This window comes from Falco rusticolus, chromosome 4 (genome assembly GCF_015220075.1).
Source record: "Falco rusticolus isolate bFalRus1 chromosome 4, bFalRus1.pri, whole genome shotgun sequence".
Lineage (NCBI taxonomy): Eukaryota > Metazoa > Chordata > Aves > Falconiformes > Falconidae > Falco > Falco rusticolus.
The window spans coordinates 69,071,772-70,225,204 of record NC_051190.1 but is presented as its reverse complement, the minus strand read 5'-3'; the positions used below and the strand labels follow the sequence as shown (position 1 = coordinate 70,225,204).

The 1,153,433-nt window shown below is 40.7% G+C and overlaps 10 protein-coding genes across 45 annotated transcripts; 7 read left to right on the top strand and 3 right to left on the bottom strand.

Moving 5' to 3' along the window:
* Positions 1-37,136: 37,136 nt before the first annotated feature.
* ARMC3 (armadillo repeat containing 3) lies at positions 37,137-85,468 on the top strand. Its single transcript, XM_037387317.1, is given in 17 exon segments — positions 37,137-37,184; positions 42,465-42,582; positions 43,997-44,122; positions 45,875-45,943; positions 46,266-46,441; positions 47,733-47,927; positions 48,732-48,915; positions 54,180-54,332; positions 54,457-54,562; positions 68,441-68,690; positions 69,859-69,995; positions 73,324-73,492; positions 74,375-74,484; positions 75,564-75,653; positions 80,861-81,058; positions 83,531-83,693; positions 85,147-85,468. Coding segments are annotated over 17 exon segments (2,502 nt in total). The 3' UTR covers positions 85,357-85,468.
* Positions 85,469-97,835: 12,367 nt separating this feature from the next.
* MSRB2 (methionine sulfoxide reductase B2) lies at positions 97,836-104,930 on the top strand. Its single transcript, XM_037383833.1, is given in 5 exon segments — positions 97,836-97,929; positions 97,932-97,999; positions 98,981-99,057; positions 103,010-103,157; positions 104,823-104,930. Coding segments are annotated over 5 exon segments (495 nt in total).
* A 24,994-nt stretch (positions 104,931-129,924) lies between these two features.
* Positions 129,925-131,031, top strand: PTF1A (pancreas associated transcription factor 1a). Its single transcript, XM_037386318.1, has 2 exons — positions 129,925-130,653; positions 130,746-131,031. The coding sequence occupies exons 1-2, from the start codon at positions 130,029-130,031 to the stop codon at positions 130,946-130,948; spliced, it is 828 nt and encodes a 275-aa protein (XP_037242215.1). The 5' UTR covers positions 129,925-130,028; the 3' UTR covers positions 130,949-131,031.
* Positions 131,032-205,994: 74,963 nt separating this feature from the next.
* On the top strand, positions 205,995-208,809 carry OTUD1 (OTU deubiquitinase 1). The gene has a single exon (XM_037386250.1). It carries the CDS (start codon positions 206,271-206,273, stop codon positions 207,585-207,587), a length of 1,317 nt encoding a protein of 438 aa, XP_037242147.1. The 5' UTR covers positions 205,995-206,270; the 3' UTR covers positions 207,588-208,809.
* Positions 208,810-284,986: 76,177 nt separating this feature from the next.
* Positions 284,987-651,037, top strand: KIAA1217 (KIAA1217 ortholog). Of its 14 annotated transcripts, XM_037384151.1 has the most exons (22): positions 284,987-285,168; positions 301,534-301,648; positions 473,787-474,073; positions 552,936-553,131; positions 570,277-570,475; positions 575,819-575,912; positions 599,631-600,463; positions 607,699-607,803; positions 608,244-608,296; positions 615,614-615,774; positions 622,466-622,641; positions 629,333-629,463; positions 629,704-629,851; positions 631,507-632,008; positions 632,740-632,920; positions 638,680-638,834; positions 639,446-639,592; positions 642,944-643,063; positions 646,240-646,317; positions 646,433-648,121; positions 648,589-648,711; positions 649,418-651,037. In XM_037384151.1, the coding sequence occupies exons 2-22, from the start codon at positions 301,585-301,587 to the stop codon at positions 649,907-649,909; spliced, it is 5,934 nt and encodes a 1,977-aa protein (XP_037240048.1). In that variant the 5' UTR covers positions 284,987-285,168; positions 301,534-301,584; the 3' UTR covers positions 649,910-651,037. The 14 variants fall into 14 exon arrangements, 12 of the variants coding, with proteins under 12 accessions (XP_037240048.1, XP_037240052.1, XP_037240054.1 ...); XM_037384155.1 differs by lacking the exons at positions 284,987-285,168; positions 301,534-301,648 and adding an exon at positions 448,713-448,821; XR_005103749.1 differs by lacking the exons at positions 284,987-285,168; positions 301,534-301,648 and adding an exon at positions 468,495-468,731 and having other exon boundaries at positions 646,433-648,116; positions 649,724-649,832.
* Positions 651,038-656,551: 5,514 nt separating this feature from the next.
* Positions 656,552-775,495, bottom strand: ARHGAP21 (Rho GTPase activating protein 21). Of its 7 annotated transcripts, none has more exons than XM_037384899.1 (25): positions 773,694-774,142; positions 724,149-724,331; positions 718,364-718,388; positions 706,833-706,925; positions 702,825-702,903; positions 696,343-696,397; positions 687,180-687,209; positions 683,730-685,680; positions 672,333-672,491; positions 672,070-672,172; positions 671,944-671,980; positions 671,340-671,465; positions 670,253-670,537; positions 669,109-669,173; positions 668,878-669,026; positions 667,200-667,342; positions 666,949-667,104; positions 666,763-666,841; positions 666,200-666,273; positions 666,024-666,113; positions 663,932-664,057; positions 663,691-663,732; positions 663,251-663,356; positions 661,447-661,478; positions 656,552-659,115 (listed from the first exon to the last, which is right to left on the bottom strand). In XM_037384899.1, the coding sequence occupies exons 1-25, from the start codon at positions 773,778-773,780 to the stop codon at positions 657,382-657,384; spliced, it is 6,009 nt and encodes a 2,002-aa protein (XP_037240796.1). In that variant the 5' UTR covers positions 773,781-774,142; the 3' UTR covers positions 656,552-657,381. The 7 variants fall into 7 exon arrangements, with proteins under 7 accessions (XP_037240796.1, XP_037240790.1, XP_037240791.1 ...); XM_037384894.1 differs by lacking the exon at positions 687,180-687,209 and adding an exon at positions 775,406-775,495 and having other exon boundaries at positions 657,382-659,115; positions 773,694-774,008; XM_037384896.1 differs by lacking the exon at positions 687,180-687,209 and adding an exon at positions 775,244-775,344 and having other exon boundaries at positions 657,382-659,115; positions 773,694-774,008.
* Positions 775,496-805,754: 30,259 nt separating this feature from the next.
* On the bottom strand, positions 805,755-853,600 carry PRTFDC1 (phosphoribosyl transferase domain containing 1). Of its 6 annotated transcripts, none has more exons than XM_037385516.1 (9): positions 853,536-853,597; positions 849,396-849,502; positions 846,238-846,421; positions 825,416-825,481; positions 811,697-811,714; positions 810,209-810,291; positions 809,745-809,791; positions 807,678-807,754; positions 805,755-807,059 (listed from the first exon to the last, which is right to left on the bottom strand). In XM_037385516.1, the coding sequence occupies exons 1-9, from the start codon at positions 853,593-853,595 to the stop codon at positions 807,012-807,014; spliced, it is 690 nt and encodes a 229-aa protein (XP_037241413.1). In that variant the 5' UTR covers positions 853,596-853,597; the 3' UTR covers positions 805,755-807,011. The 6 variants fall into 6 exon arrangements, with proteins under 6 accessions (XP_037241413.1, XP_037241414.1, XP_037241418.1 ...); XM_037385517.1 differs by lacking the exon at positions 853,536-853,597 and adding an exon at positions 852,090-852,173; XM_037385521.1 differs by lacking the exon at positions 807,678-807,754 and having other exon boundaries at positions 853,536-853,600.
* A 5,202-nt stretch (positions 853,601-858,802) lies between these two features.
* On the bottom strand, positions 858,803-876,206 carry ENKUR (enkurin, TRPC channel interacting protein). The gene is made up of 5 exons (XM_037383997.1): positions 876,105-876,206; positions 872,622-872,767; positions 869,259-869,485; positions 867,516-867,662; positions 858,803-863,373 (listed from the first exon to the last, which is right to left on the bottom strand). Exons 1-5 carry the CDS (start codon positions 876,179-876,181, stop codon positions 863,200-863,202), a joined length of 771 nt encoding a protein of 256 aa, XP_037239894.1. The 5' UTR covers positions 876,182-876,206; the 3' UTR covers positions 858,803-863,199.
* Positions 876,207-876,454: 248 nt separating this feature from the next.
* On the top strand, positions 876,455-898,551 carry THNSL1 (threonine synthase like 1). 11 transcript variants are annotated; one of them, XM_037383993.1, is made up of 5 exons: positions 876,455-876,564; positions 879,858-879,949; positions 880,378-883,754; positions 884,501-895,356; positions 896,542-898,551. In XM_037383993.1, exon 3 carries the CDS (start codon positions 880,437-880,439, stop codon positions 882,657-882,659), a length of 2,223 nt encoding a protein of 740 aa, XP_037239890.1. In that variant the 5' UTR covers positions 876,455-876,564; positions 879,858-879,949; positions 880,378-880,436; the 3' UTR covers positions 882,660-883,754; positions 884,501-895,356; positions 896,542-898,551. The 11 variants fall into 11 exon arrangements, with proteins under 11 accessions (XP_037239890.1, XP_037239888.1, XP_037239892.1 ...); XM_037383991.1 differs by having other exon boundaries at positions 880,375-883,754; XM_037383995.1 differs by having other exon boundaries at positions 876,461-876,564; positions 879,858-879,945.
* Positions 898,552-942,668: 44,117 nt separating this feature from the next.
* Positions 942,669-1,152,707, top strand: GPR158 (G protein-coupled receptor 158). 2 transcript variants are annotated; one of them, XM_037386259.1, is made up of 12 exons: positions 942,669-944,138; positions 958,884-958,989; positions 1,031,968-1,032,070; positions 1,039,661-1,039,878; positions 1,063,680-1,063,748; positions 1,094,628-1,094,737; positions 1,127,170-1,127,408; positions 1,139,889-1,140,027; positions 1,144,029-1,144,134; positions 1,146,059-1,146,205; positions 1,146,961-1,147,783; positions 1,147,910-1,152,707. In XM_037386259.1, exons 1-12 carry the CDS (start codon positions 943,267-943,269, stop codon positions 1,148,413-1,148,415), a joined length of 3,438 nt encoding a protein of 1,145 aa, XP_037242156.1. In that variant the 5' UTR covers positions 942,669-943,266; the 3' UTR covers positions 1,148,416-1,152,707. The 2 variants fall into 2 exon arrangements, with proteins under 2 accessions (XP_037242156.1, XP_037242155.1); XM_037386258.1 differs by having other exon boundaries at positions 1,146,961-1,152,707.
* Positions 1,152,708-1,153,433: the final 726 nt, after the last annotated feature.

Below are 1,153,433 nucleotides of genomic sequence, written 5' to 3'. Positions count from 1 at the left end.
ATGTCACTACAATGAGTTGCTGTCACTCATTCTTTCTCTTGTTATAGCATGGCTAACGTTGACATTACAAGACATTACATCTATGCTCTTGAATATGTTCATTCAGATATACCTATTTTCTTTTTTCCTTTGGAAGTCTTGGAAGCTACATATATCACTATTATATTCTAAAGAAATGCATGCTTTCAATAACTCAAAGAAACTTGGTATCTCTTCAGCAGTTCCCTCAAGCTCGCTCTTTCCTTCCTTCCTCCTTTCTCTCTTTCTCTTTCTTTCTCATTCTTTCTTTCTTTCTCGTTCTTTTTCTTTCTTTTTCTCTTTCTTTCTTTCCTTCTTTCTCTTTATTTTTTTCTTTCTTTTTTTCTTTTTCTTTCTCTTTCTATATCTTTCTTTTATTCTTTCTATCTCTTTATCTTTCTTTCATTCATTCTTAATTTCTTTATCTTTCTTTTTCTTTCTTTCTTATTTTTCTTTCATTCTTTTTGTCTTTCTCTCTCCCTTTCTTTCATTCTTCCTTTCTTTCCCTTTCTTTTTCTTTCTTTCTTTCTTAATTTCTTTCTATCCCTTTCTTTTTCTTTCCTTCTTTCTTTTTCTTTCTTTCTGTCTTTTTCTTTTTTCTTTTTTCTGTTTCTTTTTTCTTTCTCTTTCTTTATTTCTCTTTCTTTTCTTTTTCATTCTTTCTTCCTTCCTTTCTTTTCATTCTTTCTTTTTTGTTTCTTTCTTTTGTTCCTTCTTTATTTCTTATCTTTCTTTATTTCTTGTTCTTTTTCTTTCTTTCATTCCTTCCTTTTAATTCTCTTTCTTTCTTTCTTCCTTCCTTTTTCTTTCTTAATTTCTTTCTGTCTCTTTTGTTCTCTATTATTCTTTCTTTTTCTTTCTTTCCTTCTTTCTTTTTTCTTTCTTTCTTTTTCTTTCTTTTCTTTCTTTCTTTCTTTTTCTTTCTTTCCTTTTTACTTTATCTTCTTTCTTTCTTTCCTTCTTTGTTTCTCTTTCTTTCTCTATATTCTTTCTTTCTTTCTTTTTTCTTTCTTTCCTTGTCTTTCTTTCTCTTTTCTTTCTCTTTTTTCTTTCTTTCTTTCTTTTTTCTTTTTTCTGTCTTTCTTCCTTTCTTTTTTCTTTCTCTCTCTTTCTTTCTCTTTCTCTTTTTTCTTTTTCTTTGTTTCATTTTCTTTATCTTTCTTTCTCTTTCTTACTTTCTATCTCTTTCTTATTTTTTCTTTCTATTTATTTTTTCTTTCTTTTTCTTTCTTTCTTTCTTTCTTTTCTTTCATTCTTTCTTTCTTTCTATTTTATGTCTTTTGTTCTTTTTCCTTCATTCTCTTTTTCTTTCTTTTTTCTTTTTCTTTCTTTCTTTTTTATTCTTTCTTTCTTTTTTATTCTTTCTTTTTCTTTCATTCTCTTTCTGTCTTTTCCTTTCTTTCTTTCTCTTTATTTATGTCTTTCTTTTTATTTCTTTCTTTTTCTTTATTTCTTTTTTTCCTTTCTTTTTCTTTCTATCTCTTTCTTTCCTTTTTTCTTTTTCTTTCTTTCTTTTACTTTCATTCTTTCTTCATCTTTCTTTCTCTATATTTTTCTTCCACTTTCTTTCATTCTTCCTTTCTTTATTACTTTCATTCTTTTTTCTTTCTTTCCTTCTTTCTTTTTCTTTCTTTCTTTCTTTCTTTCCTTCTTTTTTCTCTTTCTTCCTCTCTCTTTCTTCCTTTCATTCTTTCTCTCTTTCCATCTTTTATTCTCTTTCTTCATTTCTTTTTCTTTCTTTCTTTCTTTCTTTCTTCCCTTCTTTCCTTCTTTTTTCTTTCTTTATCTTTCTTTGGGTTTTCTTTCTTTCTTTCCTTCTTTCTTTCTTTTCTTCCTTCTTTTTTTCTCTTTCTTTTTTCTGTCTTTTCTTTCTTTCTTTTTCTTTCTGTCTTTGGTTTTCTTTCCTTTTTCTTTTTTAATTTCTTTCTCATTCTATTGTTTTCTTTCATTTTCTTTCTTTCTCTTTTCTTTCTTTCTTTCTTTCTTCCTTTTTTCCTGTCTTTCTCTCTTTCTGTATTTATTTGTTTGTTTGTTTGTTTTCTGTCTTTCTTTCCCTTTCTATTACTTCCTTTCTTTCTCTTTCTTTCTCTTTCTTTTTCTTCATTTCTTTTTTCTTTCTTTCTATCTTTCTTTTTCCTTCTTTCTTTCTTTCTTTCTTTTTCTTTTCTTCTTTGTCTTTTTTCTTTCTTTCTTTCTCTTCCTCCCTTTCTTTCATTTTTTTCTCTTTATTTATTTCATTTTCTTTCTTTCTTTCTCTGTCTTTCTTATTCCTTCTTTCTCTTTTTTCTTTCTTTTCTCTCTTTTCTTTCTTTCTTTCATTTTCTTCTTTTTCTCTTTCATTCTCCTTCTTTCTCTTTCATTCTTTCTGTCTTTTTCTTTCTTTCTTTCTTTCTTTCTTTCTTTCTCTCCTTCCTTCTTTCCTTCTTTTTTTGCTTCTTTCCTTCCTTCTTTCTTTCTTTTCAATTTGGTTGTAATAGTCTAAAAGCTTCTTGTTTTTTTCTTAGAGCCCATTGAATCTATAATCTCTATAATAGCAAAGAACAGAGAGATTTTAATCTCAGAAGAGGGTTTTCTTCAACTCAGAAGAGTTGTCTTTATCTGAACTAGTCATCTGGACTCTTTTCTAAGCACTGAACATCTAGTCATCACATTCTAGAGCTGGACAGGTGGACCATGCCCTGAAAGTGTCTGCTTACTCTCAGCTGAATATAAAAGAAAGTTAGGATGACTTGGTCTGACAGAGCTCTCTTGCTGTTGCCATTCAAAATTAGGGGAGATGAACCTCTCCCACAGCTCCTATCTGTATATGAGCTATAGCAGAGCCACTGGAAACTGTCAGCTCTGACTATGGAGAAAGATCAGCCTGCTAAAAAAAACCACACACATGGGGAAAGATTTGTTTCTGATGAGGCAACCTAGAAACAGTAACGCTATCAGGCATGTGGCATTTGGTTCCTATTACAGAGAACAGTAAGGCCCGGTCAATGTTACAACCAAGAGAAATTAATTTCCTTACAGGAAGTGTACTGGCTATCTTTTTAATTGCTTCTGTTTCAAATTCTTTCATTTTATGACTTTGAAAAGATGCACTCGTTTTTATACTTCAGTGGGTGATTATGCAGCTATCTAGACTCAACTAGAGTGTTAACTAGAGTGTTTTTTTTCAAGGGGAAAAAAACCTCCAAACCTCACACTATTTTGGCAAAGTTTAGTTCGTATTTCCTATTGTTGTTCTAAAGAATAGTCTATACTGGAACAGAATTTTTCACCCTCAACCCAATTTGCATGATTATACTAGAATGCAGCTGCTTTTATGTAACCATCCTCATCCTTCTTGTACCTAAGTTTGCCCCAAAAGTGCAGTAGCTGCCTCAACCAACCAGATACAACCAGAGAGAAAAGAAGTCCTTGGGTAAAGCGAAGAGACTCAGAAATCTTTATGACTTGGAATGTCATTTATAGGGCTGAGTGGAATTTTCTGAATATGCTGTTTTGCCATGATATATTTATTAGTTTAAAAAAAAATGAAAATTGTTTTTCAGGAACATTTGTACCACTTTGGACAAGAATGAAATGTCTGACTAAAACTACCTGGCCTTCTCCCAGGAAGCCAATAGTCTACTAGTCACAGCTCTCTGGTGTGTTGTAGGAAACTGCAGTCCAAATCTGCACTCTGCCCACTGCTGACCAACACCTGTGTTGGAGTCATACCTCTCTTGTGATTGCCCCATCATCTGGTTTAATGGCTATAGAGGAAAGGGTCTCTTGTTCTCTACTGTTGTAGTCATTCCATTTTATATAAATAGTTAATTAGTCATTGAAATAGAGACTTAAGCCTTGACTCCCACATGTCAGGTGAACACTTTAGCAATCAGGGTACATACCGAGCCAGTCTCTGACCCAATGAATATTTCACTGGTAGAACTGCTCCAACAGAAGAAGGGAACACAAGAACAAGAGAGAGGTAGAAAAGCTGCTCATTAGTTGAATACTATCTACCCTCAGACCAGAAAAATGACAACTTTTTATAAAAAATATAATATGAAATTAAAGACTGCCCACAAGGTATATATACATAGAAGGAAGAGGTCTGGGTAAATTCAGTTTAAGCCTAGCTTTGAAAGATTGGCAATGTAAATTACAGAGTATTTAGATTTTAAATTTTTAATGACACAAATTTAGATAAGTAATCTGTAAAGACAGAAGACTCTCCAGTTTCTTATTGAGACATTCAGCAGACCAGTAGAGGGTGATTAAATTTAGATCTACTCCAAAGACACCTGCTATTTAAATTAGTGGAGTAATCTGCAGTCATAAGTTGTCTCTGCGTGGACTAACAGCAGAGTGGAATAGGGTGGGACACACACCTTTGTATGAATGCCGTTGATTTTTATTGGCAGTGACTAAAGAAGACTTAAAAATCTTACATTCTTTTCCAGTCTCTGAAAAGGAAGCGTCATTTAATTTGAATGGCTTCTTTTTCCTATTGTTCCCAGAGCTGAACTCTTCTGCTGTCCCTTCAGTCTGTTCTTACTCAGTCCTTTTCTCCACTTCTCATTGCCCATCACCATCTCATACTTCTCTACAAGTCACTGCTCTACAAGATTCTAAAACTCTTACCCCTGGAAATCCCCATGTCATTGGTTTAGATTGCCAGTCTCCCATTTGCCTGTTGCTCTTGTTTTTTTCTTTTTTGTCCATGCTCTCCACGTAATTTTCTGCCTCATTATCTTTGTCCACTGATGGGATAGAAGCTTGGGAAACCACATAAGCACAGGGCAAGCTTGCAGTCAGCCTACAAGTTTCCCAGTAAAATACTCTCAGCTCAGTACTTCTCAGCCTAGAATTCCATGTGCCTTCTTATTTATTGGGTACCAATGGATTTCACATAAGACAGGATCAGCTTCAGGATCAGCCTCACCTCTTCCAAAGGGTAGAACATCATAAGGAAAGTTCAGCTTTGTCCCTGTGTCCTCAGGTTGGAAAGAAAACACTCCCTTACTTTGTGGAGGTAGCTCTTGTGAACTCTTGGCAATCTGGGAGCTGTCAGACACTTGAGCATGCTAGGGAAAGCAAAATCTTCACATTTTTTAGTTTCAATATGCAAATTTCTTTACTGAGCATGAAAAATCTGTGATTTTATAAGAATTTACAAGTCTTACAAGAAGGAGAAATTGACTGGCTGAATCATTTTTTCCATACAAGATGGGCAATTTCAGCCCAAATTGCTGGACATGCACAAAGCTAAAAGTAACTAGGGAAAAAAAAATCTATAACAGAAAGTATCAGCTGACCCTGATAACGGTGCTGCTCTTTGCCCTGCCTCTCAATCATCTGCTGTCCCATAGGGCACAACACTTGTAGCACAATGAATTAGTTATCTCTATGTTTGCATCCAACCAGGTATTTGAAATGTTGTATAGCTGTTTGCTATAGACAAAACCAACATTGTACCACCGTACTAGGAACCCAGATTACTCTACTTCCTTCACTTTACACAAAGTGTTGGATGCATGCAATAGCTTGACTTTCTCCTGTGATCTCTCTTCTTTCTGCTCTAGTCACTCAAAGCTCAGGAAGGATGTAACTCCTTTTCAGTGGGGACTTAAGGCTCTTGCACCAAGCCCCATCCTTCAACTCATGATGTAGGAGGCACATTCAAGTCTTAGATCTGTTCATAGCAGTTTTCCATCCTGGCCACTTCAGTTGGTGTTTCATGGATGGGATGCTACACCTAACTCTGTGTTCCTACAAAGCATCATCTGTGGAGGCTGAGGCTAATATGGAACCAGCCTTGAAACAAAGGATCTTCAGTAGATCCAGCAGTTCTCATCATTACCCTGCTCTGCATCAGGAGACACTTCATGTAGTGACAGTCTAGTCCATTTATTAGAAATGTAAACACAGACAGGGTATGCTTGTGTTTATGCTGATGTCATGAAGCAGAATAATATATTCATCCTGAAAAAATGATCACAGCTAATAACTGATACATTTGGGGGGGGGTGTGTGGAAATTTCAGTAATGGTTTTCATCACAAATTTTGCAACTCTATTTTCCCGGCTTTCTGAAGAGCTTTTTCTAACATGTTCTCATCCCTCACATCCCTACAACAGCTCAATTAATCTTTTTGTAAAGCCTTATAATTTCAAGCAAAGTCTGTTTCCACAAGTATACCCTGTATTACCATTTATTGCAACCTGCATATCAAAGCCATGCAGCTAGCTAGAATACTGTACTTGCTTTTAGCCCTCTTCCCATACACACAATTGCATGTGGAGAAGCAGTAATTTATAGACACAATGGATTTTTGTCTATTTCTACAGAAGCCTATACAGCTAGCTAGTAAACTGAAAGCTTTACACTATGTATTACTTGTTGAAATTAATCACTCTGGCAGTCTTTCAGATGTATATTTATTACAATGGAAAATCAAAATATATTAAATTACTACCTTGCAGTCTGTAGTCTGATAATACTTTATTTGGTTTAAAAAAATAAATAACACCACACTAAAGACTAAGCCAAATTCACCCAATAGCTCAGTGGGTCTCAACTTCAGACTTACAATCGGCGGTGTTCTACCGAGGGAGAATATGGCCCACACCTTTAGTGTTGTTCGATATTAGCAGTTAGCTAATACAGTATTCCATATGAAAGGATATCGCTTACAGTAATACAAATATGCTGGGTTAAAAAAAAAAGAGAAATGGTGATGCAAGCAAGTTAGCAGAGGTTAGTAAAAATATGAAGCAGAACATTTGTTCTTCAGATTTGGACAGTGACAGCTTACCACATTTGTGAATAATTCCTTACAGTGTTTTATCGCTTTCTGCCCCAGAAGCTAAATTAGTTTTACAACTATTAATTGAATTGTCTAACTTCACTACACACTGGGAGACAGAAAGGATTATTAACTCCACTTTACAGATAAGGAAACTGAGACAGGGAGAAGAAACGATTAGCTGGAGGTCACAAAGGGAATCAGAGACAGATAAATCCCAGATCTCTCCATCCAGTACGTTAAGCGCTGAACATTGTTCCTTCTCCACACAAACAGCCATCAGAAATGAGACACACTAAAAAAAAAAAACAATTAAAGCAACATTTCATCAAAGACAAAAGCTTCTGAAATTCATCCTATGCTGGTGAACCCAAACGTTGTTCTCTTTTGTCTCTGACACATTGTTTTAAGTGCACATTATCCATCCTTGCTTCCTGCACCACTAGGCCAGCATGTGCAGCACATGCACTCATGTCACTCCTGTAGCCGTCCTGTAAATATCTGCCCTACCTACGTACTATACACTGCTTTGTATGCATGTAGTCACCGTTTCTGTTGTAATAAGTACAAAAGCTGATCATTCCTTAGCAGTAATCGTACATGAAGTATATGTCTGCTTCTCCAAAGGGACCCATCTTTACATTATACAGATGTAGGATGTTTTTTTCTTTTAAGAAGTTAAGGGGTAAGTTCATAAATAAATTGTGCACAGGGTTTAATTCTCTGAGAGGATGGAAGAGGGTTAACAATAAGTCAAATACCTTATACTTCTGAGATTTGTTTGGCCTGACCTCATGCATACTCCTAGGATGTCTAGGAAAGCTCTAGTATACTCACCTTGCACAGCACATTTACAATTTCAGCTATCACCACTCTGAATAAAGTATTTGATTAAACTGATTAAAGTGGTGTTTATTAGCTTGAGTTGGTTAAACACTTGCCACAGTGTATCAATCAACAGATTAGAATTTTCTTTATTTTATTTTAAGCCTACATGTTTTTGTTATAATTACCTTAGTACTTACTGTCTAATTATTACCTTAGTACTACTATCTATTCCTGAATTTCTGTAAATCAACAGACATGCTGCCATTAATTTCCACAGGAAAAACACCAGGATCTCTATGAAAACATTTTATAAAGCACTGTATGTGAGTAAGTCAGTCTCTATAAGATTACAGTTTTAAAGCAACTTTAGGTTCTGGCTTTAGCGTTTCTCTGTGTACTTTTGTCTCCACTTAATACTTGGTCCATTTCTAACAGAGTGAATGAAGTCTTGTGACTTTAGTTTAATCGGGCATATCTACACTACTAAAGGAAACAGAATTATTACATAGCAAACATTAGAGCCAAAGTGCAGATTTATATAAAACAAAATGCTTCAAGAGGTAGCATTAAGTACTCAAAAAATCTTGTTTGAGCTACATTTTCATTGTTAAAAACACTTCTTAAGTTCTTTTGTGCAAGTGTGTAAAAGAAAGAGCTTCTAAATGACAGCACAGATCAAAAATCAATGTATTTCTAAAATGGTTCTTAATGACTGCTAATTCAGGGTAGAATTAGCCTTCATAATTTTTCAAAGTTAAGTGAACAGTATGTTTGTCTGGATTGGTTTCAGTGGAATCACTGGGACAGTGATTCAGTGGACTCTAAAGACAGATTTTATTAGCAGTACTTGAAGTCTAAAGCTTTAGAAAAACCAATCTCGAATAAAAAAATGCAATTAGATAACATTAGAAAGACTTACTAATCATTACTGACTGCAGCTGTTGTCTCTGCCCATTATTTTCTATAATTATACGTAGTTTTCTACTGGATAGTCTTCATGTCTCTTACAAGGCCTAGAACATGAATGCATTCAAATTTACCTACAGCATTCCTCAGCTGAAAGTTACAATGTGTTAACTTTTAATATTTGGTCTAGATACAGAAGAAGTATTAATTTTGCTTATGAGGTGAATACTCCTCTTATTTACTTATAATTGCTCTTGGGGCCACTTATATTTTGTTGGAACAAACTGCAATGTGTAAAGAATGGTAGATGAATATTTGAAAAATAGCCAAAGTGAGTTTAGTTTATAAGAAGACTTTTTAAGGGTATCTAAGAAACAGAATTTATAATGAAAGTCTTTTGTCTTCTCAATGACAGCTACAACAGCCTTTCTTAAACTCAAATCCACATGTTTAGAGTACAGCTGTAGGCAATTAAATGTCTGTGACCTCCCATGAGCTGTTGAAGAACTTTGAAAATTACTCTTTACCTAATCGCAGCTGTGTAGTCAAAAAAACCCAACAACCCAACCAGAAAAAAAAAACAACAAAAACAAACAAACAAACAAACAACCCCCCACTCCACAAACCAATCCCAAAACTCTGGAATGAAGCACTTCCCTTCCACGAGGCACTGCCTCCGATCTTCCAGGCTGAAAGGGGGGAGACTGGCCCAGGAGCCCGGGAAAGTTTCTCCACCAGTGGTATTCTACAGAGGGCAAATTTGCTTGGTATATGATCTCATTAAATGCCTAGGGCTGTGTAAGGGTACTGGATTGTCATGTCTGCACACAGATTAATTTTCAAACCCATGTCCAGAAATTCTTCTCATTCTCGTCTTTGCCTCCTGGGTCCCAGCGTAGAGGCTTGGTCTGCTTCAGCTCCATTTTAGATGCCAAGAAGAATGGAATGTTCTGCCACAAAATCAAGGCTACAGCTGTATACTAGTGTTGTGTTTTGAGGCAATGCAAATCTCAACAGTCCTCATTTACTGCACATTGGTGCAGTCTGCAGAACAGTGCTTATACTAAGTGGATTTCCTTTCAGAGAAAGCTAACCTGATAGCTGTGGTCCATATGACCGCCAATTGCACTTCAGTCCCTAATGGGGACATATAAGCCTGTAACAGTGCTTGCTGCTTCAGGGTACATCTACATTACTGCTAGGCCATTCATATCACAAGTGTGCATTTGAAGCAGATCTCCTGGCTGACACACGCTGATTCATACTGCAGAGGGGTCTCAGAGAGCCTAAACTGGATTCCCTGTAGGTGAAACTAAACTGGAAAATGTACTCCAAGAATTTCTCCTTACTGTGCTGCAGCTACTAATGGACATTTAGTGCTTAAGACCAGATGAGATTTAATATGAAGTAAACCCTCTGAAACACATATAATGTGGTCTTCAGCACCATCTACTTCACTCTGCAGGCCTGCTTTTCTTGCAGCACACTACTTGCTAACTTAAACAGAGACTTAGATAGCTTCAGACCATGTGTGACAATGACTTCGGTGTTCCAGTGGATCAAATTAAAACTCCTCCAAAGTAAAACCCCTGAACTGCACATAATGCAGATGTACAGGCCTCAGTATTGTTTACTTCATTAACTGTCCCTTATCATCGCACTAAATTACTTGCTAATGTGGACATAGCAGAGTACTCGTTGCCATTAGCCAGTGGCCTCTGATGCTAAGTCATGCTAACCAGAGAACAGATATTTCAGCCCTTTTTAAAAAATATATGCAGTTTTATCACAATTTTTATACCTGAACACTTATGTTCATCTTTCTGTTGCTTTAACTCTATGGCATTACTGAGATGAGGCTGCAATCAGGGAGAAGTGGGAGGCGTGCCACCATGGAGACTCTGAAATGGGCTGAGAAGAGCTGTCGGTTTTCATAGCTCTGCTCGATTAAGACTTAAATTCCATCATACAGCTTTTACTGATGGTTTATTTAAATCCTGCAAATGCAGTTTTATTTTATTAATGTGCACTATATCCGATTAAATTTTGTGTATTTTTTCTTATCTCTGTATATCACCTAGCATTAAAAGTAGTCACTGGAATATAAATAAACACATAAGTGAACTCAAATCCACCATAATTCTGCTGGTCTGATTCTGATTTCATGCTAGCATCAATCAGAACTAAAACAACTGAAAAAAATCAGAGCCATATACTTCCAGAGTTTGTACTAGTGCACTTGATAGATAGTATCAGAAGGTCATTCTCTAACAGCATAGCAACTTCTGCTGTTGCAGATTGTAAATACTAAAGTAAAGAGGAAATCCCAACAGAGCCTAAAATTAATCTGATGCAAAGCCCAAGACATATCCTCCATGGTCCTTGTCAAAAGGGAACATGAAAGATTTGACCAAGTGTTATTGGTCAGAATTTAAAAAGTGGAAATGAAGGTTTCCACATATCTCTGATTCCTGCCTTGTGACTTCATTCTGCAATAGAATTAACCTACAAAAGAAAATAAATTGTGGCAGGACTACAGACACAGATTGAGGCTGCTTTAGATTAAGTTCTCTGTATACATGATGGATCTGTACCATCTGTTTTGTATTGAAAAAGAATAATATTTTAAGGCACATTTATTACACTACATTAAGAATCCTAAGAGCTCACATGCTCCTTTAAAATATATATTGAAATTAAAGACAAAGCCCTACAGTGTAAACTGAGAGTTCTCAGCATCTTTCAAGAGACATTCAACAATTTCATGATACCATTATAAATGAAAAACAAACCTAATATACATGACTTTTGCCTGCATCCTGTAAAAATAATCACCATTACTTATACTGTGCTCCTCACATATTTTACATGCATATCCTGAAGTTAAAAAGAACAAACTTCAGTCATAATATTCACTGATACATTTCTGTTATGCAACTATATGGAGAACTTTATAAAAACAAAGTATTTGTTTCTTTCTAGTTGTGGATGGACCTACTGAATTTTCATATACTAGACTCAGATAACCTGAATTTAAAATACATACAGCTTTTTATTTATGCATTGTATAAGAAATTCATGCACTTTTTTTTGTTGGGGTTCTATAACTTTTTTCTTATTACTCTGATGTCATAATATCCTTGCATTGTATGCCTCACTGAATTAATTTTTGGGGGATTTTCTTAGGAAAGAAAAAAAAGATGAACAATTACATATTATCCTTCAGCACTGCCATTAACAGTTTCCTTCATACAATTTAGGCTACTCACCCATGCTAGGAGAACTCTCAGTTGTCTGTTTAAATGAGTTATCCACATCATGACAGATAGAAAAGGGCCCTAATGGGATCTGGGATTTTGTAATGGTTCTTAGAAACCGGAGTTACAAAGACCATTTCTCTGCAGACTCCCTGTTCTTTGGCTCTGAATATCAGTGCAGCAGCAATGCTAATGCCATACCAGGATGCACTAGCAGCAGCATAGCTGGCTGGCTGACCAAAGTGAGCAGCCCCCTCTATTTGACGCTCATGTCCAGTTTTGGCAACCCCAGTACAAGAAAGACATGGGCATACTGAACCAAGTCCTGCAGACAGTGACCCCAGGATGTTTAAGGGACTAGAAACATAACATGCAAGGAGACCCTGAGGTATCTGGATTTGTTTAGCCTGGAAAAGAGATGGCTAAGTGTGAATGCAGTTGCTGCTTTGAACTGCCTAACTGGGCTTACAGAAAGGATGAAGCCAGATTCTTCTCAGAGTTGCACAGGAAAAGGAAAAGAGATAACAATCAGGTTGCAACAAAGGAAATTCTGACTGGGCACAGAAGAAAAATCCTCTGTGAAGGTACTTAAGAATAGGAACAGGTTGCCCAGAAAGGGTAGGAATCCATCCTTGAAGATACTCAGAATTCAGCTGGACTGCCCACTGCAACTTGAAAGTTGGTCCTGCTTTGAGCAAGGGACTGGATTTGATGACCTCAGAAGTCCTTTCCAACTACATTCTAAGCCTATGTGCATGGGGTACTATTCCTACCACTGTAATACTTCCAATATCTAGCTTTTCTGCATCTATACACTAAATCTGTCATCTAGAGCCTCATAATCTTGCATCCTGATTAATTCAAAACTGCTGTTTTCAGGCCATCTGTTATACATATCCCCCCCTCAACTGAGTATATACAAAATACAGTGGCTATGATATTCCCTGACCACAATTCTGATGTTACTGCCTTTTTGCATCTCATTGCAGCACTGCTCATCTTCCCCCACAGCACAGCAGATTTGCTTGCCCATTTGTCAAATTCTGCCACCAGGATCTGCCTGCACTGGCAGATCTACATGGCAATTCACATGCCGTGACCAGTCCTTCTGAACTGGTGCATAAATGCCTTCCAGCCTCCCACATTCTCCCACAGAGAGTTCAATTATTGTGATTTTTTTTTAAGAAGCTACCAGATGATGCATAACTAGAAGGATCATGGTGTTTGTCAGTCTCTTTCTTTAACATGACTATGTATTCTACATATTTCCTAAGATTTCTAATCTGGTATATCTTGAATTTCTGAACAGAGCTCAGAAACTACCTACCTTTAATGAAATAATTACAGCAGTTTTTCAAAGTTGCCTAGCAAGGGTAAATGTTCCATTTCCAGAAACACCAGTGAGAGTTAGGTGAGCCCTATTGCAGCATATTTATCCTGCCTAGGTGTTTTTCAAAGTCCCACCAGGCAGAAATCTACACATTTAGCTAAGCAAGTCTTGAAAATTTGGTTGTTAACAAGACATGAGAACAGTAGCAACAATAAAAACACTGCAAAGGATCATAATCAATCTTTAAGTTGTTTTTCAGTCCAGTGTTCTTTAGGGGTTTGGGCGATTGTGTATTTGGAGAGGACTGTAGGATGTTGTGCTCTACGTAGATACATAAATGTGAAATTTAAAGTCTATTGCAAATGTTTGGTTCACATAGCCACCTGGCGATGCCATTTGAGATGTCCTAGCTTCCTGTGTAGCCCCCATGACCTCTAGCTGGGCACTGTAAAAAAAAAGAACCAATCATATGCTGCATTTGGCAGCTACCTGAGGATGTCTGAGATCCTCTAGGATGTATGAAAAACTATGGATTACCTTTATGTGCAGGCAATTAAATTGGAGCCCCTAGTCTTTAGGTTTGTACATAGTTTGTAAAACAAGAAAATTGTAAGAAATCCAAAGGAACCAAAGAAAAAATAAATCATCATCATTTATTCAGTTTCAAATGTTAGGTGAAACAGTACTTGGCACACCAGAGTGGAAAGGGCTTCCAGTGTTAGTGAGTCCAGTCCCTGCCATCATTGGCACAACCTATAATCCTCTCCAAAAACACAAGTTTTGTCTTTGAGTACATATCACCTACTGCTCTTCCAACTAACAGCAAAATGTGTTAAACAGTTATAACCCATAGATATATGTGCTAGACATATGGAGCATGTTCCACTGGAAAGATCTACTTTTTGATTGTTTGTCATGCTCTTTTGATTTGTTTGGAGTGTTTTTAGACAATGATTTTAAAGAATTCTATCAGTCAAGCTGGATATCAAGCTGCAAGTTATGGGATACTTGTCTTCAACTATCTGTCCACAACTTTGTTAGAGAAAGTGGAAGCATTTACTAGACAACAAATCTGTATTTTTCGTGTCTTCAGAATAAAAACTACAAATAATGACATGTCCTTTTGCACTGCTTCTGTTCATTTTGGACTGACAATCGGCTGTCTAAAACCTGACACTTGACTTATTTTATCCCAAATAAAAAGAAAATAAATAAATTCAGGACTGATACATCAACACAGAAAAAAATATCCTAATTTTCAAAGTGGTCTGACAAACAATAGCTCCAGTAAGGGAAGATTAGTAATATAACTAATGAATTAGCTTTGTACTGGACTCTCTGCATAATGGGAAGTTAGAAACATTTATGGCTGGACTGCAAACTACACTGTCAACAGGACTCAACAAACACACTGACTGGAACTGAGATGTGGATTTGTTTCTCATTTCAAAGGAAGTGAGCACTGGTCACTTCCTATGTCTTTGGTCATTTTTTGCTTGAAACTCTTTACTGGAAAGTTCAAAATTATGTAGAGGAGGAGTAATATGAATACAAACTTGATGTTTGGAAAAAATGAATGTAGTATTTATCAAAATAATAGAAAGTCTTGCCCACCAGATGACTACAAGGTGCTAGACCATAAATAACTGTATAACTCTGTATGAATATAACCATTGGCAAAATCTTAAATAAGACTGTCTATATCAGTCAAAACATTTGCATACTGAACTCACCAGAATACCCTCAAATGCATCCACATAACCATTGTTCAGCACTATATATTAATCACAGCTTGAACTTAACAGCTATGACCAGCTTCATAAAAGCACACTGACATAAAAGTTTAACCCATGATTGTACTTATAGTAAAAGATTTTTTTCTGGGTTTAGACCACTTGCTATAACAGTCTCTATCTTTTTTTGGAATATTCTTACTATATCCTCTCCTTCCTTAGTAAAAAATTTGAAAATTTCCAATGGTGTTCAACTTGTTTTCTTGCTGTATGTTGCTTCTGTGTAAGCACAGTGTGATTATAGCCTCCTATCTTTTTCATCTGAAAGATGTGAGAGATTGTAGAAGATGCCAGTCTGTGGCAATCACATCCACTGCGTCACTGAATTTAGACTTCAGACCTGCCAAGTATTTCACACTGCTTACAGGGTTCATGCAGTTTGCTCCTGCCTGGCATTCTCTTGCAGCTGGGGATCCAACACCAACACACACATTTATTCAGCATTGACATAGATCCTTTGATTTGGTGCATGAGCTCATGGAGCAGGAATGAAGCTGTCGCAAGTCCACACCATGCTAACTAAATGAGGCCTCTGCTCGTAAAGGTCCTGCTAGGGGTTATACTCTGGATTCAGCCTAGTTCCCCAGCTCTATGTTAGCCCATCACTCAGTGCTTCCTCTGTCCCCTGGCCTAACACAGCATTCTCACAGGTACTGAAATAAACGGGATCTGAAAGCACTGATATCTGATACCATACAATGCACAGAACTTGCAGTTTATTATAAAGCAGACAGTGCCATAAATCCCTCTGTATTATATTTAGTAATGGTATCATTTCTGTCATTCAGGAAAGTGATCTTGATAGTTTTGTAAAACCCCATGGCTTTGAATAAATCACTTCCATAGTGAAGTATTTGACTGATGAGATGCTAACTGTCCTACAGCGAGAAAATTATTCAGGCTGGGAAGATGACAGGTTCAGAGCGCGAAAAACAATAAGCCATAGAGAAGCTGGAAAGAACAACATGTACAAAAGACCAAAAGGCAATTGTCAGTATCCCTGAGTAATGACCATAACAACAGGTGCTAAAACATACAATACAACTATATAGTACTACCCAATATCTAAACTGCAGAAAGCTCAATAGCCAAGTGAAACCCTTTATAAGCAAAAGAGTCTCATTAGCACAATGAAAGAGACAAATAAAAATGGCTAGGTTTTGTTTGCAATACCCATTACAGCTGCCTGCAATGTGAAAGAGCTTCCTGTTTTCTATTTCCATTTGATCTCCCTATGCTATAGCAAATATAATTGTTGCCAAGTGTAAAAATAAGTAGAATCTTTAGTTAGAATTGTCTATGGCCTTGAAATTGTTGTAATTTATTTACTTGTCTTTCTTTCCAACAATATCCCTGTCTTACCAAGTACAATATATAATTATTTCAATTCTTGCTCATGAAGATGTTTATCCTTTCTTATCTAGATTGCCTGTCATGTCTTGTTATAATTTACAGAAATCTGAAAGATGCTGTTCTGATAAACCTGTCAGAATAATGACAGAAATTCATAGAGTTAATCATTGCGATAGGGTTTCTATATTATTCTGAGAAAGATAGAACTGAATATTATTCATAACACTCTAAATGTAATTTATATGAATATATAAATCCTTACCAGCAGTTTCCATTTTTTAATAATCTTCAAACCTTATCAGATATTAATTGCTAATAAGCATGATTCATTATGACTTACTGTGCACAGATTTACTGTTTGTGACAGTGAAGTAAGCAAACTTCATGGAGTTTTCATGGCATGGAGTATTCCTGAAAATGAAAAAAAAAAAAAAAAAGTTTTAGTTATCTATAGGACTGCCAAATATGAAATAATACTTGTTCTAAAGAATGTCAGTATGTCTGTGTTTGTCTTCAGTACCTACATTACTCTGAGCCTTTTTTTGGTGTATATTTACCAACACTTTACAGAAGACAATAGAGGAACTCTATTGTAACACTATGTAGCAGAGCCAAGCTAGCTAGAGATAAGAAGTGGTATCAAGCTGTCATTTGGGGAAATGTTGCATCCAGATACTTCAGGTCCAGCCAGGGACACCTGAAGGGAGATTTATCTTCTCCCATATAATTGCTAATGACTTCAATGTTGAATTCAAGAGTTCTGAGAACAGAAAACATAAACCTCAGAGAATGATTTTTTGTTTGAAAGGCACATGAGCTTTAATCCTAAGCATATGTCCCTGCCTCCTGCACAAATATAGGAAAATCTAACAGAATAAGCAACACCATCCTTTGATTTATTTCTCTGACTGCTCATACTTCAGCTTTGTCATCAAGCAATCCATTTCAGCCTTCTCTGAGCACCTCACATCTATTTTTTGCTGTTTCGCATTGCATATCTGCTTACTGCTACTGCCTCCTGAGTCTCATACAAAGAGATTTAGGCATGAACAGTTAATGGCAAAGGCCTTTGAAAATTATAGAGCTAATTTTTTTAAATTGTTTTTGTCTAGTTGATAGCTTGCAGCACCAAACCAAACAGAATCATTAAATGGTTCAGTGACTAAGATCAAAGACAGACACCTGTGAGCAAAATCCTCTATTAGCCTTTCACTGTCCAAAGTAATTGTTGCTAATTGAACAAGTTTGTTTAGTTCTAATATAGCTCAAGAGACCATATCCTGAGCTGCTGGAAATAGATCTGGTTCTGCTGAAGTCAGCTCTGCTAATCTATAGCAACTGAGGAACTGTCAAAAGGAGAGAAACAGTTAACCCATTGCTTAACTGCATGGGCTGCGTGACAGCTATTGCAGCAGAAAGGCATGTCTCAAAGCTTGGGCCGATCAAGAAAAAAAATTACCACAGTAGTCATTTCCTAATTTTATGTGAGAAGCTATTAAATACACACTTTGATACCAGTCGACTCAAAGACATCCAATAGAATTTGAGGAAGGTAGAAATTAAAATATGCTGGAAGGTTTGCAAGCAGACAACAGCCATAGTTTTCTAAATGCTTTCAAAATCTGGCCTTCCTTTGCAAGAGAGAAAGCTTCTCTACTCCCTACACAACCACAATCAACCAGGAAGCAACAAAAAACAGGGCTAGTATATGGATTTAAATGCTTGGACAGTAAATAATTACAAATCCAGCACCTCTCCAAATCAGGCATCTTTATAAAAAGAACTCAGAATAAAGTGTGGGTCTATCTGCCACATCTTAATTTGTGGCACAGTGAATGGAAGAAAAACAACAAAAAACCGAACCAATCATCAAAATGACTTCCTGTAAGGGCAAATTCGATAGAACTGTAAGATACAGGTCTGTTACACACATCACACCAGCCTGATTATCAACAGTAAAATTATATACATGCAATGCTTTCTGAGGTAGCAGTGTACATTAAAAATGAAAGAATGTAATTTAGAAGGGAGAAATTAAAAATTATTGCAATCAAAAATGCAAATATTATGTATTTCAGAATCAGTGCTGGCTCCTTCACTCAGCTAAGTTAGGAGAGCCTACAAATAACTCCTGTAAAACCCCACCTTACCCTGTTTCTCTATCTGGTGCTTCATGTGGTCCTGTTTTACTAGGGCTTGCAGCAGTTCACAGCTACAATGAAATGCCAGTGCAACACTGAACTGCCATGCAGATCATCAAGTAAATCCAAGCATTTAAAAGACTCTATATTATCAAGACTGATGCAGATACTGTCTGTAGACAGGTAACATTGGTGCAACTACACAGATGTATCATGCACAGAACAGCACGCTGCATCATGGGTGCCAGGACAGCCAAATTCCGCCAAGTCCCCTTGCTAACTCCAGTGCAATTTACTTACAATACTTATTTTACTATTATTGTTGTTGTTGCTTATCACTTAGTTTCTGTCTTTTTGCTTGAGCTATTCTTTCTCCAACCATTATCTTTAGCCCTTATTACCTTGCAGTTACATTGTTTAAAAAAACAGATCTATAAATCACTGAAGAAGCTGACACGTAATAAAGAGGGCTTGTGAAAACTCACTGGTGCAAGTGCATGGGCATGAAAGATGCCATACATTCAGCACACATGTAAGAAGTCACCACGTCCCTTTCTTTTTGGAAGCAAGAGACTTTCCAAAACCAAGACACACTAAGAGCCATTGCCCAATATACAGGGCACAGCTAGATCCTTCCAACAACTGAGCTACATACATACCAGGCGCTGGGACCTAGATGTAGGTGCCAATACTAGGGATTATTGCATGGAGAAATGGATTGAGGATCCAAAGAAGGTACAGAAAGTAGTTGGTAAAACAACATGTAGCAAGCAGTCATGTAGCCCAGGGATGAACAGCTCTTGGGAGGGGGCTGTCTGTAGGGAGGCTTGGCGTTATGAGCAAAGAAACTTCTGCTGTTGTGGAAAGAGGAACTAAACTCACAAGATTTTACAAGTGTGTGTCTATTTTGATTCCATATTACAGAATTTGAATACTAACCAATGACACATGTCACAAGGAAGACAATATAGAAAATATACGAACAATATACAAACCAGCAGTATTTAAACACTGACTAGTAATTCTACATGGCTATGACAGCACCTTTAACTTCAGGGTAACCACAATGGAAAAGGAGACCAGACAACCTGGCCTAAAAATAGCTTTTTGGTACAGAATTGTTCATTTGTTGGTGGCTTCCTGGATTGGTTAATGAAGATATGAGGTGCATACTATGGACATATATATACAATTGCTATGTTTATCTTTTTAGTTCATCTCAGATAACTTGCAAGACTTTACAGTCTTACACTGAGATGCAGTGCTCTGATACTGTGTCATGTGCCACAACACATTTTCTACAAAAGTGATCTATTGAGAGTACATCATGTAAAGAAATCATTTTAAATGATCACCAAAACACAGAGGCATGCACTTAGTAAGTAACTTTTCAGATTCTGCTTTATGTTACAGTAAAAGAATGCTGCACAACACCAGTCTCCCAAGAATAAAAGTCCTGGGAATTGGTACAGGACCAAACCTCAATAGCTTAAACCAGAAACCAGAGCAAAATTTAGTGAGCCATCCTCACCCAGTGTTCTTCCTAAGCCACCAAGCCACTGGGTACCTGTTTCTTTTAAACCTTCTGATAAAGAAAGAACATTTCAGCTTAAAACATTAAAGTCCAGGATTGAGATGTAACTTTCCATATTTTTAAAGTTATTGAAAACTGAACACTGGCTTGAGTATGTGTCCCAGGTCAGGGACTAAAACCAATGAACTCTCCAGCTTGCATCCTTCCCCTTCTCACCCCTGTTTTGGTTTCTGCAAGACAGTCCCTGAATCTGAATGGTGAAAAGATCAAGATTCTGAGGTACCACAAAGACAGCCCTCATTCTGTCTAGGAACAGTCATTTGTGTGTCTACCTAATTACAAGGAAGGTAACCAAAATGCAAACTTATGCTCTAAAAGCTTTTTTCAATACCATTACCCTCTGCACTGGAAACCACACCCTCAGGTCACAGACTTTCCAAACTCATTGGGAGGTTTTTGCCGTGTTCATATTATCTATCAATGAACCATGTAAGGCAACTGAACTCAAATTATTGCTGTGCTGGACAACAGTGATTTTGCAAAACCACACAGTATTTAGCCCTATTCCGATTAGCAACAGGTGCATTAGTATATATCTATTCAGAAATCAAAACTGGGCAAACACAAAAAGTATACTTCTTCGAGAGTCAAAGGGAGTGCAAGATCCAGCAACCCCTAACTGAACACAGGAAAACCAGAAGGCAAAGGAGGGGTGTGTTGCAGAACATGTTTCTTAGCATCTTATTCAGCATCCTAAACTAAACACAACTCTGAAAGAATTCTGTGCAGATGCCTACCAAACACTCCTAAACACACTCTGCCGAGCACCTAAAATGACTGGGCTCATCACCAATTTCTTAACATCCAGAAATAGGTAACATTTTGATAGGCTGACAGTATGTCAATGTAATGTTCAACACAAATCATGTCAAAACAAGAAATTACTACTAATCAAGCTAGGATATGTGTGAAATTAAAAATAATTTCAAGTTAAAACAGCAGTCTCATTCATTGCCATGCAGTTTCAAGGTCACTGACCTAAAGCACAGCTCGTCTTGCTTTTTCTGCTCCTCTTCCACTTTGTCTAGCTTTTATAGGAGCAAAAATATAAGAAGAGTATGCCTGATAGATATAGATCTACATCTAGATCTAATTCAAGCTGTGAATTACACTATTCTAACAATAAGGCCTGGCACCACAAACAGACTTTGGAGACAGCAGTGCTGGCATCTTTCAAATTACCCACAGGCTCATTAAGCGTTTGGCCAGCAAGATGCTGGATTCTCATGTCTGGTCTGAGTAGCAAAAACACTCCAAAACAAGTATTTCCTTAAAAATTAGTAGACTTTGGGAACAAATAGATCTCTGATTTTTACAGAAATTCTCCTAATTAATAAACTGTGAGGGAGAAAGAGAAGAAAACAGTTTGAAGATACTTAGGTATCCCTAAATACATGTATCTGACTTAAAAACATTTCCATAATAACAAGCTATTTACATACTCTCACAACTTAACATCAGAAAGCACAACAGAGAGGTACCCCAGCTAAGATTAAGGAATATAATAAATTATATTTAAAAGCAATGTATAGACTGATATTTTAAACAACTTTCAAATACAATTTCTCATCTCTGAACCCATTTTCTAGTCATAAAAGGGCATTTTCATTTAAAAGAAAAAAAAATCAGAGTTATAAAGGGACTTTCATCCAAACTAGCATCTTTCTCAGGCAAATTTATTTGCATTACTTGTGTGCATAACTTCAAACTTAAAAATGTTTGTTTCTTTTCTGATTTCCAGGTGAAAAAAAAAATCCCTACATGGAGGATTTCTTCTCTCTCTCTCAGCTGCAAACCTATTTTGCCTCAAGTTTTTTAAATGCTACACAGTAAGCAAAAGGAAAACGAAACCATAATTCTGTACTCTGTACTGTTTTCTGAGTTGAGAGTTATGTAAATTATGTACATTAATGAAGAGGAACTGAAGAAAAGTGAAAAAATTGCTCAATTTCCCCTCTGACCCAGAAAGAAACATTGGGAGGGAAAGAAAAGGGCCAAAATCTTAAATTCTGAGGATTCTAAATTTGTAATTGAGAGAACAAAGACTTTGACCAAGAAAAATTTCCCATTTTAATGCCCCAGTATTGAAACAATTAAAAATATTCATTAAATTATCTTCTATTTTTTGTGACTCTAGCCTTCAAATCCAAGATAAGAACGGAGTTGTCATTCCTTGTTGAAACACAGCCTTTGGCAAGGCTTCAGAGGATCGGTGCTGTTATAAGAATAGAAACAATACAGCACAATTTGTCCTGAGAACACTACAGAATGTTTCATCTTTGAAGACTGAAGCTGTAAACTGAAATTTGGGCAAGAAAAATCAGTTTTTTTAAACACAATCTCTGTATTACTTCATCAGCACAAGAAATTATGGCCTCTGAGAACACCCAATATCAAACTTAGCATGTCCATGATGACACTTATAGTACCCCAGAGAATTGATTCAGTTAAACCTTAAAAAGTATCTATGTCTTAGGAAAAACAAGTGATGTTTTAAAATGTATTTGCTACAAAACTGTGAAAATATTTAGGCAGAATTATCTGATTTGTGTTAGATGTGAGGTCAAAAAGATGATTTCTTCAGTTATTCCTTCCTTCAGTCTTTCACTACAGTAATTCCTTAACATCTCTGATAACATCTACAGTTTTCAAAAAACACTGTAGATAAAACCCACACTTGTTTATGTTCATTTATGTTAGCTGACTGTGGTCACTACTGTTTTTTAAAACCAGAAAATGTGATAGCCATGGTGACTAAAAACAGTCTCATTTTCTGGGGATACGTATGCCCTAACAAACAAGTGTGCCACCTATTGATGTACTAGATACCACTTAAGCATACCCTTCCTAATTTTGTAATGCTTATACTTTCCAGCAACAGTATTTAAGGACTTTAATGAACCTCAGTCCAAAACATTGTGTATGACAAGGACTTCAGAAGGTGCTGGTTTCATAGGCAGAAATTCAAGTATAGAAATACAAAAGTATTTGGTCATTCCAGTTAAACAACCAAATTGTTTTCATTTTATTATGTATTTTTTTCAGGATTATACAGGAAGTCTATCATCTCAACTCCTGGCTTAAAACTTTTACTGCTGAACTGCTTGTCCTATTCTGAGTGTCTCTGAAGATATTAAGTACATATACACACATGAACTGATGTTACATACGTTACATACCACTACCAGCAGTCAGAGATCTAGGCTGTAGGTCTAGATACAAGCTGTGGCTGCAAGTCATCAGTTTCCAAATGATAGTGCTATGCAATTTGCCATTTACAAACTATGATTAATACATTTGCTAAAATAAATCATCCATTAATTTAGTTTTAATATTGTATAGAAGAACAACTGACTAGAGAATACAACTACACTGGGAGAGCATTTTTCAATATTCCCACACCATACACTTGGTGCAGGCAGGGTGCCTGTGAAAAATGAAGACTTACAAATCTTACTTGCAAGCTAAAAGAATGAAAGGCTTGTTCTTTGTTTTGATTTCTTTTTTTTTTCTCCCCCTAGAGAAAGAGGTCCATTTACATTGATATTGAGTATTTTAATGTGTGAAGTAATATAGCAAACTGAAATGCCAAGATGATACGTTGTAAATTCATCACTCCCTAAGCCAGCTGCTTCTTGTCAGAAAAGGAAAGTCCCTTTTAAGTGTCTTTTCAGACTGATATAAAACAAGTTATATGACAAGACTGTTTGTACTGTATGTCATCAGGTATTTCTTAAAGCATAAATTATGATTGATTTTTTTCTTAAATGGAAAAAAGAATTATTTCAGACAAGCAATCCAGCAAATAGTAATTCCACTTCTGACGTTTCAGGAAATGAGAAATTACTCCCCCAGTGGTGCTTTCAGTAACACTAGAAAGATAATTTCAAACACCTCAGCATGCAAATTTCCAACACTTAAATTCAACAAATACTTTGATTTAGCAGTAGCTTATGCATTTAAGTCCCTTTTGAAATTAAATATTTAAAATGTTGTTCCACAATATTCTTTCAAGTACATTTTTAATCCATACTTGATTTATTTCTGTAGAAGCCTTAATTTAATCAAATTGACAGGATGTTTGGCCCTATTCCTTCATAGGAAAGCAGACAAATTCTTGAAGAAGTAAAGATCATGAAGAAGTGTGCAAAGCAGATGACTTGCCTCTACTAAGCTACAGCAAAATTTTTTTCTTTCTTCTCTGCCACTGTGAGGTGCTCCTAACTGTTGTAAGCATGACAGATCAGTTGGCCAGACTTCATGGAGCGTTGGTCAGTCATAAACTGCCCTTAAACGTTCGGTGTGATTTCTCCTGTCTGCTGAGATACCGGTCAGTATGGTTCTTGACTTGTCATGGCAGTTGTTTTCCAGTGAAGGTGATCATAAATCTCTGTAAATTTTCTATGGGAGTGCTGATGTTGAAAGTGGAATGAGACATCCTCACACGTGTAGCTTGATTATATCTAAAAATGACCCACCAGCTCTTCTATTATGATGGTACGCATCTATTATGGTAGTGTAAGGCCAGGATCTGTTTGTGCTATGATCTCAACAGATTGGTACGGCTTATAAAAATAGAACTGCATTTATCCTTGAAGAGCAACATTATTAGAAATCTGGGGAGAAGCAATGAGATTTGTGATTAAAAGGAATCACGGGAGAGAGTTGATAGCAGCTGTAATTTCTTTACCTATTACTACCTGACTTTGAAGCCCCAAAATGATCGTATTTGCTTGTTTCCTGTTACTTCTGCAGTTGCCGATAGCAATTTCAAGCTAGAAAATGTTACTTGATTCCAGAATTTGGCTTAGTATTCCTTCCAAAATATCCCTGGCTGGCAAAAAATAATACAACAATGAATTAATATTCTGAGAATAGCACATTATCTGTACAGCATGGCTTTCTTAATCATCAAACCAGAGCTGATGATAGAAATGAGATAACTCTTTCGGCCCTCTGGCAAAACCCTGTGCTGATGTCTCACCAGTGGGGCCTCAATAGGTGATGCTCTGGCAGAGATCTGCCTGCACCTTGCTCTAAGTCGCTAACTTTTATCTGTTCCTCTCAAGAACAGATGGCTTTTCCAACTTTTTTCATGATTGCACTGAAAATCGATAGTGAAACAGGAACAAGAGAAAAAAAGACCACAAAAGGCAGGCGTGAACATGGCAGCTTTCATAGACTGAGTGTACATTTTTATTAATTTTCAGAAATTGTATTCTTTGGGTGAGAAAGTAGCCTTTTCCTTTAATTTTGAGACAGACTGATTTATTTTTTCATCACTGCCCCAGCTCATCGCTATTAATGACTTAATGCTTCCCTCAAAGATGTGTTACCAGCACTTTGGAGTCGGGATAAATTGTGACAAAATGGATTAATGCATGTGTCATGGTGAAATCACTCCCCGGGGCTCTGGAGATCCATATTAAACGAACACGCCTGAAGCCACTGCCCAGGGACAACTGGGAAACGGGAGAAGAGGCGCTGGGAATAGCGGCGGCGGTGGCCGCAAGCTCCCCTCAGGCGCGCCCAGCCCGCCCCACCTTCCCGCCCCACTTTCCCGCCCGCTCCCCCGCGCGGCGGCCCGCGCATGCGCCGCAGGTGTCGCCTAGCAACTGGCGAAACACCGGTGCGGGCCGCTGCTGCGTGATCGCCCCCGGGCGGCGCGTCGTGCCCGGGCGCGGCGGGTGAGTGGGGGCTGCTCCCGGCCCGCCTCTCTAGGGTGGGTGGCGGCAGGTCTGGCGCGGGCGGTGGGTCGGTGTCTCCGCGGAGAGCAGCAGCGGCGCCTGAGGAGAGGGGCACGTAAGGGGGCAGGTAGCGCGAGGGCCGGGGGCTTGGGCGCTGACAGCTCCAAGCAAGCAGAAATAATCCGTTTTGTGTCGGTGGCGAGCCGCCGGTGGGAGCCCTGGCGGCGCGGGCGCGGCAGGCGGCCGGCGGGGCCGGCGCGGCGCTGGGCGGGCGGGGCCGCTGCCCTCGGGGGCTGCCCAGCTGCGCGCCCCGCCGCACGGCGCGCTCGGCGCCTCAGCGCTGCGCGGCGAGCTGAGAGCCGCCTGGCTGCAGCCTTTCGAAAGTCACGAGTCAAAGTTAAAAAAGAATCGTTCTTTCTCATTGGTATTATTATTATTAAAGGCGTACGCTGACATCTCCTCCAACCACAACCAAAAAAACCTAAAAACTTACTCTCTGCTCGGTAATGGCACCCACACCTTTAAGAACAGCAGTGACAGTTGCAAGATTTATAATAAATTTTTAAGATTTAGTAACAGCTGAAGTGTATCAGAAAGAACATAAATAACATTTAAAACCAGGCAGAGCAAATCCTGCACCTGGGGGCTCCTGACAGTATTTCCTACTGGAAACTGGGAGTTCAGGGATTGGCGTCAGCAAAGGAACTGAAAGGCACGGGTGGGCTTTTTCAGCAGAGGGTGACTGTGACCAGTACTTCCAGATGTGAACTGGGAAGCAAGGAACTGCAGTGGACCTGCCCTAAGGAAACTTATATGGTAGAGGAAAATAATTTTATTTAAAAATTTGGATATGTAATATGAACAAAGAAAACAGTGCACTTACAGATAAGATACATAGAATTTATGTGTGACAGTAACCTGAAAGGTATGAGACCTAAAATTGTATGGATAATAGATAAGGAAAAAAAAATTATTGATGTTTCAAAGGTTTGGGGGCATCTGCAGACAGGAATTTCAAACCAAAGCATGGATTTGATGACAGAGGAGTATTATCTGTAGAACAGAACTCTCATAATCTTACTGCTAATCTGAAGTTATCATCTATATAAGGTAGTCTGATACTGTATTATTTTAACCTATGCAAGATAAACACATCTGCTTTCTGTTGTTCCTTGACTGTGAGCAAGCTCACTTTCTCACCTCTGTTGAAAGTGAATGGAAGCAACATTTTTTATTTCCCTTCATTTTTGTGATATTTATCATGTTGCCATTTTCAGATTATCTGATGTTCTGCTAACACCACAATGAATGCCAACATGGGTTTATACATCCTATAGTTCCTACTTCGGTTTGCAAACCTCCTACCTGTATTTGTCGTAAACTGTAACAAATTTAATCTTTTTTTTTTTTTTAAGCTGTTAATATATTAAATGCTGGTAAATGAACAGTTAAAATTAAATGACAGGGCTACCCTTGCAGTTTGGCGTAATAATAAAAGTCATGTACATAATAGTAGCATAGCTGAGGTATTTCCAATGTTGACAAAGGAGTATGAGTACAATTTTAAACAAGACAGAGGCTTTATCTGGGATGCTGTGTTCAGCTCAGGTCATCCGTGTTTTCAAGAGGTTGACTTAAGAGTTTATGAGGATGATGTGGGAAGAATCACTTTCTTTGAGGAAATTAGAAGAGTTCTTTAACAAAATTAAATCTGAGGTGGGATATGTTTTTTATTTTCAAATAGAGGAGGGCCCTGAAGATGATCAGAGGACTAAAGTGCCTCACCTATGAAGACAGGCTGGGAGATTTGGGGTTGTTAAGCCTGGAGCAGAGAAGACTCCAGGGAGACCTTATAGGAGCCTTCCAGTACCTGAATGGGGCCTACAAGAAAGCTGGAGAGGGACTTTTTACAAGGGCATGTAGTGATAGGAGAAGGGAGAATGGTTTTAAACGGAAAGAGGGTAGATTTAGTTTCGATATAAGGAAGAAATACTTCCCTGTGAGAGTGGTGAGGCACTGGAACAGGTTGCCCAGAGAAGCTGTGGATGCCCCACCCCTGGCAGTGTTCAAGGCCAGGCAGGATGGCGCTTTGAAACACCTGGTGTAGTGGAAGGTGTCCCTGCCATGGCAGGGGGTTGAACTATAATGACCTTTAAAGGTCCCTTCCAACCCAAACTATTCTATGATTCTAATTGTATTCTGATTCTATATATGTAACTATATATATAGTGTATATATAGTATACTATATAGTATGTCTAGAACATAGTAAATATATAGTATATAGTATAAATATTTAGTATAAATAATGTTTTAATACACGCCGGCAAAGAAACTAATTGACAAATGGCTGAACATGACACAAATACAGCAAACTTGTCATGAATAAATGCAGACTAAATTTAAATTAAAAAAGGTCCTTGGGTGTCTGAGCATTTGACTTGTGGAACAGCTTTTTTAACAAGAGAAGTGGGAACAAAATACCTAACAGTTTTTAAGGTACAGCGTGAGAGGTATCAGATGGGATTAATATGATGCGGTGGCTGTGATGGGGCAGGGGAATAAGTTTGATCAGAATGTCCCTTTCACCCAGTGTCCCTGTGAAGCTAGCAGAAGGAAGCATTCATTTTAAGACATGTAGATGGCACAGCTGGCTAAAAAAAGGCATGTATTTAATTTTTTACTAGTCTTTAAAATGTCTGTCTTCCTAAGGCAGACCATCTTTGACTTCTGTATGAGAAGTGTCCTGCTATTATTGCTCATGCAGTGGTTGTGTAACTACTGTCTCTCATTTGGTTTAGATTAAGTCAATTTTTCTTTAGTTTCTTTCTTATGGGATGAGGGATTTCACTATGTGTCTCAGTGAGACATTTAAAATCACAGACATAATTTCTAAAACTCTCCTTTCATTCAGGTTGTCATAGCTTAGATTCTCCAAGGATAGATCCTAGGTCTGATGTTATTTAATATGTTCATTATAATTTGGAAATGAGCAATAACATAGAGAAATCAAAATTTTCTAGTGAGATAAAGTAATTTATGTTACAACTAAAGAAGACTGCTAGAAACTTCCGAGAGCTCTTCTGCAGTTAGGTGAACTGGTAGCAGTGTGACAGATAAAATTCATTGTTGATGAAACCAATGTAATTTAGACTGTCGGGACTATGTGGAACAATATACTCTTCAACAATGAACTTAAATTAATTGTGATCAACTGAGAAAATTACCTGCTCACCATATGTGGATAGTGTAGTGAAGATCTTCACTGAGGAAATTGGGTAAAAATTAATACCCAAAAAGTTATAATGTCACTGGAATAAATCAGTAGTGTTCTAGAACTGATTATGGTATTTCAGGTTAGGGTCATCATGTCTGAGAAAGATTTAACAGTCACAGAGGGACTCTGAGACAAGAAACATATATGTCTGGAAAAGCTATACAGTAAAAATAATTAAGGCAGCTTAGAAAGGTGATAAATCAAAATGTACAGGGAGTTATAAAAGAAAGCCTAAAAGATCAAGTCAGGGCATCTTTTAACTGAAGTTGTAGTACAAGAACAAGGGGATATTGTGTTGAATTGAATAACACATTTAAACTGTTTACATATTTTTAAAATCTAAAGAGTAGGTCCTTATACAGTACACTTGACAATTGGATGGGTGCCATAGCGTGTCAAACTAAGAATGAAGAGTAAAAGGATTAAGCATTTATGTGGACAATAAAAATAGCTACTATTGTTAGGAAGAACATAAAAACTTCAGGAGATCTAAACCTTTGTACTTTAGGGAAATAAAAAACCTGTAACAGATGAAGGAAATCTGACTTTTGGGATTGGTTTCATGCATTTATCAGAAGCATTTGGCTCTTACCATTCTGGAGGTGGGATACTGATCTGCCATGGAAGACTGTTCTTACTCACTGAAGGAGGATTTTTGTGCTGAGGCCTCATTAATTCTGTGATTTGGAAAGAATGCTATCGTGTTCCGTAATTCCCATTACTTCTTTTTACTGACGTTCATACATCATATTTTACACTGTACAAATTGGAAAATACATTCTGTCCCTACAGCTTAGGATCTTAACACAACCGAAACACTCCTGACAGTATACCTCTTACTTAGCTGTACCAAGCTGTTCAGCTTCAGAAAACGGTGAAGTATGGTCCTTGGGCAGTATGAAAAAAGGTGCTGTTATCAATCAGAGGATGTACATGAGTCAAAATTTTATTGCCAATCTTGCCTATTTTCACAGCATCAGGTTGTGGAATCAAATACCTGAGAATCCTGGCTTTTGTTAAAAATCTAAGCATCTATCCTTGTGCTTTTGAAAGTAACAGATGAATGTCAATGTGATATCAGAATGCAAATAAAAAGTATCAACGTATGTTGAGTTCTGAGATTTTAAATGAATATTTGTATTATTTTTTAGCTTACCTAAAATCCCCACCTTTTTTCTCTCATAGCTATTTCCTCAGCCTGGCATCTAACTACAAACTCATTTTGGTTTTAAGGGTTTGCTTGCAGAGTCCTCCACTCTGCGTCTCTCAGTATTTTTTTTTAGTGAATCTTTTGTTTTGTGCATTGTATAATTTACAAACACATAGATGGTTGGAAAAAATGTAATCTTTAAATGAACTGTCAGAATGATCAGAATGTATTTGAAGGGGGGTGTACAGGGGGATGGACTTTGCCCAGCTGAATTAAAATAGAAAATGTTATCTTTTATCTAGGAACAGGTTCTAGTTAAGTTTGGTTAGTTAACATCTGTTGCACTGTAGCTAATTCTTGACTTAATCCTAATCATTTTTTGCCTAATACACATGGGCATAGATAAAACAGTGGGCAGGTTCAAAGATCTTGACTTAATTGGTCTCTTATATAATGTATTATTTTCATACAGCATATATCTTCAGCAACTGAATATTAAATTGGACCTGGTACCTCTTTTTAACTCTCTTCTGTGAAGCCAAGTTTTTTATAATGTACTAATGCTTGCAGTGGCATTACAACACTGGGCAAGGGGAGTCTGTTAATCCGTATTTAAGGAGTAGGACAGAAGAAACACAGAAGAATCATCTGGGAGAAGGAAAGAAGGGAGTTTCAAAATTATTCTATGTTGCTCTCTTAATTATTAAAAAGGTACCTGTACCTGTGATGATGAGGAGGATATTTAGACCGGCATACAAAGGGCATACTAGTTTAGGGACTCAAGAAAGCAGTAAGATTTAGTAAGACTACCATTGCTGTGATTATAATTTTAGTATCTTCCTTTTGATTGCATTGGAAGGTAGCAGAACTAGAGTGTCCATACAGAAATTAATTGATGTAATCAATGCAGATGACCAGTTTATAGGAAATTTTCATTGTTATCACAGAAAATGTATTTTAATTTCTGTGAGACAAGAAGAAGCATCGAGACTTCACTTAACCTAGGTAGACTAAATTGAGATTACGTAATTATCACTTGGAAGGCAAAAAGAATCTCACTTGTGCATTGTTTTCAGGAAGAACCTACAAATCATGGCCAGGTTGTAGTAACAGAGCTTCAAAGTATCTTAAAGCATGGGACAATTAATTCGCAAGTGGATTGTGTAATAAATACCTGGTTAGAAGCTATTCTTAAATCCTTCTCTTTGTGTTGCTTTTCCATAGGACTAATTGCTCTCAGAAGAGACCTTTGATTCCTTGACTAAGAGGTAAGTTCCACAGCTGGCTGTGTCTTTGACTTATTCTTTGTCTCCTGCTTTGCTAGCATTCAGTATGTGCAGGGTCTTAGGTTGTGTCAAATATTTAATGTTTTAGAAAACAGAAAATGCAAATGGAACAATTAATGTTTTCTAAATGCATTGCCCAGCATAAAACCACAAAATATTATGGTCTTTACATGTATGCAACAGGACTCTGATAGTACAGATATATACTCCATACTGTAAAGGTTTCAGTATTTTGAACAGAAAAACCACCATAAGACTTTCCTCATATTTCAAAGTATGCTTTATAGACCTTTTTTTTGTTAAAGCTCACTTGCTATCCATCATCTGGTATTTAAAAAAAAAAAAAAGAAAGAAAAATTAGAGTGACTAGAAATAAGTGGTTATCTCAGATTTGCAGTCCAAGAGAAACGTTTCACACCAAGCAGAGATTCCCAGACCAAGACAATAAAATGAAGTACAGGGATCATGGCCATCATTATCTTACAATCTAGTACTTGGAGTCTCTCCTCTTGTCAGGCATCTGCAACAACTCTAAAAAACTAGGTAATATTTCCTGATTATATTTGATGTGGCAGAGATGCCAGTTCATGATATAATAGCCAGGAGGTTAAGAGGGTTCCACTTTTCAACTAAAAAGTCCACATTTGTGACCTTCCTCAAAATCATTTTCTACTTATGGGTAAAATGTTCTAGTCACGGAGATGTTACTGGAGATGGGCCTATTCCTTCAGCAGCTTTTAAAAAGAAAAGGTGGCTGTGTTTTGTCATGCCTAGTTCTGCTAATGCTCTGTCTACTGTGATAGTATCTGCCAGGCCTAGCATGTGGCTTCATGTGGAGAAACAGGGTAATAAGTTTATCTCACTAAATTTAGATGTCAATGTAAATGTCAATACATGAGCTAGCAACTCTAGGCTCTGTTTTTGGTCTGAGGAAAAAGTATTTATTTTTAAGGTGCAATTCAATTTTAGATAACCTACTTTAGGATTAATCTGCCTTAAGACCTATTGAATACATTGACTAGATCTCCACTGATTATCAGGTAGAGTGACTAACTTAAGTACTGATGCCTAATTAGTTTAGTGGATACTGCTCATAGTTTCTGGGTACTGGTTTAACTTAAGATACTCACAGTGGGATAGTTCTGGTCCTATGGGAAAGCTGGAGGCCCTAATGAAGTTCAGGGTGAAACAGTGGTGTCTGCTGAGCTTTGGCACCAAGAATAGTCAGAGCTGAGGGTGTGTGTTGGGGATCGTAGTTTTGGAATAAGGATTTAGTTAGACGTAATGACTGTCCTGCTGGCTGAGAGACAACACCTGATGAGAACACTGCACTGGAACAGGGTAGGAGCAAAGCAAAGCAGGCTGCCCACCACTGAAGGCAATAAATTTCAGGTGGAGGACAGGAAGTAGCATAGAAACTACTTCATATGATAACTTCATAGATTACTTCACTGTGCATGGACTACATCTGTTATGTCAGTGTCCTTTATTACCTCTAGTTCTACATGATTTAAAACAATCAACCCTTTAATCTCAAAAAATATATGTGGAAAAAGTATGCCTCTATGATTATAGAAACCTACAGTACATCAAGTAGAGAATATTGCTCAAATGAGAATATTCTTTATTTTGCCTTTAAGATTTAGAATGATAGTATTATAGAATTATTTATGTTGGAAAAGACCTTTGAGATCATTGAGTCCAACAACATAACACTGTCAAGTCCACAACAAAATCACGTCCCTAAACACCACATCTGCATGTCTGTCATGGTTTAACCCTGGCTGGTGACCAAGCTCCATGCAGCCGCTCACTCACTCCCCTCGCAGTGGGATGGGGGAGAGTACCAGAAGAGTGAAAGTGAGAAAACCTGTGGGTTGAGATAAAGACACTTTAATAGATAAAGCAAAAACTGTGCACACAAGCAAAGCAAAACAAGGAATTCATTCAGTACTTCCCATGGGCAGGCAGGTGTTCAGCCATCTCCAGGAAAGCCAAGCTCCATCGTGCATAATGGTTACTTGGGAAGACAAATGCCATAATGCCAAATGTCCTCCCCCCTTCCTCCTTCTTCCCCCAGCTTATATATACTCCACATGACATTGCATGGTATGGAATATTGCTTTAGCTAGTTTGGGTCACCTGCCCTGGCTGTGTCCCCTCCCAGTTTCCCATGCCCCTCCAGCCCTCTCACTGGCAGGGCCCAAGGAACTTAAAGGTCCTTGACTTTGTATAAACATCACCCAGCAACAACCTAAAACATCAGTGTTCTATCAACATTGTTCTCACACCAAATCCAAAACACAGCACTGCACCAGGTACTAAGAAGAAAATTAACCCTATCCCAGATGAAACCAGGACATCTTAAATACCTCCAGGGGTGGTGACTCAACCACTTCCCTGGGGCAGCCTGTTCCAATGCTGGATAACCCTTTCAGTGAAGAACTGTTTCCTAATATCCAATCTAAACCTCCCCTGGCACAACTTGAGGCTGTTTCCTCTTGTCCTGTCACTTGTTACTTTGGAGAAAAGACCAACACTCACCTGTCTACAACCTCCTCTAAGGTAGCTGTAGAGATCAATAAGGCTTCCCCTGAGCCTCCTTTTCTCCAGGCTAAACAACCCCCATTCCCTCAGCTGTTCCTGTTAAGTCTTGTGGTCTAGAACCTTCACCAGTTTCGTTGTTCTCCTTTGGACACACTTCAGCACCTCAATGTCTGCCTTGTAGTGAGGGGCCCAAAACTGAACACGGTATTTGAGGTGCGATCTCACCAGTGCAGAGCACAGGGGGACAATCACTTCCCTGGCCCTGCTGGCCACACTGCTTTGGATACAAGCCAGGCTGCTGTTGGCCTTCTTGGCCACCTGGGCACACTGCTGGCTCATGTTCAGCCGGCTGTTGACCAGCTGCCCCAGGTCTTCCACTGCCCAGCAGCTTCCCAGCCACCCTTCCCCAGCCCGTAGCGCTGCGTGGGGCTCTTGTGTCCCCAGTGCAGGACCCGGCACTTCTCCCTGTTGAACCTCCTACAACCGGCCTCGGCCATGGGCCCGGCCTGCCCAGACCCCCCTGCAGAGCCTCCTGCCCGCCAGCAGATCAGCGCTCCCCCCGCTTGGTGCCCTCTGCACACTGGCTGAGGGGGCACTCGATCCCCTCGCCCAGATCATGGATGAAGAGATTAAACAGGACTGGCCCCAGGACTGAGCCCTGGGGGACACCACTTGTGACCGGCCACCAACGGCGTTTGACTCCGTTCACCACCGCTCCTTGGGCCCGGCCAGCCAGCCAGGTTTCACCCAGTGCAGAGCACGCATATCCAAGCCCTGAGCAGCCAGTTTCTCCAGTAATTATTTAATTTAATTAATTACACTTAATTACTAGTGAAAAGAGTTTTAGTTTTTAAAAGAGGTTTTTCAGGTAAGATACACCCAGCATTTAATCACATTTAAAAAATCTAAATCCTGCTAGTTTTTTTCTGAATTCTAAATATTTAGAATAGTAAACTGAGAATCAAAGATAAGCATACTGTAAACCTACTGAGAAAAGGCAACATGCAGCTATCATGGAGAGAAAGGTATTTGAATAAGAAGTTCTTTCATGGGTCAGTGGCCTTTCAATACCTGTACACATTGATTGTCTGAAAATCAAAATTTAATGCAGAAGACACATTTTTAATTATCAGTAAGCCAAAGAATTCCATGTGCATCATTGCTTCGAGTCAGAGGATGACTGTTGAATGCAGAGCGCTTTATGGGAACAAAGCTAAGAGCAACATTTGATGGCAGAATGCATTGAAATCCAGAATAATAACTGCAGCAAAGAAACAGACTGAGGGGTGTAATCCACAATAATTGGCCAGTTCTGTGTGCTTGTTGCTACAGATCATACTGCTTTTTTAATATTACCAAGGAACCAAATATTTCTGAAGATGTAGAAGAATGTGTGTCTTGAAAATATTCTCAGAAGTTGGATGTAATTGTACAGTGTGAAGAAATTTTTACAGTTAAAGGCTTTAGTTATTCACAGTTTTGGAATATGTATAATTATTTGAATCTATGAACATTAATTTTACAACATTATAAATACTTCTACATGAATTAACTTCTTAAAATAGTTTGGTTTAAACCTAAACTCATTCAAAATTAAAATTGCTTTTTATTACTTTAGCTTAGTTTATATTTGAAATTAATTGAGCTGAACTGAATATTTCTAAATAAATGTTCATATGTCCATATCAGGATTTAACACAGTTTTAATAACCAGTATTTCCTGGTCCTTGTAAATCTGATTCTTGTATGTGTGCATGATGCTTACTTTCTACAGTGACTGCATAAATCAGAAGGTAGTATGTCCATCATTTTTGTTGAATATACTATTAGTAATTTGTCCTTATGCTTTCTTTATATAAGTTACTCTGTCTCAAGCCAAAGCTGCACTTTCTGAAATACTGAATTCTGGGGGGTGTGTGTGTTTTCATGTGCGTGTGTATATATGCACAAGGGTAAAGCAGATGGGAGGTGAAGAATCTTTGATTGTATGGGTCTTCATCTCAAAACTATAATGAGTGACCTGCTTACGAAAATTTATATTTCAGATCCATTTTTAGAATGTGCATATGAACTGGTTTCACTACTGCCGCCTTACAGTTCAAGAAGCCAGTATAGGAACAATACCTAAAAAAAATTCAGAGGATTCAATAAGAGCTCCAGATTTTTGTTGAACACAACAAACAATAGCCTTGACTTTTGTAACCAGCCAGGCTGCAGCTCATACTGCACCAGAAAAACCTCTTATACCACAGGCAGTCTGGCTGAGGTTTAATGTGTGGTTTCCTTTTGAGAACTAATGGAGGAGTTTCTAATGGGTACTAACAGTGCACATTTCACTTTTACATAGTGTTAAAACAAACCTAAGTTTGGCATAACTTGGGTTATGTTCTAGACATAGGTAGTGCTAGTGGGTTATGTTGCTCTTTACTTTTGCCTGTAGCTGTAGAGTGGAAGGCTCTGCTGAAGTTTTGCAAGCTACATGAAATTAGGTCCACATGAGGTATTACATCCGTATGTTTCAGAAGCTACTATAGATGCAGCGGAGATGGTCTTCCTGGTTCATGTGCACATGTGCTAATAAAAAAAAGCAGAAGGTGTAAGTTGTACTTTGTGTAAATAGGTATAACTTTTTTAAACCAGTGAAATTTGTGCTGTGCAGAACTGCTTAATACCTGCAGACCTGATTTTTGTCTTCTGTGAAATATGAACAGAGAATTCAAATTGAAATTTGAACTGCATTTTGAAGGCAGACCTTATTTGTACATTCTGCAGTTGTGTAGAATGTTTGCCAACATAGAAGGTGTAGACAGAGAGAAATACGCTAATAGGACTTTCAAGTTCATACATGATTTATAGATGCAGATAAAACTAAATTAAAGCAAGAATTGTGTATTTGTACCACATTACAGCTTGAGCCTGTCACATCTCAGATCTTTCTTTTTAGTTATGTGTTTTGTTAACAGCTGTATTTTACCAAATGTGTTCAAGTGTTAGAAAGTTTGTTTTGTTTATAAGGGACAACTTTCTGCATAGAAATTAGTATGTCAAAGAGATCTTCAAATGGATCAGGTGGGTCAAATGAATGAGAAGGTCTGTCTTGCAAGCTTTCCTAAATCCCTGGTAAAATGATTCCTATAAAACAGGAGTGAGTTTGTCTGCTTTTATTTTTTGTTTTTTGTTTTTAGAATGGGTAAAAAAGTAAAGAAGGAAGTAGAGCCTCCACCCAAGGATGTGGTAAGTTTATAAACTGCTATGTGCTATAAAATAAACATTACACAATTATAGCCCAAGCTCTGCCATCCTTACATAGTTTCTTACTCTCCCAGCTTACCCATGTTATTCTAAAAATGTATTTTAAAGATGATTCTGTTTCTGCTTTTCTTGGACAGCATACAAACCAGAGTAACTGGGCATGTATAGTTCTTTGTGGAGGTTGTTGTCTTTGGCAGGCTTTGCAAGTAGTAATGTATGAAACAATCCAGGCCTCTTTTTATTTGAAGAACAGTATTAGCTTTCCATTTGTAAAAATCAAAAGAGAAAGGAGAAGAGTGACCTGAAATTTGCCTGTCTTTTCAACTGTGCAGACATTCCCTTTCTTTAAGGATGGAAGCATTAAGATCCTAGATGGATCTGCAGAGGTTTTTACTGAATACAAAATTTTACAGGTATTTTGAATGACAATACTACATCTTCTGGATCTTATGCAAAGAGATACAGTTGTTACCAGAAAAACCTGAACTGCTGCTGTCATTGGAAGTGCTACAGTGACAAGTACAAGAACTGAAGCTAAATGTGAAATAATGGTAGTAATGTGACTTTTTTTTCAAAAGATGGAGATTAAGGGTCTGACACTAGCACACTTTTCAAGAGCGTAAATAAATTCAAAAGGTATAAGGAGACTCCCCAGAAGATAAAAGTTCAAAATATAGGTATTTTTAAAGTTGAATTGGTTTATTCAGAAAGAAGTAGAGGAAGTAAGACAGAAACATTGAAAAGGGTATAATATAAATTCTGTGTCAGATAATAACTAAATTAATGAAAATCAGGACCTCAATGAGTCCCACAGAGGAGCATGAAACTAAATCCAGTTCAGTACACTGTTTTAAAAAAGCAGTGGGTTTGTCTGTAAAGAGTGATAGTGCTGCAAGAGCTTTTTCAAAGGTCACAGAAAAATTGATCAGCAAAAACTACCTCACAATTTCAATATTAAATACGCATAAATAATTTTGACTAAGATAGTAACATCCAATAGCCGTGATGTCGCTGAGGCATAGCAATTGATATCAGGTTTTGCCCAACTCTTCTGTGGAAACATGAATATTACAAATGTAATTCATAAGTGCCAGTCAATAATAAATGCTTATGAAAGGCGACTTGACATAAAACTTCAGTGTGAGAGGGTAAGAGAGGATAAATTGATCTAAAGCCATTTCTATATGGGATAACCTAGAAAATCAGGAGGTGACACAAAGATCTATGTGGATAGGAGTAATTAAAACAGGCCTGAATAATTAAAACTTAAATATCTTTGCAGTATAAAAAAAAAAAATTAAAAGGCATGACAGTAGACGCAAGGCATACAGTTACTTGCGGTATTTAATATGTACCCTTTGTACTAGGGAAATGGAGGGTAGAAAATTTCATTTTCAAAAAGAAATACATCCATAATGACAGAAAGTTTGTCTTCTGTGCTGTGCTAAGTGGTAGAAATAGTTACTGAAAAAAACTGCATGGATGAATATGATAGTTATGGGGAGACTCAATACTGCTTGTGTAAAGGAAAGTTCAATCTCTAAAATCTGTTTGAATCCTTTAAAGGAGTCAGTGAGCACGTGCATAATGGTGATTGGGCTGATACAGTTATTTAGCTTTTTCAAAAGTTTTTAGACCAGGCTCTTCAGTCACGTAAACACTAAGAGGTAAAAAGGAACTCCTCTCCTGGCGATAGTGTTTATAAAATAGAAAGCAAAGGTGAGAAAATAAATTACTGTTCAGGTGTCATAATGGAGACAGGTTTCAAGTGGAATGTCATGGGGTGTTCTGCAACCTGTGTCATCCAGTCTATCAGAATTAATGTGGATTCTTTCATGAAAATGGCAGCCTGTTACTAAGTAGGCAAAAAGGAATAAATATATTTCAAATTCCAGGAATAAAAGGCAAAACACCATGTCACTATCAAATGCATTATACATGCACATGATGAATACCATTAACAGTTCTGGTGTTTCCATCTCAAAAAAAGGTACAGTTGAAAAGTACTAAGAAAGGCAACAAGAATAAACACAGTGTCTTCTATATTAGGAAAGATCAAAGGGAATAGGTTTCTTCATCCCCAAAAGGAAATGTCTGTGAAGAGGAATATCATAGAAACTTATAAAATGATGAATACAAAGAGAAGGCAAATGGGTGTAATTTATTTTGCTGTTTCTTATGGTGAACAAACTGTGGAGGACAAAATTATCAGGTTGTAAAACAAAGAAAAGGCACAACTCTTTATATGACCATTAAATTGTGATACTGGTGCCTCAGAATATTAATGGTGGCTAAAAAATTTACTGGCTTCAAAGATTACTTACCAAATTAACTGGAAGGAAATTTTTCTTGGACCTTTTGAACACAGAGATAAAATCACTGACTCAAGGTTGCAGAGTGCTTCAGTCTGGGAGGAAATATAAGCAAATTCTAATAGTCTGCTTGCCCACACCTGTTACTGGCCTTTGCAAGAGAGCGAATGCTGGGCTAGATGGGTCTTTGGTCTGACTGGAAACATATTTCATATTATCTTCAATTTCAGGATAAATTGATGTAAACCAAAACCAAAACCCCAAATACTCTACAGTTTCTAATGGCTTTGAAGTCAAAGGTACACAAAAATAATGAACAAAGACATACAGAAGTTTATGAATTGTAGCTTTCTCTTTCATTTAACTTGGCTTTTTCTTAATACAGACCAAATGTTGGAAATGTTGTTGCTTATAAACCAGGTAAATTTCTGTGTTTAATTCAAGGTTGTTTGTAACTTCAGAGGTATTATTCTAGCATGTAACCTGTCCTGTATGTGCCATTAAGGGAAGAGTCTGCAATGATGTATGAAGATTTAGGCACAAGTCTTGATTTTTTGGAAAAAAAAAAAAAAAAAAAGAGGGGGGACTCTAGCTATGCTGGCATTGTGATAAGCAAAAGTCATATCCAGTTCTGTGATGGTTTTGATAGTTTTGATGAACAGTGTTACTTCCCAGCAAATCACTGACTTTTTCAGGCCTCTGACTTGTTAAACATTATCTTAAACATTGATTTCAGTGACTCTTCTTACAGTGCTTTCAACACGAAGCTACTTCTAATAGGAAAGTGCCTATTGAATATTTCAGACAGTAGTAGTGAATGTAATGTCTATACAAAAGGGTAGAGATTAGACCAATTTCACTCTGCTCATTTGCCAACCCATCATTAAATCCTAGGAATTATCGCTGAATTGTAGTTTATAGGATTACTTGTGAACATGAGACACAACGAAAATGGAGCAATGTAATAGTGTCTTTGATATTAGGTCAATGTAAATAAATAACTGATATTTTAAAACTCTTATTTCATATTTCATTTCTTATTACGCTTTATCTGAGATCAATCTTTGTGTTTGTTTATCTCTGGAGGATGAACAGCTTTCGCTAAAAATTATGGTGTTATCCCATCACCAAGTGTTTGGCCAGACTCAGGAGATAATGTCTGTGCTTAAATTGTAGCACTTTCCTGGAGGATCATGTTCTGTCCGTGCAAGGACACAAATCTACAGAAGTAGAGAAGTATGAAGGTGGCTAAAGGGACAATTCTTTATATGCTTCTCATATGGGTAGAATGAATGAATTTTTTTGCCTCCTTACAATCCAAAAATTAAATTCCCATAAAGAATTCCATCATTTTAGGCCCATCATTAAGATGTAACTTGGACCACTGTGCCACTATTTGATTTAATTCTTGTTGCTGAGTCATTGTTAAGCAAAATGACTTATGGTACAGTAACCTGATTATAATGTCTTTAAAAAGGAGCTTGGTTCCATGGCTTGTCCCACACCTCCAACTTGTCACAGCAAACATGAAGTTGGACAGTGTCTTCAAGTTTTCAGACCTGCTTGAAGCTAGGGAGACCAGTTAAGCACATTAGCCAGCCAGCCTCTTAACTGTTAGTGAAACTTAGATCTTGATCTTGCAGACTGTTAAATTGTGTGATATGCCTCGTGGAAGATGATGGAATTACTTAGATTTAAAAACCTACCAAAAAATTAATCTAGAAGTCTGGGTACTAGATCATATTTTGCCTTATTTTTTAAGAAGTCAGAGAAGGAGGAAGGAAAAAAGCCTCCTTTTTGTTCATTTTCCTTCTGGCACACTCATAATTTTTTTGAAGATTTGCTCCAAATAATTTCCTTGCTCGACAACTGACACTTGTATGTATCTTCATGCCCTTATTGTTCAGCAACATGTGTCTCTGATGTAGCTATTAGCAGGTTTTTAACTGAAGTAAAACAAATAATGACATTTTAAAATATATACAGTATAAATATACATTGTAATAATATTTTTAAATAATTTGTACTGCTATCTTAAGTTATTAATCTGTTGTATTTTAAAGATAAATACATTGATATTGAGAGACTGCATGACTCCAGTATCTAGTAGTTTCTGTGTATAACACAGATACTCTATAGACCTAAAGTGTGAGGACAGAAGACAGTTTTTCCATATTAAAAAATTATTTAAAATCCAAATAAGCTTAAAACTTTTTAATGGATAGAATTTTCAGAAATCCTTGAGTTTTGTTAAAGAATGAAAGGCTTTTTTAGAAGATTCCCTTGCTTAAGTGGTGTTAGCCCTAAAGAGTCTATTAAGAGGGTGAAAACTGCCAGATTTTTTGGAAAATTTCCTTCTCTGTGAGAAAGGTCAGAAATGGAAATGAACAGTTTGTATAATTTCTAACTGGATACTTCAGCTAGTACAAGATCATGGTGAGCTAGTGAACTGAATGGATGAAGGCACAGGAAGGGTCTTTTTATAATTTTTTTAAGCAACCACAAAGTGTTAATGCCACAGAGTAACCAAATCCTCTTCTTTGGGCAACACCTAAGTTCATAGACTCTGCACAGCTGCTTAAGGGAAACTTCTCATGTTTGGTTCTGAAGCTGCAGGATGCTCTTCCATGTGTAACAGAATTATATCGTTTGTTGCCTTGAAGACTTCCTAGATGTACAGGGAAGCGTTAAAAGTTTTCCCAAAATCTTCATATGAGATGAAATCATGATTACATTTGGAAGTCAATTATTCTTTCTTATTTTTCAACAATGTCTCAAATTGTTATTAAAAACTTAGTATCTCCAAGTAAATAAGAACTTATGTTAGTATTTCTGATTCAGTGTAGATCTCAAACTAGATTATTTTTTTAATGAAATGTGGGAGTCTACTGCAGCACACAGGAAGACTCAGTATAAATCAAACTATTCCTTCTTTTTTTTTTGTTTGTAGTTTGATCCTTTATTGATTGAAAGCAAAACAGCAGCAACAGTTGTGCTGATGCTTAGTTCTCCTGAGAACGAAGTTTTGGCCAAAGCATGTGATGCTCTGTATAAATTTGCATCAAAAGGTTAGTCTTTTTGCAATGAACTGCTTAGATTTTGAAAGTGGTTCACAAACTTTTAATTTCCTAGCACTGAAATCTTCATTTAATCTCAAAGGTTTTGGGGGTTTTCTGAAATATCTATCGAACCTGTATTTGCAGTTGTAAAGAACTCCTGTAGTTTGCATGAAGGAAACTCCGATAATTTTGTTGTGGGATTTTACACTCTCTCTCTAACAGCTTGGTTTAAATATAACCTAGATCTGTTCTGTTATAAGCAACATACCTGCATCTGGGAAAGAGATTATTTTTTTTGTATTACAGATCTGAAAGATGTTTTGGTTCAGCTTGATGTGGCAAGCTTGGCAGAGGGCATGCAACCAAATCTTGAGTATGTGAAGAGAGAATTTGGACTGTTGGGAGACAGCTATGAACCGCACACCATAAACTCTTGTTGGCTCCTGCCCTGCTGTTCACACTAAAATGTGACACACTTCAAAGGACAGATATTTAATTTTTCTGGATCTACTAAATGAATACTACTTTAAATTGTTAATGCAGATATTCCTGCAATCTTCCAGAATACTAGTCTGTAGCTTTGCAGTGTGTCACAGGAGGAGTTATTTTCACTTTGCAGTTAATTTATTTCTTGAATTTTGCTAGTAAATTAAACCCCATTCTTCAATAAAAAAAAGTTCTTGTATTTTAATTGTTCTGGCCTGAGAATGAGCATCATTCCACAATTTCTTCTCACATTGCTCACTTGTAGCCAGAAAGAATAGGCATGGTTCATTAGAAAATTAATTATAAAGCTGTTGTGGGAAGTAAGAATAGGAGTAGGTTTTGGATTTTGTTTCTTGGATTTGGGGTGGTTTTTGAGTGAGCAGGAACAGAAGGCTGTAATTGTACAAAATGCTTCTGTTCTTTGCATGTCCAGAGCCTATTCAGCTACAAAGTGCTCCATTCTCAGGTGACAGAAATCTCCTCTGGGACTTAATGATCCTGGTAGTTGCTTCAGTTGAGGAGTAGTGGAGATCCACAGAATGAATTAGCTGTTATTTTGAGGAAGATGAAATTGGGAGGCAAGAAAAGAGGAAAATAAAATTAGGTTCTTAATGATACCATTCACATGTACTTTGCTAAATAGAAAGCTGTCCTTTGTTCTACCACTGCAGTCTCCCAACAAATTAGTTGGGTGTCCAACAGACAAAAGCATCCTTTGCTTTACAATTGTGAATTAATCCTAGGTACTATTAATCCTTGATGTTATTTGACACATGTTTATTTGGAGTGTAGATTACACAATCTCCCCAGGTCCTGTCCAGGCCTTTTTTCTATTATTCTACAGTCTGATAAAAGATCGGTAGCTGGTTTACTTTGTTACATTAAAACTGTGAGCTTATTGCATTTTTGTATAACTTTTAACCTAATTACTCTTCAGGTGATGAAAACAAAGTGACACTTCTTGGTCTTGGAGCAGTGGAACCTCTGTATAAACTCATCTCACATGAAGATCCAATTGTACGCAGAAATGCCATCATGGTATTTGGCATCATGGCTTCTAATCGTAAGAGTCTCCATTTTAAAATATTTTTCAGTGTGTATGAGTGTCATCATCAAAACAATACGTTGCCCATGTGAAAAAGTCTTACATTAACAGCCTAGAATAAAGGAACAAATTGAACTAGAGTGAACTCCAATCATTTTGAAAAAAAAATTACAAGAGAAGTTTTTTCCAACCCGTATTTTTGTTTTCACAGGGCCAAAGTGAAATAGTTTAATACTGGGGTTATGTCTGTCAGGGAAAGCCTGACTACATAAGATGCCCACCAATGTGGATATGACACAGTCTTCTCTTTCACAAAAGTTGGAAGAGAGGATAAAGTAGTATTTATCATCTACAGAAAATGCTGTGGTTAAATATCAGTTGTTACTTCAGGCATTAGTGTAACTACAATGATAAGGGAGAAAATGTGTTAAATTTATAGAGCTAACTCAAGTATTGATGGCAGAAAAAGCTGAACTGTCAAGCATGGGCATGCATATTTGCCCATCTTCTTTCACAGGTCAGTGCTGCTGTAAATATTTTGTTATCTGTATGTGAGCTAGTGAAATTCAAGTAGTCTTGAATATGTCTCAGAGACATTGCATTCACCGCAAGGTAGTAAATCTGCTGTAGCCATACCATTATTAAATGATTAAACCACAGTATATGCAGATTTTCTTGTACCTTTTTATAAGGTGAGAATGGATGTATTACATCCATGCTGGGTGGCTCTTTGCCAGATGATCAAGCTGCAGTGAGTGCTAGGTAGACATACCTGAAGATGATGATGTAAGGTTGAGTTTCAGTGGCTGTTATTTTTACATTGCTTTATAAACCTACATCTAATTAATATAATCAATAAGGTCTTACTTTGGTAGATGTTGTACCCAATTGTTTTCCATGGTGGTATCCTAACCACTATTTAAGTCTTTTCATCAGCTGCTATCTGCTTTTCATGTTGTGCTGGACCTCATGATCTTTACCTTACTTTCAACTCAGCACTAGCACATAGTCATTCCCTTCAGACCTTGGTTTCCAACGCTGCTGCACAAACATGGATTTGAATGGCTGAAAATCTTCCATTTTTATTCACATCTTAATTGTTTTTTTCTTTAAAAGTAAATGCAACTCATACTTTTTTTCTTACGTTTCAACACTGTAATGTGTTGATCATAACATTGCCCTGTAAAATCACATGTAGTCTGTCCCAAAGGATGTTTTTTGGTTATTCAGTGGTTGTGGTTTTGCTAGTTTGCCATTGACAACAATAAAAACCCATTCTGCAAGTCTTTACTGTGATTTCAATAAGACCTATGAAATTCATGTTTTCGGTTTGCAGTGTGGGCTGTGTTACCATGAAATTAGAAAGTGACAGCTTGAAAATTAAATAATGGAAGGATTGCTTTTAGTTTGATAGTTTTAACCACAGATAATTTTAAGTATTGGGATATGACTTCTTTGACAACTAAAACTGTGCAATATTTAGTCAGAACCTGCTAGATGCAAATATTTTGAATGAAGTTTCAATAGAGTATTGAGGAACTTCATATATATCAAATGTCAGAGATATTGTCTGATACTTGAAAATCTCCTCTGTGTTTTCTGGGCCCATTATGATCTTGGTATAACTTCAGTTATGTGTTATTCCCAGTCAGATCGTTTTGTCACTCAGGGAGTAACCATAAGGGCATTTGCCTTGGAGCAGAATCTGTTTCTTTACTCAGCCAAGAATGCCAAATGAAAGGCTTCATATTTGTGTTTATTTCATTGTAGATGATGTCAAGAAGTTACTGAGGGAACTGGATGTCACAAGTTCACTTATATCACAGCTGGCACCAGAAGGTAGCTTGCAGTATTCATTCCTTGTGCAAAAATACACTCAGAAGTAATTATGATTGCCATTTGATCAGACAATAACGTCTTCCTTGCAACTTATGATTGGTCATACTATGTGTTAAATAGGTAATTGCTTTTATAGGAGTAGCCCTGTTACTCACTGAGTAGTGTTTTATGTCGTACAGATGGAGCAACATGATTATGGCAATGTTAGATATGATTAACAGCTATTGTTTATTGACTTTAAATAATATTGTGAACCACTCAGTTAGTGAACATACACTGTGCTGAATCAAATTTGATCAAAATATTTTTTTTTTCCCCACAGAAGATGTAGTTATCCATGAATTTGCTACTCTCTGTCTAGCACATATGGCTGTTGAATATACTACTAAAGTGCAAATATTTGAGCAAGGTGGATTAGAACCACTTATCAGACTGCTAGGTAGCCCTGATCCTGACGTTAAGAAGAATTCAGTTGAATGTATCTATCTCCTGGTGCAGGTAAAGTTTGTTGTTGTTTTAAATTAGAGGCGGATAAGCACTTCCCCCCACCCCCACCCCTTTAGGGTTAATAATTATGAAATATTTAGTTCCATTACTCCCCAGTGTTTATCAATGTATTTGAAAACATGACACCAAAGTCCCTGTTACAGTAGTTATGAATATAGATGATTTGGCTATGATTCTGTTGAACTTAATGCAATTATCCATGCTATACAGCAATGTGAGATCAGAATCAGATTCAGATTTTTTTTAATTAATATGAATTTGTTTTCTTAGCTGGAAATTGTTAATCTCTGTAATGAGAGTTATAACCTGTCTATCCAAAAGCTTGAAATAATCCTGTAAATTAAAGAACTAACAATTGCGTTGTGCCTTGTTATAGCCAGCAAGTCCATAGCCACAATTTTGAACATCTTTTTAATGAAAGGTGAATGCTGTCAACAGCTACTTTCCATGCTGGGAGGAACAGATTTGTTATTGGCTACTTTCACACTCAGCACTAATGTCATCCATATGCTGCTTAGCAAAAGAATGGTGCATTTGTATGGCAGTTCTCTTCCGTGGCTTAAGCGAATCAATTCAATAATGAATTCAGTTTATAACTCTATCTCTTTTGGGGCATCAGAGCATGTCTATTCAGAATCACATTTTACTCTTTCTCCTTTTTTACTATCTCACTGTCTTTGTTGCAGGGTATATCTGGATAACTGCACCTGGTGCTTGCTTATATTGATAAGGATAATTGCATGCTGCACATGTGCAATAAGCTATTTAAAAGCAAATTGTAATTTATTTAATTTTTTCTATTTTAATATAATCTACTACTGTCTTTTTATTAAGCTGCATACCCACTGTTTAAAGTTGAAATTTTAACTAAAACAAAAAGATATAACCAGGCAACTACAGCAGAGTGCAAAATCTATTTTCCCCCCACTAAGGTAAATAAAAATGATGAAACTAAATTTGAAAAACTTTCTTGAAGAAACATGTATGTTGATACAAAAAAGGGAAAACTAAGAGTATACAAGCTTCCTTAGACGGGACTAGATTCTGTAGTGTGTACTTCGGTCATGCAAAAAAAATTGGAATTTAAGGTTGGTGGGGCTTGATTATATTAAATATGATTCTTAGCTGAAAAGAAAGAAATCTTCAGAACTGGAAGCTCTGGGGTATTGACTTATTTTCTGTGTTTGAAATCAGATTTTTAGTGTTCTTTCTGCAAAGTCAGGAATTGATGTACTGTTACATTCTCTATCACTAACATTCTTTGTTGAATATTTTACTGCAGGATTTTCAAAGCCATGCTGCAGTTCGTGCACTGAATGTAATTCCACCCTTGCTGGAACTACTGAAATCTGAATACCCAGTTATTCAGTTGTTAGCCCTTAAAACCTTAGAAGTAATTAGCAAAGACAGAGAAACCAGGATAATGCTCGGAGAAAATAAAGGATTAGATTGTCTTCTGAGGATACTGGAAACCAATGTACAGTTTACTTGCCTTAAAAGTTTTTTGTTCTTGCTGCTAATGTTTGTATGACTAATGAGAAATAATACTTGTGTTGTGGAAGAATGATAAAAGAAGAAAGAGCTCCTTACTTGGAGCTAACTGTGATAGAAATAGGATAAGCTAGAATACCTAACTTAATAAGAAAGGGAGCAAAGAGATTCACCAGAATGTTTATATTTGGTTTATTGCTTTATTGCTATTAGTAATACTAGTTTGCATTTACTGTCCATTTCTCAGTATTGTAAATATCAGAAAAATTCACCATATAGCTTTTTATATGATGTTTTCTCAACATTTTCTATTATATGCTGAAATCAGGTGCTGGTTCCTACTTTGAACACAGATTTTTTTTTTCTGAATTGTCTTTGATATCAATGGACTTAAATATAATTTCCTACCTTGGAAATTTCATTGTTTATGTCATTATGAGTCTCATTTTAGTGCTTCATGAGTTCAGATGACACCATAGGAAATATAATGTGTGGAGGATTCTGTGAAGTTTCTGAAATTTTAAGATGACAGGTCCTTTCTGAATACCTGCCTAACCCACTTTGATGTAAATGAGAAACTTTCTGGGTTTTTACTGTTTTTGATAAATTGTGTGGCATCCTAACGTATATCAAAGAAATTATACAAAAAATATGAGTATGAAAGTATGTACCTTGCAGTATGAATAAACTGTCCAGATGAAAGTTATGACAATCATCTGACAAAGTTAAAAGACAAAGATATTTTAATCATGATTTTAAGGTTTTTTGTTTGGGGGTTTTTCCTTATTAGGAATTCAGTGATCTACATGCGGAAGCTCTTGCTGTGTTGGGAAATTACCTTGAAGATGTGCATGCTCTGCAACTGATTCAGCAGACAGGAGGCCTTAAAAAGCTACTTTCATTTATAGGAGTCTCTACTGTCCCCGATATTCAGAAGAATGCAGCAAAGGCAATTACCAAAGCAGCTTATGACTGTATGTGACTTTATAAAAATCCATGCACATGTATTTGTTAATGAAGTAAATTTTCATCCAGGATGAGGCCATCTTACCCAGTTGAGGGTAGTACTTGTGCTGAGGAACACAATAGCAAGAATGAGTTTACAGTGATGAATCTTGCCAATCAGAGCAGCAGTTCTATGCTAGGCTATATATGTATATGAACATGTTTAGATTTTGCCTCAATTTGTTTTCAAATATAATATATTCTTGCAAAATGCTGTCCTCAAAATAGAAAATGGAGCTCTAAAAATATGATCTTTATCTTTCTTTTAATGATGCCAGGTAACTGCCATCTAAACCCACCTTCATATACTATTTCTCATCACTATTAGTTAAGACCTAATTGCAAGCTTACTTCCTTTTGCATACAACTGCTTGTCTAAACGTCAGGCAGTTTCAAATACAAGTTCCTTCAACAGGGGCATGAAAAAAAGCCTTTCAGATGGCTTGCAGATTAATATTCCCAGTGGAGTTAAATAGTTTCGTTGTCATATTTATATAATTATTCATCCTATAGTTCTTTTTTATACACTTTTCTTTAATTCATGAAAGAATTCTGAATTGGACAGAACATGCTCATCATTTTTGCCCACAAGGATGCTCTTTAAATAAATTACATCTGAAATGCCTTCCTTGCATTGGCTTCTGAGTTGCAACATATGCCTAGTAGGTAGTGCTGTGTAACAAAACGCAATATAAGAAGTAACATTCTTCTGTCTACAGAAGATTTTAATTCTGTCAAGGGATTTTGATGACAGTAACTATGACGGTACAGCTTAAATACTTCATTCATATTTTTATAATCTTGTTGTTGAATTATGCCTTTAATTTATTTGTATTTTACAAATATGTTATCTAATTTAACACATGGCTAAAATAATCTCTCCTTTCTACAGTATTTCAGACCTCCTTTCTTCTCTTCCCCACCCTATCTTTCCAATTCTTTTCTCACCTAGCTTAGTTTGACGTCCTGAATATTTGTAATTATTTGGGTTGCAAATGATACATGAAAAGAGTGGAGTCTACCTTTCCTAGTATTCTGTGGATTTCTGTGTGCTTTTATCTTGATTTATTGGAAGCTTTGCACGCCACTGAAAAATTTTTTCATTAATGTTTAAATATCAAAGATAGGAAGGGACCTTCTTATGCCAGATTTTTCTTTGTGTATTTTCCTGTATTGTTATTTTATTATGCTACTTAGGACTGTCAGTATCATTTTTATAGTCCTGTGACAGGCTTATAAGTAGTATGCTAAGCAGATTTATATTTACTCCTACTACTTCCTACTGCATCTTACTCCTTTTTCATATATATTTTCAAATAAGCATAGCCGCCTTTTCCTCTTTCACACCTTTTTCAGTTTTTGTGGCCTAATATTTTAGCAGCTGTTAGTAGAAGCATGTCTGAACACAACATTTTTAAAGCACAGTGGCAAGAACTGCACATAATATATTACAGTACTGCCTATGATCTTATATCATGGGATGTTACCGTCAGTGAAGATGCATCTTCTTGTCATACTCCTTTACAAATGGAGTCAATGTGGTTTCATTATAAAGGTTTGCTCTCTTCTTCAGGCTATGACAGTTGGTATGGATGCAGCAAGCTGGGAAAATAGATCAAAAGAAGATTTAAATTATTTGCTTCCAAGCTGCAGAATTTGGTAACAAACAGTTAGACAAAAGGGAACATGTACTGGTGCAGTGAAAAACACAGTCCAGTAAACTTGCTGCTCAACATGGCTCCCAGAAGTATTAAATTTATTTCAAATATATAGAGCTACTGGTCTAAAGTCAGCCTTCCAGTGGGAAGACAAGTGGCATTGAGGCCATTATAAGAAATAGTCCAAGTGCAAAAAGAAAACAAATATTTTCAGTTCTTGTCTGTTTGGATTCTGGTTGTAAATTTACTAAACAGCCTATCCAAACTGCAACACTAATGTATACTATATAATACTTGCATTGATGTAAATCTAATATAATACAACACAGCTCCAGATTCTTTTTTGACTTTTTCATTAAATTGGCAATAGCCATACAGTAGCCCACATTCTTCATGTTTGATAATTGTGGTTGCAGTTTACCAACATGTCCCACATACTTGAGGAAAAAAATACTGCTTTTCACTGAAATGAAAAACTTAGTTCTGCTATGATAGAACATGTACTCAGCTGTTTTTTTAATCCTGGAAGTTGAGTATACAACAGTGTCTGGTTTTGAATTATGGTTGAAGGATGGAATCTACTTTTGTTTTTTTCCTGATAGATGTGATCATAGCAAACAGTTTTGTTTTATGTTCCTTTCAACCCTTTGGAAAGGGACTCCTGTATCTTTTTGGTTTTGTTGTGACAATACAGATGTATCACTTAAAAGCTATTCTCAATATCAGTATAAATTACATGGTGTAAACACTATATTCAATTTTAAATAGCACCTTTAGGATGCTGCTCTGTTTTAAGTAAATTAATATTGATCAAATTTCTATACATAATCATTATCCCTTTGCCCCTGAAGATTTTTTTTCTGCAACATAATTTTGAATGTAATGTATTAATTTATCACTGGTTTTATTTTGTATGTTCAGAATTGCAGTGGTGAATTTACTGTAATTCTCTCCTTGCCCAGCAAATAATGCAGTCATTTCCAAATGCAAAATACAATTTAATGCTATAAATTATTGAATATCTGTGAGTAGATTATCTGGACAGTTGATTAAGTAGAGCCTGACTTTCCCCTGACAATGCCAGACACACCAGCAGCAACAAAATCCTATGGAGTGTGCATGGAGAAAGTGATGATCATGCTCACTTGAGTCTGGCCTCACTGTGCCAAACTTCTGGTTTGAATCTTCCCACTATTTACATGTATCTAGGTGCAAATCCTTTCTAAAAGGAGCATGCGTAGCCAGATTAACATATGCTTTTTCATAATACAGGTTTGTATTCATCTGGGTTATCTCAACTCACAATCAGTGAGAGGTCATGGTACTATTTAATACTAACTTTTTTTCATTTCATATTGGTATAAATAATTCCATAAGGTGATGACAGTGAGCTGAATAGTTAATCAGTAGAAGTCTGATCATGATTTGGGGTAAGGGGAAGTAGGAAAATATATTGAAAAACAAAGGTTGGCTCGTGATGGGGTCAATGCATGAAAAGCTGGACAGAAGTGTTGGTACTCCAGACCCGCTTAGTTGGGTATGCCTAAGTATTTTACTTCATGTTAAATCAATGTATTGAAATTACTTAGGGGTCAAGAAATTTGTCACAATAAATATGATGTTGGCACTGACGTGAGAAGTGCTTAAGTACAAAGGATGCTTTTCATTTCTACATTCTTTTCTATACTAAAGGAAATAGAAGAAACATCATAGAGAGGTGATCTGCAGAAAATATTCATCCCTTACATAGAATTGGCACCTGGATCTTAAAATATTAATAATTTTCACCTGTCTAGCTAGCTAAATATAGGTGCATACTCTTTACTGTAAATTCAAATCTAAAATCTGTTTTTCCACATTACTGAAAAATGCTTTATTCTGTTTAAAATTTTTTAAATCACTGTTTTCACTCATTCAAATTAATTACATTATTATTATTATTATTATTTCATAGAGGTAAAAATTATGTTTAAAATCAAACACCTATAATCATAACTGCCTTCAGAAGCAAGAATAATTTTTAAGGAAATTTGTATAGTTGTAAGTAATTTGCTGTACAAGAACCAAATTACTGATGCATGAAGAACCTCTAGAGATCGTTATTGGGGATTATGGACTACTTTGGCAAGCAACAGGCCAGCAGCATACTTGATGACTTGTCAAAACGGTCTGTAATCCCATTTAAGGCCTTCTCCTGAGAGCTGGCCTGATACACATCAAAGTTGTGGCCAAGGTTCTGCAGACGCTTAAAATCCTCTCTGTTTTATTTGTTGCATCTTTTGCTTTGTGATTTCAGTTGCATATTTCTGATGATTCTAAAAATACTTAAAACTGAGCTACAGAGGGGAAAACAGCTAGCCATCTCACATAGGTGCATTGAGTCATTTCTGCTGTAACTAGATTTTCAATCAAACTTTCTTTTCATTGGCTTTGTGGACTTCTATTTGTTTACTTCTACTCACTATGGATTCACGGATTCAGTTTTGTTTAAAAGAATACTTACAATTTTTTTCTTTCCTTTTTAAACTTTTTATTCGTCGGACAACAGTCCAAATAAGGGAATGATCCCTCAAAATGTTAGTAAACACTGGTAGAATTTCCAAATGTGTTCAAGTCCTACTACTTCTCAGTTCCTGAATATCTTTGATACATTGGAAAATTTTACCATATAGATATAACTTACAGAATGTAATGAGTCTGCTTTAAATTGTGCATATGGTTAAATGTTTATTGACCCTCATAATGGTAGAGCTGTGCTGTCCAGTGCTTCTGGCTGAGAAAGTTTCACTTGGGGCTCTTTCTAAACAAACACCTGCACTTCTGATCTCATCCATTTTGAGATGAGTGAGTTGATTAGTATAATTGTTAGATGTCTGTAGACACTTTGAGATGCTCTGTGTTGTTACCTGTGTAGAGGAAGGGAATATTTATGTCCTTCCTTAGCTGCTGCCAATCATTGTAATATAGGTCAGCAGTAAGCCCTGCATCAGCAGGCTAAACTACAAAATTGAAATGCTTTGCAAAGTGTCCATTAATGAAGAACCACAAGGCATGCAGAATTTAAAATTCAGTTTTTAACACCCCTTGCCTGTTTTTTGTCTGTTGTAGTGTATTAATTGGTAGTCCACGAAGTTTGAATGTACATTTACTAGTACATTCTTCAATTTTATGCATTTGGACTTTGTTAGCATAAACCAAAGTTTTGACCAAAGTCCTGAGTAAATATGATCTGTTTAATTGGAAAAGCTGTTTTCATCAAGCCTGTATGCATTCTGCAGCCTTAAGTCTTATAAAGAACAAACTGTGCATTCTGTTGGGTTACATGTGTTTAAAGCTGTATTTAATAGTCACCTTTTGGGTTGGATTCAGAGTTCACTGAAGTCTAATTGGTTTTGGGTCAGGTCCTTTGTGTACATTTCTTAATTGCTGGTGCCTCTGTTACTAAACTGTTTCCATTTTCACGGTATCAAAAGCAAGTGTTATGTTAGAATCAACTATATGAAATTAAAATCACATCCTTTCACTGATTTGGAAAATGAACGCAGATTAATACTATTGTTCTTTTTCATTTAAAGCTGAAAATAGAAAAATCTTAAATGAGGAAGAGGTTGAGAAGTATCTCATAAACCTTTTGGAAACTGATAATGATGAAGTGAAAGTTGCTGCTTCCCAAGCAATTTCTGCCATGTGTGAGAATTTAGCTAGCAAACATGCATTTGGACTCCAGGGTAAGTAAGGTGGGAAGGGATGAACTGAGAATCTGTGCTTTTGCTTTAATAAGGAGCATATTATACTTTTGCAGACTGCCATGGTTTGTTTAAAGGTTTATGTATACAACTGTTTCTTTCAAAGGGATTCCCCAGCTAGTACAGTTGCTAAGCAGTGACAATGAAGAGGTAAAAGAAGCTGCAGTGACAGCATTAGCTAATTTGACAGCAGCCAGTCCTAGGAATGCAAGGTGAGTCTGCAATAATTAAATTATTATTTAAAACACTAATCTGAACACAAGTGATAATATTTCGATTTTTAAAGAATGCCTCATCTTGTCCTTATCCTGCAAGGCAGGTCTATTTGAATTTGACTGTAAGGCACTTTTTGGTTCTTATGAGTCATCTGGAATAGGTTGGTTCTCATCAGTGTTACAAGAGTTACACTACCTGTACTATCATTTGCTTTATCAAGGAAAGGTATGAAGCAGATGTAATGAAAGCAGAGATAAAAATCATGTTTTGAAGAGAACATATGAAGAAAATATGTCTTGTAATCTAAGGCATTAAATGTAGGATATTTTTTGAAAATTCAATATCACTAAGGTATCCTTTAAAATGTGATGGTTCATGCAACTTTGTTGACAGATGTAAACCCAGTCTTTGAGGGAGATGGCACTCAGATATTCTGAATATTGGCATTGTCTTTCTTTTTTTACTGTTTCCCAAGTAATAGAGAATGCTCATAGTTCATTCTCTAAAGGAAATGTAATTTCAGTATCCAAAATAACTAACAAAGGATGGCTAGTTGACTATAAGTTCCAAAATAATTGTATCAACTAAATTCTACTGTCAGTTGAAGAGTTCTGTTACCCCAGCTCTATTAAAAGTTCTGTTCAGGGAAAAGAAACAGAGCAGTCTGACGTATATGAGCAATCACATGTAACTAACAAACCATAAAATAAAATTCCTTAAAAGTTTCCTGGAATATACTTAAGGAAGTTGTAATCCATTCACAGGCATTCTTTGAAGTGAAAAAGTAAAATAACTCACCAAATAAATTATTTGTTTCAATTTATTGATTCAGCTCTATAGTCACCAGTATTCACTTAATGTTACCAGATGGAGCCATAATTTGACACAAGAGAATAATACTCTGTTCTCAGATTCACGTAGTAGACTTTTTTTGCCTGATATTCTGCTCTCCTCATGTGCATGACTCTTCAGTTGGTGTCAGTGGGAGTCATACACACATAAAAAGAGCACAGTACTGGAGTCTAGGGGTCAAACTTTCAGGTCTGCTACAGCTGTTTCTCGTAGCGCAGCCCTTTGAGGTTTCACATTGTGAAAAGGGAATCTCTGGAGAGTTTTGAGTTGGTATAGCAGCTTATGCCAATTCATTCAGTTTCTTTTGCCAAGGAGATAGTCAGGACATTGTTTAGCTCAACTGCTAGAACAATTCTCTGAGACCTCAGGCAGGGAAATAGCTGTCTCTGTTCTTCTGCATTATAATGAAGTCCGTATTTGTTTCTTGCTGGGCAGAGTCAGGAAATTGTAAAGGTGGCTTACATATACTTCTCTCTCTTTGCAATCCAGCTCCAAGTACAATATGGAAGCACCAGATAATCTAATCACAAGTCTTCTGTGAAAATCAGGAAGCAATAATTTACATTAAATATGTATATTGGATGAATGCCATGTGACTATATAATTACTTCAAAGCTTCATTTCTAAATCAAAACCATTAATAAGTCATAGAAGGGTCCAAGTGTGACTAGGATCCATAAATGAATATATAGAGTTGAACCCTCAGCTGGTACAAATTGGTATAGTTCCAGCTCACTGACTGAGTGTCTGGCCCGTATTTATTTTACATTCACATAATAGGAAAAAAAATAGTTTGCAGAAAATGCATTCCAGATTGAGTTACCATAATCATATTTCGTTCTGGAATATTTTGTGTGTTGTCTTGTAAACCACTGAAAATAAATGTACATATAATGAAGATGCTGATATACTTTTATAATAATGTGACTTTGCTGTGTAATTATGTTGACAATATTCTGGTCCCAATTGAGACTAATGAGAGTAGTGCCCTTTTATTGGTTATATATTAGATTCTTCTTATAAACCCTCTGAGAATATTAAATCATAAAGCTAGTAGTAGCAGGTAGACCTTATGTGGCAAGAACAAAATGGCTACAGTAAAGGGGAAGACTGTTTACTGTAAATGTTTTCACTTTTTACCAGCCAGCCAAAAATTCAATCTTGTTGAATTCATGTGCTCTGCCATATTTCATTTCATGAGCATTTTTGCATGTATTATATTGACTGAAGGATGCGTACCTTGCCTTTTCATTTCGTACAGTATATATTACAGAATTTTTTCTGGAGATTTTTCATTGTTCTAGGAATATTTGGTCAAGAAGTGTTGTCTGCTTTTCATATAACTTGGAAAGAAATGCAAGTTAAAATAAATTGTGTAATTAAGGCTCCCACAATAGCTATATAAGGATGAAGTCTTCCACTGATTAATAACACAAGAACAGCATAGGCAATGGGCAATACTGCCCCCACTAATGTATATTAACCTTGACCTTTAGGTGCTTCCCCACAGCAATGAAAGGCTACTTCTATACCCCTACCCAATCAATCCTTTGTTTCTCAACTGAGACAGCTAATAAAGGTGTCAAATATGGTGGAGGTTTTGTAATTAGAACACCTGTTCACGATGAACAGGACAGAGACCAGCTTGTCGTTTCACACAAGTCCCCAAGAAACCACAATTTGGCAAAAATAAATAAATTAATGAATGACTGTGGCCCCTGTAGTATTTTAACCAAAGATCTAGAGCAGAAGAGAACATGAGTCCCATACAAATGGTTTGAGACAAAATGGATTTTCAATATGATCTCTACTAGAACACATAAAAATTACTATAAATAACTTCTAAAATATTTCAGCATTTAAGTTTTTGCTGCAGAGCTGATGATGTGTCGTGCTTCAGTAGCACACAGAAAAAAGTACGGTGTTAGTTTACAGATTGACACTCTCAGATGATGCTTTTATCATGATTTTATAGTAAAGTAATGACAGAATTTTAATGCTGATGTGTAAATTCATTTGATAAATTCATTTTAAACTTGTTAGTAATTAGGCTAAATAAACATAAAATTGCAAAGCATAGTGCAGTTTAAAATCCGATGTACTTATTCTAACATACGATAAAGAACTTACTTTGTTATGTTACTAGCTCTGAGTCCATCCTTGATCTATGTGTCGGAACTTGTTTCTGCGGTCTACTTCTGGGAAGAAGAGAATTACGTTCAGCTGGGTATTTGCATCCACTTCACTTTTTTTAATCCAGAACACTAACTTGCTTTATTGAAAATGGTATCCGGTTATTTGGATAGCAGAATGACATTTTAAAGAATCTATGAAATCTGTCTATTTTTGATGTGTCCAAGCACAGGGAAATGTAGACACTTCAATAATGTACCTTATGCACAAATTGAGAAATTACACACAACCAAAGAAACAGCAGTGCCATCTATTGGACAGAAAATTAAATTATTCCGGGCTATACAGCTAACTCCAGAAGAAATGTTTTACTTCAGCCGCTGCCAATTTTCTCCCATTTAAAGTATAATAAATTATTTTGGCTTTTCATGTAGTTTGGATAAGCTAATCTAGTGCGGCCACACCTCGAATACTGTGTTAGAAAGACACTGAGGTGCTGGAGCGTGTCCAGAGAAGGGCAACAAAACCCGTGAAGGGTCTGGAGCACAACTCTGTGAGGAGCAGCTGAGGGAACAGGGATTGTTTAGCCTGGAGAAGAGGAGGCTCGGGGGGGACCTTATCATTCTACAACGACCTGAAAGGAGGTTGTAGTGAGGTGGGTGTCGGTCTTTTCTCCCAGTAACAACAAGTGTTAGGACAAGATGAATTGGCCTCAAGTTGTGCCAGGGGAGGTTTAGATGGCTATTAGGAAAAAATTGTTCAATGAAAGGGTTGTCAGGTGATGGAACAGGCTGCTCAGGGAAGCAGTTGAGTCACCATCCCTGGAGGTATTTAAAAGAAGTGTAGATGTGGTGGGTGTTTAGGAGCACGGTTTAGTGGTGGACTTGGCAGTGTTAGATTGGTGGTTGGACTTGGTGATCTTAAAGGTCTTTTCCAACCTAAACGATTCTATGATTCTATGATATTAGTTAGAAGTAACACATACAAATAAGATCTTAAGTGTACCAGTTAGACATTAATTTGACCAGCTCTTTTCTTCAGTGTTGTCATAGCACAAATGCTGTTTCTAATAAGTATCTTCATAAATTTGGCAACGTCTGAATTCTGGGCACCTAACAGAGTTACTGCTAAAGAAAAATATATGCTACGAAAGTTAGAGCTTTGTACTGGACATGAAAACGAATTAACAGTCTCAGTAATATTTGTTTTAAATTGTTTATTTAAAGTGCAAAATTTATAGCATTCAGTTAGAGTTTGATCTGAGGGAAGAAGGAAAGGGATGTTTTTTGTTCAGCTCTTCTAAGGGCTGCAGGAAATTGTGGTACATGACAGGCTTATGATCCGGCAGAATATTTCTCCTGGGGTTTATGATTAGTGTCATGTTACATGTTTCTAAGTATTATATCTGGATTCAAGATAGTGAAGTATCTTCCCCAAAATTGCCAAATCAGCAAGCATGATGTTATTTAGTTTTCTAATTCTTTAATTCTTCACAGGAATTGGTGGACCTATTTACGTTGGCAAAATTATGTCCGTAGAGGCAGTTACAGGCATTATCACAGCATCTGAATTTATGCTCGCTCAAATATATCAGGATTTCCAGGATTTAGGAGTAGGTTTGGGTTAGGAAGATAGATTGGGAACTTGTTGGTTATGGGCAGTGCCCAGTGAGGAGAAAGTGAGTTGTTCCCTTGACTTCAGTGGCTGTGGAATCTATTCCAAACTGAAACTCATATACTGATCTAATGACCCAAAATACATCCTCGGTCTACTCCGTGTGGGTGGTGCTCAGCTGTAGTGAGAGTCTCTCACCTTCTTAAAAGGAGATTTTCAGCATCCACAACAGATTTTTATTGGTTTTAAGATGGGTATCCAGTTTTCTTACAGTTAAAATTTTGTTATTATCGTTAGGAAGTAATGATTATTACCATTAGGTAGTAATATCACTAGGTGGTAATCTTCTGTATTAGAAAATGGGAAACTTAGTCATAACGTTTCCCTTTCAAGACTGTAGGTGGAACCTAATTCACATAAATGGATCAATATTACATAAGATAATACATTTGCATGAATATATGTGTTAATTTATGAGGACAGGAGCAAACATTTCTAGTACATGAGAGCTACATTTAAGAACAGAAATAGGTAATAATCCATTGTATAGTTGTTGTCTTTTTTTATGGTTTAATAGTTCTACTTTATAATATAAGTTTGTGTTTCTGAAGGAGAAAATCAACAATAGAGTGCCACTAGCTGTATTGTGTAAAGGTAGTATGTTTTAATACTGACCCCTAGTGACAAAATTACATTTTTCAGCTGCTGTTGCTGCAAGGTAAAGGGATTTTGTTGGGGTTTGTTGGTTGTGTTATCTTTCACATTAGCACCCATTCAGCTGAGTCCTACACAAATACCAACAATTAACTCATGCCATGAACAGATTCCTGTTTTGACTTTCACTTACTGTATATCCATAGTGTGATCGGTGCTTTCTAAAGAAAATAAAAAGAAAACAGTCATTACCCAGGAACTCACAAGCTTTTCCTTACAAGTTGCACATTGACTTCCATTGAAAACTGCAAAATGTTTTATGGTAAATTGCTCCCTTGGCAGAAAAGCTGCATCAAGGCCTAATGCTGGGATGTCATTCAGAAATGAATTCCCACTATGACTTTAAAGTCACATCAGGTGACTTGTGCACAACCCATGAACAGTACCCTAAATCATGCCCTGGTGGCAGGTGCAAAGTGTTTCCCTTAGCCAGCTCCTGGTTTTCTCTCTTAGATTTGGGAAGGTGTGGCTGTATGGGAAAGTCCCTCTATAGACTCAGACACTGTACCTGCATTCTGTTCCCAGTACGGCTCTTTCACAAAAAAAAAATAAAAATCATTATGCATTTTCCTGTTTGTTTGTTTTTTAACTGTGTTGCCTGTCGGGTTATATTGAAGACAGAGACCACTATAGAGCATTCATCTCTATCTAACACAAATCTCATGTCACAGCATCCTAAAGTGCATGAGAGCCTAAGTATATGCAAAATAGTTTCAGACAGAAAACACTTCTAAATTGGGATAATGGTAACTATATAGAAGTTCTACCCATTATAGATATAGCAGAATCTTTTGGGCTGTTTGTACTCTGCTGCCTTCAAAGCCTTGGCAGTATGATCACTATTTATCTTAGCTGTGGAAGGCTGGAATTGCACTCAGACCCTGTGTGTTGTCACTTGTAACTTCCCATGGTAGATTTCTGTGGGATCAGGTGAAACTTTCTTCTTCCTGGCTGGAGACTCCTAAGCCTGGGAGAGAAAACTGTGTTTTATGTAGTGGCACAACTGCAATGATTTTTTCGGAGTGTGTAACCCTATGATGAGATTCAGTGATATGCACTAAGATGAGTTGTACTTTTTATGAATTAAAAGTGGCAAGACTTATTTTATGTTTGAGTAAGTTTCAGACAACTGTATTGGTGCTTTTACATGCGTATTTTCTTTGTAGAGTATTTCTAAACTAAATGCAAATTATTTAAGTATAAGTTTTAATTTCAGTATAGTGTGAAGTTACTTATTTTAAGTGTATATAAGGGAATTGCAAGTTCATGGCTGATCATGCAAAATTAATTCTACGCTGCTGTGAAGTTAACCTGTGCACTGACTGTGGCATGTTGTCTAATTTGACTGTCATGCACACAAGGGTGTAAAAATAAGCTTTCACAAGTAATTTTAATCCTTTTTACAATCTCAGTAATTTTATCTTAACATAGTAGTAGATGTGTACTTCCTTAGAGATTTAATTTTAAGAGAGGAAACTAAAAGTCTAAGTTTCTGTACTCTGAATCAGCCTAAGAGCTTGAGCCTTTAGCAAGGCAAAACAGATTGCTGCCATTGTCCAGAAAAGACTTATCCAGAAATGAAAGATGGGGCCAGGTTTCACAGTCCGAGTACGGTGTAGGGAGACTTCCTTGGCACAGCTTTCTTGTCCTTCCTCAGCTGGTGCTTGGAGTGGTGAACAGCCACTGCCGCCTCAGTCCCTGTTTTCAGATGAGCAGTTGTGAGGACCCTGCTTTGGCTTTTTCTTTCTTTCCCTTACATCTCCACGAAGGCTGCTCTGGCAACTCCTGAATGTTCCCTGGTACTTTGCTTTTGTAACAATGTGGATTCCAGACTCTCAACATTTGTGCTGAGTTACAGATTTTCGCATGCACTACCTCTTGGATCAGAAAGAAGGGAGAGGGATAGTGTCTTTTTCAGTGCTTACCCTGGCTGAAGCTACATGGGATATTTCAGAGGCAAAAAAGCTTTCTATTGCCTCTGAATTTCAAGCCTTTCTCATAATAGTGGAAGTGTCAGAAATTCTTAATAAAGGTTGCAAATAATATTATAATTGAAAGGCTCAGATGTCATGAATAGACAGTTCATTACCAATGCCCCTGGAATATTTTAAAGTTTTAGAACTCAGATCTGTGTAACTTTGTCAGATGAATTCAATAACAAACATAAGAAGATCTCTGTGTATGAGTCAGGTGTTACAGTCTCTGCTAACCCAGACAGTTTACGGTTTTATTGCTTCTGTACAGTGAGGTTTGTTGAGTTTTGGTTTTGTGATGTTTTAACAAGATACTTGTCATTAAAAAATGGAATAGAGGGGTTCAGTTCCTGAAATGAAAAAATAATACAGTTTGTTGATATCATCAGTATTTTTGTGTTAGCACAAAGGGGGCCCCAAACTGTTGAGCAATCTCTTGTGCTAGATTCCCTTACTCAGAATAAACCTATTGACATTAATTTCCCTTGTATAGTGAAGAAAACAGAAGTAATACTAGCCTTTAAATAAAATATAAGAGTCTATATACAAGTCAATTGCTTTTGAAAATAATTAACCCACAAATTGAAATTTTTGGTAGATACAGAAGACATTTATTGAATGTGATTATTCTGGTGGCATAACAAGGCAAATGAAGAATACTAATAAATTTAAGGGATAAAAAGGAAGCTATTTCCTGAGGTTTTTCAAACTTCTGGTTATGATATTCCTTCCGTCAGAAATTGTATAATAGAGCTGGATCAAAAATGCTTTGTGTGAAAAAGAAGTCATGCGATTTAACACAGATAGAGTTGATTTTAAAAAATGTGTGTTTAATTAGATGCATAATTCTTATGCATAATTTACATGCAATTATGTATGAAAATGAGATATGCACAGGCATAAATGGCTAGCTAAGCACCTCACACACAATCACGGTAATTTTGCACAGAAATTAAACATGCAGTTGCAAATACATTTGGAAAATGAAGTCCATAAGGAGTGCAATGGCCTTTGTGAGGAGGAAAATTTTGAATTTTTTTCTGAGTCAAAACTGTGTTAAATCCTCAGTTGGAATGGGGGAAGTAAACAGCATAGAAGTGAATAAAAATATAATTTAATATAAACCAGTTTATGTTCAGTTGTGGTAGAAGAAGCAAAACCAAACATACTTTACCATTTTATGAAGTGTCAATCTCACTAATGTAAATTAAGCATAATCCAGAGTAAACAGTGGTGTGAAGCTGTACCACTGCTCTTCTCCTCTATCTCCCCTCCATGGAAGATTGCTTAGAGGTTTGGGGGGCAGTCTCAGCGGTTTCTGTCAGCTCTTTGGAGACTGATAGTTGCTTTCTCCATTAGGCTAGACCTTCTCTTCAGAAGGACAGGCTAGCTGAACCATTTCCTATTCACCAAGTAAATAATCCATTATCTTTCTTGCCATGGCTAGGAGTCTTGATTGGTGACAACTGTTATACTTGATGTGATGTCAACAAAGAGGTGGTTCTTGCCTCAGAGAGCTTATAATCCTAAAAAATAAAATTTTAAAAAGCACAGAGTTTTGGTCCAGTTTTTACTGGTGATTGTTTCCAGAACACACCACCAATATCTGAGCTTTCCTATTGCACCCCAGACAACTGAAGCAACAAAATATTCAGTTCAGTAAAATTCATATGCATCTCCAAACTTACTGTTTAAAAACATTTGTGTTGCAAAAAATTTTTGGTAATGATTTTATTGCCAACTTTAATTTCTTTTTGCAGTAAAAAAAGTAAAGAAAACATTTGTTTTTCGCAAACTCTCACTGTTTATTCTTTGAGTCTTGAGTGATCTTTTAGAGAATTTTCAAGAAAATAACTTGTTATAATGTATATTTAATAATTTAAATTAAGTATTATTATTTGACCTTTTAATGTTTGCCTTTCCAATGACACTTGAGAAATAATATTTTAGCTGTTCTTGAATGCAGTAATTTGAATTCAGTTGTAATCAGAATTTTAGTGTTTCACTATGGGGCATGGTTAAGGTCTTTAGGGTCCCTGAACCATGTATACGCTGGTTAAAATAAACACCTAACCCTGTTAGGTTAGGCACTCTAATGATCATAACCATGCGCTTATAGATCATAACATTTAAATTATTTTAACTTTGAGTTCTGATTTCTCCACTTGTCTGGTTTTTCTTGTTTGTGTCTTTGTTTGTAGTTCAGCTTCCATTTCTCAAAAAAACATGATGATATTGCAAATGCAACATCCTTTTTTTTTCTGCTTGCCATTGTTCTCTTTCCTTTTCCCTAGTCTTTTCTCTCCATGATTAGGGAATTTGATGTATTTTGAATCTTTACATGACACAGAGGAAAAAAGCTGTGGATTTATATCATTTACTCCTTTTCCACATCAAAAGGGGTATACTTTTTTCAGCTAAACCAAGGCTCCCTTCTTCCTTGAGGTTGTAGTCCTGTAGTAGGAGCACTGATGAAGTGCACCATCTCAGAAGGATGTGTCTGGAGCAGAGTGTGTTCTGGAGGCAGGGAGAGAGGCTACGCTGATATGCATTAGGCAGAGACAGTACTGGTGGAAGCTTCTTCTTCTGACTTACAAAACTACACAGTGTATGTCTCTGCCCAAGATAGAAGGGAATGAGGACCTCTGTACTTAGCTCTAAATGTGGTAGTATTTCAGCACCTTAAAAACTTAAGCACGTTAATTCTTTCTGTTCCCTTCTGAGGTCAGGCCTTGCTGTCTCTTCAGCAGCTGGGGCTCCGTGGCCAGGCTGACAGTGCTGGTGTTGTGTTCTGCAGCAGGCTGTGGGGTAGGAGTGGGTTGAACTATGGATTCCCCATTCTTCCTTCTTCCCTCATAACCTCTTCTGTACACACCTCTGTTCCCAGGACATAGCGTTGCCCTCAGGTGTCCACTCTTAAAATCTTACCCTCAAAGGTGGTGGTTACCTTCAACTGTCATTACCTGCTGTTGTCACTTCTAACATAAATTATTTTTGCCTTGTGATCCATTGTGCTACTCTACTCATGAAACTGTGATTCAAAATGAATCTGCGTAGTAGTAGAATGCAGGATTGAAATAAATATGTATGATCTTCTAAATCAGTGGTTCTCAACCTTTTTGAAGTTGAGTGGCACTTGAGAAAATTGGCTGTGCTCTATACCTCGCTGAGGTCAGCTCTGAACACATGAGGAGCTGTCACCTTGCTCCTTTGTTAAGTACTTGTGTACTTGCTGGCTTTATGGAAATTACAGTAAATCTGCTTATAGTGTGATTGGCTACCTCATTCAGTTACGTGTATCATCCTGGAATCAGTCTGTTGGGGACTATATGTTTATTTGGATTTCCTATGGGAGAATACATGTATTATTGGGTGTAGTATAGGAATAGTAAGTCCTATACGTACTGCAGAAGTATTGGATTTACTGCACCTGTGAGATGCAGTGATGCATTTCATGAGTAGTGGATCTGTCCCATAAATCCTGGAATTTCTGTGTATCTATTGTACGGGAAAAACTGTTTGATGTTGGTTTGGGGTTTTTTCCTGGGTAAGGTATGTGTGTATGCTGTGTAATGCTGTAAATCTAATAGCTTATGGACATGCATTTCTGTGCATGGCTCTGTGTGTGTGTATGGTGAGTCTCTCCCACACTTCACCAGCAGGTACATCATGTCATTGTTACACGTGCCATGAATGTGATGTTTTCTGGTAAACCTGTGATACATGTGGTGTATAGCTGATCCTTACATGTGCAATCAACATGTTCAGGATTTCTACATATACAGTAGCCTGAATAGAGCTACAGCACTCCTGATGCTGGAAATCTGGATAAAATTTTCATGGGGAAGAGAAGACAATATTAACCAGAGAACCTAGAAATACGGTGGCCTTACCTAAGTAAAAAAAAACAACAAACCAAACAACAAAATAAAATAAAAGAAAAGAAAAAAACAAACGGAATAGGAAAAACACAACAAAAACCCAAACAAAACATTTTCAGTCCTTCTTTATCTGGTCAAGGGAGAGAAGGGGAAGGAGGACACCCAGATAAGGTTAAATCCAGCTAATTTAAGTCAGTCTGAGGAGTGCAGTGCAAGACATCTGAAAACATGGAATTTGCTTCTGAACAGCAACTGAAGTGCTTGCATTAAAGTTACTGATGCTCCAGGAGGATTAATTAGCCAACACCAAACTGGCCTTATACCTTTATGCTGCATGCAAGCTAATAATCCTAGTCCCCTTTTGTCCCGGGATAGCTACCTTTTCCCTGGTTTTCCAAACTGGTAAATACTGCCTGCCTGCTAGCCTTCCTTACACCCATGCTCCAGTACTACCTGTGAGCTGCCATCACCTTGTAGCTATGGCAGGGATCAAACTAACAAACCCTGTTAGCCTCTGCTGATTCATTCCAGGTATGCTCAGGAGTATCTGCATCCATTTCTCTGAAAATCTGGTTTGTACATGCTTGCACTAAAATGAGTTCTTAGTAAGATCTACATCATGTTGCCCTTGTAATGGGATTACGTGGCACACACTGGCATGTATTCTGCTTTCTGTCCTGTTTGCATAAGAGCATGACTATCAGCATGCCTGAGATTTTTTAGTTTTTATCAATGCCTTGACAGTCTTTGATAGCATAACTCTTTCTTGTATATGTAATACTTCTAAACTTGTGTTTATTTTGTAACTGTGGAAGTTACCGAAAGGTTAGTTAGATTTTGGTAAGACACTGTTACAGTAAAAGTGAGATTTTCACATCCAGATTTCACTTATTAATATGTTGAGAGAAATTTAGCAAAACTTACAAAAATGTACACTCTTCAAGTGCTTAGATATGCTTGTATAGAGGTGGGAGGGTTTGGTATGTTTTTGATACAGACAAAATGTACTAAAAGAGGGTATAAAAAGCAGTTGCAAGGAAAATTCAAATTGCCATCTGCGCATTTCCATTGCTAACAATATTGCCAACTTTTGTTTAACAAACAGATGATCCCAATGTAAAATTACTAAGAGCAGATAGTGAATTGGACATATGCCTCAAATCATTCGATCAAATTTTATATACAAACTCAGAAGGAAGACAATTCAATTTTTATAGTGTTCTGGTTTATAATGACATTGGAGAAAATCCCACTGAAATGAATGTAAGATGGTATAGACAAGTTCCTGTGCTTAGTAGAAAGCAAATTTTTGGCAAGAAGGTCAACAAAAACCTCAAGATATGGAATATCTTATGGCATTTGAAGAATGTAAACTACATTTGTATCAGTAGTCTCTTTTGCCTATGGCAAAGAAGCCAAAGAACCCATAATGATGTGGTAGCCCAGAAACATAAGCCTTTTCAGATTTGTTAGAGCACAATAGTTTCCCCTCAGCCAGGCCAGGTTCTCTTTTCAGGGTTTGCATGAGTTGTAGTCAAAAGTTCACCATCATTACAGACCATGTCACTAGCTGCTTTCGAATATATTCTTTACCCCAGATACTAAATACAAAGTTGACTTTTTTTTCTCTTAAAAGGCATTATTCTGGTGAGTGCCAGAAGCAGAACAGCAATGTTAAGATTAAGTGCTCATAGGCCAGTTCCTTCTGCTGTGACTGAGATGTAGGCCCATGTGACTTAGCAGTTTTGCAGCATGTCAGATTTAAGTCATTTGCAAATGTGTCCTCTAACAGTGCAGCTGCCTGCGCGTTCTGCTGTCTCCTGCCTGAAGCTGCTATTTCCATAGTAGTGCCTCTCCCGCTGTTTGGGTTTTTTTGGCTGGTCTCTAACTTAAATTTCTGGAAGTATTTTTTAAAAAATCCCAACAATCTTCCCCAATTTTAATTGCAAACAGGTTGTTTTGCACATCTAGCTTAGAACTTGGCCACACTAGTGTTTGTCCCAGCACTGCTGAGAGGCAGCACCCTTCAGCCACAGCTGCAATGTCATCTAGGAGCCGAGGGAATATTTAAACTGGATCTGCTGTCGGTAGACTAGTTGATGTGGATCCATAGTCATAGCCAGCCCTGAAATCTGTGCTGTTGTACTCCTGCTGTCTAAATCTGCTTGTATAAAGCCAGCTCAATAATTTCGACATTGCACTGAATGCACCATGTGCAACTACTTTATAAGAATGGCAGAAGCTCAGTGTGCCATGTTTATGCCACCTAGGTATCTGGTCACAGAAATCTGCAGAGACAGTACAAAGAACAACAAGGTAATACTCTGTGCACTACAATCCTCATTAGAAGTAGTGCTAGAATGATTATGGGGAGAGGTGATAAGAGTCTGCAGAGGCATTTGCCTGGACCTAAAGATACAGAAATCCAGCATCTTTGAAAAGATGCAAGATTTAATTCACTTGTTCAAAACCTCAGAAAGAATCCATGTCCTAGTAAGTTAAAGAATCCAAAAGTTGGTGACTTGGTTTGTCTGCTTATGTTGTGACTCTTGAACTTCACACCAAGTCATATATAAATGACATACAGATATATATATAAAAAATCTTGAGATGTAATATAATACTAATTTACTTGGTAAATACAGCACATTAAGAAGAAAAAATGGTCCTAAAATAACAGAATTTTTTTCCTTCTTCATTTTGCTAGGGCTGTTGCTGAGGCTGAAGGAATTAAGCCATTGGTAAATACCTTGAATGCTCAGAGAGATGGAGCCATTGCTAATGCTGCTACAGTGCTAACAAATCTGGCCATGCAAGAGCCATTCCGCATAAATATCCAGAGCCATGGTATTATGAGTGTGCTTGCAGAACCATTGCGCTCAACCAGCAGCCAAGTGCAAAGCAAAGCAGCATTCACTGTGGCTGCATTTGGTTGTGATGCTGATGCAAGAACTGAGGTAACACTACTCTTTCAGGCTGTGGTTATTTATAATATTTCTAGATCCTCAGGTTGGTGTTATACTTAGCTAGAATATTTGTATTTTGCGTCTGTCCTCAAAGTCCTGGGCTTTCTAGATAGTAACTAATTTTTCACTTTCATCATAGGCTTGTTCAGCTGAATTTAGCTCAGTATGTCGTGAGAACTTGGAAAAGGTTTTCTTTAATTTGTATTTTTTTGCACCACATTAATGTTTTACAGCTTTTCAGTGGCTTCAGTGTGTTTTAACCAGTGCTATGTCTTAATCCACCTGTTTATGAGCATTAAACATGGAGGGTTTTTTTCAGTTGCAACTGTTGGCTGAACTTTGAAGATGAGAAGTTCTGTCCTCTTTACTCTCCCTCAGTGTTGTTCTGTTTCCCATTTTCAAGTCCTGAACAGCAATTTCTGACCTTCCTTAATAAGATACTGGATATGCATGGAATTCAGACAAGACCCAAAATATAATTAAACCCTTGATCAGTGGCATCCAGCAAGTTGAACTTTTTGCTGTTTATCAATGGTCATACTATTTTCTGTTCATAAATAATGATGATGCTATGTGCATTCATAGATCATAAGTTGGGGTTTTCTCATGGGTCAAGGCTGTTAATTAGGACATGAATAAGGGGCATAGATAATTAATCTACCTCTTTCAGTGTCCTTAAAATGTCTTTCTCCTCAAAAATCCAAATAAGCGATATTTCCTCCAGCGTGTATAGCAAAGATACTGTAGCACACAAGAGAATAGGATGTTAATAAGATTGTCATACATACAATACAATAAAAATTCAAATATATTGTGATGTAAATTAGTTGCTAGGAGGCAACAGAACACAGAAAAAGCTGTGTAAGTCTCCATGGCAGTCTTGGGTTGCATAGTCTCTTCATTTTCCACACCATAATCTAGTAACTGAGAAGCAAGGCAAGAGCCAGAAGGGATGTGTGCCATGTACCGCTCTGAATCTCACCTCAGCTGCAGCCTATGCAGAGTTCACAGAAGCACAGAATTCCGTAACTGGCCTTTCTACCAGCCCAGCATAGCTTGTCCACAAGGTTTAAATGTTTTGAAAGGTGAATTTCACAGGCTGTTTTTGCTGGCATAGACAAAATATGTAAGTGGCAATGTCTTCATTTTTTTTTTGTAGTTAAGAAATGCAGGTGGACTGAGACCACTCGTTGAATTGCTGTGTTCCAAGAATGAAGAAGTCAGAAGAAATGCGTGTTGGGCTGTTATGGTCTGTGCAAGTGATGAACTAACCGCTGGTGAACTATGCAGGCTAGAGTGAGTAGAAATAGTATCAAGGGGCAGAGAGAAGATTTTGATGTGAGAACTCTTATTAAGTTGATCTTTACATATTTATAGCAGAATAATAAAGTTAAGCTATACCTTTTGATAAGCAGAAACTAATTTTGCACCACAGATGTTACAGATGAAATGGTATTGATTTTAAGTAACAGAAATGTTGAGAAAAAATGTAGGCCTGAAGAGAGGTGACTGGAATTATAAAAATGTTTATTTATTAGCCTGAATTAGGCTTTATATTGAAGCTGTGCTTATATCATTCAAAACTGGGACTATAGTGCCCCATACATATGAAACTGAAAATAAGGTTTCAGGCTAGGTTCAATAATACAGTAAATTGTACCTATTACAAACAGGCTAAACTTCATTTACAAGCTCTGGTTAACTGCAGGTGTGCTCGTGTCAAGTAAAAGAGATTCTATTTTATTCCTTCTTAGAAACTCCAAGTTTCACGCATTAATATCTGAATTACAAAAGCTGGTTTAGGTTGTAAGAAGGGCTCCTTATCCAGGGTGACTTTTTGTAGGCATTGTTAAATGAAAATATATGTAATTGCCCGGCTCCCTCTGCTGGACATTTCTCTGATTACTGCACAGGTACTTCAGATCCATTTATGAGGGGGTTCTGCGGAGTAAGAATCTCAGAAACTTAGGTCAGGAAAGAACCTCAAAGATGATGTTATCCATCTGCCCACTGTAAGACTGGATCATGTGCGCTGACATATTTTCACTTGTGTAGTGTAAATACCAATTCTGAGGGGAAAACAACTTTCCAAAGTAACCTGCTCCCATGCTGGAGAATCCTTTCAGCAAATCAGTCCAACTACATGTTGTCCTACTTTTGGTGGGATCAAATAACTGCTTTTTTATAGCAATTTGAGTTTAACTTAAGGAATTCTCTCACGTTCTGTGTCCTACTCAGTTTCCTTTCCGTGACAAAGTAATTACTTAAACTTATTTTTGTTTTGAAATCTTGTATCATTTTGTCACACATCTCTGAATTTCTCTCATTTATTTATGCCATTTTGAAGTGCTGCCTCCCAGCCTGGATGTGGTACTTCAGCTGAGGTCATATCACCATCAAATAAAGCTCAGTAATTATTGTCTATATCTTGCACATGGCACTGTCCTTATTTAATCCCTTCTTTGTGACAGTATCAGAGTAGGACTCTTAATTTATGTGTCCTTCCAGTTTGACAGCATATTATTGATAATAATGTATTAAGCACAGTGTTTCAACCAGTAAGGCACTACACTAATTCATATTATTTTCATGTAGTTCATATTTCCCTGACTTGCTCATGAGTATTCAAGTAGGAATATGTGAAAAGACTTATTATAGTCAAAACATATCTCAGAGTCAACTCGTATCTCACATTTACTTCTTCTGCATGTACATTAAGTCAGTTATCCTATCACAGAAAGGATTTACGTTATTTATTCCTGACACATACATAATGGCTCTTATCTCTTGTTGCTTGCAAGCCGATTGTTTAATAATTTGATGTGGTGTTCTTTGGACACTGAAATTTGGCTGAATGATCTCTATTATAATTTCCTTTTTCTTTGTTTTTCAAATCTAGATACTGTCTTTGCCCTTCTCCACTCTTCTGGCACCTAACCTGTCCTCCTTGAATTTTCAAATACAGTTACAAATAGTTTGGAGGTTCTTTTTGCCAATTCATAGAGTAGTATGAGGTAAGTGTCCTCAGGGACTGATATGTCTCCTCAAACTTATTCTAGACATATTAAGCCTACTGGTTTTACCTCTTCGTTAATATTACTGCCAGGCATCTGCTTGCAACCTTTTTATGAAAACTGAAGCAAAAAAGGCATCAGACACTTCAGTCTTTTCCGTGCCATCTGTTACGAGTTTTCTTCCCACATTGAGTAACAGGCCTACATTTTCTTCTCTGACTTGCAGCATATGAAACAGTTATTTTTGTTTTGGTCCCTGAATAGTTGTGTCTCACTTTGCCTGTGGGTCTTCTGGGTTTGTCCCTTAGTTTTTGTTTTCTGTTGGAAGTGTGTTTCCATTCCTGTATGAGTCCTTTTTCTGGGGTTTTTGCGTTTTCACAGAATTTTTGATGTGGCTGTATTTGTCTGGTTTTGGCTTATCTTTCCTCCATGTGAGGGTGATGTGCCATTGTGCCTGTAGTGTCACCTGTTTTAGACACTGCTGCACACATTAGCCTTCCCTTGTTCATTTTTCCCTTTAAAATTCTTCCCTGCATTACTTGCTGGTTACGTGACTTTCCTACAGTATGCTGTATGACAAAGAGCCTGTACTGCTCTTCTGCTGTTTTCTCCCATTGCTTTCTTCTAAAAGAGAAGGTTGTCATTTGCCTTGCCTGAAAAACTTACTCTTTGGAATTCATCTAACGTACCTTCAGGTGTCTATGTTGTAAATGTCCACAGCTGAGACTCCCAGAGTAGTTCACAAAGGGAAATGGGCAGTCTAAATGTGGAGTTCGTTTTTATATGTATATATATATATATAAAAAATATGAAATTGGTTCCTTAGGATGTGAAAAATGCCTGTCTATATGTACACACACACACATCACCCTCTTTTTTTCCTCTTTCTTCTATCCGAAAACAGTTCCAAAACCACAGTATGCTATGTTCTCCTGATTCAGCTTCCTTTGTCTTCTTAGTGAACTTTGCCTAAGTTTTCCAGGTCAGAAGTTATTGGTGTGTGGGTTTCAGCACCAGAAACAGCTTAAGAAATTTATTCCTGTCCTCCCATGTCCCCGCGACTATTTTTTTCTACCCCATGCTGCAAAAAATCCTGCCATCCTGGTGGTGCTGTGTTTCTGTGCTCATCCATCTTTAGCAAATCTCTGCCAGCTGCAGCTGCCCCAAACACAGCACCGGAAGGGTTCACACATTCTATAATGCAAAACTGGAATCTGCAAGTTGCATTGCAAGTTCCAGAGAGAGAAAGAGAGGTTCCCTGAACTGTATCATATGGTCAACTCATTATTCTTTTTACTCTAAATTTACATCCTTCTTTTTCTCAGGTTCTGTGTGGTTCTGATAAAAGGTTGTGGCATCCTGTCCACATTTCTTTATGTAACAGTTTAACTGCCTAAAGGAATTGCTTTTGCTTTTGAGCACTGCAAGACATTTTCCTCTCCTAGAGAAAGAATTCTGTGCAGCACAGCCAGCTCCTTGCTGGCCCAGTGGGGACAAGGCTGACAATGAATCTGCCTTGACCTTGGTAAGCTGAAAACTGACTCTGAACTGTATAATAACAATTAATTGGTGTGTATTGATGAACTAGCCTTTGTATTTTGTTTTAACAGTGCTTTAGACATCCTAGAAGAAATTAATCTATCAACAGGGCGCAAAAATAACTTTAGTGAAGCTGCTCTGGAAAAGCTACTTGACAACAATCTTTCCCGAAAATACAGCCAGATGGGATATTTATCATCAAGTAATATCATTACTGATGGATTCTATGACTGTGGTCAGGTAAGCTACTTTTAATAAGTTACTTTACTTAGAAAGAGTAAAATTATTTTCTGGATTTAGAAAAAGTAAATGTACTTTAGCAAAAGCCAGAATCTGGATATATAAAATACTTTGTTTTCTTCTGAAGTTTCCCAGCTTTTGTACTAATTTCTTTTGATTGTCTTTCTTCATGGAGGAAATCTCATCATCCTCATGCTGTTCCCCAGTTGTGATCTTCTTCACAATCCTATGTAAGCTGGCAGACCTAGTTCCTTTCCAGATCCTTTCTCAGACCTTAGTTCTTCTGCTCTCTCTCCCTGCAGTGTACTTAATACTAACCTGACACTGAATGACCTATGAACTTCTTGTTTGGGGGTTTTTTCACACAAAGTAAAGACTTCATATTTTCACCTTGGTCATGACTCTCACAAAGCAGTGTTTATATATAAAGACTGACTCCAGGTTCACTTGCTAGTGCTGTATTCAGGTCAGATCTGAGAAGGACTTTTCAAAATGCCAAAATTAATTAGAAGTACCAGTCTTTTTGAAAATCACTGAAATACCTGCTTCTCAAGCACTTGGCTGCTTTTGAAAATTCCATCCTAAATTGTAAAGACTTCAGAAGCAGGAACATTTCCTTATTCTAGAACTGTTTGGAATGACATAGTAACAATAAGTACAAGTTGAAATATTTATAAACCATCTTTTCTAAGAAAATTCATGAAGAAAATGGAAATGTAGAAGAAAACATTTTCATATATTTTAATTGCTTTATTAGTTCTTATGTAAATCTGTTAAAGATTAGGAATTTTAAATTAATCTTTAGATACCTTTTAAATATATTTTTTCTCTTAATCTTTAATTGAACAGAATGCCTTATCTTCTATGCTAATTTTCTTGTAGATAAAACCTGGAGAAAAATTTTTATCTTTGGAGCAACTGAGTATGCAAGAGCTTACTGACCGTCGGGCCGTAATCTTCATTAATGCTAAACCACAAGAAGAGTGAGTCATGTTTGATCACTAGCATTTATTGCAATAGCTCATCTTTTCCATCATTTCCACTGTTTCCAGTACAAAATACATTGTATAGATATATGTACACATACATAAAATAGAGAGATCTATTTTAATCCCAGCACAGTGCTTCATGTCCTAGAAGGCAAGAGATTTGTATTTTATAAAACAAGAATTTGGAAAGTAACTTTTTTTTCCCCTCTAGATAGAAAGCATTTATTCAGTTGAATTGCTTTTTTTCACTTAGCTGTTAAGAGTCATTCATCTAACACCCTTTGATTCCTCATGGTGGGACATCCAGTGTTTTATTAGTGGTAACAAAGCTTGTCATCTGCGATAATATGTCATCTGAGCTGAATGTCAACATGTGACAATGAAACCTGTGATTTGATGGTCTTCCTGTACAGACAAATGCATGGAATTCTAAGCACAACATCTAAAGAGGCAGGACAAAGCCAAGCATCAAGATTTCAGGCTTGATAAAGAACCTGTGTCCGTTTCTTCTCTGTTTAAGTTGAAGCCAGCCTAACAAATCATCTTAGATTTGAATGCAGGAAGTTGGTATTGGACTTGTTTAACTGGGAGTCATTTCCTGTAAACAGTCTCACAGATCAAAGAATGCTCTACCAATATTTTGCAAGTCCAAAACCTTCTTCTCTGTCAACACGTCACATATTTGGTTTACTGTATCATTAGCTTCCCTTTTAAGCTGGTGTATGACACCATAAATATGTCCGAGAATATCAATGACAAATTAAAGTTCCATGCTCTTTGTTGATCCTTAGAGTTGTCTTTAACTATCAGGTTTTCTTTGACTTTGATACAGCTTCCTGCTGTTGCACCTTGGCAGCAGTCTTACTCTGCAGTTACTTTTGTGTCCATCATTTGGTATTCCATACTTAATTTTTGATATCTGAATCAATATCTGATTTATTAGTGGTTTAGTTATTTCTTCCACTTACATACTTCCTATGAATATATTTACCATCCTTTAAAATCAGAACTCCATTTTCATAGCCTAACATGCAAATACTAACTCTGCAGATAACATACAAAAATATCTTGTTCCATTTCAGCCTTGAAGTAGAGAAGGCACAAGATTCATCTTATGAGCAGGCTATCTTGTCACCTTCTATTTCAAGAAAAGGCAGTAGAGAAAAAGCAAGGTATGGGTTTAAGATTTACTAGTTGTCAACGTTCTGTTATTGGTGTATCATTAGAAATAGAATTCTGATTGAAAATAGTGATAGTTTCCAAACAGAGTACAAATACTCAAATACAGTGTTAAATGTTTTCAGAGTCTTTCTTTAACCTCCTAATTGCATTAACCTTCTTTTGTCTATCTTAGTAATTATTTGTCCTCCCTCCCCATGCTGTATTTGAACATCTCCCAGGTATTTGGCTGTTTTTCCTTTCAGTATCCCTTGGAGGCAGTGAAATGCTGATACTTTACAGCTTGACAACCAAGTCACAGGGAAATAAGGGTAGAAGTTCTTTCTCAATTTAGAACCTAGACCCACAAAAAGTTCCTACACTGCCTACATGCATCCTTATTTCTAGATTAAATTTCTTCCAGTGAAATTCTACAGATGACTAAAATCTGAGAAGAGTGTTCTCAGAACTGTCCCAGTTTTGACAGCAACAAGCCTAAAAATGCCTCACTCTTGCAGGATTCCCTCTCACCCATACAATACACTAGGTACAGTCCTGCAGTCCTTTCTGTGGAACTGATCTGGTGGGCATGTCTGCTCATACCAAATAGGTCAGAATCTCTCACACTGTAGTGGGAAATTAATTTCCTTCTTTTACAGAAAGAGGATTTGAGCCTGTCCCTCCCACCTGCAGATAGCTGATCGCAAGATACTTGGGGTTTAGCAGTCTCCTCCTGGTTTGTTGTAGCTGTTCACTAACAATGAGGTGTAATGAACAAAGCTTCAGCTGTTAGGGCACTTACCTGAGAGAGTAGAGACCAAAGTTCTAGTCCTTGTCTTGATGACTTTTAATATAAAATACTTAACCCTTTGTGGAAAAAAACTGAAACATGGTCTCCCAACTGTGCATCCTGTAAAACAACAGCACAATCATGACCACAATGGTTCCCTTCAGAGAACGCAGGTGTACATGCCTAATTCCAGGGAAATGTTCAGGATTCCAAAACTGACCCAAATAGAGCCTCCTTGCCATCAATGGGATGGAATCTAATCCTTGATAGGAACGTGATGTAACCTACAACTCTTCTTGGCTTTTCTGTTAGCTAACTTAGTGAGCTGACCATTTATCATGCTGGTTTCTATGAGTCCCAGTCCTGACTTCTGATGTTTCTTGGTTTATGATATAGGGAGCCTTGGCCATGCCTCAGGGCTATGAATTCTAGTCAGTGGTGGGCATTACAAAGTGCTAAGTGCTGCTGCAGGGTTAGAAAAAAAATGGAGAGATGGCGTGTCTCTTGTAGGAACTGAAGTACTATGTTTGCAGTTTTTAGCTTGGAGCTCATACCTGACCTGTGATATGCTACTGTCTGTACAGGCATTTTATTGATAGAGATAATGGTTGATTTCTTAGACTGCTTATATATTTCTGTGCATGTATGTATCTGTGCTTGAGAGATGAAATCTGCAGTAAGAAAGTTAAGAGACAATTGGAACCTCCTTTATGATCTCAGTAGTTCAATAGTATCTCCAATGGAGGAAAAGCAGGAGTTATCTGGACAATAGTATTCAGTCAGCAAAAGCAGCACTAGAGAAAAAGGCTTAAGATACTATACTTTGAATTATATGTGTATCTGTGTGTTTAGAGCTGACATACAAATTGTTGACAGATAACAGCTACTGACTGTGAAGGCTAAGGTTCTGACTTATATGAGGACCAAAATCATGAGATTAGTCTATGCAAAAGTTACTGACTTACAAGGCAGACATTTACATTTGACAAGTTATTTGGACTGCAAGCACTCCTGGAATTCAGTTTAAATCATTTCATAGTAAATACCTGAAATGGGTCATATGAATTGCATTATGGAAGGTTCTTGTTTCAGGATGCAAAAGAATAAATACTGCATCTTGAGTGTCTTACCAGGACTGTTCTAGGTTCTGCTCATTTAGCAGGTCCTCCTGATAACCCAGCGTGCTGGGGTCATGACCCACCGAGCATATGCCAGTCTGCTCAAAGGGAGCAGGAGGCAAGGGGAGGTGCTAAGCCCCAGTTACGTTTGCTCTGCACCAGTGGGGGATCCTTCATCTCAGAAGATGCTCTAGCCATAGACCGTTTTGTGTAGTTGAGACCTGTTCTGACAAGAAAATATGTTTGTTTATTACAGTGTGATATGACAATACCCTTGGATAGTTGCTTTTTAATGTAATTTATGTCAATTACACAGTAAATGACTGCTCTGTTAGCAATCGTAACTCTTTCAGAAAGCAAAATATTTTCTTTAGGAAAAAGCAAATACCTGGTTCAGTTTCCCATAGTATACTTGCAGGGATACAAAAACTTCTTTCTTCAGGTATGAAATAATTGCTTTTGAATGTCATGATCAAGTTGTATGATTTATAACCCCATTGTCATTCATTTTGAATCCATACTTCATACATCATTATTATTATTAATTTTGTGAGATATATGGGAGTTACTTGAAGGTCAGTAGCTGACTCCAAGTCTCAAACATGCTTAGACTTTTTCCTACATATTTTTTTCCTTTGATCATACGTTTCTGTTCATCATTATTTTACAAAGTACTACTGAACATAGTTTAATGCCATTGTTTTGAAAAAGTGGTACTACTTTATATAAACCGTAGTTGAAGGCTAAGAGAAAGGGCAGTTGTAATTGTCTGCTGGAAGTGTTTGAATCAGATGTAGAGGAAGTGCCTAGTTTATAGTTTGACATACATTTGCATAGAGAGATAGCAACATCTTTACCCAAACAGTTGCATATCTGATATACACATTGACTGGGCTAAAAGATATTTAATGTAGACTGATAAATGTGCATTTATTCTGTGCTATGTTGCAGCACAGCATTTAAGGAAATACTTCACAATACTCACTTGCTCCTTTTCTAAAAACAAGCAAGGCATTAAGCTATGCAAAAAAGGAAAGAAAGTAGCTGTCATGGCTGTCTTTTGGTGGTAGGATATTGCATTGGCTGCCTTCATCCTCAAACTAACTCTCTGGTGACCCATTGGCCTTTTGTACTGAAGTTGCAACAGGAATCAGAAACATCTTGGGAGAGCATTAACTGGCCTGAGTTCTCCTTTGCAATATTCTTCTGCATTCGCAGCAAGTATGTCTGAGGAGCAGTAAGACAGCTTCGGGAAAGGGGAGTAATTTTTTTCTGCTGTCATAATTCCCACTGGTAAAATGAGGATAAAAAAAAGAGGACAGGAAAAAGACAGTGGTCTATTGTAATAGTTGCTGGTTATTTTGTAGCACTGAGCTATAAGAAAGCCCCTCCCATGGTTCCTTACGAGGAAAGTATTAGACAGGTATGATGACCTGAAGAGTTGAGGATTAAGGTAGAGACAGGTGTGGAAGACAACCTTAAAGCAGCCATTCCACTGAAGACCAGAACATAGCCATACCTGAGAGAAGTAAGCAACAGCAAAAAAAACAAACCAATTACTGTTCAAACCCATCCCTCTCAAGTGTTTGCTTTGTGAAAATTGGAAAGTAGGAGAATAAAAGTGATTCAAGAGTCATTTCAGTAGATAGGAATAGGGAACAAATTCTCCTGCTATAGCACTGTGACTTAGCAGTGCACTTTTCATAGGGAAAAGAAAGTACTGGGAGGATGAAAGTGAAGAGCAGGGAAAAAGGAGAGAAAATGGTCAAGGAACAAGAATTATACCATTTGTAAGAGTTGTTGCTTTGAAAACCTGCTAAGTCAGACACCAGAGAGGTGGCAATAATGCAGGGGGGTTTTAACAGGGTATTCTTACCCATAATGTCTAAGTATAAATGGAGAAGTGAGGTGCTGTTTAATCTAGCATTATACAGTTCCCTGGCTATAGTTAGATAGAGTCAGATTAGATAAAGAAAATTGTTTGTCTGCCTTTCTCAAGTATAAGCATAATTAATAATGAGAACAGTTTATTTAAGAGGGTGGTGAATTTTCTATAATTTTAAGATTAAATCTTAATTGGTTATCCTTCTAAATTAATGTGCTTTATGAAACATATGAAAAGGGCTTTTTATGAAAATGGTAAATCTCAAAAGGTAAAAGAAAATTTTGCAAAGTATTCTGAAGACAAATTGCTTGAATTAAACTACTGATAATGATATATGCCCTTCTGCTTTGTCTAATGCCTTCCCTCTTAAGAGTGCTGTTCATTGTAAAAATTTTAAGAATAATTTGAAGAACATACAATAATGATAGTTGGCCCTGGAGCCATGTACTCTAGTGGTCCATTATTTCTATTATTTTTTTCTTCCAAGAATGCCCAGAAGTATTATGGGTTTAAAAAAAATAAGCCAGAACTGTTAAACAAAGGAAAGTAAGTCATATTTCACAGTAGAATTATTCAAGACCTATGCTGAAAAAAAATACAATGCTTACAAAACACAAGTTCCATCTGCTCCCACAATTGAAAAGTCCTAAACTGTCTGATTGCATAGATCTTAATGATACCTTTGGTAAGATACTGATTTTATGGTTGCTACATACCTTGTGAAATGCACAGTGTTCCATCTAAGCAAAAGAAGCATTTAATTTATATTTCTGCTAGGTGCTTATGATGCCTCTTCAGGATCATAGTCATCTTTCAAATCCTGAACATTAGTGAAATATGTAGCATGTACTATGAAAAAAAGTCAGCAAAAACACAAACGTCTTATAAATTCTTCATCCGACAAGCCATGTTGCAGTTTGCATAATGCTTGAAGCACATGGACTTGCAACTGCAGAGTCTACTGCTTGGTGTGTCCTGGCAAGATTTCAGCCATGCTCTTGATACCATTTGTTTCTTTATTTTAAGTCCAGATTTCTATCAAGTAGAAACTCATTGGAGTTCATGATTTTTAGTTTATATCCATATGGAGCCAAACTATAACTGTTTACAAATGTTTTCTGTATGTATATAGGTAAGTGTTTTCTCCCCCAGATAATCCATATATGGGAAAGGCATATCAGAGTCATAGACAAAAACAAAATTAGAATTTAAAGCAATATTAATGTGGAACTATTGACAGTTGGTTTCTAGCCATCTCCTAAAGGCATGTTCCACAAGTCTTCTTGTCAGCTTTGTAGATTTTGGAGTATTGATTATCAAGAGAAAAGATTTCTCCTACCTCCCCTCCAAATCCATTTGTCTAAAATATCCTCTTGAACTTTCGAGATTACAGTATTCTGAATAAGTGTCTGTTGTTTTCTATGTAAGGAAAAGTAAGGGGAAAAAAGAAGAGGAAAAATCAAAAGAAGTTATTCAGATTACACCTAAAGTCCAGGATGAAATAAAACTAGAAAATTCACAATGGCTACCACCACCTGACTTCATTTTACTGGATTACATTAATAATGCTTCCAAGATAATTCTACCACTAACTACCACCCGGGAACAGGTTGTGGCTCTTGCACAGTGAGTATCAAATTATATTTCCTTAAATAACGCAGATAAGTTGAATTGGTAAAATAACCGTTTTCTCACCCAACAACAACTTTTCCAAATTTGTTATTTTTCCCCATCCTTAATTGGAATCCAGATCAGCTTTTGTCCAGAACTTTGACATGATTTCAGATTTTAAGCTTGTTGTTTCTAATTTTGGTGGAATTAGTTTAACTTTTTTTAAAATATTTTTAATAAATATCACTTGCAACAGAAGGGTATAAATTTCTCATCTTGGAAATACTCGTATGGACAATTTCAGGTTTTTTTCACATCTATATACCTATGCTGATCCTTTCCAATGAACACATCAGCTGCATATGGCATCTATATCATCACAGGGCAGGAGAGACCCAGGTGTCACAGAGCCTGAGTGCCCAAGCTAAAACCCTAACCTCATAGTTGAGACTGTTGCAACTTACAGGTACCATGACTGTTCTTTCTCTTACAGTCTTTCTTGCCTTGGAAGCCTTTCTTGACTTGGAAACTCCACAGGACAGGAACTGTCTTGTATTTTGTTTTCCTAAGAGCCAAAAGCATGAGACATTTTTCTAATGTAGTTTATAGATGCTACTGTAATTAACATCCTGATGATTTAATAGTGCCAGGATATTGCAATGGTGCATGTACAGACTATTGTTATCAATGTGTGATTCATTAGTTACACTGACTACTCAGCCTGGGCACCAATCACTGTCACCTCCAAGCAGTGTGCCTGCTTTCATCTTCTCCTTAGTTTAACCTTTACTATCTTAGCAGTTTCCTTGCTGCCTCCTGAAAGTGGAGAGTTTGCCATCAGATCCCACTGAGACTCACAAAATTTGTTTTTTTCTACTCTCATTTTTAATGAAGTGGTTTAATGTGATATGCGGAATGACTTTTCTGTTGACTGCAAAATTTGAGAGGACAGATACTCATCCTTAACTATCCAGCTGTGTATAAATCATGCTGTCTTCCTCAAGGTGAAATCCATAAAATGCTCTTTCAAAACCGCTCTTCAAACACACCCGTGAAATACTTGCAGACACACAGCACAGCAAAACAATCATGGGAAATTTAAGTAGAATGTTTGCTGTGAAGATTTTTATGTTTATGTTGCATTCCATGCAGCTGCCTGAATAGATGTGTTGAATAGGGAGGAGGAGGCAGCAGCAGCAGCCTGGCAGCTCGAGGCTGTGCTCGCTGGGGAGGGAGCCAGGGCAGGAGTGCTGGCTGTCGCCTTTTAAACCAATGTGGCACACCTTTGTGCGTAGCCAGGAGTGGTGTGCACGTAGGCTCAAGAAGGCCAGCTCTCCTTCCTGAGGGCTGGCTGTAGGCACAAGCAGCACAAGTGACTGCTGAGAGCCCCCACTTTGTCAGGTTCACCCAGTAATTCCCAACTTCAAGACACCATGTCTAGCCTGCTCAGTGATAACTCCCTGTGCCCACGCTGGTGCAACCAGTACCTCCTTCGGGCTAGGCTTGAGAGCTAAGGCTGCTGAGGTTGCCGTGCGTGTACTTGTGCAGACAGAACCTGTTCACAGTCGCTGCAGAGGTGGTCACACGGATTTTAGCTCCCTGTGTGAAGCAGTAGCTTGTGATTCCCATGTCTGCTCTGCAACACCTTGTCCGGAGTGAGAGCCTTCAGTAACACTTGTGCCTGTGGCTGAGGGCGCTGTGACAAACAAAGGTCTTTACGTACAGGGACCACGCACAGGGGAGGTGAAGGGGGGTGTACGACGAGGTAGGGACTTACAGAACAGGGCTTCATCCTGTGTGTGCAGAGTCACCCAAGGACATGCTTTTGGTAGTGTTTGCACAGACTGTGCGTTCTGATCTTCTGTTTCCGTGACTGAGCCATTCTTCTTTTCTTTTTAATGCATAAATACGCACCTCTCAGCCCTCAAATACTAGCTTCAATGTAAGAAAGCACATGCAGAAGCTGAAGTACCCTTTATGGATATAGGTGCTTTCTTATGCTGGGATCATTACCTATGGCTTTATTTTTGTCATACATATTCTCATGCCTTTATTACTATTTCAGACAAATGGTAAGGCTGGCGGTTGTGATACATGGCTCACATAATCTGTTAGCTGTAAAGATGAACACTAGCTTCTTAACTACTTCCTCAGTAGTTACACTGTTACTGATGATTTTCTCTGAGGACTTTGTGTCTGTACTAGACCTCTCCAGAATCTCTGCTTACAGCTGTTGCACCTTAGTTTAAGTCTGTGACAAATGTGAATGACCTGAGTTATGGTTATCTGTACTTAACGGTGAGTGTATTTAAAATACCAGTTACTGAATATACACCAGTTACAGAAAAAATAAAGCAAACATAGCAAAAGTATTAAAGACCTATATGTCATTCACTTATTGCTTGGTATACATTTCATTTTGTTACATTTTGTGATAAATATAAGAGGAATTATAGAGGCAATTGATCCTGGTATACACTGGAACAGGCTTGTTGCAGACAAGATGGGTGGCCCAATTGAAAGAGACAAACTACATGATTTCAGCTGGGAACTTCACATAAGTGAAATAGAATTTGAACTGAAATGCAATGTTGTGCCTATTGGGAAAGTCAAAAAAGGGACCTTCTACCACAGAGCTTTACTTTTCAAGGTATGTTAACATTTATTTTACAACATAACATACTGATTTTAAATGGATATTATAAACTAAAGTATACTTGCATCAGTATTATGTGATATTTATAGCCATGTAAAATCTTTTGTATACACTTAGAAGTCATTTTTCACCGGCAAAGTTGATTTCCCAGTGAATGAAAGCCAGAATATTTCTGTAAACATTCTTGTTGTCATTAAATTGTCTTAAGTGATATCAGCAGAATACTTGATAAATGGCAAAAAGCCAAAATATTTGATTGGGAGTCAAAACATTTTACATTTTCTGTAAACTGTAAAGTATTGAATTATGCGGCTTCCTTTTTTTTTTCCATGCTACAAATGTAAACTTGTTGGGATGATTTTTGTTTGGTATCTATCCAGTATTCTGTGATAGTATATACCAGCTTTTATAGTCTAGTGTCTTAGACTGGGAAAGTTCATTTCTTTTGTCTTCATGTGAAGAGGCGCTCCTGCAGCCTGCTTATCTGTCCCATCCCTTTTCCTTGACTGTTGGGTCGCTGGACTTTTCTCCTTCTTGGATGGAAAGGAAAAGAGAAGCAAGGGCCTAGCACATTAAGCGGGAAGGACCTAGGAAAGTTCCCAACATACTTTGTGGAGATTTGAGGGCACGAATTAATTGTGCTGAAGCAGCACTGATGTTTGTTTATCCTCCACTGTCCTCGGAAACCTTTGTAGGGACAGGTAATCTCTTACAGCCACAGCAATCCAAGCAATGGATATCCTTGTCCATTTGTAACAAGTTAAAAATCTTTCAGGATTTCATTGCTTCACAGCAGATGCATTTTGAGAAAGCATTTTGTAGCTGGAAATCATTATAGGTCTGTCAGTGATAGTGCAGCACAGAGGAAAGGCAGGTGTTTCATCTAGCAGATGCTTGCCTTGCATTTCATTGCTTCCCACATTCGCAGGGCTGAAAAGCAAGGAGTGTACTTTGGAGTGAAGCAGCAGTCCTAGGTTTACACTGATAAAAATGTTATATTTTTACACTTAATATTTCATACTAGCTATATACGTGCAGTGTACCTACACCTCATTGCTTGAATAGACAATTCTTCAAAGTGTTATTCAGAAAGAAGTCTTCCAACTAGAAAAAAGCATTGCTAGGTACTGTGTGTGTTACACTTCATTTGAGATCTGAAGGACTGGCTGATAAACAAATGTATCAGTGTCTGGAAAGAGTTGAAGTGAGTATTTTTCATGTTGTGCATAGAAGATGGTAGAAATAACGTTTAAAAGCCTACACTTTCTAAGCAGAACCAACAATAAAGATACGCAGTGTGGAACACGTAGAGATTTACAAAGTCTGTTTCAAGAAAGCTTTTGGCCTTTCAGGTATTTTTTTCTTTTTAAGCATATTTTGGCCCTGATGTATATCACAGAAGCTACATGTATTCACTGTGATTAACTCCTTTTTCTTTCCTTTTTAGGTGATAGCAGACAGAATTGGCATTGGATGTAGTTTAGTTCGTGGCAAGTATAACAGAGCTTGGAATGAAGTTAAATTGGTTGATGACTCCCCTCAAGGAATAGCTGGGCTTTTGCTTCCTCCTCACGAGTATATTGTAGATCTAATGTTTGCACCAGGCTTTTTAATAAAACAGGGAAATGCAGAGGCAGATCAGTACAAAAATATTTAATCATCTTGACAAATTTCACCAAAATAACGATTCTAAAGATGTTTGCAGTGCTATATTTATGAAACATAAGGGGTTTGAGGTTGAGCTATCAAAAAGAAACATATCTGGTATCTTGTCCTAAACATTTAATCAAACATATTTTAGTATCCAGCTTCAATGATTAGAAATTTTGTTTGGGTTTTGGTACTATTTTAAGACTAAACTGTAAAACTACAGATTAAAATTTGGTAAATCAAGAACATTTGGTATGTGTTAACATTTTAATGCTTATTACATAGGTTTAAATTATTTCCAAAATACAGTATATTCTTTTTTTTCCCTTATGTTCTTTCAACTCCTATGTACATTTATAAGAATTACATGTCCATGAAGCAAGAAAATGTGACATCTGGTGAAATAACAAGTCACCAAAAGCAACTGGGCAATTTTTTAGAGTGAAATAACCCATGAACTGAGAATTAGAAGAACTAAGATAACAGTATACTTTCAGCCTCTGTAGAAAACATCCCATTTATATTTCTTGGAACTTGGCAGAGTTAATAATTGCAGATAATAACATACTCTGGATGAAAGTAAATACTGTTTGTCCTGGCACAGGGAAGACAGATGATTGATAAGTTATTGCTTGCAATCTCCATTTATATTCTTTCTTTTTCACGTGAAGATAAAGTGGACTCTGAGAAGGGCAGCAGTTTTAGACAGGGAATTTTTTTTCTTGCAGCCTTGGGTAACGTGGTGTTGCCGAAGTGTGGTGGTGCATCTAAGAGAGGTGAAATACTGACTACAACACTCTAGTAAACATTTTCTGGTGAAACTGTCAAGAATGTGCTGGAGTATTTCAGGGAGCACCAGTATCAAATGAGTTTACTGTGGAAAACTGAGGGAAAACTCCTGTGCAGAAGTTAGGCCAATGCAGACAACATTGTGCGAAACTGAATTTCAGAAGACCAGAAAGCCAACAACAAGGCATTTACTTTCTGGCCACCAAAAATGTGATTAAAAAAATTGGCTTCCGTGTTCTTTCAGTTTTTTAATGCTTGTATAAGCACAGTCACTTGTATAGTTCGCTTTAGTTTGAGGAGATTTATATCTGTTGTGTTCATTACTGCTTATGAGCATGATCCCACCACTCCCCCTCCTTCCTCCTCTGACATGCAGCATGATTTTCTGGTAGCCCTTTGGGGAACATTTTATCTTTCTGTTGTAAATTTAATTATATGGCCTCATGTTCATTTTTTTACCTAATGTTCAGCAGTACTCTAGACATCAGAATGAGAAAGAACTCTGGAAACACAAAATACATGATATGCTAGCAGAACTGAGCGGGAGGTGAGAATGTGTTTCTTAGCACTGCTGTGTCGCTGGCTGGGGACTGATGAAAAGTCATATGCTGTCACTGACAGGCATGACTGGGTATAGACACCTGCAACTTTGAAAGTGTGGTAAAGGGAAGCAAAACAAGAATTAATTTCATACTAGCTATCATTTTGTGTACTTTTCCTACATTGGAATTTCTTTATTTTGTATTGGAACCGTAATGTTAAAGTGTGACTTGTTCTGTTTGAGGTGGTCTTGGGGAAAAAAAAAAAATGTCTGTTGTTTCCAATAAAAGCAAATATATAGAAAAAGACAAACATCTATGTTTATAAAAATAAAAATGGGGAAACTTCTAGTCTAGACATATAAGCTTGCTTTACATAAAAGGATTAGCTAAAGAAATTTTTAAAAAATACTACACAACCTTGTATAATGCAGAAATTGATGATCCAGAAGTGTTGGATGATGGATGTTTTATGTCTCCCAATTTTTAATTTTGTATTAGCTGAGTTCTGTCACTTCAAAATTGTAATGAACTTGGGTCTTAGAAATAAGATCTAGGTAGAATATAAACACTTAAATCCCAAATTGTGACTTTGAAAACTGCAATTAAGTTGTCAAGTAAGTCAAGAGATGCCACGCTTTTTTATTTGATGCTTCCCAGGGACCTGTAGCTGCGCCCATGCCCTGGTGAAGAATTCCCCCAGCCTTGGCAAGAGCAGCCCAGCTCACACTCACTCCAGATCTGAATTGGAAAATAAATTGTTCAGAGGTTTCTGCAGGGCTGAGCTCGGTGTATATTCCCAGGACATGCCCAGCATACACCATTCGGCTTGGGCCATGCCTGAGTGAAGTGATCACCTACCTTCTTTTAAGGAGCAGGTGTGGAAGAGCCTCATATTTCCTTTTATAAGTTCATTTCCTTCTGCATAGTTCAATAGGGAGATCAGTCAGCCAGGACATAGAGGGAGTCAGGCTTGATGCCTTCCTAAGCGTGAACAAAACAGTCTGAGCTACCTAATGGCCAGGATATATTCTAGTCACTAAGCACTTACAACCACCTGCTGGCACAGCTGGAAAGCAAACCCTCTACCACTACAGCTGTGCCAAGGTGTCTCCTCTCCCCCCAGGCAGCTGCACCTCTCCCCAGGCAGCACAGAGGGGAACGACCAAAGGACTCTGCTCCAGCATTTGGCCACGGGCTTTGCAATACGGCTGTGTGGACTTGAATGATTTTTTCACACTCTTTACTAGTACAGTTATTACAGCAGAAATTTGCAGGTAAATTAACAGCTCTTTAGCCCTCTTAATGAGCTAATTATTTTTCTATTATACAAACAGCAGTTCCAACACTGAAAGGTATCAGAAATATTGGAATATCCACCCTTCCTTGTCCACTATCACCCGGGCAGAATTTAGAGCTCAGGTACTGGTAGAGTATGTGCAGAAATGACAGAAACACAGAGGGAGGGACATGCACACATGTCTATACTTTGACCTATAAAAATGTAGGACATGGAAGAAATTACTGTATTGGAGACACAATGAACGAGTAAAAGCTTTTCTCGCATTAAGGAGTGAGCTTATTTGCATGCTAATGAACCAGGTAGTTCTTCCAGCTCATTGATGTTTCACTGACACGCTGAGATGCCATCTACAGAAACCATAATTGAAACCAGTTTTTGCTGGAAGTGGGATAAATGTTGGGCAAAATATAGCAGGAGGAGAAAAGCAACCATGTTAAAGTAGGCAGCAGATCCTGTCGCTCATGTAGCCCTTGGCCCAGGCTATACCCACCTATGCAGATACTGTTTGCAACTGGCTGTCCTTGTTCTAGTCCTACCTTGCAAGTGAGCACAGCAGAGGGTTTCTTTGACCCTGTCTTTCAGCAGTTCTAACGCTTCGTTTGTGCAAGATCGCCTTGCCTATTTTAGAATAAGAGACAAAAAGGGCTCTTCAGCAAAAGACTCTTCTAGAAAGGGCAGTGCCATTAAGTGTTGTGTGGAAGTCTACCTGTGAGCAAACCTCTTCCAGTCTACTTAAAGCTTTAGAGCTGTTCAGTGCTGCTTCTCACTCCCTCATCCATGCTGCACAAAACTTCAAAAAGTGACAAACGCTTCCATGGACTCCACAGTGTGAAACTTCTTTCCCTGTTGTGATGCCAGCATTGTGCAAGTTTGCTTTAAAACATGGTGCTAAGTTCTTGTGGAACAGAAACTGCTCCAAAACCAGTTCACCCTTCTGTTGCAAGAAAGGCTGAGCTGACTACCCAACCAGACACCTCAGTGCATGCTGGTCCCGCATCTAAATTATGGCTTGTAGACTTACTGCTCCCTGTTTCTTTGTTATTGCTCTCTCTTGCTGCTTCCGGATGTCCCTAGGTTGTCTTACTGTTTCTGATATTCACCTCTTGTGTTTTCTAACCTACATCCTGTCACGGTTTAACCCTGTTCAGCAACTAAACCCCGCGCAGCCGCTCGCTCACTTCCCCCATGGTGGGATGTGGGAGAGAACTGGAAGAGAAAAAGTGAGAAAACTCGTGGGTTGAGATAAAGACGGTTTAATATGTAAAGCAAAAGCCACACGTGCAAGCAAAGCAAAACAAGGAATTCATTCACCATTTCCCATGGGCAGGCAGGGGTTCAGCCTTCTCCAGGAAAGCAAGGCTACATCACGCATAGCCACTACTTAGGAAAACACTCCATCACTCTGAACACCCCCCTCTTCCTTCTTTTTTCCAAGCTGTACATGCTGAGCATGACACCATATGGCATGGAATGTCCCTCTGGTCAGCTGGGGTCAGCTGTCCCGGCTGTGCCCCCTCCCAGCCCCCTGTGCCCCCCCAGCCCACTCGCTGCGGGGGGACGGGGCAGGGGCAGAGAAGCCCTTGGGGCTGTGTGAGCACTGCTCAGTGGTAGCTAAAACTTCTCTGTGTTATCAGCACTGTTTTCAGCACAAATCCAAAACACAGCCCCGTACCAGCTGCTATGAAGGAAATGAACTCAATCCCAACCAAGATCAGCACACATCTTTCTACAGATGAGCAGTGCTTCCTAGTTATAAGAAGGACTTGAAAAAAACCCAGGCCATAGCATGTTTTTAATTCCTTTTTTATATACACTTTTATATATATATTTTTATATATATATTCCTTTAATATACACTTCTCTAAACAAGATGCTTTTAGTCACAGAGTTTGAAAGAAGATTCCTTAAAGGCCAGGTATCAAAAAGATACTCAGGAGTCAAAAGGCTTTTCAAAACATCGAGTCATTGGTTTTAATTGACATTAGGGAACAAATTATGAAAAGGTGGAGGTCTGTTCAGTGTCCCAAGATGTAAGAGATTTTGGTAGTGGTATCTAATTCCCAAAGTTGGAAAATTAGAGTATTCTCTGACAAACGGCACTCTCAAGACACAATTGTAGTTCATACAGAATAATCACATGCTGTGAGTGCTGATTTCTTTACGATATTCTTGCTGTAGAGTTCTAATGTGAGTTTAATCCTAGATCGCCCGTTGGTAATGGGAGCTGCAGTACCCAAGAAAGGGCTAGATGACTAAAGGCTGGCCCTTAGGTATAAATATATTTAAAAAAAAGTCAAGGGCCATAAGACCAAACATTGGATGAGCTTAGAGCTATTCAGGTATTAAATTTCTTCAGGAATTCCCGATGACAAAACATCTAAGTATCAGGAATTAACAGGGACTGGGGCTTTGCAGCACTGGGCCAGACGTTATGTTGGGTCTATCTCAGCAGTTTCTGTAAGCCAAGCACTGTGTAGTAGCACGGGGTATGCTTCTAAAATACAACTAACATGAAATGCAGGGTGAGTTCAGGATGCAGTGCTACACGTGCCAAGGAGCACACTGCTCCGCTGGCCAGGGTGCCTTCTTCAGAGCAAAACCTCTGGTCAGAAATCTGCGGGTATTTACACAGGGATTATAGTCTGCAGCTTTTGTTACTGTGGGATAGAGGAGGGATAAGAAACGGGCCACCACCAATTTAGTGTGCTGTTGCCACTTGCTGTGTATTTGCTGACCACAGAAATACAGTAGTAAACAGGAGCACAGATTTCGGTCAGGTCTGTGCTGGGTTTTGGTACTGAAATGCCACTGAACATCAGGTATGCTGGGAAGGTGTCTTTGCTTGCCACTGGAAAATTAAAACATGCTAACAAACATGCTAGCAATACCTGCTCTACCAGTATTTTTCCCTGCGAGATGAATGGCAGTATGCTGTGGAAACGAGGTCTCTGTAAAACCTAGAGCCTGCTCTGATCCTTTCTACCCTCTTCCTACATAGCAAATACAGACCAAAACATTCATAGCAGCAGCATCAACTCAGTACACTCTGTCTTTTAAAAGGCTCCTAACCTAAAGTTCCCGTAGAGGTAGTAGTCCTTGCAGATCTAGTCAGTCCTTATATCACGTGAAGCTGGAGTAGGAGTTTTTGCTCAGCCCAGAGTTGCTCAGTTGGGCCTTGGAAAGGAAACTCCAACTCCTGTTCCTGTGGGAGTGGGGTGTGCTGGCCAGACTGCCACCGGGCGCTCCACTTCCATGAAATGGAAAACCAGCTCATGCCTTGAGAACAGAATGCTAGTTTTTCCAACAGATAACTTGGGAGCATGCTGGAGACCAAGGATCATAGCCAAATCTTGAAGTACTGCTAAAGAATGAGTTTAAGACAGGCAAGTCATGCTAGGCAAAGCAGAACTGCACACTGTACACCTGCAACTCCCTCAGGCAATTTTTGGAATTAGAGTGGTCTCTTGCACTGCTTCCATCTTACTACGTGTTTCTTATTTTTCAAATAACATATGCATCTGAGAAAATCACAATCTGGTTTTAGATAACTGAGGGGGGGACACACCTAAAAAGCCTCCAAAAACCCAGATGCCAGATTTATTTTGAGATGTTTCCCCCCACTTCACTATTCACCTACTTTACCACCAGTCCTGCTCATTACTCTGTAATTCTTACCTGACTGAAATTAAGAAGCAAGTACAGCCTCCTTCTCCGGCCACAAGGCAGGTATCTCTTGCAGGGAGCTGGCCATGTGTTCGGGTGCCCCATCACACTCCCCTGTGAGCTGGATCACAGCTTTGGGGCTGCTGAAAGCTCCACTGAAGCTGCTGCAGACCCAGCGCACAAAGCCTCACAGCAGGAAGAGGTGCTGCTGGCAGGAGGATGTAGCCCATAAAAAATACAGAGGACCAAGACAGTACTTCTTGGCCCCTTAAGGTAACTTGTTCAACTGCATCCATTTTTTAGTATAAGGTTTCCAGAGGACAGACACTGCCAGGAGTCCTTACCCACAGAACACAAGTGAATCAGAACTTGAACTCTCAGCTAACCCATTCCCGCTGCTGGTGGCTCAGGCACTGGCAGTACAAAAGAACGTAAGGTCATTCATAAGAAGCAAGGCATGCACACTCAGCCCCCCAGTTTCTGCCCATCTCCTAAACTAAGAGCACTGCCGTGAAGATGAGTTACTGGCACAAAACCAGTGGGCGACTCTACCAGACATGCCTGCATCACAGCAAAAGTGCGATGGAGGAAATGCAGAGTTTGGGGGGCATTTTTAAGGAGCGTGATTTTGTGCTTTCCCTGATCAGAAAGTGCATTAAAAATAAACCTACTGGGGCTCATCTAAGAGAGAAGGAAAGAAAGTTCATAACTGCACTTACACGAATGGCAAATTTAAAATTACATCTAAGATGAATGAGCGGGAATAAAACCTGTTCTGGTGAGCCCTACTTCTCAGGAATTCCTGTTTGCTGGGAAAGTGGCAAACTCTGTTATCAGTCTATTGAAGGGAGAGCAATTTACCCCAATCAGAGTGTGAAGCATGACATACCCTACTCTTAAATCATTTATATTTTACTTTTTTATGATACAATCGTGAATTAGCTTTTTCTGCATTTGTAATTAGAGGATAGAACAGATGGTCAGGGCTTAGTTCAGCGTGATAAATCCATTAAGATAACCTACAGAAAGCTGCTGCTATGGCAATTGCTGCCAAATATCTGTCCATTCAATGCTTTGTTCAGGCTTTGGGTACTGGGTGGAAGAAGAACCATCCCAGTTCTTCACTACCTTGAGGTACAAGAGATCAGAAATCACACACAAGTTTGGGGAACCTATTACTACTGTCTATGTGGCTCAAGCAACGTGGGTAGTACGATATAAGGGGCGCACGGGGCAGTCCAGGGAAGTAGCCTGGAGTTGTGGCTTCCCAATAGCTGCCCCTGCAGATGCACTCACTCCATCCCAGAGCGTGTGTCTACTTTTCAGAGTGGATGGAATTTAGCTGAACAGGTGGCCTGATTGCAGAGTAGATTTTTCTTTCAAGGAGTGACTGCAAAATATCCATTTCGCTTTGAGTTCATGTCTTCACTCATTTTGCAAGAAATTTCTCAAAGCATGTAGAATCCTAGAATAATTTCTGCTGGACAGGACCTGTGGAGGACATTTGGTCTAATCCAACTCAAAGCATTTGTCTCAGTGGACCAAACCTGCAAGTCCCTTCCAACTGGAACTATTCTATTCTATTCTATTTCTATTCTATTCAAACTCCAGCAGAAGGCTCCTGCTTAAGCTAGTCCACAAATATGACCTATTTTTTTCTAAAAACAGAGGTCAAAATAATTAGGTACCCTATAGCTTATCCTATAGCAAAGAGAGAGATTAAACTGTAAAGCAAATAAGGCAAGAAGTTGTGTGTTCATTATTTCTGATTATGTCTTTGACCTGAATCACATCAGGCCACTCCATGAATGAAACTCGGCAGAATCTGTGGGTCAGCTTCAGGGAGGTTCAGATCTGCGTTCAGTCGTTCTGTGCCTCTGGAAACCAGCAATACCCTTTTCCAAGATGCTCTGGCACTTCTGATACTAATAATTTTTGCTGAAATCCCTTTCATCATTGGAATTCAGCCCTAGAGCATTACTGCATATCTTTGGATAGCATTTCCATGTGGAAACAGTATCTCCATATACCAGCAGCTCAGAGTTTCATCACATCTGAGTGACTAGAAACTAGCTGTGGAGTTGTGTCAAGTCTGTTAGAGGAGAGGGAAGACTGTGCTGAGGAAGGATGTGGAGTTCCTGCAATCATCTCCTACAAAAGCAGTGAAGATTTCTGTGGGGAAAATGAAGCCCACCACAGATACAACCTACCCACCAAAGTGCTCATGTTGGTCCCCTTTTTTTTGTTCTCCAGGGACCTGGGCACACAGTACCACTACATATGACAGGTCCAAGCCAAATTCTTGTACGCTGAGCTCCCATATGTTTCAACAGGAACAACCCATAGGAGGGGACATACATTAGGTATGACAAAATGAGCAGAGGAATGCTGATGGCATACAGATGCATATAAAATAAAAACAGCACTATTTCTCTTTTCTTCCGTATGTAGTAATGGCAAGGGGCTTTGCTAACAAAAGCTGCTTAAGCAGAGGTTTGAATTTGAACAGGGCTCATTTGATTTCTGCTTCCTGGCTGACTGCTCAGTATCTGCCAGCGTAGGCATTATGTGATGCTCTGCTTGTCCCCAAAGCTGTCAGTCAAGACAGAGCCTGGGCTGGGAAATGGTTAGAGCCCAAATAAATATTAGCAGGATAGTCTGGACCGTGACTGCTTCCCTCCTACTCTCGCCTTCACCCGCCTACACACATGCTGCTGCTGCCACCTCGGCGCAAAGTAACACTACAGGAGGAGCTGAGGAGCTTCTCCCCCATCTACACACATCTAATAAGACATTGCGCTTTTGATGATTGACCCTTCCCTGGATGCAGCTTGTGCATGTGCTGGAGTCAGGTGACATTTTTAACAATAAACCCACTGAATTACAATTCAGGAAGAATTTTCTTGGAAATTTACATAGTGTAGCTAGGGGAGACTTTTAACTGCTTCCCTTTGTGCATAAGGGAGAAAAAAAGGAGGAAAATTAAGTAACAGCCTAATTGGCTTTTATAACAGTCTATGGGGAGAAATGCAGGCCAGTTCTCTGCCTAGCTACGAAGCTTGGTATGTGCTGTAACCATGGGAGGCAATATTACAGGCATGACAGGACAATGATTTGGTTTTTCAGCACTGAAGAGCTGAAAAATGAAATACCTCCAGCTGGGGTGGTTGTTTTCCGCTTGAGGAAGACCTGTCACGCCGGTTTGGAGGATTGCAGGACAGGCTTCTGTTGGAGGGAAAAATGGAGGTGGAGATCTCCTCAAGTGGAGATCATGACCATTGGGATGAATGGGATCTGTCTCTTCCACCACAGCACTCATTTTAATCAAGGAGCAGCTTGCAATAAACCGGATAACAGAGAGGATGACAAGGCTAGGGCTGATGAGCCTAACGCCTTCTGCTCCTTCTGCTCCCCTGGGTGCATGTCCCAGGCACCTTCTCCCCTTCTCCAGAGCTGGAGGAAGGTGCCACAGCAATGGGCATGTGTTGGTTCAGTTCCCGCTGCCTTTAAACTGCTGCATTTTGGGATAGCATCAGTAACAGGGAGCTGCAAGGAAGACATCGACAGTTCATATTTTATTAAGTTTTGTCTTTAAAAAAAGCCGCAGTTAAATCAATGTCAATTACATTAAAACATGCAAGCTTCAGGACTAATCACTTCCTCTCACCCTCCTTCATTTCCCAGATACTTCAGGGAGAACTCCATTGATTACCTGTCCTCAGCAGCAAACGCTGCCTGAGATCAAGGCCAGGAACAGGAGGGAAATGCCTCTCTTCCACGGTTGAGCCAGAGACAGCGGCAGTGAGCCCCAAGAGTGACACCATCATCTGCCACCACTTTGCAGCCCTAAACCATTTGCCAGAACTGGGGGAGTGTCAAATCAGGTCTCTCCTCTCCAAAGGCTCATTAATATGTTCCAATTCCCTCCTAAACTGTGACTAAATGATTGATATAAAATGCCATAGGGGTAAGCTAGAAGGGGTTTGGAAAGATCTTTGATCTTCACTTCCCAAAATGGCTGAACATGGGGAAATCTTGTCCTTCTGCCCACAGCACAGACATTGCCCTCTGCCAGCACCGAAAGCCCCCACAAAGCCCTCTCCTCCCTGTCCAGCAGCACTGCTCTCCTACCATCCTGAATCATCGTCCTGAGGACTCACAGGTATCGTATCTCCAGGATTTTTATCAAGGTACTCTGGCTTCACTCCACCGTGTCTTATTATATAGGACAAAGCCATTAATCAGCTGTGTGCCCCCCCCTCCCCTGCTGCCGCAGACAGCAAAGGCAATCATCTATGAGCCTTGCTGCTATCTGTCTTTCGGTGCACAGCTTCGTGAATCCGAGCAGAGGATTTGATTACAGCCATGGTACCAATCATACCTTGTGTTGGATGTCCTCAGCTGCCATTGAACTCACCCTTAGACACGAGGATGGTTCAATAAGAGTGTGTATATACAGGACTGATCACACAACACTGTTTTTTAGCATTAATTTTAAAATTAAGCGAGAAGAATTAGACTAAACAGAATCATTTTGTGTTAAACACCATTATTAGTTTTGTTGTCTGATGCACTCAAAACAGTTCCTTCCACATTGTTGCGTAAAGATGAACTAACTAATTCCAAATCAGAAATGGAGCTACTGGGAAACAAGCAGACAACAGCATTAAGGCTTAACCTGGCAAAGTAACTTGTGTTTAGGTCTACCTTTTAAGGGCAGGAGGCCAAACTTAAAACACGTGTCCTATTACAGGTATATTTGTAGGCCAAGCCAAAGCAGCTGTGACTGCAAATCACACCGTGTAAACAGGCAGCCACTTAGCTAGCAGGTTGCCTTTGCAATTACTCAATCAATACAACTAAGAGCAATGCCTACAGCATGCCTTTAGAAGAGCAAGAGTGCTTTTGCATGCAGATCGTTCTCCTTAAAAACAGCCTGTAATGGCTGCAGGCAAATGCCTCGACAGGATCTTGTCATATTTACAGCTGCAGCCATCGTTCAGTTTTTAAGCCGATCCCTCTTTGCTTCTCGGTAAGAAGTGATTGAAACCTTTCCTGCTAATGCTGCATCTCTGTGTTAATCAGGTGCTTTGCTAAAGTGCAATTATTTAGGCTGAATGCATACATTGGATGTGCAACCTGGTGGGGTGGGACTGGGGGAGACGCCAGCTGCGGCCCCCCCAGTCCCACCCCACCGATACGGCAGTTTGCCTGCTCCAGAGGATGCTCAGGAGCTGCCTCCTCCTCTGCTCCCCACCGTGGAGTAGCCATGGCTGCACCCACGCTGCCCACAGCAGCACATGTATCCCCCCACCCAGAGCATGAGGAGAGGGGGGCAGGGGGAGGGCAGGAGGGCATCCCCATCCCCAGTGTCCTCTAGCCAGTTGGAAAGGGCTATGTCAGCCCGCTGTAGGTATTGCTCTTGAACTAGCAGGCTAAACTATAGTTTTTGGGGTTAAACTGTAATTTTCAAATTCCTTTTTTTTTTCCTTTTCCCCAATATCACCACTGCATTGCAAGAGATGAATCCATTCCCCACCTCGGACTTTTTGGTTAGGAAGGAATTAAGCTATTTTACTCATCTTTTTTTCAGCCGATCTATTAATTAATATTAATATATACCACCATAAATGTTCTGCATGGTGCGTACTGACCCGTAAGAAGCGCTGCTGGGGCTTTGCACCATGACAGGTGACTTCTGCTCTCTTGTATGTCCCTCAATGAACTACGGCCTCAGTTCTCTTGGGCTGTTGGTGTTGCTTTCTCTCAGTAACCCTGCTTAGCACCGCGCTTCCCTGAGGCCCTGTGGAAGTCACTAGTCTTTAATAGCCCACAAATGAGCATTACTTCTGGTTTCTGAAAGTTTCCAAGAGGCAACCTGCCAAACCTTTCAGTGATACCCAGGGACGAGGCAGGAGCACCAGCAGTTATTCCAAGCCAGAACAGAGGGCTGTCCTGGGAGAGCGGATGGTACCTTGGGTTGTAGGTGCCTGTTTCCACTCAGAGCCTTCCCAAGTGGTGTGCTGGAGCTGTTCTCCGTATGTAGCACGCGGAATGGAAAGCAGATGCAAAGTCCTGCACTTGCCCCTGCTCTTATGTCCCTGAACACTCCTCCTGTGCTCTGTCCATACCCATAGAAACTTCAGGAGAATTGAGGTCATAATGGAAAGCATCAACAGAGTCTAAGTTAAAATGGTGTTAAAAATAACACAGATTGTTTTTCTATACCTAACAGAAGACAGGAGCTCTCTGACTAAACAAGCTGAAGCAACTGTTGCTATAAACTGGGAAAAAAACTTACTCCAGAGCAATTTTATGTTACAAGAGAAAAAGAAACTGAACCGCTAAGCAAAAGTGCTAATGCTGCCCAAGACTAAGCTACCTGCTCTGCCTGCTGGGCAGAGGAAAACCTGCTCTGGGGAGCTGTCAGCACGCAGTTGCTTCAAAGGTTTTCCCCTGCCTTCTTGTGGATGAAAGTTAGACTCAACACACTGAACTGCATGGATTGTGTTCTGACCCAGACTGATTTGCATATGAAAAAACTATCTGCATTCTTTTTTATTATTTTTTTTTATTATTTCCCCTGGAATACTTTACTGCCAGCTCAGCCTTCTGTGTGGCAGTAGTGGAAGCCCCTATCCAGAGAAGAAGATCATTTTTTTGTCCTGTAGTCTCCTTTTTTTGACCGTATGTAGATTATCCATGGAAATCTCATACACAGCACTCCATTCAGGAGCTGAGTTGTCCCTTTCGTGCCAGATCATCCACCCACCTTGTCCCTGCACTTTGCTTCCTTCTTTGATGGAGGCCACATAGCGTTGTGGGTGGAATGCCAGCATCCTTAGCCCAGAGCCAGGGCTTTGGCACGCACGGAGCATGTACTATGGGATTAAGTGATGGGAACTGTGCCCAAATCCTTATATGTAAAATAAGAATCCCAATTCCAGACCATGCAGGGAGGAGGAGAGTCTCTCTGTAGAGCCACTTTGAAGTTGTGGCACTCCATAGCGGAGCCCCAGTCTTTGGGATCCTCCACATTTCACAAGTGCCTTGGAGGTCACGACTCCAGCCCTGGTACCTGGATGATTTATGCATCTGCCTGGTCTCAAAGTTTCTGGGGGCAGTAGGTAGTCTTCACTATTAATCCAAAAGCATCCTCCCCTTCATTTCTTTAGGCTGCTAATGTTTGTTCTTCAAAGCCCCCCTGTGAAGCCTTCTTTTTATGGTTTTTCTCCTGGTTTGAATCTGATTCCTACATGCTTGTTCCAGATGGTGAGCTTTTAAAGACCTGCATTATTAACTTCTCTTTTTTTTTTTTTCCCTTCCTTTTTTAAAAGCCATTTAGTGGGATCTATCTGAATAACACGGAATCAGGAATATACTGCTGTGTGTGCTTCAGTGCCCCACTGTTTAGGTAACATCCTTTAGATTTCACAGCATCCTTAAAAGGTCCTAACTGTGGCAGCAGGAGGGGCAGCGTCTCTTCGTGAGAGGAATGGAAAGGGAAGGTCAGAAGAACAATCCTTTGGTGCTAGAGTGCTATGTATAAGATTCCCAGGACACCTGTGGTGATACAGGTTCATGGTTTGCCCTTTTCTTGAGCGTATGAGGGTCTCCAGTGGCCAGCAAACAGTAGTTGCTATGTTAAGGTCTGCCTCTTTTTCCTGCCACACACACTGTCATTTTTGGTTGACAATAATTAAGAGGTCCCTAAGCCACAAGCTGCCACAGAATACATGTATTTGTACATGAGTATCGCCGTATGTTTGCTCTGTTCTTGCGCCCTTCCAGTCACCTTCTGCCACGCATGCTCCTGGGCTGGAGAGACCTTTGGTCTGCCTTAGTCTAGCGGCTGGTATGTTCTTAGTGCTGGGTCCCTCCTACTGGAGGCAAGAGCTCCTCTTCACCCCCACCCCCTTCTTGTTCCCTAAATTAAATTCCACAATTTTTGTCTTTTTCGTTACATCTACTTTTTAAAACCTGGCTGCAAATGACTGTGCTATTAACCTCTGTGCTTTTTACAATACTATATATTTTGCAACTTCATTAAAGTCTAAGTAAAAGGAAACAGAGTGCCTCAGAGTAGGATGTGCAGAGGGTGTTCTGTTCTCTGTAACTGAACCAGAAAAGACAGTTCCTCATATTTTTGATCTAGAAAACAGCCTTTATTTATTCCCAACTGAGAGTTCAATGGAATACAGCTAACATGCCCATTTTTATGAAGACTTTAAAGGATGCATCACAGATCAGAACTTCAACGTGGGAAGCTGAGAAACAAGAGAGCTGGATAGTAAGAAGGGGCGGGGAAGTGTAACGGCTGTTAAAAATAAACCTAAACTAAGCAATTAAATGGTAAAATTGGAGGCTGATAACTGTGAACAGTTTTCCTTTGGCCAAGTATAGAAAACTATTGTTAGGCAAATGAACGTTGGCGTAAATGCATCTTTTTCTGTAGAGGTTTGCTAATAAAGACATTTAAATAAATTTATTTCAGAAGCTAATGTAGCATTGCAGAATGATCCGAAGACAAATACAAAACCTAAAAATACATCTGGAAAATTCAGATAAATCAGAGAATTTTTAAATTGCTAAGCTATGGGAGAGTTCCTTAAAATGTTCCTTTACTTCAGGCATCCTTTATATCAGACAATAGATATTGACAGGCCAACATGAAGAGAGATGAGCACTGGAGGCAATTGCTTCTGCTGCTAAACTAATAACAAAACAACAATATAACCAGTCATGCTGGTTTTTGCAGTAGCCAGCTCTCAGACAATATAGGTACTTTTGTTTAAAGCATAAAATAATGCTCGGTCTTACAGACTAACACAGGGAAATACAGAAAAAAAACCTTTTAAGAAAATTGAAAATGATTCAGTGTTCAAAATGGCCTGAAAATATATTTTTCATGAATGCATTGCATTGTGGAGGACACTAAAAATGAGAGGAAAATATGGTATTTGGTAAGAAACTTCATTCATCATGTTTATTTCCTAGTGCATTAAAAATGTCCTTTCTTTCTCAAATGCATTAGATTATTAGCTACAGGTAAACATGAAGCATTTCCTCCTTTCTTTCAAAGTATATGTGTTTGTATACATTTATACCAGAATTTATTACCTTCTGCTACCAAATATTAATTTGAAAGAGATGGAAATATGTGGAACAAACCCCTAACCTTTATAGATAGCAAATTGTGGTGCTTTAATGAAATCTCAAACCTTCAGCGAACCATAAACCTACAGCTGAGATTCATACAGCAAAAAGCACTTTTTAGAATTATCTGGATTACATCCAGGACGACTGAAATAGGGATCAAAGTAAATGACATGTGCTGGAGGAATGGTGTGTCGAAGGCTAATCTAACGCATATGTTTAGGGAAAGTCCATTTATCCATAAGTTAAGTGGTGAAATACTTCAAAGGACTAATATGATCTTGAACAGCAATATTTTTGGGTACTAAAATGTTTCTATTAGGGAATCCAAGTGATATTACTGTTAGTAAAACCACACAGAGACCATTTCTGTTGAGAGTTAGTTTAACAGCTCAAAAGATTAATCCTTTAGCAGTGGAAAACATCTACAATAAACTTAAGTATTTTGAGCAGCATGTACAGGATGGAGTCAGTCAGGGTCAGATGCAAAACCCACACAGCATTAAAGACCTTCCTTTACAGGGTTTCAGAGAGGATCCTCATATCTATGTAGGAATAAGCAGAAGGATCCCTGTGTCAAAAAAAATGAAGAGTTCTGACTGAGAAGTTTTTAAAATAAAAAAGAAAGAGCACGAGTATGTCAGGGAAACTCAGAAGTCATGCATGGACATGTACAGACACGAACATTTGTGTTCCCTAAGGTTATTCTTCGGGATTCTGTGGCTGGTAGGCACAGTGTTCGCGTGGTTTTGTAACAGGGAAGGCAGGGAGCCCTCTTTGACTGGAAGTAAATAGGCCTGGAGCCCTAAATACCTGCTTGTACAAACGCTGAGTCTGCAAACTGCATTTGCTTTGGTGCAGCCTGCTTCTGCGCTGTGTCCTATTTTTCCCCAGTTTTACAGAGGGGAGGAGGTAGGAGAGCATTTCTCATGGATCTTTGTGGACTGATCTAAAGGACTGAACAACAGCCCACCCAGAAATGAGCCTTTGGTCATTCTGTGTTTACAAATTCTCTCTTATTTCCACAGTTGCCTTGCTCAAGCCCTGTACAGTTAATTATAACATGCATGCTGAAGCATGCACTGTTCTTTGGGTTGGATTTTTTTAAGCCTTTTGCCCAGCTCGTTTGCCTTGCCTTTCTAAAAGGCACTGCAAGTAAGTTTTTTCAGACTTTTCTTAGCTGTCTTAATATCCCACCAAAATATACATGATATATATTAAATATTTTGCTTTAAATTATGTATGGACTAATCTTAATCACAGAAAGGCTGCTGCTGGTGTTGCTGTCTCCATCAACCACTAGATGCCAGTAAGAGCATTGGGTTTGTGAAAATGGGATGAAACGTGGGAAATCAGGAGGAAATGGTTGCGGTGGGTCTCCAGACCACTTATCCTAGTAGAGCATGAGTCTGTCTTCATTTCTCACTCTAACTCACACTAGGTCAGAAAAGTACCCATATCTATCAAAGCTTGCACAACTTTAAGTAGGAGGGATTACCTCGTTTCTGTATGCTAAATCCCAAAATTTTTTCTAATCTTATTTTCAAATATGCTCTAGGGTTTAACATGCTGCTAAACAGAACTGGTAATCGTGGATGTTAACAGGAGGCACCCACAAGCTGACATTCTGTCGTACTGTTTCTGATGTCTGCAATTATCTATTGGGAAAAAATAGATCTTTGTGCTGCGAGGATTTGTCATTGGTTGATTGATGGTTTGAGCAAGGCTCTATTTGATTTTCCAAACCGGTTTAATGGCTGACTGCAAGCTGAAGCCATCATCAGGCATAAGCCTGGTCCAGTGAGCCAAGCCAGCCATTTTCCATACTTCATTTCTTCTTGTAAACTTTGCTGTCTGAGGCTGTGCTGTATTGGGCCAGGTTTCAAACTGCAACTTAGCAGGGGTAATTCAGCTAAACAATGTGCTCGGTTGTTTGAAAACCCCTTTTTCAAGCTTTAAAAAATGCCAACCTGTCAGTGAAATAGAAACGGTGAGGCAAATGCTTCTGTTGTGGGCTGATCAAGAATTTCCTTCGGGGAAGAGCTTCCAGCACAGTTTGATGCCAGTGAGAAAACTTCTACTGTGCCAGATATTATTAATAGTAGTACAAGACAGGGATGGGGGGGAAATGCTGATGTTCTTAATAAAACCAGGCTTTTTTTGTAACATCTCTGTTGTTAATTAGCAAGAAGATCTGTTTTCCACTATAGCTCAGAAAAGAAGTATAATTCTGGGACTGGATGGTCATCATTTTCAGAGGCTCATTGTACTTGTGACAGAGATGAAAGCAACACCAATATCATGAGCCGACCAGATAACTCATTGGGATCAACTAGAACTGAAGTAGTCTGCAAACAGGTATGTTTATTTTGGAGGTGATACCCAAAGACCCAAATCCTAACAAGTAAGTTTTCTCTGTGCCCATGAATGAACCTACCTAAATGCAGCAGTGAGAATTAGGGTGTCACTGGAACCATTCTGTCTCACCCAGCATGGACCACATGAGTAGAGTCTGAAGTATCACAGAGGCAGTCCCTTTGGGGTGAAGAAAATTATGTGACATGCGAGGATAGTTGTGTAAGTATAGGCAAGGGCTGGACTTCAGACCGAAAATTTATTCAGAGGACCTCAGGTGAACTGCAGGATGTGACAACTGACAGTAGAAGGGATTGAGATTCAGTCCACGCATTTGCCCCATCACAGGGGCAGTTCTTCCTCATTCAGTCGTGCAAAATGTGCTGAAGCTGTTCTTAAAATATGCAGTGGTGGAGACACCACAGCCTTACTGCCTAATGACCTGTAACCTTCATGCCTTCCTGCTGTTGGTTAGACACTGGGGAAAGCAATGTTTGCTTTGCAGCCATTGAAGCTCATTAGTATTTGACCTGCATGGCAGTGGTTGTGCCCCACACTTTCACAGCTGTCTTCTGCAGGTTCTCTTCCTTCACAGAAGCCACCTTTCTGTTTTGGGTAGCTATTTTGACTCCCTCAGTCATCTCTTTTCTAGATTAAAAAGGCCAGTTCCTTCAGCTGTTTCTTTTTGTGTCATGGTTTTTGTGCACTGATTGTCTTGTTGCTCTATTTTACACTCCTTCCAATTGATCCTTTTCCTTCTTGAAGTACAGTGCAAAGCTGGACATAGTGCTGCAGCTGGGCCTAGCATCAGAGACTAGAGGCTTTTTAGATGCATTATAGATACTGTTCCCGTCCTTACATCTTTACCTTTCCACAGCCTATGACCCGTATTTGTTTGGGGACCTGCTGTAATATCCAAGTCCTTTTCTAAAGAACTGCCACCCCTAACCATTTCTTCCCTACCCTAAATCTGTGCTGTTTATTACTTCTATTAAGGTATAAAAGTATGCAACTGAGTTTAATGAATTGTGTCTTAAGCTTTTTTGTGGGTGTCTGTTTCTCCAGACTCTTAAGATTGCTAATACTGTCCTTCAGTGTGCTTGCAGCCACTTCTAGCAGAACTAGGTATTATCTGCAAACACAACAAGCGTTCACTACAGTCCATTATCATGGCAGGGTTCATGTTTGCCGCGATATCCAGCAATCACCTTTCAAAACCCCAGCTAAAGACAACCTTCCAATTTTGTAATGAACCACTGATAGCTATTGAGTCTAATTTTTTTGCCCCCCCATCAGCAATTTGGGGGGGGGGGGGAATCCTCAGCTGACCTGTGAGAAAGGCCTACAGTGACCGTCTCAATTAACTTGAAATTTTCGTTATATATTGAGATGTCTAGACCCTCCCATTTATTTCCTGTACCTTCTAGCACTAGTACCTTTTGACTTTGTCTTCTGCAATCTCCTTATTTGGGGGCAGATATTCACCCAGAGGTGGTTATTCCAGGATGTATTTCTAGTTTCTCCCCAGGAGTCCCTGTGTCACACCACCACACAACTCAACAGTGAATTCATCATACAAGTTTCCTAATTCAGGATAACACAGTAGGTACCAGCATAATCTTGGTCCATAATTGCAACGGTAGTAATGGCACATAATTTCTGTTGCAGTGTGATGCCCATCTAGGCCATGTGTTTGATGATGGTCCCGCACCTTCTGGGCAGAGGTTCCGTATCAACAGTGTTTCATTAATCTTCAGACTAGGCTCTGGCCAGTGAGAAATGGATCACTGGCTTACAGAACATCCTTTCACTGCTCGTACAACAGGCTTGCAAAAAACTCTCACACTTTTGCTACAGAACTCAAATGTTAGTACTCATGCCATTGCAGCTTTGCTTTCCAGCTATTATGAGTGTTGATAAAATACATATTTTTGTGGTAACTCTTTGGCAGTCAGCCTTTTCATGGTTAGCGTGATATAAGTGTTCATCTATTGGGTTTTTAATTTTAAAAAAATACAATAAATCTATGCAATATTTCACATTCATAACTATCGTCATTAGCTGTACTGAGGCTGCTGAAATGAAGTGCTCTCCTGAATGTGACTTTGCCTATGCTGAACAGTAGTTGTGGCACCCAGGAATACAGATGTACATGACTGATCATGCCAGAGCTTTCACTTCTGTAAAATCATCATATCCTTCTAAAGGGAAGCAAAAATAATATGAATCTCCAAATAAAGGGGGGGGGGGGGGGGGGCATCCCCTGATGTGAGAGACCTTTAGCCAAGACAAGTGACTTTTCTGTGAATCCATAAAAGCAAAGTCCTGAAGGAGGGCCTATTTAAAACTATTCCAAGCAAGAGAACTAGTGGAAATATGAAGTCTTTCTTTTAAATCAGTTACTTTGGTTCCGTGTCCAATAGCAAGGATGAAGTAGGATTTACTCTACAAACTTCCTCTGAAAGAAATAGTATGATAATATTGTAACAATCTGTGTAATGTCTCCAGAATTCTGTTATCACTTGTGTATTTCAGAATCTGGAAATAAAAAATGAATGTGAAATTTACTGTATTGGGGGGGTGGGAGGTGTGGAATCAGCATCAAAAAACATGTTCAGTAAAGTCATGCTTTCACTGAAAACAGGCTTGGTCTGTTCTTCCTTGTACAAGTTTGTAAGTAGTTCTGTATTTTCCCAAGCATTGTCACCATTGCTTGCTGTAGCAGGAAAATAAATCGTATATTTGCTAAACTGAGCTTTCCTGCTTTCAGATTTTTTTCCAAAGAAAGTAATCTCTGAGTCAGAACATCAGCTTCACTAAACTGGCTGGGTTTAAATGCTTCCCTGCTGAGAGTTACTAGGCAACATCTCATTTGGCTTTACCTATAACAGGCTGTTTCCATTCTCCCCACTTTGGTTGCCTCAGTAATAAAAAGGATGTGTTCGTTTACTAGCATAGTCTTAAAACTGTTTAATGTCTTCGGAAAATGGACTTCTATTGCACTGAATTTACTTTTGCTCCCTCTGTCTTGGAGCTCTGAAGTTTTTCATTCTCCTGTACTTTCTACGGAGAATTCTGCAATCGTCTAACTTTAAAAAATACCATATGAAGACAGTGTTCACTACAGCCAAGTTAAACCAGAATGGCACAAAGGCCACCAGAGATGTGAAACAGCACAAATGAAGCAGACACTTGCTGCTACTGGTTTTATCTGGTGTTGTAGATGGCGACGGTCACACTGTCTTCAGAGGTGTCAGTAAACGGCAGCAGCATGCTGCCTGCTGTGCCTGTGTTGCATCATGCTCTGCCTGGCATATATGCCCTTGCACCACCTACTGCTATCGCCTGCCAGCTCTGACCAGGAGGCACGTGCTCAGCCTGCTCAGAGCTCTAACCACAAGTCTTCACAGGTCATACAGAAATCACCATCCTCACATGCTCCGAATCCCCTATCCTGATACACTTTCATTCACTGTTCGGGGTTTTTTTTTTCTTAAAATCTATCACACACCTACAGGAAAGGGGGCTGGACCCTCACAGGTATTCTTCAGTCAGGCAGCCCTCTCCATCTCCTCACCTTTCCCATCAGGAGAGGGTTGTCTCAGAAAGGAGCATGACTAGGTGTCCCCAGCTGGGCTCCTGTGTTCAGCCAGGTGCTAGTGAAGAAGCCAGCACCTACCTAAGTATGAGGACTTTTAGCTAGGATACCAAATCAAAATGCTCCTCATTTCTGCAAATCTCAGCAAGTAGGAAGAGAACTGGCAAAATACCTGCTCCTTACCTTGTCGCAGCACTCTGCAAACTATCAAGCCACAACAATGTCTTTCACCACCTCATACCAGCACACTTTTCATACAGTCCCTCTACTACCTTCTCCTTGTCTCATCCAGGGCACGCTCTCTCTTCTCTTGTCTCTTCCTCAGCTGCTCTCTCTTCATTGGCTCTCAACCACTCAACAGAACCAGGCACACCTGCACCTCATCTACATCAGCCAACTCGCCACCTTTGAAGCCAACCCACAGTTGGCTAACCTATTCCTCTACACTTCCCCCCCCCCTTTTTTTAACATTTCATACCTTATGTTTTTAACAATCATTACAACCTTTTTACAAATAAATTTTTCATACAGTCCTCTATAACTCCTCTACGTTACCTGTCCCCACAGATCAAATACCAGGTCTCGCTGACACCGTCTACAGATCAGACCGAATGCCATGCAAACAAAACAGACCATGGAGCTGACAAAACAAGTGTCCACACACAGATTTGTGTGCAAACCACATTCAGTTTAGTACGTCGTATGTACATGGTTGGTGGAGACCAGCTCTTGGTCAACTGGCAAGTTGGTAACTATTACTGACAGAGGAAGCTTGCCTGAGCAGACAGTGTATTTGTTTTACACCTGTAAACATCACTGTATACAAATGGACATTTAGGCTAAGCAACAGCTGGTGCCTCCTCACTTATGCAGCAGGATGACCTGAAGAAAGAGCCTGGTAAGGCCCCAGTTCGGCTTGCGCAGTGTTAATTACAGATATGTAATCATATGAACACACTCATAACTTCAAGGACAGCACCTGGCCTGACTACAGCAATATGTCACCAAGCAAACGGCATAAAGCACCACTCTGCTGTCCTGGAGAACCCAGACACCCAGTTAAGCAATCTTGTTCTGGTTATTCAAATGAAAATGGGGAAAAGAGGAAGGTTTGGCTTTCGCCATGTGTGTAAAATCAGAGTAATGGCACATCACCTTTCAGCGTGGCTGAAGTTTGGAGTAGCATACTGAGAGGTATTTGACTATCCTGCCCCTTAACAATTCTTTGTAAATCTAAAAGTGTTCAGGTGTCTGTGTATACCCACGTGTATGTATCAGTAGGTGAAAAGGGGAAATAGTTTTGTTTTGCAAGTATGACCAATAATCAACTTGGAATATTTTATCACTCCCAGCCCTCCCCACTGTGGGTAGTTTGCACTTCTTCTATTAAAAATACAAATGAATGATGCAGGATTGAGCAGAGAAAAGGGAGTGGGGTAGGTATGGGAGGACTGAGTGGACAAAATGGGTATGAGCTTCTTGAATTAGTTCTTCTGATGGTTGGTTGTTTTGGTTTTTTAGCAATGTTTGACTCTTACTTTCTCTGCTGTATCAGATAGTGGCTGGAACTGGTTGCACAGCAGTCTCGAGTAGTGTGGTGGGGATAAGGCAGAAGTCTCTTAACCGATCCATCTTCTTATAACATTATCACTCGTGAAAAATTATATGGATCAAATGGGTTAAAACGGCCTATTTGACAGCCTTCTTTTCTATTGTTCGTCTTACAGTGCAAGATCGGGGGGAAGGACCATGTTCATTTGGGAATAAATTAATTATCTCTTGAGCTAAGCTAGCTTTTTATCCTCTATATATCAGCTCAGACAGCTATTTTTCACTTTTAAGATCCATCACAGCTTGATCCCACCTTGTGTTTTGTCTCAGACACTCCGATGGTACTGGCCTGTGCTCTGCTAGTAATGTCTGCCTGTGTAAATGTAAGGTCACATTTTCATCAAATACATTTCTGCTTTATCTTGGCCCACAAAAATCAATGAGGAGATCGTCTAAGACTCTGCAAGGCTGCTTAGTTACCCTGCCTCCTCCTGGCCTCACATCGCTCAGTATGCACGTAGAGCAAGAGCTATCTGGTGTACTCTGACAGTTACGCCTGCCGTAATGACACCACTGTTACCTTGTGTTTCATGCATCTGCCAGGGGAATCCATGTGACATTTCTCATCATGTATTTGAGCTTACCACCCATGATGATGCATTTACATGAACTAATTTTATGTCTAAAAACACAGCTGTTGACATTTATGGTGTCATCCCCACATGATGTAAACTACTGGACATTCAGCACCTCTGACCATAAGTTCTTTGGGGCAGGAAACATCATTATCTTCTGTGTCTATGCTACCATCCACACCAGGAGAGATCCCAGCTAAAGGCCCAAAGTGTTATAAGGTCAAGAATAATAAAGTCCAATAATAATGGAAGACACTGTTAAAGAGTATCATAGGCTACAAGAATTTCCTCATGTATCTGCACTGACTTTGTTCCACCATAGGGAATAAAAAGCAGTTGCTTCTCTGAGCTGAATATACTGTGCCAAGCAACTACAGATTTATGTTCTATCCTTCACATCTGAGAAGTTTTTCAACACTGTTATTTCATTAGTTAGTTTCAATGATGATTCTTTTTATCCTATTGTGTTTTTAAATAACCTTTTCATAAACCCTAATTGAGGTTTCTATAGAATTCTTAAGAGATTTTAACATCTTAAATAAACTATTTAAAGATTTCCTTAGTCTTTTTAGCATCTCTACAAGGCAAGTAATTATTCTCAATTTTACTGAGGGAAGACTTGATGAGAAGAATTTAATTGACTTGCTCAAGACTACAAATTAAATTTGCAGCAAAGCCAGAATTAGATTGTGCATGGCTCCTAACAATGTCCAGATCTTCAGACCTTGCTTTTTCTAAAACTTATTTTGGTACTCGATTGTTTGCAGGGGTGAATTATTGAAAGAAAGAAGGTAAAATTAACATGTGCTTTTCCAGCTACGGTATTAAAACCAAAACTAAGCCAACTAGGGCAACTTTGGCACATAGAGAGCAACACTTGACCTCTTTCTCAGAGCAAAGGTGATACGGGCTTGGTTAGGAATTAGCCCACTGTATTCTCTGGCTGCGCTATGTATTGCCACACAGTCTAAAATGAACCGACATTCTTCATGTTCCAGGATAGCTTTAGGTAGAAATGACAGAAGACAGCTTGCTGCCAGTAACTTCTTTGCTTGGGAGGCAGCATGGGTTTTTTGTAAGCGCAGAGAGAAGATAGGAAAGAAGGAGCAGGTTACTCTTATATTACTAGCAGCTTCACACTCCTTTCACCAGAAATCATAATGCCCATTATTTTAGCCATGCATCCACAGAACTGTAGCGATGCTCTTTTCTGTTGCGCCACACTGCAAATCAGTTGGATTCTCTTTTAAACTTGTTGAAAACCTAGTCTTGACTCCAGTCAGAACAAGGAAGGAAGAAGGGAGACTTTTCCCTGAGCAAAAATAGGATTTTGCCATCCCAGAACATCTCCAGCATGAGGTTGAATCAGGAGGCAGGCTGCGTGAGAAGGAACTGAAAAAGTCTCACTTCGGGTTTGTTTTTTTTCTGATTGGTGAGGACTTAGCTTAGTACTCCTAAGTATTTTCTGATCTTCAGTCTTGGTCCTACTGTGTAGAAGAAATTAGTCCTGTCATCACACAACTGAACTGCCTCCTCTTCCATTCACTCCACAACTTCTCCATTTCTCGCACTGGGCAGGGAAATGTTTTAAACCATGCTCCTGTGCCTGTCCCACCTCCTGCTACACCCAAGCGATGAGCTGTGGTAACACTACCCTCTCAGCATGTCATATAATGCTCAGCATCCCATCAGCCTCGTGGATTTCACAGCTTTTTACATTCAAGCCTCTGAGGTAGTGGTGAGCTACATGTCACAGAATAGGAAGCTGAGGGACAGCTGTGGGAAGTGACTCGCCCACAGTCCCCCGGGGCAGGGCAGAGAAATCTGATTACAGAAAGGGTTCTCGAAAGCTCTCCAAGTGTGAGCTGCTGCCAAAATTCACAGAGGCAAAGTAGTTTAAAAGCAAAGCCCTTTATTGAAGAAGTGCCCAGAATTTTTCAAGACTAAAAGAATTTGTCTCAAGGCAGGTGTGCCCATGGGGACTGGTTTTAGTAGCACTGCGGAATGTGTGTGGAAAGGATTGGCATCTTGCCATGGGGCAGAAGAAAGAGAAATTCATGCCCATTATTGCACTCCTTTTTACTGTCTTATCTTTTGTTAGTTTGGGGTTTTTTTCTTTGCTCTGTGGTATCCCTCCTCTCTCCTTCGCAGAAATCCTTTTGTAAAATCCCCTGGGTTCTGGCTTTCTTGACTGCACTCACTCTCACCTTGTGCCTGAACTCTCCCAGTTCCATACCCTCAGTCTGCTTCCCTTGGTGCCAGCGAGATATCAAACACACAGTCCTGCGCCCACATCTGAGTCAGCAGCAACCTGAACATGCTGAAGGTGACTGGGGGGATCTGGCCTGCAGGCTCTGGGGAGGCTGGCAGAGAGCACATCAGCTGTGCTCATCCAGCTCACCTCCTTTGCACACACAGTTTGACAGCATTTACAAAGTAACTTCCAGAAAAACTTGTCAGGGACAGAGGAGCTGCCACAGAAATCAGGAAAAAGAAAATAAGAGTCATCAAAGATGCTCAAGTAGCCTGCTTAGTTCTGGAAACAGAAACTGTGCTGACCTGCCACATCACTGATGCATGGGAAGCAGAAATGTGGACCACAGCCAGGTCATCTTTGCTCAGGTGTCATTTTTAGAAGCTCAGAAGATGGATACAGACATTTTATGATAGGAGGAAGGAACAAGAAAGAATAGCAAAGTATTTTGCACAACTGTTAGGAAGGAGGCAAAGGCAACACAGAGGAAGGTGCTGAAGTCAGAGAGACTACAAGAATGAGTGTTTTCCTTCCAGAAGGAGTCAGCACTGAAGGATGAGGACACAGCTGGTGGACTGAAAGCACATACATGATGCCAGCTAAAGAGCTAGTTGTGAGCTCTCAGGAATGAGGGAGCTGAGATCAGTGCTCCATGGCGCAACAGTCTCTTGCAGACAGTTCTGACAGAGCCATGGGACGCCTATGCATTTTCTTGGATTACTGAAGGAGAAAGCCTTGTGAAGGGCTAGGATCTGAGCAGAGCTAAAAGCAGGTGCTCATGTTTGGGAAGTTCAGGAGATTGACCTGTTAATGAGAATACCAGGTGCAAAATGAACCCTCACACATTCACTGCCCCAGGAATGACCCTATCCCCAATCCAGAAAATGTTCCCTCCCTATTTCAGGCTTTACATTACCTCTTAGTCCTGGGCCTCTCCTGAATGCACTTGGGTATTCACACTTGGGTCCATTATGAGCAAAGGTCATTAAACCTTGTCATGTACTATATGTCTAGCTGGAGTTTCCTCAGGCCCCCAGAGACAGAAAAAAAGGGCCTCCATAGCACTTCTCTTTGGCAATAGCCCAAACAGCCTCTGCCTCTGGGCTTGGTCTGTAAGAAGGGCATTTTCCAAAACTGGATCACATGTAACTTTCTATGACCTTGTAGCCTTCACTTTACTTTTATGAATGAATCTCTATTAAAAGCAGGGGGTAAATGTTTTTCCTTTGTCCCTCTTTCAGTTTACAAATTTGTCTTCTCCTATAGCCAGCTGTTAAAAGATTGGTTCTGCCCCTGCTTTCACCTTTCCTGTTTTATCAGCTGAGACGTCAAACTGAGGGCCTGACCACTTGATGTTAAAGATCCATGGCTCTTTTTGTAAGGCAGTGGCCTGGACAACTCTAGACTCTAAATACAGCCTTGTCTTACAGTTTGAGTTAGCCACTCACACCCTAAATTGCAAGGCGTCATTCCTTGAGCAATGAACAGCTTCTCTGTCCTAATTCAGCAGCGACAGCACTTAAGCAATAGGTGAAAGAAACTCCATATTTCTGACGTTTGACATCCATGGATGAAAAGGGCCATCTGTAGAAATGCTTATGATGGCTTATTATTTTGGTCTGTTGCTATTCTTATTTCTACTAGCCCTGTGCCAATTCATCTTCTTTTCTGCAAGATTTCACCTTCTTGCTCTATACCTGCCTCAAGAATAGGCAGAAACTTCCAACAAAAAAACATTGCTCAAAACAGAAATAGCAAACGAACGGCTGCAAAGAGACACAGTAAAACTGCTCCACTCTGCCCATGCCGTAGTACTTAACTAAGCTCATTAAGCACCTCTCCACAGATAACCACAGCAGATCAGAGGTGTTCAGCTGTGCTTGTGATGACTTCCCAGCCTGTGGCAACCATAGCAATGGCTTCAGGGACCTACCTGTTATCATAACCGTTCTTCTGGCTGGAGAAGAACAAACGAGACTGTTTGTTGGGACCATGGAGTGGGGGAAGCTTGTGTGTTTTGAGGAGATGTGATGCAGACAGGATGATGAGGTTGGGCTACTCCACAGTAGGAAGACCTCACGGAGTGAGGTGTGGTATAGGGAGTAGGTGGGAATATGAAGTGGAAGATGCAGCATGAAGGGGGTGACATTCTGTCTGAGCAAGGTATCCTGCTCTGTGGAGGTATGGCATATGGTTGGGTGGTTTTGGACAGGGATGGACAGTGACTACTCAGACTCACCTCAGAATACTTTTTTTTTTATTATTTACTTGAATATTCCAGAATATTTTGACAATTTTCCCTCAGAACATGAAGCGGCTGAAATGGCTGCCTTGCAGTGACCTCTAGAGTATGTTTGCTTTCAAACCTGCTGCAACCTTAGATCACCTAGAAAAAACAGCTTCTCCCAAAACAGATTATATAGACCCACTTTCTCTTCTAAGACTGGATTGTGCCATTGCCAGTCTCAAAGTGTTTCTCCACATAATGCCTCAGGTAGGGCACGTATGGAGAAAAGAGGCTTGTTATCTCCAGTTTGCTAGTGCATCAAAGGAAGTTGCAGATGCTCTGTATGGATCTGATCCAATGCTCTTTGAAGTCAGTGAAAACCCTTCCCTCGACCTCTTATTCAGTTCCCCTCTCTCAGTAGCTCTTTATGCAAATCGTAGTCTATTTTGTGTGTCTCTCCAACAAAATCAACATGTTTCTCCCAGGCATATCCCTTTGTGGAAACTGATAGCAAACCTTTCAAAATTCTTCTCGTTCTCTTTTTCTGATGAAGCGTGACTTGAAAGCAGATAAGCACTACCCAAAGCAGGGGAAGAAGCAAGCCATGACCCTACAGACCTATGGAAGTACCAATTACTGACAGCTATTATCACTCTGACTGCAGTGGGTCTGCTTACCTGGGTAACAGCCAGGAGAAATGGGCCTCAGATAGGGACCTGCTGAAAATCAGACACAATGCAAATGAATGCAGGCCACTTGACAGCAGAAGGTTGTCAGGAAGCCAAAGTGGAAAAAGCTGGCCAAGCCTAAAATGAAATCGACCACATTTGCAAAAATAAGTAAATAAATAAAATCATGGATGGAAGTATAGTGTACAGAAGTCCTAGAAAGCTCAGGATGAAACTGTTTAAAAATGACACTGAAATACACAGCAGAGGCTACAACTAAAAAAATGGGCAGCCCTACTCATGATGACTGGGGTGCAATCTTACCGCTTTGTGCCTTTTAAGATGGCCCTTACGTACGCATGTGCCAACAGCCTCCGCTCTTAACAATTAAAAATCCAGGATATGGATTAAAGCGATAGCAGGTGGCAATCTAATTGCTATCAATCTTCTATCTGAACCTCTCATTTGTCATATAAACTCACCAACAGCTGGCTCTCAACCCTGGTTATCCTCACAGCTATTATACAAGGTTCAAAGGAGGTATGGATGTTGGGTCCTCACCCGCCTGCGGCCAAGGGGAGCAGAGGGGTGCACAGGTGCCGTGCTCTGCAGCAGCAAGATGAAGGGAGCACTGGATAGCCCCCCTTTTCGTTCTTTTCACAGGAGTTGTTCATGGCGGGACTCAACATTCACTATCTGGTACCAGCTTCAGCCTCCACACTGAAACAATATGGGCCGAAGAACTTCCACCTGCCTGGGCCGCAGCCAGGAACCCACAAGCCACTGAGGCAGCAGCACAGCAAATGGGAAGTGCCGTTATTAGCGAGAACTAGCAAGAAAGGAAATTTCCACCGTTTTCAGGGCTGTTTTAGTCATATCGCAATGTTTCAGGCACTGCCGCGCCTTGGCGAGCCCGGTTTTTCGGTGGGGGGGTTAGCCTGCGCCGGTGTGCTGCGCTGTGGAACGGCGGGGAATGGCCACGGCAGCGGCCGGCCAGCACCGATGGGTGTCCCCCGGCGGCCCGGTGTGCCCGCCCGCCGCCTGCCCGCCCAGCGCCGCGCCGGGGCCGCCCGCCAAGCCCCCCCGCCGGGCGCCCGGCGGCAGCGGCAGCGCCATCCCAGGGCCGCCCCTGCCGCGCCGTTCCGCGCGGCGTCACAAGATGGCGGCAGAGCTCCGAGGCCGGGCCCGCGCGGTGCGCGCCGGCTTCTCCCGTGAGGAATCACCAAAACTGGCAGGAGCTGGGGAGCTGGAAAAAGGTGGAATTGTTGCGTTGTGAGTTTTGGGGATGCCTGTGTTCATGTTCAGCAGAATCTCGGTCGATTTTGGCAGGCAGGTACACCGTAGTTTCCTTATGAACAGGTCACGCTTCAGCCCAGGGGTGCGAGGTCTAGGCACGCATTTACTTCTATCCTTGAACGGTCTCTGTGGCGTTGGCCTCCGGAGTTAAAACGGGGAGACCGGCCGTGCCATCTGTGTCTTCTCTGCAGGCGTTTGGGTGGGAGACAGTAACGTGTGGCTTGAAGAGGGGCAAAGCTTGGGAAAGGAGGGAGAAGGGGGAACAAAAGCCAGTGACTCCAGGCTCCCGGAGCTGAGGTGTCAAGGGCAGAGGCGAGTCTCGGGCAGGGGAGGGAGGGAATGAGGCACTCACGGAGGTGAGCAGCTTCAGCAGGAAACGGGGGTTAGTGAGGGAAGAGACTGGGGTCACATCGTCTCTGAGGATGCACTAGAGTGTATAACCCGGGTGCCTTTGTGGCTCAAGCTATCGTTGCTAACATGACACTTCAAAGCAATGGGAATATGTTCCCCAAGTAAACTCAATTTATGTCTGATAGCAGGAAGGACCTGGTGACGCTACAGCCAAAAGTATACCTTAAAATGTATTCTTGCCCCTCAATTGCTATTCCTGAACAATTGTGGACTCCAAGAATCCACAACATAGGGAGGCAGCATCTCTGCCCTCTAAAGAAAGGACAATCCAGTGTGTGAAAAACCAGGCAGAAGCCCTGGGAATGAAGGAGCTGAGCCGTGAAGACCCGCAGAGGATTTGCAATGAATGTTGGCATGGCATAAAGAGGGCAATGAATTCACACGCATTCCCCTAAGCCTTTGTGTGCCAGTGCGCAGAGCCAGCTCTCACTGCCCAGCCCCACAGCCGTAATTAAGGGATTCCCACTTGGCATGAACAGGTGCAGCCCCACCCAAACAACAAGGCTGCAGACAAAAGATTACAAATAAGGGATAAATCCCTCTACTGTACATTGCAGTGGTGATCAGGGACAGGTGGCCTAGGGTAATTCGGGTTCAGTCCTCATGCTGGGGTGGGAAACTGCAGCAACTCATTTGGATCTGAACTATTACATGATAACTCCTTGTGGGCTCTGTTGATGGGGAGGCTGATGGAGACATGGATTTAATCAAATAGACTGTAAGCTACTGGCAGTGGAATTACTCCTACAAATTTCTGACAGCTTGAAAATAAAGGCACAGATGAGGGAGAAGCTGCTTTCTCCAGCTGCCCCTTCCTCACCAGGACTATATGTCATTCATTCGTTCAGCTATAATTGATCGTAAAGATCTTGTACATCAGATGAGCATGAATGTATGCATGCAGTGGATTTACAGTGCTCATGTACGTTTGGGGTGCGCTATATCCAGAAGAGGTCTTGAACGTTCGGTAACAAAAATGAAGCAGTTGTCATCTGGTGTGATCTTTGATGTTTTCTTAATTTACCGTATTTGTTGTTGCGTGAGACATGTCCTGCCATCAGTGTCCTGCCTGTACATCTAGAGGAAGGTCTTAACACAGCTGAGGGCTGTGGGCAGTTCAGCTGAATTTCCAATATTGCAATCTGTACTTCATGGTGCATCAAAACCTTCTGCCTTGGGTGCATGTGGCTCTGTTAGCACAGATTAGAGTGCCTTGCAAGCTTTTCATGTGGTTATCCTCATAACACCTGAGAGTGAGTGAAGGGCTATTTTCTGCACTTAATAGTTAAGTCTGAGTTATACAACCCTGGATTCCTCTCAATCAACAAAAACACCAAGGCTACGGTTTAATCAGTGCAGGTTCTCTTGGTAATTGTTAAAGAGCTGTAAGCATGTAAAGAGGGCACTACAGATTTCAGGAAGCTTTGGAATAATTAGCTTCCTGCATTGGGTATCTTCAGTAGTGCTGAAAATCAGCCAGAATAAGCATGGGCCAGTCTGGGAGCAAGGCACTTCGGTACTTCAAAACTCTTGCTAGACATTTAAACCATTTAAATGTCAGAATGCCTTGAAAAACATGTAGCTGCCTAGATATTAGTCCTGTAACTTGAAACTAAAAATTTTTGGTTCCTTCTGCTGCCAATGAAACAGGAGTGGCATCTTCAAAGGCCAGCAGACTCCATCTTACGAAAGCTCTCCCGAGGGTGGTTTGTTAGACCCATCTTTTCCCCTTGATTATTAATAAACAGCTTATACCTAGGAGTGCAGTTACTTTAACATAGATATAGGTGCTCTCTTTTGTTCTAGATGCTCTCAGGTATCCCTTTCCCTCATGAATGGCCTGCGTGGAAGCTCTAGCAGAGCTTCCAGAAAGGTGCAGCTCTCCTGTGGGTCCTGTGTCATATCTGCAAGCCCCAGGAAATGTCTTGGGTGCTATATAGTACTTAACATGATACTAGACCATATGTGTCATACTCCTGCGTGGAAGAAATTGAATCCCTCTCCTAATTAATGTCTTATAGCTTTTGACTGGCTGAAGTTCAAGGCAATGATAACTTACACACTAAGCAACTTGCTTGAGGACATAGATGCCAGAGACATGTGTTTACAAGCCCCAAAAAGAGAAAAGAAGAGGATCCTGGGAAGTATAAATCCATCAGCGTAACCATGATAATGAGAGTCAATTATTAATCAATTTGTAAGCACGTTAAGTGATAAGAAGGCAGTAGAACTCAACATGGATTAATCAAGAACATACCACTTCAAATTAATTCAGTGTCCTTATTTGAAGGACTAACTAGCCAAGTGTGTAAAGAGATAGATGTGATATATATTGACTTTGTTAGCGTCAAAAGCATTACCCTTCTTATAAACAAAACTGTAATGAGATCTAAATGAAATTGGTATTAGAATGAGCACCTAATGTTTGAATCTTACCAAAGCACTCATCTGTGATTCACTGTCAAAGCTGGATGTGCCAGGTGGGGTCCTGCAGGCATCTGTTGTGGCCCCAACGTTTTCAACAATAAACAGGCTACTGGAAAAAAGTACCTCATTCACGTCCTGAGAGCACTGGCTGGGAGAGCCTGGGAGAGGTTGATTTGGAGAGCAGGATCAGGACTCACATTGATCTTCACAGATTGGAGAGCTTGCCTGAAATCAATAAGTTGCACTGTAATAAAGACAAGCACAAAATGCAGTCTTGGGGCAAAAGACAGATCACATGCTTGGTTTGTGAAATGAGGAGTAACTGATAAGGCAGCAATAGTGCAGGCATGGATCAATTGGCTGTTGTGAACCATGCATGAGGTAAAGTGGGATAAAACCTATGCAGAAAAACAAATGTCATTTGGGGATATATTAACAGCAGTGATTTGGGTAAAACAGTGAGGTAATTATTCTGCTCTACTTGGCACTGGTGAGGCTTAGCCTAAGTACAGTGTCCGGTTTTGGACACTATACTTGAAGAAAAGCTACAGGGAAATTAGCAGCAAGCAGCTAAAAATGTTAAGATATTTAAAAAGCGTGCACTGAAGGGATATGGATTTGCTTAGTCTTGGTAAGAGGTCATTGAGAGGAGACATGAAAACAATCCTTATTGTGAGAAAGGTTCTTGCAGAGCAGAATGAACAGTGTTCTCCCATGCCTACTGAAAGGTGAGCATAGAAGAGCTACCAGACCAGGTGAAACAGTACTTTTCATGTGTGGACACTTTCCAAAGAAAATGCAGCATCTCCTTGTGTAGACGGTTTTCATGTCCCTGACTTGGTTAATAATTCACCACAAAGATAAAAGCCTCAGGGCTAAATGGATACAGAGATGTGGTTTTGCAATGCCTAAGTTATAGGTGCTGGGCACCCAGCCCCAAGGCTCCTGGTATGGTGAGAGGCAGATGATGAACAAAGAATGCAAGAGGGAGCCAGCAGGCTCAGTGGGCAGCCAGCAAAAGTAAGGTGTCTACCTCTGGGCTGGAGGAAAACCTAACTGCACTTGGAAGTGGGGGGGGGAGACCTCCAGTGGAAATCCTTTCCTGGAACTGAAAACCATGGCAGGTCAGCTCTTCCTAGTTAAAAATCATCAAGATAGTTTTCACATCATATTACAGACAACACTACTCAGCAAAACACCAACCATGTAGGATGTCTGCTCAGGAGAGGCACTTGTGGGGTTAGATGATAGCTGAGGAGAGATTCTTGAGGAACGTGGACCCCTAAGGTGCTTCTAAGTCTCTGGTTTTACTTGCATCTCTAAGTCTTGCACTGCTGTCCAAGACAGGAATCATTAATTTAAAACTCAGCTCTACTAAATAGTATCTAATAATTTTAATAATACAACTTGCTGCTTGGATTATAAAAGCCATTAGACAAATTCATGGAAGAGAAAGAGAGAAGTTTATCAAGAGCTCTTAGACACACAGAAACAGTCTCTGGCAAAAGAAGTCCCTAAGCTCATACCACTGGCACAGGTGGATAAAGGAACTGGATGAACCCATGCCATGGCCCAGAATAGTTTTTCTCTTTGCTTTTATGGACTCAACAGAAAATTTTCGTGAATGGTTTTAGAACACAAGAAGGACACTACTAACAACACCTTACAATCACAGAGCAGGAAGAGCATCCCAGCATGGAGGAGGCTTGAAAAATCATCAGGAGGAAGCCTAGAACTGTGAGTACCAGCGTGGCAAAGAAGGAATGAAATCCAGTGTTAAGAGGTCACACGTTTGGGATGTAGGGTAAGAACGTGTGCTATGGTTGTGGTCACAGTATTCCTTGCCAGATAGTGGAGGAAAAAGACCTTGGGGCACTAGTTAATGACAAAGGAACAGGGCCATGAAAAGGGTAAATACAACCCTTGCAGTACCAAGTGAGGGGTTTTGGCAGAAAGGCAAATGCTGGTGGGAGCTGTGAGGACTCTGCTGGATGGCTGCGTGCAGTTAAGGTTCTGGACTCATATGGAGAAAAGGGCAGGAAAGGTGATTTGGGTGATAGGCAGGGAGTCTAATCCTGAGCTTGCTTTGCTTGCCTTGGGAAAATGAGAGCTGGGAAGGAACATGGTGGCTGTACATAAACCTAAGGGAAAATCCCGTGGACACCTTTCATGGGCAGAAGAGATCAAGGGATGGGGTTAGAAAACAGGAGTCTCTAACCCACAAAAAGGAGCATTGACTGGAAGACTTTATGTAATCTAGAACTGGATGTATTTATGGAAGAGATGATGTAACATGGTTGTTTACTGGAATGAAAAAGTGCCCTGTTGTGTCCATTGGGACAGAACTCTCAGTCGTTGGAAGTCGTCAGGAATAAAAACCCTAAAACCAAGTCACAGCTCCTCCTGCCAGCCGGTGTTAGGGAGCCTTATTACCCCTTTTAAAGCTGTACAGTGTGTCACTAGCACTGTATCACAAGTCATCTGCTTTGCTTTGTTTCAGCTAACCCTTCTGCAGTTATGGTGACGGTCACATACGATTTTTCAAATGAGCGATCATCTGGATCAGCGCAGAGTGTCGTCAGGACCTGGTCTCAAGGAACCATTCCCCCCTCACCGTGAGTGATTTTGTGTCTTGGAAAACAAGGGACCCCTCCTCAAACGTGCTGCTTTCCTCCGGCGGCCTTGGCCACCAGTCCCCCACGGGGGAGCGGGGAGGGACACCCCGCGGCCGGTACCGCGGCGGGCGGGCGGCGCTGAGCAGGGCTCGCCGGGAACACCCCGCGGGGTGCCGGGGAACCCCGGGGGAGCCAGCCTCTGCTCCCAGGCTGCCCGCGCCTGCTGAGGCGGTCACAGCCCGTGCAGGAGCCTGTTCGCCGCGGGTGCCGGTTGTGTTTCTTGCCGTTTCATTCCGCTGCGATGCCCTAATGGAGTCACTGCGCCCGCCCCATCCAGCAAAACCAGCGCCCACCCGGCATCCCCCACCCCGCACCGTGGCGGCCTTTCCCTCCAGCCGCCCCTCGCCCCGGGCCTGGCCGGGCAGCCCGGCTGGCCCCGCGGCAGGGCACGGCCCGCCCCCCTCGCACCTGAACCACTCCCGCAGGAGAAGCCGAGCGGCAGCCGCGGCCCTGCCGCCGAGCCTTGAACTCGGCCATGTCCGTTGATTTAAATTATATTAGCTTTGAGCCCTTCTATTGTCGGGCCAATTTAGAAGCTGATGAAACAGTAAATTGTTGGTGGAAACGTAGGCAGCTTTGTGCTTTGCCAAGCAGGTGCCTGGCGGTTTCAGTCAAGGATTGGTAAATTTACAAGAGTGCAGTGGACGTGCCCTCCCCGGGCTATTGTGAAATTCAGGGGCGAACAAAGGAGAACGTGAATATTCACACAGCCGCCTTTCAGCGTGTGGCATTGCTCCGCAATGTTTAAAGCGCTGCGCTTTTTTTTTTCTTTTTTTTTTTTTTGTTTAGGGGAAAAAAACCACCAACAACACACACCCCCCAGTCAGAAAGTACCTGTTTGCGTTTTAAAGCACATGGAAATCATCCGTGAGCAACCATATAATTTGATTTGCTAAGCAATCTGCGAGGCGATTGCACATCATTTATAACGTTCATTGAGCATTTTGCTTAATTGTGTCTCTTTTTGTAAAGGAAGCACAGCCCCCTCCCGGCTGCGGCCGGCACAAGTGGCCAGATTCCCATGGACGCGCAGACAACCGCCGGCCTTGCGCGGGGTTTTTCCCAAGCGGAGCCGTCCCCACACGCACGTCTGGGGGGGGCGAGATAAGGGCTCAGGTACGAGCTCCCTGTCTGAACCCCCTAGCTCGCAACCCGCCGCTTCGGCAGGTGCTGCCCGGCCAGGCTGGCGGGTACCCGGCTTTCCTCTCGACGGGGCGGTGCGTCCCCCGGGCGGCGAGCCCCGGGCTCCGCAGGTGCGGGACAGGCCCGGCGGCGGGATAGGGCTGCTTCCCTTTGCCAGCCCCAGGCCCGGGAGAGGCGCTCAGGGCGGGAGACCTGAAAGGGGCACCAGAAGGGGAGGAAAGGCCTTTGATGCGCGACCTAGCTGGAGCCGCGTGTCCCGTCCCGTCCCCCCAAGGTGTTGTGCCGTAGCTGTTCCCGCCTCCGCACGCCGCGCAACGAGCGCGCAGGCCGGCAGCGGGACCGGGAGGCCGCGGGGCGCCTCGGGGCGGGGAGGCACCGGCCGGCGGAGCCGCGTTTAGCGGGACTGGGGCGAACTCCTCGCAGGCGGTGGTCGGCGCAGCTCAGGCCCCTCCATGGAGCGGGAGGCGAAGCTTGGCGGGCACGGGGCTGGGGCTGGGGCTGGCGGCCCCTCCGCTCCGCGGAGAGCGCGCCGGCGGAGGGAAGCCGCCCGCACCTTTTGCCGGCCGCGGCCGCCCAGCCGCACCATATAATTTGATTTTCCCCCGTGCCCGCAGATCGATTGCAGCTCATTTGTTACATTCAGCGGCTCCTCGGGGCGGGGGAGGGGGGAGAAGGGCGGGCCGGGGGAGCCGGCGGCACAAGTGTTGGGATTCCCATGGGCTGTGCCTGCTCTCCAGCTTGCCGCGCTGGCACCCCGGCCCGAGCGGCCGACAGAGGGGGGTTTGTAGACACGGTGACCTCCGCGATCTCGGTTTGAAAGAGCCTGAAAGGAGGCTGTTTATGGTGCATTACCAGCCCAGCGCCCAGGTACCAGCTCGGAGGGGAGGGCGCGCAGCCGGGCCGACCCCGGCTGCAGGTGCCTCCTCCTCTGCCGGGCGTGCGAGGGCCCGGGGCCGCCCCGCCGCCTTTGTGGGGCCGCCGCCCCGCCGCGCCGCGCTCGCCCCGGTAGCGACGCCGAGGGGGGAGCGCTTCTCCCCGCCTTACTGATGGGCCTCACGTGGCGGCGGGGGAAGGGGCGGGCTCGCCGTGGCCGAGTGGCAGCGGCCGACGCCGATCCGCCCGCAACTCCCGGGGCCAGTCCCTGCTTCGAGGAGCTGCAGACCTGCCCGGTGTCAGGGGTGCGGTGTGATGCCCTGACGCCCCAGCGAGGCGTGCGGGTCTCCTTCCCTCGCCTTCAGAGCAGGAAAGTTGTATGAAAGTTTATTACCAGGAAACACACAATTCCACAAAATTGCACTGAGCACAGCTTAGTTTAAATTATGCTTTCAGTGGTAAAGAGACTGGAGGAGATGTGGTATTTTTCAATTAAATTAAGTGCCCTTTCAAATCAGGAATTGACGTAGGGTCTAGGGGGGTTTAATCCTTTCCTGATAAAATATCAGCTGCATAGGTTTTTGGGCCAACTCCGGTTCAGCCTTTCAAAAGCCCCCTGCTTCCTTTCCGCATCAAACATTGCATGTCCAAAAGAGTGCAGCACGCCGAAGCAATCCCAGCGGGTTAGCTGGTGGGTTTTAGAGACTTGAAGGAAAAAATGGCCATACTCGGTATTTGCCTCAATGTGATTTTCTGGACTCTTGTTTGGTTAAACACTGACAGTGTGGAGAATGTTGGGTAGTGCCTGCGTAGAGGAAGGGGGAACTCTCACGGCTTGTCTTTCCATGCCTGTGGTTTCATGGCATTGGATCAGCGATAGGAGTTAGGAAAAACATGCAGGTAACATGTAAGTAAGAGATGGATTTTAGGCCTGGATAGGAACTAAACAGGCCTGTGGACCTCGGGGGTCCTGGGGTTTTACTTTAGCTTTAGCTAACAGGCTTCGTTATTCTGGAGTATCACATGAGTTTCCAGCCTAAATGATTCTATGATTCTATGTGTTTGGAGCTACTTCCAAAGACACTGGACTGGGCTGGAAAGGTGGAGTGCAAAGCTCACCCCTGTCACCTGCAGCTCCTCTTCACCTCGGACCCTGCTGCTGCTCGCTTAAGTCCACCTTTTATCCATTTTCCGTCTCCCAACTGTTCAGGGCAAAACGTGGCAGAAAGTAGATGCCAGGGCACGTACGCATGGGAGGCGTTGGAGGTGGCAGCCGGGGATGCTCGGGGGCAGCGAGGCGGGGGACCCGGCTGCCTCTTCCCGCTGGGGGCGAGCGCGGGGCCGCGCTTCCCACGCAGCATCCCCGGGGGCCTCCGCGGGCGTGGAGAGGCAAAGAGGACGAGCGCTGCTGCTTCTGACCGCGGGGCTCGTACCCTGCGTGGGTGTCTTGAGGGAGCCGCTCGCCGCTCCGCCGCCGCTAAGACAGCCAGGAGCGTGGGTTTGCGGACGAAAAAGGTGTTTGTGGGAGGCGGGACAGATCCCTAGGAGGTGCGAAGCCCGCGGGGGCCCGATCCCTTGGGCATGGGCCGCCATGCTGAGCGCCGCCAGCGCTGGGGCACTCAGCCGAGGTTGTCCTGCGCTCCATGCAGAGCATCGGCGGGTGTTGTCTGCGCTTTGCAGCCCCGTCGGGGCGACGGGCTGCTCCCTGCTGCCCGGCCCTGCTGCGGCCCCGGGAGACCCCGAGATGAAACCTGTGAACGGGAAGGGATGGGCGCCGGTGAGCCAGGTGCTCTTCTTGCCTTAGAGAAGTAGAGCCGCTGTGGATTCCCAGCTGTGGTGCGCAGCCCCTCGCCCACGGAGGAGGTCTTTACCGCCTTCCCGAGCCAGGGTCGGGCCCCATCCCTCGCTGAAGGCTTGGTCTTCTCGGGCCGGCGGGTGTACAGCGCCGAGCGGGGTACCCCGGCAGAGGCAGGGCCGGAGGACCTGGCAAGCTCCGGGTGCCCTCGGTGCGGGATGCGCGCCCTCTTCGTGTTCCCCCGGCGGGGGGCGCTGCATGGGCCCACGGAGGGTCGGGAGTGGGGGCTGGTGGGTCAGACCCTGCATGCAGCTCTGCCCTGGCCTCGTGTCCTGCCCCATCTTGGAACCTTTAGCGACTCCACGTCCTCGTGAAAGTGGCTGCTAGCTGTGCTTGTATGCTCATTGACTCTGGAGGGAAGGCGGAGTGCCCCTTGGGGTACCCCCACTGGTTCCTGCCCTCCGGGATGTGAAATAACGAAGTGTCAGGCGCCGGTCATACATTTTCTTTACTGGAGAGTAGTGCGGGGAGGTGTCGTTCCCGTGAGCACGCCGCGGGAAGGGGAGCCGGGTGAGACAGTCGGGCAGGACAAATACTGAAAGAAGAGCGTTTACGACGCAGGCGGTGCTGGCCCAGGTGCGTTCCGTGGCCCGGGCTGCACAGTTACAGGTTCCTGGTTTTCGCAAGTTTCCTTTTCGTAACATCTTAGGCAACCCGAGAGGATCCTTCCCGCGCCTCAGGCGGTTCCTTCGGGCACGGTCCGTACTCATTTCTCAAAGGCAGATGTACAAACATGAAATCATTGGTCTTTAAAGCCACCGTTGCCGCAGGGGCGAGGGCTGAGCTCGGCACAGTAAGGGAATCGCTTCTGCCCCTGAGCTGCGCGTCGGACGGGGCACCGAGCGCCGGGGATCTATAGGGACAGATGTTTCATTGCCTTCGCACCCCAGCGCACACGCGGAGCGCTAGCTGTGCCCGGCGAGGGAGAGAAGGGCTGTACGAGACCGTTCCACCTCCCCTGGGGCGGTGTTCGCAAACTTTCCAACGATCTGCTAGGTCTGAACGGTTTCAAGCCAGGGTCCGAGTGCCCAGACAGTTTGGAAACAGTAGGCACCCAGAACGTCCCTCTGCTTCCCCAGCAGCGCGCTCCCATCATCGAGAACTGCCGGGCAGCCGCGGGAAGACCCACAGCCCCGACGGTGTCGCGAAATGCCCGTCGGTCCTGACGGAACTGCCTCGTGGGGACGGACAGACCGGACAGACTCACTTCCCAGACCACCTGTCTGAGTTTTGTGGCCCGCTGGTGTCGTGCCACCCGCACAGTGTGATATTCACTGCCCAGCGCTGTAGGGCTCACCCTGGCTGTGCGGTCCCAACGTGTGCCGGAGCAAAGCGGGCACCGCCAGCTCAGGGGAACAGGGAAAGAATCTGGGCATGGGCTGGGCTCCCCCTGCCTCTCTGGGCACGTATTGTTCTTAGATCAGCAGTGGAGCTCCTGCTTCTCCCGCTTCATCATCCCCTAAAGCCTTCAGACTTGGCCGTCGGGAAGATGCTTCACCACCACGTTAACCTGGCGCCTGTCTCGCTCCCAGGGACAGAGACAGACCGTGGTCAAAATGCTGCGCTGGCACAAGGCTAGTGGCAGAGGCTTTGGGGAAAAAGAGCCTGTTTCGGGGGAGAGGGTGGGGGTGTGCGTGGGGTTGCCCCCCCTCTGGATCTGGCGGCGCTTGGTCTGTCTGACCTAGGGGAAGTGCTGCCAGGCGGGCCGTGGGTCAGCGTAGGAGTGTGTGTGTGTCTCAAGTGGGTGCGGTGGTGACAGGGACCACTCGACACGGTTTGCTCATCGACTTTGAACTCCCCGGCTCCAAGCAAAGTGTGGCAGGAGCAAGGACTCGCCATTCCTTGCATAATGACTCCTTGGGCATGCAGGAAAGGAACAGAGCCAGCTCAGTAGCCAGGAAATCTCCCTGAAATCACCTCGGTGTTGTTAGGACTTAGGGTTTTGCTTTCTTTTTCTGGGTGTTTCGGAGTAGGAGTGACATGGATCCGAGCGGATGTCATGTGCCAGATTTATACTTGTGCTTCTAGATGCGATGCCTTCACCCGTAGCGTTCGTTCCCCGGCTGCATTCATTGCGCGTAAGGCCATACCGGCCAGGGAGGCAGGAGCTGGCTCATTTGCTCTCGGGAACTGGGATTCTCCAGCCGCAGGCGTGGCCCGGCGTCCCCGGTGCGCCCGGCCGCGGTGCGTGGGACGGTGCTGGGGAAAGATGGACACGCGTCCAGCTGAGCCAGCGGGGACAAGAGAGACCGCGGGTAGAGCTCCTGTCCCCCGGGACCTGCACAGGACTGGGGTGCTACGGGTTGCGGGTGACATAGAACAGGGGCGCGGGGACCGCGCCTCGGCTGAGCAGCGCGACTGCGGGACCGGCTGTGGCTGAGCGGGCGGCTCCTGGCGCCATGGGGATGCGGGAGCAGTCGTGGGCTGCCCTGGGCTACCCAGCCCCTCCAGCCCCGGCAACAGCCTCGGGGGCCGGGCACGGCGGGTCCCTGCCCTCCCACCAGCGCCTCACGCCCGGCTGCCCCGGCACAGCCATTTATCTACCCTCCCAGCGCCGGGGAGCTCCAAGGGGCGGACAAGTGATGCTCGCGGTGTAAAGGGGAAGCGCGCCCCCCCGGGGCGGGGAAGGGGAAGCAGCGCGGTTCCCGTGCGGTGCCGAAGCTAGCTGTTCGCTCTCCCAGGTGGGTCCCTCGGGTCGGCGGGGCAGGGTTGCTCAGGAGGAGCGGTCCGGCGGCGAGCGATGCATCTGCCAAGCTGCGGCTCCGCGCCCTGTGCCGCTCGGAGCGGTCCCCACCGAGCCCCGCTGGAAGTGCTGGGAGTGCTGCTGGCAGCGAGCTGGGTGTGAGCCAGCTGCGTGCCCTGGCCGGACAGGATGCCAGCAGCGTCTCTGGGCTGCATGAACACGATCGCGGCCCAGGAGACCGAGGGAAGGGATGATCCCCCGCCCTAGGCACTCCTGAGACCGTATCGAAGTACAGCGGCCGGTGTTGGGACAGCCGGTACAGGAAACACTCTCACGAGGGGCGGAGGGCCAAGGAGGCAGCGGAGGCTGCACGGGGCGGAAAGGCTGCAGGAGCGGGGCTGGCTCAGCCGGGGGCAGAGGCGGTGTCGGGGGCACCTCACAGCACTGCGGGGCTGGGCATCCAGAAGCCCGGCTCTCGGCAGCGGTGTATGGTGCGAGGTTGAGGGACAGTGAGCGTGAATGGAAACAGGAGTCCGGGCGCACGGAGAACCTTTTCCACTGTGAGAAACAGGAGAGGTTCAAACTTTATATCCGTAAGGTATCAACACTTCCTTTAACCGCGAGGTGGCTGAAGTAGCACAGGTTGCCCTGGGAGATTGCGCAGGCTCCATCCATGGAGGTTTTCAGCACCAGACCGGCTAAAACCCTGAGCAACCTGGCTCGGCCTCGCAGCTGCCCGGGCTGCGAGCAGGAGGTGGCACTGGAGCCTTCCTCTGGTCTCTCCCAGCCCGGGTTCTCGCTCCCACTCAGTGGGCAGCACAGCAGGGCCCGCGGGGGTCCCGGCCACGCACGCTGGGCACGGACGTGCTGCGGAGCCCTACGCGGAGGGGAGTGGGAGAGGGGCCTGCGCCGTCTCTCCAGCCGCGGGCAGCCGGGCCGGGCTCTCCCAGCGCGGCGGAGAGTACCGGGCGGTGGTGCCCGCAGCAGGGAGCCGCAGCTGCTGGAGGTCCTCGGCTATCCCGGTCGGCGAACGCTCCCCTGGCCCGCAGCCCCCGCCTCGTCCCCTCATCCCAGTTCTTCCGATCCCGAGGTCCCCGGTCCCTCTCCACGGCTGGGCGTGAACGGGGAGCCGCTTGGCCGTCACATCACCCCTTGGTGCAGAGACTCCCTCAGTTTCCCCGTCGCGGGACGGTGGCAGCGGTCCCCCAGCCACGCGCGGGCGCATTCCTGGCTTCGCGCGAAGGTTTCCTCCTTCCCTTTCTCGTTTTTTCGCGTGGTCCGTCCGCAGGCAGGGCTTTCCAAGGAGCGGTTCTTGCAAAGCTCTTTGTTCCCTCCCGTGACTCACAAGTTTCCCTGCCGTTATCACAGCGTTGTCAGCGGCTTTGAAGTCGAGTCATTTATTTCCCGGAGCTGGCCCTGTCTTGCTGTGCTGATAGAGCGGGGTACGTTTCCATTCGGGGTTTGATCTCTGCCCATGCTGGTGGCACACTGTAAAGTCACTTTCGATAAACCCCGATAGACTCTGCCGGACAAACTGTTGCAGCGCTAATGACAGAGATAATCCTCCCCTAATCTGCCGAGTAATCCATCTCACCCCAGTGAGAATTTTTAAGGCTTTAATCAGTGAGAGTCAGTTAGGGAATTATTAACAGAGCCTCCGCCGAGCGAGCTCGTCCTGAGAGGGCACTGGGAGTGGGAAAAGGAAAAACGCAACAGGGCCCGATGCGGTCGAAATCGACGCACGGCCGGGCGCGAGGAGCTGATGTGATTTATTTTGACGTTACGGTAGAGTTCTCTTCGTTTGTAAATGCCGCAAGAAGCCCCGCGCCACTGATCCACCCGATGCCCGCTCCGACAGCGGCTCTGCCGGCGGCGGGGGCTGGCGGGCCCGAGGGAAGTGCTGGGGGGAAGATCCGCGGGGGTGAGCCCTCCCGAGGCCCGGAGGGAGGCTAAGCCGGTCGCTGCGAGCGCGCGTTTCGGCCAGCGACATGTGGGGAGAAGTGCCGAGGCGGCCCGGGGCCGCTCGCCCGACGTGCGGGGAGCGCCGCTCCGAGCGGCTCCCCGGGCTCCGGGCCCGTCCCTGGAGGGCGAGGCCGGGCGGGGCCGGGCGGGGGGCACTGCTGGGGCCCGCCCGCTCCCCCGCCCCACACCCCCCCCCGCCTCGGTCCCCGCCGCGGCGCCGCCCCTCGGCCGGCGGGAGCTCCGCGGTGTCCCCCCGACGGGGGAACCCGGCCCCCCTCGCCCGCCCCCCCCCCCCGGCGTGCGCTGATTGGCTGGCGGCGGCGGTCAGCGGCACGCGCCCAGGGATGTCGTTATAAGACTCCTCGCGTGCCGGCCCGCCGCGCCAGCCGGCTCCGGCCTCCTCCCCGGAGAGCGGCGGCAGCGGCCCGGCCTCCCGGCCACCCAGGGGCGGGGAGGGCAGGGCAGGGGCGGGGGCCCCGCCGCCGCCGGGGCGGCTCGGCGAGCGGGCCGGCGGGAGCGGCTGCAGGCGTGTCCCGGTGGGGCTGCCCCCCCGCCCCGTCCCGTCTCGTCCTGTCCCGTCCCGTCCCGTCCCGTCCCCGCCGGGGCCGGACGCAGCATGGAGACGGTGCTGCTGGAGCACTTCCCCGGGGGGCTGGACTCCTTCTCCTCGCCCCCCTACTTCGACGAGGAGGACTTCTTCCCTGAGCCGCCCCCGCGGGACGCGCTGGCCGCCGACGGGCTGCTGGAGCCCGACGTGGACTTCCTCAGCCGGCAGCTTCAGGAGTACTACCGCGACGGCGGCGACCCCGAGAGCGGCTACCGCTGCCCGGCGCCGGCCGCCACCTTCCCGCCGTCGCCCGCCTCGCCCGGCTTCGCCTACGAGTGCTGCGGAGCGGCGGGCGCGGCGCTGCTGTCCCCCGGGGGGCGGCTCCAGGCGCTGGGCTCGGCCAAGCGGCGGCGGCGGGTGCGCTCCGAGGCGGAGCTGCAGCAGCTCCGGCAGGCGGCCAACGTGCGGGAGCGGCGGCGGATGCAGTCCATCAACGACGCCTTCGAGGGGCTGCGCTCGCACATCCCCACCCTGCCCTACGAGAAGCGGCTCTCCAAGGTGGACACGCTGCGCCTGGCCATCGGCTACATCAACTTCCTCAGTGAACTGGTGCAGTCCGACCTGCCGCTGCGCAGCGCCAGCAGCGAAAGCCCCAGCCAGCCCAAGAAAATAATCATCTGTCACCGCGGTACAAGTAAGTGGTGGCCCGGCCCGGCCCGGCTCCGCGGTCCGCAGGAATGCCGGCCCCAGCAATAACCCCCTGGCTTTCTCCCCCCTTTCCCCCAGGATCTCCCTCCCCGAGCGACCCCGACTACGGACTCCCCCCTCTGGCCGGTCACTCGCTGTCGTGGACTGATGAAAAGCAACTCAAGGAACAAAACATCATCCGGACAGCCAAAGTGTGGACCCCCGAGGACCCGCGGAAGGTGAACAACAAACCCTCCCTCAACGACATCGAGAACGAGCCCCCCTTCGACTTCGTGGCGTGAGGCGCCGCGCGGGTGGCCCCCGCCCCCGCCCCGCCCTGTACATGCTGTATGTAGAGACCTATATTGTAAATGTAATTTAAGATTCAGACTCTAAGGGCAATCAACTTTATTTATCTATTTATTACGGAGTAGTGATAATGAGGTAGAATCGTCTGTTTTGAATATATAATTTATATAATTTATCCTGATTTTTTTAAGATATGCAATAGGTTTATTCCACCAGCACCTTGGGGAGGGGGCGGGGGAAATGCCAGAACCTGTGAAAATAATTTATTGCCGCACGTGGACTCTTCCTGTGTTTGTTAATAATAAACCCGGATTGTACCTTGTGGAGCGGTGCATTTGTGGGGAGCTGCTTCCGAGAGCCTACGGCATCCCGAGGAAGCCCTGCAGTACCGCGCGGGCCGGTGCCCGGGCGGCGGGGTGAGCCCCGGGGCCGTGCAGCCGGGATCTCGCCCCAGCCAGCCCCCTCCGCCCAGCCGCCCGCCCCGCAGCCCCGCCGCCGCCTCGGGCTGCTCTTATACAGCCGGGGGGGACGACGGACGGACAACGGGACGGGACGAGGACGGGCGGGGGGACACTCTCCCCTTCTCTCCACCCCTTTTGACGTCCTCTCCTGAAGTGCTTCCAACTGATGTCTTTGTCTATCTCTAGGAGGTCCCCTCCTTTCAGTGCCTGTGCTCCGCTTGTGGCTTCCAGCTGAAAGACCCGAATCCCCAAACACCAGCCTTGCGAGGGTGGGGGGGTGTCCTCGCCGTTGCCCCCCGGCCCCGCCGCCACCGGGATGGGCGCGCTACCCGGAGTCGGACAAAGCTGTCCCCAAAAGTGCTGGGGAGGGGGAGCCAGACTGGGGGCCGGGCAGGCTTGCCCCCTGCGGGTGCGTGGCCCCGCGCCTGCCCCCCGCCGGCTGCGCCAGCCTTCCGCGGGCCGCGCCCCGGCCGCGCCTGGGAAACAGCCCCCGCAGCCCTCGCCCTGGGGATGCTGCCGGGGAGGCGGGGGGGGGGGCGGGAAAGGGCGGGGTGTGTGGAAAAGCCATCGTGCAACTGGTGGCAGAGTCGCTCTGGCAGCCCCAGCTCAGCGTGCCCGGCTGCTGGGGGAGGCGGCTGGGCTGCACCTGCCCGGGGGCGAGGGGAGGGGGCGGCCGGGCCTGGGGGCTGCAAGTGCTACCGGCGAGGGCGGGGGGGAGGGGGGCGGCCCAGGGCTGGGGCGGGGGGCTCGCCCCGGCGGCGCAGGTGCTGATTTTCCCGTGGCACCCGCGGCTCATCCCCGACGGCTCGGCCCCCGGGAGAGCCCCAGATGCCCGGCCCGGCTCACGGCCGGAGCAGAGCTGTCCCCGCGCGGTGCCCAAGCGGATGGGAACGGCCCGGGTGAGCCAAGGTATAATTATTACTCATCATATACTGTACATCTCTCCCTCTCTCTCATTTTTTTTTTTTCAAAGCTGCCGCGAAGTGGGAGCAATATGTTGCATGCATGCTAATTGCATTAACCTAGTTAGACACATTTAGTTCCCTAGCGCGGATGGCATGGATCTATTCCAATAGCAATTAGAGGAGCTACTTACCCACATAAACACGCCGAGGCTGAGTCGGGGAGGGGAGCGGGGAGGGGGGGGGCTTTGCTTATTTATTCGTTTATTTTTCGAGCGAGCCCCCACTGCCGGCAGGGCTGGTCGGCTGCAAGCCTCGCCCCGTCCAGCGGCGGGCGGGAGGCGGGCGGCACCGGTGTCATTGAACTTAAACAGGGCTCTTTGAGCAAGAAAAAGAGCCGACCTATAATTCGATCTTGTCCTGTATTAGGACCTCATTAAACACAGAAAGTCGCTTTTGCACAAATGCTTCCATCAGGCATGTAATCTCATTACACTCATTAGAAAGTCAAATGTTAGTCGGACTTCAGCTTAATTATAAGTTATGGAAGTGTTGTACCGTTTCCTTCTGTGCATAGCCCCGTCCGTCTCAATTGGCTTTGGCGATGCGGTCCCCCACAATTAAAACACTACAATCATTGTTATATGGCACCTTTTCTTTGCCGTGCCACTTTTTTTGTGATTCAATGCTTCAACACATCCTTTAGTATGGTGCAGATGAAGCGGAAGAGCCGGCCTTCGCATGTAAAACACCAGGGTCTCTATCTTGTCACTCTCCCGTCTTGACTTGGCAAGTCCCTTTAAACGCAATCTTCAAAGAGACTGACAGCTCCTTTTGACTGACTCATCATCCATTCACCCCAGCGCCGCGCCTCTGCGACAAAATCCCGCCGCACAGGGCAGGAGGGAAGTGCCTGTGCAGATCCCGCGGCCCGGAGGGACCCGGCGGGACCCGGCGGCTCCCGCAAGCCCGGCTCGCAGCTTCTGCGGCAGTCCTGGGGGGTTTGCTGGCGGGCAAAACGGCTGGGCGCGGTAGGCCCGCAGCCCGCATTCCTCCCCGCGGCCGCAAGCGGGGGGATCACGGGGATCGCTGTATCTCCCCGCGCTGACCCCCGGCGCGCCCCGGGCAGCGGCGCCCCGCCGCCCCCGTGTCCCGGCCCCGCTCCCGGAACCCCGGCCGTCCGCCTGCCACCCCGCATCGGCTCCCGCGGGGGCCGCTCCTCCGCAGCCGCAGTGCCCCGACGGCTCCGCGGGGGGACGGGGAGGCCCGCCCAAACCCCGGCCCGGCCTGCTCCCCCCACCCCCGCCCCGCATCCTCGCGGGGGCCGGGGGCTGCAAAGTGAGGCACGAGAGAACAAAAGGGAGGGAGATCCCACGTCCCGCTTGGGGGCTGTGGGGGATGTTAGAGGCACTTGCAGGCAGCTCGCTTCCCGCAGGCTGCTGGGGGGGAGGTGCGGGCTCTGGGTGTGCGGGCTTATGCTGTCCTCCAGGGACCAGCGTCATTCGTGATGCTCCAGGTGAAAAGACAATTTAATTGTCCGAAACCAACAATCTCCCATTAAAACATAAACCAACCCAAACGGAAAACAAAAACCCAAACAAAAACCCCAAGGGCAACAAACTCCCCCCCGCCCCCCCCCCCCCCCCCCCCCAAGATCAAAAGACCGGAGGCATCAGCCCGCTGGCCGGCGCAGCCAGCGAGGGCTGGGAAGGCGTGCGTGACTCCTGTGCAGCGCGGTGCGCAGGCAGGGGCTGCCGCGGGCACTGTGAACCCGTCCCGCCGCGGTTCCCAGGGCCGCTCATCTGCCGCAGCCGGGCGAGCGCCCTGCGAGGCGCGGGGCGTGAAGCCTCCCCAGCCCGGGATCTCATCCCTCTTTCATTCACGCATCTCTCGCTGGCACCGAGTACCAGCTGCGAGGTCGAATAAACACCAGTTGAGTGTCCCCTGGTAAACCTCCCGCTTTCCAAAGCATCCCGCAGCCGGTGGGAATGGTCCTAAATAACTCCACAACAAACCGCGCTGCCGAGACCTGGAAGCGTGGGCGGGAGGCGATTCCCACGACGGGGCCGGGGTCTGGCCAACAGGTGCTCGGGTTTGGCGGAGGGCGCCGGGGGAGCCCGGGGAGGCAGAGCCTCCGCTGCCAGAAAGCAGCCTGCTCCGGCGCCTCCAGCTTTACATGGCGTGGAAGCCGCAAACAATCGCAATGATATCTTTATTGCTAGGTTCATGTCCTGGGCTATAACATATCAATCCCTGTCGTGGTTCTCTCGGATGCACCTGGTATTTCAAACTTGTTCTTTTTGTGCTTCTGGGTCCTGGACTGCAGCTGCCTAAAGCGAGCAAAGAGAGAGGCCCTTACAATGTGTCCAAGACGTGTTGGCATGGTTTGCTTGTCTTTAATGTACCATTAACTATTGTCTTTACACAATATGGGAACTGTAAAGCATGACATGTGTTATAATAAAACACATTTTCAACGATACACTTGGACTGGGCGCTGGGATGCAAGCAAACAAACAGGCCCAAATCTTGTTTTGTCTCCCTCGCTAAGCCTACTGGCAATTAAACTTAAGACCACTGCTTTCCCCTGATCAGCCAATTAAATTTTATGTCTCCTAATTTTTCACATAGAAAAAAAGTCTCGGTGCCGGCCCCTAAAGACATTGATTTTCTTGCTATCACCTGGCGCTCAGACCTTAGTTCCATTTATCAAGAAGGGAAACGTCAGGCGTTACATAAAGTGACTCTGTTACCATAAGGCTCTCACCATCCTGCCCTATTGTTTTCCCTTGTTAATAACTCATTACCAGGATTTAACAAATCAACCATTACATATGTTTTGTGTCTCCATATTTTGATCCGTACGATTAAGCAGATGTTACGATTGAAAATTGAAAAGTCCAAGGCTACTCTCGTCTGAAAGAAAGAGGGCAGCCTCAAACAACGAGCTAACAATGAGATTCAGAAGATCTTCAGAAAAACATTTACGACCAATAAACAGACTCCAACCTGCTCCATTTCAACCATTGTGCGCCTTGGGGGAATAATTAAGTTGAATAGGAAGAGGTCCGCGGGGTTTTCAATGCCAAGCCCACAGGTGCGGGGTGGCACGATGAATGATCCGCCTGATTTTTGCCAGGCTCAAGGGCCCTTCTCCTGGCCGGGCGCGCAGATACGAAATATTGTCATTTCTTTTAATTCACGGCGTTACTCTCAGGGCGAACAAAGGGGCGGGGGATGAATGGCTCCGGCTGCAGGCGAGGCGCGCCCGGCCGCCGCTGGCCTCGCCGGAGACCGCCCGGCGGGGACGAGTGCGCCGCCGCCGCCGCGCCCGGGGGCCGCCCCGGCGGGCACGGAGGGGTGCCCGGCCCCCCCCCGCCGCCGCCCGACCCCCCGCGCGGCCCCGCGCCCGCGCGCGCCTCGGCCCCGCACCGCCCCCGCGCCCCGCGCCGCCGAGCGCCTCGCCGCGGGGCCGGACCCCGCGCGGGCGCGCGTGCGCCCCGCCGCTCCCCGCCGCCCCCCGCGCCGCCGCTGCAGCCGGGAGGGGGCGGACGGGGCGGCCCCGCGCCGGGGGTGGCTCCCGGCCGCCGCCCCCGCCCCCGCCCCGCCGCCGTCGGGGCCCCGGCGAGCGACAGCGGGCGGCGGCGGCGGGGCTCTCCCGCCCTCCGACCCGCGTTGCGCATGGAGGTCTCCAAGAGGGGGCCCGGCTGTCGGGCGCCCCCGGGGACCAGGGCGGTGCCGCCCCTGCGCGGCGGCCGCGCCGTGGGCGGCCCCGGGGGGGGCCCCGCGAGGAGCCGCCGCTCCGCGCCGCCGGGCCCCGTCTGGCGGCGGCCCTGCCGGGAGGAGCGGGGCTCCCCCCGGGCGGCCCCTGGGGCGGCGGCGCCGGCGCCGGAGGCAGCGCTCGGCTGCCCGGCCGCGACCACGGCGCCCGCCCGAGCGGCGCGGGGCTGGCGAGCGGGAGAGCCCCGGGGACGCGCCCGCCCCCCTGCCCACCCCGGCGCCCTCGCCCCCGCCCGGTTCCCCGGCCCGGCGCGGACCCCCGCTTTCCCTGGGCACCTGCTCCGCGCAACCCGCCACGCCCGGCGGCTTGGAGAGGGCAGGGGAGGCCCAGCCCCGCCGCGCCCGTCCCGCTCCGGGCGCCCCGCGGGGCGGCGGCGGGAGGCTCCGGCCGCGCTGCCCGGCCCTGCCCCGCCCGGGCCAGCCGGGCCACGGCCGCCCCGGTCCCCCCGACCCTCGCCGCCCCGGGATGCCCGGCTGGAGCGGCGCGGCCGGAGCCCCGCGGGCCCGAGCCGGGTGAGGGGACTGCCCGCTCCCCGAGGAGAGGCACTGCGGCGGGGTTGCACGGACGGGCGCGTGCCGCCGCCCCCGCCCCGCGCCCCGACGGGGTCCCGAGCCCTGCGCCGCTGCGCGGCGCGGTGAGCAGGCCGGGCGGAGGGGAGCCCTCGGCGGCGGAGCTCAGCACCCGCTGGGCGGGCGGGGGCGGCTTCACATTCAGGGAGATGTCTCCGCCGGGCGCCCTGACGGCTGCCCTACCCCCGGAGCGCACCGGGGGCCGGGGCCGGTTCGGAGCGGCCGCTCGCCGCCCCAACCTCCCGCGCTCCGGCCCCGGGGAGAAGGATGTCCCGGGCGAGAGCCGCCGTCCGTCCCCGGTGTGGACGGCCCCTCCGCGGATGGCGGGCGGGGACGCTCCCCGGGTGAAAACGGGCACCCCCGACCGCGCCGGCCCCCACTCGGGCGAGGCCACGGGGACCTGCCCCTCGCCGCCGGAGCAGGGAGCGGCCCGAGGCGAGACGGGGCGGGCGGGGAGTGCCCGTGCGGGTCTCGGCACTGCTTGGGCAGCCCCGCCGCCGGTGTCTTCGCGCCGACGGAGGTTTGGGAAGAGGGTGAAAGCACGGAGCCCTCGGGACGTGTCAGGAACCTTCGTGCCCGCCGACATGGGGAGCGGCCGCGGGTGCGCCCCGACGGCGCGGCTGGCGGGGCCGAGGATGCGCGGAGCGTCGTGGGCCCCCCTCGGCGGAGCGCAGTCTGCGACACTGACCTTCCTGCGGGGGGGACGGGGACGCGCCTTTCACGGAATTAGCCGCACAGGCGTCTCGCTATGACTTTTGTTCCCCACCACCGCCCGGAGACACCGCGCCCGCTCCGCCGCCAGCCCGTCCCGTCCCGTCCCCGACGGCTCTCCCCGTGCCCTGCCCCGACAATGCCGCGAAATGCATCACTGTCACCGGGCGCGGGTGACAGATGAGGCGAAGGCGCGGAGAACTCGCCAAGGTCAAGTTGAAGATGCCGGTGGCAGCGTGGCCGCCGCCAGCACAAGGCCCGGCGCGGGGCCCTGGCGGGGACCCTCCCCGACGTTATATTTTTACCTCTCCCCCTTCCCCTTTTCCCCTCGGCTTTGCCAGGCGTTTCTGCGGGGGCCTGCGGAGGCCGGGGCGCGGCCCGAGGGAACGGGGCGCTCCGCGGTGCTGCGCGGGGGGGCGCGGAGTGCCGGAGCTGCGGGCCCTGGGGGAGGGCGCTGGGCCGGGCCGGGCCGGGCCGGGGAGCTCCGTGCGCGGACACACGCGCGGTCGCCGGCTTCAAATAAATTGCAGAGCGCTCCGGGCTGGGTTCTACCCCGCGCTCAGCTAAAGTTTTCCAAACGGAGTCTGATTAAACAAACACTTCGCCCTTCTTCTGCTCCCGCTCTCCCTCGCTCTGTGATGATTGATATTTTTTATTCAGCCAACTTTTATTTACCTTGCAAAAATGTTGGGGACAAATGTGATAAATTACAGATATGCAAATTTCTTTGAATGGTGTTGTAAGTGTGTCTCGCTGGAGCTGAATAAGTCCTTGCAAGTCGGTCTGCGCGCACTCAGGACCCCAGGGAGCTGATCAAAGCACCCTTTCTCTTTCATCCCCAGTATTCTCCTCCAAACTATTTCGATACAATATGTTTCCATGATGCACTTAATGTGCTAGGGACACAGAACTCATTACAACCTAGCTAGTTCTGCCGACCCCTTTGTTCAGAGGCATAAAGTTAAAAAAAAAGGAGGGGCGGAGGGGGGGAGCGCTGCTAGTTGCCAGCTTTCTGAAATGTTAAAGCATGCGTCATTTTTCACCAGGTCTCGTCTTGATATCCTCAAAAGACAAACTATGAAACCGGCCTCAGCCCTTTCTGGCATTAATTACACTGCTGTCCAGCCGATCTGTTTTTCCTATTATATGCATTTCTCAGCAGGGATTTTTTTTTTTTTTTTGCAAGACTAATGCAGCTGCAAGTCGAAGTATGAATGCGTTTTATCGGTATAGAAAAAAATCAGTGGAAAGGCTGAAAAAGATGTCAAAGTCTATGCTGACGGGTTTTTTTGGTTGCCCCGTATTTGAGTCGGTGGCTTTGGAAAAGAGTTTTGGATCGCTCTGTTACGTTAATTGGTTTTGCCTCGAATTATCAGCTTCTTAAACGAGACAAATCTCAGCCAGAGGCTGCTGAAAGCAGGTTACATGCTTACTGAATGCCGATGCGCGCAACAAATCTTTTCTTGCTGGGGAAACGCTTGCAAGTGTTTGGGGAAATAGCTGGAAATTAGCAGCCCCGGGTTCAGGGCGATCCGTTTCAAACCCACTGCGATGTGGCGGCTGTTTGGGGAAGTGACTCCAGCGGGATGACAGTAAGAAATAAACTCTATTTCAGCGGATGGCGCGTTTGTTTACGGGGTTGATTGGTTGACGGAAATGGCTGGCAGCCAGTTCTGGGAAAGATTCCAGACCTGACTCCGATTAACCCTCTCTGGTGAAACTCTGCTGGAAACCAACTCACCAGCAATTGCCATTAATCTACTTACTAATTAAGCCAATTCATTTCTAAAGGAGAAAAATTCCTTTCTTTGGCCAAACTGATGGGAGGAAATTTGAAAGAAGCGCCAAACTGTGTAACTGTAATTCAGCCAAGGACTGCTAAAACAAGGTGTTGATATATAGCTGGAGATTTAAAACAAGTTTCTAGGGCAACAATCCTTTGGAGACGGTGGTATATAGTGCATAGTAGATGAAGCTCGAATAATGGTGGACTGCAGTGTGCAATTGTACGGACATTGGTTGGAACCAGGACTGCTTTTCCCAATTAAGCCGCTCAAGGCTTTTAGTCCTAATAATTTATCTGCCCCGTTTAAACGTTTTAGCCTTGGGCGACAGCTACAACGAGCATCTCTGCCCGGACCCAGTGAGCACAGTTGTGGAAATAGCGTCGAACTTTTGTCCGACGGTGGCCGCGACACCCCAGCTCCCCTCGCTGCCGGATGCGGGTCAGTCCAAGAGGACACAGGGACACACGCTGCCCTCGCGGCCCCTGCGCCTGCGAGGACCTGCCCGGGGTCCCCGCGGCAGCGCTGCGCCCCGGCGGGGCCGCTCCGCAGGCTCTCAGTGGGGCGGGGGCATATTTTTTTGAGGTGTCATCTTTAGACCAGCAATGTTTAGCTTCTAAACACGCGGTCTAGGCCGGGGAGGCGAGTCCCTGGGAGACCCGAGGACGCGGAAAGCCGGCCCGGAGGGCAGGGTGCTGTTTTCAGGGCAAGCCGCCACCTCTGTCGCTGCCGGAGGCAGGGCACCTGCTAGGTGAGGGAGAGAGGTGACGGGGAGGGGGCTTCGCCCTCTGTCCCGGCACCTGCAGGAGGAGGAGCTGCCCCGGGCCGCTCGCCCCGTCCTCCGGCCCCGCCGCCAGCGTCCCTGCCCGCCCCCGTCCTCGGGGCCCGGCACCAGCCCCGCCAAGGGCACCCGCCGGCGGGGGCAGACCCGGGGCACCTTCGCCCCTCGCTTGTCCCACTCAAACGCCCCCACCCGTGCCCCTCCGCTCTTCCCTCCCCAGAGCCTTTCTCCATCCCGCACCGCTCCCAGAGCAGCCCCGTCGGGGCCGGAGCGCTTTGTGCCGTCGGTGGTGCCACCGGTGACCGGCAGCGCCGGCGCTCCCGAGGCAGCGCCGAGGGGTGTGGGGCCGGTGGCAGGCACAGAGCGGGGCAGAGGCAGGGAAGGGACCGCCCGGTGCCCAGTCGCCGGCCGCAGCGGTCGGCCGGACCGCGCCGCCCGCGCCCGGGCTCGGTGGATGAAGGGCGCAGCCCCCCCGGGTAAATGGCGTGCGAGAGACGACAAATTCAAGGGCACATAGCTCAAAAAAAGTGGAACCGTTCCCTCGTGTTTCGTTGGGTTTTTTTTTTTTTTTCTTTTGGGGGTTTGGTTGGGCCTTTTTTTTTTTTTTTTTTGGTGCACGGCGGCGGAGGACAATTGCAAGAGTAACAAATTAAGCGTTCAGTGAATCCGTCTCCGGACAAGGCGGCAGTGGTCAAAGCGCTCGGCGGGAGGTGGGAGGATGCTGAGCCCTGGACATGAACAAACCACCCTCCCGGGAAGCAGCAGCCTCGTGTCATTTCACTAAAATGACGAGATCTCGTGAAATACACGGTACCCCAAACGCTGACAGCAGAACTATGAACACAGCTTGGAGAGGAACGGGGACACGATTCCTCCGGCAGCTGATGGCAAAACGTAGTACGTGGCTATAGGTAGCGCGGTACGCGTTCGGATCTCAAGCAAACACCCAACTTCTTCATTTAAGTCTCTCTCTGAGATCATAAAAAATAGGATGCGATATCCTAAAAAGACTAATGACATTTCACAGGTAATGCAATTTAGAAAGAAACACTTCCATGTTTTCTTTTCCAACAATGTGCATTTTTGTAAACTGCTATAAATTGCAATTCAAAAGCCCTGATCTCGCCATCCCCAATCATTTTTTATACTGATCAAATGAATGCAGATACTCCCATTTGGGAGGGGCGACATGACATTTCACTTGGCAGTTCTAAACAGGTCACGGACCTTTCACAGACCCTAAGGCAGTGGGAGGGAGCTCTTTACGAAACCGTGTAACCAAATCAAACCAATGGTTACCCCTTTTCAATACCATTGGAATGGTTTGCACAATGCTATTCACATAGCAGCAGAGAAACTGAAAGGATGGTCATCCAATGGAAATTTCTTTTCTTTTGTTTAAACTTGCAGAGCTAAAAAAAACCCCCTAGAAAACAATTACTTTTTGTATGACAAAAAGATAAACACTTCTACGTACAGCCGTACGTGTACACCACGGCCCTCGGCGCGCCTAGATGTTTATACACATATAGGCACACATCTGTGTGTGTGGATGTACATTTATTGGAGATGTTGCTTTGTTTGAAACCATAGGCACAAAGACACAACATGGCTGCCCTGGAGATGACCTATTGCTTTCAAGTTGCTTGAACACATCAGAATTTCTATTGTTGAGGTTGATTAATTGAAACTGATAAGTTACCATGAATAAAGATTGTTTTTCTGTTTAATGTGGTGGGCCTGATTTGGTAAATGCTTCATTCATGTAGCCTTGCAGTGCAGCATATGGGCAAGATTCATTCAGTATCGCAAACATATACAATTTATTATGCTTGTATGGTCACAACCAAAAGGCCTTTCTATTTTAATGACAAAGTTTGAATGAAAAATTCCATTTAAAGAGTCACTAACATTAAACGCGGGTTTGTAATTTATTCGTGTTGCCGGCTGCCGGGAAATCGAGCGCCTTGGAAAAGCGGCGGCGCGGCGGGCCGAGGGCAGCAGCCGTGCTGCGGGGCCGAGCGGCCGCCTCGGCGGGCCCCGGCCGCCCCACGCGCGACAAGGACGCCCCGCCGCCCCCGCGTGTCACACGCCGCCGGTAAACTTATGGCCGCGTAGCTCCCGCTCCCCCGGCCTGAGCTCGACGGGGCGGATGGTGAGCAGCCGCGGTCTCCAGCGCCTCTCCGGGCAAAGCCGCCCACGGGCCCAAGGACGCCGCTGCCCGAGGCGGGAGGTGGCACACCCGGCGTGCCCGCCCGGCTCTGCCCGCGCCGCCGGCGGAGCCGCACCCCGGGAGCAGCGGTGCCCTCCCGGCGCCCTCCCCCGCCGCGCTGCCCGCGCCCCGCTTGCGCTCGGGGGCCGGAGCCACGCCGCGGCACGCGTGGGCGGCCGGGGGGCTCGCCGGGTCCCTGCCGCAGCCCCTCGGAGCGCAGCCGGGAGCCGGCGACGGCAGGGCGGGCGGCGGGGAGGCCCGGCGGGGTGCCCGCGGCCGCCCGGTGCCTCCCGCGGGTCCGCGGACGCCAGGGGACGCGGGTGGCCGCTCTGGCCCCGGGCGCCACCGCGGAGGTGGCTGCTCGTAAAGGGTGCGGGAGAAGCAGAAGGGTTCGTGGTCCCCGTCCAGGCTGGAGCAGGGGGTTGTGCTGGCGCTCAGGGGTGAGGTTACGCGCCGCTGCGGCCAGGGGAGTTTTGCCTCAGCACCTCTAAGCCCAGCCTCGCTCCTTCCCCGCCTCTCGCTGGGTAATCGCTGTTCTCAGTACAGACAGCTCCCAACCTTGACCTCACTGCTTCTCACAAAGCCCGTCTCATTTTCTGCATCCTCTTAAAGTCAAGCAGCTCAAAGCAACAACACAGCCTCACCCAACAGGGGAAAAAAGATGAAACTTGAGATGAAGGTGTGATGAAGGCCTGTCAGGAGCTACTGTGGGGCAAACCAGTACACTGCGGCCTGTGTGGGGAGGGTCTGAGCCTGTTCTTGCCTCTTTGATGGGATTTGTAAAACAACGTTTAACAAAATCAGTGTATTTGACTGTCAAAGTAGAGTTTATGCACCATCACAAATAAGTAATTAAGTATGGGGCTGAAATTCATGAAAAATCCCTTGAAAGAGCTCTTTCAAGCATTTTTTCTAAAAAAATATGACCTCTTAACCTCTTCTTCCTCGATTGACAGAAAAATTTGAAACAGAAACAATGTAATCTATCAAAATAAGTTGTGTTACTTCTGTAAATCAGATATTTATGTTTGAGCTTTCTCTTACTGACAAGCTGTAAAGGCTCACTGTTATTCCAAGGTTTTATCTCTGAGATTCTTGTCTTTTCTGCTCATTAAGAGTCTGTCTACAGATTACAAAGTCAATAGATGCAAACAGCGGACTGTGAGAAAACTCTCCCTGAGTACATAAAAATCAACAGCAGTGGACGCTATACAATGGAAAGCATAGATGTTTTTAGGTGCTCGGCTTTATCATCTTTAAACAAGGAAGAGAGTAAATATTGTGGCAAAGCTTCACCTTCCAGCGTTGCACACTTCCTTTTGCTGTTCCTAAAGGTGGATCTCTAGGCATCATCATTTCTTAATGGCAGATTGAAGTTTAAGTGAAATACAGTTTACAAGTGTTTCGAGTTTTCTACTCATACCTGCAGCGCTAACTACCAGCCCTCCTACCGGGCGGTGCACCTGGACGGGATGACTTTACAGCTACTTTTGCGGATTATCCTGTAGAGGGATGGATGACTGAACTCCGCGGAGCTCTTACACTTCATGGGGAGTCTGGGGGATTCCGGGCCCTGGACAGGTTCCTTCAGTCGCTGAGAGGTGCCTCTAGGTGCAGATTTTCAGTATTTCGTGCCCTAGTAGCCCAAGTTACTATATGCTTATTTTTTTAATGCTGCAATTTGTACACTCCCAATATTCCTCCGTGATCGCACGTTGAAGTGAGACTAAAATAAAAAACAACAACCATCAAACAAACAAAACAAAAACAAACAGGCAAAACTCTCGGCTTCAACTCAACTCACCGAGAGGGCTCTGGGGTACGAGCGGGCTGAGTGCTTTCACACCCCGCACACATCTAAGTCACGCTCCTCTAAATACCTGCGGGCGGTGGTTTGGACCATCTTTAAAACCTGGCAAAAAATAATTTCCCGAAACGTTCCTGTGGACACCAGCAGGTCTGTGGCGGGGAGTTACTCCAGAAGAATCTGACGCCTGCCCCGGCGCGGCGGCTACTGGCCACGGGGACCGGGCACTCGCCCACACGCCTTCAGCGCCGCCCGCCGCCAAGCAGCGGCGAGCGGGGTCCAGGCTTGGGCAGCACATCTACCCATCCCCGGCACGTAAGCAGGGAAAGGCAGCCAAAGCCCAGGAACAGCCTCCCGCTGCCCACGACCGGGCGGCCCTTGCCCGAACCGCTGCCGCGGGCAGCTTGGCGCCGGCACGGGCCGGGCCCGCTCCCGCTCCCGCCCCCGGGCCGGGGACACCGGCGCGGCTCCCGCAGCGGGCTGCCGCCGCACGGCAAGGCCGGGAGCACCAGGCCGCGGCTCCCCGGGCTGCAGCCCGTACCCACCCGGGGCCGGCCGTGCCCCTGGGGCGCGGAGCGTGTCCGCGGTGCCGCAGGGCGGCGGGCGGGGGCCGGGCCTGCGTGGGAGCTGCGGGCGCCCCTTTCCCCGCGGGGCTGGTGCTCGGTCCGACGCTACGAGCGATCGTTTGCAGAGGAAGCGCCCAGCCGGGCTCAGCCGGGCTTTTGAAGGCTCACCTAGGTACATTCTACGTTTACACTAACCCATCGCTCCCTTATTGTACAGAACGCACGCTACAAGAGCACGTAAATGTCAGACCTAAGCGGAACCAACACGTTCTCGTTCCTCCCCAGCCGCATGGTAGACCTGGCAGCTGCCCCGCCAGGCCGGGTCACTCGGCGCGGAGGACGGCGGAGGACGGCAGGCGGCCGCCGGGCGGGTGTGTAACTGTCCGCGCCGGGCCGCTGCCGCCGGCCGCTCCGCTGGCTCTGCCGACCGAACGCTCCCCGGCCACACACCGCGTGTTATGGACACTGCCCCCCGCCCGGCTGTGCGGTGCGTTTCCTCTTCCCGCACACCACCACGCGCTCGCCGCCCGCAAACCGAGAGCAGCCGCCGCTGCCGCCGAGCGCATCGTCACACGTGGGTATGTGTGCCCGGCGAGGCTGCCCTTGCAGCTCACACCTGCAACTACTTTACAAGAATAGCACAGAATTCAAAAAGCTCTATTTGAAAAAAGAAAAGGCTACAGGTAAGTTGGGGGCAGGTGCTGATCTGGAACCTGTCTAGGATAAAGAGGTTTAATATGTCCCCATAGCATTTATAAAATACTTCGTTTTGCAGGACGTTAAAATATATTTTTCTCTTTTATTTTTAAAAAGGGTTGACATTAGACGTCAGAAAATTTAAATAACAACATATTTGTATAGAAATAAATAATCTATATTGAAGCTAATAAAGTGACAATTCTTTTTACTACAGATTCCATTGTACTATTAAACTTGTATGCAGAGTCAGACAATCGGGGGAAGTGATGCAGCGCTTGAATCCCAGATCCAGGAACTTCATGAACAGATAAAGGAAACAGTTCACTTCCTAAAATTTACTTCATTGAGATTATCATACATTACTAGGCCCCTGTGTTTTCATGTCTTTAAGTAATTACTTGTTTTGTTAAATGTCAACGAACTTATTCACAGAAAAAACCTATGCATTAGAGCACTGTGTCATTTTCTTCTTTTAAGAACAATTACCCTAGCTGAAAAAGATCCAAACAATTAACTCACCTGAGATTTACCACAACTAATTCTACCTTAGTATATGCAATTCACTGGATTTATCCACATATGTGTGGATGCAACCAACAGATGATTTCACTGAGGCTTTGATGTGGAGCACTAAAACTGTTCTTACTTCCATACTGTTTGCCAGAGTCACCAAAGCAATGCATTTCACCATTTTAGAAAAGAAATTAACATTCACTTTACTAAGTGAAAGTTTATGAACTGCTGTCAATAATCTTTCCACAAGTTGTCAGCTTGCAATAAAATTGATCAAGGATATTTTAAATAGGAATCATATACCTGAAGCACTTTCTGTTTACATCAGTATTGAGGGCTTCAGTATCCTGAAAAGAAATTCTAGCTTGTTATCCTTGACATAAACCTGATATTCTAAAAATCGATTACATTTATACCCTGTAGATATTTCTTTCTTGAACTGGGGTAGCAGTGTTCCAAGTATATTTCCTTGGAAAGCTTGAACATACTATTTTCAGTTTGGAACTTACCAGTTTTCCTCCCTGAACATCTGATCAGATGATTTGAAGCAAATCAAGTAAACTCCTTCTATTATTGAAAGAGTAAATCCTTGCCCAGTTTTGGACAGACTATCTACTGTGTTTAATAGTTTAAAAATATTATTTCAATAACCCCTATTTTCTGACTGGTACTTACTTATTGCTGTTACTGTAGAGATACAAACCCAAGAACTCAAGAGTGGAATGTAGGGAAGCCCTTTCCTCATCCTCGGCTCACAGTTATAAGCTCTGGGAAAGTACATTCTGCTTGGCTTTTTCTGGAAAAGTCTTCAGAGGACTGAGAAGGTGAGGTAGGAGGGCAGGTTGGACCGTAGGGACCTGCATATGCACATGGAAGAAATTAATCTGAAGACAAACAGTTACTGATAACTTTCTTCTTTAGGTGTGTGCTTATGTATATCTGTTCACATGGTTTGTGACTCCAAGCACTGAACCTCCTAAAACTCCATATATCTAGAGAAAGCTCATGCAATCAATATTGAATAAGGACTCTGGAACCGTCCTCCAATGTGCAGCACTGTGTATCAATAATTCAGCAATAACATAGGTGGAAATGGGATGTTCTGCAAAGAAGCCGCTTACACCACTTGAAATCTAACTGTACGTACTGCAACAGCCTAAATGTTCAAAATCTTCAAGAAAGCCTGTGGCAAAAATCCCATGAGAGATGAAAGGCAAGTGTATCTTGCAATTAAAGCTAGGTAGATCAATACTTAAAGTTGGGAAGAGGTAATAGTTTTTTTTTCTTCTTTAAAAACTCTTAATTTTTTTAGTACCTTTTGTGTCTTGTTCATTCCACCAGTGGCAGCATCCATGGCAAGAGAGTGTGTAGGGGTACAAAACAGAAAATGTTATGACCAAATAGACTGGGCGTCTTCTAATAATTCATTCAGATATGGAAGCACAGATGAGGTTTGTTACTACAGAATATTCCACACAGAATTTAACCGTTGTCAAGAAGATACTTTCCAGAGCAGAAGAGTAATTGAAAACATCAAGGATTCCTTCAGAATATCCCATATTCTCTTTGAGGGGAATCTATAGGGCAGACATCACCCAGCAGTATGGGTCTGTACCTGGAATGACAATATATAGCATGGTAATTAGAACAATTATTTCTGTATAGCTTCAATTATGCATGCAGACAATACACTCTACAATCTAATCAACTATTAATGAGAAAGATATCAAGCTCTATGCAGAAGACAAAACATCACATTGGAGGAGTCTTCTGTTGAGTCACAGTTTCGATATACTTCACATAACCAATGAATTTATTCCATGTTTCAATCATTTTAAAGCATCAGGGTTAGTATTGTTTTAAAGTAAATTAATCAAGAATTTTGTTTCTAATAATTTTCTCTAGTTCAGGGAGTATTTTCCTTTTGGTAAAATTGATGCTGCAGTGAATACTTGTTTGCTAACCAATGCCGCCTGCACCCCCTTCTTTGTTTCAGAAGTGCTGAAAACAAAAAAACCCAGTGCAACATCAAAGAAAATGAGTCCCTGGAGTGGCATGTAGAAACTCAGTTTGTCAGACCTTGGAAGCATTTTCCAGTAAAAGAATTCAGGTTACAGGAACATTTCCTACTACTGCTTAGTGAAAAACAGTTTGCTTTTTAAAACCAAGAAATCAGAGTATATTAACATGTAGACTGCTATGATGCCAGAGGTGGGTCCTATGAACAGCGGGATCAAGTCATCCTCTTCCCCAGCTGGACACCTTGTGTACTCCACAAAGTTACAAAAGTAACCTGAACTCTTTAACTTTGAACCTTGGTACACATAACATCTAAAATAGCTTAGGGCAGGCATTTACAAGGTATCTATGAATGCTACAAATAGCTTCATATAATATAAACACTGAGCATCATCAGAACAGGATGAGCAGACAAGCTGGTCTTGTTAAGGCAACAGTTGCTTAAGTATGTCAGAAATCGGAGTATTTTCCTTTGTGCTCCATGTTGCCTCACTGAAGCTAGCAACAATTCCTTTAAACCATCAGCAAAAGCTGATAACCTTGTTGCTGAAAGTGTGGTTTCTTTCTACTTCAACAGACTCAATTCAGCTGATCTTCCACTATTTAAAAAAAAAAATTAAATTTTGTTCTTCATTCAGCCAATATTCAGTAAGAATGGTAGGTTTGAAGAATAAAAACAAATCAATATAACTATTCTGTAAGCTGAAATGTGCTTGTGTTTTGTTAAAAGAGAATGGAGATGAATTTCCCATGAATTCTTGATCACATTGAAATGCAATCACATTTATGCTTTGCTATGCTTTGTTTGAAGCCCCATAGCTTCCTTCTTCCCCTGAGACTTTGGTAAGCAAAAGATTGCGAAGACTGTTAAATAATGTTTTGCACTTAGGTATGTGATGGAGTCATAGATTGCACTTGGAAAATCAATCACAGGCTCTCTTATGCCTGGTTTTCCTCTGTTCACCATCAGTGAAAAACTCAGGAGGAAATTACTGTAGTGGTAGAAAGAAGGCAGCAGCCAGTCAAGAAACTCTCCAGACTAGTCCCAAAAAGACTAGTCTCAAAACTACAGTTTGCTGTGCATATTAGAGGTTGAAGAAAGGAGAAAAGGAAGGCAGACAGTTCTCTAGAAGTCCTTTCGCATAGATGAACTGTCTTTTTTTTTTGTTGAGAAAAAAATGATACAGCATTTGGCTCAAATTCCCAGAAACACTGGCAATCACCAAGAAATGTTAGTAACAGTGCCTAGTTGGAGAAATTCCTGCTCGGTAGGTATCTGCAAGGCTTATTATGTATTTGTTAGACAGTCTTTGTAGAGTAAAGGAAATCAGTGTGAAACCTCCAGTCACTGAAGCAATCAGACTTTTATCTGCATATCAAGAACAGAAACCACTTCATTTGCAATGAGTCATAAATACTCAAACATCCCAACCATTCCTACCTACGTAGTCACAATAAAATGTTCTCTTAGAGGCTGCCTCCTGCCTCCAAGCCTTCTGAGTCCTTGTCTTGAATAACTGAATCGAGACAACCATACTTTAACTTAGAATTTGGAAACAAAGAACTCTTTTCCTTGCTCCACACAGACTCTTTGGCTTGAAATCTGGGTCAGATAAAAGTCACCAACAGCATGAATGCTACCACATGTAATAGATTCAAGTCCATTTGAATGTAACCACCTCTGCTCTCTTTAATTTAATTTCTTTCTTGGCCTTCTGCATGGGGAACAATTTTACAGACTGACACTGAAATCATGCTCCAAAACCATACAGAGCTAACTTGGCTCTCTGGTCATAGCCTCAGCAAACAGCTGACCAGAAGAAAAAAAAATGATTAATCAGAACGGTAAAGTGCTGTGATGTACAATGTATTATCTCTTTCTTTGTGGTTGTCCTTATCACTACTATTTTTCAATCACAGCACAGCCAACGCTAGCTGTAAACCAGCAAAGATGACTATGTTTCCAGGATCATGAGTGTCCCAGGGACTGAGCCTTGTCAGAACAAACACCGTACCCATGCTGCCTCTAAGTCATTCCAAAATAAAAGTAGCTTTTACATACAGAATCAGAAACAGGACTGGAGAAGAGCTACAGAAGCAGAACACAAGGAGTAGAGCAATGCCCAAGGTAGATGCTTGCATTGGTTAAAGTATACCGCAAGGCCAAAGAGAAATGTTTAAATTATATATTCGTGCATTTAGAGATACAAATGTAGAAAACGTAGCAATTCCCTACATTTATAAAGTCAGTCAGAAATACATATGTGAAGAACTACAAACCATTTCAGAGTGCATACCTGGTTTTAGCCCTAAGAATACACTGGGCTAAAAGGGTGCTACCCAAATGCTTGATATTAAGCACATGTTTTTAAACATCTTGCTGGAGAAGGAATCACAAGGCTTAAGTAAAGAAACTGTGATGTCGTATGTCAAAACAAAATCCCCACTAACCAACATTCTAAGAGACATCGCAAACAGTGTTTTGCTTAATGGTTATTATGCTTTTTATTTTTTAATAGCAGAGATATTGAAAACAAGAGAGGTTAGTATTACAGTTTTGATGCATTACTGTTGAAGTATGGTTTTGATACCCACCCTATAGCACACGTAGAGGCAGAGGTTAATAAAGTTCTTATAATGTTCTTCAAATACATAATTTCATGGTGTATTGAAATGGAATTAAGTTAATCTGTGATTTCTCATAGAGCGAGATGACAGTACCTCAAAACCTTATAAAATCTTACAAGAAAGAGAGAGCTGGAGAAATATGATCATGTTCAACTATACACTAAGCACTAAGAAGAAAAGACTTAAATAGCAGAGTAGGTTACTCTGCATCACAAATTTCAGACTCACCATCTTCAATCACTGTCCATTTTTGTTGCATTTGGAACTCTAAGGAAATAATCTTCGTCTTCTTTCTGGTCTTCTGTACACTGGGAATACATTGGGGGCTAGAGGAGAAATATTTTCTTATCAAGGTTGATTAGAAGCTATTGGTTGACTAAATAACTAGAAAGCCAAGTTACAGTTAAGTTCATCTGAATTCCAGGAAAAAGAAATAAAATTAAAACTGTTCTTAGAACAAAGAAACATTATGAAATACAGAAATGAGATTTATATAAACAATTCTAATGCTTAGCTTAGTAATGTGTGCTTGAAGAAAACCCCAAGAGATATTTTAGCTACCAGCATTTAAGCCAAATATAATATGGCCTTAATTCTTGAGAGACTATTTTAGGACCTGACTCAATTTTAATTAAAATAAGCATAAATATTTCTACTGAGTTTTGAGAACTGGAGTTGTTTCATACATGCCCTTTTTGCAGGACAGGACATAATGAATGTAATATTTGCATGCATATTTACATATATATATATATATAAAAGATATATATTTCAGACAAATATACACAGACAAGTCAGGATTTGTGTATTTATCTATATCTATACTTACTTGTATTTCTGACCAGCAATTTGTTACAACATGAATAAGGCACATTTCTACCATCTTGCTTAATAAACTAGTTTTATTCATTTCCATAATTTAAAGAAGGTCATGTAATCATGGGTACAGTGAATTTGACTTCTGTTAGAAACAGACACACTAGTGTACTATGTAGACTATTAATACCCGTAATTCTAAGCACTTAAGCATCTAATATTCCTTTTAAATATTTCCACAGTTTTAAAGAATTGCTAAGAGATTTTCATGTTCTCTTCTGAGAGAAGCATCTGAAAGTCAATTAATCCTTTGTTATTTTGCAGAGACTTGTTTAGAAAATTGAGAAGAGACACTTCAGGATGCTTTTCACTGAAAATTGTGCTTTATTATCTTTATGCGAGTTGATGGTTAAAATGGAAAACGCATTATTTTTGTAACCTTGGTGTCTTTTCCGTAATTACTTGTAGCAACCTGAACAGTATCTTACTCTTCATTAGCCTTTACTTAAATGTAATTTTTTCCTCACATGAATATCTTCTGGCACTACACTGGCCCCTGGATCCCTGTTATTTTCTGGCATAAATAGTTGTATCACATAGGCTTTTATGTTCGTCTTGCATTAGATATCAGCATTTCAAATAATAATCCCAGTTGAGTGACATGTATTTATTTCTCTTAAAGATTCTACCTGTGTTCACAAACTGGGTATAGAATTCTCCATCACCTGAAGTAATCTGATAATTTATCTGTGGAGGTTGAGGTATTAGGCCTAAAAGGTAACAAGACAAATTAAGCCCTTACCAGTTAGGCAACTGGAGGTGTTCATAGCTTTAGAAACCCACTCATTTCTTATTTAAGTCATTTTGGTAATCCCATTTATTTTAGAACTGGATGAATAAGGCTTATGCTGGCCTTGCTAACCACTGAGATGATACTACTCCAGTTCATATGCTTAGAATTAGGTGGTTAGAATTGCAGACACCTAATTTGATTTTTTTTTTTTTTGTATTGCAGCTGGCTTTAAAACTGAAGCTGGCATGCTTTTCACGAATACTTGTTATTACATGCATTTGAAAACAAACAACTCAGAAAATTTGAATATATTAAAGATTTAAAAAATAAACAATAATATAAAATGCATGTAAATAATCATGATTCACATTGTAGAGAAATGGGAAATTCCATATATGTCTGCAGCAAGTCACTGTCCGATGTCAAGAAACTCCCATTGAAATGGGAGTTCCCAATCTTCCATTATGCAAATGAGAAATGTTGACTCTTGACTATATAAAAGTCTTACCCTATGCTTCACAGAATTGTCAAAAATATTATCATTATTAAGTACAGAACATAATTAAATATTTATGTTTAGAAAAAAATGTTACATACTAAAGTTGAATGCAAATATAACCCATCTCTGAATCCCTTCATACCTCTTGTATCATTTTCAATACAAACAGGACAAGCCACCTGTAATAGGCTAATTACATACTAAACACATTTCAAGAAAGTGTAGCTTAAGACATATAAGCTGATAAGTGAGAAACCAACATTAATAAAATATTTTAAAAAGGATATAACATTTTGCCTAATTGAATATGGAATTGTCATCACTGTATAATCATTCCTAAATCAGGGGGATATGTTTTAACTTGACCATATCTGAATTGTACATCTTTTACATTGAGAGTTGAATATATTTGCAACAAAATTTGATATATGGTTTCAATCAGGAAAAAAAAAATCAATGGAAGACACCATTTTAATGCAAATCTATGTTTGAACATTTATTATGCTAGTGATGGTAAACTCAAAATGTTTTCAATTTGGCAAGCTCCTTTCTTGTTCATTCTCCCTGGAATTCTTACTATGCTGTCAGAACAGCACAAAATGCGACAAAACACAACTCTATATGAAGGAAATAAATGCAATTTTTCTGTTTAAGATCAACTGCTATGCAACAAATGTATTTTAAACATTTATATCTCCCAATTACGTTTTGCCAAAATAATTTTCTTAAATCCCTCCAAGCACAGTGTAGCGTGTGTCTAACTGAACAGAGACAGAGACAATATGAAGTTGCGCTAACCCATGCCCATCCAAAGGATTGTCTGAAGACATTTCTGAAATCTAGAGCATTTAAATTAAATCCCAAAGGACTTCTGAGTTATTATGGAGCCCTCTCCCCTGATCCAGGAAGTAAGCAGGCTGTGCTAGTCCTGTACCTAGACTAGACTGTATCTTCCCCTGTTTAACTTCCCAGGAAAAAAGGACCCTAATTTCACTCTTGCCTGCTGTACCCACTTGCATAAGAGACAGATGACTTTTTTGTGGTGGCTCTCCCTGCCATGTTAGGACTTAAAATTTGAGTAGCCCACAGAGCGAGTAATACACCAGACCTCATAGTTCCTGATCTCTCTGTCAGGTGGCTACAAGGGGCGACCTACAGTCCAAGTCTGAATTCACAAACTGGCTGAAAAAGTTATCGTTATGGTTCACTCATATTCTGCAGATGGACACTATGTTTACCTAGCGAAGGCACAATGTATGTGCTATATGTATCCACAGATTATGTACACAAGATTGTACTGCATGTGTCCGAGCATATCTGACTTTGACAATCTGCCTCTGTTGGACTTATATTTCATAATTTTTACTATCATATGGCATGAGCTGGCTTCTATGTCTTGTTGTATTAAAAAGGGTTCTTTCAATAGAAACGAAGCATTAAATGAAATAAACCAGTTGTCTTCACTTACTGTCTCACTGAGAGATGTACATTTAAGTGCTAGTAACTGGTGTTGCAGTTTTTTTCTAAGAAGCATCTCATCCTTAATTGCATGCAGAAAAATTGATTGAAAGATTTTAACATTGTTAACCTACATTAACCTGTTCTTAAGAATTAAAATACATAATTAAAAACATACTGAAATGGAATTTCAATTTACATCAAAATAACTATAATGAAGCACACATTTGATTGATATTCACTTGAGAGTTGTAAATATAAGAGACTCTTAAATATAGATGGAGCGTATTAGTTCTGGGTAGCCTCAGCCTATCTCATATGATCATTAATCAGTCGAATTCAAGTTCAGAGCACTGCCACCATCATTATCCACCATCAGTGGCTAATCTTAGGAGACACTCCCATTTAAAACAACATTGAAGGCTGGTAAAAAACATTGAAGGTAAAAAACCACTGCAGCGGAATTCCTCTTATTTAAGAAATCTATCAGTCTATGAATTATTACCCATTGCTCTGTCCAATTAATACATGCATTCATTAAAATTTTGAAAATGAGAAACTTACCTGATTTCACCAGTAATGAATGTGAGGTTTGTCTTTTTTCTCTCCTCACTAAATTCACTAATCTTTGCCTCTTCTCTGACATATTTTCTACAAACTCCTGTGTATTTCCTGTGCATGTAATTTCTATAGGGTATTAGGTACTAGAAGCCTTAAATTCTGTTAATTCTACAGTCCAAAGAGTTCCTTGGGAGTTTATATTAGGGATGCAATGATAAAATTCATTTTAGCAATGAACACCAAGCATATTTGTGAATATGACATCTCTTTTGATTTATGAATATATGTTACATTGTTTAGGAAAAAACCAGATACAGCGTAACAGAGCAAGAATTAACAAATATACTCCAGTTTTAATCTGATTCCATACTACTGAAAATATTGTGATAAACACAAATACAAATAGCAGAAAACAAAAATAAAAGACCAGATTACACCAGAAAAATATAAATAGATGTGTTGATAGTTTGCATTTCTTTAACATACATCTATAGCTGTGTCATAAATAAATAATTTTACACAAGTACCTCAAAGACCGTGATACAGAAGATGGTTAAGATATTGCAATCAATACTCTCCAGTACAACTTCAAAATAGCATTATAAAAAAATGTACTTTTTTTATCTTTTTCAGGCCTCAGGGGAAATAATTAAGCAAACACTATCAGCAAAATTAGGACAAATAACCAGTATGCATTCAGCAATCCATGGGACATATATGCATTAAAATGCCATTAATATATTACATTACATGTATAAGTAAAGTAACAGACCTTATGCAGCAGAAAAACCAGAGGAGTAGAATACACACTTTGAATTTAAAATACCATCCTTTTCCTGCCTGCAAATTTACTGTAACTTTAAGCACAGAGTGCTGATATTTTATCTAATCAATGAAAATTGCTACCTAATTTCTCAAGGCCCAGTTCAAGAGGTAATTTGAACAGCTGTAAAATTTTTCTTCTTTCTTTACAAAGAAAGGTATTACACTGCAGAAAAAAGATCTTTTTAATGAAGGGAATCAAAAAACCTTGAAAAAGATGAAAATTATTGTATCATGTGATAATTCTTCTGAAATAAAAATATGTAATTTGGATTATTTGCCCTTGAATTTGTGAAGAGTGGTAAGTGGCAGTGAAATATAGTCTCTTCTGCTTCATAATCTCCACAGAGTTCAGCTCCAGTTCATTAACAACTAAAAGACTGACAGTCGTGGTTGGTCCTATGTGATTCAGATCATTGATATATATGAAGATTTTAAAGTAAAAAAACCCTTGTATCATAAAGAAGATCTTCATGAAACCCATTTTACATTAACTATCATCTTTCATGGCAATTACAGCAGAATGGATAATGTTATCAGCAATCTTGGAGTACTGGGCTCTGTCTGCAACTGGTTACAAAACCAGAACTTCATGGGCATTTTAGCTACAAACAGTAAATTAAGAAAGATGTAAAGGAAAACTTAAATGGATTTAATTGTTATGAAAAATGAAAGAGAACTGGCATTAGAAGTACTAACTAAACAGATTTACATTCAATATTCTGCAGATATTTTTCAAGTACTTCATTCACCAGGCCGCACAGTCTTTGATGATTTCATGACACATAGAAAGTATTTTGGCCACAAGAGGGCTCACATATTTTATAGTTATTTTTTAAAAATATGAGTATAATAAACAGGCAAAATTCAAGGCAAATATGCGCTGCCCAAATACTCACCTGTTGTTAGTAAATAATTTCCGTGGTTCTTTAATAAACTATCTGAAAAAAATGAAGTAAAAATAAGGATGTTCCCCTAGTCTATTTATATCTCACCATTAATTGGCTTTTCATCAAAATGAATCTGTTTCTATGATGTTACAATGACTAGCGATGTAGAAAATTACAAATTAATCTCTTATTTAAACAAATAATTTTAATGGTCTCTGTTAAAAAAACCCTCCAGTACTTACCTATTCAGGCAATACAGTGTGTACTCATTAAAGTAGACCTGGCAAGAATAATAGAACTTTATTTTTCTACAGAGACTTGCATTATTACTAAAGGCACTGATAATGCTGTCATTATATTATCAACGTAGTGTATTCTCACCATTTTCAGATGAGAAGATAACTTGGGGCCTATTTCAATGAATACTATATTTAATGAGAAACTATCCACTGACCTTAGAAATACTGTATCAGACTAAACAAGCATGAAGTACAATACAGAGCGTTTGTGGTGCAATGAATGTACCTTCATTGCAGTTCACCAGTTGTAGGACAGGAATTACTGACTGCATTTCCACACCTTTGATGAGTGTTGAGGAGATTAAAAAGTGCAGGAAAAAAACTGTCTGAAATACAGCAGAATGTGAAGTTAGTGGGAAATTTTGTTCCTTAAAATTTGGTATCAGTCCAGATGAATTTGACATAATCTTGAGATATGGGGGGGGGTGGTGGGAAGCTTGAAAAGAACGAAATACAGTGTTTACATGATTACATAGGTTCCTTCAGGACTCCATAAATTTGAAGTTAAAGTTTGTCTGATTCATCCCTACAACAGTAGCAAAGATATCACCAAGAACTATTAAAGTCATTTGGCATCTGCCAGGAGGGATCTTCTATTCTGCCATTCCAGGCAACACGCACATGCAAACTACCTCTGGCAATAAACCCTACAGCTTCCACATCTTGTTCCAGACCTTTCAGACTCATTTTCATAGTAGTTCTCAGGTTCATAGTTGGGACTCTGACAACAACATAGTAGGGAAGCTCTGACAGCCCTTGTTAGAATGGAGGCTAACAAGGTTTTCCACCCTATTTGCGTGCTGTGGAGTTCAGTCTTAGTACATCATGTTTCTTCAGACAATGAAGATGCTGAGTGCACTATGTAAGATATGCACTACCAAAATGTTTTGCTGCAAGGAGAAAATCATAGACCTAAGATGTGTTGCACAACTTGCCGTCCACACTGACGTCCAGGGCAGACTGGTTGCATTCATACTGGGCCAGGCTGGATCCTGTGGGGCATGTGTGGATTTTAGATATTCTTAGTCTGTATTTTTCTACCTAAAATAGCCCAGGGCTATGTCATGGCCTATGAGAGAGTTGTTTTTATAGCATGGTGCCAAACACATGTTGCATGTTCTGAGATGTGGCCTGATGTTATGTGGGTATGCCATCTCCTCTGTACTGCCTACAGGAAACAAACTAGCACCAGAACTGCTCTAGGGTTTTGTCTAGAGGAACTGTTTTCTCTATTCCAGAATATGAGTGAAGCAACAGGGACACTCTGGGGCTCGTAAGAGAACCAAGACCCAAAGACAAATGTGAGTATTTACACCATTACAAATTGTTAGTATAGATGTAGTTCCTGGCACATCTGGCTGGCTAAGTGCTACTTGCCCAAGAAACAGCATAAGGCTTTTTCAATGGGCGAGATTTATACTAGGACCAGCTTTAGGCCAGCCAAGAGAACTAATAGCTTTACAAGTTTTTCAATCTCAGTCATGGCAAATCAGAAAGATGTGTCCCAAATCTGTGCTGGAGCTGTGTGACCTAGAAGCACTACAGTTCTGAGTCAGTCTCTATGACTCTCAGCAGAGCTCCATGGGAGCCTCCACGTTCTTTTGCTAGAAATTCTTTGCGTTTGATGATTACAGGGAATTTGTGGGTTTCAACACAGCATTTTCCAGCCAAAGTGTTTCAGAATATAGAGAAGAAAGATGAAGATTTTAGGGAGGATGGATAGAGCAGAGAAGAAAACTGGCTGAGTAAAAGAGTATGGACAAAGGAGAACTGTCATCACATGAGGAACAGAAGAAAGCACTGTCGTTCTGAGACAGAGAAAGTGTAGTGACAGAAAATGGTGAAGTATGAAACAAGGGAGATGAAAACGAATTCTGGGAAAGAGAGGCACTGGGAAAGAAGACAAACAGGTTTAAACCCCCATGTATTAACAGCTTAAAATCTCATTCCAGACTGCCATAAACAAGACATTAAAGAAAATGTAGTCTAACAGCACACAAGTTTTAAGAACTCTGAGTACTATTAACACAATTGTACAAAATTACCTGTCTGAAGTGTTTATCACTGCTACAAACACATTCAGTATATTATTCAGTCTATTAATATCTAATGCCAATTTCTTAAATCTAGCTGTTACATCCTTAAATGCTAATGACTAGGTAACTGAAAAATGTATATCGCTACCTTAATTTTCACAAATGTAATTTTCAAAATTTATAGGTCTAAGTGTTTTATCAATGCAGTCAGTTCAGTAATACTAAACTGTTCTGTAAATCTGGAATTTCTTTTCCCCTATTGTATTACTTTGCTCGGCTTCTTTTCTAAGATAGAAAAAAAAACGTGTAAAGAGAAGATGTTAAATCAGCACAGAGGCTTCTTAAGTCTTCAAAGCCACATCTTAAAAAATTGGCCAGTACCTTTCTGTGGTTTGCCTTTCCTGACCTTTATGTTTCTCCAGTTTCTCAGTTTCAGCAGTCAGGGTTCTTTCAGCAGCTTGCTGCTCAGGTACTACATATGTTATCTGAAACTAAGCAAAACACTGTTTATTTCCTTCATCAACTATGCAAAAACAAATACAAAGTTTTGCTCATACATACTGCTGTTCTTGGAACAAGTTTCCCTGTTTGGGGCTGTTAGCTATTTCCAATATCCTGTTAAAAACTGTAAGGTTTTGTAACCCAAGCCAGTAGTTTGAAGTTGGATAATTTTTTTTTCTCTGTTTCTAAGGGTTGCAACAGTTAGGCAACATTTTGGCAATTAAAAAAAAAAAAAGTACTGTGGATAATTAAATGAAATCTTATCATATGTATATGTGTCTGAACTTCATCTTAGTGCCATTGCCTTAAATGGATGAGGACTCAAGACCTACCATTACAAATTCCCCATGGCAAAACCAGTAGTTTGTGGAAAGTATATGGTCAAGTGATTAGAACAAAGAATTGAACTCCTGAGTCAGACCTAACTCTGATTTTCATGATTATGTCTATACTTGGGGTCCAGGAATGCTTCCTAATCTTTGCTTTTGTGCAGGTGCCCTGCCCCAAATCAGTCCCATGTCAAGTGTAATGCTAGGAAAATCCAGGTACACAGACTAGAAGGGAGCTGTGGCACATTTCCAGTCTGCCTGATCAGATGGAAGTACCTATCCAGGTGCTTACAGAGCATCCATGCCATACAACTTGGACTCAGCCTGTGTGACTTCAGAACCTCGCTTTCCTCTCTGGGAAGCTGATTCCTATTTCTCTCAGGAGAAATGTAATGAGAAATTCTGTAAGGTCCTGGGATAAAGCTGCTACATAAATAGCTAGTACTACCATTACTTTAGCAACTAAAATGTTAAAGATGCAGTAGTTCTGTGAGATCCATAGACTTTAAAAACTCCTGTATATAAACATATATAAAATATATACCCAAATGTATTAGCTTGTGATTATTAAAAAGGCACCTTGTCAGTAAGTTCTGATTTTTAAGATATTTCTGTTTTGTAAGATGTTCCTTTTCCACTTCTTTTTTCTCCTCAGTCATTACTGTTTCAGTCTCACTTTGCATTGGCAGATTGGTCATTGTAACTTCTTTTTCTTCTACTTGCAGTGCTGAAAATTGAAAAATAAAGTCTAATGAGCACACAAACTGGTTTTAGTTTCCTGTAATGTTTTTATCATTCAGGAAAAGAGAGCATCATTGACCAGGCATGCTGTATCAGAAATCTGAAAGAAACTAAACAACCTCAAACCTTCCATTCTCTCTCTGCACAGATTCATATATGCTACTTTTCCAACTGTAAATTATATTCCACAAAGAAAATCTGAAAAAATCCAAAGCTGAGATTCTTATTCAGTTCTCTCCCTAGTCCTTCTGCTTCTTCACACCTCACACAAATACATATTTCCTCTTCCAAGAGACATTTCATCCCTGTTACATTTCCACAGCTTTTCACACACACACACTGGACATGAACCTGGTAAATCAAATACGTTATCCACCCATCTGTTTGAACAGAAATTCCAAGTTTTTCGTAGTGTTTTGTATTGAACCCTAGCCCTATCCAGATCATGTCCTCATTTTGTTTTTTCAGCTGTAGATACATTCCACTTTCTCTCACACACACATGCTGGTAGTTATGTGGCTAGTTCAGAGGTGTAAACACCAGAGTTAAAGAAGAGATAGTATTGCAGACACATTGCAGTATCCGGCCTTTTTAGATAAAGAAAAGTAATTTTATCTACCTACTATGAAAGCTGCAAATGAAATTCACTGTAAATATTAATTACTACTGAATGACTGCAAAACCAGTCACATGGTCAAATTCTCCTTACACACATGGATTTTATATAGATATGTAGATTTCAGTGACAATATACCTGGGTAAGCGGAGAGTTTATAAAAGCAGAATCAGGCCCATTGCAGCTATACACAGAATGGGCTAGATCTCAAGCCATGGGATAATGGCAAAGAACAAAGCAGCTCTAAAGCCAGAACATTTGATTCGCAGCTGCTTGAAATATAAGCATAATAGGGCTTCTGTAACCCTTACTGGTACCCTCATTGACTGCTGGGACATGGCAGGGTAGAAAAGACCATGTCTACAGACTTGCCACAATTAGAAGATCCCCAGCTCTTGGGATGGTCCTGTAAGGAATCAGTGGTATTTCCAAACTGCTGTTCAGTATGGCAGTCCAAAAGAAATGAATGACAGTTGCACTTGTGCTTCCTGTAACATTTGCTGTGAAAAGATGGTGAAACCCTCCCACTTTAAAACTAATGCTAAGGGCAGATAATTTCTAGGCATCAACCGTATCAGTTTTAAATATATAAATTCTCTCCATTATATTTTTTCAGCTCACTCCTTTTCCTCACTGCAAATCATTACCATGTTTTTGATTCGATTGCTTTAGTCCCTTCTGTGTTTTGATATTCTTTCTACTGTGTTTTTATTTACTCCTCTGAAGTCTTTGTCATCACATGTATCTCTCAAAACTATGCTCTTCCTGGATGAAAAGAATGTGGAGATGTGGAAAGCAACCATCAACTGGATTAAAATTCAACTTTTGAAGATCCGTGAGACTTCTGCCCCTTTTCAAAAGCACCTCCAGCTGATTGAAGCCTGTTGTTAATACAGGAGGAGTCTTGATCAATATCTTGATCAGAAAAGTCCATGCTATTTAAACTGCATTTCATATCCTTCAGCTTTAAAACCTCGTAAGATTTTATTCAGTTTTTAATACAAAACTGATAGGAAACACTATACACTAATGTAATAACCATCAGTGCGTTAGTGCATTGAAATTTTTGCTTTTCAGCAGTTGGAAATGTATAATTCTGAGTATTTATTCCTGTTACTCATTCAACTAACTGCAGAATGATGCTCTAAAGTTTGCACCCTCTTTAAGCCGACTGAGGCTAATGAAACAAGTTTCTGCCTGCTCTTGATCAATCCAATGAAACCTGGGTGAAGGGCCTAGAAATTATTGCTTTCTTCCTTCCATTCAATTTAAGTTCTTATGTGCCTTTGATTTTTTACGTTACTGTTGTTCAGAGTAGGACACCAGGGCACCCCATAGCCATAAGCCTATTGAATATTCTCCACTGTGAGCTTCAGCTTTCAACAACTACCCTTGGTACATATGCATGGTCTTCGGACTGCCTCAGCACAGGACCATCTGTCATGATTGCATGGTGCCCCTCCACAACTGGGTCGGATCCTTGCCTGAGGGCATTAGGTTCCAGACAATGCTGGTTTAGATGAACAGTTTGGTTAACACTACAAGGGCCATCTGTTCTACAGGAAATCCTTTCTCTGTGTCATTAATGAAGTGTTCCCAGCACATAACTATATATTTGTCTCCTTATATACACTTTGATGTAATAGGAATTATGACAGCATGTTATTTGCAAATGAATAGTTCGTAAAAATGCCAAATTTCATTGCATAAGTTTGCTTGATACACCTCAGTACAGATGAACACTAACCACATATGTGGCAGAGGAAGTAATTGCTTAGCTAGTGTTTCAGCATGGTTACAGCACCTCAGTACCTCAGGCAATGTAAAGGAACTGAAACTCGCCTTGATTTAAACCTTGCAAATAAACTCTGTTGCTTCCTGGAAAGCAATATATGAGTCCTATTGAACAGGATTCCAAAATTTAAATTTGGTAAGGAATTTGACCTCTGTAGTATAAGATAGGATGCCGTGTATCAGCATGGTGATTATAGAATTACATTTCAGGGAAGACCTTTAATATATTTCAGATACGTAATCAAACACATAATTAATTTTTAGCAAATTAAGCATGTCTAGAATCTAATAACTAAAGTTTTTCGTGTTCACTAAGATCTTCATCCATTGTTCAAACACACTTAGCTTTCAGACACTGTAGCTGTAACTTACTGATTAGGAAAGAGCATTCTGCAACTAATCTTTTGGTAACGTCTCCCTGTCCTGCCAATCTCATTTTCATATTATGAGGTGAAAGTTAGAAATACAACACATCCTACTTATCTCAGTACAAAAAGCTACTTATAGCTATATTACTAACAATATTATTACTACATGTCAAAATATGATTAGATTTCACCCTCAACAAGACTCCTGGTTGCCTAAAAGGTTCTAAAACTAAACACTGTTGGCTGAACAGCCACCAAGGCCTGGAGATGGATGAAGATACAATGGCTTTATAGACTTGCTCAGAGGGCTTGGTAGGTTTTCGCTTATGCCTAATGTAGAAGAGTGTTGTAAATATCAGACACAGTGACCTGTCTGGGAATCTTCCATTTTGGGGAATTTCAGGAATACTCTTTCCTCTGTCCAGAAATTACAATTACTTGAGCCATTTAAAAAAAAATCTAGAACCTTAAGATTTACGTGCTAGCCAAAAGTTACTGTCCTCTTTTTTGGATATAGTCATAGCTTCCACTACTTAAAATATAAGGGGTATCAAAACGGTTTTATAAATATCAGTTCAGATCATATAGAAAATTCACTCATTTTAGTCTACTTAAGCTCAGAAATATTTGGCAAACTTGAATGAGCCTCAACAGTATTAATAGGAGAGGTTTCAACCCTAATAAATTTTTTCCCCATTAATTATGATATTATTATAAAGTTTTGTGATAATAACAAGTAAATCTTGAAAAAGAAATACTAAGGAAGAAAACCATTCAGTGTGTACTAAATATTAGGAGTTAAAGGATGAATTTAGGCAAGTTAGAAAACAGAACGAAAACAAGAAATTGAACTAGAGACATGCGGCTATGAAACAGACTTTGGGGAACTGTGGCAATCTTATTACCTGTGACACTATTTTTGCTATTCTATTGTACCCTTCCCATCATGATATTACTTGGATATGAATTATTTGCTCTAAGTGAAGAAAAGAATAAAAACCACTCAATAAAAAAAACCTCGCCATTGAAAGGACTAGCTAGAATGGTCTAACACACTTTTCCATCTCTAGTCTCCTATTCATGTAATAAACACTATTTCTTATTGCATATATACCCAGTTTTATCAACAGTGCAGTATGCAGTCATCAGCTACCACTGAAACAGAGTATAAACAGATATCCTATTATTTTCAAAACCTTAATCTATAACAAAATGGATTTTCCAGTGTAAATATAATCCCTATTTAGATACATAAAAATTTCTAGAGATGAATGCAGGTGTCCTGCTCCATTTACAAAACAAAATTACACAACCAAACCTGCTGCAGTACAAACACTGAGTAAAATATCAGCTAACACCATATGTGTACTTAATAGTAATTTAATAGTAATTGAAAACTAGTTGAACTTTATTGAACGTGCTGTTGTGTGCTCCTTCAAACCTGCATCCAAAAATTAAAAAACCTATACAGCAGAACCTTCCAATACCATTTAGTGTTTTACTCATTAACAGTAGATTGTATCTTGAAAGCACTTCAGGCCATGCAGTCGCAGGGTTTCTGAGAGGCACCCCCCCCCCCCAGGACCGTAGAGCTATGGGCAGGATTGCTAGGTGAGGCTTGCAGGATCAATACACTACTGATCAGTATCAATACAAATCCATACAGCTCTAATAAATTAATTTTTAATTCACCAGGTTAAAATCCTATTATCTTTGATGTGTCTTAAAGCACAACAGCAATTAAAAAAGGCTGTAGGCCCTAGAAAGGACAACAGTATGAATACTAGTAACATACCAAAACTATGGTTATTATGGATGAGATATTCTTAAAAATTCAGCTAACAAGGAAAAAACCAGATTGTGAAATAGCAGCAGTAAACTGGTCAAAACCAGTATACAGCCAAGGATAATGGAAGACAGAACAGGAGAATCAGGTATTAAAGGAACACAGAAAAATGTAAGCTGTGTTTCAAACTCCTCAAAACATTTCTAACGCAAGAACTAGGCCAGGTAATTTTAAAGGTGAAACTATATTCAAGGGCTCCTTCAGTTCCTCAAGTATATTCAGACAGGTACAGACTTGGTCAATGGATAGTGGATTTTTGATATACTTATAACAGGAAAATTCACAAAATACTAGAAAAAGCAACAGGAAAAAAGAATTTGCAAACACAAAGATTATACCTAATAGAGTTCTGGAAAACCTGAAATTCTTATTTTATCAAATTCTACTAGAACAAAAGAGGAGATCTAAAGATCTGTCCTTAAAAGGACAGAAAAAAAGTTTTGGAGGTAGCGTGGAGGCTGATTTTCTGTTGAAATTTTACGTTGCTACTGAGACTGAAATTTTATGTTGTCGCTGCTGAGATTTTACTGTATCATTAAAGCATTAGGGCAAGTAGACATCTGGGCAAATGTCAAAGCAGTAGTTAAATGATACTGAATCCCTTAAATATTAAATTCTTGATTAAAGAATATTCCTCTATGCCTATAACATTTTTGTGCCATAAGTCTAATAACAAATAGATAATTACTAACTGTATACTAATTTTTTGTTTCAGTAAAAGCAAATACCACTTTTAAACATCACACATATTTCAACTAACCTAGATGTGCTCCAGTTCAGTTTATCTCAGCATATGGCTTGTTCTCACCACATGCCATAGATTTCCAAATCTAACTATGATTAATAGGATATGTCAAATAACTGTTGAAGGAAATCCAGCTTCAAAAAGTGAGGCTGATTAACATATTGATTTAGACATTAACTTCTAAGCACTGACTTTTTTTTTTTCTCCTATTATTTGAAGTTTTAGGAAGATCAGGGATATCAGCAGTGCTTTACTCAAAAAAAGGCATTGTGAAACCTAAATTCAATCTAACCTTAAGGATAATACAACAATTAAAAAAATCCTTTGTTCTTATAATGGTTCACTACATTTATTCAGCTATTAGAATAAAAATATTCTGCAAAAGTTAAAGAATCCACAAATATGTATCTCTCTCTACATTTTCGAGGCAATTACTTTCTAAAACTATTAAAATGTAATTCATAGCAGAAGAGAAATCCAGTTTAACTGTCCTCACACCTTTGGTAAATGACAGGATGTAATAGTAAGTACAGATGACAAATTACATTTTTATTTGGTTATATCACATTCAGAAAACTTATACTATAGTGAGGTTTTAAATAGTTCAAATAACTAATGGAAATTGGTTATAGATTCTTAATTGCTAATCATTCTTATGAAGGAAGAAAGAGCAATTTTTAAAGGCAAACTTTCAAATGCTATTAAAATGTTAAAGCTTTTTTCCTTATTACTCTCACATGTTCTTTACTTAAAGGATTCCAAAGTTGGCAACTGTACAGAAGGACTTACAAGAGTAAATCTTTGGAAAGGAAGGATGACTTCTGTAAAGCAGACCACGCTGTCTCTCCATAAATCAAAGAAGCATTGTTGATCATTCAGGATGAAAAAAGGAAAGCATAAATGGAGAGTTACTCCCTAGACATTAAGAATAACACAAAGACATAAAAATTTCTTACAAAATCAGTTAGGCCACTGGCACTGGAATCCCTTCCCATGGCATTTTAAATGAAGCTAAAATTTCATGAAGGACAAATGAAGGCCTTGAGTGAACTGCTTTGTGGAGTTAGTACATTTACTTGACCATGGGCATATTTTAAAGTGTTTGGGAGATAGATTACTTCTGAAAATTACACTAAGCACTAAAACCACTTAAAAACTTAGTTATGTAGTCATGTATACTTCATTTGCAGACTGTTCTCTATTCCAAAAAACATTTCTTGAGATTTCAACGATTTCTTAATATCCTGAGTACTGACAGCTACAATGTAGTAAGATCACTTTATATATATATTTATGTTTGTCAGATTCCCTTCAGCTGTATATATTTATAATGCATACATTATTGTTCCTTGAAGGCTGGGACAAGTTAAGTGCATACATTCACAAGAATAAGCAACCCTACCTCGTATCAGGTATAAAACCATAGAGGAACTAGAGGATCTCCATGAGAGGTATCTTAGTAATTTCTCAAGAGCCTCCTAGCACCACTTAGGATCCACACACGATTTTCCTGAGAGTTACTAACTCAGATGCCAGCTTTACCCAAATGCCCTAGCAGCATTATAAATTCTGCTTCTATTTCCACAGTCCCTTCAGGATCACATCCTACTTAGTTAATCTTGATGAAGTACAGGAAATATTTTTTACATGTGGATGAACATGATTCTCAGCTTAAGCTTCAGAAAGAAAAGTCTATTCAATACCTGAGCTACCTTTTTTTAAAACTTGCTGTGTGAAGACACTGTTGTAGCACAGTAAGTTGCTGGTCTTCTGCAATACTATGGCCTGTGCATAAGGTAGAATTTGTGCTGCTTTTGGTCTTGAATTATGCCAAATGGTTTTCTGTCTCTGTGATTCATGTAATGTATTTTTTTGGCAAAGCACTGCTGCCTGTGGGAAAAACAAGGATTTGAGGTCTAGTGTTCAAATGTTTTTCAGTATTTTTAGCTATGTATGGGGTAAAATGGTAATAAAGGGATTTATTTCTTCAACCAGACTCAGCCAAACAAACCCAGAGTTATGCTTACTCATAATTACAGCTGTCAGATATGATGCCCTGTGATCTGCCATGCTCATTCTCTCTAGATTAAAGGGCAAGGAACAGTGAGTACATGTTTCAGTTCAAAGGGATAGTGAGTAGAAGATAAGGACCTAGTATAGTAGTGATGTTACTTAACTCCATATAGATTAAATGGAAAAAAAGACTACAAGTGTATAGTTGTAATGAAAGTAGACTTATTAGTGCAGTGTAAGGGAAGTATTTCATTACTCAGTTAAAGCACAAATGTAGGTTTAAGAGAAACCAGTGGAAAAAGAGAAAAACTAGTCTAAGACAAATAAAATAGAGGTATAACACAAGCAGAGCACTTTCCAATACTAGCTAATAAAATCTATATTTTACTTGGAAAATAAAGTTAATTGCATGTTTTTTTCTGTGCCACACCTAGGACACTTTGCACTTTCGTCTTGGTTTCTTCTCTCTTCTGCTGCTGCTAAAAGGAACCACCAAGAGATACGAACAAAACTATAGGCATAAACTTTTGGAAAAAGTCTAATATTAATGAACATTATAGTTTATTGAAAAATTGTATCAAAATGAGAAATGAAGAATTCATCTGTGGATGGTATATTCAAAAGGCACATGACTTTTTCCAGATTTAAAGCTAATTGTATTAGCACTTTGATCTGTGACAGTGAAAAACAGTTCACCATCTGGGGACATAGTAACTAGAAAGAGAAATACTTACACTTTTTCTTCAAAACCTCTGTTGAATATAAGCTGGGACTGTCAAAAACAATAGAAAGTGACAGCAGCTCCTTGGCTTGCACAGAGTTGTAACAAAGCCAGTCATTTCTGTGTTACTGCTCAGCATTGCTCACAAATTTGTACTACTCAAATGACAGGAAAGCAACAATATTGTTTACAGACAATGAAATGAAACTGAATGTTGATAGAATCATTAAAGATGATAAAAGGGGAAAATGTAATGAATTTTTTCCCCTAAGATTTGTTCCAGGATTTCACTATTGATTCAGTTTTGAGTACTTTGCTACTTGATTCTGCTTTGTAATTGTTTATTTTCATCTAACATTGTTACATTTTCCAGGATTTAAACCACTAGGAAATGTCACTTTATATCACTAACATTTTTATTTATTGTCAAAATAAATAAATCAAAATATGCAAATTGTATGGTAACAGAAAATATTACATGTATGTAATAATCTTCACAAAATCCTTTAAAAAACTTGTTAAAACTCGAAGATCTTTTGAGAGCTTAAATGTTCAATTCCAATCATATGTCATGACATTTATATTTTCAGATTCAACCTTACTTACAAGTTACTTTTTGCATTCGGTGTTCATTCCTCTTTCTCTTGAGCACTATGTACTCTGAGAGTGTTTTTATTCTCTTGCTTGTCCATCTTTCATTTCCACATTTGTATGCACTCAGAGTACCAACAAGAAGTCTCGGTGAGCAAAGCATTTAAGTTCTCACTGAATCTACTCCTTCCTTGATGTTTCCCCAAGGATAAGCATTCTATTTTCAATGTTATTTCCCATGCAGTGTGCACATTACTACTCTGACTTACCTGAATTAAACGCATTACTGCTGTGCATTACATTCCTTTGTGCTTAATAGTGATTTGTTTGAAAATATGCAATGAAAAGATGAGGCCATAAAACGTTGCATGTTAACTAATATTGGGTATTGCAGAGTAGTCAAGGTATCTTCATCACATTTCACAATTAGTTGTGATGCATGCTCTCTGTGTGTCGGGGCACTTAAAGACCTTAGAACCAACCTCCCAAATATGTTCTAGATGTTTGACAACAGTGTGCTTGATTTTAGAATTAGGAGGAGAGGGAAGAGGGAGGCCAAATCTCACTCAACAGCCTTTGCAAAGATTGGACTCCCATGTACTCATTTGTTTTGAACTCAGACTATTACTACATCCGTGCAAAGAAAGGTTCCCAATTCATCCACAAAGATCTACTTAGATGAAGCATTTCTAGGTAAAAACCAGAACTAACTCTGGAATAATAATAAAAAGAAGTAACATGTCCAATAATTAATATTTATTTAAAAAAAAAAATATTTTGAAAACTTATTTTTCTCCTGAAATAATAAAAGCTCTCTAATGTCTTTTGTAATGTCTGTCTAATGTATTTTTAATATACATTAAGGATATATCAAAATTGACTACTTAAGCTTTGATGTTAAATGTCCCACTGGGATTTTTAGAACTATCACAACTCAATTTGTGACTTAAAATGATTTTTCTAGGTGCCTCAGCTATGATCCAGAAGGCAATCTGAGCTGTTTTCATGTTACATATCAGTTCAGAAACAGACTACAAAGCTGAATCAAGCTTCAGTTATATCATCTCACAATAATGCCTTCAAAAGCTTTGGTAAATATACAAATCAGACTGTGTAATTTTTAATGTTAGCTGGGATTCTCTGCTGGCACATTCTTATCCCAAAAGATTTTTCTTGAAAGAGCAAAGTCTATTCCCTGGCCTAAATTTAGACCATCAAATTTTAAAATCTTTTATTTATAATTTCCTAGTTCCAATACAATCTTGCTTACATATTCAGGTTACATAAATTTTCTTAAAATGTGATGAGAATTATAAACCATTTTCATTATGAAGGTGCTTCTTACAATTTATTTAATAGGCAACTTGTTTGTTTTTTGTTTGTTTTTTTTTTTAACCTTCACAAACTGATTTGAAAGACCTACTCTGCAACATTATATTTTGGTTTTTTCTCTAATTTTCAAAAAATGCAGTCCTATAGTACTTAGCCAGACTCACTGAAACTGAAAACTGAGTAAGTACTGCGGGACTGGCCCCCTGTTAAAAAGGCCCAAGGCACATGGTGCTGAGATTAACAAAACAAAGTAAAGCAGCTATGACTTGGCACAAAGTTTGACAAGCTGCAGAAAAGCAAATGTTTAAATAACTGAAGTGGTACTGATTTTCTATTCACAACCTTTTCTCTTCTAAACAGTATCATATTCTTTTCCAGCACATTTAGATTGCAAGTCAAGCTGTGTTTTATTTTTTATTATAATAAACCCAGTCAGTTTACTGTAACAAAGACATACTAGTGGTGATCAGTGTGAAAGCCAGTCCGAAATCAGGCTAGGAAAAAAAAAAAAAAAAGTCAAATGGTAAAATAAAGGACCAGCCGTCTGGAAAGTTCCTGGATCATGTAAAAAGAAAATAAAAGGCAGTGTTCTTATGAGACTAATGCAGAATACAAAAATATTTTAAGACAAAACTCGGCATCATCGCCTATGACATTTGTAAACAGCAGCAGCAAATCCTTTCAAATAATGTTGCATTTATTAAATATTTTCCAAGTCCTTCTAAAAAAAATAGTAGTGTTTTCTTAAAAAAATATTTCTAGTAGCATTGTTTACATCTGTTCCTCTCAAAATACAGTAAGAACAAAATTAAACTGTACTGTATTTTTACTATCTTTTTTCACATGTAAATAAACTTCCCTACTTAAAAAATAAGTTTACTCAATCTATGGGCTATTAAAAGTTTTTTGCATATTTTATTAGATTTGCAGTAAATGATGGTTTGCAAAAAATAATGTATGCATAAATATCTTACCAGATTTTTATCTAATAGTCTTTCATTTTCAAGTTCTGCCTTCATTTGTTCTTGCATTTCAATCAACTCAAATATAAACATGTTAGAATTAATGTTGGATTTCATATCACAAACAGGCATAATTCTCTAAAAATCCTTTCTAATGACAGTCTCCCTGATCAACAGACTACATGTAGATGTATGCATATTTTTGTATTATAACTGCTAACAGATAGACATCTTCACTTTGAGCTAGATAATTCCTTGTGGTTTTTAATAACGTCACAAGAGTCACACATGCAAAGTTCTTTTGACAAGCAAAGTTGAGTGTGATGTCACAGGAGGCAGGCATTTTTCTTCCATTAGAAACAGAAACTTCAGTGACCTAAACTCTCAGGAAAATGGATATTTGTGGAAAGTTGTTACAGTCAAACAGCAGTTGCAGTTCGGAACCATAGAAGCAATGCCACTGTTCTCTTGTAAATTTGTAGAAAGAAGTGCAGACATCTATATTATCTGCAGCAAGTTCTAATGTATCCTTGTGAGGTAAATATTGTCAGGCAAATTACACATCTAGTCTCACCGAGGACAAAGGATCATGCCTAAAGAGCAATTTAAGCAGAATTTCTTTATGAATTCTTGAGAAGTTCCAGAATCAAACTCCCTTAAACAGTTACATTGCATGGCAAAGCTTCCTTGATTCTAATGGGTTTGAGCTGTCTGGGACTTCTGTCAGAGCTACTGTCACTAGGGAGTTGAAAGTTAAACATCTATATTTCTCAGTGTCACCAGGAGCAGAGTTTGTTACTTACCAAATTTGCATTTTGAACATATTTTAAACCAGACAATGCTGAGTACAACACTGACATTAATTTTCTTTCATAAAAATGGAGAAATGCTTCCCTTCAGCATAATAACCTAGAAGCTAGAATGCTCAGCCACAAATCAGGGCAGCCGACATTGTATGCCGCTGGGAGTTTTATGGGGCTTGATTACAATATCCGAAGTCATGGAAAAGTAGCCTAACTACTCCTCTATGATGAGAATAAGCCACCAGTTCTGTTCAAGCTGTGCCATTGGACACAAAGAATATGAAATTCATGAGACTAGATACAGAATACTCATGCATGAGCTTGATGACATACCAAAGCTGTGACTGCATGAGAAAGGGACAACCTTGTGTTTTGACTTGCTAGTTCATTTATGCATTTTACATTAGACCATGAATTTCAAGAAAACAGTATACAAAACATGCCTCCCCCACCCACCCCTAAATCCAAGCAAAAATACTCAGCAAAAATCTGAAGAATGAGAACAAACTATAGAAACGTCCCTTCCTCTATGCTGAGCATCCTAACATGCAGCCTAGAAATTATGGCTCTTCTATGCTTGTTCTCCCTGTATCCAGCTTTAAAGAGAGTATTTTCCCACCAGAACACAGTGTAAACTAGCAATTAAATCATTGGTATATGGAGCTACAGGTTTGAAGGTCCTCAAGTTCAGAGATCAGAACCCTGGGAAATTGTTCCAGTCCTTATGAAAAACTCAGTCCTTGTCATCCCTTATGATGCTTTGAGAGAAATTAGAGAGAACACAGGTAGTGCACAGCTTGGCTGCCTGGGCACAGGAGGAAGATCCAGACTCCAAGTACCACCTACAAGAAACCAATCTGATTTCTAGTTAGTCCATGTAAGAGACAGTGCTTTCAACATGTTTCATCATCATTTACTACTGACTGTGGCCGCTTTGAATCCCATTTTTAAGTGTTAACTTTTCTTTATTCAGTGTATGTTAGGTACTGGTGTCTGTATCAACTTTGTGAACTCCACTTCTGGAGTGAAATGTCCAACTGCTGGGCACTACAGCAGTGTGTGCTTTCATGCCCAGCTCCTCTTTGTAAAGATCAAAGCTTTTTAACCACAGAATTTAAGAACAGAACATCTTTCAATGGGATGGAAGGGGGTGGGGGGTGGAGGAAGAAAATAAATGTATTTTTTTAGAATAGTAGTTTTTCTTTCAGGAATGGAAATACAATTAGACTCATTATCAGAATTAGTATGAGAAGAGGAGTGCTCCAAAGATTTCTCACAGCACTTCTGTCCTACAATTTAGCTCACCTGACAGACTGCAGTGACTGTGAAGGGTTACCTATACAGGTAGCTGTACTGGAGACAGTTTGGCAGGAAGGGGCATGATCCAAATTAACACAAATGTAGCACTTCCAAATCACGTGAGAGGCATACAGAAACAGAAAAGAGTTCCTATGCTGATGCTCAAATCCACTGACTGAGGTCGTACCTATGGGCAGATACTAGATGTAAGACAACGTCCTCCATTATATCGAGATGAAGGGAAGGAAAGGAAAATATAGAGTAAGTTTCAGGAAGATTTTCTTGTGAGTGAAAAGATCAAAAAAATGTACCATTAAAAATACTCTTTCAACTTTGCAAATGAACTAAGAAGAAACGTTCAGTACAGGAACAGATGACTGGCCCTTTCTTTCCAGCATAATGAGACTTCAAACTTAAGTGGGATTCCTGAGCATTGCCAAACCTAGATAGAAAAAGAGAAAAACTAACAGAAGACACATACCTTCTTTGATAGACTACTGCATTAGACAGGCCAATTAATATTCCACTTCTGCTTTTGGATTTCATGTACTGAATCCTAACGAACCTACCCTTTCAATGCTACTGTAAAGATAAGTAGGTATCACGATTTTCGGAGTGGGAAACTTGGTCATAGAAGAGAGATTCATCTAAGGTCACACGGAAACGCAATGAAAGGGATGATTTGAGAAATCCAGTGCCTCAGATCCCACAAAAAATATATATACTTTTTTAAAATATGAATTTGCATGAGAATTTAGTAATTATGGAATAGCTTATAGAAGCATCACTATCACTTCCCTTATATTTCTCCACAAATAAGGGAGTTACCTACAAAACATTTTGGAAATAGGTCACAGAAGGAATGCTTGTTATAGGAAGTTCTGTGTCTATTTCTTAATTTTCAGAATGAGAACTATACGCTGTAGAAAAAAGTCACTTGAGAACTATCACAAGATAGGAAGCCCACTGGAAAGACACCTAGATGTTACCCTGGGAAAACACTGAGGGCTGTCAACCTTTTATTGAGATAATATATTAGTTAACAAACATTGGTGTTGAAGAGTTTTTTTAAGAAGTTGACTTTTATATCTTGTTCAGCTATTGTTTTGCTCTGATAGCATATAAATAATAATTCACATACACTAACAGCTCTACCCAGGAATAGTGGAATGTTTAATAAGTCACAGGTTACAAAAAATAACCATTTTATTTTCTGAAGTTATTAGCTATTCACCTATACAAATCTTTCCCTGCCTTCAGAAGCTTAATGAATGTGTTACTTTTTTTATTAAAGTATTCAATCATTTTACTGTAGTTTACCAAGGTTCAGAATTTTCACTGTGTTTTAACAACATTATGAAATATGACAGGATGAGAAAATCAAAATCACTATATTCATTAAAGGAATACCAATCCATTGTTACTCTACAGTGAGTTATACTACCATAAACCAAAATGTAACATAATTCAAGTTAAAGTAAGTTTTCTAACATTATTTGGACTATACACTTCCATCATTACTGTTCTGCCCAGCGTGTAGTTTACAGAAGTAAAAATTACCGTACCTTTTGAACAGTTGCTCATCTGTGTCCATTTTTGATTGCATTCTTTGAACTTGCTTATCTAAAAACAAGAGGGGAAAGAGAAAACCCATGAAATTATGTGCCTACATTAATGTATTCAAAATGTTTGCTTCAGCTCAGTCTCTAAACCCAGCGGAATGCACCAGGGATGAGAGTCCTGGCAGAACTGTGACCTTCACCACCGCCCTTGACATTCACAGCCTTCTTCCTGCTGTTCAAGCCGGCTGGTCAGATAGAGATGAAGAAGTAAGTTCAAGAGCCAAGTGTGACCGAGTGCCCACAGCTTTTCATTAATACTAATTCTGGACATCCTTGCTGTTAGTCACAGCCAATACAAAGTGTTTTAGCAGGTGGTTCTTTATTGCTCATACAAAACTACCAAAGATAAGAAACACCATTGAATCAGATGATAAACAGGAATCAGGAATACTGTCTGTGTCAAATTCATCTCGCCACTGTTAAAGGTGATACTGGGTCTAATCTATATGGACACAACAAGGCTCAATAGCCAAATTCTACTGTATTGCCATAGTTGCTAGTCCTCCATTAAATATTTCACGCTGGCAATATATGAGAAGTAAGCTGCAGGTAAAGACTGTACATTGTACTTAACACAACCCCCCTCTCCTTTTAAGAACTGTAATAAAGCAAAGGTATTAAAACTAGCGATGGCTTGTTTGAGAGAAACTGATCCCATTAGAAACTTCCACAGAAACACAAAACTAACTACAGGAAGAAATGCACATTCAGATATTTTGCAGAAGCTCAAAAACTACTAGAGAGAGAGAGTAGGTTTTAATACGGTTCCTTTAAGATAAAATAGTAGATCATAATTTAAAAATACAGCCATCTACATATGACACTTTTCTATTTCAGTAACTTTACAGTATGTATCTGTCACAAAATATGAACCCTAGCCACATTGTTAGGCAATATTAGAAGTCTCAAAAGCCACAGCAAATATTCCTTTGTCATAATTTAAAATTATGTAAATATATGCATTAAAATTATAATAAATATGTATTCATTTCTCTACAAATACATACAAAATTAGCATTCAATACCAGAAAAATACAACAGTCCAGAAATAAGTCACCATCCTTCTGAAGCGTGTTAACAATTCCAAGTGACATTTCTTCCATGCCACATTTAAACGAATCATCTTGATCTAACATCAGTTTAAAGCTTTACCTAATAAATAGTTTCTTTTTTCAGAGTGTTTCAGAGCATTTTCGAGACGCGAAATCTCATTGTGCAGTTTAAAAACCTCTTCTTTGAAATCCTCATTCTCTTTTTCAAACATTTTTTTTTTTCATGGTCATCATCTTCAAAGACAACCTGAAAGATTGCTATGCCTTGAATTTATAAGTAAGGAATCGGGGATTTAAATATGCTGCACTGGTATAATATTATACAACACAGTATCATATAATTTCTGAATTCTATTACAGAGTCATAATATGAATAGAAAAAAGTCGAGACTCTAAATAGGTCCCTGCTAGAAGAAAGGCTGCAGTACATTATATACAAAGACCATAACACATGGGGACATTTTATTGACAGGAATAATGCATATCATACTGTTTGTGTGCCCTCATCATTCAGGTCAATTTATTATGGAGGCTGTGTCCAGGAAGGCAGCTGGGGCCTATCCACCCACACTTCCCCCCGTGTTTATGAAGTGCTGTCCGTAACTAGGCAGGCAGGAGAGACTGTGGACAGGCAACACCAGGGGGTTGCAAAGTGCATGGCTAAGGAGGGGGGCTTGTTGCCTTTGTGCCATTTCTCAGTGACAGTGCTGCCAGTGTCATGAGGAGCACATCACATGTCAAAGCGGTGAAGTTTTCAGGCTGGGAGCCGCATGGAGTCCATCAGGCCTTCTGATATCAACACAGTTGGTTTTCTACTTGGTGTCGGAGCCACCCAGAGGCAATTCATATTCTGAACATTAACATGGCTTTGCATGCCTGTCACACATAGACCGTGCAGGGGTTTAATGCTATTGAAGACTACGGTTTAAATCTCTATGCAAACAGTGATTACCTTGTAAGAAGGTTTCAGGATAACATGCAACAAAAGACTTTAAAGTTATAGTTTTAGTAAAGCAAACTCATTTACATTTTTATTATGCGTGTCCTTTGTTTAAATCTTGCCACGTCCATTATGGAAAAGACTTCTTATGCAACTGAAGCTTATTGGGACAGCTACTCTTTTTTTCTTGTTGGTTTCAAAGCTATTGAAAACATTTGAATATATTGTCTTATGGCTGTCTAGATTTTACTGCCACATATTTCTTTTAAAATTATAGAAAAGCTTTCAGAGCTGGCACAGATCTTTATAGTAATACCAGAATATTAAGTAACTCCCCAAACCATTTAAAATATTAACACAAAAGAGAAGATTCAGACAGCAGTTTCTTTGCTTACTAAAGAAAATTTAGGATATTATTTGCTTTGCTTAGAAAAAACATGAACTTTTTTTAAAAAAATGCTTCAAAATAAAAACGTTCAAGAGCTTCAAAAATAAAATTCCATGGTTTTCAAATGGCATGTAAACTTAAAGTATAATGTAATGATGGGTAAAATTTAGTCCATAACTATTTGCTTTCCTCAAAAAAGACGTTTGTGATCTTCAATTTACCAGAACAAGTTATCAATGTGCATAAAATTTTGGCCACAACGTTTTCACTGATTTGATAAGAAATCATGTAAATAAAATCCCAAGTGCTCTGGAAAGTAATCATATTAGTTTGTGGTTCCTCTTCCTTTACTGGAGAAACAGTAGCAGTTTACATAAAGAGCAAGTATGATTAACAAAAATGTTACTTTTAATAATGGAAATTTTTAATAAATTCTAATAACATCCTTCAATAGTATTTCATTTTAAACATTCTTTATGCAGTAACAGATTTAAAATTAATATTCTGAGATAATTATTAGAGTGCATGCTGTTACTGAAAACTTGTTACCAAGTCCTGTGAACAGAGGAGCACACTCTAGGGAAAAAGTAGTGTTAAGACAACAGTGTATGCAATATTTAAGTAATTAGCTAACACTCCGCTCTGGCAGTGGTCAACTCTAAACCACTGCAAAACAAACTCAGAATTTCTAAAGACCTTTTAAGTAACTGTTTCAGCTCTTAATAGGCTTAAGTATTTGTTCCTTTGCTCTGGCTGCATTTGAGCATCAACAGCTGATGCACAAAGAAGAACTTTTACATAAAATAAAAAGAGTTTAATTAATCCTGTGGCTAAGTTTTAAATGGTATCTCAAAAACAAGTGTCATCATAACCTTTTAGTGTGCTAAGGAAAGGATATAAAAAACCACAAAAGACATTTTTTTCCACAAACTTGTGCTTTGCACATTACTTAGCTAACCTTTAGCTCTAGCTCCACCATCTGCCCAAACCAGGAACTGCAAGTAATTAACTATTCAGTCTCCTGCTGCAATGAGGACACTCATTAGCAAAATGAACAAAGGGACAATTTTCTGTAGCTACAGTCATCTGTTACACTTTGAGTGGCAGGTTTTGTAGCAGTGTTCTCTCTACCATCTGCCCACAGCGGCAGCGTTTGGCTTGCTTAAACTAGGGAACTTTTAAGCTGTAAGAAAAAAGGGTTAGAGGTTGGAAGGCGATAATAACACGGCTTATATAGGAGGCTTCAATATTTCTCACCTCTTCTGTTTTATTGCCTTCATTCTAACAGTTTTATTACTTTAAGTAAAAAATATGCACATTTTAATTTTAATAAATTCTATTATGTATTTGCTAAGGTTATGTATTGTAGACTTACAATTACTTTTCTAATAATACTAGACAGATATACATACATAATTTTGGAATATAGCAAACTTCAACTAGATTCATCCAGCTATACTCATAGTATTCTAGCCAAATAGGTAAAGGTGAGAGAATATAGCTATTTATTATGCAGATGAGAAGCATGCATTTCTGTTTGGTACCCTGCAGTATTTAATATACACTCAAAATAATCAATTGGCCTTTTGAATAACAGCTATGATTTTGCACTCTTACTGCAAAGAAATATGATGCCTATTACTGATGCTCTCCTATGACATGAAAGAAGAAAATATCTGAGCATGTTCTAGTTATAATTATAAACTGAAGTTACTGTTGTTGATTTATTGGCAATTTGCCTTGAAAACAAATCCACTCAAAAATCTGTCCCCCAAATTACTATGCACCTTTCAATTTCTAAGCTGTACTTTAGGTATTTACAGTCCCCATTATGTGCACCACAAGAGGGTGCAATTGTACAAGCTGTCATAAAAACAGCTCATTTACAAATACGAGTTTTTAGCTGAAAGGGAAATTATAATTTTGATATTTGTATTTATTGTTATTATCCATAATGTTACATTTGTTTGTTTGTAATTTTCATTCTTCCACAGTTTGTATCTGTACATTTCAAAGAAATGCAGTTTAAGGCTGAACATGGGAACCTCTAGTATGGCCACTGGTTGAATACAAGTATTTACTTCTCAGTCAACCACTGTTACTACACCCGTAACCTTCAATTCAGCTAATGCATATAGGGTTTCCAGGCCTCAAGATTTCAGGAGATCAAGATGCCATCAATCCTTTGACAATATGTTCTAATCACCAATCATTCTCATAGTGGTTTGATACTGTAGCTGCTGTATTTGATTTTGTCATCTATGGAGGTCTTTAAAATGTAACAAAATGTAGACACCAGCCAGGCAGGGACTGGCAAGTTGCTACTGGCCCAAATAGCTCCATTTACCTTTCAAGGCATGTCAGAGCCAGAAAAAAGATTAAAGACAGCATAGCTTTTGGAGGAAAAATAGGCATTTAATTGCAAATTCTGTGCCAGCAGAAAACAGCGAATGTTTGTTTCTGTTTTGTATAAAGGCAGAATTCTGGGAGAAGCAGCTGATCATGACAAACTTTTACTGTATGGATCAGCTAAAGATTGCATAGATACTGAAGTAGTCCTTGAAGTGCAGTGTGAGGATGAAGGGTTAGCAGCCAGTTTAACACTAATTTTTTATTGCAACCAACCTTCTCTACTTTCCCCTTTTTCATCCATTCACAAACATGTATGGGGCAAAGATGAATTAGAGGAGTCTTGTGAATTGTTGTTGAAATGCTTCTTGTGACCTGGAGAGATGCTAAAGTTTTCGTGTACAGTACTTCTTAAAAGAATGCTGTATAGATCCCAAACCCTAGGCAAATAACCCTAAGCCCTCTCCTTGGCAAGGTATCCAGTTTCTGTAATCAAGTTATCTCAAACTATTTGGTAAACAGATTTAAGCTGTGTTTTTCAATTTAGAGTATTGCCTCTTAAAAATGTTTGGACACTTTCTTGTTCACTTCCCTAACTGTGCAGGCTAGCACTAGTACTCACAAGATTCCAGAGGTTAAGTCTAATAATTGAAGGATTCCATCAACCCTTTAAAAAACTGTTGCAAACTATGAGTCTGTGTTCAGTTGCCAGTGTACTCCAACACTCTACCCACCCCCATCCCCACTCCTTTTTTTTTTTCCTAGACACTGAAGCTAGCTTCCCATTCTAGGTATGAGCTGCATTCCTTGCTTCTAGCGGTATAACTAAGAATTTCTTTCAATAGACCCAGTGCATGACAGGTTGTGACAACTGCCATGTACTTCATTACTTACCTATCACTCTGTGTTGCCTACAAGTTTAATCAGCAGTATCTTACATTAATTCCAGGTCACTGGTGAATAATGTGGAACCTTTATTAATTATTACAGAACTTTACTAAACAAAGAACCAAACAAGACCTAAACAATGTTGATTTCTCATTTACAGGTATTTTTTTAAATCTTTCATTGTTGAACAGGAGCTTTGTCCAAAGAAAATGTCTTTATCTGGTTCATAAATTATACAAACTGCAAGACCTGGACAGCATCCCATCTTACCGGAGTTAAAAGGACAAATGGCAATAGCAGATATTTATCCTACAAGCTCCATAGTCTACATAATGTAACTTTGACTGAAGTTCTTGAAGTGAACACTTCACTGCTGTGCCTCCTGGTTTTGCCCTGTAGGCAAAAAGCCTACCTCTACCCAAGGTCTACAACTACAGACTTTTAGGAGCTTCCAACCCCTTTAGTGGAAGATCACAATGCTAATTTTAAGGCATGACATAACTTACCATAGCAAAATAAATACTGCATTTTAAACAGTGCTACTAAATCAAACACCTTGCAAAAGTCTTGTCTTCACAGGTACCATTCAACTAGTATTCTACTGAAATAATGAAATCAGCTTTGTTGGAAAAGATCTATTCTGTATAAAACTTTTAGTGCCATTAGGAAAACCCATATTAAGTTTTCCATTATGTTAACATATCTAACACAAACAGGGCAGCAGCCTCTGGGGTATCCCGGGATCTAAGCTATCTTGGTTTCCTCATCTAAAAATATGTACTCTGTAAACTTGTAAAATCTTTTCTGGAGGTTAATAAATCAGAAAGTATTTATTAACCTGGGATACAAGCACCTTGTTTTACCTCCTCCTATATACAGGACATTCTTTTTTAAATTCCCCCCAAGATTCTCACATCATTAACGATTCTATAATTTTTACCTAAGAGTAAGCTCATACAATTGCAGCCGCTTCCTCTGCTCCCAATACAATAAGATTATTTTGTTTCTAATGGTGCCATTTATAGTTCCTGCCTTGATACACTGTCTATTTTATACCCTTCAAACTCTTCTAATTATATTAATAGCTATATTTTTTCCACATTTGTTGTATGTTGCTTTAATTTTTGTCATTTGCTAATGTCATCCTGCCATGGAACTAAACCAGAACTTTAATAAAAGCTGTTGTCCTTCTTCATTATGAGACTATGGCTTTTTGATCACATAATACTGTTTTCTTAGAGATTTCAGCATTTTTGTTTGTATTATTGTGTTCAGATTGTAAGCCTTGATCAGTTTTCCTCACCAATGTAAATCAAGCTTTTGAAATATTGCATGTATGTGTATAAAAAACCAGCAGCACACACAAATGTGTTCATATACTTACGGCACAAGCCACTAACTTATCTTTAACCTTGGGCTCACCTTGAGTACTGTGTGCTGTTTTGGGGCCCACAGTTTAAGACTCGAACGCATCCAGAGGAAGGCAATAAAGCTGGTGGAAGGGCTGGAAGGAATATCCTGTGAGGAATGGTTAAGGACTGTGGTTTGCCTAGCTTGGAGAAAAGGAGGCTGAGGGGAGACCTCATTGCTCTCTACAGCTTCCTGTGGAGGGGAGGTGGAGAGGGAGGTACTGAGCTCTTCTCCTTGGCATCCTGCGATAGGATGCATGGGAACAGTTCAAAGCTGCACCAGGGGAGGTTCAGACTGGACGTTAGGAAGCATTTCTTTACTGATAGGGTGGTTAAACGCTGGGACAAGCTTTCTAGAGAGGAGGTTGATGCTCCAAGCCTGACAGCATCTAAGAGGCATTTGGACAATCCCTTAATAACATGCTTTAACTTTTGGTCAGCACTGAAGTGGTCAGGCAGTTGGACTAGATGATCACTGTAGGTCCCTTCCAACTGAAAACTACTCTATTCTATTCTCTTCTATCAATTCCTTAGAAAACTATTATCAGCAATAAATAAGAAGGCTGAAAGCAGCATTTAGCTATGCTAATTTAACGAGTTTTGATAGAAACTCTAATTTCCTAAACCTATTTCAGGAAGAAAAAAATTCTAACATTACCACCTGTCTCTTCACATGACATGAAGAAGTGCTTCAAGAGTTACTCATCCTCTTCTCCAGCTTGCTGCTTGTAATAGAACCTGACCTGTGAATTACACTAGCACAAGTTCAGGATAACAAAAGTCTTAATGTACACTTACCAACAATTTCAAAACCAAATTGTTCTCTGATATTGAATACCATTCCTATAATTTTTAATTTTTTTAAACTACTTCATCTTTTCTCTAAAGCTGTTTTAGCCAAAGATTTCAACTTTACAGGTACAGGTCTACCATATTTCAGCATGTCCCTTACAACACATTTCTTGATGGGAATATGACTATGCTATCAATTTGTTAATAAGTTAAGATTGATTGACTTTATTTGATTGATTATTTGATTTTATAGAATTATTTTATAGAATAGAAATATAGAAGGATAAAAATATATTTTGGGGAAACTTATAATTGCTCAGTAAAAGCTGCTATGAGACCCTCTGTACATCCTGTACCAAGGCCAGAAGAATGGGCTGGAATCATTGTTGAAACTTAGGTAATAATTTAGGGTTTGAAAGGTTTCTTTGTATCTGACCAGTCTTCTGTATGTAGAAAGTGTATTGAGATGTCAGAATATGAGATTAATGGGAACTGGGGAGAGTCAACTGGAACAGCTTGTAGTTGCCTGCCAAGAAACCGTGAACTTTAGTAAAAGGTAATTCCGGCAGGGGGAGATCGCGACCACCGACTCATATACCACCTACCCAAATCGTACCCCAGACCCATTTCTAGACCTTTCTAAGCTCTACTGCGCAGAATTGGATATGGGAGGAGAATATTAATGATTCATGGGAAATATTGTGATTATGCATGAATACTTAATGAATATGTATGAATAAGTTTTATATATGGTATCTGATTTTAAGCTTGGTGTGCGTTGATCGTGAGAGGACTCGCTCACGCACCCAGCTGTCAATAAAGAAGTGTCTGCTTATCTACATCACATTGGTGTCGATAAGTTTTTCATTCCGAGATTTCGGTAACACCTATGGCCATATCTCCTCCCTCTTACTTAAATCCTATAATTAGTACAGTCGGTTAACATTTTGTTTTTCTCAACATTCTCTGTCATTTCAAACTAGTGTCATTTGCTTGTAACATAAAAAGCTGGAATACTATTTAGCTTCTCAGTTTGTTATTAATGAGAATCTACAAGTATGATTTTTTTTTTCAAGGCAGAACTCAATTTTTTAGATACAATGCATGCATATATATCAGTATACTGTATCTGGCTCCAGAGTGACCACCAGGTGATAGTTTGGGTGTCTTTACAGTGGGTTTCAAAGCCGCTACAGTGGGTATACACATGCCATTTGGTCAAGAGGCAGAGTCCAAAATATGTATCAAAATCCCTGATGATGCACTAAAGAATTCTGCATTACAGCACTAAAATCTACAGCCACTTCAACTTGTACCCCTAAAAGCTGCAAGACAGTTTAAGTACTGCTGCCAAACTATTTTGAACCCTAATAGCAACAAAATGTTTAACATCTAATTTTCAGTGGAAGTTACAAATGTTTCTTCACAAGCTGCTTTCTGATCCAGCTAGGTGTTCTGAAAGTAATCCCACCAACTCAGAACTTTAAAAGATAGTGAGGAGGTGATTCTGTACCCTTAGAATTCCACAGCCTATTATGATAATGACAAACCTTGTTCACATATAGCCGCCTCCTCTTTTGGGGAAGAAATCTGAGTGATAAAGAATACAATTACAACCTTAGTATATTCACATGGGAGCCTGGACTCAAGCCCCCATTACAGAGAACATTTAAATATACATATTTTCATAAAGTAAAACAGCCTCCCTGGGACTTACTCAAATGAAGCAAAAAAGAAATAAGCCATATCACTGTTGACTGTTGTAGCTAACAGGCTGTTGCAAGATGGAATTACTATCACTTCCTTCCTACGTAGGAATGACTGACCTGGCTTAACGATGCAGTTCTGGAGCAGGTTGCATAGCTGTGAGTTCCAACTGGGGAGAAACAGCTAGTTTTGTCTGAGGGTACATCTAATGCTAGCATAGTTAGATGGCATTTTCAGATGTCATTAGTACTACACATCTCAATGATGCGTAGAGAGCAGAGATGAAAAAGCAATCCAGTATCAGGCTTGGCTAGAACCTCTTTAGAGCCTGTGACTGCTTTTTATCAGCCTAAAGCATATGTGAAGTTTGAAAAAGCATTACAGATTTCTTACGCTTCAGTGAACTGCTGACGAATACAGTTAATTTGGGTAGAAGAAGGATATGTTTATATTTCAGAAGAGATACAAAGATGATATATGGACATATGCGACTGAATTATGTTTCCCATTTGAAGACTACAGACTGAATAAGTAGGAGAGTTCTTAGCCATTATAACTACTCTGTTTGGGTGAGGAAAAAGATTCATAACTGAAAAGGGCTTCTTGTGTCTATTAATGGCCGTACCCAAGTACCTGTCATATTCCATGAACTTCTATTGCAGGAGTTAAGAAAAATAAAAAGAAAGAGGGATTTTGTATTTAATTTTTATATTTTAAGTTAAGATAATCTTCAGTGCATACTCAAAATGCTGATTTAAATGATTAACACCACAATTCTGAGGAAAAAAAGAAAATATTTATTTTAGGAGTAATTTAGAGAGAGTAGGAATGAAGAGAAGCATGAGAAGATGCAATGTACGTACTTTTCTAAGTAGCAGTAGAAACGAGGTGGACCTTCCTGAAACTAAGATGTTAATACATGGAATGAGAATAGTATTGAGAGTAATATTTTATAAAAGTTTTAGAAAACTTTTTGAGTTTATTTTTTGGGATGTTTCTGTTAAGTTTTTACAAAAATATTTTATAAAATATTTTAATTTTACTGAAAAAGAAAGATCAAAAAAGGTAGTACAACTGCCAACTCGCCAGCTCTTGGCCAGATTATCACTGGTATAAATTTGTGTGACATTAATAGAGTACTATAAATTATTCCAGTCAAAATACTTAAAATAGCAAAGGATAATCCCAAATTGCATTCCAGTACCTTCCCAACCTAATGCTTCCTATCAAAATAAATGCACTAGAAATACACTACATTAAATATGTTTAAAGCTTTCCACATTTGAGTAATGAGTTTATGATCTTTTACAAAAACATACCATTTTAGTCCTTCTTTTTTTTTTCTGTCTTCCTGCAATTTTTTCTCCAGATCTTCAACTTTGGACTCTGCCTCATGCAGCTAGTTACGTAAAAGCTTCAGAAGTTTTTCTGGTAAACATGTTGTGTCTTCTCCATTTATGTTGTAATACTTCTATTACAAGAAAAGATTCTTCAGTGAGACTCTTGCATAAACTCCATAACCCTTTTTGAAAGCTACAGAATATTTTTTTGTAATTTGGACACATCATAATGCATATTTTACATTAAAAAGTTCTGTTCCAGTATCAAAAATAGAATTTTACTGTATCTGACATTTCAAATGCTTAAACAAAAGGTGTATTCTATCTCATACATAATCTATAACACTAGAGAATTCAAACACACAACAAAGAAAAAGGAAATGTGGAAAAAATTTCCATATCCTATGTATTTCAAAACTTTCGAAGAAAGTATTTAAAAATGTAAGATATAAAATAAGGAGAAAATACAGCATAAGTGGAGAATAAACAAACTATTAAAACATTAACTGCCTTACTGGTATTTATTTGTGCACCTTCTTGATCGCACAAGCAAAGTGTTTAATCGCATTAAAAGATAAAAGAAGAGCACCTACAACGATGATTTACTTGTCATGTAGTAAAAAAATAAAAATAAGACTTTCAAAGAAAAGTATGTGCAGTCTCCCAGTATACAGAAATGTCTCTCAAAGGTGGCGGACTGCCAACAGCTGGCCAGTAGGAAACACTAAGCTCAAAAGTGTGTTTGAGCTCTTCCTTCAGGAGCACCTAGATACCTAGTTCAAATTTCCAAGGTTAGATGATTAAATATTGGTTAACTTCTTTAAAATATTAGTATTAGCAGGAAATACTCTCTGTTGTATAATACATTAACATTTGTAGCACTTGCTGACGAAGTGAAAGAAGTAGGGTTCAATTATTCCTCAGGCACAGTGGAGTCAAACTCAGTTCTCCTTTCCCAGAGCACCCCACCTACTTTACCAGAGCTATACACAGGCCTGGGATGGGGCCAATTTCAACCTGGTTGCTGAATCTGGACCAGAAGAATCCAAAAGTAATGCAAGATCTTCCAATGACAAAGCAAAGCAAAGGGAACCTGACTCCTACAAACCCCTGGTGAGAACACTGCTACCATATGCTCCATGGAATTCATAGGCATTTTTTACCATGGAGTAATTACATGAGCTGGATTTGGGAAAGAAAACTTACCACACACAAAATTAAGTTTGCATTATTCTAGATGGTCTGTGCAGAAGTGCTTGACCACATGTAGACATTCACGTTTTAGCTAGTAACACTTTGCTTTTTTAATAGTCTGTAGAGATTTGGTACATTCAGATGAGTCCAGAGGACAACTCAATTCACCCTTAAGTAGGTATCTAAAATAGATCTGATGAACTGTGTTCTAAAAAATACCCATTTCTCTGCCTTGACTATCAAGAAAGCAAGGTCAGCACAGCTGCATCATAAACATGTGTACAGCAGTGATTAAATGCTACAGGAGATAAACGCCACTCTCTTAATTTTTCTCAGAAGTGACTAGCTCCCAAAAAGGAGTGTTTCAGTATCTAATTTTAAAAGGGAACACAGTTCTTCTTCAAAGAGTCTATATAATCTACAGTGCTTTTAAAATCAACTCTGTTTAAACCATTAAAGTAATTGCTAGGAAGATTCCATAATTCTCATGGGAAAATCCCTGTTTTACACTTGGGTTTGGAGCACAATTTCTTTCTTCAAGTGATGGTGCTACATACATTATTCAGGAATAAAGAAGAACAAATGTATAAAACTAACTTTTTTCACTCTCTGTAAAGTCTTAATAAATCTTGTAGCTACTTTCTTTACAGAGGCTACCCTTTCCTTCAGTGCTAAAACCTAGCTTTTGCCTTCTAATTGCCCACTTTAAGCTATGCAGCATTCTTGAAATGCGTATCATCTTCTGTTACTTGCTCAGTGTTTTCAGCATTCTGATTTCCTCTCACATCTTTTTAAAATTCCTCAGCCTCACAGTTCCTCACATCTTTTCTGTGAACTTTTCTCCTTTGCTTCACATTTCTCTATCCTATTCTCTGAAACATCCACATGATTAATGCTGGTTTGAACTCATTCACAAGTGCACCTGTTCTCCTGTCCCTTCACATGTCTAGGAGATCATTCATTCTGTGGAAACGCATTCTTTTCTCCTTCCAGGGTTCTCTATGATTTTTTATATACTGTATTATACATCAGATGATGTTAATACACTGTACACACTTCCCACTATATATCTCCACTTGACTGTGCTATGTATAAACAACAGTAGAATAATTATAACTAAATATTTTTACCCATCACATTCTCCACAAAGTAAGTGAAGCTTTTTATTATTCTTTTTAATACTGAATTTGTTTTGCCAGGAAGTACAAAATTGCATGCTCCATTTGAATGTGGGGGAAGAAAGATGAAATTTAAGTTCCATGCTTTCTAATTCGGATTATTTTTACTGTTCCAATTACATCCCGAAATCTGTTAATTAGGAACATTTGTAGCACAGTCCCTAGGGGGCAGCAGAAAGCCACCTGGAGTGCCCACCATTGATCATCATTCTGTATTTGGTAACCTGAGTTCAATTACTGAACTTATCAAGACATTTTCATTTTTAATTGAACTAAACAGCATTTTATGTGACTACTATGTTTCTGCCTCCTAACAGACCCAATCACAGACTGTCCATTAAAGCAAGTTCCCTTCTTTTGCTGCAAATTAAAAAAAGTTCATCCCTTCATTTGATTTGACTACCCTCAGTAAGACAGAAAAGTAAGCACTGACTGCTTATTTGGGTCTAATCCTATGCTGCTTGAGTATTTTGTGGTCAAATGTTTTTCACTTGTCAGGAAATTAAAAACTGTGATTTTTGCTTCATCCCACTGGTATCTACTAACATACCTCATTCATATTGTAGTAACTATGATGTCACTAATCTAAAACTATACTCAAGTATGTTAAACTGCATAAGGGGGGAAACAATACCTTAAAAACAATTATATTTTTGTGTTAATTATTTTGTTTCTATTCAATATAGTTTAAATGCTTCGTCTTCATGAAAAATTCAAATACAAAGCTATTCTCTGTAATTAGTTTATAACATGTTAATACGCAGACCAGCAGTCTACTACCACATTAATGATTAAAACCCACCTCAATGCTCTGCAAACAGCCCATGCATCACAACTGTTACTTGTAGCTCTGTTGATTTTGGACCTCTTTCTGCAATGGAACTTCTAACACATTGCTGACAACTTTCATGTGCAATAAAAGGACAGGAGCAATTACAAAACCAAATCAAACCAAACAACTCTTATATAATATAATTCTTTTTCATTTAAGAAAATTAAATGCTATCCAAGCTCTTGGACTTAAAACCAATTATAAGCTCATGTTATTTTTCTATCTTTTTTTTTTCTGCATTGACTTTTTTATTATGTTTTTTTAATGTTCATATCAGAAGCTTGAAAACGACTGAGGCTTTATACATATTTCTCCCTTGTAGTGAGTGCTCACTAGTTGTAACATGATTGCCTAGGAGTGTTAATGCTGGCATGGGCTGTGAGTTACTGCCTAAAGATCACTGGCTCTATATTTGCAAAGAAACACATGGGAAAAGAACTGTAAATAATTTATACACACCAGAAGTGTGCTATGTTTCTTGCTTATTAAAATATTGTCATAAAGTATTTTACTAGAAATAACCACATTTCAATTCAAGTTTTCCTAGATATGGTTGTTAATATGCCAAGTACAATGTAATCCATGTTCTGTTAATTGCAAGTTTGCAAAGACACCTTGGATATGCGCTTTTAAATCTATATTAGCACTTTAAAAAACGTTCTTACTTTCAATACTTTTGTGGATTACTTTTCATTAAGTAAAATATTGTATTACTCTGCAGAAAGAGGGTATGTGAACGAGAACTGGAATCTAGTGAAGATTAACATGTAAGTGAATAGCAATTTTTCTGTTTACCTACTTGTGTAAAAACTCAATGTCTGTCAGTCGATCATTTACATGTTTACAAAGATTTGAAGCCTGCTCTTCAATTTTTTCTTCATATGGTGCTTGAATGATGCTTTCGTAGATGAACAAATCTTGCTGGAGGGAGTGAATGAGCTAAAAATTGAAATCTTAGTATTACTTATTTTCATACACAAAGTAAGCTAGTAAAAATAAAAGCTTTTTCTTTTTAGACTTTTTCACTATTTTTAGTGGACTTCAGACGATTCCACTACTTTGTTCAAGATGCTGATAGCTAGATTCATTCATCTAAACACAAGCATCTAATGCATTTCTATGCCCTATGGTATCCTCTTTGGTCTTACAACAGCCACTTGGTCACGGGTCATGAAACTGTCAGAACTCACAGTTTCACATCCATACTTTGGACATCTTAAGATGTCAGCAGGAATTTCCATCTGCAGAGTAAAACACCTAAATTTAGGTGTCTACATAAGAACTAGATAAGTTCTGTTACAAGCAATGAAGTCAATAGAACTTGACTCAGTTGCTCATGCACACATGAGTAGTGTTTATTTACTGTTTATTTAGTGCCACAAGAAATGTGGTATGAAAGACATCTTATGCAGGACTGGCATATGTGACCCAGGGCTAAAGGAAACCTGTCCCTCTCTGAAACCAGAGACAGGGCAAGTAGCATATTTTTAGATATTTCAAATGACAACACAGACAGATCTGCACTAACTATATGGGAAGTTTAGATGACCTGCTCAGACAAAGATACCCCCATGAGACACCTACAATGTAGGTTTCTTAATCTGTGAGCTGATTCTCACCCCAAATAACAAGTTAGACTATTAAATAAGGAGAGCCTTCTATGACGAAAACATGAAATATTGCACCATAATGTTCTCTGATGAAATTTACAAGTAATTATATGAAGAAAATGGTAATTACATCTGCAGAACAAAATTATAAAAATGTGCCAAAATAAACATATATTGCCATGTCAGAAGTATCAATGATATCCTTGTAATGTTTCTTGTAAGCACTACTCCATTGTATCACTCCTGTGGATATATAAATTTAAAACTGACATTAAGACAACTGCAACTCATGAAATGGAAGATCTGGATATACAATATTAAGCGTTTTACTTGTCCCAGGCAAGGAAAGCATCTGTTAACTAAAAACTCCCCCTCCAAACCTTCGGTACTGCAATTTTTAAAGACATTTTGATTCAGTATTTGATGGACAGAGAATATTTATGTAGGAAAGATATTTAGCTTTCTCAAAAAATAACTAATTTAGGAACATTAAAGTATCTGCCAGACAGGAACTAGTCCAATTCTGCAAAGGAGACCCATACACGTGTATCAACACAGGTATCAAAATGTAAGCCCAGAAAACTTGTTTATAAATCCTAATTCAACAGTCTGTAAAGTATTATATGGTAAAAAGCATAAAAATGTCTCTATTTTAGCAAGAACTGAGAGAGGAATTGTTAAAGGAAATGCATTCTGCTTGCCAGTGGCTCAGATGAGCAAAATACTCTGAAGTCTTTCAGTGGTGTGAAGTACAATGAGATATTGCTTCCAAAAATAGTACCAAATGCATTTATTTTTAGTTCTATATATACCATCTAAGGACTAAAAAGGAAAGCTTTTTTTTTCTAGGAAATTCACCTTTTTGTGCACATAATTATTTTATATTCTAAAGCACCTTCCTTTGTAATTTCTTACATAGTAAAGGGACAGATAGAAACGCATTTTGACAGAACATATTTCCCTCTGCAGGTCTCTAGAGGCACCCGTCTTCCATCAGTAATTGATAAGGCATTTATGTTAAACAGACAGCACTGTGCCTCTTTATGTACTGCACACTCCCTCCCAAGTTTAAACATCAAATTTCAGTGAGGTGCTGCTTAAAATACACATATAATTGTACAAAAGTAGATAATCTGATTTGGATCCTCTTTCTAATTTTGCTTTTATATGTGATTTGCAGAAGCACTGCACTGTTTAATCTCCTTAATCTGATGTGTGACATCTCCTTAGCTAGACTCATAACTGATATCAGGTAAGTATCAATGGAACTGACAGGCCCAGATTTATTTCCAGACTCTTAGCCACTATTAGATAGGTTTAAACCCTCGGAATTTTCACTTATTATTTTTTGTACATTAAACAATGTTAATCTCTACGTAATTTTCTCTGATTCAGATAGCCAAGTAATCCAGTCTCTAATTCATCTATCAATAGTTGTACATTATTCTATTTTGAAAACAGAAATTATATAATTTAGTTGAAATAGGTATATGAAGACAGAAGAAAAGCCAAAACAGATCCCTTAAGAATTACACAAAACAGACATGACAGCGACAAAAGCACATGTTCTACAGCTTGAGGAAGACTCTGTTATGATACTTTTCTAATTTACCTCGATTAAAGCTTGTATAACAATAGCTAGCTCCTTTAATTCTGCTATTTCTTCGAAATCTAGTTGCATAGCATGATCTGTGCTGTAATGCCCTATTTTTAAGTAATCCGAAATGCGGTCTACAAATCCTGACAGAATTGAAATAAACACTTGCAATATTACAGTACTTGCATTAATCAAGTTAATCAATCTTCTGTAATTATGGAAATTCAGAGGCAAAGTGCCTATCTATTTTTTAATCATTTTACTTGTCTGACTTTTTAAAGATAGATGGGAGTTTAAAAGCATGTAATAAACACTTGTTCCTGTTTGTTTCATGAAGACAAGTTTTTTTATTCAAATAACAAAAGTTAAGAAACACTAAACATTGTACTAAAGAACATAAAAGAAAACACTAAAGAAAAGAATGTCTTTTGTCAGTAAATAGATTACTTCCAGCGTTCTGCACAGAAATATATCAGTCCAGGAGTTCTAGATTTGGTTAGGAGCTGGGTTTTCTGTCTCACTGACTATTTGGATACTATTAACATAGTCTAAAAGACACTCAACATTGTTACATTTTTAATAAAAAATCAGAACATTGAATCACTAAAAGCACATTTTTACTTTGTCAAAATTCTTTTCTGTTAGAAATGGATGGCATCAGAAAATTCTTGCCCCAGTCTACCTAATAAACAGGTCATCCTAACTGGGCAAAGAAGTTTAAAATTTTAATAGCATTCAATCGGAGCTGCTCCAAAGAAAGGCCAATAGAGCTGGGGTTGTGCAGCCTGGAGGAGAAGGCTCTGGGGAGACTTTATTGCATCCTTTCAGTACTTTAAAGGGGGCTTGTAAGAAAGATGGGAACAGACTTCTTAATAGGGCCTGTTGCAATAGAACGAGGGGCAATGGTTTTAAAATAAAATAAGGCAGATTTAGACCAGATATAAGGAAGATATTCTTTACAAAGAAGGTGGAACACTGGAACAGGTTGCCCAGAGAGGTGGTAGATGCCCCATCCCTAGAAACATTCAAGCCAGCTTGGACGGGGCTCTGAGCAACCTGATCTAGTTGAAGATGTCCCTGCTTGACACAGGGGGGTTGGTGACCTTTAAGGTTCCTTCCAACCCAAACTATTCCATGATTCTGTGTGTGAAACTCCTCACTGACGCAGTTGTGATCCCAGCTGTAACGCTGCCCTCTAAGACGCACAGCACAACCAACTCTGAATTACCATGGGCTATGTTAACCTTAATTTAGTGCACAAATAGATTACTTACAATCAAAAGTACAAGTAGATTCTTCCAACACAGAAGAGAGAAGTGTATACAAGATAAAGCCTTGCTCTTGTCAGTCTCTGGAACAGCAGCAAAATACAGCGAATGTTGTTAAATAGGTAAGACAGGTATTTAGGTGAAAGTTGCATGTATAATTGTGGAGTGGCTGGAAGACAACCGACATATTATGAGCAATCCAGACCGAGTGGCCTCATTGTAACAGTAGGCTGCAGCTGTTGCGAAGGACATATGCAAGGCCAAGAGAGACAAAGAAACTGTGTACTGGCAGAGAGATAAGAAAGTTGGACTATTAAGGAAGAGCATACATGGGAAAGAGATAAAGGAGTTGGACTGAAAAATAAGAAAATAGAATGTAGGCGAGGAGCATGGATACCACACTGTGACCAATCATAAGTGCAGGAGAGTGAATAGACAAGCAGCTTTAGCCTATTAGCAATCTAGAAGCAATGTGTGTGCTTTGTGCTAGTGTATAAACTGCTGTGCATCCCTTAATAAAGTGGCACTAACTTGATCACATTGGTCGTGTAAGTTGTGTCTGAGGCTTCTGTGTCATATAATCCCTCCAGGAGCATTACCAAGAGCAAAATTTAGGTGCGTTCGGTTTCATGCTCGAAAGACCCGTGAAACGGGGCCGTTAACGACGCCTGGTATCACCCGAGACCGATCGGGAACCGTCCTCCAGCTGTAAAACTGCAGCTTCACCCTCCTGCAGTTGTACAGCCAGGCGGGGTCTCCACAGAAAGCAACCGTGCCCATACCAGCCCGGGCTCTGACAGCAACCCGCCTCCGCCGAGGGGTGCCTGCGGCGCCGCGGGACGCCGGGCCAGGCCCCGGGCCCCGGGCCCCGAGCCCCCCGCCCGCCGCACCTCAGCGCCCCGCCACCGCCCCTCACCGGCGCTCGGGCTCCGGCTCCTCCAGGCAGCGCCAGCAGCTCCAGCGCCTGCGGGGCCAGGCGGGAGGCCCGGGGCCGCGGGCCGGCAGCCCTCCCTGGCGGGACGCTCACGGCCGGCCGGGCCCGCCCTCCGCCGCGGCGGGACACCGCCCGCGCAGCCATGGCAACGCGCAAGCCCTGCACGCGGCGCCGGCCGGAGCAGCGAGAGGCGACACTTCCGGCCGCGGCGACAGGAAGTGACGCGTGACGCCGGGGCCGGGGTGCGGTACCGCCCGCCACGCCGCGCCTTCTCCGGCGGGGGCGGCGCCTCAGCCCTCCCGCCCCTGCCTGCCCGCGGGACGGAACCGCCGCCGGCCCCGCCGCCAGGCCCCGCTCTTCCGCGGCCCGCAGCGGCGCTGCTGCCGGCAGCAGTTGCTGAGAGGCCGCCCGCCCCGGGGGCATGCCCCGCTGTCCGGTTCAGCCTCGGAAACTCGCCCTTGGGGAGCAGACTGCAGCGTCCCAGGGGCCGGCAGGCAGAACGCTTTTCACAGATTGCTATGTGCTGCCAGGCAGCTGTTACTCCACAAAGAATCTCACTCACTTCTCAATGCTTTTCTCGTGCAACGCGCATTAATCTACTACAGTAACCCCTTCCCCACCTCCAGCCAACTTCCTCACTGTTACAAGGATCCGGCTAACTCAAGCCTATTAAGGCTAGAAGTGCTGATAAGTTGAAAATGCCTGTGGTTAGGTACTCACTGGAGGTTAATTATCTGAGGAGGGTTCGTGGGCTCCAGGTAAATTTTGAGTGCAAGAAAGGTTTTCCCCACACTATGGCATGTTTCAGAGAATATTGCATAGAATGAGGCACCCAAATGCAATGATTCCCACCACACATTGACCATCCTGACCTTCATCCACCTCTCCCTTATCCAGTCTGTTTGAAAACAGAAGTGAGGAGTTCAGATGGGCTGTTGAAGCTACACGAGAATTAAGAAGAATGTGGAGGAAACACAGAATAGCATTTTAGGTGCTGGAGGTAGAAGAAGAGATCTGAGGCAAGTTGATGACTGCAGGCCAGAAGAAGGTGATGTCAGACATAAGTATAAGCCATTATGAGTGGCAGGCATGTTTGCTTTCATTGTAATAACAAACTTAGGCTTTGACATTCCAGTTTTCACATGGTTAGGAGGCAACAGGGTGATATCCAAAAGCTAAGCATAATTTTCTTATAACTGCCCCTTGATAGAAGTCCATCAGAGAGTCTGAACTAGCTGGAAAACCTGTAAAGTTATGATTCTGTCTTTGAATACGCTACTTGATGTGTAGTGCTCTTTCAGCTCAATAGTTATTAGCATTTACACTAAAAATCACTTCAGTGTTGCTTGAACTCAGCTTCCAGCTAGATAGATGGCAAGCATTTAATATCAAACATCACATCAACACGGCACAACTCTATAAATATAGAAGCAAAATAATGTCTTATCTAATACAAACTGTCGGGAGTTTTAAACAGGATGATTGCTTCTAATGGAATTGAATTTTGCTAGGATTGACACCTGTGTCTGTTCAATGTGATACATAATTTTTATGAACCAGGTTACAGACTCAGTTTCCTTTATCCAAAAAGAGTAAAAGACCATTTGCAATATTTGGAGTGATTAGCATGGGTAAAACCATTTCAACTTTTGTGAATCCACAGAAGTGTCAGGGATTCATGTGGCTTACAGAAAAAAGCGGGCCTTTATTTTCAAGAATGAAAGAATTTTTATTAATTGAACCTTTTCTGCATGCTTTAGGTGCTCTCTCTCATTTCATCCAAAGAAGAAATGAGGAAAGCGATACAAACTGCCAAGATAAAATTAAATGCCTGATTTGTTTTCTTCCTTGAGCTCAAGCTGAAAAAGGGATAAAACAGCTATCTCTCTATATTAGTGAAAAGTAATTGGTAAGAAGTTTAAGAAGTTAGATATACTGCAGGAGATAAGTCATCAAGACATTCACAAATATTACCTAAAAGACTATAAAAAGGGAGATTTCATTATTAAGTCACATGTGCTGAGTAATAGTTTAAACTGATACTTGTAACTCAGGTATTCTTTTCAGATATTTTCTTTTGGTTAGAAAAATGGTAAGGGTAATTGAGTGAAAGGCAGAAATTGGCATAAACACACCATTTGTAAAACCTGTCTTTTACATCACCTTCCAACAATGATAATGTAGAGAAGAGTGCATTTTGTTTTGGGAAAAGGTATAATTTGCCATTGGAAACAGAGAAAAAGTTTATGAACATTGGCTGTAGTGTGATGTGGCAAAAACTGCCAAAAAATTGCATCAAAATTTTTATGACATGTAGGGATCAGATTACAGAAGACGACTCATTTTCTTAACCCCATATATTGCTTTGATACATATGAAAGAAGCAAGCTGTATGCATTAGAGAATCTGATCAGAAGATTCACATTTATTTATAAACACCAGAAAACACTGAAAAAATCAACACTTTGTTTATGATATATGTAATTCTGTGTCGGTTGTTTTCTTATTTTTGATTACAGTCTGGTCATAACTATTCTAACTACTATCTTTATGTTAAGTAGCTCCATGCTTCACACCCTAATTACCTACTGCAGTCATAATAACCTTGTTTATTTAGAAATGTCTTTACTGTGTAGCCTGGGCAAGGCCAGCTATTGATTCTTTTGAGATAATAATAAAAAGTTACTTGTTTATAGTTTTCATTTACCAAATTCCCTGAAATGGATTTTATGATTTTTAATTCAGTTAGGAGCTGCTGAAAATGGATTTGGAATAGTTTGGGTGCCACATCTTACAGAATAGTATTTATGTCGTGATAGAATACTGGTTTTAACTCTGCAAAATTAGTTTAGTTGTAATCTTTGAAAACAAGATCCTACTTGCCTCTGACTGGTGTCCTGTCTGTCCAGGAGCATCGCTGTTTTGCTGGCCAGGGCTTCTGCTTTTCATGCGAGGAAGTGTGGCACCACAAGCAACCACAAGGAAGAGACTGGGCTTCTGCATAAGCATGTCCTTCTCACCAGGGGTTCCCATTCAGCTTAGATGAACTTGACCACTAAGGAACTGATGTTTACATTTGCACATAACATCTTTTAAAAACAAGATACCCTTTTATTGCTTAATCAAACCACAGTACTGAGGGTCCATTAAGTTGGAATGGAACAACAAAGCTTCTGTGGCTGTTGTGATGTGTCTCTTCATCTCTTTGGCCTGAAATGTTCCGTTTCAGGGACAGGACAGAATGGGCAACACACAATAAGGCTCTTCCTTTCCAGCTCTCTCAGGTTTTTGCTTCATATTCTAATTGTGATCATTTTACACATTCAGTCGCCTTTGACAAAAGTCATCAAGAGTTAATGTTGGCTCACTAACTTCTGACCAGGTCTCCAAGGTAACCAGATTCATGTACTAACAGTTGTTTCTTCTTACAACCCAGAATCTCTTAGTCCTGTATTTCAGAGAAACAATTTTCTAAGTTAGAGTGGGTCACAATACAAGTATGACAATCATATCCCTACACATTTCCTATTTTTCCTCATTATCTGAGCCATGTTTGTTGACCTAAGAGTAATACAATGTATCTATTTTATTCTCACTGGCTTTGTTGGAAAAAGTGAACAGATCTTTGGGCATATAGATCCTTCTGCAAGTCTGATAAAGCAGCTGCAAACTTCATAAGAGAGTTGCTCTTTGTTTAAACTACATTAATTCCTTGGACAATTTGGAGGAAGAAAAAAGTGTAACCACATTTTCAGAAGAGAGCTGTATTTGCAGGGAGGGAAAATGACAGATTATAAAACCCAAGGAAAGAGAGATACATGGAACAAAGAAGTAGGACAAGACTTGAATGCATATTAAGATCAAAGTCTTTAACTAGCTGTTGCCCTACTGTTATCATTAAACTATAATAGTCCTCACATTCATAGGCCATCCTGATTTCACAATGCTGCTGCTACTATTTTGTTACTAGGATCCTTTCATAAAATTACTTGCAATTATGTCATATCTGAAAGCCAAGGCTGTGAGTCAAGACTAAATTTATTCATTGTCAGTTTGTATCCATTTCTTTTTGGCCAACACTGTCCTTTAACTTAACAAGCTCTTCTCACTGGCTAGCATTTCATCTGTGCTGTATTTACAGAGTTCCCTTCTCAACCTTCCTTAGCTAATGCAAGCCAAGAACAGTTAGTCTTCTCTTGTTAGACAGTCACCGGTGCCCTGATCATTTTAATTCCCCTTTGCTCATGTTCCAGCCAAAATTCAACATCCCTAAGCAACGTTGACCAGAAATGCATATGTATGCCAAATGAAGCCTCACAAGTCCTTTCTACAAGAGATGCTTATTTATTTTGGATATGTTCTCACCTGCTGTGTTCTAGGATCCTTTTTGTCCTTTTGAAAGCTGCATCATATCAGAAACTGCAGTGGTTCTCCAGTTGAATAGCATGTGTGGGTCCTTCTCCTGTCCTGATGGTCTCCCACAGATGAGATTCTGCTAATAACAGAAATACTGACCTGCCACCAGGTGGATGCTCTTTCATTTTGCACTGCTGAATTTCATTTAGTCACATAACCAGTTCTTCCTCTAGTCTTCAAAAGTTTCCCATATGATGCTTCAAAAATCCTCTTTCTTGTAAAAATCCTGCTCAGCTACTGTGAAAATCAGTAGCGCATTAAGTGCTGGTGTAATTAATGAAAATACTAAAGTCGGTCCCAAGATGGGTATTTGAAGAACTCCACTAGCAAGTTTCTTTCAGTGCAACTATTGCTTTAAATTATCTTCAGTTGTCTCTCCTCTAGCCACGCCGATTGCCACCTTTTATTTCCTGTTCTAATCCCTATCTTCATTGGTTTGGTAATGCCTTGGACTATGCAGTGTCAGAAACTTCATTTACATACAGCAAGAGGAGGGATACTAAATTTCCTATAGTTACTTTCTATGAAATTCAGATAGACATGAACAAAAACCTCTGTTCAGTTGAAGGGCCCTGGTCTGATACTGTAACCTGATTCTAGTTAGCATTCCGAGTCTCAATTACTAATTAATGCTTAATTTGCATAAAATTGTGCTTCCATATAAATCACAACTTGAAGAGTATTTATATTTCCATGTAAAGATAATGTAACTCTCACAACTAGTGATTCTTTGTAACAATTGTAATGTTTCGATTACACTGGAATGAGTACTGAAACTCTCAAATTACTAAAATATGATTTAAAAATTTCTATATATGCTCACTCAAAGCATCAGGAACACTACTTTGTATTTCAGGCTAACTAAACTGAGTTAAGATTTTGTTCTAATTGGAGTTTTCGATATAAATCCACTAACTGTAGTGTAGCTGTTTCTGACTTCTTCCAGTGAAAATTACTTCAGATTTGGGATCATTGTTATAAATGCTCTTTTAAATTATCTCTTGCTGTATTAGAACTTGGAAAATGTCAAATCAGAAAAACAATTCTGTATTGTAGATTTAGCTGTGGAAAACTAGGTTAGAAATATTTTAATTATTTGCACAGAGTAGGACATCAGTCAGGATGAATTGATGTCATCTCTGCTCTCTAATGGCTCTACCTGCATTATTTTTTCTTGTTAGACAGTGGAGTTACATAGTTGTGATCTGACCTTGCCCTAACAGTTAGCTCTGTGCTACACAGATGGAAGCAGAGCAGGTTTTTAATTGTGGTGAGGTAAATTGTCTCCCTACATTTCATCAGGGCTAGGACATGACTTGCTGAGCTGGTTACGTAGTACGTAACCACAGCCCTTTCTCACAGGAAGGACTCAGCAGTGGAACAACAAAGCTGGTTAATGGAATTATGTGCTATTCCATGACTCTCAAAGCATGAATGATGAAATGTGGTTTTCTGTGACACTGACTTCTCTGTGTGAAGTGGTGATTCCTCCTTTTACTGCTTACTGATGGCAGAAGGGTGGGGAAAGGTGTGCATTGCAAGGTTGTGGAGAACAGAGGAGATGACACTTCCCATTGAATCAGTCTGTTCCAAAGCCTTTCTGTTGTGAGGCCACACGTAGAAGTGCTGGCTACTTTCTGTCTCACTGCAGTATTTTTTCACTTCAAGAGTAGGCAATATTGCACCTTCTTTTCTACCACAGTTATTTTATGCTTACAGTTTTTATCAAGATTAATCTATTAATAATATTTCCTGTAATTGTGAGTGGTGATTTCCTGCTTCTGGTATTTCTGTATTGCCCACTTTCCCTACCTCCTTCACAGTCTGTCCTCGTCCGAACCCTTTTCTGCTCTTGGTATTAGCCAAAATATCTACTTTCCACAACCCTAAATTTGCCATTAACCAACATGAAAGGGAGAGAAAGTGACTATTTAATTTCCTATAACTGATAACAAAATATAGACATTACAAACACTTTTATATCTTGTAAGGTTTATTAAAATAGGGAAGATAACCCTTTCTAAATGTCATATACATTATAAGACTTGTTTATAGCACATTATTACCACTAGTTTTTTTCAGAGGAAACAGCATTTCGATCCCCTTTTTTTCCCCTGGTTGCACCTTAAGGTTCTATGCACAATGACCACCACAAATGCAGTCTACACTTCTGAGTAGAAATGAGAGACTTGACCTGCGTCACTGCTCACATTTAGAGACTCACTTACCAAGTGGGATACCACCCGACACCTTGAGATATGAGCAAATATCTATATTTATCACTAGCAGCCCTTTTTCCACAAACTCTTGCCACATGATGTCACAGTGTGGGTTACATCTCTAATGACTGGTGCACCCATACAGCGAGTAAGATTTTAATAAGATTTTAACATGACAGTGTAGCAGAAGCTGCAGAACAAAAATGTGAGGCAAAGCTCTCTGACACAGCCCTTGTTTTATGCAGCATATTCACACCTCAGAAGTAAGTGTGGATACACTTACTCTCCTTTTTGTGTTGCTGGTACACTCAGAGCTGCACAAATTAGGTAGTCTAGTTAATACCAACACTTAAGCCATCACAAAGCAGCTGACATCAGGAGAAGAAAAAAGAGACTGGGAGTGGGGAAGAATTGTTCCTTTTGGCAGTGGTGGTTGGCTGACAGGTCAGTTGGCTCCTGACATCTTTACAGGTTCGTGAACTATACCCTGAAGAAGTTATCTATAACTTGGTAATTTTATTAAAGAAATTATATGATATGATGTGATCACCTGCAGGCAACAGAGAGTAAAACTGATGATACAGGAAGTTCCTTTTAGTTCCAGCTTATGTGTATTTCTTCCCTGTATTGGAAGATCCTTGATACATATTTCTATTTTCTATTTTTTATTTTTGTCCTTGATACACCACTTCAAATTATTAATAAAATTTAAACATTTCATTTTCCAATTATCTACAAAGATCTATTAATTCATTAAATACTTCAGCCAGAAACATCTTTGGCTGAAGCGCTGTTATGCTGGCATAAAAAAAAAGGCAGTGGAAATGCTTATTCAGTGTCATTCAATACATCATTTAAGCTAACTTCTCCCTTCTTTGCTAACAAATATTCCTGGTGATGTAATTAATTTGTTCCTTCTATGTCAATCATTTATCTACTACACATTAAAGTTAAAAGTAGTTCCACTCTCAGGCATCTAGTTTTACGTCAGTGAATACCACTGTTGTTCCACAGCTGTTTCTCTGATCATGGTTTGCCTTCTAAACAATCTAAACAATTCCTGGAATGTGCAGTGTAACCAGTGATAACAGTCACGTCAGGGGAAACTTTAACCACAGAAGATGTTTATGCTTTATTACTACACAGATTGTTTCCAGATCTATTCTGTATTAACCTATAATGAGTGAACCAGAAGCCAGGAACATTAACCTGTGGAAGACAGTGAAAGGCTTCTCTATACTGTGTTCTCCTTGCTTTCCAAACCCCTCTACTGCCTGTGAGGCCACAACATGCATGCAAAAGTAACAGAAGTGGCAAATGCAGGAATATTCTGGAACCAATCAATCTATGTGTTGTGTTTTATCTGCGCCACACTGAGGCAAAGTTTAGCTTTTCCCTGGAATCAACAGCAGCTCTATATGCAGCTCAGGGAAACAGCAAACCCCCATCTTCCGGTAGCAAAAGGCCCTAAAGGCACAAGCACATGCCCCTGGCTTTTACAGATACCCTTGCAATGAAGACATTCAAATTCTTCCTTGATTTTTTTTTTTTCCACAAGAACTGGATTCATAGTGCTTGTCCATTGCTCTCTGGAGTAGGCCATGGTTTAGGACATTGCTGTTAAAACCAGATGGCAGACATCTAAGAAAATGACCTTTTAGGTTAGTGCTGATTTCTGGTAACTCCTAGTACGAAAGCTGAAAACTCGCCATGAGATGCTTGTGCTGCAGCAGTTCAATGGGATTTTTGTCATTAATTGTCCAGAGAGACTGGATTCCCCCCAGGCCAAGTGCGTGTGACTAACTCGGGATGCTCACTTACGGAAAATGTTGGTTACGTTACATTGTCAGTATTTAATAACACCACAGGTAAAACACACCAGGGTGAGCTTCTCTTTCCATCTGCTTCATATGGGAGGTAATAAATATGTTAATAGTAATATACTATTAACACTAAGACAGTGGTATAAATGTTTGTTGTCTCTCAGTTACCTAGTAACAGATTTTGTTACCTAGTAACAGATTTTGATTGTATTTTAACCTTATTAGCAATCCTCCTGTGTGCATTTTAACTGAAAATATAGGAAAAACATTGTATCTATTTATAAATGAAAACAGAATACAAGAACAAAATATCTGCTACCATTATGAAAAACTTGGGCATATTTAGCATGTATTTCAGGATACTCTTCGGATTTTTGTTCAGAGATAAACAAGTGTTTTGTCCAGAATATGCTATAGTAGAGAATCAGAATACTAACATGATGGCAATTCGGGTGCACAAAATAAATCTGTTTCTTTCCTTAAATGAAGCACCACAAGCATTGTACCTCATTATAGCTAACAATCAGAATTAAACAGCTGCCCATCTGTTAATGTACCACTGTTCCAAATAACCTATGGTTTTGGAGAGGCAGAACAGTCATTAGTGGGAGCTGCTATAATATCCTAGAAGAAAGAAAATTGCAGTACTGAGTATTCAAAATGCAGCACTCACTTATGACAAAGTGCTCTTAGTCTGCTGGATCCATTTACTATTCTCTTAACAGAAAGAGCTGCCTCTCCCCCACCCCCCTTTTACCAGACTATTTAAGACTCTGAACCCACCATCCTGTAGTCAGCTCTGGCATTTACTAGCAGAGAGAGAAATTCACTATGTAAAACCACAGAGATACCCTTTTAAAACTAAAAAATAGTAGGTAGAAGGGCTAGTGAGCGTGAAGTAGTGTACATCTTTATTGTAATAACAATGAACAAACCCACAATGAACAGCTATTAGCACATTTAAAACCCCCTAGGACGGGGCAAACTTTCAGAGATTTTACATTAAATTAACGATGAATATACTACAACATATTTTAACTTGGAAATATACCTTGTCAAGTTTTTACTAAGAAATAAAACTAGACAGGAATCTTTCCTCTGCTCCAAGCCTTCATTTCAAGGAAAGAAGATTTCAATTTACCACTATTTGATCAATATATATTCCTCTCTAAGCAATGATTAGTCCAGAAATAGACTCACTGACTGATCTCACAAGCTATATTTAAAACAAAGTTCTGAACATTCTGAAATACTCGAGTCACTCTGTAATTTCAGAGCAGTTGTAATACCTTATTCCCCTGTTACAGGCTGCCAGAAATGCTCCTGGCTGATGCCCATCACCACTTGTTCTAAAGATACCAACTTTCTCACTGTAGCAGGTAAGTCAGGACATTTGGGCTTTGATTCATATCTGATACACCTTTTACATTTAAGTTTTGAGGGCAATAATTTTGGATATATATTGACTTTGTAAATTTTTATTAAGAGGTTCCCAATAATGCATGGAATTAGCAGCCATGTTTTATACAGAATAAAAAAGGTAGACATGAAAACTTTTCTCATTAATATCCAGTTTCTAGCCTGAAGGATTTCAGCATCTTCAACTTGCAAGTTAGCTGAAGGGATCGGAACATGTTTTCTGGGTAAAAAGAATGAAATTCTGTATTGTGTTGCTGGTAGCCCTGGAATCAGCTGCAATTGAAGGCTGGAAATAGACCCCTGGGCATGGATCCAAAAGACAACCAAGGCTCCAAAGAAACAATTATTTTTGACGTTGCAGTCTGTTGCAGGTGTCTCTTAGTTCTGTCTTTTTAATTAACGTAAATTAAGCAAGGAAAAGAAAATTTTTGGAATATTAAAATCAAGGGGGTTTGTTCAGTTGGTTTTTTAAAGTGCTGCAATCTGTTCAGAATACTATAGCTTTTCTGAAGATATTTTGAGACTGTGGGATGGAATCCAGCAAATTTTTAAAACATCACTTTGAAATTACATATGTTGATACCTTTTTTTTTCCATTTTGGTAGGAATGAAAGGTTGTGTTAACATTTAATCATAGTGTAAACTGGTGTTTCTTGGTCAGCATGCCTGTCAAAACATAATCAAATCCAGTGTGTACAGATAACATCATTATTCATGGTCAAAGGGTTAGATACAACTTTATTTATAACACAGCTAAGGCTAAAAGATATGGCTTAATGTTAAGACACTACAGGCATTAATAAACCAATTAACAATGATCTTTATGAGACCTATATTTTAAATCTGGTCTCTCCTGTTATTATATGATTATTTATAATGTACTTCTTATGTATGCATGCACTACATTTTCCGAAGTAGGATGGCAGGTGGACAAATAGCAGCTTGTGCCAGTGACTGTCAGAAAACTAATGAATATTATTCCTACCCCAGCTGCAAATTATGAATCACAACACTGATTATATGTAGGCAGAAGTATCGTTTCTTTTCAGCAATAACATGGATACAACGTAACATCAGTCAGCTGCAGGCAGAACATCCCCAATAATTTGTACTCGATGGTCAAGTCTAAAAATCAAACCGCTTGGCTGACCAACTGTCGCGAGATACGGCTTTCACTGCTTTCTGTGGCAAGCCCCAGGCCGGCCCCGGGAACACCCAACGCAGCGCTCCCCTCCCTGAAGGTTCTGCACCACTTCCCGTTATCAAACGCTTTCACAGCCGCATATTAGAGGTTTGGCACCGCCAGCCCGGCACGGGACACCGGCATTTCCCCCGAAACGCTCCTCAGGCCCAGGACCCCGCTTCCCTCAGCCTCCCCGCGCCGCTCCCCCGGCACCGCCGGCCAGGCAGCGGGCTGAGGCAGACCACGGAAGCCGGCCCCCAACGCGAGAGGCCAGGCGAGGCGAGGCGAGGCCAGGCCAGGCCAAGCCAGCCCAGCCCGGGCCGGGCCGAGCCCACCGCACACCGCTCGGCCCTGCCCGGGGACAGGGGAGAGGACGCCCTCAGGCCCAGACCCCCAGGGCACAGAGCAGCGCTCCCACCTCCCTCCCCCCAGCCGCCACTAGGGTGCCGCTAGGGTGCCACTAGCCCCGCCCCTCCCCGCCACATCCCCTTCCGCCTGAAGGCGGGGCGCGCGGCCAAGCCCCGCCCTCCCACGCATTCCAACGTGCCTTGGCCCTGAAGTAAACACGGGCGCGGCCCCGCCCCCGGGCCCGGCCTCCAGCAGCTTCCAGAAAGGCCTGAGCGGCGCGCCGCGCGGGCCCGCGGGGGGGCCGGGCCGGGGCAGGCGGCGGCGGGGCCGCGCGGAGCTGGTGGCGCAGTCGGAATTGCCGGTGCCGCGGGGCCCGGCCGGCAGCGGGACGAGGGGCGGGGCGGCGCGGGGTGATGCCCTTGTTTATTTTTACCCGGGCGGCTCACGCTCTCCGGCAGCCCCAGCGCGGCCCCCGCCGCAGCTCCCCGCCCCGGCTCCGACGGCGCCGCCTATAAAGCGCCGCCCGCGGGGAGCCGAGGATGCAGCTCTACAGCTCCGTGATCACCCACTACCCAGCGGGCGGGACGGCCGCTGCAGCTGCCGCGGCCTCGCCGAGCGCCGCCGGTGTCTTCAAGGTCTCTCTGTCGCCGGGACCCCCTTCCGCGGAGGCACCGAGCACCGCCGACGCCGCGGGCCCGAGCTCCGCCGCCGAGAGCTCCGCCAAGGACGGCTTCATTCCCGGAGGGGGAAGCAGCAGCAGCAGCGCCGCCGCCATGCCCGCCTTCTCCTCCTGCCTGGAGGTGATGCCGAGCGGCCCCGCCGCGGGCCCAGGCAGCCGGCCGGCGGGCGGCCCGCAGTACAGCTCCTGCGCGCAGGTCACCGTCAGCCGGCGGCGACCGCTGGAGCGGATCGTGCCCATCCGCATCGTGCAGCGAGCCGAGGCGCCCGCCGAGCTGGTGCCGGCCTCGCCGCGCAGCCGCGCCTGGCTGGAGGGCATCCTGGAGAGCATGCGGCAGGCCGGGGGGGACGAGGCCGCCGCCCTGCCGCCGCCCGCCGAGGAGCCCAGCAACCGCAGCCTGCGCCTCAGCGAGCACTGCCAGGCGCTGCAGGCGGCGGCCGCCGGCACCCAGCCCGGGCTGCTCCCCGGCTGTCGCCCTGCGGAGAGGAGCGGCAGCCAGGCGCTGCCCGCCGCCGGCCCCCCGCCCGCGGAGGAGGAGGACGGAGCGGGCCCCGAGCAGCGCCGGGAGGCGGGCGGGCGGCCGGAGCGCAGCGAGAAGCTGGCGCTGTACCTGGCCGAGGTGGAGAAGCAGGACAAGTACCTGCGGCAGAAGGGCCGGTTCCGCTTCCACATCATCCCCGACGGGAACTGCCTCTACCGCGCTGTCTGCAAGGCGGTGTACGGGGACCAGGGGCTGCACAGCGAGCTCCGCGAGCAGACTGTGCACTACATCGCCGACCACCTGGACCACTTCAACCCCATCATCGAGGGTGATGTGGGAGAGTTCCTCATCGGCGCCGCCCAGGACGGGGCCTGGGCCGGCTACCCGGAGCTGCTGGCCATGGGGCAGATGCTGAACGTGAACATCCACCTCACCACGGGCGGCCGGCCTGAGAGCCCCACCGTTTCCACCATGGTTCACTACCTGGGGCCCGAGGACCCCACAAGGCCCAGTATCTGGCTGAGCTGGCTTAGCAACGGGCACTATGATGCCGTGCTGGACCGCGTGTGCCCCAACCCCGAGTACGAGGCGTGGTGCAGACAGACTCAGGTACAGCGCAGACGGGATGAGGAGCTGGCTAAGTCCATGGCGGTGTCCTTGTCCAAGATGTACATCGAGCAGAATGCCTGCTCGTGAGACCACCTGGGCTGCAGGCTGGGAGTTTTGCTGCAGGGACTGAGACAGACGGAAGGTGTGCTGGCTGTGATGGTGATGCCTTAATCCTTAATGAAGCAGCAGCAGCAGCACCCCAGACAGAGAAGGACACTAGATTTTGGGGGATAGATACAAACGTGTTTGTAATATTTTGTTGTAAAAACTTAGCCTCGGATTATTTGCAAGCAGATGCTCCATCTATGTGTCTCCCCTCCCCACTGGCTCTGTTTTCTATAAGAATGTATTTTTTTGCACAATATTTTTAAACTGTTACCTCCATCTTCTACATCTTGCATTGGTATCTGGCTTTCAGCTGTACAGCCAAAAACATTTGTAAACAGTTTTTGTAAATAAGGCTTATGATGTAACAGCTATTTTTGGCTGTGTTTTTTTTACCCATAAACCTTATATTTCTACAAAGTGAAGTTGATGTCAAACTGACCCTCCCTAATTTGATGAAAGCATTGTGGGTATTTTCTTGCAAAACTAAAACAATGGTTTTTGTAAAAGTGCAGCAAAGTATGAACAGACTGCTTTTCAGAACAGTTGCTTTCTCTGCCTGGAGCACAGAACAGGTCCTTTGAGCCAGTTGGAATGCAGCTACACATGAACAGTACAGGGAGCAATTGACTCTTCTGTATTTAATTACTGTTTTGAGTAAACTGGCCTCTTGTTGACTGGTTGGCTTGCCCTCTGCTCCATTTATATTATTTATCTGTAATAACAGAACATTAACTTGCAATAGAATGTTGTGACTGGATAATAGTCTCCTGCTTTGGCAATAATTGCCTTGGCTGCACCTCAGTGTTTGTGTTCTTGTTTCTGGGGTTATGGTGTCTTTTGTGTAAGCCCTGCTTCTTTTTTGGCACTGGTTTTGCACCAACGAATCATTATCTGATCACAACATTTTATTCACTTGATGTTATTTTCTAATCAAGCAATCAGGAATGGTATTCCACATTGTGGTTTAAAAGAATAAAAGTATTTAAACTGAGGTTTGTATGGTTTGCTGGGTCAAACATTTAAATGTTTCCAATCCAAATTCTCTCTTCTACTTTCTGATTAACTTGTTAGATATATTTATTAAGTAATGCAGTTTGTACTTTTTTATTTTGTAATATATTGTGATTTTGGAATTTATACTGTTATTTGTATAATAGGACTATTCACAGCTAAAATGGAATGAATAAAGTCTATAATTTTATTTGTGCTCTTTCTTGTCCACCCTTTGCATTCCTGGTGTGGTGAGGAACTGTGAGTGAATTCCCAGGACCCTTTATTTAGCCTCTCTGCCTTGGTTTACCCAATTAAGAGGCAGGAAGAAGAGGCATGGTACTTCACAAGTGTGACTTTGGTAACTGGGAATCTCCACTCTGCAGCCAGTCCCAAACTTGTTTTACATTTGTGCTGTCACCAGAGCTACCTCGGCAACCCTCTTTTTATTACTAGAATAGAGATAATGTCACAAGGAAATACAGCTTTTTGCTCCCCTTACAAGATGGAAATGCCTTGCAAGTTGTTAAACAGTACTCTGCATGTGTGTGGGCATGCATGTATTTACAAAACTACCCCTAATCTCACTAGGTCATCCTTCAATGACATAAGGGTACTGGGTTAAAGTTGGGGTTAAAAATGAACTAAATAGCTGAAATGGAGCAGTCTTAATTGAGCACACTTGTAATGAAGAGCTGCAGAATTTATTGTGTGTATATTTAATACTGGTTTATGTGATGCAGAGAGTAGATTTAATTAAGTTTATTATGTTATTTCCAAAATACTTGTAAATGCGGGCTATGCACATGATCATGCTTTCCCCTTCATTTAAAGGTCAAATAATACTGGGAAAGACCAGTCTTGCCAGTCCACCTGTTGCTTAACTTTACTGAATCTCTGGAAAGCTGAGTTCTGAGGTGAGAGCAAGGCAGAGATGCAGACATGGGTGTGTTTGTGAGGAACAGAGATAGCTGGTGACGAGAACAGCTGCTCAGGTCGTAAGCACAGAAATATTAATACAGCATCACTAAATATCAGTGATGTGCTCGACTGATTAAAAATGTTGTATCCAGACTGCTGAGGTTTCAGGTTAGACATGATGGATTAATTCAAAGTTGTCAATATCTCAAACTTTTAACTTTTAGGTCTTCTAAAATTAACATTTTCAGCTGTCTCATGAATTGTGCTTACAAATTTTGTGTCTTGTGGCACAAACCTTAGAAACACTCATAGGGTAAGCTAAGCAAAGAAGGATTGAAATAAAGTGTTCACTCTGTAAGATATAATTTATATTAAAATATCAACAAAAAAGTAGTTTTAAAAATGAACAGTGCAGAACCCTGGGATATGTTCTCACAGGATTCCTTAGCAATTCTGATGCTACTGCATGAGTCACAGGGGCATGCAGGTAACGTTAAGGAATTTGAAAAAACTAGGTTACTTGTTGAACTAGTTTGCAAAGACATTGAGGATGTATTGCTGAAGCGTGTAACGAGGCAATTGTTTTTGCAGCTTGCATTACACAGTGTTTATTCTAAAATGAAATGACAAAAATGGCACGTCAGATGTTTCAGGCACGTGGAAAGTGAAAACTTTTTTTACAGCTCTGGTGGTTAAAGTTCATCTGAGATTTAAGTTCAGATGCAAGCTAGTGGTGTCTTGCTTGAGTAACAGTAGAGGCTGTTTTATGCGGTGATCCCAATGTGGACAAAGCTTTACCAAACTGCTTGTAACATTGTTACTTGCCACCAGCAAAAGCACTAGTAGATAGTTGCAAGTTTTCACTTACTGTTCCCTGTTCAACAATTCCAGTAACAAGGGAAGGACAAATGTTGTCCTTGCGCATTATTTCAGTACCCAAATATTTTAACCTTGGCTAATCACTTGCATAACCCAGCTAATCCTTAGACCTGTCTGGGGACTTTGGTCAACAGACTTTATTATTGTCAACAGGCAATAAGTGAGAAGGGGAGCTTGATTTTCCGTGTTTGGTTGTATGGTCCTTTAAGTCAGGTAGAAAACGCTTTAATTCTTAACTGAGTGAATGTGAACTGGAGTCTGCGGGACCATAAGCTTTGCAATACCATCTTTGCTTGTATTTTATAATACAATTGTGAATTAGTTGACAGGTTGGATGCTTCATTTCAGGAGTTTCTTAGGTTGCCCAGACTATGACATTCTGTCACTAAATGTGCAATGGATATGTTAGAATTTTCAGGTGTATTGAACAGACTCTGTTATACGAGTCAAGGTTTGCAAGAACCAAGTTGGTTTGTATGTACAATGAATGCATCCCAAAATAAGGGTGGTGGGAAACTGGGAAAGGGAAGATTTCTGTAAGTGTTGTTGTTTTGTTGTTGATGACTCTTTGTGCTTAGTAACTTAATTAGTCGCATAAAAGTTGCCTAATGCCAGCTTACTGGGTTTATGTCTCCTTGTGCTTGGCTGGTATATTACGTGTGTACAAGATAAAGGTTACATTAATGTCACTTGTAAATAAAAGTGTATTTCAGTACTCCTTGTACATGTACAAAACCACATGCATCCAAATATTTTTTCTGGCTGCTTTTGCTTTTATTGTGTTGTAATTAGTTGATAGGATTTTTGAGGGTAAAATTCTAATTTTGGTTTAGTGGTTTGTCAGTGTGCACATACAGGGCTTCTGAATCCACGCAAAAAATGATGACGGGTATCTTACAACAGGGACAAATACCTGACATTAACCATTTTTTGCTTATTTTTTGCTTATACTCTTTCATACATATTTAGCAGTTTATTGATATCCATTGATAAGTGTTCCTAAGATGTTGGTGCAAAATAAAAAAAACATCAGCTTTGGTTTTAAAAAGATTGTTACATTTCTGAGTGGCGTGGTTGTATGAAAGTGCGCAGCATGCAGAAAGGTTGTGAGTAATGGTCTGAAAGGACAACAGCTCTGCTAAATGCAAATCTGTGGTCATCAGGACTTTTTTAAAGAAGCAGAAAAATTTTAACTTTGAACTTTTTACTAATATACAGGCTGATTTATGACATGTGCACATGCATTTTAGTTGAAAAGAAGTGGCTTTGATATTTCCTGTTCAATTTTAGTTTATAATCTGTCTTTTTTAAAAGCAAGTTTATAGTATTAATGGATAGAAAGATATAGCAATGCAGTACTATATTGTACTTCAGTCATATTTTTCTGGAGTTAGTATTTAAAATCCTTTTAATACTAGGAAACCTATCCATGGTGTTCAGACTGCAAGTTGATAGAAATAAAACACTGGTAATTTCCAGGATTCTGTTGCACGAGTGATTATTATTCCATCTCCTCATACATTTGTCCTAGTTACTGAATAAAATCAGGCTTCTCTGGAGAAGATGTGAGCATGCAGTTGTAGTGTCGTGATGCACATACACACGTAGAACTGATCTTTCCTGTGTGATCTTAAATTTGGCATTTCCTGCCTGTTTAGTGTGTCTTTTTAAACCATTGTGCTTTTAATGCGTATTTTATTTCCTACAGTTTTTTTACTGGAAGTTGTAGAAAACAAACTGTTATGTCCTTCCTACAAGGCATGGTTAATACTGTTTGAACCCTCAGCACTGTAGCACAGTTAAGCTGTGTGAAGGGCGGCATCTGCAGTGAAGAAGGCTTGTAGGAGGGGAGGGTAGCTGGGAGGAAGGCTGGAGCCGGGAGATGGTTGTAAAGGAGCCTGGGTCATCTTCTATCCTTTTATCTCCCATGTTCACCCACATCCCAAGCATGGGGAGATCCCAGCTCGATGTGATGGGCAGTGGGCCTGTGCTGCTGGGCCAGGGCCAGCATGCATCAGGCTCACTGTGGTTGCTCATAGGTGCTTAGCTGCGAAGTTCTTATCCTGCCAAGCTGCTGGGGGGTGGCAAATGAAAGAAGGGATGCAACACTATCTCAGAAAACACTGAACAAAATTTCACAGGCGAAGACACTGCATTTTTTATTGCCTGTGAACTTTTGTTGCTAAGTATCAATGAGCTAAAGTGTGGTTGAACATCAAAATGGTTTGCAAGGACCAATATAATTTTAAAAATTACAGAAAGCACGTTAGCAGCTTTTTGTGACTCCACTAATGCTTGAGATACCTTTTTAAAAATTAATCCATAGTTTAGTTATCTAGACCACATTATTTTCACAGGTACAAGGATCCAGCATTTTTCCTTCATAAAACTTTTTTTTGCTGAGTATAAAACTTCATTTTTCAGCTATTCAACTAACTAACATTTCTGGGAAAGAAAACGCATGGTTTCAGATCTCTGGGTGGGATTTGGAACTTAGTAAGCTGTGTCAATTTAACCTAATATGGCTAAAAGCAATACTTCTTCCCATTGCTGATGCTGTACTCAAGTTTAGATGGCTGCTTTCAGAAATAACATGATCTTTGGAACTCCAGCTGAGCTTCTGTTGATATTTTTTCAGAGAGAGCCTGTCGTCTAAATGTACTCCTTTTGTAAATACAGTACATTTTATATCTAAATTGCCTGTCTTCCATATGACTTAAAGACTGAGCTTTGACTAAGCAATTAAGCAATTAACTAATGTGTTTATATGACTTGTTTGCTTTCCTACCAAACTTCAGCTCCACTGGATTAGGTTACCCACAGGGACTGACCTTGCCTTTTGTGTCTTAAGGTAGGAGTGATGACAAAATTATTGTCTCATTAATTATTGACACAATTCCTATTACTCCTGCAAAACCCTATCTTCAATCTTTTAATTTCATTTAAATTTTTGTTGATTGTCAATTATTTACCCGTTCAAGTTCAACCTTGGGAACTAGTTGTGCTGTAAACCAAAACCTAATTAAATAAGACATTTGAATCAGTTTAGGAGTTGACAGCTGTTTTGCTGCTTATGTATAATTGAGGGAAAGGTGGTACCCAAAATGAAGAGGTTGTGAAAGGACTTGTTTTGCTCTGAAAGATGGTTATATCAGCTTATAGATCAGCATTGTGACTGCTGATCTAAAAGCTTTCCTGTGCTTGCATTTATTATTTCTTTATAAAGAAATAATGTTATCTTACAACATATTACATTTTTGCCAAACTGAGAGTGGAGGCCACAAGAGACTAACACTGGTAGATTAAAAAAGAAAGTAATGTTTTGCTATTAGTACCCAGGAAATAATGACTTTTTTCATTTATTTCCCACCATGTCTAGTATCCAGTGAAAGAAATATTTGGCTTTAGGTTAGGAATGTTTGTACATGTGGCCTGCATCCTTCCTGAACCTGTAAGTTGAATATATGTAGAATAACACCTTTTACTTCAGATTTATGCTTATAAAAGTGATGAATAGGAAGCTTCCTTGGCTAAACAACTCTTTTCTGCACTGTAGAGCATTTAGCACAACAAAGCTGCAATCCCACTGGGACTTTGATGAGAAGCAGTATTACTAACAGCACAGCCTTTGCAGGTATCTGAAAACCTCATATATATTTTTTTTTTTTTGGCATGCAGCTTATCTTACTTATTAGGAAGTAAATATTTATGGATGCTTTCTCAATTAGGTAGCTGTCCTTTTGTATATACTCACAATAATTTATGTAAAACATTTATGTGAATGTGATTCCTAGTAGATTTCCATTTTTCAGCTAGTATTTTACAGCAGTTGCCCTGAAGAGCTCCTGTAACATCTGAAATTGCTAGAAATGGTATCAAACAGTAAAAAATGTAGTTATTTGGTTATGTATTTGATAGCATTTGTATAGTCACTCTCCTCTCCTTGTAGAAGAGTTTTATATAAGTCTGGCCAGAGGCAAACGTGTTGCAAAATGGACAAACAGGACAAATCTGGCCTCTGTTAGGTAAATTAAAGAATCTTTTAATGAGAAATTGTGGAAAACTTGACCAAATATCTTATTGCAAAGGGGACTGTTGGGATACCCTAGTACATATGCTCTTCAAAACACTTCATTGTCACACTGAAATTATTTCAACAAAATCCCAAAAGAACATCATCTTTTACAACAAAATGTTGCCTAAAATGACTGGACAGGATTGCAGTGTTTCTCTAACTGTTCTATCCTGTATGGCATTGTCACAACAAATTTCCTGCTATATTTGCTTCCAGGAGTCCTTCAGATTGTCAGTTAAGTGATAATTAACACATAGGATAACATTTTTCTTTAAACTTGGCAGGCTTGGTGTGTGGAAGTGAGGGGGCAATATGATTCCTGAACTGACTAGCGCTCATCTGCCCATTCATTAGCTTTCTCCAGCTAGCACCACAGCACATTAACTGCTGCCCAAAAGCTCAGTGACATTTAGGTTTATATGCCTATCACAACAGCCTCTGTAATTTCAATTAAGAAACTTGGCAGAGATGCATGGCTAGACCAGAACACCGCCTAACTGATGCAGGTTATATGCCACATTGGGTATTAGTTGTATGCTAACACTTGGAAGTTGTAATGTCTACCTGAAATACACTTCGGCTGCATGGAGGAATCACCAGGCAGTTACAGCATTTGTCTGTGCAGCTGTGTCTTGGGTGATGTCTGATTCCTTTGGGCAGGTTTGACCCAGGTTGTCTGGCCAAGCTGCTGTCCCTTGGAGAAACCAGGCATGTGCCCCCCAGGAGCTGGTGTCCGAGCCCAGCATCTGCTGGCTCAGTGGCTGGGATGGGACAGCTTGGAGAAGGAGCGGGGTCAGAGAGCCCTGAGCTCAGTGGGTCAACACCACTCCTTGAATTCCCCTTTGAAACTGCTGATTCCTGTGGTATTACTTAGTGAGTAAATAGCAATAGAGTAAATAGCAGAGAAAATCTGTTTTTTATTGTTACCTGGAAGCACACATGATATATTGCAGTAGACCCATCCCCACGTGACAAAGAAATGGCTCCAGGTAGGCTGTATTTGTAAGCAACCATGGCATCCATCGTTCCTGAGACGTGAACCTTGGCAGTGGCCTCAGCCTTAACATCTACAGGAAATCATTCTGCCAACTTGGCCTCTAGCCTGTGAGACCAAGTAGGTGGTAGTACATGCTCTACTTCAGTCAAGGGATTGAGTTAATCTTTGCTAAGACTTTTGGTGCTTCCTCAAGCCTTTGAGCTTTATCTCAGTGCTCTCTGGATTGAGCTTTAGCCAGCCAGCAGCTATATAAAATCTCTTTCGGTCACTTGATATTGATAGAGGAGGTAGACAAGAAGCAGGTACTGTCACAGTGTAGGGAAACTTGTGCTCCAGCATCTCTCATTGGTTCTCCTAACAGTGACCTGTATCACTCCTGTCTTGTATGAAGTGTAAGGAAGAAGAAATGATAACACCACTGGAACACGGAATCAGTTGTCTCTCACTACTCACTTAAGATCTCTCAGACAAGAAACTTCAAACCTGTGCCAAGCCAGTTATACTTACTTTTTTCCCTATGAACTATAAATATATATCACTAGGAGTTTATAGCTAGCCATGGAGCCATTTTACAGCTCTGAAAATACTGCAGACATTTGGTCACATGGAGATATTTAGTGGGATGCAATTAGATTTTCTACCAAGTTCAACCCTGGATCCAGATCTATCTGCTGCTCAGGTATTTGTTTCAGTCTGTTTACTACCACCATTATGTATTTGATCCCCCCTAAAATTTAAGAGTTTATTCCCATAGCATATGGAGGAAATATTGCGGATTTCCAGTGACAGTGAATACTATCAAAGCTAGAAAGGAGGGGAGAATAGCACCTTATTGTAGGGAATGTTCCATGACTGCTTAAAACCAAGAAAACAGCTCCCTGAAATCAATTCTTGACATGGACCTTTTAACTTCCAGTCTTCTTTTTCTTTAAGTGAAGTTGTGACATGAAGCCGGATCTTGTGTATAGATCCCTTTTCTGTGCAGATATCTGTAGTGATAGTGGATGAGGAAGGGAAAACACAAGAAAATAAACAGACAAAAATGTTTGCACATGCACTAAAAAGATTAGGAATGGATTTCTATCCTCTCACTACTAAAAAGACTAACACTTGGAAAAAAATCATTTCAGACTGAAAGCCTTCTTTAGAGACCCTTTTTCTTGCTAAACAGTCCTTACACTGAGTGCATGTTTATGCATTTGCTAAATGCTCTGAAGAGAGTGTCAGGACTATGCCGACAAGAACGGCCGTGACGGGTCTGTCCTTGAGGTCACAGCGTAGCGTGCAGGGAAGGCTTGCTTTTCCAGGGCCTGCCCTGTGGGCTTTGCACCTCCCTTATAACTTTGCCTTCATTTCCTTGGCACAAAAAATGCTTTTCACATTTTTTTGCAAAACATTACTGTTTCCAAGCCAGAAATTAAATATGAGTAGAAATCTTGGGAGTCAAATATATTTTAGAAATTTTACATCTGATAAGATTTGATTTATGCGTTGTTTTCAATTTCACAAGCTTTATGGTGTAATTCAAGCACACAGTTGTGAAAAGTAAGTTTGTAAGGAAGTCTTAATTCCACCTTTACAGACTTTTGAAGTAAGTGTTCACAGCTGTCTTAAGTTTGATAAATTGTAAGGGAATTCTGAATGGGAAATATTATGTGAATAGGGTGTTACAAAATCTGTCATTTCTTGTTCTTATGTCCTTCATTGTAGATTTCCAGATTTAATTTCTTAGGGGGAAAACAAGACTTGAGAATGGAGCTTATCTGGGCTCTTTCCTGCTGTGCTGATGGGCCAGCTTGTTCCAGCAGAACCCTGAACCTTGTCACCTGCCTGAAAGAAAAGCCTTTGCCTCTAGTTTTTGCAGACAGGGAATTAAATGCAGAGTCTGTTTACACAAATACTTGAAAGAAGATCTTTGAAGGGGAGAATGTAATAGCCATGGCTCTACAGAGGTTAGCATCATCACCTGTACAGTATTTGAAACGCCATTTCCTGACTTCCTTCTTCCATGCTACCCAGTGAGATGAAGAAAGAAAATTACTCTGCTAGTCTTTTTGGGGCATGGTAGGTCTGCACTGCAAAACAGTGCCGGGTGGAGATGCCTGTTGAGCTCAGCAGAGGCAGTAGCATCGCAATGGCAGCACGGTGCTCGTTAGGTAGGAGGAAAAAGCAGGTCTTTGTAGGAGGGTAGTAGGATCCGGAGCCACATGATTGTTTTGCTGTCTCTCCTGGTGCACACACAGGGTTCTGGGCACTCTGGTGAGGTTCAGCATCAACACTCTAGGTCAGCCTTAAGGTATTCAACTCTGTGGACTAGATTTCAAGGTATTTTAAATTTCTGCAGAGCTGCCATGCAACAATCTTGTAATACCAAGCTGCAATAATTCTATGAGGAGTATGTAGCCCAAGGAGAGTGTTGAAGATACTGTATTACAGACATAAAACTTCCACATATAACAAAATTGCCATTTAAGAGGAAGCTGTGGTGACTATAAGCAGGAAAATGGCATAGCAGTTATAAATAACATAAACCACTTCTCAGCAGTTCTTGTGGAGAGAGAATTACATGACAACAGCTCATTTCCAACCTCAAGCTAATATGACTTAGCTGCTTTGCTAGTCCTTGGGACTTCAAGGTCTGGATTGCCACCTCTCAACCCTTCTTGGACCATGCTTATAAGTGCTACGCTACAGCTGCATAGCTCAGAAGGGTGGCTTAGAATAATGAGATGTCCTACAGTCATATTTCTGTGAAACATTTAAACTTTGTTCTGTTTTTTCTGAAGGTTTAGGAGGAAGTTGCCTGTTCCTATATCAGTCCCAAATCTGTTTTCTAAAGATCAAAACGCAGCCCCCGATGCACATGCAAAATAAATTTCTTTGCTCCGGCTATTTGAAAAATATGGTTTTTGCTCCCCATCATCCCAGGCAGGTCTATCTATCCCACCAGTTTGTATTCCCATCTCTGTCTCCTGCATTACCTTCAACTTTGCTCTTACCCTCTCAGTCCCTTCTCCCTCTCCTTCTGCTAACCTATCACCGTCCTCTGATCCCAATGCCTCTGCCCTCTCCCTTGCAGCATGCATCACCCACAGTGGTGATGACCACTTTTCACAGCATCTATCCTAGTAACATTGGATCTAACCCCCCTGACCCACAGAGTGGCAGCTGTTTTTTGAGAGAGCAAAGCAACACTGCTTGTATTAACAGCAACCCCTGTTTTTACTGGTGATATCCTAACAGGAACTAATTCTCTTATTAATGATGGGATCTAGTGGCCCTTTGGAACAAGGCAGTCTTCCTCTTGTTTTCCTGAGGAGGTTAAAGAAATCGCAAGTTTGAATGCAACCACAAGCCTTTGCAGCCCTGCAAATCTCGGAGCTGCTGGCAGCAAGGCTGTTGTGGAGGGCAGGGAGTGGGGCAGAGTGGAGGAGCGGCTGGGGCCAGGGCTGGTTCTGCACAGGCCCTGGCAAAGCTCAGCTCTGTCCTGATCCAGGGACCAGGAGGCTTAGGCAGCAGCAGAATGGTCTGAAGACCATTCTTATTGTGGAACCTGCATTTTCTAAAACTCTTTAGTTCTAAATAACTTCATTTCATTGCATAGTAGCTGGTAACTGCCAAGAACTGTAACAGAGGCTATTTTACCATGGCACTTTGCTCCGCTTGTATTGCCAGAGGGAGCAGAGCTGTAGACATTGCAGACAAATCAGCCCACTGAGAAGGCCACCAGCTACCCCGATGGACCAGATCCCACAGCCTGGTCTGAAAGCAGGCGAGTGAGGCAGCCGAGAGAGCAGAGTGGTTGGTCAGCTTGCTCATCCCTTAGCTATCGCTCCCGGGAAACAAGCGGTCTGACAGGCTATGGTACCTCCCCACCATTTGAAAACATGGTGTTCTGTGAAGTCCATATTACTTTACGGTTTTGAAAAGCTGTGTTAGCTGCAAATTCTTCTGTGTTTGGGCCATCTTGTATTCTACACAGCACCCTATAAAACTGTCACCCTGACTGGGAACTGTAAGTCAAAATCCCTGTGGCAGCACAGCTTTACCCACAGCTTCATCAGTGGCTGTGGCTGTGACAGTTGTGCAGCTGCTCTTGCTCAATTTCTGCATATCAGAGATGCAAGGAACAACTTTCTCACAGCATTAGCACGCCATGATCTACAACTAACAGGCTTTAAGCAGCAGAAAGTACAATAGAGCTGCTATGAGTCATGGTAAATTTGATACATGCACTTTTTTCCCCCCTTATTTTTCTCTGCTTGTAAATTGCTAATTCATGATAGATGTGATTTAAATATTTGACATTTCTGGTTTTCCATTTTGTTAGGCTCCTTTCGCTGTTTTCCTTTAGACTGTAACCCTTTTCTGGCAAACGTGCTTTGCATTTGTTTTTGAGTAGGTACACGTGCATATGTCTATTTATATACTAAAATATAACATTTATTCTCAACATTTTGGTAGGAGAGAAATATAGCATTTACTCCTGCATCTGTAAGTGTTTGCAGATTAAACAGAAACTTACACAACAGATCCAGTTATTAACAGCTCTGCTAAAAACAGTCTTCATAAAAAACAAAAGAAGTATCTTATGTTCAACATTATTATGTTATGTTGTAATTTAATTATGTTATAACAATTAAAATCGGTTTCTGAGGGTAACATTGTAATGCTAGTCTTTCCTTTAAACACAATGATGTCTCTGACAAAATTTCAGTTTAAAAAGAATATCTACATTTCATATAGCTATCATTAAAAACACATTTATTTCAGTGACATTCACAACTTTCAAAGTGAGAGTCTCACCATCCATTTCTCTGCATGTACAGCCCTGGTAGGACCAGTAATGCTGTTTGTACTTTGGCCAAGGCAGAAGACTGTGCCAGCTCTTTGATTAATAGTAATTTGCAAAATAAGTTCCCTTCTCTCAGGCTATTTCATATCACTAATTCGTTTTAATTTGCTCTATGAAAGATTTTATCTCTATCCCAAGTATGATTAGGGATAGAAACACGCTTACAAAGCTTTTTGTCCCTAAATTTATGTGTTGTTTATTGTAGTATCTCTTCAATGCCTTTAAAAAACATAAGATTAAAAATCTCAGGATGTTATTTTGCACTGACAGATGAGATTGACTCTTTTTTGTCTTGCATAACTGGATGAACAGTTTTGTAGGAAAATAACATTACCATCATATGTTCTTCTCTCAAGCAGTAGGAACATAAATAATCTTCAACAGAAATGCCTTTAAAAATAGAAAGGGAGAAGTGTGTTGTGCTGTGTACCTTTGGCTTTCGGTTCTACCACTACAGATACATATTGAAAGGCTGCGATGCTGTGCTATTTTAACCCTGCAGAAAAATTGATCCCCTGTAAATAAGTGTCATGCATATGACTGTGTATCATTGTAATAATAAGTTGTGCTTACTTTTCCAATGTTCAGAACTCTTGTTCCTTGCAGTGCTGAACGTGTAAATAAATGAATCAGACACCTAAATAATGGGAATGAGAGTAATAGTGATGTTGTTCGTGATGTGTCTCATGTTTCATTACCCTTTGCTGTTCATCGCAGGTTTTAGTCAAGCAGAAGTCTAGCTCAGTTGTAAAAGCCAGTGTGAGCTAAGTGTGCTTTTGGCTAAACTTCATTACCTTCCTTCTTCATTGCTTGCAGTAAGCACACCAGAAAAGTTCACCAATCTTGAAAAGAGACACCATCTTAATTTGTTACACATGTCACTACACACAGATGCTTATGATGGAGGAATTCTGTAGCTGCATAAAGAGATTAACAGCTTACATTACAGTTTGAAGTGAGCATTATTAGAGGATTAGAAACCTCTCTTAACGACTAAGATTAAAAGCACTAGCAATCTAAGGTGTTACACTGCTTGATTTGCAAAGATATTGGTAGTGTGGGTGTGCACTTTCTAACCATACACATAGATGTGGTTTTGTTGATGTGGAAAGTGTTATTGGTGCCAGAATCCTAAACACACCCAGAACACTTATTATAAACACACCAAGAACTCCTACTGTTGCTGATAGGGAGAGGATCAAAGTTTAGGTTTACAACACACAGAAAAAATCCCACTGATGTGGTGAACTGTTTTTAAGTACAATGTTTATTTCAACAACAACAGGAATCTACATGGAAAATGTTTTAAAGTTATTTTCAATTGTATGTTAATTAAAGAATGCAATAGACTTACTGAACAGTGTGTTTTTAATACTGTATGTATTCTTCTTAAAGGCCATGATTTTTTTAAAAGCTATATGAAAATGCTTCTTGTAATGTTTGTAAAGTAAAAATTACATCGTAATGTAAGGCTTGTCATGTTTTCAAACTTCTTATTTGTATAGTTAAGACCAAGGAACTCCATTCCTCTCCTGATGGGCAAATGTGTATGGATAATGGCAGTTGTTGTGGCAGTGCATGCAAAAGTTATTGCAACAGGAATCACTCTGAAGAAACCTAACCAGTTTGCAGTGTAAAGCTGGGCCCTTGCACCCAGGTGAGTGGTATATGAGCTCAACATTTTCAATAATCAGTTCTACAATGTAAAAAAGTTTTTACCCCATAACAACACCTCCCTGAAACGATTGCATTTTTCAGAGCTATGGTTTCAATACAAAACTGCACCCCTAACAATTCTATGCTCTTGGTAGCTTGGAACCTGTTCAGAAAAATATAAGGTTTATTACCTATATCAGAAATAAATAATTTCCGGAATTTTTCCCTGTCTTTCCAAGAATTGCCCCTTCAGCTTCCAACATGTCTGTGTCACTTAACTTGCCATTAGGAAAAAAGAATTACCTGCACTGGATGAGTCCAGACTATGCCTCAGCAAAAAAAAAAAAAGTAGCACACTTCTATGGTTGTGACAGTCAGGATCCTACATCTGCATTTTGTAAAATAAGAATAGAGGAATAGCAGAATAAGAATATAGGGATAACAGAATAAGAATACAGGAGCAGCTGTATTGATTCAGAGTGAGGGGTCAGCCGCTCCTGGTATTGTCTCTTCTGTAGCAGCTAAAAGCAGACACCTGGAGGAGGACTAAGAACAAGCTGAGCAATGTGATATTTCCCCCTAAAATTTGCCCTACACCTGCCTAAGCACAGCTAAGGTGGGTGTCTGTTGGGTTGGTCTGTTTGGTAACCCCGTCTCTTGTAAGCATGTGTACCCCAAGCAATGGGCAATCTCCCATGAGGTTGCTTGCACCTCCAGCTCCCTTTGACCATGCAGGGTACCCTTTGCGTGTCTCCTGTCTCACACCATGCACCACATGGCCTCAGGAACGCTGCATGGGTGCAGCTGAACCCAGCTCCCTGTCACCAGCACTTCACACTATCAGGCATTGCCTTCCTGGACCTCCCAGGCCTGATCAAGAAAACCTGTTAAAAAGATGAAGCTGAACCTGCAGAAAAGCAACTACAGCTGTCAATGTAAACAGAGAAAAAGGCTTTCATTCAGGTTCCACAGGTGATAAATGACCCATCACCCTTGTGTCACTGTAGGAGTTAAACATGTCACCACCTGGCCTTGCCAACACTGTCCTAGAGACTGCAGTTACCTTTTCTTTCAGATCATTAGCCTACCTGACTAAACTCAGAGGAATTTGTTCAGCTTGTATTTAGCTGTGGATATCACTGCTCTGTCTGAGGAGAGGCTCGCATGGCTGCAAGCTTTTCCCCCCTCTGTATCAGTTGGTCTGTGGGAGATTTTCTCCTTCCCACCAACTCGCCCTTTCTCATTGTGCCCTTGGACATTCATCGTAGTAACAACTACTGCCAAGGCAATGGCTGACAAGGGAGTGGAATTGTTTGAATTACTGCTCGCTCTTGGTTTTATTTTTAGGTTGTATTTAGTGTCAGTAGCAAAGTCTGCAGCTTTACTAGCACTGAATCCCAAGCGGAAGTCAAGGCTGTAAGGTTGGGATAACTGGGTAAGTAGGCCAATAAGTAATTACGATAAGAAGGTTAGGATAATTAGTAGCAGCAATAAATGGCCGAAGTTATCCCACTTGAGTTCTCCATTCTACATTTTGTCAGTGATCCTTTTCTTAGGACTAATTATGAGAAATAGCAATAACTTGTTAAACCTGTTGCAATCACTGAAGTTAAAGTTAAATGACAGTGATGGGGAGGGATAACTGTTGTTTGATGTAAAAAAGATAATGTAACTGGTATCAGTAAAGTGGAATATTTTACATTGAGTTATACAGTAGATGGACATTAATGAGCAGTCCAAACCCGATGCAAACAGAAAGATAAGAAAGGTTTAATCAGCAACACATTCAAAGTGACACAAAGAGAACACATCACAGCTGCATATTCTGCTTTCTTGCTATTGCTGAGGTTTTCTTTTCCTGTCTGCATTATTCTAGAAATTAAAGTCAGAAGTAAAGGCTATATCCTTGTCCCAGAGATTCATGTCTGAAGAACTTGTAGCCTGAATTACAGTCTCGTAGCCTGCCAGCTTTTGTTTTCATCTATGTTCATACAAGTCACTAAGCAAGGATTATACTGTAACATTTTCTTTAAAGATAAGGAAAATAGTGATTACTGAGTGTGTTACTACATACATGTTTTTCTGAATATGCTTTAACAAGTTCACTTGCAGCAGGGAAGAGAGGACCAGAGGAGAGAATATTATTGTAACGTGCCCCTCAGCATCTCCTGACTTTGCAGAAGTGCACAATTTTTTTCCCAAAATGAAACAACCAGCTTCTGAGATGGGTCTAAATTTAAAGTTTGCAGACTGGAGGAGGAACTGAGAAATTTTCCTTGATGAAAGGGAAAGTATTGGTGACAAACTGGTGACATGGCACTTCCTCATACTTCACTCTTTGGTCCCCTTGTGATACAGTCATAGTCAAGGCTTGGGGAAGTCCACTTTCTTCCTAACATATTCTTAGTTCTGTTTATTTAAAATACTTTCTTTTTTTCTTGTGATATATTCTGCACAAGAATATATCACTTTATAGGTGCTGGGGATGTGTTGAAGCTTTCAGGAACTGAACAGTACACTTTCTGCAGTTCTTTGTGGAACTTCTGACAGGGCAGGGTAACACTCTGCTGATCCAGCTGCATTACTTGGATTGTGGAGGGCCCCCCGCATTTTTATCTTCCTCTCTCCAAAACTATCTAGTTATGGAAGGTGCATTTCTACATCTGATCTCATTAACATCCACTGGGGTTTCCTTGAACCATAAATGTTGTTGGGCTTCAACTTGAAAACTGAATCTGCATATGCTAGTTTGATTTCAGTAAACATTGTTTGTTGGGGTTTTTTTTCTTCTTCTTTTCATAAAACAGAAACTGCAGGATACATCCAGTTCTCAGAGGGATAATATTTCCAAGAAAAAATTATTCAAACCACAGGTCTTCCTGAATACCTTTTATTTTGCAAGTGTATCTTTCTCTTTGAGAAGACAAATACAAACTCTGCAGGGATATTAGACCTGCCAGAGTAGGAGTAGGCCTGATCTGAATGGTGCATGTCTATATGGGAACAGTTTTCCATAATTTCAGTTTAGCTACAGTCAGGGTTCATCAAGACCTGCAGGGAAGTGTATATGTATGCCTAAACATGACCTCAAATAAATTGGTGGTTTGCATGCCTATACATACTATGTATAGTAATAACATCGGCACTCCTGACAAAGATTGTGTTAGGCACTGTATAAACAGATAACAAAGCCAGTCTGTGCTTTACAGAGCGAGCACAAATGCAAAACAAGTTGTTGCAGATGGATAAAGTAAGCCAGATGATTTTTCTGTGTTCTGAGAAGATTAGAATAATGAAATGAATAGTTCAGTCAAAGAACCAGCCTGCTGCTTGGGGATGCGCTTTATAGCTGATGTTGTGGTATCCACACTGTTGAAAACAAAGCCTGTAAGTAATATGTATCATAAGATGTTTATCCAGGATAATAGCACATATGTGTCCATGCATACACACATATATATGCACACTCATGCACAAATACTCAGGTGCTTATCATAGGTCAAAATATATCACTGACAGTAATTACAAGTTCAGAAATAGCATGACATTTCTTCAACTTAATAGACCCATAAGCAAAGTGAAATACAAGCTTCATATGATCTTTCCTTTTGCCAGATCTCATATTTTTCTGAAGTTTCATCTTAAAAATTCTTCATGTCTTCTGCTTTGTCATGAATCAAAAGGTATCCTGCGTGACTAGTTAAGGAGTGATTCACCTGAATTTTTCATGCCTTGTGGACTACAAAGGATTCAGCAGTGAAATATATTTTACTCAGCTAACCCTTACTCTGAGGTTCATTAAGAGGCTGGTGGGTTTCCAACAGGGCTTGTAAGTTTGCAACATGAACTTGAATTGTGCATCCATAAGGTGTCTCGGCACTTCAGTCTCCCTTGTGCTGTCCTTGCTTCAAAAGCTGGGGTTAGGACCTTTGGCTTCTCTGCTGAAAGCTTCTCTTATGTTCCCATTTAGAACTTTTTGAGAAAAAAAAACATTTTTAAAGAAAGTGTTGAGAAAAACCTCTACATTTTTTTAAAGGAAGCTTTTTCTTCCTTTAAACAAAAAAAGGTAAAGAATACTAAATGAAATTACGTGTTAAATGCTGCCACTCCTTTGTGTAAATAATAAGAAGCTTGGTGGTCATCCTGAACAGCCTAGATGAGGTTTCCAAAATTATTTGAGTCTGCTAGGGAGGAAAGGTAATTAATAATCCTAAGTACTGGTGCTATTGCTTGGACAGACTCTGCTTCTTGCTGGGTGGCTCTGCATATCACTATGGAAATAAACTGTTATAACGGGAGTCTTGTGTACTGTTTGGATGACTCCTCTCTCAGAGACTTGTAATCTTTCAGTAGTGGGATGCTTCACTAACACAAGAGAAGCACACAAGGCAAATCAGCCAGTTTGGAAAGCAGACTCATTTAGTTTGTCACACTTTTGTTTTCAAAAGGTGTTTTTAAAATCTTCAACTTTGAATGGAGAAATGACAACCAGCAGCTGTAATTCTTCCCTAATCTAGTGTGAACTTCATATTTTCCAAGTTGTCCTTGAGCCTGATTCTGCCGACTGTCCCAGTGCCAGCAATACTTTGTTCCATGTACCCACTACATACTTTTGCAGTTCAAAGTCATTATTGTGTGGCTTTGAAAAGTTCAGACAATGGCTGTACGTATTTTAAGCTTCCCTTCCTTGGCTGATTCTTCCTGCATATGCAGATAAGTTCCTGTATGTCACTGAAGGAAGAGATGTTTGAGTATTTGATGGATAGCTGTTAGAAAATTAAATAGCAGAAGCAGTGGTACCGTGGTGGCAGTGGTACTGCAGGGGCAGTGGTAAATAGTTCAAACAGAAGGGAAATGTTGGCTGAAACCCAAACAGTAGGAAAAAGTCTAGACAAACCTGTGTACAAACAAATCTTCTGTGTACAATACTCTTGTGTTACAAGCAGTGCTCGTTTCTGTGAATGCTTTTTCTCTCACTTCTTTGTTATTTTCTTTCCTGTGTTCAGGCTTGCCTTTCCTGCCGTAGCCCACCCCATTGCTGGCCGGAGTGGCTGTGCTCGTGGCCAGGCAGCCCGGAGCGTGGCTCTGCCTGCTGTGCTGGCGGTGGTGCTCCCTGTGTGGCAGCTCCTGGCTGTGCTGTAGCTGCTGTCCGAGCTCCATGGGGCAAATAGTGACCTGGAAGCAAACTGTAGGGATGGATGAGTTGTCAGGAACCCTTGGGAGCTGCCCTGTAACCACCCAGAGGTCCAGGTCCGGGCTTCTACTGAGGCTGGCAAAAAGGGGGGTGCTGCAAACACCGCAAGTGCGATGCCTGGAAGAGCTGCAGAAGCACAACCATGGTGGGTCCAGGAAAGGCAGCGGGAAAGAAGAATGGGATTCTCCAGGTCCAGTGCTCAGTGTAGTCATTTGAATCCTATTGTACGTTGACCTGGGTGACCGTGGAGAGTGGGGACCAGTTAGGAGGGGTAGCTGGGGATGGTATTCCCTTGCTTGGCTGCCCCAAGTCCCGGCATACGGACAGTCAATCTGAGCACTGTAGCTGAGGTGGGCAAGAAAAAAGAAAGATGAGTAGCAGAAAAACCAGGGGAAAAAATACCCTCCTTTTGCTGCTCTCTTCTGATTCCATGATTGATGTTGCCTCTGGGAAACCCGTGACTGACTGAAGCCGTGTGTTGGGCTGAGCAGATCAACCACAGTCAGTGGCTGGGCACTGTGCAATGGAAGTGTAATAGTGACTGCTTTGTGAATTAAACTTGCTTCTTAGAAAGTTTTTTCTTAATGTTGCCAGCGAGAGAGAGAGAGACACACACACACACACACACACACACACATGCACGCACACGCGCGCACACACAGACACACACAAAAGCGCAGCAACCTGGACCTAAGCTAACCACAAAAAAATAATAATTTCTTTATTTTCTTTATTGTGCTTACATATCAAGGGAGGCTAATCCTGATGGGACAGGTGAGGTTTTGGCATGTCAGTTCTATTTAGAGAACTCTGAATTGAAGCCTGTGCATGTTTGCAGACTGAACAAGAATGAAATACTAATCTGGTAATAAAGCCTCTTATTCTAATGTGTACACAAGAGTCATAGTAAAGGTCTGATTACAGAAGGTAGAAGTGTTAAAATAACGTATGATTTAAAATAAAGAAATAGGTTGTTGTATTTACTGGATTTTGCACAGGGAACAGAAAGTACACGAAGCGTATTGTGTGTGAATCTTAATTCGATGGAGGATGATTTCAGGCTGTGCTCTTCAACATGGCCAAGTGTATTTCAACATTTGTGGCATTGCTAACTACCAAAGTTATGATTTGGAGTTTAAAGTTGATGAGTATAAGAAAGAGTTTAAAAAGTACATCATAAAAGATCACATCCATGCAAAATATTTTAATAATCAACAACGTTGTGAGAGGAAAATAATATGTATGACAACTTAATGTGATTTTTGTAACCCAATTACATTTTTAAAGTTTGCATAATGCAGTGAGAGCTCTGCAATCTGCCTCTGCTCAAAAGGTTGCTCAACTCATTATCATCACCATTTCTTCAGTAATAACAATAAAACATTTGTCTTTTATGTACAAAGTGCTGGTAAAAATTGTTGCTGCTACCAAGTGTATATGGAAATGAGATTAGTTTGTTTTTATGTGGTTATGGGCAAATATAAACAAAAATTTTAAACCATAAATGTCAGTATTAACCTTTAGCTTGAAGGTCTCTCTCAGCCTGGAGGGAATGTTGAATAGAAGAGAAAGAAAATTGAAGTAGAATAGAAATTCTTAATAAAATGTCATCTTTAATGTAATAATATTATAATTTAAGACACTAGCAAAGCCATACAAATAAGTTGATATTAACATTAAAGGTCTCTCAAACTTCGCTGCTTAAACAAAAGGCCATTGCAGACACACAGAAGGACTGCATAATGAATTAACATTAAGAAAACTAAGGTCAGTGTCTCAGATTCAGCCAGCCGCTTTCTCCCTTGAAACAAAACCACTCAATAAGCACGAGAACCAAAATAAATCAGGAAACAGAGAACTCAAATTAAGGAAGATATAAGAGGAAACATTTTTTTTTCCACAAAGAAACAACTCCATCTGCAAAAGAAGGCAAACTGTTACACTGCCAGCCTTATTAGCTGTCCATCAGTGCATTATCATCATGCTTAAGAATCCTGCCTCCTAGAATCATTCAGCTACCACAGAGACTTTATTTCCGGACATTCTTAAGCTGTATGAATCATTAAGCATCGTATTTAAAATCCACAAAATAAAAAAATTACTATTTGAGTTAATTTTTTAATGGAACAGTCAAGGCCTATTAAAGTTATGAGCTCTTAGGGTAATGTAAAATACTCTTTAATAAGCCGCAGCACATTGTGACTCCCTGTTTCATCTGTATTACTTAATGGTCTTAGGTCTTGCTACCATTAGGCTAAATTGAACAAATGATTGGAAACTTTGTTAATTGGGAGGAAAGGGGGAAATGACAATCATTAATCATTAATGATTTTATCTTTCATATTTTCCTTTACAAAAGCATTAGCAGAGTGTACTGGACACTAAGTATCTTTTAATTAGAGAGATAAAGCCATAGCATCATGTTGAAAGAGAGGTGTTTTACCTTGACTTTTGTGAACTTAAGAGTAACAGGGCGTTAAGACAATTTGTGTTAGGAGGACCCTTCTAAAGCTAATATTCTTAAGGCTTTCAGCTGTTCAGCAGTTGTCATGTGTGAACTACTTGCACCAAATTTAATACCAGCTTGCTTGAGATGAAGAAGTTAGCATTAAATGCAAAAATACTACAATGTTTATAAAACATAATCAGTTACCCTTCTTGCAAAAAAGCAGCTTCACTGTGTTTCCTCAACTGATTAAATACATGAGGCTTCCCAGGTTCCTGTAGTAGCTTTAGCTCACAGCAGATGGTAGAAAAAATGGAGGTTGTAACAGAGGTTCAGGAAGGGGAGATTTTGCAACACAACTGATACTGCAAGCACTGCTGTGTATAGTGTTGCATGCACACCAAAGTATTATCAGGATCTGGTTATAGTGATAAAAATCCATCCCCAGTCAATGTCCTGTCTTTTATTGCCTCTCCCAGCAGTGGAGCTGTGCTCTGCCAAACTACGTGCAGAGAATGGCTGCTGTAGAAAGCAGAACAAAGCATTCAGTAGGAAATGAATGATGGAAAATAAATTTCTTCTTGTTCTTAATGATTATTCATTCTTGAGTGCCTTGATTTGGCAGCCTGCCTACTCGTTGTTATTCCACAAGAATGCTGCGTGCTCTGCTCTGTGGGATGGGACAGGGCAGGATGGGGTGGGATGGGTGTTGGAATGGACTTTCTCATCCAGGAGTGCTGGATGCTGTTTTTTCTGCTCCCTCTGATGGCAGCTGCTTTCTACTGCCCACCGCTGTGAGAAGGCAACTTGTGACGTCCAGCTAGACGTCCTGTGGTAGGCTGTCACATTACTTGTGTGATCAGTCATTTAATTTTCCTTGTTTCATATTTCAGCAATGAGACAATGCTAGAAAACTTGTACAGTAATCACCACCTGAATATTTAGACTTCAAGACAGTGGTTCAAACACCTTTCCATTCCAGGAGATGGATCCTCAAATGATAAATGTTCAAATACATGTTTTTATTCATGGTCACTTCCCTGAGAAATGTGCAGTTTGCATGTCTTTCTCAAGAAGTACTGAGCCTGAGAATCAAGTTTAATGTTGTTTTTAATAGAAAGGTCAGTGATGGCTGGCTGTATTTCAGAAATTCCTATGAGAAAGGACTCAGCTTGTCTCTCGACAGAGCTGCAGATGAGCAATGATCCAAGCACAAGAGAGGTCAGTTCAGCTGCCCACGGGGATCAAGATGGCTCAGATAGTAACAGGGATTTGTGAAAAAAAATGAGCTGTGGCTTTCTACAGATCAGTCAGCTAGGCCTGCTGTCTGTGGAGAAAAAAGAACATTATTCAGAGTCTGAGGTTTGGCTGTGGATTTTCTTTAATGGTCATCATTCTTCAGCTACTCTTGAGCACCGGCTGCTGCACTGCTGCTTCATCCATACCTCGATCTCTGCAAGCACTCTTTCTGTCCATCTCTGCTTCACCTGTTGGTCACCAGCAAACTGAATGCCCTCAGCTTAGATTTGGTTTCAGTTCACTCTGAATTTGCTGTGATACTGTTTATAAATTTTCTTTTCCAAATACCCTCAGCTCAGTCCACCTTTTCAGTTGAGGAGTATTTTTATTCCACTTTTTGATTACCTCCACTTATTAGAGGTCTTTTCCCAGCATTTCCTAGTTTTTCCTTTGGGGAACAGGCATCATATTGCCTCATCCCAGAAGGAAGGTATCAGATAGGTGGGAATCTCCTCCTGGGAGGAGGTCTTTGATATATTTTGTTCAGATTAATCCCGTCAACCTCCCACCTTCCCTGCTGTTGCAATATCCTGTTTTGGATTCTAGGCATTAAAGGAACATTAGTTTCAAGTGTTTTGTTCCCAGAAAGGTTTAGATGAACACAAGGGCATGCAAGGTTATGACCTTGCATGTGGTCCTGACAGGAACTGCTAGCTGAAGATGCTAAACTTGCATGGGGAGAGCAGGAACCCAGTGGGTGTTTAGAGAAAAATCTTTCCAGGGGAAAATTGGCTCTTGGAGGGTAAGCAAGTGTTAATAAACTCATCTTTTTGTGGATTACTTTCTGTTCTCCCTTCTCATTTCCCCACCTCTGAAGAAATTTTCTTTCTCTGATTCAGTGGTCATGCAATGCTGTAGGGCAGTGGAAGATAAATCTATTGTGCATTGAAAAGTAGCTAATATTGTATGCCAGCCAGGGAGGTGTTCTGTAGCGTTGGTTTGTCCTATTTGATTTGACCCAGGGACACTTCAGTCAATCAAGCAGTGCATTATCATTTCAAGCTGAGGGAGGGATACACTATTAATCTAAGTGAGCTGCAGTCAGTCTTGACAGGCAGGGGACAAATCCCTAATCAATCTTTTAATCACCCACCTGGGGTGATTTGAATGAAGTCAATTAAGGGATCTTTCATCAGCAGAAAAAGCTGTACTCAGCTGGCTGAGGAAACATATGTAAGTTCTCCTTTGTGCAGATGTCTTTAGAATAAAACTCTGTGGGTGTTTCTTCCCTCATTTATTTAGTGGGGAGTAAGCTGGATGAGAAAGGAAAGGCAAGTGCAGGATCACTGTATAAAGTTTCTAAATAATATAATCACAAATATGTATTTGCAATATAAAGTTTCAAAATAATATAGTCACAACTACATATTTGGAATGAATTTCCTCATTCTCCAGAAGTGTTACCAATATTCCAGAAAATGCCAAACTGTAAAGGAACATAAAAATGGAATATTTATTTTCATTAACCAACTCTATACAGCATTGTGGTCAAATAATTGGGTGAGGTGTTGAAAGGACTTTTGCTATTGTAGATAGTGAAAAAATATATTTTACAGAGATTGACTTTTATAACTTCCTTTTTCTCTCTTGGCTTTTCTGATATAATTTGTTACTAATATTTTGTATTCAAAACTCCTGCCAGAGCTAGTGAAGCACAGGGTGTCCAGAGAAAGCAGAACTTGGCTGCAATTTATAAGCAGAGATATGTTATTTTAACTTGTTGGGATATGCCTTTAAGTTTTGAGCACAAGGTGATTCTTTTCCATTGAATCTTGAATTGTGTGATTTGTTTACTGAGAATTAATATTTACAGATCTTTGAACATGTGACCTATTGTGCAACTGATTTGGTTCTGGAAAAGGTAGGGCCACAGTGTTGTAATCTGTAGTGTTTGTCGTTCCTGTAGTCGTACAGATTTGAAGTTCAAAAGCAGCTTAATCTTAAAACCACCTGACAGTCTACCCACATCATGACTGTGAAAGTGTGATTAAAACTAAAAAATACCTTCTCAGAGCATCCCTAGTGGAGCCTCTATTAGTGAGAGAATAAAATTGCTGAGGAAATTTTCAGGATAAACATGTTAAAACAACTCACCTGTTGTGGTTGCTAGACTTCTTACTTGGTCTTGTTTTAGGAGCTTTGTTAGGCAATTTGAGCTCTTCATTCTTGTTTTAAATATGTCCAGGATTAAACATCTGTCACTTGTACATTGGGAGAGATCAAACCTCTTCAATTCTGTGATAGTGGTTTTTTTCTTCCCCAGCAGAGTCATTTTAGCACTGCATTAGGGACTTAGCGGTAAAGGTTGAGCTGACACTTAAATCATAAACCTTTATTTTTCTCTCTACTTAGATCTTAAATTGAAAAAAATCACCAGCTCCTGGTAATGTTGTCTCCCAGAAGTCTTGAGATAAATTTCAAAAGAAACAAATAAAATCTACTTGAGAGGGACCTGAGGGAGGTGCAGGATTGCAGTGACATTTTCTGTAATCTGCTTTGGCATGCTTTTGGTACTGTCTTGTGTGAGCATCTAAACCCACTTCCTTTCTGAGTTGCAGTTGTCATTGCAAACTGAAGCCCAGAATCATGGGGACACTTTGAGAACCTGACTTGGACACCTGAAAATGAATCACATTGCAGCTGATGTGTGTCAAGCCTGTTGAATGTGAGCCACCTTTACACATCTGGGAAAAAAGAAACAGACCTCTTCTATACAATTGCACCTACATACTTGCTTTTGTGGTGGTTGCTCTGGTCTGAATATGTGAATTTTGGAATAAGAGGTGTAATTTGCTGGTTGCTGCGCATGGTTAGTGGGGTATTAGCTGCTGTTTCAGGTATTGTTTTCCAAAGGAAGGCAGGACCCAGCATACAGGATTTGACTCTGCTTCTGTTGAAACCATAGGAGAAGACAGAGACCACCATGAAGGACAGCTCAGAAATCCCCCACAACTAACAACACACCACAAAGCCCATGGGAGCCATTAGCTGCATGGAGGAAAGGTCAATTAAGGCTTATAAAGGCAAAGTCATTTTTCAGTTCTGGCTTAGCTGTTTCTGCTGTCACTGATTTCAGACAAATTACTTCATAGTTGCACCAAAGTAGGAAGAAAACCAGGAGTTTGCACAGGGGTTCCCATATGCAGGATTTATTGACCTGGAGGAGCCCCAAAGCCAGTGTGTCTCCTCACTCAGGACCACTTTCAGCACAAAGGCTCCCTGAGTGTCCTCAAGCTGTTGGTGTGCCCTCTGCACTCCCTGCAGGGACACGTACCCCATGCCTGGGGGCGGGATGGTGGATCAAAGAGCTGGGCTCCTTTTGCTGTGCCCTGGGTGGATAATGTTCCCAGGCTGCTCTGTAGCAGTGTGACACAAAGCAGAGCAGCCCCAACCTGTCTTTGAGCCTGAACTCAGGTTAGGTCAAAAGCATGTCTTGCAGCATGCAAGTGTCTTGCAGCACCTGTGAATATCTATATGCCCCAGCATGTCCCAGCATCCCACTGAACGGAGATCCCAGTGTGCACTGTCCCTCTGCAAGGTCTGGATTTCCACAGGAAGGTGATGGAACCCTTGGGCCAAAGGGGACCTGAGTTACACCTCACCCCCTTCCCACTGCAGTCTTCTGGGACGTCAGGGCATGGGAGCTCAGATATAGCCACAGCCCCTCACTCCCTCCAGACTCGGGAGATAAAAATCATATTTTAACTTTCACAGGCGTGGTTCTTACAGTCAGAACCCCAACAGGCAAAACCTACATGCTGTAGGGTGTTGCCACCCTCTGTTTGTACAACAGCTCAGATGGCAGCTGCCTTCATGCAGGTTGGGAGAAGAATCACGGGAGCAAAACAGCCTGATTAAACCTTTCTTCTCTTCCAGTCCACAGCAAGTTTTTGAATCCTGAGGAGATGATAATTAATGCAGCTCTTTAAATAGCTATTTGAGAAAAGCAATCCAGGTTGCGTGTAGTAGACACAACTTTAATAAGTATATGGAAACAGATTACTCTTAGAAGGAGGTTAAATTTCATTCTTAATTACAAATGTCTGTCTTTTATATAACAATTTTTAATTACAATTCCTTGAAGAATGAATATTCCATAAGGTTGGATAACAAGGCTATGCCTAATTTATGTCATTTAGATGCAAATGATTACTCTGGTGTGTAAGTACCCAAAATCAAGTGAAAGGTAGGCAGATGATGAGGGCATGAATGAGCAATATGAAAAAAAAATAAGTTTTTGATTAGGGTAAAAGTTTACAGGGTTTTGCTCCTCAAAGCCCTTTCTCATGCTAGTCCATTGACTTTACTAGGATGCTCTCACAAGAGCCCACGTCGCTGGGAACATTCCCATGAGAAAATGGGGTTTCAAATTAGTGTAGCTTTTCTATTCTTAAACAACAAAAATCTGAGATGATATGTGCAGCTGACCTAGGATTTTTGGAAAGCAGAATTGCAATAAACCAGTAAGATGCTACATAGGAAACCAAAAGATTAAATAAACCAGGAAAATCTGTGTCAGCAGCACGTAGACTGCTTCAGAACAGTATTTTAGAAACATGGAGTAAATGTATACCACTACCAGAGAAGATTGTTTAAAGGACTGAAAGGAAAAAAAAAAGTTGGCTTGGTCAAACATCAAGGCAATGGAATCTACTAAATGACATCAAAGGCATCTTCTAAAATGTGGAAGTATTATCTGAACAAGGAAAACAGGAAAGAGAAATTGTAGCAAGTAGAGTGTCACACTGCAATAAAAGTAGGGCAGTGAGGATTTAGAGGCACAACCTTGTGAAGGTGTGAAAGCTGATATAAAACCTTCTTGAAAAACATCAAAGGAGGAAGCTGACCAGAAAGTCAACTGGGCCAATAAATGGTGAAGGTGTGGAAAAGGCACCCTGTGAAGACAGGATCTTGCAGCAGAGCTAAAGGATGTGTTTCTTTTAGTGCTGGTTACAGGAGAGACCAGTGAGGCTCCCACTGGAGTCATTCTTTGCGGAAGATGAGACTGAGAAACTCTGATTAGAATAAACCAGTAAACTGAACCTAACCAGTTCCCAGGACCAGAACAAATTCAGGCAGGAGCTTCAGGTGTATTCTGCTGTGAAAGTATGGAAGCACAGCTGTCCAGTTTGAGTTACTGCTTAAAGGACATAACGACAAAAAAATGGAGGGCTGTAAATGGGACACCGGTCTTTAAAAAAGGGATAGAGGAATAATCTGAAAAATTATGGACTAAGAAGGCTGACATCCGTAACAAAGGCATCTCCAGAAGCTATTGAAAAGGTAGTGGGAGATCGAAGGAGCAGCTTTCCCACTTGTAAGGAGGCTCTTCCCATGGATCCTTGTTTTCATTAATGGCCCAAGACAACAAAACAAGGACCTGATAGCAAAGACACCTCTAAGCACGGGGACATCGGGGCAGCTAGAGTGAAGTGCTTCCCTCTCTCTCACAGATGTTATGCAGCTGGCCTGGGCCAGCTTTGCTACTGTCTCCTCATGCTGCTGGTAAGAAGTTTCATGGATGTAGTTTTAATGTATGCTGATGGGGGCTCTGGGCCTCAGCTCACACTGCTGTGCCCCCCCCCCCCCCCATTTCGCACTGCACCACACCCAGGAGAGAGGACGGCAGGTGTGGTGCAGTGCGGAGCAGCATGGAGGGCTCCTGCATGGCTTTCAGAAGGACTCTGAAGAGGTGAATAATGAAATGGGCGGCAGTAATGCAGATGATAAACCAGAGTATTTTCTCAGAATAGTCTGATCTGAAGTTAGCCGAGCAGATTAGCACACCGATTAATGAAATGGCGCATGGAATTCAATGTCAATAATTATAAGGTAATGCATACAAGAAAATGCTCATACCTCTAAGTATAAACATAGTCAGCAAGGGATTTAGTTCCCTAGTACCACTCAGAAAAGAGGCTTAAGAATTAAAGTGGATAGTTTTCTGAAGGCATCAGTTCAATGGTTGTCAAGAGTCAAAGGCAGATTGAATCAGACAAACTTTTAGGGAAGGGACTCACAACAAACAAGAGCATAAGATTGTGCTCCAGTGCAAAACTGGGATGTATCTGCACTCGAGGGCTGTGGTTGAGGCTCCAGGACCAGGAGTTCCTGTCTGCAAAACCGGAGCGGGGATAATGCCAACCCAGGAGGAGGGTGCTTGGCTGCCTGTAGGGAACAACTTGGAGATTTGGTTTTACATGTATGTCTTTGGGCCTTCATATCAAATACTGGATATGTGGCTGATTTCTAACACTGTTAAAATCTGTGGAGCTGATATGTCTGAGGCTCTGTCACAGGAGAAACATGTATGCAGAGTCCCATGACCAGTTTAAACGTAGGTGCTGTTATAAGGAGGGAATACAGAGATAGTCCCCCTCTTGTAGATCAACAGCCCAGTTACACACTCAAACCATGGCCAAGCCTTTTACATGCAATTGCTGCTGAGACCTGGGAAAGTGGCTTTTTGGGGAAACCTTCTCTCCACAGCACATGGTCTTTTGACCTCAGCATGGGATGAGACTTTTTTTGATGTTTCTCTTGCCTTGGGGAGGGAGGGAGGGAGGACAAAGCAGTCTGTCCAGCATGTGCTCATTTCCTCCTCCCATCAGGGTCACAGTCCTGAGCTGTTTGACCTCTGTCAAGAGGGATTAGCTGGGCTACCAAATCCAAGTTAGCAGTGACATTCAAGCGTTTCTTTCACAGACTTCCTGCAGCAAAATTGTATGCTCATTTTATTCTGCTGCTGAGTGCATGCATCTTTCTGTATCTCTCTTTGTATAAATATAATGGGCTTTGCAGGGAACATTTCTCTAATTGCTGTTGCACAGAATACAGACAAATTACACTAAGTCTGTGCTGTATACTTGATATAATATAATGCCATTTTTTTTTTTTATTTTGGCTAGATTATTTTCCTTAATCTAGAGGTTGACTGACTGTGCTTAATTTTTGTATTAGTATCAGTGGTAACCTCTTGCAGAGACATAATAAATAGAGAAATATTAAATTGCTAATAGTCCAAATGGATTAGCTAGGTGAATATAATGTAAAATTGCTGCAATAAGGTAATTCTGTGTGGTGTCTTACATTGTGCTGTTTTACCATTAATGGTCTGCTGTCTGATACTGTGATTGGTACAGAAATAGAACGCTAAGTTATGTTCTGCTGGACAAACATTTACATATTAAAAATGAACACCCCAAACTCTATTACAAGTAAATATATAGCCTATTTTCTCTACTGATAATGAAACAGGCAGTGTCATCGGTTAGTTTGTCCTTTTCTCAGTACTTTAAAATTGTTGCTCATGTTACGCTGCAGCAGGTTTGAATTTTGCAAGCCAGGGACTTTTGTTGAGCCCTTCATCTTCAAAAAGTGCCCTTGAGCTGAGCTTTCAGCTAATCTGTTGAAACCCAGCTTCGATTACATTTTGAGGGATTAGGAGCTGTTTGTGATGTCTGTGGGCACAGCACCAGGCTGTAGCAAGGGTGTAAGTGTGCTGCTGTCTCTGCTCACTGAGGTAGCTGTGTTTTGTGGGCTTTAAATTTGTATAAAAGCTGAAAGGGGTGCAGACCTTTGCTATCCTGCCAAAGTGAGCAGACATGCTCACAGGAGTAAGGACTGCACAGCCTGACTTACCAGCTTTGCACAAACGAGATTCAGTGATGAGACACTTCCATCCATTAGATCATTATTTATTAATATCACCTTGCTGCTAAATTATAAGCAAGAACATATTTATTCTCCATAAAAATGCTAATAAATTCCTCTTGCGCTAATGTAAACACCAGGCAGAAAGCTTTATGTTCCACAGTGACACTTAACATATCAAGGTAACTGCTTTACTGCAGTGTGTTATCTACACTCTGAGCAATCAGGTTTGCCCTGTACTTGTCACTTACTCAGCATTTTGCTATGCTGAATGAACAGGATGTCACTGAAAAACTTGGGAACCTTTAGTGTTTTAAAAGACTTTAGATGGAGGAGCTTAAACTCACCTCTGTATGTTTTCGTATCTGTTCTCGTTTTTTGCCCTGGAGCACCAACATTCATACTTTATTTACAGATCTCAACAGGCTTTGCCTTGTCAAATATTTTGAATTCCATAATGAGGTGTGTAATGTCTCTTACATAAGCTCTGCTTCGTGCTCTCCTAGGAAGCCTTGCCTTTGTGCTTAAATGGATTTGCCTGTGGTCACTTCAATCATTTTGCTTTTTACTGAGAAATTAAAAAAAATGACATTTGGTTTCTCTTCTCCCACCATGTCCTAACTCTGCTGTCGTCGTCCCCCCCCCCCCCCAAAAAAAAACCAAACCCAAACACCTAACCCAAACAAACCACGACCAACCCCCAAACATCAAAACACCCAAGCAATCACTGCTTCAGATCATCGGTCTGGTTCTTGGGAACTAATATCAGAGATTCCTGTTTTGATAGCAAATATTGTAATGAGGACAGGAAGTATATATCCAAAAATGGACTGTGAGCAAATCACATCTCTTAAGTTGTCAGCCAGGCACTAAATAACGATAACTCTCTCTGTTACTCTATTGATGAGAGTTTGAGGTCAGAAAGGACCTTTTTGAACGGCAGGTCTGAACAGCTGTAGGGCTGTGCCAGAGGCCACAGAATGTTACTTGGTAGCAGCAAGCCTGTACCTTCTCACGGATGCAGGGCCTTTCCCAAAGTTTTCCAACATCAGTGTAAAGGCTCTGGGTGGTGGTGGCTCCCCTTGCAGGCAGCTGGTGTGTGCGAGGGGCAGGGGCTGTGGGCTGGGGGAACGGCACGCGCGGGCTCCATGGCTGGTGTTCAGGCCACCTGTGTGGCACGTGTGTGCTGCAGCCAGCGGGTCTGCCTGATAGGTTTTTCAGCCCACAAATATGGCATTTTTGGCTTTCCCGAAGTAGTTTTCCGTTCAAGCCTTGTCAATATGAAATAGTATTGAAATATATGATCTCAGAAGATGTTGAAATCATGTGCAAATGTGCAAAACTGGTACTACTGAGAGGAAGAGTCACATTCCAAGATGCAAGTGGGCTGAGTTAAAAGTGGATGAATGTCTCCAGCACAAAATGGGTGCACTTATTTGTCTTGGATGAAATCTTCCTTAACACTGTGATACAAGCTGAGCAGTTTCTATGTATGGACTGGCTCTCCATTTCATGTTTTATGAGTTTCCTCCCAGGAAAAGCTGCTCTGGTTGGTTTATTAATGTCTTGTCAGAAAAACAATTGGGAGGATATTAATCTGAAGCTCAAATACCATGTCAATTAGCAGGCAGGGCTTTTGTACTGTGGAGTTCAGAATGTACTTGGCAGAAAAAATGCGAAGAAAACTTTTAGTAATGAGAGCGCCTTAAAGCAGTAGATACAGGCACTTCAGCCTCTTTTCTAAATACGGTCTTAAAATAGTTTGCACCAGATGCCATCGATGAATGACACTTTGTTAATCTCATGTTTTAGATGAAAATATTAGAACAGAACTTCACTTTCATCGGATATTTTGATGACATATTTTGGAGACAGAAACAAATGAGAAGTTGGTTCTATTTTAAAATACAGAGGCAAATGAAGAGAAAGGTCACTCCTGAAAGCTGACAATAGTTAGATGCACCATTTTAAAAGCCCCACCGTGAGTGTGGAACATATTGGTAGTAATATACTGTGGGAGAGTCCTGTTTTATTGGCGGGCAAAAAATCATAACTTCTTCATGCGGTCATCAGTAGCATCCATATGAAGTCATTTTCTTTCAGCACAATGGGATAAAACAGTGCACTTGGGAAACTGTGATGGGGGTTGAAATCCAGGGATGATGGACATGTGTGTCAGGTCCGTCTCACCTGGTGACTTGGCTCTTGCTGCTGGGAGGAAACAACTGAGCCTTGGCAGCTCTTCTGGCAATATGTGCCACATTTGGGGGAAGTGCTTCCATTTTTAGGCTCAGTTTCTAAATGTTTCAATCCATTAGAAGAAGCTGGCTTTGATGCAGTTGCATTAAGGTCTGAACTAACAGTGCCAGAAAACTTTTTCAACCACTTATGCTGGGTAGTGTAGGCATAAAACGCTAGTAAATAGAAATTGCAGTGTGTCACATTCATTTTGTACATGCACATAGCTACCCTAGCTTCAAGGCAGGAGACAACTAAGACATGAATTTCTTAGCTAGAAAAAACAGCCACACCTGCATGAGATTTTAAACCATGGTCCAACTGGCCATGTGTGTACTGCTTTATCAGATTGCTGCCTGGGGACAGACCCAGGAAGGCGTCCCAAGCTGGAGTTCACATGCACATTTCAGACCGTTACGATACTCTCCAAATGCCCCAGCTGTGTCCCCACAAAGCAGCACTGAGTGTCCTTGGGATCTCCTATCCTGCAGTGCTTTCGGCTCTATCAGCAGGAGAAATGCTTTCTATGTGACCTACCATGTAGCTGTAACTAAGTGTCCCTGCTTGCCTCTGTTCATGATTGCCAGCAGCAAAAGCAAGGAAAGAGCCTTTCTTTTGCTTGCCTGGATCTCTGGATTCCCAGCTGGTCCCACTGCTTCCCCAGAGCTTGCCCAAGTTTGAAGCAAGTAAAGCGCCACTGGCTGAGCCCCCACCGGGTTCCCTGGGGCCAGGACAGGCAGCAACCCATGCTTTCCTTCTTGCTGTGCTTGTCTTAGGCTCAGTCTTTCCTTAGTTACAGCAGAGGTCCCCAACACCCACACTTGGCAGCACAGCCCCCTTGGGAGATGGGGAAGAAGAGACCCTTCCTGCATGTGTGTTGCAACTGGATTTTTACAGCTCCTTCATGGAACTGAGTCATGAGAGACAATGTGTGTTGCCAAGTGATAATACTTTGGGCAGGACTCAGCCTGGGACACTGAAATTACTCATCTAATGGATGTGTAGATGAGATTTCTAAGCTCGCATTATAGATGGTGAAGAGACAGTCCACACATCTCAGGGGAGGTATGTTCAGCAAAGATGGCGGGGTCTGAAGACCGAGTCTGCTCACAGTGAGAGGCTCTATTCAGTTGTCCTCTTAATAATAGTGATAACTAGTAATTCAGAGATGCCCAAGGCTATCTTAGGCATCTAGGTGGGGCTTGCAGATGTAATACAGGACCTACAGGAGACCTTAGGTCCTCTGGAACAGCAGCTGGAGGCCAGCCAGAAAACTCCGGCACACCTTAATGGTACTGGACACCAATGCTTTGGCAACTGAGTCAAGGCTTGGATCACTACTGACTACAATAGGAACTGAGATGCCCAGCTCACAAATAAAGGTTGGCAATTAGGTGCTTAAATTTAGATACCTCAATCTCAAGCTGAATCCCACTTTGTTTTTGGCAGGAACCAAAACCCATTTTTGCACTCTGAATAAATTTACATCTGTAACACATACGAAACACAGATCAAAGACAGTTGCTCATGGCAAGCTTCCAAACCAGCATCCCCTTGGCACCTCTCTCCTCTGGCTTTAGGAATGGCCAAGCCATGGGGATGCAACCCTTTTCCTTCCCAGCCTCCTTGGAAACTGAAGCAAAGACAGTATAAGAGATGAGCAGCCTCAAGAGAAATCTCTCTAGATTTGACTCTTCACAAAGCATTTTTAATTAGCTGTGTCCCTGTAGAGCAGTATTTGGGCATGAACATCATCAGATCATCAAGGAAGGGCACCCTGCACTGCCCTTCCTTCAAAGAAGTGCAGGAGAGAGCCTGGCTGAGGGCAATGCTTGCTCAGTTGACTCACATGGAGCAAGTAACCTCTGCCACCTCCTTTCCCCACAGGTGGGTGACCAACAGGTACTTTCCACCCTTGCCCTTAGTTTTTGGCTGGGGGCATCTGACAGACCTGGCCTCTGCCCACCATGCCAGCATAGGGCTGCGGGAGGACATTCATGCTGCTTCTGAAAGCTCAGAGTGTTGAAGAGGCAGGTCCTCCCATCACTCCAGGGAAGACACGGGCTCTGGCAATGGTCAGCACCGGGCACAAACCTCCCAGTGAGGCTCTGCCATGAGATTTACCTACGAGGCAGGAACTTCTGCTTCCCTTATGTTGTGGCCTTTTAATGGCCATGTGGTCACTGTTGGCCATGGCTAATAATGTATATTAATAATAATGTATTTCACATTCCTTGTAGATTCTATTTATGCACTTGTTAAAAAAAAGAAATTACTATAGTTGCACTGAATTATCTGGGTATAAAATGTGTTGGTACGGAGGACAAGCTCATTCAGTGAACTGTCAAGCTGTACGTGACATTGCCAGTGAAACCAACGCAATGTTATGTTTGTCATAATTGTTTGATAACTCCAGTGTTTGATCCTCTGACAGAAGAACCTGCGTTTGTTATTGCTTATATTCGTTCTTATTATCACAAGAGACATTCAGATCCATATCTTATATACAGCAAACACTGAACCTACCAGATCTGTTTGGGCAAACCCCCTCCTTCTTAACAACATACCAGCTCAGTGTACCCCTCCCTACTCCTACTTACCCATTACCTTCTCAGCAAACAACTGGTTGCCTTGCCAGTCCAGAATGTGGTTGGTTGCAAGGAAGACAACAAACACTGTTGAGAAATGTTTGAGTATTACCTGCTGGACCTGAAGAGCGTTGTGTTTTAGCGATACAAGCTACTATCAAAGAGAAATGCACAGATATGCTTTTGTTCAAGCATTCATTAACAGAAATAGTAGTTCAGAAAATGAAACAATTTGATAAAATTGAGACTGTAAGCAAGAAGGAACTGAAGGTGGCACTGTAGGAACAGATATTCCACTTTTTAGAAAACAGATGGTAAGTGCCTGCTTGCTCTTTCTCTTTGCAACAAGGTGAAAAAAAAAAAAAAAGAGAAGCTTATCAGACACCAGCCATATTTTCCCATACCTTTTCCTCACTTTTTGCTAGTGAATATATATTCCTCTCCCTTGCTCAGAGTGGGAGGGCTCTGAGGAGCGCACCAGGCACTTGGTGTCCTTTCCCGCAGAACAGACGCACTGCACGCCCCGCAGCGCGCAGGCTGCACCGCAGGCAGGGCACCCAGCTGAATGTGGGGAACCACAGCAAGTTTGATGCCAGACTGAGGAGCCATCAGCTACCATACTCTTCTTTCCCAGATGCGTCAGGCCTATGGCAGGATATTTACTTTCCACAGTTCTACCCCTAACGCTCGCTAGAAGGGCACAAGGAGAGGCTTGTCAGAAGCACATCTAAACCAACCAGTCTTTACACAAAAGGCTGAGGGTTACGGCTCACCCCTGCAACTCTTAATTCCAGTCAAGCCTTCAAACTCTCTTTGCCTAAACTAATCATCCTTTTCTTTGCCCCTTTGTTCCTACTCTGCTGTAGGTGGCAGCCGTGCCGGGCTGCAGACAGGAGGGCTTTCCAAGGGCAGCCCCTTCATCCTGTGAGAAATCGTGGCTGTGTTGCAGAGGTTTATGGTTTCAGAAACTATATCCTAGAGCTCCAGAAGTGCCCAGCACCCGCTCTGGGGGCAGACAGCAAAGACAAAATCCTGAATGGCTGCACAACCTGCATAACCGATTTGACCACAGAGTAAATGCTTGGGTTTGAAAATATTACAGGTCAGACGCACTCATCTCAGAAGAAAGCTTGTGGATTGTAACCAGCATCTACATCTACCATAGTGCTGTTTCATAGTACTCAACAGTTTTTAAGACCAAGATCTGCCTTCCCGCTCAGCCACAAGAACCAGACTCCTGTGTTAGGAAGCAGCCAGTGACCTGGGCCGGGAGTCAGCTCCAGTGGTGAGAGCACAGACGTGGGTTTTAATTTCATTTGGATTTGATGCAGCTAGTGGATATTTTTGCTTTGTTTTGGACTTGTTTTGGCTTCTCTGAAGGTTCAGCCTTTTCTGGTCACAACTCTGCTCCTATTGATCTGCAAAATAATGTGGGTTTTGTTTTCTTTTTTTTTTATGAGAGGGACAAAATCATTTATCACTGTAGGCCTAAGAAGACACAGAGGGCTTGGAAAATCAGGAAAGGAACTTTGAAGTGGACTCTGTGGCAGGAGTAGAGTGCAGAGCAGTGCACCAGTGCACTGTGCGTTGAAATGAGACACACCTTCAAGCAGCGGTAGCTCTAACACAAGTTAGCTGGTGGACATCCAAAAAGTTTAGCAAACTTGTGCATGTGCACACATGCGTATAACACAATGGAATCTCAAGACAACAATATTGTACATTATACATGTATTCAGCATACATTATTTGTTACCAAGATACTACTGAAAAGATGAGAGCTTTCGTATGCATACGCTGGAAACCAAAAAACACAGCTGTTGTGCGGGGGATGTATGATTCTCCTGTGTGCCCCATTTGTGTTGAGCCCAGGATGCTCCATGCCTGTCTCTGTGGACCTGGGAACAGCCAGTGACATCCCCACCAAGGACTGTTGCAAGGTTTCACAAATGCATGAGAATACTGTAACTTCTGCTGCTGAGCAGGGTGTTGTACTTGGAGCCATCTAGGGTGTCTTTGGGCAGAAGCTTTGTTCCAGGACCAAGGGTATGTGAGCGTGCCATGCATCTCAGCCAGGAGGTGAAGCTGTCATGTGCCATGATGACAACTCAGGTAGAAAGCAGAGTGTTATCCCCAAAGGGGAACTTGCAAGGCACTTTGGAAGATTCTGAAGGTGCATCTGGTTTAACAGACTGATGCCTCCAACTGAGGGGTCTGTTGTGAGGGAGGGGTGTTACTCTGCATACTTCCTTCATGTCGGCATTGCTGCTCTCTGAAGGCCTTCCTCTATAGGAAGGAAAAGGCAGGCTTCTTCCATCACGTTAGTAGGAGAACCAGGAGCTTTCTCCTTCCAAGGCCCGAGGTATGATGGTGTGTGCTCCAGGGAGCTCCCCTTGTCCAAGGAAACATCCAGGTGATGTACTGCAGCCTGACACAGATTTTGGGGCCCTCAGCTTCATCTCTGCTTCTGACACCACAGCGCCCTAGGTCTGAGTGTGCCTGGTCAACGATGAAAGACAATCAAAACAAGCACATGCTGTATATTTGTAGAGATGCCAAGGAAGACTATGTAGGTGGGAATCTGGTATCAGCCTGGATATTGTCCTCTGGGACACTTCTCTCTATCAGTAATTCTCAGTTATAGCCGTGATGAGCACATGTGGATCCCAAAATCTTTGTCAGTGAGCTACCACATGAGCCCATGTTTGCTGTCCAGGTGTATTTTAGCTGCCCAGATTATAGCCTCTGTGAAAGTGTTCACATGGGAAATGTGAGGACCACTGTGAGGAGGGACCCATTGTGGCTCATACTCCATCTTGTGTCGTGTAAGAAATGGGAGATTTGCATACAACACTTCGGGCATTTGAATTATGAGAAAACAGAAATCCTTTTTATGTCTCTCTTTTGCTCTGTCTGACACACTCCTGTTTAACAAGTCCCATCATCCTCAACAGGAAGCAATTCATATGTCAGTGATAGGATAAAGGCTGGCTGTAAGGTAACAGGTAACATAATCTGCCTCTTGAAGTTCTAGAGAAACAGTCCTTTCTATTTATTTTACTTGACCTGGAAAGAGCAAAGTGCTGTTAAGCCAGTAGGTTTGACTGATTGCAGATATATATCTATACCCAGGAGCCTTGCCTACCAGTAAGTTACTTTCAAGTAAGGATGGCTTTTATTTGCAAGCTTTGTCCTTAATCTAAAGCAATGTGTAATAGAAAGTTAGACCTCAAGTCATAAGCTGCTAACAGTTACAAATAAAGGTAATCTCTGTGAAACAAAACAAGTTACTTGTTCAGATGATTTGTTAAAATAAATTAAAATATAATGTGGTGCTAAGGCTGCTCTTTAGATGCTTTTGAACATTCTCCATTGGTCTCTGTCAGCTGGTGACTTCACTCAGTAGCAATTGATTTTAGGAAGGAGAAAAACACAAATTATTCATTTGGATGTTGCTCTCCCACACATTCACAAGCAACATCTGTCTTTAAGAGCTATAATGTGTCTGAGGCTATGACAGCTCTGCTTTCTCAGGGGAGTGTTTACCACTAACCTGGGGAGCTTGACAATTTATAGAAAATTTTGCAGTATGACAATTATGAGAGAACGCTTACTAGTCTTTAAATCCTGTGTGTTTATTCTGATCATAGATTGAGCAGTGGTGTATTACGCCCTTTGATTTTGAGCCACCTAGTGGTAACATAAATGGGATACGTTTTCTGTGCTTAAGAGTTGTCAGCTATGTACAATTTAATGGGACTAACCAAAGTGAACTGAAACCTCAATGTTTTGTCTTTTTTGCTAAAGAACACTTTGTTTTGGTTAGAAAATGTCAATGTTACCTAATAACAAGGAGCTAAATCATTACTTCAGATCGATCCTGTCAATGGGCTGCTCCAGGACTCTGCTGAGACTGTTTCAAGCCACTTTTCCCTCTGGGAGCCTTTCTGTCCACCGTCCGACTCACCAGGTATTCAAATGATGCTTGGCAGATGTGATGACAGGGTGCACCCAATGCCTCCCTCACCTCACTCCCTGTGCCTTTTCCACCGGTGACCCAGGTCTGCATGGAGAGCCAGGCAGCCTTGGGCTGTATGGCTTTGTGGCTCTCAGGCAGAGGTGGTTTGAGAGTATTGCCCAAAATACCTTTGTGTTGGGGTCAGCAGTGTGAATGGAACCCCCTGCCTCTGATCCTGGGCTTTGCCATGTGCCCTCAGTGCTTGTAGCTAGCTTTCATTCCCCAGAACATTTTTATCTAGTGTATTCTAATATAAAAATCTGATCTTAAAAATAGTATTTTCCAGAATTGAGCAATTTATCTAAATATTATACCATATAACTGAACTAGAATTAGCAGGGAGCATTATATACTCATATATCCATGACAGAGCTGCATTTTCCAGGTCTGTTGTCTGGATGATAATCAATCACATGTCCCTTTTGCACTCGGAGAACCAAAGTTAATTACAGACCTGCCCAGTGGTCTATGAGATACACTCAGCACCTCAGATATACTGTAGCTAATTTTAGGGTTTTCTAAATGGGAACTGTAGATCAAAGTATCTTTCATTTTGCCTGTGTTCTCATGTAATGGTCTCAAGAGCATCTAGATCACTAAATCCTTATTGCTAATCTTGCAGGTTAAAACCCAGTCACCTTTCTTTTCTGTGCTGAATTCTTAAAGCCTGTCTAGTCATTGGCTATTCCCTGATGCCAACATTGCATACATTTTCTTTTATGTTCATATATCTCTCAGTTCCCTGAATATAACTTCCAGATGCTCAGACTATGTAGCACTCCAACCCCCCCCTAAACAACACATTTTATATTCTTGGCTGGATTACCAAAATACGCTTTCAGAGCAATCATAAAAAATAAGCAAAATAGTTCATCCTCTGTTTTTAACATACAGTCTAGAAAAGCAGAGCTCTTCTTTAAAGAGGAGAAAAACCTTTGAATATTATGTCTTTAGTCCTTCCTGAAGGTTAAGATGTTCAAATGATTCCCAGAGCATTAGCAAGGAGAATATACCTTGCCTTCAATTACAGACTTCCCTACCCATTTAGCATTTGTAATTTCTGTGTGATACCTCGATCTTCTGGTATGTCACATTTCTATTTATTTTTCTTCTAAATAGGGCACCGGAAGCAGTGGGCCTTTTAAGCGGAAAGATAGTTACAGGCGGAGTACGGAGAGAGGTGCTTGTTAATTCTTGTTAATTCTGAAAACATGTAGAAAGGATTATAAGAATTTCTTGTGAAGCAGGAAAGGAAGGAAATGTCAGCTGGGACAGGGAAACCACAGGAACAGCTCAGATGGGAAAAGAAATTCAGCCAGATGTTTGTTATCATGTTGAGTGCAATGAAACCAAACATCAGGTTGAGGATGAGCCTGGCCAAGGAGAGGGATTTTCTCTCTTCTGCTGAAGGGCCGGATCCAGAAAAAGATGTGTCTTTTCCAGATTACCGCCTGTGTGGTCTGAAATAAAGCTCAGTGCTCACTGTGCTTTTCCAAGGTCGGAGCAGGACAGCTGGGCTCCAGCTGCCTGCACAGCCAGCAGGCAGTGACGGAGGGAGGTCTGGGGACCACTGCTGGCAGTGCCACCCCCTCCAGCGAGGTGTGCCCTCCTCAGACACCCCTCTGAATGCCCAAGGGAGAGCAGCCGGGCAGCCACTGCGGCCCCTAGATGAGCAGTGCTGTGCCTGGGGGCTGCAGCGCACGACTCCGAGCAGGAGTCTTTCTCCTGACCTCTGCTGCTCCCAGGAGCTTTCCAGCTTTGCAGGGATGATGAGGGAGATGGGGAGAGGTGGGCACGGGAATTGACACCCTGGCTGCTCCCCTGAAGGGGTGGTGTAAACCAGCCCCTCTTCCAGTTCTTATGGAAGAGCTGAGTGTGAAATAGCAAACCCCAGATCACTGGCAGTTAGATCCAGAGAGGGATTTAGGAATGTCATTCAGACGAAAACCCTAAGAATAATCAGGCTCTGCAAGTGACTGAGGAGGACAAGCTCCATCGATTTTCTGTGCTTGTAAGACAAGGCGGCAGTTCTTTAAAACCTGACTTTATCTTTTGCCAGGGTTTGTTGGCTCAGAGGAGACGGGAATTCCTCAACACACCCCTGGGGCAGGCAACGGGATGGAAACATCACTGCCTCCCTGGATGGGAGGTTTTGGAGTCACAGCCATCCCAGGTCTTGTGGCAGAGCAATGGCAGTGGTGGTTCCACCTGGCACAGCTTTGGGGTAAACTCTACCTTGTTCTGACTAAAGAACGTGGGGAGTGTCTGTGTAGAGAAGTGTGCAGTGAACTTGGGCAGGCAGTTATGGATGCAGAGAAGGAAGATAGATCTAGGAGTTTGCCACCTGGCCTCTTTACACACCATGGAGGTGCATGCACGAGAGCCTGAGCCACGACATTTGCTGGGGACCTCCTGGTTTCTCTTTTAGGGCGTTTCAGCAGAGAAGGGCTGGCAGGTTTTTTAGGTAAGCCCTGCCTGATAGAAGTATACTGAAACCACTGGGGCTTTACACCCCTCCTCCAGCCACCTCCTTCCTCCCAGCTGTCCAGGTGTCCCCTGCTGCTCTGCACTGGAGGCAGCAGCGTGAGCTGGTGCACAGACTGGCATGGGTGCTGGGTGAGTCCTGGGCTGGCAGTGGGCAAGGAGATCCATGTGGTACCCATGCTGCTACTGCCACCAGGTCCTAAGAAAACTGTCTGAGCTGCACTCCTTGCCTTTCCATGGCTACAGGGAGAGCCGTAGCCATGGTTTTGCGTGGCACCTTGCTGCGGGGCATGCCTTTGGCTCACAGTAGGCAGCTGAGTGGCACCAAGTTTAACAGGCAAAGCTAGAAAGGGGCAATAGCTGGAATATCAGTCAGAAGTGTGAGACTGGGTCTTCCTGTTCAAGAAAACTGTGTGCTGATAGAAACAACGTAGCAGAAGATGGCTTACTTGAGGCAAAGCCATCAAATTGCTGTATCTGCCGGTCCACGCAGATCTGCCTGTAGTTCAGCTGTGTTAGTCCGCAGCCGAGCCTGACCTGTGGCAGAGTTGCTACTGCTGTGCAGCCTGGTAAGGGTGGACGGGTCCTGGACTCGTGCTGGTACCTGTGTAGTGCACCACCCCCGGCTTTGTCAGCTTTGTCATTTCAGGTGTCCTTCTACCCCATATGCATTTGCAGGGCACAGAAAGGTCACTTTCAACAGACTCATGAAGTTTGTCATGCAGGATGCATGCTCAAACCTTTTAGATGCAGCACAACTGCTGGACTGTATCCACCAAGTGACTTCTATTTGGTCATGAATAGAGCTGTACAGACCCTCCAAATGTGTCTAGGCAAGGAATAAAGTTTATATTCCCATGAAAGACTAACACAGACTCATAGGTAGGTATGTATGTATTTATCAATCAAAAAATCACAGTGACACTTCAGATGACATTGTATCACTGGGAGCTCATGTTCAATCAGTTATACACAATGTCCCCTGCAGGGCAATTATTTTCCAGAGAATTTTAATGCATAATACAGGCCACCTTTTTTTACTTCTATTTGTATAATTTTGCTTCGGTCATATTCAGCATGTGTGCTGCCTGAACCATCTGCTTTATAAATCGATCCACCTTGCTCACTCTGCATTACTGACCTGTCCCCTTTCTTTATTCCTCACCAATTTCTCTCAGCAGCAGGATAAACTTTACATTTTCTTCCCAGAGATGATAGTGTACAGCAGCTTTGCAACAAGAGGGAAGGAGCAGCCATGCCAGCCTGTCAGAGCCCTGTTTATTAACTGCAGCAGCCAAAAGCCCCCGTAGCTGTAGAAAGGCTGCCTGGCCTTCCCAGCGCTGTGTCAGCAGTAACGCCCACTGTAACCCGTCTCTCACAACTTTACTTTCCCTGCAAAACATTGATAACGATGCTTCAGTTCACGGTCACATTCCCAGCAAAGTGATTAAGCTTAAAAAAAAAAAAAAAAAGGAAGCCCAATTATTTAAAGAAGGATTGATTTCATAAAGGGAGTTCACACTTTTCTGAATTGCAACTGAAGAACAAAGAGAAAGAAACAAAATAATGTGCAGCTAGTTAAGAAATAGCTTTCAGACTTCATTTGGTTGGGAAATGTTTTAATGTTGCTAGTCATGGTTAGACAATAGGGGCATGACCTGAACATCCTAGGAAAATACCAGCTGCTCTGAAAGAAAAAAATTACAAACATATGGTGAAACCCATAACATGAGGCCTTTAACTTGACAAATTTCACATAAGTTAATTTTGGTGGTAATGTAGTTTCTTAGTTTCTTCCTGGAACGTTTATTTCTTTGCACACTGTTTTTCTAAGTGAGTTACATCCAGGCTTTTCCACTGGGATTCACTGTCTCTGGGGAATGTAATTCAGTTTAATGGGGCTCAGAGTGGTCTCCAAATATGCTGCTCCAACTGTGTCTTGAACGGCACAGTTGTGTCTTTCTCCAAGCTCCCCCTCCCACTCCTCACTGCCTCAGTTTCCAGCCTACAACAAAATCTTACTCCCTTTCTGAAGGGTCTTCCTCCTACCTTAAACATTTTTTAGACTGTTTCCTTCTCAATTATATGTTTATTTCCCTTAAATCAGCCGCCTTCTCCGTTCTCCAGGCAGATGTCTTGAGTCAGCTTTGACTTGGTGTGCTTTTCTCTCAGTTCTGTCTGATGGGATGTGAGTTGCTGTACTGAGACCTGCACCAGCTGCTGCTGTGCTGAAAACTTTTGATCATGGCCACATCACCATGTAACTTAACCATTGCATTTTTCATTTCTGGTTCTCCTAAGTCTTTGGTGTCTAAGGTCTGAGGTTTCTGGGATGCTGCAGCCAGGCTCCTCTTGGTCCTTGAACAATCCTGCTTCCAGCATTGTGAGTGGCTGTCAGTGCATTATTTTGCTTAATATATTACATTAGGTAATTTTGTGTGTCCTTCGTATTTTCTACTGTAGATTAGTGGCTATGTCTGTTGTAGACAGGTCCTGCTCCACAGCACTGTGGTACAGCCTGTGCGACATTAGCCACCAAGTGTTTATTGTATTGGGAACTAAAAGCTGGATTTATGCTGCACTGTTAGAGGTGATACTGTTCCCTCCTGGTTTGGAGGACTTTTATTGCTCTGCTTCTTGTGATCTGTCCTAGCTGAAGTCGCTCCTAGCCTAGCTGGTCCATCAGCACAGGCAATCCCCTTCTTCTGGGAACAAAACCTGCCTCTTTGCTACTGTCCCTGCCTGTAAATTGCACATGGTCACCTGCATGAGAAAATGCATAGCTTTGTAAGTTTGATAACGCAGTTCTTTACATATCTGCCCAGCATTTGTCCTCTGCATAAGGACATGTTGACTGCCTTTTGATATTTTCAAGTCAATCATTGAGATACTGAGTCCATCTATAACTACAATTTTGTTTGGCTTTTCTCCTTTGAAAATTTCGTGGATACTCTATATTCCTTTCCTGCCAAACACATTATTAAGTTACAGAAAAATAAGACAGAAATTGGAGGTCTATGCATAAGAAAGATGGCATAGATCTGTATATAGAATGCCAGTATAAAAGAAAGAGCAGAAGTTCAGAGTAGAAGTTTCTCCCTTGCAGTTTCCTTTATATTATAGTCCAAAGCTGAGGCCAGGAGAGAAATTAACACAAGAAACATGGGATGGATAGGAAAGCAGGTGGGAAAGGCAATGACATGAGAAGCACTGGTCAAGATGAGGCTGGACGGTGACTCTTCCTCTCTTCTGGCCTGCACAGGCCCTGAGATCTGCATGTGATGGGGAAGAGAGATGGCAGCCAGCCCCAGAAGCTGGGATCTGACACTAACACCAGGCTCTCATGGGCCTCTGGGGCTTCCGAACGAAAACAAGAAGTTTAGCAAGCGTCTACCATAAACCTCACTTAATCTCAAACTATTTCTTTCAGCATATGGAGTGCATTAAAAGAGTATAAAACCATTCTCAACGGAGGTTTACTGTGTATTATACAAAAATTGAATTGTCGTAATAGCAACTGCAGCCGACTACCACCTCTAAAGATGTGGCATAAATCTGAGTTTTAGTGCCCCATATAGTAAACACTTAGTGGGTAACATTGCACAGTCTGCACAAACAATGCTATGGAGCAGAGCTTCTCTGCTAAAACAAACACGTTGCCAATGATATACATTAGCAAATAGGAAGACCACACAAAATTACCAAAATTATATATTAAACAAAGCAGACCACTATTAGACATACAAATCTAAGTTGTTGTGAGATGTTTCAGCTATAGCAGCATCATAAAATGATCTTAATAGCCTGTACAGTCATTTGGCTTGATTTAAAAATACACATTCCTTTGACATATATAGGAGTGGTGGACTGTTACAGTAATTACCTTAATCTGGCAATTGCCATAAATAATTCTCCTTTTCAAGGGTTTGAAGATGTTCCAAATAGTGACTCTACTTTGTTCTTACTGTAGCCTTTTTCTAGTTCTACAAGTCAATTATTCAGAATTTAAATGTGTCTAATGAATCTGCTATATAAATTGTATGCAATTGTATATAAATTATTAACTGCTGCTAGAAAGAGGAGAAACAGAAAAAAATGAAGACAACATACAATTGTGGTCATGTCTCATATAATATCTAAGCGTACATTTTGCTGATTTTCCAAATTTGATGTCATTTTCCCACATTAAAAGGAGACCGAGATATCCTGATTCTTCTTGTATTGGACTGTGATAGAGTTAATTTTCTTCACAGTAGCTGGTACGGGGCTGTGCTTTGGATCTGTGCTGAGAGCAGCGCTGATAACGCGGGGCTGTTCTCGTTCCTGCCGAGCAGGGCTTGCGCAGCCCCAAGGGCTTTTCTGCCTCTCACCCCCCACCAGCGAGCGGGCTGGGGGGGCACAGGGGGCTGGGAGGGGGCACAGCCGGGACAGCTGACCCCAGCTGACCGGAGGGACATTCCGTACCACATGGCATCATGCTCAGCATGTAAAGCTGGGGGAAGGAGAAGGAAGGTGGGACATGCGGCACTATGGCATTTGTTTGCCCAAGTAACTGTTACACATGATGGAGCCCGGCTTTTCTGGAGAAGGCTGAACCCCTGCCTGTCCATGGGAAACGGTGAACAAATTCCTTGTTTTGCTTTGCTTGCACATGTGGCTTTCACTTTACTTATTAAACTGTCTTTATCTCAACCTATGAGTTTTCTCACTTTTACTCTTCTGATTCTCTCCCCCGTCCCACCAGGAGGGAGTGAGCGAGCGGCTGCACGGGGCTTAGCTGCTGGCCAGGGTTAAACCATGACAGCAATATGTTTTTAACTTGTGATTTCTGCTGGAAATATACATAAAATCAAACATTCAGGTTTCTTTAAATTAACAAGTAAAGATAAACAGAGAAAAAGATTTTTCTTAGAAGTCTGATCAATGAAAAGAGAAAATATCACTGAATGCTAAGAAGAAAAATGTCGACACACACAATCAATCTTTTTTAATCCAGCAACAACTAAAAATTTCATTAATAGAATAATGAGGTAAAATAAATAAAAAATGTCACAGGGAAGAAATGCTTTAATATGAGGAAGAATCTTGCAATTTCATATCTGCAATACTAGAAACACTCCACTGTGTATGTATGTAGTGATTCTGTAGACTATGAAAACAGTGACTCCTCTGTCATTTATGATCCATAAACTGTAAAGTGAAGTCTTTCTCATTTCTCAGATGACGAGTCATATTCACTGTTTCAGTATTTCAACATCTGAGGTTGTGACCCACTGAAAAAATGTGGAGGAACATTATGAGGACTTGGCTTATGAGGAGGTACCTGAATAAATGAATGAATGAATGAATGAATGGATGAATTTGGAGTTCACACAAATGAATGAGGATCTTCTGAGCGTGGACCTAAGTCATGGGTAGGAGGACCCAACCTACAAAGATAAAAGTGAACATCATAATTACTACAAAGATTTGAGCCAATATTAGAAATAATAGAAGACATTATAACAAATAATCCATTTACTGCTCTGAGGATGACACCGTTCTGGATCTATATGATAAGTTCTTGCATGCTAATACCTGTAAGAAGTTTCTGACAATGCTCAATCGGAACTAGCTTCTGGGAGCTTAAGTAGACTGGGCAAATATCAGTAAAATTAACCAGTGGAATTTATTCTCTTCTGAAACTTACTATACATTGAAAATAAACCATAATAATAATAATAAAATCCCCACTAAGCAAGAGGAATGGGGAATAGGAAGTTGACTGCAATGTCTTATAAAAGCTGTGTCTGAACTCTTCAACCAGATGTGCCCGGGATGGTTCCTGGGGAAGAGGGCAGTTGCCGTGAAATAGCCCATGTCTCTGCCAAATCCCCCCAGGCCTTGGGGTAAGGTGTCCCACCTGACCTATCTGACAGGAACCAAAGCTGTGCTAACTCCCAAAACGTGTCTAGGGATGGTTTGAGAGAGCAGGAGCTGGCACAGGCCAGCCTTGAGCTGGAGGAAACTCTGACAGCTCCAGTGCCTGGGAATGCTCCCTTGAACTGTTTAACTTCCTGATACTGACATAACGAGAGAGACAGTCCTAAAATAATAGCTGACTATGTGTGTGTATGAGAACTGTAACGAAATCTTGATGTCCAACATTTTTATCATATTTCTAAGTAAATCCTGCTGTCATTCCCTTGAACCACAGTCACCAAGGGCCTGGTCCTACAGATGGGGAGGATGAAGCTCTCAAGAGCAATTAAGCGAGCAGGTATTTGCAGTAATCAAAAAGTGTCAGCAGGATTAATAGCCAGGCACCTCTGCTCACCATGCCAGCACGCTGGCATTGATAAGTCCACTCCTGATCGTGCTAGTACCTATTGTCCCCAGGGACAAGATGTCCGTAGCAAACCAGTGACACACAGACAGCTCAGAGCTGCTGCGTGTCTCCTGCCGAGGCTGCCCGGAGCCCCTGCGCTGCCCGCAGCCCACCCGCCCAGCCCTGCTCCTGCCCACCCTCAGCTCATCCCACCGCTGCTGCAGCGCTCCTGGCGCCAGTCTGGGCAGCCAGTTGCATCTCCGATCACCCACCCTCTGCCTCTGCAGCTGGTTCCTGCTCTCCTGAACTCCCCATTACCCCTCCCTCACCAATTAGTCACGTCCTTCCTCCACGGTGCTTTTTGCCACAGACCAGTTTTCCCTCTGGCTCAGCCCCAGCCCCTTTGGGCAGCCAGTACACTTTTTGCCTTCAGTGTCGAGCCTCAGCCTTTCCAGGATCCTCGTTCCTCCCTTCTTCCTCTGGCCTTCGAGTCATCTCTGCTCCGGCACTGAGAAGCAGGAGAGCCCAGAACACCCATGAAAACCAAATCTGCCTTGGCTGGGTGTGCTGGGGGCTGTGACTCATGCTGAGGCACAGTGCCTTCCCAGTTGCCGAAGCAGCTTGAGTAAGACCAAAGAAAAAGAAATTCTTGGAAACTGTGCTGAGAAAATAAAAGTCTCCACCCAGCAAGAACAAACTGCATTCCACCCCCCACCCCCACCCCCCGCCCAGGAATTTAACAACTGGCAAAATCCAGGCAGATTTATCACAGGCAGAAAAAGTGAGACTCAGAAGCAGGAAAGAGCTGTTGTGTCAAAACACGGTAGCGCCAGATTTGTCTCTTCTGCTGCCAGAAGTTTTAACACTGGTAAAACAACAGATTTCTCCAAGTCTTGTTCCCTGAAATGATAGAAACATTTAGGCAGTAACACTCAAAACAGACAGCCCCAGTAACAAATACAGCCTGAAGCAAAAACCCAGCATAGAAATGTTTTTTAACTGCACGGACACACTTCCGGAAGAAACTGAGAAAAAGCGTATATCGAACTGCCAACCCCACCTGGCATATAAAAACATTCTCATAATGTAGGTTATATGAATTGCCAGATCCAATCCGGTTTGATACTGAGTGGGTTATCTGGTTCAACACTACATTTGAAACATTTATACAAACGTTGGATACTCAATAAAATTCTGTCACTTTTTTTAGCTGATTCTCCCATACCAATGCTGTAACATAGCCTAAAGCAATTGAAATGATTGACTAGCAAAATGTGCTAATAACTTTGATTAGCTTCATTTATTTGCATATAATTATTTGCTAATTTCTCTGCAGTAATTAGGACTGTGGCACATTGCTGACATGACTTTTTTAAATAAGAATGCTTTTAGTAATACTCAAACCTGTTTGTGATTCCAAGTGATGTTTTCGATAAAGAAAAATCACCTTCAGGAAAGATATTTCTGACACAAATATGTACTTCTAGATTTCAAGCAATCATTACAGAGAGGTTTTGCTATGAATGTAGATATTCAAAATCCAGAACACATTTCTCTTGAGGTTATATCTCAGTCAGGATAGATCACTGTTGCCAGTAAGGTAGGAGCTGTTGCCCAGGAAATACAGAAATGATCCAAAGTTCTCCACTCAAAGCCCCAAATAGGTTGGAAGAAAATACTGGCAGACAGTAATGCACTGCTGTATTTCCCCAATAAATGTATTTCAATTTGCTGCTCCACCTGTGGCATTTAAGTAAATTTACTGAGGTTAGTAAATTACTTACTAATTATGCATGTTGCATTTTGGTCAGCAATTCTCCCCGCCAAATCTTTGGTCCTTTTTGGGTGCTACTTATGATCATGCTACTCTAGTGAAAGTATTTAAATGATCTTTTTCTCTTTTGCCATCTTAAATTGCATCTATACTGTGCACTACTGGGTAATAGGCACTGAAATCTTTTTTATAGAGCTAGTCTGGATATTAGCGTCTTATCTCTCATTAACATCAGGTTAGCGTACAATTCAGAACCTGGTTTTGTGCCTATGTCCCTTCGAGACAGAAGAATAAAAGTCAAGGACAAAAAACCTGTTCTGAAAATCATGATTGGGCAAATGTAAACTTTTCTGAATGCTTTGCCAGCCACCTGACAATTTTAAATAGAAGACAGTGAGCAGGTGAAGAAAGCAATCAAAGTCAGCATTAATGCTGCTGCCTAAACAGTTTAGCTGTCTTTGCTCCATTTCTTCCACAGCTATTGCTGACTGTGACTACAGATAAGTTGAACAAGGATGGAGGTCACCAAAACAAGAAATGCCTTAATAATTAAGGGCTCAATATGTTTCACAAATGCACCTTCTTCTGTGTCTGCTGCCAAACAGCTGTGGGTCTGTGATATCTTGTAAAAATAAATTAAGGAACCTGAAAGGCTCTGCTCGTAATCTAAATGTGGAACTGGTGATGCAGAATGAGGATGAAACTACTAATTACTCTCCCCAAGCCCATACTTGCAACATAATCAAATCTGTCCACTGGGGCAATCTGCACTTAATCAATTGAAGTGTGATACAACCTTGCACTTCATGATAACGTGAAGCTAGAACTAAAAAAAGCCCTGTCATTGTTATAAGTGTATTTCCAAGGCACTGAATTATCAGGCTTTGCTCTCCAAAACAAGCCCCTTGACTTTTAATTACCTGCAGTAATGCTGCAAATGTTTGTTAAGGTCTGTGCATAGCTTACAGCTGAGCTTGCCTATGTCAGCAAGTCCTTCCTCTGCTGTCCTGGGACTGGTTTGCTGTTGGGATACCTTCTTTCAGCATGCTTCTCTGTTGTTAAAATGTGAAGTACTCTGCTTGTTTTAATGCAAATGATGACTTACCAAGTAGGGAAATGAAGCATGTTACTTTTTCCACATTGCTGTATCTTAAAGCCTGAAGAAAAGGCTAATCCTGGAAGAGAAAATATTTTTTTTCCTTTTGTAACTGAGACTATTCTGATAGCCAAAAACAAATGTATAATATCAGCAGCCATTTAAATGCTGTGTCTGGACAGATTGCAAAATTTTTTTGGATATGTATTCAGATCTCAGGGGAGCTCCTCTGCCTGTCTCATCAGTTGCTGGTGGTTTGAGAGGCAGGCTTTTCCTCAAAGATTCACTTGTCCTTCAGTTGTGGGGAAGTGAAATAGCATCTGCCTGGGGTTTTTTATGACTTCTACTTCCAGATGAAATGGAAATACAAGGACATGAAAAAGAGAGAAAGGTCTCAGCTTTCTGAATCTGTAACACTTTGGTTAGGAAATTCAGTGAAGGGTCAGTGTCACCTCTTGTTTATTCAGATGTGTGTATGCTGCCCTCATAACTGGTACTCCTACTCCATGCCCATTTCCATATTCCTTTCTAATCAGCATTTGAAACAGTCAAAATATTGGCAGAAAACACTTTGCTTTTGTTTGCCATTTCATTTTAAAAATTATTTAAGTCCCAAACTTAGATTTGGAAATGCTAAGCAAAGAAAAAAATAATTCATAACAATGCTCTATTCTGAAATTCCCAAAACAGAGTTTAAGGATCATTCCTCTCCCTAAAGAGGCTGATAAAGTGGCTGTTTGTTCTGTTCAAAGATTGAAAAGAGAGATCAGACTGGGGCTGCAGGAGGTTGCCTGTGTATGGAAAGTCTCCTGGCCTAATGCTTACAAGTTCCCATCACTCAGGACAGCTGTGGTGTCACCAGCTTGCTTCCCTTTGCTGGGTGCCTGATTTTTCTCCATTTTTGCTCTGGACACCACCCACTGTGGACATGGCTGTTGTCTTGACAAGCTGCAAAGAACAACTTACTTGCGTGTTACTGGCATTTCATCACTCTGAGGGATTCTTCAATACATATTTGTGTTGGTTCTTCATACTGCATCTTTAGTTACACACCTTGGGTTCTGAAGAGAGGAGAGAGGAGCTAATCCGGTACTGTCAGTGGTGGAGAAATGAGGGCTCTGGCAAGAGGAGCAGCTCGGATTGAACCGGCTGTATTTTGCAGAAGGCAAAGTGCGCTGGATGAGTCCTCATCTGCTGTTCCAGGCAGGTAATTACTTGCACCTGTGTAAAGCCAGGGCACAAGCCCCAGTTCTCCCGCTGTACTGTGTCCTGCTCCACATGAACGTACATTACCGCATAAAATGCAAGAGGGAGCATTTGGCCTAATGACTGTGTTTCTGCTGAAAACAAAATCTGTCAAGTGATAAAGACAAAACACTGTACTGAAAAACCTTCACATTTTCTGTGTCAGTTCATTGTGAAGTCTGTCTCATAACGGAAGGAAGGCCACCAGTACGCCACTGCAGAAATGAGCAAACTACGTCAGCCAAGTCCAACACAGCCTGTGCTCTCAGAAAAATATTCTACCAGTAAGCAAAATGTGAACACAAAGACATGACACAAAAAAACTTTTCTCCCTCCTATTTTGTCCTATCACCTTCTGTCAATCTTCAGACAAGCGAAACAATCTTTGCAATCTTTAAAAAAGAATATGATTCCTTGTGTGCTTCCTCCCATTGATCAGGAGGATATTAGAGGAGGTCAGCTGGCTCCTTGACTTTTTGTCAGCAAAAAAAGAACATCAGAATTACAAAAATGTCCATACTCAATCAAGTGTTCATTAGCATTCTGGGGAGTCAGTTCAATTAAAGAAAACTCATATTTTGTCTGCCTCACTAGAGAAATGTGGACTAAAATTGGAATGTAAATGTGGCTGTATTTTATAATGATTTAATGTGACAATCTTCCTATTTGCAAATGGCCCAGCAAAGGGTCACAGTTTAACATCAATTCATAGAGTAAAACGCAAGTGCAAAAACATGTCAGAACAATTTTCAGGATGTTTTTCAATTATCTAGCAAAGGACACATGGAGATTTCTTATATTATTTCATTTTCCTGTGAGACTTTATGTGCTGCCAGTTCTGAACCACTAGTTGTTTGAACTCTTAAATTCCTGTTTGGGAAGTTTGCTAAAATGCTAGCAAGAAGCTCTAGCGAAGTTCCCCTTCATTTCCAAACCACTCCAGTTTCTTCCCACTGATGGGATAAATGGGCTGAGTGTTTTCAGCTGCATCTCAGATAAAGCTAACCAAAATCAGGCCCTTAAGGCTTTGATTTTCAGAGTGCTTGACACCGTAACTGAAGGTAAAGGAGCTGCTGGGGCACTGCATCCCTGAAAACTTGAAACAACACTGTCTTTCTGATGAGGATGGTCCTTGGGTTGTCAAACCTGCCTGGAGAAGGGAACAAGGTAGGATGACTTGGCACATACTGCTTAGAGCAGGTTTATGCTTTAATTCTGTCTGGAATTTGGCTGATCACAATTGAATGGGCTGTACACCCCCCCTGTGCAGTCAGGGTTAAGAAGGTGCTCTAGATACCCAGTGAATAGATAGAGAGGCTCTGCCCCCGTGGGGAGGTCAGGTGGTGGGGAGGTGCCTGGCAGCTGGCCAGTAGCAGCCTGGTTGCTGGCGTTCCCGTTCCCCCTTGCTTGGGGATGGGCTCCTGCGTGCACATGTGTGCGTGTACTGGGCTCCTGTGTGCACAGGGGTCCTGACCTTGTGGCACTGCACATCTCCCAGCCAGGCCCTGCATGCCCACCTATAAGGAAAGCAGCACCTGCTCCATCATGCACCATGCAGGAAGCAACAGAAGCAAAGCAAAGCCAAGGATGTTTTGTAGCTCTTAATTTTGTCTCTGGAAAGACATCGAGAAGTGGTATTCCTGAGGTCTCTTTTTGTTGTTGTTTTGCTTTTAAACCCCTCTAGATTACCCTGTCTTTATCAACCCCCAGGACAACGTGTATGGAGTTTTTTGCCAAGTTCCAATGTAGCCTGGTCTATTTAACAGCAAGATCTTGAAACTCTGTTTTTCAAAGAGCTGAGAACTTTTTTCTGTAGCTGAACATCACACAGAGTGGTGCCAAACGTGTCTCTCGGTCATGTCTGTTACTATGAGACCACTACAAAATCTCAGGCTTCCTGTACCTCTGCCATTGATGTGCCTATTCATAGACACTTTGTTTCTCCCACCTAGGGTTCCAGGAAAGGACCAGGACTCACTGGCATCAATGCCAGCAATTACTACCACCCAGTATCACTGAAGTCAGTGGTAGCAAAGCTGGGTTCAAACTCTGAGCTCCATAACTGGCAGTCTGTGGTTACTGCAAAGTGACAAACCAAGACTTAAACCGCCACCTTAGTATTTGATGTAGATAAAACCAAGGAGTATTGTGACTAAGACGAACATCGTTTGCATTTAAATCAGTATGCCAGGGTCAACACAACTGGCTGTCTTCAGCTGTCATGAAGGCTTGAGGACATGCTATGGTTAGACCTCGTGTTGAAGCACTGCTCCTCTTGTCAATTTGTTCACTTATTTCTTTCATAGCTGATCTTGCAGCTTTCAAGTGCGAAACTTCAAGGTGTCACTGAAAAAATATCATCATTTTCATAGTCCAATGGGGCTCTGTGCTCAGTATGTGTCAGTATGTCCCGAACCAAATAGATTTATTTTATTAGAATAAAACCCAGAAGTTTTTTATTAGCTGTCAGTCTTAGAAGCTGGAGTGTATTGATTAAGCACATGATAAAGTCTAAGCCTGTGCAGCCAAAATATTCATTCAATCTATTATCTTCTCTCTGATAGCAACCAACTGTTCACTGGGATGAGTACAAAGCCAGGGAAGCCATAAAACCCTTCCCCAGCATAATGTTGCAGCTTCTGGTGACCCACGGTTCCTGGGCTACACATTTTTCTTCATATTTAATCTTAGTCTTAATATTTAATAGAGCTGGATGGATTTTTTTTTTTCTTGCCTTGATTTGATTAATCACTGTCTGAAGCCATGGAAACTCTGGTGAAAGCCTATGGGGAGACTTTTCACAGCTGTCTGTGTGTTTTATTTCTGCTCTTTGTTTTGAATTTGCCATCTTCCAACTTCCTTTGATACTTTCTGGTTCTTGCATTAGAAAACACAATGAACACAACTTCCTTTGATACTTTCTGGTTCTTGCATTAGAAAACACAATGAACACAAGGCCCTTATTTATGTTCCCTATATGCTTGTGGTTTCATAGACCTTTCTTATAGCCTTGTTCAGTTACCTCTTTTCAGACTGAAAAAGCTTAAAGCCTAATTATTTAATCATTTCTGATGCAGAAGCCATTTGATACCTCTGCCATTCTGGTATTCCACCTCTGAACCCTTTTTTTCAGACCTGCTATATGCTTTGGGGATGGGTGGACCAGAACTGCCCGCTGTATTCAAGGTGAGGGTGCCCCAAATCTGTGCAGTGTGTGATGACATTCTTTTCCTTGTCTTTTCCTTTCCTAATAACTCCTAACACTCAATTCACTTTTTTATTACTCCTGAGCATTGAGCTGACACTTTCATATACTGCCTATTATATTTCCAAGATCTTATTCCTGAATGATAATGCTAATTCAAAGACTGCCACTGTGTATGTAAAGTTAGGATTGTTTTTCTCATGCATGCTACTTTACATTTATCTACTTTGAATTTCATCTGCCACTTAATCATCCAGTCTGCTTCCTGCAGTTCTCTCTCTCTCTTTTTTCTTTTTTAATGATTACACTAAAGAAACTCTTATCAACAGAAAACATTGCCATCTTACTATTGACCTCCTTTTCCAGGTAATTTAGAAGTGTGTAGGACAGGGCAGACCTATCACATACCCCAATAAGACTCTATTGGTACTGCCCCAGCATTGAGAAAATTGGTTGTTTATTCCTACCCCTCATTTCCTAAACCTTAACTCTTTATTTATCCCTGAAAGGAATCCCTTTCCTACCCTGTGGTAGCACAGGTTTTGAAGTTTTTGGTGAAGGATGTTGTCAAACACTTTTCAGGAATCCTGACAGATTAAATCTCAATTATTATGTGCAGGATGGGGTGGGAATTGCTCGTTCACTGGATCTTCTTGTACATGAACTAGGGGACATTGAAGGATGCTGCCAGAAGGCATACTTAGAACAAAACCAGCAAAGTGAATCTTCATGCAATGTGTAGTTAAGTTTCAAAATTCATTGCCACATGTAACGTGGATAGTATTTGTGGATTCGAGGGACAGACTGGGCCAGTTCACAGGTGACAAATCCATTGGAGGTTACTAAATGCATAGAAACAAAGGCTGCCTAAAGGAGTCCATGAAACTCAAAATGCTTGGAAGCCCTGTACTCATGAGGAGCATTCTGTACATCTGCCCTGGTCATCTTCGCTTTCCCAGGCATTCACTTTTGGAGACAGGTTTCTTAGCAAACCCAGCACAGCCATTCTTTTGCTTTTTTGTGCACATGTTTTTAATTGGATCTCTTCTTGGATGCCTTCAAAGAGCTCTGCCTGGTTTGCAAGGCGTGACTCCCCTTTTTGAAAGCTGCTTCTCCAGGGTACTACACTTTCCCAGTATCTGCTAATTTAGTTCCTACCAATTCCTCCAATACAGTTGTCAAACTAGTAAGTGCTACAGCTCCTAGACTGTAGCTCTCCAGATACACCTTGCAACTGCTAAAAATCTGTCATCACATTTGCCATCCTCCATTCCTGCAGTGCAATGGCAGCTCTAAATGCCTTGCAGCTTTCTTTAGTAGGTCAGCTTTTAAATCATCCGGGCCTGACAATTTGTTACCTTAATTTTGACAATTTCTTCTATAGATTCTTCTAATGAACTCTCTCTAAAATAGTTCTTCTGATGTATCACCTCTGATGTATGAAGAAGGGTTCCAGCCCAGAAATTTCCCTAAATGCCTTCAAGGCTGCAAAAAATCATTTAATTTTCCTCCTTTGCTTTATCTTCTCTGAGAATTCCTTTTGTATTTTGATCAATTAATAGGCCTACAAACTCTATAGCTTCCTGCTCCTGACGTGTTTGAAGAAATGATTAATTATGAGGTTTTTATGCCTTCTGAAAACTGTTCTTCAAACTCTTTTTTACTGGCCTGAAACCAGGAACAAGGGAAGTTTTGCTGAAGGCATTCATTTTGATTTTTTTTTTTGTATTTGTACTTCAGCAAAGAAAGGAAAATTCTTATTGATTTTCATAATCATGCACATATATGGATTTGTAACTGCATATAATTTTACACCAAATTTTTTCCTCTTTTGGCCCTATATATATATTTATTCCAGCAGTTACATACTGTTACCTGCTGTTTTCTGTAACAACATTTTTACATTTTCTCTAACACATCAGTATACACCAAATAACTAGATACCTTTTTTCCTTGTGATTGTGCCAAGTTGCTTCTGGATGGAAAGTGGATTTCAATTTAAATTGCACAAAAGCAGTATTTTAGTGTTCTCTTTCTTTAGCCAAATAAACTGTTCTGATGCCTTTCCATTCATTTGCTTATGCCTGGCTGATTTGCAGCTCACTTTATGCTTAAGCCAGTTGGTTGCTCCATTGTTCTTCTGCAGACACTTTTCCACCCCTGTATTGGCTTCTATCTGCTATTTGCTGTTGAACCTTATGTACTTCTGGTTTGGTACTTGCCCAGTCCCCGGTCAGTATGACTATTTCTGGTCATTAGTATCTCCTTTTTTTGTTCATGTGTTTGTATTTTTGTAAATTTGCCACTCCGTTCAACTTTTGATATAGAGGACGTTGTGAATTAAGATAATTTCTTGACTCTTGTTCTGTCTAAGGATCATGTTGTGGTTGGGCTTCTGTTCTGCCTGCTGATGGCAATAGTTCTGTGTTGTTGTAGAGCTTCACCTTTGTACATGTTGCTTCCTGCCTTACCTGAAATGTTTATATTCCCAGAAACTTTCCCTGTTCATACCTTTATTTCTGCTAATTTCTTGTTATTCACAATGTAAGTAAGTTTCCCAGAATTCCATATTTGCTTTTGGTTATTCGCAGTCATTGAAATATTGCCAAAGTTGGCTTTACTGTTAAAGGATGTTGTCTTCCCTATTACTCCAGGCTTGGGAGGTTTATCTGTATGTGCACAGAAACTGGGAGGAGGGTTAAGTCGGTAGCAAAACATGGGTCTTCATGCTTCAGTGAAGGAACTTCACCTTTCAGTGCCATGAATGTCACAGTGCCCTCTGCCCAGGGCTGCCTTACAGGCCTGTCCATGGGCAGCCCATAAACCTCTGGCAATAGCACATAAACTTGTTACTTTTCACTCCTGTTGCACTCCTTTTTTTACTCCTGATTTTCTCCTGGCTGCCAGCATCTGCCCCCTCACTACAGGACTACCACTTCTAGCTAATTCTAACTCTTTTGAGATACATGTTCCATGAAGTGTCTCGTAAATTTCTATTATTGGAGATCTTGTGCATTTCCAGGATTCTTAATGACATACATTTTTGTGAAGTATATGATTTCCCTTCTCTGAAACCTGTTTGCTCTTAACTACTTGCCTGTGTCTGATTTCATTCACCATAATATCACCTGCATTAACACTTTCTGGCACTGACACTAACAAATACTCTTTTTCTTGTCTTTCAGATTGCCATTCTTTTGGCAGTTTGACAGTAAAACCAGCTTTGACATTAGCAGAAGTAAGGTACCTGGCCTGTTGGGCACATCTAAAATTTTCACCATAATTCTGTAGTTTTAGTTGCCTAAATGTATCTAAGACTTTGGCCCCTACATTTTTCGAATTAGTGAATTCCATATCCTCCCATCTGGTTTTATTTACTTCATTAGAAGGAGAAAACACTAAGCCATTTTTTTTTTCTTAAAAGCAAATGCATCTAATGTAAATAATGAAGTACAGTTTAAATACTTACCTACATTTTCAATTAAGCAATTATGTATTTGCCAATAAAAACCTCAAAACAACTGTGTTAGAAATTAAGCATGGATCTGAGTGTCAGAATGAGATTTCTAACTTTTTTATAGCCACTGGCTGTTGGGATTCTGTTGAACTTCAAGGTTCTTGAGTCAAGATGTTTCTAAAAATAAATTTGGAGAAGTTTAGGGGCGTGCTTTGAAATGTGTGACAAGAGAATGCACTGAAGAAACATTAGTTATACTGCCTTTACTCCTTCCCTTCCACTGCCCGTGGATGTGCTACGCAGAGCTCAGGAGACCTGTGCTTCTATAAAATGACAGGGGGGGATACTGCCCATACAACAGTTCAAGCATTGTTCTGTATGGTCTGAGAATCTCTGCTGGTTGCCTCTTAAGGCTAAGCATGTTTGCTCCTTTGCCTTTGTAACTGGCTATGGAGGAGTGGTTTTGCTTTGCTCAATTGGTAAGCTTAGCGGTGCCTATGCCTGGCAGTAAAAAACTCCCACAATAAACAAAACCTGTTTGAAGGAACTAGCTTTAGTGCTTATCCATTGAGTGTTGATTCAAAAACAAACCAAACTGGTGTAAAACACAATCACCACCTCTGCAAGGCAGACGTTTCAAGGTCAGTCGCTTATCTGAAGCAGGAGAGTGCTGTTGAGCTCCATCTCTCAGAGATGCAGCCCACTTTCATCTTGGCTTGTTGTCCAGCCCCTCTTCTAGTGCTCCTTTCCCCTTTGGAAATCTTTCGCTTGCTCCTAGAGTGCCAACTGTCGGAGCAGCTCAGTCTCAGCTGGGAGACATCTCCTCCTGCCAAGACCCCGCTCAGCATAATGTTTTCTGACAGGGGGAAGCTGCTTGTGACTCCCTCCAGACTTAGCCATGCTGTTCTGCTCATCTGCATAGAGCATCCCATGCAGTCATTTTCAGATTATTAGTTAGCTATTCCTACAGCATGATCATTCTTGGACTGTGGATGAGCTTTCTTTTATTGCTTTGTTCTTCACTGTGTGTGATGCAGCCTGAAAGGTCCAGGGTCCCGTTCACCTGGGATTCGTACAAATCTTTAATGAGAGGCAGTTCCCTGCTATGCAGTTTACCATCTGCAAATGTCTTATGATATACGATGAAAACCAATCTACAGAGTATAAGCAAAAGGATTTAATTGAATGTCATATCTGCAAACGCCAAAGGGCAAAATCCTGGCCTCATGGAAGTCACTGGACAAGCTCCCGTTGGCTTCATCAGCGCCAGGCTTTTACCAAGAGTCTTTGCTGTGCAGGCATTTGTATTCTGTTCATGTTGACCTATTTCAGGTTGAAATTCTGTTTAGCACTGCTCGCTAAGCCATAGGGTTTGCTGGTAAACCTTAACATGTTTCACCAATGCAAGCTGACAAGGGCACGACATCATTAGCCAAGTTTCACATCCTGCTGACCTTGCCATCATGGCTTAATCTGCTGGGGTCTGTCATCCCTAATGGTTTGGTCTGACAGTGCTTCACTGCACTTGTTGTGTATTCACCTGCTGCAGTCTGTTAAGAAAATGTGGATATGCAGGTGGTGTTCTATGTATCCTAAGACATATGAATTATAACAGAGTTTAATGATACTTTAGGTAGTTTGCTGGACTAGCATATTGGCAGTTCTGCTTTGTCTTGTTTTCTGGTATTTGAATTACAGATTTTCAAAGCCTGGTATTATGTGAATTGTGGCACACTGAAATAAGCAGGTTGTGAGAAAACTTGGTATTTCCACTCAGAGGGTGATTTATTATATTTGCACATCTATTGTGTTTGTCTTTCAAATTTTCACACTGTTTTATAGGCATCATTACCCTGATATTTAATTTTAATAGACAGAAACAATGTTTCACACTGACAGGTTTGACCAGAAACCATTGTCTTCACTGGTTCAGCCCCCCTATGCCAGGAGAAGGAAGAGTGAGTGCCACATTTCCAGTATAGAGCTGAAGTATTGCAGGACTGCTCTGCAGATGAAGCTCCAAGCAGCTTACCTTCCACTAGGAAAAACAGGAGCAAGTACCATAAATTCCAGAGCATCATGTGTACTCTTCTCTACATCCCATAAAAAGTTAAAAACAAACCAAACCAACCAACCAAAGAAAACCAGAAAAGAGAAGGATCAGCACCACCTAAACTAAATGATTTGGGCAGCTGGGGGAAAAGAGGGAACATATGGATCTGTACCTCAGGTACTTTGATTTGAAACATCTCTCCACATTCCAAGGTTACCCCCTCTAGTCCTACCCAACAAGCTACATCGTGGGAAGGAGAGTGAGCATTTTACTGCATAAAAGAAGAACTAAGCTTTACAGCTATTTTGCTGAACGTAAATTTATTCCATTAAGAAATTGTCTGTGTGTGGGAGTTACGGCAGAATAAATTTTGGGGGTGAATTTAAAGTGCAACATCCAGTCTGTACTTGCTCCTAGTGTGGATTAAGTTAAACACACAGAGACACTTTCACTATGGATTAAGAATGTCCGCCTGAAGAGTTAGTATGCAATAACTATTCCAAGCTATTTCCACAGGTAGACAAGCCTAAACATCTGATAAATAGGCCTATTACTTTTTCTCTTAACCAATTAAGTACTTATTTTAGAAGGATAAAATGAATTATCACATAACTATTTCACTTCAATATGTCTTACTTAGTACCTTAATGTCAGAAAAGGCAAACTACTGTCCACAGGTTGGAAAGAAAGGTATTAGTGTTTTGCATATACAAGCTTAGAGATGTCTCTTGACCTTATTATCTTTTGGGTGAGGGTTATGATGCATTGTTGTTTTTTCAACACTTCACATTTATTTCACAAAATAAATCACATAATGGACTGTCATAATAGCCCCAGTAGCATGACAGGAAAAAAGAATTGGTAGAGCTACACTTCAGTGCACAGTGAAATAGCTAACAATTTGTTAAATATCCCATGAGTGGATTAAATAGGCATATGATCAGTTATGCGGCTGCCAAGCCACAGCAGGAACCAATTAGAATTCACCAAAAATAATGTAGATGAAAACTGATGAATCTATCAAAACCTAATTAAATTTATGGAAAAAAGCAAACATCTCATTGACAGATGATACAACCAACAGGTTTCTCTGTAAACAGCCTGCAAAGGATGGCTGCTGAAAGCAGCACTGTGCAGTTTAATCCCGTTTGGAGAGCACTGGGTCCTTTCACGTTTAATCTTCCTGTACCAGTTTTGGGTAAATTGGTCCCATAGAAGGGAGTCAGTCACACATGAAGTCATCCAGCAACTTTTAACTATTGTTAATTATTTCATGGCCTGTCTTACGTGAAACACATAAGAGTCTGGGGAGAAGGGATCTGAACGGAGAAGAGAAATGCTGTAGACTGGGAGCTCTTTAAGGATCTGATTTTTTAATCAGGAACTAGAAAAGCTGGGGAATACAGTTGTTGGAGGTAGAGCTCTTTAATCTGGAGGCATATTCTACAGTATAATTTGGGGGCAGGGTATTGTTTTTATTGGGTATTAAGTCAGCAAACGGTGAAGCAAGCCCATGGGGGAACGAGCACGGAGATACCGGTAACAAACCCCAGGAGGCATCAAGGCAAGATGCCCCTAAGTCAGAGCTTTCAGCTCCAGTAAATAGACCGGCTGTCTTCAGAACAGAAAGACGTGGACTTGAATGGTTATTCGCATTGAAACCCTGCAATGAATTTGCCAGGAACAGGGCTGCTGATCATCTTACCCCAGCAATGTCAGGACAGATATTTCTAAAATGTCCCTTACGCTCCAATTTTTTCTCAGATTCCTGCACTGTTCATTCTCCCACTAAACTGTTGTACATTGTGGACTCTAACCTGAGGTTTCTTTTAACTTCAGTTTTCCTAGTGCACTGATGCTTTTGTGCCGTATGTGTTTTGTATGACTAATCAATACAACAAAGATACAGCTGAATATTACTTACGATGTGGATCCCTCCCTCCCCCCCCTCCAGTATTCAGAAGTAAAGCTTTCAGCTGCCAACAGAAGAAAGGTGATATACGCTTCTCCTCTGTACCTGTGCTTCTTTTTGGTGGCCACCTGGGAAAGTGCTAGGACAATGTCTGATTCATCTCTCTTGAAACTGGGAAGTTAGCAATGGCTTTCCTTTTTTCTTTTCCCCAAATTGAAGACAAGTGACCTTAATACAGGTAATATTTTTCCAACCCGAAGAGTCTGAATATTTACAGGCTAGGTATCTAAAAATATCAAAATACAGAAGTGTTTATGTTCTGTCATCACTGCTTTAATATTAACGTTAGCCAGATTCTTGTGTTACATAAAGATGTCTGAATTACCTTGTATAAAATATTCTTACAGTCTAAGGAGACATTTTAAAATAAGCCTGTCTTAATGCATAGATTCATGATACAAAGATCTGTTTACTTTCTTTGAAAAGAAGCAGTCACATGCCTCATTTTTCTGATGTTTCTCTCTTAATATTTAAGTTATTCTTTGAAATGAGGCAAAACTAGAATTGGACTGTAAGATCTGAAGTAATTTAGGTTTTTGAATTAACTTTAATTAAAGTTTAAAAAAAGAAAAAAAGAAAAGGCAAATGGGGAAAATCCCCAACTGCAGATAGGAATCAGGATGGTTTATTCAATCCACTGTTCTGTTTCTTCTAACTAGGAGCTACCTTCCCGATATGAGCACTGGGCTGTGTGATGAGGTCTCAGCACGAACCAGAGGAGTTTCCCTGAGGCTGGTGGCTGTAGGTCAGAGTGAGATGATGCATTTGCTACTGCCACATTTAGCTGTTTGGTTTTTTTTTTTGGGGGTGGGGAGTGGGGGATGGAGTTTTTTTTGGGTGTCTGTGGGTTTGTTGGTTTTTTTTGAGGGGGTAGGTGGGTTTTTTTTGGGCAGAGGGGTGTTTGTTTGGGGGTGGGGAGGGGCAAAAAGCAGGAGAAGCAGCCCACAGGGCCCTGAGGAGGCACCAAAGGACACGTTGTGGCTTTGGGCACAGTACTTGCTGTTGGTGGCTTCTGTGGTGCTCTGGGGGAGGAGGAGATTTTGAGCATGCCTACCCCGGGCAGCACCATGTGTGTCAGCACAGTGGGCTACAAAAATGACACACTGGGTCATACAAACAGATGATATCCTATGCAGCTTCTCACCATGCTTAAATAGCTGTGTGTGAGCTTCCTGTGGAAACTACCCAGCAGACAAGCTGTGAATGTGTAACACTTTCTCAGCACTTAACAATACACCACCTCAGAGCCAAGGAGGATTGCCAGTTTTCCTCCTTGTTCAGACCAGTCCCAAACCATAAATAAGCACCTTACACTGCTGCGAGAAGCACCTCAAGGACCAGGACAAATTGGCTTTTGCTCAGGACATGACAAAATGCAGGAGCACAATCCCTCACTAGTAGTTTCTGACTGGTCAATTTTTTTAGGAGGGCTGGGTAGCCAAGGCTAACAGAAGCATCAGAGATCCTCTGAAAATGGAGCTGTTTGCTCCTGCACCTGACACCCCAAGTTCCTCCTGACTAATCATAGCATCTGTCCAACTCTGTCCAGACGTAAAGGATAGCCTACTTCTCTGTAACAAGGGATTAGATAAAGATTTGATGTGATTATTTTACAGCGCCAAGCTAATTGCTAATGCCTTGTTTTCCTTGATGTATTTTGAATTTCTGAATATATGAAACAGAAATGTCAGACATTTGCATTATTACAACTCAACTGGACCTTAAAATATTTTTTTCACATAAATATGAACTTATAGGACGCTACTAAAAATATGTCGTTTCCAAATCCAAGGGTTAAATTCCATGCTTTGCTCCTAAAGAGTGTGGCTTAGAAGGACTGTAAGAAAACCCTTCTAGACCCCTCTGAAACATTTGAAACCTTTCCTGCTGGGGCTGGTGTGGGGAGGTGAATAAGGGCTAAGGCAGCAACTGAAATATGTTTGTGTCTTGTGGTAGATTTCATATAAGATGCTGCCAATGTGTCTTACATTTATCTCTGGCCAAAATTGTTAATAGTTCTTGAAGACTTTGCAGTTTATCTTGTTAATGTAACCCTCCTATTTTTTAGTATCAGCAAAGTGGATCTCAAAGCAACAACACTACATGCTAATAATATTCAGCTGATGCTTATTAAAAAACATATAGCTTTGTTATCTATTTGCAAAAATAAGCAGGACCAGCTTGGTTACACGCACAAATGTTAATATAGAAAATTTCAAGAAGTCTCCTTGATAGAGGCACTGCATGGTAAGGTATAAGAATGTAATACAGGGCATCTTTAAATGAGATGGAAATTGTTTATTTTTGAAAATTGCTGGATTATACTCCTGATAGGGAGCTTGATTCGTACCCAATAACATCAATAAAACTATAGTCATTGGCTTTGTTGGAAGCACGCTCAAACATTATTTGTTGCTGGTTTTACATCTGCGAATAATTTTGGACTTAATTTTCAAATGTACTAAGCACACTCCCATAAACCATTGATTTCAAGTAACGCTTTGGGTGCTTGGCACTTCAAAAAATGAGGCTTTGTTATCTACACATTCAGTCAAATTGATAATCCACATTGGAAATAATGGACTAAGCAAACAGAATCTGCAAATAAATTGGAAACACTGAACTAGTGTGTCTCCTGATGGCTGTGGAGAGGTGCCTTATCTAACCAGTCTGATCCATTTTTTCACCTTCTCTGACAATGGGCTTCCAGGCGTAGGCTGCCCTGCACAGCAGGAGACTTCTGCTAATGCACTTTATGTCACCCAAAAATATACTCAGTGCTTGAAACAAGCATTATTAATAAACACCGGCACATCTCAGGGGTGGTATTCATCTTAGCATTATCCTTGTATAAATCTTTTTACTCTTTGTGTGATACATTTTCATGATATTAACATTTTTATATGGCTGAAAAGAGAAGAAAATCCCTGAATTTCACTCTGTGAACTCAAATCCTAAAGTGGCCAGTGCAGAAACTGCATAAAATCGGATAATCTAATTACAGAAAGAACTAGATGGGTAACCGAGTTGGCAAAGACACTCAGCTTTTACGTAATTGGCTCAAATACGTTCCAAGTCAGCAGGGTCAGCAAGGCTTTACTGCCTGAAAGTTGCTTTGCAAAACCTGTGAAATAAACTGCTCATCTGTCACGTTAGGGACGTTGCCCACTGCAGGAAAAATACCAACGTGTGTAATGATGGCTGGTATCATGGAAAAACTGTCAGGATTAAAACCAGAGGCAGCCAAATGAGAAATGGGGTTTCAGGTACTTTAAAGGAGCCTAAAAGATCTGGTGTCAAATGATGATTGGCCTCACTACCCTAACGGAACAACCAGTATTTGGACACCTCTATAGAGAGCAATAAACACGTTTTGTTGATTTATATATATAAAAAAATAATATTTCAGCAAAAACGTGTGCATTTTTAATGAACTCTAGATTGGAATAAATATTCCTTATTTTTAATGTTATAGACTGAAGTTCCAAAACCAGCATCTCCAAATATTGCTGAATAATGTCCTAAACCAAACTTTGGGTAAACAATTTCTGTAAGAGCTTTAAATTCTGTATTTTAAAATATGAATAAATCTATTGGTATAATAATAAATGGAGAAATTAGATGGAGGCTTAATAAGGAAAGCTGAAAAGACATGAAGTGTAGAGTAAAGCCATATTTATTTTTCCTGGTTGTTCTGGTATATTAAGCTACAGAGCAGAGAAAAGCTAAGCCCATACTATATCAATAAAGGTTAAATAGAGACAAGTTACCAAGTAACAACAGAGAATAAGTGAGTAAAAGGGATGGAACCTGGCAAAATACAGCAACATGTGTCTTCAAGTTAAAATGAAAGCAAAGCTTTCACGTATGTATAATTTCCCAAAATAGTCTACAATGGTAAAGAGTTTGTCATTGTCTATGTGTAATGTTGGGACAAAAGTTACTTAGAAATGGGTTTTGATTTTCAGAAGTGCATGCAGTGGAGATGTACAACTTTTCAATTTCTTATTGTTGCTTTGCTCTTACTGTACAGAGAAAGGAAGCAAAATCCTTTGAATATTGAATATGCAGCTATAAGTCTTTCTGCAGGCCATTTGGCATCCTTGCAGCTGCGAGGGAATCACATGGAGACCCAGGTAAGTCTGGCTGAAACAGACTGCTCAGCAGGGACTTTGGGACTTCTCCATTTGAGCGCTCCTAAGCTACAGGATCATTTTCCCTCTCGTTTTTGCTGTTGCTGTCCCACACACAGGGATGGGGAAAGTTCAGGTTGGATTTCACTTTGTTGTGTGTCCCATAGAGTAAGAAATAACATTCCTGGGTCCACTGCTTCCCAATGATACAAGGGTGGCCAGGGCTTTAGTTTCCACCAAAATGTGTGATGATGGTAATGAAGAACTGAAGGTATCCTATCGCCTGTAGCAATTACAGCTTTTGTATTGAAGCTTTTACATCAGCGATATCTATTAGGCACAGATCGTTTTAACAGCAGTTATCACCTATATGTAGCCATTGCTTTCCTGTTTCTTACCTGCCTCATATGTTTAACAAAAGCTGTCCATATTTATAAAAGTTCCTGCTGAGAAAGTCCTGCTTAGCCATGACGTGAATAACAACCTCAGACCTGAGTCTGTGCTTGGAACAAATGTTTTCCTTAGTGGAAGTTCTCCTCAGACTAGGTAGCGGATAAGCAATAGAATTCGGACAGATAGGGGTTTTTTTCGGTTTTCTGTAAGAACATCACCTCCTGTTGTGTTATTTTTTTTCTTCCTTCAACAGTAGAAAATATATTTTTAGGGGAAAAGTCACTGAGAGCATCCAAGTAATCTAGCAGGTCACAAAATTCTGAAGAAATGCAGTATTTGCATGATTTTTAGTAGTCCCGTAGGAATGTTTGACTGAATTTGCGATGCACGGTATAGCAACGAATATGTCTGTGTCTGGAAAAGATTTTTAAACGACAGAGTGCTACCCTAGACAACATCAAGGTGAGTTTGCAATCAAAACAGGGGACAGCGCAGTGAATTTTATCCTTTGCAAGATATTCTGTAAGCCAACAGAACATAAACAAGCAGACAAACAGTTATGTCTCTCTCCTTTGTATTAAGCTATGTAGTACCTCTTGGAAGGCCCTGCAGCAAAGGATGATTGATGCACGTAACAGTGAATTTCATCCTGCACCTGGAGGACACGAGCAATTGCTGTGCCTTTGCTCTTCATTTTGTGCAGCACACTGTACTCTTTGCTTCATGCTTTTCAAGTCCTTGAGCATAATCAAAATAGTGCAGGCTGTCTGTAATCCTGAAGTAAAGCAGACAATTTAGAAAATGTTTTCGCATATCCTTTCTTAGCTGATTTTTTCTTTGACCTCAGATTAGTTTGTTTTTTCCTTTAGGCAGCCAACATATTCACATCTAAAAACAAAGACTATACAGCTAAAGTCAGCCCCTTCAACAGGTATAAGAAAGACGGCCCATATTGTCAGACTGAGAAAGATGCTTGACTGGATGGCATAATTTAAAAAAAAGTCTCATTTGCCTGTAATAAAATATTAATTCAATATTTTGCATTAGCTGTTCTTATTTCCCTGTGTGCAGCATTCTTTCATAAAGTTCTGCTATGTTCTTATAACTCTACAGACCTAAGAGGAAAAATATGCCTTCGCAAACTTCTTGCTAATGGAATATTGAAATTACCAGTCAGTCATCTTAAAACCACTGAGTTACAGCACTTTCCTGTTTTCTAAAAACACTGTTTACTCTTTTCCAAATGGCTTTATCTTCTTGTTACATTTTCCATCTTAGCCTGCTCTCCTGTAAAAATAAATAAATAAGTAAAACAATGTGTTGTGGCCAAAGTTTGGGTTTGCATTAGCTGCCTCTGAGAAGCCTGCACAAAGTTTCTATAGTACCAGCACTCGGGTGATATCATTATAATTTCAGTAGGGTTGAGATCGTTGGTGCTTAAAGCTAGGTCACAGTATTATTTATTTATCCATGGCAATTGCTGAATGGCAAAATAAATAAGGTGAGGATTAAAAAGCAGGAAAAAGCTTGTGTGTCATCAGTTTGCCTTGAGAAACCTCATAACCTCTACAGTTTAAAAAGAGCGTGGCATGTATGCAGCGTTTCCATGAAACCTTGTGTGCACAGGGGGGCTATCCCAGATGGCTAAAGTCTTGGCAAAATAATTTGATTTGCCAGGTGACATGGGAGCCATGGCAAGGTAGCCTGGGCATATGAAACTGCTGGAGTTTCTGGTGGTGGGAAAGATTTCTTTTTGTTCCCCCTATCACAGTGTGCTGCTGCAGCTTTCAGCTGGAGGAAGTGTTTTATCTGGGTCCTGATACAACTTTTATTGTGCAGTAAGTTTTAGAGTGGATAGTCTAAATGGTGGGAAACATGGCCTTTGCTGCAAGTTTACAACTGGTTTGTTGGCTGCCTTCTGATTTCAAATGGTATGTTGTTGGGCAGGGATGGTGACCAGACATGCCAGTGCAGTTCTCCAGGCAACAGTACATGTTGCATTTACTGACTTCTGGGGATGAAAAAGTCTAAGAACCAGTATAAACCGCAGACCAATACAATAGAGTATGGTTATTGGAGTGCAAGCCCTGCCTGTGAAGTGTTTCCGCTTTAGCTCCAGGCGTGAACACAATTTAAGAGACATTTTCTGCTTAGAACCTTCTGAGCTACTTCAACATGTAACTATTTGTTTTGGAAGTCTAATCTACATTCTTTTTTTTAGCTTTGAATCATTTCATCACTGTCACCGTTCAAAAGAAAGCATATCATCTTGGCTTTGTGTGTGAATTATGTAGAAACATAGGTTTAGTACTTATTTCCTAATCACATACGCAGTCTTGACATACTTAATTTCTCTCTTTAGCCTTTTGGAAATAACAATCCCTATACACCAAGCAGGTATTGTCAGTATTCATAAACTATTCTGAAATGTTCATCAATAGTTCATCACAGAATATATAAAATTAAGCTCATACCATTAGCCACTTTTACAGGAGTATATTTTTTGGAAGCTCAAAGTGTTGGTTCCATGATTTCGTGTTTCTGTGATGGCTCTGCATCTTCAGATGTTTGCTACACAGAGCATTAGCTCAGTTACTTGAAATATAAAACAGAATACTCTATAAATCTAGAAAGAAATTTATAAACCCATCATTTTATGCCTGATGTGTCTGTAATAGGTTTCTGTAAGTCAAAAAAGACACCACCAGCTTTAGCATTTTATCACAGGTGCTTCTGTTTTGATGGGAAGTGCTGATCATAATGTCAGAACAATCACATTGGATGAGACCAAAGGCCCGCTCCACTCCACATACTGTCTCTAATGGTTACCAGTGCCAGATAACTATGAAGAAAGTAAATATAAGCAAAAATGTAACCAATTCCTGTCAGTTTAGGGACTTCTGTGCCAAACATTACGCCCACAGCGCTATATTCAACAGCCCTCCTTGGATGTTGGTTGTAAAAACTAATTGATTTTTAAAAATATTTGTATTTTAGGCTGTCTGACATTGTCTTACTGAGTGCCTCCATCTCTTTATTTTAAACTTGAAGCTGGATAATTTCAATTGGTGAACTACAGATCTTGAATTATGAGGGAGAGCAAATAAAGATTTCTTATTTTCTATCTCCATATTGCCCATGATTTTAATACTTTGGTGATATCCTGCCAGTTGTCTCTCTTCCAGACTGGAGACTTCTGGTTGTCATAGTTTCTGTTTGCAAGGAAATTGTTCTATTTCCAGTCAGAAGTCCTGCCAAAGGCATAATTCTCTGTGAGATCCCTGTAGGATCGCTGTAGGGTCATTATTACAACTCAGGCTCTACTAGGTATCAAAGCGTGTGAAGAACCATCTACAAATTTACTCAGCACCTCTAAAATCAAACCATTAAAACCAAAACAGTTAAAAGTGATTTTAGCTTCCTACCAAAAGTCACTTATGGTTAAAAACCCATGGCTAAAAGACATGGCTCTTTCCAGAGGGAAACCAGACAACGTAAGTATGGATTCACATGTTAGGTAGTTCTGGAACTTTTCTTAAACCCTATTGTAGAAGTGAGGAGCGGGTAAGTTTCCTTTTTTTGCATTGTCCTCTATAACCTTGTTTTATATTGAGTCTTTAGCTGTTCTTCCTTCCTTGGCAACAGGTATATAAACAAGAAACACGTAAACCAAACGTATATAAATGACAGACATGTCAACCAAGCGTACATGCACCCTTTCCTTTCAGCCTGGCATCTTGCCTAACCTGCAGAACAGTTCCTTGTCTGTTGCTGCTGCAAAACCATGACTGGCAACGCTTCGGCAGCACCTAACAAGTCTACGGGCCAACAGTTGCTAGTGAAAACAAGGATACATCATTTGTCCCCATCTTCCGACTTTTGCCAGGAAGATGGGCAACTAGGAGCTTTCAACAGCCTACAAAAATTTTTGGTTGATTGTCCAATGTATTCCCCTTATTATTCTTCTCAATTACACATGAACTTCTACTGAAGCCAGCAGCAGAACGCCTGACTTAGCTGGGAAGACTGCTGAGGATATTTGGCTTGCCTTCCTGTTAACGCTATGTGTCATTGTTAATTTCCATTTTATTGAAATGTTATGACTTTCAGCATTTTAATGTAATTTCAGTGGGCAAAGTCCAGTACAGAGTTCAAGCTAAAAGGTCATTTTTATAAGAGCTTTTATTTTCTAATATATTATTCAATATATTTTATTCAAAACCAGAAGATTCCAAGGTCATGAAGCATCAGAAGCCTCTTCTTCTTCAGCAATGCATAGAAAACATGCAAGTAAATTAAACCGTGTAGTGAATGAAACTGAATTGTGATCAAGGGCAGAAAGTGGCCTTGCCCCACTTCAGTGCCAACGTGGGTAGGGTCGTCAGTTTGTTCTCTTTTGGCTAAAGCAAAACCAAAAGAATACTTGGGGTGGGGGAAGGCAAAAAGAAGTTTCAGTTCTTCGAGGGATCCAAAAAGCCCATTTGGTGTTGAAACGAAATACTTAGGGGCTTTTCCCAGCAGAAGCAGAGACAAATGCATATCTGAAATTAGGTTCACAGGGGCAAACCACGAGTCTGTGGCAAACACCCACATTGGAGATATTGATGATAATGGCACTAGAGCTGGTGATCCTCCCCTGGCCCCCCAGCCTGGACTCTCAGCTGACATGTAGAACCCTTTGCTTACAAACCCAGACCTGGGCACTTGCCACAGACTTGACTTTGTGTTTTCCAGCAGTTCACATAGCTGCCCTGGGAAGTGACAGTGTTCCAGGACACCTCATAACTCAGGGAAAAGCTACCATGGGAAACGCTGCAGCACTGGAGACAAGTTTGCTGGATCCCACCTGTCTTGTCCTGGGTGTGAACACTCAAGGAGTTGATTTGCATAGGAATTTGATTATTTTTGAGACCTCTCTCCTGTTTAAAACATCATTGAAATTGGCTGAGTGCTCTGCTACATTCTCTTACAAAACCCTGCGATAGTCTTTGATAAACAGAAGTGTTTTGTGTTTATTTTCTTAATTTGTCTAAAAAACTCTTTTTTCCCCTGCTGCTTGTAGTTTCAAGAAGAATTATGTGCTCCAAGACCGGTGAGAATGTTGCCAGGATGAGACAGTGTCTTGCGGTATTCCTTTCTTTCTAAATGCAGAAAGTTATGAAGGACGTTTTTTCTGCAGAGCTCCCTGAATTAAATCCAGAAAAATATAAATAAAGTCTAAAGATCAGTCCATAAGAAATAAATGAAAATAAGTGCATGCTATAACCATGGAAAATGTAAAAGATCAAATTAAATCCTCATTGATGTGGATGCCAGGTTGTGCTGCAAGGGGGATGAATTTGGCTCAGAAGCCAAACTGCAAGTTCGCAGCCTCCCTGGGGATTTGGTTCTGTTGCAGTAGCTCTGTGTTGCCGTGAATGGTGTTTTCTGGGAACTCTGCCGTCCCTAAGTAATTCTGCAGCAGCACAATCCTATATTTAATCAATTCAGGTATCTTGAAATGCTTCTTCTCCCAGCATGAACGTCACTGCACAGACCTAGAAATCAAGCAAATGTACTTGGTCGCCGTTCACGTAAGTCAGCTATTCCTTTGTAGAAGAACAGAAGGTGGGGCACAGATGCAAGAAAGAATGAAAATATTGTGCCAGACTTTTCTTCCCTTTTGTTACGGGATAAAACTTCGGGGAAGATTTTTGTTTTGGTTTGGTTTTTTAATACTCCCCATCTCGGAAGAGACTCTTGGAAGACAAGAGGGATTATTTAGGCATGTTGTGTTCAGGCTGAACAGTTTTAGAGGTAATGGTAACTTAAAGCAACCTCATGTTTGTCTCAGGAAGACAATAGAGCAATAAAATCAGTGAACGCAGAAGTTTTATGGATATAACATCTACAAAAACACCCTTCATTTCTCATGGTGCGATTTGGAATGAGAGCTTTCTTGTAAATGGGATACTTAGTGAAGCACAACACACTCTCACAAGAACACTATCGCAATACCAATTATTTTTTAAAAAGTAAATCTTTGTCTTAGTATGGAGTATCTCCAGCTGATTCAACAGTTTGCTTACTGCTTTCCACTTGTGAATACAGGTGTATCAGTGCCTTGCTGGTTGTAACCATTACAGAAGCTGTATATTAACAGCCACCAGATATCAAATAAATAACTTTACATGAAGACAATGTTGAAAAGGGATTCCTTTTGAAAAATCCCACTGAACAGGGAATACTGAATAGGGTGCTTTTAGCATCTCCAAGACCCTTATTCTGCCTGCAGGAAAAAATATGTTTACTTCAGCAGAAGTACATGAAAAATTAGTGCTTGTCAACAGGTGGAAATGCAGTATTTTCATGTAAGGTATTACTTCACAAGAATTCAGTGAAGACCAGGCATATACTTTCTTAAGATCATCTTAAGTTGATCAATAATGGGTTTGAATTAACCAGGCAAGGTTAATTAACCCAGACAAGGATTTCTTCAGTGCAGTTTCCACCAGTGTAAAAAATATTGTCGCAAGTACATGTTTACAAGGCTGCGGGCTGTAATGTGCTTGTTAGGCCAACAGACAGGGTGCCTTGGTCCTGTACTAAATCTTATGGACATCACTGGGATTTTCCTGGAAGATGAAATAATTTTCCCTGTACAGATCACTGTGTAAGACTGGGACCTGCAGTCCTCCCACTCGTCAAGGCTCGGGGAGCATCCTGTGAGACAGCAGGAGACACTCTGCGGGTGTCAGTGAGAGCAGAAATCACCCAGGACCTCTGTGGGTGCTGTGAAGCAGTACCTCCACAGCAGCATCTCTTCCTGCAGCACGTGGCAGTGTATAGATGGGTGCTTGCAGGGCAGCAGCTCCCTTTCAGCCCCTCGCAGCTTCCTTCTTTCCTTTTTGGAAAGAAATGACAGAGATTTGGTCTCAGCTGGACTGAATAGCTTCCTTTGAAAATGCTGCAGTAGATCATTTCAGCTATTTTTGAATGAAAACATCTGAAACATCGCTAAATGCAAAGGCATTTTTATTTCCTGGTTTATTATAATGATACTGTTAATATTATGATTGCATCCATTACAGAAGTTTCCTTTAAAGCCTCCCCAGTTTGGACTAATCACTGTTTTGTTAGCTGTATAAAAGCACACTCTACTGTAGGAACCTATAGCCCAAGAGGCATTACAAGTAATGGTAATAAACAAGTCCTTAAGATTACTTCAAGTGACAAATTCAAAGCTGGCAAAATGTAGTTAATATTATGATCACGAACTAAAGTACCGTTATTGTAGGTACTGTATTTTACATAAGGGCATATAGGGCATAAAGGTACTTTTATTTCTGGCATGTAAAGCCAAATGCCATTCAAAAATTATTCCTTTCACAAGTATCTTCAGCGGAGGGGCAATAATTTGTGCTAATGCTTGGGAAACCCAATCTGAATGCATTAATTTTGTGGTTTAGCAAGAAATGGGCAGTGTTAGCAAAAGCAAAACTCCATCAAAATAGCCTGACTTCAGGACACCAACAGGAAATTGTAATGAGTATCTTTTGCTGCTAGTGCTTAGTGCTGTTGAGGAGAAGCACAAAACCTCGATAGATTCATGCACCGTAACGACAAACAGTCTTACTAAAAACACAGTTTGTGCGTTTGATTTTCAGGACTGTGATCAGTTCATCATTTAAGGCAATGCTTGGCATTGCTGGAGCTGTTGTATGGGCTGCTGAATCAGAGACACTGGCTCTGCAGCCAGAGCTGTTAGACCTATTTCATGGTCTTGGGCAAATTATTTCACCTTTCTATACTTCTGTTTCCCCTGCCATCTCTTGCCTGTCTTACCTGCTTAGTCTGGACTGCAAATCTCCTAGACAGGCATTCTCTCTCTCTGTGTATGTCCAGCGGAAAGCCCAACTGAGTCTCAGTTCACCTGCAGCCCCTATGCATTGCTACGGTACAAATACAAATACTCATCACCAGCAGAAGTGCAGCCTATCATACTTAGCAAAGACAAAGTCCTGGTAATAAGATTTCCTTCTAAAGCATCTACTCCAAAATCTCATGAGATGGGCAAAATGCCAATTAGTTATTTACTTACATTAGCAAGCATGAAGTTTGGAAGACTATACATTAATGATGTTGCAGCTCTAGCTCATGTCTAAGTGGTATTGTTCAGCTTCATAGAGGCCATTTCCCCCCCAGCATGCTATGCAGACAAGCTACATGCTTCATGACAGAGAGGTCAGGCTCAGACTGTCCGCTTCCCAGACAGAAGTGTGTGCTTGTTGGGAGCAGGAGATGCAGAAAAGCAGAAACCAAAACCATGTTATCAGCTGATTCCATTTCGAAGATCAACTGCAAAATAAAACCACCATCCTCTATCAAAATAAACCAAGGCAACCTCGTGCCTTTGTAATCGGGGTTTCTAAATGCTGCCTGTTTTGAACTTTCTTGCTCTTACTAAAATTTCTCAGATAAGCAAGGTTTACAAAGATGGCAGCTGTTGCAGGAGGTATTGCAAGCTTGGGGAGCTCCTCTCAATGTGGTGCTATGCCACTCAGCATCGAGTCATTTTTGTAAGGGGGAAAAACAACAAGATTAATCTAGTGTATTTCATTTGTACACATTTTTTATGCTTGAGAGACCCTGATGTTTTTGGGTTTTTTTTAAACATGTATGCAGTTGTAGAAAGTTTCTATCATTTCTTATCCTCATTTTCTAGATGGGTGACAGAGTTAACTGCATCCAAGATTAGCTTCTTATTTCAGGGCTCTGTGCATGTTCGGATTTTTGCTCATGATCTTTTTCACAGCTCAACTGGAGCATAAAAGCCCAGTTTGTCCGAACAGGTCTACTAATGCAATGCTGCCACAGAAGATGATGGTCACCTCCCCGCTGATGGATGTACTCCGATGGAAACCACTCAAGCCAGCAGACACTCGGGTGCCCTTAGATAGGAGGAAGGTTTCGGGGGTGCCGGGCCGCTGCCCTGGGGCGAGCCGCTGGCCGGGGACCCCTCCCGCTGCGGAGCCACCCGGGCACTGCGTGCGCGAGGTAAAATGCAGCACGTGTAGGGCTGGTTTGGAGGTCTGAGTCACAGGAGCGACACGAATAAAGTGCTCAGCTTGATGCGGCTATTAGGATGCCTAATAAATATTTATAGCCCCTCACCGGGGAGGTGATTGACAGCACGGGGGCAATCCCCACCCAGCAGCTGCAGGCAAGCAGCCGCCTCGGGGAAAGGGTCCCCGGAGGGGTGCGCGCTGCCTCCGCACTCGCGGAGGGGCGTGGGACAGCCCTGGGCACCCCAGAGGTCCTGCCTTCCCGCCCCGGGTAGGGCTCGCCCCGTCCCCCGCCGGGACGAGCGGCCGCTGGGCTGCGCGGCGGGGCCCGCCCCGCCGGCCCGGCTCCCCCCGTGGGGCGGGGAGGGCGCTGCCGCAGTGACTGCAGTCCCGCGGAGAGCTGCGGAGCCGCCCGCCCCGCCGCAGCCGGGCTGCCTGCAGGTGAACTGAAAGTCGTCGGGCAGAGGGAGGCGGCGGCGGCGGAGGAAGCGTGCAGCCCGCCCTGCGCGCCGCAGCCCGCGGAGGCTCCGCGCCGCCCCCGGCTCTCGGCGGCGGCTGCACCCCGGCGCTGCGCAGCGCTCCGCGCAAGTGAGTGGCACCCGAAGTTTGCCTTCCCGGGGGGGGGGGTGACCTTGGGGCGGCTGCGCCGTGGGCAGGTGGGGCTGAGCAGGGCGGGGGCCGGGCCCGTGGGGCTGCGCCCCCCTCCCGACGGCGCTGCCCGGGCCGCCAGCGAAGTTGGGGAGGCGACGGGCCGGGCGGCGCGGCCGCGGCGGGGAGCGCGGCGGGGAGCGCGGCGGGGAGCGCGGCGGGGAGCGCGGCGGGGAGCGCGGCGGGGAGCGCGGCGGGCCGGGCTGGTTCGGCCGCGCCGCATCGCTTGGCTGGGCTGGCCGGCCCCGTGCGTGCCTCTGCTTGTCTTCCGCTTGTGAGTAAACTTACACGTATGTCAAACTTAGAAGTTACTTATTGGTAGGCATGGAGTACCACAAAAATTACTTTTCCTCCAGAAATATGAAGGGGAGGGGGCGTGGATATTGTGTGCGTTGACTGTAGTCAGAAGCTTTCCGCAACAGAATTACTGTGCTCTTTGGAGGGGAACAGCACCCCCCCGCCACCCCCCCAGCCCTTAAGAACCTGCCGTTTGAGCCCTGCGGCCGAAAGCGTAGCTCCCCAGGGACCTCAGGTGCAGGGTCCCGAAGCCTGGACCCCCTGCCCTGCTCGCAGGGACCCGTGAGGGTGGAAGATGCTCAGTGGGATGTTTTGTGTGTGTCTTTTTTTTTTTTTTTTTCTTCCGTGTGTTTGCCCTGAGGTATGATGTGCTGTCAGCTGAGGGCCAACTTCTGCTGCTGCTTCTGGAGTTAAAGCAAAACTATTGTTAACTTCCAGAATAGCAGAATTTGGCTTGTTGGTGTTTGGCAAAGTTCAGCCCCTGCATTGGTGAGCATGGGGATGTAAATTTCTCAGAACATTTAAATGTCATCTTTAGTGGTGGTTGGCTGGGTGTTTTTTTGTCTTTTTTTTTTCTTTTTTTGTGTGCGCTGCGGTTTAAAGTCAGTCATTCTTAATTTGCTTTCATTTCTTGTTCTTTTTCTCTCCTGATACGTTCAAAATACTTGTGTGGAGCTCTGCAGATGAGCGTTACGTACTGCCCAGGGAAATCACCCGCAGACTGTTTGCGTGTCTTGGGTTACTCAGGCTGCATGGACAGTAGCTTTTTCTTATTGTAAAAGCATAGTTAGGCTATTAGACAAAGCAGTGCCTAATATCAAATATTAAGATGTAATTTTGTAGACTTTTAGTAAACTGACTTTCTGCAAGTTAGAGGAAAATCAAAACCAATTTATTTTTTTCTTCTGACCTTGTGAACTGTGTGAAGCAAAGCGCAGCGAGTATGCAGTGCGTAGAAGTCTGTATCACCTAACAATGATGTTTTTACACAGTGACCAAGCTAGAAGGTCTCTGACTATATATAACCAGGGCTTGCTTTCTTAACTGTATGTTTACCAAGAAATAAAACCTAATCTTGAATTCCTTTGAAAGCACCCAAACTAATGCATGTGGGAAGTTCTGTGCACTTAGCTGGTCTTGCTGTATGTACGGTGTCCAGGGTGCAGCGTTGATAGTGCACAACTCTTTCTGCAGCCAGAAACTTCCTCTGACTTCGTACTGTGTGTACCTGGAGCTCTGACTGATGTGCACAGGCCCAAAGATTTTTATACAATGTCATAGTTCAGGCCTGCGGGTTTTAGAGAACCTTTATCCACAGATCACTGCAAAATTAGAGGTTTAGTACTTAGTATTTTTAATGCTTCTGTGCCTGGAACTATACTGGTTTTTCCTGTATGGCAGATGAACTACTGTTTTGACAATTTGTTATAGTTTAGACCGGCTGTGTTTTCTGAAGCATTCAATGTACAACAATAAAACTACTGCATTTAGTTATTTTTTTTTTCCCCTGGAATATGCTTCCCCCCTCCTCTGTAGAAGCACTGCCTTTGTATTCCTATTCATCATGGGTTTTGTGTGGGTTTTTTGTTTGTTTTTGTTTGTTTTTGGCTTTTTTTTTTGAACAGATAGATGTTCTGAATAGCTAACTTGCTGCCTACCCGCTTATGCTATTTGAAATTGCAATCTCCTGTTTATTGCTTTGTGATAAATTACTGTTATTTAACTCGTATAACTGTGCTGTTACTCCATACATGTAGCTTTGGGCTTCGGCTATAGGAAGAGGTGGGAAATGTTAGCTTGCCTTTTTTCTGACATTTTCCTAAGGAAGCCAGTGCTCTGGTATGGCAGAATTATTTCTTGGGAGAATAAATTCATTCCTCTACGCTGAAGGTTAAAGCTTGGCAGCTCTCTAGTGTGGAGTCTTGTGTAATAGCTGCTGTCTGGGCAGTGGTTTTGTTGGGGCGCAGATGACGTCTAGGCTGCTGTTGGTAATAGTTTGGATTTTGTAAGGTTGCCCTTAATTGAACAGCTCTCTTGTGTTTGACATTTACTGTGACCTCTTGCTGTAAGCAAAGGGAGACAGTTAATGATTTTGAAGCTTGTCTTTCACTCAGAGTTGAAAATGAGATGTTTAGTTCTAGTTCCTGTTCTCTCAGCCATGGTTGAAATTTCACTTTTTTGGTTATCCTATTGCATCCCTATTACACTTAGGATTTTTATATACATCCGGAAAAATTTATGCATGTACTGAGAACCTAGGTACTTAAAGGTTGTTTTGTAGATACAGAAATCTTAAAGATAACAATTATAAAAATAAGCAAGTCTTATGTTGATTAATCAGTTACTGTTTGCAGAGGACTGATAGAAGTTAGAAGCAGTGAAGAAAATGAGGAGAAAGTAGACTATAGGTGGCAAATATGGGACTAAGAAAAAGGACAACACTGAAGCAAGAAGCAGAGGACACAAAGCAAGCTGAAAGGGAGGGAAATGAAGAAAGCTGGGAAAGTGGGGTGGAACTAATGTTAGCTGACAGGGAAAGAGGTAGAATGTGGACTTTCTTTTTCTATTTGATCCGTCACTTACATCCAGTTGTAATGAGTTAACAATCTGATGGAGGATGAAAGGTTATTTTTACTTACCACTCCTTGTGCTGAATCTGTGTTTGGCACTGTTGTGGTAGGCAGAATCTCAAGCCTGTAGAGAGGAACTGTATTGCAGACCCAGCTAGTTATCTTAGTCCGCTTCTGATAACTGATTAATCAGTTTTGTGTACTACCTCAGTACTGGGCTTTTCTGCTCAAGCGGTCCATGTGACTGGTTTGTCATGATACCTGTACGTGTTTGCACCCCAGCAATGGTACCAAAACTGGCAACTTGCGCATTCGAAGGATGGTTGATGGTAACTGCTTTCCCTCATAAATAGCCTGGCTGGAATGCAAATTGCTGACCTGGGGTGAAGGTCTTTCCAGTCCATTGCAATTACTTGGGCCTTTGGACCTCTTCCAAAACAGTGCTTTTCAACTAGGCATTGCTGATTCTTTAATTCTGCAAAAAATAAATTGCTTTTCCTTGAATGTGTTGTGCAGTGGTGCAAAGGGATTTTCTTCTGTCATACCAAACATCTAAATCCTCCTGACTGAAAGAAATGAGGTCCTTGGTCTTGATCCAGTGAAGACGTGCACATAATGCTTGACATGAAGTTTATCTGTAAGTCTCTCTAGATTTGTATTTGTAGATTTGGATTCATTAAAGATGTCTGGGAACTTGTATACATGGTTTATATATGCAAGACTGCTCCTATTTTTTTTTTCTTGACACAGTTGAATAATAGTGTTTCTTCCATTTTTCGTCTAATAGAAGCTGGAATTGGCTATATTCTTGAATGCCTCAGAGTTCATTAAATAATGGGATGATAGTTTTCCAAGCCAGCATGAAATGAAGTAACTATAAACATGTACATAAAAATCAAGAAAAACACTGAGGTATTTGTTGCTAACGCTGAGGTATGCTGCTGGATCTTGGCGTAGTAATGTTATTTGTGCCAGGGTGATGGGTCATGCCAGGAACAGTAACAGGTTCTGTGGCAGGGACAGAATGGATTGGGGCAGTGCAGTGCTCCCTCCAGAAATATCCCTTGATGGATGGTAAAGTTCATGTTTTTTTGATTAAGAGGATATTAAAATGATCAGTTGTTAGCTCTTTTGTTCCAGTTTCCTTGGGTGGGGGAAGTGGAACAAACCCTCTTTTAGCTCCCATTGGAAACCTCTCAGGAAACCCTTGTCTGATTCATTGGAGTATCTCCAAATCACTTGATACGGTGTTTGAGTTTGTGCAGTTTAATGGTAAGTCTGTAAAATCTTGTGGACCCTGGGTGGTTTTTTAGTACAGTGTAGCTTTTGTATTTGTTACTGTATAGCTCCTTTCCTTGTTATCTCTTCCTTCTTCCTGGTAGCATTCTGCATCTTTTTACTTCAGGCCCCAAACTGCCTCTTTCTGAAGTGCAATTTGTATGTTGCCTTTTTTCTTTTTATGCAGTAGAGGCTAAAATCAGTTTGTAGATCTTACGAGGTGCAGGGGAAGCTGTTACTTTTCTATGTCCCTTTTTAGAGCATGGTGAGATGTGAAATGGTGCCTATGTGCAAGTCAGTAGGGATTTGGTTGAGAGCACCATGGGATGGTTGAGGTTGGCAGGCATCTCTGGAGGTAATCTTGTTCGGCCTCCCTGTTCAAGCAGGATCACCTGGAGCTGGTTGTCCAGGTGGCTTCTGAACATCTCCAAGGATGGAGACTCCAGAGGCTCTCTGGGCACCTTGTGCCAATGCTCAGTCAGTACTGCTAAAAAAGATATGAGTTTCTTTGATGTGGAATTGTAGTGGAGTCCTTACAACTTTTGTGACTGGGGATGAATATTATGAAGGATGAAATTTAAACTAACAAAACCCACCACAACAAAAAACTTGTGGTGCTGCTCAGACTCACAAGAGTTGGCATTTTACTCTTCAGCTTGCCTACCTGGTGCTTCCCTTTCATTCAGTCTCTCATGATCTGTATCCCAAAGGAGGATTTCAGTGTTTCTTGTGCTCATGCTCGTTTCCTTCGTAAGGATGGAGCAGGAAGCCCTGCTTGCACTACTGGCTAAAGGACCCCTTAACTCTGGAAGAACGCAATTTAGTCTTGTCAGATTTAGGAGTTATGGACAACATGTGTCCCAACATACATACGTGTGATGCTAGGGCTCACCCAGCTCACGCTGGTGTGTGCTTCATCTTGCTGTTCCCACATTTGGATATGCAGTTCAAACAGACCTCTCCCTAGCTGGAGTCCCAAGTCTCACAGGAGATTTTCTGGGGAGCAAACACAATATGTATTTATTTATTAATTTGCAGTTTGTGATGTGTTCTTAGAATTTAAAAAAAATGTTACAGGTTGTGAAATGTGTCACTGCATGACTAACATTGCAACATTACTCTTTACTTTCCTTAGAATTCACTGAAACTATATTGCATAAATCCAGTCTTGCTGCATAACTAGGGTGTAACGTACATCATCATATGCATGACTGCTTATAATTAGACATTTACTAATTGTGCATAGCTTTCAACCTAGGAAGGTTCTTAAAAGTGAAATGTAGCAGTATTAACTTTTTCTTACAATTGGCTTACTAGTTCCTGTTTAAACCAACTTTTTCTTGCAGTATTGCATAAAATAGAATAATAGAAGATGCTCTACAAGCATGTCAGAGTTCAGCATTATGTTGTTGGATATTGGGATGCCAATGGGGGAAAGCTACAGGGTTCTCCTGGGGTCACATAGAACAGAACATGGACGGTAAGACAGTTAAAACTGCGCATTGCTTTAGTAATGATGAGTCCTACCTTGGAAACTGCATTCTGTTTGGCAAGAGGTCTAAATTATGTGCTTAGGAAATATCTTCTATCTTTTATTGCTATGACTTTGTATGGAGGTTACTTGGAAGTGTTTGCTGGAAAAAGTTTTGTGGAATTATTTGTCTTAATTTTTAAATCCTTAAGGATGGATTATACGTGTTTGTCATTTAGTCATAGAGTATGCAATTAGTACTTTGGCTGAACACTTATTATGCATTTAGCACAGAAATGCTTTCCATTGTAACATTTATTCTAATAAACCACATTTTAGTATGGATAATTCCCTTTTAACATAATTGGAATATGGAGCTAATACTTAGACATCTTCAGTTCTGAGACTGATGGGATAGTTGTAGTATGCTACCGCAATATCAGCGAAGCAGAATTGGAAATAAATGTGAAGGAGTTGTGTATTATAAGTATAACTGTAAGATTTTTGTACTCCATCCAGTCCTGTTTCTAGCAGTCTCATATGTGGTGGCATAGTCATTATAAAGGCTTTAATTGGCTAAAAGCTTGCCAGCTTGCATTTGCCAACTATGCTGATTTCATGGCCAAACTTTTCAAGAGCATGTAGTAATCTGCAGTTGGCTGAGAACAGCGGATATAAATAGATGATATGGTGCTGAATTACAATTGATTATTGAAATTCAGCTAGTATGTACTAGATAGCCATAAAAAGGCAACTTTGTTTCCCTAATATGGGACTTCAAGTGAATGCAGTGTCTCTCTCTCTTCTTTTTTTTTTTGGGGGGTTGGTTTTTTTTTTTATTTAGCAAAGTTAATGTTTATCATAAAATCTAGCTCATAGTTTTGTGACTTTTTGCAAACACAAATCTTTTTCTGTTCTTAAAAAGAAAAGAGTTGTGGTCTATCATCTGGTTGGTTTCCAGTAGAAACAGTTCATTATTTTATTTTAGGGTTAGGCAAAAGTTGGATGAAGACTGTATTTTATACATAAATTGCTTTTCAAGCATCTTGCTTCAGAAATCATGTTGGAGAACCGCAGTATCTAGCTGATAGCCCTTTCAGAATTATTTGCATTGCCTCCTCCCAGTAATAAAGAATATTCTGGAACTTTAAAAATGGTAAACCACAAAGTCTTATTAATTGAATCAGTTTTTGCTAATCTGTGTTTTGCTCCATAATAGCGCCTTCCAGAGATTAGAATAACATTGAGATCCAATTGCATGACATGTTGTGGCATGTATTGTAAGGAATCATGGGATAAATCAGGCTGGAAGGGACCTCAGAAGATCTCTAGAGCAGCCCCCTGCTCACAGCAGGGGCAGCTGTGGTATCAGACCAGGTTGCTCAGAGCTTGATCTGGTCACGTCTTGAAAAAATGTAAGGATTGAGCCTGCGCAGCCTCTCAGGGCAAGCTGTGCTGCTCCTTGACTCTCCTCACAGGGAAAATAGCTTTATGGGGTGCATGTTTCTCCAGCCTGCATGATTGGTGTGTGCTTCTGCATTAGATCTTACCTTCATTGTGTTGCCTAACAGGAGGTTTTACAGTTTGATTTTGGAAGAAGAGAGTCAGTTCCCTGATGTAGGGTTTGACCTATGTGCTTGGGCTGTTTCTTATGCATGCAGAGAAGTTGGGTGCCTCAGAATCCAAGCTAAAAAGCTAAAACCCACTTCCTGGGGCAGGAGGTGCTGAGAGTAAGGAAATGCTGCATATGGGTTATGTTTGATACCTAAGCTCCATGGAGACAGGCTGTCGGAGGCAATGCCAAGTATTGGGTGTGCAAGAAGTCCAAAGTCTAGCATTTGCAAAGCAGTACGTGAGGCTGAGATGATGACCTAGTTCCTGAAGCTTTGTGGCTGTGTTGTGCAGCTAGAAAAGCCAACATTTAGTTGTTGACTTACCTCTGCTCCTTTGAAACTTGGGAACTGATTATGAATAGTTTGGGTAATTTTTAGGTCAAAGACAAGCAGGTTAGTTGGAAGTACTTTCAGTAGTGTTTCAAGTTACTTTGTACGTTGCTGCCTTTCAAACTAGCAGTTCTTCTGTAGTAGGTGTCATGTGAATGGTGATCTTGAGCACCTAGTTCCCACTTCCAGCATCACTTGGCATGAAAATGGGAAAGATGCTCAGCAATGCCTCAGTCTAGGTAGATTTAAACCTGCATCTCCTAACCTAGTATCTTAAGTTGCTGAGGGCTATTTATGTGTCTTCTGTTGAAACTCTGCAGCTGGATGGACAAACTTCAACATTCATGGGGGCAGGAAACTATAAAGCTATTTCCAGTTTTTAGTGAGATGATGATGATGAGGAACAGGGGCCGATTGAGCACTGATACCACTGAGCTAGTGCTCACCATTTGGAGATGCAGTCTCTCAGGCTTTATCAGTGCTGCTGTGAAGTTTCTCACTGCTGCTGTATTCACTAATGGCATTAATGATGGATACATCAGCTGTCGGCGTGCTAATAAGCATCATTAACTGTCCTCAAAGCAGCTAAATGACACAGCTGTTGAAAAGGCAGGGGTTGCACGCAGCCTCGTGTCTGAGCTCCTCTCTCAGCTCTAATGGATGGAGCTCACAGAGGGAAAACTTGGGGGCAAAAACTTGGAGGCAGATGAGACTGTGTGAGATTCTTCCTTTTGATGTTTGCCTTAATGTTAACAGAGCACCAGTGTGCACTAGAGTTGTTTGACTGGCGTATTGTTTCGGTGTTTCTGATGTTAGTGTTGAATTGCAATATGATACCTAAAAGTTTCCAAACTATGCAGTAGGCACATTAATTCTCTTTTAACTTGTTTTAACTTTAAAAAGTGTATACCTAACATGAGAAATGTTTCTTCTGTGTCTACCTGACAAAGGTGTCTTCCTTGGTTACTTGTAGGTGCAGATTTACTGGTATGTTAACTCATATTTTACTGGCTTCAAGGTGCTGTCTTGTTAATGCTAAATGTTACCATTTTTCTTGTTAAACTAACTGCCTCTGGTAGGTATTAAGTTCCTATTACTGTACTTTTGTAATTTCATAATGCAAGTCTTATAACCAATTCTTTTATGGGATTCTCTTTATGGTCTCTGGCACAGAACTTGGTCTGTAGATTGCTCAGTAAAGACCAGACCTCTGAATGCTTTATATCATTCACAATAAATTAGACTGTTCACTAGGATCCAGCAGAGCAATTAACTGCTGAGTTGTTTTTTTTTTTTCTTCTAGGAAGGAGCAAACTCTGCTCATGTTTTTGGGAGGGTTGAGAAGCGGCACACTTCTGCTGGGTGGCTGCCGTTGCAGGGCGGTGGGGGCTGGGGGTCTGTGGGGTGGGCGGGAGGTCGGCATCGCTGCCCCTTCCTAGACATGGGGTGCGTGGGGTGGGCGGCTGCCGAGGCCTCGGCCATGGGGGGCTCTGCCCCAGGGGTGGCGGCAAGGGGCTGTGCCCCGTGCCCGGCTGCGCCCCTTGCCACCCTCGGCTGAGCGCACAAGATGGGACTTGTCCTTGGCAGGACATCTGCGCCGTAGCGCTGTCGCTTGTGGGGCCCTGGGGTCAATGCCATTGTATGTGTCCAGCAGAGCTGCAGAGGTTCGGTGGGGCGCTGTGTGCAGGGCAAGAACAAGGGTCCCTTTCTTATGCAGGCTGCGGGCATGGAGCAGGCTTCTGGAGTTGCTGGCAACTTTTCACGAACGATGAAGTTTTACTTTTTTCTTACTAGCTTTGTTTTTATGGCTCACATTTTAAAAATTCTGAACAAATATCTGTAAAGGGCACTGAGGAAGCTGAAAATTATTAAGATTTAAATATATGAAGTATGGTGATGTAAATATTTAAAATCTAATAACATTTTAAAAAATAAAATATTTTTAAAAAAATCTCATTTATTCTTTCCCTCCTTTGGTAGATTGTTCTAGTTGGAGGCAATCCTGAATGGGGTTCTGTTGCTCACCCCCGCAAAGGGAACTCCCATTTTCTGCAAGTGTTTAACTGCTTGTCTGCTCTGTCTTACACAAGAGGAATTCAGTAAAGGTGTTCTTTATCCCAAAGAATTTCAAAGAACAGCAGAGATCTAAACCGTCTAAATTTATAATAGCTTTATGGCTTTTCTGTTTGCTGAAAACAGTTCTTTTCTTGACTAGATTTCTGATTTCAAGGCACCTAGCTAAGTGCAGATGTTCTTGTGCACAGCAACTGATGTACCACTTGTGTACGTGTGTGTGTACGCGACTTACCCATCTGCCTGGGGTGTTAAGTCCCTGGGCTTACACCTGAAGTGGTGTCAAGGGTGCAGAGATGTGTAAGGAACAGCATTTGGATGCTTTCACGTATCCCAAATGGAAGCTGTTCTGCTTTACTCTTCCATTTGCTGGAATTAATTTCAAGTGGAAAGTATGTTAAGAGCAACTTCTGTTTACAGAAGCACGCATCATTGCTGAAGAGACCTGGAAGCATTTTAATCTGCCTGTTGATTTCTCGTGTTTCTATTCCTCTGCCTTTGCTCTGTTGCTGCTGTGTCTGTTTCTGCAGTTTTCTCATTATGTTCCTCCCGTTTGTCCCAGGAAGAGTCCTTGAGCTGTTCCTGCCTGCCTGGGTAGCGTACGGCATGCCCTGTGTTTTGTTCTGCAGCTGTTGGCATCATCTCTGCTTGGCCCACGGATGGGAGGGAAAATGGGCTCTTCCCAGCTTACATTGTGCTATGCAGTTCCATTAGTTACATATCATATAGCATAATGCGGCATAACTTGCCCCTCAGCAGAGTCCCCTTCTCTCAGGGCAGTTCTTGGACCTGCCTCTTGTATGTGCAGTGGCAGATTTTTGCATCATTTGCCCCTTGTGTGAATTCTTGTACTTCAGGGAAGGGGAAGCAAAGAGGGAAAAATACACTTTAGTTTTTCTTTTTCTTTTCTCCTGCTTATTGTGGTGGTGAGTAATCTTCTCCAGATCCCAAATATTAAAACAAAAGCCTGCATCTGGCCCAGACCAAAATCCCGTTCTGGTGCTGGGAAGAGCAGGGTGGGAGGTGATAGCTGGGGCACATGGGTGTTTGGTGAGCACCCTGACTGCAACTTGGTGGGGATATGCTGGCCTCTCCACCTGGCTGCCACACTCAAACCCTTGCACTTTCCAGGGCTTTGCACTGAGAATGGTGTTTCCTTTGGGGAGCCTTAATCTGAGTCTTAAAAATGCATGTGAGCTAATGGGGCAGGAGAGTGAAAAGCAAAATGTGTGAAGGCATTGCAGAGCCATGGAAGAACTGGGCAGCTCATGTTTTCTGAGGTGCACGAAAAAGCTTTAACATTTAGAATTTAATTTTCTTTGATAATCTCCTTATTCACCATTAAATTAGTCTTCAGGTATTCTAACCTGTGTTGTTCATCACCTTTCTTTGCTTTCCGCATCGTGTCATTTAGGAGCAGACTGTGCTGCCCAGTCACAGGAGTATCTTGAGAAGGAGCTGGCTTCTGCCTCTTCTGAAAAGCAAAATCCTGAAATACATTAGTGTTTTTAATGCAAATTTTAAAATAGCTGGACTTTTATTTTTCTTTTGCTTTTTTTTTTTAATATACCTAAATCTCAACATTTTGACCGCAGATTCTCTTATTTGAAATCAATTTTCTGATTTCTGTCTACCTGTTTGTTGGCTATATCAGGAAGTGCTACAATCTAAACAACTGAAGTTAAGAGGTCTGTCTTCTACCAAAAGACTGGTGTTTCGGGTAGGAGACACACAGCATTAAAAAACACAGTTTGATAAATATTTGAGGGGAACAAGCTTCTAGACCTTTTTGAAGGTGAGTGTCTTAGAGGGGAATCAGTTATAGAATGAAAGAGTAATAGGAAGTATATATTACAAATTAAAAAATGTGGGCATATATTTTTTTCCTAAATGAAAAGTTTAATTATAAAAATTACCATGGAGATTCAGAATACAGCATTTTACTCCATTTCATTGAGGTTTATAATTTGTAGTCTTGAAGTTCCAGCACAAGAAGCCATGTCATATAAGAATTTGAATTGTTAAGAAATATTTTCGTCCAGTGGAAAAATCTTCAAATACAAATTATATATTCAGTGTATGTCCTAAATAGAACATGAAAAGGTTCTAAGATGATATCTTAAGAGACAGTAGTCTTCCAGATCACACTCCTTTTTCTGTAGGTAAAGAGATAATTTATGGCTTGTTGATATTAAAGGGATTTGTGGTAATCGGTGTTCCTCACATAAAAGAATGTATAAGCAACATCAACTAATAATGCAGGTCTTTGATTGTCATCTGTAGCTTTACTTTAAACATTATGAGCATTGCTATTTAGCCAGTCTGGGATTAAATTAAATCTCTGAGCTAATTTAAAAACAAACAAACAACACCACCACCCCCCCCCCACCACCCCCCCCCCAACAAAAATCTAGAAGAACTGTGGACTGAACGTAAGTTTGGCAGTACAATGTTTTCTTGTCATATGGTATTTAGAAAGCTGAGTTTTCCCAAAGTTGAATCTTTGCATGGTATCGTGTTCCTTTGAAAACTTATTAGGAATGTAAATTAGGTGCATTGCTCAATTTTGCACAAGGGGCTCACCGGAAAAGTAATTCTCAAACCTAGTAGAGTTAGTCTGAAATACTGGGGGTGGTAGACATGTGGCTGGATTTTTTTTTTCTTTTTTCTTTTGCTATTCAGGATCTGTTATTTAAAAATTCACTCTGTAATAAATTCTCCAAATCAGACCTATAAATGTTGTTGGTTGAGCTTGTAATCCTTCACTTCAGTATTTCATTATTACATTTCTCTTTTTTTTTTTCTTCAATTTCAGAAGCACTGTCTCTGCAAAGACAGGATTCCATGATAATTTATAAACAGAATGTGTGTGTGTGTATATATATGTTTGTAAATGTGTGTGTATATGTATGTATGTAAAATTGAGCTATATGGGTACATATTTCATTTTGTATTTTTATACAAATATATTGACGCTTCAAAAAATTCTTTTGGATTAACAGTCTTATTCATTCAAAGAGTGCAGTTATAAAATGGACAAATATTTTGATGGTCCAGAAACTTTTATTTTTAGGAACTAAATTAAGAATAGTGAGGCTGTAAGAAAGAACTGAACAATCCCTCCATCCTCAGCTCTCTCTGCTTCGGTCCCCTTGAATCTCCTTCGAAAGAGAGCTTGCTGCCTGCAGCACCTTCCTAGCCGAAAGTTAACCGCTTCTTCCTTATTGTGGGTGGTGAGAGATCTTGGTGAGGTCATTTGGGGAGCAAGTCAAGATCCCTGAAGTTGGTTTGTGGAAGACTGCTTGAGCTCCCACCACTGGGGATTGAAGGGTACCCTCAGAATCCCTCTGCCCGAGAGCATAGAGGTGGTTCTGTTCATGTCGTATGTGACTTCTCTGCTTTAAAGTTGAAACTGAGTTCATGTTTATTTCTTTGAAAGTTTCATATTTAAAAATGAAGAGTAATTACCTGTAGTGGCACACTAAATAAACTGCTTTTTTCCTCTTCAGAAACACTTTACCCCTGGAGTATTCAGCAGCGGCAGTGTAAGTCAGTTGCTGTGTTCAGATAATATGATTTCTTTCCTGGCCCTGCTTTCTTGCTGAACTTTTATCTTGCTAAAATGAATATTTTACGATTAAGAACACTTGGTCACATCTGGTACTTCTTGAAAATGGTTGCTTTTCCAAGAATAGCATGCAAACACAAAATCGGAATCGTAAGCAGATGTTTGCTAATATGGCCATAGATAACCTTTCAGCTTCATGCTTAATTTTCATAAATAACCATCTGTAAAGAATGCAGATTAATGGAGAACAGAGATAATCTCTGTCAGTGTTAATATGTTAACTTTACTGTGTTGCTGATGTTGTACTTGTTACTATAAAATAGCATTATTTATTGTATAAAATTGTCAACTGCTGTTTTCAGAAAAGTGACATTTTGTCTTTGCTTTTTTACAACCTGGAAATGCTTGCCTTTTTTTTAAAGAACACAAGGTGACTACCTGGGTCAATGAGATTGCTAATTATGGCTTAATTCTTCCACCCATCTACATGTTGTTTGTCAGAGTGCTGCAGAATGGAGGGAATTTCTGGCTTTTTGTTTGTCTTTGCATTTTCAGTGAGCTTGGCATGGCTTTCGCAGCAGAGCTGGTAAAAGTAGGCATTGGCTCCCTTGACTGCTGACTTCAAAGCAGCACATTTAAGCTTATTTAAAATAAATACAAATAAATCTGTTCATAAGGCAGGCCAGTATCCTTTGGTTCTCTTCTTACATTATTCCCTTTTAAAATTATATTTAATAGTTTTGGATAGTTCAGCTTACAGATGTAGGTGACAGTGGTTTTCCTTCACTGAAAGGTCTGCTGGTCACCACTGGAGCGGGAGGCAAAGGAGTAAGCTGTGCTGCCCACTGCCTGTTCCCTTCTGGAAGGGTCCTTGTCATGGTGGGGCCTCAATTAGTGGCAGAACGTAGTCAGATGCCGTCACAGGGAAGGCATGACATGGGACAATGTCAGAAGTGTCCCTTAAACAGTAGGAGCCATGGTGCCTGGATGCTGTAAGCAGGAGGCAACTGCTACCTGTGTTCTGCTGAGGCACCTGGTATGTCGTGTCTTTAGTGCAGCTCTTGATGGTGGGTTGGGAGTTCAGGATGGGGGTAACTACTTGTGCATCTGAAAAATAAGTGTCGGCAGAGGCAAGTTTGGAAAGCAATGTGAATTACCAAATCTGCTTGCCCAAAGGATGAACCTTGTAAAGGAGAGGTGTGAAGCACATTGGTGTGGTGCTGCCTGGGCCGTGCCACCAGCTGGATCCTGGACTTTTTAGTTTAGAAGCTTTGGAACCTCTCACTTGATAAGAATATTGACATTCCTCAGAAACAGAGCTGCACATGAGCATAGAAACTACCTCTCAGCTTCCAAATTTGTAGATGATGTAAAAAACTGTTTTGGGAAAAATAACACAGAGCTGAGAATTCATTAGTGTTGCTCGCATTATAGTTGAAATACCTTCAAAGAGAAGCTAACAATTAAAATAAGTTCAGAAGCAGAGGAACCTTGCAGGCATTAGAGAAGGGGTGGGTAGAGGCTTATGTGCTAACAAAATATCCCCAGCTAGAATATTATTTTACATCCCCTGTTCTCTAGTTAGTTCCCTTGGTAATTTACAATTGAAAAATAAAATTTACAATTATAGCTGATTAGATATTATGAGTTTTCAACAAAGCATGTTTGTGTTCTGTATGCAATTATTACAGAGTTGCTGGGCACAACTTGGTAGTTGAATTTGCGTTATCTTTTGTGTTCAAGCAATTTAGCCTCTTCTGTTTTGTATGAAGAATGAACTGTGTTGTCCTCAAACTACAGCAGTTTTTGGGTAAATGATATTTTATATGATTTTTTAAAAACCAGTTATTCTTTTCCAGCTTTATAATGAAAAATAACCTAATTTAGTCAAGTATAGTCTATACAAAATATTTTGATTATGCCAGTGGTGATTGCGTAGACTGCATTCAGGTTTAAATAAGCAGTGTTGCTCTTCTCCATTTGGAAGACATAAACCCAGCAACACTTTCTGGCTCCTCTTCCTTCTGCTGGTTCACTTACCTGTATGTGTTCAAGTTCAGCCCTTTTAAACATAGATGTGAACCTGTGGTGGTTCTTAATGGATTGTCTGGGCTTGTTCTGAAAAATGCTACTTGTGCATCTTGATGTGGATGTTGGAGGCAATAATAAAGCATCTTTCCAGCGTGGCGCTCTTTCGCTGGGAAACTGAAGCAAGGAGAGGCAGAGGCACTGAGATTCTGCCTTTTGCTTTCTGTTTGGGTAGTTTGAGACTCACTAATGCAGCTACTGGGTTTCAGATGTGACCAGAGATTCCCTGCTGTTAAGCAGTGTTCCTAAAACTACTTTTGCTTTGAAGTTTTGAGAGAGCATAAGCTGCAATCATCAACCTACCAGACTTTGTGAGTATGGACTGTTGGTCTTAAGCTTAGGAAATATCACTTAAATCACTGTCAGATGCAAGTTAAAGAGCAAATTGCATAATTATATCTCAGCCTTCTGGTAGATTCACATTAATTGGTGTACTTTGAATAATGCTTATTGTTTTAAGGTATTATCACCTTGGACCTAAATCACATCAGTTGCATAATCTTTAAACTCATTATTCTTGAATGATGGTAAATAATGTTACTGTTCTTCTAAACTTTCTTGCTTCTAGGTATAACATTTTATTTGAAATGACTAAAAGTAACTTGCCCGTTTCCGGGATTCATTCATTTGTTTTGGTGAAACAAAGCTGATAGTATTACAAATGCAGAGAGCTCACAATTTCTTCAGGCATGTATCAACTCTGCCTTGTGATGAGACAATAAAGGGTAGCTGATACTTCAAAATTCGGATCGTCTGTTTGCTAACAACTCTGCAGGGGATTGCTGCTGGGTTAAAAACGTTTGGTTTTGAGATCAGGGGGTTATTTTCTGGTGTGTATAGCTGTTAAATTGCTCATACTTCCAGCTTTAATTGCATTTTAACAAACAATGTTTGGTTAGTCAACGTTGATGTGTTTTGCAGGGTTTTCAGCTGTGGTGATGCCACAGCTGTGTGTGCTGCCGGTTTCAAAAGCGGCTTCGGCACATTCACTCTTGACTCACTTTTTTTCTGTTTTAGGTTTCCCGAAGCCACAGCTTGCTGGCAGCCACTGTGCTGGGATGCCCCGGCATGCCTCATGGCAGAGCTACCCGGCCGCCCCGCTGGAGCGTGGCGCTCCCCTGTAGGGAGCTGGGTAAGTGTGAAAGCTCGTCCCTGGTGTAGAAAACACTGCCTGCATCTCTCCTGTGTTCGGACACAGTGGTATCTGTGACAAACCTGGCGATATGGGTTGTTTTGATCGGCCCCTTCTAGTGCATCTTACCGTGCTTTCCTGGCTTCATGTACATCGGAAGAAGGTCTGCTAGCTAGTGATGGATGCATGTGTGGCTTTTTTTATTTCTGATGTGCTTGGGAGACAGCTTCCTCTGGAGAGGTGGTTTTGTGTTTGGTAGATGGGGAGGATATAGAGGCAGAGTTAATAGGGGTTGAAAATGTTTCCTAAGATGTGAGTTGTCCCTTCATTGTCCCCCCCCTTTTTTTTTCATATACAAAAGGTAAACGTTGGGGCAGGGAAGATAGGTTAGAGGAGGTGCATCTGAAACATCCTCCAGCTCCCCTCTTTTAAAAATAACGTTTCTTGAAGACTGTTGTGGTTTTCCTGGGTTTTCTGCCATGAACTGTGTTGATTTGTTTCACACACTGTGAGCCCCATCACATCTTCCATGTACTGCTAAAATTTGTTAGGGGATGTTACCTGCTATAAATAATTACTCTCTATGTGGTACTCCGGTTGAATCATTTCCCTTCTGCAAAACTAAGGTGTAGTGGGTAGCTGGGACCTCCTGTCTGACCCTCTAAGAAAGGCATTTGGCTGTGTTTAGTGTCTGAATTGGAACAGGGTCGTTTTTATGATTTTATCAGCGTATAGATCAGTATGTCTGCTAGGGAGCCTTGCTGAGCCACAGCAAATGTGGCTTACAGTTCTCATCTTTGGGCATAAATCTAGGTATTTACGTGTCCAGTGGTTGTGGGTTTATGGATGGTTATCAGCTGTTAGACACAATTGTGGACTTCCAGACCTGGATCCTTATCCTGATAGTCCTGACAAGGAGTCCCAAGGGTCTAAGGGGAGTCTCTAGGAATTAATCCAGCTGTGCTGTGTGTCCAAGGGGGAGGACGATTAAACTACCGATTGGCATCTGAGAGTTTGCTTTAACTGCATGTATGGGCAGGAAGGAGAGATATATTCAAAATGAAGAAATATTAAATATGGTTTTGTATAACAAAACCCAGTGCAGCTGAATCCTCTTGAACAGTCTGGAGCCTGAATACAGCAGGCAGAGCTGAGAAGAAATTAACCTGTTTTATGTAGATAATACAGGCCAATGCTGGGATGGTTCCTCAGATTTTTGGTTTAGGAAGCTTGTAGATTACTGATGGACTGTTGCCCTTTGGATTTAGTTTAGACTCTGACAAGAATTTATTTTGATTCTCTGAATTCCCTGAGGCCAAATACTTGCTTTTTTGGTCTACCACTGTAGCTGCTTTACTAAGTGCCAGCACATTTATGCAGTGATTGTCATCTATTGTCAGTGTCTGAATTAATGGGGGGAGATGCTGCTGGTTTTGAAAAATAGTCTGATTCTTGGGAAGGGATCTTTTGAAGTCATGCTATTAACCAGTTATTTTCCATCTTGTCCTGTCATCTTGTTTGGAAGAATATGATTGAGAGGGAGAGGCTTTTCTGCCTAGAAGCCCATGAATTCAGAGGGCAGTCTGTTGAGCCTGCCCTGCTTTCCCCTGGAATGGAGACTGCATGGGCGAGGAGTCTGTCTGCACGATCAGGGCTAATAACTTACTTTGTTGAACTGGACCACTTTGGTAGATCTTGATAACTCAGACTGAGGCTGGTTGTTGTGGTGCCAGAGGGGTGGTGCGCTGGGGCAGCTCCTTCGGGAGGACCTGCAGCAGTGGCGGGTGATGGCTGTTGCTGTGAAGCGGCGTGAATTGCTGTGCTGCAATGTGAATTGCTGTGCCACCCGTGTTGAAGTGAAGCAGCTTGTGAAATCATTGTCAGCAGAGCACCACCAATATGCTGGTAACAGTCACTTTAACTTCTGGTCATGTCCTGTTCAGGGAATAACCATGTTGAGGGCCACGTTTGTGCTCTGTGCCCCTGGAGGGATTGCGCTCTTACTTGCCTCTTCGGTAGGTGGTGGCAGCAACCCCTGCTCTTCTCATCTTGAGTTCTGATTGATGGAGTTGCCTTGTCACTGGGTTTTATGAGACTAAACTATCATCATTATCTCAAGTGCTTGAAGCTGTTTCTCTTCATCATGCTTTGCCCTTGTTATTGGCTGCCTTTAGATAGACTGTTTAAATTCACCTTACTGCTATTGCTGTGGTTGTGAGGGCCAGGTGCAGAGTCTATGCAAGACATCTTCCTTGAATCTGAAGTACTACTATTTTTTTTAAGTAGGTTTAGTACTCACAGGTGACCTCCCATTTGGATTTTTGCTATTAACTCAAGCTGGGAGACAGTAAAGCTTTGAAGTGGAGTGTGGGAAGGTGGTGTCTTAGTCTTTCCCTCTAAATCTGATTAATGCCACTCCAACCTTTAGTATCTCCTTTAAACACATCTTTTCCAGATTTTTTTAAATGCTTTCCACAGTTGATTGTTCGGTTCATTTATTTTATTTAGAATAGTGTGGGTTTAATTCAGTAGAAATTTGCCTTATGATTGTTTTTAATGGTGCTGTTACGTGTGAGCACTTTCCAGCGGTAGATTTTTTTTTTGGGGGTGTGAGGTGTGTGTCGGTTGATTCGCATCCAGCCAAGACTGGCATTCATGGCAGGTTGATTCTTGATTATACGAATAAGTGGTTTTTAGCTAGTTCGGCTATACCAAACAAAAGGAATCTGTTAGGCAGCCTGATCTCACAATGGAAACAGTTATGTGGCTGGGGCACTGCAGCATACAGTTTGAAGTTCAGTTTGAAGTTTCCCAGTGCTAAGCTGGAGTTTTGCTGCAGCCCACTACGGTGATTTTTAGGAAAAGAAGCCACTGCAGTAGCTGGGTGGCTGGGGGTGAAGGCTGTTGAGCAGCTCAAGTTTTGTCAACTTGGCACTGCTCTACCTCTCCATCTGCCACGCTGCTTCCAGGCTTGTATTTGGAGAATCCTGTAAAAATGAGGAAGTTAAAGGGAATCTTGTGATTGTTTTTTGCTATTTATTGCTGTTACCCTTGCTGCTGGGGATATTCACTACATGTATTTGGCTAGCTGCACTAAATGCTCATCACTTACCAAACCTGCATGTTCAGAAGGTGTTATTGCTTTCACTGCTGTTTTTCAGATTTATTGTTTTTTCCTGGGGACGATGGGGAATGTGTGTGTGTTACTGGGTCACATCATATTTTTCACTTCACGTTTTCCTTCTGAGTCCTTATCGCTGCATACATATTCATGTTGGGTGTTTGTTTTGCAAGTGCCCAACTTGGAAATGGGCTTTCCTTGACAGTGTACATAAGGCACTTGCACCCTGCCTTTCTTATGCCAGTGTGCAAAGCATACCTGATACATAATTTTCACTTTCTCTTAGTCATTTGAATGAGGCAGAGTTCTTTTAATTTACAGATTCTGCCTTTGCCAGTGTGTTGCTCTCGGGACTGTTTTCTCTCCATGATCTTTTGTGTGTGTCTGGGGTGTGTGGTTTCTGCATTTCTTTTCTGCTTTCACCTTCCTTTGGATGTTAATCAAGAGGGAACATCCTAGTTGTATGGCACCCCTCTATCAGCCCATCCCTCCTTTTTATTAATTTTTTTTTTCTTTCTGGGATGACTGTAACCTTTGCCCATCCTGTCATGGGATACTTATATTGCAGATATTCTCGTGAGGTGATTGTACTGCATGGGAGGAAACTGCATGCTGAGGAAATGCTCAGTTTTCTGACCTTTTAAGCTCTACCCTGTTTCTTAAAACATTAATAGAAAAGTATTTGTATGTGCAAACTTGGTCAGTCTGGATTCCTTCACAGACCTGGCAAGTGAAGAGACTTGGCACTGAGAGTATTTCCCGATCTCTGCAGCCATTTGTAAATATATATATATATATTTATGTGATTTTTTTTTTTAAAGATAAAATCTGCAAAATTATTCTTCTGAAGACTGCAAGATCCTGAGAGATGCAGATGGTCTTTAACAAGAGTACCGCAAGACCCCTTAATACCTTCTTCTGTCCTCCAAGATGTAGTTCTCAGGAGCTCCTGGATCCTGACATGCTGGACACAGCTGTGATGAAGAGTCCCCATATTCTTCCTTATTTTTTCCATGCTGGAACATGGAAAGTATTTTCTACTTACTGTAGCCTCCATTCTGTAGCCCTTAGCACTGCCCTGGTACGTTTTTTGGTGAGAACACAAAGATGTCTATTGTAATTGGAGACATAAATGTGTCTGGTCTCCGAGATGATAGTTCTACACCCTCTTCCCCAAGCTGTGGAAATGCTGTGTCTTCTACTGAAATCCCAGTAAGGAAGCTGTCTACCATTGTATTGTCCTGAGAGGCTGGGCTCCACACTAGCAAAGTCTCTTCGTTCTCCCTTGAAGCTCCCTCCCAGTTTTCTGTCAGCATACCAGCTTCTTTCTGGGTTTTCTGTTTGTTTTGGGGTTTTGGTGTTGGGTTTTTTTTGTTTTGGTGCGTTGGTTTTTTTGGTGGTTTTTTTTTTTTTTTTTACTCCTAAGATTTTCACCTGCCTCTGGGCTGAAATATTTCTGCAGCTTTTGGGCTTTTAGGAGGGCCCAGGGACCTGCTATGAAGCTGCTAATGGGTTTCCCATTGCTGGCAACAGCTTGGGAGAGATCAGCAGCATCGCTTCACCTCTGCTGATCACTGGGAGTTTCTGCCATGAACTGAGCTGTTGCTAAGGGATTTAGAGATTATTTGGCCTTTGAGTGTTGGGGGCGAGCAATTATATTAAACTTTTTTCTTTAAAATGTCTGGCGAGGTGCAAGGGCTGGAATGCTGTGCTGTTGGTGCCACTTGGGTGCAGGAGAGCATGTGGTGGAGCAGAGTGATGCACAGGCAGGCAACATGTTTTAAAAGGCAGCAGGTATCAGTCAGCCACCACTGTGAGTGTTTTCTTTTAAAACTAACCTTTGGCATATCCCAGCATTCAAAAAGAGGAAAAAAAAGATTCAGTGCTGGAATTTTGATGATGAGACATAATGTGGGGAAAATATTATAGCAGTGAAGTTTGTCAGTGCTGTTCAAATACTTTTCTCTGTACCACTTGTACTGCTATCTTAAATAAATTGTTCCTGTGGTATATATCATGGCTACTTTGGATTCAGTATGACATTAGGAGAAATGTCTTCAATACAGGGATTCTGTCTGGCCTAATTTTTTTTTTTTTTTTTTGTTAGATTAATCAAGGTTTAAAAAGAATGTGTGAAATCTGGTCATTGCTCCAGAATACAACAAAGTGCATGTGAACAATCATCATGGCTGTGCTAGAAAATTCTTGTGTAGATAAAACATGCTTTCTTGGGTTTAGTATGGGTTGGGTTTTTTTTTAGTGTTGTTTTAAAAAGAAAACACCAAAAAACCACTAACATCCCAAATCAGGTAGTTTTAGAAGGCTTGGCAGCATCTAGACTGTACTGATTATGAGGAGCAGATTATTTTATTTGCTCCGAGGAGAATGTGGTTAGTAGGGACTTTGTCTTGAAAATTACTTTTTTAACACGATGAAAAATGCCTCAGTTATGTGTCACTCTTCCCTGACTGTTATTTGTGATCTTTCATTCCTTTTATTAGTAAATGAGAGGGAAAAACGTGAATAACATCAGGAAATAGATGAAGGCACACTAAACAGTAGTATGAGAACAGTAAGTTAAGCATCTGCTTTTGGTTTTTCTGGGAAATCAAGAAGGAACTGGAACAAAAAACCAGTTAGATTTTTTTTTTCCCCCTTGGATTACACTTCTATCTGCTGTCAGGCTTCCCTCTACTCCTTAGAGTTTCTTTCCTCTTCTCCCCCCCCTTTTCTTGAAACAGTTACTCCATTGACATCAAGACTGAAGCCTGCAAAGGCTCCATAGTGACTGAATAATAATAAAGAGCAGAGGTTCCAAATGTTTTGATCTGGGCTTAGTTTTTCTGTTGCATTTGTGCCTGATTTGAGACATGGATGTGACCCTTCCCAGCAGCACGCACCTGCGAGGCTGTCACGCCGGCTGCAGGCGCATGGTGAAGCTGGTGCCTGCAGCTGTACAGGCAGCACTTACTCTTAAGAAATTAATATAAACATGACATGTAGTGAAATATTTTCACAGGTGGAATGGGTCTGTGGCATAATGTAAGGATGTAAACTATAGGATTGTTTAGCCTTTTGCTCAGTCATTTGTTCTTTGGCTCTCCTCCATCCCCTGTTTGCACACAGCTTAGGTCTCCTGTTATAGCGGAGTAGTCGATGTGGGGCTTTTCAGCTGCTTGAAGCGTTCCCTAATCCAAACACGCATCCTGTTTTGGGGGCTACGTTCATGACTGGCAGGGGCTCATGGTTAATCCCAGTCCCTGACCGTGTGGCAGTAAGTAAAGCAGTGCTAAGGGCAATGTAGCAATGTGTAGAAGAATGAAGCTGGGTTAATTAACATTGATAATATACAGCGGTGGGTTGGCCGATGTAGATAAGGTGTAGGTGTGGCTGGTTAAATTAAGTGGTTGAGAGCCAATGAAGAGAGAGCAGCTGAGGAAGAAGCAAGGGAAGAGAGAATACATGCTCTGGATGAGGTGAGACGAGGAGAAGGCAGCAGAGGGGCTGTATGAAGAGTGTGCTGGTATGAGATGGTAAAAGACCTTGTTGCAGCTGGATAGTTTGGAGAGTGCTGCAACAGCAGTGTTTGGAGCCAGGGTGCAAACCTGATACAGCTGCGGTCAGCGATGGGGGACCCCCAAATCCCACTAGTCTCAGTGACGCACTTCCCGATGCCTCCCTTCTCCTGGGGTATGTAGTGGGGTGCTTGTGGCTAGTGGATGTATCGTTTATGGCTTGTGGATCAAGGCTTGGCAGCATGCTATTAGCGGGGACTCTTACAATGTTTCAGTGGTATCATGGAGGTTTATTTACTATTCCAAGCTTGTCACTCCAAATGGGTATTAAATATGAAATAAAAATAGAAAGGTTTTTAAAGCACGAAAGAATTTAAGCAAAACCCATAAATCTGCCTACCAACTTCTGAAGTTTTATTCCTTAAGTATTAAGGGCTAGAAATCTATTGTTTTTTTCATGAACTTTTTGTAAGTAAGTGTGGGTCTTCTGCAAACACCAGACTTCAAGAACTAAGACTCTGAAAGGGCCAGATGATATTGTGAGACTCTGGGGGAAAAAATATGACGCTTATAACACTGTAGATAGCCCCCTTAAAGTACTCCCTCTGCTTCCATATCTCTTTATTCTGGGACATGAAAGAGAAATCTGAGCCAATACAGGATTACAGAACTAGGTTACAAACCTGGAGCTAGACTATTTGTAGTTAAAGCATCAGAAAGTTATTTTATATGCTTATTTTGGTTTAAAAATTTCATGCATTTGGAAAACTCTTTCTCCCCCCATGAGAGTTCTTTCTTTCAAGTAATTAAAGCAAGACTATAAGCAGCAGAGACAATGAAATATAAAAATTCATTGCTGGTTACAAGAATTTGAACCTCATCCATCTGTCATCAAAAAAAAAAAAAGCAGCCTTTCAAAAAGCAGATGGTCTTGTAACTAAAACAAATCTGGATTCTGGCATACAGGGTGAGAAATGTGCCTTGTGAGAACAGGGGAAACACTGCACTGGGAACTGTTCATCCTGGTGGAGTGCTCTAGTTGTGAATACCTCTGCTAATGCTATCACACATGACAGCAATCATCAGAGGTCAAAACTAGTAACTTCAATTCTATCTGCAGGCTCCCAAGAAATGAGTATTATTTCTGGAGCACAGCTTTTATGTGCTTTTTCTGAAAGGTGCCATCTCCTAATAGGTATTTATGAGCATTTTGTGGATATTATTAACGAGGGGTTCTGCATAGGAAAGATTTAATCCTAAAGTGGAGATCATGGATTAGCACTGCAAGAACCTCATTCAAAATAAAACTCTGTATTTGTAGCACTATGCTTATGCGCAATCATTTGCTCTTATGGGTACAGTCTAGCAAGATTCTTAAATTAACAACCTGATTAATAAATAATGCCACCTCTCCATCATTTAATGATACTTTAGGCAAAGGCAATAGCAACCCCCCCCCCCCCCCAAAACTACCTTGCTAGAAGTTTTTTTCTGCCTATTAACTCTTCTGTGTGTTTCATGTAGGTGAAGTTGTAGCTGTATGACTTTATTCAGGACTCATTCTCTCTAGAAATCCCCAAGTCATTGAATCAGCTTCGTTAGATTCATTTGCTGCAATAGATAAGTAAAAGTGCTGCTTGCATGCTTGCCACAGGTACTGTAATCTGTGGCTGATAATTGAAATTCCTAGAGGCTGTGTGTACTTCTTACATGTGGCTTGGACCTGAGTAGCCCAGCACATTATTAAAAACGTTTTTATAGTGACTGACTGTTCACTTGAAATCACATCGAGCCTTCTCTCAGACAGCAGAAATGCTCTCTGTAGTTATTCTAGCCTCTCCATCTAGAGCTATCAGCCTTTTCAATAGTACGTAGTGGGAAATTCTTGAATGCAGTTGAAAAATATAGTAGCTAGCTCAGACACATCCTCATTTACAGTAGGAAGATCATTACGTACTTCAAGTCCAATCTTAGGTCTGTCTTACGTTTCAAAACAGATTAGAAATCTGAAATGTTTCGAGAACTGCACAATTGTTACCTCCTTATGTCCCCAAAAGCAGGAAGATGATTGTGAACAGGAAGGTCATTAGCATCACATGGAGTCTTCCCAGTGGGAGCCTCTTTTCTGCTGTGGAGTACTGGTTTGTGCTGTTGGCTGAGGCAGAAAGGAAGGGTTGCTATGTGTAGTCCTTTGAGATGGGTTTTATGCCCAAAGTGGCAGCACTCACCATGCAAATACAAGAAGAGCAAAACAAAAAATATTTTGCAATGATTGGAGATTATGTGGTTTGGTTTAAGTGAGTCGTCTTCCTTCACCACTGCAGTTACATTGGTACTTTTCTTTGTGTTGTTCTGTCTCCTGCGTGGATGCAACATGAATGAAAAAAAACCCCAACTTTGCTAGTCATGGCAAACGGCTTTAAAACAGTCCCCAGGGAAAGGAATATAACTGGCCAACCTGGTAACTCTGTCTTCTGTCTCTTTAGACCAGAAGATGGGAAACCTTGAAATAGTGCTGTGTGTGTAGGGAGGGTTCTTCCAGAGCCCATCAATCTTTTTAATTTTATCCAAGATCCTCAGAATAGTAAGAACTCTTGCAGTCTTGATCCTCATGCATATCCAACGTTACATCTTATGTGAATCTTAAAGTATGTGAGCTTTTAGTCTCACTAAAATATATGAATAAAAGATGTAAATGTTGGTGTGGGCTTTTGTTCTGAAGCACTGGTGATACTGTTCCACAACTATTGTATTGATGTGCTTTAAAAATATTTCCTTTTAATGCATGTAATTACAGTTCACTGACCCACAGACTGAAAGTCCGAGAATGTCATTAGCTTGATAAGTAAAATACTAGAGGGAAGAAGTTCAATTTCAAATCCACTCTCTGCCCTGCTCACAGCACAATTTGAACCTTGGTTTCTCACCTTGGAGAGGTTTGTGTAGAGCTGGGCTGGAGGGTCTTCCTTGACGCTGCACCATACCGAAGGTGTGTCCTTTGGCATCAGTAACTGCTCTGTTCCAGAAGCTAGGTTGGACTGCTGGGGCACTGCCTGGGACAAGAGGCCTTCCTGTCCCATCCCTGGTCTTAGCAGGGTGTCTGCATCCTAATGCAGAGCCCCAAAGGTGAGGGGGAAGGTGGAGTCCCTATCCAGGAGCATTCTGTACCGGAGCCTGTGGCATTGTTGTGCCCCCAGTACAGGACCCAGCACTTCTCCCTGCTGAACCTCCTACAACTGGCCTCGGCCCATGGGTTCAACCTGCCCAGACCCCCCTGCAGAGCCTCCTGCCCCCCAGCAGATCAACACTCCCTCATCTTGGTTTATACATGTATATGTTAGATAACTCAGATTTGCTTATTGTCTGTTTTACTACTTTAATATTACATTTGTTTAAATGTTTAGTGTTAGTTAAGATGGATCTTTTTCCTCTTTGGGATGCTTGTACATGTTGAGCTGCTGTGCCGCTTCTTGTAGCGATTCTTTGCTGCTTTGTAGTGGGCAGAAGAGTTGCAGCTGCCCAGGTTACCGCTGCAACACTCAGTTGTGTGACAAAGGCATACTAGGTTTTGTTGAGGACCAGATAATCGGAGAAGCTTGTCTTCTGCCAGGATAGAGCAGCATCCTCCATCTCCTTTGGCTTTGCTGCTAGGACGTCACCGCTGCTGGCTGTGGGAGGGCTGTAGGGTGTGAGGGCAGTGAGCCCCGTAAGGCTGCTGCGGGATGCAGGGGTCAGCCCCAGACAGGCGTTGTAACGCTGGCGTGGCCCCTCTTCCTGGATGCGGACCCTTATCCTTTAGTCACGTCCTTGGCACTCTGCGACAGTGCTTATGCCGAGCAGTGAAGCTACTGAATTCAGAACATGTGGCTGCTGTGATCTGAAAATCACCTCTCCGTCAATCCAGTGTGCCAGTATAAACGTTGCTGTAAGAAGCTATTTTATTTCCATACAACTCTGGGAGTGCCTTTAGAGTGTGTTTCAGTGTTGTATTTTGTGGTCAGTGAGAATGTATTGTGTTTATCAAAACTTATTTATTCAGATCTGCTAATGGATTCGAGAAGAAAATTAATTTTGAAATTCTGTGCCTGTCTTAGACTGATTTATCAACAAGTTTGAATCCAGCTCCCTGTCTGTAGTTGTTCACGCTGCTCAAAGGTGCCTTTGTCAGGCTGTTGATGCAGTAATTTCTTAAAAATATTAGTGGAGAAACTGGGTTTGAAGGGAAGATCAGGCTTATAGTCTTGAGACAGGAGTAGTGAAGGAAGGAATGAAGTAGAAATTCACAGGCATTTTCGCTATCATAAATTTCAGTGAAGTTCTTGAAGGAAAATGAGTTCTAGGTCATGTTTAGAGGGGCAGGGGGGTTCCTCCTTTTTTTAAGAGGAGGAGATTGAAACCTTTTGAAGATCTGTAAAAAGGAATCAGTAAAAGCAGGATGTCCGAGAACCACAGCTCCCGAAGGACCCCATCTCTCATTCTAATTTCTCCATGACATACATTATATTTAAGATCTTTCTGTGTTAAGGGGTCTTTGATGCATCCAAGAGAAATTTTTAGCTGCTAAGTAAATAATACAGAATGTAGTGCTGTTTAGAAATTTTACATCTCTAATATATTTTATAAGGACACCCTTATAGTAAGTATTCAGTGTAAGTTAAATTATGGATTGGGAAATCAGATCCTGCATTAGCAAGCCAAAATTCTGCAAGCTCACGCTTGGCTAAGCCCCAGCCTTTCATGCAAAAGGCAGTTGAAATGGGAGAAAACAAAAGCTGTGGCTGTCTTACAGCAATGGATTAAAATTATCCCACACTGGTGTGGGGAGCAGTGTGGCCATGAGGGAAAGGGTGAATAACTTCAGCTGACTTTAATTTGCCAGAAGCCATCCTGCCCTCTCCTTTAATATTAGCTGTTGGAGAGCTGTGATTAAGTGTTCTCCTTCCTGATACCAGCTCGCTGAAAAGTGGCTGACAGGTGGAAACAGCAGCCAAGCTGCTGCATGTTTTAGAAGGTGTTTGCTGATGCACAGGCATCCCTTGTCAGTACTGCTGATAAGCTCTAATGCAAACTGCCACCCAGAATTTCTTTGGCATCCCAGTGAACAGCCAGATGAATTGTGCTATGCACAATGTGCTAATTGCCACAAATTGGCTACACTTGGATGGGAATGACAGGGTGACTGTGTATGGTGGGGTTTTTTTATAATCTAGTTCTTGTATATAAAGCTTGTACCATTTTTGTTCTAAGAACAGGCATTTAGACCTTTCTGGTACATTGGCAGCAAAGGGAGTTTTCATTAACCTCAGAAATACTGTGGATTAACTACAATACTATATTCAAAGCAATTTTATTTAAAACTAATTGCAAAGTATAAGAAAATGTTCTGGATTACAATACAAGGACCTTTTATATTGTTGAAGTGTTTTTTAAATATTATAGCAAATATTTAATTTTCCCATCAAAGACCTTGTAAAATTATAAGTACCTTCTGTATAGCCAAAAAAGAGCTGGCTTCCAAAAGCTCACAACAGTGTCCCTTTGCATCCCCTCAGAGATGGGTAGGATATCTTCTCATCCTTCTTCTCAGTGGGCAGTGTGTATTGTTTTTTCGTTTTCTACCCTCCCCTGTCCACACGAAAGTATTTATTTAACTGTTAGAACAGTGCAAGCCCACAAGATGGGGGTATAAGGTATCATATACAGAAATGGGGAGGAGAGTGAGTGTATGTGTTCCCTACATGAAGGTATTTAGGAGAACTAAGTCCTGTTGAAGGGGCGAGCTGGGTCACTGTTGAGCTATCTTTAGCAGTGGATGGAGATGCTGTGGTTTCCCTAATGCAGAGGTTGCCCCTGTGGTACCTTCTACATGGTGGTGGTATTGGTGTGGTACCACCCAGCAGCTGCTACCAGGAGTGATGGCAGCGACCCATCAGACTTTGACAACATTCACCTTTAGGCTGCAGGGCAGCTGCTTCTGAACCTATCTTTTCACAGTCTGGACCATAAGGCATGTCTAACACTGTCCAGAGAGGCAGGAATGGAGAAAGGAGACTTGGTTGCTGCTCCTGTACAGCATATAAGCATCCTGGCACAAAACAGGCTGCTTCTGCTTGTCCCAAACTAAGGACACATAAGAAGTGCAGGTTCATGCTAGTATCTGCCTGTCCTTTCCCAGCCAATTTATGATGTTGATCCTAGGACTGTGCCGGGTACACTCATTTCTTTTTGAAATACAAAGCTGTTACCTTTCTGCCTTGCTCCAGCCGCAATTTGGAAAGAAGGACGAGGGAGGTACATAGGTACGGGAGTTGTGAATACAGATGTGATGGCAAGAACATTTCATGGTATTATTCTTTGCTATAGTATATCAAATAATGAAGTGCTCGGTAGTCGTAACACCACCTATCACTGTGCTGGAGGAACTGGCAAAGACTGAGAGAAGAATCCATATTAAGAGAGAACAGTATGTAGGCATTTGGTTTCTGTCCAAGCACCCCAGTAAATGAGGAGAGTGAATAAATAGCAGGGAGAAGTTCCTGTATAGACTTTTAGTCAAATTGGGCTGAATTGCCTTGTCAGTTGGAGGAAAGTGAACAGAGAGGGCAGGAAGTTTGGAGGGATTTGAACAGCACCTAAGGCAGGAAACAGAGAAAGATGTTTAGAGACTGAAAGCTTTGGGTTGGTTGTTTGGTGTTTTTTTTTTTAAAATTTATTGTTATCTTTTATATTCCTCATGGTAATATCCTGGATTGCTCTTTCATCCAGCAGAAGTGATGGTTTCCACTGTAATACTGTGTGAAGCGTGAGATAAATGAGAAAACAGTCTGAAGGAAAGAGTATGTTTATTCTGATTAAGAAAATCAGTGGACTGATTGCCATTCAAATTCCTGAAGCAGAGCTGCATGCACTGCTTATGTACTTTTTTTTTAAAAAAAACCCAACCTTTTTTTAAAAGAATGTATTAAATGTCAGGAAATAATTGTTATATAATCCTTGAAGAATCATGCTCTTTAGAGTTATTTAACTTTTTAGATTTCATCTGTTTTAAATCGCAATGAAACCTTACGTGAATGCATGAAAGTACTTCCACAGGTATCACTGGCTTTCTTATTTATTTAGTGTTTGTTTTTTTTTTTTTTTCTTAATGCAGACTTCCCTTTTTTGGTTTTTGACTTTGGGGTTCAACATAAATAACACACAGATATCAGAGATGCACTCTTAGAATAAACCTGTTTATCAGCTTTCTTGGCTGCTTGATTCTGAATTAACCCTCTGTGGCCTTTTTTTGCAAACACTGCTGAGATGGCTCTGCCAGGTCAGTAGCTGTGGCCCTCCTTTCATGAGCAGTGGGTTGCTCTGTGGGCTGCCATCTGAGCCCCTGCGCATCCTCCTGTTATGATGGACCACGGAGAGAACTGAACCGCTTATGTTTCCACAGTGTGCTTATATCCCTCCCAGCTCTGTGCTTGGTGCCTGTGAGTGGATCTTATGCATGTGGATTTAGCTGCCCAAGTCGGGATTTAATGCAACTGAGATACTGTTGGCCAAATATATTTGAGTTGGGGTTCTAGCTGGGATTTTTTTTCCCTCAGCAGTTACAGAAGTTCCCCTCAGCAGCAGAGGAGATGCTCTGGGGGGCAGTCAAAGCTTGGAGGTTGGTACAGAGAGATCTGGTTTGGGGAAGATGCGGCATTTTTTACTCACACGGTCATAATATTTGGATATTAGAGGGAATTTGCTTCTCCCCTCCAAATTAGGTATCTTGGTCCATGTGGTATCCAAGAGCCGGTATCTTGGTCATGTGCTGGGTCTCTGGTCATAGCTTGTCAGTTCTCCATCGTGTTACAGCATCAGTGCCATCTGTGTACTACAGGCATTTCACCTGTAGGACAAATATTTTCTGACATGTCTTAAAGAGTCATTGGGCTTGAAGTGGGATTGAGGGAGAAATGTAATGTTTCATGAAATGTGGGTGATGGGACTAGATGATTGAATAGTCCCTTCTGCCCTTAACCCCTATGAAATAGTAGAGCTGTTTCACTGAGGGCTTGACTGAGGACTGATTTAGCACCATGCCCCACAGAAGGATATGGCATGCTTCGGAGGCATTTTCCAGGCTAACCAGAAAGATGGAATAATTACCAGTTGCACAAATCATTAGAGGCCTTCTGTGGTATTCAGAGAATACTAAAATAGATGGAATAAAATGGGTCTTGTCCTTTTGTAGCTGCTGAAAGATTGCCAGGAGACTTCCTGAAATAAAACATAACACCACCACCACCCCCCCGCCCCCCCCCGCATCCGTCTTTTCTGCAGCTTTAACTTGTAGATTTATGTTGTCAAAGCTGTACATCACTTTTCCTTTTTGATGAGATTATTTGCTGCTGTTACAATATATCTATATATTTTTAAAGATTTTGGAGGCTTCCAAATTTTTGTACTTTGATCAGATGCCAGAAATTATTAATGATAACTTGCTGCTACTTTACTGTAAAACTAACAAATGCAGGAAGTAATAAATTTTACGTCTGAAATGTCACATTAGCTGGTTAAATTTCACATTAGCAATGAAGTGCATGTTCATTGCAGTGTCCTTCAGAGTGCAGTACAGAGTAAACTGCTTCAAAGCAAAACCAGTATGAAGCGAGGCTTTAGCGTAAGGGGACCCTTCTCCCTTCCTTCTAATGTACGGGGTGATGGTGTGTTCTGGGTGTCTGGTGGGAGCTGCAAACTCCTGTCCTAATGGTTCTCACATAAAGCCAGTACTGCTTCCTCAGTTGCAGTGCAGGCACAAAAATTCAGGTTTAGGTTATGTAGCCTCCTGTCAGACAGTATTTAAGTTTGGTAATTAACAGTGGTTTAAAACACTTTTTCTCTCAGTGCTGTTTCAGACACAATTTTGCAAGGCCATTTCAATATTTTGATGGTTTTCTTTCAAAAGATTACATTCATGTCTCTTTTTAAAAAAAGATCTTCTGAATGGAGGCCTCTGTGCAATAATATTTACATCTTAAACTGTACAAAAATTTCTACTTCCCCATTAAAGGAAAGGAGAAAGTGCAGATCACTAGAAAGAAGGACTGATTCTATAGGCTTGCTTTATCCTGACGTGAGTTTGCAGAAATTGAATAGCTGCATCAGCCAAAACCAGTTTTTAGTGGAACTGAAGACTCTCTGTCTGCAGGAGTTTGGTTGTTTGGGTTTTTTTTTACTTCCTAATGTTCTGCATCTTGCATTGTTTAAATGAAGTCAACCACAAATTTTGCAGGCCTTCTGTTTTCCTGGCTTTGTTCTGTCTGTCTTTTTAAATTTTTCCTTTTCCTACTGATCTCCTGTGCTGTTCCCAGATGCAACAGAAAGGACTTGTCTTCCTGCTCTTCTGCTGGTTACTGTAACTTGAAGCAAGAGCTGGCCCATTGCATGGGACCCATGGAGGGAGAGGTGGTGGTGAAGTGCTGCATGGAACAGTAACGACTCTGCAAAGGAGCGTGATATCACCTGCAGGTGGCTGCTGGGAATGGCTGTGATGGGGATCTTGAAATGCTTTGTTTGATTATTTTTTTTGTTAACTATTGAGATTTTATCCAGTTGCCTTGTGTTGCTATCTGCAGCTTCGTCTCCAAGTCTTGTGATTGTGGGACATGCAGCCTTAGCTCTTCAAATGCCAGTAATCCCTTTCTTTTGTCATTATTGCAGAAAAACATGAAGATGTGAACCATGAAGGGTGAAATCTCTAAGATCAAAAAATAAAAACCGTCTGAATTTCCTTCTGTAATAACCGTGAATCATCTTTTTCTTGGGTCATGATTTTTTCCCAATGCTTAGGGTTTGGAGCACTGTTCAAAGTCAGTGAACAGCATAAATGTGCTGTGGTGTCTGCTTATTTTGTGACTTGGAAACCTGACTCCTTTAATTTTCAGTGAATAAATAGGTTTATGTAATGAAACTGCATAATGGGAGCTTTTTTCCCACTTGATGGGAAACCATTTTTGTTCCGTCTTGTTGTAGCTGTGACTCTAGCAGAGTCTCAAATGTACATTTTGTATTAGATTTATGATTCTACTTTTAAATTATCTAGTTCAGGTACTCTAAAATAATGTAAGTAGAAAATAGGACGTGTATCAAGTGTATTATTATGCAAAGGATAAAGTAATCTTCTGTGCCATACATCAGCTTTGTAGTCTTGCACCCTACACACGCCAAATCTCAAAGTAAATATTATGAGGTCTGGTCATAATTTTGTTCACATTCTCAAAATGTGTCTGCAGTTTGAACTTTATGCATTCTGAAATGATATTTTTCCAAAGACAGTTTCACTTACAAGCTCTCTAACATGATAAAGACAGGCCTAGTATAAGTTTTGAGAGAAACAAGGTGAAGTGAATTGTTGAAAATTGCTCTGGAAATTACTGTAAATACAATGTAAATGTTACGCAATTCTTGGAACTTTCAATGATCCTGGTCAGCAGATTATCTTTTGATAAAAAGTATCTACTACACTAAACCTGTTTTAAACCCACCAATTTTTTAAAAAAGTGTAGTTTATGTAAAACTATCAGTCTTGTAAATTACTTCTTGTTGCCTAATCTCTCCTTAACTTAGGTACTATGAAGTGCAAGTAATAAGAAGCATGGCTGTATGTCACAGTTAAAGGGCTCTGCTGTTGGTGTGTGTACCCGAGTGAAATGGGAGAGCATTTACCAGTGTTGTCCCTTTCCTCCCTTTTTTTAAATGCATTGATGGGGGGCACATGTAGCACATGATCTGTCTCGCTGGGGCATGAACTAACTTCTGGTTAGCCAAATTCCACGCTGATACGCAATGACAGGAGTTCATCATTAGATCTGTCGGTCTTCTTACCCAGAGCTGATCTTGACCTGATTTCTCTGTGCAATCAATTCATATAAAACCAGATGCCAACAATCTGTATTAACTGTGAATTAAATTCTTATCAAAATGGATTGCCCCAGTTTGTGGTGAAACAAGCAGCCCATGTCTCTTGTTCCAAAAAATGCACCATCTGGCTGATAAAGCTGATTATCCAGAAGTGTTACTAAAAATGTCTGCGTGTCTACACAGAGGAGCAAATAAATTTGCCTTAGGAAGAAAAAAATTTCCTGCTGTTACTTCTGAAAGTTATGCTGATTGATATGGTGATTTGTTGTCCCAGAATGCCTGAAGATGAGGAATTGGTGGGGGGCAGGGGGAGGTTGTTTATGGGATGGGATTTCTTCTCCTGCGGGTACGAGAAGGGCTGTGTTCTGAACCTTGTGTGTGCGCTGTACTTCTAGTCCTCTTGCATTCCAGCAATGCTAACTTTTATAACCATAAAACATAATTATCCCTAAGACATGTATGATACTGTTGTGGGAGCAATTCTGAAGCAAAATGACTATAATATAGTTGAATGAGGAACTCAGATGGTTTCTCTTAAAATTGCAGGGCAGATCATGTTCAAAAAAGAATTAAATATTAAATGAGGGGGAAATACACTGGAGCAGAGCCCAGATTCTAAAAGTAAATGGTTGAAGACTATAACCTGGTTTCCTCAATGAGTATTAATCCAAATTGTGTATAGCAGATATGGTGCTGAGTAATAGTAGTTAAGCTAAGGATCAAGAGTCTAATTTCCTTCGCTTCTTTCTAGGAAATACAAGACCTAGTGTTGCATAGCAACAGTCAAAGGTATAGCAGTATTTGCACTTGAAAATGTTTAGTGCTTTGGGAAGCATTGGATGGCTGATGAGATAGGTGGTGAGGAAATGGTATTATTCTCTCTTAGGGTGCTGGTTTAAATTCAGTCTTGATTGTAGTAGCTGAAGATCATTAAGATCTGAATAAGTAGCTAGAGGTCTGCAAAATGAGTGATTGGTCTCAGTCCAGTTTTCAGAGCACCCATATTCACATTTCAAAAACTGTTCCTGTAATTGGCAATGCTGGTGTGCTCTGAAGGCAAAACAGATACGAATAGCTGCGGAGGCAGCCACAGAGCTCCCTGCTTCACAACACTTCTGCCCCATCTTACCGGGCTCCCTGCTCTGGTCGTGTGGCCAAAGGAATTTCTGCTCCTCCTAGCTTATGACTTTTCCCTACGGCTGTGTGGTAAACTTGAAACCACATTCTTTAAATTGCATAGGATTCTGGTATTTTCTTTGCATTTTGTGTTAACTAAGTGTTTTGAATAGAAGATGCTGGCTAGGACTTTTTCAGTCTTCTGAGATCCTTCTAAATTATTTGACATTGAAATTCTTCAGAATCAAATGTGACTTCCCATTAAAGGTAAGAGTGTTCCAGAAATCCACAATCTCTGTGACACCAGTTTTCAGAAGATCTGGGTTATTCTTGCCTGGCACACCTGGAAAGTAGTTGGTCTGAAAACCGGGAGAGCATAAGCAGCAGCAGAGGAGTATAGCTGCTGAAACCACATGACAAGAATTTGGAGTGCCTTAAATGCAGTTTGGTGGTGCTGTTCCTACATTAGCTGTTTATTGCTCAAAATTTAGCAGCCCTTTGTCAGAACAGCTTGTCAGATGCTCAGGAATCGCCTGAGTGCATGCTGTAGCTGGGCTAAGGGTTGTCTGTGCTAGAGTATGAGCAAAAGGCATAAAAACTGGCATCTAACAGCACAGGACAGTCATAAGACTAGTTGCTAGATTTTTTGTGAGCATCTAGTTTTACCTTATTTTACTAGTATTTAATATGCTTTAAAGGATGGGTGTGTAGTAGAAGATCTCCAGGGTAAATCCAGTTTAGCAGAGAAGCGTGGAAGGGTTTGAGGATGTTCTTTACCACATGCAAGTTTCACTCAGTGCTGGTGCTAACTCTTCGTTTTCTTAATTGCCTAAGGTAAGCTTGGTAATGATCTCCATAAGCACATTTATAACGAGAGAGGTCCAGATTTAAGATCTACTGATTTTTAAATAATCACCTAAGAAAATATCCTGTCATTGACTCTAGTTCATTGCTTTAATATAGGAGACCTCAGGACATACCTAAATTAAATGAATGACGGATTTTCAGAACATCTTAAACTATTTTTTCTGTAAAAATGCATCTTTGATTCTTACTACAATTTTTTTAAATTACTGTAATTTCTTGATAAAAAAGGTCTATAACTATTCTATTTCTGTTGCTTTTCCTAAAGGTGAGAAATTATGCCTATGGGATTTGACTGTTAGGGTAGTAGCAGGGGTGAGGGAAGATGTTTATTAGTGAGGTTACTCGTATTAGCCAAGTAAAGAAAGGAAAACCCAACCCACTGGACACTGGTCATGAGGCTAATTCTTGTGTAATAGGGAGTTTTGAAGGTCTGTGGTAGAAAGCTATTCACCATTCTTGAGCTTACCTGTAGTACCTGAACACTATGCCAGCATGTTCAGAAGGTCAGAGGTTTCTGCCTGCTTGTATGTGAAGGGGAAAGGTAACATTCCTAACACAAATCTGGGAATATAGCAGCAGATCCAAAATAGTTTGGAGACTGCACCACCTTGAATATAGTCTCATGAATTTTCCTTATTTTCTCTAGGTACTGCACAAACCATGTGCTTGTGCAGATGTGTTATCTACCTGTTAATTTTAAAATATGTGGATTTAAAATTACATAGAGCAGAAAAGTTCATTTTTCTATCAATAACCTGAGGTTATTTTAAAAGATAGTCCCCTTTTTTTTTTTTTCCTCGTAAGAGCCCAATGGCACTTCTTAAAATCATTTCTTCCCTGAATATTTTATTTTTCTCACATTTTAAAATCATGCAGCAGGCACACATGAAACGTGTTTTGCTGGCAGTGCATGAGAGATTAATGTGGGGCTGGGACAGATGGACTGTGAATGGAAGCAGGTGGTGTCCATAGTTTTTCTTCCTTCCTAAGGAATTCTGCAACAGCCTGTTTTAAAATACGTGAATGATTGTGAACTTACTAATATTTTATGGTACTTGGAACCTAAACAACTTACCATGTATTCTTAAGTATGTTATTTTTTCCAGAGCTTCTACTGTGGTTGTTTTGGTGTTTGGGTTTTTTTTTTCCTTTGGACTGTAAAACTTTTTATGGTGCACTGTTTTAAATATGCTTTGTCCGCCTATTAAATGCGAGACAAGGCAATTTTCAGCTGTGATTTTTAAGAGGGAAGTGATGCCTAAAAAAGAATTTTATAAAATGTTGGAAATGATTTCCCATCCAAAATGTGTGCTTTTTCTTGTGAAGGAAATCTGAGCTTAATCCAAGAGATTGTGGAATTTCTATTACTTTAGTGACACTTGTATCCCCATCAACATGGTTAATTGTGATCTGCTTTTAAATCTCAGGATCTGGTTCAGTTTTCCTTTTTATTTCAGGACCATTCATATAAAAATTGGAAGCTGAAAGGAATGTACCTTATATGTACAGTTAGGGTCAGCATCAGCATGTAAATGCTGAAGGGAGCACCTCTTACTACATGTCGGTGTTTTTGTTTAAAATGTATTAACCTCTGTGATGAGAATTCTGCATCTCCCCTATATTTGGAAAACTAGTCATGTTTACATATATTCCTAAATACAGTTTTGATTTAAGTACTTATTTTAGGTACCTTTGGGCCTGACTTCTAAGTAAACTAGATCCAAAAAGAGACTGAATATTCTGTGTGCCAGTATAGTATCTTGTATACAAAGCAGGTAAGTTGGTGCACAAATCACTTCGTTGTTTTTAACCTTGGCTGAAGAAATTTGGTAGTGCTTCATGACATTTACAATAAAAACTGTTAGACGTGTTTGCAACAACCTGAGGAGATTCATAAAGCGCTTTGTTTCTTGGCTGCTACTGTACTTCAGTTGTGTTTTCATGAAGTACCCTAACTTTGAATTAAGTTTTGAAGGAAGCTATTTGGAGCTAGCATTTTTAGGTTTCATGTGTTTTCACCTTTTTCAATCAGTTTTGTAGCAGAAGTAGTTCTTGTTTGCCCAGTGTATACCAGGTATTATTTCATGCCTTATATATATATGCACACACATATATATACTTAATTTAACTTTCTATATATAAATGTAACTCAAGCTCTGTTATTTGTAAGGAGAATTTGGTTGTGCATCAATGTATCTGTAGGTGGCTTTCTCATATGGGACTAGTGCTTAAATATCTAACTCTAGGTCTTCTGAGTTTACAGAGTGAAAGGAAGATATTTTCACTGAAATGAGCTACTTCTAAAAGCTAAACAATCCCCTGCTTCTTAGTGCATTAAGCCTATTTGTGAGCTTTAGCACAGAAATAATATTTTTCTTTTTTTTCTACATTCTAAAAAAATAGGTAAAAAGTGATGATAGCTATCCCTTTCTAATTTTGCATGAGTTTTCATATGATTCTATCACAGAAAAGAAAAAAGCTATTATTTTTGCTTTGAAATATGTGCTCATGTTGTTTTTGAAAAATTAAATGCACATATATCAGATGAAAATTACATTTAATCTATTTGGTATTGCAGAAGACTCATATCAATGAATTCCTACTCAGAAAGCTTGTAAGATAAAATATGGTTTTCTTGGTACAATGGTATGTACATATGGTACAAATATGGTACAATTTCTATTAGCAGTCAGCTTAAGAACACACACACCCCTGCCCCCCCCCCCCAAAAAAAAAAAAACCCAACCCAACCCAAAAACCCACCCAAACAACCAAAACAAACCACCAAAACCCTCAAAACCCTAAACTTCAAACAACCAAAACCACCAGGAATTTGTATGTACTTTTGTTGATCTCTAGCTCGTTATACAGATTATTAACAAGATCTTAATGAAAGATAAGACACATAAAGACCTTGCTAAGCAGTGGCCAGTATTTTAGGGCCCAGCACTGCAAAAGCAGAAGGATGCTTTGGTATACCACATTTCCATTGTGAATTAAAGAGTGTGTGGGACAGAGGGAAGTTTTAAATGTTGTGCATATGAAGTAATCTGTACAAAACACACTAATGAAGGCATTATAACATATTCTGAAAGGTTCTTGACTTGATACATCTCTTGATGCTTCATATCATTAGATATATCGAAATGGCTGAAGTGCGGATTATTGAAAGGCTTTGCATGAGAGAGATTTAGGACCCAAAATACACACTCATGAGCTCTTGGTTGTGTTTCTCAGCATAGGTCTACCTGCCTTCTTGAGGTGTCTGCCACCAATTCAGTGACTGTGGGGTTTGTGTGTACGTACATACGTACACAAGGTTGTTAATATGAAGGTTTATCTAGGATTATGCTTCTAAGAACATCTTCCTCAAAATGAGCTGGGAGTTTTCAGCACTATGCTGTATGTGATTTTTGGTCTTGCCCTTCTGTAAAGGAGCACAGAAAGAGGGAAGATTGAGAAAAGAAACCTCACTTTGAAGTCTATAGGATCGTACAGTTGGTTCTGTCAGTTCTCCGGGGGTGCAAAAGTGGGTAAAGTAGCATGTGAGGCTACTAAAAAGTGGTCTGGATTCCTACTGCCCTCCAACAGCTGGGTCGTGCTCTTTCTCCAGTGCTGCAGAGGCTGGAGATGGCATTTTGAATCTGCACAATAAAAAATTTGTGTATGAACCAAACTTGTTTCCAAAGCCCTGCCTGGATCTGTGCTTATCAAAGCATGGTGCCACCTGCAGCCTGGGCTCCTGGGGCTGGTTCTGCTTTTGGGACGGGGTTCCCTGAATGCAAATGGGAGGGGGTTGTTGGTAAGTTGGAGTCCTTTAAGCATTACAGGGAGCTTACAGAAACATGCAAAGCCTTTGAGGAGCTTTCAGGGCTCTGTCCTGTGAAACCCAAGGGAATTGGTTCTCCCTGTGAATTGTTGCGACATCACACTGGCAGCGTCTCCACCGACGGGGGATTTACTTTACTACCAGGGCTTGATGTTACGTGGGACTTGGCAGGCAATGGTCAGTGCACACCAGAAAGCTGAAAAATCCTCAGCACAAAATCCTGAGGCAAGTGGCAGGCAGGGTGTCAAACTGAGGGATTGAACCATAAAAAGAAGCGAGTAGGTGCCTGTTTCCAAACAGCAGTGCCGTATAAATGGCAGCTCACGGGGGAGTCTGTGAGTGCAAGGATAAAGGGCTGTGGGTGTAAAAACTGGCAGACAGAGAGAAACAGAAGTATGTTGAAACTGTGTAGAGGAAGGAGCATCCTGCTCGTGGGAAGGTGATGGGAAGGGTTGGAACCAACAGGAGGAGGTGGTGGTGAGGGTGGACAGGCCCTCATGGGTCCAGGCATGCTGCAGTTCTTTGTGTGTGTGTGCTGACATTTACAGGCCGCACACCTGATCTTGTGATGTTTATATTTCCTCTAATCCTGCCCTTCAGCATTCAATTCTTCATCCCTCGGCTCTGGGCTGTGCCTCTATGGCTTCTTGCTATAGCTTTCCTTCTGGTTGTGGTTGGCTGCAAAGCAGTGCTCCAGCTGGGTCGCCCTGGCTGAGGTACTCCGCTTAACTTGCGCTAATATCCTCTCCTCATCAGTTTTCTGCTTGGCATAGTGCTTGCCCTCTCCCCAAGCGTGACTGCAGAGATGCTGATTTGGGGCAGATTTTCTGCCTGACCCCTCCTGGTTTTCAAAAAAACAAACAAACAAAAACAACAAAAAAAAAACCAAAAAAAAGAAAAAATGGGAAAAAAATTGTTGGCAAAATGATGTCACAGTTTTGAAGTGAATTCCTGTCTCTGTAGACATCAGAACAAGGCTGTTGGGTGAGTGTAGACAGGGCTCATCCCAGCTGCTGAAGAGGTGGGGCAGAGGCCGATGACTTTTTTCATTGCTCTGACCTCCGCAGTCACTGGCTGACTTCAAATGGATATTTTGTTACCAGATGTTGCAAATAATTAACTGTCTGTAACAAACTACTTGTGGGATTCATAGGAGCATCTACTTTATTTAAGAGCACTGCAAGTGCAGGAGCGGGTATGGCAATGGCAGAGGGGAAAGCATCATCCAGGGTGCTGCTAATGAGTCAAATGAAACAGTTAGCTAGCTCCTTACATTGATCAAAAACTTCCATCATTGTGTACCTCTGTGAGACTTCCTTTGTTTATACTTCAGTTTGCATTTTGGTGAACAACTGACCATATCACACAACCTGAGAAAATTAGAAACCTTTAGCACCCTCTTCAGATGCTTTAAAGAAAGTTGATAAAAGCTTTTGGAGATGGGTCTTGTGGAAGCATAGTCCAGCCAAGCATGAGGTGCCGTAGGGTGGGGAAATCGTTCCATCCCAAACAAAGGATTTAATTTTCCAGGCATAAAAAGAACAAGCTTGAATTTGGAACGACGTAGATCAGTTGGCATGGTTATACTTAGTTTGCTGATGTCAGTACTGGAATTCAAAGCCAGTGGAATTATGTGCATGGATATGTGTCTACAATGTTCAGTTCTGTTTAGAGATGGGTTGAAAAGGCTTCCTGGAGAAAAAAGGAACCTGGATTCTCTAAAGTAGAGGTGCTTAAATGGCTTGTTGGGGGAAGGAGGGTCCTGTGGGTGACTTTCTTATTTTTGTTTTGTTTTTACAATGGGAGACCCATGGTGGAGGTGAAGCTCAGGGCTGTGTTTGGTGGGACCGCTGACAGTCATGGGTGTGAGAGGCAGAATACCAGGGCAGTCTCAGCTGGCAGCTCTGGAGCAGCTGTCTGTGTCAGCTGTGCAGGGTGAACAGAGCTGGTTATATACATGTTCAGCAATGTCCTGAGAAGCACTGGACTGTGCCCTAAATTGGGTAATAGTTCCATGGATTAAGGCGAAGGATGAACCATTTCAAATGAGATTTGGCACTAAGTAATGTCTTTCAGATGCGGCAGCACAGTAGCTCTTAATTTGCAGATGAAGGGCCAGCTACTCTTTCCAGTCTGAAGGTGAGTTTCTGCTGACAGGCTGCCATTGTGATCACAGAAGAAACCGCTTAATTTACTAACTCGGAAATGTCTGCCTGGTGCTGGAGTTTTGTCTTTTCCTGTTTCTTTAATCCTTTGAGTAGCAGAGTCGACTGCCTTGATGTGTTCAAGTGTGGTGCACATCCTACAGCTGGAGGGCCAAGGCACCACTGATAATTTTTTCCATCACTTCACATGCAGAACAATTGCTTTCCTTCAGGTTGTTGTTTGCCTGTGACTTGAAAATCATTAAAACTCTCATTTAGAACCTTAATGGCTTTCAGTTCGTCCTAGTATACATGCTGCCTTTTTGAATGGACTGTATTACGTGCACTGAGTGCTTTTTAATATTTTTTTTCCCCCAGATATTTTGAGCACTGTTTCTTCCTCCCTTCAGAGCTATGTGCTATGCACGCGGCTCTAGCACTTGATCTTTTTCTGACATTCAGTAATTTTTAATGCAGTAGTACTTTTACTAAGTACTGAGTACTAAGTTCTCAGCCATTGCAATTCCTTGTTTCAGTCAAACTAGGACCACTTCTGTCACTGTTGCAAATATGTGTGTGTGCACTCTCCCTCTTTTTTTTTAATAAGGCGAATGCATTATTTTAATGAACTTTGCTTTCCTCCATAGTAGTTTGATGAGATAAAATGTATTTTAACTCGTCCACGGTCATATTTTATCTTACTTGAAACTGCTGTTTCTAATAACTGTAGAATCATATGAAGAGTCATTGAAAACTTTACTAAACATTTGTATTTATGCTGCTGAAAAGTTTTTTTTAGTGGATGTTTCACTTTAGTCTCTTTCTGTGAATAGAGAAACACATTTGTGACACTGGTTTTCCGTGCTACTGAAAATAAATATGACTGGTTACTGCCTTCCATTTAGATCTACTTTCCATAGGTCTAAACCATTAATTAATTTTAGTTGTTATTCTAGGAGGGAATATCATAAATTTAAAATTACTTGGAACATTTCTGTGAGGTTTTTTGTTCCTTTTTCCCTTTGTAACATTTCTGGGGAACTTTAAAATGTTAGGGCAAACACCCTGTCACAGCATTTTTCCAGTATAAAGTCTGGAATTTATATGGCAGGTTGACCCTGGCTGGATGCCAGGTGCCCACCAAAGCCACTCTTGTCACTGCCCTCTTCAGCTGGGCAGGGGAGAGAAAATATGACAGAAGGTTTGTGGGTTGAGATAAGAACAGGGAGTGATCACTCACCGGCTACCATCGCAGGCAAAGCAGACCCGACTTGGAGAAATTATTTTGATTTATTACCAATCAAATCAGAGTAATGAGAAATAAAACCTAAATCTTAAAACACCTTCCCCACACCCCTGCTTTCTTCCTAGGCTCAGCTTCACTCCTGATTTCTCTACGTACTCCTGCTGAGCAGCACAGGGGGATGAGAAATGGGTGTTACTGTCAGTCCATCACACGCTGTCTCTGCTGCTCCTTCCCCCTCAGGGGGAGGGCTCCTCACACTCCTTCCCTGCTCCAGCATGGCATCTCTGCCATGGGATGCAGCCCTCTATGGACTTCTCCAACATGAGTCCTTCCCACGTGCTGCTGTTCTTCACTGACTGCTCCAGCGTGGGTCCTTCCTCAGGGTCACAAGTCCTGCCAGCAAACCTGCTCCAGCATGGGCTCCTGTCTCCATGGGTCCCCAGGTCCTGCCAGGCGCTGGCTCCAGCACAGGCTTCCCATGGGGTCACAGCCTTCTTCAGGCATCCCCCTGCTCTGGCGTGGGGTCCTCCATGGGCTGCAGGTGGGGATCTGCCCCACCATGAACCTCCCTGGGCTGAAGGCACAGCTGCCTCACCGTGGGCTTCACCAGGGGCTGCCGGGGAATCTGCTCCGGCACCTGGAGCTGCTGTTCTCACTCCTCTCCTCCAGCTGCTGTTTTGCAGCATTTTTCCCCTCCCCCCCTTCTTAAATACATTATCCCAGAGGCTCTACCACCGTTGCTGATGAGCTTGGCCATGGCCAGCAGTGGGTCCATCTTGGAGCCAGCTGGCATTTGGTCTACTGGACACAGGGGGAGGCTTCTAGGAGCTTCTCGCTGAAGCCACCCCTGTAGCCCCCATTACCAAAACCTTGCAATTCAAACCAAATAAATTTAAAAAAAATAAATAGAACTGTGACAGCTTAATTAATGAGAGACAATAAATAACATCTTTTTTTTTATCCCGGGAATGTTGATCAGGTTTTATTTTTTTTTTAATTGATACTTGTTATTATCTGGCCTGTCCTGTAGGCTCCTGTTCATGAAGCTGCATCACCAGGAAACGGCAGGACATTTGTACATGCTGATGGTAATTTCCAAAGGAGTGTAAATTGGAAACCACTCAACTGTTACCAGCTTAAGTCTGTCTGGCATGTGGCTTGTGGAGTTTCAGAGATACAAGTGCTGGGAGGGTACAGATAAGTTTGGAGCTTAATTTTAAAATAAATATTCTGTGTCAACTGAAGTGCTTGTCTTTTAGCCTGGTGTAAAAGGGAGAATTTGGTTATAAGGAATTATTGGTACTGGCACTTGAATGAGTTCAGTATTTAAATTAGAATTTTTGGGGTGTTACTGTTTGTTCAGTATCCTTGAACAGATCCCTTGCAAGAGCTAGGAAGCAGAAGCAATGTTGACTAGGATTCATTTCTGCATATAATATCCTTCTGCATTCACTGAAGGAAATCCAGTGGAGACAGTCTGTTTTTATAAGTAAATTTTATTTGTGTATTCATTTTTGTAAATTTATTCACAGACTGATTTTTGTAAATTAAGGACACTTTGAAATGTCTGTGCAGGTAAATTGCTATCCATTAAATTGTGATTTATTTTTTTTCCCCATACTGTTTTCCCATGCAGTGTATGTTTTCCTGTGTATGATGAAAATACCTTTGTTCCAGGTGGCATGTTCCACCATAGATTACAGCACAATAACTTCTTCCAAGCACAGGTTGCAACCTTGTGCCTGCTGTCCTCCACACATGGATCTTCTCCGAGGAAAGTTGTTTTAGAAGTGTGGCTCTGTGATTTTGCTGGTGGATGTTGATGGGGCAGAGGGGGGAAACACAGACTTCTAGTACTATGAAGAAAACTTCTACAGTGTCCTCCAGTTGCGTAGGTGAGTAGAGAATCAGCTGTAACCCTCCTTTCATTATTAGGGAAACAATAAGCAAACTGAGTAACATCCTGCCATGGAGTAATTCAGTCTGACTCCTTACAAAAATTGAGGTACTTTATTAACAGTTCGGGTTTGGGTCTAAGTATGTAGGTTTTGTGTCAGCGTTAACCTGTTAACAACAGTTAATTACTTACAATGTTTTCTGTAACCTTACAAGATGTAGGTAGTGCTATGTAATTTAGTTGTCATAATTGTGTTAAATTTCTTGACATTATCTGTCATAAGACTTTGCAGCAAGCAGCGACATAAGTAGCATTTTGCTAATGAACTTTTGAACCTTTGCTAAGACGTGTGAAAAATCCTTAAAAGGTAGAAATAGGAGCATGATAGGAAAGCAACCCACAAATAAGAACAGTAAATTCAAAGTATGAATTCTAGCAAATGTCTGAAGAAGGCACCCTGAGAATGAGAAGTGTAAATATTACTATTTTTTAAAAGAAGATTAACACTACTTGGAACATGAATAGTTGATAAATATGCAAGAGACCCATGGCAAAGTTGGTGAGATGCCTGTATAATGGGCCATAAAAACTGAGCTTTGAACTGGTGGGAACTTGAGAATATTGTTTGGATAATATCTTTAGCTGTTGATCCATGTTAAGAAGGATTAATTTGATTTTATCTATAATAAAAACTGAAGTAGTAAATCCTGGGCAGCCTTTATTTGCTCAGGAGGAAGAGGTAGGGTTGGGGGAGCCACCTGCAACATGTCCTAGTGAAGAAGAGGAGACCTCTCTTATAATTGTAGCTCTTTAAATAGTTGTCTCTGCACAGAGAGTTAATTTCTTCTCTCTTTCCCTAACGCTTTAAACTCTATTTGTACTTACTTTCATAGCATGTCCTGTTGTATGCATGTGAGTGCCTGAACTGCAGGGGTGCCAGTTTTGTTCTCAGGTGGCTCTGCATGGTGTGGATGTGTCCTGGTGATGGAGTGCGTTCCACACTTCTGAAGAGTAACTGTGAAGGAGACCTCTTTCACCTGTAGTCAGTAGCAAGACTTCCATGATGACTTGCTGGGTGTTATGAGAAATTTTTGAAGGAAATAGTGGATTTTCATTTTACTCTGGCTTGTCCCTGCTGGGAGCCCATTCCTGGCTCCTGGGCTGGTAGTGGAGAATGGGGGCTCCCCTCAATGTGCAGCCACTGTTGTGCAAAGCCATGTTTCTTTGTTATGGTGAGTACAACCCAGAGTGAGAGAAACTAACTTGCATCATACATGAGAGAGTTTTTAGACCATTTAATTGTTTTCATGGTTAACAGAATCTCTCTATTGGTCTAACAGAATTTCTCTATTGGTCTACCAGAAATAAGCATCTCACACCATAGTGGTGTTGTAGAAGATCATATATAGGACCTCAGAAATGTCATTGTTCTAAGGTAATGGGAAAAGCTTGAAGTGTCAAGCAGTTTAAAAACCGTCAGCTGAAATACTGTTCAGAGGTGAAGGAGAAATTTGGTTGTTGAAATCAGCTCAGGGGAATCACTGGTCTGTGTGTCTTGGATATAGTTTGTAATAGTTATGTGCACCTTTATAGTAGCAGTTATGCACAGAAGCAGAGTTTCTTATTTCTTGCTCTTTTGGCTACCCCCTGCCTGATGCATGGCTTTTTTAATGACTCACGTTGTTCTCTCCCATCCCATGTTGTGTTTTTCTTACTGCAGTGCTTTGTTACCTAACCCATCAGAATTGATGGAAATACAATGAAGGGGCCAGCAAACGGAAGGCTGCAGGGAGGCGCATGGTGCAGAACAAAGCTTTTAGGCCAAACTTCTCATAATTTGGACTCCTTTTTAGTGTGATTAAGTCCAGATTACTGTTTTCTAAAAGCAGAACTGGAACAAATTGATACTGTTAAACAGCTTGAACTTCCTTATTCTTATATGTAATTTTCATTGTTTCCTAAAATATTAATTTTAGGCCTTGAATAAATAAATAAGACAAAAATCTTTCTGACTCGGTTGCATGTCAGGGTGGGGTTCATTCTCTGCTGAAATAAAGTAATAGTCACTGCAAAACAACTGGCTGCATGAAAGCAGGCACCAAAGAAGGTATTTTACCTCAGAACCATCCCATCCTGGGCTTTCCTGGAGAACTCCAGCCATTCCCATCTGTCTGCTCAAAAGCCTGATTTTTTGCAATCTTTTTGTAAAGTAAGCTAGTCAACCTCCGTTGTCAGGAAAATGAGCTTGGACTATGAGGGAGCTCATCTTGGGGTGCTCTGTGGCCTTTCTTGGCACTCCTCTGCACTGCAGTGAGCTGGGCTGAGTGTCTCCATTTAGCTGCTGTGGTGGAAAACCACTGGTGTCCTAGCTGATGGCAAAGTCCATCGATTGGAGCTCTTGTTTTGGGAAGGTAACAGGCAGAAAGTGCTCCGGTGTTTGAATATATCCCGGGGTTTTTGCTTGATTTACCACGAATTCCAAGGTTTGAGCCTGGAGGTGACAGGGTACGTGTTGTAGTGGTAATGCCCATGTGTCTGAGCAGTCACAATGTTCTTGTTAGTGGTGGGTGGAAAGCAGGAACTCACTGCTGTTCTTTAATCATCCGGAATTGGAGAATCCAACCAGACCTTCATATCACTGAGATAGATAATAAAATGATAGTTATCCTTTGTCATGGGGCCTTGTAGGAGGTTCAGCCAAATCCTTTGGCAGCTTCCCCAAGCTTATTGAATGTGCGTTTGGGTAAGTAATGAGGCCACTAAAACAGCTGGCTCTAGTAAATAGACTTAGATTGAGTTCTCACAAGTTAAAATGAATGGAAAGATAAGTACAAACATGCACGTAAGTAAAGTTTTGGGTTTGGAAAGGACACACTACATTAATCTGATTCCTTAGTTTATCCGTCTGTGTGTTGTGCTGCTTGAATATAAAGTGGCTTGAATATAAAAGTCTCCCCCCCCAAAAAACCCCTTAGATATACTGCATGTCTGGAATGCATATCTGAAGCCAAGGGAGACATTTTGGAGAAAAAAGTGTTGTATTTGAGTGACATTTTAAAATAGAAATAAAAAAAAAATCTCAAAAAAAATATTGGGGGGTAGTTTTGTAATGAATGTGTCAAGGATAAAAAATGTAAGTGCTTGTAATATGGAACTCGGGAAATAAATTTAAAGGAACTAAATACGGTGCTGGAGATAAGCAGGGTACTGGGCTTGCTTAGTGAGTTGTTCTTTATCCAGTTGCCGTAATTGTCTTGGCGCTGTGGCACCCCCAAGGCTTGCGCAGGCATCAGCAAAGCAGATCACACCATGAGGTACAGCTTTGTGTTAGCTCAGACTGGAAAGTGGTCCCGTGGGCTACACCTGGACTAGTAAGCGGGACCAGGGCATAGGTGTGAACACCAGCAGCTGGTTAGGGCTTAGTATGGCCTGGAGCAACCAGCAGTGGCCCCTGCGGCTGACCGGTTGTTCCCAATCAGCAAGAGGTCAAGCTGTTTGGGAGATAAAGGGGCCTGACCTGCGGGTGCTGGGCTTCACCAGCTTCGGAGACAGCAGATGGTCCCTGCCAAAACTGGTGCAGAGGGAAGGGACTTGGTGTGGAGCGGCTGCCATGGTCCACAGGCTGGGTCAGGTCCACTGGCATGGGGCACTTACATGCTCCAGACTAACGCTGAAGAAGTCTGCAGATGTTTCCTTTCTGTCAGCCTTATTTCTGTGGATATGATTTTCTCTTGATGTATACAAGAGCTAATTGAGTCAATGATTTTATTAGCATTAATTGATTTTAAGTGCCTATATCTTTGCGAAACATATTGTGAGTAGTCTGATGGTACAGGAAAAAGGAAATGTTGTAGCGTAATATTCTGAGGTAATTAAATCCTTTATAGAGAACATATGTAGAGATTTAAAAACTATGATTTTTAATGCTTCTCTACAGCTCTACTTTGCTGCCTGCATACTAGCATCTTACGATGCTTCTCCCCTTGTTGCACCAAGCTGTATTGCATCTCTTTTCGCTGTCTCTTCCCTCCCAGTCACTGAATCTCTTGTGTTCTCAGAGTGTCCTTTAACTCTTATCTGAAAATCTATTCACCCAGGAGTCCTAGGCTCTCTAATGCTGTTCACGTGCCAGTTCAGTGTTTGTTTGGGCTTGAAGGTTGTCCTCTGCTTCTGCTCCAGCCATGGTGCCAGGGTCCGGCCCTAGGAGATGCAGTGGCCACTACATGGAAAGTGTAAAAGCAGGTTATAGGTTGCCCTGTGAGGTCGTCTTACCTCCCATGTTTTTTTAAATACATGGTATTTTTAAAACAGAAATGCATTTGCTTCTGGTTTTCATAGGCAAACCACTGTGTATTTTTTGGGATAATTGTGTTTAACAGAAGCTGAAGGACCAGTGGTCACACAGGGCGTTGACCCTGGAAACTTCCGTGTAGGTAGGACAGTAATAAGTTTGCTGTCATTGATGTCCTTGTGAAGGACAGCAAGTCAGGGGCACAGGGATGTCCAAGAAACCCTTTAGAGGGCTGTATATGATAAATGAAGAAAAAGTTAAACTTGATGTATGGCGTAGAGTACCACAGAGGAGCGTAAAAATAGTGGTTGATGTTCCTGATTTTCCCTGTTAGCACACTTTATAACAGGAGTGGCAGCTGTAACCCACTTGTGTGTGGCTTTTTAGGATGCTCCTCTCGTAGCCGGTGCCTGACAGCTGCGTGCCACAATCCCACGCAGCAGGAGAGAGGTGTCTGTGGCACTGTCGGAGGCTCGCTGGGTTGGCTACATTACACCAGCCCCTCCTGAGGTAGATACGGACACTGTTTGCAGTAGTTTAAACCGCCTTATTATGAAATGGCTTTTTTGTTCCTCCCTCCACCTTTCTTCTCTCTTCTTTGAAATTTACTTGTAACAATGATTTATGAGAGTACTGGGCAAACTCTTCTTATGCTTCTGTTGGAGCAGGAGAAGCAAGTAACTTTTATTTTCTTCTCAGTTATCTTTTTACAATAGTTAATTCTAAAAATGGATAAAATCACAAACTCCAGATAGTTGTTGATAAGAATGCCTGATAAAGTAATTCCGTGCATCTGCTGCCAGATAGTCTGGCTCCATAAGTATCACTTTCTTGTACATGGACTTTGAAAAATAAAGCTGAATGACCTCTTGATTTGAGCCTGTAACTGACTTGCTTGGCATTGAGTTATAAAGTAATAATGAAATACCCTCAGATGTACCTCCTAAATAATTCTGAAATGTAAAGCCATTTTCAGATTCCCAAGGAACTGCTCTCTAAGGCTGGGCACCTCGCTGGGAAAGCTGCAAGGGAAGAAGTAACCATCTGAGGAATGAAAAAGCAGAGATCAGCAGACACTCCAAAGCAAGAGTTGGGAAACTAAAGGTAATAAGGAAGGGAAGAGGCAGAGCTTCACCTGAAAAGAAAAAAAGAAAACAACCAAAGAACAGGAGCAGTAACAGGAGAGGGATACTGCGAGAATGACTTTCCTAACCACTCTTCCATAGAAAGAAGAGACAAATTAGTTTATGTGCAAGGAATTATTTCCTAATGATCACTAAAAAGTTGGAAAGACCATTCTAATCAGCATCATAAGTATACAGTAATGGTACTTTCTCGTGTTTTTTATAATGGAAACTAGTCAGATGTTTATGTAATTCACGCTTGTACTGAATTCAGTGTGTTGGGAAGGAATAACTGTGATTTGTTACTGTTCAGAGGTAAGATAATGCATTATCAGTCTTATGTACTAGTCTATCAAACACCCTAATTCTGATTCACGTTTTCAATGTGGTAAAACACGAATATTCAGTCTTCAGTTTTTTTAAAATTTTTTTTTAAGCTTTTAACCTTTTAAGCTTTATTCAATTGAACATTTTTCCCCCTTCTTCTAACCTTTTTTTTTACCTGTCATTACTATCATTTTTGTTTGTGGAGTGGGGAAGGCAATATATTTTTAAATAAGTGTGCTTGTTCCAACATTCATTTTATGTTGTATTGTTACTTCTGTTAAACAAGTCACTTGGATTTACAAGGTTTTCTTGAAACTTTGATACGGTCTTTATGAGATAATTATTCTTTTTTTGTCTTACACAGTAATTAATATCCTAGTTGTCAAGGGTTGGAAAGAAGATTTAAAATATGTATGTTCTTCTCACAGCATACTCTCTCCTATTTTTCCATGTCCTTTCAATGTTTTTTCTTGTTGGGTACAGTTCTGCCTCCTCCCTTTTTTGCCTTTCTTTCTTGGTCCATTTACTTGATCATTGCTGGCTATCTTATGAGCAATCCTATCTTCTGCCTATCTTTTCATTCCCAGGTGGTTACTTCTTCCTTTTCAGTTTCCTTATGAATTTAATTTTGTCTGGATTATAGGAAATGTTAAATGATTTGCTTTCCGGGAGAATTGAGAAATCGGGGTTTTTTTTGAGATGGCTGTGGGCTAGTCTCTTATGGGAGAATGGAAGCTTGGTATCCCCATACACTTAACTTTTGTTGGAAAAAGCACTGTTTGTTACCCGTCCATGGGCAGGAGGGGAATCTGGTGGCAGCAAGTCAGTCTAGTCAAATGAGAGCTTCTTGCAGCAGCACCTTTCAGAGTGGACCATCCTCATTACTGCCTGTAATTCAGAAGTTGGCTGTAAGAGGTGAAGCTAAATTGAAAAAAAAAAAAAAATCGCCTTCTGCTTATTTGACATTATAACTGTTTTACTTTGTTTGCCTGATGTGGGGTAGGGGACAGCAATATAGCTGCTCCATGTGTGGGGCTCTCCCCAGTGGAAGAGCCTCGCTCCAGTTTGTTAGGCGTTCCCTGCCGCCCCGGTGAGCTTTCTCCTGGTCACCCCCAGAAGGTCTCCAGGGTGTCCCTGTTCCGCTGGTCCTGCCCGCTCCCTTCGCTTTTGCACCGGATTTTGTGTGTCAGCTGTGGCCTGTTTTCAGTTTCTCCTTGTGCTGTACAACATGCTCAGTAGTATTTTGTGGCATAGTATTTTGTGCCACTTCTAATTTATTCAGTTGTTTCTGATTATTAGTCAGTGGGAAATGAATCTGTTTCTGCTTTAGATCGTGTGCTTGCTTCAAATTTTTTCAACAGCGTATAGACTTAACATGCTATTCAGCACTGAATATTGCCTAAAAATGTCAGTGGGATTTAATGGTTGTTGTGTCCTAATGGTTTCTATTTTAATCTGTGCCTAGGCTAAAAATAAGTGAGGATTATGATTTTTCTCTTTTTGATTCTTGTTATTTATTCCACACTCCTCAAATTCATTCAGTGATCCAAGAGTCAAGCTGAGTTCATTTCTTCTCATTCAAGAAGGCAAACGTTTCTGAAGAAATGATGTCTTAATTAATAATTGTATTGTACCCAAGTCTTATCAGGTCCTCGGCAGTAACAGTGCAGACCATCTGAGACTAATTTTTACAAAAGAGTAAGTGTTGAAATTTGTGTAGCAAATTTCCTCCCCCCTTCTGCAGCTCACACTGTCACGGCTCTGAGGAGGGGGATGGAGTGCTGTGCCATGCCATGCCGTGCCAACAAGGCTGAGGGCCAGAGAAAGCTGAACTTGTCATGTCGTGTCCCCATTAGAAGATTCCCGAGTAAGCTGTTTTCTCATAGTTACAGCTTCAAAACACAACAGCACTTCAGTTGTGCGCTGAAACAGGGCTGATCAAACCTTAGGTCTTTTTGCATTCTTTTGGACTTCCTAGGTTGGTTTGTTTTTTGTTGTTTTTTTGTTTGGTTTTGGGGGTTTTTTGTGTGTGTTTTTTTTTTTTTAAGGGGAGGGGGGAAAAAAGAAAAGAGAAACTTCTCACTTTTTTTTTCTTTTTTCCTTTGATTTTTTTCTAGTTGAAGTAATAAACTGGCAGACATAATTTTTAAGGCAATTCACTGGGTAATAGGATTTCAGGGTTACTGCTTTTATCCTCCTGGAGAACCAGCGTGCACGCATCTTGGGCTGAATTAAAGCTTTGTGAGGTATGCAGTTTGGTTTTCCAATAAACTAATCCTCTCTGTTGGAAGGGAAGAGAATTGCAACTGAAACTTGGGGAAATACTATTTACTGCATGTATGTTTACTAATAATTTAGTTACATGTCCTACATATCCCACACCATCTAGTGGAAATTTTTTGCATCAACAGTGTGAGGTCACGGACCTGAAGGAATCCAGAGATTTGTGAGTGTGAGATACTCTGAAGAGTGTGAATATGCTTTCCCACAGGTGCTATGTTAAAAGTGTCACATGCATTAATGATGGATTTTTACTCCACCTCCTTGAAAAACACTTGTGATGGCTTATAATTCCAGAAGAGGGAACCTACTGATGAATATTTACCGTTAACATTAAACAGATCCTTGTTGAAGCCCTCATGGACAAACATAAACTGGAAAAGGTAGGGGTGGGGAGAAGAGCCAGGCAAAAGGTTAGAGCCTGTTGTCTTTAAAACCCTGTGAGTTTTGGGTGAGGATTGGCCATGCCGTATCTTCTGATGTTCTGTGATAATTCTTCTGAAGTCTTCAAACCATTTTTATTACACAGGAGGGATGCTGACATGCACGTACTGCAGAATTCATGTAGATGGGCTCGCTGCTGCACGGCATCTCTGGCTGGCGCTCCAGTGTAATAACTCAGGACAGCTGGCAACGTGCACCGCGTTGTTTTCTTGCAGAACGACTTAGGGGAATATTATTTCATCAGCAATAATATAGCCCGTGATTTTTATGAAACTGTCACTGGGTTTCTGGCTCAAAGCGATGGCTAAGTACTTTTCAGTATGTAGCCATCTTAATTAAATTTGGATTTTATCTGAGCAGTCATATTGTTTACTCCATAGGCATGCAGAGAGCACAAGTTGTACATCTGATGCAGTAGAGTATCCTGCCATAGGGGTAGCTATAGTGATACGTTTTAGAAATAGTCACATTTTTCTTGTGTAATAATGGGCGTTTTGGGTTTTTATTTAAAAAAAATGTAAAATAATTTACATTCTGAATTTTGTGACACATTTCTGATACGCTTTTCACCTGTAAAGGTGAAGTGGTTTTGTCAATCTGTGTTGCTGTCAGAATGTAGAAGATGGGCTACTCACTGTGAAGATCCGAACAGTTAATTCCCTCTGTTCTGAAATTTGGAAGTTTAGTTTGACTTCAGATTGTTTTCTGAAAATTTAATCTTCCTATAAACAGAGAGAAAAAACCAATGTACTCAATTTGAGGAAAGGAGTGACTGCTCTGTTTTGTGCAGTACGGGAGATGCGGGATAGGCACTTGGTGGTTGTGGATCAGTGATACTCTTATTCATGCTTTTGTCATAACAATACAGTTTCTCTTCATGTATCTTCAGCTTTTCTATTCATGTACAATTTCTTCCTCCAAAGCTATTAAAGTAAGTGTAGAGTTGCTAGTGGTCTGAAAAGTAGCTTATGTATTTGTTGCTGCTTTGACATACAGCTTTATTTCTTGTGATGACAGTATATGTGCATTTTATTAGCTAAGCGTTAAGCAAGAATGTTTTGGATGACCGCAAATGAATTTTGGCCACATAAGGAGGATATAGATTAAAATCACCGCTCCCCGACAAATGCCAGACATACGAAAAGAGCTGACCGAGCTAAAACAAGGGAGCTGTCCTGCTTGTGCATATTATATAGCTGCAGTGTTTTCTCTCTTGCTCCATGCCAAAGCAGGACGCTGCTGGAAATGTGCAATGCAATGACCTCAGTCTTCTGGCTTGAGAAGACATGTAGCCCCTTGAGGCATTTGGAGGTTACTGTGTCAAACCACTCTCCTGTCCTGTCACCAGACACATGCCCCCCATCACAACAGGCATGTTAGGTCCTACCGGTGGATTCAGCATTTGTGTGCCATCCTGCCTTGTGTCTGGATGTGCAAGTGCAAGGGAATACCTGTGTATTTGTTCTTACACTATGGAAATCTTTGGTTGGGGTGGGTGGAGATGTGTCTTTAGCACAGGTTTTTGAGCCTGGGTTAGTTGTTCTAGGGACTGCATCCAGCCTGGGTACGTGTAATGGTGCAGCAGGGATACAGTGATGAATGCTGTCCTGCGCTTCATCCCAGGACAAGAGACAGAAACGCTTTTGCTTTGCCAGCTGCAGCCAGCTGGTATGGTGGCATTGGTTAGGAAGGGGCGACTCCTGAGAAAGCTTTTTGGGCGGTCTCTGATTCAAGCATAGAGCCTCTGGCCAGCAGCAATGGTGACCCTTCACATCTGACTTGAGGAAGCCACTTCTCTCTTGAATAATCGCTTTGTCATCTTCTTGGATATAACATAGGCGGTGGGACTTAGCTGCAATTGCAAAAGTAGCAATGAGAGCTGGCTTTATATGGAGAAGACAGGAGGAACAGCGACACTTAGACTGAATTTAAGATCAGATATTATAATCCTGGAATTTCTGATTTTTTCAAATTGACTTTTACTTTGTTGTGCTTTGGAACATGAATTACTCGTTATCCTTTAACGTCACCCAAGTGAGCATTTTAACTTACGAAATTCCTGTTACCGGTAACGTTCTTCATGAGTGATGCCTTTGGTTCTTCTTCCTGAGTGTTGTAGCTTAGACGTGTAGCATTTTTTGTCATAGGTCCTGGGTTTGGCATAGTGTTCGGAGTTGTATACGTGCTTTGAGTTAGGTGAGTAGGCGGTGTGTGATCTCCTCTTGGCTGGACATGTGGGCTGCTTGAGATGGACTCAGTAGCTCAAGTAGTCTCTTCTGATGGTAGAATATGGTCATACTGGACTCCATGCTGCAGAGTGGCTTTGTTGTTAAGTCTACTTGTGTGTGTAGTTCAGAGAAAGATGAACTACCCTTTTTATAGCTCTGTATTAGAAAGCCTGGTTTCTTACATGGCTAGTATGAAGGTGAGCCATGTGGAAAAGACCAAGAAAACAAAACCATCAATTCAACAGTAAACCAGTTAGGTATTTCCGAAATATGAAATACAGTTTATTAAGCAGGGGTTTTATACCATCTGTGGGTTTAACAGGCTCTGTTTTAATACACTTTAAGCCAAGAATGTGTCCGATTGGCAAAGTGTGCTGACTTTTGGGGTCTGCCGGTGCTTATTTGAAGATGCAACTTTCTGATATTGAGGGAGAAGACGCTGACTTGCAGGAAGGGCAGTCCCTGGTAAGCAATTGCTAAAATGGAGACCTGCCTGAAGTGGTGGAGGCTGTAACAAGTATACTCTGCTGGACATACCTAGATACATCTTTCCAAGTGTTGTGCACTACTGGTAGAGAAATAGTGGTGAGGACTCACACACACGTAGACATTACAGTACAGACATTACCTGTCCTCAAATTTGGATTTTGTTTTGAAGAAGAGTCCTCTCTGCTCTGAACAGCCTGAGCTGAGAATGGAAGAAGAAATATAAAAAAATAAAGTGATAGTTGCAACTTGATCATTCTCCAAATAACAGCTGTTGTCTCCTCCCGTAGCACTAGCAGAATTCATTTGTAGAAGGCAAGCCCAGCTGTAACCCAGGTCTGTGTATAGATATTAGCTTGAAGAATAAGAAAAGCTTTAGGAGGTTAGGAAGGGATCTCGCACACACTGGCTGTGGCAGAAAATCTACAGGACACTACAATGAAAACATTGATGTTAGGATTGAGGGATGTGGGGACAAGGCAGATAGAAACTTGCACTTATACTATGACATCTTTTGGGTTTCTGAAGTGGAAAAATGGGGTTACACTTTTTCTTTACTCTCTAAGCTAAAGGATTTTGAGTCCTATAACTGGGAGAATTGAAAAACCCTGAATGTAAGTTTCAAATTTGTTACCTTTAAAAAAAAAAATATATATATACATACACACACAATTTTTATGTATATATAAGTTTACCTGGCAGCATGTCTGTGGACTTCATTTTCTTTTTCTAAATAAGACTTGTACTTCCCAGAGAATTTTCTATTTTGCCATGTATTTTCTCAACAGAGGTTTCTGAAGAAAATTAGTGTTGGGAAAAAATGTGCTAACCACAGGCTTCAAAATGCAACAGCTTGGTGGAAATGAAGCTGCCTGTACTTTGATTTCCATATCTGAACTTGTGCTCTGGATGTGGAATTGTCACCTTCTGGCAACGGAGTGATTTAGTGGGGTGAGAATATGGGGGAGGGGGTTTCTTTTTCATGTTTCTTCCCTTTAGAAACATAGCTTAGTTCCTGAGAGTTATTAATCTCATTCCTCACAAAAGAAGAATAGGGTTTATCCCATGGTTTTTCTGAGCATGGCTCATTTTTTCCTCTGATAATGTTGACAACAGACCTGCAATTTAATATTTGTAATGGTAAGCTAAGTTGTGTTTTGCTGTGTGCTACCTATTTCTTCTGTCATGAAATAGAGATGAAGATCTATTTCTTTTTGAAGAAGTTGATAGTACCAGTATAAGGAAAGTTTTTTCTGACTCACATCAAAATCTCAGAAAACTGTTTTTCAGGAGATTTTATTTTGCTTGTTTCTGTCTCTCAACTCACTGTCACACAAACACAAGTGTAAAATTTTCTACATTTACATTTTGTAGCACTCCAAAAAACGTGCTTTTTACCTCCTCACGCAACCCCCAGCCATTCCCCGTTGAAAGCTCAATTAATCTCTGTTTTGTGTACTGTGATGTCTCGGAGTCTGTCATGAGCATCTGTGGGATGGAAAAGGTCTGTCAAAAGATAGAGTAGATGGTCTCAAAGGGCTCGGAGCTTTCTGCCTCCAACACATTCTCCTGGTCATGCGTTGGCCAAGGCTGGCTGTAGCCATGTGTCCCAGACCGCAGGCAGGGAGTTGGGCCGTGCTCTGGGGTTTTTAATCTGGTGTTGGAAGGTTCCTGTGTAAAACAATCATGCTCTTCAGCATTTATTAGTCCCTTCTGAACACGTAATAATAAACTCTTGCTTAGTTTTTATTGGGCACCTCTTGCTATAGATCTAAAATGACCTAATTTCTAAAATTGCCCCCTGAATTTGAAACTGAGAGTGGTGCTTTCATGTGGTGAAGCTAATTTCCAGCAGAGATCTGGCTGCTGTAGCCTGTGACTCTGCTGGCTGCAATGTCTGTTCCCTGAATTCTGAAACATCCACGTGGGGGTTCCCCAGTGCCTCGGGGGCCGCTTCTGGGCAGGGAACTTTGGAAAGTTTGTGGCTGTCTGCAGACTGGCAAAGCCTTGTGAGACCTGCATGTTTTAACAGTTCTGGCTAGTGAGATTTGTTGTTAATACGGACATTGATCCACTCGATAGCTATTTTTGTTTCATAATAAACTGCAGTTAAAAAGTCAGTGTTTAGTGATGGAAGAGTGAAGAGTTTGAGGGAGAAATTCAGAAGCATGAAGTTCTTCTGAAGGTGAGTAGCTGGATGTCCCTGTTAATAGCCTCATTTTAGACTGATTTCTAGTTTCAATATATGTTACCTCGAAACATATCATACTTTTCTGCCACTTCAGGGAATACACAAATTGTGAATCTGTAGGTGCTGATTTACAGAGAGTGAAATGCCATGCATTTGTTACACAACCTTGGTGTCTCACACATTCATCTATGGAGGGAAAAGCAATTGACTTCTCATTTCCCGTGTTTCACATTCTTTTATGAAGCAGAAAGAAGCTTGTGATGAACTGTTACAACATCTTGTTTAATGCATATATAAAATCATTTTGCTGAAAGTTTAGGCCAGTAAATGTTTCAAGGATGGTTAGCTACAAGTTGTGTCGGCATCAGTCAGTAGTTTTGTGACACACAGAAATATTTTTGACCTCGATGATGGGCATAAGAGACTTTACCATTGTTTTAGCTTCCTGGGCTTTTTCACCAGGTTCAGTAGTTGTTTGGGAGCTGATCAGTCTGCACAGAACTGCTAACGGGTGAAAGTAAAAGTTAGATTGCTTTTCTGGAGAGAGCTATTTATACATGCAGGTATGGCTGTGCCTCGGCTTGCTCAGATCAGATTACTTGCTGGATAACTCTGGCTTTGCAAAACAAATTTGTTGGAGGTCAAGGTGGGTGAGAGTGATTTACTGTAGGTAGGGAGTGAAGGTGATGTATGCTGTCCGTTCTGTCCACGTGGCAGCTTGTGTCATGCCTGGTGATTCCACTGCTTGTAATAGCTGGGGGGTGTACTTGTATTCTTTGCAGGATTATTTCTCCTAGTTTTATCTTCACATGCTTTCTCTGCAGGAAAGGCACAGAAGAAAAGGTTTCTAAGTGAGTTAATACATTGCATGGATAGCTGAAATGAAATCCACTGTTGTAAAGCCTGTTTTGTTGTGCTCTTCCTCTGACCCTGTGATACATCTGATGTGTCTCTACCTTGTTTATTTCTGAGCAAATATAGATTTAATTTATATTGTGGATCTAGTTATGGTCATGTATCGCTTTTTGCTGCTTATAAGCCCACGTGTGCCACCTCCTTGGTCTGAGTTGAACCACTCAGCTGCAGGACGTCCTGTAGTGAACTCGGTGGGGAACATACATTTTATATGAGTTGTCTGTTAAACATTTTAAATAATTAATGCGCAGGAAGAGTGCTAAGAGTTGTGTATGCTAGTGATCAGGGCAGGCGTAGGAGAACCAGGGGTGCTTGCTCCCTGGGTTCAGGAAGGGAGATGGGTTTGTTTCCTGCAGAACCCAAGGGTGCTGCAGCCACTGAACAGCCACCCACAAAACAGCCACCCACAAAGGATGGAGACAGGGCGGGTGTCGTGGATGCTGCTGTGATCTCCTGCTTGCTGCTGCTTTGGGACCAGTTGTCCAGTGGATGAGGTTAACAGGACCTCCTGCACTGGGCTCTGTAGGGATGGTTATGGAGCAAGTCTGCATTTGGGAATTTGTCGAGCACTCGGGAGAGAGGGCTCTGAGCAGCTCTGCAGCCAGGAGGTTGAGCAAAATGGCAAGGGGGCTTCACATACTTATGTGCTTGTCAGTAATTACTTACCTAGGGCTTTCATTGCTGGCCAGTGTTCGTTATTTTTGTGCTGGAGCTCCGTGTCAGTGGTTGTCACTGCTTTCCTCGCTGGGTATTTTCCAGCAATCTCTTTAAAAGTTGTAGCTGGTTTTCGTTTTCTTCTTCCCATTCATTTATTAGTTCAAACTAAAGTATAAATAAATAAATACTAACAGTTAATCAACTGCTAGTTCATTGTTAACATTTGAGAATATTTACATGGAAGATGGAAATATGTATCCCTCTACCAACAGGAAAGAAATTGATAGAGCTCCTGCTGTGAAAGAAATAACTGGGGAGAAAAATGTTAAAGCTTACTAGTCATGCTAATTAGGTCAAAGAATCCTCCTGTAGTGCATTAAGTTATCTGTTACCTTCTTAATAGAATTTAATGTGAAAAAGTTTAAGAATAGGAAACATTAGAATCTTCGTCCATTCAAAGGGTAAGGAAATCAATTGGATGTAAAAAATTAGTTTGGACAAATTTAATTTAATCAGTAATCTTATGAAAAGAAGCAATACTGTTCTGGTAGTTATAACGCAAATAATTGTGGATTTTGTCTCAAGGGAATATTTTACTCTACTTTAAATATTTGTGAGCGTTAATGTTTTGTTTCTAAGTTTGTGACCTTTTAATTGCATTACACAACAGCATTAATGTTTACTCAATGTCCACTTTGAATCAGCTGTGTTCTAATGGAGAAAGGATTCTACTGCATATATGGGAATAAAACTAAATCTCATAATTTAATTTTCAGAACCAAACAGTTAACCCTTGAATGATGTTAGCTATAGCTAGGTTTGGCATACAGTCGAGAACAGTAACCTGACTTAAGGAAAATAAAACCTCAAAGTATGAAGTGCAGAAATATCTAATTTGTCTGATTACCACACCTGTATTACTCAACCTGTCTTCTGCTAAAAATGATACATTATCACTGAATGTATAAAAAAATAGTATTTATTCCTACAGTTTACCTCTATTTTATTAACTTAAGTTGAAGTAATCTTACGTGGGACAAAAATTGTGGCTGTCTAGGGCTAGAATCCATATTTCATTTACTATGTTTTCCTATTTATGTTTCCCGAAAGCAGACAAGATAATTTTAAATGTGATTCTGCACTGTACCTGAAGAAGTAATGTTAATTCTCACTTAGTGATTTCATTGACCTCAATAGGTTTAAATATATGGCAAAGGATGCGTTTTGGCTTTGCAAATCAAACATGGCCATGAATTCTATTCATTACTATAGTACAAATCCGGAATTTATAGGTTAAAATTATACTGATGCTCTTTGGAGCTGGATGGGATCTTGGCTGTTAATTTGGTTTATGACTGACTGGAATCCAGCTCAGTCTTCTGTCTTGATGTGGTACAAAGTTATAGAAACGTCTCTTTCATCAAAGTTAGCAGATAAACGCAGGAAACAGATGGGAGATTGTCATGTGCTTGTTGCATGGTTTTGGAGAAGGAACAGGTATTATTACTCATACAGGATTTCTGTGTTTGTGGAATTCACAGCAGCACTACGTAGAAACCTGGGTGCGTGGGTCTTCTGCTCAGCTCCAACTCTGGGCAGTTTTTCCAGGACATCACCAGTCCCTGCTTGCTGCAAAGAGGACCTCCATGCCAGCCACCCGGAGGCATGCCTGGGAGCTGGCTTCATGCTGAGTCAGAAACCACTCAGAAGAAGCAGTGCTAACCCTTGTCTGAAGAGGTTGTTCTTGAGGGAGCTAGAGCAAGTCTTCCAGCTCAGGCAAGATGCAATATGCCCTTGAATATATTTCTTCTGTTACCTTGAGTGACCTCTGTTGGCATGGTCATCTTAGATCATACTCAGGCTTTACATCAATAGAGAACTTTGAAGTATTTGGTGGTCATGCACTGCCTTAAAAGCATAAGGAGTTGCAAGTGTGGTCCTGGTGAAAGTGGGTGCTGCATAATCTCCTAATTTAACCAAGAAATACACAAGAGTGCCTGACAGCAGCTGCAGCTATCTTTCACAGCAGTATTTTCATTCCTACCAGAATTCTAACCCAAAATTATGTCTTGATTGTAAATGTCAATAATTTTACAGATCTTAATGTTAAATGGCCAGACTCTCTCCCAGGTACAGCAAGCCTGGCCAGGCAGTTGTGGTTCACCGTGTTATTTTGAAATAAATATGCAAATTCAGTGAAAAACAGATGCAGGAGGCAGTTTTCTTTTTTTTTAGTATTCTTGTACTATATGTCAAAGAAGCAATTCCCATTTTTATCAGTTTGTAAAGAAGATAAAAATGAAGGCAAAAGAACCCTGCTGAACTAGTTGTACTACACAAAAACATTCAGTTCCCTTTTGACACCCAGATGTTCAGTGTAATTCTGCAGTTCGTTTTCTGGGAGGGGAAGAAAAAAAGTAGTGCATAGCTTTTTTTGTGGTTGCAGATTTCTTTCCCTTACTGAAGCAGTGAGACATGTAATGGCTGTCATTTTTAATAAGATGATGCTGAATAAGGGTAAAAGAAGTTGAAAAAAATTACTCCTGTAAAACTTGATACAATTTTATAATTAATGTGACAAAATGCAATTTTTTTCATTTCTGAAATACTTTACAATAATCTTAATGGAGGTGGAGTGTTAGACAGTTTAAATATATAATAATGGAGAAGATTCTTCCTAATAGCAATTTAGGAAAGTGCTTAGGGAAAAAAGTGTTGAGGGAAGAAGGTGTTACAAAATTATTGATAGAACATTTGGAGAAAAGCACTGGTTTTCTACAAATGAAAAGGAGCAATGACTTTGTTAGTTGTGGAAAGATAATGCCAAATAGGAAAAATATAAAAGCACCTTCCCTCCATTGGTATTATACACCCAAACAACTAGGAAAACTCTTTAAGAGCCTCTAAGGAGCACTGTAGATAACATTTTAAACCTTGCTTAACCTTACCCCTGAAGACTTGTCAGGATAGTGACACAGTTTAGGAAGCTGCCTCAGGACATCTTAGGAAAATTACAGGCATTCAGTTGTAAACTAAACTGTTAAAAGCGATTTTAACTTGTCAAGTGGGAGAACACTTAGGCACCCACAGCTTTGTTAAGTGTGGTGGCTAGGTTAGGCAAAAGAAGTGGTTTTAGCTAGGGGCAGGGAAGTGGAAGAGGAGGTGCTAATGTAATTTAAAAAATAATTATTTTTTGATAGGAAATAATCGTGAATTATCAGGAAGTTTTCAACACAGCAGAACAGCCCTGCGATTTCTTTTAAGATATTCCAGTTGGCTTTTGTTTTTCTTAGGAAATTATACCTGCCAAAACTGTCAGATAGCTACACTGTTTACAGTGTATATCTGGGCAGAGGAAAATTTCACTTTCCCCTCCTGAAGCAGAAACCTGGAGTAGGCGTATATGAAAAGTCCATTTTTGTGCACTTGTCAACCGTTGCAGCTTATACTGCTCTGAAAAACAAAGATGATGTGTTTAGGATTGACAGAAATCACTTACAAATGTATGAATGAGAGTTTAATAAATATTTAATACAAGGGTGTTTTCTAACAGGAATATAATTATAAATTAGAATCCTAATCAGAAGATGCTGGGTGCATTTTGTGCTCTTGTAGTTCATGGCCAACTGCTAAAGAAGGGGGAAGCACCACTGGTAGCTGTTTTGGAGGGTAAAGAAATTATATTTAAAGGGTGGCAGTGAACTTGAAGGGTAATGTTTACTTTTAGCTGCTTTTCTAAAAAAAAAAAGATTAACGCATTTCCTGTGTCTGAGTCTTTTTGCCTGTTTTGAGTTTGTAATAATGTTTTATTGATGATATATATATATATGTTTGTGTAGGTATTTTTTTCTGTATCAAAATATCTCACCATTAGTAAAATGTGCATAAATTCCAGTTTACAGTGTAAAAGAACCAAACCCATTAAAAAAAAAAAAAAAAAAGAGGGAAAACTACATCAATTCCAGTGAGCCCTGAAGTCTTAACGTTTGAATATTCAAGCAGATTGGATGTTCTGAAGAGCTGTCAGTACTTCACAGCTATGGATGCCAAAGCAATTATGTTTGCAAACCTTGAGATGCATCAGTCTGTTTTTTTACCCTCTGACTTGGGAGCAGGGAAGCAATTTGGCTGAATATTTAGGTAATTAATGTTGAAATTAGCTCCAACTTCTGAATTTTAAGAGGTTTATAAAACTATAACCAGATATAAATGAACTTTCTGGCACTTTTGAAAGAATCCCATTTTCTGAATCAGGCATTAGCTTCCAATCAGCAGAAGTTGGACTGCAAAATGGGGGTGAAGGTAAAAGCAGGGCTCTGACAATCCTGCCCCTGCCTGAGCTCAGAGCTGTTGTGGGGCATGAAATTCTGGAGCTCCTGCCCCAAAGTCCTGCTGACAGCACCTGGGACCTTGCAGCTTAGGGACAAAGTGAATGGTAGGGTCCAGGGAAGATTGCTTGGGAGATGGAAATTTTCTGACCAGTATTCACTTTGTTTCTTACTCTGCCCTCCCTTTGGAGATAAACTGCTCTCTCTTAGGTGTCTTCTCCAATGTTGACATGGGTTGTTTGAGTTAAAGCTTTGTAAAAACATCCCATCTGTTGGCCTCTGTCCTCCAGGAAGTGGGATCAGGTGCCAGGCGGGTTTGGGCTGGATCTCACTCAAGAGGGGAGGTGGCAAGGCATGACTGTGGGAAGGGGTTTGTGTTCAGTCGTGTCAAAATGCTTCTAGTATTTTATTTTGAGAAAGAACTGAAGGTTTGTAAAAGTTTACATCTTCCAGAACCTAGAAGGAAAAGTTGCAACATGACAGAAGGTGTACATCTACAGTCAAGGCTTTGTTATTGTTGAATTTCAAAGCCCTACTGCACGCAACAGAGAGGCAGGGTCTTTAGAGGAAGGTTAAAATATATGCGTAGGTAGAATTTTAGCCAAAACACCAAAATGTGAGCTACTACTCATTCTGGCTTTACCATAAGTGATGTGAATGGTGAGGTCCTGCAAGGGTGTCTCAGTCAGTTTCCTAGTTATGAATTGCATTCTCCGTTTTTTTTTTTTAGTCTGATGATGAACTGATGTCCAGGAACAATTTAAAAATAAATACTGAGACATTAAAAATTGAATTAATTTGATGGTTGACTTCCAGTCAGTTGCAGCAAGGAGCTATTGCATCATTAGAGAAGACAAAGATCTTGTCAGAATGGTTATTACTCTCAAAATTTCAGATTCTGTGTTGTTGAAAAGGTGCTCCCCTCCCATGCAGGTTTTTAAGCTGGAAACACTTGAAAGCTCCATTCAACACTTGCTCACCTAACATTTGTCTTATGAATGATTGTACGGCAAGAGAAACCTTTACTAAGCTTGCTGAGGAGTTTGCTGTCAATACAGGCTGCCTTAGATGATGTGTAGCAGTCTGGGTGTGAGTAGGTTAAGCAGAGGTTGATGGAAAGCAGCTTAATTCAAGTGTTATCTCTGATTTCCACTGAAATAAGAAGGCTGTAAGTGGGAGTAATTTGCACATTGGGGAGAGTAGAAGGAAGAATGTCCACTGAGCCTAGACAGATCCTCACACTCATTTTCCTCCTCTTTGAGTATTCCATGACATAACTCGCATCAGCTGAGGTGAGGTGTTTAAGATGGTCACGCACGGCAAGTTGTATGGACGCCTTGAGCCATACAGCCGAGCAGTCAGGGTGTCCCGGGAGGAACGGTGGGGCAGGTCAAGCTCCTGCACCAACACCCTGTGGTGCTGGTAGGCCAAGGCTGTGAGCTGCCTTGGGGCACCCTCTGGTGTGCTCTAAACCACCAAGGTCTGGGAATGCATTCATCCAAAGCTAGAAAGGGGTGTTTGTCCAGAGTAGCATTCCTGAAGTATGATCTTGATACATGGGTTAGTTGCCTGTAACGTTTAAACCCCAGTAAGCAACCAAGTACCTACCATATAGTCTGTCATACTTCCCACCCCTCCCCGCCTTGGTGGCATGGGGAGGAGAATCATGAAAAGGTAAAACCTGTGGGTTGACTTAAAAACAGTTTGATAACATGAGTAAAGTAAAAAAAAAAACCCCAAACAAACCAAATGTGTGTGTCCGCCCCCCCCCTCCCCCAAGTAATAATTGTAATGAAGAGGAGAAAGAGAAGAATAAAATCCCAAAGGGACAAAACCACAAACAAGCAATGCACAGCGCAGCAGCGCACCACTTGCTGACTGGTGCCCAGCCAGTCCCCCAGCAGTGATCAGCAGCCCCCAGCCAGCTCCCCCCAGTTCATACACTGCATATGATGGTCTGTGGTATGGAACATCCCTTTGGCTGGTTCAGGTCAGCTGTCCTGGCTCTGCTCCCTCCCAGCTTGCTGTGCAGAGCATGGGAAACTGTAAAGTCCTTGTCTTAGTATAAGCACTACTTAGTGACAACTAAAACATCAGTTTATCAACATTATTTTCATGCTAAATCCAAAACACAGCACTGCGCCATCTACTAAGAAGAAAATCAACTCTATCCCAGCTGAAACCAGGACAGTGCCTTGTAACGTCCTGTGAAGGGGGCTTCACATTTCCTTGTATTGGCTTTTAAGACTGTAAGTTAGATTTTAATGTATTAGTGCTAAAGGCTTGGTAAGTGGGTAAGTAGATCTATACCTAAGGAATTAAGTGTCATTTGATTGCAGAGCTTACTACTATTAAATACACGCTTTATGGTTTAGCTATTTTGGAGTTTAAACATAGATGTTCTTAGAAATAATTTCAACTCTTTATTTCTAATAGTAATTTCTCCTTTTATCATTTAGACAGTTCTGAGTGTCTGTAGTATTTTCGCAACAAAGTCTAATCACGTTGCTTTTAGGTATGTATAGTCCCTGGTGGTTTTTGTCTTCTTTTGATTTTGTTTTCTTTTAATAGAACTAAACCAGTGCAGTACAAGTCTTATTTGCCTGCTGGCTCTTTCAGTTCAGGAGCTCATGAAATATGGCTGTGAATTACATGGAGATCTTTTGACATTGATCAGCAAGGAAGGGATTAATACCATCACATTTATTATCATCAATGATATAAAGAATGATCTCAATCTGATCGTTTGGGCTCAAACAAGCCTTGCAGGAAACACTGCCCATTCTGATCCTCTCTCATAGCTGGTTCCTAAGGTAACTCAGAAAGGTGATGATCCTCATATGAGAAACAGAGAAGGTATTTCTGCTTTTCTACTCAACCTCACAAATCACTTAGCAGCAATTGGTGAAACATTCTGGTGCAGAGAAGCCATTCATAATTTTTGAGGGATGAAGGTTTACACAGTTCAGGCTTACATTGTTTTAACATACTATACAGCACTGGTGACAGTGGAGACAAATGACCATTTATTTATTGTTCTGCTTTTTCCATTATCCCATGGCCAAAATAAACCATAGGCTCTGGTGGCCAATATGTTATTTCCTCAGTACTAGAGCTGCAAGTCCCAGGCAAACTTTTTACATGGATATGATGTGATCTTCTAAGATGCCCAAGTGAATTGTGCTATTTAGTTGATTTTTTTTTTCCTTTTAATCTCATTAGAGGCTTTTTGTTTGAAAGCAGGGCACACAGAACTAAAATAAACCAGGCATTGATACTAGGCTTGGACTTCATAGATTTAGAGGCTAGTATGTTTGAGTTTTGGAAGGATGGAGAAAATTTCAGACAAATTTTGAGTACAGGTTTTGAAAGAAGTACTTGAAAAATGTAAAAAAACTTGGACCATTTTTAGAGAAGGGTGTTAGTATACAACAGCTCTGAACAAAGTGATTAATGATTAAAATACAGAACAAGCTGTCAGTATTGGCAAAATAGACATATGGCTGCAAGTAGATTAGACATTATTTATGCAGTATACAATTATACTTTTCTGGTGGATTGTGTTTGTTTTATTTGCAGTTTGATTTAAATTTTTCTTTCCAAGTTCAAGACAGTGAAAGTTTGACTTCTGTGCTTAAGTGAGCTCTGGTGATTTAAGGTTTTATTCCCATTTCTGCTGGGCACTTCCTGCATAACCTTGGGAAAGTAATTTCATCGTGGTGTAATTTTAGTTCCTCGCTGAGTTCTTAAGGGTAGTAATGTAACATCTGTAGCTGATACCCTATTCTGTTTAGGTGTAGGTGTTGCCTGTAGATACCTATATCTAAACATAAATTAATTATGCAATAGAAAATGGAAGTCCATTTTGGCAAACAATACTTGCTGAAGAACAAGTCTGTATATGTCTCACAGTTTTATATGATGATATATAATGTTATAAGTAACCTGATTGCATTTATGAGAAATACTGTGGAAGGGTATTTTGAATGTTTTTTGTTTGATCAGAAAAATTCTGATTAATCCTTATCATTGATGATAGAAATTATATGTGGAATTTGTCAGTGCTGCATGCAAAACGTACCCTATAATGATTTTTTAATATTTTAGTTTATTCCAAAATACCTGTGATCCACCAGACTATAAGCTTACAAAATCATAATTAATTTCAGTCAAGGAATAAGCACAATTTCCTTTTGTAACATTTGGCTTTACACGAGTGGGCAGTTATACCTCTGAAATCTGAGAGACTGTGATTGATGTGAAGCAACAAAGAATAACATATTGAATACTGTTACATTGAGAGGTATTAATAATGCATGTAAATCACTTGCAATTTTCTGAAGGCTCAATTCCTTTCCTATCTAGAAGGAGGGAAAGAACAGAGATTTACGGTATTGGCAGGAATAAGTGGTAGATGGTGCTTGTAGGACCCTGCTCTGAGTGGAATTGCACATGATGGATTTTTCCAATTCTGGATTTTGTGCTGATTCTGTTGCGTACTAGGAACTGATCTTCAAGAAGGAAGGGGGGCTCGTTTCTAAGTAGAAAAATACCTGGGTGATGCTGTATGGAGTTTCAGGAGTGAAGAACCACATAGAGAAGCACAGATTGGTGCACATGGCTCTGTCACTTGGAACCTTTCCTGTTATACTCCAAAAGTTCCCTTTGAGCCTCAGAAGTGAGGTGATGTTATATGGCAAAGAGACGCAGTAAGAAATCACAGATCAGGGGACAGAGTGCTGTTAGGGCTGTCTGGTGGAGCCAATATAATCTGCATAGGTTTTCAGTATTATCTGAATATTGTTAGTCTCCCCACATGCAGCAGCATGCTTGGAAATTGCTGCTGGTGATTTCCAAGGGATCTGTGATTTATTTCTGACCACAGCAAACTTCTGTCATCCCTGTCGCACACCATAGCTTGGTTCTGCAAAGTGCAGCATCGCAGTGATCCAGGTAGACGGTCCTTCCTGAGTGTGTGTGTTTTGAATTACCCGATGTTTTCAGTCAATTTTATGTGGAAAAAAGAACAAGGATGAGGCTTTTGGTCAGTGCAGCTATGGTGCAGGAGGTCAGGGTGGCATCCTAGCCTGGTAGATGTCAGAAGAGTTTTCCGCATCTTGCTGTATGCAGTGAGGTAGGACGTGAGTTTACTTCATTGGTATCTGGAACTGAATTAGTGATCCAGGGATAGTACTGCTAAAAAGTTGTCTTCATAATTGTCTTATACCAACTTCAATCAAAATCTGTATATTATCCAAACCTGTTATAAACAATTCATAAAAATTGAGGGATGGGATTTTTTTTTGTTAAGGAGTTATGGGTGTGGATTCCTTGTAAAGGATTTTTTTATTGCTCCTTTTAAATGGCCCTTTTATTTTTCTTCTCCTAATTTAAACCCGAACTTTTCTTTTTGCAAGTGGTTTAAATACATATCGTTCTAATGATTTTTTTTTTTTCTGGAAACATATTGTCATAGAACAGCCATGCATTAACAGTGCTTATTTACAGCCTATAGGAGGCTAAGTGCCTGGAGGGAAAGGTTTCTTAGTTCTATATTTATGGTGTTTTATTTACATCTGTGTAACAAAAAAAACCCATGCAGTGTATATTTTCTGGTCATATGTATTATTTAAAAACATTTGTAAGCATGTTGCCACAACAGAAGCGTATGACGTGCCTTCCATTTGCTGACATACCCTTCAAGGTACGAACCAGTTTGGTGAAGGGGCTGGGCTGTCATTGCTGGAAGTTGCTACATCCCGGTGAGGGGTGAGGCAAGCAGGAGCGTCTCTGCTTCCTCCCCTAATGTGTCTGTGCATGCTTCCTCCTGTTGTTCTCTCCCTGATTTGGATTCTAGCTGATAAGAGCTGCGGAGTTTCTCTTGGGGTATCTCCAAAGGTAACATTTGAAAAGTTTCGGTAAGTGCGTGGCATGTTTCAGCCTGTTCATGTTTAAGGTTTTTTTTATCTTCTGGAATGCCAGTGGTGGTCAGTAGCAATCTGGGTCAATTGGGTACTCTTTTTGATAAAGGTAGGCAAAGGTGGTGGAGTAAAGATTTACTGCATGCTTTAAATTGTTGATAGGCATCAAAACTACCCAGAACTCCTCTTATTTCCTATAAGGGTCTGGATAATAACAGTGTGCAGGGTGGGAGGCTTATATTGCCAGGGAAAGGTGCAGCTTTTACTAGTTCCCGCCAGTCTGCAAACAGATTTCCTCTGGTTTACTTAAAATACAGGAGGAGCTGTATGGAGAAATCCATTTAACTGTCCTTTTTAAATCAGAAGCGATACAGAGATTTATCTGCACCAGATAAGCTGTTGCTGCTACAGTACAAATACCTGAATAATAATAATGGCTTTGTGGCAAGAAGGAACTGCGGTACTGGGATTATTTCTTCTGCGGTGGCTGGTAACTTCTGATTTTTTGAGCTAGCTCAGGGTTTCAAGCTAGGAGAGCTCGGGTTTTGAGCTAGCAGAGCTCAGGGTTTTGAGCAACAGAAGCTGTGTTACTGCTGGGCCTGTTGTACTGGTTTTGGATGGCAACACCTGGGGCTGGCTCTGGACGGACTCTGCGCTGGTCCCGGTGGGTGGCAAATGTTTTTTAGTCTGTGGATATTACTTTTGGCAGGTCTTCTTTCTGGAGTAGTTCTGATTTTGGCTGCTTGTATTCTAAAACATTTGGAATTCTTGAACAGAGAAACAATAATGGTTCATATACTATTCTGAAGGAATTAGATGGAAAGAACTACCAGACTTCCCTCTGCAGATGGATTATAATGTTTGCAGATGGTTTAGGTAATTTTGCCCCAGTCAGAAGCAGCAAGCTGGGAATGAAGTAAAAGGTAGGCAGCATGCTTTCCATTTGCTCTCATAGGGGATTTGTTGAAGTAGGAGACAGGGAGTGATAGAGCTGTTGGACAAACAGCATGGCATATTTCTTGTTATTGCTACAGGAATAAGTTTGGAGAAAGCAATAGTTTGGTGGTTTTTTTCATGCTGCTTTCTCCCGGAAAATGTAATTTGGTCAAAATCATGTTTCCCTGCTGGAAAAATCAGATTTCCGTGATGCTTTGGGGTTTTTTTTTGGTAGGTGGGGGACCAGTGAGCAGGGAGACAGGAGCAGTGTCCTGTTGTGCTGAAAACACCAGGTGCAAGGTGGTATGTTTCTATATTTGTATTGACTTTTATTTTGAGTGTATGCACCTTGACTCTAAAATCAACTGAAATAAAACCTTCAGTTTTACCATACACAATGATTTAATTTACCTGAAATCCCTTTTAATTATTCTGTCTTTTGCTCAGAAAACCCTACTTTCGTTAATCCTGATTTGGAATGTTGTTGCTTTTAAAAAAAAAAAAAAAAGAGAAGAAAATGGAATTTTCCACTGAGATGAATCCCAGTCCTAGAAAATCTTTCATCTTCTCTGTATTGTTCTAGTGTTGAAATAATTAAGTGCATGGTTGATTTATGTCTTTAGTATTATCAGGCTAAGTGCAGACTGCATTATATTCTAATAAGGTAGTAATTATCCTTTTGTATTTGTTCTGATCCCCACCTGGGATGGGCATATCAAAATGTTCCATATGACTATATAATGTCATATCTAAGCCACACCCTTCTTGAATTTTGTTTTGTGGACATGTGCCAATGTATTAAACTTGCTGATTTAGAAGTTCTTGATCCCTGCTGAAGACCTTGGAGCTGTGCATCACCCCAGTATCAAGTGCATGTCATCAGCTGTTGGAAGGATTTATACTCCATAGGCTTATTTTGTAGGTACTTTATTTGGTGGATACCTTTAATGGGTCCAGATTAGTGACGCTGGGAGAGGTGCACTGTATTTGTGACAGCAGACCCAAACACTAGTTACTTTGGAATACTTAACTCTTTTGGAGTTAATTATCTTGTACACAGAATTCTTGGGGTTTTGGGTTTTTTTGGTCTTTGGGCGGTTTCTGTGCACTGCCTTAGACCCTGGCACAACAGTGGGCCTTGTGTCCAAATACTGCCACGTTAGTTGTGGAACAGTGATTATGGATGGGAGACTGCTAAACCAGAGTTGCAGTCTGGAGCTGAGAAAAGTAGATGCTTGGACTCTTGTCTATCCCTTTCATGCTGCTGCCTGTAGTTATCTGCTGAAGAACAGTGTGAGACAGTAGCCACGAGGCACAGATCAGATGTAGAAACACAAAGGACTGGAAAAGAGCTGTGGAAACATAAGAGGTTGGTATTACAAAAGAGGCCAGAAATACACACACACACCCCCTTTTTTTTTTTTTTCTTTTATTTTTGTTTTTTTTATTTATTTATTTTCTGGGGGCTGACAATTGCAAATTCTGCTTGGAACTGAGTTTGCTGCTGAAGTGTGGGATTTGTCCAGTGTAGGAATAAGCAATACACTGTGCCTTGAGAACAGCACTTTAAAAACTGAAGCACTTTGCCAGTGGATCAGATGGGAATTCTGAAACTTTAGACAACTAAGGTCCAAGCCTGTGTGGTGCTAAGCACCTGTGATAAAAACACAGTCACTTGAAACTGAGGGTCTTCAGCATCTTGTGGAAAGAGATCTGAAGTTAGGCACCTCTCTTCAGTGTCAGCATAAGTCTCTCTGAAGTTTTCTTTTTAAAAAACAATTCTTAAATTCTTGCTGGTAACCAGTAGTCTTAAGCCAAACCATTATGCTTTCAAGTCAATGTGCAAGTATAAAAGAGTAATGATAGTTTTGCCAAATAAAACTGGGGGAAAACCCATCAGACCGCCACTAAAGTAGTAATCTCACTGATGAGTAGGTAGGAGTTACGGTCATAAATTGTGCTGCTGTCCGTATTGGAATTTTTGCCAAAGATTTTCTAAGTTTGGCCCCCTGAAAACCAGACATAGGCTGTATTTGTATCTGGATGAATCTGGATAAAGAAGCGGTTTGCATCATATCCTTGGTGTATTTGAAATGTTATCCCTTGAAAATTACTGGGCCTATCTATACTTTAAGCTTTCTTCTTGTTGGCTTGTGCAATCAACACTTATTTTGTGCACTTCCAGATTCTCCCCTCTCTCTACCAATTTCCATCCTCTATTGATTTTCTCTTCTTTCTTGCTTCCATTTTCTTTCTGCTCTTTGCTTCCCTTTCCATTAGTTCCAAGTCACATGGCTACCTAAAGCAACGGAAGTCTAATGTTGATGCTTTGCTCCTTTCAGTTCAGCGATACCCTTGCGTGTCTCCTGGTGGTTGCCTCTCTTCTTTCAAACCTTAGTAGCAATTTAGACCAATCTTAAGTCTATGATGACGGAAACGGCGTACCTGTGAGCCACAGCTGCTGTGTGGGGCAGCAGAGCATCCTACTCCCATGCAGGCTGCAGTCAGCTGGTTTTGCTGTTTTTCCCCCAGAATTTGGCCTAACAGTTTCATGCTCTTAACTACTTGCTCTGACTATAATAAAATGCTCACAGATAACATGTTAGTGAACATTAGTAATTTTTCCCTCTGAATGTTGCCCATTTTCATTTAAAGCTGATGGTTCACAAATACCCAAGGAGAGACACCAGTGTATCCTGAATTAGCGCAATGCACAATGCTGGTGTTCTTGACCGGACAACTCATCCACTTGACTGTTGATGAATCGCATTTTCAGTCTGGCCTGTGTGTATTTGTATTTGTCATTGTGTTTATCTATCCGTTAGCCTGCTGTGGCACTGTTGATTCTGAGCAATAATTTGCTGAGCTTAAATAACCCCAGTATTGAACTTTCTGACCAGTATTATTAAATGCTGGCAGGATTGGTCAAGGAGAAAAAAAAACCTGTTCTTGACAAACTGCCCTGATGGTATTGAACAGACTAAAATTAGCCCTGTCATTCTTCTTCTTGCTTTCAGGCATCTCAGGGTAATTATAATTGGCAAAGCCAGACAAGCTATACCTCGAATAAGCTGAGGTTTTAATGCAATTTTTTTGATGATTTGCCTTTCTCTCCAAGTGAAACAAAGACAGTAAAGATCAAGTTAATGGTTGCTTTTCCTAACAGACTGCATCTCAGGTAAACAATGAACCAGTGGTAAATTAAAGGCAAATATTCAAGCAGAATAAAATAATAATAATCAAAAAGTGGAGTAGATGGCAAACGCAGCTGATGCTAAGGAGAGTTGGGTCTAGTCCCACTTCTGATGTTTTGGTTAGTTAAAAGCTGTGATTATGTTCCACATGAACTGCAACTTCATATATGCATTTTGCATTTATTAACTATGTTACGAAGATGATACAGACAGAGACAGAACTGTTATGGAGGATTTGGAATGGAACAAGCATGCTAATGAGCCTATACAAAAATGCATCTATTAACCAGATGGTGGGTTACATTGGCATTAGCTTCTGCTTACCATCTGTTTAATCCTCAGAAAGAGGCAGGAAAGGAGCTGGAAGTGGTGTAGAGGAATATAATGGTGTAGTAACCTTCACAATATGTCCTGAATGTTGCTTTTCTTAAGTAGTTAGAGTGAACTACCGATTTCTTGTAGTGGCGGTGGGTACCAGAATACTGTGAATTCTGTAAGTTTATCCAGTGCTCAGTTCTCCCCTGCATCCCCGCCATTCCCTGTAAAAGGAAGACAAGCAGTCCCTCATCGTAAGCAAAACACCATCGTTCAAAGCAAGTTACACGTGAAAAAAACTGCCTTTGGACCACCAAACGATGTGTATCACTGGGAGAAAAAAAGATAAAGGTCCTGAATTTGGAGAGAGAAAGACCTTAAGGTCAATAGTCCAATCACCACCTCAAAAAAAAATTTTTTTAAAATTCAGTTTGCAGTCTTAAACTTCCCAAATTATGCTGTGACAAAGTCAGGAAAAATAATTACCAAAAGTGGTATTGGCAGAGGTCTGTATTTTAGGCTGAAACTAGAAAACTGAATTGATTAACATTGTCTTTATGCAAAGGCACTTGAATCTTACAGTTTATTTTTGCTTGTTCACTAGAGGGTAGCAGAGGGAGCAAGTGAGAGCATTTCAGCACAGCTTGTGCTCAGTAGAAATGAATCTTTTGCTACTGTCTGTATTCTTAGACAAATCAGGTGCCCTTCAGGCTCCTTGGCAGAGCAGAAAGGGTACATTTGATGCTGTAAGTGTAAACCAACAGCATAAAACTTAAGAGCGTTCTTAATGTGATTTGATACAATTCTAAATAATTCCAGATTTTAGAATTGTTAATAATTGTAATTTTTTTAAGCTTATAAATATAAGCATTTTCAAGGTGTATATTTTTCAGGAAGAACTATTTCGGGGGGGCTATGTTGTGCATAGGGGACACTGCCAAATTTATGTAGGCAGGTAATTTTAAAATAATACCTGGACCTTAGAAGGTTACTACTCTTCTAGTCTGTGTTTGTACACATTCCACTGAAATAAAACACCTGCAGTGCAGAATTTCCTGCTGCCACCACATTAAATACCTGACAAAACAAACTTATATTGTGCAACAATAATAGAGATCTTGTTGCATGTCTATCATCTGCCTGAAAATTCAACAGATTTCAGTATGAGTTACATATACCCTTTCTGGGTTACAGATCTCCAGCAGAATATCATGAGAAGAGTTTCAGAAAGCTGTGCTGAAGTGTGGCCATCTACTCTTAACAGCATTAGTAGACAAGGCAAAGATGTTGCCCTATAGCAATACACTCCTGTCATCAATATTTATTGCAGTGTTCACTCTCTGGCATTTGAGATAGATTTTAAAGTTACGCAGTTTTATGAGGTGTTCTTAAAAGTAATACTTAACTGGCTGAGGTTGATGTCACTATGTTAGAAATCATTCTTTTTTTTTCCAAAATAATTCATATTGTGGTTTGCCTTGATTTGCCTGTGATGTTGTAAAAATTGGATCAGGAAAAACCTGCTTAAATTTTTTTGCCCATCTTTGTTGTGGGTAATCTATTGGGCATATAATAATAAAAAGGGACATTTCATTAAGTAGTGGGACTATTTGCAAACAACAGGGACCATTTGAAGTATTGCTTATTTCCCAAATAGCACTTAAGGTCCAAAGAAATGCCTTTTTCTAATTTGTTTACATTGTGCTTGTAAAAGAAGAGTATGGACTGAAAATCTGTGTAGCCATCCTCCCTTCCCCCTTCCTGTCCCCATACACATGCAGACGTGAGATGTCCCCTGGTGTGCCCACTGCCCTTGCAACCTTTGAAGCTTTTGTATGTGCCTTTGTGCCAGCCCTCCATTGCAGATGGAGAGGCGGGGGTGGGGAGTGAGTGGGTGGGGGTGTAGTGGCTTCATAGGTGTTGCCCAGCTTGATGTTCCACCCATCAAGTGGTTTCTGTAGGGAAAAAAAAATATTTGAGAAACCTTTGGATGGCTCATCCCATTGCATTAAAACCTTTCTCAGTTTCTACCCCACTTCTGGTCTGAATTCCACAAAGAGACTGAAATCCACAGAGGGGATTCATAAATGTGGTCCTTATTAAATATTATGGAAAACAAAAAGGAGAGCATGTTGATGTAGAGAACCATCCTCCTTGTTTTGCTGATTCAGATACTTCATGATTAAACATTTAGAAACCAAAACTGAAATATGAACTCACTTTGTACGCTGTGTAAGAAATTAAATATGATCCTTTTCATCAAATTGAATTACCACATCAGTCTTCAAAGACTTCGGAGGCTTTGGAAGCTTCATGTTGCAGCACAGCAGACAGATGTCCTGCCTAGGGTTGGAACTTTATTGTGTTTCACTTGTGTGATGGATCATGACTATGCTCGGTTCTTATACCTCTGTTATAGAAGGCCTTTTGGACTTTGATTCATACTGGGGAGTGTAAATAATAGAACTGCTCCTGATGAGCTCCAGTGAGAGGGAGCCATCAGACAAGCAAACACCCAGATAATACCTACCTGAAATCTAGACTGGAATTAGCTGCAAAACCAGTTATATTGCCCATTTTCAATGAGTTCTTATGCATTTTTATGAATTCTTTTAAGACAACTTTTACAAAAAATTATACAAAATCATGATATTAGTTTTTATAGATATACCCCTAGGTATTTGTCTTTACTGTAAAGCTGCTCATGGGATTTGAATAGCAGTTCTGAGACTGCCACTCCACCACAGCCGTAAATAGTGCAGTCTTAAGCAACTTCTTACTACTTGTTCCTTCATCACAAGAGGCTCACATCTGCTTTTCCCCAATTGCTTTAAGTCTGTGGTTTTCAGCTCCTCCTTCTTCTCCCATCCAGTCCGCAGATTTCTGTATGGCAAATGTACAGGAACCTGCCGACTCTGTGTTTGCTGGTCTTCTCTGAGGGTGAGAGGAGCCCTAATACCTCCCATTAGTGTACCTGTTCAAAAAATGTAAGCAGCTGTGACGTGTTGGTAATAAGCACTCACTTAGTGGGTGCTCATCTTGAATTGGGTAGGTTTAAGACTTTCCTGGTCCCTGTGTCTGCGGTCGTGTGTAGTATTCCAATTAAAAATAACTGGTTCATATTTGTTCAGGATCCTGTTAGCAGTTGTACAACACGTACATGTACAAATGCTGTCTACCCCATGCCCCAAAACAGCATGAGCACCCGTCTCTCCCAGTGCCAGAACTTTGATATCTCAACCACTTTGGTGTTCGGGGCTGTAGTGATTTGGGGAATCTCTGTTAGGAATATTACCACCTGCCTCTGTTCGTGTTTTATGGTCTTCCATCCATTCACCCTGTGCTTTTTGCCCAGAATTTGCTAAAAGCACCAAGCTGCTGTGTTTTCAGTCCTGTCACCTGGGTTCTGAAACCCTTCAAGTAGGCTGAAACACCCTCCATTTCTTTGCCTTCTCAGTGGTTTTTCTACACAGAAGTTTGTTTGCATCTATTGTTTAAGGACAACTTTTTCCAGAAAGGGCTGCAGAATACTTTGCCGTTGTTATGCATGCCACAATAATATCACCTAGATGACGTTAGGACCATTGGCCATTGGAGCTTTAAACTGCACTGCTCCTGAGGTTTGGGATTCCCGTTTCTGTAGTGTTAGCCCTCTGGCGAGTCTGCCAGTTTTTCTCCAGAAGTTTCCAACAGATGTTGTCTCAGTATAGGGGGAAAAAGGAGCCTCACCTTCATAACCAAAGGGCAGCTCATGTAGATAAATGGACCAGTCTACTGTAAGTATTAAATAGATTTTATGCAGTATTGAAGTACTGAACAGAGATGAAGTAGAAATGTAATGATTTCTCATCAACTTTGCTTATTTATCTCATCTGTTTTTTCCTTTTGTTATATCCTTTTTCACTGGTCGGTGTGCGTTGAGTTATTTTTGAGATTGGGCTTGCTTGTCTATTTATGTTAGAAAATGCCAATCATTTTCTTGATACTATCAAATCATAAGTAATAATTGTGTGATTCAATGTGCATAGCATATGCATACCAATATTTAACAATTTTACGAATTTTCTTACACCGTATGAGCCCCCAGAGTATTTTACATTCATTTAGGCTGCTTCAGTTCCTGTGCTTGATGTAATTGAACTGGACTATTAAATATTTTTTTTTAGCTAATCAACCTTGATAACCTCTCATTAATAAAAAAACTTACTAAATGATAAATTTTTGCAATAATGGACTTATTATTCAAGAAGCTAATGAAAATAATAGTTTGGAAGGTACAAAGCCATCTACAAATTTACAGTTTGTGTAAGCATAGCCTAGGATATGGAAAAGTTTCAGAAAAGATGGAAATGTTTTGAAAGTAGAACGACCATGCAAAACCACACAGGGATACAAACGGCAAGTGTGCGCATTATTTCCATGAGCCATTCAACTAATTTTTGCTCAGCGCCAAACCTTGCATCACTGTTATTTCTACCTGCAAATGTATGCTAACCTTGCTGGCTTGAGAAATATCTTTGCCTTTCCCTCTCCCCAATACATTGGTGACATGGAAACACCACATCTCTCCCTTTCTGTGTATCAGTTCATCAGAGATGCGCAAAGTCTGATAAAATTGCATGGTGGATTTCAGCCTCCTTTGTGATACAGTGATAGAACTGATGCCATTTGCTAAATATTTTGATGCCTGCTCCCGTGATTATCCTCTCTGCATGACTGTGTACTTATACGGGGGGAGAATGGTGTAGAGGTAAAGCCAGGATTAATCCTGTCACGATGGTGCCCAGCTCTTGCTGCTGACTTTGTGCCAGTGTGAGGCACTAGCTGTGACCCTTCTCTCCCTCCTCCATCTTTTTGTTCCCCCCAAAATTGTCTTCTGTAAACTTCCTCCATGGCAAGGTACAAGTTACATTGGATTGTAAGGAAGAGGAAAAGAGAACCTTAGCTGCACAAACCTCTTTACCCTTTCTTAGCCTTACCCACGAGAAACTACAGCAAGTTACTTTCAAAGGGTGTTATGTATTTACTTGACATGGGTAGGATCTTGTGTAAATTTAATACACAGACACAGGTACGTGGTCACGCATATCCAGCCTCATGTCTGAGGTGCCTGCTCCAGCTTGCTGAAGTTCCCTTTGTTTTGATCCCTTGTTACAGTGTGACTGAGTAATCTTACAAAAAATTATCCAAAGCCCTGGAGTTTAAAATAGTCCCATTGCATTGCTTTAGGTGAATATAGATACGCCCTGGATATAGGCATCCTAGGGAAACTAGGACAGTGTGCTTGGTGAGTGTGTGCTTCCATGTAGTGTCTAGAAACTGAGTTTGGACACTTAATTGATACCAGTAATGTAACAGATTATTTCAATATTTAATCTTTGAGCATGTTAATAATAAAACCTGCATATACTGTGATCTATGAGTGCCTTTATCATTCATTGTTAAGGCCTTTTTCTCTCTCCCCCACTTATGTTTTTGGTTAAGAAGAAATGTGGGTTTTAAATCTAGCAGCTGATTTCATATAGTCTACATAAATGAGAGTTATGAAAGCACAGTGTGTTTAGCGAGGGGAGGCCTGTGCTGACCTGCCTCCCTGAGGACAAGGAGCATTCTGGATGCCATTCCACAATCTTTCATTTTTATTGGATATTTGGAATAACTTCATTGAGAAGTTACTGGCCTTTGTTATGGATTTTAAGGCTATGACCTATGAGGGATGGAGGCAGCATGGATTGTCCGCAGGGTGCCTGGGGATTTTAATAATTTAAAATGTTTAATATATCCTAGCTGTCAGGAATGTCTAGGGAAGGGAAGTCACCCTTACCAGAAGTGCTTTCTGTGCAGCCCTGGAAGCCCTTATTCAATGGGGATGAGAGAATATTTTGACCATTTTGGTTTTTTTAATCTTCCTTGTACTTATGCATGGGGAAAGTATATTCGGCACATTGTAAGCACTGATTTTCCCAGTAAGAAAAACAAGACAGCATCAAATGAAGCTGCACAACGGACTCCAATCCCTGGGGTTAGATCAGGAAAGTCCCCTTTGTATCTAAAGGGAAAGGGGGTATTTAGGTGCAGCCTTGCCTGCTTTGTCTCAGTTGGGCATGCAAAACCATAGGATTAGCGGATGCAGTTTAAGTGGCCTCACGCTGGAAGTGGCACAATAGTTTGTTGGTGCATAACTTGTGTCAGTTGACCTGGTCGCTGGTGCCTCGGTGCTAATGCCCAGACAGAGGAGTCAGCAGTCACTTTCACTGTGTCTGCTTTGTAAGAACAGTCAGGGGAATAAAGCAAATGCCCAGCGGAGATTAAATCTATACGCATTGAGTCTTCATTTGCAAAGTCCTAACGGTAGTGGTAGAAGCAGGAGGGGGAATGACAGGTTTTTACAGAGTTATTCATCCTCTTTTGCTGAGGAGAAAGGTAAAATGCAGTCTCAGGAACTTTGCATCTTGCTGGATGGTTTCTCATTCTTATACGAATCTGGTTGATTAATAGGGAATGTGGGCAGCGACAGCTTTCTGGTGCACCTTCTGCCTGCCAAAGCCCTGATATGTGAGTACACGATGTGCAGAGCTTCCACATCAGCTCAGAGTTTCAGCAGTAATTTGTTTTCAGTATCTCAAGGTAGAGCTAAATATATTAATGATTTTAATTTTTCCTGAATATTTCTGAATCCGGCCCTCATTTATCTTAATGATTTGTTGAACCTTCGGTAAGTTTTTGAGTAACTGTGTAGATTAGAGAAGCCTCAAGAGAGGTAAGGCAGTTAACTTCATGGAAACTTCGTGGAGTTTGGACACATGAGTTATTTATGCTGCTTTGGAAGTCTAATTGGCAGCACTACTTGTTATTTTTCTGTTTTCAAAAGAAGCACAAAGTAACACTGGTAAGTTTTATGTATTTGTGTTTTGTGCAAGATGCTGTATTGAGTGGTCTCTTGGGGTCTGTGTTGCTGCTTTGACTGCTACGCCGCAACAAAGAAACTGCTTAATAATGTTAATTCAGTGTTTTGATCGGAAATACTTTTTGTTTGTTTGTTTGTTTCCCAACAAGAATGAGCTTCTTCCTATGTTTCCTTGTAGTCCTCTTGTAGCATTAGGGGCTCCTTTGTTCTTTTCTGTTCTCGCTTGGGAACTACCCCAGTTTCAGCGGCAAGGCGGACTGCTTGCCAAGCCAGCTCCTCTTCGGCTGAGCTCTGGTACCGCAGACCAGCTTTGAGTGCGAGACGAGGGAGCTGCTGTGTGACGGCGGGCGAAGGCACAGCAAGCAGCAGGAGCAAAAATGAACTTTTTAAGGCTGTGTTTGAAAATCTGCTGTTTGAATATGCCAACAGATAGGATGCATCCAGAGAAGCAGCAAATACATTTCTTTAGATTATTATTCACAGTTGGCTTTAGCAGAAGGTTGTGCTCTATAGACTGTTTTCAGAGGTTACCTGTTGACAGTATGGATGACGTTTATGAATAAGTACAGTGAGTGTAGGGGAAAAACAGCAGTGATATTTGAAACATGCATTATTTTTCAGCGCTTTTTATTAGAGTGGGTCCTCTTCTTTCTCCTCAGCTTTCCCGCTGCCTTCTCAGCCCCGCAGAGGCATCCCTCCTCATTGCTGCCAGCAGCATGGGGAGGGCAGCAACTCCACCTACAAAGGGGATACAGCAGGGCCTTTGATCTCAGTCTGGGGGGCATAAGGAAAACATTGACGAGAAGTATCCAAACAAAGACTTGAAAGAGGTTGCTGGCCATAAAAAGGAGGTAGGGAGAGGAACTGGAAGAGAATTTACTCAGAAAAAGAAACAAACTCAGCCAGCTCTGAGCCCTTCTGTGTAACCTGGCTTCAGTGAACTTCCCATCTGCAAGATCTCCTTCCCGTTATGAGGAGATTAGAAAGTAATTAGTGAGTGTGCATGTGGGTTTTGGGGAAAGAGAGAAATAGACAGGGATCCAACCTGTTATGCTCTTCCTTGCATGGGATTTTCAGACATTTAAGGGACCAATAAAATACTATAGACACTGTTCAGTGTCATCATTAGTGCTCTGTGCCTTCAATAAACCCTTGGGCAAGTCTAATCCACTCTTTTTTTTAGGCTTTAGGCATTCTCACATTTTTGTTCTTAGGAGCTGATCATTCTTATTGAACAAACATTGTTTATAATTATTTACATGCACTTTTATTTCTAAAGCAAAGCGTTAAAACTTGCTTGTAAATAGGGATAACGTTATACTTCCTTTTAAGTACAACTCAGTATTTCCTGTAATTTGTGCTAGGCTTACAGGAAGCAAATATTTGTACCTGTTACATGTGCAAGTGCAAGAAGCAGTTAAAAAAAATGACAATGGTGGGCAGCAGCTTTTTTACTTTTTGAAGAGGAAAGCCTCTGATTAGTTTATTTCAGAATAAGTTTTTCAAGAAAGCAAAAGATTTAAAGTTAAAGCAAAGTGCTTTATACTTCTTTAAAAGTGTTTGACCAGATCTGGTAATCTGATGTGATGACTGCTTGGAATGCTGGGGCTATATATCTATGTCTATGTCTGTATCTATATCTGGGGCTATATTATTTATATATTTTTTAAAAAATAGTATTAATATCATTACAACAGCAGAATTCAGTAAAAATCCCTGATGCAACCATTAAAGATATGTTAACATAGTATATATGCAGATATATTTGGCAAAGATTAATGGTGTTTCTCTAGTCTACTCTTGAAGTGCTCTTAAGTTTCAGAAAGTACTTCATGACTGGGTTGATACCTAGTTCATGTTGTAAATTAAGTCACTGGAATATAGATACCAGCAGTTCATGTTTACATCTTGAATGACTTGGTGTCAAAACAGTTTCAGAAAAATGTCCCTTAAAAAAAAAAAAAAAAGAGAGAGGAAAAAATAGCGGTATCAGGTCAGTTGTGTGCATCAACTGTAGCAGCCTCACGTAGTCTATGCCAATAGCCCCCTGCACAGAGGCTGCTGCTTATCTTCAGGAAAAGGAAAAATGACTTCAGATAATGGATGAAAAAAGATGGCATGAGGCTTCATGAGTCCCATAAATCTTCATGTGAAAAGCCTCCCTAGCAATGGCACAGCTTTTTTAGATGCAGTTCTAAAATGTTCTAAATAGGTCACCAATTGTTTATATTTTGGCACAGTTAACTGAAGGCAGTAGTTTGAGATCTTAGTTGTGCCTTTACTGATGACACTAACAGTTCTGATAGTAAAGATAGTAAATTTTATCAGGTAAGCCCGATTTAGGAAGTGTTCAAGAATGTAAATTTTAGTTTCTTCCAGCACTTTTCTTTAAAACTAAGAAAACAGTTTTAAACAACCCACTGAATTGGGATTTTGGGTATGTTTTACTTTCAAAGTTAGACATCTAGTGTTTAGCACTCATCTCATATACCAAATGTTATCTATTTCTATGAATCCCAAGGACTGGCAATTATTCTGTTACTTTCTGAGTAAAAGAAAGTAGTGTGAAATTATTTTAAACAATGCAAAAATAATAATAAAAATACCAATTTACACTTGATTATGCCTTATTTGATGCTAGCCTGCCAGCAGGCTAAAATCACGTAGCAGAAGTTGAGGTCATATGAAGTGTTCACCTATGTGAAGTAAAAGCATACTTAAAAACATCAAATAACTTTGTGCATCAGGACTGAGTGGTTGAAACCTCTCCAAAATTGAGTTCTTAAGACCTCTCTGAATGAAGTTCTCATCATGAATCCCTGGGGCTGGTGAAAGTTTTATCAATGGTTTTTAGGGATTTTGGGGCACCCTTGGTGTCCTGTGGTGAAGCTGCTCAATGCCGAGCATCTCAGGCGAGCAGAGTTGCAACAACATGGTCAGTTCCTTGGAAGAGACCCCAGCATTATCTGTGTTAATAAGCAGGATTCACTCTGCTGTCACAAAAAAGGAGAATTTTTTACCCTTTTAACTTTGGATTGTAACAAAAAACACATTTTGATTGAGAGAACTAGGAGTTGAATGCCATTTACTGAATGAAATTATACCTTGCATCTGTCTGTTCAAATATATACATTTTAATTTCCTGATTCAAATTGCTTGGGCCAGACTCTGCGTCTGACAGGTAACAAACAGAACAGAACCATTCAGCATCTTTTGAGGATTGGTCCTGTATATTTGTCTGTCTTTTAACATAGAAATCAGAGCTGTGCCACACTGAAGTGCATAAATGGTACTTTCCATTGCTGTTAACAGTGTACTTTAATTACTGTAATGGATTGTGTCTGCATTTTCCAGCGCTAGGGTTCTTATTTGTTGTGTTTAAGTATGTATTTAATACAAGGATACAAATATTTGCAATGTATTAAGCTTTAGATTTGCAAAATATTTGGAAACAAATGTAAGTAGACATAAAAGATTGCAGTATAAAATAAATAAAAAAATGAGTAAAATATGTTAAGGTTCTCCAGTGAGCTTATGCCTCATCAGTGCCATTCCTGAGGCTCGGGGGACCTGCAGTGATTCCTCACTTGCATTAGGGATACAGAAATTCTACCAGAAGAGTAAAGGAGATTAAACAGGAGATGAAGCAAGAACTCATTTTATTTTGCGACAATGTTTTTTAGCAAAACCCTGGTTTTATCTGTGCATTGGAGAAAACTTTTTCATCTCTGCTTCTCTATGATTTGCTTTCAATAAACTGCAGATAAACGTTGCAAATAACTCAGTGCATACCACTGTATGGGGGAAGTGCTTCTTAGATTATTTTTTTTTTTGTCCTTCAGCCATCATTCACGTTCCCAATTCATGTGAATTTAATACAGGACTATTTACTTATAAATTTGTGGGATAAAGGTTTTTTAAGGTGTTTTGTAAAACAAATACTAACAGAAATTGAAAGCAAGGCTTGGGTAGATGTTAGAAACCACTAGGTTTGCAGCATCGCTCTTCTCTTTCCCTCTCTAAAGAACTATTTCATTATTTGATGCAGACTGTAATTAGTTCACCCAGAGACCTTGTCTCAGCATGTCCCACAGTGTGTTGGTGAAATCTTGGTCTGGTTGGTTTGGGCTGTGGGTTCAGGTAGGACCTGGCAGAGAAGGATATTTGAACCTACCTCTCATGCCTCCTGCACTGCTCATGGTCTGGGGCTTTGTGGTAGAGACAGGGCATTGTTGCAGATGAAATAGCTGGTGTGCATGGAGAAAAGGCTGGTGCACATGGAGGAAAGGCTTGTGTAAGCACCTCCTCTCTCTTATTCTGCATCTGCTGGCTTAGACTTGTCCTCTCTGAGCATGCTGGTGTCTGCGGGTTCTGCCCTTCACAAGTGGAGTTTCCTTCCTTGCTGTGAAGTGACCTTAGGCGTCTTCACTAGGTGTGGAGAAGACAGGTGCAGTAACGCCCAGCGCTAGGATCTCACCCTCCTCTGAAGCTGAATGTAGGGCTAATAAGCACTAGGTCATTGTGCTTTTCCCAGCAAATGAACGAGCAGATCTGGACTCTAACTGAAGAAGCATGTGGGAGTCTCTTGTATTTATTGAGTTGAATGGTGAGATTTAAAAAAAAATCCCCCACTATTTACTGTTAACAGATTACCTTTTATAATAGCTAATCCTTTTGTAGGTTGTGTTGATGCTTTAGAGTTGCGTGTTAGCTCCTTATTTTAAAAAAGTATTATTTAGCAGTTCACTTGCATATGATGAAGGTTTGTGGTTGGCTGCCGTGCAAAAGGGGTTGTTGATAAGCCGTTTTCTCTACCATGTGTAAATAGGTATGTGATGAACTAGTTCAGGTAGTGATTAAGACTGAGTTACTTAGGCACCGAGGCATGTAAACACAAGGTGAAAAAATGAGAATTTTGGAGAGAGTTTTCTTGGTTTTTCTTATTGAGGTGGGGTTTTTTTGTTTGTTTGATTTTAAGATCAATGTCTATAAATTACATATTCAACACAAAAATTGAAATTCAGGAATGAAGGTAGGAACTGTTATTTTGACATGACTACATTGCCTCACTAGTCCTCTTACATATTATATCCATTAGTGAATCAAAGGGATTTTTTTGGGGGGGCGTGAAGTGAAAAATGAAACAATTTTACTTTCCTCTTTTTGGATTCCTGTAGTTATATATCTTGTTTTCAGTAGAAAATGTAAAAATATCTTGGTCCAATTAACTAATTGTATGCTTCTGCTCTGAAAAATCAGTCTAAAATCTGCAGTAAAAAAATAATAAATCAATGTTTTATTTATAGGGATTTTAATCAACATTCTTAGTGATCTAGAAAAGGGTGCAAGCAGTCAGTTTCTGTGGCTAAAGTAGTTCAGAGGCCCTCAGCTTTATATATATTAAAAAAAAATTTCCCCACAAGGCAGTTATGATATAGCACACATTAATTTTGTGTGACCAGGGATAAATAACACTAACATCTGTTCCAGATGTTAAAATAGCTAAAACTTAAAATATGGGTGAGGCACTGTGACTCAGCTGTGACTCAGCTCTCCTGGGGCTGCATGGGCATCCCGTGGGATGGCATCTAGTCTCTTATTTGGGTGTATCATCTAGGCACTGCATCACCAAAATTTTGGATGCCTTTTCCAGGAGGCTGATCCACTCCCATCCAGCTCAGCATAACTACCTGCGTTCCCTGGGCAGTTGTTGGAGATCTGTATCTCTACAGACATGCAATGAGAATTGGGCCTCCTTGCCTTAGGCGTTTGCTTTGATATGTCAACTGTATGAGGAGCACAAATACCTCGAGTGGTCCATACAGTTTAACTTGTATGAATGCCTGCCTGCCACATCTTGTGCAAGCATCTCAGCCAAGGGAGGATGAAGTTGTAAGCACTGTCCGCTCCTTGAGTTGGGGCCACTCTGCAGCCAAGAACTCAACCGTAATGGAACAACCAAATGTGGAACCAGGTTTCAAAGTAGGGATTGGAGTGTCTATCTGTCTGGTTGGCCACTGTTTCTGAGACAGTTCTTGCTTTTAAAATGCTTATCCAGTCATCAAAAGTGTAAAATGCCTACGTGTGCTTCCATCATTGCTGCCGCTACTGCAGCCTTGGCCACATTAATTTTTCAGCATTTTTAAATGAATTAAGCTGGTTGCTGGAGTCTGCATGTCTTGGAGCACATCTGATCAGCAGATGCCTATCTACTATAAACAAATGTGTGGATAATTAAGGTTAACGCACAGGGACCTTTTCCTAGAAACGTTAAGTAAGGAGTCAGCCTACTGAGTTTTAGTGCCTAGAATTTAGGTTGTTCTGGATAATAAGTGAATTATATCTGTCCTACAACTTAAGTAGGTTTTAAGTTTCACCTTTGTATTTTATTTCCTTGGCACTTTGTCTTTCTGCTACCTCCAGGCTCCCTGAGGAGCTCTTAGCATATGGTGACCTTGTGGCTTCACCTCTCTCACCAGCAAGTTACCATCACTCCCACCTCTTCTCACTGAAAGCTGAAATAATTGTATGCTTCAACTGGTACTATCTAGAGTTTTGTCAAACAGGATATTTCCTTTTTTTTTTTTTTTTTTTTTAATGCAAGGGATAGTCAAATGAGGCACATCTCGGAGACATTTCTGAGCTGATATTCCTGGCTTCACTGGCATCTGTCAAGGAAGGGTTGGTTACGCCTTTTGTCTTGGCCTTGGCGGTGTTACCTGTTACCATAAGTATGTGTGGGAAGGACTGAAAAGGGGAAAATGGCAGGATAGGAAAAAGGGATTTTCTGTTGAGCGAATATCAGAGCTGACAAATGGACATCGCTTGAATTGCACACAACCTGTTGTGTCTCTTATCTTCTTTTCTCACCAGCATGTGCTGAGAGTGTTCAGGAAAATTAATTGCCTTTCCCCATTATTAACTACTTTGTTGTCATATGGGGGCAGTGTTACCAGGTCATGGCAAGTAAAGTAGTAGAGCTGGCAGACTTCTTTCAAATTGGAAGAACGCAAGAAGAGAAGCAGCAGCAGAGTGTGGGTGTTCCTGCTCTGCAGATGCTTCTGGTTTTCCTGCACTGATGCCCACAGACACTAAAACCAACATCACAGAGAAACGAATAAAGTGTGTGTGCCTCCATGCTTGTTCAACAGCCAAGGGCGCATGTAGTACAATCGTTCAAAGTTATTTATTTTGTGATTCACTGAAAAAAAAGTATTTTGTTAGTTGAGGCTAACATTACTTGCTGTAAAGTTACAGTTTCAATTGTGAAACATTTATAATGTATTGACATATACATATTAGTAAAAGTAATAGTCTGAAGCATCAGATTTTGGAGTGATACTTACATATTGTGCCTGAAGAGTCACCTAAATTGATAATATATTAGTTGAAATAGCAGACCCTGATGTGTGGATCACTCTTAGGATGTGTATTTTTGTGTTAGGGTCTGTGAACAATATGATGTATTATTTCCTGAAGTCTCAGCAATAAAGTTTCATCATTGTTAACCATGAATTGTAAAACTTATTTCAAGAGTAAGGTGTATATTTGATCAGTTGTATGTGCTTACTTTTTATAAATAATATTAACTTTAAAAAGGTATAATGTAAATATATTTTATGGGGAAATAGGTTATGAGCAAAGCTAGGATCTGGTTATCAAATAGTCTTTTAGCTAGATAATATGCCAGAGTATCAATCTGACAAAAAGCTGAGTAGAAAAAGTGAGATTTAGTTTGTAGAGATGTAGTTTGCAAGATTTTGTCCATCTCCAAGCAAAGAGAGGCCAGATCAGACATCAGGTCTGTGGTAATGAAGTTTTGTTCAATTCATTTGCAATCATTTCTCGTTTATAGTAGCCTGGAACTAAAAAAGCTTAGGAGAGGAAAGTATTTTTAAAGAAAAATTGCATTTCAGACAAAGTGAGAAATTAGTACATAGGAACTATTATAGGGAGGAATGGAGGGAGGAAAGGGGAGTCTTTTAAAATAGTAATAAAAAAATAATGAAGTGAGGCCCACAAAAATACGCCATTTGAAGCACAATGCTAACTAAATTATTACGGACAGCAGAGACTGGGACAAAGGAGTAAAATTGCCACTGTTTTTTTTATACCTTAGTTAAGGAAAATAACCATAAATATCCCCAGTAGCATTACTGCCTATTTAAAACCCACTTGATATCTGCAGTAAAAAAACCAATGCATAGATGGATTTCCCTGCCTTGGCTCTGCAGGTGAAATTTATGGTGTAAACACACGTGGGTGTTACAGAAAACTAGTTTTGTCTTACGCAGTCTCATGAGTGAGTGTATAGAGACTGCGATGATGCTAAAGTCATAATTTCTGAGTTGTTAGCGTATTCCCCTTTGGATATTGTTGGACTACTAATCAGCAGCTTGTGTCGTAAGAACTTTTCAAGGATGATGTAGCTACGATTGATTTACTGGTATAACAAGGTACAAATACATTATGTTTAACAAATATTCCAGTATTTTAAAATATAAAATATTAGTAAACCAGAGAATAAAAAATCCACTCCACAAACCCTATACCAGAGTTCACTAAACAAGGTTATTAAGTTAATATTTTCAGTTTCTGTCTTGATGCTTTCAAAAGTAGCATCTAGTTCATCACCCTTTGGACAAACTCTCTTGGTACTGAAGATTGCTCATTAAAAGCAAACCTTTTGCTTCTGCATTTCAAAAAGCCAGAGAATTCAGTCATTTGTTTCAGGACAGGGATATTTTTAACTTCACAGGCCAGGAGTTGCTAGCTTTGTTGACAGGCTACAAAAAGACGCCCTAGCAGTATCGGAGATCTGTCTGTGGATGGTGAGATGGCTCCTGCCTGAGCACCGCAGTGCTAGCACAGGTGGCATCCCAGGGCGGCTCAAGCTCTGTTCCCTTGGCCGTCCATTAACATCCAGCTTTGCTGGTCCTGCTGCAGACTTTTTTCTTTAGGTATCCTAAACTATATCCACCATTATTTATTCTTCCGATCTATTAGATTATTTGAATTCAAATTATGAAGGGAATTCCTGGGCAAATGTTGGCCTCCACTTTGAAACTACATTGAAAATAATAAAACACCTCTGTAAAAACAACCTTGGGGAAAATTGCCAGCTGTATTAAAGAATCAGTTGAATTTATTTCCCAAAACACAGGGCACTTTGTGGATACTTCCTTCAACCACAACCAACTTGAAAGGGAGAGAGACTTTATTCATGGGAATGTAGGTCAGTCAGCAGAACAAAACCCTTTTTTATCCACAAAGGCCCCATATTTGACAGTCTGTGTGTAATGATTGCATGTGGACAAAACAAGCTAAACAAGTTATAAAACTTGGAGGAAAACCAGCTAGACAGTCTAGGTCCAGTGAGTGCCTCTGATTCACTTTGAGGTGGTCTCCAGAGCCTCTACTACAAAAAAGAGCGCTCGTTCAGCACGCCTGCAGCATCTTCCCCTGGCTCCCAGGCCAGTGGCCAGCCACCTCACGTGTTCCAGCTGTGTCTGGGCTCAGCACAGGGCAGGACCATTTCACCTCCAAGGCGGCTGCTGAGGGGAGAGCCCAGAGGCAGCCAGCTCACGGGGCTGGGACACGGGGCAGGCGTGCTCGACTCCAATTTCCCATTTGCTCTCCATCTCTGAGAAGTAACAACTTTATCTTAATGAGGATAATGAGGCAAGTCGAAGTATTTGAAGATGGCAGTGATGTGACCCAAGAGATGGGAGAAGATGAGCTGCCACATATTTCTTGATGACTGTTTTTTAGGAGGGGAGTGAAGGGAACTGGGAAGGTGAAGGCTGTGTTAATGTGGGGCAAGGCATGAATGGAATTGAAAAGGTTGTGTGAGTATCATAATTCAACTGGCTAAACTGTGTTATGTTGCTTCTAAAGGTCTGTCTTAGCCCCATGGTGCTTTTTCGTGTTCTCCATGATAGATGACTCCATCCCATTAAATCTCATTTGAGTGAGCTCTTCCAAAAAGTCTCCCTCTGCTGCTTCTGAAAAATGTGATTTACACCCGAAGGGCAGTGTTTTCAGAAAGACTTTTTTTTTCTTGTAAAAATACTCTTCTCTTGGCCAGTTTTGCATGTCACTGCATTCAAATCCAGTGATTTATCCAACAATAGATAGATATTACTGCTCTGTAAAGTGTGCTATGAAAAAGGCGCCATGTAAAATGACATATAAATATGTATTTACACACTGTTCTGTAAACTTGCCCTCATTCTAGAGTAACTTCTAGACTTAATCTAACTGGACAAGAGCTACTGTTAATGGTTGTGTGTCACATGCTGTGCCTTTTGTGACAGAATACACGCGTGATGTACTGAGATATGCCTCTAGGACTGCTGCGCTTTTCCTTAGCAGGTCACGGCAACGTCCTGTGAGCTAATGGACAGCAAATAGATGAGAAAATGTATGAAACTCATGTGAATCTGCAAAGTGACAACTCTGTTCATCCTACCCCATCTCAGACATTATTCCCTGCTGCTCTCAATGAATTGTGCCAATTTAAAGGGCAGTTTTGTGGTACTAGGATAATGTCAATGTGATGATATCTTCCACTGAAAGCTTTGGCAACAAAATCTTAACATGTCTTTAGCTAGTACTCTCCCAATGTTATGGTTGGGTTATTCCCTGCTTTTTCATTCTTTCTTTTTTCCCCTCAAATTATGTATAAATTAAAAAAAAACACCTCATAAATCTAATGCATTATGGCCAGTCTTCATTCATGTGTATTTCAGTGGGTCTGTTCTACTCAAGGTGAGAAATGTTAACATTTCCAAAAGGTGAGCAAAAAATGATGATGAAGGGAAAGAAGACCTTTTTTATTTACCCTTTGGTTAAGCTTCATCTTCTGAAAAACCTCTAAGTGCATTTGTAAATGCAAGTATGTGATGCCCAGGTGTTACTGTTGGTGATATCTAACATGTTAAGAAACATCTATTAGAAATTCATTTTTTTAATCATGTGCAACTACAATGATAGATTGTAATCTACGAACAGGAGTATTATACAACCCTTTTAAATTTATGACATCAATTACAGCAACTCTAGTCTTAGCCCGTTTGAAATACTTGATGCAATCGGTAGATCATGACTAAAGAAATGAAAGAAATGAGTGAGTTCTCTTTTCCCCCCTTGAACTTACGTGAAACAATTGCTACGTTCCCTTGCATGCCAGGCAAGGCTTTACAAGTTCTTGTAGACCGTAAGTAAATGAATATGTGGCTGAGATGGTGCCTCGGGGCTAATGCTCCTGTAATGATAAACCTGAGCAAGGAACAAAGCAGCCTGTCAAAAACAGCATTCATTGTTAGATGTTGATGCTTGAAGGCTGGAAGGGATGGGTTGCCTGAGGAGTGATAAAAATGACAGTGTTCACAAGAAGACACATTAAGTAGTGTAAAATTGTAGAGGAATGAAGCTGGGTTAATTAATATTGATAACATACAGCTGTGGGCTGGCTTCAGGGGCAGGGGGTTGCCTGATGTGGATAATGTGCAGCTGTGGCTGCTTCTGTTAAGGGGCTGGGCAGCCAATGAAGAGGGAGCAGCTGAGGAAGAAGCAGAGAGAGTGAAAGTGTGTTCTGGATGAGGAGAGACTAGGAGAAGGTAGCAGAGGGACTGGTGTGAAGAGTAGGTTGGTATGTGATGGTAAAAGACCTTGTTGCAGGTTGATAGTTTGGAGAGTGCTGCGACGTCAAATGACTACATATTTCAATGTAGGAAATTGCACTAATGCAACTTTAAGGTTGCACAGTTAAAAATTGTAACAATTCAAGGCATATTAAAGTTAAGTGTCCCACAGCAAAATCGGTTCAGGTTCCCCATGTGCCTGTTTTATGGCCCTGTGTGCATTCAGTAGTACAAATAGTAGCCTAACCTACCCTGCATCAGGTTATGTGCAAGAGGCAAAGCAGGAGTGTAAAATTATACAAGAGCACAGCAGAGAATGCAGCTTTAGCAACCTTTTATGTTTCTTGCTGTAGCAATTAAACAATAAATGTCCCATTACTATATTAACATCGTTTTAGCTTGTCTAATATCCTGCTTCTTCTAAAGCAAAAGAAAGTGATTGCTGCTTTCCAGGAAGAAAGTGATATTTTTTTTTTTTAAATAACAAGTGGTTATCTCTGGACAGTGTTCAACCATTATTGCTCCACAGTTAGTGATGGTGTTGCAGTACTGTTCTCCTGCCTACCCCATCTGAGAGGTTGCACTCCAAATTCATTTAATGGTGGATTCCCTCAACGTGTGCACTGTAACTGGGGGGCCCTTCCTCATTTTGGTGGTCTAGACTTGAACCCTTTGCAATTGCTTCCCTTTTTGTGATGACAAAGGTGAAAGGAAAACCCGTATCTACCTCTGGCTTTGCCTTCCAGGCTGGGAAGAGCATTGCAGGCTGAATCCTGGGCTCCCCTCATAGCTTGCCAGCCTCATGGTGTGGCCAGGTTCAGCCTCAACCACTGAAGCTTTTATGGAGCAGGAGTCAGGCTTAAACTTGAATAAAGGCTTCCAGACCGGAGGGCGATCTGTCAGGGTCTTTGAAATGTCTGGAAAAACCACTGTCCTACAGACTCTGCATAGAGTTTTCTGACATAGCTTGTACTTGGATCTCCCTTTGTTTCTTGCCTACACCTGACAACTGCTGTGCCTTCATTTGTTTTGTGCCCCAAAGCCACCATTTTTCCTCCTGAAATGTTTCTGTCCATTTGCTGTGTATTTTCAAAGCATTTGACCACTTAAATCAGGTATTTCATGTCCTACAAGGGCTTCTGGAGAACTTAATTTGTGCTTCTGCGTTTTGGATGATGGAGTACAGGGCCTCTGTGAAGCCTCTGCTCCATGGATGAAGTGTAGGCTGTAGGTGATATACAAGTAATTTTCTCTGCTTTCTCAGTCAACAAACATTTCCAGCTTCTACAAAGCTTCCCTCAAAACTCTATTACTAAGACGCGTATTTCTCTTGAGTTGTATAAACTGTATTTGAACTATGTATTTAAAAAAAAAAGTTTGATTCTAATTCTTGAAACAGGTTTTGATGGTTGTTCGCTGTGCCGAGAGGTAGAGTTATTTTGCTTCTATCTGAAGTTTTTCAGAAGTAGTCTATAAATGTTTCTTTTTCTACTCAAGTGTTGCGCCTTCAACATAAATCATGTGTATTTGTAAATGTAATTGTTCAGGGGGGATTGCTCTTGGCAAAACTGAGAGTCTCATTCTTGTGCCAGAAAGATGTCTGCTGAGATAAAACGTTGGGTTGGGTAGGTATGTTAAAACTGGTTATGCATCTTTGATAAAGAAGCTGTTGTGTTCTTTTAGACTAGACAGCTCTAAGCAAACACTCCTGGATGTTGAGACAGGCAATTCTGCTTTGATCCATTTTTTGCCCTCCCTGCAAGGCTGCTTTGAACCCAGACACTAACCACGTCCCTGTGCAGCCACGCAGGGGAGGAGGACGGCACGGGTGCATGTGGCTGGCAGATGGGGACGATTGGGTGGCTTCTCTCTTGGGACAAAAATGCTGCATCTGTCTTTCTTTTTGATGATTCTTTTTACCTGAATGGTGTAAAATTGCAGATACACAAATTCAAATACCTGGGTAAAAGTGCTAAATGGAAATTTCATTTTAATTTCGTGGAGAAGTATGGAGGTAAAGTTTAACTTCTCTAGAGACTAATTTTTTAGGAAATTGCATACAATATCTCTTCAGTGAAAAGCAACTTTTTCTACAGTATGCTCATTTTTTTATAATGTGAAGAGGTTGATAGCATGACTTGTGTCGTGAAATTAAGTACTAATTTAATCATTTGTTCTTTGTGGCCTGTAGCTGAAATGTAGTTTAATTTCAATGACAAACTTCAGACTTCTATTTTATCCAAGGCATTTTCAATTAAATTGGAGCATTCAAAGAATAGGAAGAAAAGAAATACAGGTGCTTGACTTAATCTCATTGGTTAATAGTTTATTCTGGAAGGTTGATGAAGCAGGCTCTTCCCTGGGTTCTGTTTGGAAAGAGACGAAGTGCTGTGGTTGATGATAGAAGCTTCTACAGATTGTCCTATCTTTCTGTTACATGTCTTTATGCCTGATTGCTTAGGAGGTAAACCTTACGTCTCCCATGAATAGATACATTTCACCACTTACGTCAGTTCTGGCATTTAATGTCAATACTTTCCCTCCTATACGAAGATCTATTTAGTGCCATTTCTTTTCTCTGGTCTTTGTGTTGTGAACCTGGGTTCTGCTTAATCACGTACATAACAGAGAGTCAAACGTTTGGAGTTTGCTTTGGGTTCTTACCCTTTGATGTAATGCATAAATTTTGTTTTTACTCACCAAGATGCAGCAAACCCAAATATAATATTTTACTAGAATTAGTGGGGATTGTTGACCTACTGCCTGGGATTGCCATGGAGAAACCCTTCTCTGGAGTTTTTCACTCTTTTACCAAGTGATACACAGTTGTGGTTCTAAACCAAACATGGAGTTTTGTTCCTGAGAGGCTGTGAGTGATGATAACTCCCACATCTACTTGAAGACCACAGGTCCCATCCCAGGTGATCCCGGAGACACCACCAGGATGGTAGGAAAGCTTCTGCATTTCACTGCGTACCACATTGCCCTAACTGCATCCTCTTGGGAGAAGCGTTAAGTGTCTCTAATTATAGTAGCAGGAGGTGGTAACCTCTTTCTTGTTCTGTTTGACTTCATGAAGCTGTGGACTGTGCTGGTGTTCAGTGGAACACAACGACCAGACACCCTCTGCAGGTCTGGCAAGAAATAGCTGGTAGTTGTGGTGCTGTCCTTCCTAAGGAGAGGTTGCTGCTCAGCCTTGGAGGGTCTCCTGCGGCGTTAGCCCTTAATGAGTTGAAGAGCTGCAGGGGAAGCTCATTAATGAAGTTGATGAGATGGAAGTGAGTCCCCGGTTTCTGGAAGCCCTCCATCAGTGTGGTTGTCTTCCTGGCTGCTGCTTGGAATAAACATAACGTGATGGTGTTGGGAGTATTGCCACCCGTCCCCCTGCCCCTCTCTGAAAGGCCAGAAAGATGAATTGTCGCAACAGGTGCTGCCAGAAATTGGTATCCTGCTGTCCTGGGTGCAGAAGGGAGATGCAGCTGTTGAAATGCAGGGAAGCCTGCTGGAGGAGCCAGAAATTAGGCTAGCTGATGGTGAGACGGTCCTCTGGCATTCACAGGTTTGCTGTCTAATAGAGGAATGCGGAGGAGGGTGGTTTGTGTTAAATGTCACTTCGTGAACACTGTGATTAAAGTGCTTATACTGGAAGTGAGATTTTGGTGAAATGCTTTTCAACCCACCTCCTCTAAATTAAATGCTTTAGGAATTAAGTAATTAGGGTATTCAGAAATCAGTGGAAGTGTCAGTCTGTGCCATTCTCTGCTGCCAGGACTGCTTCTGTATTTTACATTTAATAATTAACAGACTACAAGTCTATTCCTTTATTTCACTTCAGGTTCATGAAACTTCGAATCCAGACAAGCCAAACGTGAGAGGTTTTTGAAATAAGCTAGAAATGTTCACGTACGCTATCCATCTAGATATTAATGCTATTCATATTCCTATTGTATTGGTGGCTCTGACATATATGAGTGTTTCTCACAGCTGTGCTTCTCCATTTCATTCTGGCTGAGAAGTAATGAAGGTAAGAAGGAAAACAATGCTGTTCTTAGCGGGCAGGTTTGGAGCCCTTGGTATTGATGAGTTGTCCTTGGGGCTGGTGTGAGCGTGATTGCTTGCGTGGATAGGGCCTCCTCAGTCTGGGCAGCGGTTCCAGGATTTATCCCTAGAAGGTGGATGAGCTTGGCTAGGAGAAGCAGTAAGTTCTGAGGGGTGTTGCAGAGGAGTATAAAAGGATTTTGATATTTTATGTGCCTAGGTTAACAGATGGCAGATGCAGTGGAGTACACATTAATGTAGAATAAATAATGAATCTTAGAGAAAAGAATAAGAGGAAACATCTGCTGAATTGAAACATGATGTATCATATTGACCGAGAGAAGAAGAGCAAGTTACCATGGAGAAATTCTCAAAACACGCAATTTGAAGAGCAAAAAGCCCTGCTACTGCAATTGTTTTGTTTTGTTAGAACACAGAATGTTCATCTAGGGGTTTATCATTCCTGTGCAGGAACATATGTGTTAGTTTACTGGTTTAAAGAGACGCCCCTCATGTGGACACAGAGTTGTAGAGCCTGCACAGCTATACCCCGCTGCCCCCCAAGGGCGTGTTTCTGAGAAATGTGACAGTAATTCAACAGAGTGAAGCAACTCTTCCCATCTGACTTAACGTAGCAGAAGTGGGATGGTGCAAGGGCTTAAGAAATACACAGCTTCATGTGTAGGGGCAGGATCTAGTAACTTGCTCTGTTGAATCCTTTTGCATGAACATATAAATGAGCCGATTTCTGGCAATGCTGCTTCGCAGTAACTGGGGAGGGACTGATTTTATTATAAGCAAGCAAATTGCTTGAGTCTTTAGTTTGGTGAAAATGTTGCTTCCTGGGGAAGCAATCTTCTGGTTCCTTCCAGCGCTGCTTATTGTTGTATACATGTTGGCAAATTTTAATTGTTTCTTGGTGTTTCTATTTTCAGATTGTGAAGTGAAAGGTAGGATTGTTATGGTTGGCAGGTTCAATCTCTCCCCTTTCTATTACTGTATTTAAATATCAGTGCTGTAGCTGGCTCTATGCAAGGTAAATGAAAAAGGGTCAATTTCCATCGTGCAAATCCTATGAACTAACAACAGAAATACTGGTGAAAAGCTTTTTTATTTTTGAGCCTTAATGTTTTGTTTTGTTTTAGGAATATTAAATCAAATACATTTAATACAATTCCATTTAATGTTAAACTTGCATGTTAGCCTGGAGAAGGTATGTATAAACTCATAAATGCTCTACAGCTGTATATTGCTATACAAATTTGAGTAGTGATGTTAATATGGTGTTTCAATTCTAATATTTGTCAGAAAGACAATATCAATATTTTTAACCTTGTGTCCGGAAACTGTACTTACTTGCATTTGCAGAATAAATGATCCAGAAATCAGTGAGACTGTGTTATACTGACTGTGTGTATTTTATAAAGATACACTGACAGGGATTCTGAGATTCCGGTCTCATTTTTTTGCATTTTAAAAATAAATTGAATGATGTGACATTTCCATTAGTATACCACTAATTATTGCAGTTCCAATACTTAGGTGCTTCTGGGAAAGTGCCATAGGATGGAAGGGAGATTTCCTGGATTAAGTCCAGTGTGTTGCAGTGCAGGACAGCAGCACAGTGGAGGGGTCCACACAGCGTTCATTTGTGATACACGTTCACTCAATGACAGGACCAAGTACCTACAAAACTGAAAGGTGTTAAGATGACCTTGGTAAGTCAAATGAAAATATGAAGTTGTCTGCAGAGCTAAAGATACCAAATAATTCTGGGACAGAGCTACTGTTGGCAGAAGTATTTAAAAGTGCTTGTTTTAGCGGTTCTTTCCTGCCTTTGGCTTAAAATAAAACCAGGAATTAGTTTTTAAAGAAATGAAAAATATCACGACACCACTACAATAGCCAGAGAAATTTGCATCTCACTTCCTAGGTCCTCTCCAGTCTGCCCCCTGGACCAGGTCAATGAGGAAACACAGTTGTTCGACAAACATATTCTTACCCCCTGCCTTTGCAATTGTTGGTTTTTTCCTACTATCAGGTTTGCTTCTGACTGGTTCCCTTATGCTTAGGCAGAATTTGGATGTTGCAATACCAATCTTTCTTCTTTCTTGAAAGCTTAATGTAAATTAATTTCTTCATTTGGTCTTCTAACAAAAGAAATACCATTAGCTGCAAAGCTATTCACTGTTATCGCTGTAATTTTATGGGCTGTTGCAATTCTGCTATCTAATTTGACACATTTCAAAAAATAGGAACCTGGTACAAAAAAAGGGATATGGTTTAAAAAAAAAGTGAAAATTGCTGGAAAACTTGCTATCGAATCACTGTCATGTTTACTTGTCTGTAAAGTGTCCACTTAAAAGAAGATCAGCAAGCAAGCAAACAAATGTCTGGGATGTCATTAATAATAAACATGCATGAGCATTGGACTTAACATTTAAAGAAAGTAGGCACTTTATGGTATTGGGACAAGAAAAAAAGAAATAAAACTAGAGAAACAATATGCTTGGAGAAAGCCAAGCTAAATGCAGTGGAAACTGAAAGTTAAAAATAGTAGGCTTCTCTGTATTATGAATGTTATCATGGTTAATAAATATTCTGACAGAAATACTAGAAGGCAGTATAGGTTCTGCTGAAAGTTGTGAAGTTTTCCTTGGAAAGCAGGATTTGAAACTCTTTGCATTACGGTAAAAGTAAGAATTTTCATGGGTTACTACAGACCCCATAAAATGAGTTTCCACCAAATGTTATTCTATTTTGAACTGTTAATGTATGTGAATTATTGGCAGCTGTGACCTAACGATTATGCCATCTTTCCTTATTTACATTTCCTGCCTGATGTAAAATCTCAGCAGTTATTGTATATCATTTAGCCTTTTTTAGTGCTTTATATTTCACATCCAAGTCACAAGAAAAATATTTAAATTGGCATTACAGAATATTCCTGTAGCACAACGTTTGAATATTCCTGTAACACAAAAATGTTTGCTGATTGAATGTAGAGAAGAGTGACTAAGACAAAGCAGTTGTTTTAAAATATCCCTTCTAATGTAAAAGACATGCATTTACATTTTTTAAATGTTGTGTTATTTGGGTAATTCATTTTGTCATGTGGCTGTAAGTTGGTTAGTTGAAGACCAAGTTGCTTTTGACATGGTCTGTGTGTATGTACAAAGTGTATTTTGTAAGTGTATATGTGCATTGCAGCAAATGTGATAAATAGCACAAGGTATATACGTACTTGTATGGTTTTGGCAGCTTCACTTGCAGTGTTTAGGCCACTAGGCTTATATTTCACATTCCAGATATCAGAATGGCTTCAAAGAACTGCTAATTATAAAACAAGCCAAACCCCTGCTTGCTTTGATAGGTATTTGAGAAATGGCTATGCACTCCTTTTCCGGAGGAGAAACCCTGTAATTCAAAGTGCCTGAGCTGGTGCGGCAGGTTGGCAGCAGACCCAGGAACTGGGGTTTGTAGTGCCCTGGTCACTGGTGCCGAGGCCAGGCTGCCCATGGGGCATGGGCTGCCAGCACAGCCCCCCGCCCTGCCCTCTGTAGGCATGGAATGCACTGAAGCCAGGATTATTTATTCCGGCAGCAGACACTTATTCTCAGTCACTGTCTTTTTCCGGAGATTCTCCTTTACTCCATCATCTGCAGCAAATTCAAAAATTTCATTCATATAATGGGAGTCAGGCCATGGCTGCCTGAATAAGCTGTGTTGCTGGTGTAACTGGAAAGAGAAACAGGTTTGTATTCAGTAAAACGTATCACAGTATTTCCATATAGATATTTTTATCTTCTTTTTTTAGGGGCTCCAAACCATTTGCTAAAATGCAGATGGCCTAATTATACCTCAGTAAGGAGCTGGAGAGTTGCTATCAGGTGAAGTAACTCAGTCGTAAGGTAGCTACTTTACTTTATTGATACTTTGCTTAAGTCAATTAAGGTGTGCTTAAAATTAGGAAAGCTAAATATTTGGCTATAAGTGAAAAAGGTGTGGGTTTTTTGATCGCCTAGTGCTTTCATTTCCATGATCAATTTAAACAAGGGTTACACTGGTGAGTTTTATCTTATACTGTGAAGCTCAGTGTCTCAAAAGATCAGGCTTGTTGTTACATAAATTTATTCTTGTTTTGCTACCTGGATTTTGAAAGGGGGGGAAAAACTGTAGGAAAGTTAGGTAGAGCCTAAACCTCAAGTTAGGTAGTGGATGAAAAACATTACGCATAAATACATTATTTTTATGCCCAATGTGACATTTTACCATTCAACCATTGAAAGGCATATTAAATGAAAACCTCTGAATGTGTGCAAAAATATTTGCAGTTAGAAGGTACTGATAACATTCACATATTTAAATAGTCGGTGTTTTTAATGTATCAAGCTTTGGTCAGGGCTTAGAGATACAAGATCTGCTTTTGGTACTGCTACTGACCTTCAGTGAGATTTTGACCAGCCCTTGCTCCTGTTCCTTTCCCTGTAACTTTAGGTTTCATACAAAGGATAATGTCTCTGCGTCAAATGGTTGACCTTCAGCATGTCCAATAGAAAACCATCCCAGTCTTGACTGGAACTTCACTGCCGTGTGAAAACACACATTGTTATTAGCCTTAGAGAAGTTCCTGAAGCTGATTTCGGGTTTAAAGGAGGAAATGCCTCCATACACTTCCTTTTGGAAGTTAAAAGATTGTTGTACATAAGCTTTAAAGCCAGCAGTGTCTGGGAGCACAATCACTCACATTTCAAATAATTAATTAACGTTCCTCTTTACTGCATTCGGTGCCCATATACAGAGGCAGCTCGTGCCACAGCCCAAGGATTTTAATGACATTACAATAAAAGTGTCCTTGACTTGATCAGGCGGTTTTACTCAGGTGTCCGTTCTAGGAGCTTGCCGGGTTGGCAGGCTCCTGCCACCCCCTTTGCAGGAGCTCTTCCCAGTGCTGCTTCAGTGCAAGGCCACATGTGGCTCCAAAAAGGCCACAAAAGTCCCTTTGGAAATGGGGGGGCAGCTGATTTGGGAATTTCCCTTCTACCTGTGCTTGTCCCCCAGTTTCATTTTTCTAGTGCCGAGCATAAACCAACCCTACTGCATGAGGCTGTTATGCTGGAGCCTGGTGTGTGATGGCATTAACCTGGGAGCTAGGCACTCCCTGTGCAGGCATGCAGTGAGTAACAGGCCCACCTTCTAGGGCTCAAAAAATACTTGGTGCCTATTTAGGATTTTGCTGTCTTCAGTCTGGTGCCAGAAATTCCCCAGCATAAGGCAAAATTAAATTGAAGAGTATTAAACATTGCATTGCTGTGCTGCTGGTGGTGCAGCAGTCTCCGTGCTTTTGCAGATGGTGACACCTAGACAGGCATTACATAGTTGTGTGGATGAAACCTATATCTCAGATTTTAATGGGGTTGCAGTAAAGGAAGTCTGTCACTTAAAAGCTGTTTAAAATATGTTTGGAGAGGATAAATTGTGGTTTGCGTACACTTTTTATGAGATGTTTTGGCTGCCAGAACCTGCTTCTACTGTGGCCTTAGTTGCTTCAGGCTTTGTCCCGAATACAGTTGTCGGCACTTCAGACAAGTGCTGCATGCTGTGTAGTGAGTCAAATGAGAAATGGTCCTCAAATTAGCTAGGACACAGGGTTTTTTGCAGCATGGATAATCAAAATGTTGGATTCTCATCCTAGTAACAAGCTAGTAGCATAACTTGTTTCCGTCTGTCACTTCTGTGTTATACTGGTATTCTGGGGGATGATCTCCTGTGTTTCAGTTGTGCATCCTCTGCAGAGCAGCAGCCCATGCATCTGTAGGCTCAGCTCAGCAGAGCCAGCTGCCATGCCCTTCTGCTGGAGCCATGGAGGCGAATCCCTGTGGTTGTGTTTTCCCAGAAAAAACACACAGTAGGTAATTTTTGTGCATTTTAATCCAATGCTTCATCATCATCTACCCAGGAAGATTGCAGGAGTGTTTACTGTCTTGTTAGAGCTGTAGTAATTTTCACTGGCTTTGAAATACTACTTATTTTTTGTAGGACCAGATATTTACTCTGATAACCGCTTCTTTCAGTGTCTTAGTTTTGAAGGTGTTAGTCTTAATTTTTGACTGCAGAAGATGATGAGACATAGTTATTTCCCTGTGTTACCTATCTAATTTCAGAATCCCCAGTGGGTTTCTGTCTTGCAGGATGTCAGGCTATTTCTTTCTTCAGTTGCCCTCTAAACTTCCTCTCTGACGTTGCTGGAGAGGCTTTGGGATCATTTCCGTCAGGAGTTTAGGTAACACATGCTCAGTGGTTGTTCTTTTCAGTGCTGCTGTTAGAAACCTTCATCTGATAGAGGTTAGAAACTTATTTTTAGAGATGTAGGCCTGACCTAAAGGCAAAATATAGAAATCAGTAGAGCTCAAAATTGTCTTTGCTGCTTTTGCCAGTTGTCTGCAGGTGCCACAATCCCTGCATTTCGCTGGTTTGCGGGGGGTCAGAGCGCTGGGTCTGACGAACTCATTGCTACCCTGCGAGAGGCTGCTTGCGAGGACAGAACGGAGCCGGTGGGGAGAGGGACAAAAGGACAGCATGAGGTGCAAGCCTGCTCGTGAGCATGGAGCCTGCACCTTCAATCTGTGGGTTGGCTGCTTGCCTAGCTGGTAACTTAGGCCAAGACAGCCTAACCTTTGGAGGCATGTGAACTGTCTTCAGATTTTGGGGGTTTCCACTTTGCCCTGCTGACACCTCCCCAGCGCCAGGGCGGCTGCTCCCCTTTGCTGGGTGTCCCCGGGGGGGGTGCCAGGGTGGACTGACGCTTGCCCTGGGCTGCCCAACGCTGAGGTAAGCTTTTAGCAGTGCAGCACTCTGTGGCTTGAAAGTGATTACATTTTTGGCAGAAACAGGGTATTTAAGGTTAATTTGGGACCCAAATCATTAGTAGTAGTGTTGCAGTGAGATAGTGTTTGTGGGGAAAGTGGTACTTTTCAAAGTTACCACAGCGCTACATGAAGGGGAGGGGGAATCACTGGCATTACTGAGCAGCTCCTAGACTTCAGGCTTTTTTTTTTTTTTTTTTTAAATTGGTTCTAACATCCTAAGTAGGTCAGTGCATATTTTGAACATTTCACAAAATACTAGAGCTCTTAAAGCCTGATTAGGAGAGGTTACTAAATGCTTGCTTTCAACGTTTGCTCCTTCGTTAAATGCGTAATTTTTTAGTCCGTGTTCTTTGTATCTTAATATTGCTTTGTTGCATGTGGAACAGACTTTTTTTAAAAATCTAAATAGCTTGGAATTTTTTTGTTTGCTTTGTATTTTTGATGTGATGGCTTTCAATATTGGCATAATTTTTTTATAGAGTGAAGCTTTCTATTGTTTCATCATTTCTGTTTCATAATATTTTGTCTTTTAAAAATGTCCATTAAATGTAATGACTTTGCTTTACTTATTCCCTCTATTGGACTGCTGAGACTCATATGATATTTTCCTTTTCTGTTTTCCTTTTTGGACATTGCCTGTCTTTAGAAGAGTATCTTTCATGCCTGACAGCTGCCTTTGCTCTCTTTCTTACACTGTCTTTTGGAGCTTGGAGACTGTGGAGACCTATCAGACTGCTTTTCTTGTTTGGGTTTGGGATTTTTTTACTGTCATGCTGTGCTTTTACTCTTGCCTTGCTTATATGGCATCTTCATAGAGTGTCCCGGCATGTGCAATTATTTTAGTCTTTTAATCACTCTCTTAGGTCTTCTTTTAGCTAACTTCCCTGTTTTTATATAATTCCTCACTTCAACAAGTAAACCAAGGACAGGTTCTGCACAGGGAGACAAGCATTTTCTTCAATGCTGTGTTGAGCAGCAGCTACTGCAGGTGGAGAGGAAGAGCTGGGCTTGCCAAGGGAAGTGGGAATGCACTGTGCAAAGAGGAGTGGGATCGGAGAGTTGAACAAGTAGCAGTAGAAAGTATCAAGTTCAAATTATTTCAAAAAATACAGGGTGTTTTAGCCTTTATGGGAAGGGAGAGAAAGATGGAGAGAAATCAAAAGTGGATTTGGAGAAGGGAAAAGTTGATAAAGACACTATGTCTGTTACAGTGTGGATGGATGCGATGTGGGAGCTATAGGAATATGTTGTCATCCCTGCTGATACAGAACCACTGGTAAGACTTCGATGCAAACAGATGGGCTTCCTCATAGCAGTTGCCCTGAATCTAAGCTTTACATAGTATGTCTGCACACAACCTTATTTATATTTGTCGTGAAGGGAAGAGCAAGAAGTATTTGCATGGCCCAGGTTAGTAAAGGGATCCTTACACTTGAATTCTCATCCCTGCATGAAATGCTGTTGGTCTGACTCTAGAGTTGTAGAAACTTGGAGTCCTCTGGTCTGAAAGCCCACATGAGGGGAAAAAAAAAAGTGTATGAGTAACATATATACTTTCATAATATTTATACAGCTGTAAGAGTTTTACTTTACTTAAAAATTTCAGCAACTGCATGTAATCCAGAAATATTTCCATCACCCTTTTGAACACGAACTTAAGGTGTTGTAAGTGAAAGTCCAACAATCTTACCCCAAAGCCCATGCACATAACACGTGTTGTATTGTGTTGATAAATCTGAACACCTGTTCCTTATTACTACCATTATTTTTTCTTTCTGAATAGTATTTACTTTGCTGCCTTAAAACTGATAGAATGAGCAGCAGAACAGCATCAATCTGTATTCCTGAAAGATAGGACAGACATATTGTAGCTGCAGATGTTACGAAAGTTTGACAAAAAATGTCTGATAACTTCGGTAGTGTTCAAGGTCATAGAACAAAAATTTCTCACATACTGTAGGAACTTGGCTTTAACCTCTGAGTCGTAAAATAGAAGCTGTAAAACAAGTCTGTGAAATATAGTAGAACATTGTTTTCAACTGACAATTCATTTTGTAGGTACTGAAGTAGACTCAGCTGTGTATCAGTTCATTCCTGGGGAGAGGGAAAGTGTATGGTCAGCATAGACTGATGTCTTTTCATGAGGAAAGGTTTTTATTCCATTAGTACAGTAGGTTGTTGAAATAATAAAATATGTACTCTTCACCTCTTATTTTCATTTCCTGATGTATGATAGCTTGAACTGCTGTTGAGTAAAATTTGCGGTAAATGTTCTTTCTTGTGCTCATTTGATATAGTTCACACTCCATTAATGTCCTGATAGAGAGAAGGACATTACTGCGTAACTTTTTATTTTCCTGTACCTCTGAGATGACTTTGGGACACCATACTGTGACTGCAGATGACTGCAGAACATCACACAGGTTTCAGGTAGTGTCAGTGCAGTGGGATGGATCCTGCAGTGCTATACACAGACTCCTAATAAATCCAATAATCAAATGCTGAATTAATTGTTTTGTTTAATATTTTAATCATTGGCTTATAGCTAAATTTATCTCAGCGTGTGCACACTTACTGGAGCATTCACACTGTGAATGCCATTCTGGTTCTGGCAATTACTTTAGCTAAGCACATCTGCAGCCCCCCTGTTTAAAACAAATTATGTCACATTGTTAGAAAACCCAACCAACCAAAAAAAAAAAACCCAAAACAAGAACCCAGCAAAAATCACCTGTCCATGACATTGCAATAGAAAAGTATTTTCTGTAAAAACAGAATTTATTTTGTCTTATTTCAGGTTGTTTCATGCAGTTAAATATTCTTTATTTTTCAGATTAAGCATTTTTTGCATGTTTGTTTTTAGTCATTTCTTCAGCAGCAGATTATATGGAGGCAGTGTTTGTATTTGAAAATTTGTCTCTTACACAGGTAGGACAAAGCTAGACTAAGTCACCTGATGGAGAGCAGATACTGAATACAAAATTAGTTTGAATACAAACAATTGTTAAAGAGGTAAAGATCTCAAGACAGATACTAAAGGAGCTGTCTGGGTGGAAAAGATAAGGTGACATAGATCACTTTAGTGAGCGTTTCAGCTGAAATTTGGAATTGGAGTGCCTAAACTTGGCACCAAGGAACCTGAATGCTTTTCATTCTTTTTAACTGAAATTAAAATAGAAACTGGGGGGAAGGGGGTGTTGCCTGACAGGGTTGTGTTTATCAATCTAAATACGTGGCCTGTCAGAAACAATAAGTATTTGCAGATCCCTTTGAGGTCACTGGGAGTTGAGTGTTAAGCAACCTTTTAAATCTACCCTGAGTGTCTGTGACAGAGTGCATGAGCCTTGGGGCTGGTGGCGTAAGGAAAGGGTTAATTAACCAAATCTCAGTGGAGGGGCCCTAGCAGTTTATTCTTATCAGAGGATCTGCAGGGGTATTGGGTAGGATCTGTGGGTGTCTGTGACTCTCTCCAGTCTCTGTCAAGTGAAACAGAGGAAAAGGGAGTAAAATGAGGCTGGAAGGAGTCTGGCTGTTACTGGGGAGGCTGAGATCAAGCAAACTCAGGGACAGCATTGCCCACATTATTTATCTCATTATTTAACTTAGTCTTTAAATGGTCATCACTCTGTTACAATAACAAGGGGCTTAGTATCTGCAATAAAGTGTTCCACAGCATCACATTGGCCATCAGACTGTATTTTATTCCTTTGATTCCTTTGTGATTTGAGTAGTGCAAGATGAGCTGCGTGTGCTCAGAGGAGACTTGAACTGATGCTATTATGACCCTTTGCTGTTTTGCCGTTTTTTAAAACTGACTTTAAGGTACAGAGGCTGCAGACCAGTGCCAAACTGGGCTCCTTATCATCTGTTTGATCCTGAAGCAATGTGTAGAAAGTGTTTATTGTCTGCAAAACAAACCATAGAAACAGGCAAACCCTTGTGTGAGGTACCTGTGCTATTGTAATGTTTGAGTGTGGGTAATATAAGCAGATTTCATCCCCAAGGTATGAGTTCTGGCAACAATTCTGCAGTAACAACACTATTGGTAAGAGCTGCTGGTTTCCAAGAAGAGTAAGAGGGGGGGCAAATAAGGAGCTGTAAGTTAGTTTTTGCGTTGCTAATAAATGTTTTCATTTCAATTGTTCTTAAAAGTATTTTCTAGGATTTGTATTTTTCTAATGTCCTATTCTTATTCTGACATTCCTAATGTCATTTTACAACAAGCTACTCTTAATCAGATTTGAGAGTCCTGAAAATCAGATACCAGTATTTTTGGTAGACAAAACATGAGATATTTTTTGCTTGTGATTTAAGCTGGGTTTTAGCTGATGTATTTGAAGACTGACCTGAGTCAACCCCTGTAGGAATAAGTCAGAAGGTTCTGATGTGGGTTTTGGGTCGGATTGTGCTCAAGATCATCTAATTGTGTAAATTGGGAGCCTAAGAAGCCTCGGTTCATGTTAGCAGTCATCTGAAGAAGAGATGAGACTGTCTCAACACCTCACGGAGCACTGTAGCTTTTGACTAACTGTTTACTTGGCACCTTTCTGAGTCTGCCCAGTGTGAAGCACTGTGAAGGAGGGACAACATCTCCATCAGTTTTCTTGATTGTGTTCCAGTTCCTGTTCAGTTAGTTCAGAAAACATCAAGATTTTGCAAACTTACTTGTCTTGACTTGTGTCAGTTTTTCAACCTTATTCCTTAAAACCCAGCCAAACAAACTGAGGAGGTATCCCAGCCTCTTACTCATGTGACACAAAAGCAAAGACATGTGCAATGAATGCCTGAACTGTTGTTGAGGGAGGGTGTCCTAAGCAATGTGTCATGGACATGCTCATGAGACTCAGGGTAACAACTTAGAACATACTCAGGATAAGTCACTTTAAAGGCTGTGGAGGCTGTAAAGAAAGCTTTTATATGACTTCAGGGGTGTGACTGAACTGTTAGATGGGAATGTGGTTTGATCTTGCACTAAAGATGAGCTGCAAATTTTGTTAATGAACAGAACATTGCGTGAAACTTCTGAAGACGGTAACGGACTATGCAGACACCTCTAACTGATCTATGGCTTCTTTGTCATTATCTTAGATTTCTATGCACTTCACAGGGATAGGTAAGAAATAGAAGGTGATGTCCTGATTTTTTAGAAGCAACTTTCTGAGTGATCAGGAGATGGGGCAGACCGCCAATTTGAGCCAGTTTTATCAAGTAAAAACTCAGTATTTGTTATGCCTAATTTCATTCCATATATACAATGATATGTTTGCTTTCCTCTCTGGAAATTTTACTTTTTCATTATTTACTCATGAGGAAAAGTAAATTAATTGGTGCTTCTTGACAGCCTCCTGGATTTTGAATACTTGCATTTAACTTGCAGTTCATATATTCTTCATGATTTGAAATGTTTCACAGTACTTCTACTTCCTTGCTCTCCTTTTTGTTTTGTCTCTCTGCTGTAGGAAAAATTCCACCAGTTTTATCTGGTGTGATCTTTTAGGAAGCTTCAGTCTCTTGAGTCGTTCTTTAAATTGTTTAGTAAACAAAAAGTGTTGAATTGTATTTGGGTGAAAATTTCTTTTCCTCTTATTTTTGTATAATACAGAATTGCATTTTGCACAATATGGTACTATCTAGAAATGGTAGGTATAAAGTAGGCAGCCTCAAAGTGAATGGTGCATTTGCTGAGACTGCAGATTTTGAGTCCATGCTAATGAAATAACTGCTGTCCTGGGGCACATTCCTCCCCTTTCCGTGACAGTCTTTACTTTTCCTTTCCTTTGGAACATCTCAAAAAATGTAGCTCTTTCTTCTTGCTGTACCAACTCCAGAGACTTTCACTTGCTCAGAAATTCTTGTGTGTTCTGGAAGTTGACAGGCTCTTACTTGGATGTATCTGGCTACATGTTTTTAGTAGTGGTGCTGTGTTGTGACTCATCCATCTTCCACCACAGTAGCACAGACCAGACCCCCATGCGAGCAGTGTAGTTGGTGGGAATGACAAGCTGGTAGCATGCGTTCGGTCCTGTTTCCATCAGAGCACTGGGGTCAGAGTAGCACTAGCTTGGCTCAAACTGAGTGTCACTTGTTTCTCCAACCTTCCCATATGGCATTTATTGTGAAAAAGGGTTTAAATGACCATGTATGTAAGATGTTGCTGAGCAGCCACGTGGAATATGTCAAACCACTAGGAAAATGACCATTTTTCATAAGATTAATAATGCCAAAAAAGGAAGTGCAGGCTTTGTGATTGAAGACAGCTGTTTAGTGGGGAAACATAATCCTGGGGACAGCTTATAGGAGCTGAGTGTAGCTCTGGTTTGTCAGCATGGCCTCTACAGCAGTTCGTTGTGGAACGGGGGCAATGTTCTTGCCTAAAGTCACGATGCTAAACTTGCGGAGTGTTTTTATTGTCAATGTTATTCCTAGTGACCTGGTGAAAAAGGAAAGGGTGCATATGAAGTAACAAGAAGTGGTTGGACACACCGGATCTTGCTGGTTTGCTGCTGCCCTGATTACACAGAAAGCAGTCTGCAAACTTGTGGCAGGAGCCTCGTGCCCTTCTGTCTGTCCTGGACTTGTAAGGAGCCCTTTTTGAAAGGGAAGTGAAAAATCTGAAGAACTTTGAGAGTGCCTCATATCAGAGGAAAACATACACTTCAGCTCCATACCCTAAAGTACTGGCTCATAGGTTTACTTGCAATTACAGCATTGTATATTTTACTGAGGTGACTGGTAAATGTACATTTCAGGCAATGATCTATCAGTATGCTTCTGTCTGTCTACTGTTTGCTGACAGCTGAAGAACAGAGTAAAAACCCCAGAGGTACATAAGCTTTGTGCAGAGTTCTGCATGTAATACCACAAAGTAGATCCAAATTCTGTGGGTCTATATTTGTGCACATATGTGTGTTAAATAGGAATAAATGAGACAGTGAATTAATACAGTGTTCATAATGATATTTTTATGTTACCTTTATTGTATGTCTCCTTGTAGTCTTGCATGATTTTCATTTTGCTGCAGAATTTAACAGTCTAGAGACTGTTGTCTGTGTAGAATAAGACAGAGTATTTTCAGTTGGAAGGGACCTGCAATGATCATCTAGTCCAGCTGCCTGACCACTTCAGGGCTGACCAAAAGTTAAAACATGTTATTAAGAGCATTATCCGAATGCCTTTTAAACAATGACAGGCTTGGGGCATTGACCACCTCTCTAGGAAGCCTGTCACAGTGTTTGATCACCCTCTCAGTAAAGAAATGCTTCCTAATGTCCATTCTAAACCTCCCCTGCTGCAGCTTTGAACTGTTCCCATGCATCCTATCATGGGATACCAAGGAGAAGAGCTCAGTACCTCCCTCTCCACCTCTCCTCTGCAACATTGCTCCCTCCACCTTCCCTCCACAGGAAGCTGTAGAGAGCAATGAGGTCTCCCCTCAGATTCCTTTTCTCCAAACTAGACAAACCCACAGTCCTTAACCACTCCTCATAGGCCATTCCTGTGTAGAGAAAGCATGTATGGTTTGTGGCAGTCAGTGAGACTGCAAAGTTTAAATCATGGTATTTCATGGTGGATTTAGGGAGCAGACTGATGTTATATGTAACTTGATGAAAGTACCGTCTGTGGAGAAAACAGGGGTCCTATTGCCCTTATCTGAGTAGTCCTCCAGCTTCCCTTGTGGTGCATCTGGTGCTCGTGTGGATTCAAGGTAAATCAGTTAGACCAGCCAGGCTGGTGGGAAGGCGGCCACCAAGAGAGGGATCTAATGTTTTGTGGCTTGCTTTGAAGGTCAGATGCAATGTCTGGGTCTGTCTTGGAGGAAGGAGAGAAATCAGATTTTGCTTTTCAACATTCACCATTTACACTGTGAAGTATATGTAATGCAAAACTTCACGGTTACAAAAGGAACAACATACTTATGCACTGATTTGTTGTCCAAATGTTACCCTCTGAGTAAAGGAACTATAACCCTCCTTCCTGCTCCATTGAATGCAGTTGTTCAGCCACATCTGGTGGTAGTGGTCAGTTCCAAGGTAGGGAATTTGACATTATCTGTCATGCTTGCAGTTTAATTTGAGAATTAAGTAAATAAGCTCCATTTGATCTTCATTTTTTTCTTTTTTTTTTTTGGTTAAGTTGTTATGATAATCATATCTTACCACATTTTTACTGTCAGATATATACCTATATATATATACGCTTTGAAAGCTTCTTATACTACATAGTTCAGCAAGGCATTTGTAAAACTTGCACAGTCAAACCACGAAACATATAAAGGTTCAAAGCACTTGTGCTTCTATGCTGCTGGCAAAATAAGAATAGCTCTTCAATAAATTCTATAGAGAACTACTGTTTTATGAAAGAGATTCTTGTGGTTCTGTGGAAAAAAATGTCCTACATATTACAGAAATCACAACTAATTTAATATATCAGAGTTCCATTTGAAGCAAAATATTAGCTTTTAAAAAAATCTACCCGTTTATGAGTTCTGAGTGATAGCTGTTTCCTCCTCAATAGCAGTTCTTTTCTCACACTTATACATAAAACAAGGAAGTTGGAACAGTTCAGATCAGATGGTCAGCTTAAAAACCCAGCTCATCCCCCAGTAATGCCAAAGACACAAACACAAAAAACTATTTGTCATCTGGTATCTGATACTGGTCTAGCAGAATTGTGTAATAGGAGTCTTTCCTCTAACAGTAAAGGCCTCATTTTGAAATCTTTTTGAAATTACTTTAATATGCAATGCATTTAAATAAGGCCATAAATAATGGAAGATCTGGTTTCAGAAAAAATAAAAATAGTCATATAAAATTAGTTTAAGTACAGCCTTATTTTATATATGGTTTAGAAAATTTTTTGGATTTTTTTAAGAACTGTGATTCACTCAATTGGAGTATTCATAAGACTCTTATTTAACACAGACAGGAGATATATCAGGTGCTGGACCAAAGACGGAAGAAAAATATCTGTAATTAATATAGCTAAAATGGATACCAAATAGTTCTCTTAGTAAAAAGATTTATGATTTTTTCTTAGAGCTTGAAATTTGCTTCCTTATTGGCTGTTGACATGTTTAAGTCTACACTCTAGCCTTGAAATACCTCTGAAAATACATAACTGTGTGAGTGCTGGTTCTGGGCAGTGCTTATTTGTTCGTCCTCTCCAGCTCTCCTACAGCTTTCATGCTTACTGCTACGATAGCTCCATTGAAGACTGATTTCTTATGTCACCTTTAGATTAAATGAAAAAGTTACATAATAGTAACTGCATAAATTACCCAAATGGAAAAGTGGTTTGTCCCTTACTTCTGCTTGCCCTTTCAGAAGTTTTTGGTCAGGTGGAATTTCTGCCCTACCAAAATCAATAGTAAAAATGTGCACCTACTTGCTTTTTTTTTGGGGGGGGGGGAAGAAACCTTTCCCTGGCCTAATTTTTCATTTCTGCTATTTTGCTTATCTATCTGTCATTATCATAGCAGACACATTTTTGCTCATTTTATTGAGGTCTGTAGCCCATACAAAGGCAGGTATTTATGCCTGACCAACCTGTCTTCTGTGGCAGAGTGACAGGATTTGGGGACAAGGGCATAGCCATGAACGTTGTTTATCTTATTGTCAGCTAGGCTTTCTGCACAGTCTCTGGCAGTATGTTTTTGTCTTCAAGCTGGGCCTCAGTCTGGGTGGCAGAGCAATGGTGGGTAGTGGTTAGTGCTTCGCTCTGCTTGGAGGCTGGTGGCAGGGTCCTGCATGGGACTTGTGTTTAACTTGCCCATCGGATGCCTAGACGAGGTGACAGGGAGCCCCCTCATCGAGTTCAGAAAGGGTGCCCAGCTGGGGACACCTGGGGGACAGCGCTGCCATCCAGAGGGACCGGACCAGGCCAGAGGGATGGGCCTGAGAGGAACCTGAGGAGGTTCAGCAGCAGCAAACAGCCCCTGGGGGGGAGAAGGCCCTTGCCACGCCCCAGGCCCTGGTGGCAGCAAGTGACAGCAATGCCCTAGGCCCCACGGACAGAGGCATGGCCAGGAGATCGAGGGGAGGAATCAGTGCCCCCTGTTTAGCACTCATTAAGCCTCATCTAGATGCTGTCTGGTTTTGGGCCCGCCGGCACAGGAAGCAGGCCCAGGAACCACAGGGCCACCGAGGTGGCGGGGGCTGGAGCAGCTGCCCCGGGTGGAGAGGCTGCAGGAGCAGGGCCAGCCTGGCCAGGAGCAGAGGCAGCTTGGGGGGACCTTGCAGGAGCCTTTAGGTCACAGTGAGGAGGTGACTGCTGCTTGCAACAGTATGTGGTGAGTGTTCGAGAGACAATGGACAGAAGTTTAAACGAAGGAGGTTCAGGGCGGGTATAAGACAACCTTTTTCACCCTGAGAAGGGTGAAGTGGCAGCACAGGTTGCCCTGGGAGCTTGTGCGTGCTCAGTCTGTGGAGGTTTTCAAAGCCTGCGCAACCTGGCCTGACCTTCCCGCTGCCCCTGCTGTCAGCAGGAGATTTTGCTTGGTGAAGGATTTCCTGTATCTCTAGTCTTTGTGCCCTGCTCTTTGGTGAAGGTTCAACTTTATTTCTTCTTCTCTGTGCCTTTAGCATCTCAGGTTCTTGCAAGGTCTTCAGCACCACTGCCACCCAGTTCGTGAACCCTTTTGCAGCTGAGATGGTGAGAGGTTGGCTGCACATTTGCAGTCCAGGCATTCATGAATAATCTCCACCTATCTTTCACAGTTCACTGTCTTTTTTAAGTCTGAGTGGTGTTACATGTTATCTTAAAAGTTACATCAAAGCTTTAAAGTGTATGTAGAATCAATTTAAATGAAGAGTCATGGGTTTTTTTCTTATCATTGATTGATGTGTTGCTGTGATACAGTAATGGCATAACTGGCTAAACACAAAGAGCTTCCACAAAACAAAGAAGGTATCTAGCATCTAACATGGGGTGCTGCCAACCCTGGTACCATCAAAGACTTGCTGTTGCTTTTTACTAAGCTTGAAGTTAATGAAAAGTTAATGCATTGTAATTAAGGACTGAAGGAACTCAAGATTCTTTATTGAAGTTCCTGAATTCTGCTTGGTGAATAACAGTAGTCGATAAATGCAAACATATTGATTTATCCTTTATCCTAATTGCTATTCTGTGAATGAAATGGGCATTTCCCCTCTAAATTAATTAAAGAACAGTTTTGAGGGTTTGATTAACTGTTCTTTGAATTTTTCATGTGTCTAAAATGAAACATGTGACAATTATGCAACTTCAAAAAAATTTCTTCTATGTAATGTAAACTACAGAGGCATACATTGACTCGGCAACCCACTATTAGCTTGCAAATTGAAAGACTTATGGCTGGAAAAAGCCAGCTGCACCTGTTGTTTTTGCTGAATAAATCACCCTGAAGTACACCGTCACTGCAGCCTGCCACTCTGTCATTTGTGTTGCTAGGAAAGTTTTTTCTCATCAGTAGTATATAGCTTTTAGAAACGAGTAAAACCACACTGTTCCCTGAAGTCCAACTGGTATATTTATGATTTTAATAGGGTCTTATGGAGCACTGGTAAAATAACACCCTTTGATTAATGAATAATATTAGCTATAAAGAAAAATGTCTTAAATAAGGTTTCAGGGTGTGGTGTGGTGGTTTGTGGTTTTTTTGTTTTTTTTTTTCAACTCTGACAGAGCTGGTCTGAGATTTGTGCTTTGCAGATTGCGTGTGTCCATTAGCCCCATGTTGAAATTTGACCTTGTTTTTTCATAGTAACCAAAATAAAAAGATTATCCAATTATAAGCTTTCTGGAAATAATGGATTGTAATCACAACTGTGGTCAAGGAGCCTTAAGGAGATTACATTTGGGTGTCACCTGAGCATAGTTTTAAGTGAATCTTATGCTGACCTGGGCTGGTCCTGAGGGTTGTCTAGGCTAGGCCTGTGCTTCATCAGGGATGGAGGGGTCAAGGGAGCCTCTTCTGTAATGCTCTGTCAGGCATTTGGAAAGGGGGGAGAGGGCTGAAGCTGCTCCATGAAGAAAATCGCCAGCGCAACTACTTGCATTCATGTTAGCGGGCAGATGGGCATCTCTCTCGCATTTCCACAGAGCCCATTTCTGTAAAAGCTTATCATCATATATTCTTTCCTACTTGGATATATGCCTAATGTGGTACAGTCATGATAATTGGCAGAATTTGCCCCCTTTTTCTTTTATCCTCATCTCTGCCCTCTGACTGCTGAATCTTTGCTTCTTTCCCCTCTCCTCTGCCCCAAATTGCCTCTCTGTTGCCAGCAGCTTCCCCAGGCTGTCCCAGGGGACTGCTCTGTGTGGGTGCTTGCCAGGCTTCCTCACCATCACATCTCAAGTGCACCTGAAGGGTGATAGATATAACCCTGCAAACTGCAAGGCTTCCTTTTTGACAGGCTTTGTAGCCTGTTTAGCACAGTAAAACTTGATGCTCAGTCTAATAAAGAATAATCAGAGCAGCAGCTCTAACTGCAGAGACAGAGATGGGACCAAGGCTGATGTATAGTATAACAGCTGCTGTAAGATAAATATGCCATAGTGCACTTGGGAAGTATAGGATTAAGTCCTGAATCTGGACAAGACTCGTCTTATATGGTTAGGGTCTACTGAATTAAAATTACCTGTGGAATTACGTTTGAGTGTAGAACCCTAAACAGGTGGATTTAATCGCTAGAATGAAATTGGTGTGGCTAAGGGGTAAGTGACTGTGATCTTATTAGCTGCAGAATAGACCAACAGAGGTAGTTGCTGCTAGTATAAGATGGCTAATTTGTGCTGTAGAAGATTGTGGGGAAGCTTGGGAGGAAAAGTTTAGGCCGAAAATGTTCCAAACCATTGTTAAAGAAATATTTTTCTTTTTTTCTGTTGTATAATATTGCTCTTCTGAAGTATTAGGATGTGTGTCATACTACTTGGCAAGTGACTGAGAAAGGGATTATTTTATTTGGTTGGAGACATCGCCATATGTGAAAGGTATATTGATTAAGGGCCTCATCTTTAGACCTGGAAAGGTTACTTGCTTGAAGATAGCTTTGCGGTCACTGCCTCCATTTTTACGGTATTTTATGGCTGTTAGTATTGCAGCATTGTTATATGTGTAGGAAAAGGCAGTAGTCTTCTTTAGGTTCATGTATTATCTGGGAGCTATTTGAATTCCCAGTTGCAAAACTTAATGTTGACATGGGAGTGAATCCTTTACAAACTGGTCTTTAAAGGCCAGCAGAGATGGAAAAGACCCATTTAATTCTAATGTTAAATATGGAAGTTACTCAGATCCTATTCTTCCCCCTCAAAGGTGTCTTTATTGAGGTGAGAAATCTGATTTTCTTGACCCAAGTTATTCCAGACTTCTCCCCCATACAGACCTTTTCACTGAAAGGCAATTTAAAGGCTATTAAAATGAAGGACATCATGAAGGGTTGCTCTCAGAATTTATAACATTAATTTTTAATAGCTTCTGAATTATTCTGTTTATTTTATGGTTGTATAATAACATGGTAGATTTGGTGGTCATATTTCAGGGCAGGGAATTTGGGTCAGACTTGCTGAAGCCTCCCTGGTAACAGATTGGTGCCTGTTAATAGCACAGGAGGGCTTACTGGAGGGGAATTATCATCCTCCTTCCCATTCTTCTTTTTGCCTATTTTCTTTCTGTCTGTTTTGGTTTGTATGTGTTTTTAAGTACATGTCTGTTTGCTCTTTATGTAGCAGTCCTTATATAGCATCATTTTTATTTTAACCCTGTAAGATCAATAAAGAATGTATTGAAGTTAAATTTTTGTTTTGATTAACACATCAGTACAAATGAAACAACTTTGAACAACGGTATATTTTTAGCTCATTTAGCCATTACAGCCAACCATTATAGCATCAAGAACAACAGTCACATCACAGAACACTGTCTGGTAAAGCGTAGTAAATAATGTGCTCTTTGGGACATAAAGTATGCATTCAAAACATAGTTTTACCAGTTTCCTTCATGGTTCTAGGTGGAAATGCTAGTCATGCGGTGTCCTCTTTATTTTAACTTGTGTTAACCTGCCTTCACAAATGGCCATTGAGCTTTCTTTCAAAGGAGATTTTGTGTTTATATATTGCACTTGGCATGGTTACTAGTTTAGTGTTCCATGCAGAAAATAGTTTGGGGTTGTTAGCAACATACTTCACAGGCCCTTACGTTTTAATGGTAGGGTTATTGGTTCTTTTCAAGGTTTTTCTTGGCTGGAAAGATGACTGTTTCAGCTTTCTTTGCTTCATTGCCATCTACTATTGTCTGTTGTTTGATCACTGTGTTGGATTTTTCCCTTTATTTTTCTGATGAGCAATACCTAATGATGGAGGCTGGAGGAGCCATCAGGGTAACCTGGACACCACCCCAAATATATGCCAGAAATAAAGAAAACAGCAGTTGCTGCATTCCTAAAGCATGCTCTGTGCTGCAGCTTTTTCAGACTTAAGTGTTGGTAATTGGGACCATTTGTTGTCATTTATGTAAATAAGGTAATGAATCATCAAATATGCAAAGCAGGATATTAAGTCATCTGCATAAAATCTCCAGATTTCAGAACATTTAGTCTCTACAAGTATGGTTAGATTGAAACCAGGAAATATCTTTCCAGATGGCTTAAGCACATGAGGATGCACTGCCTGAGTTTTTTAGGGGAGTAGTGGTAAATTGAGATTACCTGAACTATCATCTTATATAGCTATATAAACACAAATAAATTTAGTTTGAGATTTCTTTATTGTTGTTTTAACAAACATGTTCATCTCTCCAGGGCTGCTCAGACAGCAAGGGATTGAGTAGCTGACTGTCTAGACCATTTACTCAAACCCTTGCAGTCAGCATTATGGTACGCTTGTTACAGTGCTGTACCGACAGTAATGACAGAAGGGATCGAATTCAACACCAGTCACTTGAAATTTTGACACTGAAGAGAACCTCATGCATCATGTATGTTGTATTGAGTTAAGTAACACAGTGCAAAAAGTAGAGCCTGCTGTAGTGTGATGATGCGCATCTGAAATGGGACTCACAGGGAAGAGACTTTTTCTTCTTTTCTGTGGTGGTCAAAAAGACACATGCAAAAATACAACTCTCACGTTTTCTCACTTTGCCTCTCCCCAAACACTGGAAAAGCACAAAAATCACAGATGACTGATCAGATTAGTTTCTTGAAATATTCATTAATGGGGTCTTTGAAAAAAATTGCATCTCACAAATAGACAAATACATTTTTGTTCTAGTGTTGGCTAAGTCACCAGTCCCAGGGCTGCTTCTAAGAAAAGGACACTGAATTGGTGAAATGCTCTCTTTCTGTGCCTGTTTGGAGTTTTGGCAGTGACTGGCTAATTATTTTTGCTTTTTAAAAAAAGCTTCAAAATGAATTCTGGTCTGAGTTATTATTTTTCTGTATCTGCCTTTTCTGCCATCCCATTTCCATAGACTTGTGGAGTTTTTCTTTACATCCAAGGTCTGTGGTGCAAAAAAGACTGTAATACTCCAGCCCAGAGTGCCAGAGCTAAGGCTGCCCCAGACAGCTATTCCTTCTCACCACCGTCTTCAGAGAATGGCCATTATCTTCCTGTTGTTCTCTTTTCTTTGTAGTTTGCCTCCTTCTTATGAGAGCATGGATGGCAGTACCCGGTCAGGTGTGTTATTGATGGGACTTTGCTGGAAGAGGAGTAGTTAAAATTCTTCCATATATATCCTCCATAGCAGTGGATTACCTTCACAACTGAAGTTTGTCCTCCTTTCAGTCAGTTCTTTTACTTGCTTTTCCTATTTTTTTCTTCCCACGTGAGTGGTGTAGAACCTCAGGATAAAAGAGGAATATTGACACGGTGAAAATGGTTTATCTATGCTTTGCCCATATGGGCAGGATTCTGCCAATCAAGGATTGTGTTTGTCTCCTGGCATATACAGTCTGTTCTTGTTTCCTACCTGTTTTCTGTTCATTCCAAAATTTCATTCAAACCATCATATGGGCTGATTTTCTGTAAGGCATATTTTACCTTCTGTAAAACTTTAAGCTCTCTGTGTTGTATTTTTGATGTGTTAGAACTCTTTAAAAGGTTATTCTTTTACTAAGAAGTGGTCATTTGAAAACAATGATGCAAAAAGCTAGGGCTGCAGCAATGCTAAAACAAATCAGCAAGTAACATCTGAAACTAACATTTTCTCCAGAGTAAAATGTCAGTATAGTGTTTCTATTCCTTCCCCTTTTTATAGTGGCATTAAAGACTAAGCCAGCCATAGTTTTACTTACATAATTTCAGAAGAGATTTTGAAACTTGGACACTTTTCTCTTTTATTAAAAAACTACTAATGCTATAAATTTGACAAAAGGTAATTTTTGTGCACATCTTTAAAATACCTTAAGAGTCTAATGTGAAATAACTGCAGATGTGGAAGGCAGTATTCTTATGTTATTTAACAGTGAAGTAATACTGGTAATGATCCACTGTGATTTATAGCTAAGGGGTATTCCTTTAGGAACATATTGAGCCTAAGTTCTTATCTGATTTGATTAAAACATCAGAACAAGTGAAACAACTTTGAACCAAGACTATATAAATTTTAGCTCTTTTAGTCATTAGAGCCAACCAGTTTAGCACCAAGAACAGCCAAATCACAGAACACTGTTTGGTAGAGTTTAGTAATAATTTACATATGGAATAAATCTTTGAATTTTGTATTCTTCTGTGAGTAGTTGATATATAGAAAAAGATCATATTCTGAAAAAAAAGTATTTGTTACGAGTTGTGTGGGCAGCTGCTTGCAGCTGATTGCTCCTTCTGGAATTGTTTAGTGATTAACTTCATCTCATCAGGATAATGTACCCAAGCCTGCCATCACAGTTGGCACCAATTGGAAATCTTAGCAACAGTCTTGGCAAACAGTTCAAACGTTACTGGCTGTGTTTGCACGCAGATGCCCTGCTGCTTTGTTCTTCTGTACCATCCATTCATGAGTAGATGTAGTTACGTCTGTGCAAGTACACTTAGACTCGTATAACCCTTCAGGTGGGGAACAGAACCAAGTGCAGTCATCAAAAGGCACCCTCAGGACAGAACCACTAGACGAGGGATAGCAGCGATGTAACTGAAAAACCATAAGCATGATACAGTTCAACATCTGTAGACACTTCATTGGTAGGCCACAGACCTGTGTACTAAGGTAAGTACAGGACGTTGTAGGTCTGGAACCAAAGCAGAAATGATAGATTAATAAAGAAAATTCATTCTGCCCTTACTGATGGTATTTCTGTTTTGAGGCTGAATAAGGTGTTCAGATTCCACAGCTGTTACCATCTTCTATCTTTAAGAAAGGTTTTGCTATGGTTTAATTTTCTAAAACTTGAAGAAAAGGAATGAAACCAGACCTGAAGGGGTTTTTTTCTGATTTTGATTTTTTTTTTTTAAAGTCTTGGAGCTGAGATTAAATTTTTATTGCTGAGTAGTAAATCTCTGGAACAGGGTTTCCTGATAGAAATGACAACTCTGCTTTAATTACAGCATCTTCTAGGCAGCTGTTATATTACAGCAGGACCCTTAACAATTTTTTTCTTTTTAAAACCATATTAAAGAGTAACATGACTTGCTCTAATTACAGCTTGCTTTCTGTTGGGGGGGCCTCACCTGTCATTGAATGACTGACTAGGTTCCTTTTGTATGGCTTATTTTTCCAGGAAGAATGTTTTTAGATTTGTGTGAAATGTTTTAAAATGAGTCTCAATATATTGAACATGAAGCACCTTCTTCTGTATTATGCAACTATTTCAGAAATCATATATGGAAAAATAAAGCACTGGCACATAGTTCTAAGAAGGCTTTAACATCTGCAAAATTAACTTGTCACTAATTTTGCATGCTTCAGTTACTAGAAAATGTACCTCTCTGAAGCACTAAACTTTTTTTTGTTACATTACATACCTATCTGTGACTTGCATCTGAAATTGTTTTCATCACTGATCTTGTTCTTTTGGTGCCTATACATTTATTTCTCATTTCATGCTGAAAATGTTACGCCATCTGGTTACTTGCTCAATTTTGTAAAGAGAAGACTTCATTAATTTACGGTTTTAACTTCTGCACCTGCAACTTCCATTTACTGGTATAGCAGTTGTTGCTTCTCAATAGTTTAGAAGCAGTCTGCTGGAGTTGAAATATTTGTGTATACATGTGTCTCTCTCTTTAGATAGTTGCAGGCCAAAACATGGAAGGGAATTTGGTGAGGCTGAGAAAGCACCACATCCTAAACTGTGTGGCATCAATTTTTCCTGGTTCACAGACAAGGGATCTTTTTTCCTCCCCAGCTCTTTCTGTGTGAATGTAAACTAGAACTTCGTGGGTGCCCAAAAAAGGAAATTTCAAGCTTTGCAAATGCTTTGCTTGAATTAATAACATCTCTAGTCGTGTTTCTTTTATCCCAGGGGGCACAAATGTTGCTTAAGTTAATAGCAGTATAATAATCTATTTAATATGCTATGGTAAAAATGCCTTCTGTTAGTTAACTCTTAACAAATTCTTGTTGTCATAGTTAAGCAGTAGTTTATTTTCTAGGGAGGAAAGAGGAGACACTCGTTTTGGAAAATAGGACATTGCTTTAAACTGTGTATGGAAAGTGTATGGTATTCTAAAAATATTACTTGGTTTTGTACATAATATGATTATTCAAAAGTGTAGACTGCACTGTTGGTCATTTAATACTAATTTCTGCTGTGCGAGGCAGTGATGGGGAGTTTATTCATTGACCCAAAGCACTAGAAAACTTCCCACAGCACTTCACGAAAACCTGACAAACTGAATTGCTTTTTGCGTAATGTTATGTTGCATCGATATGATGTCTCTACCTAGCTGAAGTTGGCTCTCTGAAATCTAAACAAAGAGGGGTTGGGTTTGTTTTTGTTTTGTTTTGTGGGTTTTTTTTTTAAAGCAGTTCAAAAGAGTACCTTGGGGCTTCAGAAAGCCTGAGATATGATGAAAGACTTGCTGCCTGGGGAGCCTCCTTGGGAACCTGCAGTGGAGGGAGTGGGATGGCAGGGAGGGGCCTGACCCACAGCTGGGGGATCCCAGGGCTTCCAGGGAGCTGGAGTGGGGAGAGGACCTGTGCAGTCAGGATGTGGGTGATGGGGAGCTGGCAGCAACCCTGGGCTGCATGCTCTTGTGCTGTTTGAGTGAAGTGATTTACTGTGCCTACATCCAGCCTGAAACACAATCAACCTGGGCTTATGTTTTGGGGTGGGTTTTTTGCCAAGTTTGACACTCACGGCTGGAATCAGCAGCTTCACATCTCAGAGCCTTTAAAACAAACCAACAAGACCTTTTTTGGGAACACCATGTCACAGACTGCAAGAGGCTAAAAGGAAGTAACCGATCTGAAAGGAAGCAAATCTTCCCAGAAACGGCAACCAGGCATGGGATAGTTTAATTGCTGGGACTTCAGAGAAAGAAGGTTGGGCATCTGGTGTTGGACAGATGTAAAGATATTTAAGCTTCCAGATTATGAATAGGCTCTGAATGTATTTCATTATACAGAATGACAGAACAGGGTGAGAATGCACTTCTGGAGCTCACCTAGTCCAATCCCCTGCTCAGGCAGGCTCAGCTACAGTGGGCTGATCAGGGCCATGCCTGGTGGGGTGTTGGTTATCTCCAAGGATGGAGGCTTCATGACCTTTCTGGTCAACCTGTGCAAGTGTCTGACCAGCTTTACTGTGTAAAGAGCTTTTTCTTCTGTTCTTTGTTTCCTGTATTTCACTGTATGTCTGTTGCCCCTTGTCCTGTTGCTGAGCACTATGAGAAGAGCCTGGCTCCATCCCCGTTCATCCCCACATCAGATATTTATGCACATGGATAAGATGCCCCGAGTCTTCTCTCTGCTAGCCTGAGTAGTCCCAGCTCTTTCAGCCTCTCCTCACATGACATAATGTCATTAGGCTATTTAGGCACCAGGATATTACTGAAAATGGTTATCTTTGGCTGGAGTGTTCTGGGACTTTCCTGTGTTTGAGAAGCATGTTTGACTCACTTCATTTCTGCATGTTTGTGTCTCTGCTGTGAGACAAAGGGCTTCTTCCTTGTAAAAAATGAATGTCGATCAGGATGTTGCTGCTGTCTCACAGTGCAGAGGCGTCACCTTGGTGTCTCAGTGGACAAGACATAGGGGGCACGCTTTTCCTATCAGAAGCAGATGGATGAATGTATCTCTTTTCCCATCTTTTCTTGCTGTGTTGCTGTAGAGTAGAGAGCACCTTGGGAAAAACTTGAATTCATTACGTCCTTGCTTTGCTTAGAAATGAAATTATTTTAAGTTTACAGGTAACGTGACCATCTGGTTAGACTCCTGTTTCACAGATGAGGCTGCTCTTTCCAAGAGCACCCTCTGCTAAGGGTGCTCAGTTTGGGTGAATATGCATTGTGCAGTAATCTCATTAGGACTTCACCTTAGCAGTATTGATATGAAAACAAAACCACCGTTGTTTACGTTGTCAGTCAGAGCTGGATTTAATATCAGGATTCTCCTGTGTTTCGGAGAATTAAAGTATGTCCATGTAGTATCAAAGGTATTATCGTCACTGCTCAAAAACTCTTTAAGCACAGAGTATTCACATTTGGTGAAGAAATCATAGTGGAAGATCTTCAAAATAACTGTTTGCAGAACAGTCTGAGATCTTTAGAGGGAATGACTACTTCTTAGACTTGGTACCACTGAGCTCTCATGTACTTACTGGCTTTCACTTTTTCTCCTCCTTCTTCACTCATTCCTCACTCCAGTTGGACGATTAACTGGCCATTCATCTTGTTTCACTTCTGTTCCTGTTCTCCATCTTATTCTGCATGACCTGCTGTGCCTGAGCACTGCTAATCAGCCCGGAGTTACTCTCCTGTCTGTCAAGTTCCTCCTTGAGAGCTGAAGTCTTCCCACTCACTTAAAGCTCCTACTGTGCTGATAAAATAATATGCAGTATTATTGATATTATGGCAAGGCTTGCTGTATTCCACTTAATCTGTCTTATTCTTGATGGGGCAACAAAGCAATAGACAGCATGTGTTATGGAGGAAGCATAAACAATTACATTTTTAATGTGGGACTCTTGAAAAAAATATGGAAATAAAATGCAAAAATATTTTACCGCATTGCACAATTGCCATCTCAGAAAATAAGGAATGTCTGCAATAGTAACATTTTGCTTGTTTGCCTGTTAAGCATTTCTCCTAAATAACTATTAGTACTTTAGCTCTGGTAGTATTGATTAGCTTATGTTTGTTCTAGCTTTGAAATAACATGGCCCCTCATATTCTGTTATTGGTATAGCATGCTGGTTGCCTGGGATATTGAGGAATAAATTTTAAAATTCAGCGTGAAGATTTTACTGTAACTGTAGCTATGATGTCTTCTCTAGTATCACTGTTTTTTTTCTTTAGGAGTTGTTTGCAAGATCACGGTGGATGGAATTTTCTTTTCATGTGACCAAATACCCTGTGTCTTGGCAGCATTCACAAGCTCAAGGCTGGCAGAGAAAGTTAGGCAGGCTTTCCTAGGCATTTTCAAAGAAAAGCACCCAGGAACTGAGTTTTTAAATAATGTAGCCTGAGGTCAGGATTTTTTTCTATGGAGAGTCAGTAAAGAACATGGGGTTTTGTAGTGTGCAAGAAGCCGGGGAGGGGGTGTGTGTTGGTGTGTATATATATATATACACCAGCGAAAGAGGAAAGTATAACGGGCAATACTCTGTGCAGTGTTATTTCCTAAGTAATGGCAGTTAATAGTAAGGGATTTATGCCTTTTTTCAAAAAGAGATGATATTCACTGTCAAACTTTCATTTGTTTTGGTGAGTTAGAAAATACAGTGGTGGGAGAATATGCATCATGCAATCCAGTTTAAGCTTGCACCGTGCTGAAGTCGGAGACAAATAGATTCTTGACATCAGGCATTTACTGTATAGTGCCGAAGCGGTGTGGTTTTGGCAAACAGTGAAGAAATCTGAAAAAAAAACAAGAAAGCATTTGTTCAAGAGAGAGGGTTGGGAGAGGAATGCGGGAAGGTCTCGCATGCAGAGGTAACCCTGCGCCTGGGTGGTTTTTCACATTGTACCTGTGTAGGTGGGGTATTCCCCTCCTGCTCTGGTGCTGCCCAGCGCCTCTTCAGTGCACGCTGGGAGCTTGAGACAGTCCTTGGAAGAGCATCTGCTCCCCATGCTGTGGTTGGACTCAGTGCTGGAGCAGAGTCATCTGTTTTACCCCAGCACACATTTACATTCCACAGGTCCGGGAAACTGTCTGCGTGACCACCCAACGCCTGGTGTTTAAAACTGATCGGACTGGCAGCACAGCACTTCACATCCAGCTGCGCTGCACACACAAACTCCCCAGCCTCTGTGCTGGAAAGTGAGCTGGGAAGGATTTTTTTAGAAATTGCTTTTGGAGCAGGTACATTTCTGCACAGGCAGAATGTCCAAACCCTCTCGCTTGGCTCGACCTTTGTCAGCTAATACAGCTCCTAAATCGCCTTTGTCTAGGAAAGAAGATTTTAACAGCCGAGCACGAAAAATTAGGCTAGGTGAAAAGATTTTGAGAGCTGGCAGCGAAGGAAACCTGGTTAAACAGCATCAGCAAGAGCAGGTGGAAATCACAGAAGGGCTTGTGCCACGGAGGGCTCCTTTCCTGAAAGGTAACCAGTTATTTCATGCTGCAAAAGAAATAATTGCATTTGCAGTTATTACCTTTTTAATAAACCCCAAACATCAATTATTGTAGAATAGGGTGTGTGTGTGTGTGTGTGTGTGTATGTGTGTTGTTTCTAAATGACAGATTTTGGTACATAAAGCATTTGTTTTGAAAATAAAAGGACTCAGAACATTTTTGTTGTTCATTTGTGGCTGGGTGCTGTATATACAAGCTAAAAATACTGGGCTGTCAAAGTGGTAAATCACAATCTTTTACAGTCTAAATGTGACCCTGTATCATGAAGCTTTATTTGAAATGATAATTTGAAATTATTAGCAAGCTTGAGAAAGATTAAATAACGTGAGAAAATAGACATCAGTGCAGGCACAGAATCTCATTCAACATTGCAAGTAAAACTCCTGTTTGTGGGTCCTAACAAGGCAGCTGTGAGTTGATTTCTTGTATAAAAACTAAACAGATCAAGTGTATTTGGAAAGGCTTATATGTTTTCAGAATGCAAACAAATGTGGAGGATAACGTAAGATTACAACCTACTTTCACTGATCTGTTGAGCAATAAGCTGCAGGAACATTACCATTGCCTCTTTTAACTTAGTTTTTGTGACAATACTCCTTAGAACTGTGTTTAAAAGTAGCCATTTAATCTGCACGGTGAAAAATAAGGGTAAGTTGCCATTCCATTAGGAAATAAAAGTAGTAGTATTCTAATTAGACTTTTTATCGGTTTTATATTTATGAATGAGAAGCAGAATCCTTTTAGTCCAGAATGCCCCTCTGTCCTAAATCCATAGGAAAAAGAAGTGTAAATTGTAGACTTTTGTAACTTGAAACTGTGTATTTTCATTTCAAACACATGGCACCAAGGTCACAGTTTTTATTCCTGGCTGAATAAGGTTTAAAAGATTATTTTTTTCCCCTGCAGTATGACTTTTATTATTTCACAAAGAAGGGAGAAGTGATGACACCTAATCTTACTCAGGGAGATGGATGATCTGTTTGTTTCTGCAAAGGAAACTGGGTCTGAAGCACTTTATTAAAGGCAGAAGAGAGCAAATAGAAAAACTGGAGGTGGGAGGGCTTAAACTTCTGGTCTCACTCACAGAACATTTTGCTTATTTAGCGATGTAACGTGGAAACTAATTTTTGATCTTGTGATGTATGCAAGAAATTAAAACCTTTATTCCAAGAAAAAGCAGATGTATGAATTTTTCTGCCCTGGTAATCAAATATTTATTGTTGTTATAGTAAATTATGTTTCCCAGTCAAGTTTTTAAAATGTGAAAGCTTTCATAGAAAACCCTGTAACAGTTCTTTTCCCACCAAGTGAAAGGTTTTTAAACAGTGGTTTGTCCCCTTTGTGTTCCCTTATTTATTTGGTGCCATGTGAAAAGGAAGTTACAAGGGATTTACAGAATAGCAAGTGTGTCCTTTTAAGGGATGTGGTTTTTATGGACCTCTCAGGGCCTGCTTTTACTTATTTTATTTAAATGGTTTTGGGCTATATAATGCTTCACAACTGAAAACAAGGGTTACACTCACTGTTTAGTGTTCTAGGTGAGATTTGTCTAAAAGAAAAACCTAGTGGCTATCAGTACTACTGCAACCTGGCATGTGCTTTTAGTATTTATAGCATTATGCTTAGTTGTCTGGAGCATGAATTAATCCCTGTTATGTACTGGCTCTCTGCATTGAGATGATTTGTATACATTAGGCAAGATGTAACTGTGAATTGTTTTTGCAAGAGATGTTGAAGAACAAATATTGATACTTCTGAAGAGTGTGTTATAAGGGTGATGGAAATGCAGAGTGTGTGGCTTTTCTCTGAAAATGGGACTGGCTGGATGGCCCCAGTGGAGTCCAAGTGTTGGCCAGAGTGATTTGGAAGATGTTTTGTGAGAAGCAGGTGCAGAGCTGGATGGTGGAGGGGTGGCAGATACAGCAGAAGCCAAAAGAAATAGTGAAAGTGAAAAGAGCCCCAGGGCAGTGCACTGGGTACAAGGCTGAGAATCACAAGACAGTGTGAGCAGCACCAAAGGGTGTTCATGTGGTCTTGAAGAGGAGAAGAGGGGAAGTGGGAGAGGTGCCAGAGGGCTGAAAGTGATGGCTGAAAGAGGGAGCATAGTGAGGGGAAGCTGAGAGCTCCCGTGGGAAGAGGACTGGGGCTTGGAGGAGAAAAGAATAGTAAAGGAGAGCTGGATTTTAGGAATGGGTGGATCAAAGGGGCTGGGATGGGGAAGTGGGATCAGGAGGCTCTGTCAGGTGGAGAGTGGGGTCCTGAACAACCTGACGTGGAAGAGGGGGATCTGTTTGACCAGCCTTCATCTGTTGTCATGTAATGTCAGTGAAACCGTGTGGCCCCATGTGTGTGTTACCTCTTAAAATCCTGCTCCATGCACAAGAAGTCAACCTGTGAGTGCTGGACTAGTTCCTACTTACATGTCTTCATGAGCAATATGATGGCATTTCTGGTTTCTTTGAAATTCTTTTAAATTACAACCAAAGAGATAACATGCATGAATGGTGTCAACAGATAGCAATCCAGCAAAGCTCAGTGCTGAACAGATAGAAAATCCAAAACTGCCGTTACAATTTTAATGGACTGCAAGGCATGATGAGTCATTTTAATTATGATTATATGTTCGCTTTTTTCCTACAGGTTTCCTTTCCTGCGTTGTGCATGGGATAAATTGTACTTAACTGATAAGTTAGATTGTATAGGCAGGGAGGCAGCTTGCAGAAGAGAGGAAAGTAGTCCTTACAGATAAAGCCACCAAAAGCTGTAGTGGATCTCTCTCTGCCTCTGCCACAGAGGTCTGTGTGCTATTGGACATACTGCCTCAGCTTTCACAGGGGAATGCTGGCTGTGTGGATTTGCTTTTCCTTTTAGTTTTTAGATGTGCAAGTCTGAGACCATGGGTTCTGATGTGCAGTGTTGAACACACATTACAGTAATTGAAGTCAGTGTCAGCTGTGATTTTATTGCATGAAGTACTGTCTAATACAAAGGACTCAAGAAGGTCATCTTGTACTTATCTGTTACCCTTCACCTGAACTTAATGAATGTCTTTGACCATAATTTCTCTGGATGCCAGCATCTCATCTTGCTAAGAAAAGGAGAAAGGGGTAGAACAAGATGCTCACTTTACAGGGACTGTTGTGAGAGTGGCATTTCACAAATATTTGCCTACTGTAATACAGTAATGAGGAATACTGAGGCCCAGGCTACAAAATTTGTTGCTTGGTCTTCAGACCAAGGTCTGACAAGCACGTGGTATGTAAACCTCAAGTCCACATCCAGAACAGTTAAGATGAAACATTTGTCACTGTATGTGCGAAATGAGTCCTATTTATTTTGTGCGGAGAACAAGATGATGGCCCATATGAAGGACAGGGGGTGTGCAGCAGGCAAGGAAAGACTGTACTGCAGGGCATGTGCATGTGGCTTGGGAAACAGGGTGGCAGAGGCATTCTTTTTGGCATTTCCCATCTGGCAAATGACTATCTTTGCAAACTCAACATGATTTTAGGATTTGCTGATTTGAAGTAAAAATGGACATTTTTCATTTTTCAGTTTGTCTTTCAAGACTGAATCAATTAAAATACGATTTTTTTTCACCTCTGGGATGTGTTATTGATAGGAGAGCTTTATGAATTTCTGTCACCCTTGCTTTTCTCCAAGAAAAGCAGAGAATATACTAATGACTGTCTTTTCAATTTCCTTTCTCTGTCCTATTTTATTGAGTTTTGATATTTGCTTTATTATTTGGCTTCACATCATTTCACTTCGCTTTATTTTTCACTCTATTTTTTACATTAGATTTTCCTCCCTGGTTTCGCCTCTGCACTTTACTTTGCAGACTGTGGTAATTGCAATTCAAGGCTAATACTTCTAGAGTAAAACTCTTGGTGTCTCATATTCACTTGGATCCAAAACCAGACAAAAACCTGTTTGCCCCATTCCTAGTTATTAGATAGGGGCCAAAGGACTTCAGGGATATAGTGAGATTCATATCTGTGGGCTCTTCATGCAAAACAAGCAATAACAGCTCCATAGAAAGTCAAATTATAATTTCCCCATTTATTTTCATGACAGCCTCCAACATAACAAAGACTATATCATCCATATGTGTATTACTAGTTATCCCCAAGTTTGTTATGGTTTTTAAATAAAGAAGTATAGAATCATGGGCAAAGTTTGGAAATTATTCTTTCTGACATTCAAGTAATGTCTGTGGAACGTTTAAGGCCAAGAACTTTTAACTGTCACAAACTTCCATTTCACAGCATTTCCTGACAGAGGGGTACCTACAAATACAGAACGCACGTAGGGGTTAGCCTTCCAAGCAAGTTCATTGTTAAAAGAATAGCAAAGCAAAGAATGTTTGTATTTAGCTGACAGTATTTTTGTTTTCTCTCATCAAGACAGCAAACACAGATCTTATGAGTACTTATATATACAAATGTTCATTATCTCAGATTTAATGCTAGCTGTCGTCTTTACTGCCAGTATGTATTTTTTGCTTTTAAAATGCAGGTTTAACTGTGATCTTAAAATAATTAAAAAACCAGAAAATGTACTGTCTTGCAGTAGTCTGAAAAACTATAATGAAACTAGGACTGGTATCAGATGTGTGCATCCTAATATGGTTAATTGCTCAAGATTTTGAGCTCGAGACACATAGCTTTGCAAATCAATATGGAATGCATTATTTCATTTTAGTATATTAGTATTAGAAATGAAGAAAAAACATGGACTGTTATCAAAATACAAAAGAAATTTAGATAAAAACGTTTCAAGCTGAAAAAGAACATTATTAAAATAACTCCTGGAATTTACAGTTGCATTGCAGAAGTGGGGGTCAGGTATGAGACAGTAGACGTTCCATCATCGCCTGTGTACATTTATTTCTATAGCTGTTGAGGTATGACTTCACCTGGAGGATGAATAGGGCAACTGAACATGGTTCCTTCCAATTAAGATTATGCAGTATATAAACTGGAGTTACGGTTATATTGAAAAGTGAATGTTTGGACATTTGTTTAGGTAAGGAATGATAGGCCAACCTCTGTTCTTACTTGCTGCGAGATCGTGACTGAGACCCAAGCATAAAGTATACTTTAGCTTTTTTTAAAGCACAGTTTCCTGCAAAAATTAGTCATGTCAAAACACCCTGGCAGGCTTTCCTTCATCGGTAACCTTTTTGCCCATTATCTGAATTTGTGCAATTATGGTGGAGAGGTAAGTGTCTCAAAAATGCTGCATTTCTATGATATACTGTATACACTGTATGCTGTATAGAATACTCTGTCCTGTACCTGTCAAATAGTACATGTCTATATTTTTCTATATTTTTGTGGGAAATTGCCAGCTGGGTGGAGAAGGCAGATCTCATTGATACCATGTTCAGGAAAAAGCTGTAGTGCATGCTCCACTCTTCTTACACATCAGAGTTCATGGGTGGGTGAGACCTCATGAAAGCCATACCCCAGGGACAACCTCGTGTTGTAGCTCATGACTTGGACAATTCACCAGGCAGGCAAATTCAGACTGTGGAGGAGATTGTATGAATTCTAATGGGGAATTTGGAGCTGAATGCATGCTGCAATCTAAGTATAATTCAGTTAGCAAAGTCAGTAGTCAATTAGAAAAAAAATAAAAAAATCATTGGAAACCAAGGTAAAGTAGTTGCACTGCTTACATAACTACTTTTCAGTTGCAGAAGTATATCCAGTTTGAATTCTCTTCCTTTGGAACTTGGCAGGATTGGAAGGAGAATACCATACATCCTCTTGAAAAGCTCAGGATCTTCTGTTTCTTATACTAGAAAAATTAATAATAGGGGATGGGGAAAAAAACCTCCACCAATTCCCCTCACAACTCAAGAGAAGCTTAAACCATCTAGATGAGGGAATTTTGGAGAGGCTACAATTTTGGGGGAAATTAGGGAAAATCTTTTTTAAGATTGATTTTTCTTTAAACTGTGTCTCTCTGAAACCAGCCAGAGGTTTTGAAGTTTAGAATAAATTAAGGAAATGAATAGGTGGCACAGATTTTAGGTACTTAAATGTTCCTGGTTAATAGATCCTTGTTCCATAACAAATCAATCACTTTGCCATATGTAGGATGTAAGTGTGTATTTCATACGGAGTATATAGCTTTTTATATATATACAAAATTTATAGTGGTTTAAGAGTGTAGTGCAATACCTAAGTGCCACAGCTGAATTGGAACCATAGTATTTCAGTATTAGAGGTTTCAATGGATCCCAGTCGAACAGTACCGTATAAATGTGGACTAATTTTGCAAAATTTGGATGAGAAGGCTCAGAAATATTAGTCCCACTGTCAAACCTGCCTCAAGTCTGGTTGTTTGGGCAAAACACTTTTTCTGTCCAGAACTGACCCTATAAATATAACATGTTTAATTTTTGAGTGTGTCCTGTTATCTATACAAGAGCTAGGGTTTTGAATTGAAACCATAACTTTCAGATTTATGCCCGTATTCAATGTTGTGGATATTCTAGCAGATCAAAATGTTACTTGTGAGTTCAGTTTTAGTAAGTTTATTTGTATGATATCAAGACAGGAGTTGTTCTACAGTTGAGAGATTCTTGTTTAAGAGTTCAAAGAATGTCATGCAAATGTGATAAAAAGAAATAGCAATGCCCATGTATTTAATATCCCTTGTACTTGATATACTTGCGTATCTTTTCTTTTTTGGTGGATGGACTAGTATTCTTCTAGGCTGAAAGTCAGCTCCTATCTTTTGTTGTTGTTCTTGCCTGCTAGTTAAGTGATAAGATTGATAGAACTTTCTTTATCCAAATTCCCTTTATTATTTGAAGCCCTACTGCATGGGTTTGAAAACCAATGTGAAAACTGTAGAAGAGACTTTGGTTAAGGGTGCCTGTTGTATGGCAGGATTACCCAAGCAGCACCACAGCTGTGGATGGCTGTTAGAAATTGGTATCGGGCAGGGTCAAAACTTTTCAGATCAGTTTCTCGGGGAGGTGCCAATTCCCTTTCAGTCTAAGCAATCAATTTGAAACAATTTGAGTTTTCTTTGTATGATCTTTCCTAGCATTTGGATTCTGAGTAATCTCAGATGACTCAAAGTCTCTTGGTGAAAACAGGCCCTGGTATTGATAAACAAAACAGTGAGTTTGATGGAAATGTCAGTATCACTGAGCTTCTGAAGTTACTCAGGTTAGCTCACATCTCTGCTGAAGTGGGATTTACAAAGCTGGACATGGTACTCCACCACTGAGTGCAGTGGATGGATTACATTACATTTCTTGCAGACAAATATTTGTAAATCCTAGTCTAAGTACAGGTTTTTGCCCTATGGCATGGTAATGTTTTAAGCTTCTGATATATTCCTAGAGTCGTTTTTGCTGTTAATCATCTTTTAAGTCTTCTAGGCATTTAGAGCATTTTGCCTACCCCAGAAAGATGATCATCCTAGCTGATCTTAATGCCTAAATCCTTTCTTGTATGTTAATGATAGATACAACATTGGCCCTTTTCAAATCTTCTGGTATTTCACCCATTCTGAGTGAATTCAGATAAATATTAAGAACACAGAAATTTTCATCAGTTAGTTCCTGGAGTGCCCTAGGATGAGATTCATGAGACCCAGCACACTGTCTGGTTTTATTCCTTCTCTATTTAGATTTTGTTGCCGGTATTAATTACAAAAGACACATGGTCACAGCTGACCCTCTTGGTGAAGTCTGATATTAGAATATGAGAAAGGCACTAAAAATTCAGCTTTCCCCATGCCATTTGTTAAAAACTGTCTTTTCCCATTGAGTAATGGATCCATCTTTCCTTTGCCCTTCCTCTGACTACTCAGGCATTTATGCAATAAATAGTCACGCAGGCCTGCTGCTCATTTTAAGCAAAGGGAAGAGACTGAGGGCCCAGTCATGATTTCACCTTATTTTCTCTCTCTGAAATAAAATGAAGCAGTCGTCAGTGCTGCATTTAAAAAAAAAATAAAAGAAGAAAAGGCAAAGCTCCAAAATCAAAACATCTGGAATGCACAGTGACCTGGCTGGACATATCCAGGGTATTGATATATCTGGATACTTAAGAACAAAGTTGTAGTGTTACTGGGGAATGCGTGTCTTATGATGGCTGTCTGTGGCTGACGTAGGCTGCGGTTGTGTCCTGGTTTAAATAACAATTATCTCGAGCCTGATACTTTGAACAGGCTAATGTATTTACTGCAGCTCAGACACATGGGAAGTTTCCTGGGTAGTGAAAACTTTGGAGAGAGACCTCCTCAACATTCTGTCTTCCAAAACTCAGATTTATCTGCAGCATCAACATGTGAGATAGAGAGATTTAATTCAGTTGTTTGAAACCAAACTTTGTAAGCACCTCTTGTTGGAAGACACAGGAAAAGAGATTTAGCCAGAGAAGGTGCAGCTCTGCTGTGTGAGGTGCAGGCACTGCCTGGCTACCACACAAGTTTCAAAGAGCTGTCCTGCCTGGCTACATCTTTGCCACGACCTTGCAGAGCCTGAGCTGGCAAGTAGGACCTGGAACATGCATCACCTCTTTTTGAGGCTGCAGATTTATCTTTTGGCGATGATGTTCTGCCTGGCTGGAGATATTCCTTCTCTCCCATTACGTATGGTTGTGAGTACCCGGTGATTAGGACCTGTCTCCCTTTCAAATCTCAGTTTCATTAGGGCAGAGGATAGATACCAAGCATAGCGTTGGTGTGGGTGATCAAATAACACCTAAAGGGTTTAAAATTAATCCAGTGGTTTGAGACAGAAGTCTATCCTCCCCTAAAAACATTTCCAACACAAGCCCTGTGCTGCCCTATCATTATTTTTGTGACACAGATTTCTCAATGAAGCCATGAGTGCATGATCAATGACCTTATACACATGCTGGACGTTCCAGGCCATGTTAAAATCATGCATTCAGTTCATGCACTAGCCATGTAAACTCACGTTATACTTGGACATTTTCCAGACTGCTCATCTCACTGAGCAGTTTGCTTTTTGTACTGACCACATGCACATCATTTGTAATTAACTGAAGCTCATCTGCCACCTTTCTGTGTATGCCATTGTTACACAGTACACGGTTATGTGATCCAATTTACCTCTCTGCTGATTTACCTCTTATATTACCATTTGACTGGAGTCCAGGTAATTATGCTTCCTGTTCTTCAAGCCTGAATAGCTGAGGTATCACTTTGAATGCCAGCCTTGACCTCAGAGGTACCTACTGACCTCTTCCTTTGCAGGGCTTAGTAGCTCACAGCCCTGCGTTCTGCAATGGTTTGCGCTGTCCACAGTTGGACAAGAGGCTTGATGTGGGGGAGAGCTGCAGCTTTTGGGCAAACTAGACTACTGACATAAGAAGATATGTGTACGTAACCTCAGAAGTCCTTCAGGTTCAAGGAAATTGTTCAAATTGTATTGCCTTGAATGTTGGTTAAAATAAGTAATTCTGGCACCAAAACATCCTTTATACACTTGTGTAATGCTTATACATGAGTATGTGGCGTGTACACAAGTCATCCACCTGCAGCTGGAGTAAACAAATGCAGCTCCCGGGGAAGTTTCTGGGAGACACGGTAGTGATATTAATTGCCATGTAGATATCAGGTTGGAGTTAGCTGGTTAGGAGATGATTTTAAGTAGAAAACCAGTATACTAGAACATACCTGCTGATGACTAAGCATGTAAGATACATAACTGACAAAGCAAGTGGATGTTCTGTGCACTGCTTGAAGTGCAGAGAGGAAAACCTTCTCCTGGCCACTTGTGATGTGTAAACAGAATTGGTTTTGTATATCCACTGAATGCAGAGTATTCCAAGCTAAGAGGCTTATTAATTTATGTGCAAGCTACATGAGTTGTAGGACACAGCTCAGCTTGGTTCTTGAGTTAAGTACAGGACCCGCAAAGTCAAAGGATCAGAGGCTGCAGTGAGTTTTCACTCTTACTTTTTATTCTGCTCCAGAAAGTTTCTGCTATGTTAATCTCCCACATAACACAGTGGAAGTAAAAGGTAAATGGAGGACACTGAAATAGCTCTGGAATGATCTTAAATATTGAAATATGATTTTTTTGTGTTCTCAAGCTTTCTGTCTACAAGATGAATACCAAAAGTTCACTATTTTCTTCTTGAAAGTTTGCAGAATGGCTGCATACCTAATAAAGAAATCAAATTGAGAGGTTTTTACTGTATATAAAGTTAAACAGTGACCTGCTAATTTCAGCTGAAAAATAATGTTTTCCTGCTGCCTGAGGAAATGTATTTAAATGAACCTTATTGTCTTCATTTTATAGTTTGTTGTTTGTTTGTTTTTTCAGTAATACCATCAGTCTGATGCATGTTAAGTAAATAGAAGTGCAAACAATACTTGTGCCAGGTAAGCTAGTTCTGTATTTTTAGAGGAGGTCAGAGGCTTATCAATCATACAGGTACTTCTGGAAAGATATCTCTGTTTAAATGCTGCTATGCCCTTACACAATCAAAAGGATAGCAAAGAGATGTTTAACTGATGCATACTTTTGGGTTTTTTTCCATGCTCTTACAAATTAGTCTTTGCTAGAATATTGTGGCACAGTTTTGGAGAGATATTGTAATTAACCCACTACCATGCTTGTTGTCTTCACAACTGGTGAAATTAGGGAACAGTCATACTTGGCATCAGGGCAGCTGTTGCTAGTTAGCTGTATGGTTTATAGCAGACAAAACAATTGCTTCCTGCTTGACTGGCAAGTTATTTTAACACAGTGTAAATTAAAGATTTCAATGGTATTCCTAACTGCATTAAATCCCCTTGGGTGCCTTACTGACATGACCTCCTTGACCATAATGCTGATCTTGTTGCTTGTTCTGGGGGTGTTAAGGGTTTCTCTCTGGTCCAGTATGCCATGAAGCTATGCCCTGAAATCATCTAGGAGCTTCATTTAGCAATATCCTCCTGTTTCAAGGACTCGGGGCTGATGGTAATAGCCTTGATCTCTCCTTTTACTCATGTGCTAAATCTATACTATGGATCCAGAGATAAAAATGGCTGCCTTTAGTCATCTTTTATTTAGTTATTCCTGTTCAGCCTTGCATGAAAACTGTAATTTTTCAAGAAGTCAAAGTGGACTGCATTTTCTTTTTTTGATCAGCTAATCACTGAAAATGCAGAAAATCGTCTTTTGTCAAAATGGGAAGTGTGCTTGCTTAGAGGACATTAAAAGCAGGTACAGATCTACTCACAGTTTGGATCAGCTTCCACACATATGTTTGCTGTGGCTGCCATGAAGATATGGATGAAGGTAGAAGGGGCTGACCTGCAGGCAGTGTCAATATGGAATTGCAATCTGCTCATTGCCAGGTCTGAGGATCCATGGTCAAAAGATGCATTTGAAAACCATGTGCTTCAATATGTGAAGATACAGACACAGCCTGTGTAGACAGAACAGTGAGGACTCCCTCACCTTAGCATGCGCTGGGGTGCCTTAGGGGGAATGGGACTCCAGCAGTCACAAGGTGGTAAGTGAAGGGCTCTGTAATGGAAGGGAATGAGGTGTATGTCAGGAAACTTTAGAAGCTGAATCCTGACTGAGTCAGAATTGGTGGCAAAATGTTTCTTTTCACCATACTGATATATGGTTAAAAATACTTGAAGCCTTTGTAAAGGATTCTGAAGTTTTTAAATGAAAGCTGATACACATGAAGACAACACTATTGATACTTTCAATGGAAAAAAATCAAATAAACATCTGATAACACTTGTGTTGGTAAAAATACTGTATAAAATATCTTTTAAATTACTACAAAATTACTCCTACAGGAATTGATGCAAATACATTTTTAGTCTTCAGTGATTTTCTAAAGAACACATTCAGTAACATCAAAACCGGTTCTAACTACTTAATCTCTGATTTTCTGAATTATGAGAAAAATTAAATGTTCACTTTTTCCAAGGATTGAAAGAAGTATGTCTGAGCCCTGGGCTTTTCTCTTTCACTTTTACTTCAGCTCACTGCAACTGGACTTAAAACAGACTTGAAGTAAACAAAGCAAGCACCTTCACCATTTATTATATTGGGTCATCTTAGCACAGGCAAGTCTTGTAAAATCACTGGTGTGTTTAAGCCCTGGCAGCTAGGGAGAGGTAAGCAAGGTATTTGTACATTTTTTTAGAAGGGGAGTGCTATGAAACTGTCAGAGCCCTTCTCAGTTTCAAAAACAGCAAGAAAACCAAAGAAAACATTGGGGTTTGAATGATGGAGTATGAATTGCATCCTGCCTGCATTGGTAATAAACATTATCATAAACGTTGTTAATTATCAGACAATTTTACTAAACCCAAGTGATGTGTATTCAGCAGTTCTATTAAGTGGCCACTGTCAGTATTCATAGATAGGTGGATTTCAGGTTTTTGATGTATCTTGATGTATGGGACCAACGAACTCTAAGGAGGGGAAGAAAAGCAACTTGCACTAGCTAATTTAACTGATTACTCAGCTGTTCACTAACCAGGAAAATTTTTGGACTCAGTATACAGGCAACACAGAGTCTTTAGGCTTTGTTTGATAGTGAACAAGAATTTTGGTTTCTCCTAGCCTTAAAAAAATATTTTACAGCAGGAGTAATGCAATTCCTTATTCATCTGTCTGTTTTGGCTCTCACCTTCATCAGTCCATAACCAGAGTTGGGGTACCCTTCATTTGCCATTAGCAGGCAGCCTGAGTGCTCAGTTGCTGTGTGTAATTAGCACTGTTTCAGCCCTTCTGTGAGATCAGGAGCTGGGGAGCATGTTTGCTTGTCCAGTCATCTCCTGATGGCTGCACGCACCCATTTCACCGGCTGAGGGATGCAAGGGCTTGTTTCTGTGTTGTGTCCCATCGGCACCAGTGAGTTATGTTTGCAGCCTGTCCAGCTTGCCACAGTTTCATCTGCGCAATTGATGAGCTGCAAGGTTGAGCTATGATGAGGACACTAATGCTTTATTGGATACAGGTGTGTACGTAATGATAGTAAATAACATTGACCAGGAACATACCAGGATGCTCAAAGTGTCACAATAATATAACACATTCTGGATTAGGATGTATTTACTGTCTGTAACATTAGTTTTTAAAATTCCAGCTTGGTTAATCTAACAGTATGACTGTGTATTTTGAAAGATTTCCTCTTAATATGGTAATGTGAGTATTACCTTTCAAAGGTTCTGTTATTTCTTTCACCCTGTTTACAATGTTTGACTCCAAAGAAAACCTTTTTAACTGTTTCTGCAGTTTACAAAGAAATGTGTCCGCTTATTAGAGCCAGACATGTCATTTGTTAAAGGAATTGCATCCTGTGAGGCATCCTGGAGAACGTTCCTTTAATCTTCTAAAAACTGCTACAGCTAAATAACACTCAGTCTCCCTGAGTTTACTTAATGAATGTTGTAATGCTGATTTAAAAATAAATAGAAATTTGGAAAAAGCATGTTCCTCCCCTGCTATGCTGAAGTACTGGTATTTTCAGTATGGTGCAAGATGCCTTATAAATGTTGTATCTGGACAATTCAGCATAATGCATCTAAAGACCACTCTTCTGGTTTCTTGAAAGTCTCCTTGTAAATCTCTACTCCCTGAGAAGTCATTATGGAGGGCATTTCCCTGCCTCCCCCTAGTCTGCTAATAGCAAAGTAGCAAAGCAAAAGTTGTAACTCATTAAATGAAATTCAACTGTTGTTTAATGCCTGTGAAATGTCATTGTAGATGTAGGACTTTATGATAAGCAACTTGAGGGAAAAAAACCCAACCAAACCTTGAGTTTTGCCCTGGAAGGTGATAGGCAGCTTTAATTATAAGCAAAAATACAATTTCACTTCAATGAGAAAGCCATGTAGGCCACATAAATATATTGACTGTCTTATTATCTTGTGGGCTGTCTGTGGCACTTTCATCTGAAGATAAAATGGTGTTCCTGGGGCCAGCAAGGAGAACAGTATGTTTTCTTTCAGAACTACTCCTTGGCTTGGAGCAGAGCACTAGAGAAATGCATGTTCTGACAATGGCTTCCTAGTCAGCTGGGTTGGTTTCATCCTGTCTCCCCCGAAACCCAAATGAAAATGAGGAGTGGGAGCTATGGGATTTGCTGAAAGAGTACTTGTGGTAGGTCATAGGATGTATATGGAGCAGGCTGCCATAAAGTTGGGATGTGAGGTGTCAGGGTGTCTGGAAGAGGAGCTGATGGGCTGCACTGTTTTCATTTAAGTGGGTGTTCTGAAACTACATGAGTATCTGTGGTACTTCTGTAGGCATTCACAGCACTTCAGTGGTTGTTAGATCCAGATGCAGCATTAAAGCTCCCAAGAATCAAACCAATATTAAACATTTTCTGTGGGCTTGTGTTTAGAAGAAAACAGACAAAAAGATGTTTAAAGGAACAGGGAATAATTTTTGAAAGATCAGTGGAATGGTGGCCCTCCTGCATCCCAGGTGAGCAGTTTGTGATACACCCAAACTTAATTCCTCATCTGTGTGATGGGAGCTGTTTTTCTTCTGACTCTTGCAGGACTCTAAAGGTCTGCCCAAAGCCTGGCATTCATTGTGGAATGGATCGTCTTTAGTAAGGTATAAATGTCTGGGAATTGAATCAGGGTGGGGATAAGTTCAGCTTAAACTAAAGTTATTAAAATATATAAAACAGTGGGCTGGTAAGACGTATTTCACAGGAAAATCCAGTGGCTCTAGCGGTACACCAGTAAGGGCTGCCAACTTAAGGTGTTCAGAAGCTATTCATTAGAGACCCCAAAATTATTAAACTGCTGAAGGTTTATAATATTTTGAAAAACTTACATGTTGGTTTCTTCATTATTTGCTCTCTGATTTGGAGGTTTTGCTATGCCTACTTGAGAATACCATACATGTAATTCATGCATGATATGCAGAAGCTTACTTTAAAATCAATGAAAAAAAGGGTAAATAGTAAAATTAAAAGGAAGCTGATATCTAGCATAATCACACAGCTTACAAGTTTAAGCTTGAAGAAAAATGCCAGATACTTTAAGGCTCAGGAAGAATCACAGGAAATTCTTAGTACTGTAACAGAGCAAAACCAGAAAATGCATGGCTACATTCACTAAAATATTCTACTTGCATTTTGACTATGCATTTAGCAAGAACAAATTTTCCATAAATAAATTCTAATGTTTTGTAGTTTTGTTTGTACTGTTTGTACTGTTCTGTCTGATGTAATTTGTATAATGCAGATTTTTTCAACATATTTAAATATAGAACATACTTGAATGTAGCTGAGTGTATGCTGAAGCCATTGCTCTTGGGACATATGAGCCCAGATAGATGCAAGAATTAGTATTTTTAGTTCGGTTGATCAAAATGGCATGGAAATCTGAGAGGAGTTTTACTTTGGATAGTAAGTAGTAGAAAGTGTGACTGTTTCAGAAAAGGTAAAATAATACCTAGAATCAGGCAGTATAGATTTTCTTTCTTAGCCTTACTTTGAGAAACCTGGAGGGTGAGGCACTACCATACATTTGCAAGTGTAACCTGAGCTGGACAGTTGTTCCGGGTGATGGAGTAATAGGTGGTTTTGCTGGAAAGTTACACAGGATTATTGAAGATAATTGCTAAGTAGATAAGGGGCAATATTTAGGACTCCAAAGAAAATAACTGTAGAAAGAAGCCAAAGAATTATTAAGGTTTTAGGGAAACAAGAGATGGGAGAAGGCTTTGGGATCATACAGCTAATTACATCTGATAAAAGTCTGGACTGTATTGAAGGGATAGTTTGAGATCTGGGTTACTTTATGACAGTACCAATAAACGACAGTAATTGGACTCAGAGACAGCATGATGAAAAAGAGAAGTAAAGAGGATAGAAATTTTTGGCTGGGCTGTGCATCTGTTGTGATGGTATTGTTAATGCATTAAAATGTTAATACTTACTGTATATTAATAGACCCATTTTTTAAAATTATTCAGTGTTGTTCTCTCCTGTTGACAGCATTTTAGGTGCATTAAATTACATAAGAAAAAACCCAAAAATCTAAGCACAGGCATTTAGCTGAGTTCTTGCCTGTCAGATGGATGTCTAATACAAATCAAAGCACCAGTTTGGTTTACATTGTGATTATTACGGATTACTTGCAAATTACAGATGAGAACACCTAAGGTGTTCCAGAGAGCAAAACGCTTGCTGCTTGCAAGGGTACGAGATACCTGAATCTGAAAAGAAACCAGAGAGGAATGGGAGAAGTCCTTAGGAATGCGGTTTTGAGCAGTGAGTGACTTTGTGCAATGCCAGTTACAGTAGATCCAGAGTGACAGTAAAAAGATGATGAGTGGCACAGGTGAGATGATCTCCAGTAAATCTGGTCAGCCTCTAGAGAAGACACATGAAGACATGAGAAGCTTGTGAAATGAACTGTGCAATGAAGAAAGTTTGGGGCAGTTTCTTATTACATGTCAGTAACAAAATAAGGTTATTGTCAGTGAGTGGACAATATGCAGCTTCCTCATTTTATGGGATTGATGTGAATAGTTTTAAACTGATGAAATGGGATACATGAGAAAGTACGAGAGAGACCTGTGTGATGCCTGCACAAGCCTTGAGGGCACAGGGAAATTAAAACTGGATAAATGAGACTAAGAGGTGGATAAAGGAACAACATTATTAGGTAATAGCTAGCAAGAAAAATCAAGTCTCGCTGTTGGTAAAAATTGTGACGTGAAGATATAGTTAGTGAAAGGATCCCACTTTATCTGGCTGGGAGTTTGTGTGAGGTCAGTGTGAACTGTGGAAGCATTGGTGCGTCAGTGAAAAGATCCAGGCAGGTGCATGGAAGCCTGAGGGCTGTCTATGCCAAAGGGATCAGAGGCATTACCCAAAAAATGGCAGTGTGTCCAGGAAGGCTGGTGTTGACAAGTAGATTCATTTGAGTGTCTCTGCACATTAAAGGCATAAAGCTTTGAGAAAGGGAAGATGGGATAAAATAGAACCTCTTAGAATAAAAAATATGTGGAAGAAAAACTAAGATAAAAGCTCTGCTGAAGTAGTGTTACAGTCAAGCCAAAGGTAGACAGGAATAAGGACAGGGAGAGAACAACTTAGAAACCACCACAGGTGCGTAAGGTTTCCAAATATTTGAGAAGTTGCAGACTTAATCTGGAATAAAAAGTGTAGAGACTACTGTGTAAAGCAGGCATGAATACCCTCTTTAGTCAGAGGTTCAAAAAATGCTGGAATTAGTATAAATGCATGACTGATATACATTCCCCGTATTTCACTGGATAAATAATCCTTCTGAAATAGTATTAAGCACATGCAGGGAGTCTGTAAGAAATGGAAAGAGGATTGACCAATACAGAGAGCTGTATCTTAAAAATCAGAAAACAGGGGAATGAATTGTAAATTTTTAAGAATCCATCTATTAAAAAAATTAAAATTATAAAAAATAAGAATGGAAGTGCAGTTGGTGTAAAAAGATGAAAGTGTTGAGATTAGCAGTGATATAGATGGATAGGTTTTAGATGTGATAGGTGGCGTTCCTCATATTTTAATGATGCTATCAAACCTGGGACAAATGCAGAGGGCAGCTAATAGGAATGATTACGCAGAAATGGAAATTCTCACCTCCAGGGGGAAGCAAAACTTAAATTATGTAATTGTTTAAATCAGAAGACTATAATCCACATCCAGGAACTTGCATAACATAACTGTAATTCCAACAGCAAGTACTTTTAATAACTATATCACATCAGGAATTGGTATTACCTGGGGGAATAAATTAAAAACAGTACTTAAATTGGAAAAAATGACTCAGTTAAAGAGCATTAGTTTAAAGAAGGAATAAGCAGATGACACAAAACATGATAAATGAGTTAAAATACAATGTAGGATCTCCACAAGAAAATCATGCCGTACTATGCTGGTATCTTTAATTGAAAAGATAGCTTTGCTAATTCTCTAAGCAAAAGAAGTAATCCTATATCAAATCCATATGGACTTCAACAAAATACTGTGTCATCTGCTGTGTAGAGATTTGTTAACATAGGAATTCAGAATGAGTTATAGGAGAGGAAAGAGGATGAAACAATTAACTAGAGCAAAACTGGAGCTGGAGGGCAAGTTGGAGGTCACCAAAAGAGTTCCCAAGGACTGACTATGGGATCAGTCTAACATAATGTTTCCATGATTGGTTGTACCACAAAAGCAACAATATTTAAAAAAATATATCTTGATGACACATGTTATCAGAAGTATTATGCTGAAGACTGGAGTTTCATGTAGAAGAAATGGGATGAGCACAGGAACTAGAAAAATAGTGCAAGTGGGCTGCTGTCAAAAGTGGAGAGTTGTGCAGCTGGGGGCTCCTACTAGGGTTGTGGGGAGTGAGGGGACAGACACTGGAGTGGTAATCACAAAATAATTGAGACATCAGAGTGATACATTTTTGGAAAATTGAGAGATTTGATTGTAGCATAGATCACCTAACACCTGGCAGTGTTAGGAAGTATGTTTTCAATGCAAGGAAGCCTTATTGCTGTTTTGTATAAGGTATGTGTAAAGTATAATGCAGAAAAATCTATGCCAATGTGATCATAAGTACTTAAGAAAAGTGAATTCAAACCAGATTAGGTGCCAAGGCAGGTTTCTGAAATGCCTTGGGAAATGGAGAGACTATTTTATGAGGGGAGATTAAAATCCTTGCTTTGTCTGACTCTGTAAAAAAGAAAATTTAGAGGAAATATAATTGCTTTCTCACACATAGGAGGATTTGTACATAAAAGATAATATTAGCACAAAAAGAAATAATTACAAACTGATCTTCAGAATCTGTGGAGTGGAAATTTAGGCAGCTTCCAAATATGAAGCATGGTGGGACAAGGCACCTGACTAATTTCAGATGAAGCTGTGTTGATTCATGACAAAATTTTATATGATGTACTGTCTACAGTGAATGGCTTTGGTAATAAAAAGGATTTATCTTCCCAGAAAGAGAGACACTGGGAAGATGGGGAGGTGTCATGGTTTAACCCCAGCTGGCAACTAAGCTACCACGCAGCCACTTGCTCGCTCCCCTCACCCAGAGGGATGGAGAGGAGAATCAGAAGGAAACTTAAAACTCAGGGAGGGGTTGAGATAAGAACAATTTAATAGGTAAAGCAAAAGCTGTGCATGCACGCCAAGCAAAACAAGGAATTCATTCACTGCTTCCCATGGGCAGGCAGGTGTTCAGCCATCCCCGGGAAAGCCAGGCTCCATCACATGTAACGGTTACTCGGGAAGACAAATGCCATAATGCCAGATGTTCCCCCCCCCCCCCCCTTCCTCCTTCTTCCCCCAGTTTATATAGCAACATGACATCATATGGTATGGAATATCCCTCTGGATACTTCAGCTCACCTGCCCTGTTTCCCCTCCCAGTTTCCCGTGCCCCTCCAGCCCTCTCACTGGCAGGGCCCAAGGAACTGAAAAGTCCTTGATTTAGTATAAACATCACCCAGCAACAACCAAAAACATCAGTGTGCTATCAGGGTTGTTCTCACATCAGAGCCAAAATGCACCACTGTACTTGCTACTAAGCAGAAAACTAACTCTATCCCAGCTGAAACCAGGACAGTAGGAAAGAGTGCTTAAAATAGTACTGGTGCGGTGATGTTCTTGTAAAATAAGAAATTCACGTGGTTTTGATTCAGAAGGGAGGAAAAACCTCATGTATTTCTGATGTCTCCAAAAAATACACATCCAAATTGCTTTTTAAACAGCAGTTTGCTTGTCTGGGGAGGCTTATCCTAATGTGGCCCCTTTCTACTATGTGGATAGTTTTGTTAAAATAAAACCTATTTGTATTTCTAAATATTTTTAAAACGTTTTTTCTACTTTATTTGGTAAAAGTGATTGTTACGCTGTACCACTGAAAAAAGCAAAACTACACTGCAGCTGGCATTGCACTAAATTTTTCACATAAAACCTTGATATGTGCCAAGTGTGACTGTGTTTTACTGTATGTTTATAACAGTAATTATTTTTGATGTTAGCTTTCTGCAGTAAAACACAATTTCTTGCAACTTATGGGAAGCATAAACTTTATGGCTCTCATATTTAGTATAGAGAAGAAAATCCCACAGCAAATGAGTAGTTAGTGTCTTGTATTAATATTTCTGTGATTAGTATGAGTAGTTGAGCTGATTATTTTTATAGCCTGATTAAAAAAATAGAATGGAATAAATAGGCTTAGTGCAGTGCTGTGTAATGTAATCCTCATGGCAGCAAAAAAGAAGGAAAGGTTTCTGCTAGAAATGGTGTTTGGTCTAGCTCAGTAATGCAGTCTTTCCTTCAATGCACAGAAAAAAATATTGGCAGCCTTAGGCTATGTTTCGTATAATGTCACTTCAGTTATTCAGGGGTTTTGGGCTTCCTTTTTCAGCTTGAAGGAATTAAGTCACATTGAGATGGGAAAGATCCATATCTGAAATAGCGTAAATTGTTGAGTTTGTGAAATGTGTAAGTCATAACTATGGGAACAAACCCAAATCTTTAACTTTGATGACGTGCTGTGTGCTTTCTCCCTCTGCCAAAATATTTGTCCTCAGAGGTGATACATGGTGGAAGCCTTCTAAAGCCTTCTAAAGGTAAAGATAATGACACAGTGATGTGTTCCTGGGACTAGAGTATCGGGTTCAGTGTTTTGCTTGTTTGTTTTTTTCTCGATTTTTTTTTTCAAGTAAATGATGATAATTTATACAGACTTATCAAGTTTAGTGAATAAATGAATCCCAGGAAAATGTTAGGCTGTTGCTCATAGCCTTGTTTAGAAGAGTGAGCATTTTCAGAAGAGCAGGATGATTCCTGCCTGGAGGGTGGCATTTGTGACTGCTTCCATGGGGTGGGGAGCCAGCTGTGAGCTCCTTGCCTTGCTATGCTGCTTTTATCCTGGTATTTTCTCTGCAGGCGGGTAGTCCTGCATCACACACAGTTGCCTTTTGAATTTTGGCTATGTCAATGCAATTGCATTGCTGTCAGCTCAGTTATAGTGGTGTAGCTGAGAAGGGAATCTGGTGTAGAGCTCTGGCGAGGGGAGGATGCTCTGACACCTGCTGGCTTGGCCCTGCTGCCCAGCAGCAGCAGCAGCATCCCTGCTGAGCTGGGCACCGCTAGGCAGGGAAGTGACCCGTGTGCAAGGCAAGTGCTCAACCCCTGGAGAGGTGCAGAACTTGATGGAGCATTGTCCTTGATTCACACTATTCTCAGACTTTCTGCAAGGCTGCCTGCAGGTGTGAACATGGGGAGGCTTTTCTCTGGCAGGCAATGATGAGTCACCAGTGGAAACCACTGCAGGTGAGAGTCTGCCTATTTCAGGAGTTACAAACAATAAACCAGTTAAGAAATCTAGGTGGAACAGGAATGGGCCCACTATGAAGCTAAGCTCTGCAAGTTTGTGATCTCTCAGTGAATCTTTTCCCTCAATATTTTTTTTTTTTAATATTCAGCCATCTCTGCATTTCGTAACTAAACATGTTGGTGGTTTTGTGTTATTTCCTGCTTAGACATAACTAGGGCATGCGGAGGATCTTGGAGAAGATCTAAGATAGATATCATCTGAGATTTCTATCCTCAGTTTGCAGACCATACTGCGGAACAAAATCTGAATATTCATTTTGAACTTTTGGGGGTTGTTTATCCAAACTATTTGAAATTCGCCAATCATTATCAAAGCTTAAATCTTCTCTTTGCTTCAATTACTGAAAAAGATTGCAAATTCTACTTGGGAGAGTAGTCAGTATGGGGAAATGTACTAAATAGCTCCAACTTTGAAAGTGGAACAGTTCAAGTTACATGTTCTATTTTTTGTTTTAAAAGACCCCTAAAGGGATGGAGAAAGGACATCTAAGGATTTACATTTTCTTTTTGGAATTTATAAATAGAGGCGATCCTGCCTTGGCAAACTGTAATAGCCAGCTTTGCTATTTGCTTGTTTATTTGAGCAATAATAAAGTTACATAACTTTTCTTTAGCTACTACACTTGTTGATGTAAGCCGTCAGTTCCTGTCTTTTATGGCTGGATTTACAGCTTTCCCATTTTTGTCTACTTCCTATATATGAATTACGTAGGCTTCCCATATTAGAATTACATGGTCTTTGCCCCTGAACAACTGAGCCTCAAGAGCAGAATGTCGTATCAGTGGAGCACCCAATTCAGCATCACCCTGTGAAAATAGGTTTGTATAATAAAATTTGTGGTTGCACATGTCACAAGCTGTCAAAGTTTGTCTTTTATTAAAGATTTAAAAGTCTTATTTCTATTCACTGTTGCCATAGGGTTTTTTTCATCTTACTCTCTTATCCTGCCTCCATCCTCCCTCAGCTTTCTCACCTATTATTCTTCCCACTGTAAAAGGTTTTTATTTCCCCTTGCTGCAGTGCTGCATCTGGCTTCAGTTTTTGTTGTTCTTCCTGTTCTCTGCACATGGTTGTATTTCTATCATTAGTGTTTACCCTACGTTTTTTTGTGGTATGGACCACTCTCTGTGTTTGGATGCATTGAGAATGCGTGAACACAGTCCTGAGGGTGAAAAGTTAAAGCTTCTTTGATGGCCAAGTCTGTAACTATAAAAATAATGCAGTCAAGTTAAGTGCCGTGGAGGCCAGAAGACCACATCATTCTTAAAATAAGGGGTGGGGAGGCTTGCCCGGTTTCCCCCTGCCATTGTATACTATAAAGTTGTTTGCTCTTGAGAGCAATCTAAATGGCTGGATGGATTTTGTCTGTGGCCCAGGTTTGGGCAATAAAGGAGCAGAGGAGCACTTGTGTGACAAAGGAAGCTGGTGGTAGGGAAAGAAACCTTTGAAAAAATCAGAGTGGAGGGCGTTTGCCTGATTCCTCAAAGAAAAATTACTGATTCTTGTACACAGTAGGATGCTGATACAGGACAGTAGAATGAGCCCCTTCAGGACAGAAGCATGGAGCCCTCTTTGGAAGGGTTTCCATTGCACTGCACCATGAATTGGAAGGCAGGCAAGGAGCAGTTTTTCCCCCTAGTTTGTATAACTGCATTTGAAGGACAGGCCTTTGCATGTAATTTCAACTCTGTTCAAAATATAAGGGAAAGGCATTTAATACTGAGTCAAAATGAGTGGTAGAAATTTCCTATATTTTCAAATGGCCAGGCTAATATTGCAGACTAGAGAATGGGGAAAAAAAACCCATAAAAGTATGACAATGCCTGCAGAAGGCGCTTTTTTTTTTTTTAAAGAGGAATTGTTTTGTTTGCTTTCTGAGATTTCAGCTGCATCAATATGACAGACCATGTTACTTAGGGATTAGAATTATTTCTGCGCTGGGCTGTGTGCAGCTCTGCTTTTGCATGGAAGAGAAATGCACCTATATGCCAGAGCAGGCAGCGCCCTTTCTGTTTGCAAAATGAAACGTTGTTTCCAGAAGCAGAAACATATTTGTGGTGGGAGGGGAAAAAACCATTAATCCTTTCAAGAATTAATTTTCCAGACCATGCTTTTGCAAGGTACCGGGTGTGTAAACTGAAGCTGCTTATCTTAGATAAGGGTAGAGGGGAAGGACAGATGTTTGTGGACAGGAAAGAAGAGAAACAAACAGCTAAGCACAGACTCTAGGTGCAACACAAGTATATTTATGTTTTTCTATAAACTGAAATGTGATTAGAAAGATGACGAAGTTGTGAATGTGAAAAATGTTAGAAGGTAGAAAATGCCCCTTTGGCCTTAGGGATGAGCATCGAATATAGGACTGGGCGATGGTATGGCAAGGCAGCGAGCGCACCCCTCCGTTGCTGGGCTCATGCTCTGGATGCCTGCAAACGGACATCCCAAACAAGTCGATTCCTCACCCCTTGAATCTGTGCCTCAGTGGGGAGGCTGCAGCAGGAAATCCTTTAGCACACACAACTTCAGAGCCTGTTTCATTTTCCTTCAGATGTCGTCACACTGCTGTAACATAACTTGAGCTTGGTGATGATAAGTGTCAGTGGGAGTCCAAGGAACCTGTTCAAAGGCTCAGGGTGATTCTGCTGGGTTAATTTTTTTATCCATTAGAAAGAAATGTATTTTTAATTAAAACCTTTTTATTTTATTTTTTTAAGCTAGAATGGGGTATGATGAGAAATGAAGTTCAAAAGATTTCACTATCCCCTAAGGAAAAAGACCCACAAAATAACTCTCAGATGTTTTATTATTTGTTTACTTGTTTACTAACTGGAAACTCTGGATTATTTTCACAAGACAATTACAAGTAAGTACTTCTTCTGTGGACTTCTGCTACTGTAAATAAGATGTGAAATACTTTCCCTGTACAGGAAATAATTATTTTACTGATTCATTAGTTTACTTGTGTTTTGTTTACTGAACTTGTTTTCACTTTTCTTATGATGAAAATGAGTAAGTTCCTTCAATCTGTCTATATACGTGTATTCTTATTTTTTTATTAGTGACTTTTTTTTTTTTGTATGGGCTGTAAGCAGCTATCTGAACCAAAATATTTTATCCTGAAGTTCTGTTCCAATCATTCATGAGTAATTTCTTTCCACTTTTTTTTCTAAGTAGGTGATTAGAGGAATAGGCACGTACTGGTAGTTTTTTAATTATTTTGGCTTACAGTAAAATAAAATTCCATTTAAAAGGAAAATGTGTTTAATGTGTCATTGAATAAGACTGTAGCTATCTCAAGATAATGGTCTAAATTTTACTTGCAGCTGTATCCATCAAACACAAAGTAGAAAAGCAACGTGAAAAATTAGAGTAATAAAAGAGCAGGTACTTCGCTTTAGTGAGAGACTGTGTGTGACCTGCCTTGGTGAATATTAAGAGAAAATTGCCTTCCTGCAACTACTTAACATTAGTGTGGTGTGTTAGCACCATCAAACCAATCCAAAACAATAGACATTTGGGCAAGGAATTTTTTTTTTTATTAATTATTAATTTATTTTAGTATGACTGTGAACTCATATGTGTATTTTTTAAAGTAAGCTGTCTTTGGTGTTGATAGAAAAAAATCACTTGCCTTTTTACAGCTTTTGATTTTCTTGATGTTCCAGCTCCTGGAATCCTAAAAGTGGATTTAAACCTCTGAACTCAGGAAAAGAGAAAAGAATCTTGACATTAGAGTTACAAAAAACCACCCCCCCACCCCCCCCACCCCACCCCCCCAAAAAAAACCCCAAACAAACAACAACAACCCAGAAACAAACAAAAAAGCCCACCAACCAAAAACCTCTGGAAACGTTACTTCCCTGTAATTTAAATGCTCAAAATCCAAAAATCAATGAAGAGTCCAAAATTTATTTTGGATTTCACTAAGGATGAGAACAGGGATGTGCTAAACTCAAGAACTTCTTAGCTCTTTAGGTTCAAAATACCACAGAGTATTTTTAAAAGCTTCTACTCTGTCTCCTTCTCACACCTCCCAAGGAGGATGTGGAATTGTAATAAAATCTCTGTGATAACTGGCAGAAGATATAGCTCTGAGTAGCTTTAATCCTGTTCTTTGAATTCATACAAAGCAGCTAGCTATTTGTCTTTTCATTTTTCATGTTGTCTTTTTACCTTCACTAAACACACCACTGAGCAGCTTCACATCAGATCTATGTGTGAGGAAAACCACAGCCTTTCTAAGAGGCAGTGTCAATTGTGGCTGGGAGGGTCTGGGGGAGGAGAAGGAGCCATCCTGTCAACTTGTCTTACCTTGCTTATCTTCCCTTTGAAATGTCATCAGCTTTGCTTCTCACCATTCCTCTGACGGCTGGGGAGGAAGGAGATGCCATCCTCTTCACAAGTTGTCATGATGCCTGGTGCCTGTCACATGTAACATGGCAAAGACAGGCAGAGCCTGCAGTATGGTGGGGCCTGGGGGCTGTGGTGATGGACGTGGTTTCAGCCTGGCCCCGAGGAGTCCCCCAAGCCCAGCTGAGCCTGCTCTTTCAGCGAAGTGCCGCAGTGCCACCACTCCTGGCAGTGGGGCTTCAAAAACTGGGGTTCTTTTTCCCCAAGTGGGTATTTTCTTCATAAAATATGAGCAAATTATTAAGTGCTCCCAAATTCAGCCACAATTACTTGTTAGGTATAAAGAAAGGAGACTGAGTTAAGATTTCTGTAGGAGGGAGCTTTTAAGAGAAAAGTTTGGCTTCTTCCTGTGCTTGGCCCATAGCCAACCACTTTTGGTGATGCTCAGGTTAGGAAGCACAAGGCCACTTCTCCCCTCCTTCCCCCTGCCTCCTGGTGCTGTGCTGGGGTGAGATGGGGCAGGAGCTATTCCAGCTCCTTACCAGGACCCAGATCCCCAGGGCAGAGCAGGGGGTGCAGAGGTGCTGGGGATGTGCCTATCACCTTGGCTCGTGGCCCCATTAGGTGGGTTGACATCACTGAGGGTAAAGGATGTAGGGATATGCTGGGGAGAAAAAAGGGCTGCAAAAGAGTGATGTTCCCACTGTACTGGAGGAGGAATAAGCTCCACTGATTTTTTTTTTGCCAGACCCTGTGTAGGGAAGAGTTGTGGTTCCTGCCGGGGCATGGGAGCTGCTGTAGCCATGTGTGCAAATGGGATCCCACTGCAGACATGTTGCTGTCGGAGCTGGTTACATGGGGACGGTTACTGTCCAGCCAGTGACTTCGTGTTGGTAAGGTCCAACTGAGAGCTAGTCAGCCGAGGATTTATTTCTGTTGTTTTTATTATTAGTTTAGTTTTTCACTGGATGTGTTCCTTCAGCCAGCTGTCTGAGCAACCGCAGAGGTGGGTGGGAGTGGGGAGGTGCCAGACAGGGGCAAATGCTGGGCTCAGTGATGCCACGGGCCTCACTGGGACATGAAGGGAGGCAGGGATGGTGGAACAAAGAAGGTCTGCTGTTCCTCAACAAGGACTTTGCTCCAGCATGTCCCAAATCCCTCCCCAAAGGTCCTTCTGAGTGGCTGTAAGACCCTCTTATAATTTGAAAATGCCGCCTTCTCTGTGATGCATCGCTCGTGCTACAGGTTTCATAATGTCATCATCCTTGTCACAGATGGAATATTTTACAAAGTATCTGTCTATAATATAAGAAATACTCTAAACATCACCATTGTGCTGCATTTGAAATGTAGAAATGAAAATATAATTTGAAAGGTAAAGCTGTTGCCTCTGCTGGGTTTATAGCATACTGTCAATGGGAGTTGTTAACCCTAAAAGCTCCTTGGAGCAGGTCATTCACTGTAGGGAAAAATGATGGAATAGGATTAAGGATTAATAAAATGTTACAAATTGGATTTTTTACAGCTATAGCAGACCATTATTTTTCAGTTTCTGTAATAAATGATTTAAAATAGAATGGTAACTCAAACTGTTGCAAAATAAATCTGCATGTTAAATCCGACTTTTGTTGTGGTTGAGGCAGTCAGTCTGCACGATCAGAGCACAGATGCTGAGTCCTATTCTTTCCTTAATTGAGAATTGCTGTTACAGATACTTGACAGTGGTTCATAGTGGCAATAATCCCTTTTGAAAATGGTTGTTATTCTAGTTCATAAGTAGCTTGCCAGGGCATTAACCCCAGCTTCACCTCTGATGGTTAGGAAAAGAATCTGGTAGTAGCTGGTGGTGATGTTTAGTGATTTCCTACTAGATGATTGCCAAAGTAACAATGCAAGAAAACATAACTTTTAAAATATTTTACATTACCTTTGGTTAGAAGGAAGATGTGGGCTGTGAAAAATACTGTAACTCTCATTGTTCAAAATGAAAATCCGTTGCTTACTGAGAGTGCTGACTTAAAAATTCTTGCACGTCTTTTGTTGATCTTGCATGCTGATGCACACGACCTGCTAATGCGATGCTTGGCTTTCCATACAGAGCCATTCATCCATGTTATATGTGAATGAAGCTTCCTGGTTTGTACATGTGCTGTGTCACATTCCTCTGGTTTTCTAACAAAGCTTTTAATTGGTATGCTGTGACTAATGAGCATGAAGTCCCAGAGGAAATGGAGCAGAATTTTCCATTATCCACCAAGATGAGTTTCAAGCACATAGATTATCAGGGCTTGAACTCCAGGATAAACCAGGGTCAAAGGCTCCAAGTATAATGGAACATTGTATCTGAATATTTTGCTTCAATAACATTAAATTAGTAGTTTCTCAGCAAAACTGCATTGTCTGTCTGATGGCATTGTGCAAACTGTAACTGGCAGTTTGCTTGGACATCAGATCGAATCCCTGACCCTTCATCGTTAAAGTTCCCATAACACTTGAGTGCTGATGTCCTGCCTTCATTCCGGTTTGGGTAATGATGTGTTGCATACTTCTGTGGGATAAATCTCTTTTTGGTTTCAAGCAGAGAACTTGCTCCTCAATCTTCGTCTGAAAAACTGTTGTACAGTGTTGCTGACACAGGATTGCTGCCATATGGTGTACCAGAAGTGGTTGCATTTTTGTGGGGAGTAAGAGCTCTGCCTCAGACTTGAGCATGTTCAGGACCACTTTGCTTTTGAGATTAGATGAGATTGGATGTAGTGAGACCAGCATACCTATAGGCTACATCTGCCAAGTAGAGCAAAGAAATTATCTTCTGTGCCTTACATTCAGCACACCTACTAAGTGTCCCCAACAGGCACAATATCAAAGAAAATTTAAATTAACTTAAAAAAATAAAAAGATATATTGCCACTGGAATTGGTGAGGAAAATTACAACTAGCTTTCCAATAAAGTATATGGAATATTTTTTTTACCAATTCACTGTTTTAGTATTTAACCCAATTTACTTTTAATTGTTCCCTCCTTTCTGAAAGAGTCTCAGTGTGAATTATGTTTTGCAGTGAAACCACCAACCCAGAAAAAGAAAAAAAAGGTTAATTTTTGTTTTCTTTTGTTTTTAAAAGGTTAGTTTCAGCAGGATCAGTTCCCTAAGCTGTCATGGTTCAGTGTGTGGCTGTGCAGAATTTTGTGGGGCCAGAGACTGGAAGTGGGTGGCTGAGAAAAGAAGGGATGTCTTCTTGCAGTGACATTACCACCTCATGCCAGGTTAAAGTTCATGAAACTATGGCTTATGTCTTGGGAGTCCAGAATTACAAAAAATATCAAAAAACTAGTTTCTTGTCCATGTTGAAGATCCTCTATTGCAGAAAAACACCGTGGTGCTGGGTGGGGACAAGCTGTGTGGGGTAGGTTGGTCTTTCTCGTGCAGGTGGCTCCTCACTTCCCTAGCAGCTGTGGCTGTGCGAAAGCAGCCTTTGGTTTACTGCCCTTACACGGCCGGTTTGCTTGATTTCCTCCTCTGGAAGGGTGGTTGCCTTTTGGTGGGCTCTTGTTGACCCTTTCCATTACCATCCTGTGAGAAAGTTACCAGGGGTGCTGTCAGTCTGCATCGTCACCTCTCGTGCTTGGTGTGCATGTGCCCAGTTTCTCTGGGCAGTGGATGTGTACGTGACACAGTGTGAAACGCAGTCAGGCAGTACGCAAGGAGTGCTGTGCATCTTTTTGGAAACAATAAGGGATTTGATGCTTCAGCAGTATGTCAGCCAGTTATTTCACCATACAGAATCGTTTCCTTTTCTTTGTATATTAAAGAAAAAGAAAGGAAATCCTATATAAGCACTGTATTAATAGAATATTAATGTTGTATTATTAGATTCAAAGGTTAGCAAATGCAAACCAAGAGCAATGAATACATTGTGTATTCAGATCGGGATACATTCCCTTTGTCTCCTGTTAGGATGGGGTTTACACTTCCTCTGTAATCGGGAGTTCTGTGTGCACTATTAACTGTGGATAGCTGTAAATAATTGCCTGTCCTGTTCTTACGGTCACATGTAGCCAGGGGACAACCCAACTGTGCGCAAAAGCGTGGTAACTATTATTGCTTTAAAGTCTAATGAGAAGGGAAAAGGGAGAGGAGTTTAAAGGTGTTGGATATACATTTGCAATGCAGGTAAGGGAGAAAAGATGATGTGCTCTGGTGTGGCATGGAGTCCATCCATTTACTCATCCAGGTCACTGTACTTAAGGTACTAAAACCAAGGGAGTTGCTGTGAAGGTCGGTCCTGTCTTTTCATTTGATAGATTCTGTGAAACTCAGAGCGTGGATGTCCGTTGTACTCAGTGACCCTAGAAGTATTGCAAAATAAGCCATAGCTTTCACCTGTAGAACACCTGACTTGCGGCAATGCAGAGCGCCTCGGCAACCCTGGGGCCAGTCATGCCGCTGCAGCCCTTCTGGGCTGGCATGGAGGGATGGTGCCAGGGGCTGCTGGAGCTCCCCAGCCCATGTACCTGGCCTTAGGGCTGCCCTGAAGTTCTGGCATCTTGCTTTTGTTTAGGGGTCCACAGCTGGAGGGAGGACTCCTGTGTCCAGTCCCATCCGCTTGTTGTCCCAGACAGCAGCAGTGTGGAATCATACTCACAGATTTGCTAGTTTCCAACTCAAAAACCAGCTCAGTTTTCATACTTGCTGTGCATATTGGAAAGATGTTGGATTCATCCCTCCTTATCCAGAATCGTAGCATTCCTGCTGTGTGAAGAGCATTTGCCTTTACCACTTGAAGCATTTCCTGTACTGCAAGGGTGGAAATGGTTATGGCCCGCCTGTTTCTCTGTGTAGGGCTTCTGGTTTTTTGACCCCATGTGCTGTCATGACAATCTGGAGAAGTCGCTTGTGTGTTTTTGTTTTCATGAGGGTGAGAGGGAAGCAATTAAAAGCATGGTTTGGGACCCATCCCTTAATGACCCACATGAAAAGCATTACCCAGGAAAAGCTCCAACCTTGTGCCTTTAGAAAAAGAAACATGTTTGCCCACCAACTTCAACAGGTACCCAAACGCACAAAAGCCTTGAAGAATTGTCAGGCAACAGCAAGAATCTCAAAAACTGCTCTTCACAGATCCCACAGCTGTATTTCCCATAAAATTAAAAACAAGTCTTACACTTTTTTGCAAATGGGATTTTGGCAGCTGTATAGAAATTACCTTTTTCCAGTCAGTAGTTCAGCTGTTCATAGAGGTGTGTATTGTGTAATACCAGTTCTTAAAATAAATGCTAATATATGCTAGACGTCTAATATTTTCACATTGGTATTGTTGGATTTTTTTTTTTTCATTAAAAGCTTTAGAACTTTCTTCTGGATTTTAAACACATTTTAAGGAACTATAAAGCCATAACCTTTAATATTCTTACCTGCTTTGCAAAATGAGGGCAATGGCATTTGTTTTTATAGTGTTTTGAGAGATATTCTTATCCTGGTAAAATACAGCACACTAGTTAATCTGGAGCTTCACTAAGCAAATGTAGAAGTTAAACTTTTTAAAAGACAGAAACACTCGAATTTTTAACATCTCTCTGAAATAAGATGCCATCTACTGCTTTATAGTGCTTAGTTTGTTGGAAAGACCAGAAGTACAACCGTTATTGACTTAGTCCTGTGCTGACTGTAAATTCACACAAAGAAGAGCAATTTAACATGTGCCTGACCTTTTAGAGTGTGAAATGAAGAAATGCACTGTTAAGGTTACCGGAGTGTGGCAGGATGTTTAATCAGCTTCTTTGCTTTAAAGAACAGTAGGAAGGAGATGATGTATTAAAGATGATAGCTTCTTGTAGATTTTAACTTGTAATGCCAGGATCTGAGTACAATAGCAGATTAAATCTCTGTAGGGGAACTTCCTACTGGACTTTCTATTTTTAGATGTTTGCTGCTGCTTCTTCCTTCACTTCTCACTAGTTGTCTTTTGCTGCCTTGAAGTCTTGAGTTGCTTTCTCTGAGATCTGCTTCCAAACTCTGATAATGTATTTCTGTGTAGAGCAATCTTTTTTTCTCAGTTTTGTAGTAAAAGGCAAAAGAAGACTGCATAAGTGGAGCCATGCATTTTCTGATTGCATTTTAGTGCACACATAAGGTAAATTCATGCCTTTGAGCACTAAATATTTGCAACACTCTTAGCATGTGTGTAACAGCACTGCAGACTTCCATGTAACAATAATAAATCAACTCAAATTTAGTTTTGCAGCTGGGTAGGTAGGATAGTGCAGTGTCCTGTGCATTTAGCTTGTCCCTTATGTTTGGAAACCTCCCTGTAGCTGTGAGTGCCTCCTCTGAGGCATGCACACATCCATAACTCAGACGGCTTCACCTGGCTGTCTTTTCTTTCTGACCAATGCTGACTGGTTCCAGAATAGCTCTGTATTTTAGGAGCTGCATTCTTTTTCTATACTATGTCTGTGCCCGTTCTTGAGAGATTAATTTTCAATAGGAGTTCTGATTCTAATCCATCTCAGACCTGGCACAGCTGGGGTTATGATATTAATTTTAATTACAACCAGACATTCTTCCTCTTCTCCACTCTTCAGCCTCAGGATGTTGTGGTTCTGTGCATCAACATTCACACCCACCCTTTCTATTATTTTTTCAGGGGTCCCATCTCTTCCATTTCACTGTCTTTCAAAGGTCCATTTTTGTGTCCTTTCTGCCTTTCTATCCTAATTCAGGTAATGTGTATGCATTTTCCAGAATTTTCAGTAGCCACTTACTTATCTGTAATTTTTAGATCATACATTTACTAGGGAGCTCTGATTTTATGCCAGTTAATGTTCCTTATTTTTAATAGGGTATATTAACACAGTAAAACAATTATGATATTACAGAAATATCCTCCTAATACTCTTGTACTTTTAGAAGGATGCTTTTCTTTTTCACTGTAATGAATTTTCATTTTACTGGCTTTATATGAATCACATTCCCAGTCTTCTGTCTCTGCAATGTTTTGTTCTACTTCAGCTGTCACCAGTCAAAAGTGGCATTTGGCTTTTGCTTGCTCTTGAACAGATTGGTGGAGCTCTCTTTATTCTATTCTAGTGGGCTCTCAAATTGCAAGTTATTTACTTCCTTACTTTGTCAAAAGTCCTCCAAGTACTGTTTAGCTCCTGTATCGTTTAATAGTGGCTGTATTTTGTCCTTGTCTGTTGTGGGCACGCAGCCAGATCAGAGCAAGAATTTAAGTCAAATGACTCTAAAAAGCTTGTAATCCTAGAAACCTCCTTTTGAGGACACAGGAGTGAATGTTGTCACTGACATTCAGGAGTGTTTGTTATGCTGAGTCTCTAGCTCTAATCAATGCCCATGTCTCTAGCATCAGATCTACTCTCTGCCTCTTGCAACGCCGAACAGTCCAGCACAGGTGGTGAGATAGTGATAGGTGACAGCATCCACCCATGGTGCTTTTTAAGTGCCTTAAATCCAAGAGAACAACCTTAGCACCTGCGTCTTGTCCTGTGGTTTAAATCTGCTCTTGGGCTCGAGAAGCTCCAGGTACTGTGCTGTCACCGCAGAACTAGCATAAGCACACATGGTTTTGTCACTGGGCTCTCCTTTGTGTTAATTTGTCCATGGCTTCCCCTTGCTGGGGTGGTGCCCTGGCTGCTGGGTTGCAGGCTAGCAGAGAAGGGATAACTCCCGCTGTTCCTGCTGTCATTGGACCACCACAGCCAGGAGCACGGGGTCAGAGGTCCAAGAAGTGAGGAAGAGTGGTGAGATCACTGCATGTTGGATATGGGAAAGCCTTTTCCCTGCTGTAACTTCTAAGTATCTGTTGGGTCCCTCTTGGATCTGGCTCAGGTTGTCTGGAAGATGGAATTAAATCTGCATAAAAATTTTGCTCTCTGTGTCATAAGGATTGTCAAAACCAGAAACGGAAGCATTAGTTTATTAGTTTTAAGAATGGTGGAACCCAGGTAAAAGCATTAGGGCATGATTGGAACAAGTCTCCCCAATGATAGTGGCATATTACCCCCCCAGAGTACCCTTATGAAATGCATTCCGGTGGGTTATTTAAGGGACTGTTCTTGAGAAGTGCAAGGTTACATCTTCAAGATATCTCTGTAGCAGCTGTGGCAAAACACACGTGCACAGCTGTAGCAGGTTGTCAGCGGTTACACCCATACTTTCTAGAAGGGAATTAAGGCAAAACAGGGACACACAAAGTTTTTTGGAAGCTGGGATGAAACTTCTGAGTCTCCATTTGTGCTGCAGCTCATAAGCCTTGCAACAGCTGCTTCTGTCCACCTACGCCCTGGTGTGTCCAGGGTGACTGACTGAGGAGGCTTCAGTCAGTAATAGTCTTCATTAAAAAGAAGTCTTAGCAGCAGCAAACAAACCTTCTGTAACTTCATAATCAGAGATGACATGATGAGTAAAGTGAGGATACAGAAAAGAGCATTACAGAAATTTCATTCACTGCTAAATAGCAATTTCATGTAAACTGTGGATGCAGCTCAGTCCTGCCGCTACCCTCCTTCCATCTCTCTTCCAAGCAGAGGCATATCTGTAGGTGTGGGAAGGGTAACTGCGCTCTCTTTACTCCCCAAGGGTGCTTTCTGGGCATTGTAAAATGAGATACCAATTTTGCAGGGACCTAAGTAACGTGCGACAGGCCCTATGGAGCTTGGGACCCTGCTTTGGGAACCAATGTCTTGCATTTTAAATGTGAAATCAAGATAGCATCTGTTAGCATTTAGTCTGTATTTGGATGAACCTGGATTTTGGTATGGAAACCTAATTATTCTTAGATGACACTCCTCTTTCTCATATGAAATAAAAATCAGCATCAGCTGAATGGATCTATAACAAATTTTATTGATGTTTTGGGAGGTACAAGCATTGTCAGTGTTAATTTAAGTATTGTCACATGCTTTCCCAGGACAGGATTTCAGTATATTGGTGCGTTTTCATACCTTCTGCCTATATGGTAGGAGCACTTACTGCTGATCAGATGGCAGGTAGCCATGAGCCATCAAATGCCTCTCTCTGCATTTCTCCCAGAAGGATGGTCAGTTTTATTTCCCTACTTCCTAATGGAGGATTTCTTTGCCAGAATACTTCTGGAAGTATCTTGCCTGTATTTCTTCATTTCAATTTCAGCTCTTTTCCTTTGTCACATTGACCCCAATGCTGTTCTTTCTGGATTTTCTGCACGCTTTGTTTTTCCATGTTTCCGTTTTCAGTTTGTGGTAGTTTTTTTGCACTGATGGACCATCTGCCCATAATTTGCATTTCTCTATTGTGAAAAGCCATTTTGTTACATTGAAGCTTTGAGTCAGGGATGAATTCCAGTTTAATCTGTTATTCTCAAAAATGACTTTTGGTCATCTAACTTTGATGCCTGAATGAGCAACCTGGGCTCCTGATAGAGCAAATAAACCTCTGTAGAGAAGTCCAGAGCATTGTGGTCTTCCTGATCATGGATCAGATTGTCCTGAGTTGATTAGGGGCAGGGGAAGGTATGTCCTCAGGCAGGACTTGCTTTGTCTTTTGCTTTTCATGGAAGGTGATGTTTCTGCTGTGCTGTTACGATTCTTCTGTCTCATATGTAATTATTCAAAGACTAGAATCTAGCCACTAGATCATGGTTTCTCTGTTTCTCAAGTCTACAGCTAGGTCAGTAGAAGGTAAGAGACTGATAAATCTGGGAGTGGCATGATGTATTGAGGATACCTGTGATTACCCATCCAGTACTACCGAAAATCTTGCAGAGAACTTTTTTTTTGTCAACATAGTCTCCATAAAAGAGTCCTGGAAAGGTTGTGTCAAGGCTGAAGTGCTGATAGCATAGCAGAGCTTTCAAGCTTCATCATCAGATCCCAGGGCAAAGGCACAGGTTACACAGGGATGACTCTAGCCTTCCACCCTTCTTAAGATTGTAAGTGATGTTGAGGCTGCTTTAGCTGGGGCTGCAGCACCAGCCTCTCTTTGCCAAAATCTCTTAACGATACAGAAGGATCCTTAAGAGGGAATCTCACAAGCTGTTGTGCAAAGCCCCTTTCCTCAGCCTTTAAGAAAGGAGAGGATCTGGTCCAGGCTGAGGAAATGGAGACAGAGAACACTGCGTCTTTAAAAAGAACCAAAACTCAAACAAACCCCAAAACCAAAGGACCCTTCTGTTTTCTCAGTTGCTGAACTCACCAATCTGACAAGTGGGCTAATGCCCACCTTGCATCATTGCTCTAGACAATAGTGATCTCAGGGTGTAGCATATGGTTTAGCTATTGATTTGGCTTCCATTTAATGGAGATCTTCAAAACAAGATTGTTCCATGCTGTGCAGTCTACATTTATACAGCCACTCAGCAAATATTTTGCCTTTTCCTTACCTGCTAATGACAGCTGCTTCGAATATAGTTGTCAGGAGGCTGTTACCACCTGAACCTTTTTGTTCTTTGTTTTCTGACTGTTGGCCCTATCATGTGGGGTCAGTTCCTAGATTTTGCCAGGCTGTGTGGGGCTGATGTAGAAATTTTCATTTCACGTTCATGACAAAGGCAATCCGTCCACTGTTGCCCTCCATGAAGTGTCACTGGTTTATTTACAAGATTGGCTTATAAAAATACACATACAGAGTGAGTGAAAACTTGTTTCCTTACAAGTGATCTTAACACAGAGCTTTCCGGACTTGAAAGGCCAGGCAAGTAAGCATTATGCTATGATTTAGGTTTCTGCAGTAGGAAGTTTTTTAAAACGGCACATGTAGATCTTCTTTCTTAAATGGCTGTGTTGACCTTTAATATAGTGGTAGCCAAAATTTTGGGGAGAGGGGGTTGGTTGTTTGGGTTTTTTAGTTGTTCCTGCCTGTAGATTGAGAGTTGCTTCCTTTTGCTGTTGAAGGCTGAGGCTGGAAAGGAAGACTTACTGCAATCTATTTCAAGAATAGTCTGAGGAGGAGGAAATTCCCTTCTTGTTGCGAATAGTCGGTGCAGAACGCTCTGCTGGAGGAGAATAGTTCAGTAAGTTAAAAAAAAAATTATATGAAGTTTTTATTTCATGTATATTGTTACTATCTAGAAATTTCATTATCTGTATTGGAAACATAGTATGTTTTATTCTCTTTGTTAAGGGATGGGGAGCTGTGGGTGTTGTGTGTAGCTTTGAACTCGGTAAATGTGGTGACATAGCAAGGGTGAAATGTTCGGTTAGAAAAGAAAACAGTAGCAGATCAGCTACTGCTTGTAAGCCTAAACTGATGAGGTACCTCTGAGAGACATTAGCAGTGCATTTTATTATCCAGGAGCTTGGATTAAGAGAGAGAGGTAATTTTGCCCATCCATGCATCTGTAACTTTTTTATCTTTTCACGTTTCAGGTTGCTTTAGGGTACTTTCACCAACAATTTAGAATCAAGAGCCTTGTTTAAATATCAATAGCACGGTAATCCAAACCTCCCTCAAGGCACAGCTAGGTATCCTGGGTGAGGGTATTAGAGAGAGTGTTTGTCTAGATGCATTTCTGTTTCACTTTAATCGAAAGTAGAGAGGTGTTCAAGGAATGCCTAATTCTGTGCTTCATCCAAAGTGTGCGCCGTCGTGCTGAAAGCAGCCGGCACCGCAGGCTGTGGGCTGCGGACCTGGGTACGGAGCCGAGGTGCAAGCCCTGGTGCGCTTCCGTGACACGGTGGAGGCGCTGCTGTTGCAGCGGGGTGTGTGTGGGGGTTGTGCGCTGAAGTAGAGTGGGACCTCAGAAGTCCCCTTGCCCCCTGCTCACCCCCCCGGGGCTGGCTCAGGGAGGAGGCAGCTTGGGAGAAGTGAGGCAAAGCCCAGGATCTTAGCCAGGTCTGGCACGGTCCGTACCTCCCTGCCTGCGCCTCGGCTGTTAGTAAGAAACTCGTCTTCATCGCACTGGCTGGGAATCCACTGCTGCTTATGGGCCCCTTGTAGGAGCTGTTACACAAATGCCGAAGAGGTTCTGCACCCCAAAAGTCTTAAACTGTTGAAAACTCACGTTTGTTCTCCTTTTGCCAGCCCTAGGAACTGAAGTTTGGTAAACAAATGACTGACTTAAACTTCAGTGCAGCAGAACTCAAAAGAAAATAATCAACAAAATAAATTTTTAAAAAGCCGGAGATGGAAGAAACATCTTCCACCAGGTAATGTATCAAAGTAATCTCTGCAACTCCTTTCAAGCCAAAAATATTGCTGCACATGTGAAGTCAGTTTGTTTGTGAAGCTGCTTGTATACCCCAGCGTGCCAGCCTCACACACTGTCCCTGTCACATACATACTAGCCTTTGAGAAGAGACATATATATTCCAGCACTGAGTGTCTCATCCCATCCCATGTTCTGCTTTGGAACTTGACCAGGTCAGACTTGTTTTCACTTTTATCTTCCACAGACAGTATCACCTGCTTTGGATTTCTTAAAGTTCTCTGTTAAATGTGCGTGCATGAATGTGAAACTACTAATGTCCATTTCATTCATGCATCTGTTTAAGAAGATTATTACTACTTTTAAGTGAAAATTAAATATTTAACTGGGAGAGGATTTCTGCAATCCATTTAAAAGAATCAATTATTATGTTACAAGTAGAAGCCTGAAACCCATACCAGAACTCAGTGGACCATTTTACCACAGGTTGTACAGGAAATTCTTGTACCTCTTGGTAACAGTTTATAATGTAACTGATGATGAGCAACATAGAGAGGGAGAGACTTGCTGTGAAACATACAGGTGTATCTTTATGTGTTTGTACATACAGGTGTATGTATGGGATAGTTCTATAGTTTAATTGTGAATAATTTGAGAATGTCAGATTGTCTTCCAGCCTATCTATACAAATTTATAAAATTGTTGAAAAGTGTCAAATAACTAAAGGTTGCACCATTTTCCTTACTTCACTTTCTTTTTCTGTAGCTTTAGGCTTTTGTATTTCTTGCAAGTGAAAGCTCAGATCTCAACTTTTAAACTATATCTTAGACAAATTTCAGGAATTCACGTGCCTTAATTTTTATCCTGCTGTTGGAAAACCTGAAAGAAAATTGGTAATTCATCTGTAAAACATGTTGGGTGTTTTTAGTGTATTTCAGGTATTCAGAAATTGTATAGTTAACTCTTCCTTTAAATAGAACTGCATCCATTGTCATTTCAAGTGCTGAGAAGTGGCATTGTAAGGTAATTCTTTTTGTACTTGTAAACAAGCTTCCATATGACAGTACTTCGAAAATGTTTTTAAATTATTCTACATCTGTGTCTGATGTTAAAAGCATTAAAAATCAGCCCAAAAACAAGTCCTCCTAACAGCCTCAAAATGCCGAATATGTATACACTGTAGATATTCAAAACTGCCTATCTTTAATTTAAATAGCAAACATAAAACATAAATGCCCCCCTAAGCTTTCCCCACAAGCTTTACTGCTTTATAGACTTCTCTGCCAAACTTCTTTGGTCTTGTTTACAGTTTTCATGCCTGGGCAGAGGCAGTTGTTCCCTTCCACACTCTGAGCAGAGCTATTTGGATGTCACCTTTTCTGCAGGGTCACACACCCATGATGCTTGCTGCAACGCCCAGAGCACCCAGTGCCACACACCTTTGCACCTTCTTTAGTTGACCCTTGCCACCCTGCACCAGGGCTGGCACAGACAGAACTGTGGAGGTACCGTGGCACTGCAGAAAGAACCACAGCGGCCAGAACCGACCTGTCTGTGGTGCAAAACCATGGGGTTTAATTTAGTGTTGGGGAAGCAGCCAGATGGGGATGATGGTTGCAGTGATCTGTAAACAGGGTCTGCAAAACACCTCTGGAGAGCAGGCTGGCCACATGGCTATGTGGTGGTGAGGTAGCAGAAATCATGACCTGGTACCCGGATTGAGTGGTTGAGGGTTTGTGCAAGGTATGTGGTAGTGTGAAGGGGCTTGCACTGAATTTGTATAAGGGTGGTAGAAGCTGTTAGGGCTCAGCAGCTGAGTATTGGTAAATTAAACCAGTGGCAGGCTGAGAGAGACGAGGTCAGCAAAGCCAATACTGTTTTAAAACTTAAGTCAGTGCATAGGGTTCACTAAAAAAGAAACCTTCGTTACATTTTCATTTTTTACCTAATTTGTGTTCAGAAATATAACATTGTAAATGAAGTATGGTGTCTTTTTAGGAGGCAGTAAGGCCTCGTGTATAAAAGAGAAGTTAAAACACATTAGTAAGGTTACGTATATGTGGGAATCGCCTTGTGCAGGTATTACCAAGCTACATTAAATTTTACCTTGACAATTTAGTTTTGGCCAAAAAAACATAATGTATTGGGATTTCAGGGGGTTTAAGTCAAAGTCAACAGAATTTTTAGGTTGTACTTTTGCAGCAAATTGTGATTATTTTTTTTTTTACAGACTCATGAGGTTCAGCATGGTGAGAGGAAATTAATACATCACTGGAAACTGTGTGAAAATAAGGTTTACTTATTGTTTGGATTTAAATTTATTTCTGTGCTTATTGATTAATTTAAAGTGTAGGAATAAAAATTACTAGGTTATATTACAGTGGCTAAATCTTGACAATAGTTCTGTAGGAAACAGACCATGTAAATGCAAAATCAGAAGAGTGTGTTTTCCTAAAGTGGTACCATATGTTAGTTGATTAACAAGTTGTAGGACTATTAGAAGATCTTGGCTGCTGGTAAGAAGGAGCATCTGTTTTCCAAGTCTTTTATCCAATATGTGTGAAGACTGCCAAGTCAAGTTTAAGGTTCCTTTTTCTTCTTTTTTTCTTCTTCTTCTTTTTTTTTTTTTTTTTTTTTTTTTGGGTGGGGGGTATATCAGCTTTAAATTCCTTGGTATTTTTCTTTCCATAAGCATCACTAATGCATTCTTTGGGTTTAAATCTAACCCCATCCCTGTGAAGAAAATGCAGTAATGTTAAGAAGTAATGCAGAATGTCCCATGTGCAGGCATTTTATATGAGCAGTTCAAAATTCTTCCAGCATCACAGCTTGTATTTGGTGTAAGGCTTTATGTTTTGGTTTTATCTTCAACCAGACACCAATCCCAGTAACTAAAGGGCAATTATGAACACTGAGTTTTCCTTCAAAACTTAGCAGTTCACATTGATGTCATTGCAGTGAGTGTGCAAAGTGCCAAGTGTGTATGCCTATATAAATCATCAGTGTAACTATGAAAACAAGTGTCATGAGTTTTTACAGAGTAAAATGTACCATCTTCCATTTAAGAACTATTTTGAGATCTTAAGTAGAGTTTAAGTGGTTAATCAGTCTTATTATACTGGCTTGCAGCTGATTTTCTTGTGGTCTAGCCAGTTTTGGGGCTGTGGTGAGAGCCAACAGTCTGAGGCTTCACCCTGAAGACAAATGAAGTCTTAGGGAAAGACTGGAGATTTTAAGTTGTTTCATGCCTGCCTTATAGAGAACTTCTGCTCTTCTGTGTTCAAGATCACAATCTGAGGTTTCCCAAACAGCATCTAAGAATAACTTTACCTTTTCTTATCCAGGCCTGAAAAAGTTACTGGACTTTTCTCTAAGATGGGGATCTTACTTTAGCAATCTGCTTTGACATGACTTCAGGCTCAGGTTTGTGCACAGCACTTTGCTCAGTTACCTGGGAGGAAAAGGTTGCCCACTGCCCACCAATACCAGTCACAGGGAGTGCATAGGATGTGCTTCGGCATGTTCCTCTTCTGTGTTGTTGAGAATGAAAGGCAAATTAAAATTTTAAAAAGAGCCTTTTTTTTTAAAAAAAAAAAAAAAAAGTGGTTTGCATGTTGCTAATTTCTAATATCTCTATTGGCAAAGTCCAATTTCTCTGTTCATCTATTTCCCCATACTTTCATTACAAGGCTGTAATTCGAAGCTGTGAATAACATTTTGAAACAATGGGTGGAGATCAACCTATTTTCTCAGTGCTTTGGGACTTTCCGTGGTAGGAAGCTGTTTGTTTAGTTCTGCAAAAATTGCATGTATTTCATTGGCAGGACATTGAGCATAGCCCTCTGATGACCACGAAGTGAAAAGCCAGGACAAGCCTTAAAGTGAAGTAGCAAGACAGGAAGCAATTTCCTCTCCTTCTGCTGGGCTGTGTGCTTTAAGGGACAGCAGCTTCAATGTCTGCAGGAGTTGGATGCTCACTTTCCCTGTAGGTAATCTCGCTGACGCTGGAGAGCCTTCAGCTGTTGTAAACCCCCAGCCCAGCTCTCTGCCTCTTATCAGTCCAACTATGCACTCTGTCCAGCTACCAACAGCTTGAAATCTCAACCTTTTAACTATGCCTTCATCTCTACGTTCTGCCATAGCTTTTCTTCATGTGTTTTCCAGCGGGGCCTATATGGGGCAAAGTAAGGTATGTTGTCAGCAATATGTGTTGAATATGATGAGCCAAGAGATGAGAGAACATACAGCTAAGCAGGCAGTCACAGTGTGCACGTGTGTTTGCGTGAGAGGAAGAAGTGTTACCTTCTGTGCATGGTGCCATATGCTACGCAGACCTGAGGTCCCAGTGCTGCTCAGTAGAGCCTGGTGTGGATGCCGCGATGTGTCTACATGGATGGAGGTCAAAGTGTAGAAGGAAGTGCTGTCTGCAACTCTTCTGGCACAGCCACAGCAACCACTCATGAAGTGTTATGGACAGAAGTTTTAAGAGCAGGCTTCATGCTTCGGTTTTCAAAGCTTGGCCAGGAGTCATGCAACATCTCCATCTGGTAAGGGATTGCAAACAGAAAAGTAGTGCAAGGGAAAGACAGACAGACCTCAGCCTTGTAAAACAGCATTTTATGGTGGTGAGAGTCTCCTTAGAATATTCTCTGGATTGGATTGTTTTGTTTCAAGGAGGTGTTTAAGAAACTGATTGTCTAGACTGCTGGCAGCAAAACAGTATGACAAAAAGTGTTGGGAAAAAATAGAAATAGGAAAGGGAGCCTAAAGTTTAGGATTAAATATGTGCTTGGCTTTTGAGGAAAACAGTCTACGTTGGAATCACTTGCTGTCTAAAATATCATGGAAATGTTAAAAAGAGTATTAAAAGATATTTCCATGTATAGACAGTACATGTTTTTCCAAATAAAAAATTAATTTTATTTTATTCTTAGAACTATTTAAGGAAGTGTGATAGCATCCAAAAAGCCATATGGGCAGATGTTTCCAGGAGACCACCACTACCGCCTATGGAGAGCTGCCCACTGAGCAATCAGTGCGCTCTTCTGCCTGTGTGTGTCACCTCCTCGAACATTGGCCCTGTATGTGCTGGGCATTTAATGTGTATGCTGCTTTACAGACATGGAGACATGTCTCAGGAGACTAATTCACCCCACCTTAAAATAGGTGTCTAGAATGAGTGGGATGAGTAACCTTCAACAGGTTCCTGTTCCACGCCAGCGGTGAATTGCTTACCCTAGCTGCTTGTATTTTTGATGACTGAAACTAGGTGAGGTGCAGCAGGTTGGCTGCCCTTCAGAAGAAGGAAGCTCTGGGATTCTTTGGTGGTATCTAAGGAGAAGTTACATCAGCTAGAAAATAGCACTCTTGTTTTCTCATATTTGCAGTGTCAATATTGCAGATGGGTGTAAAACAACTCTAGAACAACCAGTGCTTCTGCCAGCCTGCAGCCACCTTTGCAGGTCTGCAGGGGCCCTGGTCTCCAACAGAGGACACATCTGGCTGCTCTGTCCAAACAGCAGTATGCAGTAAGTTTGCTTATGCAAGGTGTTGTGAACTGTGTGCTCCACACCCATGAAGCTTTTGTGTCTTTTCTTAACCACTTAAGATTTTCTGGGTCAAAGAGTTACTGAGCTACATCACTGTATATCATGTCATCTGTGCATCACTTTGAAAAACTGTATTTAATCATGCAAATAAAATGTTTACAAAGAGTATTCCCCAACATTCCCCAGCAGCTCCCTGTTACTGCAGTAGCTCCCAGTGCATGACACTCCTTACTAGTCTAATATGTTTCTGCAGTTAACACAGAAGTACATAATCTCAGGTATGAAACTGCCATTGCTTTCCTGCAAGTTTGATAATTCAGTAAGAACTGCTTTCTAAAGTACTTGAAAATCTAATGAGATTCTGGATAGGCCTCTTTCAAGTCAGCCAGTCATAACATTCCTTGAGAAATTGCTAGTAAAAAGTTTTTTACTGTGCATAGCTGCTTAATAAAAGGTGTATTATTCTTTGCCCTTGAAAAATCTCCTAACAAAAAAAAAAAAAAAAAGAAACAGTAAAAGCAAATTTCCAAAGAACTACGGGGACAAAACATCAAATGCCTTCCTGGAGAGGTTGTGTGTGCTACTGTAGACAGATATTCAGATTTAATGCTTCTAAATGAGCAGATTGCCAATGATCCTACTGCTACCAGATCCCAGCACTATGCTGTGGAATACTGTGCACTGATCTGCACAGCCTTGCCTGCCCTTACCCTGGGTCCCACATCCCAGAAAGATGGGGAAGGTTGAGGGAGGCTTGGTGCCACCCTGTACTTCAGCCGGAGTCATGCTGTCCTCCAGAGTGGCTGCTCGGTAGTGTGGAGTTAATGAGGGAGAAAAGATGATCTCAGCCCCCTTAAGCTGTATAGATCCCTTGTTCAAAAGGTTTAATAATGTTCTGACACTTGGTGGTAGCCAGAGCTTCGGATGCTGATGCCATGTAAGATTTACCCTGCATTGTCCACCACCTCTGTGGAATAGCTGAAGCACTGCAAATTCATTCTCTAGCTTCCACTACACTAACTTTCCTGTGTAGACAAATGTTTAAGGCCATTTTTAGAACAGATGAGATGATACGACTTAACATATTGTATGCCATTCATTCTCTCCCGTATCCTCGTGCCAGGAGGAGATTTTTGTACGATTCTCACTACACAGCAGAGTATTTTGATTAGGTCTGGGGTTGTTATTTTTCTGTTGTAATGTAAGTGCTTCTATTTCTTTTTGTTTAGCACATATGACAAAATGTTACTGTCAGCATTAGGGCTTCTTGTACCTTGTCAAGTGTCAGAGTAGTTGTAGCAGGTCAGACCAGACATCCAGCCCGACAACCTGTCTCAAATGGTGATGGTTACCTAGGGAAGGGTACAGGATCAAGGAAGGTATGTAGTGAATAATTCTGGAATATCCTCCGAGCTCCCAGCAGTATTTGATTAAGAGATTACTTAAAGGAAACAGAGGATTATGTCCTTTTTTTAACAGTGCTCAATGGAATTTTTTTTCCATTAACTTGACGGGTTTTATTTTTTTTTAAATCTTGTATACTCAGCAACTGCAGTGTCCTACAGCAAGAAGTTCCCCAGCTTATCAGCACTTCTACAGTGCTCTGTGAAATTAATATTCAGATCTATGTATTTCTGAATCATTAACCTACTTGTTTCGTTTGATGACCCTACAGTCTGTATTGAGAGAGACAATGAACAGTCTTTCCCGATTCAGCTTCTTTCTGTCACTCATGTTTATAGGCGTCAAACAGACATTTGGGTCATCTGTTTTGAGAATGGAGAGTCCTACATAGTTTAGTTGTTCCTTATACAGAAACTGTTCCATAACTTTGATCATCTATGCCACCTTTTTCTTAACGTTTCTATTTCTGCTCTATCTTTTTTGACCTGGAGTTAATTAAAACTGCATGCAATACTAAAAATGTGGGTAGGCTGTGGATTTGTACAGTAGCATAATGATATTGTCTGTTCTTGTTCACTATTCTTTTCCTAGCATTTTCTAATATCTATTTGGTCTTTTAATCACTAGTCCGCACTGAGGTGAAATTTTCATAAAACACTTATAACCTCAAACTCTCCTTTTGAGTGATAATAGTCTGTTGAAAGTCAATGTGTATCACTTTACATTTATCTACATGGGATTTCATCTGTCACTTTACTGCCTAGTCAGTGAATCTTGTGAAGTCTCTTCTTCGTAATCAGCCCTTGTCTTCACTGAATATTGTAATGTTCTCAGCAAGCTCTGCCACCTCACTTACGCCCTCTTTTTCAGCTCACTAAGGTTGAGAGGGGCCTGGACCAATGCATTCTCTGTGATGCAACTGGTAATCTCCATCCCCTAGGAAATCTGGCTTTTGTTCCAACGGGGTCTTTCCTGTCATTATTCAGTTTTTTATTGAGTGGAGGATCTCCCTTCTTTGTTTCTTTACCAAGGGATATTGCTGCATCCCCTGTGGAAATCTAAGGGAACCGTGTCTGCTGGCTGTCACATGTCTGTTCTCTCACTGGGTTGGGAAATAAAAATGCAGTTCTTGCTTCTGCTTTCTTTGACCCATATGATCTTGTGTTTCAGGTTCTCTCTGCAACATTAAATTATTAATTTCACAGGACCACATGTGGGTTTTGCTCCTTGCCTAACATGCGGTCCACATGGAACGTGTCATGAGTCCTACTGGGGAGTGGCATACACTACTTTCTGAAGTCAGGGGGAAGTGTTTATGGGTCTTAATTTAGCTCCATCAGCAAAAGAAAATTACAAGCAATAGTGCCTCTGTGGCTGAATTTGTGGTTTATTGAAAACTGTGGCAGAGCCCACAAGATGAGGAGAGAAAACAATGTCTGATTTTAAATTTCAGCTGTTGGCTGCAGCTGCAGTTTTCAGAAAGCTTTTCAGCCTGATTCTTGCCCCATTTTCTTCTACCTTCCTTTTGCTGTAAAAGGAAGCTGAATTGCAACACTGAAGACTCCATGACTTAGTTTTTTTAGTACAAACAACTTAGACTTTAAATGGCATGGCTTTGAGCATAGGCTTTATCAGATGTACGTTATTTAAGAAGGGGCTGAAGATACAAAAAAGTTTAATTCTTTTTTTAAAAGTCTGAATGTATAGCAACGTATTAGATGTTTTTAAAAAAGTAGACTGTGAATGATTTAAGCTGTCTGCAAGGGCCTGAGTTTTTGTGTTTATTTTTATTGAGATGTCACTCCTTCGACAAACTAACAGCCTCAGAATTCACAGTTACCTATCATGTATTGAATAAAGCTGCTATATTCTTAAAACCTGTGACAACTTCTGCAAGATTAAGGGGAATTAGTTTTCAATCAAATAAAGAATCCCTGTGTCAGGGCAGTCCCATGCTGATGAAGACAGCTGAGGAACTGAAAACATGCTACCTTTCAGCAGCTGAGGCCTTATTCATGTCTTGGAAACACTCCTGAGATTTGCATGGAGCTATGAAGAAGAGGTATTTAGTGATGATTTCAAAAGTACTACCACAGTCTTAATGTCCGTGACTAAAATAAAGTACAGTGTAAGACAGTGTTGAAAAAGGACTTCATGCTGCCCAGGAGGCCTGGTGTGGCCTTGTCCTTGAGAGGAATATTTCTCAGATTCTTAACTCAGAAGACCACCCGGTCTTTTCCTTGCAGGGTGGAGAAAGCAAACAAATTACCTTCTGTGATGGTGGGGAAAAGAAAGTGATTGATTATTACTGCCTGTAGCATTTTAGCCCCTAACTGTGGAATTCAGACTGTATTTTCTGGCTGCATTTAGGCACTTCTTTAGGAAACTATTCAGATTTGGTTTAGGTGTTCCAAGTGATGTCAGACTTGTAAAGCACTCTGTCCTAATTTCCATTCTGCAGACCATCTTCTGCACTTAGGTTTACTCCCATAGTCCTGGGTAGAGAATAGCTCTGGATAGAGCTGCTCTACCAGGATCCAGCTATTCTTGATTTGAGCTCTTAGGGCAAGACTCCTTGCAAAAAAGCAGACTAAAAGCACTGAATGAATACTGCTCATGGGTTGTAAACTCATCCTTTGCTTACCCAGTGCCCTCATCCATGGGCATTCCTGTGTTACTCTGTGCTGTGAGAGAGGATTTATAGGAGCTTATAAAACTTAAAATGGAGGCATGTAAGTAAGATTGTTATCTTGTTTCAAAGAGGTTTTGATACTTCTTTCCTTCCAGCACTTTGCCCAGAATTTCTTCCAACTGGTAAAAGGATTTAGATATCATTCCAGCTGAAGTCTTGAAGTACTATCTTTTAATGGCAGATGTAGAGCAAAAAGGCAAAAGAGGGGAAAAAAGTGGGAATTTATCACTGGACCTTGTTATGTTTTATGTTAATTATGAATGATTAAGGCAATAGTATGAAAATCATAAATAAAATTTAATAAATCACAGAATTATACTTCCAGGTGAGTCTTGGAAATCAGAGTATTGGAGTATATGCGTATGCAGTAAAAGCTATGTTACCAGTTAGTATTTAATAACCTTTTCCTTTGGAGTAAAGAAAACCTGTCATTGTCACTACCTTTACTGCCTGTTCCCTATCCTCAGCTATGCTGCGTGTAAAGGCATATGCTATATTATGTGACATACACAGATATCTCAGTGCAGACTTGCAGTTTGTGAAGGGAGGTAACAAATACAGTGTCATTTTGTGTTGTCAGTGGAGAGCTCACCTGTGAGTCATCACGTTCTTTGAAAAGTTTTTGTAGGAAATACAAAACATTTGGAATGAAATTGTCTTGGGTTATGTATTTATTCATGAGAGAGACAGAGGCATTGCCTCTGAATAAGCTTAAACATCGTATGACACCTTTCTGTGCTGACGTTGCTGCTTCTTGCGTTCACCCCAGGCAATTCTGTGTCCTTCTTGGAGCCTGATGAGATGGATCATTGTTACTTCTTCTCCCTTTTTATCTTCTGCAAAAGTGTTGCACAGAAGGAGAAGACCTCCCCTTGTAGGAGAAATCGGGTATGACACCAGAGTCATGTCACTGTGGCTCGCGTGGTGCTTGGACGTTCTGCCCTTGCTAAACCCAAAGCATGCTCTCCCTTTTTGGGAAGAGGTGGCTGTGGCCACGGGCTCCCTGTCCCAGCTGGGAAGTGCACCAGCCTGACACCCCTTTCCCTGGGAGCTCTGTGCTGTTGTGCAGCATCCAGCCACACCAGTGTTTTCAGAGGTAAGCTTAGGTCATGTACTCCTTTATTACTGTTAGTATATTAAGTTCAGAAGAATGGGCTCTGATAATCCTGCTAGCTGTACTGCAAGGAGAAGATGGGAATACTAGAAAGAAAGTGAAGAGAGGCAAAGACTTGTTTTCCAAGGTGAAAACCTGACACTGAGGTATAATGGAAGTCTTCAGGAGCTCAGCTGAGGCAAGTGATTGAGGAGGAGGCTTTGAGATGGCTTTCTCACCAAGCACAGGCCCTACGGCACTGGTGGGTCTGGCAGACAAAGGGGGAGAGTAAGTCCGATCGCTGGAAACTGAAGTTAAGTCAGCTTTATCCTAAGGAAACAGGAGGCAATTCCTTAGCACTGAGGGTGGTTAAACATCAGTCAATTAACTATAACATAGTCTGTGAAATGAGAGTGGGGATATTTGCAAAAGCCATGTTAGCCCAGGTGCAGCGAAAAAGCCTGTATTTATGGGGGTGGTTGTTGCAGGGTGGATGGTTCTGGCAGTCCTGATGTGGTTTGCCTGATCCATCAGCTCCATTGCCCACCTTTGTGGGTCTGTGTGCTGAAATGCTCTTAAATAACACACTTGTTGCACTGGCAGCTCGGTATTAAAGACAGTGATTATAATCAACTGTCAAGCTTCAGCTTTTCAGCTGGTAATGTGCAGTGCTCAGGAGGGTTTGCCTCCATGCACATTGGACTAGGTATGTTTTGAGGTGTTTTTCTTTTTCCCGTCACTCTTTTTTCATGCCTAAGAGACTGACTGCGCTGGAGAGAGTGACTGGATGTGTGCACCACAGCTCTGAAGTTAGGATAGTTTTGGGGTTTTTTTAAGGTGGATGTCTGATCTGGGAAATTAAAGGCAGAGGAAGGAGCTTTTCTTGGGGTTAAGTCAGCTGGGAGCTTGATGTCCTTCACTTTTTTGTGCTGATCATCAGGGTAGATCTCATCACATGTGTGGTGGGGTTTGAAACAAATGCTAGTGCAGATGCAGCATTGTTCTCCTGAGATCAGTAATGTCTTCTTCACCTCATTTAAGTGTTTGGCCTTTGTGTGAGGACCCCATATCAAATTTAATGACTTGTGATAGATGGGAAGTCAGACAAGATAATCAAATGGTCCCTGTCCCTAAAGCTATGAAATCCTAAATACTGAAGAGTGAATTAATAAGTGTGCATCCCAGCAGAACAGATTGGGCAGGCCTGAGAAAGAACAGGAGCACCGCTGCTGTCAGCTCTGATTGCTTTCTTACTAATCAACTGTCTTAATGATAGCATCAGCATGGTTTGGGAAGGTCAGAGAGGCACTTTTTAAGGAAGGGGCTGTACATACACTGTTGGAGAGGTCATTGATATGTTTACAGGTTGGAAGTCCTACACGAGCCCTCTGCTTTGACATCTGCCTTCAGGAGCTGGTGCTCTACAAGGAGTAGAAACAAAAGGTTCACAAACCACAACCTGTGTCCATCCATACTGGGTTAGAAATCAGATCCACATGGAAACAAAGCTGTAAGAATTTACTCTAGTTGTCTTTACGTCTTTTCAGACATTCAGATTGCTGTTTGCTGTGTATAGTATTACCTTTGTGGCAAGAGACAGGGAGAAACTAGTAAGAACAATTAAAAATGCCCAGCCCAATAAGTCACAGTGGTGCTGATCTCTCCTGTGATTTTAGTCTGAGTCTTAGAAAAAAATCTAGTTCTTGCCAGTGACACTGTGGAGAAAAGTCAAATATATGCCCAGAGATTAATAAAATGAATAGTGTTCCCAAAAAAGTGACTTTTCAAGAAAGATCATCATCATGAATTGTGTGGATTGGCAACACTGGTACCATTGTGTTAATTTGTAATCATTATTTGCTAATTATTTTACTTAAACCATTCTCCTGTTGATAAGTAAGTAGTTACGGTAATCACAACATAATGTGAACTATTGTATTAATTCAGGACACAGGCTCCATCAAAGTACACTTTGTATTTGCTATTAACTGAAGCAGTCACATGACAATCTTATAAACTCCATGTGTACTTGGTAAGAGATGAAATAAATGATCTCTTATGATTCTTTTAAAGTGTAATTGTACTTTGCAGAGAGCAACTCTCGATGCCTTTGATCACTAAAGCATGCTGCTTCATACATTTACAACCAGATCCTGCAGACATCCATGAAACCAGCAATAGTCAGTGTTTCAGGCATTAAGTCTGTTCTTCTGGCACTGCTAAAAAGTTGGACCAATTTGAATCCAAACCCTCACCAGAGCTCTGTTTGAGTAAAGTCATCCAAAAGGGAACTTATCAAAACCAAAATGCTTTACACCAGGGAGAAATGGAATTTGAATGTAGAGCAGATGGACTTAGAAGTGACCTTCTCCTCTCCCTTTCTTCCACCTCCCTCAGAAACAATTCCCTGCACTTTCCTTCCCACCCACGTATTGCTTTTTATTTGATTAAACTCTAGTGATTGAAATTTCCACGATGTAAGGCACATTTTCCTTTCACAGAGTTATTTGTTTGGTACCTTACAAAAGCAGATGTTCATATTCTCTATTTCTGTGTTTGCAGGCTGATCTCATTCCTTACCATAGGTGATTCTGTATGGGAAGTGTGATGTGTGAAGGGCTGGCCAGGTTGGCAGGCACAAGGAGGAGCTGCAGCATGTCCAGGGGCTTCAGCTCAAAGTTGGCTGTGCTGGTGGCAATGTACCAATATTAATGTTAGCTTGGTACGGTGGGATGACATCAATGGAGGGGGTGTGTGTGTGTAAAAAGTCTTAAATAAGGTGTTGCATTGGACGAGTCAGAAACATGCATACTGTAATTAAGCACATTTAGCTCTGTTCCATCTTACCTTGAGTGGTGGGAAAGGAAGTCATGTTAAAGTGTATCTAGAGTTAGCTTTGTTGGGATTGTCCCAAATTAGAGGGGGAAATAAATTTATGAGAGAGAAGATTCACCTTTTTCTAAACACACACCACCACCACCACCACCCTTGAATGTTAGTACTTCTTTGTGATGACCATAGTCCTTTTTCTCAGTTTGATTTAGGACATGCACAAGTGGTTCACTGCTTTCAGACCTTAACATTTATTTAAAAAATTGGAGGGAGGAGGAAGAGAACAAGAACAAAACTTGGAAAAGAGAAAACCTAACATATTCAACATGATGTAGGTGTCCAGGCGTGAGTTGTGAGCTTGAGAAAAATGTTGTTTGGAGTGAATGAAGGATGGATGCTCTGTTACTTGGAGATGCATAAGGCACTCAACAGCACAGTGCTTGTCAGTGGGAGGTGGGCTGGGACACTGCATCCTGCGTCATACCTGAGAGCTTGGCAGTGCCAAGTGGCAGGTGATTATAGATGCTCTCCAGAGCTCCATTTGAAATGGAATTGGAAAGATGAATGTATCACCTGAGTATCTCATGTTCAACCTCTTAGTGACTTTTTAATAGTTGTTTTAGTGATTAAGGCTGGTGGTGGCTCTTGGTACCGCTGTCAGTCTCTGAACTTCTCTGAAGAGCTGAAACCTGTAGGTCTGACAGCACACGATGAAATTCTGTTATGGAGATGTGTAGAGAAGCTCATACTCAGTTTTCCTTCTTGCTTCAGCTGGAGTGTTACCATTTCACTCCCTGGACTAATTTTTCCTCACAAGTATGAGAGTTCTTAATGGAACTGGAGTGTATGGAGTATAAATACTGAAACTCTCCACAGATTTTTTAACAGCGAAGGTAATTTCATTATAAATAATCCCAGAGGTTTTATTAGATTGTTTGTCTTTGTAAATCTTAAAATCAAGTTCAGATGTTTTAATCTAACCACTGAATAGTTTAACCACTATCCTTGCCTTAGAAATAGGACCCAGTTCATTAAAATCCCTTGCTAAGCAGATGAGACCAAATGATCATAAAGCCCCCCTCTACATCTTAAAAATCTGCAGATCCTTGTTGTACAGTACCAAATCAGTAGACAATTAATTTTAAAATAGTGTAAACCTCTTTTCCCCTAAGATCTACTTGCATGGATTTGTGTTGATAGAACTAGGAGATTTTTTTCATTTTGCTTGTACAAGCTAGCAGCTAATATTGTATCATCTTTGGTGATACACTATCTGAACATAGTTCTTTAGTTTTAGGAGTGAGTCTATTTTAAGCATTGAGAGACCACGCCAAGGATTGCAGTGAACTTGCTGAGCACAAACGAGAATAGACGTGCTCAAATGAATTGCAGCACTGAAGCTGCTCTTTGCTGGCCAAGGCGGAAATCAGTTTCACCACCCTCAGTGTTGTTTTTCCATAGTTTGTTAACGTTACTTTCTCTATTTCAAATCTGACCAGACCTGGTGGAGCATCCTCTTGATGCTCCCCTCCTCCAAGGCAGGCCCAGATGATCGCTGCCTGTGTAATGGCTTGGAGAGGTGCTGCAGTGTGACCCACCAGAGTGTTTGTAATTCCTCCCAGACTTCTGCCTCACCCCGCCAGGTCTAATATTTGCATCTGGACTATAGCAGGGTAGTGTCGGGTTGGTTCCTGCGTAGAGCATTCATGATGTTTTTCTCAGTGGCTGCATGGTTTCACATGGACATTGAGACAGATCTTTAATTATGGGATGCTGCTTCTGATTTAACTATTAATAATTAACTTCCCAATTTTTTAGTTGTGAGTAATTGCTAGATCATGGAGTCATTGTTTTATATTATAAATTTGACTAATTAAATGCAGCCAGCATTTGTTAATTGTTCCTTTTATGCACATGCTAAACCCAGAAGTGTTTAAGTCGCTCTGGGACATTAATTTTAAACACAATTAAAACAGCATATCCTGTTAGCAATTATTCTCTGTGCATTGTTTTGATATTGATGGGTCCAGATCTGAGCACAGTAATTAAAAGGAACCACTGTTATTGTTGATCCCACAGATAAACAAATGCTGATTGCGTGCTATGAACTGGTTAATCAAGTTTATTTAACTTGTCCTTAGTGATTCATCCCAGTGACTATGCTGGGGAGTACTTTATTTGAGCCTAATAGCATAATGGTTCTGGCTGCCTCCAGTTTCTCAGCTGCTAAAGGAGTTTCACTAATCCTTTTAAATAGACATAGGTGACATCTTAAGGAATAGCATTACTACTTACATTCATTAAATCCAGTTTGGGACCCAAGGACTTCTCCCTTAAAGAGAGGACGTGTTTTGAGACCTTGCTGTCCCAATTGTTCCCTGTCCAAAGCAGCAGCAGAGATGATTATGTTTCTTGTGAGGCTGGGTGGGGCTCTTTTGTTTATTTTGATTTTGATGGTACATGTTTAGTCTCACCTTTTGCCAGTGCTCTTTAAAACTGTTCAAAAGACTGCTTCTGCAGCCACAGAAGTTCTGCTAAGGGGATACCCACTTTTCAAGTCACACGTCTGCAACCAAATAAGCAGTCTCTCTTGGATGATCTCTGCATTTTGGGGGTCCATGTTGCTCAGACCGTTTAGTAGCATCAGCAATATCATTTACTGTCAGTCTCAGCAGTGGGAGCATCCTGGTGTGGCCATTAAAGCAAAAATTTCAGACTAGGTTAGCACCATCCCGAGGGGCACCTTCTGCTCAGTGGGACCCATCAGTGGGGAAGTTGAGAGACCAACTCTCTGACTTGTGCTCTTTGCTGTGGAAACTAAATGGTGCTGGCTAAAATTAAATATATTTTAATTTTAATGAAGTTGGGTTTTTTTTTCTCCTTAAACTAATTTTCTAGTTTTTTTCCCCCAACGTGGATGGAGATAAAGCCTCCTAAGGGGCTAGAGTGCATTGATTTTGATCTTATAAGGCCCTTGGTACAAACTGTACTGATTTTTAGAGCTAACCCTTTTTTTGGTATAAGGCTGCAAAAGCATCTTCCTTTTAAGCATTTGTAGGCGAGTATGTATTGTGCTTTCCACTGTTATTTCAGGGTAAGGTCTTTTTAAATGCCTTTAGTTTCCCAACTCTTAGTTTCTGAGCCCTGTGCATAGCAAATGTCTTGGTACAGCTTTCATCTTGCTACTCCAGGCAATTGCATTGGCTTTGTTTTCCAATCAAGGGTTTCAGAGTTATTTTCTATTGCAGTTGGTGATGTTCAGTGATCACTATTCCTGTAAGAGCCCCCTTCTCCTTCCAGCTGGCTGTGAATATAAGTTGCAAGAGGCTCATTGCGCTTGTCCAGACTCTGGAAGACCTCAATCTTAAAGGCACATTCCTCCATATTGCAAAAGGCAACATCAGATAAGCGTGATGGCTGGCCATCACTTCTCCTCCTAAAATAGTCCCCAATCAGAATGAGCAGGAGTAACCCAAGGCCAGTAAAAACACTCCTATAAATACAATGTGTATCACACTGTTTTCTTTACATTGCAGGGCAACTATAGGAGTATTCTGTTGGGAGCACTGTACTGCAGACCTTAAATAGTGCTGCTAATGTTTAGATTGTATTTTCATCTCTTCTCTGTTTTCCATGCCAGGTTTCTGGGACCTTTGCCAGGTTCCAAGACCATATAGAATGAATTGTTAAAAAGGAAAATAAATATTTCTTAAGTGCTGGAGAATATGTATGTCTGATCTAATGAACAATAATTTTGTTCATTTATCAATTGTTAATTGTAATATACTCAAATGGCTTTCTTGCCTGGAAAGGGGAGGATTGGGGCATGAGGAGAGTGATCCTCCTTGAGCTTCTGTACTGAATTTATGTATACACAAAACATTTCTGCATTCAATAATCCAAACAGACGGGATGACATTTCTGCCAGATAGAGATGTAGAAGGAACCATAAGGGAATTTTCCTAGCCTGTGTGGACTGGGTGGTTGAGAGGTCATTGCAAGCAATTTAGCTGATGTTATATTGAAGTCAAGAGTTGAAGGAAGCTTGGAAGGCCAGATTACGCTAGGTTTGTTTAAAAAGACATCCAAGATGCTAACTGTTATCTGGCGTTGCAGTACAAGGTCGATTTAAATGAGAAATTGCGTATTTCTATTGATATCTCAATTATGCTTTGTTCTTGACTTAATTCAGAAGTTGTCAGTGGATAAACTTTCCGGTCTCGAGGCTGTAACTCAACACTGAGTTTGTTCTACCATCTCTGGCTCTGCGCTATGATTTCGATAGACGAATTTGGTCTGATATTCTCCACTAAATCAACACATGTGGCATCTGCTGCAGTCTGTGGGATTTGATCTCATCCTTCTCAGCTGCGTTATTTTTTGCCTCGCAGCCCGGTGGATCTGCTGGTTCCCATGCAGGCTTCCGGCCTCCGACCCGCCAAGAGAGAATTAGTTTTGGGTTTCTGTACGCTTTGCTACTGAGGCTTCAAAATCCCTCTTAACCCAAGTCCCTGCTTACATATTGCTACCATTCATTTGTATTGGCTTCAGTAAAGTTGAATTCCTGTATCTTGATTTTTCCCTAATTCGTTCTCTGAGCAGCTTGAAAGAATTCAACAGAAAACAAAACCTCAAAGCGCTTATATAATGAATTACTTTTAAACGAGACGCTAAAACAGACAGAGGAGCATTTATCAGGAATGTTTGTGGGCTTGGTGGTTACGAGCTTAAAAAAATATTCTGTGGAAAGCCTTTTGTCCCATGACGGAGATTTAAAAGGCTGCGGATTCGGATTCCAGCAGAGACTCAGGCCTGTAATCACGTTTGAAATGTTCCCTTTCATAAGGCTGCGCGGCTGCCGCGGGAAGCGGCCCGGCTAGGGGCTGCCTGCAGCGGAGCCCATCACCTGTTGGGGCCCAGGGCGCGGGGGCGCGTCCGCCCGCTGCCCACCGCCCACCGCCCGCCGCCCACTGCCGCGGCAGCAGCCCGGGGCCGGCCCGGCGGGCATGCGGGGCGCCGCGGGGGGCTCGCCGCGGGAGGGGAGAGCTGCCTTTCTCCTCCCCGAGGCTGGCGCTGACAGCCCGGGCGCAGCGGCTTCCAAGTTGGAGAGGGGAGCCTGTGCGGTAGGCAGGGACAATGGAGGAAAATGAAAGCCAGAAACTTGAGCTGTGCATGGCTTGCTCCACAGACAGCAGGCAGATGAAGGGTAAGTAAGGGAGTCGGGCGAAGATGGAGTCACATTTAAACGTGCCCTCGCTGCCGCTTTTTAGAACTGGAGGCAGAGTGCATGGGGGAGAAAAGCATGTCTTTCTCGTGCTAATGGCTCTGCAGTTTTCCCTACTGCTCCGACTCGGTGAGGCTAACTTTCTCCTCAGAGAGATCCCTGCCGACCCTTTGGAGCAGGGAGCGTGCTGCATTGCTGTCACGGTTTGCAGGACGCTGCCTGGCGCGGAGGGTGCAGCTCCCGCGAGGGGGCCCGAAATCATGGCACGTTCCCTTTAAATGCGCTGCGTGCCTCGCCTAGGGCAGAGAGATAGCACTTCTTTCGTAAAAGTAGGTCTGGGCTCATCTTTTCCTCGGGGTGGCTTTTAGAAGAGGGAGATTCACGGCAGATTGTCACAGGGTTAGTTGACTTTGTGTGAAATCGGTGGGTTTGTTTTGGAGCAAAGCCAAGAAATTGCAAGCGTGGTTTTCACGGCGGGTCAGCTGTGGTGCGTTGCTCGATGTATTTTGCCTAAAAGTGAAGGAAAACTTTCCTGGGGAATTCTTCGTGGGCTATTCCACGTGGTGCATAACGTTCAGGTAGCATGGCAAACACCTAATCTAATCTCTGTCTGTTATGGTATTTGTGGAGCACCTGTGAACATTCCCGGTTCGTGTGTATTGTATTCCTCCTCATAGGCACCTCAAAAGAAGTTGTGTTACTGTGCTGCTGTGAAAGAAATAGCGCATGGTCGGGTACATGTGGTTTTTTTTAAAAAAAAAAAAAAGACACAAGTTTGCAAGTATGTAATACCAGAAAGTAGTTAATAGAGAGCTTGGGAGGAAAAAATACTCTTCTTGGCAGTTCATTAATTGCCTGGTGCCCTTCTAAATATTTTTTAAAGTTAAAAGACTGGAAAGTGCAAGTCACGTGCATCTGTGTCTGTATATATTTATGTGTAGTGGGATGGAAATCTTCACTTAAAGGATGTGTCAGAATAGGAGAAAAAACCACCTTCAGTAACATACTTCTGTACAAATCGTATGAAGCTGCCTGAAAACATGTGGAGCTAGAAAAACAGAGGTCTGACTGGATCAATCCTATGATTCCCCAAAACTTTGAATGCTCATAACCAAATGCAGTAGTTTTGGCCCATATCCAGAATTTACGTTTGAAAGTTCCTTGGAAAGAGAGCAAATTGTAAAGACAGTAGAGGAAATTAGAAAGATTCCAAATAATCTCAAACCTATTGCTAGCATAAATATAATGGAGGTGAGTTTGACTCACACTGTAAAAATTGTAGTCTTTTTTTAAACACTTAAGTATTGCATGTGGTTTGCTTTAAGGCTCAGTTTCATAGCACCAATACGGTTCAGGTCCATACTTGTACTTTTCTGAAATTATTCTGAAAATGTTCCTCTCTCATGTCACCTCGGTTGCAAACGAAGACTATTAAAATCTTCACATTTAAAATAATGAAGCAAAGTGACTTTCCTGACCTTTGTATACTTCATGGAGGGTGTGACTTAGAACTGCGTACCACGGCGTGTTGAAGGACTTTTTTATCTTCTTTTTCTTTTCCTTTTTTTTCCCTTTTTTACTTTTTATTTTTTAATTTCTAGCTTAATAGCAATCAATCCTTCATGATAATCTTCCTGATAATCCTGGGCACACTGTTCTACACTGCAGACCTGGGCCTTTCCTGTAGTTACATCCACTATAGTAATGGGTGATGTTAAGAAATCTTGAAATTTGTTTTCAGATTGGAGAAGCAACTCAAGTGTCAGGGTTACTCAAGACTTTGGATAGCCCAAGTCCTCCCCTGTCAATCAGCTAGTTTTCCTTTTTGTTGCCCTCTAGACTTGCTACTTTGTTGAACAGAAAGACCTTCAGCTTTTAGCTTCTGGATATGCGGGAAGGAGAAAGGGAGAAAAGCTTATCGTGCACCTCTGTGTTTTCCGTTGGCTTCTCTTGACTCCTTTTCCAAGGAGGGTACTTGCATAATTTATCCTTTTGCTACTCTTCGCTCTCTTCTGGGAACCACCACATGATCCTTCACACATTGCACAGTTATCTGTGGGGGTTGATTTTTAGGCCTATTATCTTCACTTGGAAGATACGGGAACTTTGCCCACGCTGTTATTGAGCAACTCCAGTATCCAGAAAAGCTCCCTCCATTTCTCCTCCCTGTAGCAGTGGCCCACACAGCAGCTGTGGAGCTTATGTGCCGTGAGCTACACAGGGGGGATTTCACTGTCCCGCTTTCAACCTTGCCATCAAAGTCATTTATCGCTAGCTAGGAAGTGGCTAGGGAAGATTTTTTTCAGCAGTTACTGGGGGAAAGACCCATACTCAAACATGACAGCGAGTGTGGTTTGCAAAGAAAGTCACGTGCTGCTGTGTGCTGTAATGCTGCGGGATCCTGCTAAATGCCCAGGTCAGCTCGATGGCAAGACTAGCAATTAGTTCGCATAGTTTACATTCCTTTCTTTTCACTGGTATTTATACAGTATTTTCCAAATAGATGAAAGAAAAATAAGATAATTTGTAATCTTTCTAATATAGAATGAGAAAAGAATGTTATTTTTGATTCCTTCTCAAGGTTTCACCCAATAACAATTAGTGGTAAAACACTTTACTTGATATGCCTCTTTATGTTCCAAATAATGAACTTTTTTCTTAAACTATTGAAATGACCCAAGTGCAGAGTAGGGAGAGGTTTTGCATGAGAATATTTAGGACCCAAAATACACATTCATGAGCTCTTCGTTGTGTTTGCCAGTGTAGGTTTACCTGCCTTCTTGAGGAAGTGCCTGCCACCAATTCAGTGATTGAAAATGCTGCTGTGACCATACTTTAAGGGTTTATACCAAATTGCTGCACTCAGTCACCCACGCTCATGCTGACTGCCTCGATCTCCAAGGAAATCCCTTATTTATGTCTGCCGCCTTTGTTCCAGCAGCCTCAGGAATATAACCTCCGGGCTCTCAGTGCAACAAATTAAAGATGGTAAATTTCAGCCAGCCCTATTCCACCTCTTTTTTTCCTCCCATGTAAAATCCATTGAAATGACCGTGAAGCTTTCAGAAACTATTTTGACTGAGTGTATCTGGAGTAGCCACACTTAAATTATTGCCAGCAAAACTCCTTTTTGCCACTTTTCTCAAACAAGCTGAGTGCACCTGGTGGTTGGTGCTCTGAATTTTCAGTCATCAGTGAGGCTGGATGTTTTTTAATTGGGTTGTGTTTGGAAAAGTTGAGTGTGTGTGTGTACATGTGAGGCTGCTGCTCTGAAGGTTTAACCATGACTGTGCTTCTAAGAAGGTCTTGGAAGGTGCTGTGGAGATCAGAGATGGCGTTTTGAATCTGTGTGAGAATCTGCGTAAAACTTCCCTGTGAACCAAACCTGTTTCCAAAGCCCTGCCTGGATCTGTGCTTATCAAAGCATGGTGCCACCTGCAGCCTGGGCTCCTGGGGCTGGTTCTGCTTTTGGGACGGGGTTCCCTGAATGCAAATGGGAGGGGGTTGTTGGTAAATTGGAGTCCTTTAAGCATTACAGGGAGCTTACAGAAACATGCAAAGCCTTTGAGGCGCTTTCAGGGCTCTGTCCTGTGAAACCCAAGGGAATTGGTTCTCCCTGTGAATTGTTGCGACATCACACTGGCAGCGTCTCCACCGACGGGGGATTTACTTTACTACCAGGGCTTGATGTTACGTGGGACTTGGCAGGCAATGGTCAGTGCACACCAGAAAGCTGAAAAATCCTCAGCACAAAATCCTGAGGCAAGTGGCAGGCAGGGTGTCAAACTGAGGGATTGAACCATAAAAAGAAGCGAGTAGGTGCCTGTTTCCAAACAGCAGTGCCGTATAAATGGCAGCTCACCGGGGAGACGGTCGCTGGTGGGATAAAGGGCTCCGAGGTGAAAAGTGTCTGCTGGAGAGGAGTAGAGACGTATTAAAAATCCATAGAGGAAGGAGTTTCCAGCTCCTGGGGAGGTGCTGTAAAGGGTTAATGCTCACAGGGGCGGGTGGGGCTGCCCAAAGATGAGGAAGGCTGCATCAGGCTCGGAGAGGCCTTTTCAGTGCTTCTGGGTTTTGGTGTTTTTTTTTTTTTTTTTCCCTTTGCTGACAAGAGAGGGAGGGATTTTTCAAAGGTATTAGGTAACAAGGCTCCAGACCACACTTTTTCATGCACCAGAGGGTTCGTATTACACAGTTACCTGAAGATAAGCCAGCACTTACATACCCTCCGTGTCTGCGTATCTCTTTACAAATGTTATCGTGGTCTTTGGCCTTAAAGTAGATTTTAAAGTTGTAAAATTTATCTGACTGGGGTTTTTTTTCTTTTTATATCATGCAAAACTTGGTTTTATTCTGTTTCTTAAGAAACGGTTTATTGAAAAAGTGATGTAGTATTTTCCAGCCCGCTGTCCTGAGACATATAAAATCCAAGGGAGATCCATGAAATTTAAAACCAGACCACAGTCAGAAATCAGGAAAAAAAGCCTCCAAAACCCTCTTACTGTTTCATAGGTGTTTCAGAGCATGTTGAAAACACACTGGAAAAAGATTAAGGATTACAAATCTGCTTTGTCCAAGGAATTTTATCAGTTGCTATCCTTAAGGATACTAGTTACCTAGATACTAGGGCTATTAAGTGTACTGGAGCCTATTGAAGAAACCCATTTCTTCTGTGTAAAGCGTCCTGTAGATTTTAAAGGTCAGGGAGTAAGGGCCCTGTCAGATCTTCTTTTCAAGTTGCGTAGTGGTAAAGATGAAATAAAAGGGACATCTGCTTCAATGATACTCACTTTTCTGTGAGGCAATGCTGAAGTTGTGTGTTAAAAGTATGTAAGTACTGTGCATAGCTTATATAAGTGATTATTTCCAGGCCACTTCTTACAACGTGTATATGACTAATGATGCAGAACATGCCGTTGAACACTACCATACTTTTAAGAGAATCTAGCTTTTATTTCGATTATTTTCTTTTTCTTATTAATGTGAATGTTGGGATTAAGTTCTTATAATACACTGGGATTTGTTTTTTTTTTTCAGACCAGGCAAAAACCAGTTTGCATGTAACATCACTAGATGATGCAGAATGTCTCCGATCTAAAGAGCTCCTTTCGACCCCGAACAGTCACACTTCCTCTAATTCAAAGTCCACCCGCAACATCCCTCGAAGACATACAGTAGGTGGGCCTCGCAGTTCCAAAGAAATATTGGGAATGCAAACCTCGGAAATGGATAGGAAGAGAGAGGCTTTTCTTGAGCATCTGAAACAGAAATATCCCCACCATGCTACAGCAATAATGGGACACCAGGAGAGACTGAGAGATCAGGTATGAAAGTCAAATTCATATCTTGCTTTTTGTTAAACGGACCTTATAACTCCTACAAAACTGGGTGTTACCTCATTACAAAAGGTGAGAATGTAACAAAGCATGAAACAGATTTTTTTTTTGATGCAGCCTAAGATTTAGTTACTCCCTTGAAATTCACAGAAACAATAATAAAAATGAAACTATTCAATATTACCTTAGAATTGTTTGTTGAAACTGACATTTTTTAAGAGCTTTTCATTTTCTTAGAGTATTCACAGAGAAGGGGGTGAAGGTGAGACTCTTGATCTTAGTATATGGGTCTCTATCTACTTTTCACAGCTGAAGGGAAAATACGGAACAGCTGTTAATTTCTGTTACACTTTCCATATTAGTGCCACTGCCCAGAAGAAAAGAAAATATCTGTGGAGTGTTTCTGTGTGGCTAAGATGGCTTTGTTACCCTTTAATTTGCTTTCTTTTATATTTTTGAGTCTTGTAATACAAACAGAATGGACTTACCCACAGGTATCTGCCTCTTCCAAGCTGTTTTGACATCCACATTGGTCTTGTCAGCAGTGTACCTTAAGGTGGTTTGCTTTTCACCTGCCTCCAATTGCTTTTCAGCAGCAAAAAGTATGTGTAGGGTCAGAGGAGATGTGACATGCTGATGTATTTCTAAGAGCAGGTGGAGGCTGCTGACACTTCAACCTTCTCAATTCAAGGAATGCCATGCAAGGATCCTTTCACAGCCTAACTCTGGGCTCTGGTTTTGGGTGCATTATTAGAGTTTAATATGTTCAGCTTTACAGACAATCTACCTTCTATTCCATAATTCATTTTTTTTAATCAACCAGCAGAATTTAGAGTTCAGGCTCAAAAATCTTATGCCCATTACTCTCAATTTAACAAATGATTGACAGCAAACCTTTTATAAAAGGTTTTTTTCTCAATGTTTTATAGGTATTTCAGCACTAACAGTAAATTAATTGTAAGTAAGGAATAAAACAAGTTGGAAAAATATTGTGCTCTGTTATGGCAGTTCTTACTGAACTCCCAGCCTCTTTTGAAGCCTTCCGAACCTTTGGAGATCAGACCATTGTTACAGGTTGGAAAGACACTAATTTGGTAACTTCCCCCCTACAACTTTTGACAAGGTCTCTAAAGATCCCAGGTGCTATCAGTCACCTCAGCACACAAATGCTAGAATCCATGCGTATCCAGCTAAAATAGCTGCAAGACTTCAGCTCTAATGAAGATGATCTATTCCTTATTTTGAAACAGCTTTCCTCCTTTCCTTTGAAAGTCTTGATTTTTATTTTTTTTTCCCCACTTATCTCTTCCATGAACTTTAGTGACTGTGTGGAATGTGCTGGGTGGTGGATAAAGATAGCATACAAATTAAATAAAGGGGGTGGCAGGGGGGTGAAATCCAAAGATTAGATCTTTTGGAGTCATGTAAATATTTAGTTCCAGTGTTGCAGACACTGCAAACCCAGTTTGAACAGCCTACAGCATTACACCCTACACATTTTGTAATTTGAGCCTTTTCTGAAGGCAATAAATTACAGAAGGAATGCAGTAACTGTTCCTGCTGTTTGTTTAAAATGTGTCATCCTTGCTAATTTATTGAGGGTAGAATTCATGCAAATGTCTCCTGCTTCTATTTTTTGATGATTAGACATATGTATTGTATGTAATGAGTTTTTAAGTAATTTTAAACCAAAATAACTTTAAAATTACTGCGAGAGTATCAAACTATCTTTCTTGGGATTCAGAAAGACTGAAGCCTCAATTCATTCAGCATAACTTAAAAAAAAAAAGATAAACTGAACAGAAGCCACATTAATAACATGCAGAAATGAGTTATACTAGTTGTAAGAAATTTGCTTAGCTGAAATGTAATGTGTCAACAGTGTGGCTCATCAGGTGCAGTAAGATTATTATGGTCATGGCATTATAGTTCAGAGGGGTTTTTCTTACCAGTTGTGTCTATGTGTGCACACACATGTATCTATTTTGTGTGTGTGTGTGTGTGTATATGTATCTCTGTGTGTAGCTACACATCTATATTATATGCACACAGCTCCGTGTGTGTGTATATATATGTGTATGTATAATGCATGCTTACTTAGCTGCTCCATGAATAAGACCATAATGCAGTTTTGCTTTGGAGGGTGCATATGTTTAGCATACATACTTCTTTTTCCCCCCTTCTATATGTATGTGTGTAGCAGTGGTATAAAGACAAACTGCATCCATGTGTAGTAGGTTTGTGTGTGTAACATACAGATTTTGTATGTGATATATATATATATATATATATATATATAAGATGTATGGGAAGACATGAATGAAAATGTCATGATTTATTTTCCAGGTTCCTTTCCTCCCTTCTTACTTCTCCAGCTGCTCCCAGATCTGGAAAATGGCAACATTATACATCGTGGAAATTTCCCCACTGTGGGAGATTTATCAAGGATAGTAGCTGATGCAACACCATTTTCTAATCTCTGTGTCAAATGGTGCAGCTGGAACATAAAACATCCCAATATTTACAGTCAGGAGGTAGTCCCTTGGATATCATATAATTTGTCTTCCAGGTTGCTCTAAACCCTGTCAGGTCCATAACCAGCAAAAATGGGCCATAAAATCAAGATTGGTAATTGTCTCTCTTTTTGTGGACTTTCTTCTCTTGTGGGTTTTAAGCAGCAGTATCTGAGTTTGGCAAACTGACCCCTGGTTTGCAGAAAGTAAACATCAGGAAAAAAAATATTTGATGTTGTCAGATCATACTGTATGGCCTCCACCAGCAAGGTCAGCTCTGAGTGTTGTCCGTATCTTCCACTACATATTAATGGTTTCCTCCAGGCTTCGTTTATTCAGATAAATCCCTCCCTTGGACGTGCCTCCTGAGGACCCTTTCTACTCTTGATAACCTGCCACAAATCAGAAGTACAATCATGGCCAGGTAAAATGCTGGTGGGGATTACTGATGGTTAACAAACATGGTGACCTGAAACCTCCCAGCTGTGCACACAGATCATCCCTCCTTCACCCCACACGTTTTTTGCCTTGTTTGTGTTGTGGTATCTTATTTTGGAAAGGAAAGCTCGCAAAGACAAGAGCTGTCTTTATTTGCACGAGGGCCTCGGGATAGTGATGCAAGGCAAATAACCTGCAGCTAAACTGCTCTTCGTGCTAAACTGGGGGGTGAGTTTACAGCAGCTGGGGTGGTGCAGGCGTGCCATGCCTTGTGCACCCCAGAAGAACCACAGGGGAATGCAGCATCCCACAGCCACAGCTCTTGGCAGCGGGCCCCCACACTGCAGGTTTTCCCCCTTGCAAGACAGCCCTGCAGCCAGGCACCAGAGCTCCTGGAAAGCCGAGGAACAAAATTTTCTTTTATCGGTAATGCGACTTTCTGCAGGAGCTTTGGATACCTTGCTTCTGCCAAGGCTCTCTTGTCTGTGTTAATGAAAGCAAGGTGCTAATGTAATCTCTAGGAAAGTTAGAAAGAAAAAAGAGAAAAGAAGGAGGAAAACAATCTTGATCTTTTGAAGTTTGAGATGGTGTGAATCATCTGCTGCTGAGCTCTGGCAGGACATGATCACTGGCTTAGGTGGGGTTGACTCTGGTCAGCAGAGGAGGAAAGAGAACTAACAACTTAAAAGCTGGGCAAATGGCCGAAAGGGTGAAAAAGAGTTAGCATTTAAGAGGTTAAAATGCTAACCTGGCTATGGAAGGGGAGGGGGTAATCCCTGCAGTGAACCTGTTTTACAAGTCACTTTGCTAAAAAAAAACTTTCTGAGGGGCAGAGAGCAAAAATGTGTGTACAGGTTTTTCAGATATGGAGCTGATGAGCATGTCTTAAGAAAATGAGCTGGAAGGTGTTTGCCATAGCTTTCTTTTGTTGTTGTTTGACTAGGAAATACACCGGGAGATGTGGAAGGGTCAGGAACAGCTCTGGTGTTTTAGCCAGTGATCTGTGAAGACCACATTTATTGGGAAGTGAAATTAGATTTCCATCAATTTAAAAAAAAAAACCACACGCTTCTGGTGCCTGTGCAAGTCTGAGTGCCTAGAAAATGGTGGTTGAGGGTTTTTTTATTATGTTCAGTTAGGTCTGAACATGACAGGTAACTCTGGCATCTGAGAAGGTGTGGTTAAGGTTACCATGGAGATCCATGATGTCATGCTTGATAGAGCATGTCAAGACAGCTAATCTAACATGTAGATGTTCAAAAAGTCCCATAGGCCAGAACTAAGCTTTATGCAAATAACAAAGTTACGCTGCAAAAGGGCGAAAGAAAATACGGCTGAGATATGGCGTGCGTTTTACCTGGCAGCTTGAAAGGATTATATCAGGCTTCATCATAAACTGAAACTTTTGGAACTAAAGGAAGAGGATTTCAGACCATCTCTGGCCTCACCTGTGGAATCTCACATTTCGGTAAATAAGCCTCTTTCTCTTTCTGCCCTTGCTGTAAAAAAATGCCTTTGAAATCATGGAGTTTGCTTCACCACGTTGCTCCTCCTGGCAGCAGGGCTAAATCAATAAAGCAAGTTTTCTGGCATGGCATGTTCTTTTTTCTCTTTCAAAAATGAGTTCTTTATTGAATGAACTGAGAATTCAGAATTATTTGAAAGGCATTGTAATGTATTATGTTGATTATATGAATCATGCTGCAAAAATGTCCTAGGTAGTGTTTTGGAGGAGAAACTAAGAATGGAGACACTGTATTTATTTGTAGATTATTGCCAGATGTCTCTCCTTTAACTGTTAAAATAGAACCCTAAAATTACAACAGCATTTATTCCAGGATTTGATATCTGCAGAAATACCGAAGCTTGCTCTTTTTTTTAAATGGATCATAGCATCAATTGGTTAAACTGACTTCGAGTATGTGCTTAAATATCATAAGGTAACACTGGGGCATTTCTTAATAGTTTTTTTTCTTGGGTAAAAGTACATTAGTAAAGAGTAAACACATTTGGAGGTAAAAGTCCAGCAGTAGAAAGGCTATTGGGACTTTTGGGTCTTAGGTATAAACAAAAAGGGACATTTTCAGTCCCTCTGGAGAGGGAGTAAAATCCCTGGGTTCTTAGCTGGAACCACTTTTATACTTATATCAGTCACAACAGATCGAGTAAACATCAGTACTTAAGGGAGAGTCCCCTTCCGCGCTGTCACTGCTGTGATATGGTAAGGAAAAGCAGGGTTAGGACTACAAAGTTTAGTTGGTTCAAATCACTCGGTATGAAAAGGGTTAGACTGAGGTGGGAAAGGCTGGGTGTTTGCAGTAGTTAATGTCTGAGCTTAAAAATGTGAAAAGAGAAAAATCTTAGGTTCTGCCTAAAGACGCCCGAGAAATGTAAACTTGAGAGAAACTTCAGTTCAACGTAAATCCTCTGTAGGATTTAGGGAATAAGGAGGCCGCAGAGTATGGTAAGCACATTATCTAATTCCAGGTGAAAAAACAGGGTATAAAGGTTTTCTGATGTTCTGCATTGCTTGATCAAGCAACACTAAATAAACTCTTTTTTTGGAACATTTATTGATTATTAAAGTGAATGGATTGAAAAGAGTACGAAGTGAAGAAATCACTAGGTTTTTTTGGTCACAGCTCCTTTGCTTTACTCCTAGTTATATCTTGAAACTAAGCCAGTAATGGAAATATTTTAGAATTAATTTCAGGTTAACCTTTCTCCCAAAGTCTGAGTGATAATTATTTAGTACTAGGATATGTACAAATGACAGTGTGTCAAATTAACTAGCATATTTTGCATTCATTACACTATTGCTGGTTGATGCCATGGAGTTGGTTAGGGAGAAGTTGATTTAGTATTAATATTGTGTGAATATTGTTCTGGTGTGTACCCATTAAAAAAGAGAGTTTAAAAATTACATTTAATTTTAAAATGTACACAGTGTATGTGAAGAATGTGATTTTACTCTGGATATATGTTGCTGCAGACTTTTCTAGTTGAGAAAATCCATTTTGTTGAATTACTACTTGGTTCACATCCTGTTCTATATAATGTGTTATCAAAAAATGCCTATTTTTATCTGAGAGGTCGGTGTCATACAGCTAGAACTTGCTGTTTTGTCAGCATAGGCTGTAGGTATTTGTTCAGGGAAAAAAAAGTTTCAGAAGTTGTTTCAGGAGATTTCTGTGTGTTCTTGCCTCTTCTCTGCCAATGGGTACTACCTCCCTGCCCAAATGAGACAGCAGTTCCCCCTCCTCCCTGGATAATCTTTAAGCCCAACAGAACACATTACGCATTGGGGAAGGGAGGATTGTCCCCAGCATGCACATGTGTCCCCTGTCTCACCATTGGGTACAACAATTCATTGCTTTCCAGTGCCGCTGTATGTTAAAGGCCACTGCTCTTATTTTACGTTGTTAAAAGCACCTAAGAAAAGCTACAAAAATGAACATAGGAAACATGATTGCAAGCTTAAAGCTCTGCTGATTCCAAGGCCTTAAGCTTTTGTTTATGGAAGGACATGAGGTGGCATGTCCATTTGTTTTGAGTTGAAACATGCTTTTTAGCCCCCAGATAATGCTGTGATTGCAAGATATTTATAAATAGCTCAATAGATAAATGAACAAAGAGCTAGTTCATTAGCAAAGTAAAGTGGATTTACTTTGTATTCACTATAAGTGAAAATATTGAGGAAGAAGAGTAATATTCCTAGTAGAATGTCTCAGTGGAAAGTCTTTCAATTTTACTCTTCAGTTTAAAAAAGTAAGGCAACGTGTTAAGGCATATATTAACTACTAGCCCTAAGGTATCTGTGGGAGTAAGTGGAGTTTAACCAGAGCGGTAATACTTGCTTTGATAAACGTAAGGTTTTAATTTATATCTATCAGTTAAAAGCAATAATAATAAAAAAAATCTGTTCTTTTCAAAAAGCAAACAAAACAAAGCTGCAAAAAGGCTAATAAAGTAGTTCCTTTTCTTTTTCCTTCCCTCACCCCATGCAAATCACACACCAGCGCAGTTACTTTGCCCCAGCAGGATTAGTAGCTTCTCTTCTGTGGCAACGCCTCTGCATTTTAAGTAGCATGTATTGTTTGTAACTCAGAAGTCCCAGGTAGTTGTTACATGCTTACCTTTGTTCATGTGATTTTTTAATGTATTATTTTTCTAATCTATTTTATGATGAAAACTATTTTTAGAATCCTTTGTATTCAGCTGACTGAATCAATGCCACAGTAATCTTGTTGAGTCCAGGACTCTGGTGTCCCTTAAAGCACAGTTTGGGTAGCTGCATTCAAGAGAGTTGCCCATGGAAACCTCTCCCAGTTATTGTAGACACCTGAGATTCCTTAGGTTTCAGAAATTTAAGCTTTTCTGGTCAGAAATATATCCTGAGGCATTTGTACATGTGTTTTTGCACATACTCAGTTTAGTCCTGGTGCTTTCTGGGTTGTCTCTGTAGATGATGGCCAGAAACTGCACCAAAGCAGTCTGCGGGACTTCATGTGGTGGATGGGTTCAGTGCAATACTTCTTCGGCAGTGGTGGTGAGGAGAGCCTGCGTTCTGTGCATTGGCCTGGAAGCATCCACCCCTGTGGCAGAGGCACATCCTGCCTCTCCTGAACCTGTGCTAGGTGCCTGCCTTCCTCTGGGGATGCTTGGAGGCGTTTGGGGTAGGCAAACCCTACATTCTCCCTTTTGAAGTCAAGCCACTGGGCAATGACCTGTGACAGGGTTTGGTCCCATAGCCTTGTGATTAGCTCCTCAGAGCAGCTGCTGAATGAGCCTCATCACAGGACTGTGAAATTGAGCTCCTGTCTTCATGCTCGCCCTGGCCATGAGGACCTTGTGTTCCTTTCTTATTGGCAGCAAAGTTTCAGGAGTCAGTGACAGAGCCCTGGCCCCGTGTTGCTTTAGGCTGGTTATTAGGGTGCTCTGCCCAGAGATGGAGACATGGCTGTAGAACTTCCTTCAGACTTAGGCAACCAGAAAGCCAGTTCTTCTTTTCCTATCCTGCAGAAGTAGATTGGTGTATGAAGGGTGCTTTGCCACTGCTTCCTCTTCCAACTCTACTTTTAAACCAAAGCACCTCAGGTTGCCGTGCTTCATGCCCAGCTCAGGGGTGAACAGCATGGGAGATATCCTCAGAGTACCGAGGCTTGTCAGTGACCCCAAAGTTCATTTCAAGCCCCTTACTCACTCACGAGAGCCCAAGAAGTTTGTGACAGAAGTGAAAATGAAGATGCCACCTTTGGCTGTGCTGGTTTTGAGCAGGCATTGTCCGTAGTTCTGGAGGTGTGTTCCTGAAGGTGTGAGGATCACTCCTTCAGTAGATGAGGAGCGTCACAGGCAGTGTTGGGTGAGGGCAGCAGATTGTGCTGGTGGTAGAGCTGATGTTACAGTGTAGCTTCAATGGTCATTGGTCAGGGTGTCCTTCTGTAGCCTGTGATTAGCCTCAGTATTTATGAATATTTGCTGTGTCTCAAGATCATTTCCTTGAAAATGGTTGTGAATGTACTTGGGTTGTTCTCTTTTCAGCTGAATAGTCCCGTTAGCTTCCCACTGGGAATGTTCTTGTGCCCTTTGCACATTGTCACTTGGGAGGAGAGCATGTATTTATGTCAGTCATGAGAAAAATAAATGTACCTCTGGACCATTGCTGCTGCATTACAGCACTATTCAGTTGTTTTTCAAACAAAGCAGACTGCACCGAAGTCACCTGATTAACTGTCTTGGTTTAACCATAAACCCTGGGATTTAAATCTCTTTTCTGAGCTCATGTAAAGAGAACAAGAGTAAGACAAGCAAATCTCTTACCAACATATTTTCCAATTTCCTTTCTCTTCAAATGAGTTGAGTCCACTAGGAGGAACAGTGCTGTTGCTAAAATTGCAGTCAACACCTGTCACTGACAGCAGCCACCGAGAAGTGTGTTTTTAACGTTCACCCAATCATGGTAATTTTGCCACTTCAGTAAATCCAGAATCTGGTGGTATTAAGTTTTGCATCTTGGCACATCAAGCCAACACAGGTACTTCTGGTTGGTGGAGATTGTTTTGAAGGGTCTTTTTTTTTTTTTCGGTTTTGTGGGGTTTTTTTTTCATTAATTTGTACCTTTTGTATTACTGCGTTTTATGTGGTCTCTTGTGCTGTGGATTATAGTGATGCCATTCATTCACTGGGAAATTGCTGTCTTAGTAAACACTGAGTGTTGTCATTTGTTTAAGTTTAGGAAAGGTTTTCACTGGCTGATAATACTCTGCCATAGGTGCGCCTAACAAAAAAAAAAAAAAAGAAAATTGAAATCAGTTGTTAAGAAAAGGAGTAGAGAAGCTATTCCCTTAGGTTAAGTCTGAAATCCAGAATAACCAATAATAAATATGTTTTTTACCATGGCTTCTGCTGTGGGTTCTTAAGGAGGTTCTAACAACCTCTCAGAAGGTGGATGTTGGATTATTGGCCGTGTACATCATGTACATTCTGATCTTTACTAGTTACAGGTTACTTTGTCCCACATCTTGAGATTTATTTTATCTTCCAAAATTATGTTCTTGCTAGTTGTAAGACTGGATCTTCTTGATAGCTGCATGAATGTCCAGTTCTGTTTTGGTTTGCTAAATTCTTGACCATGTTAATGTCTCATGACTGTAAATTCCAGAGTTCAGCTATGTTTTAAGAATATTTCAGCCTCTAAGGGGTTTACATTTCTTACATATACTTTTAATAGACTGTCTCCATGCTCTTACATTGATTTCATTCTAAATAGAAAAACTAATTGTAATTCAGTTTCAGCCAACACTAAGTGTTTTTTCAGTCTGGAGGGAGATGTCTGTTCCAAGGAGGGAGGAAGGCAGCAAGAGGAAGAAGTAAACAGTGAAAAACCAAAGAATTAATTTTTTCTTTATTTATTTGAAAGAAGTTGAGTCTCATTTTAAGTTTTACATGATATATTCACTTCCAAATACACTTAGTGCCAGATGAATAAGCAGAGACCTTTCCAGTTTGCACCTATTTTGTGGGTACGTGGGTGTCTAAAGTCTGGAAACAGAGCTGCTCTCAATGTCTATGTATGAGCTTTGGGCTTTCTTCCACTGTGCTTTGAAAGTGTAACTTTAGCTGCATTTATTCATTTGTAGCCCTATTTTTAGTAACAAAATACTATACATCAGACTGTTGTAATTAGTAAGAAATTACTTACAGAAGGAACAAATATTTGACTTTGATTAGAATCAGTAAGAAGAAATGTCACTTATTTCCCATTGGCTGAGTAAATAAATAGTTGTACAACACTGGTTCATTTAAATAAGAGTAAATATTATTTGGAAGGAAGAGTTATTAGTTAGCATAATGTAAAAAATTAATGAATATAGCATAAATACAACATAAACAGTTCCATTAAAAATGTGTACCTGAAAAGCAAGGACATTCATACAATTTCCTATAGATCCTAAATCCCTGTTTTATTTCCTGGTTTTTTTTTACAGAGAAATTATAATTTCCCTAAATTCTTGATCTAAGTTATATTTTTCCCTAGAAGTCTTTAAAAAAGAAACCATTCCAAAACTTCCCAAATGTGTTCCAATTTCACTCTTTCATTATGCGTATCATGGATTCTTTATTTTTTAAAAAAGCTATTTTATATTAAAATTGCTTAATAGCTTTGCATTAAAAAAACAACATTGTGTCCATATCTACTACTCAGGGGTGTGGGACAACCTCGGTATTCCTCTGTTCTTAGACTGGAATCACCATGGTAAGGCAGGTACCATTTGCCAGTAACTGCTGGAAGTATTTCGGGGCTTTTTACTGAGAATCACTATTGTTACAATTGTTTTTTAGCTGCTAATCTAAGATGCCATCTTTTTGGCTAATACTAAGTCCAGCACTTGGGGTACAGGCAGGATGGTGCCTTCTGCCAGCCCCCGGCATGCTCCTGTGTGGGCAAGTGAGGCCGAGAAGGGTCTCTGTGCTGTGCAGCCAGGGACTGTCTCTGTTTTACCACAGGCAATTAGGATGGTGTCTGTCCCAATTTCAGTGAAAACACGTGATAGCAACAGCCTCAAAAGCTTTATGTAAATCCATGGAGAACGTCTCCCTTCTGAGCATCGCGAAAGGATTGGGTGGGATGGAGCGAAGAGGTGCAGGTCACAGGATGGTTTTCTTGGTCCTCATGGAGCTGGTATTGATGTCGGTAACAACGTTGCTGCTGACCGGAGTACAGTTGGCTCAAGCCCCTAGCAGGTTGTCTGACCAGCGTGCTCTTCCTCTGATATCAGATGTGAGTATTTAATTTCTGGCTCATGTGTACTTCCCTTCTATTTTATTTTTACCAAGTGTTTTCCACACCGGATGTTGTAGCAGGTGCCTTCCCACATGGGTAGGCCCTGCGGGCACCTGCTGCTGCTGCTCCCCGGCACGCTGGGCTCTCGCAGCTCCCTTGCCCCCGGCAGCTGACGGGCACTGCTGTGAAGGCAGGGCTCCTGGCCACAGTGTCCTAATCCGGTCCTCAACAACTGCGTTAATCCCATACTGAGCCTGGGACCCTACTGCAAGCAGGAGTCAGGTTTCTTCCCAAGGCTGATGAATAGCTTTCAGTAACGCAGGACCATTGTGGAGGTCACGTATGATACTTGGTTGTTGCTGTAGCTTAATTCCACAAGAGGTTTCGCCGTAGCATTAACTATTTATATTGCTTTGATTGCACTTTTTACATCTGTCTTTTTACTGTGCATGTTTTACCCTCTTTCTTAATTGCTAAATCGTGACCTCCTTGGTCACGGGTATTAATCCTGTCACAAAAGGGTAGTTCTAGCCCATGTGCAAATGTGTATTTGTTCAATCCCCACCCGTATGCAAGCATGCAACCATGAGAAACCAGTATTTTTTTTATATATGAGTCATTCATACACCCGGACGTGTAATGAAATCTCACATCAGATGAAGCTCTGCTGTATGTGCACACCTATAGAAAATCTGCACCGGGAGGAAGAGGGACGTGTGCTGCTCCTGGGTCTGTCGCTCCATGTTGATAGCAGTCTGCTACCGAGGGGATGGATTTTGAGAAGGAGGTTACCTCTCATGCCCCTGTGGCACAACCAAGAAGAAAAAGGAGCCTCTCAGCTCTTTGCTGCTCCTCTGGTGCCTCTTCTGCAAGCCAGGTACAGCTGTGATAAAGAGCCAGGGCTTTCTTCTGTGGTGCTTGTGTAAGAGTTAGTAGAAGCTTCTGGATGGTTCTTTTTTCCAAAAGACAGCTCCCTGTAAGGAGGAATGGCCTTAAGTGTTCATTATTATTATCCTATTGTTTATACTATATAGACTATATATTGTCAACTGTACGTTGCTGGGTTGAGTTTGCAAGGTGCAAAAAACCTTTAGGTCACTTGAGTAGTTAACAGACATTTTTGAGAGGGAGGCTGACAGTCTACAGAAGAAAGGCTTCCCTTGAACCACGTTAAAATACAACTTGATTTCATCTCATGGTTTCAAAATTTGTCGTATACTGTCCAAAACCCAAGATGCTTTCTTCTCTAATTATAAAGAGTGTTTATATGTAAGGTTTAATCTACTTACTGGAAGTTTTCCAGGGCTCTGGAGTAACTGCTACTTTGTGGGCCTCTTCTGAATTGAAGGGTTGGAAAACAGTAGGCTTCTACTCCGAAGATACTTGGATAGTGAAGATGAGTGAGCTACTTTTTTTCCATGCCTTCTCTTGCTTCTGCTGTAATATTTTGGGTTTAAGACATTTTATTTTTTTTTCCCCTCCCTCATGCTGTGACAGCAGGTATTGCTTTGTTTTAAAGAAACTGTGAACTCACAAGTTCAGTCTTGTTTCTGCATGACTTAAACATCAGAGATGTTATTTTGCCAAGAATTGTTCCACTTATAATACACTAGACAGATTTCTTTGTGGCTGTTTGAACAAAGCCAGCTTGAAATTTAGGGAAACTTTTAATAGTTTATAAAGGAGAACTGAGGAAATAAGAAAAGTTCACAAGTACTCAAACAGGTACTTGTGAGATGCTTCTTATGTTGGGTGGTTGTTGTGGTTTTTTTAAATGTGCTTTTGTGAATTTCTCACAATACCTATAAGCGATGTATATTACTAGAGAGTGAATGGGTTGGGCTTTTTGTGATATATCACAGCTATGTGATTTTAGTTGTAGAAACTGGAGCAAATAATTCTGAACTGATACCAGAAAAATTTTCTGTTTAAGGCCATCACTCTCTGTGAAGATTGTTTTTCCTGAGGAGGTATATATAACCTTTTAGATTAGATTTACTTGCTGTGTAGCATTTTAAACACAGCAGACTAAAACTAATGCAGGGTTAAACCTAGAGATGTATTGAGTCGCCTGGCAAAACAAGGGCAGCTTAGATAACCATTCAGTAGCTTATTGTGGTATGATAAACATGGAATTCTAGGTATTTTCTACAATAAAAGAACTTATGTGTTCTTTTGATCTGTGCTTTCTGCTGCTGCTTGTCAGACTTCCCTGGATACTGCCAAAATGTCTCTGCTTTTGTCATTGTCTGTCTTTTTTTTATTAAATTTTTTTTAATTTTTATTTTAGGGTCACACTATTAGATTTTGAGGGCAGAACAGCTTTTCTAGCTTCCCCTGAAAAAAGCAGTCAGACAAAAGTTATCAAGCCTTTCAAGTGCGGTTTGTCTAGCCACTGCTGCTTTGTTTTTGGCTTGTCTTCCCTGTGGTTTGAAAACTTTCTTGAATGTCTGGGTTCTGTGATCTTTCAGAGGTCTTTTAAAATGCAGTCATCATTTCACAATGTTCACTCTGCCTTCAAGTAGTTCCAGTGGAGATGAAGGCGATGATCTGGTTTTACTTACCTCAGTATATGGCAAGGACCTATGTTTGGAAACATAAGCTTACATACTGTTTTACTGCTCATTTAACTAAAACAGCCAGCCTGATTTCATATTGATATTTCTGCCGGCCCACAAAATCACCTGCATTTCTTCACCCAAGTTCAGCAAAGTAACTGAGTCTGGTGGTGTCCTGTTGCAATAGGCAGATTTAATTTATTTTATCTGAAATCTGAGAGGGAGGGAAAGTGGAGTAAGAGTTATGTGGGGAAGAAAAGCCTTGATTAGCGGTGGAAAATATTTCACCTTGAGTCAGTTCTAGGTGTGTTGGGTATTGCACTTAAGAGCAGAACCATTGAAATCCTTTTGAAAACTAATGACTGGCACAGACTGCAGAGTTAACAGTATATTGTGATATTATGCTCAACAAAACCACATAGTTTGTCTTTTACATGACTAGACTGCCTTGGTTCACAAATAAAGAGATACTATCCAATTTTCTTGTTAATAAGACAGGTAAGCAGTCATAACCATAGCTCTGCTATTTGATCATTTAAAGTTCAGGCACCAAGAAGCATTGCAAAGAACAAATCTGCGCAGCCCCACAGCCCAGTGATACCTCTTATCTCTTCTGTCACTTTGCTGTCTTCTAAGAGGAGGATCAACCAGTTGTTTCTTATCTAAGCCCCTGCTTCAGACGTAGAGGCATGATGCTCACATAAACCCCATGGAAGTGAAACTGGTTGTCAGCATTGAAATAAAGGCACTGTTTTTCCCCACTGCCTTTCCTAAAAGCTCTATATAAGTACATGACAAGGTAGATGGTGTGTAATAACCAAGTTTTTCCTAGTGGAAGGTCTCAATAAGTAGGAATATATAAACATGAAACTGCCTTCACCATCCCAGGTGGGTGTTTGGGTTAACTGCTGTTCATTGTAGATGATTTCAAAAGCATCTGGTTAAATTGTTAATACAAGTGTTGTTTTTCAGCCGTATTGTTTGACTGATAATATGATTGCAATTTGCTTCTGTGAGTCCAAAGTGCACTGATCAAAAGAAAAGTGATGCTGAGATCTGGAGATATTGTGGGAGTTGTACTTCTTTTCCTCATCCTAATCCAAAAAGGCACGATGGAAACAAGTCAATAATTTGTCATATTGAAAAAATTCTTAAATAAATACTGTACTATGAGCTCTGTTTGACTTGAAGGAGAATAGTTACTACACCTTCACTTAAAAGAGAGGGAGATATTCCTTCTTATCAGTACAGCTATTTCTTTCCTGCCAGATTGTGCTGGTCAGAAAGGATAAGGGGTAAGATCACAGGCCGTATGACAGTGCCTTTCCCCTCCTTTTTTATAATTAGCAGTCTGAGAGTCAACAGGACAAAATCTGTATTTGTTTCTCATACACATTGCTGTGCCACTTTACCTGAAAGCAGCGCAGTCTTAATCTAAGTAGTTTTGTACAGTTAAAGATTTGTGGATACTGTTTCACACGCCAAGAAACTTCAGAATTTTGTTCAGCTGCAGTATCAGACAAACAAAATGAAAGCAAGTCATGATGCAGTTGTTTTGCTTTTTCTTTCTTTTGCAGGGTACTTTTTTGTCTTCCCTCCTTCATTACAGTCTGCCACAAATAATTTGTAGAGTACAGTGACCTTTACAAAAAGACTAGTAGTAGCAAGTGCTTAGGGATCACTGTCTTGATAGCTGGAAAGAGAAGTTTATTGTAGCATCCAGGAAATTATCTAAAGAGTGAAATATCAAAAACATACAAATTCTTCCCAACCTCAACCCCCTGTAGAGGAGCCAGTGGTGTACTAGCCTCCAGCATGGCTGGACCATTGGAACATGTCATCTGGCATGGTTTTAGTCCTGGGAAATAGCTGGTCAGTGATACCAGTATAGTTTCTATGCATCCTCCTGGAAAACTGAAATCAGAGATGTGATTTACCTGCAGACACAGGCAGAGGAAGGCCATCATCTGGATGCTTCCCTGAAGAGGTTTTAAGGAGAATGATCAGGGTGCCTGGAGACCTGCTGCCCCTTGGGACTAGCAGAGGGAGGAGTAGGTGACATTTAACATTTGAAGAAATCCGTGGATTGCTCCAGAGGTCTGTAATAAAGTGTTCTCGTCCTGGTTTGCCAACTTAAGTTTAACAAAACTTTGAGTTTGGTTGCTTAACCTTATTTTATATTTTTTGTAAATTTGTGGTGAAATGAGTTCATTTGGGAGGAGGTAAATATAGCTAGGAGTCAAAATTTTCCATACAGAGGAATGCTAAATGTGGTTATCTCTCACAGTAGTTGATGGGAATATGTCAAAAGGCAACTTTTATAGAAATGTAGCTTTTTACTGGCATCTGGACTTTGGTGAAGAAATTCGCTCTGCCTAGGCTGCCAACAATTGCATTGCAATCTTTTACCATAAGAGTTTGACATACTGTCCTGTTAGGTACACAGTATCTTGTTACAAAATACGCTGCTGGTGGTTAGAAGCATGCAGCTGTCTGCAGAGTCACTTTTTGGTGGTAAAGAGAGGACCCAATTAATGATTATGAGCATGGTGTAAATACAAGAGATATTTAAGGTAAGCGTTCGATATACTGCAATACTACATGGGTCAAACTTTTCACATATAAGAGCTCAAAAGAAGATACCGAGTTAGTATTGAGCAAACTAGCAGTGGCATTACAAACCTACAAGACCAAATGACTTTGTATACTTTTGTCTTAGCTTTTGAAGATTTTAATGGTGAATGAATTAACTGCATTTGAACAAGCACGTGATTGTGTGTCATAGCAAAGCCTAAGTTGGAAAGGACTTCTGGAGGGCATCTGAACTGCTGTAGAAAGCAGAAACTTAGATTAGGTTATCCACACCCTGTCAAGCTGAGCCTTGAATACTCCCAGTGGAGATTCCATCACTTCCCCAGATGAGATTTCCAGGAATGGGGTAAGCTGTACCTGGAAAATACTGAGTCTGGAAGGGATGTAAGAATCTTCTGAAATGCAAGTTCACAAGAGTTCCTAATGTGACGCTATCCTAGAAGCAGGAGTTATTTTCCAGGAAGAAAGTGATTAGGACTCAACCATAGCCTGGGTGTGTATGGTCCCAGGAATGCGTGCTGTAGTTTCAGACTCAGTGTTGTTGAAGAGACATTGAACCATGGGAGCGTTGCAAAAGAAAGTCACCCAGAATGGTTTGAGATCTGATGAAACTATTTCTCTCTGAGAACAATGATGATTTTTATCTGTTGACCCTATCAAAAAGAGAGCCTCCTTGATGAAGAAATGTCTTTTGAAGCAGGAGAAAATATACTGCTTTTATATTGGCTTTTTAGAAGAGCAGTGAAAATCATAACACAAACTAAAGGTTATAGCTGGAGAGTTGGGCAGATTCAAATCAGGAGTAATGCACAGCATTTTTCACAGTAGAAATGATTCATTATTCTGACAAATTATCAAGGGAAGCAAGAGGTTCTTCATCTCTCTAAATCTTTGAACTATGACAGGTTGCTTTTCTAGCTGATATGCTTTAGTCAAACAAAAGTTACTGATGAATAGGCCTAACTGGCAGAGATTTATTGGCTCCTTCTTGGCCTTGGTTATGCAATTGAGGCTTTTGGTTATTCATGCAATTTTAGTGTTTCAAGGACTGTTCATACGGAACTGAGTTTGACCCAGCTGCTTTTGAATATAGCACTGTAACAAGGATGGGCTATTTCAGAAATAAATAATTGCTTTAGTATTTAGAAATTTAGATTAAATTAAAATTTAAGATACAAGTAAGAGTTTTAAGTGAAATATTACAAGAAAAAGAATCAGAATGAATAGACTTAGGGTAAACAGAATTTAATATTTATAATTAGAATAATAATATACATTTTCTTGGTATCCCAGTCAGGGTACCAGTATATAGCTATCATAAAAAAGGACAAGAAAGGCCCGAGTGATCACTGCCTCAAAAATTTCCCAGACTTAAGATAGCCTTAATTCAGAGGAATTTTCTACTTTGACCAAAACTTTTAATTTCTCCTTAGCTATTCCTTGGGAAAATTCTTGCGTAGATCAATAAAATCTTTGGCGACGTTAGAGATCTCAGGACTGGGCCACTCTGAAATTGTTACTTTGTAAGGTACCACCAAAATCCCCCATTGCTTCATGAACTATTGCTTACAAGTAATGGATCTGGTTACAGTGAATTTTTCTGAACATTGACAAAACTACAATACATTTTAAAGCAATCAAGAAATAATTTACAACCAAGTTATTCTGGGGCATGGTGGGATAAGGAAGAGACCAAAAAAGACCTTCAATGGAGCAGTGTTCAACAATGCATAGATGTATACATGAAAACGGGACATCGCACTGTGCTGATAGTTATTTGCTGGCACAGCAGAATGAGAAATGGGGGAGTGTCTGGAGGAAGAAAGTGATAGAAATCAGAATGAGTTTTCTGAGGGAGAATGAGGAACTTCTGTTAGGACTCGAGCAAGAAACAAGAAAAGGACAAATGCTATGTTTGTTAAAGTAGTATGGGAAATCTTTAAGCAGAAAATAATTCTTGAGATGCTCTTATAATCATAGCATTACATACCAAAAGGAAGGGAAGCAATGTATTGCACATGTAGTGTTACAGGCTGGAGGCATAGATCTTGCTGAAAGGCATACACAATTTTAGAAGGGGTTAAGTGAACTGCTGTGCTGCAGAGCAGATTGCAGCAGGAGAGGAGCATTGTGAACCCAGTGACAGGCGAACGCTGCACAAAGCTGCTGGTGCTGAGGAGCTTAATTCTAGTGGCTGGGAAGGATGCCCTGAACGATGTGCAGGACGTCTGTATGTCTGTGCCTGGGGAAATTAGGTTGTGCATAGCCCAGCTGGAGGTGATAAATTGGTAATATTTTCAGTTGTAAAGTTGCTATACAGTTCTGATTGCTTTCTGTAATGCCTCTTTCCTTGTTTCTCCTATTAGATCTTACTTCTGTTTTGAGCAAAATCAAATTTGTAATAGAAGCTGATAATAGCCTAAGTTTAAGGAAAAAAAAAGTTGTCTTTGTCCAATTGATACTTGGTATAGTCTAGAGAGTCTGCATTCATAAATATCCTGTTATTGCATTAAACCATAGCAAGCTTGACAGTAATAAGTAGAACTGAATTTTCCCCATGCCCTGGTGTTGGACCTTCCAAGTTTGTGTGGGTGCCTCCAAAGAGGTTTGCAATTTCCTTGTCATCTGCATTGCCTCTGCAAAATAAGCAGAGAAGTTAATCTCCAGGCTCCTTTGCTGGTGTTCAAAGGAGGTGATGAATTTTTAAAAAAGAAATACTGTTACCAAGAATTTAGAAAGACATTTTCCTGGGTTTTACCTGACATTTCAGCCTGAATGAATCAATTCAATTAAGAGGAAGAATCAATCTCAACTTTGTCCCAGCCTTAGTATGTACCTTTTTAAACTTTAATTTGCTTTCTTTTTTTTTTTTTTTAAAAAAAAGTTCTTTGTTTTAATGATACTTTCTGGTTCTGGAAGCAGAATTTCTGAATTGGTACGAAGAAATTTTCTTCTCAGCCAAAAGCAGGAATACTGGAATGCTTTGAAAGTGCATCTTTTCATGAAGAGTACTTATTTTAATATAGCGCCTGTGCAAATTTGGATCAGTTTCAGGTGAAGAATCTGCCACACGATATTTAAAAAGATGAATTAAGAACTAAGGCTGTGAACTCATATGGGAGTTAATTCACTAACATGGTAAATACTTAGTTAAACTAAGTTTCTTCAGCTCTGTTACCAAAATGTCATTCCTTAGGCCCCCCTAAAAAGAAGCAACTTTGAATGGAAATTTTCTGAAGAATAAACATTCATCTGGAAAACAGAAAATAATGTGATCTAGAGCATTTCTTCATACTGAAAGTATGTTAAATTCCCTGTAACATTCATTTCAACCAGTAGTTCCTTTTTTAAAGGAAAAAATATTTTGTTATATAAACCCGAAGTCTAATGTACATGTCAGTTTTTATTAAAGTGTTTTTACTTGTCCATCTGACATGAAATGAATAATTTAAAGGAACACAGAGTGTCCAGAGAAAGTGCTAATGAGAAGTGTACTTTTTATTAGAGTTCTTGGTGGGGCTGAATATTATTTGGCACAGGCTTTTTGAGTTTTGCTAACAACTACAGCACACCTGTAGGATGTTAGTGGTGGAGTCAACCAATTAATTACTCAAAAAAAACCCCAACAACCCAACACCCTGCTGTGTGTTCTGCGGTCCTGGGTTTTTCTCTCTCTGCTTCCCTGAGTTTGGGCCTTGTTCTCTATGAAGTCTCCAGGCAGTGTTCAGACCTTTGTGGCTGATGAGGAATGTGCTTCCGATGTCTTATGCTGTGTCATCATTATTTCTGTCTGCGGTTCCCAGGCTGTGGATTGCTAGTTTCATGTAAGTACTGCGAATAACACTGAGCTGATGGAGCACCTTTAAAATTTCATGTTAACTAGCATGAGACAGACGGACTGAGGTTGTAAAGCTCCTTGAAAAGCACGCTGGAGTGCAAAATTGTTTTTTCTTCCATCCCCTTGACTCTGTTGCTGTTACAGAGGTAGCACAATCTCGCTAACCATCCTCTCCACCTGTGCTTTGTTCCACCACTTGATGAAGCCTCAATTTCATCATCTCTGGAGGCTTCTGACTGTTTCTGCATGGTCTGTAGGGATCAACGTTGTGTGGTGCGTCCTTTCTTTCCAGAACCTGTGTTTGGCTTGCACGGCTCTCTCCTGCCATGGAGCACTGAAGCGAGGCCAACATTTGAATGCACGCTACCAATTTTTTCTCTGAAAAGCAAGCACGTTGTGTATTTGAATTAACACAATCTCATTTCTGTATAGAAATTGTACTTTTAAGCTATTTCCTTCATAAAGTTTGAAAGGATTCCTGCCTCCCCTTGCTGTGGCTAGGCTGGAGAGCCCAGGGCGGGAGGGATGGCTGTGAGAGCGCAGGTGAGCCTGGCGAAGTGGTGGGGGCAGCCTGTGGACCTGTGTCCTCAGCTGAGTGCAGCTGGGCAGCAGTGACCTGCACCGTCCAAGGTCAGTGGTATCACTGCACGACTTTTCCCAGAGGAAAGCTTTCTCCCACAGCATATTTGTGGAAGTCTTTTGTGTTCAGGCTTGGAGAAGAGGGAATTTTTGCCCTCTGTTTATGCTAAGGGAGCATATTTACAGTTGTTGCCAGTGAAGCATTTTGCACAGCATAATGCTACTTAGATAATAAGATGCTAAGATGAGGACATCGGAGTTCATACCACTTTTAAAGTTCATGTAATTCTTTAAAATACTGAAAATGTTACTTGATGAAATGTCTGTGTGCTGTTGTGTCACAAGAGTGAAACAATAGCATATTTTACTTGAGGCCTTGAAAATATTTTCCTCTTTCTAATAAGATTGAAAAACCTTTCCAGCTGTTTGCCTGGAAAGTTGGCAAGAGGCAGGCTGAAGGGCAGTTCTAGAGTTTTACTATTTAAGTTAATGTTTGTACCTGGATGGAGAGACATTATTTACTCAACTGTGCAGAAGGAAATCACAACTGTGGGAAACAAATCTTAGAATGTGTTTGCTTTTAATTGTTTTCTTCACTGAAAGTTGAGGAAACTCATTGTCCTGAATTAAAATAAACATAAAAATGTCAGTCAATATCATAATAAAAAAAAAAAGCCAAGACATGTTCCACCACACCTACTACTGATGGAGAATTTGAGAGATCTGTATTATAGTATGTGCTGTTTCTTGATAATCAAGGCAGCCATTGTTTTAGAAAAAAATATTCAAACCCATTTTCTGCTATGGGTTGCAGTCCATGCACATCCGAGAGTTAGGGATTTAAGTTGTATGAGTTAAAGAGAATTTGACATTGTCACACAAGGATTTTAATAGCATTTTTTATGTTCCTTAAAAGTTGTGACCAGCTTTATATCCAGTTTTAAATATGTAGGAAAGCAGCTTCTATTACAGATACTACTTTGCTTTGTGAAGCGAGCTGATGGGCCATGTCATAAAGGCTTTGTCTGCAAAATAAAAGGAAAAATAGAACAAAATCCCACTCAGAACTGAGTCAAAGGTGGCTGTTCAGGGCTCTGAGCACAACAGGGATGCCTTTAGATGGTAAGAAAGGTGTCCACCTGCCACCTTCAAACACTTCTTGTCCCTGGGAAAGATAATTTTTGTCTTAGGTCTTCATCCAAGGTCAGTAGGTAACTCTTGAAAGTGTGTTTCAGCAATGTTTGTGCAGTGAGGGTTAAGGGCACTGCCCAAGGGGCCTTCCCAGCACACCCCCGTGAGCAAAGCATTGCAGGTGGGGTTTTAACTTGTTCCTCTGTCTATGCACGTAAGCCATAAGCTCTGACTAGACGGCAGGAATTACTCTAGTGAAAGGAAATTGCCAGGTGATTTAAAGCCAGTATGTCCAACTCTACCCAATTTCCTTGCGTCGGTACTGCAAGATGAGGTAGAGGGGTCATGGCCAGCGCTGTCACTGTCTGGTGGTCTGTGGCTGCCAGCAGCTTCTCGGGGACAGCGGGGGCTTAGAAAACCCATGGGCTACTCACAGTTGTACCAGGGAGGTCAAGAGTTTATTACAGGAGCACAGAGATAGTTACCTCCCTACTCAATTCCTTAAATCCGGCCAGATCTGTGATTTGTGTAAGTTGGGTCATGATAATAATATCTGAAAAGCTCAGATACTGGGTCACTGAGGCAGAGTAGTTATATTTGAAAGGCACCCAAGTTAAATGGGATGAGAACAGTATAAAGACCTTGGAACTAACAGATCTGAAAATATCCTTCAGGATTTGTGCTGGAAACAGGACAGGGTGATTTTGCTTTTTTATTAAAAAACAGAAAAGAAAACAGATGGGAGACATCTCAGAGTTGTGTCTTCCTAATGTGAAGCACCAAATGGTATTTTTTCTGTTTTTCATTTTGAACATGGGGGTGGAGATAGATTAATGGGTTTTGTTTTAGCCTCCAGTTCTTACATGTCTTTCACTTGAAAACAGTGTTTTTCTCCTCCTTTATACCAGATGTTACACTCTGGAGAATAATTTCTTATATTTTCCAAGTTCAGTGAACTGCCTTGTATTTTAATGATGTTGATTAGGAAATGTACTGGTTCATAACCAATGATGTACCTAAGGCTGTTTATAGACTGCAGTACGGGATCCATCACAACTGAAATGGCTTAGGAGGATGAAACATGATCCTTTTGGACAGCTGTGTACTTGCACTGAGGAGGGACAATCAAAAGAGGAAGCATGACACTGGTTTTTTTACATTATGAGAAGTTTGGGAGTTTGCAGTTATTTAAACAGTTCTTCAGGATTTACAGGATCTGAATGAACCCCAGGTAGCAGGGCAGCACTCAGTAAGTTCAGGTCGTTGTCGACCTGCTTAAGCTATTATGTTAAGATAATTTAGATTATATTTGCGAGCTTATTTTTTTTGCTTTTACAAGAATGGCTTGGTGAAATACAAACAATTTCCTGATGGATTTCTTTTGTTTTTTCTTTGTGGACAGGGTGTAGCACTAGGCATTTCTCTGAAATTCTCAGTTCCATTTCCAAGTATTATTTCCAGCAAACTAATTGTGAGAGATTATTTACTATTACTCACTCCACTGCACTTTTTTCTTTGTGTTGCAACATGTTTCTCTGTTTGCTTCTTCCAGTTTCTTTCATGTGCCAGTTAAGCCCTGAACAAGCCGCTTGAATAAGTTTGTCCCTTAAGATTGTCTGCCTTTAAAACCCTCTTGCCGACTGACACATTCCTCTGTGAGATCTGTGTGTACCATGGCATCTTCGTGGACTAATGCAGTGCAGCTGCATGGCTAGTTAGCACAAGCAATCTTGCTAATTAATAGAGGCTCCATTGAGAGAGTGGAATCTACAATTCCGTACTCACCCTGAAGGAGCTATCAAACATGGATCAGATGACGTGTCTTAAAAATGCCCACTGATTTTTAGAGGAATCCAGAGTGACAAGCTCAGCTGTGACAATCTACAATGTGGGTGTCATGGGTTAGCATTAAGGAAGATCAGTATTTGAATAATTTTGTCTTCTATAAAATTTTAATTAGTGGAGTTAGTGCATTACCATCCTTTACCTGTTTTTCTTACAGTTTGAGCTCTGTGGGGAAGAGGCCATCTGACTTCTTGTTTGCCAGGTGCTTAATACATAGTGGATACTGTCATGATGTTAGTTAATTAGGGTAATAACAATTTTTAGAGCATGGGGTCAAGGCTGACAAAACCACAAGTGTTACAGGGCAACACAAGGGCTGCAAAACTCAGTTCAAAATTCAGAATTCTTACTGCAAGATCCTGTCCTGTTTCACAAAGAATATTGAGATACCCAAAGATCTTTTAGAAAAAATGACAATTTTTAAACAGCTGCATCAATCAGGTTACAAATAGAAAGCATTAAGCACTGTGGAATGGTGCATTTCCTTCATAAAGCGATACCATTGTGGCAGTAAAAACCAGCAGAAGGAGGAAGAGGAATATGGTTGGGTACTTCAAATAGGAGGATATATAAAATGTCACACAGGGCATAGAATCAAATAGTAGCTGGGAAGGATGCCAGAAAGACTTGTGGTTTCAGTTCTGAAGTGCTTTTAGTTACATGTCCTTTTTTTTTCTTGTATGGCCTTTCCTTCAAGGGCTTCTCATGTAGTTGTTTATTAGTAAACAGCTGCTTGCAATGAAAGATGATTATTTTATAGCCATAGTGGTTTCTGCTAGATGTGTTTGTTGACTGGGGACTGGTTGCACTTCTGTTTGTTCTAATATAATCCAGATAAGAATATGTAAGTATTCTTAAACTGGGCACATAACTCACAGAAAAGCTACATAAAGACCAGGTGACAGCCATGTTTATACATAGAACTTTTAACCTTCAGAAATCCTTAAAGTAATTCATTAAAGTGTACTAAAATACACATGGTCATATGAAAGCTTTTATATATGTATATAAAAATATGATTACTATCTGTATTATCTGCCCATATATTATATGTGTGTGTATATATACATAGAAAAATGATTAAAAACCTGTTTATTGAGCTTTCCCTATGAGGTAGGTGCTTGAGAACGTTGTGAAGTAAGATGCTCGATATTTAGATACAAAGTGTCAGATTGCTGGTGTTGTCAGTTGGTGTCTTGTTTGTTCAAACTGTTTAAAAGATGGAATTTACTAGGTAATTGTAGCTGAGTACCTAATATAAATCTTTCAGTTGGAGTGGTTTTGTCCAGTGTGGAGTTGAAATGGGATTGAAATCTGGGAGCTTAACATTTTGTATAGACTTGAAGCTTGCTAAATAGATGAAAGATGCCAAGCTATTACATTACTCATGTTGATCATCTCAGTGTGTTCTTACAGCTTTGAATAATCAGGAAAATAATGTCTCTAGGATGTGGGAAATATAATTTAACAGAAACAGGTCACCATAGCTTCATTTCATTTGTTTTATTGAGGTACAGGGGATAGTGGATATAGTAACCTACAAGAATGAGCTTCTAGAAACATCATAATTAGACTATTATATCCTATTCTGTAGATTTTTTAAAAAAATGTTTTGGTGTTTTGAAGTGAAAATTTGTATTTTTTGCCTTATGCCTCTGTAAGATGAGCTACGTAATGACTCTAGGGATATGTCTCAAAATGATTGACAATTGGTAATTGCTAAAGGCCAAGTGTAAAGAACTGCAAAATGACTTGATGTTAAAATGACAGGTGAGGTTCAATTTAAATAACTGTAAAATGTACCACATAAGGAAGACTGATCTTAACTTCATGCATAAAATGGTAAGCACTGAGCTGAGCATTACCACTCAGGAATAAGATCTGGATGTTATTATGAATCCATGGAAATGTCAATGCAGTGTTCAGTAACAATCAAAACCACATATATGATGTTTGTAGTTATTAGAAAAAGAGAAAAGAGAACAAGACAGAGAGTATCACCTACCGCTGTAAATTCATGGGGAATCTGTAGTGTGTGCAGTTCAGGTGTCTCCAACACCAAAAAGGTGTAATAGAACTGAGGATGAGGTTTAGAGAAGGACACTAATGATCAAAGTTAGGGAGTGGCTCCAGAGACCAGTCGGCACAGTAAGAGATGAAATGACTGAGTGACGTGTGATGTAGGGGAGGAACAGGCAAGCTACAGTGCTGCAGATTTCTAGGGTCTGGGAGAGAGTTTTAGGGTAGCATCACTATTTGCATCTCTGTTTTTAACTTCTTCCCTGGGTATGTATTTCAAGGTGGTGGTGGAAACCAGGCTACTGGAGTAGGTGGACCTTTGGTCTGGTCCTTCTTATTCCTGCAATAATCTCTAGGTCACAGTAACTCCTGGGTGGCTAGGATGAAGTACAACGTAACATCAGGAGAAATAATAGGTTTGGGGAGGAAAGTGAGGACTTTGCCATTTAAGTCCCCTGCTGTAAGCACAGAGCCCAGAGTGTCTCCAGCTCTCCAGATCTCACCAGGCTGTCTTTCTCCAATTGCTCCCCAATATCCTGCTTTGAATAGTTTTTCTTCTCTCCAGAAGATTGTTTTCTTGTCAGTTATTTCTCCTCTAGCATGCTATTGTTTCAATTTTTTTGAGGATGCTTGTGTCGCACTGAGTCAAAGTCTCATCTACTTAGTGACACGTAGCTTATATCATCTTACATATGACCTTTGACTTTGCCCTGATAAATTGAGCTTGAGCTTGGGAGACTTAAATGTCAGAAGGCCCAAGCAGGTCAGAGCAGCAGAAGAGCAGAAGTTGAAGTTGGCTATACTATTAAAATTGTGCGTTACTATACCTAGGTGCTCTTACCTTTAAATAAACGCTGTTGACTAAAAATTTGCACTTTGTCTTGAAAAAATTGCGCAAGTGATAAATGAAATCATTAGATAGAAGGCTTAGAGAATGAATTACTTTTTATTTCAGCTTATTTATCCTCTTGCTGACATTTGTTGTACATTTAGTCAATACTTCATCTCGTTTGGTTGATTTTTTTCAGGAGAAAACACAACTGTAAATCCACAGCTGTAGATAGGTAACTCAGTAGTTGCAAACCACTTATCTTTTGTTTACATCTTTTGGAAGAGGAGGTGTCTTGGTACTGATTCAGAAAGGGGACTGTATTTGTGTAAGTAATTACAAATTCAGTTTAGAATAAGTTAACATTACTTAATGTACATTTTTATTGCTAATAGGATTTGATGGTCTGACTTCTGTTTCTCCCCTAAGAATGCATACATATGCAAGAGAAAATTTACTTTGTAATACATTTATCTAAATACTCTGACTGTTCATTAAGATTGTTATCCACATGTGAGCTGTGTATATATTTGGATACTTGTTTATGGGGGTAAAGACCTTTCTTTCTGGGATATGCTTTTAGTGCTTCTCTGCTGTTTTTTAGCACTTAAGTTGCTTTATGTTGTTTTGATCCCAAAAGGTCATTGAAACCCAAATGAACTGGGCAAAGAATCTGGTTGTGAGCTATGATCTCTCTCTTTCTATGGGCTTACTCATGAACTAAATATCCCTTTGATAGTGGTTAGTAAGAGAAGCATGTGGACTTTAAATCTGTAGAAATTACTATAGCTAAAGAGCAGAAAGAATAAATTCATGTTTTATGGTCTGCTTACTCATGAATAACTTCGCCTGAGATATCTGATTTGTAAACCTGGAGAACAAGGAAAAGAGTGTGTCTGAGCTGCTTTTGAGGTTTTGTGGCCAAGTGCCTTTCTGGTTTCCTTTCCTGGAGGTTTTGTGGCCAGCAGGGAGTAAGTAGGGTTTTTGGCTCTTAGTGATCAAGAACATTGTGTCAAACCTTAAAAAAGATGAAAATATGTAAAATTGACAGTAGTCTGGTATATAGCTTAGTTAGATCATAATTCTGGCTCTTTTTCTTTGCATGTAATTACATGCAGAAGTCGACAGTTTTCAGCTGTGTTTAAATTGTTGCTTGCTACTTGAACATAATAAGCTACATGCAAAGTTGATTCTTGGTATGAGCCTCACATGGTTTCTTCTAGTTCCAAGTTGAAAACAGGGTCTGCTGTTGAGCACACTCTAATAGTAACTTTCTTGCCTCCATGAGGCTCTTGAACTGATGCTTTCTAACTCCGGAGCAGCTTTTCCCTGAGATGCCTCAGAAGAAATATCAACCAAAGAAGGTTTTTCTGAGATTTATAGAGAAAGTGCAGTAAGATGTGAGGGAGAAAGAAAATAATTAATCGGTTTTTAAAAATGAAAAGAATTCCTTCCTGTTCCAGGTTTTGGATATCTTGTCCAAGCTCTTGTGAATGTTGCTACTGAAGTGCACTGTTCATGCATGTATGCATCATCTTATTTCCAGCACTGTTTAATCACCAACACTAAAGCTCCAATCTCACTCCAGGGACAAGCAACATCCTTCTGGCTAGGTTTTATTAGATTAACAGAAAGAAGGAAGACTTACTACTCACATTGCCAGTGAGGCAGAGGTATTTCTCATTTCTAGCATGCAATGAAGGGAGCACATTCCTCTGTTGTCCTTTTGCAAGACCTTTTGGGGCCTTGTGGACTTGCAGTTTCCTCCTTCAGCAGTGGCTGCAGCCCTTAACTGCATGGCTGCCATCACTTTCGTCAACACACTTCTCCCACTATATAAACCATAAAGCTCATCACAGAAGGGGCTAAGCTAGATCAAGTTTAACAAATTCAGTGGCACGGAGTGAGGAGTGTTTTGGACAGAAATGTAGGCTCAGAGGGCAGGAATGGAAAGACAGCCAGGTTTAAAATTGCTCTCGTCCTCCTGTCCTGAAAACAAAGGTGCCCTGTGACCTGCTGTTAGTGGCTGTTATTCTGAATAGTTCCTCTGGGAAAAAGAGGAGCAGAGGACAGGGACAGGCTGCCTCACTTTGTTCTTGGCTCCTCAGTAAGAGGCTAAGGCTCAAACCAGTCCATCAGCCACATAATGTTGCTGGAGGAGCAGGTCTCTGGGGAACAAGTCTTGTGAAAAAAGGCAGAAGACAGACATGCAGTAATTGACGCATTAAATTGTACAGAGGGGGAGTTATAAAAGTTTTTTACTTTATATTTTTTTAACAGACTTTATTCATGGGAAAGTCTTTGTAGTAAAGAAAATAGGCAGAGGATGCAGCTTAGACTGGGATACTTCACTGCACAAAGGGAAATTCCTCCTCTGTGCAGTAGGAAATGCCATAAATGCATTCCTTCTGAGGTGTAACCATTTTACACAGCAAACGCAAACCCAAACTTTTCAGGAAAAACATGAGCCTTCAAACAGAATCCATGGTTAAAACAATTTAAATTAAATCCTTTTCTAGCAGCAGAAAAACCACAGCCTGGCTGCACTGTGTGGGTCATTGGCTAGTTCCTCAGGCAGCTCTCAAAGGTGTTTTGTCTTTGTCCTCTGAGCGTTTGCAAGGTGAAATCACACCATGTCCTGTGGCTTTGCTAGCTTTGCAGTTTGCAGGGTGTAAATGTGAAGTCAGATGATTTGATCCAAAAAGAGAGGCTTGAGCATACTTCTGCATATTGCTGTGATCTGGGATGAAGCGAGTAAACCTATTTGTTACCTGCTAATGTTGGAAACAGAAAGGCCTTTTGTTTCCACCCTGCAATTACTCCAAGTGAGAAACTTGAGTTATGCATCCTTATTGTCTCACTGGCTGCCTTTGGAGCAGTGCTGAGCAGTGGTTATGAAAGTGTGCCCAGCATTTACTCCTGTCACATCCGATTTGCAAATCTGTGTGCCAGAATGGCAGGTCGGTGCATCCCTGCCCTGGCGTGAACACCCCTGTTCCTTCTCCTCTGCAGCTGCTGGTGGGAGCCTTTCTAGAGCATGCCTTCATCTGAGGAAGGATGCAGGCACTGAAGTGATAGTATGTGCAACAGAAGCACAAATGGGGATGAATAAATATAGCAGGCAGGCAAGCTCTGTCACGCAGGCCTGTGACAGGGAACTTAGCATTTCCTTTTCTTCAAGAGTCGTACATCTGGTGGAAGCGGCTGTACATGACACTGCTGCATTTGCTGGTCCTATCCTCCTGTTTGTCTGCACATCTCATCCTGGTGTGAATATTCCTTAGTCTGGGAAAGCATTGGTCTTCTAAAGAGGAAATTTGGTGTCTCTTCTCTTCCTAAGTTTTTGTAAAGGACAGTATTGCTGAGTGCAAATCCAGCATCTTGGTTTCCACTTTTGTAGAGATGCTGATGCAGACCTGAGAAGGTGCTCTCACTTGCCACAAAGGTGGCTGGAAGGATTTGGAAGCTGATTGATCGATCTCTCTCACTCTCATAGATACAGCGACCAAGGTGTGCTGTCCTGCCCCTGGTGTTTAGAGTTTAAGATCTACTCTTCTTTTGCAGCCATGTTTGAGATAGCACACTCAGCTGCTACACAGATCAGCTCTGTCCCTGATAGTGACATGTGGTTTGGGAGGATGCTAGGCAGAGAACACAAGGTTGCTTCCTCCTCTTTTGGGGTTCTTGTTCACTAAAAGATCACAAGATTGGCTTAAATATGCTTTAGCCTGTCATGGACCATGTGGAAATGAAGAGGAATACCAGAACACTGACAGCGTTAGGCTGAGAGAAGTAGAAGATACTTATTCACACCCTTAGCTTAACAAGTAAATCTGTTAAGAAAAAAAAAAAACAGGACATCACTTACTGGTGATCTTGGAAGCCGGTAGAATGAAGGAGGGGGTTCTGCCTTCAAACTGGGCAAGTCCTCAAACATATTAGCATCTGATGGCCATGAGAAGCTTTTTCCACTGTGCCTTAGACTGCTCCACACTAGTTAAAAACACATCTCGGCTTTCCCTGGAGCCATTTCAGTCAGATCTCCCCACACTGTCCTCCTCAACCAAATTTAAGAAGTTAACTCACCTTGAGAGAATCCCAGGGGGAAGATGGATGGCCAGTAATCTACTTTAAAAAAATGCAGAGACAAAGACCAGGCAGTTTTGGACTTTTTTGCCCAAGGACTCCAAGGGAGTGGCAGCAAAGGCAGGAGCTGGGGCTGCTCCACAACCCAGGGGAGCACCGCAACATTAGCAAAGCAGCTCCATGGGACCATCAGCTCCATCGGCATGAAAAATCCTCTCCATCTCCTGCTGCTGTGTCTGTCTCACCAGAGGGATGATGCAGCCTGGGAGCAAGACTCAAAGTAAGCCTGGGTTTTCCGACCAGGGCCAGTGCTGTGGCAAGGAAGAGGCCAGCTGGTCAGCCTTGTCACAGCCCTTTCAGATCTTACACAAAGGTTTGTAATTACATTTGGGTTGGATTTGAATAATACACGAAAAGCCAAGTCTATGATCATGTCTTTAAATACAGCAACTGCTCTGCTTTTCTGGTTTAATGAGGATTGTGTGAATCAAAAATACCTTACTCATCTGCAAAAAAGCTTAGTCCCAGCAAATCGTGGCTTTAATTACAGGAAATAATCATAAACTACTTTATATGCAATTAAAGACACTTTCTTTTGGAGATATTTTTGTAATTTGTATTTTTTCCTAAAACCAATTATCCAAAATATTATACTCTTTCATGCCTGCAGTGCAACTTTGACTTGCATATAAATTGATCTTTTGAAATGAAACTTTCTTTATGTATAATTGAAACATAAGACTATTTCACCTTTATCTAGTTAATTGTTTAATAGGTCAGATTACAGCTGCTGGTTAGTAGTAGCAGCTAAAAGTTCTATGCTACGGCTTACTTGCTTAGATAATTGTATTAATTTAGAATGTAAATTATCACAATTACAATGGCATTTTTTAAAATGTCAACATCTTATATGTTAATATCTAATCAGCCTTTAATCAAACTCTGAAACTGTTTGAAACAGAAAATACCTTTCACGCGGAAATTTAATATAATGGTGGTCCAGAGCTCGTTAGTTTCATGGGAAGGCCAATGTTGGATTTGGACCATACTTATAATTTTATCCATCTATTGAAACAGAAGAACAGCATTCAAATTCAGACTGAACAGCGTTGGGGCACAGAGCTTTCCCAGGCAGCTACAAACAAGTAATGGACTGTATTATTTCGCAGCAGTGGTGGACTTGAACGCTAGGGAAAATATGTCCTGAAGGATATGTGCCCCCACGGTAGCTACAACCCATGATGTGGGAAGAAGAGAAAGGAAGAAGTTTTGTTTTCTTGTCCTCCAAGTGACAGTTCAGGGAAGATCCTTTACCCATAATGATTATCTGTGACTCAGGAACAGAAAATAAGCAAACATCCAGGAAAATGTTGGCATCATCCTTTCTGTTTAGCAGCTGGGATGAGGAGCTGTGCTGCTTTCAGTCTGGGCTCAGGCCGAGGCCCCACCAATATTTGCAGTCCTGCCTGACTCTGGCAGGGGGCTTATGTCCCTCACGGGCAGTGGGTCGCGTTTCCTAACTTAGCTGTCTGCTTTAACGAGAGACATCACCCCAAAGAGGGAAGGGCATGGAGGCTGTCTTGGGAACTCACGGGCTGAGGGGGAACAAGCAGCACATCTTGAAAAAAAACGGTATCCCTTACCAGAGAGCTTTGATATTTGAGGCATTTGATTGTTCTCTGTAAATTTATTTGATGGATGAAGAAGAAGGGCACAAAGGGCCTAGTTGAAGGAGAGTGCTGGCATAAGGCCAGATGGCGTGTGTTGGCTTGGGTGAATTGAGGCAAGAGGTTCTTGCTTGCTAGAGTAGCTGGAATGCCATCCTGGAGCAGTGCAAGCGAAGAGGTTGCTTCCAAAAATCAGTTGCCTCTGATGCCTGATTGCCTACAAGGAACAGATGTGATAATCCTGCAAAAGTTTTTATGCCTGTGTGCTCTCATGACCTTTACAGCAGAGCCGTCCCAGTGCCATTCTTTTTAGTAAATACATGACTGGCTTATTGAGAGGATATGGTTGGATGATGGCAAAGCCATTACAGTTTTCTAGAGGCTGCCTTGGGAAATGTTCTCCCTCAAAACCCAGTCTGCCCATGAAGCAGATTCCATGGGGCCGTGTTGCCCTACCAGCTGGTGCCATCACCAAAGTGCTGGTGTCAGCATGGGGCTCAGCCACCTGAGCAGGCACGGGTTCACACCCCTCCATGAGTACTGCACACAGTTTTGATCAGTCCTGATCTGAAATGCAATCTGGGGAATTTACAGAATCTTTTTAATTCAGCTGTCAAAACTATGCAAACTTAATTATAGGCTGGATTTGGCATAACAGCTTAGATGGTGTTTTCCCTCAGCATTTGTATTTGCTGTTGAAAACACTTCAGCCCATAAATCTTTGCAGATAATGCTGATAGGGAAAATCACTAACAAAACATAGTTTTACAGGTTGTTTTAGGTGAATTTTCCATCAACTTCATGTGTCTGTACCATATCATTATATTCTTTTCTCAGCCATTAACTTCTGCTGTGAAGCATGAGATACCGGATTCCTTTTGGCTTTATCGTTCACATCTGTCGCCCTTGCACACATGCCTGGATAGCATGCCTCAGCCTGTGGGGTGCCAGGCAGCCCGCAGATGGGGCGCAGAGGTGGAGGACCCCACGGTGAGGAGCGGAGGTCCCTGTGGCAGCCAGGGCAGAGGCAGGCATGGGGGGACAGGGCAAACTCGAGACAGCAGCATTAAGAACCAAGAGACAGGAGGTGGCTCCCGGTGGCTCTCTCGGTACTTGGTATGAGGAATACCATGAATGCCAGTGGGTAACAGTATCTAGTTAAGGAAATGAGAGCTCTCCGGATTTTACTTTCCTAAAGGCAAATGGCTATGAAAATGTATCTGTTGAAGGAGAAAGGCATAGGCCTCACTGAAGCATGTAAGTGCCAGTTGGGAGATGAGGCTATCCAGGGCCACTGGATTCTTCTTTTGTGACCTTGGGCCAGCCATTTATCCAATAAGTATAAATCAGCTGTTTCCATTAATGTTTACTGCAGCAAGGCTAACTTAAGGTAAAATTGCACGTTATGTCTATACTGATCTAACAACCTACTATCCTTCTTTTCCTCTTTTCCCACATGTTGGTTAAAGGTTCACTGAAACAGGAGGATATTAACCTTGGTGTTGGGGAAGAAGGGTAGAAGACATTGTTTCCCGTTATGCATAGGGACAGAGATGGGGATATGTGGTTGGGATGGGGGCAGGAGAACTGAGGAGGACCCCTCACCCTCTTCCAGCTGTGCTAAACTGTTAGATCAGCTGACCCATAAATACGTGTCTTCAGCCTTAGATTAGTTTGGGATGTAATCCTTCATCTTTGCCTTTCCCAAGGAGTCACTACTGAAGCTCTTTTACTAATAGCAAAAATATTTATTCAGGTAGCCATTTGTTTCACTTGTCCCTACAGAGATACATGAGTAGATCTCATTTAAGTAAATGAGTGCTGCACACCTAATTAGAGACAGTTAAGTCCACAGTCCTGTGCCAAAATGCTACATTATGGACTAAAATTCATGGGAAATTAATACAGTCACAATTTATGTGCTATGTTTAAATCAGACTTTCACAATTAAATGAAAGTCAATACACCCAATAAAACCCTGTAATCCAGGCTGTAATAATAAATCTCATGCTGGTATCCTAGTGCAGATAAGGGTGAAATTGTAAGTGCATTGACATTAATGTCATAGTGCCTCTTGACTTCAATAGATCCAGAATTTCTTTGGTAATGTGCTTAGTGTTTTAATTTACTAACAAAGTCAGTTGTTTGGGATTTCCTGTTTCCCCCATAGCCACCGATGATGCTATCAGCTCCAGGGACAATACTCAAATGTACTCAGCTGGACTTCTCTGTCAGCATCAGCCACCTTCTCTTTTTTCATCTGCCTCTCAAAACTTTCTTGCTGACCTGTCTGCAGTAGACAACCTCATCAGGTGCCCTGGCTTATTTTGCTTTTAGACTTGTTTCCTAAGAGGAGCAAGCTTATATGATTGATTATGTGTCTTTTTGTCTGCAAAACTGTCTTGGACAATTTTATTAGATTTTGAAAGGAGAATAGCCATCCTAAAGGTCACTGGGTAGGGGAGGCAACCCCAGGTGAGCATCCTACACTGCCCCAAGCCTGCCTTGGAAGGGGAACAGAGGCAGCAGTGCAGGCAGCTGACTGCACGCAATACATTTTTCCAGACTAACTACAGCAGGGTTCTTTCCTTCCTCAGTGGGAATGGTGGAGGAGGTGTGGGTGGGTTTTGCACTGTTACTGTGGGTAGGTGAGGAGGGCTTAGGGGACAAAGGGCAAAAGCAAAAGGCAAAACAAGCTTCAGAGTTGTCCACTTTGCAGAAGTCTTCCCCTCCTCCCCAACAGTTTTACTTCATGTGACTTCAACTCCTTCCACTGAACGGTGGCAAGACGATCTTTGCTGAGGTGGCTGGTTACATTTATTTAAGTGGTGTTTAGTGGTGGCAAATCCATAACAATTTATTTGCAACTTCTTCTGAACCTTGCAAAAGGCATATGAGTTGCATTTGCACTAGTTGATGGAAGCAAGTGAAGAAAAAATAGTTTGTAAGTTAAGTAATAATTATTAGTATACAGCAATAAAACTTAGAAGATGCTTATTGGAGAAAATTAATTTGTATTATCCCATATTACCTTACCATACATAAATAGTAATTCATTTAATGTCATTGGAGATATAAACCAATATGGAAATCTGCATAAATACTCCAAAAATATAATTTTTACAGCTTTTGTGCTCAAGTATTGCCATTGGATTGGAAAGGAATATCTGGTATTGTGTTGGTTTAGCTGTAGCTTAAAGCTGGGGCTTATGCTGGGAAAAAGGTAAGGTGTATGTTCTGTCTGTACCTTCTTTTATTCCCTGTGTACCCACATATTCTCATTGCCTTCAAAAGTATTTGCAGATGTGCGAGAGGCACAAAACTGGCTACTAATGGGCTGACTACTTCCTCACATCGGTCTTGAAGAGTTTAACTACTCCTTTATAGTGACTTTTTCGTTCATTCTACAGTTTTTCCTGGTCTTACCTAAAGATCTCATTTTGCAGGCTTCTGTACCTGTGTTTATCTTTGAAGGCACCAGTATTATAGGTTGTTAGACAGGTTTCTTAAAGTTAAGCCTATGTGTGTTTCTGCAAATTTTGAGGAGAGACAGGGAGACATTGAGCGGACATCTGAATAACAAATACCTTTATTTTCAGTAAAGGTGAGAAGTGAAATGTCCCTTTAGAAGGTTGTGGACAGGTTTCATGGACAGTAAATGCACTGAGTACTGATCTATGAGAACATTTTTGTCTGCTAGATCAGAGCATAAATATGTTTATTCTTATATATCACAGTAATGAGGGCAGTACAGTGGCAAGCAGACACCTGGCTGACCAGCAGGTTGAAGGAGTGAGAAGAAAATTCATAGTTCTTTGGTCTTGTAAACCAAGCTTCTGGTTGTAGTGCACCTGAAATTAGGGTAGGAAAGAAGGACGTACTGGGAGTAATCAGAAATTACAGTAGAATGTTACTGGTGAAAAGGAGAAGTCAATTACAATGTTTACTCCCTTATTATTTTCTCTTCTATAAGGGAGTCTTTCTTTTCCATTTGGTGGGTAGGATTCACCTGTAGCCTAGTTTGCTTACAGGGCCCCACCCCTCCAATCTGCATGTTAGGGGAAGGGTCCTACATACAGTTGTTCCCAAGCAAAGGCTTTGCTGCTTGCAAGCAGCAGAGAGAGTTATTTAATGCTTATATGATGCCTCCTCTAGAGGCAAGCTCCTGCCTCTAAGGTCTTTCTTCCTGTTCATTATTTAATACCTGTTTTATTTGGGGCGCACACACACAAAAAAAACCAAGCCAACACAAAGAGAAATGGGCACTGTTCTCCACTTCAACAATTTCTGCCTTGCAGATATGTGGGGAATAGTTTCTTTTCCACAAAAAGAGTAGCCAGGGGCCTTTTAGCCAATTACTGCATCGATGTATAGGCCACAGCAAAAGAGGGATTACTTCTGCAATGAACATTAACCATTGCTGTGACACACAAATGGACCTCTTTGTATTTTATCTACTATGATATTCTAAGGAAATGAGAAGTCTTGAAAAGACAAAGCCCTAGTGATAATGAGTTATCACCACACAGTTATTATCAAGAACGTTTTCTTTTTACACTAATACGTGTTAGAGAAGAGGCATGTCCCTTGTTTGCCTTGGAAGGAAAACCATTCAAGTTTACTCTTGTCAGGTTTCTGGGAAGAATAAAACTTTGTTATTGCTTGTGAAAGAAAGCTGACCTAGTCGAACCTAGCCCCCACCAGCTGTCTTCCTGGAAGCTGCATGCGGTCATGGCTGTTGTCATGTCTGAGGTTTGTCTAATTCCACCTTCAGCTCCTTGTTGGGTTCAGCTGCTGGTGCTGGCAGTCAATCGTGTGTTTGTTAGCTCCAGTAAAGTTACCTTATCTGCAATTAATCAAACAGGGTAAAAAAAAAAAAAGTTGGACTTTGGTGTTTAGTCACCAATATAGAAATTACCTATAAAGCAAGAGTTCTTTTGGCAATGAACTGCAGCAGTTCTCCTGTAGAAGCTTCTAAACCTGGAAGTGGAAGGCACTATTTAGTGCCCACTGTGGCCCTGAGGTAAGGTTGTTTTAAAGTATATCCCTGTTCATGGCCTGATGTCCTTCATGCTGTATTTAGAGTAGACTGACCATAGATAGAAGCTGATGTAGATACAGTTAATTGCAAATAGACCATATACTTAAATTTGTATATGATAACAGCTGCAGAGGGAATTTGTAAATAGCTATTCACTGTCACTTCTGCATTAATCTTGTTTTCACGCAAAACCCTGTAATCATGTTTTGTGCATCAGTCAGTGAGTTTTCACTGAAAGCAGCCAGATGTGTAAGGACCTTTGTGGTAGTGCTGTGCTCCAGAGTCACTATTACAAGAATGGAGCCATCTGTTTGAAGACTCTTGCAACCTCTTTGAGAGTTTCAAGCATGAAACTACATTTCTGTCCAGTGAAACTATGGAGTAAACCATCAAGAGCCTTTGTAGTGTTACACTGTAGTATGCACTCAAAGTGTAGTGTTACACTAAAAAGTAGTGTAAAACTACTACTTTCTAGTGTCAGCATGCTGCAAAAAATAATCACAGCATATAAATTAGCATATAAGCTTTCCAGAATTGCATATGATGAGTTTTAGTTTCAACTTAGTTAACAACATGGATAAGGGGACATAACCTGTTTAAGTATCTAAGTAACTTTGTCTCCATCTACTTTTAATGTGGATGCTCTCAGCTGCTTGTGAGTGCTATGTATAAAGCTTTTATGTACTGTAGGAGTTGTTTTAAGCATCTCAGTATGCCCAGCAGCCTTTACAACAAACAAGAAGAACCTAAATGAAAACAGGAAATTTCTTAATCTCTGATAAGGGATTGTTTGAATTTTTTTCTGAGGAAAAAAGACAAATTCATAAGAAGCTTGTGCCACTTACAAGCCTAGCAAAACAACACATTGGGATTCTAAAGCTAATTGGAAAGCAGATATTAGTAATTGTTCTAGTGTCATGAACAAAGGCACATAAAAATTGTCAAAAAAGGAGTGCAAATAACTTTGTGAAGCTTTACAAAAGCTTTATAAAAATAGACCAGATACTGCATTATCTGCATATGCTAGCACAGAGGATCGAAAGAACTACAGAAGCAGAAGCTCTGAGATTCTTCCAGATGTGTGAAGTAATACCTTGCATTGTTGTGTGGGCAAGGCTGTTTTTCTTGGCTATAATCTAGGAAGGATTTTGTATGTTATCATCAATTAATTAGAACTTGAATAACAGTTCTTGGATATAATCATCATAATCTGTTCCTGTTGGGGAGGGAAAGAAGGACAAGTTCATTATAAAATAGTTTTCTGAAAAAATATGTGTAACTTACTTGCTTAGAACAGCTCATCAGTTAGGTGGATTTTTTTCCGTTGAGTGATTCATAATTGTATGGTCTGCTTTAAGAGTTCCTAACTCAATGATACTGCAGTATTGACCTCTTTGTACTGTACTACTTGGTAGCTTGTGTCTGCTTTGAGTTCCATACTGAAATGGAGTAATTGAACATGTCAGACTGTCCAACAAAAAAAAAAAATGGGTAAAGTAAAATTGATTGCAATGTGTTCTCCATATTGTATACCTGCCTTAAGAAATTACTTTTTACAGGTCTTTGGAACACAGTGTACCTGCAGCTCACATGCATTCATATATATGTTTATGTCCATTTATAAATGTTTTTTACATGTGTCAATATATATCAGAACTTACCTTCCTCTTGCCCTGTGATTGTGATCATTCTTGCATATGTGAGGATGTTAAGTAGTAACACCTTGTTGAACCTCCAGGCAGTCATGCCAGGTGGTGTTTGTTAGTTCTCAATTTGGGAATCTGAAAGGTGAGACATCTTTCAAATAGTGAAGTGGATAAACTGGAGCTTTTGCAGAAAAACCATTTTTTGCCTTTTTCTGGATAAAAACTGAGAAGGTAAATTTCTAATATGTGGGGATGAAAGAAATGCAAATTTGTGAGCAAGAGGGATGAGAGAGGTGCATGTATTGTCATTTGCAATATATGGAATATCAAATGTAATAGGAATTACTTATGTTTCTTTGCTTGCTTTTTTCTTCTTTCTTTTTTTTTCTTAATGAAGGAAAAAGCCATGATTTATGTAAAAAATATTACATGAACTATATATCTCTCTGCCCAAAGAGACTGAAATTCCTTAGTTTCACAGCAGTTAGCAACTTCTAACTGATGGCTCCACTTGCAACCATTTTTTCCCAGTTGCACCTAAACACAAACATAATCTTCATTCTGATTTGGCAGCATTTTCAATAACTTAAAAGAAGTTTCAACAAGCCACTTAGTTCCTCCAAACCAATGTGTTAACATGTTTTTTTAAGTAGCTGACAGTGTAACAGTCATCAGAAAGACATCCAGTGAATTTCTTGGTCTTTAGATGAGGTTCTTAGTGCATGAAGGTTTTGTGGTGCACAATGCTGTGGGGTTGTTCCATAATTACCTTCTTTTAATCGGTTTTGGTCCATTGCGTTTCAGATTCAGAAGCATTTACATTGTTCTGCTGTGAATCATAGTGCTTCATTATGGCATTTGCACTGACAGTTAGGGGAGAGATGTGCCGAAAGTCCCTAGGCTACATCAACATTTTCAAACTCCCACATGCTTCTTCCTGTTTTTATTAGGATCTCCTCGAAGTTGCTCACACACCCTCTTTCAAATTGTTCTTCATAACTTAAGTCCATCACGTTTCCTGTACAGAACTCACAAATGACTGGGCAGCCAGTATGCTAAGTGCTACCTTACTGACGTGACCATAATGTTATGTGGTTTTTTGTTCTTGCAACCTTTTTGCATATCATGTTTTCTCTTTGACCATATATTTTGATTATTGTGGCTTTGGAGTGGATTTTGCTGCCTTCTTCAAGCTTTGCAATGTCTGTGTACAGCAGCTTGCACGATGAAAGCTAATCCCCAGCTGGGGACCATCCCTAACAGTGCAGTACAAATACATTATATTTCAACATTTTTGGTTTTATTTTTGTTGCTATTTCTCAGTTCCTATTTGGCATATGAGTTTTACAGTGATTTTCTGGCTATTTTAAGCTGTTTATTTGGGGGAAACATAATTCAGTGTTTTACAAATAATCCACTAGACAGCATAGGAAACAAATCCTTGTATATATGGATTTGATAAAGGGGTTGATTTGTAGCACGTCTCTATACACAGTACATGGTAAGCTACTTGAAAGGTAAGATGTGTGAATTGCTACACATCTTTAGCATTGCAAAACATTGAACTGAAGAGCTGGGCTAGCCTGCTTGTTTGCTTTCCCATGTTGAAGTGGTAACTGCCTACCATTACTGTGTCTTACTGCATTTTTTTTTGTAAAAAAGAGACAAAAGCGTTTTTGCTACTCTGTATGCCTCACAGAGCAGGAAAAGTAAGACATCACTTAAAGTGGCTATTGTGCTGGAGGTTTCTGGAATGTTTGGCATTGTGTGTTCAACTTTGGCATTTTGTCATCAAAAACTGGAGCAGAGCACAGGCTCTCAAATATGCAGTCAGGCCTCTTGAGCTCCTGTAAAAATAAGCTGGCAAAGAACCCCCTCTAATAAAATGCTGATGCTGGAAAAGATACACAGTCATCACTTCGTTACGCTACTTTTCTCAGCACATCTCATTTATTTCCGAAAGTAAGAGAGAGGGAGATGATTACCAGATAAGCAAGATTCATGATGAGGTGCAATCCCGGCCTCACTTGAGAGAGGGGACAGCTCAGCCACTGGGTTGTCCTTTGAGCCATGAAATGTCCCAGCGACCTGATCAGGTCACAGGTTTCAGTAGTTGTTAACTTGCCTTTTAGACAAGACAGTTGTTTGTTCTCTCTGTGCTTTTATGATGTCCATTGTTTAGCAGTGTATATGGGCCTTATGATTTTTAGTTTGGGCTTTTAATTAGTCTGTAGCCAGTCAAAATGCCCCCCTGGAGGCTTCCGCAGCTGGAGCGCACTGGGCGGGCAAGGGGAGGCTTCTGGTGTGAGGGGCGTTGGGGCATTGCACTGCTGATGGTAACATGGGTGGCAACAGTGCTGCAGAGAGGGGATGTTCTGCTTACTGGTACTGTTATTTTTGCTGGTAATTTTTCTCAGGATGGTTCACTTATAATTTTTGACTGAACTGTATTTCTTGATTCCAAATCTGTATAACTGCTGTGCTCTTGCTTTCAAAAGCAACTGTGTGTTTTTAATATGTACTCTGTGGGATGCCTGTGTAGGATAGTTGAAGGAGAAAACAGGAGTAATGACAGTCTGGAAAAGTAAAGTAACACTGTACTTAATTATTTAATTCATAAATTACAGTTGTAGTTAAATAATTGGATTCTCCTGTTAGACTCTTTAGAGTCTATGTATCACAGTTTGCTAACAGTGACAGTAGAACTTTCCTGAATACAAATAAAAGGTAAGGGTAGAGAAACTTCTTTTAAAACAAACACTTGGGCAGTGCTGAAAATGGCAACTCCAGCAATGTTACAGAAGTTGCAGTATCTTTCCCATCATACCACACTGGCATGTGGGAGGCTGCAATAAAAAAAATACTGACTCGAGAATCAAGATAAGTTGGTAGAGGTGGGAGTCATTGGAGAGACCATGTGTGGCAGACCACGTACTAACAAAGCTATATTCCAAATACTCTTGTGTGTGATACTGATCAGGTAGGTTCAGAAGAAACATAAGTTTTTATGAAACCGCTCCTGTTGGAAGGTACTTACCCTGTTTTCTGTTTCCAAATGAAATGCTCTTGTACTGTCTCCCTCACTTCTCTGGCCAGCTCTGCTGGGCACCCATTGCTGCCTTGGAAGGCAAGTCCCAAAGCTGGGAGACTAAGACTGCCTTGAGTGAAGGGAGAACTCAAATAATAATTGTCTTTCCTCATTCAGGGAGTAGCACTTGTTAAACTGCACAGCTTTAAATAAGGAGGCAAAAGTACTTCTGATCATCTGTAGTGACAGCCAGTCTTTATCTTTTCTTTGTGCTGTTCAGTTATTGGGGAAATACTTAACTGGAAGCAGCTTACGTGTTTCTGAAGCATCTCTTTCTGATCATGTATTGTTTTGCCTCTTCAGTTCTGAAAAATCTACAAAAAAGTGCTCTATCATGGAAAAAAATTATTACTGGGTTTCCTACCAGTAATGTGTTCTATGTATTTTAATAGACATGACCAATGTCAGCTGTTTGCTAAGTTAAATACCTGTTGTTTTACAGGGCGTTGAGCAACATGGTTTGCATATAGTCCCTGCTGCTCATGTAAGCAGCTCCAGGGATTTTTTTGAACTTGTATCTTTTTTAAGGTCCTTGAGCTGGGCTATCTTAAGCTCGGCTATCTTAAGCTCACTGGAGTACAGCACGTCCTGAGTGCTGCACTCTCCTCGTCATGTCTCAGAATTGTTCTGGGTGTGCATAGACACCTCCTCTCTCATCTCTCATGGCTTCTTCTGCACAAGCTGTTTTTTGTAGCCAGCTTTCTTCATCCTAACTTCTGGAACAGCCTCTAGCGTTGAAGCAGAGACCAGGACTCAGTCTACAAAGCTCTACTAAATGAAGTTTTGAGTTGGCATCCAAAGATTGTGACACTGTATTTCTGATCGTGGCCAGATGTTAGTTACCCTTTATCCTCTGTGGACAAGGTTCTGGTATCCCAGCTGTGTTTGCAGAGCAGGGGGAGCCATGGATCCCTTTCCTTCGGGTCCCAAAGCTCCATGAGAGGGAAGAAGGCTCTTGTGAAGCTTCAGTTTGCTGTACATGAACTGCCACTGGAACATTTTTAGGGGTCTGTAAAAAGAAATTCCTCAAGTTAGACAGTTTCAAAACTTAGAGTGGTTTTGGCTTGTTAGCAATGAGTGAGATGAAACACAGAAATTTCTAACATTTTCACTCCCTTCATCCTCTCTGTAGGAGCCCAGCAGGCAGGATGTACAGTGATTTGGAAATTTCTGTGTTGAGTTCCTATAACAGCTGAGTCAGCTCCAGATTTCTCATGGCTGTGTTTTTAGCTCTGATACATAGATGGTTATAGGACTGTGGACTGCCAGTGATGATAAAAACAAATATATATTTGTGGCAATTAGACATTGATGTATCTGGAGCGAAGCGGTACTGTTGTTGGCAGGATTACAAGAGCTGGGTTGCTTGGAGATTTAATGTTCTCATTGTGGCTGTTGTAGAGCAAGACTGAAAGCTCATAAAACTGAAGGCAAAGCGTATCAACAGGCCAATTAAACACAGCGTGTATCATGGATACAGATGTTTGTGAGCTATACTGCTTACACTGTAATCATTATTTTTGACCTTTTAGCATGAACTCTGTTGATTCCCCATCACTTTTTTATTCAGGATAGTCTGTTGGAGAAAACACTGTCAGACATGACTTCATACACTCCCTGACTTTAGTTGAATTTCTGCAGTCCTACTGCTTTAAACCAACTCAGTTTTACTGGAATGATGCAGGGGACAGAACAAGCCAAATTTTCCTTTCTGTGGTTTTCACTATGTAGGTCATCTAAAAAGATGAATATGTGGTTTTCCCAACAAGCATCCTTTTCCCCTTTGGTTTCATTACTAAAGTGGCGTTTGAGTGGATGATTATTGTGTCTGGTTGAGTGGCATTTGCTTTAATTACATATTTGCAGGTGGCACTGTCTTTTTTTGTCAGGATATAGGAGAAGGTCTAAGGATTTTTTCTGTTAATGATGCAGCCGCTGGAACAGCGGCAAGATAACTCAATCTGCAAGCACAAGGCTGTTAAAACCTGGATAACTTGAGACATCTACATTCAAAACAAATCTCTCTTTGCGTCATCAGTGCCTGACTGATTTCTAATAAAGTCAAGCTTTAGCTCTTCTTTTGGTCTGTTTGCATAGAGGCTTGTTTGCATGATGCAGATGCAATGCAAATACCTGTTTAACTTCACTGTGCCATTTCCATTAGACTCGGTATAATTTTGCATCACAAAAACCTATGCAGGGCTTTATTTTGCAGTAGAAAGCTGCTAAGCCCAACTGGTGAGGAGCATTCTTAGTTGCTGTGAATTAAAGAGAAAATACACAGATTTGGAGGTTCTGTTGATTACTTTTTTGTATGTGTCACTAGTTCTCGCCAAAACCAAACTCAACCAGAAAGGTGGTGCCCTGATACTGCTTGAGAAGGTTGATATGGTCCTGCACGTCAAATTGTAATCACAACGAAACCCATACTGGTCAACTGGCAGCTGACCTAGCAACCTTCTTTATGATGTATTTTCTCTCTGTGTTCAGTGGAATGCACAACTTCTACATTATTAAAAGCAGTTAGTCAAATACCTTTAAATGGCTTTAAACAATATTCTTGAAAAACACAAATAATTTGTTGGCCTTTGATCCATTTATTGCTAAACACCTTAGTTAAACTGCAAGCCACTATATCCTGTACTTTTTCCATTATCATTTTTTTAATACCATGGCAACCAGACCTAGTAATAACTAACACAGAAAATGATGAGCAAATTTCAGTTCTTAAAGCCCTCTTTTATAATATGAATTAAGGCTCTTCCAGTCCTTCTGATTTTTGTTCTGCTGAAGTCCCAACTCTTTCTGCCGATTAATATCAGAGTTTCACCTTCAGAAACATAACCTAATATTAAAAAATGTGCATCTGTACATTGTAGGACCAAACTGATTGCTTTAATAGCTTTTTTCCCCCGTCTCACATGCTTTTTTTCTTCTGAATTGAAATGTACTCTATTATCAGAAATTTCTCTTAGGTATCCATATTACCTGATCAAGTCACTTTTTCATACTATTTTGGACAAAGCCTTCAGGGAGAACTTCTCTGGTATCTTCCATACATCAGAATTTTATAGCTCTTTTCTGAATATGCTCAAGTTTTTCAACATTACTTTTGAAATACACACACCAGAACTAACCTCACATTATTTTTATGGTCCTGTCAGAGCCATATAGAGGAGTAATGCTGCTTTCCTACTGTTACTTCAAATTCCCTTCATATATTGTATTCATTGGTTACATCATAGCATTGGGAGTTTATGGTCTGTTGTCGCTTTTGTTTTTTTTAAACGATTACCTTAAAGATTGTCATTTGTCAGTGGCAGAACCAGCAAAGGTCTCCCAAATTTCCTGAACTTAGTTATGCAACATGGGAAAAAATTCAACTTATTTAGTCTTTATTTAGCTTTTTAATTAGCTCTTTAGATTGCTAAAGCTGTTTACATTAATAAGCAAAACTCTTTAACTGATGGCAAGGCATATCAATAATCATATAATCAGTAATGTAATTTGATTTCCTTAAGGTTTTTGACAGTTGTCACAGGCAATAAAGAACTGCAGTCCTACGATATCCCTGTAGAGTGGGAAGGAGGTACTGTTTCATTTTGAAGTGGGGAAGCAGGCATAAATTTGTCAGTGGTCAGAGTGCTGATATACCTCTACTGTACTCTTTTACCGAGTCCACAACCTGTTAGTTCATCCTTCTTGGGCTGCTTAGGAGAATAAATGTTTTATACTTAATGTCACTCCATCATGATGTTATTCTGAAAGTGCTTCTTTATGGGTGGGGATCATACATGTTTTTAGAGCAGTTGTGTGCAGGTTAGTGGTCTCTTACCAGCGCATGAAATGCACCATAGCAGCATGAATTGCATAGTGCAGCAGATCTGCATTCTTTGGCACATGGAGCAGATAATACTGCTGATGTCCAGACCTACTTACTGTCTTCGTAATCCTGTATTACTTCACTAATAGCTTACGAGGCAAATGTTTTAAGTGCTTATTGTTACCTATTCTCCTTTTATCTCATTATTTATAGAGCAACTGTTAGGGCTGTGGAACTATATATTTTTTCTTTTTTGGAAATTAAGATCAAGCGACAGAAGATGAAGACTTCCAAGTGTGCACTTACGAGTTTGTTCCCAGCAACTGTTTTGTCTCCTGTGGTTTGCTCCTGGCCCTCCTTCAACTCAGCATTCCCTGATCAGTAGAGCCTGCTGTGCTCCAGCGCCTGAGCTCCTACAACACCTCCATGTTCTCACTGAGAACAAATCTGAGAATTGTCAGACCCTGATAGACAGGTGTTCTCCAACCCTTAGAAGTCAAGTCTACTAAAGCATCTTTTATGGTGGAGAACAGACACTAAATATTTCACAGGACTTGCTCAATCTTGTGACTTCTTTTTCTCTCTGCTATAAAGATAGGGGGCTCAGATCAAGTTTCACAGCGTGGGACCTGCACCATGGAAACTTTTGTACTACAAGGAAAAGCTCACCTAGTAGTTACACTAAAAGAGTAACTGTTTTAGGAACTTTGGGTACTTTTGTTGGGCCAGATGCTGTGCATCTCCTGGGGAGCAGGTGGTCCTCTTTGCAGTATGTGTGTTTTGCTTCCTTTTGTACCTGCAGAGGGTTTGTGCTCAAGTTTATTTGATGTTTTGACCTTTCCCGATCACCCAGCGCTGTACCAAAGAACTCTTTGGGTTGTTTCTTGTTCTGCTTGGGTGACCAGTTGTTCCTCTGATCGCAGCTGATTCCCTGGAGCCCACTTTGGACTGCAATCCCTCATCTCACCTGGAAGGGGATTGCCCCTTTCTCCCCTTCCCCGTCCCCAGTGGACAGCCAGATTTACCTTGCAGCCTGGATTGGTCCTTTGTGCCTGCCCTGCCTGGAAGCAAAGGCAGACATAATAGGAGCTGTTCAGGCAGGTGGAGCTGCAGAGATGCTGGTGCCAGTCCTGGAGAAGCTGAAGGGATCCTGATCTGAGTGGTCTTGTTCTGAGCTGCAGTTTCAGTCCCTCTGCTTTCCCCACTGCCTCTTTGCCAGTGCAAGGCAGAATGAGTGGGTGCCCTGCTGCCTGCCCCCACCACATGGCATGGCCTGCTGCTACCAAAGAGCAGAGCCAAAGATTTTCTGCAGCTCGGGGAGAATCCAGCGTGGCCTCCCCAAGCCTCCTCTTCATTACTCATGCCAACCCACCACCCCAGGGCAAGCCTTGTGATCTCATGCAGCCCCCAGGCTGCATTTTCTGAGGTCCCATTTGCTGAGAAGTAAAGGGTCTTTGTAAATTATTTTTTGGGGCTGTTTTCTTTTCCTTCAGAACATACATCAGTCTCTAGATATCTAGAAACTAGGGTCCCATCCAAAAACTTAAATTAGTGCCCTGACCAAGCCTGTGTCCTCACCCAGTGGTCAGCCCCTTGGCTCGGCAGGTCTGGTGTTAGATGCAGCCCTCAGGTCAGGTGCCAGGTGAGGATCTTGCCTTCTGCCATCCAGAGAGCTGGTGATCCACTGCTACAAGAGACTGTTAAAGGAGATAGTAATAAGCATTTTGGCTAGGGAGTGTTTGTTTACCCTGCTCTCCTGCTGTATATCCATGATCATAAGGTTCCTAATTTTTTTTTAATTTTAAAGTGTAATTGGCAGAGTTGTTCTAAGGCATCTTCTCTTGGACAGTGCCCGAGCATTTGCAGAGGGGAATGCTGCTTGCTGTGTGGCCCTTTCATGCTTGTAGTCACTGCCATGCTATGGTGTCATTACCCAGTGTTTATTTTAAATGTCTGAAGTCCAGAGCTATGCTGGTATGTTAACCCACCACCTTTGTGTAGTCTGGAAATGTTAAAACTATAAATTATTATAAACAAAGTGCCTTTGGGGGAGCTTATATATTGTGGTTATTTAAGTAGTGCTATAGATTTCTGCCTTAGTGTAGTGCTTGTAGAATGTATATGTGATCAGAGAAATACTCCACAGTTCACTGAAGAACAAAGGTATATTTAACAGAAGATGTATTTCTACTGAATATATGCTTTTTTAATTAGGATTTTAACTTAAAAAAATAATTTCAACTTGCTTTGTCTGCTCTCCATATGTAGCTATCTCAGCTAAAACCCATTGCTAAAGGTTTAATTGAATGACTGCCATAGTATAAATACATAATTTATGTATATGTACACTTCTCATTCTGATAGCTTCCAAAAAATAGCTAAGTGACCATTAGAATGATTTAACAAGAAAAGTATTTTTAAGCGTTTCATGAGATGTTGGTTCTCCTACATAAAATACAGCATGCTGGAACTAATTTTCATTGCATGTTTATGGTTAATGGTCAAAAATTTTCGGTCTGTGCAGAACCATTTCCATACCACTGACCCATCTGTTTAAAGAGACCTTGTCTTGAATAATACATGATATTTGGTCATTGAGGAAGAACTCCCACAGTTCAATGTATACTCAGTGCATCCTTGAAATACTTAGTCCTTGAGTTTGAAAGGTTCAGTGTTGCAGTCTCTGGGCATCTTTAGCCCTCAATGAATATTTTGCCAGAACAGATAAAGTGCATGCCAAGTAAACTGCCATAGTTTCCAGCCACAGCCATGAGGAACAAAGTGAATTAATTCTGAAGCCTAAAATTTCTAGGCAGAAGTAATAAAGCTTCTCTTTGTTGAGGTTTTAGATGCTGCTTTGTTCTCATATGCCCTGGTGAAAAAAATGTGTGTCTTTTAAAAATATATTTTACAGACATTTAATCTTGGTTGCATCTAATGTCTTTCAATATTTTTAAAAGAAATTCCATGTGGATGAGTTATTTATGTGTTTAGCTTTTATTTTCCATTATGTATTTTAATAGATTCCAGATCTCATCCATATTGTAATGGCTTCTGAGTTACGGAGCAACACAATTTACTGGGTTAAATATCCATTTTTCTTGCCTCTCTGACATGAAAGTGTGATAGACCTATACAATAAATTGTTAACACATTTGTGAGCTTGAAAGTCCATATCGTCACCCTCACTGTCTGCATACAGACTCCACCAGACATAAGGAGACCCCAGTGCACTTCAGCACACCTGGAAGCATCGTGTTATTCCTAGTATTCAGGTTAACGTGCTTGTAAGACAATATGATTAAAGGCTGCAAATGGAGAAGTGTTCAGACTTGAATTCTTTGTAAACTCATTTCCCTCAACCAACATGTTGAAGCACATGTACAGCGTAATTTTATAGATTTGTCTGAGACTTTGGGGTATGAAGTATGTGAGGTGATGGAAAAAAGAAGAGATAACCCAAACTGTTCTGTTTGCCTTCCTCCTCCCCATCCTCTCTTCCCCAACATTTATTTCTTTCCTTTTTCTTTTTTCTTTTTTTTTTTTTTTTTCCTTATAGCTAGTTTTATTTGAGTTTCTGGGGAAAGCAAGTGTTAGGGGACAGAACAGCGCAGAGAGTGGATCTTAGCTTTTAGCATTTTGGAATTGCCACCATGAATCCCTGGTTTGGTTTTTTTTTTGGTTGGGTTTTTTTTCCCCTGTTCTCAGAGTGTAAGCTCCAGGAATTGAAATACAGCATTCTGCATTCAAGAATTATTCCATAGAAGATGTGATGGAGCCTATAATTAAACACTTGTGCACACATAGCAGTATTGGAAGAATAAATTTGGTGCCTGTCTCTCCAAAAATGGTTGAAAACCGTAAATCATGTATAGAATAGATAATCACAGATATAACAGACTGTAGCTGCATCTGCTGATTATTTTCTCCTCAACCTCTTGTGTACAATTAAGAATTCAGATTTAACAGCTGGGAATGATTTTGAAACGTTGATCTGAAGCAGAAAGTTCTATTCAGAAACTTTCAGCAGTTCTTTTATCTTCCCCGTTCATTATTTTTTTCTGGAATAGGTTAAAAAAGATAGTACTTGACCTGCTCTGCATTAAGATAGAAAAGAGATCATTATAAACTCAGATATGGATTTATGCTTAATGATCCGTCTTCTTATGTGGCTGAGTTCAGCGGCAGACAGACTGAATATCTGTCAACAGGCTAAACTTTCTTTGGTCAAGAAACTCTGTTAATATTTTATTTTCCTAGTTCAGCAGGGAGATGTTTTTCAAAGGTTTCTTGTTGATAGTTGTGGCAAAGAAACTAGGGTATAAAGCTCAAAGTGAATGCTTGTCAAGTTAAAGTTAGAGATGATACACAAGTGAAAACTATAGAAAAGTGGAGGGTGGATATTAATGCAGCCACACATCATTAAATACACTGATTAGTGTAGAGTTCTATGTATAAGTATACCAGTATGCTGAGCAGATAAATCTGTGTGGACCATGTCCACATACAAAATTCCCACAGAAAGGTCTCATGTCTGTCACCATGCTCCACATGCATGTGAACTCAAAACGTTTGGCATTTAGGGTGTCAAAAGCAGCTGTTCCAGCTTTAGGACTGAGGGTTTATATGTTTATATTTTGTTTTATGTTTTTGTATTCTGCCAGTAAAATGTCTTTAATTGGCCAACAAGCAGGTACTGGATCTATTATCTGAATATGTATGCAGCACTTTCTTTATGATAACAGATACTCAGAGATCTTTCCTTAGTCTAGTAATGTGAATTATGCGTATTACTATTTTTTCTTTAACATGGTAGAGAATTACTATGTTGGACCCAGTTAATCAATTAGTCCTTCTAGAAATGGGAAAAAACCAAATTGCATTTTTGGTAGAGGTATGCCCTAACAGGGAGCACTTAGGGCATGGTTAGTGCAGGAGCAAATACGGAGAACTTTATTCTCCTTAGACACCTACAGTAGCGGTATACGTTTTACTTCCAAATATTTTCTTCTCTGGTACCTGTTCTTTCAGGTTGGGCATTTCCAGTTTCTTTGCAATGAAACAACAAATTTTATTTTTAAAAAAATCCCAAGTCTTACCATATTGTTTGCAGATTGGGTCCAGGAAATATGTCTGAAGTCTGATCACCCTGCACAGTCTGAGATGTGAAAATAGTTTGATTAGAAAATGTGTCATGTTTTTCATTTTTGAAAGATAACCTGCTTTATCAGCCAAAGAACCGTTATCTTTTTAGAGTCAGTATTCTAAAATTTATAGATTTATCTGTCTTTATTTTGTTGTTGTTGTTCGGTTTGGTTTGTTGGGGTTTTTTAAATTTATTTCATTAGAGCACTATGACCAGACCTAATATGTTTTCATTTCCCCCCCCCCCCCCCCCCTCTTTTCTTCTATTTTTAAGTGACAGAATTATGCCTCCTTCTCTAAGCTGGTCTTGTACTTACGGTATCTGGTCTAAGGAGTTTACTTGCACAGACTGCTGTTCAAGTTAGGGGAGTTTCTTCCTACAGCCTTTGTGGTTTGGGTTTTTACATAATTTTTACATTTTTTTTACACAATTTTACTAGCTGAACACTAAGACTAAAAAGACTGTTTCAATATTAATTGAAACACCTAGTATTCCATAAAATTAGCACAGAATGGAGGAGATGTGATCAACTCTACTTATTTTTCCAGGCTGGTCACTAATTTTCGGTGCGTCCAGTAATTATGGGAAGTTTTGCTTGTGACAGCTTGTGATATTTACTGGGGTTGCAGCTGGAAGAAAACAGTAAAATCAGTAAGTGGGGAAGGTTTGCGGATGGTACAAGATGGGGAAATAGTCAACAATTAGTATGTTCTTAGTACAAAATGATCTGCATCAACTGATGAACTCAACACAATAATGCAATTTCCAGCGCAGCCAGATGTCAAGACATACATCCAGGAGCAAAGAACATAGGTCATGCAGGATCCTGAGGACTCAGGCCTGCAAAGCACTGACACAAGAAGAAACTGGGAGCTGTCATTAGGTACTCAACTCACGACCGCCCGGTAGGACTTGGGGTGGGAGAGCCTGCCTGGCCTTGGGGTTTGTAGGAACAGGGAGCTCACGAGTAATGCTAGGAAGACTACACAGCTTACCCACATGGAATTGAAGGAGTTATTCCTGAAAGTTTTTTTTCTAGTTCTGCTTTCTCAAATTAAAAAAGAGGGCTTAATGGGGAAGACCCAGAAAAGCCTTCTAGTTAACAGCCTGAGATTATTCATCAGAGTAAGCAGGAGTTACCAGCTTTAGTCAAGATCCAAAACATCTGGAAGTTAAAACAAGATGTGTGTTGTTTGGAGTCTGTGTTTTCACATGAGGAAAACTAGCCTCTGGAATAGCTAGCTTAAAGGGGGGTGAGGAGTTCTCTGGCACTGATTTGTCTCCTTTTCTTTCTTTTTTCAGTTCAAGGTAGGTTTTTTGTTTGTTGTTTTTGGTTGGGGGTTTTTTGTGTCTGTGTTTTGATTTTTTTTGTAGTTTTTTTTCTTTTTTTTTTTTTTTTTTTGGTAAGATGTGCTTTATTCTAACAAATTCATTTGGATTAGCCCCATTGCCTGGGTTCAGCCTAATGTGTTCCTCTTAATCTTAGTTTGTGTGGTTTAATTTTCAGGAGGAATGTGAGCTTTTCTAATTTTTATCGATTTAAATAATTGGGAAATCTATAATAAAAGTTTGTGGGATACTAGCTTTTCTGCTTTTCTTTTATACTTGGGGATGAAAACTTTCCAATAATAGGGTAGCAGACTGGAGAAATAGTCTTATGAACAAAGAACTGTTGAACTCTTTGAATTAAAATAAAAGCAGTGTTACTCTCCACCTTAATCAATAGAAGGGGCTGTTAGGGCCATAGGGGTTTTGTATTTCTTTTTTGTTTACAGATTTACAAAGAGAATTTTCAAAAGTTGTCTTCAGGTCTTCCTTCAGAGTGCAGTTGAAATGTAATTGTCAGAGATATATTGGAGAAGAAGGAGCATGGGAAAGAAGAGAGCAGTGATGATGGTTATCAAATAATATATTTTTATATGGCAGGAAGAAAGTGATTACTGAAAGGTTAGCCCAGATTATTATTCATGAGTTTTCTGAGCTTTTAAACAAATTGTTGTGCAAATATTTGTAACCTCATCTTTTTCTCTCTCTCAGAAGGTGTTCAGATCCCCACATGTGCGATAGATCAAGCGCACTTCCAAAAATAGGCACGTTGTTTGTGCTTGCAGTTCCAGATGATCTTGTTATGGCAACCGAGTCTCTGTGAGGAGCTGTCTGTGGGCTGGATGGATGGATCCTTTTCCACACAGTTCCTCTTACGGCCGGGAGCTGCTACTGTACTGCGGAACAGCCCTCTCCTTTTTGGGTGCAGTGCTTTGGTTTCAAAGCCAAATGCAATTAAGTCATCCTGATTAGATCATTAGGGCCTTCAGTGAAATCTGCTCAGTAACATGCCTGAACTTTCACTGTGGTTCCAAATGAATAATTTTTTGGTATTTGACTTTGCTTTGAAATGTGGAGCGCTCTTTGCCCGAAGGGGTATCTGGTTTTGTATAAACATGGAAGGTTTCTGACCATTTGAGGGACACAGTGCAGAGTAATTCAGCCGTGCTAACGATCTGAAGTATTTCAGCAATATTATTAACAGAATGTTCTGTATCTGCTTCATCTTTTGAAAATTTTACAAATCAGGGGGCTTCCTCACAAACACATCTGGTAGAGCTTGCCAGGCAGAACTAGCTGAGACTGCTCCTTCCTATATAATGCTATATATGACCCCATGTACATGCAGCACCAGGCATAAAGTTTTTAACACCATCTCCTCCCCAGATGCCCTGCTCCTATGGTATGCCATATCCCATCAGAGTGGTAACTGACTGCTGCAAAACATTGGATGTTGAATATTCTCAGGGTGACAGCTGGCATGGGGTCATCGTTCACCAGCAAAGGTGAATCCTTAGAGAAAATACCAATTTGCTTTGAAAATTAGGGTCGCTTTCACATGCTGAGTGCCATTGGGGGACTTTTCTGTGGCAAGCCTCTCGACATAGTGGTCTATGGGAATGTGACGTTTTTACTTTTCGTGTCTTCACAGTATTGTAGGGGTAAGACATGGCCCTAAGAATCACCAGCTGAAGAAAAAACAGGGAGGAGTATGAAGGTAATAACGGGTGATGAAAATATAGATATAAAATTGTGAAGACAAAATATACAGAAGAAATCCCCTAAACATTTGACACCACCAGCTGTGCTTCCACCTACTTGAAAGTATTTGGATTGTTTCTTGTGAGCACTCCGGCTTTGTTTTTGTTTGTTGGTTTTCAATGCTAGAAATTCAGAGAGATTTACCTCGGGATTAATCACTGCTCAGCATCAGTTAGGCTAGCAGACTTTGACTGCTTGACAATATTTGAGAACCAAAACGTGTCTCTGTTTGAGTTCATGTACATTGTTATTGTTACTACCTAGGCTCTGGTTTAGTAAATAGTAAGCAGGTGGTTTTTTCTTCCCTAAGATCTGAATGATTTTTGGCAGATTGGGCCTGTCTTGTTTGGTCCTGGATAAGGCAAGCAGTTACAGCTGAAGCATAAATAGCATGATGGGATCTACATGCTTTATTTAGCAAGTAAATTAAGGTATATTAGTGTAAGAACTCTTTGTCAGAAGTGAAACAGTTGCTGAAAATTCAAAGTAAAGGCTGGTAATAGTCCAAATTATTACTTTTATTCCCCATGGCATCAAACTAAATAATTGATAGTTAACACCATTTTGGTGACTCTTGTTTTAGAAGCCAGACTGTAAAAAGCTACTTATTTTCAAGCTTTTGTTTAAGTTCCAAGCTTTTGTTTGCAGTTTATAGAAATACAACAGTTAGTGCTTTAGATTTTACATCAGCTCTGTGCCACTGAATTCAACTAAATAGCTGACTTCTTCCTTCCAGCAAAATTTGTACTTCACAGCATCATTTTTGTGTGCTTTTCTGAACCACTCCAGTTAACATAAGAAAATAAAGAAAAGGAACGATAGCCTGAAACATAGTTGGCAAACATTTTATACTTTAATACTGAAATGTGTTTCTTTTGCCAGTAAGTTTACTAAAATTTCACTTGTTTGAAACTACAGTGCCTTAAGAAAGCTATAGTACTTGCTAGGGAGGTCATATTTATTAAACAGAAAATAGCAATTGGAAAAGAGATGAAGCATGGGCTGTTGCTTTAGAAATTAGTCTATGAATTGGCCAATTTTCAGCTGTAAGGAGGTCTAGAAGGATTTTACTCCATTTCTGCCTCCTAGCTTTTTTTTCCCAGTAACACACTGATAAAAGGTTTCTTGTGAGGCTTCTGTTTTTCCAATAGACAGAGGAAATGTAAAATGCCTCTGGGTGTTTTCTTGGTTCTAATGAGTTAAGCCTGGTCCGGAAAGAATACACGCAAAATGGAGAGATAAAATTTGGAAACGTGTTTTGCGGCTAATATAGGATATTGTGAAATAGCAGATTCAGGCATTAGGAATGTAGCACTTTGAGGTGGTAGGTTGTGACTGTACTTGCAGCAATTTGCATAGCATTTTCTGGAGGTCTTTATCAGTTTACTTTTATTGCTATTTCATGTCCTATGATAAAGAAGTGGAAGACTCCCTTCTGGCAAAGAAAATAGTCTTTGCAAATTATGCTGCCCAAAGGACAAGTTGCCCTCCCTGATCTCGCTATTCCTAACCCACCGTAAAGATTTTTAAGTTACACAGTTACTGGTTTTCCTTTCTTTGTGCTGTCATCAGTTTTGATTATGGAAGAAATGTGCTTTATCTTACCCAAAAAGAGCAGATACTTGGAAGAATTTATCAAGTGTTATAATACGTTGTGTTTGTACTTTTGAAATACTACTATATTATTCCTTTTAGCCAAAAAGGCAAGTACTAAAAACACTCAGATAATTCATAGGGCATATGTGAAGGCTAGGTATGATTTGTCAGATGTTCTTAGCTATGACCCATGCACGGTTTGTGGGAGTTGAGAGAGAACGAGAGAGACCGGCCTGGCTCTTCACATGAGTTAATTGAATGAGCCTAAATCTATTCTGTATGTTGCCATATAGTATTTTCCCATATGAACAATTGCAACATTTGATGCAGGCAGTGCATGCAAATGGAGTTGAGGAGATGCCATCACAGGAGCCATGACTGGAAGAGCTGCTGTGCTATGAGCCAGCAGTCCTTGTTTCACTTGATGATCTGCCCTGCACACCATGAATCAGGTAGTTTGAGAGCTAGCAAAAATTGCTGCTTGGAGACTCTCCTACAGTTTTAAACATATGCAACTCTATAGGTGACAGCCTGCAGGTGAAGGGTGTACAGCTGGAGATGTGTTCCCCCACTGCTCATAGCCTTCTTCAAACTGCCCAGCGTGGGGCAATTTAGGAGAGCTCTGTAGCCACTTTAACTGATCTGAGTCATAACGTGGCTTTTATGGCCTTGGCTTCAAGGAACTGAGGATGTTCAAAGTGGCCAATAGCTACTTGCCTTCCTCATCCCTGCAGCTGAAATCAGGCGTGGTCCAGAATTTGAGAGCTCATCTGAAAAGCGGTTCGTTCACCTTGTGAAGGTTAATGCTTAGTAGAGTTTGTTTGTTTGTCTCTTTGCTTGCTTGGGGTATACATTTGATGAAATAACAGGAGTTTGCAAACTGTTTTACCAGTTACTTGGACCACACTGTTAACGTACCTTTCTCAGTCCTTGTGCAACAAATAGTGTAGCTGGTGTTGCAGACTACAATTAGCTGGTATCTATCATAGATACTCAGAGGGAAGTTTTCAAAGGGTAAGTACCGTTTTGTTCCGTTCCCTTCCCCCCACTCCCCCCTTAAAATGCTCTCTAATAAGGACTCATTCTAGAGCATACACTGTTGTTATTTGTCTAGTATTTACTAAGGCATAGAAAGAGAGTCGCCCGCTTTCAGATTATTTTTTGTTCCAAGTTTCTGTTAAGTGTTTTGTGTAAACAGGACATGCAGGCTCTATTAACTAGATTGAAAGGGTTCATGATGAGAGAGTGTCTTTCCAAATTTGCATTATCTACAAAATGCTTTTAAAGACGTATATTTTTTCTTGTACTCTTAGGCCACACAAACATATTTTTTAAATTTCCATTTGCTTTTCAGGCAAGAAAAAAGAAGAATATCTAGCTAATTTAGAAATATATTTTTCTGGATGTTCATCACATGTGGTTTTTCTCCTTGATTTATTCAACTGTCTGCCTTTCATTACTCTTGGTAGAACAATTTCAGTTTTCCGTTTACACAGAAATTATCTCTGTGATCTTCAGCGTAAGCAGTACTGCTGGGGAGCTCTATCTGTCCTTATCAGTCAAACATTTCCTAAAGAAGGGTCTGTCTTTTTAATATTTTTTTTGGTAGAGTTTTAAACCATTCATTTATAAATCATATAATCTGATTCTGAGTTGGCTCTGTGCCTACAAACAAGTGGCGACATGCATTTAAACTTCACACCTTTTGAGTTCTCAGCAAATTCTGTCCTAACAGTCCTAACCATTTAGAACCCAGAATTCATCCCTAAGAATTTTGCTAAAAGCTTTCAATTTTCTGGACAGGCAGATTTAAATGAAATTCATAAAAAAGTAATAGATATTAGGAAGGAATCCAAACCATTATTTATAAAATCAATGAACAGTCCCTGTCACATCCCAGAGGGGTCTGTGGAATCATACATTTCTTGAATTACACCAGTGAATCAGAAGAGACATCTAGGTATTGCTGCTACTGGGTTCTTTTGCTGTGCCCTACTTTCTTCTGTTAGATGTCCGGCAAAAAGATATATGACATGAAATAACTTATTAATAGCTTCTGAAATAATCAAATTATTATTTCTTTTTAGAACTCAGTGTTCCTTCAGAAAAAGGAAACGTAATTTTATTTCTTTCAGCAGTGTTGTACAGCTTACGCCCTTGCCTTATTGGATACTATCAAAATTACTAGCCATTTATTTAGTTCCTGAGATAAGCAGAACTGAAAGCTCAGTCAGTGCATGTCAGAGCTGATATGATCATCTGCTGGATTTTTTTTTTCCACTTGGCTTCTTACACTACCTAACCTTCAGTGAACTCCCTTTAACATCTGCTTTCACAGAATTCTCCTTACTCCACCTTCATTGTCAGATTGGGTTTTCTGTTTGATTTTTAGAAATAGAGAAATAATGATGCTTCTGGGAATTTCAGTAACTAGAGAAAATGACTGATGATGGGATCTCCTTTAAGAGGGTTGAAGGGATATTTGGATAATGCAGTCAATGTGAATACAAGTCTGGAATATTTTCATGTCTCCATAAGAACTTAGAATTCCCTCTTGAATTACTCAGATCAGAATATCTTTTCAAGTTCTTTTCAAGTTTTTGAATTACTTTTGCCCAGAACCTTCAGGATTAAAAAAAAAAACCAACAACCAAACCAAAAAACACAAGTTCCTCAGTCTCTCTTCTGCAGCAGTCTGCTGAAAGTATGCTGTAGTATGGAATATTTGTCATACATTTATTATCTGCAAGATAAACTATCTTTGCATCTCCTTTCTGTGTGGATGGGAATAAGAGCTCTGTTTTCTAGCTAGTCAGCCTGGAGGTTATTCATGATACCAATTATACCTGTGTCATCAGTTTTTGTTGTGAACAGTATGTTGAGTAGTGTAATGCTGCTGAGTAGATCTCAGGGTCATCATCTCTCTCAATCAGAACTGATGCAAGTTGCAAGCAAGAAGATAATCTTTTGAGGACACTGAAGGGAAAAATGCACTTCTACAACACACACTAAGATTCTGTAACCTACCATGCAAAGAATTTTTCTTACTAACTGTTACATCAGAGAATAGGAGGTCTTGATATTGGGAAACAGAGAATATGCATTTCACGGCTGTTTGGAGAATAAAGATTTATTTCTATCCAAGAAAAATAAGCAAATGAATGACGAGGAACAAAGGAAAAAAAAAGAATGTAAGTATTGCTCCATGGCCAAAATAGGAATTATTTTCTAGTTTCCAAGATAACACCAAGACAAAGCAGGCAAAAACTACCCTAGAATGTCTGCAGAGTCTTATTAACACATTTATTTTCACAAGGTTAGGCACCTTCACCCATGTCCAGGCACATATAAAAAGGATCACTGCCAGTGTGTTTTGCTTTATAAGTAATTTCCTATGGAATCACTTGTTGGAAACTGAATTATTCTCAGAAAATTCCAGAAAGAACAATACGTTAGAAACCATTCTTTCTTCACTTTGAACCTTTCAAATTAATTTTTAAGGCTTAGAGACACTAAAAGAAGGTGACACTGTAGGGATGAAATCCTGGCCCTCTTTTAATGCCTGTAGCAAAACACATTCCATGAGCTTCTACAGAGGCAGGATTCCTGTTGCATGCATACCTGCAAATCGTGAGACACATGCTTGCAATAGTTTCAGTAAGCAGGCAAATCGATAATGCTCAAATACAAACCTACATTGTGTTCTGGTTACAGTATTTATTGGCTAGTGAAGACTGTGCCATGTAGTTAAAGAGACTGAGACACAGCTTTTTCAAATATTTGTGTATTTGTTTGAACAGATGATACTGTCTTTTGCTGAATTTAGGGGAGGGAAGGCACTGAGGAACGTGAGGTCATTGAATGTTCATGCAAGAGCTGAAGAAACTATGTACTGCTCATCTGGTTTTGTCGACTAAAGATTACTTCATTTTGAAGGTTTAACCTTTGATTTGGTAAATTTTCAGCAGTGCTAAGAATACTAATGCATATGTGCTAAATAAAAAGTAAATCAGCAGAGAAAATTCAGATGTGCATACTCTTTTCACTGCATCTCCCTGTGATATCCAGAAGATACATCTATTAGCTCATATTAGGCTTGCTTTCTCTTAAGTTTTGATACTTTGTCGTTATGAGTGGTGCTAGCGCTGTAACTGTAAAGCTTTTTGATGAACAAAGATGTTAAAAAGGAAAGATCCCAACTTGGGAAATGTATTGTTGTCTTCAAATGCTTATACAAGATTTTAGACAGACATCTGTAGCACATAAGAATATTTAATTGCACATGCCCTTCTGCGTGAATGTGCTATATCCCCTCCCCCAGTTTCTCCTCTGAAAAACCCTAAAATATATTGCAAATTATTATCCACTGGCACGGGGCCTGCACCCCTTACAAGTTGGAAACCATTTTACATGCTGTAAATTCTTTTCAGTTTTAAAGCCCTGTGTTGGCTTGTGAACAATGATGACATCAGCTCTTGAAATCCAACTCTAGTTCGATTCCCTGTTCTGTAACGCTTATAAAGCCAGTAGCATCCATCTATTGTTTCCAAATGGATATACTCGAACTGACATTTCTGATTAATGAGCTGACATTAGGGTTTGTTTATTATTGGTTTTACATTGTATCCCTTAAATGTGAGTAGTTAATTTTAAGAAGTAGTTTTTGCATATGTAGGAAAACGTATTGCAATGAGGACATTTGAACAATACATAATATTTTAATGTATCTATATAAAAATCTGAAATTGAAATTAATATTTAAATGTCCTTATCAATGAAAACTTAGTGTTGTTTTCCAATAATGATGTCAAGATAATTTTCTATAGCTTAATGTTGGCTGGTGTTAATTAGCCCCTAGTATCATAGCAGTGATATCTGATTGTATCCAAACCAGGATTCACTCAGGACCTTGTGGAATCTCACCGTTTGTGTATAGCATTATATGTGCTTAATATTTATTTATCTCACTAATATGAGATAACTGTTATTATGAGATAATAAGACTGACTTGTTCAGCTGGATTCCACTCTAATTACTCTACACCTATTTGAGTATAAGCTGGTATATGCTGCACAAAGGCATTTCTGAGCTCATATCTCTCTTGTAATTGTGTAGATGACAGGCATGTGTTTAAGAAAGGGTGGAAGGTAATAAATTCAGTTAATAATAAGACAGATAGGCTTCTTATGTTTGATGTAGTTCAAAGTTTTAGGTGTTTTAAGAGAAATTCTAAGAGGCTGTGGTTAACAGAACCTCACTACTGTGCTGAGACTGATCCTTACAGGAGGTTAACAGCAAACTTAATGTGGTGTATAAATGTGATACTCTTCTATAGCAGTTTTCCCTGCAGAGCGTTGGAAACTGTTCATGAGTTAATTATTGCAGAAGCCTTGTAAGGTAGATGGGTACTATGAATTCTGTTGTATATGAAGGGCCAAGGACAGGAAAAGTAGTTTTGTAAAGACTGAGATGGGAACCAAACTCTTGGACCATGGAAAGCTCTAATTGGACCTTTGTGGGCCTACTAAGACAAGAATTTACCTTTGTGGGCCTACTATGACAAGAATTTAGAAAAAAATATTTTTTTTTAAAGATACTGGATTTTTGTGGGGGAGAGCATTAGAGTACCTTTGGAATATTACTGCTGTATGCAGTTTAAAGTGAACATAACCAAATTTATTCACCCATTTCTCTGTGTTCAAGGGAATTCTGATTTAGAGGAATTTAGAGAAAAAGGAAAGTTTTCTAAAATGCTTTAATATATCAAGAAATAATTGGTATAGAGAACACTCACCAAGGAACAGGATAGCCTCTACAGTTCTGTATTGATTTGTCTTACCCAGATTGTCCTCAATGGGTATTCTTTAAATTGTTTCTGCTCTGCAAGCTGTTTTCTTAAAGGAAATTAGGCCCACTGAAGCACATAAATGAAGCAGCTTATGGCTTTCCATAAGAGCTGAGCACAAGAGCAGGCTACTGGGTGCACTCCCCTAGCATCCTGACGTAGGCAGGTACTATACTGCATGAGCTCCTTTCTAAAGTTGTCTAGGGCAGTAGTTAAAATGATGGTTCTTTGGCAGAGACCTGCAGTTCCCATCATTTGGAGTTGTGGTGTTTAAGTTATTAGAAAATCTGTCCATTAATGTTGTTTTTCCTTACAGAGGAAAATAGCAGAAAGGTGGAACAGGATGTGTATACAGCCACATTTTTTGTTATGCTCTCTTCTGAGCAATTACCATAGATTTATTTTTTTTTTTGGGGGGTGGGGGGGGGTGGGGGGTGGTGTGGCAGGGGAGCAACTCCTGTATAACCTTCTCATTTTTATAGGAAATAATCCAAATTTTGATCAATTTGAGTAACTTTTATAAGGCTTAATTGGATGAACTGACCATGGCCTAGAAAATAAGGTAATTTAATCAATAGTGAAGGCTCAAATTAAGTCTAAAAGAAAGAACTTATATAAAAGAAACATTACAATTAAATCTGAGCAATAGAAGATGACAAGGCCATGTGTTTTTCTGCATTTTGGAGGATGTTGTTCTCAGTAGACCATCAGTTGTCATTGCATACACCATACTGTGCTTTTCAGTGATTGTTATTGTATGAATAACCAGGTCAGCCAGTTGTTTAAATAAAGCTGAGAGAAAAATACCACAGAAAAATGAGGGAGAGGAAAGCTGTATTCTTTAAACATCGTATTTTCTCTGTTACTTAATTTTGAAAATACTGGAGACAGCTCATGAAAATTTCCTATTTCCTTCTTAGGTCATCCTTGTTTCTTTATTCCTTTATAAAGATTTTTAATAGGTTTTTGGTTTTTATCTTCAGCAATATATTGTGATTCCAAGAGGAGATGATAACAATAGGAGAAAGGGAATGAAAAATGGGAGAGACTATTGGAAGCAAAGATACCGTGTTTGTCTAATTGTCCCCAGCTCTATCTGTGGGACAGATACAGAAAAAATGGTGGACAATATTCTTGCCACTTGACTTAGTAAAGCTTGGTGTCTGAGTCCATATTTAAACTGCCAGTTATTTCAGATATTACATGTCCATAGCTGAACCCCCCTAATTGAACCACTAATTCAATATTGCTCTGTTCCCTGCAAATCTTACCAGAATTAGTAGGAGGCACAGTGAGGTACCTCCTTGTACACCTCATTAGGCAACCAATTTTGAGATCTTCAGCCAGCCTTTTTTCAGTCTTCCATGTCTGTACAATATATGCTTTTCGCATACAGAATTTAGCTTCACAGAAGAGTGATGTTTCAGATTCACAGATTACCTTAGAGAAACCAGACCCAACCATCATTTTTTTCTCCAGCCTGCACCAACCAGTCTGGGTTTGCATGTTGCATTGCACAGCGATACTTAAATAATGCAGCTGGGGACAGACAAATCATAATTTCTTTTGTTATTATTTTATTTTATTTTTAATTAATTTACTAATTTATTTTACTTATTTTCTTGCTTGCTTTTGTGTGAAATGTGGAAACCAAAGAGTCTGGTGAGCATTCACCACTGTAGATGATAGGGCCCAAGAACAACCAGATGATCAGTTTAAGCCTAACTTTGTTAATGAAAATAGTCTCGTGGACTTCTTAAATGATAATTCTTAATTATGTGCTTAATTATATACCTTTAAGCATAAATCCATGATGCAGCCAAGACTGAAAAACACAGTATGCTGCAGGATCTTGCTTAAAACCCCCTAAACTTCTAAATCATCTACGGTGAACAAAGTGTTTTTCCTTGATACTGCACATGAGGTGTAGTATATGTGCTTAGACAGTGCAAAAATACGGAGTTTCAGCATAGCATCTCCATGTGGGTGGAGAGGCAGCAGAAGGGGGAAGGCTATTTGCCCCTGGAGAACTACTGAACCTCTTGAATACCAGACTATTTTTTACTTTAAAGGTGTAACTATTTCATCTCTAAAAAAAGTGCAATTTAGAATGTGATCTGGATTCCCTTGAGATGTTTTAAGATTTGTGTAGTTCTAGTTGTTTGATTTCAATGTTTAGGAAATACCATATGCAATTATATAAAATATTATCTTAGCTTTAATCCTCACTAATATTAATTGAAGCACAAGTTTTTAGGAATTTTTTTTTAAAACCTGAGAAAAAGACAAAACCAACAATGAAGAGGAGATCCTTCTTCACTTTTTTGTTGTTTGGAAATAAAAAAAACCCAAACCTTTGCCAAGTTAACACATTTCATTTTCAGCTGTAATGTTCAATGATTTGGAACCAAAGAACATACATAGTTTGAGGGATGCTGTAGATGTGGAGTGTGCTGGAAAACGTAAATTCTGAAACATAAGAAGCCCTAATGTTTTGTGCAGACCTCTTCCTTTGTTCTCATCTCTCTGACTGCATTCCTGGTTTACATTTCACTGGTCTTTTTGTTTCTGTGCTTCCTTTTGAGCCATTTGTCATTGACCATCTCTGTGTTTTCTTGCAGCTACTTAAATGCTGTCTTGCAGATTGCTTGCAGGTGAACCTGTACATTGACTGTATTTTCATGCGATAAGACTTCACCCTTTCCCTTCTTTGGCAGACACTTGTGTGCTTAAAATTTCTGTTGGAAGAACCTCTTTGGCCTGAACCCAACTGACTTACCATCCTGCCTTTTTCCCATCCCAGCATTGTTGAGAAACATCACTTTTTCACATCCTCCCTACAAAACCATTGTGCGCAGGAAATAGGCAGTTGATCCTCATTTCCTTCCTTCAGTTTCAAGCTGTGTAAGAGGACTTATGAGTCAGCATCTCTTTTAGTTGTGTATCATCATCTACATACTCATCTCTAGCCCTTTGTGTTTTCAGTGTTGTTTCCCTCCAGCGTCTGCTGATTGCATGTCTCTGCAGGATCTCACCCAGAGACTGTAAGCCTAGGGAACGCTAATTGGCATTGTATGTCCTGGCTAACCCAGCTTTGCTTCATACCATACCCATACATTTCTCTGATTTTAGCTCTCCTTGTCTCAGCAGCTGTGTCATCTTCCTGGGTGACCCATGATAAATGTGATGCGTTCAATGTATTCTGCCTTTGTAAGGGTTTCCCTTTTGAAATCCATGAGAAACATAAATTAAGGGTGTATTACACAGACTGAAAAAAGAGGAAAGCTGAACATGCTCCTTGATTTCTCCACTTTCACAGCACTACCAGTACCTCAGTGAAAAGGCACTTTGGCTTGTATCATCACTGCCAGCAAGAACAGCAGTGCTGTATTCATGCAGTGGGAGCACACTGCGCTCCTAGCATCCTCCTGTGACATTACTTCAGACTGACTCAGGGGGACAGATGTCGCCGACTAAATCATCAACACAAATGTCTCGGGCATCTGTGTTTTCCTTTGAAGACTTAGAATTTCAGTGTTCAACAGGCCTGATCCTGCTTAAAATGGTGAATGCTTTCCTGTGAGCTGCTTAGCAAGCAGCTCCTGCAAGGCAGACTTACAGTTCATTCACCCTTGTTTTGAAGGCCCTGGGATAATGACTAATACAGCCACTCAGCCCCAAGATATTAATACTTGTCCTCCCTAAGTTACTGCACGCTAATCCTTTAGGTACTACCTTACAAGTGGAATTTACCAGACTTTTCTTACGACTTCATTTGATGACATTCAGAGCACGTTCCTGGCAACTTTGCTTTCTTCTATGACTCTTACCTTTCTACACCTTTTTGCAGGGCCACCACTCACTCAGTTTAGGTTTAAAGTTCAAAAGCAACAAGCCTGGCAGCTCTTTCCTTTATCTCTGGTACCTTTCTCATTACAATAAAGACTGGCGCCTGCAATTATTTTTTTTCCATGTAACAGCCCATCCCACTCGCCATTAGCAAGGCTCTGCAATCCTTCTAGTAGTTGCATGTTGTGTCCCAGCCCTGATTTCCACTCTCCTCCTTGGCCTCTTAACATTTTCCACTTTTTTCCAGAGACAATTACTTAGGCTTTTTTGTTGATTTTTTCCATATTACCTTTATATGTCTACCTGCCTGTATTAATCTGTTTCTTTGCATGCCAGTCCAACGTGGACAAGAGTTGGTATCTCTTGTGTTCTGGTTATGTGCTTTCACATCTCATGAAGACTTAACACTAGTTTCAACAGCAGCCTCTGTGCACTGAGGGTGTTTGTAACAGACAGTGCAAATCCCTGTCATTCTTCCAGCTCATTGGGTCAGGCCCACTTCTTATAGGTTGTTCTCATTTGTTCAAGCTGGTCAAGTAATGTTCATTCAAGCCAGCTAGAGATCTGCACTCTCATATACGGGAATAAAATCAGAGGCTCTGTACAACTCCATTTAGGAGGAGGCATGGGATCCTATCTACTGGCCAGCAGAGGTTGCTCAGAGCATGTTAGTTGAGTGTTCTGCACTCTACAGCTCTCTGTTTCTTAGTAAATTAAGTCCAGGGTCTTTTAATCTGTGGCATTTGCTACAACATCCTGTTTCACCCCTCATACTGGGTATTGGCTCTGATACCTCATCCCTCTGGAACAATGCTAGACCCAGCAAGGGAAGTAGGAGATGGGGGATTGTCCCAGGAACCTGTCCCTAGGGTGGACGAGATTGCAGCCCTTGCTGCATTTGGAAATTGCAAAGTTGTCCTTGAATTCATTTCCCATCATTGTGGACTATATATATCTATATGCATGCCCACAGATGGAAAAAAATTAATATTCCCCTACAACCTAGGAGGAAAGGAAGAAATAGATCATTATTGTTTTCCCTCTTTAAATACCTTTGAGGTCATAGAGTGCTGATGAAGGCGTCAGTGTGGTGTTGAGTTTGGAAAGGAGTATAGAAAGTTAAGGAATATTTTGTAAAGTTCCAAAGGAAGCCATGCTTCAGGTTTGGATGCAGACCCAAATGTCTTCAAATTTCATTCATCATAAGATCTTTATGTGGGCTGCAGTAATAGTCTGGATAATATTTCTCCCATATTGGTGTGTCTGGATCCTCTTTAGGTGATCTGAAGTTGGCTATATAATACTGTAGAGGCCTTACTTGCCTCCTTGTACTACCTTATGTGGGAACTGGTGAAGCCTGCTGCTGCACTGCTGCTGTTCTGTATTTGTGCGTGGTTCTTTTTTTTTTTTCTTGCAAGACTGTGTTTATTCAGGGAATGCTAACTCTTAGTCCTGTATCACATCTGTATGATTTCAGATCAACTCCTGTAAGAGGAGGGAGAGACTTCTGGATCTAGGTGAACTAGTTTTGTATTTTTAACTGCAAATTGTCATTAATCTACTTTAAAATAAATACTGTGTTATTGTATGAGGAGGGGGAGAGGTAAGGATACAGACAACATTTTCCCCGGATTGAGGGTGGGAAGTGTTGCTGGTTTCGTCAGCCTTCCCCACTTCCTCACCTGCCCTTAGGTCAGGATTGATATTTCACTTCCTTTGGGAGTAGGAAAGTCCAGAGAAAAGCAGCACAGTTCTAACTCCCCATGAGGTGACAGGATCTGAGGAAACTAAGTAACTCAAGTTGATGCTATGCAATGGCTTCAGGGAGGGCAACTATTGGGCTCTGAATGGTGCTGTGATGCAGAGTAGTCTCTGTTCCAAAGCGTGGTCTTGATATGTAATGATGCCTGAATATCAAGCAAACGTGCAGCGTGAATTTTTTCTTTGGAAGTCTCATGCATTTGGCAGTGAGGTGCGATGTAGTCTTTAGAGAATCCATAACTTTTTTTCTTTTTACTCAGGAGAATAGTTTAATTAAAGGGCAAATAGAACTTCTCAGGCTTACATGTTTGGGGTGGTGACATTATAAAACCATGAAAAAACATCAGTATTACTGAGACATTAGCAAGAGACTGTTTTGTCTTTGTGGTTTGGAATTGGAATTTATCCAGTTGTTGCCGGAAGGCTACATTTAATTTGTACTGTGTTTGCATAAATAGCTTATTTGTAAAAATCGCATTTTACTTGAACAATTCTAAATGATGCATTTATCATAGGGAGAAAAATGATCTATTGTTCTCTTTAAATAAATGGTACTGCCCTTCCAAAGTATCCAATCGACAAAAACATGAAAAAACACAGCATAGTTACACGTTGCTTATCTCATCCCTGGAATCAGCTCTCATATGCTCATATCCTCTGGGTTTATAAAATTCAAAAGATTCTTCGAATTACTGTCTTAATTATTATGTTGGCATTATAATTACTGGCTAAATAAGATTTCTTAACAATGACATCCTTGTTATCAAAGTAGTTCCATTTCTTTGCCTGGCATGAATAGCTGCATGCTCTGAACGGGGCAGCAGCAGTTGTGAGAGCCTGACTCTGGCTGAAGGAGGAATCGATTGCTCAGAGAAGGTTGTTCAGAGCACTATATAAAATCTTTTACCCCTACCTCCACCCCACAGGCAAATGAAGATTAAGGAAAATATAGGACCTCTCCCTAAAAGGACTCAAACAGCAGTAGGCAATTTCCCCTCCAATTTGCATGTCATTCATGTGTTGGAGGGAAAAAACGTTCAAGGGGTTTTTTTGGCCTTTAAACTTCTTTTAGCACATTTTCACATTCTATGTGCTTTAAAATCAGATGTAGAATAGTAAAGTGATGTGACTGCAGAACACTTTTTAATCATACCATAGTTTTTTCTTTTATTCTTTTGAAAGTTCTGTTTAATCAAGAGTAATACAGTATTTCTAAGTTCTGCTTGAAGGATTCCACGTCTCTGTAGTAAGTGTGATACCAACACAGAAGTGTAATGGCTGCTGCTAACTCCAGCCAAGAGTTGTATCATTTCTTAGGAAGAATGCATATTTTGCTGTTTCTTGCCAGATATGGTTGCTTGTCAGATATATATTTGAATCTGTGTGGCTCAGCTCTCTGCCATTAACTCTTATCTTAGAAGAACATTCTCCATTTCTTTGACACACCATCACATCTAGCATATCTGAACAGAGTCCAACAAGGGTCCTGAGAGTATTGCTTATTATGTATGGACAGAGCATATTGGTCCCTGGCACATATGCCTTTCCTTCATTATTTTTCAGTGACCTCTCTCCGCCTCTCCTCCTCTCCTCTTCCTTTACTCAGTATACTTTCAGTACGTACAGGTTATTCTCTTTTAATTTCTATTGTTCTCCTTTTTCTTTTCCTGTTAACAATTATCTCTCCCCCTTCCTTTCTTTTCTCTCTTTGATCCACAGGTTTTGCAGTGCATGTTGGTCTCCCTTCATTCAGAACTTGACATTCAAAGGTACTTGATGAAAATTGAATCCTCTCAGAGAGTTAGTACTGTACTTTCTTTTTTCTGCACTCTGCTGTGGATTGAGATTGTTACCCTTTAATTGTGTGTGTCTTGCTCCACAACTAGTGTTCTCAAATAAATATGGATCTGCATGCTTTTTCCCTCTGTATTTCACGGTAGTGAAGTGTCATCTGTTAGATTAATTGAACATGGGAGTGTGATGCATGTGCATCCTTTGACATTTTTTTAATTCTGAATTTTCCTTTAATGGCATGATAGACACGAAGTCCACACTCTTTGATACTTTGAAATCCACTAAAATTCAGTGGGAGGTCTTAGTTAAATAAATGATCCCTACCAGCTGTCCCAGTTCGAACTTTATTTATGTATTTATACATACTTGGAACTGGCTTAAGGGGTAAAAGTCTTGCTGCAACGTTAAGGACAGCTCTGTGGTTCAGCAGTAAATGTTTTTGTATTTGACATGCCTTAGTTGCAACTAACAAAACAACTTGCAAAATGTTGTTAAATGTACAGTGTGCACCTGTGAAGTCACCTGTAGCTCACCTTTTGTCCTATCAAGCTCCTTTTCCTTTTCTATATGGCTTGTAACGCCACATAGAATGGATGTCTACCACAATTGCTTTTTTCCCCACCCAGGCAGTGCATGCGCACATGCCTTTCAGATGCGTATGTAAAAGGTGCCCCTGCATGGTTTCTACTGTAGTCAAAAGTGCCGTTGCAAAAGCACCAAGATAACAGGCTCTGCAGGCGAGGAATGAGGCCTTGGAGCACTTGGAGCGCACAGTGGCTTGTTTGCACCTGATTTGTCACTTCCCAGCTGGTTTTGTTTCCGCTTACAGGATTTAAGTAGGCCAATAAACATGCCGACCACAGGGAAGGGTGGGAGAGGCAGAGGTGTGGAGAGCAGCAAGGCTTCTTGCTCCCTCACCAAGGAGATGGCCTCGAGGGAGGGAAAAAGAAGGAAAAGGGCACAGTGACAAGTTGGAAGAGATGAGCTGGAGAAGCTCGTCTCTTCCACAGGCATCTCTCTTGCAGCAGCCCCCTAACTTTCCATGCTGGAGCAACAAGCTCTGATAAGCACTTCATCACACGTTTACTTCCATGAGCAGAGGCTATAAATAAGTCACTGGTGTGGGTGTGCTGCTGCTGGAGGCAGCTCTGCCTCCCACTTGCTTTTCCTGGGTGTTTGTTCTTGCTGGGTGCTGGCAGTGCCCACCAGCTGCTGGCACGGCCCCCAGGGTGGGTGGCTCACACCCTGCCCCGAAGACCTTGCTCCCACTCACTAGCCTTAGTGTTGATGGCTCTTTTTTCAGTTATTTTTAAAATAGCACGTTAATTAAGAAGTCCTTAGCTCGTAGAAACACAGAAAAACAGGTTTTTCCAGGACCGCTGCATCATGTTACTTTGCTTTGGGAAACAGACACCACAAAAACAGACCTTTCTCCTATTTTCCTTAGGGACATGTGTGGGAGAACAGGGATGGGTAGATAATAATTTTCTTGAATCAGAACACACTGTCCCCTAGGTACATTTAGGCATCTGGTATATATTCCTTCTCGCAGCCCCCACCCCTCCTTTTTGCATGTGGTTTTAAGCATGTAAAGATCTTTCCCCTTTAATCAGCATAATGACAGTTTTTTGTTTAAATCATCCCTTTTAATCTTCGGAGTTCTCATGATGGTTTTGGGGATTGTGTAGGTAGGAGTTACCTCACCCGCTGCTGATGAAACACAGCCATCTCCCGGATGAAACAAGGGGTCATGCTGGCTCGTGAATACTTCACAGTAGGGTTTTTAGGAGGGAAAAGAGAAATCGCTTCCAACTGAAACTGCCACAAGATTTTAATTAAGACAAATGTTGATGTCCAGCTGGAATTTATGGATAACTTATTTAAACAAAGTAATAATAAACTGAAGCTATGATGCAAGAATATGACAGAGACTGTGAAAGAACAGATTTTGCTGTGAGCAAAATTGATGGAGCCATAGCAGCCTTTGCAGGGGAAAATAGTTAGGTGGTCAGTCACTTTTTAAATTTGGCTATCACATATAAATAAATACCTCATGTCATAAAGCAATAGAATAAAGCAGTGTGTTACTGATTTTATTTTAAAATGAAAGATTTCTTTCATTCGGTGTGATTTTTCTCATTACCAGTGGGTGACTGTTAATTTGGTCTATCATTTTACTTCAGTTTCTACCTTAAAATTTCAGACTGGTGTTCGTAGAAAGAGAAAACTTTGGATTTGGACAGAAACACACTGAGAAGTATTTTTACACTTTAAGGTGGATGGCTTGGGTTTTTCTGACATTTCATGTATTCCAAAGAGATGCCACAGCATGTTGCATATTTTAGTCTGGACTTGTCTGGACCAATTAAGTTGCTCTTAGACGGGCTGCTGAGTTCCTTGGGGCAACATTTTCAAATGCAAGTTCCTGCAATTAAACATATGAATAAGAGGTCTGGCAGCGTAAGTGCTGAGCACCTACAGCTTTTATTGCTTCTAATGAATATCTTTATTGTAAACACACAGCTTTCCTGAAAAACAGGCTTAAATTTGTCTAGGCGCTTACAGTTAGAAACCAAAGTTTGAAAATGTTGCTTCATGTCAGTCAGTTTCATGAAAATTTTTTATACTAACTCTGGGGATCACCCTGCTGAAGAGCGAGCCATGGTCCTGTGAAGGGCAAGCAGGAGTCAGCAGCCTGTGGATGTCCTGCTTGATGATTCACAGTACTCAGGATTAAAAGAAATGGGTTTTGGCAGCTTGCCATAGCAGGGAGCATGCAGCTGGCCACCAACAGGAGCTAGCAAGGCTCCTGGGAAAACATGCAGATTTTTAGGGTGATTTTAATATGATTCCAGCCTAAAATATGGCAGATAAATTCTGACACATCATTAGATATGTTTTTTTTCGCTAGGTGAAAGAAACGGGGATCAGCATCAGTAAATAACAGAGTGGTGGTAAAGATCCTGTCATAAGGAGGGAGGAGTTTTGCCTTCAGATAAATTCACAGAATGGAGGACAATAACCACTTGGCATGGTGTCCTGAGCCTGCCATAGCAATAGGCTCTGGTAAGGCACGGCTGTGACCGAGCGTTACCAGGTTTTAATGCAGCACCTTCCTGTAGCAGCTGGTGCCACTGGCTGAGTTTTCTTCCCCTATTTCTCATTCATGCTGGAAAGGAAGGGGAGCGCTTGCTTTTACCTTACTTGGGAAAATTCTTCTGGGTCTGTTTTCTCCCGTCCTCAGAGCATGAAAAGATCTGCACTGGTGCTGTGCCTCAGGTTCGTGTACACTGAATGCTTTGCTTTGCTTAATTACTGTGCTGCAGGTGGCCTGGGGAGGGCTCTGTGATTTTGCTCTGCTTGCATTGCTCCTGTGGTGTGTATGGTGAGCTCAGGCTTCCCTCAGGACAGCTGGTGGCAGGAGGCAGCCAGTGGTGCCTCAGCCAAGGCGGGAGCTCGGGCAGCATCCAACGGGAACATGCCTCGCTCAGGGAGGCTACAGGCAAGTGAGGTGGCTTGGTTCGGTGCTGGGGGTTGTGGGTAACCATGGCTCAGGCACTGTCTTTCTCCTTATCAAGGAGGAAAGGCTTCTGGCCATTCATACCATAAAAATTAAGGTTGCCACCAAACTGAGAGTGCTTGTGAGCAAGGACCAGCTATGTAAGTCGTCATAGATTCAACAGAAAACTGTGAAACATTTGTGTTCAAAATACAGAAATAAAAGCAGGAGACACCCGTAGCACATGAGCAGGCATCAGGGAGCAGCGTAACTCCTACAGAGTCTGCACAGTGTTGAGTGGGCAGTTATCCTCCTGCTCTCTTCAGCTCTTGAGAGCACAGATGCTAGCGTGCGCCTGCTCCTGGTATGGTACCATTTCCAACTGCTGGTGTCTGAAAGCAAGATGCCATAGATTTTTGTCTCTCATAATGGCATAATAACACACAGAGAACAGTGAGGTTGTAACGAAAGATGGTTTTATGTTGCATTCAGCTGCTGGATCATCTCCCTGCCCCCAGTTCCCCCAGTGACAGAGAGCATCCAAATACATCCATTGCAAAGATGCAATATGCACTTCAGCTTATATAGATATGTATAAGCTTTTAACTTCTCTGAGAAAGTGCTAGGGAAAAGATTGTTACAATAAATGGTTAAAAGTAAGAAAATGTGGGTAGTATTCACTTTCTCTCCAAAAGCAACATGTCACTAATAGCATGTCCAGACAAGTAAAACACTGTAGTTGTGTTAATATGGGACCCCAAAGACTCTGTCTTTGGAAAAAGCATATCCTTCCTTCAGACAACCATAATTTGGATCTGAGACAAATGTGAAGAAGAAATATTATTGTTGCAGTAATAAGAGCTCATTTGCTGGGACAATATTTCAGAATGGATAAACTCATTGTACATTAAACACAGCCTGTTTATATGCATATTTGCAGTCTATCACATATCCTTTAGCTATCTTCGGCACAAGTCACAGGACAAACAGTTTTTCTGAAGGTCAAGAAAAGCAAGTTTCCATTTTTCTTTTAACTTTTCTTCTTTATTTGAAATGTCAAGAAGACTCAAATGGAGGGGGTTTGTTGCCTACGCGAGGTGTGTTCTTTAGAATACATGCTAGGAAAGAGTTATTTTACTAGCGCTTTATTATTTTTTGATGTCTTTGTTTACTATTTGTACTCTGCCAGGAGTGCTAACATCTTCGAAGAAATGTATGATAAGGTTCTTCTCTTAAAGAGAGACGCTTCTGTCAAAATAAAGGCTAAGGAAGTACCTGGAGACAGGAAATAAAAAGTGTGAATTGATCAAGAGATGAAGTTAAATCCTTCAGGTCATGGGATTTTTTTCTTAGATCTTTTTTGTTTATGAAAATGTGTGAAGCAAATTTGCAGGAGAGATTTTTTAATTTTTTTAAAAAGAAAGAAAGCAAAAGGTTTCAGTTGTATAGATTAGTATGGAAAATAACTGGAAATGAGCATAGGAGGATGGTATGAAGAGCAGAGCCGTAAAACCGGGTGGAACAAAAAGGTAAGAGGATTAGTAGAGGCAAACAGGAGCAGAGGGCCAGAGGCAGAAGCATGCATGCAACTTGATGAACACCTCTGGTCCCCCATGACTGCTTATTACAGTGGCGTCTCTGCAGTATTTAACTTTTCCTTATTCAGGTACTTTCTGATTTCACACCCAGTTATCTGAAATTTTTTGCATTCAAAGAGCCTTGCACTTTTTTCTGAGTCAGTGGAAGAGCTAAAGCAGATACAGTACAAGTGCACGCTTTGAACAAGCTGTAACAGACAGACAACAGTCGCAAGGCATGGTAACCACAGTTTTAATTCTTGTTGGAACTCCTAAGAGTAGCTGGAAGATACTGGATCTTTTGTAACAGCTATCTCCACGTGTTATACTTAAATTTATACCCAGAAAAGGTTACAAGGATCTATATCATTGTAAATAAAATACTATGTCCTAAATCTGAAAGCACTGTGCAATTACATCAAAGTTTTCACCAGAATTGTTCACCCTTCTTTTGGTCTTTCCTTTCTGCTGAGCTTCTTACCCAAGGACTAGCATAGGCAAGATTTTTTTTTAGAGAAGTCTTGAAGGAGGTTCAGCTGGCTGAAAAATCAAGGCTATTGCACAAAGAAACATGCCGGGGGATGTCTCCTAACCTACTGGGTGGGTGGAAGGACCATGGCTGAGGAAGTTGTAACCTAACAAGTACTGGCACAGGGGAAAAGAGAGACCCGCTGCCTAGTTCTGAACCTTCCTGTGTTTTCTGGCATTTATCCCAGAAGCGTGGCATGGAAACTGCTGGTGTTTCCTGGGGTTTGTACGCCTATGTGAAGTATCTGTTTACAAATGTTTTCATTTTGGATAGTGCTACTGCTTAGTGGGCATGTCTTGAGTTTTCTTCTCTGTTAGGTATATTATGTTGTTTACCCGTTGCTATATAGATTAAATATAGATACATTAAAAAGGCAGCCACCCAGGCACAGTAATGTCCCTGTTCATGGCTTTCGCTGGATTTATGCAGCATGCAGCTACGGTGCCATCCCAACTCTTGGAGCAGCAGTCTGCGCTGCAACTCTAGCTGGGTTCAGATGGGTCCTGAAATATGGGCTCTGTGGTAAATATTTATTTTGTAAATGCTTATACTCTGTGATAGTTCCTGAAAAGTACTTAAAAGGGACACTTCCTGAAATATTGTCTGAAGCTTGTGAATATTTTTAAAGTATGTTAGCGAACATTATATGAAAAAATATATATGGTACTACTTATTAATTATTTCTTTGCCATCTGTCTTATTTATTTGATGTTGGAATCAACACACTGAATAATTATTATAAGGGTTGTATAGTGCTGAAGGTTTTGGCCCTGCTTTCTTTAACTATCTTTACAAGTCCTCATAGGTTATGGCTCCATAAATGTTGCTTGTCTTCTCCCTACTTCATGGGCTGGTTTTCCTAAGAAGTACTGCCTGGGAACCCCCTTAATAATTAAGTAGCATCATGCCAATAATAAAAATGCTTTCCTATTAAATATGCACTCATATCTCTCGGTTACTTTAATAACCCACTATTGTTACTGTGTTTGAGGATTTTTTTTATAATCTGTTTAAAATTCAGAATTACACCTGAAATGCAAAGTTTGAAGCCTTCCATAAACAAGATGTGTGTATATAGTGAATCTCATTCATAGCTTGCATTGGTTTTACGTTTGTATTACTCCACTTACTAGAGTGGAACTGCTGTGGATTTGCACTGGTGTATGTTAAGAGGAGGACTGGTCTTCATGTCTGAACAGAACCTGTGAAGTGCCTCTGCCTTGCTTCAGGAGGCTCCAGTGTGCCTCCGGAGGCTGCAGTACCTGGGGTGAGGAATGAGGGCTGCCAAAAAGGGTCTGTTTTAGTGTGATGGGTTGACCTTGGCTAGGCACCAAATGCCCACCAAGGTGCTCTATCACTCCTTCTCCTCAGCAGAACAGCAGGGGGAGAAAATACGATGGGAAAAAAATCATGGGTCAAGATAAAGGCAATTTAATAAAATAAAACCAAAGGCTGTGCACGGAAGCAAATGAAAACACAAGTTTTGTTCTATATCTCCTATTAGCGGGTGATGTCTAGCCACTTCCCATGAAATTGGACTTCAGTACGCGTAGTGTTTGCTCCAGAAGACAAACATCATAATAACAAATGCCCTACCTTGCCCTCCTTTCCCTTAGCTTTTATTGCTGAACAGATATTATATGGTATGGAATATCCCTTTGGTCACTTTGGGTCAGCTGTCCTGGCTGTGTCCCCTCCCCAGACCTTGCCCACCCCCCAGCCCACTGGTGAGGGGGGAATGTTGGAGAGACAGCCTTGATGCTGTGCTGCACTGCTCAGTAGCAAGACACTGATGTGTTATCAGCAACTTTCTATCTACCAATACGAAGCACAGCAATATGAGGTCTGCTGTGGGGAAAATTAAGTCCATCTCAGCCAGATCCAATACATTTAGTCACAGTAATGATGGCAGCGTTATTCAGGGGGGATCTGAGATGCTGTATATTAGGTCCCAAAGAATTGCCCCAGGGACAACCAAAGAAACACAGAATTGCTGAGGCTGGCTCTATCTGTGCATTGACAGGACATGCTGGGCAACTGCACAGCTAAAGCTGGGTCTGTTGCTTCTGGTAATGAAGTATCTCCTTACTGCTTAAATATGCACCTTTTCATATGTATCTATATACTGTATACATGCAATTATATCTCTCAAATGACATCTGGGGATTCAAATGAAACAAAGATAAGCAAAAGTAAAGCAAAATAATCCTGATTTATATTATCAGATTTTTTTTTTCTTAAAGAAACAAAAGCAGTCCGTTTCCCAACAAACTCTGAAGTTAAAGACTTTTTGCAGGTTGATTTAATTGCTTTTTTTTTCATCTTGTTTTATTTTTAGTTATGGTTTTCTATAAAGTGAGAATTATGTGCCTTCCAGCTCTCTATCAATGGATATATATAGATAAGTTATTAATCAGTACAAGGAACTACAAAGCTGTAATGACTTGGCTTGGTAGTACTTCTGTAATGTGCCCATGTAAATAAAATACTTCAGCAGTGATGGCTCCCAGGCCATTTTGGAAAGTTGAATGAAGAAGTACTGAGTAATCAAATTCTTTCTCTGCATTCGCAGGTCACTTGTCACGTCTGTCAATTTTCAGGCACAAGTCCCTTTATTTACAACCGGCAGCCTAGTGCTGACCATGTCAGAGCACTTCAAAGCATACCTGTGTTTGCTGAGAACAAATGTTGTTAGCTTTAAGTCCTGCAAATACTCAGTACTCTTCAAAATTTCACTGTAGGACGTTGGATAATACCTAATATTTTAATATTAGCATTTCAAAAGTAAAAATTTCTGGAGGATTTAGCTTTCTTGTGAAGTATTTCTAATTTATTGTAGTTCGTGAGCAACTGCACAACTTGGCAACAACAGGCCTCTACAGCCAGCTAATGAAAATCTAATAAAAGTTAAAGTTCTTCATACATTCAAGGTCACATAGGGAATATTATGTGAATTATATTATTGCTGAACTGAGCTCACCTCATTTCACTTGAAAAACCACTGAAGGAACCAGATGTCAGCAAGATAAGTCATCTTGGCTTTCCAGAAAGAAGCAAAATCTTTCCTGGGTCTTGACAGCATCTTCAGACCAAGAGTTGAAGTTGATTTTAATACAGGGGATTTTTGATGTACTAGCATTTGACCTTAAATGATAGGGAAGCGGAAAGCTTATGTGTTTTATGACATTGTGCCTGGTGCTGATTATAGGCCTTTCTGAAGTTCATATTTACATACTGGTTTTGGTACAGATTAAGATTGCTTTGCCTTGAATTTCAGCTTCTACAGTGTCTGTTCCAGTTTGTTGTGATACAGTTTGCTTGAGAGACTGGAAAATCGTTCTTCCAGAGTAGTAGTAACATGTGGCTGGGGGAATTTCACTGAACAGTGTTGAGTATACTTCTTAAAGCAATCCTTCTTTGTAGAAAGCACTTATGATGTTACTTACAGTTAGCAAAAAAACGTTCAGGACGTTGTGTCTCCTGTTGAGTGTGGTTTTGTTAGACAGATCTTACCATGAAAAGTCAGTAGAAGTGCATAAATACAACCGTTTCTTTCCTCTTCTGAGAGAGTCAGCTTTTTCCAGATACTGTATTTAGCAGTTTACTACTGTGATTGCCCAGTAAAAAATACTTAGTTTGGTCAGTTAATGAAGACATTTCTGATTGATGCTAATGCAGTGAAAAGTAAATACTTGTTTGTGATTTCTGCTAGAAATGTTGGATGGCTATTTTGGCTTTGCTATATGTCCTGTACCTTTCAGTTGGCACAGCAGAATATACTGAGGTTGATAGCTTACAACTGCATCACAGCATTTCTTTTCAGAGGATTTTTCTTAGCAGACTTGTCGACATGAAGGCGGGGGGAGGGGGAAGAGAGAGAGTGTGTGTGTGTGTGTGTAGATGCCTATGCTATAGTGGTTGTTTGAGCAGCAAGGAATGGCATTACCATACATCTCCTCAGCATATGTCTTATCCTCAGGGCCTTGTTAACAACTAAATTTGCAGTGTGGATGTGCAACCATAAAAACCATAGCAGAATACCTAAGGACACTTTTCCCAAATAACCTACGCAGAAGTGACCTTCAGCATACCAGTATTTGAAGAAGTTTGGACTTTTTCCTTCTTCTCATTGTTTTTTCCCCCAATATTCCAGTTTCAGTAGACCAATAATGCAATATTCTGTTTTCCAGACAAGAAGCCCAAAGCCGTCTCAGAGCCCACAGCCCCATTTGGGTGACCAGACAGAACACCTCTCTGAAGCATCTGCTGATTCCTTAGAGGCCATGTCTGAGGGTGATTCTCCAACCCCCTTTTCAAGGGGCAGCCGTACGCGGGCAAGTCTTCCTGTGGTGCGGTCCGCAAACCAAACAAAGGAAAGATCACTGGGTAAGACCCTGCTTCGGTCCTCCTCCTCCTCTCTGCTCTTAGCCTGCGTTTTCCATTTGTGCATTTAAAATAGTTCGTAAATAGTTTGAGGTTAAAAAGTAAAGACTTTGGTAGCACATTATTTTTAATGTTGGGTTGTTCTTTGGAAGTGAGCTCGGTATGGCGTGCTGGGTAACTTAGGGCAATGGCAAAATTATTTTCATAAGATCTGAAAGTGTGCTGGGAACATGGTAGACAAGGAGAAAGATGCACACCCTGACATGAAATGCTGGCTTAATGGTTAAAACCCGGTATTGCAAATACTTTTTACCAAGCCTGCATACCATGTGGCAGTGAACTTAATACAAGATTGCACCCTCATTTTCAGACAGGAGACACAGGCTTTTTCACTGTCATCTCTTCAAAGCCAGACATAGTTGGAAGAAACCTAGAGATTGCCTAACAGATCCAGTTCTTAGTGAAAAGATTTGGTGTTTGCATGGCAGTGGCTTTCCAGGCAGAGGATTTGAATGGATATGCTGACGGAGATGCCCTTTACTTTGGGGTGCTGCCCTTCCATCTGCACAGTGATGCGAGTGATATGTCAGTGCAGGTGGATGGCTCGGCTTCCTGCGTTCTTCCCATATCTCAGGGTTGAATTAAACTCAGCTGTGAACCAGTGCTCCTTTTATGATGGTGGATTTTGTCCCAGAGACTGCTTTCCGCTGATGGATGGTATGAGTAAAGGCTGTTTTTTTGAGGAAAGACACCAGAGGGCAGTTAAACTGCTGTGAAAAGGCGGTGTAACTTGCATGTGGATTGCTGAGGAAGGCAGCTTTTTGCTCCGAGGTAATAAACTGAAATGCTGCTTTCCTGTAGACTCATCTCCCAACATACAGAGTGACATAAACTGAAGGCTGAGCTGCAAATCATACCATGCTTGTAAGCTTGTCATGGTGGTTTACTCGTTCCTCAACAATCTAAGACAGTTTCTGTCAAGAGTATTATGATACCTGACAAACACAACAAAAGAGAAGAAAACAGGGCTGGAAGGGGTCCCTGCTCCATCCGGAGCTGGCAAGTGTGGAGCAGCGGGGTTGGGGACAAGGGGCTGATTCTGGCCTGTGTCAGCTCACAGACTGGCAGCGCTGCTTTCTCAAAGCCGGTTGGGCCACCAATATGTTGGGCTCTTTGGGGAGAAATGTTGAAGAGTCCAACGTGGAAAAGACTGTTTGGTGTAGAGGTGTTTTTGAGAGCAAGTGTGTAGCACATTTATGTTTACTATGCATGCAGAGGATGCATCTCTGTCTATATGTCACTGCTGGCTAGCGTGTCCTCCGAATGGCTTGTTTTACCCTGAGATTTTCTGGAAAACATGTATTTGCTTCAATGTGATGTCAGGTGGATTAGGCCTGTGCAGGTCCATGTGCAACTTGCAGTCCAGCCTCACCACATGGGTTTCGTCTGCCACCCCAGGCCACATAGGGCATCTCAGCTCTGAACTTCTGTTTCAGATGTGGCCTAAGAATCAATAAATACCTTTTGGAAGGCTTTTCATTGGCATCAAAAGGGGTGGCCTGTTATGCAGCAGTGCTTTGGGCAATGTTTTCTCCCGCAAAAGCTGAGCTAGAAACAACTTTATTGTTGTCAGTTTATACATCTAAAAAGAATACAACTGCCTTGTTTCTGAAAAAGACTTCAGTGCTCATCGCTACAAATAAACGTGGTAACAGGAACATAGGAAGTGCTGTACTGGATTAGACAAGAGTCTGCCTGGCCCTGTAGTTTGTCTCCAAGAAGGACCATAGGCAGCTAATCTAGACAAGAGTGAGAACAGGGTCAGGATTGTGTGCGCATGATCCTTCCCTCAAGTGCTCTCCCAGCCTCAAGCTATCTTCAGCTTAGGGATTTCCTGGTTATGGTTTCTGCCTGTATAATAAACTTCAAGAGATGTCTCCTCCAGGTATTTGTTCAGTCTCCCTTTGAACCCATGTAAATTTTTCACTTCTGCAACAGTGCATCTGTGACTTTGGCAGCAAGTTTCTGTTGGTTTACTGCCCAACCATTGCTTTTCTCTTGCTTTGTTTTGTGTTTGCTTATCTACTCTAGAGTTATGCAGTCTTGTCCTTGTGTTGGAAGTGACAGCAAACATCAGATAGCTATCTGCTCCCCTTGGGACATGTCTGATCCTGTAGGCCTGTCATTTCCCTCAGGTCATCTCTTCTCTAGGCTGTGAAGTGCTGCTGTAATCACTTATTCCTCATCCAGAAACTGTCCTGGACATTTGATTATCATTGTTGCCCTTCTTTGCATTTTTTCCAGTTTGACAGTATACTTGCTGAGACGAGAGGACCAGAAGGTCACTGTTAAGTAGTCTACTTTTAAACCCTGTTTTTTAGCATCTGTTGCATCTATTGAAATGTGTTGTCCAGGTCCTAATGCAGGACAGTCACATGAAAATGTACTATTTTATTTAACGGCCAGGCTTTCAGACCCTGCAAGGCATCCTATCTCAGCCTGTCTTTCGTATGCTAGAGGCAAGACCCTGGCTTATCCCAGCACGAACAGGCAAAATGCAGGGATGGGGGGTAGAAGGAAGTAGTATGAAGCATTTCAGTTGAGAGTTTTTAGATTTGAAACTGGAGCAAAATAAGACTTTTCTCTCCTGTATTGCAGGAGGGGTCACAGCTATGTGTGTGGCTTAAGGGATCATCATGCTAGCCAAATAGGAGGTAATATATATTGTCACCACCCCGCAATCTGTCATTTTCAAGTTGTTCCAGGAGCTATTAGTAGCAAATATTTTGTCTTAAAAGATAGTCTACAAATTATTCTAAAATAGTTCACGTTTAGATTATTATTCTTCAATGTGTTTCTTTTATAATATGTCCTTTTCAGTCTTTTCTGCCAGTGTGTTCTAACACCACCATGAGCTATGTTCTGAAATTCAACTTTTGAGACATTGCAGACTGTGGCCCTGTTAACAATGTTTTTACTTCCAGCAGTATGAGGGGAGTGATTATTTTTAAAAAACAGGAAACTGTTTATAACTTCAATTTTAAAAGCATCATGAAAATATTTCTGTTCACATGATTTTAAACGAGATATGTGTAATCACCTCCCTTTCCATCTCTATTAATGTTTCAATTTAATCTATTTTAAATACAAATTATGTTTTGATCCTCAGCCAACAATTTCAGTGAGGAAAATGACCAACTTTTTTTTGACTTTTTATTAATTTTAAAATTAATATCGCAATGCTGCTGTTTTAAAAAACTGTTTTCTTTCTGAGATTCTAATTCTTCTGTAGGTTTCTATTTTGCTAAACTACATATGAGTCAGTTTGTTTTTAAATTGCGGTCTGAATTAACATGGAGCCTGAGAAGGAATAGTGGTAATGCATTTTGGCTACCCCAGCATCATGGTTTTGTCAGTCAGGACTAATTTAATAGGACATTGTATTCATGTGGAGTCTACCCCGAACACAGTATTCCAGTTGTGGGCCCATTTAAAATTTCAGCCACAGTTTTCAAAATGAAGGTATTCCTTGGCTAAGAGGTCCATCAGAAATCAGCCTTCTTCTCATCAATCTGCAGCCTGGAGACAAAGTGAGATATTAAAATAAATTAATTCACTGTGCAAGAGAAAATTAAATGTATTTTTAAATATCTATTTGAAAGCTGGGATATTTTCCAGTGTGATAACTGTGGGAAAAAATTATCTAGCGAAACTGTCAGAGTGAGAATCAGCTGAAATCTGGAAAGTGCTCGAAAGCTTTCAACAAACTTCACTTGTGATTTGCCTGGAGGAAGCAGAACCTGACAAGCGCCCAGCGAGGTTGCACGGGCAGCCAGCCTGTGCCTGCGCTGCAGCTCGCTGCTGTCACTGCTCTGGGACCTCCACGGCAAAAGGAAGACTGGAAAATATTTTCACTTGTACTCTCTCATGTGGCACATCTGTACAGACGAGGGGCCTGATCCTTGGTAAGGGCAGGCACCTGGTATCCTGTGCAGTGACTGAGCGGTGGGGATGGTTGATGCGATTGGTTGCAGCCCCGAAGGGCAGGGTGTGATTACAGCCTCTGAATGTGGTAACAGCTGCAGGTGCTGCTGCACGATTGGGCTGTAACATGCGGGGCTGGATTAAGGAAGAATATGGTGCAAGGAGAGATTTCTATAAATGCACAAGGATTTGCGTTTGAGAAGTTACTGAGGAGGATGGAGCTTTATAGCTTGAGGGTTGCAAACACCTTCCCTGGGTGTCCCAGCCAGGGTGCCTGGCCACTCCAGTCCAGATGAATAAGGAGCAGAGGCTGACCGGGCTCTTTGCTGGTAAACCTGTGCCTAAAAATAGGTGCCATGGGAAGGGCTCTGCAGAAATGTCTGATCCTGCCAGCATTTACATTTTATTTGCATTTGGAGGGATTACTTATGGGAGTAAAATTACACAAATGCTTAAGGATTGGCATGAGGAGGGTCTCAAACAATCATGGAGTACTCAGAATACTATTTGTTAGCTCCCCAACCCCAAGCTTTAGCAGGCACGGATTTTAGTGTTTGGTTAATTAGTTTGCTGCCACCTTCCATGGAAATACTGTTACTGATTATAGTAGTAACACCTGGATCTTGTGTAGCATTTCTTGCAGGTGTTTCTCAAAGCAAGTTGGGGCTGTAGTTAAATTTAACACATAGGAAAACTTCTGTGGTGAGAGAGACAGACTTGGTTGTTGTCATGCAGCAGTAGAAATAACTCTCTATACATGTGTATGCAATGAACTGTAAGACTTACACAGAAAAACACAAATGTTAAAGATAGACATAAATTATATTGGTGGTGATTAATTGTTGTGTACTATTTATGAGCTAGAAATTAAAATAGGCATTAGTTGAATCAGGAAGAAGGTGTGTGAACGCTCACAGACATTATGAGATGCATGTGATTTGTTACCAGTGGCATTATCCTCTCCAGTTCCTATAGGCATGATTCAAGCCTAATGAAGTCAGCAGGATATTCAGTGTAATTCATGAGAGAGGAACTCCCTGGGAACTGCATTTCAAGTTAAGGCTGGGTACAGCTTTAATGTATTCAGTCATCTTAAAGAAATTTCCCCTATCTTGTCTTTTTACAGTGTATGCAAAGCAGCCAACATGCAAAAAGTCATGTAAATATTTGCTGTCATGGTCAGATACATTAACATGGGCTGGCAGGTTTATAGGAGAAACAGCCTGAAACAACTAGTTCCAATTATTGAATTGAAACACAGACCCTAGGAAATTATAATATTCTAAGGTAGCAGCAGTTTTCCTGTCCAGATTTCTAGAATGTATCTTCTTTCACATTTCTTCAAATTATAGCTGAAGTTTTTGGATTTGGAAAGAAAAAAACCTACACCACTTACCTGAAATATTTTGCATCCAAAGAGCAAAAGTAGGTAAACAATCATATTGACATATCATGGTACTTAAGAGTTTTTTCTGTTTCATTTATTGTCCCTACATGATTTGTGAAGGACAGCTATATGGAACAGTGAAATATGGGCCTTCCCAGGCTAGTACTCATGCACTCAATTATTGTTTACTCAACAGATTCTTCCTTCTAAAAGAGAATGTCTTGTGTGTACCTGAAAAAAAAAAAAACTTCCAAGAAGCAGGGTCTTGTTTAGTACATACTGTCTCAACAGAAGCACATTCTGTCTGCCACTAAAAAGCTGATAAGCAGTATATTTTAGGTGCTGTGTCACACTGGAGCTGAATTTGACTCCATTGCAACAGCCAGTATCAGCGTGGATCCAATGGGTTCATTGCAGTGATACTGGAGTAGATGATATGGAGTGTGCTAAATATAACCATTGGCTATACAAGTCTGTATCGATCACTGCTATATCTATAAATTTTTTTTGAATGCAATCTTTATTATTTGCACTGCAGTAAAACTAAAGGACCTTGACTAAAAATGGGACCTCACCATGTTCGGTAATATACACAGTGAGAAAATACTCCTGCTGCAGGACCTTGCAACATGAATAAGCCAGAATGAAAATAAAGGGAGAGGTAGAGTAATTAGGGTTCAAAATGATAAATGGAATAAAACTACGTCAAGGTGGCAGTGGCTTTCCTCTTTACCCAATATCATGGCTGCACAGAAGGTGCAATGTCTTAGTCCTGTGCTACCACCACTTCTTATTCTGATTTAGCAGAGCAATTTGAGCTTTCAGTAGTTGGTGCCTGTTGGAAGAGGGATCTGGCTGCTGGAATAGCTTCTACAGGCCAAACTACCCCTCAGAGGAAAGGTAGGAGGCCAGATGGAGCTGTTCTGTGCATTGTGTCTGGTGCAGGAGCTATCACTTGGACAAATTTGGTCTAATTTTCATGTTAAGTAAAATTTGTAAGTCTACCTCTAATACAGTAAGTTACACAAATGCCAAACCCTTCCATTTGCATGTGAGCAGGCAAAGAAAAAAGCGTATTGCAATTCCATCCGTTGCAAGAAGTGCAAGGTTTTGGCTGAGTGGAGAACAGGAGAGCCTGTCCCTCAGCACTGTGTATTTAGGATTTGCTGCCAGTGCTGACAGCAGATCCCTGAATTGAGGGCAGCTCTTGGATTTAGTCATTGTTCCCAATACTATTTCTATATTTAGGTAGTGATTCTAATGCATAGTTACTATGCTGGGCCTGAGTTCAGGTTTCTGTTCTCAAAGGGGAATACTGTAATCTGTGGTATCATATAAGGCTTGTTTTTGTGCTCATTCTCTCTCCCTCTTTTGCATTTTTGGCTATAGAGTAGCCCGATTTAAACAGGGTAAGAGGATAATCACTGTATCAGAGGCTTGCTCATAGCTTGCTGATTGGGACAACCCGGGAAATGGTCTGAGCAACTCTCAAGATGGGAGCCCTTCTGGATAAATTCTTAACTGCTCAACTTTTTCATAGAAGACAGGCACTTGGTACCATTGCTTCTACCCAGTCCCTTTCCATGATGAGTAAACCGTCTGTGGGTATGAGGGCAGAGCAATGGGTGGTGTTTATCTTTGCTTTAGCAAGGCCTTTCACGTGTCTCATAGCCTTCCTGAAGCCACATAGGGGAGATACGGGTGGCCTTCAAGTGAGTAGCGCTTAATGCTTTCGGGTCTAACAGGCAGCTGGTTTTCGGTGGTCTTCCTTAGGGGTGGAATCTGGGCCAGTACTTTTTAACATCATCAACTTGGCTGTTGGGAGAGCTTTTAACATGCTGGAGGATCAGCCAGCCACTCACTGGTACCCCGGTGAGCCAGAGGAGTGGGCTAGCAGGAACTTCATGAAGTCCACAGAGGCAAATGTAGTCTATCAGGCAGGGACAGAATGGCCCTGAGCGGCAACGTAGGCAGGGACAGACTGGCTTGGGAGCAGCTTTGCAGAAAGGACTTTGGGTCTGACAACAAGGTGATTATGTGTGCCCTTGACAACAGTGACAATTGAGTAGCTGGCTATAGGAAAAATTTAGCTGGCAGGTTGAGGGCAGTGGTTATTCCCCTTTCTCAGCATTTGTGAGGTTGCACAGGCAGTATTAGGTCCAGTAAAGAGATAATGACAAACTGGAATGAGCTCAGCAAATGGCCTTTTGGCATTCCTCTCCTTAAGCATGCTAGATAAGGTCATGGGTCCAAGATCCTGTTTGATGTAGGCCTTAACATAAAGTCAAGCTGCTTGTTAGAGCCCATGCAGGTGGATTCCTGATGTGATGCTGTAACCAGCTGTGCTTATACATGCCGATGGCTCAACCTCTAAACTTGCTACTGACAGTAGTAGTGAACTCTCTAGAAATGAAATAACCTCAGAAGTATTAAAGAGAATTTCTACAGTAAATACAGAAAATTTGGTAAATGGAGCAAAACTACAAAGTCATGTGTGGCCTAGGTGATTAATGATCCATGGCTATGAGGTCACATTCTACCCTTGAATGCATCACTTCTACATGGTTCAGTACTAAAATACAGGTTTTATAAAAACAGTCAGCATTCAAGTAATGTGTGTTTGATACAGCTGATTTATATAGGAAGGAAATACAATTGGGTAGGCGCGCTCTCTCTCTCTCTCTGTTTATTCAAGAGGAAGAACATGTATTCCAGTAAATTTAATTTAGGTTTTCTTGTCTTTTTTTGCTGTTGCGTCCTTAAAAGTTACCAACAAAAATGCCCCTATGTAAAATACTTGCTTGCAGTGTCCATAAATTCTTAACATGTCTATGTAGTCATTGGCAGATACGTCCTCTGAAATTGGACTAGTCCGCTTGGTACCCTTGGCTGGGAGCCAGGTAGGCATGGCTTACTGGCTTCTTCAGAGGCGAGTGACTCAGCTTCTGGTGGGCAAAAGCAGCACAGCTGCAAGAGCCTGATTAGGCAAGTTCTGTGCTGTTCGTGTGCAGTTCTCGTTCTCTCATTTTACTACGCTAAATTGGTGAATGTGAACTGGAGTAAATGCAGCATGGCAGAAGCTATGGGCCCTCTGAAAAATAGCTCTGGTACACTTGAAATTTCTGAGTCAGAAATGTCACTAAGTTGCTCAGTTATCATTTTGTATTATTTTGTCATTAACTACCATAGGATTTTTCTGTTCTTCCAAGTTTAGTGGCATCGTTTTGTTGGTTAGGGTTATGAAAAAGTCTTGCTGCTCAGTTGGACTATTCTGGCAAGAGCAAGGGTATAGATGCAATTACTGTCCAAAAGTCATCCTGCCAGAACACTGTTTTTCACCTGGGGAACTGGGTTAAACTGAAATGTTCCCTCACACTCTCTAGATGATAGAAGTAACCGTCTACACTTGATGGACTTGCTGACATAGGTGCATGGACAAAGTTGTCTTTTGTCAATAGGCTGTTTCATAGGTTTTATCTGCAATCAGGTAGTACAAATAACAGTTTAGGTAGAAAAAATTGTCCATTTCCTTTTGGTTTTTTGCCTTTTCGTAGCCAGCTAAATGTATCCTTTTGTAGAAAAGGTTAGTATTTGAGTGACAGTTAAAAATATTTCTCGTAACACTTTGGTAGAAATTTTATGTCACTACTGAATTTTCCATGTGTTTTTTCATTAAGTAACAAATCTATTGCAGAATTACAGAAAGTCATTGTAAATAGCAGAAAAGGATGAAACAATAAGTAGTAGTACTGGACTAAATTAAACAGTTCCTGTTTTTACTGAAATTGTTATCAAACAACTGAATACCTTGAGCAAAGCTCTTCAGGCTATTCTGGAAGAAAATTATATAAAATTAGTAATTGTTTTTATTTCATTAAAAGATCTACTTTTTGATTCTTTTAGTACTTGAAGACAGTTAAAATATATTTATAGATATTTGCTGAATGTGGAGGGCAGATTATCAGCAGGGAGTAGCTAATAGAAGCTAGTACAAGAGCTTCAAGCTAGAAATACCACAGGGATCATGGCAATGACCTCAGACTAGTCGAAAATATGTGTGGTGAAATAGGAGAGTCAAGTCTTCAGGGTGTGGAAAGGAAGAACTGCATGTTGAGGAATTTCTTCCACACTGCAAGAATAGTTACTGCAATAAACTTGTGTCTGCATAACTCTTGTAGAATTTGGTGATGAGGACACCAACTATGTGCTGTCTCCGCCTATCTGATAGCTGGGGGCAGGAGGCAGGGGCAGAAAACAATATGGTCCTATGCCGCCCTTACAGTCTTATGTATTACAATTTCCTCAAACAAAAATCAGAGAAAAACTGGAAGGATCTTGGCATTTTTGTAAATTGTAAACTGGATTTTGATGAAATGCTTGGCAGCTTTTATTGTTATCCCCTCTGGATTGTCCTGAATTGTCCCAGCAAAAATAGTTACCATCAATATTTTGAAAGTTATCCTTAGTTTTTAAAACTGATGCAAGTCTGAACTTGATTCAACATAAATACGAGGAAGAAAAAAAGGGTGCATTTTCTCACTTTTGCTTGTTATCATTGCTGATGACTTCAGCAAGAGGGAATGTGCAGGCAGAGCCAGTGACTCAATGGACGTAAGGTTGGAAGATCAAGCTAAACCGGCATGAAAAGACAAAGATTGTCCATCATCTCAAAAAGATATGGTTAACTGATGGTTAGGTAAAGAGTGAAAGAAATCTGACGACCAACCTCTAACTCAACATTGTGTTACTTAATTTACTTTACAAAACATAGCTCAGCTTGATTTCTGGTAGTTCTTACCACTTTTCCTCAGCGTTTCTTCACCTCAAGATGTAACTTCCTTTGCTAGTTTACCTAATTTTCCATTCCTTATATATCCTGTACTTATTCCTAATATACTTTTTGGATATTATTATTCATCTAACAAGGTCTGAAGGCCTCCTGTGCATATTCTCCCCTGTTTGTTATACCTAGCTTTGTACCTTTGGTTTAAAGACATTTCAGAGCTTCTGATGCATCCAAGTTTTGATTGTTGTAGTCCAACCAGCTTTACTAATTACTTTCAAATTGGACATGAAGTTTCCAGAGGATACATAGAGTGGCTGCATTGGAAGGGAGTAGCAGTGCCTTGTTCATGCCAGTGGTTTCTGGTTCTGTGGGAAGGTTTCTGTACTCCAGCACAGAAGCATCCCCCATCAGCCAAATACAGATATTATCATCAGTTAATGCTTCTCTTCAGATGGGAGCCCATGGATTAAGGTGTTGCCAAATGTCAGTAAGATTTTTCAGTGCAGAAATTGGCAAATGTCTTGCCTATACAGAGTCCTGTAGCTTCACAGGAAAGAAGCTCGTGAACTCCAGTGTAAGCTTTGACTATTTTATTTCATAACACTGAGGAGTTATTTAACACCTCTGCCTCAGTTTTCTCTTCTTTATTATGAGAAGAGAATTATGAGAGGATTATGTGAGAAGCAGTATTTTCCGTTTAAAATTCATTGTGTGAGAGAATTAAGTGATATTTGTAAAGGTCACAGAAGATGACTGTCATGTTTGTGAACTTCTTGATTTGTCAGTTATTTAACTTTTCCTTGCTGTTTTGTGGTTCCATGTTTTTCTTTCTTAAATAACCAGCTTGTAAGGATAATTCCTGTTCTGTAAATAAAAGCACATTGTGATTAAAGCTCATCTAAGCTGCCCAGCACTGAGACCACTGTTGGCCATATAACCTCGATAACGTGGTGCTTAGTCCAGGTTAGGTCAGCACTCTGTGTTAGATGGAGGTGCTGAGAGATGTGACCTGGGTGGTGTCATGCCACCTGCATAACATTAGCTTTTGCCATAAGGAGTAAACCTTTATGAATTGGAACTAAGGAGTTATGATCTTACTGGTATGGGTACAGGGCTGAGCCATTTTGGTCATGCAGCTCCTTGCTCTAAAGCCAGCCTGGACCCCGTGAGTTCAGGTATGGTTCACCGTTACACCATGTGGGCATGTCCTCGGCTGCCAAGTGGGTTTTACAGCCCAGCAGCAGTAACTGAGCTGAGCACCTTGTCACGTGTCTGCTGCCTCTGTGTGAGCTGCATCCACAGCATGGGCAGCCCTCGGAGCTGTGCCAGCTGGATTAAAGGTGCAGGGTGGCTGCTCTGTGCGCCCTCTGAACCCAGCACTGATGGGTTTAGCTTGTGCAGGAGGCAATGCCTATGTAGATCAGGTTAACAAAGTACCTTTCATTGCACTGTGTTGCATTTTCTGTAGACCATCCCTGAGAGAAATGACATAGTAAGTCCTTCTGTCACTGATCCTTGGTAACGGGGGAGCAGCAAGTCTTTTGTTTTTGAAAGAGCTGTGTATGCAGGGAAGGAAGGGGTGATCATGTGGTGTGTTGGCATGATCATCATCAGATCTGGGTTTTATGCTTGTAAACCTTTCTTTGAAGATGTCCTTTCACCTCTTGGGTGTTTAATTTCCCCTACTATAAAACATACCTTTCTGTTGACAGGAATGTTGTGAAGCAATTTGTAAAGAGGTTTAAGTTTCTAAGTCCTGGCTTACACATAAATGTTTTTTTTTGTATGGCCTGTGTTTAATGCCATGGCCTGTTGCCCATAGGGTAAAGAAAAATGAGAATTTCCAGAAGTATTTCTGAAACTACCAGCATGTTGAAGGGGAAGGCTGAATATCGGTTTGCCTTGTAGCTGTAGGAAAGCCCAGGGCTGGCAGTATCCAGGAGCACCTAGGAGTGGTAGCTGCGGTGTTGTGTGACTTGCACTTTCAGAACAGTTGCATGGTGTAGTTTCATCATTCACACTGATATTCATACCTGTCTTCATAGAGTAGCAGAGCATTTCGTAGTCCTGTTTTTGTGTTTTATGAAACTTGGCACAATCTTTATGTTTCAGGTAAATCCATTGTAATAGAAGCAGAAGTGCAAGTGGGACTTCAGCATACATGGAGACATTAACACCCATTGTGCTTAACTTTCTTTCCAGCAGCTTTGCTGGTACATGGGCTGGCCCTAACAACAGCCGTGCCTGAGTTATATTCTGTTTCTTCTAACTTTAATTCTCCATGGGAGTAATTTTTTAGCTGAAGGTAAAACAAACCTTGGAACTCCAGCAACTTCCATGAGGTTGGACCTGTGGGTATTGCTGCTGTTCAGAGTTTAAGCTGGGCAATGAGTGGGAGAAAAACAATGTCAATGACTTAAAATAATGGATTTTGAGTCTATTTTGTGATGCCAAAACAGGATTTTTAGAAGTAAGCAGTTTTGTCAAATAGGAAATGCCCTAAAGCATTGCTATATCATGATACAGATCAGACAACTCAAGAGAAAAGGCAATAGTTTTTTTAAGGGCATGTGATTCAAGGGAGAGTAAGGAAAAAAGAATTTATTATCTTTGAAAATGTCTTTTCCCCGTACAGTGAGATTGTGGCCAAAACATTTCTCTGACTTGTATGTTAAAGCTGTCTATTTTAAGGCATGATCTTTTTGGATAACATGCATCTTTGCTTTGAAAATCCAAGACCCAAAGACAACTGTAATTTTGTTTTGGATCAATATTTTGTGGGAGTATTGGAAGACAGGCAGAGTCAAGGCTGTTCTGAAATGATTTAGACTTGTGTATAAGGAAGATCTTTCAACTCTACCATTTCTTTTGTGTTAATGGTTTCAGGATCTTAATATTCAGCATGTTGTACTGATCTGAAATGGAGAAATAGCATTTTCGGCATTCTGTGATAACTTTTAAATGGGGCAGAAGAGACAGTCACACAGAACTGCAAAGCTGATACACAAAGTTTATATATTTAGCCAAAAGAATCTTTTTTTGCCATTTAATCCGAGAAAGTTTCAAATGCCAAAATATAGAAGGTTCCTTATGTTCTTCCTGAGAACTGAAAGCTGTCATCAAAAATGAGTATGTTTTGGATAAATCTTGGAACAGTGAAATAAATGCAATCATTAAAAACATGTGTACTTAAATTTTTTTACAAATATAGTTGGTTTCTGAATTCTAAAGCATGTTTAACTGCATAGACTATTTGAATAAGCACTAGAAAGCAAATTTTACCTAGAAGAACATAAATAATGTCTCAAATTGAAATACTAAAAAAAGAAAAATACTTTAATAACTCATTAAATATTGGCATTAAAATAAAATTCTTAGGAAAATTTTCCTCAGTCTTTGAAAGAAAACTAGTTACTTTTAAGTCTGATTTTTTTCCAGTGAAAGGGAAATGGAAGTTTGTAGTAGGATTCGTAAAGTGTCTGATTGCAATCTTAAAGAAGTGATATCAGCTCTTGATAATAGTAGGAAAATGAAGGTAACAGCTCCATTTTATAAAAGCAGCTTAATGTTAAATAATGGTTAGGTAATGTTGAGTAGTCTGTTTAGTATTAAGAAAAATTAACATCTTCCTTCCCTAAGTACAAACACAATTATCTATTCACTGATAGCAGGAGCATCTGACTATGTATGTGTTCATTCCTCTATAGCAATTATGGACAGCATAGGAACAAAAGTACTAAAGACTAAGGGGAAAGTAGGGCTCATCTTAGATTAAAATGCCTTCTCTTCTTTTCATTAAATACCTCTGTATTCTAGGACCTTAGCTTTTCCCATTGTGTTTTCTCAGTGTTTGTATCCCAGCACCATAAACTGCCCATCCCATTGCTGGTGACTTTCAAGTGAATCATAGAATCATTTAGATTGGAAAAGACCTTTGAGATCATCAAGTCCAACCATTAACCCAGGACTGCCAAGTCCACCACTAAACCATGCTGCTAAGCACTGCATCTACACAATTTTTAAATACCTCCAGGGGTGGCGATTCCACCACAACAAATGATAAAATAAGCAAGACACAAGGGCAGTGAAAATCTGTTTTGTGATTTGTGGGGATTTGATGATGACTGATGGTAACTACATTGAGGACCTTTGTTCCCAGCCCCCCTGTTTGTATTGGCCATGGGAGAACAACATACACTGCATCCACACTGCATTTACTGTGGTGAATTCAGTTTGTGTAAAATACTCTGCCTAGTTCTAGCCTGCTTGTGTTCGTTATTGGTAGATGCAAAGGCATGGCAGCACAGAATCTGCTTGGGTCCCAAAGACTGCCTGAAAATATAATCAAGACTTTTAGCAGTTAGTTCAGCCTGAATGCTGTCCTTCTACCATTGTGCCACTAGCAACATCCAAACTGGGTGGTATAAAACTTGTCTTGATTGTATGTATATACATGAGCTGCAGTGAATTCAGTGTAGATGTTTCTGTAATAGGTAGTTCTTAAGCAGATCTGATACTGTTTTCCAAGTACTTTCCAATGGCTAGATAGCTGCCGAGCCATTTACAAAGCATTTAGCTGTGGTCGTGCCTCTCAGGCAGCTGGTGGAAATAGACTTCAGTGATATTTCACTGTCTTTTCTACATTCTTTTCCCCTCCATTCTGGGCTGCTAAATGTTGGCAAAGTGGATGCACCAATATATCTTGGGAGCCACTGAGCTGGAAAGCAGTTAGCAGAAAAGGGTCCAGGGATCCTGGTGGATACCAAGCTGAACATGAGCCAGCAATGTAATGTGCCCTTGCAAGCAAAGACAGCCAGTGGTATCCTGGGCTGCATTAGACAGAGCATTGCCAGCAGGTCAAGGGAGGTGATCCTTCCCCTCTGCTCAGCACTGGTAAGGCCACATCTGAAGTGCCGTGTCCAGTTCTGGGCTCCTTGGTACAAGAGAGACATGGACATACTGCAAACAGTCCCGTGAAGGGCCGCAAGGATGATTAACCTGACTGGACCGTTTCTGCTATGAGGAAAGGCTGAGAGAACTGGACGTGCTCAGCTTTGAGAAGGCTCAAGGAGAGGGATCTCATCAGTGCGTAAAATTCCCTGAGGGGAAGGTGCAAAGAAGACAGAGCCAGACTCTTATCAGTGATGCCCAGTGATAGGACCAGAGACAGTGGGCACCAACTGAAATATGAGGTTCCCTCTGAACATCAGGAAACACTTCACTGTGAGGGCGAGTGAGCACTGGCACAGGTTTCCCAGAGAGGCTATGGAATATCCTTCCTTGGAGATATTCAAAAGCTGGACATAGTCCTGGGCAAGTGGCTGTTGGAATCCCTGCCTGAGTGGGGGGTTTGGACCAGATGACCTCCAGAGGTGCCTTCCAACCTCAGCTGTTCTGTGATTCTGTGGTGTGCCATTTTACTGTCTTTTTATACCACCGCAGAAGCTATACCTGCTCCATCTCTTACAGATAGCAAGAGAGTAAAGGTGTTTCTTCCTGACACAATGTGGTGTTGTACAGAGACACCTGAGATGGCTCAGAAAGAGCACAGTGTGCTTTCAGCAGTCCATGCTCAGGCAGGACATCTGTGCCTTGAGTATGGATTGGGTATGTGTGCTCAACTGGGCTTAACCGTTCCCGTTTCCTCTGTATCCAAAGTAGTTCAGCTGAGCATTTGTCTCTGCATCTGCTCCCTAGCGCTGTAGACCCCAGGACATGTCTTAGTTTGGTTGCAGTCCTGTGGCAGCCTGTTTCCTGCTGTGCAGGTCCTAATAAGCCTTCCCACATTAGAAACACTCACAAGAAGACCTTTTGGTCTTCTTTGGTCTTGACCATGTCAGGCCTGGCATGGTCAGAGCTAGTCAATCCCATCAAGTCCAGTTTGATTTTTTGCTGTTGATTGAAATGGCTTTTCTCAGTGCTTCAGTCCTTGGAGGGTTTTGTAGCTTGGGATGGCATGGGACTGGGCTGTAGCAAAGCTAATGAGTCACACTCATTCTGCAGGACCAGCCAGTGGAGTACATGTGCCCACTGGTTATGCAGGAATCAGCATAGGTCTGGCAGGGCCAACACAGGCATTGTTGAAGAGGTACGTAGTAGCTCTTCACCGAGTCCCTGGTCTGTATTATCCATGCTTTTTCCATTATTGAGCATCTCACAGCCTCCCATTCCCTGAAAATGGAGTTAGTTATAGCAGAATGCTCTTCTTTTTGTCTTGAGTGAATAAGATGTCCATATTTTGCAATTCAGCATCTACGATTACTCATGTTTCTCCTCGAGTGCTAAGGATGACTATTAACAGTGCTGTGAAACTGAAAGGATCCAGAATTGTTCTTGTTTTTGTGTGAGTCCTGCTAGGAGCTTCACCTGGGGCTTTATACTATATAATGCCAGCAAACTGAATTGTGAATATAAAATTCCTAGTGCCAAAATGGGAATCTGGTTTTGGTTTTGGTGGTGGTTATTTTGTTGTTGGTTTTTGTGGGGGGGGTTTTGTTTGATTTTTTTTTTTTTTTTGGGGGGTGGTGGTGGTGGGGAGCAGGGTATAAGTGTGAGACTAAAATGCAAAATTTATGTTTAAGGAAAACTGAGTGTTATGAAAGGATGATGTTCTTCCTCAACCACTTTAAAAAATGTACCTTGTGATTTACCAACACCCACTGCAGAGCAGACTTGGTGTGTTTGGGATTTTCTATTAGCCTTCTTAAGGTAAACTTCTGATTTGTCCAAGTGAAGATCAGTAAAAGGCTTCTCAGCAAAGTGCAGTACTGGGGCAAGCATATTTACCAAGGCACAACCATACCACTGTTTTACGCTCTATTCCGATGGTGTGTTGAAAAGGAGAATGTTGTATGTGCTTTGTGAGTAAGGAATGTGATTTGATTTTTCTCTTCTCATTATGGGCTTTGTCTGCGTTCCACATGGACTTTGAAACCCAGATCATTACTACACACTTCAGGGTATGTAACTTGCTATTATATTTTGCTCGTAGGTGTTTTATATCTTCAGTATGGAGATGAAACAAAGCAGTTGAGGATGCCGAATGAAATCACAAGCACAGACACAATTCGTGCTCTTTTTGTAAGTGCCTTCCCTCAGCAACTGACGATGAAAATGCTGGAATCGCCCAGTGTGGCCATTTACATCAAGGATGAGAGCAGAAACATATACTATGAATTGTGTGATGTGAGGTAAGTAAACATGGAATTACAGCTGTTGGGTTTTGTTTTGGTTTTTTGTGGTGCACTTACGGAATAAAAAGGAGTGGAGTTGATAAGTATCTGACAGATAGTGGCTTGACACATAAAGGCATGTTCAGTGGTATCTGAGTAATATGGGAGGTCTGGTCTGACACTGCCTTCAGCTGTAGGTGCAGTATCTGTTGCACAAGCCATTGATAAATGGCATACCTTGTTCAAATATTCATATAATACACGCAGGTTCACATACTTAATATTTTATTGAGTTTTAAATGAGACATAAATATTTAAAATACAGAATACAAAATAAACATTTACAGAAAACCTGTTTTTTTTCTTTGCTGGTAGCACAAAGCCTGATCCTTGTCAGCCTGAAGTTACAAATATGAATGCCACAGATGTCCTGACAACAGTGCCAATTGTGCATCACCTAACACTGCCAAAGATCTGTGGCACTGGTGACTGCTGCTGCAGCAGCCTCATCACCTTCCTGGTTTATGTCAGGATGCAGCAATTAATGCAGTCACTTCCCTTCACTAATTCAGACCGTGGTCAATAAGTGATCTGACTAACATCTGGGTGCACCTTTCTATTCTTTATTTTGTCCTGATGTCTGTGCTCTTTGAGCAGAAGGACCAGGGTTCTCAGGATCCCTAGAAAGTCCCAAATCACGCAGCAAAAAAGCTTTCAGGCACACCTCAGCCATGTTACACTGTAAAACTGCAAGGAGGTATGGTGGGCCTGTGTGCAGTCCTTTTCATAAGAAGCTCCATGATAAAAAGAACGGACAGAGGAGCGTAAGAAGATGAAGGAGAAAGCAGAGAAGGTGTTCACTCTCTGCCAGTCTGCCACTAGTGCAGGAAAATAATGTGAAAGTAAGAGAAGTGAATTGTCCGCTGCTGCCTTGTTTCTTCTGGAGATCCTGTGGGTCGGGTGCTTCTCCATATCATCTTGTAGTTAAAAGAGCAAGCTGGAGCTTTTCTAACCTTGCTACTTCCAGTTCCCCCATTCCTCTTCTTAGTCCTTGGACAGCACTGCACTCCATTTTCTCTTGTGTCTTGTTGTCCTCAGGCAGTCTATCCAGTGTCTTGTCATTAGCCAGCCTCTTGGATTTCAGTTTCTGGTTTTTTATCTTCCTTGCTTTGAAGACTCCCACACCCCTGTTTGACCACTGTAATGCCTATGTTAAGACCCATCTGATTTTTCGCATCATCATCATTCACCGTGGGCTCAAGTTTCTTACACATCAAACAGTCTGTTCACAAGATCAGATCAGCTGATTAAACCAAGATAGGGGTTACTATGTCTCTGTTGCCAAGTGCATCATTGTGACCATCATCTGGCCCATCGGCTCATTCTGTCTCACTTTATCCCTCCATCTTCCCTTGAGTTTCAGACTAACAGTTTATGACTGCATCTCCTCCCTGCCCCTGAGAATGTTGTTGTTGATTATCTTAATACCACTCCACCTTTTTTTCCCTTGCTCCCATTGCAGGCGTCACTCTGCCAGTCTCAGGCCTGGCTCAATCCCAACATCTGCTTCCTTTTTTCCTATGCCTGTATTGTAGAGCATTTCTAGAGGAAATCCCATGACCCAGCTGACTTCCTCCACGACAAAATTCCCTTCTTCAGTTTTGCCACCCTTCTCACTAAGGAAACGTCAGCAATTCCAGCTTAATGAAGTCCAAAGTATGCACTACTGGCTGCATTTTCACTGCCTTTGAATAATTTCCACAGCAATTTCTCCATTTCTGTTCCATACTCTCCACAAGATCTTGCCCATGTCTCCCCTCAGAGATGAAATTTTTCTCTCCTTTGCTTGCCATGTCTTCCTTCTATTCTTCTCTTTCTTCCTTGTCTTAAACAAAGGTGTTGCAGTCAACTCTTCAAGTTCTTCACCTCCCTTGGAGGCTGTCTCATGTTCTGCTGTGCCTCGTATCCCTTGCTTTGTTTTTTTATTAACTTATAACTCTTTTAAAGTGCCTACTTCTAGACTGCAAACGTGTTCCTGTGCCTCCCAACAAAACTGTCCCTGAACACAACATACGTTTCCACTTCCCACCCCGTCACCTTTATCTCTTGCACTGAGCAGCCACTACAACTGTTGGCTGGAGTTTTACTCTCCTCATTCTGTCATTTCCAACCTGTCTGGGATTTTATTTTTCTAATTCCAACTCATCTTTTGTTCCCTGCTGTGCCATTGCAATTGTCAGTCACCAAGTAGCCATCTTTTGTGAACGCCCTTTTTCTCTGAGATCTCTCATGTACTTTTGATTTCTTCTTGAAACTTGACCTTCCTTTGTTTCAGTGGCTGTTCTTTCCTGACTTCTTCCTGTCTCTCTTCTCTCCTTTCACGTATCATTTGAAAGGTCCTTGTCTCAAACATTGATTTTCTGTTGTGTTTTTCCAGGACTTTGTCCTCCTTCCTTTTCTTTGTCTGTACCCGTCTCCATCATCTTATCCATATGAATTAGTTGAATTATCAGTTACCTGGGTGACTCTCTCATTTATTTTTCTGTCGCTCCTTTAGGATGTGATTCGTCTGACCAAATGGAGAATTTTGTATCCCCATTTTGAGCTGGTTGTGAATAATCCTATAAAATTGTCTGATAAATTATACACGCCAGAGAACCTAGCTGTTGATGTCTTCCCTGTGCACGTCTGTAGTTGGATGACATGAATCCTACCTCTTCCGTCCAAAGAAAAACATTAATCTTCTCTTTTAATATTGTCTCATTAGTTTCAGCCTAGTGTATTCTCCTTCATTAGGCCATCACACTCCTTCCCCTTTTCTTTCTTTTTGGTGTTTTTTTTTAATCACTGGGAGCAAAGCACTATCTTTCTACTTAAGCGCATAACCTGGTCCTTTTATTAAAGTGATTCAGGGCTCTGCATGCAATGTAGGTCTCAGATTTTTTTCTGTGTAACAGCCCTATGATGCAGCCTTTCCTTTCCCACCACACAGTAAAAAAACACTCTGCTAATTCATCAGCTTTCTAATAGCAACTGGTCTTTTCTCAGCAGCTGGCAACAGGTTTGCTCTTACCCATTCCAACAAAGAAACAGGGATCATTCTCCTAGTTCAACAAGCAGACTGTTTCACATGCATTTTTTTTATTTGTCCTCTGGCTGTATCTTTTCCATCTCATTAAATATAAACTACTTGTCTTCATTACGAGGGCTCCTCCAAGCCCACTTCAATGCTACTTTTCATTTCTTCTTCAGTTCCAAGTGCCATCTGCTTCCACTGGGTGAATAATGCCAACTTTCATTCTACATGTCTTTAATTTTCAAACAAGTGCCTTCATGCTCTCTCTTGGGCAGCCCTGTAACACCCTTGGAAGATGTCCTCACAGGCATCCACAAAGCCACTGCGTTGGTCTCCTTCCCCCTCTCTCTGTTGCACTGCCTACTCAGAGCATGCCCGTGGTTTCAGGATCCATTTATTGCTCCTCTGGCTGGAAAGACTATGGTCTTCTCATTTCTTTTTGTTCCCTCATCTTTCTACAGCTATCCTCGTCTTTTGTGTCTTATATTCACCTTGTAAGCTGGTGACGAGGTTGTATTCCTGGCATATCTATACAGCACACATAGATCAATGAAGCCTTTGAACATGCCAATAGCATCTGGGAGCTACAGTAATGCAAATAATATAATAATAAAAGTACAGTAATATACAGCTGTTATCAGTAATGTTTATCTTAGAATAGCAACATGAGGTGAAACAGAATTCACTTCAGAGATCAAATGCCTTCTATTACGGTGCTTTGCCTTGCAGCAATGTTTTACTTTGAAGTGTCATGTTTCTACAAGAAATATTTATGAAGAATGCTTTTAAAACAAACTCCAGTTAGTTGAGGTATCATCTCATAGCCATCAGACAGAAAAGACAGCAGATAAAATGTATTTAAATGAATAATATGCTGTTTCTAGAAGTGAAGATGAGAGAGCTTGCTTTGTATTGAAAAGAGCATGTTTCCAAGTCTGAGGCAGAAAACGGTAACTGAGAGTCCCAGTGCAAGTCTCAAAGAGAAAGGGTCACGTTTGCAAGATGGAAAACAGTTTATGTTACCATAAATAATTGAAGAACTTGAACTTGCCACAAGGTAGCTATTTTCCTATGTAGTCTACAAGTAAACACTCATAAATACTAAACTTCTCATCAGCCCTACAGTTCTGAAACAGAAGGCACTGATCTGTCTCTTAAACCTGTGGGGCTTCTTTAATAACTCCTTGACATCTACAACAGCAGCACAAGTTCTGACTAGCTACCCATTCAAAGCAATCACTGATTGTAAGATGACATTGTAAGAAAGAAATTGGATCTGCCCAAGAATCCTTTCCTTTGTTTTTAAATGATAATCCCAGTGATTAAGATCAGTTCACTAGACTTGTAGCTGCACCTGGGAGAAAGGAATTCAGTCACATGTGTAAGTGAATTCTCTAGAGATCACTAATGGGAAATGAAAGGAGTTGCAGCTTTGAAAGGATGTAAGCGTAGATAGGAGGCTTTGCTACTGAAATCAACTTGCTAAGAAATCAGCAGAACTCAGTGCAAGTGTCTAAGCCATAAAATTATTAGAAGGTAAGTTTTGAAACAAAATAGAGAACTACTGACATCTAACACTTTCCTAAATGCAGTAGTTGAAAAATTAATCTGATCAATGACAAAGTGTTAGGTCCAAATTAAACAAAAATAGTCTCTTAGGACTTCCTATCTAAACCATTTCTGTGGTAGCTTTCATCAAACCTTTTGCTTGTTTATTTGTTTTTGTAATTCCTATTTTTTCTCTTAAAAACCTGTCTTTATTATAGATAAAGTTTAGAGGAGGGATTTATCTGCTACTTAATTTTTAGCTTTTGTAGATTTCTTCTCAGGTTTGTGAACAAGCTGATAATTAGAATTGCCTCAAGAATAATTGCAGTTAGAAAGACTGCTTTTCTTTTGATATTGCTGCTTAGAATAGCAAAAATTCATGTGGGCTGAGTACACAATAAACCATGTAAATATTAACTAAATCCTTTTGAGTGCCGTGTAAATATTGAAGCTCTATTGTCTACAAAGTGTTTTCACTCTATGGCAGGATCTTGAAAGAAACTTAACACTATCTATTTTTTATGGGTGTGGAGTTATAGCAAAAGAATGAATACTTCCCATGGGAAAGAGAATCAAAGTAGGCTTTTGTTTGTTTGTGTGTGTCTAAGTTATGGCATTTAGGTTTTTCTTATAGATCGGCTGCAGACCTACTATGTCTGTTACCTGAGAAACTTTTGGACAACAAAGTAAATAAAACTACTTTCATCTGTTATCACTGCTGATTCTTTTGGTTCCAGGAATATTCAAGACCGATCTTTCCTTAAAGTTTACAACAAAGATCCTGCACACGCATTTAATCACACTTCCAGAGCTGTAAATGGAGACATAAGGGTAAGTACTAATGCTGCATGTATATTCCTCTTTCCAACAGCTTTTATGTTAAAAGCTTAAATTCTTAATTGTAATATGTACACAACAATTCATAAAACTGAAGGTGTATGTAAGACACACATACAGGAGAGGGAATTGATAATGCTTGCCGTAATGTTTCTTAACTGCTTTGCTTTTTCCAATTACTTGCCCTGAGCATTAACTTGTTTTGTTCTTGTTTACTAGCATTAAAGCACGTGAATCAAAACATAGCTTTAATTACTTATTTTGGGACACAGATAGTGTTTAGAGTTTAGACCGCTTCTTTTTTCATGTTTCCAAGCCCTTTACAGCAAAGTATGGCATGGTGTTAGTTTGCTCCAGCAAGGCTTCAGCATGGACTGTTTTGCAGTGGCTGAGCAGATGTGCTTGAAGTCTGTTGAAACACTTTGTAAGTTACCTTCTCAAACAGGAAATTCTGATAAATACCCATTGTGGTGTAAATGGGTTTATCTTTTTCTAAAATTTGCTGCCTATACTTATCAAGGACTAGTATATTTGCATTTTCAAGTGAACATTTTGTATTGGGAAACTACAGAGAAGGCATTTGAAACATATTTGATTTCGCTTTGCCACCGTCTGTATCTTTTGCTGGACTTATCTCCCACCTTGATGCCGAGGGGCGGGAGATGCAGCTGTGGGGCACCTCTTCCATGGTGTTACCCACAGCTAGTGTTGAAGCAGCAGGTGGTGGTGGTAAGATTACACCTCATCTCCTCTCCACCCATCCTAGTCTGTCCCCAGGAAACAGTGCAACCAAATGAGCTTGATGGGGCCAGAAGGGAATGTCGCTACTGTTCTCCCTGCTTTGTGGCTTTTATGTATGCTCCAAAGCTTATTCAACTGTGTGGCAAATTTCCTGTGAAGTAATTTGCTTAATTGTACATTTGCTTCTTCGTTTCATTATCAATTCTGAGCATGTCTCACTGCTTTGTTATTAATATTTCTTGTAAGCACTTCTGCTGTTTCAACAGTTTAGGGCCTCATTATTTTAGAAAGATCGCAATAGTTTGTTTACAGGCACTATTGTCAACCACCTCTCATTTATGTACTTCAATTATAAAATGGTCCTTTTGATAGGTCAGAAATCTAATTACCTTATTATTCACACTGCTGCATGCACAACATGAGAGAGCAAATAGATGCACGTCAAAGGGCTGACATGATAGTTTTTAGTGTCTTCTTTAAGGTCCTGAAATTCTTCAATCCTACTTATATTCCTGCAGCAGTAACTGGATGTATCCAACACATTCATATTCAAAGGCATGACATGCTATCATTGTGCCTTATGACGTTAACTCATTTAACAATTGCAGGTGGCTTTATAAAGTTATGCTGTACTGTTCTTCCATGTGCAACAGATGCTGAATGTATCTACTGTGGCTTTGTGTGCTCTAGACCTGTTTTCAGATGTGGTTAACTACTGTGTTAGCTACATTTATTTGGCCTTCTTCCTAACAGTTGTTTTGAACACAGGTGCTGCTTCTGTGCAAAAACTATAATAATTTGTATTGATTTTTAAAAAATACTGTGTTGTACAAAAGATATGCACTCTTGACACCTCCTGATTATGGCTGAAATACTTCTCTTTGGCCATAACTCAAAACCAATGGTGACAGAGATGACCTCTGCAGAAGTGGTGGTGGTTTCATGGTAGAATATTTTATTTTCCTCTGCTGAAATGTCAAAGATGCCATTTTGAAATTCTGTGCATCCAAAAAACCAGCTATTTTCTCATTTGGCTTTTCCTTTGCATTGGCAAATTTCTTGTCTTCCTGGTCTGAGAGGTGAAGTCAGATCCTGGATGTTCATAGGGGCTTTGTGGAGAAACATGCAAAAAGTCTTCCCTTTGATCTACGTGAACTTCTGCACTTCAGAGTTATGAGTGTGGAAACGTGATTTCTTGAGCTCCAGAAGTAATGATATGTGTTTGTCTAAGGATGTGTGTCTTCTGGTTGGGTTCTTCCTTGCGCAGCAACACTTAGATCCTAATGCAGGCTTATCCCAAAGTAGAGGATTGTAATAAGACTCTGATGCTCAGCATCTGGAGTCTGAAAAGCTGGAGCACACACTGCAACTTTTCCTTTATTCAGCAGAAGTACTGTAGGGTTTTCTTGTGGATCTCTTCTTTGGCAGAATTTTTAGGGACATAGTAGTCTAATGGTTTCTACCTTTTGGTTAAATCTGGTTGAAATTTGCTTGCAGATTCATAGGTTATTAGGTCAGGGGAGATAACCACTAATAAACAAAATAAAATAGATAAAAATAAAAATAGATAGATTATCTATCCCTCTTTTCTTAGCAAACCAGATTAAAGGGGGTGGAAATGCAGGGAGACTTAAGTAAGAAACATATACATTTTATGTACTGGTATTGTATGGTACCCAAAAGATTGTGAAAAACCTTTGCTTCTCATCTGTCCTTTTATGTTTGTGCGTCTCTGCCTTGGGTGAATTGACGTTCTTCAGTTTCATGTGAGAGATGAGTGCTAAATTCACTGCGGTGGGAAGTGGCGAGTAACTTCTAAACACTGTACTCTGCATCATGGTTAACTGTTTCAGAAAACCTACAGAAAAGCAGCATATTGTCAGACTGGTTGAAAGAACAGTATTTAGAGTATTATGAATTAGCCATTGTGAGTACATTTTTCCATGGTGATACTGTGAGTGTGGTTGTATCTCCTGCCATATGTGAGTTAAAGCTTTGTTTTTCTGAGGTTTGGGAAAGTTTTGCCTTTACAGAATTTTCTACTGTTTGCCTTCTTGTCCCTTTGGAACCTTTATCCCTGGGTTTGATGATGTTCAGGCTTCTATTCTTGTGATTTATAATCATTTCCATGTAACAGACCCAAAATCATCTCAGAAAATAATGTTAGCTGCCAGCTTGGACACCTGTTTTAACTACCAAACAGATGTGAAACCTGTATAAGAATTGGCAGTAACACTTGAAGTATTAAGTATTACCCATATGGACAAGAAGACTCAAAATGTGCAAGAAGAATGTGGGCTCTGTGAATTTCAGATCTCCTATCAAACCACTGAGTTTTTGTGTCCATTAATTCTTCCTGGTCTCCTCTCTGCTTCATGCATTTTTGTGAATGGGTTGTATTTGAGAAAAGGGATTTTGCTCGGGGTCTAAGCAAGTTCTAAAGGGCAGTTTTTCTTGAAATCCTTCGGAGTGCCTTGCTTGCTTGCTGATGCTATACCGTGGCCTTTTACACCTTGAAGAGTGTGATTTGTTTGACAGGTTTGCCACGTTGAATACTGTTCAAGCAAGAAGTAGCCACATACTGCTGTGTCACTGAATGTTTGTGTTTGTGCTCTTCCTTTTTTGATTATTCCCTTCCCAAACTGTATGCTGAAAATCTGTAGCAGCTGTTTTCTTTGGAAAAATGTTTCTTCACATTGTTGCATTTCATCCATTTCTTCCTTTGCCTGAGCTTTTTATGTTTATCAGTCCTTTCTAGCCCCCTGTGCAACAATACTTTCTTTTGACAAAATAATGTCTAATGTCCAAATGTTTAGATGGTCGTCTTATTCTCTGTGGCGTTGTTTTGAATTCCAGCGTACGTGCACATACACAGCCATGCTGGTCTGTGCTGTTAGAATGAACATTTGTCATTTGCATAGATTCAAAGGGGAAAAGGCCACCTCAGAGTTACTGGGTGAGGGTCGGGGTTGCCTTGCTTCTCACCTTCAGCAGCGGTGTATAGATTGAACGTCAGCAGATGACACTAAAGAACTGATGGCAGATTTTTGTATGTTGCTGAATGAATTGAATTTCTTTGGAAGTGTCACAGCTCCTTTTATCCAGGGCTGTGAGCCCCTGATGACTCCAAGTGGAAGCGATTCCCCCACCAAATATGCACAGCATATTTTCTGTCCTCATTCCCTACACCCTCCTTTTATGGAGTGCCTGAAAGGGGAAGAATTCTAAGTTATAATCGCCCCCTTTTGTCATTGCAATGTGTCTGTGTTTCTGGTGACAGAGTTGGATAGTAATAATGTTGGTTGATGCAGTGATTTATTCTGGGCTTCATCTGCCCCCCAGTTTTGAGAATCAAGAGGGAATTTTTACTTTGTAACAGACTGGTGGCTATTTTGCTTGGCAGTCTTTCTCTTTCCAACCACCTGCCCTCAGGTCTGTGGGTTACACTTTGTTTTAAAACGTCCTAGACCCACCATGTTTTTCTTTAATTCCCTGACTTGCACAAGCCCTTGGCAGGTCAGCGCTTTATCCCAAACCGCCTGGGTGGGTGAGGCCAGAATATCCAAAGAATGCTTGTTGTGGCTGCTGTTGTATCGAGCTACACTTTGAGGTGTTTTGGAATTTTTTTGAGAGACAGTTTCTCCAAGAAGGAATAATTAGGGCAAGTTGAGTCAGAGCTGAGTTTGGGTAGTAGGGAGTACCTGGAAACTCACATTTTCTGGGAGTTAGAATGGCAAAAAGGTGATGACATTCTTGGCAGTGATGGGGGTTTGGGCTGCCAAAGTGGGAGGAGATGCGTTAAAATGAGACAGACATTTGATAAGCTGGGTAAACTGTTGTGCTGATTAGCTTTTATTAATAAAATTGTGCACTAGCAACTTTTCATTTTTCCCTGAAAGTGCCTGGCTAGCAGGTTGCTACCATTTTAACTCTCTAGAGTTATATGGAATGTGTGAGCTTCAAAAAACCCTGTAAGTGCTAAAAACCCTCAGACAACTCCCCAAGAATTTAAAGTGTCCAAGGAGCCTGAAATTTAGTGCTGGTTTGAAGGAAAGATAGATAATAAAAGCAGGATCATCCCTCTGTGTTCTTAATGTACCTGAAAACATACATCCAGCTTCTTTGAGATGTTTAACTTCTATTCATTGGACTGTTTGTGATTTTAACATCAATAAACATAAAGGCTGCAAATGCTGCCAAAATTACATTTGTTCATTGCATTCTCTGGCTTTTAAAAAAAAAAAAAAAAAAAAAAAAAGGCAGCTTCTCAAACTACGTAGAGGTATTTAGAACAAAAGTATTCATTGGAAAAGAATTCAAGCAATAAATTGGATGAACACGTTTTAGTGCTAGGATGCCTATAGGACAGCATTTATATAAGTTGCCATGTGTTTGCCTTACTGATCCTATTACTATAAAACTTTGTTTTCTTTTGGGAGGAAAAAGAAAAAAGGAAAAGCAAACGCTAATACCTCTATTATCTGATAGAGACCTTCCAAATGATACAAATCTCATCTTTCCTGCTGTTTTGCTGTCTGCCTTTTCTAATGCTCTTTTTGTCATTGAGAGGTTACGACAACATGAGCCATATTGTATTTATAAACATCACGTGTTTCCTTGATATGACTTGCAGTGTCTGCCAAACAGAACACATGGAAGAAACATTTCTCATTAGCTCAGCATTGGTTTTGGTTATACTGATTTCCGGGACAGGAAAAATGCCTTCCTTACTCAGATTTAACTTTCATACAGTAAAAAGAAAGCCTCTGAGTGTCCGTGAAATCTCTTGAACAGAGACGCTGCAGCTCCTTTAGCCCACATACTTTGTCTGAGGAAAAGAGAAAAAGCAGTTTATTTTAAAGAGAAGATGTAATGGCATGTATTGATGAAACTAATTCTGAATTAAAATACCTGCCAAAGTTGTCTAGAAACGGAATTCACCAAGAGATGTAAGGTAAGATGATGCTTATAAATAATGAAAGATATCTAATTTCTTTTCTTCTATTTCTTCTTCTTTTTTTTTCCACCAAACTTAAGAAGATATTTTCAGATTAACTGGGAATTTAAATCAGAACAACGAAAGCTGTTTCTTCTTCCTTGAGCCATATGAGAAAATAAATGTTTAATTGTAAATCACCAAACTACTCTCAGATTTTATGTCTAGTTTCAAACCTACATATTAAACATAAACAGTTACTTGCCAACTTGCCATAACAAATCTTGCTGAGATTTGAGCAAAATATATAAAAGAAGTCTCTGATTTTCTGGATTTTTTATTTTTTTACTGATATGGATTTTACTGCCTTTGCTTTGAATGGGCTGTCAGTAGTTGCCAATTATTTATGCAACTATAGAGCTGCAGACACTGAGAAGTGGCTGTATCAAATCAGACTGTGGTGAAAGACTGTAAATGTACCTGTTCTCTGTCATTCATATATCCTTTGAGACATGATACCTGCTGCTGTGTAAAGTCTAAATTAGTGGGAAAGTGGATAGAATTTTAAGGAAAAAATAATTTTGTAGCTACATGTAAAACAATATTTAAATTTAAAATGTTGTCTGGCAAAAAGTTGGTCTGTTTAAAGATACAGGTCCTGAGTTACAGTTGCATGGATGCTGCATTGTGGCTTTTTTAATACAATGACTGTGTAGATCCTATTACTATACCAACATTTAAAAACATATAATTTTTAAAAATTTTCAAATAATGAGGACACATTTAAAGTTTCTATCAAGCTGGCTATTGAAAGTGTCATGTTCTTGATAGTAAGCTGTTCAAGGAACATGAGCTTGCCACACCTGTGCAGTAATCTTCCAGTTAGTTTAAGCGGAGTGTCATATGGTAGATATCACAAACCAGTTACCTGGAAACCTCCAGAGAGTTTCATCTGTGGAAACAGATCAACTTGCAACCACAGTATAGTTGTTTTAGTGCAGTTTTAGGGGGAGAGTTCTTTATTTCACACTAACAGGCCTGTATTGAAGCTAGCCTGCCTTTCATGTTGAGATTTGCTTAGAGCTTGCCCTGGAGCTGATGAAGTTACTTAATGAAAACATATGATCTGTCTTGTGTGATGGTCTCTTCAGCCCCTTGTTAAAATGAGCAGTCTTACCTCTCGAGTAAGTCTGAGGTTCTCAGGCAAAACTTTTGCTGTGTTCAGTGGGAGCTTGCCCTGCATAAAAACATAAGGATTGGATCCGAGTCCATTTTTATTGTCTACTAGTTTCTGGTTTTATTCTCACTCCACCTCTTTTTACATAATGTTTCCTTGTTCCAGGTCTGTAGAAGTTTTAATCTGCCTTTTCTTAACCCTCACCCCGCCCCCGTTGGCTTGAAATTCCTAAGTAGCTGGAGGAGTCAGATGTTGCCAGAGCTCCCTGAACACATTGACAGATGATAAAAATGCTCATGGCTGTGACCTTCCTTCTTAGGAGGGGAGGTCCTCCTTTACCTCCTTTGTAAACCAGGTAGCTTATCTGAATTCCTGCAGTCCTGTAAGCCAAAGTCCAACCCAGCATTATGACTTCCAGTTAGCTTTCTGAATGAGCTGTTACTCAAACAGGGGTTAAAAATCACTTTGTGGAGGTGGATGTTTTGGTACCACTTTGGTCCTAGAACCCAAGTGAAGCAGAAGCAATATTTTTTCTTCTTCAAATCTGCCATTTGCTTGTCATTCAGGACTTTAGCTTTCCCAGGAAGTTTTTCACAAATCCAAAATGTGAGACTTCATGATCATGACCCAAATTCTCTGCTTTCCACTGAGTCTTCACTTCAGTCTATTAGTAGTTACCTGCCTCTAGATAAGAGTAATAAATACTAAAGAAAATAATTCTGTCCCTATCTGTTTTTTAACAAAGAGGTATCAACCAGTACCTGCGTTTAGGAGAACACAGCTACATATTGGAGTACCTTGATTCTTCTGCATGTTGGATTGTACTTTTTCTAACAATGGCTCTGGAAAACTAATCAGACTTCTGAAAATATAAGCAGTAAAAATGTCTTTTCTTGGATACATGTTAAGATCTGGGTTTGAAAAAATCCAGAACTGGCAAAGGCAAGACAGTTGCAAATATCAGCAGGCAACATGAGAAATGACGTGATGCTGAAATTATTTTTGTGTGTGAATATATGCCTTTCTTACATCATTGCAAACTAGAACTCGTGTGACTAAGTGAAAAGACTAAAAGGCTGTGTTGGGTAAAGGGCTAGTCCCTCAGTCACTTAATATTTACTATAGATAGCATGGCCTTAGGATAAACTAGGTTGTTTACTTCAGCCATGCTGACCAATTTGTGTATATTTTTGGATCAAAGGAAGTAAAATGAAAAGAAAATGTAGGGCTCAAACAGTACAGGAAGAAGTTTGTGATTTAAGAAGGCTCTTGAGGCACTGGTAGCATCTCTAATGTTGCAGAAGATGTACTTATAACTGCAGATACTGCTGGGCCTTATAGCTATCAGATGCAGTGCGGATTGGGCACTTACTTTACAAAATCCAGTCGTATACAAGGTCTTCATGACTGTTTCTCCTGCTGATAGTACAGAGTCCAAAACTCAGCACTGCAACTTATTTCTTTTGATTTGCAATGGCCTTACATCAGACGTAAAAGCTGGCTACAGGTGTAAACATGCTGCTTAGGTCTTTTACCTATCAGCTCTGTTTTATAACAATTTTATATTATTTACTTCCAAACCTATTCCATATATCTGTAATAGTTCTGTTTTGACTCAGTTGTTTGGTAGTGCTGCATAAGACCAAGGGTTATGCCTTTCTTTATGTTCATTTAACCATATCATCTTGTTCAGTTTTATTTGGCTTCAGTACAGTGAGAAGAGATACAAATAGGAACAAAAATAAGAGCTGAGTCGTTAGTACAGCGAATCAGAAAGCCGTGTATTTATTTTGATTTATGAGTGCAGTTACTAACAGTACTTCTTTTTTTAAAGAGCAGAAATCTGATATACAGCATATTTAAACCAAACAAAAATTCTGATCTGTACCAGAACTGTACATGTTTGAAACTATTCCTTTTTTGGAAAAAAAAAAAAAAAAAAAAAAGAGATGACCCCATCAGTTCAGAGGAAGTGCTGAAATTGAGACTGGTCTGAAGGGTTTGGCTCCCTGCATTGCTGGTGGCTGTCTATGTCATGCACATGATGTGCTTGATCTCTTCAAGGAGAATGGGGAAAGGGGAGGAAATACTTGCTGCATCTTCATGAATTACATGACTCCTGTTTGTTCTCAGAAAATTCTATCTGAAAAGCAGCTGTGGAAAAGCAAAAGAAACAAACAGCTGGTTTGAAAGCAGAAGAAACAGTTGGTTTGAATGCAGCACTACTAGTTATGAGGGGTATCACAATGTTAGCTTTTAAAAAAAATATCAGTAACAGCTTTTATATGTTCAGTCCAAACAGTCTAATAGCTTATGGGATGGGTGGGCCATGCTATACTGATGAGATAAATGTGGATATTGGCAAACCAATGATGTAATTATGTAAATCCGACCTTTTTAGGATTGAAATGTGTTATGTTTCACTGTGTTTATATTTTTGTCATTTGTGATAACACCCTGAAAAATCTTGGCTGAAATGCCAAGAGGTTTCTTAGTCTACTCACTACACCATTCTGTCTGGAGAATACACTAAGGAAGCATTGAAGAATAAAGCATGAGAGATTTATTAACTTCCTTCTGCTTAATTGGATAATTTTAACAGTGATTTTTAACTCTCACATTCCATTTGTTTGTAGGAAATTAAATGCACTCATAAATATGCATAAATGAGTGCCTGTTCACTGATCTGGATGTTTGTCTTGCCAGTCAGGAATAAAGTAATACAGGCTGGTAGCAGGGAGATAGCTCAAAAAATGAAATATTGCTGGAGGAATAAACCTCCACACAGAGGCACTATGTTTTCAGTAAGGCCAATGAAAAATGTGCTGCATCTCATGCATCATTTTGCTCAGATCGCCTAAAGCGTGGCTAGACTCGAAGCTCTCATAAGACTGCTCTGGGTCAGGCTCTACATGGCCTTGTGCTCCCTTCCCTTCCAACCAGAGTTCATCCAGTGTGTCGCCAAAGTTGTCTCACTGACAGCTAATCTGTGACAATGTCAACTAGGGAGTGTCAACAGGTTCAGTACAGGTGTAACCAGGCTAGTCTAAATATAGAGCCTGCTCTTCTAGCTAGATTTAAGATGATGCACGTTGTAAGCTCAGCATTTTATGGCAAGAAGTGTAATACTGCTATCTCCTTATTTTTCTGTTGGATTCTTGTTTTACACCTGAAGAAGGGTGGTCTTAGTCTAGGAATGGGAAGGGCCGTTGGACATTATGATGGCCAAAGAACTTTTGATGTGCAGGTGTGCTTGGGGTCATAAGTCTGTGTGTTCAGGCATTTGATAACAAGATGGAATTGATACGGGGAAAAGTTATCTGAGAAGTAAGGGCTGCATGCAGAAGACGCCTCACCACTTGTCAGAGCTTGGTGATGATTTCATCAAACCAGAATTTCTGTTGTCCCCCACTAATGACCAAATGTGCACAAAGGACAACAGCCACCTCAGCGTTCTCTCTTAGCACTCAGTCCCACTGCATGTCAAGTATCAGAGGTGCTGCACTACGGCCTGACTTGTAGAGAGCTGTTATTTTCTGCAGTCTGAAGCTGTTCTGAACCTCAGCTACATCTTCAGTGGGAATGGCTGAACTAAGTGCTAGGTTTCAAAATCCATTTGTAGCTTTAAAGTGTATCTCAAATATCTTTGCTTTGAATATGAGAATGGATTGCAAAGGCAAGTGATGGCTGTAGCTTCTTTGCCCATGTCCTCAAGCATTCATGGGTTGCTCCAGCTGGCATTTACCTGAAGGGCTGTGCTCACTGCTTTCATAAAAATGACCCTCATGTTCTGACCGCCCCTGCCAAAAAACCCAAAAAAACTTGGAATATTAAACCAAACTGAAGAAGGTTATGCTGGATGTATTTTCTTCTTTCTGTTTCCTCTTCTCCTTCCTTTCTTCCTCTCCCTCTCCCTCCCATGCCTGCTATGCTAAACTATGGCATTGTAATAACAAGAACTAATGCAAAATTTTCTAACCTTGAAGAAAAATTGCATTAGTTCATGTTTTTCCACTCTTACTGTGTTTTCTCATTCTTTCATTGAATTTTGTGTTGAATTTCCCTTCATATGCTATGGTGTCTTTAACTCTTCTTTTTCTCATTGATTCCTCACCTCCTAGCTTAAGTCTCCTATTTTTGTTTCTTTGTCATTTTTTTTGTTTCTTTGTCATTTTATTATCCCTTTCTTGTTTACCTATTTAGTTCTCAGCACTCCATCTCCAATATTACCCTCTTTCATCGCTGGCCTCTTCCACAAACTCCTATTACTGTCCCTTTACCCTGTGTCATTCCCTTTTTGGTTTGGTTTGTTTTGTTTTGTCTTTCTTCCTCCTTTTTTTTTTTTTTTTTTTTTTGTGTGTGTGTCTGTAGTTTTACACTCAGAATGCCCTATTACCTTCCCATATAATAATTCTTTACCTACTCTATCTTTTCCAAGTGTCACAGAATCATGGAATCTTCTAGGTTGGATAAGACCTTTAAAATCATGGAGTCCAAGTCATGAGTTATGTATTAGTTAAATGTTTGCAGCATATTACTCTTGCTATTTTTAATTCATATTTCTGCATTACATGTGGACTAAGCTGGAAAAATTTCATGCCACAAACTCAGTCTTCTACATTTAGGCTTTAAAAGTTTAGGCATAAGTAAACATGCTAGTGGTAGGACAGAGGAAGAGAAGAAGGAAAAGTGGAGGTGCTTCTGTATTGGTCTCTTGATAAATAAATAATATTTATTACCAGCTTCAGGCTAGAGACCCTTAATTCTTAGCTGAGTCAAACAGGAACCATAGACCAGGTTCAGTCCAAGGTGGATCACAGCAAGCAGCAGCTGCAGTGAAGCTGCCATTATCCCTTCTAGTTATAGTATCATCTTGACTTATAACGAAGGGGGAAAAAAAAAAAAGGAAAAAAATAAGATGAAAACCAGAGCAGAGAGTGAGCTAAATGAAAAGACATGTGGACTGGCTCACTATAGAGAATTAGGAAAAAAATCTAATCCTTATAAGCTTAGGGTAGAAATTGCCACCCACTGCAGTCAGTGGTGAGAGGCTGGGAACGCCAAGGGACGGTTTGTCCCACCTGGCTGTAGAGGGAATGAGCTGACTCTGGAGGGTGCCTGGCCGACTGTCTTTTAATGCAATGTTAGGTTAGACAAATCCTCAATACAGAGCAGTGGTGCTGTCTTGTCTTTTGAGAGGTGCTTAATACATATATGTCTGTGATACATACTATGATACTTTCCTATAGCTAGGAAAATGTCTTTGTTTAAATCAGTACAGAAATGAAGGGGAAGCATGAGGTTTAAATTACAGGGTAGAGAGACACACTGCAGACCTGACGTAATAGTTCAGTTTTGCAGAACCTTCTTCATACAGCTCCAGTGAGAGTTGGCTATATTTGCTCTAGTAAACTTAAAATAAATTTTGAGAGGCTTGTAGAGTTTCCAGCACAAGGTTTCCTACTTGTACTTGCTTGCCTTTAATTTTTTTAATTCCTAAAAATCTAAAATTCCTGATTATGTTGATCTGCCATCACCAGAGAATAGGCCAAAAACGTACTGCTGGTATGCAAAACATATGTATGTATGTATATGTAATGTTAATATACATGTTAAAATGAAGCACTGTTCTCCTGAAGCTCAGATGCTCACTTGTGTGCTCATTCAAATGCTTTATGTACAGGTTGCTCCACACTGCAAGCTCCAGCTGTTCTACCGAGTGTGCTGCTTTGCCAGCAGTGATGCTGCAGAGCTGCCTCTCCCCTTTGTAGTGGTTTGTTGTAGCTCATAGCTGTGTGCTCTGTGGTGTGGGAGGGCTGCTTGTTTGTTTGTTAGCATTTTTTTAAGAGCTAGGGAGTTTGGAATAAGCATAAAAGAACTTTATGGTACTTATGTCTACCCCAAGTGTTTCACTGCATGCCTTCAGAATCAGTAAACAGAGGGAATTACAAATAGTATGTATGTTTAAGAGGAGATGGTGTAGTCTGTACATAATACTGAATCCAGTATGTGTCAGGCAGCCAGAACTGTTCTGTTCCCTCTCGATTGTCTGGCTTGGCCTTTCAAATTCAAAGACCTTCTGTAGGACTTTCAGTCCTCAGGGAAACACCACACAAATCCTTGTAGGTATAGATATGGATAGTGGGCTGGAGAGCTGACGTGGGAAAGTTGAGGCCAATTTGAAAGAGTTATTCAGGGTCATGAAGAGCAGTGTGGAGTGCGGGGTGGGACCAGCACAGCACCTCCGTGTTCCCTTGGTGCCTTTGTCAAGGACAGCAGCTTGGGGGTCTGTGTTCTGCTGCCTCGTTTTTGTCATGGGGAAGCAGCTGAGACTGAGATCAGGATTGGATACGACCACTTTTTTCTTCCTCTGCTGAATGTTTGGAGGCAAAACGAGGGGTCGATCTCTCTTCTTTCACTGCAGAAAGTGGATAACCACGCTGAGAGGTTTCTGTCACGGCGCTAGCCTAAGCAGAGGGAAGAGAGATGCTGATGGTGGTTCTCCAGCTGCCTTCAAGAGTGTTGTGTATCAGAGGCTGCAGAGTTAAGAGATCCTGCAGACAACTCTGTGCGTAGATCTTTGTCCTCCTACACTGTTGGTGTCTTGGATCAGAATTAGAAGCTGGGTGATCTGTAGGACTGGTGAAGTGGCATGAGACCTTGGCAAAAAAAAAAATCACTCAAAAACCCCAACCCCAAGAAAACAGGAAAAAATGATGTTTCTTTTGTAATACAGCTGTAAAAGCCATCACCAGGAAACTGCCTTCCCATTTAGGTTCTGCTGGACTGAACTAACTTGCTGCATTTAGGCAAAACCCCATTGACTCCCTCACAAGCTTTGCTCCAGAGTGCTGAGAACAAAACCAAGTCCTGAGTTAGTGACAAGCAGTCCAGCCTGTAAGTGCTTCCCTGTTTTCTGTCAAGGAAATGGTTGTTTACAGCAGTACAAGGCATTAACTGCTTAATTATTTCCATCCATGAAAGTATTATTAAGGGAATAGGAACCAAAAGAACTGTTATCAGGAACAGAAAGAACTTTGATCAGCAGTCAAGCATTAAGTTATGTCTATGCCACATGTGTATACCCCACAGTAGACTTCAAAATACTCTCTGGCTTTATAATTGTTTTACTCATGTTGTGTCTCTAACATTTTTTTTCTGCTTAAAAATGAGAGAAGTAAACAAAAAATAAATTGTGATGGGCAAATTGGTCCAACGGGTCAGCATTGTTAATAACAGTGAAGGAAGTAGGATGACTGGTGATTTAGTTCAGTGGTAACTTGGGCCTATCATTAACATAGACATTAACATAGATTTTAAAGAAATAGGCTAACCTAAACTTCCAGGCTGGATCTCAGTGAAGCATGAAGTGTTGCGCCTGTTAGGGGCATGCCCTTTGTTTATAGAGGGGGTTAAACAGAAAAAGAACTCTTTGTTCTGTACAGTACGTTATAAACAAATATATGGCAAGTAATTAGACATGGGATAATACATGGCAAGTTCGACAAGGCTTGAGGGCTCTGATAAAGTAATTGAAATGGAAAGTGATGCTTGAATGGTTTGTATGCATTGTTAGAACCTACAGATTAAATTACAGCCTTGGTAATGATCTATCTGTGCAGTATTTATGACGCTGTGCCTGCCTGATGTGTTTTAAAATTAAAAGAAGATTCATTCCTCTCATGAAAAACTTTTTGTATGCATCAGATGTACTTGAAGACTTGTGCGTATAGTGCCAGATGTATGGAGAGCTAGTTATAGTATGTCTGATGTTCTGGGATATACTTTATCATGCTAGAGTCCAATTACTGAAAATGTGCATCCTACCAGCTTGCAGTTCATTGCAGAGGAACTGCAGTGAAATATAGTGGTCTTTTTATCCTGCATATTAGCATAATAATGTGATTTCTCACTGCAGGTTTGTTAGCCTGTAAGGAAGAACAGGGATGGAAGAATATGCTCTACAACTCCTGGAAAGCATGTGTGGCATAAAAGTATACTAGGATAATTTGCTTGTATTTTTACTCTTGATGTTTTTGAGCCTGGTTGGTCAGCAACCTAAGCAGCTTTTTAACTAGGTCAAGTATATACATCCATTCATTAAAAGGGGATGCTTGACTGGTTAGTTAAACCTGCCAAATATAAACCAGATGCTTCAATGGTAAATACTGCTTTACTGCTATACTGCGAGAAACAAGCCTTGACTGATTAAATTTAAAATAAAAATAAATAGGTTTAAAATTGTTTCTGTGCCGTAATAATACTTTATTATCGTTCTATTGCAAATACTTAATAAAAATAATATTTTAAAATACTTTACAGTGAAACTGAAAACTAAACATTTAAGAAAAAATAAATATTTTTACATTTCTGAAAAGGCTCTTATATTACACTATGTACAATTTTGTGAAGTTCTGGTCAAGGACTAATAATGGCATACAAATTTACAATGTACATTACAAATCAGAATACATAGCTGCTGCCTGCAAAGTGGGAGGACTTCTCTGCAGTTGGGCTGGGTGGAACACCTGGATTTTTAGTTTTGGCTACCAGATCTGCTCAGATCTTTGTCCTGTTACTTAAATGCTCTGTGTCAGATTGCCCTTTTGTAGTGGAAGTGAACGATGCCTCCCTCCCTAATGACTGAGAGACTTAGAGCAGTACTGTGAAATAGAAATGTTACTCCAGTAAGGTCCCATTATACCTGGCTCTTCACAGCAGTATTAGCTCATGGTTGTGTGCTTCAATTGTATTTTTATTCTTTTCAGTGCCAGTCATGATGATATAGGCAATTTTTTACTTGCATAAAAACAAAAACAGAACAAAAAAAAACCCCAAACCAACAGCAAAAAAGCCACCCCACCCCCAAACCAGAAAATAACTGCAGGACTGGGAAGTGGTTGTGTTGTGAGATTTTCCCCTATGATATTTAATTGCTGTCTCTTTTAGACTGTAAATACTGTATTTTTAAGACGACATTTTCTATATTCTGTGATCTTTTGGGGTGAGGGAATGGAAGGGAGGAAAGCATCCTGTCTTTTCTAATATCTTTTTTTACATATGCCTTCTCTATTGTGCCCTTTAAAACAAACACACACCAAAAAGACTAATCATAAGGCTAGTGTGGTGTGCTGCAGTGATAACAATGAGATTGATTTATGGGGGCCCCAAAGTTCAGGTTGGCCAAGCGGCTCAGGTGCCTGGTTAATGAGTAGACAGCCTCCTCCACGGGAGGGGCTTGCTCTTCCTTCTACAAAATGTCACTACCAATCGGAGTATGTGAAAAGCTTCTAAGGTTTATAACTGCTGTGTTTTTTTCTAGAATTGTATGTACTGGGTTTGCTAAATAATTAGAGGTTTTCACCTGTTGGGGAGTTAATGTGTGTGTGTGCTTTGAAATGCGCTCTCTTACCTAAACAGAGGTTACTCACTATTTTATTTATGGCTTTCCCCTTTGTGAGTCTCTCTTGTGCTTCATCCCATAATGTTAGTCTCTTTCTATACATCTTATAGGCACACATTAAAAAATGGTTGAGCGATTGAATCACATAGTGTTGCACAGTTTGTGACTGGGTGACATGCCAAGGAGGTTATTTAGTGACTAATTTTGAAGGGGAGGAGAAATTGCAGGCTTGTCATGTGGAAAAGTACTTCAGTCTATTGAAGCAGCGTTACTTAGATGACCGGGTAAAGCAAGATGGCCTGCCCCTGTTGTGAGCAGAGGGAACAAGGAACATTTTACTGTTTCAAAACCTTTTCTCAGAAGGCAAGGATATGCAAAATATTATGCCGTAGACTGAGGATTTAGATTCAAGGCTGAAAACAAAAGTGCTTTATTAGAAGAAGTGGAACCAAATGTTCATCTCACTGCTGTAGCCATACAAGTGATTTCCTCAAGTAACAGTAAGTGGTTTTAATTATTTCAGAGCAAAAATGTTATCAAAGATTGTTTTATTTGTCTGTAGATAACAATGTTGTTTAAAAGGATAATAAGAGTTGTTAGTGTGTTTAATTGTAGAAACAAATACTCAGTATCCTCAGGATAGCTGAAAAAAATTAAGCCTGAAAGAGCAGGCTGTGTAGATTTGGTCTGAAACTCCTCTTTGCTTGTTCATGATCCATCTTCAGTATGCACGTTGACTTAAAGGCAAGGTGAAGCAATCAAACATTATTTTTGATATTACCATTAAATTTGTTTTGTGGTTAGCTTAGAATTTTATGGATCTGTTTTACATTCAGTAAAAAGTGAACTAGGTATTCTTTGTTTTCCCCATGGGAGCTTTAGAATATGGTATGAATTAAGTTTATATGTAGTCAGGGATATAAAAGGACATACTGAGATGTAAAATACCTTGAGGTAAAACATTTGGATTGCTGTAGGGACTAGGTTCATGCACAAGTGTGCATTAAAGATACAGGTATGAAATAAGGGGCAATAATGTTAAGAATATGTTTGATGCCCTATGGCATGGAAAGGGTAGTGATGCTGTGGCCGAGTTTCAGGTCAGTGTATGGGCAGTTACAATACAGTATCCTAAAAATTCTGCTCTTGAGGATGAAGTAATCCTTATGCCTTTGTGTACACCTGCATAACTGGCAGAAAGTTACAGAGACTGGATGTCGCAGTGATAGTATGGTGATGACACCCGATTAAGGTTCACTTGATGCCCTCTTTCTGGAGGGTCATGTTTATGTGCTCTAAATTCCACCTCCTGGGATAGTGAACATCATTTTCTGGTTCTCCTATTTGGTCCATGTCAGCTTCTAGCCAGCTGAGCACTACAAACACAGCAGCTGGAGGACTGGGTGGGTTCACCATCACTTGCCATCATAGGCTCATCCTAACAAACATCTTGTATTGGCTGATTGCAGCATTGTTGATGAAGGGAAAGGAAAACCGTAGAATTAAGAGCGTAAATTGAAGAAATAAAACCCAGTGATTCTGTCGCTGTATCCATATATGTCCAATTAAGCATTGTGCTCTGGTATACTCAGTGACTAGACCCAGAAAATTAGTTTCATAGGTGTTCTGAGTTTTTAGCTCAACTCTCCATTCGCCATAATACAGAGATTTTACAGCTGTACCAAATGTACCAAAACTTTGCAAAAGGAGGTGTAGAACTGAAACCTAAATGCTTGCTAAGAATGGGAAGTTAATTATAATAAATGCTGAGCTTTCTGAGAGGGTTCTGCAACTCTTTGTCTGGAAAATTATCCAGGAAAAAACAATGGAAATATGTGGGACATATTAAGAACGGCTAGCCAGGCCTTGGAGTTCCCCATTCATGGGAAGTTTGAACATTCATAATCACTTTTATTTTACCAGCATGTGGTTCCCATAATGAAAAACGATTGTGAACCCTGGCAGCTCCTCGAGCCTTGTAGTGTGGGGCCAGACTCAGCTGAGGCCAGGTCTCCAACTTAGCCTAGGTCAACTCTTTCATGGTATGAACTCTCTCTTCTGGACATCAGCGGGCTCATTCTTAGCCAGAATTGCCTAATAAACTTCTAGTCTGGAAGCACTGCTGAGGAACGATGGATGTTGAAACCCCCGGTATGTCTTCCTACTTGGTCTAAAAGGTCACCCCAAAGCTACCAAGTACCTGCTGTTCTGCAGAGACCACAAAAGAGCTTACCCCAGGGCAGACTCTAACCAAGTTTCCCCAGATCTATAAATCTGGAAAGCCAGAGCTCTAGAGCACTCCAGGGATGTCTGATAAAAAATAATGTCACTGACTGAAATCTGCTGGGTGGGGGGGGGGGGTCCAACTTTTTCCTTTACTGATGTTTTTACCAAATGTTTCAGCGCTTTTGGATTAGCGTTGTCTGCTGGAAGTATTTTTCATTGGGAAGTTCCTGACCAGAAAAAGCTAAAAATTATGCTAATGTGTTTGCAGTTGTCAGATATGGCATAGGGCAGCTGCAGGTACCTGCAGCTGCCAGCAGCCTCTTTTTTTTTTTTTTTTTTTCCTGTAATGACCCAATAGAATGGGGAAATTTATAGGAATTAAAGACATACTGTGAGAAGGCAGGAACAGACAAATGTGAAAACCTCTCAGTGATGTTGGTTAGCATAAGGATTTGGCTTCAGACAGATTGTCATGGTACAGATACTTTAAAAATTTCATTTCCAGACTGTTTACCAATTCTGTAATTTTCACGTGAACTATTTTTTATTGTAGATTACATAATTCCAGAAATACTAAAACATTTATGACAGGTTTTTTGCAAAAGTGGATTTGTGCTTTCAGCTGTCCAAACCCAGCCTAAATGACAGAAGTAGTATCATATAGTGCAACTACTGATTAAACTGAACTTTTTGGACAACTAGTGTGGTAAAGTCAATTCATTTTTATGAGGGAAGAACAAACTAATGGATTGTATTGTTGTTGAGTTTGGGATTCTTTGATTAATTCTTTCCTGATCAGAAAAGTTAAGGATTGCCTCATTTTTTAGAGGATTTTCTTAAGGTAAGCAGTTTCCATAAAAGGTCTCTTTACAGATGGATGAATTTGTCGGTAGCTTTTTCATCAAAGAAGCTCTTGATAAAATTATTTTCAGGTGTCCTCTGTTTACTGTTGGGTGAGCCAGCTTGAGGAGCATAGGTGCAGTTTCCTCAGAGAAATGTAGGGTGTCAACAGGAGAGTAAGAAAAGTAATAGCTTCACATCCCTGAGAGGTGATTAATTGGACTCTGCTGGCAACTCCAGGGTGTCTCGGAGAGGGTGCATGGATAAGCTCTGTCTAGGGAACATGCTCCATGTAGGTATTTTGGCAGGCTGAAATCCTTGGGGCAAAGTGAGTTGCTGTGTTGTGTATTGATGTAGAGGAGGCCTGGGAGAGCAATGGGAAGGGCTGCCAGGTCAGACACTCTGGCCTACTTCTCCTTTTGCCTGTGTTTTGCCATGAGATGTTAGTAGATAATGGCGTGAATCAGGCTGTACTTCTGGTACCAGCTGCATGATGAGGTGAAGGGTTGCGGTGGTGCCGATCAGTCAGTGGTAGGCTCAGTGCTTAGTGCTAGTTGGCATTGCCCAGGTGTGTGTGCAGGCATGGCTCCGCATGCCCTGTCTGGTGTGTGCCGCAGCGGTGAATGATGTGTTGAAGGTAACTGGGGAGACAAGTGAGGATGTTTTTTTCATTGTGAGATGCCCATACTGGGACAGACAGCTAGAGTGACCTATGGGGTAGGACAGCTGTAGCAAATTTAAAGATCGGCATAGTGTTGTATTAGTCCTGATCATGGATGACAAGACAGATTGAACTGCAGAAATCACCAGCTGTTGAACCACTGTATGGCTGTTTGCTCTTCGCTATCCATAAGACTTATGATACCACAAAGCTGTCCTCCTTTCATGCCATGCTATTTGAAAGGCCGGGAGCTGCCACAAGCTTTGTATTCTGCTGTATGCAGAGGCACTGGGTCTGACCGCCCTTTATGTGAGCTACCAGGGACAAGACTCTTTGTATAGTCATCCGTCTGGGTGGATGGATAGCTGGTTTGCTATCTTTCTGCATACAGTCATATCCAAAATATAGCAAATTGAGTATGCCAACTAGTTCTGAAATAAAGAACATAACTGGTTTTATTGATGTTCAGTCTTTAGTATATAAAGACACTCTTCAATGTCTCTATTGCTCTGTTTCAAAAAAAATTCCAAATCCATATCTTACAGACATAAGTGTTGTTAGACTGATCAAAACCTCCATAGCAGATGTCTAAACATGGTGTGATCATTTTTACTACAGGAAGTGAAAGATTCTCAGTGATGTCTTTTCCCCTCAAATGTTTTATACAGAAATTGTTGCTAGCCATTTGCCATATTTTAACCTAAGGATTGACATGACAAGTTTATTTTTCAAGGATGTAAAGTCTACAGGCAGTGAGAACAAGGAAGACCTATGTGCTAAAGAAAACCACACCCTCAGGCAAACATATTACATGGCTTTAGTTGAAAAGCACATGATCCTATGCTTGCACTGAAAATCATCCTTTTGCCCTCAAAGAAACTGGCTGCGACAGCATTTAGTATTTAGAGGCTCAGATAAGCCCGGTATCCTCTTTCTCTGTCCCTGAGTCATGCAGTTGAAGTCCAAGAACATGTGGCTCAAGGCAGCCTGCATATTAAGAGTATGTGTTTTTATTAAGCAACATGGAGATTTGTGGTGGAGGACAGAGGAAAAGCAGAACAGAGAGCTGGGTATGTATGAGAGAGAGTAGTGTGCCTTGAATATCACACAAAAGACGCGTAGATGAGAAGCAAGAAGAGACTATCATTCACATTTTTAAAGTTGCCATTGGCAAAGAATCTGGAGATTTTTGAGTAGAGAGAAAAGTAGTCAGGGAAAATGTCAACCAGGTGGCAGAAGACAGCGTCGCCCAGCCGGTAAGGCTGCCTGGCTCTAGGTTACCAGCTCATGCCCCTGCCCAACCCACGTGCCTGGGTGCACCTGCCCTGGGCACCCTGCGCTCTGTGGCTCTGGCTGCTCACCCTTCAGCACACTCCACCCAGGGGCTGAGTCATGGCTTAAAATAGAAAGTGAACTTTTCAGGAAGGGGCTGTCTGCCTGGGCGTTTGTGCCCTGCCCAGCCCGATGGGGTCTTGATTCAGGCTATTCCAAGTGCTATTTTAAAGCAAAAATAAATAGCATTGTATATATGTCAGTTCTCAGGCACAGGATTTTAGGTGACAGCTCAGCCCCGTATTTGAACTCCTAATTTCTGTCTTAAAGTATGGTAGTATATTAAGGTGGAAAATAGAAACTTTTCTTTGACTTATGAGAAATGAATGAGCATATACTGGAATATGAAGCCCAGAAGTTAGGGGAAATTAAACCTGTTGCTTTCAAAGCTTCCCATGTAAATGTTCTGCTCTCTACAGTATAACATTGGAATTTTCTGTCCCTGCAGCCCAGCGTATCCCAGTGTCTGTGAGTTCTGTGCTAGATACTGTTGCAGCTGTTGTAGCTTTAGCTGAAGTAACTAAACAGGGCGTGGTATAGCTTATACAGTAGAAACCAAGAAGGATTTTCTTTCGCCAGGCTCTTTTCTCAGGACAAAACATCTGTGGCTGCCTGTTCCTGAAGGCATGATCCCAAAGCTGCTCAAGTCACTAGGAGTCTTTTTGTTTTGCTGGCCCAGGTCCAGAGTCTGAACACACAGTAAAGCTCAGTAAGTTACACCGTTTCTTCAAACCAGTAGAAAACTATGTTAAATGCCCACTAGTAATTTTATTAATACTTTTTAGTTACATTTTATTTTAATTTCCAGACTACAGTAATCCTCTGTGCAAATGAAAAAATTATTCCATGTTCCCCTTTGGCTTGACGACTTTTGTCTGGTTCATTTATGACCCATCCCAGTGCACTCCTTTGTTCTGCTACACTTATTTATTATTGCTGCTGCCACAATCAGGTTATCTGCTTTCTTCTTTCTGATACCTGATACTCCAGGCTTTTGATCTCTGGCCCTGGAGAACGTCATTTGTAATTCCCAAGTGTGGATCCTGCTGTGATAAGAACAGCTATTGTTTACATACCACCATCACAGTGCCCTTACCAGTGGAAAAACCTGTGGTAGGGCAGGAATAGAATTTCTTGCTTCATCAGCCATGGATCACTGTAACTGCAGTGAATCCAGTCACGTTGTCAAACCAAGGAATGAGAGGGTAGAAAAATGGTGAATATTTTAGATCAGCAGCTTCCACTGCATATTAGGGTGCTCTGTAACTTTAAGAATGTGTAGTTGGATTTGGTGATGCTCAGTTTTCTACAGTTCCTTAGAAGTGATGGAGAGGGAAACTGAAATTGCCAACACAAGTTTTAGAAGCTATAATTTTTTTCTTGTGTAATTGGTGGAACCCAGCGGGGTTTTTCATCTCCTTGTTTATCCCCCTTACCCTAACGGCACCAGAGCAGGCACATGATGCTTGCTAGAGGGAGAACTTCTGTGTCTGTCATTGACAGTGTTCAGCCATCTAGAGAGGTCATTGCTGTGCAGGGCGCTACAGTCTCAGAAGCACATGTATTCACTGCAGATTTTTGTCAAGGTCTGTGTTAACAAAGCACTAATGCGTTCGTATGGAAGTTTTCCCTTTCTTTTCCTTGCCTCCTCATTCCTTACTGCTAGCAGTTACTGCTGCTGCTTACAAAACTATGACTTAGGAAACTCAAAACTTTCTGAGTGCCTGCTCCACAAACTGTCTGAAGCACTGTTATCTTTGCAAAGGAGGAAACCCATGGCGCATTTTATAGGGCCAAACTGTTTCCATGCAACTTGACCATGTGACAGTCAATAAATGTTTGTGTGTGTTGTTCTGCTATGCTTTGTGTAATAAAGACCACATCAAGTTATTAGCAAAAGGCTAAATCCTGCACTGAAGCAGTGGCCAAATTAGTTGTAATATTTATTTTTCTTGTCTAAGGACTTCAGGTCTGTCTGTGGTGCCAGAGCATTTTCTTCCTGGTTTGGAATCAGTGAACTCTAGCCTGTGTGTCTGATCAATAAGCTGTTTAAGGCTGTCACTGACTACAAGTACTTAAAACACCTGGCACTGAAACCCCTAATTTCAGCTTCAGTAGCTGTGAATATCAGATTAGGTTAAAATGGTATTTGTGTAAGTAAAAACATTTTTAAAATTCTCATATTCCTTTAACATACAGCCCATTTTATTGCTGTTTATAGTTACTTTAGGCACTGAGGTCCCAAAGTGTTTTATTTATGCAGATGATAAATGATTTGTTCTTGAGTGTCTGGTTTTTTCCCCTTTTTTTCTGTAGATGTCAAGGTTGTCACAGCCCACATCACGTTTTGCTCATTTAGTAGTTTTATTATTATATGTTTTTCCTTTTCTTTCCAGATGCAGAGGGAAATTGCTTATACAGGCCGAGATGGCCCAAGTGCTTCCCGCCCTGGATCTGCCATGCACGCTCCGCACGCAATGCCCAGCTCTCCGCCTTCCACCCCCGTGCCCCACTCCATGCCTCCCTCTCCGTCCAGGATTCCCTACGGTGGGGGCCGGCCCATGGGTGTGCCAGGCAATGCCACCATCCCCAGGGACCGGCTCTCCAGCATGCCAGCCTCGCGCTCGATATCGCCCAGCCCAAGCGCCATTTTGGAGAGACGGGACGTGAAGCCAGATGAGGACATGAGTAACAAAAACCTTGCCCTGATCCGAAATGAAGGTCTGTACGGTGACCCCTACTTGTTTCACGAGGGAAGGATGAGTGTGGCTGCACCTCACTCCGGACACCCCCTTGATGTCCCCGATCACATTGTAGCCTACCATCGCAGTGCCATGAGGTCATCAAGCACTTACTGCAACCCCTCTATGCAGCCTGAAATGCTGGAGCAGTCCTTGTACAGACAAAAGTCACGGAAGTACCCAGAGAGCCATTTGCCCACTCTCGGCTCTAAAACGCCTCCCGCCTCACCCCACAGGGTGGCCGACATGAGAATGATCGATATTCATCCTCACCATAGCACTCACATTCCGCCCCACACCATCCAGCCTGACAGGTCTTCCCCCAGCCGCCAGTCCTTCAAGAAGGAGCCGGGATTGCCTGTGTTTGTGGATGCGAAAGCACGGAGCGCCCTTGGCCTGCCAGGCATGGCCGAGGCGGTGCCCTCTCTGGTTGACAAGCAGGCTTTTGGCTACGGGTCACCTGCGATGCCCAAGGACAAGGAGACAAGGTAAGGCAGAGCTGGGGCTTAATTTATGCAAATGAGAAATGCTCCTAATCTGCACATCTTGTGTCGTTTAACAGCTAGGGGACAATGTAACGTGTAGGAGGCTGCTGCACTGGGCTGCAGTGTTTATTAGCCGTCTGTCAAGGTAGTTAGTAATTTAAAGGAGATGCGACACCACCCGTTATTAATCTGAAAGTATTGTCAACCCATGATGAATCCCTAGTTATTTTCATTTGTGTAAATTTCAGTCATTGGGAAAAATATAATAAAATAAAATGATTAACTAGGATTTTTCTTTCCAGACAACCAGATCATGTTACAAGAACAAATGATGTTCTGTTCCTGCTAATAAGGGAGTATATTTCACCCCTGTTAAGAATGACACTCTGATATTACAATTTTGGTTCTTTATGGAGTGGAGTTTTTCTCATCTAGTGTTAGGAAATGGGAAGAATTTATCATTACTGTCTTATCTCCTGTAAAACATGAATTTGCATAAAAATGGGACAGTTGTTTATAATAATGTTCCTCAAGGGGAAAGTGCTGAGAAGAGCAAGTCTGTCCCAGGGAAGAAATTGAATCATGAATGGTGTTCCCAGTGATTTTTCCAGCATCACAAATAGTTGGTGACCTGACTGTTGTTAACTTTGTGCACTGACAATGATGACAATGATCTCTCCTGTCTTTTTAAGGACCAGATTTGCACAAAGAGGTCTGTGAAGGCTTCTCTTGCCATAGACCCTGCCCTAGGCAAGAAAAATCATTATGCTGCCAGTTGGTTGCTATGTATTTGTATGAGTTGCGCTAATCTCTAGCGTATTGTTTGTGCTGTTAACTTTTATAGAGCTCTTTAGGGAAGTGAGGATGAATAGCTGGAAAATGCTGAGCTCACGGAGGCCAAAGGTAACTGCTGACTGCCTTAACCACTGGGGAGATGCAGAGCTTCATATAGCCCCCAAACTTCTCTTCCACCCGAGCAACTTGCTCAACAATTAGTAACCTCTGACCAAGCTTGGTGAGAAAAAAGAACGTGCTGTGAGGTCCATTGGTGGGGAGAAAATGGAGGATGGAAGAAAATCAGCCGTTCACAAAAATTACAGGCTTATAGCTTGGTAGTTATGTTGACACAAGAGTATGAGTTAGGGCTCATATTACAATCTAGGATCAGTGAAACCTGATTTGTGTCTTATTTATTTCCAAGGAAAAGATGCAGGAACCTGAAATTTCATTTCAGGCTTTCATTATTACAACTAGGAAATAATTTGACATTTGCCAATTCTAATCCAAGAGATAGTTTTCAGATCAAGAATTTTGCAAGGGTCATGTTCAGGGGGTTGATAGTAAGGGAGGACACCCAACAACTTTCTATTCTGTGGAGCTTTTTCTCTCCTCTCTGGGCCTCTCATCTGTTCACTCAGCTACACATATAGGCACAAGGCTATATGTTTGTGAATATATGAAGGGCAGCTATACAGATAGTTTTGCAGCTCTTTCAGGGGAGCTTTGCACCAGGAGTTTTAGTCCTGGCCCCAGAATATATTTACAGTGATGAAAATAGCATTTGCGTAATTACACTTCCAAATAAATACACGACCTTAAAATTCAGCATGGTGTGTGTTAGTCACATGACATTGAAAAAATAATTCTGAAAGCTGCTTTTATGGGTCGTGATGGTTTTTTAACCTTGAGAAAGTGTGACTTTTAAAAAATAATTATAAATACCAGATGCAATTCATGCAAATTGGTGTTTTCTAACCACTGCAATATTGACAGTTGGGTTTGAGTTCTACAGTCACAAGATGCTCTAAGCCTTATTTTAGCTTTGTAATAATTCCATAAACTTTGAAAGCAAACACTGTTGAGATTGTACTAAACTAAACAAGGAATGCTAAGAGTATCCAGGCTGAGGTGCTCTTTTCCTGCTTCAGGAGGGGCTGAATTGTTACAAAGTTGTTATGAACACCTGAAGCTGAGGTATATAATGGCAGAAAGGAAAGGTCTCCCATACTGTGTTGTGTAGGACTTACAGTTTGCACCCATAAGCAGTACAGCGTGGCTTGCTTCTGTGAGTAAGAATATTTTGGGACTGGAGAGATGGGCCTGAATTTGTCCTCTTCCAGGCAAGGTAAAATGAGGTGTGCTCTATCATGCACATGATGGCACTTAATTGTTTGATATGTTGAAGTATGGATGGACTCTTCATGCATTAGGAAAAAACGGTCAGACTCTGTAAAGCCATGGACAATGGGAGGTGCCTTCAGCAATGCACTGAGAATTGGATAAGAAAGGTGGACTTTGCAGGTACACCCTCTCAGACACTTTCCACAGGGCCAAAATTTTCTTTTGTGAAAGATGTTGAGTAACCACACAGAAAAAGATGAATGCAAATGACCAATACAGGATGGACAAAAGGTGAACTGTACTTCGGCTTCCTTCTGTTGGAGGAACTGTTTGTAGGAAGATGAGATGCAGGCTTTTAGATAAAAGTTGTCAAATAGTATCACAGCTGGCAGTGCTTCAGAGCTTCCCTTTTCCCTTTAACTTTCAAGCTGTAGAAAGTTTGAGTTTAACCTTATTCTTAGAAGACTGAAATATTCACCTGTGTGTATCTTTCCCTTGGGAGGAGAGCAGAATACAGAAGAGTTCTGCTGGTCTTTGCTTCACAGCCTTTCAGGATATCCATTCTGCTGTTTTGGGGCAACTTTGGGGTAAAGTCTATTTGGGAAAGATAACCTATTCCTGTTTCCTTTCTTTTCCCAGTCAGATAAAAAAAAAAATCTAATATTTCTAGTGAAATGTTTCTTTCATAGGGTAATACAGAAAGAAATGTATTTTTCCCAGTCTCTGCCCCTCTGGTTTTTTTTACTTATACAGACTTCACTTGGGGTTTAACTATATATGAAGTCACTGAAAATCTTTCTCCGGCATAGTGTGCTAATTAGTTTGTGGTGCCAGATTTGGTATTTGAGTAAATCTGTTATGGATGATGAACACAGCCTAGGGTCGGATGGGAACGTGAATGAAGAGTTAGTTACACAGACCAGTTCTAGTTTGTCTCTGCAAAGTATGTTCCCAGTGATGTGAATACTGAAGATGCCCCCAGGAAAGGGAAGGAACATGCAAGTCATGCTTAAATAGCATTGCTGTGAGAAGTGGGTACCAATTCAGCAATACCTGAATACGCTGTACCCTGCTTGGGATTAATTCCAATTAATTGCAGTAGAGGGGATGACAGGAAACCTCAGTGAAGCTATAAGGAAGAAATCTGGTGATGAAATCTGTTGTCTCAGTGCACAGTCCCCAGAGAAGCAAGGGCTTGTTCTGCTTCTGCTGAATTTGGGCAGCAGCATGCTAAGGCAGGGCCCCAGTGCCTGGACATACCTGGGGCCGGGGCTGTGGATCAGGCTGCCGGGGAGGACAGGGCTGGTGAGCAGCCTGTGCCTGCTCTGCTGGCCGAAGTCTGTGACGAGGCACGGCCAAGTCTGATGGAGAGGCCTGCTAGAGCCAGGAGTCGCTGCTGACCTTGCCCCCTCCTTTCCTCCCCCACCACGCTACCACCTCTTGAGTCTCCTGGCATTCATAAGGACAACAATGTGAAACAACGCCTGTCTGCTCAGGCTGATAAAATAGCCATTTCTTTCCCAGCAGCTGTAGAAGGGACCCTCCCTGCCCTTCCTGGGTGGTGGAGAGATGGAGACTTATCTGGGAAATTAACCTGGGAACAGAGACGGGGTTTGGCCTTCTTGTGCGGCCACTGCCAGCAAAGAGGCACCAGTGCGTTTTGTTCTGCCTGACCCTCACCCCTAGTGCTCTGTGTCCTGGCCTGCCCTGTCCGGGGGGGGGGGGGGGGCCCGGCCTGCCCTGTGTCACCAGAGTGCCGCTCTGCCCCGTGCCCTGGGGGCCCCGGCCTGCCCCGTGTCACCAGACTGTCGGCTTGTCCCCTGCCCTGGGCGCCCCGGCTTGCTCTGTGTCACCAGAGTGTCAGCTTGTCCCCTGCCCTGGGCACCCCGGGTTGCCCTGTGTCACCAGAGTGCCGCCCTGCCTCATGCCCTGGGTGCCCTGGCCTGCCCTGTGTCACCAGAGTGCCGCTCTGCCCCATGCCCTGGGTGCCCTGGTCTGCCCCGTGTCACCAGACTGTCGGCTTGTCCCCTGCCCTGGGCGCCCCGGCTTGCTCTGTGTCACCAGAGTGTCAGCTTGTCCCCTGCCCTGGGCACCCCGGGTTGCCCTGTGTCACCAGAGTGCCGCCCTGCCTCATGCCCTGGGTGCCCTGGCCTGCCCTGTGTCACCAGAGTGCCGCTCTGCCCCATGCCCTGGGTGCCCTGGTCTGCCCCGTGTCACCAGAGTGCCACTCTGCCCCGTGCCCTGGGCGCCCCGGGCTGCCCGTGTCACCAGACTGTCGGCTTGTCCCCTGCCCTGGGCACCCCGGGTTGCCCTGTGTCACCAGAGTGACGCTCTGCCCTGTGCCCTGGGCACCTCGGCCTGCCCTGTGTCACCAGAGTGCTGGCCTGTCCTGTGCCCTGGGCACCCCGGGCTGCCTGGTGTGGGAAGGGGTGACAGGGCAAGCCGTTCCCTCCACCTTCCCTCTCCACGACAAGGAGCACAGCGAGAGGTAGAGACTATAATATCGAGAACCAAGACTGTACGACTGTCATAGCGGTGCTGGCATCCCTGATAGCCCCCGCCCTGGCACAGGCTGAGGAGAGCATTTGTTCTCTGCCTCCAGAGCAGGGGTTGCTCCAGCCGTTCATAGGGAAGCTGGAGGGGAAGGGGGCCTGCAGAGCCCATCGCTGCCCCGCGGGCCATGCAGCGGGAGGCCGGGCTGGGCCACCAGCTCTCCAGCCACGCCAGCCCAGGGCACAGCCCTGCTGCAGGGATGGCCAGGTCCCTCCCTGCCCACACTGTAGCACGCTGCCTCCCACTGCCTTCAGTCAGACCGCCGGGTCTGCAAAACTCTGGTCATTTTATTTAATGCCTAAAAGGTGCCTCCTTTGAGACACCTGTTTTTGAAATGTTTTGTGCTAATGGCCATAACGACTCTGGGTATTCCAGTGAAACGCTTACAGGAAAAATCCTGCCTTGTCTTTAACAGGAGTAGCTCCAGAGCACATGTAGATTCTTCACATTCTTAATTCTTTTACCATATGAAAAAACAATGTGCTCTGTGCAATTGATTCCAGTATTTCATTCGTTTTTCGTCGTCTTCTATCTCTGTAACATCCCTTTCCCTCTTAACAGCATATTTTCCTAGATTTCATGGCAAGGGACAAGATCAGTTTTGTGTTGCTGTAATCTCTTTTGAAGCAGAAGATTGTTTCCAGATTATTGAATGTGGCATGGAAAAAACATCATATTTATGAATTGGTAAAACAGATAGACTTCCAATTGAGTTAGTTCCAGGAAGGTTTTGCGATGATTATCTGGGGAAAAAAAAATGTTTTCATTATTAAGTGTCAAAAATGCTGCATTAAAGTTTTTTAGGATATATTTATCCCAGGGTTTTAGTACTTGTTTTTGTTCCAAAGGTTACTGTGGCCTGCACCAGTTTCTTATTTTAAAACTTATAATAGTGGAAATTCTGTAACATATTTCTTGGTTTGAAATGAATTAGGTCAGATTCACTAGTCTTCTCATCACCATTCAAAATACCTTTCAACGTGAAGACAGAAAAGTAAGACGCGCATGCTGTATTAAATTGCAGTAAGAACACATCTGTTGGCTGGGAACTGACTGAGCACTCTCTTCCCTCCTTGTCTGTTAGCATCTCATTACTTGTATTGCTGCCCTGTTTTCTCCATGTCTGGGTGTCTTGGAGTCTCTCCTGGCTATGGTATCTGCGTGCTGTCCCAGAAAACCTCTATTTCATTCGCTGAATGTGAATGAAATAATAAGCCTGGATAATCTGGCTGGTTACAGGCTGGGCTGGTTACTTGCCTTGTATCGTATCAGCTTGCTTTTGCCTGGTAGTGGTACCTACCTTTAAGTTTATATGGCCTTTATCGATTGGCGTTATTGCTTTGGTCACCAAACAGCAACTGGAGCTGGGGGTGGCAGGAGCCTGGCTGTTCCCATGTACCCAGGATACCGCAGTGGTGATGGATGGCCCCAGTAGCAGGTTGAGTCTGGGGCTGCATGTCTGTCCCATCTTCTTTCATCAGTCATTGCTGCTGGTCTTGGTCACTTGCTTTTTGAAAAGTTTTGTTCACAGTCATCTTCCAAAATCACAGCCCCCTGTTGGTGTTTGCTCTTGTGTGTCTCCCCAGTCACATAACTGCTGGCATATAGGGACAAATTTTCAGAAGGACCTGTCTGAGGTCCCATATTGATGTGTGTCTGCGTTGTGTTGTGTGATTGACATACTGACATGTGAAAGTAGGCACCTGTGTGATCAGAAGGCTATTTTGGAGCCTGCCGAGGAGGTTGCCTGGTACCAGACATGCATTTATGTAAATACATGCATTTATGTAAAAAGGTAAACACAGAAATGTTAGCCTTCGTATCCAAAAAAAGTCATTGTTGTTGTTTAGTGGCCTTTGGTATCTATGGAAAACACTGACCACACCTATTACAGTCCTTCATCTCTTTTCTTCTGCTTTTTAGGAATTTCTCAGGATATATGTGTGAAAACAAATCTGTTTTTCGGTAACGTTACTGTACAGTCTGCATTTGGTGTCCTGTGCCTGTCTGTCACATTGCTGTCCTTTCCAAAGCAGACAGTTCTGATGTCAAGTGCAAAGGATTTGGTCTGGGATGGTGTCAGTTTGGGCAGATTAAATGCTTCGCAGACAAAAATCCTGGGTTTGGGAAAAGTAAGAATAAGTAACAAGAAATGCAAAGTCTTTAATCATGAAACCTCATATACAGGCAAAACTATTGGCCCAGTGTAGGTAAATGAGAAAATACATGTAATGCTGAAAATTATTTTCACTAGTTCCAAGAGGTATTAGCTATTGTTCTAGGTGCCTGTCTCATGAGATCATTAGAAGTCTATTATCTGGGTGGTTGGTTGTTTTGTTCTTTTTTAACCAAACAGATGTCTTTTTTATTGTCTGTTACCATGCCAAAGCTGCCCAAACCAAGATGCGGTAAGCTGCTGCAACAAGGTATATGCAAACTGGTACCCATGGGCCTTTGCACAAACTCTGTAGTGTCTTTCCAGTCCTGTGGTAATCATTCACCTAGAAAAACAAGTCTGAAAGCAACTATATCTGGCTTTAACAAATGGTTCTCTTGTCTTACAGAGAGAGGATACAAGCCATGGAGAAACAGATTGCCAGTTTAACTGGTCTTGTTCAGTCTGCGCTTTTTAAAGGGCCAAATACAAGTAATAGCAAAGATGCTTCTAGGTAAAAAAAGAATTCATTAAATCTGTTTCTCTGTAATGATTTCAGTAATCAATCAACAAAAATAATATTTGAATGTAATAGTAAAAAAACCTGAATGCTGAATCATTTTTAAATATCTTTATCATCCCCATGAGAATGCTAGGCAGAGAGGAAGAATATGCCAAATGCTAGATGGAGATTAACTGCTTTACTCTTCTGTGTTTTAAAAAGAATTAATGTAGCTACATCTCTGTGCTTTCTACTACTTATACGCCGTTCCTTGCTTAACTTGTATTAAAAGCTGATTTAAAAAAAAAAACCACCAACAAACATCTGACAAGCTACTGGTGATTTAAATTAAAAATATATGTTAGACAAGGCCATTTAATCTGCTGATTAAAAACTTCATTACAGTTTTAATGTTAGTAAATTAAAATTACGATTTTTTTTTTATTACTTAGTGAGAAGATGATGTTGAAAATTGTGTCCAGCAAGAGCAGCGCTGACACTGCAGGTAAGATAATTTACTTTTAATATACAAATTATTCAGATATATGAATAGCTGTAATGTTACTACCATCCCAGCTAATGGAAATATCAAATCAAATTTACTTAAACTCCTATAGCTGTACTGTGAGAACTGAAGTTTAAGTTCAGGATACGGGAGATGACCACATCTTTGTTAAGAGAGGAATTTCTGTACAGGTTGAGGTGGTCTTTGGAATGAATTTCACACCTGCACTGAATGGTTTAAATGAGATACAGAGTCTCTGCATATGGTGAATTTTCCACCTATTGTATATGTCTGTCATTAACCCCAGATGTATCCAGATTGCTGTAGAAGGCTAAATATTTCATTCCTGTTCTGGTTACCTGACCATATCTCTAAGGTTCTTCTGTCAGTAGGATGCTATGGATGTAATAACACTAAGGAATTCAGCAGTCGGCAAGATAGCACTTTCCCTAATTAAGCTGTATTGATCTGTTACTAATTAGTATCACACACCTAAACTGTTCTGAGCAAGCATCAATTATCAAGCCAGTAAGAGTTGGTCTTATTTTAGCTTCCCACTTGGAGAAGCTGTTAAGTGTTTAAAAGATAGAGTTAAGGCTGTTGTGAAAGACGACCTCCATGTGGTTGAAGCTCTTTGTGTATGAGCTGCTGCTGGAGGTGTCTGCATGGTGTTCGTCTGTTTATACACCTCCTTTTCACCCTTTGTCATGCACCGAATGCAAATAAAGGCAGTTCCCTACTTCCTGGTAATGCTGTTCCCACAGGGAGGTCTGTGCTCCGGCAGGTAGTGCATCACACACATTTATTAGCAAATATATTATGCTCTTAAGCAGCCTTTCTGCTGGAGATGTTAGTTCACGTTCAGGATTCCTGTTTATCTGGAATTGCAGTATGTCCTCCTAACCGACAGAAATCAAACCAGGCCTGGAAACTAGAAATTGTTAAAGTCGTGGTGCTGGAGCTTTGCTCCCAAGCCACTCTCTGGTCCTATTCCAACTCTTCCCTTCCTGCTGGCCCCTGGATGGAGGAAAGCAATACTTAAGGCTGTAAAGAAATAAGTTGTAATTTATCAGTTTCAGGCAACTTACTGAATAGTCCATCATTTTTCAAAACAGCTGCAAAATGCTCTTAGTCTTTTCCCTATTTCATTGTCATTATACACTGAAAATGTGTGGTATTTCCCACTTGCACAGGCCTCATCTTGTGCAGTACATATGTACATACATACTTATACCTATGAAACCATCAAAACCTGCACACACGTTGCCTTGTGTTCCTCTTTGTATTGTATTGCTGTTCAGCCTTTCTGCTTTCCCTGTGTTTGTACTAATCCAGATAAATACTTCAGGGGGGCACTGAGTTGGAGGTCCTAGTCTAAGTGGGCCCTGCTCTGAATGGGAGTTTGGACTAGATGACCTCCAGAGGTCCCTTTCAACCTAACTTACTCAGTGGTTTGTGTGTACGTGTGTGAATGTGTTCTCAGTGAAATGAGAAACGGAATAATATTCATTGGGAAAATGGCTCTACACAAGGCAAAGATGAGTACTCCTTGGTGTGGAAGTGACGCCCAGCCCATGAGAATAGCATGGTTCATCTGACCAGCAACTGTTGCCTGCTGCTGTCGTTCCCAGAGATTCTGCACTCACTACCTGATTGTATGACTGAACGCATGTCCCTGAAATGGCAAAATTGAATCTTAACAGCTGCCTGTCCAAGCGTGGGGGGGTGGAGGGTGGGGCATGTAATTTACTGGCCAAAGACCAGATAAGCATCTGTCACGTACTGACAGAGACATTGACTTTATCGTGAGACACAGGTAGGGCAGTGGGGCAGCCATGAAGCCAGTTGTCTGCGAGGATCCCTATTGGTGCTATGAACTGTAGCGGTAACTCCAGCATTTGCATCTCTAAATCCTGTCCTTCCAGCATGACTCAGCCACAAAATTAAATTGTTGCAGTAAGGGAAACAAGGTGTGGTGCTGACCCCAATATACTACAGTATTGTAACCCACATCAGCTATTACTGAAGACTGCTGTGTAATAGAATAGTCCTGTATAATAGAATATTTTGCTTTTGAAATTGTGCATGACAGGGTCTAAGAAGTCAATGCAGTCCCTGCTTACTTGAAAATTAGGCAATCTTCCAGAATATGCTATGCAATGTTTCTCCTTTTTGTATATATGCTTGGGTTTAAACATGCCAGCAACATCTAGAAACACTTCTGCTGACTGCTGTTTTGTTCTTCAATTCACCCTAATCCTTATTAAGTATAGCCATTTAGACAGTCAACTCTCCTAGTATACAATTCCACTTGACAACTGTGCACTGAGATACCAGTTTTAGCAATTTCAAAGTCTATTTGAAAGAAAAAGTGATATAAAATGTTGATTGAGCAGTCCTTTCTAGAGCACTGGTAAGCAGAAACATGAATTGCTTCCCATCCTGAACAATAAAACATCTGTGCAGAATAAAATTGACTCATCAGTGTTGAACCAACATAGTATTTTATAGTGTGTTTCAATGATAGGATACTTTCATGCAAAAAATAGAGAATTAGCTCACGTGGGAAGAGAAAGAAACCAAAATTTCTAAATCCTAGATAACTCTATATAGCTAGATTGTGAATACTCTCGTATTTCATATAAACTAAATTTTTGTATTTAACGTTTTTGCTTTGCCAGTCTATAGCAGATTCTTCAGCCTCAAATATTGAAGAGCCTAAATAAAAATGCTTTTTCACTGGTGAAAATGAGCCTGTTACAAGCATGCGTGTCTGCATTTCTTATGTTTTGTTGCTTTAGGCTCAGTTCTTTCATGGGAGGTGGGTTCAAAGAGCAGTAACCCTCCACAGGGTCTGCCTATGTCTCTTCTGCTAATGCTAGGAGAAATCCCACAACTGAATCTTTATAACCTTCTTCAATTCATCAAAAGTGAACAGCATCAAGGGACTTTTCACTTAGGAACAGACATGTGAGTAAAACCAAACTATACTAGGAAGACTCTCCTTGAGATCACAAAAATACATGCTGAGAAATGCTCATCTCCTCTCTTTTCTATTACATTTTTCTTCATCAAGTGGTGAAATTTATAGATTAAACCCTGGATTCATTGATCAAATTGAGATCAGTTGTATCATGGATTACCAAAAAAAGAAGTAGTTCTTTGCTAGTTGCTGCCTTGTTGGAAGAGGAGGAAGGAGATTTCCATATTTCCTGAAAAGGGATCAGGGAGTACCTCTTTCTGCACTAACACCACCAGTACAAACCAAGAGAGGGAGGTGGCAGCAGGGAGAAGTATTACACATGCAGGCCTTGGACTTGATTCCTTGCTCTTTGTGAACTCTCTTGTCATCTGTGCATATCTGCATGCCTTTTTCACATGCATGACTCTTGCTGTGGTGATCTGCAAATTAAGAACAATGTTCGTATCTGCTTGCCTATCTCAGATTCAAAGATACATCATGCCAGTCTTTGACAACATTTGCAGGTAAAACATGATTCTGAATTCATTCTGGATCAATGAGGTGAAGTTGAACACTAATATATATATAATATCTTTTTCTTTTATGGGTGGTTTAGTGACTGGTCGTAACAGCTGCTTAATGATGGAACTGCAACCTTATGTTTGCATTTGCCTATTTGTTTAGTGGATTCTAACTGGAGGGAAAGAGAACTAAGTAACTGTCAAATGTCTCCCCCAATGATGCTTGAAAGTGTTGTGGCTCTTTAATAAGGAGATGAGTAATTTGTGAAGAAGCATTGCTGAGTATCTTCTGATGGCCTTTTTTTCTAGCCTGCTTCAAAATAAATCTTAGAGTTTTAGAAAGAAAAAAAAAATTAGAAAATTGAAGCAGTGTCTTTGCAACCGTAGCGAAGATCAGGTGTAGAAGTTGTGTCCCTTACATTCCTGAGTCTGGGCAAATAGCAAATTTCCCCCCTTCCTGCATGTCAGTTCTCTTTGTATGTTAAAAATGACAGCTTATTTCATTATTCTTTGTAAAAAAAGTTAACATTTGTTTTCCATCCAGAGTATTAGGAAATTATGGAGGGTTTTTGCATTCAGGTCCCCTTACCTAGCTCCAGCAAGGGTTTATTTAAAAACCTGAGAGCCAGTGCTGTTTCTTTCCCTTCAATCCATCTGGCTGCACATCTAATCGCAAAGCTACAGCCTGGGACTATTTCCAAAAGCAAGCTATACTACCTAGATGAAGCAGCCCCTCATTCAGCTGCCCTTTTATTCCATTTTGATGAAAATATGTATCTCTGAGAAATCAGCTGCTGATCCTTACTGCGCTCCCATGCTCACTTGATGTCTGTGGTTGTCTTTCACACCCTCGGGAGTCCCACATTGTGCTTCACAGGCTCTGAGCACACTGTAGCAGGGACACCGTGGCAGCTGAGAGTACCTAACAGCGGCAAGAGGTGGCCGAGGAAGCAGAGGAGGAGGAGAGCTGCTTTGCAGGGAGTCAGAGACATTTATTGCTTACAGGAGCAGATCACAGTCCATCTACACTAAAAGGAAAGCAGGCACCCCTTCCTGAGAAAATATGTGAATTGACTGAGGTCCAGCATGGGGGGAGAGACTGATGGGGACTGATTCATGCTTTGGCTGCATCATCGCAGTGTTGGGGGCTGAGGTTTTGGAGCTTTTGCTTGAGGCAAAGAATAGGAGAAAGGTAGATGTGTTTTCAAAAATAGTCCAGATTTGTGGCTAGGGATCAGAAATCTTGGAGGCTTACCCACATTTTTCAGACTCTCTGGTGGTTTCTGTCTGTAGGGTTTATGAACTAAATCTCCTTTTTTAAAATAAAATGCAAAAAATAGTGCATGTGGGAGGGAAATAGATGCTTGACTGTAGGAAAAACTGTGGTATACGTGTAGACAGGTAAGTATTAGCATATATTAGACTGAAGCATGAAGTGGGTACAGAATGGCAGTGAACAAGGACTGTTTATTCCTTGAGTGTTGCTTTCTGTTAAGCAACTCTTTGAAAGTCAAGAGAGCATTGAATCATACTGGAATATAGCAAAAATGTGCAGCAGCGTGCTCAGCAGTGAAATGAAAAGTGCCGTTGTTGAAGCACCAAGCAGACCTAGCTGGAGCGTGTTTAGGTAAGGTATAGCATTACAACGGCCAGCAGCCGGCTAGAACAGCTTTTTGTTCGAGCGTGTCTCTGGAAGCCTATGGCATGGCATGCCTATATAGCGTGGGTGCAGCCAGGGGGCCCTGTGCTTCTACTGACAGGAATTGCAAATGTAGGTAAAGCAAGAAACATGATTCCTCAGAAACTTTTGGCCTATTTTTAAATAAAAGTAGTCTGGTGTAATTTTCATCCTTTAAAGGTGTTTCCTCCAGGTGAATTTTGCAAAGGCTATGTTTGAGGTATCCACACCTGTTGGCAGAGGGATAACAATGTGTTGTTATGCTAAGCTGTACTCAGGCACATTTGGAGACTTTACTGGTTGAAAAGACTACTAGGAATGAGTGGATGAGGATAAAATGCTCTCAGGATTCATACTAATTCCAGCCAGAAAAATGTGTCGTGCCCTTTGGAGCACCGAAAATTTGCCTTCAACAGGCAAAGAAAAACTGACAACACTAGTTTCTGTTTGATTTCATTGAACTTGATAGAATGTGTGCTTGTGGGAACAAATGCTGACCAAAATCACTGTGCAGATCCATTGATGAGTTATGTTCTGTTTCCTCAGTTTTTTAGTGATAGAGAAGGAAGAAATGAGTTGAGGAATGACATGATAATAGAATCATTTAGGCTGGAAAAGACCTTTAAGATCATAGAGTCTAACTGTTAACCTAACACTGCCAAGTCCACCACTGAACTATGCCCCCAAGTGCCACATCTGCATGTATTTTAAATACCTTCAGGGATGGTGGCTCAACCACTTCCCTGGGCAGCCTGTTCCAGGCTGGATAACCCGTTTGGTGAAGAAATTTTTCCTAACATACAATCTAAACTTCCCCTGGTGCAACTTGAGGCTGTTTCTTCTCGTCCTATCATTTATTACTTGGGAGACAAGACTGACACCCACCTCATTTCATGTGTAGAGAGCAATAAGGTGCTACCTGAGCCTCCTTTCCTCCAGACTGAAAACCCCAGTTCCCTCAGCCACTCCTCATAAGACCTGTGCTCTAGACCCTTCACCAGTTTCATTGCTCTTCTTTGGACACACTCCAGCACTTCAGTGTCTTTCTTGTAGTGAGGGGCTGATGATGCAGTAGTTCAGAGAGCAGCAGACACCTGAGCCATCTCAGCCTGAGGGGCAAGGTGGATCTGGCACTGTGATCGGAAGAGTATGCAGAGCTTCATAGTGCTTAGAAAATTAAGTGTGCCCTACTGATGGTCTTTCATTTTGCCTGTTGATGGTAAGAGAGGAAGGGACACATTAGAAAGAAAATTTGAAGAATATGGGTGTTTGAGTGCAAGTTGCTGGAAGAAGCTATACCATGACCGTTAGCTGATCAGCTGGATTTTGCTTGTACCCTGTAAATAAAGCTTCTTCCCGGGTACTTGAGATTGAAAAGAACAAGCTTGACATTGGTGCTGTGTGGACGAACAGCATTATTTAACAAAGAAAGTCTTGTGAGGACACTGATGGTTATTCTCAGGAGTGTGGCTCAGCTCGCTTCCTTGTGTTATGCTGTATTCCTTTGAAAACACAACCCTGAATAAATTACATACTAAAGAGGAATGGGTGGATGCAACGGCTGGAAAGCAGTTCTCTGCTACACCATTGTTTCAATGATCCTGGTTTTATACAGTAGCTGTTGGACACAACTGACAGAAATAATGCAATTGTACTTTAAGCAGCAAAGCAAGATTCTCTTTAGAAACCTTTTCCCCACACTTGGCAGTTTGACGGATGTCTCTCCAGTGATAATTAATCAACAAATACAGAGTTCAGGAGTGCTGTGAATTTGCGTCAACTTGGTCTCAGATGGCTCCTGGGAGGACAATCCCAAAGCTCCTTTCAGCACCAGTTTGATTTGTGGCTGTTTTGTGTAATCTGAAGTTACAGATTATCTCATCTCCACTACTTGTGGGAGGAAGCAGTCTTGTGGTAATGCAGTGCTCTGATATGGCTGAGGTTCTAGCAGAGATACACTCTAATATTGTACAGTTTTCCCTCAAAATACATTTGTTAAGGCGGTGCCAGTACCCTGTTAATACTGACCATTGGCAGCTGTATTTTTCTTTTCTTGTCCCTCTATGTGAAATACATGTGGATTCAGTGGGCAGAGGAAGGATCATGTTTGCACTTTCTCTGCTGGTGAGCTCAACCTGTGCTGCTGCTTATTGCAGGCGCTGCTAACATATCTGGGGGGAAGAACGCGTTGGCAACTGTGGAATCAGCTGTCATCCATCACACTGCTGGAGCCCCGTCAATGCAAGTCAGCCTGCATGGAATGAAACGCAGTGTGTCAGATCTGCGGCTGCAGCTGCATCAGATGAAGCAGCTACAGGTATGCTTATCTTGGTAATATTGGGAAAGTGAGTTGTCAGCAAATGCTCTTTCCCTTTCCCTTTGTACATGAATGATTCTCAGTAGCAGAGTTTTAGCAAAGAGAAGACCTAAGTATTACAGACACAAAAGCATATTCTGCCCTAGCATATACCACTTGCATAGTCCAAGAGGTATGAGAATTGGCTCAGTTTAACTGTTGCTGCTTAGATATTGAGAAAAATCTTCATTTCTAGCTTTTTTTGATGACTCTAGACATTAAAGCAGTATTTATATTACAATAATATTAAGTCTGTGATTACAGTTTGGACCCTGCTATGCTTTGGGCTGTATAAACATGTCAGAAGAGCTATGTTGCTTCTCCATACTGTTTACAGTTGAGACAGTTTTTAAGTTCCTGAATAAACAACTTTGATGTCAGGAAGCCCAAATGTAGCTGAGGATCTGTAGATACGCTTTAAGCCAGAGTCTGAGCCCTGAATTTACAGAACCCAGAAGAATAGCCAAGTTGAACAGCAAGGAGAACCAAAAGTTGCTACAGAGGTTTGCGGTGCCCTACTTATATTCACATTTTACCAGTACCTTCCTAACACAGACCACACCTCAAAACCTGCAAGAAACAGTAAGAACACTGAAGAGTTAACCAAAATGTTCTGTTGACACATACCATCATGCTGCAATACCTGTTGTTCATCTCAGACACTGTGAAAATAAGCATATGCAGCTGTACAGATCCTCAGCCCTTCATTTAACTGGAAACTGAAGAGCACTCTGTATTGTCTCAGAGGATGTAAAAGGAGGTAAAGCAATGTCTTGTAAGACAAAGTGGACAGCAGGGGAAACTTCAACACTCTGCCAGTCCTCCTTGTCTGGAAAGTGACATCACATGTTTGATATTGTAGGACTGCAGCTACTGCTGTTAAAACCAAAGTGTTTTGAATATGGGAATGGTACTATGTCAGTCTCCTTTGAGTTGCTGATCAATTTTAGAACAGAATAATGATAATACAGATCAGAATTCAGAGCACATTTTGCCTTCACTTCCTTAACTAAAAGAAATTGAATTGTGAACCGGTCATAGGGTAAGGCAGCAGAAGGGTGAGGTAAACATCAGGATGAAAAAAATGTGGCTAAGACTGAAGATCATAGAATCCTAGAGTCATGGAATCATTTAGTTTGGAAAAGACTCTCAAGGTCTTCAAGTCCAACTGTTAACCCAGGATTGCCAAGTCCATCACTAAAATCACGTCCCCAAGCACTGCATCTACGCATTTTTTAAACACCTCCAGGGATGGTGATTCCACATGCACATGCTGTGACAAGGTCCTGCAATGAAGGTAACAAAGAGATGGCAGAAGGTTTTTGGAGCAAATCGTTGTGTCAGCCAGGTGACCTCTGCCCTGTGATACAGGACCCATGTATTTATGTTTTCAGTTTAGGATGAGTATGTTCCTATAGCAAATGTATCTTTCAAAAGCTCTTCTCAGCAGTGCTGCCTATATGCCAGCCATCATCGTCCACAACTAATTTCAAGACTCTGGCTTGGTATCTCTGCCCTGGCACATTACGTGTAAGTGTGTGGTCTTTCAGATTTGTACCACAAACCCTCTGTCCTTCTGTAACCCTATGTGCCAAATGCAGCTCTTGGCAAATGCCTGTGGTCTGGCCACCAGCTGTGCTTGGCATGTGGCATCATAAAATGGAATGGATGTCGCAGTGCTGCGCTGGAGGCAGTGAGCACATTGTTCTCCCAGGGCCTGCTCACTGAGGAAGTGGCGTTTTCCCACCTGCATCTTGTCTCCGTGGCCGTGCCCAGAGTGGTAACCTTGCTTTTGATCAAATATAGCATTATGGCACACAGGAGTGAAGAACCTTGTGCCATCTGCACAAATCAGTGCTGCCAAGGAAGTCTTGAGAAGGAAAAAGGGGCATATCCCAGGTGTGCTCATTAACTCTGGCTGGCTTCCCTTATTTCAGAAATGACAGCAAATTTGGTGCATCATGCCAGTAGGAAGTGGTCAAATTTGTGATAGTCGGATGGAAGAACGTGTAGCTCAAGGGAGACTTCTGTATATTACATATAAATTACATACATGAGAGTGAGGTTTTGTCATGGCTTTTCTGACTGGGCAGAATTACTTTGAAAAAGAGGTCACAGTTTGTAGGGCAGCAAGTGAAACGGGTAGTGGTTTAAAATGAAGTGTTGAAACATCACACTTCTAACAAAAAAAATGTGTGCTGTGTTTTTTGGAAAATAATTCTAAGTAAAAGGGAAAATTATTTTTCTGTTTTTCCAAATTGTTTGCATAGTATGTTTGACAGTACTTCATATTTTTCACTTTCACTGTTTCTCCTGGGCTGGCAGTCAGTTCGTTCCTGTTTGTGTGAATTGTTTGTACAGTGACAGACTAAAAGAAACACTTCCAAAGAACTGACAAAGATGATTGCACAGGAACATAAGTTGGCAGGATAACTAAGAAATAGGAACAAGGCATAAAACTATATTTAATACTGTCTGTGGTTCAGTTTTCAATTGATGTTATCACTGTAAGTTCTTACTCATTTGCTTAATAGAATCAGAGAAACACATGACGGAAAAGACCTGTTCATTCATGTAGCCTTTGTCTGTGCTGGCAAAACCCTCTTTTTAAACTGTATCCAGCAGCAATTGATTCAGATTTATTGATTCACACACCAGTTAAGTGTATGTGTTACCAGATGCATCCAAAAAGTTAAGACTGTTTCAGTCTGGTTGGATTTTAACCAGAGATTCTGAAAATAAAGACATTTGCATCATGGATGTTGCTAGAGGTTAGATACACTTCTTGCTGCTACACTAGCATCTTCCTTAAGCACTCTGATTTTCAGAGATACTCAAGAAAGACCAGTTTCATGGTGCCATGGAGTTTTCCTCATTGCAAAAGATAGATTATAACCCAGACTGTGTCCTGGATGCATTTGTTGGTAGGACTGGAGCCCATGACGAGCTCAGTGGAGTTGTTCAGTCTGCACTCCCAGATGATGAGAACTCTTCGTGGCGGGTTTGAACCAAGCCTTAGAGTACATGTTCTCATCAGCTTATACGTATATTGGAATCTTTTGTCTATTCCTTCCTTTCTTTAATTGAACACATTTTAAGAAAAAGCAGTTAGATATGATTGAGTGTTAGGAACATGTGTGCATGCATGCTTTTGCTTCAGCTGCTATTATTTGCAGGGAAATGAGTGCTGCAGAAAGGATAGAAAATGGTATAATAATACTGTCATAAATGGTATATGATACTCAGTCTCACAAGTGTAACTTTGAATTAGAAATTCAAATATGTTTTGAGCTGCATTATAGAATTGGTGAGACTATGTTTAATCCACGTATGGCAACAAACTTCAGGAATTAGATAATTAGATTCTACAGAGAAACTGAGCTGCAGGCAGGCAATCTCTGTTTGTGGCTGTGCACTGTAGTGTGTGGGAGGTGGGTGGCCCAAAAGCCTCTCCCAGCAGGGACTGGGAGGCTCCCACTGGACAGGTCATGTTTGTCTCCTAATGAGAGGCAGAGCTATGGACTAATACTGGGTTTTCCAGTTACCTGTCTCATAGATAATAATTGATTCAAAGTGAACTAAACTGTTTATTAGCTTATTCTTGAAGTGGGTGCCAGACGTGGTGCTGCTGTGCTTGTGAGAGAGGGATGATAGATAATGGCTGGAGCAGTAGCCAAACAGGAGGGACAAGGTAGGTACCTGGAGAGACTGGTGAGGCTGGGAGCGAGAGCCAAAGGTAGGGAATGTAGGAGAGGATGCTAGAATTCTAAAAAAGTGTGTTAAATTTCTTTCTGTTTGATTGCTGCTTGAAGTTGTAAGTCAGTTAACTCTAATAAGCAAGAAATTGTCATTTGGTGGTGACAAGAAAGCCTGCATTGCTTTTCCTTAGCTTTGGGCACTTGACTTTGGAATCTGAACACTGTTTAACAAAGTATCTTTTCACCTGTGAATGTCTGATTGTTTACTTGGCTTGTTTTCAAGCAAACTTAAAAATACAAAAAATTCTGCTCTGTGGAACAAGTCTGACAGATCCATAAAACTTCTTCCACTTGAGGCAGTGCAGTAACTAGCAGAGGCAGTTTGAGGGATAAATGGGATGTTCACTTTGCCAGGGGGTCTCAGATCTGATACCTGCTGTCAGAAGAAAGGTAAGAATCAAGTTCAACATGGAGGTAAATGTGCTGTAGCAGCCAGAGACTGCCTGCTCTTCCTCAGGCACAGCTCTTCCCTTCTGCTCCTGTTCACCCTGCCTCATGTTGTCCTTTGGCAGGTGATTGTTACCCCTCTCCCCTGGTTGTTACCCCTCTCCCCTGGTTCCTTCTCTTCTGTCGCTGCACCCATCTGTACCTCTCCCTTCTCATCTTCTGTCCCTGTTCCCCAAGCATGAACAAACCAAGTTTTCCAGAACTACCCAAGCATTGCATGAATTTTCTTAGAAATGACAAAAACATCTCTGATACCAAGGTGAGTAATTTCCCAGACTTCAAGAGCTCACTCCAAACACTGAGGTTTGTGAGAGTCCTCAACATACAAACTTTTTGAAATTTTGTTGAGTTATATTTTTATTCCCTAATCTTTTTATCAGAATTGGATGAACTTTTATGACTGAAACTTTCTAGTACTGTTTAAGCACTTCATCGTACATGGAAGTGACAAGCACCTTTGCTGTAGGTGTCACTACAATAAATATAGATCTCCTAGATACATCCATAATAGGGAAAAAAGTGTACCTGTCATTGCACAGCCTCTCACACACACACATACTCAATTTTGCTATTACTAGGAGTCACTGTTACCCGCTGAGGAACATGGAGGACTTAAATTCTGGACACCTGAGACTGAAGTCAGACTCTGTTACTGACCTTCTCACTGACCTCAGAGCAGTTGTTGCACATATCCCAAGTCACTTCCCCGTGTCAAATTTCCCCACTTTTTAAAGAACTGTGAATAAACTGTATGACTGAAGTGTTACATGCTCGTTCACTCATTTATTCATTGATTTATGTTTTCCTTTTTGAAAATATGGCACTATGAAAGAGATATGTGTCTCGGATAGCTGTGCTGGCCTTGCTGTAAGAGATTTTAATTTATGAAATCCAAACATTAATCCCATAGTGGAGAAAAATACACATACGCATTGTCTTCAGAAGAATCCAGTCTGGTATAAAGCAGCTGACAACGTTTATAAATCTGTGCTGTTTCAAATGTTTTCCAGTGTAATTTTTTTCCCCTAACTGCTAACACTTATCTTCAGCTGAGTTTTGAGCTAACACCTCCTGCTTGTCACAGCTCAGACACCTCCCCTGCTGCCCTCCCCGCACTCTTTCAGTGAAGTGTTCCCTTCCCTCTCATCACAGTTGTGTCTCTGGAGAAGGCAGTCAGGCACGAGGACTGAAGAGGCAGGAGGGGACAGTTGAGTTTGTTCCTCTGATTCCCATACTGATTGGAAAGAATGACCTGGGCAAAGGCGCTTTTTGCCTTTTTTTTTTTTTTTTTTCTCTGATTCCCATGAATGCTCTTAAATGAACTTCAAAAGAAGTCTTGTTGCATTGTACTCTTTTGTAGGTAACCCATTTTTATGATTCTTCATATTAGGCAGTGGTTTTACTTTGTATGTTAAATGTGATTTGGCTGTAAGCCTGGATGTTTAGTTGACAGCTGACGGTTCGATTGCTAGTTTTAAAGCTGGAACTTTGTCTCCCAATTGACACAGGTGTTTTTTAAGATCTTACAGTATGAGATGGCTGCTGGGCTAACAGAGGTATGTTCATGTTGCCTGTACCCTAAAGCTGTGACTAGATGGAGCCCAGCTTAGCACTTCGAATCTTACGATTTGTGGAATAGACTTCCACAGGTTTGGTTTGTGTGAGTGTGGGGCACAGCTGCTCTAGGGCTAGCCGCAGAAGAGTACAGTCTAGTCTGCTTTCTTAGTTGTTTTGCTCTGCAAACTTTGTATCAGTAAGAAAATTAATGCTTTAGGTGTACCTAACATAAGGCTAAGACAAGAAAGAAGGTGTGACTTTTACAATTCTCAGAAAATTACCATATTATGAAGGGGTTTTTTTGGTGAGTAAGGGAGGTTCTATGTGTTGCAGGTAAGTTGTATGTCTGTACCAAATTACACCGAATGGCATAATCCTTCCTCTGCCACTTGAGAGACTGAAAAATTCCATTCTGAGAACAGCAGTGCGTTCCAGCCTTGACATTAATGTGTAGGATTATCCACTAGGCACGTATAGGCAGTGCGATGCATAAGCTTATGAGATAGGCACAAAGTGGAAGCGAAGCTTCCGGCATTCTCATGAGGCATGATTAATTCTTAATTCATGCTGGACTGAGCAGGATAAAGAGGCCACAATCCTTGCAGAAGTTATGCACTAAAGGTGGTGTACAGATCCCAACATCTTTTGTTCATCAGCTTGCAACTGGAAGTTAGATATATACATTAGAAGTTAATCAGATTTAGGCTTTTCTCACCCCTAACACTTCCTCATGGAATCACGTTTATAGGTAAAGTTGGAGAAGGTAAATGCCCTCTTCTTGCTGTAGGGCTGTGTTTATCCCAACCTGTTTCTGAGCTCTGCAATGTATTCTGTTACCAGGGATGTCAGTCGAGCAGGAAAAATTGAAGTTGATTTCTTTTGTGCAACAGCTGCAGAACCAGGAGATGCTGAGGGCAATGGTGAAGAAAGCAGAGCTGGAAATCAATGGCAAAATGATTGAAACAATGAAGAGGCTTGAAGATCCTGTGCAACGACAGCGCAACCTGGTGGAACAAGAACGGCAGAAATACCTCAACGAGGAGGAAAAGATTGTAAAGAAGTTATGGTGGGTTGAGAAACCTCTTAGAATTTGTTGCTTTTGCCTGCCTTTTTTTTTTTTTTTTTCCTATAAAGTACTAGCTTTCACCGCTCTCTTCCTGCACCTGTTCTAGCCGTGTTTCCTTGCACTCATATTGGCTGTAAAACTGTGTCTGTGTTGTACAAATCCGTGGGTGAGGCCCACCAGTACAGAGGTTCAGCCTCTTGAGAAGTCCCCTGTAAAGGAACAGATGACTGTAAGGACTGTGACCACTTTCATCTTCTGAAAGCCTCTCCCTACCCTAGCTCTCCCCTTCAGCTTTATGGGTTACACTTTTGGGAAGGAGGGAAGAATTTCCTTGAGAACAAATGGGTGCAAGGGAAGGTAAAGAGTTTGGCTTTAAGTAAAAAATCAGTTTTCAATAGTAAGTACTTAGGCTATTGCATGAAAGAGGTAGAGGAAACTCAAATATATAGAGAACTGAAGTTTAATTGCAGTCAGCAATGCCAGTCTCTGTCTAAAATTTACTCACTGGAATTTCCATATACTTAACTGCAGATAAAACTACTTTTCTTTTTTTTGTTGTTGTTGTGTCAAGGCTCTTTGTAAGACTCGTTTTCCCCAAAACTTTGGCCTACCAAGACTGATGGGATCCAGTTATTTGTTTTAGTCCATGTTCAGAGTCAGCAGGAGGCAAGATGAAGCTGAAATCAATGAACAATGTAACTAGTTCTAATACTCACATTTGTAAGATGCTATATAACTAATTATTTCTCATTATTGCATTTAGTTCACACCTGAAGAATTGCTCCATAATAGAAACTTTGTAGTCAGCTTGTCTTTGGAAATGATGACTGAAGAGCCATAGGAGTACAGTTGGCAGCTGAGGGGAGTAAATCTTTCCTGTTGATCAATGTGTTGTCAGATGAGTAAGATTTGTAAATAAAGATGGTACATCTGTGAAGACAAAGTAGAGTGTTACTAAGGGAGTGTATGTTTTCTGTGAGGAGAAGTTGAATGTGTGGTAACAGTCCATGCTAGTGTATATAATCCTCTCAGCTGGTTTGTAGTCTTAAATAACATTGTGTTGCAGTCTTAGGTTTGCCCTCCTGTTTATCACTTTATTTCTATGTACCTCATTGCCTAGTTTCTAGATTGTTTGTTCTCTGTGGGAGAACCATTTGTGTGATGGCTGTTTATCGCGTTGCCTCATAAAATGGATACTGAGTGAGGTCAAGTGCAAATGGCAGTAGTTGTTACAGATGCTCATTTAGGATACCACTTTGATTGCAATATGGTTCTGTTTGATCAGTGTTTGGAATTTTTTCTGTTCACAGTGTTTCTGCTGCTTCTGTGCTACTTCAATTGTTAATTTACAGGGAAATGTCTTAGATCATTCATAGGCTGTAATGTTAGCTCAACCCTTTTAGAGACATGCTAGAAAAAAAACACTTAAATCACAAAAAAATATTTTTCATCAGTTGTGTCCAGCGAGATTTCTTTGTCACATATTTGCGTGTTTGCAGGATCAGAGCCCCCCAAAAAACCCACATCTGACAACAATGCTTTAAGTTCAAGAGCTGATGGCTGTTGATAATGAGGAACATACATCACGAAGTTACACATCAAATGTCACTGGCAGTATTCAGACAAAAGTTAACATTCTATATAGGCACTTTTAAATAAGCTGATCCCAGTGCAGATGTATAAAAAATGCAAAGCAACAGGGCAAAAAATTTACTATTTCTTAGTATTTCAACTGTTGCCTTCTTGACCTTTCCTAAATCGTAGGACTAAACCAGTAGACTGACTCATGTAAGACAAGGGAGCTTAAGGATTTCTGCCATACTTACGAAAGTGCACTTACTACTCTGAAATGCTAAATCTCAGCTTAAAAAGCTCTCCTTGTTGCAATTCTGAAGATTATCACTGGGAAATAAAGAAATAAAAATATTGGTGGTTTCATGTTGCGAAGAGCAGAAATGTCAGTGTACATTTCAGAGCAAGTTTTCTGTTGAGCAGAAAACCGTTTGTGGTGGTGCCTACAGAAGCGTGCCCATGTGTGTCGCAGCTGTAACAGGATTACAGTTCAGAGCTATCTAATGAAATCTAAGGAACACTGTTAAACATAGCATTTATGCACACTTGTAACAGCCAAATACACATGTAGAATTAACTGGGTAGTTTATTTTCTATCTAGTCTTCTGGTTCAACATTAAGAGATGTCATACATGACACTTTTTGGGTTGTTGATACTGGCCTTAATATTTACCAGACCAGGGACAAATTATGATGATATGACACATTGACTAATGAAGTATTTATGTTGTGAGGAGCATGTTACAGGTATGACAACTATATGCCGTAGATTATTGTAAGCACTTTAATAGTGGGGGTTTTATAAGCACAGTATTTAAATTATAGCTATATCCTATCTGTCTAACTGGACATAGTAAGTTACAATTCATGTTTTTGTTAGGAAAAGTATCACACTTTTTTATAAGAATAACCATGCTCAGCAACAAAAAAACTCCACATTTAGCAGTCTTGGAGAGCCACTAGTAGCGGATACTTGGGAAAGTATGTAAGAAAATGACAAAACGTGCAGAGCACATCTCCTTGCTTTTAAGTATTTGTAGCTCAGGGATTTTCCAAGTCAGAGATGGTACCTTCATATGCAGAAGTTCTGCATGGATTGTTTACTTTTCATGAACTTAGACATTTTTTTAAATTTATGTAAACTTCATTGTGTACAGCATCTAGGCACAATGAATTCTAGAGTAATTCTTTTTTGGGTAGAAATAACTTCTTTTTATTTGTTTTTGAATCTTTCATCTGTTGATCAGTCCCCAGACTCTTAAATCATGTACAGCAGAATATTCGTCCTTATCATGCTAGTCATGATGTTATAGATGCTTCCCCGCTCCCTTTCCACTCCCTTTTCCCCCAACTCATGCCTTTTCCAACATGAAAAGTCCTAGTCTGCTTAGTTACTCCTCTTGTAGAAGGCTTTCTGTATATTCTGTCATCCTGTTGCCTTTCTCTGTGCCCTTTCTAGCTCTAGTGTACATCTGTGAGATGGGGATGGGTAGAGAGGAAAGCCCTACAAGAGCTATATTGGATGTGGGCACACCATGACTTCATGCAGTGGCATGGTGATGGTCTCCCTGTCCTTATGTTCCACATGAACTTTCCATTACAAATCCAACATCTCACTCACAACGGATGATTATCAGTTAAAAGTTCATCACTGTGTATAAAAACGTAGGGGTTTGGAAGGGTGTTGGTTTTAGGTGGTGTTGGTTTTGTTTTTATTTCTCCTCTGCTCACGAGCATTACTTTACATTTATTAGGAGTTAATTTAGCCTTTGGGTTTTTCCTGGTCAGTTTCAGGTGCTCCACCTGCAGCCCACAGCGGTCACCTTTCATTTTCATCCCCCTGTATAATATAATACCTTTTTGAGATCTTTTTACTATCCTGTTGATTCTTTTTTCTGAATAATGTATAATATGTTGAAAAGCACCAGCCCTAGCACCAATCCCTGTGGAACCCACTAGCAAACTACATTCATTGAGCTGTTCATTGCTCCCTTCCCTTTACTTCCAGTATTTTATCCATGAAAGAATTTCCTCTCTTATCCCATGGCAGCATTGCTTTCTTGAAAGCTTTTGTTCAAATAGCTTGCTGAAAGCCTTTTGGGCTATAGTTTGTCCCATGCTGTTGTTGTTCCCTTGTGGATTTGTGAGACTTAGCTTCTCTTTACAGAAAACACATTAATTCATCCCTAATGCAGCATATTTATTCATTGGTCCACTAATTCTTTATTGTTTATTCTTTGTTTTGGTATCTATCAATTACAGCAGTCTAGGTGTCAGTTCTCTGGATAGCCCCATCCAAGTTCTAAAAATGTATTTGTATCATCTATGATACTTTCCACTACCCTGGTGCCAAAGCTAATCAAGAAGGTAAATGCTTTGCATTAATAGTTCAACTGTTTCACCCTTGAGTTACTGTTGAACTCCAGGGCAAATACCACCTGGCCTGGGTGATGTGTTACTATTAATTTTGTCAGTTTGATTTGTAACCTGCTCTACTGATACTATAGTCTGAGATAGATCTTCTGATGCTTTTTTGCCCAAATGAAGATCTCAGTGTAAGAGTGTGCCTCAGTTCCCCTGTAAAAAACACAGATGCAGAAAAATCATTTATCTTGTATTCACCTTCTGAAACTACATTAATGTGACTTGTTAATTGGGTTTGCTTAGTCCAATCTATAAAGCCAAGTCGTTTTCCCAGTTACAGAAAACAAATGCTGGAGACTGCTAGAGCTGTTTCAGACTTCGGCTCCTGAGGGCTGAAGTTTCTTTTCCCTTGTAGTTAGCAGCATGAGGCTGTGTAATATGGTATCCCCTGAGTAATTTCAGGATCAGTTGTGTTGTTTGGTAGTAGCACTGTATGGAATCAAAGGGGGTTTATGATGACCCTTCTATTTCTGCTCAAAGAACAAAGGGGAAGGAAAGCTGTTGCCAGCTACCTAGAAGTATTTCCTTTATCCCTACATTTCCAACAATCGTAACATTGTTCTGTGTTTGTTCCTTTCTCTTCGTTCCACCCATGAACAAATTTAAGCTTCTGCCCTTACCTTTTTTGTTGCCTGGTGGATGTGAATATCTGAGAAGCTGCTTGTCCAGTGCTGATCTACAACTGGGAGGGGTGATACCCTATGATTCCCAAAGTAGCACTGCCTAGCCTGAGTGCTGGTATTAGGGCATTAAGAGTAGGCAGGATGCATGACTTTTAGAGCACCGTTCTGAAAGGCAGGAGCCTTTGCATTGTAGTGAGTGACAGAAAGCCGAATCCTTTTTCCAGCTACTTCCTAGACTGTCTGTGCCCTTTATTAAAAAGGCAGACAAGACACAGAGACAGCAGGTATCTGCATTATTTCAGCCTCTTCCACTGGAAAAAAAATACCCTGAGAAACGTTCCCTTGCTGCCATCGTGTGGTCCAATGGATTGTTCCCTGCAAGCATGCTTGTGCTAGTGGAAATCATGGCTCCCCCAGCTTTCTCAAGGCAGAATCTTTGGGAGAAGTGGTCTTAATATGGGAACAGGATAATTTACCTCCATTTATTTGTGATCTGTTCAGAAGCAACTTATCATGCAACTTTTGCATCATAACAACTTAATGCAAAATTGTTTTATAGTTTCTAAAGTTCTTAGTCTTTGGACTGACATGAACTCTGCTATGTGCACTTGATGTTTGGATCCTGGTACTATTTCTGTTTCTCTGTATATCAGAAGTACTATCATATTGCCATTTATTGTTCTGTGTGACTGTGCTTCCACTTCAAATTGACCTAAATGCAGAGTGGTGCTGCAAGGAATTGTCTCCTTTTTATCCTGTTACTGGCTGCCTACTCCTCTCTTTTTGTCCCCATGTCACCTGTTCACTGAGGTAGATCTAGGAAGTGACCTGGCTGAAAAAAAGTAATTTTCTGCTGGATCTGCATGACAGTGCTGGCACAAGGGAAGTATGTGGAAATGCAAGACCTGCAGCTGGTGCAGAAGGCAGCCTTCCTCTACCACTTTTCAGGCAGTCAGCCCATACCTTGGCTCTCTTACAGTAATTGCAAAACTACTACCTCAGTGGATGTAAGAAATGAGGCCCAAAATCAGTTTAAAATGAGTAGCTGATTTGTCAGTTCAGTTTGCTTTACATTGTTTTCTACTATGCAATTAAACTGTTTCTCAGAATAGTCCTGTTAGTAAATTTGGTGCCTTAATAGAGGTGGATTTCTTTAGAATAAATATTCAAGAGATGATCCTTTTAAAGTTTCCACATGGGTGTTTTCATTGTTGCGCATAATGCATTTCAGGGCTTTTTGAGAATTTTTTAAGCCTCTGTGTATAAACTCCAGCTAAAGCAATGTGGTCTCAATCTTAAATGGAAATAAAGTGGCACCCCGAAAACAAAGTTTCTGTGTCTGAAGGATTATGCAACTTTATGTGAAGTGTGGAAAAACTGGAAAAATATTGGGAAAGGTGATAAGGAAGCACCAGATGGAACTGAAGGAAGTATGGGACGGCACTGGTTGGAAAAAACATCTGAAGTGATCGATTCTTGAATCTAAATGTTGAGTGAGAGCTGCACACAGTGCACACTTGCTGTTTCATTCTAGCTATTGGTAGAAACGGGACCCTGTATCCTGTCTAGCAGAACCTGGCAGATAAACAAGATTGCATCAAGGGGCCATTAGTGCCAGTTTTGGGAATGTTACTTCACTGTTGGCCATTCCTTTGCGTGTCATCAGCAATGAGAAAATGCAAGGTGCAAACCAGTACTGGATGTAGTGGTACAGTGCATCTGTACCCTCCTAGGATTTGCATCCCCAGAAGGCTGGCAGTTAGATGTGTTTCGCCACCCCACCTGCCCCTTGTAGCGCAGCTGCCCTGAGGTTAATGTGCACTGGGCATGTGCAGCCACCAGAGAAATCAATGACTTGGGCTAGTTACAAGCCTGTTCCTATGCAGGAGTGTCCAGCATCCTCTCCTCCTCTCATGACACCCTGCTGTTTTTTCAGCCTGTGGTGTCAGATTTAAAGATGCCACCATTAAGGTTTCTGGTTTGGTTTAGTTTAGTCCATTCATTTACATATATTTGGTTGTGAATGTGAAAGTCCCACTTACATTTTATGTCCACTTTTTTTGTTTTGCCAGTGAGCTGGAGGCGTTTGTTGAAGACTTGAAGAGGGACTCCACTGCTTCCAGCAAGACAGTTACACTGAAAGATGTTGAAGATGGAGCCTTTCTTTTGCGTCAAGTGGGGGAAGCTGTTGCAACTCTGAAAGGTATGTACTTTTCCTTTTTACTTCTAGTTCTTTTAACCACAGTGGCTGGGAACAGTTTTGCCTTTGATCTGTGAGCATTGACTTTCACTTCCAAAAAGACTTAAAGTTGGGATTAAGGAGTTTATTGCATGGCCCCTGGAGAGAGGTAGACACTCAGCTATTTGACATTCACCCCATCACCCATTTCTCCCCAGGGCTTTTTTCATTTCCTCTTGAGCTTCACAGTTCTTGTCTTTGCAGGAGAGTTCCCAACATTGCAGAATAAAATGCGTGCAATCCTCCGGATCGAGGTCGAAGCTGTGAGGTTCCTAAAGGAAGAGCCACACAAGCTAGACAGCTTGCTGAAACGTGTGCGCAGCATGACTGATATCCTTACCATGCTCAGGAGGTGATTTTTTTTTCTTCTTTATTTTTCTTCAAAACTAAAGAATTTCCTCAAGGAGGGCTGGAACAGCTTTCAGGTTTGGTTTCTCCTCCTCTCCCCAGGCAATTTTGAGAAATGCAACTTGCTTGCAGTATTTTAGAGATTCTTCCTGAATACAGAGTCTTTCCTGTGCAATGGTTCTGTTCTGACCAACAGCCCCAGTCATCAAGATCTTCTGTTCGAAATCAGCTCCCTCTGAACTCAACACTTCCAGATTTGGGAAGTGCCTAGATGGGAAAGCTTACAAAGTGGCATCAGTCCCATATCTGAGCTAATTAACTCTTGGCATTTACAGTAATCTAAGCTAACAGAAATATTCTCTGACACTGAAACATGCATCCCCAAAAATGTAGCAGTAAGAAATAAAACAGAAAAACAATTCTAAATGGATAAAAATATCCTAAACCTTCTGAAAGAAAGAAATAGTTTTCAATGTGCTTGCTTCAATTAATGCAAGTTCTTTATTCTGTTTTTATTTTAAGGAAGATGTGTTAGAGAAGGTTGAAATAGTAGGTAAAATTTGTGTCCACTAAGTGCCAGTGTTTAGCTGTGTTTGTCAGAATATATGAGCAGCAAGTGACTGCTGATTTATATGAGGCAATAGGCATTGGATTTAATTCCTACTCAAAACCAGTGAATCAGGCCAAACTGTTAGTGGTGGTCCCAATTTTACTTCAGTTACAAGAAAATGTAAGTTATAAGCCTATTGTCGCTACCATTATTCTAAGGAATGCAGGGTTGTCATTGTTTCCATATATCCTGGAGCATATGTAAAATGGATTTGCCAGTATTGGCAGAGGGGATAAAATTTTATGTAATAGGTCTTCTAAGAGCCGTCACTTATTTTTCCATGTAGATAAACATCTACATCCTTTCGTACTAGTTTCCTTTTCTTAAACATGACTATAGTTATTTCCTGTCTCACTCTGTTTGGGAAAAAAACCAGTAAGTTATGCATGCCAGATTTTTACCAAAAGTAAATTTTTGCAGCAAAATTACGTATTAAGCCTCATAAAGGCTGTTTCAGTAATGGAAAAACTGATGCCATGTGATGGCTAGCTACACTCCAAAGCTCAGCCATTTCACAGCTAGCTGCCAGAAATAATAGATTCTTACATCCTCAGCTCATCCTACCCCAAACTCTTGACAGACAAGACCTTTGTGAAGTATCATTTAAGGCCTTTGTTTTGGCAATTTGCCAGACTGCTGCCTGTCATTCTATGTAACTACGTCTTTCTGTGCTCATAGTCCAGGGACATCTTGTTTAGCTAGACTCAGTGTATAAAATTTAAGTAAACTGATTTCCATTTTCCCTCTAAAATCAACTCACTGTAACTCGTGGCTTGGTAAAAAAAAGTGCCAGTACATCTGTGAAGGTTTGTAAACATTTTAAAAGGCAAAAACATCCTAATTACAGCAGCCTCTTTAAAACTCTGAGTGCCTGACTGAAAGAAAGCTATAAAATCACACAACTGAGAGCATTAGGAAGAAAAATCACCATTTTGATATTTTTGATACAGGTACTTTTCCCTTGCAAATAGTTTATTGTTAAGTATTGCTCATGACTCACCTGTATGCTAACCATGTGCCACGCTGTTGCCTTCAATTTGGCTGGGCAGACATGTTACAGAAGGACTGCTGAGGGGTGTGGATCCATCCCAAGCTGTGCAATCCTCTGCTATGGAAAAGGCCACTGCAGCTGATGCTCTGAAAAACCAGGAGGATCTCAAGCATGCCCAGGGACATGCACAGCAAAACCTCACAGCGATCACATCAGAGTCCCAGGTGTCATCAGTCAAGTCAGAAGTCATCCCCTTCTCCACAATGACGGTCCATCATGTGCAGAGCTCTCCTGTTGTCATCCATCAGTCTCAGCACTCATCAGCCCTGGTCAACCATGCCCAGGGTTCACCTACTGCAGCCAGCCACAGCGAAGGTGTGCCAGTGGGTGGCCACCCCTCAGCCACCCCGCCAGCCCCCCTGCAAGAGCCCACAATGGGATCCCAGCCCACACAAGCCACGCCAGCACCACAGGTCTCTGTCAATGGCACCACCATGCAAAGTCTTTTCATTGAGGAAATTCACAGTGCAAGTACCAGAAACCGAGCTGTATCGATTGAGGTACGGTGTATTCTACTCAACCAGTTGTCCTGTCTTTGGGTCTGAGCTCCCAGTCTCACCCTTGAGACTGCAGGTGGGATTTTTCAAATGCATTCTGGGGATTTATATGCTTAACCCCTAACTACACCGTGCATTTCTGAAGATACCCTCTGATTTTAAGTGTAACAGGATAATAACATGAAACTGAAATGAGTAACTGTGGTTTTTGAATAACCTTTATATATATATATATATAAATTATTCTTTTTAAGAATACTTCATCTTTGAACAATGACATATGATCATATGGCAACACTTGCATTAGTGGATTTCATTCACTCTTTAAATCTCTGTATCCTTCGTTATGGAAAAGTAAAAGTAAAAAAGTGTGAAGTTCCAGTGGTTTCACACAGAGATATTGAGAAAACCTACAAGTGAGCTCTCATGTCTTATTACAGACATGAACTTTAATCACCAGTGTGATATAGTAGGGCAGTGACCCAGATTTAAATTTTGCCTTTGTGCCTTTAGTGAGCAGTGGCTGCTGTCAGTCTGTGTGTTTGTGCAGTATCCAGCACAATGGAAGTCAGAACCAGTGTATGATTAGTGTTAATATATTTCCTCTAGTTGCTGACTAGAACTGCAGTATCTACCCATATTGACCTATAATGATTTGATTACACATGGATTTTTTTTAAGTGATCACAACAGGAATCAGAGAAATAAATAGATGCTTTACTGTCTTTATCTAGAAAGCTGAAAAGAAATGGGAAGAGAAAAGACAAAACCTTGATCACTATAATGGAAAGGAATTTGAAAAGCTCTTGGAAGAGGCCCAGGCCAATATAATGAAGTCAATTCCTAACTTGGAGATGCCTCCCCAGCCAGCAGCCCTGCCTAAAGGGGATGCAGTGGAAAAGCTGGAAGTCTCAGGTAAGGTTCACTAGAGTGAATAGTGCTAAAGAATTGCGTATCTGGAAAAGAGAGGTTCTTTTTCCTACTTCTGGAATGGTTTCAGATTACAGATTTCTGTGTTCTTGACCATACCTGTAAGTATGATCCTGAGGAATAATGCAGGTCCTGCAGACAGGATGCAGTGATTTTGCAGATGCCAGTGTGGGTAACCAGCTGAACATGGATTTCCCCATTTTGGAACTGAGAGAGTTTGTCCTCTGGAGATGAAGACTCCTCACAAGCAAGAGAGTAAGAGTACACCTTGCTTTTGAGGGAAATGAGAGTATCTGTATACTGTATCTATATATATGTAGTATACTGTGTTCAGTTTTGCACTTAAAAGTTTGGCATTACAGAGAGAGCGCTCTGGAAAGAACCACAAAGAGTTTGAGCACAAATGATCTTACCATCAGAAACCTAAAAAGCCCTTTTTGTAGACTAATTTGTTATCAAAAGAAGATCAAGTCTTGCCTGAGGTTTCTGAGAGTAAGAATGCCTTTTAATTCTGCAGAACAAGTTCCAACAATTTGAAGCTGAAGGTAGAAAAAGCCGCATTAAAAATTAGCTGTCAAATTTTAACAGAGTAACTAATCACTGCAGTTTAATTATGAACATACAAGATTCTCTGCCACTTCAAATCTTTAAGCAATACTATGTTTCTTTCCTAAAGGCTGCTCAGGCACAAAGTCTGTGTGTGATGCAAGACCTGCTTAAAGAAATCCTTGAATCTGTATGAGTGGAAAGTCATACTATTTGGTCTTAATGATCCTGCTGACTTCATACTCTTAAACTATAAATACAACCAATGTTTTGGTTGAGTCCCTCAGAGGTCTGAAAATGAACTGTGATGCTGCATAACAGAGTTGTCATGCAGAAGTGGATAGATACGTAGGAATGAATGAGAGTGTCTTTCACAGTAAGCATTCTGGCTATCCACGGCTATGATATAGATATAGTGAGTTTCAAGTTAACATGAGTCAGACTGTGACCCTGTAGCAAAAAAAGAGGCAAACATCATAACGAGATGAACAGGAATATCTCCAAGACACATGAATCTGCTCAGCAGTGATGAACTCTTAACATAGAGTTCATTACATAATCAGTGTTCTGGATTTCAAGGAAGGACTGAATAAATAGTAGGGGGTCAAGAGGTCAGTGATGATAATGACCAGAGCTCTAAAAACCCCCATGATCTCTGGGGAACAAAAAAAGAATCAGAGAATCATAGAATGGTTTGGGTTGGAAGGGATCTGAAATATCATCTAGTTCCAACCCCTCTGCCATGGGCAGGGACACCTTCCACCAGACCAGGTTGCTCAAAGCCCCATCCTGCCTGGCCTTGAGCACTGCCAGGGGTGGGGCATCCACAGCTTCTCCGGGCAACCTGTGCCAGTGCCTCACCACTCTCATAGTGAAGAATTTCTTCCTAATATCTAAAGAATTGCTTTTGTTTAGTATGAGGAAGTGAAGGCTGAGGAAGGACAAAGCAATCTCTGAATATATTAAAATCTGCTTAAAAAAACAAAAGACTAACTTCCTTTATGTGGGTAGAACAGCAGTAGAAGTTGGCAGTTGCAACCAGGAAGATTCAGGTTAGGTATTAGGGAAAAACCTCATAATGACAAGGAAAGTGAAGCACTGAAGAAAGCTGTATGAGGCAACGATGAGGATGTAAGCTGTCCATTAGTGGAGAGAATGGCTTAGCCTAACATTGATCAAGAATTATATAGGTAGAGCTACTTTGTGGGAGCAGGATGATGGGGTATCCTTCCAGTGGTATCCCTTTCACAATTCTAACATACAAATCCATGCCTAAATTTCTTCAAAGAGGAACAAAGATGCCTCAGCCAAACCTTGCATTTACCTCATTAGCCAAGCATGACTCAGCTGCAAAATTCTTACCCAGCTACTTAAGCAATAGTCCATCTGGCTCAGCAGTCTGTCTGACAGAGGGAATGGGAGATACTGTGTGTGGGCAGCACAGGACCTGGCCACCTTCTGCAGTCTGCTAGTACTCCCCCGGCACCCCTAATCAGTATTAGAGGGAATATCCCAACCTCTTCCTTTTCATATCCATTATGAACCTTTTATCCAGTAATTCCTCTATACCTGCCTATACCTTTGCATCCCCCCTGCTGTGGCAGCAAGCTCCCCATCTTGTGAAGGGGCTTTCCTTCATCTATTGTAAACTGATCTCATACTGGCTTCACTGAGTTCCCCTTAGTTCTGATGTTCTGCAATTTGGCAAACAGCAGCTCTGCATCCTTGTAATTATGGTTTATAAATCATGAAGGCAGTGGATAAACCTTGATCATATGCTGGAGGTGTCAGCCTGCCCCACAGGCTCCAAACAGCAAACTTGCAGCCTTTCTGGTCCCTCCATCTAGGCCAGCTGCTCTCTCCCCAGGCTAGTTTCAGTTGCCCTTCTCTAACTCCACTGTGTCTTTCTGGAGCTGTGGAGACCAGAGCTGCATGCTGTACTCAAGGTGTTGGCGTGCCAGAGCTGTAAATAGCTGCAAAACAGTGCCCTGGGGCTTGCGTAGATGAATTCATACAGAACCTGAGAGGAGTGTTTTCAGATCTAGCATTTTGTTCCAGGTGCACCTTTAACAACGACAAGTTGTGGCTTGTTGGATGTTTCACAACATACACATTTAATATAAATTCTATTGAACCTTGTAAAATAACTTCAGAATTCTGGCATCGTTCAGTGAGGTTACTGGCTATCAACACAAGTGTAATGTGTGGCATAAATAGAAGAAGTCAGTGAAAATAATTACCATATGGGTGCAGTGAGCTGTGACATCTTAAAAAGTGCAGAGCACAGTAACAGAGAAGTTTTGAAACTCATATAGTTAACTAATCCACTTCTAGAATACAGTTTTGCACAGTGTGTAGCCAGCAGATTTAAGGAGGAATTTGATGAGATTGAGAGTTTGCCTTCTGTTGTGCATAATGAATCCTGTAATAGTAACATAAATAAGGGAACAGCAAAACTTTTCCTTAATAATTGATTAAATATCTCACATGCCGCCCAACTCTTCTGTGATTCAAGATTAAAATTTCACTATCAGTCTGCTGTAGACCAGAAAACAGAGCAACATAAGGAAAGAGACACCACCTACCTACTAATGTAGTACATGACATTTTGGACATAAATTAGCAGAATCTCTGTTGGCTTTGCTGCAGATCCTGTTACCAGAATATGTTGTCTCAGCCATTCTCCACACAGAATCCAATCAAGAAACTCTTTTCTTTTCTCCCTGCAAAGCACAAGCCAGAGTAAAATTGCACACTTTACACAGTTCTTTAAAACTCATCTTCGTGATCAAGATTGTTCAGTGAAAAATGTGGGGGGTGTCTCTAGCATGTGTCTTAGAAATTGGGCTACTTCGTCTCTCTTTGCCTTTGTATGTGAGATGCCCTGATTTTAGCAAGTGCTGAGTGATCAGTATCTTCCATTAAAGACAGTTTGCTTATCTGACTACAAAGGCTGCCTCAAGGCAGGCATTATTTTTTTGAGATCTTTTTAAGACCTGTTGGATTTTTTTGGTGCAAGTAGAAATTTGTATGGTGGGAGAAATTAATTCCAGTCTGTCTGTGTCTGTTAAAGAATGCTTCGGTTCAGGGAAACAGCTGGCGATGAACAGCTCCCATTTTGTTCACAGAAGTGCTGAGCACTTTGGCACCAAAGGTACCAGCTCCTGCTGGTAGAAGTACCTCAGATGTCACTAAAACCGAGTAGTGTGTATTAACCAAAGTGGTCTAATGTAAAGTGCATCTGGAAAGTCACTCTTCTTGCAGTCCTGCAAGTGCCAGATAACCAGGGAGGGAGATAATACAACAGAGCATTTCTTTAAGCTTAAGCAGCTTCACAGAACATTTGAACTAAGAAGGGAACAAAGGTGAGGCCGGGTCAGACAAGAGCTCCATCCAGCCCCAGGGGCCAGCCGATGTGTCAGAGGAGCCTGACACAGCCCCAGGAGTGGGCAGTTATGCAATAACTTGCCCAGGGGGAACACTTAGCCCTAAACAGCTGGGTAATCCCAAAAGCAGGAGGTTTTATCTTTCTGGATTATATTTATTCCAGCTCTTTATGTAACACTGAGTAGCTGCAGAAAGGTCATTCTCTCAGTCTTGAAAACAAGCATTGTAAACACCAGTGTGAAAATGGTGGCTGTTGGCATGTTTGATGCTTAGCCTGTGACCAGAAACACATAGGGACAGGTCATGAGCAGAGCAATGCTGTTTCTGGAAAAAATGCCATCCAGTAGCAGTGGGGAAGAGGAAGTGACAGCTGGAGGGGAAGCATCATGGCAGGGGAATGCCAGTTTGAGAAACTGATCTCTTGGAAGACCCTCCTTGGAAAGCAAGGGCTGGCTTTGCTCAGCTGTTCTATTTGGTATTTGAATCTTCATGGGTTAGCAAAATATATATAGGGCTCTTATGTGATAATTCAAAGGCAAAACTGTGCATTTCTGAAATAGTAGTAAAGTGAAAACACATGCTGCCTTACCTTAGAAAAGGAGCAAGTGCAGCTGCCCCTGCTCTGGGGTGAGAAGACTTACTGAACTACAGAGGTGGCATGTCTAGAGCAGTGTTTACATTTTCCCTCTCAGCCTTTTTTTGAACTATAAGATGGACAAAACTCTTCAGCACCTCTCCTAGCACCTTGCTGGTGACGTGCGGAATTAGACTCTATCACTCGAAAGTTATAAAGTAGGTATGTTTATTGCACGCAGATGCACGGGGATCGCTCCTCCACAAGCGTGCATGCCCGAAGTGAAAAAACATCTCACATTTATACAATAAAACAAATGAATATTCAATTAACGTCTATACATATTCGTTACCTAAACCCCCGCTTCTTCGTATGTCAATTAGCTTATCAGTCCTTTGCCTGGAATGTGGTGGTCTTGCAGGTTTGTAGGTGATTCATGTTCTTGTGACCATCCGATCTTCTCCAGCAAGGAGACTTAGCACTCCCTCCCTCTAGATAGCACTGGAATATCTCTCATCCTTTTCTCATTCTTTTTTAAAATAGCCCCTTTGTTAGAGGAAGAAGGGCAGGCGTCTCCTCAAAACTGTAGTCATCTCCTCAAAGCTGTGTGCCTATGTGACCAGACACCGCACCCATGACCAGTCACCATACCCACATTCCTGAGCAGACATATACAGTCACAGTTGGTGTCCATTGTCCCCATTTCACACTGTTTCTCCATATCACTGGCAGTACCTCCCAGGCAGAGCAGAAATGTGTGCTGGTTGCTTCAGGATTGCTGAGAACAATGAGAAGCCTCTAGGTCCAGAGAAGTCTTGCTAGTATGATCCACGTCAGTGGCTGTACTTTCAAAGGATACCACAGGGCACTATCTGTAACCAGGTACCCAGCTGAACCTGCATCTTACAAGCTGCTTTACAAGCGATTGATTTACAGGTGTGTGCTCTGCTATCACACTTAACACAACAAGGGCTGAAACCCAGCCACAGTAGTATGGATGACATGAGTTTTCCTGAAAATTTCTGGGTGACATGAGCCAGTTTCTCTGTACAAGTGCAGCACCGTTTACTTTCATTCAAGGTAGTTCCATCTGAATCCCAGATGGGTTTCTATTAATATCTGTTCAGCAGCAGGACCTCTGAAGACATTTTTTTTCCTTTCCAGTTGAGGCAGGGATGAATAACTTTTTTCCTTTCCTTCACCTATGCTCACTTTGTGCTGCTCTGTTTACTTGCAGAAGAAATTCCTGATGGGGAACAGGATAGTGACAAGCTGACCAAGTCTCCACCTCCTCCACCTCCACGGCGCAGTTACCTGCCAGGATCAGGACTAACCACAACGAGATCAGGAGATGTCATCTATGCAGCCAGAAAAGAGGCTGCTGCTGTCAAGGTTTGATGATTCAGACTCTAGGCAATCAGACTGTTGAGTGGTTGGCACAGAGAAACATTCCCAGGCTTGGGCTGTGTCTGTAAACCACAAAATAAGTTGAGACAGAGCTGTGTCCTGGAAAGCTACTGAAACTGCCTACTGGGAAACACTGCTGTTAGGCCAAATGAACGAGTGAGATTTGATCAGTTCTGTTCACAGGAGTCTTGCTGCTCTTATCTTCTAGCAGTATAGAAGGCAAGTCACAGGCTGCTTTCATTTAGAGTGGTAAGAAGATTAAAAATAAAAAGCATGACTTACACAGATGGGGAAGATCAGCTTGGATTTGAGAGCGTTTTTACAGAACTGTTGCAAATTAGTTTGGGCTTCCTTTCCCTATCTGTTCTGTTCTCTGAAGAAAGTAGAGGGAAGTCCAGGTTAGGAAGCTTTTTAATCTGTGAACATGCTATCACATCAGCAATATTGGTTGCTTTTGAACTGATGATTTAGCAGTCTCCTTAAAAAGGAACACAGAACTTGCAACAGGGGAATTGCATAGTGTTAAATTTTCTGTTTGCTTTGCATCAGGAAGGCTCAACTATATTGTCTGTCTTTGCTTTCTCATCCCCTTGTAGGAATGTAGTGAAGATGCTGGGCAAACAGCGCAGTCCAAAGCCCCTAAAGAGGATCAGGCATTGTCTCGGAGCGCAGGGCATGCTGTAGCATCAGCTGCAAAAGACGAAGAGGAAGAGGAAGGAGACAAAATAATGGCAGAATTACAGGTATGCCTTTTGAGTTTCATGTGAAGACGCTTGTGCCCGATACCACTTTTAGGGCATCAGGACAATTTCCAGCTCAGAACATGATGGAAAGTAGAACTCCCGGTCTCACCAGGTCCCACTTTATTGCACTAGGTGGTACACGTTTTGTAAGCACCACCCAATTTTTGTTAAAGAGGTCTGGAGCTGAGACAGCGATCAAGCAAGCAGTGCTTGCCACTGGAGGCTCTTACACATGTAGATGGGTTAAATAAAGTATCAGTGTGCATCTGGTGGTGTTAGCCCTGGCCTAGCATTTCTCGCTTAGTACCAGACCAGCAAGGTGCTGAGGGTCCGTCATTCATGTTAATATTGGTTGGAACAGAGAATATGGAGTCTGCTCCTTGGCGGGGGCTGGGGGGGGCTTTGCTCACTTGTCCTGTGCTATGGTACAGCGTTTCCTGGAGTGTTTGAACATTGAAACATTTGCTGTTCCCTGCTGTGTAACTGGTACGTTACTCTGCCAGTGGCATAGAAATAGTCTTCTCTTGCTAGTCCTTCACTTCATAGCGCATGGGCTGGTTTAGTTCAGTGATGGTGATCCTGCAGTAAAAGCCAAGTATTCCAGCTACCACCAGTGAGCTCCAGCTTCCCGGGGGCTCCCTCTGTCCGTGTTCATGCCCATACAAGGAAAGGAGATATGGATCAACTTAACTGGCCGTAACTTCTGATGCTGGGGTGTTTCAGAGCACTGTCATGACATGAGATGATCCCTGCTGTCCACCTGCCAAAAGGTGGGTTTGGTGCTGCCCAGGGAGCGTTTGCAGCACAGGACGTGTGGATATTAAGCAGTAACTGTTACATGGCATGGGTGCAGGCTGCCCCTTTGCTCGGCTCTCACCCACAAGTGCTTCAGACAGCTGGTTTGCAGGGAGTGAGAGCAGTGGTTGACCCTTATTCCCTGTTTGTGTGCCAGTGCGACAGGAGAGCTGGGGACAGTGAAACTTGTCACATCGTCTCCTGTCTCTAGGAAAGGAACCCAGCTGCCTTGCAACTGGTGACAATGAAGTGGAGGTTAAGGTCTGGAAAAGGGGGCTGAGGGGATCTAAGGGGGAGAAATAGGCATGGTAGCTCAACAGGGAATGAGTGTTTAAATGCTAGTTTTGGGGACAAGCAAGGCTAATTTTAAACCAATACCAAAATAACAGGTGTATTGTGGAAGGTTGACAGAGTACCATGTTTTAGAAAGGGCAGACTGCTTGATACAGGAGTTACAGACTCATTAGTCTGGTATCAGTCACAGGCAGAATAATGGAAAATCAGGGACAGGATTCAATCAGTGAAGAACTAAGGACAGATGTAAACAGTTATGCTGGTAAACACAGCGTAATGGAACACAGATCTGTCAAAGCAAACAACACTCTTTGATCAGGTAACAGGTCTGACTGCTTAAACTGAATTGTATATCTGTAAACATTTTTGTAAATCATTTGATCAAACACTTCGATAAAAATCTGGCACCACAGAGAATACAAAAAAATCCCTCTATCATAGGACAACTGAGAGCTGTCTGGCTCTGGAAGTGCTGCCCTTGATACAAATGTTTATAGTCAGGTCCCGTAGGGATCAGTTACAGGCCCGGTGTCACTCTGTATTTTCATCAATAGCCTGGAAATACATTTTAAATCCCTACTGTTTAAATCAGCTTAATTCAAACGAGTGAAGTATGAAAACAGGGAAATGATAGCAATCACTTAATGGTCATAATACATTAACTGAAATAAGAAGTCCATATGAAGAAAATAAAAATACAGGCCAGATCACAACTTCATGTCTTGGAAGAATCAGGAGTTGCACTAACAAGTTGACAGGAGCTCCCAGGTCAGTGCTGTTGCCACAAAGTTAGTGTCTGCTTTGGGTGTATAGATGTGAGAACAGGGAGTGGTTTTATCTCTGTGTACAGGACCAGTGAGATCAGCACCGGGCTGCTGCACCCATGAGTAAGTTAGCCATGTGTCCCCCATTTGTAAAGGCTGTTAAGAATACGAAGGTTGAGAATAGATTTCAGTACAATGTGGAGATACTTTCTTGGGAAATACCTTTTTAAACTAGCAGAAAAAGGCATAATAGTAATCAGCGGCTGTAGCACAAACTGTATTTGGACACTGTTACAGATAATTTGGAGCAAAGGTGATAAATAAACAAATCACCAAGGGAAACAGTGGATTCTTCCTCACTTAAAGTCTGAAGGACTTAATAGGATGCCTTTGTAGATGGCATGCCTAACTCAAAAATGTATCACTGGTCTGGGGAAAGTCCATATCCTGTATTATGAGGAGTGAGACTACTTCTTCGAATAGTTCCATGTCGTCTTAGGTACTCTGGTCTATACACACATACAAATAGGAAAACCAGAAGAAACTCGACACCCTGATTTTTGCACTGGATTTTTTTATTGTTGTTACTTTTCTGATTTTACAGAATATGCAATGCACACGAGGCATACAATATTTAAAGAACAGGCCTGATTCTAACCTGTAATCAGGGCTATTAATTTCATGAGAGTTGCCAGAAATTACATAATTACCCTAATACATGGTATAAGAATATAATCTTGCACGTCATGGTGTGTTTGACTCCTGTAAGCACTCCTCCCTTATTCCTCTGGCTGGCAGATGTCCTGCCTGTACATCTCACTGAAGGCAGACCATGCCAGTAGAGGCCTGCAGAAATTCTGGTGATGCACACTTGCAGCCAGCACTGCACAGTGGTGGCAGTGACAGTTCTTCTCCTCTGGATCTGGGAGCCAGTTGGATAGAGAAACCCAAAGGAAACTGGAAGAGGGTAGCAAGATAAAGGGCTGAAAAGTTGGGGCCGTGCCCTGGGGTACACATGGTGGGAGGCCAGTGGTCCACAAGCCCATATGGCAAAGAAAAACACGTCTCCAAGTCTAAAGTTTTAATAACAGTTTGTGTGGAGAGAGGTGGAATTACATAGCTCTCGCCTAACTCTTAGCCACTAGGAAGTAGGTAGTGTCGCAAGCCCAGAGTTTGTCATGGGCTTCCTACTTAAGTTTGCGTAGTTCATAGCATCTCTGTGTGCCTTCATCTCCCCATCTGTAAAAATAGAAATCAAGGTTATCTCCCTGCAAGGAACTTGATCTCAGCGTGATGAGTTAAGAGTGCAGTCTTGGAAGACTGGAGAGGATGTCCTATTTCTCTTAGTCTGATAGTCTAAAATCTCTATTATCTCATGACCATGTATTGTTGAGCTGTGAATGTCAAAACCAAATGCTCTCTTTGTAGTTGGTCATCTCCAGACATTTCTGTGTAAAAGCTCTTGGTCTCCTGATAACCTGCAGTATTTATTTCCTAGGCTTTCCAGAAGTGCTCTTTTATGGATGTAAACTCAAACAGTCATGCTGAACAGTCCAGAAATGATACACATGTTAAAGAAATAAGGCCTGGGACTTTAATGCATCACAAGGAAAAGAAGGTAACAAGTGGCATTTGTAAACATGCCACCCGGTCTTGGCATAACCTTCTTTCCTTCAAAACTAATCTTTTATCTTGTGTCCTGTTCTCTCTAACCCCCACCCACCACTGCCCAGTGGTTTCCTTCCTATTATCTCACTATGGCTCAGAAACACTTATATGGAACGTTTTATCGATCTACATTATGTGTCTTATCAGCAGTTATACGGTAGTGGCATGAAGTTTTACGATTCTGTGAAATCAAAATTAAGAGGATCCATCAGTTTCTGCCAAAGAGATGCTTGTACTCCTTAGAACATCCTTCCAGTGCTGTTCTGGCAATGGATGGTGAAGCATCTCTCCTAAGCCTTGTTCTTGTCTTGAGAATCAGTGGTTCCTCTCAGTCTCAAGAGCCACTTTAGAGAATTTCTGCTTTAGTTTGTTTTATTTGTTGGTCCCAGAAAAAGTTATTAGATATTCAGAAATCCTATTCAGTTTATTGGAAGAAAGAGTCAAGGTGCATGGGCTGAGTCTGCCCTTATTCTGAAAGTTAATGCTCAAGATCCACTCTTCAGTCACGGGCCTTTGAAGAGGTGCCGTGTGTGGAGTTATAGCCACGTCAAGGGGGGTTCACAGCTGTGTCTGGACTGGAGTTGCCAGCTGAGCTGATTGGCCTTAGTGGGCAGGCAATGTGCAGGGTGAAGAAAAGGACAATCTCCGCCTTTGCAGACCTCTCTTTCCAGTTTAAGAATAACGAATTGAATCATTGCTGGGTTTAGGCGGTCATGCAGGCATGACAACTTGTCAGCCAAGTGCCAGTTTGCAGTGAAGGGGGGGGTGTGGGGGGAAGAAGACAGCTCTTCAGCACAGCATTTCAACTTTGTCATGCGTTTTGCGTGTATATGCAAATTGCACATAGGAGTAATAGCTCCCCAAGGATTTTATAGGAGACGCTGAACTTCAACATCATTTAACAGAGGCAGGGAGAGAAGAAATTGCTTTGCCACGTCCCTGAGGCAGAGAAGAACTCAGCTGCCCTAACCACAGTGAGCTGCATCTGCACAGGGTGCTGCAGCTGTAAAGCACAAGGTGACACCTAGATGGTGGTATCTGATATATTATTAGCGTCAAAATCCATACCCCGCCCCGCAGGTACTGATGCCAGGTCAGGGCATTGCACGCAAGGACTTGGCTTGGAGTTGCGCAAACAGCAGTTCTGGTCTAAAGCTGCAGACACCTGGCTACAAGTTCATGGGTGTGAGTAAAAGGGAAAAAATGTTTTGTTGTGGAATGTATGACAGCGTTACGGAGGAAAAAAAAAGCGTGACTGTATCTCTATTCATCCTTATTGCTGCTGGTGTCAGAATGAGATTGTATTGTTGCATGGAAAACACTCAAGATGCTGCACGTCCTGCAGCACAAATGTTTCTTTGAAAGGTGCTGCCAAGTAATTGCCATAAACTGCTGTTTATTGGAATAACACAGAGTCCAGGAAATTAAGGCTAATGAGATTTGGTTTTGTCATCTGACTTGACAGAGTGCTTATTGGCTTTAAATATGGAGCCTTGTGGTTGTGATAAACTCACAGAGGAAATGAGTTTTGTTGTGGTTTTATTTTTTAGTAGAAAGGCAGCAGTTCCTAAAATTACGTATATTGTACAATGGCACTATGAGATGTTGCACTGATGGAACGAGAAGAGGAACTTGCTAAAAAAGATACAGAGAAACAGGACCTCGGTGACCGAGTCAGCACATGGACAGGCAACAAGCGCCATTACGTGGCCTGGCCTAATTCTGGGAGGTGTGACATGTAATGGGACTGGGAGGCGCTTACCACTTAGCGAGTCTGGGCCTGAGCTGATCACAGGCCCTGGTGTTTTGTTCTTACACTCAGCACGAAGTGCAGACAGTGTCAGCCTGCCCACTGATGCCTCACTGGCGGTGGCCGGTTTGCATGATAGCTCCTCCTTATTTAGAAATATGGGGGGTGTCAGGGTGCCTGTGGGGCAGCCTTCTTACTGCCCGTACACCTTAGCAGAGACGAACTGGGAATCTTGTCCATCACTGACTTTCTCACTCCAGTGTTTTGATTGTGTACAAAGTTTTCCTGTGTAAAATCCTCAGACAGTATGTAAGAGAACATCACAAGATGTAGAAACTACACCTTGTGAACCTCTGTATGCCTGACGATTACTGACCTGTGGATTACTGTTCTGAGCTGGGAGAGCAAGTCTCCTGGCTGGTCTTGATGCTCATAGAGGTATAATCTGGCCTTCTGGTGCGCTAGGAGTCAGCTTGTAGTCTCAAGCAATATCAGCAGTAATGCTTTTGGCTCACTGCCTTCATGCGCTCGAGGCCAGATTTATTTCCTTCTTGGTGAGCCATCTTTTGACTGTAGATTTCTTTCTTGCTCGTTCATAGGCATGGTGTCTCTTCAGGTCATTCCCTCACCCTGAAGATTGGTGTTTATCCTAAGCTGTCACTAGCACTTAACAAACCAAGCCTGGTATTATGAAACAGTATCTCCAGGGGACCTCATTTGAAAATGAAGAAAAAAGTCCCCTTAAATTTGCATTGTTGGGAATATACAATTTTTGAGCTAGTGGAAGACCTCTCTGTGTGATGTTTGCAATTGCTTCTATAAATGAATGTAGCTCAGTGTTTCATTCTGCACTTCCACGGTTGCTGCAGGGTGCCGCTGGTAATTTCGAAGGAATATTTTTAAGCTGCAGCAAGGATTTAGAAATGCTCAGGCTGTGATGATATTAACTGTGATGGAGCAGCGCTGCTCAGGTGTGAGCAACATTAGAAGCAGCAATATGTTGTGACTTGAAAATCAGCGTTTACGGGTACAAAACTTCCTTTCAGGGCTAGCCAGCCTCTTGCATTTGGCTCTCTGGTGAGCTAGTGAGCCGTAGTGCCCTGCTGTCAGCCCTTCCACATCAGGCTCCCTTTGATGTGGCCCAGCAGAACTTACTCAAATACCATGAATCTTTACAACTTCAATCTTATACAAACTAGGGTTTGGGTTTTCTTAGCTGGAAAGTGAACGGGTCAAGGTAGCACTGCATTGGAAATAAGGTAATGAGTGTGCTTTTGCATATTCTGGAGGCCTTGTTAAAACAGGAGCCCTGGGTAACAACCCATGCTGGCCACATGCATAGCACAGAGCAGTAACATCATGCACTGTTCTGCCAGAATTTGGAATTTTGCCCCGAAGAAAGACAGGAATCAGATGACAACCTCAGACATGCCTCGGCAGCAGTAAACAGAGTGGTGAGTTCACAAGGTCTGCACTTCCCCTGAGAATATGGTGATTAATTTGGGGAAAAAACCCGTCCTGTAAAGGTAACAGCCCTGAATAACTAAGTAATCCGACTTTCCCCCTTAGGTGTATGGGGCTACAACAGGATCTCCCACAGATAGTGACCATCCTAAAGAGAAGAGGGAAGGGAAAACTGAAGAGGAATTGGGTTCTGATTCATCCAGCACAGCTGACAGTAAAATTGGCTTTTCAATGAATGACAGTCCTACATGTAGCAAGGGTTTGTTTGTAGACAGTAGAGACTATTCTAAGGAAAACCTTCAGAATATGACCAGAAACCTGTCTGGTGTGAGTTTGCCAGAGGATGACAAACGAAGAGGGGCTCAAGATATTTTAGGATCTCATTTTCCAGCTGTTGAAACTGGAAAACAAAAGCCAAACTATAGACTATCGCGAGATGCACACCAGGGCCTGCCGCCCGGTGAAGCCTTGCAGAGCACAGGCAAGCATATTCCCGTCAGCAGCGTTGCCCCTCTCATGAGGCACACGCAGGAGGCTGTGGGGCCTCAACCTTCCTTGCAGGAGCAAGAAGCTTCTGCAGTCAACTACAATCAGGTTGTGCTAAGACCCAAAGTGTCCAGAAGTAACGGTGTGAACAGCATGGAAGAGATGGACTCTCCTGCTAGCTCTCCAAGTGAGGACAACTCACCCACAGAAAACATCGCCTTCATGATTACTAAAACAGCTGTCCAGGTCCTCTCGAGTGGGGAAGTTCACGATATAGTCAGCCGGAAAGGCGGAGATGTGCAAACGGTGAACATTGACGCGAGGAAGGATGTGGCGTTGGAGAAGGGTATCCCAGAAAATGCAGACAGCGAAGAGCCAGTGGTGTGTTTGGACAAAAAACCCGTCATCATCATTTTTGATGAACCGATGGATATTAGGTCAGCATATAAACGACTTTCTACAATTTTTGAGGAATGTGATGAGGAACTGGAGAAAATGATGACAGATGAAAAGATAGAAGAGGAAGAGGAGGAGGAAGAAAATGAAGCACATGAGATCTCTGAGAGCCAGAAGGAAAAGCCACCAGTAGTTAGTGACAGCAAAGCAATCACAGAGTATTCAGCAGCTCACAGTCTCAACGAGCAGTACGTATTTAACCTTCAGTCTTCCTCTGACTCTGCAGAAACCAGACCTCCTGCAGAGGAGGAAAGCGCAAAGGCAAATTTTAACAAATACCGTCAGATCTATGGGCTAAACACAGAAACAAACTTGGACTCTGCCGATCAGTTTGGAAGCAGGCAGGATTCTAAGAAAAAATTCAAGTTCAAATTCCCTAAAAAGCAGCTGGCTGCTCTGACGCAGGCGATACGGACAGGAACCAAGACTGGGAAGAAGACGTTGCAGGTTGTGGTCTATGAAGAAGAGGAGGAAGATGGGGCCCTGAAGCAGCACAAGGAAGCAAAGAGATTTGAAATCAGTAGGTCTCAGCCCGAGGACAGTGACAAGAGTCCTTCTGGGAAGCAAGAGGGGCCACCTGGAGCTGCAGTGTCCCTGTCTAGGACCGATGAAATTCGACAGAGTACATACCGAACGCTAGACAGCCTTGAGCAAACTATAAAGCAGTTGGAAAACACCATCAGTGAAATGAGTCCAAAATCTATCCCTGAAAACACATACAGCTCTGAGGGAAGCACTGTCCCCTCCTCTGCCCAGATAGTACCAGAGACCCCACCCCGAGAGCTTGTAGTGCTGGATGAGAGCCTTGCTGGTGTAGAGCCCCCTCCGTCAATCCCAGCCACTTCACGTAAGGTACCTTAGTCCGAGAAATCAAACCTCCAGCCGCTTTCTAAAACCTGCAATAATCACCATTAAACAAGAGGGTCTTGTGATTTGTTTGCTTCCTTTCAGGTGGCTTGTTTGGGCTCCCCACAAGGTGTCTAACAGCTAATAGACCATTGGGGGGGGTTTGTTTCGTTTTTTTAATCTTTGCTGCTGATTGGTGATGGGCAAATGCAGGGGAGCTGGGTCGAATAATCTGCTGTGTGAGATGACAAGCGTCACTGACATGAAATCCAGGCTGATCAGTAGCTGAGCGGTTTTCTCCATTTGGTTCTGGAAATTAACACCTGCGGTGTGAAGCTCCTGAACTTTCCCTGCATGTAGTACTGTGGCTTTTTTTTTTGGCGCATGGTGTGCACTCTCCTCTTCAAGCACACCGGTACTGACCATGCCCTCCCCTTGTCTCCCCCCCCCCGCCCCTCCACTCATTTCCACAGGGCTCCAGCGCTGCCTCCCAGACAAGCCGGATGCCAGTCCCCATGGCTTCAAAAACTAGACAAGGAAGCACGGAGAAAGCAGGCAAACAGCACAAGCTGCAGGATCCGCGCCAGTACAGACAGGTAGTTTTACCCTAAACCCGGTGTTTGGATGGACATTTCGTGTTGTTTGTTTATTTAAAAACTCCAGTAACTGACTGAGATTATACCAAATAACGGATGCCTGACTTTCGAGTGAGGTCTAACTGGACGTCCTGGATCCTGGGGGCATGACAGTATCATCTACTGATCTTTTTCACCATGCTTGTGCATGCATGTCTGCAATAAAACACCTGCTGCTCTTTTTTTTTTTTTTTTTAACCGTGGTATTCAGCTGTAATTTTAATGTTGACTACATTAATGTTTTACTTTCCCTTCGGTAAATGTGGCGGTTCCTTAGGAGAGCTGGGAACGCTTCTGTTCAGAGAGTCTTTACAGGAAGCCTTGGACACTAACCTGTTGGTGTAATGGGTGGCAGTAGATGCACGCTAACTCGCCGGCCAGACACGTCTATTCACACGTTAATAACCCAGAAGCATGGCCAATGTAGTGACTGGTCTGTAACCCCTAGATTGCACCTTCTCACAGGAGCTGCGTTGGCTTTCTCGCTTTTATGCGCTCTCGGTTGGGCACTCTGGGTTTTCTACCAGGTCCAGTCCACAGCTGCAAGACTCAGCTCAGGCCTCCAACTCTTAGTTCTTACTCTCGGTAGGGCTGTTTTCCCAGGTCCTGTTGGTTTATCGTGTTACTGGCTTTCTGACAAACTGTCTCCTGCCATCTTTATTTGCAGGCTAATGGAAGTGCTAAGAAAGCTGGTGGGGACTATAAGGCTACTTCCCCTACCCTACCTGCTTCTAAGATCCCAGCCTTTTCTCCCACTTCTGGGAAAAGCAGCTCAGCACCTGCTTCTAGCGGTGACAGCTCTAACCCTCTAAATCCACCTACTAAAACCTCCATTCCTTCCTCTAACCTCGGTCCTCAGACAGGTCGCATAACTTACTCTACCTCCCTCATCCCCTCTGTCTCTAACGGCTCCTCCAAGTTTCAGAGCCCCACTTACCCAGGGAAAGGTCACCATCTCTCATTCTCACTACAGACTCAAAACGGCCGGCCACCCCCTCCTTCCTCCTCTACCTCTCCCCCCTCCTCTACCTCTCCCACTTCACTGAACCAAGGTATGAAGAGCATCAGGACAATCCACACACCTAGCTTCACCAGCTACAAGGCGCAGAACGGAAATGCGGGCAAGTCCACCCCATCCACAGCCAAGGAGCCATCCTAAAGGCTAAGCACAGCGCACGTGCGAGTTCACCAAGGCTTTCTGTTCATTTCCAAAGAATCCGCAGCCAATGTTTTAACCGGGGAGTGTAACCGTTTTGCTGTATTGCGGGAGGCTTAATACTAATCATGTGCTAAATACTGAATTACTACACTAGACTAGAGTGAAGCTTTTTGGAAAACTCTTGTTGCTGTTGTAATGATAAAAGAGCGTTTTCTTCCTATAGGCAGCACCTCTTAACGAAAAAGTGTGAAGGTGTGTGAGTGAACTTGACTGCGTGTGCACGGCAGTGTACTGAGCGTGGGAAGATGTATGGTTAAAAATTTAGTAAGTTGTTTTGTATAAAGCTATTTTTCATTATGGGGACTAGAAGTGAACAGAGATATACTAAAGTGTGATTATACACAACTGTAAAACTGAAACTAAAATATTTTTCTTTTATTTTGGTGTTATTTAGCTTTGTTACAGATTTCTATTTTTGTCAACAAATGTCATGGTTCCTTTCGAGATCTTTTTGCCAAAACATTTTGATACTATTGTAATGTACATTTGAAAGTAGTATGCTGGACAGTAAACCTCTGCACAAGAAACAGAATAAGACTGGTCTTAGTGTGTATGAGGCAACTCAACCTATTGCACTGCCATTCAGATTATATTTAAGAATTTGCCAGCCAAGAAAAAGAAATAATAAATTGTTTTACACATATAGGTAGTTGCTGATTACTTTTTTTCCTAGCTAAATCCACCCTTTTTCCTTCAGTTTTATTTTAGTGAAACCTGGTAGCCCATTAATGTATTGCATTGTGGATTTTAAAATGTACACTTCAGTACTGCTCTGTATACTGGCAAACTTTTGTACATACCTATAAATATCTATAAATAAATAAATACTGTATGTGGCTGGGCACATAGAGTAGTTTTACCACACCAAAGTTAATTTTTATGCATGCTTACAAAGATATATGGGAAGGGGTTGAAAAAGATCGGTATCAGTCAAATAGGAAAAAAAGCAAGAAGCTTGCATAGCTCATGGTTTTGTAAATAAATCTATTTGTATAACACCGTAATGTAACATACAGAACTATGATAAGCAAAGATCTTCACAAAAATAAAGGGCTGCATGCTTATGTATTTGTATTTCGTCACTAATAACTTTTATAATGGATTCAGTTAGCTGTTAAGCTGTTTGCCTGAGAGCATTAAACCATCAGGAAAAAAACCGACTTTATTTTCTCCAGATTAAAAGCATATCTAAGTATTAATTTTAAAATGGGGTCTTTCATATTTACCCGGACAAAAGCTAATTGCTGAAACTACAGGTTAGAAAACTAGCAAGACAAAAACCCAAACACCCAACCTTTGGCTGACTGACTGAGGTATCATCTCTTCCACCTTTAAATATTCTTTGTTCTATTCCTCCCTATGAAACAGTTCCTTTGCAGGACCATTCGAAGGCTGAGCCCTCAGATGGTGCATTCCTTGCAGCAGGAGTAATTAAAGAATGTAAATGTTAACTCATACCTCATAAGCAGGACGTAGAGACTAGTTCCAGCAGGATCATGCCGAGCGCCATCCCTGCCACTGGCACAGCAGGCAAGGGCCCCAGGCGTGTGCAGAACACGGGGGCTTCAGCGGCGGGCTGCGAGCTGAGCCCGGGACAAGCTGGGGGGCTCCCAAAGCGTAAGGTGCAGTTCAGAGCGCTCGTGCTGAACCGCTGGAGTGAAGCCAGTTCCCTTCCAGCCGGTGCAGAAAAGAGGTGGCTCCGAAGCCTGGTCTGGGAGCAGCTGATTTAGGTAGGAAGAACCTGTCAAAAACTTCTCTCACACTGCACAGCCTGCACCACGCACTTCCCCAGGGCGTGTTCTGCTTCCCCAGGTGCCGAGTACATTACTCCCTTGCTCTCAAGGTAACAAGCCTGATCCGGTGCCGCATCTCGTTACCAGGCAGGGCTATCGCATGTCCCCACACAGGCTGCAGAGAGCACCAGGAGGCTGGGTGCCGTGCTCCTGCTCCATGGCGCACAGCAAAGTAAGCTCAAGCTGGTGGATGGACATACGAGGTTTTGTTCATAAACTGTCAGACCGACATCCCCCAGGGATCTGATCCTTACCGAAAAACAGCAGCTCGCCATACCTGATCCTCTCCAGCTCCACGCGAGCTGTGCCCCACGGCGCGGCCAGGCAGGGTCCCTGACGGCAGACCTCGGCCCTGGCCCTGGCCCTCCTCCCCCTGCAGCGCTGCAGCACGCACCCCGGGGCAGCGGCTCGGCACTGCTCCTGCTGCCGCTTCTGACGGCCTCCTCAAAGAGGTTACAGCAGCACGTTCTCTGCAGCTGTGTGGATTTAAACACTGACAGCAGTTGTATAAATAACCAACCATCCCCGCTCCGTCCCTGGGCACGCAGGGGGCAGAAAGGCAGTGCTGTACACGACAGGCAATTCTTGTCTGCGGTGGTGAACGGGTAGACCGGGGCGCGAACACAACACCCACCTGTGGCCCCAGCTACACGCCCTCCCAGCAGCCACCAAGTCCTGCGCCCCTCCGTGTGGCATCCTCAGTGCTGGCGTGTGGCACCCACCAGGACCCCAGCCACAGGCTCAGACAGCACCTTCCCCTGCGCAGGCACCGCTGCTGGCACCGTGTCGAGTCAGGTGGCACTCATCCCCTCCACGTCCTGCTTGTACAGCGACGGAGCTGCTGGACTTCACGGGCACAGAAGGGCTGCGTGTAGGCTGCAGCTCAGCACCAGGTGTGCTTTTCAACACTGGGCAGAGTGTTCAGAAAAAAAAAATCAAGTCTGTAAATAAATCCCTTAACCACAGAAGGAAACGGCACAGTCTAGGGATTAAAATGTGACATTTCTCACTGCAAACCAGTTATGAGGAGGCAGTTCTGGTGGAGGTGACAGCAGCCCAAGCTGGGGACAAGAGCCACTGGGCAGCACCCGCAGCAGCACGGGACTTGGTGCTAACAGAGCAGCCCTCAGCCCCCAGCTGGCAAGGGGCCACCTGCGCTCTCCACATCAGCCCGTGTTCAAACAGGGGACCTGCAGAAAAGCCACCCACCCTCCTCACTGTCCCCAGGGTGCTCCGGCCCAGGCAATTCCAGATCAAGCTCTCACCAGCTCTTGGGCAGTTTAAAAGACAACAGCGGCTCTTCAGCAAGGGAGAACCCAGGAGGGCAGCACTCCCCCAGGGTACCAGGCCTGCTACCTGCTGCGCCTGCAGCCAAGTCTATTTGGCGAGCGGCCATCAAGTCTCTTTAGGTTGCAGTGACCCCAGGGGTTCACGTGTGATGGGACCTCGCTGCTCCAAAAACTTAGTGAAGCAGCTCACCAGTCCCCTTCCAGGGGGAAGGAGCTGGGAGGTGAGCAGGACCTTCCTGCTGCCTGTTGTAGTCTGAGCCAGCACTGGACTTCATAGCAGGGCAAGTGCCATCCCTCTGTGCCAGCTGACCCCAACTATGGGCACTACAGCAAAAATGCAGCAACACGCACCCAGCGCCTGAGCTGGGCAGGCCACAGTTCTGGGAAGGCGAAAGAGGATGCACAGAGCAGGGAAGAGGAGGTATGTGCAGGACATTTCTGCCTACCAACATCCAGAGCCAAAATCCATCTGATCCCCACTAAGAGGCAGCTCTTCCTGCGCGCTTAAAAACTTACAGGTTTGGTAACAGATTATTAAGGCAGATTTTTACGGTCTCATGACTGTGAGCCACAGGTCTGTGCACCGCTTGCGGCAGGTCTGGTTTAAGTCATCCCTCTCCCAGCCACGCATCAGCCTACACCCTTTGCACAGGCTGGCACAATCGCTTGGTCGCTGTCTAAATGGGGACAGCGTAATGACCTGGCTTTGAAAACAAGAGCACAGCTTCTTGTAGCAGATGAGGCTACATTTCAAACGCTTTTGTCCTGCCTAGACAAAGCAGAGAGAGATTCTTCTCTGATGCTGCAGACAGGAAGAGACCCTTATGTGCAGCTCAGCAAAGGATTTTCCTTCAGCTCTGCAACAGCACAAAGGAAGTTAAGAAACCGTCTGGATGGTGGCCGTGACTTAATTCCACATTTTCAGTGCTGTGAATGATACTAATGGGGACCATAACAAGCCCTTTAAAGTCTTAAAAAGCAGTCACACAGCTCATCTTCCAGCTACCAAATTCCAGAAAAGTGATTTCAAACTAAACCACCGATCCCCACTGAAACGGGAACTGCTGTTTGGAACCATTAAAAAACCGGGACCCACCACTGCTACCAGCACAGTTCATCCTTTCATTTCCCCATCAGATGTCAGCTTAGACCTGTTCCTAATGACCTGCAGCTACACAGCTCCAAGCAGTCCTCAGACCAAAAGTATTCTCCAAGCCAGTTTGAATCCTTCCGATGAGTATAAAACCAAATAAATGGGCACAAATATAAAACGTTAAAGAATTCTGCGTAAACATAAAGTACGCCCCTTTTAACCATAAGCATGATCAAAACCCAACCAGCCCCAGCCCGGAGCACCCGCTCTGGCTGCGCCGGCCTGAGCCAGGGCAGGAGTAGGCAATCCCCAGAGGTCCCTGCCCACCTCAACTGCTCTGCGCTCCGTGGAGCTCCCCATGGCACTGAATCCAGCTTCCAGAGGAAATACTGGTACTAACAGCATTCACCTCAGGGCAAGCTACTGCACACATCACACATGCGTTCCCCTTCCTGCAGCAAGAAGAGGAGGAGGGGAATAAATAAATAAACAAACAAGAAAAAAAGCACCACAGGGCATAGCAATGGCTCCTAAAAATGTCTGTCACCTCTACTGCCGCGCTGGCTGGAATTTAGAATCTGGGCAGTCTTCAAAGAGCAGGAAAAGCATCAGCGTCTGCCCAGCTTCAGATACACCGCCACATGCCACATTCTCCAGTACTCTCCTCTCCCTGACGCGCCCGAGATCGCTCCCTGCATCTGGCAGGGGATTCAGCGATTCAGTCAAGCGCTTCCCCGCCTCCCTCCCACTCTGCCTGCCAGGTTGTCCCAAACCCCATTTACATGGAGCGGGCAAGGCAGCGGTGGTCTGAACTGCCATAATCCCTTTCTTACACCCCTGAAGATATCCCCGACTTTTGTCCAAGCTCCTCCTGCAACTGCAGCTTCCGTGCTGCCAGTGCAGCAGCAGACTATACCACGGAGGTGGCTGAGCCCTTAAGTTTGCACCTGTAGCACTGTCGGCCAAAACACCTCCTCTTTTGTGGAGTTTAAAGTTCCTGATTTTTCAAAAGATCTTGTGTTCTATCCCAGTCAACACAATAAAAGTTCTATGTTGTCGAGCATGAGTTGGCAGCCATGCATCTAGATTCAGGAGTTAAAATCATCAGTTATCTATAAACACAAGAAAATGAAAATTAACCTGATCCATCAAAACGGCTCAGGTTAAGTCACATAAGTCAGAGTAAGATGCAGACCTGCAGGACCCCTTATGTACCTCTGTAGTATAATGCTTCATTGAGAAGACCCCTGTGACTTACTGTGGATGCTCAGCACACTCTAACAAGCTTCTGAGACTAAGGATGGGACAAAAATACACCTCCTGTAAAAGACAATGGGTATGTGCTGATGAATAGCATTACAGAGACATCACAACACCAAATTCTGAAATCCCTTGTTCAAATACACTTCACTATTAGGACTGAAACAAAAATCATCCTCCCTCACTCTGTGATTCACCATAGCCATTCTTCCTCACACCGCGCACAGAAATGCTGCTAATACATCAGCGTGCTGTTTGCTTGGGGGGCAGGGAGGGCAGGGACAGGGGACATTTTAGTTTGCAAGACCAGAAGAACATCATTCATTTTTACATGAACTGGTACTAGATGCACACAATTATGTGGTGAGAACTTCCACAGATCTCAACTGCCATATCTGATGCTTCTTCACAGCCGATTTTTTTATAATGATTTCTCTCAAGGATCAAAACCACAACAGATAAAAGCATGGGACTATTACAGTCACTTTGGAAAGAAATGCAGTCTGCTTAACAACACGTCAGCCTACACATCCTACTCACTATAATTCCTTCTCTTCACAGTAACAGGACACGCGTAAATTTTTGTGTGCTCATGATGTTCGTTGCTCATTTATCACCGATACAGGTATAATGCTCTGCCAAGCAAATGACAGTGTAAAACATGGGAATTCCCAAAGTCATGAAAAGCTACTTTGTTGTCAAGTAACAAGAAAACAGAAGAACCGGTAGAGAGTTCACACACAGAAGGGTTTTTAGGGTAGAAGCTCACGTAAATAGTTAAACCTATAAAACGTCCAAGACTGCATAATACTGGCAGATACTGGTGTTCACTCTTTATGACTTGGGGGTGATCATGGACATGTTTTTTTCAGTGCTATGAAACCAGCATATTAAACAAACTAACTTGCTACCTACATCAGAAATCAGGTTATATAGATTATACATCAAGATGCAAACACTTAACCAACTGAATCTCTCTCACACGCTAACCTCCACAGTGGTGCCCCACAAACAAAAGACTTTAAAGAGAAGTGCCCTTCATCCAGGAGCAACTGCAGGTTCTGTGATCCCGAGAGCAGTCGCTGATTGCAACTTGTAAACCCAACGTTTCAAAACCGTTCAGGAGAATGAGTTCGCACCACACAGAGTCACGAAAACAATTTTATTTCCAGTGTTTAAGTGGGTGTGCACACAGGTATAATACAGGTTTGGATTCGTTGGGTCATCATGCAGAATTATATTCTCGATAAAAGAAACCAGTTCCATCCAGTATTCACTATCTACACGCCTATGTTACAACATTTATATCAAATCTGGTATCTGAAGAAAAGATACACATGTAGTATGTACATTTAAGTTACTTATTTTACAGAAAGATTAAAAATTCAAGTCACATAAAACTCAAAATCTGTATTAAAATTGGAAATATAAAACTCCAATATTTACTGGAATGCCTAAGGAATGGAAGCTCTGTAGCCACCTGCGTTAACATTTGTAAAATGTAATGAAACTCGTTAACAGTAAAATGCATTCATTTGTTTGTAATAAGTTTCTCTAATTTAACAATATGGCACCCTAACAAACCAAATGAATTTATGATGAGGCACTTGTTAGTGACTAAACCAAAAGAACAGTTTTTCTGCATACTAATGCCAGGCCAACTCCCAGTCAGAAAACCATGTATGCACTACACAGCATGTTGCATCAGATGCTTTGTTCAACATTTGTATGCAGCCATCAAATATACTTTTTCTTAAAATATATATATATATATACTTTAACTTTAGTGTTCTTCTGGCTGTGGTAATGCACTGTGAAGACGTTCCACAGAGCATATTGATGAAACCAGCCCAAACGAAGGCTGCGTAACAACAACAGTACAGGAAAAAAAAATATATATGTACACACACACACAAGAGTTACTGGGAAGTGTAACAGTAAGTTAATGAATTGCTGTAGTGGACATATCTCCCCATTTCAAAGATACTGGTAGAATCGAGATCTAACCACCTGGGTCCCAGACAGTTTATGAGGATGGGCATCAACTGCTGGGCTAAAGTTGTTTTTGTTCATATTCTGATAATTTTCACCATTTACCTGGTCTGGTGGCTGAAATGGTCCCGAAGGTGGTGTTCTGTTAATTAAAGTCAAGCTGCTGGAAGAACTGCCTTCATCTGCTTGCATCTCTGCAGACAAAGGCAGATCTACCTTTGATACATCTGCTATGCTAGTGTTCTCAAGTCTGGGCTTTCCAGTTTCACCCGTATTAAGGTCAGTTGTGCTAGTGCGTAAACGTTCCCGTGCAAGCCAGTCTGAGATCGAGAGGTCCTGCGCTGGACATTTTGGCTTCAACCGATTCACAGCTGAAAGCTCAGATTCTCTCTCTCTACTTTGACTTGGCTCTTGAGCCTTCCAAGCATTCAGGACACTTATTTCAGCAAAATCCCTCTGTCCTCCAAGCGTATGCCTTCGCCTGATATTTTTTCTCTTTGCTGTCTCTGCAGAGTTCGCTTTCTGATTCCCAACTCCAAACATGTCATCTGCAGATGATTTGAGTCGCAGCTTTAACCTATCTGTAATTTTAAGCCTCCAGGTAGGTTCTTGCTTGTCAGCCTCACTTTTGGCCGATGTGGCTAAACTGCTTGTCGATCTTCCTTTTTTCATTATGTCAAACATTTTGGTCACAGTAGGTAAGTCCTTCTCACTCTTTGCATCTCCTGAACCCTCACTGTCCGTTTTGTGCCGTGCAGACTTTCTCCTAGACAGTGTATCACATTCAATAAGTTTGTGTGAGCTGAAAAGTCTGCGAGACTCTAACTTTGGTGTTGAACTTCCCTCAGTACAACTTACTTCGCTTTCTTCAGAGTTCCTCCGACTGGTCTTTACCACTTCTGAAACCTTCCCCTTGGACAGCCTTTCAGCAGCAGCACTTGTGGCAAAGACAGGGAAGTCGCTCTCGCTGTCTGTCTCCATAGGACGCCCTTCGCTGATCAATTCGCTTCTTTCATCATCAGCATCTTCTCCCTTGCTTTCTGTCACCGACTGCACCTCAGGGCTCAGCATACTGGCATCTAAACCAGTCAGATATATAGTAGATGAAGTAGTTGAATAATCTGAGGTGATGGAACTGACATCAGCTGCCAAAAACTCATTGTGTTTAATTTCAGGGCTGGCTACTTTTTTGCATGAGTGTCTGTGCTGGGAAGCCTGGGAGGAAGTGCTTAGCATAGTGCTGGAGTCAGACACTGCCTCCTCAACCTGGGAAGAGGACTGTGAAACAGGCATTTTTGGATTATTCTTCTGCATGGCTTGCAGACAGCTGAGATTTGGTGATTTTGTACATTTTTCATGGTAAGGCAATGAAGGTTCCTCTGACAGGATACTTTCCTTCTTTAATGACTTCTTTTCATCCTTTATAACACTCCCATCTTTTTTACTGCTGTTCTCTTTTTCCTTCAAGACAAACATCCTCTGTTTTCTCCCTATGTCTCTCTCTCTTTCATATTCCCCTTTAGCCATGTCCTCTTTTGTTGTGTCACCACGAGATTGCTCTGCAAGCTCCTTCTTGAAAAACACATTATCCAACTCATCCTCTGAGCTGCTTGGTTGTGGTTTCTCTTTTGTCTTTTTCCGCTTGCGACTAGCTGCTGCAAAAATGGAGGACACAAGCAGTTCCTTGCTATACTGATCCTTTCCAGAACCCCAAGAACCCTGTTAAAAAAAGGAAAAGGGAGAGGAAGCATGATTAGAAATCACAAGGAGACATTCATTAGCCTGAGTTTTTAAAAACACATCCTGAGCTTCACAGCAGAAAGTCTGTCTTTATTCAGGAAAATATTTCCATGCTCTTTCTGTAGTCTGTGACATTGCCCAAGAAGTCGGTTTTCAATTCCACTTTTTATCTGAATCCCTTCAACTTAACAAAGACTAGTTTGTATATACAGCTATTTAGTCTTTGATTGACTAATAAAGCAGGCTCCAGTACAGCAAGACAACCTTTTCAAGACTGGTTTGCAACTGAAACTGCTTCCCAGAAAAGTCCCAAAAGTGTGGTTTCAATCCCTCCTTTCAAGGTCTTACCTACGTGAAAAGAATAATTTCTCAAACTACTTTTCAGTAGATTTTTCATCTTTCAGGCTCAGTTTTTAAATTGCATCAAGTCATCACTACAAAGTAAGTTTCTTCCTGATTTTTGAGGAATCTACCTTTCCAATTGCACGGAAGCAATAAAGGGAAAAGCCCAATTATTTAATTTTATAAAATTAATTAAAACCTATTTTCACTACACTGACAACACTACCACCTGGCCGCTTCAAAGCTATGTACCTTTCCTACTTACCGCCCCACTGCTGCCTTTAAAACAAGTGGGAAGTTCACTGCTGACCGGTGTGTTGCACAGTGCAGACATTTGAGAAAAGAATACAGCAATGGCATCTCCCGGAAAGGGCAGCTGCTCATATCGGAGGCCTTTAACATAGTGGGACTGATATTTGACATCTGCCTACGGCTCAACAAGAGCAGCACAGGTGTCAGCTACGTGGGCTTAAGCCTATGTTCAGGTATCTAGCCCTCTCTCTGACCTGGCGGAAGGAAGACTCAGACCAGCTGCCACGAGCTATGCTCCAAAAAAGTCTTCTAAAGCCAAATTACTTGTTACTGTGCAGCACCGCAGAGAAAGATAGGAGAAGGGGGGGAAGAGCCATCCTCTCGTTAACCATTTTGCCAATAAATCTGGGACATCATTACTGAAAGAATCATCTAGTTCAGAAAGCCAGTTAAGAGAGTAAGCTTAAAGACAAATGGGAAAGCCAATGCGCACTAGTCATCATCTAACCACTCAGCTGTTGTCCAACAAGGTACTTCTCTGCTCCGCAAGCGCAGCATCACAGCTCCCACGTGACAGTGAACTATCGCAGGATGCCTACTATTGCAGCATAAATGCCCTGGCCATACAAGGCAAAGCACTGAAAAGACACAGTGCATTTAATATTTTTGCTCAAACAACTTTTTTCTTGGCACAAATTTCATTCCTATTCACCATCTCCTCAGAAATGAAACAAGTGCTGGCAACAGTGAAAATTTGCCACTATATGACTTCGCAAGCCAAGGTCAAACAGCCATACAATAATAGAGTGGCTGCACTGACCATGACAGCCTCAGCACTGGTGCACTGATTTGTTTACGTGAACACGGACAGGGAAGAGTTGGGAGAAACGTCTACTCAACCAACAGTAACAAAAATATTCATGGTTATCCAGAATGTCGGGCCACGACAAAAAATATCCCACACTCTCGGTGCAGAGATCAGGACAGGGTGGGCAGAAGACACACACTAAGTCTTGCTGAGAGCCTCCAGGGAAACAAGCACCTGAGAAGCCTGCAGCGTGACTGCCCAGCCTCCTGCACAAGGGCTGCCTACAGGCAGCACAAAGAACCTTCTGGACGACAGGTGACACCTCTGAATGCTGTGCCAGCAGGTTAGTGCTAGTCCAAAACCGACTGGCCATGGACCACTGGGTGTCGGGGCCTACCAAGTGACCACAACAATTCTTCTCTCTGTTCGGATGGCACTTCCTATGGCAGCACCTCTGGCCTACTGTAAGAGGAGCAACTATTGCCTTCTGCGGAAGAAAAGGCTGAATTCTACACACACTTTTCTCAGTGAAATAGGGGAAACAGGGAAACACAAATACTGTCTGGGAGTAAGCAGTATGCCCACAATGACAGGGAACATACTATATACATTTACCTCGACTAAACGAGATGCAAAAAGGAGGTAAGCGCTCACAATTGCAAGAGCTTGGAACAAAGCTGTTTATGTCTGCAGCTGACTGCTTTAGCAGATGCAACTAACCACAAACAAGTGATACTTTTCCAATGTAACACTTTAAAACGATCTGATGAGAAAACAGTATTACCACTTATTGAAAAGATTCTACATAAGCTCTACAGTACATCTGCATATAAGTGATTTAATAAAGCAAGCAAATATCCAACATATTTCAGAAGCTTATAACTACATCATTGCACAAAAGGATTTACCTTAGATTTTGCTGAGTCACTAGTAGCGGAATCTGTGGAAAAATTAAAAAAAAACACAAACAATTCTGCTCAGTTCTGTGCAATTTTTTTGCTGTTGCTACAGACAATGCTGGACTTATGGAAAAAGACAAGCACAGAACAAAATGTGAAGCAAATAAAAACCAGAACAGAGTGAATAGTCAGAGCTCACAAAGATGCAAGCTGCACCACAGAAAGCCACCGCCATGAAAGGATGCTGTGAATTGTAGGCAGAACCAGCTCAATGATAGGAATGGCAAAGGAGCCCTGTTCTTCTAAATAAAAAACAGAAATACTAATGTTTATTCGATGTTTTAAGTATACAGCCCCTGCAAAACCGCAGCTGAAAGACCATTTCAGGATTGTACTGTGTACTCTCCTGAGATTCAGGATATGCAAAGCAAAATTGAATGTCTTAGTACTGTTGGCTGCCCTAGGTACAAATTATGGTTCATGTAGTCATATTATTTTTGTGAGTTTTTAAAGAAATTAAGTCGTACTTTGTGTGTAAAACCCCAATTATACATCTCCCTCCACCTCTGACTACGTATAGGTAAAATTTTCTTTTTAAATTGGCTAGATTTCAGCAGCTACCAGTTTTGTACTTTTCTATAACAAGCGCTATTATGAAATGAAAAATGGACACCATAGTTTTACTGTCTTGCAAAACCCAAGATTATACAATTATAAAGGGGGTAGGAAGGGGCTAGCACAATGACTAAAAATATGAACTTGGATGTGTTCCAGCTAGGAAGAAAGAGCTGAGCCCCCTGCCACACCCCTTTTTGACACATGGCTAATGCTTTATGACTAGAAAGACTGGTAGACCATACCATGCTATTTCTCCTCAGGGTCTGCTTCAGAGATAACAAGAAACAGCAGAAAAACTTTTAAAAAGTAGCATTGATCTGTTTAAAATACTCTTAAAAGAAAATTTACAGCACAGATCAACTTTTTTTTTTTCCATTTACAAGAAACGGGGGTTTCTGCAGACAAGGCAGCTACAGTGTGGGCAACAGTCCTCCTTCTTCCTACAGTTCCAGCTGTCCATCAGTGACATCACAGAATCCACTAATGACATCACCGTGTGATAGACTCCTCCCACTTCGCCTGTTGCAACATCAGGACAAAGTGACTGTTTCAGTAAGTGCTGAACAACCCTTTGAAAACTGAAACAAAAGCTAAAGACGAAGGGGTAACATTTGTGGGATACAACATGCTGGGTTAGTGCAATACTATAGTGAAGGGAGGGGGGGAAAAAGTCACCAAAAAAGAGCCTGCAATGCTTGTCCTTAGCCACAAAAGAGGATGGCATTTATAAACAGAAGGAAATCAGCTTTAGTATAGACATACTGCAACATACTTTAATATTAAAGTGTCCACCACTTGACAAGAAAACAAAACTCAATTTTTTGCATTCCTAACGTTTGGAAGGAGCAATATTAGACCACCACTGAAGATCAGTCTTTCTGCCTTCACAACAAACCACTTTACAGCAGCATATCTGCTTCACCTCACGATGATGATTGCATGGGTTACTGTGAATAAATAAAATAGTATGTGCAAGCCTCATCTTTTAATGATTATATTCCTGTTAGACAACAAAGTCTTCCAAATTATATCATGCATGATTATCAACAATTCAAGTCTTTAAGAAGTGTTAATGATCTTTTGGAAAAGAGAAAAATAGTTTATTAGTAAAAGAAAATAGGAAGAGAGAGTTACAGTGAGTTAACAGAGTAGGTTATTCTAGCCTACGGACTAACACTGTCCGGGCAAGAGTTACCTGATACGTCTCCAGGAGATACTCCCGTTCTTCCAATGTTGGTGAGTAAATGATCTATGTTTGGCACTGGCTGAGATTCTACAGTGTTTTCCTCCTGAACTGTTGTCTATAGTTAATAAACAAAGATCTCTTCATCATCGTTTCACAAATAGTTCATTATGATTCAATAGCATTTAGAAAACTGCATTATTCACCTGAGGACACGCCTTCCTCACGTATTCTTATTTTCCCATTTTGCTTTATGCTTTTAAAACAAATGCATGGCTTTTTTTTTTAAAAAAAATCATTACTGCAAGGACTGGAGAGCTAAAAAGGTGCTTCTGAAGAGCAAACCATACAGTGATGCAGTTAAGAAATACACAGACATTCTATAGGCAGCAGAAGCGGATTCTAAACTAAGTCTTATTAATTAATACAAATATTTATGACACAATACTTACAAGAGGTTCTTCAGCATCGTCTTCTGTGAAAAACCAGTCATGCTACAATTTAAAATAAAAAAGGTGAAAACCCCACAGGAAACACAAAACCCAAATGTGGAACAATCAAACATGAACATTATTAAAAATGATATCCTGAAGTTCGACGGATAAACATCAGACGCAACCTGGCCCAATGAAAGAAAAGCTGATCGATCTGTGTACAATCTTATTTTTTGAATAATGAAATGCATCCACTTACTTTTTGGATGAGTGTTTCTACAATTTTATATTGGTCTGGCATGTGCGTAACCATGTGTGTCATGTTATCATCAGATGTCCTCACAAGTGTCGGACCAAATACTATTGCCAGGTTTCTTGGTTCCATCTAAGAAATGAAATATTTCCATATCATACATTTATAATGAGAAAATACAGTAATATGGGCTAAGTACATTTATGTAACTCCATTAGTATGTCTGAGAGCCATTTTAAATAAGGACAAAAGGTTTTTAAAAACATTACTGACTCAGGCAGGATGTTACACTACACTAAAACTCTCCTATATGCAGCTACAATAAATGCATCCAACATTTCTGCAATTCAGAGTTCAATCTTGTTTAACCCACTGCAATTAAACAGATCCACAAGCATAGAAAACTCAAGAATTCAGATATATTGTTTAAACTTTCAGGGGGATTTTTTTTTCTTCCTATAAAAACTACTTATTTTGTTTAGAAACACTGATGTTTTAAGCATTTTTTTATATAATTTTTTTCAATAAAAAGTCATTGCTAGTTCCCTGGTTTTTTTTTTTCCTGAAAATGTTTACATGACACGCACACAAAAATTAAGCTGGTAATCAAATACCGGATTATGTCTACTGAAAAAGAGCTCATTCAATTTGCACCTACTTGGGAGGAAGTGGCAGCAACCAACATCATAGATCCAACACATCTATTAATGACAGACTCAGAGACGTATGATCATGTCACAATACTAATCATCCACTTAATTTACTTTTAATGTTACATCTCTTGACAAATAATGCCAAGAAAGCAGCAGCAGAACACTTACCTTCTATTTTTGCTCACTTCTCTGACTTATAGTTTACTGTTGTGAAATAGAATAGACCAATATGTAGAAGGCAAGGTCCTTGTGCATGCCAGAAGGAAGTTGCAAAGATGACACAAGCCCTTAATGCTCACTTCGACTTGAATTGTGGCCTTTGACAAGTCATACAATTATAATATCACCTCACTCATCTAGCCTTATATATCCTATATGAACATTATTTAAACATTTATACAGCACACCAAAGCTATAAAATTGTAAATAAAGTTTAGCTTTAGGCATTGCACTTAAAAATGACATTTACTATCATTTCCTTTTAATGTCAGCTTTAATTCCACTATAAGTTATAATTTGTTACGTGTTTTTTTTCATGTACACACATATTTTTCTTTCATATTTAACTAGAAGGTATTACTTGCCAAGCTGATGTTGGAACCTACCATATTAATTTGAACCGAGATATTTTCCGATCTTTTGAATTATTTAAGATTGGCCACAGGTTCATTTATATAGCATCAATCATATAAATTTTATTGCTGGACCCTGCGTATTGGTAGCCAAGTAACAAGCCACCACATTACCCGCCCTGAGTGAAGCATCCAGAAACACATGCATACTGTGCACAGCTTTGCATTCAGCTACCCCTCCCTGAGATCTAAAAAAGGGGGATGCTATTATTTGCATTTACTGTAGGATTACAGCATGCATAGAAGCACCTAATGTTAACTCTTCCTCACCCCATGGAAATGACAAAAAGCTATTCTTAGAGGTGGACAAAGACCCTGTAGTAGTGAACTACCACCCTCTACATGATGAATTTTCTTTCTTCAAAACCAGCCAAAACAGCATCTACAGGGTCATGAAACATTCAAATAATTGCAGCAAGTCCTGGTCTTAAAAATTACACAAGCGTCCAGGAAGCCAGACTTCACACAAAGATGGCACGACAGGTTCACTCAGGTCATAGACATTCACCTGAGCCCTGTCCCGGCACACTCTTGTTGGTGTCTAGATGGGATTGTATATATAGACTTCTGATCAATTTAGGATGTAGGCAGTTATTCCCACACGAATTAATACCAGTTTGAATAAATTTTATTCACACTAAGTAGGTGCATATTTTGCAGGAATCCTTAGCCTAATCCAAAAATCTTCTCAATGTAGCAAAAGTCTTAATTTTCTCTACAATAAATTATCACTTTAACAGAAATAATCCTGCAGAGAAACTGTACTTAATGAAAGCAACAAACCAAAATACATTATACTTTTGTTTCTGATACCTTGTTCTTTTCTGAGTTCTCCGCTACTGTCTTCAGGTGTGCAGAAAGAAACTTGAGAGTCTCATAATGATGTTCAGGTAAATCATGAATCTGAAACAAACAATCACTATTTCAGAACATTAAACATTTAATGCTAATTTTGTAGTGCACCTACAACACACCTGATTTCAGCTTACCAGTCTCTTCAGCGTTTTAAGACGCTCCACAGGATCTTCTTTTCTATTGGCATCTATAAAATCTGCATATTTGTCTGTTAAAAAAAGTAACTTTTAGTTTAGTAAATTTTTTTTAAAAAATATGTGCGTGCATGTGTGTGTATACACACCCACACCCAGACCCACCCCTCTGAGAACACAGGTAACACTACATATATATATATACACACACACACGTGTATGAATGACCTCTGGAAGTCACAAATTAGCCCATTATATTGTATATAATATAGATGGCAGTGGGGAAAAACAACAACAGCTTTCACAGAATATTTCAACAGTAAAATTGCAAATCTAACAGTTTTTTTGCAAATTCATAATCCCTTCAACATCAGAGAAATTTATTTACAGCTCTCATTCTTAATCTCTACAATCACCATGACTCCCTGCTCTTTAATAAGGAAAGAGGGCATTTATTAGAGTTGGGATGATTCCACTGGATTTTCTCACAAATCATCTGAAAGTTGCAAGACAACTCTTTAAGAGTAATTCCTAAAGACAAAATCATAATGTAAACAACTTACCATTGGTAAAAAGGGGTTCTGGGAGCTTTCTGAAGAAGGATTTCAGCAAACTGCTTATCACATTCAAGTCTCGCCATTTCTACACATTCAGAAGAAAAGGACAGACACGCTTTATATTTCTATAATCACAACACAACCACAAGTTTTTGGAAGTCCAACCTGAAGATAGTGTGATCAAAGACTTACATCATCATGAACATCAATGTCAGTCATTCCTTTGTTGAGCTCTTCTTGCATACTTGAGATGGCAGCATTATTTCCAGGAACTCTGTAAATACCTGTGTACTCAAGACCTCTTTCTTCAACCAGTTTGCAGCATATATCAACAATCAATGGAATATACTGAAGAAAAAAGAAAAGTTATATGTAAACTTTAAAGTAATTAATACAAAAAGTATTTTAAAATCACAATGGAAAGAAAAATTGTCCTTCCATACTTTGTTGGTATGAGCTGGGGGGCAGTCATCTAGTCTAACACCAAATGTTCCTACAGCAGATGGCTTCTTTTCAAATGTCTTCCTCATAATGCTTGGAATGCCTTTTCTCCATGTTCCCTTGTCTTTTGGTGGGCTTGTCTCATCTTTTTGTTGTTAGTATAATGCAAGCAAGGAAATAAGAACAAAAATAAGAACATTTAAATCACAAAACCTACTGTGAATACAGGTAACAGATTTGCAAAGATCAAGTGACACCTGCTGCATTTTTACTTCTTTCACTGGCCAAGCTTCCTGCAACAACTCACTGAACATCAGTCTGTCTTAAACATACCTTCTTTTACTCTTCTGTGATTCAAAAGATACACTTGAACATACTCACACCCAGATTTGGAAAATGAAGTAACCGGTTGGTACTGTGGAATTTCATCATTCTAAGACTGAAGGTACGTGAATTACATTTTTAAAAATTAAGTCTACATTTAGTAGAGCAAGATTAAGTGGCTACTGAATCACAATGCCATACAAAATACCTATGAAACTATACATCCATGCTCACACTTGTGCAGACCTACTCACTCTTTCAAAAGTTACCAGATTTTAGTCACTCCCAAATAACTCCAAACAGGACTCCAACACTAAGAAGTATTACCTATCCAAAAATCAGATTAAAAATTCAGTTGCTCTGTTTACCTCTCCTATAAATTCACATAGCAAATTACAATTCCCATTTATCCTGTACAGCAAGTAGCCTAATATACAATAGTACTTCCTTCTTATTCAAGTATTTCTGGAAATACTCTTTCAGCAGATTTGACATTTACTTAATATCTGCAATTTAGTTACGTAATCTGTAGCACAGCAGGGGCAAAGGGATGTTTGCTGGTAACATATTCACTCACAGCTTAAATTCAAGACTACATTGTTCAGAAGTGGTTGATCAAAAGTGATTGCTCAGCCAGTTTCTTGAATTTGTATCCAACATCCTTACAAGAACAGTCTGATCAGAAATACCATACATTTACACAGTCTTTGGGGAGGGGAGACCAAAAAAACCCCAAACCACAACAATATGGCTTGTAACATTATTTGATAGAGTTCAGTTACCCATTTAAGTTTGTGGTGCCAGCTCATTGGACTTTTTAAAAAATTCAACAGGCATTAATTTTGTTCTGGAAAAAATAGTAATAGTTTCACTCCTGTATTTTACTGTTTTATCCTGTGCTCTTCAGTGGAACACTCTGGTGTCTTAACAGCGTATTTAAAATATTAACTTATCCTGTCGCTTTCAAGTCAGCTGGAGGCAAAAATATGAATTACGCACTAAATTTTAATTTCCAAAGCTTGGCAAAAATTGGTCACAGTAAGTGTAACACCTGGATTTTACTACTGTTAACACTACACGAAGCTGTAGGAAGTAAAAACCCTCAAAACCCCCTTGAGAGGGGACTGGAATAAACAGCTTCAGGGACCTGAGATCACCTGAAATATATCTAACATAACATCCAAATGAAGTAGTTACAAGAAATCAGTCATTATAGCTGCAGCTTGAAAAAACTACAGCTGATTAATACTTGGTTTGCATCTGTATATTCATGAGTTTGAAAAATCTGGGAAAGGCACCTCAATGGCCTCACGCTGGGGCTTTAAGGAACTAAAAAAATACACAAAACATACAGACCTTTACTGAGAAGCTTCCTTTCAGACTCATCCTTAGGAGAATGTGGACTCTGGGTCCTCTGCTCTGCTTTAGTTCCAAGCAGAGTCTGTCTGATACTTAGACTCTGGCGAGGTGTTTTGGGAGATGGCTCAGTTTTGCTGCTTGAAGAACTGAAACAATATATATTACCTCAGTAAAAAGAAGCTACATAAGAATTCTAAAAAAACTAGTGGCAGCATATAATTCACGTACCTCATCATTGTACTGTATTCTTTAATCCTTCGACTAATTAGATCTCTGCTTGTGACACCAGTATCCTATAAAATGAATTGAGATCTACTTTACAATCTTGTAAAATACACCAATTTTTCTTTTTTTCAGAATACGATTACCTCTTCCTGTCAACAGACCGCATATGAAAAATTAACACGCCAGTAATTAAAAACCTGTAAATCTAACAGGCAGTCCTTCAGACCAATAATGACAGAATATCTAAAAAAACATGAGGAAAACTAAAGTGAGTAATTACAAATTATATGCTGCTATTCAGACTTTTTTCCAAAGCAATACAATCTGATTAAATCCTGTTAAATTGAAAGTAATTTTAAATAGAAAACATGCAAGTCAACACACCTTACTATTCTGAAAAATCCAGTCCTCTGTGCACACACTACTTCTGTAACTAATTGCTACCACACATACAGCTGAAACAGCCATGAATTCAAATGTGCTGTTATCCATCTGTCTAATAATGCTTATTAATCCATTTTCCTTTGGATACTTATTTCAAATCTGAGCAGGTGCGCATGCTCACAGACATGAAAATACTCCTCAGTTGTTCATCATTGCCATGAAAACACACTGAGGACAATTATTGGGACAGATATTTATGTTACGTACAATAGTGTATGTTTGCCTTTTGTAATTAGCATTAACATTTATACTTAGGAACATCAATATTTAATCAGAGAAATAAGTCAACTTTCAAAGTTTCACTTTTACACCGAGAAACTCATCCCACTATACCACTGCACACACCACTCTGCAATCCAAGTCTGAAGAAAACCCACACTAATCCTGCAATTATCTTTTTAAAAAGATTAGAAATTTTTGACAAATCAGTTTTATATGAAGTATATGTTTAGTCAATTCAGCAACAACATTAATTCATTTATTTCCAAAGTATGTTCTCTGATTATGAGTACATCAGGCTTTTTTAAACTCTGTTTACTCAGTTACCTTGACTTTTACCTCATTTTCTTGTATGTTCCTGTACACATTTCGGTCTACTGTTTAATTGCACATGATTTCTTTTGTTGAAGTATTAATTGCAAGAAAATACAATCAATTTAGAAGACAAGAACTATGGCTTCTGCATTATGTATTACACAATTACCTCATCATTTAAGTTGCTGTTGTCTTGTATTGCTTTAATCCATGCTAACATATTATCTCTGTCCTCAGCTTGAAACAGATACTCGCAGTCTGACGTGGTGAGTCTAAATACGTTTTTCCTCTTCGTTTCACAGTATGAGATGTCTATCAAACAAGCATTGATGCTTATAGGTTGTTCTTCTTCAGACAGGGTCACTTGTTCCTTTTTATCCTTGTACAAATAAAGTGAATGACCTCGAAGAACAACATATAACTGCTTCCACGGTCGAATGCTCCCACCAACTCGCTGAAAAACATCAACCAATATGCTAATTTGCTTATTTTTTACAAAGAATGTTTCTGGATTATAAAAACTGCCTCCAGAACTTTTAAAAAGACTAACCACCTACCTACTTCTACCATTCTTAAGAACAGCCTGTGGAAAGACTACACACAAGTGGGATTCACTAACTGCTCTCCATCAGAGGAATGAATCGCTCAGTCGCCTGCCCTACCTGATCACCCATCAAGTGTGTGTTCATGTATGACAGTTGCAAGAAACAGAATGTAACTAGAATTTACGGGAGGCGTTACTACAAAAGCAGTAAAAAATATGTGGCAGACTCTCGCCCATGCTTTTAAAACTTAATTCAAGTCAGACTTGCATTTACACACCACTGCAATTCCAGACTCGAAATTGTCCTTAAGTGTTAGTCTACACTTGCGTATAGGATTAATTTGAACTCAACTCTATGTCGTTCACAAAAATTACCGCTTTTTTTCATTATTAGCAAAGAGGAAAAAAAGACCACAAACTATCATTATCAAGGGACTGATTCTTACTACTTGGTCATTGGGAATTAGTTTACTTCACAGATACTTCAAAATGTAAAATTAGGACAGTTCAGAAAGCAGTCTGTAAAAGCAGCTGAGGAATTCACTAAAATAATGTTCTAACAGGTCTAAAATTTTTTCAAGTTTTATTGATGCTCAAATCCAAAAAAAAAAATAATTAAAAAAGCAATACAGGGAGACTTCAGGTTTCTTATCTTAGTTTTTCACCAGCTTAATATCAGTGCTAGGTTAAAAAAGCTAAACATGACAGGTACCTTTCCTTTGTCTGTAACAAGCTGACGAAAATGGAGCCATCCTTCCTTAGAGGCATCACCAAAGACCTCTGAAGAAGAATCTTTCCGGGAACCAGAGTCTTCTGAAGATTTCTGGCTATCTGGGACCTAAAGAAAATATCACAGAAAGATGATCACAGTTTACTTCTAAACACATTTCTCTACAATCCCTCCATTCAAGATGTTTCTCACTTCAAAAACTCCCCTAGAAATATCATCCTGGGAAAATATAATTTCTAAAGTTTCCATACAACAATAGTGACCTTACACATCCCAAGAATACTCTGAGAAACTGCAGGAGTCTTAGACTCTCATTAGTAAGTTTTTACATAAGCACGCCATGGATATGCTTTGTTTACAGAGGCTGAGGAAAATGGCAATCAAGGACCATGTGGTGAGCCTAGGAAGGAAAGAGACCATGTTTACTTATGTGATGCATACAGCATGAACAATTTGATGAGCAATTCCAATAAACTTCATGTCCATGTTTAACACATCACTTTGTATAATGGAGTTGTGTAATACATACAGCTTGTCACAACAGTATATGTAATTCTTTGGAGTTGTTATAAACGCATTTACCTACCTTAATCCCCTTCAAACTAGACACATGCTTAATGGATCTGTTGGGAGAAAAACGAAAGGTTAAAATGAGCTTTTATACACTTTAAAAACCAGATCTCCAAATTAACTGATATTTTCATGAACTCACGATTTTCCCTCTTCTCTGTAGTCATCCAGTCCTTCATCATATGACTTTGATCTCTCAGTTTTTGCAGCAGGCTGGCTATCCAGGACACTAGGCCGGATGGATTCTACAAACAAATAGAAATTTTTTAGCATGTAGGAACCTGTATTACATTTTTACTATTTTTTTTTTCAAGCAATAGAGAGTTTATAATTTTCACCCCTGTTCTTCAGAGTGTAAAAGGACAAAGGTGCATAAAAAAATCAAAAAATGAAATCAACACTCACCATGATCATGTGAAAGCTGTCGCCGAATTAGAGGGACTGGAGATGTGGGACTGGAAGGAACAGTTGTTACAGCTGGTGCTTGAGAAGCAGATGCAGAAATAACAGCAGAAGCAGGAATGTGTGCAATATCATGGTCAATACTAGGACTAGTCGGTTCATCTACAAAGGTAATATGCCATATATTAATATATTAAATGTCTTAATCAAATGCTTAAACTAAATAGCTGTCTGAAATCATTATTGGGATATCTTAAACATGAAGTTTTTCAAACAAACATAAGGGTTCAATTCACTCACAATGTCAAATGAATTTTGATATTTATTTTTTTTTTAAGAAGCCTGCTTCATTTCATAGGGATGTTAATTGTACATTAGAGATAAGGGCAAAGAACATCATAGCTGATTATAGATTTTACTGTAAGTGAATGAACCAGCAATTATTTGCTAAACTCTTGCAACACTGTTTTCAAGTAGACTATTTTTGTTTACGTTCATAAGTGAAAACACACTTGCTACATCAGTAAGCATAAACTCAAGACAGATAACTACAATTTCATACTGGGCACACTACCGAGAACCATTTGGTTTAAACAAGTGTTCAAAATAATAAAGTCAAGTTACAAGCAAACAAAAAAGCATTTTAAATAGATACCCAGCATCCAAAGAATCCCCCCATCCTCCATACATTCAGATAAAGAAGTATTAATATTTTTAAAAGATGGCACTACTACATACCAATTAGTTCTTCCACTAATTGTTCATACAAGCGATTGCATGCCATACATGCCCAGCACCTCACAGTCTCAATAGCCACAAGGGTCATCATGAAAGATTCCAAAAAGCTTTAAGTATTTCTAGTATTTAACACGTTTCTTACAAGATGGAAGAAGCAGCAAGATGCATTTTCAGTCATTCTGAGAAGAGATGTAACATCTTCTAGAACACATTACTAGTACTAGAAAAATAATTCTACTTCATGTTCCACTAGAAGAGGGGATGGGGGGGAATCAAGTCACGAGCAGGGACTGAACTGTACTGCCATAACGAATATGAATGTATTCTAGGTGCTAAGAATTGTAATATGCAGAGCTACTGAAAAGCCTATTGAAATCAGTGAACACTCACAGACAGAGGTTTATTCTTTGCTTTGTGTGAACACAACTGCATGTGCTGCATTGTGTTTTTCCAACAGTCACTAACAGTTCTGTTAAGGCAGCGCTTGTACCGTCCAAATTTGGCAATGTAAATTTAAAACAAGGTAATAAACAATTAAAAGTAAGGTAAAAAACCAGGAAGGTTTAGCAATTACAGCCCTCTCAATTGTCTGGAGTAGAAAAATATAATTTTTCAAGTTTTATGTTAGAAAAGCATACCCCCAACAAACCAGCTGCAACCTAGAAACATTATTGAGGAGGGAAAGCAAAAGAATTCACAGTAAACTTGTGATATAACAATTCAAAAATGTCTAAGTTTTACTTGTATCCACTGTGATAAATTAGAAGGATTTACAGACCTCTTCTATACATCAACTAGGGGATAGGAAGAACCTCAGTTACACTTTCATTTCTAAACTACAACAAGCTCGCTGTCCTATTGCATTTTTTCATTCACTCAGCTGCCCTGCAGCAAACCCTGAGAGAAGCACACTAATGTTGACTAAGAAATATAACCACTTGATGTATAAAAATATAGTTTAGATGAATCAGAGATCTATCCAGGTGGGAGCAAGCTTTGGAAGGTCCCCTAGACCAGCCTCCTTCTTGAAGCAGGGTTAGCACCGATTTCTGACCACACTGCTCAGGGCTTTTGTCCAACAAGTGCTGAACACAGCGGGGGGCATGATCTCTTCCCTCTGTATCCTGGCTGTGCTCTTATTGATGCAAACCTGGATGGTGCTAACGTCTTCACCACCATCAGGGTGCCGGTACCACTGCAGGAGGTTAGCCTATTCCAGGAGCAGGACTTCGCATTTATCCTTGAACTTCAAGAGGTTCCTATCAGACGATCCCTCTAGGCTAAGTCCTTCTGAATACGTCTTCACATGTATTGACTACACTCCCTAATTTAGTGTTCTCTGCAAACTTGATGAGCATATTCCGTCTCCTCTCTAGGTCACCAATAAAGATATTAAACAAGATGGACCCTGAAGAATGCCACTTATAACCAGCCTCGAGGCAGAATATGAACCCTTAGCCACTACCCTTTATACATGATGATCCAGTTTTCCTGTGTACCCAGCAGTACACCCATCGAGACCATGGCATAAGGATGGTCTCACAGAAAAGGTCAAAAACCTTGCTAAAGTCAAGGCTGGTGTCTTTCTCATGTTATCCTCTCATTCACAGACCTAATCATCTCATTATAAAAGGCAATCACATTGGTCAAGCACTATTTACCCTTGATAAATCCACACTAGCTACTCCCAATCACCTTCTCCTTCATGTGCCCAAAAATGTTCCAAGAGGACCAACTCCATGATTTTCCTAAGGATCAAGATAAAGCCAATTGACTGCCTTCCCTGAATTGTTCTTCTCACCCTTTTTCAAGACAGGTGCATAATTTGCTTTTTTCCAGTTAATGGGAACCTGCCCCATCCTCATGATCCTTCAGAGATGACAGACAGTATCTCTGCAATGACATCAGCCAACTCCCTCAACACCTTCAGATGCATTTCATTGGGTCAGATGGACATGTATGGGGTTGAGCTGTACTGGAGCCGTCTTAAGAGTTCACTGGTTTTGGTTTGGTGGGTTTTTTTGGTTAAGGAAATTGTTTAGTTAGAATCGTAACATATAAACATGGGAAGCAAATTCACAGAATAACTTTATTCCAGGGAGGCTTACCATCAGGGATGCTTGGGGTATCATTAATAGAGAAAGGTGATTTCTCCCACCAACCCCTGGGGATTCAGACTGCTGAATCTTTCTTCACTGGCAATAGAAAGTGACCAGAAAAAATAAGCTTCCCAAGGCTAAAGTCATCTTTCATATTTATTCACCTTTGGACATGGCAGTCTTGCAAGCAGTATCTCAACACCTCAAAAGACTGTAAGAAGGAATTTAATTATTTAGTAAGTGTATTGCACACCACATTACCACTTAAAACACTAATCAGGTGTTTCAATTTAAACAGACCATGTGAATATGTGGCTACAAACTTTAATTCAGCAAGTATGCATTTTATCAGAGACTATTATTTAAGATTCAGATCATAGAAATGTAATGGCTGTGCAGTAACACACACTTAAAAAAAGAGCTTTAAATTACTTTTCATGGGAATAATGAAAGACAGCATGCATACACAAAAAAACCCACCAATAAAAATCACTCAACATACAATTTCTCAAACTACATACACTGAAGAGGGTAACTGTACTTTAATGTTAATTACTGGCTTTCTGAAAGCCATACCCAATTCTTGGATTAGGTAAGTGTTTAAAGATGCCCCTGTACTACTTGGTGCAATTTTGGTTACTCATAGACCTTGTGAAATTGTAACAGTGCTCTTTGTAAAATATGCAGCCTTCTACAGAAGGCTACATGGCAGTAACTCATACTACTTTCTGTCTCGAAAGCAAAGTGCTAAGAGTCATTAAAAACATTATCTTCATTCCACTGAGGCACAGGTGTGAAGGTTTCTATGTACCGAGGTGGCATCTACCTGACAGCCATTACAGTATTTTAACCACTGCATCTCTGTTACTTTAATAATCCTCTTAAACAACAGGTTATGGCTTTTGGAGTGTAATTTAAGAATTAATCTTACATGGCAAATTCATCTGCTTATGGCAGAAAAGGTGGCACAAAACTACCAAGCACTTATTAGAAGAATAACAAAACGTATTTTCTTTACTGACAGACAGACGGGACATGCCAGAGACAGGAACAGACCCTGCAGCAAGACTGGATTTAGAGGCACTCCCTTATATCCAGCCCAGTGTCAACAACCCTTCTGCATGCTACATCCTTGGCCTGTCCAAGCACTCCATAGTACACAATGCCATGACAGGCTCTGCAACATCACAACGCACAACACTACCTTGCTCAAAAGTATTCTTCTTAAAATACAGTACATGAAAGCTCTAAAATCTTGTCCTACATCTAACAGCTCCTCTGTGCCTCTCTGTTTAGGTTTGCTGCAGCTTGCTATAGGCAGCATTTCCCTTAGGGTGCAGCCACATGGACTGGCTCTCCCTTCCTTCATCTCAGTGGTGGCAGGACACGAGGGGCCAGGCAAAGGCTGCAGAGGCACAGGCACAAGCGGAGCAAGGGAGAGCAGAGCAGGGCAACACAGGACCCAAGGAAAGAGGCACTGGTGAGAGGAAGGAAGGAGGAAAGCAGAGAGGGCAGCAGGATACCCAAGGCAGGAAAAGAATCTTCACCCACACAGAGGTAAGAAGTTAAAAGGTCTATCTCAACGGCTCCTCAATGCCAAGAAACCTCAAAAGAAGCTGAATTTAAGGTAAACACAGACATACTAATACAGACTATTTTTCTTAAAAACCAAAATAAATGTCAAATAAAAAGACCATATATACCATTTCACCTGTGTAGTGAAAAGGTCATAAATAACCAATAAAACAAGTGAATTGTTCAATCAAAAATAAACTATATGGAACTAACCCTGCTATCACACAAGACAGCACAAAGGACTAATAAATACCCCACAGCTGTGACTTTCTTTTTGTTACACATCTTTAAGTACAAACTGCTGCATCACATATTTCAACCTGCAAGGGTAAAAGCTCCAATAATTAAGGACTTCCAAGCCTAAACCACACGGTTTGGAAAGAAGATAACACTACTGCCTGGATTCACCATGAGGCACTACCTCATTTTTCAGAAAAGTACCTTTAAATATATTTTTTCTCTTTGTTAGTTTGTAAGTACTTCCAGCACTGACAGCACTGGTTGTCTTTACAAAGAACTTCTTCATACATCTACTCTACGTAATTATCCTCATGTGGCCAAAAGAGTATAATGGAAACACGTCTGCATGCTGAGCACATTCATTTCTGTAAGCCACAGAAACACAGCACTGGAACAAGCCTCCTGAATCATTCAATCCAGTCCTCTGCTAATGTGCTCATATAAATAGTATGTTTATTATACTGACCGAGTTTCACACAAACAGAAAAGGCCTTACCAAGGTTATTCATGTGAGACTATTCTAAAAACCTTATCTATGACAGTCTGTTGCTTATTTCAGTGCTAAACAAATTTATATCTTTCCATACTAAGTAATAGAAAGCAATTCTAAAGGTTTCTGTTCATAGTAATACCCCACCACATAAAAAAGTACAATTCTCAATATACTTTTTCTGGCCAAGAACCCTGATAGCATTCCTTTATTACCTGTAATTATTACTTTACATTATAATGACATAAGGATGATTCACACTTTGAAAATATTAACCATTACCAAACAAATCTGATGCCTCTACTCAATTAAAACTCTTCTAGATGTTGTGAGCTACTGACTTCAAATTTTAAGTTTTAATTAAAAAAAGGATTTTTTGAGTTACAGAAGCATTTAAACAGTATTTAAAACACTAATCTGTAATTCTGTGTTTTGGCTGCTCTACTTCAGACTACCACGATGATTTAAAAAATTGTTCTTTGGATAAGAAACATTGAAATTTTCAGCCTGGAGCAACAGTGACTTGGCAGGCCACACAGTAAAACCCTGAAAAAAACCCAGAAGACTGATACTTATCTTAGAAACACTGATGACATGTTAAAAGCTGTGCCAATGCTATTGCTGAAATAATGGAGGCAATAGTCCCTCAAAAATGAACATCTGTCAGCTCTAATTTCTACTGCAGTTAGATTTTTATTTTCATAGTTTGGAACGGCTAGGCAATGACTTGTAAAAAAAAATCACAATGGCTGAGTATTTTCATATTCTTGACTACTAACAGTTTTTGCTAAATCTAAGGTTTCCTTAAAAAATGTCGTATCAACCATCTGTATTCAGCCACCATTTGCCCTTAAGGTGTCCACCCATTCTGGGCTGATAAGCCACGATCTCCCCTGCTGAAATTTGAAGTTTTGAATTTGTTTCTGCCTGATGCTTATCTCTTACCACAAGGAGAAAACAGAATGATGGGTATAATCTTTCAATTATTTCTTCACTGCATATGAGAATATTTCTGGTTGTTTCCCTAACCTTTCCCTATTCCTACCATCCTAACCCTTTTCACAGTGTGTTGTGCAAGCATATCAATTTATTTTCTAGTTTCAAGAATATAACTGCATTCAGTATGTGTATGTCCACATTAATGTCTCCTGTACCAGAGTCTAAGCAGCCTACAGTGAGAAGCCTAAAGATGTAAGGGAAGGAGAGGAAAGGTATGGCATCTACTTCACTGAAAAAAGGTACACACCGATAAGATAAACCTCTACTTCCAGCATCAGAAGAATGTCATCACTTGTACAATAAAGATGTCTGAAAAGTTTTAACTACTGCTGAGTGTATTAGAATGTTTCACCTCCTAATTCCTTAGTTAATTAAAAAAATAAAGTGTTTGCTAACAACAAAAAAAAGAATTAAAAAGATGGTTGAACAGAATTCATATGAAGCCAGCTAAATTTATCCTATCTGTTAATCAATGAGTACCCCAATAATTTTACTATGACAGAAGTTTGTAAAAAAAAAAAAAAAAAAAAAAAAAAAAAACCAACCAAAAAACTAGAACATAAAGAGTAATCTTTATTACTATGAGTAACATAGTTTTGAAAACTATGAGGATCGGCTCTTACAGCCAGGTGAAAAGCAGTCTGTCTGATTACGAGCACAGCAATGACCATGGTTGGTTTGCCTCTAGTAAGGGTAGAAGCAATAGAGAGATAAAACCATCAGTGGCGTGGAAAGGGGGAATAATCAAGATTAGCAGTCTGCTTGTCACTCTTACCACATTTATATCAGAAATTCAGTCAGTAGGAGACAGGTTTTAAAAAAGCCACACACACAAAAAGGGAGTAAATACCATGTAGTTACAGCTGTGAAACTCCTGGCAACCCTTCAATTAAATCAATACAGGCTATTAGATAACAAAATTGTATTACAGTACAGAAGACAATGTAGAAATTTATGGAGCACTTAAAATCACATTTGGCTCGGTGCTACTGTAAACTGTAAAGGGTAGGAGAATAGAAAGTACCAACATTAAATATCACATATTCTTGTCCTGTTCTTATACCTTTCCTTATGTATCAGTTTCAGCCAGAGAGAGGACACTCACCTAATTTTTACAACACTTTGGTGTTATCAAAGTCTGGTCAAATATTTTTATCTGGCTAATTTTCTCTCATTTATTCACAAATTAATAGTGGAATGAACTGACCTAAATTTTTTCTAGGGTAAGGATGTACTAGATAGATATTTTAAAAAATGGGATCACACCTCTGAGGAAAAGTCTTCATATTTATCTGATGCTAATTCATGCCTAAAAGAAAAGCTTGTAGTAGGATGACCATAAATTTGTTTGATTTGCAAAAAAAGTTTAGCCTAAATAAACATCATCATCTTCAAGTCTAAGTATTTTAAAATATATCCATTTAAAATTAATTTTCATGTCATAACCCACTGTGAAGTTGGAAATAGCATTCACCCAGTAGTAATGGCCGAAGCACTATATCAAAACAGTTTCTGCATTTCACTCATATGGGTAATTCATTCAACTCAATTACCCTTTTTTTTTAATTGTTTTTGACTCTACAATAAATGGTGTAAGAAAGAAAAAAATAGTTTCAAGATAGCTGCCAATCTCTGACATGCATACTAGACACCTGTGTCTAAGAAATCTATTAGAAGAACTATAATCTGAACTCACCTTTACTTCACAGTTAAAAAATGTTAAGTAGCATTCTAATTTCCATCCCAGTGCAGGTTAACACATCCAAAATTACCCAGTACATCAGAAATTTATCATTTGCCCTTCTCTAAACAGAGAAATAGTGTACAGATTACAAATCTGAAAAAACATGCATTAAACACCACAGTTGCTAATACCATCATAGAGATAATGGCACATCTACTAGTCTAGAGAAGAGGTGAGACCATTCCTGGGTAAAAAGAGTAACCTTTCATTAGACTAACTAGTACAGTTTGAAACAGTAGAGAGCAATTCAAGAACTAAGCCCTTCTTTGGACCTGAAACAGAAACAGCAGCTTTACAAGCTAACCACAATACCCTGCATTTAGTAGCTCAAGTACTGAATGCTGCAGCAGCAAGGTACATTTTTCTGTAAAACTGGCAGCTTCCTCATTCCCCCAAGAATATCTGCTTACCTGAAGAAGAGCCTGAGCACTACTATCTTGCCTCACTTTTTCAAATAAATCAATTTCTCCTATAAAAGATACTACATTTACGTACTAGGTTTGCTCTCAACAGATCTCTCATTTATATTAGCAAATGCAAACCAAATTTTCATCTCCCTGCTTCAGAACAGCCTTTTGTGAAAGTACTACTGGTAAAATGCAGTTCTTCAGCAACCCACCATAACCCCTGCAAGAATGCCATGAACAAGCCTGCCATAAACCTTGCCATAAACAAGCTCCATGGCAGCTCTGCTTGGATTTGTGTTTGGGGTGCAGGGCTCCATGCTACTTACAGAGCTAAAATCATCCTGATTATGTACATTCTCAGGAGCAGGTTAGTCACAAAATACTGCTGCAGAAGCCAACTGTTCCTGGCTTAATTTCTACTGAAATACGGTCTGGCCGTTATCTACTACTTTTAATGAGTATAAAGTGGTAACAAAAATAAACACACCATGAAGTATTTAAAATGGCAATAATATGTAACCTTGGAAGATATTTCTTCCCCTCAAATTTATTTTTTACACTACTCCAAAGCTCTACTGCACAAATAACTTCAGTAAGTGCATTTATGAACTGAACCACATCTAATAAAACCCAATACTGAAACGATTATGTTGATGTAAACATAAAGGAAGCAGTGAGGTTGCCAACACCAAGGTATGTCTTTAAATAAAGTAACGTCCTCTCAGTCATGGGGGGGTAGTGGTGGTGGTGGTGGGAACAGATATGGGGATGGGGCATGGATGGACATTCAAACCCAAACACAAAACAGAAAAATCCAAGCCCTTTTCCTTCAGAAGAGTTCAACAGCCTAAAACTCAGTTTCAAAGTAGACCTAGGGTTTTACTGAAAAGCCTTTAAGTAAGGCTTTTAACAAGTGAAGCTGTAATTAAGACATGATAGAGGAACGAGCAAAGTTAGAATCGTGCATATTAATTCTAATTTCAGGAGATGCCCACTTTTAATGACATTTGATGCTTTTCCTATTCAGAGAGGGTTATTCCATCTTCAAGGTGCTGAGATGGTAGTGGAAATTTTCCACAGCACCTGTACCAGCACAAGAATTTTTTGCTAACAACTCGCCACAAGTACTGGGCAGCACACGCACTAGCAGCCCCACTTTTTAATATTTCTGGAGTATTCAAGAGAATTCAGTCCAAGAGGCTAAGGAGCTCGTAAGAATTCACACAATCCCATGTGGTGTTATGCCCAGAAGCTGCAATGGAGAGTTACAACTTGTTTTGTCTTAACTGCTCAGCTGCTACCAGAACGTAGCACAATTGCCATGTTTAAAGGCTTTTTTGAACTTTAATCAAAACATTTCCCTAAAACCTGGAAGCAAGGCACATCAGTAAGAGCTCATGGCAAATCTTTGTCAAAATCAAGATATAGAAGACGCTGGGCTTGACGTTGACAATCTTGATCTGACTTTTACACGACACTTAAATTATACAGGATTAGTAAACTCCCAGCAAGCACTCCCAAGTGAGTACAAATACCACACATAAATCAAGTGCCCAACATTGATTTTAAGCGTAGTATTAAAAACACATGCACAAGGACCGGTTGCATGCCTCAGAAACTTGTACTAATCCTTGAGGAAAGATCAACAGGATCTAAAGAAGAATCCAAAATTACACTGGATACTGATGCATCCAGTAATAATAATAATAAAAAAAAAAATCTACACAACTACCACTGCAAAAGGAAAACCCAATATAAAAACCATCTGCTAGCTCAGAAAGCATTTTTGTTATGTCTTAACAAAATTATGTCAAAAAACCAAAATTACTTTACCTTTTCTATGATTTCCATTCTTCAATGCACACAAACTTTCTTCACTATTTTTGGTCATTTACTTTAAACTAATAGCAGATATTATAATTCTAGGAGGGGGGGGGAAATCACCGTTGCAGATCGACAATAGAAGACAATTGTGATAATGAATTTAACAAGGTATCTAATTCCCTTAACCTAATGTGTAAAGAAACTGAAGAGTATTAAGAATTGTTTTTCACATAGATGAGTTTGAGAATCAAAATTCAGTATTTTCTAAATACTCCTTATACTAAATTCAAGAACATATAGTTGGGTATAAATCAACCCAGATGGGAAAATGGTACACAGACACTTAGACCCCAAAGGATTAAACAGCTGCAACAAAAGAAAATTCAACTCAACAACAGTGGGGCAAAGACAACACAGGCATTGACTACTTGAGTAGAACAGAAATGCTCTGCCACTGAAACTCTCTTCAGCAGATGACTCCAATTCCTTACATATTCAAAACAGGATTTTAGTTGGGGGGCTTTTCTGCTACTTACAATCTTTTCATGAGTTCCTTCCTCTTTTCTTCCACATTATCTCAAAAGTCCAGCCCCCTTCCTATAAAATCCCTGTAATTCCAACCCTGTTTGTGTGACAGCCCATAGGCACATCTTTTTGCCTCCTCCTGCTTCCACAAACCTTTTAATTCATATCCACATTAGCATCTTTACTTGCAAATTCACTTCATTCTGCTGCTACCCTTTCACCTGAAACAGTTTTCCTCTATCCCATATCCGTCTCAGAAAGCTTTCATCTCACCTATTCAGCTGACAAACTTCTGTCCACAAATCACCCTTATACAGATTTGCATCTGTATTCTCTTTTCTGGATTCCAAATACATTTTATACTAGAGAAGTAAAACTAACTGAAAGGTGCTGCAAACATTAGTTGCCCATATACTTAACATCAGAGCATTATGTGGAGTGATAACCAGATGCAGTTATATAATGTAACTTCTCCAGAGCATTAAGGAAAATTCTAGAAAAATATGAAATCACTGTACATTTTTTTTTTTTTTTTTTAAACACAGATCCTTCAGGACTCCAAACAAAACGGAACATTTTTTCCTCCACTGAACAGTATTTCTAGTTTTACCAACCTAGTATTACTCTAGATGAGAAAAGAGTCCCCGTGCCTCTCAACCTCAGGGTTTATAGAAACAGCAATCAGCTACCTAGCATGGTGCACTCCATCATCTTTAACAGAGAAAAGCATCTGATGTACATTGGAACAGTTTAACTCACCAATAAATGGAATAGAAGCCAAGGAGTCACCAGGTGGGCTGGAACCTGATGCTTTCCTTTCTTCTATTCTTTTTATGTGCACTTCTCTCCGAGCATCATTAGGCAACCAACAGGTAGTGTCCGAGGCTGCCTCTTGGTCATTTACAGCAAGGATGTAGGACTGATGCCGCAAAGGCTGTGGAGTTTGGTGGCCAGAAGGTGATTTGTCCCGCATGACCACTGTGTCTTTGTCATTTTCCTGAATATCTGTTTGCAGAATTTCAGGCTCATGGCCATCTTCCCTTTCGAAATCATGAATCTTTTGTCTGATGGAACCATCTACATTGTCAGAGGTAGTTGAACTGTCACTTGTTGGCTGAACAAGTTTGGCGGAAGCTGGAGACAGAGAGGAGGGTTGGATGGTTTTGCTAGTCTCTGTTTTGTGATCTGGGGCACCTTCTGCTCGGATCCTTGACTGTTGGTTTAACAGACCACTCTGATGCAAGTGATTTACTGTTCTTTGGTCTTTGCTGGCAATAGCATCCAGGCCCTGATTAAGGGGAAACGATGGTTTTGCTGCATAGGGAGCAGAGTTCTTCAAACAGCTACTTTTAGAACTTCTAGCTGGTGTGAGAGACAATCTCTCTTGTGAAACAGTTGTAGGTTTTGGAACCCCCCCAGGAGTTTGCAAATCTCGAGAAGGCTGTAACATTTTTATATCTGGTGGAACTTTCTGAAAATGAGAACCAGGCAGAGAAGCTCTGCTACCAGTTCTCCTGTTGTCTGAAATATAAGCACTCTGAGTCATAGAAAAATTTTGACCTCGAAGGGACATATGAAATGCATGCTGTCTAGATCTCTCATAAATACCTCGCCGATCATCTTGTTCTGTAAACCCTGTCCATTTGTAAGTCTTTCTCCTATCTCCATTGGTATCTGCAATCAGATTCTCAGAATGAAAATTTTCTAGCACTTCACCCTGTTTGCTGAGATAATCCCATGACCGAGCCCTATGATTCCTCGCATTAACTGAGGGTGAAGTCAGAGTATCTTGTGAAGCACTTCGTGGCCACTCTTTCATCAGTACAGGATCTTCAAGTCTCTCCTGGGATACACTTCTCTGCCGGATCTGAACAGACTGTGGAACCCTGTCGTGAGAGGTGCTCCTGCGCCGTACCTGTGAAGCAGTGCGATTTGGCACCACTTGATTATAATCAGTTGTATTTTGAGAAGCTGCTCTTAAACTATCTAACCTTTCCTGTATTGTTCGGGAGCCATACATGTGCATGCGCCTATTATCAATGTACTCTTTGTAGGTTTTATAGGTCTTCCAGTCTATATGCTGGTGGGAGGTTGGAGAACTATAATGGTTAGTAGAGACAGTGGGCGAGTCTGTGGCTTGAGCAGGAGGTCTAGTGCTTGGGATTCCTTCTGGACATACTACATAATTTGAAGCTTTACTTAGTGTTCCACTTGGATCAACTGGCCTCGTAATTGGAGTCTGGGGAAGTACAATGGCAGTGGACACTGAAGATGGTGGTGACGTGGTCCGTGCTTTTAGACTGGTTTGATCTTTTAAGCCATATCTTACTTCCTCTGTCCTGTGTGATGGACCAGCATGATTATTTCTACAAGATGGCAAATCTACAGCCTTCTCAGAAGGCACAATAACAGTCCTTACAGTTTCATTGCAAACACACACAGCTGTATTTGATTTTGCAATGTCTGTTGGTGATGGAGGCACTTGTATTTCCATTCTGTAGGCCCTCTCTGGCTGTGTCAGTGCCCGTACTGGTCTACTGACTTGCTGCTTCCCCAGCGAGAAATCAGAAGATAGCTTGTCACTAGCTTGTGCCGTAACAGAAGCTGTGGATGTCAGGCGTGGATAACATATTGGCGGTGGTTCGGGTATGTTGTGGGCATTACCACTGTAGGCTTCATTGCCTTTCAGGTAGGCGTCTTGGGAATAGGCCTGTGGAGAGAAGATTAAGTGAGTATTCAGTAGTGAGGGAGACAGAAAAGTTCACCATGTAGCATCTGCATGATCACGCTTCAAAAGAGGGAACACAAGTACAAAATCTACACTATCTGTGATATTGAATGTTAGTTTAAAAGATAAAAACAGCATTCCATCCCCTTAGCAAGCAGAAACAGAACAAGCAAAATCATTACATACATTCGCTCCCTCAACAATTAAAAAACTAAACTGATCACCACATCTAGGAAATACTGCAGGTAGAGCTCTGAGACAGGTTTCCCAAAATCCATGAGCGCAAAACACAGTATTTTTCTCCCCCTTAATTTTGCTTTCTATCATGATGCTTCACACATTCTTCCCATTAAAGCTTCAAATTGCTGGAAACCAATTTCTCAGCAACTGACAGGTTAAAATGCTGCGTAACAAATTCAGCTAGCACTAGAAAATTCCCTATTCACTTAGGGTGTAAAAGAACTCTGTTGACTTAATGTAGTACATATGAAAAGTACACCCAGACAGACATACACATACTCCTCTAAGACATCTTCTACATAAAAGCTACCATTCCTAAACATAAAATGAATTAATTGAAGCAATAACATGTTTCTTGATGTTGAGAGCCAACAACCCGTAAGTCATCTTACATTTTACAGGAGACAGCCAGTACATGGTACACAAATCTTAATGAAAAAATATTAGTAATATTTAACATTCTTAACTTCAAGGTACAAACAGTATGAAAATTCACACAGTCCACACACTATTAAAACAGGAAATAAAATCTCACATTAATTTCCCTAGTGCATTGATTTGCACCTTTATGTTTAAGAGCCTGACTCCTGAGAAAAAATGGTTATATTACTTAATATGTTTTTGTAGCCTTTTAGAAAAGCAGCGTTTGTCATTGTGAAATAAACAGAACATTCAAAATAATAAATCAATGAGAAGCATACAGCATACTTATAAAATATCCTATTATTGAAAAACTTCAGCATGACTTTGTTCAGTTTAAACATAATGAACTGAAGAGCCAAAACAGAGCCTGCCAATGCAACAGAAGATTAAAGCAATTTCTCAGGGCTTTTACACACTTAGGCGTGGTATCGTATCACAGTGTTTCCTGTCCAAATCATAACATGCTCAATTCCAGAATATCAATGTGCCCTGTCTTAACACTAGACAGGTTATAAAAGCCCAAAAGCAGCCATAAAAATAATATAGAGCAAAGTACAGAGGAGGGCGAGGCATTTACAATACTGCTGCAACATTATACCAAGCATTAGTGAAGTGCAAAATATTAAAGCACGCTGATAGAAAACCGACCAAATAACACAGGCACAAACCACAAATTAGGAGAGTAGCATTATGAAGAAAATTCAGCTCAGACTAGCTCATTTCCAAGAAACTTGCTGTTTCATATTCTTGCTTCTCACAAATCATTAAGAAAAACATGCCTTACAAAAACAGAGAAATGGCTACTGTACATTTCTTACCAGTGCTGTGACATCCTTTGTAAACTGCAGCTGGCAGAAAATGGGAAAACACAGTAAAAGCTGCTTACAGATGTAAAGACTGAATTATCTTGTCATATTGATGTTGAATACAGAAAGCTAAAAATACAACTACACTGATTTCACTGGAAGGTACCAACAGAGGTAAAGGGCAGTAGAGCATAAAAAAAAATAACTTTACCCTCCTTGTGAGCACGTCCATCTCAGGCTTTTCTCTGCTGCTCACATTTATCCTCTACCCTTACAGAAAGCAATATACATTTGTGCCATTTTGCCTTGGTGCATCCCTACAGTTGCCTGCAGAGAGCTCTGGCTCTATGCAACAAGACTTCCCTTCCACTACAGCAACATTACTGTCTCATTTCCCCTGGGCTGCTACCATCCCTGCTTCCTGGTGACGAAACAACAGCTTTATTATGCGTTTAAAACAGCACACCCCTTCCCCACATATATCTGACCATGACCACAAGCTGTCAGCTGACTGCAGCTGCTTTCACGCTGTACATCTGAAATTAGAGGAATGATGCTGCAGAAACACTCTGCTCATGTGATTTCTATTTTTTTTCCTCCACTCATAGTAAAAATCAAGCCAGGTTTCCACTGGCACATTTAATGGAGGGAAGATACACACAAAGATAAGTATTTCTAAATCTTTAAATAAATACAGCTATTTAAGATCTTGATAGGCTGTAAGAATTTAAAAAAAAAATATTGGAAAAGATGGTGAAGACCCAGAAAACAGACAGAGCAAGAGATTACTGGCATGCAAGACAGACAAAAACAATCATCCCCTGCCAATCATAAAACAATTAATAATTCATACAGCCGATAAAAGTTAAAAACCTGCACACACTACACCAATATAAAATACACTGCATTTATGGTTTTGTAAAACATGCCCCTGACAAACAATGCTTCATTAACTTTGACAGCAGAAAAGCTACATTCCAAAACTGGTGTGATTTGATCATAGCGGAAGACTACAAATGAGTACAAAAATCAGTTCTCAGCTCTTGACAAAATTTATCACCTATATTAAAATATGTTCTTCAGAAGACAGTCCAAAATGAGATCAGCTAGGCTTTCTCCTCCCTATGCCCAGTAATGGGTATGCTTCCACAACTGCAGCAGGTATATCCCAACAGACAGACTGCCAGTTCTCAGTAAGACAGAGGCTGTGAAATTATCTCTGATAACACACACTGCAGCCTATCAAAAATGAAAAACATGCCAGACCTAGCCTTGATTGTTTTTCCTTTCAATCTGGCCATAAAATGCTAGGAGCACAGAAATGGGAAAGGGTGAAACAGTGATTCTGTTCCCAGCTCCGCCCTGTCCCCCTGGGTTGCCCTGCTTGTTCCAAGCACATCAATGGTAGATAAGCCTGACCAGTCTCTGCCACAGAATGCCCTTAAGCTGCCCTCAACACCAGATTTACCGCCCTTAACAGCAATAAACGTGGATGTTGAGGCCAAGGCATTTAGACTACTGTGGGATGCACTTTATCCCTTGTGGGTAACATCCCTGTAAATTGACTAGCGTAACATTTATGTCCTGGTTTAGCAAAGCATCGGAGGGAAGCAGGCAGGCAAAGAAAGTACCTGTTCTCTGCTGTCCCATGCACAGCTCTTCAACTGAAACACAAATTCAGCTGAGGAGCAAAACCCAGAGATAATAATAACAATTAAAAAAAAAAAAATCGACTGACTTCACTGAAACAAAGCTAAACTTTCTTCCAAGAAAGAAGTTTATAAATAGGGGCTGTGACATTTCCACAATGAATATGTAGTATATTTGTTTCATAGTTCTGATTAAGGGCCTACAGAGAAATACTGATGCTTACAAAGAAATGTATGGATCTGTTCTGAATGACACATTATCAACCTTTTTACTATGAAATATTTCAATTGCTTTAACCAGAAGGTGATGGTTAAATTTTTAGAAGAAGTTTAGAAACTAAAAAAATGTGAAGTACAGCAATATATTTATTAGTGTTCATCCACTATTTTAACACTTAACATATTTTGCAACTATATATAAAACACAGTTTGACTATTAATCTCTTCTCCCTTTAGTTCCTCAAATGATCTATTACGTGGAAGTACTACCTTGGTCTCTAAGTGATTGCAGCAGAGGATATACTCACAAAAAAGCCATTAGGGTATGGCTGAAATGTAAGTCTTTAAAAAGCCCTAAAAATAAAAAAGCCTTCCAACAAAAAAACCAAAAAAACCCAAAAAACCAAACCACAAAAAAGCAACCTTTTTTTTTTTAATATCCAGATGAGCAATGCTCCTGATTCAGACACCAGCCAAGGCACTCAAATTCCTACAGGAGCTGAGTACTTGGCAGTTATTCAGAAGTTCCAACATGACTGAAAAATCAGTCTTGACGCTTTATGAGCTCTCTCCCACCTTCTCAAAACAAAAGCAGTTATGGTAAGGTTACCACATAAATATAATAATTTACAGTGACATTAACAGCTTTGATGGATAACAACTCTGCAACAATTATTAAAAGAAAATTGCAGTGCTTACAGCAAGAACTCAGCTTGTTTCCAATTACTGGGTACAATTTCTTCCCCACCTTGCAATCTGGTTTCATTTGCACCAAGTTTGCAAACTCCTATGGTAAACAATTAACTTCTTACTGGAAATTTGTATAAACATTAGTATATTATGGGTTTAACTGGTAAGGTTTAACCTTCATGCTGTATGATACGCAAAATCAATTTTAAGCAAATAAAGCATTCTACAAGGTATTTTATTAACCCTCTAAAATTCAGCTGAAGGGTTTTGCTCACATTTCTTCCCACTTGCTTGTATGCCCATTGATGTTAGAATAATAACAGCTTAACACACAATGATTCCTCTTAGTAAGAATCATGGTGAAACCCTGCACTTTCAAGAGCTTGAACCAACCATGTTCTACACCCCTTAGTAAAAATCCATAAAGCATGTAGGCATATGCTTCACTACACTTCACTAAACCATGAATAACAACACTGATTTCAACCGAACTAGCAAAATTGGAGGTGTTTTGATGAATCAGAAGCTAATGCGCCCAGCACCTTGCAAGACTGAGCTTGAGGCATTCCTCCTTTCTTCTCCAACTAGTGTGGCTTTAGATTGTGTTTCTTTACTAATAAATTCTTCTCTTCCCTGGTACTAACTTATTCTCACATTTAGCATGAGTATGGCAACTGCACAAGAGAAAAGGGTTTTCAGCTGTCTTGAAAGGAAACATTTTCTAGTTATAGTTTGCTCTGGCAAGAATGGTAGTAATACTGCTCAACTGGTTTTATTTTACTCTGAGACACACAGCAAACATTATGGTCAGATAACATTATTTGAAAAAAACAAGCGAAACACAACCAAACAACAAAAAAACCCATACAAACAACAAAAAAACCAACCCCAAACCATGCACACCCTTTCTTCCCAATGGCAGCAAAATTTTAGTGTATAAAATTTAATGCCTTAAGCCCAAGAAATTTGATTTCTAAATACAAGCTGTGTAAGAGACTTTCTTGCAAATATTAGTCTAAATCAAGGTGAGGAAGGCTGATGCATATGTTAGAAAATACCATTTACGATGTTAGATAACAAAGCTTAAGTCTCTTCTTCTAGGCCCCTACATCTTCACACCACACCCCTCCCTCCGTTGTACCTGCTGCCAAAGCTTTAATATTAACCTCTCTGCACATCGGTAACTGTGTCAGTACAAAATCTGAAAGTAAACAAATAGTCCAAGACTCTGGACTAAATTACAACTACTTATGAAAACATCTCTATTTATTACAAGTAAAGGAAATTAAAATAGTCCACAGTTTGCCAATGAAGCAGCCATGTTGCTCCATTAGGTCTGATGCAGTTGGATGGGGAAAAAAAAGGCAGTATTGTTAAAGCTGACTGTGGGCAGACCTGTAACCAGAGACATGAGGTTACTGGGCCATATAAAAATCTAGAATAAATTTCCTTACTTAAGTTATTTTTCTTTTTTCTAGCGCATCACTGGCAATTTCAGGATACTACAAGGCCTCAAGAGCTGCCAATTTACACAAAAATTCTAAGTATCAGAAATGACAAAGCAGCAAACTCTTATGCCCAGATCTCCCAATATACTGAAAGTTTCAATATGACCTAACTAGAAAAAAGAAAACCAGAAAAGACATGCTTCAATCGACTTTCGGTTGCTTTCCTGGTCATTCCTATCTGGGATTTTTTTGTTCCCCTACTACCTGTGACAAGAGAAACATTTCTGTTCAAACATGGTCAACTTTCAGTTAGCAAAACACAGTTTCATGGTCTGTAATTTTAAGGAAAGATTAAGATGCAAATGAAAAGATACACGAAGAGGGAACTAAACGTATTTTATTAGATATTAGGAAGAAATTCTTTACTGTGAGGCTGGTGAGACACTGGCACAGGTTGCCCAGAGAAGCTGTGGATGCCCCATCCCTGGCAGTGCTCAAGGCCAGGCTGGATGGGGCTTTGAGCAACCTGGTCTGGTGGAAGGTGTCCCTGCCCATGGCCGGGAGGTTGGAACTGGATGATCTTTAAGGTCCCTTCCAGCCCAAACCATTCTGTGATTCTGTGACTCTTTTATCAAAAACATACAGTAGTAAAGAGCCCTCTTTTACTTCCATATCTACCATTATTTACAGAATGCCCAAGAAAATCTTTTTAAATAAAACTACACAGAGACCTCTCTGGTATGCTAAGGCATGTTTCAACAAATTTGTGCGCTACTAAAATTTAATGGTGACAACACCTACGACTAGAAGTAACCTACTATCTTTTGCAGCAATTCTTGAGGAAATTATTTTCTTTTAAACTTATTTGAAATGAAACTGCCAGAAGTAGGATAAAAGGAAAGAAACCTTTGAGTGGGTAGTGAAGGAAGTGCTAGAAAATGAAAGATGAAAAATCTGGATAACTTACCTACTGTGTTTTTCTATATACATGTAAACAAAGTCAATACGCATATTTAAAAATATTTACATGAAAGAAACACTATGTATGAACATTAATATGCTACATTGTAAGTAACCTTCCAAAGGAAGGGTTCCAATGTATGTAGATCATATTAAAGATGCAATTTTTAAAAGAGTGATATTTTCAAGTGCCTGATACTTAGAAATTCCGTGACTTGTAAGCTATGTTCTTCTTCACATACACAGGGAATGATTAGCAAACACATAAATTCCAATATGAACATACCTTGAAAAAAATGGTCCAAAATTCACACTAAGGACACCCTAACATATACACCTTAGACATTACAAAGTCTATTGACAAGAGTCATAACAAGGCTCATCTGTAAACAGCTTAGCAATTTCCATTTTATTCTCTTGGGAGCACCTTTACATTCAATATTTTCTGTGTAGCACATAAAGCTTTTGAATGACTTAAAAGCGTCACAATTTTAACAACTTACTAGTATTAAATTTTTTATTCAAAGGCTACAAAACAGCAATGATTCCATTAAATACACTTGAGAAAAGGAACTGTCTGAAGCTGACCTAAATATGTCTTCCCATTTGTATGAAGTCAGCATACTAAAATCTACAAGATGCCAAAATTTTATCAAAAAAGGTTGAGACTGTTACAGAAATTGTATATAGGTACATCAAATTTGAAACACTGAGGAGAACATAATATAGTAATAATCCTCCTCATGGTCTCAAAATGTTTATATACTTACAAATGTTTCCGAATTATCAAGAGATTATTTTAAGTAAACTAATCTCAAATTTGAGGAGGAGCATGAGAAAACCCAACACATTTGTAGCTGTCTAGAGTTCAATCTTTTGTCATGGACCTCTAGAGATGTTTTAAATATCCTTTCCCCAGTCCCCAAAGCGACATTTCCAAGATCGTGCCAGTGAACGAACTAACTGATACTGCTTCCAGTAATGGCAGATTTCACATGTAATTAATTCCCTTCTCAGCAAGCAGTGTGCACATGCCACACAGGGTGAGGACCTATGGACTGGACCGCTTCATTGTTCCCATTGATGAATAGTTTTAAAGCCCTGTTTTCAGGAAATTCAACATACCAAGAGGTTCACAGACATATATGGATATTTCTGAAGACTAAACTCAAGGTTTATAAGTAGCAAAGGACAGAAATAAAGCACGGTGCTCTTTATGTAGTTAACCTAGCAATCAGTTACCACCACATGTACTTGGCAGTCTATTCCTATAAAACTTACCACAACCAGCATCATTCCTGAATATAACAAAACTATTTTAACCTCACTGTGGTATATAAATCTCTCATTAGTTCCTACAATATCTAGTAGTGCTTCGAGTTCTTTTATTTTTACAGCGTACCAGTATTTAACATCAACAGTTTACAACTGATACCATCTGAAGATATTTACAGGGCAATTTATGACATATGCAAAGAAAACAACTAAAATTGTTAACATACTATAATAACTTACGTAACACAAATTCATTGACAAAACTATGCTTTTCTTCTATTAATACCTATTAATTATACCTCTATTAATACTGTACCTTACTATTTATTGTTCACTTTGCACTTATACTGACACTACAGAGATTATAGTTATCACTTATATAAACTGTACTTCACTCAGGAATAAGTATTTGCTCTGAGGTTTTTATTTTACTTAGATATAAGATTTCCACAAAAGCTAATACAGCATTACTCATGAAGATACAAACAAAAAAAATGTATGCTATTTCTCAGGTGGAACAAAAAGTTAATGTCTTTCCACAGGGAGTAAAAGGAATAACATTCTATGCTGTTACTCTGAAAATATTTTAAAAGTGAGGGTTCAGCTTTGAATAGGGCAAAGTTCTTCATCAAATCTTGCCATTAGAACAGTAGGTCCTAACATCTAAAAGCTGAAGATTAATAAACACCATCTTCAGTCAAATGAAAAAGTCTATGTCATTCCTCTGAAGTTACAGTGGTGCACTGTACCTCAAAAGTCTGCTAATTACTATTTTAGAAGTGATAATATTTTTCATCCTCTGTGGCAGCCTAAAAGGAAGAAAACTATGGGCCATAACATGCAACAGAAGTAGTCAGATGCAATCGATTTTTATCATCTGTTGCAACTCTGCCATGGAAGACTGACACCTGAACACACACATACTAAAATACTGACTAAAATGTGACAGAACCACATGAACAAACTGCAGCTATCAGAAGTCTTCTCCAATAGGCCTGAGTCCATGCAATGCAGACTACAGAAAATACTTGTCTCTTCATGGCTTTCTTTGGCAGATGCTATGTGGAACCGACAGTCCTCAAGACAAGCCACTTTTACCCAAACAAATGCATCATAGCTAACAGGAACATAAACTCCTCCATGTTATATTATAATCATGTACCAACCCAACAGCAAACAACTGTCAGAAGAAACTCATACAAGCCATAGAGACAATGCAAAGCATTTTTTGCAAAATGACTACTCCACCTCTCAAACCTTATCTTCTTTGTAGCTTCAACAGAGGAGCCTTGCATACAGAATTCACAACTCTACTACATCTTACAACTCAAAAGAAACTTTTTTTAATGATACTTGAAAATTATTCCCACACATATATCCAGGTGTTTTTTTTCCTGGGACTCCCACAGGCAGCTATTTTTTCTCTTACCTTTACCCCTCAGTCTCCTCCAGGAGAATGGAGAATGAGCTTGTTTTCTTTTTACTAATATCCTTCTCTAGCCCAAAGGCAACAATCACCTGACTTTCTTTCTATGCCCCCATTATCTCACCTGTTGATATAACCAGCTAAATTCCAATCGATTTTTTTTTCATCTATACTTCTTCTCAAGCTTGAGCTTTGTGTTTCATCAGCAAAGGCAATACGTGCCTAAGAGCTTCCCACCCAGCCAAATACAAACATTTAACTTTAAACCTACAAATCACACCTAGTCTAGATCCTTGGACTCTTATGGCTACAAGACTGCATTAGATGCACGTGGCCATTCACATAATTTAAAAGTTCAAACTATTCCTGCATTTCTAAATATTCACAATTCCAATTTAAAAAAGAAAAAAAAAGGAAAAAACCCAACAACTCTTCCCTAACACTTCCTCATACAATCAAAACTCACTCCCTGCCTCCAGCATTTTCTGTGCTACATTACTGAAATATTTCTTCACCAAATGTTCCCAAAATACCACTTCTATTCTAATATTCTTGGCTTGTTGGCCTAACTGGCTGAGTTCCTATACTAGCCTTTTATCTTTACCTTCAGCTCAACAGAGTTTGCTGGTATTTTTCTTTACCCACCAACTTGTCCTTTAACACTGGAAAACAGCTACTGAAACCCACAGGTTTTCCTTAACTGCTGTTGACAGTCAAGTCTTACTATTTCTGTGTGGATCAGAAAGTACAATTTTCCAACCACTAACCAGAAAGTCTAGCCTGCTTGTCATCTTCTCCTTTCCTCTACTTCCAATTAAAAAACCCAAACCCTAGAGCTTATCAATACAGTAGGTGTTTTTCTAATTCTTCACAACATGCATTACACACATCGTATTTTATTCACAGATCTTTTGGATTTAGAGACACGAAATGGGAGATGAATTATCTCACTATAGATGCAGCACTCAGTTCAAACTGAGAACCTATAGGCACTAGTGTCATGAAATATTTACATCAGTTACAATTAAAAAATTTGGTAACAGCTTTCAGAACATTCATCACCTTGCTTCCCTCCTGGAAATCCACTGGCAATTACTGAGTTATTAACAAAAGCAAATTTTAAGTGCCATACCCTCTTTTTTAAATTCAAAGTTAGTAAAGATTCCCAACTTCTTTAGAATTAGACAACTTTAACTTCAAGAAAGCAACCCAATTCATAAATTCTAACCATAAGGAAACAATCCAAAATATAATAAAAATACAAGCACTATTCTAAGATATTTTTTTTTTAACAAGATGATGGAAATATCATGTGAAGAAGGTATGCTCCCCTATGTCTGGATTCCTCTGAAATTTCAGGGATGGCAAGCAAGTAAGAAAATATCTAAGGAGTGACAGAGAGATAAATGTTAACTTTAATTATTTGCTGGTAGCACAGTTCAAAGACTTTGCAATCAACATCTTTCATTAGTCAACATACTGTCTGAATGCAAGCTTCATAAACATACCAACTGAAGGATGTCCTCGTCTTTTGGCATAACGCTAAGTTCCAATATGCTGTCACTGAAACAAGTAGAAAAAAACCCACACATTAGCAAAGATTTTTAAATTCTTTTTACAAAGATGATCCATTAACTTACATAGACCAAAACCATTCAAGAATTCTCACACTCAGCTACTCTGCCACATTACCTTACACAACAGAAATAAACACTGATTTCCATTAGAGTCTTAGCAAATAAAGAGTAGAACAGAAATCTGACTGAAGAGTACATCTGTGTTACCAGCAAAACCAGTATACTAAGCTAACACATGGTCTTTTGTCAGTTTTGGCTCTCCTCCCACCCGCCCCAAGTCCTAAGGTACATTAGTTGTTTGGAGCTTCTCAGACAAGACCAGGTGGCAAATCTGTGAATCCAAGTTAAACCTTTCCTCTCTCTTCCTTTTAAAACTAAAGTCGATTATCAGTCTTTAACATTGCTGAGGAAATATCATGACCACCACATCATGTGAAAAGTGGGGCAGCAGCAAGGCAAGCACTAGCTTACACCTTTTGCTCCAGTCACCTCCTAGCAGGATCAATTTAACATATTTAGTCAGCTGGATGATATTTGAAATATGGATAAAAATGCTTGCTATTTATAAGTGCTGAGTTTGTCAGTCTGACTTGCTAAAACCAAAAGCAACAGCAGCTTAAGGATCCAGGAATCCACATAGTTCAATCAATAAAATTTAAATGCAGGCAAAATGAGGGCACCGAATGTACAACGTACCAGTTATCCAGACTCAAATATTGTAAAACAGTGAAACTTGCAGTTAGTATCTGACAGAAAAAAGTATTTTTACAAGGAAGAGAGAAGTATATGCTTGTAACATTGGATACAGAACAGCTGGAATTCATGATCTTGTTCGAGACAGAGAAATACTCTGTTCACATTTATCGAATGTAAACTGGAACAGGTACAGAGAAGGGCTACAAATGAGATTGCTTGTACAGACTATTTTAACAAGGCTCAAAAAAGAGAAGAAAATTGAGAGATTATGACTTATTTAGAAATTTCATGTAACATATCACAAGAAGAAAGGATATTTAAACAAACTGAGACATACCAGCACAAGAAAAAAAAAGCATATAATCTAACTGGGTATATCAGACTAGAAATTAGCTTATCTGTACTGGTTAGTACAATGCATTTGCTGAGAAAAGACAAAACCAGCAGAGAGACTGGCCACCAACTTCAGGGCACAGAGAACAGTCAGAACACTCTTCAGAACACTCAACTGCATTGAGAAGAACCACTTCAGTTTCTGCAGAAAGGAAATAATCTTCTCAAACATGAAATGTGTGATCTATTATGCTTTCTTATATGAAAAATGTTTTTATTTTGTGGTTCCTTTTCCATTTGTTAGCAACCACAGACATAAGGCTGCATTCCATAATTGCAGAGTAAGGGTATTTGGTTTCACAATCTTCTTAAACCATTATTCATTTTGAAAAAGACTGTTCTCCCAGCAGCATAAATCACTTCAGTTTTAAAACCAAAGATCAGCAGTGATAGATGTAAGTTTTTCTTTTTACACAGCTAAGAAAAAATTAAGTCTTCAAAAGCCTTTCAGAGACTTTGCAGAATACTGAATTCTAAGAAACACAAAAGTATTAACTTGTTTATGTGCATTGACAATAGCATTTCCCATTTTGCCTGAATGCATAAACAGCAGAACTATTGACAATGATTCTTTAAAAGTAGTGTCATCAGGAGCTGACTTTTGCCTGAACTCCTTTGTATGGATATAAACTATTTATCAGTTGTATAACAAAAGAGAATATGAAAGGAGTATCATAGCTTGAGGCATTTCCAATGGAGTCTTCAGATTTCATTTCTGTGTGTGGGTAGCATGTATATGTAAAATCTATTAGGCACCTTACAGTTTCATAATAATCAACACTTATCTGCAGAATGAAGACTGGGGAAGTAAAAAAATATGATGAATCGCATTGTTCCCCTTCAAGTACTTTTTATATAAAGGACTATCATTTCACACAGAATAAACCATTCTCCTATATAAAAAAAAAAAAAGGCACAAAATATTTGAAGAACATGATTAAATCTGTTTACACAGTCTAATACCATTTTTAGTAGCTATTCAAAAGAGGAAAGGGTTCCGTTCAGGAACAGTATTTTATGTATCATTTAAATAACTACTATTCTATTCCAGTTTGTCTGCAGAACCTTCTGGTGACAATTTGGTTCTTCCTACTTTACATTTTGTGAAGTGCTCTCAATGTTTTTCAATTCTCATATCAGAAACAAAAAGTTTTACGGAATACTTTTGGTATATTTTATTATATAATGTGCTTGCAAGTTATGAACTAGAAAGAATTAATAAGAACCACCACACACAAAGTGGCCATTTACACAAAAATATTAGATAGATTATTGTGAATTCTCAGAGATATCTACCATGCAAATTACTTTCATGACATAATTTGAATTAATTTTAAATTTGACTCAAACTAAAACACTAATCAGACTATCTTTTGATGCATCATTTTGTATTAACAACACAGATTCAGTAGCTAAACTACATTTTTAAGTAATCCAAACACTTTCATGAAGAATTTGCAAACAGAATAGACACAGACATTCAAATTCCCCCATTTTTTTAAAAAAAGCTGGGAATCAGAATCCATTTCTTATTTAGAACCATAAATAATATACAGAGTTTACATTAGTAGTCAACAATATTCAAGTTAATTATGTAAACAGATGAGAGTAAATTCTTAATAGACCAAACTAACAACTATTAGTAAAAAGCAGGAAATCTAGACTTAAAAGTGATCTCATGACTAATCTTACAGGATACAGTTTTTTCTAGAAACTCTTTTGAGGTGTGCCCCTCACCTTCCAGAGGAAATTATCAGTGTAAGTTTAGCTTTGCTACCTCCAACTAGAGCAGAAGAGATAATGTTCTAGACACAGCTTGAATTTTTTCTGAGAACAATACAAAACATGGCTGAATTATATCCCATCCGTAAGTCCCACTGGAATGTATAGGGATCATTTCATTTAAGGCAGCTAAGTTCTGATGTCTACAGCATTATCTAATGTAATGAGGGCAAACACCTACAACTGAACAACTTGCTAGAAAAGTAATGAGTAGCTATGGAAATGGAGCTGCAGGAATAAGCAAATTCAAAAATCAGTAAGTCCAAACTGAGTTTCATTGTAAAACAACTGAACAGCGAGTGGGGAGGAAGTCTCTCTTTGAGGTCAGAGAAGACAAAATGTGTTGCATCCTTAAAAACTGCTCAGAAGATGATCGGAAAAAAGACAAAAGAATCACCATTTACAGTCTAGCAGTATGTTTGAAAGAGTAATTAAAATGCCTAGAAAATCCTTATGCAATATACTGAGACTATAAATGAAACTGTCCTTAATGAATACAGGAGATTTCAACTGACAACTTAGCCTTTCAAAAGGTCTTTCAGCAAGTTGCTTGCACAAAGCCTACAAAAAGAAACTCAGGTGTGCTGGATGAAAGATTTGCTAAGACACAAAACAGAGCACGAACTTCATCACTGGGTATTTTTAATATGAAGAGTTTAAGTGAACTTGTGCAAGACCAATCTATCATCAATTCTGATACATTAGAAGGCTGTGCTGATACACCACAAGGCTGCGCTGCCATTCAGCGAGACCCGGGCAGGCCAGAGAGCTGGGCAGAGAGGAACCTCCTGAAGTTCAACAAGGGCAGGTGTAGGGTCCTGCAGGTGGGGAGCAGTAACCCCACGCACCAGCGCAGGCTGGGGCTGACCTGCTGGAAGGCAGCTCTGCGGGGAAGGGCCTGGCAGCCCTGCTGGACACCAAGGTGCCCGTCAGCCAGCAGTGTGCCCGTGGGGCCGAGAAGGCCAGTGGTACCCTGGGGGGCATTAGGGGCAACGTGGCCAGCAGGTCAAGGGAGGTGACCCCCCCTCTGCTGTGCCCTGGTGAGGCCGCATCTGGAGTGCTGTGTCCGGTTCTGGGCTCCCCAGTACAAGAGAGACAGGGAACTGCTGGGGAGGCTCCAGCCGAGGGCTGCAAAGATGATGAGGGGACTGGAACGTGTCCCTGATGAGGAAAGGCTGAGAGAGCTGGGCCGGTTCAGCCTGGAGAAGACCGAAAGGGGATCTTACTAGATCTCACCGATGCACCCAAATACCTTAGGGGCAGGTGTCCAGGGGCTGGGGCCAGGCTCGTTCAGTGGTGCCCGGCGACAGGACAAGGGGCAACGGGCACAAACCGCAACAGAGGGAGTTCCGTCTGAATATGGGGAGGGACTTGTTTAGCTTGAGGTTACAGAGCACCGGAACAGGCTGCCCAGAGAGGCTGTGGGGTCTCCTTCTGGATGTGATTTTGTGCAACCTCCTCTAGATGAACCTGCTTTAGCAGGGGGTTGGACTAGATGATCTCCAGAAGTCCCTTCCAACCTCAACCGTTCAAGAACTATTAAATCAAGTGATGCAGATAAAACCTTTGGTTCAGTGAGTTCCTAAGCTAAAGATTTCTAGAAAGTGGCTAGTGCTACCTGACAAAATACCACTCTATTTTCAGTGTTTTCATAGTCTTCTCCTAAGAATCCATTACTGGATACTATCAGAGAGGACACCAACAGAAACAGACCATCAGTCTGACCAAGGATGGCTATGCTGATGCAAGAACAGCATACTAAAGCAAGCAGCATGCACCATAACATAATTTTACTTGCCATCAAATGACAGCACAAGAAATAAAATGCTTTGTGCAAAACAAACTGCTCTGAGCTCAAAAATACTGTTTCCAAGCAAAGAATTAAGAGAGCTCATTTTTAGTGGCATATGAAGCACTGCCTGTAAGCTGCAAGGAAGATACACCTGATGTGGAGTCTGAGCTCTCTTTTACGGGTCAGAATTAATATTTATCTGCTTATCTTGGGAGGCTCAGCTGAAGACCTCCTGATGTTTATACCTCCTTGTATAAAACACTCAGGGTCACACATGACCTTTTGTTAGATCTTCTGTGATGTGCAGGTCTGGCTCAAGACAACAAGTTGTTCTCCTGTAATTAAACATAGCATCCCTTCATCTTCTCTGCACACATGGAAAGCAGGGGGACAGATGCAGCAGTGTGCTATACCATTCCTGGTTGTACTAGATAATCACTGATAAAGGCCTTGTTCAGGTGTTCCTGGTTTATCCACAGTGGCAAGCATTGCACTCTGCTGGGACAGTTTGCTACCTACTCATGGGGCTGAAAATAACTTTGTTCACAGGCAGACCTACAGTTAAGAATCTTTGTGTAGATCACTGGAAGATGTGATTGGTCTCTCCCTTTTTTGGATTAAGGTAAGAAATTAAATTGACTGATATACCTCCTGGGCTTGTAATGTCCCATGTCCAGGTATGAACAATTGTACAAAGTGCTGTCCATACAAATACAAAATGAAAAAAAATGGTACATGGGTAGTGTTCTCTCCAATAAAGGTTATTTAAAAAAAAAAAAAAAAAAAGGGCAGATTTCACCTTTCCAGCTTTGGTATAGAAAGTACTAATGACACAAAATGCATTTCAGTCTATCTTGCCTGTCGTACCTTTCAAAACTCAGTTTTGTTGTATTAAAAACAAAAAAAAGCGCACCTCGGAGGTATGTATTTCAAATGAAATCCTGAATAAAAACTCTAATGAAATAGGAAGATCAAGATCTTATTTTTCCTACTTGTAACTGCAAGCACATCTAAGTCTTAATGCATGAAGATTCACTAAAAATAGAATGTGACACGCGAGATGTATTTAGAAAACATTCTTCCATGCTGATCATAATATATCTTTCTTCCACATAACTCATTATTATACTGGAAACTTGTTGCTACAGAACAGAAATTGACACCAAGAAAACTGTAAAAATTAAGGCAGAAACGAGACATGAAAATGAGTATCCAGATTCAGGTATGGACGTGATTTAACAAGCCCTTGTGAGTTGCAGGAGCAGTAAATATTACTATTTCCTCAACTCTGTGCAAGGTTCATAAATGTGCTGCAAAACATAGGAAAGCCAAGATGTACTGCAGATATTTTGCAGGTGTGCACTAGCATCAAATTTTTCCTTTACCAGATATGCTGATTTCTAGTTATCAGATCTCATAAGCAAAGTAGATTTTTCTGATTTTCCTTTTAAATTGACACGTGTGGTATATGTACACCTAATCTGCCTATTTTAAGTTCAGAAAGCCTTCCTCTATAACACTGTGTGATTCGCTCACAAGGGACAAGCACTGACATAGACTGTAGCACAATTTAGCACACACATTCTCAAATCTGTCAGTGTTCAGTAAATACACAGAAACAGAAATGTTAAAAGTGAGAGTGTATTAAGGAACATTTAAAAATATGATGACTTTTTCAGAACCACCATAAGTGGTTATTTCCTGCTTAGTATACAAAAAAATGTGTGACACATAAATACTAGTATCTTACCTGTTCTGTATTAAAGCAATGACTTGAGAATATGTCTTCCCAATAACACTTTCTCCATTGACTTTTATAATTCTGTCACCTGGAAAGGTAAAAGTTATACCTTAATTTAATTTGTCTAGACCTTTTTTTTTGTAATTTTTATTTTTTACTTCTGTACCTCACAATAATTAAGATCACCAGTAAGTTAAATTCAAGGTTAGTCTTCTTTAAAAATGAAAAAAGAAGAAAGTGAGAGATGCACAATACAACTACATGTAACCATATACAGGATGACCAAGTTTCTACTTTTTTCTCAGAACATATTCAGATGTAGTATATTATTCTAAGCTTCCAAATGAATCACGCACAGAAACAAAAACACAAGCAGGTGTAAGCTATACTAGAGGCTCACTTAATTGTCCCATCTTCAAAATTAAGTTTTTGATGTATTGTAGCACATATTGAGAACTCTGCCCAATTCTTACGCGGATTATAAGTGGTCATTTCATTCTAGCACTTAACCTCAAAATAAAACCAAACCTTAACTCAGAACACTGCCAAGTGTAGCCATACACATCTCCTTTAAATAACAGCAAATACTGCAATTTTGTACTTCTTCCCTCTGAGAAATAAGGAATATTTTGAAAGGCTCCAGTTTCTTGCTTCCTCAGAATAATCTGAGTTGTGTCCAAGACATTACTGGCTCTTCAATGCATCATGGACAGTGCAAAGAGTTGTTATCCATATAGACCAATCTTTAGACCTAACATCATTTTTGTTAGATTTTTCCAAATAGTTTGTTGCACCTTCCTCATTAAGAGTTTCATATACTCTCATAAAGTAACTGGCAAATATATCATGTAGAACTGTTTTCAGCTTTTAATGAAAACTCCATCCTGTTCCTTCATGAAAAATGGTATTTATTTCACCTCTGATCAGAAGAGCAGAAAGGTATCTTGAATTTACTGATGACGAGAAAAGTTTCTATGTGATTACAGGTAGGGAGCTTTAGAAAACTATTGGGGAAAGAAGAACTAAAAGAAAGGACCTTTGCAAAGCGAGCCAAAGGGAATGGTTTTATCATCACCACTTTAAAGGCTGAAAGGCCTTTTTGTGTTTCTGGTGTGATCAAATCAAAGCAAGGAAAAAGCTGTTCGCTCTGAACACTCAGCATGACTGGGTGGCAGTAATACTCTTAAATGTTCATGCACTGTGGAGGTTCCCTGTACAGAACCCAGGGATTTCTGAACTTACCAAGCCACGTGGATCTGCAACTTTTTTTAATTTGGTCTGCATACACAATCTAACATCATACAAATAATTTGGTATGATATTTTCAACTTTATTATAAAGTTTACACACACCCTTGCATCAGCTGGTTACCACCCTTTTCCTCGCTTGAAAGAACTCTTGGAGTTTTGTCTCTTGCTTCCTAAACCATGAAAGAAAGGTTGGTGGCAACATTTAATGGCTGTTAGCAATCCACATGATGGATAGCAAACCCTATCCCACTGTTGCATACACACAAGACACCTTATCTAATTAGGCTGAGAAACAGGACTTTCATGACAACAAAGTTGAGATGCTCAGTATCACACTGAAATAAATCCTTTCCAAAAGTTGCAGGAAAAAGAAATGCTATAGTTTCCACCAAAAATTATTCTTATTTACAAGCTCTGAACCATCCCCTTCTAGGCTGTATGGCAAGACTTCCGCAGGAACACACCAGATCCTTTCTCTGGAACTTAAAAGTTACTTTCTTCCAGGGTTTCAGAACTTGTCCACAGATGTGTGTCTTTACTCAGAATCCCCACTAAAACCCTGTGATAAGGAATATCTTTAATGTAGCTCATATCATCTTATCTACTCTTGCGCAGTTTTTACTTTTTGAGAAAACAGACTAGGTTACACACAGCAGCAAAACAAGTCTACTTGAAGCATGCATTCAGAGAACCTGCCAAAAAAAACTCAGGTGGGACAAATGGCAGAACTGGTTACATGAAAGAAGTGGGTGCAAGCAACTGCAAAATACAACTTTGCTCAGTTTCAGGTACATATAGAGGGAAAGGCCTGCACCTGTACTGCAAAAAAGGATATAGAAGCATGAAGGCTTTTTCTAAATAGCTCTCTATCAATCTGGTGGCCCATTGAATACCTTTGGTCAAACTAGAAATTAATCTGAATGTGCTCAAATCATGTCCCTTTCCACACACATTTTAGTTCTTTATATTCCTGCATATACATAAATGACTGCATGAAGATCAAGACATGGGAAATGTGGATCTGCTGTGGCTGTCTCTATCTCAATATTTCTAATCTTTACGTTTGGAACTCACAGATATGTTCTGGTTTAATGAAATGTCTCATTAGTTAAATATGGCAAGCATGATCTTTCTAGATCTAACATGATTTTACAGGAGTATTAAAAAATACTCAGAATGAACTGTCTTACGTTTGAGATATTGTAACCTATTCCTCAAATTTACAAGATTATTCCAAGCTTTCTGGTGAGTAGCAATCAGGTAAGCTCCTGAGACTGGACTCACTGATTCTGGGCGATGAAGCTTGTGTTGAGACTTTAGTATTACAAAGGACCATGCAAATGAAAGGTGAAATGCAAATGTGAAATAAGAATTGACAGACAAACATAACTACCTAAACTCATATTAGATTTTTGACTATTTTCTTTCCATTAGAATGACCATGAAACAAAGCCAAGTTGAATTTAAAAGAAAAAATACAGTTGATTCTACAAAATCAGAAATCTTTACAATGTCTGTATCAGATGTTAAGCAATCTACGTGGCCAATCGTTCCCTGAGTGTCTATAATATATAATTCCAAGATAAGAGATATAGTACAATATTTCACCCTAAACTTAAACAAGAAATAGTGGCATGACCTAATTAGATATAACTGCTATCAGCAATGTGTTTAAGAAGAATATTCTGGTACTTCAAAAATGTATTTTCTCATTTATTTTCTGTTCTTTATTCTGGGCTCCTAAAAAATCTCCTCTATGCCTAAAAATAAAATATTCTTTACAGATTTCATCTCTTTCAATTTGGCAAACACTGAGCAGAACAGAAATTAACACGGCTCTTCTGTACAACTTCAACATATGCTGCACCTCACCGAGCCAAACCATTGCTTTATATAATAGCATTAAAATAATTCCAAAGTAGCCTTCCTTGAATAATTACTGAAGGAGGAGTTAAAAAAAAAAAAGCCTTATATTGTACAAACAGGATCTAGTACTGTTTTTAAATTGCTGATCATTCTAGAATCTTTGTATTTCCTTAGGAAGAAACATACAAAAATTATTCTATTCCAGTCAAATTATGTACGTAACCATTTTCAACAGAAAATATCAACACCCCATTAATCACACAAACGCAATCCTTTCATGGAATGTATGTTTGTAGTGGTATCCATCTACGTAACTTACTGTTTTATCACTTGTAAGACCTCCCATTCTAATATACTCCCACCCCCCTTCAACACTTAAGTAAAGGTGTGACAAAATACCTGGCACTTCACAAAAACCATGTTTTCTGCTCTCCAGTCTGATTAAATCAAAGAACTGAAAATCTGGTAAGAAGAGATAGACTTTGATTGTTCCCATTTAATTTAAAGGAGGTGGAATACTTTAATAAGAACAAAAACCTGAATGTTTTGACATTATCAATTTGTCATAAAGCAAAGAAATAGAAGCTTATAGGTGTCATTTTCCTCCCTTTTCTTTCTCCTCACATATTTTATCATATATGACTTCCTAATTTTTTTTGAAGATAATAAAGCAAAAAGACCAAGACATTAATGCTTTAATATATTTCATACAGTACTTCCCGAGAGAACACAACAGTGCGTTTTGAGATGAAAAACACTGGAGGACAATTCAAAAGAGAGGTTTCAAACTTCTGAAGGAAAGAACAAGGTTTAAATGGAAGACAGAACTATATGTAGATGCTTAACTCATATTTTACATCATGTACACAAACACACTATTGGTGTTATAGAAGAACAGTACCTGTACACAGTCCAGCTTCAAAAGCAGGTCCACCCTCTTTAACTTGTTTAACGAATATGGTATCCATCGGCTCCAGCCTATTTCTTTGTTTTCCTGAGAAAGAAATAATTATTTCTTAATAGCATTTAATTATACTGCATTACAATGTTTTTACTTTAATAATTATTTTGGAATGTAATCCTGTGATGTTCATCATTACATTAAATACTCTATTTCAATTTGGGGTGAGAGAAGGAAAAGAGACTAGGAATCCTAGAGACAGCACTTCATTCAGCTACACTGAAGATCTTTTAGGTGTCTGGGGCAAAAAGGAAGAAGTAGGTGAGGAGAGAGAGAGATCTCGAACTTAAACTGACAAATACATCTCAGTAAGCTGTGATTTTTAGGTTCATTTCATCATCTCATGGCTACATCATCCTCATGCCGATGCCTACACTATTCAGTAAGAATTATCCCTTCCTCTTCTACACTGCTATCTGGCATAAGGTATAAAGCTAGACAAACTGAGTAAGGTGTAGTAGTGTAAACTGAAAAATACTATTTTTAAAGTCTTTCCTTAGAAGCAAAAAACCCCACACCATTGATTTACAGCCCTCATGGAACTGTAATGCTGATTTTCTAACAGCATTTTTCAAATGCTCCAAGAAGTCTAAGATTTATCAAAATTCAAAAACCAATGTACAATTCAAAGTAAATTATAACATCTGCATGTGCTGCATGTATTCATATATACATAACACAGAAGTTACTCTACAGTACCACAACACCCGTATCTTCTTGCCTTCTCAGTATACATTTAATTTCTATGCTTCCAGAAACGCAGGTACCTTGTGGCTTTCCATGCATGCTCCGAAATCTAAGTAATTCTTAGCTGATGGTATCCAACTGCTTCTGAATAGCAAGATGGGGGGAGTGCAGTAAAACAAAAAAAACCCAAACATCACACAACACACACAACCCAAACCCTCACAAACAAAACCTCAACACAAAAAACTCCACAGTTATACTGGAGGCTAAAATACAGTGATGCTGTCCTGAGCTCCATCTGTATGTAGCTGGAATAAGCCATTTTACAGCTTCTACACAGCTTCACCAGTGTAATTTTATGCCAGTGAGTGGGGGATCGAAAAAAAAAAAAAGCAAAACAGAACCACCACAACACAAACTCCCAAAACAAGCAAAAAAAGCCCCAAACAAACACAAAAAGCACCCAAAACCCCACACCTAAAAATAAAATCTGAAACTTTTATTTCTGGTCTGCCAGAACACTGCACTGAAGTTAATTTGTTCTACAGTTTTACCAGTCTCTTCTGACACCCCTGTCCTACATGTGCAAAACATGAGTGCTCACAGAACCAGTAGCAGAACCTCACAGGTTACAGTTGGACAAGCTTTTACCGTACCAGGGTTGGCTTGGTCTCTCCCAGCCCCTGTCACCAGTTACTACTCCTGTACCACGCTCTCAGCAGTGGAAATGCTACCTTTTGGAGGCTATGTGAGCCAGCCCAGGGAACTGACGTGGACTGAAAACAAGTCAGGTCTGAGTTCCAGTTTACTAGGAAACCTTGGTGGGTGGTAAAAACTACAGAAAACAAGGAACAGCAGGAGAGAATAAAGGGATTGCTTAAAACTGGCACTGCTGATGAAAGAAACACTCCTTGAAACTGGAGTATTAGGTTCTAATCACTTCTCTAATGACTAATCTTTGACCTAGGCACAAATGACATTGCTTTTGGACGTACTTTTGCTACAGCTTCAAATATCCCATGTGGCCATGTTTACCAACCTACAGTATTATTTATTGAATATAAATAATTACTCCCCATGCCCCTTTTTTGGTTCAGCTTCCATTGTGAGGAAAAGCTCATTACTTGAAGCATTTCAATTAACTACACAAAACCAGACTTCCCTCCAACTCTGATTCACATTTTACCAATACAAGTTTAGCCCAGTGCCTTCATTCTCAGATCCTCAGTGTCCAGCCATTTTACCACAAAACAGTTCAACAGAACACTTACTCAAATGGCTCTAATAGCCTTGCTCAAAATAACTCCAGGTGGATACAGAATAATCAGAAAGTTGATTTGATAGAATCAGATGATTGCTATGTCCAAAGCACCCAAATTATAAATCAAGAAACTCCAGCTGGCAACTCAGTCCCCAAATACTTTAAAATTTGATTAGCAGACCACAGCTACAAGACACACAAAATGCTCTTTATGAACCAAAGCTACTATCTGTCATTTTTAATCTGCCAATTTAAATAGACACTGAACTGGCTCTCATCCTTTAAAAGGCCGGAGTGTTTCAGCAAGTTTAGACAAGCTCCAAGAATAATTTACCCAGATGCCATAAGCAAAAGGTGGCTTCAGCCACTTCCAAGAGTGAGGCTGGAAGGAGGAAGACCACCAAACATCCTTATCGGTGTTACCACTGAGATTGCCACACAATCTCGAAAGTGACAAGAAAAATAAAAATAATGCACCTCCCATGACACATCTAATTTGTAACACTTAATATCTGATACTTACAACCCAACACCAAGGAGCTACCTCAGCTTCCTTTAGAAAATGCTCATCAAAAAATGTTAGTGGCCTACTACTAGTTTGCCTAACACTCAAATGCTACTTGATCCCTTGTCCATACCTGAACACACAAAGCAAGAGGTCAAACCTATAAGGTTACTCCCACTCAATATCCAACATAGAATACCTTTGATACACTTCCCCACTTCTGAGTAAGAGGGGACAACTGTACGAATTTATGGCCTTCAGTCTCTGAAGGCTTCTCTGAACATTCTGATTTCTGAGCAGCCTGTCAACTACACCAATATAAGCACTCACTTCAGGCTTTTACAGCTATTTTATGGACCAGTTCAGAAAGCTGATTATCCGCTAGACTTGGTTCTTTCTCCTACATGCAAAAGGAGGCTATGTTGAACAGTCCTTCTTTTTCCTCAAAAGATGAACCCCAACCCTAAAGATAAGGATCAATTTAGGAATAAAAAATTTGGATGACAGGTTTAAAATGTTGTTTACATTTGCAGGTTAATTTTACAGCTCAGTAATATCCAAATACAAGTAAAGACAAGAAGAAAACCTAGCATACCCAAGCTTTGGTAGACGAATATATGCTCTTTATTTCTCCTTTGTCTTTTACACACTTGGATACAAACCAAATCTTTTTTCCGTCAGTAACATATAAATGAACTTCCTTGAATATATAGCCTCAAAGTGTATGTTTATATTTTGAGTTAGAAGCTCAAACAAAATTAAACAATGTTTTCAGACAGTAGCAGCCAAGGATACTTTATCCAGACCAGCTCTTGGGGAATAAATCTTGTAGATACGCACTCAATCATTACAGAAATAAATGCCAAGTAAAATGGAAAATCTAGTAACTTACTTCACGTCTCAAAATTTAACAATCAGTACATTTCAATTTAATTGTGCCTAAATCTCCAGTGGGTCCTGTCTGCACCCAATCATCAGGTAAAAGCAAGATGCTGTCAAAAACTGAGTCTAAACTTCCCTCCTTCCAAAATCACCCTCTAGAGCAGATTATCACACTGGAATTTTGACAGTAAGTTCTCCAGCTCTGCACTACATAGTGTCAGACTGGATTCACAATTTTCCTTTCTAATATTGGAAAGCCTAATTTTCTGGAACATGCCAACAATTCTTTACAAGGTGATACAACAAAGAACAGTAAAGCAGCTCACACTACTAGTCTGTCAGACATACACCCTTTATTTTCCAGTGCTCATTACTGTACATCACTTTGCCTCCTCCCTTCTCCATACGTTTGTAAACGTTATAACTGAGCATTACATTGCAAGCTACTACCAAGTAAGACAGTTTCTCCCAAATCTTCAACTGCAATGAAAAACAAGACATCATACACAAAGAACAGGTGAAAGTGTGAGCTTCCAGGTACACACTCACACTGTGCAAGGAAGCATCACAGATGAAAAGCACAACTTCTGTGAACAACAAATTTGATATTTACTTCATTTCTCCACAAGTGTAGCTATAAACAGAGGTATAATCTCATGTAAGGGCAATAAAAGAAACAGAAGCATACAAAGTTGCTAAGTACACAAGTTCGGTGACTGGAAACTGAAAAACAGACCATAAAGTTGTCCTTTCCTTTACCAGTCTTGTAAACACACAGAAATCTCCAGGATGAGTAAATGGCCACCAGTCAGGATAAATTAAACCAAGTCATTGTCCAGCTGGTTTCACTAACAGAACGACTGAAATATTCCTTGCCATGTAACCATTCCCTTAAGTGATGCTATTCAAATGAACCAAAGTTAAAAAAAAGTCTGAAGAAGCACAAACAGCTGTAAATCAAATGCAAGACAAATACAGAAAAGTAGTCACAAGATTCTTCCTAGCCAACATATACATTTTTCATAATCATATGCAGATATAATTAATGCAGCAATTTTCAACCAAAAATGTAACTGCTACTTTCAATAACCAGTGAGATCATAGTAGAACGTATAAAATTAAAGGAGTAGTGTCGTTTCAACTGTTGTTCAAATTAATGTAAAATAAAATTAAATACTTCATTCATAATACATATATTTATAATCATTATCTAATATTTATACTACCTGGATCTACTAAACACACTACAAATCAATACCATGTTCACAACCTGATGGGGAAATAATAAAAAAAGTTTCCCACTGTAGTTGCAAGGAAGCTTTCCTGGAAAACATTTGAGAAGCCAGAAGTGGCAGAGGGGAGGATGCTGCACTAGCACAACCATCTGATTTGCAGTGTAGTAAGATTCTAATATGCTCTTTCTCCCTGATAAAAGGGAATATTAAAAAAAAAACAACACACCACCTACTTTTAAATAGAACAGTAGAATTAAGATTTGTTAACATTGATAATTGACTTACATTTAGAGAGGGTCACATACAGCAAAACTTCTAACTTCCGAAAACTTGACACAGAAATTAATTTTATCTAGGTGCCAATTCTAGCTTAATCCCTTAAAATGCTAGTTTGGAATACAGCTTCTACAAGGAACTTAACTTGTATTGTATCAAACGCAGTAACCTTGAATTAGTTTTTAAGCTACTCTTTGCAGACCAGACAGTATTACTATACTGCTTTCCGATTTATCTGGAAAACAAAATTACATGGCCTAACATATTATCAAATCTACCAACACACTACAAGATACCAACAAGCACATCACTTCTCTGTAGTCATTAACCTTCTTATATAAAACAGCCAGATAAAAACATCTGAGTCATAAAGAGTACACAAAGGACACCTCTTTGACAAAGAACCTTTACGTTCTGAAGAGGAAAAAACCACCCAAACAAAACAAAACCACCCACACCTAAGTACTATTGCTGACCTAGCTCTTCCTTTCTTTTTAACCTGCTGAGCACAAACCAGCAAGCGTTTTGGGACACAGTGTAACACAGACTTTCTTACAGTCTCTCTCCTAAGAATCTGCTGCTTAAACACATGCCATTTCTCCTCTTGCTAGAGGGAAGGGGAAAAAAAAAAAAAAAAGAGAAAAAAAAGGAAAGAAAATCTTTTGCTCAGGGCAGGTGAACTGCGCTAAGAAATCCTCCTAGCCCAGGAGCTGAATAAAGGCTACAGAGTCTTGCTAACTTTATGCAGAATATTTTTTACTCCTAGCCCTACACTCAGGAGACAGCAAAAGGATGACTCTCACTTTTATACTAAAGAATCACCAGCCCTGTGAAACTCCACAAATTACTAAAATAGGACAGGCTCTTACGTACATCTTTCTCTGACTCAAGAGGGAGGAACGTTCCTCTTGAACATGAAAATCTAGAAGTATGTTTTTGGATATCCAAGGCATTTGAACTCTTTTGGATCAACAATAACAAGTGACACTGATTCATGGGACATCCTTCAGGCAAAAGGTGGAGAAATATCTACAGATACAGTGGGACAAATGCTTCTAAATGATTACTGAATCAAAAATCTGCTAAACATTTCCCAACCTACATAGAAAGAGATTGCTGAAAGTAGAGCATTTATTAACAGAGACTTCATTTAGTTAAACATAAATCACAAAACTGTCAGGATTACATTTGACTGATAGGAGTCCAGTTAAAGATAATTCTGGACTTTATAATCTGCAAACTGAATTTCATACATAGTAAGCATTTCTCCACTAGTAACCCACTGCAGAAAAGAAGCCCAAAGGTCCCAGTCCAGCCCTGACAGAGCTTATTTCACCCACTGTCAAGCACAAATTAACTCAACTAAATAGCACTAACCAAAATACAGTGCCAAGGATGAGCCTCTAAAAAGTGGATGGTAACAAGCAAAATAGCCCTATTAAATGCCAGCTGTTTCTCTGTTAAATGACTCAGCTCTGTCATACAGGGAAAATACGCTGTCCTTACTACTCAAAGCACCTCTGGTACTTTGATTAGGCAACTCAAAGATGCTATTTCTTCTTTTGCTTACTCTTTTCTTAAACCATTTGACTAATACAAACTCAACTCCATCTTCATGGTGGCGTGGGAGGAGAGAAAATCATCTAGCATTGTTATTGAAAAAATATAACACAGTTTCAACTCTTAATTACAAACTCTCTAAAACTGTGTTTTCCTGTTGTGCTATCTGCCAATATTAGGACAAGTTTTTTTCAATTCTCTCAAAACTAAAATGAAACCTTTTAAAGTTTAAAACTTAACCTACAATTAAACAGTCTAGAGGATTTACTTTAGTTCTTACACAAACATAGAGCCATTCAATTTATATCTGTTGCAGTGAACCTACAGACTCTCCCTTAAACTCATGGAAATTACACTTGTGCAGCTCTTCATTTTTTATTGAAAGTCAAGGATTATTTGAACTCCACAGCAGTCACTGAGGAACATTATACATGTGACAAGTTGGAAGGCCCCTCTGCTAGACATTCTGGATGTACTTTAAGGGAACATGGAATCATGAGGCTCTGGTCCCAGTGGAAAACTAAACAAGCATTTTTAGCATTCTCAACATTTAGTGTTAAAAAAATTAAGCTTGATTAAAAATCCACAAAAAAGGACAATTTACTGTGGTACTATCCTAAAGCATTAGTGTTACATACCTCCTCTCTTGCTCCTAATTCAGCTACCATATATCTTAGACCAGAGGTCCTCAAACTACGGCCCCCCAGGGTCCTCAATCCGGCCCCGGGTATTTTCAGACCCCCCCTGCCGGGGGCTGGGGGGGGAAACCAAGCAGCTGCAGATGACTGCCTGCCACTGCATCCACACGCCGGCCCCCTGGTTAAAAAGTTTGAGGACCCCTGTCTTAGACCATACTACCCCAGCAATCTATGACCTTTCCAAATATTTGCTGTCACATTCATTCTCTTGTTCCTTATCTACCTTGTTCCCATCATCATAGGCACAATTAGTTTATTTCATAACAGACTGAACTGATAGACAATGATGTTAAAAAAACTGGGATTAAATTAAATCCTGAGAACACAAACTACAGAAATCAACACCTTTTTTGTTTAAAGAATGTTTAAAGAAATGAAGCATCAAAGACTCGAGGCATTATGTAAGCTTCAGTAAGGAGCACAAAATACAAGAAACAACCAACCCACTAAATATGTACTAAACTTGTATTTTGCCAACTACAGCTTCAAGAAGTCTTTGAAGGACAACAACATATTCACCCTATTAAGTGGACAGTGAAATGGCATGGAAACCGCACAACACTGGATATGGTTTTTCCCAGCACCACTCGCCACATGTTGACAGTGCAAGTTTTTAATATAAAATACTACTATTTTTAATAGGGTTTTTCAGCTTGTCTCCACATATTCCTACAATGCTCTCCCCTTAGACACTTCTGCCTGTGAGATACTTCTTAAATAGAAATTTGAAACAGGGCAGCTTCAGAAAACATGGAGAATACTGATGGCATACCATCCTCCTCAAAACATATGAAAGAAATATTCCAGGTTATCACAGGCTGGTCAGTCATTCTCCAACTACTGGTCAGAAATCCTTGAGAAAACAGTAGCAGCTGATAAAGTTTTAGTCAGCAACCAAGGAATCCACTGAGAAAGATCTGCATCTTCTGATAAAAGTGCATCTGTCAGAAAAGCATTATTAATAGCTTAGCTTAAGGTCAACCATCTGGAGCAGTGAAAGTAGGAAAGAACAGAAATATTTCAAATAATAAGTACAAAATATTTAGAGTAAAACTGCTGTGATGCTCTTCCAGCAGATAACAGGGTGCTGAAGTCCCCTGTAAGGAGCAGGACCTGCACACATGAAGCTTCCACCACTTATCTGAAGAAAGCCTCATCTACATCTTCCCTGATCATGCAGTCCATAGCAGACACCCACCAAAACGTCGCCCACATAGGTCTGCCTGCAAATCCCAACGAGAAATTCTAAACTGGCTCCCCATCCATCCTAAGCCAGAGCTCCGCACATCCCTGCTGTTCTCTCACCACTTGACAACAAAAGCAAATCAACCCCAGTGCTCTCCCAGCTTGTCCCTCCCAAAGCGCCTGTACGCATCCACTGCAGCACTCCAGCCCATTGCCATGAGCTATCCCACCACGCCCCTGTGACGCCAATGAGATCATAGCCCTGCAACTGCATGCAGATGTCCAGTTCCTCCTGCCTGTTGCCCCTGTACTGCATGCATGACTGCACAGGGGCTCCAGAGAGGCCCTCAAAAAAGGCATGAGAACTTCCCCCATCATATTGTCCCACAGGCATTCTCCTACTTATGTGCATACACTTGAGGTATGGTGGTCCTCCCTTCTGTCCCAGCTGTTGACAGTGAGGGGTCTCTACTTTCTCACTTGCTTATTGGCCATCATCTCCCTCCTGTATAATTCCCAGTTTAGAGCTTTCCTGGACAAATTTACATTACCTTTTATTCTAAATGCTTTGAAATCTTACTGCTCATCAAAAGCAAGATGAATGCAAGCCAGGAGCATGATTTAAATATACACTCAAAAAGTTGCACTCAAATTCTATGCTAGAATATAAAACCATATAAAAATATTTCTTTCACTGTTAGAATACATCATACCTGGTACATGCTTTTATCTTCTGCCCTCTAGACTTAATTAGGTACTCCACTCCTTTGAAAAAAGTATTCCAGTGCTTTCAATAAAAGGCAATAGCAATAGAGATGCTTTTCTCCACACTCACCTACTCAAATCTGTAAATGCTGAACCTCATAAAAATCTCAGCTTTTAAAGGTAAGTTTAACGTGTGAAAAGGACAAAGCAGAACATGCAGGTAATTAGAAATCTTCATTCAAAATTGATTGAAGAAAATAATACAATTTTGCATTGGCACAGACTGCTTCACAAAAATGAAAGGCTTTAATCTCCTGAATCCCCTTAGATTATTCTTTGAGCGGGGAAAGCTCAAGTGGATTATCCTCGACAAACCTCAAAAGAGAAACGTTTATCATTAAGAAATTTTCATTGCTAATTAAGACAGCTTCAGAGGCACGGTTTCCAATTAAGTTTGAAGGACAATACATGAGAACCGCCACTAGATGGCGCCTCCGCACGCCAGGCAGGCAGGGCGCCGTGCCCAGCAGCCCGCTCGTCCTCACGCCGCTGGAGCAACCGGTGCTCCAGCCGCCAGGGACCCCCGCCAGCAGCCCAGCACACAGCGTCAGAGCGGCTCCCGTCTCATTTTCCAGTGTTAATTACTTTAAGAATCCTTGTGATAATCCTTCACGGAATTTCTGGCATGCCTGCTTTGGCTAAATTAACGTTATGTTTGTGAACGTGAAAAATGAGATACCCTTTTCCTGATTTTCTCCTCACAAGCTCCCTACTTGCATCATTTGGGAACAGGAACAACTTGTAGCAATGTAAATCGAAACAGCTTCATCCCCTCTCCCTGCCCCCCAAGATCACACCGAATGTTGGAGGAAAATGTCTTACAGACATCATCCTATTTTGTTGGTTTTAAAGGTGTAACACACAAAACTGGCAGGTTAAGTTCTGCCAACACCTACACCCTCCACCTCACAGTCATCTCTCTCCTGAAAGAAGTACAAGTCCAACCTTCTCTCCTGCTAATGAGAATACTATCTTTCCAGAGCACTTTGTGCCCTCTGATCTGTCTATCAAAGCATACAAAGAGGATGAAATGGATTAATTCATTCCCAAGAGAAAAATAAAAGAGTTCAAGAAAATTCGTATTTCCCAGAATGCTTCTAACACACCAGTTACACCAAAAAACTGAAACAAACGTCCAGGCATGTTCTATGTCTTCGAACTGAAGGAGATTTTTAGAAGCACATTGACAGTGGGTACCTTCTCTAATACAGTGAGTGTCAAGCAAGTGGTAACTCACCAGTAGAACAAGCATTCACTCTATGCTGTCTCCCAGCAAAGGTACCACCACCTCTGAGGAGGCCAGTCCTCGGCACGCTGCCCTGTGTCACCACATGAAGCACAAACCCTGCACATCACACTGGCAACACAGCTAATCCCACCGCCTCCAAGTACACCACCGTAACGACAGACTGGGAAAAACAGAAAGTGGGACTGGGCTCTCAACCTGAAACCCCAATTTCCTTACCTACATCAACACAATTTTCACCCTTCTAAGGAAACAGTAAGATATCAGCAAGAAGTTTAAAAATTACTAAAAAATAAGTTAATTAGTAAATTAAGAAAGAGAGCAGACACAGGCAATGTGAGAGGGAGAAAACCATGAAAATTGAAGGGAAGTGACAGGCATAATCTAGAAATAAGTAATTCTTTCATCCCTCCTAAATCAAGTGCAAGAATTTTACTCACACATCTTATCTTAAGTCACCTGAAGCATGTTTCATGGATCTCTTAAAATGTACACAAGTACCAAAAATGAAGTAAGTTAGATCAGTACTGTTAAATGCTGAAGAAATTATGATGAAACTAACAGGAATAACCTTTTTTATCTTCTATTTTTAAAACAGTTGTATACCACTTGTGGATACTTTTTACCATCACTACAAATACTAGGCTTATATACTTATGTGTTGGTTTTATTACAGTAACTTGCAATAAAATTCAAATTTCATACTAGCTGCCCTCAGATACACTGTACAGCACTTCAGCACTTTCTTTGTTTTAATGGACGCATACAGGTATACCCGTAAGACTCAAACGCTTTATAGTAGTACTTTGCACAGGTAACTGTGGGTCTTCCATGCAGATCAAACCAAGAAAGTGTGAAACTTTGGCACTAAAAAGGTAACACAGCTGGTTTTGTTTCTTCTTGTCATATAAATGACAAGGTGATAAACACAGCACAGAAGTGATACTTTAATTAACTTAGTGGACACACAAACACCTACACTAAACAGGTAAAGCTGAAAGACAGGTATTTTCTTTCTTCTACTCCAATGCCATGAAATCCAATGAGCTTGATGGTCACACTGAACTGATTTTACATTTCAAACTTCTGGGTAGCTATTGAAGCGTACTACTCAGCTGAAGAGGAGTGTTCAACATATTTGGATCTGTGAAAGAATAAAAACAAGACATACCTTGTCTATTCCCATTCTCTTCATCCTAAGGAAAAAAGAAAGAGTGCATATTAAAAATGCAATAAATGGGAAAAAATAGATAGGCAACTATAAGCCATTAAGACTGGAAATAAACCTGTACGGTAAGTCTGCATTCTGATACCTCGTACTTTTCACAACTATTCAACTGTACAGAATTAAAGCTTTCATTTTGAGAATGTAATGTAATACACGTTTAAGAAAAAACAACAATAAACCAAAACCCACAGCTAAGCACAGTTCCATGAAATCCCCACAGAAACAAAAGAACAGCATTATCTGAAAACAAATGTACCAAAACCCTCAACACACTGCCACGAAGCCTAATGCTGCACTGTGTGCTGCTGCAAGCACGTTTCCACCCTGAAAGTGAGGCAGGAGAGGTTGTACTTTAATCATCTAAGGATTCAAAGCCAAGTAATGATGAGTATGAGACAAATCTCTCCTAGATGCAATACATCTCTTGTGAGATATACAGAAATCCTGCTGGAGCTTTGTAAGATGCTACAGAAAGGTAACTGTAACTAAGAAAAAAACAACCAAAGAAACCCCTAAAACACTGAATTAAGAGATCTGGTACTCATTCTACTTTTAGAAAGCCATGATAATTATCATTACCACCCAAACTCTGAGAGCAGCAAACAACATATCCTTAAGCTGTACAGTCCCATCTGCTCTATACTTCGGTAAAAACACTACACTAGTACACAAGTACTGTTAAAATCAATCATATCCCTCGAAGCCTTGTAACAGCCAGTTGAACTATGATCAGCAGCAAAGATTCCGACACAGCTAACATCTGCATGCCTGTAGTTTCCACTTAATCTGTCAAGTGAAAAAACATCTTTAGCACTTTGAATATTAAAGCTTATAGTCTGGAAAATATGGGTTACACGTAGGGAGGCTACCTGGTTTGATGCTATAAAACAAAAAAATTACGGAAGTGTAAAGTTAGCTAATATATAATTGCCATCATTTATGAAATTATGTAGTGGGTTTGTCACTGGGTATGCAAAGCTCTGTTATAAGACAGCTGCAAAACATCAGTTTTCATGGTATCAAGCCAATGAGCTCAGGCCTTTAAAAACGAAATGCTTTTATAACAGAAATGTTTTGGAATTAGCTTTCCTTCCTACATTTACCTCTTAACACATTGCAACATGGTAGTATATGCTGCTTCCATACCAGAACAGAAGGTCTTCTTTTATCATTTACTTGTTTTTCAGACTGATTTAATTTGGATAATGAACTTCACATGCAAAAAAAGCATGTTGCTGACCAACAAATCTTAATAAACATCTGATGCTAAAAGCAAAATTTAACATCGGCCTTTTGCAATGCTAGCTTAAGAAGTCTTCCACACACTCCCTATTCACTTTCCTAACGGAAGGAGGTATAATGGAGGACACATAATGGGTCATTGCTGAACATACAGCTACGTTCAGTTTGAGTGTGTGGCCCCACACAAGCACAGCCAAGTACTTTTGCCAAAATTAAATGTGCTGAACTGCAGCCTCAGTTTCCAAGATCATCTTTCACATCGTCCTTCACACAGGGCTGTCCCTCTCAACAGTTCTACCAAACAACACTTTCTTCCATAAAGGTTATCTATCATGTTTATAAATTATTTAACTAATAACAACTACAGCAAGAAAGAATTCCTTGATTTGCAGTTATTAGCATTTTCACGCAGGAACCAAGAGAAGATACTAGAACTTAGCACAATACCCTGAATTTGACCTAGACCTGCAGTACCATGTACATACTGGCTGCTAAATGAAATAAATTTTAAATAATATAAAAATATAAAATATATAATACAATGTAAATAAAGTAAATATAACATTGTAGTATTCAGTATTAAAATATGCAGAGATACTCCCTGAATTTATTATAACCAATCCCATTCAATCATTTCAACAACAGCAAGTAAGGCCTCTTTTCCAGTCAGATGTAAATCTAAATGGAGAAACCAAAGTTTTATGGATGCCTCTCATCCGCAGTTGGGCAGTTACTGTCATCTTGTCCCTAAAGTATCAAGTTTTATCCTTGAAGTTCACCCTGCTGTTTCAGTTGTTACACAAGTGAGTTTCACATCTAACACAGGTGGCCCACAATACCAGCTAGAGCCCTGCTACCTGACCAGGAACTGTAGTTTCACATCGATGACAGTGAAAGTCTATGAAAGGCAGACATCAGGTTTGTGCACTTAGGACTAGCAGTATCTGCAGCTTAGCCTCACTAAACCCGCAGCCTCTTGGTTATCACAATTCCACCTATTTTACTCAGGTTCTAAACAGTTCCTTCTTTTCAGAAAAAATCAGTAGCATCATTAAAAATAAAATGAAAGTTTAGCACTATTGGGTTTTTCTGATCAGCACTGGAACAAAAGAAACCCTTGTTGAAGTTTTGCAACATTTAGAGACATCCATGAAATGGACCAGATGCCTACAACTTCATGTGTTTGATGGTAAACTGCTTCTGCACAAAAGTGACCCAAGTGACATGTTAAGCTGGTGCTCCTGTTACTCAGAAGTGTACAGGAGAAGGCTCACAGCTCCCTCCTTATTGAATACCAAGGGTAAGGTGTGCCTCCAGTCTGTGAAATGTTAAGGGAAGATGTCACCAAACTGTCCCCCCTCCAAAAAAAAAAACAACCCCAAAACAAAACACCTGAAGAACTGAAGATAAGGCAGGTACTATTAGGTGTTAATATATTAAAAGACCAGCGTGTTCTGGGGCTCCTGGTCAGCCAGAGCTTTGAGGCAGATCTGTTTAGACCTCTTCCTTGTAGCAAGCTCCTCAGGACAACTAAAAAAGGCTTTTCAACTGAACACAGGTTTTACTAGACGAGCAACTAGAACACAGAAATTAAAATCTAAATAAAAATCCAACAACTCAAATGCACTTAGGCAGAGAACGTATTATTAAAGATTTTTATAAAGTAACACTTTCTCTTCTCCACTCAATACATCCTGTGGGGTAGAGTTCTTTGCTTGTAAGAAAATTTACCTTAGTGGCTTTCCAAGTTGCAGCCTTCTCCAGCCTGCTGAAAGCTTTTCTTCCCACTCCTATGGAATATCCAGCTGTTACATGATCTTTACCACACCCTGCAGACTACAGGCATTATGATCTCTGTCCTAGAGCTCACTGTTCCCCCCATGTGAGGAGTCTTGACCCTTCTCCCCAGAGTATCCCACCTGACCTGTCAACAGCTTTTCAAACACATACAAACTGCAAGCAACAGAAGCAGAAATTTTAATGAAGAAATTTTCACTACATATTGCTGAATTGGAACCAAAAGTAAGTATTAAAAAAAACCAAAATCATATATATCCACAAAGAATGTTGAAAGACTGTTTATGGTAAAGCTCTTTCAGATGCTTTCCTTTATTTTCAATACCTCTACTAGTTTATGTTGACTTGCAGTAAGATTCAGAAATATTAGGGTAAGCTTACCTTGAAAGAAATCTATGGAGCTAGAACACAAAGCCTTCCTTGGGGTAAAAAAAGACCTCTGCGCTGATCTAGAGTGAGGCTGACACTTGTGGTAACAAAAGGACTATGGGTCTGCAGAACTATTAGGGGATTGAGTAACAGGCTGTTACGTCAATGGCATCTTTAACTTCCAGCTGTAATCTCTACCTTACACCAGAGGTAACTGCATGCATTCTCAAGTGTGAAGAAGGCTACTACAAGATCCAAGGCAGTCAGAAAACCAAATCATAGTTACCATTATTATATTATCTCTAAGGTGTGCAAAACAAAATCTCTCTGCCTTCCAAGGCCCTTAAAATTTTCACCAAGGAGGAAAGAGAGACGAGTGATACTTGAACTTTAAATCAACAAAGAGAAACTGTAGTTACTGTAATTAGCTAGTAACCAGTACTACTCTCTTTGGTCAAATAAGAACAGCACAGAAATCAGGTTTGCCTCATACTAGAATCTGGCTGACAATAGGTGAATTTCATTCTTTGGTACTATAACTTGGTACATAGACTTCTATAAAAGCCACTTTATGAAGATGCAGGAGTAATAATTGTGAAGATCTGTTCTTTTTTTCTACACCTCACAGACATGTAAAGAAAAATTATATAAAAAAAGAAAGTAACAGTTCTGGTTAACTTCTGCAAGTACTGACTAGGGCTCTGTTCAAATGAAACTTACCGTCTTTAGATGTAACTGAATGCCTGAATAAAGGTATTACAACTTCCTAATAATCTCATTATAACCTTTTCAAAAAACAGACAGAAATGAGAATGAATTAACCAGATTCTAACATATCAGAGAAGGTATCTTCTTCTGCATGTGAAAAAATATATCAACCCCTCAGAGACATCTAGTAATACATTCGGAAAGAAACCCATCCAGTCACTTCATTAAGGAGATTATTGCTGCTTATGTTGTTTACTTTAACCCTCACTGTGAATAGGGGTTGTTGTTGTGACATGCTAACATGCGTGTGTAATTTGTTCTGCTCAGTTAAGGCTTCCCCACCCTCCTTCCCCTGTTCCACATTGGAATTCAACTCGAGACTGACTCTTGGCTGACTCTCTGTAACCTGTTTTGAAGGACAGATATGTTGGGATCACCTGATCCTGCTAACAGCCTAACTTCCGGTTAGCTTCAGTGACTCCTTGTCAAGGGGAAAAAATTTGGGCACTCAAGGGCCAGCTGAACAGCTGAAGTTAAGCAAAAAAAATGTGCCAACTTTCTCCTGAAAAGCTTTTCCTGCTTCAAAGCCACTGAGCACAGGCAAAAATGAAAGACTCCTGCAGAGACACAAGTCAATTAGATATCTGGAAGGAGCATGAAGCTTCAGTACCTATTCCCCATCTTGATAAACATCTATTCTTCTGCCTAACTGGAAAAGCAAAAGTGAAACTGAGAGGTGCCACGGATTATGAGAACTTGCATGCTTGACTTTAAAATAGGCAAACCTTATTTTAATTCGCTAGGAAAAACAACTCTCTCATTACTCAAATTTCTATCACTATTAAATGGACCTTTTCCTCAGAATCAGGTACTACAGCAATTTTCAACTTTGAGCAAGGCAGACCAGATGGCTGCTTAACACTTAGAACTACTTGTTTTAACTTAAAATATTTTAGAGCTTTTTTTATTTAAGAAAGTTGTCCTTTAATGTAGGCCTGTATACATTTTGTATTTATTTGTCTCTTGACAATTGCAGATTGTTGCTCTTTCCAGCAGAAAGAATATAACATAGAATCACAAGCCATCTTTCTAGTGTGCATTAATTTTAGGATACTCAGAAACTATGGTAAACTAATGCTTTTGCAGGCTGTTCTCTTAGCATGATGGTATGAGAAATTTCTGTTATAGCGGAAAAGGAAAAAAAAAAAAGAAAAGGAAAAAAAACCCCAACAATTAACAAAAAACCCCAAGCCTCCCACCCTTGAAGTCTATACTTTAAAAGGTGTACAGACTAATGACGTTGGCTTTGGGAATAAAAATTCCATATAGATAAGTATTTCTGTATTATGTAATAACCACTGGTCTTACCCACGGAAACAAATATTTTTACCTTGGGTGTACTCACACTCAGTCAATTCCATTTTCTTGAAACAGATCAGTGCATGGCTATCAAACAATGCAATAAGTGAGCCTGCCCTCCTTACACACAAGGGATCTTTCATTTGTGTAGGACACATCTATACATACATTTACTTTCAAGCAAGCTGTATTTTTGACCCTGAAAAGTATAATAAAACTATATATAAAGTGCTTCATTATTAGTTTCACTTACTTTAAAAGAAAACTGAACTGCAGATTCTGGAGGGTAAACTATGAAGTGTCTTAAGGTGAAGCCAAAACCCTGAGATGTCCTCCTTAGCACGACAGTTTTGGGACCAGGCCAAGAGAAAGTTTCTTCTTCCTCCGATGGTGACACAGCTTCACTCTGCTCTTTTCCATCTTTATTTTTTGATGCCTAAAATTAAGAAGACATACACAGAAGTTGTAGTTTGGATAACTAAAAAAAAAACAAAAACAAAACAAAAAAAAACACCAACAAAAAAATTTAAAAAAAAAAACCAAACCCAGCAACCCTCACCACTAAACATTCCTGTGCGCTTGAACATGTAATTTTCAAAATGAGCCGCATCCCTTACAGCATTAATTCTGTATGTGATATGACCACAGGTGTACTCTTAAATGAAGTCAGGTATTAAGAGACTCAATGTACAACAGTGAAACACTCAAACCACAAGAAATGTGCGTATCTTGTGTGTTTTATTTGCTTTCTACTTAGACACAAAACACGTGTTTCTGGGTGCACATAGCTCACACATTTACACGCCCAACTCCTCTTTTCCTCACTTACAATGCAGGCATGGTTTCCTCAACTGGTATCCCTTCACTTAAAACACACAATACACAATTGAAGAACATATGCAATTGGTTAGGCTTCTTCAACAAGACACACTTTCCCTCTGCTCAGCCCTTTAACTTTAGTTTTTATTTTTTTCCACCTTTTGCTACTTTCTCTGAACATTTCAGTATGCAAATTCTAAACACACAAGTAAAAAAAGTCTAGCTTCCTTGCACACTTCTATGGCAATCCTTCCTCTCATGCAGAAGACAGACATCTTGGGGGTTTTTCTTAACAGTAATGTTATATACGTAAGACTCAAGAAACATATTATTATGAAAATATTTATCCTCTCAGCCTTATATGAAATCTTCCACTTCAATTTTCAAAGCGAGTGCCACATTCATTCAACATTTCAAATCAAAGGCAGAAGACATACAAAGAAAGCATGCAAAACCCTATGACCCTCCTCTGAATATTCTAGTTCAATGATGCATGAAACAAATTTAGATACCAGAGCCTATAGCCTATTCAAAGGGTATTCAAACAGAAATAATAGTCGTCTTGTCCTCCTGTAGCTCTGCTGCTGTGGCTCAGAAACTGGCTGATACGTGCCACAATTTACTGCTTGGTTTTCTCCCTGGGCTGCTCTAGAATAATCCCTTTTGCTTTAGTCTTACAGCTGGGATGTCGAACTGCAGTGCTTATCAGCAAGGTGGGCCCAGCCAACTCCCATCAACATCTACAGAGAAGACAAAAGCATTTCTACTCTAACCACAATGACAGCAACCCACATTACTATAAGGAAAATGTTGCAGCTGCTTGGTGAGATAGTTAACCCAGCAGATCATTCTGCATTCAGGTATGGAAAACATGATGCGTTTCTACACAGATGCTACAGTTTGTCCTCGGAAACCCACATCTTGATACATTCAACAGGGAGGACAAGAAAATATTAGCTAGTGCTTCAGAAATGAGCCTCCCTACCTCCAGTGACCCTGTTCTTCAGCAAAGAAAAACAAATGGAGAAGGGTCTTGGTGCTACAGCCAAGCCAAGAAATGAAGCCACTTCTGTAGCCAGACAATCAGAGAACTCAGAGCAGCCCAGCAGGACTCTGCTCCACTCAACAGCCTGGAAGAATTATCAGATGGTTTTGGAAAGAACTATAATAAATATCAAGGACTCAATCTAGGCCTAGTCTGTCCTCATCCATCATCATCATTCATGTCTTAAAAGTGTTAGTGTGAAACTAAAAAAGACTGTGCAACTAGATGACTAATAAAAGAAAAATTACTGAGAACTGTGGAACTGCCAAGACAACTGCTTTAATTTAAAGCCTAAGCAATGCAAAGATTATGGGAAAAGTTACATAATCCTTCAGCCTAAGGATGGGGTTTGTTACTGAGGTGTTCCCCACCAATCTGTTCAACTTGCAGCTATTTTTCCAGTTCTGCACAAACAAATGTCCCTTCTCAGTCTTTCAGTCTCATGACATGAGCAGAAATTGGATCAAATAGCACTTCCACCCTACTAAACTGGCAAAAGAAATAGCTCCTAATAAAAAAATAATTACTGGCCTCTATGAAATGACCATGATTTCCTCCATTCAGTGACAGGCAGCAACCCATCTAACATTCCCTTGCAATCTTTTCTATCTCCTCTCAACTTTTTATAAGCAATGCGTGATGCAGAAGTTTTGAACAATCACAAGCGGCTACAGGTATCACACAACATCAAAAGATGTTAATAACCAAAGACCTATTGTTATAGATACATAAACAGCAAGCTTAAATGTAAGCACTGATAAATACAAGTCTACGATATACTTGCATCTTTTTTCTGACAAAAACCTCCCTAAATAGCCAAAAGGTAATTACTTAGCATGTATAACAACTGATCACTTAAGTTTACATATGGAAATACTGTAACCCAAGTTAAAAACAGTCATACAGAGAACTTTACTAGGTCTGTGAAATGAGATGCAACATTTGATTGCAGTGAGAAGAGAACCTCTAATGACCTTGTAATTTCATGTAAACTTTTAACTTTCATGCAAGTTGCTGAACTAACAGCTACTGATAAACAACAGTACTCCCCAGCCAAATCATTATTTCCTGAAAGAGCATTCCAGAACGGAAAAGTTATCTTCATGCCAACCTTGGACCCCCTGCAAGGTCTGCCAACAGAGCAACAGAAAAACTCAGTATTAATAATAAATGAGGGGCATGTTAAGTAACAACTTTCAGCCACCACTATGAACAATAATCTGAATTAAAAAGAGAGTCAACATCTGCTGAGTAACCCCGTGACATGTCCAACCACAGCACATCCACCAGTGTACCAATTGCCAGAGAAGACTAGAAAGAAACAAGAGAAGTTTTAAAAAACAAATAAAACAAGAATGCAAGACAGCAAGCAAGAACCAGATGATGTTTAGCACAGGCCAGAATGTTACTGAAGGCAGTGTTCCTACAAGGTTTTCCTTGTAAGCCAAAAATGATAGTAATCAAGTTACAAATACACGAATAGCTCATATCCTTAAGGTGATCTCTCTTTCAGGTAGACTCATTTGCATTTCAAGAGAATGAAAAATTAATTTTTTATTTTATTTATTTCATATAAAATCTAACAAACCAAAGATTATTTTGCCATATTCCTTACTGAAGATCCCTGTTTGTTTCTCTACAGGTTCAATACTCAAAATCAAAGTCAGAATGCACACAATCAAGTTCAAGGACTGAAGAATCTCAGGCTACTAAAAAAGATTCAAGCGTCATTTCCCTCAGGAGTTCTTCATACAAGGTTTCTGCACAAAGTATCTCAAAGCTTCATTTCCTGTTACATGCAATTACAAGGACATACAACAGATGCTTAAGTGCAATGCAAAACACATACTTTATTTTTAATATTGTATTTAACCCTTTTTTCTCAGCAATGAAAGCATCCATGAAAAATCAGATGGCATCTGAAAGAACTACCTGAATCACTGGCAGCTTAAGACACAATAACAGAATTATGTAAAAATCAGTAAATAGCATTGATGTTTGTAAATAATACTATTATTTCCAGTTAAAAGTAGATCTCAAATCAATAATTTCCCATTATTAGGTCAGTCAAAAAAAAAAAAAGGTGAACACATCCAACTTGCATGCTCTCCAAAGCCTGTTTAAAACTTTTGATCAATTTACACACAGACCTATACTGAACATGCTAAATATCCTGAAGTGACAGTCACAGGTAATTGCAATACAAGCTATCAATAAAGAACTGTCTTCTTGACCATCTATAAACAGGTATACTCTGAGTTCTGAATATTGTCTTCATAGATGAACAACAGTGAACAAATAAATAATTGATATATTGCACTATCGATTCTTGAAAACAATCATGCAAGCCATTTTAAAGTTGGTGTGGTAATCAATTTTCATCTTTATTTTGTGTTCAGTACACAAGTTCAAAATTATTTCTAAAGACACTTAGGAACAGCATCCAGATTTGCTATACAGTGTTTTTCACACGTCTTTTGTTCTTTTACCATATAGAACACTTCACAAATAAATTATGTAAATATAAGTCTCATTTTAAAGGTAAGGGTTACCCAAACTACATTTTCTGGAGCCTAAATGTGTATTGAACAAAAAAAGAAAAAAACACCAGACCAACCAGGGGGCTTACCTATTAATATTTCAATAAGAGCATGGAGACAGCCTATTCTAAGCAGGGCCTGCTTCAGCTGCATTTAACAATGTTCAACTTGTAGGTAATCTGCCAAGATGTGCAACACCTGAAATAGCAGTTCAGCTAGATGGGTATATATGCTGAACAGAAAATAGGCTGATGTTACCTGATTTTACTGGTTCAACAGCCATCATGTAACGTGGGGTTTTTTTTAGTAACTGCTGACATCAGCCAGAGCAAAAAAGATTGTGAATACAGTTATTAATCCCTAAAATTACCCCAAGACACCAACAGGATATTCAAAATGCTATAATAAAATGCTGCACTCACTTGAAAACAGTGATATTTCTTGTATTGGGTCATTTATTTTCCCTATTTTTTGTACCCATATAGCTATCACTTAGCTGCCTTGTTAAATCTACAATTTCAGAGAAAAAAAGCTTTCCTGGAACAGTTTGAACTTACTTTAATGTGACTAAGTATAAGGTCTTTTAAAAAGGCAGCAGAGAAGAAAAAGTGTCTTTTGTCACTAAGGCTACAGAATGGAAGAAAAACCCTTGCCTAGATGAGTGAGAAAACGTTACCTGCAGAACAGCGGCAGGTTTCACTGCAAAGTAGCCCTTGTTTCTTTAGTAACTAGGTTCTTCCAGTGATGATTTTTAAATGAAGTAATAATAAGCCACTGACTCTTAGTTTAACCATATAGAGAGCTTCAAATCACTTTGCTAGAAGCTGACAAAGTCAAATGAAGCAACAACAAACATGTACCTCAAAATAATTTTCCTGGTATACCTATCTGATGAGAAATGATGAAGCAAAAAAAATGTGTCGTGCCTAAAGGACATATCCCCTCAACCCTTATCATTTTCTCCCATGGTCACTGACCTAGATTCCTACACATAAGTGAACTCAGAGTAAAAGTTTAATCCAACAGAGAACACATGGTTCCCTGGTCCTCCAATACCACAAAAAACAACCACAAATACACACAGTTCCAATGTGTTCTCAAAACAGGTAACACTTCCTTTAAGAAATATGTCTTTCTCACATGTAAGACAGCAAAAGAAAAGGTTATACAACTTACCTTTGACATGTCCCCATCCTCATTTGCAGTATAGGGAGGTACATCCAGCACCCAGAGAAAGACAGCCAAGGTTTTATCTCAGTAGCACCTCAAAAGTAGAATCATTCATAGAAGGTGCAAAATGGGTCTTTTCCTTTCAGTTAAAGCTCACAAATTGAAGATTTCAAACAAGATGGGTCACATTTATAAAGATAAATACTATGATCACATACTGAAACAGTCTCAAGCTGTGGTGAAGTAAGACATGTCTTTAAATCAAACTGGAATGTACAAAAAGCATCTTATACAGAAGTCAGTCATTCCCAGCCAAAGAAAAGTAATTACTGACACAAAGGTGACACCTTAAGTAAATCCATCCTCCCTGTATTCAGGACACAGCTTTCTCCTCAAAACAAACAAATGAGTTCCATCCCTTTCAGCCTCAGCAAATAATGTTCATCTCTTACTGAAAAAAAAAACCTACTATGGGCCGAGCAGGAAAACTGGAACACAGAAAACCCCAAACGTATGTAACAATTTTAGGCCTCCAAATCAAATACCTACTTGTTCAAACTGCTGACTTCTATGCTTGACAAAATGCTGTAGTCTTCACCTAAACAGGTAGGAAGGATGTTGGCCAGGACAGAAATTCAGGCAGAAAACATAACCTGGCAGTACATGTACTGACAGCATCCTTCCCTCAAAGAAGTCTTCTATCGTTTTCTGTCCTCATAAGACAGCTAGAAGGTGCAACCATCAGTATCTCCAAACCCACAGTGATGCTCAGAAATCAGTCTGCTAAATTGGTGGGGTAAAAGGAAACCTGCAAGAATCCTAGGTGTATGATCTTAGATGCTAGCTAACACCATGGAAAAAACCAAAAAAAGACATCTAGAATTTGCAAAAAGGAAGGGGGGGGATTGAGAAAAACCCATCAACTACATATTTAACAGTTATACGTGCTAGACTTGTTAAGAAACTTCAAGCAAAATCGCAAAGGCATCTGCAGCAGTGCTTGCATAATATTGGTCCCTCAAAGAAGTTGCCCCTTCTTTACCAAGACCAAAATTAGCCTGTACAGTTTATTAACAAATCATTCCAAACATTTCAGTATTTTGAGTGTCAAACTGGAGCATTCATTTTTGCATGCTACCCCAAAGTCACCCTTCACACTAAACAAGCAGCAAGGTTTAAAAAAAAAAAATATTTACTGTTTAATTTCTATATGGATTTAAGCAGAGGGCAGATATATAATGAACACAGATTAGTTGCATCTACATGCTCTATCAACTCCACAGGACTTTTCTCTCTTGCACTCCCTCCACATAACAAGATGTTACACAGCCTTGAGGCTATAGACATCTATGTGCAAAGCCTCTGCCTTAAATATTACTTTTTAAAAAAACAATTTTGCTTCGAAAGTCTGCCTGTGTAGTCTCTGACTCTCTTGAGAATTTAGTTTTAAAGGAGACTATATACAAATCATGTTCAAACCCTACCATTAAGCATCTGTGATTTCTAAATTAATCTGAGTACATCTTTTGTCTGCCTTTCAGAAATATAAACATTACACTACCTCCTGTTTGTATGTCAAACTGAACTTTGCTAAGTAGAAATAAATCACTATAATGTTAAAAATAACAGATTCCCTCTACCCAATAATGAGTTCAACTCTCAATATACATCTTACATGCAATACAAATTGACAGGACAATATATACAACAGTATATACACAATATATTTATGCAATTGCTGACATTTACTATGTGCTGACATGTACTTTTTATTAACTGCACTTCACTAAAACCAGATATGACCACAACATAGCAGACTGCAGTGAAAGTAGTTCAGGATGAACAAGCCTTTATTTACAGAGAGACACTATAAGAGCATACTCTGAACTGAAGAATCAGACAGTTTGATACATAGAGACATACTGAAGTACAGAAGGGGAACCTGTTTCCTACCCCAGAATGTCCCTAAGTATTCCATCATTCTTTTCCAGAACAGGCCACAGGAAAATGGATCCCACCCAACAGACCATGCTGGACCTACTGACTGGTAGCAAGACCCTCAAAGCATGAAACGGAAGGTATCTGTCTCCATCCTGTCCAGTTCAGTGCTATATACTTAAGAAAACTGCAGGAAGGACTTTGTTGCCCGATGCTAGTAACTGCTGAGCTTGTTTTCAGCAGTTCTCAAGAGGAGGCAGCCTCGCCATGAAGCACCTGAAACAGGAAATGAAGATGTAAACAAGCCCTCAAATCTCAAAAGATCAAACAGCTACAAAACCACTCTCACCACAAGAGAAAGCTGAGATGTGGAGATTAATGCTGCCCGAGTCCTCACACACACAACCACCAGTAGACAGTATTCACAGAGAGAGAGAGAGAAGTGGTCCAGTTGATGCCCTCTCTCCGGGACCACTGGCAACAGCAGAAGACAGTCTGCTTTTGGAATTAGGGGGCACAAGTCTTCTTCCATGCAGCAACTGGGGGGGTGTGGGGGGGGTGTGGGGTGGGAAGCAGTGGTGGAGGGAAATAAAAATCAGTCTCCAGAGGAAGACTACTCCAATACTGAAACTCAGGGAAAATATCAGCTCTCTGAGTCACCGGGGGACCCCATTCACCTCCTGCAGCGTGGGTGTTATGCATACATGAGGTGCAGGATATTAGCTGAGACTCCCCAACACTAACATTTCTCTTGAGTTGCAACTGAGGGGGATGCAGTAACTGGAAAGGACAAAGGCAAGCAAACTGAAGAACTCTACTATCTCTCTACAACAAGATCCAAATCCTTTATGACTCCAGATGGATAGAAAGTCACTGCAATGAATGGTTTCAGTATCAAACAATAGGAAAACAGAAATAAAGTATTAGTGATTGCCGTAAGACTAAGGGCAAGGATGGGCAATGCCATTTCTCATGTTTGCTGCTCACCTTGGTTGATCAGGCAGGCCCTGAGCAACCACCACCAGCAGCAAGGTGGTCTCTGTGAACAGCTCTCCGCCACTCAGGCCCTTAATGGGTCCTACCAATAGCTGTAATGAGACAAGACATTTCAGAACATGGGCAAGGCAATAAAGATGTGAATGTCACTCAATGGAGTGACCACAGGTCTAGGTGTCTCCCTCACAGGAGCCCGCTCTTTATCATTTTGATGCACCATTACAGCATTAAGCCCAGGTGGCCAAAGCAACAGGTCCTTTTTGGGGGCCTAACCAAAGTTAATTCAGGTATGTGCTAGGAGGTGGTCCTGGCAGCAAACCTATCACTTTTACAAGTGTGAAACCCACCCAGATGTAATACAGGCCTAGAATATTCTTCTAGTTCAACAACAAAGGCAGTGGCTGCCTGCAGCAGAGATTGGTGAGGACACCAATGCAGACTTTGAAACATGAATCTCAAAACTGAATAACTCAATTCAATAAAATACATGAATCACATCCTCAAGCCAAGCCCAGGTAAGGAGAAAGGCTCAAGAAAGCAACACATAACTATTCCAAATATACAAACTAAGGGGCAGATGGCTGGGAAGCACAGGGAAAGAAGCATGCATTACTGCCATGTACCACACAGGCTACAGAGCTGGCTTAGGGGTGGAAGGAGAAGGACAGACGGACACATGTTTCTGTGTACTTTTGTAACTACTGTTGTAGTAAACAACATTCAGAGGAGAAATGGTATTTTCAAGATAAAGGATTTCAGTTCTCAATAAAGTCAAGACACACACAGAAAACAAACAACAGAAACCTCCACATATGCAGCTTATTATACAGCTTAAACTTTCCTTACTCTGCTCCACTCTTCATGAAAGGCTGCCCTGTTAGAGCACAGCAATTGGTGCTCACATCAGTGTCATCACTGCTCCACAAGACCTGAAAAGCAAAGCTGAAGGCCACCTACAGCAACCTTTACTTTACTCCCTCATCTTCCAATGCTCACACATTTATATTGCATTTTTTCCCCCTGAACTCAAATACAGAAAGGAAGGGTTAGAGAAAGCCTATACCTGGCGGGGGGACACTTCTTGATCTGACATCAAAGTCCTCCATCACAAGACAAATAACTAGCTTTACACTGGCAAACCACTCCAGGACGTACTGATACGACAGTCTGAAAATGGATGCTCAAAAATGTCGTTGCCATGTGTCTGTTCAACTGAAAACTGTTCAGTTTACCTGGATCTGGATTAAATGCAGCGACACCAATTGGGTCTGTAAACTGAGCCTAACTGGACATACGTGCCTGAATGAAAGGAGCATGCAGCTTCCCAGGCCAGGCGAGACTCAGAAACAGGTTTTTTACTTTGAAGAAGGGATAATCCTAACCTGCTAAATCTGGCTAGACTTTAAGATACTTCTTTTTTTCTTTTAACAGAGAGTAAGCTCTGGTTTTCTTACACAGTAGTTCTGATACATGGACTTCTTTGCACTATACTTTTAAATTCAGCAAAAGCAAGATCAGGTCTGGCATGACATACTCCTCCACAGCTCAGACAGGACTTCTCCACACTTAGCACCTAATCCCTGAATTATTCAGATTTATACATAAACTAACTTAGCAGATTTCCCTTAAAACACTAGATACTAGCAAGTTTAGCATGCTTCATCTCATTAAAATGATCCTAATCTACCATTTAAATGTCTTATTTTGATTTTATACACACATAAACACAAAAAAGTATACTGTATTTCATGTGCACACATATATATACACACATATTTGTAGTAGTTTGTCCACATCCAAAAACTGTACTGCTTTACCGAGATTCTTTTCAAAGCTAATTATGTGCACTTCTGTGTAGATCATGCCTTCCACAGAGTAACAGCCCATTTCAAGCAACTACACCAAGAAACAAGAGTACAGGTACTTCACAGGACAGAGATACAAACTATTTTCACAATGTGGTTTTGTTTATATCTTGCATTTAGCATTACAATAATAAACACAGAGTTCTTGGTATTAAATTTAGTCAGAAAAACATTAAAAACAAAAAGAAATTGAAAGCTTCCTTGTTTTCTTATAGGCTCATTAGCAAAAGCCTCCCTTCTTAACAGCTACATCCTTAAACTGGAAAGAAAGGAAACATCTGCAGGGCTGGTAGCATAACAGCAAAATATCATGTGATCTTAATTTAGCTAAATTGAAGCTTTTCCTTCTCTGCTTGTTCTGTCGTTGCTTGTTAAGAATAGGAAATGCTTTGTCCTCACCTTACAGTCTAATCTGGAAATATCAGAGACTGGAGACTAAGAAAGCATGCTTCTGCCCCTCAGCATTGAAGCAATGTTTGAGGTTATTCCATGCATGATAAAAGAACGTTCTCAGCAGTCTGACAGCAGTGATAAAGAGTGGTTTGCACAGAGTCACCACCTGTCAAGAACTGCCTTCTTTCAGCCTATGGGAACTTTTTGATAGACCCAAGAATATGAGCCACCCCATGACCCACTCTGTTTCCTACAAATGGGGAGAGAATGATAAGAAACACTGCCAACGTCCCCAGCCAAGTACATTACTGCAAAAATAGCAATGAGTTTCAACAAAGTTTATACTCTTTTTGCTTTCTGGAATAATGTGGACTTTATCAAACATACAACATACCAGATAGCTTCCCACTACACTTTCACCAGACTTATAACATACCTACTTGTTAAATATTTTTGCAGCAGCCATTATTAAGAAAAACAAAATTACTGCACAGCATAAAATCTGACCTGCACAGATGCACTACAGCTTTAAACTAATGCCAGCTCTGAAACTAGCTACACATTTCCTTCAGTTCACACTGTTTCTCTCTACCAAAGCCAGAGGCTATGTTGTGGTTCAAAACACTATCAGCTCTGTACAAGGCACATAGTTTAAGTTCACCAAACCACCCAAGAGAGCACTCACTTTCCCACAGCCTCTCTGTCCCTATGGCAAACCTCTGTGCTTGGACTAGGCTACTCCATGATGCAGCTACAATGCTGAGTAAGGGCTTTACACCTACCCTCTATGGAACGTAAGCATGAGGTTGATCTTCTCTGGCTTGAAGCTACTGAGCTTTTCAACATAAATAGACTATGCTCATTCCTGTTCTAAAAACAAGAAAATGAGATAATTTAGAGACTAGCCACACTGCTTCACCTGCAAAAAAACACCATTGTGCCTGCTGATAATTCAAGTTGTTAAAATCTTATAAAATAGCAACATTACAGAACTGAATGATCTTAAGTCTTATCTCACGTACAACAGAAATGTCTCTGCCCTGCCCTGTGGAAGCCTTTGGAAGATCAGGGAATTAACTTCCAATGTCAAAATCCAAATTGTCACCCTAAACATGGTTATTGCAAGGAAGTTGTTACTCCAGAGTCTGGCTCTGTTTGCAGAAGATTTACCTAAACACATCGTGAGAGTTTTAAGAACTGACTTGAGAGAAGAACTATTCCTATCAAGCCTAAACTTCTTAGGAAGTTTAACACAGAGAACATGGCTCAAAACCACCACAAAACTTGTAAGACAAATGTGTCAAGATTCTTTACATCCCCACATACGCAACTTTCCTCCTCAAAAATAACCTCTAAATATACAAGTTGAGCTACTCATTGTTAAAGCTTTATAATACAGAGACTATTAATAAACTCCTGCAGACAAATTCACCACATAAATATAATCCTGTCCCATGTTTCAAGACATTTGAAGATACTATATAACGTTGCACTTAAGTTTTAAGTCTTAAACCTAGCAGTGAAAAGGCTTTTGTATTATACCAAATACATAAAAATCAGCACACACAGATGCAAAGCCATATATCCTAAAACCTAAGTTAAATTACTTCAAAACCCTACATTTGTACTCGATTGTGCACATATAACAGAGGAAGAAAAGCAGTTTTTTCAGCTAAGAACTTCATTTACAGATACAATGCACAGGAAGATGCTTTAAAAAGGACTGTGAAGTCATTAACTTGAAAAAAAAAATCTTACATCTTTATGCCCAGAGATGAGACATCACTAAGAGGATAAAGAGAAGAAAGTTGTCCACAGGATTTTCAGTTTAGCTGCAAATCCAGAAGCTTCTGAATGCTGACTTATGATGTGATCCTACATGACTTCCTCACATCACACAGTCCTGCATATTTCCTCACAATTTACATTGAGCATGTCAATAAGAACGGATGATACAGATTACTAAATCTACATTTTTATCTCTGTCTGGAAGTTGGTGTGGAGAGAGAAGAAATTTATTTTAACACAAATCTATTTGCTTATTTAGGAACTGCTTGTCTTTGCATGCCTATTACTATGGCTTGGATTGCTCACTGTTGCCAAGCTACTTCCCTGAAACCTACTTCTGGACATTACAAAATGTATTTCTCCAGCAATGTGAATTCCCACAATGAATGAAGTCACCAGCTATTTCCTGCAATGATTTTACACCTTTTACTCAATAAAACTAAAGGCATCACACCCTGCACTGCTACAAGACAAGATTTTTATCATATTCCCTCCCTCCCTGAGGCAGCAGATAAAGAGAAGAAAGAGCACAGTAAGACAACATAAACATCACATTTCAAAACCATTATCAGCTGCACCTATCTCTGAAGGAATGCAGCCACCTTTGTTATTTCATCCTCCAAGTGGCAGATTTGGAAGACTGGAAAGCTTTTTTTAACGTTAGCAGAGATTCTCCAAAAGAAGAGAAACAGCTGCAGTGCAGCAGCTGCTGCAGTACTGCTGTGTTCCAGGGCTTGAAGGCAACATGAGAGCCAGGCTTGCACTGCAGTGTCTCATTCTCACATACTGCCTCACAGAAAATATAATCTGCAATAATGAACTCAAGTTAAAAAAAAAACAGACATAAAGAGTTCTTGGCTGCTATAACTTCACAAGATATTAACATACATACATGCACATCAATACAGTCTTTGATGAGGAGGTTCCTCCAAGCACAGCAACTTCAGTGGTCAGGCTCACCCTTCCATGAGTTTACAGAGCTTTGCAGAATACCTGTCTCTGGCTGAGAAACCCAAGATTTAAATATTTATGTGGCTTAAAGAACATTATTGTTATTTTTAGAGGTCAGGATGCAGTAATAAGATAAAAAAATATAATACAGATGTTGTTCAGAAAAGAACCAGTGAGAACACCACATGAGAAGGTCTGCTTTCCTCAAACTAATAAAAGCCTGCTTAGACCACAGTGATAAGACGTCCAACGCTCTTCGCTGGCAAGACAACCTACATTCTGGTGGTCTACTGTTCCCTACCTAACACTTGAAAGCAACGTATTTGTGATGCAAGGAGAAAAACACAAAACCGTTACATCATCTGCTTTATATTATCTACCAGTAATTCTTCCAACCATCTAAAGAAGTGGTATTTATTGTTTTAGACATGCTTGCTCTAATATATCCCACCATGGCCACAAGGTGAATAGATGTACCAAGCACATCAAGAGTTTGCCTGCATGCTGAAGGCTGATAAAAAACCATACAAGGACAGAGGAGTAGCTCCTTCTGCATCTTACAGAAGATGAACCTAGTTGTTATGTTACTGAATAAAAAACGTTACTTAGCACTTCCATACATTTGTTGAAGAACTCTTACTTGGATCATGGCTAGTATGCCAAGTTATGATTCTGAGACTACAACTCCATAAACACCAGACTATCAGAGGAAAAAAAAAATTGCCTTAGCTTTAAAACATTCTCACACACACACAGACTTTTAAAAAAAAAAACAAAAAGCACTGAAAATTACTTGTTTACCAAGACCACACTATAGTAACAATAGAATTAATAATCTGTTATACTGTTGGGGCAGTCTGGGTAAATACAGACACAGAAAACTATTTATAGTGCGCTCTTCCACAGGATACAAACTTTCTACGTGCTACTCTCCTTCAGTAGTCCTGTATTTGTAAATCACACTCAGGTTCTAAATTGCCCACAAGAGTCTCACACTTAAATCTTCCCCATGTCCCACAAGACAAAAGTCACAGACAACACAGAAAAGAAGCAAGGCACATCAGTACTTTGCATTAACTCTTTTTAAGAAAGAATACAAGATAGGTAATGAAGCTGCCCCATGAACAAACAGTGAAAGATGAAAAACTGCAAGCAATTTGGTTTATTTCTTTACTCTTAAGAGTACCACAGGTGGCTTCCAAGTGATTATTCATGGATCACATGATAGCCATCAATCCCATCCAAGGACTGGGCTAAAAACTGTAATTCACTGACATCAACAGAACTACACTGATTTTTCATAATCTAGTAATTTTATTTTAGAAGTTTCTGATTTAGTACAAAATACAGCATACCCTTTGAAAACATTCTAATGCACGTAACAGCTTGCTGCATCAGAGTGAAAAGGGCAACTGTCTCCAGTCATGGTAACCTTCATGCTGTACTGTGAAAGTACTTTTCATAAAATCTAAATTATCATGGTAGACAGAAGAAAATATTCCTGCCTATTTCATACTTGTTCGCTTACTGTTTCAAAAAACGCAAAAAAAATTTGGGAAATGCATGCCGGGGGGGGGGGGGGGGGGGGGGGGGGGGGGGGGCAGTAAAACCAAAACAAATCCTTAGAATGCCTCTGTAACCTGATCTGAGAAATTATTAGTCACATACAGGCAACAAGGTAGGTTTGTACCTCCTTATTGAATATATATTTCTGATGACTCTTTCAAAGAAAACTTGTTTTCCTATAAGGCAAGCCTTCAAACTCAGCTCTCAGATCACAAGCAGCAATTCATCCCTTGATGTTTTACTGGTGCTGGATAGAAATTGCCAAAAAAGCTGCATTAACAGAAGGATACCATAAACCAAACTGTGCTTTGAGGTTACACTTGAGAAAGAGCTGTTAGTCTCAAACTTCACAGGTCACTCATCTGCTTTCTCACCAGCAGTCTGCTTGGACACTGCTAGGTGGAGAACATAGAGAGCAACACTGCTGTAACATAGCAGAGTGCATGCCTCACCAGACCTGACCACCTCCACTTCTGCCATGGCATTGCAATGCAGTAGGATAAGAGTAGCTGCAGCAATATCCCATAAATGAACTTTCAGCTTCATTTCAAAGAAAAATATCAGCAGCAACTCATTAAAATGTATGGTTTACAGAGACCTGACTTCAGTTAAAAAAAAACCAAAACACCAAAAAACCTCAACACAGCAACTGCATAGTCTACTTAAAATCTAGCAAGATCAAACACTTCAACAACATTTCTACCTCAAACATGCAAGTAATTTGAAGTATATTGATCTAAGGCTTGTTTTTTTCTTTCCAGCTTGGTAAGGTAAGGTAAGAAACAGTCTTTATACTATGTGAACCCTGTTCTGGGGTTGGGTTGGTTGGGGGGTGGGGTGGAGGTGGGAAGCAGGGAGGTGGTGGTGCTGGTTTTTTGGGCTTTTTTTAAAATGTTTCACTTCAATCTGCCCAAAAAACAATCCCCCTTTCCCTTCCCTCTACTTACATCAAACTCATTGTAAGACTTCATGGGGCTGCCCACATCATGAGCCAAGCCTTTTCTTACTTCTTGATTCCGCTGAAATATGGGAAGCAACTGTCATACTGAATTTGCCTATACAGATGAATTCTTACATATGTGTAAGCAAACTAGATCAAACAGTGAAACAGTTAAGCCTCTGTGAAAATTATGACTTAAGCCTCAAGTCTCCTCTGTTTTTACAAATTCAGCAGAAGAGACTTTAACCTATAACACAAGATGACTCAAAAAACCCAGACATTGTGAATCAGCTTTTGCATCATGTTAAAAAGAAAAAAAACACAAAAAAAGCCTTCACCAAAACACCAGCACCATCACACAGCAATGTATCTTCCCCATTAAGAAGTTTTCAGGACAGACATGACATACAGAGGTTGTTTGTATTTCAAATGGCATATTGTTTCAAATGACTGCTGTGCATGGTGGGCATATTTCTGAATCACCTGCTTCTAGTTACTGTACAGAAAATGCAACTTTGTAAGAAATGCTTACCTTCACCTTACAGCAAAGAAGAATAAAATACATTTTCTTCAGTGGCTGGCTAAATGTTATATGAGAAATACAGGTAGTATCTAGAGTACCTTGAAAGTCATATTAGAACTGCATATACCTTTTTAAACCCTTCAGTATTTAAACCCTTCAGATTCTATTTTATAACATTTCCATTCAAAACCCAGGCAGGTTTTGTTTTGGAGGGTTTTTTTTTCCTCCGGTTCTGCAGCAAGTCAGTCAATTAGGTTTAAATCTGTCCATATTAAGAACTGAATAACATCCTGTGGAAATTTATTTTATCCTATATGTTAAAAAAATATGTAACAACCTCCCCTCAAACTATTTTTTAAATCATATTCATGATCAAGTATTTTGAAATAGTCAAGATGTTTGAGTTCTTTTAAAGCAGGAAAACATTATCGGCTTTGTATTTATTAACAATGCAGTTTATCCTGGCACATCTCCCCCTTCCTGTATGTGATATTTATCTTTTTGTGCAATTCTTGAAGTAAAACACCTCAAAGCTAAAGAATAAGAGAACAATCTAAAGTACTCTGAGTGTTAAAAAAAGCAATTACATAGTCAAAGCATGTTTTGTATGCTTAGTAAAACTCCCTAGCAAATGGCATCATCTCTAATACTACATACTTAACAGAACTAGGGGGTGGGGAAAAGAGATAAACTGTAGCCTCCCCCCCCAATTATATAATCATATTAAAATACTTAAGGACAAGCAAACAACAAACCTGACCACTCCACGCACAATACAGGTTACATATGAAACTCCATTTGTGATTGATCATGCAGTCCAAAATCCTGAACTGGGCCATGTCTTGCTGTAGTGCAGACTGCTGCTGTGCTCTGACTCAGCTTTTGTCCGGGTAATCCTTGAGGATATGAGAGCTATGCAGTAATGACATTCAGGAACAAGGACCTTCCTTCCTGTTCAGTCTCCCTTCCCACCCAACCATGTGTCAACTCAACAAGATTAACTGACAGAACTGCATAATATTCTTCAAAATAATACTTCCGAAGCTGCCAAATTACGCATTCTTGGGAAAAAAGTGGGAAATAAGAACATCTAAGAAATCTCACTAAAATAAACACAGAAAGGCATGCTCAAATTGTGCTTGTTCTCCCCCCCCCCCCCTTCATACCTGCTGCTGCTGCAACCAGTCAGAATATCAACAATTCAGTGTAAAAATTCCTATCATATGAATCTTAAACTTGCTTAGGCACAGTTGTGATGATGTCTTCTGTGTTTTCATGAAATTCAAAAGCTTACAATTCCTATTTTAAACACAGCACAATATAAGCAACTGTTCAAAGTCAAGAGAAATTCAGTTTTCACAAAAATTATTTGGGTTCTTAAACATCAGTCTCCCCTTGAAATCTATCAGAGTACTGATAGCATTACACAGAAATACTGCCTGCCTTTTGTAATGAGGAATGACAGACCTATTGATAGGGAAACGGAAGGCCCAACACTACAGGGATCCTGAGAAACCGCAGAAATACTGGAAGTTTCTTCCCTTACACAGTCCTTTCTTGCAATCTGCAAATAACCACCCTATTTGAGCATGCACCTCACCTTCTGTGTCTTCATTGCCTACCTTGCCTTCCCTCGTCTCTTTCAGAGGTGAGATTCAGAAATACATGAAATTTCCACAGACACATACACATTTTACCTGATGATTACATGAACTATTAGACTAGTCGCAGAAAACAACTCACAATAATTTGCAGTTTCAACACAATTAATTAACAATGCTTCAGAAAGACAAACACTGCCAGCTGTAGCTCAAAATAATTTAAAACTAGGATGTGTTATTTGTTGGAAGTGTGGTTGAGATCCCAAGCATCTCCCTACTGACAGAAGGAACCCAAACCTTCTGACCTGAAGCCAAGGAACAAGCAGAGACAGGCCCCACCAGAAAATGAGCCTCTGAGGTCCCCCCATTCCCAGGTCCAGCTGCTCCTGCAGAAAGGGCAGGGTAACACAGGTGATGAGACACATATAAGGAAGGGCAGCCTTCTGTTTGCATCAGCGCTCATCCTCTGCCTCAAGGAAGAAGATATGTGAGACGCAAAAGACTTTTCTCTCTTGAGAAAGCGTGGAGGAACAGCTATAGGAGCAGGTGGCCAATTCACTCTCTGGTTCAGTAACAGCCTCTAACAACTGAAAAATACTTCAGATGTGAAAGAAAATTGGTGCTGTAAAAGCATCCTGGAAATAAAACAAACTTGTACATGAGGGTCAAACAAATGGTGTGGCCAAACAGCAGCTTGTAACTTTGAAAACAGTTATACAAATAAGGCCTCATTTGTTTTAACCCAACCAAACAAAAAAATCTTGTTCCAATTTCTCATCCCAAGGGCCCTGGGAATTAATGCCAGAGTCCAAGCCAACCTCTTTGCTTCTCACCGACATAAGCAGTCTGCAAACTTCCAAGACACAGTTGTCTACAACAGCTCTATTCTATTCTGGTTCATTTTAAGATGCAAGGATAGTAGAGACTCTTTGTGACATACAACATATAATTACAAAAAAGGGAGAACAGTAGTATCAGTGCAAAGCACAACACAAAATGAGTACGGCCTCAGAAAAAGCACTTAAAAAGGGGATTAAAGAGCTCATGATGTTAAAACAATAAAATTTCGTTGTACAAGTTAAATGGTCTGCACTGAAGCAGCCTGTGCTGCCAAGGGGCTAGAAGAAATGTCCTGCTTAGCAACTATTACTGGGTGGAACAGATACACTTCCTCACAACAGACATCATAACTATCCAAGCTTAGGAAATCTTGGAGAGGGAGGATGTTTGGGAAGGTCTTACAGAGCAGGGTGTTACTGCAGAGATGCTGGAGCAGAATAAAGCAGCAAAGTCTCTAGGATAGCAACACTGGAACGAGGAAGGTCCCAGCACCCTGCAGGACCAGCAGCAGGGATGCTGGCAGAATGTGTGGGGCAGCCTACACATGGCTGGAAGAGTGGCCTGCTGCATGTTAGGTGCGCTGTGGAAGAATGCTGTCACCAGCCAAACAAGGTGAAGGGAAGAAGGGAAAGGAGATCTGGAAAATTGAGAGGGGTTGTTGGTCTGTACTAAAACCAACATCAACCAGGTTCTTCTTAAACAGCATTTTAGTACAATTCTGCAGAGATCATTATTAATTATCTGCTTTAAGGTCCATAAAGTATTACTCAGTATTTATTCCCCATAAAGTATTTAAACTCTTAATATAGTATATTCAGTCTCCTACTGTACAGTGGGATATTAAAAGTCACTTAAACCTCAGAATCAAATTTGTGCAACTCTTCCCATAACATCAGCAGCCATTATTAACTTGTTACTTTTTGGCATTCATTTTCAAATGTGTTTTAAGGAAACTGTAAAACAAAATTATGGCTTCTTCCCCCTCTAATCTGGCCAGTGCTCATGCACCACTGCAATTCACGCAGAGGTGTCTAAATGCAGATAAAAATACAAGGAACAATATAGGGCAGTAGGACATTTTCAGAAACAAGCTGTATTGGCCTGACAGCTGCCACAAAAAGTCAGTATCAAAATGCTTGTCCCTTAGATAAAGGAGGAGCTTAGAACGGGCTGCAAGAGCAGCATTTTCAACAGTTAGTTGCAGTTTCTGCTTAAAACCGATTCTTTCTCAAAATTTTCCTAAGTCAGTCTGTGTACTTGAAAATTTGATCTGCCATTACTGAAAACTGTTCCTGATAATCGGAAGAGACAATCTCCCTCCTAGCGCAAGGTTAAATCAAATTCCACTAGCTTAGCACTCCTCTGTTCTAACCTTACTTTCTTTACTCTTTAAGATTTTTTGGAAGACCTTAATTATTTCTCCTACGCATGGCTACTATGGTTCAGAGATTCTGCTTAGAAGATCCCTGTGCAAGTGCACAAGCACTGATGGAAGCCCTAAAAAGTACGTTTTAAGGGCTTCCCTTTTTGCCTTCAACACACAATTTACTATGCCTTCCTTCAAAGTTTAGTGCAAAACCAAAACAATTTGTGTTCTAAACATTTTAAACTTTTAAAAATGTTATAAAGTTTTGCCCAAAATTTAAAAGCAAGGCTTTCACACCAAATTTCCCTTCTGGAGTATAAAAAGAACAACAGAGTATTTAAATATGCACTCATTGCCTAACTACAGAATGACAGGACACACATCAACATTAGCAGGCTCCAAAGGTCTCCATGTCCAATTGCCCAAAGAGCTCCTTGTCATACACTGAGCTTTGACTAATGGAGGAAAGAAAGAGGGAGGAAAAGAAAGGTGATGATGACACCCAAGTTTCAAAGTTCTACTACTAACCAGTTCCCCCCCCCCCCCCAAAAAAAAAATAAAGAAGAAACCACTTAACATTCCAAGAATACAATAAAGTTGGGCCTCAATTATTTGATTTATTAACTGAAAAAGTCAGAGCCTATCCAAAGCATCATGTCCTCTCAAAGACTACCTGTCAAAGTCTAATGTTTTCTCCCAGTACACATTTGGGATCTCAGTATTTTGAGGTAGTTGAGCTAAAAAACAGGTAAGAAATGTAACATCCTCAACTTGTTATTTCTCAGAATCTGTGAGTCTTATATGCAAACTCTGGAAGGCTCAAGAGGAACAGTAGAGAAGAGGCAAGGTTTCCTAAAATTATGTCCCTCCAATATCTAGACTTCTACTTGAAAATTGCAGTGAGCTTTCCAAAACAGAAAACACAGCTCATGCTCGCAAAAACGAAGGGCTTCCATTTCCTAATGACTCTGGATACTTTTTGTACGCGAGCAAATACGCAAGCCATACACATCATCAGCACACACCGAAGCAAGTCCCAAAAAGATGGCGTTCAGAAAGAGCACCAAATTCTTTGAAAGTGTAAATCCTTTACTATGAAAACCTTTTTTCCACTAAACTAATTCTAGTCAAGCTATCATTAGAGAATATGCCTGTGTAAGAAGGCACTGTGAATCTCTCTATAGGCTAATGCATGAAAATGATTCTCTAAAGTTATCTTTTAAGAGTCAGGCAGTGAAAATGTACTTCAGTACACTATGACTGGACTGAGAACACAAGTGGACAGAGAAAGTCCCATCACAAGCAACCCTGATTATTACATCATCTGTCCAGTTAAGAAATCAGCACACTTTGAGTCAGTTAACAGGAATTTCAGTGTCACTAATTGTCCAATATAACAACAAAGGCTTTGCTGCACTCTACACCAAGCAACTAATATTTCCTTCCTTGTACTGACATTTAATTGCTTCAAAAATAGAACAAATCATGCATACACACAAGCAACAAATAGCATCTTCACTGGTTCCTCATTTCTTCCACAACAGATAAGACATTTTTCAAGTCTGGAAAGCAATTATTTTCTACCAGAAGTTACAAGGTCCTAGGAAGGACAAGATTTTGGTCACTCTTCTTGTCCCAAATACAAAAGAGATAGAAGACCTTACAGCACTTCTCAATCCCCTTTGCTACTATTAACCACCGCTGTACACAGTGATTACTTAAAAAGAATTTCAAAAGCAACTGAAACGTATTTCAGAGGTTACCAACAGGGTGTAGACTAATAATGATGATGCTGAAGCTAAGAGGAAATCTGGTTTGATTTAGTAAATGAAATTGAGACGTGCACAAGAACAAAAAGAAAAAGCATGTCTGAAAAAATACTGTTTCCACTGCTCAGCTCACAAGACTGGCAATGAGAAAAGTTCCTACAGACCAAGTCAAAAGCAGGAAGAGGCTGAAATATGATTTCCATTCTGAATTCTTTCCTATCATTGACACTGTTGCAAAAAGCTACAAACATTAAAAAAGGAAGAAACAGTGAGTACAAAAGATATCTCTCTGCATATTAAAGAAAAAAAAAAAAAAAAAAAGAAAACCACAACAACAAAACAAAACCTGGAGTGCTTCCTTCCTTCTATATCAACTTCTTTTTAAGATGCAATACAGTTCATAGAACTAGAAACATTAACAGAAACCCTTAGGGGAAAATAATGCAACTGTAAAACAGCTGGCACAGTACCATTTCAGGCTGTTTAATACGTTTGTACCAGTCTGCTGCAACTCTCCCAGTAGTCCAAGTACTGAAAAACCAGGCTCTTCCATCACAAACTGAGGACAAAAGAAAATAACTGATATTAGCCTAAGTGCCATTTTTCTTCTGCATGAATGCAACTTGTATTTTTAATCAACATATAAGCTCATTAGATGAATCAAGCAATGTATTTTTGTGATTGATTTTGTAAACACCCCACCTCCTGCAAACCACTTCACAGTATCTAAACCGTATGAAGAGAGTTGTTCTACTAACATTTTAAAGACTCGTGCAGAAGTGAGGTACTGATCAATCTGGCTCCCTAACTCTTCAAAAATCCTCTTGCCTCCGCTCTCAGGTGACTCCACCATCATCCTGTGTGCTTCCAAGAAGGCCACAGGATAGCAATATCAATCTATCAAGGGTTAAGAGCCATGACATAAAGAAAACTCCTTTTCTCTTGAGTTACCAGTTTACCAGTTAAGCACAAGTACTGCTCACTTCCTTGGATTTTAGCCTCAGCCATTTTCAGTGGACTGGTTCGGTATTTCCTTACTCTAACCAGCTTTGTACCACACACACACTTTCAACTAACCACATCCTAACTTCTGTTTAGGATGTGATACAAGACGCATTTTCTCTTCCCCTTTATCTGACAGATTTCTTCCTCTGTTTCAGAGAATGATCAGGTATCCAAGTAAGAACAGATTTTTTTTTTATTAACTTCAGCTACAGGAAAGTGTAATTTTTTATGTTATTCCACAAAAATGGATATATTGGACAGGAAAAAAAAAAAAAAGAAAACAGTATATGAGTCCCCAAACTGAACTCTAGTAAGGCAGCTGGCAATCTTTAGAAACTGGAAGCAAGCTTCTACCACTGTTCTATTTAAGAAATGCACAGCCAAATTTAGTGGGGGCTGAATAAGAAATATAAGCTATGCATACTGATGCAAAGTATACTTCCATGATACCATTGCCCACTTCTGTAATATTTATGGTGTTAATGAGATGTAACCTATGAGAACATGGAAGAGCTATCATCCCTACTACCTACAGCTCAACACCTCATAAGGTATCACTTGCTTTTCACCTACAAGTTCCTGGATGACAAAAGAAAGACCGTACACTCCTGTGGAATTTTCTGTTTGTCTAACCCATGTCTACACAACTGTGTATTTTATTTCATTGTTGACTCATTCTCGCTGCCTTTAGTTTTATAAGTCGACAGAGGATGAAAACGCAAAACCAAGAAGAACTAAAACCAAGTGTATTTGTTAAATGCATTTTAAATCACATCAGTACTATTCATCTGGTTATTTTACATCATCTCCGCTCAAAGAAATGCAACGTGACTTAAATTTGAACTTTCTCTCCATGCCAATTTTTTCATGTCCAACCAAAACATGAAAAAAATACTGCAATGCTTATTGCCACCGTAACATACCGCCACCACTGAATTCATCCTCATGAAAACAACTATAAGCTACATTACTAACTGTGTCTGGATAGTATGTGAATCTCTAGAAGGCATACTGTACACTGTTTTAATGATGCAGCTATGATCAAGTTAAGAGAGCTGGGAGATGTTTTTGGGGTTTGAGTGTCACGTCGTCGTTGTCATTCCCACACACCCACCCATCCCCAAACAATGGCAAATGTGTCTACATTAAATCACATCAAATGTAATGCCTTCAGTACTAACATCACACATATTTTCTTTCAAAGAAGGTTTTCTGTTTACAGTATCAGTGATCCTGTCTGAATATACATGGGTCTACAACTACTTGAGCCCCACTACAGGAGTAATTCTAGTAGGTACTTCCTGTTGTCTTCATATTCTTCGCTACCCTGCAGTTCCGTGTGATCAGCTCTGCTATTTTCTGATCCCAGCCCAAAGCCAGAAGTTACTTGCCCTGTCCAAGACTGGGCTTCAGAATACTAAAATTTCCATTTAGACAAAAAACAATCCTTGCATACATTAATGTATGAAAGAAACACATAGGAAAATATCATGCTAGCTCTGGTGATTATAGGGAAAATCCTTTCAATCTGCCAGGATGTTTATTTACACAGCAAGTCTATTATAATACAATTAAGTCTTCTTAATAATCTACCAATCTCTAAATACAAGATTTGGATAAAGCTAATCGCCAAGTGTGACCACACTGAAGCACCTTAATTTACAGCCCAATATCCTCTTATTAAGACCAGGGGCTGCTCAGAAAGCCGAACAGTTTGTGTATTGAGAACTGCCTGAGCTTCTTGCAAGATGATCTCGGAAAGCAACACCTATGTCACGCTGCACAGGAAGGCATTCTGCCAGCCTAATCAGAACAAAGGCATATTCCTGCTTTCTCTGAACTCAAAATTGTAAGAAGAGAAACAAAATTAAAAATTACTACTGTTGGTAAATACAAAAGCTATTCAATACTAAGGCATTTTCAATGAAATATTAATATTTGGGTTAGTATAGTGGGTTCTCAAGCCTTCACTAGCTGGTCTATTTCAAAATACAACTTTGACATTCCATAGGGGATAAATAGCAGGCTGTCCTTCCACATCAAGTACAGATTTTGAAGTTATGAAAGCCGCACTTAACAGACCATTAGACTAGCTGAGCTCCTCCTGAAGCCAGCTAAAATTAGGAAATAAAATCTTCATTAAAATAAAATTACCAGAGCACGTGTGAAGCAACTGAAGTTACTTGGCTAGCAAAATAATCACCTCCTTTGCTTCCCCTGCCTTCCCTCAGCTGGAAGGCAGTCCACGGGCAGAGTGAGAAAAGGACTTTAAAGAGCTGTCAGTCAGAAAGGTAAGCTCCAACAGAAAGCTGAAGACCCATCTTAAATACAATTAAGAATTTCTTAATATTTCTTTCACTTAACTAGTATCACTGACTGAACTTGGGGGGGCGGGGAACAAAACTGAAAATCAGTTTTGGCATGCTGGAAAACATACTACTTAGTATTATTAATCTTATTTTTCATAGAACAACTTTATTTTGCTATTCTAAACATACAGGGTTTTTTTCATTAGTGTACCACAGTAACAAAAATAAGTTTATGTTAAATGACAACTTACTCCTGCAGATGGTCAATTTCTAATTTTCAGCTTTGCCATCTGCACCATCAGAGCACTATTTTTAATGATTATCTCAGTTCACAATGTATTTTTTCACTATTTATCTACAGTCATAACTTCCCCTTTATCTCTACAGTATCCTATAATTTTCATTTCCTTCGTTGTTCCAAATGTAGCCATGTAGGGGGAAAAATCATAAAAAAGGCAGAAGAGGATACTGGAATTTTAGTGATATAATGATGAAGCATACACCACTTTCACATCAAAGAAAAGACACTGCATGTCCATTCTACTTCTATTCCAACAAAGAACACCACCCAAGTCAGAAAGACTCAAACACAAGTGCACAACTTCAGACTGAGCCCTAGTTCTTCAAGGTGTTAAGATTTCAGAATAAAAACCAAAGTTTCTTTTACAATAGCTCTCTTGAAATTCAGGTAGTGATCAGAGTCATAGTACACATGTCCTGAAACAAAACAGGAAAAAAGTTGTAAGTGAACATGACATGCAAGTTGGTGTGTACATTCCTCAACATCTCTCTGGAGGTTTCGCACAGCAGCAAGAGCAACTCCTCCAAGGCAGCTACACTCCAGCCGTGAGGCCCATGCATGCTTAATGCCCTCCTTGGCCACTTCACCTCCACACTGAAAGAGATCTCAAAGTACTCTTCATAGGATCCTTTCCAAATGCCTTTCTCTTGTTCCCACCTGTGGTCTCATAAATTTAAGGCCTGAATAGACCTCACACATTTTTAATGTTATGCAAATACTACAGAGGAAAGTGCCACTTGGAAGCATTATTAATACTGAATTACTCACTGCAGTCTGAAGCCTAACTCCTGTTAAATATTACTGCAGCACCCACTACTTTCAAACAAATTTTAAAAACATGACATTTAAAAATTACCACTCTCTAGAGTTAGGGAATATATAAAAAGACAGTCCTTAAGAGAACACCATTGACTGGAAACCTACAGCTGGCTGACGAAAAAACAAGAGAGATTCATTAACACATTTTTTTCTGTAGATGTATGGGGCAGGGGACATGGATTCTAAGACATCAGATTACTAATGTGCATTTGTCACATCTGCACTTTTCTGTTCTAAGGGTATACAGTGTAAATACAGTAGCTAACAAATGCTACCAAATAAAGCTACAAGTTCAGATTTTCAAACCTGTCAAACAATTTGTTGTATTGATTAGAGCCAACATAATGCAGTACAGACTAAAACACTCTAGCTACAGAACCCAGCAGAGAAACAAGTCTCACCACTTGTCACTCTGAAGTGAAGAAGAGTTAAATAAAAACAGCTTGTTAACCAATACAGCTTGGTGACTTCTGTCTAGCTTTCTCTTCTGACTGCCCCCAAATTTGACTTAAGTCACACAGTGCCAGAGGCTATTATAACAAATTGTGATGGAATTTATCATCATAAATGCCATCAGATGAACCCCAGTTACCGCAAACAAACATCCAAACCAAACAAACAATAAAACCACACACACCCCTGCCCCATTTATTTTTTACAAATAAAATTTTAGTTTAGACCCTATCTTGCTTTCATATGCTGTGTCTTCAAAGATTCAAACTCTACTCTTTACTTTTGAAAAAAGAACTCAATGATTGAGCTCTATAAACTCTACCTACCTAGTAAACTTTCCAGGCAATTTAGGCAATCGGAAGAAATTAGAAAAAACAAAACTTTCCTTCAGTTTCTCTATCATTTTTCCCATGCAGACCAAACCAGGTTTTGCACGAACAATGTTATCAGATCAGTCATCCGACATACTCTGAAACTACCTTTAATAATTTCCAGTATTTTCTGTTGTATAAAATACATGCGCTTTGATCAAAGCTCTTCCCCACCATTTTGCAAGTTTCCACGCTTTCACTAATGCTTTCATTTATCCAAAGGTGGATTGACTTGGAAGAAAACACACTTTAAAAGAAGTTAACATATTTTCCAGGGAGCTTTGGAATTCTAAGAAGGCTTAAGGTTTATTTTAGAAACAAATTAAACGTATCAAGTTGCTACACGAGTAGTAGAACTGACTTCTGTCTTTTACATCGTGTATCTCCCCCTCATCATCTTTCCTCCCATCAGAGGAAAGAATAAGGGTTTTGGCTAGACAGCAGCCATGCATGTGCTGACTGGCCACCAGAGCTCCCCCACCTCACCTTCAGTGTGAAGCGTTAACCTGGGCTTCGCTTCCATTTAGCTACCAAGTTGCTCCAATATTCCAGGCACTTCATTATCTCCAAGACCTTCTTCCTGCCTTGAAATTTGGTCAAAATTGGCCAGTGAGCTCAAGAGCAACTGTAGAGGAGCTAAGTGATGGGCAAACTGATGACATGCACAAAAGAAATAAGATTCATGAATTTTTACGTCTTCACTCCATTACATCACTTGCTTCCTACCATATCTTTTGCTTGAAGAACACAGGCCCTGCATTTTCACCGGTGATGCCTTCCACTCTTTCAGCACGCAGTTATTATTGCACAAGCTACATTCCATAGCCTTTTTTTTTTTTGACAATAAACCAATTCTCTACTCCCTTCCTACTTTTTCCATTATCATATAGCATTATTCTCAAATTGTCCTACAGAAATGCAGAGATTGTGATATCAGAATTAAAGAAGAAACCTGCATAACCATAGGCTAGTACTTTTTATACCTTTCAATTCTATAACATTCATTTGAATTCTTTAGAAAAAAAGCACAGAAACTGAAAATTACTGTCAGAAAAAGCCTAGAGCCATATTCTTGCCAAAAAATTTCATGAGTATAGGCAGAAAGATATTTTTTCTGACCAACATTTACTTTCCAATAGGTTAAATTCTACTTTCCCCATTTTCTGTATCTCTGTTGGGAAGCACAAAAGAGCTGAAGAAAGCATGGTTTTCTAGAGAGCAAAAGCTCAAATTCACAAAACATAGGCACAGCAAAGGTGGTGTTGCAATTCACTTTATGGGGTGTAGCTCCTGGAGCGGCATACAACAGAAGAAGCTCAGGTTCCTAGCCCAGCAATGGACAGATCTAAGCACCTTATACGGAAATTTGAAACAGTGAAGTACAGCCGAAGCAGATGTTAAAAGTAGCCATGTATTACACCAAAGAAAGGAGTACATCCAAAATCCTACTTATTTCTAGAGTTCAGATAACTGAACATATTTTCAGACAGAATGTGAAAAGCATTATGTAAAACTAGAGCATTACTGTAATGTGTCTAAACGATCAAAAGTGCAGAAACCAGGTGTCTGAATTTGTATGTAACAGGCAACTACTTGCAGCATGAGACTTGACATGATTCAAACACTGGAATTTAAGATCTTTTTATTTCTTAACCACAGGATAAAAGAAATCTTTTATGACAAAAACAAACTATGCAAAATACTACTGTAGCACTGGTAAAGACCTGTTTTTCCTTTAACTAGAAGCACTGCCCCATTGCATTTAGAGAGGAAGTCAATGGCTTCACCCTCTGGCCTCAAAATTTCAATTACACTGTGAGCCCAGGGTAATTTTTAGTGGTTACCACTAAAGGGAAATACACTGATTGCAAAAAACCGCAGACTCAACACACACAGCTCTGCAGGGATGATATCTAAGTAGATCTTAGTAAGAGTGTGTCGCTTAAAATTACACTTTTAAACCTCACTATCCTGGTGGCACGATTCATCCTTCCAAACTCTTAAAACAGTCAGCGCATCCTCTGAAAGGTAAGACAAACAACACTATACCTTCCCTCAAAGGAAGCTTCACAGTAAGCATCTTAAAGTTTTCTCACATTAGCATGATAGCATTCATCAGCATTAAAAAAAAAAGTATTTAATAATAAATAAGTTTCACTTTCCAAATGATTTCTGAAGTCTACATGAAAAGCTTACATGACTGACTTCTAGAAGTGATGGGCTTGGTCAGCCCAACAGCTTGCTGCTTGACCCTTCAGTGAACCACTTCAGCCAGAGACTGCTAGAAGACCACCAGCACAAACACAGACAGACCTCGGAGGAGATGGAAGAAAAGCTTCCTAGGGACTAGAGGAAACTGGTTTTCTGAGTGGTAGTGATCTTTGTTCAATTCATAAAAATGAATAAATAAAAAGCCTCATCTGAAACTAGTTCTAGAAGCAAGGACTTCTGTGTTCTAGCCAGCAGGGACTAGAGAGATAGAAGTTGAGGGACTGTAACCCAATTTAATAATTTTTAAATCCCTATCAACATTCTATATAGAAAAAAATTGTGGAAAATCCCACGCTGCTTAGATTAAAAATATTTTTGAGTGCTTACTATTATGAAAGGGTATAAGCAGAGCCAATACCATCAAGATTTATCATTCTCAGAAGCATGCTGATCTCAGATCCATCTCTTTCCTACTCCTTATTCCCAAGATCTTGACAGAGAAGAATGATTTACTCTAAAAAGTTAAAGCACAATGAGAAAAACATAAAGGTCTTCCAAGAACTTACTTTAAAATACAATTTCTGGAATTCCCCAACATAAGGATAAGCAGAGAAAGAAACCTCTAGAAAGCAGATTTGTACCTCCACATTTACTTGAACACAGATCCTGCAAAAAGGTAGTTAATACAGGAGCCACACAAGACAAGGTAGCTCCTAAGGAAGTCAACCTGATTCTAATTTTCTTCTAATTTTCCTTACCAAAGCTTCATCCTCTAAAGTTAAGCGATAAAGAGGAACCGTAAATTTGACCTCATCACCACTGTAGTCAAAACTCATGCTGGATGCTGAAAAGCCATCTCCTCTTCACTCATCACACCAAAATTCCCAAGACAGGCACAAGATCAAGATGAATCATCTGTTATTATTTCTTATGCCTGAAACACATTCATCTCTAAAACAGATGCCACCCAAAATAGTGCAATTCTGCTGAGCTTTACACTATACTGAAAACTTCATCTTCATGAAGTACTATACAGGTAGGCCTCAGAAAAAAAATAATCCAAACCGCAAGAATGACAGAAGAGTCAGTGTTTTGCAGTAAATCTAATTCCATTTTCCCAATTTTTCAGAAGTCTGCAGGCTCAGATAGGTGTCCTTTTCCTAGCAAAAGTAAGAAATACCTCATTTTTATTACAAAGCACATCCCAATAAGGTTTTTACAACATAACAAAAGAGAAGGTTATTTAAAGAACAACATGCAGTTCTAGTCCACTGTCACTGGAGACTACTGATAAAAAGACTGTTGAGATCTTTACCCAGTAGAGTCGCTGAAAGTCTCAAAAGGAAGATTCCAGGACCTCCCACAACCCGTTCCAATGTTTAACCACCCTCAACAAGAATTTTTTCTCCTTGTGTTCAGCTGGAGTTTCCCTTACAGCAACCGTTCCCTCTTGACCCTTCACTTTCAAACAGCTGAAGACCCCAGCCAGCTGCCTCCTCAGCCTTCCCTGCTCCGGGCTGAGCAAAGGTGGTGCCACTAGCCTCCACTCCAGCCCCTGAACATCTTCCCTCTCTCCAGCTTGTCCTGTCCTGCTGGGAAGGCCAAAAACTGGGCACAGTCCCCTGGAGGAACCTCAATAGCACCCAACAGATGGGGAACACCACCAACATGTTTTGAAGATTTGAGTGCAAATGTTGTGAACAGTATGACCAACTATATTACTATGCTACACAGGTATAGCAACAACAATTACACCACCAGCATTACTCATGGTAGTAAGAACTATTATTTTTTTTCTCTATTGAATTGTTAGAACTATCCTCTCCAGAACTGCAAAACCGGCATGTATTTCCATGGCTTTTCTCAAGTCTTTTATGCATTAGAAGTGTCTTTGCCATACACTAAATAATGGAAAGAAATTCCAACCATGGAGGAAGTAATGATTCAGTGGCAGGAAGACAGGATGAATAGGGTGAGAGAAGGCATTAAGTGGTCCTCACCTTTAGACTGCACAGTGGAAGTGAATGACAACGTACAAAAGCACCCAAAAAACTTAATAGAGCATGAATGATTAAATCTATATTTGTCACATGTTAAAAAGCCTCCCTCTGTACTGAATACAAAACAAAATACATTACAAGTAACAGGTTCCCTTTCTGCAAAAGCTGGATAGAGTTATGGGTCAAAGATTTTTTAATTATTTTATTTAATTGAGAAGGTCAGGGCTACAATGCAAACAAAAAAGGTAAAAAAATCCCACCCTTAATGGCTAGCAAATATGAAATAAATACACTAGCACTTAAAATCTCAGAAGAAATTCCTATTAATTAAAGACCAAATCAAACAACCTAAGCCAGAAACCCAGGTGCACAAACCCAGGGAACAGCACCTGAAACTTAGTATAAAACCACCTGAACCAGTATACTTCAGCAAACTAAAAAGCTGTTCACATGTGAACAAATTTTCTGTATGTGAAGGAACACACCACATAAAATGCTGTCAAAAAGTTCTAGACAGTCTACGAGACCTACATTCAAAGCCTGAAATCAATGTGTCAGTGAAACCAAATGAAATTAGTTTCAAGAAAAAACATACCATTTTAACAAGCAAGTCCTAAATCAATCATGATGTATCAAGTATCAGACTTCTGTCAATGCTCAGGGGAGTACTAATATTACAGCCAAGAAATCCTACAAAACAAGTTATTGAAAACTCCAACATTCAGAATAAATTAAAGACAAACAAGCATAGCTGAATGTGTGGAGCATAGGGGTAAAAACCCCACCACTAGCAGAAACCAAGAAATGTGCAGGAGGTTTTAGTGGAAGATGACAGGGTGACTATGTAACAAACAGCAAGTCACCTAAACTAAATTCATCACAGTTGCTTGTATTTCAGCAGAAAATCTGCCTTGTATCACTACAATCTTCTTTCAGTCAACAGCAGGTCTTGATCCTTAACAAAAAATTCTCTTAGCGTTATATTAAGTTCATAGTGTATCTTAGGAATATCTTTTACCAGTCTTGTCCCAATTGTGAGAATGCAGTGTGACCTATCAATCACGAAACTACTACGCACATTGCCAAGCTCTTCATTACATAAGTGACAGTAATAGGAATATGCAAAAATATCTGGTACTAAAGAAGTGCCTCTCTTCTGAATGTTTTTGTTTTCATTTTTTACTATGTCTGTAAAAGGACAACATATTTTCTAACCCTGTCTTTCAAGTGAGAAATTACTTTTTTTTTTTAAATCACCACACTGCAACTCCAGATCAAATGGCGCAAATTCCAAGATCTGAAAAACATGAGGTGTTTGCACAAAATACTGTATGTCAAACAATGGTGATACATGCACACCACTAACACGCAGCAAGACACAAAGACAGCAGAATTTACCAAATTATTTTCAACCAGATTTTGAATACGCAATGGACATAAAACTAACTAAAAGCTACTTAACAGTAGGAATGTAAGCTGTTGTTTCAGTTTTATTTAAGTCCTTTACCAAACCTCTTCACTGGTTTTCTTACCAATTTTATATCCTGCATTTAAATTTTGTTGTATGTTATAACAGATTAATCCCATAATGAAGCTTCCTCTTCTTTGCATTTAATTCCCCTGTATAATTCCTGGTCAACAACCTGTGAGAGTAGTTCCTACTTTACCTTGTACAAAAACAATTCAGAAAGCACTCACAAAAAATGTACACAAAAATATCATTATCTTTATTAATTTTATTATCAGCACAGCAGGACACAGGCAATCCAGTAGGCTTCTGGAATATGCTGACAGTTACTTCCTGGCTCTGGTGACTGAGGATCGAAAAAGGAAGAGGCAATCTGCTGGACCTCATACTTATAAACAAGGAAGAACTGTTGGGGGTGTGACATTCAGGGGCAGCCTTGGCTACAGTAACTGTGAACAGTGGAGTTCAGGATCCTGGGAGAAGGGAACAAAGCCAAATAGCAGCATCACAGCCCTGGACTTCAGAAGCACAGGACTGTTCAGGCATCAGCTTGGAAGAATCCCACAGAAGACTAACGCAGAGAGCAAGGGTCCAGGAGAGCTGGCTGATTTTCATTGATCTCCTCCTCCAAGCTCAAGAATGGTCCGTACCAGCGTGCAGAAAATCAAGCAAAGGTGGCAGGAGGCCTGCATGGATGAACAAGAAGCTTCTGACTGAATTCAAATGTAAAAAGGGAGCGTACAAGGATTGCAAGCAAGACCCAGGTGACACAGGAGGCATAGAGATGCTATCTGCAGCGTTGGGGTTAGGAAAGCCAAAGCCCACCTGGATTTCAGTCTGGGAAAGGGACAAAAAGGCAGGCTTCCAAAGGATACACAAAGGACAAGAGGGTGGATTTGTGAAGAGGAAAACATGCTTAATTGACCTGAGAGTGATATGTATGGAGTCAACTGGCTTGGCAGATAAGAGAAGAGCAGGTGTTGTTTATATCAGAAAGGCTTTTGACACTGTCTCCCATAATGTCGTAATGGACAAGTTGATGAAGTATGGGCTAGGTAAATGGGCAGTGAACTCATCTGGAAACTGGTTGAACTGTCAGGCTGCAAGTGTTATGACCAATGGCAAGAGGTCCAGCTGGAGACCTGCCACTGGTGGCATGCCCCAGAGGCCAGCACTGGGGCCAACACTAGCCTCTTCACTGATGACCTGTACAATCAGGCAGAGAACACCCTCTGCAAGTTTGCAGAGGATACAAGAATGAGAGGAATAGCTGGGATACCAGATGGGCATGCTACCGTTCAGGTAGGCGCTGACAGGCTGCAGAAGTGGACGAACCAATTCATGAGAACCTCATGAAATTCAAAGGGAAATGTCAAGTCCTGCACCTGAGGAGGAATAACCCCAAGCACAAGAACAGGCTTTGGGAAACTATTTGGAAAGCAGCTTTGCATAAAGGGCCCTAGCATTCCTATATGGACAACAGGCTGAACATGATCCACCAATGTGGCCCTTGTAGGAAGGAAAGCCAACAGCCTGCTGGACTGCATGCAGCAGAGTACAACCAGCAGGTTAAGAGAGGGGACCCTTCCCTTCTACTCAGCACTGGTAAGGTCACATCTGTATTGATGTGTCCAGTTCCTGGGTCCCCAGTACAGAACAAATATGGCCACACTGAAGCAAGTCCAGTGAGGAGCCACAAAGGTGACTAAAGGACTGGAGCACGTCACATGAGGAAAGGCTCAGAGAGCTGAGACTTTTAGCCTGGAGAGGCTGAGGAGGGGCGGGGGGGGGGGGGGGGGGGTTGGAACAAGGCAGAAACTTTTCCACATGTACAAATACATGATGCGGGAAGTAGGGGGAAAGGTGAAGAATAAGGCACCAGACTCACAACAGTTCCAGAAATGAAATTACAAGAGGCAAAGGGCACAAACTGAAATAGAGGAAATCCCATTTAAACATTAAAAAAACCAAACCACCTTTTATTAGAAATGTGATCAAACACTGGAACAGGGTGCCCAGAGAAGCTGCTGAGTCTCCATCCTTGGAATCAAAACCAGCCTGGACACAGTCCTAGACAGTCTGCTCCAGCTGGTTGAACTCAATGATCTCCAGCAGCACCTTCCAACCTCAGTGATTCACTGATTCTGTGAAGACTGTTTTTAACTCCATGCCTTATTTTCAGTTGTGATAATGCATTATGCAGCAGTGACACAAATGGTAGCTGCAGACAAATCAGGTTCAGGCTGGTTTTTGGCACAGTATTACATTCTAGCTCAAATCCCTAACATTCCCAAACTGTTCATGTTCAATATAGTCTGGCAGTACTCTCTGCTAACATGCACACAAACCTTTAAAGGTAAGTGCAAAGGTGTATCCATTCCTTCTCTGCCATTTTCATCTAATTTTACTGAAATTACATTATTCATGCAAATGTCATCCTTTTCTCAAACTTCTGGCTTCAGCAACCATTTACAGGATCTACTATTACAACATATAATCACATGTGTATAGGGAAGGAAGGAGGAAAAATAAACACAAATTCACCTTGATATTGATCTCAGCATCAAAAAATGAATTTGAGACATAGAAAGATCTAATACCAAACACTAACTGCAGCAGGTACAGCAGTGGTTTCCAGGCTCCACGTGAAATACTGCAAATACTACAGAAAAGCCTTTTCTTTGTACCACAGCTAGTTATCACAGACCAGCTGATCCCTGTATTTTGCCACTGAGGGCAGCCTTTTGCCTATCTCTTACTTCAAGTTCAGGCTATACAAAAATCTACTGACCAAATCTGTAACCATGTTCTTTAGTAAGGTGCATTTTCATATTAATCTACCTCATTATCCAAAACCCAACAGGAAACAGGGGGGGCAGGGGGAACCCCTCAAATATTGACAGCTGACTACAAAGAGCTGCAAAAGTATCATATAGCAGGAGGACAGATAAAATCCATTTGCAATAAAAAAACCTTTAAGAGCAGTGCTTCTTAACAGAGCATTAGTATGCTCTTACTGCTTTCCCAACTCGGTACACTTAACCATCTACTCTTATTTCCAGGTTAGATACCTATGTCCTTCTCACATAAGGCTTCTGTAAGGTTTACTTTGCCAAGACTAGAATCTTGGTTTCATAAAGTTGCAAAAAAAAAAAAACCAAAAAACAAAAAACAAAAAAAACAACCCAAAACAAACAAAAAAACCCCAAACACACACACCCCCCCCCAAAAAAAAAAAAACCCAGGAAGAGAGAATTCTCTTAAGACAGGCAGACTCTGTTAATGCTGTAAGGAGACAGTAGATGAAGTATAATCATACTTTAGTCCATGACTCGCTATGGAAAGATGCTCAAGAATTTTATTTTGTAAGATGAAATTTACAGTTTACAAATTCACAATTTGTACTGTGTTTACAGCAAACAGTCTTATTTGCCTGGTTTTGGAGAAGTATCTACAACTCTTTCAAGCTGCATACGTTCAAAAACGGAGGCTTTATTCTTCCCAGATTTCCTCTAAAGAAAGAAGCTTTCTTCTCCTCCTAGATTTGTCCAAGAATAGGAGAGTTATAGAAAGCTATCAACTTTTCATTCCTGAAACAAACATACCTATTTCCACAGTGTGTTTAATTAGATTTCAAAACATTGTTATTTTTACAACATTCTTCATGTTCTCATGTTGTGTCTTCATATACAACAGTGTATCAGGTTTTAGATATTATATAGTTTTGCATTATAAAAAGAAACAGAACTTCTATTTTTAGGCTTTTTACTCTTAATACTTGAAGAAAATACTAGCTGCTTGGGGTATCTGTGCTTAAACCTGGCACCAATTCCTCCAAAAGAAGGTCTGCAGAAAGTATACAATGCAAGTTATTCTTATATTCTAGCACATAATACAAAAAGCAGTTGGCTTTATCTAAAGAACAGTAATAGAACAGACACAACTGGTTTTCACAAGAATTGAAGGCTTTTTTTCAAAAGCTCATTTATTAGAACTGCTGGTCCAAAGCCTATTAGAATCTTCAGCTGAAAGGATTTTTATACAGGTTATTTTATGAAGCAGGAGCAATGTCATTTCCCCCCTATTTCAGTATTTTAAATAAGACTCTGAATACCTTTTTTTTTTTTGCAATTAGAAAAAAAAAGAAACTTTGGTTAACATGAGCCATCACAAATCTCTTCCTCCACATTTTTTATAATTTCTGAAGTCACTTACCCTAAATCTGCACTTAAGAATAAAGTAGTCTGGACTGCAACCATTTTAAGCAATAAACACAAGAACTTCTGGGAACTGGATGGAACACAAAAGTACAAAATGGCATAACAGAACAGTAAAGCCTCTACTACCACTTTGTAATAGCAACACGTAAAACGAGGTAACAGTGAAAAAACAGGCTTGTGAAATAAAGCGCAACTACCCCAGAAAGGCTTTATTAAGGGTTAAGAATTAATTAGAAGATCCTTCTGTAGTGAGTCATTCTAAAATGCAACTAGACCTACTCCTTCCCCAGATAAGAAGTGTCTCTACAAAAAAGAAACGAAGTTCTTGAAAAAACAACTGCACCACAGAATTATAAAAAATAAAAAAAATAATAGAGTAATAACCACCATTACTCCTCATGGGTTGAAAAGGCTAGTATACCCAGTTGAGGACACATGCCTGTAATCCCTGCTTTCTCGCTGAGTTAGGGAAGACTACAAGAGCCTTCGAAGGAATGAAAGCTCATGGTATCTTGGGTCCTAAGCAGCAAAGAGAAATCTGCCAGGCCAGATTATCTAAGTGGGGGAAATGACCACAGTATTAACTGAACTTAAGGTCAAGTCACTCCCACAAATCCTGTTCTTAATCTCTACATAATACCTTCACTTCATCTGGTGGCATTAATGGCGTCAATTAAAAACAAAACGAAAAAAAACAAAAAACCCACCAAAAACCCAAAACCAAAAGAACCCCAACCCACACACGACACACCAAAAAAAACCCCAAAACAACCAAAAAACCACCACCCAAAAACCCCCAAAACCACAACCAAAAAAGTCCCACACTAAAACATTATGATTCACCCTTCTGGAACTATCCAAAATGAGACAGAGATGATTGCAGTGTTTGTGCTTCACCTCCCTCACAGCAGACACAGAACATAACACATGGATGAAATTCAGTTTCCAAACTTCAGGTTCCCATTGTGAGCTGCAAGCAAGGGTACAGACAACCATTACATCACTGACTGATGTTGCATCATCCACAGTTTAAGCCACTGACAACTGCCCATGAAACAGGAAAAGGTTAACATGCTAAGGGACTTGGGGGAGGGAGAATCTTTTTCCCAAATAAACTCCTACCAGGTAAGTGTGAAAACCAGGCATCACTGGATTTTAAGTAGAAAGTCTTCAACTGAACATTTTTTCCTGTAAATTTACAACTTTCCAGTTTAAGTGAGGAAAAATATTGTTCTCTACATACGAACTTAACTGTGAGAACTGTTTACCCTGAACACACCTTGCTGAGTAACTGTCTAATATCACCAGTCTCTACTCACTCACCTTAAAGAATTTTGTTTCTCAGTCATGAATCACTGATGACAAGAGCAAAAACCATCTTAGCCACAGATGCCTTTTAACATTTTAGATCTAGCTTTAAAAATAGTTTTGGGGGCTGGGGGTTGTTGGTCTGCCCACCCACAAAAGACAATAAACCCAACGCAATTTTTTAATTATTTTTTTGTTACCTTCTTGATAATTCATTTTCAGGATTGGTGAAGGGGAGAATTTCCTTTTTGCCAAGTAGAGCTTCTCCCTACAGTACTTTCCCTATTTGTACATCACTCAGTCCCATGCAGCAGCCTTCAAAGCTATGTAGCTTGCTGTGTAGCTCCTGAAAGTGCTATTTCCTTTCCCTAAACTGGTACCACAGAACTAGAGTAGAAGAAGAGTAATGATTCTACAGCAAACAGAAGACTCAGTAGCATCACTTACCATAGAAGGAGAAAGGAGTTTTCCACTGGCTCTTACGGATTTACTGGTTTTGCTGCCACAATATTTGCAAGACTTGGAACCAAGAACAAAGCCTTGCAATCTAATGCTGCCCACTAAAAGAACTGATGCAGAAAAAAAATCCACAGACAAAAAATACTTGCTGGATTGCAAACAAGTAGAAAAAAAGAGAACTACAACAGCCTGTTTAAGTTGCATACAAGCCACACAATCACCTTGCCTTCTCCTTCAGCTGGGAGACTGGGAAAGAGGAATGGAGGAAGAAATGGGGTAAACACAAAAGCAGGTAATTGTGCATTTCATTTTAGCTTATCAAAACTGGAGAACATTAGACCCATATGATGCAACAAGAATTAACAGCAGCTCTTACAAAAGCAAGCAAAAAAAAGAAAAGTTGATATCTAGCCTGAACCTTCAAGAAGCAAAAATAGGTCCTAGACCTGAACATCTGAAAAACTGCATTTCCTGTCACTGATTGCAAACGACTGCCTTGTTTCAGCAGGCTTAGTACAGAACCTCCAGAAAGCAGGAGGAATCCTAATGAACTATCACAGAATCAGCATCGTAACATGTAAGAACGCCTGTAGAGCAGATCAAAGGTCCACCTAGCCCAGCTCCAACAGTGACCAAATGCAGACAGCTGCAAACAGGAAAGAACATGAGATCACAAATCCATAATTCATTCCACTACAAGGGTATTTTGTAACTCTGTCACTATTGCTGTTCCAAAAATGTATCTGGTTTATCTTTCAGCTTACATATACATTTTTAACTTCCAAAATATTATGGTGCAGAGTAACAAATTTAATTAAGTTTTATGCAAAGGGCCATCTCCTTTTGCTTGTTCTCAGTTCACCATGCTCATCTAACCAAGTTCTTGGAGTTGACAGTAAAGAGCTGCTTCATAGAAATTCAAGAGAGATGGAGAAAGCTACATCTCAAAATCATCTCTCCATCTCTACAGTCTCCTCTCTCCCAAAATGCCAAGTCCTAGCTTCCTTATTTTGTTTTGATACAGAAGCAACTCCATATATTTGCTTATCTTAGCCACGTTTTTCTAGCTCTACTGCATTGTTTCTGAGACGGGGAAAAATGAAGGGGGAAGGGACAGAACTAGACCTAGACACACCAGCTCCAAATCCACCATGGATTTATACACTGAGTTATGACAGAGAACATTAACTGTTCAAAATTATTAGGAAATGCATGACAATTTGCTTTTTTGACCAACACTGAGCACTAAGCTGCTGTTTAATCCTTAGAGTTACCTATCACAACTCTTAAGACCTCACCCATGAGTTCCTAGTTAATCATTAACTCTCAGTATTTTATATGTGACATATTACTTGACATTTATGCAAGAACTAAAACATCATTTTAGTTTTTATCAATTAGTGCTGAACATCAAAAGGTCCTTCTGCACTTTTTCACAGACAATTCATCTTCACTTCAAAATGCCTGAATAACAGCATCAGCAAGCAAAAATTCTGCACAAAGGAAGATAGAAAAACAAACACTTTACCTCTCCATCGCCATTTAACTCAGGAAAACAGCAGAAAGCTATCAGACCTTGTTAGATATACAGCTGAATCATATTCTCAGTCACAGCGTAAACAGAAAATTACTCAAAACCATGTATAAAGAAGTCATAAAAAACAACACCTAAAGGCCACAGGCTATGAAATGCTACGAGTATTGGCCTGCATCCATTATACTTCATGTTTCATAACACTTGCATACAGAAAAACCCTTTGTTCCACAAACTCAGCTACAAGGAACATTTTGATCAGGTATGCAGTACTTTTTAAAAGCTGTATTATTACTTCTCATTTTTTTAAAAAAATGAAAATGTTAACAAAAGAGATTCAATTAATGAGCTTGTAAGATTACCTCCATGACATCAGGATCAGCCAGCTTGCCTAATTATTAATGGCTACTGAAGCACCTCATCTGATTCAGATGCACAGATTGCAACCTTGAAAACTATTCATGTAAACTTATTTCACTCTGCAAACTTCTATATTAACGCTAATTTGGCAAGATGAAATACTTTAATGCCCCAAGAGCAACACACAAGCCAGTCATTCTTCCTTCCTCAAGACAAGAAAGGAGATCACGTTTAAATCCCACCTCACAGGCAGCTCCAAAACAACTTCTCCAACATATTTTCAAAAAATAACTTAAGGTAATAGAACACACATGACTGTATTCACACAGACCCATACAAAAACAATGTAAGTACACAGAATTGAGCAGAGGGCCTGTAAAATTGCCATGAAAATTGATTACTCCGGGCAAAGTTTACTTACTCACCTTTTACTATGGTGATTGAGGATAATAAAATTTTAAAATGCATGCAAGAAGGAACAAGTCAGATTTTACAACCATTGATGAATAAGAAATGTTTGTGGCTACACACAAGAATACTTTTCACCAGTCACAGGCTCCCTGTTGAAGTTGCTTCAAAATTGGAGGGCTGAGAAGAAAAGTACAGCAACAATAACAAAGCACAAACTGCAGTGGGACAGCTCGCTACATGAAAACTGCGGCATTCCTTTCAATGATAATTTTAACATTATCACTATCTTACAAAAACAGGTCAGAACCTACAGGTAGTAAGAGCCACTTGTTTGAGATGCACATACTAGATCTGTTGCTTCTTTTTGCTGGCTGAAACACCACCACAACATTTCAGTTCTTGATTCTTGCATCACAAGGAGATTTTGACAGTTTTGCATACTCCTGCAAGCACCAACTGAACTCAAGCCTTTTAAACGTTATAAAACTGAGGACATATGAGTTTTAAACATGTCTAATCTACAACAGACCTTAAGTTCAATTAAAGAATTGTATTTAAAGATCATTCAAATTTCTTAGGAAATCAACCACTTCCATGTTCTATTACAATGGGGCAGACCTTGAACAAGTTAAAATGTTGTTTTTTCCTTAAAAAAAAAACAAACTGAAACTGTCTTGGGTTTTGAAATCCACATGACTTGAGCTCCATATACTAGTTTTTGAACAATGTCTCTCTATGTGAAGTTTTCCAATACAAAAATGCAATTTAGTCTGTAGATTGAGCTCAGTTTTAGTTCTCAAAATTGAAAATTTTGCCTCAATGCCATGTACATATCACTGGGTAGACTGCATCTGTCACAAGGCAGATGATCTAGAAGGGATTTCTGAGAATTTAAAGATTCTATTTTAGCTTATCCCGTGCTCAGAATAGGTAGTACCCAAGACACCCATTCACCTCAAAGTGTTAAATCACAAGAAAATATTTCTATTTTAGCCTTTTCTGACCTTAGAATAAAATAATTATATTAAAAAAAAAAAATCACACATCTGAAGCAGATATCATCTATATATTCAACATTAACGTCAAGGCAGTTTAAGCAGCTTTGGGTTTTTTTAGCGTTTTTTTATTACAGGAGTGTTTGTTTTCTTATGTTCTCACCAACTTTGCAATAGCAAAAGCCTCATATACTTTAGATGAAAAATTAAAATAGAAGAGAGTAAAATATAGTCTTTTAAAGGGTGGGTGAATTGTAATTAAGTTTCAGTAAGAAATAGTACTCTGTTAAGTATACAAAGAAGTATACATAAAGTAGGAGGGCACACTGCCATTTCTATTGTTTAAAAACAAAAAGATCACTTCATAAACAGGCTCAGGTTCCTCTTTCCAATTGATTTGTACCAACTGCAACTATTACTCAGAAGTGTTTAAAATCTCTCCCAATACAATTCATAGTCTTCTATTTGATTTATCCTCCCTGGCACTCCAAGCAAAAAAAAAGCAGCATAAACCTCAAAATTTACAATAAGGAAGATTATGTCATCCAGCCAGCTCAGCGATGCCAGTGCAACATTATTCCCTACAGTGTTATTTGCTAGTGCTTAATGCAGTCCATACTGTGTGTCCTAACACATTATGCAAATGACACACACATAAAAGAAAAATGTCTATCTCAAAGTGCACCCCTCCACCAACAGCCAATCTGTAATTAGCCATGTCCTCTAAGGAGACACCTCATTCACTCTCAGCAAAGCAGCAGCTGCTAGCAAATGGAAATAAAGAAATTTAGAACAAAAATAAGCCTACTACCTACACTCCCAAAGGTGTACACTCACAGTCGCAAGCCAGAGTCAAAACCTAAACAGCTGTTTGTATTTTTCTAGAATGCTCACACAGAACTTCTCATGCCCAGCACTAAATATTTACTAACGTGATTTGCATCAGCCACTCTCAAACATTATGCTGTTCAGAAAGCTGCAGCAACAGCTCCCAATTCTTCACTCAAATATTTTCTGGACTACTAGCTTTCAATATGAAAATCAAGAGCAGAAAATATAAAGTAGCAGCATTTCCTGCTATGCAATTCACTGATGACATATACACAACATCATAATAGTGCATACCAGTTCAGAAAGATGCTGCAGATCTAGCCCAACACAAATGAAGATATTCAGAGAATAAAGCATACAGCTGCGCCTGATTTTTACTTTTCTGTTACCAAGTGATCCAATCTCTAAACTCTGGTATCATGTCCCCAGAAAAATTCTCTTCAAATCTAAGAGCAATGATAAAACAGTAAATTCAGCAAATGGTTTCATGATTACTAATGAAAGACAGTACAATTCAGGGAATAGCTAGACTTCCCATGTAACTGGGAAGTTTCACCCCGTTTAAAAAAAAATGAATAAAAAAGAAAAATGCAACAGAGGAAGCCTTCCCATTAAATAATCTTTAAGAACTGTATACATGAAACAGCTTACCTCACCTTGCAACTGTAAGATTAGGCACTTTCAGGTTTATAAGATGTGTCAAGCCTCTGATATGAACAAATCAAAATTTCTTTGATGCCACTGTTCCCACCCATCAGCTGCACTTAAACATCTACTGTATGTACCTAATGCTAGGTGATCGGGAAAAAATACCACAGAACTGTCTTTGAAAAATATTACAAGAAAATTATGTAAGAAGGATTTGGACAGGAGAAATACATGGTATTTACATTAATCTACATTCTGTGTAATAAACAGGCAAAGTATGACACAATTACCCCCATTCATCCACTAACCTGACCAGACAGTGTAACTCTTACCCACCATTTATCTACTATGCTTGGCACAACATATTATTTAATATATATACACATAGATTATCTATTATGGTAGGCAGACAAACACTTCTGTAGCAAGACCCTAATTTCAAGGATTTGATGAGATCATAAACTCTGATGCCTTCCACAACCATGGAGTTATACCAAACAGCTCATAAGACTGATTTCTGGGGTGCCATCAATTCAGACTGTTTCAACACCAATTCAGAAGCCTCGCCATTTATACTAGGGTTAATTCACACTTTTAAAAAACAATGACCCCTGTTAACGACAGGAAATAAATCTGGTTTTGTTTAAAATAAATTTCCTAATTTTTTATATCTGCTTCCTATCCTGTGCAATTTAATATACAAACAATTGCAAGGAAGAGTAACACACAACCTCTGAATGCTAAAAACTTTCATTTTTCTGACAGTTGTTTATCAGAGGAAAAAATCCACCAACTACAAAGCATCAGTATATATTCCTAACAGGTTAGTCTAAGACTGGTACAAAGACTTCCTTATGAACAGATACAGAGTTTTTCTTTTAATAAGGCTCTCACAGGTTGCACATGCTTATATTCTAATGATCACTTACACAGCAATGTATACACAAAATGTAAAACAAAAAATAAAGACCAACTTTTACTCTTTTCATACTCAACTGCCCACACTTTTCTGCTGAGCTACAATTTAGTCATCCACCTACAGGAAGATGTTTTCATACATTCAAGATGGACAAGATCACAAATGCATACAGTGTGTAATATGAAATACCTTCTCTTGCCCAACTGTTCTCTCAATTGGTTTTTGTGTAAGCAAGTAAATATAACAGGCAAGAAATAATACATCTAAAGTAGCAGATGTGTAAGCTATTTTTAATTATTTTGATTATTAAGATGTGAAAGTAACAACAATAGTCAACTTAGCACTTTGATGCTTGTTAAACCTATTAAAAAAGTTCACTCATAATAGATATATAGCATGCAATAAATGCTATTATTTTATACTGACACAGATCGAGATACTCTTCAGTCCATCAGGTCTCTTGCAAAGACTGGGCGGGGGGGGGGCGGATTCAGACAGTGATGAAAGTCATACAGTCAACAAAGGTGTCATTTTGGGAAGCAAAAAGTCATTTCAAAAAGGAACCATTTGCTGCTTTATACTGTTGCTTATCAAATACATAGCATTTCCTCATGGAAGAGGTCCATGTTCTGTCAAATTATCTTAGGCTTACTCCAACATAAATGAGAGCAGAAGTCAAGGCTATGCTTGCATGATTAAACAGGATTAGACTCAAGCTTTTTGAATAGTTGTGATCACTGTCTGTATATCAAATTTATTCTCCCTTGATGCAAGGTTGGTACAGAATTCTCTATCGCCATAAGTAGTATACACTTCTAACAAGTAGTTTTGGTATTGTGTATTATTTGACATGTAAGATCTTACAAATGCACTTCTCTAATTCTTTCTTTATATCACGATTAAACCTTTCTGCCTCTAAGCATCAGGCATAGAAAAAGCTGACATCCAACAATACAGAGTTCCAGAACAGCGTACCCGGCATAACAGGTTACAGGCATAATTACATAAAGATCGAAAAAGCAGGATCAAAATACACCCCTCCAGTGTTTGTGCCCCTATATTAGAGAGGCATAGCACCTGAAGTCACCACTTGAAGTTTACCAATGTCATCCCAACCAGGTTGTTAAAATAGTAAACCATCTATTAAGTATTGTTAGTGAGAATGCCAATAATTTTCTATTTTTAGTGTCATCACTGCCCTTCTCTGGTTCCTGACCCTTCCAGCGCAGGCTTCTCTTCAGGTCATGCAGTTGTACTCTCTCTGATAAGGTGTAGAAGTGAAACTATCATGGCATTTTCTCTCCCTTTCTGAAATATACTTGTGGTTACAAAGCAAGTACTAAATAACCTCTGACTATTCTTTCACAGAAGTCTTTGGAAATGTATTTCCTAATTATTGCCAAATACAGAAACTCTCAGGAATCTCTGAGGATAACCAACTATGCCTAACTACTCAGCTGTTAGGCAAAAAAAAAAAAAAAATCCCACAAAACCAAAACCCTACACTCTTAATGTAAATTTGCAATAAAGTATTAGAAATTTGCAATAAATATCTAAATGTGTACTCTAATGAGTTCCAACAGAAAAATAACACACACTTAATAAAATCATTTGATAAAGGTTTTTTAGTATTCATAAACTGAGGAAGCAGTACTGTTTACAATAAAACTTTGGCTTTTGAAGTCACATATGCTGTAATTAATGTTTTTTCATCCTACATTTAACATTTTGAATGTAATTTTAATACAGATTAAGTGTAAACTACACCACAAACAGATTTAGCTATTCTTTTAAAGTAAATGCAAAATAGTGGGAATAGCAAAGCACAAAAAGCACTTTTTGTTGTGCCTTTCTAGGCAGAAGAAGGGAGATGAAATTTATACTAACAAAGAAACCAGTTCCAGCCTCAAATCTGGACAGGGCCATAGACAGGATGTTGTGACTGAAGTAGTACTGCCTGTACCTCAGCAGGGCTTAAACACCCCAGCAAAACACTGCTAAAACCTGATGAAACAGAGATAGTATATGCCTGTTAATCTGAAAACCAGAAAGAACACACTCTCACTTATCTGTCTGTATGAACACAGGCTCAGCAATTCTTGCACCCGTTTGCAAATGTGTGTCAGATTTCAAACAGAATGGCAAACAGCCCTGAGAGTCCCTGGCCCTCTCTGCCAGCTCCCCCAAGAGCCCAGAATACGTGATCTGTCCCTTTGAACAGGCGCTGTATGTTCAGACAGGAGCCCACGAGCCTGAATGCGCAATCTTTGTTCTCAACAATCGTTTCAGTGAAGGGGCTCTGAAGTGAGAAAGACCACCAGATACAGTGTCAAAGGGAAAACAAAAAAATTAAGTGAAAATAAAAATAGATACCACGATGAACCATGACCAAAGGGAACATAGCATGAGAGTAGACCGGCATCCAAAACAAAAAACAATTACCAACCCAACATAGGCGTTACCTAAAGGAGTCACATCGCATGTCCTCAATCCTCCCACCTCTGTATGCAAAGATACAAAGAAGCGCTAGTTTCTCAGTCTGACATTCCCTTTCTTTGCCTGACCACAGATCTTTAAGCCAGAGCACAAGTTTTTCAGTTCTTCATCAAACCTCAATGATTATTGCTGTACATTTCCAAAACATTTAACTGGCTGAAAATTCTGATTTCTGTTGCAACTTCCTTGCCTGTGATGAACACGGGCTATGCTTGGAGCCTTCCTTGTGACAACCTGCTGCGTGTATATGTCTACAGCTAAACATTAGATGTAGATGAGTTAATATTGCATCACAATGCAAACACCATACGGGATACAGTGTCCAAAACCATAAATCATTTCCCAAAATTGCTAATACCTCGCATGTCAGTATTAGCACACTATGAAACCCTGCAACTGCATCAACTTTTCTGCAAAATTAAAACTTCTTTTTATTAGTAACTCTGTTTCATGGAAGGTGTTTTCTGATTTTATTCAACAAAAAAGCAGTTCTTACAATACAAGACTTCAGTTAAACGGATTTGTTCACATCTAGCAGCATATCAAGCACTGCACACAGAAACTCTTCCACCAACTGAACTGAGACAGCAGATCCTCACTCTCTATTGGCATTTTACACCGATCTATGAAAAAAGCTTTAAGAAAGTTGAACTTTAAGCCAGACAGGCAGTAATATGCATACTAAAATAACTGCGAAAGCACTGCAACCTTGATTAGAATTCATGAGGGCTACCTAAATTCAAGTAAAGATTTTGTCAGGCCTGCTGCAAGTAAGGCAATCATCAGTGTAAGCGCATGCTTCCTAGCAGTTACATTTTAGCTGCAACATATAAGCATCAGGCAAAACAACAGGCAGAGCAGTCCATTTTGCAATTCTGTACCTATTAGCAGTCCCCAATTAGACAGCTTTAACATGATGAGCTCCAAAAGCACCACGGGCCTTGTTAGGGCTTACCGCAGTAGCGAAAGGTGGATTATGACAACTGCCAGTGCCAAAAGACCAGCAGTCTCAACATGATAGAATTAAAAAGCAGATTTTAGTTTTTACACTTAGACATCTGGTTTCCTCCCTCTTCCCACACTATCTGAACAGTATTAAAGGACACTGTCTCCAAATATGGCCTTGTTTTCAGTCACATTTTTAAGAAGGGCATCAACAAGAATAAACCATGATTTATCCTACATGCAAATTAAGAATCATAATTTGTAACAAAGTCTAAAATCTCAACATCTTCTGTTTTCTTACTTAAGGTTCACATTTTGTCCTCACCCAACCCACCTGCTTTAAGACATTGTGTGAATTCCTTAATTGAGGTGATGGCAGTAAGGAAAATCTTACAATACCATATGTGCCACCTTTAAACTAAGGCAAAAGGGTAAACTGAGGATACCAGCGAACTAAAACCCAGTGTCCTAACACAACAACAAAAAAAGACCAAAAAAACCCACACACAACCAAACTAAAAGCCACTCGCACTTTTAATTTTTAAGTTCTGTAGGTTTAAAATCACTCTATTACATATCAGTTTCAAAGGGAAGCATCTATATAAAGGGCATCCATTTCACAGTCCTACATAGGTTTAAGTCAGTTTTTTGCCTTTGGCACATGTCCTAACTTTGAGACAAAAAAGCAAGTTTGTCTTTCTAAATAAAGTTTAAGACAGATCTTGGAACACATCCACTGAAGCTGTTATATATACTTTATTAGCCCTGAAGTTACAGTTGTTTCGCAGAGATTTATTAACAGGGAGCACAGAAGGAAACACCAGACACGGTTCTGCGTTAAAACCTGTGCTGCGAGTCCAAACATGCAACGGTACCACCATATGGCATGCTATCAAGTTTTTAAACTAAACACACAGAGGACCATTCCAGCAACAAATGCTGTGGATAGAAATAAGTTTAGCACAAGCCCCTGCGTACAGACAGGAGTGTGGCGAGCACTGGCTAGAAGGGGGCAGAGGCCGGACCCGTACTCCTATTAAAAGCACCAGGGCTTCAGCGTGACAGGGGGGGGGGGCCAGGCGGGAGCCGTACCCCAGTGCCGCCCAGCCAAGCGCTCCCCTCCCCGGGGGACGGGGCAGACGCGTCGAGACGACGCGGAGAGGCCGAGCGTGGGGGCGCCGCGCCGCAAGCTGACCGCGGGGCTGGGGCGGATGGGGGGCTGAAGGGGCGACCCCACGGAAACCGCCGCCCCGAGGGCGAGGACGGCGGCCGCTCGGCGGGGCGGGAAGAGGAGCCGCCGCCCGGCCCCAGAGGCAGCCGAGGCGCCCCCGCCTCCCGGCCCAGGAGCGACGCCCCGAGTGCGAGGGGAGCCCTCGGCCGGGTCAGCCTCCCCGCCCGCTGCCGGGGAGCCGCACGCCCGCACCGCTCCCAACGTCCAACTCCCAGCAACTCCGGGGCGGGCGGGCAGGAAGAGAGAGGGAGGGAGAAAGGGAGGGAGAGAGGGGGCGGCCATTAAGCCCGCTCCAGCCAAGCCGTTCCCCGCGGCGGGAGGCGGCCGCCCGGCCCGGCCCTGCCTGCCGCCGCGTACGCACAGCCCGCGCCCCGCCCGCCCCCGCCGCTCCTACCTGGCCGCCGGCGCCGCTGCCGCCGCCCGGGGGGGGCTCGTTGTCTCCATCTCCGCCGGGTGGCCCCGCTGCCCACCGGGTCGCCATTATTTCATTCCCGGTTACAAAGGAGGTGCAAATCCTCAGGAGCCCACATCGGGGAAGGGAACGGAGCGGAGGAGGGAACCAACGCCAGAGCCACTCGCGCACACCCGACACGCCGAGGCCAGCCCCGCCGCCGGGGAGGGGTCTCGGCCTCTTCAGGCAGCTGCCATAAGGAAGAGCGCCGGGACGACCGTGGGCTTCAGCTGCGCTCCCCGGCTTCTGCCTTCATGGCTGGAGGAGGAGAGAGAGAGCAGATGTGTCAGTCCTCGGCGCGGAGCCGCCGCCGCCGCCTCCTCCGCCACCCGTCCCTCGTTAGGCTAATTGCACCCGCTCGTCATCTTCCTCTTCCTCCGGCTCCTCCTATCCACAGCCCCAGCCGCGGGGAGGAGAGGACAGGCGGAGAGAAAGCGGGAGGCGCCCGCTCCCTCCTACCTCGCTACACACAGGCTTTCGTGCCGCCGGAGGGAGCAAGGACGGGGCAGCGCTGCCCCGGGCCGCCGAGGCTGGCAGGGAGGGGAGCCCCGGTTGGCGAGGGCCGCGGGCCGGCCGGCCGCTCCTTCTCTCGGCCCAGCCCAACTTTGATCAACTGGTGGAGGACGGGGCAGGGAGCCGAGGGGCGCTCGTTCGCCGGGCCGGGCGGAAGGCGCCGCCTGCTCGCGCTGCTCGCCCCGGCCGTAACCAGCAGTGTGACCGGCGCGGGGTGGCGGGAAGCGCACAACCTCCGGTTGGAAAACGGCAACAAAAGAGCCCTCCCGGCAGCAGCGAGGCCAAGACCCCCACTCGGTGGAGCCCAGCTTTTGTCTCTCACGCGAGCCTACCCCGCTCACAGGCGGCTCCCTCCCCCCGTCTACGTAGCCGGAGCCGTTCGCGATCAGACCACCGCGCCCCACGCCCCGCCCGCCGCCCCTCCCTCGGGCCTCCCTCCGCACAGACGCGCGGTTTCGCCCCGGCAGCCGGCGGCCGGCCCTGCCCCCCCCCCCGCGCTGCCGGCTCCGCCGCCACCAATTAGGGCGTCTCGGCGCTGGGGGCCATAGCGCCGCGCCAGCTGCGCCCGCCGCGCTCCCCCGGCTACCTGAGCACCGGCCTCGCCCACCGCCGCGGGTGGGGGCCGCTCGCCGCGCTCCGACCCGGGCTCGGCGTGAGGGGGAGCCGCGGAGCTTCAGCCAGCGCCCTCCTGAAGGCGCGGGGCTTCGCGCGGCTTAGCCGCCTCCACCGCGCGGAGAGCGCGGTCTCTGCCCGGACTAGCGCGGCACCGTCTCGTTGTCCGCGGCCTGCGCGCCCGCGCACGGCCTCGCTTGTCCCCGTCCCGTTACACCACCACCCCGCCCCGGGAAGGCCCCGAGTCCGCCCCGGCGCCTCACGGCGGCCCCTGCCCTGCCAGGAGCAGGGGCGGCAACCGCGCCCGGCCCGCCGAACTCGCGCCGCGCGGCGGTGCCTCGCCGGCCCTGACGCTGGCCCCCTCTTACTCGGCGGCCTGCAGGGCTCCGGCCCCTCAGCCCCGCGGCGGCGGCGAGGCGTTCCCGGTGCTGGCGGCTCCCGCTGCCTCCGCCGCTGGGGCCGGTAGGGAGCCCGTCCCCATCCCCCGCCTCCAGGCTGGCGGTTTCTGTTCCCTCCAAAAATCCACCCACCTCCTTAGACGACACCGCGAGGGCAGGAACTGGCTCCCGGCTGCCTTCTCGGGCACCCGCCCTGCGGCCGAGGAGCGCAGAGCCCCGCCGGGCCCGCACCCCGCCGCCCCCGCCCGCCAGCGCGCCCTGAGGCGGCGGGCCGCGGCGTCGCCTTCTCCCCCTCCCCGCCAGAGGACTCGGTGGTGGTGTTCGCGGGGTGGGGTGGGGGGTGTCACACATGAGTAATCTAAATTTTTCCGCCCTAACTCTGGATTTCGTGCTACTGTTGCCAGCTCCAACCTGCGCCGGGCTCGGTGAGGGACCCCTCGGCACGGCAGCGGCCACGGCCGCGCCTCGGAGGGCTCTGGGATGGGGCAAGGCTGGAGTCCTGCAGCTGCTTGCGTGTGGGCTGGGGGGACCTGGTTTTGTCTCCGTGAGGGTGGTAACATAAACGTTTTGTATACTTCATCTATTGTTATCGGAGCGTGTGATTTATTTATTTTTTCCTTTTCTAGAACGGTGATTTTCAGTATAGAGGCTGGACTAGTAAGGTCTCCGTGAAAGGGAACAAAGAGCAACAAAGCATTTGTAGGAAATGGTAAAGGTCTTGTGTGAAATGAAAGGTTTTTTCTTGATTGTGGTCTCTAAACAATAATGATGATTTGACTTGTGGTGGGTTTTTTACTGTGCTACTCTTAAGTGATCTCTGAAAAGGGGTGACTGGCCTGGCTACCCATCAGCAGCAGGTATGAATATTGGCATCCAGAGAACTGAGGAGAGAGTTTACATCCAGTAGCTGGAGGAAGAGTCTCAAGGTCCACATGCTGATTCTGCCCAACCAAGGTCGCATGTGCCAAGTTTCAAAGGGTGTTACAACTCAGGGCCTGTTGCACTAATTCAGATGCTTACTTACCATTCAGCGTGCTGCCACAGATTTCATTAGGCCTGTATACAGTTAAAAACCTGTAGTAGTTTCTGAAGAATTTGAGTTCCTCATAATTTTTTTATGTCAGAGACTACTTTGTGGCTGAACCTGACCTGGACCAGAGATTATATATATATATTTTAAATAAGCATATTGCTGTCCAGCTGGCAATCCAGAGGCTGGTTCTGTCCAGCTCCCTAACTATTTCTCACTGTCATACAACATTTAAAGATTTATTTGCCCTACAGACCCTGAGCACTGGTCCATGGTTGTCAAGAAGTTGGAAAGACCAGAATTAAAATCACTTCAGGTTTTTGAAGGGTGGAGAAGGGCAACAGTTGGAGCACTTTTCCTGTTTAGAAACTGTTACCAAGCAGAACCAAGAAGTGTAGCTGTGTGCCTGAGCTGCATACTGCTCTGTGCACTGTAGTCATCATGTCAATTTGCAGAACGTCATCAGAAATCCGTGATGTATACAAAATCAGTTCTGTGTATTCATAATAATCACTTTTTCTATAGAAGTCACAGTACTGACTTCAAATCTAAATTAGCATCATAACTAATATCCATGTACAAAGTTGTCAGATTCATAATACGTCTCAGAGAGATTAAACCACAAGTAGGATCTGAGTGATCATTTATTATCTATCAAGTCTCTATTTATATCAGCACAGCTACATCAGTGCGGTGACAAATCTTCCATTTTTACTTTTCTTACATTGCCAATCATTTTCTCTAGCTTTAGCTTTCAAACTGTAACAGGGAGATGAAAATATCACAGAGGAAAATGTGATCCTAGAATCATAAATTACTTCATAGCTAGGCTGAGGAAACAGAACTTATTATTAACTCTAAGAAGATTATATTTGTGTAATTATCAAAAGAAGATTTACACTAGAAAATCTTTATTAAACTGTGTACTTCATTTTCTTCCTCTTAATCACAGTGTTTTATTTTTTTTGCGGCAGATGTTTTTGTTCGAGACACTAGGGTGTTTTTAGGACTTTCATGTATAAGGCTATGCTGCTGTAATTTTTCATTCTAAATATGGTGTCACAGTTACAACAGAAAAACTTCAAGCAGTCAAGCTTTCCAGAAACATGCTCGTTACTGTAACATGCAAGCAAAACCTCAGAGTCCCTTAACCACCCTTGAAAGTGACCTAATAAAAGAGGTTGCAAAAGCAGAATTAGGGTAACTGAAAACTGTAATTTCACTTTCTCACCTTCCAGTCTGAAGGTGTTGACACATACTCACTTAGCAGACAGCTGCAGCAGAATAAAGTGTTAGCACCATCCTACTGTTTATTATCACTCCTTGCTGAAGACTATCGTCCCCACAGGAGAGCTAGTGCAGACATCCTTGAGTGCACCTCAGCCACTTCAGTGCAAAGTCTAGCAGCTGAATTTAAATTGCTGAGGTAGGCAGAGTTAAGCTGGCACTGCAGTCCAGGGGCTGAGGTGTGCTCAGTCATTCTCTTCTGCCGGGTCAGTGGTGGCACAATTATAGGGCTCTATCTTCTTAAACTATCATTTGCTGAATGAATGTGTTGCTGTCCTGAGAGTATAGAAATTCTAGAGGCTAAATTGTGGACATCAAAATTCACTTGGCCAGGTAGACTGGAGGACTGAAATTAATTACATTAAATATGTTTTAGGTACCTGCCTCCTTCCCCCACGGACCTTAACATCTGCACATCTGCCTCTGGCAGGGCCCAGGGGCATGCCTCTCTCGACTGTGCAATGTGTTTAGGCATCTAACCTGCACCCAGCCTACTGTGAAGCAACTCACTTCCCAAGCAGTTGTGTTGTCCTTGCCATCTTGAAGGCCACCTCTTTTCTCACCACCTGCAGCCCACCAGTCAGACCGGAGGTGCCATGAGCAGTGAAGAGGCTCAGCCGTAGCCAGTCCCAAATGTCCTGCCACTGGATTAGAGAAGAGCACAAGTGGAGAGAAACAGAAGCTAAAGTGAAAGCAGGTTTTTTACAGGACTTTTTAGATTATATTAGATTAGATTAGGTTAGATTAGTGTGGAGTGCCTGGGTAGGGTAGATTAGATAGGCAGTAGCAGGGGATAGCAGTAAATCTTCGATGTTTTAGATAATAAAGTCTGAAAAGTTAAGTAAGAAAAGGTCCAAGTTTAACAGGCTTAAGTTTGGGGATGAAAGGAAGAGTGAGTGTGAAGAGATATGCCTCTAAGCAAGTAGATGTTTGTACTGATGATCTCAGAAATTGTAACTTGTAGGAGCCACTGAGGTAAAGATCATTCTGCTAACACGTTCCACCATAGACCCCAGCTTCTTAAATCTCGTGGTCAGGACCTGCTTTGAGAGGTTCAGGCTGAAGATGGACACCTCTGCATCTCCTCTGCTTTGGAGGTAATGAATGCTACTACCTCCCTGAAAGCATTTGCAAGTGCTGCTGTGAGTACCCTGGTGACAGGCTTTTCAGCACATGGCCAGAGCACCGGTTGGCATCAGTCTAACAGCTTGTCTGCTCCTGAAGATGTTGACAGGTGCCCTGTGTGAGAACAATCCATTAGATTCTCCCCAGAATGGGAGATCGAGAAGTGGATGACACATTTTTCATTAATTGATTTTTCCACGATACTGCAGCTAGTAGACAGTCTCTTCCTAGCCATGTAAAAGCCATGAATTCATGACTAGAGCTGCACAGTAATATGACCATTGTCTGCAACTGTACTTGCTTTACCGTTTTCTGCATTGAGATTCCTTTGTTTCAGTCATGATACAGGCACCTGTTTCCTGTCCAGCACTAGTACATTATTCATCCTAGACATCACTAGTGATGGCTGTTTTCTTGGTAACTTTGCCACAATATTCTCCTTTTATTCTACAGACATTCCAATCACCTACACTCTGGCAACAGTAATAAATGTCATCGCTGCCATGCTTACATCTTGGCTCCCATGTTTACACTGAACTCTGACCAAAGTGTCTCCATTCTTTTATTTCAGTCTTATCTTCACAGGACATCACACCCACCTCAGTTAGCCCAGGATGCTGATGCTTTTCAAGTGTCCAGAGCACTGCCAAAGAGAACTGCAGCCAGGCCTGCTACTGGGTCCATAGTAAGGGAGGATTTTGGCATCCTGAAGGTTCAGTTGTGTTGTTTCCACCGGTTACAGGGTACTAGGCAACATCTAGAAGTAACACCATTTTAAGCATATATGGTATTATGCAGGATTTAGCCCTCAGGGAAATTCTCTGCCTATCTAAAGTTGTGGTGGAAGGGAGACATTTGCCTACTGAAAAGCCAAGGAAGATGCTTACGATGTGCAGGGGGGTGTGCATCTTGAGAGTGTTAAGGCATCATCTATAAGCTGGAACAGTGGTCAGCTTAGGAGCACTGATCAGAGACATCCAAAAATCCTATGAGCAGAGAGGTACAAACAGAAAGTAACAGGCCTTGCAAGAGGTAACTGTCAAGGCACAAGAAATGAGACAAGACATGAGAGAACTATATTTACTTCAGACAACCAGGGAGGGATTAACCAGTTGGAGAAAAATTTGGTGGATAAAGTTAAAAGAAAATGGATATACGACTAAAAGAAGAAGGTATTGAAGACATGGAAAAGATGTATAGCAGGGGCTCCAATGTGAGGTACGAGGTTGTTTGCCAGCAGTGCACATGAATAATGACATGTGCAAAGCAGGCTCAGGGCAAGCCTGTGGGCAAGTGTTGGGTTTGAACAAAGGGGAAATAAAGTCTGTGAGTGCTTGGGCACTGAAGCAAACCAGAGTCAGCATCACCAAGGCTTGCTGAATACAGATGAGTGGGAGAGAAAGGGATTGTCTGCAAGGCCAAAAGTGTGTCACTGCTGACTTGTATGTTCTCAGAATATCGTCCAGGACTTAGCTAACCAGTCTGATGGCCAATGTAGCCTCTTGCCTTCCCCTGTGATCCTCCGTCTTGCCATAGCTGTAAATGACTTGAGGCAATGAGACAGGTCAAGTGTGACATTGCATTAATGCGTGGCAGGTCCAGGACCGTGAGGTGAAGGTCACCACTGGGTGTGCTCAGTGAAACTGTGGGGACTATTTCTGGCTATGTTCTCAGGACCCATGTCCTGAGGCTGTGGCGACTGATTAGAGATGTGCATGGGAAGATGACTGCCTCTTCCATGCAGGAGCTACCAGGGCTTTTTTCCTGTCCTGTGCCAGGACAACTCCCCCACTCACTGCTTTGAGGATACCTCAGCGTCTTTCCAGCAGCAGCAGGAGATGGCAGAACTCATCCCACAGGGTGGGTAGTGACCCTTGTGTCTTGATCTGAAATATGTGTAGAAATGGTCAGGCTGTCTCCTCCCATACCACCTGATGGTGGTAGATGGAGGGAGAGGTGATTTGCCAGGCTTTTGAATCATGGTTTTGGATCGGCTTTCTCTGAGTTAGGAAGCTGCCTTTCAGTGCTACCCAAAAGAGATTATTTTTTTACCCAGGCTGTGTGTTACTGTTGTTTCCTGGCCCTTGTTGTTGTCCTTAGAGGCAGAGCAACTCTGTGTATGTGTACGTGTATGCACGCATGTGTATGTGTGCTTGTGTACATATGCATCCAACACCTTTGCAAAGAGACAGTGTGACATGACCATAATGACAGAGGAGAATGTTTGTTTACAGACTAAAACTCAGAGTTTGGAAGAGGAGGCAATGAACTGCATACTCTCAAAATACTTTGAGGTTTGAGGGAACCAGCAGTGCAACAGAGAGTAACATTATAGCTTGGGTGGAGGTCTGGGCATCTAGTCCTTATCCTGCTGGATTTTAGGGAGAAAGTTGCTATCCGGCTTCTGGCAATTGTCTATTCTGGGAACCAGCTAGCTACACAATGAAAACCAATGTCTCAGCTGATGTGTCTTCCACTCAGTGTAGTCTTCTCAGATAACAAAGCTGAGGTGTGAACGGAGAGCTGTGTCAGGATGCTGCTCCTCATTGCAGTCAGGGTGACAGTGTCCAAGGCACAAAGAGAAGCCCACCTGGAGTGTACAGCAAGACAACTGTTCCTCCTGGACAGCATCACCGATCCATCGTCAAGAGAGGAAGCTGTGTTTGGGTAAGAGGCTCATGAAATGAGCTCAGGCTAGTTTCCCTTCAGAGCAAGGATGACCAAGTAGTGAGGTAGGTTATTCTTCCATGAGAAATGTGTCCAAAACAGAGATGGTGAAAAGTTTCTGATGTTTTGTGAATTCACAGCCTAACTTGATACTTATTAACGCTCCCGTGTGTTCCTGCGCATAGCCTCCCTGAACTAGACCCGAAGGTATTTGTGTGAGGCTACTAATGTGCACCAAGGCAGGCTGACGCACGACTTTTTCAGCAATAAGCCTCAGTTGTTCACACCAACGATCCCTGCTATTCTGAGTTTGGGGTTTGACACATTTTGGTGGGTTTGGGGCATTAATATTTCAGCTCCAACAGCAAACTTGGTACTCTAAAGAAATAGGAAAGTGTTCAAGCCTGCAGGAATTTACCGTCATCCAGCCAGAGACAAAAACAATTTTAATTCAGTGAGCCCAGGGGAACGAGTTGCAGTGTAAAATTTGAACAGGCAAGATTATGGCTAGGAGGAGCCCAGCAGAACTCACATTACTTTTAACTTGGGTTTCTAGCAATGAAAATCTACTGAAACACTCTGAAACTATAAGCAAAACAAAACTCATTTTTCATGTTTTGCTGTTGGAAACTGTCGCTGTGGAATAAAAACTTGTTTCTAAAAATGCCATGCCTGTTTACAGCAAGATTTCCTAGTTTTGTAAAGGTCTAGGGGGAAAAAAGTATCACTCCCATCTCTTCTGCATTCACTTAAACTATCTGCATTCTTTCATTTGTTTTAAATTAGAGGAGCCAGAGTCTAACAGATAAAGTCATCAGCCTCAGTTCTGCTGAGGGTTTATTCACTTTAGGTCAAACAATGTTAACTTGTTTTAGAAAGACATCAGGGACTGTAAGATGTGCAGCATTTTCCCTCAGAAACCCTCCCCTCCCACACACACAGTTTAAAAGAGTTCAATACAATAAATAATCCAATCTATTTAAAATTGTCCGTGACAGAAAAGGTTTAAGTGCTGGAATGGCAGAGAAAAGTGAAATGACAATTTGGGTTACCTTAGCTCCTCGACTGAAATAACAGCTCTGTTTGGTTCTGTACCATCGGCTGGGAGGTGATAAGTCAGCCCTATTTGTAAAATGTTTAGTTTAACTACTGAACTGACAATTTAGGTGGAAGGAGCTGGTGATGAATTGACAACAGTGTTATCACTCTCTCCTTGCTTTATCGCATAATCAGTAGCTTGATCTACTGATTAGTGAAACCTTGTTTTAGTAGCACAGAAGTGCTAACAGCCGTCTCCAAAATTCAGGCTACCAATTTTGTGTTTCTTGTGACTATCAGCTTCTCTCTAGATGGATGAAGTGTGACAGCTTTCTTCTGAGTTCTACCATTTAACGGATCTTCCTCTATAGCTGGAGCTGGATCAAGATAGCTTTCAGGCACTGAGAAAAGCTCAGGAGTAAGAATGACGCGTTTATATCACACAAATATATTGATTTCATCAGAACCCTCCTTCATTCCAACAATGATGTGCTCCATCCATAAGGAAGGTATCAGTTCCTGCTTTTGTGTTTTGCCTAGTCTGTCCAAAGAGCTTTTACTTCACTTTGAGCTCATCAGAACATCACTACCAGATAGCCTGTAAAAAGCAGGTACTCAGCTCTAACTGGCTTATAAACCTGATTCCATATGCTGCTACTTAACGCCAACCGACCACTGCTCAGCGCTCTTTTCACTGGAGAGACACAAGAGATGCTCTCTGGGACAGCAGGAGCCATCTAAAGGCCAGAAGGTCTCTAAACCTGTAAGCTGATTACTATTTATGGGGACTAGGCTCTGAAAGTGATATTAATACTGTTTAACACTGTTGGTTTTTTCTCTGCCCCACCCCCACCCCGGCTTTCCCACCATTCATCCTCCTGCTCTGACTTTAAAGTGAGACAAAAAATGGGGAGAGAGTATCCAGGAAAGCATGACACCCCCCCCCCCCCAAAAAAAAAAAAAAATCTGTGAGGCAAACTAGATTGTATTTATGTCTGTATGGTATGAATTTTCCAGAAGAGGATCTATTAGGAATATGTTTGGTATTTTAATGGAGCTAAACTGTCATCGCATGTTTCTAGAAGTATTTTAAATTCCCCAGCAAGCTGCATCCTACTTCCAGAGAAAGGGTTGTCTGTGGATGCTGCTTTCAAGGAGAAGAAAATATTGGATTCATTCTCTTTCATTGTTTTACAAACCCTTTGAAAGATGTCAAATGCCAAATGTCAGAAGAGTGATTCTGCTCTAATTCTACGGACAAACAGAGACAACTGTAGGAACTGGGGACACCTAGGTTTAAGTTCAGGTTCCAAGTAGCTCATCTGCCTATACAGAAAAACACACCACCAAACACAGAAACCCAGCCACGTAAATTATTGCAACTAATGAACAGAAATGCTCATTAATTTTCTGTAAACATGCTATGTTGACTGCCTATGCAAACTGTAGTATATACAGAAGAAACATGCTTTTGAACTGACTAAAGAAAGCATTGAATATAACATGTTTCTAGTGTGATTAAATTAATTGTTAGCACCCTCCACCAGTTTGTCCCTGTTTGGCAATGGACTTAAAGTTGCAAATCTAGACAAAAATCAATCCAGAAATCTCATTAGCAATAACATAATGCTGGGAGAAGTCAAAATGAAAGTATGAGCTAAGGAACAAAGCCACGTTTACAGAATATTTTCGGCCCAGTCTTCTGCTGAGACACCCTCAGATGTTCATTTCAGAACTGCTTTCCCAGAAGAAAGCAGCAGCCAAATATTTTAACTCATTAGATACACTTGAACTCTTCGCTGCAGTATTGTGCTGTTTCACATGCACTAGACTCCAAATGGCTCCATGTGGATGCAAAATATGTCCACACAAAGGTCATTTGCAGGATTAGACCAAAGCATTACAAGGGAGGCAAGGGGAAAGAGTCCAAGTTTATTTAATTCTCAAGGCAGTCCTTAAGCCCTAAGCAAAATACAAAACAAACTCTGAGCACAGTAGTGCAAAGCATTTTCCTCAAAGTCTAAGGACAGGACTTAATCTTTTTGATACAGTGAGAGTGGTCTTCCCTTTTAATCAGGTGGGGACTATACAACTGCCTGAGGTGAGGGCCACAAGTATTAATCAGCTTCTATAAAGGTAATTAGCCTTAATAACTGGATCTGATTAGTACAGAAAAGAAATCTAAAGGGAAGCCCCTTCTCCTTGATATGCCATGTTCCTGTTTGCTTTTCTTATTCCCAGACCTGTAGGACCAGCTGTAGGAGCAACAGGTTCCATTCCATTTGTGATGTGTCAAGCTCCTCTTTTGGAGGCATCCTTAAGTTTCAGAGAAATCTTGATGAAAGCCAGAGAAAAAGCAAAGATTTTCACCCGTCACCATCTGTCAAACTTCTCTATTCGCTTAGATATTTTTCCTGCCATTGATAGCTTCTATGTTTATTTAATCTTCTTTCCCTTATTTATTGCTTTTCTTTTACAAAGAAACAGTTGTTAAAACATTGCCAGCACAATGATTTTCTTAAAATTTAGTCATACCGCTTTTTGAACTGTGTGATACTTCTGAAGCACAAAAGAGTTAAAGAAAAATAAACAGATTACTGCAACTTTCTGCATTTCAAAACAGAGGTAAATAACAGCTGTGCAGAGCTCAAGTCCCCTTCCAATAGTCAGCGAACTGCTTTAGCTAAGGGGAGTGGAGACACTGCAGCAGTCATCTTTTGGCTTTTCCTCCTGCAAGATTTTTTCTGACTCCAGCTTGGAGGATTACCCTCTTCTTGGTCATGACAGTATTGCTCTTACAAGAACAAAGATGAGGGCAGGGAGTGACACACACTGCTTGGATCACTGGGAAAGGGTGGTTCATGTTAGTGTCCCTCGAAGACAGCTACCTCAAACAGCTGTCTACTTTAGCTACACATATAGCCAAATAGTTATTTCACAGACTGATGCACTAATGAAATAGTGCCTCAACTTCTATGCTACTCTGCATTGAAAGAGGGTATAGAAACAATGGACCCAGCCGGAGGATACAGCAGCTATAGGGAAACAGGCACTTCTGGGTGAGGGGATTGTGCTTGCCCACAGTACTGCTCCCTGCAGCATCCTCTGCAGAAACGTTGCTGGAACACGTTATTACTGTCAGACGTGTCATTCAGCGCAGAGCAAGCTGGCAGGCTGCTCTAAACTGTGTCAGGGCTCACCTGCCACTCTTTAACAGACAGCCGGTCCACTTAGTAGCTGAATATTTTGGTTCTTCTCAGATATATGCCAGAGCCTTATTCTTGTAATCTACAGTCTAGACTATTTTAGTCTTTGCTCATTTTACATTGGCTTCCTCCAAGCCTTTTCAGCCTCTGCTCATGCAATTTCCATTGACTATGCATAAGATACATGCAGAATCTAAACGTTCCTTAGCGTATTGGCTGGAAATGTTTTAATTAAATGGATCTCATACTCCCTCTCTTCTGCTGGCTTTTAATGAAAAGACTTGCTTTTGGTTCCAATGCAGAGCAGGAGCACTGCTGAAATATTGAAAACGTTAATGGATTAGCAAAGTGTATGCTGGGTACGGTCTTTCAAAAATCTGAATGTCTTATTCACCTTCAGTTTAGCTGCTGTAAAGACAAGAATGAGGGGCTCTAGTTGTGGATAAAGGTGTTCCAGCATGGCCACTGCCACAAACTCCAGGTGCAAGCAAATCCTTACAAATCTGGCTGCAATAGGGCTGTCTTTCAGGGCAAACAGGGAGACTAATAACACAATCCCCTAACATCCTGAGGCAAGGGAAATTTTCTGCCTGCCTTGTGCTCTCCGAGTGCACTAAACACTGAGGATAGTATTCATGACACCTGATTTTACCCATCTATGAATTAGTCATTTGATCTGAGCTAATCAGCTAGGCTCTCTCAATAATCAATGAAGAGATACAGAAGCTGAGCAGACATGTTCATGCCACTATTGAAGACAGCTTGCATCAACTTCTTAGGGCTCTTCTTTCTCTCTGCTGACTTCTGGGAGAGCCCAGACTACTGTAACTGTAATGACATATTATTAGCCCATTTCCTTTTTGCCCACCCTCGTATTGTGAGAAATACAATAAAAGTAACACTTTATTCCTGTATATAAAACAGCATCCCTTTGATGACTAGCAGGGGACAGCTGTGCAATTCTGCTTTATATAACCGCACATATACAAGTATTAATTATTTCTATTTTAAGAAATAAATATGACATGAGTTAACAGTAAGGCTTTCATCCAAGTGTGTAGGGGGAATTTTCTCCTGGTAGCATTGCTGTTAACCAAGTATATTAACTGAGACATTTCAATTATGTTAATTAGTTATTTCCAAATTTCTTTGGCTTATCACTTTATATATTGACGTGCCATTTTGTGGGGTGAGAGCAGCAGTGTGATTGTGCTGCAGGATCTGTATTGCTGCAGGCTTGCCTTTAGTAAGGAAGGATTTTTTTACTCTGAGCAAGGCACCAGGACTTGTGTTTTAAAAGCTTCTGTAAAAGGAAATATTGATTTTCATTTTAGTTTCATTTACCTTGTTATAAAACTTAGCAGTCTGTCTGTCTGTTGCAGAATATACCAGGAATGGTTGTGACCCTGGAAACAATATGCCTAGCACATGTCATTTTTATTGACACAGAAATTGGGTCCATTTAATAGTAATGAAGAATTGAGCAGTGGTGTCCACTACCGTAAGAAATCATTATTAGGTCTGTTTCACAACAGACTTGTGTGTAAGTCCAGAGAAAAGTAAAATATTGAGACATGATATAATTGACCTCTCTTGAGTTGAAAAGTTAAGCATCATATACTATGTGCCAAGTGCATTAAAGCTGAATTCAAATCTTGTCTTTTCACACACAGTACACACTGTCACAAGGGTTGGGGTTTTTTGTTCACTGGGGATCTGTTCTGTGTGTCAGCATGGTAGAACGATTTTCGGTACAGATATTCTCTGTTTGGTAGTATGGAGTGATTAAATCCTTGTCTTTTTCACTGCTGAACAAGATAGTAGCTGGGGATGTGTCCACTGCATGGAACTGGGACTGAGAACCAAAGCCTCCCTACAGCAGGTTATTTTTCAGCCCTTGTGGCTATGAAGGCAGCCTTCGGTGTGTGACTTGAACTGAGACCACTGCCACTATTCTCCTGATGCTGCCAGCAAACAGCATGAAACAATAACTGTTATCCAAGAACTGCCACATTTATCACAGCTGGGATGTTAATTCAGAAAGCAAATACAGCTCAGGGCTTTAATGGTATGTCTACCTTAAGGTTGAGTGTATGGGAAGGCATGCCAGGGGTCAAAGGTGCTGTTGGCTGCAGTTGTGGATTAGAAAAGAAGTTTGGGAAAGGAGATGCCAGTGTGATCAAAAATAGGCTTAGTTTTGTGAGCATCAGCACTGCAGAAACTATGATTCAGGGACCCATCCAACACATGCAAAAAGCATTTGGCAGTGAGAAAGGCCTTCAGGAAAAACTATAGTATTTCAAAAAGTGCCAGAACGCCTAAGTAGCTGGGTACGGCCCCTGTGGATTGCTTGGTAGCAGCTCTTGCAAAGTGCTCCAAAGCCTGTGTACCTCCACGTTCTCATTTATCTACTTGTCTTTGGTGTCAAGAAACAGGCTCCCACGAGTTCCTGGGTACCAAAATTACAGCTACCCACTCTCTTGTTATACAACCCTCTGGCTCTCTTGTGACAGCTGTTGGAATGGAGCAGTGCTGAGGGAGAGTCCCGCATCCCACCGACAGCTGAAAAGTGCAAAGGCAGCATGAGGACTGAAAGATAATCCATACTGGATATTGATCGTTATTTCAACATATGCATGTATGAAATAATGAATATGGTATTGAATATATTGTGTATTTTCCTTCTCAATTGCAAGATACCTCCTTTTCACCTTTCTGTGAGGTTGACGTCAAAATGCTTCTGTGTCACAGGACTTGCAAACCCCACTTTTTCTTTTTAAAGGCACTTCATCTTGATTAGCAGGATTTCCAGTAGTATGACTATGTCGATGAAGTCAAACAAAACAAAAAGCCACCTCACACACTCTTGTATTAGCCTGTGGGCAGATCAGGCCTCATTACTCCCTTCACAAAGCTGCAGTGGTATGATCACCATGACAAAGATCCAAGGGCCTTTGGGATATTAGTAGCATCTTAGATATTGCCCCTGTGTTCGTTGTGAACTTCAGAGTTTTTCGTGATTTTCCTTTTCTGTGGAGACATCCCTACAAATGTAGGAGCCAATGTCGAGTCACTGAACTGATCATACACGTAACCCATAATTACAGAATTTGTATTCAGTGAGCAATGCTCACAATGTTTATTTTACCCGCTATATAACTGAATGGAAGCACATGGCTCCATACTTATTTCAGGCTAAAAGCATGCAAGTGTTTAGCACAGAACCAGAAGAATATCTTTTCCTGGTTTACCTCCAAAGTAGTTCTATTATGAAGATCTATTCCTAAACTAGCACATAGATGTCACTTAGAGACAGGTTGTAATGGGAAACATTTGCTTTTTGGCTAGATTAGTGCATTTAAATGGATCAATGATGAGATGCAGCTGTAGGGTGGAGGCTCTTTAAAAGCTGCACTTCTCAGTGCCAAACATAATGAAATACGGATGACTTCCAGCTAACTTATTGTTGATCTTTATACGAGGGGAAATTTTGCAACATGAGTATTTGATACTGTGAAGCTGTGCTGTGGAAAACCAAAAAAGATATATGGTAATTATAAAGATAAGACAAAGGGAGGAAGCAAAGGCTGACAAAATAGGTAAGGTAAATGTGAAATGAGCTGTAGACAACCAAAGATGAGTCAGAAATTAGAAACGGTAACACTCTTAGCAAAAAAGAGGTTAAAATAATGGGAAGTATAACAGAAGGAGTAACAAGGAATGATCGGTACAAGACTGGGTGTAAGCAGAATAACCATCATATAAGAAGAAAATTCTTCAAGATTAAACCGTAAAGCTGTACAAATTCAGAGCTAGGAAGGTTAGCCTGATTCTGAACTAATGACTTGCCAACACAGATAAGATTAGTTGGTTTTTTGTTATGCTCTACTCATGACTCTTGATTTGGACTATGTTACCTACACTTACATGCTCAGATATGTAAGAAAAGGCAAATTTTGAAATAATTCAGATCAATCTTCTTGCTTCCCAAGTAATTTCCGTTTTACCTCTACATATCTACCACAGCCACTATCAGTTTGTTTACCTTGTTTCTCACTGTAATATGGGGAGCTCTCAGGCATCTCATGCTAATCCAACAATATTTTTTAAAAAATACAGTCTTTTGCCAGCGGAGAAATGCAACACACCACGTGGAGCTGCTCAGCTGAAAAAGAAACAACAAACACCAACAAAAAGAAACACCAACAAAAAAAGCCCCTGACCTACTGTCCTTTTCTGCAAACTGTACAAATTGAAGAAAGTTCTGGATATTACAGAAGTCAAGTAATTTTTATCAGATCCTTAAAGAAAGTTATGTGTGTAATTTCAGAAGAAATCCTCAAAATGTGACCCAATTTGGGTTCAACTTTCTTCAGCACTTCAACCCTCAAAAAATGCATTGCAGTAGAATTCAATTAGTTGGAAAAACATCTGTGTGTGGACAGAAAGAGAAACTGTGTGGACTAACACTGCTAATAGGCTGACCCGTAGTTTTGTCTAACAGAAGTCTTGAAAAGTGTAAATGGACAAGAAGGTCACTTGTAGCATCTCTGAACTTGCCTCATCAAGTTCATTGCTTTTCCAACTAAGCATCTGCACAACTGATTTTTTTTGAAAAGTCAGTGTAGCTGGACCACGAGGCTTCGTGAAAGACACAACCATAAATGAACCGGTTTCTCGGCCTGCTGTTTTTGAGAACTGAAAACTTGAATCGTTTATGGGAAACAATACCCTTTTAGGGCCAAATCCTGACTGCATAACTGCACGTGGAGTTGGACTGTCTCTCCCATGCAGCAAACAGTGAACCATGACAACAGAAGCTGTTTCTAGCAAGTAGGTCTCAAAAAATTAGTGGCTGTCTATGGCTGTCCCTGTTACAGCAAGGCTGCATAAAGCATTTTGCATTTTATATTGCTTCAGCTCTGCCATCTAGGGGAGCTCAGCCCAACAGGGTACATGGTAGAGGAAATAATGAGAAACCAGTCTAAAACAAAGCATCGTTTTTGGCAGAAAAACCCTATGACAGTCCCAGCCAGGTCTGTGATATGGCGAGGAGGAGGGCCCGTGGGGGACTCCTCTGGTTACCCTAGCAGGCTTGAGCCGTAACATTACCACAACACAGAAAAATGGTCACTTAGAGTGACATTAGCATTTCAACCTGACCATAATGAGGAGGACGCAGTGCAGCTGCAGGTTTGTCAGTCCTGAGTGAGCAGGCGTGTTATTTAATTTCAGAATAAGAGAAACTGAGGCTAAAACCATCTTTTGAAACCATCTAGTTCATCCCCTTCCAATTCCAACTGGATTGTTCCCAGCCCTCTGTTTTTTAGTGATTTATCTGGTTTAATTGTAAATGACTCAAGAGATGGAGTTTCCACCACTTCCCATGGGAAATTAGTCCATGGTCTGATAGACACGGCCAGGATATTTTCCTGATGTTCAACCTTCAGTGGTTTTCCTTTGTTCAATTTAATCTCATTACTCCCAGTTATTCCCCATCGGTCAGTGCTAAACACTCAGCCCCTCTCTTTTGTGTTTACACCTTCAGTTGGATACAGTTGTCTTTAGAAAAATCTAGTAGGCTTGGTTATGTATTATTCACCTTCTCAAGTGCAGAGATAAAACAAAGAACTATGAGCAAAGGATACTACAAGTTAGTCATAAAGGATGTTTTCAAGACTTAATCTACTTCCATAAACCAAACCTAGCTGATATCTGCTCATGTGTTTTAGGATACGCTGACTGGTGACTCCACACAAACCTACCACCTCTTTCCTACCTGTATCAGAACTATGGGAACAAAAGTTGTACAAGGTGGGAGTAATGGATCTGGGAAACCAAAATCAAGTTTCTGTAAGAGGACACAGACGCTTAAGAGTCACAAGAAAATGCGTTTGGTGGAGTGGCAATAAAAAAGATTACCAAAAATATCTCAATGTGGGTGCTGCACTAGCTCGACTTAGGAAATACCAGAGAGTAGCATGGCAATTAGTGCCAGAGAGACAAGTCAAAATTTTCGCTTGGAAAGAATATGACAAATTTGAAGTGGAAAGGCTGGTGAGTCATAAGCATGGAGAAAGATGCTGGAATGGTATTTATGGTAAGAACCTTCAGAGGCGAAGTACAAAGAGGGAAGAAAAGGTGATGGAGTACAGCTATTTCTTGAATTTGCAGAAAATGCTGAAAAGAGAATGAGGATCCCTTAACACCTTGTCAGAAAGATCGAAGATGTGGAAGCTAAAATAAAATTGTGGAAGCCAAATGAAAGCATGAAGAGTAACCTGAGCAAATCTCTTGAAAGTAGGAGACAGATCAGAGAGGGGAGCAGCAGTATTAGCTAGAAATAAATCAATAGAGGCTTTTGTGGAACCCTTAAGAGATAACTGGGCTTTCCATAAGCTTGGGCTGAAATGCAGCATCAATAGAACAGTCTGTTCCTTGTCAGCCTTCGCTGTAAGGAAGCTGCTGGGAGAGATGCACTATTCCTTCTCCTTCCCCTAGAACTCCTTTCTTTAAAATACTGGAGTTTTACAAGCAACCGTTTAAAATGTTTTTAAAGTGTCGGTTTAAAATTAGAATGAAAGACTCATCTTACCTCCAGTTCTGAACTTTAATGGAAGCCATGGGCTAAGTACACCGACTCAGGTGGAGCACAGTGGCAGAAGCCAAATCAGGGAAGATCTAGGTCAGAACTGAAGAAGAAAAGTATGAGCGATGATTGTAGATGCGCTGCTCTAACAGCAGACCCACAGTAAGGAGGAGGGAGCACCTGGTCAGGCAACTGGAGTCAAGGACAGGTTTCTTCAGGTGGGAGAGGCTGAGGCATCCTTGGGAAGCACTGCTCCTTGCACCTGCAGATAGTCCGTTTGCTCCTTCACAGCGAGTCCATTGAGGAGGCAGCAAGAGAACATCAATTTATCAGGGATAATGACTGCAAGTCCGTGGCACTGACGTTATCAAGGGCCGCTCAAATAGCATGTGCACAAGCTCTGGGCTCCTGTCCTTAGCACACAGCTGAGAACATAAAGAACGTTCAGATACAAAGTAGGACCAACCCCCAGTTGTTACGGGCTCAGGCATGGCTGTTCCTGGGACACTGCACTGCCTTCCAGCCCATCCCAACTGCAGTGAGGTGCAGAAGAAGGTTCCCTGGCATATCTTCATGAGCTAAGTGTAAAGTTATTGTTGTTATGTGACGGACTAGAGATAGAAACTGGTTGAACTCGTCTGGAGACAGCAGAAACGCCTTTCAACTAGCTCAGTTCTAATAACACCAAATAGAGAGATAGACCCTAGCCACAGAAGTCCAAGTCCAGAGATACTGTGGTGGCATGAACTTGGCTGGCTGCCAGGTGCCCACCCAAGCTGCTCAGTTGCTCCCCTCCTCAGCTGGGCAGGGGAGAGAAAATATAACGAAAGGCTCGTGGGTTGAGATAAGGACAGAGAGATCACTCGGCAGTTACCATCACGGGCAAAACAGACTCGACTTGGGGAAATAAGTTTAATTAATTACCATTCAAATCAGAGTAGGATAATGAGAACTAAAAAACAAAATGTAAGAACACCTTCCTCCCATTTCTCCCTTCTTCACAGGAATAGCTTCACTCCCGATTTCTCTATCTCCTCCCTCCAAGTGGTGAAGGGGAACAGAGAATGGGGGTTACTGTCAGTTCATCACATGTTTTCCACTTCTTCCTTCTCGCACTTTTCCCTGCTCCAGCATGGTGTCTCTGCCATAGCAGACAGTTCTCCACAAATTTCTACAACGTGAGTCCCTCCCACATGCTGCCATTCTTCACTAACTGCTCCAGCGTGGGTCCCTTCCACAGGGCGCAGTCCTTCAGGACAGACTGCTCCAGTGTGGGTCCCTCATGGGACACAAGTCCTGCCAGCAAACCTGCTCCAGCACAGGCTTCCCATGGGGTCACAGCCTCCTTCAGGCATCCCCCTGCTCTGGCGTGGGGTCCTCCATGGGCTGCAGGTGGGGATCTGCCCCACCATGAACCGCCCTGGCTGAGGGCACAGCTGCCTCACCGTGGGCTTCACCAGGGGCTGCCGGGGAATCTGCTCCGGCACCTGGAGCTGCTCCTGCCTCCTCTTGCGCTGACCTGGGGGGCTGCAGGGCTGCTGCTCTCACAGCCTCACTCCTCTCTTCCAGTGCAATTGTTGCGCAGGTTTTTTCCCCCTCTTTCTTAAATACATTATCCCAGAGGCTCTACCACCATCGCGTTGGTGGGCTCGGCCATGGCCAGCAGTGGGTCTGTCTTGGAGCCAGCTGGCATTAGCTCCATTGGACATGGGGGAAGTTTCTAGCAGCTTCTCACAGAAGCCACCCCTGTAGCCCCCCACTACCAAAACCTTGCCATGCAAACCAGATACAGATACATTTAAAAATTTGAGACATTCGGGTATTTAATTTTAGATGTTTAAACTCAATATACTCTCTTGATGTAGACAATCTTTTGTAATATATGTTTAAAAAAATCATTTTCTCTATCATCTCTTGCTTTTTTTCCTTATGCATTTTTTCTTGTTGGACAGACTGAAAGGTTTAAGACGGTACATTTTCAGTTTGACTTCCTACAGCATGAAGCTCTTGGTGGCCGGCTGGGGTTGCCAGCACTTCAAGCCTCCGTCAGGAGTGAAGAAAGGCAGCAAAATGGCAAATAGGATCTCTGGTTGAACTTTTTGAAAAAGAAAATAAATATGGGGGTGTGCTGATAGATAAGACGTAAGATTAAACACTGACTTAGAGTTGTCAGGCAACGTAATTTTTATTTCATCTTGAAGGCAATAGTACAAATATAAAAATATTATATAGGCCAAAATTTAGTTATCTTTTTTAATTCCTCATTTTGCAATGACTCCACCTAAGCCATTTTTCTAGATATTATTTGGCTGGGCTGTAGTGGCACGGTATGCAATTTCACTTAGTTATCCATTTTAAGGATCAGCCTTCAATTCAAAAAGATAAGAGAAATGTCAGGACAGAAAGCAAGAATCTGTGATTCACAAGATGTCACATGCTTCAGTTTCTTGTCTGAAAATTCTGAAATGAGAACCACCTGCTCCTGGAAGTAATGTAGCATCTCTTATTGGAAAGTCAAACAGCTATTTCAGTAGAGTCTGGGGGAAAAAAAAGCTACAAGAAAGAATTCTGCCAGAAGCTTCAGCAGCAGTCCTGTGAGACCAGAAAGGAAGTACAGCAGATCCTTCAGAGTCTGGGAGCCCAGCAGAAGGCTGCTAGTTCCAGCAAAATTAAGACAAAGCAGAATTAAAAATACAACAAAAGATGAAGGGAGACCGTAAAAGAAATGCAAAGAGGGAACCGGGGGCGGTATTAGGAAGAGGCCAAGGTGCAGCAAGCAGAATATGATCTAGCAGTTTATCTACTGGGCAAGGGGTGGAGTAGCTAGACCCCAGTGCAACTGGCTGCTGCTGTGACAAGGGCGTCCCCTCAAGATGCTGCTGCTAAATAGGACACTGCCATGTGCAGTGCCACTGCTGGGTATGAAGAAGCATTGATGCTACGGCTCCCACAGTACCTTGTTTTCATTTGTTGTGGCACACTCCTCAATAGCTTGAAAGTAGAGCTGATATGCGCCTCTAAAATCAGGTCTGTGAATTCTCAATTTTCAAAACAGAAAATCTAAGACTGTGTGCTTGCCCACATCGTGTATTTATGTTGTGAAAGCAGCTTAGAAATGTCTGCAAAGGGCCAGCTTGTAACACTCTTATCTAAAGTAGCACTTTGCTCTTGGATGTCACTGCACTTGGCTGTCCACTCAATTAGATAAACTCCACGTTTTTCAACAGTGATTTGAAAACATGAATAATAGAAGGGAAGATGATATCCACAAAGAAGGAGAGGGGTAGAATCTGGCCTCGAAAAATATGCAGTATTTGGGTGGGAGGTGCTGAAGGCACACAACTGTTGCTTTCGATTTTAATTGCCATAGAATGTAAAGGAATTGCAATTAATATGGCATTAAAACTCAGATGGAATGGCCTGGCATAAACTGAGCCTGTAGCTAGTTTAAACATCTATCACACTGACCTCTCGTAAATCAGGGTCAGGAAACAATGAGAAGGCAGGCGAGTGTTTGCGCTGTTTGCTGACTGGATGTTCAAAGGAATGCTGGAATAATGTGCCAAGAATCTGGCTTTTTCAGGAAAAAAAAGTTCCTGTTTTTGAAAAGAGTGATGGATCTTTAGAGACAAAGAGGAGTGAGCTGGTGAACAGGTGATGAAGACTAAAAGCAGAATCAAGACATCTAGAAGTTTCTCCAGGTGTTGCAAATAATTAAAAATAGAAGAGGCACGAGGCATCAGACTGTAATCCTACATTAAGCTGTGCCTGTGTGTGAAACGAGTACCGAGGGTGGGAGCGAGGTGGGGGTTACAGCATCTTGGCACCATGTGAGGTTTGTGCAGGAGCCTGCCCAGCTCAGAGAGTTGGGGAAAGCAAACTGAGGTTGCTGAGGTAACTGTCGATTGCAATGCACTGAGAAAAGCAGATCGGCAAGCTCTGGCATTGTCACAAAAATCTGGGCCAGGAACTAAGATGAGGCCCAGCATATATTTTATGCTATTGTCGTGGCCAGCAGGGCTTAAATGATGAAGGATGTTCCTCTAAAGCCAGTCGTTCTCACTTTAAGGCTGCCTTATTGCACCATGAAATGTCACTGGAGCAAGAGAAAACAATTTCCTAGTTGCTGAAATAATTCAGTGTTTAAATGGGAGCACTGCGATGCACTGTCAACGCGCACAAGATGTATCAGAAGAAATAAGGCGAGTGGACCCACTGCAGAAAGCACAAGGGAGGGCAAAAAGAAAACTAATTTGGATGAGAAATCTGGGTGGCACCTTTGAAATAAACTGTTTGGAAGGAGGGAAAGTGAACATCCTTAGTCAGAACCCGACTTGTGAGAGTTCCCTTAATGGTAATTTCTGAGGCCAATAAAGTAGAGCTAATGAAGTACGCTTGATAGTGAGTCAAGCAGGAATCCTGTGACTAACTTACCATGTTGAACACAGAAGTTCTGCTTGAGCTCTGGAAAATAAGTGAGAATATGAGAAATAGAAAAATACCTTTTAGCTGAGACTTTATTAAAAACAGGGATAAAAATAATGAATTTTATTTTCAGCTGGTTTTCTATGTCCACATTTCTCCTAACAACTATTATTATAGGAATATTATACATAAATAAGAACTACTTTTTGTCTTTCAGAAAGCAATTAATGCAGGTGGTGACACAGGAATGCTTAATTGCATATTTTAAAGCTAACATTTAGAGCAATTTTTGGTATGATGACTTTGTGTTGAATTAACTCAGAAGAGTGATGGCAACTTCCCAGGATTTTTCACCTTAGATGAACCTATAGACAAATATCAAATCATAAATGCTTGTTTTCCTGGAATGACTAATTAGAAGACTTCTTGAAAATATGCTGGAAGAGGGCTTTTGCAAAGTGTGTTGAAGCAGAGGAAAATTTGAAAAAAGCCGAAACTCCTCCAAACCCTAAATTCTTAAATAATTGTTTATATGTTTTCAGCTCTTTATCTGTTAGCTATCAAGTTATGGATAAATACAGTACTATCTACTGGGACACTGTATCTCCCAGTACATCACACATCAAAACCATCTGAACGAGTGAAAGCGGCAGCTCCTTTCAGCAGCAGCAGAGGACACTAGCCAGGCCCTGCTGCCTTAGGGTTTCACGTATCTTGGTACGATAATTTTACTTAAACCTAAACAGGGAAATCACCTACTTCCTTGATTTTCAAAATAACTTCCCACCTACCCAATTATTTCAACTAGAGCCACGGGCTGGCAAGGGAATGGTAAGTCAGGAATGGTATTTTTTGACTGTAAGATACACATTTATGAAGCGGTCTGGGGGCACGAGCAAGAGCCAGCAGAGGGTGAGAAAAACTAGTTCTGGAAAGAAACTGAGTAAAGGCAGCACTGGCAGCCAGGGAGGGCAGCACAAACTCCCTGGAAAAGGGCAGGGATGTTTAAAGCAGTTAACTTGATGACATTTCTTATTCAGATTCTTTTTCTCAGTGAAAAGCGAACTCCTACGTCCTTACAGTTTTAAACTGCGATCCCATCTGTTCTAACATTGAGAGCTGAGCCTGGAAAATACCAGGAGACCTCGGCAGAGCGCTGGAGTTGACGCTGGTAGCCGCATTGCTGTCTCTTCTCCGCCACAGGAGCTCCCGAGCCCTGAGGGAGCTGTGCCTCTAGCGAGGCGCTCACACCGCTGTGTAAACCCGAGAGTAGGACAGTCCTTCCCGTCCTCCCAACCCAGCCCTTCCGAAACGGCAGGGCAGAACACCACTCTCCCCGTCCCACTTGAACCCAAGTCTGTTACCCCATAGACTTAGCTAATACCGAGTACTTAGTGGCCACTCCTGCAATTATTACAATAATTTTACATAGTTTAGTGCTTCGGCTGAGGAAGGGTTTCTCTTAGCAAATTAAAGTAGAAGATGCAGAGGTTCTGCCTGCTCTATCAGGAAGATGGCTGCGTTACGAGGTGGATGAAGCTACGGCTTTAGGCAGGCCAGGTGTGGCCTTGAGGACCCTCAAGGAAGAAGGGGCTGGCATTTACGAGCAGGTGAACTACGGAGCAGAAAAAAGCAGCTGTGCTCCGTGCCGATTGTTACAATTCATAAGCAAAGAGTTTATATTCAACTTTTTTTTTCTTACTAGAAATAGGACTTTATTCTGTCATGAACTTCAGAAAGTCTTCCAAATGACAGCTGAGAACAGCTACGACGTGCCTACAGTGTGTTCTCAGGTGCTGAAGATTTACCTCAAGAGCTGTGACTCCCAGAGGATGTTGGTGGATGAACATGGGATAAGCCTTTCCACAAATTGCACAACCACATTTCCATAGTATTTAGTAACGTATTGAATGTTGTACCGAAAATTTTAATTCTCATAGCTAACAATAGTACAGGCATTCCTATTTTTAGGAATTTCGCCATTATACTAAAGGACTGGAATAACATCCACACATACTATTTTCATGCGTACACCTATACTAAGTAAAAACTGTGGCTCCAATCTTGCTAAGGCTTGGGGGTGTGTGTGTGTGTGTGTGTGTGCAGTTGCGTTCAGTTGGTCTGTGTTTCTCTGTAGGAACGGGGCTCGGACACTACGGCATTAGTTTGCTATTCAGAGAACATGCGCTCCTGCTTGAGTAGCTTTACATACAGTTTTCACAACCTCTTTTGACTTCACAACATGCTGTTGTCCTTCTGCATAAAATAATCTACATGTCTCAGAGACTGCTGAGGTTGAGAGAGGCTAAACACAGTTTAAGGATGGAAAATAACCCTGGTAGATCTGTGCCCAACCAAGACTTCAGATCAGCCTGGGGCAGTGCCATGACGTGCCTTGACTTCTTTTTTCCCTTCTGCAGAGGAAATGTGTTCTTATATTGGACTCTTTTTCTATAAATAAATGGAACATAATCAGGAAAACACTCGCTAGCTTTGGACTTCAGCTAGTGACCCATGTGAGGAAAATATCAAAATATTTTGAAGCATATTTTGGCTAGGCTGCTGCAAGATATGGCTGAGACCTGACAGAATCAACTGTGTGCCAGATTTGACCTGAATAAACCCTCTTCTGTGCTGGTCTGAGTACTGGAACTAGAAATACTGCAGCAGGGCAGGACATTTGTTGTGCTGATTTGCGCCTCAGTGGCTGGATTCCTCCTCCAGCCGCTGCTGCTGCCGAAGCTGTGGGAGCCAACGCAGCCACGCTGGGCAATGATGGTGGCACAGAGTCCTCTCTCCGTGCCTCACAAGCCAGTTAGCTTCTCCACTCTGATGCTTTTGGACATAAGCCAGAGGTGTTTTTCCCCTTTAAGTATCCGCTACTTTTCTTAAAATCTCCCATTGAAGACCAGTAACTGCCACCCAGCAGAGTGTCTCAGTGGCTCATGGGGTGTTTTCTCTAAGGGTTGCAAACTCACCGATGTTTGTGCCATGCCTTTAGATCATCCTTCACCTCACTCCCAGCACCTCCTGAGCTTGTAAATTGGTTTCTGCCCAATGTGGACTAAAAGGAATTGGGAGAAATGGAAATAAAGATCTAAGGAGTAGGGTAAAGCCTGAGATGGAAAGACCTAACTCAGAAAATAAGACAGACTGTTAGGAACAACACTGAGATCTGTTCAGATGGAGTAATATAGGTGTCTCATACAGCTGATTAAATTTAAGACACAGAGAGATTCAGATTAACCTTACAGCGCTGAGACTGCTTCATACACAGCTTAGGCAAAATAATATTGGAAGCTTAAATGTTGTTGTATTTGGTTTGCATGGCAAGGTTTGGGGTGGGGGAGGAGGTGGGCTACAGAGGTGGCTTCTGTGAGAAGCTGCTAGAAACTTCCCGCATGTCTAGTGGAGCCAATGCCAGCCGGCTCTGAGATGGACCCACTGCTGGCCAAGGCTGAGCCCATCAGCGACGGTGGTAATGCTGCTGGGATAATATACTTAAGAAGGGGAGGAAAAACCTGCACAACAAAACTGCAGCTGGAGAGAGGAGCAAGGCTGTGAGAGCAGCAGCCCTGCAGCCCCCCAGGTCAGCGCAGGAGGAGGCAGGAGCAGCTCCAGGTGCCGGAGCAGATTCCCCGGCAGCCCCTGGTGAAGCCCACGGTGAGGCAGCTGTGCCCTCAGCCAGGGAGGTTCATGGTGGGGCAGGTCCCCACCTGCAGCCCACGGAGGACCCCACGCCAGAGCAGGGGGATGCCTGAAGGAGGCTGTGACCCCGTGGGAAGCCCGTGCTGGGGCAGGTTTGCTGGCAGGACTTGTGTCCCATGAGGGACCCACACTGGAGCAGTTAGTGAAGAACAGCATGTGGGAAGGACTCACACTAGAGAAGTTCATGGAGGGCTGTCTCCTGTGGGAGGGATGCCACACTGGATCAAGAGAAGAGTCTGAGGAGGAAGGAGCAGCAGAAACAATGTGAGATGAACTGACCCGCGTTCCCCTTACCCTGCACCGCTCAGGGGGAAGAGGTAGAGAAAATCAGGAATTAAGTTAAGGCTGTGAAGAAGAAGGGGGGTGGGTGGGAGGGGAAGGTGCTTTTTTCTGTTTTGAATGGTAATTAATTAAACTTATTTCCCCAAGTTGAGTCTGTTTTGCCCATGAAGGTAACTGCTGAGTGCCCTCCCTGTCCTTATCTCGACCCGTGAGCCTTTCATCGTGTTTTCTCTCCCCTGCCCAGCTGAGGAGGGCAGCGATAGAGCAGCTTGGGTGGGCACCTGGCAGCCAGCCAGGGTCAGCCCAGCACACAGGTATTTGTAGTTAGAGGCTTGAATGCCGTGAATAGCATCAGTTGTTATGTGTAATGCCTTCTGGAGGAAGATAATTTCAGTTTATTGTGGTTTTCTTTCCCATATGGCACAAATGGGCCCAGGACCAAACTGGCTCTCAGCAGAAAACTTGCCATCTCCGCACTCATTCAGCAGGTCATATTTAACTGATTTTAACATCCTTCCTGTACACTCACTGGTGGATCCATTCCAATCAATACTCTACAGTTAAAGTTTTTATGACACTTCATTTTTTACCCTCCTTGAGTCTTCTGCTGCTCATGCTGCTGTCAAATACTCCTTTGTATCTGGTCTGCTTTTTGTCTCCCTGTGCTAGTGTTTACGCTGAGCTATTACTTCCAAAAGCTAAATTTTGAGCACTCTCACATCATTCCAAATTTCCTAAGAGAAAGCAGAAACACTACTACAATAATTCTCATGAAAACCCAAACAAATAAATCAGTTAAACAACACTTGCATGAATCAGAAAGACAGATATATTCATGCCCACACCAAAGAACGACACAATTGTATTTGCCTCTCCTTTTTATTCTGACACCCTCCTGTTTTCATTCCAAGTTACATTATTGCACATTTTCCCATTCTATCCAGATTAGACAAGAACTGTATTTTCAAAGGTACATAATCACTGAAGGATGCAGCTAGGCACCCACCCAAGCAGGTGAAATCCTGTAAGATTTTCTTGGATCCTTAAGCACCTTTGAAAATCTGCCCTTGAATTTTTCAGAACAAGGGCTTATCTTTCCTGGAAAACAGCAAACATTTGTGAGTGCCATTAAAAATTACAGGACTGGCAAGAATTTGGTTAAAAGATGCTGGGATAGAACACAACATAAAAATAGGGTGTAACTGGAAAAAAGCGATCTGAAGAAAAGAGCTTAATACTTCTAATAGTTTAGGAAAAGGGAAAATTTCTGAGCAAAGGCGCTTCAAGATAACTCTTTTCTAGCATTGCTTCCAAATCATCTTAGCTAAATTCTGACGTTTTTCTATGCAAATTCAATATTATGAAGGCATAACATCATCTTCCAGCAATAGAGTTGTCCCTTGTATAACCTCATGACTTAACATTGCTGACAAATGCACAAAGCTTTACTAACAGTAAGACCAGTGGATTTTGGAACATGTGTAGTAATGATTTAATGTAATGAAATTTGCATCATGATTAGAAACAAGATTTTCTTACCAGTATGAGGCCCAATCATGCAGATCTAAGAGAGACTGCCAGATCACAATACAACAAGTCATTTTTGTCTCTTTCTGCTACGGAAAAAAAGGGGAAATCTTTCATGCCACTCCTGAAACAAACTAAAGGTCATCCTTTGAATGGTATCCAAACCTTTTTCTCTCTTAGCATTACAGATAAATTGCTGTAGTGCACACTCCAGTAGTTTGTCAGTAGTTCATTGCTCCACGCAGCAGCAGAAGGAACAAGGCATGACAGCAAATATTTAACTAATTGAGTCTAAGTTTCTGCAGATCCAGAACCCCCTTTGTGTTCCAAAACAACGACTGGCAACAGTGAAAAGCTCAGCTGTGCATATGCCTGTATTTATGGGACAGTATGAAGAAACCAAGTGCTACTTTATCGACAGAAAGGAAGGTAGTGTCAGCCAGCGCTTCGTAACAGCACAAACAACTGTCCTACCACCGACAACCCTCAAGAGGCGAGCAGAGCCTCATTCGGAACTGATGTCTCCTTTTCCCCTTCTGAAAAATAATGGGTGTTCTCTGTGTTATCCGCAAAATAAGTAACAGCTCTTCAGTATGTGAGCACTCCCTTCTCTGTGCTGGTTATCTTTGCTCTCGCATCATTTCTGGTCACTGCAGAACATTGCTCGTTTTTTAACAAAGAATTATCCTTTTATCATCACAAAATAACCCCACAGTATAGTTTATGGCTTCTGATCAATTTTTTCTACCTGGCCACGTGTTGTTGTGGTGTTCTCACTGCTCTGAGTATCCCTGGCAAATACAGCAGTCCTCCCCTGGTGTTGCAAACACTGTTAGTTGCCGTACCGGGACAGCTGTCTGTGGCTGACTTCCCAGAGGAAGGCATATAGCATTAAATGAATAATTGTGAAAGATGTATGAAATTAGCATAAAAGCTTTTATTTTCCCTCCAGAGAGAGAGAGAGAGGGGGGGGGAGGATGGGTAAAGTACCTGACACACTGCACTTCTCATCTACAAGGTTTCAAATGAGGACCGCTGGAATAAGCACAGAGGGAGGGAGGTTGGCTCATCCTTTCCAGTTCGCTCTCTGGTGAGCGCAGCCAGAGCTAACTTTTGGAAGGCTGCACTGAGGTAACACACACCTTCGTTAGCTGAGAGGTGTAAGTTTCTTCCTCCAGTCTAAGGAGAAAAAGAATTTAAGGTACCTTTCACAGTACGCTTAGATATTGCATACATTTCAGACCCTTAGACTATCAGAGTTTTTGGAAAACATTTAATAAGGTAAAAGAAGGGGAAAACATTCCCAAATGTCGTGGTTTTACAAAAGGGCAAAGATCCCTCTATCTCTTGCTATGCCACCTTGCAGAGTTTTGAGATTCTCATTTTTAACTGAAACTGAAAATCAAAGTTTTCTGCATAGCCAGAATCAATTACAGTTTGCATGTGTAACGAATTTGATTACAACAGGGGTTTTCACTGCTATTTTATCTGATAAAATCAACATGCAAACATATACAAAGAAGCTGATTTGGCTTTTATCTTCAGTACAAAGAAATCTTAAATTTTAAAATGCCAACATTTTTACTGAAATAAATGTTGTTCTCACCACAAAGCAATAATGACTCATGACATAAGTACATCTCCAAGTTAAGCATTTTACTGTGTATAAACTGTGATGATTTGACTCTTCCATGGATCAAAAACTGTCCTGCAGCTGAGTATCACACACAGTTAATATTGTGTTTTGGGAGAAATGCTGGAATTTTACATTATAGAAGTTTATTAATAAACTTTGAGGATTAACATAATATGGTCAGGAAATACAACATTAATGGTAAGCAATCCAAAAAACAGGCACTATTTTCTATTTTGTTCAACTGTATAAATACCAGAATGCAGCAGCTCATTGAATTGAAAAAAGTATTTTGATTAAAGACATTGTAGACTATTTAAATTCTATTTTTTAAGCAGAAACTACTAGATATTCAAACCATATCTATAGTTTGTAACATGAACTCCTAAATGATATTCAGTTAACCAAGCTGCAGGAATTATTCTTCCTACTTTGGCTTCTTCTCCAGAAAATCACTTTCAGGTATTTTGGAATTGGACCAGCTGCAAGCATGAATGAACTGAATAAAGTCTAAACCCTGACATCTGCTAAGTGCTTATGTAACTTTAAATCAAACTACTGCCCATGCTCATGTTAATTCGTGATCAACAGGTAGGGAAAAGATGCTGGTGTTAAGAGTGCATGAGAAGAAAAACTGAGGTAAAAACGGATGCCCACCACATACATAAACACGATGTCCAGAAAAATAATGGGTTATAAAGAACATCCTCTCTTCTTCAGCAACAGATACTGCTGAAGTGATTTTAAAAAAATACATTGCTTTGTGGGTCACAGGGTGCAACCGCAACTGAAAAAATGTTCAGTGGTCTTTTAGTTAAAGGAATGGAATCAACACTATTGCTGAACCAGGAGATAGCTACAGAAAAAATGTGTGATTTTTTTAAACTATCTGAGCACAGCAAAGAAACTAGACCCAATATTAATCAGACATATATGCATAACTACCTCTTCCCTCAGTTACGTTAATTATATTTTGGAATATGGTTATTAAAGTAATTGAAAAATAATTTTTCAGATGGAAGTGCTTCAAGCATAAAGTAACATGAATGGCAACTGAGACATCTGGATATGCTCAGATATATAAAGGTAAAAAATTCAAATATGACATTAGAAGAGAAAAACTCCTATTCACAGTATAATTGCACATGCAAATTCACTGGTGAAGTCTGCATGGTACTTTTTCACAATGTTAAAATTATGATGGCAGGAGGAAATAAAGTTAATTTGAAGAAACTTCCCAGTTCTTCTTATATTTATTATATATCTGGTCTTTTCTATTAAGTATGTAGATTTTAATAACCTGAATCTTTCAACAAAACAACTTTAACACAGTTTGAGTTATGTGTATCCACAGTACTTTATGTTTTCACACTAGTTCCACACTAATTCACTTGCTGCATTTTTGTTGTTGCTGAAGGCTGATCACTGTGGCAAGGCAAACTGGATTGTGACTTTTTAAGAAGAGAGGGGAAAAAAAGGAAATAACCTAATGGATTTCCTGGACTAAGCCTAAGCCTAAGCACGTCTGCCTACGCAATGTGCCAATACTACTAAATCCTTAGAAATCAGGAGCATTAAGAAAAACTTCAGCACTCTCATAAAAGGAAAAGAGATCAAACTCTTTTCACTAGCTTCTTCCAGGGGCTGTATGGGTGTGTCTTCTTTTCTGAAACACAAGAAAGTTATCCTAAGAGGGAAAGCTTTTCCACAGAACTCTTTAAAAATATAGGTTAAAACAGTAAAGAAGAGAAAGCTAAAGCATTTCTCTTGCAATCACAATAATTCTTTGATCTTTATTCCATTATCATCATGGATTTTATCCAAATAACAATAGCTTATGAGCCACAGAATACACAACACAAGGTGTGTTTAGGTTACCAGTTAAATGCATATTTTTGAAAAGCTTTTAAACATGTGTGAAACATGCTGAAGCAGAAAAATAAACAACTGTGCAATGTAACAGGTGTTTTTAATGTTTCTTTATTAAAGGAACCTGAAGCTAAAAACAATCTGCCACTTACAGTTCAGAGCAAAGCTACTGATACACAGACACCTTCTTTGCATTGGCTTCTCTCAGGAAGTTGTTGAGAACAGCTACGTACAGTACAGAATTAAATTTTTCTCACTTATTACAGCATGTAAATTATCAAACTGCTTCAAACATGATGTATAAGGGAAGGAAGGAATCTAGAGTCTACGGTATTCCTATGTCAAAACCATTCCTATGGTTTTCTGTTTCCCTCTATTTTTTTTTCTTTTTTTATACAAGTCTTCTCCAACATGGCCAGCTCTGTATTCTTAGAAGACAATGCAAGGTTACAGAGTCTCAAATTAGACATGCTACAAAAACCAAATCATACCTGAATAATTGTCTGACTAGCATTAAACTTTTGTGCTTAATGAGGTTTAATTAAGAATATATGCACAGGAGAGCACCATGTTATTTTTTTATTTGTTTGTGTCCCATAGGATACCATGCAGAAATTGAAACCTGCCTGGCATTGTTCTGTCATGACTAAAATTCAGCACATTGAACAGGTTAGTTCTATGGCTACATGACATACCAAAAACATGAATGACATCTTCCAATTTCAAGATGCACGGTGTCTTGCAAAGGCTCATTTCGCACCAGCATTCTAACTTGGCACATTCTGAGAGTTAAAACTTCTGTTTGGAAGAGGCAGTAATGAACTGCTAGAAATGTACTATCATACAACATACAATTTCAGCTGAAATTTTTTAATTGTGGAATTGTATCAAAATAATACTTTCAGTTTTGCAGCAGTGTATCTGAGCAGGACTACAGGGATACTTAAGTCATTAAAATTCTGTAAAATAATCTTCACACACAAAACGGCACTTTTGAATGATCTTATGTAACACAGTGAAGTACATGAATTGTAGTGGGTAGGAAGATGGACTGAGTGAAGAAAAGATGCATGCACAATGAGACTTGAGGCAAACAAATTATTAGTCAAAAGGTATCATGTGGTAAATTTAATACTTTAAAAAGGTAATAACTTTAAAAGCCCCCTACTTCACATTTTAGGTAAGAGTTCTCAGTTCTGTAAATATTAATCAGTATCTCTAGAGTAAACGCCTTATATTGAGTTGAAAGAAACACAGGTCAGTCAACTGTTCTTCTGGGAGATGCTTAAGGGAGTGTAGTCAACCTTCTGCTTCACTGAGCTTTCAGATCTTCAGGTGAGGATGTTACTGCTTCAGACTCTGTATTTTGCTTTGCCATGATCATTGATAACACATATGTGCTGAAAAAAAATTGAACACTGATTGCAACAGCATATTTGATTACATTATTAATGAATTGTTCAGAAATAATTTTGCTTGACCAATCTAGTGACCTTGTAATTACCCCTTCCTTTCCAAAGACCTGGAATTGAATTCCGATTTCACTTTCTAGCTACAGTAAGTTCTCCCGCTTGCAATTCTCAGCTTTCAGGTCTGCCCCTGGGAGTACCACAGGAAGCAAAGGCAAGACTCAGGGCTTTTATCAATCATTATCCTTCTGTGAAAAGGGGCAGGCAACATAGCAGTAAAAGTCCAAACCTGTCTGAACTGTAGCTGTGTTTCGTTTTTTACTGCTGTGTCTGCACATACCGGGAATGGTGGACCTGTGAAGTCCTAGGCTCACAGAAGATGGAAGTGTAGCAGAGGTACGACAGGGGAAGAGATGAAGAACTGTTCACAGCACTGAGTAGTGACTCCTTTGGATTATTTGAGGTTTTTCAGGGACTACACTCACTGAAAGGGTCCCAGCAATGACATTAAGGCCCCAGGGAGGAGGCAAATTATGGGGTATTTAAGACACCCTGGAAAAGTACAACAGCAATTTTTTAACTTTTTTTTTTTTTTTTTAGGAAACTTACATTTAGATCTCTGAAGTGCTCGTTGTAGTCTAAGGCATAACCCACCACAAATAAATCTGGAATTTCAAATCCATAGTCTGTATTGAGACAAACAAGAAACACTATCAACACAAGATCAGTGGCAGTTATATAGCCCTTAAATTCATGTGTTTGTTCTCTGACAAACAGAGTACAGATATATGCAGTCAGTTTTGGTTATGTTACTTTTGACTCAGAAGTCAAGGTCAGCGGTAGCCCTATAAGCAGTTCCTGCTCATAGACCATTTGTGACAGGGATGTGAACAGTCAGTGGAGAGTAGGAGAGTTCTGGACAGTTATCACTGGCACAACAGGCACACTGCAGAAGGAAGCCAAAATCAGAGCTGAAAAATTCTGCCTATGTTTGGAAGCTCTATTGGTACATGTGTATGATGACAACTGTCCAGTATCACGCTAATGACAAAAAAAAAAAAGTAATATTATAATTCAGAAGTAACTTTGAGGGATTTATATATTTTCTTCTGCGAACAGCAAAAGCTATTTTGCATATTATGCTACCAAAACATGTCAAATGTTTCTTAAATTAAAGCAAAGCCCCAACCTTGTGAAGACTCATGCACAAGCTTAACAAAGCAAATGCATGCAGTGTAGCTGAATCATACAACTCACACACTGGAAGTTAAGTATAGGTATGTATCTTTTTGAGTGTGAAGGTCTGCACAGTATCAGCACTACGTAAATCAAGTTAGACCCTTTCCAAATTTTTCACTAAGTAACTAGAGAAAAACACAACCTTAGGGACACAAAAATAGGTCAGCATACAAAATTTTACACATATACAAGTAATGTATTTACTCAATTGTTAAAAATTGTGGGTAACAGACACTTTGGAATCATAAATTTGGGTGAGGATATCACTGCCAGTGATTTACAAGAGAGATCTCTGATGTTTTATAAAATCCATCACACTATGAATAAACAAGGACAAAACCTTTCATTTTACAAGGTACTGCATAAAAATATTAAGCTACCTTTCACAAAGTAATTTTACTGTATTTTTTTATATGTTTAACATTACTGAATCCAGTCATACATTTTTATCTATTGGATTAACTTCTATATGTTAAAAATACCACTGTATAAGAAGTTGTACAACAAAGTGTTTCAATCACAGTTCAGATTTGGCTTAAACCACAGGGCCATGCCCAACACTGAGCAAATTTTGCTTCATAAAGTTTCCGTCTCTCCCACATCCCAAATCAAGACCCTTCATGCTGCCTCCCCGTACTCACCTACCTACTGTCCTACCCTCCTCCCCAGCTCAGCTGACCAGAGCCTTCTTCAGTAGTCAACATAAGTCAATCTCTTCTAGACAGTTCCGATGCTTTTCAGTATTTAGCCACATATACCTGTTATTACATCATTTATTCTAATAAGTCTAAAATGGCAACAGCTCGGTATAGCTCCATTTATGGCTTCATCACAGCACAGTAAGTAGATATACCAGTAACTCAGAGAGAAGAGATGCTGGTGTGACACAAACAAAGAGCAGCAGGAGGAAGTTTAAAAAGCCCAATTTAACTTTTGCTTTTTGGGGGTGGGATTTCATTGTAATATCATTGTTTACCCTTTAAACAATAACACTTCTCAAAAAATAACAAAAAGTGTTATTTTATTATAAAAGTGTAAACCTTGTGAATAACTGGGTCACAATAAAACACCTTTCATGTTCAGATGGAATCCTGCAGCTCCTCCAAAGAGATGCACTGAGGAAGGAAAAGGAAGAAATGGACTTTCTCCGCTATATAGTTTGCCAGAGACAGAAGATAAAAACACCTTTCATGGATAAAATTAAACCCTTTCATAACTTCCCTATAAAGTTAGTACTCTGCAGAAAACATCAGACTATAAGGAGGCTAGGCTTTCTAAACTAAACCACAATTACACAAATCCTCCCATTGCATCCCATAGTCCCATTGACAACTGGTATTTTACAATGCTTCTAGCAGTCCATAGAATGATATGCAAATGGTAGAGTAGTGGTAAACTTTTGTACTGTCATGTACTGATCTTCACAACAACACTTACAATCTGGTCTGTACCCATCAGGCTGAGACGTTCTTTTCACCAACAAACTGTAATTAAAAACAAAATAAAACTCATGTAACCCTAGATATTTATCTGAGTAACAGGCATTAAAACTATTCCCTTTATCAAAAAAAACTTCCGAGCTATGTGAATCACCATTCTCATTCTGCCTCTCCTCCTGACACTGTCCTGATGGCAGGGAAAAGATGGGTGTGTTCCCCTTCAAAGTCCATCAGTGCCAGGCTTGAAATGGCTGAAGGGTCATTGCCACTGCAGAACAATACAAAAGCATTTCCTACCCTTTCCTCCGCCCCCCTGTTAGTGACTCAGGCAGCTCCTCGGCAGAGCTCCCCATGCGATACTGCAGCATCAAATTAAAGCAGGATCTTGGAATGGGAACCTCCACTAGAAAGTATGTTGGGCTAAACTAATTCATTACTAAGTTTTGCGACGGTTTTACTCACCTTGCCACTTTAATCATTTTTGGCTTGTATTTTTCTATATTATTAAGCAGAACCTTCATAGTCCTTCCAGTTCCAACAATATCCTCACAAAACATGAAAAACAGAATAGGTAAGAAACAAAGGAAAGCTGAAAACAGGAAATGTGGACAATGACTGAGCAGTTCCACCTTCTTATTCTGTGGAAATTCTGTATTTTTCCCAGCGTATTGTGAGCCACATCAAAAAAAGGTCATAATTTCTACTCATAAAATCACCAGTTAAAGGACTGTCCACTTCCTCTTGAAAATATTTGTGTTTTCAGTACTTGGGATGTAACACGGGACCGGAGATGCCTTACTGGGCACTGCAAGGATGCAGGGATCAGACTTTTCGTATTCTGCTCAAGACTACATTATGTCAACATCTCTCCATGTGGGGGCCAAATCTGCCCTACTTGTGTTTTATTAGTCCAGTACAAATGAGAATTCTCTAGGGCTGCTGTACCCAACCTGACCTGAATATCAGTAGATAGCTGGCTACAAAACTGACCATGAGATGGAGAGCAGCTGTTGATGCCGAACTCTGTGGGTGTGGATTTTGTATTAGCAACACCTTGTCTCTGCCCCTCAGCTATCTAAAAGCATTAACAAAATTTGCTGCGGACATTTTTCATTTCTGTTACAGCAGTTAGCATTAGCAAATACGGAGCTCCTAGCAGCTATTCAGGTAACCAGCCATCTCTGAGGCTGATGACTTTTTTCCCCTCCTTTGCTAAGAAAAGACATTCCAACATTTATGCATTTCCTTCATTACACTGTCCAGCTTATTTCCCACACCAGCAGTCCGGGCCTGAAATGCCAGTCAGATCCTGAGGTGCTCTCTAACCTTCCCAATTGCTTTTCCAACATTTTAAGAGGATCACATACGTTAATTAAGAGAGAATTTGCAGCACCAGTGAGGAAACACATTCTTTTCCTCTACTGCTGATTTACATCAGTAACATATCTGTGATGGGCCCTCCCCAGGGGACACTGCAGGATGCAGTGCTGAGGAGCAGGAGCCATGGGACTTGACAGAATGACTGACATTCTCAACCAGTGTGTGAACAACCCTGAAGTTGTAAAGCATGTGCAGGGCTACGCTACTATTTCAAAGTCACGCAACTGAGAAGTGCAGGACATCACTGCAGTTGATCCATTGTCCTCCAAGGAAAAGAACAACTTGCAGAACAGGCGTTGATGAAACCATAGAAAAAAGCCAAATCAAATTACACAGAAACAAAGACTCCTGGGTATCACAGGAGAGTACCAATTAGAGCAGCAGCAATCTAGTTTGGTCTGTCATACAATTGCAAAAACACTGAGAAGTCATTAAGCAAATCGACCCCTCTCCCTCTTCACCGCTTCCCAGCTAAAGAAGTGTAAACACAGACAGGTTTTAGAAATCAAACACACTGACTTGACTATGTGACTTTAGCCAAGTACAATATGATATAAGCACCCAGCTTACCTCCACGATTAGAACGTTCTGAAAGAAACAAACAAAAAAAAGGAATACAATTACACAATATTCACAGACTTAAAGAAACAAATGTTTGAAAAGGCAAAATGAAGATAGATAGGTCCCTGCACATATGTACAACACGGTAGGACACAAGGGGTTTCCTGTTTCATTTCTGTGCCCTGAAAAAGAGCCAGCCATAAGAGCAAGCCCTGCAGGCAGGGGCTACGACTTCATTCAGCTCTGTCTAGATTATCTTCTTTGCGCAAGAATGGATGTAGCTTCAGAAAATAAAATTAGATGGAAGAAATCCAAATGGGATGAGCTTCGCTTCATTCCAGTGCGTCTAGCTGTGTACTAGTGTACCCTACAGTTCACTACAATACTATTTCCAATGTTAATATGAGACTACAGCAGTAATATTCTTACTCTGAAATAAACGCACTTCCACCCCCCAGAAATCTCACAGTGAAGGATTACAGGCCGAGTTGTATCACTCATTCTCATACTGTGAAGCACCCTCTTTCTCTTCAAATCCTGCTGCTGAGATCAGTAGTATTACTTGAAGAGAAGGGGAGCGGTCCAGCCTTACAGGCTGATGTCAAGCCTTACAGGCTGATCTTTTTGCTGAAATGGTTCATCGCTGTTCCAGGAATCATAATATCTAAGGTGACTTCTGCTCTTCTATTAAAAGCAGTAATAAGAAGTAATCTCCCTATTGGAAGAAATAAAAATGTATTTATTAGTGGGCATTATCATATGCATGTTCAAAGGGATGGACTCTTACAACCTTGGATTAAGATCTACTTTCTGAGGTGAAACCTGCAATTGCACAAGGAAAGCCATTTCACAAATACCTGTATCTATCTATGTATAGGTCTTACACGCATGTGCACATTGTACATGCCACAAAACCTTAAGACAGTTTTATATCCATGCAGTATTCACCAGACTAGCTTACATTCCACTTCCTTTCTATCAGGCTTCTTCGCTTTCTACACACATAATGTGGGGACTGTCTGATTTCCTTTTCCAACACAGAATCCCAAGACAGAGTTCTGAGAACGACTCAAACACCACAGAGGAGTGTGTGAAGGGAGTATGTTCATGAACAACACACCTTTGACAGTTTCATTAAATTATATGTACATTTAAAAAAAATCTTCAAAACAGAAATTATTAATATAGATTATCCGTATTTATATTCATACTGCAGTTCCTCCTAACAATTACAGTGATTGGTAGGAAGACACAGCATGCTTCACGCACCAACTGCTGCAGAAACATGTTACCACACACTGTATTATACCTGGATGCTTCTGAAATGGCAAAACACTTGGTAAAGGTGTGGAGGGAACTCCCGGTGGTAGCTCAGCAGATGTCAGCAATGGAGATATCGCTCAAGAAAGCCACTAATTTAGACTGAGCTCCAGTGGAATGTGTGTTAATCTTGGAGGGTGGCTCCTTTTTGGTGTTTTCATAACAGGTTTCACTGGTGGTTATCCTGCTTGGCACTCCTGACTTTCAACCTCTCAGCTGCTGACACAAACAACTCTGGATCTGAAAGACCTAGTCCTGTGGAGGTAAAAAGTCAAAGGCCTCTTAACAACAGAAGTCCACAGATGTCCTGTCTCTAGAATTTTCTTCCTTTGAGAAAGAATGGAAGTATGTCAGTCCTCTAGATAAGATGAAGAAGTTAAAACCACATTCAGGAGAAGCTTATGACAGGTGTGCAGGGACACATTTTCTTGAAGGAAGCCATTTGAATCCAAAAAGGGTTTGGCTCTCATCTGGCTTCCTGGATGAAGTCATAACTAGGAAAAACACTTCCAAAGTCTAGCCCAGGAGACCTGGGTCTGAGGCATAAGCAAATCACTTGATTCAGTCAGTGGGCATCTGAAGATTATGTGCAGGAGTAATGGTTTAACTATCCCTCAGGGAACTTGCACAGCTGGTGGTACACGTAAATATTTATATGTGTACATATACATACACACATATATGTATATATGATATAGGGAGAGAGCAGAAGAGTTGACAAGGAAAGAACCTCAGCAGAACTGAAGACGGAGACGAACTCTTTTCATATGTGCAATCAGTACAGGATGACTGCGAGTGGCACCTGGCAAGAGAGGCTGACCTGACATCAGCCTGACATCCTGGCCCATTCTGCCAGCTTTCTGCATCTCCTGCTGCTCTTCATACCGTTGACACAGACTTTCTTCCCAAAGGAAAAGCAAAGATCTTCTAGTGACAAGACCTACCCAGCAGCTATGGCATAAGATGGGACATACCCAAACTGACATGGCAGAGGGCTGCAAAGTCCTGCATTAGCAGACTGTGTCAGGGTGCAGCAAAGGCTGGTGGCTCCCCGAGTGGAAGGTAGCCATGTGTGGAGTGCAGTGACACAGCTGGCAGAGCAGGGGCCTTGCCAGCCAGGGCCCAGCCCCGCAGTGCCCCAGCGAGGCGAGCGGGCAGACCCAAGTCTTGTCCAACCAAGGGTGCAAAGCATCAGGTGAGTTCATGGTGACCACGCAGATCTGAGGTCAAGCTGACATGTCAATCCACAGGTTGGGATCAGGTCCAGTGAGAGTAATCATGATCAGATACAGCCTCCTGGTCTTCAGGCAGGTCCACAGCAATGAGACAGGTCCAAGGTTAACTGGGAAGTCAGTCTGTGAGTTAGGGTATAGATTAACTTCTATAGTAACGTACAGGCATGGCTGTATCTGAGCTGAAGTTCAGTACCCATACAGCATAGCTCAAGCATGGACTAAAAGCCCAGGGCTGAGCTGAACTGAGGTTCCTGTGCCCACAGGTGTGAGTAGAGGCCCCAGGTGACACAGGTCATGGCCACTAAGGCCTATTAGTGCACAAAGGGCTGTGACTGATTGAGAGAAAAGCGTAGTCCTGAGATGTTTTGTTGGTAGATGAATATGTTTCCTTGCTACCACAGCTGCTTCAGCTATCCTGTAAAGAGCAGCAATAGGGATTCTCTTGCTTATTCACAAGTGGAAATCATAAAATTAGACAGAATGAGAGGCAGCAGCCTCCCTGGCCAGGGAATCAGGATTAAACCAACAGGGAAGAGCAGACCTTACTAGCTGTGAGAAAAAAATCACAAGACATTTATAGAAAATAGGGCTGAGGAGACCATGAAATGTCATCAAGACTGTTCTGTTGGCCTGAAGAATCAACCTAAAACTATCCCTTGTGATACCTGATTTACCTGTTCTTGAACCTGATGAGTACTTCAGAACTTCCCTGGGCAATGTCTCAGTGCCTCATTATCTAAGAGCAAAAATACAATCAGAAAACTTCTGTTGCTATTTGATCTGAACTTGTTTTGCAGTGGACACGGAAAAAGCTTTATTTTCTTCTCTTTTTAACTTTTTTATATTTGAAGATAGCTGTATTTCCTCAGTTTCCTTTTCTTCAGATTAAACAGCCCCTATTTATTCAACATTTTCTCTTAAGTTATATTTTCTCAATTTCTGATCATCCTTTTGCTCTCCTCTGGAACCTGTCCAGTTGGTCAGAATCCTTCTCTAGCTGTAGTGCCTCAAACCAGAGAGAAGCCTTTTCCAGTGGCAAGAAGAACAAAAGAACCACTTTGTATGCTTTACAAATAATCGTCCTTCCTATATATTCCAGTACAACAGTTACGCTTTTATAAGGTACGCTGTTGTCTCATGTGCAACTTGTGATCCACCTATCATCTCTAGTTCAGAACTCACTTGCGTTTATGCAAAAGATTACTTCTATATAAACACAGAAGTTAGTATTCATTTTTATTGTCATTACATGTCATTCTGTGAACCAAATTCTTAAAATAATTTTTTAAGGTCACAGTACTATCTTGTAGTATTTCTCCAGGTAGTCTCACTAGCATTAAATGCTAATTCTATCTTTTCAATCATGAATTAAATATTATATAGTCCCTGGAGAACATGCTTTAATGTATCCAGTCTGACAGTGAAGCATAATTAACTGTTTTTTGAGAACAGCTTTCCAGCCAGTCATACATCTGTCTAATAGAAACTTAATCTTGTCTACATTTCCTTATCACAAATGACTCACATGAAGGAAAGAAGATTTAACATGGATCCAGACATGCCTGAAGGGTTTGTCTGGCCACAAGAGTGATAGTCACCTGCGCGTGACTTCAGCTGAAGTTTAAGATCTCATGTTTATTGACTAACTTGAGAAGGAAGAATATCAGTAGGCCCTGAAATTGTCTGACCAACACTCTTTTATATTTGCCTCTTCTCCTCAGAGTCAAGGAGTCCAACAGTTGCAAATATATACACTGGGAAGTTTGGTCCTTTGAAAGTCCCTTTAATCAGGCAGTTGTCTAGGTCAGGAAACAGATTCTGTTTTGTATTATGCACAGGCTCATTATTTCCAAAACATCGATGAAGATTTTCTGTATGTAAGGACTTTGTAGTGGAAAAGCCACTATAAAATATATAGATATGAAAACATTTGGTATATATAAATAAACGGGCATCCTGATCGTTGAGAGATACATTAATCCCTGCTTTGATTAGGCTGAAGTCGTCATGTTTAACTTTTGCTTATGGCTGAAGGTATTTAAAATGGTTTGCCATCCTCTGGTACCAGAAACTGTCACCTACAAAATGAGATGATGTGCTGGGAAACTGACTGTATTATTGTCTATCCCCTACTTTCTCCTGTTGAAGCAGGCTACTGATAGAAGGGTTCCAGAAAAGAGATGGCATAGCATCCATGAGCAGCCAAGAAGTGCTTTGATATACAGTATCCAAGTCTAGTCAGTAGTGATGTGTAACTAAAACTGGTTGAAATAGATTAGGTTATCCTTGATTAGATGGATAGACTTTGTGACTGCACATGGACATTTGCACTGAGCAGAAATAGTATTAGTGGTGTGAACTGAATCTACACAAAAATAAAATCTGTGCTCTCATATTCTTTTTTAGACAGTAGTAGAAATGGTTCATAGCCGCATGTCTTGGGACATCTTGAAAAAGCAGGTTTTTGACAATATTAGTACTGTGTAAAATGAAGAAGAAATAATTTCTAACCCCTGCATTCCATGGGACTTTGTCTCCCACGTTAGAGAGACACATTTTCACTTATATAATAAATTTCCATGTATCTGTGTAAATTTTTTAATAATGGACTGAAAACCTGCAAAAAATTGAACATCTGTAGTTTACTGATTTTCAAAGCCACATGAGCTTACACACAGCAAGAAAGTAGGTTGTTGTTATAATACATGTAAGAAAAATCTTGACTCGTAATAAGCTGAAAAATACTCTGGCACTGAGTCAATACATTTCTATTGTTTACCTTCCCACGGGTCAGTAATAAATGGAACAACGTCAGCTAAGAAAACCAAGCAAAGTAATCAGATCACGCATGCCTCCTGCCTGACAGTAGTAAGTGTTATGGAAAATATTTTTCACCTCCCTGGAAAAGAATAACAATTTCTCTAGATTTTGATTTTACGTTCCATTCAGAAGACTGATTTCAAAGAAAAATTGCTACAAAACAGAAGTGCTTCGAAATTAGCACTGAATAAGAATTTGAGGGAAAGGCTACCTTTGATTTAACATAAACCATAACATTTTAACAAGGTAAAATGCTAATTTGCAAATTTAGACAGGGAGATTATTTCCTGGAAAGCAGAAACTCTTCTTAAGTAATTAAATAAACAACCATACTTAATGCAATACTACAGCTAAGAGGACAAACACAGCCCTTGCACATATAGCAAGAAAATTGAGTAGGTAAACAAAGAAGGTATCTTCTCCTTAAATGTTTCATCATAAAAGCCATAACATACATTTTTTAAAAAAGCTGTTTAAAAATACCCTGAAAGAACTCAATACTGGGAAAAGAATAATGATTTGAGACCTGGAAAAAACACCTTACAGTGTAGTAACGTTTGTGGCAGGAAGTAATAGCTTTTATTTAATTAACAGGCCAGTTCCCAGTGGGAGAACATTTTTCACAAAAGAACTTTGACCTTTCAGCCCACAACCTCAAAGAGACCACAAAATACCTTCAACAGTTGAGCCTGGGAACAAAAATTCAGAACCGCTGTATGCACTAGAAATCATGGACTCAATAAAATACTGGCTTTACAGCACATTACAATCTTCCACTGCAGCTGACCTCCAACTTATTAATCAGTGTTCCACAGCTGATAATTTGCTCTCTTATTTCAGCTCAGAGGAATTCTTAACACTTTTATTTGCCCCTTTGGTCATAGGGCAGGCAATCATGTAGGGCACTCACTGTTTTCTCCAAAACTGATTACCACATTAGGTTAAAACTAGGAATTTCTACAAAGCTGTACTTAGCTTGAAGCTTGCTGATTCTGTTCAGACCTACAGAAGGATCTACATGCTTGAAATTTTGTTTCTTCCAACTATATCATCTGCCTAGTATTAATTTCCTGTTATTAATTCTACCTTCAAACCTTGTCTCATTTACATCCTATGGTATGCTAGTACTTTACAGCAGCTCCCAATTAGTATTAGTTTATGTAAAAAAAGCTTAAGTAATGACTGGATGATAGGCAAATATGCAACCATATGGCAATATAAATTTGATAACGGCAAGCTGCTCAATCTCGCAGACAAAGGTATTAAAAAAGGCAACAGTGAAAGGAAAAAGCTATCCAAATTCAGAAGGGAAAATTAGGTTCACCATTTTAGTAGTGATGACAGTTGAGTGTTAGTAAAATGTGTCTGAAGTATGGAAGCTTTTCTAAATCAAAATAGTTGGTAGCTCAAAAGCTACCTCTTCTGCTGTACACACAGTGAAGAAATTATCATTTGGGACCCTTCAATCTAATTACCCAGAAGTTCAGACAAGAAAATAATGGTGCTTTTGGACCTTAAAATATAGGAACCTCTGAAAAAAAATGTTTGTGATCACAACAAATAAATGTAGTAAGAAAAAAAAATTAACGTGGCAAGATTTGCAGAATTTTTTAAGGAAGGAATTAAAAAAGGCAGATTTACCTGTCTTGTACAGCTCATTACAGGTAAGCAGGTAGCAAGTTTGAAAGACAGAACTTCTGCACATGCTACTTAAATTAGAAACTCCTGGCTATAGGATCTTGTTGGACTACAGGTGTGATTGGAGTTACAAAGAGATGATACAGACATGGATAACATTTCTAGTACTAGATGTATTCAAAAAGATAGTTCAGATATAAACTGGATTTTGGAAGTCTCTGTTCTTTCTGTGTTTCATATATCCTTTCCCTAACAAAATACCAGTTGTCTGGTGCTGAAGACCTGACACAAGCCTAGACAAGCCTTCATCCTATTTATTATAGTGGTAATGGTGGTCTTACAAGTGGAGAAAATACATGGAAATTGGGAACGATGGAAATACTTTCATTTTTGAGTCCCCATCAGTGTCCTGTGTTCCTTCTTCTCTCCTTCTTGGACAGAATTATTCTTAAATTACTTGGCGATACATATAACATATTACTACACCAGTTTATAAAGTATGCATGAATACAAAGTTGCTGGAAAAGGTGAGTTCTTTTATACATCTGGTTCTACAGATGAAGGCGTAATCACAAAAAATACAAAAGTACAAAAAAAAAAAAAAAGACACATCCCCTTTTTACCTATCTCTATTTCTTTTTCTTTCTCTTTTTTTCTTTTTTTTTTTTGGGGGGTGGGTGGAGGTAGAAGGCTACAAAATAGAGTATTTTCATTCCCTTTAGTTCAATTTCCATTCAGAAGTCTGCATTTTCAGTTAGATTATTTCTAAAGACACCTTCATTTTCATTTGTACTCCATAGCATCAGAAATACATAAATCGATAATGTGATTCTTCAAACTGAATTGTTAACAGGTTATCAGCTTACTCACCACACATGCAGTACTTGCTTTCTTAGCATTGTATTTGGGGAAACTCAGGTTCTACTGTTTAAACAAGACATTTTATGACAACTTGTTAGGCTTGAAGAAGCAGTGCCATAAGGCTTGAAGAATCATCAGCAAACAAAGGTTAAACAATAACGCACCGAGTTTCAGTGAAAAGGTCCAAAGGAAGCGACAAGGACTGCTGTTAGAAGTGAAATCATTTTATGGTATGCACAGGAATGAAATCCACATATACTAAGACTTCATCAAGATGTTAGAAAATAATATGAAAGACTTGTGAAATTAGACATCTAAATGGGAGGTTTCTACAGGGTTCTTTAAAAGGTCACGAATGTCCGATTTTAACCTTTTGTGCTGGGCTGATCCGTATCTTACGGCATTCCTGAAAGGACAGACATCTCAAAAACATTGGTTTTTTAGACACTCAGTTTGGTCAGTGTCAGCTGTTGATGGGAGCAACCTGGGCAGTGCATTAACAGTCTGTATTATACAGACACCAGCTACTTAAAACTCTGTAAAACTAGTTCAGTATCTCCAAGAGTTAACAGAGCGGAGGACATGACGGAGGGCATGATGATATGCTCTCACTGACGTTTTGTTCTTAGAGAGCATTGTGCTGAATGCTGTACATGCACATGTTCTGCTTGCAGCCATCTTTACAGCATGCTTCTGTTGTGCATAAGAAGTAGAGAAAATTACCATACTCAATCTAAAGGTAATGCAGGAATGGATCACTGTCTCCAATCTCTTACCTGAAGAAAAAAGTGTAATATTCTGATCATCTGGAATTGGAAGAGGATTTTCTGGACACAGGTGAAACCAAAAGTTATGGACACGTATGATATAGAAGCAAGTAGACAGTGGGTGAGCAAAGCCCATGTGAAAAATGGGATAGGAAGGCTAGGAAGTATTTTTTTGTACTTTGCTTCCTCAGAACAACAACAACAAAAGAAAATAATGGTGAACAATAGAACAGATTACCTAAGAAGCAAAGAAAGGTGATTGACTTTGGGGAAGAAAAAAAAAAACATAACTGCTTTTTTCTGTGGAAAAAGCAGTTAAGGATGGCAACTGTCAGAAGAGTAGACGGTATAAAATCTAAATGAGAAAAAAAGGAAAACCAAAAGTGACTAAAGATGGCAGTTAAGATACTGAACATGTGGAATGTGTCAAGACACATAAAATCAACATTTGAAAAGACGAAAAAAGCAAGGCTGCACATCTGATAGGAAGGCAGTAAGATGTAGAGATGAGTGGGGGACATGACTATTGAAAAAGTGTATAGTGGCTTTTGTATACCTTTACTGTCATATAAATAGTCTCTCATGTACATGATAGTCTAAAGAAAAAAAATTATTTTTTCTGCAAATTTATGGGCATTATTCCAGAAAGGAATGCATACAGGGAGAGAAAACACATTAGTCAAGGCAGTGCATACTGAAAGATAAAGAAAAAATAAGTATTGAACCAAGAGAATTCTCAGACACAAACTTGAAATTGTGGAGACTATAGTATGTATTTTAAATCTAGAGAATAAAACCTTGTGTTATACAGCTATCAAATACTGAAATGTTAATGTATTTTGAAGAATGATAGAGAGACAGCTCTCAGAACTGTTGTTAGAACCTATGGCATGCAGAGAAAATGGTTTAGTAAATTAAGAGAAGAAATGAGAGGCATAAGAAAAGAAAGTGAGATTGCATTATGTTCCTGGAACATCTTCCCATATGACAAGTGGGGCAAGAAAATGGTAGACAGTGGATAAATTGATTTAGATGAGACACATAAAGGAAGTTTGGAGATTTTATAGTACAAATCCTGCCAGACGGAAGTGAGGAGTGCTGCATGGTAGATATCTTCCTCTGAATGAAATCTCTTTCTGATATGAGCTGATAAGTCATTTTAGAAGAATATTAGAGTAGTGATGGGAGTGCTCAAACTAGCAGAATGAAGTGCGGAAAGAATACAAGACGTTCATTTTCTTTTGTTCTTGATCGCTATTTATCACCTTCTACACTTTTCTGAAAATGCCAAAATCATTGTTTGTCAACAAGATGTACTCAATATGAACAAGGGAAACAGCCCTTCATAAAGAACATAAACATTGACCCATATTACAGATAGATGTAATATCAGAAATTCACTGCTCAATAATTGTATCATACTAAGTACATAACTACTTTAATTAGTTCTTCTTAAGCCAACAAATGAAAATTATTTTGTTCACATTCTATGTTATGTAGAAATAGTGATAATGGCAAGAATATATGGATCTCATTTTGACATCAATTACATTATGCAATTGTAATAAGTAATTGCAAAATGATAAAAACTTAAGTTTATGATATTGTCTAACTGGTCTTATTTGCAAAGAGACAAGGTAAAGTGGTATAGGAGCTTTTTTGAAAGGTTACAGGACATGTTACATATAGAGTGATATACAGAATGATTCCGCTCAGTAGAGACTTTGGACTATGTAACTAGCTGCAAAGTTCCTGGGACAAAACATAGACACATACAAGTGTAAGACGTAAATGGCAGCGATAACTTACAACTCTGGTACAGCTGAATGTACTGAAGTTTCTCGATGTTTTAAAATTTACTTTGTTTAAATGCCACGAATATTTTAAAATGTGTTAAAATTTTTTACAGTATTATACAGTATGATTACAGTATTAACCCTAAACAGGGCTATATTATTTGTTCTTTCACCTCACTGCGTGAATTTTTATAGCCATCTTGCTTTGAAACAGTGCCTCCAGTTTTCTGGATAGTTATTCACTATCTCCCCATTTGCAAAATTAATTCCTCTTTACAAACATGAATGATAATTTTTACCCAATGATCATTTCAGCTTTAAAGCAATTGAAAACTAAGCAGCTACTTAACTATGAAATCAGCTAGGGAGAAATTTTATGTTCACCACTTTTGTCATTGGAGATTTTGAAATTATATTTTTCTGCATAGAAATGAATAGTTACAAAGCATTAGAATCTTATGCTATATCAAGACTCATTCTTTAAGCACGTTTATTCATGGTTCATGTCATGGAAATCTTTATTCTTGCCTCTATGGCCTTCTTCAAAGAAGAAGAATTTCAAATTGTGCATGATTTTCTTCAAGCAACAGTTTGGGTCTGTATGCTAACTTCTCTCTCAGAATATTTCTCTTTTTCATGGTTTGGGTCATTATAAATTTTTTCCAGGATTGTAATATTTTTATGAACAAAAGCATATTGTAGAGAAGTACAGAGCAGATATTCTTCCTTCTGAAGAACTATTAGCCTTAACAGCCTCTTTTTAATTAGCTTTTAATTTTTTTTCCTTTCTTTAAGCTTTCTCAGAAAAAAATATTGTTACAGAACAGCATGTTCATGAACATACTCAGTAATCTTTTTTTCCAATAATAAGTAATACATGGAAATGCTTTATTTGTTCACTAAGATTATAGGCTAGCTGACATTCCAGGTATTATTACTTAATGAAGAGCACTTTAAGATCAAAATCTCAGAATCCTTTGTCTCCGGGTTTCAAAACTGTTTATATTATTGATGCTTTTAAACTTTACAGAAACTTCAGGGAACTTACATTTCGAACCCATGCTGGCACTTTTGAAAACACTTCCATGATCATTAAGTTAATGGGACTTAACCTGGCATATTAATTTTTCAATACAATTACAATATTTTCTTAATAAGTACTCCAAGCAGGCAGAAGAAGCACCCAACTTGCTTAAAAGCAGGAATTTGAATTCTATCAGTAAGTCTTCCACTAATGCACTCAGTGACTTAGAATGGTTACTAAAGCCAGCAGTTTTAAAAGCCAGCAGCTAAACTAAGGTACTAAAAAACACTTCAAGGAAAGATTTACATTGACCGTAGGAGGCTCTGAATCAGTCCACAAATGGCTGATTAGTAAAATGTGCTGAATACTTGCACTAATTGCTTAAGTCAACAACAGATGGAGGAGCTGGCATTCATGGACATAACACCACTCCTTCATATATCCAACTTTAGATGTGTAAGTAAGAACATTTCAGCTCAAGCTTCGCATCCCATCTTTTTGATCAGTAAAATAAGTCTTAAGGAAACCCCATTCTCACCTGTTATAGTGAATATGCTATTAATTATTCACACATCATCTCTGTCACAGAAAACCATACATACAACCAACCACTGAAGATGCCCTTTCAGCATGTCTGTTCCCTGGGCAGTCCCAGCCCTCCCTTCCTGCTCTGCTGCAGCCTCTGCACACCCAGCTTCCAGCACTGGGCTCCCTTCCTGACCAGCAACTACCTTCGGTCCCAAACCAGCCCCTTCTTGCCTACCCAAAATCCCAGTCTCCTCACCAGCAATCTTAAACTGTATCGCTCTTCAGTTTTTTCCTCAAGTATCCGCTAGCCTTCCAACAGCCAAATTATATGTCCTGTTCCATACGTGGCAACGGGAGGGTCGTGCCAAGGAGAAAAAGGTCACTGGGTATTTCAGTGTCAGAGAACAATTTACTCCTTTTTTGGAAAGAACAGAAATACTTGGGGTGAAGTTTTCCTTCTCCCTCATACACATCAGGACGCACACACATACACAAAAGTACTGCGAAGGAAAACAGTGTTTTGCCTCAGTGAATTCAAATATACTAGAAAGATCATGTCTGGAAAATATATTAATAACTGAAACCATTCATCAAGAAAACTTGGGATTAGAAGATAAGGAAGGGGAGCTGGGCCTGGAAGCTGAGAAAGTGTTTGGGCTATCTGGGAAAGAGAAATGTTAGGTAAGATGAAGAGGTGCACTGCTAGTTCTGCCCGTGAGGTAGAGAAACATATGCAAAATCATAGAAAAACAGGTAGCTCCAGTGTGTGAATATTAGAAAGTAGCAAATGAATTAGTATTTCCCAAGAAGATGAATAACACTTTAGTGATAATCTGGAAACACCCAGCAGGAGTATTTAGAAGTGCAAATTGATGACATATGTATCACTAAAATATTCTGAGTATTACAGCATTTTTTTCATATAAGTTCTAGTTGGATCAAAACCTATTTAGTATTAAGGAACTAATTAAAGTTGTTTTTCTCTTCTTTTTCTTGTGTGCAATAGTACAACAAAACAAGGAAGTTTGCTAGTGCAACATTTGAGTGCTCTGAAGAAACTGATACTGTTTAGTGCTAGCTAATAGAAGAGTAACTGCACATATAGTACAAATAACAGGCTACGTACTATGTTGCCTTGATGTGTAAGTAAAGAATCAATTTTTGACTGTTTTCCACATAGACCATTTGCCTAATGAAATCAGCCTTCCTTCTTCTTCAAAGTACTGCTTTGTACTGCCATGGCTAGATGAAAATAGCCTTTTCACTGACTCAAACCCTCTCTCATTACCACAACGTTCAAGCACAGTGCAAAGCAAATTCAGTCATACAGCCAGCCTGATTAGCTGAGTCAAAGGTTCCACAACCAAACTCTGTGCAGTCTGCAAAATTGTATTAAACTCCTCATATGCTGAATTCAACAGGGATACCCTATGTGCAGTTTACTTGCATGCACCCATTGAAGGCAGAAAAAACAAGGCTCCAAGACATAAGCTCAGAAGAAGCAATTTTGCCCACGATCTCACTGATGGTACATGTGTAACTATTGGGAAATCCCTACACTGGGACCGAGGAGCTACATTCCAACCTTTCTGGGCAGCTGCAAACTGAGAGCAATGGCATTACAGCAATTTAATAATAAATTTCTTTGATTCCACTATTAGTATCTGACAGTCCATGTGCAAAATTACACAGCTTTTCTCAAGTGTTTTTAGTGTTTCTTAAATTTAAAATTAACAAACCTTCCCAGTCAGCTTTGAAAGATCATCTCCTCCCATTATCTGCATATCTTGCATAGACTGATCATTCTGAAAGAAGAAAGACCAAACTTTGAAATTGGACATAACTGTATAAAATAAAAGTATAAACATGTTAATTTTTTCTGATCTTTCACAGTCTTGGTTACCAATATTTTTTAATGCTCATTAGTATTGGTGTTTGACAAAACCACACTCTCACTTGTTCCTGTGGCTTCTATCATCTCCTGCTTGTACTTAAGCTAACGTCAGGCTCCAGGTTTTACTGAACTAGAAAAAGTCACACCTTTCTTTTTAAAATAAATAATGTTCCCTTGCTTGCTATTTCTTAATATGATAAGCATTGAGTAATGTATTTGTCCCTTTCACAAAGGGAGGATGGGAACATCCCAACACTTGACCAAACACCTGTAACCACATTCTTTTTTTGGAACAGTCTTTAGAAACACAGACAAAATGTGCTTACATCTGTCACTCACACAGAGAACTGGGCTATTTTTGAAGAAATTCACTCAATATTTTTTTCCGGGGAAAAAAGTTTTGCAAAATTATCAACTGTTGCCAAGAATAGTTTCAGTGTTCTATACAGTTTCAAGAGGGTTTTTTTTTTTTTTGCCTTATCAACTAACTCAAAGATAAAAATCCTTGAGGTCAATTTTGTAATATTAAATACTGCCAATCAGGTCATACTAATGCAACAGAACAGTATTTGATTATCCAATTAGAAAAGGTGTTTTTAAAAAAAAAACAAACAGTAAAAGTTCTTGATTCGATAAATTTGTTTTACAGGCATTTCTTGTTGAAATTCATTCTGATGGAAAATTCTCAACCAGCTCTAGTTCAAATTCACTGTCAGCAGCACGCAAAGTCAAGATCACATAAGGGAGACACAGGGAAGCCCTGTTTTTAAGGGAAGACAATAGAGGCCTTAAAGAAGGTAGCAAATTAAAAAATATAGTCATGGCAAGGCTACATGAACTTTCCAGAGAATGGAAGACCAAAACTAAGTATAGTTAATGTGTGCAAATTGGTGAGTGTGCTAATCTAACCTCCCTACCCACAGGAAGACAGTGTTACTTCAATTTTAATAATAGCTGTAGTACCACAATGTGACACTGCAGTTTACTAGTAACATCAAGAAGCTTTATTATTACAAACAACTGACAAAAATGCAGTGCTTGAATACTTGGCTTTGATTTCATAAATCAAGTGCTCTGATGGATAAATAATGGCACGGCAGGACTTGTAAGTTAGGTGAGGATATACTGGGCTAAGGGGTTTATAGCTGTTCTTCCCCTCAAAAAGCAGCACCAGCAGAGGTAGCACGCACACGCCTGCCATGCAGCACGGTTACAGCTGCACGCCTGTGCAGATGGAAGCTGCATCTGCCCACGCTCACAGCCCAGGTGGCAGAAGTCCAGGGACTCTCAAGGAACCTTTGCAGCCGCTTGATCACAAGAAATTTGACAACCCCAGGAACTATTTGTGGTCCCCATGGGAATGGACTCTCTAAATTAACACAGCCTTCCTGAGTAACTGTAAGTAAAGGTTGCAGAATTCCCCAGATGACAATTTATCCAGGTTTGCATAGTGCAGACCCACCAAAAGGCTCCCTTTTTACTCAGACTCCAATTCTCAAAAAACTCTCACACCACAGCTTTGTAAGAGGTCCTTAGCAGTCATTGCTTTAAATGACAGTTTTTACTTTGCCTTTACTTTTTCTGCGCTGGATCAAGGAGCTTTAGATCCTTTCCATGCTGCCCTGATTCATTTCCTGGGAAACACAGCTAGAGCAGGAATAAAGGTTACATCCCATATGTTTTCCAAAAGAAGTTCCAGTATTTCTCTTATTTTTGTGAAGAAAAGCAGAAAGAAAAAAAGAAAAAAACCCTACCAGCAAAGCAAGCAACTGATTTCCTCAAAAGATAATTTTAAAACTAAATAAAAAGTAGAGATAAAGAAGATTTTGAGTTCAGGCTTAAAATGAAAAGCCTTTTGTTGTACAGCAAGACAGGTCACTTCAAAAATCAGGGACATATTCAGGTCAAGACTATTATAAGACTATGAAAAGCACACAGTTTCTAGTATTTACCATGGCATGTGTAACCAAGGCACTGACAAAATATTTTTTCATTTCCAAATGAGAAAGTCTGGAATTTCATTAACAACCAACACACAAGAATTACTGAAGAGGCAGTTTGTCCTTAGTTGCCAGTGAAAAAGACAGGGTAAAAAAAAAGGTGAGGTGCAATGAATTTATTTATTTTTAACTAAAGAAAAAATCTTTTCCAGCAGTTTTCACAGCAGCACTGTTTCCTTTGCATTTGGTATTTCTGGCTCCAGCTGAAAGGAAGATGCTGAAATAGCATCTTCATTGTTGGCAAGCAGTTAAGCAAACACAAAAGCCACTGAGTGCTGCGGGATCACAGCATCTGTCAATCTGCATATTCATACATTGGCTGTTGTGACACAACTGCACACAATTATGAAAATCCTTGTGTTCTGACTGGGGAACGATCACTGTCAGAGGACAGGGCTAAGTATTCACTGTGCCTAAAAACCATGTAGAAAAATCCAGCTCAGAGCCCTCCAGCCAAGGTGCTTTCAAGAAATACAAAGAAATTACTTGCATCACACAGTAGAGTAACTCCCTTGCAAAAAAAAATCCGTATCACTGATTTTAATGCCATTATAACTATCTCTACACTCATCAATTAACTCATATTGTAAAATACATACCTGCCAAATGGCAGGACTCAACACCACGATGTCACATTACCATAATCATAATGTTCATTTAGATAACGTGCACGCTATGGTTGCCATAGGAACCTCTCAATGCTTTTTCCTGAGTTCTCAGTTTATAATCTCAAAATAACACTGCACTAAATGTTAAGTGTAAAGTACAATAAATGTCAGGAAAGAAATAAAATCTGTTTCATTCAGTACCAATTACTGTCAATTCAGAACTGTTTGTTTAATTTTCATGGTCTCAAGTCATTCAGGACTTTTTTTTCCGTTTGGGAGTTGTTCCATACCTTGACAAAACTGGTATGATTGAGTCTCTAGGACTTCTTATAAATGCAGAGACATGAATTAAAGGTTCACTTTCCATCACCCAAAGTTCCTCAATACTTGCTTCCTAGCACCCCTAAACCCTATCAATATAATTTTTGCTGTTAAACGCTTGACACTGAATATAATGTCCCAGATAGAGACATATCAAAATCACGTTTTTGATTAACGCAGCACAAAATTTACTGCAGCTGTTTCTAACAAGACATGACACACTGTGTTGCACGCCTACACCTCATCCCAAGCTATATTTAATATTGCATTTCTGATTTTTTTCTGGGTTTAATAAATCTGCATTTTCCAGAATAAATCTCAGTTTCTTTGGTTTTACTTGCTGTGTTGTGCTTTTTCACCTGTTCATCTTCGGTTTGTAATTTTATTTCTTTCATACCTTGTCAATATACATCTTCAGATCCTATGAATACTTGATGAATGAAAGCAAGAATGTTACCATTTCCACCTCCATTTTTCACAGCATGCAAGGTAAAACTGACTTTCTATGTTCAATGGATGTATAGATATTTAAATTCCATCTATACTAAGTCATGTCTTTTGAACTGGGTGGGGCACAAAATTATTACAACTCTTTTACATCTCCTGAGATCAACACTTGGACATAGTTCAAGTTACAAGTGAAATGAGTTGGGTGGTCTCAGGAAAATTTATTACAAACAGCATTGCTCATCTGAAAATTGCACCAAACTGTGAACATCTGTTACTATTCCAAAGAAACAGAATCTGGAGTGCATTAATACTGGGCTCAGTGAAACAAAAATTCTTTAATCATGGCAAAAAAGTAGCTTTAACATAACAGTTTAAATGCATAACTAAATCACAGAAAATGGACACCAGGTCATTATCACATATCTAGTTACTATAGTCTGCAGAGTTCATATGGAATTTCTTTGAAAAAAACACGATTACCTTTTTTCTCTCAAAATTCACAGGGGAAACTCTTAACAAACAAGGATGTGACCAATGAGGCCTATTCTAATTTGCTTTCTGCCACCTGGGTGATACAAAAGATCTGCCAACCTGAGGACTTCTATGAGGACAGCTCCCTTACTTCACACCATCATCCCGCCTCCTACAACTGTGTTTTCCAGGAAGGTTTTGACCAAAAAGAAGTGATTGACAGATGAACACTTTCAGTTGCCCCTTGGAACCTCAAGCCATTGAATACAGAGTCAGAGAATCATAGAATGGTTTGGGTTGGAAGGAAGCTGAAAGATCATCTAGTTCCAACCCCCCTGCCATGGGCAGGGACACCTTCCACCAGACCAGGTTGCTCAAAGCCCCATCCTGCCTGGCCTTGGATGCTTCCAGGGATGGGGCATCCACAGCTTCTCTGGGCAACCTCTTTCAGGGTCTCACCTCCCTCACAGTGAAGAACTTCTTCCTTATAGCTAATCTACATCTACCCTCTTTCAGTTAAAAGCCATTCCTCCTTGTCCTGTCACTACAGGCCCCTGTAAAAAGTCCCTCTCCAGCTTTCTTGCAGGCCCCTTTAGGTACTGGAAGGCTCCTATAAGGTCTCCCCAGAGCCTTCTCTTCTCCAGACTGAACAACCCCAAATCTCCCAGCCTGTCTTCACGTGAGAGGTGCTCCAGCCCCCTGATCATCTTTGTGGCCTCCTCTGGACTTGTTCCAACAGGTCCATGTCCTTCTTACGTTGGGGGGCCCAGAGCTGAATGCAGTACTCCAGGTAGGGTCTCATGAGAGTGGAGGAGAGGGGGAGAATCACCTCCCTTGACCTGCTGGTCATGCTTCATTTGGTATAGCTCAGGATATGGTTGGCCTTCTGGGCTGCAAGCACAGATTGCTTGGCTCATGTTGAACTTCTCATCAACCACAGAGCACAGAGCTTCTTGTCAATATAAAGCATCTCTAAGGCTTCCCTTGCCCTTTCTTAAAGCTCAGTGAAATGGCTAGGACAGAATTATTGCCTGTAAGGTTTCTGACTTATACCCACAGCTGGCAGAGTCTGAAAAGCATGAGTCAAGCACTGCTTTACCAATAGGTTTGGTGTGACACGTCCACTAAAGCAGAGCAGAGTTCAGTCTCCACATTCACTTTGGCCTTATCTTTTTATTTTCTTTTAAGATTGTCATTAACAGCATGTGATCTATTCTGCTTAGGTTCTCATAGGGTGACCCATGATCTTGAAATGTCTTCATTAAAGACAGGATTACTCTGCTCCTAATTCAGGTATCTGGAAGTTTAGACATCTAAATCTATACATCCTGGGCTCCCTTCATAATCAATTGAGAAAACAAGATAGATCATACAAATCGTCTGTTTCACCACATCAGAAATCTACAGCAAGTAACTTACACCTAGACTTCTAACTGTGAGAAATCTGAATTTAGGTGAGATGACTCCCAGCTTTAGAAATGAGATAAATATTTTCTTCCTCAAAGCCTCACTGAGCACTCAGAAAGAGATTACTTTCAGTCACATTTACCACAGGCATGTAAGAAGCAATGATCTTGACTATTTTCCATTAGTAACACCCTGAACTATCCGCGCAGGCTCTGTCTCACACAAACATTTAACACAATTCTCCTTGGTACCACTCCAGGATAATTAGCTTGCACATTTACTCAAAGGTTTAATTTTCATCCAGGTGAAATATATTTAAGAAGAGATTTCAAAAGATACAAGCAATCTAATATGTCTTCCCACTTACATAATGAAAAAAATATTGGCAACAAGTTTTTGTGGATTTTTTTTATAAAGACATTACACTGGATGATTAATAGGGCTCTACACTCTAAATTTCTTGGAGCAGAAATATAAATTTACCTGTAGGGTTTACCCACTGAATAATGAAAACAATTGGATTTCATGTGTGTGAAGTTCATCATGATCAAGAATAAAGTCTCAAAGAACCTCAACAAAACCGTAACTTGCATTCGATACTGGAGGAAGGATAGCAGCTGGGATAGGCTACACTAACAGTAACTTTGAAGGTGATCTGAACAGCTACATTTTGAAAGGCACTGAGGGAACAAGGTGGATGGCATTAAAGCCAAAGGGGAGAAGACATTTTCCAAGTTAATGAATTATGAGGATTTGAACAAAATTTTTGCTAGCTCATACAGTAAAGAAAATCTGAGACTTTGAAACATCACATGGACGCAACTGACTTATGAAATGGATATGTGTTTTCAGAGACATGGCTACAATACACTGCTGCAACAGAAATTGAAATGACAGAAAACCCAAGCAGAACTATATACTCTGGCATACAAATTAACACATATTACAGATATTTTTTCAGTTAAGAAAAACCATGATGCTCAGATGAAAACAGAGCAAATATGAAAATAAATTACTTTTCAGTTAATATCTTCAAAAAATGAAACTGCAGAAGCAATGTCTCTCACATAGCTTTGAAACCGAAAATTATTACTTCTATGTGCCTTAGCTGCAGCAAATTGATTCATAACATAACCAAGATTGCTGTACTTAAAAAATAGTATTGCAGAAATTAATTGCAGGTGTTGGCAGAATTTAGATACATGTATCTGCAGTTATAAAGACTTCTTCTTTGAAATTATATACTGTTCAATAATTATGATACCTTTTGCTACATGACCATGCTCTACCATCTCCATCATGAACATAATAATTAAAGTGAAAATTTTGATGTGCCAGTTTGGATGCTGACACCCTAATGCGAAGCTTCATTGTTTTGCAGCCTACCTTCTGAGAAGTACTTCAATATATGAATATGCTGGTCAAGGAAGTGTCAGTATGGCATCTACATCATCTGTTAACCTATTCTGACTACTAGGTAAAGTCAAACCGATATATAAAGTACAGGCTATGAAATTATCCTCAGTAGATCAGCAGCAGTAAGAACATCGGTGGAGTGGTAACACATCAAAATGCTGTACTTACAAGCAACATACACTTGAACCGATACCATTTTGGGTTTCTTTTGGGTTTCTTTTCTAGAGAACAGCTAAGAATAAAGGACCTCAAGGGTGTAGGTCAGAACACAGACTGTCATGGTTCTCATGGCAGGCAATTAGAAGTACAGTCCAAGCTTAAGTAGCAACACTCAGAGGACAACTAGTAAGTACTGTTAAGCTGGAGACTTGCAAATGAGTGGAATGATACGGATCGCTTCCCAGTAAAGACTGGAAAGCATGCCTTCCCTTTCCCAGAATCGAATGTACACCAAAGGGAAGACTGCAAGCTCCAGGGCACACCCACATTCAAAATAATCAAGTGCCAGGTCACTGATATATTTGTAAGAGGTGCTTTGAATACCTTGCAAAGCAAGCCAACAGTGCTGAACCAACTGGATATCAAATACAGTAAACTGGCGAACATCCACATCACATACCCTGCAGGGACAGTAAAGGTACATTTGCACTGAAGCACTGATGGTTTTGTGTATCTGTTAGCTTTAAAGCTGCCTTCCTGAGCTGCTTGGTAACCACACCACTGACCATACTGCACCCATTGCTATTGCCAGGATAACCTGTGATAATAAACTTTAAACTGGTGTAGGTATATCTACCAAAGATCTACAATATAATTTGAAGATTTCACTTATTTTTTATTCTTTTTCTTCCTTGTTCTTTACTAAAAGCTCCATCTCGCAGGTTTGGAAGTGCCTCAAATTCAGGCTAGCCTATCCAGTTCCAGGGAAAGCCAGAGTTCTGCAATGAGGAAGTTGGCTTTGGACAGAGAAAGACAAACAATAAACTTACTGACAGCAAGGTACTCCTTATCATCTGACCTGTGGTAACACCTGTGTATGTTTCTTCCCTGCTGTAAAAGCAAGGCAGAACACTCCGCTTAAGCAACTCTCAAAGCAACAGGCAGTTATTAAACCTAATAATACAATCATCTGTTCATACATTCAGTAATTTCTTGTGTACCAGGACTCCTGTATGCCTTCTCTGTATTTAATCCAAAGAAGGTAAGGTATCTTGAAATAGATACTAGAAAATTCATCCCCTCTAAGAACTGCTTCCATGGAGATTCTCTGGTATCTAATAAAGTATAAACTGCCATTGAAGCTTTTCTTTTCCCAGTCAAGGGATTTGGAATTGATCTCTTGGGTGTATTCTCAGACATCAACAAAGGTGAACTCTCAAGCAATGTTAATGCAGTTAACACAGGTTAATACAGATTATACCTGCAACTAAGAACCTATTTGCTAAGGGCAAATATTAAAAGCTGTAAATTCTTTACACTCCTTTATTTTGCTGGAAGCATGTGCTCAACACTGTACTTCCACATATTACTAAGTTCTGTAGATATACAGAATAAGATATCTCAAATATTTTCAAATAAAAAAACATGACTGCACACATGATCTACCCCTGTAGTTTTATTGTGGGTAGCTTTCTTTAAAATCTCTAAACAGAGATAGGATTTCAGCTTTATTGGCATGAACATGAAGTAACTCTACAGGAAAAGGGCCAAACTGTTGTAAATTGCACCAGAATTCAGAACAGCTGACTTCGCTAATAAGGCTTATAGACAATAAATTATTTCATATTTTCCTTTCTGGTTTAGCAATTGAGTTTTACATATTTTCTAGGTATTGGTTTGATGAGTTATTTTGTTTAAGGATGAGGCAGTAAGATTGCAGCACCACACATAACCATATGGCACAAACATCACCTGTATACTTAAAAGATCAGCAAGAACTGAAATCAAGAACATGCAATACCAAATGTTTTGAATCATATATAAATCTGAAACACAATATATCCTAAAAAATTAGGTCAGTTTTTAGAGAGTATAGTCTGAAGTTTCTTTGTACTGTAACTTCTTTTTATTCTGTAAAATAATATTTAAAACATAGAAATAAAATCTGCATATGTTCCAGGACGAGAAAAGGCACTAGCAATTTCATAAGGCTGTTCAGTTGTGTGAGGTGAGGTTCAGACCACATACTCTCCAGAGATGGGAGGCAAATAAAATGTAAAACTTACAACAAAAGAACAATTTAGGAAGCATATTTTCCAGAACTGCTGTAATCCTATTCAGGTATTCTTTTTGGACTGCCAGGACACATTACTAAGGGTGTCCACTTTTTTTGATAATCATGTATAATAATGTGATAAAATTCCAAGCCCTAACTCTTGGAATAGATGGGCTTCTTTCCTTCCTCAGCTCTCAGAAGATCACTGTAAGCTAAAGTGTATAGGGAAAATCTTCCTCCTGTTACTTAAATGCATACACACCACAACAGCAGAACCAGATGTCATGTTTCCCAGCATTAATGTTCTCACAGGGTATCAGCATGCCAGTTGGGACACTACTAGATCCATATGCACCACCTTACCTTCTTTTTTAAATTGTGTTGTAAAGTAATGTACAAAAGTAAATGAACACTATGAAAAATTATAAAGTGAATTTGTAGCTCCATACTAAAAACCCTGTCCCTTGGGGGGTTCTGCAAGCACAAGCGAAAACAGCTTTCTCTAGACTAAGCACGAAGTACTGACCTTCTGACCCTGACTATCAGCAGTGCCTAGGATTTGGTGATGAAAGGAAGGTAGGAGAAGAATCTCCAAATTTGTCAAATAGTCACAGGCTGAGAAAACAGATATATAGGTGTAAGCAAATTCACAAAAGATGAGACTGATAAAACCATCAAATGCTTAGTGTCTCCCAGCAATGTGAAGTCTACTGTATCACTGACTCTCACAACTCAGTAGTGCTCTCTTTCACACCACCATGTTTAGTCCCTTGGCTAATGACAACTTGGAAACTTTCCACAACGCACATATCCTTTGTGAGTTTTCTTGCAAGGTTATTTTATAGTATCCCTTCTCTATTTAAATATTCTAACTTCTATCAAATGAGAAGGGAAAAGAATTTTGTATTTGTCATACAGGTAAGTACTGCAGTAATAGAGTACTTCTTGTTATTGCTATATTCCTTTAAAGAAACCTTTTTGTTTTATGCCTTACAGCACCCCTGGGGTGTGGCACTGCATGAACATTGCTCATGCTATGATCTGTCTTCAGAAACAGCATTTAAGAGATGCCAGTAAAAAGAGAATCATAGAATTCCTTGGGAAAATTAGAACCCTCCAGCTTCTTTTGATTAATTTTGCCCAATTTCAGATCTCCATATAAACCCCCCCAAACTAAATGGTATTATTAGCATTCAAATAAGTAATCAAGGTGATATTCTTCCAATGCATAAACATGTCATGGTACTTTCAAACTTGTCAGATCTTATTTGTACAACAGGATTAGCAACCATTATGTTCTGGACCTTTCTTATGCGTAAGAGCCTATCTCCCTGGCACTGTAAAAATCTGTGAGGCAGGCTGAAAATACAGACTACGGTTTCTCCTAATGATGACATGTAGTATTGCTGCAAATGTCATAATTTAGTAGTTGTTTGCTGTATTTTGGCAGAATATGAGAGAAAACATTTCACTAAGATTAAACTTCAATTTTTTAGGCTTCGTAACAAACCACTGCTTTACAACAAATGCTGTATCCAGGGGAACTTCAGAATCTCATTCTTTGAAAAGGCAACCTCTTGAATGCTTTTAATGAAATCCCTTGATGATCTGAATCTGTTCTAAAACTGACCAACTTTAAAAACATCCCTGGTCTCAAATGTTAAAGATGTTCCAGAAACCTGGATTGCTTAAAAATACCAAAGAATTAAGCTCACCACAAAAAATATTTAAAAACTTCAGAAAAAAGAACTTCAGATCTAAAACTCCATTTGTACATAGTAGCTGTATCCCCTGTAACATACTGTAATCTAAAACATTTATTGCAAATTGGAAAACATTTTTCAAAAGAAAACATTACAGCTTGTTAGAAAAATGTGACCCTTGGGGAGACAACTTTCTCCAGAGAGATTAGAAAATACCTCTTGTGGAGTTCGCATTAGATCGGAAGTCCAGAAGAACAGAGTACCAACCGACAATACAGGAAAACTGTAGATTTTTTTTTTGGTTAGTAAAAAGAATTCCACAGCTGAAAATCACAGATTAGTATAAGGGAAGATAATACCTAAGCAGGAAACAATAGATAAAAATGAAAAGTATCTTGAGAAGGCAATTAGTTACTTGCTTTAATAAGCCCCATAAATGTCTTAAAACAATATTTTTATATTGCTGGAAAGCTATAGCACAGCTCAGTACCACTCTGCCTTCGCTGCCACATCTGTTCTTGTTCTGTCCCCATGGCAATCAGGCCGCTTCCTACTCAGTTCTCCCTCCACCGAGCTGTTTGGTTCCCCCAAATCTTTCATATGTGAGTCACTGAAACACTTGCTCATACTTTAAAAAAATCACTAAGAATTCAGATGGTGCTAACATATTTAAGTGGTGTGTAGGTGTGTTATCTGATGCATACAGTTACAGAGATCATCCCTCTATGACTAAGTTTTACATTACAGATAAACTTGATAAACTGACTATATGCTAGACTTATTACGACCTTTCCTGAACTATGCCCACAAATTAACACCTACTTGTATTATTAGTAACCCTCCAAGCCCCTAAGCAGTGTCCAACAGGAAAATACTGTAAGTTTTAATTAAATAACTTAAACCAGAAACACTTCCTCCTTATACTCAAGACAGCCTTGAGCAAGTGATGAACTTAAGCTCTCAAATCTCACAACTCTGCCGTCAGAGTTCAGTGGAAGCTGTAGATACCTAGAAAGGAGAGCATCTGCCTTCAGACCTGAGAAGTTTCATGACACTGAATTTTCAGGTCACATTTTATTACACATAGTACAGCCTTCTTCAGTTTGCCTTAGAACACTATGAAAAGTAGGTTGGTTCACAAAAATAATTACAGTTGAAATATCCATGCTCCCTCTGATACCTCTGAGGAGCACCCCTCAGATAAAGAAGAGGGGAGTCTGAGGCTTGCACACCAAGCGTGTGCAAATGAGGGTCCCTTGATTATGGGCAGACATCTTTTTCAAGCAATAGCTGTGCTGACTACAGAAGTTACTGCCCACAAGCTGTCCCCAGCTGTTTGTAACTCCCCCTCTGGCAAAGGGCTACTGGCAGGCTAAGCGGCACGTGCACATCTGGGTCAGTAAAAATGAATCCAGCAAGTTGAAGTGGTTCCAATAGAAAGTCTCCTGTAACTGGTCTCATCTGGGCTGAGACAGGTTAGAAGTGCTCAGGAGCAGCTGAGCTGGCAAGTGTGACTGGCAGGAGGGCACTGCAGTTGCTGAGAAATGAACTGGAAACTTGTCATTGTTCCAGCCAGAGCAGATGCAATCAGAAAAGAGACCCATTTCCAGTGTTTTAGTTTTCACACCAAACCACTGTCTGTACCTGATGTAAAGATGAATCTGGCAGGAGAGTTTATTCTCAAAGTTGCCTGACTCATGCTGTTACTCTAATAAACCACCAGCCACAATTTAACCAAGAAACTGCCATCCTTCTCATAACATTTTTGTAAATTGCTTAAAAAAATTCATCAGCTAGTTGCAAGAATAAGCTTTTGGGACAACTTCTGCTACTAACACATTTTCAGCTATTTGTCTGAAAAGCTTTAGTGTCTCTGAGGCTGACATTTTGTGGTAAGACACTACTGCACGTAGAAGTGGATTTTGTTTCTTTTATGAAAACTATTCTATTTTAAAGCAAGCCTTAACATTTGGAAAAATGAACATTTGGACACAATTAGGACTGTGAATTGTAGCATCTCCAAACTTTCTATCCACACAAAGTATGATCTGTTTCCACTGTTCTTCAACTTCTTAACCATCTCAGGTCTTCCTAAGTTTCAGGAAATAACTGAACCATCAGCGATACAGAGAGAGCGATACAGAGAGCGCATCAGTGCCTGTCTAAGACTTGGGAGTACCTTTGGCTTGGAACTATAAAGGACCTTTTCCTCACTCATTTTAGCAAGTTTGAGCATTTCACAGAGCTTTCACTCAAAAAGATAGTACTACTTTAGGATGCAAATGCCATTTTATCCATTCATAGACATGGAAAAGGAGACCAAGATAAAAATCTGGCAATTCTAGGAGTAGATTTGTAATCCCAAATCTCTGATCTTTAGCTTGCCCATAAGACATCTATTTGGCAGCACCATCTACAATCACTAAAACACATTTATCAGAACAGCAACAACTTTAAGGTCCATATTCTTGACACTGGTAGCTTTTGTGGACTAAATTAATGTCATATTTTCATTGCCCATTAGCTTCTAAAAGTATATCATGCTGCAAAATTCTCTGTACAGGTGTTCACTGTCTACAGTGCTAACTGCAAGGCATGCATCTGAAAAAGGCAAAACGAGTATATTTTAGTCTTTGAATGTCTGGTGTAGGCACAACTTCTCTCTAAATTAAATAAACCACATTTTGTCTACACTGAAGATATTTATTTGCATGTCAAATTGCTAATTTGCAGATAATCTGGAGTTCAATCCTGTGAAATTAATGCAGAATTTGGCTTTGAAGTTGATAGGAATTCATTCTACCAGGGAGGCTCCAAGTTGTAATTCTTCTATGGCTACTCAGCATCAAGAAAATGACATGGTCATCATCTAAACTGTATGCATGAAGCAAAATAAAGGGAACTCACAACCCGCCCAAGACAAAACCTGTAAGTACAAAAGCTAATGTGGATTCTCTTTCATCTCAGGACATGCACTTTTCTCAGGAGATCCTAAGTTGTGCTTTCATGACACACAGGCATGGAGGTAAACAATCATTCTAACACTGGTGTAGAGTCTGCGTACAGATATGAATCATTAAATGCAAGCAATATACTTAGTTGTTTCTTTTGTGGTGTTAAATGAATAAAAACATTATGAAGCTACTTGCTTTTTAGGGTCAGGATTATAACATAGTGTTTTCAGATGTAAAGTTCATTCTGATCTTAAAAAAACAAGTTCCATATAGTAAAATTACACTGAATAAGAATAGGTTATCATGCAAAGCAGGAATGTACATTTTACACTGTTCTCTACTCTGATTATAGTCTGATGCCTCATGTTGTTGGGTTTTTTAAGATGTAAGTATTTAGTAATGGTGTATGAAAAGTAAAGCTACACAGCAGAAAAATAAATTATTTTAGAACATTTACCAACTGTCTTTAAACTTACTCATTATAAAATTCCTCTGTTTCCTTACTCTTATAGTAGAAAGATTTAGCAAAACTATCTACTGAGGTGGCTTCATATAGCAAAAACATTCAGATTTCTACTAAACAATGCTTGTTTTGTTGCCTATTTTCAGAATTTTGCAGCACTGATGGTCCTGTTTATGCCAAGATTAATAACCAACATTTGTAAATATATTTTCAAACAACCGGAGGCTGAAGAGGAAACAGATCATATAAATGGATTTGTTTGTGAACAGACTTCAATGCAACCCTTGCGCATGGATTACAATTCAGAGGTCACTTTTTTATTAGTTATGTTCTGGAAACCATAAATAATGTATTCATTTTAAAGAATCACATGAAATGGCCCAATCCACATAATACTCTGTAAGTTTCCTCCAAGTGACTAGCACACAATACTCCTTTGAAGTTCATTCATATTTTTCAGGATGATTTTCAGCAATGTCTTCTTGACATCAGAAGAAAACAATGCACTTCTAGAATCTGCAATTCAGATACTATATGGAAAACAGACCAGTATTCTGTAACAATCTGTGCTCAAGATGGAATTAACAACTATGATGTATAATCTGAATATCAACAATTAATTACTATCCTCTTTCAGAAGTGCATTCCACAATTTCATAGAATTATAGAATAGATTAGGTCTTTAAAGGTCATCTAGTCCAAGCCCTCTGCAATGAACAGGAACATCTTCAACTAGATAAGGTTGCTCATTCACCTTCAATGTTTCGAGGGGCATCTAGAACCTCTCTGTGTAACCTGTTCCAGTGTTTCATCACCCTGATCATGAAAAATTTCTTCCTTATATCTAGTCTGAATCTAGCCTTTTTTAGTTTAAAACTGTTACCTCTTGTTCTATCACAACAGGCCCTACTACAAAGTCTGTCCCTATCTTTCTTATAAGTTCCCTTTAAGTACTGAAAGACCACAATAAGGTCTCCCTGAAGGCTTCTCTTTTCCAGTCTGAACAACCCCAACTCTCTCAGCCTTTCATCATAGAAGAGGTGTTCCATCCCTCAGATCATTTTTGTGGCCCTCCTCTGGACCCCCTCCAACTGGTCCATGCCTTTCCTGTGCTGAGGACTCTAAAGCTGGATGCAGTACTCTGGGTGGGGTCTCAAAGTTATTCAAAATAACAGGGTTTATTATAACAGCATTATTTCAAAATAACAGAGATGACTGATTTTCTGTCACTTTAGTCCACACAGGAATAACCAAAGAAATCACAAAAGCCTTAAGCAAAAGTATCAGTCTCACTCTCAGTTTAGCTCTGCATGAGTTTCAGTGAAAAAAAGTTATGCCACCAAGTTCACTTGTCCTTCCCCAAAACCTGAGGTTTACTATCATTCTTACATTGCAAAATATAGTAATTAAGAGAATTAAATAGATACCTATAGATAAGGATATGGGAATACTAAACGTTTCACAAGAACAGGTAGCAATGCATGTAGAAAGCACACCGGTCTGCCTAATAAAAGTATGTGGTGTTTTTCCTCTCTTCCATCAGCCCCCACCATTAGTTTCAACAATGACTTAGCCTGATTCTTTCAATTATTAGCTTTCATCACCTGTCCACTAAAGAATTCTTAATTCACATGCATTTACTGTCTCTTCTACTGACAGGCTGCTGAGAACTTCTCAAGAAATTCTACAGACTCTGCACACTTCCTCTAAACCGCCACTTAAGTTTTTCCAATTCCATGTCAAAATTGAGCTTTGCTTTAAAGATCACATTTGGCATACCTACCAAACAGGAGTAGGTGGTATTATTGCATCTATTAGTAGGGGATTAGACCTGATGAGCCAGAACATCCTCTTCTGTCTCAAGCTCTACTTCAACCTTTACCTTTATCAGCCTGCCCTAAATCATCTCTTCCACGCTGAACAAAAAGATCTGATTATTGTTTGTGAACTCTCTACTCTTCTGCTGTGGTTTTTTACTAATGGTTCTCACGCTACAGTATTTTACTAATGGTTCTCACACTATGTTTTTTTTACTAAAACATATCCCACTCAACTCTTTTCTTCGTGACATCCACATCCTTCTATTCCTTTGTTCACTCTCACTTTTGGTTCATCCTCAAACATTCAGTCATGTCTAGTCCTATCCATTAATTTGTAAACACCCTAGTAAAACACCCTCCTGGTTCCTCTGTGGTACTTCCTTCTGTATTTTTCCTAATTAGTTCTTTAATCTGCTAAAGTTATCAATATCACAAACATATTAAAGAATGTCTGGATCCATGTTTCTTACCTCTCTTGCTGGTGTCATACTCTCCTTAGATGACATTCCCAAGCCAAACTTCTTCCTCCATTACTTTACATCCTTGACTTCAACCTACCATGTTTCTGAAAATAGTTTTGAATTCTATCAATCTGAAACTCTCACCTCTTTTCAACTTCAGAACTCTGGTCCCCTGTAGAGAAGCACTCAGGAAAAAAATTAGTATGGTGAAAATTGAATATATTAAATTTTATTCACCCAGTTTTAAACTAAAAAATCTCTGCAGTCAATTCCAATGTTCCTAACATGTTGTATTAAAATCCAGTGTCTTAAAACTTAATATATAAGAAGCTGCCAAATTCTATCAGTTCTTACGACAGTGTTTCCAGAATACATTTCCCCTAAACTTGGCACTCAGCTTTCCATACCTGCATCATATTTCACGAAGACTATTATAGTGCTTCCTGGTCTACCCACTATACTTACTGCCTCACTATTCTTGAGTTCATTCAAGAAAGTATGTGTTTTCTCTTCTCTGCCTCTTAAAACTCAGAACTGCTACTTCTCACTCAAATTTTCATCACCAGATTTTATTTTCCTCTCCATCTACTTCCTGACTCTTACCCTTAAGTCTACATGATACTTCCATATCTGTTTATTTCTAACTCTCACCTCAGTGCTTTCTTTTAATTTTCCTGCTGTGCTAGAAGCTTATAAAGTCACCATACAGCCTCTAATGAAATCCCCACTTAAATAATCCCCTTATTTTGAGCTCATTTAAATATATAAAATTAAAATGAGAACAAGTATATCTTATCACCTTTAAGTCTAAAAGAAACAAGATTCTCCAAAAATCTTATTTCTAGGGAGGAAAACTTCATCTTCCAGTCATGATTCTTTTCCATTTCACAATTATTTTTAATATAATTGTTACTGATTAGGAAGCCTTAAAAATCTGAGTTAGAAGATTACCAAGTGCTTCTTCGTGAATTTTCTATTTCTCAATTTACAGATACAAAACTTTGTTTACAATTAAGTGCACCTAATTTTTTCTTTATTGATCTACACCTGAGCCTGTAAGTTTCTACGCACACATGTAAACTCCTTAACTTCCTCTAATGTACCATTTTAGCATTCTAGTGATAAAAAAACTAAAGAAATGGAAAAATACAGTTCAATTTCTAAAGTAAATAAAAATATGCTTTCAGACAAGGCTTTACCTCCAGTTTCAGTTGCAGGAATTCTGTTAAAGGTCTAAGAACTAATACTGATGTCTGTAGAACATAAACAATGTAACCATATTTATTCTTTTTAGGCTATGGTTTCCTTAGTTGGATTCCACTTTGTTGCCTCTAAAAATAATAATCAAATTGTATTTTCCCACATTACCTGTATATATACTAAATTCAGTAATCTTTCAAGATAATGGAACAAGACACCACTTGTAAAACACAGGAAAGTTTCTCATAAAAATGTCCAAGCTTAGGCACATATGTCAATACTTTGCAAACCAGATAAAACCATCCTAACCATGGAAGTACAAGCAGCCACTCATTAATATCCAAAGAATCTAAATGTACTTGTATGAATAAGTCTAAAAAAGAATCTACATGCCCAACTTTCAGCTACTTAACAGGAAAGCAGATCTTAACATACTAATTGTCTAAATTCTGGAAGATGATGACAGGTTTGCAAAACAAAGAGCCATGTAAAGCTGGCCATATTTGCATGGCCATATTTGTTGGTCATGTCCTTCTCCTGTAATCATGTTTGTATGCCAGACATCATAGTACAACATTTTCCACTGATACTTTGCAGTTAAGATATACTTTCACTGATGCCAAGACCTGACTTTGGGTCAAAATTACAGCCCATTTTTGCTACCCGATTCAACCAAGATATCCTAATTTAAATTACAACCTCTAAAAATTGACTAACCTTTCAGTATTGAAGTTGGAATGACACAATTCAAATCCCATGAGTTTGAGCTGAAATTAGTTGTTGGATTTAAACAGCTGGAGGGGGGGAAGGGAGACATATCTGAAGGAAGTATATTGAGAGCAGCAGGACTCCCTTTAGGAGAGAAACAGAGAACATTAAGTAAAAAGAAGCAGGATAAATAATGTGAGAAGAAGAGTGTCTATAAAATGAAAAAGGGATAAAAAGAGAGAGCAGTAATAAGTCTTATAGAATGTGGAACAGAAAAGACAAAGGGAAGCAAAGGAGTGGAACTGGTGATACTCCAAGACCTTATGTAGAGTCTTACCTCTATAAACTGTAATTATTTGCCTCTGATTAAAGTGTAAAATGTAAGAGGTATGTTATTACAGAACAAACTGATCTGGGGAAAGATCTGGGAGTCTCATATAAGGCTGGGATAGAGTCACTCAAACTAGTAATAGAGAGTTCCTCAAGTGTTCTGACTATGGCTATGTTGACAAGGGTACACGCTCTAAAACCTGCAATTGGACGGGACACAACAATCACTCAAAACACAAAGGACAGCAGGTAGTGGTACTGGTACTTCAGTCAGCATTACATTTATGCATATCTCATTGAATGAATCCACAAATATTAATGTAATTTCAAATTTATACTACAGTGTCATTCAGCTCCTCAAGATCAGGCAGATATGAAGCACTGTTCCAAGCACTAAATCAAGCACAGTTTCCAGCTCTAACTACATGATACCTGTTTGGAAGCACTTGTAAGAAAAAATGGATTTATTTTCTGAAAACTAGATGTAAGCGTTAGTTCTAGGGAAGGTGCTACCCTCCTGCTAGAACATGAGGCTAAGATCCAGAATATGCACAGCCATTAAATGCTAGGATCATCTAAGGACTTAGTCTTCATCATTGCACCCTTGCATAACAAAACTGGTGGTGTAGTTTCAGCTTGATAGTCTTCATCATTGCATCCTTGCATAACAAAACTGGTGTTGTAGTTTCAGCTTGATATTACACCCTTTTATTTTATTTCCTAATCAACAATATGAAGATTTCCACACTTTTGTGGTATACATCCCCTGCGACTCATCCGTTATAGCTTAGTATGGCTAATAAGAGTTGACTTGTCACCAAGGAAATACATTTTAGAACCAGGGTATCTTCATACTGGATAGGAGATTAATACAACAGGAAAAGCATGTGCATTACCTATATGCTAGGTTCAAAATAAAAAACAATTTAAATAATTCCACTATTTGCCAAGCAGTATTATTGAAGTGCTAACATTACTACACCAAAAAAAATGAGTGTAATTTACATGTGCCTTTGAGACAAACTTTGTATTTTATTTTATTAATTAGTTCTGTAATACTGCTAAATAGCTAGAAATTGTATAATATTAGTATTGCACATGCCCTTCATAGACCTGACTAATCCTTGAAAGAGAAGTCCCAGGACTCCTGACCAAATGGCTACAAAAGGCTCTCATACATTTTTCTTCCATGATGGAAAAAATACAGACGGGATTTGTGAAAGTTATGAAAAGTTTATGGTCACTGGAGCCAGAGCAAAATGCCGACCAACCAACCTGTGTCTGTGGAAAGGACGTAGCTATTGTGAGAACTACTGGACTCAGCAAGCTGCATTTGTGCTCTGAGAAAAACTGTATTATTGTTCCATTTACTTAGTGTACTTCCTCAGACATTTCTAGGACAACTTACTTGTAGAAACATTCCCTCATCATGCAGTGTGCACTACAAGGTGGAATACAAATGTATAGCTTATGCAAATAGAAATTGTAATCACACAGTCTAAAAAAGGCTGGTCATCTCACTATCATTGCCTCACTGAAACGAGTAATTATTGCATAGTTTCCTCTGCAGATAACAGGATTTGGTTTAATGGGTTATTTAATTTTCTTATAAAACACTATCATCATCTTATGGTATATTTTGCCACTATGTAAACTACATGCTATGAAGATGAAAGCATTTCATTTACTTAGCATTAAAAATTCAGAATAAGACATAGACGTATCATCTTGCAGTTCTGCCAAACCATGTGAGAGTGGGGGTGGAAAATGAAGTAACATGAAATTAACTTGACAGAACTGTTGAGGATTTTGAGAACAAACAACATGCTGACATTTTACATGATGGAAATTTGAATAATATTCTGTCCAAAAATGAAGACAGACTAAATAAAAAAATACAGCTTGAGGATGCTCCATATCCTCATTCATAACATACATGAAGTATAAAGGGACATGAGCAAATATTTTGAAAGAAAATCTCACAGGATTTTCAAACAAAAATATTTTTCATACTTTTTTTTTCTTATATTTTTCTTATAATTTGGGTGTGTGTGGTATGTGTGTGATAAATTTCCCACATACAGAAGTACACTATTTATTATGAACATACAACCAGAATCTACACAAGTTGTTGACTTACGTGGTAACTTTTCAGTCTAACAAAATCGACTTTCATGGAGATGAACCTTTCTGAATTTCTGCTGAGATTTTTAATGTGCTCCACAAGGTCAGCACAGAACTTGTAGCCACCTTTGAGGACACAGAGAACCACAATATCATTGTCTCCAATGTCTTGCATAATATCTTTGGCCAATCGTTCTGTCCTGGGGCAAAAAAATTAAGGATAAAATAACGTTAGATGCAGATTCTCTATGTTCATGGTGTGCTTTCCATGTGGTTACAAAGAAACTCTATGGTGAGTATACAGCTTGACTAACGGCCTGTTTAAGTATTTTGACTTGACTGGGTTTGGATCAAGTTCACAGTAGGCAGATATAGAGTGATGGATGCAAGATGCAAAGCATGTGAATCAAACTGGTTAACCTTAAATGCATAAATTCCCGTTACAGAAAAGGGAGTAACACATCTCAGAGTATGTTGAATTCATAAGCATTTCAGAGACTTTGGAGCAAAGAATGTAACTTATCCTTCCATTTTACCTCACAGGAAAAATCAACATAAAATATTCCTGTACAATCCCCTAATTTGTTATGTTAGTTACTATGCAAGAACAATAAATTAAGTGAAAGGTAGGCAAGAGAACTGTTAGAAATATTTCATACTGATAGGCTTTGGAAGATGCTACCCCTACAATTTAATAAAAATATACACAAATACTATAAAGAAATATACCATTGATCAAAATTTTATAAAAGGTACACATTATCACTACTTCATACAGCAAAAGAGTGCAAAGAGCTCAGTGACTTGTTCCAAGGTCACACACATGAGAATAATCACGGTTATACTCCAATGGAACCAGAACTGCAGGGTTCCCATATCTGTCTTCTCTACAACAATTCTGCATTTCAACCACAATGTGGCAGATGATTGAAACCAAAAAACGTAAATTTCCACCATGCAATAGTACATAAATTTTCAAGATAAAAATAATAAACATGAATGCTTATCTTAAGTAGCTTTGCTTTCTAAAGAACAAGGTAGATGGCATTTCTAGACCTAAAAAAGGGTACCAGGTAATTTCTAGATTTAAAGCAGATATCATCAGAATACTGAACAATGTCATTTCATGTTTTGAAGAAAAACAGCTCAGTGCATTATTTTCTGTAAACACTTATGCTGGAAAGTTCTTTGATTCTAATTCTCTCTGAATTAGATCAGTAGTTTCAATGAGAGTCGATCTCCTGCCAGGATGCAATTTTAAATAAACCTGTAATTTATCTCACCTCTTTCATGATTACATTTGTTGGGGTTTTATTTCCTCTACCCACTGCAATATGAGAATCCATTTGCCACTACATAAATACACTGAACTTTAATGAAATCTACACATGCATGTACCAGAGAAGAATAAGCTCTAAAACTGAAGATAATATATTAGTTATGAGCAAAAGCTTGTGCTTCATTTTCACATCTTTGTACTTGTAATGTTCAAGTAAATTCCACACAGCAGTAATTAATATTTTTTAGATTTGAAAAATAGATTGTATGATGTGATCATCTTGTTTGACCTCAAATACATTATCCCTTTTACTGATGTAAGAATGAAGAAGTAAAAGACTTTCTCTTACTTTTCTGAAGACTAGGAAAATAGTCTTTTATCATATTTTATCAAGTCTGAGAATAATGGGGAAGACCTCTCATTATGAAGAAACACTTCTCTGGTGATTTTAATTTTTTTTTATAGTCTTCCTCAGATTGTTTGAGGAGCTGAAATTTCCAAAAATTCCAAAGACCACTTTCTATTTTAAAAGAGTATGAACTCCAGCATAGACAAAAATGTACTAATTTAAATTTCTAAATAAAAACATACCAGTTTTTTAATCTATGTTTATTGCTACCAAGCGACAAGAATTTTCTTAAGTGCTGAGCATTCTTCCTACATGAAAATTTTGTGTGATCACAATATATTCAGTTCTAAATTCTTTTTCCATTAGAAGAGAATCAGCCTTTTCAGTTGAAGTTTAAGGAAAAACAGTGGAGTTCATTCTAGTGGAGTACAAAAACAACACTACAGTTCAATGCTTACTTCAAACAAATTTATGTTGAATTCTATGAGAACTGAAGTTGTAACATACTTATTTAAAAAAGAAGAATTAAAAGTAAATTGACTCTAACCAAAAGAGATGAAAAATTCAACACAATGATAACTGAAAATGCAATGAAAGAAAGCTTGTGTTTAAAAAGCAAATACAGGTGTCATAGTGATGGATATTTACAATCTTTCCAGGAGTTCCAACAATTTCAGTACTTGCAACCAGCTGTTTAAATGTGGTAGGTAGAAAGCTGAAGGCTGAAAATATCCCATGAAATTCCATGCAGATATTCCCAATAAATACATTGAAAATTATGATTTCTATTTTGTAGCTTTTTAATAAGATTTTTAACAGCACGTCAAAATAGTAACCAAGCATGAACACTGAGTTGCGCTACCACAAATACCAAAGCAGCATTGAATGCCTACACTGAGAGCACATGAGAACTACTACAGGGTAAGGAATGAGGGATGATCAAGCTTTCCCACTGCCACCCTCCAAATCTAGCATCTGGACCCAACAGTCCACGACACGCTATTTGGTTGTGCCGAATGGCAGAAGTCAATGGTGTAGCCAGGAACTATTAGGTTAACGGGCATTAATGATTTGTACTAGGAAGTGTGAAAGTTGCACATAACTGAATGTAGTTTTTTCTCCTTTTTATATCAAACCCACATGACATAGGGCAAGTGGGATATTCAAGTATAACTATATACAAAGTTTTGTACTTGTCTTTTCACTTTCAGTTCAACTCTCTTGTAGTTTACATTCCAATACCAATTTCACTATATGATCACACTCTCCTTTTTGTGGGACCATTATCTCATTCAACGCCCAAATCAGAAACGAGGTGAAAGAAATCAGACAGGCAGTTGCAAAGGCAACTTCAAGTCTAGCATTTCCCAACCTTCAAGCATTTTTTTACTTTTCAAATTAAATAAATAAAAATATTTATATAATTTCTAATATAATATTTTAGGACAAATGTTATACACACACTGTCTGTGGATGACAGGCTTTATAAAAAAGAGTAATACTAGTGACCAAAGAATTTATCTAGTAACATTCAAACTACACATACCTGTCAACAATAATGCCATGAGGTATGAGCACATATTCCAGATCTCCATAGTAGTGCTGAGGATAAGTGAACAAATCCAGACTGTATCCAGGCCAATTGTCTGAAATCTGAATATCAAATAGCAGTGTTAAGAATACTTCATGGTGTTTGACAATACATAACGGATATAAAATCAGTGTTCTAGTACACTCTATTGGCTGAATTAATTATATGACATGCTCTCTTCCAGTTACAACTTACTATTTCACTTTTCCTACTAATTACTTTACTTCTCAGTATATCTCAGAAATTAAATGCTACATTTTTTCCCCCCACCGAACGTGGGAAATTTCACCTGAAATTACAAACAACTAGATAGAAAGAGTAAATATTTAATAGTAAACTAGTGGCAAGTCTAAGTTTCTTACTACTTTCAAACTCATTATGCAGATGTAGGATTATCAGCTAGAAGAGATTTTCCAATGGGAGACAGACAGTGGGATTAGAAGCCATAAAATTGTACATTAAAATTGTACATTTTTTGTTTAGAGGTATTTTGAAGTTGCACATAAATAAATAATTATTCTACAGATGAAACAGCACATAGGGATAATAAACTATGTGGTTCATGGATAGCATCTGTACAAATCAGTGGAAGACTGTACTTCCTGCCACAGGTGAGGTTCTTAGTTTGGGTAAGTTTACAAAATGCTTACATCTCACCTCACTATCAGCTAGCCTGTAAGTTGATACATTTACAGCAAACATATTTTACAGGTTTAATTATGTTAGTTTCATAGTATTAGAATACAACAATTAGGAGATCCCACAGTATATGATGGCATTAGAGATTGAGCAGGGCAAAAATCAGCCAACTTATAAAGACTTCAGAAAGGTATGAAGATGAAAAGTCATCAGCACAAGAACTAAACAAACTCCAAACCAACAATTTTCACAATTCCTTATGAAAGACAAGACCTGCAGGTTCACAACGTATCTTGGAATCATTACAAAGCTTTGCTTCAATATTGGTTCAGGATAAAAAGCGACACCTAATAAGTTTTCTTTACAGTCATGTTCCTCAGGTCACATATTGTCTTTCTTCTTTCTACAGCTTGGCCACATGAACCTTGAGCAGAAGGATAAATGGCAAGAAACCTGCCTTTGTGAAGTGCACATCTTAACGACATTTCTGCTAAATATAGCCTTTAATGGACCATCACTGAAATTAACCTCTGCTTACAATTTCATGTAGTAGAGCAACAAACCATGCCTCAAAAATATCTAGGCTAACACAACATATTTGATGTTGAGCTGTTCCTCCACATCTAGTTTTCTTTAACTTAGGCATAGCCCTGCCTCACGCTGTACTGAAACAGTGTTCTGCCTCATGAAGTTTGTTTGGTTGGGTTTTTTTTGCATATTCGTTGACAGCTACAGACACCTCGACTGTTGTGTGTTCTTAACTCTGCCCAACAATTCCTGTGTCAGGAAAAGCTACTTGTTGGTAACTAGTGCTGAACATTTGTCCATAAATAACATGATGCGGAGATCACTGGAATCAATGAAAAGTTTCCCGCCTGACTTGCACAAGCCTTGAAACTACACAAAAGAAAAAATTACTTAGTTATGTTCCTCATTTCCATAGAAACAGGAGACTTGTTGCTGAGTTTTTTAATCAGAGGCAAGTCTTGCTCCGGAAACACGGCTGCAGAAGGCCTGGGAAGCCTATTTTCCTGTCTTCATTTTCAGCACAGAGGGGTGGCTGACACTTCTTAAATGTTTTGTAGCAATGAACTGTCTGAAATGGTTTTGTTCAAAAACATTTTAACATAAAATGAAATAAATTCAGATAGTGGTTTAAACTGCATGAGTACTATAAATACCTACCAAGAACCCTTGTCAGTATTGTTTATTTATGCTTTCTCCTATAAAACTCATGCAAATTGCGTGGTTTTAGTGTGATGCAGAAAATCAAACTAAATGGATGGAATCTGCTTCAGAATTCATCCAAACCAATAGCTTTTACTTAGGTAAGCCATTTATGAAACATGATCAGGATGAAATTTTGATTCTCCTATCTATCCTGCTTCTCTTCAGTGAAATAACATAAACTGCATCACTTGGCAATACTACAGAAGTTCTCATTTACAAGTGCTCACTGGCATTTGACAAATAAGATTAAATTCACATGTACTTTCTAAATAATTATTTTTCAAATATAAACAGCCTATTTCATATTCTTCTTTTAAACAGGCACTTCCCAACAACAAGGCTTAGAAATTCTCATTTATCCTAAAGCTATTCACAGCATTATGCTATACAACAATCTTTAAGTAACTGTAAATTTTTCGGAGTATTCTGCTTGTGAATTTAAAAACAAGTGCAATTACCCTCAGTTTAATAGCTAAGCATCAAGTAATATCCTCCCCAAATTAAATGCAACTTCTCTTTACTTCTGCCTTTAGCCTTTGAAAATATGACAGAAGTATTTGTGATTGTTTCGATAAAAAGACAGTATTCAGCTGGATAAATAAATAAATATGCTAAATATATTGGTACACAAGTGTGTAATAAAAGTCCTACTGTGAAACAAAGAGCTATTTTTTAAGTTCAAGCTTGGCATGTTAAAGCAGCCCAGTAGAAATTCTTCAGCAGATCTTTAAAAAGTTGATGTGAATGTACACAAAAAGGAATAACAATACATGGCAATACCTGAAAGCTATTCCCTTGAAGTATAAGAGAAGCTGGAGACATTCAGTTGCAACACCTCTGGATGAACATTGCTAGTTTTGTTGTCTGGCGAAGTGGGTACATGTGAGCTTTGAGCACAGTACTCACCAAAGCAACAACGATCTGGATTCTGCTTTGGTATAAAGTAAGGGTGCAAGCATCAAGCAAAGTCCAGCTTTTGTAAACTTAGATCACACAGCATTGGCCTTACTTTTGGTTATTTTCTTTGTGGAATGCATGAACACATTAGTGTGTAGCGAGCAGAAGAAATGAAATCAGCATAGCAGAATATGGTTACGAGCATTCACCTCCTTTACAATATCCTCACATTGCTCTGGCACCAAACACAGTCACCCACTTCAAAAACGCCGATTATTAAACAAGTGTCAGGAGATGCACGGTGGTTTCAGACAAAGCTGAAACAGCCAGCAATGGGTTTCTCTGGAAGGGGGACTGAGGGGATGCTGGTGGGGTCAGGGTGTACCTGCTGCCTGCAGAGAGCCCCCCGCCCTGCGCCACAACCTGGGCAGGCGTTCTTCAACTCTATTAAAATCCCAATGTCACAATAAAGTAAGAGCATGCCTAAGGTGGTGGCAGTGAGGGTATTTGCTTCACAGGAGAGTATGATTTGTCCCTCAGAACACGGAACATACTCGTTCATTTTTTGCATAATTTATTCAGCCACACTGGTCCTCAAAACGCACTGCACAAGTTCGGGCATCGTCCCACCACAGAAGCAAAGGCGCAGCCTGACAGCGCCCAGGGATCCTCAGGGCCCTGTGAGCACTGCGGTGGGAGCCAGACACCTGGGGATCCCTGGGGATCCCTGGGGAACCTCGTCTCAGTTGCTCAAGCAACCTGGTGACACGCACAGCCACAAGCCGCCGCTCGGCATAACTCGGGACGGCAGAGGCCGAAAGGTCGGCGAAGCCCCGGGAGCCGGCCGGCCTGCCTGCCTCCCAGCCGGGGAGCCCAACAGCCACCCTCCCGCCGCAGCCCGGGCCAGGCACCGGCCCCCTCCGGCGGCCCCGCAGGGCTGGAGAGGCCCGCTGCGGCGTGAGGTAACGCAAGAGCGGGGCGGACAGCGGGGCGAGGAGGGCGCGGAGCAAGCGGGGACCCTCGCAGGGCGGCTCGGCGGCTGGGAAGGACGTTGAGGGGACGGACAGGGGCCGGCGGGGACCGGGCGGAGGGGCAAGGCAAGGAGCGGAGCGGGGCCGCGGCCCAGCAGGGAAGGGCCGGGCCGGCGCGGGGGGTCAAACACAAAGCGCCGGAGGAGCGACGGCGGTGGGGGAGCCACGACGGCGGGGGCGGCGCAGGGTCTGCGGCAGCGCATGGCGGCGGAGGGCGGGAAGGAGCGGCGGGAACGCGGGGGGCGCGCACCGCGGGGGGCGACCGGCCGGGGCGGGCCGGGCCGCGCTTTGCATTTACCACAACGCCGCGGCCTCCGCCGCTCCGCGCCGCCGCGCCGCTGCCGCCTTGCCCGGCCATCTTCCTGCGCGCCCGCCCGAGGGGCCGCGGCGGGGCGGGGCGGGGCGGGACAGGGGAGCGGGGCTGGGGCCGCGGCGGCGGCTGGGCGGGCTGCGGGGTGCCCGGGGCGGGCTGCACCCCGGTGTTTGGGGCCGGTCCCCCCGCCTCCCTGGGGCACCGAACCCGCGTTGTGCCCGCCGGCGGTCGCGGCTCACTAAACAGACCCTCGTCAGCTTTCCTTCCGCCGCGATGCGATAGGCTTGATTGGCAAAGGTCTCTGAAGAGGCGAGGCAGCGCGGGCTGTTGGCGTTGCCTGAGCTGTCTGCGGAGTCGCGGGCCGGGTGTGCGGGACGCGCTGGGCCGGGCACGGTGCAGCGGTGCCTGCGGGCGGGTGCCCCGCGTCGGTGCCACGTATCGGTGCAGCGGGTCCCCCGTGTCGGTGCAGAGGGTGCGGGGCGGCACCAGGTGGGCGCCGGCGGGGCCTGAGGGGACCCGCGCGCGGGGACGGGCCGGCGGGGTGGTGGGGAGCGCTGGGCAGAGCTGGGTAAGGAGCCTGGGCTGGATGAACTCGTGGGTAAGGTTAGGCTGTTGTGGTTTAGACTGACATTTTGATAGCTTGTTGCTTATACTCTAGAGAGAAAACAGGGTGCGAGGAAGCAAACTTCCAGTAGTTCATTAATCTTGCTTTCCATCCTTGCTGACTTCTGCACTGGTGTGCCTTGCACCCCGCCGCTGTGCACATGCTGGAGCAAGCCATGTCTTCCCGCACCTTCAGCCCGCTGCCGTGTTGCTCGTGCTGTCATTGAGACGTAGGTCACAAGTTACAACAAGTGAATCCAGAGAACACTATGGGTGTGTCTACAGTAGGAGTTTGGTGTCCAACACAGGCTGGTTTTTAGGTGCATCCTGTTAGCGCACTTACATTAGAACTGATAGGGCAAATAATAGCTCAGGAATCTGGTGTTAGGAGAGCTTCTATAAATGAATCACCAATTAAAGTCTGGTTAAGTACTGAAGCAACTGAAAATTATCTTGTGATAAATGCTTTGTTATATGAAGCCAGATCTGTTTGCTTTTTTGGTAAATTAAGGAGCTACTCTTAGAATTATTGCTACAGTTGACAACATGTCTGAAAGGACAGAAGACCAGGTTTACAAAGTACGACTCCAGAATATGTGTGCCTCAGAAGTGATATGGTATATCGTGTATATGAAGACTGTATCTATACATACGTATATGTATGCTGGAAAAAAATCGTTCCTGCTCACGGTGCTTTAAAATAAAACTTAATTAAAAGTGGTGAATTTGATAAACAGCATATACAGACTTGTACACACCTACATAAAGTCAATAAAAATATTTTTGTAAAATACATAAATTTTCATAATGGCCAAAATCCCTAAATACATTTGCATTTCAATTGCATGTCAACATTTTGTACAACTATTGAGAAAGAAAGTCATCAATTTTTTCATCTAAACTTTGGGATTAAATGCTACTGATCTGTACTCACAATCGCTTTTCAAAATTTGAGGATTCTTCTTGCTTAGAGGTGGGCAAGAACCCCTTCTAAAGCCCACATTTGCCCTAAAGCTAATGCAATCTTTTTCAGTTATCACCACATTACAGATAAAGCTGCTGTTGCATAAACATCACAGAACTGGGCTCTAATAATTCTGAAGCTATTTAGATTACAACTAGAAACTCAGATTAATTTTGCCACTGCTGTTTGAGTAATGTTTTCTTCTACCTTTTGGACTAGTTTGGTCGCTATTACAGAGTTTTCTGTCTTTTTAGACAGCATTCTTTATCAGACCACTGTCTGGCAGAGTCCACTGTCTGACCACTGCATCTCATAGCACTGGAGATTGTCCTAACCACACCACAGACAGAAGCTTAAGGATTTGAAAAGGATTAACGTGAACAAGATACTAAAACATAAATTCCTCTGGGATTGTACTGAAGAATTTAGGCAGGAAATGTTTGTTCTTCCCGTCAAGGTTGGACAATGGCATTTTGTAGTCTTACTTTTGGTATTCTTCTCTTCCAGCATTTTTACAAAAATCACTTAAGAAGTGTAATGAAGTATCCTGTCCTGCTAATAACAATAAACATGGAAACGAAAAACTAGATAAATTTAAGTGGGGTACAGTTTGAAGGGTGGTGCTGCTATCAGTAACCACTGGTCCAATCCACAAAATTGCTCTTCTCCATGTTAAGATTTTTTCATTAGCATAAAATGTAATACTTTTTTTTTTTTTAGTTTGGTGCAAATGAGACAAATTCATGGTTCTGTAAACTCACAGAATTAATAGAAACCAGAATTAATGTGCTTTATTGCACATGAAGGAAATGAGGCTGCTAAGGATTTTGCTGTGATGGTATATGTACTTACTGAATGTTTACATGTTTTCTTTATAGTATGAACTGGTGCAGAATGAATGAATTTACAGTAGATTTTCAAAAACTTTTTTTAATTAGGGCCAAAATATGATTATTTGAAACATGGTATTAGGGCCTTAACTGTGAAAAAGTCCGTAAGCATTCTGAAGAATGTTTGTATTTGTTTAGCTGTTTGTTTATAAACTAAAAATAGGAGGAAAAGAATAAACACTTCTAGATACACAACCATGGGAAATGATCAAAGGGGGAAAGAACAAAGAAAATAGGGTAGATCATACTAACAAGTAGGTCTGGACACATAGCCAAGAGACATAAAGGAGCAGATGGAAGAAGCAACACACACAGAAACAACGCAGAGTTAAGGCTTAGATGCAAATCCCTTGTGAATGCATTTATATCTTATGCCTTTACCCAACAAATTTTATAATTTCAGTTACACATCTTTTCCTCTCTTACCCTGTTACTGATAAAAGCAGAATATAAAAATTCCACCCTTTCACAACTCTTAATGTAAAGAAATATTAAAAATAGAAGGTTGGGGGCAGGAATATACCAAGAAAGCAGTCCAAGACCAACATCATGGAGTTACCTGTTAGCCTTTGCAACTCGATTATGTATTCTTCTCCCAAGAAGTTATAACAAACAATTGACAATTCAGTTTAATATGATAATGTCAAAAATAGACATGAAAAGCATGAAAATCCAGAATATTTTAGGAGGTGTAGCTTACCTAGGTAAAAGCTTGCCAATTAGGGGATGAAGTAAGAGCACCTATTCTGGTTCTGCCTGTTGCTGCAGCTGTTACGTGAACAGCAGAACTGTAAGCAATCTTATCAAGCATAAACCTGCATTTCTTGGTGGTTACAAGGTAAGCAGCCCCGCCAGTTGTACACAGAAAGACATTTTTGGGTAAAATGGCCACTGAAGAGAATATTAAACACAGAAGTCTAGCATATGTAGTACTTTAGGACATGCTGAAAGCCATTCTAGGTTGCTTTCGTATCCAGTTTTAATATATTCCAGAATTTTGAGAACTTTTGCATTACCTGAGGCAGTTACCCAGCCCATAGGGTGGGTGCTGAAGACCCTGAGTGCAGCAAAACATACTTGAAAGACAGTGTTACAGACATCTGGGAGAACATGAAGCAGTATCTCAAACCATTCCCCCACATTCAAGAACCTAGGGAGACCATAGGAAATGCTGTCCAGTTAGGCAGGGTTACACAGCATCGTGCAATGTACAATAGTATAGATGCTATACTCCCCCTTTGCAACTACTGTACTACACCAGGTGATGGAGTGGCACTGCAAGCTGGAATCTAGCTTCCGTCAAACTTCAATTTCAGCAGAATTAGCGCCTTGAGGAACTGGAATGTTCCATTTCTTTAAAGCAATTGCAGCATCTAAGATCCACAAGGGAAGTTCAGAGCATTTAGCTATCACAGTTAACCTGTGCTGAGTCTATGAGACTGACTTAGACTTTGAAAATTACCTACAGTAACTTTGATATCAAGCAAAGGGCTAAAAGCTGTTGTTCAAGATGTTAGCCATTTTTTTAAAATTTTTTATGACCTTTAAATCAGTGTTAGACACTGCTTCACAGAATTCTGGGCTTTGACTTATTTGGTCCGTGATAAACATCTTTAATACAAAACTGCATTTTTGTTTGTTATTAATCTCAGTGTGCCAGACTTGAGCAGCGCAAACTTCACTTTCCAATTTCCTGGCTCCTGAAGATACTCTTCCTGCTTTTCAGGTTCATGTTATTAATATGGAGTTCTTTATACCTGAAATAAATGCAAACAAAGTTTCCTCTTGTCCTTTAATACTAGAATAAACTTTATTTCCCTCATAATACTATGTAAATACACCTCCTAACCAGCTATTGAGAAGTAATGACATTTAAATGATAAAGCATTATTTTCAGGAATGCTGTTCACATCATATCCTATGACAAAATCGTCATGCATGGCCATGAAAACTAGTCAGGGAATTGTAAATACATAGTGGGTCACACCCAATGTAATGAATTCAACTGTTAAGAGTTTCTTTCCTTTTTAAAGGAGGTTGTTCACTTGGCTTCATCCCTCTTTTTTTCTTCTAATAATCTACAGTAAATTTGGGAAAATCTGCAAAACAAAAGAATTCTGAGGGTTTTTAACCAAGTAAACAACAGTTTGAGGACTTCCCCCCACCCCACCTCCCAAATAGCGCAGTAATCTTTGATGTAATTTTGTATACTTCACAGCTTGCCTAGAACAAACAGTGCAGTAACAAACGTGTATTGAAAAGCAGAATCTGGTCCAGCAAGTTCTGTAGCGCAGACACACTACGTGCCTCTGGCCAGCCAGCCCCTGAGCTTCGTTGCTACACAGAATGACCCGCTCCCTAAGGGTGCTGGAATGCTGGATTTAGACCATTTGCTAATGTTATTGTTTGTGTAAAAGACAGACCGTTCCTCCTAAGCAAACAGCAAAACGTGGTCATTTCTTCACTGTGCAGTGCTTGGGGCCATATGTTGAACGCTACTGAATTTTTTTGCTTTGAAGAGAGCATTATTATAGTGCTTCCTCAGCTTTAATACAGCTCTCAAAGCAATGCGGGAACAGTTCTAGAGGTACTTGTCTATCTTTACAGCAGCTCTGGGAATTAGAATACTGAGTCACCTGAATTTTCCATATGGGGTCTCTCACCTAGTGAGAGTAAATGAAACATTAATTTCATTAATTTTGAGTGACCAGTTTGAGACAATAGCTTTCAAACTATTATATAGCCCTGTCTAGATTCAAAGCATAGCTTCTAACTTTAGGCACAAAAGTCCTGTATTTCAGACATATGGGCTCAAATTGCAGAAATCAAGAACCCCAAAAATGAGAAATGCAGTATTAATGACTACCAGTGAAAAAGCCAGGTTTAAATACTTTATCATTGCATTTCAAAAACATTATATGACAAAGACATGAATAAATCATATTGCTCCAGGGAGTAAGTGCTTTAAATCTCATTTCTCTTCCTTCAACTCCTACTTTCCAGTTGCTGAAACAAATGAAATGAGGGTTCTTGGAAAACAGATCCTTTTAGTAAACAACTTGAATCCATTCCCTTTATTGCATGGTCTTAAATCATCCCCAGGTGAACATCTTTATTATTATAAGCACATAGGAGCTGTACTTACAGACAAAAATTCTATTGTGTCAGATGCTAAGCAAATAGAGAAAAAAGATGATCCACACAACAGATAATTTACAATCTAAGCCTAAAACAAGAAACAACTGGCTACAGTGGCAGGGGAGTTCAAGTAAACCACACAGGTCAGTGAGATAAGCCCTAATCTCAGCTCACCAGCAGCTCAGCAGTTGTTAAAGTTTTGGTGGGCGCCATTACAAAGAACATTTGAGGAAGGATTTGAAGACAAAGTTATTCCAGTGTTTGCGTGTTTGTGTGAACTTCTCCATGCTGTGGAGTCAGTGTGGAGGCAGGCATGGAACAACAGATTAACTGCACAGGCTAGTACTGTGACTGAACAAAAGTTCATCCTCATAGCAGCACCAACAAGACCAGCTGACATGAACGTAGTCTACAACATGCCTATGCCTGCTTGTCTGCAACCATTTGTTGGAGGTGCAGTCTATAAAAAGAAATTAAATATGTTTTTTATAACTTGGTGAAATGGAAGTCACATTTACTTCAGCATCCTTTAAACAGCAAAGAAAAAAACACAAACAAGAAACTCATCTCACCTTGGATTCCTACCATAATGCCACTGCTTAGTCTGGAGGATGGAAACCTTGAATTTACTCACATTTTATTTACATAACATTACATAACAGAAAGGAACTGGAGCAAGATCGAGACAAAATGAAAAAAAAACACAAACCAAACAGTCTAGGCATTCAGCAGTCAAATACACATCACTACCTCAGATGTCCACTCATGGGAGGAGAAATGGCTTGTCCTCCTCAGCTTGGTCAGGCTCAATATGCTTCTAGTTACTGGGATGGACGATCCCAATTGGCTGCAGGGCTCAGCAGCTAGCTTCCTTGACTATGGGAAATGTCAGGCAACCTTAATAATAGGTTTTGCCACCTGTCTCTCCTGTAATTATATTATTAATATTACAAGCATCATAAAGCCAAGGATGAAAGCATTGACTACACTAGCATTTATCTAGGACTCTCATTAATCTGCATGTATGTGAAATTTTCTTTCTGAAAGATGTCTGCCTTCATTAGGACTGAAAATGTTAGATATGTTGTTCTCTGAAATGTCTGCCAGTGAAAGGACTAGGTTTTAGTTTTGTGGCAGAGCAATCACAACAGCCATTCGTGCTGCCAGTTTTTCACAAAAACATACAAAGGGCCGGAACATGCCCTCCTGCAATAATACAGAGACTAAAGAAAATGAAAACAGTGAGGAATTTCTCCCGTATTATTTCACCCACAGAATTTTGCCCTTACTATATTGTGAAGGGAATGAGGTTGCCCCTCTGCAAGGAAGATTTTGAGGAATTCTCTCAGACTTAGTCCCCAGGAACGCATGCAGAACCCAAGAAACCACCGCGCTTTGAAACCAGCCACATGGAGCCCATATGCTCCTGTCAGATCTGATGCTTGCTCGAGGCAGCTCTGTCGGAGCCATACAATCAGGAACTCCCTGTGTTTGTGATGATGCCATATCTGATCCCTTCCTTCCTGGATATAAATAGTTTCATTTTGAAGAACAGCCAGTGAGATATTTATCATAATTTCATGTTGCTATTTTTAAAAAATAGATACACAGTTTTGTCATGCACAACTTCCAACAGGAAATATTTCCAGTTTGTGGCAACATAACTTATTGATGAATAGAGTATTCATACCCTGTTTAGCATGTGTTTTTTGGTGGTTATCCAATTTAATATAGACCATTTATAAATTCCAGTTTAATAATTACGAAGTACTAAAAGCATTTTGATGATTTTCTTTCTCATCATTTCATTGACTACCAGTAATTGAATAGTGAATTCTCAGAATGTTTCAACTAGTAATGCTACTTTTAAGCCTATGGACAGACTTATTTCTGTTAATATTTAAAACCTTTTATGAAGGAACAATTCTATCAGAACAATTGTGTTTACTCACCTTTTTGCTTTAGTTATACTGATGGTACATATTAGTTGATTCGTGAACATTACGCCTTCAATTATTGGCGTTTCATGAACATACAAATACAGTTACATGCTTTGGATTCTGTGAATCTACTTTGTCAAAGTTCCCAGAGAGAGTTAAAGGGTAAGAATGTTACCCTTCTCTGTGTGTTTTCAATAGTATCATTATGATTTTCCATAATCAGAATTGTTGGTAGTTTGCATGGAATACACATCAAAATAGATGGAAGGAACTGTAATATCTCCACAGGGTGACAGAAGCTATTCACGTGTATCGAGAGGGGAACATCTCGTGTGGCAGCAGAGCTACCTGCAAAGCGCTATGTGAGGTTTATGCAAAAAAACCCCACAGTACTGTGAAAGATGCTAGTGAGAGCCCACTCAGCTACAGAAGCACGGTGGCTTTAGTCTCTCCCTCTCCTGCTAAGCAGGAATACTTTTTTCATGCCTTCCCATTCACTTCCTAACTTCCCAATAATATACTAAGAGCCGTCTGACAATTTTGAAAAACCAGTCATTATTGCTGGTGAATGATTAATGTGTCCAAGCATGGCCTAGCTGCTTGCCCCAAATTTTGGGATAGGCCATCACCTACTTTACATTTCCATAAAGTTAGCACTGATGATAAATGGAAGAACAGATCCTCAACCTAACTCAGACAAATGGTCTTTGGGGAACTAAAAGCTGAGAGTGAGGCAGTGGGAATGCATGCTGTTCTGGAGTCAAATCTAGTTTTTTATTTTAAGCCACAGGAAACAGCCATGTTTGATTATATTGCATTTCTTAAAAAAGGCATCTTGTACTTCACTAGGAGATAACGTGATGTGTTATTAAGTGCTTATAATTGGTGTGGTTTTGTTAAAATATACAGTATAAGTAATTCTTTTAAGTAAACAGTAAATGAAATACATATTTTACAAAACCACAGCTTTCTTCTGGCTTGTATCTTTCAAAAATAAACATGACTGCTGAACAGTAAGTTACAAAGAACAAAATACACATTCCTGCTCACCCACGCTTTCCTAGTGCAGGTCACAGACAAATTTAAGATGCACAAGAAATATAGCCTAGAACCACTGTGAAGTCTTCAAAGACATTCCCTGACAAATTTATGAAAGAAGTTTAATGTACGTGAAAATTTGGTTTTTAATGGTTCATTTGAACTGTTTTACTTCATCCTCTGCTGATGTCAGATACTGTGATGTCACAACAGCTGCTGGTGGTAATGACTGATACCATACAGAAAAAGCTGTGATCTAAAGCAAAGGTTAAGCAGTAAGAAAGAAAAACATTTTTTCTTTTTATGCAAATGATTGCAATATAGTCTACTGAATATAATTTCTGCCTAGGTCCTGACTTGCATGTTAATATATTGCTTTCATGCTAATATCATACACATAATGGCAATCAAAACACATTTTTCTACTTCAGTTGTAGATTTACTATAGTATTACATAATTAATTATACATAAACACACACAGCAAGCTACATGTGGTATTTGTATTGCGTGAAGTCTGTATTACTATGGGCTTCCACTGTAAAAACTGGTTTTGGTAATGAAAAATGAGTACACAAAATGTTATGCACAAGCCAAGCTGTTTAGAAATACAATCACTCAAGCTTTTAAGCACAACAGCTCTTTAATAACTAGTCCAGAAGCCAACCCACCCTGAAGTTCTATTTACCACGCTGTCTTCAGTACCCAATTGTTTCACTTTGTTTTGGCTTTGCATGGAAAGAAATGATCCAAACATATGAAGCAGGTTTTTTTATGCTTTTTGTATGACGTTTATAGAAGTCTCAGTAGTTAATAAAAATTACAAAGAATAATAAATTAATGTTTTTATATTCAAAGTTTAATTCAGAAATTTATTTCAAAACATTATGTGACTTATACAATGACAGCTATATGTAACAACTTTTCTAAGAAGCTATATGATTGTATTACTTAAATATGTTCTTCTGAATAGTTGGCCTTGTCAATTTCTTCTGAGAATTTAGGGGGGGGCACTTCTTGGAGATGTAGCAGTAGAGAAAAAAAAAGGAGGAAAGAGGCAATAGCTGAAAAACAGTCCTTACTCCTTTGCAACGTAGATAAATTTGTGCTTCTCAATTACTTCTATGTCATGCTCCAGTTGTTTCATCTGTGATTCCAGCTTTTCTTTATATAACTTCTGGCGTATGGTGTCTACTTTTATTGGAAGACTCTGAAATTCACGATACGCTTCCTCCCAGTTCTTTTTCAGCCCCTAGTACCATTGCATGAAAAGAAAATATATGAGGAAAACTTAATTCATTAAGAATAATAAGCACATGAACTACTTAGGGGTTTTTGTTAATACTGCGTTTGGTGTCACTGCAATGTTACAATAATAGACAATTATATGGATAATGTTTAATCACCTTAATTGGACCAAATAATTACTTAAAAGTCAAACCAGTTGCAACAAATAATTTTGACTCATTATGATGCAATATAAAGAATAGTCTTGAAAAAACTCTGCCTTGGAGAGAAAAAATGAGTATCTTTAAGAGGCAACAAAACAATAATTAAACTAGCTTATGAAGGACAAGCTACAAAAATGCTAAACTGAAAAAAAGTACGTCAGTGTGACTAACAGTAAACTCTGCAGCCTACCGGGAACTCAGGGAAGCCTGTACACTTAATTTCCAGTCCTCAGTATCTTCAAGAAAAACTCCACAAGGTAAATGAAGAGTGACTGTTCCTTAGTGTAAGAGATTTTCTATGCTTTCAGTGCTCTATAGGTAGGCAACTTTGATTGCTCCATTGTATCTAATGCCAGTATGCTCACTGAGGGACTACTAGGATTCATTAAAGCTGCCTCAAAACTCATACCACTTAAATGCCTTCTTTTCTCCAAAATGTAACAGGAATAGTCTTAGAAACTGCACTACAGAAACCATTCCCCATAAACAGCAACATGGCAGCCTAGCTACCACAGATATCACTACATCACGCACAGTGGTGTTGCCTACCTTAAGTAATCACAAGAGTACCAATAGTTGGAACTCCAGCCAAAATTCAGCAGCTGTTTCACTTTATGTCACCACCAGCTTCATTTTCTGTAACTGAGACTTTGCTCAGACCATAGACACCAAAGTGATCCCCCAATATTTTCATCTCTGTGAACTACTTTGAAAAAATCCTCAGTAATTATATTCCCTTCCTAATCTACGTTTACAATAACATTTACAGGCAACTTATTTATCATTTGGACTAAAAAAACTAGCTGTCACTGACCCTATCAACAATAATTTCAGTAACTGCTACCTCTCTTGAATGCTGCTATGCAAAGAATTACCTTACTAGATAAAATGAACTGTATCTTCCATATATAAAAGCCCAGGACTAAAACCCTGCCTAAAAAAATCCCAAGCAATCATCTAAAATGTACTTATAAACCTGTTATGAGTACCAACATCACAGAGACAAACTTTTGTCCACCAATATATGCTGAATGGAATCAGTCTGTGGTAGAAAAATTAAATTTAAAACTTGGCTTTACATCCTCAGAATTACTGCAACAATTGCTCTTACTTTCTTCACGAGGATAATCAAAATCTACACATCCTGTACATGCATATATGAGGATTTAGTAGAGTTTATTCAGTGCATCAAATGTCCTCATGAAAACTGTGTAAGTGAACTTAATAATCACACCTGCTACAAGGAACACATACAGCAATCAGTAAAGAATACAATATAGCTATCAGTGAGATAACACTTCTCCAAAATGTTTTTGGCTTTCAGTTCTGTTTCCTTACAGGAGATTACAAAGTATCTTCAAAAACCAAAACCTGAAGTTACTCCCTTGACAACTAGTTTTCAACTCTCCTCCATAACTAAAACCAAATTCAGCTGACACACTGATTTTGTGGCACATTGCGATCTCCAACTTCATGCCCTTCTCCAGTATTGCTGAGCACCTTTTCTATCGAATTGGCTAATTGATTAACATACTGAAGTTAAATTTAGAGAAATTATTCTTAATACATATTTAGCTTTGAAGATTGTTGCTTCTGTTTCAGAACTCAAGGACTCCTGTGCTCAAAAACTTGTCTGACTTTGTCCGCTGTATGAATTGATTTAACAGGAAAAAAAAAGACCTCTCACTGCCAATACTGATTAAGAAAAAAATACTTTTTAATGTGAACTAATATTTTACTGACTCAAAGCAGCGTATTTATTGCATAGCAATTCATTCTTTTTGTTTATTCATATTAAGCACCTAAGAGTTGTCCATGAAGGCTACTCCAACAATCTTCATATAAAAACATCTACATAAATTGAAAAACCCTACCTCAACATGTGAAACTTGGAGCAACATGGCTATTTATTTATTGTCTTGTAATGCTACTTGTCTTCGCAATCCAAGGCTACAAAGTACTTAAATAAAGCTCCTAGTCTACCAGGCATCAGGTATAGTTTACAAATATATAGTCATGAAAATAAATACCGTATTTCCAAAGCTTTCCTAGAAGAGTCATTCACTGCTTCTTTTAAATAATTCTTTGTGTACATTAGTAAAAACTAGTTTGGAAATCACTGAAAACAGTGAATTTTAAAACACATTACAACAGGCATTGATCACAATTTACTCTATCCCTACAGAGTGGAGAAATCAAAAGCAGATCATGACTCTCTCCATAAAAATCTCCCTCACAGCTCCTCTAACAGCAATATGCTGACCAATATTGCTATAGGCTAGATCACAAACTGACTATCTAACTCTGTATAAAGAATACATACTGGATCAGTGAGAAATATGTACTGCATTTATCAACATTCTCTTTTATTCTCATAAAATCCCAACCAAAGTAAGCATAACGGAGAGTTCAAAAAATGTTGGCACAAATTATTTCCCTTTATTTTTGTAAGTTCATGAGGCTTGATTTTGTTCTCAGACATCTATTGCCACATATTCTTTCAAAGCAGATTGTGCACATGTGTTCACTAGCAATGTCAATTATTTTAAAAGACAAGAATTCCCATATGTCTACAGCTGAGCACTGGGTAGAAGCCACATACCCTGGGGACACTAATTCCTCCTGACAATATAACTGTATAAGTAATCTGGCCCATGAAAGAGCAACGTTTTTTTTGTTTAAAAAAAAAAAAATTCAAAGAAAATACTGACTTAATAAAAACAATCTAAAACTTGCAAATTAAAAAATATTTCAGTGCACTCTATTTTAAAAATATACAATGTAATTTTAATCAAACTAAATGCAGAACTGTGAGCAGCTGAACTCACATGCCTTTTTGCACATGTATTTTTGCTGCATAGTTAACTTGCTGAACCATCAGCTTGTCCCATGCCTTTCCCACCATAAAAATCATCTTAATCTTCACCCTTTCTGTTACATTCTTTATATTTCTGTCAATGCAATACCCTCATCTCTCTCCCATACTCCTTCCTAGCTTCTACTGCTTGCTGCATAAGCAAGAGACAACCTTGTGCTAGCTATTTGGATCTTGCCAATTAACCAGTTAATCACTGCAAGTAGGTTAGACACCATGTTTTCTCTCTAGATATTCTGCTGGCTTTTTTTTTTTTTTTTTGTGGGAATTGAGCATCTTGGAGATGTCCATCCATCTGCTAATTTGTTTCATGTGGCTGCTAAGATCAAGTTATTAAGGGACAGCCTGATAAACAGTTATCACAGTAATGTAAGCCTCACTTTCATAGGAAATTTGGCTAAAATGTGGTCATGAGAAATTCCAGTGCAAGGATATGATATACTTTTAAAATATTTCTTTTTTGCTCTACTTCTTTATGGTATTATTTCTTTTTAGAAAATCTTGTGCAATAAAAAATGTATGAAAACTGTATGAAAGACAATATCCAAAACAGCTTAACAAAATACAATTTTTCCAGTCATCATTCTGTGAATATATTGAGATTTAATTCTGTTTTCTGGTTTTGCCACACTTTAAAGCATGAGCTTATGCTTTAGTCAGTAAAGCCACAGTGTGAAGACAGAAACTGCCAATAAGCGTCGATGTTATGCATCGGGAGAAAAAAACCAGCCATTTGTATTTTTCCATGATTCACAAGAAAAGTGTCAGAACTGTCACTAAACCCATATAGGTAATTTTCTGCATTGATCTGAAGTTTCACTGAAATTCGAAGTCATTAAGCGGGATAGGAATCTTAACAGAATCGAAATACTTGCAAACCTGGACTAAAGCAGTAGCTAGATCAGCTCCCTTCAGTTCGGTTTACAATTGTTCTACAGCTCCATCTAGTGAAAAAGTAGCTACCTCACCTGCCTCGCCTAAAGTATCTACTTTTATTATTTATATGGACTTACACTGCCTTATTTAATCTTTTGTATGTTACTAATCACACTAGATCAAAATACATACCTGCAGAATACTTGTCTTTTCTTCATCAGATAGCTGTTTCATGGCTTTTTTCTTGAGATGCTCCAAGATACTGGCCTCATATTCTTTCTGAGCTCTCTTCATTTCTTCATTTCTCTGTATCACACATTTCGGTGTAACACCATAATTCTATAAGGGTGAAGAAGTTGTTTCTTATTTATAAGAACTGATGGTTCAGTGAGGAGTTTGAAACCTGTTAATGACAGCAAGCTATTGTATGTTTTTTATATGGTGTCAAGATTCTACGTTCTGAAACATATTCCTTAGATACTTTCTCTGAAAAGTTTTCCTGTATCCTGATTTTTGCTGAACATTGCATGCCACAGAAGACAGTATGTAGTGTTAATACATACATGAAAATTTACTACTTAGGAATCATAAACTGTCCCATACTGGACGTGGCAGAATTGTGTTTCTGGGAGGAAAAATAATTTCTGCATATCTCAGATGTACTTACGGGAACACATCTATTTTGCCTTATCCTTTGTAAAATGAAGCCTATCTAGCTCTGCCAAAAGGTGCTGGAGCTTACCTTCTTTCTATCAAGTGCAAATGATTCACAAATCTTGTAGCGTTGGGTAGCACTATGACTAGCATTGTTTTTTACATATACGTGTAGCCATGCAAAGGTATTGTGCAAGGGCTGCAGGTTCCTTTTTTTTGCATCTTCTCCCTCACAAGTTGTGCCATATATTGTGTCTCTCTCCACATAATGCTCTTTTGTGAGTTACCTGGTTTAGTAAGCCAGACTCCTGATACGTCTTGTTTTCCTGAGTAGTGGAATAGACTGTTCTTGTGGTTCAGGATGTTGTCCTTAAAGGCACGCTCAAGCTCCTTTGCTTTTCAGAGATATCTCCCTTGGGTTCCTACCTACTAGTTCCCTGAATAACCTGATGTTTGCTCTTCTGAAGTACAGGGTCTGTACACTACCACCTGCCTCCCTGAGGAGGAGAGGATCTTGAACTACTTCATGGCCTGTGCAACCAAGTCTACTATGGATTATCACACCTCTCACCAGTTCTTTCTCCTTTGTAAGTAGCAGAACCAGAAGAGCATGACCACTGGTTGCCCCATCCACCATCTTTGTTAAGAAGCTGTTGGTGACATGCTCCAGGAACCTTTCTGGACTGCTTTCATCCCACTGTCTTGTCCTTTCAGCAGATACCAAGGAAGGTGAAGTCTTCCATAAGAAGCTGCACCATGATCTGAAGATTTCCTCAAGTTGCTTCAAGAGATGGCCCATAAAAACCATACTTTTGACACTTACTGGCCTTTCCTCTGATCCTGACCCACAAGCTCAAGCAGGCTGTCACCAATTCCATAGCGGAGCTCCATATATTTGAACAGCTCCTTCACCCAAAGGGCGACACCTCCTCTTCTTCCCTGCCTATCTTTCTAAAGAGCCAGCATTCATTCATCACAGAACTCCATTTGTCTCCTCATTAGATATTCCCTGGGTTCCCAATGCAACACATATGCTATTGCTTTAGCAGCATCATTCTGCCAATTTTTTGCTGACAGCATAAGCAAGCGAATACAGAGCAAAGGCAAGGCACAACTGTAGTGCCAGTGATTTCTCCTTGATGAATTTCAGAGGTCTACCACAAACAGCACTGGTATGTAAACATCTCAAAAAGAATCATAAACATTTCATAGGAGAATGCAATAGAGAACCTAAAATAGGCACTGCTACTAGCATTTCCACTATAATTTAATAAAACTTACCTTTTTTTTAATATATTTTGGAACAAGTCCCGAAGTTTCAAGCAGGTATTTATCTCCCTGTCTTTTATCAACATAAATAGGTTGAGGCTTTTTAGGCAACCCCGTGATAGCAGCAACTGCGTTTGCATTTATAAAATTCTTTTTACTGTGAATTCCCATAACGGGGTGATCTGTCCTCCGTGGCACTGATAATGCAGGCAATTTCTTACTATCCTCTTCTTTTTTTCCTGTGAATTGAGCATGTAAATATTCTTAGCAATAACCATGAAGAGTTTTGCAATTTAATGTTATTACATTTTTCAAAAGGGAAAAAATACGTACAAAATTACATAAAAGCAGAAACCAACTGTATTGACAATGAAAGAAATGACTGGGAATATACTGTGATGAAAATGAGTGTGCTTGTTTGGCAAAACAGAAGTTTCATAACCTAGGAAATACTAGATGGGTTTTCCTTATAACATGCCACTCATTTCTTCTTAACTGCAAGAGTACAGGACTTTTTTCAAATGTGATTAAAACTACTCTTACTAGAGATGCTCATGGCCAGGGCCCTTAGGCATTAATAATGGCCCTGCCCAGTTTTATCTGGGGCATCCACCCTACACCCTTGGGCTCAGGACCACATTTCAGGCCAGCCATGTGCTGTCAGTGTCTGGCCAAGCTGTCTCTGCCATGCCTGCCCCTAGTCCTGTTCCTGAACAGCTATGTGGGATCAGTGGATGGACCCGGCCTGTTACCCCATCTTACCTGATGGTCACCAGGCCATTGACAGGACTCATTTTTGTCACCACCCCACTCTGCTTGCCTGCCTTTGGTGTGGAGGGACTGCACTCTGTTGGTGAGATCATTGCCCAGCCTGCATTGTGGTTGCCCTCAATTTCTGGGCCACCTCCCCTTAGGGAAAAGCCCTGTTCTTGCTGCTCCTTAACAGTCATAAACAACTTCTCACAATCCTTTCTCCAGAGAAGATATAAACTCTTCCTTTAGTGTAATCCTTTCTCCAAGGCACCAACAGAAAGTCAGTAGTCTCCTGAGTAGTCTCACTTCAGGTGAGTGACGAATGACAATTCATTTCCCACCATATTTCTCACTAGATATAACTCTGACTCATAGTCATTATCAGAGATAACTTGATTCAGGTTGTCTGAGTTCATGTTCTTTGGCAGAAAATAAGTGCAACATTACAAGTGACAGAGCTCATTCCTGTAACAGCTAGTTTCCTGATGCTGACCCCATGAACCAATACTTTCCTGGGTGGTGTTTTCACAACCTGATTGTTTGCCATAACAGTACCATTGGACACACAGACTAAATCTCTGTTTCTCTTTGAATGTGTTTGGAAACAATTTATCTGAAGCTTCTCAGTGAGCACTAGCTCACCCTTATCTGCAGTACACTGGTACACATTCACTTGCTGTTTTGGGAGCCCCCATTTCTTCTGGAGCCAGCAACTGAGCTTGGTTAAAATGAATGCCAGAGTCCAGTAATAATACAAGCTTCAGTTAGGAAACACACCTTTTGTAAAGAAGTGGTGAATAACCAGACTCCAAAAGAATAACACTATCCCAGACTTCAGGGGAAACAAAATTCAGTCTTTTTGTTCTGTCCTTACAATCTGTGTTTTAACTAATAAGGCAGCACAGATACCACAATCACAATGCCATAATCCCATTTAGACAGCTTATAACTGGTTAAATTCCAAAGGATGAAAGCGCCGTGCTTTAAAAGAAATGATTAAGCCTGTAACTTCTCTGAGGTAGGTATGAAATTCCATCCAACAAAGATACAAGAACTTTGAGTTAATGATACAGTTCCTTCTCAAGATCTGTTAGGATGTAATCATGGCAATGAAATTACTGGTCTGGATCAAAACTATGATGTGTCATAGTAATATTGAGGCTCTGGTACACTGATTCCAAATGCAAACACCAAGGCACATATTGCTATTATGAAGCCCTGAATCAACATGTTAAAATAGAAATAGTGAGCTGCTTGTCTGAGAAAAATGAGTCAGAGTGCTTACCTCAATATATAGCAACTTTAAAGTAGATAACATTAATTTTATAATACAAGTACTTAAAAGGGGTCTTACAGACTGCTCCAAACTATTGGTGAATCAACCTTCTTTCCTATGCCCATTTAAAATGCTAGTGTGGTAAATTAACAAGGTCTTGAGCCTGGAAGCATTCATGCTCAGATGTCATGAAGTATTACATTCCAGTATACCGAACACTTCAGATCTCCTCAAAAAGTGAAGGCTTTGTTCAAAAACAACCCAGGATGCCTACAGGACCTCTGGAACCAAAGTTTACCGTAAGGTTCTAATAAGGCATGTTGCCTGAGACGTCAAGACTCTAAAGCCTCCTGTGCTAAAGCCATTTGCATGTGCCATGCAAATTTGGGTGCTGGACTTCTACATTCTCTTAGACAGCCTTTTTTTTTTTTTTTTTAATATACTGTATGTTAAGCTCTTCTATTTCTCCAAACTAAAACCAATTTCAAGTTGAAATGTTATAACTCAATTATAAATTCTGGCAGCAATGTACTTAGAACTCCAGCAGCGCTAAGAAGTTCACTCTACGCTTGCAGAACTGGCCATGAAGCTAAACATTCGAACTGTCAACTTCTTAAACACAGAACTGTGGTTTGCACCCAAAGATAGGATGCATTTTGCAACAGAACACTCCAATTTTATTTCTGTGACATTCAGGTCTCCAAAAATGTCTATGTTTTGAATACCACCAGCCAATTTAATGGTACGGGATGAAGAGCCGACAGTAAGTGCTGAAGAGAGTAAAAGCTGTATGTTGCTTACAACATCATGAAAGGCACACTTACTTTTCCCATATCTCTTCAAGCATTAAAGCAATTAGTCCACTTTTAATACCCACATTCATATTATTTAATGTTAATGATCAGTTGCAGAAAAGAATGATGTACATACCTAACTATGTAATTACAAATTGAAATGTCAACAGGATAGAATGTACCATCAACACATCTTCAACATCTGAATAGTTGTACCCAAAAGAGATGTTTTTTTTTCTTTATATTTCAGCTACTTTTGTACCACATGACAGTAAATACTTATGGTAATTTCTACATATATAATATATAATCTCCTTGTTGCTTGTTTCAGTATTTTGCACAAACAGGAAACATTTTTGTAAAATAGAGAAGGAATTCTGATATCACAGATACTATAAAAGGAACAATGGAAACTGACCCAGCATACAAAACTGATCTAAACTTTTTTAAAAATTCAATCCTCCATAACTAACTGTTACTTTCAACATTAATATTACAAATTTTAAAATTTAAAAATGCATTACATTTCATATATTTAACGTCTACACTTACTTTCTGGTAGCTTGGGTTCTTTTGAATGTTTCTGCAGAAAATTTTTTGGAGATGGCAGTGCAACTTTTGCTGGTCCCATAGTTTTCCACTGAGCTTTATTTTTCTCTGCTTCAAGTTTCACGGATGGTCTAAATTTGGATATATACCTTAGACATAAAAAAATAGCCATCAAGAAGTTAAAGGTCAGAAAATTATTAAAAATACTTCTCCAAATATACATTTTTGCAGTAGTTCATGCCAAAACCCTAAGCTAATTTGTTTTGTACTCTCTCCCCAAAAAAGGCCATCATTAATATAACCTCCATGCTAATGTAAGCCCAGCACTGCACTGACAAATGTTTTTTGTGATTCTGAAGTTAACTGCTTCTTCCTTCTTCTCTTGTGTCTCCAAGGTCTGCATTATCATTCTTTGTGAAATGGTTCCTGTGTGCACTGTTCATATAAATGCTGAACACAGACATTTTGAAACAGAAAAAACCCCTAAATTTTGGAAATAAGCTGCTTTGAGTATTGCTTGCATGAATTCGTAATTTTTATGAGTTTGTGCATCACACACCTTGGCCTTTATTTCTTAACTAACACCATTTTGAAAAGTTTTTTCTGATGTTGCTGTTTTGTTCAAAAATGCATCCAAAATATGCAGCTGTTATGCATCTACAGGAAAACAGTAATCATGAACCTACTTTGATAGATTTTCTTCTATATTTTAAAGTTTGTAGTATGAGAAAGATGCAAATGCCAATTTATGTTGGCCATTTCAGGAGCTGCAGCTGCAGAACATTGTAGGGCCTTACCCAGCAATCAAACACATCTAAGGAAAAGCTCAGTTGGCTTCAAAAAATGTGAGGTCTGTATTGATAATGAAAACATTCATGGCTTCATTCTGTGAGATGAAACATGTTTTAGAGGTATGTAAAACCTCATGCTTCAGAAAACATGTCAAATGTAGTTGAGAGTTGGACATAATGTCCTTGATCATCAGTTTATCTTATGACTGTCCACCGTATTGTCTCAAATGTTCCTGTTGAACCATCTGTTACAGACCATTATAAGACATGAGATGGGTGGCTGCTCCAAAATAGCACAGCAAACCATGTATTTCTTGTATTACACAGATCTGAACTACTGTAATCGGTTGTTTTGGCACAAACTGAAACGGCTAATATGAAAATCAGTAAGGGCTCAGACGTGAAAACCTGTATGCACATGGTATGCACACACTGCTGTTTTGGTGTAACATTGCTTATGGCACTGTAAGTTCTGCTTTAATCATAAGAATGAAAACATTTTCTCCAAAAGAAGCCAAATGCTGATCATTAGCTGATTACCGGCACCTCGCCCCTATCTGAAGACCTCAGCTGTCACAGTTGTTTTCCTGAGGGACCAGAACTCCCCACTCCTGAAACTAAGGCTCCTTCATTGTACCTTTTAAAATCTGTCTATCTTTAAGAGACATGTTATATTAATTTATGATAGACAAAAGCTGATGAACAGTTACACTATTCCTTCACAGAAAAAAAAATGTGTTATGAAAACACTATTCCATGTTTTTAGCTAAGGAAATAAAGAACAAAAACCATTACATATAACACAACCTATTTTATGGAAATACTGAAATAGTATGAAAGTAATGTAATGCTGGGCCAGTGAAAGGGATTCATAGCAGCAACACTGATAAAAGCTTTTTTATGTGAGCTGCAAATGTCTAATGCGTGTATTTGTACTTGATCATAACATCAGAACATGTAAGAGGACTTCATTAAAAACGTGGAGTTATTTTGTCTTCTGGAGAGTTGATCTCCAAAATCTGAAAGAGAATTATGTACCTAAGATTATATACAATTCCAGAAATACCTCTTATTATAAGGAATGAGGTATTACTTATTTTTTCTGTTAAATTCATGGCAAACAACTATAGACATAGGAACAAACCCACCACATTCATAAATAATTGTATTCCTCACCATTTGCTGGGAGTGGCATTGTAGCTACGCAGTAGAGAAAGGTAAAAATTATTATACTTTATAAGGAGTTTGACCTAGTACAGTTCACAAAGACTCGGAATGAGAAGGTATTGAGTTTATTACATGTTGTCATAACGTGAAGACATCTTTTGAAGACAGCTGTGGGCATTCCTTTGGACAAAGAGATGTGGCAGTCGTATCTTTTCAAGTGACTCTTCAGGCCACAAAGGTGGCTAAATGCTGTCATACACCAGTATCATAGAGTTAAAGAAGGTTGTAAGGGAGAAAACACAGGTATAGGGGACTTAAAATCTTAATTCACTCATCATTTGGCAAGGGGAAAAAGACAACACATTTGTAAGAAGACAGTTACTGTTCCTTAGGTGTCATCTTGGGACATCAAAGTTAGGGAAAATGATGCTTGCCATGGTTTCACGAGTAGAACCTGGTCAGTTAAGAGTGAAATATATATTATTTCATTTGGGGGGCCGGACCCTAGATACTGTATGCACCAGTTAAAACTGGTCAGAGCATGCTGTTAGCGAGGTTCAACACTGTTGTTACCAGCAGAGTATCTGGCACATTGTGAACCAAAGAAGGAAGTGGGGTGACAACACAAGTCAATGAGATCAGAAGGGGATGTAGTCAGATTGTATCCAACCTAAGGAATCCCTTGCCTAAACTGAACTTGATGGTCGTGGAGTATCTAAATTCTTGAAAGGTGTTAGGACAGGAATGGATTTAGTGTGCTGTGTGTTTTGCTATACAGTCATTTCACTTTCCTGTGCCTTTCAGAAATATTTCGTTCACACTGGAAAAAAACCCCACAACTATGATCTGTTTTTACATGGAAAAGGTTCAGAACTAGGAATCTCACAAGTCTGAAGCCTTTTGTCTGAAAAGGAGTAACCATTCTGATGAGTGTCACTGGTACTTCTACTCATTTAAAGCTATTGAGTTATGATCGACATTAACCTTTCACTGAAAATGCCAACTAACAGCTTTCTTTCATATAAAGTAATAAGGATTTGAAAAAAACACATATGTTTGCATAGTTATCAAATAGGAATTTTACAAAAACTCTCAAAAGGAATTCATGCCAGGGGGCAAAAGGCTATTTTTGTTTTGTAGGTAGGGGGTGAGAAAGAGAAGCAAAAGAAATGATGTCAGAAGACGCACCTGACACATGAAAAGAATGGAAGTGCGGCACTGAGAAAAATTTTAAGAATACCCCAAGTTTTCATCTGCTCACTGAAAATTTGTTGTAGGTGCAAACTGTAAAGATGCCATGTAATTCTTCTGTGGGGAAAGAATGCTTTGTAAATTCTTTGTCAATGAAGATGATGGCATTGAAGATACCAAACTGAATCATCAGCTCATGGAGCCGGTGTTGGCTAGTGACTCATTTGGAGGCGCAACAACTAGACTTTTTTTTCTTTGATACCTGTTACCCATAGGATATATTGCCTTGCCAGAACCAGTCACCGTGTCTGCAAGTAGCACTGTCACACCGACATACCTGGGCGGTTTGCCAGACTTCTCCTCCAGGGGGGGCAGGAGGTTATAGATGCTCTCCTGGGCACGCTGCGTTGCCATCCTCCAGCCGAGGGGCCCGCACCCGAGGGCAGCGCCGGCCTCGCTCAGGGGGCTCGGGGCTCGCTCAGGGGGCCTCGAGTTTCCTCCCTCTTCACAGCTCCCGCCGCCGCTCACTCGCCTCGGCCGACTGCGGCAAACGGCGCCCGCCCGCCCCCTCAGGCCGCCGCGCCGTTGTCGCCGCGGTTACTAGGGAAACCCGTTGCTAAGTAACAGCGCCATGAGGGGGCGGAACCTGCGCCACCACGCTTCCGCCTCCCCGCGGCGGCAGACAGCCGCCGGCCGAGCTGGGGCCAGGAGCAGCCGCCGCAGCCGTAGCAGCAGCAGCCGTAGCAGCAGCGGCAGCAGCAGCGCAGGCGTCCTGCCCCCGAGCAAGGCCCAGCACCGTACGCCATCCGGGCGCGCCGGGCAGCTCGGCTGCGCGTGCGTCGTGACTGCGGGCGGAGTCGTGAGGGGGCGGGGAGGGCAGGTGACTGAGCGTGCGCGGTGGCGGGGGGAGGGGGCGCGCGTCACCTGCGGCAGCTGTCACTGCCCGCGCCGGTACGTGCGCGCGCGGCGCTGAGGGCGCTTGAGGGCGAGGGGCCGGGCCGGGCCGCGGCGCGCCGCTCCGCTCCGCCGGGGCAGGGCCGGGCCGCCGCCGGTCCCGAGGGGAGGCGGAGCCCTGGGCTGCTCTGGCCGAGCGGCGGCGGCTAACCCGGCTCTGCGCGGTCGCGGTTCTTCAGCGCGGCGCGGTCCGGCCGGCCCCCTCCTCCCGCCCGCGCCTTGACACCTTCGGGGCGTCGAAACGGTGAGGCCGGAGCGCGGTGGTGAGGCGGGAACCTTTGCAGGATCTTGGTCTGCGGGATGGTCACGAGAAGGCTGAAGCTGAGTGGTTTGCTTTGGGATTATTTTTTTTCTCCATGTAAAAGCTCTGAGAAAAGTCAAGTGGAAGTTGTCCTGGGTTAGCAATTTTGAAATGTTTAAGCTATCAGTCTTGACCTACTTTGAGGTCTTTGACAGCTCCAAGCAGCCTCTGTGTTGTTTGGTTGCTGAATTTCAACTGTATTTTATATTGTTGCAAACTTTGTGTCTGTACTGGTAACAAGGCCCAGTTTTCACTAGAACTGTTGTCATCAGTAATAGTTGTTAAAATTGTGGGTGATTCCTAATAATACACAGGTGCTCTCAACATCAAAGTGAGGGGTCAAGGTGTATTGTCAATATTTCTTTGGAGGCATGGGTGTAAGCTCTGCTTCAAAACCCCCTCCACCTTTTTGGCATGGGATTTATATCTAAAGTTGAATGGTTTGGCATTCTAACTAGACTGCTAAACTGTACTAGCCATAAAGTCTTAATTCGAGCTGTTCTTACCGTAAGGTTTTGCTAATTGAACAAAGAATTATTTCAAAGAAACAGGTTGCATTCAATGGCTGCAAGCTTCTGTGTACATGTACTTTATGTGGGTACAAAATTGGATTACACTGAAGTGGGTTGAACTGAATAGCTGAATAAAGGAATTCCCTGCAAATTTTTTCACCTGATTGACTAAGTTGATTTCAAACAATACCTATGGCCTAGAGTCATAAAGCAATCCAGATGTTACATACAGCAGCTGTATACATACCACGTGACTGCACCTCAAAGTGAATCTGTAATGCATCTAGACACGGCAGGCAGACCGCTATACTGGGCATGGTTTGTACTCCCTTTGCTCACAAATAACTTGAAGTTATTCTTACATTCAAGAAATAGCTAAAATGTTGTCTCTAGTTTTTTTGTAAACTTGAATATAACTTTCTTACATCTGGAATTTTAACACTAAGATCTCTTTCTGGCCCTGTAGTGATGAATAAATGCAAACAGAGCTGGAGTACGTTACTATTGCAGTACAGCTTTATAATGATACTGAACATTACAGCTACTATTCACAGATAGTTATTTACAAAAAAAACAATTAGGAAAAACTTGTATTGCATCTACACAGGATGATTCCCTTATACTTTACAGGATTGAGAAAAAAATGTACGGTATGATATGCCCATCTTTCCTCAGATCTGTGCCTTATAATTACAGCACATGCATGACAGCACTGGGTGCAAACTCATGACACTTAACTGTCTGCAAGCTCATCTCTCCACACAGAAGTGAGCAAATGCAAAGATTTAAATTATTAGAAGTGCTTTGACTTTGTAATGTATGCTCATAGTTTGGTAAAGAAAGTAAGAGTGTAAAAGATTGAGGAACACAGAGCACTGGGGTTGTTTAGTCTTAACAAGAGGAGACTGGGAGGGGGAATCTTACTGCTCTCTACAGCTACCTAAAAGGAGGTTGTAGGCAGGTGGAGGTCAGTGTCTTTTCCAAGATGTCTAGTGACAGGACAAGAGGAAACTGCTTCAGGTTGTGCCAGGGGAGGTTTAGACTGGATATTAGGAAAAAAAAAAAAATCACTGAAAGGGTGGTGAAGCATTGGACCAGGCTGCCCAGGGAGGTGGTAGAATCACCATCCCTGCAGGTATGTAAAAAACACATAATGTGGTGCTTAGGGACATGGGGACATGGTTTGGTGATTGACTTGGCAGTCCTGGGTTAACAGTTGGACTTGATGATCTCAGAGGTCTTTTCCAACCTAAATGGTTCTATGATTTTATAGTCTAGAGCAAGGAGCATCTGGAAGTAGAGAGTCTTCAGTTTTGTGGTTTGCTCTGACAAAACTCGAGCTTCTCTGGCTTTTTTTTAAGTTTGTGACCTATATCTCTGTAGTCATTTGATATAATGCACTCTGATGGAGAACAGCAGGGTCTTTAAAGGATGGTTGTAACAACTGTAAACATGGATTAATCATGAGCGGGTCTTTGGAAGATGTTGCAGTTCCCACTGGTTGCCTTCTACTGCAATTCCAGGCCACCTTCTGCTCTTCACAGTGATAAAAGGCCATTGGACTGGAGAAAAGACACTGAACAATTGAAGGATTTGGAAACTTAGTTTATAGTGAATTCCTTTAATTGTTCTGTTTAGTCTGTCTTGGTTAATGTGGGAAACACTTTCTCATTAAAATTTTTTTCACTGGTAAAAGTATTTTAATAAACATTGCAAAGCAAATGCTGGGGTGCTAGCAGCTAGATTGAATCTTTAAAATGTAGTTATTAGAACCATTTTGGTTATGTGTTGCAGTGTCAGGAGAAAGAAGAACTTGCAGCTTAGTCAACCATCTCTCTGTATTGCATACTGTAGCAACCAAAATAATTTTTAAAAATGGTGTTTTTATATATATATTTCAAAAGCATGTTTTTATTTTGTATATATTATTTTTTTAGAGTTGATGAGCAAGCAGTGGGTTGGATTTTTAAATCTAAAATTTTATTAATTTCATAAACGGAAGTTCAGTATTGCTTTTCTTCAAGCATCTTTAGTCATTAAGAATGAAAAATTAATAGTAACAAAGTGCTGCTGCTTTGCCTACCTAAAATGAGAAATGAATCTATAGGGATTTTCTGTGTAAATTTATGTTTAGTCCCTGGGCCCCCCCTCCAGTTTTACGGAGATTTTGAAAGTCCTTCCCACTTTGTTGAGAGCTGCTTGCTTAATCTTTGCTGGAGATCCAACTTTCCTAGGGATTTTTTTTGAGGTTATAGTGTCTTCATGATGTATTTTCTCTCTGTCTCACTTTACACAATCTACACTCAATACAATTCCATTGTAGGAGTTCTTCACAAATCGTGTGCTTGGTTTGCCGCCCCTTCAGAAGAGAACTGGATGCAGCTCTTCCAGCCTGCCTTGCTCTTGCACAAGTCTGTGAGTTTTCTGTGTATTTAAGTGGGTTTTATTCAGAAGGAAAGTATAAGAAATCAAAGGTATCTTGGGAGGTGGGACATGCATATTTTTAAGGTTTTGATTACAAGAAGGTTAATCTTCCTTATTTGTTAATGTGTACTTAAAATAAGTCTACTAGAGGAAAAACTAATTGGTTTTGCATGTGTAGTGTTAGGCTTGGGTGTCCTCATTGGGGATGTAGACTGTTTGAAGTTAGATTTGTCAGTGGAAGTGAGCTGGAACTATGCAGGAGAGGAAAATGAGTCTTACTCTGAAAAATACCTCCTTGGCTCTCATGAAGTCATAACTGGATTTATGTTTGAATTCTTGTTCTGAATTTCATAATTTTTAGGTTTTTTTCCTAGATGTTTGCTGAAGGACTAATTACTGTTTTTTTCTCTTTGAAGCAGTTGGGTGGATTGCCAAGTTGGCTTGGGTAAAAAACCCAAACAAAACAACACAGCAGAAGATGTTTCACGTTGTTCAATGTCAGCCTTTAAGGCTTTTAACCCAAAACAGTCTTTCTGGCATGTGTTTAAAACTGATGCTTTCAAGACCTGTTGCATTTGCACAGATATGGAAGTCATGGTTCTCAAGCCATTCTCTTGTTGGAAACAAAAATATTATCCTGATGGGACTTCCGGGTGCTGGGAAAACAACGACTGGGAGAATAGTAGGTCAGAAGCTAGACTGCCCTGTCATAGACATAGATGACGATGTCCTTGAAACAACCTGGAATATGAGTGTGTCGGAAAAACTGCAGGATGTTGGTAATGAGCAATTTTTAGAGGAGGAAGGAAAAGTCCTGTTGACATTTTCAGCATCTGGAAGTGTCATTTCCCTTACTGGGTCCAATCCAATGCATGCTGCTGGCATGCAGCATATGAAAAAAAATGGGATAGTTGTGTATCTGGATGTGCCCACAGCAGTCATTATGAGCAGGCTGAAATCGATGAAAGTGGATCGCATTGTGGGCCAGTCTCCTGGTATTTCTCTCAAGGACATACTTCAGTTTAGGAAGCAGTTCTACAAAAAGTGGTATGACATCCGTGTTCTTTGTGGAGGGGATATTGCAGCAGAGATTGTAGCAGAAAAAGTACTTGATGCCGTGAAGAGATACCAAAACTCGGAACTGGAAACTTTCATTTCAACTAGATCTAGTAGGTCTGGAAGAAGTATGGAAAAAGACTCTCATAATTATTTCAGTGATGTTGTTATTCAGGGCTTAGCCCCTGACGGAGGACTCTTTGTTCCTGAGAGAGGACTTCCCAGATTCACTGCTGGAGAATGGCAAGGCCTAATAGAAGCAACTTACATTGAAAGAGCCCAGGTGATACTAGAAAGATGCATACATCCTGCTGATGTTCCTGCTTCTAAGCTGGCAGAAATTATTGGAACTGCTTATGGAGAAAACTTTACTTGTTCTAAAATTGCTCCAGTTAGACATCTGGCAGGCAATCAGTTTCTCCTTGAGTTATTTCATGGCCCAACAGCATCATTTAAAGATTTTGCATTACAGATGGTGCCACATATATTTGCATACTGCATTCCCAGAAGCTGCAATTACTTGGTTCTGGTAGCTACTTCGGGTGACACAGGGAGTGCTGTCCTAGATGGCTTTAGTCGCCTCCATGACACTGACAAACAGAGAATTGCTGTGATTAATTTTTTTCCTGAGGATGGAGTAAGCCCAATTCAAAAATCACAGATGATTGGCTGTCAGAAAGAAAATGCTTGGTCAATAGGTGTCAAATCTGATTTTGATTTTTGCCAGACAGCTATAAAGCAAATCTTTACTAATTCTGATTATACTGGCTTTCTTACGGTAGAATATGGAACAGCTTTAGCTGCAGCAAACTCCATAAACTGGGCACGACTGCTTCCTCAGATAGTTTATCATGCTTCTGCATACCTTGATCTTGTTCATCAGGGTATTACTCCTTTTGGAAGCCCTGTAGATGTTTGCATTCCTACAGGAAACTTTGGCAACATACTAGCGGCTTTGTATGCTAAAATGATGGGAATTCCTATTAGAAAATGTATTTGTGCTTCCAATGAAAACAATGTTTTGACTGACTTCATAAGAACAGGTGTTTATGATTTGAGGGGAAGAAAATTAATTCCCACATTTTCACCAGCAGTAGATATTTTGAAGTCCTCCAATCTCGAGCGATACTTGCACCTGATTGCTAATGAGGATGGACAACTGGTGACACAATTATATAACCAGCTGGAAAATAAGGGCCACTTCCAGCTACGGAAAGATCTACTTGAAAAGCTTCAGCGAGACTTGGTGGCTGGGTGGTGCTCTGAGGAGGACTGTCTGGCTGCCATTCACTCTGTATACAGTACTACAGGATATATTTTGGATACACACACAGCTGTTGCTAAAGTAGTTGCAGATCGATTACAAGATAGAACTTGTCCAATTATTATTTCATCTACGGCTCATTATTCTAAGTTTGCACCTGCTATCTTGAGGGCCTTGAGGATTGCAGAAATAAACCAGAATCCCTTAAGTCAGCTTTACTTGCTGAGTTCTTACAGCCCTCTGCCTCCAGTCCACTGGGGCCTGTTAGAGACCTTGAAAAAGAAGGGAAGTGAGGAACACCAGGTCTGTGCTGCTGATATGAGTATGCTAATGTCCTGTATAGAAACCTTAATTCAGAATCGATTTATGAAAGTTTTCTGAGCAACTGATCAGATGTCCACTGTGTCAATTGTGATACGTTCTTAACAAGCTGCATGTTTTAATAAAGCCATGATTCATCTGGCCTGTGTCCAGTCCACAGCATAACGTCTGCAGTTTTATACTCTGTTGTCAAGTTTTCAACAGTATTTGTAAGTAACACATGTGAGATTTCTAGTAGTGGTGAAAGGTTGTGAATTGAGAATTTATAAAAAACTGGAATACTTTTTTGCGGGTCATATGTAGCAGAGATGCCAGTACTGCTGGCTTTCTTTGGCAGTGCTGTCTCCTTCACAAGCCTGAAGCGTTCTCCATGGAAGGAGGAAGATAATGAAGTATGACCGACCTTTCTGAAACTAACAGCTCTGGTTTTGTTGCAAGAATGATGTGATCATTTGGTCAGTGGGTGATTAGTTAAACTTGAACTCACTTCACTTAGGACACTGGAACATGATAAGGTACTGTAATGATGTTCGTATATTACTAATGAGGGTTGATTTCACTACAAAGATTGAAGTATACTTGTATTGTTAATCCTTGAACCATCCAATCTGGTAGTATGTTATCGTCTATGTTATACATATCGTATATGTATTGTGAGGCCAGCATTTATGTAAAAAAATCTGGTAATTTTGGTTTTTACACTTTTTCTCCCAGATATTTTCCTGTATAAAATAGAATCCTTTGTTTAATATTTTTAATATTTTTTCAGATGTGACTCTTCCTCCGGTGTGTTGTAGTCTCTTTCCTGGATCTTTTCTATTGGAACTTTCAACTTTAGAATCCTTTTTTAATGCTATAGAAGAATTTGCTAGTAGTAGCAGCAGTCTCCTTAAATAAGAACCAGACTTCACCATTTATTTACATTTATTTCTTGTATTCTAAGTTTTTAGAATGTAAGTTTTATCTTTGAGGTCATACAGCTTTCTTGTTCTAATAACTTCTGTTTTCATATTTTTCTTAAATCTTCTTGACATTCTATTCTATTCATACTTCGCTTGACTTAGTGTAAGAAAGAAGCTTCCCAAAGTACTTGGCATCCCATCAAGGAAAGCGAAGAATGAATTCTAGTGTGTGGAAAATGTGATAGCATCAGAGGTATTAATTGTGTAACCTAAAATAAATCTACGTTAGCAATCTGGTTTTGCTAATGACAGGCTCCTTATTGGGTTTTAGCATTAAAAAAACAATAGAGCAGTTTGTCCTAGGAGATCATGTGGTTATGGACAAACATATTCTGCTAACTGTAGATGGTATTTGGCAAGGACGTAAAATATAACTACATTTCATGCTAAGAGAAATGGTAAAATGATGTATTGGCAAGTTTTGAATGGCATGCAGTTAGAGGTAAAGAGCTAAGAGTCATCAGGTGTGAGGACATACAACTATGGGAGGTTGTGTTTCCCACCAAGATTCAAATAGGGAAGGTGTTGGCAAGAGAGATGGTAATTGATAACATTTTTTGCCTCTTTGAGAAGCGACATCTAGATACCAGGACTCATTTGGGGCTTTGAACTGTTGCCATATCTGCCAGCTTCCTTTGTGTGTCTGCTTGTACTTTTTGCCACATTAGGGTTAAGAAGATGTCATCTAGCAAACTGTTTTAAAGACTTGTCATTTCTTCCAGTGTAAGATAAAAAGACCCAAGCATGATGTGCATTTGCCACAGTGAATACATTATACAATAAAATTTAATGTAGGTGGTAGTAAAGGTGTGACACAGTAACTTTCTAGATTCCGCCATTCTTGGATGCCTTTTTAGGACCTTTCTAGTTCTTTTCTGTGCTAGGTCCTTGTTCACTATTTCTGCAGTAACTTTGGAAAATAATTTTTTATTTTCACAGAATCACAGAACAGCCCAGGTTGGAAGGGACCTGAAAACATCAATCTGGCCCAATCTTTCATGGGAAAGGGAGCCTAGATGAGATGAGCTAGCACCCTGCCCAGTCACATCTTAAAAACTTCCAGCGATGGGGACTCTTATCACATCCCTGGGGAGGTTGTTCCAGTGATGGAGTGTTCTCGTTGTGAAAAATTTCTTTATATCAAGATGAAACTTCTCCTGGTGCAACTGATAGCTGTTTTCTCTTGTCATCTCTGTGTGGCTACTTGTGAAGAGAGCACCTCCATCCTCTAGAAGCCACCATTTAAGTACTGGAAAATTGTGATGAGGTGCCATTTTGTTCTGCAGGGTGATAAGGCCCGGAGTCTCATTCAGGTTCTCCTCATAGGGCAGAGGAATTTTAATCATTTTCCAGACACAGCATGAGAAAGACCATAAATACGGAATTAAAAAAATAATCAGAGTTCTGTAAGGACAATATAGCATACTGCCAAAAAAGCAGCATTGCTTGTGTGGGTGATAAGTGCACATCCACCATGTATTTCTGTATGTTTCAGACTGATTCTTAACAGTAGTTCCACGTGGAAAAAAAATAATGCTTTCTCTGGGTGTGCTCAGTACAAAACCAAAATTCTATATCCTTAAAGTAACCAAACCGAAACAAAACCCCCAAACAAACCAGACTGCCTGAGTTACCGGAACAGGAGGTGATTTCAGCATAAGATCTCTGTGGAAATCCTGCAGTACCTGGTTCCATGGGGCTCAATGCCATTACATCTCATAGGGCCATTTGTTGTGCACTGCTATGATACTTTCCAGAAATGTCCACAAAGAAGAGCTTGTTTTCATAGAAGGTACCTAAAAGAGAAAAGCTGAGATTCTAAACAAGATTAGTCTAGAAGCCAACATTCTGCCTTGAGTTAGCTCATTATTAGATAAAACAGAACTAAACCGAGGATTTATTTTGGCATGACTCAAACAATCAATATTTCAAAGTTCATGGCAGTAACTCAAGCTTGGCTTGAAGGGGAAAGTATTAGTAGAATTTCTAGTTGCTATTTGCATAGCACATGAGCCATTGTAACAGCTGATGAATAAGGAAATGAGCAATTACAGGCTTTAAATGTGGACTTAAGGTGTATAAAGGCAGGGGTTAAAGAGCACATAGGGTATTAGTACATTTCTTAGAATGTCTAAAGGCTTTTACAATACAGTATTTACTAGTTTTTAAAAATCATAAGTTAATTTTTGGACTTCTTATAACTTCATTGAACTATTTTTGTGCACCACATTTGCTTGTGGATTCTGGTAACGGGCACCTTAAAACGCTGCAGTAGTGTTGCGATCCTGGATGTACACAGTATCTGTGGTCTGGTGCTGATGCTATGTTGTGGTAGCTGTAATGTACAGTCTTCTGGTTTGCCTTGTCCTGCAGGGCCTGGAAGAATGCAAGAGAAAAAGTTTCCAAGTTTCCAGCATACTCAGTATAGCTGGCTGCAGGAGCGTAGGATAGTGAGGGAAGCAATCCTGCTTTCTCAGCCCAGCTTTTCTGAATGTCAGTCAGCAAAATACTGTGGTTCAATATTCTGCTACTGTTACTGTACTTTTTTTCACTACTGTCAGTGTTATGAAAGGTTCAAAAGACATTACTGAATAAGAGTGGACACAAGTGCCATTTTTTTTGTCTTTTGCAGACATCAGGCATGCTGTTGTCATGCAATGTTTTATATTAACTTCTTAAGGTAAAAGTGATAGGCTAGTGATACACAAAAGCAAATCAGCATGGTGATGGTTAGCAGGATTCTTTAAGCGTTTTAGGCTTGGTGTATATGCAGTTTGCCCCTATTTGTCTAAAGATAGGATGTTGCAATCTAAATCAACATAAGCCAGGTCTGCAGAGAGTGTGAACATGCATATATACACATTTCTACTAGCTTTGTTGACCTGGAGTAATAGCATAGCTTTAGTTAAGCTTTTATTCTTCTGTATAGGTAAATCTTTGCTGAACACTGATATTACATGAAAAACCTTAAGGACAAAAATAACAAATGTAAGGACAAATGTAATGCCTATGTTTACACTTTTTATTATAAGACTGTTTGTATGAAAAATACTTTGTTTTGCTTACAGCTGCTCATTACTTGCCTTTAGTCAGAGTCCTGCTTCTCAAGGTGACAGTGGTTTGAGTTAAAGGCTGAATAGAGCAGATAAGGATAACTTCAGAAGATAATTTTGTTTTCTTAGTATCTTACAATTTAGAAAGAATTGCAATTTATGTTTTTGAGGTGATGGAATATTTTAGCAGTAACAACTCTAAAGGGAAGGTTCTTCTTTTTCAAGAGGTCAACTCTGTTCTTCAAGCACATCAAGAACACACATTGTTATCAAGTATATCATGTTTGGCGTGCCTGAAGTATGTATTAGTCACTTGTATCCACTGTATTTTCTTTAAATAAATACTGCAGGATCCACTCTATAGCACTTTATTTGCAAGTATGTTCATAATATCAGTGTGATATTAAGAAAATCTACTAAAAGAAGTGGTTTCAGAATTTTATATTCTTAAATCTTGAAAGACTTGTTGAGTCCTGTGTTTACTTGGAAGTTAGGTGCATAGTAAACAATCTAGTAATTCCCTTTGTTGAGACTGACATATTAGTGAGATAATTTGCATTATCCTGGGAGGAAAGTACCTTACAAAAAAGTAAACCCACATCAAAAATAGCAAATGGCTAAACATTCTGTTTATATTGCACCACAGACTTGTTTGGTGCTGCAGGGGAAGTCTGTGTATTGTGAGGAATTAATACGGAAATCTGACAGTTTAATCTTTCTTGTTCATGCTTAGTTCAGTGGAGGAATGAGCTGATTGTTAACAGTTGTGGAGCAGCTTTGGTTCACTTGGAATATGACTTTAGGATCACAGGCTTAAAAATTACTTGAATGGTTGAAGCAGCAATAAGAAAGGAGTAAGTAATTTCAGTGAATTAACGTGAACAAGCAGTTAATTATGAATATATATTAGCAGCTTGAGGAGGATTTAAATGTTACTGTGTTTTTTCACAGTATCATAAATATGCTTAGCATGCTTATCAGAACTGGGAAGCTGTTGCTTCAAAAGTTTTTCAGAATGAAACATTCTAAAAGACACAACCTTGGTCTTGCGCTCCAACTTAAGTAAAACTTTTGAAGGGCTCTCGGCATGGAGGTAGTTGTAAACTCTTTGTGCCTTTTACCTGAGAAGACTATTCCTTGGTAACTGTTTAAGATGGTCTCTGGCTACTTTGTTGACAGCAGAGGAAATAAAATGTTTAACAGGGAAATTGTTCAGCAGAATTAAGAAAACACCTGATTTACTTGCTTAAGTACAATTTCTTAGAAAATTTAACCAAGCAGAGAAGTCACAGTGTTTTTCCTGTGCAAGATGATGGGGACGCATTTTTAAATAAAACCTCCACAAAATCAGTTACATAGCACAGGAATTATTGCTCTAGCATTTTATTTAGGTATTTCATTACTGGTATTTGGAATACCCTTAGATTTTCAAATATTTTATTTTAAATATGTTATTGCTATAGAAACATGCAGTGTATCACCCCTAGCTTTAAAATTCATCATGACACTAATTGAGTCAAAACCTGAAAGATCTCAGAATGTAAATCCTGGAGGGACAGCTGTGACTGGACAGATTTGTTACGTGAGCTCACACAGGATTTGGCTCTTAACCATGGGTTTGTTAAGAACAGAGAAGGGAATAAAATAATGACTGCTCAAATCTATGGATGCTACAAAGCTTAAGGACCCACTTATTCTGTTTAAGATTAATGACTTAGTTGGGAGCTATAAGCAATCTTCATTTTACTGTAGCCTAAAGTAGACCTGTGTTTCGAGGAGCAGAGGTCTGAGGACCTCTACTTTACCAAGTAGAACAATTTGCTGTAGGAAATGCTGGGAAGATGTACATGCTCATCTGAGTATGGATATTCAGTATGCCCGAGAACATGGCCAAAAGGACCAGTGAGATCCTCAGGTTTAGAAACGGGAAGCAAGGGAAGCAATATTGCTGTCTATATTTGACTTAGGTGTAATCTTTTGTAAGTATGCTATGTCCAGCTCCAGTACTCACAATTTCCAGTAGCGCTGGAAAACTGGACAGAAAAGACTAATGAGGGTAATAAAAGGATTAAAAAGAAGCAGTGGCGTGAGAGTCTCAATAAGCAGAATATATTTTGTTTAATGAGAATTAGCCTAGAAGAATCATGTTTGGAGCAAAAATTTGATAATAAAATAATGTTGTTCCATCTAGCAGAGAAAGAGTGATCCAGCGATTTTAAGCAGAAGCTGGACATGTTACAAGAAGCAATAAAGGCACGTAACAGAATGGTAAAGGTTTCTCTAGTCTGGACCTGTTAGATGGTTTCCTGAAGAGATGTGATGTGATAGAAAGAGGACTAATTCGGGCAAGTCAGATTCATGTTACACAAGGGGTCAAACTAAATAATCAAGGCAGTGCAATTTGGCTGCCCCAGGAATAATCGCATACTAAGGCAAGTATGAGCAGTGTTTCACAGAGAAGTTTGAGTGCTAGAGCTTGTGAACTCATTTCAGTCTGCTGTAGTGTTACCAGTACACAGAACAAGTTGTGCACTAAGTAGGCTACTGGATATGGTTAGCCTTGGTTTTTTCTGTCTCTAGAGAATTGCGAATGGACTACTAATGCACACCGTGACTTCACTCATGGCTATTAGGATATGGCTCATCAGTTTTAAATTTCATTCTACAATATGTGTTGTGATGGTTTGGGCAATAGTATATACTTTCATTATGAAAATGAGATGAACATACACAGGAGGAAAGTGCCTATGCAAATGTGAGCTTTATTCAGTGTAGCTAATTATTGTTTATTTTCCCAAGCTTTTAAAAGTTAGAGATCTTTTAAGGTTTATTAGATGCTTTTGGACCCCTTTTTTCCATTCTTGTTTACCTGGCATTTCTGTCTGCTTTCATGAGCAAGTTGCGATCCAGTGGCCATTTTCAATTAATTTTCAGCTCGTAATAACATCTATATAAGACAAATAGAAAAATCCAATGTTTCCTTTTTATAGTTAGACTCGACCTTTTATATACCAACCAAAGACGCTCTGTAAAGCTTAGAGAAGGTAAAGTGTGCTTATAGGGTTCTGCTCTAGAAAGGTATCTGGAGAAAAAATGTATTTCCTATACATTTCAGACTAATTCACTAAATTATACCTAAATAGAGTAGGCATTTAGTGGACTATTTTACTAAGTACATGTGGCAGTCTGGTTCTATTTAAAATGCTAATAAATGCATCTCATCTCATAATGAAACTACTGGTCCCTGCATAATTAATTAGCATTGTATACAGATGAGGACAGGAAAGCCATATTGACAGTCATTTCTATACAGAATGGTTAATAAAAGAATACTGCACAGTTCCAAAAGGTCATACATGAATAGCTCATTTCTGCAAAAACGTTATTCTGCAAGTAAAAATTTAGTTAAAATTACCTAGAATCGTCGTTGTATACAGCTTTTAACCACAAGATGGCATTCCTAACAGAAGTTTGCTAGACATGGTAATTTCTTGCCGTTTTTGAAGGGCTCTAAATGAAAGGCTGTCATAAGCATTTATGATGTTATATGAGCTTTTTATATTTTCATTTTTATGAAATGTAAGTGACAGAAATTTCGGTAAGAAACCTTAATGATAATTAGGTTTATAATCATTGGTATGTGGAGTACCCAGAAATATGTGATGGTTCCTGGTCGGTGAAACACCACATTAATTCATGGTATTATATGCTGCTGGAGACTTTTCAACTGTAAATCTTGTGTTAATTTTGCTTTAGTATAAGAATCTAAAATAAACCACAGTTATTTAAAATTTAAATCAAGAGCACAAATAATACAATGGTTTATACGCAAAACCCAAGTGTTTGGGGTTTTGAATGCGATACAGCATGTGGGGGTTTTAGTGAGTTTTGGAATAAAGAAGAGCAGATAACGGCATTCGCAGCAAAAAGCAGTATAAATAATATGTCTTGCTGTGCAGGGGCAAATTTTTCATAGATTAATGTAAAAATGACCAAGATACATATTTTCAAATGCCTGTCATCCAGGTTGCTAACAGAGCCCACAGGCAGCCCTGCTTTATTTCAGGCTTTGTATCTTTTCCAGTTTCTTGTAATCTTTGCGTGCTACATTCAAATACATTGTTATTCTTTCTCCTTAAATACAAGCATGGAGGGAGCATGGTCCAACCTACTAAACTAATACAAGTGCACTGGATTTTATGTAACAGAGACATGTATATCATACTTGCTTTTTTCCCCCCCATGGTTAAGGTCCAGGTCTTACTTTGCTTATTTTTGCTGACTCTCTAAGATCAGACCTGAGCTAAGTAATGATTTATATTTCCATTCTAGCTAGTTGCACTAGTTGCATTTTGGTTTGGAAAAAAAGACATTACCATAAGTTTATGCTCAAACTGGAATCCAATGTAAATTGTGGAATTGTTTTCAAATCTATTTCAAGTCAACAGAAAGGATTATGATAACTAATGTTCTTTTGTTTTGTTTTGTTGTTTTGTGGTAGCAAAACTTCATGGCATCTTTTCTAGTGCATGTGTACATTTCCTGCTAATCCTTTTGCTCCATGTGCCACCTCCCGCTGATGCCTCAGCCTTCTGGTTTTGGTTCCTGTCATTTGACACAGCTGAGAGGACAGAGTAGTGGCTGCATCCGCTGCTGACACTAATGACAATCTTTGCTGAGTGAGCAGGTAGTACTTTGACATTAAGCAGATGTTCTTTTTCCTCCTGTGCTGTTATACCTCCATCATTTCTCAAAGGTGGCTATCCAAAACAGAATATGAATTTTTGTTTGCTGAAAACAATTGTCAGTCAAAAACCACTTTCAGAATAATCAGGTTGGTAGAATCTACCTGCTGGTTGGATCTGGCACCAGGAGTGCAGAGGCAAACCTACTGAGTTAATAGTACCTTGTGTTGACTATCAGTAGAATTTGAAGGCTTGAACATCTACTTGCTGCAAATTTTAAAGAAATTTGTTGAAGTGGAGATGACTGTTTCAAGGATGTGGAAATGGCAGTACAAAGAAAGTTACTCACAATAATTATGAAATGTGGATGGGGAAGTAAATGATTTGTTGCTGTTACCTTTCAAGTTAAGTTGCATACTGAGTTTTCTTTGTAGTAATTAGACATAGCACTAAGTAAGTAGATGTGGACAGGATTCCATTGAGAAGAACAAGAAGCCTTCCCACAGAGGAGGTGTAAAAAAATGAAAACAAAATGTGGTGAGGAAAGAAACACTCTGCTCTCAAGGGCTGATGGCTGGCATGTGGAGAGGGCTTATTGTGAAGGATAGTTTGTAAGTAGAAACATAGACAGCTAGACAAGTGAAACAGGTTAGTCAAGGCAGAGGCAGGGTTCAGGGTTCCCCAACATGCCATGACGAGTAGGGTGTGATAGACATCACCAATAGAAACCAGTGGTCTCAGCCATTGCAGATGTTGCTTCTGGGACATCTCATGATGTCAAATCAGACGGATATGTACTCCAGCATCCAGAAACAGGGGAAATGAATGTCACTGAATTTGTCCTTTTGCCTCAGGGTCTCTCAGCCACTGTAAGTTCATATAAACAAGCACTTGCAGGTAACACTGTCAGAAAAAAATGGCCATACTGACTGCTGACATGACACTTCATGACAAATCTGCAAATTTCTTTGCTAGTACAAAGCACATCAGGGGCTAATTTGATGCAATTTATTGCTTGCAAGAGGTGGATTATAAATGTTTGGAATTGCATTTTATGTATAAACTGCTACTGTATAAGCATAGCTATGGGCAAGTGTGAACTGGGAAAGGGAAATGTGATACTGGGAACTGTAACCATGAGTATTATCACTTCCCAGATGTAACAAACTTATGCCTAGGGCAAGCAAGCACAATTACTGGCAGAAGCTGTGTTTGTTCATGCAAGTGATTTTATTGTTCTAAATGATTTATCACTCTGGATTATATTTTTTGATGAAACATTTTTCTGGAATACTTGTATTCCAAAGACAATTAGTTGGTTTACCTTCAACAGATGACCAGGTTTGCCTACTGGAAAGAAGTTAGATTTATAAAGCGCTTCCATGAGGTTTTTAAATAGGTGGGATACAAAGGGTCATTATGCAAGATGGGGATTTTCTTCCCAAATTTAGTAGCAATCTCTTTCACTCTATCCCTTTCATTTCCTCAATCTCAGAAATCTTGAAATACACATTATAGCAAATTATCAGATACTTTAATATACTTCCAAATTGTATAATTTTACTTTATCTGTGGTCAAAACAATACACCAGATTCTCTGAATTTATGTTGGGTGCTGAAAATGCACTGGTGATTACTGGAAACAGAAAAACAGTCCTCACTTCCTTTACAAAAAGCAAAAAGATGTTACATTTTCAAACTGTTAAAATTAGCATTTAAGTCCAGATTCCAGGAAGTGTACAGCAGTTGAATTGCCAACATCTCTGTTCCTTGTGCTCCTGGGTCACTGATGGCAAAGCTCTTACTTTCTTGCTCATTCATATCACTGTGAAAAAGTGGTAGGTGTAAGTACAGGTCTTTTCCTACTCAAAGGCATCTGAATATCAAACAGACATAGCTAGCCTCTGTGTTACTTTTGCCTGACACTAGAGTTGCTTTACTAAAGAGAAGTCCAACCTAATACACAGTCAGTCCCTTTTCAAAATGCAGAGTGGTGAAACTGAGCCAGAAGATACCAAGTACAAAGTGAACTTTCCAATGCTGTATAGTCAGTATAAAAGGTAGATGAAAACTATTTCACAAACTACTAAGATCTCTGTAGCACCCAATATCCAAATTGTTACTCATTTCCGCAAGGCACAGCTGACAGCTGGTGGGGGAAATGAAGAAATATAAACTTTTTTTTTTTTTTTTAATCCATCCAAAATAAGATTTGCCTTCTGTGATCACTTAGCTCACTGTTGTTCTAAGTCTGTGGGGTGAAGAGTGGGTCTGCCACCTCCCACAGTGGTGGCTGTTCGGTTAGTTCAGGGGCAGAAGAAGTATCATCTCCTTTAGTGAAGAGATTTTGTTCCTTATATTAATTCCGTGATCTGCTTCATAAATCATATTACATATAAATGGAACAGCTTAAAGGTGCAGCTGAGAAGCTGACAAGTTGCTGTGCCATATGGCTACTGTGGCTGTGTGGATAAGGACCACAAAGGCAAAAATTGGTCTCTTTAACCTCTGATGTCCCTTGACTTTCCCCCAATGAGTTTCTGTCACTTTAATTTAAGAAGTTTTTTGATCAGCTTATGAAAGCAATTTTGTTACGCAGTTGTCTCAAATTCCCCAGAAACAACTACACAGTCCTGCGTTCCTAAATTGTGCTCTGTATGTGCTGTATTTCCTTTGCCTTTCCTTTTTTTCTTTTGTTTTAACAGCTGCAATAGATGTTATTAGTGATGATGTCGTTCGTAGATCTGTTTTTACAGGGTAGACAGAAGAAATAAGCCACATTTGGAGTGTCATTGAGACCACCTTGGTAATTTTTTTTGGTTTGCGAAGCAGATGTCTGTGTAATGCACTCAAATTCTTCACCATCACCTGTTATCATGAAGTCATTTTAGCATAACAATATTTTAAAATCTTCTAATCCTTTTCAGAGGAGAATTTCAAATCAGTCTTTGTACAGTAAATTTAACTCTATATTACAACTCAAAATACTGGAATCATAAAATTAAAAAAAATAATCTTTTAGTAAGCATTTTGTGGTCAATGTAGTTAAGTTCCTTTCAGGCTGATGCTTGGACTGCAAGTCAAGAGTTTTATTTCCCTTCTGGAATCAGGTACCATTTGAAATGTTCATACTTAAGGTCTGTGAACTGTGTTGTCATTAACTCTACTTCTGACAACTGTCAGACAGCAGGATTTTACAAATTGCCATGAATTCTGCAGGGGAGAAAAAGTGTAGGTGTGCTACAATTTTCAATGGAGAGGAATGGGGGGGGGGGGGGGGGGTTGGGTGGTGGGGAGTGTTTCCTGCCTTCCTCCTCCCCAAATTCACAAATGAATGACACAAAAATGAAGAGCTATTCTTAGAAGCAGACTTCAATATGTAGAAAGTAAAAAGGGGAGAAACAGCGGGAAAAATCAGATCCAGTGAATAGTCAGAAACTGGACACAATTCTGCTGAGTGCCTGTGAATTAATGCCCAAGATTGGAATTCTGACCCCTTAAACAATTCTTTTAAACATGACTAAAACAGGCCACCTCTAGCCTTAAAATCTTACTATAAAAGTAGAGCTGTGGTTTTCTTGACAGATTTCTTTAAATTCCTGCTGCAGTGAGAGGCTAGATACCAGGGAAACAACTTTTTTGGAGCTTCAGGGGGTAGTTCTACTTTTGTCTGGCAATATTTGAGCTAAAGGAAGAAGAAAGCATTTAAAATTTTAAAATCTCAAAAATTGTGTTTAACATGGGATGAGCTTTTATACTTTAACAGTCTATTTAACTGAAGCTGTATGACTTCTTCCTGATTATGAAGGTTCCCCGGATATCCTACTCAGTTTACTGTGTGTTTTGAGAGACAGAAAATGTGAGAGTTTATGCATATGCCCATGTATATATGAAGTGTATGCATATCGATTGTATATGTATTTCAGTTTATTGTATGCACAGAATACCATGCTCGTAGGATCACTCTGAAAGTCAGCTTGGCTGATGCATCTCAGATCATCTGTGGAAAGAGATGTGCACCCCCGTGGGTACCAGTCTGCCGCCTCAGCAGGTCCAGGTGGGATGTGGCCCGTGCAGTTGTCCCTGCTGTGCAGTGTGTGTGAGGTGTGGCAGAGGGACCACACGACCTTCCTGAGCCGCGCAGTCAGGCTCAGGCCCAGGTCTGCAGCTGCCGTTGACCCTTGGCTGGTTTTGTGCAGCATTGTTGCCTGACCTTGGTGCACTGTCACTGTCGCTGAGCTGTGCGAGTATGTAAACTGAAACCGTGCAAGGTAATAAAAGTGAAAACAGGCAGAACTTGAAGTGCTGAGCTGGTTAGAGTGTCTCAGGGACTGGGGACAAAATACTAACACGGATTCTATAGAACCTGGGGGGGAAAGCAGACACTTAGAAGATGGCATCTCTGCAACTGTGCGGACTTACGCTGATTTACTGGAGTATTTTGACATGACTGAAATACTTCCCATAGGAAATACGATGTCTACAACACCAATAAAAAGCAACAGAAACCACCTCATGATTTTCTCTTCTTTCCCCCTCTCCCTTTTCTATGCTTTTTCTGCACCGATCCTTATCTCCTCTTGTCAGGTCCCTCCTGACCTGTCCGAGTGATGCTTCTCTATCAGCCTCTGGTCAAAAGTGCCTTTTGATACCCTTAACCACTTCGTTGTCATTTCCCTTGGTGAAATCACTTGAAACATATGACCCTCGAGGCAGACTTGGCATGTGGTACTGTGCTTTCGCTGCTCTTGACCCCAATGTCCACACCAGCATGGTGTGGTGGCCCTGGAGCGCTGCAGGGACCAGCCAGCCCTCTGGCCACCCACACAGGTGCCCAGCTTAGCATCAGGGCTGGAGGAACAAGAACAACATTCCCAGACCTGATGTGGGTATCCAGGGTCGGGGCAGGGACTAAGGGTAAAAGAGACGTTGCACTATTGCTTACGCAAGCACACAGATGAAAATAACTTTGTTTTCCAATCACAGCAGCCACCTGCGCTGCTGGCATAGGTCCCCCCTTGCTGCCACAGCCAAAGCCAGCAGCCGTTTCCAGAAGCACACCACATTTCAGACATGGCAGAAGTAGATGCTCAGCTGCCCTCAGACCCCTCTGATCAAAGAAATAGTCTTAGTTTGGGCGGGTCTAGTAGCTTTTATAGGCTTCATGTTTGGATGTACTATGCATGTAAATAGGTGGCATTCAGATACAGCAAAGCTTTATTGAACTTGTGTTGGTTTTCAGACATGGAAGAAATTTGTGTGCCATCTGGCATGTGCTCTGCAGCTCCTCACACCTGACTGGAGATGCCGTGTCTCCCTGTCTCTGCACGTCTTTCATACCAGGTTCATTCCTGCCAGCACTGTGTTTCTTGTTGCCAGTCTCTTCATCTCACTTATCAAACCAGGCGATTAAGCAAGCAAAAGGGCATTGGACTAAAACAGAATACCTGGATAATTTAAGCTGGACCGCGAGTATACATTGGTTCCATCCATTTTAATTTGGGGTGGGGTGGGATGGGGGGTTTGGGGTTTGGGTTTTTTGGTGTTTTTTTGTTTGTTTGTTTGTTTTTTTTAAATGAAGATGCAAACGCAAAGTGGTTGGCAATTTAGCTGCCCCTAACTGATGTCAGTTCTGAGGAGCAGGTTTGAAATGGGATTTACCTCTGATTTTGCTTAGTTTAGTATCCATTTCGGCATATAGTGAAAGTGACATGTGATTCACTAGTTTCAATCAGACCATTATGATGATATATAATAACATTGTGTGGATTTCAGCTGTAACTTCAAATGTATGAACAATACTTGCTATCTGCCAACTGATATTTAAAGAAAAACCTTAAAGGCTGGCAAACAAAAGCATTCAGGGGAATTAGAGATTTGGATTGATACCTGAAGTAGTTAAGAAATTCCTTCAACATATTCTTAACTAAAGAGAGGAATAAACAAGTGATGGAAAACCAACCAAGAGGCAGGAGCGTAAGATGGGAAAGTGATTGTATTGTTAGGAACAAGGTCATAGCTCAATGTAGTGGAATGGTTTGAAGATATTAATGTTATGGTGTACAGGGGGAGTGCAATAGCTTTTTAGAGCATTTGGCAAAATTTCAGATCAGTGCAATGTCTGTGATGCGGGGTAATGGAATAAGTGAAAAGTTGGCTCATTAAGTTGATAATTGGGCAAAAAGCAGGAAACAAAAGGTAGCTCTAAAAAGGAGCTTTTTTTATCTGGGAAGAAATCAGGCATTCTTGTTGGAAGGGTGTTTATTACAGAGAGAGATATGACCTCAATTTGGCCTATAAACTTTGTTCTCGGATGATTTTCCATCTGCAGCCGTATAACAAAACCCCCATGGATGTTAACTGTAAAGTAGTGATGACACGTGATGTTGGTAAAGAGGTCTCCAAAGCTACTAAGTGTGAACCGGATACTGACAAAAGGCAGGGAAAAGTATCCCTCGAACTTATGTTGCTGACTTTGATTAAATCACACAAGAACCTGGAGAACTGGGACTTTGCACAGCAGAAAGATATGAAGGTGCTCAGCAGGAAAAGCTTCCCAGTCGCACTGTGAGCTCCTGCTCTGGAGCAGGTGCTGCTGCCCAAGCTCCTCTAAGCAAATCAGTCTGTTTGGTGTAAGCCTAACCCCAGAAACGTTGTTGCAGAGTGTACAATAGCATTTACTTTGGGGCATTTGCTCAACAGACAAAAGGCACATTTTGGAGAGAGACTTGCAGCAGTCTAGAAACTGGAAAATAAATTATTCTTTTCTGCAGCCCACTCTATTATACCCCACTGTCCTTAGTTGCCTCCCCTGAACTTGGATTCACTAAATTTCCAGCTGCACCCGGGCTTGGAGAGCATATTATGTAGCACAGGGAGAGCAGGTGGTGCTGTGCAGCCCTGTTTGTGTGCAGCCGAGTCCAAGGGATTGGCTTTTGGAGGAGGGGCAGAGATCTGGGGGCATATATGCAATTAATCATCAGTATTTTCAACTGACTGCGAGAAACTGCTACACCTGCTGCTCTGCTTCAGATGGGCTTTGAAATATAGGCAGACTGAAGGATGTATGAGTTTTTCTTTCATGATAACAAAAATAAACACTTTGTTCTGGTATCTGTAAAGTTGAGGCAGTTTCCTACAAGCAATGATAATTCAAGAGCAGTTTCTGCCTTGTGATTGATACATAAATGAGAAGAGTATTTTTGGAAATGCTGGTTGCTTTTATAATTAAAAAAAATAAAATCACTGCTAATTTTCAGTTTGCCAAGTCTTTTAATACATAATTTCCAACAGAAACACTTTGTGTTATCAGACAGAGGGGAAATATCTCATCGCTGTGAGACAGTCAGCTGTCCCGAGTGTGGAGTCACTACCAGAAATCTGCATCTTGCTCTTGGGAGGGACCTGGGTGCCTTTATACCACAAGAAGTCTGAACAGTGTTCAACTGGGAACCAGGACCCAGAATAATGATGTAAACCAAATGCCTATTGCTTTATACAGCCTGTCCAAGGGGAACAGGAGTGTGTTAGAGGGCTGGCAAGATGCCTAAACCAAAACTGCTGGTATGGATGCCCCGATGGGAAAAAGACCCGACAAACAGTAGCACAGAGGGTGTGTTGGACAATGCAGCTGTGAATGCACTTTCTGTGTTTGCCAGGCACGTTAATAAAAAAATGGGAAAATTCGATCCTAATTCATCAAATGCTTTCACAAATCTTCAGATGCCAAGCCCGACTTTGAGGTCTAGGAGAGGCCATGTGCTGCCTGTAGTGACCGTTGCTGTGGAACTGCCCTCCCCAGAGCATCGCTGACTGCCCTGCTGTGGGGAGTGGGTGGGTATCGTGCCCAGGGTGAGCGCGGGGCTGCGTCCTGCTTCCCAGCACAGCCAGTGCCAGCTGCTCCACCACATCCCGGCCCCCTTTGCCCTTTCCCCTTGCTGTGGTACTGCAGCTGCCTGGTGCCACTGTCCTTCCCCGCAGTGAGTGGTCTTACCTGCAACGCTGAGAGCCCCTGGGATAATCTGGGTGTTTAGGGAAGGCTATAACAGGTATCTTAACAGTTAATAGATAAGGTAATAATTTCACAGAAACATAGAGTCATAGAATGGCTTGGGTGGGGAAGGAACCTTAAAGATCATCTAGTTCCAACCCCCCTGCCATGGGCAGGGACACCTTCCACTAGACCAGGTTGCTCAAAGCCCCATCCTGCCTGGCCTTGGATGCTTCCAGGGACGGGGCATTTACAGCTTCTCCGGGGAACCTGTTCCAGTGCCTCACCACCCACACAGTGAAGAATTTTTTTCTTAATACCTAAGCTAAGTCTACGCTCTTTCAGTTTAAAGCTATTTTATTTTGGAATAAACATTTGGAATACAGTTTCCAAATGGCATTTTAAAATGGGTTGCAAGAACAAGCTGAACTTCCCTTGTGAATAATAAAAATTATAATTCGTCCATTGGAAATAGAATCTGTAATTTCATTGAAACTCATTTGTTTAAGCAGGCTATGAATTATTATTTTCTTGTCCATCACCTGACCATCTGGCTGACTCTGTAATGTTAGCATCTATATCTGTATAATGGGAGTAATATTACTACGCATCTTTGAAGAAGACCCTGGAACATCAGAATAAAGGGTTTATTGAAGTGCTGGATTTCACTTTATGATAGCTCTGCAACCTGTTTTATTTCAAGTGAATGACAAAACTGCCACAGAGTTCAGTGGGAGCAAGACTGGATTATTGCAAAATGCAGACTGGGAATTAATTATATATGTATTAATTTTAAAATAATTACCCACGACATTCCTGCTTAACTCTTTCATTATTGTTTCACACAGGCTAAAAGAGCTACCCCAACAAGTGACTCCGTATAAATTTGAACATGAGCAGAACATCATGCTTTCCAAAGCAATTAAAATTCTCATTCACTCTTTCCATCTCCCTCACGCTTGCCATGTGTAATGAAGCTGAAAGACAACATGGGACGTGGTCACTGGAGATACTTGTCAAGTCTGTGTCTGAAGCTACTGAAGTTACCTACTAGTACGACATGTGAAAACTTGGGTAGAGAAACGCTACAATTCCAAGGTCAAACATTCAGCTACTAGGAAATAACTAAGTCATAACTTCCAAGGGAGCCTTAGCTCAGCTTCTCTCTAGATACGCTTTATAATATAGTATTTAATTACGTCATCATAGATAATTCACTCCTGACATTTCCTCCTAATACCTACTCTGAGCATACATGTACCTATGTAGCCCTATAAGCTGGGTCTTCGTGCCTCCCAGAGAACGTTGCATTAGAACCCAGCAGAGAGAGATTAGCTCTAAACTCTTGATTTCCTAAAGCTCCAAAGGCAAAGCAACCTGGCATGACAGACCTGAGTGAGGATAGCCATGGGGGGCCCACAGAGGAGACAGCGAAGCCGCATGTCTGTTTGTCCCATCCACTTCTCCTTTATATTTCACTGGAAATCCAGTGATCAAAGTGATGGTCTGGTGCCTTCCCAGCAATGCAGCCCCGCCACTCGCTGATTAACCAAAGCCCCATGCCCAGCTGGAAGAGCTCATCCTCGTGAGCTGAAGGTTGTGCATTTTATTTTGCTCCAGGGACAGGAAAAATGCAGTGAGGTTTCAAATCCTATCGCAGAGGAAGGGTACAGAGCTGATGGCCAGACATGCTAAGGAGGGGTTTGGAGTTAGGCCATGGCTGGTCTGAGACTGGGAGGCATAAGGAAACACCTCACAAATTACTGGGAACGAGAGCAGCCGAGCAGCTCTGCGAGTCTCCCTTTCGCTTTTGGCAGTAACTAATTAGTCTCTGCGCAGGGAATAGGTTCACGGTGAAAAGCAAAGCCCTGCACTGGCTGTTACCAAGCAATTATTCATTGCCATTCAGGCAATTATTGCTGCCTCTGGGACAGCAGCTACTTTCTTATTTGAGAAACACAGAGGACGACTTTCCATTAAGCAGTCAGTCTTGTTTACAGAAAAAGCACAAATAAATAATAGAAATAATCTACCAAGGCAAAATTGTACCTTTTTGATTTAAAAAAAAAACACAAACAACTGAGGGAAGCCACTGATCTAGAAAACACTGAAGGTTTTTGGCTCTATCTAGGGAAAAAAGAAAAGGAAAAAACCCAACAGTTTAAAGCCTTTTCTGTAAAAGATTTACCTTATGTTTTCAAAAATAATGATAACTTCTCCAAACAGGCAGAAAAATGTCGCTACTCACAAGTTCGTGAGGGAACAAAGAGTTTGCATATCTTTCCTTTCAAACATTTAGTTGCTTTCAAGTGTTCCAGTTCCTGATAATTTTGATAGGAAAGTTGGAAAGGATGAACGTGTCTGTCCGATGCCCAGGTGACACTCAGGGTGGACCTGGCTGCGTGCATGGGCTCGGGGTGGCCGAGCACCTGTGTTTGGAGCCACACGAACAGCAGCGAGGTGGCGCGTTTGGCGTCACCAGAGCCACCCGCGCTGTAACAGGCATTTCTTTATCTGTATATAAGCACCGCACATGCCTACGTCTCCATTATGCTCAATTTTGGGCTTTCTTGCAGGACACTGATTTATAAAAAGCTGGTGAGAAATAATGAGCAAGATCAAATGGAAGTGAACGGCCCGGCGGTGAGAGGATCCCTTGTGTCCAGGAGCTGTGTCAGTGGCAGATGAAGCGAGCTGGCCTTCCCTGGAGCACAGCTTGGCGGGGAATTGCTCTCGGGAGGGGGCCGAGCCCACAATGGTGTGGCAGCACAATCGCTTGGAAAACTGAAAATGCTGCTTTCCTGGAGGGCTCACATGGCACATTGTGGTGCAGAGCTGGGGAAATAATGTGCATGTTGCTCTTTCAGCCTTACATGTTGTGAGGAGGCTTTTTCAGGAGTTTTGCTGGCTTCTCATCTTTTGTAGCCCAGAGCGGGATCAAGGCCATGGAGGCGCCGCAGTAGCCTGCGTTCTGCTTGGGGGAGCAAAGCCAGCTCTGGTGCTGACACCGCCCGGGGTGGGAGAGCTCCCACGGCACGCTGGGCTGGGGGACAGAGCAGCCATGAACCTGTCACTAAGAGATCAGCTGCGCTCGGGGGCATGATCTTTTCATTCCCAGTTTTCCGGACAGAAAGGCATCCCCAGCAGCCATCTGCCAGTCCTCCGCCCCCAGCCCGGCTGGGTGTAATGGCTCCTGGGGGAAGCATCTGACTCATTTACCCTGGGCTAATAACAAATTGCAGATATTTTGCAGAAGACAGCTGAGCTTTTTGATGCCCCCTGATGCCTGAAGGTGTTTTGTTCCTTTTGCCTACGTGCCGGCTCCTCCATGGTGTTTTAGAAGGCAGAACCTGTCATCCCATAAGATATTGCTTGCTTTTGTACATCTGCCTTGTCTGAGGGAACTGGGAGTTGGTCCTTCTGAAGACATCATACAACAGTCTTTTAAAGGGGTGCTGTTGGTTAAATAAATTGCTGTGTACTTAAGAGTGCATGGCCTGCTATAGGTGTTTGTAAAACTGGATTAATGCCTTAAAATCAGTTAACGTTGTTGTTCTGTGCTGTTCTGTTCTGTTCTGTCCTGTTCTTTTCTTTTCTATTCTACTTTTCTATTCTATTCTATTCTATTCTATTCTATTCTATTCTATTCTATTCTATTCTATTCTATTCTATTCTATTCTATTCTATTCTATTCTATTCTATTCTATTCTATTCTATTCTATTCTATTCTATTCTATTCTATTCTGTTCTGTTCTATTCTATTCTATTCTATTCTGTTCTGTTCTATACTATTCTATTCTATTCTATTCTTTTTTATTCTTCAGCTGGCTCTTTTTGCTCCAGCATAGCTCTTATGCAACACATGTTAATATTAGTAGATCAGGATCAAAGACAGAAAGAAAGAAACTCTATTACTGTCTCTTTTCACCCTCCCTTGAGGATGCTGTGACTTAGTCTCTAATCTGGAGGGCACTGTCATTGGGAATGATGCCAAGTCCTTTTTTCATAGCATGTATGAGACTGAAATTGCTTATTAAAATTCTTTCCCACCTTAGTGCACAGTGTTTGCTGTGGGCTGTGCTATTATTTGACTGTCTGTGTCAATATCGTCTGGCCGCTCAGCATCTCTGGCCTGGGAGGGCTGTGTTATCCCTTTCTGACCCTGCCTTGGAATACTCGCAGGACTGTATTCAGGTGCCTTACAAGTTTCAGCATCTTCCCTTTATGGATTTAATGGCCTTACCAGTTTTATCTGCTTCCTCATTTATCTTAGTTACATTTAGTTAATTGAGACTAATGTTTTGTTGAAAAATATCTCTCTCAGTCCCCAAGCTGAGCTTTTGAAGTGAATAGATTCGGGTAAAAATTTGCAAATGAGCTATTAATATCATCACGGCAAAGATACTCTCTCTTCACCCATCATTTCCACATTGGCCTGGAGGGGATTCCCTTTCCCGAACTGATAATCAAATAGTTGCCAGCACCACTTTCTCCTTTCGATACAGCTGAGGCTTTATGTCTGTGAACCTGACCTGCTTCTGACTGCTCTACTAGAGCAATCTGACTTCTGAAGCTGAGACTTTTTTATATTAGATTTTACCCCAAAAGAAGGGAAAATATCTCTTTTATCTCTGACTCCTTAATATCATTCTAGAAATCAATCTGAATCCCTATTTGGCTTTTAGGTTTGGGTATCACCAGATACAGTTTGGGAACAGGATGCAGAAGTAGTTACACATGCTAAACCAAAACCACTCTTATAGGAATTACTTAGGAATGTGTGAAACCGTGATGAGCTACTTCACAGATCCTATCACTGCAGCCAAAGACCATCTCCTGAGTGACGCAGTTCAGCAACATGGAAGCATCGAGCAGTCTGTATGGAGCTTGTCTGTCCTCTTGCTTATAGAGGGACCCACGGTTTTCTCATGTTTATAGGCATAATGTTGCGAAGTGATTAAGGTGCACCCATTTTTCTATGTTAGGAGTAGTTCTTGGCATTCTTTCAAGGCAGGGTGAGCCTGGGTTTGTCTCAACTCTGGATTCCCATGGTTGGGGATGCCTCCACTGCCTCCCTCTCCAGCCTGGGCACTGTGGTACACACCGTGCCAGGTCCCTGTGGTCAGGTCCCCGTGGTATAGGCACCACAAGGCTTGGCTGCTTGGCTGCTCTACAGCTGCAGCACTCCACTGCCCCGCTGGAGAAATGCCATTTGTGCCAGCTGAGGTCTTCCTCCAATCTTTAGGGGCCACATCTTCCACAGCTCCTGACCATTTTTGTTTCCTGAATGATGTGTGAGTGAATAATTAGACAAAAATAGCAAAAAGTTTGGGAAAAGTTGGATCTACAACCTACAGAAGGAAGAAAAATGTCAAAATATTTGGTCTTGCATTTGTTTGAGTAACTAACTGATCAAACTGTGAGAGTTACGGATCAAGTTGAAAAGCAAATCTTCGAATTCCCAAAACTGGAAGAAAATTTGAAAGACAGCTTCATCTTAAACTAACGAGTCATTTTATTAGGGGAGAACCAGAAGAAAGAGCCGGGCCAGCAGAAGCCCAAGCTCCTCTGTGTGTCCATCCATGACCACACAGCACTGCTGGGGCAAGCGGGAGCGGAGACCTCGGGGAGGTACAAGTTTCTTCCCCGCTGGGCAGCAGGAATGAAGGCAGCACCCTGAGCAGGGCAGACAGACGGCATTTTTTCTGCAAAGTGGCCATGGGAGCGTCCCACCTCCGAATTCCTGGGCTGTGTTTCGGTGGACTGCAGAGGTTAGTACCATGTCCAGGGACAGGGAGCCAACGATCACAAGGAGACCTACCTGCACCTTCAACCACCTCCCGCCAGTAAGTTACATGAGAGTGACCAGACTGGAGGTGGGATTTCTGTTCCTCATGCGTTTTGCCTCTGCAAAGATACATTACCTGACAAACCGTGAGGCATTTCTAATACTGTTACCATGACTTATTATCATGGCTGCTTTCTGCAGAATACTCCCAGCCTCACAGTCCACTTAACATTTATAGCAGCTATCACCAAAATGAGTGCAATATGTCTTCAGTCTCTTAGTCTGTGCCAGGGTGGATGGGATGCAGAGGTCTTTGGCAGCGAAACAGGGAAGGGGAGGGTGTTTGTCCTGGAGACCCTCGTCTACTGCGGCAATTTAGAATGTGCTGAAACTAATCACACAGGTCATATAATTTAAAAGGAATACTCCCAGGTGGAGTGAGGCTGGGTTAGGGGCTAATAAACATCCCTGATACTAAGGGCCATTTAATGTGAAATGTTAATTGTGTTACAGAGGCGAGTTGATAACAGATATTTTACTCTGTTATAATCCATGGATTATCATCTAATGACATCAAGTTACTCCTAATAATGCTAACCAGTGGCACGGGGTTCAAGAACACTTCATGGTGCCTGCATGTACAGCAGAAGTGCGCCCCAGTGATGGTGCAGGACTTGTGCTGAACGGGGCAGTTAACACAACACGTGCTGGCACAGGTGAAAAGTCTTTAGGAAGGCAAAACATTTTTCTTGCTCTTTGGAAAGTGCTTTCTCCAAAAGCACTGCTTTGCCTTAAAGCCAGCAAATTCACTTCATGTTGCTGTGAGGAGGTGCTGAATGAACAAGATGGGATAACCAGGTCATTATTGGCAGGTATTGGTATGACATTTATTAAGTAATATGATATTTATACTAAGGAAGCTCAGGTTGCTGCTCCCTGGTCTTGCCTTCACAGTCATAGAACAAACTAATCCCATGACACATGAAAGAAAATAAACCTCAATATTTCCATAAGTAACTTGTGTTCTGGAATAGATTTGCTTTTTGGTACCCAAAATTAGACATCACAGAGAATTTTTTAGAAACTGTTGATCATGTTCCAGCTCTGAACATAAAGGCTCCTGGCAATTCAGCCATGGTGAGTATGCACAGCTCTATATTTAGGTATCTGAATATGAAAACCCTGGCCATGATCTCCAAACTGACTTCGTGAAAGCATGCAGAGCTGCTCACCCTTGCTATTTTCACAACCTTTTGTGCTCTTATGTATATTTGTGACAACTGAAGGAAAACAGCCCTGTTTTATGGGTATCTGGGGAGCAAGATAGCATTTATTGACTATGGGGTGGGGTTTTTTTTTTATTACTATTTAAAGCTGAGCAGAGCACTGAAGCTTTTGGCCTCCACAAATACAATAAAGTGCTTAAATACTGAACATTTTCACTCTTGGCTCATTACTCAGGGCTTTCAGCATTGTGTTTGAAAAGGAGCTATTTATGGGCTATCAAACAACAGGCTAGAAGAAAGGAATTTAAAGAATGTCCTTGAGCCTTTGGAGAGCTTTGCAGAACAGGAACAACAAAAACTTGTGCCAACCCTTGGTGCCTCCCCAGCGAGGCTGCCCTACCCGGTTTGCACCCGCCTGATGCCACAGGATCCTCCCCCTGGGCTCATGGGGATGGTTACAGAATGGAGTTGCTGCATCCCTTTAAAGATGGCTCAGGTGCTGTTCTCGAAGGGGAAGGAATAGTCACTATGCTCTGCAGTGTAGTTGTAATTGGGATGGATTCCACATAGGACCCAAATGAACAGCAGAAGGTGTCCCACAAGGGGAAAGCCCGACCGAAACAGAGCCCTGACATCATTTCTTCATACTGGGACAATATACAGTGATGTTTAAAGCATGTTAACTGAATATTTGTATGAACCTCTTTTAAACATGACACATTTTGTAGATTACAATGGCAACAAGAAGGAATACTAGAAAACTCACTCATTTCTCACCATTAAGTTTAGTGATGGGCAGCAGGAAAGGCTGCCTCAGCCACTGTGCAGGCTCACATGCCCTGTCTGGACCTTCTTCTGGCTCCTGCTCTCTCCCCTTTTACATGAGGGCAACTTCATCAGGGACACCCAGGAGACTGTCCCATTAGCATGTACTGGAGAGCAAGGATGCTCTGCCATTTGAGGGATGACTGCATGGGCTTCTTGCAGAGCTCTGTCAGTGATCTCAGAGACGTGTCCGGCCTGCCTAGGAGCTGTCAGAGTCCTGTGTGGCTGCAGAACAAGCCCAGCAAACCCCAACGTCCCTGCCTGCCGGTACCTCTAAGGGGAAACATCGGGAAAGAAGAGATGCACCTATTGAAAGGACGGTATCAGCCCACAAACCAGCATTCAGAGAGGACACAGAGTATGCTTAAGTCAGAAAGTTTCTACCCCCTAGACACTGAGGTTTTGCAATAAGCCCTCCAAGGTATTCACAGGGCAAATGCTTTGCTGTTTTGCTAAAGAAAAGTGGCTGGCATCTGGAGGGGTTGGCACAGTCTGGGGTGTGTGACAGCAGGAGACGGGACTTGGCGACCTGGCTGTCTGCTCTAGGTCTCTGTTCTCCTCTGCCTTCAAGGAGAGCTTCCTTCTCTGCCCCCCACCCTCACAACACGTTTTCAAATGCACAGCATTTCTAAACTTGCTTATCCTCAGCTGGGTGTAAATCCTACAGTATCTTTGTAAGAAGGAAAAGCATTAGCCTCATCAAACACAAGTAAATTAGTATCCCACTGCAGAACAGCAACCTAAACTCTGGCTTAGACAGTTGGTATTTGTGTTATCTTGGTGTTTTGTAGCTCACTGGGAAACAGCTCCTGTATTAAGCTGCTTCCATTGAACCCAGGATGATTTCATGCTTTGAGGATACTCGGTGGTGCCTCAAGGACACACTTCCCACCTCAAGCTCCTCCATGCCCTGGATGATCAGCTGTGGGCAGCTAGGAAAAGTGGTAGCTGAGGACAGAAATCAGCTCTCCAAACACCAAAGCTATAGAGCTGAGGAGAGAAAAGAGGGCTATGCCAAGAGCACTGCTTATGGCCTAAGTTACCTACTAAGGCATAACAGTGGGGGACATTTCCCCTCCCTCCTGCCTGGCCAAAGACTGACCCCAGGGAAGGGCTGTAAATCCAGCACCTGAATTTTGAGTTTGTTTTACCAGCAATGGCACTTGCTCCTTTCTGAGTTGGAAGTGATGAACTAGGAGAAGGGTTTGAACTCCAGCCAGCTTCCCATGAGCCAGGGAGATGTACTGGAGAAATCCTGCCACACGGAAGAGACAGACAGGCTGTTTCTTTAAGGGCATAAAAAAATCAGTGGCTGAAAGAACAGATCTCCTGACACTACAGGGGTGACATTTGCTGTATGACATTATGTGAACTTTAAGATAATTAAGTGTGAGGTCTTCACTTGGCTTTTACACTTCTATGGCACAGCAATTGCTCAGGTTGCTCCTGTTGGACAGGAGGAGCATTGCCAGGGTCCCTGCCATGCACTCACAGCTGGCAACACCATAAGCATTTTCCAGATTTCCTGCCTTAAACTAACCTGAATTTATCACCTGAAAAACTCAGCAGAGAAATTTTTTATCAGTCACAGAGCAGACGTCACTGGAAAAGAAGATCCATTACTTTCTCCCCGGGACTGGGGTGCTCTCCATTTCACCTGCCGATCGCTGACCTATGGACTGGTCACTCTGTCTGCATAGCTGACAAGGGCTGTTGCAGATGCCATCTCATCACTGATTCAATCATGTTGAGATGAGGGAGGATGTGGTTTTGAAACCTTGAATGCCCTTCACTCTCATCTGCCGTTCAGCGGCTGCTGTGCTGTGTGGGCTCTTCAGTTGTCTCCTGGATGAAATGATCTCATTAGGTGATTTCAAAGAGCTGGATGGAGCAGAGCCACCTGCTTTCTCAGAAAGAGAGTCTCATCAGCTTTCCTGGAATTGATAAAGCACATGTGAAAGGGATGTCTGCATCCCCTGAAAACCTTAAAGATATAGTTCTAAGATTTCTTAGTTTGGAGAGCAGTTAAACAGACCAGCCCTTTGCCTCCTCTCCTTCTCCCTCTTACCCTTTCTCTCCCCTTTCCTCCAAACAGCTTAGGGATATTCAGCAGTCACCAATATATTTATTCTAGTACATGTAAACCAGTATGGATGCACAGCTATAAATCCCCATGGGAAATGCCGCCTCTGGAATAACAGGACATTTTTTTATTTCTAATCCACAGTGGTAAAGTTAAGAAAAAAGACCTTGACCTGGAATAAGCCTATGTCTGGAGGAGTATTACCAACATGGCTGTAATGGCTTACATGTGCTGGTAAAGCTCTTCCACCTACAGGAGCTGCAGCCTGGGTAGAAGCACTGCCCTGAGACCCCACGAAGGCAAAAGCCTGTTCCCGTCTGCTGAGTGGCAGAGGGACAGCAGCCAGAGAGTGGAGCCTGGGCATCCTCATCCCTGCCTGTCCGTATGCTGCACAGAAGGATCGTTTCTGGGAACAGGCGGAGGCCTGGGACCGAGTTGTCTACCTTCGGTAAGAAAGACGATAGCTTTGACGATGACTCTTCTAATGGGAGTATCTACTGCCTCCAAAAGCGGGGTGGTATTACCGTCTCATTTCATACAGATCATAATGTAGCTACCTAATCTGACCTGAAATGGTGGTCTGCCCAGTCTTGTGTTTCAGGACCATTCTCTGATCCTCTTTCTGTCCTGTAAAACAAGCAGTATTAGAGCCATAAGTGTAGCTATCATTTGTGGGGTGGCCTATTATCTTTTTAATAAACAGCATAGACTACTTGCTTGGCTTAAAATTTATATTTCTTCATCCCAGTCCTTTTAAAAATAACCTGTGTGCTGGAAAGCCAGGCTGGTTTTCTGCAGTGCAGGCACACTGGTAGCTGAAAGGTAGAAGGCAGCATTCAGTTTTCCCAATGAAGCAAAGGGCAGACAGGCTCTGCTGCTTCTTCTTGTGCTATTGCCTTTGTAGGGCTGGCAAATCAATCTTTTTGGGTGGCAAATGTGGCTGGGTATATCAGGAGAGAGCATGTACATACAGGATGAAAGTGCTGTTTCATGAGGGTTTTTTATCTTAATTGAATTTTTTAAATTACAGCTGGTTTAATCCTTTATATTGCTTTCACTCAAAAGCTGAGGAACAGCTAGATAGATTATGGAAAACACGCAGTCTCACAAGATGTTTTTTTAAGATATTATCAGAGTTACTATAGGAAAACATCCTTTTCTCACAGCATCATAATTTTAGTCTTATGATCTTCAGAATGGTTACTATTTAATTATTGATATGTACAACACGGCAGTAGTTAAATGTGGCTGCAGTTCCGCAGGTAATCTTCATATGTCTACATTCAGTGAGGAAAATATTTGTATTATGATGAGTCACAGGAACTGATTTGAAATGCTATATGTAAACATCTACACAACCCCTACCGGCAGCCCGAAATTCTCGGTGCAAGCCGCGGTTGCTGACTGAAGTCTGCAGGGTTTAGTCTGACTATTGCTTCCCTTTGCTGACACACGGGGAATGGTGTGCTTGCTCCTGTCTCTTCTCGTTCGGCAGTGACTGTGCCAGGATCAGTGCCGCGGGAATGCTGAGGCCCCTCAGCAGCATGCCTGCAGCCGTACCATCTTGCTTTCTTTATCAGACACATCCGACGCTGCCTTATGCTTGCGCAAACCCTCTTTGCTTCTGTGCCTTTAGATTTTGGCATCACTTCCCTGTGGAATTGCTTGCAGCGAAAGCTCTCTGCAGTGAAAGGAAAAGCGCTGCTTTGCTGCTGACAGGCATCCCCAGCCCTGGCCTTTGCTGCTGACACTTCTCCAGGCGCTTGAACCTCCTCTGTTACATGCATTAGCAGCAGCACTGGGGAACACCAGCTGGAGGCACCAGGGCCTTGGAAATCTGTGTCGCTGTCTGTGGCACACATTTGGCAAAGCATCAGTGCCCAGCAGCTGAGATGCTGCCTCTCTTTAGCACCAGGCTCACCCTAGCTGGCCAAGGGATGAAGATGCTTTTGCCCTCCCTTCTGCCAAGGGCATGCTGGCTCTGGCTGCTGACAGCCGGTGTTCCTCCGGTTAAGCCCCATGCAATACAGGTTCAGCTTTTAGTGAAAATGTGACTGCGGCATCGATCAAAACAATCACACATTAGGGCTCAGCAAGCTCGGTGGTCTCTCTTGCAGGCGAGTTAGTAATGCCAGGATTTTACGCAGGTAGGTGGGTGGGGACCCATCCTCTAAAAATGCCTGCGGTACTGGTGCACGGTGGTTCACACTTCGGTAGAAGTGAGGTTTCATGCAGAGCCCTGGTGACCTCCACCGATCTACTGCTCTCAGGATGGGCTGACGAGGATTAATTGATTCATCTTGGGCCACCAGCTTTCTCAGCTGGTTACCACTCCCTGGGAAGCATTATCTTCCTCAGTCAGCTCTTGACTAATTGTAAGCCTTTAAGAATGGCACTTCCAAAAAAGAGGGGCCTGCTGAGTGAGTTATTAGTCATCCTTATCTGGGAGTGAAGCGGCTGCTCTAACAGCTTCTTTATCTCTGCAACACCATGTTCTCCGGAGCGGGGGCTGTGGGGATGCTGTGCGGCGGGGAGCTGCCATCCACCTTTCTTCAAGGAGAGCAAAGGGCAGAACAGTTTGTTTCTAAAGTGCTAGCTCTATGCTCTCCAAATCGTGGCTTTGTTTTTAAAAGCTATTTATTTTTAACAAGTTGTGACTAATAAACCCCCTTGTATTTTTCTAATGATGTCTGACAGATTTATTTATATTTTTTTGGCAAATAGATGGAGCTCAGTGTTTCCCCTGATGAATGATCTGGCTCTGTTTGAGAGCTTTGCACCAGACTCTAAATGTCTGGCGGGAGATATTCTCACTCTGCAAAAGTGTGGTCCTCTCTGTTTGTGCGCATGGTAGAGACCGGAACACATTTTGAAGTATATCATTGTCAAAGTCACTTTGGCAGCTGCATTTTGTCCTCTGAAGCACTTCCTCTCAGGTTTTAATGTGGTTTCTTATATTCTTTCCAAACTTGACGGTGTTGTTGATCCTTTTCTGTGGTAATGAAGAAGTCTCCAGAGAGCATGTTGATCACATTATATGGTACACAGATGTGCAATCCACTGTTGGGAAATGGCTAGTTATGTACCAAACCAGGCTCGTCAGAAGAGGTGTCCTAAATGGGAATGTGAGAACATCACTATGTCTCCTCTCTTTAAACCTCATATATCTCCAGAAAGAAGAAAATACCCTTGGTCCAAACTTCTAGAAAAAAACATAGTGTCATCTTGCATTTCAGTGTAACTGGTAGATCTCTTCAATCGAAGTGTTGAGTTCGGTCTGTGGTTCATAGGTTCCTTTATTGGCATTTCCTATCAATTAGCAAAATACTTCTCCTTCAGAAAAACTGGTAGTGATCTGCCTGTCCAAAGCAACTGAACTGCTGCCAAGCTGTCTATCTTGTGCCTCCTTTGCATAATGCACTCTGTTACAGTGCCTGTTTAATACAGCAGCATTGTCTAGGAAATGACATTTGGCTTTTGCCTTGACAGGTGTTTGACAGTATCTCACCACCTTTCCCATTATTTCCCTATCACCAGTTTTATCCATAATGAGGTTGAAAATAGGGGCCTCTTTGCACTTATCACAGAGATTGTCACAAATATACTTATCCCCAGCTTCTCAGAAGGACCCATCAGCACCCAGTTTACATGGCTGTCACTGATCAGTCTCTCTAGGACCATGGGACTCTAATCATCAGCAAGGTCCTCTGGTGTAGCAGAAGGATGCCTCTCTGCAAAGCCCTGACTTCTGCAGGTTGAAACGCTGCTCTGTTATTTTCATTAGCTGTATTATCCACACAGGCATTAATGACTCAGGTTTTGCTCCTTATCTGTGATCTTCAGTCCCCTTTGTTAGGACACTTGTGTGCTAAAAGAGTGCACCCCCCAGGCTGATAACATTGTTTTTTTCATGAGGCATGCATTTGCATGCTAAATACAAAGTATTACTTGCAAAAATAAAAATAAATTTAAATTTAATATGTCTTGTTTGTAAAACATTCCGGGCAAATTCTGTATCAAAAAGGAATTACAATTTCTGTTTCACAAATTTTCCATTTGTTCTTCCATCAACAGAATTGACCTCATATGGGCACACAGAGGGAATGATGTCATTGTCAGGGGCTGAGATTAACATCAGGTTCCTCAGTGTCGTCCTGTATGTTTGTTTCCCAATGAAAGAAAAACAGAAAAAAAATGTGTTAAAATACTTTAGAAATCCAAGTATTTACTCCAGTCCCATCAAGCCCCTCACAAGGCAGACATTGAGGTGCTGGAGTGTGTCCAGAGAAGGGGAACGGAGCTGGTGAGGGGTCTGGAGCACAAGTCTGATGAGGAGCGGCTGAGGGAACTGGGGTGGTTTAGCCTGGAAAACAGGGGGATCAGGGGGGACATTATCGCTCTCTGCAACTCCCTGACAGGAGGCTGTAGGCAGGTGGGTGTTGGTCTCTTCTCCCAGGTAACAAGGGATAGGACCAGAGGAAATGGCCTCAAGCTGTGCCAGGGGAGGTTTAGATTGGATGTTAGGAAAAATTTCTTCACCAAACTGTTTATCCAGCATTGGAATGGGCTGCCCAGGAAAGTGGTTCAGTCACCGTCCCTGGAGGTATTTGAAAGACATGTAGATGTGGTGTTTAGGGGCACGGTTTAGTGGTGGGCTTGGCAGTGCTAGGTTAGTGGTTGGACTCAATGATCTTAAAGGTCTTTTCCAACTAAACAATCCTATGATTCTATGGAAAGTCTTCTAAGTCAGAATACACCAACTATTCATTGAATGTGCTACAGAGCTTATCATTTTCTACAGATTACAAAAAGTTGTGAATAACTGATGACATAAGAAATTTTGCTTCAGCATGTGCTTCTGGTTAAAGTCATATATGGCTGGGCTCAGCTTTCACTATGATTTATATAATGGGACAAAAAAACTAATGGAAAATTTATACTCACTTTGCTCAGAATTTATTCAGGTTAAGAAGCTGCTGTAACAATACATTTTAATTTGCACACATACAAATTTAGTGAGATTTCCCTTTTAATGACATACCAGATATATGTCATCGTGGTGACAGGTAGCTAAGTCTCCTGGCTGATACAATACTGTTTGTCAAGCAAATGGCATGGAGAGCAGGTTGCAGTAGCTCCTCCGCCAACAAAATGCCTCCTGCCAGCGCCGTAGGTGGCTGACTGACGGCCCCTTCCAAACGGGGACACTTACATAATGATAACTCCGCTCTGTGTCACTGGTGATGCTAATGTATGCAAAGGCTGATATAATGAATCCAATTAGATATCTTTATATACAGAAATACGCCAAACTACCTGTATCTAATCTCATGATAAGGGGAGAGGAGTTCAGTCTTGGAGATGTTGCCCCTGTCTCTGTGGCTGGAGCTGCCCTGCGTGGGCCTGAGGGTGCCAGTGTGCTGCAAGAACTCTCAGCTCCTGCAAAGTCCTGGCTGCTGCTGCCGCCTGGGAAAAAGTGACACTGTGGCCAAGGTGACTCTGAGGTTGCCCTTGCCCGCTTCTCCAGGCTGCAGTGGGTTCAGAGGTACACTTGGTCAAGCTGACAGAGAAACAAAAATCTGAGGAGCGTGATCACCTGATTTATATTTTCAGGAGCTCACATTCACTTTTATTACAGAGTCATAGGACATCCCAGGTTGGAAGAGACCTTGAAAGATCATTTGGTCCAAACTTTTTTGGGAAAGGGACCCTGTTATCTAGCACTGTTATCTATGGGCTGGCCCATCTCAAAAACCTCCAGTGATGGGGCTCCTACTACATCCTTGGGAAGGTTATTCCAGTGAATGGCTGTTCTCACTGTAAAAAAATGTCTTTCTTCCATCAAGGTTAGCTTATTGCTTTCTCTTGGGACAGGTAATCAGTGCATGATGACAAATCTCTGCTGCTCTTTTTGAGTATTTTCAGTGTATTTCCTGAGCACGCTAGTGAATAGACTGCTGTGCAAGGAGGCTGGAGGGAAAGCTGCTAGCTCACTAGTCATGAATGAGACACTTCCAGGCATCATGAAAGAGGGGGTGTTGTTTATTAAAGACAACAAAATTAAAATTTTACTTCAGGGCCTCCTGAATATTCATGATGTGCTGGTTCCTGCTGATCAATGTTTCTGTTGTCTCAGTTAATCTGCTGATCTTGTGAAGGGTTTTAATCAGCTCCAACATTGCCAGAAAGTAGCCCCACTTCAACTGAGGAAATGTGGCTGTGAGCAGCTGACGGACGCCCAGCTGCGCGTAGGCCTGGAAGCTGGGTGCTGGGGGTGGTATGTGGGTGGGCTCCAGGAGAAGGAAAGACCTACCTGTGTGGCTCTTCTTTGTATAACACCCTTCATGCAACCTAACCAAACTGGTTTCTAATCAAGCAAAATGGGAAGACAGATAATGCTGGTGTGACAGAGCTGTTGAGAAGGATGAGCAAGAGAGGAAAGGCTGGGAAAGAGTTAAAAAAAAAAAGGATGGGTATAAACCACAGGAAGCTGTTGTGTGAGCAATGGCTGGGAGAAGGCAGGGGTGCCGTTAACAGGGCAACATGCAGTTGTCCAGAGAGGCAGCCAGTGCTAATGGCTGGGGAAAATCTCCCGCTTGGACTTTTAGGTCACACAGTGAAAAATGGGGTAGATGCTGCACAGACCAGAATCAGGACAGGTAGACTTCATTTAGCTGTATTTATACCACTGGCCCTGATCCCCCCGAGGAACAGATTGACTTAAAATCACAAGCTTTTCAATGTAATATGTTTGTGGTTTGGGGTTTTTTTGTCTCACTGATAGAAGTAATACCAAAAGTTTAATGTATAACCTCAGTATATGTATAACCTTAGTATAATTATTAAATTGCAATCGATAAGTCCTTGTATCAGTATAATTATTAAATTGTGATTGAGAAGACCTGGTATTATATGGATATTATATAGTATTATATGGATAAGATTTATGAACCAGCTTGAAAGGAACATCTAGGATGAAAGAAAAGAGCTGACTGAATCTCATGGAAACCTAGCAGATTTTGCCCAGAACATCGTAAAAGGACCAAGATGACCGGGTTATAAACTGTTCAGAAGCCAACAACATCTCGGTGGTCACAAAAGCAGCCCTTTGACTCAAATAAGAAGAAAACTATGCATGTGTACAAGAAGGAGGGACTAATGTAAATGAACTCTGGGAAATAATCAAATATGTATGGGGTTTCAGGGAAATGTAATGCATATGTATGATTATACAGAATATAAAGGACATGTATTTGGGACAAGGTGAACACCTTAGGAGGAGATACTGCCCATTGGCCATGCTCCCAGCACCACCGTAATAAAGAATGCCTGCTTTCTAAACTTCAAAACAAGTCTTAGAAAGTTCATTGAGCTGATCTTTCAGTAACATCACAGCTGTGGATTCACCCAATTCATATGCTACGTCTTTTCCCTGCAACAACAAGGACCACAGCTATAAGGACCATGGCTGCCTAAGTTTGTCTGACTGTTCAAAATTCAATGAACCTGTGGGCACTGCTGCAGAGATGGGACATGCAGCTGCAGCCCTCTTGGCAAGGCAGCAGACTCAGACGTGGCAGCTGGTGAGCTGTGGCCATGCCGCGCCATGCAACTGCAGCCAGGCCAAAGCAATCATAGGGGAAGCAGCTTAATGGGAAGCAGCTTAATGCAGCCTGTGCACCTTAAGACGGGCAATACAGCAGCGTTTCATGAAAAACTCCGGCTCCCCATCCCCTCAACATAGACATAAGGCTTCACCCAAGCCAATAAATTCCGCCAAGAGACCCATTAGTTTCCTTGCTCAAATGGAGCATGACATGAATGGGATGAAGCCTCCCAGGCCCAAAGCTGGACTGAGCTGCTGGAAACGGTTGCTCAGATCTCTACAGGCACAGGGACTTCTGCAGTGCTTCCCAGGGCACGCTGGAGCAATGCCCCTGCACTCCTGCACCCACCAGCAGGTTGCACACCATCAGGCAGCCCTTTCTAAATGCCCCGTGCAGATGCTGACCCAATGGCCGCGTTTTATAATGAGATTTGCATTCCTTGTGCCAGCAGGGCAGCTCCAGCTTGGTGACTGCTTGGCCTGGCTGCAGCTTGGCAGAGGACAAACTCTCCACACATTTCATGGTCTGTCTCTTCCCAGAGCTCCAACTTTTAGGTGGTTTAGTTTGTCTTCTCAGAGTCAATGGAAATGCATACCTGGCTGCCAGGTACCAGCTGAGGAGGGGAAGGAGCCTCCTTTCATCATCTCAAGTGTAGAATGCCCCTTCCAATGCTGACTCTCCTATCAGCCACTGGTGACAGCGAGTGCTAGTGACCCATGGACATGGGCAGCTGAGCTGGAGCCTGCTCTAAAGCCACCTCTTTCTAGGACCAAATTCTCTCTGCCTTCCTCACTTCAGCCTGACACTGGATTTGTTATGCGTATTTCTTTACCTGGTGTGAACAGAAAGCTGATCAGCCACGAGGTGCAGCTGGTGATCATCCTTTATACAATTCAGTTGCTTCCCTATACGTTGCAGCATACATTTTTTATTGGTTTTTCTAGTCCCACGATGCATTTTTCTAATGGCTTAATTAAATTATCCATATGCTAAGCATGTGCTAAGTGGGGTCCTGTCATGAGCAGCTGTTGATCTGTAGACCTGAGCTGAAAGGAAGAAAGTCCAAGGAATGCACTCCACAGAAATGATGCATTCACTGTTGTGGATGCAGAAGGGATTTACTTTTATTTTTGAACACACGATAAAAAGAGCAGGAAAAGGACAATGCAATGTTGCTAAAGCAAAAGAGTTTCTTCTATAAGGCTTCAGTACTACATTTCTGATAACAGGTACAGGAGTAGGAATTACAGCTGAAAGTTCTGAGCTGTGCCTTAAAGATCACTTACTGATAAGGGGGGCAGTTCTCTGACAGAGGAGAAATCTTACCTAAACTTACCTGAGCTCTAAGGAAGCTCCCAAGCAGATAGGCATCTTTCCTTGAACATGAGCTCAGATATGGGTGAGTTCTTCCTGTAACAGCTTATCTTTAATACAAAAATATCTGTCTTTTTAAGGCCAGCAGATACACCTCCTTGCTGTTTGCAGTCCAGCTTCTTTCTGTTAATCCAGCGGATAGGAAATCATGGCTTATCGCTCACATCTGACACTTGGCCTCTAATGCTTTCCTGTTGCTTGATTTCCTATTAACCTAAATTAGCATCATTGAAGTCAGGCCGAGGCTTGTAGTAACATTCTGTCATGTTCTGCTACCTCTTCAGCTTTTAAACTACTTCTAGATTATCTTACACTATTCGATACACCAAAGCCCACAATAATAATGAATATTGAAATATACTGAATAATTAAGATTATTCAAAAATTATACAACCGTGTGCGCAATTAACACTGCATGTCTTGTAATGCCACACGGAGCCATTTCCTGGGCTGCATGTCCCGCTCGGGGCAGTACCACAGCTGTCTCGCCTCAACCTTTGTCACCTCTCGGAGGGAACACACACAGGCATAACATCTAGTGGCTTATCTGTCACACCACCATTTCATTTGTACAGATACCGTAATAAGGTTTCACAGTTTTAGGGCTTTGGGGTATCACTTTTGCTTATCATGTAACCCTTGATCAATGTCACCAGCTGTTTAAAGTCTTCACAGCGGGGGGTCTGTTAATCAACTAGCTGGTTTTCTTCACCTGGCCACCATCTCTGCTGAAGAAAGTTCCTGTTTGAGTAGGAGGCACATAAGCTTTAGCAAATCTTGAAATTTGTCTTTTGTCATCAGTGTTGCTGTCTAGGCCCCAGAAGAACTGGAAAGACAGTGGCAAGAAAAGGCAGATTGGACTCACAAAATGAAGTTTGCAATTTAATATGTGGTTGCTATTGCCTACTGAGAGTTCGTAATAGAAGTCTTTAATTGCAATTTATAAATTGCTGATAGACAGATTTCCAAAATGATCATTATTACACTTACCATCAATCTGCCAGTATAAATGACTGACCAAGGTAGACAGACAGTTGATATAAAAATCAATCTTATATCCCTTTTATCAGGCTTGGCTACACAATTCTGTCAATTTTCCACAGAAAATCAATAGCAATAATAGCTGTCTCATTAGCAGCCGTCACAGTGTCACTAATATGGCTCCTTTGTAGGGCCAAAACATTGGCCTGCCTATTTTTTTTATTTCACAGGGACTGTCTAGGGATCTAGAAATACCAGAGATGAGACAATTGTTCAAATTACATTTGGAAGATTTCTTCAAAAGAAGTCCCAGCCTGCTTTATGAGGACTGGCGCTAATCTTCCAGGGCCCAGTTTTTCATCTAAGCATCTGTTTTCTTGCAGAAATAGTTTTCTATCTAGGATCTGGCACTGCAATTCTCTTGAGCTTTTTCAAGGAAATTGATGATAAAATTAAGTAAATTAATTTTCCAATTTCATCTATTAAATATCCACTCAGCCCCATTAGCTAAGACTTCTTATAAACTAACAAAGACCAAACCAAGCCTTTCTTCTCTCTGCCCAGTGGGGTCGGGCAGGGAAGCATCCAAGTAGGACAGCGCACCCTGAACTTTCCCGTCATTCCTGTTCCCAGAAAGGGGGTTGCCTGTCACCAGCCCCGGTGCTGCAGAAGCGCTGTGTCCTGTCACCGGCCTCCCTCAGTACCTCCTTTGCCCTGGTCCATGATGTCCACCCTTGGAGAACCTTGCCATGCAGAGGCCATGTAATCATGCAGTCCCTGCACCACCTCAGTATTGCCTGCTTTCACTGCCGACAGGGTTCCTGCTGTTAAGGTGGGAATTGGTTTTTCAGTGGTGTGCTGAAAGGGAGGGGTGATGGGGCCCACTGCATCCAGGACTCATCTGCCACAGCTTTACTTGCCATCGCTTGGTGGTCCTGGCCCAGACCTGAGAGCCGATCTGACTTAGAGAGCTGAGGGGTTGTGTTTAGAGACAAGGAGACAGCAAAGCCAAATAGTTGAGCAGGAAACTATACCCTGGGAGGAACTGTTACCATTAAATTCTGAGTTAAGAATAAAACCAAAAAGAAATTGTAATTGTTTTGAAAAGGCTCTGACACTGAAGTTTTTCACTTGGGTGATGTAAAGGCTCTCTAGAGGTTGCCACTGGGGCTACTAAAGGGTGCCACGGTGAGGGGCTTTGCTGGGAGGGTCAGCCAGGTGCTCACAAAGACCAGCTTTGCTTCTGAGTGTGACCAACACCCCTGGCAACAGGGAGCTTAGTCTCCACCTGGTCCTGAGCATTTGGTTAGAAAGGTCAGTGTTGAAAGAGCTACAACAAAAAATAATGGATTATTGTCAGTTTCTTTAAATGCTCCTGCCTTTCTTAGAGACCAGACAGCAGGCAGAGGATGCAGTAGGCCCTTGGCCAAGGTCATCCAGCGAAGCATCCCAAGAGGGGACCAGAGTGGGGGAATTGTACCTAGTCACCTCAGTCGTCCCTGCAAGTGCCTTCACCTTCACAGGGCTGGAGACTTCAAACTACACCAGCTGTTTGCATTTCATTGGCACAATGAACCTCCCCACCACCAATGCATCTTAACTCCAAGTGCTCAAATTGTTTTTCCTTTTCCTGTTCCTTTATGCATGGGCAGCACTGAACTAAAGGGTGGTTTTGATTGTGTTTATGTAGACACAATTTGATCCTTGGAAGTCTGTTTCATATCCCTCAAGTAAAACACTGCCCTGCTCCAAGGGAAAAGCAGCTTTTTGCCAATCATCACCTTGCTCTTTTATAAACAATCTCTGTGTTAGTGCTAAATAGAATAGGATCAGTGCAGAAGAAGCACCTGTTCTCATGAGACATAAGTGAGATGCCTCTATACGTGGTTTCTGGAAAACCCAGGAGTCTCTGCCCCAGCGCAGAGAAGAGCTGTGTGCACATTTAATTTCCAAATGCTTCCACCTTGTGCTGCCTCTCAGTGATGGTGATGCTTCTGACCTCACCATATGTGTGCAGACTGCTGGAGCTGTTAAATAACTGCCGTGTTTTCACCCCATATTGGTGCCTATCTGTGGTGACCAAAATGTTTCCTAGGACTATAAGGCTATGTTTTATTTTCCCAACTTTGAGTCAATGGTAGAGCTTTCAAGCTGGCTCTGGCCACTGATAAAGAAGGGCCGCCTGAGACACTGCCTCGTCCTTTTCCCTCATAAGCAGAAATGACATAAGCTGAAGAGATTTCCTGGGAGAATGAACGTAGGAACACCCTGCTTTCCTGTTTGCCTCTCCAACTCCTGCCATAAGTATTTTTTAAGGGATTTGGACTCTGCGGAGGAGTCTTGGTGTGCATGACTTCTGCAAGGGCAACAGAGCTGGAGGAGATTGGAATTCCTCAGGAGGGGGTATGGAGAAGCAGGACTACTGTGTGGCTGTCTTATGGCTTCATTGTCTCCTTATTTCTGTGCAGATGTTATGGGATACTGGTGGTGGCTGATTTTCCTGCTTTGTCCTTGAGAAGAAAAGTGATAAGCCCAGTGCAGCTGGAGCAGGAAGAAAGGATAGGGTGTTGTGAAGGGAAACTCACTGACTGCAAGGTACTGAACAGGAGTACCCAGAGAGGGAAAGTCATTTTGGTTTATGGTTTACAGACCAGGCAGTAATTTGTAAAGCATTCGTATACCCTTCCATGCCAAGATGCCAGGCAAGTGTGACACCCAGTCAAGAGGTACAGATGGCAAAAATAATTAGGAAGTCAAGGCACGTAGTTTTGATAATCTTATTTAATGACAATAACAACCTCCATTTCATCCTAAGAGCTCTGAGGCTAATCCTGCTATTTTATTTCTGAGCATTCTTGAGTGTGACTTTTAAAATCTCTTTGACTAATTCACTGCCTTCTATTTTAGGAAAGCCTTGAGAGGTGCTGCTAATGAAGACAAATGAAGGAAAAGGAACTTGACCCCAGAGTATGAAATTTTGCTCATTAACTTGTGCTTCCAGTTGGCTTTTTGATATTATTTGGATGTAGATGGGGTAATTAATGACAGGAAGCAATGTAGCAGGATATGAGTTGTGTGGAATGCACTTCAGTAAATCTACCTTTTATTATGTTTCGGTTTATTTACGTGCACTGTATTTGTTATGCCACTGCCTGATGCAGTTACCACCTTCATTCGGAATTTCATTAACTGAATTGTTTTCTTCATTCTTTGATGCTATTTTGGGAATTTTTTGTTTATGTTTCTGTGTGTAACAATCTCCTAGTCTGTTTTTAGTAGCATGAGGATGCATTTTCATGGCCATAGGGAACATTTCAGCATGTGAAACATTTTTACAACAGGAATTTCTGTTGAAATGAACTGTACTTCCTTCCTACTTCATTGGACAGGCTATTGGTATTGCCAGTAAATTAATGGTCACAAATCTCCTATGTACTCTCACTTACATTTTTCCTCTGTCGCAGAAGGAAATGAGCTAAATATGAAATGTTTTACATTTTTGGGGTGGGTGGAGGGTGAAAGGCTATGTCAGAACTTCTGTTAAATGTCACATCCTCCTGGGAAGGAAATTGTCCTATGATTTGAGCCAAAGGATTTTAAACCAGTAAAATATCACTGTGCTGTTGATTTAGCTTCTTGATGTGTGTGCAACATATATCACCAAAGGAAAAGATGAGCTTAAAATACTAAGTGATGCGACGTGACCCCTGGAAAGACTCTGTAAATGTTTATGCCTGTGAATAATTTTACACAAACTGACTGAGGTGATAAAGAGAATATGCTCAAGAAAAAGTTATTGACCTGAATGTTTGTTTGAAGGATCAGGCTGTTCCTATGAATATTTTTACTCAGGTCTCTCAAAGAACACTATGTTTTATATGTTTGCCTGCCCACCTGTCTTTTGCCACCCAAAAACCTTTGAATCCTTGGATATAAAACCTGTACTTACACTTGAGGTGGCACAATGAAACCTCTTACATAGCGCATGGCTCATAAAACAAACAAAAAAAAATTGAACAACAAAAAATTATGTACTTTTATGCAAGATGCAAAGCAGCAGATGGAAGAAAATGCCAGGACAGATTAAGAATGTGAAATTAAGAGTTAATGCCTGTGTAAATGGAGCTGGTATGGTCATAGGCACAGATAGATTCCTAGGAAGGAGGCAGACAAAATGGGAGTTACAGCTTGGGGCTACATGGCATTGTCTGTGTGTACCTCTCCAGATCAAGGGGACTGAGACTGCTTATCTGTGAAAGAGGGGAAGATAACCTCACATGTCCTGCAAGGAAGAGCATTCAGATGAGCAATTATCAGACAATAGCAGATGCTCTGAAATTTCCTCTAACAATAACTTGATTGCTTGCATATTCTCACAGGCATTAAAAGAGAGAGGCAGGGAGAATCAGGTACTCCAGGTACTCCAACAACTTTGATACGCCTCATGATTTTATTTAGAAAATGTTGAGATAAACATTGAAAGTGGTGATACAGTGTTGTATTCCTACTGAGGGTGACAGTGTGGTTCAGGTATATGCTGCTTATAGATTACAGAAGTATCCTTCCCCGTGCCAGACTGCTTCATCCCGCTCACTTCAAACATGAACATCTGGGTGTCCAGCATCCTTGGGGCATAAAATGGAGATCTTAACCCTTGAAGGCATCCAGTGTTGGCTGCAGAGTCTTTGCTAAATATGGAGTGACTAAGTCATGATACTTAGCAGTGTCCTGTACCTAAACATGACATTTACTTGTTATCTTGGATCATTATGCAGTGAAAGTGGTATCGTGTTTGTATTTCACCCCAGACCTGTCTGCATTCTTCACTTTTTATAAATGAAATGGGTTGGGAAGAAAAATCTCTCTTTAAAGTTGCTTAATTTACTGAAACATCCTTGGAATAGTTCAGGTGTAGGCTCAGTAAAGGATCTTTAAGTAATCTTACCTTTTAGCCTGCTTCAAAGAGCTAATAACACCTTTAAAGTTCATAATGTAATACCCTAATAATGAATATTACTTCATGTGGGCTATTTTTATGTGATAATAACAATGTGAAGTGAAAGTTCATCTTGCCAGAAATACATAACACAGCCAAGAGAAAAAAAAGCTCTCACCCTCTCCAGTGAGAACTGCAGAAAAGAAAAAGCAGACTTCTATCATTCAGAATTTACTGAAAACATGTTGAATGTTTATTTGAAATGAGAGGAATGGCCAGCCAGCTGGCAGCCTTCTGAAAGTCTGTGTGTCTCCTCTCAGCAGATGGTGCACACAGAACCCAAACACTAAAGCCTCCTCCTTTTGTCTTAGGTGCTTCAAAATGTGCTTCGAGGCCCTGCGGACTGCTCCTGCTGTGTGACCACTGCCAGTGCTTTCAGGGACTAGTCAGGGTAGGAAGCATTTTAAGACAGGTAACAAGCCATTTAGTATGAAGCATTTTATTTTTCCTGTTGAAATAAGCCTTGATTTGATTTTGTGTTCCAATGTTAAAAATAATAAAGAGAATAATCCCTCTGGTCATATTACATAGACTTCATTGTCTCTTCCAGTCTCTCTTGCTCTCCTTCACTCTCCCAGAGTACCCATCCTTGTGCCCTTCCCCACAACTGCTCTCCTGTGCTCTGCCTGCATTTATTGTCTGTAACTCAAATTCACCCCTTTGAATCAGAACTTTTATTTTACTTTTTCTCCATTTCTTCTCTAATGGTGATTTATGAATTAACTCACACACATTGCAGCTGATACGAAAACAATAAATGTTCTGGGAAAATTACTGTGGTAAACTGCATGGGTCATAAGCCCCAAAAATTGCAGGGAAACTGCCAAAAAATTTCATTGTATAGGCACGACAACCTGGGAGCGCGAAGTTCCCATAGCTAATGAGAGCGATAATTAGCCAATCAGTCCGTGGATGTAAAGACTACAGTTAAAAGTAACTCTCTGGTATTTCTGACTTTTTGTCAGAAATGAGAAAATCATTGTTGGTAGTTGGCCACTTCGAAGAGCGGGATCAGCTGGCTGCCAGTTTTTCTAATAAGAAAATAACGTGTAACTGGCCTGACCTTACTGCTCCCCAGCGCCGGCCGCCCCTGCGCAGCAGGCTGGGGCTGGGGGGGAGGCTGGGGGTGAGGCTGGGGGTGAGGCTGGGGCAGAGGGTGAGGTTGCGGCAGAGGCTGGGGCGGAGGCTGGGGCTAAGCAGGGCAGGCAGTGGCTTCCCGAGAACTGCAAAGCCCTGCCCGGCCAGCTGCACAAGGCCTCGCAAGGGCGCTCCCCCCAACGCCCGTGTGTCACACACGCCCGGGCTGCCGGCCCTGCAGCCCCGGCCGCCGGGGTGCCGCTGTGGCACTTGCCCCCCCCGCAGGCTCTGCCCGCGGAGCCCTGCGGCTCTGGGGAGGGATGCTCCGGGTGCCGTGCCTGAACGAGGAGCCTTAGTTAGCCCACCCCGAAGGTCTTAGCTGGTTCCACTCCTAAGACTGAGCCATATAAGAGCTTAATGACCATTCCTGGTGTTAAGCCTCCTAGGAAAAGCTTTTCGTAGCTATTCAGGTTGCTAACTCTAAAGCAGGAACAAAGTGAAAACTAAATTTCTAGCCTACCTTTAAGGATTAAAGGCATATTCCACTCACTGATGTGAGAGGATTGCCTTTTTCCGCTGCAGGTCCCAGGATACTGCTCAGGTAGAATTATTCAGCTGCTCTGTTAGTCATTGAATACAGCTTTATGTAATGTTTCTTTAATCAGCCTTGAGGATCTCAGGTGTGATGGCTGCTTTTATTATAGCCACAGATCCCTGTGGCAGATCCTAGGAATTATGTAGTAGAGAGAAGCTTTTTTTTTTTTTCTTTTTCCTTTTAAACCTCCTTCCACAAGACAAAACAAAAAGGCTGTTGTTTATGGAGAGTAACATCCACCCTATTTTACATGTACTCAAGCATCTCATCTCTGAAGTGCATAAGCCTTTCACAGATAAAAATTATCCTATCAGACATCAACAGTTATTGTATAGATATTCCTGTTTCCATTCAGATGTCCAGAAGCCTGCACAAGTCTGTAAGCTATACGTAACACAGGTGCATTTAAGAAACTAGTGTGACTTGGAAGGGGTGGCATTCTGGGTGAGGTTTGTGGCTGCGTTAGGTAAAGGATCTGAGTTATGCTGCCTGTTGGCAGAGCTTGATCTGAAATACCATCATGTGGTGAGAAATATTGCAAAGGCTTTAAGGAAAGCCCCAAAGAAATGGCTCAGGACAGGACTATAGACCAGACTAGCATCACTGCTGCAACAAAGCCCCATGTAGGTCAGGGTAGTTAGAACAGACACAAGGCTAAAAAAATCCCCGAGTTCTGAACTTGGAAACCATCTGAATATCCTCAAAAAAGATGTAGACAGGGTGGCTACAGCATGCAAAGACTGGAATATTATGTAGTACCCTTCACTCAGGCACAGTGCATTGACAGCAACCAAGAGGCGAAACTAAGGTGCACAACTTGTAACTGGCTGCCAGTTGGATGTGACTCTGTTCACCACCACTCCCTGGGCCTGGCCATCCAGCCAGGATTTTACCCAGCAAAGAGTACACCTGTGCAAGTCAGCTTCTCCAGAAGAATGCTGTGGGTAAGGTGTCCAAGGTGGACAACATCCACAGCATCTATAAGGCTACCTGAACTACTGAAAGAAGGGGTCCAGACAAGGTTTAAAAAGACTTACTTGACTTTGTGTGACTTGAGAGCAAAACCTGAACCAAAGCTAGAGCTGAAGGAATCTTGGGTGAAAGAAGTGGTGTTGCTTATTCTCTTGGATTTATCTGTCATAAAAAGTTGTATTTCAGCATTTATAGTTCTTTCAGATTAATGTCTAAACTAGTTTTTTAAAGTAAAAAAGGCTCTCTGGTGAGATTTGTAATAAACTTCAGTGCAAAAGTTCACATCGTGACCTCAACACACTGTGTGTCTGTGCATGTCTGTGGATGGACACCCACCTCCGACAGGTCTTACCTATCACTCAGAGCAAATCCTCCTGATTCATTTTACTGTGTTGCCCTTTGGGGCATCCTCATTTCCTACAGCATTGTCAGGACCCACAAAGTTATTGTAAGGAAATTACAGGCTTAACATTAGCTGCAACCTTTGTCACAGGAAAAAATTAGACAGGACTCTCAGAAATAACTACCTCAGGCAGCCAGCATCTCATTAGAGGAAAAATCTGGCCAAATGTGAATTTTTTGAGCACTTTGGCCTGAGGATAGATGCAAAAGTTGTGAATAAATCAAAGTGTAAAATAACTGCTATAAAATCTTTTCTTGCAAACATTACACCAGGGATCCCAGATATTACTTTTCCCTAATGCTTGTATTTTTCATCTGTCAGAGTTTTTTCAGTGTGATCTAATGCTGCAAATCCTGAAAGGTCACTGGTTGTAGGTGGATTTATTTCCTTCTGTTATTTCAAATAGAAATACAGCACTGAACTTTGTGTGTTTGGGCCTTTATACATCTCGAGGAAATTCTAGAAATGAAATACTGATGGATAACACAAATCTGGTAGTTAACCCCTGCTATTTTAGGGAGAAAGAAAACTGCTGGTGAAAAAGAAATGAGCTACTTAGAAGTAAAATCTTATAGACTAGAGGAACTGACAATGAAACCAAGGGTACCCTCAGCTCAAAGACACTACTAAAGGAATTGAGAAGAATTATTAGGAAAAGGAGACTACCTTGTGGTGCAAGGATGACAGAGGAGTGAAGCAAGCATGTGCTACATCACACCAGAATTATTTCAAATGCTTCTATATATATTAACAAGCATTCCCACTTAATGTTTAGATGACATAAACCACAGACCCGAGCACTGAGACTTTCTCTCCAATACAGAAGAGTGTAAGTTTTACTGGGGAATGTGCAGATTAATGGAGAGGCAAACACGTCTCTTCAGTAAAGAGGGGTAAGTGTGTTAGTATGAGTGATCTGACAGGGAGAGAGATCTGAGGGACCTAAGGAGAGAACGCAAGAATGGTCAGAGCACTAGAAAATATGACCCATGAAAAAAAAGGTTGAAATACATGTGGCAGCTCAATCCAGAGAAGGGAAGGCTGAAAGTGGATATGTGCAAAATCTGAATGTTACCAGAAAAAGAGGAAGGAGTGAATAGCTCACCATGTCCAGTGTGCTGGCACAAGTAAAACAGGCTGACACTGCAACAGGGATAAGCAAGGACAGGGAGCAGGGCTAGCAGGGCAGGGCTCAGACTGCGTGGGAAGGCTGTGGGAGCTCCACCACTAAGGAGTTTTGAGAAATTATTTAATCCGAGAACAAGAAGTATACTTTCAGTGCACATTTTTGTGGCAAAAATGAGTGACTGAGAACAGCAGGGCAAGGTTTTAGGGAAATGATGATTTTCAAAACTGGCATGGAGGTACAGACATGGAAAAGGAGATAAACTGAGTACCAAAACCTCTAGGCTAGACAAAATTGATTGGCACCAAAACCAAGGGTGAATCAGAAATCTTGGGGCATAAATCTTTTTCCAGTGCTATAACTCACCAGGATCTAGAGACCTGTGCACTAATTTTAACACTGTTTGCAATCTGGTATTCCTTGATGTTGAAAGAAAATTTCCTAGGAAACAGAACTAGCTAACAGGGCCCTTCTGTCTCTGGGATAAAAAGGATGGGAGAAGCAGAACAGAAAAGATTAAAAAATATGTGAAAAAAGCTATGAAAGGCACCAGGAAACCCAGCTGAAGAGTAGACTATGCAAATGCAGACCAGATGTAAAAAGAGAAGCTGGGGCACAAAAGATGACAGGTGTTGCACAGAGATGAATAGTTCCTGCAAAGATTAAGAGTGGCCACTGCCTATAAAAAAGAAAAAGGGAGAAAAGAGACAAGAAAAAAAAAAAAAAGCTTGCAAAGCTGCAGAGGGAATAGCAGGGTGCTGGTGAATTCTAAAGGTGTGGGAAATGAATATGAAATGATGCGGAAAGAAAGTCAATGGAGAAGATAACCAAGAGGAAAAGGAATGAGAGAGAAAAAAAGAACTATGAGATTTATAACCTTTACTATAATATGTTATCAACTCCCAATAAAAACTGCTATTATCAGGGTGCTGCCACCAGAATCAACAGAAGAAAGGAGACGAAGGGAGACAGAAAAGATGGAAGAGCACCAGGCATTTACAGAAGATTTGAAGGAGAGAGTGTTCAGATAACAAGAAATGGAAGATGGTAAGGGGTGGTAGACTGACAAAACTGGATGCAGGAAAGGGATCAAAGGGGCAACATCCAAGAGCTAGCTGCAAAGGAGAAAGCAGAGATGGAGAAAGAGTGCATGCCTGTTTAGAGAGGTGTGGCTGAGCTTGAAATGGCTGAATCTATGAGGTGAAAACAGGAAAGGCAGAAGCCAAGTCAGGTAAGAGCTGTAGGCTATGTCTGCATAGTGTGAAATGGCCTGGGCACCACTCAGAGGCTGACTGCCCCAATGCAGTTTGCACCTATAGGGCTAAATGCTTTCAGACCACTGAACAGGGTGGCCACGTCCAGAAAGCCTGTTGGGAATGGTCCCAGCTTGGCATTAATGCCCAGACTCTGCCATGGAAGTGGTGCTGGGCAAGGCCAGCAGGCTCCCAGGGTCTGGACTACCCGTGCAGGCTGTGTGCTGTCGCTCAGGACTGTGCCCTTGCTCACCCTGTCACAGATGGCCCCCACGGGGGCTAAAACTTCAAGGGACGGGGAAGATTAAAGGCCTGTGGAGGGTGTTCTACCACTGCTACTGATAGCACCATGCCAGCTTCTGCATCCTCCTTCAAAATAAGGTGGCCTGAAGCAGAATACGTCAAGCTGCTGAGTGGGGTCAGGAGTTAAAATCCTGTTCAGGTAAATAACACACCACTGCCAAAACCAAAGGTAATAATTTCAGGTAACAGGAAGATGCAGAATTGAGTCCAGTCAGCATAAACGTAAAATATATGCATAATGAATATTCCTGGGGTAGAGGAAATGAAAATAGACTTGATAACATTCCACTTTGCTAAACATGGAGCTTATCTTCTGTTTGCAATGGGAATTTATCAAGTCTGATGGCCTAGAGCAAAGAGACAGGTGAACATCTGCAGCACAGTGAACAGCAGTCAGAATATGTGCCCTGGACCTCAGCTGACTTAATCCTTACCTCTCAGTACTGCAGTCTTTGTTCTAGCCAGCAGGCACTAGTCCTGGGCATAAGGGGAACGCTGAAAGAGCCCTTCCACCTGTCTTGTCCCCTGCTCCTTCCCAGCTGTGTGAGCCAGCTGCACCTTCCTCTTCTCATCTTTGCAGATGGTTGCTGTGACATTGCCTCAGCTGAGCAACAGAGTCTCTCAGGGTTAAAAATGTAGGTGGGATAAGGGGGTTGGAGTAGTAAAGGAACATGGTTAGGACAGTGTCATGGGGCTCACAGAATGTGGATGGATGGATGGATGGATGGATGGATGGGTGGGTGGGTGTGTGTACACACATAGATGAATACATAAGAATGCAATGGAAGAGATGAAAGCAGAGAACTTAATTAGTATCAGAGGATCAGAACTATTAAACAGTATGAAGATAAGGGAAGAAAAAGGTATTTTTTTCAGTGTTGGATTATTTTTTCAGGATTTGATAGCTTGATGAAGGTACCTGGTACATTTAGTATGAGGCATTTCACTAGTACAAAAGCACTGTCATTCATAGCAAAGAAAAAGGCAGTAGGAGATAATCTGCAGCACCACTCCCATCACTAAGCCTGTGTCTGTGTCACACTGTATGGTGTTGCCTCATCCTTCAACAATACCTGGGTTTCAGGCAGACCTTGGTAAACCCCAGCCAAAAGCATGCAATCCTGTGCTTGGGTCAAGGTGGGGCTGCTGGGATATATGCTTCTAAAAACTGGGTCCCTCCTTGGGAGGAAGGTATGGGTTCAGCCATGCGGAAGGTTGAAACACTGGGACACTAAGAACCTGCAGAAAGCAGGTATGATGGGCTTTAAGCAGATGATGTGAATTTTACCCAACTGGTACATCAAGATGTCAAGTGAAAATTTTTCATTTGGGCAGAGGCAGAAAAAGAGGCTCCTACCACCTTAGATTGCAGAGATAGTGGGACCCAAGCCAGCTGCAGGTAGCTGAGGTTTTCATTTTTGTGTAGTGTAAGCTACAGTATTGTGCAGGCTGTGAAGACATACTTCTTTTCTCTTCCCATTTTTCATGTAATGGAGCCCTAAAGCCAGCTTGCCTTCATTCTTCAATCTTCATTTGTTGTGATTGTTTCTATACAGTCTTTGCGGAGATTAAAGTGCCAAAGTTATAGAATGATTTTTCTAGAGTTAGGAGGAAAGCTATTACAACTGATTTTACCTGTAGGGAAAGAATGAACTCACCAAGTATCGCAGCTGATTTTTATAGAGAAACATTTCTTCACAAACTAATCGAGCATATTTAATTAAAAAAAGCATTAAAGCCCCTTAAGTACAATATTTCTGCCTTAAATAAAATTACAGAAAGTCATATGGAATGGCTGGAAGAGGAAAAAATTATCAAGTCTCATATTTGATTTCCCTGGCTGCTTCTTGTTGGCTCACTGAGCACATTCACTTTTTCATCAAGATGGTCACCAGAATTTTGTTCTGCTCTGTTTGTTGCAGAGCATCACAGACACTGCAGATCTTAGGAAAAATCTATTCTCCCTCCTTCTCTCAATGTGTTAAACTGCCATCTTGTAAAATGAACTAACCTTGCAATTTGGTATTAAAATAAACTGCTATACAAGTCATTTTTACAGCAGGAACAAAATTTAAGCAATGAATGCTGATACACCCACACAAATACACATACATGCACACACTCCCACACAGCCATTTGAAGTGAATACTGAGTTCCAGCTTCTGTATAAAATTGATCTGGGTTGTGCTCGTTTTGGATGTCGAAATCTGTAGGTTTTGTAGAAAATGCCTTAGAACAGTGCACAGGGCAGTGACAACACATTTGCAGAAGGGCAGTATAAATAGCAGATCTGAGATAAGATGGCTGATAAGTTCTGGCTTATCAAACAGAAGATGCCTCTCCTGTTTGTGGAAGAGAACAGATGCTTTACATATCTTTTAACATAACTCTGAGATCTGTGAGGAAAAAAAGTAAAATGTTGTGAATTGCCCAAGTCTAAAGAGTCCAAGTCTCACTTTCTGAAGTAATTTTTAACTAAAACATGGTGATTCAAAAGAATCAGCGGTGCACAGGCTGCTTACACTTGCTGAAAATATTAGCTGCAAATGATTGATCCTGAGAACAAAGCTGAAAGTTATCTATCTTCTAAATCACAGCAGGGTAAAACTAGAAGACATGCTCTTGCAATTAAGTAAACCAAAAGACATTGACCTGAATTGTCCTCAGCATAGTTATATGTGAAGGGTGCCCACTTTCCACAGATCCTGTCCGGCAGCATGGGATGGATGTACTTGTGCTGTCTTTACAGCATTATCCAGCTGCTGTTTCAATCTCCGTAGCACACACCAAGGGCAGACAGAGTGAGGCACTTAGGACTTACAGTGTCAAAAGCTACGTTATCTGTATCTTCCACTCTCTTGCATTAAATGTTTTGCAAGGGACATCAGTTCAGTGCAGAACTTGATGGTGTGTCTTTTTTGCCAGTGTATGCTAAAACACTGACTCGCCCAAGAATCAATATGCTTCTTGATCCCCACTGTGCTCCAGAAAGAGAATTATGAGCTACATCACTAGGTGGATAATACTGTAAAGACAGCTCAAGTATATCCATCCCATGCTGCTGGACAGAATTTGTGGAAAATAGGCATCCTCCACAAATTATGGCTTGTATTAAGCAAATATCATTAGTCTATTAGCTGAAAACTGTATATGAGCAAAAATGTCCTTGAAGGTATCACTTAACATGTAACTCACATACCTTTGTTTTGACTTTATTACTTCAATTGTCTTAGAAAAGGAATTGAGGTAATCAATGCAAAAATTGGACCACTGACTATAATATGTCTTAGGGAGAGGAACTACAGAATGAAGTTAGGGGTCAAAAACCAGTTATCCTTCTTTTCTGTTTCTGTGAAGTAGTTGTGTTTTTTCCTCACGGGAAATCATCACTCTTCTGGAGAAGGTAAATTGAAATGTTCCTCTGAAATAGCTTTCTTCTTCACAATAATGGTTGAATCCCCCTTCTACCTCATCCACATTAGATTCAAATCTTTTTGGAAGCCACTGATTTGTAGAATCAGTGGGGAACAAGCACCTTCTCCCGAGTGTTATCCTTGCTCAGTTGAACCATAGATTTAAGAGTCTCCAATTTTATAGAAATGTACAGAAATTCTCATCTGCTTTTGAGCTGACATTCATTTTGAAGAGGATTCTACGGGAATGCTGGATTGGCTGAAGAGACTTCTTAATCTATAGGGATTTTTTTCTGAGTTCAAAGACCAAAAGCTCTTATCCCCACAAGACCTCTTTACCATCTGTGTGAAGGATGTCACTCTGTGCATCATTATTCACTACAGGTCCCAGTGACCAGCGATCCACATCAGGAAATATGAATGCCACAGTTGCAAATAAGGGGCATTAATGATGACAGTCTCAGTGGAGAAAGTGTGTTTTTCAGTCTGCTCCTATCCAATGCCTTACTTCTTCACAGCATGCCTCCCTCTTCAATGTCAGAGGACTCTTGAGTCTGGATCAGCCCTACAGAGATCCCACCCGAACAGTGCGATGGTAAATGGCTGTGTAATCTTGCTTGTCTGCTGTCCTTGCTGTATAGGTTTTATACAACTACTAAAGACTTCTCCCTAGGGTATCCAGCCACGTGCCCTCTTTTCCATTAAAACTGCTTTCGTAAATGAAAAAGATGGGTGTTTTAGAGCCTTGTACGTATGACAAGAGGCTGTATCGTTATTACTTCTTTTTTCACTGTACTGCCTCCAGCACATTGCCTTTCTCCTCCGGAGTACAGTGTGGCTGACGTATAGTCAAGAAGAGTGTCTCTTTTTATAAGTTATTAAAAGCAAAAAAAAAAAAGAGAGAGTCAGAAACTGAAATTTTCTTGGCTCCTCTTTCTCCTTCCCTCTCTGACATGATTGGTATTTCCCTCTCATTCACTGGTAATAGGAGTCAAAGTATCTACGACATTTCACCTCTGGCTTCACTGTTGCATGTGGCATGGGACAGAAGGAGTAGGGGGAGGGTAATCTGGTTTTCTTGGGGAAATAGTGTTTTTTCCAAGAAAAAAAATAAAAAGTAGCATCTTAACTGAGAGCTTATTTTGAATACGTTATCAGCATGGAAGCAAGGACTGCCTCAAACCTCAAAGCCCACAATCAGTAGCTTCTGCTATGTACTTATTTCAAGTGGACAGCTCTGCATCAAACAGCAGAGCAGTTAAAAGGCTAATGTCTACTTAACAGCACAGTATAAAGCAACCATTTCCAAACTGAACTTATTTTGAGATTGTGATTTAGCTCCCAATTAATTGAAATGATTCCTCCCTTTGAAGTTTATTTTCATTAGCTGACATCTGCAGATTCTTAGAACAAAATGTAACAGGTTGTAGGTTTTTGAAACATTTTAATAGGAATTCTGGATTTTGCCTTCTGTATGTAAGGTGAGTGGGCAAATACTTATCTATATAAACTCATGCAATTTCATTGGCTTCATTAAAGATATGCTAATCTACATCAGATGACAATTTGTTCTATTTTCCTAACTGAAAGCAAATGCAGTATAATTTTAGTGTTGAAATGTATTTGAAAAAGAGCCATTGGGAGGAAGAATATTGAATCCAGACATACAGTTAAATGCAAAGTAGTTACCATGCCATCATATAGCAGGTCACACCTTTCAAAGTTCAACAAAGTTTACAGTGCCCTAAATCCCAAGCAGAAAGAAAGCAAGGAAGAAAACAACAGATAGCATTTTACTGCTGCACAGACTGGATTAGGATAGGAGGGTAAGACTTTGGCAGGATAGTGTGCATTCATGATTTATGGTTTGATATGATTGAGATATCGTTGGAAATACTACGAATGTTACTCTTGCAATAAGACAACAAAGAAACCCACCTTGCCTGTGTTCTTATCCAGCACATTATTCTTCTCTGATAGTTCTAAGGGATGTATATTAAATGTTTTAAAGCACCATATTGATAAGTATGCTTATTGTAATCAGCTGGTTCATTACTGAAGGCAAGGTGCTCACAGGAAAATTAAGCTACTCAGTATAACATGTCCCAATTGAGATTTAATTTTCCTGATACTTATAGTTTGTTTGCTTGTTTTTTAAAAACTTTACTTTTCAGGTGATTCCTCCTTTATCTTGTCTTAGTGCATTTATCCTTTATTAATTTCTTGTGTGCTCCATTCTGGCCTTAACAAGCTGCCAGTTTGCTGTTGGGCTGTCTTCTCAAAGTTGTGGTTTTGAAGCTTTTGTTGAGAAGGGCCTCCATCTATCTCACTTGCCACAGAAGTGTTCTAGGCACTGGCTATTAATCCAAAGGTGAGCAGTACCACCACCTCTGGCTGTGCTTTAGCAGACATCCATTAATCTGTACCCAAATACATGACTTAGGTGGCTAAGCACAAGTATTTTTTACCCTCTGAATGAAAGGCTGCAGCCAAATGCTGCTCTTGCTATAACTAAAGCAGATGAACAGGGAAGCCAGCACTCCCCCTCCACGTGTTACTGCTCTGCCAGGCATGGCCGAGGGGCTGAGCTCAGTCATTCATTCTGCTGCAGGGGCTGGGGGTTTAGGCTAGCTTTTAGGCTTCACAACATAGGGCCTGAAACAGCAGTATCTCCTTTTGGATACAGCTCTGAGTCTTCTTCTACCATTATTAGGGGTGTTGCCCACTTAATGTCCTTATTTAGCACAACGTATGTATTGGAACTTATGGGGAAGCGGGATTCACTTACTGAAGGCAGCCCAGATGTAATGTGAGCCATTTATTCCCTTGGCCACACTGCCTTCACTGTCATAGATGTTTCTGGTTTACCTTTGTTGCAGTTTTGCTCTCCTTAATATAAGTGCATTACACCGTATGTCCTTGCAACATTCTGAGGCCACCAGCAGCTTCTACTATACTTGTGCAGTGTTTCCCAACATTCAAATTGTGTCTGTAAAGCACACGCAGAATGGACTGGGTTTGCAGTCTTAACTTCAGCATCCCCTTGTCTTTTCCCAACTGTGAATAGGCTTACAAAGATTTTGAATAGTGTTTATTTAAAATGCAGATTCTGCATATCAGATGCAAGCTCTCCATCAACAATTAGAAGTCAAAGCCATCAGTATGTTGTCTGACAGCCAGTTTTGTCTTAATCTAGAATAACATTTTCTGTTGGAGATAAGATGTGATCTTTCAAACATATACTACCACTTGCCATTTCAAGTGTTTGGGAGGAAGATTCTAAAGTTGGAAAAAAATCATACTATGTATTTTCAGAAAAAGACAAGGGAGAGTATAAAGAAGCTCATGAAATAATTATCACCAGGGAGATTCAGCAAAGAATTATTAAACTACTCTTTACTAATCACCTAGAAAATAATAAATTGCTTAAAATCACCCGGTGTGAGATTGTCAAGAAACTTCAATATGAAACAAACCGGAATTTTCTTTTTTGACTCATAACTGACCTTATGATATGATGATAGTGATGAAGCAGTAGATATGCTATATGTCTCCATCAACATCATTCCTTACATATTTAGCACGAGGTTCTCATCAGTAAGCTAAGGAAATTTTGTGTAGGTGGGTCATGAGTGGGTAAGCAATTACCTCTGAAGTCATTGTCAAAAAGTATCAGTTGTGTACTATCAAACCAGGACATTTTAAGTAGATTCCTGAAGGGTTCTGCTCTCAGATACATTCTATTAAATAGGTTAATGAACAAATTGGATAAGGAAATAAAAGGTCATAAAATTAGCAAATGACTACAAGAAACAGGGAAACATTTACAAGTATTTTGAAGAACAGAATAGGAACTAAAGATAATCTTGAAAAATCAGAGACATGGCCTAAAATCAGTAAGGTAAAATTCAAGAAGGACAAGTGCAAAGTACTACCCAGAGGAAGCAGAGCTCAAATCCTCAAATGAAAATAAATGACAGATAACTAGGAAGCAACGTGTTTTGAAATGTTACGAGGATTACATAGCATTACAGACTTGAGTAGTGGTCAATACTGTGGTGAAGGTGAAAAAGCAGACAGACCTCAATGTGGGGTACATTAACAGAGAATTTTACATAGCCTGCAGAAGATGCATAGCAGGAGGCCTTGTCTGGGACACCTAGAGAAACAGGCTAACAAAATGGATGGTCAAGAAGAGAACAGCAGAGCCAACAAAAGTTTTAGAAAGCATAGCCTGCTAAGAAATCTGATTAATTTAGCCCAGAGAAAAGAAAAAAGGAAGTAAGTCAAAGTGGTCTTTTGCAGACAGATACTAGCTTATGGTGATTGTGGTCTGAGAAGAAAGCAAAGAAAAAAGAAAGAAAAGAAGAATTTGAGTATATTAGGGAACCTCCGTCCCTCACACTTGGTGCTAAGGTGATAAAACCTCGAAGAAGGTAGATAGGGTGGCTGTGGAGGCTACCTGACTGAAAGTTCTCTGAAAGAAGGTAGATAAACTCCTGCCAGAGATGACCTTGCTGTAAGTAATCCTGCCGCAGTGCAGGAGTGCTGTGCTGGGTAACCTCTGTGAGATTCCTTCTGTCCCAATGTTTCTATGAAAATATCCAGTTGGTTTAAACTGCTCACTACAAGTTAATATTAATTGGTACGTAAGCCCTTGGTTCTAAGTTAGAACTTTTGTACTCTGCATTTTCACAGAATCACAGAATGGTCAGGGTTGGAAGGGACCTCTAGAGATCATCTAGTGCAGCCCCCTGATAAAGCAGGTTCACCTAAAGGAGGTTGCACAAAATCACATCCAGAAGGAGACCCCACAGCCTCTCTGGGCAGCCTGTTCCGGTGCTCTGTCACCCTCAAGCTAAACAAGTCCCTCCCCATATTCAGACAGAACTCCCTCTGTTGCGGTTTGTGCCCGTTGCCCCTTGTCCTGTTGCCGGGCACCACTGAACGAGCCTGGCCCCAGCCCCTGGACACCTGCCCCTAAGGTATTTGGGTGCATCGGTGAGATCCCCTCTCGGTCTTCTCTTCTCCAGGCTGAACCGGCCCAGCTCTCTCAGCCTTTCCTCATCAGGGACACGTTCCAGTCCCCTCACCATCTTTGCAGCCCTCTGCTGTACCCTCCCCAGCAGTTCCCTGTCTCTCTTGTACTGGGGAGCCCAGAACCGGACACAGCACTCCAGATGCGGCCTCACCAGGGCACAGCAGAGGGGGGATCACCTCCCTCGACCTGCTGGCCACGTTGCCCCTAATGCCCCCCAGGGTACCACTGGCCTTCTCGGCCCCACGGGCACACTGCTGGCTGACGGGCACCTTGGTGTCCAGCAGGGCTGCCAGGCCCTTCCCCGCAGAGCTGCCTTCCAGCAGGTCAGCCCCAGCCTGCGCTGGTGCGTGGGGTTACTGCTCCCCACGTGCAGGACCCTACACCTGCCCTTGTTGAACTTCAGGAGGTTCCTCTCTGCCCAGCTCTCTGGCCTGCCCGGGTCTCGCTGAATGGCAGCGCAGCCTCTGGGCTACCAGCCACTCCTCCCAGTTTGGCATCATCAGCAACCTTGCTGAGCGCAAACTCTGCCCCTTCATCCAGGTCGTTGGTGGATAAGCTGAACAGGACTGGACCCAGTACTGGCCCTGGGGAACACCGCTGGCTACAGGCCTCCAGCTGGACTCTGCGCCACTGATCACAACCCTCCGAGCTCTCAGCCCACCTCACTGTCGCCCCATCTAACCCACACCCCTGAGCTTGCCTGTGAGGATGTTATGGGAGGCAGTGTCATCGATTGTCAGTTGGATATTTCACATTGTTCCTGTTTTGTGAAATACAATGCATAATTCCAAAAGTTTTAATACTTACTCTTAGTGAGTATACTCTGTATATCACCTAATTAGTTTAGGACAAATTTTAATAAATACATTTCACAGCTACAACAATCTGTCCTTCATTCCAATTGGTTTTAACAATAGAATAGTTCTGATGCTTCTAGCATTTCAAATAGTCCTGATAAACCAAGTTCTTCTTTTATAGGCCATATTCAGAGAAAGTAGGTTAGACTTACTCTAGTCTGTTAAAAATTGCTAACATTTTGCACTGCTATTTTTTCTACACTGTAATTAGACTCAGGCTGAGCTCACACCACATCAAAAGGCAGACTTCTAGTCTCATAGGTCACACAAATTGAGGTCCTTCATGTACAGGTGCTTTGCATGCAGCAATTGTGATAGCTGCAACAACCCAGAAATACATGAGATAATGGTCAGATGCTTCCTGATTCCTTGTTGGTGGATGGCTTGAAGCAGCACCTCTGGCAGAACTGAGGCAGAAGCTGAGGAAACATTATTCAATCACAGTAATTTTGTGTCTCAGGGACTCCCAGTCTATTTGTCACATTGTGGTGGTCACCGCTAAACAGACTTCTGATATAGTCAACTGTTTACAAATGACAGGCCAGAATCATCAGTGCATTTTAATATTAAAATACAACTACAATGATCAAAGGTTCCTACCTCGTTTCCAATCCTTAGTGAACTAATGTAAATGAAGTATTTGGTAGATTTCCTTAATCTAAGAGGATACTATCCATATTGCCAGCTCCTTGGATCTCCCACAGCACAGTTTTTACAAAGCTGTAAGAAGATGCATATTTGCAATGGCTTAAAATCTGTTTGTGTCTCATTTTGGACACAGTTATACACAATAGCTGTCGGGGAGCACGTCTGAACTGACCATGGGAGGAAGCCCTAGGGGATAAAGGAAGGCTCTCCAAACGCTCTGTGATGCAGCTTATACAAGACTGAACAATGAACCTGGCACCCTTAATGAGAAAGTCCTCCAGCTAACCTCTCCTCTCTCCCTCTGACTCCATGGCACAGGGAGCACAAACACAGCAAACCAGTAAGGCAGGAAAAAGAGAGCCTTCTCTTGAGATAAGGGAGAGACTTCCAGCAGCTGGAGTTGTGCCCTAACTCACTTGGGTCTTTGCTCCTGCCAAACCTTTGGGTTAAGAACAACAGCTTCTGGGGGTGTTAGTGAAGGACAAGGGGGTGGGGGAGCGGTGGGTGCTACCGGAGAAGGGTATTTGGAAGGACTATGAGGAGATCAGGAAACAGAAGGAACTTACTGTGTAAGTATATTAAAGGGATATTTGATTATCCCGAGAATGTGTGAACATGGCCGTTCAGCAGGCGTAGTGCAATTTAAATAGGTATTAATAGTCAGGCTAGAAGTAGGGGAAGTGATTTCCCATCAGGGAACTGACCTTTCCTTTAGAGCAGCCCCTGACAGTCAGTAAAGAGAATCAGCACAGGCGCACCATTAAAAAAAATGCTTGTTTATTTATGTTGCCATTGATATCTCCCCATGTAACCGATCCCATGTTAGCTTAGCTCAGCCTTGACAGCTGCTCCTGTCAAAAGCCCTGATTCTCACTTATCCACAGCAAACGATGCATCTTTAGGTATTTGTTCAGAGCAGACTTGGAAGCACAGGCTCCCTGCGCTGTGCTAAACTGTAAATACCAGCTTCTGAGTTGCTCAGTATATGTGGTTTCTAAGTAATCTCACAGGCTATTCACTGGAGGGAAAGTTCAGTAAACTATTCTTAAGCAGTGAACATCCTCTTCGACTGCATGCAATGAGGGAAAAAAAGTATTTATAACTTTCTCTCTTATCCATATGTGATATTGTAATTATTAAAGGTGACCATAAGCAAAGATAAAGTTCATTACATCACTAGGATATATAGGCTGCAAATGTAATTTGCACGTAGCTATATTAGAATGACTATTCCTTTAAGTAGCTTCAAATAATTCTGAAGTAACAGTATGCTTTAAGGAGCAGATATATTGGTGGTGGTTTAAAATTAGATCATATATTCTGCATGACTGAAATCTGCTCCTTACAGGATGTGCATGCACATGTGTGTGTATGAAAACCAAGAATTCCTCCTTTTACCACTTTTTTCATCTGCACATTTGAATTCTAAAATGGGAATTTTATATTAAACCAGAATGGGATTAATTGTAATTAGGAGATTTTGCTGTGGACCACCTCCTCTGAAATTCACCCTTTGCTAATTGCCTCCTGTCACGAGCCCCTCATCCAATGGTAAAATATTGAGCAGGAGAATACTTCTGCTAGAGAGAATGCATGAAGTCAAAACATATGTTTAAATGCTTTGCTAAACTAGATCCATATGACTGATCATGATGGTCCTATAACTGATGGCTTACTGGAAGATCCTAACTACATCTTCAATGCATTTGTGTTTTTCCAAGGGTGGCTTCAGTGGAGCAGGAGGAAAGCTAGGTGATCAGCCGGCTCCACACAGGTGCTCTGCAGGTCAGCATTGAAAGCCACGGGATTAAGGGCTTAGTTTTGAAGACAGCAGTAGGAATTAGCCTCTTGGAGTTAAAACACCAAGGAAAAAAAGGAGGAAAGATTATGGCCACAGAAGTACGATCAGCCAGCCACTGTGGCTGAAGGGAGAGGGAAGTGGCCCAGCACCCGTGAGGGTGGGAGCACCCCGTGTGATGGGGCACACGTGAGGCAAGGGCGACGCGTGGGACGAGGATCTCAGGAACGCAGCGGAGCCCACAGACGATGCGGGCATCTCGGCCGTGGGTGCACGGGCCACAGGAGGCAAGGCCACCCATTCCGGCCCAAACAGCGAGCGCTCTGCCAAGCGCCTTCCTCCTCCCGCCGAGGCAGCCCGGCCGGCCCCACGCCTGCCCGGGGGCGCGGAGGCGCAGGCCGGTGTCCCCCCGCCACCCACCCCCAGCACGGCTGAGGCAGGAGAGCCTTCCTCACAGCCGCGCAGCGCTGACAGGCGTAGCCCCCGCCCTGCGGATCTAGCTGTAACTGCCTTCCCCCGCAGCGCCGGGCTTCTCCCGTCCCCCCGCGGTGCGGCGGGAGGCGGAGATATTTTTAACGCCCGGCACCCCCCTGCTCCCCTCCGCCCCCGCCGCCGCTGCCCGGCGGTTCCCGCCGGATCGCCCCCGGAGCGTAGGCGCAGAGCGCAGCGGCGCCGCTCCGCGCCCGGCCAGCAGGTGTCGCTGCCACACTCCCGGGCAAGCCCCGCACACCGGCTGGGGCGCGGCGGAGCGCCCACGGGCCGGTTCCCCGCCCGCGGCCCCTGTCCCTCGGCCGAGGGGAGAGCGGAGCGGCCGCCGGTGCGGGGGGGGGGGGGGGGCCGCGTCTGCGCCCCGCGCGGGGCCGGCGGCGGGTGAGGCGAGGTGCCTCGACGCCTCTCGGCGGCGGCAGCACCACCTCCCTCAGTCCCGCACAGCGCCGTCCTCCTGCCCCGTGAATGGCTGCCGGCTGACTGACAGGCGAGGCGGCCACACAGGGCGGCAGCTGCCTGGCGTACACCTATAAGGGCTGGCGGGGAAGGGGTGCCGGCTGGCGAGGGGTTGCCCGCGGCGGAGCCGCCCGGTGAGCAGTTCCCCCGCAGCTGGGGGTCCTCGCTCGGAGAGCCGAGCGCCCGCCCGCCGATCCCCGCAGCGAGTCGCACTCCCGCGCCGCGCCCCCCCCCCCCCCCCCCCCCCTCTCTGGCAGCGGCGCCCGAAGGATGCGGAGCGGCGGAGCGCGGGTGGCGGCGGGGCGCCGCGGGGGGACCCGCCGCTGCGCCGGGCGCGGGCGCCGCCGCCCCTGCGCTTTGCGCTGGGCAGCGGCTCAGTGAGCGCGGTGGCCGCGGCGGGAGGAGGCGCAGGCGGGCTCGCTGCAGTCGCTGCCGTCGCCGGAGGGGCTGGGAGCCGCTCCGCGCCGGCGGCGGGGCTGCGCGACGCCCCGCACTGGGGAGGGCGCGGGCGCCGCCGCCACAGGTGACTCGCGGGCCGGGGGCCGCTTTCCGTCCCGTTGTCGCTCGGCCGCCCCTGCGCGTTCGTGCCCCTGCGCCGCGGCCGCCTGCGCGAAGCCCATCTTCAGCCACTTCGCTGTGCCTGCGCGGCCGGGAGCGCCGGGGGACATGGCTTTGCTCCGGCTCCTTCTTCTCTTGCTTCTCGCCCAGCGGGGGCTCGGTGCCGCCGCCGGCCAAGGGCAGGCGGTGCGCGGCCGGGAGCGGGCTCTCAGAGGGAGGCAGCCTATTTACAACCACATCAAGAGCCGGGAGCCGCCGCCGGCCCCGCGGAGCCGCTCTACGGAGAGCACCATCTTGGCGCAGCGGCTCGCCGAGGAGGTGCCCCAGGACGTGGCCTCGTTCCTCTACACGGGCGACTCCCGGGAGCTGCGGCGTGCCAACTGCTCCGGGCGGTACGAGCTGGCCAGCCTCGCCGGCAAGTCGCGCTTCACCTCGCACCCTTCCCTGCACGGGGCCCTGGACACCCTCACCCACGCCACCAACTTCCTCAACATGATCCTCCAGAGCAATAAGTCGCGGGAGCAGAACTTGCAGGAGGACCTGGAGTGGTACCGCGCCTTGATCAGGAGCCTCCTGGAGGGGGACCCCAACATCTCCAGGGCAGCTATCACTTTCAGCGCGGAGCCTTTCTCCTCCACCCCCCAGGTTTTCCTCCAGGCCAGCCGGCATGAGAGCCAGGTCCTCCTGCAGGACTTGTCCTCTTCGGCTCACCGCCTAGCCAACGCCTCTGTGGAAACAGAGTGGTTCCACGGCTTGAAGCGCAAGTGGAGGCCTCATCTGCACAGGAAGGTGTTAAACACTGGCCCCAGAACTTTGGAGAACAGCTGGAAGAGGCGGGAGGGCTTCACTGCTGATAAGAGCCACATCAGGTGGTCCTCGCCATACCTGGAGTGTGAGAATGGGAATTACAAACCCGGCTGGCTGGTGACTCTCTCGGCAGCTTTCTATGGGCTGCGGCCAAACCTGCTCCCCGAGTTCAGGTAGGAGGGGTGTTGCTCTGCTTGCTTTCTGCCAAGAAGCGGGTAGGATGGGGTTCTGGTTCTGCCCCCCTCCTAGGAAAGGGTGTGCGGTGTCTCTGGAGTGACCAGATCAACTCTTGCAGGCAGGCTGCTCAGTCACACCGCAGAGCAACCTCAGGCCTTCCTGTGGAGCTCTACCTTCGTGTGCCTTAGGGAGGTGTTACTCGGTAAAAGAATCGCTTTCATCTCTGTCTGTAAGACAGCATTTGCTTTACCTGCTCCCAGCGAAACAGGTGTGCGTGTGGGTTATGCTCCTGGTGTATTTCTGGTGGGGAGAGGGGAGCAGCTGTTGCCAGGTGTAGGTTATTTCTGACTGCAACTGGAAGATGTTTACTGAGGTGTTGTTTCTTACTACGCTGCATAATTAAACCTTGCTTGACCCCAGCTGTGCTTTTAACCAACTGGGCATACAACATTGTTACGCTGGTGAACTGTGATTTCTGGTCTCCAGAGCACATCATCCACTGTGGGGTGCTCGAGCCTGGTCAGCGGTCAGTACGTTTGTAGGTAAATAAGCGTGTGTGACTGCAGTTCTGTCACAGTGCATGTGGCAACATCCTGAACTGGCAGTAGAAAAGCTTTCCTTAGGATGCCTCCCGGTTTATAGCTGTGTAGCTGATACCTGGCATATGGAAAGAATTGCTGACTTCTTATTGCTGTTAACCCCAGGACTCTTGCAACTAGGCTGTGACTAGCAGAGAGGGGGCTGTAAAAAGGCCTGCTCCTGTGTCTTCGTGTTTGACAGCAAAGAGGGATTTGCTCAAAGAATGAGAGCAGCCTGTGGGGTACAGGATGCCAGATTTCCTCACAGCGCTTCTGTGGTGAAGCTCATGGGTAACAGTATCCTTTGGGGAAGGCCCACTGCCCAGAAGCAGCTGGCATTTCTCTAGGGGTGAGAGGAGCACAGAATTTGCTTTGTGCTGCAAATCAGTAGTGGGTAAAGATAAAAGACAAGAACATAGTAGGCACCAGAGAGATCTTGTTGCACCTCAGTAGTGAGGCAGTAGTGTCTGTGAACGCTGGTTTTCTTGGCTTAGTCTGAAATCCAGTGGGATCAAACGGGTGTGAATGCAGTCATGCATCCTTGGGGAAAAAGTCTGTTGAATAGAGAGTGGCTGCTTATTTCCCTATTGAATTACCTTTTGCTCTGAAATTTTCACTTAGGGGGTTGGTAGGCTTAAGGTAAAATGAGCTCATCTGCAGGCTGGCTGTTGCTGAATTCCTCTCAAGACTAAAACCCAAGAATAGCTCTACTGCAGTGGTCTTCTGGACCCTAGCAAGGGGTCCAGAAAAGTTCAGGAAACTTCTCCATAGGTCATTGAAATACAGTATTTCACACTTCAGGATGAACTTCAGGATGCAGGTGAAAGCTCATGCAGGCTGTGATACTCTCTTGTTGGGGGTAGAGGTTCACATAACCTGAAAAACCACCAGGCTGGGAGTGGGATGGCAGCCACTAACCACCTATCTGAGAATTTAGATCTTGATATAAAGCTTAATCCAACGGAGCTCAGTCGTGACTTCAGTGAAGAGAAAAAACATGCCTTTTAAACAAGAGAGTCTAAAGCTTCAATCTCAGGTCTGTGCCAAGATGCTGTAATGCCAGGAAGCATCTTGGTGGTGTAGGTTTCTGCTGTGGTAGCGCTGGTGTGCATAACGCACCAGGTCCATTTTGGGGTAACCCTGGCCAACCAAGGCAACCAGTAGAGGTCCTCCTGGGTGCAGTACAAAACGCTGCCTTCATTTCCTTATCTTCCCAGTCTCTATTTACCATGTGGGTGTCATATCAGTTGAAGAAATGGAATAAACTGTTGTAACTGATACTTTAAAGGGCTTCCATTAAGCACATCTAAACTTGGAGAACCTCTTCTTATTTAGAAGATCTTGCAATGGGGTATGCTGTGCAAATTCAAAGTATTTTATTGTTGCTGTACTGAACAGTTAGGACAAAACTAACAAAGTTTTGTTGTATCAACACTAGAGATGAGTTGGTAAGCATTTCTAAGGAAGTGGGTCAGTATGTTTTTGGTAACTATATAAGGAAACAAGTGTAAGAAATACATATATATATCTATATGCACATAATCTGGCAAGGCTAAATGATAGTTCTTTGTTCCTAGGTTGAGATATGTTACATGAAAGATGGACTTCTAAGAAAAGCTTATTATTTGGGATACTGAAAAAGTAACTCTGCAACTACATAGGAAATAGTATAAGCAAAATATACTTCGCCCAAGACTTGTGGGAATGTCTTAATATTTGCACAGTATTTTATATATTTGATAGGCAAACAGCCTCAATGAGAATTCTTAAGAAATGGTTTAAAGTACAAGCATGTAATATAAAAATGTAAAAACTGATGTAGTTATTAGAACATTAGTATTAATTATTAAAGGTGCCTCTTGAAATAAGCTTTATTTCCCCTCACTGTCTGTCTTTGAGTGACACAATGGTTTCAATTCCTGTTTAAGGCCTGTGTGGTAAAAAGCATCATGTATTAACCTCCATCTTTTGAGAAAACTACCTTGGTTTTCCCAACAAAGTGCCTCTGAACCATCTGTTAGGAACATGTAAATGGATCAGTTTACATGCTCTTTCTATTTAATAGACTGGTGTGAGGTCACTGATGGTAATTTAGTGCATGCCCCTTTAGTGTTCTTCTAACAGTTTATGTACCTTTGTCTTTGCCGACATTAGGTTTATGGCATGGTACATTAGGTTAGGAGACCTTCAGAACATGTTATCTCCATGGAGTTCTTTCAGATTGCAGAAAGAAAAGCCGTTGCTACTGCTGCTTGATATCTCTTCTGTTGCAGCATAACAGATGGGTATGTCATGTGGTGTAGCAATGGGAAGAGTTTAATGAAGGCAATACTAATAACTCCTACTGGTTATGTTCAATACATGCTACTACTGCAATCTTGTTGTCAATGATGTTCTGAAAGTGTAGCAAAAACACAAAAAGCTTTGTTGTTGTCTTGAAGGGTTAGAGTGCCTCCTGCCAGAGGAAGCAAGTGTTCCAGGCAGGGACGCTCTTGCAAGCAGCTTGCTATCTGTCTTTAATTTCGCCTCCTGCCCTCTCCCCCCCTTCCCAAGAGATGACAGCCAAACTGTCCAAAGGAAGACCAAGGAAGGTGAGAGAATACGGTTGTCTTAAGTTGTCTTGTCAAGGCTAGCATTGTAGACCAATACTGAGATGAAGCGGAGAAACCAAGGACAACTTGATTGTTCTGTTAAACTCACCAGAAGCTGTCCAGGCCCAGTAGGACCACATTAGCCCAGCACAGTGCTAAGCTAGTGGTCCTGACTGTCAAGCCTCTTAGCAGTGCTTGCTGGTGGTTTTTTTTGTCTGCATTCACTGGTCTTTGGTCCACCCAAAGTGCAGGGAGAGAATGTTACCACCTGCTTACAAAATACAGTGTAGGCTTTCATTCAGGAATGAGGATCCATGAGACTAGGAGTAATTGCTTAGTGATATTAACCATTCCCTTCTCCTTCTGTAAAAAGTCTAAATTGATGAAGTTTGCAGCTAGAATTCACTAATGTGCCCAATCACTTTACAACTCTAGTACTGGCGAGGGTAGAGCGCGATAGCATTTGTCGCTGATCTTCTGTGACTCTCCTCTGCTACTTCCTATTATGTGATGAGACTGAACCATATTCCATGCCACATGGTGATCTGTTTGCAGCCCTACTGTGGAAGTGGAAAGGTGTGAGAAGCTGCATGTTGTGAGTACAGTTCCTTCTCTAAAACTGCTTACTTGGCTCCTGGAGAGGAAATGGGAGGTTTTCATTGCTTCAGCAGCCTACAAGGCCGGTGAGGAGGATCACTGCTTGATCTAGAAGAAAGACATGCTACTAGGAACATACAACTTTAAAAAAAAAAAAAAAAAGTCTTCCTGAGTGACTGTTGGCACAAGCCAACTTAGTGTCATCGGTTAACCAATGTCCATCTTGAAGTAGGTGGGTTTCCCTCTTGACTCACCAGTCCACTGGCATACCAGGCCTAATGGTTGGTTAGTGTCTTCTGATTTCTGATCTAAATTTATTCACAGTCAGCTCTTATTCATTTATTGCTGTTCCAGAACTGCCTTATATCTGAAATAGCACTCTTCACTGATGTTTACTGCCCTGACCTATTTATAGGCAGCACTCCCTTCTTCAACTTTGTTTACTAGACTACACAAATCAGCTTTCTTTAGTCTCCTGTTATAAGCTCTATTGCTATATTCCCTCTTTTCAAGTCTTGTTCCAGTATTTCTTGAATGTGGGTAGTCAGATTCATGTGCAGTGTTTCAGCTTTGTGCAATGACATCAGCTATCCCCAAACTCTGATGAATGAATTGCTGCTTTTGCAGTTCAAAATGTTCTTGTGTGCTGTTCTCGGTTTTTTTAATGTTGTGTTGTAATATGCCAACATTTTGGGAACTGGTCATCGCTCTTGCACTGTTCCACCTAGGAGGTCAGAATATCTCTAGGATACAGGGGCATTTTTCCTCTCCCACTGTGTTCCAGCAAGGCCAGGTAGTTTTTTCACCAAAGCTAGGGCAGTATTTGCAATCTTTTTTTAAGGACTGTTGGGAGAATGCAATGAAATAATGGCTGTTTTGGCAGAGGTACACAATCAGCAAGCTGAGTAAGTTTTTTTTTGTTGTTGTTGTGTGGTTTGTGTTTATTATTTTGAATGATGGTGTTATGGAGCATTTGCTGATAACTTCATTCTGAAGTTTGGCTGAATTCAGTGTTACCTCTTAATATTTTTTTGTCTTCCTGACATTTGCTACTTCTCTCTTAATTAATGGAAAAGTATTCCTTGGTGCAAAGATTAATCTTTATTGCATAGCTAAATTTAGCTTTTTCTTCCCTAAAGGCAGTGTAATGTAGTTATTTCCACTGTACTATTAACAATGACTCAGACCACTCCAGTGTTAGGTCATAATGAGGCTCTTATTTGCCTTCAATAATGTTTCCTTAACTTAAACCATGGAGGTAGAAGTATATATGACAAATAAGTAATTTCTTGTGGAATATATGTGATTCATCTTCTGCTAAATATTTCACAGCTATTAAATTGTTTGGTAAAATAACCATAAATGTAGATGCAAGAAAAGAGATTGTAAAAACAAGTAACTTTTTTCGTTAATTTCTTCCTTTAGGCCCCTTTTTATTTTCTCCCTTAGTTTCTCTTTAGTCTCAGTGCTGAACTAAGAAATAAAATGTATTTAAACTGTTTAGGAGGCTTTTGATTTTTTTTTTTTGTGCCATGATACATTAGTTGTATAATCCTGAAAATATTTTAAAATCGTGAGGCTAACATTTTTTTCTGTAACACACCCTGGCCTATATAATGTGATTGAAGGTGTGGGTGGCTTTAGAACAGGCTTTAAAGATGAAAAGGAATAACTTATTTCCTAGAAGTTCTGAAAGTCTGGATTTATATTCCTGAAAAGAAGTGAGAACAAAGAAACATCTTCCTATGACTTACGGCCGGCTTATAGAAACCCCCAGTATGCTTTAAGTATTCTCTAGACAATCAGTTAAGTCTCTGCCTCTTTTGTACGAGGTCATGGATGAGGGTAGAAAACTGGATGGTGATGAAAGAAAAGAAATAATAAATAGGGATTTCTTTTCTTAGAAACATGATTCAGCTCTCTTCACTATTGGAGAAACAGAAGTGGGTCTTAAAAGAAAGAAGTTAAATATGGCCAGGGGAGGACTGAAACACTTGCTGCATTCGTGTCCACAATTATGTAGCGCATGTTGAGTTGCAATAAAAGGAATTGGCTTTTGGGGTCAAACTGCAGTTTCCCCTCCTCTGTTCTCCCGCTTGGGCAAGGCTTCCAGCACAGCAGGTTATCAAAGCTCTTTTGAGGAGAATGGACATGTGACAGTCCCTGCTGTCTCAGATTCAGCTCCAGGACTGTCACCTTATATTCTCTCTGCTCATGAACCTGGGCTGAGATAGAGAAATGTTCCTAAAGGTGACAACAAAAACACTGCTGTGTTAGGTCAGGTGAAAGGCTTACCTGGCTCGCTCTCCAAAAGCAGCTTCTCGCAAGTACTTACGGGAAAATGTAAGAGCGGTGGATGTGCATGGTTCTCCTATCTTTGTTATATCCCATTACAGATAATAAGTGATAATAAGTAATAATAATTAATAATAATAAAATCAGAGTCTATTCTATCTAAAGAAGTGTTAATAGTATGAATTAAATTGACCTCCTTGATTCTAATTCACTTTTTAACCCATTTTTGTCTTCTGCAATGTAGTTCGGCATGGATTTCATAATTATGAACAGCTTGAAGAAAAGAGACAACTTCTGTTTTTAAATCTGTTCCACGAATCTAAATTCATTGGGAGATCCCAGATTCTTGTGATTAAAAAAAACCACACCAAAACACTGTGGAAAGAGTTCATTCATCTTCTCTATGTCAGTCAGATTTAGCTGTGGGTTATACTAAGTATTTTTATCACCGCCAAACTTTGTCACTGGTCATCCATTTGTGGTCATCTGGGAATGTGTTGAACAAAGAAGGGATAGTTGTGGTGCCCAGCTTGTTAACCTCCCTGCACGTGAAAGCTGACTTTTGTCATGTTGATACTATCAGGAATGGCTCAAAGGTTGGAGCCTTCCTGGCTCTAAAGTGTGCAGTGGTAAAAATAGTTTTCTGCAAAGGCTGTCTCTACTCTGAGCAAGTTTTCTATCTTGATTGTCTGTTGGCCTTACAGATTTTACTTAAGGCTTCGTTTTTCTCAGATATTTGAAAAGTTTTTAATTAGTAGAGCCTATGCTTTTAACATGCTGCTTCTAAAAATGTCTCTTCATTTTTGTCTTACACTTTTGTAGTTTTGCATGTTCCTTGCCCAGATCTATGCCTCTCCATTTTTTTTTTTTTTGTAAAATGTTGGCTTCCACTTTTCAGTTTTAAAACTACCTTTAAATAAATCTTCAGGGTCAGAAAACTGGGTATAGTTAAGCCGAGGCCACCTCTCCTGTGTAGGATCCTGCTAATTAAAAACTTCTTGTTCCCAGTGTCTTTTCTTAAATCTTATATTCTTTTATATATATCTATCTTCTATACTGTTCCTTGAGGCCCTTTATTTCTACCTGTCTCTTTGACCCCATGTATAGTAGTGAGAGCACTAAAAAAAATATGAATACTGGTTTCCTACCGAATAGCTTGAATTTGACTCCACTGTAAGGTGATGCTTTGTTGACTGAGTTGGATGCTAGCAGCTGCTTGAACATCATTGAGAAAAAATAATGTCACCCCTCAAAGTACTTGGGAAGCTCTCTGACTAAACTGCAAGGAAATCCCTAGAGAGATGACACTGCATGCCATAAATCTGAAGGCTGATTTAAATCTGAAATAATTCTTCAGATGACAGAGGATTCAGCTTCAAGTATGCTGCCCTTGTAGTACTGCCTCAAATGGCCTGGAGGGGTGTTCTGTGCAGGTGAACCCTAATTCATGTGCCCACACTACTATACCTTGCTCTTCAGTTAAGTTTATTTTTAGTGAAAGCTGGTTCTCCTGTCAAAATGTGTGCTGAAAAGCAGCAGTCATGCTGTGGCTGAGGTATTAGGTGAGTTTGTCTCTGTCCTAGCTATAAGAAATCAGCAGTAACTCTGTGACCAGGTCAAAATCATGTTGTATGTAATGTCCCAGTAACCTTTTGTGAATCTGCCTGGATATGCAGAGGTAATGGTTTCAAAAATGTCTAAGTGATGCTTGATCCTAAACCTCAACTCTCAAAAGCAACTTGAACCTGCAGAAGCTGCTGATTGCCAGTAAGACTTATGGCTGAAAGTCACTTTTGAATTTGACACCAGGATTATTTTTGGATGCTCAGTTGATGGTACACTAAAGGAGCTTCAGGTGTCAGGTGCTATGCACTGTTTGAAAATTAGTATTCTTGAGAGTGTCAGGCTCCAAAATGAGAAAGGCCAGAAAATATATCTGCCCTGAAAACATTTGCTGTTCTGATTACATTCATCTAGAGGTATGGGCATTTGCAGATTTGGGATGGCTGTAGAGAATTTTTCTTACCTCCTCATTTTGTGGTAAGGAGTAATTATGAAGGGCAGCGTGTAGGGGTGAATGAATATGGCAGCAAGGATCTAGGCAGGTATTTGGATTTGGGGGCTGTATGCTTCAGCATGTGATAACTATGCCTTATGCCTTTTTCATGGCTGCCTGCAATGCTTACAGGTACAAAAATAAGCGTACAAACTTAGAAGACAAACTTTGAATGCCTGTTTAGCTCGGCTGTGATGACCTCTGGGCCAAAAAGCTTCTGAAGATCTATAAGACAAAGATACTGTTTATCGCTATCTAAAAGTTGACAGGCTATTATTTTGTGCATTTCTGGCTTAAGCTGGCTGGGAGAAAGCAAACACGTTCCTTCTACATTTTTTAGGATGTAACAGTACAGGCAAAAAAAATTCTTCTGTAAATACAGGTTTTATAACATGTTGTTACAATGAAATATTATAACTACTGAAACTATCAAGAATAGCTAGTAGGTTGGGAAAATAAGCTTAAATCAATTTCTGGCACAGATTTCAAGGCAAACAGCATGCCAACAAACAGTGCTACTGGAAATTAAGACAGATGTGAAAGCCTCTTAAATAAAACCTCTGACCTGACAGAAAATCCTTCATGACATCATTCTTCAATGATTATCTATTATGTACAATTCAGCTGATTCTTTCTTAACTACATGTTAAACACGAATGTGATACCCTTAAGTATCTTTTTCCGTGTTAAGGACTGTAAAGTTGTGGCAGAAGACATATTTATTGTTAAAGGAGATTAACAAAATATACTTACTTGCCAGATGGCCCACAATTACTAGTAATATTGTTACTAACTCTCCACTGTGGCTTGGGTTCAGCCAGGCAGCACTGTCAGTGTGGATGAATGTGTTATGCTGATAATCTGAGTCTGCTCTTATACTGTTAATATTTGTCTTGATTGCTTCTATCAAGATTGCAGAGCTGCAGTTATTCCCAGTTAGTTCAATAAATATAACAGGTAGTTGGTCCATATACATTCTAGGAGGATGTGTTTTCCCGTATGTTCCATTTTCTGAATGTTGAATCAAAAATAACTGGAAATGTGGGTGGCTAAACAGACTGTGCCAGCTCCTGTATTAATCACAGATGAATTTCAGAAATATATCACATATTGGTGTACTCTATGTATAATAATGGTGGGGTACAAGTCTGAGGCGGTGTTTTACTTGGGGTGCGTTGCCATTTTGAATGCAGTAGAAGTTTTGTGCTACCATCATGCTTTCTGTAAATGCCACATGCATGCTTAAAAAAAACCCTTTTCTTTTGGAAGTAAGGTATCCTCAGGTAGTAGCAGACCCTGTTACTATATCATCAGAACTGCGATGTTGCCATGAAGCATGAACATATATTGCAGAGGTCTAGTGAAAAAAGAATAATGTGCACCACAGGGGGCAAAAATGGAAAGTGTATGGTAGATATTAACTGTCAGGAGAGGTTGCTTTCATATGCCTGCCTCTGGGCTTTACTGTAGTTTTTCCTTCCTGTTTTCACTGCAGAAATTCATAAAGCTCTGAGAAAAGGAAAAAACAGAACAACTTAATCGTATCAGAAGTTGAGGCTGTGCTACAGAAGAGCTACAGACAGGAGAAGAGTGTAGGTAGAGATGTATTGAATTCATGAAGACTGGGTTTTGTGAAAGGCAAACGTTCTAAAAAGCTTTAGCATGAGAAGCAAAGGGAAGACACAGTTTTAAAAGGAAGAATTTTGTAGTGTTTCTGGAAGAAGTATTGTGAAAACATTTTGAAATTAGATAATTTTCAGGCCTTTGTGGCATAACAAGGAGCTTCTGACAAAACTCAAGAGTAAAATGAAAGTGCACAAGAGGTGGAAGCAGGGTCAGGTAACCTGTGATGAATATGGAGGCATGGTCTGAGCATGATTGATACAAGATGCTCGTGTTCACAGAAACAGTGTGGCCAGCAGGACAAGGGCAGTGATTGTCCCCCTGTACTTTGAACACTGTATTCGAGTTGCAGTCTCAGTAGTGCCGTTTTGGGCCCCTCACTGCAAGGCAGATATTGAGGTGCTGGGGTGTTCAGAGAAGGGGAACGGAGCTGGTGAAGGGTCTAGAGAACAAGTCATATGAGGAGCAGCTAAGGGAATGGGGGTTGTTTAGCTTTGAGAAAAAGAGCCTCAGGGGAGACCTTGATCGCTCTCTACAACTGCCTGAAAGGAGCTTGTAGGCAGGTGGGTGTTGGTCTCTCCTCCCATGTTAGAAATGATAGGACCAGAGGAAATGGCCTCAAGTTGCGCCATGGTGGTTTAGGTTGGATGTTAGGAAAAATTTCTTCACCAAGTGGTTTATCCAGTGTTTGAACTGGCTGTCCAAGGAAATGGTTGTGTGACCATCCCTGGAAGTATTTAAAAGATGTGTAGATGTGGTGCTTGGGGACGTGGTTTAGTGGTGGACTTGGCAGCGTTAGGTTAATGGTTGGACTTGGTGGTCTTAAAGGTCTTTTCCAACCTAAATGATTCTATGCATGGAGTCAGGGAAACCAAAGCCCATATGGGGCTGAATCTGGTGGGAGGGACATGAAGGGCAACAAAAATACGCTGGAAGCAAAACTGGGACTAGGGAGAATGTGGGCCAGCTGCTCAATGAGGCAGTGGACTTTGTGACGAAGGACGTGGAAAGGGCAAGACTTAATGTTTTCTGAGAAACACAGGCTGATCAGCCTCATCTTAGTCCCTGGGAAGGTGATGGAGCAGATCTTCCTGGAAACTACTTCTGAAACACATGGAGAAGAATGTGATTAGGAGTAGTCAGCATGGGTTTATGAAGGGGAAATAGTGTTTAATCAACCCAATAACCTCCTGTGTGTAGTGACGAGTTCAGCTGGAGGTCAGTCAATATTAATATACCCCAAGGGCTGATAGTGTAGCCAATTCTGTTTAACACTTTCATTTGGTGGCCTGGACAGTAGGGTAGGGTGTGCTTTTAGCAAGTCTGCAGATGATAAAAATCCGGAGGAGTGGCTGAGAGACCAGATAGTTGTTTTGTCATTCAGGGGGACTAAAACAGGCTGGAGAAACAAACAAATGAGAACCCTGTGAAGTTCATCAAAGGGAAATGCCAAGTACTGCACCTATGGAGGAATAACCCCATGTATCGGTACAGGCTGGGGGCTTAATGGCTGGAAAGCAGCTTTGTAGAAAAGGTCTGGAGGGTCCTGGTGGGCACCAGTTTGACATGGTGGTTTTTTATGATTTAACAGTACAGGCAAAAAAATTCTTCTGTAAATATAGGTTTTACAACATACAACACACTCAGAGTGTGCTTGTGGCAAAGATGACTGACAGCCTTCTGGGTTGTGAGAGGAAGAGTGTCGCCAGTGGCTTGAGCGAGGTGGTCCTTCCTCTTCACCCAGCCTGATGGGGCCCCATCAGGAGGGCTGTGTCCACTTCTGGGCTCTGCAGAATGAGACATAGATGTGCTGGAGTGAGCTTAGTGAAGGCCACAGAGATGATGAAAGGTTGGAGAATCTGAAAGAGAAGGGCTGAGTGAGCTGGGATGATTCAGCCTGGAGAAGAAAAGGCTCCAGGAGGATCTTACACATGTGTGAATACCTGATGGAAAAAACCATAAAGGAGGTAGGGCCAGACTTTTCTCAGGGGTAGTCGGTGAAAGGGCAGAAAATACAACAGGCACAAATTGAAATGCAAAAAAACTACGTTTAATCATCAGAGAAGCTTTTTTTTTTTGACAGTGTGAGGGTGGTCAGACACTAGATCAGTTTTCCCAGTGGTGGTAAAGTCTCCCTTGAGGTATTAAAAAACCCAGCTAAACTGAGCCTGCTCTAAGCAGGTGGTTGGACTGGATGATCACAAGAGGCTTCTTTCAATGACAGTTGCTGTATGAATCTATGATTTTCATATCTGTTTTGAACAAAATAATTGTAACAAATGGTTTTCAAAGGATACAAGTAACTTAATTATGATGTGAAAAACCTGGAAGTACATTTCCTTTCTTTCCGGTACATGGCTCTGAGCATTAGGATGCTATCCTGCTTTTCTGCCTCTTGGCCCACTAAAACATGCCACTAATTCTTCAAATTGCAGTGTGTCTGGTACAAGGCCATACTCAAATGCTTACTTAGTGTGTTTACTGTCCCCAGTTCCTCTGGCTTGTATGTGTTGTCTTTCTCACAAGTAAACTCTAGTTAAGTTTTCTCTTGAAAATGTTTATATCTCTTTGTACTGACACTGTGCTTCTTCAGGGTGTGCTCATGATACTGCAAGCAAAATCTTAAGGTGCTCTTCCTCTCCTAGGAGCGATTGTTTACCCTTAATTTGCAATCTGTCCCTCTTTGTGGAAGCATTTGTAAAGGGAAAGGGGAGTTTTCTTTCCTACCAGTTAAAAACAAAATGTCCACAAGGGAAAAGCTTTCCATGAAACGGAAATAGACCTGCTTCCCTAAGGTGCTTGAGAGTCTCCCAGGTGAATCTCTTGCAGTCCTAATAAGGGTGAATCATCACTTTTTTTAGTACTATATAAACTGATTTCTGTAATGTAGTTGGAATCATGTTAATGTTTGAGAGACCTTTGCCAAGGTGCCTGGTGTATAACATGAACTAGGAAAGCAAGGAGTAGTGTTGATCCTGGTCCTGCTACCTGCTTTGTGCCTGTATGCAGCCATGGTGAGATTATTTACTTGCAGAACATCTCCTGTCCCCAGTCCACATGCTAATATTTATGCTCAGAAAGGTCCGGAAAGTATTAGAAACTTACCTGGTGGGATCTGCATGTGACCAGATGAGGAATTAGTTACCTCTGCCTATGAGTATCTGAGACAGATACCTTGTTATCAGGTTAAGATAAGCTTGTAATCCACTGACATCAGCATCTTATAAGGAGTTAGTCTGGACAGGATGGCAGGTTTTCCCTTGAAGTCAGAGGTCACCTGGGACACGGAAGAAGCGGTTAATTGGGGTGGAAGTGTAGTTTTAGCAGTCCCTGGAGAGACTGTTCTTCAAGTGCAGAAAGGCACAAAGCTGTAAATTAAAAATACTTCTGAATATTCTAGAAGCTTGGTGTATGCTATTTCAAATTGAACTTGGTGGAGCCAGCACTTAAATATTTCAGGTAATTTCTAAGTGTGCCCACCATTATATTGTTTAGATTCTAGGCAGGAGGCAGAGGGTAATGAAGTGCACCTGTGCTGTCTGACTTCCTGCATAATTGCTTAATGCATTCTTCATTGGATCACTTAAACGATATGCTTGTGTTTCTGCAATGACTGTATAGCATGTCTGAGGATGAATGTCCAAACATAGCTGCTATGGTCACTTTGCACTTGGCTATACTGGGGTCAGGTATGAGGGAGCAGTATTGTCCTAGTTTGGATCAAGCTCACTCTTACGCCTGTTCTGATTTTGTTCATAAGTAGCCTCTCAAATATATGGCTCTGTAGGAATTATGATGATGGTGATGTACTGAGCTTTAATTAAAGAGGCAGCATGCTTTGAGGTGGGTAAGGTGTTTGTGAGATAGAGGTTGGGCTGCACCTTTGGCAGTCCACAGCCTGATGAGGGGATGATGGTGTTTGTAGTCACGGAAGTTCAGACTGTGGAAATAAATCTTTTTTTTCTGAAGTGGCTGGAATATTTGACTTAAAAAGGAATGGTACCCTAGATTTAAGACATCAGTACAGAGTATTCTGTTACAAGTGAGTCTGTGTAATGATCTAACTACCAGAAGTTGCATACTGACATTTTTGCTAAGTCCAGACAGCAGTGAAGCAGTCACAGATACATGCTCTCACAAGATGATGCTATAAATGTTCTCCATCCAAAGTAGTTCTGGAGGTTATTTTAGAGAGAATAAGGAAATCTTAGAAGGGTTTTTGTAAGGCACACAACTACAGTCTTGGAGCTTTTTTTCATTTGGTGATTTCAGAGTTATTTATAAAATAGTGTTAACTTTGTTATCAAGTGGTTAGCTTTTCATTCAAAAAACATTTCTGAGGAAACAGATGATGAAAACTCGAGTGTTCTTGGCATAGCACTAATGCAGTTCTGACAGTCCTTGAAGACCTGTGTGTTGTATCTGGTATTATACCAGCACCAGCTGGCAGAGGTGGGGGAGAGGGGTGTTTGGGTGTCTGCTGGAGGAGAGGCCTGAGGCCAGGCTGTCCCTGGGGAGGGTACAGAAAAAGACTTTTGCCAGTTGTTGCAAATAATGTTCCCTGGAGCATAAGTGAGGGTGTCGCTGCTGGGCTTTGGGGTTAGGTGTGGCACCTGCTAATATATTCAGTGTTGGACAGGGAGGTTGCTGGCCTTGGGAAAAAGTAGTGCAGATCCTCCACTGTATCGTAGTTCTTCGTGTTGTAAAATGTGAAGGGCGTTAAATTGTTTGAGTGTATAACTTATTCTTACCTGCCGCAATATGCTTCGTCAGTGTGTGAGATTTACTGAGCTTTTGTTGTAATCTCAGTAAGGTCTAATGTGAGAATGTGTCTCTGCCATCATGGCTTTAGGAACACAAAACTGACCCGTTTTCAGACTTTTCATCAAATCCTATATTTAGAAGAAAGATGTAGTTCCACTTTGCAGGCTACAGCATCATAAAGAGGTTTAACCTGTTTCTGTAGTCACTGTGTTGAAGGCTGGTTTTCTCTGTTTTCAGAGGCGTTGTCAAAGTTGACATCAATCTGCAGAAGGTGGACATTGACCAGTGTTCGAGTGAGGGGTGGTTCTCGGGGACGCACCGGTGTCATCTCAACAATTCTGAGGTATGTCTGTCCCTAAGGGACTGAGCTACACTTCAATAACAAGTCTTTCCCCTATGAATAATTTTCTGTAGTATAAATGCTATCTGTTTTAAAGACTTTAAATGTGGTTTGTAAGCTGAAAAAATCTTTCTGTGCAAGTTAATAGTCAGCAGAAGTTAAGTTATTGTGCAGAAATAACAGCTATAAACAAAATATATTACCAGTGAAATGATTTATGAAGTTCTGCTTGCAAGTCAAACAATTAGTTAACACTCAAAATCGACTTCTAATGTCAGTGTCACTTTTGACTGGACAGCCTTGCAAAATACAGATAAAGTAGCTCAAAAGCTACTAATAATTATTCAGAAAAACATGGGCTCTTGGTAGAATGATACAGAATAACAGGCAAGAATTGGATACTGTGATTCTTAACAGAAATGCCAAGGTTTTGACAGAGCTGACTAAATGTTTCTGTTCAGCTCCTTCCTGCTTCCCCTTTCTTTTGAAGGTCTGTGCCTGGCTCCGTCTGTTAGCATATGGTAGATCATTCAGCCTGGCCAGTCATATATGTTCAATGAAACTTTAAAACAAAATACATTCAGTGATTATTTTTTTTTGTTATGGCATATGTTGTTGTTTTCAGAGGCACCCTTTTGTTTTCTGTGGGAGTAGGTACCTCATGCACTTTGTGCTTTCAAAAAGGGCGATTAAAATGTAGGGAAAGTTGACTTGTCTACTGGAAGTCAGGAGGTGTTTACCAAATTAGTTATAAAATGCCAATTTATCAAAGTCAAATCTAAATTTAGGGAAAGAGTTGGTTTTGATGAATTCATCTGCTAACATTCTTGAGCAAGAAAAACTCAGAATTTTTGTATACATCCTTTCTGGTATTTTTCATTTGCAGTTTTTTTCCTTAAACTTGAAATGAGAAATCAAGTAGTCTTTGATAAAGACTAATTTCAAATGGAAATATTTTTCCATTTGCAAAAATATTTTAAGTACTTTTTGACTTCTGAATTCAAGGGAATGCTTTAATATCTTGTTTCTTCCTGGAAGAAATAGTTTCCCATGAGATCTGATAAACATCTTTTTAAATATATGCTAGTTATCCTGAATGTGATTATATATTTTGGCAAGTTCTCCTCCTTTTCTTAATGTCTTATGAGCAAAATTGTCAGCAGAGGAGTGGGATTGTAAGTTGTATCTCGTCCTGCAACTAAGAAGAAAAGGGAGGAAAAAACCCCTATGAGAAGGCTTAAGAAAAACCAAGGCAAGAGTGAAATGGAGAAAATGAAGAAAGCTCAATGGTGGGCTTTAATGCACCTTTGGTTCGGTTCAAAGCCCGTTGCTGTAATGGGCTGTAATAACTTTTTTTTTTCTCTAATCATGCTCTGTATTCTTAGGAAACCAGAAGATGAGTCAAACCAAACCAGATATAATCCCACAGTTACACTCCTTTCCAACTCTTAAGTCCTTAAGCGTGTCCTGGAGAGAACAATGCAAAAAGCTACTCTCTCTGGAAGAATCTGTTGAAGAAGGGAGGGAAATAAAAGGATTTTTTTCACTCTTCACAATTCATTTTCACAGGAGTAAAAAGTAGTTTCTGTTTCTCTGTAGAATTCACTCTGATTATAGAAAGGGGTTTTCTTCATGAATACGACATTCAGTAAAATCTACCTTCCATTTTATTATTGCACATGAGGCAAGCAGACTGCTTTAGGGAACTGAGTGCAGAATGAAATTCTGCGTGAAAGAACGTTAAGGGTTACAGAAGATTTTCTATGACTTGCAAACCCCATTTTAATTCCATAGTTTTTAGTGTCTCAGTGGGTAAACTGGAAAAATCTCACTTCTATGATTTGGTCTCTTACTGTGCATGGGAAACCAAGGTGGCTGTTGTGGGTCACTGATGCAGAGACAGTTTTTTCACCAACTTTGAGCCAGAACTGGGTTCTTGGCATTCTGGGCTTCCCGCTGTTGCTGAGAGGGTAGTGGACATTTCCTGTCTGCTGAAGGAGACCATAACATTTCTTCTACTTAAAATGTACATTATAGATTGGTTCTTCATGTTGGGGTTCTGGGGTGTGTTGTTGTAAAGCTTTCTGTCCTCAAGCAAGCTTCTTTGCAGAGCTTTTATTTACCGGACTGACTTGCACTGTTTTTACTTTGTTTTTTTCTGTCCCTGTTTATTCTGCATAGTGTTTTCCTTGTTTTTTAGGGCTAACAAACTGCTCTACATGGTTTGCAATAATACTTCTTTTTTGTACAACACTTCTGCTACTGTTGAGTCCAACCTCATATATCAGTACAAAACCAGAGCTGCTTTGTGCTGTTTTGACAATAGGAGGCACTACATTTACTGATGTTACAAAGGAGGTTGTCTTTTTTTTTTTACTGGACAGTTGCATGTTTTTGTTTTAGTATGCCTACTGTGATGCTGTAGTCCATAAGTGAGTTCTTATGATGCAAAAAGGAATTAAAATATACATTATAGGGCAGAAGATCTTTAATGAGGGATGCTGTGTATGTGAGTGGCTTGTGTTCACACCCTAAGGTGTTAAAAACATGGGCAAGGAGATTAATGCCACTTCATGAATGGCTTTTCAACAAAAACCTGCCGGCTGTTCTTCCATCTCCATGGCACTTAGTAGAGTGTTAAATCAACAAGACTTTCATGGCCAACAAGGATATATAGGTAATACAAACCTCCCCCAAAATGAAACTTGCAAAACAGGGAGTGTCTTTCCTTATTGCACCTAAAGAGGATGTGACTCCTCGCTCAGTAACAGTGGCCCTGGGTATGGGAAGTTGCTGGGAACAATCTATAGAGAAACTTTCTCTTCTTTTACCCTATAGTCACCACTTCAGGAGAGTTCAGTCTGATGAGGACTTCTTTCTTTACAAGCAGGTCCCATATGCTGCTTTTAACGCTTTGTTAAAACAGAGGTCTCTGGATTTTCCTTCCTCTCTAGTTTTGTTAGGTGACGTGAGTATTTAGTGCAGCATAGCCTTTCCACAGACTGGTAAGCCTTTGCCATAGTGAATTTCTGATTTGGTTCTGAAAATCTGTTTACTGTATAGCCCATACTACATGGCTGGGCTGCCAGTGCCATTAAATCTTAAGGCATAAAGATCAGTATTTCAGAGATAGAATTCCTCTCTTCCCTAATACTATGAAAATATAGCAAGTGACAGAGAAGGGAAAGGGAGTGTCTTAGGGAATGGACAAGAGGAGAAAAAAAGCCAAAACGATGGGTTACTAAAATGCTTCTTTTCTTTGTCTTATTTTAGTTAATTTTATAGTGGCTGGAATCTACTAGACAATTGCAGACAAATTTTCCTACTTTCTGTGCTGTCCTGAAGTGTTTACCTTCTAAATAAGTATCAATGGAAAGGAGGGAGACGGAGGTGCACTACAGCGCATGTAAACATGTAGTAAACCAGCGGTCCATATGTGGTAGACAGGAAGAGGGAAGGAATGGATGGGACCCATCTTCTACCAGAAAACAAACAGGTTGTTGTTGAAAGTACTGTATTGCCCTCATGTGCTGTGGCACAGAGTCACTAGGAGATGATGCTAACCATGACATTGGGATTTGGCTTTGGGAGGTGTCAAGTAACCTGATGATGTGATGAAATAGTTGTAGTGCTAGTCCTTGCTTGAAAGAAAAATAGTGTGTGATTGGGAAATTAAGGAATATTACAACTCAAGTACACAAAATGCTTAAACATAATATTCTTCCTTTAACTGCCGTCTGTCACTAGATTTAGGTGTGCCTCAGAAGGTGGATTGGTGACTTAAATATCCTGATTTGTGCATGGTGCCCTCAAACTGAGTACAAAACAAAAGCAAGTGCTGGGTACTCTAGATTCCCCGCTTTTAAATTGACTACCTAAACTCCTAATATATAGTAATATTTTTCCTGATTTGTTCTTTTGTGCATGGAACCCACGGATCCCTGATTTCATAGCAGCCTAGATGAACTAGGAGAAGAGTGCCCTCCTACAACCTCAGTATGAATGGAAAATGCCCAGTCTAATTAGGCAGGAAGTTAGGTGAGACATTACACAGGAAAGCCAAATGGCAGCAGTGGCTAAAGCCTATTTCAATTGTGAACATTTTTTCCTCTTTTTAATTGTATCAGCCAAAAAGAGGCTGATGGCCAGGTGTTATCTTGTTGACCTAAGTTAAGAAGGGACAACTCACAGTGAAGTGTGGAGCTACATTTTCCTTCCTGCCCTCTACCTTGATGCACAAATAGGGAACAGTTTTCCCCAAAAATATGTGGGCAAGAGATTTGGATTCTGTGGGACTGCAACAGATGAGGTGGGTAATATCTGCAGGGTTAGAAATAATTAAAATTAATTGGGTAGAGACCAAAATGATGCAAGTAATTCTGGAGTTAACAAACACAGGAAAAAAATAGTTACCCAGGAATGTCTTTACTTTTTTTTTTTACTGAAGTAATGTCATTATACAGGCAAGGCTGGTTGTGGGGGTAAGAAAACATGCCTTTTTACCCTTTTGAAACCTTTGAAAATTCTTCTTTTAATGTGTTAGATTCCTTCCCCATAGATGCTGTTAGCAGCTGCTGGCACTTTTAGTAACAACTTTAGAGTCCTTGTTGAGACATCAACAGTAAAATCAAGACTGAGGAGCATCTGAAGAGATCAGCCAGCATAGCCCATTGAGCTTGGCCAAATGCTTCCAACCAGCAGCATCAGTCTGTGAAAAAACAGCAGCGGACTCCATGCTGTTCCCCCATCCTTAATGAGACTGCCAACAGCTTGCAGTGCAAGGCAGGCTCAGCTGACATCCCTTTAGGTTTCAACAGTATTCCACAAATGACAGTGTGCAAAAATATCTAGAGGGAATGAGAGGCAGAGTAAACAGAAAAGCTGCATTGCTGTCTGTATATAGTGTGTATATCTGTGTTTGTAGGAAGTTGCATAGGCCTACTCTGTGTGTATTCATTCTATGCAAACACAAAAACAACTGAGAAAGGAAAACAAATGAGCAGTACAGCCAAAATCTTTTTTCTATTGTTTAGCAAAACATTTGGGACCATCATATTTTACTGTATTGTATATAGTGTTACAGACAACCAACTGAAAAAGGGAGGCAGGGGCTGATTTAAAAAATTGCAGTGGGTCTGAGTTGGGAAAGGAAAAAAATCCAGTGCTTTCTGTTTTTTTTTTCAGGCACTTTCCAGTGCCCTTGTCAAACTGGAAAAGGCTGTTAATGCACATACTCTGTGGGAGGGGAAGCATGACAAGACATTAGCATCTGAAGTCATAACTCAGTGGGTTATATCCACTATTATCAGTTTTGCTTATTGCATGTATTTTCTGTCCTTTTCATTAGGAAAAATGCAGTCAGAATGAGAAAAATTTGAAAAGAAAGCTGTTCGGTGATTCAGTCTGAATGAACAGGGTTTATGGAATATAGTTAACTTCTATGTTGGAAATAATCATCCTTGGAGCTACAGATTGCATCTGGCATGGTTTAACCCCGGCTGGCAACCAAGCACCACATAGCTGCTCCCTCACTTCCCCCTCACTCAGAGAGATGGGGAGGAGAATTGGAAAGGAATGTAAAACTCAAGGGTTGAGATAAGAACAATTGAATAGGTAAATCCAAAGCCGTGCATGCAAGCAAAGCAAAACAAGGGATTCATTCAGTACTTCCCATGGGCAGGCAGGTGTTCAGACACCTCCAGGAAAGCCGGGCTCCATCATGTGTAACAGTTACTTGGGAAGGCAAATGCCATAATACCAAATGTCCCTGTCGTCCCCCCACCCCCCCCCTCCTTCCTTCTTCCTCCCCCAGTTTATATACTCAGCATGATGTCATATGGTATGGAATATCCCTTTGGCTAGTTCAGTCCCCTCCCAGTTTCCCATGCCCCTCCAGCCCTCTCGCTGGCGGGGCCCAAGGAACTGAAAAGTCCTTGACTTGCTATAAACATCACCCAGCAACACCCAAAAACATAGATGTGGTATCAGGGTTGTTCTCACACCAAATCCAAAACACAGCACTGCACCAGCTACCAAGAAGATAATTAACCCTATCCCAGCTGAAACCAGAGCAGCATGCAAGACAGGGCAAGAGAAGTACCCAAACCAGGGTAGAAAGCATATGTCAGATCATATTTCTTCCTAGAAGAAAACAAGGTCTTTAGTGCTAGAATACAAATGTTAAATGCTATATCAAATCCTGGGCTAAAGGGGTAATCTAAGACAGAAAAGGGAGCGGCTTGGTTTGGTACAGAGATAAAGGAAAATGCAGCCGGTGTTCTTGGATCCAAGTGCAGAAAGGCGTATCTGTTCTCTCAGACTGATGGCTGCTTGCACAACTTGGTGTGTTTGGAGAGCATACAGTAGACACAAAGAACATCTCTGATGCTATTTTAAAAATAACTTTGCATCATCTGTGTTCATGGGAAAAGTCCCTTTATGACAGTATTACTAGATCTGATCTGGCACTCCCTTAGACACAATTACATAAAATAAGGTGGAAGTTTGTCAGAGCTTTCAGTGATAAACAAGGTGCTATGAAAACCAACTTTCAGGTTAAGGAAAAGCCAGGTTGCTTAACTACACCATCTTTTCTTTTCAGAAAAAAATGAAATTACTGTGTTTTACAGGAGCTAATCTGTTATCAATGTTTTCTTCAAAGAAGAAAACCTTTGCAGCAATTCCTTTCATCCTAGTTAGTAGCATTCATTCAAATGAATTCATCCAGCTCAGTTCTATTTGCTGCTGTTTTCCTTTCCCCAGAGTTAAAAAGTGAAAAGCAGTAGATGATTGGTTGAATGATGCTGTCTGACAAAAATGAAAATAGCAGGAGGTATTTGGTTTCTCGTGCAGTTGATGGGCAATGATAGCATTGTATCTATTACCAGTTCTTTTAGATCCATTGCTATGGCTTTCAGATCTTTCTCTGCTGGACTCCTCTAAGCATCCTCTTAGGCAGTGCCCATCAGATGAACTGTTGGGTCTTCCCATCCTGTTTGGGAAGGAAAGAATTGAGGCCCAGAAGTTTAGTTAGCTGGGGGGACATGGACAAAATATGCCTGGTGGGAGCAAAGGGGAGGTCACAGGGAGGGGAACGGACATAGGGAAGAGTTCTTCCCTGGAGAAAGACTGAGAAACTGACTGTCTGTGGTTGGGGCAAGAGGTGGAAGATCAGGTACTATTGGGAGCCACAGAAGACCTGCCAGCAAGGAGCCTGGGGACTGTAGCACGGCTGGACTGTTCATCCTCAGCAGGCTGGCTGTGACTTATCTTTCCCAGAAGTAAAGTGGCAGTAGCTGTATCAGATCTAGGCTTAAACAGAGCACAGCTTCATTCGGGGCTCTTGGTTGTTATCGCTACATTCAGAGCACCATACAATATCTGCAAAAACCTCTAGTAGCATTAAGCGCAATTAGATGTACACAATTAGATAAAGATACAGCATTTCAGTATTGAAGCATCTGGTCCATTCTATGTGAGATGTGATACGCTTATCTTGGAAGATACACAAGTATATTCCCATATCTTGTGAGATATTATAAAGACTATTACCCCCATCTTACAGCTGGGATGAGAGGCAAAATGATTATCTCTAAGCTGATAGCCACCCTGACTCAAATTGAGGTGTGATCTCCAGGTGTGCAAATTACCCTCTCCACAGTTTGGTTTCTGCAGAAAAGTACGCCAAGCATGTGACGAAAAGGAGTCCTGATGTGCTCCAACCAAGGACCCAGGCTGGATCATCTTCCAAGTGGGATTTTGAGGTGCATTACAGCATGCATTTCCCCCATACTTCAGATAGTTCCAGGAAGTTAAGCACCCCTCCTGATCTATTTTTGAAACCTGTGTCTGAACAGCTTCATAGTTTTCTTAGTGATCTTGATTTGTGATAGCATTCTGGTCAAAAATTAAGCCACTCAACGCCCTCTTAGCTGAATGAGCTGTTGCTGCACTTGCTGTCATTGCAAAGGACACCAGCTTCCTACGAACTGTGCAGATTCTTTTCCTGACTTGCATACTTAGTGATTTGCTTATTCAGGCCATATACTGCAGAGGGTTTTTTTGTTGTTAAAATATGAAAATTTTCTCATGCACATATTCTACAGTTCACTACTTTTGTTGAAAGAACATGGACTTGAGCAATAGTAAACCAATACAAAAAACTTGTCTGCCTTATTTTTAAAAAAACTTTATTAAATGTAACAAGTTTCTCCTGCTCTTTTAATACTTCATGATACATGCACGAGACAAGTTTAATTTAGCCTTGAGAAGAAAGGTCATTCCTCTTTCTCCTATAACAAATTAAAATTAGATTGAAAACTTATTAAAGACCCTAAGATGAAAACCTAGAAAAAATAGCTGTTGAAACTTCATATTCAAAGCAATGTACTGAGGTGTAGTAATAGCCTTAATGGAAGCAAACTCATTTAGTTATAGTTTTGGGGCACAATTTTAGAGCACTAGACATTCAAATGCCGTCATTTTTGTTGGTGACTTACAGTAGGAGGTGAATATTTTTTTGCTAATGAAAAAGAACTGCTTTTGGTTTACCTATGCTTTTGTTTAAATCCCAGTAATTCATATATTTTGTTTTTCTAGTTGGCATTTGCCAGTATTGTAAACTGATGGTTATCAGGTCATCCATTCACTGAGCAGGGGCTGGTCTAGAAATTTCTCAGTCTGTACTATTCTACTTAATGTCTTTTGTTTTGTTTCTTCATTGCTTTGTCGACCTGTGTTGTTTTAGATCATGAATATATTAAGCACCAGTACTAACATAAGAATGCAGAACATGTGATTTTTAATCTTTATCTTTTTGAGTATTTTTATTCTTTTTTATGTTTTGGCTAGTTTATAAGCCATTACTGAGTTTCATCATATTACTGCTTGTATTTCTCATTCATCTCCTTTAATGGTTTTACTCTTTTGTCTTGTTGGTGAATGAGTAGTGAAAGAAACAAACACTTCTTCCCAATGACTTATGCATGTAAACTTAAGATAAAGAAGATATTTATCATCTTTGATTGCTTCTTTAGTTGGAAGAGGTGGTGAGGAAAAGTAGGTATTACAGTAGAGACAAATAAGGCAATTTTGTATTTGTAATACTGCACTGTTTTCTTTTTGCAGCAGGATCAGAATTCCTCTGCAGTTAAATTTAGGCCCTCAATTTGCCACAACCATTGTTTATGGGGCAATCAGTTTCTATTTGCTTGTATAAAGTAGATAGTAGGATTTGCTTACTGAGCTTCGCTCTTTTTATCAGAATATAGTAGTTACTTTTTTTGCACCACCAGTTCCATCTACTTATTCTGTCAGTTTTTTCATCTTTCAAATACGGTTGGCTAGGGAGGAAAAGCATTCATGGAGTGGTATAACTATGCATTCTAATTTAGGCAAAGTGAGTCCTGTAACTTTCTTCTAAAACAGTTCTGGTGTTACTCTTGCGTTTTAAAATAAAGCTCACTAGGTTGGCCTGACATGAGAAACAAACTGAGCTTTCTCTGTAGCTAATAAATTGAATTATTTGCAACCCTCAAATATTTTTATGTATGTTTTTAGATATACATTTATTTACAGCTAAGCTGTTCTTGTGTGTGCCTATGTATGAATACACACATGTATGCCTATATATACATATATGGGGAAACTGTGAATTACTTGGTCATTTGCACATAGACATTCTATGACTGTTCTGTGATGAGATGTTACAGCAGCTGGGGAGATGGTGGTCCTTGCTTCCACCTAACCCCATGCACCCGCGCAGGCTGCAGGGCTGAATGGCTGGAAAGCAGCTTTGCAGAAAAGGCTCAGAGAGTCCTGGTGGACATCAAGTTGACTGTGGGCCAGCAGTGTGCCCTTGCAGCAAAGAAGGTCAACAGCCTCCTGGGCTGAGTCTGGCAGAGCGTTGCCAGCTCGTGAAGGGAGACGATCTTTCCTCTTTGCCCAGCCTGTTGAGGTAGCATCTGGAGGGCTGTGTCCAGTTCTGGGCTTCCCAGTAAAGAGACATGGCTGTACTGGAGTGAGTCCAGTGAAAGGCCACCAGGATGATTACAGGTTTGGAGCACCTGTTGAACAGGGAGAGGCTGATCAAGCTGGGACTGTTCAGCCTGGAGAAGAGGAGGTTCAGGGGATTTTATCTGTGTGTATAAATACCTGATGGAGAGGTGTAAAGGAGACAGAGCCAGGCTCTTCTCAGGGTAGTCAGTGGCAGGACAAGAGGCACAAACTGAAACAGAAAAAGAAAACTTTTTTTCTTTTTTTTTTTTTTTTTTTACACACTGTGAAGGTAGTCAGACACTAGAACAGGTTGCCCAGAGATATGGTGGAGTCTCCATTGCTGGAGACACTCACAACCTGAATGTGCCTGGCCCTGGGCAACTTGTTTTTGCTGAGTCTGCTCTGAGCAGGGGTTGGGACTGGATGATCTCCAGAGGTGCCTTCCAACATCAGCTGCTATGTGACTCTGTGGTCAGCTCTTTCATCTTTTGTGCAGTTTGTTTTTCATGTCAGATTTATGTCTGGAGAATATGGTATCCCTTTTGAGCTTTGTATTTCCACTCTGTTTTATTCATGCTTATGTCTTTTCCGTTGCCAACTGCTTTTGCTTACCAGTTATTTCTTTTAAACTTCTTATAAGTATGTAAAAATGTGTTTGAATTTTTTGAGAAATCATTTACTTCTGATACTTTTTCTATAACAAGTTCAACACTTCTTTTTCCTACTACAACAGAAGAAATGAAGTTAGTATATTCAGATTCTTATTTTTTAGTTAGTAGCTACAAACATATCTACTTACTTTCTTTCAGAACTTCAAAAGCTGATTTAGTAGAGATAACACCAAGATTTTGAACGATGATACTGCCTTGTTGCTTGGGCTAGGTTTGAAATATTTTTCATCCCTTTATGTATATTATCTGTGTATCTAATGGTCAAAGCTTTGAAAGGGGGGAAGATCTGTAATATAGATATGGTAGTGGGTTTTACTTGGATAACATATGCTGCATTATGAAATGTGAGTTTTCTGAAGAGAGTAAATTAGCCTACAATGTATAGGATAATGTCCTAGAGATAGAGGAGAATTGCTAGGGCTATTTGGTAAATTGTTATTGGCTTGTTTGAAATTATGACATCTTGATACTAGTTTTCATTGTGAAATAGAGTGAAACCAACATCAGCAGTGCATTTTTCTGGATTAACATTTTAAAAACTCTTACATTTTTAAAAAGTACTGATTTGGAAATACAAAAATAGGTATTTCAGGGAGCTGCTCTAGGAGATTGTATAATTTGAAAGACTGATAAAACTTGATTAAAAATATGCATTAGTTTGAATCCTTTCTTATGCGGAAAAATGAGAAGACATTTTGAGAAAGTTTTGTTGTATGGTAATGGAAAATGACTGAGTGATGACATTTTGAGCAGTTCTAGAAACCTATGTTCCTGTCCAAGTCCCACAAAGAAAAACGTTCTTTTTCTCTCTTGGAAGGTTTAGAAACTTTTGATACTATTTGTCCCGTTCCATCACTATCTATCTTACATCACTGAATAGTCATTGTGTTTTTTAGCTCAGCCAAAACAGCTTGTCTCTCTTCCAGGAAAGGAAGTCAAATAAAGCAGCCCTCCAGAACTTGCAAAGTTTTACAAGGCATGATAAAACATCTTTATATTCCAATATGTACAAGACATGGCAAAAATTGGTTTTAAGGATGTGAGAGCAAAATGCCACATAGAGTTTAAATTCCTGAATTCATATTGTTCCAGGGCCCTTCAAAGTGAATACTGCATTACATTAGCTGAAAAAGGCATTTCTTGGTATTTTAATTATACAGAAATTTTATAGATAACTAATAGAGTATTTGAAATAAATGTCTAAATAAAATGCTCCAGTTATCCTGATATGAATCTTCTGGATTACATTTGTAAAAAACTCCAAGACCGATATTTTTTTTTTTGTAATGGAATGAAGTTTGATTTTGAAGTCAGAGTTTACTTTCAGGATAGGGCTCCATAATAATGATTGCTTTCTAAGGGACTGCTTCATTGCTACAGATTCTGTGTAATTATAAGAGCATTTTTTATGAAGTATTACTGAGTAAGCCACTTCAAGAAGAATCATTTTTACAGGTTTAATGCATATTTCAGTTATGTTTCATTTCCATAGGTGATTGAGAGTTGCTTTTAATTATGCGTCAGTGGATTATTCTAGTGGATTATTCTAGCTGCTTTCTAACATCACTTAACAAAAATGATACATTACAACAGTAATTTTTGTTGTAAGTGTAACCTAAAAATATTTTCTTCAGTGATTACCTGGTTATGAGGAGTCACATTTTGCATCTTTGTCTTTGTATTGTACTGCACCAAATTTAAAAGTATTTTCCCTATTTGTATATTTTTGTTACTACACTGCTAAATGGTGATGATGTTGGAACAGCTGGAATAATTAAGAGATGCATGAATTTTGAAGTCTTCACTAAATTTTCCATAGCCCTTGAGTTAGTTCTACATTTAAACGTATATGTATGTTACACAAGAAATGACTGCCATGTTTTGCAAATGTATAAAAGAAAGCAAAGTTGGTGTATATGTGAAGCACCACATATGTCAGTTGGATCCTATGACGGGAGGAGGCTCTCCTTAAGCTAGAGTCCTATTGATAAAAGTAATGGAAGAAGAGGAAGGCTTGAAAAGGATAAATTTTATACAACAGCTGAATACTTACCTTCTTAGTAAGAGTTAAGAATAATACTATTAACATTGTTAACGTTAGCTCTTACAATGAAATAGGATCTCACTTATTGATTATGAACATCAAACATTTGACTTTGTGCTCTTATTTCACTTCATCTGTTGTCTCCAGAGATATAAACACTGTTACAAAAAACAATCCTTGCGTTTTTTTGGCCATTATTTCTTGCCTTGATAGAGTCCCAAATAATTCTGGGTCACAAGCGTGAGTACATTTATAGTTATCTATTCAGATATTCCATAGCTGTATGATTTCATAGCAATAGGTTTACATTAGGAATTGGTGTTTCAGTCTGGAGCATGCAGACAGTTCTCACTAATATGATTTTAATTCTTGTTTGAATCTAAAGAATGGAGGCAGTGTTCTGTGACCTGTGGAAAGTTCAGCAGAGCTGCTGACCTGTTGTGCTGGCCCTGAGAGCCCCTGTTGTGGTTTGTTCTATGACCAGCTTTTTTGAGTATCCTCTGGAGCAAGGCATTTTAGATCTTGGAGGGAGAATGAAAGCAAATGGAATATGTTCTTCCCTCTCACAACAAAGGCTAATCAGCTCACCATTCAGTGGATCATTCTCCCTTTATCACCTTCTCAGGTACTATTGATCTTCTTGTTCAATTAAACCATCAGTACAAGCAACATACTCTTAGCCAGTACAGCTCTGTGGACGTGGTCCAAATCATTGAGGTCAGACTGGTTTCTGGCAGGCATTCATTCTGACTTCTGGAGCACCTCTGTGCAGGTTAAAAAAAGTCTTTAGCTTCTGCTTCCTCTTTGGGAAAGGAGAACCCTTTTATTTTCTGAAATAAAATAACCGCTTACCTTTCCTAGTGGCTTTTCCCTTTATTTTTGGGATGACTGCAGACATCACAGTGGTCATATTTTACCTTTCAGGAAGCAGCTTTGTATTGATAGTCACCACTGTAGTGATGTGTTTTTGATGTTTTCTGTCATTGGCGATTTATTTGAGCGGAGGTTAAATCTGACTCTGTCTAGCGCTCGGTGCAATGGGACCCTGGGGCTCTTTGACTGTCTTAGATGTTACCAATAATTATTTTCACCTTTTTGATACACTGTCATAGTTGGGACAATCAGACCCTTTCCCTATTATCTTCTTCCCCCACCAAATCCCAGTCAGTTTGCTTTTTTTTTTTTTAAAAAAAACCAACAAAAAACCCCTGAAAACCAAAAAACAACAAACCAAACCAACGAACCAAAAAAACCCAAAACCCAACAAAAAAACCCCCCCAAAACCCTACCCCCCAAACCCAAATAAAACCAAACCAAACCCAAACCAACAAAAAACCACAAAAAAACCCCAACAACCCCCAACAAAAACCTAAAAAACCCAACCCCAAGCAATGCATAAATTTGTGCTTTTGAGTCTGCAGTCTTATTTTAAATGGGATTCTTCAGCTTAGCCTAGCCTTAGGTTTAGATTATATTCCTGGTTTTGAGAAGTGCGCAGATGTAAATGAAGCTATTTGTGTGAAACTCTTTGTCTTAAGCCTGTTTTTGTTTTTCTCCTCTCTAGATTGACTCTCAGGTGAAATGCTTTGGAGTTTCAGCTTTTCTTTCTAACTATATTTCTGATCTCTTCTACTGTTGTCTTCCTATTATTTTTGTTTTTTTACCAGCTTACGTACCACCTCTAGTAAATACGTTGGAATGCAGTGGGTTGAAGTGAATTTTGAAACTGGCAAAAACTTGTGTGTTGTACAAGTGTGTGAGTGTTCAGGCATGCGGGGAGCAGCAGAGTGCTGCACCCTCCCTCGGACCCAGGCTTTCCTCTTCTCCCATCTGTGTGAAATCCCTTCTGCCCTCTGATAGCTGAGCCACTGAAGAGGTGCAGGGGGGTGTAGGTATAATCGTGCATTTGTTTGTGGTGTTTATTTTGCCCTGGTAGCTGCGAGCGCAAACGCATTGTAGGCTGGTGATATTTGCGCTGTTAACAAGGAAAATCAAATCCAAATAGGGTCTGACCTATTCTCTCTCTGATTTTCAAATGCAGATACCTTTCTGGAAGACCCTTATTAGCCATTCCCACACTGTTGGGATCTGGTTGAAGTGGTGTGGTCTGTGTTAATACAATCTCACCAGCTCTACTATCTAATACTCCCCTTTGGTTTAACATAGAGTCAATAAAGACACGGAAGTACTGAATCATTTCATTGTATGTACCTTTGGTCCTGTTACTCTTTCAATTGCTGAGAGTTTTTGAAGTACAGTAAATGCCTCTCCTTTTGATACCTTTTCTAACCTAAGTTGACTGAGAGTCTTCCGAACTCAGACAATTACACAGCAGTCCAGTACAATTTTATTTAGAGATTTATACAATCTCTAACCCCATTGGAGAGCTTTCAACCTCAGAGCTGGTTTCCTTTTTGCTTCAGCCACTCACATTTGTGAAGTTTTTGCCATAAACAGCATAATGCATGTGAAAAAGCTGCAAAACTTATTTAAAACTTTAAAATGTTACTACTCTGCAATGGATTTCAAGAAGACAGGAGTCAGTGTGGTCACTGTAAAACTCCTGGTTGCTGGACTGTGGAGCAAAGGCTGGTGCATTGCCAGGGCAGCAGAGGACAGGTGGCTGCAGGTGGGTACTGTGAAGGTCTCTGCCTCTCCTGAAAAAAGTGACAGTGCAGAAATAACAGCATCTGGCAAGCCAAATCAGCAGCTTGTCTCTGTTTCGAACCAGTTCTGCTCATATGTATGACAACTCTACTTAGTACAGCCAAAGAAATACAGAGCAGTATTAGAAGAAACTTCCCGCCCCTTCATGCATGTTCCTCAGACTTGTTAACTTGGTGGAGAGTTAAGAGCCTAATTCCTATTAAGCTTGTCTCTGTAATGAAAATCAAGGAAAGATGTCTGGTGGGCCTCTGACAGTTTTCTTTGTGCTGCCTTAAATAGCCCTGCTACATTTTGATTACAGAATTAGTCTTGTTTGCTACATCACATCTTGTTGAGAGAAATGAGGCAACGTATTGGGGTGCTGTGGTAGCCTGTGAACCTTGTGGGCAGCACCACTGGACTGGTCACATCTCTTTTACCCTGATAACAGTCTGTAAGAAGAAATACAACAACGAGATTTTGGATGCTTGCCTGTGACTGCCAGTCTGGCTTTTAGAGAGGAAAAGCTATAGATGTGAGTGAATTTTGTTCAGGGTAGACAGAAGAAGTGTGGAGCCTCGTACTAACGGTCTTAGACATTCTTTACACAGAAGATGACAGGTTTTAGGGAAACAGCATAGCTTTTTTTAAAGCAACTTGCACAGTTTGCACATTTACCTCAAAACACGGTGGCCAGACGTCTGTAAGGAAAAACTCCAGGTTCAGAAAAGCAGACATTAGACTTTAATTTTGTCATTTTTCTTTTTTTTCCTCCCTACTTGTGTAAAGTAAGTTCTCCCTTAAACCACTATTAACATTGATTTTGTGAGAGCTGACTCAAGAAACTGCTCTGAGTGAAAGGTAAAGATTACATGTTGGAGGCATGGTGAGTTGTCAAAACATCTAAAGCTGTTTACAATGTAGATTCCAAAATGAGTATTTTTTTGGCACTCCTTCAAACTAGTGTTGTGCTTACCTAGTCCCCTTTCTCATGAAGAATTGCTTTTTGTTGTCTCTGTCAAAATGCCGTTAACTGACATTTCAGATCTGATGGTCCTGAATTTTGAGGCACAATCTGATCTTCACAGGAAGGGCCCCTGTTATGGCTTCTTCAGGAGAGGTGATGTTGAGGATGTGTTCTGTAACGTGGTACCATGTGCCAGAGTTTCTCCAGCTCTTACAGAGACAAATATTAAGAACTTTTCCCCAAAAAAGCTTGTACTGGGAAAATGTGTGATGGTTCTGCATCACAGAATGTTTATTGTCATGTAAGTAAACGTTCCTAAAAGCAAGTGTCAATCAGACTTGAATAATTTGCAGTCAAGTAGACTATTCAAGCCAAGGAAAAGGGACAGGGAAAACATGCCACTTAGAAGGAGAGACCCATGGTTTTCCTGTTCTTCTTCTTTCCAGTTTTTTTTAAATGTTTTGTAATGAATCAGTTTAATAATGAAGCAAGTTTTTAGGGCAGTAATTGACAATACTGGGGTGGATTTAGACCCGGCTGGGCAATTCTGGATGATCCCTTTCCTCGTGCTGGATAGGAAGTCAGGAACGCTGAATAGGAAGTTTGGAAACAAACCCTTCTTTCTTGTGACTTACACTGAAAATATTTGTAATGACTAAAGCTAATGTTTGTTGAACTATTTTGTCAGCCTCTATCTGTGAAAGTCATACAGTTAAGTTTGTTGTTGTATAAGGTCAGTAATTTAAAAGTGGGGTTGTATTTGGCCGTATACAGTCACATTTGAAGTGATTAAAGCATTAATGCCCAGTTTGTCAGTACTCCCAAGTGAATTCTGACAGAGGAGCCGCGTGCTGTTGCCGTGTTGCCAGTGCACCTTGCCGCTGCTTTGTAAAACACAGCTCAGCATCTTGTAGGTCATGAAAAGATCCTTTTGTAGGTTTTTTTTTTTTCTCCTAGAACTTGAAAATTACAATAATATTCTAGTGATAAAATAAAAGGTGCTTCCAGGTATGAGAAGTAATAAGTAAAAGATGAGCAAGCTTCCTAGCTAAAAAGAAAGTGTAATGAAATCTGAATAACAGGAACCCCTTCCTTGAGGATGTAATTATTTGAGAGAGCGTAGTGAGGGTATTAACTAAACAAATCAGATGGGGAAAAAGCTGTTTTATTAAATTTCAAATATGTAAACACTGAGAAAAATGCAATTCAATTAATTTAATTGTTTTCATTATGGTAAGTGAACCATTTTTATTCAGTAGACCACTATATAGGAAGCTGTTATAACATAAGTTAGAACTAACTTGTATTTTGGCCTCTGAATTTAGACTTCTATTGTATATAAATTTCTATCAGGCAGTTTTTTATTGGAAAATCTCTGGCTTTAATATTAATTTCAGATTATCCAGAATGAAAGTAATGCCAAATCTGTTTTGTAATCAGACATTTTTTACTCAGTAGGGGTGTAGTTCTGCCATTACAGGAGACAAGGATTCCAAAGAAATTCTCAGAAAACGCAGAGCAAGGAGCTGGTTCCATAGAGGTGGTAATGAGTACCTGTAAAGTTAGTTTGTCCACAGGTGATCTCAGGGTTCCTTCGTGAGAGGAGCCATGGTAAAAATTTGCGCAGGCCAGGAAGTCCTTTTCAGCTGCTGGCACGAACCTCCTGAAGGGGATCTAGTGCTGACTTTAAGCACGATTTGAAGGACCACAGAAATTTAGCAACTATTAACTTACATTTTGGGATGAAATGAGGACAAAAAAATTTCTGGTATGGTTGAAGGGTTATGTCTTGTTTTACTTCTTTCTCACTGATGTTTGGCTGTTAGTTCATACCACTAAGTAATTTATAAATCTCGGGGTTTGTGGCTGAAGATGACTAAGGGAAGGAATTAACTGTTTAAGTCTAAAAGAATGAAAAAAACCTATTCTTAGTGTGTAAACCTGGGGTTATTACTCTAAGTAAGAGGTATTTTTGTCCTAAGGATGCCTTGAATTGTAAAACATTTGAGAATTATTTTTTATTTCTGTGCATTGATTTTAACAGTAAACTTAAAAAAAAAATAGAGGGAATAGTTCCCACAACAAATATCATGTAGGGAGTTCGAGAAAGTGATGCTGAACTGAGTGAGCATGGGTAGAAAAACTGGTTGCAATTTTAGAGGAAATTCCTCTTACCAAAAAGGGTCTTTCTGTATTCAGCAGTGCCTTTGTATTCCTGACAGTTTTTCTGTAAATATTATGTTACTTTATATGAAAGCAGAGTAACTTTAGTTGAGAAGCTGAAAAGCCCTTCCCCTCTGCAGAATATTACTCCAGAAGAGCCACAGAGGAAGTGTGTCTTTTGATTTTGAGGTCAATGTCATCCTTTCAAGAGTAGCTTAAAAGATTTTAAAAAAACCTCAATCCCAAACCAAACAAAAAATCCCAGACATAAGAGTCTTCCTGATTGTTTTTGTGGATAGTGCTTTGCTTTCACTTTTGGTGTTGCAAACAAAAGTGACACATTTTATTTATCTTGGGGTGGTGGTGGAAACTGGAAATAACTTTTTTCCATCAAGAAAAACAGTGTTCCCCATCCTCCTTTCGCCCTCCGTAGCCCAAAGAAGATTTTGAGCCACTCCAAGCAAAATACTTTTGGTTTGAACACTGGAGGGAAACACTTTTTGGAGAGATCTAACTGCAGAAGCTCCAAGACCTGTAGCTTTAAAGCTATTGCAACTGGGTAAAAGTTGCACTAAGACCGTAGTAGTTGGCAGTGCCATGTGTACCTGCACAAATATGGCTACTACGTGTAAAGTCAGCAGAAGCTGGTCTGGTGTAGGTCTGAGAGATGTTCAGCTTTGCTCCTCATTGGATAGTGCTGCTCTTGACTTCAGTTTCAGACTGAACTTCTCACTGCAGAACTTTGCCCTACAAGTGATTGAACATTATCAGATGGTCTTTGAATTCAGAAAGTAATGATTACTACTTTTGAAAGCATTTAGAAATTTCCAGAGCTTTCTAAAATGCTTGTTTAGGGAGGAAATCACTGTATTAAAAGTTCACAAGAGTATGGATTGTCTATGGGTAAAGGGGCCCTAAATCCATTAAAATTACCTCTCTGAAATACCTTTGTTCTTCATTCCCCCATGCAAATTCTCTTTTTGTCATCTGAACACAAATGGACATTTGTCTGCCACTCTCTGCATCAGTGCTTGAGTTTCTCTCATTAAATCAGGCAGGTGCCCAGTGATTAGCATCTTCCCAAGGCAAGTGGCAAAATCTGCTGTGCTGATTTACAGGTGTCCCCATAACAGCTGGAAGTGTATTAGTATTCTATAGCATCCTGTGGCCTGTAGGAGGACATGAGTTGCTGAGGACTTTCTTGGAAGAAGATGACAAAATGATTACTTTTTGCTTTTACTCTGCCTGAGAAGTCAAAGTAGATCAAATAACTCCATTATGCAAACAAGTAATGGATACATTATTCATCTCTGTCGCTCCCAGTTCATGCAGTTTGTATATGATCTATTTCCTTCCATTTAATGAAGAATCTAAAACTCCCTTGATCCCATACTAAGTAGCTTTTTTTTTTTTTTTTTTTTTTTTTTTTTAGTTTATTTATTTTTTTATTTTAACAATGTTCTTGCTGGTGCTGCCTTGTAAGAAGCCAGATCAGGGTCAGGGTATCCAGTTTACTCAGAGTGAAAAGGCTGGACCTAGTTTTAAAATTGGAAGCTCCAGCAGTGGACGTAATTTTTAAGAATTGTTTTACTGCTACAGTTGGTGACTGAGCTTTTATATAATTTTGTGACTGGCTGGGATGAGAGAAACTTCTGATGCAGGAGCTAGGTATTTTAAGAAAGAGCCCAACTGAAATATTGTGTGGTAGGGGTGTATCTTGCTGCTTGTTTCACGTCTCACTCCTATCCTGGCAGGAGGAAATAGAATACTTGAAGATTATTGAAGATTAATACTGACATGTTAATAAAGGGTTACTGGTTCCTCTTGCTTACACAGTTTACTTGAATGTGGTTGCATAGACTCCAAGGAACTGCTTCTGAGTTAGGCTGTCAAATTATCACTGAGCCTTGCATTTCTGAGCAGTTTCAACCTGAGGCATTGCTCTAGCAACTGTCCTGTGTAAGCTGTTTAGTTCTCCCCAAATTCCCAAAACACAGCTCAGAGGTTTTAAAAAATTAGTATTCCTCCATTCCTTTCTGTTTTCTATTTGTGACTACTACCTAATTTCTGTATTAATGATTTTTTACAGCTGTCTTCACTTTAGCTTTCACCCATACAAACTCAACCTGAAATCTCAAAATTACTGTGTGCTCTTACTTCTTTATATGACATAAAATCAGGTTCATGTTTGTCCCATTATATTAGTGTATCATACAGATACCAGAGGAGTTCCTTTCTCCTAGGTTGTATGTGTGTGCTACTGCTAAAATTAGGGGAATAAGAAAATGCCATCTTTCTTGCTGTCCAGGTCTATTGCAGGACCAAACTTATGAACAGTTTGAACAATTTAGTATTGGGTCTAACACTGAGTGTTAAATCCAGTATGTGTATAAACAGTTTACAGTTCAGTGCTTTAATGTTAGTTTCAGGTTTATATGTTGTTTTGACCTGGCTTTTCCCAAGTACTTGTATGCACTTTGTTTACATTTGTCAATTAATCGATAGGTAGCAATGCCAATAATGAAAGGTAAGCAAACTAGTGTGCCTGTGTAGTCTGTGAAAAGACTTCCAGAGTTTACTCTGTATGGCTGACTGTACCAAAATGGAATTTTTATTTATGAACCATTACTATAATTAAATTCCATTTTCTTTAGGTTGTGTATTCCTACTGGAACATAGGAAAAGTAGGTCAAAAAAATGACTGCAAACACACAAGCTGTTTTTGGAAGCAGAGCTCAGCTCTTGGAGACTTTGAAAGTTCAATTCTCTTGTGACTGATAGGTGTTGAGCACTCTAGAGGGTTTTTTTCCCTAAGAATCTAGTGAAAAATAGACAAATTACATTTCTCAGGAATTTAATGTGACAACACCTGTGTTGTCTTTAGTGGCTATAGGGTTGTTGGACCTTAAGGACCTTATTTTAAAAAAGCAATGCAGTGAAGAAAGGCTTGAGAGCCTTGTTTTCTGTATAACACTGCAAACAACAATCAGAGAACCAGCAATAAAGGAGGCAACAATAAGGTTGGCTGTCTAAAGCCTTTTGCCCTCAAATGAAGACTATGACCTTGAATCTGTTCGCATATTGGTGTGAAGTCCTAGATCAGGAAAACATTAGGAACAAGACAGAAGGACTTAAACCTCAGTGAACTGAAATGCCACCTTAATTTTCAGCACAAGGTTAAGTGCATTCTTGATATGAAGTCTGGCATGGAAATGACTGAAGAAATGAGGTCAGTATATTGTAAAACTTGTCTCCAATCATAAAAATGTACAAGACCACTCTGTTTGGGTCTATGGTCTACCCGTCTTTGTAGTGAATTTTTTTACATGCCTCCAAGAGGAGACGTAATACTGAAAAAGGTTATTTGATAGATTCACCTTGGGTCACTCTTTTCTGGCAAAGATATTTTCACACTTAAATAAGGATAAAAGTGATAATAGTTGTCCATAAGACAACTGTTACCTACCTAGCCTTGGTAGCAGCAGTAGCAAAGACCAACAGGTAACAGAGTTTGGGACAGATTATGCTAATTTGCACATCTGTGTGTTGGCTGGTTAAGTACAGGTAGCTGAGTTGTTTCCTCTTCATGCTGAAGACATGATTTTCTAAGTGTTGCATAAATACTTATGGCACTCCATACCTCATAATTAATATAATAAAAGTACATACTATATGAAGAGAAAAAAAGCTGAGGAAATGCCAGGACAGATGGCATAATCTTGCCTGTGGTAATCAAAACGTTGTGTCAGCATTTGTCTAAGTAACTGAACACTAGGAAACCTCTCTGGTCTGACAGACACAAAGCAAGCCATTTTTATTTGGAGACTGATAAAGGCATACAAAGAATGCTGAGAGTATGTACGTGTCAACTAGTGATCTTGGTGAGACTCCTCAGGGAAAGAAAACAGCATGTGTTTGGGGTTTGTTTTGTGGCGGGGAGGGACAACAGTAGAGGTTTGGGGAAATCAGTAAGATGGGTTGAGTCCTGTGGATCTCATTTGTTATCTACTGAGAATCTCCTCAGTCTCAGTTCTCTTGCAAAAATGGTAATTTTCCTACCGAGTAAAATTCACTTTTTTTTAACTTGTCAGCATTGTCACAGCATTAGAATTCATTACTAGTTTTAGTGGATCAGAAAGAAATATTGGAATTTTCTTGTTGATGTGGACCACTGTATGGGTCCCTACCAGTGCTTACTAAAAAGAGGGAAATCTTTTTGTCAGTAGAAAGATGAAATGATGTGCAAATTTTATCATAACTCTGCTGTTCAGAGGCACGATGAATCTAAATTTAATTAAATACAAGACCATTCCCATCGTGTTCTCAGAGAAAGATGCTCATTACCCTTCTCTACTTCAGTTACACCTCAATTCACAGGCAGCGCTACTGGATATAGTAAGATAATGTTTGGGAAAAAAAGGTGCCATTTAATGTAAGAGTTGCAGAACTTAGAAATCCTCATTTGTCACCCACTATAAAGTATATTTCAAAATATCCATTTTTATTTAATCAGAAATTATTAAAAGCAATTTTCAAGCATTTTTTTATTTTGTCCTTTCACCTTCAGTCTCCATCTCAGCAGTCTCCACATCTCTTCAATATAGGAACATTTCAGTCTGGACAGCCCTTTTTGCAGGGCCTGGTATTAGCTGATTCAAGGGTTTTCTTGCTTAAAAGGGAATGTTTACTGAGTGGTTAACACAGATCATTAGCATCAGTTGGCTTGTCATTGCATAAAGACACATTTTTTCCTTAAGGCTTCATAAGAGCAAGAAAAGCGCATCATTTTATGCGGGTCTTTTGGTATCTAAAATAATTTCTTTTTTTTGTTTTCTTTTTTTTTTAAATTAATACTGATGTTGAATAATTATTTCTTAGGAGAAATGATTCTCACTGTCCAACTAGTCCTACATACTGTGAACATTACAGCAGAATCGTGTTTTTAATTCAAAAAAGCTAAGGGATTCCATCACCCATTTTTATGGAAGGGACAGCCATATTCCATTAGTCTGCTGTTACTTTTGTTTCAGATCATTTTTCTCTTGCTTTCAGGAAAGTTTTCATGGTTGTGGTCTTGTTCATGTTGCATCTTTGTAATAGACTGGAGCTGCTCTTTCAGTCTTCTACATTTGGAAAATGCCAAGATTGTAAGTATTTCAAGGGGAGCCCAACAAAAATCAAAGCCACCAGCTGAATTACTGACAGAGTTAAAAGTCATGCAGTGGTAGCAGGCATAGGACTGAACAAGAAGCCTTCTAGCCTTATGTTATTACTCGAAGAGAGTACCGCAGGCTTTCTTTGTTACATCTTTTGTGAAACAATTCTGTGCAGTAATTTCCTGAGAAAAGAAATCAAAAGGCCAAGCCCTTGTGCAGCACAGGTTACCTACAAATTCCTGCATTAAATTGGTAGACAACAAGGCTATGACTCGGAGAGGGAGATCCCCTCTTGGTTTTGCATTTGAAATGGTAAATAATCTGGTGGCATGAGAGGTTTTCCAGCCAAAATGACTGTTTGTTTAGCTTCAGTTTCTTTTTCATCGTAAATGTAATATGCAGAGTCAAAGATAACATGTAAACATCAACCTCATCACACCACATATCTAAAGATCTCCTTTACTATTGATTAACATCTTTCACTATAGATACTTGGTTGGTAATCAACTAAAATTTGCTGCCTTTGTGAAAATATGTCTCAATCTGAACAACTCAAGTCTTTTTTTGTCATGAAGAAGTCTTCATTTAAAGCCCATTTTCTGGTGTTCAGCTCGGTTTTATGGATCTTTTTCTGAATTTACTCCAATGTACTACTGATCCTTCACAAAATGTATACACCAGGAATGGGCACACATCCCAAAATGTGCTTCACCATTAATGATATATCTCGTTACTTCACTATTTGATATTTTTCCTGGTATTATGTGTAAAGCTTATGTTTTCTTCTAGTCTTTCAGGTGACTGGGATGTTAACCTTTATTCTTGTAACATGTTTAGACTTCTGAGTGGATCAGAATTTTTTGGAAAAAAATTAAAATAATTGTTTGGTATCTTTACTCAAACTGTTAACAGAATGTAGCCTTTTGTGAAATAGGAAGGGATTTTTGCAGATTTTGCATGCATCAATATTTTTACTCAGTGTTTTGCTGCTGTTGAAAAACTGAAATGTGAAATACATGCAGGTAGTGTGTTTGTGTATCTGTAACTGATATGAAAAAGAATTGGAAATTTGAAGTGAACTGCACTTGCAGATCTGTGATGCTTCCGTATTTACCTAGGATGCTTCCCTAAGTGGGTTACTTGAACCAACCATGAGTTTTTTTCAGGTTGGTCTATCCCTGGTATGTCTGTTACATCTTGCAGCATTTAAAATTTGCCACTGAAAATAGCAGATAGTATAATACTAAATTGTTTTAATTAGCACCCTTTGGAGGCAGTATTCAACAATATAGCGTGCCTAGGTATTAGTTTTCCTTAAAACTTTCCAAGTATAATTACTTCAGTTTGAACTGGATGTTATAATCTTTGGTGTGTTACTCAGAGTCTCTGTGCCAGTGCTTAATATCAGCTGTGTTGAAGTGAGTCTTGGATAAATTATCTGAAATCAATGGAGTTGCCCTGATGCGCTGAAATCTGAAACTTACAAAATAGCTTTGTCAACCAGGGTGGGAAGAACCACTGTCTTTGTATAATTCCAGCTAAACAATTTAATTTGTCTCTACAGCATGTTTGTAATTACTCGTTCAGTTTCAACAAGTTTTCTATAAAGGTATTGGATTTTGGTTGAATTTCTTCCAGTCACTTATAACCGACCACATGAGATGACAGGCTGTTCCAAAAGTGTGTGACTTTAATTGGCAAAAGTAATAAACTTATTTCCATTTTGAGGTTATGTAATTTCAGTTTCTGATAAATGGAATTAGTCAGGCCACTTTTTTTGATAAAGAGGCAACCAGTACTAGAACTCTGTCTGGCAAGGAAGTATTTATGAAACTAATTGATTATTATTTTATTTTTTAATAAATGAGACTACCATTGTGCATATTTCTCAACCTTTGACTCATACCTATAGCTGTTTTTGACTTTTCCTTTTATTTGTCCGTCTCTTTTCTGAAATTTGAATGCTGAGACAGGACACTACCTTTTGATTATGGCCTCGTGAATGCCATAGTATGATGTTAGCATTGACCCTTCATTCTTGCGATGTAACCCTGCTGATATATGCCAGGATCAACTGTCCTGTTTCAGCAGTCAAGAGTAATTGGTGATGAATTCTGATTGCTAATTTCTTCAGAAGTCCTGTAGAGTTTCCCTTCCCCAATTTCAACTTCAGTGTTTATCAGACTCCTACGTGTTTTCTGAAGATCTGAACTTCAGTTATGTTCTGTGTAACAGATTTCCCTAACACTGTCCTTCATCCACCTTAGCTCCTTGCTCCTTTAGGTATAACGTTTCATGTACAGCCATGTTAAATTCCATGTTCTGTGAACCTCCTTAACTGGCTGTGAAATTCCTGTTTTTCCTATGTAATCTCAGTAACACTTGTTGATTATGGCTTCCTTTTAAAAAGTGATTTTCCAAGTTTGTCTTTCCATTTCCTAGGACATCAGGAGGGGTTTCCCATATGTTAAAAAGGGAGAAAGTGTCTGCTCTCCTTTCAAAGTGAATGCTTTTTTACATTAACTACTTAATGCATGTGATATTAGGTGAAGAAGGTGACTGAATTTATTATTTCAGATTAAGTATCTTTGACATATTATTTGAGTTACCTGCCCAAGCATGTTTTTAGTTTAGGTGTCAGAAGACTCAAGTAACCATTCCTGGACTGCTGGCCCTGGATTTCTAGCTACTAAGAGTTAATGCTTTTTGTTATCCAGAACTGAAACATTATGCATCATCATTTTGGGTAAAATTTTGTTCTGCTGATGAAATTGAGAAATTTTTGCAGATGTTTCTGTACCAGAAGGGCATTGTGGTCTATTGAGCGTAGCTTCTTTCCTTTGTAGTTTCAGCAGCAGCTTGATAGCACGAGCAACTGGGGTACAGATGAAGCTTCAGGTTTGCATTAGACATCCCTTTCTGGCTAGGACAGTTCTGAAAACAGAATGTCCTGGCATCCTAATGGAAATGGTCAGGATGTTTTTTCTTAGGCCATGAGATTTTCTAAACTTCCCCTGCAGCTGCAGCTGTAGGAATTAAGCTGTTTCTGAGCCTCAGCTGTGAAATGTGATCACTGCATTGGGTTATGGAACCTGACACAGCACAGGTCCCTGTCACATGCACTAAGTGGCCATACAGAATATAGAAAAAAAAATTTACAAAAATCCCAAACAGGAAAAAAAAGGTGCATGTATTTAGATCTGTATTCCTATTGCAAATTCCTGAGGTTGTTCTTTGAAGGCTTGAATTACCTCTAAATTTTATGATGTTTATTATATTATAATATATAATAATAGAATATTATTATTATAAGTATTTATTCATGAAACTGATTATCACATGTTCTGTGGCCTTTAAAAATTGACAGCACTAAATTTTTGAAGACCTACAAATTAGTAAGCTCTAGCCAAATGAATGACCAGTTAAAGAGATGCAGCAGCGCAGCAAGGCTGAGCTGCCTTGTTCCTCTGCCTGCTTTGCAGCCTGTATCACAGCCCTTCGCTTCTGTGTTAGATACACCCATAGGCACTCCTGTGCCTGCTTTTTTTCTGCAGTCAGTCTTTTGGAGTGTGGAGATCACAGTAAGTAGTTAAAACTCCCATCTGCGTGAACCATTCATGGTCAGCATGGCTAGGACTGCATCTTTTCTGGTGACTTTTCTAGGTGTCTTGGCCCACTCCAAATAGAGTAGCTGGATCTCTGTTACCCTGAAGATGCTGATCTGCTTCTGCCCTGAGCTTCTGTTGTCATCCAAACAGAAAGTGAAATGCTTCCCTGTGACACAGTTAAATTATTACCAAAGGTCGAACTCGATGAGTCAAAATAAATCCTGTAATAAGGTGAAAAGTGGTGAATCCTTTTCAGTCTCTACAGTTAGGACAATTCTTTATGCTGATGTGACTGTTGGCCTGTGAGAAGCAAGTTTGCCTCTATTAGCACAGAAAAAATAGATCAATGATCTGCAAAAGTATTCTTAGCTTTTTCAGCTGAGTTCTGAGAGTTTACTCAGTTCATATATAGTGTAATATTTTGCTTCAGGTTAGCGACCATTGCCCATATAGAGCAAGCATCAGCATTTGTTTGGAGCTGGATGTGTTTCCTATGACTGTGTTTCAGTTATATCTGGAAAGTCGCTCACTGATATTTTTAGCCTGTTCTTGTCTTAGCACATTTCTAATTTTTGCTCTTTTTTTCTTGCTTGTATCTGAACAGTTTTGTAATTTCCTGCTGGCTAATGGCTTCTAGTAGGAGTGGCTGCTACTGTGGTAATGGATTTTGACAGACAGATTTCAAAGCTTCAGGAAAGCAAAATATGTGGCCATTATTATTTTGGAGGCCAGGAACTGTAGAGGTTCGGCTGCAATTGGCAGCAGTTTCCCTGATAAATGTGGTATTATTCAGGGTATATACATTAATACACTGTAGTCTGCTGTAAGAATATAGACTACAGCATAGAGAGGCAATGCCTATCCCTATGTCATCTGTTTTTCTTTTAGTTAAAGCAATCCCATAGTTTATTTAATCTTGAAAATATAATCTGAGCTAGTGTTTCTAATTTTAGGGCAGACAGCATCTTAGAGGGAACCTAAGAGAGAGGGGTTAGTCAGACCCCTAGAGGGTCTGAGAGAACTGGTTAATATCCACATGTCACATCCTCCAAGATCCAGGTTGGTGCATCCCTATGAGTAAGAAATCAAGCAAAGGGGGCAGTAGACCTTCATGGAAGAGCAAGTAGCTTCTGTCAAAACTCAAACAGAAGAAGGAAGTTTTATGGAGTGTGGAAGAAGGGACAGGCCAGTTGGGAGGAATATAGGAATGGTGCCAGAGTATGCAGAGATGCGATGAGGAAGGCTAAGGTTAATCTGAAATTGAATCTGGCAGGGATGTCAAGGACAACAGGAAGGGTTTCTTCAAGTACATCAGTAGCAAAAGGAAGACTAGGGAAAACGTGGACCTGCTGTTGAAAGAGGTGGGTACCCTGGTAACGAAGGTTACAGAGAAGGTGGCATTAATGAATGCTGCCTTTGCTTCAGTCTTTACTGAGGCCAGCCCTCAAGAATCCCAGACCCTGGAGGCAAGAGAGAAAGTCTAGAGGAAGGAGGACTTTCCCTTGGTTGAGGAAGATCAAGTTATGAGATCATTTAGGCAAACTTGACACCCGCAAATCCATGGGGCCCAATGGGGTGCACCCCTGAGAGCTGAGGGAGCTGGCAGGTGTTATTGCTAAGCCTCTTTCCATCATCTTTGAAAGATGATAGAGAACAGGAGAGGTGCCTGAGAACTGGAGGAAAGCCAATGTCACTTCAGTCTTCAGAAAGGTCAGGAAAGAGGACCCAGGAAACTACAGGCTGGTCAGCCTCACCTCCATCCCTGGAAAAAGGTGATGGAACAGCCCATCCTGGAGGTCATCTATAAGGCTAGGGGCTGACCTGCTGGAAGGCAGCTCTGCGGGGAAGGGCCTGGCAGCCCTGTTGGACACCAAGGTGCCCGTCAGCCAGCAGTGTGCCCGTGGGGCCGAGAAGGCCAGTGGTACCCTGGGAGGCATTAGGGGCAACGTGGCCAGCAGGTCGAGGGAGGTGATCCCCCCTCTGCTGTGCCCTGGTGAGGCCGCATCTGGAGTGCTGTGTCCGGTTCTGGGCTCCCCAGTACAAGAGAGACAGGGAACTGCTGGGGAGGCTCCAGCCGAGGGCTGCAAAGATGGTGAGGGGACTGGAACGTGTCCCTGATGAGGAAAGGCTGAGAGAGCTGGGCCGGTTCAGCCTGGAGAAGAGAAGACTGAGAGGGGATCTCACCGATGCACCCAAATACCTTAGGGGCAGGTGTCCAGGGGCTGGGGCCAGGCTCGTTCAGTGGTGCCCAGTGACAGGACAAGGGGCAACGGGCACAAACCGCAACAGAGGGAGTTCCGTCTGAATATGGGGAGGGACTTGTTTAGCTTGAGGGTGACAGAGCACCGGAACAGGCTGCCCAGAGAGGCTGTGGGGTCTCCTTCTCTAGAGACATTCAAAACCCTGCCTGTATGTGATCCTGTGCAAGCTGCTCTAGGTGAACCTGCTTTAGCAGGGGGTTGGACCAGATGATCTCCAGAGGTCCCTTCCAACCTCAACCATTCTGTGATGCTGTCATCGTTACCCAAGTAGCAGACCATGGATGTGCATGAGAACTAAGATTAAAAGGATGGTAGTCTCCTCCCCTTGCCTTCTCAAAAGCATTGCCTGGAGTGGTAGGTAATATCAGGTGGTGTGATGGCAGCTGGCTGGCATTGAAGTCCACTTTGACCCTTACACCCTAGTCTATTGTGGCAGTATACAGCACTGAGTATATGGAATGGAATCATAGAACCATTGAATGGTTTGGATTGGGAAGGACCTTAAAGATCCCATCCAACCTCCCTGCCCTTGTTTGTTTTTTAATGTTTAAAAGTACTTAGAATATAAAGGCTGGTACTTTAGCACTGTTTTTAAAATTAAATTTTTCAGATAATGATCTTTCTAGTTTAAAAGGAAGTAAATGAAAGTACCACTTGGTACACACACATCTGCTATGGTAAATACCACAGCATAATGTTTGAAAAGCAGAATGTACAATTTGTCAGCAAGCATCATTCCCGAAGTCAACTACTAAAAAAGTAAACAGTAATTGGAACTAAATCAAGTGGGGGGGAAAAACAATTCAGAATGAAACATCTGAAGTTATTCTAGCTATAAATGTCTGGTTACTTTTATTTCTTATTTAACCATAAATTTAATTTCATGTTGATGAAATAGCACATAGCGTAATGTGCTTAATAAATTAATAGCCAAGTGAGATGATGTGTAAGAGTAAAAGGAAGAGATCTTGAATTCTTTAGTAAGTATATCTCTCTTATTGTTTCTGTTTATGTAAACAGCCTGATTTTTCATTAAACATATGGAGTTGAAGTCAGCTTGAGAATGTGTCTAATTTTGTTTGAGGGCTGTCTTTAAAACAGTGGATGTGAAAAGGCATGGCTTTGTGTGTGTATATATGTGTACGTAACAAAGCTGTTGAAGAGTTGCATTTTATTTTGGAGAAGCCGTTGTTCAAAGAAAGGTTAACAGAAAAAGGTGTTTACTCTTTTCCCCAAATAATGAAACAGAAAAATGCAAAACCATTACAAATTAAAACATGGTACATAGCAGAATCGAAGTGGAGCTTTCTGTTTAAAATAGGTTAATATCTTTTAAATTCAGAGTTTTTAAAAATAGTTCTGTATAGTATGAACTAGGTGTCTATTGGGGATTTTGTGTACAAGTAAGAAGGGTAGGCAAGCTGCACTCCTTGCTGGCATGGTGGGGAACACATGTGATGGGTGACATCTTCCTTTGAGCCTGAAGTGTGTTACCTGTTCCCATTGCCATCAGAGAAGACTGCCTTTCTGAGGCTCTCTGGTACAGATAGCTCTGCTTACCATGTGTTTGTAGCAGTGCTTACTTTTAAGCAGGGTTTACTCTCTGTCTCCCAGAATTATATGACATTATATGACCATATTGGAAGCCTGTGGTGATAAAGCCTCTGCAGTTTTGCTTCTTGTTGTAGGTGGTTGTTTCCTCATTACTTGCAGCCCCCTTCCTTGGGACTAGCTCTGTATTAGCCACCTTTTCCTACGTTTATGCTTATTCACCCTGGAATTTATTTAATTCCCTGCCATGTTCACGTGAGAAATGCAGTTGTAAGGAGTTTTATGTGAAAATTTGTTGTACGTTTCTGTTTCACTCAGGAGTGTTTCTTTCAGCATTTACATAAAAATCTTAAGTGCCTGGATATAAATACACACTGGAGCATGCACTCCTTGGAATGTGAGTAATTTTATTGATTAGTCTGTTAAATGTATTCAGTGTTGCCTCCCAGTGCTTCCAAACAGGCTGGCAGACTGAGAACCCTGAGAACCAATTCAGGTTCCTCACTGGCTGTGATACCTATGGCAATGACTCGACTTCCTCACAAGAGCCCAGGGGTGCAGAGCCCTGCAGTCTGTGCTGCTGACTACAGTTACAACCCCTGGCTTTAATGGTCTGCTGTAGTCTTTGGGGTACACCTCTCTCCTGGAGAAGACTGCTCTGGTTTCTCAGGTTGCTAGGAGAACACCATCCTGTATCAACCTTCTTTTCTAGTATTGGTTTGTTATTGTATACAAGGAGGTCAAGATTTGTCATAATTTTTATTTTTATATTAATTCTTTCCCCCACAAGTGGTGACTATAGGTGCCAGAGATTCTTTTTCCATAGTAATCACGTTCTTCTGAGAAGGAAGATACCAAATGCATCAAGCAGGTGACAGAAGAAAGGATTGCTTTGTGTGCTGAATAGTTCAGCACTGAAATTCCTTGACAGAGAGCACCATGGAAGCTAACAGTTCATATATGTTCAGAAAATGTATGGATACTTGAAGGGAAGCAAAATCAAACACGGGTTATGAAATCAAATGATACACCTCTTACCCCTGAGCTGTAAGTTGGGCAAGTGTTGTAGAGAAATATCGCTGTATATTATTCTAGTCTCCTGTGGTCTTGAGGGCTTTCTTCAAAGGATGCTCATAGTAGGAAAACCAGCTGAGGTCTCTACCCTTATGGAACAGAAAGTAGGAGTGGTTGCTGGCACCATGTAGCTGCTGCTTTCTAGCTTTATGGAGAATGGAAAAGTTAAAAACAGTAGTGAATTTCTCTCTCTTTTGCTTAGCTTTCTGAAGTCTCCCTTGCTCTCTGCCTATCACCATACATTATTGAGTCCTAAACCTATGCAGTTTTTTTCCAAGAGATCCTCTTACAAGCATCATTTTGGACCAGACACACGTAGCTGTACAGTGACCTCCTGGAAGCTGAAGAGTTTTGAAGATCTGTGTTAAAACTGGAAATCTGCACTACAGCTTCCAGAAAAATACACAGGCAGACTAAGAAATTTTACCCCATTGCTGAGTGCAGTTACTTTTTTCTTCTGCTAAGTCTACTTTATATATGCGACTATCTTTTGATTGTTGATAACGGCTTCTTAAGTTCTGCTGCAGACACTTTGTGCTGTCCCTGAAGCAGAGAGCAGTTCCTGGCCGGTCCAGGGCTGTGCCACAGGTGATACAGGCTTTTTCATACAACCGTGGTTTTCCAGGGTGAACGTGTGAGATGATGACAGTTTCTTGTTTTGTCATTGCATTTTTGTTGAGCGGGCTGTCCTGAGCTAGTAACTCCTGCCAACAAGGGGGCTTACTAACTTGTGTGCAACTCTTGCTACGTGCAGATACTGTCTTTCTGGAGCTGAGCAGTAACCACACTACAGCTTTCCATGGCAAGGTGTGAGCTTGCTCTTGTCTCCTAGCCTCTACAATTTCAGGACCGTTAAGCCATGAACATGCTTCAATAGCAGAATTGCTGCTCACACCCACAGCACCTCAAGCAGCCCATGCAGGTTCAGTTTAGCTTCCAGTAGCTTGATTTATAGCTCCCCTTTTACCCAGCATGCATCCCAGCATATCATATAATGCATTTGCTACTTTTTTTTAAACTAAGGATTTCATATGCTGCGTGGATGTCTGTGCATGGTGCAAAAAAGCGCCAGTTTTGCTCCTTTTATTCCTTCATGTTTTGTGTACACCTGAAGTACACAAGTCTGTAGCTGTTTCAAATTATTATGGTATGCAAATTAAAAAAATGGGTTCCAGATACAGTTATTTCAGTTAAAACCATAAATATAGCAATTCAATTGAAAGTGTCTTATTCTTTTTTGCTTCCTTAATTCCACCTGCTTACTCAACCCTGTCAGTACTACTGGGATCATCGTTACTAGTGTTTAACTTGTCTACATGTTTGTGCAATTAGTGCAGTCTCTTTCCAGCGTAAATCAATTTTGCCTGTTGGCACATATACTGTATGTTATTCTAATGCATGTAATATCGAGGTATCTGAGACCTTGCTGAGCTGTCATAATAACACGGCCAAAAATCCCACTGCTTGATATCCATATTATCAGTTGACAACATCCCACGGTCATTTTAAGTGGTTTCTTTTGATGAAAATGGTCAAAAGATCGTAAGACCTTCAATGGTCCTTTCAGTAATGTAAAAGTAGTGACAAATCCTTTCTCTGCTATAGAGAGATGCTCTGGGTTCTCCTAGGGCATTGCGTTGGCACTATGTTTAAAAGGAGATTTGAACATGGTTTCTCACGCTAGCTTGGTAGTAGCACTACAAAACTCAGAATATCGTTCTAGATCACTGGTGGAACAAAATGAGACTGTTAAAGTAAAAAAATTTGTGTAGCAGTATCACTGGGACTTTGCTACAGCTTCTGTATTGTTTCTATGAAATTTGAACAAAAATTTCTGATCTTTTTTTTTTGTCAATTTTGAGAATCTTTTAGAGTGAGACAAAGTAGGAAAATTTTATTTAAATTTAGTGACTTCAATTTCCTCTAGATAGGTCCAAGTAGAGCCTCATATTTATCCCTTTTTGCTGCCACTGGAGTGTGATACTCACAGAAGGGCTGAGTTTGGTCCCTGTTTACTTCCCCTGGCCAAATTTAGTCTTAATGATATTTTTTTCATTACACTGGTTACTGCAGTGTAAAAAGCAATGAGACAAGGAATACATTGCAGTTGGTTGCGGGGTGCTTTATGGTGCTGCTACTGGGAGAGATTATAGAGTACAAATAATGCTTGGAAATTCTTATGTAACCTTGTATTATTTATGCCTTTCCCAAAGTATTTATTTTCTGTGAACTGCGAGATGTGACCCTTTGATATCTGATATCTTTAATATCGCCTCCTCCCATTTCAGATACGACTTAAGGATCCAGTGTATAATACTCCTTTTTTAAAAAGTTAAAGGAGAAAGTTAATGCTTCGTAGCCTTTGAAATGTTTTTTAAGCTATTCTTGGGTAGTACATGGATCTGATTTCTCTTTCTGGCTACACTTGAATTATTGGTTGCTAATATATCCAAATTGAAATGAGGGGGAAGGAAAGTAAAAACGTTATAAAAATGAAATTATTGGATTTTTATGTCTCATATTGTGCCACTTGCCAGGAATAGAATGAAATGTTTCAACCATTTGGTAATTGAGAATTGTTGTGTTCTATTAGCGTGAGGGATGTTCTGCTGATGATGGCCTGTGAGATATTAGCTTCCCCAGCCTCTTAACGATTTTCTGTGGGGAACTGCGGAAATTTGAATTTACTGAGTCTTGTATTAAGTAATTTTTATTCTTTGAGTTCTTCAAAGACATAAAAAGAATACAGCAAAGATTACAAAATCACTTAATATTCCTCTGTCTCAAAATTGCTGCAGATTAGCAGTGATAAGAATTAATGTATTAATGTTACTGAAAGAAAATATTGGTGGGTTTTCTTTACCCATACAATCTAAAACTGATCATTACTTCACTTTAGGGCTATGGTTTGTGCATACATGATATGTTTCCTAATTCTGGACTTGGATTAGACCAGAGCTGAGAAACATGTTCCTATTCAAGGAATACTGAGAGCTGGACTCAGCCAGGACCTGGTAACGATGAACTGTGTCACCTTACAATTGTTTTAGGCAGACTAGGCTGTAGAGTGAATTACTCATTTGGAAGGATCAGGCCACATCAAATCAGACATTGTAGCCTCGGCTGTGACTCACTGATTTCAGGGTCACGTAGAGAAGATACGAATAACTGGTCTGATCACTTGCATAATTCAAAGCACAAAATGTCACTCTGTAATTCCTGCTGTGGAGGAAATTCATCTTTCTAGGATGTATGTAAAAGCTGTCAAGTCTGATAAATTGTAGCTGAACTCAAGTATGTCTTCGAGAGAAACCTACGCTCTGAAATTAAAGGCTTTAATCAATGAGAAATTCCTTAGTTCCTTTGGTAATCTATCCCACTGTTACTCATGGCTGTGACTAGCTCATACTCTGCTGTTGCACTGAATGTAAGTGTGATTTTTTTTGAGGGAATTAAATGTATGGTAATGCTAGCCTTTCTCCATTTCTGCCTTTCTCCTTGTGCACTTCTTTCAAACTGTAATTCTCAACTTGATGAAAAATGTGCGAAGTGAAATGAAATGACTAAATTATAGTAGACCAAAGACTAGGAGGAAATAAAATTACCTGTGAAGAGACACTGAAAGGAGAGAATTTCAATTTTGGAAAGTACCTAATCCTGTAATACAGTGAATGTTGCAGCTTCTTTGCCAATGGGCAGAAGTGACGCATATCAGCTGAGATAATTAGGGTGGGTGGTGTTGAAATCATCAAAGTTGTTAAAGTTTGAGAACAGAATTTGGCCATTTATGATCCATTTTTAGTGTATTACTCTCATAAAACCACAAAGATTGGTTTAGTTTTCAGAACAGATGTTCTTAATGTTTATTTGAGCAGTCCCACCCAAATGTTCTGGAACTTCTGCTTGTCATGCAGGGTATTTCTTGAAGCTCTATTTGCAAAACACTTGGATAGGGAGGAAGACATTCTTGCAGAGTAAATGGGAATTTAAGACTGCACAACCAACCTATACTTTGAACTGGGAACTGTGGGAAAGACAATTAGGAAGGTATCTAGCTTGTCTCTTTATTAGTTCAGGAAGCCTTAGCAAGGCTGGATTTTGAAAGGCACATCTCTGACTTTTGGGTCTAGCAGGATTCTTCTTTGTTTGCTGTGCTCTGTAGTTTGTGCTTTATCCCTAGTTCTTCCTCGGTTGTTTGGTAACTCTTTGGAACAAGTGTTACAATTTCTGAAATACTGGACTCAAGAATGCTTTGCAGTAGAAAATACTTTGGTCAGGTTTGCTTTTTCTAATGTCATCCATCTCTCTCACACCTCTCCTCTTTCCCTCTCTATGAAAATCTGATTACAAATTAATATCATGCTGTAATTCCAGTCTGCAATATGGCAACACCATTTGTGGTACAGCCAACTACTCTGTCAGGATTAATAAACTGTACAAGTTGTTTTGTAGAGATAATACCTGAATTTGATGTGCTGCTAGTTTCCACGGATCCTTTCAGTTGCAGTGCAGACCTGTCTAGGATCTTGAGAGGTGAATTCAAATGCATTGCTCCTTTATCCACATAACTTCACCTTATGTTTCACTGCATAGACAAAAAAACCCACGATGTAATCTACTATTGCATCTTTATTTTTGTAGCAAGCAGCATTAAAAAAAAAGTATTGTTTTTAATTTTCTTTAGATCAGAACAAATGTTTACAATTATGTATGTTATATATGCAGCTGTTGTACTCACTGTTGTATTCTGAGCTGTATCCTTAACCAGTGGAAACTGAACAGTTTACTTTTATTTTCAATTTAACATCGTACTGCTCTAATATCTTAGGGTGTAGGCGCTTGTCCCTAACAGTATTCATTTATTTATTCATATTCAAACATGACAAGTACAAAGTAAACATTTGTGAACTTAGTTTTGAGAACAGCATTATTGTGGAGAGGTAAGATGGGTTATCCTGATCCCTGAATGCAAAGGGGATCTTTAACATCCATGTGCTCAGCAACCAGGGATAGGCAGAAGGGACTTAGTTTTATCCTCTTAACAAGGCTATAAATACATTTATAATTAAAATATATAGCCTTTGTGAGTTGAAGCTCTGAAGTAATTTCAATGTCAAATAGTATCAATATCTTATCATTAGACATACTAATGCTAATTATGTCTGATTTGGGATGTGTCTGGAGTCTTCTGTAAGTGATAACCGTGAACTTTGGCCTTGGTTTCATGGAGGTTGTGAATTAATAGAGGCATTAACAGCGCTGTGCAGCAATGCCCATTTCTGTTGTTGGTGTAGCTCAGGATCTTACCAATTGCCTGCAGAAGCAGTTTGTAAAGGTGGGACGTGGTCCAGGGGATAGTAAGTGTCCTCGCTGTTCACACAGCACGTCTGAGTGATTTTTCCCAGAGGGAATGACAAGAGCTAAGGAAAGAGCAAAGGTGTTTGGGCACTGGGAGACAGGATGCTCTCACAGATTGAGCCAAGAATATGGACAAGCCTGAGCCTAATATTTTAGCTCCAGGAGCTGCTGAAGTTCCCTTTATCAGTACTCCTTAAGAATACCTGTGTACTTGTCTAAGGTCTAAATATGTTTTCTATGCTTCAGTGAATACGTTGTTCCCACATCCAGTCTTACTTGTGATAGCGCCTGAAGTCTCATGTAAAGCATTTTCAGTGTGGATGAGTAGGGGAAATAATAGCAGCAAGACATGCAGTGGCACTGGAGACTCTTAAATATAAGGGCACCCAATTTAGGGAAGAGTAACTCCGGCTTGGGAAACTTTTGTGCTTTCTTGGAGCAGCCTGGACTTCAGTCTTGGATGTGCTGCCTGGTTGCTCTGCAGAGAGCCTGAGCAGGCAACTCCCTGCCTCTGCCACCGCTGAAATGCTTTCTGGGCAGCTCCACGGGGCTTGCACACTGGCTGAGAACAGCACCATTGCAGCCTGCTTCAGCCTGCTCCCATCACATATTCTTTGACTTTTTAACACTACAGTCGGGAGCCAGGGACCAAAGAAAAGAATTTTTGAAAGCCGTAAGGAGTTAACATGCAAACCCGGGTGGATGTGGTGGTCCAAACCGGAGCTCTGTGCTGCTGCTGTAGTGCGGTTTCCCAGTGTGCGAGCCAGCCTGTTTAAAGATGGTATCTCTGTGCTGCACTGCGTCCAGCAGCATCAACACACCCACTGTCTCCTGCTGTTTGATTCCTTCTGTGCTCAGGGGAATAGGACTTCTATAAATATAAATGCAATTGTGTCAGAGGAATTTGTGGATCTCTGATAATTGCTTCTCTTTCTGAAGGCAGCCCCCAAACCGCTGACTCTAATAGTGTATGTCAGAAAAAGTAGCAATACCATATAACCACATATATACACAGAGATTAGCAAGTCACTTTGGCTTGGTTTGTACTTCTATTTTTTGCTTTTTCTTCTAAGCTGTCTTTACTTGCTGCTTCAAGATAAGTACTCTGCGGTGTGACCTCAAGTTTGTTTTTAGGAGGTGACAAAAAATATGGAAAACTGAGAGAAAACTGAAGGCCTGTATGTCTGTGACAACCGAAGTAAAAAACCTGTAAGAAGATAGTACTAAAACTTCTATTAGCCAGCGAGAATATTGCTGATTCATGCCTGCCACAGATCTAGCCTGAGGAAGAGGAAGAGTCAGGGAGGCAGATCAGGTGTTTTGGCTGTGCGGCGGGACCAGGGAGCCAAGCTGCTTGGCCTCCTCAACATGACCTGCTGCTGGAGAGAGCTGGCGCCTGGTGTGTTTGGTAAGCGGGCCTTTTCAGGTGAATTGGGCTGAGGCATCCTGAAATCAGAATACATGCGAGAGCTGGCTGCTGTGGAAAATGTTGTGAAGATCTGTAAATGCCTTTGAAGTAGTAATAGAAGCATGGGAGGGGAGCAGTGCTCTGCCTGCATGCATAGGAAGACAAACAATTTGCTGATATGAAGTCCAGGGGAAATCCCAAGCTCTGGCAGATGTTTGCTGGCAAACCTACATGTGGAAGGTTGAAACACTGCTGCTCCCAGCCCTCTGCATGTCCTTGCTGTCAGAGACCTGCACCTCTGCCTCAGGGGGCTGACAAGAGGTTACGGGCAGGTACGTTACCTACGTCAGTTTTCCATCCTGAGTTTTAATGCAAACCTCTCTTTACCAGCTAATAATGGTAAGGGCAGAGTGTGAGCTGAGTAATTCAGCTGCAGCTAGGGCAGAATAAACACCCAGGGCAGCAGTGTCTTCAGCAGCGGCAGCAGGTAGAGCCAGCTTTGCTGGCTGTCAGGCTAAATATTCAAAATAGTTAACAACAGGTGTGTTCTCAAGGAACATGTGCGAAACTTGTCTGTTTTGGCATGCTTATGTGCTTCCTCTCCTAATGAAGTGTCTGAGCACTGACAGCCTTTTAAAGCAGCTCTTTGTGTGACTGGCCATCCGGGAGGTATGCGCTGTAACCTGTGTCTTTAAACGGTGATACAGTCTCAGACAAATAGCTGAGTTATGGTGGGGTAACAAACTGTTGATTTTTATATAAGGTACTGTAACTATCAATCTGATAGAATCAGAGAGCAATTCAGAGTGGAAGGGACCTCAGGAGTTCATTTGCATGTTCCTGGTCTTCCCAAATAAAATGTATTGGCTTAAAACTTTTTGTTGAGATTTTAAGTGAAGCTGCATTACTTCATAACTGTTTAGACAATGGGGGATTGAAATATAAAAAGAAATTCAAGGGAGTGGGTATCAGGTTGAAGAGAAAGTATTTAGAGATGGCCATTGATTAGTTCACGTGACACTGTACTTAAATGATGTGGCCAGAAGAGCCATTGGTATGACGGTCAATTTGAAGAAAGAAAACCCAAATCCCTAAAGCCAAATCTGGCAGCAAGGGCTGAAACTTGAAGCATAAGGTGCTTCTGACACTGGAAGCACTCAAAGGACGGTTTACTAAACAGTAGTGCAGATCCTGTTGGCAGTAGTAAAAAAAAATATGGATGAGACTGTTCTCATAGAGTTTAGAAAAGGAAACTAAAACCTTTGAAGGTGAGATCATAGGAGCGACTACTTAGAGAGTTAAGGGCATATGGAAGGAAGAAGAGACAGACAAAAAAGATAGATAAAGAGCATGAGAGGACAGAGTGTTAATCAGGCAACAAAATGAACGATGAACAGCTGTGCAATGCGGTTTAATGTGCCCTCAGCTTTGGCACAGAGTCATCCATCCTGGGTATGAGACACCATTCTGAAGCACCTGCTTCAGCAGCAGGTGGATAGGTTAGCTGAAATTTGGTGGATCAAACCAGCTAACTAGATGGAGTTTTCTAACTTACCTGTCATTGTAGTCACTGAATTTTCCTATTTAATGAATTTTCTCCCTTCTGCTGAGAAAAAAGCCTCATGACCTCTGTAGACAAAGACTTTTGCCTTGTGGTTCACGTAGCCTGGACAACATTTGGTCTATAGGTGGAAATCTTCATGACTTCTGCCATCACATTTGGGTGCTTGCTAATTTAGATCGTTGTACAGTTTCTGATAAGCAGAGCTGTAATTTATAGTTTACATATAAATTACGATAAGCAGACCTATAAATTCATACTCTTTATTTCAGATGATCCAATCTGGTATTTATGCTGCCATCAAGTGAAAAATGATGGATAGACGCCTTATTACATTTACATCTAGAAACATTACAGTTTGTTATTCAATGTGTCATATTTATCTACTTCTATTGACAGCTTTAATGAACTGTAGGTCTTCTAAGTTGTATTTTCCCTGTGGTCACTCATGAAATCATTATTGAATGGTCAATGAAGTCAGGCATCAAGCATTACAACAAAAAGCCGAACACAATTTAGTTTGCCATAACAAGAAAAGAAGGATGTTATTATTAGGAGGCCTAATAATGAAAATATAGCAAGTCACAATGTAACTAATATAACTGGTGGTTTTCTTTTGTGCTGTTAATATAAAGGTTTTCCTTTTATGTTTTGATGATGTATTTCCCCCCTCATTCCTTCCCCCCACCCCCCATCTACCCCTATGGGAAGCTACACTTTTAAGATTTATGTTTGGAAAAGTAGGACAATTTCAATTCTTCCTCCCATAAAGGTGCCTTCTTCTCAGGCTTCTGAGTCATCATGGCTCTGACTCACATGGCTTGCTTTCATGAAGATGAGTCACTCCAAATTTTCTGGCATTAAGTCTATCCTACTGTCTATCAGTGTGTTATCTGCAGTACACTGAGAAATGTTCTGAGCCATGCAGTTTTAAGTAGACATTAGAGAGTGGTAACGAAAGAGAGGGAAAATCTTTAAGCAAGTGATGGTTATTTTGATTTATCCTTTTGAGGGAGAGGGGAAGGCTGAAGAAGGTGATGGTGATCAAGTATAGATTATTCTGGTGACATTAGCAGATGTTATTCCTTTGACTGCCAAGTTCTATGGACAGCAACTCGGGAGACAGTGTTAGAGACTGCCGTTTAACTGTCAGAAAGAGGGAGAGAAGTCTTTTAAGAGGCTGAAATAGCTGATGTCTGAAAGTAAGAAGCCTTTCCCCCCTTCAATAGCTGTAGTAAGCATGTCAGCAGTTGTACCAAAAGCCAAAGAAGCTGGATAGTGATCACATGCTACGTAAACTGCAAGAGTAATTATTCACTTTTTTTTTTGTGAGCTGTTCTTTCTTTTCTTCAAAGGACCTAGAGGAGAGTGGAAACAGCAGGGATAGTTTTGCTTTGATCATTTGACCGCAGGTATGCACTCTGAGAAGGTTCCCCAGAGGCTGGGCAGGTTGGCTCTCTGAATCTTCCCCCATTTGGCTTTTTCTCTGCTTTGTCCTCTTCTTCAAAGCAGGGGAACGGCACCTAGACATAAAACCAGCAGCGGAGGAATAGTGTGTGTATGTCTTCTTGGATTTGTCCAAGAGGAAATGTTCTGAAGGGCTTCAGTGCCCTGTGGGGCAAACTCGCATGAAGCTAGGGAATCTTGGGCAGCTGAGCTCTGCTTCAGCCCCGGAAGCTCAGAATGTGCAGCAGAAAGGGCACTGGGTTAGGAGGCAGATTTAGATTCAGTTCCCCACTCTGCTGCTGACCCATTGTATGACTTTTGGCAAGTCACCAAAGGCAGCAGAGAGGTTTCTTTACATGCTGCTGAGCCGCAGCCCCCGCCCCCCCTCCCTTATGGGCAGCCTTTTTATTTTTTCCCATGGAACTCACCATGCCTCACTCTTTTAATTTAAAACACAGCTGGAGGAAGAGATGCGGCTGGTATCCCTGATCTGCAATGGCTTGCTAATTAAAACTCTCACCCAGGATGAAGGAGACCAGATTCCAAAATTCTGAGTGCATTCAAAACTACTCAGATCAGAGGAGTAACATGCCACCAGGCTAACACTGTCCTTAGCTGGGACACTCATTTCTCGCCTTGTTGACTTGATGCCACTGTGTAACCGAGGACTCAAGATGAATCGGACAGGAGAAAAGGGTTGGGGAAAGCACGGTTCTGTAGCCAACTGATCAGAGACCTCACTAGATAAGGAGACTTGTTCAGCTTATCCACCAACGACCTGGATGAAGGGGCAGAGTGTGCGCTCAGCAAGGTTGCTGATGATGCCAAACTGGGAGGAGTGGCTGGTAGCCCAGAGGCTGCGCTGCCATTCAGCGAGACCCGGGCAGGCCAGAGAGCTGGGCAGAGAGGAACCTCCTGAAGTTCAACAAGGGCAGGTGTAGGGTCCTGCACGTGGGGAGCAGTAACCCCACGCACCAGCACAGGCTGGGGCTGACCTGCTGGAAGGCAGCTCTGCGGGGAAGGGCCTGGCAGCCCTGCTGGACACCAAGGTGCCCGTCAGCCAGCAGTGTGCCCGTGGGGCCGAGAAGGCCAGTGGTACCCTGGGGGGCATTAGGGGCAACGTGGCCAGCAGGTCGAGGGAGGTGATCCCCCCTCTGCTGTGCCCTGGTGAGGCCGCATCTGGAGTGCTGTGTCCGGTTCTGGGCTCCCCAGTACAAGAGAGACAGGGAACTGCTGGCGAGGGTACAGCAGAGGGCTCAAAGATGGTGAGGGGACTGGAACGTGTCCCTGATGAGGAAAGGCTGAGAGAGCTGGGCCGGTTCAGCCTGGAGAAGAGAAGACCGAGAGGGGATCTCACCGATGCACCCAAATACCTTAGGGGCAGGTGTCCAGGGGCTGGGGCCAGGCTCGTTCAGTGGTGCCCGGTGACAGGACAAGGGGCAACGGGCACAAACCGCAACAGAGGGAGTTCCGTCTGAATATGGGGAGGGACTTGTTTAGCTTGAGGGTGACAGAGCACCGGAACAGGCTGCCCAGAGAGGCTGTGGGGTCTCCTTCTCTAGAGACATTCAAAACCCTGCCTGTGTGTGATCCTGTGCAAGCTGCTCTAGGTGAACCTGCTTTAGCAGGGGGTTGGACCAGATGATCTCCAGAGGTCCCTTCCAACCTCAACCATTCTGTGAGACTTGCCTTCTTCCTGCTGCATGCCTAATTGCCTTGTCTTGTACAACGGATCTTTAATTTGAATTGATAATATTTCAGCTGCATGGCTGAGGAGCACTCCCTGCCTCCTCCTGTCCTTCATCTCCTTTCACATGTGCAGTCCAGAGCGTGGTGGTTAATGCTGTTTCTTGGGATGTATAGGGTATGGGTTTGAACCTTGTTCAGACAAGAGGGACCTAAACGTATGTCTTTCCACATTCCATGCAACTGCTGTAACCCAACAACTATAAAAATGAGGGTGAGTGGCAGATGCTCACCTTGGCAGCACCTGCCTTGTGCAGGGAGCCTGCTTCTGTCGGTACTTGCGTGCCTGCCCGGCTGCGCACCAGGTGTGAAGGGAGTAAGGTCAGGAGGAGCTTCTGCACCCTCCTTAAATGTCAACATCTGTTGAAAGCATGTAGAAGCCTGGTTAGCTCTTGTTAAGGGACACTGCTAGCAGGCTTACGGCCTTCAGTATTCCATGACCTGCACTTTTTTTGCAGTGGGCGGGTGAGTGGGTTGTCAAGGCTAGTAATGAAGTGTTAAGGCTGAAGTCCACCTGCCATTTTTGGAGGCATTCCTGAGTGGACTGAGGTAATGGATGCTCAGAGCTGAAACCTGAGGTGACCTTCTCTGAAGGTTTTGTCCCAGAGACTAAAAAGTTATCAGACTTAACCAAGATACTTGAACTTTCCTGTGGTAAGTATCTTGGTTTCCTTACTTTAGAGCCAGCTTTTCAGAACATAGGAACAGTGGAATAGACAAAGATCTTTGCTTGGGGTTTTTTGTGCAAAAATACAGAAACATTTACAGTAATTTAAAAAAAATACATCAGTTTGATTATGTTGCAGAGTTTGCAGGATTCTTTCTCCTATATTCTTGTTTTGGTACAGTCATGTTTTGAAAGGGACTTGACAGCTTTATGGAAGATAATTTGAAAGAATTGAAAGTACTATGAATTAAAGTTTTAAGATGTCTGTTGCAACATGCATTTCTGTAGTTATTAGACTTGTTTAACATCCAACACCTCCAAACACACATGCCAAATTTGAATCAAGGCATTTTTAAGGCCTCCAACCAGTTGGCAGTGTCCCTTTAAATTTGCTGTTGTGTTGCTTTCATCAAGCTAACTAGCACGATAGTCAGTGCCACGAAGAAGCTTAAAACACGCATATTTTATTAGTATTTCAGAGAACTGCCTCATAAAAGGAGCAGTAGGCTATGTCTACAGTATTATCACTTCACCTATTGTAACCTTCTCAAGGATTTTTTTAGATAAAAGAAAAGCTGCAGTGTATGATCACTGCAGGGTAGGGTCAGAGGTCATAGGAAGGGGGAGAAAAACAAAACCTCATGGTGTTTGAGGACATTTCTTGTCACCTTGGTCCATGCCATCTGATTGTCAAACTCTGTTCAGAGCTTTATTCAAAGGTTATTGTTGAAGTCATTCAGAGCATATTAACCCCCAGTACTTGTTTCTGATGTTTTTTGGGTAAATTTTATGAAATGCTGGCTGGATGTTTCCTATTTTTTGTTAACTCTGAAGGCTTGTGAAAGCTGGGAATTAGATAGGACTCATAAGACACACAGCATCCTTTACTCAGTTTCTATCAACGCCTGTGAAAACAGCTTTTCCCTTTAATGAGAGTGAAATGTTTGCTAAAATGAAATGCTGTAGTTGCTTATTTAAAAATAAAACAGCACTGTCTGCATCCTTTTAGTGTTTTGACTCCTAGAATATTTCCAGGTTGATTCAACTGTAAAACCACCATTGGGAATACAAGTTTAGTTGTAGCATTATGCAAGTAAAACTAAGTGTGCAACACACCTTGTGTTTGGTAGGCCACACAGAAATTGTTGAAATAGTAGTATTGCATACTAATACATAGGAAGAACTGCAACAGTTATTATCCATTGACAAAGACAGCAGCCAGGGACAGAAGTGTTGTCCACGCTTCTAGCAATATAATAAATATATATTATATATAAATATATAATATAAATATAAATAAATATAATAAAAAATAGCAAAGAAGTAGATGATGTGTGTAGGGTGCTTTGGGACAGGGTGGGTGTGCAGTGAAGCCAGCAGAGCTTGCTTCTGCTGCTGGGGTCGAGTGGTGTTGGGATCTGTGCCTCTTGCTGTGTAGCTGGGAGTGCAATCAAGCACCCTGTGAGTCTGTAAGCCCCGATGCTTGGCGTGCAGGATGCTTCCAACCTGTGAATAGCTGCAGGCTGCTGAGCTCTCTGACTCCAGCATTTATTTCAGATTTCTTGTGTGGTGGCCTTTGGAGGGCTATTTACACAGAAGTTTTAGAAGCTCTGTTAAGGCGGCTCTTGCTGGAATTATTTTCTGTTATTTACTCATGGCCTTTGTTTCTATGTCATCTTTTCTTTTTCCTGCTCCCATCTGGCTAACCACTGAAGTTGCTGATCATACCACGTATGGTTATCAGACTGCTTCAGCTGGCTTCCCTCTGCAACAGCAAGAATGTTTGAGTCCAGTGTTACCTGCTTGGATGCTTGTTTCTTCTGATCTCTGCTGCTTTGCTTCTCTTGATTTTGGTTTAACCAAAGTCTACTGTGCTCAGGCTTGAGCAGATCTCTGCCTCTTGGAAACCTTTTGCTTCCTGTCTTGATAGGATAGCTCTCAGGAGAACTGCCCTGAGCAGCACACCTTCCTCATGGCAGTGGTTGAGACAGGACATGAGCCATCCCTGGGTACGGATGGGGTTTAACCAAACAGACCTCAGTAGAAAAACTCACGTTCTTAGTAAATATTTACTGACATCGGGCACCTTACATGCAGGCTGCTGCCTGACTTCCTGCTCAGGGAATATAAGCCTGGGCTTTGTGCTCTGGATGTGTGTGGTCTTGGATCAGCTCATCGGCAGGGTGAGCTCGTGTTGACTTGGAGAAAGGGCAGGGTGAGCTCAGGTCTGACAGATTGATTACACATCCCCTTTACAGCCTAGGTAGGGATAGAAGCAGGTTCTTCAGGGAAGTACATAGTTAGATGAATCATGAAATCGTCTTGCAAGTCCTCTAATGCTTTACTTCATTTTCAATGCACTGTTCAGCTACTACAACAAATGAAGCAAGGTTACTCAGGCAGCAGGTGCTGTCAGTAAGCACCAGGATTTGTCTCAAGTCCAGATCTAGCCTGTGTCCTAAATCAAGAATGGGAGACAGCCTTGGATTTTACAACTGAAAATAATATCCTGTGATTCTCTTCTTTGTCTTAGTGTTTGCTGGGCCATCCTAAGTTCCTCTTCTTGCTTCTGGTGTCAGATAAAGCAATGCTATAAGGATCACAGAAATAAGAGTTTTAGGACCATGGAGTGGAGGTAGAAGACAAGGTCAGACAAGTCATCCCAGAAAGTCTATTGCTACATTCAAAAACAAATGAAAAGAAGGCCAGGTGGTTTAGCTGCAAATGGCATCAGCATAGAGCAGGATGTGATTTGTAAAATGGAACAATCAGACACATCGGTTCAGAGGCAAGTAGGTGTGTAATATTTATGGTACATAGCTTGAGAAAATGGTAGAGAAGGGAGCCGGTGCAGGGCTTTCAAAAACACGGCTAATGACATGGCCATGAAAGGACAGACCAGGGAGTCTGCAATGGAGAGGTTTGTGTGGCTCACCAAGGCTGGAGTGTCATCAGGAACAGCCACTGGCACAGTGTTGGTCTTGGTGAGCTGTGTTGGATAAGTCAGAAAGCCAAGAGAACCGTAAAAGAAGAGCGAGGCTGCAGCTTGTTCTTCCCAGCTTTACCAGGAGCAACCTTTCCAACTGATGTTTCCCATAGGAAGGGGCTGTGATGAGCAAGCGGGCTTCTGGGAGCCACGGTATAGTGCAGGGCTGAAAGCACATCCTGAACTGTTGGTCCTTCCCATCGGTCAGAAGGTGCAGCAGACCTGGTCAGAACTTGGAGCAGACAGTTCACAGTTTAAACTGTAGTCCTCTGAAATACAACCTATTGGGTGTATATCGCATTTGAGACGGACTCATGTCTTCTGCAAGTAAAGCACGAGCAAAGGTTCAAAGTGTGGGAAGATTTTCTTCAGTCTATAAGTGGGTGCATAGAGACCACTGATCTCTTGTCCTTCCATGGTCCTCTCCTAATACTGTCCACAAGTCCAGGGCAGTGGATGGACCTGGATCTCTCGCTACAGCATCTGCTTCCCCAAATTGCAGTGGGTGAAGGTGATTTGGCTGTTCTCTGGAGAGAAAGTAAGTTTTCTTTTTCCTACAGAAAGTAAGTCAGGTTTCCATGCTCCAGGATCAGTTAGTTACTGGGAAGCAATGTCATTGCCCAGTCTCACCATGCTGGACACTTGCCTATTTGTACCAGTGAAACATAAAAAAACTCATTTCTGGTATTATTTATTACTGTTATAGGAGTTGTAAACACTGACCTCTTTTCAACCAAGTCTTTGCTGTCAAATACAGAATGGTTTATACGCGTAATGCCACTCCTGACAGCCTAATAATACAGTTGGTAGAATTATGGGTGTTACGTCTATGAGCAAGATGACTTGGTTTGCACTGTCTGTTGAACAAGCAGAGGAGCTGCCTCTGCAAACTTTCTAAGAGGAGGCATCACTGTGATGCAGGGAATAGGTAATATAGGATTTCATTTTTATGTTGAATAACAGGATGAGTAACAGTTTGTAAGGGATAGCCAGTAATGACAGAAATCGTCCTGGGGCAGATGAAGTTATTCCTGTATGGTGTGGGGAAGTTTTGTGGTTATATATGAATATGAAATTAATCTTGAGAGGGAAGGAAAAAAAAGAAAGATAAAAGAAGAAAACTACCACTACTCGAATAACCTTAGCCTAGTTGTGTAAAGGAGTGGTGAAATGGGGAGGGAGTAAACAAACAGCAAAGATGCTGTGCAACTAAGTTACCTATTAAAGCAAAAAGAAAACACAGTTAGAATTCTATGGGCTATATTGCCTCAGAAATCTATGTAGTGTCTTCATGTTGATATTTGGTTCAAACGCAAGAGGAATTTTTCCACTAACTTTGACTGTATTTGACTTAAATTCTTTATTGCACAACTTTGGAAGTTTTGATTTTTTCTTTTATTTCATGTATACTAGTTAGAACTGAGAAAACTGAAGAATGCACAAGTTGGTTTTACAAATTGAATTCTTAGATATGTTTTTGTCAGAGACATTCAGAAAATATTTGGTGGCTAATACTTGGTTTACCTTAGCTTTTCTCCACAATTTAATATTCCAAATTCAAGCCATCTCTTTTGGTTCTCTTAAAACGTGTTTGTTGCATATGTTCTGTACCCTTATTACAAATGTCTAGCTGTTAGGCGTTTGTCATTTGGTTTTCATTGTTTGCACTGTTATTTCTGTTGGTAAACTGCTTGGGTGATTATATGTGGGAGTTTGGATAAAGGAAGATTCACTGAAACTTTTAATAATTCCACAGTATTATGTGAAATATAAGATTAAGAGATATCAAAATGTTCATTTAACAGTTTAAAACCGTTTGTATGAATGATCAAGATAATGCATATTTGGAAGTACGGCTATTTATATTGCTAGACAGTTACAGAAAGCGTGATTTCTTATTTATGAAAGCAATAATGATCCTAATATAAACACTTCATTAGTTTCTAGGTGAGTGCATTTTTGAATGGAATAATTGCAAATGAAGAAGGTATAGAACATTTAAATCCTTTTAAGGAAAGTTGCTTTGAGAGATGTATCTGCATTGCGTGCTTTTGGTCCACAGCTACTGAAAAATGAAACGAAAAATCTTACAATTCCCAGACAAAACCCCCATCCTTAATTTAGCTGAAAGTGTAAATACGTATCTGCTAAGTAAAAATCTTATTAGTGTTATTAGATTTTCCCAATACGCCAAAAAGCAAATCTTAAATTCAAACAGAAGGCTAAGCACAAATGCAAATGTGTACCCATATCTGCACTGGAAAGAGTAGCAGCACGCAAATCAAAGACATTTTTATCTGTCGGTAGTGATAATGGGAAAACCCAACGGTGGTTTATTCAGCCTTGAACTTCATTTTATTTTTTTAAATGAAAAAATGACCTTAGTGAACTGACACTTCAATTCCTGCATTTTCTTGCTATTTTTATGTTTCTGTTCTGACACTGAAACTCCTTAGCGAAGGCATCTAATAATTATTAAAACTCTGGAGACTGACTAAGAGGAAAAAGAAAATAGATGTTGCCTGTGTCCTAGACTCTGACTCCTGTTTCTCCTGGAAATCTTTTCACATTATTGTTGCACTACTTAGGGGGCAGCAAAGGTATGTTCCTGTTATGTGGGGAAAATACAGATTTTTTGGTGTGTGCTTGTTTTAAAAATAGCAAATCGGAATGTCTTGAATTGAATCAATTGGGAAAACTAGATTAGAAAGTACATTTTTTTTCATAAGCAGCTCTCTCTAGTCCATCCTTGTATTATATCCATAAAGTTGCAACTGCAGCCTTGGTTAAGATTGAGGACAGTCTGATTAACAGTGTCTGTCTCTGCAAGGTGCAGTGGCCCCCCCAGCTGTGAGGAAATTTCCAGTTATTCTCAAATTGAAATGATGCAGGTTGAGGCTGCCCAGCTTGATGTCAAGGCTACGAATGTGGCAGATGATGGATCAATGCTGCTGTGTTTTCTGGCTCGGTGTAGGTCAGTGGTGCTTACCAAATTGTTTAGGCAGCTTTGCATTATCTTTAGACCTTTGGATTTTTTTAGGCAGATTCTTTTAGGCTGCAGACAAGTGACCTCCCTGGTTGGGAAAGGTCCATGAAGAAACCATTATACAGTTGCTTATGGTGATTATTAGTGCTTTTTTTCAGGAGGGAAAGATAGAGTATCTGATGGTGAGGCCACTGGGTAAATTCTGCTCAGGAAGCTGGTTTCTGCTGATGATAATCAAGTTAATTATTGATCGATAAGGAGTTAGCATCTAAGCAAGGGTGGATGATATAATGCTGCTTTGAACAAGACAGGAGCCATACTGTGAAGGGCAAGCCATGGCAGCAGTGGTGGGCACAAGTGCTATCAGATAAAGCAGCTGACAGTTCACTGCGTGGGGCCAGTGGTCAGCTGGTGGTGCTGACTTCCTTGCAGCTGACTGAGAAGTGGGTGGCACTGGTTGGAAATGGGATTATCCTCACCTTGCTCAGAAAGCATGAAGGGTTGGGCTGTTCTCTCTCTTCTTTGGACACCATCAGTCAGTAGGGGCCCATCTTCTTTCTGCTGTTGGATGGCTACAGAGGCTATTAGCATGGTGCTGTCACAATTTTTATCTGTGGTGCTTGACTCAGCGGTACTGGACACATAAGACATGTTTTTGAATACCTGTAGTGAGATTAACCTGTCTGCAGCTGTGGCAGCGCTTGCAGAAACGTGGAAGCTATGGTGGAGATAAATGGATTTGAAGAAAAAGAATGTATTTTTCTGATGATTTCTACTTTTAATTGGTAAAGTGTCAAATATATTGGAAGCTCCTATGTTTCTACAGTCACCTCTCTATCCAGGACATACAGTTGAAGTTGTGATTGCAGAGATGATCAAGCTCAACATCAGAGAAGCGTTGAAACTGAGCACTCTGTAATGGTGTTCAGTCCTGCCCTGGGATAAAGAGAGTCAGATCACAGCAAATTTGCGGGCACGCTCAAACACCCCAGTGTTGCTAAGCAAGGAGTCTGCTTGGAAGTATTTTTGGGGCCATCCATCCAGGTTAAGTAGGAACAGTCTTGTAGTTTGGTGGATAACGAATCTAGGGTCTGCGAGTGGTGGAAGTGGGGGAAACTGTGTTATCGTTGGATATATTTCTATTGTTATTTAAACCCGGTTTCCCATGGAAAAGATGCATTTGCTGTGTTGTGTGACTGTCAAGTTGTCTCATGTAGAGCATTTTGAGCCAGTTGGCCAATATGTCAGTGGAGTGGAGGTCACAAATATATTATGGTCCTGCACGTTTTTTGAAGAGAAGGGAGTGGAGGAGAGTGACGGCTTTCCATAAGGTGAAAGACGTGGAGAGTGACTTCATCTGTTTCAGGCAGGAGAAGTTGCACAAGTGTAGAAGAAGTTGTAAGCATCCCAGCCATGTGAGATGATTTAAGTAGAGCTCACAGTGAAACATGAGGTACATCTGTTAAGAAACCAGATTTCCTTATTGTACTGCCTATAGACTTTTTGTTGTTTGTTTTTTTTTTAGATTGTAACAAAGGCATCCAGAGTAGCAAGAGAGATGTCAAATCCTGTTGTCACCCACCCTTTATGTTATCTTAAGGTCTAAAAGTAAGGACTGTATATTCTCTCAATACTGTAAAGCACTGCACAGTCTGGGCAGGCATTTCTAAGAAAAGTAATTTCTAACAAAATTAAAGGGACAAAACCTAGTGCTAACCCATGAGCTTGCTGAATTCTTGCCTGCTAACCACAAAGGGTACCGTAGCAGATTGCTTTGTTCTTCTGTGTCCTTTTGACTATTTGCTATTTGGGTAGCACACAAATGGGTAGTAAAGTGTTACACAATGCAGCATTTCATTGTCACCTGCACCCCTGCTGTTGATGCTTCCCACTGGGGAGCTGTTGAGTTAAATGGTGCAGAGTCAGCTGGCTGTATTTTTCTTCTATCCCATGCAATGACTTCATCTCATTACCTCCCAGGTGAAACTGGAGCTGTCTGCATCAGCAACCTGATTCTGATTTCAAAGAATGAATTCGGGTGAAAAGGAAGCTCAGGGGAGACCTTAATGCTCTCTACAGCTACCTGAAAGGAGGTTATAGCGAGGTGGGTGTTGGTGGCTTCTCCCAAGTAACAAGTCATAGGATGGGAGGAAGTGGCTTCAATTTGCACCAGGGGAGGTTTAGATTGGATATTAGGAAATTTCTTCACCAAAAGGGTTATCCAGCATCGGAACAGGCTGCCCAAGGAAGTGGTTGAGTCACCATCCCTGGAGGTATTTAAAAGATATGTAAATGTGGTGTTTAGGGACATGGTGTAGTGGTGGACTTGGCAGTGTTAGGTTGCTGGTTGGACTTGATGGTCTTAAAGGTCTTTTCCAACCTGAATGATTCTATGATTTGTGACTGTTGACTGTGAAAGACAGGGCATTTGGAGCGCTAGCTCATTTTAAATCTATTATACCAACTTTCTGTTGTAATCACTGCTTCTGGAATTAATTGTTGGGCTTTCTTGGGTGGTTTTGTTTTCAAATACTGCAGTAGAAAGTTGAAAAACATAGGAAAGGAGAGAAACACTACAAGAGAAAATATGTATTAAAAATCTTCCCTGTGACTCCTGAGAAACAGCACAGTAATCCTAGATGTAACGTTCAAGTAGTGATTGCAGCTCTCCATTTATCAATTTGAAAAGTGTATAGCTAAATATCAAAGTATGCAGGTCATAATGCATTAGTAAAAGAAGGGGAAATACTGGTTTGTTTGCTTCTCTGCTCTGGCAGCTTTTTAGATAATGCAGACTAAACACTTCTAATTGTTTTTTTTTAAGATAAGGTTGAAAATTCATCAAACTCTTACCTATTATTCTAAACCAGTTATATAAAAGGTGTAAATCCTTTCATTTCTATGAAGATGAGCAGTGACAAATAATTACAAGTGTAAGCTAGGATCAAGTGTATCTGCAAATAAAAGCCTGTGTTCTCCCAGGGTGTCTGCAGCTTGAGAGTACCTGAATCCAGGCTGCCCAGTGAGAGGTTTCTTGGCATTCCTCTCCTAGTAGGCTAATCCTACACTGACAACACTTAAGAAGAAGAAATCTTTTTTTTTTCTTCACTCTCCCTCAGCATTCAGCATAACCTATTTAATGTAGAGGCAACAACTAAAGCAAAAAATGACAAGCTCAGCTTGTTCTGTTGCTCTAAAACCCAGCGTAGAAACTGAGGAAGTTGGATCATGTGGAGCAATTTCCTATGTATTTGAGTTAGCTGCAGGCAAAGAGTGAGCTGAGTGAAAAAATGTTCTCAAATTCTTCTCCCAACGATAGTTTCATACTTCTGCACGTGGAGCTATTTGCAGCACTGGCTTTTTTACAGGCCCCAGGTGGGAAAAGCACTTCCCACAGAACCCTTGGGAGCTCTTACTGTGATGGTGCTCTACCAGGTTGCATGCCTCATTTCTAACCCTCTTGGAGATTACCAGCTTTCCATTAGCAGCCGCTCTGAAGACACAGAAAGTACTGAAAATATGGTGATACAGATCGCTTGAGAGGAAGTGCCTTGGGAAGCTGAGAGAAGTGGTACAGAGTTGTAGGGAGCTGGTTCATCCTGACTGAGGATGCCCAGCTTCTCCAGCCAACCTAAACACGCTTCTGAGCTAGTGTCCTTTGATTGCATAGGTTTCTCTGAAAAAAATAGTTAGCTCACATAAGCCTCTGCTTGATGACTTAATTCTTAAGCATTTCACGTGTCCTGTGTTACGGGGAAGAACAATGTGATTAGGTTTGTCCTTCATTCATTAACCAAAAGTTATAATAGGTTTGATTTTAGTCATATCAAAGCAATCTAAAAAAGGAATGGAAAAGGAGGGAAAAGCCAGAAGCAGAAAAAGACTGAAGGAAATTTAAAAGGTGGAAAAACCCCGAGATCAGCAGAACAATTCCTGCAGGCACAACTCAGGGCTGTAAAGATGCCTCTTGCGAGGCAAGGGCTCTGGAAGGCATATAGGAGAGGGCCCAGCACTAAGTGGGAAAGGCTGGGAAAGGCATCTCCCAGAGGTCAGAAATTGTGACACCAAACTGCTGCTGGTGTCCTGCTGCCTCACTCTTGCCTGCTTCTCCAGGCTGTGAGTTCCTGCGGCAGGGATCATGTCTCTCTGCCATCTGGTGCTCTTGTGAGTGCTATAAAATATTTCCGTGCTCTACTGAAACATGTGAAAACCCAGAGGGCACCTTGAACAGGAGAGAAGTGTGTGGGGAAAAAAAATAAAAATGTAAGGGGAATGCTTCAGTGTGAGGAAATGGGAAGTAAATTTTACACTTTGACTCTACCCTACTACTGTCACGTAATAAATCACTTAAATGAAGTGCTGCCACATGGCGTGGAAGCACTGAGGAGGTGTGAATGGATCAGTAGCCTGGTAGCTAAAGGGTGCATATGAGAGGTGAGATGCTTTTTCTAAGGCACATTCAGAGACTTGAACTAAAATTCCCAGAGATCAGTATCACACAGTGTTCTGGCAAGTCTGAGAGAGACTACTCCCAGAACAATTCTGAGTGCTAGAACAGTCTCTGGGGATGGGAGATGCAAGTTTGGGTCCTTCAACACAAGGGAAGGACCTGAACGTGTGATGCCTACTGTACCACGGTAGGAACTCCTCGGTTTTCCAGTGGGAGGCTACCATTTCTGCAGCCATTCTTGAATGTTTTAATCATACAGAATTTAAGCTCTCCCTCTCCTCACCAGTATTTTTCAGTGGAGCAGATTCAACAGTTAAATATTTTAAATATGACCCAAACAATTCTTATTTTGCAATGTAGTGCTAGAGCTTTCCTTCAGCCCATATGTTATCACTGTAAGTTAGCAAAATAGGAACGACCCCAATTTTTCAATGGAGGCTCTAGTTCTGCTTTCAGTTGGTAGAACTCAATTCTTTATGATATATCCATCAAATGACACAAGTTTGTTAGGAGAAAAAACGGTGTCACAGCTGTGTAGCTGCTGGCAGCACTCGTGGGCAAAGCTGATGCCCTTCCCCAGGACAGGGCAGGCAGCAGCTGAGCAAGGAAAGGGGAGTGGGAAGGGTCCATAGCTTGATCTGCTGGTTAAGATGACTGCACAAAATATGTGTAGATAGCTGGAAATGTCCTTCCCTCTTGGAGAAGGATGGCCATGGTCCATGTGTGGTTGGCAGGGACCCCTGTGCAGCTAGCAGCTGGGGTGTGAGGGCAGGCACCCCGAACCTCCATCAGGCAGGAGGGGAGGGGGAGCACAGGGAAGGTTGGGAGCAGCTGTGGCACTGGCTCGCTGCACACAGGCTTGGCTTCTCTTTGAAACTGAACGTTTTGCTCTTGCTCCTGTTGAAACAAATAGTACTCGTGTCTCCCAGGCATGCTTTTCAGCCAGGATTTTTGCCTGGTTTGAAGTGGGGAGGTCAGTGGACCACAGCCTTTGCCACTGGATGGGACTGATGCTTTCAGGCTGCCTACTACCTACTTGTGATCCGTATTAAACAGGGCAGAAAGTAACATTGTGCTGCACTAGGTATTTTTTGGCAGAAAAATTGCAATTCACTAATGGCCTTTCCCCAGTTAAATGCTGTGCAACGACATTCTTGTAATTAATATTTAATCAGACACTAATAGCATTTTATGCAGAGTTCAGATAGGCTGGTGAGACCTTTCTGCATCAGAGCTTTGGGCTGTTGTGCTGCTTAGAGAACAGTTGTGTGTATGTTTTAAAGTGGTACATCAGCAGATAAGCTCTGTTTACATCTCTGCAGTCAATGTAGAGGAAATAGCACATAGGTAAGCATGACTGCAAGTTGCTTTGCTCTATGAAATTTTATGACACTGACAGCAAAGTAAGACCTTTTGAGGCCACAGTTCCTTGGGAAGACTAGACAGTATATTTAGGAAAATTACCATGATTGTTGGAGTGCAACTGGCACTTCCTGTTTCTTTTTAGAATTTTACCTACAAAATTGAAGGTTCATAAAAACTACAGTAAGTTTTTCTCTTTCTTTTCTCTCCTCTGACCATTGGATCTGGTAACTGTGCCATCAGGCAACATGGCTTGATCTCTTGTGTTTCTGAGAATAAAACTTTGGACTGCACTGCTAAACAGAAAACCTTAAAGCCAAGCCGCAATTAAAGCACTCAGTGAAATTAAATTGAAAGCTACATGTGTACAATTAAGAATAATAATGGGTAAAATCAATCTTCCTGGTGAAGCGGGTGTTGTCATACTAGATACTGCCTTTCAGGTTTGAATGAAAGCGCTTATAATGTTTTTCTTCAGTTGTCATTCAACGCAATGTTAATTACACTGTAGGGTTTCCCCAATGACATGTTTGTTGAGCTGTATGTAAGTGACAAGATGATTATGTCTAAATGATTGGTAAATGTGTTGGCTTTGAGGCCTTAAGTATTTATATAAATGATTTTTCCAAAAGCTGAGGAATGCTTGACATCTCCACAGATAGCAGGATAACAGTTTTGTTATGCAACTTATTTTAGGGCTATATTTTGATTGTCTTGCTCATTTTGGTAGTTTCTTCTCCAGCAAAGCAACCGGGAAAATCCAAGGGGCTGTTTCAGAGTAAGAAGCAAACCAGCACAGAGAAGATGACAGAATCTCCCATGCAAAGAAGGAATTTCTGTTGTAGCATTAAGACCTATGCACCTATGACACCTACTTCTCTGAGAGCAAATGAGGAGAAAATATATCTGTAGTGTCTTCAAGTGGGGAGTGCCTCTTACCTCTGTGCAGGAGGTTATTTGTTTGGACAATAAGTTTAATAGAATTCTGCAAAGTTATTTTAAAAGATGAAATTTCATAATAAATAGCCTGATGGAAAACTGCATGTTCTTAATAAGAAAAATATTCTAACAATTCTAATTTCTAAGGAGTTGCTGACACATTCAGTTAAAGATATGTGTGTAATGACTGTCAGTGTTGGGATGACAGCCTAAAAAAATTAGCAAATGTCCTACAATTTTTCTATAAATTAAGAAGTGTGTCTTAGACCAGAAAGAAAAGTGGAATAAAGGGGTATGTGAACCAGGGCAGAGAAGAGGGAGCTTTAACTGGCACCATTTCAGGGTTGCACAGGTAGAAAAACCTCCCAAGGAAGCAAATGGGACTGCAGGCGGGAGGGGGAAAGGGCAGACCCAGCCTGTGTGTTGCAGCAGGTGGCCCTTCCAATCCAGTGGGCAGTTCACATGAAAAACAAGTTATGACATGAAAAGTATGGTGGGTTTGCATGATAAAAAGGAGAGAATATTGTCTGTGGAAAGATCTGGGTGATTATTGAAACAGTCAAATTCTCACAGCTCAGCTCTGAGTAACTGCTGCGTAAAAACCGGTTAATTTACTGAAAGTGAAAAGCTGACTCTGGGCTGTCAGAAGTTCTGCCGCTGGAAGTGCTTTTTTTGAGACAGTGGCTTTTTGCAGCCTAATAGCTATTTTTGGTTGTCTAATAAAGATGTGAATCAGGCCACGGCCCAGTGTTACGTTCTGAACCAGCTTTTTCTGTAATCTCAGGTGATGCTACAAATAGGTATTCCAAAGGCTCTTTTGATTTTCTTGGGAAAAGCCCATCTTTGTTAGTTCTACCAGTGAAGTTCAGGCTGTGTGCATAATTGTCCTGGCATTGATCATGGTGAGCAGGGTGTTCAGCAAAACTACCTGTTAATAGTCACAAGTCATGTAACTCCCTCCCTCCCTCAGAGATCCCATAGTACACTTTGTTGACTTCAAGATTAGCTCAGGGATTTTTTCCACCTGTTAACACTGACATCCAGCTGTTTCAGTGGCAAAACTTGGCTATTGTTTGGCATCTCAAGGCAAGTTTACACTTTACAGCCAGGAGAGGAGCTTGCTGAAACTGTGAATTGGAAAACAGCATTTGAGGATTAAACAATTTTAGGAAAGTATTCACTGATAAAGCTGGAAATTGCTGAGGATCTGGGAAATCATGTGGCTTAATGAGTGTTGTTTGCTAGTTGGCAATAGCAGCAAGGCTGCCTTACCTTTGGGTCCTTCTGGAATCTGCTGGAAGCTGGCATCATGGGTGGCACTTCAGGCCATGGTGGTCTTCATTCTTCAAGGTTTATATCTTAGTAATCTCAATAAATGAATTTATATAAAAGCAATTGAGTATAAATTAAAGCATAAAAGCAGAATGAAGCAAAGTGGATTTGATTCTAGCATCATTAGCTAGTAATTTCAGTGAGGTGGCGGAAAGCACTGGAGTTACTGGAATTTTGTTTCATTTAAAATAAAGGCAAATGAGAACAGAGTTGAATCCTTCTCATTTTGTCTTTCAAGTATCTGTTACAATAAACTTCACGTGACAGACAGTATACGTCTTTTGTTCTGTGCAGCTCTGAGCACGTTAGTGTGTTTCTGAAAATAACCACTAATAATTTCCTGAAGAATTGTCCTTTTTGATGAACCACTGTGTATTTTCAGTTGCTTTTGATATTATGCCACTAAAAGCTGGTTTGCTCTTCAAATGTGTTTCCTCAGCTGTAGTTTGAGGTTCAGCAGCACAACTGCCTGTGAGGATAAATGTCTTTGTCTGGAAGATTTAGAGGTTACAAGGTTGGGGAAATAGTATCATGGAGGAAGATACTGGATGGGGTCTGTGGGATAAGATACACTGAATTTCCCCCCCTTCCTCTATATTGTTCGTTTTGACGTGAGAGAAACTAAAATAAGAGGAACATAGCTATGTTTTTCTGATGGAAAGAGGTTTTCGTGAAAACGCTAGTTCAACTGATGTGATTTTTTTGAGGGCATGTATCAGCTCTGTTCAACTTTGTGCAGGAAGGCAAGGAGACCACCCAGGTACTTGGCTGGGCTGCAGCCCCTGTCTGCTTCTCCAGTGGGCTGTCTTCTGGGTACAGACTTGTTCCCGTCATCTCCACTCACAGATTACATGCATATATTCAACTGTATCTACATTTTGTTGGAATTTTACTTGATATTATTCTGTATTACACTCTTAAAGTTAGAAATTTCTCATTGCCAAACCATCCTTTAATCCAAATTCTAACTTGAGTATAAGTAACCCATGAGGGTACTGACTGAGCAAGTCAGCAGTTACCAATTAGAACAACAATTTTAAAATTTACTGATTTTTGAGACCTAGAGCTATTAAATGAAAAATATATAGACTATATGCAGTAAGATGTGATTCATTGAGGATATATGTTGCAAAGTGAGTGCTGTAATACATTGCAGCATAGAGTCGTTACTAAAATCAGAATGATTTTTTTTTTAAAAAAGTGTGAGTTATTATTAATGTCATTAGGAGTATTTCAAATACATTTTAAATGTGTCAGAGACACGTTGTTGCTTTAGCTATAGATGGTGATCTTAAATTTCCACTCTAGTTGTTATTTCTGTTATTTTCAATGCAGATTTACATGAAAACAGGTTTATTTGGTGGCTAATTGTGAGTTATGGATTTTTTTATATTAACTTTATATGGTTGTATTTATGTAAATTTATATCATTTTTATTATTCTAAATTAACAGTAGTTACTTCTATTACTAAGAGATTAATGAAAGATGAGACGTCTTTTTTTTTTTTTTTTTTTTTAAGACTCTGTTTATTTCAGTGTCTTACAATAGGAGTTACGAGATGTGACTGAGGAACCTGTAACATATCTCTAGAAATGAGACAGTTTTCTGGATACTAATAGTTTCTACGCATACCTGGGTTCAAATTTTGTAAGGTGCTAAAGAGTGCCGTTGAAAGTAGTGTTTCTGTGTTAAATCATCTGTCATGAAGCTGTGGAAACTATGATGAGAAAAAGCACAAATGGTTCAATATACAAATGCCCATCCTTCCCCTCTCCCACATGTGACAGCTGGAGGCAGATGAAGGGGCACTGGCACTCACCTGGCTGCTGGTGGAAGGGTGCGTTCTGTAGGTGGAGTGGTTTAATTGCCTGCTCACTTCTTTATATTTGGTCCTTTCCCAGGGAACTTCTCCTTCACAAAACTGCTAGTTGTTCTAACACAAGCCTATAAAAGTTCATTGGGGAAATGAAGCTGTGCATTTACAGTAGATTGTAATTTGAAAAGCGGCCAAATGCTGAGCGCATCTCAATATGTTTCCCAAATTTACTTTACTTTGAATATAATTAACTTCAGGGTCTATAACTTGCTCTGCCAGTACCAGCATTGCTGCCAATATTAACAGGGTCTTTTTACAGGTCAGGGTAATTATAAGCAGCATACCAGTCTCAAATGAGCTAATAAAGATAGCAAGGAATTATAGCAAAATCCAAGCACAATGTTACTTGTCAGGTAACCTCTATGTCATGGGAATACTTTAATAATATTTGCATTATAGTGAGCAAGTTAGTACTTTTTAGAGTGAGGATCCTTTTTTTTTTCTTTCTTTTTTGTTACTTACCATACTTCCTTATGGGTACGATACTGACTAAATATCCTGGCATCTATACCAGGATGATGGTTCACCAAAACATTTCTCATGGTACAAAGCTGTATGAAATGCCTAACCTTGAGATGCCTTGGGGGTTTGCAAGTGAGATCAAAAAAGAAATTCCCCCACCCCTGAGAAGTTCATAGATAAGAAATAAGAAAGATGTATCATTTGCAAGACAGGCAAAAAAGAAACCTGTAGGTCAGTGAAGGAAACATTTTTCTGGTGAGAGATAGGTAAGGATTGTAAGTAAAAAAGTCATATTGACAATCAGCTGAAGTATTTGTTCTGGAGTGCTCATGCAGATGCTTATGGGCCTCTGAACGTTTCAGACCTTATCAAGAACCTCCAAACTTGACCCTGAAGCATGCAGGCTCTGCATCTCAGCAGGGCTTTCATGCTGCTCATAGAGAGTGCTTTGCTTTTTCAGCTGATGTTTCTGAGTTTCTTGAGCTTTCAAAATATTGCTTCTGTGTTTAAGGGTTTTCATTACATTTTTTGCATCTGCGTCTCTGGAAGGTTGATGTGAGTGAGAGTAGACTTCACCATAAGCTTCTGCCATGGTCCATTCATGCAGCTACGTAATTCTGTAATATAGCAGATACAATGTTATCATATGATAACTAAGTTTTTAACTTCTAGATATAGTTATCATATTATAGGATTGTATTAACTGTATTATAGAATTATAACTGTTGTATATAGAATCCAAAAAATATATGAAGCAATGACAGTAAAGTTTGCCTCAGACTCAAGAAAACTCCATGGAAACTCTTGTCATCAAGCTTGGCTGGTTTATAATTTGCTTACTATACAGAAACATGCTAATACAATTTACCTTCAGGAGGTTTTTTTTGTTTTAATGAAGTCAATGGTTGAGATGGAACTTTGGAAGTCTCAGAATGAAAATCTGGAAGACCTGATCTGTGTCCCATTTGTTCTGTTAGGAAATTTGGAAAAGTACTGGTCAATGTATTTGAACTGGGAAGGCTATTCAGACTGCTGAGCAGGCTGGTGCCTGGATTTGCCTCTTGCTTCCTAAGTGTTGGGAATGAGAGTCTGCTGTCTCATTCCTGGGGTGAGCTGGGAGACTTTTCTAGGGAGTCAGGTCACAAGTCTCACATCTGTGGTGATATGTTGCATTGTGCATCAGAGTAAGAGTAGAAAGGACAGAGAGGGGAGACCAGTAACACAAAACATAAAAGTTAGTTAATTTTACAAGCCTATGTGCTATAATGTTGTTCTTGTGGCATTGTTAACCCAGGAAGACAGGTGAGCGTTATTTATCTATAAATATGAAACTAAATCTGATGCCGTTAACTGCAGGTTAATGAGGTTACTAACCAAACATTTTCGTCTTAACCTGGGAGTTGTTTCCTTTTCCACTGTCACCTTTGTAATATCTACATAACTGAAATCTATGCATGTCTAACAGGACCTCGTTCTGCCTTCATTTGTCCTGGCTTTAACTTCATTGATCTCAGGGATTATGCCACTCAGTATAAGCAATAACTGTGTTGCAGCCTCTTTAAGTGATTTCAAAGTGAGAGTTAAAAAGTGAGATGATACAGAGCGAGGGTGAGCTTTTATGTGTTCATGCATGTGTCACATTAAGGCTGGCAGGTCTTCGGTGCTGTTTCTGTAGTGGCTTCCAATAAAATGGGTTTGCTCTGTCAGATGGAAAGTAAAGTTGACATTTTGTTGAGTCTGAGGCAGAGTCTTCCAAGTATCTTACTGTCTGCTGAGGTTTATATGTCTGCAAGGTACTGCTAACAGATGTTGTTGCTTCTGAGAGCTCTGAAAACAAGAGGTGCATGTCTATAATTAATAATAGAAAAATTCCTTTTTAATGATGTCAGAAAATATCCAGTCCACCTTGCTTTGTGAACCAGCTCCTGGTAGCTACTGAAAAATAGAAAGAAAACTCCAGCTTCCTTTATTTCCAATGGATGTACCATGTTACTCTTTATTCATTAGGCTCTGTTTTCATGCAAGTTCATTAAATATAATCGGTGGGTTATAGGTACCTTACTGCCTGAAGGCCACTTTGATTCCAGTGTTTTAGTGTTACCCTTCTGCCACTGTATATTGCAAGTACTTGAGGAAGATACAACTATGGTGCAGGTAAACTGTAAGAATTTTTTGACATTCTTAATGATCCCTAGGAAGCGGAATTCCAAATTTGCAGTTGCTTGCTTTTCACGTAGTGTTATTATTAGTTACCCTGCCAGGAGAAGGAATACAAAGTTTCAGAGTTTCTGGTTCCTGAGATTGTTTGATGCTTTGCTTTGGCTTCCTGCTGCATGCTGGCATGTCATCTTTCCTGTATCTCTGTGGTCTTGCTGTCTATCATTGGTGTTAACAGGGAACTCATTTTAGAATTGGTTAAACTGTCTGCCAGTTTGGGACCTTGGCTCAAAAATGGTGCGTTGCTGGACCAAGGGAAAGTGGAGTACCAAACAAATTAAAACTAAAAGTATACTTCATCCTTCCAGGTTAGATTTGAACTTAGCCTTCATGTTGGTGTGTGTATTGTTGTACATCTTGGAGGATTAATTAAATATGGCTATACTTCTGTAGTAGAGATTAGTTACACTTCAGATTTATACAAGATGAAAGCTGTCCTGCTTGGAGCTCTCACAAGGGAGGAGGGCTACTGCCAAGCTTTTAAGCCACCTTGGCACACTCGTGAGTCTGGGCTGCTCCGTTGAGGTCCCTGGCGTAACACTGACCTGAAGCCCCAGCAGGGCTCTGGGACCCGTTAAGCTATGGGCGATGTGCTCCAGCAGACAACCACCTAAAATTTCTGTGGATAACGAGAGGACTCTGTAACACAGGGGGTCCCTGTTGGAGGCAGGACAAGGGAATATTTGCTTTTATATACATGTCTAGACACAATAGTTTTTTCTCAGTCTGTTAAGATAAGAATGCTTCTTACAGATCTGTGTCAAAGCTGGTGTTCTACCACGAGCTTTAGAGAACTTTATAATGGGTGGCTTTTGTAATGTTAGACAGAGGCTGGCTGTAGCTTTGTATGAAGGAGTTCAGCTTGGGCAGAAAATGGCAGTCAAGCAGAACAGGCAAAAGTGGCTTTTAATCATTGGGGCACAGGTATAGCTTTGTTGGATTAAGTGCAAGCCTGAGGGAAAAATAATGATGGGCAGAGAGAAGTATCATTAAGTATCAAAAATGGTCATTTAGAGAGAGCCTTCCAAGGAATTTACATTCATGGCCAAACCCTCCAGCTCCAGAAGGCGGTGGAGGAGTGAGATATGAGTCATCAAGTCTACATTGGCTTTGGATAAAAAATAAGAATTTAGATTGAGATAAGGGAAGCAGAAGAACAGAGGAAAGATTTTCAAGGTGTCTGTTTAGAATATGGTGGCTCCAGATAGGGAGCTGGATCACCAGCTCTCTGGCTAGCCTCAGACCTAGAAGTGAGAGCTTACCTGTAGAACAGTTACTACTCGAAATTAGGGCTTTTTTCGTCAAAGCTAATAAAGGTTGTGTGAAAGCAACAAGCATTTGAAGCAAAACCCAGGACTTCATGGTATACTCTAGCATATCTCTCTGGTGTCCTGCATGAGAATCGGTAAGCAACTAGACGGGTATTAATTCATTAAGCATATTGCTGTTTCATATTAGCTTTAGTTATTACCTTTTGTTTCTGATTTGTTACCCAAAAGTATATCTCTGTGTCTAGTCTAAATACATTTTTTAAAGCCCTTGTGCTGGCCTAGTGCTGAAGAAGAGGCTGAATGAGCCAGCAAATAGCTGGCAGATAGTGGGTGCTGTATTTTCATGCTAGAGGGATATGCAGCACCTCTGTGGGGCTTGTGCCTTCTAATGAGTGAGTATACAGCCCCAGGCTTTGAAGATCAGTGTGAAGCTGGTACTGTCAAGTAATGGGAGTTTGGGAGGAATTTCTTCTGACAGCAACAATATGGTGATTCTTCTGACTGCGATATGACCCTTATGATGGTCCCGAGTAGTCTGACAGTCTGCAGACTGTCTTAGGCAAGAGGAGGGCTGATGTCTTTGTCACAAAATCATTGTTACCTCTGATAGATGAAATTTTGAAAGAAGCCGGATTATAAGATCGAAAGCAATCAAAAGGAATCTGGTTTAACAGAGCTCAGATCATAGGTTAAACCTAGAGACTGTGCTCTGAACTTCAGTTCTGAGGGACAACCCAACCTTGAGGATGGGACAGTTGTGGCTGGAACACGGAGATATTTTTGACAAGTAGAAAAACTCAAGTTCTGGTACTATCTTGTAAGCAAGACTAACTTTCTTGATGAGCTGACACATTGTCAAACTGTAGAGGCTACAATCCAGAATAAAGCAAAATTAATAAAAGGATATTGATCAGTCGTGAAGTCATGCTGCTGCAGGACGTGACCATCTTCTTGAATGAAAGAAATATGCTTTTAGAGTGCATGCTGCTGATGGAAAGAACTTAACTGGGAGTTTTGTTTTACCAATGACTACCAAGTAAACAGAAAAACTCATTTAATGGACCATGTTTTGTGATAAAAGGTGCTGTGTCTTCATTCAAGTACCAGTGAGGTTTCATTCAATTGCTGTCTAATGTTGCACTAATATAAAAAGAAAGAATACCACAAAATTCAGCAAAGATACTAAAATTTAGATCCTTAATACAGCCATCTTCTCAATCATGTTTCACACAAAATACTCAAGTAGAATTTCAGTAAGAAATTATTTTGTGACTAGGAGCATCATTTATACTTCACATAGTTGGACTCAAGACTCCTGGCAGTCTGAAGTAGCAACAACCTCTATAAAAATGGGCCAACTTGTCCTAAAGCTGGACTGAATGCCAAGGAACAGGAACATCAGATTAGTGCAGCTTGGTCTCTTAATGCATTTTTTTTATGCTGTTAACTGACGTCTAAGAATGCACCAGTGCTGGCTAAAGCTTTTCTTGTGGCTGTGGCATTTCTAGGAGCATTCTGTAGTGTCTAATGAAAGGTATGTCCTCATGATGTAGTCTGTCCCTCAGCAGGGACACTGATGGGTATCTCTTCTTGCCAGGATGTTGTTTTCATGAAGTTTGGGGGAACTTAGTAGGCTTCCCACCCCTACTGTACTGTCTGGAACCAGCCAGTAGGTCCAAAAGTTACTGTTGGTTGGGCAGACAGACACAAACTGTTACACACCTTTTCCAGGGTGATCACATATGTCTTGCTGGTGTGTGGAATTAGCCTAAAAATAACATGTAATAGTCAAGAGGTAACTTACATTAATGGTTGCTGGGAAATGCAGTATAAATGACAGATACAGCAGCTGGCTGGAAAATGTTGGTTTAGCGATATTGTCTGGGTTAACATTAAAATATTGTGCACTTTTTTCCACCATTATATTTGCTTCTTTGAATTATGCGTCTAAATTACCCATTGATTATAGCAGCTATTGGTTAGCTTTTGTATAAGCTATAGGAAACCTTTTCCCTTTCCAACCAGCAGGGCCAGCAGGCTATCCATGCTGGCGGTGCTTTAAGAGTCAGGCTCTTTCTAAAGAATGGCACAGTCTACAAGATGTTTGGCCATGCCCCTCTGTGAGATGAGCTGTGCAATTCCCATGCACCCTCTATTACCCTTTCCTATTCTGAATGAGTTTTCTTTGCTTAAATGCCACAATTATCTTGATGAGTTACTGGCTCGGACTGGCTCTTCTAGTATTTCCTATTGGCCTTTAGAAGAAAATGTAAATGGCTGTTCTTAGTATTGTAAATAAACATTTTTAATAAAGTTTATAAACATGCAAAATGGCTTTCAAAATGAAAGTAATTTGTATTGTCACAGTGCGGGTATCGCGTTTATTGACAGGCTGGTCAACTGTGAAAATTTGGTTAAAAAAAGTTAAAATCAGTAGGTAATTCAAAATAGAGGGGGTTTGCATTTTTTAAAACATTGCAAAATTCTTCTAGTTTGTTAATAATTCAGGGAAATACGGATAGGTGAGAAAGAGTACTCCACTGCTCAGAACTGCACCCTTCATGGGGATCAGGAATAGATCCAGCTTTTCACCCCACCAAAACATTCCAAAATGTTTTTGGAAACGCCTCACATTCTTGCAGGTTTTGGCAAGCTTTCTTAATCGCGTCTTACTGTGTCTTACATCTTCTAGGCAAACTTTTGCAACACTGAATTGGCAAGTCACAGATGGATTCAAAAGTAGTTGGCAGAACCAATTGTCCAGCGGTGAAGGACCTCTGTATTTTGGCATATTCCTTGACAGCTTGTGGAAGGTCTTCTGCAGACAATGTTTGGTATTTCCAGTATTGCCCATGTATAAAGCATAAAATTATCCTAGTGACAGGGAAAAAGGGGTAGAGATTCCGTATAAGGAGAATTCTCTCCAGTGTAGGTAGGAAGTGAATTAGTCTTTGCTCTAAATGCAGTTTAACCTGTGCTGATAGTAAAAAATGTCTCCATTTATCCTCAAAGCCAAGGAAGTCTGGCCCTGAGAAAGTGCCTTCAAATTAATCACACTGTGTTATGTAATGGCTATAAAACCATCAGTCCGTTTGGTGTCTGTTAACAGGTTCCCCTGTAATTGCTGTGCAGTTTTCTAGGAGAGAAGAAATTGTAAGTTTGTTGTTAATCAGAAGTGAAGTTTGATGTGTTCTAAAATGATATTCAGGTTTCCAATGACAATGCCAGTCTGTCATATAAAGAGATGATTATTTTTTTAGGTAGCTTGATTGTAGCCGGCACAGGTATTGTCAGCAGTAATGAAAAATCTGTCTTAAACATTGACGTTGCTGAGAACCTTTGAGTGTCCAAGTTACCCGTTCTCTGAAAATTGCTGTAATTGTTGTGTTTTCATCCTTCTGTAAAGGATCCCAACTATGGGAAGGATAGTTTTTAAGCTGACCTTGGGTTCTCCATATACATGACAACAGCTTGGATGAGTTTTCTGCTGCTTAGCCCCATTGTGGCCCCCAAGTCACCTGCTTTCAAACACTGCTAAATTAAACTTGTTCCTCTCTCGCTGTCTTCTAAGCAAGTGCCATGATTTGTACATATTTCTGATCTCATCTCTTCCATTTCTTTGCCAAACGCTCCACTTCCACCATTGTTTTTAATTCCCCGCTAGCAACTTGCTTTTTTGTCACATTTGTCCACCAATGGGCTGATAACTTTGGCTTCATGGGAGTGATGGAGATGAGAGCCAGAAGTGAGTCCCGTATGTCCTCAGACACACAGCCTGGTCACCAAACTGATTCACATTGCAGAACAGGTTAATTAGAGTTAAAGACTCTGCACTCTCTTACATTTAGCATATGCCTTCCTGCTCAGAGTGGGGGTGATCTGACATTAACTTTTCTGTTCATGGTTTGTCAGTAGTCACATGTCATTTATGACTTGTGTGGATGAGCTGAGACTCTTTACCATTGGTATTTACTGTCATCCCATGGCTTAACAAAACCAGAATAATGAAAAATCACATTAAAAAGCAGCGAGGAATTTTTAGTAAAGCATCAAACTATCAAGACAAATACTGTCCTGATGCCTCCCTTTGCTTTAAGCAGACAGCTGTCTCTGTGCTTTATCTGACTCAGGATTTATACAGCCCAGTGTCATTTTAGTCCCTTGTTGTTGGAAAACACATTTTTAAACTTGAATTTAAAAATAATTAACTCCACCAATGCACTGAGAAGAAAGGAGAAAAGCTACAGAGGCTTATCAAGTAACCCTGCAGCGTAAATTATGAAGTGGCCAGCCCTGTTCTGTCCTTTTGAAACAGAATGTTGTATTTGAAGAGAAGTTTATGAGTAGTGTTGTTGGCAGGCTGGCTGCCTCCTGAGCTGTCCCGGGGCAAGCAGGGTGCTCCTGGGTGATGCACAAGGTCCTCGGATGCATGGATGTGCTCACTGTTCACTTCTGGGGCTGCAAACAGACTGTAACAAAAAACTCTGCTCTTGAAGGGTAAATGACGTGAGAAAACACAATGGGTAAAGCCTTTTCAATGGCAGAGCCATCACTGATTTCAGCAGAGAGAATTTTACTCTGACTTTTGTCATCTTTCATTTATTTTTATGAGTGGGCATGCTTGACAAAATGATAAACAGGATCAGAAAGAAGCTCTTGGGGTCTCACAGACCACCAACCTGCTCCAGCTGCTATCCTGGGCCAGGCACAAAATGACTCTTACGTACGTAGCATTTTCTAGAAATTCCCTATGTGCTGCCCCTAACCAGAGCAAAGAAATATGGACTTATTTGTATTATTTCCATTAAACTTTATCTATAATGACTTTGCTCTTACTACATCCTTTAAACATGGAGTTGACTTTAGAAAAGGGAGACATCCTCCTTATTGCTGTACACATGTGGGAATACAGTTTTTAAAACCTGCTCTTTGAAAAACTTGGTATACCCCAGTCAAAGCTGGCTGCATTTTTAGTCTTTTTTTTTTTTTTTTTTTTTTTAATTCTAAAATTACTGGTTCAACCTCTCTGCTCCAGAATGCCATAGACAGATTTTATTTAGTGGTTTGTCTGAGTTTCTAAATTACATGCAGGACATGATGCCACATGTTTTCTCTTCAGTAACTACTTTATTTTTGCCTTGTTCTCCCCTTCTGTTTTCTGGTGTGGAGGTAACACCTGCTTTGTGTATCTGCTGAATACTTTGTCACTTGGTTTATGGCTAATCGGATCTGATGAAGGGCTCTGCCTCTCTTATGCCAGGTTTGGCTCAGACTTCCAAGCCAATTGCACAGGTGATTGGAAGGATGTATTTTCTTTCGACTAGAGATATTCTTTATCACATTAGATTTTTCCAACTTCATCCTTTATAACGAGTAGCATAAAATTAAGCCAATACAGCCTTTTTTTTTAATTGCTTTAGATGCATCTGTGTTGATTCAGGAGCTCTTTATTTATAAATAATTTCAAGATAAATATTCACTGAATATCTTATGTTTTGAGCTGACTGTATAATTTAAAGCATACTATGTTAAGCCTAGGAGTCGTTACATTATACTAATACTGTAAAGCTGAAAATACACTGCCAGAGAACAGACAGGTGGAATAAATGTGCTGTGAAATGTAAATGTGAATTGTATAGACTCCTGTTACTCTCTTTTTAGCAAAGATTATGATAAAGCTTATCTTAATTGTAACTAAGCCATCTATAACAACTAATAGCTGGAAGTTAAAGCAATACAAATTCCATTTAGGAGTATGATGTCCTGAAGGGTGTATGGGGGAAGGCTCACTCAATAGCTAGCCTACATCTTTCACCGTTTTCCTTGACACTGGCTGCTGGGCACATAAGAGATGTGATACAAGCCTAAATGGAACTTCTGTTCTAGCCTAAGGTAGCTGTTCTTATGAATTAAAGAAAGCATGATTTTAAAAAAGCTGATGACCACTGATGAAGAAAAATACTCAGGAATATGGTGGTTTTATTCCCAGAGCTTTGCTTTCACATTTATAATAAAATCTGAAACCAGGTCAGTTTTATGCTTCCTCTTTTTTTTGCTTATGTGGAGGCAGATATTTTTCACACATCTGCTTTTTTTGGTGCTAAGTTCTATAAATCTGAATTAATTTAGCAGCAGGTTAATATTTTAGTGGCTGTGTCTGTACAGTCTGTTGTGGGTTGCTCAGTCTCTCTGTTTCTGATGGTCTGAAGCCCGTGACTGGTACTGGGGGCTGCTGTAGCTGAGCTAGTACAGCTTTGCAGGGCTTGGGCTCTGGGTCTGCCAGCACCATCACTGGAACTGGGGTGCCGTTTGCCAGGGCAAGGACAAAAGTTGCTTGCACGTGCCTGCTGTATGTTGTGTGGTTTCACCCACAGACAGCCAGGAAAAGCCTCTGTATCTGAGGAAGGAACCCTGATTAAACAAATCTGGACCTTGTTTGCTAAAGAACCTTCTGTACACTAGCAAACTCTTACTCATTTTATTTATTACCTTTTTCAATGTAACATTTACCACAATTGCTTAATATACTAATAACTGTTAATTTTTTTCCTAAAAGGAAGGGACTTTTTTCTTTCCAGGAGAAGTATTTTCCCCAGTTTTGCACACATGATATTTAGTGTTCTTTGCTGCCTGGTCGCTGCAAATTCTTAAAAAAAGTCAGGCTGTAAATAGTTCTGTTTCCATGCAGTGTGAGCACAGGGGAACTTCAGAGTTTGAAATTGCATCTGCAGGGATCTAGACTCCTTCCCCTCCTTCTCTCCATCCCTCCTCTCAAGAAACTCAAGTTCTGATCCCTATTACATCTTTGCATGGGATTACATGGACTGCAAGAAACAGAATTTGATGGATGGTTCTTAAGGTGTGCATTACAGCTGCCAATGACTGGAAAGAAGGGTAATATCCTAGACCAAGGAGAGATAACTGAGTTTGAGATTTTATTTTTTTTTTTCATTTTCAAGTTTTGGACTGGTCAGTGACAATAAAATAAAAGTTACAGACCTTTATTTGGTGTGAATATTGGATGTGTGTGAAAGGAACCTCAGTTAAAACACTTATTTTAATGCAGAACAAATACATAAGCATGTGACACATTTTATATGAAGAATTTGTTCAGTGGCAATGCATTATGGATGTGGTACTAGAGGTGCTGCAGTGTTCGCTGAATACAGTAGAAGCTGCTACTTTTCTTTCTTGCCTTCGAAAAGAAAAGGCAGTCTCTATAGCAGCATGTACCTTCCTGTTACAAAGCAAGAAGCCAGAAAGGCGAAACAGAATTTTCCCCTGAAAAATTCTTTTTACTACTTTAACTGCTGTTTTGCGCCTGTTTAAAGAGGTTTTGCTGTCACTAGACTTGCACACACGCTCATCCCACTTTGATTTCTCCTGTCCTCCATCCTTTCAACAGTCACATTTCTGTAGGGTGAAGATGGGGCATGAAAAAAAAGTGGTTTGTGCCGCCTTTTTCAGTTTTTTCTTGCTTTCATGTTTACACAAAGGCTGAATAAATTTTCAGTGTTCTTACATGCCGGTTACCTGCTTATTAATCATTTTCCAATAGCACCCCAGGCCCGCACTGCATGCACAGCCATCAGATTGGCAAAGGGTGGAGAAAAGAGGACGCCATCTGGGGGACTGAGGCAAAGAAAAGCAAAATGGCTTTCCTAATGTCAGGCAGAATTGTGTCACAAAGGTGAAACTTGAGATAAAATGAGTTTTTCTAAAGTGTCAGTGCAGGCTGTTCTCTCCTGTTGTGCGTTTGATTTTTGAAACTCAGAAAACCTGTCCTCTGCATCTCCCTCCCCGTGGCAGGCAGTTAGAGATTGAAGCATAGTCTAAGGTCACAAACAAGTGAAATGGAAGGAAGTGCGAGGACGGAGGGTGTTTTGGTTAAATCGTTCAGTTGCTCACTGAGGAACTAGAAGTGTCTGGTTCCTGTTCATGGAGGCATGTTGGTATAGGTACACCTATGCTATAGATATCACTATACTGATGGGAAAGTCATCTAGTACAGTAGTCTACTTTGATCTGATAAAATGAAGTAAGTTATGTTGGGGGAAAATAGTTTTATCAGTCTTTCTGCCTTATGTTGCTGAACTGTTACTTCCCTCTGTTCTAGGCAGAGTCTTATTTGTTGTACAGAAATGGTCTGACAGTAGATGTTCTGTCACTGTAATAAACTTGCTGTGCTTGCCCTGATGTCAAAATTAAGCAAAAGTGAAGTTGAGTTAAACCTTGTTTCGCGTTACTTCCTCGAAAAAGGAGGAGAGAGCTTAGAAGTATGGGGCTTCCATTGGCGTAGGTTTGCTCTCTTTCACCTCGGTCAGATTTAAGTCTGCAGACATTTTCTCTAACCAGTTGTTGGCTTTGTTTTGGTTGGGTCAGTCTCCACTCTGGTATGGTTGCCATTGGAGGGGGGCACCAGCATGTGCTGCCTGCAGAAGGTTGGTGGCTTGGTTGTGGATGGCCACATTCCTCCTCATGTAGCATGAGCTCCAGCCTTCTGAAACCCACCTGCTGTGCTGGGGAAAAGCGCTGGAAACTCTCCAGGAAAAAACACAACTTGCTGTTTGTTGGTGATGGACAACAGGGAAAAAAAGCTGGAGTGATATATGGCTGTGGAAAAAGTCACTGAGAAAGTACTGTCAGATGGAAGGGGTGCCTCTTTATTCTTAGAAGTCTGCTCATGGTACCTTGTAATGTTTTTATGATTGCATGTACTTCTGAGTATACAGTTGTATGATCATCTGCATGACTTTTCTTTTTTCTTTTCTCACAGTGCATGCCAATTAAAGGCCTCGGATTTGTACTCGGAGCCTACAAATGTATTTGCAAGGCTGGTTTCTATCATCCCAACATCTTCTCAGTGAGCAGCTTTCAGAGTAAGTGCCTTTGCTTGAGTTTACAAAAACAAACAAACAAACAACAAAAAATCAAAACAGACCTAGCATTAATAATGCAGGCTTCCTTTTTATCCTCATCAGGGTTATATAGTAAAATCCCAGTGGTTTGCAACTCTTGGATTATATAATCACTTAAGGAGTTCTAGCCCTTTGGTTTGTCATTCATGATACTCTTGAGGATCCTGTAAAACATACCCATTTGAAGAATATTTGATTTGTAAATAAATTTTAAAACAGGAAAGAAGGTCTTGCTATGGGGAAATAGAGGTTTCTGGCATCTGTGCTCAAGCACAAGTATTGAGGAAATTAATCTAGTAATTTTGTCTTTGGTCAGGATAAACTAGAATGCACTAGCCTCTTGCTTTGCATGGAATTTAATTATTTTTATTTTAATTCATTTGCAAAGGAGAATCCAAAAGAGCATCCAAACTCTAATACTTGCTGATGAGGTATGAGAGATGGGTCAGGCCTGAGAGTCTGGATGGATGTATGATACAAAAGACACGTAGCCTACACTTGACCAGGCACACATCGCTTGGTATTTAGCCTGAGTTGCCCACATTAAGGGAAACAGGACTCGGTTGACTCAGCAGGGAAATACATAACCTGCATGCCCAATGTTGATGCCTGTTGCTTTCACATATGACCAAAGTGTAATCTCTGCATGGAATTTGTGCCAAAATTGTTGCAGTTATACTAGTAGAGCTTATGCTGCAGTGTGTAAAGCTGTAGCTTGAAGGTGTAAGAGGGCATCCTCCTGCTCTGAAATGAATACCATCCCCAGCTTCTTCGCACCATCCTTTAGCCAAAGGTTCATGTTGTCAGCTTTCTGCCGTGGGAGCAGTTTGTTTGAGATACCCTGGGAATGGTGATGAACAGCTTTCACTGTTTCAAGGACAGCATGTATTTTCTCCTGCCTTGTGTGAACATAGCTGTTCCTGTTCCACTATAGAAGTATGTCTAGTAGTATTCAATACTTAATGTGTACCTAAGTGATACTCAGAGATTCAGGTGTTTTGTACCGGTAAATAGTGTGCAGGATTATATGACACAGTACTTGTAGAAGTATGTCCCTGTGCTACAGAGCTGCAAATAAATCTTCCAAGTTCCTTCCTATGTTAGTTGCTCTTGAGCTCTTCTTTCTTATGTGAAAAGTGACAGGGATTATAGGTGAAAGGTGAGTAACTTTCAATATTAGGAAAGCTTTAGAATTCCCTATTTGTTCGCAGTCCTGAGTTCCTTTGACCTGTGTTGGCCCATTTTTATCAATTTGATCTGGTTTGCTTATAGATGGGGCAAGATATCTTACCCCTAGCTCAGTATATCCCATATATATGTATGATACATATATTTATGTCACTTGTGTGTGTGTATATATATGTAGCATAAATAGCACAGTTTGTTCAACAGCTTACCTGGTGACTGTTTGTTTCCCTTCTCATGTTGTGGAGTGCTGCAGAAGGCAAGCTTATGATAGTGCTTTTTCTCTGGTCTGTGTGAATCTTTTGATAGAGTAAGGATGGTGTTTGGTTGCTCTTGCAGTGCAGTGAGTTATGGTGGAGCTGGGATTTAACTCCTTGAATGAGAGAAAAAAAAAATCATTCTTAGATTTTTGTCATACCAAATGCCACAGAAAACACAAAAATAATGTGGCTAGAAATTGAAACAGAATTGATCATTAGGGATGAGACTCATTTTATCTCCTATCACCTATCTAAAATGTATATGCTTAGTATGTGTTAGCCACCTAGGTTTCAACTGCAGTCAGCATCGAGAGCGTGACTCTGCTGGAAGGTGATTCTGCTGATTTAGAATGGCAGAATTTGTATTTATATGGGAAAAGTAACTCTTGGCAAATAACCTTTTTTCTTCATTTACGGTAAGAGAAGCCCATATCGATTTGATACAGATCCACTTACCTTAGGTTGGATATTTAGCTTTTGAATAGAGTAAAATTTGTCTCATGAAAGTGTTTGCATATGCTGGTATTTTAGGATGTGCAGTTGCATGATCTGGGGCCACTTTGATTTGAATATGTGTTACTGTGAGCTAACATAAACATGAGTTTTGAAACAGTCAGTAATAAAGAACTGCTTTAATTCATGCAGATGCAGCTCAGTTTGCCCCAGGCTCTATAGGTGATTTCAAAAAGTGAACAGTGAGACAGCTAATGTGAGACTGGAAATGAGTGAAATAATGGTGGAAAGACCAGTGGTTCAAGGGAATTTAGCCCTTTCACCCAGCTGCATTCTGTAAAAAGCAAAAAGGAAAAGGTGACATGGTTAAAATGGCTGCAGTATGCATTTGCACATTCAAAATGATGCTAATAACAGGAATTCTAGACATGAATCCTGTAAGCAGTTTTGACAGAAACTGTCTGACCTGAAAATCTCTTTGTGGAGATAGGTTGGTGAAGTCTGATGATAAAAGAGATGAAAGTGAGTAGAATTGTTAATTGTTTAGCAAGTATTCCTAGTGGAAGAAAATAAAAGAGGCAGGAAAGATTTGCAGATCTCGAGATGTAAGCAAGCAGATAGATAGGTAGAAAAAAATAACCAGTGTTGTACTTCTGTGGATTGAAAAATTGGGTTGAGTGTGTTGTGTCTTGAAATGGACGCACTTCTCAATGATAGTGGGATTTTGCACAGCAGCAAAATACGGGTAACTACAGTGGCACAATTGTGCCTGAAGTGTCAGACTTTTAAGCAGGGGCAAGGTTCTGCTTTAGGTCCAGGTGAATGTTTTGGTTTGAATCTGAAAGATAGCTGTATAAAATGGCTTTGCAGGGATGTTGGACACTCTACATGGTTTGCTGGTGGGAAGGCTTAAAAGACTGCTTTTGGGCCTCCTCTGCAAACTCAGCTGGGGCCCTGAACACCAAGGTGCAATGTTGCATAAACTGTGTCCTCTGTAGGAAAAATTCTGTGAATTCGTTGTTTTTCTGACTGAAAGCAGCACAGTGTTGCTGCTCCCAGGGATGTTGCACATATTGCAGGTTCCTGAAGTGTATGTGGGGCAGGGGCACAGCTGAAATTTGGGTTGTTCTCTTGCTGAATAGGAAGACAAGTAGGAGAGTGTTTCCCTCCCAAGGCTGAGTTTGTTCTTCAGAACTGACGGTGGCAAAATACGTAAAACCTTTCTATTTTTTCTGCGTTAGTTAATGAGGACTCTGGGTACTAGTGGGGCACAGAGTTACTGCCATATTTCCAAGGTCTCTTTTGAGGACAGAAATAGGTTTTAGCAAAAAATTTATTTCACGTGTGCAAGTTGCATTAACCTGGAAGTGCTAAGCACATGATTATGCACTTTCTCCTAATGGCTCATGTTTAGGTAGCATTATCAGTATAGGTAGAATAGACTAACTGCTGACTACATACATTTTAATGTTTTTGCAGCACCCTCCTCCAAAGCACTTATGTTCTCCATCTCATGGGGTAATCAGGTTTGCATTGGAAGATCCTTAGTAGAACAGCGGTGCTTTGTTCAACCTAAAAGTTCATTCTTTAGTAATGCATAATCTGTGCGTTGCAGAGATTCTGCTCAGCTCTTGCTCTTCTGATGTGGAACCTGCCCTGTGCAAAAAGCTGCTTGTGCAAGAGATGGCTCTTCTGTCTGGGTTATATGGGACTTCACTGTCTCTAGTGGTGGTATGATCACATAAAAAGTTCCAAGAGGGGTTTCCAGTTCAGTGGGAATTACTGGTTTTTTACACTTGTCCTTTGGCTTTGGTTCTTCAACAGAACTCACGCATGCAGATCTTTGCACATATGAATGCTGTCACTGACTTCAGTGGTCTCTTTCAGGGATGAGGATTATGACTATGGCTAATTACCAGGTTTTGATGCTAACAGGTCCAGTTACGTTCACACACACTGTGTTACTGCAGCATCACTGATGCTACTGGTGTTGTTCCTAATTTTCTTTAATATTAGAGGACAGGAGCAGAGTCAGTCTTGTTCTGCTCAGTGCTCAGCATGCAGTCTGCTCTGTGTATTCATCTGCTGGGTTTTGGCTGGGGTCTAGAATGATTTTGTTTGGGATGGTAGCAATCTCTGCCCTGGCACTTAGCAGTCTGTGGTGCCATTCTTTCTTTGCAGGAAGATCTCAGCTGGCAATGTCCCAGCTGCTGAAGCACCCTTTGCATAGCAGAATGTGCTTAGGAGAACCAAAGCTGATGAAGAGTTGCCCTCAGGAGACCATTTCAAAAACAGATGGGCTGATCAGACAGAAAAATAAGACTGGGATAAAAGAGAGAAGAGCTAGAATAAAATACAGTAGAGGGGACACAACTGAAGCATTTAAGCTTTTTTTGTTGTTCCCCCCGCCACCCCCAGTACTCAAGCATTTTCCTTATTATACTTCATGTTAGTTTGTGTCCCTATTACTACTTTCCACCAATTCTTTGTACTATTCTTCTTCAGTTTTCTCCTTTTTTTTTGTTACTGCATTTTATTAGTTTTTTCTTTTTGTTTCTCCTTGAGAACGGTACTTTTTACACCTTCCTCATCCTCATTTTGAACTCCTGCAGCACAGTCAGTCTTTCAGTGTTTGCCTCCATTTCATTTGCATCAGTGCTAAAACTGTTGCTGCCATACATGGAGCAGAATTGTCTTCTTGTCCATCTACCTTATCATTGTTTAAATTTTTTTGCCATCTTTTGAGGGAGGAAAAACTGATTTTCTTCACTGGAGGAGGCATGTGTAATTCCAAAGAGCTGCCGAGATAGGAGAAGGCATGGCACAGTGAAATCTCTAGCAGTGCTCTAAGAGGCAGTAACTTCATGCTTGGCTTGTACCATCTGTGGCTTGAATTGATGTTACATTGACTTCGGTGAGGGGACAGGGCCAGATATAAAGGGCAGAAATGTTCAACTGTGCAGTGGGCAGCAGTGCCCTGAGACACGTAGTCAGGGCAAGGGTGTGTGCGGGCAAACGAAGCTCCCAATCAGTTGTAAATACAATGATCAGTTGTTTCCCAAGAATGTTTTTTAGAGGGTCTGGAAAATGTTTGTTCTTTTTGGCAAGAAGAAAAAAATAAATAAGTGGATTGTTAATAATTCGTTATCACATTGTGTAAAATCCCAAGTAGATACAGGTTTTTTGATCTTTTTTATAGTAGCTATAATGAAGAATCATTTCAAAGTCAAAAGATAATCAGTCATAGCTGGCAGTGCAGGAGGTGCATATCAATGATATTCCTTTGTATACAGCAGACAGCATGGTGCCAGACACATCTAAGCAAAGCCTTACTGTTGTGTTATGAATTCATATCCCTGGGATATTTACTGCAACATGCAACTGTTTATTGGCTGTTATCCCTGTAGTATGTGAAGAGCATACACATGAAGAAACTTCCATGCATGACTCATGTAAGAAAATGATTGATGAAACAGATTATAATGCATTTGCAACAACTTTCAAGGTTGAACAATTAAGAAAAAAAGTAAAAATATCAAGCTTAGGATCATGCAAAGTTGTTAACCCGTATTCATATAATATTTGTGACTTAAGTAATATCACAACCTTAGGTTTTAAATTATATCGTTTCAGTAATCAAGTTTTTACACTGAAAATAATTTATATGGTTACCACAATAAAAACATATTAACAGATGTCTCGTATGACTCAGAAATGTGAGGTTTATAAAGAGATTAAATAGTCTTTTTGGGGCTGGGGTAATTGAAGGGTGACTCTTTACGGAAATGATAAAGGAACAGATGTGTCATGGAAAAGCAGGTTGGCATGAGTGCAGATGTTGAGGAAAGAGTGAACTCAGTAGGCAGAGCACTTTAGATTTGGATTGGGAGGTGGGAGAGACTGTGACTTCTGTCTCTCAGAGGTCAGTGTGGGTCTGTTGCTCTAGCTGTAACTTAGAAAACAGAGTTAATGTTGGATATAGAGAAGGTGGTTTCTGGCAAAGCTCTTGAAATGGTAACAGGCTGAGGTCCATGGGTGTTTGCTCTAAAAAGAAGTTCCAGTCATAGAGTATCTTCAGCATTAATGTTGCTTAGAGGTTCTCCACCTTCTTGGGATCCCCAAGCACAGTTATTTTCCAACATTTCCATTCCTGCCTCCCACAGTCTCGGTCAAGACGACACAAGATCTCTTCTTGCTGTCTGCTTGTATCTAAGAAAATCTGGCTACCAGCATGAGTCAGCACTACTCAGCTATATTCAGGTTTCCAACATCTTTGTTTAGAATAAAGCTCCAAAGAGAAATTCACAGTCTGCATGAGAAATACCAGCCTATTCTCTGCTCACTGCGGGATGCAGGAGCGAAGCATCCTACGCTGAGGACAAGGAGCACAAGGCTGCTGGAACAGCACACCAAATAAACAGACTTAGGTATACAGGCTTTTTATCCCTTTCTCAGGCTTTGTCTGTAAGCAGATGTGTGCTCATGTGCACTCGTACATAGATTTGAGAAAGCAAGAAATAATTACCCTTGTAAATAACCCTCTGCTTCAAATGTTTCAAGCTAAAAGTCTGAAGAGAGTTTCATCAGTCAGTATGCGTGTGCAACATTGGTGGAATAGGCTGCCTCTTGAATTAAGACTAAACAACTCATGATTTACTCCTTTCACTGATGGAGAGGACTTTTGATCAAAGACAGTGGAGCAATTCTCTGGTCTTGCGAAAGTGGGAGAATTTAACATGCATTTTAACACACTTTTGATTTGGTTTCGGCCACATTCTCTTGTTTCTGGAAGTTCCTGAGGCTGTCTTGCTTACATTAAACATTTTCAGCTAATTCAGTTTTTCTTCTTATTTAACAATATTCTTTTTCACCCCATTTATTTCACCTTTTTATCCGTTAATTGCCTGTAGAGTAAGCAGCCTTTACAGGGGGTTACGGGCAAGTGTTTATGGATCAGAAAAAGTAGGAGTCCTCCGGTGTCCTCTGTTGGTGGGATTGAAATGTCAGCTCAAGAATCACTAATTTTCATAGACAACATATTAACTTGCCAGTAGGTTCTCCAGGTTTCCTGGTGTGCTTGTGTGAACAATGGAAAATTATACTTAGTGTAAGTGCACTGGTTTTGCTTTGGGGACAGAGTAGTGCAGTCATGCAACAGCATGGTGAACAAATGTTAATTAAGAAGGGTTTTATCTAATTTGAAGGTAATTAATTCACTGATAGTGTCTTTATGAAATTGAGGAACGATCTGAAATAGGATCAGAGCTTGTACTGTGAACATTAGGTAGTTAATGTGTCTGCTCTTCATGGGTCTGTAAAATCCTTTCCTTATTCCTGAATCTTTGATGTAATTTTTCCCCATTCAGAAGTCTCCTTCAAATAATTTCCCGTGCAGATTTGGCCCACATTAAATACAATGGGAGAGCATTTGGCATTTGATAAGGTCATTTTCCCTCATGTCTAAATTGGTCTGCATTTTCTGAACATGACAAAGGAGGGTGAAATGAGAAAAGCAGCCCTGACAAGCCATTTTGTAACTTAATGAGAGGGGCCAACCGGGAGGGCGAGGGAGTCAGCAGAGGACTGTTTTGCTGCTGTATGGAGCATCCTGTACAACTAAAGGTGTCTCCCCTTACCCTTCTGATACTTTCAGGAAAGGATGCAGAAAATCGCTTTTCTGGCAGTGAATTATCGGAGGAAGTCTACACCTGCCTACCCTGCAGGGAAGGATGTTCTTACTGTACAGATGATACTCCCTGCTATGCACAGGAGGACAAGTATTTACGGCTGGCTATCATCTCATTCCAAACACTCTGTATGCTTCTGGACTTCATAAGCATGCTGGTAGTGTACCATTTTCGCAAGGCAAAGGTAAGCAGACATGTTTTACTTTGATATTCCTGCTCATTGTGTGGTACAGATGTATGTTAGGTGTATAGCTTCTCATTTTGACAGTCAGTTTCTCAGGTAAGGAGCTCAGCTCAAGGAGGGGATGGGCTTTCCAAACAGGAATGCTTTGCTTTAGTCATGGAGGTACCTAAATTGTTTATGTAGTTTTTGAAAAAAAATGCTGAGCAGTTTGTACGTCCCAGTGAAATCCACTTACATTTATGGATGGTCAGCAAAAATCATGGAAACCTATTATGTTTGAAGTAATTTTGGAAAATCAGGCCAATTATGCAGGCAGCTAAAAGACTTGTGGGTATTTATAGTCTCAGGATCTTGAAAGTCTCTGTTCTACTACTGCTAGGAATGATGTTTGGTTTCAGTATGTTTGAGAGACTAGCTGGTAAATAATTATATCAAAGAAAAATCTCTCCAAATAATTCTAGTTCCTAGAGACTTTAAACTTGATTCTATGGTTAAAGATCTTACTTTTTCTCTAAAGTATTAATATATTAAAAGGAGTGTCTGTAAATTGCTGATGGAGGCTACGGTTATGTTTTATGTACTAACCTAATGAACCGTCTGATTTTAGCTCACTCAAAATCTTTTAACATATAACATGTGGAATCTCACTGTTGCCTTAGTAAATGCAGAATATTCTCTGAAGTTTCCAATTTACTAAAAAAAAAAGCAATGAACTGAAGCTGGCACGTATTCACTACCTACATTTGGGAGATGTAGGTGTGCACACAGTATGCTACATTGTTGAAATTAATAGATTGCTCCACTTTCTATAGATAAGCATTTCCATTTTGGTTTTTGAAACACTTGATCCCACAGTCTTCCTAATCCTACACTGTGTTACTAATGCATGGCTCATTTTGAAATACTTTAATATCCTGGCAGGAAATCACAGAATGAGCAGTAACTTTTTTTTTTTTCCTCTTCTGTTTCTGACAGAGTTTTTGTATTTAATGGTATTGCATAAAATGATTCAAATTACAGACTTAATTGTATTTATAAAGCTTTTCATTATGAAAAATCTGTTGTAGGCATCTGTTTAGTTGCTTAATGTTAACTTAGCAGAAGAACTTAATTCCAATTTTGTGAGATTTTAGTCTGTATGGTAATGTTACTCACTTTTAATGTCATAGACAGCATCATGAAAGAAGCATTCTTTGTGAGTAAAAACTTTACACTCCTGAGTTACAAAATGAACAGAGTAGATTACTTGACATGCAGCTATTGCAAGTTTGGCCTGATTTATTTTTTTTTTACACTGAAATATGGATTGTTTTATAAGAAATTCATGTATTTTCTCATAAATAGTTTGAGATCAGAGATGAGTAAAACTGTTTACACTGTTGCACTTTTACACTTACATATGTTCTATGTATCCACTACAGTAAAAAAAAAATTATGTGTATGTATATATATATCTTTAATAATCATACTACAGAAATCTGGTATTTCAGAAAACCTGCCGGTAACAAAAGGTGCATTTTTACTTCTGTGATGATTAGGCATTTCCTAAAGTAGGCTATGAGTAAAGAACCAGATGGGATCTGAATTTTTAATACCAAAGCAATACTAAAGAGGCATATACACACACCTTTCCTTGTTTCTAAAGAACTTTTCAGTCTATATGCAAAAGCTTGAGCTTACTGTTTTCCAGGTTACCTCTTACCATTAGACATCATGATATCTGAACGGGTGAGAACCAGACATAAAACAAAACATTCTTTTTTCCAGAAAGAGAATTGTCTTTGAGACATTGTATTTCATTCAGTTCGAAAAGATTAATTCAATTATAATTTTGCTACATTAGAAGAGAGTTGACTTTGCTCTAAATATATATTTCACAAGGGAAAGGGGAGGAATAATATGGTGATTAACAATCCTTTCCTGTATGATCAATGTTTTCAAGGAATAGAAACTCATAAATAAGTGTTCCATTGCTTTTCATGTCATTCAACTGGATTTTTTTCTTGGATTCCTTTATGTTCTTTACGTTGTTGGTACAGCATGATTTTAAAAAGATAAAGATCTTGTGTGATTATCATGAAATGACAAGCTATGTAAAGGGGAAACATACTGGGAACAATGAGTATTTGCATAAGAAAACTGCTGGTTACATTGGGTAATGACAGAATTTTGGAGTGAAGGAGTTAGAAGACTAGTAACTGACTATGTACTCTCCACCAAGGGGAGAAAGTCACAAAAATGGAAGAACAAATATTAAAATATATTAAAAATATCTGCATTTTGAGAATTGCCAACTGTTAGCAAAACAAACCTCAATTACGTTAGTATGTCTGTCTGTGATTAAAGTTACTGTGTTAAACTGCTCATTTCCATTGTGCTGGGTGGGTGTCAGAGGAGAGCACTTTTTGGATTCACTCCCACATATGGCACTGCAATATTCAAATAGTTACAACAAGTAATTTTTGATAGCACGTTTTAACAGAAAGAACTGTGTACTGCTACCATATCAAGAAACAATATTCAGAGTGTTTTAAGAGTGAAAGATAAGGGTTAAGAATAAAAAAAAATGCTAAATGAAGATGCCAGTGATGAAAAAAGGAAGAGTGGTACTTTGGTACAGTTGTTGATGGGTAAAATGAGCATGCAAATGGGATCAGGTTACTGCTCCAGTAAAAGTGACTGTGCAAAACACTAATGCTTGTACTTCATGGAGGCTCCTGGTAAATATAAACTTCAAAAAGCTAAGGTCCTGAAAAGTTAAGGTCTGCCAGCAGAAAGCACCCTGGGAAGAAACACTCCTGGCACCTTGACTGTGAGAATAATAATTCAGACAAAGACTGATTGAGGTCCATAAGGGCCCTGTAAAGATCTACTGCTCCACTTCCAAAAGAACACAGTAATAAGAACAGAAACGTTTTCAACAATTAATGCCAAAGTATCGTTGACAGAATGTGGCAACATGACTTTCATTTTGACATGGTCTTTATTACTGACCAAGAATGTAATAACGATCTACAGGGAAACATGGTAAGTATCAGCCAAAGTGGTTCCACAAGTGAAAGATCTTGGCAAAATGAATGGTAATAAATAGCCAAAGCCTACAGCAAGCCAGGTGACTAAAGCCAGGTTTCTCTTTAGAGGAACCTTTACAAGTCTCTGAAGTTTAAGGTGTCTTCTTTTAGAACTAAAGATGCCTCTAAAGAGTCCTCTCCACGCTTCTGAAAGAACTCCTCTACAAAACTGTGGAATTACTTACTGTGGAGCAAGCTACTGCTTACATTAATAGCAGTAGAGGAGGAATGGAAGATGAGAAATGTGCCATCAGTGTTTACAAAGAATTCCCATAATTGTGACAAGAACTAAAGATCAATAGGTCCAACTTATATGCTTGCAAATTCATAGAAATGGTAATAAAAAGTAGAACTAATGGGTCCATGGATAAGTGTGGGAAGTGAGCTTTTGTGACAATGTGATGCCCTACAAATGTATTTATAGCTCTGTGAAAGTGGGTTATGAGCATGTGGATATGAGAGTACTTTTTCCAAAGTCTGCCACCAAAAGCTTTTAAAAATCCATGATCTCAAGGGGCTAGGGAAGTCACATTTCTTGTAGGTAACCAAGAGATGACAAAGGAAAAGACAGTGCAGGAAATGTGGTATAAGATCATGTAAGACAGGGACATGTTGACATGTGAAGAAATATTCATGGTTCCTTTTTTAGTATCGCTAGAGGGTGTTCAAGGGATCTCTCAAGAGGTTAAAAAAAATCAAGTAGGTGTTTTACACAACTTTTAATTGCTTTGTGTCACTCATTGGGAAAAAATATAATGGATCCCAAAGTATAAATCAATTCAGATAGAGTTTAGAAGGAATCTTGAAGGGTATTTCCATTATTAGCTGTTTAAACACAGTGGTTTTTGTGAAACATCTGGTACATGAAGTCCATTTTTTTTTTATTGTTAGAAACTGGGAAGATAGTCCAGAAAGGATAACTCTCTGCTGCTCTCCTTAAATAATGCAGCACAGGCCATGACCTGAGGTAGGACACTAGAGTCTGAATCAGACGAATCAGAAAAGACTCTTGGCAAAGAGTCATTAAGGTAGATGTCATGCCTCTTCTTGAAAGCATTGTAGTTACTCATATGGACTTACACATTTGATAGGTGGCAAAACAAAATGCAACTCACTTTTCCAAGACACAGTGACTCCAAACTATCACTGGTACTACTGACCAAAATCTTGACGTTGCCAACCTGTAAATGAAATGGCAAATTAATGACTTAAAGCAGTAGCCAGCTTTGGCAAACAGTACAAAATGGAACTGCAGAAAGATACTGTGAGAAAGCTCAGATCAGTGCTGAAGAATTCGAGGCATTGTCAAACACAGGTGAAAGTGACTCAGCAGTCCCAAGATTAGCTCAGCAGTAAAGTTATTAAACTACAAGAGTCATAACAGGAGAAAATCACAGGCAGAAAATGTGGCCCTGTGCCGAGAAAAGGGAGAGCTCCAAAGTAAGAATAGAAGAAATTTGGAAGAAGGCACAGGAGTAGCAGAAGCTAAACCACTAGTGAAAAGCATTGTAGGGAAAGACAGGATGAAAAATGTAACAGATAAAGCAGATGCTTCTGCTATAATGGGAAAAGACAAAGCATTTTTAGCAGGAGAATAAATGGAGGAAAAGTGCCAAACAAAGAAAAAAAATGAAAAAAATATTCACAGCTAATATAGAAGCAAAAGCAGATGTGCAGATCACTTAAAAGAAATTGTTAGCTACTCTAGACAACCCTCGTGCCAAGCAGTAGTGAAAACTGGAAACCCTGAGCCAGGCATTGACACAAGCTGCAGGAGACTGAAAAGCTCCTGGGAGATGGAAATGGATGAAATCCCATCAGAAAAGCTGACAGCACTTGCCGCCACAAGTTTAATGACACTGGGAGTCAGTGAAGCCTGGGAAAAAGATTTTTCCTCAGTAGTGGAAATGTTGGAGTTTTGATAGACTGGCCTGACAGGGTGATTTTGCTGAGTACTGCAGCTGGGGAGATGCTGAGGCTTCTGCAGTGTAAGAGGGGTAAAGGGACACTGGATGCAAAACAAGGAACAGGCTCAACTGAAGCTCTCAGCACTTGGGGTGGGCTAGATATGTGTCCTAGCATTTGTAGAGAGGCATATAAAGGAATAGACTCCTCGTATTACTTTGGTTGTCAAAAGACTGACAGACTATGAAAGGATTTTGAAAAACAGCTTTCAGCCCTACGGAGTCAGATCTTCATGGCTGTATACAGAGGTGCAAAACGTTCTCTAAGTTGAACAACGAAGAAGCGAATCAACTCAAGGTGAACACTAGCAAACATCCTTGTGTGCTATGGAATTATTGATTGGATAATGCAAACATTGCTACTAAAAACACATCCAAAAAGTATGAGGCTAAGCTAACAAAAGTAGCCAGCAAGGACAGAAATCACTGGTGCTAAAAGAAATATTTTCAAAAAATAAGCAACTTAATATTGATTTTTAAGAAAAAGCATCAACAAAATAGGAGAATTCATCTATGTGAGTAGGGTTACATGAACCAATGGAGAGCGCACAGGGAGTGACCAACTGCAGTATTGATTTCATGCAGTGTAAGGGTAGCAAAGCTATACAGCACCAGAAAGAAACAGAATGTTTAAATAAATATAAAGAAAAAACTTTTTTTAATTTCAAAGCTAAAAAAGGATTTCAAGGGCTAAAGATCTACCAGAGCCTTAGAGAGGAAACCAGCTGCATTGTAAACACGTTCTTACAAAAGTACCAGACCGTGGAATGACATTACCTGTGAAGAACCTAAAGAGCTCATCAGTTATCAGGCTGCCTTTTCAAATAAATCAGAAAGAGGAGCTGAAAATAACTGACCTTCACCTAGCAGCATACCAGCTCAAACATGGAGCTGTCAGGTAGAATACAACTGCTGGGAGGAATTTTAAGTGCCCTTAAGAAATGCTAAGAACCACTACCGGCAAAGACACCAGAGAAGCTGATCTCAGCTGTAGCATAGAAGAGGCAAATTTCTACTTCAGTGATAAAGGAGGAATGACAATATGATGCCAGCCTTGACTCACACTAGACATGTTCAGAAAGGTCATTGACTGTGAATTCTCATTCAGATCAATGCTAAAGGCCTCAGAGTAGTTGCACTAAAGCCAGGCTACTTTGCCATCATCTTTGCTCATCATGCTCTGCTGTGCTGCCAGATCCTGAGCGTGCAGGGGAACTGCAGGTGTGCGGGAGGAAACCTTGGGGGGATCTGGTGGTTCAGTCTTCCTAAAGTATCTGTGGCCAGCATCTGTAGATGTACATCCAGCACATCAAGGTAAAATTGGCAGCAATGAGCGCACTTGGAAAAGGTTGTTTTCAGCTCTGAAAAACAATGGTAAAAAACGCTTAAAGGAGAGTCTTCAAAACAGCAGTTTGGAATGGTTTTGTCATATGGCATTAACAGTGATGAAGGATTTTGATAGAGCCCATTGAAATGAAGGGCTTTGCCCTATTCAAGACTATTTCCAATCCCAAATATTAGAAATTTATAACTAAATGACCCTGTATTGTACTGGTGCCCACCCCCCCTCCATTCATGAACACTCAAGAACTGTTGGAAATACAGAAATGCACATACTTTTAATGAGAGGAGAAAAATACATATCTGGAACACTGATCAGGGAAAAACCTCACAGTTAACAAGACACATGGCTAATCATCAACAAGAATAAATCATTTTACATCTCTTGAGAGAACTGTAGCAAATGAAAACAACTGACTGGTTATATATGGTTTTTACTCTGTCAAATACAGTTTTCCAGTGTTTGGAGTTCAGGATGGCTAGATATTCTATGCTACAGCTTTCCTATTTTTCCATTTAGTGTAAATACGTTTAAGTGTTCTGCTAAAAATTATTTCAAAACTTTGAAGACAGGCCCTAAATAATGCAATTTTAAACACTGCAGGAAACTGCACATAGATGGAAAGGCAACATGCAAATTAATGCTTTGTTCCCCTTTCTAATACTGAGAAATCAAGAATATCTTTTCTCCCTTACTGTAGCCATGATAGGACGCAGTAATTCAGAGTGAGATAATCACAGGCTATTGATGCGTGATACATCTTTAAATATTAAAGCATGCTGGCTTTGCAAACATACCTTTTCTGCTAATGTAAAGCAGCTAATTCTTTTTTTTTTTTTTTTAACTCTACAGTGGCATTTTGATGTGCTTATGCCTGGATGCCTTTCATCTTTGGTGCTCATTCTGCTTTTTTCTCCCTAGACACCAATTTCTGACATTTCAGCTGAAGTGGAAACTTGATAGAGGGAAGAGATCTTGCACAGATGGAGCAGCTGCCTTTACATGCTGTGCTGGTTGGTGGGCATACCTGACAGTTCACTCAGCACATACACATTCTGTACAGTGCTTTATACACCCTTTCTTTATCATATCCTGCAGTGAGAACCTAGTTTCTTGTCATTTTTCAAAGAAGTTCATTGTAGTCTTGAGGTGTGCAGCTTTAAAGACATTGGTGATGTTTAAGACTTATTTTTAGTGGAATTCTCATTTCCTTTATTCATAAAACAGAACTCATGAAATGTTCTTTCCCATTTTTCTGCATAGTTAAGGTATGCCTTTAGGGATGCTGTAATGTTTTAACTCTCACGTAAATAATTGCAGAGTGCCATATTGAGAAGATAAAAACTGCAGGGGCTTTTAGCCTGCAGCAGCAGTTGAGAGTGCCAGATGATACTGGCTGCTGGAGTTCCCAAAGACAGCAGGCAATGGTAGCCATGGCTGCAAAAGTTGTATTGGCCTGTGTTTGCAGGGTGTTGTGGTATTCACTTCATAAGAAAAAGGTTTCATATCTGTATATATTTGCATTCTAATATATGATTTAGAGGAATTAAATACTTGTGAATAGAAAAATAAACCTAGTTCCATTATAGACACTTTAGGTCTAAGGAAAAACTGAAGTATGAAGAAAATAAGGAACTAGCTATATAATATGTTGGTTAATTCGGTCTCGTAAGAAGAGATAATGAGAAGAGCAGGGTGGTAGGGAGCACAGAAAGGCTGTATACAGTGTTTGCTAGGCAGTCTACCCCTAATTGACACGGTAGGTCTTAAAAATGACTTTTCATCGGTACTCAGCAGTAGCTCTGAGGATTCAAGACCTATGATCTTCTTCATATATCTTTATATTAAGCCAACATTTTTCTCCAAAGTTGAATTATGCACCTTAGGGCCCATCTGAACAAAATACATGACTTGTAGGGCTGTGCACTGCCTTCAAAGTGATGTGAATCAGCCATGAACCGTGACATGTTTGTTCCACTTTGGCTTTGAGACTGATTCCTGGCTTTTACTTTGTTACCCTTAATGTCTTGCTGTTTAAGACCTCGCAGTCTACAAATCATTGTCATCATCTGTTCTGCCAATATTCCACCAAGCTCTACAACATAGACCCTCAAAGATGAAATTGATGGAGCTGATAGTAGTGCACTTTCAGTGCAGGGTGCTGGCTGGGAAGATTGCTGTCCCCAGAGACAAGGCTGTAGTAGTAGTAAATGTAAGTTTAATTGTATAACACTATGATTTCACTTTTAAAATAAATGTAAAATAAAGGTAATTGAATCCTTGAATTTCAGCATATATTTTCCAGCAATGAGAACTATTTACAGCATAGCATAGTTCTTCCAAAGCTGTTTCAGAGCTAGAAATAAAACTGAGCAAACTGCTAAGGTTTTGGGTTGTCTGTTAGTCTCTGTCTTCAATCCTTGCCGAGTCTTGTGTTTGTGGACCTTGTAGGGAAGCTGAGCAGACCAAATGGTCTGTCACATGATAATAAGCTTTCCCCACTGCTTCTCTGATGCAGTTACTTCAGGACAGTTGCATTTAGCTGAAGTTTCATTTGGGTTTGTGAATGGACATTTACAGATTTGCTGGGAAGAGACTTCCTATCATGTCAGCAGAATAACAGAGACATTACTTATTTATCCTGTTATTTGTCTTGGAGTTGTATGCTGCTGTGAACCTTCCTTGTACAATCAATAGCAATAGCAAAGTCCCCAGGGGTTTGCATGAGGTCTTTGGCATGCCTCCCATTCCAAGAGCAGACTTCTGTCTGCAGCAGGCCTTTCTTTTTGTTTTAGGAGTCTTAAGCATAGGCACAGAACAACTATTCCAAGTGTGAGCCCGAGTTGTAGTGGGGGGACTTTTCAACCAGGAAGGCTTGCAGAATTTCATAGGACAGTCATTTGCTTGATGAGCTCTTTGTCTCTGGGAAAAGTATTTGGCCAATGGACAGGGCCAAGTTTCAGAGATTGGAATGTGTTTTTTGATGCAGCTGTGATTTCCATTCCAGCGTGCCAGTGCCTGGACCCCATTTTGATGCTGAAAACCAGTATAACTAAGGTGAAGCATATCTGAAGATGCAAAACCACATTTTGTAGAAAATTCCACTCAAAGAGAAAGAAGAAATAGGTTAGATGAAGAAACAGGGAAAACAAACTATCAGAAAAAATGTAGTAAAAGAACTTTCAAATAGCAGAAATAAAACTGTATTGGAAACCTTATTCTAGGAAGTGTCTTACATTTTTACCTGATTTTTTTTGTTGTAAAACTTTTATTTAATGGTGGCATCCACAGAGAAACTTTATGTGCTGCTTTATTGTGGTTTTTTGGCTGTATCATGGTGAAAGCTGAACACAGATCGTTGAGACCAAAACATATGCCTGTTCTTCATTCTTTTATGCATTTCTTTGGGCAACAGTTGAAGGTTTATAGCTCACAAGCAGCAGCCTTATGCTGTCAGCTTCTCTTTAGGACTTCGTGCTGTGAACACAGTCAGATTGCTTTCTGCCTTTCCTGTCCTGGCCATGCCTCCCTCTGTCTGGAATAAAATCTTGACATTTTTCTCTGACATCTTATCATCAATATCAATATAACTGAACAGAAACCTTGATCTCCTCCTGCTTCCCTCTAAGACATCCCAGCTACTGCTTTCTTAGTTGCTATAGCAACCTGCTTGTTATCTAACATAATTTTGGACTCTGGAGCTCACTTTGCCTCCAGCTATGTCTAAGCCTTCCTGAACTCCTTCTAATACATGTTTTCTGCTTGGTCCACAGACCTGAAATTCTTGTCTCACCTTGTTATCGTGTCTCGACTGCTGCAGTGTCCTTTCAGCTGGCCTTGGCAAATGCAGTCATGGCCTGCTCCCGTCTAGTCAAACCAATGCTGCAAACGATTATCTTCCTGCCACTTTGCATTGCCCTCATTGCATCTCCCTGCTGATACCGTACATGAGCTGTACCTTTTGGTTTTTGAACTCCAACATGAGTTTTTCTCTCTGTCCTGATGCCATTTCTTTGATGCAGAAGTTTCAACACTGGCCTCCATCATCATCTTGTTACATTTTTCAAAAAACAACCCTTGTTCTGTTCATACTTTCCTCATGCTTAGTAGAGGCTTTTTGAGAGCATCCCCTGCTCTCCATATCATGACTTCAGATTCAAGTGCTAACAAAGTATGTGACTACAGGTGGGATACTGATAGGCTGGGACGACTGGTTGCTTGTTGCACTATGAGATATTGCCTTGTTGTTCCATCGTTATTTGCAACTGTTGTCCCTTATCTTAAACTCCTAACAGTCATTTTTACTTTCTGCTTGTGCAGGGTCCGTGATAACTTGAAGCTGACCTGGGGCTGGGGCTTTCGGCAGTACAGTGCTAGGAAGAATAATTAAGTTATACATAGTAATATTTTCTTCAAAGGCAAATAGACTTTTATTTCCAGTGAAACATAAAATCCATGATCTAAACTTAATGAGAGATTACTTAGTGTAATAAATTCGGAAGAGCTAAAAGATCTCACTGTTTTGGGGATCAGCATTTCTCAGATCCAGTCATAAGTTACTAGTTCTGAGCAGTTCAGCCACTTAGCTCTTGTAAAGTGAAAGTGAATAAAGTAAACTGTTGTTGGATTTAAAATCTTCATAATTTTAAAGTTTTGTTTGATTTGAAATTAGTATAATGATCTTAATCTATAGTTTGTTTGCCTTCTCAGTCATGTGAATAATGAGATTTTTTTTATCTTTATCAGGTTTATTCTAACCCTTCTCTTCTTACATCATTCTTGGTTTGTTTCCTCTGAGATACTATGAACCTTGAGCTTTGCAGTCAGGTTGTTTTTTTATCCTGTAATTTACCATAAACTCTTTCTTTCTACGTGATTGAACTATAATTTATACAGACTGTTTTAGTGAGCTGTGGTATTATCTTCTGTAACAGGTGATGCCATGCTGAATAAGAAAGCTGAAATTCAGTTCAGGTATTCTGAAGGTATTTGTAAAGTAAACCAGGGGAACACGCTAACTGATCCCTTCCTCCTGCTCATGAAATTTGGTTTTGTATTCCATCAGATATTTTGTATAGTCTGTTTGCTGATTAAATCCTTGCTGATTAAACAACTATCAATTTTAAAGCACATTTCATTCTTGAAGACCATAATGCCTTTGCATCTTCCTTTAATTTCATTTCTGCATTAATTTAATACATAACCTAGTGAAACAGGCACTTTAAGTGATCCTGAATTTTGACAATCATAATTTTACATACTCAGCTTTCAAATTAACTATAAGGACCAGACTGAAACTGAACTTAGACATTATTTACCTCATTACTGATTTTCCTTCATCTGCATACTCATGACTATTTGGTGAGAACCAGTTATCTTGATCTAAGCAGCGTGTCTATAAGGATGGAATTCCTACTCTTAGAAGAAAAGATGCCCCTGGGACATTAAACATTTTCACAGTCAGGGTTCTTCACCAACAAATACTGTTTTTTCAGGTATCTATCTGTCTTGTAGGCGGTGTAGTGCAACTTACATGCAGCAGGACCCATGTTTCAAAATGCAGAACACCTTACCTTCATCATGATGTACTGTAGCAGGTTTCATTACTTGTATAACAGAAAGGATCAAGGACCACATGAATTGGAAAATAAAATATTTGGGGATTTCTTGGATCCCTAACACCTTGTGCACTTTTAATGAAATTGATTTATGATTGATGGCTGCTTGACCTTTGCTTTTCCTAATTTTTTTTCAAGTAGAAAGTAAATTTAATAATTATATTCTGTTTGAGCTCAGGTACAACTAGTGATAGAAAAAAAAGTTGACCTTTGTGTAAGTATTCTTTAAAGGAAAATGAAAAAACATGAGGATTATATTTATTTGGTTTAGGAGTACTGCACAAAGCCTGCAGATGCCAGAAAATTCTGACAGTTTGCCAATATAGCTTAAGTGGCAGCACATAACTGTAGGCCTATCTTTGGAAAATTGGCCTTTACATGAAATTTACTGTATTTGCAATCCGTGCTCTTTTAGAACGCTGTTATTAAAATAGAACAATTATCATTAAAACTATTTCTCTGTGTGGTAAGAGGTTGAGCAGGACACAGAATTTCATCTTACTTCACAAAGAAATTTTCAAGAGGTGCAACCATTTCTCACTTTAAGAGTGTTTCCTGCGGTTAGCTGGGAATTAGTTGCTTGGATGTTGTACATCAACCAACAATAATAAAATGAAAGCGTAGCCTTGTTATGGCATTTGACATTTCCCTTTTCCTCAGTAGCAGTCCTAACCAGTCCTGGAGTTTATTATCAATAAAATAAAAAAATGACAACAGTGCTGTTCCAGGGTATCTAACTGAGGCTTCAGGGGACTCCTTCCAGTTGCCTCTGTGCCCATTTTGTAGTCCCTAGTAGTCCTTGTCCAGGTGCAAACAGGATTAAGATAACCACCAAAATGAAATGCAGTTCTGCTCTTAATGTCAGCGGCTGTCCGGCTGGGCAGATCCGGCTTTTGTCTCTTAACAGAGGAGCCAAACATATTGCTCGCTGTAGCTCAGCCTCAGGGAAAGAATTCTTTCTCTATACTCTATATCTCTAGATTATCAATGTATTCTATTCCTTAAAGGTAAACTTCAAGTGAAATAAATTTTATGAAAAGTAGCACTTCAGTGTTTCCACACAGCTTCTTCGCTGTGAAAAAGATAACAATGTGTTTGTAGCTGGGAGAAGTTACACAGGTTGAGAGACAGGGATGAAGTTCATTGGGCTTTAGAAAAAGAGCACATGGAAATCCAAGCAAAATTACAGTCACACTGAAATAAATTGTTCGCTAGGAAGGCGTATTTCAGTAAGAAAAGAAACTGGTAACAAAACATTTCAACCGGCTGTACTTCAGACCAAATATTTTCAGCTTGAGGAAACCTCTCCCTTCTGTTGTTTGAGAGAAGTAGAGAACCACCTGTACCAGGAAACAAGAATTTGAGCAGGAAGGGTTTTCAGAGAAGTAAGAAAAAGGCAGATCTGGGAATACAATCCAGTAACTTGTCATCACATCTCCTGGGTCCTCATGTGTGGAGTTGAATGAATCTGCTAGACCTGCAGCTCCAGGATCACACCTGAGCTGCTACTCCAGGGAGCACTAGGGAGCGAGCACACTGCCATCATATGTATCTTTAGCTAAGCTTTTTGTTTCACTTGTTTTGAGACAGTTTTGCACAGTAATTTATCTGGTTACTTCAAATACATCAGCTTAGCACAGCAGAGCAAACCTGTATCTGTTCCCTATGTTCTATGCCCTTCTGTCCTTCCTATATGTTTTCTTCTGTATCATTCTGTCATGTGTCCATGTGTGCTTTCCAGTTGTGCACGGAGTGGTACATACCCTTTACAGTTTAGTAAGTACGAATGTGTTGTGTTCAAAGGTGAGGTCAAAGATGAAATTTGTCTTCGCTTTTTTTCTAATAATTTCTTGTAGGCCTCATTTATCTGTTCTGTAACAAAAAAAAAAGATCGTGTTGTGGCGGTAAGCCACATCTGCAAAAGGAAATTTTCTTTAAATCACAGCCCCACTCAGTCATTCTTTATATTGTAAAAGTGACAGAACTGTTTAATGAAAGTGAAAAAAAAATCAAAATATGCCAACCTTTTCCCCTCACTAGGTTTCCATGGTACCATGCTCATATAATACACAGTGACATGTGGCCCTGGGGAGATCTGCAGTCTTCCTGGACTGACACCAAAAGTCTACAGTTCTGTTAATTCAGTAATACACAATGTAGCAGATACAGAAATACTTTAGCTTCATTTAGGCTCTTAATTTCTTCTTTTTTCTCCTCTCTGAAAATACTTTGACACTTATATCACAGGCTTTGTGTGATGATATTCAGAAATTCGATGCTAATTAGTGCTGCTGTATTTCCTGGATTGCTTAGGACCACAGAGAATTGAAATGCTGTATCTCCTGTGCTTGTTTATCCATCATTTCAGCTTTTTGTTTTGTTACACTTGATGCAGCTTGGCCAGCTACATTTTTTTAATTTCCCTTATGCAAATAAATTGTTAAGCATTTATTTATGACCCTTTAACTGTGCCTGAGAGGCACAAATGACTTCTTTTCCTAATGTGATTTGCCATAGAAGTGGTGTCACTTTCTGAGATCCAGGGATAAGGCATGACTGTTTATCTCAAAGGCTACTAATGTGGTCTAGATAGTATGGACAGAGAGAAGACTGAGCAAATCCCAAGGCATAAAGCAGCCCTTCACCATCAGTGTTATTTTTGCAGGCCTGGTCAAGTAAATGTGCTCTGCTAAGACAATCGGTAGGGGGAAACAGAAGGTGAGATGGGGGATACTTGGCCTGCGCTACCTATAAACTCCCCACCCCCTCATTAGTTTCACAGGCTATATACAGTAAAGCTCTAAGTTGAGAGGTGGACTGGCAATAGCACGTGTGAAGCTGATGAATATTTCATTCCTGCCATGGAGAAAGCTTCAGGAGCAAACCAAATAGCACAGTAACACAGAAAATCCTGCTTTTGAAGTGTGACATGAACATGATCTGGCTTTACCTATTCTTCTCCAGTGACACCTGGGAGTTATACCACATGTGCTTGTTCCTCAGCTCTTGTAGTCACCATTTCAGTTTTTATCTAGGAACTGCCCTCTTGTATTGGTCAGTTTGTTTAAGAAGTAGCTGAAGGTAATAGCAAGAATAGAGAATGAAATTCCATTTTTATGCTCTAGACACACGCAATTTTAGCTCCTTCAGATCAAAAATAGAGCCAGTAGTCAGACAGATAAAAAACTCTGGCTGAAACGCTGTCTTGGAATGAGGTGGATGAGGAAGCTCTATGAAAACCCCTTGCCTTGATACAATCTGTTCATATCTTGTATGTCTCTTTCATTTGTCCTGATCTTTTCATTAATCAAATGCCCTGAGTAGCAGCCTGGCTAAGACCAGGTGGCTCCAGTGTAATCAGGCTGAATATAAGTCTACGGTGAGCTCTCACCACAGTCCAGGAAAAAAACATATACTGGGCAGCAGGAGGGTGGCCAGCAGACAAAGGAAAGCTGTTACTCCACTCTACTCAGGGGTAGTGAGGCTGCTCCTGAAATACTCGGTCCAGTTTTGAGCTCAGTGGTTCAAGAGGAGTGTGGAGAGATGAGAGAGTCCAGTGGGTGATTACTAGTGGAGACTAGAGCATATAACCTACTGGTAGAGCTTGAGGGAGCTAAGCTTCACCAGGATGGCGAAGAGGAAGCTGCGGGGCAATCTAGTAGCAGCCTGCTTGAAGGATAGTTGTGAATATGGTTCCAAACACTCCTTAGTAATAACAAGTGATGGAAGGGGATGTGACGAAGGGAAAACAAGTCACAAATTATGGCTTCGGAGGTTTAAGCTAGGCATTAGGTAAAACTTTCTCAGTAGGAGAGAAGTGCCGGACCAGAGTCAGCTGGGTAGCACGTCAGTTACCCAGCTCCATTCTTGGAGATTTTCAAGACCTTGGATAGACAAAGCCAAGGCTAACCTGATCTAGTGTTGGCAGTACTCCTGCTTTGGCCAGGGGATGGGACGAGATGACCTGTACAAGTCCCTTCCAACAAATGTTTCTATGAGTGATTCTATGAGATTAGTTAGATTTTATTATGCACATTGTGACATATTAGAGTATTTATCGATACAAAGCATGCATAATAACAGGTACTATGGAAGGAAAAGGGCATCTCAGTCTTCTTTCAGCTGATGATTAGTTGTTTGTAAAGGTCATATTCCCTTTATTAGAGTATCCTGGAGAATATAAAGACTTGGAACTTTCTTTTTTTAATTTCCTTTGGATAAAGTGGATTAGAACAAAACCCTGTTATTTATAAGAATTTTTCTGGTAACTTTCCTTGACATCATTTTAATTCATTATAGTGAATAGTACTGCTTTAGGTCAACTAATTGATGTTTTACCTTTGTCAGTAGTTACAGCTTTATCTGTCTGTGCAGTGTTACTTCATTTTCTTTCAGTTTCTGCAAGTCCATTCTGTAGATTACTAGGCATTTTTGCTCTGCCACCCTACCCAGACACCTCCTTTTCTAATATATTCAAGAGAATAAAGGGTGGTGATCTTACTATGAAAAGCTGTGTAAGTCTCAAGTTTCACTGGTCATTTTCTGTGTCACAAGACTTTGCAAATGAGTGTTTGTTAGCAGATGTGACCCCTAGGACCCACATTATTTCTACTTTTACCGGCCCATTCCATCTCACTTCTTTTTTTTCTTTTCAGATTAATAACTTTGTGTTTTCTCTCTGTACATTCCTAACATGCTAGCTCCTTGCCTAGAAAAGCTGTAGACCTCAAAAACTCGTAATGGAATCGGGGTGATCTACATGTTAGCCACCTGCATGGTAATAATGCAGCTGCACCTCAGTTGTGTTTACTTTTATCCGAGCACTGATGAGTGGTCACACAGTCTTCTGCGTTTTGCAGTAGCTATATAAAAAGAATCTGATGTTCTTCACTCAGGCATACGCTCCCTCTTTCATTGTGCCGCCTTCTGTTCAGGTGTTCAGTTTTCAAAGCAGGCGTTAGCCCCAGTCCTGCTGGTTCAGCCGAGGCCGGCAGTGACTCTGTGCCAAAGGGGTGCTTCTGTCTCAGCTGGACTGCCCTTCACAGGGCAGCACAGACCTGTGGTGAATGGCTTCCCCCCTGTAATAGTGTGTTTGGTTTGCTTTTATTAATGAGAAAAGATACATGAGAAAGTTAGAAAATGGCTGTATTTCTCTAATAAACAGTGAATGAGGCCTTCTGTAAAGGAATTGCTCTGCAGAGACTGCTATGTTTGCCTCACAGGAGAGCAGAAGTAATGAACCAGCCTCTACTTCCTTGTCTTGCTAATTAAGAATATTTTTACGTGGTGAAATATTGAAAACACTGTTAATGACAAAAACAGCTTTGACTGCCTAGGTGTCTGGACCACATGAAGGTCTGGCAAGGTCTCCTGTGTCACAGGGTTGCCTTGCCTTGCACCCCAGCACCCTGATTTTGCTTTCCCTGCCCCTTGCCCCAAGGCTCTGTCTCCTCTCATCAGCACATCTTGCTTGACTGAGCAAAAGAACCTGCTGTGGGGTTACCATGACCCACCATTACATCTCATCTTCCAAGGGGAAGCCTACAAAGGCAGTTTCAGTGTAGCTCTTCCTCAACTTGTTTATGGACTGAACATGTAGCATGACATGATGTATCATGACTGACCCTATATGTGGACACGGAGTTGCAATCAAACCCTGAATCTCACATGGAGGTGATATCTAAACTCAGAGCCAGTAACAACCATGATTATTTCTTGACTTTGTGAATAGTTTTGTTTACTGTAGATCACCAACACTTATTTAAAACTTTTAGTCACTGAAATGCAAAACAGTCAGTAGCATCTCACAACTGTTAGTAGCTGTATCACAGCTGAAGGAGCTGCTGTGAATGTTTCCTAGCGTGTTCCTCCTTGAGTTGGAGTGCTGGTCCAGTCTGTAGTGGCTGTATAACACAAGGGTATGTGCTCGGCTATGTGGCCTGTGCCACTGCCTACATCATACTAGTTTACTTAAGCTCACTTTTTCCATAAATGCCTCTCAAAGTACATTACATAGAGATGCAAGACATTTTACTGTTCTAGTATGCAGATTTTTAGGGACCTTTATGTCTTGTGTCCTCACTACTTCATTATTTGCATTTGCTACCATGTACCTCAACCTGTCTTGTATTTTGCTAGCTGGCCCTGTTGATGGCTTCCCATGAAACACATATTGTAGTTCACTTGAATTCTTCTCATGGCTGACAATTTGACAAAAGCATCAGATTTGCTACAGCTGTCCTAGAGGATTTTATTGTTCATTGGAGAACTGAAGGACGGTAGCTACTCTCTAAAAAAATTCTAGCTCAGGATGAACAAGATGGTAGAAACCAGTACATATCTGGTCTTGACCTCTAATATATATATCGTACTACTTTTTGCTTCCTTTTGGTTTGATTCCAATTTTTTATTTCTGGACAGAGACTAGATTGAAGCTAATGCCTAGTTCAAGCATTACCTTTCCTCCTTTGACTTATCTTTATTATCTATATAATATATATTATCATTATTACTACTACTACTACTATTATTATTCCAAGATCTCAGTTACCTAACAAGCAAACAAACCTAGAGAATATGGAAAATGTGTGGCAGAGGTAGCTAATTGAAAGTTAGCATGAAGCTAGAAGCAAAATAAATTGCATTTAGGTGTCAGCAATGTGTAACCATTGAGACAGGGAAAACCAGAAAGGACAGCTTTACTGGCACAAATAAGTAAACATAGAAGTAAAACTCCAAAAGGGAAATGAGCACACAGATGAAGTGACAATAAACAGAACTGTATGTAAGATGAACAGCCAGATAAATAAGCAAACCCCAAAATAAATGCCAACAAGCAAGGCAGATGCAAAAAAACAAGCAGCTGTTGAGGAAGAGGAAGAGAAATTGAGCAAATGTTACATGCAAGTGGAAGAAAATCCTACTGTGTGGAATTTCAGGGCTATGTCCTAAACGGTCATGATTTCTGTGAATTCCATTGGAGATTTTTAATTGTGCAGACAGTATAGGTGGGCACCAGTTGGTGGAGGCTTTGCGTTGTTACTTGTTTCCATCTTTCATTTGTTTTCTTAAAAGAGCAAAGGCCTTTTTCCTGAGGTATGTGGGCATATTCACTCCTGTGTATGTTGCAGATTCCCATAAAGTCAAGCTGCCCACAGCCATGCCTTAAGGGGGCTGTATCTGCAAAGTCTGTACAGTGGAGGATTCAACTTTTGGTGGAAAAACTGGTGCTCAGACACTGGCGGAAATACTGTCTATCTGATATAGAGCATCCTTGTCTAATAAATTAATTTTAAAACATCCTGCTTAGTTTTGGTTTTCTCCTCTTTAGCTATTCCCTGATACTAAAGCTTCAGTGTTGGATGAAGATACTACTTCCTGGACCTTACCTCTTGGGCTACAGTGAGGGTTATTGGAAGAAAAAAGTCTCATACATTTTTTAAGTCAATGTGTATTTTTTTCTAACCCAAAAGCTCTCATGTTACCTTTTTGTTATTAAAAGATCTTTTTCTTTGCAGTAGAGAAAATTAACCATTGGCATTTCAAAAATGTAGTTTGGGAGCATTCTGATATTTCCATTTCCATCCCATTTTTTTCTTTTCTCTACACTTATGCAAAAATAATTCTTTGGTTGGAATATTTCTTATTTGAAGTTTGTGCTTTTCTTCATTGCTGTGGATGGCATTCATCTCTGCCAGAATGTGTGCTCCATTTGCTGAAGAATCCTATTAAGGAGAGCTGTGGTATCTGTAAACATTGGGTTAAAACTCTCATACTCCAGGTATCAAAGACTGAGATAAAATCCCAGTCAAAACCTGGATTCAAGCTCACTTTGAATTCCACTGTTGCTCTGTAAGCCACACTTCTTTCAGGGCAGGAAACAGAAATGCATAGAAAATCCAGAGAATGGTTCTTACTGGAACACAGGTGAGAAGAAAATCATGTTTGGAAGAGGAGCTGGAAACACTGAAGTTCTTTGCCCCTGCAGGTTATCTTATGATCGTGCTGCCCAGAAAAAAAGCTTGATAAGAAAAGACTTATCAGCATGTGCAATAATTGTTTAGGAAACGATGTTCACCTGAGGAGCTGTTTGAAGACCAGCTTCTTTAGGCCGTTTCCCTATATCTTCCCTATATGATGCCCATTTCAACTAGTGGCTTGGCCATTTGTCATGCATAGATGCATTGTACAAAATAAGAAAAAAAACCCACCTTCTTCAGTGGCTTGAGTATTGCTCAGAGAGACATGAGTTCACTGACTTCTGCCATTGTCTTGTACGGTGTTGGACAGAGCCCTCTGCAGTAATTTCCAATGAGTAAAGTGCTGTTCTCTTTCAAAGGTGTTGTGAAGAAAAACTGATTCAAAACATGTGGAGCTCCCAGCTATGGCAGAATCAGGGCCACAAAAGGAATCTTGTGGACATGGTTCTATAATGCATTTTTTAAAATTTGTGATACAATGCTGGACATCACAAAGTGTGAAACCTATGTTATCGGAGGCAGACTTTAACCTTTTCTAAGCTTTCTGAGCTTTTTTTTTTTTTTTTCTCCCATTTGCTACATACAGAACTTACGTCTCAGGCTTAATTTGTGCGTTCACTAGAAGTGTGAAATAACTCACACTGCTATATATGGTTTATGAAAATATTTGCACTTTCTATTGTATGTGTCAAAGCAGTGTGCATGATCCATAGCTTCAAATGTATAAGCTATAAAGTAATTGGCAGTCTAGTCACTTCTTAATTAAAATAATCTGGAAGTATTCCATTTAATGACTTCATAACTGGCATCTAAACATTTGCTTCCAGCTTTTTGGTGTTAGATCAGAACAGAAGTGTCTGCAGAAAACAGTTTTGAAAAGTTATCTATATGTATTGGTTTTTGTAATGCTGTTTGAAAAAGTTGAATGCATCTGAATACAGAAATATGGGTACATAAATAATTTTATTACAGCAGCCATAAAAGATAATATCATCCCTGTGCATCTTTGTTTATTGCTTAGGGATGCTTATAACAAATGAGTGTCTCACAAATGCAGAATCAATGTGCTTTGTGCAATTTTTTTCCCTGTTGATATATATGCTTTGTGAGTGTCTCTCTGGAGCATCCTTCTAGATGAAGTGAGGCAGGGCTGTTAACGTGGGGGAATGCAGTACAGAAGTGGTGGACTGTCTTTACATTAGCAGACTAGTGGGTAAGGCTGCCCATATGTCCAAGTGACAGAAATAAATTCTATAAAGTACTGACTCAGCTGAATTTGATACATCATTGAACAGTGTGATCGCTGGAGCCTAAAAAAACTGACATTGGCATTTCAGTTACTAGTTTCCCAGCTTTTTGCATCTGAGATTGTGTTTATGCTTTACCCAACATCATAATGGAGAAAAAAAACCAAACCAAAACACTTTAACTTCAGTTCTTGAAACAAATGTCTTCCATTGCAGGAACCCAGTATAAATATAAGCTGCACTTGTGAGTCAATATTAAAGTTTTAGCAATCGCTAAGGCAGACATTGCATTCTATTCAGAAAGGTGGTTACGTTATTTTAGATGTTTGTCAGTGTTTTGTTTTGTTTTGCTTTGCTTTTTTAAGAAACGTTTCATGGAAGCATGAAAATTTTACTAGAAATATATATGTCTCAGTTTCAGGGTGCAATTTTAGAGAGAGGTGGCAGAACAGTTTTGCAGTCCTTAATGTGAAACTCTTAGTACAATAGTGTAAGGTTAAGATCCACAAGGAAAAGTGAAAGAATTGGAAAAATCTAGAAGAGAGGAGGCATAATAATGGTTCTCAAATACATGAAAAATTCTGGCCAAGAATAAGGAAAAAAGGTGTGCTCCTAAGATTTTCCTGCAAAAATCTTGCAGTGGTTGAACCAAATAGTCACCACTATCATCTTAAGACCAGTGGAAAACCATTCATAATCCTCACTCCAGGCTTTAATTGCGATTAAAATAGCATCAGTAGCACCAAGATGCCCCTGGAGCTATTTTGTTTTTTCTTTATTTAAAACAGAAGCTTTGATGTGAATACCCATTGGAAGTAACTTCTGATAATTTTTGAGGTGCACAATTATGTAGGATGTTGATGACATCTCTGCTGATATACATGCTTTAGACAGCCTTGCTGCAAAATGTCACCATTGCTAGAAATTAGGTAGCTCCATAATTGTCTCATATCAAAAAGGTTTTCTGAGAATTTTCTCCATGTCTTTCAACCTATGTTCAGTACATTAGATGTTGTAAAAATGACCAGTTGAAAAAATTAATGATGAAATCGGAAATCAGAGTAAGATTATAGATTCACTGAAAAGCTGCATTTTTATCTAGCAAATTCCCAGTCTTTTGCAAGCTGAAACTGGACCCCAGGGCACCAAAAATTTGTCTGTACATCCATTCAGTTTTGGGGTTTTTTTTTAATTGTCTTACTTCTGAAAGATAAGTTTCTCCCATCTAGAACTATTAGAGGGATTACCATAAACCATTAATTCCAGCCCACAAGATTTTGTGATGTGAAAGAAGGGGATTTTTCAAAAGATTTTTGGAAAAGCCTCTTTGGCTGTCCAGTCTGCCAGCATTGCTTGGATTAGGAAAGCACCGTGTTCTTCCAGAACAGCGTATGGAACAGGGTCTCAGGGGAAGAAGATGGTTAAATGGGAAGCAGTGATGACATTTTGTCTTTAAGATAAGGCACAGATGCACTATACATAAATTGTGGAACTTATTGGAATACACATTGTATTAGGAAAAAAGCTCGGGGAGTGTGTGTGGGGGTATGATGGATGACACGGAACACACATGGGGGACAGACGGACCTTCTCACTCTCTACAACTCCCTGACAGCAGGCTGTCGGCAGGTGGGTGTCAGTCTCTTCTCCCAGATAACAAGCAATAGAACAAGAGGAAATGGCCTCAAGTTGCACCAGGGGAGGTTTAGATTAGATATTAGGAAAAATGTCTTCACAGAAGGGGTGTTCAAACCTTGGAACAGGCTGCCCAGGGATATGGTGGAATCGCCATCCTGGGAAATGTTTAAAAAACGCATAGATGTGGTGCTTCAGGACGTGGTTTAGTCATGGACTTGACAGTCCTGAGTTAATGTTGGACGTGATGATCTTAATGGTCTTTTCCAACCTAAATGATTTTATGAATCTGTGATTTTTTTTATTTTAAAATGTAAGAAAACTGTGATGGAGAGCATGCATTAGAATCAATGAGCAAATGGCATGATGTTTTACAATTCTGACAAGTTAATATCTGAATCTTTGTATATATTTTGAATCTGAATATCTTTGTACAAAATTTCAGGAAAAATAAAGGTGCTTTCAATCTAAGAGCACACTCTGTATTCAGTAGAATTGTAGATTATTCATACATATTATAGAAGCCAAGTTATTAATATTGAATAAGCCACAATGTTCGAAGAACTTCTTGAAATTTATATAGTACAGAACACATTCTACAGTTGAATTCATATCTGTAATTCCCATGACCCATCTTTCTTCACACTTGAGAGCAATTTCATCAGTTTCAAAACATATCCAGGTAATCTGTGTTGAATAGTATTTCACATAGGAAAGAGTGATTTTTTAAATTGGATTTTGTAAAACACAACCATTGTAAGGGGCCTGTGAATTAAAGAATGTGGAGCATGCCAATATGACAGACAGCTTAATACCGTGCTTTAATAAGCATTGCTGTAGAAGCATTATGCTGACAAAAGTGAAGGTGCCTTCTGCAAAGAACCCAGCTTCTAAATGGCACACAGAGAGAATTTTCTAAATTTTGTATTGTTTTTTGTCTTCTAGAGTATCAGGGCCTCAGGGCTGGTGCTGTTGGAAACCATCCTTTTTGGATCGCTTCTTCTGTACTTCCCAGTAAGTCAAACTATACATTTTTTGAAAAATTTTATTCTTGCAGACATTTTAAAAAATTGTATGAATTACTTTGATGTAAATATAAATTTCAAAACTGTTCATGTAATTATTAGTTTAATCTGACTATAAAATATGCTGTGTTTTGAAAAGATTCTTAAGAACACTTGAATGTTTTACTATATTTGTAATAATTCTTCATTTTCAGTGTAAGGAACTTTCCAGTGTCTTTTACTTGGAACTCTTAGGTGTTCTGGATTAAGCTGAGTTTTTGCTTTGAATGATACCTCTCTAAGCTATGATATGGGAAAAATATGCAAGGTGTGTAAAACATTGATTATACCAAGTATTTCTGTGGAGTGTAGTACAAGGGAGAGTAACAATTTCAGTGTATTACTAGCATATATTTTGATGTTTCTGAAGCTACATGGTATCTGCAATGCCATGTATTTAGGAAAACAGGATGGTATGATCCCTATGCTCTAAGTGGGGAAAAAAATGTGATTTCACTGTTACATAAGGATTCTATCACAAAACTCACAAAAATATAGATCCTTTCTCTTTTAAAAAATCCCAGAAAACCTGAGTTTGTTAATTGCCACATAAACCCAAGGTAATGACTAGACAAAGCAAGACAGCGAAGTGTAAATTCAATGAAATTGATAGAAAGCATGCAGATCAGGAGGCAATCAATGATGGAGTTGTGGATTATTTTAAAATATGTTTATGTCTCCTTTCCTCAATAGTCAGAATCTTCTGTGCTTTTACAGACCATCATGTAGTTACTGAGAGACAAGCTGGAAAACAAAACTCCTTAGCAGTTGCTAAACAAGTAGCAAATAAAGGGTAGAAGGCTGAGGTGTGAAGAATACTATAGCAAACACAAATACTGATGGAAGTTCTATACGTTGATTTTTGAATCATGTGGGCCTTTCGTGTTCTAAAGAAAAAGTGTCCATTTCTAAGATGGTTTTATGTGTTTTTTCATCTTTCACTTTGCAGACATCAGGAAGAAAGTAGTTTTGATTTTTTTCCATATTGTACGAATACTTTTTGCAACTTGCAGTACCTCTCCCCAGGGTTTTCAGAGCTTCTTTCATATAGTTTTCCAGTGAGCAGAACTGAAAGCCCATGCACTGCTTCCTCAGGTGGTGTAGAAATGCTGGGAAGCATTCACAGAAATGCATAAAGCATATAACACAAGGGCTTTCCTTTCCATGGCTATCTCCTCTTGGCTTTCCCAGAGAACCCTGGATCCATGTAGTGGCTTCCCCAGGCAGAGGCTCCGTAAGAACCAGTCAGTGTTTGTACAACCTCAACTCCAAAGTATGCCAAAAGCCTCATAGCTCTCGCTGTGCCTGCAGTCTGCTCACCCATCACTCATCTTCAGTTTCTTTCCCAGTTCTTGTCTTCATCCTCTAATTGTATTTCAAAGGATGAATGTCCTTTGGTGGCTATCTATCTTCAGGCTTCAGGTGCTCAGCCTTGGGGATACTGTCAGTGAAAAATCACTTCTCTCTCAGCAGTTGACTTGAAGGAGAGCCATACTGTTAAGTGCAAGAGATTGCCATCCACTGCCTTCACATGCAGAGGGAGAGGAAAAGAAATAGAGCTGGGAGGGAGAGATTTGATAACCAAAGCATCCCCTCAGCTTTTCACTGATGTTTAAACATTTCCACCCCCCACCCTCCCTTTTTTTTTTTTTTCACTGACAGTAGTGTTAAATGTACACCAAAAACAAAATGACAGTTTGGTGTATTCTGAGGAAATTTTTTTGCTGAGAATTCCTGATTAGTCTGTCTTCCAGCTGGGATGTAGATAGTTGACTAGAGCTTGTCCTTCTCTGCACATCTCATTCTCGTACTATATAAAATAGTCCACTGAGAACACGTTCTGTTAGAAACTAATATGCAAAGTGTATAACCTGACTTCTCTCTTATAGCAGTTTTATGCTCCACACTCTGCTGGGGCTTGCTTTCTTTCTTGCACAGGTAATTACTAATCAGGCTGCTACTCCTACAGGCTGAAACAGAAAAGAGAGAAATGTAACCATTTCTGTTTTCAAGGTCTTAGGGGAGGGATGTAGAGAGTGTGGTAGTGGGAGGTCATATTAATATTCAGACAGATAATCCTGATTTCACCAACCACAAGAATATGTTTTTTGTGGGGAAAAAAAAAAAAAAAAAAGAAGATTGGGACTGATACAGAAGTGTCAGAATTTCAACCTCCCTGCCCCTCAATTCACTGCAAGGTAGATTTCATCAACTTCTGATCCAGGGCAAGACAGTGGAACAATAAATCTGTGAAGGCTTTAAAGTATAGTCATAGAGGTGAGTTACATCATAGAATCACAGAATGGGTTGGGTTAGAAGGGACCTTAAATATCACCTAGTTCCAGCCCTCCTGCCATGGGCAGGGACACCTTCCACTAGACCAGGTAGGTCAAAGCCAGTGTATAATCTTTGAGAAAGAAAAGCCTGTGTTTCTGCAAGGTGTGAATTATGGGGTGTGAGCCCTTGGAACACGAACTCCTGACATTTTGCTGTACATGGATAGTATCCCAAGTATGCTCACATGCTTATTGTCTGGAAAAGGACCACAAAGCAGAGCAGGGTAGTGTGAGAAAGAAAGCCTGAGCTCTAAAAAGAAAGAGTCTCGTTTGCACCAGCTGACATTCACATACATATTCCTTCATAGTAAGGTGTAGATCATAGATTATCAATTATCACATTGGTTATAACTCACATACCTGCAAAGCAGATCTTCTTTTTCCTGGGTCATATCCATTGTTTATTTACTTCTTCCATTTATTTGATCTTTTTACTTGTTTCTGAAAAGAAACTCAAGGGTGTGGTTAAATACTTTGTAACACGTGTCCAGAGGCAGAGTTGTTTCAACTATTTGATTTGGCCCTTACTTTATGATAGAAGAGTACATTAGAGCTTTAAGACTAATTAATACAGCTCTCACCTCTTACACACCCGAATTGGACTATGTTCTCCACAGCTAACATGAAATGCAAGTTAAAAGTTCAGCAGTTTTGGCCAGACAAGCATCACCGCAGTAAGGTGTTCTCCTTTAACGTAAGGCTGTTTTCCTTTTTGTATCATCTCTTCTTCTATTGTTATTTGGGAGGTAACGCCAAAAAGCTTTCCTTTCACACTCAACTAAATGCAGAATTACACAGCTTGGCTTAGTGCATGTACAATATAAAGAGATAAAATGAGAGCATTTCAGTTCTAAATAGCTCAAATCTCTGTTCATTTAAGTATTCTGTGCAAAATTACATTCTTATTTAAAAATCAAAATCCCCATAGATTTTCTCAACACTGCTTTAGAGTCTTCTGCATCGTTATTCTCCACTCCTTTACACTTTCTTAATTCTCACTTTTTCTAGATCCATTCACCCAGTCTGTCTTGGATTGTTTTGAGAGCCTTCAGCATAAAAATTTTGCTGTGTCCAGAAGGGCTTTATTGCATCTCTGACTTTCCCTACCCGCCAATTAAATGGAAACCAAAACCTACTTTGTTATGTTGCTTAATCTCTTTCACTAATTGTCATTGTTTTCATGTCTACATGCTGTAATCTATTCATAGCGTACCATCATTAATTGAAAAATAATATCACCAGCCAGCTGCTTTTGGTGAGAAAAACAGCTGTTACAATGCCCTTCTAACCAAATGGGAAGCACAAATGATGGTCTCCACCAAAATTTATTATTCAAATTCAAGTTTTGCTATACTGATAACAACACACTGGTCTTCTCTGAATTATAAGTAGGCAGATGAGCTTTGTCTAATTAGAGATGCATAGGTTTTAGCCAGTAGTTGCAGGGGAACTCTCATTTCTGAGGTTCTTTTCTTGATATTTTCTTTAGTTCTCACAGTAACATCTCTGATTTCCCTTTACTTAGTCTTTCCAATTGTTGATGGACCTCCTCCAAATGAACCCTGGGCTCTCTAATTGATTTTTCTTGTATTTCTTTGTTCTTAGATTTTGAATAGAGAGCCAAAACCTGACTGTCTTATGGAGCAGTCTCTTAATTTCTATACTTGGCACCTGAGAGGAAGATTCTCATTACTTTCCTTTTCCAGAAATACTAACTAATAATGATGGAGCTTTTAGACCTTTCCTAACTCCTTGTCATGTTAATCCTTGGAATACATCTTGTATAACACAGGTCTGAAAACTTGTTGCATGTTGCAAAGAACTTCAAATAAAGTAAGCACAAGCACAACATTGCAAAAGAGTAGCCTGTTAATTGCATTAGAGGTCAGATCTCAGCTGCTTTTAGGCATCTGTAATGGGTGCAAGTTGGAAAATAGGTGGTCAAATACTGGAATGGGTTGCCCAGCTTGTGGAATGTCCATCCTTGAAGGTATCGGGACTTGACTGGACATAGCTCTGAGTGACCTGACCTGATTAGACCTGCTTTGAGCAGGGGGCTGAACCAGATGACCTCTGGAGCTCCATTGCAAATTAAATTATTCTATGAGTCTGTGTTTCTTATATACATATCCATAGCTGAAACAGTCATCCTATGCTTAACAAAGAGTTAGTGAAGAGAAATTGGACCTTTTATGACTTGTTTTATACTTAGAACTTGACGATGAAGTGTATCATGGCCAAGGCTTCATTGACTATAAAGGAAGTCTGGGGTCTTTGCCTCAAATGGTGATGAATTCCACCCTAGGCAACTGCGGGTTATCTGATATATCAAACATTTTCCATACTTCCAGTCTACTTTAACTGAAACTCCAAAATGCACTCCAAAATCCATGCAATATTATGATACAATTTCTACAGCCAGTGATAAGAGTTAGTGAGTATCATGATGCAAAGAGGAAGGGAATAATTTCTTCTCCGTGTTCTTGATATAGCAGATAAGAAGTACTGGGTTTAAATTCCAGCAAGTGAAAGTAATGTTAGACAGTCTGTGGGAACCTTTATAACAGTGAGGTCAGTTAGGCCCTGAGATGGCATAGCTTAGGAGGCTGTGGAGTATCTCTTTGAAGACTGTTAGGATTTTTCCCTTCAGTCTTCTATTCTTTTGGCTAAAGAAATCCAAATTCTTTGTCTTTATTGCTACCCCCTGTTCTTCCAAACCGCTAATTATAGCGAGGCATTATTGCTATCAGTTTAGAGAAATGGAGCTGCTGGGTAGCAGTGCACTGACTTCCTAATGCTCATGAAGCAGTTCAGTAGTGAAGCCTGGAATAAACTTTGCACTCAGACGTCTTGTTGCATGTAGTTGGTGTTAGGATCTGTTTCTGGAACTGTGTTATTCCCACTTTCACACTCAAGCTAGAATGACCTACCTTTTTGTTTTATGAGAAGGAATACAAACTGGGGAGTAGTGTAGCTTAGATGTGATTGTGGACTTTTTCCCTCAAATGATCTGTATGTATATTAGCATAGAAGGTGTGAGCCCTGCATGTTGGGAGGATAAGGCTGTGATAGTTCCATTGGTCACAGCCCTGAGCAGAGCAGGATCAGTGGAAAGCTTTGGGTTTGGCATTAACAGATGTGAAAATGGAATAGTGCATAATAGTTTTATGCATCTATGCCTCAAGTATGCCTACAAGGGATTCATTAGAAGAGCTTAGTCACTGTTCATTCCTTACATGGTGATGCTCACTGAGGCCAATTGAAAGGTTTTGTTTTTTCCAACATGTTTAGAGCTGCAGGCTATTCTTGATACTGCAGATGTTTTAGCTTGATTCTTTTTCAGCATATAACTACATCTTCTTTACTGATAAAATAGTTTTTAAAGCTTTTATGATGAACAGCCATCATTTGATTGTTCTTGTTTCACAGTAGCTAAAGAACACGCCTGTGTTCAGTATAGTGTTTATGTCACTGAAGTCCAGGGACACAGCGTAAGTATCTGCTCAGAGATAATCACTACAGATTTCCCTAGTGCTCTAAAAAAGGGTCTTCCCATTTTATTTGGATCATAGTGGGTTAGATGTCCAGCCAATGGAAAAGGCAGACTTTAAATACCATATTGCCAGCATTTTATATCTACACTGTCTTGCTTGGGCAGAGGAGTGAGGGAACTGGGCAGAAGATTGTCTCTCTCAGTCAGTGTCCTTCCCAGGTGAACGTACTTTTCAATGTTAACCTGCAACCAGTAAACCAATAGCTTTTCTTGAGAGCCAGTTTGCTTTGAATGCAAAAGCCAGAACTAAGCTGGTGTAGCCTCTGCATTACAAGCTTGTGCTTCAAAATACAGAAACCTCATGGGCACCAGGAGCACTTGTATCCTTGCCCTGAACCACACTAAGAAAAATGTTGATGACTTTTTATTAACAGGAAGCAGGCACTGAAGAATTTCTGCTTTTTGAATAAGCGTATTTGAAATAGCAGAAAAACAACATACACAGTGCAATAGTTTTTCATGATTCTGTTGTCACTAATCTACATAGCTATCCTAAAAAAGGTAGTAACTACTACAAAGGAGATAACTAGAAGCTGTTGTATATATGATATCCACATCTAGAACTGTGATTAGCCACAGCTATGTGTCCTGAACTGTCACAGCCAGCTGGTTTGGAGAGTGCTGGAACACTGACCTTCATTAGATATTGGTATTTCTGTGTATTTGACAAATGTTTGGGATATTGAAAACTCAGTAGAGATATTATACAGGTAGAATTTGGTGAGGGGAGTGTTCTGTGTGTTTGTGTACATCTATGTGCTGTGTTCACAGGATACCTCAAGCTGGAAGGGACCTCAGGAGGCCTCTAGTACAACCTCCTGTGCAAAGGAGGGTCAGCTATAGGAGTAGCTATAAGATAAGGTTACTAAGGGCTTTATCCAGGTAGGTCTTAAAAATCTGCAAGGATAAAGACTACCCAACCAGGCAGTGTGCAGGCACATAATACAGTCACGTGGCTGTAGTTTTTGGATAATGTCATGAAATATGTGACGTTGTTGCAACATGTAGTGGGATTTATAAATGACAGGCTGTAGGTAGGTCAGTGAAGGTACAAGTACTGTACTTGTACTGATGTTACTATTCTTTCGTGTCTTAGACTCCTACGCTCATACTTGTGACGCTACTTGCAATAGCAAGACAAAACCTGTTCTTCTCCTTCCATGGATCCAAAGGTACAGGACAGGATTGTAGGAGGACAGTGTTATTTTTGCTACTCTGAAAGCTTTTTTGAGAACTGAATTTGAAGGACCCATTTGTCAGAATCTAGGTTCACTGAATAGGCAAGTATATGTGTGTATGCAGGGCTTGAGAGCTGGAGAGAAGAGGACAGCAGTCAGTGACCTGAATCAACTGTCACATTGGGTTTTCACTGACCTTTTTATTTTAGATTACTGTCTTGCACTGCTGGCTTGCAGGAACTTTTGTGGTCCAGTCTTGTCAGCCCTTCATTCAGTGAAATTAATCCTGCGGTGAGGGGAGCAGAGCAAGATCTTGTGGTCTTTACTCATAATTCCACTGAAGTAACTTGCATGAATACACTTACTTGCATGTATAAGAATTTGTAGATAAAGACCCTACATTAACGTCTTCTTTTCAAACTTGTATTTTAAAACCAGACCACAATCCTGAAAAACATTGCGCAGTATTTAGCCAGGGCTTTTAAGATTTTTTGATACAGTATGAGCGATAACATGTGCGCAAGTTCTGCTTGTACAGTACAAGTACAGTACTTGTACCTTCACTGACCTACCTACAGCCTGTCATTTATAAATCTGCTACATTTGACATGTAAAGATTGTGGAGAGCTCTTTTCAGACCACAGAAGGCATTGACACACAAAAATTATCAAAGGGTGCCATGTCAGTACATTCATGTGGAGGAAAATAGTGCTGGAAACATTCATGGGATGCTCCTTCCTAATGCCTGGACCCATGCTGTAATAATTCATGCATTTTGCTCGGCTCTCTAAAGCTAAACCATTAGGAGCTTGGCTAGCACTTGAGTGGGAGACCACAGCAGTGCTATAGGCAAGGCAAGGAATTCTGAGAACACCTGATAGAAAAAAATAAATCTAATTAGTGAGTCTTCATCTGACTTCACTGTTTCTGCTGAATTTGAGTAACAAAACATGAAAAACGTCTTATTTAAAAATTATGTACTTCGTTTTATATAACTCTTGTTGGATCCCAGTGGCATATAAGCTAGAAAGGATAGGAGTATTGTTCTCAGCCAAACATTTTTTGATGATCAGATTGACCACAGGGCACATGAACTGAATCGATATGCACTATGTTTTAGAGTATGTTCAGGTTTTACTGTAGTAACTGAAATTACTGAAAAAATCAACATGTGAAAAAAGGTGCCGTCATACTAAAAATATAAATGTGATAGAACTTTAACAGGAAAGATAATGAAAAACAATATACCAAATTTTTATTAAACAGTGAAACTAAAGAGAGAAGAGGTTTTGATAGTGTAGATGAGCCAGGATTGAACTATGCCAGAAAGGAAAATCCTAAAAGTTGTAGTCAACATCTGACATATTCTCAGTAGGGCATAGTCCTGACGTCAGTGATTTACCTTCACTAGTTAGTGAAGAGAGACTGCATGTTGGCGGGAGATAAATTTCAGTCATTCTTCTTCACTTACCCAAGTGTCTTTTAGTGAAAGCTAGGGGCATGTTCATATTTTTCCACCAAATGTTATTTCTCATTGTTTACGCATGCGGTCATACCTGAGACTCAGGGAGCAACAACTGTAGTCAAGTGAAAGGCCTGTAGCTTGTTGTTAAATCTTGCTGAACTTGCTGGACTCAGCTGTTGTCTGCTTCCTTAGTTCGGGGTTGTGATCTGCATCAACAAGAATCTGAAGTAAAATGAAAGCAGAAGCATTTCATGCCTAAGAAAGACTTAACTTTGATAATCAGGTGCTACCCCACTGTTTCTGGTAAGAAATTGAGTGCAACTGTAAACCAGAGTGAAACAAGCAATATGCTAACTCACTGTGCCTTGGAATATGAGGTTGAGATATTAACCACGAGACACAGACTGGTATAATATGTACAGCTGAGTGATAAAACATGCTATCTTACCTATCAACTTCCATGTTACTTGATAGAGTACTCTGCATTAACACAGCGGAAAAGGGAGAGGCAGAATCTCCGTTTCAAAGCCTGTTAAGTGTGAATAATACAGGACCTGATCTATGCTTTTTTTTTTTCAATTGGTTTTTCTTCTCAGTTTGTTTTCCTTTATATATGAATGCATCAGGTATTTCCTAACTGTCTACTTGAGTTTAAGTGTCACACCATGGAGGATGAGTAATGGTAAATGATTCAGAAACATGAGAAATTCAATGCATTACAATGGAGAAAGGGAAAAGTTGATGGTTTTGGAAGACATCCTTAAGAAAAGAGATTTCATCCACTGGAGATGAGCGTTTATTCAGTCTTTCTACATGCTGAGAATCAAGAAGATGTAGGCAATGATACTTTATGGTGTTTAATACCAACTGCTAGATGTTGTTAAGCAGTTTTCAGTTTACAGGCAAAATGATACTATAACTAGTGAAATCTTTGCCCTGGAAAAATCTTATATAATTATAATAGTGATAGTGGAAAGTTTTCATTACTGTGTAGCTCTTATAAACTTCTCATTTCTAAACTCTGGAATAAGAGATTAGCGGGATTAAAATCAATGCTTTTACCCCAACGCCACTTACAACATGATGTAAATAAGAAATTAGCTTTTTGCTTGTAGAGAGGAATTGGAAAAAGTAATATAAATACTTATGAAAGCAGAGACAAGTTTACGACATAAAATATAAGTGCAATATAAAATTATCCAAACACATCAACAAGTACTAATGTATAAGTTATGATCTATTTACTCTGTTATTGGTAATAATAAACTCATCTGGCAGAAATGGTCAAAATTTTAGTTTGCCAGTGTTCAAAAAATGAAGAGTTAGGGGCCATCAGGTAAGAGACTCACCATGAAACTAGCCAGATTAATTTCTGAAAATGAAACATTCAAAGGAGTAGTGACTGGGTTTAAATCTATGCCACATGAGTAGAAAGAGATGAGATTTCTTCTGTTCTTAGAAGTAACAGTAGTGCTGGGGATGGAACTGAAGATGTTCACTAGAGCAAACAATTAGTCTTTACAAAACCCAGCTCTTTCCTGTGAGATGTAAGCCTTCTGATTTATTGTATGCATCTCAGTTTATTAGGGCCACACAGAAAAAGCAATAGTATTTTCAACAGTATTTTATACAAACTGATTTCTAGATCCTCTGCCTTTGTGGGACTAAGCACAGATCTGTAAATATATACAAGTTTTGAGGAAGCTGTTAAGGAATATCATGTCCTTCATAGCTAATATACAGCATCCATGTGCTGATCTGTGTTTGAAATCTGAATCCAAAGTAGATTTTTTTTGTAGTGGCATGACACAGTTCAGTAAGTTCTGCACCTTCTTGAGAAAGAAAAACCAAAACAAAGCAAAGAGAGAAATATATCAATTCAATCAAAACTCGTACCAAAAATGTTTGGGGGGATTTCAAAGGTTAAAAAAAATAAATTAAGCAATTCCAAGGTGATATATATGGACAAAAAACATAGAAGAAAATAGAATGAAATGAAACTTTCTTTCATCACAGAAAAAGCTGCAAGTGAAAGAAAAGATTATTTTTATGTAGTTCTCTTACAGTGTATCATTTATCAAACATATTAAATTATTTAAATCATCCGCAATTTTCATTATTCTTTGATACTAATTTTTTAAATAAGTCAAGGTACTAGAGCCTTATTGCATATTGTTTAGTTAGTAAAAACAATGTAAAGAGAAAAAGGAAAGGATGCTAGTGAGAAAAAAGAATAGAGAACTTCGCCTCAAAAATGAAAACACAGCAAAAAGTCTAATATAGCAACAGGGCAATGAATCCAGAATTGAGCAACCAAACAGTATAGAAATGAAAACAAGACAGAAGTGAGATCTTGTACCCTGATACAGCACTGACTTTTCTCTCATTGTCACAATTACATGTTATAGAAGGTGTCTATAAAACCACAGATTGTACATTCAGTGCTTGTCTTTTGCTTGCATTCAGTTATTTCTCACTACTCCTTGCAAGCTTTCTTCTCCTTTCCTAAACCACCACTTACATAATTGCAGAAGATAAATCTTTTATTCTTTCCTTGTGCTTCCTCTGTATTGACGTGTGGTTTCTCATCTCATATTTAAATTATGAACTCTTTGGTACAGGGATGTTTGGCATAGCTGTGCTGTGCACAGCAGGGTCCTGATCAATGGGTAAAGAATCACATTACAAATGGCTGTTACTAATAATAACAATGAAAGTGATTAAAAATATTTTATTTAAAGGTGTGAGCAAGGACACATTTGATGGTGAATTTTTCATTTTCTCAAAGGTCTGGTAGCATGCAACTGTTTTTATACTCTTAGAGATGATAGGTACTCTGTAGGAATGATCTGAAAATATTTGATTTAGACTTTAAAAGATTAAGCGATAAAATTCTAACAGAAAAAAGCCTGATTCCAGTCCCATGTGGACTGTATTTCAGAACTAATCTACTAATTTCTATGGAGCTGCACCCAACTTGCATGACAAGACATTAGATGGTAAATAAAGCAGCAGGGAATAGTAAGAAGAAAATCCATCACTCCCACTAGAGAGCCTCAATCTGTAGGATTTAAGATGACGGGGGGATCAGTGGGAATGCTTGCAATGCCAAAGGGCAAAAGCAAGAAGAGGTCCCAGTTTTACTCAAATGAATATTTCACTATTCTACTGAATAGTCACAGAACCATGAATTTGTAACTCAGATTTGTGAGTGTTTTAGGGAACTGACCTGAGCTCATAAGGTACAGACTGCCCTGGTGAACACGTTCAAGCATTGCATGTAAACGGGAGCAGTTCTGCTAGCACGGGTTGAGAACCGGCCAGCTTCAGATCACCAAGCTGCCTCACAGCTGGCATACTATTACAGATAAGGGTCTTTGAGCTCTCACACTAATCAGGGATTTAAAACTGCTTTTCCATGGCATGAGTGAGGTTACTCAGTCCCCTGGTCTGGCCTTGGTAGCAAGACTGGCTCCTACATGCTAACAGCTGAAGAGGGCTCAGGAGGGAGTTACACGTTGCATAGTTTGGCACTGGCATGAGTTAGGTGGCATCATCTGTATGCAGTGATAGTGCTGGAAGGGTTCAGATGCATGCTAGATTAGGCAAGGTTTTTGTGTCTCAGAGCGATGCACAAGTCTTGAAGTGAATATAGTCCTTTAAATGCTTTAAACCCCTTGGCAAGGAAGGACTACAGGTTACTTGTCATCTTCTCCTCTTACATATTGCAGATGATAGAAAGTCCTTGCTCTGCATGTCCAGTATGAGATTGACTCAAGGGTAAGGACAAGGGCAGTAATCCAAAAAGCAGGCAGAAGTAAGCCTAAGTAGTCATCTGGAATACCTGGAAACTTTATCAGTGTGAGGGTCACTGGTTTTAAAAGTAATCTGAAGGGCCGAATTGACTGGAAAATGCAAACCAGTCATAGCGTACATACACATTAATTCAGACACATTCTGCCTAAGTCAGGCTGGTGCACATGGGCAGATCAACCGTAAAGGCAGACCTTGTTCCTTGGGTGTGCTGAAATCTCGGTGCTTTATGATGGAGTAAATCTGTGTTATGAATTTCTTAGAGGAAGGCGGGTGCTGCTGCCATGGCTGGCTAACATTCATGCAGCAGCACATCACCGCTGCGGGCGTTTGCTGACTGAGAGCATTTTACAAAAAAGTTTGGTTCTACTTTGTGGTGTGTGTAAAATTTGGTGAAGAAACGTTTTTGGAAAAAGGGAAATCTTAATAGTTCTTTGTTTAACTTTTTTTCTATTAAGTACATATTGATACTGCTTTTCCTGTATGATTAAAACTTCTTTGATCATTTTCACTGAAAGAAATGTTTAAACCTTTCACATGTGTATTCCAACAGGTATATTTTGGTATTTTGTATAACAGATGCTGGTACTTGTGCAGACTATAATGACATTCAGGAAGAAAAGTAAAGGGAGTTTTGTTGGTACAAGGAAGTTCTTTCCACTTTTCCTTCAAGTATTCTTTCTTGTTTGGAGTTTTATCTTCCTTTTAAATTAGGGCATTTTCTACAGGAAATAGTTAAAATGACCACTGTGTTTAAAGCTTGGAGCTATGATTTAATCTTTGAATCTCTTCCTCCATGTCAATCCGAGTGTGCAAGTTGTCACGTTAGTCACAGTCCAAAATAATGTTATATATTCCAGTAGTATGTTGTTAAATCTACTAGTCTTGCTTAATTTGTTAACTAGCCTAATCCTCTCAAATATAGCATGTATTGGGGTGCGGAGCAAGCGTTCTCAATGCTCAGCTCACTCTCTTAAACTCCTAATCCAAAATCACCAGCATGCTGAACCACTGAAATGTTGTTTTGAAACTCAGGCAGAGCTTCCTGGCCCATGGAGTCAGCTAGTCCTTTTTTTCTGTCTTTACTGATGGCATTGCCATGAAATCTGTAAAGAACTTATCTGTAAAAGTCTGTGCACTGGGTTCTTTAGTCAGCTATTTATATCCATATTTATTAAACTTTTATCTACCTTCCAAGCATCAAGGCATATTTACATCTTTGAAATCATAATCCAGGTAAGTTACTGCCACAGTAGCAAGCACTCTATGTTCAAGTAATCACCAGTCATTGCTACGAGAAGAAAAGGCAAAATGCTGTCATAGCAAGTCTCTTAAAACCCTAAGAAACATTTATATTAAGCATTAATTTAGCATAAGGCTGTGTATTGTATGCTCTATTTTATAAGGACCCAGGAATTTTGGAAGGTAGCTGAATCAGAACATACCCTAAATACCTAAAATGTAAGTTTTAAGCTTAATATTTTAAGATTAACAGATTTAGTGTTGGTAATAATGAGGTCAGGCCAATTTCAGATGTCACCAAAAATATTTTTAAAATCTAAGTTTAATTTTTAGCTGATCTTTATGTAACTTCCCTGGAACCAAAAGACATGCCACACTCTTAGTGGTTTACAGGAAAATAAACTTGATCTGTTTTGACCCCAAGATGAGATGCCTTTCTTGGGCTGCAGTTGCTACTCTTGGTTGTGGGAGTTACCAAATAATACGGAGCACTTCTTTCCTCAGGCAAGGTGTCTGCTCTGTTCAGGGTAAGTGCTGTCAGTGCTTGCTACATTTGGAAAAGAAACCTGTGGTATATTAGGCATTCCTCAAGTGTCTATAAACTGCTCTAACCTGATAACATCAAAAGCCTTTCATATCAAATGGAATAGTTGTGAAAAGCACTTATTTCTGTTCTGACTCTCCTGGGTGTACTGCAGACATCAGAGGTGATCAAGAACTTGTAGACATGAAATTAATATATTTATTTTATATATAAATATATATATATATATAAATAAATATATATAAAATTATATAAAATATATTTATTTATATAAAATATATTATATGGTATGAAATATATTTTATACCATAATTAGCATGTGTTATTGTTTATATTAATGACAAGGGCCTAGGTACAGACCAGATGAAACAAAAAAGCAGGTTGACAGAGAGAATTATTGAGCAGACAGTGAAGTTGGGAAAAGCCATTCTCTGTTATTTTCAACAAATGAAAAAAAGAGGTTTGGAACCTTGATCTAACTTCAAGTAACTTTAGTCTTAACTGATTAAGTAATAGGTTACAGAACAGGAAAAAAATAAAGTCGCAGCCACTCAGAGTGAAAGAGAGAAAAAGAAATCAAGGACAGAGAAGCCCCTGTTGCTAAACACTGAGTCATCTGTTGGTCTAGAGAGCATGGCAGACATTCTTCAGATTTTGTAGTTACCTAAGCAAGTTCAAATAAATGGTTTTTTTTCCCCTCCATGTGTGTCTTTCATAAAGTAGATGAAATTTGTAGCATGATGCACTGAATCTGCTAGGTTAATTTCCTTAGACTGTCTAAAGTAATGCATTTTTCTCAGACATGTCACAAGCAATCCTGTCAAAATTTGCCTGAATGGGTTTGTTTTAACTCATAAATAGTTGTGATATATATAGTAAGTGTTCAAGAACCTTGAAGAAGAAGAAGGTCATGGCCTTCTGAGTACTCCCAGCTTCTCATCTAAATCTGGGTCTTGAAGTGTTCGTTTTGGCCAGTGTTTTATATCATTGCTATCTCTATCTATCTTACCAGCCTGACATCTCTTTTAAATAATTGCAGTGTTTCTCCCTGGGCCCTGGAGTTGGTTATTTTGGTTTCTGTTCACCTTCTTATTCTTAGTTCAGATGACAACTGTTCATGTTGCTCTTAAATATATTGTTCTTCTGCTTTTATGCTGGTTTAATTGTACAGTTGTGCATCCAACAGCCCAAGCAGCTTGGTAGGGAGGATGGAGGAGTAACTTCATAGGAGTAAATAATTGTTGTTAGATGCAGAGGAATGCCTAGCAACAAAATGCAGTAGAATATGCGTCTCCCAGTAGATGGTGGGCCTTTTCTTTGATAAAGGGGTGAAAGGTTTGGAGGACTCCCCCTGTGCCTAGAAATGAGTGAAACATTTTAAGAAAGCCACCTTCTGCTGTTTCTTGATCTGTTAATGAATGCATTTTGTGGACCGTGCAAGTCAAGATGTGTCAGGAATGCAAATGAGAGATCTTGCCCTGGAAGACTGGTGTATCTAATGCTTTATTTTTACAGCTGCAGCAACAGGAGGTTAGCTAATCAATGAGCTATTTTGGTCAGTGTCTCTGAAAGGAGGAGACCAAAGATGATTGAATAGTTAAGCCATTAGCAGGGAACGTGTTTCCTAGCATAGCTTCAGTTTTTATCATGGCAAGTCTTTGAAGGACTCAACTTACTGTAGTGTTAGACATTGCAACTCCAAATTGCAGTGCCTGGGTTTGGTGCCTTCAGGTCAAGTGAGGTACTCTTTACGTTAGAGGGCTGTGCGCGCAGTCAGAGACACAGCAGCCAGCACGCCTGCTTTGCTAGCTTAGGGAGCTGGACGTGCTGAAGAGAGAGGGCTTTGTGGTTTGCAATCTGCCTGCTTTTTGTCCACCGGGAAACGCCTTCCTTCACAAAGGCCTGCAGTTTTGAACCCTCTCTTCAGGCGCATCATGCAAGCCTTACTTTCTTCCCCAAGTATAGATGGTAAAACCCCCAACCTATAGATAGCTTTTTTATTCAATATCCCAGTTGTTAATATTTTTGTTCTGGATGTGACACTGGGGTTCAGTTCCCCTCTGTGGCTCAGAGGATACAAACTTGTACCACCCTGAAGAAAGCGTTAGTGATTTGGCTCTGAGATGCTGTAGCATGAGGAGTGTTCAGCCTCTTGTGCTGCTATTGTTCCAGTTCACATTGCTTCATTAAGCAGTAGTAAATGGGTGTTAGCACAAATACTAATCTAACTCTACAGTGTAGCAGGGAAGGTATTTTACCTATGGGTTAGAAGGGAGAGACCTATCTTCTAATACCTACTCCAATAAATGCTTAATTTATTTTTAGGTATCAGCAGTGAGATATGGACCTCAACTGTTTTTGCTGGAAAAACATGGCTTGAAGTTAATTGTTTTCCAGGTTAAAGTATTAACTGTTAAGAACTTTCCTCAGAAACTGGCCAATTGGTGCACTGAGGACAGGTGTGCTGTTTTGTCTAATCCTACTAAATTTTCAAAATAATAAAAAATTGGCTCCTCTGAGTTTGTTTTCCTTATCCACAATTTATTTCTCTACAGCTATTTTACATATATTTACATACATGAAATCAAAGGCAATTTTAATCACAAGAACCCAAACCCTAAGTTACAGAGAAAGCATAGTTCAGCAAAACAAACTGCTGGTCCTAATGCTGTTCTGGATGTTTGAGTTCAAATATTTAGGACCTGAAAAAACATCTTGCCATGTGAGAGAGAGGATTAAAGTTTTTAATGACAACAGAAACAGATGTGACAAGATAAAGATACATGCATCAAATACAACCTTACATCTCAAATGTAAACCACAATGTTATTGTGGTTTATTTGTTTCTTTTTAAAAAAGAAGTTGCCCATGTCTGATAATTAAGAATTCATGAATATGTTCACTTATGTATTTGCCAGTGTAGTTTTATGGAGAAGATGTATGCAAAGGTTAGCAAATGCATTATTTGAAAGATGAGATGTGCCTATTATCCCTTAGGGATTTTACTGTTGCTGCTTTTTGAGATGATGAGCAGCAATACAGATCATTGAAGTGTCATGAAACTTTGTTTTCCAGAGGAGAATTTATTACCCTTAGTTTCCCTCAGTCAATGGTTTCACATTGTGCACCTCCCCCTTCACCCGACTTCTCTCTTTCCTTGCACTATTGTACTTCAAGCTTCTCACCAACTGCTCAATGACCTCCACAGACTCTTTTATTCAAGCCCACATGCAGTTTCCTGAAGATCTGCTCCAAGATCCATCCTTCCTACTTTCCACTTCCGTGCAGCATTTCCAGGGGGAGATTTCTGTTCTGATTTGTTGCTCTCTTTAGTTGATTGCCACCTACATGTGTTGAAGCGTTTGAAGACTGCTCTTTCAGAGTTGAGTTTGTTGTTCTTGTACTATTAAAGAAATATTCTTTCTGAAGTCGGTAAAAAAGAATTCTTCTCGGGCTTTTCTGAGTTCATCCAGCTACGTTGCTGATACATTGCTTGAGATGGCTAGTCTGTGATCATTGCTTTTCATTTTAAGACTTTTGCATTTTTCTTCTGTACTGGTGCTGACACCTGTCCATTCAGAACACAGCCCTCAATAAGCTAATGTCCGTGTTACTTTCATTGCCATCTTTTTTCTGTGTTTCTGCATTCCCTGGTGGTTACCTTGAAATCCACAAAACATACCTTGTGTTTTAGGCCCGTTTCTTTCCAAATCAGTTGAATTGTCCTAGTTATTTACCTCCTTTGAGACCCCCAGTTTAAAATAGTAGTAAATATTAAATTAGGCTAAATAGTTCTGAAGCCTTTTCCAGCTTGTTCTCCTCTGTTGCATTTTAGATTTGAAGGATGGGCTTTACGTGGTCTTCCAGGTTACTCTTTGCATGTAAACTCATTCGAAAAGGAGAGTGCTGAGAGTGCTGAGAGCTGTGGGTGAAACTTTGGAGTGGGTATCTGCAGTGCAGGAGTTTTTTTGTTAGTTTTAACTCTGAACCCATTTAACCTTAGGTTCCCTTTATAGTCTGTGGAGAAAAGAAGGCACCTCTGGAGGACAGTGCTTGTAACTCACCTTAGGTGCCTGTAGAAGGATTATGTGAGTTGTCCTCTGCCTGTGATGCTCCCCATTGAATACAGCGTAAGGCTTAAACTGACCATCTTGGACTTAGGTGTTTCACTTGTCTTCCCTAGCTCAAGTGTGTGGAAGCTCCACTCCAGACTTCTATTCCCTATAGAAATACAGGGATTTGAGTATCAAATCATCCTACTTGAACGTGGTGAAGGAGGGTATATATTGAGAATATGACTTTCTCACCTACCATGTGAAGGAATGTTTTGTGGCTCATGGAGATGTCCCGTGAACCCTTCTGAACTGAAAGTGTATTTCAGGGTTGCTTAGGATTGCAGGAGACATACTGATGAAGTTCTGTGTTGCTTTTTGTAAAGAAGGAAACATCAGCACAGATGTACTTGAATTATGCTGCTATTTTGGAATCAATGTGCTGTAGAAGTGGTATGAAAAGTAACTTTTGAAAGAGAATAATGATTTTTCAGGCAGAAAAGAAATCACAAGGAAAGCACCAAATTATTTCTATACAGAAGTATTAATACAAGCATGTAATTAATTTTTTATGTGCAAACACACAGAGACATACATGTCAACTGGAGAATGGATTAGGAAATGTCTCTGTTTGTAGAACTTACACTTAAAAAAAAAGGTTTGACGTTTTATTTACAACTGTCCCCCTCATAGGCACGCATATACCCATAAACACAGAATAAAATTCTGCAGCACCATAGTATCAATATATATCTGTAGTCTATGGGATATCAAAGTTTTGTGAAAGCATTTCAGTTTTGCACCATCCAAGTGTCTATTCGATACTGCTTTATTTAAGAATATTTTCCTCCTCTGAAGCTCTATGACAGGAGAAGTAGAACTCATATATCTCCTGAGACCTTAATGCAAGGACTTGAGAGGCTCGTGAGTCAGACTTCTGCAGTTAAGGGTTAAGTGTGCCGGTTAAATTCCATGAGAGATAGGAAATCCTATCTCTAAAAGAGTAAAAATGTTATTGAATAATTGATCTGGCAGTATATTGCATGTGCATGGCAAGGAATGTAAGGGTCCAGCTATGTCTGAATTAAAATTCAGATGTCAAGAGCTGAGAGCTCCTACCTGAAAGAGATGCTTTTCTAGAGTCTCAGCTCCAAGCACTTCTTAGGTAGCAAAAGCAGTGGTCAGAAATGTGGTAGATGTTTTACAAGCCCAGACAAACGGCAGCCCCCATGACAACAAACATGCAGTAGCGGAATATATTTCTATTGTGTTTTCAATGGCCGACTGACATGAAAACAGGAGGACGGGAATTGTGCTGCAGTCTTCATTCACCTGCACCTTGGAGCTGAAATGCAGCGAGGAAATACAAAGCATGTTTCCTTGTCTGTAGTCCTTCCAGTAATCTCAGCCGTTCTCTAATTATAGAGGTGATTGAGTTTTTTCTTTTCTGTCCATGCTTAAGCACCAGAATGGCAGAAATACATCACAAATGGTAAGCTCTGTGAAGAAAAAGTTGCTGAGGAAAAGAGTAAGAAGAACAGTGACTTTCCAGGTGACTGGGGTAGTATTCCCACTTACACATATATCACATTCACTTTGCCTTTATTAGGCCATTACTGAACTACTGCTTTGCAGCATCCCTGAGCCATCCGAAGGTAAGTGACTTACCTATGGATGTGTCCGTGTTTCCAGAGAGGAGGACCCGTAGTGCACGTGCTACACTCTGTGCAGAGAAGGGCTGGTGCTGCAGGCTGCTCTGCTCCAGTGCTGCAGAGAGGAGTGGAGCTGATTTATGCTGTTCTTTAAGGATCACCTAGAGATCGTATGTGACTGAAAGAAAATCTCTGAAGAGTCTGATCATTTTGAATACAGAAATTTACTTTGCTAAAGTTGTTTTAATTTCTCAGTCATAATAATTTATCAATATCGTCTCAACACTGCACAAATATTTTTCTTGCCTGGATTTATAGAAAACATTTTTTTTTCCTTTTGGCTAGAGCCAAAGAGCATGAGCAGTCTGGCCCTCTTAGCCAGGCGAACTGTCTACAATATTTTTTGGAAGGCAACAATATTCATTTCTGTGTGATAGGAGAACTGTAAGAATGCCACTAGGAAGCAGAATAGAGTTTCTTTTCAATTTCTATTGTTTCTACTATGGAGTGTATTTTGAGTTTGCACCTGTGGCTGGTTTCTTCTGAACTTTGTTAATCACCTGTGATTAGTTAATTATGTTAATGACATAATTTGCATTATGTCAGTTAATATATTATATATAATATAATTTGCATTATATATGGATAATATAGATCTATGAACAGTAGGATCATAGATATTGTTATCAGAGTATGTCACTAATTTTCTTGGTTCATCCAGTTACCTTTCCACTGAAGCTGACAGCTTTAGTTTACCTAAGGCAGATTTCCCAAATGGGCGTTTGTTCTTGGTTCGGGAACATTAAGAGGTGGCATGTTCCCACCACTTTCTCTGGAGGTTTGTCACACTGTGGCATTTGGCTTGTCCCCACTGCTGTTTTTGCTACAGGTACATGAGCGGAAAATGAAAAGTCGATAGTTCCAGCAGTGACGTCTGCACTAAACTAATCAGCGCTGGCTGGATTGAGATGTCTGGCTGGTATTTTGTGGAGAGAGGTTTTCTAAATTACTGGTTATCAAAATAAATACCAACAAAAACTTTCCTGCAGAGGGTAACAGCCAGTTCTGTACTCCTCTTTGCTGTGTTTTAGCATGATATTTTAAAAGACCTAGTCTGTCCCTATTATCTTTTCCTCGTAATCATCTTAAAAAGTCAGTGTCAGTAAAATTTCTACCCTTGGCTCATGAACCTGCCCAGTGTGTAGTTCAGAGAGAGCATGCAGCCAGGAAGGACATATTTCTGAAGAACCTAAACTGTCAGGGAGATTTTTTTCTCACAAATTTGATGTTAAATACTTCACTGGCTTTGTTAGATTAAGGCCAGGAGATAAGGTACTTTTGGAACTCTAAATAGCTGCATGTTTTCTTTTTCCCAGGGGGGAGTCACTCTTTGAAAATACATAAAACTCCCTCTCTGCAGTGTATATTTGTGGGGATTTCAGCCATATTGTAATGAAATGAAAAAGTCTGTGTGAGTCTGTTTTATGATCTGTGTCTTGCATTAAGTGTACTTGACAAGTTGCTCTGAATAATTCAGCTTATAATGTCTTGAGTTAGCGGCAGCTCTTGCAAGATTTATTTTAATATATAGTACTTCACCATTATGCTTTTTAAAGTTTCCTTTTTTAAAAAAAATTGCAGACGTGGTCTTAAAATGAATTGTTAGATTTCCTTTGTTTTTAATAAAATATTTTATTGCATATTACAATTCTTCAGTCATAAAATAAAACTAGCATATTTTTAACCCCGTCGTTAAAACATTTCAAGTATTTGGCAAATGGCTGTGCTGAATAGGTATCTGAACTTGTTCATTAGATAGTTTCAGCTCTTTAAAATGTTTTTCCTTCAGCTTGTTGGGTGACCACATCTTTGTTAAGAAAAGATGATAGTAGTGTATCCAATAAGAAAGTTGTTAGGGTTTTTTTCCCCCTCACATATGAAGTAAGTAAACTAGGACATTCAGTTGACTGTTGTTATTTACCCAAGTGGCATGTCACACTGAAAAAAATGTATATGGACAGATGAAAGAAGTAGTTGGATTATAAAAGTTAAGTGGTGGAAGAAGGAAATATTTTAGAAGGTATTTTGGTTTTACAAGTTCTTTTGATTTTCCACTTTCATAATTTATATCGGCATAAACAGTTTGTGAAGTATGCCTATATATACGTACCTGTTGCCTAGATAAAACGTTCTGATTAAATTATTTCTATTAATTTTGAATTACATTTTTGGGATGTAATTCAAACCATGAAAATAGCAGCTTTGAATGGTGAAGGAGCTTAACTTCTCCTCTATGTTTCACTTGGGCTTTTCTCATCCTCAGCATACATGTGGCTGGAGCCCTGCATGTCCCACCTGCTCATCTTTGCTTTTAGTGTTGCTGCAGGCAGAGCATATCTAATAATCTTCACTCAAAACCTGACTGCTTGATCCGGAAACCCATATTTTCACATATATTTGAATATTTAACTGGAATGTAATCCAAGGCCTTTGTGTATAAGTTTAAAGAGATGAAACATCAAATGAAAGCGTACGGGAGGTCACTGCAATCTCTACTGTTCTTAACACTTGCAGCTCTTTTTGAAGGCAAGGAGCCAGATATTTTTTAAATGTTTGGGTGGTTGCCTTTTATTGAAGCCAAAGGCTCCTAACTCCCTGGCTAGCTCATAACTATCTTTAAAACCAGATCAATGATTATACGTTAATTTTGTGCTTCAGGGCTGTGGCTGGTGACCTACCTGAGTCAGGAAAAACATTTTTCCCTGTGTGCAGAGTTAGCCACATGGATTCTGGTAGGCTTTGAATTTTCAAATACAACAGTTGCTTCTGTTTTTAAAAACCTTGTTTAAACAGATTTTAAACCTTCTGTGGTAATGTGTTGATTTCAGTGGAAATTTCTGATGTCTAGCCAAGTCCACATCTGGCCAGCTTGAAGTCTCCAAACTGCTGAGATCAGCCAGCTCTAAAGTCTTCAGGGACTGACTTCTCAGGCTGTTCAGGCTGCTGTTAGGGTAACTGTGTTAAAGAATGTGAGGCTGTCAGAAGTGAGCCAGTATGTGTATGAGGCAGACATACATAACAAAGGTGGAGAAATAACTGGCACATGAAAGCAGATGGATAAGAAGATCCATTGGGCCAACCAAGCCCTTCCTGTTTGGACTCCCTGAAAAATATTTATTTAGTGGTTTTGCTTTGTGGTGGTGGTAGAGCAGAAATACATTTGAAGGAAAGAGTAGTATACAATTCAGCCTTTATTTTCTTTTCTCTCTTAAGATGGGATGTGAGTAGAGCTGTTGTATAGATATCTTTTTTTTTTTGGTCTTAGATTTTTCAGTGTTAGTGCTACGCCTTGTCATGGTCTCAGGGGAACTTCTAAGCTTCAGAATTTCTCTCTGTCTTGTACTGGATGCTGCAGGAGCATCCAGTAACTCACAGTGATCAGAAAGACACCTTTCCTGAGCAAGCATTTGCCTCCAAGAAACTGGATTTGCCAGAACTCCAATAGCTCAGTGACTATAGCTCCTTAGGCTGGGACACCTAATACTTCCTGAGGGATGATGTTTTACTGGTTTGGGATCACCACTCCTTGGGTCAGTGCCATTGAAATTTCTCTTTGTATTTGAGACCTTTAGAGTTAAAAGATAAATAGTTTATCCTATTACAATGATGAAGTAGGCATTAATTTCTCTGTTTGGAGATAGATACAGAAAATGTATGTGATAACCTGTCTCATGATCTAGCTTGCTTTCAGGGTGATTTCTGTTTGTCCTCAATTCCATGGATGGTCCCGACAGCTGCCTGGGGCAGGGGTCTAGTCCTTTCGGTAAAACTAGTCTGTACGCATTTCTTGCCCCAAAAAGGGTACAGACTTAGCGTGTTGTTTTCATTTGTATCCCCTTCCTCTTGCTGGTTGTGAATTCACCCTTGGGGAACCCTACAGACCTTATCATTTCTAACTGATTCAGCCAGAGTGTCAACTGAAGTCTCTTACAAACTAAGTGTTTTCTGAACAAGTTTTAGCCATTATTAGGAAAAACCTCAGAATGTTCTTCTATACTGTTTGGGCCTTGCAGGGCATAATACTTCATTTATTGTGAACAAATCCATTTAGAGTGCAAGCATGTCTCTTTTTAAAGACATTGTGGATTATATGTTAACTTTTTGTTACTTGACTTTAGAATACTGTTCATTAGGCCAATGTAAATAGGAACAGTGAAGCTGGATCATTAGTAATGCTAAGTACAGGCTAAAATTTATGGCAAATAAATGCATTTTCAGGCCATGTGCTCAGGTCACATATAAGTGAATATTACCAGAGCTGGTAGGATCTGTGACATGTCAATTTTACTCTTCAAATTGGAGGAAAGGCGTGATGGCATCTTGGACATCACATGGACATTTATTTTCCTCAAAATAACCTATTCAGAGGTGCCCTGTCAAGCATTAGCTGCAATCTGCCTTATGAATAGGGGGAAAAAAAAGAAGACATAAAATAGCTGAAGAGATATCAATTAAAAGGCATTCAAAGTACGCAGTCTTGTGTCAAACCAGAATGATCTTGAAGGTTCTGTTTGCTTAATCACCAGATAAATCTCTCAGGAGGCTAAATGAGCTCCACTGTAAAAAATATGTTCCATAAGGAACTTTAAAGATCTGCTGTTACTGCCTGATGGGGATGAATCCAGAGTATAATAAAATTTAGCAATAGCAAAGCACTCTGATGAATCAAGTTCTAGAAGTCTGTCCTTGTATTTTACACCAGTGCTGGTGGTTATGTGTTTATACTGCGTTGTGGACTTCCAAAAGACTTCACAGGCAAGACATGTCTTTGGTGATACACAGGCAGAACCATAGCAGATGTTTTAAGACAGGCAATGGAGGAAACCTATTTACAGTTGAAAGTATAGTGAGAGGGCAAAGAGGATTTCAGTAGGCGGAATTTCAAGCTGGACTTTGTGTGGGCAGCTATGAAAAACTTGTCTTATTTTATGAACCCAGAAGTTCTTAAATGGCTGTAATTGTTGTGACATACATCTTACCTGAAATGCATTGCCCCCAGCAGCAGAGTGCCTCAATGCTGTGTGCTGTGGAGTTGGTTCAGCTCCAATTCAGAGGCAAGAATAAAACCTACTGAGTAGTTACTGTGGTTTCCTGCAGCAACTGTGTGCTTTATAGAGGCATCAAGCTAATGGTGCAGCACAACTCTTCTTAAAAATTATGAAATTTGCAAGGATAACAGGGTTTGATAATACTGTGTGTCCACAGGCCTATTAAAATAAAATGTTATGGCTTAAAAAGTACATGTGGTTTAAAAAAATGAGACAGAGATGGAAGGAAGTGTTCTTTCATAGTTAGCTTAAGTATATATTCAGCAGTTATCATACCTCTAAAATGTTTCATGTAGTTGCACTGGAAATATTTGTTGGTAGTGCAGGATTGGATAATGAGTTCTGCATTCACTAATATTTAAGCAGATGCTTTGAGCTGTGACTCATGTTTCGAACAGTGGTATGTGGTGCCCGTAGTGTACACAGGCTCGTGAATGCCTTCATTCATGCCCATCTGTTAACATGGCAGTGTGCCCACGTACAAGTGGATTGGTCCCTTTTCTAGAAAGCATAGTGCCAGACTGTTATGAGTTTGGATGGCAAGCTTATCTAACATTGCAAACATTGCATCTCTGTTGCAGGAAATCCCTTCTCAGTATTAGGACTGAAGCATTAATAGGTGACTTGATGTACTAGGTTACCCTGGAGGATATTTTATGCGTTGAAAGAAACTACTGAAACATGGCAGAAGAAAGAAGACTGCCCATCTCAAAGCACAGCAGGATACCGAGAGGAAGCATCTGATGGCTTGTTCCGTAGCAGAATTGCCTAGAGACAGCCCAGGACAGCTATTGCAGTCAGGCAAGGGCAGATGGTGCTGGGCAGTGGAACAGATCAGATGGATCTCTTCGCAGTATCTCCTAGATGCTTGCTAATGGAATTAGCCCAAAAGGCATTATCTTAAACGGCTGTGTCATGTCCTGTATTGAACTGTGCAGAGTACTTGCAGCGAATTCTGAAGTTAAATGAAGTAGGTAGTTTTCCTGTAGAGCTTTTTGGATGAACTGGCACAATTTTGAAAGAAATCTGATTATTTGAAAATGAGAAAAAAATTTAATAATTTTGCATTGCTTTTATCTAAAGTAGGTGACTTTCAACCTAGGATCCATAAGCAGATCATGCTGATGCTGAAATTCTAAGCTCTGTGTCACATTTTGATGTATGTAAAAAGGATAACATCCCTGCCCAGAGCACTTGGAACTAGATGATCTTTAAAGGTCCCTTCCAACCCAAAACTTTCTATGATTCTGCCACTGAGGGCACAAATAAGGAGTTCAAAAGTGAACACTTTGGGACTTTTTTAGCTAAGGTCCTCCTCAAAATTTTTCATGTTTAGGTTTAGGATATGTAGCACTGAAAATTCTGTGTATTTTTAAATATCTTTGTTCTTTGACTTCTGATCTTTTGAGACATTATAGTGTTGTCCATTCTCTCTCAACATGGAATATAGAAAGATGATTGAAAAGTGAAATGAGCTTTTGATCTATTCATGTGACTTTTATGGATTAAGAAGCAAAGTAAAAAGCAACTTCTCTTAAATACATTACAAAATTGTTAAAGCTGGCTGCACAGTGTTTGGCTTAGTCCTCCTAATGCAGATTATTAATTAACATACACTGAAGCAAGTTACTGAAAATAAATGCTTAAGTGCCTTTCTAATCAGTGGAGATGCATATTTGAAGCCTTTAGGCCAAGATTCTGTCCAAGTAACTGAAGTCCTGCACTTCTTCAAGGTTCTTCAAGATACCTGCCTTTATCCATGGGTTATCTATGGAATTCACATTAGCAGGGATGATCTACTAGTCGCCTACAGTGTGGATAGAAATTATAGGCCTGATTTAGGCAGACTGAATCCCTTGGGAGTACTAATTAAAACATTTTTGCCTGGATCTGATGCTCAAGGTGAAGGGCAAAATTAATCATCTTTTTTTCTTTACAAGGTACACAGTAACGTTAATCTGAAAAAAAAAATAATATTAAGTATTGCTCACTGTTAACATTATAGGACTCTGATAAGGTGGATTTTTTTTTCCTTTAAGGAATCCTTCTAAATGCTGTATATATTTTAAGAAGCAATGGCACTGAACCTATAAAACTAATTACTTGCTCATTTTTTGTGAGGACAATGTTTGTTACACTTTTGAACATGAAGTTGTTCAATGTTAGTTCTGTTAGCACTTTTACTGTCCTACCTGTCCTGATAACAAAAATTTGCTGTAGTGGGTGAGGTGCCTGTATTGACTTTAGCCCTTGTCTTTAGAGAGCGTGTGTGTCCGTTCATCGTGTCAGCTGAACAACTGAGCTGGCTGATCGCTGTGTCAGCAAGCTAAGGCTCTCTTCCATGTCCGTAACTCTCCAGCTCTAAACACACTTGACAGTTAGCTGGTGACCTTAGAAAGTCTTTTCATCCCTGACTCCCCAAGTGGTAGCGTGACTACTGGGACAGTGTTTTGGCAAGGGTAATGATAGCTTAAAACACATTGAGGTTAAAAGCAAACATCTAAATGCATTTGTCCGAATGACAAAGATGAGCCACAGTTTATGAAGTCTCACGCATAGCTGCAGTAACCGGTACATGAACAGGCACTGTTTGACTTCTCTTCTTCTCATTTCCAAACATTCTTTTCCCCAGGTCTTTGTTGTTCAAGGAACAGAAACTGATGTCTAGTATTTAAATGGATTTCAGGAGCTGGCAAAACAGGGGATATCACATTTCCTTATGTACAGTAAATAGGTTTTGTGACATCCATCAGCAAAACCTCTAAGAGTTTTTAATGAGATTTATGCTGCTGTCATGGTCTAATGCTTTATAAAAGCAAAAAGGGAAAATGAATTATTGTCAGATTTTTGGTGGGCAGAGTAGTCTCTTAGAACTTCAGAGGGATTACCTTGTTCTGCTGAGAGAAGCCTGGGTGTGTGGGTGAATCCTCTGCTCACCCTACACTCCTAGCTGGAGCTCAGCAACCCTTTGCTGCATATTGTTTGTCACTTTAAGGCAAGCTTATCTCTGGGAATAACAGTAGGGAATAGGAGTTTGGTAACCAGAAGTTAAAAGAGCCTGGTATGAAACAAAACCAAGACTTCTGTATGTTATGTTTCTTTTTTTGTTTGTTTTTTAGCTAGGGATGGTGAGAGATGGAGTGCAGCAGCCCTCCAGATCTATTTAAATCAGTTCGATATTCTCTGCAAGAATGTGGTTCCACTAAGATGAAAAGCTTGAGCATGGCTTTTGGTGTACCGAGCTTCCAGGGCAGTATTTCTGTAGCCCTTGGCTCCAATCCATTAAAGATTATTCAGTTTTAAAATTGTGCCACTAAAATTCACTGTGCTTTCAAGAGACCTAATGCTGACAAGAGCTTAGAGAGGGCAGTCACCTGAATATCCTGGCAAGCCCTGATGGGAATGGGAATGCACATTTGTAGAGTAACCTTCCGAAAAACCTAAGAAGCAAGCAAAACATAGGTATAGTGATTCTTGCTGTTCAAAGCCAGACCACATGCAAGTTACAGACTAATAGGTAGAAATGGATTTTGGCCCTTGGGAGAGCACTGTAGCTGTTCTCCGTCATGTAAACACAGGGAGACACAAAAGGGAACCAAACTTGAATCAAGTCTTACTTCTGCAATGTACTGGACGACTGGGTGAAGGTGTAGTTAAAATGGGTCTGCACTCAAATGGGAAAACAAGAACAGTTTTTGTCAACAGAGGCTTGCCTCTGCAGCCTTTGTGGTGAGCCGCCATGTACCAGCTCACACCGTGCTGCATTTGAAGTGATGTTTTCTTGGTTGATAGCTAGCCAAATGCCTCAGCTGCTCATACAAATGGTTCAATGCAAATCAATGAGATTTTCTAGACACGAGCAGTTAATATTTCAACAAGCAACTGCAGATAAAATTGCTGTGTCAGATTGCATGGCAGAGAGAGCTGTTGCCCTTGTTCAGAAAATTCTATGCCTGAAGAGTTTTCAGACCTTCCCCTTTCAATCATCTGAAAAATTCTGCTTTCAGATCAGTTTTGAAATGTTTGGAGTCTCCGTATGCCAGACTTTTTTTGACGTTGTTTTTCTAGTTTGGAAGAATCAGAGATGGAAAAAAGGGTGTTTTCTACCCCTTGACAAACCTCAGGAGGCAGGTTACTGCTACAGACTTCGCTCTGGTTCTGCAGTTGTCGTAACGTGTATAACTGTATATTAGGATAAGAGGTCATTACTGTCATTCAGGTCTTTCAGAGAAACTTCCTCCTGGATCCTTAATTTACACAAGCATGTTCATGCATGTGTGGATGCATTTTGGGTTTCCAGCTGATTTCCCAAGGAGAAGTGGGCTTTTTGCTGCATGCTGTTCCCTTCTCAACATGCAGAATTTGACAGATTCCCAGAAAATGTCTGCCTTGAAACATGTCAGTATAATAACAGTGAAGAAAGCAGATTAAATTTTGCACCATGGTTTGATTCAACAAACCATATTTTTTAAAGAAATAGCTTGATTCTGCTGTTAAAAAAAAAAAAAAAAAAAAACCACACAAAAAACCACATGCCAGCAAAGCACAGCAGCTTCTTCTATCTCAGCCCACATGTCTGCCATTTTTGCCCCTACTCTCCTAAATATGTCTGTGTCACCCAAAGGACATAGTCCCGGGCTTTTGGCCAATATCCTGGGCTTGAATTCCCACATAGAAAAGCATTTACTTAGAAAAATAATATCATGTGGCAGCCGGTAGGCACAATACTACCTCTGCTGCCAGAATGTACTGACTCTAAATGAAGCTGTGGCAGATGGCCTGAAATGTTTCAGTGCTTTCTTTCTCTAGACCAGGATTACCCAATTAATTTGTACTACAGTGCATTGAGTTGTTCTACCAGGTTCTGTTCAGTTGGGTGGGATGCGCTGGATCTAGCTTTGTTGGACCAAGCAGGGTCTGCAGGTGGGGTAAGGGCAGGATACAGCCAAATCCCTGGGATCTCAGGCTCCTGGTGGGGCTGGACAAGTGGGAAGGAATATGGGATCATCCCTCAGGACACCAGGGACAGCGTCTGTTGGAACAAGAAGAAATGGACTCCTCTTTCAGATCCTGACTGAGTCCACCATTTGAGCAGCCCTGTTTTAGATAAGGGTGGCATTTTATTTGGTAATGATCCTCTTCTGTGCACTATACCTGTAGAAGTAGCTTTATGTTACTGTTTATTGAGTGCTCTCCTCATGCATGGTACTTAGTAGACAAAGCAAAAGGCTGCTAAGACCTTTCTGTTGTTGCAATTAGAGAAATCCATTAGTGAACGGAAAGGTTATTTTCATTAAGTGGGTGACGCGTAGGGAGATTTGGTATAGCTTAGGGAAAATATCTGGGGAAGATCAAGGAGGAGTCAAATATGACATCAAGATTTTGGGGTTTTGGTCAGAGAGAAGCTGCTACATTTTTAGTGTGGCAGAATATTTGGCAGAGAAAAATTAGCTGCTATCATTTTGCTAGGTTTATTAGAAATTACTTTGAAGTGTAACCTAGTAAATACAGTCCATCAAAACAGAATTAGGCCAGCTGCATATTACTGGAATAGCTCAAGGAAAATGTCCTTGTCTGTTCTATCCTCTTCTCTGGGTATATGTTTTCACTCAGTTAAGAAAAGTCAGTGGAATTGCATTTAAAAGTGTTGTCACTTCACAGTCTGTCACAGGGCTTTTGCCAGCTCCCTTCAAAAGGAGTTGGTGCCTAGAACTGTGCCAGCTGGTTGATCTGATCATCCCATCACTTTACTAGAAAATCTAAATATACAGCAGTACGAGCTGAAATATGTCTGCTGTCCTGTTTTGCAACTATTCTGCATTTGAATGAAGAACTACTTTCACATTAAAGCAGTACTGAAGCTCTCTCTATCTTTCTGTTCTATAGGTTGTCATTTTGTATTTTGAGCCAAGTGTATTTCGCTGTGTTCTCCTAAGATGGGTTCGTCTTCTGGGCTTTGCTACTGTTTATGGAACTGTGACGCTCAAGCTGCACAGGTATTTCACATATTAATTTCCATCTCTGTGGGACTATGTGCGATCTGTGTGGGTACTTAGATGGAAAAGCTGCAAATATCATAAACAAGCGCCGTTTCTGATTTTTAAAACCACTGTGTACTTCTCCTCACTATTCCTGCTCCAATTATATGCTACTAATCCCAGTAGAGAACCACGAATGCAGACAGGATTTGATGAAAAATTTATACATCAGCTGTAAAATTCTGCAAGAACCCCTCTTCACAGAAGGTGAATGTATTTTTCTTGAATATAGGAAATTACAGAAGTTTTTGTAGAGTGTTCAACAGTGTTCAAAAGTTTCCCTGTAAAGTGTTCATAGAGAGATGCTTTCTAAGTGTTTAGATACAGGTGGATAAAACAATACACTATGGCGTATGTACTTACTATGTTTCCTTATGGCCCATTATTCAAGGGCTGCTTTCTTCAGGCAATCACAGCAGACAGGCTACCTGCTCACAAGCATCGTTCGTGCCAGCAAAACTGTGTGGGAAATTCTGGGTTCCGCAGGGTTGGCAGTGCATTCACATGCAATCCAGAGATTAAGATCCAGAGACCCAACTTCAAATCCCACTTCCACAGTCCCCTTAAAAACTGAAGCATTTTCTGGGTATGCTGGGTAAAATCCTAATGCTTTTTCTTCTTTAGTGAAAAAAAATTATGGATACATTCATTGCTTATTAAAGCAAAGAGAGATGTGCTGTGTATATATTGGTACTTGGACATCTTGGATGAAGTAGGTTTGCTCATAATTTTATCTTACTTTCATTACTGTGTTGGCACGTTAGATAAAGGAGGTTTGATACTGTGCTTGTAAACTGAATGAGGACTGAGAATATCTTGTGTTTCATGGTGCACTATTGGCCTGTCACATTTTAGGTTTAAAACCCTGTTTTCCCATTGAAATACAGCCTCTTCTTGCAGCTCCCCTTTATTTGTGTCCCTGGTTACAAGTGTACGCTTGGTAAACTCTGTATAATGCTATGTCTGGCCATGTCTTTGCAGTGAAATTCATCCAGAAAATCCCACAACCTCATGGTGTTTTCTGGAGCGAACAATGTCTAATGCAAAAAGAACAACTAGAGCACTATAGAAAAGCTAGAACATAACTGGTGACTTTGCTTGGATGGTTTGTTATCTATAGCTCAGATATGTAGAGAAACAGCCTAAGACTATGGAAGACTCGCATGTCATTGCAGTTCTGCTACCCTAACAGATAGTTTATATGATTTTACTTGATCTGAGGAAGCAATATCCTGACAGGGCAGTTGATCTTCCGCTTATATGAAGTGAGGACAGGCTGCAAAATTGGTCAGTCTTGCATTTCTGCTTTGCTCATTCAGCTGTTCAGCGTTACTTGGCACCTGTGCTGACAGGGTCAGCAGAAGGGAAAAAGACTGAATAAGAAACCAAGAACGAATAACATCCTCATCCTTGATCAGCACAAAACAATGAAGGGTAGCAGTAGACTGCACTGTATCAACAGGGCAGCAGCCAGAATTTGAAGGAAGTGATTATTATTATTCTCCTTTACACCTAAGTTTTGGACACTCCCAAGACGTCAACTTGAGCAAGTTCTGTGAAGGGCCATCAAGATGGTCAGGGGTTAGAGCACTTGCTTTGCAAGGAGAGGTTGAGGGAATGGGGCTTGTTCAACCTGGTGGCATTGGAAGGACCTAACAGCAGCTATCTGACCCCTACAAGGAGGTTACTGAGGAGATGGAGCTGTGCTCTTTACAGCAGTGTGTATTGGCAGAACAAAAGACAATGGCAAGTTGAAATCAGAGATTTCATCTTCATACAATGTAAATTAGCATCAGAGCCAATGTTTTACAAGGAAAACATTTTCACTACCAGGGTAATTAAGTAGTGGAGCTGGTTGCCCATGAAGTTTCAACATTTTTCATGCTTGGAGGTTTTCAAGACCCAGCTGGATAAAGCCCTGAGCAACCTGGTCTGAATTCAGTGTTAAGCCTGCTGTAAGCACTGGATGACCTGAAGTAATTCCAAACTGAATAAGTCTGTATTTGTTTGTGAAATGTGAGGAGGAAAAAAAACCCCTATTTCATATATTAATCTAGAATTACTTTCTCTAGGAAGCTGTCTTTGTTCTCCACCCAAGTATCCTGACCATTTGTTTCCTACATTCATGACATTGTGGTCATATTTTAGTACTGAATATTTCAGTCAGAAATGTGCCTTGCAAAAGAGAGTCTATTTAGATATATAGTTTATTATATACATTTGCAAAAATGTTGGTAATTAGGAATAATTTGATGCTAATAGAAATTTGACAGAAACTTTTGGCAGCTCTAATTTAATCCAGTCATTGCAGGGTTGAAAGATGTCTTGCTGCAGACACCACAAATACTCACAACGAGCACTGGTTCCCTCCTGCAGGTAACCTGTGACTTGCCTGAGGGAAGAACTGATTGCTAGCAAGGAACCTGTGATTTTTCTAAGTTTAATGGGAAAACTAGTATTAGGTAAAAGCAGCCAGTAACAATAACCAGAAAGTCTAAAGCTGTGTTTCTCAGCAAATGAGGTGCTTGGAGGAGTACTGGAGCATGAAGGTTATCCAAGGGCAGGTAGGAAGCACTGGAAACACTTGTTTTCTTTGTGGCTTTCACCCCGCCCAGCTCCCCACTTCCCGAGGAGGTCTCTGAGGTTTCATTAGGGTCAAGCATCAAGGAGAAATCAGAGAAGTGTAGCCAAAAGCAGATGCTTAAGGAAGAGTAAAAGACTGAGGAAGTCGTGTACTGATTCACTCTTTGAACAAAGTCGCAGTCAGTTTCCGCAGTGCTTCATGTTAAATTGCCTCTTTCTTATTCATTGTGCTTTTTAAAAATAATGAGCTGATGCTTATGGGGGTGGAAAGATGGGGGTAAGGAAGTGAGCTTAAATTTAAGAAATCTAGGTGTAGAGCCATGAACATAAAACTCAATACTTGCCTCAGCAATTAATTCTTCAAAAATAATTCTTTCAAAAAATAATGATGGTTCAGTTTTAACCTTCTGGTTTTACAAGAGCTGCTGATGTTGCCACCTTTCACTGTGTTTCTGTGACTGAAGACTGTGTCCTTTTCCAAGCCCTGTATTTTATGAACAGGTTGTCTCATTATTTTTAATATTTTGTGAACTTCTGCCATCTTGGTGTCAGGATTAATAGAAAATCCTTAATTCAGGATTAAATCATAATGGAAGAAAGCTATGGGTATGCACATAGGGACATACAGGAGAATGAAAACCAAGAATGGGGTGTCTAGTTTGTAGGAGTCTCCATTTCTTATATTACTAAGAGAAAAAGAGGAGACTGAGGAAATGAGAACTGAAAAGGTATGGAAAAGGTAATGCTCCAGGTATGGAAAACAACACAATGACGTACAATGGCTTTTTTGTAAGGTGGGATGGGTATGTTAGTGGGAGGACAAGAAGATGTTAACACTATGAGGCAATTCTGCGCTTCACGTAAATGCTGTGCTAAGATTACATTGCTGTGCCTTGCCATCTGGTACAGTTGGAGCAAGTAGTGGCCCTTCCTACAGATCTTTTTAGGTGATAAAGAAATGAGGAAAAGAGCACTGTAGGTAGTGTGCAGATATTTAGGGACATGGTTAGTGGTCGTCTTGGCAGTATTAGATTTACAGTTGGACTCAATGATCTTAAGGGTTTTTCCCAACCTAAGTGATTCTATGATTCTATGTGTCATGGTTCAGCATGTTACAAAAGAGGAGACTCATGCTAGCAGAGAAACCAAAGATGATGTCAGTTTGCATACAGATGATCCCGCCTAGAAGTGGCTCATGGGAACGTGGTGCAGAAAGGGACAGAAGGTGCATCAGCACCTAGAGCCTGTATAGCTGTGTGGTCCCTAGGCAAGTATTTCGCAGTTCATACTGCCAATATATGATAGTTCAATAGTGCCGACACACCACTACCCAATGTTTCCACAAAAAGAGGCATTAGTGATGAAGCACCATGAAGAGAAGTTTTGTCTTAGAGTAGTGGGTGCTGTATAACCTCAGCTTAGATGGACAAGGAAAATAAGATGGGCATCGGCTGTAGCAGTGTACTACCCTTTGTTTTTGTAATGAGTCAGGCCCTCGTGGTCATTTTGGTTGAACACTCTAGAAAAGTGGAATATTTAATTCCTATCAAATTAATTGTGGGTTTTTTTCTTATGGAAGGCGGGTGTGAAGTGTCTTCAGGCAGGTGCATTCACTGCTGGATTTTGCCACTGGATGTGGTCTGTAGTGGTTGTTATCCCTTGTGAAACAAAAGAGGGGAAAATTGTTTTGGAGGCAGATGTTGCTGTTGCAGAAATGCAGTGTCCTGAGCTCTAGTCTGATACTGCCTTGTGGGATTGTTTGGGGTTTTACTGCTTTAACTTGTGTGATTAGGTGACTGAGTCTTCAAGGCAGGAAAAGAGGTGGTTTAGTCAAGCTGTAGAGATGGTTGCACTGTAGGGGCTTACTAGATCATTCTGACTATATGTCTTTCTCTTCCTTGGAAATAGTGTATTTTTGCATCTGAAAAGTTTGATATTTGTTATATTGATGCAACTCTCTTCATTTTATAAATCCAGTTCCTGTGATCTTACGGTAAATGCTCAGGGCAGCTATTCCTATTTATTATATTCCCACAAAATAAATCACAGCATCACCTGCAAGAAAGGCAAGTGACCTGTCACTGTGAACTCCCCTCTAAAGACCAACCATCCCAAGACAAACATGCTGTGAACACTATGGGTATATATTATAGGATATATTCCATGGTTCTTTGTGCTGGAATTTGCTATAAATCTTGCCCAGGCCCTGGGAGGAGAATTTGTCTACCTCTCCTTCTGAGGAATTTGTGGAACTGTCTACAGATGAACGATTTCCCCTCTCCTCCTCCTGAAAGCAGGCAGGCTGCAACTTGAGTTAGATTTGACAAAAGACTCATAAACTTTAAAGTACTCCTCTCTTGGGTGAGATGGCTTTTTGTAGGAACTGGGTTTGAATTAATAGATGAAACAGATAAAAACTCATGTTAATGTTGCACAGTTACATAACAAAGGTGTAATCTCAAGTTTCCCTATTAACTTTAATTACTGATAATGCAAACAAAGCTCAGTGACACCATGTTTCTGTATCTTGCGTGCAGCCTCATGGAAGGAGGTTTCATATGCAGTTTCCCTGGTCTCTGACTGTATTGTCTTAAGCAGGAGAAAGAAAGGGGTGTGTGGTCAGATACAAAGCAGCCATCAGAGAAGCAGTAAGTGCTGTGTCTTGCAAACCAGTCTGTGCAGATCCCTGGAGAGAGGGAGATGGAAGACATGAAGACATTTTTCTGGAGAGGAGAGATGCACTTGGTCTGAAGCCTTGGCTGAACATTGTTGCCTGAGCTTGTTATTGTTCCGGCTTCTAGGAAGAAGGGCAGCTGGACTTTTGAAAATAAACATCCTGCACTGAGAAGATATTTGGTTTGTACTGCCAGTTTCTCTTCTACAAAGAAAATTAACTCAAGAAGGTTCCAAAATTTGCCAGTGCTTGGCAGAGAAGGGCTCACAGCCATATACATTTTGCTGTGGGCTGCTGGAGCTCCATGCCTCTTCTGATGCTCTTGCAGTTGTAGCTCCCTGTTCTGCCTTTTTCTTTAATTTGTGTTCACGCGAGAGGTTCACAGTGCTGCTTTGAATATCAGAGCCAGAAGTGCTGCAGAAACATGAGGATTAAAAAGAGCCTTCCTGCATTACTGTCACCTCGCTATCATCAGCTTCATTTTCTTGTAGTGGTGACTCAGATGAGAGGGAGGTAGCTAGTTTCAGCTAAAAGAGACATGGGGAAAAAGAAAGGCATCAGGTGCTTTTTGTATTAATTATGAACTGAATTTAATTAAGAACAACTATATCTTCCATGAGAGTAGGGCATTCCTGTCCTCTTACACTGCTTATTCCACACATAGCACATTTACCCATATTTGTTTAATAAAGAACAAAAGCAGTACATGGAAAATGTATGTGGATTCTTATATCATTTGTGTTATTTGAAGCTCACATCACTGATGCTTCTTTTTTATGCAAATTGAGTTCAAAGACAGCAGTAAAGAAGAGGTTGTACACACCAAGTCCTACAAAGCTTTGTGAAAAGCACTGTTGAGGCAGAAAACGGACCTTAGAAATGTTCCTGCAGAGCACAGGCTGAAACCCTCAGCATCAGCAGGTCCCTCTCTGCCTGATGTGCCCTGGGTGGTCAGCAGGAACGTTCTGCTGGTGGCTCCAACGCTGTGCCTCATGTCTGGCTGCTGGAGGAAATTGCAGAGAAATGGGGGCTCTAAGGGCTGGGGGCAGTGAAAGGCTGGGAGATAGAGTTTAGGGAGGATGGAAGTTGGACTTGCTGCAAAAGTGTATGCACATGCAGTAGCAGTTCATAAGGAACAGTTTCACTGATTAGACTGGTCATGGGAAAATCTGTTTTCTTGTTAGCATGTCTTAACCTAATTAATTAATTCCAGAGTATAATTAATTTCTTTTGCCTGCTGCCAAACCTTTGCTAGTTTATTTGTTTATTTTCATGGTATACAGGGCTTTAGAGAACAACCTAAGAGAGTTTCCGTTCCTGCATGATGCACATTCAGGATGAAATTCTTGTATTTGTAGTTCTTCTAGATTAACTAAGAGTTACATTCTGTTTTATTGTGGCTTTTTCCCCAATAAAATCTGCAGTATTAAAACCCTATTTAGTTCTTTCGTATCCCTGCCACTTTCAAGCAATAACTAGCCTTAACTAGACAGCATAATGATTCTGTTTCATATTTCTGAATACAATATCAAGTTTCATATGTATAAAATAATAAAATGTAGCACAGCTGTTATAAAGACACTCAGTGCAGAATTAATATTGATGGAGCACAGTGTAAAAGTGGGACTAATAAACATTATCTTTAAGCAAAAAAATCAGTGGCATATAAAATGCATAAGATTATTAGAGCACTGTGATCCTGAAAATATTCTCATCCATATTCCTATTAATATTTAATTTAAAAATAATATAGATGCGGCTGTACAGTTCCATGGGCTGCTTTTTTTAATCACCTTAATATAACACACATTCTGCTTTATCATACTAGACTGAGTTTGGCTAGGAAGTTTCAAAGAGAAAATAAAGTATCTGGTGTTGTAATATTAAATTATATTCCTATCATGATTAGAAGAAACAACAACAGTGGTTTGGAAGGCCCACTGCAATGGTCTACAGATACCACAAGACCTTTCAGATGTCTTTTGATGACATGCAAGAGCACCGTGACAGATAATGGGCAAAAGGGCTGGTTTTGCACATCAGATTACATGATAGCAGAGAGGCTTCAGAACTGGAGCTGGAACCCATCCTCTCAGAGACCTTATCCAAGTCCAGGACCTCCTCAGGTGGCAAAACTTTGTGCTGTGCAATACAGCAGCATTTTCCTTCCAGGTAGGCATGTATTTGTGACACAAGTAGTGTAGCTCTACAGACTTGGTTTTTTTCTTGTTACATGGAAAGGACAGAATAGGCCGGTGGAACAAGGTATCTGGTGCCCAGCTGTCTGCTGGGTGGGAGTATGGCATGAAAGAGAAACCAGGCATTGCACTGCAATGCATGAGTTATAGGCTATTTGTGGAGGAGTGTGAAGAGGGAGTTAAGTATGTGACTCACACTCCATGCACAGGGGCTGATGATCACAGTTAAGTGGAAGCAGAGATCTGCAGATCACATACACTGATTGTCAGTGAAAAAAGTGAAAAAATCATGACTGGAGGGGAGGCTTCTGCTGGGCTACTTTGAAGGATGAGGAGTGAGCAGGATACTATTCAGTGTTTTCAGTTGCAATAAAGAACCAAGCACAAAACGATTACTCATAAAATTTGTGGATAACACAAAGCTTGGTGAAATTGTAAATTTTGTTTCAGAAAGGATGGTAATGAAAAATAATCTTTATTGCTTGGTAACTTGGGCTTAGTCAAAGAGATACACTTGAATACAGCCAAAAGGCAAATTATCATTATGGACTAGTTAAAGACAAAAAGTTGAGGAGAATAGGTGTTTTAAAGGTTATCAGTAGAGAATTGATTTCACAGCAAGAGGTGACATCTTTGAGATGAATACAAATGCATTATGTCCTGTTCCTGACATGCATTTTTGAAGGAGGTGTGCAATAGATGGATGTGATTCAGAAAGTATTTGAGGGCTGGGAAAAGTGCTTGCTACTGTGAAACCTAATCTGTTTTTTAGATCAGCAAGAAGATTGAGAGATGACTTCTGTGGTATATAAACAAGCAGGGAGAGAGAAGGTAGTCACAAAAGACTCTTTAATCTATGGGACTGAGGTTTAATAAGATCTGGTAGCTGGAAACCAAAGCCAGAGAAATTCAAATGTGCAATCTGGCTCAGATTCTTCTCAGAAGGGTACTTAGCTATTGAAAAAACTTAACAAGAGAGATGAGGATGTTTTTGTGCTGCTTTCAGATCAAGACTGAATCCCTTCTTGGAAAATATTCTATAGTTAAATACTACGACAAATTGCAAGAGTTCCTGTAGAAAAATGTAATGGTCTGCATTACATAACTGAGCAGGCTGTATAATTTAGTGATTACTCCTATATTTGGCCTTTATTTTACGAACATGCAGTAGAAATGATAGCACTCATGTTAGTATGGGTCTATTGAGCAATTAAGGATATTTATAAACTGAAATGACGTATTTATAGTTGTACTGTTTAATGGGATATACCAGCTACTTTGAAATTAGCCCTGATCACTTACCCTAATGCAGATCTCTAGTACTGGGGAAACTGATGCTTGGTCCAAATATTCTTCGCTCCTTTCTGGTTTATTGTGAAGGCCAAAAATTGCCACTATGGTCTTGAAAAACTGAGTCTTTATCTGACCAGTGGTAACCACTGGCAATATAAAATGATGTGCTGCCATGCTGCAACATACACAGGGATTAATCACAGAATGGTTGGGGTTGGAAGGGACCTCTGGAGATCATCTAGTGCAACCCCGCCTGCTAAACAGGTTCACCTAGAGCAGGCTGCACAGGCTCACATCCAGGTGGGTTTTGAGTATCTCCAGAGAAGGAGACCCCACAGCCTCTCTGGGCAGCCTGTCTCTGGGCCTCCAGCTGGACTCTGCGCCGCTGATCACAACCCCCTGAGCTCTGCTGTTCAGCCAGCTCCCAGCCCACCTCGCTGTCGCCCCATCTAACCCACACTCCTGAGCTTGCCTGTGGGGATGTTATGGGAGATGGTGTCAAAAGCTTTGCTGAAGTCGAGGTAGACAACATCCACTGGTCTTCCCTCATCTGCTCAGCCAGTCATTCCATCATAGGAGGCTGTCAGATTGGTCAAGTGTGATTTCCCCTTATGTCAACCACTGGTGACATAAAATGCTGTGTTGCCATGCTGTAACACAGGGGCAAAGCTTGTCAACAGTGTACCAGCCTGTACATTGGTGAGTTATCCTCATACATGCTTTTCTGAAAGATGTCCAAGATGCTCTAAGAATTTCAGATGCAATGTATTAGATCCATGGTCTGAACTGGAAAGGCCAAGACAATGCTGCCTTGGCTGCTTCAGATTCAGGAATACACAGACAGTAGGTCCTCAAGAAAGCTTCAGTATTTATTAATTCAGTTGCGAGTATCAAACTGTTCCTTTAAGAGCTAATCTGCGATACTTTCAATGAAAAATTTCCACAAAAAAAAATTGTATTAAAAATTAAAACTCTTTTGCTATTGCAGAGTATTACAGTACAGTGCACTGGCAGGTTTTACATGCAGCTGAGATTTGGGTTTTCTTGACTTGAGTCCTACCTCTTTCATGTGCACAATGTGAGCCTCTCTACATCGTTTCAGTTGGTTGTGTATGGTTAAAGCTGGAGCCTCTGTTTCTGGGCAAATCTAAAAATACTTGCGGTTAATAATCAGTGTAAAATGTTGAGTGCATGCTTCTAAAGTGTGAACTAAGTTAGCTAGCAGCACTGAGTTACCCAACAGCCGCTGGGTCTCTTCCCAGCCGTCACCACTGGTTGTGCTCTGGCAGTTCATAGCAGTGTAGCCATCCTGGTGGAGCCACGTTCTGCACTTGGCCTCTGCAACAGCAGCATCTATTACCTTTCCAAGATCTTCTTGAGCAGAACAGTCTCTCACCCCCTTGCTGGGATTTCAGGGAGATGCCACTTGTTCCTCCCAGGCGTCCCTAAGGGAGGGTACAACTTTGGATGAGTGCACAGCTGCTAGTGGTAAGTCCTTGCTGTTGGCAGCCTCTGCTTCAAGCACTGGCTTGCACACAGTTGTTGGGAAGTGGTAGCCACTCTTGTGACCACAAATCTTCTTAAACTTTTTGTTTGTCCTTGCCTATCTTTTTGTATATCCATTAAGCCCCTCTGACTCTGGCATCAGATTTTACCAGTGCAGGCATTCTTGTTTTCAGCTTTCTATTCTAAAAAACTTCAGGCAGTGGCAACCAGGGATTCATTGGTGCTGCCTTGTTGCTGTACGTGGACCAGGGTCTTTCTCTGTTTTTCAGCATTACTTTGACATTGTTTTCTACTGTTCAGTTGTGAATAATGCAAATTGGCATGTCTAAGATTTGCATGTATGAAATCATATTTCAGTCCAAACTACATAAATTCATGGCCTCTAAACAGGGGCCAATGGCAGAAGGTACCATGACAGTTTCACCAAGGCTAGTAAAAAGAGAGTTGATCTGTATAACCATGGAATTGTTTGGTAGCATTGTCTCACTGAAATAAGGCTAAAATGCTATGAACTGTTTTATTTCCAGATGTTGCAGTCAAATTGTATGCACATTTTTGCAGATCTGTTCTTCTGCTTGACTTCTTTCTAGTTTTGGCATGTGACAAGCTTTTAGAACTTTTTTCATGCTACTGTTTGCATTTTTTTTATAAAGTTTTGAATTGAACTTTATATTTGAAATTATTTTTTATTAAACTGTATATTTTCTAGCTCTCCTGTGGTTTCCTACAGTCCATAAATGATCAGCATGTATTTCTTTGGACATATGTCTGCAGCACCTCAGAAATCACTTGCTTGTTGGCTTTGAACAAAACTCAATATAGTGCTGAGAGCCTTGAAACTGCTAAAAGGGCTGGATTTATGCTGTCCCAGCCATCCCTTAGTAGCAGCCTTAATTACTTTATGCAGGAACTTTCCTCAGCAGTAAGTCTGCCTTCTATCTTAGACTGGACAGGCTTCTTTTTTTCTTTTAAATCGGATTACCATAATCCACCTCTAGATTCTGCTCCTCTACACTTTTTCAAATGCTTTGGAGAATGTGGCTGCAATGACCAAATCTCTTCCAAGTTTTTATTCAATTTGCAAATCATACTTTGCTAGCTGAGAAAATAGCTTATGTATTGCTCTTGGGAACTTGTAGGTGGTCACTGTCAAACTCTTTTTAGAAGCAGCAATTGATGGTTTCTGGTGAGTATCAGCTACCGTTGGCCTCTGATGAAGAAAAACCTTTTATACCCGTGAAAAAGACACATTGACTGTTTTACCATTTGAATGCATTAAAATGTAGAGTTTGGCCAGGACATATGTAATGTTCAGTTTTGGCTATGGCTCAGTCTCTTGTAAGGAAACTTTGCCAGCGTCCCTCCTCAGAAATACTGGCTGGCACCCTGTTCAATTTGTTTGCTTCCTATGATGACACCTCAGGGCTAGAAGCCCCATGAACAAACTTTACACTAGTTTTCACATTCTTTGTTGGGATTTGCACTCACATCTGCTACACAGCTGCACCATCAGGATCTCTGATACAGGCAAGACACAAAATCCTTGTTGACCAGTCTGTGTGTTTTCATATCCTTTTCTCATTTTGGGAAGGAAACATGATGGTGATGGCCACTGTCTATTTATATACTCCTCTTTGAACTTTATTCCTGTGCTTGCTGTTTCGTGGCATTCTGGTATTCATTTATCCAGAACCCCTAGCTCTCAGTAAAGATATTAGAACCTTGGACAACTGCTCTGGAGTTCTTTCTGTACCAAAATGGCACTTACCTAGATTAATGGCTTTTGTGCTAACAAACGACTTCTGTGTTTCTGGCTGAAAATTTAGTCATGCCCAAAATATCTCACCCAGAGGAGACAGTGAGCAAGTGCCATGCTCTCCTGCAAGGTACAATGTCATGCAGATACCTGAAAGCAGTAGAGCCCTGAAACAGCATGCCAAACAAAATCATAGAATCATTTAGGTTGGAAAGACCCTTAAGATCATCAAGACAAACCGTAAACCTAACACTGCCAGGTTCACTGAAAAACCATGTCCCTAGGCGCCACATCTAGTCTTTTAAATACCTCCAGGGATGGTGACTCAACTGCTTCCCTGGGCAGCCTGTTCCAGTGCTGGATAACCCTTTTGATGAAGAAATTTTTCCTGATATCCAATCTAAACCTCCCCTGGTGCAACCTGAGGCAAACTTAAGCAAAAAACCTAACTCGTAATGAATAGCTGAGGTGTGGACCTCACTGACATAGTCATGGTGCTCCAGTCCTGATACCGGTGTGCTTTGTACTAACACAGCATCTCTGTGCCATGTCCCATAATGTCTCCTGAAGATGAGAGTACTGCACAGTTGCCTCAGCATTTGGCCTAGTCCATGTCCTCCAGGTTTTCCCTGGTTAGAACAATCAAATGTTTCTTTCACATTCTTACTTATTTTATAGCCTTACAGGGGCAGGGTTGCCCCATTAGCTAGTCTTCATTTCCCTTCTGGAGAACCAAAGTACCTGCTCCCTTGCTTGTTTGTCAGAGCAGCAAGTGACTGTTGCTCCACTTTAGCTGTTGCTATGTGATAAACAGCATAAATCACTGACATCATAAAACTACAGGTCATTTGGACTTTCATGTCATTGCTATGTTTTGCCAGGATGTTCCTTAGTTGCCTGTTCCTTGCCACTCCAAATAAAGGTATAGCTCAGTGAGACCAAGGTTGAGGCATGCTTTTATCCTCTTAATTCATATGTCGTTTTGTTGGTAAAAGCTATAAACTGAGTCTTTTCCAGTTATTTGTTTATCCATGTAAATTTAACTTACCAGCTTACGGGATATTTGCTCATCGCTTAACTCCAAAACTACTCTTATTTTTCATAAGCTGTGCATTTACTTGGAGCACTAGGCATTTTTTCAGGTGCTGTTTTAGTTTGTCTGCTTTGAACTGTTTTAGGGTTAATGGTATGATACTTTGCTGGTTCATTCATCACTGCTGTGGAGCTAGCAGCATTGCTGGTTTAGTCCTTGGCAGGGTGTGAGTGCTCAGATGGAGCAGGCAGAGTTGTGTCATTCTTCAGCCTTTCTTCAAACACCAGACATGGCACTACATAAGATGTCAATACCATGTCTAGTGTCATCAGGTGCAATGCAGCGTTTATTGTAGATTCCTCCACATGCCTTTTTGTCCCACAGGTCTTCTCATCCCAAGTTCTGTTTTGGTAACTTATTTGTTAGACAAATCCTAGTGGCTTTTTAAAAGATCATGGTAATTCCCTTCTGAGTCTTTTTGATCAGATGTCAGCCGCAACCAGGTCTGTTATTCAGCTGTTCCACCTCAAATGACAAGACCAGTTCTTCACCTTAGGCATGTTGCAAACTCTTGTTCCCACCTTCTTTTGAGTGTCTGTTTAAAATTCCACTTTTATGAAGAAAGTCTGGCACGTTCAAATTTCAGTATAGCAGTTTCAAAGCTAGCTGTCATCGTCCCTGCCTGCTGCTTACTCCTCAGTGCTCCTGGTTGCACGTGCACAGGTTGCCTGGGTTAGAAGGGTTTGTAAGTTCCAGCTTCAGGCACTATGAAACATGTAAACTGCTTCTTGAGCGGAGAAGGGTAGGTTGACCACAGAGAACTAAGAGTTGTCTATATTTTGTTTGGTTGCTTCTGTAATGTTCAGAAATCATATAAAGCCAAAGTCTGCTTTATCCAGTGGGCACAATCCAGTTGGCATTGCATGATGGAAGGGGCACAGCCACCAGCCGGTCCCTTTCTGCCAGACTTCCCTAAAGGCACAGTTCCCCACAGCTGGCAGGCAACTGCTTGTACATGTAGTGACCGGAACACAATGTGTTGGTTAAACCTGAAGTGCAGCCAGAGTGCTCAGGCTTTCTGGAAAAAATAAACAAAAACACAAATCCAAAGCCTTTTAGACTTCAGCTGTGAGTCATTTTGTTGGAAAAAAAGTAGACTTTGTAAATCAAGTCAGTGAACTCTGTACAGTTTTCTGCACCTTGTTACTAGAAGCATAGTGACTGTATTAAAGGCACTGACAGCAATCATCCCCCAGACCCCAAAAATACTGTTTATCCCAAATTCTAAAAGTGTTTCATGGGTGGGCTCCCCAGCTTCTGGAATGAACGCAAGACTGTCAAGAATAGCAAAACTGGGTAATCGTAAAGATATTGGAAATCAGAATTGGTGAGACGGATTTTGTAGCAACCTTCTCAGAAGGCAATGAGCATTTAAGCTTTGCTGTTTCCTAGCTTGTTGCAGCCTGGATGCAGCCCTAGCAGGCTCGGATGTATGAAGAGCTGGCAGCAGGCTCTGTCCTGGAAAACCTCAGGTCTGTCATCATGCATCTGTCTGCGTTAGCATGCGAAGTCAGAGTCATCAATGTCATTTGCAAGACTTGTCAGATAGAATACAGAAACCAAATGATTTTCAGCAAAAGCAAACCATGTTTTCCATTCCCATTTGTGTCCATGTCCAGTTGGACTGGGTTAATTTATTTTCATCTTTATGCTATGTGAAGCACCAGGTGTGTGCTGCTTGCTATATTCAGGAGTCCAAATCTGTTTCTTGTGTGATTAGCTCTTGTTGCATGGATGTCACCAAGTCTGAATTTTGATCAATGCCTTCCTATTAATAAGAAAGGAGTCTTATTAATCCCCCTTTTATTCCCTGTTTGTTTCTTTGGGTTATTTTGTTGTGAAGCAAGGTCATTGCCACTGCATTTCTTAGCGCTATTTGGTATCTCTCTGACTGGAATATTTCTGTTTAAACTACTACTCTAAAAAAAAGTTCTATCAACACTTTTCTAATGTGTACGTGACCTCAAAGTGAAGCTGGGAATCTTCCTCCTTACTTCATCTTTGCAGATTTTATGGAGCTTCAAGCTTACTGCATTTTCCTCTCATTCTGCTCAGTCCATTTTTTGTCGGTAGGGTCTCATTGCTGTATGTGGTTAAATTGCCTGGGTCTGCATCTTTTGTGAATCTCTGAGTGTTTTATCTATCTCATAGCAATAAACCTTTCCCTTTCCTGAAAATTCTGGTATTTAGATTAGCTTTCCTATGTGCTTGCTTAATGGCAGAATAATTTTAATTCAGTTTATCTTTAAATAGACACATTATTCTTGTTTTTCTAGATTGGCTTAGAACCCTTGAAAACTAAACCTTTGACCATAATTTAAATTTTATTTTTTTTCATTATTTTATGGTGAACACACAAAGCAACACTTCTTAGAATTCAGCTTGTTAGGTGATACTATTTCTTTCTGTGCATATGAGAGGAAACACAGAAAATGAAAGTTGGTGTTTCTTGCAGTTGACTTTTAAAGCTTGAATATTTTATTGCAGAATGACAAATGAACAGAATGTTTTATTTATTTTTTGAAGTTGTATGTTGCATTGATATATATAACCTTGCCAGGAAGTCGTGAGTATGGCGTTACCCTCTTCATTAGAATGGCTGACAGTGTTGTCTAGTAGTAAATTTGGAAAATAAAAGTGAAAAGGTGTACTTTAGTGGGCCCCTGAGAGCAGAATTTGTGATACTTAGTGGAATATTCAGTCAAAGCTCTGAAGAAGTTCATAGAACAAGTTATACAAAAGAACTTACAATGCTAACTATACTTTTAGCGCTAGTACACCTCTAAAGTATATTAAATCTTAAGAATTAAAGTCTGAATAAAAAGCTCGTTGCAGAAAGAAAATATAGTTCCTTCCATCTAGCTATACATCTGTATACTGACTACACAAAGATTATAGAAAAGTTGAGGTTGGCAAGGACCTCTGGAGATCATGTAATCCAACCCACCTGCTCAGAGCATGCTCAGCCAGATCAGGATGCTCAGAGCCATGTACAGTCAGGTTCTGAATTTCTGCAGGAATGGAGATCCATAACCTCTCTTGGCAACCTATTCTAGTGTCTGACCACATTCACAGAAAAAAAGGTTTTTCTTATGTTTAAATGGAATTTCCTGGATTCTATTTTGTGCCCATTGCCTCTCATCTTGTCACAGGGCACCACTGAGAAGACTCTGGCTCCATCTTCTTTACTCCCTCCCGTCAGATATTTATGCACATTGAAAAGATTCTTCCTGAGCCTTCTCTTCTCCAGGCTGAACAGTCCCACCCATCTCTGCCTCTCCCCTTATGAGAGATGCTCAATCCTTTAAGCATCTTCGTGGCCCTTCACTGGGCTCAGCTCCAGTATGTCCATGTCTCACTTGTACCAGCCAGCCCAGAAGTGGGCACAGCACTCCAGGTGTGGCCTCAACAATGCTTAATAGAGGGATAGGACTATCTCCCTCAACTTGCTGAACATACTCTGCCTCATATAGTCCATGAGGCTGCTGGCCGCCTTTGCCACAAGGGTACCTCAGTGGCTTATGGTCAGTTTGGTATCCACCAGTAGCCCCAAGTTGTCTTCTGCAAAGCTGATTTCCACCCAGTTGGCCCCCAGCATGTACTGCTGTATGGGGTTTCTTGCCCAGCTGCAGGACTCAGTTTTTCCTTTCTTGAACTCTGAGATTACTGTTTTGTTTGTTCATTTCTCCAGCCTGTTTCAGTCCCCCTGAAGAGCAGCAAAACCATTTGGTTTCTCAGCCACTCTTCCCAGTTTTGCACCATCTGCAAACTTCTTGAAGGTGTACTCTGCTCCATTGTGTAGTTCATCAGTGAAAAGGTTAAACAGTGTTGACCCCAGTGTCAACCCCTGCGGCACACTAGTAACTGGCATCCAACTGGACTTCTTGCTGCTAATCCTCAACCCTCTGAGCCTGGCAGTTCAGCCAGTTTTCAGTCCATCTCACTGTCCATTTATCTCACCTTATTTCATCAGCTTGTCTATCAGGGTTTTATAGAAAACAGTGTCAAAAGTCTTCCTGAGTCAAGATAAACAACATCCACTGCTCTTCCCTCAGTCAACTCCCTGGAGAAGACTATCAGGTCAGTCACATATGATTTTGTCTTCATAAATCCATGCTGACTCCTCCCAGTCACCTTATTGTTCATGTGTTTGGAAAGGTTTCCATGACTATTTGTTCCTGAGGGAGTAAACTTCTTCTTTACTCCCAAGGACTGAAATGAGTTTGATTGGCTTGTAATTCCTGGGATCCACCTTCTTGCCTTTCTTGAAGGTCAGAGTGATACTTGCTTTCTTCCAGTCAATAGGAACCTCCCCTGATCACCACGACCTTTCAAAGAGCATTGAGAGTGGCCTCACAGTGACATCAGCCACATCTTGTCACATTCTATGCATGGATTTCAGTATATCCAGTCCACTTAAGTGTTTCCTAACCTGACTTTACTCCATCAAGGTTAAATTTTCCTTGCTCTAGACTTTCCCAGTAGTCTTGGGGACCTGGGATTCCTGAAAGCAAGTCCTACTGGTAAAGACTGAGGTGAAGAAGGCATTGAATATTTCAGTCCTTTCTGTGTCATTTGCCACCAGGTCCCTGCATCATTCAACAGTGGGCCTGCATTTTCCCTAGGTTTATTTTGTTCGGGGTTTTTTTGGCTGCTGTTACACCTGTAAGCCTTTCTTGTCAGTTGCATCTGCTGTCACCAGACTGAACTCCAGGTGGATTTTGGCTTCCCTAAATCTATTGCTGTACGCTCAATGTCTCTATATCCCTCCTGGGTCACCTGGGTCTTCCTTTCACTTCTTGTACACTTCCTTTTTATGTCTGAGTTTAGTCAGAAGTTCCCTGTACATACCCACACACCTTCTGCCAACTTTGCTTGATTTCGTGCACATTGGTATGGTCCATTCCTGAGTTTGGAGGAGCCTGAAGCTTTTTTCACTTCTGTCAGGATCCTGAACTCCACCATTCATGGTTAACTGCAGCCCAGGTTGTCCCAGACCTTCATAGCCCCAGCAGTTATTCCTGTAAGCATGAGGCCCAGCAGAGTGTCTCCCTCCCCTGGCCCCTCAGTCATCTGCATCAACAAGTTATCATCAGGATGTTCCAGAAGCCTCCTGGACTGCCTGTGCCCTGCCGTGTTGTACTTCCAGCAGATGCTGGGGTTGCTGAAAACCCTCATGAGGACCAGGACCCGTGAACATGAGGCTTCCACCAGTTGTCTGAAGAAGGCCTACCTCAGGACCTACTTTGTATTCCTGGTCAGGCAATCTGTAGTGGACAGCCACCACAGTGTCACTGTAAGGCCTCAACTGGCTCAGCCAGTGTCCCCCGGCAGAGCTCCATGCATCCCAGCCACCCTTTCAGAAACTGAGCAACTTGCCCATCCAGTCTGTCCTTCCAAAGTGCCCGTACCCGTCCATGGAGCCCTCCAGTCTTGTGATCAGCAGTTACTTTTAATGACATCAATAGTGCTGTCGCTTCAGGAGTTAGCCTTAGCTGTTGAGAAAGATTCCTAGCAGTGTGGTATGCAGTGCAGGGCAGGGAACAGCAAGTTATTTGTCAAGACTTGCAACTTTAATTATTTTGACAAGATTTACATTCAGACATATTCAGAAACTAGTTTCCCGGAAACTGTAGCTTCCACAGTGCTCATGATTAACCTAATTAGCAGGTTTTTTTCGGATTGCTACATATGCTTACACATACTGCAAGTAAACATAGTTGAATAAGCATTTACCTGGCCAATAGAACAAGGAAGCTTATGTAAGGATTAGTTTTATTCAGATATTACTGACACTATGCAATGATTATGGACTACAATTCTTTACATTTTCTTTAACTCTATGTTGTACTTTATGTGAAACATCAGAAGAAGGACATACAGAATGCAGTTTATCTCCTCCAGCACAATGCAACTGATCTGTTTCAACAGCAATAGTCAGTAGGATGTCAGATCCATGCAGAAATAGCATATGCAAAATCGCAGGGCTGGTCTGCACTGCTGTTTGCCTGAGCCAAGCTGAGGCTAATCAGAGCCGAAGAATCCATCCCTCTTAAACAAGGGCATTTATCAGATGTTGCTTTTATACAGCTGGGTCTTTTTGGTTGCTGATTTTTTTAGTTATTTGTCCCTTTACTACAGGATTATAGTGATGTATTCTTCTGTATTTGACTTTGTTCTGGCCAGAATTTGTTTTCTGCTTTAGCTGAGAAACTGCAGTGCACATACTGATGTTCATTTTCTTACACGGTCATTGCTTTACTTATTCTTCCATCAGGAGAGGTGTTTGACATACTGGAGTATGCGTGAGATTGGACCTAAAAAATTCTGTTCTGGTCTGTTTACCTTTAATGTAGAGTTTTCTTTTTTCTAAAGTTCCTAGTGAATGCTAAGAAGGAAACATAAATCAGTTGGGCAATATGTCAAGGAATTCATGTGACAAGCAGCTTGGTTACCAACTAATGTCTTCTTGTCCTTTGCATCATCTGCATTCAGAAAAAAAAGACAGGGGTTTGAAATAATGAAGGCTTGGAACCTTTTGTCATTGTTGCTTTTGAGAATGGAGAATGAAAAAATGTAAAATAAGATGACTACCAAAGCAAGGGAGGTCTGCGGGTAGTACTGCAACCTTTAACAGCCATATCTGCACCTTTGTCTTGATAGAGACATATTTATATGTGATGTTGTTCCTGCATCTTAAGTATCTCCTGTGAACCTGGAAGTTGCACTGAAAGACATGAAGCTTCAGTGGGAGTTAACTTGCATATTGGACTTTTTATTCTACATGAGGGTCACTGCTCCTCCGTGCTTGCTAGTGGCCTCTTCCTTTCCCCATTGTGGGAGTTGTTTAACATAAACCAGTAACTGGAAACCCAACTGTACAAGGTCCTGAGTAACCTGCTTTCATTGATCTAGCTTTGATGGGAAGTGTTGGATTAGGTGATTGTGGTGGTTTGACCCTGGCTGGATGTCAGCAGCCCACCAAATCCGCTCTGTCACTTCCCTCCTCAACCAGACAGGGGTGAGAAAATACAACAAAAGGCTCATGGGTCGAGATAAGGACAGGGAGATCACTCAGCTATTACTGTCACAGGAAAAAGACTCAAATTGGGAAAGTTAGTTTAATTTATTACCATTCAAGTCAGAAAAAAAGAACCTTCCCCCAACCCCTTCATTCTTCCCTGGCTAAAATTAATTCCCGATTTCTCTACCTCCTCCTGCTAAGCAGCACAGGGGGATGGGGAATGGGGGTTATGGTCAGCTCATCACACGTTGTCTCTGCTGCTCCTTCCCCCTCACACTTTTCCCTGCTCCTGCGTGGCATCCCTCCCATGGGAGACTTTTCTGTGAACTTCTCCAACGTGAGTCCCTCCCACATGCTGCCATTCTTCACTAACTGCTCCAGTGTGGGTCCCTTCCACAGGGCGCAGTCCTTCAGGACAGACTGTTCCAGTGTGGGTCCCTCATGGGACACAAGTCCTGCCAGCAAACCTGCCCCAGCACGGGCTTCCCATGGGGTCACAGCCTCCTTCAGGCATCCCCCTGCTCTGGCGTGGGGTCCTCCATGGGCTGCAGGTGGGGACCTGCCCCACCATGAACCTCCCTGGCTGAGGGCACAGCTGCCTCACCGTGGGCTTCACCAGGGGCTGCCAGGGAATCTGCTCCGGCACCTGGAGCTGCTCCTGCCTCCTCCTGCGCTGACCTGGTGTCTGCAGAGCTCTTGCTCTCATATAGTCTCACTCTTCTGTTCTGCTGGTGCAGATTTTCCCCCTGTCCCTTCTTAAACACACTGTCCCAGAGGCTCTACCACCATTGCTGATGGGCTCAGCCTTGGCCAGCAGTGGGTCTGTCTTGGAGCCGGCTGGCATTGGCTCTATTGGACATGGGGGAAGTTTCTAGCAGCTTCTTACAGAACCCACCCCTGTAGCCCTCCCTCTACTAAAACCTTGCCATGCAAACCAGATAGAGCAATTCCTTAATTTCTGTGTTTCAGCCTTGACTCTTCTGGCATTCTGTGAATTAATTGACCAGAGGCACGGTAGCTCCCCAGATGCCTGATGAGCTTTAACACCCTTGCCAGGATTTTCATTCCCTTCAGTGTAATCTACTCCAGGTGCACATTTGTAGAAGAATATTGTTAATACAAACAATATTCTATCACATGGAAATTTTATCCAAAGAAGTTAGCATTGTTTATATTCTCGATTTCAGTTGGTGGTAACACTGCGATATCTCATGACAGGTGGAGATGTTCCTGATTTTATCTGTTCTAAGAGTGGTTTGAATCTTATCTTTTGCAGACAAGCTGAAGAATAAACTTTCCTTTCAAATACACATGAAGGTTTTAGCCATGATACCTGCACGCACAACTACGAGATAAAGTTAATATTTATTCCACAAGTGGAAGGAGAACACAATGCTGATAAAGAGCTTATTTTTCAGTGGAGCTGATATAAAACATTGTGGCCTGTCAATCACGTTATAAAGTGGTTAACATTTATTTTATTAACATGCGCACAAATCCCTCAACAAATATTGTAACTAAATATTACTGTTATGTGTCTTTCTGCAGCTTTCTGTACCACTTTTCATTAACCCATGTCAGCTTTGAGAGGAGGATTGTGTCCAGTGGGTGTGATTACTCTTTTTTTTACACCTAAAGGAAGTAAAATAGTAGGATACATTCTTTCTGTTACATTTGTGCTGTTTGCTTGTCTGGCATGGTAATGAATGCATGTAAATGAGGATGGAACACATCAAAGACTGGACCTTTCAGTGTATCCTCCTCCTCAGATCCCTCATGGTTGAAAAATAATGCAGATTTGGATTGCTTTTGTTCATGATTACTTAACTTTTGTATTATTAGAAAAAGGTAGGTAACTTGGAGGGCTGATATTTAAGAACTCTGTATGGTTAATTTATATGGACTATTGGAAGGAGAATTTTCCATGTATTAACTGTATTAATTTGAAGGAAAAACATGAATTTTGGAAATTCCACTGTGCAAATTTAATCAGCTGAAATACAGGACATTTTTAGATTATTTTTAAGTGAGGTTTTCATACCTGCATATGATTCATAATGAAGTGGTAAGACTGGGAGGATGATGGTGAATATTTATATGGCTTTATTTGGATATTTGAAGGTGCACATGCTTCTGGTCATTCAATATGGAAGCAGCTGTATGAGCCTGTCATAACCAATTCATAGTAACTTCCAGCACTGAAACATTCTGACAGAAGGAAAGTGAAAGGAAAACAACACACTCCAAAAGATATGGAAGAAACAGAAGGGCATAAAAATGGTGATGTTTTATAGTTTATAAAGATGGGAGAGGTTCCTGTTCCTTCAATTGCTGATGCTTGCTTCCTGTATCTTTAATAATGGATTGCCATTTTAAAGTAATGGTAGGAACATCATTTCACAGCAGAAAAGGAAACAAGTGCTTGCAAGTAAATTTGTGAGGAGATACTTTTGTGCCAAAAGATTTCGTGCATAATGCTTTAGTGAGTGCTCCACAGACAGAGTACTTGCCCTGGTCTCATTACTAGAATTTTTTCAAGGCAATACACTTAAACCTGTTTATTTTGAAAAATACTTCTCTTGAGTGTCCTCTGATAATGCGGTGAGGCCCAAAGTCAGTGACAGCTTTGAGCAGTATGCACCTTCTCCTGCAGGAAACTCCACCAAAAACGGAAAGAGAGAATTCAGAAAATTAGGCATCTGTTTGACCAGTCAAGGTGAATGAATTTCTTAATGGAAAATACTCAAGGCAGCTAGGTATATGAGACAAGGAGTAGCAGTGTTTGTGCCTATTTCTTCACTTGTGTAGCCCTTGATTTGGTCAAGCTTAGTGAATTTTGAAGTTAGATCAAGCTCTCCACAGTATTCTCTGTTTCTTAGGAATTTTGTTTATAGGCTTCTGGATCTGCCTCAGGTCTCCCACTGTCACCCACTGCTGTCTCCCAGATCTTTCCCTGAGCTCGCTCAGCAGTCCATTGACAGACAGGGCAGTATCGCATCTGTCAGAGAAGTCTAATGACCCCATCATTTCTTAAAGAGTTGTATCTTTAGTATCAAACATAGCTAATACCAGATGTCACATGGAGTTTGAAGATCCTCAAGAAAATTGCATCAGCATGAGAAACTATGTAAGAAAAACACAATTCAACTCGTAAGGAGAAATGAATTTTGCTCTACTTTTCATTTCCTACAAGTGGAGTATTCAGAGCAGCCTTTTTGTCACTGAAGCTCCTGTGATGACAAATCCAAACTTAAACTCTATGCTTAGATCTTGTAATTCAGCGGGTTTGTTCCTTTAGAGCAGGGGTGGGGTACCCTCTCACTGCTGGGGCTGTGGAGATCATGCAAACACCTCTACTGGTCTGTGCATTAATGGGGTCCCAGGGATGTCAGCCAGTAACTTCCCAGCCTCGGTGAAGAGCTACATCTGGCCTGCAAGCTGTAGGATCTTGTATCCTGCTCTAGAAACTTCAGTAGCAGAATTGTATGATATTATTATAAGAGCACCATTAATAGTTTTTAATGTTGTTAAAGCAACTAATAAGATAAAAGAGATCACTTAACAGCACGTGTCATTTTATGTTGCTGTAGTATAGAAACTTGCTATGTAATTAGAGATAAAATTTAAGTAAATTAATGAGATTTTATTTTGAAATCTTTTTATCTTGCTCAATCTACAATGTAGCAGACATGAGCTAATATTTACAATATCGTATTAACCACTTCTGTAATGAGATACAAAGGAGAAAACAATAAAGCATCCATCTATGAACATTAACACATTTATATGTGAAATTTTCATTATCTTGTTTTCCTTCAGTTGCTGGTTGCTCTTAAGTGCATTTCTCAAAAAGCACAGTATAGGGATCTGTAAATATGCTATGGATATATAGTTCAGTCCTCACAATAAACTGCTAGTTTATTATCAAGTCCACAAAATTTTTGTTCACTGCTTTTAAATCCAGAGAAAAGCCTTGCATTCTTTCTACATAGTACCTTAGTAAACTAATAAATTTATAAAAGTGGTGAAACGCATAGTGCAGCTGCTCTGGATTGCTAAAAGTTACGGTCCTGTTGAAAATTTCATATGTATTGTTTTTCTTAAAGCTGCAACTTCTCACATCATGCAAATGGACCAGAGTATCTACTGCCTTCAGCTTAAAAGGAAGGAGGTATTTTGTTTTTCTGGTCACATTAAAAGTGCAGAAAAGGGCTTATCATTCCTGATCAGAAGTACAATGTTTGCCAGTGAACTAAGGAGGACAAGAATGGAAAGAAAATCTTTCTGTATCAAAGTATATAGTCACCCTTAAATTTACTTTGGCCTGGATTTGGATTTTTTATCCATGGCAAGACTTTCCCTATCTATAGTGTGACTATTTTAAGAACAAAAATACAAGCTTCGGCATAGGGTTGTGACCATCTACCTTATTGCTGATCACTAGCAAATGCCTCTGACATTTGAAAAGGTTGTTGAAATTGCCTGTGAATGTTTTCAACAGGAGAGGATGCCTATATGGAGCAGCACTAGCAAGGAGGGGAATTCGTGTCATCCTGGCAGGTTTTACTTATCAGCCTTTGTTAAATGAAACATTGTGAGCTGGGATCAGGTGGGGAGTTGGCTTTTGTACATTCAACTCCACAGCACTCTGTGAAGCACATTTTGTAATGAAAGCCTTGAAAATGTTCTTGACCTATTGTAGGAAAGGATTACCAGGAGACAGCTCTTGCATCTATTTTCACAGTGTAAACTTCCTGATAAACAGTGACCTTGAGATCTTTTGTACTGCCTCTTCTGAAAGTCTTGATAAGGGTAAAGAACTGAGTGGCTTTAGATTTACAAAAAGATAAACACCTGATGATTTTTAAGAAGCAAATAATTAGCTTAGCTGAAGCTTGTGTAGGCTGAAGGATTTATAATCTTCAGTCTAAAATACTAGTGACAGGAGTCTTAAGGATCTATGAATTAAGGTTTCTGCCACAAAACCACTGCAAATTTAAATGAAGAAAAGAGCTCGACAAGATTGGTTTGGTTATGGAGGAAAATGTCTGAGGAGCTGACCTCATTTTTACTGGCTGAGGGAGGTAGTTACTTAAACATACCTATCAGGAGGGAATTATTGAAATGGCTGTGTTAACCATTCTGTGGCAGACTCAGAAAGGAATGGCTTTGTGCCTATCCCAAGGATCCAGGATTTTCAAAATTTTAGGAATCTCACATAAGATTCTGTGTCCTGAGCTCTTGATTTTGGTGCCACCGAAGCAACTGCGTGATGTAACCTTAAACCCAAATAGCTGACAAAGAGGAGACGTGTCACTGATAGTTGTCTGAGGACGGATTGATGGGCGTTTTATTTAATGGTTTACATAGTCATGGTGTGCTCTGTAACAGCTCTGTGTGCTCAGAGTTTGACAGCGAAGGGTCAGATGTTTCGCTGACGCTCTGTGGTTCTGCTAATCTCAGCAGGATTCATGGGGGTATTAGTGCAGTAAGTGGTTTATTAGAAGAGATAATTAGCACAAAGCAGATGAGGATTTCATAAATAAGGAGACTTGGTCTGCATCACTGAAACCTAGTTACGTGACATGGCAAGTCCCCTTGCTGAGCCTTCTTACTTCTCAGCTCCCCAGTGCTTGGTACATCCATCAGGATGGGCAAATCCAGTTGAGGAACAACCATTTCTCATGAGAACTGCCTGGATAACGTGGTGATATAAACAAAAGCACTTCAAAAAGCAGCACATGTGCACACACACACAGTTTCAGTGCCTTCTGAAATGGGAGCTAGCAGGCAGACAAAATGGACATGGGCAGCAGGGCAGTGAGCTGGGCAGTGAGAAGGCACTGGGGAAAACCAAACCTCAGCTGGTCTGTCAAAAGATTCCAGCTACAGTTCTTGGAACTGACTGCAAGCAGAGAAAGCTTTTTGATCTATGGTCCACCAGGAAATGGAGCCTTTCTCAGCTGGAAATTTAGATTTGCAGGTGAAAGGAGAAAATAAAGCATATGTATAGCATGAAAAATGTCAGAATCTGGGCTACATTTAAAGAAAGAAATAATTTTGTTTGCTCATTCCAGGCTTACCTACACATTGACAGACAAAAGCTACTTCAAATCAATACATTTCCATTGAAGCAAGTCATATTTTTAGACTCTTGTCCATGTTATTAAATGTGCATGAGACTGAGAGTCCAGTGCTGCTCCCGTGGGAATGAGTGAGTGGCTCTGATGGCGGTGGGAGGCCTATTGGACTCCTGTTGCCTCCCAGTACCCAGAGCCTTCACTTGATCAGCCTGTAATTTCCCTCCCATCTTCCTCAGTTTGCACAAACTCTTGGAAATTATGATAGCACAGATTATCTCCTATATGTTGACCCAGAAGGGGAACTTTCATTTAAGCACGGTAGAATTACCTTTATATATATAGTATTAAAACTAATCTAGGTAACTACTGTAAGGCGTATGTTAGCATGACCCATGTGTCTTTGCTTACTAATGGTAGTTTTTACTAGGCGCTGAGGTGAAATACATTTTTTAACTCCTCTTCAGAGCTTGCTTTTCTAGCCATACATCTGATACATTTGTATTACATTAGTTTTCCACAATAGGAAATAACTTTAAAACTCAAGGGAAAATATCAAGGAAACTGTACTTTCAAAATCACATTTTTGAAAGTAAATATAATTTGTTAAGGAAAAAGGACACCGCTGTTTCCCTGATCACTCAGCACACAAGATTATCTGATTGGTAATTTGTTAACGTACCATCAGGATATCCGCAGATAAGAATATTGCCGTTTATTAACCACAGGCCCCCAGGTGAGGATTTGAAGCCAGGCACATTTCCAGTACAGAAGAAACAATCCTGCAGCACAGTCTCCCTCCTGATGTCTCCAGTACCATTGATACCTAGGGTTTACCTTGAAACTATCTAGCAAGCTTATGATACTGTTAGTGGTCTCACTGTGCAGACTAGCCTTCAGCCAACATGTGCTATGTTACCCATGAAGAAATCCATGCATTTGGAAGGGTTTGTCAATTCTTCTAAGAATCTGTTGGCTTTCTTGGCAGTGGTCTTCTTGACAGTGTATTTGCTATTACAAAATTCTTTCCTGAAACGGAAAATGTGGGGGATACCCTATTACCTACACTTTGATTTATTGCAAGTGTGGCATGAAGGAGTTGAGATATTTTGATGGCTGTCTGTGATATGTGGCCAAGTTTGCTGGCCGCACTGGATGGGAACTCTCAGAAATATTCATACACCCAAATAATTGCCAGAATTTCTTTTTCTAGTTGTTGTACCTTTTCACTGGACATGACATGATGAATATGATGCAGGTCTTTGTCATGCTGTTGATGTGGCACAGCTCTCAGCTCAGGTTTGCTCAGGTTCAAGAAGATCAGACTCAATAAAGCTAAAGATCACCCTGATTTCAGTGAGCATCTTCTTCAGTGCTAGACTTCATGTCTGTTCTGTGTGGAGATCTTAAGAAATCACTTGGGAAGTAGAGAATGACTAATTTGGAGGCCTTCAGCTAGGATATAGTTTAGAAAGCTGTTCATTTCTATCTCAGGTGGGTTTTATCCTTTCCAGCCAAGAGCCAGTAACTGGTGGCATGAGTACATCTAAATATGATTTATGAGGTCTTGGGCCTTAAGTCTTGATGTTCTTTCTTCAGTCATCTTTCCTGATGTGGAAACAAAACCTGCCGTCAGTATTTGTGTATGTGTGTGTGCCTGTGTGGGCTCTCTTTCGTATTGATACGGTGCCATACATGTGCCGTCAGTACCTTTTCACTTTTAGTAGAATCACATCTGTTTACAAACTCGAAGTAACGAGTGGCATGTCCACTGTTACTCCAGAAAAAGCAGGTAAGACGTAATCCCTGCACCATAGGAGGGCAATATACTTCATAAGAGCTTGACCCATTATCTTTCTGATGTAGCTTTTGTATCACAATAAAAATCATCAGCCTGGAACAGAACAGTTTGACAGGATGACTCAGTAAAGCCACAAATGACAGATGATAGAAATAAAAAATAAACAAACTGTGCCAGGTCATTGCTGTCAAAGCAGGATCCTTCACTTTTTCCTGCTGCTTATGCAGTCAGCCGGTAGTCTGGGGGCCATGTTTTCTGTTTGCAGGACAGATTATTGATATGACATGAAAATGTAGTATGGTTTTCTTTATTTTCTAAGACTGTACACTACATCTTAGTGTAGAAGGATGTAACTTCTACAGTAGCAGCCACATGCTTTGCTTGCTGTTTTCAAGCTGGTGATCCCAGCCAGTCCTGTGTACCAGCATGCTCTGTCCCCCTGCTTCAGATCCATTTGCAGCATCACTTCTCTTCCTGGCTGCTGGGCTTCCCTTGGCTCTCCAGCTCTCAGTGTTTTCAACCAAGCCCTCCCCTTGTCCATTTTTATGGAGCCAGACACCCCACAAAAACCCTCAGACCATATAGCTTAACCCTCCCCAGACCTGATGGTGCAGCCAGCAGTTGGGAGTTGCCTGCAGTGGTCTCCAGGCAGTTCATTCAGTCTGTGCTGTGCCTGCTGTTTACTCTGTAAAAAGGATGGCTATTGCATATCAACTTTAACGCTGTCTGTAGGTCAGAGCTTTGCTTGAAGGTAGCTGTATCTTCCAGCAAGGCAGGTAGAGCACATTGCAGTGTACTCTCTGATCTGCCTGTAAACAGAGCTGATGACACGTCACTGAAAATGATTGTTTGATTATCCAACAACAGCACATAAAAGTGGGTTGCATATGCTGAATGGTTTTAGCTGGCAGAAGTGCTGGAATATGCTGAGGAAGATGGTTAAGTTTCCTCTTCTGCCTTAGATCAGAGACCACATGACTCAAACAGTGCCCTAAAGCTTCTACTGTGTCGCTGCCTCGCATTTTGGGGGCAGACGGGGCAGGAGGAGGAATCTTCCCAGCTGATATTGCCTTACTTGATACTCATAATTAAGCATTAATTTGCTCAGGGATTTGAGTCTAGAACTACATCTGTATTAATAAATCAACTAGCATCAGAGAACATTGCTGAGTGCTGGAACTCTGTCCTCTGTCCTGCTGAATTGGTTTAGTGGTCCCTGGCCTGGCCTTGGCCAGTGCTAACTTGAATGCTCCCAAACCGTTTCCCAGCATGGTTCAGGAGCTGGCACAGGCCATTGCAGCAGGCAGTTTGCATGCAGCCGCCCTGTGTTGGAGTGTAATAGCATAGATGCCAGCTGTTCTGTGCCGGTTGGCATTGGTGCCGGGGACAGCCCTGGGCATATTGGATTTCCTAGTATAGATGCAGCCCACCAGCTCCACTTCTTACCTCCCTGTGAGAAATCTCTCTCATTTGTTCAGTACCTAGTTCAACCCAATATGTAGATAGAGAACAGTGCGAAAAACGGGGACTGAGCATTGTCTGTCCGGAAGTCAGGGCAGGGATTTGAACCAAGAACTCCCCAGTTTTGTGATGGAGGGTGCCAGTCATTAGACAATGCGTGTTTAATGAGGCAATTTGGTCTCATATTGTGGCAATTCAACTTTTTTGTGGTGAACTTTGATAGCATATGAGCCAGAGGTACAGGAAGGAAAATGACCCTCCAGCCTGGTGACTAGCCATGCTCTTGGGAGGGGAATCTCCTGGGCACCGGCCTCTGCTTTGATACGTATTCAATAATACATAGGAGATGAGAGAAGATGGAGCACGTCGGCCAGTGTTGAGGCGGTGAGCGATGCAAGTTTGGATTCACATTGCGGTAGGAATATGAAGGGATTGCAACTCTCAAGCTCATGTTCTGGTTGAGTACTTTTATGCCACAGCCTCTGGAAAGGAGATTTTCAACGCTACAAATCCAACCCAGCATTCCTTACAGCTTCTCAGGAAAAAAAAAATTGAAAAAAAGATTTGTAAATGTTGTGTTACATGTAGGCCTACATTTCCAAGGCAGTTGTTGGTAGCAGACACTTATTTTTGTGAAAAAGACAAGAAAAAAAGAAAGGTGGTTTGATCCAAATTGGAGGGGGTTTGACTGCTGTACTGCAAAATGGTACTTGTTTCTCTGTGCTTAGATCAATGACGTAAGGGCAGCCCACTCCCCTCCCTTAGAAAGCTGTCTCAAAATCAGCCCTTAATGACTTAGTGATGGAAAAAAATGTAATGGTCCTGCCTTGTTATATCCTGAAAAGGCTCACATGTTGGCTTTCAGTAGAATCATCAAGAATTGGCTGTGGAGAGCCAAAAGACAAAGAAAATTAGTTTCTAATAGTCCTCAGCTGCTTAGTATGATTTATCTAATTCTTAAACCTTCATAATTGTACATGATAAGATTTTTCTCAAATGGCAAACTATAGCTGTGAAAAGATGCTTTCCAGTTCACTACATAAAGAATACCTTTTCCTTCACTTCAGAGAAGCTAAATATTGATCAGCCTTCACAACAAGGAAGAGGAAAGCCTTCACTTACTGATTTTTAGTCTTCTATAAACAAGGATTTACCAATGCTGCCCTGGAACAGCAGTGCTGCGGCTGAGCAGTGCAGAGGGAATTTGCCTGCCTTGCCTCTGTGGAGTTTTCTGTCTGTCGTGTCTGAAGTCTTTGGGAAGCTGCTTCCGACATAAAACACTTAGCATCTGTAAAGGGAGAGCAGAACATCTATCAAACATGGAAAGATCAAAAACTGTGACTCCCTGTGGAGTAACCATTGGGAGGGAAACAGCTGAATAATGTCGAACGTATTCAGATCTCTGACTTCACCTAATGCACACTGTGAAGGCTGCGTTTGTAGTCAAACGATGATTCATTTTTATGGATGTGGAAAAGCTTTCATGCTTCTGCCCTAAAAGACACTGCTTTATTATTTGAGAGGCAACGCCAGTTGCTTCCGCCTTCCCTTAGACAAATATAAGCATAAATATTAATCTGGATTGTGGGTTTTATTTTTTCTAAAATGGCAGGCCTGGCTGTGGAATGATTTGGGAGGTGGCTTGGTGCTTGAGAGCTGACAAGGGCATTTAAAAACTCAACTTTCTGAAAAAAATCAGGTTCCCTAAACCTCAGTGATAATTTGTCCATTTGTAGATATCAAGAGTAATCACTGGATGCGCTCATGCTTAAGAGTCAGGAACCACTGTGGTTTGGAGGACAAAAATCACTGAAATAGCTCACTTCTTCGCTTCGAAAGGCTTCTCACCCAATCTCTAAAGTAGTCTTCAAACTTCAGCCCATCTGCTTCTAAAGGCTTGGGTATGTGAAAACCGCTGTGGTAGCCTTTCCTCACTGCCCAGCCTCAGTAGCTTGGCAGGGCCAAAGCAGAAGCACTGCAGTGGCATTCCCTTGGCCCCCTTTTCTCATAGGAGAACACCAGGAGAAGGTCAGATGCTTCTGGCAGATCCCATGCTGCAGGCAACACGGAGGAAGAGTCTGCACTCTGCAAAGAATCAAACTCCTCCCTATTCCTGAGGCGACCTCTTCAAATTTTGGTTGCCTTGATGCTCTCTGCAGGACCTTTTTGTATTTTAGCAGGTGGTGATGGGTATTAAATGTAGGTGATATTTCCCTGAACAGTTCTTGGTGGGAGTAAACCTATCCTAATAGTAAGTGCAAATATTTTGAAAGTGTTACGTGTTCAGTGGCTGTTACACGGTATGTGTGCCTGACATATGATATGGCTTTTCTTATGATGGTTCTGCGCTAGCTCAAAAAATATGTTGTTGCCTCTAAACAAGTCTGAAACCACTTAATTAGCAAAGCGCCTTCCACAGTTATTTCTATGAGGAGTAGATTGTTGTCTCAGAAGCATCAAATTTGATGGGAAAAATATCCAAGAAGTGCTAATGCTTTCTCTGGAAATAGCACGATGGGGATGAGCAGACAGCCAGCATCAAAACAAAATAAAATCTCACGCATGTGGTTACTATTTTATGGAAATGACCTTCCCTTTTCCAAAGACAGGAGTCTTCCACTGGGAGCTGGAAGGTACAAAACAGCTTGATAACACAGCATGTGAATGCGTGTCTCTAACATAAACATAGCTAATATTTTCTGTTACTGCTGTGTAGCACTCTCTGGGCAGCAATCAGTTCCATTTAAATACGATGAGTATGAAAGTAATAATGTTTCAGATTTCACTCATGTGCATACTGTTGGGGAAAGAATGATGATCTTTTTTTTTTATTATTAATCTGATAGTGAAATAAAATGAAAATCTAATTCCTGAAGCACTGCTAGTGCTCTTCTTAATTCTGCACTGTCTAAATTTTTCAGGGTTTTGAAGGTATTCCTGTCCCGAACTGCTCAGCGTATTCCATACATGACAGGTGGGCGAGTTATGAGGATGCTGGCTGTTATTCTCCTGATAGTCTTTTGGTTTCTCGTTGGCTGGACTTCTGCAATAACCCAAAATTTGGAGAGAAACATTCCACTCATTGGCCAAGGGCAAACATCTGACCACCTGATCTTCAATATGTGCCTCATAGACCGCTGGGATTACATGATGGCTGTTGGTATGTTCATTTTCTAGTTATCCTTAATTTCTAAAATAAAGCTTTGTTGCCTTTTCCTTTTTGTTCTTTTAAAATATCTTAAAGTTTTGTCAGACTGCCTAGCACATGAAAAACTTCTAGGGAAATAAAGTATCAGCATATATGTTTTTTAAATGGGCAAAACAAAATATACTGAGACTTATATGACTTTCAAAGGTTTGTAACTTGGATTGTAGTAATAAAGTGGTGGGTGCTCAAGAAATTTCATCTTTGGAGACAGAAGTTATCTACCTCTTTTAGACTATTAAAGTGAGAAATTATGGCTAGATTATTGGAGGTTTTTGCTTCTGCACCACAGAACTGGGCAGAGCTCTCATGTGTGAAGAAGAAAAGAATTTGCAAGATCACTCATTCATAACCTTACAGAAATTAGTATCAAAGTAAAGGGAATAGGAAATTCACATCAAATGCCCCAACTTAATGTATTTGTTAGATCTGCTCTCAGTGCTTGGGACAGGCAGGAGATAAAAAATTACACCCTGCAGAACTCATGTCAAGGAGAAAAATGACTCATTTTTGTTTCCTTAATTTTATAACAGACAGTGGATTCCCCGTGCCAGGGTTCAGTTATACAGTATAATGTGCTTCGTCCTGATGGCCAGACAGCTTCGGTGCTTCTGCATCTAGAGCTGCTGTTTCTAGTACAGCCCAGGTGTGCCACCTACTACCTCAAATACATCAGTGTTTTGAAATCTGAAATATTTCCCTGCTTCCCTCATGAATATCCCACTGACAGAGCTCGGCTGCTGAGGATTAGGGAGAGATAACAGTGGCACCTCCACATGAGAGTGCAGATGAGTGGATGGATAGAAGCAGCCTGGGGGTATGAGGAGTGCTTTCTCTAAGAGTGGTGTACAGAAAGCCAGTGCATGGTAATGCACAGCAGTTTTAAGGGGCAAAACATTGCTCCCAGCTTCACCAAGGACTTTGCATGGCTCTAAGGTGCCCCTGTGCTCTGTTTTTCTCTCCTTCGTGTAAGATCTCAGAGGCAGTCAGGCACACTGGCAGCCCATGTGTCAATATGCTCACTGGTAAACCATGCAGAGAGAAGTATAGAGTATGTTTTGAAATCTCTCAATTTGGGCCCTTTTGGAGGGGTGTGCTCATAAAATACAAGTACGCTTTACAGTAATGGAATAGAACTATTGCCAGAGATGATGTAAAATTAATAACAAAAGAGAATGAAATGCAAACACTTGATGATGTCATCTGCACTAACCCATTTTGCATCAAATTGTTACTGCATTTCACAGTCAGTACTACAGTGTATTTTTAATAAAACTTTGATAGTTTTATTTGCTTATTTGTTAGTTTTGATAGTGGTTGTTGCACAATGCAAACAAATGTCTTTATTCCCTGGATTTTATAGCTATGGTAGTATAGTGATTAGCAACTCAGATCTTAATACTAATCATGATCAATAGCGCCTTTTTGGTAAGAAATTGCATAAGTTGCTGTCTGTCTAGTGTTGGAAAAAACAAGGATCATTTTTTAAGGTATATTTACATTTAGAGGGGGTTTTACTGTTTTTCAAAATACACTCAAGGGCAGTAGAGGCAAAGCCAGCTCTTGAGCCTGAACAAAATTGGGAAGAATTTCTTATGTTCTGTCATTTTGCCTTCTTACCCAAACTACCATATAAGCAGAGTCATGTTTGTGCAAGTCTTCAGTAAACTGTGCAGCCATATTAGTGGTACCAGGAGATGTACATCTCCAGGTCTGTACTAACGTGTGCGTGTGTATATATATGTATTTAGTTTTTATATATATATATTTGTGTGTGTGTGTATGCACTTCAATTGATGTTTTTACTTGTTAATAGCAGTCTGAAAAGCTTACAGCCAGTAGGAACTAGGTCTAAAATTCGATGATTTCATCTCAGAGATATGTCAGGAGAAATACCCGTAACACAGAACCCCTTTTAGTCCTATAACTGACAGGGAGCAGCTTGCAAAAGATTCTATGTGATGATTTAATTGATAGATTATGATACTTGATTTAAAATGCTAGAATAAAAATGCTGGATGATAATTTATGAAAGGCTTATTTCATTTAATTTAGTCAGGCATCGTATTTTATATAAAACTAGTGACTATTTTGGAATATATTCTGACACCTGTAGCCCTAGCTGGAATACCTCCCTGTTTCATTCAGTTGTCAATGCTTTACTGAAATGCAGAAAGGGAATTTTCAAGGTCACAGATTAGTGAAGTGAGAATTAACAAGGCTCTGTTAGAAAGTTGTAATGAGATGAATCCTTTATGCTACTGGAGATTATTGGAGTTAGGATTTATGAAGCATTTTCCACACTAATCATGCTACTTAGGCTCTATCTCTGGAGGCTTTTATTACAGTGAATGTTTTATATTTATATTTCCATTAAGTTTAAGAGGATGCTCTCTGTAAGGGAAGTAGGGACTTAGACACAAAGGCTGTCACCATTTGTAGCATTGCCTCTGTACTCTGATACGCTGATGAGAAAAAATAATCATTCAGTAAATCTGATTTTATGTACATAACATAGTGTAAGTTAGTATGCATTTTCCTTGAGGTTGGATACTTGTGGGTTACTTGCCTAGATTCTTTTATTTCCTTTGTCTTTGTTTCTGCATCACTTTCAAGGTTGGGGCATCTGTCTCATTGACGAGCCGTGGCTGTTTCGACAATCTGAGATTTTAGAGAAGGACCCGAGGGCTTGAAAATGCCTTTTTCTATGGCCTGAATATATTCTATACATCTACCTGTCACAGACAGATTCCAGGTGGGGGAAAAAAATCAAGTGATAAACTTTGGGTACCTAAGGACTTGCAGGGTCACAAACCAAACCATTATTCTTTGCCCTGAGGGAAAATCATGTAAGTGAAACAGATATCAGCACAGGATTTAAAACAACTTCCCAGAAACTGGGGGAAAAAAAAGCAAAATTGTAAGTTTAATGAGCAAAGCCCTAGGCAGGAGGGAAGGGCAGGCTGAGAGATACACGTGTGCACAAACACAAGTAAAAAGCAGGGGTGAAATCTCAGCAGGTGGATGTTCCTGGCTCCAGCAGGGCCGGGGTTTCACCCAGCACAGACAGGGTTTGAACTATAGCTCTTAAAAATCCCCCCAGGCCTTCTGTGTGTGGTTTTCAATGTTTTATTGAAACCAGAAGTGAATGACAGGTAGTAACTAAGCACAGGGAGGTGTTTTTCCCCAGCACCTGTTTGATTCCCAGCTGGCAGGAGCTGTGCTGCTTCCACACAGCTGGCCTGAGCTGCTGCCATAGCCCACTAATCGGTGCGTCATGCTTTGGGTCTTGGGCATCAAGAGGATTTCAAACACAAGGATGCATCATGATTACTGCGTGCCCTCAGCCAGGGAAAGGAACAAAGTGAGCATTTCAGACTGTTCCGAAAAGAATTTCCTCCCACTGTTCATACGCTGATACTTAACATATATAATCTTTGCATCTAAAGAGGGCATGAGTTGCCAGGACAGGCTCTGACAAATCGGGCATTAAGGCTGCCTATACAGTTTTGAGCTAGGGCATTGTAATACAACCTTATGAGGCCCTTTATTAGATTTTCTACAGGCCTTCTGCTGTATTCAGTGAATGAGGGAGTATTATTTCTCTTTGTAATCCCCATTTGATGTGGCCCTGTGCCATATTCAGGGTATATTGTTCAGAGCACCCAATGAATAAAGAACTGTTTGTTTCCAAATGGGCATTTTTAAGCTGTGTTCTCCTTAGCATCGATGTGCAAAGATTAAAGCCAAAATTGTCAACAGTAGCTATCCATTTTGAGTGTCCATCTTGAGACATCTAGGGACTGGTTTTTCAGGGTTCTGTTTATAGCCCCATCTGTGTGAAAAGCACAACCAGGAGGCGCTTGTTAGAATTCAGCACTGATGAGGCTCTGGCTTCAGTCTCCACATTCAATACTCAGAAAATGCATCATGTAAAAATAGTGATCACTTGTGAAAAGCTTATTCTAAGTGACAAGACCAGGGCTGTATAAAATATTTGCAGCAGAAATAGGAAAAGAATCCTGTTTTACGAAGATGACTTCAGCTCTGTCCCTGCCCTGTTTGTAACCCACTCCTCCTGCCACCGTGTACGCCTCTTTTATAGCCCACATCAGCAATGCTATGTGGTTTATGTCCTTCGTCTCTAGGATATGGTAAATCTGGAAGAGGTACGGGAAAGAGCGATGAAGATGATGAGTGGTGCTGGAACCCTCAAACTGAGCAGTTTGGGTTGCATTACCCTGCAGTAACGTTGCTTTTTCTTGGAATCCATTACATATGTATTGGGTTTGCATGGCTAGGTTTGGTAGGGGGGGGCTACAGGGGCAGCTTCTGTGAGAAGCTGCTAGAAGCTTCACCCATGTCCGATGGAGCTAATGCCAGCTGGCTCCAAAATGGACCTGCCCCTGGCCAAGGCTGAGCCCATCAGTGATGGTGGTAGCATCTCTGGGATAGCATATTTAAGAAGGGGGAGGAAAACCTGCACAAAAAAATTGCAGCTGGAGAGAGGAGTGAGGCTGTGAGAGCAGCAGCCCTGCAGCCCCCCAGGTCAGCGCAGGAGGAGGCAGGAGCAGCTCCAGGTGCCGGAGCAGATTCCCCGGCAGCCCCTGGTGAAGCCCACGGTGAGGCAGCTGTGCCCTCAGCCAGGGAGGTTCATGGTGGAGCAGATCCCCACCTGCAGCCCACGGAGGACCCCATGCCAGAGCAGGGGGATGCCTGAAGGCGGCTGTGACCCCATGGGAAGCCCGTGCTGGGGCAGGTTTGCTGGCAGGACTTGTGTCCCATGAGGGACCCACACTGGAGCAGTCTGTTCCTGAGGGACAGCACCCTGTGGAAGGTACACATGCTGGAACAGTTAATGGAGAACAGCAGCATGTGGGAAGGACTCACGTTGGAGAAGTTCATGGAGGGCTGTCTCCTGTGGGAAGGACCCCATGCTGGAGCAGGGAAAAGTGTGAGGAGCCCTCCCCCTGGGGAGGAAAGAGTGGCAGAGACAATGTGTGATGAACTGACAGTAACACCCATTCCTGTCCCTCTGCTCCACTTGGGGGGTGGAGGTAGAGAATTCAGGAGTGAAGTTAAGCCAGGAAAGAAGGGAGGGATAGGGGGAAGGTGTTTCTAAGCTTTGGGTTTATTTCTCTTTACCCTACTCTGATATGAATGGTAATAAATTAATTTCCCCAAGTTGGGTCTGTTTTCCCCATGATGATAATTCCTGAGTGATCTCCCTGTCCTTATCTCAACCCGTGAGCTTTTCATTATTTTTCTCCCCCTCTCCATCTGAGGAGAGGAGCAATAGAGTGGTGTTGGTGGGCACCTGGCACCCAGCCAAGGTCAAACCGTCACAGGTGAAGATCTGTAGCCTTCATTTAGGCACTATTTCTATGAAGTATTTCTGCTAAGGAAACCATATTTGGGTTGCCTTAGCTGCATGTTTATGCACTGGGAAATGCCAAATTTAGATGCTTCTACAAGCCACTTATGGGAGGGGATGGCTTTGGGAGATACTGGAAGATGCTCTGACTTCTTCTTGTCTTTGCACCACCCTTTTTGGAATCCACTTCTTGTACTGCTCCAAGTCTTTCCAGCCCTTCAAAAAGTACTTTGGATACCATTGGCATTTGCTTGCATTCCCTTTAAGATGTGAGAGAAGAGGTCCCACACTCAGCTTGCTTTCAGCTGCTGGTGGTAGATCTTTCTGATCCTCTTTCATCCACACGCAAGTGAAGAGGGTGATGGGGCACATGGAGACAGAAGAGTGGCCAGCTGACTTTAACAGTGGGCTATGGAAGGAATGAGGCAGGACAGCACATCTGTGTCGAGGAAGGAATAAAACCGTAAGAACTAGAAGTGCAGAAATTAAGGGAGTCCCTAGAGACTGTAGACCTGAGTGCTGGTATATGTTTCATGCAGTGAGGCACACAGGCATGTTACTCACACTCGTCAGTGGGTATGTCTCCACTGCCAGCAAAAGCCATCTCTAGGTCACCCTCAAGCTATAGAGCCCACAGATCGTGTGTCAGCTTGTCCCTTGTGTCACTTCAATTAGACCTGCAAGGCAGTCTTGTGGCTGTGTGGGGGATGGAGTGTGCTGTGCCCCCCACCAGCCCCTGGATCCCTGCTCTTCTCTCTCAGCCTCGCACAGCCACAGGCCATGGAAGTTCTGGTAGAAAAATAAAGTCAGGATTTGGCACCATTAATTCTTTCTCCACACATAGGTCTCTATATTGCTGTGCCTAGCTAATTAAAATGATGCTGAGATATGGTGAAAGAGACAAATAAACCTCTGGTAATTTATATTTTGCTAGGAATAACTCAATACTAAAGAGTTCTACATGTAATCACAGTTCATTGAAATCTATGAAAATCCTTTCAGTTGAAGAAAAAGACTTCTATGAGATGGTGCAGCTCTCCAGGTGGGAGATTGGACGCAGTGAGGCAGAAAGAGACTGCACTGGCTGGCAACACAGGAGCAATTGAGGACACAGTTTTTCTCCTGTTTTAAAATGGTGCATGCTCGACTCCAGCTGGCACCCTGAGTGAATGAACGGATGGAAGAGCCGTGCTTCCAGATCTGCAGCTCACTTAGTTTTAGTAAAAGGGATTTAAAATGTAGACATTAGTCTGATGAAATGAAGTGTAATGGAGAAGTAGATGATTTGTTGTAGCTCTGTTACGGATGTAAGTAGAGTTATAATCAGTAATTTGTGTCCAAAACCTGAGGAAAAAAATGGTTTAACTGTTGAAACAGTACTGTTTTGCCAACAGTGCCAAGTTCAGAATACCGAATGAACTTAGCCAAGTTGCAGCTGTAATGAGCTTTCCCTTATTAGTGCAAGGAGAAGAGGCAGAGCGCATCACTGTCTCTGGAGAGCATTGGCCAGTTCTGGGCTTACAATGGTACTTTTTAAGCAAATGAGTGTGTTCAGACATAGAACATCATACAGAGTCATGAAAATGGGCTTTACTCTTTCAGGGGTGTCTTCTTTTTGCAAGTAGCTTTTGGACAGCAGAGTGCAGGCGAGCACAGGGATGGGTATCCTGGCTCCAGGGAGCTCCTTTCAGCAGTGCTGCCCACAGCCATCTCCACCACAAGGCTGGCCTGAAGCAGCACAAGAGGAAGGCATTTCTGGCAGGGTAGGAGCACTGCGAAGCAACCGGGACAACCTGAAATAACTCACTTTTCTTTCCCAACCGTGGCGGGAAGGAAACTCACAGTTTAGGATTTAAGCTTTTCACAAGTGTGGGTACATTTATTTCTGTAGTCATCTTGGTGTGGCAGGGTGGAGTTGTCCCCATTTTACACAACCAGAGCTGAGGCACAATATGGTCCATTTAATCTGGGTGTCCATTTTGCAATGCCTTTGGCTCAGTTACAGAGCTTAATCAAATCTCTGTATAACACGTTATGTATGGTCTCACTGGCTACAAATACAGCCCTGTGTGCTTGGTTCTGCTGCAAATCACAGCAAAAATGCCTAGGCTGGCACCCAAATAGCAAGAGAAATGCTCTCTGGTAATCTCTGCAAAGTTTGGCTTGGGTGGGGACTTTTTTCATGTGCACAGGTGTAGAAGAATTATAGATGAATGAGGCAGGTTAATTAACATTGATAATACACAGCTGTGGGCTTGCTTCAGGGTCAGTGGGTTGGCTGATGTGGATAATGTGCAGCTGTGGCTGGTTCCTGCTAAGTAGTTAAATAGTTCTAAGGGGTATGGAAGAAGAGCACTGGATGAAGAGAGACCTAGAAGAAGGAGAGGGAGGTGAGAGAGAGCATGTACCCCACACCGTGCATGAAGGAGGGGGCCTGGATGAGGAGAGGCTGGCTGGAAGAGGAGCCTGGAGAAGGAAGAATCTGGATGCAGCAGGGGCAAGAAGTAGGGTGGGCTGGCCTGAAGAGGATGGAGAAACAGCACAGACAGTAGATGAACTGTTGAAACCTTGTGTGGATTGGTGGCTGTGCTGGGGCAGGGTGTGGGAGCTACTTATTGGAGTTAACCTGGTGTGGGATGGTATAAAAGCATTGTTGCAGCCAGCTAGTTTTGATAGTGCTGTGACACACAGGAGCTTGAGGTACAAAGTTAGAATTCAGTTGTGCCTACGCACAAGAGCGCTTGTGCACTTTCTCCTGCAGCCTTTTCTCTCATTCACTAGATGTCTAAATGTCACTTGCATAAATTACAGGGCCTTCTTCATTAGCCAACCTTGATTTATCTCTAGGATTGCTCTGTCAAGTGCATTGAGTCTGGTCTCTTAAGAAATGATGTAGTTAACTGAAGATTGTATACGCGAGAGAGAGCAAGTTAAGGAGGCTGCATATGTGGTAGTGTTCTTGTGGTGCTGTCCAAGTCTTAGAGACAGCAGAGCTGTAGAAGTAAGGACGAAGTACTTCCTGAAGGCCTCTAAGATGAGCTGGTGTGTAAGCCATGTTCAAAAATCCAGTTTCACGTTTCTTGATTTTTTTTGTGTTTCCTTATATAATCTTTGCTGTTTTGAATCCCGTTTTTCTTACCTCTCCAGAAGTCATGCCCTTGCTGCCTTTACTCCATTTGTCATCTGTGAGTGTTCTCTTCCCTTTACCCACTCAAGTGTAAGGAGGCTCTCGGTGACTTCTCCAAATCTTGAAAGAGGGGAAGGAGACTTTGGTCACTGCTTTCAGTTCATCATTGCTTGCTTTGCAGTTCTGTGCAGTCAGGCGAAGTACCAACATCTGCAGGGCAGGCAGTGAGCGAGGATATGGATTAACACAGGAATTTGCTTGTACTGGGGGTGGGACAGGTGGAAGCAGGTCAATGTGACACAACTTGGCTAATGGACACTGGAAGAAAATGTCACAGAGTGTCTCTGGACACGGCTTTGCCTTGTATGGGCTTTAAATATGGAAAAAATAATTTGCAACAGACAACTGTGTGTTTAGTAAAACCTAATAAATATATTAACTTGGATCTTCTGAGGAAGTTTTGAGTCAGTAATACTGATCCTGAGTCTGTCGTTTTCTATACAGCAGATACATATCACAAACTGTGAACATATATCACTGTCCCTCATTATCAGAAGCTGCAGAATATGAGCAATGGCCAAAACAAATCCAAAGTGAGCAGACGTGGCACACTCTTAGTTGTAACAGGCCAGTGGCATCAGGCATGAGCCTGGTGCAGTGCATTAGATGACCATGCTAAGTGTTTCAAAATGCTTCATTTTCTAAAAGCATGATGGGCATTGCAAGCAAAAGGAACAATCGTGGGTTTTGGACACCAAAGAATATAACTAAGCATGTTGATTAGATAGTGCAAAGACCAGATTAAAGGTTATATGATAAGAAATAAGCAGTGACTAAGACCTATTTAAAGATTAATTCATTTATGCACATGACATATTGAGGTCACATTATATTTTCATATCTACATGCATTTATGCCTTTAAATCAATTGTGCCTTTTCTCACTCTGTGATGTATCAGAGATTTGCACCCGAAATCTGAATGCCTGGTTTGTACATTACAGAATAGCTACTGCAAGTTTTTTCAGAGCTCTTTTAAGCTTTATTTTTTTTTGCCTTCACATTTTCTGTCCAGATAGCTGTTGACAGCTCTCTCTCCTAGGAGTTCCCATCATTCTTCAGAAGGGAAAAAGGTGTTTCTTGTTCTTGTGCTTAATACACAAAATGGTCTAATTTATAAGCCTTATGATGAATCGTACTTAAAGGAGCAAGACCGTGTGTTTTGCGCTTTGAGTTTGGTTTTGGCAGGTTTGCAGTATGCTAAGATAATCCTTTAGTGGTCAGGAAGTCACCCTTCTACACCAGCCTTTTAATGCAAAATGATTCAGCAAGCCAAATAGAAATTTCTTATCATGTCTCAGATTTTAATCTTTAAAGATATTTAGTGCAAAATAGTCACTAGTGTGCTATAGGCAGAACTAAGACCTCAGAGATGAGTGGCACGTAAGAACCTTGCTGCATAGTGGCCAGACATGTTCTGTTATCCGATCTACCTATTTGAGGTTAGTTATATCTGTGTTTTTCATTGGTGTAATAATGTGTCACCTTATTTTATACTGAGAAACCAAAAAGGCCATATAAAAAATGCAGCACAATTGTATAACACCTTCAGATTTTTGTTACAAACTGCACTAACAGTCTGTAGCTAATTATATGAACTTGATTTCCCTCCTCAAGCACAGCTTGTACATGATACATTTAAGCTGTGTAATTAGTGGTTCGGATAATAAATTGGTTTTCTATCAGTCTGTTTTGTTTATTACTGCTAATGCAATTATTGTAATGTTGGGCTTAGCAAGTATAGGAACTCTGTTATTTTACCTTGTGTTTTAAAAGCTATTTCCTATTTGTGTTGCATACCAGATGTCACACTAATTATTATCTGCAGACAGGAATGCCAACTGTGCTCTAAATATAAAGCTTTTATAAAAGCATTATGCATTAAATGGTGCAAGCTACTGTTATGCTCCAGTATATTAATACTTTGAAATCTCCCTTTGTTGTCTTAGGAACTCCTTGTAACTATGATTGTGAAACTGAAAACTATGAAATTTTCAGAATTGATCAGATCCAGAGATCAAATGCTACCTTCATTCCTGCTTAGCCCAGCTCATTGAAAATGTTTTTTATTATGGAGATGTGGCTTTTTCACTTACTGTCTGAGATACCTGTATACAAGTCTGTAAACAAAATAAAATTAATTCTTGTAAATCTTCAAACTTAGAGCAGATTTGTTCTAAAAATAAGCAAAATTTGGCCCACACTCCGTATTTTAAGTAGGAATTCCTTCAGCACGTGGAGTTTTATACATGGATTTTCATCCTTTTAAAAGCCCAACTTTTTCAAACTCTCAGCTTGTGTTAACACTTATAACTGGTGTTTTCAATCAGTGAGAGACTTGATGCTCTTCTCGCTTCAGTTGAGGAAGAGAAAGAAGAATGGACCAGGGGTAGTTTAGTGGAGTATGCCTGTTATTTCACAATTAGCTCATCTATTCAGTTCTGCTGCTACTGTTGGGGTTTTTACTGCAGGTGGACTTTGGATGAAAGGCAAAAGGAGAGGAAATAGGCTCCCTGGCATGTTCTGGGGAATACCTGCTGAGCCATATTAGTAAGAGTTTCCACAGAACACAGGACAGTAAGACAGTGATTTGGCTTTAGCAACCTCATTCTACCCGTTTTCTTCTTTTCAATTTCTTTTAAATCAATACGGAGCAATTAAAGCTATAAGTTACAGTGCTTTGAAGAGCAGTACGTTTCAGTGCCATGGTTCTTGGTATGCAAGGCAACTGCACTTAAAAGACAAAACTCAAAAATGCTAACATTTGTAAAGGAGCCTTTAAGCTTATTTCAGTGAAGCAAAACTTGTATTCTACTTGGTCAGAGAAGACTTCAGGAGCAAGATGGCTTGGGAGGTCATTCCTGTGTAAGTGTTTTTAAGAAACAAGAGTAACAGGCTTCACTGGTACCATATCTACTTATCTAGGAATGAAATGGAAGTGGGCACACAGTTTGCCCAAACCCGGAGTAGGGGTCTAACATGGAACTGCACGCTGCTGGATAACACTCAGACGCTTCCAGCCATTGTTAACCCAGATGGCAAGGCAAGCGGGACAGGCACCAGCTCTACTCATAGCTAGATGGCAGAGCTGTGGGTTTTTTTCTGGGAGTTTATTCAAGATGGGTATGAAATAATTTCATTTGTATCAAAATCAAAATGATGTCGCAGCAGACTGTCTAGTGGAAGCTGAAGTCGAAGTACGGCTGGGTGCAGATGAGTTAGCCCTAACAGGATAGTTTACACTGATCCTGACCCTTTACTCTTTTCTTCCTTTATTCATTTTTCTCCTAACAGAGAGAAACACGTCATTTGTTATAATTACATTAGACCTTCAGAAATGACTCATCATATTATGGGCACCAGCAGAATTCACCATCATGAACAGAGGAGGTTTTTTAACCCCAAATATATTCTTATATCTGAGTTATAAACCTTTGAAATGATACTGTTGTCTTAAAAATCTTGTAGTCTGGTAGTAGCACCAGTATCTGCCTCTATTACAAGAACCAGAGCTACAAATAAAAATTCTTGTTGTCTTAAGTGATGTCAAACTTCTGTAGAATCAATTTAACAAGCAAGCAAGACATTATTAGACATTGTCTTAAAGCTTGTCAATTGAAAAACTGAAACACCGTGAATGCAAAGGTTCCTGATCTCAAAAAAAGAAATGCGTGAAATTAAAACCAAATGTATCATGTACAGTGACGGTATCTGAAAGAGTTTGAATACCTGTGTGTGTACATATATACATGTATGAGCATATATTGTCTTTGCATAAATATTCACACATACAGAAGATACTATAATACTTCAAATTTCCTTCCTTTTTTATCTATAAAACTAATTGCAAATTATTTCTTTTTGTTCTTCTCACAGCTGAATTTTTATTCCTCTTGTGGGGTGTTTATCTCTGCTATGCAGTGCGGACAGTTCCATCAGCATTTCATGAGCCACGTTATATGGCTGTTGCAGTTCACAATGAGCTCATTATCTCTACTATATTCCATACAATTAGGCAAGTGATCCATAGATCTAGTAATTAACTATTTATCTTTCAGGTTTCATATGGTGCAACTTAAAATGGGTGAATGTGATAGGATGCATAATGGCAGGTCTCATAAATATTTAATTCTGCATAATTAAGTGATTATTAAACTTAAAACTGCTCCCATAGGATTCAAGAATATGTACAGTCAACTTGTTAATTGTATAAACAGGGTTTTTTTCAGTACAGCTAGCTGATATGTTCTTGGATAAAAGTTCAGTATATATGATAAATTAGATATAGCAAAACTATTGTCTGTCTTCAGTCATCTACATACTGCTCACTGGTTTGTATCCCTAGAAAAACAGCAGGTAAGAATGTTGGTTTATATGAACTTTTGCTGGTGTGTAACACGTTGGTGAGATGCAGCGCTCCGTTAAGATAACTGTAGTGGTTTGTGCATGAAGCATAGTGTTGTACATGCTGACATAAAAGATTGTTATGCATATGATGCTGTAACAGTAATGTGAAACGTGTTTCTTACTAAGTTTATAATGAGCTCTACATTTCATACTTCTAAATTACCAGAGTAGTAATACATAAATAAATAAGGGTCTTTGCCAGAGCTACATGAAAATTTTTATGCTGTCCCTACAGAGTACCCTGTAAAAATGAATTGGTCCTACAAAATTCAAAATAGCAAGATAACATGAATTTCATCTCATCCTGTAAAATACTCTTACGACTTTCTTCTGACATTCTTACACCTTCCTTTGCCTCCTGACAGACCTGATCTACTAAGATTTATTTTTTATTTCTTTTTTACATTGCTCTATTGACAGTTCAAATACTCTTCTCTGTTCCTTCATCTGTCTTGGAACTCACATTTCTCTCTGCCTTCTTGATGTTTGCTTCCGTGAGGCATAATATTTTCTGAGTAAACATCAGCAAAGCCAATCTTTCATCTCTGTTTCTTCCAGGTGCTCTTTTCCCTTATCATTGTTACAAAGTTCACTGCACTTTTCAGGCTTGCAACTTTTTGTTTCCTTCACCTTCTCCTAACCCCATATCTCAACATTCACAAACTCAAAATCTTCTTTATCCCCAGCAAAAACATCTGCAAAAATGTTTGAAGTCTGTATTTTATAGAAGCATTTTTCTTTTCATTTGTGATAGGTATAAAATTCAGTTACAATAGTTTTGAATTGATTATAACTAATATGACAGCTTCTCAGTCAAAAATGTCTCCCATTAATTAATTATGGTTCCTAAACCATATTCTGGGCTATGTTAGAAGATATATTTCTGTGCATTAGGAGAGCTATTACATAGGCTGCAAGTTTCTTTTAACGATAGGACAGGATGAAAGTAGTCTTGGATTAAAGAGAGGGGCAAAGGGGGAGATATGGCAATATAATACATGCCTTCTGAAGGAGACACAAAAGCATTAGGTCTTTGCATTTATCCTATTGAGGATCCTGTTCCTTCAGCCTAAGGTCTCCTGATCTTGTTCTTACTTCTTTAAGGAAAAAAAGTACATTTTGTATTGATGCTTTGCCCTGTGATACAAGCTGGTTTGTTGAAGAAATACAATGAACTGTTTAGGGATAGGAATGAATATAATGTAGTGGAAGCACATGATCCCTCTTGAGATTATGTCTATTTCTGTATACACAAGTCTTAATCCAGTCTCTTTGAAGTTCACATTTTTACATTATTTTTTTTTTTTCTTCTGTCTTCCCCACCAAGTTCTGGATGTAACTGAAAGAGCTGAAGTGTAAGACTCATATTTATGTGACATACCTGAATTGTAATGAAGTTGAAAGCACTGGAGCCTTGAAGGACACCTACTATTACAAGGCAGCTGTCCAGTCTGAAAACTGTTGAAGTTTGTATAAGATTGATGTTAGCACTAAGTAAAACCTTGAACTCTTTGCATTTTGGTTTCCTTTAAAAGTATTCTTCCCATTTCAGAAGCAGAGGATTCTTGATTATCTTCAGCATATAAGATCAGCGTAGCATGAAATTTCTGCATTGCTTTTTCTCTTGTATTACTGAGAAAAACAAAATTTATATGGAAAAAAGCTCATTTGAATATAACCCCCACCTCTGCTAGGTCTGAATGGTTACTACAAATGCTTTTTTGCTTTCAGGGATGTGAAGTGGCTACCTTAATCATGGAAGGGTTTCACACATAAAAACAAGGAAAAAGCTTTCACATAATTTGAGGATTGGAGCTGTTAAGGGTTAACCAAATCTGGTGGGCATCAGGACCTGGGAGCTTTCTTCCCTCTCTGATAGATGTGGCTGCTGCTGTTTCCATTCCTTCAAATAGGGGCACAGTCCTAGGTTCTCAATTCTGGAGCCAGTCTGATATCCACCTTTGGGGCCCAAAGACCTTGGGTCTTCCAGATGCAGGTCTCCCACATGCTGGCTAGTCCAGCCTGAAGTTTGCTCATGAATTGCACATACGTATATGCACAACATAGAGAGTGGGATCACATAGACATCAGAAGAATAATTTAATGAGAAGATAGGAGATATTGCAGTGGTCAAGTACAGGGCTCAGTCAGCGGCAACTTGCTTATATGTCACTGGCCCCTTTTACCCCTGCTTCCTTCCATGCTTGTTCTCCTCCCATCAACCTTAGCCCCTCCTTGTCTTCTCCCAAATGAACAACCCACCTCTCGTTACGTCTTTCCTGTTGGTCCCAGTTTTGCTGCATCTACGCTCATGGCATTTCTGGTATCATTAGCTAGGTGATCACTGACATGGTTACATCAGTACCACTGACCTTGCAAGTTCTGCTCCTCCAAAGGCCCCCCGTGCTCCCTCAGTTACCTGTGAACTTTGGCCATCTTTCAGATGACTCCCTGTGAAACCTTGCCATCCCTAACAGCACTGTCTTTGACTTCTGTTCACTTTTCACACTTTCTTATATCCAGTAGTTTCTCATGTCATCTGCGATAGTCTTCACATTGTGTTCAGTTAGCTAAACCTCAGGCCTGAGCCTCCTCATTTCCCTGCACACCTCAAGATCTACATCTCTGTAAGAAATAATTACAATATTTCATTGTGCTTATGAAACATTTAATTTGCAAAGTATTAAACAAGAAATTATGACTGTATTATTACGGCATATAGGCCAGTGTTTAATGCCAGACTGTCTGTGTTAACTAAAGCTTCTGCAAAGTGCACATCTGTGGACTTGGATAAGTTGCAAATGTCATTTCTATCTGAATGATTTTTGTAATCCTGCAAATTACAAGCCAGTGGTACATCCATTCATCCGTTGCATTGCTTGCCATTTCTATCTTTGGGAGCTCACTGAAGCAGATAAGCCAAGCATGCTGCAGCCAGCTTTAACTGCACCCCTTGTTCTACCACTCTTAGAAAGCTCAGCAAGGAATTGATTTGTTTGGGAAGTTCAGCCACTCATTTCCTAGCATTCGCAAGGCTCTCGGGCCCTGCAGTATTGAGCTGGGTGGTCCTGCAATCAAGACCATTTCTCTGCTTCCCATGAAAATGCATTTCAGTTCAGTTCTCTTTGATGGCCTATCAGCCACACTCTGTAGCTGCGATCTATGGATGTCCTGTGTTTATGAAGTGCACTGCAATTTGTCGCAGTACACATGCTTACTTAACCTAAAATCATCTGTTCAGATCCTTAATGTATGTAAGCTACCATAAGACAGTTCAGGCCAAAGAAGCTCTGGCGATATAACCCATCCAAAAAAGGCAGCTAAATAGCATGAGAAAGATGGAATAAGTGATATAATTTAAGGTCTGCTATTTTTTTTTATATTTCGTTTTGGCTTGTTTTGTTAGTGGTTGTTTTTCTGAGTTGTTTTGAAATTGTGATACATAGGTAAAGCACATGGATGCAATTTCTAGTCTGTATGAAAGCAGTACAGAGCAAAACCAGTTGTGTTTGGCCTCTCATTCAAAAGAAACCTAAGGAACATTAAACATGTTAAATCTAATGCACTGGAGAAAAGGCAGTGAATTGCAACCCTGACTTTTGTTTTCAGATTCATTCTTGCTTCAAGACTTCAGTCTGACTGGATGCTGATGCTGTTCTTTGCACACACACACTTGACTGTGACAGTCACTGTTGGGCTACTTCTGATCCCTAAGGTATTCATTCGAGTCTCCTGTCTCTTTTCTTTTGCCAAGACCAAGGAAGATAAGTGTTGTCATGCAAAAGCAATTCTGTATAAAAATAACAAGCAGCTGTTAGAGAAGGAAGATGTAAAGTTTGAATACGTTGCCTAAAAAGCAGTGTATTTTTTTATTTTAAAAACTCTTCTACATTTTTAAAGATTCTTTCAGCTTTCAAATTCCAGGAGTTTAAAGTATTGAAATTTTGACATGATTAGTACAAGAAGGAAAGAATTCTGCCTAACGATGCTTATTTCAGGTATTTGGGTGACTATGCTGCTGCCAGAGTTAGCTGAGATCAGGCAAAGAGTTTATGTGAGGGGACAGAAAAACTGGAATGGATGGCTAAGTAAAACTGGAATGAAGAGGTTGGACTGGCTGTGAGATAGAGAGGTTGGGATATAAACTTGGCAGGTGTTACAGGCTGAAGAAGGAGAGCCCTTTGCGAGTCAGAGCCTGGGATGGACAGATGCTGAGTACCAGGAGGGGATGTGGTCCATGATATGGAGCCAGGAACAGTGCTGGGTAAGAAGATGGCTTGTGGGGAACACAAGAAGATGGAGGATGACAGGAGGCAAGCAAGAGAAGAGAAAGTGCTGCAAGCACTGCAGCACACCTCCCGTCAGGCACTGGGAGCGAAGTAACAGTATGTCAGTCTCACCAGGGGCTGCAGAACCACAGGCAGCTCCACCTGTCCCTAGCAGAAGTCCACAGGGTTTGAATGGAGCTTTCTGCTTAGCCAGTACCCCAGCAAAGCAAATGGTTTTATAATGGCTTTTGAAATGACCAGTAGTATTAATCAAAAGGTCAAGAGTCAAAGAGAACAGTAAAGGTGAAAGCTATATATAAAGGAGTAACATTAAGCGGTTCAAGCAGATACAATTTTCAGGTTAATGAAGCTGCTATTCCGATCTTTTGCCTATGTGTCAGAACAGGGCATGCTGGTAACTGTCAAATACACATACATTAAACGGTCAGAACAAGGGAACACATTGATGCAGCCTGAATACTGAATGACCTTGTCTTATTTTAAATTACTTTTCTGGTCTTTAGCACTAGTCTTATTTTCTATTTTTTATTCATATACTTTATTACGTATCTACAGAGATGTCTTTCCATGTTTATTATCTGTTTATTATTATTATCTGTGTAACGCTGCACAGACTTTTCTTCCAGCAGACCAAAGAGTTCAGGGGATTAAGAGAACGTCCATGAGGTTTAGTTCCATTCATAAAGTCATGAGGCCAGATAACTGTGTGGACAATCGAAACTGTAGTTGAGTGAATCAATATGAATAAGAAAACAGCTGACAGCCTCTCTCCAGCTCTTGATCTGAGCATTTGCTAAAATTTAGAAGAGAGAAATTAACTTGTCTCATTTTTCATTTGTTTGTTTCTTCCGTACGTGCCCCCACCCACCCCACCTTTTTTTTTTTTTTTTTTTTTTGGCACCCTATCTCTTCCTTTTCAGGGTCAGGATCTGAAATGGGAGAATTGCTTTTTGCAGAATTATTAAACTGTATGGACTATAAAATACAGTCTTATGGTTTTAGCAGCCTAATTGGAAATACTGGCTGAAAGTCTATTTCCATACTATCTTAAGTTAAATGCAATTTAAAGAGGTTCAAATAAGTATCAAAATAAGTGGGTTTTTTCTTTATGCAATTATCTAAAATTTTTCAAGATAAACTATCATTAATAGGAGTTCCTTCGATACAATATTGATATTCTGTAAGACACTGCCAATGATGCCTATAGCTGGTGTTTCAAGTTCAGAAGATCCCAGGAAATCCACAGAAGGATAATTGTGCCATAAAAACAGTTGATGTAAACTCTTACAGTGATGTCAAAGTAAACTTTTGCACTGATGGCAATATCTTTTTTATTAATACTTGTTGCAGTTTTCTCATTCAAGCAATAACCCAAGAGATGATATAGCTACAGAAGCTTATGAAGATGAGCTTGATATGGGTCGATCTGGATCCTACCTGAACAGCAGTATCAATTCAGCATGGAGTGAACATAGTTTGGATCCTGAAGATATTCGGGTATATATAACTCATTTAAACAGCGTTTATTTTCAAGAACAACACTTTTTCCTACGAGTAAATTCTGAATTGCATCCATTTGACTTTTTTTTTTGCAGATATCAGCCGAAACAGGCCAGCTTAGGTCTCTCAGTGATTGTAGTATCATATCATATAAAATCTCCTGGAAAATACTCACTAGTGTGAAGAGATGCTGCATTACTAGTTGTAGCAAAAGTCATACTGGAGGCTAAAGAGGAGGAATCATCCACAGCAAGAGCTGTATATCAGTTTACATAGGCTCCTTGAATTACTTTGCAGTGCGAACACCATTTGGTGTCAGTGTGATTTTTACCTAGCATATACATAACTATACAGATAAAATTTACAGAGGAAAAAATACTTTGTTCCTGTCTTACATAATAGAAGAGCTTATGTCCCCAGAATAAAGAATAGCTTTAGAGTTCAGCAGGAAAGCATATACCAACAACATTGTCAAATCTGAAACATACAGCATGAATGTATATGAATTGTGCATGCTGAATGATGCACAGCTATGGAAGGAAACAAACATGTTTGTGCACAAGGGCTGAACTTCTAAAGTGGAAAAAAATGGGATTCAAGTTGATGGAGAAATGGCATATTCAAGAATTAGAAAAGACAGTGAAATAAGTTTAGTGCCAATTTTAGAGCAAAGGCTAATGCGTTCGTCAGGCTGCTTGTTTGACTGTACTCGCTCTGTACATACTAGTTTTGCCATTCACTTTGCTTTGCAGGATGAGTTGAAGAAACTATATGCCCAGCTTGAAATCTATAAAAGGAAAAAGATGATTGCTAATAACCCACATCTTCAGAAAAAAAGGTGCTCTAAAAAGGGCTTGGGGCGCTCAATAATGCGACGTATTACAGAAATCCCTGAGACAGTCACGCGACAGTGTTCCAGGGATGAGAAGGACCTGATGGAGCATGGTGCTGTGAAGAACATGACCGCACTGAGAAAGAACCCACAGGATTCCACAATTTCTGCAAAGCCAAAAGAAGAGACTTCGAAAACCAGAGTCTTTTCCTTAAAAAAGTCCCACAGCACTTATGATCATGTCAGGGATCAAACAGAAGAACCGAATAGCTTAACTACAGAAAGCACAGAAGTTATAGCTGCTGAGAATTCACTTCTGGACTCCTTGAATGGTAACAAATTAACCAAAAACCCTCCTGAAAAAGTTGAAGCTGTCTCCACTGAATCAGTCCCTTTGGTGTGCAAATCAGTAAGTGCACATAACTTAAGTGCCGATAAGAAGCCTCTGCATCCAAAAACATCTGTGTTACAAAAATCACTCAGTGTTATTGCTAGTGCCAAGGAGAAGACTCTGGGACTAACGGGTAAGACACAAAGCCTAGAAGAAAGCGCTAAATCTCATAAATCTCAGCAGAAGGCTAAGGAGGCCAGCAAAAAGCACTCAGCCTCTGATAAAGGGGAGCATAAGGATTCCCACCGGAAGAACTCTACCCACTCTGAGGAAACAAAGAAAACCCATAAATCTGGAATTATGAAACAGCAAAGGGTTAGTCAGACACCTGCAAATCCAGACACAGGCCCAGGTAAGTCTCTGCACAAGGACAATTTCGACATAGGAGAAGTTTGTCCTTGGGAGATATATGACCAAACTCCTGGTCCTGTGCCTTCTGACTCTAAAGTTCAAAAACATGTGTCTATTGCTTCCTCAGAGCCAGAGAACAACCACCCTTCCCAGCCAAAGGGGAAGACTCATCATAAGCTGAAGACACCTGAGGGGTATCAACAGTCAAATCAAAAGAGCTCAGAGAAGGTGGAGGCAGCCACTCAGGAGACGCAAGAGCAGCAGGTCTCTGAAAATGAGAAAAAACAGTCAAATTCCAAGTCTCAGGTCTCCCCTGGGCTGCAGTGTGAGAATGTTAATAAATATACACCTAATACCTGTGCTGGGGAGTGGGAGGAGCTACCCCAGAAAGCAGCAGAGAAGGAAAACCTCAATAAGTTGGCAGAACAGAAAAAAAATGCCTCTTCTGAAGGAAATGTGCTTTCATCTGACTCCCATAAGCCAAGTAGTTACTCGCAGCAACCTTTAGCATCCCGTGCTGAAGTCTGCCCTTGGGAGTATGATACACCAGATTTACCAAATGCAGAAAGAAGTGTAGCTTTATCAAACACCTCTGCTATAAGTGCAAATAAAATAGCAACACCTCGAAAATAAGAGGCTTTTGGACTGAGGAGAGTAGCAACTTTGAGAAGAAAGACAACAGGAAAGACAGAGGGGACTTAGGCCAAAAGGATCTGAAAATTCCTAAGGAGCATCACTTAGATCAAGGAAATCAGCACTACAAATAAGTAGGAGTTTAACAAAGTAAATTAGCATTAATGTTGTTATTATTTATTTGTTGAGTGCCAACAATGTGATTAGCAGTGCCCAGGATATGGTCCCTGCTCCAAGGATTTTACTGTGTCAATGAAAGAAACCTGCCTTTGTGAAATCACTTCTCTTTTAAAAGAAAAAAAATGTAGTGGTAACAAACGCACAGTGTAGATCTTAACTGAATTATTTCTGAATGCCGCAACTGGCTTTAACTTGCCCTTGGGACTTTAAAGATCCAGCAGAAGTAGGGCACAGAAAATGTCCTGATGGTAAAAAAGGGGTATCAATGAGCAGCTTATTAAAATGACGACTTTTCACTTTACGTATTTAATCTAGATAGCACTACTAACTCAATGCATCCCAAAAATACATTTTATATAATGGTTGCTCTCATTTTCTTATTACTGTGTGTTTAAGTACGTTGTTGTGTCTCATATTAAAGCATTCCAGATTGTATAATTTTTGCAAATAACTTTGATATTATGTGACACAACAACACATTTATGCAGTCTGCATATACTTTCTTCTAATTGCAAGTTAAAATACCTGCTGTAGACTTTTTTGTTTATATATAGAATTGCAGTAATCTTTCACTGGCTATGGAAGCCGTAATTCATATTGGAAAATTCCTTTGGGCTTTGGAGATTTTCTTTTTTTCCTTTCCTGTGATTTATATAGTGGATTTTTTTTTGTTTACTCTCTGTTATTTAAATTTATAGTTTGATACTGTATTATTCAGGGGTTTTATACGCAGTAAGTTACTTGTTATGCAGTTCCCTGTTAATGCTCATAGACTTGTTAATAGTGGAAATTCAGTCGTCTTAGCTGCATATTCTGGTAAGTCTTAGGACAACTTATCTGTTGTTTGTTACTAACTGGAAAATATCATCTAACAAACCAGAATTCTTACTTTAAACATCGATGGTGATGATCTTGTCCAGTATTTCGTATCTTGCTAAATAAGACAAGCAAGAATGACAATGAATATACCCCAGAAATGGATCACCTGTTTTACTAAAATCAGAAAACTTTGGGAAATATATTAGCTAGCTCATATAGAACAACAGTGTACTGTTTATCACTGTTGGCAAACATCCAAAAATTAGCCTTTGGAGTGAGGAGAGAAGCTCAAAATATTATACTTCCCCCAAATATGCAATTGTGAGAGGTAGTGGGAATAGAAATGATGGCATCTCTTTCCCACTCTCCACAATGCTTTGATATTTTTTTTTTTTATTTCTACATACATTTACAATAAAAGTTAGTGTTTAATACAGTGCTAATTTTCAGTAATAGCTACAGTCCTCATCATGCATATAAGCTTAATTCATAGATGGCCCATTCACAACTGTGAGTCTTAGTGATGGTTCACCATCAGGGCCTGAGGACATACTGTAAAGATTCTGAGGAGTATCGCTAATAACAAAAACCCCTCAGCCATCTACATGCAATACCAGTAAAGTGCTATTCGCTAGAATTGGCTATACATACAGTGCTTCAAAACAAAGACAGCTCAGTCCTAAAGAACTTGTGCAATTTGAGAGAAGTGATGTGATTCAGTGGAAGAACATGAAATGAGGATGATTGACTAGAATGTGTTGTTTAATATATATATACTATATATAAAAATAGATATTTATATATGTTTGATATATATATATAATGCCATATCTAATACACACATGCACATACACGTATGTAGTATAAACTGGTTTTTGTGGCATCATAGAAAAAGTGGCTTAAGATAAAATGCAATGAGCAGAGGGACTTAGACTAGCTGGGTGTGAGAAGGACTTTTTTCGTCCTTTAAAAAGGACAGGAGTCTATGGGCATGTCTACACTGACAGATCAAGATGGATCTGATCTTCCTACTGCCTTTGCTAAGCCCAAACCTGGAACATGCTGACACCTGAGCCAGCTGGGGACAGATCAGCTCGGGTCTCAGTGCTGTCTAAACACATTGGCCTCACTCATAAATTCTGCTCATTAGTTCCAGATTAAAGTGGCCGAACTGCCCCAAACAACCTGGTTAGCCTGGATGGTGCTCAGTTCCACCATGGGGACGTGCTGACTTAGGTCTTTGCTAACCTGGCCTTGGCTGGCTCTCCCACCCCTCTTTATTAGGGTGTAATTATGGCCTAGGAGATCTGGTCTTTGCCTTCAACTCATTTTCTGACTGGGACTCTTAGAACCCAGCATCCCTGTTCACCTGTGAAAGGGCATCAGGCATATAAGTCTAGATGCTTTGGACATCTGTGCAGCTGCTTTGCACACACAGTGCCAGTGGCATCCTACGTGCAGCCCAAATCCAGCTTTCTGGTTAGTGTGGAAAAGACTGAGGTTAGACCCAGTGTGCCCAGATTCTCCCTTCCCTGTCCCAGACACTCGTGAGATTTGTCAGTAACATTTCTGTCAACTTCAGTGCGATTTGATCAGCTTTCCAGAAAGAAGGTAACCCTGAATTTTCCTGCATGGAGTTAAGTGCATCCTGGGAACACAGCTTTCTGGGAGTCCTCCAGGAGCACGCTGACCCTGTGTGCAGAGAGATGCACAACTTTAAACCTGCTGAGTATGGTGACCACCTTGCACCTCTTCTACCCCTGAAAGGAGGTTCTGCAGCCCATCTCAGCAGCGGTTTGTGTGAACGAGGGAGGGGGGGAAGGCTTATGGCAGGTTGCCCTGACTCACTAACGGGAGTCAGTGCTTTGTCAGAGCCAGGTGCTGAGGTTTGAAGTGGGCATCCCTGGAGGAGTCATGAAAGGAGATGTTCGTACGTACTTGCCACCTCTAGGAGACAGTTGCAAGGAGCAGGCACCAGCCATGGTGCCCTCGTTCATCTTGCCCTCCATGCTTTACCTTGGGGCTGAGCGAGGACATGCTGCCCCTGCCCTGCTGTGCAGCAGCTGTGTCGGGGTGCAACGTGCACCAAGGGCAAGGGAATCCACATCGGCAAAGTGTCCACACGGTACCGCTGCCCCTCGCATCACTGGCAGGATCAAGTCCTTCATGCATGACTGAGTCTGTGCCACTACTATCTACAATTCCTTGCTCAGTTTCTTTTCCCTTTCTGTTTTTCAAATACAACTTCATCAGAAACAAAGCCCATTCCTTGGCTGGTTTAAAACAGCCCAGCTGCATGGCAAGCAAAAGAATGGTGGCTGGTTTACCAGGGAAGGCACTGGCTTGTAAATTATTTGGTTTTGTTTTCTTTCGCCCTGACCCCTTCCCTCACTTCTTAAAGAAATGTCTGTTGTGGTTCTTTAGGCTTGTTGTAGTCACATCACCTAAGACTGATACAATTGAAGAACTTCCCTTTAGAAACAACAAGGCTTTCCCCAGTTTATTTAGCAACTGAAATTTGGGCTACACATTCAATTGGGACTTTAAATTATTTCACGCTTAAGAAAATGAGGGGCCAAATTTCACTCAACTATTCTATTTCACTATGATGCTGCTAGAAACATTGCTTAATAAAGACACACTAAGTTAGACATAAATAATGTTCTGTGTTTCATAGATTTTTCTCCACCAGCATATATTGGCTAGATTGCTTAGTTGTCTTTTTCTGGAGTTTCATTGTCATTATTCAGCCAAGAGAAGTGCAACTCTAGAATTAAGATGTTTTCTAGCAGATCTGTTAGGAGAAAAGATAAACACTAAGGTCACAAACATTTGCTAGGTTGTCCTTTTAAATGCATGTGCAAGCTGCATTTCTCCTTTATTTCTAAGCCATGGTTTATAAACAATTAGATTTATACCAACTAGACTTGTATAATTTATGCAAGATTATATGCTTTAAAATATAAATCAGTACACACCTATCATCAGCTTTAGTGGCATCACAGACCTGAAACCAGACAATACTTTTCTATTTGCTCTCCTTAGGCTTTTGCATGCATATGACAACAGGCAGGCCTGAGAAAACACTGCCTTTTGACTTTTAACATTTTAGCTACTCCAAGTTGTAGAATATATAAAGCTGTAAGTCTCTTCACTTTATAATGTGGTTCTTATAACAATGTTATCTGGCAACCAACAGCATCCATCATGAAATACTTGATAGATTTATGTTGTAATGTGTTGCAGCATGTAAATAATGTAACTTCTCTGCAATAAAGCACATTTATATTAAATTTGTCTGCAGGCTTTTGTGTTGTGATTTCCTGAAGTCATTACTGATCCAAACTGAACAGTTTTCTCATCAGTCATAAAATAACTAACAGTGAGTTTTACAGCTTATATGATCTGATCATGTCATTAGCATTTTCCAGATTTTCTTCATGTTTTCTTGATAGCAACCTTTAGAGTACATGTGTTCTGTGTTCAGAATTTCAGGTTAAGGAAATAGCTGTCTTAGTGGCTGCAATTTTGAGATCAAAACTGTAGGGTCCATGCTATGTTCTCCTGAATTTAATGGCAAATACAATGCTAGAAAACATTAGGAAATAAATAGATAGCATTTTATGATGTCATTGTAAAATCCTGTAGCTCCTCTGTAGTCTATGTGTGCATGCCTGGATTTCTCATCTAAATTATATGTCTTAACAGATACAGAAAATGTGCAAAGAATCATAACAAAGATGATCAGAGACAGAGAATGGCTGCTGTGTAAAGGGTGACTAAATCAACTGCAACTTGTTTAGCCTGGGAGAGATGACTGAGAGAGGGTCCAAAGGGAATTAGGAAACTGGTATTTGGTGGGGTTTATCATGCAGGAACTACAGAACACCCAGGGTGGCCATCATGCAGCTGTTTAAAACAAATGATGTTTTCTTCTATGTGTGTCACAAAGAAATTGTGGAGCTGAGTTTCACAGATTGCCGTGAATCCCATGAGTTCAAAAAGCATTGGAGAGGTCA

What these genes read in the sequence shown, in the direction of transcription:
- PTF1A (XM_037386318.1), top strand. Translation starts at nt 130,029, where the DNA reads ATGGAGACGGTGCTGCTGGAGCACTTCCCCGGGGGGCTGGACTCCTTC. An exon ending in CATCTGTCACCGCGGTACAA is followed by an intron (nt 130,654 to 130,745) that starts GTAAGTGGTGGC and finishes CCTTTCCCCCAG; the next exon opens with GATCTCCCTCCCCGAGCGAC.
- OTUD1 (XM_037386250.1), top strand. Translation starts at nt 206,271, where the DNA reads ATGCAGCTCTACAGCTCCGTGATCACCCACTACCCAGCGGGCGGGACG.
- KIAA1217 (XM_037384150.1), top strand. Translation starts at nt 468,662, where the DNA reads ATGGAGGAAAATGAAAGCCAGAAACTTGAGCTGTGCATGGCTTGCTCC. An exon ending in AGGAGAGACTGAGAGATCAG is followed by an intron (nt 474,074 to 552,935) that starts GTATGAAAGTCA and finishes TCTGTTTTCCAG; the next exon opens with ACAAGAAGCCCAAAGCCGTC. An exon ending in TCCCAGCCACTTCACGTAAG is followed by an intron (nt 648,122 to 648,588) that starts GTACCTTAGTCC and finishes TCATTTCCACAG; the next exon opens with GGCTCCAGCGCTGCCTCCCA.
- ARHGAP21 (XM_037384899.1), bottom strand. Translation starts at nt 773,780, where the DNA reads ATGGCGACCCGGTGGGCAGCGGGGCCACCCGGCGGAGATGGAGACAAC. An exon ending in CAAAGGATGTCACAGCACTG is followed by an intron (nt 685,681 to 687,179) that starts GTAAGAAATGTA and finishes TTCTCTCCACAG; the next exon opens with GCCTATTCCCAAGACGCCTA. An exon ending in ACAGCTTTCACATGATCATG is followed by an intron (nt 672,173 to 672,332) that starts GTGAGTGTTGAT and finishes ATTTGTTTGTAG; the next exon opens with AATCCATCCGGCCTAGTGTC.
- PRTFDC1 (XM_037385516.1), bottom strand. Translation starts at nt 853,595, where the DNA reads ATGGCCGGGCAAGGCGGCAGCGGCGCGGCGGCGCGGAGCGGCGGAGGC. An exon ending in TTAGACTGAAAAGTTACCAC is followed by an intron (nt 825,482 to 846,237) that starts GTAAGTCAACAA and finishes TTCTTCTTTCAG; the next exon opens with AATGATCAGTCTATGCAAGA. An exon ending in AGCACTTCAGAGATCTAAAT is followed by an intron (nt 807,060 to 807,677) that starts GTAAGTTTCCTA and finishes ATTTTTTTTCAG; the next exon opens with CACATATGTGTTATCAATGA.
- ENKUR (XM_037383997.1), bottom strand. Translation starts at nt 876,181, where the DNA reads ATGGCAACGCAGCGTGCCCAGGAGAGCATCTATAACCTCCTGCCCCCC. An exon ending in AGAACCCAAGCTACCAGAAA is followed by an intron (nt 869,486 to 872,621) that starts GTAAGTGTAGAC and finishes CTCAATTCACAG; the next exon opens with GAAAAAAAGAAGAGGATAGT. An exon ending in AAAAGACAAGTATTCTGCAG is followed by an intron (nt 863,374 to 867,515) that starts GTATGTATTTTG and finishes CAATGGTACTAG; the next exon opens with GGGCTGAAAAAGAACTGGGA.
- THNSL1 (XM_037383993.1), top strand. Translation starts at nt 880,437, where the DNA reads ATGTTTCACGTTGTTCAATGTCAGCCTTTAAGGCTTTTAACCCAAAAC.
- GPR158 (XM_037386258.1), top strand. Translation starts at nt 943,267, where the DNA reads ATGGCTTTGCTCCGGCTCCTTCTTCTCTTGCTTCTCGCCCAGCGGGGG. An exon ending in AACCTGCTCCCCGAGTTCAG is followed by an intron (nt 944,139 to 958,883) that starts GTAGGAGGGGTG and finishes CTCTGTTTTCAG; the next exon opens with AGGCGTTGTCAAAGTTGACA. An exon ending in TGGATCCTGAAGATATTCGG is followed by an intron (nt 1,146,206 to 1,146,960) that starts GTATATATAACT and finishes TTTGCTTTGCAG; the next exon opens with GATGAGTTGAAGAAACTATA.